Source organism: Lissotriton helveticus, chromosome 1_1, assembly GCF_964261635.1.
Source record: "Lissotriton helveticus chromosome 1_1, aLisHel1.1, whole genome shotgun sequence".
NCBI lineage: Eukaryota > Metazoa > Chordata > Amphibia > Caudata > Salamandridae > Lissotriton > Lissotriton helveticus.
Window position 1 is genome coordinate 494,874,478 of NC_136057.1, and position 1,153,433 is coordinate 496,027,910.

At 43.5% G+C, this 1,153,433-nt stretch overlaps 1 protein-coding gene, 1 non-coding gene and 1 pseudogene across 2 annotated transcripts; 2 read left to right on the forward strand and 1 right to left on the reverse strand.

Moving 5' to 3' along the window:
- The first annotated feature begins 125,356 nt into the window (after positions 1-125,356).
- Positions 125,357-903,507, forward strand: ABTB3 (ankyrin repeat and BTB domain containing 3). Its single transcript, XM_078673942.1, has 17 exons — positions 125,357-126,409; positions 516,415-516,564; positions 635,476-635,680; positions 695,966-696,118; positions 742,137-742,302; positions 764,800-764,889; positions 767,853-767,954; positions 786,617-786,710; positions 786,804-786,939; positions 800,630-800,844; positions 814,105-814,283; positions 847,608-847,713; positions 852,879-852,981; positions 856,828-856,909; positions 878,681-878,749; positions 898,315-898,428; positions 903,148-903,507. Exons 1-17 carry the CDS (start codon positions 125,530-125,532, stop codon positions 903,355-903,357), a joined length of 3,054 nt encoding a protein of 1,017 aa, XP_078530068.1. The 5' UTR covers positions 125,357-125,529; the 3' UTR covers positions 903,358-903,507.
- Positions 702,852-714,051, reverse strand: LOC144831300 (BLOC-1-related complex subunit 6-like; annotated as a pseudogene).
- A 233,975-nt stretch (positions 903,508-1,137,482) lies between the features above and the next one.
- LOC144780125 (U4 spliceosomal RNA) lies at positions 1,137,483-1,137,615 on the forward strand. The gene has a single exon (XR_013600722.1). It is a non-coding gene; the product is annotated as a U4 spliceosomal RNA (small nuclear RNA).
- Positions 1,137,616-1,153,433: the final 15,818 nt, after the last annotated feature.

The following is a 1,153,433-nucleotide window of genomic DNA, read 5'->3' on the forward strand; positions in this document are numbered from 1 at the left end:
AGGTTAAGAGTCATCAACAGTATGGAAAGGGCAAGAGCAATGCCACCACTACTTGGCCAAGGCTAATGGTTCATGGTTTTTGCCACATCTCTTACCGGGACATACACGACAAAGGCGCATGAGATGGTTAATAGTAGTAGTCCCAGAGTCGCTTGTTGAGGTCATGACATGGACTCTGTCATCTCTGAGTCTACCCTGCCAAGTGGTGCCACCCCAATCCTAGACCCTTGAAAGTGGGACTAAGGGCTTGCCAGTAGAACGATTCACCTTCTCTGTTTAGCAGTGCTTCCTTGAACTGAACAGACGCATCTCCTTGGCTAAGCGACGCAGCCTCGAACAGAACCAATGCATTGCCACTGCTGCATGGATTTGACCCAGCACAAAAGGTCCGCATCAACCTCGCATCTTAAGAACCAGCGCATCACTGATGGCATGGCGCATCTACACCTAGGTCCTCGCATCTCTCATTGACAGCAGCTTGATGACAACACCGGCCTTCTCATTGCAGCCTCACAGCTACCCTAAACCGATGCTTTGTCAGCTGCGCAACACAGCCTTGACACCAAGACTTCGGATTGCAAGCCCTGTCAATGGGATCCTCAACATTGATTCAGCAGGACCACGTGCCGCAGCCCCACCGCATCTAAGAATCAACGCATCGATTCAGCTCGGCGATGCTTCTTCACCTCGGATGCAGGCTATGCTTCGGAACCAGGATTTAAGATACTTTGTTCAGTGGGCCTAACGTCCCTGTAGCTGGCCCACGCTTCATTGCAATCAACCTGAACTTGTGACTTTTCTCAGTCTGAGGCATCCAGATATGCCTTGTTGTCGCTTTGTGCTTTTAAGGGCTATTTTACCTTAAAAAATCAATATCTCAGGTTTCCCTGATTGGATTTTTGTCGTTTTGGTTTTGTTTTATTTATTTCAATCTACTTTATTTTCCTAAACCTGGTGAGGGATATTTTTGTGTGGTGTTGTCACAGGGTTTACTGTTTGAATTGTTGCACAATACTTTACTCATTGCCTTCAAGTTAAGCCTGGCTGCTCTCTGCCAAGCTACCAGAGGCTAAGCACAATTTCATTTGGGATTTACTTATGCATTATTTTGACTAAAATTGTGGTTGCTATTTGATTATGGTTCGCACCCAAGTCAACCAACAAACCAATTTCTAACAATATATATAAAAGATTTGCATAAATAGATATCAGGGCTTTTAGACATCCCTCTTCATCAGTTAGTCTGTTATTGTGGCATTCAGATTTTACTTCACTGCGCTACATCATACATCTTGAGGAACAGGGTCAGTTCACTTCAGCAATCGACTAACTTCCCTGTGAGTGATTGCAATCCACCCTTTCACAGGAAACACTGCCACTCACAAAATAGTTCCCTTCAGTGCCAGTGATTACTATTGCAATGAGCGTTTTTTTAGATCAATACAAATATTGTTGTTTTTTGACAATGTTTTTCTTTTTAGATTGGCGGGGGCCCAGGAGCTTCCTCGACAATAACGGGTTTCAAAAACAAAACAAGCATTGCCAAAGCCAAAAGGCTGGCAGCCAGCAGCAGACCTAATTACTTTGCCAGGGCGTTTTTCATACTTTTGGCAGTATGTCTGTGGTCGCATTTTCAAGGTGCAGTTTTCTCTGTTGAGTCGCTGTAGTGTTGTAGCGATTTCGGCCACTTACTGTTCTCGGTCCTGGTTGCTCCCATTCGATCCTCTAGTTACATGAGTTCACTTATGGTTGATTGCGTCTTCGGTGATAACTGCGGCAAGAGCTCCCAGATCTTTCGTGTGTGAAATGAGGCACGAGGTACTATAAACTGACCACTTAGTTCCAGCCCTAGCTTGCCCGAAATAGCATGACTGTGTAATGCAGCGTTTAGATTGGTGGACCTGCATCTTTCTGGAGAATGTCATAGTCTATTAATGTGTATTTGCCTTAAGGTTTATATTTTTTCCCTGCACCACCTGCCTCCAATGTGCCAGCCATCAAATGTAATTACTGTGCTGCAAGAACCCCAGGTTGAGCAATTAGCTAATTATCCACTTAGCAATCTCTTTCATAACACATGACATATTTCTTATCAGTCATTGTCGAATAGGGCTTCAGACTGCAAACACTATTTAAAGTTTATCCAAAACAGTAATACTCAGCCTATCCTCTTCCTTTCACGTGTTTTTCCTGCTTTATATTTACTTTGAAGCCAAAACCAACAATGACAGCAATAATATGAAATGGTACTTCTCTGCGGCCCTCGATGTGCACCCACCCGCTAGCGACCGATTTAAATGTAAACCACCTTTTCAGGACACATTTCTAATGTAAACTTGGTGTAACTGACAATCGAAAAATCACAACAGATAGTGGGTGCATAACACTGACCACTCCTTATTACAAGTTTGCAATTCAGTACAAGATTTTGTGATCATTCAATAAAGCACAGGCATAGGTTCATAGTGCTCTGAAGGTAAGTTCACATTTCTTTTTGTGTTATCAACCATTTAATTAATTAATTAATTTCATACTAACCAGAGTCATCTTCAAAGGGGGAGGGCGGAAGCAATCAATAGGAGTGAGGCACACGTACGGGGACTGGTTGCTTTCCACGGTACCTTGCATTTGAGACTATGTGATTTGACCTGAACCAAGGGATGCTGATTAAGTGACATGCTCAGAATATCAAGATCTTGAGAACTTTCTTTCAATATGCACAAGTCAAAATGATTGCAATGACCTATGGCCTTTGTGAGACTCTGGATGATTAATTTGGGGGACAGTCCGACCAAGTTAGTGATCTAGGACCAGATTGACAAAGAGGTCACGCAACACGAGCACCAATTAAAGTTGCTGTGCTGCGTTATGTGAAATGTTATGTTATGTTATGTTATGTTACGTTGTTTTTGTATAGCGTACGGCTACTCACTAGGAGTGTCCCGACGCTTTTCCACCAGTGACTCATAAAAAGGTAACACAACACAGCTAAAACCAAAAACATAAGAAGAAAAAAATAGAGAGAAACAATTTAATAAAAGGACAAGCTAAGCATTAAAAAGCCAAGTCTTCAGGCTCCTCCTAAACTGAAGCAGATTGGCAGGACTGCGCAACGCAAGTGGAAGCGAGTTCCACATCTGGGGAGCTCGACAGCTAAAGGATCGCCCTCCAGCGCGAGCCTTCTTCACCCGTGGAACCACAGCTTTAAAGAGGGATTCCGAGCGGAGAGAGCGAACTGGATGATAAAAGTGCAGTCTCCGCTGCAGATATCCCGCCCCTGATCCATGCAAAGCTTTGTGCATCAGGGTCAGGGATTTAAATAGGATCCGCTTCCTAATAGGAAGCCAATGCAGCTTCTGAAGCAACCCTGAGGCATGTGCGTGTCTGCCAAGGCCAAAAATTGCCCGGGCGGCAGAGTTCTGCACCACCTGAAGTCGCTGAACCAGATAATCGGGGAGGCCAAGGAAGAGGGCGTTTACATAATCCAGCCTTGAGCCGATAAGAGCCTGAACGGTAATCCTCCTGTGCTCCTCCGACAACAACGGCAAAAATTTTCGGAGCATCTTCAGGATTCCGTAACAGGTACCGGCCAGACCGAGGATATGGGTTCGCAGCGCCAGATGGTTATCTAACTTAACGCCCAAATTTTTGGCCACTCGGGAGGACTGAGCGGGGGGATTCATGTCGGACGGCCACCAATGCTGCCAGTCCGGCTCGACGACACATCCAAACAATAAAAACTCAGACTTGCCCGAGTTGGCCCTCAGACTGTTCCGTTGGAACCAGTCGAAGACCCGCGCGAGGCAGTCCCGGATTCTCTCTCCATCAAACTCTTGGTCTTTCCCGCAAGTGAAGAGGAGTTGCGTGTCGTCGGCGTAAGAGACGATCTGGGCCCCATAAGCCTCCACCAAGGCCGCCAAAGGGGACATAAAGATGTTAAATAACGTGGGGCTCAACACAGATCCCTGTGGAACCCCCAACTCCCAGTGGTGGCATCTCGGCGGAGCTCTGGGAGACCCAGACCGTCTGGCGGCGATCTTCAAGAAAAGAGGTGAACCACCTGAGCACCGTCCCCCTGAGGCCGATGTCATAAAGCCTCGCTAAAAGCGCCTTGTGGGGGACGGTGTCGAAGGCCGCCGACAGATCTAACATGACCAGCATGGCCCTACCGCCGACATCCAGAGTCTCCCTAATAATCTCAGTGACCTCCAGCAGAGCCGTTTCCGTACTAAAATTAGGACGGAAACCCGATTGAGATGAGTGGAGCAGATTGTTCGCTTCCAAAAAGCTCGACGGGACACCGTGGGCATGTTTTTCCGTGATCTTCGCCAGTGCAGGTAAAAGCGAGATTGGCCTATAGTTAGCCAGAACCTCGGTGTCAAGACCCGTTTTTTTTAGGAGGGGGATCACCATCGCTCTTTTCCAAGAGCTGGGGACCCTACCCTCCCTCAGGGAGGTATTGAGGACAGCGTTGACCAGAGGATTCACCACCGCCGCCATCCCGGCCAAAAATTTGGCCGGGCAGGGGTCAAGTGGCGAGCCAGATTTAAGATTAACCAGTAACGCCTGAGAGACATCACAGGTGACAGTAGGGAAATCGGACAGCGTCACCGCAGAACTCGGCGGAAAACTACAGTCCTCCCCCACATCATTGCCTCCTTCCGGTCCCTCCACAAAGGTGGCCTGGATGGCCTTGATCTTGCTTGTGAAGAAGCCAGCAAGATCACGTACCCAAACATCCGCCGAAGCTGGCGGCGGCGGTTGGGAGCTGGGGGTAGTAAACTCCTTCACAATGTTAAAGATCTCCTTACAGGAGTTCGCCGATGCCTCTATCCTCCTCGCCAGATAGTCCCTCTTGGCACCAAGGATGTCCCGATGGTAGGCTTTAACCGCCACTTTATAGGCAAGTTTGGCCTCCCCATCGTACATACGGCGCCACGCCCTCTCAGCCACCCTGCACTGACTACGGGCCACACGAAGCGCCTCCGTAAACCACGGGGCCGATTGCCGGGCCACCGTCTACCGGGGGGCAGCCTTAGGAGCTAAATCATCCAGCCTGTCAGTAAGCCAGCGCTGTAGAGACTCCACATCGCTGTCCAAATCACCCGAAAGATGACAGGGGTGATCCAGCAGCGCCTGTTCAAGTAAGTCAGGTGTCACCCTATACAGCGCTCGCGAGGCTGGTCTGAGCAAGACAGGCGCTCTATAGTCCGGGCGTGCAGATTCCGTCACCGAAAAGCTGATCAACCCGTGGTCAGTCCAGAGCATCTGCCGGGTAGCAACCTCCGTGGGTGGAACAGAAGAGAACACTTGATCCAGGGTATGCCCCTTCTCATGTGTTGGCCCCGCCACGCATGGCACAAGGCCAAGCGGCGATGTAACATCCATCAGTTTGGCTGCATCGGAGTCGTCTGCCACATCCAAGTGGAAGTTAAAATCACCGGCCACAATGCAGTGCTCTGTGGTCAGTGGCAGCTCCGAAGCGGCCGTCTGCAGATCCTCAAAAAAAGAACCCACAGGACCTGGTGGCCTATATACCAACAAGCCCTTCAGGGAGAGGGACTGGAGCACTTTTGCCATGTACCAAAGTAGACACCTTTACGCCATTGTGCATGGGTGTCTGCGTGTGGTCATCATAATTTTTATGTAGGAAAGAATCCATTCTTGCACAAAAACTATGTTTTAAAGTGTTTCCCTATTTGTATGGGTGCTAAAGAATTCAGCACATATGCGAAGAGGGAAAAATGAGGAGAAATTAAAGTATTTGTCCTTGTTGCGCTTGCCTCAGACAGGGGCAGTATTTTGGTGCAATTCCCTGTCTACAATTCTTTTGTGGATATAGGTTGTGTCAAAACCCATGGTGGTTGCATGGGAACACCAATGAACCACCCATAGAACACCACCTTGATAATGAAGGGCCTGGTTTTGATCTCGATGGATGGGTAACTCCATCACAACAGTGACATATATTCCATCCACCATAATATAAATCTTATTAGATATAATGGGATTTATATTTCTGCGGATGGGATATCCGTCAGCATTGTGATGGAATAACCCATCTGCCGAGATCTAAATCAGGCCCAAAGTAACATGGCACTGCCTTTCACAACTTTGGGTTAAAATACAGCACAAATTGTGATTTGTGTTGAATTTTTAATACCAGCCCAGCTCTTTGCATCAGCTCTGTTTTAAAAAATGAACACAAACTCGACGCAAAGCTTGTATAATTCTGAACGTTATCCTCTTGCTAGGCCAAAGGTCATTTTCACTCAGAAAACATTGGCTTAGGGGCTTGGAGCAGTGGCAAAAAGCAGTAGGCTTTTTCCCCAGTGCAATGCATGTTAAGTATTTCAGCAGTACCACATAATATTTAAAGAAACCAAACAAACCGATAAAGTTTCCAAATTAGCTTAATCAGAACAATGTAATGAAGAAAAAAACGTGGTCAAAATTAGATTAAGCAAATCGGTGAAAATAATGTTTCAAGAAAAACTTCAAAAGCAACCATATGAATATCTTTTTTTTTACAAACCTGTATTTCTGAATCTTGCACAGTTACAGAATACGAGGAGTAACCCCGTAATACAGTGAAACATGAAACCTATACCAACTTGTCACCTGCTTCCAGGCGCGCAACACCCATTGGAATCAAAGAGCTTCAGACCCCCAGTCGTGTGTGGCAGCCCGGGCTCAGACGGTGCACAGACATAATATCGACTCCAAAATATCATTTGGACAGAATATCGAGTCAAAAATATCGTTTGGACAAAATATCGACAGGACAGAATATAGACAGCCAAAATATCGTTTTTAAGGTAAGTGAAGTAATATCGACTGTAAATATTATAGAAAGTGAAAATATGTAAGTATATAATATAGATAGTAAAAAAAAATCGTTTTTATTTTTAGGGTTCAGGGTCAGTTTTGTGTTTTTGGGTAAAGTGGTATTTTTAGGGTTCAGGGTCAGTTTTGGGTTTTTGGGTAAAGGGGTATTTTTAGGGTTCAGGGTCAGTTTTGGGTTTTTGGGTGAAGGGGTATTTTTAGGGTTCAGGGTCAGTTTTGGGTTTTTGGGTAAAGGGGTATTTTTAGGGTTCAGGGTCAGTTTTCAGTTTTTGGGTAAAGGGGTATTTTTAGGGTTCAGGGTCAGTTTTGGGTTTTTGGGTAAAGGGGTATTTTTAGGGTTCAGGGTCAGTTTTCAGTTTTTGGGTAAAGGGGTATTTTTAGGGTTCAGGGTCAGTTTTGGGTTTTTGGGTAAAGGGGTATTTTTAGGGTTCAGGGTCAGTTTTCAGTTTTTGGGTATTATTTTATTATATTTTGTTACTATATATATATGTTTTAATAAATATGAAATAAAAAATATTTATTTAACTTTCATTAATTATTTAATTATTATAAGTTAATTTAAGTAATTTAAAGTATATTTTAGTAATTAATTATTAATATTAATTTAATTTAACACTGTTTTTAGTAAATACGATATTTTTTACAACTATATTTTTGTAAACGATATTTTTAACTCGATATTTTTGTACTTACCTGTTTGTAGATAGAAACTCGATATTTTGACTGTCGATATTTTGTCAACGATATTTTTGATGGTCGATATTCTGTCCCTCGATATTATTTCAGTGATCCGGCTCAGACAGCTCCCAGGCACACACACAGCCGCACCCAAGCACTTCACAGGTCTTTAAAAGACCGTGTGCATGTTAAAGAGGCTTTGTTGATGTTTCACCCCTTCTATGAGCCCCTGCAGCGCCACTCTACCTACTGCTTAAAGTTTCAGCCCCCCCAAAAAAAATTCTTAGCCCCCCTCCGAAATGTGGCTCAACTTGCGCCTCTGCCTGCTACATACCCCCCCAGCACCTCTTATGACCCATAACACAGATGAACAAGACATATGCATTGCAGTAAGCACATACCATGTCAGAAGCCTGTTGTAATTCAACACACATATTACAACTCCTGGATTCCAGGATACTATGTAGCAATGATCAATGAGACACAGCCCTTCCCCTTCCTCGGAGCCAGTGTCTACATCTGAGCCACACTCGCTGTTCCCAAAATCCTGCAAACCATCTAGCACCCCGGGGCGCTAGAGGGCGCACTGCGGAATGGCTGGCTAACTAGACAGCTCTGCCGGACGGCTCCTTTCTCTGCAAAAATAACGAACGTACAGCCACGGAATCTGATGTCAAAGCAGAAATTACAGTAGCGGAAAGCAGCCGACACACGATGGTAAAATTATCCACGCCGCCAGTGCAGTGAAACGGTAGAATTTTGACCCATGAAGTTTGCCGATGACCACGACCGGAGCAGGCAAGATGGCATCTGCCAGGGAACTGTCGGAATGAGAGGCGACTAGAACTCCCGGACAACTCCCTGCACAAACGCATAGATACACGGACACCAACTTGTGAGTAAAGGCGGCAATGTAATGCGAGAGCGAATATCACGCCAGACAGTACGGACTGAAATACGCCGAGAGCGATACTTGCATCTGTGCTGTAACTTAATGGCGGCTTTCAGGCGGATTGCTCGCATATGTACTGCTTCTACATGAGAGACCTGGCACTCGATAAACGGTCACTGTGCGATTGTGTGTGTGGAAATACAACGTTTGATGGACACTGCTATATTGACGACAGTGCTGGCGCAAGACAGTCTTGTCTCAACGCGGCAATATATGAATAAAGGCACGAAGAGCGATCACTAAGATGGCGGCGCTAAGGAATGTACAGTACTTTGCTGGCGCCGTATCAGTGTCTGTGAGATCCAGCTGAGTGCGAGACAGGCAAACGAGTCACAGAAGTAGCTGCCAGACACGCATGGGGTGCTGTGAGCTTTCTGGGCGCCGACTTATATCGAGGATCAGTTGACTGCTGTGAATCACAGGGGCTTGTATGATCGACGTAATGCACACTGGCCGCGCTGTAGACACCTTCATGTAGTGTCACTGCCGCTTCGGGCTCTATCTCGTAGAATCCGAGGCAATGTTGGCTCCACAACCCATTCCGCCATTGTGATTGTTTCGGTTCGGAGACAAGCAGCACAACGTACATTCTGAGACTCTGTGGGAACGTAACAGCGATCACTACTTGGCACTGCAAACGCAAGTAACGCTCGGACACCAATTGTGCACATGCTATACCTAGAACTTTGCTGTAATGTGGTATAGTAGATGGATCAGTGATGTTAGATGTTGCCACTGTAGTGTGTTTATCTAGGTACCTGAATCGATATTCCTATTCTTTGCCCTTGTGTGGTTATAAATCAATAATATCCCTACAACGGCATAGAAACCCTTTTCATAATTCAGTCATAGCGCATGCTGTCACATTAAGCAAGCCTATTCCTCCAGCCCCCTAGAAAGCACACCGAGTTCTTAAACAAATCCAAGCCTCCAGCAACCTGGGAAATCCCCGCTGCCGTTGTTTTGATTTCGTCCAAGAACTCATGTAAAACACTGTAAGAACGACCAGTTCTTAGTGACATCTTTTATTGACGTCTTATGTCCAGCCTTACGTCAAACCCGGCACCTTTCAGGTATAAATATACCAACGTTGCCTTAAGTAAACACACGGTGGTGATGAATCTGGAGCAGCTACTACTTGCCCGAGAGCCCAGCTGATGCGAGAGCCCACGGACGCTGCCCCGTTGTCTTTTCTCTTGCCGAGAAATCCAGCCTCCGGCGTTTCCAGCTTACCCTTGCGGGTGACTGTGATACCGAGTCCTGAGAGAAAGATACCAGCCCTCCTGCCTTCTAATACCCAGGTACTGAACTGACTAAACCCTTACAGAGAATTCTTGAGTCAGATTCTTGGCAAAACAAACTTAACTTAAACTGCTACTTACTTACTTCTTCCCACGTATTAGGCTTAGGTCAGGTACACCGGGGTAGGCGTATTTAGAAGCACCAGTTGAGTACGATTAGTCAATGTATATATGTATGTATCTATTTTATCCATTTTAAAATATCATATGGCTAAGAAACCATATCAATGCTTTTACAGTATTATTTCATAATCCTGCTTTTACTGTATGCACTTTACTTAACTATAAGTATTGCAATTGTAGCAATTCATTTCTCTTGTATGAGGAAAGAGACTGCTCAATAAATAACACCTTTTATTAAAAACGCCCGTCTCTTTTTCTCTGCAATCTGGTGAAACTAAGTACGCACTTATTGACTGAGTGAAATAGCTGTCTTTTGTTTTCACACGACTCTAGAGATATACTCTTATTCAGGGAGAGCAAAGTTGTCATGTTTTATGGTTGTCAGAAACTAAATTCCTTCTTGTCTATCCAGGGAGGTTAAGCCGCTCCTCGCTTATTCGAGAAAGTTTCTAGTGAACTCTGAGCTAGCTGGCAAAAAACTTAAGTCTAATATAGTCAGTAGAGACCTAGTTAACCTCAGTCCTACGTCTACACTACTGAAGATATTATTCCAATGCGCAGAGCCTATTGGGACTATAGGCACTACACTACATGGCGCCCAACGTTTGGTAAGGCGATAAATCTAACGCAAGGCTTTTTCACACAGACCCTTTTTTCCCGTAAATACTCCAAAGACGTCTGGAGTGGGTCAAAGGTTAAAATCCGCCGGAACTTAGTAGGAAGAGATTTCTATGTATAGTTTGTGGTTTATTCAACGGTGAAGGATACAGTGTTCCAAAATATTGTGCACCTAATCTTTGTTTCCTTGAAACTTGATCTGCAACAAAAAACTTCCTGTCAGTAAAATGTCAGACGGTGAAGAAGAAAGGGAGGCAGCTAGAATAGCAGCTCAACTCCTAGCGGATGACACAAGTCTCCTGCAGACTGACCCGGATGCAATACTCATCCCGGTCAACATAAGAAAAACTATAACTATTAAACTTATAGAAAATGGACTAACATCGAGAGGTGGTACAGTCATATTCGTAATTGAGGCACATGAATATCGGCAGACAGAGTTATTCTATTCATGGATAAACTTTCCAGCAGCAAACGCTGTCACACGTGAGTTCCACTATTACAAAATAGAGGAACCTCCGGAAGAGTACACTCCTTTCGAGGAGGTGGAAATCCCATTAAAATACCAAGAGCACCTGCTCTGGTTTAAAGGCGCCCTAAAACATAATAATCACATCACCAGGCTCGGTCCACTAGGTAGACCAGGAGCGACGTGGCCGGTTCTAGCCAGCTACACACCACAACCTGACATTGATAAAAAGTCTAGCGAAGAAGTCTTAGTTAAAATAAAAGAATTAACAAAGGCATATAGAGAGTTGGTTCAATTGGCAACGGAGGATATAACTTTCCTCCAAAAATTGAAAGAAACAGATATAGCAGAACAACCATTTGAACTTGCCAGAATCATAGAAAAATCCTATGAAGAGCTAGGAAGAGATAGTTTGGGTGGAAAACCAGTAAAACCCCAACTAACTGAAAATCCTGAAAAGATATTTATTAAAAATATTCTAAACACTCCAAAAAAGAGCTGGGATGGAAATAAACAGTCCACTCCCAAAGAAAAAAGATTCCAGTCCAGAGGAAGGTCTCCTCGGCGGAGAGAAAGATCTCCGGACCAAGGACACAAGTCTCCCCAGAGGGAGCCCTTTGAGAAAAGATACAACGTTAGAAATAGGGATAATTTGAAGAAACCTGATAGATATCAAGATATTGATACACATCCCTCTCGATCTTTTCAGACTTCCTCGCAGAAATCGGAAAGAAGAGGACGGTCAGAACACAGGGAAGAGCACGCCAAGTCCAAAAACAAGGAACCTGCTCATCAAAGTACAAAATTAAAATTTCCAAAAAAGAAGGTAGACAGTATTAAAAAAATCAAACATGCCGAGGATCCTGAGGACACAGCTGAAAAGCGGAGAGTGGGCTCAGACAATGCTAGACAGCGCAGCAGAAGTGAGCATAGCTCGCAAGATCCTGATGAATCATCTGGAGACAGTGGACACGAATGAATACATTCAGGTGGAAACTGCATATATACAGAGTTAGCAAACCTCATAAAATATACAAAATAACATTACGTATAGAGGGAGATAAGACTAGGAAAATAAGGGGTCTATTTTGGGATAACCGCTCCAAAAGCTATGGCATCCTTTTAGCTGAAAAAGACTGGCCACCGGAGTTTGTCAGAGAGTGCCCTCATGGCGAAAAAATGATTATGCCTGCCTTCTCAAATCACATTCCAATTCATAAAAAATATACACTTGCAAGAAAGTGGGCAGTAGCCCAAGCACCTGCATTGTATAAAAACCATGTTGGATGGGATGAGGACTCTCCTCCTCACAAAATCCAGTTAAAATGACAACCAACTGCACAGAGGCAGTACCCAATTAAGCAAGAAGCTAAACAACAGGTCAGGGAGATCTTAGATCAACTCGAATACCAGGGGGTGATTGAAACTTGCACCTCACAGATGAACAATCCTTTGTTTCCTGTCTCCAAGCCAGACGATTCATATCGTCTAGTTTTGGACTACAGACATCTAAACTCATGTTGCAAAACTTTTGCAGTACAAAACTCACATAGTGCAGCACTAATGAATAACATCGTGCGCAAAAAATACAAAACAACATTAGACATCTCTAATGGATTCTTTTGTCAAAACATAGCACCTGAAAGCAGGTATTTGACCGCTTTCTCAATAATGGGCTCGCAGAAAAAATTCTGTCAACTCCCACAGGGGCTCAAGAACAGCCCAGGATTATTCTCAGCAAGAGTAACAGAGTTACTACAAATGTATGATGATGAGGCATTATCTTATGTCGATGACATCTATCTAACAGATGATGACTTGGATACCCACTTGAAAAGAGTGAACACCATAATACTTGGGTTCGCAGCAGAGGGTTACAAATTCAACTTTAAAAAGTCACGAATTGCCCATCTAACTATCCTGTTTTTAGGATATGAATTATCAAGTGAAGGCAAAAGCCTGGCAGACAATTTCTTAGAGAAATGTGCTGTAATCCAAGCACCAAGAACGCTGAAAAACTTACAATCAATTCTAGGTTTCCTGAATTTCGGAAGAACTTACATTCTAAATTATGCAGAGAGGGTTAAACCTCTCTATGAACTAATAAAACCAGATTTTAAAACAATCAATTGGACTCAAAAACACACAGAAATTTTGAGATCATTGCAAACAGACATGTTAGCTAAAACAAAATTGCAAACACGCGATAACACACGCAACCTTGTGATCCGGGTCATCCCAGGAAGATGCGGATTCACATACCTAACCTCTAATGAGGGAGAAACGGTACCAATAGCATACAAATCACATTTGTACACAAAAGCTGAAATGAAATTTAGGTCAACTGAAAAAATTCTAACCGCGGTTCAGACTGCGGTAGCAAAAGAAAGAGCCCTAGCACAAGGTAAACGAAGAATCATCGTTACACCAGTACCAGCTCTAGAAGCGGTAACAAAGGCAAGCATTCCAAATGCTAAAGCGCTACTTCCTAGATGGATACAATGGGTTAATTCTCTTGCTGCAACAGACGTGGTCTACGAATTTGATCCTAATTTAAAAACACAAGAATTTCTCCAATATGAATTTGAATGTCCTCTGCCAACCGAAATCTTGCCTCTTGAACACTACGGCTGTATAATATATACAGACGGATCAGCACAGCCCGCAGTTGGGGGTAAACAAGCTTACAGTGCTGCGTGCGCGATTGTTAAAGGTCGTTGGCACGAAGGAAAATTTAGACCACTGGTCACTAAAACACAATCTCTAGGAGATTGTACAGCTCAGCGAGCTGAACTACTAGCATTTAAGATGGCGCTTGAAAATACTGATCGCGAATTCCCCGCACTCATAGTGTGTGATTCATATTATTGCGTTCAGTCTTATAATGAATACTTGCAGAATTGGGTTCTAAATGGTTTCAAAGATGCAAAGGGTGGCACAATTAAGCATAAAACGATTTAGGAACAAGTAGTTCTTTTACAAAAGGAACTACAAAAGACTCACGTGATACATTCATTGAGTCATGAACGTGATGGAGTTCACGTTACAGGGAATTCATTGGCTGAGACAGCCACAGCGGAAGCAACTAAGCCGGCTTCCGTAGCTACAAAAAAGCATTCAGGAAAATACATAGATGGGGAAACGATGCTGGCGGTAAAAACGTCATCAAAAGGCGACTGTGCAACGCTACCCGTCAACTATCCACTCAATTATACATACATAATCGATGCAAACTCCGTTCCTTTTGCTCAAATCCCTGGAGTGGGGGATAGGGTAAATCCAAACACGAACAGGAGAGTATTGTTAATAGCAGACGCACATATGGGTGAGGGTCTAAGACACCTTAAGATTAAGGAATCTCTGAAAGAATTACAATCAATATACTGGTGGCCAGGAATGATCCTACAACATCACAAATTCGCAATAAACTGCCCAGACTGCAACAGAGATCGCAGTGGCGAACCGGCCGGTGTATTGCCATGGCCCTTCGCTTAGATAGGACAATGCTATCTATATGCAAAAGCCAGTAGGAATAATGCGTCAAATTAACATAAAGAGACTAGTTTCACTTAAAATGTAGACCCCAGCTTTCGGCTGACGTCTGAACTGTTCTAAAAGATTTGCGAGTCTATAGCGGCATAGACGCAATTGGCATGCTACACTCTGACCAGGGTACTGCTTTTAGCTCTCGAGCTTATAAGGAGGCCATGACCAGCATGGGCATTGCATTGCGGTGATCTTATCACTTCCTTCCTGAGGGAAATGGGATGGTGGAAAGAAAAAAACGAGACATATAGCAATCTATAACGGCAAAGGTATTAGGTTCGGGGGTTGGGTGGGTCAAACATTTAATAAGTGTCCAACGTAGTCTTAACAATCTGCCAAGAAATTCTCTAAAAGGTTTCAGTCCGTACGAACTATTGTTCGGGACTAGAATGCATATCCAGGACCTCGATAGTCACACTTCAGTGGTAGAAGGAAAATGCTTTGATATCAAGATCGTTTGGCTATTTTACAGGACTTAAATGAAACAAGAAAAGACCTGAGCAACATAAAGTTGAAACAACAGCCAACAGCCACTGAAGAGAAACCACCTGTCCCAGCAAGGCCTGTCTGGATTCCAAAGATTGGGGATCTGGTCAGAGAGAAAATCGCGGTGATGAAGGAATTTGGGCCTTCTTACAGAAAAGCAGTACCTGTCTTAGCTGTTAACGGAACAAGATCAGTTGTACTACTGCCCCTTGCTGGTAAAAAGGAGAACCGAGTTGTATCCATCGACCTGGTTAAACCACTATCATGTGGCCAATAATAAGTAGTTAGCCAAGTGGACTCCCAAGAAATAGCAGAACACCAAAGTTTGCTACAAATCAAGAAGTTCAAACTGAGAGACTAATCACATTTGATAAACCTACAGTGAATCAACGAGGACAATGCAAAAAAGCCATGGAACTTATGCCTCTTAAAACCCAAATTGCAACAATTCGTCAAGAAACACCTGTCTACAATGATGTAGCCACAGACTATGCTAATGAAACAAAGAAAAATTCAGAAGCAATTCCAACAACTGACAGAACTGCATCAGGCTACTTCATCAATTCGATGACTTTTCTGAGGATCCGAGCGAACCTGAGGAACAGCCAACAACAACAAAAACTTTTAAAGACAAAACTAAAGAACTCTTTCATCAACTACAAGAAACCTATCTGATTTCCCCATGGATTGAATTTTGGGTGGTGCTAGGTGTACTTTTCCTCCTGCTTTGGCTCATCATGGTGCTATACTTGGGACACTTCATTGAGGGAAAATATATTACAATGGACACAGGAAGCCAGAATATCAACCTGGTCCTAAAGCCACACAAGTCTTCACACATCAAGAAAAGAGAACTTTCTTCAGTAAACTTCACAGCCAATCCGATACCCGGTGGGGTAGCATGGGACAAAACAGATTACGAAATATATGGCCCGGTCGAGCTCTTGAAGTATCCTCATCAATTTAAGGTTTCATTAAGTGACTTTGTAAAACCGAGCACATTCTCTGATGATTGGGACTTTGAAAGTATTAATGATATGATGTCAGACTTAGTTATGTCAGCAAAATTTACAGAACATGATTATTTACAGGGTTCATCAAATTATGAACAGATGTACTGCTACAATCACTATGCTAACCATTATTTGCATAAATCTGCTCAACCTAGAAATGTTTTAAATTATAATCAATGGGAACATTGTGCAACTCCACCAAAAGGTAGTTCAAAAACATTTTATGAGAAATTCCCATACTTCTCAGGGTTTAACACAAGTGAAGCAGAAACGTTTTATTTCAAACTGTTAAATAAGACAGGAATGAAAACCATGCTGACAAATACAAAATTAATCTATTCAGAAACATTTTTTGAAAAAATGAATACATTTGGTTTTGATTTTTGGAAAAATTACATTGAAACAAAAACCATCTGGGGTACCAAAGATTGGCAAGTCCAAGGAATAGAATCATTATTCAGAGCCTGCATGATCCCAGAACAAATTATATTTTTGAATGACACAATTCAACAAACAACCTGTCTTGGCCTAGCCAAAATTAAAGACTTATACAAACCGTCTATTCCAAAGCCAACACCTGACAGTAATAGCACTACAGATGTTGAGATAGACGTATCCCATATTTTAAACCAAAACAGAACACATCCTGATTGGAAAAAATGGTTGATCTGGCCCACAGACACAAATAACTGTCAAGATAGATTCCTGAACAAAATACAGGGGTTCAAATTGACCAGGCCAGACCCTAGATACTCCCAGAGACAACATCCAGGGATAGTTACAACATACAGTGTAGGAAAACTCTGCCTTGAATGGCAACAGACATCCACACTGGCAGAAATTAAGCAACACTTAACTTTACTTAAAGAAGGTGCTGACTTGCGTGATTTCATTATAGGACCACGCAAACAGCGTCAAAAACGTTTCATAGCGTCCTCTATATATGCAGCTTATAACGAAGCTTGGAAAGAAACTCAAATTGAAACAGCAGAGAAAATACGGGAAATTGACCGTATTAATTTGGAAAAATCACTTTCTGTTGTGGACAATGGGTTAATGACTCTGTCTTCCAGAATATATTCACTGGACAGTATTGTATCATCTGCAATCGATATAATAGAGCAGGACTTACTAATGTTACAACATGGTCAGTCCCAATTGCGTTCTATTGTACAGCTTGGCTGGACGTTACAAAATCTGCGTTCACGCTACGTGCCTTGGCGTTTAATCAACACAACGTCACTGTTCTCTATCTTTAACCTTACTGATATACAAATCAGCTTGGCAAAAAAAGGAGCAGAGTATACAATTCTGAGCATTGAAAAACTTGAGAGATTACCATTGACAATGTCAGAACGACCTGTCATCGAATGGATAATACACGGAATCATAACTATTCCGATAACAACTTTCCAATTTCGATACTGCCAAAAGTATATACAGGCAGGCCAGTATGAAAGGTTGGGTAAAGGATACATTAAGTCATCATGGAAATTACCTTCCACACACACATGTTATAGTGAAAAAAGACAGAATGTATTTCTTAGTGGTGATAATTGTGAAAAATCACTAAGTGGTATACTTCTGTGTCAGGGTATAAATCTACATGGGGCCTGTGAGGGGACTTCAAATAACCTTTCATGTCACCAGCTTGGCACACCTGCAACTCGAATAGAACCATTCTTTAGACGGCTTTCAAACGGGAGCTACATTCTAATTGTGGACCACAGATGTTGTGGCTTGATGCCAGGAAAAGCTTATCTTGTAAGCGTTTCGTCCATGGTCACTTGTTGTATGCAAGTATTGTATCCGAACGACACTCCAGACAGGGAGGGAAAAATTTGGCCCAGTTTGAAAATCTCTTCTATTCGAATTGATACTTTAAGCAGAATGAAGTCTGTTCTTCTACAGACGCCTGTGTCCTTGACGTCATCAAAAGAAACGTATGATCTCCAGGTTGCAAGGACAACAACAGAGATACATGCACTATTATCAACAAATTGCCCCTTACATTTTGCAGAAATGGTAAACCAAATCTTAAACATTTCAGATACGAATGGTATCCCGAGTGTATTTAAGACAATTTTTTCGGGACTGTTGACACCTTTCAAAGCAGTCCTGGGCATCTTTCCTAATTTTGTCCATTCGATCTTTGGCGGCCTTCCACTCCTGTTGGGACTCGTAGCAGGCATTTTATTTTTGATACTACTGCTTCGTTATGGCAAGCCATGTCACAGACAAGACTCCAGCAACAATGGAGGAAACGATCCTAGCTATACGCTATCGGGACCGCATAACTAAAGTCCTTGAATGAGCCCGGCTAAGAGATCTGAATATGACCTGGTTTCTTTCATTCAGACCCATCTGGCAGAACTGTATCTTACCTGTGCTAAGATGTATGCTATGCGGAGAAGAATGCGTGTTGGACGTCTGTCTTACACTACAATCAGAAGTACCATTGGATACAGATATTTTGCTAAGTCCTGTAACGGCTCATGCATCGTATTGTCCCCAGCGGTTACCGATCCTGATGACGGCATTCGTTGAGACTTCACCACTGCGATTAAAGGGTAGTGAAGTGCAAGATGAGAGCAGCATCAACCAGGTACGACCTTCTGTGAGCAATGCTGATCAATACATCGATGCTAGCAATCATTCTCACGACTGCACAGTTGCGGCATTTTCCAACTTGGTCGAACTTTCACCTGAAGCGGTAAACTGCTTTTTTGAAAGTCTGTCTGAAATGATGTTCTCCCCTGAACAAAAAGAATAACTTTTAAGCAAACGAGCACTCAGCGTTCCCTGAACTCTGAATTTGGCCTTTAGCTTTGAAAAATAAAACCTTCTGGAAATATTTGGAACTGTTTTGGCTTCTTCCCCTGAAAAACGAAATTATTTTTTTCCCCGATTCCAAAATATTTACCTTTTTTGACACTCATCCTCTGCTTAAAGTAGAACTATTCTTAGAGAACAGAGCTTCTATTTTTAGGAACTCTAGAAACAATATATTACCTCAGCCTCTAGCATATTTACAAATAACTGTATTTATATGTGATGAAATGGCCTCGCACTTTTCTTTTCTGTATTGAGAGCCATTTCATGTGTAATTTTCGCAAAATCATTCCGCTGATATATAGGCATCCTATTTTATGAATGATTACTCTGCTTGAAATACTGTACCTATAGTAATTTTTCGTGTATTTCGCATATGCCATTTCAGATGCAAAAAATTTATTTTGGGGTGGATCGGTATACACATGCACCGTTAGATATGTTTACTATTGCTTAGTTTAGTAATTATGGACATGAACTCGTGGAGTGGGTGTAGTGTGTTTATCTAGGTACCTGAATCGATATTCCTATTCTTTGCCCTTGTGTGGTTATAAATCAATAATATCCCTACAACGGCATAGAAACCCTTTTCATAATTCAGTCATAGCGCATGCTGTCACATTAAGCAAGCCTATTCCTCCAGCCCCCTAGAAAGCACACTGAGTTCTTAAACAAATCCAAGCCTCCAGCAACCTGGGAAATCCCCGCTGCCGTTGTTTTGATTTCGTCCAAGAACTCATGTAAAACACTGTAAAAACGACCAGTTCTTAGTGGCATCTTTTATTGACGTCTTATGTCCAGCCTTACGTCAAACCCGGGAAAAGGGGAAAGGCTTGGGTCCTGTCCCTGACCGGCCTGGACCACTCTTATAGAATAAACAAACAAAGGAGCCGGACAGTTAACGTTTTTAGAAACAAATGCACACCTAGTATAATCAATTGCTAGGCTGAACAACCATTTGTGTTGAGTCACTTATTTTTTTATGAAAGATAATGAACCAGGTTTTTTAGCATCAAAAGATACCCCACCACATTTACAAAGGTTCACAAATACATTGAATAAACCAAAAACAATACATTCAATCAAATAATACACATATAAACAATTGTGATGAAAATACATATAGACAACTGTGCAATGCCTCAGCAAATTACATCATTGAGGCACCAATCCTGAATACAAATTGAACAAGTGGACCGGAAAGATGAAGTACTAGCCTACTTGTTTCATCCACCACAGAATACACAGTGAATTTATCACATGGTGCGGAAAATAGGAAAACACATAAACTATACAACAGTGTAGAAATGTATGAGTTCTATTCCTATTACGCCCTAGTAGTTTGGTATCTTGGTGGAACTGGACGCCGACGCGTTTCGAACCCAACAACGATTAACGGGTTCTCCTCAGGACATGGACTGGGGGGGTCGTTGTCACTGTGAATTAAGTAAAAAAATGGTATCAATAATGAGCTAACTAACAACTCACTGAAACTCGGACACTGTAAAAAAAACGTGCAAGTACCTTATACTTGGGGTGTCAGGATACTCCCTGTGAATAAGATGGTGTACAAAACCTTAGTTACTATCGGTCTTATAAAAGTCCCTATGAGCCCCCATGTTAAATACACGAATTTTGGCACATACCTCGATGTGGTAGACACTGGGAAGTGGTTGGGGTGCCGGTGCACCTAAAGTGGATGGTATACGATTTTGGAGCGCCTAAAAGAAGCAAGAGCACTTCTTAGTATAGTCCTGAGTGTTTCAGCGTGATAAGAAGATGTAATAACATATAAAATCCTACCTTCTTATGTAGGCATATGGATTTATTTGTGCGCGTACGCAGGCGGCAACCGCCGCAAGAGTTGAACAACTGCAGGGACAGAGAATGGGCGTTTTAGAAAAGGTATAATATAGCGCTCGCTCAACAAAACGAACATTTGTATTGTGGGACTTACTTCAGAGACGATGGAATGAAGCCCTGCAACCGGCACCCAGGCGATACTGAATGACAAGTCGAAGCTAGGGGGGGCGTGTCCAATTGTATTGAACGCGGGCCGAGTCCTCGTGCATTTTGGGATATGTAGTTCCAAATTGCATAGTAGCGCGGTGTCCATTGCTGGATTGGAAAGGGGGGCTCAAAGAGGGGGTTCACAGTAGGGGACCTGTGCCCTTGTGGTGTCAAAGGGACACATACGTTAAGGAAGATGTCGGCAATTGAAAACTTAGCGGACACATGAGCAGCAGCAAGCGGAGACAGACAATCGCCGCGGACAAGATATCTACAGTGTCCGAGTTTCAGTGAGTTGTTAGTTAGCTCATCATTGATACCATTTTTTTACTTAATTCACAGTGACAACGACCCCCCCCAGTCCATGTCCTGAGGAGAACCCGTTAATCGTTGTTGGGTTCGAAACGCGTCGGCGTCCAGTTCCACCAAGATACCAAACTACTAGGGCGTAATAGGAATAGAACTCACACATTTCTACACTGTTGTATAGTTTATGTGTTTTCCTATTTTCCGCACCATGTGATAAATTCACTGTGTATTCTGTGGTGGATGAAACAAGTAGGCTAGTACTTCATCTTTCCGGTCCACTTGTTCAATATGTATTCAGGATTGGTGCCTCAATGATGTAATTTGCTGAGGCATTGCACAGTTGTCTATATGTATTTTCATCACAATTGTTTATATGTGTATTATTTGATTGAATGTATTGTTTTTGGTTTATTCAATGTATTTGTGAACCTTTGTAAATGTGGTGGTGTATCTTTTGATGCTAAAAAACCTGGTTCATAATCTTTCATAAAAAAATAAGTGACTCAACACAAATGGTTGTTCAGCCTAGCAATTGATTATACTAGGTGTGCATTTGTTTCTAAAAACGTTAACTGTCCGGCTCCTTTGTTTGTTACGTCAAACCCGGCACCTTTCAGGTATAAATATACCAACGTTGCCTTAAGCAAACACACGGTGGTGATGAATCTGGAGCAGCTACTACTTGCCCGAGAGCCCAGCTGATGCGAGAGCCCACGGACGCTGCCCTCCCTTTTGATGCGCTGAGAAAGACGATGTCTTTTCTCTTGCCGAGAAATCCAGCCTCCGGCGTTTCCAGCTTACCCTTGCGGGTGTCTGGGATACCGAGTCCTGAGAGAGAGATACCAGCCCTCCTGCCTTCTAATACCCAGGTACTGAACTGACTAAACCCTTACAGAGAATTCTTGAGTCAGATTCTTGGCAAAACAAACTTAACTTAAACTGCTACTTACTTACTTCTTCCCACGTATTAGGCTTAGGTCAGGTACACCGGGGTAGGCGTAGTTAGAAGCACCAGTTGAGTACGATTAGTCAATGTATATATGTATGTATCTATTTTATCCATTTTAAAATATCATATGGCTAAGAAACCATATCAATGCTTTTACAGTATTATTTCATAATCCTGCTTTTACTGTATGCACTTTACTTAACTATAAGTATTGCAATTGTAGCAATTCATTTCTCTTGTATGAGGAAAGAGACTGCTCAATAAATAACACCTTTTATTGAAAACGCCCGTCTCTCTTTTTCTCTGCAATCTGGTGAAACTAAGTACGCACTTATTGACTGAGTGAAATAGCTGTCTTTTGTTTTCACACGACTCTAGAGATATACTCTTATTCAGGGAGAGCAAAGTTGTCATGTTTTATGGTTGTCAGAAACTAAATCCCTTCTTCTCTATCCAGGGAGGTTAAACTCCTCCTCGCTTATTCGAGAAAGTTTCTAGTGAACTCTGAGCTATCTGGCAAAAAACTTAAGTCTAATATAGTCAGTAGAGACCTAGTTAACCTCAGTCCTACGTCTACACTACTGAAGATATTATTCCAATGTGCAGAGCCTATTGGGACTATAGGAACTACACTACACCACTCTGGCACACGGCGTTGATGAGACTCGTAGATTGCACGACCAACAGGTGGTGGCGGCCAGTTTGGTATATACGGGCCATGCATGTAGCGAGAGGAATGACACTGCGTAATCAAATGATAATGACTGTTGGGTGCACGACCGGTTTAATATAGGAATGCGAGTGGCAGTACCAACTTCCGAACCAAACACCCAACCACCATTGCAAGAAGTACAAACTGTATGTGGCGAAACCTAACGATCACAACTGCACGGTGTCTTCCAGGTATCGGCCACATAGATCGATCACAACTATACGTACCGCAGACGCTGTAGAGATCGAGACACCGAGCACTGTTCTACAATCCAACACCAGAAGGCACAATACATACACCGGAAATGTAGTCAGGAAGTCATAGCGGACACTACCGACACGGCGTTGAGGTCCAACAACATGGGTAAACCTGACAAGCAACAACCAAAACTTAACTTTGAACAACGACGTCCAACTAGAGGGTTGAACCCACACTCGGATACTGAAGTTGAATCAGAGTGCACACCGCCCAAAGGCATGGAAGCTATGCTGAAAGCAATACAGGATAGTCTGCAAGATATGCATGGCAAAATAGACCATTTAACGACGCGCATGGACACAATGGCAGCTAAGGTAGATCGACATGGCGAACGATTAGATGAGGCAGAGACCTGGGTAACTGCCGTAGAAGATGAATCACGTGCCAGCGCCTCTAAATGCACGGGCTTCGAGAAGATTCTAGAGGTTATCAAGTCTAAGTCTGAAGATTTGGAAGCGAGATCGCGCCGAAACAATGTACGCATAGCGGGCGTACCGGAATCGACGAACATAGGTAACATGGAAACGTATGTGGAGGTCATGTGCCTTGCTCTGTTTGGCAAAGAAAAACTATCCCACGTATTCATTGTGGAAAGAGCACATAGAACGCTGGCACCGAGACCACCTCCGGGAACACCACCAAGACCGATAGTGGCCCGCATATTAAACTACTGTGAGCAGAAGGATCTTCAATACCAGTCCAACAAGCTTGAATTATATCCCGACTACACACAAGCAGTACAACAAGCTCGTAGGGAATTCAACGGAGCGAAGGCTAAACTACGAGAACTGCAAGTGGAATATGCCATACTCTACCCAGCAAGACTGAAAGTGTCCTGGGAAGGTAAATCCACACTACTGACCACTCCTAAGGCGGCGAATGACTTCATAAAGAAAATTACCAATCATCGCAAAGACTGTCAACGTCAGCAACAGGTTTGAGATGAAGACTGACAATAGGTGGTATGTACATTCTCCCTCTTGTATCACTTGAGATGAGAGAGGACCGGTTAGGTAGCACCAACACCTCTTCCCACTTTCAGCGGAAAGACACGGACACCCCACTGGTGGGTGGGGCCTGGCTGTATTTTAATATTGACTATTAGTAAGTGGGATCACCCCTTACTGTGATGAGTGGGATGTCTATACTAGCATGTACACACAATACGTTAAGGAGCAAGCACATGTTGGGATATAGCCGCAATGTCAGAACTTTGACAAAATAGGGTTATACTGAACTAATACTCTAAGACATGCTGATATGATGTGTGATGCGAACAGTATATATCCAGACTACTGATGCCCACCTACAGCGTAAGGTGTTGCTAAGCTTTAATACTCACTATTTGACGGTGGGGAGGTAGAGGCTGGTGTTGGCTACCTGTGATGCACACTTATCAACGTCACTAATAGTTTCTGTATATATGCACCCGGGAGGTTGTTAATCATAACAGTACCGCGTCCTAATTCTCCTTTTGTAACCAAGACACGGTGTAATGGTCTCTACAACTTTCTACTCTCTGCAGGGGCATACCACTCATCTTTGTGTGGTGGGTCTGCTTCGAAATTCACATGTTTATCGCGGGGTGTGGAGGTAAACGCACTACACAATGGCATTATTTCATTATAACCGGCTGCACAAGCGCATGCCTACTGTTTTTGAGTTGAAGTTACGACCATACCCACTGTAGAGCGAATATAGCCGATTTGTCCTCTACCATCATTGACCGTCAGATGTTGGGTGCGTAATGCACACTGTTGGAATACACATGGCGGGAATTTAGTGGCTGTATAAGACAAATATAACCGTCCACATCCGCTAGTGCGGATGGTGATGCGCAGTCCATGCGGACCCACGAATGGGTGTTCCCCGACGCAGTTTCGATGCAAATGGGATGTTTATCGAGGGTATGGCATCAGCAGGATTGGGTTGCTGTTGTGGGGTGGGGGGGTAGGGGAAATTGTTATTGTTCTTTATAGATCAGACTACTTGAGATGCATTGCCTACATCCAGCCGAGACACTCCCATCACTATGTACAAGGAAACCTACTGCGCTGTTACTCTAATGTACCAGAGATCCTCCTCTGTCAGGATGGGGGGACATTTATGCCTGTTTATAACACTATCCATGGCTAGTCCTGTACTTCTAACCCGAACATTGAATGTCCTGTCATGGAACATTAGAGGTTACACAAACCCCCAAAAAAATTGTCAAATATTTGCTTGTCTAGATAGATGGCATATTGACATTGTCATGTTTCAAGAAACACATGAGGCTCCATACTCGCATGCACAGGTAGGGAGACGGTGGGCTGAATCGATGCACTGCTCTAAATATTCGTCCTATGCTAGGGGAGTATCTATATTGGTCAAAAAAGGGACGAATCTCAGGGTGGACACAACAACACTGGACACCAATGGTAGATATGTGATAGTGAAGGGCAACCTACGAGGCAGGCAGATAACACTGGTGAACACACACGGTCCAAATACAGATACACCAGAGTTCTTCCAGGACATCCTGCAACACCTAAGCACTGCTGCTGATCAAACACTGTTATGGGGAGGCGATTTTAATATTGCACTCGACGACACAGTTGACAGATCAGGGACCACGACAGAACATCACACGCGTACCAGAACCAAATTACTAGATATCATGCGCGACCTGTCCGTGAAAGCCATCTGGAGATTGCGATACCCCGGGATCACTGAAGCGACACATACCTCTGTACACCACGGCAGCTGGTCGAGAATAGATTACTGGTTGGGGTCAGACGACATCTTATTATGGACACAAGCAATAACGCACATGCCCAAAACGCTGTCAGATCACAATCCCGTCAAATTGTCATTAAACATCCCGGATTATATACCTCCACCGCACAGTTGGCGTTTCAATACCAGTGCGCTCACTGACCCCCTATATGTCGACACCATTGGAAAAGCGATTAAAGAATACTTCCGACTTAATGCAGAAACCATGGAGGACGCTGGACTCCTATGGGAAGCATTCAAGGCAACAATACGGGGTATTTGTATAAGCACGACTGCTGGTATTCTGAAAGACATCAGAACGCAGATCGCACGTTGCGAAACCTCACTCCGTGCCTTAGAACGTCAATACGAATCGACCCCAACTCCAACCATACTGAGTGACATCAGAAATACACTCACAGAACATCAAAACATCAAAAAAATTCTTCGACTTCCTCCCCATCTCAGCCAGAAAATCAGTCGTGGTTGCTCTAGTCCTCTCCCGACTTGATTATTGCAACGGACTAATGGCAGGAGTAAAGAAGTCCACCCTGAGGAAACTGCAAAGTGTTCAACATGCGGCTGCCAGACTCGTTCTTAAACTCCCCAGAAGGTCCTCAGCCTCAGCAGCCCTCAACACCCTCCACTGGCTACCTCTTCACAAAATAATTTTGTTTAAACTCCTATTCACTGTATTTAAAGCCACTAGAAAAACTGGTCCCTTGTATTTTACCAAGCGCTTTATGTACTACAATCCTACGCGCTGCCTGAGATCCTCAGGAACCCACCTTGTCGTTATCCCAAGATTTAAGTTAAAAACGCGAGGGGGGAAGACCTTTTCCTTCCTAGCATCAAGAGCTTGGAACAACCTCCCCGTTAACCTTAGGCTAGCTGCTACTGAGAGCCATTTCAGGAAACTCTTGAAAACCTGGGTATTCCAGCAATCCGACTCCTCAGTTTTCGCAGCCATCTGATTCATTCATCACTATGTTTCTTTTCTGCACGCTCAGCGCCAAGATGCTCCTTCCGGAGCGATAGTCGCGCTTTACAAAATCCCATAAATATCAAATATCAAATATCAAAACTTTGCTACAGACGAAATCAAGTATTTAAGCAAAAGACATGTGGCTAGATCATATGGGGAAGGAGGTCGACCAGCTAGAGCTCTAGCTACTAAAATATGCACCGGGCACAAACAACACATAATCACTAAGACTGTTGGGGCTGACGGCATAACACACACTGATCAGGCGGGCATACTACGAAGTTTCGTACACACCTACCAGGACTTATACACATCACGCCCAGTTGCCGCACAACGAGAAACATTACAATACCTAGACGATATTGCTATCGCTTGGCTGTCTGATAATCAGAGGCAATTTCTAGCCCAGCCATTAACGATAGAGGAAGTAACTGAAGTCATAAAATCGCTACCAAATGGGAAAGCGCCAGGACCAGATGGATTCACGTGTGAATTCTACAAAACATTCTGTGACTCACTATCTCCATATCTGGTTGATATGTTCGGAGAGGCGCTCGAAGCGCAGATCCTTCCAGCCACACTGCGAGAAGCGATGATAATAGCATTACTAAAACCAGGTAAAGATCCTGAAGCTTGCAACGCCTACCGTCCTTTATCTCGGATAAATGTCGATTAAAAAATATTAGCTAAGGTTCTTGCCACACGTTTACAACCACTCATGACCTCGCTAGTTCTTCCAGACCAGTCGGGATTCATCCCCTCTAGGAACACCACGCACAACACGAGAACGCTCTTTGCCACAGCGCATTACCTTACACCGTCCACAAAAGCAGCAGCGATTATGCTAGACGCTGCGAAAGCGTTCGACTCTATTGAATGGTCATATTTGATAACGATACTGCATAGGATGGGCTTTCCTCGGATATTTATCCAATGGGTACAATTACTTTACACCAAACCAGTAGCTAGGATTAAAATAAATGGTTACGTATCAGAGGCCATTAACATAGAGAGAGGGACGAGACAGGGCTGCCCCCTGTCCCCTCTACTGTTCGCACTGGCACTGGATCCTCTAGCCTGCATAGTGAGACAGAAACATCACCACCTGGCAATTCAATTCCCAAACAGACCATTGCACATCTCACTGTATGCAGACGATATGCTATTATACGTCAAGGACCCAGCTGTTAACCTAGACCCACTCCTAAGAGTATACATCAAATTTGGGGGGTTTTCGGGCCTACAAATCAATTGGGACAAGTCCTCCATATTTCCACTGACTGACTCCACACGAGAACACACAACAGAATACCCCCTGGAGTGGCAGACAGACCCTATAAGATTTCTGGGCATTTGGGGCCAGATGTAGGTCGGTCGGTAACGGCCGAAAATCGGTATTTTCGGCCGTTACCGACCGGTATTTCAGAAATGGTATGTAGGGGCATTATTTTACAGAATCGGTAAATTTACCGATTCGGTAAATTTACTGATTCTGTAAAATACCGAATCGGTATTTTTACCGATTCTGTAAATCTGAAATGTAGGTGGGACTCTTCTGAGTCCCACAAGCCTTACCGAATCGGTATTTTACCATCAAATCCAATTTGATGGTAAAATACCGATTCCGGTGTGCATGCACATGTGTGCATGCACACCTATGCCATATGACAGGCAGACCTGCCCTTAGGGCATGTATGCCTTCCACATGGCACCCGAGCCTGTTTTGGGGGGGCCAGAGGGTGTCAAAGTGACACCCCCTGCACCCTTGTGAAAGTCGGTATTTACCGATTCGGTAAATACCGAATCGGTAATGCCCGTTCATTCCTATGGGCCTCAAAGCCCATAGGAATGAATGGGCATTACCGATTCGGTATTTACCGAATCGGTAAATACCGAATTGTTCCGATTCGGTATTCCAGCACATCTGGAATACCTACATCTCCACCCCTCTGATTTACCGATTCTTAATTACCGAATCGGTAAAATTCGGTAATTAAGAATCGGTAAATCAATTCTACCTACATCTGGCCCTTGGTTTCACCGCGACCCCGAGGTGGTTATCAATTATGGCAGGGCGATTGACACTCTCGAAGATAAAGTCAAGAGATGGATCCAACTCCCACTGTTGCTGGCCGATAGAATGGCGATTGTGAAGATGGTGATGCTCCCTAAACTACTCTACCTTTTCAATAATATTCCGATCCAACCTCCAAGAGAGGTATTCAAACGCATTACAACAATGGTACTGAAGCTGATAGGGGCAGGCAAAAAGGCGCGCATAAAATTAGACACGTTAACACTGCCCATTCACAAGGGAGGTTGGGGAGTACCAGACTTTTGGTTATATTATTTATGCGCTCAGGCCCAATATGCCACACACTGGTATCACACAACTCCATATCTAACCCATGTGGCGGTAGAGGAGGGCGACGCGGCTCCGATCCCATTAGATGCCATAATCACGCATATCAGACCTCCACTTCATGATAACGACATAAACACAATAGACACTACGAACTCAGCTTGGAGAACCCTAGGCTGAATGATTTACAAACTGCCGCTCTATGCTCCAGCACTACCCCTTCACCACCACCCAAATTTGTTTGTCACAAGTGAAGAAGTAGGCATGAACATTTTAAAACAGGTGGGTCTGTGTACAATGGGTGACATCTATAAAGACGGTGCCTTTATTACAGAACAAGATTTAGCCTTTATTCAAAACCCGACAATGCTTTTTCGCTTCACAATCCACAGACCTAAGGGGGCGTTAAAACAACACTTTCCAACCTTCCCGAACGAACCGCCAACAATGGATACTCTGCAACTGTTGATTACCTCCCCGAACACATCACATTTGGTCTCACGACTTTATTTTCAAGCACAGGCGGAATTAGACCATAGGGCGACAAAGGCACAAGACAAGTGGAACGAAATACTAGACACCCCTCTTACAGAAAAAGAATGGGAAACAACATGCACACTCACGAAAATGCTCACGCCAAATGGCAATCTGCGAATAATCCACTTCAAATACCTACACCAGATATATTACACACCAGCCCAGCTATATAGATACGGCTTACGTGAGGAGGCAAGGTGCAAAAGATGTGGTTATGACCAAGCAGATTTTATACACTTGGCCTGGAACTGTACGAAAATACAGGCCTATTGGGCGGAAGTGGTGGAAAGACTAACCAAAATGGTAGGAGTACCGATTGCATGCACGGTTACATGCTGTCTTTTAGGATTACTACATAATGTAAAAGCAGCGAAACGTAAATTTTGCGTTATAGCATTATTATTAGCCAAACGCAGAATTTCTATATGCTGGGACAGCCCAAACACACCCCTGATAAAGCAGTGGATGACGGACATGTCATATTGCCAAGATACTCTTAGGACATACGAGGAGTCGCTGCCCCCAAGATCTATACCCAGAGACTACTGGTCATATTTCACTACATATTTAAACGCACAATTGGAGGATTAAGGGGTACACGGTACAGAGGACATACATTGTAAACTAACATAAGGATAAATGGGCAGAGGTTTCAACTGCATCGACGTACTGATTTGTGGGGCTGGGTGTGGAATGCGGTAGTGGGCTGATATGGTTATGTTATATGTATGTTATTTAAATAAAACTGTAAAAACTGAGACCAACGGATATTGTAAACGCGGCCGGCCCACAGTGGTTGTAGGCGACATGCTGTGTACTTCACCAAATGCCGGTAGTAATAATTGCACACTTGCTTTGGACGCAACAACACGCTGCCGGCCTATTCAGGGTTGTGGACACTAAGCTGTGTATCCTATGTGCATACCAACAATAAAGGTCTTGGAAAAAACAAACAAAAAAAAACAAAACATCTAGCACCCCCAACCGCGTTGCAATGTTGTCCTGTACCTTATCACCTGTTCGATATTCTGATGTGTTGCTCTTCAGCCACCACACATTCCAGGGCATCCTTGGCCCACAGAGCCACCGAAGTGGTACAGGTGCCCATCCAACTGATGACTACCATCCTCCATGCCAATAGAAGGGCAAGTTGCATGAATGTGTGTGACATCTTGCTACCTCTGGGCCGCTTCTCTATTCCCAACATGCATGCCTGCAGTGTAGCCGCGACTGGGAACCCGACTGCAGCTTCGATCCTCGGAACCACCTCCTCCCAAAGCGGCCTCACATCCCTGCACACCTACAGCAAGTGTAAGAAGGAGGAGTTCTCCAAAATGCACTGCCTCTTTTAACGTGGGGCGTGGCAGCACTGACACCAGGTACCTGCCCAAGCAACTATGTATTGTGTGTCAAGGAGTGGCAGGTGTAGTCTCATGCCTGCCTCCAGCTATCTGAGAGACCCAAGTTATACATGCCCGCCAGAACCGGACGGGTCATCCTCGGTCTTATTCCCTCCCGAGGTGGGTGTCTATCCTTCTTCCCATGTGCTGCACAGTTGAAATCTTCCACTCAAAAGATAGGAAATTCTATTCTATCCTGTATTAGGTCCTGCATTTGTGTGTAAAAATGCCCATCATCATTATTAGGTGAGTAGGTGTTCAGAACAGTAATGGCCTTCCCATCCAATGTGCACTGCACAAATATGTAGCTACCCTCTATGCCCGCCTCTGTATATTTGTGGTGGAAGGGTAACCCTGGCTCCACCCTGGTGGCCACACCTCAGGCATATGAACAATATGTGGCCAAGTAAAGTTGTCTCCTCCATTATTTCCCCGGTTTCTGCATTTCACAAGCCATGAGGTGTGTTTCCTGTAAGCACACTATGAGGACCCTAGTATGTTTCAGGAATGAGTGTACTCGGTACCTTTTTGTGTAGTACCTCAAGCCCTGGACATTCCAGGAGACTACATTACTGGTCCCTGCCACAAGGACCATGTGTGCCGCACGCATCCCCCAAAGCCTGCAGTGCCTGCAACTCTGCATTTCCTGTTCCCCTCCACATTCTATGATGCTACACCGGACATCTAGCGGTGACTTCACCATAACCACCACTACTGAACTCAAATACAACACAAACCAAAAAACTCCTCCTCCCTACCCAGGCAAACAATACAACCAGAACCAACACACATGTTCTCCCATCAATGTAAAGCTGCCAGTGCCTGAGGCATAACCTCACAACATAAAAAAACAAGTCCTACCACTAATAGTGGGAGGTTATCTCCCACCCTCGTATACTGCTAGAAGTTTGTGAATCCTATGTATTTTAATCAACATGCCCGCTCCGGGCAAACCCAAGAAAAGAAAGCAGGGAACATTGCAAACCCCCCACATCCTTGAGTCAAAAGGAGATCTGGCATAAAATAGAGGTGAGATGCTCCACCTCACCCTTCCTCCCATTCAGATATCGCAGCTCACAGTACTAGCCAAGTCACAGGTTCCACAGTGGACGGATTGAAGTGTGGGCAGAATCCAACCAGCCTCTTCATTCTCAGTGTTACTTGTCTCTGACACCTCCACCACGACCAAGGATGCTGCCTACTCCTCAACCCTGACTGGACTAAGTCCAAGGCCATGGTGGCATCTCCCTGAATCACAATGTGGGAGGTTGTTGGGGCCTCTTCAGGACCCAGCTCTGACTGTCCACCGGTTCCATAAGGCTCCCAGCTGCGTTGTAGCCTCTGTCATTCCCGTAGCTGACTTCTCTAGGATGCCACTGGACCGCGAGGCACCTTATCCCACATCTCCAGCCATCTCCAAACATACTCGGGGAGTTGGAAAAAAATTAGACATTCCAGGTAAGCGGCACCCCCTCATCGCCCTCAAGGCTTTCTCTGGTTATCTCTACATGGGGCAGGATGCAACAGACCACACATGGGTCTGCACCGGGTACTGAGTACAAACTGAGGGGCCTCTTTACAAGCCTCTTGCGCCACCAGTACATCACTTTTCCCATGTTAAAAATGACGCGAAAGTGGCACAAGGCAAATGTATAGAAGCCCCGGCGTTCTCTGGGGGCTGCTCAGTATATTTCACAGGCGAGCCCAGATGCAGTCTTCGCAAGAGCCCCCGCAACAAGGTCTCTATACCTCCGTAAAAGGCAGTGCAGGCGGCATCACGGGCAGAGCCGCTGTCCCTGCATTTATGTGGCCCTCTGGCCTGCCCAAAGAGTTCTCCAATATCTCAGCGGCAGCTGTGTTGTTTCCACTGCCACCACAGGCCTACCAGGCTCACCAGTCTGATCAAAGAGATGCTCCCAGCATCTGTCCTATCTCTGTCTCCACAGCTTCCTTCATCCATGCTAGGTCCCTGCTGCAACACTACAAACACCAGCAGCCCCATTGGTCAACTCCAGCCAGCCACACCAGAGAGTGGAGAATGCCGGCACCTCCAATCTCTGGCTGAAGCAAGCAAGCCCCAAGCCACAGCTCCAAGGCCAGCCCAGGGAGGCACCCATGTGCTCCCACCGCTACACCTCCAGGTGCCTGCCACCAAGGGCTCATGCCTCACAGTTACAAGAGGTGTGTGAATTACACAAAGGTTAAGCACCTTTTCCTCCAAAACATGTTGCTATGTTAATTCGAGGTTGATTTGGGTCTTGCAACTCCAAACCATGCAGTACTAACACATTATTTTTAATTCCAACCTACAAAAGTCATTTTCTGCTAAATTAACAACGAGGAAACATATGCAATCCCAGGTTTGGTACTACCGTAGCGTTTTAAAAGAGTGTTCGTGATGAGCCCCTAAATGTCTACTTTTAGCCTCCAAATGTGGAAGCAGAAAATAGTTTTGTAAAGAAGATCTCTGCCTGACGTTCAGAAGACAGCAAACCATGCAACAATCAGTTATCGAGATACCCCAAGGCAGTGCAATGTGCTGCCTCCGCCTTGGCCCCATCCCGGTAAGTGAATGATGTTTATTTCAAATGAACTCAAAGACATTCTTTTTTTCAGCATGCCACAATATGTTGGACATTCTTTGCCAGCCATGCAAAAAGATCAGACAATCTGATCAGTTTGTTCTGCTGTGAAATGAAAGGGCTACGTAATGCTCCTATTATAGAAAGATAATTTGCTAAAGTATGCAAGCTACGTAACACTACTCTGAGGGGCAAGATAACTTTTGACTCCTGTTGCTGCTGAATAATCTATAACAACCAAAAAGAATAAAAACTTAGCGTGGTATCAAACGATTTTTTGCACCTGGTTGATAGAGGGATGCCGAACCTTATAGCAAAAAGAGGTATGATTGTCCTGCGGTGAAAGCATTTATGTAAAGACGTTTTGAAAAGATGATGGAAGAAAATGACCTGACTGTGGTAATTGTGCTGGTTAATTGACTTCTTACATGCCTGTGCTCATTGTTGAGAAAATGACTGGGACTCGAAAATCCTCATGAACTCGCTGCTGGAAAGATTCTCAGGTTCGTTGTAAGAAACAACCTCGGGTGGGTGGCACAATACCTTTCTGTGTTTTTTTAATTGGCCCTAGTCGTGTTGAGGCGCACCTGTGAAAGCCTTCCTGTACCATTCTTAGGTCTAATGTCGGTGTAGTGATTCTGCGGAAACCACTTCAGAGGGGATGATGATGCAGTGCACATTGGTGAGCAGCAGTCAACCGCAAATAAAGCAAAAGCATTGTGGGTCCCTCCTCGGGATAAAGAAGGTTTAACAGCTGCAGATTGCTGTGCTCTACTTAAAAAAGCATTGGCGAAACCAAAAGGTCTCGCCTTTTCGAAGGCTTTGCCAATGTATATTAGCCATGTGGTACAGCGGCATGGCTGTGGAGAATGGCTAAAAGTAAAGTTAGAAAAAAAGTGCTGTGTGGCAGTCAGTACTGGCCTTGCCATAGCGTTTTTATTTCTTTAAGCAGGTGGGGGTGAGCCACACAGACAACCTAGGGAGGGTCGGAACAGGCAACTTGGGCAACAGGAGGGTGGAAGGTAACGGCAACAGGATGGTAAAAGAAAGTGATATGACGTGGTGAGCACTGGCCGCATTATAGCGCTTTCTTTTCTTGTAGTGGGTAGGAGGAAGCACAGACAAAGGGAGGGTGGAAAGTGGAAGGGAAGAAGCAACTTGGACAAGGTTGGGAGAGTAAGAAGCAACATGCACAAGGGTGGGGGTGGCAGGGTAAGAAGCAGGGTAAGAAGCAGCACAGGCAACCGGTGGGGGGTGGTAGAGGAAGAAGCAATGGGAGAGTGGAATGGGAGCAAGCAACACAGAAGGGAAGTGTAAAGAAATGAGTACCTGAATCACAACGAGCAAACTAAACTAAATCAAACTAAATCAATCAGTACTCAGTCTCAGTCTCAGTCCATGCTCCAAACAAAAGAACAGGAAGTGACATTGGCAAGCTATAGTCAATTAGGAGGCAGCAAATAAGAGTGACAATGAAGCCAATGAATGGTATACAATGGACAGACTCCAAGTCCCTTATAGTTAACAATATATCTTGCAGTGACAGCGGAAGCACAGTTAGCAGTCAAGACCTAAAAAGAGAGCTCCTCTAATGATGTTTTTTTATCTTGGGAGGTGATCTGTAATTCTTTGGCTGTCACAACAAGCATCTTGCTACTTTTGTGCAGCAATTATGCACTCTCGAATGATAATACCACATGGCATAGATAATCGCAGAATGATGCGGTTCACACAGAATCAAGCAAATGATATTCCTCCCAACCAATATGTGGAAACTGGAAAAAAAAATATTTGACTGCACAATTTTCTCAAGGATGTAACTGTTCACAATGTGTAGGTAAATAGTGCTAGGAGCACAATTTGTGGCACAGACTGATATTTTGCGACAAATTTGGGATCAATGTGATGCATGTAATGTGAGCATTTATATGACTACTAGCTCTTTATTATATAGAGCTGTGTGTAGACACAATAAGGCTTTTGATTAAATTATTTTGTGTCTAAAATGATGCTGTTCTGAGTGAAGTGCAAGTTGGATGTATTAATGGTATGTTGCTAGACCAGGTGTCTCCAACGAGTCGCTTATGAGCTACCAGCAGCTTACCGGCTTCTTATGAGTAGCTCTTCTGTGTGCATTCCAGCCTACGATTATCTGAGTATTTGCTTGGTCAAATTATTATATGTATAGGAAAATAAAAAAGTATATATTCCAGACAAAAATGTTCACTTTTACATCACTAGTAGTCAGTCAAAGATGCTTTATTCGGTTTGTAAAAGAAATACAACCATATAGCAGCATACACACAAGAGAATTTTAACACCATACTTAAACTATCTCAAAAATAATCATACATAATAGCACTCATTGTAAAAACATTTTAACAATATTAAAAATGCATAGTCATAGGATCAACAAATTTGGCAAAAAAAAAACTTAACAATCCTACGATCTTTGGTTATGTGCAAATATACAAATTAAAGTGCTTAAGTATTATCTCGAGATTAGTATATGTGCAAATTAACAATTCTAAAGTGCATATCCAATTAGCAGCACCTAAACTGACTATTGGCTTAAAATAATAATGAATAAACTGCAGGTAATAAAATAATCCTACACAAGAAAATATTGATAGCAGCAATTAGTCCAACAACAATATATGTGCAAAATACAATTATATGATTCAGCAGCATCGAATTCAAAGTGCACCATGGTTTTGTGCAAAATGCAAATACATAGTTCAGCAGCATCAAGTTTAAAGTGCATAGTACAATTAACAACTAACAAAATTCATACAATAATTGATTTCCTTGCAGAGATGCATTTTAAAATATAAGTAGCCACATAAAAGCATACATCTGAAGACTCTAGATTAAATACTAGTGACATTGCTGTTTGTAGATGATGCGTATTATATTTTTAAAAATATGGGTTTCAAGTAATATTTCCTTAAAAAAGTATAAAAAGTACAAGATAATATAAAGTGACATGTGCTCTGCTTTGATTTACCATCACATGGGCATACACAAGTTCCAGGTTTTTTGGGCACGGGAAAAGCCACAAGATGATGCGCAATTCCTAGGCGGAGACGGGTTAAAACAAAACGGTGGGATGGAATACTAACTGTTGCAAAATAAGTTTGAAAGCCAACATTAATATTATATCGTTGGTAAAAAATGAATGTACTCTGTTTAGTATATTTTTCCAGCCTGGTCTCTTCAGCATATTTCATAAACGAGACCTTCAACTCCCGTTTTGATAAAATAGGGTCCATTGTTAAATCATTATAAATGTCCAGTCCATAAACAGTTTTATACCAATAATGTATATGCTTCAGCCAAGGAATGTTCGATCGGCAATCAAGTTTAATACAATCTGTTATTACGTCCTGTGTGAACCTGGTTTCCTCCTTTACCCATATTGAGCGCCACAGGGATAGAGGACGAAGGGCAATTAGATCATTAATGTAGTACATATCTAATTCCTTGTGTATTAACTCTGTTGAAGCCATAACTGGAGCACAAATTAATCTTTTTAAAAACGCATTCTCCCTCACCTGGATAGATTTAGTACACTGTGCATCATACCCCCATACTCCAGCCCCGTAAATAGCAGAGGAGATGCATCTAGCGTTAAAAAGGGTTAGCATTTCACGTATTCTGCGGTGCCCTAGTTTCGCTGCGAATCTAAAAATACAGTTTATATTCCGGGTCATTTTGAAAAGGACACTATTTTGTTCATTTGTCCATTTCCCATTACCCGAAAAATTGATTCCTAAATAGCAGAAACTATTAACAGACTCTAATTTCTCTCCATCTAAGAAAAAAGGTTTGTGTTTTCTAGGTTTCTTACCACAAACCATGGTGACGGTCTTCCCTTTGTTAATTTTCAAATTCCTGTTCTTAATAAAAATGTGAAATTGGTCAATTAGTTGTTGTAGACCATTCTGTGTCCTAGAGAGGAGGACCGTGTCGTCCGCATATAAAAGGACAGGGACGGGGTTACCATTTATAGTTGGAGCATCTGCATTAGTCAGTTTAAGAAATGTATCCACATGATTAATAAAAAGTGAAAATAATAAAGGAGCTAAAACGCATCCTTGACGGATGCCTCGCTTGACTTCAAAGAAAGGGGTACACTCTCCATCTACTCCAAACCTTACTTTGCATGATAGATTACTATACAGGCGAGCTAGCAGATGGATAATTTCAGTAGGGGCACCCATAGATATTAATATGGGCCAGAGCAGTGCGTGTTCCACCAGATCGAACCCGGAACTCAAGTCGGCAAAGCATAGATAAAGATTACCTGATTTTGCTTTGGTATACTTGCCAACTATGAGTTCCAGGTTCACGCACTGCTCCAGTGTTCCTAATCCCCTACGAAACCCATACTGCACTGGGGACAGAATGTTGTTCTCCTCGGCCCAGGCTTCCAATCTCACTAAAAGGACTCGACTAAGGATTTTAACTGTCGAGTCCAAAAGAGAGATTGGACGATAGTTCCTAGCCTCTGACCTGGATCCTTTTTTATAAAGGGGTATAATAATTGATTGGCCCCAGGTTAGTGGTAGATCATCTTCCACCGCAGCATTAAAGTAGCGAGTTAGGATTGGTGCCCATAGTGTTATTTCATGCTTATAAAAATCAATGGGTACCCCATCGGGCCCTGGGGCTTTACCTCCCTTACTTTTTTTTAATTGCATCTGTCACTTCATTCATGGTAAAAAACAACTGCATTTTCTTCCAGTTAAAACATAAAATCGACCCATCAATTTTAAGATCCGAACTAAAAATCTCTGAGAAATGTACAATCCATGCAAGACAACTGACATTGGAACTAACCTCAGGGGTATTTTCATTCTTTAAGAATGGGCCATTTATTGTTTCCCAGAAAAGTTTATGGTTTTTAGTTACAGCGGCCATATCAAGTTTATTCCAGGCCTCGTCCTGTAGCTCCCTTTTCCTAAGTGCCAGGGCCAATTTATAATTGTTACGTTCTTCTCTGACTCTTTCTTTATTTCTAGGTCTAGCATTCAATACATTTTTTAGTCTTTTCAGAGTCTCCGCACAACCTTTATCAAACCATACAGTTTTGTTTCTTTTAACCCTTCTGTTTCTTTTTAACAGGGAATTTTCAACGGTACATGTAATTTTCATAAAGTTGGAGAGAACATCATGTGCTATCACATTAGGAGCAAGGCAATATTCGACCTCTCTGGTACATTTACAAATAATTTCCTTTGTTAATTTATTGGGGTCAATTTTGATCCATTTAATTCTGGTTCCATTTGGTCTCTCAGTGGAAATCCCGTGAACAGCTTTACTACTCACAACACTTTTTTGACCCCAGCCCATTAGTTCCATAGAGATGCTGTTATGATCACTCACCGGCTGCTCTATTACCCAAACATTGGTAAAAATTAAACCACTAGACACCAGAATGTGATCTATATTAGTATGGGCATCTCTCCCCCTAAAGGTTGGACAAATTTCATTATTTTTGTTTTTTATACAATCAAGCAGTTCCAAATTAAACTTGGCTATTAGATTATTCAATGCGCTGCCATAGTTACTGTGCGGGAAATGGTTAACATAAACACTGTCACCCCCTACATAATCCTCGTGATGACCACATATCCCCTTCCGGGCGTATCTGCAGGCTTGAATGTTAAAATCACCTGCCCACAGAACTATATAGTTATTCTTAGAAAGAGAGATTGCAGTTTCAATAGCACGTTCAACTTCTGGGACAATCCTATCACGTTTGGGGCCCACAATGTTATTGTAAAAATTCACAATTATTAAATCCCTACCATGGCTATGTTTTAGGCGCAATATAGACGCATGCTGACAGACGATGGAGTGTTCCCCAGGAATAAATTCTGTCAAGTTAGTTGAAACCATAGTCAGTAAACCTCCCTTAGCTCTACCAGCTTTCGAAGCCACTGCTGCCACATTGTAGGAGCTGTAACCTTCAACTTCTATTAATCCTGTATGCCATGTCTCTTGTAGACAAATAATGTCATAGCCACATGTGATGAAGTTGTCCCAAAATGTAGTACCTAATTTGGAATTAATTCCAGCTATATTCCAACTGTTAAATACAAGCGAGTCAGCATTACTAATCTCTGTACTTTCAATGTGATTAGACAAAACTGAAACTTCCAAACTTGCAATCAGAGGGACATTAGCGTTGTCATTGGTTACAGTTGATTCATTATCTGCAACATTGCCTATACATAACTCAGTACATGATGAAGCTACTTGCGTCTCAGTTATATTATTTACCCAGTTATCATCACCCTGCTCTTTACCCTGAGTAGATGCTGATGTATCACCTGTTACCTGTTACTAGTATTAGTAGCTCGGATGATTTTTATTGAACATAAGTAACTCTTGTTACCGAAAAGGTTGGAGACCCCTGTGCTAGACCAAGGGCTTTATATAACTACTTGGTATCTGCATTTGCACGGAGCACTTAACTTCTCTGTCTTTTTTTATCACTGTCTATTTGGTTTTAACATCAGCTAGGCTGTGATGAATATTTTGAGTAGATATTACTGGTTGTGTGTTTATCATCCCTCCCTATTTACCCGATTTCACACCTGTCTCTGATTGATTTCCCTTTATTTATTAGGTTCAATCAATCAATCAATCAGGGGTTTGTAGAGCGCACTACTCACCCTTGAGGGTCTCAAGGCGCTGGGGGGGGGGGGGGCAGCTCCGGATCAGTTGTAGAGCCAGGTCCTGAGGTCCCTGCTGAAGGCGTGCGGGTCGGGGAGCGTCTGATGTTCACCGGGAGCTCATCAGGTCTTGGCTGCAATGTAGGACCAGGCTCTCCTGCCGTTCTGTTTCTGCGGATGCGGGGGACCTCCGCCAGGGCGGGTCGGCAGAGCAGAGGTTCCTCTTGGGCACATGGAAGGATACTCGTTGAGGTATTTGGGTCCGATGTTGTTGAGGGATTTGTAGGCATGGGTGAGGAGTTTGAAGGTGACCTTTTTCTCGACGGGGAGCCAGTGCAGGCTTCGTAGGTGTTGGGTCATGTGGTTCTGATGCGGTGTCCCGAGGACGAGTTCAGGCTGCAGTGTTCTCGATGGTTTGGAGTTTGTAAAGAAAATGTGTGCTCATTCCAGCGTAGAGGGCGTTTCCGTAGTCCAGTCTAATGGTTATGAGCGCGTGGGTGACAGTCCTTCTTAAGTCAGGGGGATCCATTTGCAGGTCTTGTGGAGGATGCGCGGGCAGTTGAAACTAGTGGAGGCCACGCTGTTGATCTGGCGTTCATGGAGAGGGAGGACTCAAGGATGATGCCGAGGCTTTGTGCGTGGTTCGTGGTGATGGGTGGGTTCCCGAGGGCGGAGGGCCACTAAGTGTTGTCAAAGGCGGAGAGACAGGATCTGAGGATGAGGACCTCAGTCTTCTCTGAGTTGAGCTCCAAACAGCTATCTATCATCCTGGCTGCCATGTTTCTCATTCCTTCCTGGAATCAGAGTCTGGTGTCTTTGGGATTCTTCGTGAGTGAGAGAATGAGCTGAGTGTCGTCGGTGTAGAATACAATACTGAGCCCATGCTGTCTGATGATGGCAGCGAGGGGGGCCATGTAGATTTTGAAAAGTGTAGGGCTGAGTGATGATCCTTGGTGTATGCAGCAGTTGATATCGGTGGGTTCGGAGAGGAAGGGAGGGAGTCTGACCCTCTGGGTTCTGCCAGAGAGGAAGGATTGGATCCAGTCGAGGGCGATTTCTTGTATCCCCGCATTGTGAAGTCTGACTGCGAGTGTGCGATGTAAGATGGTGTCGAAGGCTGCGGAGAGGTCTAGAAGGATGACGGCCGCAGTGTGTCCCTTGTCGAGTAGCATGCGGATGTCGTCAGTGGTGGTGAGGAGGGCCGTCTCGGTGCTGTGGTTGCTGCAGAATCCAGAATGGGAGGCGTCTGGGATGGAGTTCTCCTCAATGAAGGCGGTCAGCTGGGCGTTTACAGTCTCTCAGTAACTTTGGCCGCGAAGGGGAGGAGAGAGATGGGCCAGTAGTTCTTCAGGTCATTGGGGTCTGCCGTTGGTTTCTTGAGGCGGGGTTTAACCTCTGCCCACTTCCAGTCGACTGGGCAGATTCCGGATGTGAAGGAGGCATTGATGGCCCGTCCTAGTTTGGGTGCGATGGTGGTGGAGGTCTGTGGAATATGTGGTGTGGGCAGGGGTCCGTTGGGGCTCCTGAGTGGGTTTTCTTCATGGTCGAGGTGACGTCTTCGATGGTGGTGGGATTCCATGTCATGATTGTTGGTTTATTGGTGGCACTGGGAGGCAAGGTGGTGTCTGGCAATTGTTCGCTGAAGTTGTCGTACATAAAGGGCCTTGATCTTCAGATGGAAGTAGGAGCTGAGTTGGTCGCAGAGTTCCTGAGAAAGTGCGATGACCGAGGTTTCGCTGGGGGCTTAGCAAGCTGCTGTATGATGTTGAACAGTTCTTTGGCGTTGGACGCATTGGTCTGGACTTTGTCTCTAATGAAGACCTGTTTGGTATCTCTTATGCGCTGGTGGTGTTCCTTCAGGGCGATCCTGTGGTTGTTCTGCACTTACGCGGTTTTCTGGTTTCGCCAGGTTTTCTCTAGGCGTCTGCAGGTGCATCTAGCTGTTGTAGTTCTTTGGTGAACCAGACGGCCTTCGGAGGGCATAGTTTGGCGGAGAGGCGGAGGGGAGCGAGCTTGTCGGCGCAGCCAGAGATCCAGCGGTGAAGTCCTATGGCTGCGGCGTTGCTGTTGTTAGTGGCACTGGGGGGGTTTGGAGGAGGGTGGTGTTGAGGTGTTCCTCTGTGGGACCTTGCTCCAGTTTTGTCGTGGCAGGCGTGGGGCTGGCTTGGGTGCAGTGGTGGTATTGAAGATGAAATGGACCCAGTGGTGGTCCATCCAGGGGGGCTCAGTGGTGTGGCTGAAGCCGATGTTTTTCCCTCCCGTGAAGATGGGGTCGAGTGTGTGTCCAGGTCTGTGGGTGGGCGTATTGACCAGCTGCTTCAGACCGAGTTTGGTGAGGTTGTCAAGGAGAGTGGTGGAGTCAGGGGCGTTGCTATTGTTGAGGTGGAAATTCAGGTCCCCGAGTAGCATGGTGATGGCGTGGGGTGCGACAAGCTCAGCGATGGTGGTCGCGGGCTGGGTGCGAGGTCCTGGCAGTCTGTACATGAGGGTACTGTTTATTTAGCGTGGTCCTGGGGCCCGTCAGGAGCTGGAAGTGGAGGTTCTATGTTGGGTTGCCGGTCCCTCGTGCTGCATGAGGAGAGACAGAGGGGAGTCTTGTGTGTGATTGCGAGTCCGCCACCTGGGCGGTGGGGACGGTCCTTTCTCTGGATCTTGTAGCAGTCGGGGATGGCGGTGGCAGGTCGGAGGAGGCGTTGGTCCAGGTTTCCGTGAGGAAGGCGACGTCGGGCGAGAGAGTGTCTATCAGGTCCCAGATTTCTACGGCATGTTGATGCAGGGAGCGCACATTGAGGAGGTTGCAGGTCAGGGTTTTGATGGAGCGTGCATCAGGGGGGCCTTCAGCGGTGGTGGGAGTTTTGTCGATGGTGAAGGATCGGTGGCAGGGTCTGCACAAGAACGGTCCATGGGTGGTGGCCGGCGAGGATCTGGCGCAGTCAGCGTGTCTTTCGAGAATGAGTGCGTAGAGGGTGAATAAGATGAAGCGGTGGGGTCTTGGAGATCCAGTATTCCTGGCGCTGGTTGAGGTCAGGTCACGGACGGGTGCAGACGAGCTTGCATTAGGAGGGCCTTCGGGGCGCCAGCGGTGCGACCGCGCAGCGGCCGCCATAAGTGGGAGAGTGCTGGCCTGGACCAGAGGTCTAGGTATCACATATAGCTTTTCCAACTCAAGGATCTCTTCCACCTGGCAAAAACAAAATTTATTGGATGGGAATGGTTGAATTTGTTTCAACCACTTCATCTATTTAGGATATATTGCATTTCATTTTTCATGTCTGTTCCACTAAAGAGGAACAATCACATGTAAATACGTCATCGTTCACACCCAAAAAGAGCACTCCAGCTAAAAACCTTATATAACAATACAGGTTAGTTAAAATGGGCAGTGAATATTAACTCAAAAATGTTCATCCAACAAGTTTTTATTTTCAGTATTCACTCAAGCTGCACTTCATAAATGAGGTCCAACATGTCCACATGGAGTTGCATGTGTTCAAATAGTTTGGAGTGACTACCCATCTAGGTGCAAGACAGAATGGATTTCTATAGAGTGTCACGTGGTCAGGATAGGCCTGTTAAGAAATACCATCAATTCCATGCTTATGTTTGTTAAGTTGCCTTCTCTTTTAAACACTGTGACTTTTGACATACATTTGCATGTGTGACAATGCAGGGTACCATTCTTTGAATCTGCATTGATTGCATTTCCACTTCGTAGGCACACTATCGCAACACCTTAAACATTCAGTACAAAGGGCAGCATTCACTGCACAAATGTTATTTATGTTATTGTCTAGTAGGCTACGACTCTATCCAACTAGAAAAAAAATATTGTGGCTTGACAAGGGTTGTGACATGGCCACATGGGTGCTGTTTATTACATTACAAAACCACTTCCTTGTTTAGGAGAGAGGAGCACTCAGCTGACACTGCGAGGCCACTTCCTGCTGGAATTTCATCTCAGCTTATTCCTACTTACCAACACAAGGGATGCCCAGCTCTACACCAAGACAGACAGCCTGATGACACTTACCCACAGGTAATGGGGAGCTAGACCACCTGGGCAGGGATATGGCAGATTACCCACCCTATTGAAGACTAGGTTAGGGAGTACTAGGTAGGAGCAGACTATACACAGTACTTGTATGACTGCATATACGCACTGTCTTAGGACAATGGTGGACATGTTCATCTTTTTCACTATTGTCGTAATGCTAATCACACTAATCTGTTTCATTCTAAAAATTATTGCAGTGGACATATTTTATACAAGAATCACAATGCATCTATAAATATTAAAACACCTTGGTGAGCACTTCCTGTGTATTTGTATGCATGAGAGTCCAAACGAACAGGTTGTAGATTTGTTACCACGATTTCCTTCTGGGATAAGGATTGTCATCTTCTAAAGTTGCACACACATTTGTTATACTGTAAGGCCAGGGTCCGGAAGGTGCAATGTGGGCTAGAGGGGATATAGGCCAACATACCTTGAGGGTTTGCACGGAATCAGTCTGGCACAACCGTGAAGTTTATGTTGTCGAACAAACGCACAATTTTACTCAGGAGGTACAAGCCATATGGCAAGAGCTGACCCACTTCAGTAATGATGCAGACCCACAGAAAACTGACATGATGACGAACTACCCACTGGAATTCTCAGTGATGATAATGAATTCTATCATTTCCATCCATCATATTTTAAATTGTTGAATATGCCATTCCAATAGACCGGAATTTGTAAAGACATCAGTCCCTAACATCCAACTTCATACGAACTCAACTTGAATCCTATTGCTGAAGCCCAAACAGGCCACAGTTTTGCCTGAGGCTGCCTCGGTTCATGTACGGAGATAGTATGGCCACCAATTTGGAATGACTAATTCTCTTATGACAGGTGATTGATTTGATATAATGTTGAGGCAGAAGCAGAGCTTATTATATGATTTTTAGAGAACTGAGGGGATCCTCTCTAAATGTATACTATATCCGGATTATTTTGACTTTGTGATAGAATATGTCATGAAGTTGGGTAGTTTTTATTGGCCTTCACCTGTCTGTCTGAATAGGGACTTTTATTGATTTCCAGTCTGCTGTATTGATCACTAAAGAGGCTGTACCCTACTAAACAGTTTTGAGAAATATGTGCTTTGTCCACATAACAAAACGTATTCATTTCCAAAGTGCTATAAATTCCACTCTTGTAAGAAAACTTTTTTTATGCTGGGAAGATGCACAGAGTGCAGTTATGATACAGGAGAGTAAAATAATTCTCCGACCGACATCTATAATTTAACATGACTTTAAATTACTCGTGTTTCCTATCAACCTACTGCTTGACATATTCTCAATGTAGCAATATATACTTCAAAGACATTTTGATTTGAAAGTGCTACACAAAACTAATTTGCTGTTATTGTGCGATAAAAAAACATCAAAAGCAAAAGTTCTTCTCGTTAACTATTGCCCTTCGACCAGGCTCACAGGTGATAGCCACTGGAGAATTTCTTGACCATTTCTGGCTCCAAGGAGGAGGGTAACTTATAAGTGCTGAGGCTGAACTAGGACATGGTGGATATAGGGCACAAGATTGGGCATGACAGAATGACACAGCTGACATATGACTGCCGATTTTAATTCACCAATCCAGACTCAAAATGGCAGCCTTGGGAGAGCGCCCATAGAAAGAGGACTGCTTCTTGAAACAATCAAGGTTCCTAGCCGTACCCCATCCTGCCCTCAATCAGTTATAATAGAGAGAGGACTGCACCAATCCAGTCTGCAGTAATCGAAAGAGGCCTGCAAAACCCCTATCCACTGAAACACAAAGAGGACTGCTTCACTACCACAACCTTGGCGGCCATCTTGAAGTGACACTAACTGTCGACATGAACTTTCAAAAACTACGACAAGCCACTACCCCCCTCATGCACCACTATCCTAACATCTATGTCCACATTGGCCTGTCCTCAATCAGTTATAACTGAGAGTGAATGGCACTAACCCAGTCTGCAGTTACAGAAAGAGGCCTGCAAAAACCCCTATCTACTGGAACAGAAAGAGGACTGCTCACCTCTCTAACCCTGGGGGCCATCTTGAAGTGTCACTAACTGTTGGCATCAACCTACAAAAACCAAGACAAGCCGCTATCCACCCCTCAAGCACTACTATCCTAACAAATAAGCCCACTTTGACTGCCGCTCACTGTTCCAGTTCTTCACGAGTGCAACCACCCTAAGCCAACATGGTGAGCCCCGGTCTAACTGCCTCTGGGACAACCGCTTACACCCTGGCCTACCCCCGAACCTCTCTAAAACCGCTACAAAAGCCTTCAAACACTGCACCCTGAAAAACCATCCCGAGACACTGATCTCGGACCTACGTTACTGTGCGGACATAGGCACCATCACTAATGACCCTATTTTCCACTCCAGAAGAATCCCCGCTTGGCGTAATACCTTCTTAACATTCCTCAATGTACGTTCATCCAGGAACATTCCATATGGCACTAAGCTCACCACAGCGCCATCATCAACCCTTCAAGCTGTCCTCACCATCACCCTCTACAAAAGCGGCATTGTACTGATCCAAGCCTCAACTAAAAACCTGGACAAATTCTCAGACCTTTTTACCACTCTCCGAAACCACGTGCATGGCACTGGGACGCTGACCAACACCAGGCCTGACCCTACTCCAACCCCCCTGCCTAATCTAGAACACCTTGAACCCCTAACCACTCCCACCAACCTCCCTGACACCTTGGACCAGAGACCTGTGATTCCACCCCTCCAGGCCCCCTCCCGAAATCCTCGGATCCCTTCACAGCTCACCTTAACCCCACCAGGCCTCCATCAACCACCCCGAGCGAAAAAACCCTGAACCCTTGGTCTCCTCCCTCCACGATCCCCACTCGGTCTCTATGACCATTACATCATCAGCATCCCTCGCTGTGGCAGATCAAGCCCCCCCTTGCCCACCAACCCCCCCCTCCTCAGCGACTCCTCCTGTAGCAGGTCACGCCAGCCCCGCCAACACTCAAGCCACCCCTCCCGAGATTCCTAATATAGCCCTCCCTTGCCCTCCTACCCCCTCCCCCCAGCGACTCCTGCTATTGCAGGTCATGCCAGCCCCGCTAAAACGCAAGCCACCTCTTCCATAACGTCTAGCACAGCACACCCTTTCCCACCAACCCCCCCTCCGCAGCTATCCACTTTCTACACCCGAGAGCCTCCAAAATAATTCAGAGCCTCTACGCCTCCATCCTCGTTCTAACTAACCTCCTCCACCTTGCCGAACTCTCCTGCACAAACCTCTTACCTCAACTGTCACTCGCTCCAGTCCCAGAGCTCCCCTCACGCCCCCTACCGACATCCTTGAGACATCTTCGCCCCCGCAAGCACTCCAGCTACCTATCAGAAGAGGAAACCCTTGACCTCGCCCTCTCCTACAACCTTTCCCTCCTCTCAACAAATTCTCAAGACTTCACTGATAATGAAATCCTGGTTTTTCTCAAAGACCATAACGCAGCCACCACCTCTCCACCATCTATGCCAGACGCGAGTGCCGCAAACCCCATCTGCACAGTCGCTATTAACCCATACAGATCAGCCCCCCGCAGCAATAGAAGGATGGTCGTTAGCAACCTTGCACCCGTACCCCTTTTGGTCCCAACCCCGGCTACCACCCCTCTCCCTGCTTTGAAGGGGCTCTTAATCAACTGCCGCTCCGCAGTAAAGCATGCAGCCGATATCGCTGCTCTCATCCTGAACAACAACACAGACTTAGCCATTCTAACAGAATCATGGCTTAACGACGCATCATCCCCATGCCTCGACCTCTTAATCCCCCCCAACTTCAATATCACCAGGCTAGACAGACCACATAACAAAAAAGGTGGCGGAATCGCCTGCATCCATCGCTCTAACCTCCTTGTCACAGAACTTCTAAAGGATACCACTGATGCCTGCGAATATCTAGCCCTCTCAATCTGCAGTAGCACCACCCTCCTCTGTAACCTACACATATTTTACCACCCCCCAGGCAATAACGAATCCTTCACGGACTACATCATGGAAGTTATCACAGCTAAGAACTCCCCCAACACCAAAGACATTTTCCTCGGTGACTTCAACCTGCACTGGAACGACCTTAAGGACCCCCATGTCAACGCCATTAAAGACCTCATGACAGATCTTGCCCTGACCCATGCTTGCCCTCGCCCAACACACTCGAAAGGGCCACTCTAGACTGGATCATCTCCAAGGAGACAACCATCAAGCTTATATCGATTGACCCCTGCGACTGGTCAGACCACCATGCTATCACCTTCCTGCTACCTGGCACATGCAGGTCAAGGACACCACAACCGGTGCTCCCTAAACGCTGGGCCAGAGATACCAAAAACCTTGACCTCAACGAACTCGAGATTCGCTGCAAATCCGACCTCCCCCTCCCCACCACATCACCTCAGTCAGTGACCTTAACGATCACTACTCTGTTACTATGTCAAATATCCTGGATGACCTAGCCCCTCTTAAACTAAAAAGAACTCAAGTCAAAGATAGAAACCCATGGTTCACTGGTTCCCTCAACGACGAGAGGAGATCCCTCCGACAAACCGAAAGAATCTGGAGACAGCACCCCTCGGCTGACCACTTAAAACTTCTTCGCCAGGCCAGAAATACTTACAACAAAAATATCGTCAACTCCAAAAAAGAGTTTTTCAGAGCGGAATTAGGAAATGCCCAGAACAGACCACACAAACTCTTTGAGATGGTCAAACTCCAATCGAACAAACTATCCAAAACAGCGAAAGAAAACCCTAAGTCTCCCATCTCCTCCGAGGACTCCTCATCGTATTTCGCAACCAAAATGAAAACTTTAGATATCGAACTCAAGGCGGCCTCACTCCCCCCTCCATCCCTGGACCTTCCTACTCCTCTCACCTTGCCGCCATGGTCCTCACCGAAGAATCTAGCACACTGGTCCGAATTCACACCCTACGATGAAGACGCTGTCGCAAAAATCCTTTCCACCCTGAACCCTAATAACCATTTCAACGACCCGCTCTCCTCAAGCTGTCTCGCGGCCGTTGCACAATCCATCATTCCTAGCTGGACTACGATAATCAACGCCTCTCTCCGGCAGGGATCTATTCCGGCCTCACTGAAAGCTGGCCAAGTCCTCCCCATTCTGAAAAAAAACATCATTGGACCCTGCCTCACCAGACAACTTTAGACCAATTTCCAACATTCCTCTCTTGGCCAAAGTGTTGGAAAAGTGTGTACATTTACAGCTAACTCACCACATCAACAACTTCCATCTACTTGATGACTGCCAATCCAGCTTCCGACCAGGACACAGCACTGAAACCACCAAGCTCCACATTGTCGATGACGCTCTTCAAGCCCTTGACCAAGACAAAACCTGTCTCCTAATCCTCCTCGATCTATCCTCGGCCTTCGACACGGTCAACCATGAGATGCTACTCAAACGCCTCAAACAGAGGATGGGATTAGATGGCACAGTCCTCGACTGGTTCAGTTCCTACCTTCAAAAGCGTTCTCAGAGATTCCTTACCAATGGCGATTTGTCCACTCCCTCCGTGGTCACGGTGGGAGTCCCTCAAGGATCAACGTTGTCCCCTACCCTCTTCAATCTCTACTTAGAACCCCTTACCGAAGTCCTTCGCTCTGCAAACATTTCCTTCCACATGTATGCTGATGACACCCAGATCTATATAAAAATCTCCTCTCTGGAGGAGATCCTCACCTTGAATGAAGCCCTGAAAGTGACCGTCAGATGGCTCTCCTCCAACCAACTCAAACTTAATGCTAAGAAAACCGAGTTCCTTCTAATATCCCCACCCAAGAGCAACCCGGAGATCCAGTCTTGGATTAAAGCCATCACAGCCTTAAACTGTACCCCAACCATTGTGGACTCTGCCAAATCTCTGGGAATTACCCTGGACTACAACCTGAACATGCGAGACCACATCAACGCAATGGCCAAATCTGCCAGATTCCACCTGAGCTATCTATGGAAACTGAAACCCTTCCATGACGCTCCTGACCTAAAACTAGCAGTCCAATCACTAGTTATCTCTAGACTAGAATATGGCTGCGCAATCCTCTCCGGCTTACCCAAGATCTCGCTAGCTCCCTTAAAAGCATGCCTCAGCGTAGCCGCTAGACAACTTACAGGCTCCAGGAAATTTGATCATATCACTCCTCACCTGAAAGCTTTGAAATGGCTTCCCTTCGAGGCTAGAATCCACCTCAAGCTGGCATGCATCACGCACAAGGCCCTTCACTCTAACTCCCCTGCGTACCTTGCACAGAAGCTTGTGATATCCGGAGGAAGCAGAAACCTACGGTTGACCAATGCCCTCCTCCTCCGGCCTGCACGCTTCAGGAAAACAAAAACCCACAAACGAGCCTTCACCAGGACTGCACCAAGAATATGGAACTCCCTCCCTCCTGATATCAGAAGAATCCCTTCCCTGGCACGCCTCAAAAAAGAGGCGAAATCCTTTCTCATGGGTAAATTCCTGGGATAATCCCGCTCCACAGCCAGCGGAGAGACTATTTCTGCGACCCTGTACAGGACTCTTGTTGATATCCTGCCTATTTGTATGACTCTGTCTCATCATATTGCCCTGATGTACAGCTTTCCCCTATCCTTAATGTACTATACTTGTGTGATATCCTGTCTTCCTTATGACCCCGCGACCCTCCCTGATATTCTTCTTCTCCTACGATGACCCGCCTCTCTATTATCCCATGAATATGTAAAGCGCTCTGATACCCTCACAGGTCAAGTTCAGGCTCTATAAAACCTTAAAATAAAATAACTAATAATAAACATATAGAACTGCCATTTTAGCGTTAGGATGCTTGGCCCACTGGAATTGTTATGTTGTCCCTAAGCATGTCTTTGGAATAAGAAAGGCATGAAACTGTTCAAATGCCTTAAGTGGAAAGTCAGGGAATTTTATCGCGATTAGCAAAGCTTTATAACAAAAACGATGATTTCTTTACCCTTCAAAATAGGCAGTTTAACCAATTTCAATGAGTGACTTTGTCTGAAACTGAAGAAGAAAGAAGGCTTTCTTGCCTGCTGCTTTTCATAAGATTTCCTGATTGACCGCATGGTAGAGAAATGTGCCCCTGTACTTCTCCTTCAGTCTTTTTAAGGGCTCGTTGAATCAGCCTCATTCAAACCCACAGTTCTAAGGAGATCCAGGTCCACCCAGACTCTTGCCTGTGGATGAGAATTCGAAGTTGTGGCAACTGCTAAACTTAGCCTGGGGTCTGACGAGCCTCTGCTGTGATTTTAAGGATTTCCTTCATTGTAGAAATAGTACCGTAATTGTTCCAAAATATTTCTAATTCCACAGATAAAAGCTACATACATTTTTTAACCAGCCACTAACACGGGAAGGCAGTCCATGAAGGCAGCACAGGTCACAGTCAGCTGTTTATAAGACAAGCTTACCGGTTTTTAACATTTTCCATTGCATAACATGAAATTCATTTTTCCAATTTCTGATTAAGATGTAGCTTTTAGGTCGAGTCTGGGCAGCGCATGCACTGCTCTCCGAGGCATGCTGTATTGAGATAGGGACTAGGGAGTTGAAGCTCCGCCCATGTCTCGCGCATCTTTTTTTAATTGGGTCCTGCTACCGTCCTTGCGAAATTGAAGCTTTTCATTCCTGAATAGGCTTGTTAGTCCTTCCTTGTCCCACCTTGTCTGCATTTGTAACCTCCCATAACGACTGGACCTTTTACTTGTCTTGTTACACGATCTGCTTTATCTTGGCTGTGAGCACTATTTTGTTCAATGATCTGCACCTATTCTACCCAATATGTCGCAGCACCCTGCACGCTTTCATTTTAATTATAATTACTAATGGTGATCCGCTTTAACTCTAGTGGCCGTGTTTCTTTCTTTCTTTATTTTAGCAGCAAGATCTGCTTTAAGTATAGCGGTCGTGCTTATTGATTTAATTTTTTTGTTAGTTTGTTTACTAGCACCCATGCGGCCCTTTCACATTGATGGAGGCCGTGCCCCTTTCTTTAGACAAGCCGCTTCTAAAGAAAGGTGCACGCACGCTATTAAAGTGTAAGCGCGGCATGGGCCGCTTTTACAAAATAAAGCATTTGTTTGTCAACAGATGCTTTTTATTTTTTGTCGGACGCAGCCTCCATTAATGTAAACGCAAAGCATGGGGCGCTTTGACACAAAAAATATTTGCAGTGCAATAGGTCTCGCATTTCCGAGAGTTTAAGCTATTGGAATTGTAAATGACAATAGCTCGAACTCTCGTAAATGCGAGACCTATTGCATTGCAAATGCTTGTTCTTTTGGTTATAACATCGGATCCTTATGTTCGATTTACTTCTTGTTTGTGCCATTTTTGCAGCCTACTTTGTGGTCCTTGTAGCTAATTTCGTTTTGGTATTTTAGCTCTTTAGTTTATTACCACAATGTTGTTTGGCTTGTTGTATATATATTGCTTGTATTTTCTCTGTGTAAGGCCTTGCTTTATGCCACACTTCCCAGGGTGAACCAGTCGTTTCTCACAAAAAGCAGCTCACCTTCCAGTGTTAGACTGCAGGGTCTCGTGGGACATCATCCACATCTTGCAATAAGAATGTCTCTCATGGGGATTTTTCCAAACAGTTTGACTTTCAGTATTGACTTACTAAAAGCAGGTACCCTGTTGTTCACCTGGTAAAAAGGATTGCACTCTCTTGGTAGCCTAACATTTTGACACCAACTACCTATGCAACTTTGTATGCTATATTTATATTCAAATTGATGTGCAATGTATTGGTTTTATTTGGGGTATTTTATAGGCTGCACAGAAGGTTTCAAATGCAGCAGAGTAATTTACAGGGAATACTTTTAATTAAATGAGAACATCACAACTTTACTGCACGTGGCATGTGGAGTCCAATTGAGACAAGATCAGAGTAGAAGTATATATATGTAATATAAGTGTGTAAAACGTAAACGCACAGAATTTAGGGTCATATTACCAAGCAGGGCGATAGGCAATTATCGCTGCTTTAGCGGCAGTTTTCGGCCGCTAAGCGGCGATAATTCTATCGCTCTATTAGTAGCTGTCGCTAACAGCAGTTAGCGACAGCTTTAGGCGATAGTGAGCGGTTTGGGTCCCACTTGGCATGTCAGCAATATTTATCGCTAATGACATGCAAAGTGGGTGTACCCAACCTGTTAGCGACTGAAAGAAGTCGCTGACGTCGCTATCGTCTATTAGCAAGGCAGGCGTAGCGATGGAAATATTCCCGCTATCGCCAAAATTTAACGCCTGCTCTGACCAGTTCTTAGCCATGTTGTCCAATGGGAGATGCATAACATGGCTAAGAGCATTTTGTCGCTAAAGCGTGAATATCGCTGTATTCTCAGCAATATTCACGCTATCGCCGGAAAATGTATCGCTTTGGAGATAAACGTTGCTAATAGCACGTTATCTCAGCAATAATTTCCGGCGATGCTTAGCGATAAAAGATTTGTTGCTAAGCCTAGTTAGCGATAAATATCGCTAATCGTTGGTAATATGCCCCTTTGTGTACTGCAGTGCTGTTGGACCTGGCCCTTTTGGCAGGTTCACCCCGAAACTTTTTGCTTTTTCCTAGCCTGTTTCTGAACCTGGTGTTGGTGATTTTAGGCCTCTGCGCACTTTTTCACTGTGGTACAGTGTAAAGTGCGTGTGCTCTCTGTGTATGTGTGGTGAGTGACCTCCCCTCCCATAGGAATGAATGGGGAATATGTATGCCCATGGTAGTTCCTGATGTGTGGGGAGTGCAGGGTCAAGTTTGATATGTGCGAACTCGTGAGATTGAATGCTGCGTAATGGTGTATGCGGCATGATTGTGTCTAGTCTAGAAGTGCCACTTTTAGAAGTTGGCATATTTGTGTAGTCTGTGGCTGGCGTGTGATTGGCTGGTGAGCCTGGCCCAGGAGTGCCTTGGCCTGCTTGTGGATTGACTGTCTGGTTTGAGGAGGACAGGGGCTGGGGAGCCCCCAGGAGGTTGTCTGAGTCAAACCGTGGATGAAAGGCTGCATCTGCTGCCAGGGAAGTGGGAGGAGATGGCACCTAGGAGTGAATAGGGCTGTGCCTGCCTGCCACAATGCTGGCTCCACCTCCTGCTGGGCGACTGTCACCTATGCCCCTCACCCTGAAAAGAAGTTCCCTATAACCAGTTCTAGCTGGTTCTCACACTGCCTGCACCCTGCTAGACAAAGGAATTTACAGTATAAAAAGGGGCTGTGTCCCCTTACAATTGGTTCTTGTTTTTGGACTTGAATCTGCCAGGGGCGTGCTGCTGCTTGGGCCCAGGGGAATCCCTGGGCCCTGCCCAGCCCCTGGATGCCTGGAGGACCTCTGGGGGACCCCTCTGCCTTGCCTGGGCTGATGGGGGGACTTTGCTTTGCCTGGAACCCTTTAGGACCTTCTTCCTATCCCCTGAAGGACTTTGCTGGACTGGTGACCGTTGGTTGCCTATAGCGCTGGGAGCGCTTTATTTTCCACTTCTAGCGCTTGAGGGCGCTTTTTCTGGACCTTCAGCGCTGGGGGGCGCTGGGAATTGCTTTTAGAGCTGTGGAGCGCTTTAATGGACTTATCCCCAGGATTGCGGAGCCTATCGAGTGCCCACCTCGATTTATTGTTTGTTTTGTTTAAGAAGCCAGTGCCCACCCGGCATTTGCTTATAATTCACCGCCGCTGCCCGGGACGAAGCCCCGAAGGGGCCGTGCTGGGATTGGGCCGCTGTGAGGGCTCGTCCCGGTGGGCCGCGCTGCCATTGGCTGGCCGGCCCGGGATTCCTTGGTGATGTTTCCCCGGGCCGCGCCGTTATTGGCTGCCGGCCCGGGGAAGGAGGAAGAATGATGGCGGCCGGTCTACAGGGCTCCCGTGAGCGGAGGGAGCCCTGCAGCGAGAGGAGCGGCATGAGGAGAAGAGCGGAGGGGGCGCGAGGCACATTGCCGGTGCCTGCCCCCACCGCGAACACAGAAGAGCCCCGCTGCCCAGAGAGCCGGTGAGTGTGTGCCGAAGGAGGGGGGGCTTCGGGGCACATTGCCGGTGCCCGCCCCTCCCCTCCGGTGTGCAGAGCCTGTGGAGGCTGTTTCCGAGTCCACGAGGGACTCCAACGAGAGGGGCAGTTTCTTCTTTATTTTCAGAGCGGCACCGGTGGTCAGAGGGCCGCTCCCACCAGTTGGGCATTGTGTTCGAGCCCCGAGAGGCTCCCGCCCATATTCGATTTACGAGCCCAGAGAGGCTCGAGGGGGCATTTCTTTGTGTAGAGCTCTGAGAGGCTCCCGCCCGCATTTTTATTGATACCGAGCCCACGAGGCTCAGTGGGGGCATTTTAGTGTCTCAGAGCCCACGAGAGGCTCCACGGGGGTACCCAGTGATCTCGAGTCCCCCGAGGGGGGGGGGGCACAGTTGTTTTGAGAGCCTGAGGGCTCCATGGAGCCTATTTTGTTTTAGAGCCTGTGTGGCTCCAGCATTTGACTATGTATAGTCCCAGAGCCTGTGTGGCTCCAACGTTCTGCACAGTGATATGCCCAGAGCCTGTGTGGCTCCAGCAGTGGGCGCAGTTTGCGCCTAAGGGTCAGTGAGGGCCCTGTCGCAGTTTTGTTAACTCCCAGCTGCCCAGCAATTAGAGGGCGGTTGCACCGTTTAGGCGCTTGGGATTGTCCACAGGTGCCCAGCAAGTAGTGGGCACCTGCCACGTTTAGGCCCCTGACTTTTGGACTACAGGGCGTCCTAGCCCCAACAAGGCCAGTTGGCCTAGGGACTGCCACAGGTAGTGGCTTATGTAAAGTTTTGCACAATTGTGTGGTTTTTCCTTACACCTCTGAATGTTTTAGGCATCATGTGTTTTTGCGCTATTGAGTTGTGTTTTCTTCCCTGGCACCTCTGAATGTTTTTAACGCATCATGTGTCTTCCTGGATTTTACACCTCTGAATGTTTTATGCATCATGTGTTTTCTTTCCTTACACCTCTGAATGTTGTAAGCATCATGTGTTTTCTTTCCTTACACCTCTGAATGTTTTATGCATCATGTGTTTTCTTTCCTTACACCTCTGAATGTTTTATGCATCATGTGTTTACCTTTTTCCCTACACCGCTGAATGTGTTTTTTTGATGCATCATGTGTAATGTGTTCTTGCTCTACCCCTAAATGTATTTTATTCTTAGGTGGTTGTGTTTTGCCTAGTATAGTTTATACTAGAGAGGTTATGTGTCCATGCGTGATCTAGGCCTATGGTTATTAGTATTGCGTAGTGTGTACCTACCTTTACCAGTAGTTACTGGTTGTGATTTATAACTGTTAATTTGTGCTATACTTATTCTAAGTTCTAGAAGTGCTATTTCTAAGAGTGTTGATTCTGACAGTGGCCCATGTGGCCCTGTCCTGTACATAATCCCTTGTGAATATTGCCCGTGCCAGTTGGCACAATGTACATGTGTGATTTCTATCTGATGTGGTTTGGACAATACAAAAGTTATTTTCATATAACCTTGTGTGGAGTTCCTTTTGTGATGTGCCTAGGATGTTGTTGCTGTTGTGTGCTGGCGCAAATGCTTTACACATTGCCTCCGAGTTTAGCCTTACTGCTCATGCCAAGCTACCAAGGAGGTGAGCAGGGGTTATCTTGGCGTGTGACTCCCTTGCCCTGACTAGAATGGTGGTTTCTGCCTGGCTTTGGCGTCAGTCTTAGCCTACCAGAAATAGCCAGTTCTAACAAGTGCTATATAAACTATGGGGCATATTACCAAGCAGGGTGATAGGCAATTATCGCCGCTTTAGCGGCTGTTTTCGGCCGCTAAGCGGCGATAATTCTATCGCTCTATTAGCAAGCTGTCGCTAACAGCAGTTAGCGACAGCTTTAGACGACAGCGAGCGGTTTGGATCCCGCTTTGCATGTCAGCGATATTTATCGCTAATGACATGCAAAGTGGGCGTACCCAACCTGTTAGCGACTGAAAGCAGTCGCTAACGTCGCTATCGCCTATTTGCAAGGCAGGCGTAGCGATGGAAATATTTCCGCTATCACCAAAAACGAACGCCTGCTCTGACCAGTTCTTAGCCATGTTATCCAATGGGAGGTGGATAACATGGCTTAGAGCATTTTGTCGCTAATGCGTGAATATCGCTGTATTCTCAGCGATATTCACGCTATCGCCGGACAATGTATCGATTTGGAGATAAACGTTGCTAATAGCACGTTATCTCAGCGATAATTTCCGGCGATGCTTAGCGATAAAAAATTTGTTGCTAAGCCTAGTTAGCGATAAATATCGCTGATCGTTGGTAATATGACCCTATATTCTGTTTGTTTGCTTTTTACATACTGATATTACGGCCTTTACATTACTATATGAGGTCAGAGGTACGGTTATTTGGCTTTTTGGCCAGAAAGTCTCTTACAATTCATTTACAGAGGTTTCTATGAAGTCACTGTTTGGCAAAAGTATATCTAGTTGAAGCATCTAATGCTGTTGAAATAAAACGTAAGATAACATCAGATAATGTTTTCGTTTCATTACTTTGTACTTTTAACAATTAGAGTAATTTCGCAATAGTTCCCCAATCAGTAGTTAACAAATGCAAATTACTGCTGCTATATTACAATTAGCTGTAGATCAATAAGAACCGTCCTCTAGTATAATCTTCTTACGAGGAATGCTATCACTTATTCATCAAAGGGAGTTTCATTTCCTTGAAGATAGAATGTTTTCTTGTGGCAAAATAATAGCACACTCTTAAAATGCAAACTCCTAAGAATAATTTTGGACGCTTTGGTTGTGAAATACAGGTCCTGATTCATTTACAGTGAGAAGGGACGAGAGTCACAGCACACCCAGCGTAAGTGTGGAAATTATGCATGCAGGAACTACAGAACATCATAAAAGCAAAAGGACATTCAAACTACAAACAGGTTAAATAATAGGCCCCTGTAAGACCAGCCAAGAATACTGCATTTACACAATCTAAATTTACGAATAGGCATGAAAAGTGGATGCATACAGGAGTGTAGCATGTATACGTATACATTTATTCCCTGTTTTTTAAAGTACAACTCAAGCAATTATGTGTGAAGGTGCTGTATATGAGAACAAGTATACAAAACAGTGATGGATGGAATGCTTGGATTAATCTCAGCCACTTGTAATCACTCAGGCTGCTTCACGAGTCATCGTTATTTTGCACACCATGCCACCAGGTACCAGGACCTTGAATCAGGACATTTGGTTCAAATTAACTTAACCATACACATGTCCTCTTTTCTGCACTACTGTTTTTAATAGAGTTAGTACTACCCCCACATTAAAATTCTGGTTTGAGGAGTAGACAATACTCTTTTTAACTACGCACTTTTCCCTTTACTACGTAGTTTTCACGTACTCACCAAAAGAACCCAATGAAGACAACTGGCAACCGACTTTTGTTGGTGCCTGAGGGTTCTTCTTTTTCTTTTTCTTGATTTTGTCTAACCCCACTTTATTCCTTCTATTTTCCTAAACTATTGGTGGTGAAAAATGAGAGTAGATCTCTTCTTCTGTCTCCTGTATTATTAAGGTACTCTTCTGTTGTTTAGATATGGTATCAGATTCTTCATTGCTCAGACCACAGCAAAGGACTCCCTTTCAATAGCACTCTACCTAGATTACTGTACCGGGGTTTAAGGGGAGAGAGGGGGTCATCACAGCAGTGTGCTGCAGTGGACAGTGTTACTTCTTGTCTTTCCAGCCTGGTCATCATATACAGTGTAAATGGACCCATATGTCTATACGTCAGCTGGGCGCTGGCATACAAGCCCAATAGTCTTCAAGTCGGCAAGTTTGGACATGGCCTGTAGGTGCAGAGCCTATGTGAAGCTCCCTTAAAATGTTTATAGGGGCTTGAGATCTACCAGATAGGTGGCAACCCCCCTGCTTCTACCCCACGTATGGACCTGCCCAACATTCTTGGATAGCTCTGGGCTCCAAAGGCTCTATGACCCTCACCTTCTGGCCAGGCTGAAACTCCACCAGAGTTTCAAAACTTCTTGACTGGCATCAAGATTTCCCTTAGCTTTCTTTCAGAAATGCAGCATCTGGTTGCGGAGAGCCAGCATGTAGCTGACCACACCATTAGGGGTTTCCTGCAAGCTTGCTTCCATCCCTCTGTCAATAGGCTGAGAGGTCCCTTAACAAGCTTAACATAGAGGAGCTCAAGAGGGCTAAACCCAAACTCTTTCTTTGGTAGCTCCCTATAGGCACACAGCAGGCATGGTAAGAGGACTTTCCACGTCCTAATCATGGGCTCAGGCAGGACCATTATAATGCCCTTGAGGGTTTCGTTGAATCTCTGAGCAAGCCCATTTGTTTGGGGTGATGGGGAGTGGAGAAAGTGTAGGTTACCCCACACTCATCCTACATGTGTATCATGTATGTGGATATGAAGTTGCTACCACTGCCAGACACCACTTCTTTGTGGAACCCAATTCCGGTAAAAATCCGAATCAGGGCCCTGGTTACTGCAGGTGCTGTTACCATCCTCAGAGGGATGGCCTCTTGGTACCTAGTGGCATGGTCCTCCAAACCCAGGATACACCTGTTTCCTAAAGCAGAATTGGGGTCCAAGGATCCACGAATTTCAATGCCTACCCTTTCAAAGTGAGTACCAATGGCAGCCAAGGGAACCAGGGGAGCCTTCAGCTTTTTCCCTGCTTTCCTGCTGGCTTGGCTGGTGGGACATGACCAACAGGACGTGTCTGAGGCTGTCTTCATCCAAGGCCAATCGAAGCACCTGATGCCTGGGCCTCTGCTTGCTGCCTCAAGCCCTCTAGGGTGGAGCATTCACTCTGGGGTTTGCAAAATTCTTCCCTGATTAGCCCACCCTCAACTTTCCATCTAGCAAACTGAGGCAGGTTTTCCAGGACAGCAATGTCTTCCCCTCAGGTGCCCCATCAACCTGGACCATGGGAATATTAGGGCCTGGTTTCCCACACACCCTGCCCTCTCCCTTCTTGGCATTTCCCTGGACCATTCTTTCAGGCTCCACACTTCCTTCACTCCGTCTTAGGCAGCAATGGACCTTGTAGTCTTGCAGACACATTCAGGCAAACCAAATATCTCCAGGTGAGACCTGAGCTCCACTTCCAAGAAGTGTGCTCTAGCTCATTGCCTAACAGACAATCTACAAGCATAGCAGGGCTCATAGTTACTTTTGGAGAACTAGAGACCCCACACCCCACTGGAAGGGAACCAGAGCTACTGGGTATTGACTCTGAAATAACATAACATTGATGTATAAAGCTCACGCTCACCAGTGGACAGCTTGGCGCTGAATGATAGATGTTTATTCTTTTCCAACTCAATGGTACTCATTTTTTTTAACCTCAGAAGGATGAAAGGCTTAGTCGGCCTGCCGGAATTTGAATCTGTGACCATGAGGTCGAACAGCGGCCCCTACAGTGGACACATTAGTCCACTAAGCCACCAGACCCAGCCACTGTACATCTTGTATGAAGTGGAAACCAAAACAATCCATCTAATTAAATGGTGTCTAATGCACCGTGAGAATGGATCAATGCATAACCGGATCAATCATTCAAGGAATACTGTGCCTATACATTATGTTGTGTTATTTGTGCATTAACTTCATACGATCCTAGTGTCGTAACTTCGTAAGGTGTGGTGTAGTGCAATTAACCATAACACACTACATGTGAGTGTATGAAACAACACGCCTTTTTTCAGGCCCTCAAAGCTAAAGGAATAGCTGGAGAGGCAGATATTGGTAATTTTTTTGTAGAGGTTTTGCTTGTATATGCCCAAGCAAGTGACTTGACTACATGATCAAAGTTATTGATGGACCCATGGAATTCTATCAGATTACTTGGCACCAGTAAGAGAGGACGTGGTGTAATGCCACAGACCGTCATGCTGCAGGGTACATCCATTTGTGGTCTAGTTGGCCGCAATTGTGAATTTAACATGCTAATTTATCTGCTTTAGCATTGCTGGCTTCATAGTTGGTGCTACCTTACCTTAGCAGGTGTATTTCTTTACTGCGTTCTGAGAGCAGGCATATTGGATATAGCGTATACTACTTTACGTAGAAAAGGGCCTATCTAGGTATTAGGTATAAAATTGTGGGATTTTTACCTTTTCAAAATGGTGTCCGGCACATCAGCTCAGAGGTTTTCGCCTTCAGCATAGACGGGACCGTCTTATATTAGAATAAGCACTGAAATTGACAATAGCACACCTTTTTTTTTTTATAAATAATGGTTTCACTGCATCCTTATTGATATTCCTTGTGTGATTTTTTCGGATGTATTTACTGTTACACTTTAATATAGAGAGCTACAATATGGCGCCCGTTTTGATATGGGTCAAATAGGATACGCAGTCTAGGATTCCATGTCCTCCTTCTAGATTTCAGAGCATGCGTGTCAGCCAGTCCGAATTTTACACAGCAGGGAGTTAGAGAGCCGTCGGGACGCTTATCGGCGTCCGTAGCATTTGTGAGATTATTGTTTGTAATGATACAACAAAACTAGTGTTTCTCTCCTACTTGGGAACGTTTGACATAGATGGTTGTTTTTCCTTCATCTTTTGCAGTTCGCAACTATTTGGGCTTAATACATTGCCCTTGGGTCTTTTGAATCCTGAAGGCAAAACGTGGATTGGCGTCCTAGTCAGGTAAGACTCCAGCTCGTGTGGTTATATTTGAGATATATTACTCACACAAGATAGATGGTAGCAAGGTGCAACAGGGAAAGGCTGTAGCAGGGAGGGCACAACAATTGTTTGGACAGGAACCCTCACTCACCCGAGGGTGACATGCGTCATCATTGGGTTCCTCCAACACACTGGGATCACAAGGTGTCTAGTGTGGGCTACAACTTCCCCTCGGGGAAGGAGCAGGAGTGTTTTACATAAAGCACATAAGATTTCAAAACCTCAAGAGTGAAAGTGAGGGACAGAGTGCAACAAAAAAAGGGTGGGGCAGATTTACAAGCCCCTTGCGTGTCTTTTAAGCCGCTGTTGCGTTGTGACGCAGCGGTGGCGCAAAAGATGCGATATGGTGCGGGGTATTTACAACGTGACGCATCTGAGAGATGTGTCACGTTGTAAAGCCCTGCGCCAGAAGGAGGCATTCCTGCGCAGGGAGGGGCGTTCCGGCGCAGGAATGCCTTCTAAAAGTGGCTGAGTGAAATCTACAAGATTTCACTCAGTCACTTTGGGGCCCATGCAGCATCAAAACCCTGTGCCCGCTTGAAGCAGGCATAAGGATTGACGCAACATTAACAAGATAGGGCCCCCCAAAGCATTGCTGGACCTGCGTCGAAACTCCAGCAATGCGTCACTTTTACGGCACAGATGCATCACGCATCTGTGCCGTTTCGCCCCTTGGCGTGCCGTATTGTAAATGCGGCGCATCCATGGTGGCGGAGGCATGGCGCACAATAAGTGGCACATCCCTGCTGATATGCAGGGATGCGCCACTTATTGTAAATATGCCCCTGTGTGTTTAAAACTATCTCAGTAGGAACAACAACTTTATTATTACATCCTATGGGATAGAGGACAAAAGCAATGTGAAACAGGGTTATGGATATGTACCCTGTAATATGTTCAACATGTTTCTGCCTTATATGACATCTAAGTTCAAGGCACTCATCAGGACCATGATCTTCAGTCACTCTGTTGGAAAAGAAATGCAAAAGTAAAATAAGAAAAATACTCAGGACTCTACTCTTGACCAACCATGCGTAGCAGTAACAATCAGAGGAGTCGGTCAGATGGCCCTGTTAAGAAAACAATAAAAAATAACATATCAAGAGGGTATAACAAAACACCAAAGTGCACCATTACCATTTACACAGGTAAAATAATTTTCCATAATAAGTTCTTAGGGGTTTTACCGATGAACAACGTGTACAGTCTGACTCTACCATCTACAAAATCTCTCACCATGTAGATTCCTCTAGTTAGAGGTACAACAAAAATTAATCAAATGCTTGAAAAGGCCAGAAAACAGACATATGCTTAAATATAGCTACTATTGAATAGGTACATAGTTGCATCGAAATTTAAAGGCACCCATCCTCACTGCATGCTGAAAGAAATGCAGAGTGTTTGTATGCATTCAGCTGAGGAGAATGCAATTATTCATGGTCAATCAAAGATGCCATCATTAAGACATAGTGAGGGCTTCATAGTGTCTCCATGGTGATCTATTGTGAATGTTATCACATTTCACACTAAATGACAGTGCAATGTAGCACAACAAGGTAAACAAACAGTGTGACGGCTAAGGTATAAGGAACCTCATATGCAGAGCCTCATGGGTCCCAAACTGTAGAGAGGCCCAGAGCTATACCAAGGCCCACATACCAGCAAACAAAGGGTGTTGAGAACTAAGTGTGTTCATCTGTAAAAATACAGAGATGGTCATATCGAGACACTACATATCGCGATACATCTATGTCTGCCAAAATGATTACATGGCAAAGTACCAGGGGCCTCATTTATGAGGCCTTGCAGGAGTTTTGCGCTTCCGATGCGTCACTTTTACTGACGCATCGGCGACGTAAAACATGCCTCCTGATGCGCACTATTTACAAAGTGACGCATCTCAGCAGATGCGTCACTTTGTAAACCCCTGCGCTACATTATACCTGCGTCAGGTATAATGTATGCAGAGGGGGGCGTTCACCCGCAAAAAGCCTCGTAATAGTGACGCAGTGAAATCTATGAGATTTCACTGCGTCACTTTTAGGACGCTGTTGCGTCAAAATCTTGCGCCTGCCTCACAGCAGGCGTAAGACTGACGCAATCCCTTTCACATGGGGCTTTCCCCATGTGAAAGGAAGCATTGCTGGAGTTGCGTCAGTTTTGTGACACACTCCAGCAATGCGTCACTTTTGCGCCTACAGATACGTCAGAAATACTGACGTATCTGTAACTCCTTGCGACATGATGCGTCATATTATAAATATGACGCATCAATCATGTCGCAGGGAGAGCGCAGTGAAAAGTGACGCATCGCTGTTTTCACGCAGCGATGCGTCACTTTTCATAAATGAGGCCCCAGAATCTTCCTCAACAAAGCGGAAGTCAGCTAAATCTGTAATATAGACATTGTCCCGAAGGATAAATAAGACCCTAAAGGAACTGACCCTTCTAAGGTCTGTCAGTTAGTGTAATGGGGAACCCCGAGGATAAACAAGCTAATGGAGCTCTACACGCACCCGACCTGGCTAAAGTATACACTGCGTTGCCTTGCGGGCAAAATAAGGCAGAGCAATTGACTACGCTCACCTTACGTATCACGGTGGTGCTCCGTCATAGCCTCTGGAGGGAGTAAGGAGCCGGCTGGTCGGAGTGTCTTATAAGCGGACATGAAGCAAAAAAAGTCTCTAATGCGAATTGACTACGATGTCCGCATATGCGTGACGTCCTAAACAACGTGCGCATACGTTGTTGTCAGAGCGTGACCATGAAGGAAGCATCCTAGAGTGTAAGCAGTGACTAGTTGCCATAGCAACATAATGAGGAAAAAAGCGTCCTTCGGCGCTCGCGTGTTGAAATACACGGCTCCGCTGCCAAAATGGATTGTACCATTGCAAGGGTCCAACTAGATGATACATGGTAGGTGGGCCAAGTAGGCAAACATCAGCTATCAGCAGTCACAATCTACGGGGACAACAGTGGTATATTAAAAGGGGAGGCTACTCACAAAGTCAAACGGACTTGTAGCATAAACAAAACCACAGAGTACTTGCAAATGAAGAAGACTAGGATATAAATCAGAGAATTTTGAATTAAACAACCTCAGCCAACGCTGTTGTGTGAATCAAAAATGGTATATATTCAGAGTTATCATTAACGCGTGACTGGGAGCCATAGAGGTGCAGCAGCTGACGAGGGGCCCAAGAGTGTAACAAGAGGGCCAGAGAATGCTGAGATAGCTGCAATAGTGTATATGCCCACATCTGGTAGTCATAAAACACACATGTATAAGCCCAAATCTGAAGACTATAGGTCACAGGCATGTAATCCACCAGGTCTAGTGTAGAGCAATTAATCTAAGAGAATAAGGTGCTGATAAGGATACAAAGCTGCAGCATGAGAGTCCAGAGGTACATCATTTAAATGGCGCGCCACGGTTTATCATTGTTTAGACCAGTCTGATGGCTAAACACCCAACACTGCTCTCTGTGAAAAAGTATTGTGTCTAAGGGGCCCATGTTTCTGTGGTAGTGTGGCTTATCTCGAACCACCCATCTGAAATCCTCATCTGTGTGTCCTTCGTCTAAGAAATGGCGTGTGAGTTTGGTGTTGTATTTCTTGCGCTTGATGGTACTCCTATGTTCGATCATTTTGGTTTTGACATTGTGGGTGACATTGCCCATGTGCTTCAGTTTACAAGGGCACTGGATCAAGTAGATAACTGCCTCAGATTTACAATTGGTGTGGTTGGTGAGCTTCCAGGGTGTTTTAAGTCTCAGATCCAAGTTTGTACTCCTTGTTGTCAGGTGACACACCACACACGAGCCACAAGGAAAACGGCCCTGTATCGGTGCACCTGTCTAGATTGAACGTGGAATATCTGCCGTACGGGGCTGGTGTGGTCTAGTGTGCACCAGAATGTTGCTAAGGTTCCTACTGCGCTTGATAGCAAGCAAGGGTTTCTCACAAACCTTCTTGCCTTTATTCAGTATGTGCCAATTGAATTGACAGCCTTCTTGATGGTGTCACTCAGGTGACTGTATGTACTCACACACACCAGGCAATCAGAGGGGATTTTGGTGTAGGTCTCTAGCAGCGCTTCCCGATTATTATTGCGAGCCCTCTTATTCGCTCTGTGCACCAAGTGAGAAGGATATTGTCATGCAAGAAGGCTCTCGCTAAGATTGTTGACATGTTCCTGGTATTTGGTCAATTCAGTGCAGTTCCTCCTAAGGTACAAAGGACACTGGTAGGTTGTCCCGGAGGGCCCGAGGATGAAAGTTTTTGTAGTTAAGGAGGTCATTGCGAGCCAGAGACTTCTGGTACAGTTTCGTATATATCTGTCCCTCTTTAGAATAGAGTCTCAGATCAAGGAATGGAAGTGATTCTTTGCTTGACTCACATGTTAATTTGAGATGGACATTCAAAGAATTGAGCCAGAGGGAGAAATCCTGCAAAGAAACCTGGTCGCCCTCCCAGATGACAGAATTTCATCAATGTATCACTTCCACAGCACCAGTTTGCTGTGGAAGGGATTCACCTTTGGATAGATGTGGGTTTCCTCGAACCAATGCATGGTAGATTGGCCATGCTAGGGACACAAGTGCTGCCCATAGCAGTGCCAGTAAATCTGGTCCTCAAAAGAGAAAACATTCTCGCTCATGGCAAGGGTGGCGCTGTCCATGATGAAAGATGGAGTCTGGTCCTTGCGAGGGTTATGTAACAGAAGCTGTATAATTGTCCTGAGAGTATCTTCTTGTGGGATATTAGTATATAGTGCATCAACGTCAAAGGAGGCCAGAAGGTTTCCATCATGGTCAAATTAAATTGTGTTCAAAACGGACAGGACATGTTGAGCATCTTGAAGATATGATGGCATCTTAGCCACTATAGGCCAGAGAAGCCAGTCCACAAATTGTGACAGGGTTTCTAAAATAGAACCGATGCCCAATACAATGGGACCACCCGGTGGAGGTCTCTGGGATTTATGTATGTTCGGCAAGATATAAAATGCCAGGATCCTCGGGTGGATTGGTATCAGGTACTCTGCCTCGCATTAGTGATCAAGCCAGACTCTGCGGCCTTGTTGACAATTTTGGAGACATTTTTTTTAAGTCTAGGAGTGGCGTCACGTGCGATCGGCTAGTAGTATTTAGTGTCCTGTATTTGGCGTAACCACTCAGCCCGGTACATCACAGCATCCATAACAATTGTGGCTCCACCCTTGTCAGCCGGCTTAATAACAATCAGGTGATCTGTTTCCAATTCCTGTGAGCACTGTTCCTCCTCCCTAGTGAGATTCACAAATGGGTGTATAGCTGATCCCTTGTTCGACTTGAAGGACTGCAAAACTGCTTTTTCAAAGGTAGCCACCTCAGGGGGTATTTGTTGCAGTGTTATGAGAAACGTTGACTTGTTACTAAGGCCTGTATTGCAGATAGTCTCAGGTCTGGTGTCTGCAAGTTCATCAAAGAAAAAAGACAAACGTATCTTCCGAAAGAAGGTGAAGAGTTCCTGATGTGTTTTAAAATCGTTACCCATGTAGGTAGGCACAAAACCCAGCCCTTTCTCAAGTACTTGTGTCTCTAATAGTGATAAGCATCTCTGGCTCAGGTTGACTATTGAGTCATTGCTGCGCTGGTGGATGTGCTTGTCATGCTCCTCGTGATCTGTTATTCGAGGGCAGGATTCCACTGTACCTGGGGTCTCTGTTATTCGGGTCGCATGTACTGTGGGTGACTTCTGTTGCTTCTTCGTCATCCTCTTTGTCCTCTGTCCTGGCATAAAAAATACAGTTGGTAACCTGGTCCGAAATGGTTGGAGTGGATGTGGGTGGAAGGGCCAAGGTTGTGGTGGCCACCACGGCGTCGGTTGTGGCATGGAGGCAAAGTGGCCAAGTCCTCTCATCGGTCTGGTTCAATATGATGAGTCTGAATCACTGGAGCCTGAGTCCTCTGACTGGCTCCAATCATCCTAATTTGATGTCCATTTGTCCATATTATCACGCCAGCCACGGGCTCCTCTCTGGTTGTCCTTCTTCGCCTGTTGTGTGACATAGTCATCGGCCACATATGGGCAGATCTTTTGTTGGGTGAATCTATTCATATCTTTCTTGAGATTATTCACCTTGCATTTTATGAGGTCCTCCTTAGTTTCATTGAGTGTTTTGGTGATCTCTTCCACATCGTGATGGATTTTTATTGTACCTCTAACTAGAAGAATCTACGTGGTGAGAGACTCTGTAGATGGTAGAGTCGGACTGTACACGTTGTTCATAGGTAAGACCACTAAGATCTTATTGTGGAAAAGGTATTCACCTGTGTATATGGTGATGGTGCACTTTGGTGTTTTGCTATACCCTCTTGATATGTTGTTTTTATTGTTCTCTCACAGGGCCATCTGACCTACCCCTCTGATTGTTACTGCTATGCATGGTTGGTCAAGAGAAGAGACCTGAGTATTTTTCTTATTTTACTTTTGCATGTTTTTTCAAGCTGCGTGACTGAAGATCTTGGTTCTGATGAATGCCTTGAACTTAGATGTCATATAGGGCAGAAACATGTTGACCATATTACAGGGTACTCATCCATAACCCTGTTTCACATTGCTTTTATACTCTATCCCGTACGATGCAATAATAAAGCTGTTGTTCCAACTGAGATAGTTTTAAACACACACTTTTTTGTAGCACTCTGCCCCTCACTTTCACCCTTGAGGTATTAAAATCTTATGTGCTTTATATAAAACACTCCTGATCCTTCCCTTGCGGTCCCAGTGTGTTGGAGGAACCCAATGATAAAGCAAGTCATCCTCGGGGGAGTGAGGGTTCTTGTCCAAACACTTGTTGTGCCCTCCTTGCCACAGCCTTTCCCTGTTGCACCTTGTTACCTTATATCTTGTGTGAGTAATATTTGTCTGGAAGTAGTATAGGATAGATCACGCTATTTTGTAGCATATACTTCCTTTTGACCCCCTGTGTGAGAGTTATATTTGAGATATACCAAAGCAATTTAGTCCCCTCGTAGATTTTAAACCGGCATGAACTCATTTCCATTTCCATTTCCAAAGACTTTATTCGGATAACAGCGTATCCGTAAAAGTAAGCATATACAAATAAAAACTCATTAATAGAAAGGTCAAAGTTCATAGGGTGGCAAAATACAATAAACATAGATAAAATACATATAATAAATAGCAAGATACGATTAACCTCATGGATCACACATTGTTTTTCGAGCACCCGTAGCAAATCTCAAAAAGCTGCCGGTACGCAAAATCAGTTCAGCATTGTCCAATTTAAGTATGCAATCAAGAGCATCAGATAAATTAATTGGAGACAATTTTTTTAAATATTGGATAAACGACCATTGTGCATATTTCATGTAGTATTTACAAAAAAATAAAAAGTGTAAGAGTGTTTGTCCGCTCTGCCCATCGCACAGACAAGGCAGAGAGTCTAAATCTGCACTATACTCGTTTGAAAAACAAAGCAGGTATCTTACAGACCCCGCTCATAGGCGGAATAGGAGGCCTCTTTCCCATTGAGACATTGGTAATGCAATGTAGCTTGGAAGACAATGCTCAGGGTACTCAATAGTCATGAATTTTGCAACAGTTTGTTTCTTCGATTCCCTTTCTAGTCTTTCTGGGCTATAAAGTGTATACAGTGCTGTTTTTAAAACTTTTTTCCATTGTTAGGGCTGCGTTCGGGTTAGAAAACAGCCTACCCAGATTAACGCTTTCCAGACTCTTAACTACACTAGCAATCCATGAGATATCCATCCCTTCCTTGCAGAGGAGACAATCGTCTATTATTTCCATTGTGAGGGATGCCTCAGGGTTCTTCATTATCGCTATTTTGAATAATGCAGGGAGGGTCTTATAACGTCTTCGATGTATCCTAATTTTAATTCGCTGTGACATATGTGCAGGGGGTGGAGATTGGAGCGCCCAAACGTTTCCTGCAGAATCTATTTTCCTCAGATTGGATGCTAAAACATTTGTTAATGGCCCATACCTCTGCCCCGTAGGTAGCTACTGGTACACATGGGTTCTTTAAAATCTTTAAAATAGCGAGAATCGTCCCAGTTCTTTTGGGCCGGGGAAGACTGAGTACGGAGTTAAAGGCCTGCGAGAACTTGTTTTTGCAGTATGCTATATGGTTACACCAAGAACCATTCTCAATGAAGACCATCCCCAAATAAGGGAAGGTAACAGTGTGATTCAGTTTTTGGTCACCCACAGCGATAAAATTTAAAGGATATTTCCTTGGCCCACAAGACATCATAAAGGATGTCTTAAAATTTGTACATAAATCTAATCCAGTCATAAAATCTGTGAACCCTCTGACTAAATTGCGTAGAGCCTTTGGTGGGTGCCCAATTAAAACCACTTCATCTGCGTATAAAAGTACCGGGTGTGTTTTGCCTTTTTATTCTGGGGATATCGTTAGTTAGTGTAGCCAGTGACTTATGTAATTTATTTATATAAATAATAAAAAGAAGGGGAGCCAGAACACACCCTTGTCTGACTCCTCTACCTACAATGATGTCATTGGACACGACACCCCCGCCGCCAATTCTGACCAGCGCTTTCATGTTTGTATGGAGATAGGCCAGAAAATGGACAAGTGCCTCATCCAGACCTTATTCTAAAATAATGGACCATAAACAAGATCTGTTAACAAAATCGAAAGCTGAGGTCAGGTCCATAAAAGCTAAATAAAGTGGTGAGTGCTTTGCAATAGTATACTTCCCTGTGATCAAATTGAGAATTATACATTGCTCATTTGTGCCAACTTTGCCCCTGAAGCCTAGTTGGCATTGTTCTAGAATATGATTGTCCTCTGACCAAGTTAACATTTTTGTGTATAAAACTCTGCCTAAAATTTTAAGGGTGTTATCTACGAGGGAGATTGGTCTATAACAACTAGGTTGAGTGCGGTCACCCTTTTTATAAATTGGGACAATGGTGCAAGTAGTAAAATTATTAAAAATATTTAACAACAGTGGAGCCCAAAAGTCTGGTCTGTATTTAATAAAATCGATGGGCAATGCATCTGGGCCAGGGGCTTTATTGCCTGCACTCTGGCGTATAGCCTCCTCGACCTTATTTATGATATTGGGGCTCCAGATAATACCCAGTTGTTAAAAAGAACGGGTTCAGAGGCAGGTGCTAAATAGACAGCAGAAAAATGGCTTTCTCAGGTAGCGCTCATTATGTTGCAGCTAATGGGAGTTAGTGGTTGCCCTATTGATCTAAACTCTTTAATGGCAGTCCAAAATGCATTCTCATTGCGTGCCCCAGTACTCATTTATTAACTGTTCCTTCCTGTTAGCAACAGCCCTCTTATATGTCAGCCTTGCGGACTTAACCAGTTTGTTACACCTGGGATTTTGATATAGGGCTTTGCGCAGCATCCTGTTGGCAATGGAGCACTCCCGATTGAACCATCTGGGTTCAAGCTGTATTGAGGTGGGTTTGGACAGCAGGGATTTAATAGATATGCAAAGTTTAGTGAAGGCGGTAATAGACTCGGTGTGGATTCAGGGCCTCAAGACAGATGTTAATGAGGTTCATGTTACCCTTAACCATTGAACTGAATACGTCGGCATGAACTCAATGGGTGTATTATGAGGTTTTACGTGCCTTTCGGAATGTTTATTTCATTATGAATTTCGCTTTGAGCCTAATTTCTTGCCTTGATGGTGTAATAGAGAGTGCCCATCTGATGAGCATTCTTGACACTGATTGAATTGTGTTTGGCAATGTCTATTAGTGAGCTAGTTCTTGTGTTAAAATTGACATGGACTTTATTTCCTTGTATTTTAGATCGCAGTAAGCTTGTGAACATATGATGCGCTTTGAGATTATGAAGATATCTGGAACTTAGTTCCTTCTGTTCATTGATTAAATATTGGGCAACTCATGTACGGATTATTCTTTTGGAAGCGTTATGGGGACTTTAAGGTGCGAATGTCTCTTCACCTCTGTGCTTTATTCTGGAATGGTAACTTTACACATGCATACTAATATAGGTTATCACTCCATTATAGAATTTGGGATTCTGATGGCCAATATCTATTGGCCGGGATGGAAGTATAACCAGCATAGAGGTAGGAATTCTATAATAAACTTTTGACTCTCATGCTGGTGGGGAGTATACAAGGGACTTTTTGCAGTTGGTTATAATCATATATATTTGTTCACCCTAATATATAGGTATTGGTGTGCTTCGAGATAGGAAGACAGGTATGAGAGCTGACTTTTTCATATGCTAATTTTTACACACATGAGCACTATTTGGAGGTGCGGTAATGACCCCGTGTGCAGGTGTGTCATTTCATTCACTCACATGTAGAGTGTTATGGTTAATTGCACAGTGTCCCACCTTACAACACTATGATCATGTGATGTTACTGCACAAATATACAAAACATACTCCTTGTGTATAGGCACAGTATTCCTTGAATGATTGATCCGGTTATGCATTGATCCATTCTCACAGCGCATTAGACACCCTTTAATTAGATGGATGGTTTTGGTTTCCGCTTCACACAAGATGTACAGTGTGTGTTGTTCTTCACACACTACAATTGTTTGTATACTACTTTCCAGCCCCGAGGAAGTCGTGGGGCATTTTCTCAGACAAAGAAACACATGTTGGCTGGATAACAAAAAGAAGAAAATAAAGACCAAGAAAATCTGATTCGAAATGTGTTCCCTTATATGATTGTAATAAGTAGGTAATTGACTTTAGTGTGTGTTCGGGTGGAGTGTATATATTCAGATAATTCCTTTTGGGTTGCATCGATGGGGTTTCGGTGGTTCCCCCTCCCTGGGAGCACCATGTTTAGATACACTTGGCTCTGACATACCCCTAAAACGTGAACACCAATCTCACACAGTGTTCCATCACCCACAGTGCAGTATAAACTTTTATTGTTGGTTCAGATTGGGACTGGTTATTGTTCTTTTAGAAATTATTTTGGGGGCTTTTAGTGAAATCCTTATTTTTAAGTTTTTCTCCCCCCTCTTTCTTCGGATGGGACCTCTGACCACCCTTCTAGTGATCCCCCGATAGCTTTGGTCCTCCTCATTTGCAAGCTCTCTGGGGGTCAGTGAGCTTACTATCAACTGGGGGCTGGTGCAGCTATGCAAAACAGATAATACACATGTGTTCTCTTAGTATCAGATTAAACAACCCAGTAAAATCCTCAATTTTGCTGTGCTGAACCCAACCCTTCAGTGCCTTGCTGGCATAGTCAAACATATCTACCTAAGAAGGGTTTTGAAACTTTCAGCTAAGGATGGCTTTAATGGGGCTATACTTCACCTGGTCACCCTGTTCCAGTGTAAGTAAGATATCCCTCCCCACTGTATACATGTGTTTTCAGAGTAATGCGCCCAAACCTCTTCTGAGACCCTGTGAATCTTGAGGGCACCTCATAGGCAGAAAACCACTTGTCAATATAATCCCCTACCACATAGCTGGGCACCAGATCTTGTCCCCCTCAGACACTGTGGATATGCTGTCACCATTACTGCTGGAATCTGTTTGGCGTGCCTTAAGTTCCCGTTTTCTCATGCTCACTTCATGAGCCAGAAGAAATGTATTTTCAGTCAAGGATCTCTCCGCTTTATCTTTCTTCCATCTTAATAATAATAACCCGGTATTTCTAAAGCGCTTCATAATCACCCCGAAGGGTCTCAAGGCACTGGGGCTGTCGGGAAGATTAAGCATATCATAAGAAAATCATAAGGTGCTGGGCTGATCTGCTACCGGCGATCGAACCGTGAGCACCGTGTTCTAGAGGCAGCAGCCCTGGCGCTGCGCCACACCTCTCCATCTTGAGCTTAGAATCCTGAAGCCTAAACTCCCTTTTAGCCTTCCTGTCCACCAGCTTCTCCCGACACAGGCCTTAGGAGGACACACTGCTTTCCACTCTGGGAGGGACTTCGAATTCAGGAGAAAAATCATCTCCCTTCCCTTTGTGCGGCATCTCAGGGCCTGCACCCAGGTCCTGCTTCTGCTCCTTCATGTTATCCCTCTCATATGGACCCTCTGTTCTGTCAGCAACTAGTGAGCCCCAGCCTGGGTTGATGAGCTCGATTTCCATTTCTGCAGGTATGGTCACAGACAGTCAGATAGGGTGAGAGTGATTTTGGAAAAAGCCAATAAAGGAAAATTTAAAGAAACTCGAATTTGCATTAAATTATTGGTCTGAGATGTTTAGTGTTACACAAAATCACTGTATCCCACTGCACAAAGACAAATCCTAATCTAACTGCTGAAAACCAATGTAGGAAATTGGGTTTCTGGTTGAGGAGGTTAAACCACTGCAGGCCCTGGTCAGCCCCTGTAAAGTTGATATTCTGAGGCCCCTGGTTGGAGGGGCAGACTGGGATCTTATTCCTCTTCTAGCCCTGTAGAGCTTTCGCTGGGATATTTGGCTCCGGGTGGGCCAGAAAAGGTTACTCAGATTGTGTCAGTCTCTTTCATAGGATATCTCATGTTGGCTTGAGTATCATAAAGTGTAGGGCACTAGGTAAGTCCTGCTGTGCCTGTGCACACACCCCTGGTGGAAATGCTTAAAGGTTCTGCCCATTCATGTCCAAGGATGATTCTCACTTGGTGTAGCATTGGAGGTGTTTTATTGGCCAAGCCCCAGGGAGTTTCCAACAGTAAGGGTTGGTCCAGCGGCCCATTATTTACCATGATCCACCACACAGTGCACCCCCCCACCCCCCACCCCGGGATGCCAACTGTTGTTTGGACGTGCGTGGGGGGCTACAGGTCTCCCACACATGGGAAGAGCCTGGAAGCTGGATCACAGTGTCTGTTACTTCCAGGGGATGAGTCACATTTCCAGACCAGCACAGCTGGAGCTCAGTGGTCTGGTCAGTCTTGCACCTGCCTGTGGATGGGTCGGTGCCGAGCCTGGGTCCCTAGTAGTTCCTTGTCTGGGCACCAAGAGTAGGCACAGGCAGGCCAAAAAAGGATCGCATGTCAGGACACTCAAATTGTGCCAGTCTCTTCAATAGGGTATCTCCGTGCTTATTATTCTCTTAGAGGTGACTCCTGTTTGTTACTCAAAGTGATCTCTCTAGGCCAAGGCCACATGGAGTCTGAAAGCATGGCACCACAATGTTATTTTCAGGCTCTGAGTGAATGGGCCTGCTCTGTACCTTCTTGGGTGCATTGTTCGGTCTAAAGTCACACCCCAGCCTCCCTTCACAAGCAGGCCACTGCTTTGCTGGTCTTCGGCTGACAGGGGAACTCTGTCACCATTTTGTACAGACCCCCCCAAATACAATTTAAACCACCAGTGCACAACACTCCACCTGTGTACAATGAAAAGCAAACGGCGACCTATATGTTTCTTGTTATCTCTTTCTGGTAAGATTCTCACTCAAACTAAGTTTTTCTAAGTAAATTAAGACTGAGAGCAGGAGGTCCATACTTCCTTGTTCTGTCCTGACCTGATGGAATCTCGGAGGAAAGAGATTCACAAGGTTTAGAATGTTAGGTACATTTATAGAATCTGGGATCACTGCTCAAATTCTGGTGAAGGAAAGAAGAATTATAAAGAAGTCACCGTTAAGTCAGCATTTACAGCCTGATTCATGTACGGGCCGTTTTGCGTGTCCCTAATAGCGATCAATAGCGACTCGCTATTGAGGAAACGCAAAACGGCATTCATGTACTTTTCGGAGAAAAAATAGCGACTCGCATGCGGGCGCTAAAGCCGTTAGCGACCCACAAAAAACGCAGAATAATCGCTATTTCCGGCTACCTGCGATCGGGATTGCGACTCGCAATCCCGATCGCACGAGATTGCGCTCGCAATCCCGATTGCACGGGATTGCGAGTCGCATTCTCGCGGGATCAGGAAAACGGGAAGACGCATTCCGAGCACCGTGATGACATCACAACCAGGAAGCAGCCAAATCCCACCCCCAAACACCACAGTGACGCTATCAGTCGACTGTCCACGACGGAAAGCTGCCACCAACCCGCCGTTTGCGCATCCCGACCCCGCCGAAATAGCGACCGCTATGTCAGACGACCCGCAGCCCGGACCCAGCAACAGCGCTGGCCGAAAGCGCAAATTGAAATTTTCAGAACAGGAGCTGGAGAACCTCATAGAGGGTGTGGTGGCCAACCACGACCAGCTGTTTGGTGCAAACTCCCGGAGGGTCCCAGAGCAGGAGAAGAGGAGGATCTGGGTGGGGATTGCCGCAAGCGTGAACTCTGTGGGAGTTGCGGACAGGTCCCTGGAGGAATTAAAAAAGCGGTGGTACGACCTCCGAGGGCGTGCCAAGGAGAGGGTTGCGGAGCGCCTTGGTGAGGCATCAGGCACCGGAGGTGGTGGCCCGATTGTCCCACCCAACACCCCCCTGGAGGACCGGGTAGAGGACATGTTGGAGAGGGAGGCGTGTGTTGGCGTCACCCCTCTGGACTCCTCCCGCCCCACCCAAGACACCCAAGGTAAGTGGCATGCGACTGCGACCCTGTCCCTATGACCGCCCATGACCAAATAGGCTCACTCATTGGCCCTTAGTCATGCCGTGCATCAGGAAATGCCCTGAAGCATTGTGGGAGACGTAGTATGTCCACAATGTAGTACTACCACAATGCGGCCCGAAAGGTTCCAAAGTGCGCAAATACACAGCCACCCAGGGAATGACACCCAGCATGCATGTAACATCTGCACGTCTGACAGTCACATGCACCTAATGAGTATCCACTTACCCTCACAGGTGCAGGAGATAGCAGCGACAGTGAGAGGCTGCTGATCGACGAGGAGGCCCAGGAGGAGGAATCCCTACCTGCTACCCAGCCACCAGCCCCTGCGCCAGCGCCAACACCAGCAGCCAGGCCACCCACCTTGCCTGCTGCATCCGCCTCAGGCCCACCGGCTGCCAAGGCCAGGCCACCCACCTTGCCTGCTGCATCCGCCTCAGGCCCACCGGCTGCCAAGGCCAGGCCACCCACCTTGCCTGCTGCATCCGCCTCAGGCCCACCGGCTGCCAAGGCCAGGCCACCCACCACACCTGCCGCACCTGCAACACCAGCTGCTGCAAGACCTGCAGCTCGTCCACCACCATCTGGGCCAGCCACATCCGCTACACAGCGGCCGACCACCAGGAGGGGCAATGGCCACTTCCACGCATGCATGAGTGTGGAGCGGCGCATGCTGCGTTTACACCAGCGCCAGTCGCAGCAGCAAGGAGCCATCCAGCTCCAGCTGCAGAAGATCGGCCGCAATGTGGCGGGAGTGGGCGAGAGGGTGGACCGCATGACGGCGGCCATTGACCGCATGACGACGGCTATGGAACACAACACTGCAGCGCTGGTGAAGCACCGAAGTGTTGCTAGCAGGCGCCACCACCAGTTGCTGAGCCGGCTGTCCACCTACAGCCGCTCCAATTATGCCTCGGCAAATGCCACCACCCTGCTTGCGCGCCGCTCCTTAACCCAGCAGCACCAACTCGTCCAGTGCTGCGAGGATATTACCCGGGTGCTGGAGCATTTGACAACCGCGGTCACCGCACTGCACGCACCTGTGATTCCGGCAATTGTGGGGGGTGATGATGCTAGTGAGGGTGCCTCTAGTGTCAGCAGCCACTCTGCCACGCCGGCCCCCCCACCTAGGCGCAGCGCAAGGGCTGCCCCACCTCCAGCTGCCCAGGAAGAGGAAGAGGCTCCCAGGCGCCTGGGAATTGTGCGCCGGAGGCGCCAATGACATTGTGTCAGGGACACAGGCGCAGGCTGAACTTAAGCCTGCCATGGAGCGTCTCATGCAGTATGCATGAATACTGCTTTTTGTATATAGTTGTTACGGAGACCCATTTAATTTTTTTGTGATTCAAACAAATACATTTATTTTGGTGCACACATACGCCTTGTGTAATCATTACAGTTTGCATGCAATTGTGATATGTGGGGTGGGGGAAGGGGGTGGGCTAGAAATTGTTAGCTGTGATGTGGTTGCGACGTCTGTGGCCTTCAGCTGGGTTCTCCCCGCGTGCATGGTGCGCATGTGCTGGTGGCCGGTCGTCCCCCTCAGATTCACTGCCTGAGATGTCAACTGGTATCCGGCGCTTGGTTGCAATGTTATGAAGCATTGCACAGACAGCCACAATGCGGCAGCACGCTGCAGGACTGTAATACATGGCCCCACCTGTCTTGTGCAGTATACGGAACCTGCTCTTGAGCAGGCCAAATGTCCTTTCAATACAGTTCCTTGTCCGGATGTGCGCAACATTGTAGCGGCGTTGCTGAGGTGTGGCAGGGTTGAGGTAAGGGGTCAGGAGGTATTCCCGTAGGGCGTAGCCACTGTCACCTGAATGAGAGGAGCAGATGTTGATTGCCTGTGCAGCGCAGTTACTTCATAGCAATGTGACATTGTCGACAAAGTGTACTTACCAAGTAGGTGTCCTTCCCCAAACTCTCCCCTGATCAGTCGTGTGTGGAGTCCGCTGTGCCTGAAGATAAAGGAGTCATGGGTACTCCCTGGGTACTGGGCCACAATGTCAGTGATGATGGTCTTGGCATTGCAGACCATCTGTATGTTGAGGGAGTGGTACGACTTCCTGTTGCGGTACATATACTCCGTGGCAGCTGGTGGGCAGATGGCGACGTGGGTACAGTCTATGCAGCCAAGGACATGGGGAAAATGGGCAACATTATAAAATTGTAGTTTTGTGAGGTCCAAATCCTGTTGGCTCGTGGGAAATGTGATGTGCCGGTGGAGCTGGGTGAGCATGGCGTCAACAAAAGTGTGGAGGCAGCGTGACATGGTGGGCTGGGAAATCCCCCCAGCAGCGGCTACTATGCCCTGGAAACTGCCGGATGCCAGGAGGTGCAGGCTGCACAATACCTGCACATGTGTGGGCACAGAATTGTTTCGCCTTGTTGGGTGCTGCATGATGGGGTCGAGTTCTTGTATCAGCCAGGTGATCATTTCCCCATTCAGCCTGTATTTCGCATAAATCTGTTCTCTGGTTTGCCCCAGCAAGGTGACCCGCTGCCGGTAAATCCGTGCCTGCCTCATGCGTCTCCTCCGTGCTGCTCGCTGTAGCCTTCGCCGCCTCACCACCATGTACATCCCAGGCATTGTGGAACGCCTATTGCTGCTGCTGAATGTCCTTATATGTGATTGAATATCAGAGTGGCAGATAGATGCACAGCTTGTTGATGATGAGAGAGGTTAAGCTTTAGTTTGTAGGCTTATAGGTGCTCAATAAGGTGACGTCGAGGGTCCTCCGACGTCGAACAAAGTATTTGAATAGTAGGGCTAGAGGGTCTCTAGTCCCATCCCTTAATTGGCACACAAAAATGGTTGTCCTTTCTTGGAACAAGAAAGAGACTTTCATTCAATGTTCATTCAAATTTGCTTTGATGTTTATTTCATGATCAAGTTCATTATTTTTCAAAAAACTGTTCTGATCATTTCACGATCATTTTCAACATTGTGAATCCAAGCACTGTCTTACAAGCGGGTCCAATGCATTTCGGGCATTGTTAATATGCCCTTCATCAGGGAATTGACACTGAAAACAATGATATGAGCATACGTTAGCACTGTGTTTGGTAAGTATAAAAAATCATAAAGTAGCATACATCATCGTGCAAAGAAAGATACAAAAAGCAATCGTTTAACATGTCAAAAAAAGCATTTGTGAATGCGTGAAAGATAAACACTTATGATATGTACATGCATTACTGAACTCTAAAATGAGACGCCGTGTCACTTACGTGCCTCTGATGGAAAGTTTATCAAAATCTAAAAAAGAAGGTGAACGAGCTCTCATTAAAGTCTGACGGTTATGTGGATGCCATAATCTAAATGGGTTAGCGGGGAAACTAAAAACTAACCTGATGTTAAGCGGCAATGCGCCTGGGTCCGATGTTTAACTCTGAAAGTCGCCACCAATGGGCCTTAATGACAGAATTGAGTTTTCATGTTATTTATGATTTAATTGCTCAGTACACCTACTTGACTGTTAATGTGCACGTTCCAAGTTATAATCTCATTGACACTGTTTAAACAGCTTGTTTTCATTCCACCCCCAGTTAGCTACTTAACCTAAATCACTGGGTTTATAACCCCATAGACCCCGGTTCGAATCCCCGAACTTCTTAATTTTAACTTTTTAACATTTTTTATTTTTTATTTTTAGTAGTACTATTCTTGCTCTGATCATTACATTCCTACCCCCTTTTTTTGTAAACCGGTCTACGGGAACACCGGCACAGTATATCTTTGAGCCCACACTTCAACACAGCTCATAACGAACACATAGTCTTTCTACTATGTTGATCCACACGTCACCGATCACATGACACCCCTATTTTGAATGTATCTCAACCGGCAAACGTGAATCTTTTGCCGGCGACTTTCAGAGTTAAACATCGGACCCAGGCGCATTGCCGCTTAACATCAGGTTAGTTTTTAGTTTCCCCGCTAACCCATTTAGATTATGGCATCCACATAACCGTCAGACTTTAATGAGAGCTCGTTCACCTTCTTTTTTAGATTTTGATAAACTTTCCATCAGAGGCACGTAAGTGACACGGCGTCTCATTTTAGAGTTCAGTAATGCATGTACATATCATAAGTGTTTATCTTTCACGCATTCACAAATGCTTTTTTTGACATGTTAAACGATTGCTTTTTGTATCTTTCTTTGCACGATGATGTATGCTACTTTATGATTTTTTATACTTACCAAACACAGTGCTAACGTATGCTCATATCATTGTTTTCAGTGTCAATTCCCTGATGAAGGGCATATTAACAATGCCCGAAATGCATTGGACCCGCTTGTAAGACAGTGCTTGGATTCAAAATGTTGAAAATGATCGTGAAATGATCAGAACAGTTTTTTGAAAAATAATGAACTTGATCATGAAATAAACATCAAAGCAAATTTGAATGAACATTGAATGAAAGTCTCTTTCTTGTTCCAAGAAAGGACAACCATTTTTGTGTGCCAATTAAGGGATGGGACTAGAGACCCTCTAGCCCTACTATTCAAATACTTATATGTGATTGGTCAGGCCTGGACCTGTTGGTGATTGGCTAACAGTTTTTCAAATTTTGGTTAATCATGGCTTTTATGGTTACCACCTGCTTTGAGTTGTCCTTAAATTGCGCCGCGCTAATGTGCGATTTAGCGATTTTTCGCTAATGTATTTCTTTCATGAATGCCGATTGAGACAATATTGCGTTTCGCTATTCAATTCGCAGATTCCGTGGTTGGTCGCTATTTCATTATCGCTAATGCTCGACTTCCCGGAGTCTGCGACTTTTACAGCGTAATCGCTATTCCGCTCGCTATTATTTTTTAGCGATTTCGCTATTTCGTACTTGAATGCCGATTCCGTGTTTTGCACCCGCAATTGCGTTTTCGCAGCCATTGCGGGCGCTATTTCGCTTCATGAATCAGGCTGTATCAGCCTGATTCATGTACATGCCGTTTTGCGTGTCCCTAATAGCGAATCATAGCGATTCGCTATTGAGGACACGCAAAACGGCATTCATGTAGGAATTGCTACTTAAATAGCGATTCCTACATGTTCTTTATTTGCGAGTAGCAATTTGCTACTCGCAAATACTCCCCATTCATTCCTATGGGCCAAGAGGCCCATAGGAATGAATGGGGATTTGCGAGTAGCAATTTGCTACTCGCAACTAAGATAGCGATTTTAAGGGTGGCAGGGGTGTCCAAAGGACGCCCTGTAGCACCCCTAAAATGCACTTTTGGACAGGTGTTGCGCACACACATGTCCAAAGGACATGTGTGTGTGCTACATGCAACTTTGAAAAATGCTTTTAAAAGCATTTTTCTGAGTTTTTGCTATTTACCGACAGGTCTGACCTGTCGGTAAATAGCGGCCCCAAAAGTCCAAAATCGCTATTTTGTTTTGTGTCATGAATAGCATTTGAGGAATCTCTATTAGAGATTCCTTAAATGCCATTCCACGCAAATATGAGAATTCTTACATAGCGATTTTTGCATTTGGTATCATGAATACCAAATGCAAAAATCGCACTCGCAAAGGGCCAGATTCTCAGAATCTGGCCCTTTGCGAGTGCAATTTACCTACATGAATCAGGCTGCAAGAGTCGAGGACTGCTGGACCAATTCTTATGGATACTTAAAATTGCTAAAAGTATAGAGAAAGAACCGCACTTTTGTACTCAGTAAAATCCATAATGACAAGTATATTCATCATTATTTCTTTTGGGCAAATGACTCACTTAAACGAAATGATACCTTCATTCTGGAGCCCTTCTGCTTTTTCACCATAAGCCAGGTGCACTATCTTGGAATTAGTTTGAGATGCTGTGTTTTATTTGTGCCCACTTGGTCCAACAGCATCCACCATGTGTGCGGTGGTAGTTCCTTATTGACTTTCATGTACTCATAATGGGTGGTAACGTCACTGCCTTAGTGTGTGAGCCGGAAGGACTTTGGATTGTGGGAGTTCTAGTATGTTGATATGGCTCTCCACTAATGTTTTTTTGGGTTGCTGGAAACTCACAGATACTTTGTGATGCTATTTTGGACACGGTAAGGCGGACACCGATTACGTAAAGTGAATACTGTCTTAGGTGGTCTAAAAATATCAAGACAATGCACAGAGAAAAGCGCTATCTGGGGTGAGTAGTGCCATTATTAAGGCTTACACTGATAATGTAATCTGAATGTACGATGGCTTACAATATAAAATAAAGCATTGACAGCCCCAGACGAATAATAATGAAGTAATGATGATAAAATATATTAAGAAAGAAGGAGGAATGTAATAATAAAGAACTTCAATATATTAATGCTGAAGCTCGGCTGTACCAACAAAGTGAAGATATTCAATATAGTGCATGTCCGTACTGCCTGCTAGACATATTACCCTAATGGGCTGCTGTCTTCCCTGTCTGTGGTTCACACCCTATTAAGAGTCCAGCCGATGTGGGCTTACATGCTGCATGCAACGGCGCAGTCCATACTGAGGTGGTCTAAAAAGAATAACTAATGATTAGTGATTAATGATTTAGTGGTGGCGGAACGCGATAGGTGGTATGCTGCGGGCACCAATTATAATACAGCCCGACAAGGTGCGGGCGCCTTACTTTCAAAGCTATTGGAGCGCGATTCGCTCATATTGGGAGGTTTTGGTCAGGAGCAGCATAATGGCCCACCCCGACCTGTACTTTGGGTATACATTTTTATTTCACTATTCACGTGCACTTCACCATTGCTTTTATGTCCTGGTCCTGAAGAAGCGCCAACGACCTTAGTGGCGACAGAGGCGTGAAACATGTTGACCGTTTTTTGATACCTAGGCACAATGTGCCAGCCTGGGCTATACTCTAAATTAGAGTTTTTTAATCTGCCAAGAGGGATGTAACATCATTATAACCTTTAGGAGGTTACCCCTTGCCAGTTTTTCATTCACTATGCACGCATCTACTGATACCCCTAACAAAGGATCCACCCCTACCCCGCACACCCTAATGCACCATCCGGCATGCCTCAAAAGATCTCCGAAAAAACGACCCTTCGGGGGACCCGTTGGGAATTGCAGCGCCGGCCCAACGAGGAGCACAGCCCGATGATGAAGCATGACACCCCCTGGGGTGTGTGAGGGCAACAAGAGGCAAGACTAGTCCTTCCCTTGTTTGCTGGGTCCGCCCTACTTAGGACTCCCTTTCTCTCCACCTTTTCCTATCACAAGGCTTTTGGATCATTTGACCCGGCCTTTTGGAACAGTGTCCTGTTTTTGATGTAATAACTAAAAAGAATACGTGCATTGCTCGGCTGGCTATTCTCCTATTGCATTTAGTGCAGGTAACTGTGTAAAAGAAAAATACATAATTAGTATACAAACAATAACATTAAAATCAATTTAAAAAAGAAAAGAAAATTACATATAGCAAAAGAGGTGAGAATCTTGAATACATCAGGCAGTGTACATCATTATATTAAGTGAACAGATATTTCTTCACTTGAATTAAGGCCCTTGGGTGTGAGTAAATCAAAGTTTAGGATATACTTGGATTCAAGTACCCTCAGTTGGTTTTCCCTGTCACCCCCTCTACAGTCATAGGGGATGGCATTGATAATAACAAATCAGAGAATATTTTCAGTGTGGAAATGTGTCTCCTTGAAATGCCTAGTTACGGGGTACTGTTTGTCTTTATGGTGAATTGCACGCTTGTGCTCAGGTATCCATTTTTTTGCTCAGTGAATAGTACTGCCTATTTATAATTTGTCACATGGGCAGATAAGACAGTACAGGCAGTAATCAGTATTGCATTCATAGTGACTACAGATGGAGGGCAACCTGGTACGTTTGGATATTCTCAGGCTCTGATTTAAAAACAACCTTAAAATTTACCTTCTGCTCCGACGCATCTTGCACACTTCCAGGCTTCCCCGGTCCACCGCGGAAAGTTCCGTTTGTGTGGAGGGAGGACCTGACCCGAACAGACACCCCGGAAGGACTCCACTTCAGGTTAGCAGTCTAGCTGCTCACAAAGCGGATGAATGCCAATTCACTCCCGACGCGCAGCAAACGTGCTACGGGTACTTGTGATATTCAGACTCAAGGCAAGCCACTGCTAGAGCGATAGGTAAAGACTTTCTTGCGCGCTGCGCATTTTCCCTTATTGCTGACCTCGCCGCTTGTAATTTTTAATCAGCACCTGTTTTTAAAAATAACCTTAAAGTTTACCTTCTGCTCTGACGCATCTTACACACTTCCAGGCTTCCCCGGTCCACCGCGGAGAGTTCCGTTTGTGTGGAGGGAGGACCTGACCCGACCAGACACCCCGGAAGGACTCCACTTCCGGTTCACGCAGGTTTGCAGTCTAGCTGCTCACAAAGTGGATAAAAGCCAATGCACTCCCCAACACGCAGCAGACGCGCTAGGGGTACTTGTGGTACTCAGAGTCAAGGCAAGCCACTGCTAGAGCGATAGATAAAGGCTTTCTTGCTCGCTGCGCATTTTCCTCATTGTTGACTTCGCCGCATGTAATTTTTAATCAACACCTGTTTTTAAAAACAACCTTAAAATTTACCTTCTGCTCCGATGCATCTTGCACACTTCCAGGCTTCCCCGGTCCACCACGGAAAGTTCCGTTTGTGTGGAGGGAGGACCTGACCCGACCAGACACCCCCGAAGAACTCCACTTCCGGTTCACTCAGGTTAGCTGTCTAGCTGCTCACAAAGCAGATAAAAGCCAATGCACTCCCCGACACGCAGCGGACGCACAGAAGGCGTGCCAAAGGCAAGCCCGTCTGCGTCAGTCCGGGTCCAGGGGCCAGGACCCCTGTTCGCCCCACCATCGAGGCCGACATTATACCTGCGAAGAGCTGAAACATATGAATAAACACATGTGCACCCACCCACTATCCCTCACAAAAGATCATAGCAAGAGGATTGTCTACTCCTCCAAATTCACTCCCTTGGGCTTGCCCATTTCAGACCCTGGAATACCTTTTACATTTTATTTGCTCAACTGCAGATCCCTACCTAAACACAACATAGAAATCTCCTTACTCCTGGAGGACCTATCACCCGAGGTACTCTGTCTCACAGAGACGTGGCTCACCCCTTGCTCAGACCCCGACATTTTACAAGCCTCCCCCTCCAGGGTTCCAAATTAAACACCTAGATAGAGCATCCGGCAAAGGGGGCGGGATTGCTATTATCCATAAAGACCAGCTGACCTGTCAGCTACTGGGCAGTCCCCTATCAGACTGTGAGAATGTCCATTTCTCCATCGAATTCTCCCCTACACTCACCTTTTCAGGTCTTCTTATATATCATCCTCACGGAGCCCTGAACCAGTTTTCCCAGTCACTAATAGAAGCAGTAATATGCATTGCAAGTAGTACAGCCAATTTCACCATCCTTGGAGACCATAATCTCCACTTTGATGATCCGCTGGATCGTCATGCAACCGACTTAGTCTCAGATCTTGCATTCTACCAGCTATGCCAGAAGGTACATCTAGCCACACACATGAAAGGGCACCTCCTAGACCCGATTTTTTCCAACCTAGTACACCTAAAATGGATGGACCCCATTCGCCTTCCATGGTCCGATCACTTTCTAGTCCCGCTCCTTTGGAACCCTCAAAAAATATGTCCCCCCCCCATTTTGTCAGTGCCCACTAAAATGTGTCCTTGGTCAAAACTCTCGGTAGCAGAATGGACCCTCACTCTAGAAAACACTAGACCTACCTTTAATGTTAACCCTTCACCTCCTACGGGGAATTTACTAATTGGATCAAAAACTCCCTAAACACTGTGCTCCCCAAAAAATTATTCCAGGAGAAACCCGGTCCCAACAAACATGCCTGGTTTACGCCCAAGCTGTGCCTGTTGAAACAAAATGCAAAAAGACTGGAAAGAACCTCGAGGAAAGACTTCGCTCCCGGAATAAAAGTAGAGTATAGGTCAGCCATAGCAACTTATAAAGCGGAGATAAAGACTGCCCAGGCCACCTACTACAAACAAATACTATCTCAATCAACCAACCCCTCCAGAGAATCGTTCATCATTAAACAGCTATTAAAATTTTCAAATACTAAAACTGCACCCGATCCTTCGGGTGAATTCTGCAATAAAATAGCAGACTTCTTCCAGTCTAAAATTCAAAACATTCTGAAGCATATCCCTCTCCCGGACACTCCTCCTCTACCCCAACGCAGAGACTCGAAACATAACGAAAACCACCCTGGCTTAGAAATCCTCACCCCTCTCACACAGGAATCTCTCCTCCCTATACTATCTGCTGTTAAAAGTGGGTCCCGCTTGACCCCGTACCACTCAACATCCTCAAAAAAGTTATACCCACTATTACTCCCTTCGTTACCCACCTAATTAACATTTCACTAGCAGCCTGCTCAGTTCCTGCAGGACGGAAAAACGCTCTGGTCAAGGCTCTTCTAAAAACACCTCACCTTGACCCTGCGGAATTGGGCAACTACCGCCCCATTTAGCTTCTCCCCTGCATCAGTAAGCTGGCTGAAAAACACGTAAACAACTCACTTTCAGCTTTTCTGGAAAGCCAAGGTCATCTTCACTCATCCCAAACTGTCTTTCGGCCCCATCAGGGTACCAACACTGCCCCTCTTTCAGTGGTGGAGAACACCAGGAAAATTATTGACCTGGGAGGGTCCTCTGCCATTATACTCCTCGACGTCAGCGCAACCTTCAACCCTGTGAACCACCATATTCTGGTTCACCGTCTCAAGAAGGCTGGAGTCTCAGGATTAGCTCTGGCATGGCTACGGTCTTTCCTAGAAAATAGACATTTTCAGGTTTTTAAAGGAGACACCTTCTTCAAACCCCTCTCCCTTCAATGTGGAGTTCCCCAGTGCTCCTCCCTGAGCCCCACTCTCTTTAATGTGTACATGTCCCCGTTGACGGATATTGTATCCCCTTTTGGGGTCCACATTGTCACATACGCAGTTGATACTCAGCTGGTTGTAGAACTAAATCAGACCAAACAGTCACCCATCGACCTCCACTCCTGCCTCAAGGAAGCCACCAACTGGATGTGCCTCTCCCATCTGAAGTTGAACGGTGACAAAACCGAGCTGAGATTCAAATCAAACACCAGGTGGCCAGCATGCATCGACCTACACTACTGCCACAAGGAAGCCACCAACTGGATGATCCTCTCCCATCTGAAGCTGAACGGTGACAAAACCAAGCTGAGTTTCAAATCAAACACCATGTGGCCAGCATGCATGGGTCCAGCCCCCATCCCTACAACTGAAATAAAGAGTTTGGGAATCTGGCTGGACCATGAACTTTCATTCAAAACCCAAGCATGCAAGACCGGTGCAGCATGCTATGGCATTCTTAGAGCGACCCGGAAAATCCTCCCCTTGCTTCCTAATCATACCAAAAACCTTCTGATCCAGGCCCTGGTCCTGCCTAGGCTAGATCTTGGCAACTCTCTCTATCTGGGTGCCCCCTACCTCTGTCATCAACAAGCTTCAAGTTGTGCAGAAATCAGCGGCACAAATGCTCACTGGTACGAGCCACCGATGTGTAGCCAAACCCGCCCTTCGATCCGTCCATTGGCTCCCGGTACAGGAGAGAGTCCACTTTAAGGCATTGTGTATTGTCCACAAATCCCTGAAGGGAACTGGTCCCCCTCTAATCACATCATAGAATGGTAGTGGTGGTTTAAACAAGTCGCACATCAAATTCTACAAACAGTACAGAATTGTATTTGTTTCTATTTGGAATATATAGAGATTACGGTGCCAATCAAGGTAACAGAGGCATCCCACTACCAAGGATGTCAGGTCAACAGGTAAAAAGTACCTGATGTGAAATATATTATCAATTTATTGTACCTCGGCACTCTATGATTTTCGTTTATGCAATTCGCAATTTTTCTTTTTTGTCCAAACATATGTGTCTTAAGGCCAATTATCAATTAGTCATATAACAAGTGTTAGAACTGGGATTTCTGGTTGTCTAAGTCTTGCGCCAAAGCCAGGCGGAAACCACCACTCTAGTCAGGGCAAGGGAGTTACACGCCAAAGATAAACCCTGCTCACCCCCTTGGTAGCTTGGCACCAGCAGACAGGCTTATCCCGGAGGCAACAACATCCCAGGCACACCACAAAAGGAACTCCACACAAGGTTATATAAAAATAACTTTTGTATTCTCCAAAACACATCAGATAGTATTCACACAATATGCGTTGTACCAACTGGCACGGGCAATAATCACAAGGGATTATTTACACAGGACAGGGCCACGTGGGCCACTATAAGGATCAACACTTAGCAAAAATAGCACTTTTAGAACATAGAATAAGTGTAGCACAAAATAACAATTGTAGAACACAACCAGTAACCACTGGTAAAAAGTAGGTACACACTACTTAATACTAATCACCATAGGCATGGATCACGCAGGGACACATAACCTCACTAGTATAAACTATACTAGGCAAAACAACCTTCTAAGCATGAGCACATTTGGAAGTATCTCAGGCATAACAGCATTGCACATTACGCGTAAATCACATTGGGCCTAACAAGTATAAATACAGTAGCCAATCTCCTCACTAGTCTAAACACATTGGACCCTACCCTCTAAGCATAAGTCACATTTAGGGGTGTAAATCACTGTGACGTACAATCTCACTGACATAAACCTCCATAAATAAAACCATCTCTAGAGGTATCAACACAGGGTGCGTAAAACATACTAGATGTATTACATTTCCTTGCATCACATTTAAAGCACAGATCAATCACGTTAGGGCCATGCGCCCTATACCTCTCCCCATCCCCCTGGCCAACTGGCCATCAAGAAGGGGCTTGTAAATACAACAAGAACATAAGAAACATAATAAGCACTTGTAAATACAACATTACCTCTTTTTTTATATTGTTATTCTAAACTTCTCTTTGGAAAAAAAGAGGTAATGTTGTATTTACAAGTGCTTATTATGTTTCTTATGTAGAATCTCTATGTTGTCATGGGGCTAATGGGGTTCTAATTCTGTAAAGTGTCAGTTGGTGTTGTCCAGTGCCAGTGCATGGTACGGTGGCTCGTTACTCTCAGAATAAACACACTAACCAAATTATCTTCTGTTTCCAGTATTTTATTTGACACCCACAACATAGCTCAAATGCCCTGTGTCCAGAATGTCAGGGTGCGCTGCCAACGCAGCGCCAGTCAGGGGTGCGCCACTTGCGCAAACCTAAACAAGAACAAGAACAGGGCCTAAACGCTGCAGCTGGCACTAAGTGCTGCGCAGCTGTGGAGGCCAAAGTGGGGGCCAAGGGAGTGTGACTTACTCCTAAGATCACCAAGAACAGGTCCCCTGAAAGAAAAGCCTAAACAGTGCAGCTTCCCACTACTTGCTGGGCAGCTGTAGGAGAAAAAAACTACGGCATGGGCTCTCACTGGCCCTTAGGAACAACTGTGCCACAGGTTTGGAGCCCTCTAGGCTCTAGAACAATACTGCGAGGCCTCGGAACCATCTGGCTATGCTGAGACTCTGCCCCCTGGAGCACACGTGCTCCTTAGACCACTTTGCGCCAAGGGAAGACAAGACTTGCCCCCAAACACTGAGGCATTCCACAGGGATCAGCCTTTCAAAGAAACATGGCCTCACTCTGGCCCTTGTAAGAAATAAGTGCCCCCTGGAGCTCAGGACCCCCACGGGCCCTTGAAACAAATGAGGCCATCGGTGGAGCGGCCCGCAACGGCGGGTCCGCTCATCTCCCCAACAAAAACTGCCATGTTGGAGCGGCCCACTGGGTACAAGGGGCAGCTCTGACTCCATCTTTCCCCCTGGCACCACTACCACGGAGAGGCCCACACTTACCGGGCTCTCCAGATGCAGGTAGCAGTCTCCGCTTGGCGCCTGCTTCGGGCACCTGCTCTTCACCCGGGCCCCCTCCTGGGACCCGGGCTTCACCGCCATGCTGGGGGGAGGTGGGGTAGGCTCCCGTCCTTCCATTCGCCTGCAATGCTTCTGCTTCTGCTGCTGACCACGGGGCTCTCTCCTGCGCATGGAAGCCCCGCAGCACAGCTCACCGCGGCCTCTTCACCCGGTCCCCCATCTCGGTACCGGGGCTCGTCTCCGCCACTCGAGGAGGCGGGGCAGGCTTCTGACCTCCTCCTTTCAGCACCACTTCCTGCAGTACTTCCTCTTCCATCCTGCAGCTCCGCCCACAACCAGGCGGGCCGCGGGCGGCAGGAGCGGCAATCTTCCCTCTTTTGGGCCACAATACGGGGTAGGCTCCCGTTCTTTTTCTGATAAATGGGGTGGGCACCCGTAATTCCAAGGCTATAAATATAAAAATATGGCCAAAGTCACGGGGTGGGCACCCGCTCTAGAAACATGCCGCAAAATAAGGGAACCAGCATGCGGGGTGGGTACCCGCTCCCGGCTGACATCGCGGGGGAATCCCTACACTGGGGATTCCCCCCAGCAGCGCCATGCAACCTGGGGCAGCGAAGCTCCAGCACCCCAGGGAACTCGAGCAGGGCGCTTCAGTGCACAGAAAGAGCCAGGTGCATTCCAAAAACAAATCCAGCACTCACGAGGAGCTAGGGCAGCCTCCCAGTCTCAGGGCTACAAGCATCCCAGCAAACAGGTTCAAGGGCATAGTTGGGCCCAGGGAGGCAGCCTCCTGGCAAGCCCTCCTGGGCTAAAAAACAACACTCCACAAAGGAGCAAGGGTCAAAGGGAAAAGTTTAGAGACTACACCAGATTCAATCCCCAAATCTAATCAATAACAATATACAAATAATCTGGTAGTCTGACGAGGGATAAAAAAACTACAGAGACTGGAGGAACAGGTTCCAAATTTGATCACCCATAAAAATTACAAATGGTGACCACTATCATTACTGTGGTATACACGACTCCATGACAGTAGAAACCCTGAGGAGGGGAAAAGAAAATAAGGATTTCCATCAACTGCCCTTAGTGGCCAGTGTCATCATTTGGAACTCCAAAGGTACCCCTGTCACCTCAGTTCTACTGGCAGCAAGCCAGAGGCTGGTGAAGTAGGTGTTGTAAGAGACCAATGAAGAAAGGAAAAGAAAGATTGACAGCCTAATTATCCAAAAGGTATACTGACCGAAACAATCAATAATACAGTGCAAAGGAAAGTAACTAAGTGTAGGTGAAGTTAAAAAAGGTTCAGCATCAATCCAAACAACTTTATTAATGACTGCTGTTGATCTTAATAAAAAAGTGTCGTCATGTAACAAATCTGCCGGATGTTGTGGTCTACTAGTTTCAGCCGTTCTGGGTCACAGAACCCCGGCTTTCTTCAGGACCTTCAAATGAGAGCTACTGCATACAAGTGCAAATTGAAAACAGTGAAAGAAATATGCAAGGGGAACAGAAAACATATAGTTATCACAGTAACATTACTTGTGATCATTCACAATACCTCTATACAGGAAGGATGGTTATTCATACCTGTGAGGATAGAAAGAGCATAAGAAGCTGTAAGAGTGCTTCATAAACCCATGAACCCATAACCTCCATATTGCTCAGTAGTTGCAACCAAATCAAATAATGTGATTGTACACTCACCTATCCTGTGTGAGGTTTGAACCTCACCTCACCTGGCTCAGACTCAGGTCAAGGGAGGCACCGCCCTACAGTAAAAAACATACAGGAACAGCCTGTAAATAAAGCTGTCGGTTAAGCCTTAACCGGCCGTTCTGTAAACATTACCCTGCTCCAAGGAACTTGCCAGAAAAGAAACATAGCTGACCAATTATTATTGCCAAAGTACTGACTTAAGAGTGCCTTAGTAGTGATCCTAATGCACTGTTTTTTTAATGGATAAGATGGAGGAGTCCATTCACAATAGCCGTGTTAGATGCTGAGTTAAGGGAATATAAATCAACCAAAAGCCATGGTATGACAGTTCCACCATGGACTATATAGTATATCTGAACGCTACCTTTAGCAACGCCAAAGTAGAAGAGTGTCAGTTTCTCAGTTTCATGTCAGCCCGACATTAAAGCAACCCATGCGTGAGGATCACGCACCTGAACGCTAGCTTTTACAACGTCTATGCGGGAAAACATCCATTTTCTGTCAGCCGGACATTAAAGCAACCAATATTAAAGCAACCGATGCGCAAGAATCGCGCACCGGGGCGTGAGACAGCGTCTAGCCCTGAGTTGTAGTAAGAGGAAGATAGAAAAAAGTACTCCCTCACCTCTCCGTCGGTACCTCAGTCGTTATGCTGAGGCTGGGGGAGGTGGTGAGAGATCGTCCACGGGCGCCATTAGAGCCTCGCTGTCCCGGACATGTGATCTGTGACGTCAGATCCCTAGTGTCCAATCGGGTACAAGGACTACAAAATTACGTCATTGGACTCATTGCCGCCTTCCCAGCTGACCCGCCCTCGCCCCTCCCCTTCTACCATCCACATATGTCAGATGCATTTGCGTGCAGTGGTCACGCGCAGCGGTCGCACCGAAGGTGCGCCAAAGGTAAGCCCGTCTGCGCCCGTCCGCGCCAGGACCGCGCCCAGCGCCAGACCCCCTGGTCCCCGCCGCTCCCAACCCTCTAGAGTCACATATGATGCCGCTACCCTCCTCGCCCTCAACCCCGGACGCACCCCACTATGCTGCGAAACTTCCCCAGGACGTACCCACGGCCCATTCGCCTGCCTCTCCTGCAAGTTCAACTGCTTCAGGACCCTCACCAAACCCACTTCCTCCACACACAGCTCCGAACTCAACAGCCTGAAATGCATCCTACTGAACACACGCTCGGTCCACAGACATGCAACAGAACTCTGGGACCTAATCGACATTGCGTCACCTGACATCGCCTTCCTTACTGAAACATGGATGAACGCATCTTCTGCCCCCGACATCGCCATAGCCATACCGGACACTTACAAGATCATTCGAAAAGACCGCACCAATAAAAAAACTGGAGGAGGCATCGCCATCGTCCATAGAAACACCATCAAAATCACAACCAGCTCTGACGACAATCTTGCAACCGCCGAACATCTCCACTTTCAGATCCACACCGACCCCAGGACCACCCTTAGAGGCACCCTCATTTACAGGCCTCCAGGCACCCGATCTCAATTCAACGACGACATCACAGACTTCGTCAGCCCGCACGCCCTCGCCTCCGAGAACTACATTCTTCTAGGAGACCTCAACTACCACCTTGAAAACATACTCGAAAACAACACCACCACCCTTCTGGACAACCTGTCCAATCTCGGACTCAAACAACTTGTTGACACCCCCACTCACACAGCCGGACACACGCTCGACCCTATCTTCACATCCAGCAAGCACATCTCCTTCGATCGCACTACAGCTCTCCACTGGACGGATCACAGCTGTGTCCACTTCAGCTACAAAACCACCCTATCCCACAACCGTCCACAACCCATTCCCCGGAGAAAATGGAATAAAATCACCATCGACCAACTCCTCACATCACTCAACCAAAACCCCCCCACCCTAGCAATGGACCCAGACCAAGCGGCCACCAAGCTCAGGCAATGGATTACCCACAGTGCGAACGAACTAGCACCCCTGAAAAAACACCAGTTGAAACCATCCAGCAAAAAGGCTCCCTGGTTCAATGATGACCTTAAAAAATCCAAGAAAACATGCCGCACCCTGGAGAAGAATTGGAGAAAAGAACCAACCCCAGACAACATGGCCTCCCTCAAGACAGCCACCCGCAAACACCACCAACTGATTCGATCCGCCAAGAAATCAGCATTCAAGAACCGTCTCGACAACAATTCTCATAACAGCAAGGAACTCTTCAATATCATCAAAGAATTCACCAACCCTTCCGCAGCATCCAACGACGTCACTAACTCCCAAGACCTCTGCGATGCGCTATCCTCCTTCTTCTACAACAAAATTGCCGACATCCACAACAGCTTCAAGAATACTCCCAGTGACCAACCCGCCCCACCCCCTTCAGATCCCACCCCTCCAACTAACAACCTCAGCTCCTGGAACCCAATCACCACTGAAGACACCATTCGCCTCATGAACTCAATCCACTCTGGCTCGCCTTCTGACCCCTGTCCCCACTACATCTTCAACAAAGCTGACTCCATCATCGCTCCCCAACTCCGCGATGTCATCAACTGTTCTTTCAACTCTGCCACCTTTCCAGAAATCTGGAAACACGCTGAACTCAGCGCCCTTCTGAAAAAACCCACAGCAGACCCCTCTGAACTGAAAAACTACCGACCCATATCCCTCCTCCCTTTCCCGGCCAAAGTCATCGAGAAGGCCGTCAACAGCCAACTTGCCGCCTTCCTTGAATCCAACAACTCCCTGGATCCCTCACAGAACGGCTTTCGAGCCAAACACAGCACCGAAACCGCCCTCATTGCGGCGACCGACGACATCCGAGCACTCCTAGACAACGGAGAAACTGTGGCCCTCATTCTACTCGACCTCTCCGCCGCCTTCGACACTGTCTGTCACAGCACCCTCATACAACGCCTCAACAACATCGGCATGCAAGGAAAAGCCTTGGACTGGATCATCTCTTTCCTAGCTGGGAGAACCCAGAGAGTCCGACTCCCCCCATTCTACTCAGAGCCCACCGAAGTCATCTGCGGCGTACCTCAAGGTTCCTCACTCAGTCCCACCCTCTTCAACGTCTACATGAGTCCTCTCGCCTCCATCGCACGTCAACACAACCTCAACATCATCTCCTATGCCGACGACACCCAGCTAATCCTTTCCCTCACCAAAGACCCCAACACAGCCAAAACCAACCTTCACGAAGGTATGAAAGAAGTAGCCGAATGGATGAAACAGAGCCGCCTAAAACTCAACTCAGACAAAACGGAGGTGCTCATCCTAGGATCCTCCCCCTCATCTTGGGACGACTCTTGGTGGCCTTCCGCTTTGGGATCAGCACCCACACCCACAGACCATGCACGTAACCTTGGCTTCATTCTAGACTCCTCTCTCTCAATGTCCAGACAAGTCAACGCCGTATCGTCCTCCTGCTTCAACGTCCTTCGCATTCTCAAAAAGATCTTCCGCTGGATCCCCCTCGAGACAAGAAAGACTGTCACCCATGCACTGGTCACGAGTCGACTAGACTATGGCAACACACTTTACGCCGGAATTACAACAAAATTGCAGAAAAAGCTCCAGCATATCCAAAACGCATCAGCGAGACTCATATTAGACACCCCGCGCCAAGAGCACATCACCGGACACCTAAAAAACCTCCACTGGCTTCCCGTCAATAAGAGAATTACTTTCCGCCTTCTTACCCACGCACACAAGGCCCTTTATAATCTGGGACCCGAATGCCTCAACACCCGACTGTCCTTCTACATTCCCACCCGCCAACTAAGATCATCCAATCAAGCCCTCGCCGCAGTCCAGCGCATCCGAAAAACCACCATGGGTGGCAGATCATTCTCCTTCCTGGCTGCCAAGACCTGGAACTCACTCCCCACCCACCTCCGCCTTACTCAGAACCACATCTCCTTCAGAAAAGAACTGAAAACCTGGCTATTCGACAAATAGTGAACCCCTCCCTCTAGCGCCTTGAGACCCTCTGGGTGAGTAGTGCGCTATATAAATGCCCGAACTTATTGCTGTAGTTCCAAAGCGTTCAAACTTAGTGCAGTAAACTTTATTGAGCATACCCTGCTCAATCACCATAGGTTTCAAAGCCATTGTAAATGTGGGACTCTCAATGACTGGTAGCTGTATGGAAAACCAAGGTGAGAGTCAGTAACATGTAGAACTTGTCACACAAATTTTTATAGCACTACCATGGACACACATATTCCGCATGCATTCCTATGGGAGGGCAGGCCACTCACCACACATGCACAGAGAGCTCACACACTTTACATTGTACCACAGTGAAAAAGTGCGCATAGGCCTAAAATCACCAACACCTGGTTACAGAAACAGGCTAGGCAAAAGCAAAAAGTTTCGGGGTGAACCTGCCAAAAGGGCCAAGTCCAATAACAAGAATTAGCTCATACGTGAAGGAACGTCATAGTTATTGTTCCAAGACGAAGAAGAGAACATCTAGAAATTATATGTGTTATCTTGTTCTATTTAATGTTATTTCAATTCAAAACATTCTATGATATCAAAAAAATACAATGAGGCTCTGGGCGATATGCCAAGAGTTCCAAAAACAAACTGGACATAAGGTATTGACAGTACATATGATACATAGGATGTTGGCAGTACACGTGATGTTCACATTAAATTCAGAATTTACTGAATCTTTTGGCACTACAAAGAGACAAAGAGTAACGGCCACTTTGGGAGTCCTGGTCCTAGGACCCTCCAGATCGTGATGGTGAGAAAGAGGCCGATGACAGCCGACACGTGTTTCGTTACTTGTAGTGTAACTTTCTCAAGGCTCGATCTTCATATGTTGAAGTAGTGAGTGTATGACCAAATTATCACTCGATTTACCCCTGAGTGAACTGCTCTTCCTAAATGTGATTTGGGGACTTTCATGTAGGTATTTGTTTAATATTTGATCTGTTTTTAGGATATGCCTGTTTTTATTGAAGGCCTTCCTGTGCTGATAGGCTTGTTTAGAAAATGTGGTAATGAATCTTATCTGATCAGGTTTGTCAGATTGGACTTCTTTGCTGGGGTGCAGTAGATTTTGTCTCAACTCTTGGTCCACTTTGGCTACTGCTTGCTCTATAATTTTAGTGTTGTAACATCTTTCCTGAAATCTTTTGTACATGGTGGCTTTCTCAAACTCAAGACCACTGGAGACTTTGGAGACAACTCCACCCTGGTGCAATCACAATTAGCATGTAAGGGCAGGCAATATTTGGCAGCCACCGACAACCCCAGAACATGGCCTAATCCCTGCTGATGAGGGGTAAATACCCCGAAACACGTGTCCAGGGATGGCGAAGATAGCGAAGATAGCAGAGAATCGAAAGAAGACGCATAGCGGAACTCAAAACTACACTTACCACAGTCCTTAGGGGCGATCCCGCTGGTGTGTGAGTAGTGTGCGACCCCACCCTTATTTCTAATGTTAAAGCTCCCTCGAGCAGTGGGCTGACGAGCCTGGGACCCCGCACCTGGGCGCCTGAGTGGTACTAAACCTGGCAATATTTGGCAGCCACCGGCAACCCCAGAACACGGCCTAATCCCTGCTGATGAGGGGTAAATACCCCGAAACACGTGTCCAGGGATGGCGAAGATAGCGAAGATAGCAGAGAATCGAAAAAAGATGCATCGTGGAACACAAACTACACTTACCACAATCCTTAGGGGCGATCCCGCTGGTGTGTGAGTAGTGTGCGACCCCACTCCCATTAGCATGTAAGGGAATGTTGTAGATCAGGCTGGAGGTATGGGCGCTGTTAGCACTGAGGAGACAGGTACCCACTGTGGGTCTGTGGTGTAACTTATTCTGTAATTTTGCATTACTGACCTCCACCTCAATGTCTAAAAATATAATGTTAGTCTTGCTCATTTGTGCAGTGAGCTGGATGTTGTGTGTGTTGGTGTTGAGTGGAGACAAAATTAAATGCAGACTTTTCATCTCCTTTCCAGATGACAAAAATATTCTCAAGGAACCTGATCCACATGACCACCTGTTCCTAAAATTCTTCTAGTTGGATGGACACATGCTCCACTGACCAGCCCATGAAAAGATTGGCGTAACTGGGGGCGAAACCTGTGCCCATCGCGGTCCCCTACAAAGATACAAAATTTGTTTTTAAGCCAATACAAATCATATTTAGCAACATCCCTGGGGTATGAAATAATAATGAGATGGATGGTGCTCTCAAAAAATGTCTGACAGCTTGTATGCCCAAGTCAGGCAAAATGCATGTGTAAAGGCTACTTACATCTAGGTTTAGTAACAGAAAGCCTTCTCCCCAATGTATGTTCTCAATCAGAGTCAAGAAATGTGTGTTGTCTTTTATGTGCTGGCGATGCTATGACAAACGGTCTGAGATAGTGGTCAATGTATTTGGACATATTTTCCAGGAGAGACCCAATTGCAGAAACAATGTGTCTCCCTGGGGGCGTAGCTGCATCTTTATGCAGTTTCGGTAGAAGGTATAACATCAGATTCTGGAGGGCTACATTTGAGGAAAAGATATTCCTCCCACTCTATAAGGCCCATGTCTTTGCATTTTCCCAATATATAGATGTTGGAGGGAGCATAACAGATAGTGTCAGTAGCTAGTCTCATCCCTTCACAAAGATAATACTCTTTAGACAATATCACAACTTTACCTCCTTTGATAGACGAATTACTATGGAAGGGTCATTGTAAAAGATTTCTAATGCTGCCAGTTTGTCCTGTGGAATGTTATTCCTGGTGCACTCCTTGTCCTGAATCTCAAGTTCTTAAGCTCTTTAATAACACTGTTTTTAAAGACTTCAATAGCAACACAATGTCTGGCTGGCATGAAGGGGGACTATTTGAATTGTTAACATTGAGGAAAGGATTCTCATGGCTGCTGGTGTGCTCATCTAGAGTGGCCAAAATATGAAGTGTCTCAATGACTTCAAGCCAGAATGTACGTAATGGCTGTAGGGGAGTGGCATTGGAGGACCCCTAGGACAAAGCCATTTGCTTTGACTTGGCGAGAGCTTTGACAGCTCCTGCCAAGTCAAAGCAAACACTCCACTTTCAGCAAGCAAGCAAGAGCTGTGAAAATGCTCTTGCTTGCTGGTAGAGGAGCTTTTTTCTGTTTCCCTGCCCACTGTCAAGCGAGCAGGAAAACAAACAACTTGCTTTCAAACACAGGGAGCTGCATGTTTATCAGCTCCCTGTGTGTAAAGGCAATGACGGCTTATGCAGCAGTCGGGAGCTGGCTGGGACCGCGGGGGTTTAGGCCTCCCCCAACGTCCTGGGGGAGGAGGAGAAAGAGGCAAAATAAAGCTCAGAAACTAGAAGAGGCAGAATAAAGGTTAGAATCCAGCAGAAAGAGGAATAACAAAGGCCAGCAACAAGGAGCAAAAGGAAAGATAAAGGCGAGAAACTAGCATAAAGAGGCAGAATAAAGGTCAGAAACTAGCAGAAAAAGGCAGAATAAAGGTCAGCAACGAGCAGAAAGAGGCGAAATGAAGGTCAGCAATGAGCAGAAAGAGGCAAAATAAAGGTAAGAAAATGGCAAAAAGAGGCAAAATAGAGATCAGCAATGAACAAAAAGAGGCAAAATAAAGGTCATCAAATAGCAGAAAGAGGCTAAATTAATGTCAGAAATTAGCAGAAAGAGCCAAAATAAAGGACAGCAACGAGCAGGACAAGGCAAAATATGTAGTGTAGTTCCTATATTCCCAATAGGCTCTGCGTATTGGAATAATAAACCCTGTAGATTAGACGAAGGACTGAGATCAACTAGGTCTCTACCGAGTCTATTAAACTTAATTGTGAGTGCCAGCTAGCTCAGAGGTCACTAGAAACTTTCTCGAATAAACAAGAAGGGATTCGTTTCTGACAACCGTATAACTTGACAACTTTGTTTCCCCTGAATGAAACGTATCTCTAGAGTCGCGGAAACAATAGATAGTTATTTCACTCAGTCATTCGTGCATGCTTTGTATCACCAGAGTTGCTGAGAAAAGGAAAAGACGGGCGTTTTCAATAAAAGTATTTATTGAACAGTCTTATCTCTCAAGCATAAGAAATGTACTGCTACAATCGCAATACTGGTTATAAAGTACAAGGCGTATAATAAGAACAGTATTATAAAGTAGTACTGTAAAAGCATGATATGGTTTCTTAAGCCATAAGTTGCTTAAAACGTATAAAATACACACAATGATAAAAGATGGCTAAAAGTACTCAACTGGTGCTTCTAAAATACGCCTACCCCGGTGTACCTAACCTAAGTTTAGTGCGAGGGAGGGAGTAAGTAAGGAGTAGCTTAAGTTTAGTAATTCTCTGCCAAGAGTCTTATAGGGAATTCTCTAAGAGTTTAATCAGCTCCGTACCTTTGGTTTAGAATGAAGGAGGTCTTGTATCTCTCTCTCGGAACTCGATTTCCCAGCAACCCGCAAGGATAAACCAGAAACACTGGAGCTGGATTTCTCGGCTGGAGAAAAGACAGCGCCTCTCAGTGCGTCAGCTGGAGGGTCGGCTTCCTTCGGCACTTGCTGCTGCAGGGCGTCAAGCAAGTAGTAAGTCGATCTGCTCCAAACCACCGTGTGTCTGTCTGGGCAAATCTGGGCATATTTATACTATGAAGGTGCCGAGATTGATGTGTGATTGGACTTAATAACGTCATATAGGGACTCAATCCCTAGAAAACTCCTTGATTTCCTAGATAAATTAGCATACAGGCAAGGGGAAGTCCCAAGCTGCTGAAGGTGGGTTTCTCTAAGAAATCGTTGTAGATTCTTGGAACTCAGGGGAAGTGGCCATGCCGTATTTGGGCTGCATAGGCTCAGACTAAATATGGAGATGATTTCTATGCCTACATAAGGATCGAATAAACTATGCCTATATAAGGGCATGAATCAGGAAAATTACATTAGGGTCCTAGATTGATTTACAACACCCACTCCACGATCTTAAGTTCAATTAAAATAAACCTATAAGCACTGAACATGTCTGTAAGGCTAGTGTTTACATTCCCACCAAAATACAATTTTGCATTTCAAAAGGTCTGCGCACATGAAAAAAAATGAGCGAGAAAGTGATATGAAGAATCATAGGTCTCAACTAATATGAATCATAGTGTGAGAGCATACATTAAACAAAAAACGTAAAATGAAATTATATCCATGAAATGTCTCTTAATGGTACAGAAAGGAAAAGTTTGAGAGCATTTCATAACATAGAATATAAACGGTTTTGTTTCAAACAAGGCAAAATATTATCTGTCTTTTAGGAGTGTCAACAGAAATCCAGTTTTCTAAGAATAGTTCTACTTTAAGCAGATTACCTTGTGCCAACAAGTTCCATTTTGAAAAGGTTCAAATTGGTAGAGCAGTTGTTTTTGAAAAATGAAGGCCGAATTTCAGAGTTCAGGGAACGCTGTGTAATTCATTCAAAAGTTATTTTCGTTTTCAGGAGAAAACATCAGTTCGTCTAGGCTGGCAAAGAAACTTTCTACCGTAGTCGGTGTAAGTGGAACCACTTCGCTTAGTAGGTCGAAAGTGCAGAAGTGTTGATCATTGCCGTCAGCGTTTGATGCATTAGCAACATCTGAAACAGATGGTACCTGTGTGCCTGTAGTTACTCGTACCTCACCCTCAGTTAGACTTGCCGGTGAGACCTCAATAAATGCCGTCATCAGGATTGGCAGCCATTGGGGACAACACGATGCATGAGTCGTTACTGGACCTAGCAAAGCGTCAACATCCGCAGGCAGAACTGATGGAAGTGTAAGACAAATGTCCAACACACATTCTTCTCCGCAAAGCAGGCATCGTAGAACAGGTAAGATGCAATCTTGCCAGATGGGTCTGAACGATAGAAACCAAGTTGTGTTCAGATCTCTTAAACGAGCCGAGCCAAGAATCTGTGATATTCTCTCACGATACCTTATGGCAAGGAGGCATTGTTCCACGGTATTCTGGGTATCGCTGGTTCCTGGTCTTGCCATATCGGAGCAGAAGAAATAAAAATAGTATCCCTGCTACGAGTCCCAAGATGAGAGGCAGGCCGCCGAACACAGAGTGTACGAAGTTTGGGAAAATGCCGAGGACTGCTTCAAATGGAGCTAACAGTCCCGAACAAATTGTCTTAAATACATGTGCAATGCCACTGGTATCACACATGTTTAAGATTTGACTTAAATTTTCTACGAAATGTACTGGGCAGTTCGTTGATAATAATGTATGTATCTCAGCGGCTGTCCTTGCAACCTGCAGATCATACGTTTCTCTGGATGAGGTCAGTGGCACATTTTTTTGTAAAAGAATGGCTTTCATTCTGCTTAAAGTATCAATTCGAATAGAAGAGATATTCCGTGAAGGCCATAAAGCCGTCCCTCTGTGTGTCTTGCTTTTTGGATACAATACTTGCATACAACAAGTAACCTTGGATGATACACTAACTAGATAACTTTTTCCTGGCAACATGCCACAGCAGCTGTGATCATTGAGCAGAACGTAACTGCCATTGGTTAGTTGTCTGAAAATGAGTTCTATTTTTGTGGAGGGAGCACCGTGCAGGTGGCATGAAAGGTTATTCGCAGAACCGTCACAGGATCCGTGCAAATTAATACCCTGACACAAAAGTGTTCCACTAAGTGAGGTCTTACAGTTTGTTCCACTAAGGAATACCTTCTTCCCCCCACTCCAACAAGTGTGTGTGTATGGTAAACTCCAAGATGACTTTATGTATTCTTTACCCAACCCCTCATACATGCCCGCTGGTATATGCTGTAGATAATACCGAAATTAGAATAACGTCACTGGTATCGTAATGGTACCATGTATTATCCATTCTATGACAGGTTTCTCAGAAACTGTTAATGGTAATCTTTCCAGTTTTTCAATGCTAAGCACCGTATAGTCTGCTCTTTTTTGTGCCAACGAGATTTGTTTATCTGTAAGGTTAAACACAGAAAACAATGACGTGGTATTGATAAAACGCCATGGTACGTAGCCTGAACGGAGATTTTGCAACGTCCAGCTTAGCAGCATGATAGAACGTAATCGTAACTGGCCATGTTGTAACATTAGCATGTACTGCTCTATTATGTCAATTGCAGATGACACGATGCTGTCCAAAGAATAAATTCTGGAGGACAGAGTCGTTAACCCATTGTCCACTACAGAGAGCGTTTTCTCTAAATTAATACGATCAATTTCTCGTATTCTTTCTGCAGTTTCCATTTGCGTCACTTTCCAAGCTTCGTTGTAAGCAGCGTATATACCGGGGTATATGAAACGTTTCTGCCATGGTTTGCGAGGCCCCTTTAAGAAATCTCGCAAATCATTGCCTTCTTTAAGTAAAGATAAGTGTTGTTTGATTTGTGTAAGTGTAGATGTCTGTAGCCATTCAAGGCAGAGTTTCCCTACACTGTATGTTGTTACTATCCCTGGATGATGTCTCTGGGAGTATCTTGGATCTGGCTTATTCACTGTGAGTCCTTGTGTTTTGCTCAGGAATCTATCTTGACAATTATTTGTGTCTGTGGGCCAGATTAACCATTTCTTCCAATTAGGATCTGTTCTGTTTTGTTTTAAAATATAGGTTACGTCTATTCCGTCATCAGCAGTGTCATTACTTTCAGGTATGGGCTTAGGTATAGACGGTTTGTTTAAATCTTTTATCTTAGCCAGGCCAAGACATGAAGTTTGTTGAATAGTGTCATTCATCAACATTATTTGTTCTGGTATAATGCAGGCTCTGAATAGGGCTTCTAAACATTGCACCTACCATTATTTCGTGCCCCAGACTGTTTTTGTCTCAATGTTGTCTTTCCAAAAGTTAACCCTAATGTAGACAGTTGGGCATAAAAGTTTGCAGAATAAATTTGTTTGGTATTGGTCAACATAGTTTTCATTCCTGTCTTATTCACATTTTTGAATCAAAAAGGTTTCTGCATTTGTAACATTAAACCCTGAGAAGTACTGAAATGTTTAAAAAAATGTTTTTGAGTTACTCCTTGGGGGAGTTGGACAATGTTCCCATTGATTATAAGTAAAAACATTCTAGGGTGTGCAGATTTATGCAAATAATGGTGACCATAGTGGTTAAAACAATACATTTGTTCATAATCAGATGAACCTTCTAAGTATTCATGTTCTGTAAATTTTGCTGACATTTCTAAATCTGTCATCATATTGTTAACAGTTTCAAAGTCCCAATCATCAGAAAATGTGCTAGTCGAAACAAAGTCACTCAAAGAAACCTTGAACTGGTGTAGAATCTTCAACAACTCCACAGGGCCATAAATGTCATAATCAGTTCTGTCCCATGCTATATCATCAGGTATAGGAACTGCTGTGATGTTCACTGATGACAGGTCTCTTCGTTCGCGATGAGATGAACTGTAAGGTTGCAGGAGTAAGTTGACGTTGGTACTTGCAGTGTCCATCTTACTGTATTTTCCATTTATCATTTGTCCCAAACTTAACACAAGAATTAGCCAGAGCAGGAGGAAAAGTATACCTAACACAATCCAAAATTCAACCCAGGGCGAAACCAGATATTTTTTCTCAAGATGATGAAAGAGTTCTATTTTTCTTTGAAAAGTTTTTTAGCTGCCGTTGTTTCCGATTCACTTGGATCCTCAGAAAAATCATCAAAATTGATAAAATAGCCAGAGGCAGTGCTGTCAATACTTGGGATTGCATCCGGGTTTTTTAAAATCACTGGAGTTGGTTCTTCCCTAGCCATGTTTGTATAGTCAGAGGCTACATCATTGTAGACCGGTGTTTCTTGACAAACCGTTATTTGGGTTTCTAGAGGCACAAGTTCCATGCCTTTGTTGCATAGTCCTTTTTCTCGTACTGCAGGTTTATCAAAGGTGATAAGTCTTTCAGTTTGAACCTCTTGAATTGTAGTAAGATTTGGCTGTCTGCTACATCTTGGGAGTCCACTGGGCCTACTACTTATTATTGGCCACATGTTGTGGTTTGACCAGGTTGATGGATACAACTCTGTTCTCCCTTTTTCCAGCAAGGGGCGGTAGTACTACTGATCTTGTTCCTTGTATTGCCAAGACAGGTACTGCTTTTCTGTAAGAAGGCCCAAATTCCTTCTTTAACCGCGATCTTCTCTCTGACCAGATCCCCAATATTTGGAATCCAGACAGGCCTTGCTGGGACAGGTGGTTTTTCTTCAGTGGTTGTTTGTTTCAGTGTTTTGTTACTCAGACTTCTTGTTTCATTTAAGTCCTGTAAAACAGCCAAACGATCTTTGACATCAAAGAGTTTTTGTTCTACCACTGAAGTTTGTTAATCGAGGTCTTCGATTATCATTCTAGTACCAAACATTAATTCATACGGAGTGATTCCACCCAGAGAATTTCTTGGCAGATTGTTAAGACTACGTTGGACACTTATTAGATGTTTTACCCACCCGTCACCCGAACCTAATACCTTAGCTGTTATGGATTGCTTTATGTCACGGTTTTTTCTTTCCACTACTGCATTACCCTCAGGATGGAATGGACTAGAATACCGCAATGCAACGCCCAAACTAGCCATGGATTCTTTGTAAGCTCGAGAGCTAAACGCAGGACCCTGGTCAGAATGTAGCGTGCCGATTGCGTATGTGCTGATAAAGACTCGCAAATCCTTTATAACAGTTCTGGCGTCAGCCGAGCGCTGTGGCCACATCAAAATGAATCTTGTCCTAGTAGGTCTTGTGGGAGTGCATACGTTCATAACGACGCATGTTTGCTGATAGCCTAATGCTGTCTAACAAAGGTATCTGGACTGGGCTGGCTACGCTGTAGCCAGGTATCTCGTGGCTTTCGTTGCTGCGATCTCTGTTGCAGTTGGGGCAATAAGTTGCGAAATTGTACATGTCAATTCCCAGTCCCGGCCACCATTACATCTCCTCTAATTCTTTTAGAGATTTCAAGATCCCATGATGTCGCAGACCTTCTCCCATATGTGCCTCAAAAATGAGAGCACCTCTTCGGTTCCTGTTTGGAATTACTCTGTTCCCCACTCCAGGGATCCGAGCAAAAGGAACGGAGTTTGCATCTATTATGTATGTATATGTGAGTGGATAGTTTAGAGGTAACGCTGCATAGCTGCCTTCCATTGAGGCTTTAACAGCTAGGAACGTCTCACCATCTATTATACTTCCTAGTTGAGCGATTGTAGTAGCTACGGAAGCCGTTTGCACAGCTGCCTTCACTGCTCTATCAGCCAATGTATTCCCTGCAATGTGAACGCCATCACGTTGATGACTCAGTGTATGTACCACGTGACTCTTTTGTAGTCCTTTTTGTAAAAGAACTACTTGTTCCCAAAGCGATTTATGCTTTATTCTGGCACTCTTCTATTTTTGAAACCATTTTGAAACCAGTTCTGGAAGTATTTGTTGTAAGATTCGAGGCAGAAATGCGAATCGTACACTATTATTGTGGGGAATTCGCGATCGGCATTCTCAAGCGCCATCTTGAAAGCCTGAAGTTCAGCTCGCTGATCTGTACAGTCTCCTAGTGATTGAGTTTTAGTGACCATAGGTCTGAATTTAACTTCGCGCCAGCGATCTTTAACAATCGCGCACGCAGCACTGTAAGCTTGCTTACCCCCGATGGCGGGCTGTGCTGAACCGTCTGTATATATTATACATCCGTAATGTTCTAGAGGTAGAAGTTCGATCGGCAGAGGACATTCGTATTCGTATTGTAGGAATTCTTGTGTTTTTAAACTTGGGTCAAAGACGTATTCAACGTCTGTCGCAGCAAGAGAGTTAACCCATTGTATCCATCTCGGATGTAAAGCTTAAGCATTGGGAATGCTTGCTTTTGTTACTGCCTCTAATGCAGGTACAGGTGTAACGATAATTATGCGTTTACCCTGCGCGAGGGCTCTCGCTTTTGCTACTGCAGTTTGAACCGCTGTCAGAATTTTTTCTGTAGAAGTGAATTTTATTTCAGCTTGTGTGTACAAGTGTGATTTGTAAGCTATTGGTACCGTCTCACCTTCATTAAAGGTCAGGTACGTGTATCCGCATCTCCCAGAGAGGATTCGGATTACAAGATTGCGCGCATTGAAGCGTGTTTCTAAGTGTGTTTTTGCTAACATGTCTGTTTGCACTGAACGCAAAATTTCTGTGTGTTTCTGAGTCCAATTTGTTGGTTTGAAATCAGGTTTGATCAGTTCGTAGAGAGGTTTAACCCTTTCTGCGTAATTTAGAACATAAGTTCTTCCAAAGTTCAGGAAACCTAGAATAGACTGTAGGTTTTTCAGCGTTTTTGGAGCTTGGAGCAGCGCACATTTCTCTAGAAAGTTTGCCGCCAGGCTTTTGCCTTCACTTGATAACTCGCATCCTAAGAAGAGGACGTTGAGGTGGGCAATCCGTGATTTCTTAAAATTTAATTTGTACCCTTCTGAAGCGAACCCTAGTATTATGGTGTTCACTCTTTTCAAGTGCACGTCCAAATCATCATCTGTAAGATAGATGTCATCGGCATATGATAATGCCTCATCATCGTACATTTGTAGTAACTCTGTTACCCTTGCTGAAAATAACCCTGGACTATTCTTGAATCCCTGGGGCAAATGACAGAAGTGTCTCTGTGTCCCCATTATTGAGAAAGCGGTCAAGTGCCGGCTTTCAGGTGCAATATTTTGACAGAAGAAACCATTTGAAATATATAATGTGGTTTTATAGTTTTTTACTCACAATGTTATTCATTAGTGCTGCACTGTGTGCATTTTGTACTGCAAATGTTTTGCAACAAGAGTTTAAGTGTCTGTAATCCAAAACTATACGATATGTTTTGTCTGGTTTGGAGAAAGGAAACAAAGGATTGTTCATTGGCGAGGTGTATGTTTCAATCACCCCCTGGTATTCAAGTTGATTTAAAATCTCCCTGACCTGTTTTTTTGCTTCTTGCTTAACTGGATACTATCTTTGTGCAGTAGGTTGATTTTTTAACTGGATTTTATGGTGAGGAGAGTCCTCATCCCATCCCACATGATTATTATATAATGCTGGAGCCTGGGCCACTGCCCATTTTCTGGCATATGTGTATTTTTTGTGAATAGGAATATGATTTGAGAAGGCTGGCATAATTATTTCTTCACCATGTGGGCACTCCCTGACAAACTCAGGTGGCCAGTCTTGTTCAGCTGGAAGAATGTCATAACCCTTTGAAAGCTTCTTCCAAAAGAGTGCCTTTATTTTCCTAGTTATGTCCCCCTCCATCCAGAGTGTTACTTCATATACCTTGTGAGGTACGCTAACCCTGGTGTCGGTAGTTTCAACTTGAATGCAGTCATTCAAGTCCACTGTCTCCAGATGATCCATCACGATCCTGCGAATTATGGTTACTTCTGCTGCGCTGTCTAGCATTGTCTGGGCCCACTCCCCGTTCTTGAGTTGTGTCCTCAAGATCCTCGGCATGTTTGATTCTTACACTCACTACCTTCTTTTTGGAAAATTGAGTTTTCTTATTTTTTGGAACGTGCTCTTCGTCTTTGGACTTCACACGTTCTTCTTTTTGTTCTGATCGTCCTCTTCTTTCTGATTTCTGCGAGGAAGTCTGAAAGGAACGAGAGGAGCGTATATCAGTGTCTTCATATCTATCAGGTTTTCTTAAGTTATCCCTATTTCTAAGGTTATATCTTTTCTCAGAGGGCTCCCGTCAGGGAGACCTGTCTCCTTGTTGGGGAGATATTCCTCTAGATTGAGAATACTTCTCCTTAGGAAGTGTCTTTTTAGTAGTTTCCCACTTCTTTTTAGGAGTGGTGAGATTATTTTAGATGAAAACTTTTTCAGGTTTTTCTGTTAGCTGGGGTTTTACTGGTCTCCAACACAAACTATCTCTACCTAGTTCTTCATGGGATTTTTCAATAATTCTCGCCAGCTCAAATGGCTGGTCTGCTACATCTGTTTCTCTTAACCTCTGGCGGATAGCCGCTTCACCCCTAATGTTGACTAATAGTATAGCCGAGACCTGCTTGAAATCTTTTAGTAATTTCATACCTAGATTTAAGGCCAGTTCTGGACCGTATTCATTTTGAATCTGACCCAGAACTTCTGGTATTACCGCCATAGACGGAACACCATGTGTTTTTGTGTAGATTGAAGCAAAGACTGTACCCCAAGTGTCGCAGTCCTCCACATGTGGTGCTATCCCCATTGGTAAACAGATTGTCAGAATTCTGTGTTTCTCATAAGGTGTAGTATCAGGAAACACTGCCCCTATTTAAGTAACTTTTTGTGCTAACCAAAACGGAATTTGTTCCCTTTTAGCAGGCAATTTACCTATGACTGATTGTATAGTCTGTGGTGTGATTTTGTTTCTGTTCCCCTGATGAGGGGTGTGCTGTGTGATTCTTACAGTTGGTTGGACTGTTAAAGTCCTCATGACATATTGTACAATCTGTCTGTGAATCTTAATCAGTTGGTTTAACAGGTCTAATAGTTCTCGGTCTGACATATGTTCTATGTCAGGATGAGGTGTATAGCTGGCTAATACCGGCCATGCGGCTCCTGGTCTACCTAGTGGACCGAGCCTGGTAATGTGATTTTGATGTTTTAGGGCGCCTTTAAACCAGAGCGCATGCTCTTGGTAAGTTAATGGAATTTCAATGTCCTCGTAAAGAACATATTCCAGTGGATGTTCCTCTATCTTGAAGTAGTGAAACTCGTGTGTAACACTATCTGCTGGGGGAAAATAAATCCATGAATAGAATACCTCTGTCTGCCGATAATCATGTGCCTCTATAACAAATATTACTTTACCACCAGTTGATGGAACTCCATTATTTATGAGTTTGTAAGTTAATATTTTTCTTACATTTACGGGATGATTATGACATACGGGTCATTCTGTATGCGATTTCTCGCCTCTAAGAGTACTTGAGCTGTAGCTTCAGCTAATTCTTCGTCAGTCATTATTATTTTACCGACTGAAGATTTTGCAGAACAAGTTTCAAGGAAACAAAGATTAGGTCACAATAATTGTGAACACTGTATCCTTCAACGTTGAATAAACTAAAAACTAATATATAGGATTCTCATCCTACTTAGTTTTAGCGGATAGTATCCTTTAACCCACTCCAGACGTCTTTTGTTTTTACGGAAAAAGGGGTCTGTGTGAAAACCACGACTGAGTTACTCTAGTATCTAGAGTTAAATTATCGCCTTACCAAACGTTGGGCGCCATGTAGTGTAGTTCCTATATTCCCAATTCGCTCTGCGCATTGGAATAATAAACCCTGTAGATTAGACGTAGGACTGAGGTCAACTAGATCTCTACCAAGTCTATTAAACTTAATTGTGAGTGCCAGCTAGCTCAGAGGTCACTAGAAACTTTCTCAAATAAACAAGAAGGGATTAGTTTCTGACAACCCTATAACATGACAACTTTGTTTCCCCAGAATGAAACGTATCTCTAGAGTCGCGGAAACAATAGATAGTTATTTCACTCAGTCATTCGTGCATGCTTTGTTTCACCAGAGTTGCTGTGAAAAGGAAAAGACGGGCGTTTTCAATAAAAGTATTTATTGAACAATCTTATCTCTCAAGCATAAGAAATGTACTGCTACAATCGTAATACTGGTTATAAAGTACAAGGTGTATAATACGAACAGTATTAGAAAGTAGTACTGTAAAAGCATGATATGGTTTCTTAAGCCATTAGTTGCTTAAAACTTATAAAATACATACAATGATAAAAGATGGCTAAAAGTACTCAACTGGTGCTTCTAAAATACGCCTACCCCGGTGTACCTAACCTAAGTCTAGTACGAGGGAGGGAGTAAGTAAGGAGTAGCTTAAGTTTAGGAATTCTCTAAGAGTTTAATCAGCTCCGTACCTTTGGTTTAGAATGAAGGAGGTCTTGTATCTCTCTTGGAACTCGAATTCCCAGCAACCCGCAAGGGTAAACCGGAAACACTGGAGCTGGATTTCTCGGCTGGAGAAAAGACAGCGTCACTCAGTGCGTCAACTGGAGGGTCGGCTCCCTTCGGCACTTGCTGCTGCAGAGCGTCGGGCAAGTAGTAAGTCGATCTGCTCCAAACCACCGTCTGTCTGTCTGGGCAAATCTGGGCATATTTATACTATCAAGATGCAGAGATTGACGTGTGATTGGACTTAATAACGTCATATAGGGGCTCAATCCCTAGAAAACTCCTTGATTTCCTAGATAAATTAGCATACAGGCAAGGGGAAGTCCCGAGCTGCTGAAGGCGTGTTTCTCTAAGAAATCGTTGTAGATTCTTGGAACTTAGGGAAAGTAGCCATGACTGTATTTGGGCTGCATAGGCTCAGACTAAATATGGAGATGATTTCTATGCCTATATAAGGATCGAATAAACTATACCTATATAAGGGCATGAATCAGGAAAATTATACTATGGTCCTAGATTGATTTACAACAAATAGGTCAGAAAACAGCAGAAATAGGCAAAATAAAGGCAGGAATGAGCAAAAAGAGGCAAAATAGAGGTCAAAAACTAGCAGAAATATACAAAATAAAGGCCAGAAACTAGCAGAAAAAGGCATTATAGAGGTCAGAAACTAACAGAAAGTGGTAATACAGAGGTCAGAAATTAGAAGAAAGAGGGAACATAGTGGTCAGCAACTAGCAGAAAGAGACAAAATAAGGGCCAGTAAAGAGCGGAAAGAGGCAAAACAGAGATCAGAAACAAGCAGATTGGGGCAAAATAGAGGTCAGAAATTAGCAGAATGAGCCAAAATAGAGGTCAGAAATTAGAAGTAAGAGGCAAAATAAAGGTCAGAAACTAGGAGAAAGGGAGAAATGAAAGATCAGCAATGAGAAGAAAGAGGAAAGGTAAAGGTCAGAAACTAGCAGAAAAAGGCAAACTACAGCTCAGAAACTAGCAGAAAGAAGCAGAATGAAGGTCAGCAACGAGCAGGAAAAGGCAAAATAGGTCAGAAAAGAGCAGAAAGAGGCTAAATAAAGGACAGCAATGAGCAAAAAGAGGCAAAATAGAGATCAGAAACTAGCAGAAAGAAGCAGAATAAAGGTCAGCAACGAGCAGAAAGAGGCGAAGTAAAGGCCAGCAATGAGCAGAAAGAGGCAAAATAAAGGTTAAAAATTAGCTGAAGGAGGCATAATGAAGTTCAGCAACGAGCAGAAGGAGGCAAACTAGAAGCCAGCAAAGAGCAGTAAAAGGCAAAATAAAGATCAGCAATGAACAAAAAGAGGCAAAATAAAGGTCAGCAAACAGCAGAAAGAACCAAAATAAGGGGCAGCCACGAGCAGGAAAAGGCAAAATAGGTCAGAAAAGAGCAGAAAGAGGCTAAATAAAGGACAGCAATGAGCAAAAAGAGGCAAAATAGAGATCAGAAACTAGCAGAAAGAGACAAAATAGAGGTCAAAAACTAGCAGAAATATACAAATGAAAAAGCCAGAAATTAGCAGGAAAAGGCATAATAGAGATTAGAAACGAGCAGAAAGAGGTAATACAGAGGTCAGAAATTAGAAGAAAGAGGGAAAATAGTGGTCAGCAACTAGCAGAAAGAGACAAAATAAGGGCCAGCAACGAGTGGAAAGAGGCAAAACAGAGATCAGAAACAAGTGAGTCGGGGCAAAATAGACGTCAGAAATTAGCAGAATGAGCCAAAATTGAGGTCAGAAATTAGAAGAAAGAGGCAAAATAAAGGTCAGAAACTAGGAGAAAGAGACAAATTAAAGGTCAGCAATGAGAAGAAAGAAGAAAGATAAAGGTCAGAAACTAGCAGAAAGACCCAAAATACAGGTCAGAAACGAGCAGAAAGAAGCAGAATAAAGATCAGAAACTAGTAGAGGAGGTGACATAAAGGCGAGCAAGAAGCAGAAAGAGGCAAAATAAAGGTCAGAAAGAAAAAGAAAGAGACAAAATAAAGGCCAGCAATGTGCAGAAAGAGGCAAATAAAGGTCGTAAGTGAGCAGAAAAAAGGCAGAAAATGAGGAGAGAATAAGCAGAACCCACCCAGGCACTCATGCACCCACTCACAGAACAACTAAGACACTCTCACACCCACTCACAGATCCAGCCAGACGCTCATGCACCCACTTACAGAATCACTCATGCTCTCTCTTAACCACTCACAGATCTACTCAGAGTCTCATACCCTGGCTCACTAATCCACTGAGAAACTCACACACCCACTCACAGACCAACTCAGAGACTCATGCACCCACTCACAGACCCATTCGAATCCTCATGCAATCACTCACAGACTGACTGACACACTCAGGGAGGGATTCGCAAACCCACTCAGACACTCTCACACCCACTCACAGACCCACTCAGACACTCATGTACCCACTCAGACACTAACGCACCCACTCACAGACTCACTCAGACACTCATGCACACACTCACACACCCACGGAGACACTTATGCAGTCACTCCTAGGCCCACTCAGACACTCACCCGCCCACTCACACACATTGAGACACTCAAGCACTCACTCACACACCCACTGAGACACTCATGCACTCAGTCACACACTCACTCTAAAATGTTACAGGTTACAGTTAGGATATAAGATGTTTAATCCTTAGAAATTCACATTAAAAAACAAAAGCTACAGGGGCATTATAGTTAGGAAATAGAATTTTAAAAACCTTAGAAATTCACAGAAAAAAAGGTTACAGGGATGTTTTAGTAAGGAAATAGAATTAAAAAAAACCTTTCAAATTCACTGAAAACAAAACAAAGATTACAGGGACATTATAGTTAGGCTCAGATTTCACTCATACGAAACCAGTGAAATTCAGCAGTTATAGTTACCTTAGCTAACTATAACTTCCGCTTCCGCAATTCACTGCTTATTACCTAACAAATTACATGACATGGTCAGTGACATCACTCATGACATCTCAAATGACATCACTGGTGAGATCATCCAGAGAACCACTCACACCTCATAGAACCTCCAATACACCCACTCCCACCCTCATACAACCCCTCACACACCCATTCACAGACCCGTAGCATGACTCAAACAACCAATCACTCATCCATAGAACCCCTCACACATTCACTCACTCATACAGCCACTCACATACCTACTAACTCGCCCAGTCATCCACTCATGTACCTACTCACTCACCAATACAGCCACTCTCGCATCCAGCCATACAGAGATACAGACACATACACACCCAAGCATACACCCTTAAATCCACTCACACAGCCACTCAATCACCCATATGGAAACTCACACACATTCTCACTTACTTATATAGCCACTGACACAGCCATTCACTCACCCATAGAACCACTCACACAGCCACTCACACAACCACAGAACCACTTGCATACTCATCCACACATCCATACAACCACTCACGCACCCACTCACTCACCCTTACAGCCAGTCACAGACATTCACTTTCCAATACAGCCACTCACACCCACTCACGTATCTATACACACACTCAAACAACTTCTCACTCACCCATACAGCCACTCACACACCCACTCCCTCACCCATGTAGCCCATCACACACCCTTTCACACACCTTTGCAGCCCTCACACTCCTATATAGCCATTCACACACCCACTCACTCTCAAATACAGTCACTCTAGCAGCCACTCACTCACTCTTACAGCTACTCAAACTCAAAAAACAAGTATTCAAATGCCAATTTCGACCAAAAAGGCATTCTTAGAATATATTCCTACAAAAAAGTAAATGTCATTCATTCTGAAAATTTCCATTAAACAGTTTCGATGAAATGGTTTCTCAGAAGTGGTAACCATGAGAACGACTCCACCAAAGGCTGTCAAGTCTAACAAAAGTGAAAAGCGGAAAAGAGATATTTATAGCCACATGGGTATTTTTCGGATGCCTTAGGTAATTATAGAAAAGGTAAGACCTCCCTGCATGTTTCTATACGTAGACTACTGCATTTAGTTTTAATGTGACACCTAATAATTTGATTCTAGTATCTTTTTGGAACAAATATCTAACTATTTTTTGGTGTTTTAAATTTTGCAGTAGAGATTCTACATTTATGCTTCGTATTTACATACATACTATCTATTTCAAATAAAAGAGCACACACAAATGATATTTAACTGGTTTGTAGGGAATGTGATGGTATGATCATGTCATATAACGAATAAAATACCATCTACTGTACATAATAGGAATATTGAAACTTACCTTGGAGTGTCATGAACATATAAAGAAACTTGACTTTCGTCCTCATTCCTCTATATGATCATGAACATCTTTGGTGACTTGCAGGAACCTTATAATGTACAGCAGGGGTAGTATATTCTATGTGTCAAACGGATAAAATGCTTTACCACTCCCAGGAGACTTTGCCTCTTGTTCAAAGTTTCATAAGGCATGAAAAGTGTGGAAGAACGTTTTATTTCTCTTGCACTTGATCTGTAAGCAGTTACCAAGCAACTTACACATTTAAGAGACCCATCTTGCATTCACCAAGGCCTTAAATACTTTTTTTCACGGTCTAATGTTTCCCTCTAAATATTCCACTCAGTTCGCACCCTAAAGCCTGAGGGCAAATGCTTAATCTAACACATGATTGTTCTAGGGACAGAAATAGATACAAATTGACTATCTTTCAAAAGAAAACGTCCTCGTGATATCAATGTGAAGCTGTATAAACATCAGAATAAAAGCTTAGACATTAGTAAAACCCATCATCTATGTAGACTTCAGTCTTTCATTTTAAGAGGCATCTTGACAAGAAATGTCATGAGCAGAAACCCCCTTGCACCACTGCCGTTTATAAAGTGTTGCACTGCCTCGGTTACCTTAAAAATTAAAAATTTGAAAATACTGCCAAATACTCATCCTAGTTAGCTGTCAAAATAGGCGAGGGGTTAAGGACTGGCTGAAGATCTTGATTTACACAATCCAAACTTCTACAAATATAGGAATCAATTGATAATAAGTTGCTGCATTCCAAGCCCTCTGGCACTTCAGTTGTATGTCAGAATATTGAGCACCGAAGCATTTTCCTGCAAAATAATGTGAGCACATTATGAAAGGAATAATATTACTTTAATATCATATATATGTATGTGTGGGTGTGTCCACACAGATTTACTTTTTTGTTTTCCAAATATAAATACTTTAAAGATATATAGATATATACAATCTAATAGTTTGCATATAGTTATATATATGAACTATCTAGTCCTTATTTAAGTGTTGTTTTGTATTTGAACTATAGAAAGAATCCATGACACTGTAACTATTCTGTGTATCTCTATTTCTCAATAGGGGTAACATCTTACGTTTAATATTCTCACTGGTACACTATTAAATATGTGTACATTGACGTAACATAGCTAGCAGTATCGAGTTCCATCACCTGACAGCAATGTCTGTGGGTCACAGTATTTTTATAATAACAAATGTAATTGAAATGTAATACTTAAGATGAATTATTGCAAAGATTTAAGTATGGATGGTTCTGCATTTGAGCATTTTAAATTTAGCTTACTAAGACATGAGCATTAAGACAGAGGGAATTCTGAAATATTATGCATTTGCGCAATATTATACATTTGTTTGTACACACATTTATGATCTATGCTTTATGTATAACATACTAATGCCAGAAAAACCAATGATGTAATTAACTTGTAGAGATACCAAATGTATAGGCTTTTTTTTCATAGGCAAAGAACTACAAAACGTTTTCACAAGTATTTTTTCTATGTCTGCTATTTGCACAGTGATACAACTGTTTGGCGCCCTTTGTGATTTTTAAATGTTCACCTTATCGCCCGTTTGTTTGTAGTGAATAAGGACACAGCCTGGTGTCCGAAACGCGTCTGAGGCATGCATGTTTCCCTGCACAGTAAATACAAATCTGGCAAGCAACTATTACCGTGTCCGTGGTCCTGTTCAGTGCAGGGAAGCACCTGGGAAGTGGAGTGTATATATATATATATACATATATATATATATATATATATATGTGTATATATATATATATACACATACATATATATACATATATATATGTGTATATATATATATATACACATACATATATATACATATATATATATATATATATATATATATATATATATATATATATATATATATATATATATATATATATATGAAATTAAAAGCTCCTCCTCAGCACGCTCTGCGCTCGCAGACACCGCCTCCACGCCAGCATGAATGAGGAACGGACCAGCAAAGTCAGCAACAGATGGATTTATTACAAAAACAGAACCAGCGACGCGTTTCGAGCTGAAAAGCCCTTCATCACGCTGCAACATGTTTAAAGGTAATAATGCTTTTTTATATGCTTATAGTGACGATATCACCGCCCCCTAGTGGTGATCACCGGTGAGCAACAAATAGTGAAAACATACTAACGCCGCTAGTCTTTCTTTGTTTTTTTGACACATAGTACATAGAGTCAATGCAATTCCTGGTTAAATCCAATTCTCTTCTAAAAATCACATTGTAAAAAGGTTTTCTGGCAACCACAATTATTCTATGATATACTTTTTTTGTGCAAAATAATGCATTGTAGCAGCGAAAGTCTAAAGTGCAAATAAGTGTATAAAAAAGTGCATCAAATTGGAAATATGTATAAGAGGTGCTAAGTGCAAGGAGGAGCCGCGGTACCATAAAACTAGAGATACCTAATGCTACTTATTGATTAACTTTTTCAATTTCATAGATTCACAGATCTTTGCTGTGTTTACTAACAGGTTCTCTAAAAGTTATTAATGGTAAAAGTGGATATCAAAATTGTTTAAAAACGAAAATATGTAAAAATAATTCCATATTTCATATATATACACAAATACATTCTCTTATCAAAAGCCAACAAACTCAAATATCCATATTATACAAAAAAAAACCCTATACCAAAAAATTAATTAATACATAATAATGAGCAAACATACGAATTGATACATAAATATTTACATGCATGTACATTTCAACTCTTCCTAGCAAACACAGACTAGACTCTCTAGTATCAGGATGAATCCAATATGTAAAATACTGATGATCTGGAAGGAAGTATATGATAAAATACAGTACTAGTGAAATCTTAACGCTCAGAAATCATATGGCACACAAACATTACACTAATACTTCATAATGTGGCATCACGAATGGAAATACGGTATATTGTGCCCTCTAATAGGGAACCTAACTAGAGGGCCGGAGTCCACATATAGAACCGAAAACTAGAAGGACACCCACTGGCTCATTAAGAAACTGCAACCCAAAACCTAGATGTTTATAAATAATGGTGCATTTCTTCAATGTTATTGAGCCCATTAGGCCAACGACTATCCAGCTCAAGGATAAATCGAGACTCAAGTTTTCTTAGCTGTAATTCTTGATCACCCCCTCTTTTCAAAACTGGTACAGCTCTGATGACAAAATAGCTAAGATGTTTTAAATCCTTGTTGTGTACCCGTTTGAAATGCCGGGCAACCGGATATGCTGGGTCGCTATGTAATATAGCCCGCAGATGCTGTAGTATCCGGACATGCACCTGGAGCTTAGTGCTGCCAACATATCTAAGCCCACAGGTGCATGCCAAGACATACACAGCGTGATCTGTCCTGCAGGTATAATGACCAGTAATAGGTTTAGAAACAGTGCTAAAAGGGGTAGAGTAGTGTGTGGTTGTAGTGCCAAATTTGCAAGCTCGACAGCTCGTGCACCTGTAGAAGCCTCTAGTTGGACGCAACCAAGGTTTTTTCACTTTTAACTCAGGAGCTGTTTTATCCAAAGAGTTACCCATGGTTTTGGCCCGTCTAAAGGTCACAGTAGGGGTAGCTGGTAATCTAGTGTTCAGTATAGGGTCACTTAACACTATTGGCCAATTCTTATTTAAAATGGCTCTAATTTTTCTGTCCTCCATGCTGTATGTAGTAATTAGACGTGGGCATTCCAACTGGGGCTCAATAATGTTGGAATCTTCAGTATTAGGCGTAGATGTTGGAAAGAGACTTTCCCTCGATCTAGACAAGGATTTGTTCATGGCTGCTTTTAAAATGGTGTCCGAATAACCCCGAGCTCTTAGTCTCATCATGAGGTCTCCTACACAGTTGTTGTAATCTTCTGGGGAGCTACAAATCCTTTTAAGTCTCAAAATTTCGCCATACGGGATTCCTGAAATGGTGTGTCTCGGGTGCATGCTTGTGGCGTGCAAAGTAGCATTGCCCGCTGTCAGTTTTCTATGTAGTGTTGTATGTAGTGTATTATCAACAACATACACTTCAACATCTAGAAATTGAATTCTGGTCTTATCGATATGTGCTGTGAAGTTTAAATTGAATAGATTGTTGTTAATATCTTTGATAAACTGAAGGGCTTCCTCTTTACTACCTCTCCAGGCAATAAATATATCATCAATATATCTTAATAAGCACATAACATGTCTATCAACCCAAGCTTTATGGCGAACATTGAGGACCTGCTCCTCCCACCAGCCAACGTGCAAGCACGCATAGCTAGGAGAGAAGCAGGCCCCCATCGCTACTCCCCTCAATTGTTTGTATATTTCTTTGCCAAAGGAGAAAAATTATTGTAAAGACACCATTCTATAAGGCTTGAGATGACTTTGTTGTGCTCGTAATACATAATTGGCCTGCTAGAGAGGTAATATTGTATGGCAGAGAGTCCTTGCATATGGTCAATACTAGTATACAATGCCTCTACGTCTAAAGAGATAAGCCACATATCACTGTCCCACTTGATGGTAGAAATTTTTGTGATAAAGTCACTGGTATCCCGGATGAAGCTGGGGAGGTGTTTCACAAAATCCTGGAGGAAAAAGTCGATATATTCACCCACTTTCTCACCCACGCTGCCAATGGCCGATACAATGGGCCTACCAGGTATAGGTTGTACATCTTTATGCACCTTCGGGATGAGGTAAAGAGAGGGCAAGATAGGAAAATTAATGTACATAAATTTGTATTCTTCAGATGAAATCAAGCTCTCTCTTTTCCATTGACTTAACATCTTGTATATATATAATATATATATATTGTCATGGTACAAGTAGAGCTAAGCAGGAGTCTCACAAGTCTCACAAGTATCATCTCCTCAAATGTGATTCTGTAAGTGTAGCCTTCGGGGTAAGCAGTGACGAATACTGCTTCCTACTAAACACAGAAACCCCTACAAGAACATTCCAAAAGATTTAGGGCCAGATGTAGGTCGCTCAATACCGGTCGGTATCGGCCGAAATCACCAAATTTCGGCCGTTACAGACCGGTATTGGGAATTTGTAATGTAGGAGCTCACAAAATACCGATTCGGTAAATACGAATCGGTAAATACCGAATCGGATGTTACCGATTTGGTATTTACCGATTCGGTATTTACCGAATCGTTAGATGATATGTAGCAAGCACATCTAAGAGTGCTCGTGTGTATTAAGGATTCGGTATTTACCACCAACTAATAGTTGGTGGTAAATATCGAAAACCTTAGAAAAGCAATTTTGTGCTTTGTTCAACTGTGCCATGTGGCCGACATACATGCCCTTAGGGCATGTTTGTGTGCCACATGTGCACCCATGCACTATACAGGGGTGCAACATGGTGTCAATGTGACACCCTGCCCCACTTGTAAGTCTACCCCCTATTACCGATTCGGTATTTACCGAATCGGTAATTCTCATTCATTCCTATGGGCCTCCAGGCCCATAGAAATAAATGGGGAACACCGAATCGGTAAATACCGAATCGGTATTTACCGAATGTTACCGATTCGGTAAAATGTACCGAATCTTTAGCTACATATCATTTACCGATTCTAAAATACAGAATCGGTAAAATTCAGTATTTTAAAATCGGTAAATGATATTTACCTACATCAGGCCCTTAGTGACTGCCCAGAGCACACATTACCATGCAGTCGTTTGAGCTCCTGTTGTGACACCTAACTTGGATAATGGGGTATTTTCTCATGATATTGCACCCTTTAACTGATGCTAACGTGGGGTAACTAGAATTCCTGGATTTGCTGGGATAGTCCTGGATTTTCACAAACTGCCCTCAGAGGTTTCAGCAAACTTAGCACATGTCCTTGTTTTCAGAAGGGTCGACTGAAAACAGAGAGAGGCAGATTTTATATCTTTCAAGGCAGGACTAGATAGCAGCTCTTATCACAAAGGAATTTATATAACACTTTAGAAAGAAATTGGGTTGTTGGTTGACTGGGTGTGGCCCTGGTCAGGCAGTAACAACAACCCTTGACAGGGTAAGGCACATGCAAACCGCAAATTAAGCTGTGCTCAACCCCCTAGTAGCTTGGCACGTAGCAGTAAGGCTTAACTTAGAGGCAATGTGTAAAGTGTTGGTGCAACACTTCAAGCAGTAAAACAATGAAAACCTCACACAAAAAAGATCCCACACCAGGTTAGAAAAATAGAGCTTAATTTAATAATTAAAACAAGGCCACCACGAGAAATATCCAATTAATGCCACACTACTAGGGACTTATAAGAAAATTAAATATGTCAAGTGGGTATAAGCCAATATTACAATGTTTAGAGGAGAAAGCACAAGCATGTCAGCACTGGTTAGCAGGGGTAAAGTGTACAGAGTCCTAAGCCCAACGAAAACAAGGTTAGTAAAAATGAAAGATGAAGGCAAGATTAAGCATGGGTGGATTTTGCGAATTGGCAATCCGCGAAATTGCGTATTTACGGATTCGCAATCCGCAAAATCCGCGAACTCTCGCGAATTTTGCGGATTCCTTTTTTTTGTGTTCGCAAGTATTTCTGCCATTTCGCAAGGGTTTTTTACCAGTTTGCAAACGCGAACTTACTTGTCGGGTAGCAACGGTCGCGACCATGTTGTTTCTAAGTATGGTTCATCACAGCACCCTCTGTTTCACCACTGCCACCCTCTGTTTCACCACTGCCACCCTCTGGCTCACCCATGCCACCCTCTGGCTCACCCATGCCACCCTCTAGTTCATCACTGTAGATTATGGGGGGGAAAGCACACCTGCCCTGCCTCAACTGACATGAATGAATTAGGGGCTGATTAATGTGTCACTGAATTTGAACTTCCAGGCTGGCACCTGCTTCCTTATCTGTAATTTCTTTCTGTTGCAGTGTAATTTTTTTAACAGGACCTTTGTTGTATACTTGTAGCTATTCTCTGAGCCTGCTGTGAGGGTCAGAGCAGGGTCATAGAATAGTTGCAAGTAGGCAACTGAACTCTGAAGGGGCCCCTTAGGAAGCACTACAGTGAATGGTTACTAATGATAAGATTGAACTTTTGCACCTGCTGAGTGCTTTCAGTTTTGCAAAAATCCAACTATCCAGCAGCATCCACAAAAAGTAATCCTTCCAGGCACTATAGGGAATGGTTACGAATGATAAGATTGAACTTTTGCACCTGCTGAGTGCTTTCAGTTTTGCAAAAATCCAAATATCCAGCAGCATCCACAAAAAGTAATCCTTCCAGGTCAAGATCCAAATCAAAGTGACCAGCACATGAAGAAAGCACTGGGAGGAGCCTGCTGGACAGGAACAGGAAGTTGGAGACTGTGGGGCACTTCCTTCCTCCCCCCCCCCCCAAAATGAACTCCTTGCAAAACAAAGTGCAGGCAAATGTCAACCTGAGGAGTTATTCTGATAAAAATCATAATTTTCAAGGTTTATGCTGCCTGCTGGTGGATTTCTTGTGCAAAATTGCAAATTTTGCAATCTCGCAATTGCGAGATTGTCGCTGCCCGCCGCATCTACGTGTTCGCAAGTGTTTACTCCCGCAAAATTGTATAGTATTCTAGTTGGCAAGTCCGACCAAGCCAAAAATCCGCTTCGCACGGATTTACGAATTTTCGGCAAGTTCGTGAGAGTTCGCGGATTGCGAACTTGCCGAAAATCCGCAAAATCCGCGAGCGGAACGGATTTTACGCCCATGCTTAGGCAGTATGTTTGAGGGGAAGACCATCCTAAGACTGAATGGTCTAACAACGTCTAATACCGGGTTAAGAAGTTGAATTCAATTCCCTTAGCTACTCGTTGCCTGTTTCCCTGTTGAAGAGCGCTGTCACGCAAGTCATTTTGTGCCACTTGGTGGATGTAAAATTGTAGTCCTTCTGTTTTTGCGAAATGTCCCTTTCTTTGGCTTTCGATGTTTGGTCACCCTACATTTGGTCACCCTACACTAACGTTATTTCAACACCAAGCGAATAGTGGGCTGTCATTGCTACATGATTTGGCACGCCAGTGACTACTGGCACCCCTTGTCATTTTGCTTCACGCCCACCGAATCCACTTTTTCAAGAATACTTGTGCATGTGTGTGCGCAGTATGCATTATCCCCAGTACTAACATTGCCCTATCGGAGACCAGTAAAATCAATAGATTGTATCAAATCTTGGAGTAGTCGTCATTACAAATAAGAACACTTGCATTTTTGCATGGTGTGTGTGTTACCACGTCCCCCAGCTGTTTTGGAACACGCTTGTGCAATTCAGGAAAGTGTTCGATGACAGGAAGAATGCACATTTACATTCAAGCCTTAGCACTAGGCATATATGGTGACAAGCTGTTGGGACGCGGGACAGCAGTGAGGACGTAACATGGTCCTATGAGTGATGACCCTTTCACTTCAAAACGGTTCGGAACGTACAAACTAGGCCTGGTGGTGATTGCATCTGTCACCACGCGTATCATACTTTACATTTGAATCCTAAGGATATGACCTCAATAAAGACAGATGTTCTCAAAAGACCGACTGACTATATCAAAGAAAGAATTATTCATTCCAAAAGCCTTGAGGAAGCCCTGCCGGGCAAAATGCACGTCGGCTGCTGTGTGAAATTTGGAATAAAGATTGATTATTGAAATCTCGACGTGGATTTGGATCACTTTGTGGAGTTTTCTGTGTCATTTAACACACTTTTTGAATGGACGAACAACATTCAACGTTTTTGCTTTGACAACGACTGAATTGTTCTAACAACTTCTGTAGTGACTTTGCTCTAGTGTGCTACAGTGCTTACTAGGTGGATTTGGATTTGGGCTACTTTGTAGTTCCAAAAGTGTAATACTCTAGGTGGATGAGTATTTGGCAATGTTTTAGCACCCAATAACAAATGGTTGGAGAGTGAAATAATGCAATTCCCATGGCCTCTGTACATATGGTGATGTGCATATCAAGATAGCATATCCACCCATTCACTTTATGTAAACGTCTAATCCCAGGTTTAGAAGTTGCTTTCAATTCCCTTAGCTACTTGTTGCCTGTTTCCCTGTTGAGGAGCGCTGTCATGTAAGTAATTCTGTGCCACTTGGTGGATGTAAAATTGTAGTCCTTCTGTTTTTGCGAAATGTCCCATTTTTTGGCTTTCGAGGTTTGGTCACCCTACATTTGGTCACCCTACACTAACGTTATTTCAAGACCAAGCGAATAGTGGGCTGTCATTGCTACATGATTTGGAACACCAGTGACTACTGGCACCGCTTGTCATTGTGCTTTACGCCTTTACGCTTTACTAATCCACTTTTCAAGAATACTTGTGCATGTGTGTGCGCAGTATGTATTCTCCCCATTGCTAACGTTGCCCTATCGGAGACCAGTAAACTCAATAGACTGTATCAAAGCTTGGAGTAGTCGTCATTACAAATAAGAACATGCTGCATTTTTGCTTGGTGTGTGTTGCCACTTCCACCAGCTGTTTTGGAACACGCTTGTGCAATTCAGGAAAGTGTCCGATGACAGGAAGAATGCACGTTTACATTCAAGCCTCGACATTCATTTTCTGTTTCAGAACGTGTCAGTGTGATGGATGGCTCGGGGAGGGAGGGAGGAGATGGGAGTTTCTGAATGAGACCATGCTCGCTGAAGAGAGTGGCGCGTCCAGTTCCCGCGCAGGATTCTGCCCACACTCTTGACATTCCAGTTCTGTAGCGCCTCACATTCCCTGCTGCTGCTGCTACTGAATGGAATGTGCCACCCGCAGACTCCATTGGCTGCCGGGCCTCCTGCTCTGCGTAGCCCCGCCCCCAGCCTTCAGGCTGCTTTTGGGTCTGCTGTATAGTGCAGTGCGGGATCGGAATTGGGCAGCCCTGGTGCATTGCTGCTGTTCTGCCGGGAGAGTGAGTGAGCGAGCCTCCCTCCATCCGCTCCACGCCCAGCTGTTCGCTGCCCCGCTGCGCACCTGATGCGAGCGCAGGTGCCCTAGCCCCCCTTGGCCCCTCTGGTGCAGTATGAAGTGCAGCCATGGCACGGAGAGCTAAGACCGCCGTGAGGACGCTGGAGGACTCCACGCTGGACTCCGGGTATGGTGGTGCCGCAGGCTCCCTCCGCTCGTCCAACCTCTCCCTGGCGTCCGATTCTCACCCGGCGGCGGCGCCCCCCCATGGAGCCAAGGGCGGGCCGCTAACTGGCTCCATGCACAGCCGGCACAACAGCTTCGACACCGTCAACACTGTCCTGGCCGAAGACTCGGAGGTGCCGGACTGCTCGGGCCAGTGCTCCCGGCTGCCCGAGCTCGACGAGGTGCCCTGGACCCTGGAGGAGGTGGAGGCGCTGCTGCGCAAGGAGCCCACGGGCGCGGCCCCCCTCGGCCGGGATGCGGTGGCCCGCCTGTCCGCGCTGCTCAGCCGGGCGCTGGTGCGCATCGCCCGGGAGGCGCAGCGGCTGAGCCTGCGCTTCGCCAAGTGCACCCGCGCCGAGGTGCAGAGCGCCATGGAGGTGGTGCTCACCTGGAGCCTGTCGGCGGGCGGCACAGCGGCGGCGCTGGGCGCCCTCTCCCTCTACAACATGAGCACGGGCGGCGCCGACCGCCTGAGCCGGGGCAAGTCTGCGCGCTGCGGGCTGGCCCTCTCCGTGGGCCGCTTCTACCGCTGGATGGTGGACAGCCGGGTGGCGCTGCGCATCCACGAGCACGCCGCCATCTACCTGACTGCCTGCATGGAGAGCCTCTTCAGGGAGCTGCACCGCCGGCTGCTGCAGGCCGGCCCGAGGCCCCCCGACAAGGAGGACGGGGAGCCCCCCATGTTCACAGCCGAGGCAGTGGAGCAGACCGTCAACAACGACTCCGAGTTCTGGGGGCTGCTGCAGCCGCACCAGCACCTCATATGCGGCAAGAATGCCAGCGGTAAGACGCACTTTCCCTTCTGTGCAAGAGCGTGAAGTTTGTTTTAAAGTAGAGCGCTTCTTTCTCTCCGACCCCCCCTCTCTGCCATTTCGATACCAAACACATTCAGCGCTGCTTTTCGTCCATCCAGCCACTTCGTCTTTTCATGCGTCCATCTGTTTGTCCTATTCCTCATATGTCATTCTATTCACCCGTCCATTCATCCATCTAACCTTCGACCACTCATCACCTACCTACCCACCCCGACTATTCGTCCTTCCACTCGTCCATTTCCCCTCTCCCCCACCCAGCATCCACTCACCCTCCCGCCAGCCTGCATATCCATCCATGTATCCGTCCACCTGTTGATCAGATCTACCACTATCCTGCCACCCCCCTTCGTTCACCCATCCATTCTTCCATTCCCCTACCTGTCAGCATAACCCCCCACCCAACGAACTGTCCATCCATTCTTCCATCTAGCAGCTCATTCGCCCCCCCCCTCCGCCCTCTCCTGACCCGTTCAGACATTCGTCCAATCTAGTCATCCAACCTCTTTCTTTACGTATGTATATCTGTCTTGCTGTCCACATGTCTCTTTACGCACCCCCCCCCCCCCCCCCCGCTGGTATTAATGTATAACAGTGTGCAGCGGGTCGCTGTGTCGCCAAGGCATTAGCAGCCCAGTTATCTCCCGGAGCCCCCGGCGGCGATGGTCTCGCCCGCTCGGGGAGGCTGGGCTCTGCAGTGGACGCTGCGCCCAGGTATCCGGTGTCACGCGCAGCCTCAGCTCTGCTGATCTTTTTATATTCACTCGGTGATACCAAAGCCACCGGTCCTGCTTGCATTTCTGACAGGTGCAGCGTTGCATTTCCCATGTCAGGGCTTGACCTTGACTGCATTCACGGAGCGCATCTCCGAGCGCACAGAGGCGCGCGCTCCCCCAGGACACCTCTGCAGTGTAAGGCAGCGTCGTATAAGCCTCTGCAAACAGGCGTAGGGTTGGGACGCGCACGTCTGTGCAATCACACTACAGCCCACACATGCCACCCTCTGTAGCACAAGGTGTGGCTGGATGGCAGCAACTTTTCATCACATGTAATTTAGTGTCTTGTCCAACCCACTCATGCAACAAAAGGTATATTTCCTACTTCAATGTATTTGCCAAAACCAAAGAGCTTCTGGTGATGTGGAGCCTACTAATTCTCAAGGTCATCTTTGAAGAAGCAGCTTTTCTTTTTTAGGTGTCGGGTTCTATCTGAGTATCTGTTGCTTGTCTGTTTTTGATTCACACTGCTTGTGGGGGGTGGCTTGTGATTTCTGGCTGGCTGTGTATGTAATATGAACAGAGATGGTCTCCCTCCTCTGCTTTCGAGATGCATGTTGTATAATAAAACACAGCGACATAGCCTGACTGCAGTATAATGCAGCACTTTGCCCTAGAGGCGGTTTTTTTGGCCATATATGTCTTTACCTTGAATGTATTTAAAATATGCAGTCAAGCCACCGCGACCTCCTTGTTAGCCAGGCAGGGCTCGCGAGCGCAGGATGCAAGGGGAGATAAAATGGTGGACTCGTTGGCCGAGAGCGCCCCCCATCCGGTGTGTCCCCCTCTTCTCTGCTGAAGGTGGACCCCTCCTATTCACATGCAAGGCCGAGGACCCCCTGGCACTACCGCCCCTTACTTCGTGACGTCATGAATCACGCACGCCATACTTGTTGCGCAGTGCATCACGCACCCACCCTCCTCTGTGCGTGGAGAGGCCACTCACTGCTCAATGCTCGTAGTTTCATGTTGTCTCTCGCCTCCCTGGTGGAATGGACAGTATTTTTAAACAGAGTTTTGTTTTATTTACTGCGCAGTTTTAATAATAGGGACCAGTGCCCTACTGGCGTGACACTGAAAGGGCGTGACACTGGAAGGGCGTGACACTGGAAGGGCTGTTTCAAACCTGTCACCTCAGGGACACACAATCTATTTACACAAGGCTTCATATTGGTCGAGCCCCTTCCGCTGAAAGTGAGCAGGACACAGAGCGGGGAGTGTAACAACCCACAGACAGTACTGTCATCCCTCATCCGTTACTTAAGCTAGCTCAGCGGGTGCTGCGCATGCACCGGCGCTAACAGAACCTTAGCGATGACACTTGGTACCTGATGCACGATTTGCATGGGGATAAAGCTTAAAAAGCCTAAAATAACCATCAGAGTTCTAGGCCTTGATGCGCTGGAGGTTGGAGGCCGACCTAAGAGTAGGTGGGCAAGAGAATGGCAGAGAAGCACGAGCTGATCTCCCACTATCATGGTTAGCATTACAAGAGCAGCCATCTTGTATCAGATGGAGGGGTGGAATATGAGGGGTGGAACAAGGCTCGGGGCTCATTTTTGGAGGCTGAGTGGGCCACAGCTCGGTGTCCCCTGTACTACTAAAGCAACATTTCCCAGGTGAATGTGGACACTTGAATCACAGTGCACTGGAAGGCGAGGGTAGGATGGCACAGAGGCAGCTGAGCCCCAGATCACCACAAGACCTGTTGTGCGGAGGAAGAGGTGGATGAGACAGCAAGTTAGCACGGAGAGTTGAGCCAAGAGTCCGCTCTGGCTCTAAGAGCCCCTGCAGGAGCCGAGCCTTGGAAATATATGCCATGCAAATTATGCACCAATTATAATGTTACAATATGATAGTGTCTTCTAGATTCAGAGAAGTGTTTTTCCTTCGCAGTGGAAGCGTTTCTCTTTAGAATATCAGATTATTATGAACTAAGATGCACGTCACTTGTCTTGTGCTCCCTATGTCTTTTAGCGATGGGTTGCCCCTGGGTAGCCATGCGCTAAACACGTGCATATTCATTCATTCATTCATTGTGCACCCTATATATGGCGCCCAGGGACATAAGAGCTCTTCATAACAGACACCGACTATGCCAAAGGTGTTTTTTGAGCTTAGGGAGGTTCGCTGGACGCACAGGAGGCTGGGCTGAGGCCAGGAGTTCAACGTGATTGGCTGCTGTGGCCCCTAGGACGTTTTAGGCTCGAGTTGACAAGATGTTCTTGAGCTTAGACAGAGCCGGCATCTGGATTGAGGTTTCAGTGGTTCGCCCCCTTGGGGTGTGGTGGGCGGATGGGGTGGTGTCGGTCCTGTAGCAGAGGTACAACAAGCTGACCTTCATGTTGTGGGCCATAATGGGGTGGGCTTGAACTTCATCAAAAAGCAATAAACTGACTTTCTTCATCACAACATGGGAGTCTGTGAGGCTGTGTCCTTCCAACCTCAGCGTCTCAGTCCTAGGGGCGGTAGTCTGGCGTTAATGTGACTGATGTCAGTGATATTAAAGGTCCCCTCTGGGTAATGTAGTCATACTGTCTCAAACCCTAGCAGACGTCATTAAAGGAGCGTTCTAGAATGATTATTGTTGACTGTCAGTGACGCAGGACTGAATAAAGAGACCGGGTTTCCCCATTACACTATATGCCCCCTATTAGAGTTAAACGTGCAGAATAGAGCATTCCTTGCAGCTGAGGGCTTTGGGGCATTCATAACTCACCAGAAATGAATGCACGGGCCCCGCTTTACTGCCGTGTTTTTCCGGTGCCTCGTTGGTCAGATGTACTGGGTGTGGGAGTATGTTTTTGACGAGGACGTGTGACGTGAACTCTGGAGTCCTGTGCCCTCTCCTTGCGCTCTGACCTCTAGACCTCACATTCTAGGGGGGCAGTTCCACAGACAGGTGTTACATTTAATTCACAGCAAAGGAGCACGTTAGGATTGGATGAAAGGGCCTATTTATGAAATCCCTTCTGTAAAGTCAGAATGTCAGGGGGTCTGCGGGATTCCAGTCGAGCACAAATGAATTCCAGCAGCGGTTTCCGGGCTGGGCCTAACCCCACTGTTGATTCAAGACACCCTGTACCATAACCGAGGAAGCTGTTGTTAAGACTTAGATTTGATATATAAGCCTCCTTTCAGCCTTGTCATTCAAAATCTATTGGACATAACTACACTGAGGATTCAATTTGTAACGTTCTAAATAACGTAGCATAACGTGATATACCAGCAAAACAAACTTACTACTTCAATTTGGCATACCATACTGTTGTGTCCTGCGAGACACGTTCGAGTGTCTCGACAGGCACAGAGTTAGTAGCCACTCCCCTATGGGAGTGGGCACACTTGCACCCCCACACGCATCCCTCACAGGCGTCACGAGTGACGTGAGCCTGTTAATAAAAGGTCCCAGTTGCACATTCTCGTGGCCAGTTACGAGCACATTAAGTATGACTCTGGCGACGCCAACATCCCTCCAACATTAAGAGAACGTGCCTGGTTCCTGCTTGTGTTTCAGAGCCAAAAGCGAGTCGCAAGCTAACTGGCCAATAACACACCGAGTTATTTTGTGTCTACCATCTCGGAGTAAATCGTTGTGCATGGTGGATACAGCTGTTGTGGGTCTATTTAGCTAAACGTTGTAAACTCTGTAGCATCTGTGGGAGCACAACATTAATTAATTTGTATAACATTCATGCTTTTACTTAAGTACTTCAGAAATGCCCAGGAATTTCGCATATTTTTATGGTGAGGGAAAATGTGATGGCTGACAAGCTCAAATTAATGTGTTTCTCCAGTGCAAGTTGGATAATTATAGGGTTATAGTACTTAAAAGTTAGATTACCATACATCTGGTTGACTGTAATTCAGTGTTTGTATGAAATATAAAGAATAACTCTCAACGCTGATCTTTTTTTTTTTAAATTATAAGCCACAGTTTCCCCATTTCATCCCTCCTGCCTTCCTCATGCCTGCCTGTAGCTTTTGCAAGTGCAGCTGCACTTTAATTGGCCTTTCACCGCAGTTCATATAAGCGGAGGGTGAAGACTAGTTATGTTATGTTATGTTAAGTCTGCTTATATAGCGCATGGCTACCCCGGCAATGGGGCGTCCCAGCGCTGTACTTATTCTATCCTGGTTGTGAGTACGTGAATACATTTTCGGGAGCCGAGACTTAGGGCTAGATGTAGGTAATTCGTATTTACCGATTCATAAATACCGAATTTTACCGATTCGGTATTTATGAATCAGTAAATAGGAAGGGTGGAGATGTAGGTATTTCTAGAAATTGAAATACCGAATCGTTAATATTCGGTATTTACCGATTCCGTAAATACCGAATCGGTATTTCCTATTGATTCCTATGGGCTGTGAAGCCCATAGGAATCAATGGGAATTACCGATTCGGTAATTACCGAATCGGTAAATACCGATTTCTGCCAGGGTGCAGGGGGTGTCACTTTGACACCCTCTAGCACCCCAAATACAGGCATGTGTGCCATGTGGCACACAGACATGCCCTAAGGGCATGTCTGTCTGTCACATGGCACAGGTGTGCATGCACACATGTGCATGCACACCTGGATTCAGTATTTTACCACCCAATTGAATTGTGTGGTAAAATACCGAATCTGAAAGGCCTTTGGGACTCAGAAGAGTCCCACCTACATTTGGATTTACCGAATCAGTAAAATTACCGATTCGGTATTTTTACAGAATCGGTAAATTTGCCGAATCGGTAAATTTACCGATTCTGTTAATGTTAATGTTAAAATAAATTTATTAATCGCTCGTACGCCCAAGGGCTTCATGGCGCTGTAGGAAGGAGCGTAACAGAACAATCCCGGTAGAAGTGAGACAACTCAGTAATGCGCCTGCGAGAAGAGCCAGGTTTTCAGAGAGTGTCTAAAACTGAGGATGTTATCATTCAGTTTGAGATCAAGGGGGAGAGAGTTCCAGAAGGCAGCTGCAAGGTGGTCAAAGCAGCTGCCTCCGAGACGTTTCCTCTTATAGGGAGGGACGATCAAAAGGGATTTATGGATGGACCGGAGATTCCGGGAAGGGCTGTATCTTTTGAATAGATCTCTAATGAATAGGGGGCCAGAGTCATGTAGAGACTTAAATAAGATGCATCCTGCTTTAAAAGCAACGCGTTGCTCAACAGGCAACCAGTGTAGCTGCTTCAAGCCAAGTCTAACAGACTGCCTCTTGGAGAGATTCAGGAGGAGTCTGGCTGCCTGGTTCTGAACGAGCTGGAGGCGTTTAAGCTCTCCAATTTGAAGGCCAAAATAAAGGCTGTTAGAGAAATCTAGTCTGGAAAGAACCAGGGAAATGACGATCTGTGTAAGAGCAGCCGGGGAGAAAAAACAGGCAATTTTCTTAATTTTCTTCAGCTGGAAAAAGCTGGATGACACGACTGCTCCTACCTGTTTTTTTAGAGAGAGATCCTCACTAATGAAAATTCCCAGGCTCTTAACCGAGGATGACTTATATGGAGGGGCACCCATGCTAGAAGGCCAGAAGCTAGGGTTCCAACTAAGTGCACTCTGTCCAGGCAAGACCAATTCGGTCTTGCCTGGATTAAGTTTCAGATGATTGCAGCTCATCCAACTCATGAAGTGGGACATGGTGTTTTGAAATTCTACCACTGAGTCCTTGGTGTTCAAAGGGAAGATGAGCTGCAAATCATCTGCATAGTTGAGGATGGTGACTTTCGCATTCCTGAGGGAGTATAAAAGGGGACGTAGATACAGATTAAAAAGCAGGGGTGATAAAGATGAGCCCTGAGGTACCCCACAGATGGTAGATATAGTAGGGGCAGTGAAGGAACCCAGTCTAACTGATTGAGTGCGGCCAGTGATAAATGAGCGGATCCAGCTCAGCGCAGGGCCCCTAAGACCTGCCTGCTCGACACGGTCGACCAGGATGGCGTAGTCGACCGTGTCGAACGCAGCAGAGAGGTCAAGTAGCACCAGAGCCTGGTGGATCCCTGCATCCGCGTTCCGCCTCAAAGTGTTCTGTACCGAGAGAATGACTCCCTCAGTAGAGTGACAAGGGCGGAAGCCAGCCTGATTGGGTGCAAGGTACTTTGATTCCTCCAGAAATTTGGAGATGCTGTCACATACATGAGCCTCCAAAAGTTTGGCGCAGTAAGGCAGCAGGGATATGGGCCTATAATTGAGCGGATCGAGCGGATTGGATCCTGGCTTTTTTAAAAGGGGAATGAGGAGGGCCTTTTAAAAATTATTTGGGACTTTGCCCTGTGTGAGCGATCCATTCAGCATAGAAAGTAGACCCGCGGAGATGCTAGTTCCTACTTCATTCAGAATATAAGGGGGGCAGATATCATCAGGAGAACCTGATTTAATCTTAGCAAGAAGTTTAATTAAATTAGCACTATTGATGGAGGGAAAAGAATCCAGGGTCACAGGATTGTAAAAGGTGTCCGCCAAAAGGAGGGGGGACTGAGTGGTGGAGATACCCCGTTTTATAGTGCAGATTTTGTCAACAAAGAAGGAGTTTAGCGAGTTACAGAGCTCCTGAGTGGGAACCACCGGGAGAGAGGTTCTGTCACTGGCGCTAAGATTTTCCACAATGTTGAACAGTTCTCTTGATTTGTTGTGAGCATTTAGAATTTTTTCCGAGAAATATTCTGTTTTATGTTTCTGAATGAGCTTTTGATAGTCCTTTCGGGCCTTACAGTAATTGGCTCTATCTTGTTCTGAGTAGGCTATTCGCCATTTTCGCTCCATTTGACGAACTTCGAGTTTAAAAGTTTTCAAAAGAGGTGTAAACCACCTGTGAGCGTCATTGGGGCGAGAGCGGGGAAAATTGATGCTGTAAAATAAAGGCCCCTACATACCAATTTCTAAATACCGGTCGGTAATGGCCGAAATCGGCCGTTACCGACCCGTATTTTGGCTCCTACATCTGGCCCATAGTGGCTTATTATGAATTAAGCTGTGTGGCAGCGGGCTGCCACGCCAGCAGCCCACTGCCACACCGCCAAAGTCATAATGCAACTGTCTGCTGGATTCCGACAGGAATCCGGGTCAGGCTGTCCTGTGGCGGCTGGTCCTTGGCAGTGCAGTGTTAAGGCTCATACGTGAGGCATAGCAAGGCACCACAATGGGAACGCCATTGCATGTTCCAGTAGGGCATGGACTGTGAAGTCCAGGCCCTGAAGGAACTGGGGGTGCATGCAGACAGGGGGGCACACTATGTGCCCCCCTGCACACATCCCCTGGCGCAGATGCACCAAGGGGCCTGTAGGGCCCCCTTTGTTTCCTCACCACCACACTTTTCATGGCGGGCTTACCACCATGAAAATGGTGGTGGTGAGAAAACTCCTAATACGCATGGCGGTGCCACTGCTGCACCACCAGCATATTAGGGGTCTCAGATCACTGCAAGACCACCAAGGATCACGAATCACTGGCGGTAAGAGCAGTCCAGTGGCAGTCCAACCGCCCAACTTGTTATAGAGTGGTCAGGCTACAGGCTCGCTGCCACAGTGGGTTTGTCAGTCCATCGGAACCCCAAACTCAAAATAAGGCGCAACAGCCACGGCCAGTGCAGGTAAAAGCAGTGGGCTGGGTGGGGGATGGGTTTCGAAAGACGACGACAAGTGAAAATTATTTATTTATTTAATTTTCCCTCCTGGTTGTCTGTCGAATCCTGTCGCCCCCCCCCCCCAACCCGGCCCCACCGCTCCTATTTGCATGTGCCACGGCTGAGGCCAAAGCTTAGTTCATCATACTTTGACCCAGAGCAAGAGATAGAAAAGCAGAAAATAGAGAAAGGAGGAAAAGTGAGATAGTAAAACAGTGACAAACAGGGATACAAAAAATAACCTGAAGGAGTGAGATAAAGAGATAGGAAGTCGAGGATGGTGGTAGAAAATGGTATAAGATTGAACCAAGACTATGCAGCCTAGTTGTATACTGCAATCCTGGAATTTGACAGTTCCAGCAAACGACTCCTAAAAAAACTTCCCCCCCCATCCCCCTACAAGACCAAGCATGGAAGGGAAAACAAAAGTCTGGGAGGCAAAAGAAGCTGAAAGTCTAATTTGAATTGCCTAAATCACTCAGGTTTGTCGAGTAAAACAGGGCTGGAAGCACATTTCTCAGTTATTTTATATTTGGTTAAGCTGGTTGAGTCAGCAACAGACATCTACGACTCAATGAAAAAATGGTAGAAAAAACCTGGACGTCCAAAAATGACTTTATCTAAATGAGTATTTATAGCCAACCTATTTGTTCATGGTTATTATGTGTGATATAGGTCAGGCAATATTATAGGACCGAACTACATTCTCAAACCTGGTTGTTCTTATTTATGATACATAGTTGTTTTGGGACTTCTTATGAAAATCACGACTGAAGAACTGAAAGATTTTAGTTCAGCAATGATGACCTCCATTTTGTAGCAGGTTGGGTTAGTGCCTGTTAAGAAGGCCATACACATGAAGGACGGACGTTGCAATTTGTCAGAGCTTGTTTTACTTTGTTGCAGGTTTTCCAAAACTTTACTGATTTATTTGGCATCAGAAAGCACCCATTGTCATAGTTGTCCCTGGCACTGAAGGGAACTACTTTGTGTGTGGATGTGCTATTTCTGAAGAAGCAAAATGCAGGCACTCACTGTGAACACAGTCAATGGCTGAAGTGTGCTGACTCACTGAGCTATGCTGCAGTGGGTGGAAGTAAAATGTGATTGACACAATTACAGTCCAATGGATGAAGAGGGCTTAATGAAAGGCCCAATAACTATATTTATTATGGATGTATGTCATTACCACGCATGCTTTTACAACGCATGCATTTACCACGCAACTTTCACAACGCAAGTCATTACAACGACTTGCGTTGGGGGGTGCTGGATAGTGAATAGTTTAATTTACTATTCCAACTCCAGTCCCCGTGGATAGTAGGGAAGGTTTTGGATAGTAAATGAACTATTCCCTACCCTAGAGCGCCCCCCAGTGCAAGTCGTTGTAACGACTTGCGTTGTATAAATTGCGTGGTAAAGGTACTGCGTTGTAAAAGTTGCGTGGTAAACGCTGTTCCCAATTTATTATACATACAATCACTGTAAAATCAAAAGGAACTAACACCAGACATGAGACCTTCCGAATAATGTGTACAGGTCACAACAGAACTCCACTTTTTTTTAGCTATACCTGACCCAACCTTGTACCAGTCCTGACAGCCTTGCTGCATTGTTCACCCTAGAAGAGGCTAGGAATGGTTTAAAAAGGTAGCCACTACATGCATTTCTGCAATGTAAACTATTTAATTTCTGTAGTTATAATTAAAGGTGATGTATTATTCTAAACGGTGTTGCCTTTCGGACCTATTCCTGTGGTGCCCAGGTGGCCCACTGATTTAAGGAGGACAAATTGGTTAGGACCAAGTTCTGGACAGAGGCTCAGATCTATGCACACCAAGGTAGCAAGATGGTCTACTTGCATTACCCAGAAACCTGTTCCCCAGTCGCAGCCCATATTCTTCGAGAAGGGCCTTCTCACAGATTATGGTCAGGGGGACAGGTTTTAGGCTAATGAATATATTATGTATCGGTAATCTTCATTACCTGAAACCTCAGTCCTCCCTGTCCCTGTCTGAGATCCCTCCGTCACCACCCTTTTGGTCTCTATTCCTCAATGCAGCTTCCTATTAAGGGATTCCTGTCTTGAATAGGGGCCTTTTGTGGGCGGAGGGAAGGCTCATTAGTGAAAACAGAAATAGGACTTTTGAGCTGTATCTAGCAGGAGGTCCTCTTCACAGAGTATGAACTGGGATGGGGAGGACTTAGGTTTTAGGTAATGAAGATTACCGATAAGTAATATATTAATTTCTCACTGCTATTTGTAGATATGTGGATTAAATACAGTTCTTATCTAATTTTTTTGCACTTGAAAATTAACTTTGATATGCCTTGTGGCTGATATTGGCATAGTCACGTCTCTTTGAGTAGGGCCATGAAACTGCTGTGCTACTTTATAGGTCGAGCTTCAATCGACCTGTTATTTCTCTTCTGTGTTGTTTGGCAAACCCACCGATTGCCATTGGTTACTATTTGTGGCATTCAGAAATGTTAGATTCTTATTGGTTCATTTCTGTTAAAGTCCCTTCTTTATGTGTTCAGCTCTATTTCCAGCTATTTCACTCAGACAGCAATTTTGTCGGCGATCACACAGCTATGATGGCCTCTTTTCCCTCCTCCCATCTGCGTGTGATGGCACCTCCTCCGTTTTGAGACAGAAGTCAAAACAAGGAATTTTAATGTTGCATGAGCCCTGCATATGTCTTCTTCTTCTGGGACACGTGAAACATTGCAGAGCGTGGAACATGGAAAACTTTGCTGAGCTTGCCTTATGCCTTCATTCATCTCCATTAGCATCCTCCCACTCCCAACGATAGATGCGATTCTCACCAAACTCTATTTTTATAATATTTTATACTTTTAATAAGCAACGCAGCACAGGCGGGATGCTGCACTGCTTACTAAAAGCATGTAATATTGAACAAAAACAGTCTTGCTAGCTGTGCCTTTATTTTATTCAGCACTGCTCGTTTACAGTGTAGTGTAGTTGTTACGTCTGTGAACATTTTTCCAAAGTTCGCCACCTTGTGGTTCATTACTTCAAAGGTGCCCGGGTCTCAGTTTGGTGTGATGGACATTTAAATCCTGTTGTTTTATGCCTCCCATATGGCTTTTCCCGGAAGACTCATTTTTTTCAACGGATCCGTGCAGACTTAAATTATGGATTTTTCCCAAGAACTCTCAATGAGTGCCCAGTTTATTATTTTTTCCTCTCCATTAACTATTGTGGCCAGTGGCGGCTGGTGACACTTGAAAGTGGTGAGGTGTAACATTATTGATGTACTGCACTGCGTCGACAGTGCGTAGTGAGCGAGCCCGAACAACCTATGGGGTGGCTTGGGGGGGATTCTCCTCCCAAGAAAATTTTGAAAAAAGAGTGGACAAACGGTGCAATTTCAAGCAAATTTGAGGAAGCAGGAAGGTTAATAAATCAGTTAGTGCTGGGCCTAATTAACATAGATCAGTCACTGCATAAGAAAAGCTACTAGAGGCTGCGCAGTTGGCGAACAATCGTTGCAGGTGGCTAAAATGACAATGTGCAACTGCAAATACCAAGAGCAGCTTTTGCAAATCCCCATGTCCTATCTATCCCAAATTCATAGTCCCCTCACACTTTTTTTATCAATACATTAGCTGCAACGAAACAACGTGTCAACATAGAGAAGAGTAAGTTTAGCAGCAGCACAGTAGACGGGACCCCGTTAGTATGCATGGTCATATCACCTGAATTCAGAACAATACCGGCCAGAGATTGCACTCTCTCTATCTCTCGGTACCATTCTCACAGATTTGTGTACTAGCCCTTTTCAACTGCTTCGTCAGTAGTATGAAGCGCTAGATGAGTGCAACTACAATATAATACAATGAACTGCACTGGTCCTATGGAATTTAAATTTGCTAGAGGAAGTTTACAACATTGATACACCTGGATCACAACAGACCAACATTTGATAAATAAAAAGACAATTAAGACCTCGTGAACACGTCCCCCAAAAAAGCATTCCTTGTAAAGTTAGGGCTGTACTTTCAGTTTCTAGTGTACCGGCTCTCTTCTTAAGATTTAAAAGCTAAGAACCGCGCACAGAGTTCGAATTGTCCCACTATGAATTGTTCCCATCTTCCTGGTGAGCGTTATACCAAAATACTATATTCCTCTGTTTACATACAGAGCGCATAATACACATATGCGCCACTGTTAAAATATTTAATCACTGCTATACTATGTTAAAAATGGAGTATAATAAAATGACAAAACTAAGTTTAATATAATAAAAAAGACAGACAGAATGATGTTTTACATAAAACAAATTTCCTTCTCATGGCTTACTTGCCCCATGTCAAGAAAGCTCTGTTCGATGACCATAAATATCAGTCTGACATATGCTAAATAATGGATAAGGCTTATGGGCAGATGCATTTGAAAATTGTGGTATAAACATTTACAAAACCCACTCTATCAAGTCAGTAACACAAAAGGTAATATGTGGCCAACACAACTGAAGACATAGGTTGCTGTGCACGTTACAAATGGTGAGGAGAGAAATTAAATGGCCACGTTGGTGCGACTTGTACATAGAGTCGAATAGGACAGGGCGGGGGAGGAAGAGGTGTGGATGAATAGTGACAAATGATGCACTACGGGTACATATGGTACACATGAGATCCATACAGGGATGCGTAATACCAGGTACAGAACTGTCCAGGGCCACCATGTGTGCAGTGCACTGTGGGTTATAGAGGGTGCATGGCTGCCAGAGGGACAGGGGTATGGCCACTGAGGATACAGCGAGTGATGCTGATTTATGGAACGGGCCCGGGACATGCAATGTGTGCAAGCATAGATTAGGTGCAGAGGTATGGGAGTGGATGGTGATGCAACGATGCAGGTGTACAAGGGATGTTGGGCCAACAGGTGTGCATCCGGAGTAGAGTGGATGCAGGGTGCCCAGGGTGAGAGGACGGTACATGCACTTTGACTGTTGCAGTGATGCATAGGGTCATCGCGGATGCACGGGGTTATGGGGACTCCGGTGCAAGAATGTATTAAGTGACGAGAATCAGCAGTTCAACAAGCGTGGTTACAGGCGTGGTTACAGGGGATGCTGTGGTCTCAAGGGGAGGTTGGGTGAAGGTGCTTCCATAGTACCGCAAGTTTCGGGGTGTAGGGGACACTCTTGGCCTGGGGATAGATGTATGGAGTGTAGTATGAACTCGAAGAATTACATTGACGGTATGAGGCTACGAGACAGGCAGGGGGAGTTACAGGAGATATAGAAAAATGGAGTACAGGATGGGGTACAATGGTTACTGTGGTTGCTGCATGGTTTTAGGGGTATTGGAGTGGAGTTACTTGGTTACATGGGCACATACCTCGTACTCATAGGGAAATATTAAGTAAGGATGCAGGAGGAAGTTGGGGTGCCAGGGATAGATTCAGTACAGGGGAACAAGGATTGTAGGAAAACGAGCCATATTCAATAACACGATACATTGGCCCCCTTGTATGGGTCCAGGACCTACCCCAAAGACCGATATAAAGAGTCTCGGGTTTTGGTTGGATGCAGAGTTGTCATTCAAGACCCAGGCAAGGAGGACAGTGGCCACCTGCTTCGGACTGCTGAAAACAATTCGGAAAATCCTCCCTCAGCTACCCGAAGCAGCAAAGAAAACCATAGTCCAGTCCCTTATTCTGTCTAGGCTGGACTATGGAAATGCTATCTATCTTGGAGCCCCCGTGTCGGTTATCCGGCAACTTCAGGTTGTCCAGAATTCCGCAGCACGGCTACTTACGGGCACCAACCATCGTACATCAGCCAAGCCCGCACTCTGCACCTTGCACTGGCTCCCCATAAAGGAGCGAATCCATTTTAAGACACTCTGCACGGTCCATAAAACACTCTATGGGAGTGGCCCCCCCATTCTAGATGACATGATCAGACCATACAAACCCACCAGGAATCTCCGCTCGAACCAACAAAACCTGCTGATAGCTCCCAGGATCAGCAGAGCCCGCACAGGAGGTCGTCTGTTTTCCCACAATGCGGCTGGGTTGTGGAATGCTCTTCCTCCACCTCTTCGTCAGGAGCCTAACCTTCTTGTCTTTCGGAAAAAGTTAAAAACTCTTCTGTTTCCAAAAACTAGATAATTCAGATCTCCTTTTTTAATTCATCCCTGTCTGGTCAGTTTTAAGCGCTGGGATGCTCTCGAGTGGCCATGCGCTATAAAAGAACCTTTTAATAATAATAATAATAATTTAACAAAGCTATCAGGGACCTCGGGTATAGTGTCCCTTGAGTTTTGGTGTGCTGGATCATGAGGGTACATGGCTGTGGATGTATCTGGTGCACCGTGTATAGTTAGGACTGAGACTTTAGAGTACTGGGGGATAGTTGGGTGCATTGGTGTATGTGGAATACAAGACGATATAGAAATAAAAGGTGTCCGGCAATATTTGGGATGTGTGGAGTCCATGTGGTGTGGACTTGCGTGAGATGCAAGGATATCGAAGCTTCAGGAGATTTTTGGGGTGTCAGCGCCCTTGGGATGCACGGGTACATGCAGTGCACCAATTTCGGGGAGCACGAGGGTGGTTGGATCCGGGGCACAGAAGAACACGGATTCATGGATGGCACGGCACACCGTGGGAGTGCACGCTGCGGTCCCTGCCATAATTGAACAAGCCCCGGCATAGTTGGCTGTCCCGTCGCTTGCGCTGTCTCCTGGCTCCGCACCTTCTGCTGGCAGTGGCTCCACATGGACGTGGTAGACTGGAAGAGAAGCGCGTAGAACGATCCTCCCTAATACAAGTGAAATGCAGGATACAATAGGATAGTGCAGCTGTGGCCAGCATGCTCGCGGGAGGGAGGCGGGGCGCGGGTGGGGAATAAAAATGAACAAATAAAAAGTTACCTACCTTACCGCTGGGTACTGCGCCACCTCCGCTCCTGGGGTGTAATGGTGCAGATGGGTCCCGCGTGTTCCTACAGGAAGCAGCCAGGAGGCAGCCTCCCTACCCTAAGCCAATCACAACGCTCCAAAGGCATTTTGTGATTTGTGAGGTGCAGCGGGGAGTGCCCCAGCCCAGCCGTTTTCTCTATGTAGGCTGCATGCAGCCTACATAGAGAAAAAAGGGAGAGTGCGCATTACTGGGTTGGCCGACCAAACAGTCAGTACCAACAACAGTGGGCAAGCCACTCCCCCTACCCTCGAGTAGGACCGCCCACCTGCCCACCCCCAACCAGGCACTTCTACTTTCTCGCAGTGCGAGGAGCAGAAACATAAAATGGTAGTTTTACCATTTTATGTTTCTGCTTCTCGCACTGCGAGAAAGCAGTAGGGCTTCGTCCCAATGCCCTTATGGAGGAGCCGCCACTGATTGTGGCTTTGGGGCAACAGGCCCAGATAGCTGCGGAAACTGTTATAAATACCACTGTGCACCGTCTTGAAACCTCCAGTCAGTAACGGCTGAGCTAACCGCGAGCCTTCAAATGGCTGAAGTACTGAGATAGATCCTTCAGAATCGCGGCTCTCAAACTAGAATCCCTTGAACTGAAACAGAACTCTCAGGAAATATCCTCAAAAGTAAACTATTCAACCTAGCTTCTAACTGAACTACCTACAAATCAGACTTCGCCAATGGAGAATGTTGGAAGGAACCCCGCTTATAAGTAGATGGGGCAGAATTATGTACAATGGTGCACAGGCCCCATCTGCTAGGTAGTTTCCACCTAGCACACACTGGGGTTGCACCATATTACATACAGAATCCTTTATTCCCATTGCAGGCTCAAACAAGTTGTGCTTGTGCTTTAAGGTGCACAGCATTGAAAGGTGGTTGGAAACTGCCAGTCTGTCTTTCGGTGCAGAGGAACCACCTGCAATTTGAAGAAGGGGTAGTGATCCCATGACAGCCAGGGGCAATGTTTTAATGCACCTGCCTGGGAACCCAAGGGATCTCTGTGTTCTCCCTCTTGCCACCACACTCTCAAAGCTGTGGCTTGAGGGATAATACCCACTTACATCGCTGCACTGTAAATGTGACGCACATTTAGTGTGCTTTCCATATAGCCTGTTTGCCTCTGTACTCACATCTGTAACATGGCGCAGGGAAAAAGTGTTACTTCATTTGCATCGGGCTACCCTGATTGTTCTCTGCAGAATTATAATCCATACATGAGAGATTGAAAAACCTATTCCTCCTGCCACCTACAATCCATGAAATTAACCTCCTATCAGAGAGGTAGAGGGGCCTGGTACTTGATGTGATACTCAGTTCGGTACTAGTCGCAGTACTGTGGGTACAGACATCCTACAATATATTAGGGCCACCCATCCACCTTCAAAGTCAATGTAACAATGCCCTGGGATGCAAGCTTCTCCAAACTAGATGACTGTATCTGTCAGAATATTATAGGAGTTCATGAGTGCCAGAAATGTGTGACAGTGGGTTTTAATATTGTGGTCCATTCCTGAAGGTTAACAAAAAGAAGGTTTCCAGATGACTCCATGTTACCAAGGATGCAATGGTCTCCTCCTGGGTCTATGCTGATTTGCATGTGGCTGGGTCCAAACTGGGATGGTGAGGTGGGCAAAAGAACAATAGATTTAACCCAGATTTTTTGACTGGGGGAGAATATTTGCATTGTCAGCATTTCATCCATCATTTGTTTGCTGTAACACTTTTTGCCCTAAGTGGGATGCGTATGCCCAGACGTGGGTCCCTTGCTCACTGTGCCACTGTATTCAAGCTAGCCTGGCTGATGGAGTGTGACATACCCTGAAACCGGTCCCAGGATGCTTGTTTCCGGTCCAGGGAGGACCTGGCCTGGCAGTTCGGTCTGGACTGTTCCCATGGGGCACAGGGTCAAGACTGATTTTCATATGGCTGGGTCCAAATTGGGATGGCGTAGTGTGCAAAAGAATGATGGATATAACCCAGATTTTTTGACTGGGGCAGAATGTTTGCATTGTCAGCATTCCGTCCATCATTTGTTTGATGTTACTACAGGTTACAGCAGCATATTGGGGCTCATCAAGAAGTAGAAAGGGGACAGAAAGAGCAAGGTTTACAGTAATGTGTTAAGTGGCATATTAGTTGGGGGGGGGGGAGTGGCCGAGGGCCCAGTCTCAGGAAATTCTATTCCTATCTAGAAGATGTGGACCCTTGTTATGTATTTGGAAGAAGAGTATGGCTCAGGCAACCAGGGATTCTAAGGAGTATGAGGGTGAAGAATAGGACAATTTTGCTGCTGGCACACAGCTCACTGAGCTATTTGTCTATATTTTCTTTTTATAGAGGTACATTCACATGTTGTGTAGAATGAGCTCATACACAGTTAGTAACTAGCGATACTTTTAAATGATGTGCATTTCTTTTTCTCAACAACTACCCTTGTTATCTTTAAACAATTGAATGTGACCCTTTTCTGAAAGTTACCCCCACAATTTTGCATGTACAATGTAAAGGCAACTTCCAGTGAAAGTAAAGCGTAAAATGATCATATCTGGAGAATGGATGAAAGGTCTCGTTGATTGTAGTTCGAATTACATGGATTTTCTGCTGCATTATCTACTTAGAAGGAGGAATTGCGTAAACTCTGTAGGGTGGATGGCAGAAGTACTATTCAATCATATAGATATATTTTTTAATTTCCTACAATTTCTCGATTTGACCTTAAAGCCCAGACGTCTTGGCATGTCCAAACGTATAATGTTAGGGTGAAAATGTAAACATGGTCGCTGCCCTAAGAATATAATTCACATTCTTACATCATACACATTGTTACTTGCTAGCATTATATTTTTTGTTTTTACAGGTGCACATTTTGAAACCGATTCTAAATGTATAATTGTGAGATCTAGACTGCGATGCCAATGAATTTTTCTTTGAACGTTTATCCATGCTGCTTTTTCATGCACACCACTCAGGCGCCATGTATCTGCTTTCTAACCCAGGTGGTCCATGTTTAACAAATCTGTTCTGGGGCTTTGGAAAAGGGAGACTTGCTCCATGCCTGGGTTTCACAGCACCATCGCCTTACTCTCAATTGTTACTAGTCTAATTTAAAAGACTCACATTCTGCTCTGGAAAGCCTTCTTCAAAATATAATGCTAGCAAATCTTACAAGCAGCTAACAAGCTGGGACTTCTTCATGGCGGCAGCAAGGTTGGGCAGTGTTCAGTGGTGGAAATCCTTAAGTCTGGTTGGTTAAATTCCCCTCTTCACTCAAACATATTTTTGTAACTGCTGAGTCTCAGTGCTGTAACAAATGGCCAACACATGCCGTGTGTGAAAGCATACAGGAACTCATCTGATCTACTTACTAAGTAAACATTGAGGCCACGTTCATAACTAGAGCTCGTTGCTGTAGGATGGGCAGCCTTTTTGACTTAGAAAATGCATCTGCCCATGTTTGATATTAAGCCTTATTCAAAGTAGTACCCATGCCAAGTAGAAGCATCTGTGCCCAGCCATGTACACATGGTGTAACAATGCTGCTAAATGCAGTTCTCTGGGCAATAACAGTAGGACAGGATCATGGATTTCTTATTTTCATAAAGGACGATTATGTTCATGTAAGAAATAAAAACATTTGTCAGCGTGATCAGTTATTTAATCAAAATCTCTGTTTTTTCTTTTCACGCAATCTCTTCATGCACAGTTTTATGTGATGAATTACCAACGTGTTTCGAGACACTGGTTGCTTCATTAGGCTTAACCGTGATTTCTTAGTTCAGTTTGTGAGTTTCCCTTGTAAGGGAGTAACTGCGGTTGTTGGCCTCTTGGTTTTGTTGGAGGTTTCTCTATTGAGAACAAACTATGCTTTGCTGGCATCTTTAAATCAGGATTTTCTCTCTCCCCATCTCATAGAGGGTGCTGCCGTGTTTCCTACATCCAGATACCATCATTGAGTGGTGTTCCTAGGTGTGCACCCCTTGTGCATCTAAATAGCTGTTGTGAGGGAGAGGGCCTTTAGAATTTACCAAATAAATCCTCCATCCAATTTCGTTATCATTAAGAAAGTGTTTAGTACAGTATCCGTTTTAAGGACATATGGCAATGATGCCGTTTCTGACATTCCTTTTAGGTTGTCCTTGGAAAAAGGATTTTTCTGCATCCAACCAATCACAGGGTAGGGCAGAATCATGTGACCACATCGAGAAGTTAATATACTGGACCGAACACCTGTTTAGGGCCCTTAAAACTGTACACTGCACCCAATGTAAAAGACACAGGAACTGTAAAATCCAATCAAGGAAGGCCATAAGGCTTATTGTACCCTACCAGATACCTGTGCTGGCCTGCTCTATGCTCAGCTATCTGCATATAAATAAAGAGACGCCCTTATTGAGAGACGTCCAAATCGGTCATTTAGAGCAATGCCATTTTGACTTTTTTATATTTGTCGTCACTATCATTTTTCTTGTCTCGCGTAATTACTATTGGACTTCTTACGTCCTGTGGCCTTGTCCTGACTGTGTTTCAGGCAGAAAGAGGGTATGGTGTGATTCCAGTAAGAAGAGGCGCTTTTGAGGTGTTTTACTGAAGATAGAGGCCTTTCTCTAGTCAGTGAGTGCTTTAAAGACTTCGTGGCGCCGAGGAATGCGCCCATCCTCGGGAAACAGCTGAAATACACGTTTTTCAAAGACACCAAATGACAGCCAGCCTGAAACATCAAAGCAAACCTGTGTTCAGGATAATTCCCACTTTTTACCCAAATTGTGCTGATGTCTTACTGTATTCTTTTCTATTAGGGTATGTAATTTCCTCAAGAGCCTCGAAATGTTGCGATAATAAGATGGCTCCACATCAATCGAATATATTTACATATTAATAAACTAAGAATGAATACAATAGAATCAATCAATCAGGGTTTGTAAAGCACGGCTACTCATCCGTGAGGGTCTCAAGGTGCTGGGGGGGGAAGCGGAAAGGTAAATATAATATGACTCAGGAATTGGATGCAAAGATGGCATTTCCATGGATGTATGACATTACAGCGCATGCTTTTACCACGCATGCCTTTACAACGCGGTTTTTACAACGCAAACCTTTACAACGCATAGTGCTTTGGGGTGCTGGATAGTGAATAGTTTAATTTACTATTCCAACTCCAGTCCCGGTGGACACTAGGGAAGGTGTTGGATAGTAAATTAAACGTATTCTCTATCCTAGAACGCCCCCCAGCGCAATGCGTTGTAATGGTTTGCGTTGTAAAAGTTGCGTCGTAAAGGCACTGCGTGGTAAAAGTTGCGTTGTAAAGGATGTTTCCCCATTTCCATAGACATTACCTGTCGTGTTCCATTGCAGCTTTAGCAAAGTTGGGTCTAAATGTCAGTGTTCTGATAGAGAAGTCGGGATTACAGTGTGCTTAAACCCGAGAATACCTACCTAAACAGTATCACATCCCAGGAGAGGCGCCAACATGGCTACATAGGGGAAGGACCATTCCGCTCCATTGCATGCGCTATTTACGATTAACAGAATACTTATAGTACATTATTTAAACCGAACAAGCCATCTTCGCGCATGTGACGTCATCAGACTGCACCCGGTTCACTTTTTCAGGGCTCGCGGCATTAGGCTTTGCTCGTAAGCTGAATTATTCACAGCTGCAGAGCTGGGTTTTATGTTTCCAGAATGTGATGACATCAGCATGCGCCACAATCGATGCCCATGAGAGGTTAGTGAAGAACAGATCACCTGCTCGATCCTTGCAGGCCCAGTCAATAATGTTGTATTGATCCAGTCTGTGCTCGGGAATGGCTATTGATGGCGGCAGTGTTGTGTGTCCCAGAACAGGATGGGGATTGGCGGGACATACATATGTTACAGAAATGGATGATAAGATGGGGAATTATTCAGTGTAAGATCCCAGTGACATGGTCATGTGTTTCATTTTATTGTTTTCTTTGAGAATTTTTTCGTGTGTCTTCCAGCGAGGTTGGCATCAGGGGCCCTTCATCCCATCACTACCGGAGCAACACTTTTTTTGATGCTTCGGTGGCGGTATGCCCTGCACCGTATTTACAAAGTGGCGTTAAGCCCCTTTTTGTGGCTTAACGCCACTTTGTAAATATGCTACCCATTCACACAGGTACCTATGTGAAAGGGGCGTGCAATGAGTGTGGCTGTGGGTAGTTCATGGTAACACCCATTACTTTTTGGCGCTGCCCCAGATTTACAAGGAGGTGCAAATCTGTGGCAGCACCAAAGACTAATGCCATGAAAGAGCAGGCGTTAGAATGGCACACTAGGAGAAATGCATTCTGTAGCACAGATAGAAAGAGCAAATGTGCCGGGAGGTGTCCCTGACTGCACATAAATAATCATTAAATAAAGACAATTTGCTACTTCTATGTGTGCGGCAAATGGGCAGCTGTCCCTTCTTGCATGTAAACAATTCCTCTCTGCAATGCAGGCACCCTTGCACTATGGTGCAAGGGTGCCTGCACTGGCGCTAGGCAGCTAATTGTAGTGCCAGCGCTGGGGAAAACACATAGGTGCATGGTATTGTAGTAAATACAACGCATCCATGTGTTTTGAAATTGTCGGAGCGCTGCCCAAATTTGGTGCAGCTCCGACATTTTGTTGTAAAAATGCCCCATAAACTAGAAATGTTGTTTTTTTGCTGCTGCTTCAATCTGGGTGCCCTGATGCAAAAGGCAGACACAGTTTTAGCCCCCTGGCAAACTTATCCATGTTCCCTGGCAACCAGAAAGAAAAGTGTTGCCAGCTGTGATATCACTACTGCCAACAGGCAGAAGAAGATAGTGGCACAAGGCAAGATGTCTCAGTTCGTGGGGAGATTAAGGTGCTGTGAGTGAGTAGGTGGGTGAGAGAGTGAGTGAAGGAGGATTTTCTTTTGTTCAGTGTTTACTGTAAACTGAATTGCTCCTAAATACAGCAAGCCCATCCTACAGTGCATTACTCCTTACATGGTTGGTGTTACTTGGGCGTGGCCAGTAGGGTCATTGTTTATCCACAACATGAGAGCAAAATTATTAATCAGAATGGGGAACAAACCATCAAGGCATTCACTGTAAACCTTTCCCAAACCTTGGCGAGAGCCAAGCCAGAAGCCCTTCAAATCACACAAGCCATAGAAATCAGTTTTATGGTAGTTCTTCAACCTGGGAATGATGGTGTCCATCTCTGGGGCAACGGGCAGGGACTTGTATGAGGACACCACACCATTCAGGGACAATGGTGACATTCATATGACCTTGAATTTTTACGACTCTCAGTAAATAACTTTAAGGTGGTTAATTAAGGTGATGTTCCACAAGGAATATGCAGGTGTATAAATCAGTATCGACAGCCATTGCAATATGCAATACATGGATGTCACGTATGTTCCAAGTAACCCACAGAAGAAGTCTTCTGTTTATTATTGATAGACACACGAGTTTCCTATTCTAGCCTTGAAAAAACATTTCACAATTAGTCCCGAATGAGTCATTGGTGAATGAATTGGTTTTTTTATGTTACATATATTGGATAGTTCAATTAAATATAGTTTGAAAAGATGAACGATTTTGAAAAACAAAGAAACGGTGACGATCACAATGAAAAAAGCACAGGAAGCAGTTCTACTGTACGAAAATTCAAATGTATTCATATTAAAAATACAAGTATAATTAGAAAAGAAAAGATTGGATCTAAGGTAAGGAAGAGACATGGCGCGGCCTCAGGGCAGATGGGTCACGCGGACGCACCGTGTGCTTCTGACAGTCACACGGTGCACTGGACCCTCCGGTTCACTTTTCTGCGCACTTCGCACAGCTGCTCCCGCCTTGGATCGCATGATGCGGGCTGTAAAGGGAGGGATTAGAAGGCCCTTCAATGGCCTCAGCGACAATGACTGCGGTTTCATGTTCCGCCTCCTGCCTTTGTTACCACGTATGATACGGAGCCCATGAATTATGCACACACGCAAGTTCTTACATGAGTCCAGCGTTACTGATAATGCATAAGTGGCTTATGACATCCACCACGTGCTATTCTCCCGGTAATGTCGAGTGCGAGTTCGAAACCTCGAGTTACTTTTCAATCTTGATTTCTGTTTTTTCAAAGGTTCCTAGGTTGTGCGTTCTTGTGTCCCCAAGGCGAGCAGACAGGCACAACCCAGCAGCGCCCGCATTTTCCTAGATCTGTGTGTCCTTTTCCTTGCAACAGAGACGACTCTGTGTTCTGTCACTTGTAATAAGAGTTCACACGTGTGCCTGGGATGTGCGTGGGTGTGTGTGTGCAGAGAGGGCTGGAGTCATGCTCGGGTCAAACAACTGTGCCCCTCGCGGCATTCCATGCTTGTAGAGCTTTGCATAGCTGTATGAACCTCATGGCGTTCGGTCTCTTCTCTTGAGTCCAGCCGTGCACTCAGTGTGAAGGTTTCATGTGAGCACTCCCACTATCCCTGCCTGCATCAAATACTGTTCTTGGTTAGATGGCTGTCGTTTGTTGTACATTTATTTATTTATGCGTTTTTATATGGCGCAAATTTAACCCGAAGGTGTCAGAACGCTTTACAATTGAACCAGTTACATTACATAAGGATTTCAGAGTACACAAATTAAATAAATGATACAAACAGATAAACTCTAAATTCATATAAAAATGGTAGGAATATGTGATGTTCCAATGCGATGAAAATGATCGCGGTATTTAACATCGCAGTTTTTAAAACGCAAATCGTTACAATGACTTGCGCTGGAGGGCGCTGGACTTAGGAATAGTAAGATTTACTATTCCAACACCAGTCTACGTACAGTGGGGAAGGTGTTAGAATAGTAAATCTTACTATTCCTTAGGTTATAGCGCCATCCAGCGCAAGTCGATGTATCGACTTGCGTTGTAATGGCTACGTTCTAACTGCATCGCGGTGTAATCACCGCAATGTTAAAGGATGTTTCCCAATGGTAGTAAATACAAAAATCTACTACAGATGATAGTGGTTAAAGTTACATATACACCAGTTGCAAATTCACTCATGGTAACATTTTAAGGAAAGTTGAAGCGATTAGGGTTGGACAAATATATATTACATATTTACACAGCATAATCTTCTCGCTATTGCTGGGGTTCTTGTTCAGCATGCCGTTCGGGGTGTTGTTGCACTCACTGACGGTGATCTTGGGCCTGGAAGGATCCCCGAACTGGTGATGTCCAGATGTCCTCCACGCTTGTTTACATGATACATCACATGTTCTTGCTGCGCTTCCTCAACGGGTCAAGGCAAAACTAATCTGAGCACACATCACCCGTTGCTTTTCCGCATTGCCCAGCCGACCACAGTAATGCATTGTTTACACCCCTCTGTGAACTTTGGTGAGTTTCTTCAATGTGTATCCAATATACAACGACAAGGACGTGATCCAATGATAAGTATATTGTCATTGGGTGATCACTGCTGAGCCAGTTGTGTGTTGGTGTGTATATAAACAAGGTGTAAATATGTGGAGCCTTGTCTGTGAAATGCAGTCTTTGTTATGGCCTAATATGTCGAATACATGGTGTTCATGTAGGGTTAACAGGAAAACAATGGTTGCCTTTTCAGTTATTCCAAACATCAGGAATAAATGACCACATCCACTCGTGTATCTGAACTCCCTATTGACATGAAGGACAAGGAAGTGAGATTCTACCCTTTAGATGAATGGGATAGAAATACATAAAACACAAGGGCTAGACTTGTTTCAATGCACTGAATGAGCTAGGGGTGCCTTGAGACTTTATCTTAAACTAAAGCGGGGAGATGAGAGGAAAATTTCAGTAGGGCTCATCATCCTACTGACATGTACCACAGCAAAAGAGCCCATCCGTATTTAATGAACTAACCCTTCACAGGACAAAGCTCCTACGTAACTCGTAGGTCGCAGCATGCCCCGTTCGCAGTGGGACGGGATGAACTCACCCACCAAGGTATAACACTGGTGGGTGAGGGTTATATAAGAAAACCAAGCGTTTTCTTTGTCCTGTGGAGGGTTAGTTCTTTAAACATGGATGGGCCTGGAAGCTTTAGCTATATGTTCGGTTGTATTAATTTCAGTAAATATATAAATACATTTGTTCCTTGTTGTCTTTATGCCAATTTCATGCTGTGCTGTGTGATGACTGCACTAGGTGGTAATGGTGGCAAATACAACAATTATTTGTTGCTCTCATATCCATCTCTCTGAAAGGTCCTCTCACTTTCTCCAGTTCATTCTGATCTTTCTCGCTCCCCGAAGACACCTCGCTGCAATGCTGAATAATTATATTTCAATCAACACATTACATATATGTTTTTTACCCCGTCCCTAAATGAAAACAAAATTTCACTCCTTTCACACAGGATTGTACAGGAAGTGTACTATACAAAATACATAATCTGACATGCCAGACTACAAAAAAAGAAGCACAATACACAAAACGAGTTGTTGTTTACCATTATCTATACAAAGCAGTTCTGGCTTTTATGCCCATCACAAGTAAATTCACTGCAATCTGATTTGGAGGTGCGGTTAGCTGGTTCATGGTAGCTATTTACATCTCACTTGTAAGTCACATGTATTGTAGTCTTGCCCCACCAGCACACAGACCCCTCTATCATCGAAATGATTTTGCCTTCTGGCATCAAAACATTGACATCTCTCAGCTGTTATAAGGACACCTCTTCTTCCAGCTTCCAAGACATCACAAAAAATCCCTGGCCGTCTTTATTTGATGTGTTTTGCCCCCCATCCCCTACCAAATATATTGTAAGTCAAGTATTCGGTCATCTGTTCCCTGTAGCTAATGTAGTGGCTATGTCTATACTCTTCAGATGGAATTAGAATTTGATTTTAGAATGATTCCTGGCCAACAAAACCAGAAGTCATTTTCCTTGCTGAGAGCTAAAATACGAGATAAGACATCATAACATTTTAATTTTGATCACTGTCTTGCATATGTGCTAAGAAATGTTACAAAAACCAACGTTTGAGACCAAGCTCTCAAAATACTTCACAGTGTGGCCTGGGCTACAAACAAAATACTACTAAACAAACATTACATTTGAGGTTCGACTTTTACATGTATGGAAAAGTATTGCATAAACAAGAAGGGAGTTGAGCATGGAATGCAATGGCTTTGTTGTTGGAGTTTGACTGGTGAAGTTAGATGTTGCAGATCTAGTATAAGATTCCTTCATTTCATTTGTACATCATCAACAAACCACCTCTCTTATCCGTCTCCATGACAGGGTCATGCTTGTGTGCTTTTTACTGCATGCCTGGCTGAAACAAGTGAGGGGCTTGTATTTCTTTGCCCAAAATATATGAAATTATTTTCTTTTCAAATTCAAAGTTTCTCATTGTGGATTATTTGTCAGGCCAGATTATCTGGAACAGGTAACTGCAAGTTCAATTGGGATCTCCCAAAAAGAAAATGAAAAGGTCTCTAACAATCACTGCTCAAGAAACCAAGGGGTATATTTACAAGTTAAGTGGCGAAGCGTGTCGTTAGGCCAAGAAGGTTAACTACAAGCTTTGTCACTTTAGAAATGCAGGGCTGCACCATATGTGCAAGAATATGGTGTAGCCCTGTGTTTTCCCCTGAGCGGGCGATAACACCAATGCACAACGAGCACCCATGGAAACAGCAAAAACGAGGAGAAATTAAATAGTTCTCCTTGTTTCCCCAGGGTAAGAGCAGGTTTTCCCTGGTCTTCATTTTGGCGCTGCCCGATATTTATGCCACTCTTGTAAATATGGGGCAGCGTCAAAACCAATGGATGTTGTGGTGGAATGCCCACAGCAACACCCATTGCCCTCCCCTTTCATGCTAAGTATACAGTGAAAGGGGGCCTTATTTACAAGGCAGTATTACTCCACGTTAAGTGGCTTAATGCTGCCTTGTAAATAAGGCGAAGCCCCTATCGCCACCACAAAGTCCTGAAAAGTGACGTTGTGGTGGCGATATGGACTAGTAAATATGCCCCAAGTTTGCAACAGAAAGGAGGCCTCACTCAAGTCTTCTTCACTTTCTGGGTAGATGTGGGTCAGCAGTCCAAGGCTTATCTCAATGAAGGTCGGTGGGACAAGCCTCAAATGTTATATATTCACTATACAAACAGTAAACACATTATGTAAAAGAACAGAACACATTTAAAAACAGTATAAGAATGTAACATAATAATGATACAATCAACCACCATTCACACACTGGCTAAACATACTGTACAGTATAATCATTGGACAATTAATGTCCATGTAGCTGTAATGATCACAATGTTCCTAACATACCTGGAATGGAAAATATAAGGCACCAGCACAATGTAGTAGAGATATGGATACACAAGGTTTGAATCTACCTAATGTTCACTTAGCTTTATATAATTGTTTTATCTTCCCATCAATGTGGAATATCTTGTGTGTCTTTGCAATTTGGTTAGGAATTGCAAGCCTATATCTTCGGGAACACCACACCATAAACAACACAATCCACATTCACATGTATTGAGAGTACCTGCAATGAAAGGGGTGTGTCAGAGTTTGTGTCTCCATTTTGTGGACAACTCAGAGGTACCCTGATCTTGGGAGTCTAGGGAGATAGAGGCATTAAATCCAGGAGCACCTGGGGGTCAACACTGCCAACAAATGTCACTAGCTACCTGGCCTAGCAGTTGTTGGACTATATCCATCAAGTGAAAGGGAGAACAAGGAAATTGATCAAATAAAATAAATTTTCTTGGTTAGAAATTGGGTTATTGGTTGGCAGAGGTATGCACCCTGTCCAAGCAGGAACCACAATCCTAATCAGGGCAAGTCAATAACACACAATAAATTAACCTGTGCTTACCCTTTGGTAGCTTGGCACAGAGCAGTCATGCTTAACGTAAGAGGCAATGTGTAAAGTAATTGTGCAACACTTCAAAACAGTAACACAGTGAAAACACCATAAAAAGATGCCACACCAGTTTACCAAAATATATTAGGATTTCATAAATAAAACAAGACCAAAACAACAAATATCCAATAAATAGAAGTCGAGATATGAATTTTTAAAGGCTAAAAGTAAAAAGTAGAGCTTAGAAGCAATAAGTGCCTATGGGGTTTTCTGGTCACGGTTAACTGGGGCAAAGCCAAGAGTTCATGCACGCCATGATTGCGAGAGGCTGGATACAGGAGCCATGCAAGGCCCTCTGAACAAAAGTACCTTGAACCTGGTCGCAACAGCGAGATGCGGGGTGTACCCAAGCAATGCGTCAATGAGGTGGTTTTGATGCATCGCTTCTGATAGTGATGAGCTGGTTCCAAGTGCAATGCGCCGGTTCTGTTCCCGCAACAGCGGTGATGAGTCAATTCTGCTCATGCAGCAGAGAGTATGTTGGTTCCACTGCAAGCACCTGGATACACTTCCAAAGGACCAGGCACAGGAGCATGGGGTAAAAGTTTGATATCCCTGAGTCTTAAAACAGGATGCAACCCTGCGTGCCCTTAAAGATCACTATGGGTTCAAGAAAGACTCTGGTTCTTCCTTAGCAAAGCAGAGGATAGCAGGCAGCAGGGCAGTACATCAGAACAGCAATTCTTCCAGAGCAGTAGTCCAGCAGAGTAGAAGTCATTGTAGCAACCCAGCAGTCCTTCCTCCTTGCAAAGTTTCTGCACAGGTCCAGTAGTGTCTGATTTGGTTGGGTGCCATTGAAGTGGAGGTGACTTCAAAGAGGGGCTTTAAAGTGCATGGAGTTCCTCCCTCCCACCTAGCTCTGGCTCCAGACTGTAAGTGTCAGCTCCTCCCTCTCATCCTGCCCAGGGTAACCCATCAGGATGTGGATGGGCACTCAGTCACACCTAACCTTCCTTTGTGTGTGGCTGTCTAGAGGAAATGCACAAAGTCCAGCAGTTACCCACTCCAGACGTGTATTGGAGCCAGGCTGCAGGCACACAGAGCTAAGAGCAGAGAAACGTAATCTTTCTTAAAGTGCCATTTCAAAACATTCAACTTTGCCAGCAAAGAGGATTTACCATTACCATTCCAACGATTTGAAACATGACAGAGCTACTCCTTCTCAATCTGGAATTACCGTTTATAAGTGTAATAGAGAATTCCCAATGTTAACCAATGGGAGGGGTAGGCCTTACAGTAGTGAAATACTAAGTTGGGGGATGTTCACTGCCAGGACATGCACAACTTAAGAGGACATATCTACCCTTTAATTACATAACACACTGCCCTAATAGCTATTTAGGGCCTATATTAGGGGTGATCTGTATGTAATAAAAGAGGAGTTTAAAGCTTGGCAAGGGGCCTCAAAAGCCACGTTGACATGGCAGTAAAACTGCACACACAGGCTCTGCATTGGCGGGCCTGAGTTTAAAGTTCTACTTATGTGGTTGGCACAACAAGTGCTGCAGGCCCAGTAGTAGCATTTAATTTACAGGCCCTGGGCACAGGCAATGCACTCTACTAGGGACTTATAGATAAATTAAATATGCTGATTTTGGATTGTCAATCAAACCATGTTTTAGAGGAGAAGCACATGCACCTAATCACTGGTTGGCAGTATCAAAGTGCTCAGAGTCACAAGTTCAACAAAAAGAAATCAGCAAAAAGGTTAGGCAAACAGGAAAAGTGTCTGGGGTAGACCAACCTAAGGCTGCCTGGTCTAATATTGGCCCAGAGAGTGATGTGCTTGCCAAAAATAGTTACTGCCACTTCACCTACAGATGTAGCAGTCAATCTCATGGTTACCTGCTCCCGCCTCTAGTGAGGGGTTAGAGAAACTCAGTATATCTTTGCACACATCATTTGTCATCAAGGTTGATACTTCAGCAGCCTACCATCTCATGGTGAAGGTCAAAATGACTCTCTAATGATGTAGAACACATTGAGCTCACTGGAAATTTCCATGCACGATAATGTCAGCACCAGGGTAGGCAAGCAGAGTTTTTGTAGGACCACTGGCCTAGTCTCAGCAAGTTGACAGCAAGGAGTATCCCTGCTCCACACACTTCACATAGAGCAAACAGGTTCCACACTGGTCCTTTGTCTAATTGATGTTCATTAAGTTTAAGCCCTACTTTATATACCCAAACCTATGCAGTTGGGCAGCAGCTCGTTCTCAGTTCCAGTGAGTCCAATCATACACTTCAATGTTCAGTCAAGCAGGATAGGACAGTTTCCTTTCCATTAAAGAGTCTGTGATAGGGCCAGCATCTCACACAGGCACTTTAGTATCTAAGCAAAGAAGAACACGGGAGACTAGGTGTGAAATGGAGTTACCCTCAGTTGCCAGCATCAATCGTACATCTTGCAAATAACATTCTTATTTTAAAGTATACATTTGCAGTGATTAGTGATCCTAATGATAGGTGAAACAATAGTGTTTGAGAAGTCTTTACTATACACATATCTCCTATGGTTGCTCCGATATCCTTTCTGGGTAGACTTCTCACAGCATTTTCTATGAGTGGGTGTATAGTGGTCATTCCCATGGGTTTCTCCTCTTTGGAACTTTCAGAACATATAGCATGCATAATTAGAATGGCATGCCCCATATGCTGGTCCTCTATGAAATCCTCATGGCATTTACCATGGCTGGTTGCATAATGGCGACTCTGTTGTTGCTCCTGGATAGACTCATAAAAACATATTACATGGCTGGTTGAGAAATGCTAATTTATTTTGGTTGCTTATTGCCCCTCTGGGATGAACTTTTCAGACTAAGTACCATGACTGGTTCCAGTATTTAATTTGTGCCATTGTGTGCCGATGGGCACCTCTGGCACTTAATTCTAAGGGCCGGGATTCTTTGCCACCTCTTCTACATTATCCCGGTGTGATCCTGCATTAATTCACTAAGCTGCAGCAAAGCAGTCTTTTTTTATTTCCACAGTGTCCTACGACACAGATGAAGGACAGCCATTACAGTTATTGTTTACCCAGTGTTTTATTGACAGCCATTCTTCTATGTCCACTCACATTAATGTAAGTAAAGGAAGGACTATAGTTCTCTCACCTGGACAGTGTGCATGCAGCTCTCCAGGCAGGCAAACATTTTGAGCCAGGAGGACATATATCAGAGACATTTGGGGGCTCTGGCTGCTAGTGGCTTTGCAGGTCCCGTAGAGACACAACGGGGTTAAAACCAACAAGATTAAAAAAAAAAAAGAATATAGTTGGGCCTTTCTTACTGCATGACACCCTCTCTTTGTTCAGCCAGCTAAACCCTGCTAAATCATTTTGGAGACCGGCACTTATTTTGCTACAAACTAAGCGCTGAATGGTTAGATATCCCCTTTCCCACTTGTTGCTCATTCACACACCAACTGTGGCTCCTTAGGCTTATACTATGGCAGACCACAAAAAGGTTCCTCCTTTGTTGCTCTACAGTGACCCATCAGTGAATGTACTGAGGTGGATTTTATAATGCCCATTCCTATGGGTTGCTCATATGCCAAACCTTATGGACCCCTCTATCCATATACTACGGCTGCCGCCTGATACACCAGTGAGAATTCCAAAGGAAAATATTTTGGTGGCTCTTATAGTGGCTGCTCATCTTTTGCTCTATGATGGATCCATAAGTACACAAACCAAGACTAGCCATTCAGTGACGTGTTAATCTGCTGCTTAACAGAGGACACATTAAGGCATGTTCTGTGCCTGATTGTGAAATATTATTCCTTTGGGTTGCTCCCTGGGTAAACTCCTCAGAGCATAAACCATGGCTGTTTGCATAATGCCAATTCCTAATGGCTGATCCATTGCTATTCTTGTGTGAACTCCAGATCATATATCATAGTTGAGATTGCACCCTCCATCCTCAAGGGTAGCTCCATTCACTTCTGGCTACTTCCTATGTCCATGTTTATTGTAGTTTGAACTTGTATGCATCCGTCTGCATGCCTCACTGCTTTTTCACACTTTCCTCCTACGACCATGCATAGGCACAGCTGCAGGATGCTGTGACATGGGTTGAGCAGTATATGCCATTGGCAATCAACACAAAAACACTTCCCTCTAAGGCCAAACAAGACTCACACACTTGCTATCATCATTACGGTAGCATGTAATGGTAAAACATAATACATTGAAACGCCAATGGAGCTTGCTGCCATTTTTAGGGCACATAAAGACTGTTTCGGACGTGTACCAGATCTGACGTTTGATGGACCTATAAAGATTATGGGCCCCAAATATCAGCCAAACAAGCAGAAACCCGACGAATAGTCAGAGACAGCTGCTGGTCTCACAGACTCTTGTCACCCTTCCGTCACTTAAAAAGATTGTGGCTATTTTTCACCATTCCGTGTTCTCATATTGTGATGATATTAGAAGATGGAGCTGTTGTCACAGAAAGCATCAAAGCAGAAGGCTCATTAAATGCCTTGAATGCAACATAACAAAAAACTCATCATGCAAACAATATAAACTCCAAGTAGGTTTTCATCATCCATCCACTCAACCAGTGTATACATTTACTCTCCTGCCTACCCAACCACACTAACTAACCTCTCTCATGAATTTGTTGGTCCAGGCGCTAAAGCATCGCTCTAACCGTGTATTCATGTATGCCTATATGCAATTTAAGTTGATGGTATCTGTTTGCATGCGTGCCTGTGCATCTCCAAGTGTTATATGTGTGATTGTGTGCCTGTGTCTGCCTTGTCAGTATGTTCACGTAAACCTGAGTTTCTTTACTCTTCCTTCGTGTGTCCGTTATGTTACGCACAAGGCAAAATTAAAACTTGTTAATTTTGATAATGCTTCTTATACATGGTGCGACTGTTAAGCATTTGGCAGACTTTTCATGTTTACCTCATGGAAAAGTACTGATTGTGAACCTATTGCTTAGGTGGAGACAGCTATATTCTATAGGGAAGACACATTCTTAGTTCATCGCATTGCTGTGTCTTTACAAGCATGAAGAAGTACTAAAAGCCCAAAGATGCATGTTTTCCTGGGTCGTAAAGGGCGTTGTCTGGTCTCAGTAAATTATGTGGGTGACCAATAGTGGCATTCGCTTTTAAATATTAAACTACTGACCTTGATTAATATGAATGTATATCAGCAATAATCATGAAGTTAGAAAAGGTGCCTATAGTTCTGCAATGCAGACAAGAGCATTGCCAAAAGTCTAACAAGCTATGTAACGCGTAGAAAATGGGAGCAGAATTATTTTCAAGAGAAATTCCACGGTCAAGATGCTTTCTTCGGTGTTCATTTCATGGCTGTAAATAATGTTCTCATGTCACGGTCGCTATTACTGTACATTGATGCAGCTACTTTTTTCATTTATGCTGTTTGACACTATCCACTAACTAAACCCAATATTGTTTCTGGCCAAATATTTAAAATGTGCTTCCAAAATACAGACCAGAACCACATAGAAGAGGAATGCTGCTTGTTTCTCTAATTATAAAAGAAAGCATACAAAGCACACGTCATCGCTCAACACTGGAGCTAGTGGAAGACAAGCATAGAATTGTGGTTAAATGAGACAGCATCTCCATCTGTTGTGCACTAATTCTAGCATCTATACTGAAAGAGCTTCATTTCAAATATTTAAGATAATGAGGTTCACCTACCTACGCCTCCTACAAAGATAGTAGCTGCCCCTAAAGAGTGCATGAGAAAAGAGTCCTTACTGTCAATGTCCCTCGGTCTGGTCATCTACCATCACAGTTCAAATACTCAGATGTGTTCTGTAAGAAATTGGGTTATTAGTTGAGTGGACCGCTCCTCTCAAATACATACAAACCACAAAAGCCACTAAATAAACCTGTGATTAAGCCTCTCGTAGCTTGGAACAAAAGCAGTCAGTCTTAACATAGAGGCAATATCTGAAGTATGTATACATTTTTTGAACAATAATAAAGTGAAAACATGAGAAAAATCTAAAACAACTTAAAAAAATAGGTTTTTTTTTAATAAAATGAAATGAAATGATTACGCTCGACTACCCGTAGGCATCTCGGCGCTTGTACGAATACCGCCGAGGAACCCTTCCTGGCCTTTTCCTGTGAGGAGCTCACTCCTGGGCAGCCCCCCAAGGTGAAGTCAGGCATCCTCAGCGTTGTTGGGGCCATTGTAGAGATTAAGCAAGCTATTGCCCAGAGGTGCAGAGTGGGACTCATGATTAGAATAGGCACCGAGGCGAGAATTATCAGGTCAGATGAAATTGAGCCCGAGACCCGCCGAAGCGGGAATTGAACCCTGGTCCCGGCCAGACTACTGCATCAGGGTCTGCCGCTCTAACCATTGAGCCACAATGACACCAAAATGACAACAATCCAATCAGTTGAACAAGTGATATGAATTTTTTAATTTTCTAGTGAAAATAGTGCGAAAAACCACAATTCGCCAATTGTGGATATCTGCTCATGCTGGATTGGGTCAAAGTCACAAGTTCAGGCTGACTGTGATGAAGCGTGGGTCAGATACAGGGATCAGGGTTGTCTAGCTGATGATTTTATCTTATATAAGTCCAAGTCCATGCAGGGAGCAGCAGGAGAGCTTTGCATTGTCTGTCAATGTGAGGAAACCGTTGTCAGTGCGAGAAGAAGGTCGGGAGTCATGGACTATCGCTGTTTGATGTGAAGAGTCGGTCATCTCTAGAGCTTCGCACTGGTGGTTGACACAGACTCTCTCCTTGTTGTCATTGGGTCTCCGAGTGGCCGTGAAGAGCAGGGAGTAACTGGAGATTTGCGTTGGTATGTTAAAAAAATTGTTTAAAAAAATATTTATTTAGCGCACGTACACCAAGCGGTTTTATGGCGCTATGAGCAGAGACAAGGTGACATCAACGAGACAGTTAGCTTACTCATATGCCTGGGAAAACAGCCAGGTCTTAAGCTGTTTCCTGAATTGTGCATAGGGAGTCATAGACCTCAGTTCCGTAGGAAGCGAGTTCCAGAATTGCGGGGTCGGGACCACAAATCTGAGACCCCCATGTATTTTGCGTTTTGAGTGGTTAACAAGGTCAGGCTGAAGACCGCAATTCCTGAGAAGGGATATAGCTCTGGATCCTTGAGGAGATGAAAGCTGTGTAACGTGGCTTAATGCTGTCTTGTACATAAGGCACCCTTTCACGTTAGGTTTAGCGTGAAAGGGGCTTGCAGTGGGTGTTGTGGTGGGCGTTCCACCGCAACACCCATTGTATTTGACGCTGCCCCCTATGTACAACGGTGTTATATATAGGAGGCAGCACCAAAGTTAAGACCAGGAAAACCCTGGTCCTAAGGTGGAGAAACGAGGAGAAATGCATTATTTCTCCTCATTTTTTATTTTGTGGCATTATAGTGTCCTCTTCCAACAAACACATATTTGTTCATGCAATAAAAATCAGAAATGTGTTATTTTATTATCACGTCAGCACCCTATTTAAAATGATGATGGCCTATTTAATGGCATCTATCTATGCTAAAAATTAGTGTTATAATATCACTTCCTGGAAGGATTCAGTGTCAAAACGTATATGTCACTTCCTATGATGTTATTGGGTCAAACGGTTAGTATATAATATTGCTTCTACTACCCCTGGCATTTTGGTGGATTGACGCGCATCGTGCCTCGTAATCATTCCAAGGTAGTTCCAGGTAAGGAGAGGACATCTTTTCACCTCTGTATCCATTCTGCCACTCGTGGAAAGGAGACTCCCTCTTATCAAGTAGCTTTGCCAAGGTGACTGCTTTCAGGGATTGGCCAAAGGGCGTAGCTCCTATCGCGAGCTTTCAAGTTTTATTGGAGCAGAAGAGTAGCTTTAGACTTGGGTGTCTTAACAGCCAGGGAATTCCCAAATGCATCTGGGTTTACCTAGGAAAACTATAAGGAAGGTTCGTGAGAGTGTCACTTGTCAGCTATTTATTGGCAAGTGAATGGGTCTCAAGTTGTTTCCCAATCTTTGTTCAAGCATGGTCCAAATGCAATATCTAACATGCACCTCGCGGAGCCTACTTCCAGGGTTCAGAGTTGAGCAGATATTAAGCAAATGTCATTGAAAATTAGTAGTGTTTAAGTATTTCAAGGCATCGTGTGATGTTGAGATGCAGTGTTAGGTTCTGTAGTTGACGCCCCTGCCTTTGAGAGTTTAAAACCAGTGCTTTAATTGGGCCGGTACTGTCCGGTACGGAGTACCTGCACTTTTTTTTATTTTAAGAGGGGGAGTACCGGCACTTCTCCTGAGAAATGTAATACTTTTAACTGGAGAGTACCGGCACTTCTCAAAAACAAGCAGGTACTCTGGTACACAGAACCTGCACTTCCATTTTTCCATTTAAAACACTCTTTAAAACTACCTTTTATCATTCTTACGGGTAATAGACATAACACTGTAAATATAAAACATAATTTAGTTATCGGGATTATCGGTATAATGGGTTCCTCATACGAATAGCCCGAAAACGGAGCAGTGCGCTTTCCAAGAATGCCCCCATTAGAATCGAGCTCTCATGCACACAGCTGAGTCATGGGTCAGAGGTGAAGTTTTCGAGCACTCATCAACACTTCATGTATCAATAGCTAAAAAGAAAAGGGCTTTCAAGAGAAGCTTGTCTTCTTTCTCGTTCTCCGCTGCACAAATGTGGCACACTTTAAAGGGACACATATGAGGAAGGGACGGGGCGTTACTTTCGTACTAGGTAAACAAAGATGCGTCCAGTTTTGAGTGTTTCGTCATCAGGCGAGTCGACGTGCGTGCGGTGAACGTAGCTGAAGGAACCGGCTCGAGCAGACCACGCCGCGTGTCGCTGCGCTCTACGGAATTTCACCGGAAGGCTTTTACCCCAGCACTGCAGCCCTGCGTATCCTAGAACACGTTTTACAGGACACACGTCAGTCAATAATAAAGAAAGACATGCAAAAGTGCCCGAGGCGGGCTATAACACGCTGCTTTAAATAATACACCTCAGTGAAAGGATAATAAGGCAGAAAACCATTAACTTATGATTCCAGTCTCTGAAAAACAATGCTGTGTGTATGCAAAGTGCAATGTACTACCAGTGAAATTTGCAACTTGCAATTGGGACCGTAATTCGGAATTAATACAACAGCCAGGCAAACCATAACTCGCACAGAGACAATGGTCTGACCTCACTCACTCTTGATGTGACAGATGCTGTTACTAATGTTGTAAATAATATTTCAGGTTAGATCACATACCACAACCCCCACTGCGCTCAAATGACATTAATGATCTATTAGTGACATATTATTTCACCTTACCATTGACATCATAAGTATCAACTTTCAATATAGCATGATATTTTTGTGTATGCGTTGAAATATAAATATGTGATATGAAGCTCTGCTATTGAAATAAACATTATGAGGTCATAAGCATTGCATGTGATGCACAATACATCTGCTCTCAGATGACCTTGGAAATGTGATACAAAATTAGTTCCCTTTTACTGCTGGTTAATAATAGGCAAGTTGAAATATGACATCATGAGATGGGTAGCTGAAGTTGGATTTACAGTGTAAAAAGAAAACTGTGACAAGGCCTTGGGAAATGGCCAGTGCTTAATTTATGCTGGTGGTTTCAGGTACTCGGCATCAGTACTTAATTGCCAACATTGGCGCTTACGACAGTCTGCCACATGGTGGCAATGTCTGTCGAATTTAGAGATGAGCACAACACCAGTTTATCACTAATATAATATACATTGACCTTGACTAATATCTGGTACCAGACCAATTCTTATAGCTTTGGGTGCCTGGAATAGAATGAATGGTCACCCTTGTAGGAGTGTGATGGTTAATTGTTATGTTGACACAGTCATTGGCAATGCCGGCAGGGTCATGGGATGGTGCCAGCTGTAGTGTCCTCCTTAGGAGGGCCCTGGCACTCATTTTTCTACAAATTAAGCGCTGGATGGAGCAATATGTTCCAAGGACTATAGGTGCAGTAACACAAGAGCAACATTGAACTACGACATTCTGCTTATATTTATGATACAAATATCCTTAGACAGTTCAGTCCTGAGCTGTAACTCTGTAACATTCCTGAACACTGAATTAATACGAAATATGATGTTATTTAGAAACGTAAAAACGAAGGTTAGAGTGGGCCCTTTGTGGCAGTTAAAGTTCTTTGGTGTGTAAGAGAGATGTTGGTTTTTAAATGCTGAGCAGTAAAGCTCTATACTCAGTTTCAAATTCTCCTGGCAAGCACGACTACAGTTTTGGACGAAGATATTATTACAGACTCCATGTCCATTTATCCATGTCCGCATTATTTATGTGGCTAAATACAATTACAATTGGTGGTACCTGTGATGCTTTCTTTCAGAACTTGTAAAATAATGGGTTTGGCCCCTCAATCAGCGGAAACGAAGGCAAGGCCGCAAAACTGAAAATATACAAACAAATGCCTTCCTGCTAAATGTATTATACAATACATTTCAATCCATTGTATGAGCACAATAAAGAAAACTTTTTAGTCAAATAATTTATGCTTTACATGTTAATCATAAAAAAAAGAAATTCACAACAACACAAACATTTGAAATACTCCAACATACATCAATGTGTGCGGATCATAATTGTACATACAAAGTGGCCCCAAACACGACAAAGTTGACAAATATAAGGCACATAAACAATTAAAATCATGAAACATGCGACCCCAGACATAGCATTGAATAAAACAATCCCAAACCAGCGTGTAAAAAAATATAAAGGTGTTCTGTGCGATTCTTTGATGTAATCCAAATCAGTCTTTCAACACCAGTCCAAGTTATTTTAACAAAAACTGGGTATTGAGGAAGTATCTAATGAGTTAATCCCTAAGGTTAATCAGAAGGCATGCCCAACAGCAAAAAATGGAAGGGGAGGTTTATATTTAAGACCAGCTAAGCCCCTTTTCTAGTGAATCTATTCAGAATTCATTTAGACTTTCTTGGCCTTTTTGCCAGGCTCAGGCAATATCCTGTTTCGTCATACTCAATGAAACCATTCTCTGAACATGTAAAGTTACTCACATTTCAATGTGGGCACATCAAAACAAAGACCACACTTTACACAACCCCTGCTCTGCTTTCACAATTAGATGTTGTCATTACTTTGTTTGCCAGCGCTGAGCTGCACACTTAGGGGCCCATTAGGATGTCTGGCGGATTGCCTCCGCAAGGGTAGTGGTGGCCACCGCCACCCTGGCGGAGGCAATCCGCCCGACAACCACTCTCATTTTCCCCTCCGCCTGATTAGTTTGGCGGAGGGGACAATGGCGGACGGAAAGACCGTCCGCCGTTTTACCGCCGCGGTCGCCCTGCGACCGCGGCGGTAATAGATTAATATGGTGGCGGTGTCCAATGGACACCGCCAGCCATATTACAATGGCTTACATTAGGGGCCCTTCCACGGCGGCAATGCCGCCACGGAAAGGCATGCGGCGATTGCTGCGGGGGTCCCCTGCAGGGCCCCCAGGTTAGCGCCACTGTCAGGGGGGCACATGGGGGGTACCTAAGGTACCCCCCACATTTGCATATGCAAAGCGGCAGGCACCGCGCGGTGCCTGCCGCTTTGCATATGCAAATGCGAAAAAGCATTTTTAGCATTGTGGCGGGCGGTGCAGAGTGCACCGCCCGCCACAATGCTAAAACTACAGGATGTGCCCGCCACTGTGGCGGGCACATCCTAATTCCTCCCACGGGACCCCCGCCCTTATGGCGGGCGGTCCCGTTCTCCGATAGGGTGACGGGCGGACAATGTCCGCCCGTCATCCTAATGGGGCCCTTGGTATGCAGTAAACTAACTGTCAAATGAGCATTACAGAAGCTTAGAGATACATGTGAGTTTAGTTGTAATCCTATATGGATGTATCTGATTCTTGCACGGAAATGTTTGATAGATAATTGAAGAAGCATTTCTGCGCAGTCGAGATACCATGCAACAGTCATGATTACTGCCTACATAGGTTTTCATTATTTTTACATAAGATATACGTTCTGCAGAATGTAAATTAGAACCACGGTCTAAAGAATTGACTGAAAATCAGTCTGAACCAGTTACTCACCATTCTTACACTTTGCACGGCTACATCAGCTCTGTCTAGTCACCGTTTTCCTCTAATTTTTCTGTTCCATGAATTCTAATAATGAAAAACATTACACAGAATGTTACTAATAAATGTAGATGTTTGAGTTAACAGAAGGATGAGTTTTGTTGTCAACAGAGAAATACCAAAGTAGTTTTTTTATGATTCTGATAAAATGTGCCACCTTCTTCTTCAGCATGTTCTTCGTCGAGGCATCCATGCTGCATAAATGGTACCCTCATTGCCATCATTATGTGCTGCACTGATGAACCTCAATCACACCCAGGGACACAGGGGTGCTTCCGTCCCACGCTTGGTGCGCCCTGATGATGACACTGAATTGTGCATCCGCTGGACCAGGACTAAGGACATTGTTTCTAAGAGAAAGGTGATGTGTTTGACTTCTGGGGATGAACTTTTTGTAATAACCCTCCTAGACAATATACTAAAACCCCCTTAATTGTAAGTAAGTAAGTAAGTTCTGGTGTTCTAGATTGCACGGATGCTGAGGCGTCTTGGCGCTAGTTTCCTGAAACTGAGCTGAAAGAGAAGAAGAGAGCTACTTAATGCTGGAGACAAATAGCCAGATTCATCATTCTCCCGTTTTGCGAGCCCCTAATAGCGATTCATAAGGAATCGCTATTAAGGACTTGCAAAACGTGATTCATGTAGGAATTGCAAAAAATATTGCGATTCCTACATGTTCCTTATTTGCGATTAGCAAATTGCTAATCGCAAATAAGGAATAACTCCCCATTCATTCCTATGGGCCTAAAGGCCCATAGGAATGAATGGGGAGTTATTCCTTATTTGCGATTAGCAATTAGCTAATCGCAAATAAGGATGCGATTTCAAGGGGGCAGGGGTGTCCAAAGGACACCCTGTAGCACCCCTGAAATGTAATCTACATTGGTGTTGCGCACACACATGTCCAAAGGACATGTGTGTGTGTAACATGCAACTTAGAAAAATGCATTTAAATGCATTTTTCTAAGTTTTTGCTATTTACCACGAGGTCTGACCTCTCGGTAAATAGCGGCCCAAAATTGCAATTTCGCAATTTTAAAATGATTCATGAATTGCATTTAAGGAATCTCAAATAGAGCATGAATTGCATTTAAGGAATCTCAAATAGAGATTCCTTAAATGCAATTCTTCGCAAATGTGCGAATTCTTTAATAGCGAATTTTGCATTTGGGATGATGAATCCCAAATGCAAAAATTGCACTCGCAAAAGGCAAGATTCTGAGAATCTTGCCCTTTGCAAGTGCAATTTAGCTTGATAAATCAGGCTGAAAGAGCCTTGTAGATTCCCTAAAGATGATTCTGCTCATTTGAGAGCTCAACGAAAAAGGCATAGAATTCCAGAGCTTGCAGGGTAGGGAGGAACATTTTCTACACTCAGATTAGTCTTCTTTATTTTAGCAGTAACTGTTAATTTAGCAGCAGACGATCTTAGGTCACGTCACAGGGCATGCCATGCAAAGGTCTTCTGAAAGTAGAGAGGGCCCAATCCATGCAGTGCTTTGTGTACCAAACACAAGGCTTTACATTTTACCCTGTCACCAACAGGCATCCAGTGAAGGTCCAGAGTAGCTTTTGCAATTAAGATCAATTTTGGGATCCTAAAGAGCAAGCGGACTGCTGCATTCTGCAGAGATTGTAGCTTTGATTGAAGACGTTTGTGAATACCCAAGTAGAAAGCAGTACAATAGTCTATCTTAGATAGAACCAAGACAACCACTACCATTTTTGCATGTCTAATGGAATAAATGGAAATACCTTTTTAAGTATCTTCAATAGATAGAAACATGAACATGTGATATGATTGATCTGTACAGAACAACAGAGTTGGCCATCAAACATGATCCCAATGGTTTTTACTTTCTGAACCTGAGATGGAAGCAGACCTAAATTATCAGGCCACTGAGAATCAGACAAAGTAGACAAAGTTCTGGACAGACCACCAAGTTATGATTTCTTCTAGGTCTGTATTTAGGCTATTCAGGATGGAATTCTGCTTGGGACCTGCAGAAAGATGGCTGAAACATTTCTACGTTGCCCATTGATTTAGCTGAGGCGACATGCCTTGTTCATATGATGTCTGAATTACCCAGGTGTAGGTGGCTGTGTGGGTTATCCTTTTATATACCAAAGCTTGCTTGGCTTAAAACCGATGCAATGGCATTTTATGGTGTGCGGTGCAAAAAAAAAGCCAAAGTATGCTATAAAGCTGAAACTCATGTGCAGTGTGATGTGGAGTTATGTCCTGCATGAAAAGTTTTTTTATAAATATTTCCAGATCACAGGGAGATTGTGCATTTCACATCTCTACCTTTAAAAAAAGGTGTGAAAATGAGATGCTTTCGAATTGGGCAGTTGATATAATCCAGCCATGTGTTTATTTAATTGAACCTTGCAATTTCTGTAAAATATTATCTTAAATGATGATGCTTCTAAGCATCACCATGTCTGTGATGTCATTGGAGTGTAGCTTTTGAGGAAACTATATAGAAACAATACAGAACAGTATAACGTCGGTTAGAAGGGAACTAAAGCTTTAAATACTATTTTAAGAGACAGTCCTATTTCAGTGGGATAAAAAGCTATTTAGTATCTCAAATGTGGTTAAAACATTATGGGGTCGTACTATTTGAAGTGTCTAAAGGGCACAGTGGGCATTTGTGTTTTAAGGGGGCATTCACACCTCCTAGCAAATAAGGAAAGGGGTGCATAGACTAAGAGGCCATAAGGTGGCACAGTCGGCACAGGCAAGTGGACCTCATGGACTCCCAGATTCTTCCATGTAAGTGGGCTCAATTACTCACTGTACTCGCTTGCAGGGGGATCTTTGTCCTCTTTTGTAGTACAGGCTGGGTTCCTGCCTGCACTGTGAAAGCCTGAGCGGCTGCTACAAACAAGCTCTTCTCCTTTTAATGATGTGCTGCCCCAATGGCAGCCACAAGTTCACGGACACCCTGTGGGCAGTGCACTGACTGTAATAGAGTACGCTGTCCTGGTCTGCACCTGGCGCACCTTGGATAGGGTTTGCCATGATGCCGACAGGGGATGTGCGGCCGTTCTATAATACAGCCATACTGTCGTTGCTGGTTGTCACCACCCCAGGTATGGGAACTCACTGCATGGTGCTAGCCTTGTATACACTTTTTCTTTCATAACAGTATTAATGTCATCCGGCTATTGAATAACATTGACTACAAAATGTCAAGTCAACTTGACCCTCAAATTAGCAGTGGTTTAAGGAGGACGGCGCACGAAGGCTCACGAAAGACATTTGACATGCAGTAAGTGTGGGTTCCAAAATATGTCCATTGATGGCCGTAGCCTCTGAGGACTTTAGAGTTGTGTTGTCTTTTTCATGGTACAAAAGCCCATAAAAGGTTATTTGCATTTATAGTCTTGTTAAAAAAGCCACTACTTTTTGCTTGAGGTGGAGTCATCAACTCAATCCCAAGGCATTTTGCAAACTATCAGTAAAGGTTTGGAAACATTTAGAGAAATATGAGTAAAATCATGTCTTGCTTCAGATCACCTGTCTTTTAATCTCAGTCAATAGATGCTTCAGTGGTACTCTTCATGAATCATTACTTCTTGTGTCCATCACGATGAAAGATGCCTCTGAAGAACTGTCCTTGAAATACCAAAGGGTGAGTGACCGACACAGCCATATGGGTTTACTGTGTCAAGTTTGGTCACTGACAATCATGTGTAGGGGCACTGAAAAGGAGGTTCTTTCGAGATGAACAGCCTTTTCAGACCAAGTGCCCTTCAGTGAAACAGCTAGCTCTCTCGCGGTATACTTCCATCTTTAGGTACATGAAGAATAATTTACTTTCTCATGGCGTTCATGTAACAAAAGTATAATTTATATTTGCTGGGCACAACATTTCATACCATATGATGAATATCAATATTTATTAGGATAAAGAGCAGGGAAGATAAAATCAGCAAGCTGTAGTTAGGCCTGGACATGTAGTGTGAGATTGTATACCTTATTGAGTAGGTGCCACTTTCTTTTAGATCTTAGGATTCTAAATGAGGGGTCAAATCTTAGGTGAAATGGCAAGGCAGTCTGAATTCTGTATGCATCATAATATGTACGAAAGAACATCCTTTTAAAAGCATTCCACATGATGGGTGTATCATACTATGTATCAAAGAAGGGCCTCATACAACGAATTCCAAATTCTGGGTAACTCATACTATATGAGAAGGTTATCATATGAGGCATTCTGAAGTTGGCATGCATCATACTATATATCAAAGAAGGGCCTTATGTGAGGCATTCCAAATTGCTGGTGCATCATTCTGCATATCAAAGAATGTTCGTACACAAGGCATTCCAATTTCTGGGTACCTCTGCCACATTCTAGGAGGGCCTCACACAAGGTATTTCCTTAGAGACATTGCCAGTTAAATACATTATGAATCAGCAGGCAGCTAATCTGTTCAGCTACAAAGTAGATGTTTCTCATTGCATTGATTCCAACAGGGAGATCTTTGTGTCTTTGTTCTTTATCACAGCAAGTTGTAGCAAACATTCCTGCAGAATTCAGCATGTCATATGAAGAATGTATCATTGACTGTGAGTTATTAATAATTGATGCAAGGAATAACACTCCCTTCTACGCATTTGAACTTGATATTGACGGCCCAGTTTGCATATCCCATATGCCTAAATCAGCTATTTTTGTTGTGTATCTCTGTCTGTGTGATGTACATTCATCCACCTCGCTCTTCATATTCCCACGTCAACCTTCCATCTTGTCTTTCCCTTCAACACGGAAGATAGTGGGAATTGCCGGCATGCGCAGGAGCTTAGTTTGAGACTTTGAGTAATAATCTTAAAGGAGTGTAATGCAAATATAATAGAATTAGCTCTACTACTACAAATACTTCTATGAGCTTTAAACGGCATTCAATAAAAGCATACACAGCACCACCAATTGGTATTCAGAGCAGTATTTTACGAGGACATCATTGCTTATAGGTTCTGAAAAATATGAAAAGTCCCTCCCACTTTACAGAAGGATGTATTTCCGATAAAATATGAAAACAAATCTTGACAAAGTAATATAGTATATGGAATACAAGTGATAATTATACTTGCTATTTCAAAATGAAGAATAACACAATTGAATATAAATATTTGAAAATATCTTAAGCTATCTAAAGAATATTGTAGCCATCTAAGGTGAATAATGACTAATACATATTGTGCATCTATTCATTCGATTTGCCTTTATCATTAATAATTTTAATCAGAACTCTCACACATACAAATAATTGTAACTGGTGTTACTAACTTGGTAAATATATGTGCTAAACGGCTTTGTCATTAGCTACTAAAGATTTAAATAGAGTGTTTGAATGGGTACATATCTCTAAACGTATGTGAAGAACAACAGAAGGAGCCTGTTTAAATATTGTAGAGGTAAATTTGTATGTCTGCTGTATAAAATTGTTATTGACTCTCTTATCTCAAATGAGCTAAGTTAAGCCATGTACATACACTGTGAGCATGTACTGTGGACCGCCGCTGTAACCGCTGTCCCCAAACACATATGATTAATTTGGCATTATTACAACTTGATCGATTTGCCTTCTCTGCTGTTGCATATTTTGGTGTAATAAATCAGAATTCAGCTGTTTGCATCATGATGCTAGATCCTGTTTTTCCAACTTGTGGCCACGCTGGCATCCTATACATTCTTCTGTTCCCTGCCTAATGACGCTCAGTAATATTTATGCCTTGTTCTATGCTCTGACAGTTCTTGCGAGCTGGCAATGTGCATTTCAGAAATGTGGAATATATTAGCAATATTGCACACCGAGTGCAAATGTCAAAGTTTGATTAGGTGAGCTAAAATTTGAATTTTATTTCCATATTTGTTTCAGCTATGAATAAACAAACCTGCTACCAGTTTCCATTCCCTTGAAAATCCAGATCATAACGAACAGAGAGAGAAAACATAACTTCATCTATTCCACCTGCACTTTACCATTAATAACTGACTACGGCTCAGAGCATTCATTTTATTACATTATTAATAAATGTGTATTTTCGGGAGCTTTTTTATTAGAATGTATAGCTTTCCAATGAGTAAGTATGCCTGCCCAATGAAAATATATAGCTATCCTATTAAGACTGATGCTGGCTAATAATATTGCACAGGTATTGTAAGTGCACACAGGGTTGGCTAACAAGAATATAAAGCCATCCAATCAAAATACAGAGTTAAATATTTTTTTATTAGAAATTGTTTTGATTTGCTGGTGCTAATAGACCCTTTCAGCGTCGCTAATTGTGACTTCTATAGCACCATGAGACCATCTTCGAGTGGTGTATGTTTGCACTTTACAAATGCCCAAATAGAACAGAATAAAATATAAAATAAGAGAAAATAAGCTACCAAATGAGAATATAGAATTACTCAATTAGATCATAGAGAAAACAAATTAATTTACAGAGCTACCAATGAGATTCAAGGACATATCGATCTCTTAACCACTTGGCTGCTAAGGCACTTGCAGGCTCTTCATGTAATTTCCATTGAAATGAATGGGCACTCCATGATGAGTTACCCTTGTCATTAGCATCCAAGAGGTTTAATTGAGAAGATTGGTAGACAAATGAGGCTGTAGAGCAATCACAATGAGATAACCAATGAGGTTGAAGAGTCGTCCAGGAGAGTTAACCTCAAATATAGTACCAAAAAATTACAGACCAATTTCCCTGCTGGACACAACATCAAAGCTTATGGGCCACCTTTTCCTCTCTAGACTAGAGGGTTGGGCTAGAGAAAATAAGATCTTGATCCAGGCCCAGTATGGCTTCCAAAAGGGAAGGGGTACTGTGGATCAGTGCTTGAACCTAGCACTGATCATAGAAAAATATACAAGAATGAAGGAGGGGAAATTATACATGGCTTTCATGGACCTAAGCGCAGTGTTCAACTGCATTGTCCAAGATAAGCTATGGTCTATAATGGAGAAGATGAGGGCCGAACCTGCTATTCTAAATTTTGTTAGGCAGTCGTACGCAAACGCGACACATCAGTGCGTTACACCCAAACTGGAGATTGCACACGTTCTTTCAAAATCTCCAGAGGAGTAAGGCAGAGTTACGTACTGGCCCCTTTCTTTTCTCTCTGCACACAAATGGAATAGAAAAGGTACTTACAGTGGCTACCAGGAATGTCCCCCTTTTTGAAAATCATATGCTACCACTATTGGCTTATGCAGACGACGCAGTTTTAATCGCCAGAACAGGGATTGGGCTTCAAAGGCTGATAACCGCGTATGTTTCTTTTATGGATACGCTTCAGTTGAAAGTGAACCAAACTAAGTCTTGTGTATTAATAGCAGGGGCTTCAAAAAAAGAAAAGGTACCGCACTTTTGGGTAGAAATGGGAAAAATTGAGGTAGGGGACTCTTTCCCCTACTTGGGCATTCTTCCTTTCGATAAAGACCTGTCGTGGGCAAAACTTATGGAGGGAAGAAAGATGGTGACGGAAAGGGGTATTGTTGCCATAAAATCCTTAGCTAGAAAATTGAGTTTTTTAACCCTTATTACCAATAACAAATATTTACCAGGCTAGAGATAAGGAAGCAGCGACTTATTGAGATGGGGTGTGGGGTATGGTTGCATCGACACAATTACAAACCGTTGAGAATATATTTTGCACATCTGTAGTGGGATTACCTCCCTCTTTTACAAATGGTATTTTACACTCGGAACTGAACCTGCCTTACATTTTAGACTACACACAGCTAGCCCCATTTCTCCTCTGGCACTTAATCTGGAGGAGAGATACAGTCCCACTAAATCAATTAATACTAAGGAGCTGCCTAGAAATGGACAAGTGGAAGAGGTCTAGGTGGCTTAGCTATGTGAAGTCAGCTTTAAGGGAGATTGGTCTCCAAGAACTCTTCAAAGACCCCCTAACTTGCAGAAAGGTCTCAAAACAGAGGGTTAGCGACTGTCGGGATTGCCAGTAGCCCAAGAATGTAAATGCCACTAACCTTGTCCTCGAGACCAGCGGAGACGATGTCTGATGATAGGCCCCCCTATTCCTCCTAGACACGAACCCCAACAACTGAGTATATACACCCTCTGCGTGGACTCGTGCCCTGGGGAAAAGGGAAGTGGATAAAATAAAAAACTAGCTGTAGGTTCTGTGATTCCCTCAAGGTCTGGGTAAGTGAGCAGGTGGGTCCCAGGAAGACAGTCCTCACAGAAAGTCACACAGCCAGGCAGGGTATTTCTAATCCCTTGTATCCCAAAACGAAAAATGTAAACACCAAGGGTATAAATGTCTGTGTCCAAAAGTGTTTGCTGTGTTACAAAAAGACCCAAAGCTAATGTTCACAACTGCAAGGTCAGTGCGAGTAATCACTGAATCAATAATACTTCGAATTAAGCCACAGTGTCCAAAAGAAGTTTGAGCAAAAGAGTCAGGAACTGCGGTTACAAATCACCAGCAGTACGTAGTAGACAAGGCAACCCCCTTACTACTGCTAAAAAGGAAATACCTTGAGCGCGTATTAACATCAGGCGCGTTCAAAGCAATTACCCTTCTATCTCCGCAAATGCGTTGTGAACGCATAGCAAATGCGTTTACAATACACAGCGGCTTCCCTGTACTGACTCTTGAAGCCCAGGTCCAAAGCGAACGCGGAGGAGGCGGGCCCGCGCTCCTTCCGCTGAAGTACCTGGCGTAAAGTTAAACTCGGAAAGACATGTCCAAAACTGCAACGACTTCCATCTTCATGCTGAAATCCGGCGGGGAACACCATCCGCCATTCCCACGAAAACAGGTTGATTGGCAAGCACCTTCCCTGTCTGAAGGAAGTGCTTTTGTAAGTTCCGCCCTGAGCCCTCGAGTGACGTGTCTCTAGGCATGCTGGTAGTTGTAGTTGTCCGGTAGTCCGCCCTCATCTCATGTCGTATAGGTGAACAGCGGTAACCACGGCAATGGTATGGCCTTAACCCCCGTGCTACCAGAATCGCTACAGAACCCCCTCTCAAGGACCGTCGACCCGGCGGTCGTCCTGGCCTCCCTGGATACAAGCTATGGAATCGATCCATCAGGTCGGAACAATGCAGGTTGTCCACAGGTTCCCAAGTTCTTTCCTCGGGGCCATAACCCTTCCAGTCCACCAGATATTGCACTTTCCCTCTAACCACCCGAGAGTCAAGGATATTCTGTACCTCATATTCTTCCTGCCCATCCACTTCAACAGGTCGAGGTTTCTCGGGCAGCCTCACACTAGAAGGACAAGGCTGGAGCAGTGACACATGGAAAACAGGATGGATCTGCCAAGAACCAGGAAGGGAGAGCTTCATTGCTACAGGGTTGATGACCTCAACTATACTGTATGGACCCACATATTTAGGTTTCAATTTCGTGACCCCTTTAATATGAAGATGTTTTGTGGAGAGCCACACCTTATCCCCCACCCTGTAGTCTGGTTCTGGAGTTCTCCTTGTGTCAGCAAACCGTTTCTGAGTGGACTGAGCATCGGCCAAATGGCGCTTCGCAGAGAGAAGCACCGCTCGGAGATGTGCATGATGTTCAAGAATACTTGGCACAGGAGAGTGAACAGGCCATTCAAAAGGGAGAGTGTTGGGGTGGTAACCATGGAGACAAAAAAAAGGAGAACACCCCAGAGTTGTGTGCACAGCGTTATTATAGGCGGATTCCGCCATCCATAGCAAAGCAGTCCAGTCCTTATTGTTCTACAGCGTGAAGCATCGAAGATACTGTTCCAAGGTCTGGTTCAGATGTTCGATTTTACCATCCGTTTGGGGATGGTAACTAGAGGAAAAACAGGCATCAATATCCAGCGTGCCAGCTCCGCGGCTGTAGGCAATCCTGTCAAATGTACGAAATGCCCCATTTTTGTTAGATGATTGACAACAACCAAGACTACTGTCTTCTCCTCACAAGGTGGCATCTCGACGATGAAGTCCATAGAAAGCGTATGCCAAGGTTGTGGAGGAATAGGCAAAGGTCTGAGCTGTCCCACAGGTTTTACATGGATAGCCTTTCCTTATGCACATATCACACAATTCTTTTTTGTTGTTGTAACTTTTTATTATTTGAAACACAAAGAAACAAAACATCAAACAAACAAGCAAGGCGATACAGTAATAATACAGCCATCAGGTCTGCGCTCAAGGAGGACGGGAGAAACATGATAGCAGGAGAAAGGAGTCTTTGATTACAGATGAGGGGAGGGAGGCAGAGGCAGAATTGCATATGAACAGCACAATATGCCACAGCTAGAAGGAATGCAGGTCAGGGCGACTGGGAAGGACTCGGGAGAGCGGTAAGCGGGGGTGTATATCGCACAATTCTTGATGTATTGTCGCACATCATCACGTAATCGAGGCCACCAAAAGGAACGTTCCACACTGGCGATTGTTTTATACGTTCCCATATGACCCCCCAACATGGAATCATGGGTCCATGCTAACACTTGCTGCCGCAATGTATCTGTTGGAATAAATAAGGCCGTGCCCTGATAGGCAAGATCATCCTTCTCCGTGCGATGTTCCCGGTCTTCCTGGTCCCATTTCTGTACGTCCATGTTTGCTAAAGCAATCCTCACTTCTTCCAAAAAGTCCTGTGAGGATAGGAGGGCTACCGATGAAGTCGGATCACGTACTTCCGTCAGGATGAATGGTGGCTCGAGGACTTCCGTTTCCAGCTGCTCATCTGCTTCTCCAGAGCGGGAAAGGGCATCCGCTTTCCCGTTTTGCGACCCAGGTTTATATTTGATAATAAAATCAAAGTCAGAGAAGAACAATGTCCAACGTAATTGTCGTGGTGTTAATGCCTTGGCGGTTTTCAGAAACAATAGGTTTCTGTGATCCATGCAAATTTCTACAGTATGTACCGCTCCCAAGAGGTAATGGCGCCATTCTTCACATGCTCTCTTAATTGCCAAAAGTTCTTTATCTGAGATGGTATAATTTATCTCACATGGCGTAAGCTTTTTTGAGAAAAAGGCAACTGGATGTACTTGGCCTGTCTCAGGGTGTCTTTGAGATAACACGCCTCCCACAGCGCTTTGAGATGCATCTGCTTCGAGTATGAATGGCATTTACGGGTCAGGATGACGCAAGATGGGAGCCTGGGTGAACTGCTTCTTTAGGAACTGAAATGCCAGATCTGCCTCCTTGCTCCACACAAACGGGGTATTTTTTCTCAAAAGGCTAGAAATTGGATGTATTATTTTTGAGAAGTCTTTAATAAATCGTCTGTAATAATTTGCAAAGCCGAGGAAACTCTGCACCGATCTGACGTTCCGAGGGGTGTTCCAATTAGTGATGGTAACAACCTTCTTCATATCCATTTGGAAACCTTGTGCATTTATCACGTACCCAAGGAAAGAAACCTCCTGAGCATGAAACAGGCATTTTTCAAGTTTTGCATACAGCGAATTCTGCTGTAATTTGTCAAGTACAATCTTCACATGGGTTACGTGCTCCGAAAGGGTAGAAGAATAAACCAGGATGTCGTCAATATACATGACACAAAAGGTCTCCAAACATCCTCTCAGCACCTCGTCCATAAAAAACTGAAACGCGGCGGGGGCGTTACACAGCTCAAAAGGCATCACCCTATATTCAAACAGCCCAAATTTTGTTCGAAACGCCGTTTTCCAATAATCCCCTTTTTGGACCCGGACCAGATGGTATGCTCCACGCAGATCGAGTTTGGTGAAATAACGGGCTCCTTTCTATAGGCCCATTAACAAAGAAGGGGGGAGAAGGAGGTTAAACCAGACCAGGTCGGCCTCCAGTCTGTGTACGAAATACAGGGACCTTATGTCAAAGGTCCAGAGACCTGGTAGGTGATTGTATGGTTACTGCTTACTAAGTCAGTGTGTACCAAAAATGTATAAGAAAGAAAAATTTCTTTCTAGAGTCCCCTCACTCACCGGGGTTGCCCCACGGTGACATGCTTCATCATTGGGGCCATCCCAGTTCTCTACGAAAAGGGGCGTGCTGCGACAAGGCGACTACGCTGGAGCACTGGTTTTGTGAGATGACTATGTGTGGTGCAAGTGTGATGATGGTGGAGTGGGTGTGGGATTAAAAATACCGTGCTAGTGGGCCTCAACAATTTATTTTGCTCCTAGTGTGGTATAAAAAATTAAAAAGGGGTAACACTGTATTCCAACTTTTACTGAGCTAGATCAGTGTCAGGGTCAACATGTTTCAAGCTCCCCCAAGCTTTTCTTCAGGACCATACAGGGTCCAGCCCTGTATAACCACTCCTGTTTCCAAATGAAAAGGTGTTGCTAAAAACTACTTATCTACAATGAACGCTGTTGTTAAGAAAACATGCGTGTTGTTGTACATACGTTTTGTATTTCACTTCGATTTCTGTAAAATAGAACAACAGTTGTTAAATGATGGACAACCCCTTCCAAGAAGGGGAACAACTCACAAGCATCTCACTCCAACTAGGGCGTGAGTGTGCCCTTGGCATCATATTGATGCGTGCTGGTTTTCAAAACGGTGTAGGAAAATAAATCACTGTGAATAAAGTGGTTTAGTGGTTTCACATACAAAAACATATAGACTTAATGTGACTATTGACAAGACACACAACACATACACACGAAATAATATGGCAGATGGTCATATTTACATAAAAGAGTGTATGATTACACCCCATGGTCTTAGGTAAGGGCAGGAACGCCTCGTGGAAACATTGCTGAAAAGGATTATCAAAGTTCAGAATTAGAAGGTTCCTTTCTTGTTTGCCCGTTTAAAATTGCCGATTTTCTTGCAATCTAACACAGTTCATACACTTACTTCCTATCGGCAGACCCGCTCGGTACTACCTGGTTGCTTCCTCACCCGACCGCATACTGATCTGAAACCGGGCTCGCGGTGTATTTAAAACACGTGAGCTATCGGGTGGTGGGACAGCCTCTGTTATGCTAGAGCGCTCACTTGGGGCGGCCATCTTGGTGGGATGCGATCGCACTCGGCGCGAGTGTTAATTAAAAATAATGATTACCACCGAATAATGCTGGGTTCAGGGATAGGAAATAATTTAGAGTGCTATTGTGGACTGGGGCATTTTTGTACACAAATTTAGACCACAGGTTTTTTTCTCGGGGGTGGCGAAGTTTTTCAGATTGATTAGGCTTATTCTTAAAGGGACGGGTATTCTAGCATTTGGCAGATAGGGAGGCTAGTACCTATCTTGTCTGGGAAGGCTGTGCTGGGTGTTTTGGTATTGTGGGAAGAGGTATTACTGGTGATAGGGTTTGTTTTGTTTTTGGGGCGAAGTTATCCCATGATATTCAGTTGTGGTTCACACCATCCCAAATCAATCATTAGAAAAACTATCTATGGGCGAAAGGCGCCCCACGGGATTTCATCATTAAGTCCTTGGGTATCTGTATGAAGACGAAACACCCATCTTTGTTCTTTTTCATGGAGGATGCGCTCCAGATTGTCTTTGTTTTTCACTGTTTCTATAACCACCCAGGTCAGATCATTAGGTGTATGGTTCTGTTCAATGAAGTGGGTGGTCATTCTTGTTGTGGCTCGCTTGCACCTGATGTTACTTCTGTGCTCTACTATGCGAGTACTGACCTTCCTGGTCGTCATTCCTACATAGTGAAGGTTGCACGTGCAGGTTATCAAGTATACAACCCCACTGGTATTGCAATTAGAAAAGCCTTTTAGTTCCCATCTCGTAGTATTGTTGAAGATAACGTTTTTGGTTGGGGAAGTCAAATGACAAACACTACAATTGTTGCATGGGAAATGACCATCAGGTAGTGGCTGGGATCTTACTGTCTGAGTTATTGGTGTGGGACGGGTATGTACCAAAAAATCCTTCAAATTTTTACCCCGCCTATGACTAAACATGGGAGTAGGTATGTGAAGGCCGCCGCTGTTAAGTATTGGCCAATGTTTTTTGATTATTTTGGACACATTGTTAGAGACTTGATTGTACGTGGTGATACAGATTGGTTTTTTGTCCTCAGGTTGTGTTCTCTCTTTTGGTTCTAAAAGTGCTTCCCTGTTGTTGTTAGCCGCCCGTTTTTTAGCCTCTTTGATCAGTTTATTTGGGTATTTCCTGTATCTCAGCTTGTTGCTTAAGTCTTCCGCTTGGGTTAGGTAGTCGGATTTTTTGCTACAGTTCCTGCGCAAACGGAGGAATTGTCCAAATGGCAGGTTTTGTTTGAGATGGCGAGGGTGAAAACTATCAAAGGTCAAGAGGCAGTTTCTTGCTGTCTCTTTAAAATGAGTTGTTGTCACCAGTCTGCCTGACTCAGCATGGATGTTTAGATCAAGGAAAACTAGATCGGTCTTACTCATTGAGCAGGTGAACTTCAGGAAGGGATCCTGTGTGTTAAGCCAGGTGAGAAAGGTCTGTGCTTCTTCTTCAGTGCCTTGCCATATCAACAAAATATCGTCGATATAGCGTTTCCAATGGAGGATGTGATGTCTGTGTGGATTCCTCTCAATCAGTATTTTGTTTTTCTCCAGTTGATGGACGTACAACCCGGCTATACTCGGCGCAAATGTACTGCCCATACTGGTCCCATGTTGTTGTTTGTATAGGGTAGATTCAAAACGGAAGAAGTTCTCACACAGTGCTAGTTGGCAGCATTCAAGTACTACATGGCGAGGAGTCTGGAATTCCCACTCGTTTTCTTACAATACTTCCTCTAGAATCTGTAAAGTCTGTCTGTGTGGCAAGCTGGTATACAGACTTTCGACGTCCAGACTTATCAATAGGCTGGATGACGCGTCAAAGGTTAGGTCTTGTAACAGGCACAGTACGTCCTTGGTATCCTTCAGATAGGTGTCTGTTTTTTGCACAAGCGGTCTGAGAAAGGCATCTGCGAATTGTGAAAGGGGCTCTAGAATTGAGCCTATCCCCGAGACTATGGGCCTCCCTGGTGGGTTCTCCAGTCTCTTGTGTATCTTGGGGATAGTATAAAAGTATGGTGTTGTTGGTTTTTTGTTTGTTAAGAAATCAATTTCTTTTTTACTAAGCCAATCATTGGCTTGACATTCCTCTGTTAGGTATGCAATTGAGATTCTTAGACGTTCTGTCGGGTCTTCATCCAGTTTGGCGTAGTTCCTTGTGTCCCCTAGTAGACGGAGACATTCATTCCTGTAATCCGTGGTGTTTTGTAATACAATTGCCCCGCCTTTGTCGGCTGGTTTTATGGTAATTTGATTGTTTTTTGACAGTTCCTGTAACGCGGAATGTTCAGCTTTGCTGGTGTTATGAAATACTTTGATAGTTCGTGGGTCTAACTCCTGAACCTCTCGCATGACCGCCTTCTCAAAGGTTAATACCTCCACTGGTAGGCTGTGTGATGGAGGGACAAAGTTTGATTTTTTATGTAGTCCTGTGTCACTCCTTGTTCGTTCTGTGGGATCTTTGTCTTGAAAGAATACCTGCAGTTTGATTTTTCTCAGGAATTCTTTTAATTCACAGCATAGTTTGAACTTGTCTGTGGTTGGGGTGGGTACAAAACCTAAGCCTTTGTTAAGCACTTGGGTCTGTATAGCTGTGAGGCATAATGAGGATAGATTTACCACTAAATCGAGCTGGTGCTCGCGGCTGATTCCGGCGGGCCTTTGCTCCGTGTGTGACGTGTAGTTGTCACCACTGGTTCCGCCCATTGTACTCCCTGGCTGGGTTTGTTTTTTGCTCTTTGTGCCTGGCGGCCTCTCCCTAAAAAAGGTTTCATTTGGTTTCCTTGGTTTCCTTGATCATTTCCCCAGTTCTGATAGTTGGGTTGGTTGTACATGGGTGGGCCATAAAAGAAAGGCGGGGGCGGAGGGCAATAATTATATGGGTCTTGGTACATGGGCCACATCGGTGCTTGGTTGCCTCTAAAACCCCTTGCATTGCCTCTTCCTCTTCTGGGTCTTCTGTTGGGGGTAGTGTTATAATTGCTTGATCCCCCAGAGCTATTAGATCCTGTGTCAGAACCATCACTATCAGTGTTGTATCCTGGGTTCTTATTGTTGGTTCTGTAATCGTCCCTAATATAAGGATACACTTTTTCGTGAGCAAATGCTTTTTTATCCTTAGATAGTTTGATGTATTTTGAATCTCTTAGGCTAATTTCGAATTCAGACATCGTTTTATTTAGCTCATTCAGTCTTTTTGTTAGTTCTGCTGGAGTTTGAAAAGACTTGAGGCGTATCTCCATGGAATTTATCTCTTCCTTCAGGGAATCTACTAATCTGGTTGCGGTTTTAATGATCAAGACCAGCCAGTCTCTGGTACAATGCCAGGATATTTTGGACCAGTCCAGCTTGAATTGTTTGTCGTGCTGGAATATAAAGGGTTCATTCCTGACTATGAGACCCCTTGGTGCTGCGTTGGCTTGTAAGTATTCCGCCATCATGACGCCATGAATCAGTGTTTTTATCTGTGTTCTCTTTAGTTCAGTCAATTCGTCCCAACATTGGCTCGCATCACTGTTTTCTCCTGTGGGGGCTCCTGCGTGTGGTAACATGGAGGCAATGGCTCTATCAACTTCATCCTCCGAGAAGGATAGTCCTGTGTTCTGTGCCATAATTTTTCTGTGAGTGTTTCTTCGTGTGTGTTGTCTTAGTCCCTAGATCAACCTGGTATGTACCAGTCAGGTGACCTATGTCTGTGCGAAAGAAAAACTCCCGCAGCCCGTGGCTGCTGAATACATAAACAAAGAAGGGGGGAGAAGGAGGTTAAACCAGACCAGGTCGGCCTCCAGTCTGTGTACGAAATACAGGGACCTTATGTCAAAGGTCCAGAGACCTGGTAGGTGATTGTATGGTTACTGCTTACTAAGTCAGTGTGTACCAAAAATGTATAAGAAAGAAAAATTTCTTTCTAGAGTCCCCTCACTCACCGGGGTTGCCCCACGGTGACATGCTTCATCATTGGGGCCATCCCAGTTCTCTACGAAAAGGGGCGTGCTGCGACAAGGCGACTACGCTGGAGCACTGGTTTTGTGAGATGACTATGTGTGGTGCAAGTGTGATGATGGTGGAGTGGGTGTGGGATTAAAAATACCGTGCTAGTGGGCCTCAACAATTTATTTTGCTCCTAGTGTGGTATAAAAAATTAAAAAGGGGTAACACTGTATTCCAACTTTTACTGAGCTAGATCAGTGTCAGGGTCAACATGTTTCAAGCTCCCCCAAGCTTTTCTTCAGGACCATACAGGGTCCAGCCCTGTATAACCACTCCTGTTTCCAAATGAAAAGGTGTTGCTAAAAACTACTTATCTACAATGAACGCTGTTGTTAAGAAAACATGCGTGTTGTTGTACATACGTTTTGTATTTCACTTCGATTTCTGTAAAATAGAACAACAGTTGTTAAATGATGGACAACCCCTTCCAAGAAGGGGAACAACTCACAAGCATCTCACTCCAACTAGGGCGTGAGTGTGCCCTTGGCATCATATTGATGCGTGCTGGTTTTCAAAACGGTGTAGGAAAATAAATCACTGTGAATAAAGTGGTTTAGTGGTTTCACATACAAAAACATATAGACTTAATGTGACTATTGACAAGACACACAACACATACACACGAAATAATATGGCAGATGGTCATATTTACATAAAAGAGTGTATGATTACACCCCATGGTCTTAGGTAAGGGCAGGAACGCCTCGTGGAAACATTGCTGAAAAGGATTATCAAAGTTCAGAATTAGAAGGTTCCTTTCTTGTTTGCCCGTTTAAAATTGCCGATTTTCTTGCAATCTAACACAGTTCATACACTTACTTCCTATCGGCAGACCCGCTCGGTACTACCTGGTTGCTTCCTCACCCGACCGCATACTGATCTGAAACCGGGCTTGCGGTGTATTTAAAACACGTGAGCTATCGGGTGGTGGGACAGCCTCTGTTATGCTAGAGCGCTCACTTGGGGCGGCCATCTTGGTGGGATGCGATCGCGCTCGGCGCGAGTGTTAATTAAAAATAATGATTACCACCGAATAATGCTGGGTTCAGGGATAGGAAATAATTTAGAGTGCTATTGTGGACTGGGGCATTTTTGTACACAAATTTAGACCACAGGTTTTTTTCTCGGGGGTGGCGAAGTTTTTCAGATTGATTAGGCTTATTCTTAAAGGGACGGGTATTCTAGCATTTGGCAGATAGGGAGGCTAGTACCTATCTTGTCTGGGAAGGCTGTGCTGGGTGTTTTGGTATTGTGGGAAGAGGTATTACTGGTGATAGGGTTTGTTTTGTTTTTGGGGCGAAGTTATCCCATGATATTCAGTTGTGGTTCACACCATCCCAAATCAATCATTAGAAAAACTATCTATGGGCGAAAGGCGCCCCACGGGATTTCATCATTAAGTCCTTGGGTATCTGTATGAAGACGAAACACCCATCTTTGTTCTTTTTCATGGAGGATGCGCTCCAGATTGTCTTTGTTTTTCACTGTTTCTATAACCACCCAGGTCAGATCATTAGGTGTATGGTTCTGTTCAATGAAGTGGGTGGTCATTCTTGTTGTGGCTCGCTTGCACCTGATGTTACTTCTGTGCTCTACTATGCGAGTACTGACCTTCCTGGTCGTCATTCCTACATAGTGAAGGTTGCACGTGCAGGTTATCAAGTATACAACCCCACTGGCTAAAAAACGGGCGGCTAACAACAACAGGGAAGCACTTTTAGAACCAAAAGAGAGAACACAACCTGAGGACAAAAAACCAATCTGTATCACCACGTACAATCAAGTCTCTAACAATGTGTCCAAAATAATCAAAAACATTGGCCAATACTTAACAGCGGCGGCCTTCACATACCTACTCCCATGTTTAGTCATAGGCGGGGTAAAAATTTGAAGGATTTTTTGGTACATACCCGTCCCACACCAATAACTCAGACAGTAAGATCCCAGCCACTACCTGATGGTCATTTCCCATGCAACAATTGTAGTGTTTGTCATTTGACTTCCCCAACCAAAAACGTTATCTTCAACAATACTACGAGATGGGAACTAAAAGGCTTTTCTAATTGCAATACCAGTGGGGTTGTATACTTGATAACCTGCACGTGCAACCTTCACTATGTAGGAATGACGACCAGGAAGGTCAGTACTCGCATAGTAGAGCACAGAAGTAACATCAGGTGCAAGCGAGCCACAACAAGAATGACCACCCACTTCATTGAACAGAACCATACACCTAATGATCTGACCTGGGTGGTTATAGAAACAGTGAAAAACAAAGACAATCTGGAGCGCATCCTCCATGAAAAAGAACAAAGATGGGTGTTTCGTCTTCATACAGATACCCAAGGACTTAATGATGAAATCCCGTGGGGCGCCTTTCGCCCATAGATAGTTTTTCTAATGATTGATTTGGGATGGTGTGAACCACAACTGAATATCATGGGATAACTTCGCCCCAAAAACAAAACAAACCCTATCACCAGTAATACCTCTTCCCACAATACCAAAACAACCAGCACAGCCTTCCCAGACAAGATAGGTACTAGCCTCCCTATCTGCCAAATGCTAGAATACCCGTCCCTTTAAGAATAAGCCTAATCAATCTGAAAAACTTCGCCACCCCCGAGAAAAAAACCTGTGGTCTAAATTTGTGTACAAAAATGCCCCAGTCCACAATAGCACTCTAAATTATTTCCTATCCCTGAACCCAGCATTATTCGGTGGTAATCATTATTTTTAATTAACACTCGCGCCGAGCGCGATCGCATCCCACCAAGATGGCCGCCCCAAGTGAGCGCTCTAGCATAACAGAGGCTGTCCCACCACCCGATAGCTCACGTGTTTTAAATACACCGCGAGCCCGGTTTCAGATCAGTATGCGGTCGGGTGAGGAAGCAACCAGGTAGTACCGAGCGGGTCTGCCGATAGGAAGTAAGTGTATGAACTGTGTTAGATTGCAAGAAAATCGGCAATTTTAAACGGGCAAACAAGAAAGGAACCTTCTAATTCTGAACTTTGATAATCCTTTTCAGCAATGTTTCCACGAGGCGTTCCTGCCCTTACCTAAGACCATGGGGTGTAATCATACACTCTTTTATGTAAATATGACCATCTGCCATATTATTTCGTGTGTATGTGTTGTGTGTCTTGTCAATAGTCACATTAAGTCTATATGTTTTTGTATGTGAAACCACTAAACCACTTTATTCACAGTGATTTATTTTCCTACACCGTTTTGAAAACCAGCACGCATCAATATGATGCCAAGGGCACACTCACGCCCTAGTTGGAGTGAGATGCTTGTGAGTTGTTCCCCTTCTTGGAAGGGGTTGTCCATCATTTAACAACTGTTGTTCTATTTTACAGAAATCGAAGTGAAATACAAAACGTATGTACAACAACACGCATGTTTTCTTAACAACAGCGTTCATTGTAGATAAGTAGTTTTTAGCAACACCTTTTCATTTGGAAACAGGAGTGGTTATACAGGGCTGGACCCTGTATGGTCCTGAAGAAAAGCTTGGGGGAGCTTGAAACATGTTGACCCTGACACTGATCTAGCTCAGTAAAAGTTGGAATACAGTGTTACCCCTTTTTAATATTTTATACCACACTAGGAGCAAAATAAATTGTTGAGGCCCACTAGCACGGTATTTTTAATCCCACACCCACTCCACCATCATCACACTTGCACCACACATAGTCATCTCACAAAACCAGTGCTCCAGCGTAGTCGCCTTGTCGCAGCACGCCCCTTTTCGTAGAGAACTGGGATGGCCCCAATGATGAAGCATGTCACCGTGGGGCAACCCCGGTGAGTGAGGGGACTCTAGAAAGAAATGTTTCTTTCTTATACATTTTTGGTACACACTGACTTAGTAAGCAGTAACCATACAATCACCTACCAGGTCTCTGGACCTTTGACATAAGGTCCCTGTATTTCGTATAGGCCCATTAACACAGGTATTAAGGGGAGAGGATACCGATTCTTGATGGTTACACGATTTATTGCCCTGTAATCGATACATGGTCGTAATTCGGCACAATCTTTTTTCGGTATGAAAAACATAGGGGAGGAGGCTGGTGATGTTGAGTGTCGAATGAATCCGGATTCTAGGTTTTCCTCAATGTAATTCTTTAGATATTGAGTCTCCTTTTCGGTCAAAGCATACACTCGACTGCATGGGATGTCTGCTCCGGGTACCAATGCAATACGGCAATCATATACCCGATGCGGAGGCAAGGTGGTAGCCTTTTGCTGATTAAACACAGGAAGATATTCCTTATACTCCTTAGGAAGAACGGTAGCACAACAATAGTGTTCTTGGGAGACTTCCATCGCCAGACACACTGAAGGTGTTATTCCAGGGACGTTGTTAACAGAAGGATTCCGATTGCAATGCTCCTTACAATAGTCTGATGACAAGGTGATAGTACGAGCCGCCCAGCTAACTGCGGGATCATGAAGAGTCAACTAGGGCATGCCCAGGATAAGCCGAAACTGAGGAGCGTTGATCAAATCGAATTGAATGTACTCATGATGATTTTGGCTGGTCTGCATCAACAGGGAGCACGTATGATAAGACACAGGGCCTGAAGACAGAACAGTTCCATCGACAGCTTTAACCAGCTCCGGTTTTTCCTTCTTCTCACACACAATTCCGGTTTTCAGGGCATATTCTTGATCAATATAATTCCCTGTGGCACCGGAATCAAGCAGGGCATCAATATCCAACGCAACATGGGAATTTATCCATAGCGTGACTTTGAGGTTCATGTGTGCGACAGCAGGATGCAAGGTATTGGCTAATACTGGTGAGATCATTGATGGCGAATAACCCAAGGCAGAGACCTCTTCCTGATTTGGGTTTGTTAGTTTTCCGCCGGCTCTCCTGTCTGAACAAGCGCTTGAACCCGTGGCACAAAAGGACGTCCAGGTAGCGCGTTTCTGGCTCGACACTCCTTTATAAAGTGTCCTCCTTTTCCACAATACATACATTGTTCAACCTTCGTCTTTTCTCCCTCTCCTCATGTGAAAGGGGACCTCGGATACCCCCTATTTGCATAGGTTCTGTGCCTTTCGCTGCCTTGGGACGGTCTTCAGTAGAGCTTCTGAAACGGGGATAAGCATCTCCCCTATTCCTATCCCCTTTCCGATCAAGAAGTCTGTGGTCCAACTAGAATGTCAGATCTATGAGTTCTTCACAGGTATTAGGAAGCTGTACCACTTGTGCCAGGACATCTTTGAGCTCCCCTCTCAATCCTTGGTAGAACAGAGTAATTCTTTTCGCCGGAGGCCAATCAGTTTCCACTACTAGCCTATTGAAAGACGTAATGTAGGTCAACAGGTCCTGGGAGCCTTGACGTAGTGTTAACAGTTCCTTGTCAAGGGACATCATGTGGGATTTCTTATCAAAGAGTTTCCGCAACTCCAAACAAAAATCAGAAAAGCTGTGCAACACAGGGTCGTTTCTCTCCAGTAAAGGAATGGTCCAACTCGCCGCGTTACCACCCATACACGACATCATGAATGCTGTTTTTGCTGGATCATCGTGAAACACCCCAGGTTTGCATAGAAAATGTAGTCTGCACTGGTTGAGAAAAGTCTTGAATTTCCTGGGGTCCCCAAAGAACCGTTCAGGAGGGGCCAACGGTATTCCCATGTTCTGCAGGACATGTACTGTGTGGACAGGATCAGTGGGAGGGACTGTAACAGGAGCAGATGTAAAAAACCCACCCCCTTCTGCCCCTAAGGAGGGAGTGTGACTGGTCGAAACAGGGGCGGACAAAGTAGCTGGTTTGATATAGGGAATCCCTCCAGTACTCCTACGTGTTAATCCCGCTACCTCTCTCCTCAAGGAGCCCACTTCTTTATGCAGAATCTGGTTCTCGTTTCTTGAAGTGTTTACCTCTTGTTGCAAAGCTGCCAAGCTTTCCACCACAGAGGCCAACACGACTTCGATTTCCATCGTCTAGGCCGGGCTTATATAAGTGAGCAGGTGGGTCCCAGGAAGACAGTCCTCACAGAAAGTCACACAGCCAGGCAGGGTATTTCTAATCCTTTGTATCCCAAAACGAAAAATGTAAACACCAAGGGTATAAATGTCTGTGTCCAAAAGTGTTCGCTTTGTTACAAAAAGACACAAAGCTAATGTTCACAACTGCAAGGTCAGTGCGAGTAATCACTGAATCAATAATACTTCGAATTAAGCCACAGTGTCCAAAAGAAGTTTGAGCAAAAGAGTCAGGAACTGCGGTTACAAATCACCAGCAGTACGTAGTAGACAAGGCAACCCCCTTACTACTGCTAAAAAGGAAATACCTCGAGCGCGTCTTAACATCAGGCGCGTTCAAAGCAATTACCCTTCTATCTCCGCAAATGCGTTGTGAACGCGTAGCAAACGCGTTTGCAATACACAGCGGCTTCCCTGTACTGACTCTTGAAGCCCAGGTCCAAAGCGAACGCGGAGGAGGCGGGCCCGCGCTCCTTCCGCTGAAGTACCTGGCGTAAAGTTGAACTCGGAAAGACATGTCCAAAACTGCAACGACTTCCATCTTCATGCTGAAATCCGGTGGGGAACACCATCCGCCATTCCCACGAAAACAGGTTGATTGGCAAGCACCTTCCCTGTCTGAAGGAAGTGCTTTTGTAAGTTCCGCCCTGAGCCCTCGAGTGACGTGTCTCTAGGCATGCTGGTAGTTGTAGTTGTCCGATAGTTCGCCCTCATCTCATGTCGTATAGGTGAACAGCGGTAACCACGGCAATGGTATGGCCTTAACCCCCGTGCTACCAGAATCGCTACAGCGACATGTTTATGTTGATGGCAGAGTATAAGCGTAAGGAATACTATAAAGAGAAACAAGCATCCCGGGCATATGGCCTTAACCCTCCAATAACTGAAGGAGGTTTTTTTTAACTAGCAAATGTAAGTAAGATGCAAGACAGATTTATATTTTTGAGGTTTCGCACTAACCTGATTCCCCTCATGTTAGGGTACCCTGAAAAATACATATAATCATGCCGATCTAAGTGGATGCCCATGTGACAACCTATCGGCTCAAACAGAACTGCATATACTTTTATTTTGCAGCCTATATGAGGAGGAAAGGAATGCCCATCTTAAACCAATTTTAACGAAAATGAATTTAAAACTGTGTCGGGTAGCACTATACTTTTAAAAAAAACTCCCTCACCCTTAGGTATGTTATTCAGTCGCGTCATGCCTATGGGCTTGCATGAGGAAGAGGAAAGGGACAGTGCGTAGATTACGGAGTCCGTATAACAATAATACAAGTATCTAGATTGTGCACATGAAATAGCTCTCTTTTTTAATAATTGTAAGTATTTTCATCTTTATTCTGAAATTGGGATGAAATATCTGAATTTATATGTGCTTTTATGATCCTTTTAATATGATCGAATAAAGATGATTGATTGATTGATTGATAGTACCATTATTCACAAATAATGCATACCCATCCAGTGGGAACAGGAGAGCTGCTCAATGAAAGAATAAAACCATTTAATAGGAATACAGAGCTGCTCATTGAAATGCAAAGCTATGCAGTGTGCGTTTAGAGATATTTGCAATATAGAGGTATATAAAAATAGTGTTTGATTTTGCAGCACCTAGTACTATATTTCAAGAAGTTGTGACCCATAATGAGCAATGTTCTGGAAATATGTTGTGCGCAATGTCAAGTATAGGGTTAAAACGAAGAGCTCCATCCATTGCTTTGGTCAAAAGCCTAGCAACCCTTCCTGTGATTTGTAGCCTTTGACCAGATTGCTTATAAAGAAGCAGAGAGAAGGGTTAAAAAGGTAGCCACTGTTGCAATCGGTTGGAAAATTATAAACATGCCTGATAACATCCACAGCATCTTCATATGTTGGCCTTTTCCAGTGTAATGCAAACAACACCTGTGCAATGTTGAACTCAGTGGATGTCTGAGTGCTTTAGCACGTCAGCGTGCGGAGTGACACACCGGTACCTCAGGTGCACCATACTCTGGTGATTGTAGTTATTACAAAGAGCAGGTTCATGTAACACACATATTTCGCTGTCATTCTTGGGGTACGACCCCAGATAGAGATCCACAAACAGGAAGCAACAAGTGGGACAGCTGCCATTAAAAGCAATGGCCGTTCAACCAAAGAGAAGAAAGTGGGTTCTCTATTCTGGTTTTGAAATCCAAAGTCCTGGGTTCTGTTGCAGGCTTTGACACTTTAACAGCATTTTTTAAGCATATACCTATATATCTTGTGTGTAATTGTTTAAAAATCACCGGTACAATCTGCTAATTCTGGACCTTTGTATTTTTATAATCAGCTCTCGGATGGAATCTTTGCCCAGTAGTGTCCAAAGTGCACCACGTTGTGCTCAACATGTGTCCGCTGCAATAAAAATGTCTTCATAAAGTGATCCACTGCTCCTTGGAACTAATGTATCAGGGCACTAAAAACTTAAATACAAGAGACACTTTACAGCCATTATAAACCTTGTGAAAGGCTGCTGAATGTGACCTCCACCAGCAGCCATCTGATGTGATTCGAAAAAATATTTTGTCCATTAAATTTTGGTGAAGGGTAATAGTTCATCGAAAAGAAGAAAACAGTTTGAGGTTCAGGAGCAGGGTGACATGAGAAAAAACATTAGCACTCTATGGTGTGCCTCATTGGAGCGTAACCTCAATAAGAGAGAGAAAAAGCTCAAATGTCCATAACAGGATTTAACATCTGGAACGTGTTTAGTGTCTGGCTATAAAATGTTATGATAATAACAGCCCTTTTAAAACAAATCTCAATCCAATAACACAAGCCTCTCCCGGCCCTGCCCTAGTATTTCTGCTGGCCATGCACACCACAGTTGTTCATGCGAGAGTGTAAATGCGGGCCAGATGTCTAAACGTTAATGCTACAGTATCCCCCGAGGAATACCCCAGGGCCAGCCTCAAACATTGGAACTGGGTACATGAAATGCGGCTGAGGATCGACGCCCAGGCATCGGGGCATCGATTCTCATGACTCTTTAAGGCAGGGCTGTGCAGGAGGGTCTGATACACGCCATCTATTCAGGATAACCACTGATTATGCAAATTAGTTCTATTTATTTTTAATCCATTTAAAGTATCTTGTGTGTGTACATATATATGTATATATATATATGTATATATATATATAAATATGGAAATATATGTGTGTTTGTACATATATATATATATATATCTCTAGCGTGGATCTTGTTCGATCGCACCTATGTTGGCATTCATTGGACTCTCCTGCTTTAAGGTCAGTTGCATTACCTTCCAAACAATTAATGAAACTACGTGTGTCTCTGATCCTTATTGTCTTTTGGGTAGCTTTACTACCCTTCTTTCAATAACATCTTTGTGGTATTAGAAGCAGCTGTATTTCCCATTAATGAAAAAACTGTCAATTTGGGATACGACCAAAGTGGATTAAGGTTTTATTCTAGCATACTGTAATTCTATGACATCTCATGTTTTGGAAGAATAACCTACTTTCACATTGCGAATTTTATGTTGGTCATGGAAGTGAACATGCTCTATATTAATAGCAGGCATACATGTTTTGCATGTCTTTAAATATCTCTGTGTGAACTTGAATTATGGAGCTATAAACAACGAGATGGTTTTTATTCTGCTGTGATACCAAATGCAACTTAAGGGCAGTAACTTGTTGCTTCAGGTGACATTGTTCCTTGCCATGTGTAGCAGACTTCCCAAAAACAGGAAATTCAATGATGAGGAGACCTCACAGTGAATTTATAAACATTTGAGTTGCTAAAGACATGACATGCTGCTTTGGTACTTATTGGGGGTAGTTTCTCTGATCCCTGCCAAGCTTTGCCTATTTGTCTCTCTACATCAAGGGTGTCTAGTGTTAATCCCAGCATGGCAGATCTGTGCCAGATTTTCCTGTCCTCACTTAGATTATCTCTATGCTAAATGACTCTATGTGGTTAGCCAGAAATTCTTACACCAATTTAGCCCTCAGTCATATCAATGCCCAGCTGTCCAATAGCAACTGCCTCAGTTGTTTTCTAGATGGTGGATTAAGTCACCTAGGTAAGTACTGTTAGCATCAGAAAAGCATATTGAGGGGACTAGGTAAGGGAATTCTTCTGTGTGTTGCTTGTCATTTTAGGCGAGCTTGAATATGAGGTGAAATGTATTATGCTGTGCGGGGGGTACACTAAGATGCTTTGAAGAAGTATGAAAAGGCCGTGTTCAAGGCAAGGCCATCTCAAGTTTCCTGGTGACCTGGCAGTGTGGGTAAGTAAGATTAGCCTATGCCTGTTTACCCCCACTTGCTAATTACTAGAAAATATCACATTCTAGCCATCTACTTGGCAACCCTCATGAATCACATGCTGCCACCTGCACCTTAGGTACAGTGAGTACTCCTTATAAATGAGCTCCTGTGTGTATGAGAAATGATTATTGCCTGCAAGTATAAAACTGGAGCATGCACAAATACAAGCACTCAGCAGCCAATGTGTTAGAAAAATAAATATGTTCTTTCACAGCTTTGCTGGTCCTCCCTGTCTGCCAATATGCTGTTAGTTTGTCATCCTGATGGCACAGAATCTGGCAGGTTCTGCTGATTGCGTCAAAGACAGGCTACCGACACAAGAAGGCGTCTGATCTAAATTAGTCCTAGCAAGCCTACACCCCCCCACCACTACCAATCCCCCATCTCCCCTGCCTGCTCCCTTCACACAGTGTCTGCTGTCACTATGCACATTTTCAGGCTGACCTTCTTTCCTGACAAGTGAAGATGCTGAGTTGAGGTGACAGGTATCGTGTGAATGGGAGAGGGACTGCGATCAGGCTTCCACAAAGCGTCAACCTCACACCGGCATTCTCCCCCGCCCCACAGTAGCCTCTGCCAAGGCACTCATAGTTTTCCCTTTCTTGATTCTTTGTCATGCAAGATGTGGTGTTGGTTGAACATTAAGAGGCATATGTAGGTAATTTTTGTTTTGCGATTCTCAAATTGCGTTTTATGGGAATCGCAATTAGAGAATCGCAAAACGAAATGTAGGTAGAATTAGCAATTTTTTTTGCGAATACCAATTATTCCTTATTTGCGAATCGCAAATAGAGTTTCGCAAATAAGGAATACCTTCTCATTCATTCCTATGGGCTAGGAGGCTTATGGGAATGAGTGGGAAGACATTCTCAATTTACGATTCTCAATTAGAGAATCGCAAATTGAGAATGCAATTTCAGGGTTGCAAGGGTGTCAATAGGACACCCTTTTGCACCACCTGAAATTGACATGTGTGCACATGTGGGTCACATGCATGCCCTAAGGGCATGTATGTGACCCACATGGCACTTTGAAAAATGCCAAAAAGTCAATTTTTCAAAGAAATCGCAAAATACCATCGCAAAATACCACCAACCTTAAGTTGGTGGTATTTTGCGATTCCTTAAGCCAAAAGTCGCACAACTTGGGTGCCTTCTACATTGCATTTAAGGAATCGCAATTTGCGATTCTTTAAATGCAATAGCTAAATAAGGAATCGCAAATTTTGCGATTCACTATTTTGCATGTGGGTTTTTGTGTGCTACATAGGACACTGCCCTAATTGCGATCGCAAATGCTGAAATTCTGCGAATTACAGTATTTGCGAGCGCAATTAGGCTTCCTGCATATGGTCCTATATTCCATGGGTTGCTGGTATCCAATTTTGCTTTCAACTGTTCTTTAATTTATTCTGGAATGGACGCCTTCAGTGAACAAATTTGAAAGACCCTGCTCTCTTCTGTGTTACTACAATACAATACATTCTACATGGGAATTTACCCTTTCAGAACTGTCTCTTCTCGACATAACAGAGGGTCTACTGATGATGGAACAAAGTGTGCGTGTTAGTTTCCGATAATCCTTAGCAATTCAACTTAAATCGTCAATGCAGATGACGTCATAGCCCTGCACAGTGCGTTGCCGCCCTTTGACTAGGTTTAAGCTGTACAAATATCATCGTTACTAGGTGACAGGCTAGCTTAAATGTTCAATCGTTACATTGAAATCTTTTTTAAAGTATTTCTGATGTTCATCAAATGGCAGATATAACCTAATGATGCAAGACCCTCTCTATAATGTATAATGCTCAGCTGGCTGTACAAGGTGCGTGTCCCAGAAGTTATTGTCATCAGTACTTTTCGCTTTTTTTCCATCCCAGGGAACGAGTTAGATACTTTAGCTTATGAATGAGGAAACGTAAAGCAACATAACAATAAAAAACTGCAGAAATTAAAGACTTTATTAATAGAGTATATGCAAAGTGAAATTATTGGCTTCTGAACATTAGAGTTTGTGTTTCTATTTCAAACTAAAAAGCAACATATTTGAAACAAGTGGGTTTAACCTAAATGTGCAATTAATTATCCATTGTGAGGAAACCACTGTGTAGAAGCACGTCATTAGGCTTCACCTTCCAATGACCCGACCTTTTGGATTTGGTAATGTTTTTCTTCGTCTGCAAAAAGTACAGTAGAAATGCTTGTTTGCCAATGTGGGCTAGTATTTCAAAAAGAATAACTTGCTTAAAGTTTGGTGAAAGCAGTCAAAACTGACCCAAGTCATCCACCAACCCTTTGGCCCCTTGACAGGAACCGCCACTGGTTCCTATCAAGGTACAGAGATGGGCCAGCAGTGATCTCGTAATTTGGTGAAAAGCAATCCATTAGGCCCCGCCGCCCTGATGGATTGTACTCTGTCAAACTTTAGATCTGGCAATTAGTACTTAACAAAGCTCCAACGCATGTGTGACACTGACAGCCCCTAATGGAACGGCACTCATGTCTTATGTGAGTGAAGCCCTGGAGTATTTATTGATTTATCTGGCAAGAATGGCACAATTACTACTACTCAGGAAAATGTCAAAGTTAGTGCTCCAGAGGTCGTCAGTCCATGGTACATGGTCCAGTTCAGCAATGAATAAGCAAGAGCGATAACACACACCAAACTGCAGACGGGAATGATGGCTACTTTTTGATTTGGCCTTTTTCCAGCTCTACACGCCATGAGCTTGCCCCTTGTATGAATAAGGGACTGTTACATTATGCATGATTTGGGCTGGTCTTTACAGATGTCTGCTCTGCGCATATCAACTCCTGTTTCCTTTCCATGGCGAATCGCCTTGGAATTTACGGCATGCTGTACTGGAGTATGGAATAGAAGCCTCGCCAAACCTCGGCCCATCTTTGTCATTGGCTTGTGTCATTGCCCTTCCTAAATGCTGGCTTCTGATTCGTTAATTGGTCTGTTAGTCCCTCCTTAGTACCACCTTGTCTTCATTTGTAAACTCCCATGAGGACTGGCCCTTTTACTTCAGTTGTTACATGGTACGTCTTTTTTGGTCTGTAAGCACTATTTTCTTTAATGAGTTTCTCCTACAACCGGCAACACATGCTTTCCTGCAACATTCAGCACGCCATGTAAGCTTTTATTTTCCGAGCAGCCCTGGATAATGGCGGTGCTTCTTTGAATAGGTCTGGCATTTACAAGAGTTTGAGCTATTGGCATTGTAAATGATAAACTCTTTTGTTTATGTGTTAATTAGTAAAACAGATAAATAAAGGCGGGCTACTTACTTTTGGACGGAGGTTCCAGGCTCTGAGAAAGAGTCATTCCACAGCACCAGCGCACTTTGGCATTTGCACACGAGGCTCCCAGCCAACTCCCAGGCAACTCCTCGCCGCACCCGCTCCGCGGGTGCCGCTTCGCTGGAGGGCTCCTGTGTTTGCAGCTTCGTGGGAGCACAAGCAAGGTCCTAGGCGGCAAGGCGGTAAGGGGCGCGAGGCACCAGCGGGGCTGCGAGCGTGCAGGGACTTCGTTTCCCAGAAGTCCCTGCGAGACCAAGGAAGAGCTTCTGGTCCGCTCTCCCTGCCGGCCCGCCCCCCGCCTAAATCGCCACCTACATAACGCCATTTCACTCCCGCAGCGCGGGACGCAGCCCGGGCTAAGACTGGGCAAAGACAGGGCCGTTTGAGGCCGTTCGAGGACGGCAGACGACGGCCTCGGCACAGAACCCTAGCATCCTTCTCCTCTCCATTACATGTAAGGTAGGCGCACCACTGATTCTCATCTCACATTATAACATAGAACGGCTATCCACAGGAATTACTGCCTATTTCCTCTCAGGCCCACGTCGCAGCATTTTGCTTCCAATTGTACATGTCTACCATGCGTCCTAGAACTAGAAGCAACACTAAAAAAGCCAGCTCCGTGGCACAAGTTACCGGTCCCATAGATCACTTCATCTCCCGGGTAAATGAAACCATTGATAAAAGCATTATTTTGTTGGAAAAAAGAGTTTCCCTGGATCTTTTGAACGCTAAACGCTCATCTCTGGGCTCTATTGCAACTGCAAGCTCTCCCTCCCACCAGACCGCTATTAATTGTTCTCTACCCTTACCTTTAACGGCTGTCCCCATATTGACTGTCCCGAGCGCTGTTGACCTATCTGTGACTCATTCAGATTTTGATCTGTCATACGTTGATCTCGAGGCTACACCAGATTTAGAAGCATGCCAAGCACCTGATAAGTTAGAGCAGAGTGCAATTAGCTATCCCCATATACCTGATACAGGAATGATTCCAAAACTGATAGAATCAGGGAGAGGCACCACCACTTCCATCAAGGCGGTGCCCAAGACTAAGGAAAAACCTAAAGCAAAAGTAAGAAATCACAACCTGATCTCACCTATCCCCAACTCTGTGTCAGGCATACCTTGCTGGGTCCAAAACATGGTTATTGACCTTAAATCTGATCTCGAAGCCACTATAGCTGCACAAATCAAGCCTCTAATATCTAAGCTTGACAGACTTACATCACTTATTAATCTGAAATGTGGTACCAAGTCAAGCGGGATTGGGCCTTCTCAACTGCACGGGGCAAAAGAAGCACTTCCCAAAAACACACCCCGTACCAATCAGGTAACAGGCACATTGATCAACCCCAATATCCCACTAGTTACCAAGGTACCAGCTGCCCACCTTCAAACCCATAAAGGGAATAATTTAGATCATTCCCCATCCACCTCTGTTCCCGCAGGCCCAGCTCCAACAACTCAAACATCCCCGAAAACTTCGTCAGGCCCAACTAAAACAGACAATCATCAAGCTAAGGGTATAAGTGGTTGCACCACCACTCCAGCACCACTCTTATCCTTAGATAATCCCCAAGAACGTAAGACAAAGCAGGTTCGTCCTAAAATAATCAACCTGCCGCCGGAAGCTTCCCCCTTCGTGGTCGTTTTAACGGCTGTACCTCCACTGAAGGAGGACGCCAGAGAAACTTTCGCAGACCTAAGGAACAAATGTGCGCAGTGGCTTCAACAGCACAAACCTTTACCCGCTCATATTAACGGTCAGATCTTTTCTGTACGTAGAGGTGATTGGGTGGGCAGGAACACGAAAACCATAGCGGGTGATGTTATCACCATCAAATTCAGGGAGATAGGGGCAGCAAATTATATCTGCAACACACCCAGCAGTGGATCTCCCACCCAAATAAACCCACTTCCCTTGTGTTATTTTCTACCCACACCCCCAAGACAAAATGTTTCTAGTTCCATCTTCCCAGCAAATAGGGGGCTGTTACATCCCTCAGAATACCCCACGTATCAGTGGCAGCAACCCCCACATACCTTACTGTTACCACAAATACCACAACACACAACTTTCCAGTGGCAACAACCATCTCAACCTTTACAATCCTCTTATCCTTTTTCCCAACAATGGCCCCACCCTCCTCAACCCACACATTATTCCACTCACCAGTGGCAGCAACCGCGGCAAGGACGGCCCCTTCTTTATAACCAACTAGGTCTTAATCATCTAGACAGAGAAAGGGACGTATGGAGAGGACAAGAACTGTGGAGAAATCACAGCGATCCCCCACGTTGGGATGGCTGGAACGGCCCTCTCCTAACAAATAAGTATAGTGCTCTAGAGTGTGTCGACTGACCACCACAGTCAGAACAACAGTTTTTAAATAGCACTGACCCAATGGTATCTTTGGACCCTTCTCTAACCCCTGCAGACTCAGAGATTTGTAAAGGACTTCAAAAAGTTAAAATCACTAAAAATAAACAAACAACTTTAAGCCTGATCTCTTGGAATGTCGCAGGGTTAAGGACAAAGGTGGAGGATGGGACAATCATGTACCATGCGCACAGCCATCATATAATCTGCTCACAGGAGACGTGGTCACAACAAGAACAGCATTTACAGGGGTATAAGACATACTTTTCCCCTGCGTCAGCTGGACAGAGGGGTAGACCAAAGGGTGGATTGATCGTCTATGTAGCTAACACTATTCAAAACACCAAAATAAATACCATTGAATTGGGTTCTAACTTTCAGATCCTCGGTCTCTCCTCACTGGAAAAAGAGTTCGTAGTCATTATTAATTTTTATAATAACCTGGACGAACCAGACTTTCAGAGAATCCTGGTTCACCTCCACAAAAAACTAACTACCCTTAGACAGAAACAAGGAGCAAGAGGTGCGGTAGCTATAATATGGGCAGGCGATTTCAATTTACACCCATGCACCCAACCCAAGCAAAAATGTCCGGATATGGTGACAGAGGAAGGTCTTTCCCTTATCCATTTTTCACATAACAACATGGGCAGAATAATGAATGATCTCCTATCAGACCTGGATCTCCAAGTAGCAAATACTTTGGATTATGGAACCAACTCACTAGCACCAACTTATATAGGAAGAGGTTTCAGCACTACGGTCGACTTCATAATAATATCAGCTACCTTAGAATCCAGAGTAAAAAACTTTGAAGTAATACCGAACACCCAAAGTGACCACGCCATATTAAAAATGGAAGTGACTATAAACCATCAACAGTCTCCTCCTATGATAATAGCTAGTGCTCTGACACAGGAAAATATAAGTATGGATAAGCTAAACGGGTATTCAATAAAGTGGGGTAAGATAAATCCAGAGGAACTCACTAAAGATCTGATAGAGTCAGTGTATCCCCAAATTAAGAACTGCCTGGATATGTCGATAGAAGATGAGGAACTTCTAAACAACTTTGCTCAAATAATGGCCAAATTAAAGGTTCTACTCACCGCAAAGCATAAAGCCGGACCACAACGATTAAAAGGTTGGTTTAACCAAGAGTGTACCAAGGCCCACACAAAACTTAAACTAGCCCTAAACAAAGATGAAAGAGACCCCCGTACTATATCTATCCTAAGAAGGGAATACCATAAAACCAGAAAAAACAGAAAAGAGGAACTTAAGCAAACCCTTTGGAACGAACTCCATAACAGTGTACAGGAGAAAAACACCCAAGCCTTCTGGAGAATACTAAGAACTCCCTTTCTGGCTGATGATACGCACCCAAAAATTGAAGTTGCAATAGAGGCAGCAGAATGGGTAGCCCATTTTACTAAAATCTTCCAAAAATCACTCTCCGACGAAGAAATAGAAGAGGAAAAAGAAATTTCTCCAATATACCCTATAGACCTAAACTTTGAAATTTCCGAGATCCTTCGGGCATTGAATTCAGCCAAAAATGGAAAAGCTCCAGGCCCAGACGGAGTACCGGCTGACTTTTTTAAATACAAAATAGATCTTTGGGCCCCGATCCTCACAAGGGTGTGTACTGCAACTGCAAAGAAAGGAACCCTGGACTCATGGACAACTTCCATTATGGTACCGATATTTAAGAAAGGTAACCGCCAGGATCCCGGTTGCTACCGCCCAATTTCTTTGTTGGATTCATTGGGGAAGATGGTAGGCAGAGTGATCCTAGAACGACTTCAGGATTGGGTGGAGGAGAGAAGTATATTATCTGACCTACAATTCGGTTTTAGAGAGGGACTAGGAACCGTGGAACAAGCCCTGAACCTCTCGGTTATTTTTGGAAAATATGTCCAAGCCAAAAAAGAAAAACTTTATATGATTTACGTGGACTTGTCCGCGGCATTTGACTGTGTCTCTCACACTAAGCTATGGTCCCTTTTAGCCCAAATGGGGGTAGATCCCCCGCTGCTGAATTTTTTAAGGGAATTGTATTCCAATCCTTCGGCAAGAATTCGATACGGCACAAAGGGAGAACTGACAGCGTCTTTCAGAGTGGAGCGTGGGGTCAGACAAGGATGTGTCCTGGCACCCTTCCTTTTCTCCCTCTACACTAACAACCTGGAGGTAGAGCTTTTGAAGGGTGCCCGGGATCTCCCACAGGCCAAACATCGCCCGATCCCCGCTCTGCTCTACGCGGATGACGCTGTCCTCCTGGCACGAACTCCTTGCGAACTTCAAAAGTCCCTAAACAGATACTCCCAATTTATGAGAACCCTAGATCTTCACATAAACGTGAAAAAGACTTTTGTGATGTCAGCTGGGGTCGGGAGAAAACATCAGAAAACCATTATTTTAAACACCCAAAAAATAGACCCTACAACCGAATACTGCTACCTAGGAGTTACAATAGACTACAAACTCTCCTGGAAAAAGGCAGTGGAAGCCAGGAAACACTGCTTCAAAAGAGCATTAGCAGCATTGGTGACGTTTACACAAAAATTGGGAAAACGACCACCCATGGAACTGTTGACAATATACAAAGCTAAATGCCAATCAACAGCTCTATACGGAGCAGGCTTATGGGGTCACACGGACGTTACCTCCCTCCAAGTAGCGGAAAATAACTTTTTTAGATTTCTTCTGTCAGCCCCAAAGCGATCTTCGATCTATGCTTGTCATACAGAATTGGGCGTCCCACACATCGAAGATCTTGCAAAAATACAGCCATTACTCCTATGGCGCCGCATTTGGGTTTCAGAAAAGAACGAACTCACCAAGGCGATCCTGGCTGATGCAATGTCCTTGGATCATGCTTTAAAAATTAAATGGCTGGCCTACATTAGGAACTTTTTCACCGACCTCGGAGTAGAGCAATACTACCTAAATCCAGAGAAAATTGCAGAACTCACAAAGAATAACCTAAAAACATTAGCTTTGGGACACTTGGAAAATCTAAGATTACAATCTGAAGTAGGGAAACCGTCCGTTCAACATGCAATAACGGTTCAATCCACCTTTTTAATTCAGCCCTACTTAACCCTCAACATTGGTACTTTTGATCGCTACCTTCTGATAAGATTCAGACTAAACTTATTTCATAAACTGGTAGCCTTTCCAACCCCAAATGTCTGGGATTCAAATCCAACTTTATGTCCATGTGACGGAAAATCACTACAAACCACCCTTCATACCGTCTTGTTCTGCAAATTTTATCAGGAATTCCGTGGTCTGGCTACTGGCTCTTCTAAAATCCTGGGGTCTTAGACAATGTCGACAAGCCATGTTGAGCCTGCAGCTCTTGGACACTGAAGCCACCTGTTACCACGTCCTCAACTTTTTGAAGTGTATATACAGACACAGAAAAAATCTCTAAATTAACAGTACTGAACAAATTAATTGATTTTTAAAAATTAGATTGTGATTTTTCATGTCATCTGTAATCTATTTTGCACCGCATGTTTTATTGTGTACCGCTTTTATGGATTTCCAAACAATCCGAATAAAGTTTATTATTATTATTATTATTATTATAAATAAAGGCCATTGTCATTTACAATGCCAATAGCTTAAACTCTCACTAATGCGAGGCCTATTGCATTGCAAATGCTTGTTTTTATTTCCCGAAAAGCTTTGGGGCAAAAAAATATAAAAAAGTAGCTTATTCAATGTCTGAAATAAAAATGTTTAGTCAAGACTGTACCCTAGTTTTAAGAAGTTGTCAAATATCTTTATACGTGATTCTCAACTCCCGAAAGCAATCTGTAATTCGATATTGAAAACGTGCTTATGGGTCTGTTGCTTTAGTGTTCTATAAGCATTTTTTTGTCAATAGTTTGAGATCGATTTTTTTGTGGTCTGTTCTTTTCAAACAATTCCATCTGTAGCCCGCCCTCCCAGGGAGTTTTCTGTGTTCTCTTTTGCAGTTACAAGCACATTAAATGCCACAGGCTGTTCTAAAAGTCCCCTGCTGTTATAGCCGGTCAAGGTGTATCAAGGGCTTCTTGCATTTCTAATCACATATGTGACAAATAGATCTCTTAGCAATAGCCCAGTCCCTATTAAAATCAAGGAAGCTGTCATTTCTTTCCCTTGCGGTATTTAAATGAGCATTGAGCTGATATAAATTTAGGAGCTACCCTGCTGTTTCGAGCTCTGCTCTGCCTGCTTCTCACCCTCTGGCAGATCTCTGCAACAGATTCCCTGCAGCTCCAAGCATCCGCTGCGGCATTTCGGAATTATATGTTGCCATCTCTCCACTATAGACATGCGGTACAATTCTATCGTTTTTATTCGTTCACGGCTTTCAAAACAAAACACCATGGTTCAAGTAAATGAAAGGGTAGCAACAAAGCCAAAGCAAAAAATATCCCAACATACGAAAGCACTCCAGGGGAAAACAATTGACAATGTCGCGAGGCCAACCGTATCATCCCTGTTCCTGTTGTGTTGTTTTTGATAATATAGTCAAAATAAGAGGCTGTGATTCTCCTCCTATGTGTCACGGTGCTCTTCAGTAGGTTGCTAGAGCAACTCCACCATCAATGATACTGTTAAACAGCATGTACCAAAATATCTCCTATGACAGCCACATGTTTCATGTAAATGCTAGCGTGCATCGCTTGTCCCCTGAATCTTTTAATTGGTTGCTAACTTAGATAGAGTGTGTCTTCGGTTTATTGTGTCACGAAGATGAGAGAGCTGGTCTTTTGTCCACATGGTAGGCTGGAACTAATTTGTTTGGTTTTCAGGGCATCACGGTGAGAGACTGGACCGAATAACTGATTGTGATTCTTTGGCACCAGATGCCAATGGTGGGTGATAGAGGTCCGGGATTAACGCTGTGGTGACATCAGACATGTAACCTCCTCCAACCCTTTTACTGAGCTGTATGGCCTTCTGGCAAAATAGTGCACAAATATTAGACTATAGACAGCTGAGTTTGGAGGGGACATTGCTCTTGTTTGTCATGGTCAAAAGACACACATAAACACACACACACACACAGCCCAACAAACATACACACACACACACACACACACACACAGACACACAATCATATACACGCGCACATATATGTATAGGGAAATAACATATGACAAAACAAAACTATGGGCACTAGCTAAATAAACAGCTGATCCTTTGTTTATACACACACATGTTGGATTTTACAGTGCAAGTTCTTCTGTAATCACAAGGATGAATGATCAATTCCAGCTGCATACGTTTTGTGCTGTTAGTACTGTGATCGTTTCCAGGGGAAGAGTTACGGATGATGTACTGTTGTATAGCTCCTATATATCCATATTTCGTGTTAAGTTAGCATAGGTACATTTCAGATTTAAACGCCATTTTTCCTTTCTTGCAACTTCTGCACACGACCCTTAATTGTTGACTTAGCTTTCAACCTAGTGGTTTGCCGTGGTGAATGTGAGAATAATATGTTATTGCTCTGATATCTGCTTTGTTTAATAAAACATGTCTGCACGGAGAGTGCTGAAGTTTCAGGAGCAACACGATATGGAATTGTTATGAGGTCTGATCTCCACGCCTTCATAGTCATAACACAAGTGCAGCCTTTGCCAACTTGGGCTTGAGGCGGGATTGATATTGCTTTGCACGAGAATTGTTAACACACTTGATGCGGTGCACATGCAGAGAGAGCTGGTGTATGCTGATGTGATTCCTTCATGCTAGGACACTAAGGTATGGGCCCGCCCTAAAACAACCCAAAGAGACCTTCTTAGATAATAATATAATATATGTGTTAGGGAGGGTGAGATATAAGTGTTGTTAACTCTTATTCATTACAGTATGTTAACATGCTGTCACCATTCGCTTTTTATGTCTTAGTAACTATGCTGATAATTTTGCTACTGATAATAAGTATACTTGTATTATCAAAGATACTGCGCCTGAGAAGACGGCATTAGTAAATAAACATTTCAAATGCACATGTGTCTTCTTTACTCCATGTTATGGTTTGTAATGATAATATAACGAAAGAGTGTTCATGAGTCCCACGTACCCTGAGGTACTGTAAGTTCATGTTCTGGTTTGTCTAAACATTGGGTGTTTGATATGTCCAATGAGACACTGTAGCTAGCTCGGTAAGGGGTGAGTTGGTTGCTAAGGTAAGTTTTGGGACATCCTAATTTGCCGAGGTTCCACTCCTCTGTGCACAGTTCTGTGTGAGTACAGAAACCCTGCAACATGGCGCCCAACGTGGGGCCATGTTGCAGGGTTTCTGTACTCACACAGAACTGTGCACAGAGGAGTGGAACCTCGGCAAATTAGGATGTTCGAGTGGCAGAGCTTAAGGCTATGTTGCCACTCGTTTATGTGATTCATACTCTCGGTCATCAGCGCGTGGGAGTTCACGCTTTTGGCAACTCGCTTGCTGATGAAGCAGCGAAATCAGCAGTATCTACATACTTAGTTGCAGCAGTTACTAGGTCTAAAACCAAGATTGATAGCGACATCTTGGCAGCGATTGCTGCCTCTGAGAAGGGAAGTAAACATCCTTCGGGATTCCCTTCGAAGTATAAATACCACTTAAGTCCCGAAAAGGTTCCTTTTGTGACAATTCCTGATGTTGGGGAACGGCTGATTCCCAACTCGGATCGCAGAACAGACTTGATTACAGCGGCTCATGAAGGTGTGGCGTCTGCGCATGCGGGCGTCTCAGCCACTGTAACGCAACTACAACAACGTTTCTGGTGGCGGGGACTGTACAAACAGACGCGTGATTATGTCCTTCTTTGTGACATATGCCAGCAGATTAAACCTTCAACTGCTACGCGTCCGCCTCAGACTCAGTTGTACATTTCTAATAAACCACTAGGCTGTGTTTATTTAGATCACTGCGGTCCATTTTCATCTGATACTGCGTATAAATACATCTTAGTAGCAGTTGACTCATGCACACGCTTTGTGTGGTTATGGCCACATCGCAGCGCTGATTCCCGGACTGTCATCAGAGATTTGCGTATCTTTATAGGGATTTTTGCCTGTGGTACCTTCCATTCGGATCAGGGTCCGGCTTTCGCCTCTAAGGCGTATAAGGATGCCATGACTTCGATGGGGGTCCAAGTCAAGTTTTCGTCACCCTACAGACCCGAGGGTAATAGTGTAGTTGAACGAATGAACCGTGATTTAAAGCAATCTTTGACAGCCCGAGTTATAGGCACTGGCAGAAACTGGCTGGCTCACCTCTATGGCGTGCAGCGTGCTCTTAATAATCTCCCTAGAAGGTCTCTGGGTGGGCGGACCCCATACGAAATGCTCTTTGGCATCAAGATGTTCGTCCCTGACCTTGACGGTCTAGACTCGGTGGTTCGCGCCACTTCCTTTGACGCAGATGAACATTGCAATGTTTTACAGAATCTACAAAAGACGAGAGACACTCTTGCAAAGGAACATTTGCCCTCCACATCGGATGATGCGTTGCAGATCCCGGTAGTTGGCTGGCTACCCCAAGTTGGAGAACTGGTTCGAGAGAAGATCGACAACAAGAAAGAGTTTGGTCCCTCCTATCGAGCTCCAGTCCCAGTGCTTGGAGTGAAGGGCACAAGAACAGTCATTCTACCACCACTTCCAGGTCGTAAGGAAAACAGGTTTATTTCTATTGACAATGTCAAGATACACAGAGTGGCCGATTCTTCTTAGCATGACACCGGCTGTTTCCTGTCCTTCCATTGTGAGAAATTCAATTATGCCCACTGCTTCTAATAATGAACCTGAGGTGGCCATCGAATTACCTGCTATTTCCAGTCCATTATTGAATAACTTACCAGGAACTAACCTTGATGAGACAGACTATACATACCCCACTGATTTGTCCTTGCCTGACCTACAAGCTCGTTTAGCCACGGAATCCAGATTTTCATTTGACTCTGCTTCCCTTGCCTCCAAAAAACCCTCTAAAATTGCAGTATATGCCAGCCTGTTTAAAAAACATTTTTTGATACCTCCTTGGATATACATTTGGCTGGTCCTTTTTTCAGTTTACCTTTTTATGTCAATTGGTTTTGTGTTTTATTTTTTCCGGATTATGAATGGACACTATGTCGAGGAGAGAACTTGCATTACTCATTTAAATGGAACTTTGGCCCCACTTTCCTCTTCACATTCTACACACAGATTAAAAAGAGACTTGACTTTGGTTAACATCACAGCATGGCCTGTTCTGGATGGAATCGCGTGGGATGCAGTTCGTTTTCAGATTCATGGCCCAACGGAAGTCGTTAATGTTCCTAATGTACTAAGAGTTAATATGGGGGATGTGGTGAAACAAAACATTCGTTCTGATGATTGGGATGTTAATGCTGTGGAAAGTTTGTTTTCTGATTTGAAATATTATGCTGCTTTTGATGCTGAGGATTTATATTTAGAATCTGCTAATTATGGTGAATTGTTCTGTTACCAACATTATGGCAATCACTTCTTACACAAGACATCTTCCCGTAGGGATGCGGTTAATTTTACTCAGTGGGAACATTGCCCAGCACCAAAACAAGGGAGTTCAGAAACGTTTCTTAAAAAGTATACTTATTTCACTGACTTTAATCAGTCCAATCCCGAGTCATTTTATTTTAAATTTAACAAACAGCCACTGTCCAAGGTTCGACTTACAAATACAAAATTGTTATATTCAAAGGCCTTCCTGGATAAATTGGTTACTGGAGGGTATGAGTTATGGAAGGATACCATAGACCTTAAATCAGTTTGGGGCTCAAGGGCCTGGCAGGTACAAGGCACTGAGGCTTTGCACCGTGCATGTCTCATCCCAAATCATATGTGGTTTTTAAATGAAACCATTTCCCAGACCACGTGCTTTGGATTGGCTACATCTAAAAGGTTAAACACCCCGTCTTTCCCGGAGTTGGAGGAATATGAGAATTGGAGTAATTTTACTAAATTGTCCATTAGAGAAATACAGGCTCTGCTTCTGAATTCCTCCTTTAACATTTCCAGTATGAATCCCAAGGGTTGGCTGCTTTGGCACCGTAGTGCTGATGCTTGCCAAAAAAGATTTTTAAATATAACTGACGGTTTTAAGACTGTTAGATCTGATCCCCGTTTTGATTTGAGTCATACTGTCACCTCTTACTCTGTTGGCAAGTTGTGTCAAGCTTGGCTGAAACATTCAACTTTACCTGCGGTTAAGTATCACCTTTCCAAACTGAATGCAGACGTGGATTTGAATGATTTCATTAAGGGCCCAGCTAGTGGCAGGTCGAAACGCTGGTTATATGGTGTTTACAATGAAATTTGGAAACTCTCACAAATTGAGGCTGCTTCACGCCTTAGGGCTATTGATCAGGCAAATCTTGAGAAAGTTCTTGCAGTTGTTGACAATAGCATTAACGTGCTTTCCTCAAGAATTTACACATTGGATAATATTGTGTCGTCTGTTGTTGATATTGTACATGATGAAGTATCTGTATTATACCATGGTCAAAATCAATTACGTTCAATCATGCAGTTTGCGTGGACACTTCAGACTCTGAAAATGGGTAAAGTTCCCTGGGGATACATGAACGTTTCTTCTTTATTTGCACCGTTTAATTTGACAGACAAACAACGCTTGCTTTCAATGCGTGATGCTTCCTTTTCCATGCTACATATTGAAAGGTTGGAATCTTTACCTTTTTCTGTGGCAGAATCCACCGCTGCTACGTGGCTTATCCACGGTTTAATAACACTGCCTTTTGCTTTATATAAGTTTTCAAATTGTATGAAATATGTGCCAATAGGTCGTTTTGAACCCTTAGGTAGCGGTTTTCTTCATGAGGTCTGGTCACTCCCATACACATACAGATGTTTCAAGGATGACCAAGAGGTTTATCTAACAGGGGATGAGTGCACTGAGACGCCAGATCATTCTTTAATGTGCAGACACATACAGTTACACGGTTCATGTAATAAGGACCGCCCGAATATGGCTTGCGTTTTGCAGGGCACGCCTGTTCCTGCTATCATCCCCACGTTTAAATTGTTAGAGAATGGTAGTTATTTAATGCTCAATAATGAAAACTGTTGTGGTTTAATTAAAGGTATAGCTTTCATAGTAACAGTTAGTGAGCGAGTTATTTGCTGCAGAAATGTTCTTTATCCTCCCACACGTGAACATAGGGAGTCTTCCATTTGGCCACAGATACCGACCTTGGGAGCAGAATTCAGCGGCATGGCTAGAATAAGAGCTCTATTGTCCCAGAAAGAGGTGGCCTTGAGCTCGGCCCGTGAAACTTTCGTGCTTCACATTGCTAACACCCGCACGGAGGTTCAGGCTCTTTTAAACACTGATTTGCCCTTGCATTTCGGAGCCATGGTCCGTTCTATCTTTAACGCATCCTCCACAACGGGCCTAGCACATTTTTTTAAAGTTGTTAGCGGTGGTCTCGTGACTTCCTTTGAGAAGATTTTTGGAGTCATCCCTGCTTTCTTCCATTCTATTTTTTCTTCCTTATTTGGAGGGTTCCCGTTTTTACTTGTTTTAGCGGCAGGCGCATTGGTGGTTTTCTGCCTTTTTAAATATGGATGCCCTTCCTGTGCAAGACCACGCACAGCTACTACTGACGCGGTTTCGCAACCGCATGCTTGATTATTATGGCACACTGCCGTTGGCGACTCTAAGCACGGCGTTTGGTTTATTTTTTCGGTTCTCCTATTTCACCTGTGTCCAGCCTGTATTTCGCTGCCTGACCTGTGATTTCCTTTGGGCCATTGATTTGTGTCTCTGCGGACCAGCATCTTCTGACGTCGATTTTGATCAACTGATGAGTCCTATCATTGCTCACGAGTTGGTTTGTTCTGACGAAAGGATTATGGCCTTGGCGGTGGCACATGGACTAATGGGTCCCTGGGATGTGTTGTCGGCAGCGCGAAATTTCTTGGAACAAAGTTTTCTTGAAAACCCACCGAGCTGTCCTCTGATGGTTATAGAGGATCCGGTGCTGGAAGATCACGTATGTTCCTTTCATCTTTTAAACTGGATGGCTGAACTGTTTTCGGATGAGGACAGTGACTTCCTCCTTGAGGCTGTTGCAGCTTACTTTTCATATACGGTCTTATCATAGACACTGCCTCAGATTGGCATGCTGATTGATAGCATTTCCTTGATTTTATTGACTTTTGGTCAAGACATTTTATTTTTGCTTGCCTATTGGCTTGAGCCACATTATATTTGTGGGCTATTTTTTAGCATTAGTTTTTATAATTGAATTTTTATTCATGCTCGTTTATAAATGGATTCTGCTCTCATGTGATGGCACTTCTGTTACCTTATTTAGTCCGTTCTCGGATCATGGGGGGGTGTTGTATAGCTCCTATATATCCATATTTCGTGTTAAGTTAGCATAGGTACATTTCAGATTTAAACGCCATTTTTCCTTTCTTGCAACTTCTGCACACGACCCTTAATTGTTGACTTAGCTTTCAACCTAGTGGTTTGCCGTGGTGAATGTGAGAATAATATGTTATTGCTCTGATATCTGCTTTGTTTAATAAAACATGTCTGCACGGAGAGTGCTGAAGTTTCAGGAGCAACACGATATGGAATTGTTATGAGGTCTGATCTCCACGCCTTCATAGTCATAACACAAGTGCAGCCTTTGCCAACTTGGGCTTGAGGCGGGATTGATATTGCTTTGCACGAGAATTGTTAACACACTTGATGCGGTGCACATGCAGAGAGAGCTGGTGTATGCTGATGTGATTCCTTCATGCTAGGACACTAAGGTATGGGCCCGCCCTAAAACAACCCAAAGAGACCTTCTTAGATAATAATATAATATATGTGTTAGGGAGGGTGAGATATAAGTGTTGTTAACTCTTATTCATTACAGTATGTTAACATGCTGTCACCATTCGCTTTTTATGTCTTAGTAACTATGCTGATAATTTTGCTACTGATAATAAGTATACTTGTATTATCAAAGATACTGCGCCTGAGAAGACGGCATTAGTAAATAAACATTTCAAATGCACATGTGTCTTCTTTACTCCATGTTATGGTTTGTAATGATAATATAACGAAAGAGTGTTCATGAGTCCCACGTACCCTGAGGTACTGTAAGTTCATGTTCTGGTTTGTCTAAACATTGGGTGTTTGATATGTCCAATGAGACACTGTAGCTAGCTCGGTAAGGGGTGAGTTGGTTGCTAAGGTAAGTTTTGGGACATCCTAATTTGCCGAGGTTCCACTCCTCTGTGCACAGTTCTGTGTGAGTACAGAAACCCTGCAACAGTACATAGGGCTAAAAGGCACACCAGCTGGTTAGACACGCACAAACTAAACACGTAACTCACCATGCACACATACAAGGGTGCTGTGGAAGACAGAAAGATCCGTACCCATTTGCAATCCCACATAAAAATCTATAATTATTAGATTGCATTCTCCTAACCAAATTAACCAGCAGCACCAACGGGTATGCAAATAGCACATATTGCTCTTATGCCTCTGGCATAACGTAATTTAGCACATATAAAGATTAAGTGACAATCCAATTTGTCAACAGTAATAGGGTTAAAATGTTGGAAGGACTGTGTTTTTGTTTACCATAAAAAAGAGTGACTCGGTAAATTATAATGAGAACTCGTGTTTGTTTTGCAAGGCTTTTTTCTGATCAAAGATTTTTGTCCCACAGTTGGGAAGCTAAGAAAATTACTTCCCCAGTGAGATGGAACAAACAGTTCAGATAGAGCTGCTCAAAGTTTACAAAATCCCAAAGGCATATTCAAGCACAAATAAAACAACTTCCTGGGGTCAGATTGCACTCAATAATTGTATTTTTTTTAATCTTTAATTAATTCCAGTGATCCACCATGAGTTATGTAACATAGGGAAATTTGTTTTATGACGATTATGCTTGCAGAGTGCTCCATAAGGAAATAATCACTTTTCTGCACACAGGATATATATATTATTTACATCTAACTCAAAGTATTTAAGAGTACGTTACATTATTTCAGATTAATATAATATTCAAATCCATTGAATGTGTGTCAAAGGCCCATCTAGAAAGCCCTGCATTTCTTCACAGAGTTTCCTCTGGGTTGTGATAGATTTCAGCCACTTCAGAATCAGGGTGTAGGCGACAATCAAATATTCAATTAGTTGAGTATGTCACTCATCACATGGATATTAAACCATACACAAACACAAAAGGCTAGCTCTACCTCCTAGTTCACACTGTCACTATGCCTGCTTTACATTTCACTGTGAGGGAATGTGTCACTTCACATTTCATTTCATAGAACTATGGAGGAATTTTGTGCATAGACTTTTTGTGCATAATTAAAAATGTGCAGAATGTGGTTTTACACTTTATTGCACATGTATATACTGATATAGAAAAGTTGTTATTACAAAAAATGCCCTATCGTGTATAGAAGTGTGCATTCCTGAGGATGTATGACGTTACAACGCATACTTTTACAACGCGTGCCGTTACTACGCAACTTTTACAACGCAAGTCGTTACAACGACTTGCGTTGGGGGGCGCTGGATAGTAAATATTTTAATTTACTATTCCAACTCCAGTCCCCGTGGATAGTAGGGAAGGAGTTGGATAGTAAATTAAACTATTTACTATCCTGGAGCGCCCCCCAGCGCAAGTCGTTGTAACGACTTGCGTTGTAAAAGTTGCGTGGTAACAGTACCGCGTTGTAAAACCTTCGTTGTAAAGGTTGTTCCCCATTCCTGATCCTTGTAAAATAAACTTCAATTAGAGCCTGGCAAGCCATCATTTACAAAATGGATATCTCTCATGTCCACACTTGTGCATTTCACTGTTCATTATTTCTGCAGCACACAGTCCAGCAGAATCATGTTTGTTTATTTCTAATGTCATTGTTCCTGCTGTTCTTTATTAATCTTTACCCGGCTCAGTCACTAAACAGGAGCTTTGATTCAAGGTTTTTCCCCTAGCTCACTGTACTCTATTCATTCATAATAACTTGCTGGTATCTAGTTTGTTCCACCATCTCCGGAAGGCATTAGCATAAAGTGGCAGATTCAATATTCATGTTGTAGAATAGTGCTTAGATGCAAAGGCAGTGTGAGGTTTAATAGAATTGTGCTTTGATTTGCTAATAATGTAACATATTTGATCATCTACAGGATTGGTAATTTAATGTGTGGAAATAATGTATAAAAACCTTTCATTTTGGAGGTGAGCGAGAAGATTTTGCTGAAAACTTCAGGCTTCTCTCTCAATTTTGCTGCTCGTTTGTTTGAGGAGTTTTACATAGCACAAAAAAAAACCTTACAGGTGGCAGAGCGCTTTGCATTAATAAAAAAAGGGAGTTATCATGCAAATGATAGGTAATATAAATAGAAGTACATTCATCCAAATTGGCATAGTTACATAAGCAAGTTATAGGAAGAAAGATAGGAATACAAATGTTCGTAAATATTGGGATGGGTGGAGCCCGACATGTGTCATGGTGGTGTATTGAAGGTTGGGAGATGGAAAAACAGCTCGGATCTCGGTGATGTGGCCGAAGGCGTGGTAAAATAGAACGTCAGAAAAACTGGTAGGTGTCGAGGATGAGGAGAGGGAGGTATGACCTCCGTGCAAGAGGAATCTGATGGCTAGTATAAGTTTTACTTCTTTCCTGAAGATGGAAGTGGAATGGTTGCACCTTGTCTCCGTAGGGAGGGAGTTACAGATTGTAGGGGCAATTTGGGAAAAGGATTGATTGTAGATTTTCTTTTTGGTGAATTTATGTGGCTTAAGTAGGAGAGAGCTTGTGCTTTTAGAAGATCTGTTTCTGCTTAGATAGGGTCCATTTTTTGGAGAGTTAAGAAGGGGTGTTGTGGTGTAGCACTTTGTGCGTCATACAGTCAATTTTGAGCTGGATCCTAGCCTCATTGGGTAGCCATTTCAGTGAATGGAGGTCCGGTGATATGATCTCTATTTTATGAGTCAGTGATGAATCTCACTGTTGCGTTCAAGGTAGCCTTCATCAGTGCAAGTTTTTTTTTAAAGCGCTAAAGGGTAGCGCTGCTATCATCTAGTTTAGATATGACAGGAGCTTGAACCTCTGTTTTAAGATCTGCCATGAGGAGGAAGGGTTTTAGTTCCCTTAATGCAAGAAGTTGATGGTTGGCTCCACTGGTGGTGGCACTGATGTGCTTGACAAAGAAAAGCCAGAACACAGATGAAACACCTAGCTCCCTTGTAACCACCCAGTCCTCACCTTCAAGTCATGGAGTAGTTCCCTGTTACGCTAGTATGGAACCTGGAGTGGCTCAACCTGTGTCACATAACAAGAGTTGGTTATCTGTCTTGAGCCTTGGTACATCTTATTTCCACTGCTCGTACATTACTATTGTGTGGATCCACATGGAAATTTGCCAGTCCATCAACTTCTTTTACACATTCCACCCCTCTCTAAAAGGACCATAGACACATGAACAAGGGTGGTAATGTTCCATTCACTTCCCACTTGAGCTTAAAATAATTTTGATTTTGCACTTATCTGTAATGTCCTATTTATGAGAGCCTTCATGGCATTGACTCTGTATTGCCTTACATTTGAATTTTTTAATAAAATCCTTTAACTAATCAGCTGATCTAGAACCGAGTTATTAAGTGGGCCCTTGTATTTCATTTGCGTAAGTTTGTTTTTTATGTGTTTAAGATGTGTCTTACCTCTGAGACACATTGCCTCATGAAATTGAGGTTTAACACTGTCTTCGATTCATCAAATTATGGGTGTTCTGTTGAGGTACATGAGGTGTAAATATTGTGGGGATCTCCGCACCACCATCACTCAATCCACCTCTTAATGCTCTTAGCAATTTCTTCAAGGCACACCCTGTCCTAGCTCACAGAGGAACTTAAAATCATCACATTTGCTTTCATGAATTTCTACCACGTCTCTAACCTTCCTTCTACTCAACATAAGCAATTACACAATACTGTTGTTGAAATATAGGGGTTTCAATTTGTGTACTCCCTTATTAGAATGACACTTAATACTTCCAGTAGAGTTGTTCCATAAAAGTATCTATGCCACGTCATAGGGACTGCACTCGTACCAATGCATAACATTGTCAACGCCTCCCTCACACTGTACATCTACCCTTGTATACTTGAACTGAAAAAGCGCTGCAAGCATTGAAAAATCCATCCTTGACTACAATGACCTGGCGCACTACTGGCTAAAGACACACAAACTCCTCCTTTGGAAAAATTATTGAGAAAGCAGTCAGCCGGCACCTACTAGGCCAAAATGATTGCAACTCTCTCCTCGGTTTAAACCTTTCCATTGCATGAATGAAACATTGTGCCCATATGAGCATGCTAACAATTAACACCATCAGCCTCCATTGAGACCATTATGGCGTAACTCTTGTTTCTCTCCAGACTAATTGTCACCTCTGTTATGTTCTCGCTCTTCCAAACTGAAGCGCAGATCAATTGTAGGAAGCTTGTATCATTCACTATTATCATCTTTCCTCAGCTGCCTTTTTGCTAGCTTTGCGCTATAGAAATACCACATACAAACATACATACATACTTTTCTGATTTTCAGTTCCTACAAGTTTAGATTGGTAAGTAACTTCCACTGACTTTTCCCCAAAGGACAGAGAGGCTAGCACTTTACAGCAAGGTTCTCTTAAACAGAGAGCCGCACCAGCTTTTAAGACTTGTCTGTGCTTTGATAGCATGTTCAGTTGGACTTCTAAGACACTGTAGACATGATGTCCAAAGGTATTCAAGTATTTTGCAGTTGTAGAACCTATGATTCTCAAAATCACAATGTTTGTGACTGCAAAATATATTTTTACAATGTACAAAACCCATTTTAGCTGTCTTAAAAGTCTGACCCATTAAAGTTTTTTTTCTGAATGGCAAACATAAGGGGCATGTGAAAGATGTGGTCCCTCTTATTTGTGGCTTGAAATGTTAATAGTTTGTGGCAGCAAAATTGTAGTAAACCACTGATCAATTACTAACCCCCAACTTAGGTTGGTAACTGATTAGCAAATGAAAAGCTGTTCCCGGGCATAGCTGCTCCTTTTGGAATGGTGACAGGCATCTTCAGAGGTTGAGGAAGGAAGAAAGAGGACTGGTTGAACCTCAATGTTTTCCCTTTTTTCAAACTAGCACTTGGCCCATTAAGGGGCATGGGCTGACTTTAAATAAAATGCTGTCATAATGGGAATGCAAATACAGAGACGTGGTCTTCTGTACCTTGCGGGCCTCCGTCCCTGCGTCCTTAGCCATTCATAGATGGTCCCAAAATGTGATCTGCCTCATTCATTTTCATGACCCAGAAGGATTTCTGATTCTCTAGGAATATGCATTTTGTGATGCAACTTATTAGTAAATTAGTCACAATCTTAAGTGCTGGGCGTGTGGCAAAACATTGTTGCTCAATTTGCTTCTACTGCTTGCGACCTATGCCTGTCTTGAGGAGGTTAATAATGAAACTGATCACAAGGAGATATGTTTAGTTTTCAGCCTATTTCTCATTAGGGGTGAAGATGGTCAATGACTAATTTGTTAATTTTGGTGGTATTCTGGATCAGGAGATATGGGTTATGTTGACTGTTTTAAAAACATTGTTTGATCTTGGACTTCTCACTTCATGTCTATGAGCCTCACTTCTCTTGTCTGCCAAAAATGGGGCTGATGTTAAAGAGTCTAAAAGCCTGTAATAGGAAATGCATAAAAAGACTCAAATGTATGCGCGCTTCATAGTTACCAGACTTTTCAGAATGTCATTTCTTTGTCAAAATATATATTGTTCATTCCATATTCCTGTGAAATGGTATGAAAGGACAAGAAAACCTGCACAACAACTCAAACTAAGTGCTCCTAGGTGAAAAAATGTGTTTTTCACACACAGCTAATAAGAGGGAAGAAAATGCTGTTGGTAAAATAAACCTCCCCGCAGGCTGCTACTGACTTTTTCACTTTAAAATACGGCGTTCAGTAAATTATGGAACAAGTTTAGAGTGAAGAAGATGCTACAAGCCATACTCTCTAAGAGGCCCTGCCTTTCACACTCTGTTGATTATACAAGCATGGCACTGTAAATAGCATGTACTGCTGCACAGTGGCGGCTGCTGTCAGTGAAAAGTGGTGGCCAGCACAAGGGAGAACATTAACGAGGTGTTTAGGCGCTAGTGCAGATGGTTTGTGTAGTTGGGGAAAGTACTGGGCTCTCTCTAGGAGTCTCTCACAGCTCAGCTAGACTGTACCCCTGAGTAGAACGGGCCATTAATAGAGGAGTGAGGTTCAAATAACTGGTGCAAGGAGCTGCCAGAAGCGGTTCATGGGCTGGGTGCTGGCTCTCACTGCTGTACTAGCGGATCTAGACACCAATTACACCTGGTGAATAGTTCTGGTCTCAGAAATGTCCTTGAAGTAGAAATCTTGGTGGTGCTCTCGCCTGGGAGAAAGACCAGAAGTAAATGTAAATGTAATGTAAATGTGTTGGACTTGTAAAGAGCACCGCTGCCCGTAAGCGTCCCGGCGCTGGAGACCGCTGGGGAACCCGTCCTAGCTTTCCCTGTGAGATGGTCCCTTCTGGGTATCTTCAAGGTGAAACCAGGCATCCCCGGCGTCTGTGGGGGGCCATTGCAGAGATGAGGCAAGCTTAATGCCCAGAGTTGCCAAGTGTGATCCCTGGTTAGAGTAGGCACCGAGGCGAGAATTGTCGAGTCCGCTGACCCTGGTACACGACCCTGCCGCGTCGGGAATTGAACCCTGGTCCCGGGCCATTCTCTGCTTCCGGGTCTGCCGCCTCTAACCAGTGAGCCACACCACTCCACTTTGTGGATTTCTTTAGTTTTTGAGAAATCCTCCCAAATTCCCCTACCCAATCAAAACACTGCTCTCATGCTGGTAATACTATTACACGGCATGAGAGAAACACCGGGATTGGTCTGAGCTGCTGGTTTTACTCTCCTACAGGACTGGGAGGCTGCCAACGTAGCTCAGGTTGGAGGAATCAAAGTGCGCATGTCAGTTTAACCGACCTAAAACAGCGGACCACACTGACATGCGCACTTGCAGTGCCCACCACTCCACCTCCATGCTGCTGATGTCAGGATGGCCTCCAGCCCAAGACTCATCTTCATGATGAAAAATAAAATGATTTTAAAAATTGTTTTATTGTCATCTTATTTTTCATGTGTGCATCTGCTGGCTCCAGCAGTGGGGCGACACTCCTCCGCCATAACGAAGGAGCCACCGGAGCAGAAAACCAAACTGATTTCAGAGAGACCACGGTAGCGGGAAAGTGTATTGGATCATTTACTAAACCGATAATGCAATTGTCCTGGATATTTTCATTCTTACCACTGGCTGGAGTGAGACATGTGCTATTTAAGGAATTTAGAGATATTTGAATTACCGTTGTATATTAGAAGCATTTTTGTAATTATATCAATTTGAGTGAGATGTTGAGCACACTTTATGTGTCAAATGTCCTAGAGTATTTTCACTAATAAGTGTGTTCCGGGAGTCTTGGACACTTTACTTACGTGTCTCTCTACAGAATATGTGAGGTTCTGAAACAGCCTGTAGATGTGTGACCAGGCCGTTACCAAATCCCAATAGTCTGGTGCCTATAGCTTCCTTAGTTTGTAATTTTACCTCAGGGGTAGAGCAGTCACCCCTTGTATGCTTTTTTAAAAGGACAATGTAAATAAGTCCTACCCTTCGTCCCATATCCTCGAAGGCTTCTTGATGACACGATAAATGCCGCAAATGTATAGACCTTAAAATAAAATGTGTTGTGTGACCTTCAGAGCACACTTCCCTGTTGCGGCATTCCCAAAAACCCCTGCTTTGGCAACAGCAGCTGCAGAGTTTCTGCTACTGGAATGTATAAGTGCTCTGCCTAACAAGGTTCCACATTGAAAACTGGAGGACTAAGAATTGTTTCAGTACTAGGTCACAGCATGTAACTTGCCACTGAAAAATGTGAGTTTGATCCACAAAGCACATGTTTGTTGGTGATCTAGCTTTCCATTACTGCAAGAGCTTACAACCAACAATGTCAAATGTTCTGCAGAGATTGATTGGATACTAATAACCTGCAGTGGATAGAAACCCTTTGTTGAAGTTGCTTGTAATATATTCTGCATGAAGTTTAATCAATCAATCAATCAGAGGAATTATAAGCGCACTACTCACCAGTGAGGGTCTCAAGGCGCTGTGAGGGGGGGGGGTGGGTGGAGGCAGCAGTTCCTTATTAGTTAAAGGAGCCAGGTCTTCAGCTCCTTACTGAAGGTGGTCAGGGTGGGGGCACGTCTGATGTCATTGGGGAGCTCGTTCCAGGTCTTGGCCGCGATGTAGAAGGATCTTCCCCCTGCTCTGACTCTGCAAATGTGTGGGGTTTCGGCGAGGAGGAGGTTGGTGGAGCAGAGGTTGCGTTTGGGCATGTGGAGGGTGATTCTGTCATTGAAGTATTGAAGTCCGGTGTTGTGTAGACATTTGTAGGCGTAGGTGAGTATCTTGGAGGTGACTCTTTTCTCAACAGGGAGTCAGTGGAGCTTGCATAGGTGTTGGCTGATGTGTTCGTGTCATCTAAAATGCAATTTTTCATAAAAGCATACATGCTTATGGAAGTGGTTATAAGGAGTCTGTGTGAGGGGAGGCTTGTGAGTTTATTTGCATGTGTCAGGCTGGCTTTGTCCAGTGGCGGAGAGGTAGTCATGTCAAGAGTGTCCACCAGAGTGGAGATAGAGCGTGTTTCTTAGTCAGGGCACCTTATTTTGGTGGATACACCCCATCCATCAAACACTAACTGACTTTCTTTGTCTGTACTTAATGCATGATTTTAAAAAATGGCTTAAATTGGATGTCTGAATTCACATATCTATAGAAATATATGACACCTGAACTAACAACCATATATGCGATTGCATCAAGAGTTTTAGAGGACCAATTGCGAAAAATCTCATTACAACATTTGTATGTTTTCACAACTTTCCCAAAACTGTTGCCCATCAATAGTGATCGAATATGTAGAACGAGATGACAAAGTAATTTAACCTATGCTTAAATATGCATGCCTATAGGCAACAGCCTAACTCAGAGTTAGCAGGAAGCTATATACCAAACATGGAGTTAAGAAACCGTCTCACTTCAATCAATTCTGTGAATTGTTAATTGTATAAGAACGCTTGTTGTGCAGTGTTATATATTGACTGGTATAGAAAATATAAAAGGGAGCAGTGAACAGCTACGGCAAGCAAAACCCATCCTTTGTACTCTGGGCCAAACATCCTGTGATCAAAGAGGAGAGACCTGGGAGGCGAGGGCAGTTGGAGCCCTAGATTGCAACACTTACCTGGAGCTCCTGAACTGACCTCCTCTCACCTTCTTGTCCATCTCTGTCTGGTGATCATGATGCCACCACATAGCTCACATAGAGGAGCTTGGTGTGCCCATCGCAGGGCTGGAGTTTGACTCTGGCGCTTGCGTCTTGCTGAGCTGTGGCTCCTTCATCCCCCTGTGGCCTAGCTGCAAGGCAGTGCATTAATTTGGCGATCACTGTAGATGGTGGCTATGGCCTCTCGGGGTTGTTCCTTGACTGAGAGGCCGAGAGGTAGGTGCATTACCTGAAGGGTTGCTGTTGGTCCTCGGCGACTGTGAAGATGTGGGGGATACATCCACATGACTAGTGCTGTCAATGAACCAGAGCTGTAGCACAGACTGATGGCTCTTGGTGGGTTAGAAGAGTGGGCAGATGCAGCCAAGTAGAAGATTGACACCTCTCGACTAGTGGATCAAGGCCTTTGTGAAAGGGGGCTGGGTGGGAATGCCTCAAGGAAGAACTGAAGGGCACCCTGTTTTGATTCATGCCTGGAAGACTTGTATCCTTACAGATTGGTAAGATGGCTGGAAAAAAGAAGAGGAAAGAGGAGTCTTTGACCTTGAAAAGGTTTAAGAGGAGGCTCCAGGAACCGCCTGTTGGTCCCTTGGAAGATGCTAAGCTAATAAGAGGTGAGAAGACACTGCTTAGATCAATCAATGCTTTGCACACTGATCTTTGCGAAAAGTGGGGCAATTAAGGCATAGAGGAGAAATTGGATGGTTTGAAAACGCCATAAGGAAAAGCACCATCAACAAACAAGTCAAACTTATCTCTCAGTCTATGGATCTGCAGGCTGGCAAGTCATCAACCATTCTGCTCCCTTTGAACTCGTCGTATCTTCCTGGGATCCCACAAGCATATTTCCATGAAAATGTAAGCGCAGCGGCTCGGAAGAATATAATGTTTATGCGATTTCTAGGCCTGTGCTCGACGGCATTCAACAAATGGGCTCCAACGAGCGAGGGGGGCCTGTAGGCTGTGCAAATAGCACTCTGAATCATGGCTGCATCTCCTGTGCTGCTGCCCGGCACTAGCAGCCCCCAGAAGGTCCCTCTTGAAACCCTTGTTCTTAAAATGGGGTGCTAGGACGTGCTGGGAGGCCTCGACCTTGTGCTTTACATCTACTGACATCCAAGTGCTCGCAAGGTGCGGTAAATTTGTGAGACTTTTAGACAATCTTCTATTACCTCCCTTGGGCGCCATGCCTTCCCCCCATCCCCCTCAAAGACTCATTACAGACTTTTTCCATCCTTTGGCCCAGTACCCTTTGTCTTAATTATTGTTTATCAGGCTAAGCACAGCAACACGTCCATACAGGCAACTATAACGCTGTTCTTTCAATAAGCATACCGGTCTTTAAGCCTGGAAAATTGTTTTTAGCCCTGATTTTATATGATAAATGTGCTAAAAGCTAAACTTTATAACTGAGCTAAAGTAGATTTTGTATAGCAATGGTTTTAAGTAACTGTGCTAAATTAATAAACTTGAAACTTGAAACTTGGATGGCTTGAAACACAGCCACTGCAGATGCCTCTATACTTTCTACCAGCTCCCCGCGGTTACATGCAAAAGGAACAGGGAGCTTCAAGAAAGAGAGGATCGTAGAGAGAAAGACATCGGAGAGGGAGAAGAGAGAAGGAGAGAAGGAGAAAGAGTAAATGGATGGATGGAAAGAGAGAGGTCGAGAGTGAAGAGAAAGGGAGCTGGGCTAGTTTGAACGTTTTTGCCAGGGCTGCTTCTGGTTCCCCAGTCCGGAACTGATAGTAACTAAGGAAATTATATTGAAAACGTATTCTGAAAGGTTCCCATCTTTGACATATTTTCCAGTTTGAGAGGTATGTATTGTTATTTATGTAGCACGAATCTAGCTTGCTAGAAAAGGAGCAATGTACGTTAGTGGGGTATGTTGGAAGACGATACTCCAACTTGTACATCAATTGGGAATTTACGCATTTGATTGGGCACCATTACATTACACATATCTACAAATCTATTAAATTTCATATATATTTAAAATGCTATGCACAGGCAGACGAAGTGAGTCACACAATTTCAAGTCATGCACTGGTACCGGGAGTACAACTAAGGTCCCAAAGTCAAAAGTTTAGCGATTAAACCATATCTCTACCAGTGAGTGCATGTGTGTGCATGCATCCATGTGTGTCTTTCTTTTGTATGTGTCAATTTTGAAGCCTGACATAAATTCTATGTGAAGGACAAAGGGTGTTAACATGAGAGCAAACTCAGCTGGGGACGAGAGCAACTCTATACTAGATGTTTGGGTTATGTGAGGGTCAAAGGGCAATGCCACACCGTGGTGTAGTGGGGACTGTCTCCAAGGAACTCAACTGTTTTGGAAACATCTCCTGGTGGCGACAATTTTTTGTTAACTCTGGCTGCAGGGCTTTAAGTGGGGGGTCTCTCAAAGGAGCGTGGCCAATGTAATTAAGTGCATGGCTTAAAAACACATACGCTGGAAATCTGTGCTTAGCATAGTGTGCCACCCAACTTGTATTTTGCGGTTTCTGTCATTCCATCCAGATATATGATACAACAAGTAACATCATACCTACAACAAGGCAGGACTATTGGCTTTGTCAATGGTTGTTAGGTGCATAAGATAAATAAGGAGCAACTATGGCTTGTATATAATATTGAAAAAGCTTCCACTTAAAGCTCTGCTGACATGACTCCATGATGATGTTAGATGATGTTACTGCTCCTGAGTTTCAAAAGGAGAAGGGAAATCCAGATAGGAATTGACTCTCTTCAAATGATTTCCCTTCTCCTCCAACGCTCACCTGGCATGACGTCATGCCGTAACTTCTTCACTAGTGAGAAGTGAGCAGTGTGAGCAGCGCACATCGATGTGCCTGCTGTCACTACAGTCTGGAAAAAACGGACCGACTGTGCCAGGGCACAAAACAGAGCCCCATAGAGACCCGTTCCGAGGCCCCTTCAAAAAACTGTGGGTATGTATTGTTAAGTGGACCAGGTCTCCAGTGAGACCCGGCCCACTTAAAGCCCTGTCTTGCTGAAAATTTAAAAGAGTCCGCGACTCCGCGAGAAGGCCAGTCCGGATCGTTCGACCATCGGCTTCACGTGAAATGTGTTCAGCATACCTTTTGTCAATCCTTTCCATGCCACAGGCTTCTCAGCGAGCACAGCTTCTCAAAGGGCGGCCGCGTATTCAAAAGGACGGGAAGGCGCGGCACTTTAAGAGCTCGCCTCCCCGCCCCAGCTCAACGCCGCGCGCGCACACGCCCTTTCGCTCTGTTACTCAAGTTGTTTCACAGCTGCCGGAGTCAGCCAGAGTCCAGCAGGCCTTCCAGATGTTTCGAGTGGAGAAAAACATATTTCTGCATTCCAGTACCTGTTTGATCTGCTCGAGGACAGGCTGTTGCGCCGATATGCGTTTCCTCGATTTCGGCTCTGAAAGGGGGCTATATGGCTTTTAATTAGCGAATCAGGCCTAAAGGTGATAATGTGCCCGAAATATACGAACATCCACTTACCTTTCAGTGAGGTGATCCACGAAAGCATATTAAAGGAATATTAACCTGGCGCATCTGTCTGGCAGTCAGTGACCGAAGTGTTAGTCATGGAAACGGTTCAGCAACCCTGGTATAATGCCACTTAAGCTTGAACTTGAACACAAATCCAGGTCACGGAAAAAAAAATCTTTTTTTTTATGGACGTGTTCCCAGTTGGGGTGAATCAGAATATTCCAGAACCAGTTTACCAAATGGCCGTGTATAAAAAAACAATATTGAATCTGGGAACTTTAAAGAGGTGAACCTTCCCAGGCAGGGTCAGTGATTTACAAGAGAAACAGTCGCACTAGATACATGTAACCTCTCCTTGTGTGAAGCACCAGGCGGAGGGAGTGCAATCCACCTTCAGTCACTTCTGAATGCAACAGAAACCTGTCTCACGAGCTCGATGAAAACCAGTCACAAACCGGGGGGAGTTGACGCCACCGTCACCCATGAAGTGGTTTATCCAAACTCACTTAAGTGTGCACTTTTCTCTGCTATTACTGAAGCAGGGGCAGTTGAAGGCATTTCTCCAAAGACCTTTGGTTTTCTCAGCAATAAAGGCCATATTCTGAAAATAAAAGTTAGTTAAATGAATGAATGAATGAAGTAAATGAATGAATGAATAAAGCGCAGGCTTTCACCCCGTAAAAGCATCTTGGCGCTGAAAGTGGGCAGGCTGAGTGTCAAGAGGTGTGGTCTCTGATGGCGCCGTTATCAGATGAGAGATAAGGCCAGTCTATCTGGTACTGCGAAGATCCCGGTTTTGAGTCTTTTCTTAAACATGGACTCCAGCTGTGGGAGTCTCAGTTGGGTGGGTAGATAGTTCCATGCTTTTGTTCCCAGAACTGCCATAGACTTTCCTCCTCTGGAGGTCAGACGGAAATGGGGGCACTCCTTTTAGTATTGATGTCTAGCCTACCGCCACGTGTCCTTGGATACTAGTTTTCCAAATTCTCAGGCCATGATCTCATGATTACTTAGAAATTGAAGTTAAGCATGGACGTGTTAGGAGCTGCTAGTTTCCACTGTTGTGGCCAGGGGCATAGTTAATAAAGAAAGTGGGCTGCAGTCACTTAGTTTTGGGGTAACAAGTGCTTGTGCCCCTCATTTGTGTTCAGCCTAAGTGTGTCTGTAGTCCTGATTAGACATGGGCATTTATTCAATGGCTCAGAGTGTGGAAAAATCAATGGGCACCATTTCAGCAGGAGCAGGGCACAGATTGCGCAATAGTCACTGATTCAGTGGTGCCGGTGAAGTTCTCAGCTCACTCAGTGGCCACACATTTACAGGAAGCAGGGCACACTTCAGTCAGCGGCCACACATACGGTGCAGGCTGTGTAGTGCATGATCTTCAGTTTTAAGGAATATACTTTTTAGTAGATTAATACCAACGATGTCTTCTGTATAAATCCCATTGCTAAATTAGAAAAAATGCATCAGGGATCAGAGGGTAATCCAACCATAGGGGAGTATGAATGCAGCGACAGTGGGCGGACAGTTGGATTTCTAATCAGTGACATTTTCTAGTGCGAAACAATTCAGGAAGTAGGAGTAGTTGGGAATTTTTGCAAAATACTCTCGTTCTCTTTCCCAGAGCACCATGTCAACGGTGTGACTCGTAGTAAAGTTCTGAGGTATCTCTTGAGTATTGCAGGGTTATTCCGCACAAGGGATGTTGGTCTTTGTTATACTGCTAAACAGGAACCAGAAAAAAGGGTTCTATGTTCCGCATTACAAGTTCCAGATGATGACGGCCATTGTGTGCAACATGCAGACATCTACGAAAGGCTGCAATCAGGCCCTGTTACTACCTTCAGTCTCCAGAGGTAGGCAGGCCCCATTTAAATGAGAGCATACACAATATAAATGTTCCTCACCCATGGCACCACCCACAACACAATCCTTATTGTGGTTAATCCCTTGCGTGCAGCGCAAATTTTCACGCTGTGCTGGGATTTTAATTTGGGGGCGGGATTCGAACGCCCGGGGGCCGTCCTCTGTACACGCCCACCGTGACACGTGATGGCTCCTGGCAGTCACGAGCATGCAAGGGGTTAAAGTGCCAGGAGGGCCACACTGCATAAGGCCAGCTTCGTGTTCCTGACAGATTTCTATTGTGGCAGAGGAGAATCTCCATAAGGTCTGTTTGGGTGTGATCAGCCGAGCAGACCCGTTTCCCCCCTACACTCTAGGTCAGAAAGTCTGCCCTACACTGTAATGGCTAGCCAGAAGCAGTAAAGGTAGTTGGTGGCAATATTCTAACAGAGCCATATCTACTCCTGGGAGCTGTGTGGGATTCACCAGCTTCCCAGGCATTCAGTAAATCAATTTAATGAGGTTTATGATATTTTGTTTGATGCACATTTCAGTAGGGTGGTAGAGAGATGTGGCACAGCAGCCAGAGTGGATGACTCTGGAACACAGGGCTCATGGTTCGATCCCCAGCGGCAGCTCAGCTCAGCACCATGTGACTCTGGGCAATAGCTCACACAATTTCTCCAAGGACCCCCAGAGCCATGAAACTTTTAGGGGTGATATATTTGTGCTTCAGGATTATTATTTATTATATACATTTTTACAACTCTAAAGTTAGCTGTAACCTAATGTGTTTAATACAAAAACAATAATCTTGCAGGTAAAGTGCTATTATAAGTACAGGAGAATGTAGATTTTTAAAACGAACGTTTGAATGAGCATTTTGTTTGGGAAACATAATATTACAAGCTGAAAATCCAAGCTAGGTTTACTTCGAGGCGACCATACAACCTGTCTGTTGTCCCATAGACGTATCATCAATTGGTGGAGGGAGAGAGAGTAGAGATCCTTTCAATCTCCTTTCAATAATTATAAATCAATGTGGAAATAGAGCCATAGCTGCCAGTGCGAGTTGCATTCCTGCACAGGGCTGGGCATGTGTTCAATCAGACAGCTGCAAGGTCTGACAAACGTAACGTTAGCCGAGATCAGCAGTGTTTCTTACACATGTTGGGCACATTGTTAAACAGGTTCCGCGCGACGTGGACAAGTTTCCATCTGTTTAATGCTCATGTGGGCTGCCCCAAGGTGTCTCCTTTCAAATATGTTTATGGAGGAGCGTAGAACGAATAAGACATAGGTTCACAAACAACCCCGTTCCCAAACTCTGGGTGGAGGTGATTTTTGTTTTCACGAGCGCTAAGCCCCAATTATTGGGTGTTGCATATTTTCCATTTTTTGCTGGTTTTGTTAAGCGTTTTTGGGTTATTTGCCCATGCCAGATATGAGTCTAAGCAGAAAATGTGCATGTGTGCCAACGCCGCATGACCTGCGTGAGAAACGCTAATCACATGAAAACAGAAACTGGATGTAAACTGTTCTTAGCAGGTCAAAGGGATACCTCTGAAGATTAGTGCTCAAGCATCGTTTGTGCAATGCATACAAAATGTGCATGTTATGCTTGATGAACATTTTTCAAGCAAAAGAGGTTTGCACATTGGTATGACATTTTCAGATAGTTTTTTGTTTGGTACATGCACTCTTTCCCCACTGCAGTGAAGCAGTGGTGGGGTGACTGGAGATTTTGAACTTGCCTATTTTATTACAGAGGCATCACACATGCTCCTGTAAGACTCAGACACACTTGTTAGAAGATGCAGAGCACTACACACATGTATGTACCACTCTAAAGTAGTTTGGACTTTCTTCAGCACTTAGACTGTGTCGGTGTTACGATATCTTATCTACGATGGCTAAGTATTCAACTGCTGCCCCACTTTCATAATTGCGTCATTCTGATATAAGGAGGCAATACCATTTATTATTATTTTTTATTCATTACCAGGATCTGTAGAGTGCGGCATATTGGCTTTTAGTTACTTAAGGGCAGTGCAGTGGTTAATTTGTAAAAAAACGAAGTGCCCGAACTCTCGTCAGAAGGCACCTTCCACCAGCCCACTTCTGCTGTTAGCGCTGCCTAAAACAGAACCAACTACTAACCATTAAAGTTTAGAGAGGATGTGGTGTAATTGCCAGAGCTGCCAACTTTGAAGCTGAGGAACCAGGTTCAAGTCTCGGCGTCGGCTCAACATCCCATGGTTCTGGGCAAATCACTTTATCTCCCCGTAAATTAATGTGTCCTTAACTGGTCCTCATGAAAAGCATTGGTGTTGGTGATTAAGTGCTGATGCTGAGCACCGGAAACCACAGGCTCAAATTAAGCACTGCTTAAGGGCGTTGTAGCAAACCACAGCTTGTGCAGAGGGAAAGGTATTGTCCAGATATGAGTGTGGGCCCAGGTCTGAAGTTCTTCATCAGTGTCCCCAAATGCAAATAGGTCCTTTATAGGTGACTTGGATGAGTTGCTTTTTCAGGCCATAACTGAAGGGCATGTAGGCATAGCGTTCGTTCATATCAGGTTGCAAGCCTTCCAAAATCTGTGCTTCTGGACTCCCAAGGGACTACTTATATTTTTGAGGTATTTTAACATTGGTTCAGCTGGGTCTGGTGGTCAGAGAACTAATGAGAGCACTGCACGGGCATGTATGCAACCTCATGGTCACAGGTTAAAATCCTGAGGGTCCACTCAGCCTTTCATCCATCTGAGGTCGAAAAAATGAGTACCATTGAGTTGGGTAAGAATAAACATCTGACATTCAGTGCCAAAATGCCTACGATAAACATGTGCTTTGCCAATATATGTGTTTTCAAGTGTCCCCCAGCACTGGATCCTATTAGACTTACAATGAGGAGTATGTGATTATAGATAATCAGACGTCTGCCTTTAGATTAAAGGGAGCAAGGGAAGTTCTTTCAGTCTGGCTGTATGTGGTTGTGCATCCTCAGGTTTAAGTGCAGCCTGGATTTTAAGCATTTACAACATGTTTGTGTAGACAATATTGGAATATCAAGAACTGCGCCATAGCCAGGGCTCTTGTCGATGCCACCCAGTGGGTTGTCTGAAAGAAAAGATGCAAATTGATGTTTCCACCAGATTTCTCCATTATATTTCATTGGAATGATCACTAAAATGGAGGCAACTAGACAAACGCAAGAGTAAGTAGAACTTTAACACAACCTCCGCGTACACCTGTCTGGGCTCAAGCCTGGGAATACTGAATCTGCCCTGGCCAACATCAGGAACTTTAATTGTTGATGAACAAAAGCAAGAATCAAGTCTCCTTTACTAACTTTTCAACAATCTATGGTACCGTCTTGCTAAAAGACCCAAGTAGTTGATCCAAACATCAGGTACCACATGGCTCTAATCTTTCCTCACTAACTGTACTCAACGAGTTCAAACGGAATCAATGGAAGCATCCTTTCCTACCCGGACTACCCTTCAATACCTACCTGCACCCTCTAGTCTAGTTCCAGTTAGTAGTATTCAGTATTATTTTGCCCAGGTTTATGCCTCACAATTCGCTAACCCGTTTTACTGTGCATCATTTTGACCACACATCATTTGCTGCCTCTCATCTGTCTTGACCTTCTGTACTTGTGATCTCCAGAACGACACAGAATTTTCTCTCTGAGTCACTGTAGTACATATGCACTTCACAATGTGCACTTTCAGAATAGCCCACTTAAACTTTGCTGATAATTGGGGCATTAGCACACTATGCAAATTTTTGAGAACTTGCATTCTGGCAACCTTCATTTAGCAGAAGTATGATCACTCATTGCGGTATGTGTACACTATTGGTGCAAATTCTTTTCCTGATCCGTAAAGTCACTTGGATCCCTCAATAATGTTAAATATGATATTGTGAAGGGTCCCTTCAAGCCAAGAAACTAAGAACTCAAGGCCTTATTTGGAGTTTGGTGGACAGGGCACTTAGTCACAAACCCGACGGCGTACGCTATATGCCAAGCCCTTGGTCTGCCCTCCCTATTGTAACTTGCCAGTGAAAAACAGGAAAGTTAAAATATAGACCTAGGGAAAAACAAAATCCCTGGGTGTGGAGGTCATTAGCTATTTGTTTTTAAAAGAAAGTCATGCATTAGAAGTTTGTTTATAAAAAATTAAAAGTTTGGTGCAGAGCCATCAAAACTGGCGTTGGCAGTCCACTGAAGCGTTGGCAGTCCACTGAATCGTTGGCATCTTCAGAAGAACTGCTATGACAGAGGTTCCTCTAAGGGTAAAGAGATAAATGGCAGGCCTGTGGTGAACTCTAAATATGGCAGTCTTCTGTCTGACTGGCTGGTGGATGAAATGTCCTCTGCCTCACTGATGAACATAGGAAATATTGCCATACTATAAAATATGCCCTAAGTCTGCAGTAAAAATCGTCAAACCAAGGCTACTTCACTAACTGAGGTTTGCCTATTAAGGCAGCTAATTTGAAGATAATTTTACGTGAGCGGTAATGATCAAAGCTCTGTCAATAGTTCAACAAAGCAACATGTTCTAAAGAAACGTCATAATGTGCGTAGATAGAACAGAATTGTTAAATAGTATTCCAAGTTTTCTACTGAAATGTGTGGTAAGGCAATTTGGGAAAATGATAGATGGTCTCTTGTAATCTTTCAGTTTCATCCCCTCACTGCCGTGCCCTTCACCTTGCAAAATGCCTTCTGATCCACCACTTCCTAAAAAGTTTCAAAAATACACAAAACATACTTGCTGCATGCCAAGCATTGTCGTGTTCCACTCTGCTTAACACTTGTCTTAGTGCATTGACCTGAAACAGCTAACCACCTGCTCACTGCTCTTATTACATTATTTTTGTTGTGCCAGTAGCTACAGTTCAAAAAGGAAGTTGTGGTTAATCCTTACAATGACAAGATAGTCAGAGATGAAGGAAGTGCCACTCAGAACCACTACAAACACGAGAAAGCAGTTCTCTACTATATTTGATTACATTGGAGGAAGACATCGACCCATATCCAATACTGAGGTTTGAAGAAGACCATACCATTGTTTTATTAGCCTTGATTGTGGTAAATTGAATATTATTATTTTCATTGTCTCGTCCATAACGACCAACCTTATTGAGTGGCGGAGGGAAATGTGTATTTTTCATAGGAAAGAGTACAAGTCGAGCGAGAAAAGGCTGCTAACCTAGAACTACCACTAAACGAACGCTTGGAATCAAGAAGGTATGAACAGTGGCTACTTGAAGTCCCCTGAGCCCACAAGAGAGGGTACGTGTGTTGCTGTACTCTATCAGCATTGAATACTTAATTTAATCATCTGCAGGGGCACGATTTAGGTGTCTCTTGCGCTGCATTCGTTTTAAAATCTTCTCGCATTTCCGATTGAGGCGCTCGCACTGCGACCCAATTGACGTTTTTTATCATTCTCTGAGCATTGCTAGCTCCTGGGGTGCACGCTGCTGTGAGAGGGCAGGGGGACACTTTACTAGACGCCTGCACTGTGTGCTCTTTTAAAAATAATCATTTTGGAAATAATTTGTGCCACTGTCACTGCATTGCATTGTTGTGTACTCCCACTCCCCGTTCCTCCCCGAGCCGTGCTCGTGGTGTGGAGGGAGGTCTTACTTTCTCTTTTTGCTCACTTCCGGCGGAAGCGGGGGGAGCGGTCTAGTCTTCCTGCCGCCTCCTCCCTACATAACCAATGTGCTGGCCGACGCGCAGCGGATGCGCGCAGCGGGCGCGACGGTGGAGCGCCGGAGTCGTGCAAGAGTCCTGCCCGTCTGTGCCCGTCCGCGACTGGACGGGACTAGGGGCAATCCCCCTTGCCTCTGTAAAATCCACACTCTCGTACTCCAGTGAGACCCTATTGAGCCTCAGGCCTTTACAATGCCTGCATCACCCTACCCTGTCTTGCCATCTGGCCCCTTTAAGCTGCCCACAGTGCAATTTATCCTTATCATCCCTTCCCTCTTCGCTTGACATCACCTCCTCTACTTTCCTGCAAACCTTATCACGGCACAAACCTTGCAACTCCCATCCTGACCTCACTTTCATCAGCCTAAATTGCAGGTCCTTACCGAAACATAGGAATGACATCTTTGATCTTATCACTTCCGCCCAACCAGCTGCTATGTTTCTCACGGAGACCTGGCTGAACAACAGCTCTGGCCCCGACATAGCCTCTGCCCTCCCAGATGACTATACTTATGTATGTAAAACTAGAGTGGACAAGGAGGGAGGCGGGATAGCTATAATTTTTAAAAGAATTTCCTCGTGCAAGTGGGAAGACCTAGCAATTCCTCATTGCGAAGCCGGCCTGTTTAAACTGCTGCTCTCCCCTAACTTCACTCTTTCCGGCACTCTCATCTCCCGCCCACCCGGTACGGCCAGTACTTGGGCCTCGTCATTTCCGGATTACATTGCCCCATTACTCCTGCACTCAACTAACTTTTTGGTCCTCGGAGACCTTAACCTACATCTCAACGACGCATCCTGCCCCACCAGCACACACCTTATATAAGATTTAGCAGCACTTAATATTTCTCTTCATAACTCTGGCCCCACTCACAAGGCAGGAAATCTACTGGATCCCATCTTTTCTAACTTAGACACCATATTTTGTAACCCTCCTAGGCCTATTCCTTGGTCAGATCACTACATAATTAGTTTTTCTATAAAAACTGATTGGGCACCGCACACCCCTAAAAATTCCATGCTTCCGAGAGCTGGTAGGAACTGGAAAAACATAGATTCCAATAAATTAAACTCTTGTCTTAAGAACACCAGACCTCCTACCAATACGGCCATCACTGAGGAGGCGGCTGCCCTGCATAATTGGTTAACCTCTGCAGTCAATATTTGCCTCCCCTTACGCAAATTTAAACACAATGTTCATCACCCCCCGCCCCATGGTTCACTGAACAACTAAAAGCAGAGAAATCTAAATGTAAAAAGTTGGAATGCAAATGTCGTGCGCACTATGATCCGGGGGCCAAACAAATTTACAAAGATGCCCTTACCAAATACCATTCTCTTTGTAATATAGCCAGGGCGGAGCATGTCAATTATACCATTCTAAATGCTCAGAATCGACCTAAAGCCTTATTTAAAGCTGTGCAGGAACTATCGGGCATGTCCTGCTCACCCATAGCTCCGTGCCTGGACGAAGCACAATGCAACTCCTTGGCAGAATTTTTCACGACCAAAATCGAAACCATCTATGCCAATTTTAGAGCTCCCACGCACACTGCATCCTCCCCTGAGTTGGGTGTGTCTGAACCCTTGTATGAATGAGAAATCAATACGCAAATGTGTCCACCCCCTTTGCCCCAGTTGACGGCATGGGACCCTCTTACTATTACTTCTTTACATAACATCCTGGGATGCATTAAATCTGGCTCCCCCTTGGATCCCGTGCCCCCCCAAATCCTTCTTACTCTTGATCCTCCTGCACTCACTCTAATCTTAGAACTCCTCAATGCCTCACTCAGAGAAGCTGAGGTCCCGAGTACGTGGAAGCACGCTATGATTGTGCCCCTATTAAAAAAAGCCAACGCTGATCCAAATAATCCTGCTAACTTCCGTCCCATCTCCCTTCTTCCGGTCTGGTCCAAAGTCTTGGAGAAGCACATTAACAAACAGCTCACCACCTACATTGAAGCAGGTAACTTCCTCCATCAGTCCCAGTCTGGCTTCAGGGCTGGCTTCTCGACCGAGTCGACTCTTCTCGGGGTCTCTGAGACCATTCCATGCCAGGTAGACAAAGGGGAAACAGTGGCACTCATCCTATTGGATTTGAGTGCCGCTTTTGACACTGTTTCCCATTCCATCCTTCTTACTGCCATAAAATCTATTGGCATCAGTGGCTCAGCTCTCGGTTGGGTGGCCAGCTATCTCTCAGACCGCACGTTTCCAGTTTTCTCCCCTTCCTCAGCCTCTAAAATTCATCACTCCTCCCGTGGCGTTCCTCAGGGCTCTATTTTGAGCCTTTTATTCTTTAACCTATATGTTAGACCCCTCGCCACCATTGCGGAAAAAGCCGGACATGTCATCTTTTCCTATGCTAATGATACTCAGATCATCTTTTCACTCTCCACTGGTCAAAACTCCTCCATTTCATCCCTTCACTCTGGTCTTAATAACATAGCTAGTTGGATGCATGACAACAAACTAAAATTAAATGGGGATAAGACCGAGCTTCTTTTGTTTGGCCCCAATACTACACTCTGGGGTCCCCATCATTGGCCACAGCAGTTGGGTTCCCTACCTGTTTCCTCCAAGACAGCTCGCAATCTAGGCATCCTATTTGATGATCAACTGTCGATGAGGCAACATGTGATCAAGGTCTCGGCCACCTGCATCACCATCATCAAGTGGCTGAGAAAAATCATATGGATGCTCCCCCACGACACCCAGCGAACCGTAGTCCAAGCGTTAATCACTTCTCGGCTGGACTATGGGAATGTTCTTTTGCTGGGTGCATGCAAGGAGGTGACGCGCAAACTTCAGACGGTTCAAAACATGGCCGCACGATTACTCTGCAATCTTCCCAGAACCTCTCCCACCTCGGCCTCTCTGCGTAGCCTGCACTGGCTCCGCATTGAAAGCCGCTCCAAATTCAAGGCCCTCTGTATCATGCACCGCATTAAGTCGGGCAATGCCCCTCCCTACTTAAGAACTTTGGTTCATCTATATTGTCCCCCCCGCACTCTTCGTTCCTTCGCCCAAGAAAGATATCAGGTCCCCCGCATCAGGAGAGCCAGAATGGGCGGTCGCTCATTCGCATACTTAGCCCCTTCCTTGTGGAATGCTTTACCTTTCTCCCTACGTTCTGAATCCTGCTACCTTAGGTTCCGCAGAGACCTTAAGACCTGGTTATTCTACCTTTAGACCCTTTTTCCTTAGTGCCCTTCCTGCAATTAACCGTCCTCTCTCTTCTGTTTAGCGCCGGGAAACCTCCGGGTAGCTGCGCGCTATATAATAATAATAATAATGCACAAGACTTTCCTTCAGTAGTGCTAGGGAGGAGGCGAATAATGACATTAAACAACATAATAGTTATTGATTAATATTGACATTCAGCAGCTACCATATATGTATTGAGCTAAAACATTGTAAAACAAAAATACTCCATCACTGGTTTTACAACAAAAGTATGCTGAGTAATATATTGACAATATGTGACATTGCAGGCAGACTAGATTGAAAATATTTTAAGAGCGTGCAAAAGTGATAATTATGAGGATGTGAAATATTGCCTGCAGTTAGCCCTTGTGGTCGAAAAATCCCAAACTCTAATGCTGAAGTAGTTTCACCTTGGAAATCTTCAGTATGCAGATACTGGATAGAATTATGCAAATTCAGCTGCTCAGTGGAGTTCAGAAGTCACTTAGCCCCCCTTGCGAGTTAGTTTACTTGCCTTTCTGGCCAAAAACATCAGTTTTTGGCCAAAACCGGATTTGGAAGTTTTGTGGTAATTCTGTCCACTTCAGCTATGAGATGGATTTCCCAATGGACATCTCTGAAAATGGAATTTGTAGTCGCAGAACTCATCATCTGGTGGGAAAATTGGAGGTGGTCATTCCTACACTCCTCAAGTTGTAAAAGGCTGCAACCAGAAATTCAGAAACTCCAGCTCAAAGTCCTACCCTGAGAAGAGACTTAAAAACGTAATTGTCTTATAAGTCCAGTATGCTGCATGAATTCAATTAAATTCAAGTGTTTTTCCCATATCTATAGTTCACAGAGGGAAAAACACAAATAAGAGGCAGGAAAATTGGATTCTACCTACAAGCAATACAAATAAGCTATGTGCATCAACGAGAGGAAAGGGAGCTTACCGTGAGCACATTACCTTGAATGAAATAGCAAACCCTATAAAGCAAGTCATGGGTGTGTGACAAATACATTGGCCAAATGGGAAGATTTTATGGTTCAATAGTAATTTTCCATAGTCAAAAATTATATTTCCTTAACTGTCTCTAATAATATCTATGTTGATGTGTTTAAGGCCTAGGCCTTTAACCCCTTCCATGCTGCCGTCTGCCATTGGCCGACGGCAGCACTACCTCCCCAGTGCTGCCGTCGGCCAATGGCTGACGCGGCCCCGCCGGTTTTGCGGAAGTGCCACACTTCCGCAAAATCGCGGGCGCAGTAAATGGGTTAAGCATCAACATATTCTCCTTCAGGATGGAGTACTGAGCCCCAAAGGATAGACGACTGTTTCTGTCTTTTGAAAACGTATAGTATTATATCATGGTTCCGTAGCATCTTGTTTGCTTGATCTTTGTGATAAACCCTGGGAGGCTCATTTATGAGGCGCTTTACGCCGTTGGAACATCACTTTTTGCGACATTCCATGGCGCAGGAGCCTGCTCCATATTTACGAGCCAGCACTAAGCCACTTTTTTTGGCTTAATGCTGCCTTGTAAATATTGTTACCTTTAACACAGTTTTCAGCATTAAAGGGGCATGCAATGGATGCTGCTGGGGCAATCCCAGCAACATCCATGGCTTTTTGACACTGCCCCAGATTTATGAGAAATTGTAAATCTGAGGAAGCACTAAAAACTCACGCCTCCCAACGGGAGGTGTAAGGATGGCACACAAGGAGAAATATCTTTATTTCTACCCGTATTTACTTTTTCTATATGTGCTGCATTCTGCAGCACACTTAGAGAGGAAAAGGCCTCTTTGTTATTGTTTTTGTGCAGCTTCCTGCACAAAAATAATCATCCCTGCAATACAGGAACCGTGATGCAAAGGTGCCTGATTTGGTGCACGGCTACCCATTGTGCGCCGGCACAGGGGAAAAGGATAGTACTGCATCGTATCAGATAGATACAGCACATTCCTGGCCTTTTCTTTTGCCATAGGGCAGCGCAGCAGGAAGGCCTGCTGGGCTTCCCTACGGCAAAACCTCATCAATGAAGCCCAAGTATTTTACTTGCAGTTGATACTAATTCAGTTTTTAGAAATCTACAAATCCACATTCTCTTATTATGAAGAAGTACCCATCTCACTCTGTAGCTTACCACCAGGAGCAGGTTCATAAACTATATCCGTGAACACATACCATGCATACCATGTGTTTCGGTGGGGCAGAGAGGTGGGGTGGGGGGGGGTGCTAAAAACCGGAGTATGGATAATTGAAGGTAAGTAAACAATGTAAATAATAAAACGAATTTCGTAGCACGCCCTGCATCGCAAAATGTGATGCAGGGTGCGCTACGAAATTCATTTTATTTATTAAATTGTTTACTTACCTTCAATTATCCATACTCCGGTTTTTAGCACCCCCCAACCTGCCCCTCCCCCGCCCATCCTCTCCGCCTCACCAAAACTCCCTCCACGGGCCGTGACTGATACCATGGAAAAATGTAAGCAGTGAACAGAACCCACATTGTGTACATTTAAAGGTTATATGTATATCTGAGATAAAAGATTAAGTGTACATCTGAGATCAAATACAACAAATTCGATACTGTTGCAAATACTCAACGGAAAGCTATATTGTACCCATGGTCGAAAGATGTCATGTTAAAAATGTGGGCAATAAACTTAGCAAAGTTATAAAGTTAAGCAACAGAATGATAGAAGGCAGTCTGTGATAAGCAATGATGAGAACAGAAAGGCCACCTGAGAACACTTTGCAGCGCTCTAGTTGAGAAACATGGAGTGACCGAGCTCAGAGGGTGGAGACAGTTTGAAAACAGGAAGTGGCAGGCCTTGCACTGTTCGACAGAAGTTAACCACAAAGCGATGCTAAATCTGGTAACGAAACAAAGTGAAGTTAAACATCTCGTTTCTGGGTAGAGAGAGGAGAAAGCAGATTGTAGGAACCGAGTTTTCAGGCATATCTAGTTGTCTCTATACTGTTGGCACATGTGATTAAATGTCTAACTGTACTTATGTCATGGCTGTGCGCTCTAATTCTATTTTAAAGCACAGGCGACAGGCTTTTAGAAAATCAGTAGCATTATATTTTTCTGTCAATTGTAAATAATGTAGAACTGATGCTATACTATGTACTTTTAAACAAATGGCCTGTCTTCTACTTCACAGATGATTCAAAGATATAATGGTATGCTGTGAGGCTTGTCCGTAGGATATACAAATATATAATTTTAAGGCTGTCTATAAGACGCTTTTAGGTCTGGCTTGACAACACAGTTGTGTATGACCTATTGTTACAAATTCTTTCAAATATACATATAGTGTGTTTTGCTCGACCATAGGAGTATCTTATCTCACCTCATGCTATTGGCTGTTTAATATATCTTTTCACTTCCTATAAAGTGTTTCCACTGGAGTGCATGAAGGACTATTTTACATCTGAAAATTATACTGAATCATCACACTGTCACAGCCAGTTATTTATATACTATATGCATTTTATACAGAAAACAAACATGTTTTTAGTTGTTACTTTTTTCCCAGGATTGACAAAGACATTAGGACTGGATTTAAAGTGATAAATAGTAGTTTTGCTTTCAACACGTGTAAAAAGCATTTGTGAATGAATGTGTTTGCATGTGTTGGCAAATTAAAGAAAGACCTACTGACCTTACATTTGTTTGATGAGCCTGGAATCGTTTTGATCATGTCAAACATTCCTTAGTGTTAACTTATTTCAGAATCTTTTACCCAGATTTTACCCAGAGTTTAATATTTTAAGGACAGCATCATTTCACATCAACAATTGCATCAGTAATCATATCAGTAATTGCAGCAGAACTATTCTACTGGGTTCCATTAGTGTAGAGGACTGAAATTTATCAGATTTTTAGGAGTAAATGTACTATGAATTTGCACCATGTTTGTGTCACAAAAAATCTTATTTTATTAATTTACTTTCCAGCTCAGAACTAATTTTGCGCTAGAAATTCACTTGAAAGTAATGCAACATAGTAAATAGCGCTGCTTTGCATTACTTAGTACCAAGAAGGCATTCCATGGGTGGTGCATAGGCATTTCAATGCATTCATCCATATTTTTTGATGCAAAATAGCATCTACTAAAACAAGCATTAGCAAAGCCTATAGGTCTCACATATGCAAGAGCTGTTGGCTGCGCCAATATGTTCTTGCCATGTTGTACATCAGCATAGCTGCTGCTGTTCAGCATGGCTAAATGTTAGTGGGACGAAGGAGAGTGGAGTGCCACAAGATGGAGTAGAGTGGAGTGTTATAGAGTGTTGTAGAGGGTTGTGGGGTGGCGTAGAGTGGTGTAGAGTAGAGTTGAGTGGCGTGGTGTGGAGTGGAGTGAAGTGGAGTGTCATGAAGTGGCATAGAGTGGAGTGGCGTAGTGTGTTGTGGAGTGTCATGGAGAGAGTAGAGTGTCATGGAGTGGAAGGGCATAGAGTTGAGTGACTTAGAGTGGAGTAGAGTGTCAGAGTGGTGTAGAGTGGAATAGCATAGAGTGTCACAGAGTGGTGTAGAGCAGAGTGGAGTGGCACAGAGGGTGTTATGTAGACTGGGGTACAGTATTGTAGAGTAGAGTGACTTATAGCAGAGTATATTGTTGTGGAGACGCATAAAGTGGAATAGTGTAAGACAGTGGAATGACACAAAGTGGAGTAGAGTGTTGTAGAGTCGAGTGGCATTGAATAGAGTGGACTGGCATAGAGTGGAGTGGCGTAGAGCAGAGCAGTGGAGTGAAATAGAGTAGAGTATTGTGTTGTAGTATAGAGTGGCATATAGAGTCGTGCAGTGGTGTAGAGGGAGTTGCTTGGAGCATCATAGAGTGTTGTAGAGTGGAGTGGCATGGAGTGGAGTAGTGTGCCATAAAATGACGTGGATTTTAATGGAGTAGAGCGTCGTAAAGTGGAGTATCGTGGATTGGAGTCTTTGTAGAGTGGGCTGTTGTAGAGTGGACTATAGTGTACTGGTGCAAAGTACAGTGGTGCAGAGTAGATTGGTGTATAGTGCATTGGCCTTGAGTAATGTAGTGTAGAGTCCATTGGCGAAGACTGCTGTGACAAAGAGTAGAGTGGTGTAGAGTAAATTGCAGTGGTGTAGAGTGCAATGGCATAGAGTGGAGTGGCACCGAGTGGAATAGAGTGTAGGGGTGAAGTGTGCATTGATGCAGAGTAACCTGAGTAGCAGAGCTAGAAAAATAACATGCAACAGCCTTTCTGTCTCACATGGGTACTCTGCAGGATTGTCACATAAATCCTCTCACTTTGAAGTCAGAGAATGAACAGTAAATACCAAGCTCCCTGGAAGACAGAGCCTGACATTTGATAGCAAATGTGATGAGATAAGAACAAGATTTAACTGCCTGTTTACAGAAATTCAGTACTACTGAAAGAATACAGTAAATTGGGTTTTAGCAAGGGAAGGGACGGACTCAAGCTGGACAGCCTAAAACAAATAAAACCAGCAAATAGAAAGCAAGCACAAGTGAGTTACAAACCACAAACCCAATAGTAAGGAATGGGTTGGATGCATTCTTATGTCAACTTTCAGAATGTTCCTAAGAAGTCAAAGCAAGCCAGATAGATGTGCTTGTCTGGTAGGCTTCAACTTAAAAAAGTTGACAGGGTTTTGCATAACAAAATAACACCATTTTGAACTAGGTTCTTTCAAGGAAATGCTCTTATTTCTTCTTCCGTTTCCAACTTTGTATGTGTACTGCACTGTACAGTTAGTCTAAGCATAGTTTTTCGTGTTGGCAGGGTACCCTTTCAGTCCAAAACAAATACTAGACTCGCACAGGCACCTTTACACTATCGTGCAAACGTGTGTTTGGCTCTTGACAGCCTGATTGTGCCTGATTGTGCACCGGCACTACGGAGAGAGGAGGAGAATGCCATATCACTGTAGATATGTTGCAGTCCTTCTCTCTCCTTCTCATGCAATGCAACACTGCCTTTATGACTGCTGTGCTGCGTTGAATGATCATTTTGTAAATTGACCCCTTAGACTCACCAATTGTAGCACAGAACTTCCAGGTTTACTCCCAGCTTTACTGCTCCAAATCAATAAAGCAAAAATACACCACCAAGAGGCGTATGGATTCTGCAAGGTATCAGCAACTGCAATTGCAATTTCAGGGCTTCAGTGGAGAATGACACACCCGATTGGGTGTTGTCCATCGGTTGCGCCTCTGTACTACAGCAAGTTTACCTAAATTTTTAAAGGTCAGTTATTTCTACAAACTATGTTTCCGTTGAATGGGTAAGGCTGTGGTTAGGTACACATTCGAGTTTACATTGGCACAAGGGTGTTATATTTTTGGTTTCTGAAGACGTTTATTTAGAATTGTTTCAACGTACGCAGGAAATTAAAAATAGCTCACAGGAAATGTTGCGGTATAGATTGCAAACGAAAGTGCGAAATACAGTTTGGAGATCTATCCTTACAGGGCTAGTAAATAATTGTTTCATTTCCGGGCCATAGATAGCTCAAACACCTTTATCAGCCTCCCATAGTCCATTGGTCATTCTCTCCTAAGCCCTGGTATAGTGTCTCATAGGTCACCAATCAGTCTCTCATGGGCTGTTGTTCTGTCTCCTTTTTCTGGGCGCTTTAGCGTTTTTGCAATTCGAACCTACCAAGTTTCTGTTTTGTTTATGTGATTAATTGCTTTAAGTCACATTGGAAATGTATACTATTTATTACAGTCCCCATGGAAGTACTGGAATAGGTGGAGGTGTTCATTTACCAAAGTTGCCTGTCTATTAAGAAAGGTAGCATACGCCTGCATCGTACTCCTGTCCTTAGTCTAAGACAGTGAATGATGAAACCTCTTTATTCCAAAAACAGAAACCACTTTCAGTGTTTTGGTGACTATGCTGTATTAATGACGGCAATCCAATAAAATGTTTTTCTTTACACATTTATACAATTCTGGTGGTATTCACAGCCAAAAACAGGTGCGATACCCCTACAGCTAGGTAAGCATTCTAGATGAAAAGTTACTTCAGTGCGTTCATTGGATTTGAAAATATATTAACTAGATTATTTGTAAGGAGTGTGAATTCTGTATTTTGACACAATAGCAATGAAATCTAATTTCACTTGTAACACTGTACATAAAAATGCACTTTAAGGGTGGGTCTGAAAGTGTTGTAAAGAGAAAATAAGCCTGTTTTAACGATACTGTGGATTTAAAGCTGAGCACAAACCATGCTCGCCTGCGAGTTATGCACAAATTAAGCCTCACCCTTTGGTCGGTAATAAGTGCAAATCAACATCCAGAAACAATACAAACACAGTGTGTACAATAGGCTAATATTGTGTGGATGTGTTATCACACATTTTTTGAGCTGATGATACATTAAACAGCAATTTTTAAACACACCAGGCTCTAGCATGTTTTCATTAGGGAGTGTTTGCACCCAGTTTTGCACTGGATTCTATAAGTGGGACTCTTAATCCTTTCTTGGCTCAAACTCCTATCTAACAGGGTTATGTGCTTGACCAATTGGGATAGCTTTTCTTTCAGCCTAATTTATATCTTAAGTGGCCCTTGCATCTTTTATAAGTGACAGTTTTGCATGAAGTTTCTTTACTAAATTGTAATTTGTCCCTTCATTTATTAAATTGGATTGCCATCTTCAATAAACGTTTTAATTGACAGATGTATGTCCACCCAAATTCCAAAACAAATTTTATTTAGCTCAATTAGTATAGTTTTACATGGTTTACTTTATCCAGCAGGGGGTGATTGAAGGTTAAGGTAGAATCTCATTAAGGTATGCAGAATGCCCAGCAAGGTCCTTTTTTTTCTATTAAGCTGCAAAGGTTCCTGCACTGTGAATGTATTAAGGTGAAGGTATTAAGGGAGAGAGATTTTCCTGGGCTTTACCTGGACCTAACAAGTAGATGTGAAGTTCACACTCCTTTCATTTGTCTTCTTGCATCGCTTTCTAGACATAGGGCTTTATGTTGAGTTTAGCAAACTAAAAGCATCACCAAAATTCAACAAACTTCTGCCCCGATCATATATGCAGTTCCACTGCCTCTTTTTAGAGTTGGGTAAACTGCTAGGTTTTTGACAGCAGAATTTCTTCTTGCTCTCCAAATGGAAACCCTTGACCTGGTTGTCCATCTACCACAGGGTTGCTAAGTCACAGTGGCGAGAGGTACTACCACTGATTTTTCCAACCTCTGTCTGTCATGTAAGGCTTAGTAGTGCCATGCAGGGAAAACAAAAACATGGAATGCATACACAGGGAGAAACCCCATGTGTGTTGAAACCATTGCATTTTTCTGGTTTTGTGAAATAAACTCTTGCTTTGGGAATTTGTAGAGGAAAAAAATAACATTTAATACAGATAAGGCCAGGCAGGTGGGTATCTGATAATGGCAGGGATCCAGAGTTAGAAGAGGCCACTGAGCAAGCAAGGGCTAAAATCCAAGGAGTATGGAACATGGAAAACGCCAGAAAATATCTGGCTCACAAAAAGCAAATTCATGAATTTGGGGAAGCTGTGGGCCGATGCTTGGCACTGCAGCTACGTATGAAAGAATCCATGAGCCGTATTAGGGCTCTGAAAGATAATGCAAGGACAGTTTGTCAGGATCCTAAAGAGATACTTACAATTTTTCATCAGTTTTATTCGGAGGTATATACTCAACAAGCTACGCACGGTATGAATATCTATAGTTTTTTGGATGGGGTCACAGCACAGCTAGATTGTAGCGAGATAGCAATGTTGAATGGTCCAATTATGATGGAAGAGCTAGAAGCAACGGTCAATGTATTAGCTTTAGGGAAGGCTGCTGGACCCGACAAACTTCCGGCTGAGATCTACAAGCTTTTTTTAGCCTAATAAAAGAAGACATGCTGAGCACATTCAGGGCTGCACAGGAGGGACTTGCCTCTAAATCTTGGGCAGAAGCCACTATTGTGGTTTTTAATATAAAGGGTAAAGATCTGGAATTGATGGGGTCTCATAGGCCGATTTCATTATTGAACTGTGATGGTAAAATGTATTCAAAAATTGTGGTCACCCGCTTGTCTAAAATCATCAGTTCCTTAGTTTTGCAGACTCAACACAGCTTTATTCCTGAGCGTAGCACAGTTACGCATGTTAATAAGGTGGTAACGCTTTTCGATGTTGCTCAGACAGAAAAGCGGGAATTAGGCTTAATTTTATTGGACGCAGAAAAGGCGTTCGACCATGTGGAGTGGGCATACCTGTGGGAATTGATGTATCATTTGGGTTTTGGTAAACGGTTTGTCACTGCCCTACAGGTTCTATACACTTCACCGGTCGCCAAGATCGCCTCAATGGGCCTATTATTAGAGAAAGTGAACATCACCAGGGGCACAAGGCAGGGTTGCCCCTGCTCACCACTGCTTTTTGCATTATAAAAAAATCCGTTCATTGAACAGTTAGGCAATAACTCCTTGATTAAGCCCTTCAGGGTGCATAATGTACCTCACTCTGTGTTTGCATATGCAGACGACATTGCAGTAACCACTACGGATCCTTATTCAGCGCTCCAAGAGATTGAGCTGCTAGCTTTATTATTTGGCCAGGTATCCGGCTGTAAATTAAATGTTACTAAAACGCAAGTCTTAATCACTGAAAAGGTGACTCTGGATGACACTCGAGTCATAAAATAAGTAACTTACCTGGACATCAAAATGAGATCGTCTTTGCATGAATTAGTTGACGCAATAATCAGGAATCACTAGATAAGTGGACACGACTTCACTTCACATTGATTGGTAGAGGTAATATTATGAATATTATGAAGATGAATGTCTTGCCCAAGGTTTTATATGTGTTCAGAGCTGTACAGTGTCCCAACTTCAACATTTGCAGTCTATCTGGTCCAAGTTTCTGTGGGCACCAGGCAAACCTAGACAGCCTATGAGATTCTTGACTCTACCAATTGAACGTGGGGGTTTAGCTATCCCGGATTTTGCTTTTTATTTTTATGCATGTTTTTTGTTAAAGATGCAGATCTTATTGACTGGGGAAGACATAGGCAATGCCGCAGAGGCCCCTTCAATTTTTCAGATTCTGTTGGGACCAGAGGCACGACAATGTTTATTCAAACAAATAGATGGCAGTTATTTTAAAAGGACAAGGTTTAAGGTGTTGATACAAGCTATTAATGTATGGAAAAGAGTACGTAAGTTATGTCTAGTTGAGAAATTGTCTCGGTACATCCCTACAAATGCCGTAAGGCTTCTTCCTCCTATTTTTTGGGATAGCGTTGCTCTGGGTTGGAGGGCAAAAGGTATTGCTCAAGTGGGGGATTTTCTTTATACTGGTGGTTCCCTTATGTCTTTTGAAGAGCTATCTAGACAGCATCCCATCTCATTTTTTTAAGTTTCTTCAAGTTCGAGATTTTATTACTCAGAAAAAAATTATACCGGTTCCCAATACAGTAGTTGCGGCCATTCAGCGCCATGCCAAAATTGGGGAGGTCTATAAGTTATTATTGTTGCATAGAAAGGATGATTTAGACAAACATAATGTTAAACGGTCTACGATTTTGGGAGTAGATAACATATTCTTAAAAGATGTTATCATAAGATCCAGGGAAGCCTTGCTCTCTGCCAACTTGAAAGTGCAATGTTTTAAAAAGTTTTTTAATTTGTACAATATACGCGGCACGCATGCTCAAATGGGGGACAGGACAAGATGGTAAATGTTTTCGGTGTGTGGGGGATAACGCGGATATTTTGCATATTTTCTTTAGTTGTGGTCATTTGACAAATTATATTGTCAGAATAGAGCAATTTTTGTCTAGAATTATTGGGATTACGATTGTTATAACATCTGCAATTATGCTTCTGGGTACGGGGCCCGAACTTGTGAAGGGTACTCCCCTGTATAAACACCGACATTTGATTTTTATAGCCATGACTGTCGCCCGGCTTTGTATTGCGGCTAAATGGCTACAAGTTGACCCTCCTTCCTTTGAACGATGGAGGGCAAAGATGTATAATTTATTTAACTTAGAGTTAAGTTTGTATTCAGTTAAAGTGGTGAAGAAACGTAAAGTTGGTTTAGGCATTTGGGGATTGTTTTCTGATCATATGCATATATGAAGTTATGACAAAAGTGTGTATTCGTCTTTTGAGTTACTGTGGAATAAATAATAAAAAATAAATAAAAAAAAGATAATGGCAGGGATCCTCCATTGGTGGTTGGGAGGATGGGTGAGACAATGGCCCCAGACAACCAGGTGAGCTTGTAACTTGCTTGCCCAACAATAAGTGAGTCTCTTAAGTGAGTCTTTATATACTCATGAAAACGTCCTGGCTCTTGATCAGCAAGGAAATGAGGAATGTTTTTGAAGAGCAAATGTTTGAGTTAGAATCGTTTGTGTTTGCTGGTTATTCAGAGCTGTGACCCAGTGTTGGTCCTGGTCATCTCTACAGAGTCACCCCCAAACATTTTGCCTTACTCCTCCTATTTTATTTGCTGATTTTCATTTTTGCCGGTATTAGTACTTTGAGCACTTTACCACTGGTAATCAGTGCTAAAGTGCATGTGCTCTCTCCCCTAAACATTGTTATGTTGGCTTATACTCAATTGGCATAATGAATTTACTGTATAAGTCCTTAGTAAAGTGTTACTAGATGTGCCCAGGGCCTGTAAATTGTGAGCAGTTTTAAACTACCAGGTCGTCCGGGCAAAATATACCTTTTGGCAGGCCACACCTTCTGTTTTTACACATGTAGGTTACCCTTCATTAGGCCCTGGATAGCTCAGAGAGCAGGGTGCAGTGTCTTTAAAAGGTAGAACATGTACTTTTAAGTTTTACATCTCCTGGTAGTGAAAATCTCTTACATTTGTTTTTAACTGTTGTAAGGCCTATCGCTCCTACAGGATACATTTAGAGTTGCCTTATTACTTTTTGTAAGTGTCATTTTCAAATGGAAAGATATAACTGATTCATGTTTGGGTTCTCTGGAATTCTTATTTAAAATCCTAACCTATGTTGCAGTCGGATTTTAAATTACAATTCTGAAAATGGCACTTTTAGAAAGTTGGCATTCTCTTGTCTTAGCCATTTGGTGCCTGTAAACTGTCTCTGGTCGCATGACTGGGTGTAGCTGGCAGCTGGGCTTTGTGCAATCCTCCTAGACAGCCACATACAATGGGAGCTTAAGTGTGACTGGATGGGCCATCACTGGCAGGGTTGGCAGGAGGGGCTGGGCCCAGCCTCACTTACACCTGAATAGGCTCTGTCTGTCCTGTTTTCACATAAAGGGTTGCATACCCTCCTGTAGTTAGTCTGAGGCCAGGGACAGGAAGGCAGGGTATTTGTGTACTTCAAAGTCATGCCTCTAGAAGCTCCTCCCCCTTCAGAGGACTAACTGGGTATAAATGGTGAACCTCAGACAACACCTGGACCCAGACCTGGATCTCTATTCCCACAGACTAGTGCCAACCAGTGGTGGATGGGAGGGAATGGAGGCGGGTGGGTGGAGGGAGGACTGGTTGGAAATGAAAGAAATTAAAAACGTACCTACTGCAGACGCCGCCAGCCGCCTCCTCTCTGCAGCCTATCCTCATCGCAAGGAAACTCCCAGGTTCCCTAAACCAATGACAACGCTGCAATGCAGCATTGTGATTGGTTCCCCTAAGTTTCCCAGAGCCAATCACAACGCTTGTGGTGATTGTTCTGAATGCCGTGATTCAACGCTCAGACGGGGCTTTGTTATTGCAGCCTGGTAGGGAACATGCAAAGTCTGCATGAATGTTTGGCCAGCCCTAGACAGCCGGTCAAACATTCGTGCGCACTTTGGGTGGGCAAACCACTCCTTCCCTGGACCGTGCTCTGGCCAGCCCTGCACGCATCTGGGAATGGAAAAAGAATATGATAATAGCGCATTTCATTATTATCATTTTTTTCCCCTCTGCTCTGCTTTAAAGCAATGGGGCGATACGCCTCCACCTTAATGGAGGAACCGCCCCTGGGCCAACTGGTCAAAGCCATGATGATATGTAAAAGGAAGGTGGATATCTCGTAAAATGTCTTGGTTTATAATGTAATCAGAAATGATTTTCAGAATTTCACCAATTAATTTCAGATCCGTAGCGTAATACTTATAAAGCTCCAACAGAGGTAGACCACCACTGGGAACAGTACTCTCTGGAAAACAAAGCCTTAAATCACGAAAGCAAATATATTGTGAGCATACTGGGGAGCCTGACTAGCACCACTGTGTTCAACCTTGCACTGATTAAGCAGGAATGATTGTCTGCCCTACATGTTGTGCATGTATTATTACAGTACAAGTCGAATGAACACTGCTAGGCATGCAATAGATGGCCTTTGCTGTGTTCTACAATACCTACTGTAAAGTTTCTTGCTGTAGATTAGACATAATCAAAAGATTTAGTAGCAAAGGATCAGCATCAGTGTCACTCAGCCTCTTTATGCTCTCAGTAACTAGATAGCTTGGATTAGGAAAGAGTGCAAGGGGATATTGCAGAAGAACCTGAGCTACCACCCACAGGCCTGGTGCCTGGTTGATCAGGGACCCACCACATCTAGGGAAAACAAACAGCTTTTCAGAAGGTTTAGCTCCTGTATGTTTAACAGGGCACATTTCCAAGTACCAGGTGACGGGTCATTCCTTAGGCAACCTATCAAAATCCAGTGTGAGGCAACACGAAGTTACACAATTACACAAGCAATTGAACAAAGTAGTGACAAAGTTTCCAGTTCCCAAAAGACTGCAACTTTCAACAGCATGGTCACACTGTGCGCAGTCCACCTCTATGAATTAAAACATTTTTATCTAAAATATAGTTGTAAAGTCTTAACATTCATCAATCAAAAAAGTCCTACTCCAAATTTAGTTACGTTTTTATGTGCTTCTATTTTACTGCTGTGACTTGGCTTAAAAATCTTTGCAGGAAGATGGTTCTTGGTTTGCAATTCAAAGAATACAGAAAGAATACAAGATTGCTTAGTGGGTGTTTGAGTTTGCTGTAAAGAAATCAGTGGAAGTCATAGTTTGAACGCCAACAGCTCTGAATCTGTTTTTTATTCTTCTAAGGCGAAATAAATTAGTACAATGGAGCTGGATAATAATAATACCTGTTATTTGTCGACCTTTGAATTTAGAGTTTTGTTGTACCGAACATTCGATGAGTACCTCATCCGCTCAAGAAGAAGTACTTTTTAAAGTACACTGAGAGAATGCTTGATTGTCTCTTTGAGATGCATTCTGCCCAAAGGTAAAAATCTCAAATTGGCGACTGCCACAGTGAAAGCTGGGATACGCCTCGCCTTGTCCGCAGTTGGCTTCTCTGAAGTCAAATTGTGTTCTGCATCCTTAGCAAGGGTTTCTGTGAATAGCACTGCTTGAGATCTGTTCTTCTTTCTGAATATTTCAATTTTTTCTCTATAACATTGGTTGTTCAGGCTGCTCACAGCAAGAAGAATACTTACAACACTTATGCAAAATGAATAACTTCTGCCTGTGCTGCCACCTCACGAGTTCTTTTTCTTTCTGGCAATAATGGGACCAAAAAGTAATGAGATTCAGAGGGCCACACAGACAATACAAAATATCCCAGATCTCTAAAGATGCAAAGCTTCATTCCCCATGATCCACCCTAACATCTGCCCCTCCTTTAGGTACTCGGAGTTAAAGTGTTGGATTCAAACAACCAATGAAACACTTGCCAACAGAGCACTATTTACACAGGTAAGGAGACATCTTGATGCAAAACAAGTCTAACACGTCTGCCTGCATCTGGGCAGTCTGTGCATAATTATGCTGATTTCCCAGATTCGTTTTTTTCTACCAGGGGGCGCAGTTTAATATTTGCCCTAGATAATAAATTGCCTAACTGGTGTGACTTGCTCATGTAGATGTCAGGATCGGGCCTGAGGGTAAACCACAGCGTAATTCCATCAGTGATTAGATTTTTCCATGGATCTTTCCTGTGGGGAAAGGTGTCAGTCAGAGTAGGTTTACTCACCATCCCATCCTTTTGTAGCTGAGGATCTCCGCACCGATATTGTGCAGTCTCACTTTTGTTCCTAAGCCAGTGTAAAGTACCACAACATGAAAGTGTAAATGCATACAGTGAGTACAATCAACGAACGCTAAGGGTTGTTATATTTGGCAGCATTGCTATTGGTAGATTTAGTTTAATGCTTCCATCTGCAGCATAGGCACATCCTTTGTCAGAGGACGTGTGAGAAGTGAAGTGGCAAGTGCCCTAAATAAATCGCCTGTTTGATGTAGAAACTGTCCCTGATTCCAAGTTGAGAAGAGGGATTGACTGAGTAAGAATTGCATTGGCAGATTGTAACAGTGGTCATATGATGTGAAAAAAGCAGTGCTTAATTTGAGCCAGTGCTTTCCGGTGCTCAGCACCGCCACTTTATTGGTTTCCGGTGCTCGGCACCTAATTGTCAACACCATTCTTAGAACAATCTACCACATGGTGGCGCTTCTCATCTAATTTAGAGATGAGCAGAACAACGGTTGTTTAAGAATACAATATACATTACAATTGCTTATACCTGCCTCACCAGCCATTCCTTTAGTTTTGGGGGCCTAATCTGAACTGTCATATTTACATGCGAGAGATATGGTTAGTAGTTGTTTGGGCAGCGATGGCAAGGACGATGGGTGGTGCAAGCTGCAGTGACCTCTTGGTCAGAGCCCTGACCCTTAAAATTTTACAAATTAATCACAGTGTGAAAGAGAGAACTATGATCAACAACATTGTCAATGTACCTCTTTCAGTATAAACGTTATTACTCTTATGAGTAAATTATCTTAACATTAGTTGAAATATCATTTTAGACTCAGAAGCCAGTCTGGTGAAAGAATATTTGTAATTTAGTGTAATTTCCTCAAACTAACCTTAGCTTGTAGGAAGTTTCTCACAAGAAGTTCAGGCAGTGCGTATTTCGACAGAGCCTTTATTAACTTTACTTTTGTCATTATTAGTTTAGTTAGCATCAATATCCTTATCATTCTTAACAGTATCTATATAGTGCAGATCTATCTATCCACTTAGTGCTAAATATCTAGACAACTGTAAGAACCAAACTTTGTAGAAGGTGCGTAGCAGATTTCGATTTTCAGCAACGTTGCTCGATTACAAAACAAAACAAAATAGGTATAAACGTGTTGATGATTTAGCACAACAACAAAATTTCAGTTACCAAATTTTGGCATTTTTTGTCAGCTTTTAAGACCCCACCTACAATTGATTCAATATTATTAAAGGGATTGTTTTAATGTTTGACTAACAGTGGAAAAACAATATATTTTAAAGCTTAGGGTGACCCCACGAAAATTATGCAAATCTGAGCAGGGAACTGTTAGGAGTGACCTGTCTTTAGAGCTGCTCCTTCTGACAGAGCACTCATACATCACTAGAATCATTCTACAACTTTCCAAATCAAATATCCGTCTTTCTAGAAATACGAGTACAGGATTAACAGAGCCACCTCCCAAGCAGAGGGAGAAATGTTATTGCCATTTTCCAACAAATTAACAATTGGATTAACTGGAGTGCAAGGCAGATTGCCATTCAAGGCACAGCATAAAAGCTTTGGCTTGGTAAAGTGCCATTCAAGCAGATCTGAAATAAGTAAATGCTGTAGTTTGTTCCCATTAGAACAGATCAGAGAAGCATCGTTTTATTTTGATGTACAATTCACAATGATCCAGGCCACAGTGGGGTCATGCCTTGATAGCTACAATTATTTTTATTTGGGTTTTCCATTTCATCTGACTCAATCCTTTAGCTGATATAGAACATGTCTTAGTCTGACACACAGAGCCTCTATCTATGAGCAAATAACTAAGCTGGATTGGTCTTTTTTAATGAGCCTCGTTACCTGTCATCATCCCTCCAAGCCAAGACCAGACATTTCATCACAAGGACCTCTTCATTTACTAGACCGCATGGCCCCTATTCTCAGCCTCAGCCCATTCACTGGGGCGACTCCTCTTTTTCTTATTGGTAGTAGCTCCCTTTTTCAATTCTGGAGGATTCTAATCACCATGCAGTCTGAGATCTATTAGAAACCTAGCTTTTCAAGCAAAACTCCTCATTCCCCAGTGAGGTTTTCTTTCATCTCCGCAGGCCAGGATACTCACACAGATGTTTTTGCACTTTATATAACGGAGAAATAGAAACAGATTCAGAGCCTCTTTGGTGTTGTACTGACAGTGTTGCTGGTTTTGTAAATGAGCTCTTCGAGAGAGTGAATATTATAAATTGGGTTGTTATTTGACTGGGGTGTTAGCCCTCGCAAGCTGCAACCATAGTCCTAGTCAGGGTAAGGCATAAGCAAACACCAAATTAACATGTGCTCACCCTCTGGAAGCTTGGTACAGAGCAGACAAGCTTAACTTGAAAGTAATGTTTAAAGTATCTGTGCAACACTTCAGACAGTAAAACAATGTAAACACCACACAAAAAGCTCCCACACCAGGTTTAGAAAACTAGAGTAGATGTTAATGAATAAAACCAGATAAAAATGACAAAAATCGAATCAGGGAATCTGGAGATATTACATTTGAAAGTTTTTAGGTAAAATAGAGCCAAACAGCACAAAGCAACAACAAGAGGAATCTGGTTGCACGAGACCAGGTCAAAGTCACAAGTTCAGGCTGACCGCGATGGTGCACGGGCCAGCAACAGGGGTCCAAGTAGGCATGCAGAACATGTACCTTACATCCTGGTTGAGGAGCATTACTTATATCCGAGGCAAAGAAGCACATAGTCGAATCGACATGTCAGTTCAGGGATGTGGTGAGGCTGCAGTGTGAGCTCCTGTTGCTTTGACATTGAGGAGCCGCCAACGGGGCTTGTGATAAAAAATCAGGGCATCGAGGGTGCAGCATGCAGATGGCAATACTTCGATTCTGAGGAACTGCGAGGCTGCGACGTGGAGTGAGTCGTCGTGGAGCTGCCGTCGATGAGAGATGCATGGACCTGGCTCAGAGATTAACATGGCACAGTTCTCTCCTTAGCTAGATCTAGATATCCTCCACTGGGTAGTCTGTGGTCCTCTGAATACAATTGTGGCTGTGTGTGAGCTGTGTGTAGCTCCATTAACTGAAAAAAGATTTTTGTAGGTCCCAAGCATGTATATTTTTGTATCTTTTTGAAATACACCCCCAAAAATGTTTGAGCTGCATTGAGTTCCATAACAATCAAAATAATTGTGCTCACTCATTCAGATGCAGTCTAATTTTTCCATCTCTTATTACTGGAGTGGGACCTGGAATAAATCAGGGCTTTCACAAATTGCTGCAGCATGAACACTGTTCACTGCAGCTAACTCAATCATACCACTCTTGAATCTCAATAGGCGAAAAATGCTAACACAGCTGGTCATGCTTCATTGATGCAGGAGTACGCCATGAAATGAAGGCTACTGTAGACACCTTATCAGCAGCGATGCAAGTTCCATATTTTAATCCTCTCTCTTCTTTGTGATTTCACAACATAACTTTCAACAAATAAATATTTAAAGAACCCTCTGGAATTCCTCCTCGGAAAATGGACTGTAAAAAGTATCACCGTATTGTAGATATATATAAATACAAGCATGGATATTCGATGAATATATTTAGATTCTGGAAAAATAGATGACATGTTTTCAATTGAGACTGGAAGATTTTGGGGATAATTAAAATAAAGTAAACATTTTGTAAATCTTCCTTAAACATACTGAAGTTTTAGCCAAATTTCCGAACGTCCCAAGAAATAAAACAATGATGTAATCATGAGTAGGCAGCCTCAGAGTTGAGGCAGTGGTGTGAGGGGGTTAGGCAATGTTTTACACCCTAAATCTCCACGGCACCACTCTACAAATAGGCACAATAGAGAAAGGTGCACACTCTCTCTCAACACTATTGCAGTTTTTGCAGCTACAGTGAGGCAATGTTGACCTTTGAGGTGGCTGAGAATCAGCCTCACAGTGGCCATGGTAACTGCTCAAGACACCCTCCACCAAAACCTATGCACATCTTAATAGGCATGCACATTCATCTTGTAGGGTGTGTGATGTAAAGCTTTTCATATATAAGCATACACATGCACAGTAACAATGTAGTTCGGGTTGTGTTCTTGATTTAAATTACTACACTTAGTTCGTTGATATAAATTAACAGCAATATCTGGCTAGCATTAACACATTTTGGCTACAAGCTTATTTATAAGGAGCCTGCACCAGGATGAGACTAAAAGACAGTTGAAAATAGTTATTTTAATCTGATATCGGTCAGTGAATTACATATCTTTTAGTATGTCCGTTTTAAGTCTATTATTATTTGCATGTCAGTTGTGTTGCTTCTGAGAGTTATGCTAGTGCTTCTTTAAATCACTTGTGCTGTTTCCAGTTAAAAAAGATCAGCAATTAACAATGTGTGTTCTCTCCTTATTTAGCTCTACTACTGAACCCCAATGCCATGTTTTTAACATTTTACCTTACAGTTCTGTGTGTTCACAAAGTGATAGAGTTTTGGTTACCAAAGATTTTGAGATCAGACCTCTTCTTGCTTTGCAATCTTTGCTGTGCATTGTTTATTGTTAACATGCTGGCCCAGTGAATGATTACAATGTAAGCCAACAAACAAAGGGGTTTTCTTCATTATTCCTATGAACAATTGAATTATTACCTAACGCTGTAGCAGTAAATGTGTAAGGAAATACATTTAGAGAGTAGAATTAGTTTAATAAATAAAATAAATGTTAAATGTATTCCATACATTTTAGTATTAGGTGAATAAATTACATTAAATGGTACATAAAACATTAAATAATTTACATGTAAGAGTTGGGTTGTATATAATAATAAACAATAATAAAAGGCACAAAAAAAGGGTTACAACTATGATAAAGAAAATATTATTAAGAACATAAATGGGTTGAAGTAAAGAATTGGGTACAAGTAGGGTTGATGTGGTAAGAGTCAATGTTGTAGCAATAGATATAATAAACATAGTTAATGATGTAGTGAGATATATTGATACAGTGATGTAATGATGGGGGAAATTGTAACATACCGCTGGAAAGGAATGCATTAATTCTGAGCATTGTACTGTATTCAGGACATTTCACATCCTGTTGGAAGTTAAAGTATTATTTCCAAAAAGGGACACTGTTCCTAATGCAGGGTGCAAAAAGTCACCAAATGCATGAGGGTGCAAAAGTCACCCATATGTGAAAAAATAATAAGAAGGAAAGGAGAAACAGAATCCCTAGGTAAGGGGACCCACAGAAAAACGGGGGAAACATATTGTGTCCTCTGTTGCCCTCACACACCTCGAAAGATGTCATGCTTCATCATCGGGCGGTTGCTCCTCGTAGGGCCGGCGCTGCAATTCCCTACGGGTCCCCCGAAGGGTCTCTTTAGCGGAGATCTTTTATAGGACTGCCGGATGGTGCATGCGGGTGTGCGGGGTGGTGGGTCAATTGAGGGAAATAAAAAGTGCGTGCAAGTGTAAATTAAATCATAATGGGTAACCATGCAGTTATTGTTGTAATCATGTACCCTGAGCAGACTCAACTGCTGAATAAAATCTAGCCCCAATGGCATAATATGCCTGGGTATAAAGAGACATAGGTCAACATGTTTCGCGCCTGCGTCGCCTTAAGGGTCGTTGGCGCTTCGTCAGGACCAGAATTCTAAAAGGTAAAGTGCACGTGATAAACAAGTTAAAAATACCTTCGTAATCGATCAGAGCGGGCAGTAACCTGTACACCCAAAGTCTGGCTACAGCTGCATGTTTGTAACCGCTCCTGATCAGTACCTAGGAAAGAACAAAATAAAATATACATTTAATTTAATTCAAGCACCAGGAACACATTGATGCCACATCATGTGCCACCACTGTGTACACATCCAAAACAGAAGTTAAAGTATGACATGTAGTTTGCAACATTTTTACTGTGGTGTCTCGAACTGTAGACCAGTACAGTGAAACTTACTTATGTAAAAAATATGCATCAATGGCAGCCTTTTCAAAGTTAATGCCCTATTAATTATTTTGCTGTGCATTAAACATTTTGCCAACTCTATTATTTGTGCTTTACATGTGGTTTGATTATGTTAAACACTACAGTGAAGAAGTTAAATTCTATTATGGTTTTTGTATAATGTCAACTTAGTCTAAAAGGCAGAGGAGTGCTGTACATGGTCAAAGACAAGCATAAAATCAACAAGTAAGAGGTTGTGGATGGGTAATGCATTATGATAGACTGTTCTTTAAAGAGGTGAGTCTTCAACTCTTACCTAAATTGAAGCAGCTCTGCGCGAGGTCCTGATAGACACAGGGATGTTGTTTCAGATCCTGGGAGCATAGATTTAGAAGACCTGCTATCTTGTTTTACTTTGTTATCCTTCTTAATCTGTAGTCTGATGGTGTCCTGACTGTGGGTGTGCCAAGATCCACCAGAGATCGTGAGTTTGTCTGCAAGACAAGCAGTGTTGATGGTCATGATAGCTCTGTAAATGATGCAGCTGGTTTTGAAGATGGTGTGAGCCAGCCATGGAAACCAATGTATTTCCATCTGGTGGGGGTCATGTTGTCATATTTCTTCGGACACTGGATGAGACGTAATCCAGCATGTAAAATGTGCCCAAGGGAGGCCAGTTTGGAGTCTGCAAGGCCATTGAGTTGGCTGCAAGAACACGAGGGCTTGAGCAACAGTTCTAAAGTTGCTTTCTTGAAGAAATGATTTGATATTCTTTAGAGGAGAGAGCTGGTACCAGGTCGTCTTTGTTTTTTGCCAATGTTTTCCTTGAGGATGAGGGTAATGTTCAGTATGAATCCAAGTGACTTGCCATTTGGTGAAAGTTGGGGTTCAGAGCTGTCAAGGTTCATGTCTGGCCAGCTTTGTACTGTATCTTGTTTTTTGTTCTTGACAAATAACAGGAACTCTGTCTTGGTTGGTCTTAGCTTCAAGGCTCTGGTCATCCATGCCTAGATGATATGCAAGCGGTGTTTGAGGCGTTGGATGTCTGAGGCAGAGGAGAATTTCAAGTAGAGTTGTTTATCATTAGCATACGGTGAAACTTGCAGATGCTATCTGTAATTACAGCACCAAGTGGCCGGGGCCATTATCACCTGTGGTTAAGAAGGCAAAAAAGAAATATCAGACATTCTGGTTACTCCACCTATTCCCATTTACAAAAGGATAGTTGATATATTTATGTTTTTAATATGCAATAACCATAAGGAAGCATTTTCTCACTACATGCTATAGCATCAAATACTACTTCTCCAAATCATCCCCATTTCACTACAGCTCTAAAAAATCTCTGTTAATCCCTTAACTGCTGGGCTTTCCCCCTAATCCCTTAACTGCTGCCCCCCCTTCCCCCACAGTGCTAAGTCGTTTTTGGCTAGTTGGGGTAGTTTGCACATAGGGTTCTCTAACTTTTTTTCCACATAAGGTACCCATGCTACATTTGTGCCCTATTTTCCAACACCATGGAGATTCTAAAGGTACCCAGGGTTGGTAGATTTACCTGGAGAGGACTGAGAAAATAGTAACAATTTAGCTACATATTGAGGTTTGGGGGAAAAATAAGAAAAAAGAGCTCTGGATAAAAGTGTTTATTTTTACTAAAAATGGCATCTAAGAATGGGTTACTGTGCTGAAGTCACCATCTTCCCAGCTTTCAGGAACATGCAGACCTGAAAAAAAAATCACTACAATTTCTTGCATTTTTCAAAAAGGTATCAAATTGTTCCTATTTTGTGTTCTCTCAACCTACTTCTAGTTTGTGGTGTTAACCAGTATGTAATCCATGGGTGATCCATGAAGGCTATAGATTTCTGAAAGGTAGAAAACATTCTAAGTTTAGCAAGGGGTCATACGAGTAGATCCCTCAAAGTTTTTCCAAAGAAATGTACTTTTGAAATAAAGAAATATTGAAAATATGTAGAATAAAGCATCCATTTATGACTACATTTTCATCTGTAACATTTTGTAAAGATTGCCGATTTATAAAAGCACTATACCATTACCTCCGATAGACTCTTCTAATTGCGGAGATATATAGGTTTTATAGGTAATTCAAAAACCCAAAGTACCTAGAGCCAACAACTGAGCTGCATCATACAGCACTTTTCATTGTGTGCTGTGTATAGACCAATTCATATAGTGAAATATGTAGATTGAAAAATGGATATCAAGGAAACCTATGTATTTCTAAAATGGGAACAAGATATGGAGTTTTGGAGCAGTGGTTATTTGAACATCTCTGAATTTGTGGGTACCCGTACTAGCATATGATTTAGGGGGTATTTTCCAAAATATCTTCTTTCTTACACACTGGCTCTCATTTTGAAGGCATAAATGCAGCAAACTCCGATTGGTAATAAAAAATGTTTTACTATTCTATGCTCTCATGTGTCTTCCAATAAAATGGTACCTTACTTATGTAATAGGCCGAGTACCCGTGATAGGAAATGGGCCAAATTATAACATGGATACATCACTTTTGACAACTACATCCTCTCATTATAGCTCTTCGCCAACCTGCTGATTCCCACTGACATTTTTGCCTAGACGCCCTCGGGCATTCGTGCTCTTTACAAATTTTCAAATCAAATCAAAATCACTTTTGCACTGAAAAGTGAGCTTTTTTGTCAATGCAAGTAGCTGTGGATTTTGGTCCCTAGCTCATCCAGCACCTAGGGAAACCTAGCAAACTTGCACATATTTGAAACCCTGACACCTGGGGAAAATTCAGGGTGGGGTGACTTACGTGGCTCTCGTCATCTTTTTAACCCAAAATCCCTTGCAAACCTCAAACTTTGAAAAAAAACACATTTCTGTGGTGGAAAGTACCGGAATCTGTGGGAAGCCTCAAAGGTCCTTCCACCCGGAATTCCACTTTTTCTCCTGATAAAAACTCCTGTACCTCACTTGTGTGGGTATGCCTAGTTCCCGCGACTGGAAATGATCCAAAATGCAACATGGATATATCAAATTTTTCCTCTAAAAATAGACCCTTTTTTAGCAAAGTGGGTAGCTGTGGATTTTGGGCTCTAGCTCAGCAAGCACTTAGGGAAACCTAGCAAACTTGCACATTTTTGAAAACTAGACAATGAGGCGAGTATAACAGTGCATGACTTGCTCGGCTCTCACAATGTAATTTTATCCAGTAGCCCTTGTAATCATCAACCTTTGCTAAACAACACACATGTTCCTCACATTTCTGTGAAGGAAAGTTCTGGAATCTTCGGGAAGCCACTTTTTTCCTACTAATGCGGAGTTCCCACTTGTCCCCCAATAAGAATGGTATCCCACTTGTGTGGGTGGGCTACAAGACCATGACACAAAAGGCTCTAAAGCGCTACCTTGAGCGATAAGCAGTCGAGGTAGCTGCGGTATTTGGTCCCATGCTGTGGCCCACCCATGCAAACCTACGAACCACAGACATTTTTGAAAACTAGACAACCAGGGGATTTTAGGGTAGTGTACCTTGCATGGATCCTGTGAAATGTTCATATCCACAAGCAAACTTCAAACTTTACCATAAATCACATATTTGCCTTACATCTCTGTGATGGAAACTACAGTAGTCCACAGAAATCGACAACATTCCTACAACCCAGTGTTACCCCACTTACCCCAATAAAAACTTGCCACCACTTGCGTGGCTGAGACTCGTGCTCATGACAGGAACAGATCAAACTTTGTTGTTTGTGGTCTTGTGATAAGTCTATATAAAGAATACATATTTTTGATATAAAACCTGTGTGGTGTCCATCTGTAGTGTTGTCACTTGATTACTGTTTGTGTTCACAAATGCTTTACACACTTGCCTCTGAGATAAGCCTGTCTGCTTGTGCTAAGCTACCAAGGGGGTGAGCAGGGGTTATTTTAGGAGTGTACTCCTTACCCTGACTAGAGGCAAGGGTCCCTATTTGTCACAAGTACCTACCTGTGCAAACTAGAGACCCCCAAATTGAACATGGTGCAATACACATTACCCATGTTGTGGGAAGAGGCAGGCTTCACTTGCATGTAAAGACTCCAGCAACCGTGTCAGTGAAGTTGGCATTGGATTCTGTAGCCTGCACATTTTTTCAGCAACCTCCGTGGTGGGAGTAGGTGTTCATATTAGTCAGAAAGGTCTAACCATACTTGAGTGAGCACACTGACATCTGACATGTCACTGGAAGTCTGGTGTGGAAACCAATTTGACATACTTATTGGAGCAGCCTTCCACATGGCTCTGAAGTACTAAAGCGGTGCAAATCACAATCCTTGTAGCGACCTGCTCCCCCACATCTGTGAGGCCTACAAACCATATCCAGAATTTGGAGACGGCCCCTTTGTTCTAATACTATGTGCGTTGAAGGATCCTGGTTGGCGTAGAGACTATCTCTGTTTACATGGCTGTGCCATCACTTTATAAATAAGTGTTTAGCAGGTAAGTAATATGGACAATCCAGCTAGAATTGTGCCTGTTGTAACACTATCTAAAATGCAGTTGGTAGAAGTCAAACCTTGGACCCTGAACAACCTCTCTCCTGATGTAATACAGATATCCCTTTATAATTATATGTCACTTTGTTAGACCTGTAAACCTCAGGGTGGTCTTACTCTTTTTGCCTTACTCCTCCATTTCTGCTGATCTCGTTTTTATTGGCATTAGGATTCAGGGCACGTTACCACATCCAACCAGTGATAACGTGCATGTATTCACACCCTAAAACATGGCAAAATTGGCTTACTCACAATTGGAACACTTAATGTACTTATAAGCCCCTAGTAAACTGGTACTACATGTACCCAGGTACTGTAGATTGAAGGCAACTAGTGGACTAGCAGCTTGTGTGTGCAGTTTTAAACTTCCATTTCAACCTGGTAAAATAAAGATTTGGCTAGGCCCAAACCATCCTTCTTAGTACATGTAGGGGACCCCTAGGGTAGGCCCTAAACAGACAATAGTTTAGGGTGCAGTGTATTTAAAAAGTTGGACAATGTCCTATTAACGTGTCCTTTTAACTTCTACATGCCCTTGTAGTGAAAAACTCTTAAATTAAATGTTCACTAGTGCAAGGCCTGCCACTTCCGTAGGACAATATTGGGTTACCCTATTCCATTTAAATAGTGATGACTTTCAATTGAGAGCAGGTAGGAACATAGTGTTTGGTGTCTAAAGAATTGTAATTTAAAGCACTCTTCAATGGTAAAGTATGATTTTTAGTCACACGTTTGAAAATACCACTTTTAGAAAGTTGGCATATTCCTGTGCTATTGTCCCAACCATTTGGTGCCTGCAGCCTGTATCTAGGGTCACATTACTAAGTGTAGTTGGCCGTTGGACTTTGTGTATTGCTCCCAGGCAGTGAGTGAGACAACGGGGGGAAAGGTGTTGGCAGAATTTGCCACCTCTAACTTGATGGGGGGTCAGGGCTGTAACCTACCACACTTGCACATCAAAAAGCCTTTGCCTCACCACACTCACCAAGGGTTGGCACCAGTCATTGTGCACCCCAGACTGGCGCCAGCGAGGGAGGCAGGAAATTCTACACACCTCTTTTGGTAGAAACCTCCAGAACCTTCTCCTACTTCAAGGCTGGCACCAAATATAAATATTGGATCCTCAGACTCAACTCTTCAATACACCTCTGGATCTGTGGAAGGCTCAGAAGGACTGCGGTGTTGCGCTGCTGCAAGAAGTACTGCTACTCTGCCTGCTGCTCTGCCACTCCAATGCCCTGCTGCCTGAATGAGAAGGACTGGACCTGCATCTTCTACCCAGGACCACCAGAATGACTACAAAAATGAGCTGGATGGCGTCCTGATCAGAGCCTCAGAGACAGAAAAGACTCCACCACCTTGAACCCAGAATTTGGACTCTTTCTGCTGTGAGTCTTCCCCACCCCCAAGTGGTGCCACCTCAGTCCCAGACCCTTGGTAGTGGGCCTGAGGTGTTCTGCCTATCCAGCTGTGGAGTTTTGGGCAGAATCCGAGGAGCACAATGTATCTCCTCGCAACCCTGCATCAGTACCACCATTACATAATGCTTCCCTAACACAGGACCTCGTAGTGCAGTCTCTCTGAAGTACCACTGCATGACGCAGGACTTCACATCCCAAGCCTCCGTCAACAGCATCCTCCATGACAAAGCCGGACCTCACACAGCAACCCTCATCGGCGGCTTCATCAGAACCACCGCTGTGCGACACATTCTCGACGCAGGATCTCGCATCGCCATCTGCAGCTCATTGGAGCTGCCACTGCGTGGCACATCCTCAGTGTGAGATCTCGCAACGCTTAACAACCAGGATTTAAGGTACTTTATGCAGCAGGCCTAACTTGGTCCCTCTATTTAGCCAGCACTCCATCGTGGTCACATGAACTTGTGACTTTGTCCCGGTCTGGTGTGACTAGATAACCACAGTTAGCTCTTTGTGCTTCTAGGCACTGTTTTTTCTTAAATCTTTCAAATTAAATATCTCCGGTTGTACTAATTGGACCTTTGCTGTTTTGGTGTCAAGTAATATAGTACAATATACCTTATTTTTCGAAAGTGGTGTGGGGTTTTTCTGTGCTGTGTTTTCCCTTTATTACAGTTTGAATTGCTCAATAAATACTTTACACATTGTCTCTACGTTAAGCCTGACTGCTCTGTGCCAAGTTACCAGAGGGTTGAGCAGAGGTTATTTTGGGGTTTGCTTGTGTTTCGCCTGGATCAGAATTGTGGTTGCTGCTTGAGTAGGGTTTAATCCCCTCAACCAGTGACCCAGTTGACTACACTCTTGAATTGCCTTCATATGATGGCTTTTTTTTCCATATAAAGACATTTCTTGTTTTCTTGTCCAGATTAACTCTAGATTTCTCCTCCCTTATGAGGCCTAACAAGGCTGATGCTGATCTGGGGGTGCTTGTGTTTTCGTTTTGGGTTGACATAGTCTGGCAGTTCCGGTTGAACTGTTCATCATGGAAAGGGACCAAGGCTGGATTGTGAGTGGGTGGATGCTGTCTGTAGTAGCGCAGCAAGCAGAAAATGATGTATGGGAATGCTGCTGAGAGTAACACCCAGAGGCAGTCACTAATTCAAGCATTCCGCCATTTATTTTTCTCTTACGACCAAAAATTAAACAATTAGACTTTCATTGTTTTGCATCCGTTCTAGAGGCATACATGTCCAGGCAGGGAGCACAAAAACATACCTTGCCTGTGCCATCAAGATACCTTTGACACCCCGATCTGGGAACATTTTGCCCATTTTGATCTTTTCCCTGCAAACACAACACCTATTACTGATCTAGAATGAGGAAAAGGACCGCTCTATTTTCACTTTCCTAAAAATGCAGAGTCTATAATAAACAGAACTTCAAAATTGGGCAAGAAAATATTTACTCATGTATTCTTCCTTAAAAAAATTTTTTCACACATGCAGCAAATCGTGTGGGCGGCGGCTGCATGTCTCCCCTGATACCAGACCTGCGGTGCACGGGCGCTGACTGCATAAATCCTTCGCGGTGTTAATGTCAGTGCGGTGTGGCGCGCAGGCGTGCAGACATTTCCAGCAGGGTAATTACAGAATCCTTTCGTTTTCAGTGGCACTGCAGCACAAAGCCGTTAAGCTGCAGCCCCCTCATTACCAGTTTTGAAGGTGTTGTCGCTGTCACAATGTTTGCTTGGATTCCCTCCACTGTGTGCTCCGCAGCACTTCAAACCATTGTAATTAATGCACGGCTCCATGTCATTATTTGCTGCCAGTATTCCGCGGAGCAGCTGTATTTTCTACTCCGCTGCAGTCGCTCGATACCTGATCCAAGAGCCCACAGCAGCCTTCGAGAAACGTGACAGAAAGTGTTTGTCTTCTCCGCCGTTCCGCGACGCTCGGGAGAAGCCTGCAGAGAGCTGATCCGCCGAGCTGCAGACAGTGGACCACAAAAAAATACAATTAAAGTAGTTTATGGTAAGCTTGGTACATGATTACACCATCATACATGATGTTTAGCTGCAAATTGTGCTCGGGAGCGTTTCTGCCTAAAACAGTCACCTGTCTAAGGTAACACCGTGAGAGGTCGCCATCTTGAATTGGTCAATGTAAAAAATATGGCTTGCTGTTTTTTAGGGCTTCATCATCATGCTATTTTGACTATAAATCGCTGTAGGCAAGAGCGCTTGCATGGAAAAAGAGAGGAATCCTACAATCCACATACTGGAAACGAAGGCTTTCACATCTGTCCAAAATGGCAGGTGCCTTCTCAGCCAGTCTCGTGTTCTGAAGCAAATTATTCCCCCACTTTCTGCAAGTTTGGTGATCTTGGAATTCCCCTCCCTCTAACCTGGTTATTCTTAAAGAGAGTTATAAATCCTCCCTAACTATAATGGGTCCCGAACTTCCAGGTGTAAGTCACAGCTACTCATGAAAAGAACATAGTAGATTTTGGCCCTATTTTATTATGCGATAAAGCACATCTGTTTTATTGATATATGAACACCAGTTACATGCCACATGAATAAATGTAAATTCAAGCATTCCAAATGCCACGCATTGACAGTCAAGAAAAAATATCCACACAATGCATGGTTTATTCACCCTGACTGAGCACTGAATCTCTCTCTACCTGGGGATTCTAGGTTGCATATTTTGTTCTATAAAGTTTCACAAAATTCAAAGAAAATGTACAAAATGTGTATACTGGTATTGTGCATACCATTTTTCTAAGCAAGCATGCAGCTCACATAAAAAGTATTGTGATATTCTGGCAAGAGACTATTGCTGTGTCTTTACAAGACGTTTTATGTGCAATCCAGTCTCTGGTATCTTTTGAGAACTCTTTACGCAAACTGCTTAAAAAGAGTTGCACAAAGTTGCACAATGCAAAATGTTGAGAAATGTAACGAATTTTACCCAATGCAAAATGTAGCAATTTCATGAATGTTGCCCCTTTCACTTATGCAGACTAGACATAGAAACAGAAATAAGGTGGAAGGACTAGCAAAATGGAAACAACCTTATGCAAATCAGGTCAAACCCATTCCAAGAAGAGCATGAGGCATGGGCATTTGTATTGACCACTTCATATCTACATACAGTATTCAGTGAGTGGTTCGTCAGGTCAGCATCCTGACCCATGCAGCAAGGCACACTGACTGGCCTGGCCCAATGTCAATGAAGAACATAAAAACATGTGCAGCTGTTCGTTGTGTTGCGCAGTGTGGACACAAACAGTTCACCCCAGAATGCCCGTTTGGATGTGTTAAAACTTATTTTCATATGGTTGAACCCCTTTTCTAATGGCAATGAAGGAAAGTGCTGCCTTAGGTATCCTGAATGAATTCAAAATGATTATCACATATTTCACCATTTGCTGTTTTGTGTTCTCTGTGATTGTGCATCAGAAAAAGGTTCGGAGACCTCCAAATCTTCTATGAGTCAGTTTACCGTTTTCTTAGCCTCCCATTTTAAACAATCTATCCATGCATTAGAAACCTTACACACTGATTAAAGAACTGACCTTAATGGGAAACATCCATTTTGAACAGGAGAGTCTGCGAGAGCCAGAGTCATGCCACATTTTCAGGAAAAATGGTGACTGCTGTGCTTAATTCGAGCCGGTAGTGAACGAGGGGTCCACCGGCAGTTATTTCTTATGACCGGCGTTTATTTTTCTTCAACAGGCTTTGATCTAGAGCAAGAGAGAGAAAACAACAACACGGTAGAAAGAGGAAAAAAACATGGGAAAACAGTTACAATGTAAGAAAGCAGGGTTGAAAATAAACCTGAAAGAGGGGAATCATGGGGCATGGAGTGTCTGATGGTGCATTAAAGAGGCATGAGGTAGAATCACGACTATGCAACCTTGGTATTCAACACCATGCCCTCCAATAGCATTGACACTGATCACCAACACTAATTATTTTACAAATTGAGCACTGGGTTACTGTGTATAATTCATATTTGAATACTTGTATTTAAAGTTATCTCTAATGGAAATCCCGATAATCTATGCTAGCTGAAGTGCTTGTGAGCCAAATCCCAACACCTCGATGGCTGCATAACATCACTGTTATATCTAATTGCTGGATTTTTTGTAAATAACCACAAACAAAGTCCGCTTAAAATTGCCATGATGGCCTACAAGTAGAGAGACACGGGTCTTTGTGGAGACCTCTTTCCTCAGCTCTGGATACCATAGGCACACTCAGTTTGCCACATGAAAAGCACCATATTCGTCCCTTGGTTGAAGGAGTAAGTGGGTCAATTACAGATGGATGGTGTTGGACATTGGCCTTTTTGCAGGGTAATCCTTGAACTTTTTGCCTTCCTCCTGGTATTTTTTCTGACTTGGTGTTGGTGGTTTTGGGACTCTGGGCACTCTTATCAGTGCTGTTGAGTGTTGAAGTGCATGTGCTCTCTCTGGTAAACTTGGTAAGATTGGTCTACACCTGTTTGGTGTATTTAATTTACCTATCAGTCCCTTTTAAAGTGGTATCTCAGATACCCAGGGCCAGTAAATTAAATGCTACTGGTGGGCTTGCAGCGCTGAAGAAGCCTTTCAAACCTGTCTCAGGCCTCTGTCATTCCGGGGCCTACAAGCACAGTTTACAGCCGCTGTGACGTGGTACATAAAGTGGTTGCCACGTCTGTGACTCCCCTTTTACTACATATCAGTCACAACTAAGGTAGGCCCTAGCTAGCCCTATGGGCAGGGTGCGCTGTAGGTAAAAGGAAGGACATGTGCCTTAACTGTGTGACATGTCCTGGTAGTGAAAAACAGGCATTTTGGTTTCTCACAACTGTGAGGCTGCCCTCTCATAGGAATGCATTGGGGATTCCCCGATATGTGTTTCAGTGGTAATTCCTGATATGAGAGGAGTAGCGTGATCAAGTTTGGTATGTTTGGAATATTGGCGATAAATGCTGCGTAACGGTGTTTGAAGATTTATCATCACTATTTTAAAAATGCCACTTTTAGAAGTGGGCATTTCTGTGTGCTATGTGTCTTTGTGCCAGCCTGTTGTGTATTTCATGTCTGGCTCTAAATGACAGGGGCTGGGGAGGTGCAGTGCTCCGGAGGGGCTCGGTGAGTCAGCACTAGGTTGACTAGGCCGATCTACATTAGGAGTAGTGGGAGGAGTAGCTCCAGGACCTGAATAGGACTGTGCCTCCCTTACACAATGCTGACTCTGCCCCCCTGTGGTGTGTCTGGGGCCAGAGCCTAAACCAACAATGAGGGTTGTTGTGCACATGAAAAGAGAGGTGTAAGTGCTCCCCAGAACAGGTTTGAGCCCTGTGCCAGGGGGAAAACAAAGACACTTGCAGTATAAATGTTGGGGCTGTGACCCCATGTTTATGGTACCTGCTTGGAGCTGTGAAGAGAGGACTGCCGGGCGCCAGGAGGAACTGCCACCTAGGACTTCCCCTCTGCTAGGGGGCCTGTGACCTGGACTGCCTGAGCCCAGCTCTGCCCCTCTGGACTTTGGGGTCGAGCGTGTGGTGAGCGCTTGAACTGTTCCCTTCAGTGCTTGGGGAATCCTGCCCTGCAGCGCTCAGAAGCTGTCATGCCAGGTGAGGAGAGGAGCTCTTTGCACCCTGCAGCGTGGGCAGGGTCCCCCTCTCGTATATGACCTAAGCAATGGAGGGGAGAGCCAAGGAGTGAGAAGCACTCTCCCACTCAAGGCTGTGCCCCCTGTCGTGTTTCCAGTAATATTCAGCCAGGGCTCTGCTACGTGGCCCGGGCTGTTAGGAAACATCAAAGCCCTCAGGAATCCCAGTCCGGGATTGTTTGGTGTCATCAGAAGGCTGGAGGGAGCGTATACCGCATTTTTGCACACTGAGGAAGCACCCTGCCGTGAGGAGCTGCAGTTCGAGAGTGGCCGCTTGTTGTTGAACCTCTACCTGGTAACCAGCCCCTCGGTGGAGAGGCTAGAAGCAAGGCAAAAGCAGTTGCCTGGTTGTGGGTGGGGCCCACTGCCGTCAGCAGTTAAGCACGGAGGAGCCAGGCCAACGGAGACTTCGCTCTGTGCAGAGAGGCCAGCCCCGCCACCCCAGTGAGGGAGATTCTGCCGCACAGGGTAAACTGCCGGAGGCGTGGGGCAAATGAAGAGCCTCACATGCTCATGAGACCATCCCTGGAGAAGCAGTCGTGACCTAATGACTGCGCTGGAAAGAAAGACGTCCGGTCTGGCTGCACCACGAAGGGATCGCTTGGGTGATAGCTCTCAGAGGAGTCGCCCTAGGCAAGTGAAAGGAGTAGTGTGGGCATTACCTGGTGTGTGTTGCATCCCATGCCCCGGATTTGGTGCGTTGGGCACCAAGGACATTCTTTGTGAGGTTAGGCTGGGGCACGACCTCGACAGAGGCCCTCCCTTCCCCCTGAGTTATTTTTGGGTTACTCTGGTCTTAGGAAGCCTGGGGACAGTGTTTGCAGCTGCACCGCCGGATCTCGGGCAGCTGAGCGAAGGATGCAAGTATTGGCCTAAACCCTGCCTTTAAGAAGGAGCATTGTCGGGTGAGGCCAGGAAAGGCCACCCCGCTTCGGAACACTGACTTAAGGACAGTAACCCAGTGACAGATGTTACTATGGTGCATGGCTACTGAGGTTGTACATACGGTGCACTACGGATAATGGCTGTGGGTAAGGTGCTCTGCTAGGCACCATTATTTTGTTTATGCCCAAGAGGGGCCTGATGTGTAGAATGTGCTATGCTGATGAACATAATGTTATGCCTATGGACTTGTAGTATGTGCGTAGCTGCAGGTGGTTCAGATGGTACTTTACCGATGATGTTTTATGCCCTAATGTAATTATCATATGGGTAATATGGCACTTTCATGAAATGTTGATGATTAGGATGTGTGCCTAAGGTGTTTTTGCTAAGTGCAAGGTTACCAGTAGCTACTGGCTGTTTTACTAACTGTGAGTTCTAATGGTTATGACAGAGGCCCGATTGGCCCTGTCGTGTTTATAATCCCTGTAAAGTAATACCTAGTGCCAGGTGGCACAGTGTATATATGTGATTACGTTCTAATGTGTTTTATGAGTAATGCAAAGGCTATTTTTGATATAACCTTGTATTGAGTTTCTTTTGTGGTGTGCCTTGTGTATCGCTGCTGTGTGATTGTGTTATGCAGATGCTTTACACATTGCCTCTGGGATAAGCCTGACTGCTCGTGCCAAGCTACCAAGGGGGTGAGCAGGAGTTAACTTCAGCTTGTAACTCCCTTGCCCCGACTAGAGTGGTGGTTTCTGCCTGGCTTAGGCATATGCCCTAGCCAACCAGAAATCCCATTTCTAACAGATGGTATCAGGACATGCATAAAATAAAACAAGGGGCCCTATTACAAAAAGTGCCCTAGGAGCGCAATGGGCCTGTGTGCCCACTTTGTGCGCCCCCAGGGCACTTTGATATTACAGAAGGAGCCGCAGATGGTTGTGATGCCCCTTCTATAATACTGATAGCGCTGGTACACATGTAGCATCAGACCTATCTCAAAAGGGATTTCCCTCAAATGAGGGAATCTCTTTACCTCAGACAACGTGCCATTTTATGGACATGGGCGTAAGGTCAAAGAAGCTGTCTGGAGGCACACTGAAAGGGGGGAAGGCGTTCATGAACCCCTCCAGGCATCCCCCTGCAGGCAGGTGCACACACTCACTGCACCCTCCTGCAAGGAGTTCTGTCTCCCCTCGTGAAAGTGCAGGTGGGTTGCCGCCTGCACTGTGAAATACGGAGCAACTTTTAAGCAGCTTCTACAATTTTTACTTGAATGTGCTGCCTCCACACCAGGCACGCATTCACGACTTTCCTGAGAGAAGCGCAATCAGCATAATTGGGGGCACTTTCCCTTTTTGTGCTGACGCACCTTTTGAAAGGTGAGCTGTAGCACAAACAGGTAAAGTGCACCCTGTGCGTAATACGGCCGCTGATGTGCCATCTACTCGCCTCATCAATGTCCCAATGGTATTACCGATATCAGAGTCTTAGCAGCCAAGGCTGTTGAAAACACCCTCCCGGTGGATCAGCCAGCAAAGAACAACTGTGTCCATGGAATGAGAAGCCCTGCCCTAATTGGAGTAGGGCTTCGAACTCTGTTTTTCTTGTCTGGCCCAGCCATGCATGGCATTACATTTCCTGGGCTGTCAAACCCTAGATTTGAAAGGTGGGATATGACCAGGGCAACTGGAATTATGCAATTGAGCGGCTGCAGCGAATTACGCATAATTATAGATTTGCCACATTTGCCACATATTCCATTTTATGCCACATAATCTGCAGATTTTAACAAAAGAAAATTTGTTTTCTAGCTCAAATGGTTCAAACGTTACAAAAAATGCAACAACACGAGTTGCCGCACAATGGAAGGACCTGTGCAAAGCTGGATCTTTCTATTGCTGATTGATATATTTGAGGGTTAAATGTGTACTAATGTAATTCAAACAATGCCCAGAAAGTGTTAACAAGTTTAAAGATGCCGAAATAATGTAGCAATACTATTTCAAAATGTGCTGCATAATGCTGTATAATTTGGCTTTTCTTGCTGCATAATTTACTCAACCCCGTCTCATAATATGGTCCTCTCCTGCTGCATAATTCTAGTGGAGCTGGATAGGAATAGGGTTTTAGAGATTGTGCTCGCGCATCAAATCTTTAATAACCTCCTAAGAGCGTTGTTTCACAAAACACATCCCACCACCTGTAGGCAGCCACTACAGTAGACGTTTTAATCAAATATTCCTATCAAGTTATCGAAAACTGCAAAAGGAATGTATCTAAAGTTACATGCTATTCTACTTTCTTTTATCATTTTGTAATCATTTAGTTTAGCCAATCAAGTCTGCATTCGGGATTGCAGCTAAGAAATACCGAGACAAGCACAGAATAGAGAAGACTCCCAATTTTGACGAATGCAATTATATTAATTACCTTTGCTCTGTCAGTGAGATCAGCAATTCAGTAAATTAATGTCGGCTTGCGTTTATTTACATCACAAGAGATTGCAGGTTAGAATACGCTCATAAACGTTTCATGACAGAATGTGCCAGTGCTATGAATTCTTTCCTCCTGTGTCTTGATGTTGCTTGAGCGGCTGTCTGGCTTTGTCTGTTGCCATGTTTTGATTGTAATCAGGGTAGTCTGTCTGGGCATATATGTCCCTAACGCAGTATAATGCATTACGGTAATACGTATAATGACTTGCATTTTATTCGTTGAGGACGTTTTTGGCTTTGATATATTTCAAAGTATCTATAAAAATCAAAGAGATTCTTGCACAATCCGCTGAAGAAATGCACAGACTGTGAAAAATGATAGCACACACGTGTACTGCATCTGAGGTTATGGAACACTGGAGGTTCAGAGAAGCAAGTCAAAACATTGTTTATCTTGCTCAGTTCCTCAGCGTTAATGGATTTTTTTTCCTGTTCTCCTCTACCTTCTTCGCAGAGCCCTTTACGAAAGAAGGGGAGCCAGTGCTCTTTGTCTCAGGCCCTGCTTTAATGGGGGGTGCACACTTCTCTTAAAATATGTATTTACGTTATAAAAAGCAGGGCTTACCCAGTGCTTAATTTGCACCCAAAAAATAATTGCTACGGAGTTGGTCAGGAGGCCACTGCAGCTTACCACCCATGGCCCCTATCGGCACTGCAAATGTCAGTACCAACACAACTCGTAACCATCACACTCTTACAAGCGTGACAGTTGAGACTACTTCAGGCCCCCAAAGCTATAAGAATGGCTTAGGTTGCAGGTCCTAGTAATTTTCAATGAATATTGAATCATTAAACAACTGTGATTCTGCTCATCCCGGAATAAGACAAACAGTGCCACTATGTGGCAGAATGTCATAAGTGCCGGTGTTTACAATTAATTGCCGGTGTCGAGCACTGGAAACCACCTTCTCAAATTAGGCACTGGCCTTATGTATTCCTTCGTGATTGAGGTAATGCAACAACATCACACGATGGTGCCAAATACTGTATTTTCCCTTCCCTAGCATACATGTTTCCTTAATTATTGGTAGCTACTTGGAAGGAAATTAAAGAAGGGCCCACAAAATATTTGGTGCCTGGCCCCCCAGAAACATCTGACAGGCTGGTCTCTACAAGCCTGTCGTAACTATTTCATACAGTGATGAGACTCTGAAATGTATAAGTCTTCCAAGTTCATTCTTTGCCTATTACACTTCATTGTACACACATTCCGCGTTATCCACTGTCACAGCCCTTTCTCATACAGGGTTAAATCAGGCTTCATATCCCTCTATGTTCCTTACTTGGTGACTCTGTTTATTGGCACTTACAAGTCAACATTCCTTACATTGCCTCAAAATACATTTGTGATATATCTCACTTCACAGAACCGTTCAGTTATACAGAATTAAGTGATATAAATACCTAACATATAAAACCACCTAACCCCATGTTCTAAACCCCATCTCACTCCCTCCCTCACCCACCCCACCCCACCGCAGAGCTGCACATTTTAAAACAATACTTCTCCAGAAGCTAGAACATACCAGTTACCCATTAATCTTGTTAAACTATGATTATTGCAGGCTGAGTGCATGTAATTTATGTAGGCAAGCAACCTCTCTATAGTTTCACTCAAGTAAATCCCGGATGCCACCCTATCTATAAATGATCTCTTTCATCAAACGATTCAAAAGACTCTCAGATGCCATGTTTTCCCATTTTTTGATGTAAGAAGTATGCACAGAAAATACTTTGTTCCCAGAAAAGTGCAATAACCACCCTGGCACATATCAATAGTTAAAATATTAGTTTGTATTCCCTTCCTGATAATACCCCCCATTCTCATGTCTAACTCCTAGCAATGCCGCTGATGGATGAGCCAGTATTGTCAACCATGTTCTTAATTGTAACGAGTACATTCTTCTAATAAATCTGTACCCTGGTGCAGTATCACACTATGTGAATGGGGTTTCCCACCCCACTGTAACCCACTGGCAACTGTTCAAGGTATCTGGGAAAACTGAGTGCATTTCACTCTGTGTCATGTATCATTCAGCCACTATTTTCAGTAAGAATTCCTGGTGAACCTCAGATACTTTGTGCACTATCACACCCCTTCAGTGGTTTTCCCATCTTTCATATTCCGTTGAGCAACATTACGATCCACCACGCCATATGGCTCCACTGCTTCTGATTATTAGATTGGCAGACCAGCCTCGACCGGTTTGAGATCACATCCTTGGTGACCACATGTGTTGTCATAAGTTTTCAAAATCAGATTTAGCTCTAGTAGGCCCTAATTTGTTTTTCCAGCAGTGTGAAGCCAAATGACTCACTTGTAAATTTTGGGATCTGTCTCGTTCCCTTCGATGAAAAGTATTTTTACAATTTTCTAACATTTTCATGTTACCCACTACATAGAGGCCCACCAAAACACTACATTCTCTCCAGATTATGAAAATATCCCATTCTTAGCCTGGCTCGGACCCTAGATTGTCATGAAAGGATATCTGTGGTGATGGCAATGTTGCCACTCTTATAACTATCTTGTCCTACATCTTTGGTATTGTACTAGTTATCAGTCAGAATATGATCTTTCTGGGCTTCTAATTTCAGGCAACTAAATCATGCACCACAGTGTTGTCCCCTTCAGGGCTTGATTCACTTGTGTCCATGTCTGACCAGGTGTTGCAATTATCATTCCTCTATTATTCTGTGGGGTTTTATTTTTAGTCCCCACCTCCATTACTTTCTATGGGAGGGTGTTGCAGTACCAGTACTTGACCATGTGTAGTGCTGGACTAACTATAGAAGTGTAAGTTATTACAAAAGTTCAGTTTGTGAATACTGAAAAGAAATAAACTCACTCAAAAGTGTAAATGTACTCAAAAGTGTAAGTTACCTTTGGGAATCAGGCCCATAACTTGGTATAAGATTGAAGATCATAGGCTGAGTTTCTCTAATAGCTCTTGTAAGTATGAAGTGACTTCAAACTAGGTCTGGGAGGAGTTAGCAAAACTCTGCAAAGTGGCCAATGAACTCTGCCGCTGTACGCGGAGTTCTGCAAGTGGCGGGGTGCGATACATCGCGACACTTGTGCTGATTTTTAGCACAGGGTGTTTGTACAGTGCTGTAAAATCAGCAACACTCACATTGCAAGAGGGCGCTACTTCTTTCTGATGCTCTAGTAGATGTTCTACTGGAGTTGCAGCTTCCTCATTGCGAGCGGAAGGTTTCTCAGTGCAACCGGTGTGAAATCTTGCCGGAAGGTGGTCTGGAGTAAGATTTCCCTTGCTCGCGCTCGCCAACTTAACAATGGAGAGCTGTGGGAGAGGAAAACCTCTGCTACACTGAGTGTTTCGGAACTCCGCACTCTATTTGGACTGGGAAACACTCTGCAAACTTCACATGCAAAGCAGAATTTCTTGCCCAGGCCTACTTCAAACATGCTAGTTAAACGAAGGCCTGTGACTAGTTTGTGTTTATAGAAAACAGCCTCATGCCCTCCGATCGGAACATACATGGTCCTCTAAGTCTTTGCCCCAAATAAAATCATAGCTGGTGAGAACGAAATCGAACCTGTAGTCCTGTCACCTCATAAAGTCACACCTGTTTTCTCTTTGTCCATTAAATTATATTGCATGCCCTGGCCCCATTACCAATCGCATATGGTTCCAGCCCCTTACATTCACATCTAATCTGGTACCATTCCCCCTTAATAAAATCTTCTAAATCTACTTCTTTTCCTCCCTTCTGCCAATGATAGATCTGTAACTTGTTGTAAGTATATGAACATATGTGATCTTGAAATGATACTTCGAAGCTGAGTGAATGTCACAATGGGTTCTACGATTTTGATATAACAGGTCGAGTCTGAGTTAAATAATTACAGGCAAGTTATATTATCAGTTCTTTTAGTTTCTTAATTTCTGTGATTGTTAATGAGGCACCCAGACTATCTTTCGATCTTGAACAAAGTGTTTGTTATCCTGAAATATGGTCAGATTAGGCCCACAATCATCAAGTATTTTTCAGCATTATCTAATTATTTTAACTCGATACATAAATAGGCCCTGAAAAAAGAAACTCAAAAACATAAGCTGACACAAATTCTGGGAAGAAGTATACCTTGCGTAATTTTAAGTATGTCAGAAACATAAGGTACTCCATAATTCTACTTTAGCAAACAAGAGATGTGTCTTAGTGCTTTAAAGCTGTTAGATAAAACAAAGGAACCTCGGCTGCCTTGAAAACTATTGCATTATTCAGTCTTTGTACTAATTTAACAGACAAATAAAGGCCCTCACTGCCTGCAACTTGCAAATTCCAAAATCAATGGATGGTAACCTGTACAAAGGTCAGGCAATAGCATAAGGCCTCCATCAATACCCATTGACTTCCTAGATAAGAGCATTGCTTTGTCAGGCTTTAGTGCTGTATTTATGAAGCTCTGGAATGGGTAATCTCAGAAGTGTCAGATACCCGATAGAAAAAGTCGACAGATTGCATTTGGAAATCAATATGTGCTGGTATCCTGATCGCTTAAAAGTAATGCCACTTCTAAAAAGTATTAATTTACTGCTCAATCGTGAGAATAGAAATTCTCTCCTAGTCATAGTGCAGTCAATGTACAATCCAAAGTAATTGATGAAGCAGGTTTATAAAGAAATTACAACTTGAATAGTGAATTGTAGACACAATTTAGTAATCCTTTAGTGCATACATTTTAATTATACACCTAATTCGTAGTATTTAGATTGTCATACTGATCTAATAGGAAACATTTGTATTTATGTGAAGCAAAGAATACACTGGCAGAATGTTTACCTTCTTCCATGTTAGTGCCCACATTCTGATTATGGTGAAAGAGCTGGGTGAATGTTCAATAAAGATAAACATGTGGGTGGGGTGTGTGTAAGGGTCATCTAATCTATGAAATATAGTAGCCTGGATGTCTTTAATGAAGGTACATGTAGTTGCTAGTCACACAAAACGGAAACAGTATTGTCACATGCTTAGATATCAGCTTTGTACTACAGTGATGCTATTCACCTCTCAGAGGGGACTGTGTTTCATTTGGTAGACGCAATGATAGCCTCGAAATAGTCTGTGTAATCAAGTCACTGAAATGCCTAATATTGCTTAAAAGACAAACTTACCCATTGTAAGAAATTGGTTACTGGTTGAAGGGGGGGCCTACTCGAGAAGCAACCACAATTCCTGTCAGTATTAAGTCATAAGCATATCCCACATTAACCTGTGCTTACCCATCTAGTAGCTTGCCACAAAAGCAGTCAGGCTTAACCTAAAGGCAATGTTTAAAATATTTATGCAGCACTTCAAACAGTAATAAAGTGAAAACTCAAGATAAGAAAATTCCCACCCAATGGAAAATAGAGTGAAATTATCTGACATCAAAATGACAAAAATCGAATCAGTATAGCTGGAGATATGCAACTTTCAAGATTTAGCTGGAAATAGTGCTTAGAAGCACAAAGCGCCAACTGTGGTCTTCTGGTCGCTCTGGACCAGAGCAAAGTCACATGTTCAGGCCGACTGCGATGGACTGCAGGTTGGATAGAGAACCAGGTTTGGCTCCCTGAACAAAGTACCTTAAATTCTGGTTGTGGAGCATTGCAAAAACCAGTGTCGAAAATCCATCATGCAGCAGCGGAAGTGAGGTCTTGCGCCGAGGATGCGTGGTGCAGCAGCAGTTCCAAGGAGCTGAGGGGCTGTGATGTGAGGTCCTGCTTTGAGGATGTGTTGTGCAGCAGTGGTTCTGAAAAGCTGCGGAATTGTGATGCTAGGTCCTGCATCAAGAATGTGTCACTCAGAGGCGTTACCTAGGAGCTGTTATGTCCTGCGTCAAGAATGCGTCATGCTGCGTCAGTTTTGCTTGGACTGCAGCTAAACTGACAGGGCACCTTTAGGCCCACTTCCAAGAGTCCAGGACTGAGCTAAGACCACTTGGTCCAGGTGCGGGGGTCTAGATTGTTTTAGAGTCTTTTTTGTCCCTGAGCTATGATCATTCTGGTGGTCATGGGTTCAAGATGCAGGTTCAGTCCTTTTCAATCGGGCAGCATAAACCAGAGAAGTAGAGTAGTAGGGCAGCAGAGTAGCAGTCCTGTTTGCAGTAGAAACACAGCGGACCTTCTGAGACTACAACAGGTCCAGAGGTGTACTGAAGAGTTGGGTCTGAGGGTCCACTATTTTTCCTTGATGCCAGACACAAAAGACTAATATGAAATTATTTGTTAGTGTGCTCGCAAGAGTCTTTGTGATATGCAAGTGTGGTAAGTGACAGCTCTGCCCCCGATCAGGAAAGTACCATCTTCTAAAATTGTAATTTCCAGAATTGTGACATAAAATCCAACTTTATCATTAAAGAGGATTTTAAATTACAGTTCTTTATTTGCCAAACTTGTCCTTGTTACTTGCTTCTAATTAAAGTTTATCATTTATAAAGTATAATAAGGTAACTCAAAGTTATCCTATGCGAGAGGTGGGCCTTGCAGTAGTAAAAAGCGAATTTCAGAGTTTTTCACTAACAAAACATGTGAATTTTAAAAATGATATGTCCAACTTAATAAATACATTGCACACTGACCAGTTACCAGAGGCTGAGATTAATTTAAATATTGCACTCATTATTTTTGCCATGTTTCCTTACATTTCCAAAAGGGAAGATAAAGTAGAGGAATTATTGCTGCTACTGGTAATTTGTCTATTTTTTCCCTACTTCTTTTTTTAACCTACTGGGCCACAGTAAACATAGAAAAAGTTTAACGTTTTTCCAAAATGACGTTTTGTATGCTCACTTCTGTGAGACTGAATTTCTTCATCTTGGAAATTCATCACAATTATGGATTACAAACTTTAACAGGATGGTCATTCTTATTCCTTTGACCTATTTGGCTCAACCCTATTAATCACCTATTAGTGCTTGAAAACATATTCATAATATTGCTCAAGAAAGCATTAAAAAAATAATTGGATATTAACTCACTGATTCAAATCTCCATTGACCCTGGCTCTTTGAAGGCAGGAATTTTGACATTAAGGCTCTTATTCTGCTGGTGGAGGCAATACCGGGAGGTAACACCATCAAGGGAAATACCAATACCACAGTTTGTAGTTTAACAGCAGACGTTTTACATCCTGTTTCCGTGTTCCATGGGTCGATGTGAAGGATCCCATAGAATACCCCTTGGGAACCAAGGGTTCTCTTATCTGGAACTTTCCTTAACCCTTTTCCCTATTCAAATTTGCACCTAGATTAAATTTAGTGGGGAATAACGTGAACTGTTACATTTACCACAGACTTTCAATACCGAAATCTGCTCAAACAGTGTATGCACTCACTAGCGGTAGCCCACATTATTCAAACTGAGGCCATGAGTGTTGTATGAGAACTAATCAATACGTTTGTAAAAGCACAGTGTTTAAACTGGATATTTACTAAAAGATATATTGACCCCTTTGTGGTTTACTTGCAACTGTAAACACTGAGAGCCCGATTCACGAAGGGCATTTCGACGCATAAAGTTACGAATGCGGAGTCTCCGCACTTGGAGCAGAATCTGCAAACTGTAGTGCTCAGGGCGGAGATTCCGCCCCGAGTGCACAGACTCCGCACTCGCAACTTTACGAGTCGTAATGCCCTATGTGAATAGGGCCCACTTATCTTATATACGTTATCAAACAAATCAGTATTTTTTATTTTGTGTTTTTACACACACATATCTGAGTAACTGATATGTGTTAGGTAATATTTTCGGCACATTGAATTGACACCTTTCAAACACTATTTTATATGCATTCATGTATTGAGGGAATTTCTAGTGAAGAACAGCCCTGACTTATACTTGGCTCCACAGTGTCATTCTTTGGTTCTGTTTTGTGGCTCAAATTGTCACAGTTACTCCTTTAACGACTCCATTTAGGAGCGGTGGTAACCTCTCCTCAGGGTTCCCATTTCAAAACATCTGAAATCTACAAATGCATGCAAGATGAACATTTGTATGGAATGAAAGCCCTGCACCCCAATCTCTCAGGTTCGTTGGGTGCATGTTTATCGCTCTCCTGCTGCATTAACCTTTGCTCCCTAATGATGCGTTTCGACTCCTTGAAAGTGATTGCTGTGTCCTTGATCAGGTCATTTTTTGTGGAGAAGCTTCTAGAACTACGTTGCTTTGTATAATTAGCCTTCTGCCTTGACACTGCATTAGCTGAGAAGATGGCAGCTTCACCTTTATAGGACATTCTAAGGTGGAAACTGAATAATGCAGTGCAACCAGATCCTTCCCACGAGGCGCCATGTCCCGTCGTGCAGTGATTCGACCAAGCACTACAGGGCAGCATAAAACCACAGTTTGCATATGTATGAGACAGATATGCTGGGCCGCGATACACTTTTTTTTCTCCAAATTCCATTTCAGACTCACAGTATTTATTTACCTGGCAACCAACGACTGGTTTACTGTAATTCGTAATTATTACTTTGTCAGTTGGTGTCATTGCATATGGGAGCATTGAGTCTAGAAAGCAGCTCAAAATATAAAATATGCATAGGCCCACGGGATGGAGTTTCAAAAGCAGTAATTAGTGAGCAGGGGTAAAACTGAATACTTAATTTAAGTCTTTTTAACCAAAGATAAGTTGCTCGCGGAAGATATATCATTTTTCTCTTCACCTTAGTCGTTTAGCGCTATTGCGGAATGGCGACCTTATTTCGAAAACTTGCACAAAATCATAATTTCGGCAAAGTTATTTGAAAGTCATTTTGCTCATCAGCTTAGGTTTGCCTTACATTCGAAGCACTTAATTCAGGTAACGCGGGAAACATAGAGATATTTTTTGTTTTGCTAGTTTGAATAAAAGTTTGTGGCATAGCAGGGTTTGCTAGCAATAATGCGCAAGATGAGAAGAGTATCTTTTTTTTTAGATGTTAAAGATGTGATGATTTCCGAAGGAATCGGTGAAAAGAAAACCTGAATGAATTCACAACAAAATATTTATGTCAGTTTGTTGGGGGTATTTGTAAAGCACAGAGCTGGCTTTGGACTGCCAGAAGTTATTTTAAGATTTTTACTAAAGTTAGTAGGGGAAACAAAAGAGCAAGCAGAAGTTCAGACTCTTTATACAAACAAGTCAGGTTGAGGAATATTTGGGCAGGGAAAGCAGGAGGGGGGGCTGAACTGGAAAGAGAAATCCTGCAGGTCATGCGTGCTGGGACCAGTCTCAGATATGAGGCGCGATCTCTCCAGGGGCTCTGGATAGAAAGAGAAGACATTTTTCTTGGTTTATCTTTAAGGGCCTAATTACAAGTTTGGAAATATGGGAGTGGGCGGCCATGCCATGCCAGAGGCACGCTCCCGCACAGCTAAGCCCTTGTCCCCACTTCCCGCCAGATTACGAGATTCCTTGTGTCTTTTTTTGGTGACGCCTTTGAAAATGGGAATGCTTAAAAAAGTTCCTGCATGGCATGGACTGTAAAGCCCATGCAATGTAGGAACTGAGGTGTCTGCACACAGGGTGGCACATGTTATGCCCCCCTTGCATGCATCCCCATGCACATGGCCAACAGGAGGACCTGTAGGGCCCCCTTTGTTTCAGGACCGCCAGCCTCATCATGGAGGAAAGACCTCCATGACACCGCTGGGGGTCCTGAAGCTCATAATAATAATGGCGGTTTCGCAGTGGTACCACCAGCATATTACTGAGGCCCTGACTGCCGCTCCACCACAAGGGTACCGCGGTTTCCTGCGAGCTGCGACAGTGCAATGGCGGTCAGAACACCCAACTCGTAATGGGGAAGTCGTACCACCGGTGCGAGTGCCATGCCCCACGAGTGTGGCAGTCCTCAAACAGGCAGACTCGTAATTAGGTCCTAAATGACTCCAGGATCTTGGGTTTAATTCCCACTACACTGTGGTTACTGTTGCTGGTGATCTGTGGTGCATCACCAATGTCTTGAATTTGCAGATTTGATTAAGCATAGAAGGGCTGGAATGTGTGTTGTTAGGGAATGAGGCTTCGGTGATACTAGGCGAGCCATTCTGGGGAACAGCAAGGTCACTGTTGAGGTGAGTGGTATTCAGTTAACGAGGTGAGCATCACAAAAGGACATACATGGATTACTCGTTCAAGTAATACAGGTAACAAGCGTTCCTGCTAGAGCGGTTAATGAGGAAGAAAACAGGAGTCGTCTTACCTGACAGACCTCAGTCCTGACGCGCTTGTCTTCTGACAGACACACGTCTGACTGTGAGCTTGATGGGCTCAGGTTTGTGCATGCTACATTTGTTTAAGCAACAACAAGGATTGATGTCTGCTGTTTTCAATGGACACAAACACCGTAGACTAGGTACTGATGTAGGGGACTTATACACTTTGGCCCATTAGACACAGAAGACAGTCAAATAAATAAGTATTTCCTGTAAAAAGGACATACATTAGTAATATAAGCAGAAACCCTTGCTGGCAACAATGACATTCCTTCAGCAGGTGTCCTTGGCAAACCTGAAGCAAGATCCTAGATATACCTTTCTAAGTAAAATGTTCTCACTCTAAGATTTCGTAACAGAATGAATCGAAGCAGAATCACAGTAGAATAGCTAGCACAGATGGTCCATCTGCAAATTTTCTTCTTGGCAGAGCAAGTGGACTCTCAAGCGCTGCCAACACAACTGCTTGCCTATTGAAGGAAAAAGATAACTAAGTTGATGTTGGCAAAAGTGTCTATTTATGCGAAGAGCTAACAACGTGTTATCAAAACAATAACTCTTCCGTTAAGCAAAACAAAAATATCAAAGTCTTGAGAAAAATAACACTTTAATTTATACTGTTTCTGCCATAGGAGAAAATGCTGAGGCTTACCTCACTGCCATGTTAATCTTTCCCTACAAATACAGGGCGGGGTCTTGGATGCCTCGCAACAGAGAATTGATGCGAAACGCTGCTAGGAACTATGCATTCATTTACCTGGGAAGACGATTTGTCTTCTTTCTTCCCTTCGCTTTGCAAACACTCGTAGATTGTAAGTAAGTAAATCCCTATGAGGTGTCAAAAATGTACATTTATGGACATGGGGCTAATTCTCAATGATTTGTAGGGGCAAGTCTGACTTATGTCATAAAAATACAAAAACTCTGGTGTACCAATGCATGATTCATTATTAGATAGGTGAAAATGCATGTAACATGTGTGTATAAGCTACACATTCAGTCTCATGCTGCACTTATATCGTTTTAATTAAATTCACAATAGTGAGATCTCTCAGGCGAGTGTGATCAAAGTGGTCAGAGAAATGCAGTGCAAAAGAGGTGAATAATCATATGCTTTTAATTTTGTGTTTATTTACAAGCTGTTTCGAATGAAAATTCCATGTTTATAATCACATCTAATTTGCATCTGAAAGTTTCAGGCGTTAATGGAGATAGCTATTGCACTTACTGCTGAAATGAATTCGCACTACCGCATTAAGAATAAGCATTATGTATATCGAATTGACCAGAAGCTATAACATACATTTGTGCCAATATGATCAGCTTGAATGCACTTAGGTGGTTGGATAATCTTTTGACTCAGCTGACCAGTTTGCGCTGGAGTCTTAAAGGGCTAGAAGTTACCTACAATAGAATTTCAAGCAAATTTTCAAGGAGTCCCGTCAGTGCTACCTTTGCTATTTCTTGGAAACAGGGAAAGTGAGCACAGAGATAATTGCTAACCAACATGGAAGGAAAATGCTAAAACTGGGAGTAAACTGAGCAGGGGTGGGGTGTAAGTTATTTCAGGAAGAGGTCACATTGAGTTAAAACCTGAAGAAGTACAAGGCCCTAAAGTCACGTAGTCACTTTGTACCCTCGTTTACCTAAATTGTACTTGGTTGGATCATTTACTTCCACTTTCTTTGATTTCTTTTCCCACGAGGAAGCACATCAAGAGAGAACGGGGTATTGTCAGATTTACAGGTTGCATACAAACATATTGCTTTGTAAATTAGTTATTTATTTTCTGGCTTCAAATGTATCTAATCTGTGCTCACTGCTTCTTCCAGATTTAGAGTTCCATTGTTTGACATCACTACCTCTTGTGAGACACCATAACGTTAAATGAACATCATTACATGATTCAATCTTAACCTGCCCCCAAACTACCAGTTTGATTCTTGCAGAGAATCTTTTGCTAGCCTGCATAAGAGACAACCACTTGCACACATTAAAATTACATAGCCGGACACTCCGCTTACTACTGTCACTCACTGCGTGGTACGCAAAAGCTTGAGTGAAACTCATAGGGTATTTAATCATTGTGTTCATCAAACCTTATAGTCTACTTTAGTATTGTATTCATTACAAATCTAGCTGTAACCTGTGCTATAGTTTTAATTTAGTGAAAGGTGAGACCTACAATGCCATTTTATTAACAGGTTGGTGCCTGCCCGTAGAAGGTACGCATGTGTCGTACGAGTGATTAGGTTGTTAATGCAGTGGTTCACATATGGTACCATGGGAGTCTAGGGATTTGCAACATGGGCTTTGATTTTGAAACATGCATCTTCATACATTGCATAGTTTTTGAATAATCACTTACAAGTTTTGTCATTTCTGGACCTCATTTGCCTTCTTCAATAAATTGCTTTATTTTTTTACCCTAGATGCTTAGAGCATATTAAACTCGTTCATTGTCTTTTCCTGTACGTTTCTAACAATCTCATATTCATTAGTACGACTGCTGGTCTTGAGTGGTGTGATACCCCCATCCTTCTGCCTTCAGACAAAGATTAGGGCATAGGTATGATTGAGGAGAGATGAGTGAAACTCTTGCAGATTATTATTGAAGGGTGAGTTCTTTTGTGCCAAATGAAACCAACTTCTTTTTTCTCCTCCAATTAGGCTTTGTTGTGGTTCATTCAGTGACAATTTGTGGGCCTTTGACAGTGTCAGAGGAGGGGTGTCGGAGGCCCCTCGCTCTTGTAAATGCATATCTTTCAACATGAAAAGCCTTGTCAATGAGACCGCCCAGGCAGGCATCGTAAGCTATTGATAATCTTAAAGTCTTCATAGTGGGTTTCTCTTGGGTTGCCTCATTGTGAGATAATAGTACCTAGACTAAGTGGTTTAAATACTTGGAATTTACCAATTTGAATATCTGTTAAAGGTTTTAGGCTTCATTAAATACCATTTTATGCTATAAAACACTTTGAAATATTTAAATGTATCTACTACCCATATGATGGATTTAAAATAGTTTTTAACTAAGGTATGTTAAGGAAAGCGTCACTAACCACAGAAACTATGTCATTGATGGTACAGAAGCAAGGTAAGGTGCTTGTGATGTGAATAATGACTGTATCCGCAAATTGTCACTGTAAGCTGCAGACTGTGTAGGGTGTATGAGAAAAGAGCAGGTAGACAACGGGAGAGACTGGACATCACATAGTGATCCTCATAAGATTATTGGTTTCCATGTTTTGGAGTCTTTGGAAACATCTAATTTCTAGTTTTTCTCTGAGGAATATATATGTATATATATATTCACTGAAAAAACCATAGGTTATAGACCATATATAGTTAGGAATTAGCATTTAGAAAACCTTATTTTACTCACACAAAACCATTGAAATTCCATATATAGTTAGTTGCACTAACTATATATCGCGCACCCGCAATCCACTGCTGATGATGTCACATATTACATCATTCATGACATGGTCAGTGACATCACTGATGACATCACTGATGACATCTCAAATGACATCACTGATGACATCACTGATGACATCTCAAATGACATCACTGATGACATCATCTAGTGTCTGTGTGTTTTTGTAAAGTTTAAATACGTTTTACATATTGAAGAATGACTGGATGTATGGAAGACTGAGTGTGTGTGTGGCTGGCTGGGAGGTGTGTGACTCTGTGCATATCAATGTGTACTTGTATCAGTGATTGTATAAGAGAGTAAGTATGTATTAGTATATGTGTGAAAAGTATGGTGTTCTGTGTTTAACTATAGATGAGGAAATCGAAGTGTGATTGATTCTTCACAGGACTGACTAGGTGTATGAGTGCATATTATAGTGTTCTAATAATAACTGACTGTATGTATGAGTAATTGTATGGGTGAATGAGTGAATGTGTGTGTAGACGTACGAATCAGTGAGTGCGTATGTAGTAACTGGTATTGGTGTGTCATGATGTCATCAGTGATGTCATTTGAGATGTCATCAGTGATGTCATTTCAGATGTCATTAGTGATGTCATCAGTGATGTCACTGAAGTATGGTGTTCTGTGTTTAACTGTATAGATGAAGAAATGGAAGTGTGATTGATTCTTTACAGGACTGACTTGGTGTGTGAGTAACTCCATGGATGAGTGGCAGTGTGTGACTGTCTGCATAGGTGTATGAGTGCATATGATAGTGTTGTAATAATAAGTGACTGTATGTATGAGTTATTGTATGGGTGAATGAGTGAATGTGTGTGTAGACGTAGGAATCAGTGAGTGCGTATGTAGTAACTGGTATTGGTGTGTCATGATGTCATCAGTGATGTCATTTGAGATGTCATCAGTGATGTCATCAGTGATGTCATTTGAGATGTCATCAGTGATGTCATCAGTGATGTCACTGACCATGTCATGAATGATGTAATACGTGACATCATCAGCAGTGGATTGCGGGTGCGCGATATATAGTTAGTGCAACTAACTATATATGGAATTTCAATGGTTTTGTGTGAGTAAAATAAGGTTTTCTAAATGCTAATTCCTAACTATATATGGTCTATAACCTATGGTTTTTTCAGTGAATTTTCAAGGTTTTGTAAATGCTAATTCCTAACTATATATGGTCTATAACCTATGGTTTTTTCAGTGAATTTCATTGGTTTTTTAACAGCTAATATCTGTAGCTGTAAAATGTATTCTTCTTTAAATCCAAAAATATATTTTATATGTTTGTTAATAATTTTTTTTTTTAATATTTTTTTTTCTTCGTTCCCGCTTCGCGAATCGGGAAGCTTCCCGTTAGCTGACCTTGATGCCGCGAAATAGACCGCGAGCCGGTAAACGTTTCTTTACCGCAAGTGCCGCGTTAGAAAACAACATCGTGACGCCTCCCGTCCGCATGACGTTTCACGTTGTCGCGTGATACGTCATATGACGTGCTACGTTAGCGAACTGGTACGCGAAGCGAGTCGCAAAGCGCAGGTTTCTGGAAGCAAACCGGGAGGCCCTGCAAAGCGCTTAACGTAAACACAGCAAGTCATGTGACTTGGTAATAACACTTTTCATTGGTTCATTTCACTTTTGGTTTCCTAATGATGTAAGACTAGGTCATATAATCTAAAATGAACACTTTTGATTGGTTGAGAACTCTTGTTTTTCCCAAATGATGAAAATCCCTCCTTCTTTCCTCACTCTGACTTTCATCATTGTGAGAGAAAGACCCTTTGTGATCACTGAGCAATGGCTTCTTTAGTAGCTTCAGCTGGTGCTTCCCCACCACCTCCACCACATCCAAGGAAGAGTGGACCACCTGCTCAAGTTATAATTCAGCAAGAAGAGGAAGAAGAGGAAGACGAGGAAGAGCAGGAAGAGAGGCAGTTTTTGCCTGAGGAACCCAGGACGTCTCACCGGAAAGAAAACTTCATTTGGCAATTTTTTTAAATTCCCAAAGGTCAGAAAAAAGTAAATGCAAGATACGTAACTTGCCTTATATGTCAAGATAGACTGTCCAGAGGAACCGAGAAAAAATACAGTTTCGGAAACTACACAATGCATCGCCATATGACTAGGTGGCATCCTAACAACTACAGTGCTGCACAGTTTCGGAACGACCTAGATAATCTCCCTATTATGGCCAGAAGATCTGTTGTACCGGAAGTAACGGGACCAGAGGGCAGGGAGATGGTGCCAAATATACAAATGAGATTTGGTGAAGTAAAACACACCTGCGTATTTTGCGATGGATTCATTTGCTACGGAGAAAGAAGCATCACTCTGATCAACAGAGCTATTGACTATCATATGCAAGTTTGTACGAAACGCCCAAAATAATAAATACTTTTTTTTTGTTTTGTTGCTCCTGTTGAGCCCTTTACAATGAATCGTTTTCATTGCCCCCTCCAAGAAAAACCCAAAAAAATATAAAACTGTTCAGAAAAATTCAAAAAAAGTAAAAAAATGTTCCGAAAAATAATAAAAAAAATTTAAAACAACAAAAACAATAAAAAAAAAGTTCTTTTCAGAACTACCTCCCCGTTATTAAAAAATTGGTACAATATTTGGAACTGTGCCAACCTCTATTTCTCTTAGTTCGCTTCCCAGTTCGCTCGCCGGTACGCGAACCGGAAGCGAACCAAAAACAGTAAGTATAAGGGAAGGAAACAGACACACATGTTAAAATAAAGACAGCTATAGGGGAGTAAACTAGAGATACTATTACCCGTAATCCACTGCTGATGATGTCACATATTACATCATTCATGACATGCTCAGTGACATCATCAGCAGAGGATTGCGGGTTTTTTGGCAACGTGCCTTATCCACGGTTTAATAACGCTGCCTTTTGCTTTATATAAGTTTTCAAATTGTATGAAATATATACCAATAGGTCGTTATGAACCTTTAGGTAGTGCTTTTCTTCATGAGGTCTGTTCGCTTCCATACACATACAGATGTTTCAAAGATGATCAAGAAGTTTATCTGAATGGAGAGGAATGCACTGAGACGCCAGATCATTCACTAATGTGTAGGCACATACAGTTACACGGTTCATGCAACAAACACCGACCAAATATGGCTTGCGTGTTGCAAGGCACGCCAGTTCCTGCTATCATCCCCACGTTCAAGTTGTTGGAAAATGGTAGTTATTTGATGCTCAATAATGAAGATTGATCTGAGTTAATTAAAAGTATTCCTTTTATCGTAACAGTAAGTGAACGGGTTATTTGCTGCAGAAATGTTCTATTTTCTCCCACACATGAACATAGGGAGTTTTCAATCTGGCCACAAATACCAACCTTGGGAGAGATTTCAACGGCATGGCAAGAATAAGAGCTCTTTTGTCTCAGAGAGAGGTGGCCTTGAGTTCGGCCCGTGAAACTTTCGTGCTTCACATAGCGAACACCCGTACAGAGGTGCAGACCCTTTTCAATTCAGATTTGCCTTTCAATTTCAGCAAGATGGTTCGGACTATCTTTAACGCATCCTCCACAAAGACCCTGGCGCACTTTTTTAAAGTTGTTACCAGTGGTCTCGTGACTTCATTTGAGAAAATCTTTGGAGTCATCCCTGCTTTCTTTCATTCTATTTTCTCCACTCTGCTTCGTGGATTGGCATTTTTACTTGCATTACCAGCGGACGCTCTTGTGCTTTTTTACATTTTTAAATATGGATGTCCCTCCTATGCAACCTCCCACCCTGCAGCTGCTGACACTGTTCCGCAATCGCATGCTAGAATATTATGGCACAATGCCGTTGGCGATATTAAGCACGGCATATGGATTATCTTTTCGATTCTCCTACTTCACCTGTGTCCAGCCTGTATTTCACTGCCTGACCTGTGATTTCGATTGGGCCATTGATTTGTGTCTCTGCGGACCGGTTTCTCCTGACGTCGACTTTAATCAGCTGATGACTCCTATCATTACTCACGAGTTGGTTTGTCCTGGCGAAAGGATTATGGCTGTGGCATTGATGCATGGACTAATTGGTCCCTGGAATTTATTGGCGGCAGCACAGTCTTTCTTGGAACAGAGCTTTCTTGAAAACCCACCGAGCTGTCCTCTGATGGTGATAGAGGATCCGGTGCTGGGAGAGCACGTATGTTCTTTTCCGCTTTTAAATTGGATGGCTGAACTGTTTTCGGATGAAGACGGTGACTTCCTATTGGAGGCTGTTGCAGCTTATTTTGCATACACAGTTATGTCATAGACCTTTTTCATGTTTGATATGCTGAGTATGAAAAGGGGGGGCCCTCGGCCCCACCGCACGCATGGCGGCGCGGCGATCGTCGCCCCCCCTTTCCCCTTTGTGGTCATTCGGCGGTGGGGGCGTGCCCTGGGGGTGCGGCCCACCGCCGATTGGCCGGCGGCCTTCCTGACCCGGATCCAGTTTAGTGGGTCCGGGTCAGGGGGGGCGGGCGATAGGAGGGGCCGATCGGCCCCTCGGGAATAAGAAGTAGGGAGCGCCCAGGAGACCCCCTTGTCCCTGGACGCTCCCTCGCTGAACGTTGTGCCCCGCGTTCGGGGCTTCTTTGTTTTCCCACCCACCATCCCTTGGAACAAAAGTCTTGTAGCAGTTTTATGTCTGGTTGAATGGTAAGTTTTAAAGGTACGGTCCACAGTAGAGATGGATCTGTTGGTGTATTTTGTGATGGGTTTGTGTAGGAATTTTTTCCCCTTTCTAGCGAAACATGTATGAAGTGAATTGTATTTGATGCCATGTGTCTTTAGGCCTTTTTTCCCTTTGTAGCTATACGCTGATACTGTTAATTTTAGCCAGTGTAGCTGTCCTTTAGAATTTTTTCCCATAGGTCGTCGTATTTATTAGGTATGGGCCATGCGGTAAGGTCATTATCGGTCAGCACCTATTTGAGGTCTGAGGGGGCGGGCATCATCCTATGGAGGTTCCCGCCCAGGGGGAGGGGCCTGCGGGCCACTCCCAGAACTCCAGGGGCAAGGTAATAGGCAAAGGAGCGCGGGTAGGAGTAGTTCACGCTTTCCTTAGGCTGGTAGCCACCCCGCGCGCGTGGACTCATGACGCCACCGGCTCAGAGTAAGGGCCCTCCTTTAGTGGGTAAATGGAGTTTAGGGCGTAGACCGGGCAATTCCCGGGGTAACACTGCGCATGCGCACACCTAAGGGGGGAGGCGCAGCTTGTAGGACCTGACACCGGTAGTGACCCTGCCATATGGCCAGAAATGTACAAAAATCAAGTTTAGGAGGTTTAGTCTAAGTTAGGAAACAACATGTATTAGAGTTTTGTTAAGGTCAGGCTCTCAAACTTGTTGATAAGAACTGTATAACTAAATGTCCTGCTGATTTTTGTATTCATTGTTGATTATGCAATTAAAACCTTTTTTAATTTCATACTTTAATAAATACGGCCGGGCGACTAGCGCCCGCCTTCCAAAGAGTAAAGACGTCTCGTGTCCACGTTCCTGGGTGTGGTGTGCCGGATTGGGGGGGAGGCGGCAGCTAGTCGCTGACCATGCTAGCATTTCATTGACAATTCATTGACTTATTTGTCAAGTTTTTATTATTTACCTTGCCTATTGGCTTAAGACTCGATAAAGTACTTGGCTGTTTTATTTTTCTTTAGCATTAAATTTTCCTAGTTTTTAATGCTTTACCTTGCGGACCGTCCACATATAAACTTGCAATCTGCTCTCATGAGATGGCACTTCTATTATCTTATTCAGTTCGTTTCCGGATCATGGGGAGGTGTCATCTAGGTCCTGGATATCTTTACACCGTGTTAAGTTAGCATGGGCTCATTACCGGTTTAAACGCCATTTTTCCTTTTTTGCAACTTCTGCACACGACACTTAGTTGTTGCTTTAGCTTTCCACCTAGTAGTTCATCGTGGTTTACATGAGAATAATATGTTATTGCTCTACTATCTGCTTTGCTTGTTAAACTATATCTGTACAGCGAGTGCTAAAGTTTCAAGAACAACACGATACAGAATTGTTATGAGGTCTGATCTCCACGACTTCATACTCATAACATAAGTGCAACTTCTGCCAATTCTGGGCATGAGGCGGGTTTTATATTGCTTTGCCGAACACACATACACAACAGTTGATGCGGTTCACATGAAGAGAGAGCTGGTGTATGCTGATGTGATTCCTTCAAATCTAAGACACTAAAGTATGGGCACGCCCTAAACCAACACAAAGAGACCTTCTTAGCAAATAATATAATATGTGTATTAGGGAGGGTGAGATATAAGCAGCCGCGGGCCGTGGAGGGAGTTACGGTGAGGCAGGGAGGCGGGGAGGGGGAGAAGCAGGGTGGAGCCCTCTCTACCCTGCCCCTCCCCCTCGCCCCCTCCCTGCCCCACCGTAACTCCCTCCACGGCCCGCGGCTGCTTATAAGTGTTGCTAACTCTTATTCATTTACAGCATGTTAACATACTGTCACCATTCGCTTTTTATGTACTAGTAACTATGCTGGTAATTTTGCTACTGATAATATGTGTACTTGTATTCTCCACCCTGCTTCTCCCCCTCCCCGCCTCCCTGCCTCACCGTAACTCCCTCCACGGCCCGCGGCTGCTTATAAGTGTTGCTAACTCTTATTCATTTACAGCATGTTAACATACTATCACCATTCGCTTTTTATGTACTAGTAACTATGCTGGTAATTTTGCTACTGATAATATGTGTACTTGTATTATCTAAGATACTACGCCTGAGAAGACGGCATTAGTAAATAAACATTTCAAATACACATGTGTTCTTCTTAACTCCATGTTCTGGTTTCTAAGAAATATATAACGACCGACTGTTCATGAGTTCCACGTATCCTGAGGTACTATAAGTTCATATTCTGGATTGTCTAAACATTGAGAGTTTGTTATATCCAATGTGACACTGTACCTAGCTTGCTAAGGAGTTTTTGATTACTAACGTGAGTTTTGGGACACCCTAATTCGCCGAGGTTCCAATCCTCTGTCCACAGTTCTGTGTGAGAACAGAAACCCTGCGACAGGGGCACCCCCGACCCTTGCTGGAGCTTCATCACACTTGCGATACAACTCCAGCAATGCGCCACCTTTACGGCACAGATACATCACGCATCTGTGCTGTTTTTGCCCCATGATGCGCCGCATTGTAAATGCAGCACACCATAGGTGACGGAACAGCGGCACAGAATGACTAACACATCCCTGGTGATGCGCCAGTCATCATAAATGTATCCCTATGCTTCTTATCTTGTTAGAGATGAACCGTCATATGTATCATCAAAGTTTTTTGCATTTCCTAAATAGCGAACTTTAAGGAATAAATAGCGATTCTTTACCATTCCTAGTTTGCGATTAGCTATTTGCTAATTACAAATTACCCATTCATTTCCTTCATTTCCATAGGGCGGTTGGACTCACTTTTAGCTCGAACGGCTGAATGGATTTCCACGAAACTTGGCAAAATTGTAGGGACTGGTAGCCCGATGTGCCTTTGCTATGTCTCAAGATATATGCTCCAGTGGTTTTTACGAAAATTAACTTTGAAAAATATATATTGGGCTACATTGGCCTATATATATGTTGGAGCCCAAATGTAGCCCAATGTAGCCCAATGAAGCCCAATGTAGCCCAATGTAGCCCAAAGATGGCCGCCAGACACACAAAAAAACAAATGTAGCCCAAATATCAGCCAGATGTAGCCCAACTATAGTCCACTGACAGAATGACCAATCAGCTTCGCAAACCTCCGTTACGCGAAGCGGAGCGCTGTTACAGATATATATCTTTTTTTGAACGTTAATTTCTCAAAATCCACTGGAGCACATATATTGAGACCTAGCAAAGGCACATCGGGCTACCAGTCCCTAATATTTTGCCAAGTTTCGTGCAAATCCATTCAGCCGTTCGATTATTATTATTATTATTTTTTTTGCCCCGCGGGGCCCTTTTAAAACCTCCACATCAAACCTAGGGGGTCAGCGAGGATCTACTATGCCCCCTTATGGTTATTTCCCCCTTTGTTTTGGCCTCCTCTTGTCTCTCGATCCTACCGAGAGACAAGATGGCGGCCGCTACGGACTTTTTGGAATGTTGACAGACGCCAGAGAACCAATCAGCTTCGCTTCACAAAGCTCCGTTGCGCGAAAAGTACGCGTCCTGGGACGCTGCCCGGTCCGCTGTTACAGATATATATCTTTTTTTAAACGTTAATTTCTCAAAATCCACTGGAGCACATATATTGAGACCTACAAAAGGCACATCGGGCTACCAGTCCCTACAATTTTGCCAAGTTTCGTGCAAATCCATTCAGCCGTTCGGGCTAAAAGTGAGGCCAACCGCCCTATGGAAAACTCAATGTTAAAAACACGTTTTGGTACCCCCCTTTTTTCTCGGCCCCCCCTTGACGAACCCCCCCCAAATTTTCAAGGGCTGCTCAGAAACAAAATGTGCCATTTTCCTGAAAATTTCAGCCAATTCCGTCCACAAACGCCAAAGTTATTAGACATAGAATTTTCAAAAATCCCATAGAGAAAAAATCCTAACTATATATACCTACTGGCGACCGCCAGTAGGTAATATATATATATATATATATATATATATATATATATATATAGTCAGAGGTAGCATACAGTAACATGCAACATTCTTTTTGTCCTGTAACGACCCTATGTGCAGAAAATAAAACAGTTGCCATATAGCTCTCTCTAGGAGAACAAATGAACACATCTACTTTTGGTTATTTACACTGCAGCAGCAATGACGATCTGTGACCTTCCTTTCGCATTGGCAGCTGGCTCTAGTAGGAGGCAATGTGACCTCACAATTCAACTGCAATAAGATATTACATCTGAGCGAATTTGTCATTTTCATATTATCACAGATTAGATCTGTCACAACTCGACTGCAATAAAGACTACAGAGACAGGTTTTTGTAATGAAATTGTAGGCTTCCATGCATTAAACAAAACCTTTATGTTTTATTAAGTGGCCAGCGTATGATGTGTCTTCAGCCGCCGCAGAACTGATATATACTCTGAATAGTCTTTTCTTGATGTGGTGATTCGTATCACATAAATAAATTAAGCTCCATTTAAAATTAAGGCCATCATGACATTCTGAGATTTGAAGTCATTTTAGCGGGTCTGATTCACTAGAAATCAAACTGTACTGTTAGTCTACATTTCTGCTAGACACTAGCCTAAGACAGTCACCAACCCAAAGTGGAGATAAATGCGATCTGTTAGAGAGGGCCACATTACCCTATGGTGTGGGGCCACCACCAAGTGGAAGCTAGGAACAGAGGCTCCTTGTCCCATCTTCACTGGTAGCTAAGCAGCTGTGGAGGGTCTCACTTACAAAGGGGCATTCACATACACATGAGGTGCCTCTCACTTCCACTGTTGCCCGCACATGGCAAATCGGGTGGAGGAACCAGTGGCAGAAGGCTGCCGCCTGTTACAAAATGAACCAGTATTTACTGGTCCACTTTTGAGACGTGCTTGAGATGGGCACATATGAGCCTCCCTGAATCCAATATGGTTGAAGGATTCTAGAAACCCCCAAGATCTCTGACAATGGGTCCATAGATGCATCTTTCTCAGAATAGCACACACCACATAGACCCCATGTTAGAAACGGGGTTTCTGGTTGGCTAGGGTGTACACCTAAGCCAGGCAGAACCCACCACTCTAGTCAGGGTAAAGGAGTTACACACCCAAGATAACCCCAGCTCACCCCCTTGGTAGCTTGGCGAGGCAGTCAGGCTTATCCCAGAGGAAATGTGTAAAGCGTTTGCACAATACACACACACATCAGTGAACCACTAGGCACACCACAAAAAAGAGACTCCACTTTAGAAAGGCCTTAAAAACCTAGCTTTTTACAGATTAGGTGCTTACCTGAGTTTACAGTTTTCTCTCCCAACATTCTTCAGTAGATACTTTACCTCAGCGCCAGGACACCTCTTTTGGTAACAGCAGCGCTTTACAAGTGCATATAACATAACATAACATAACATAAGGTTATATAAAAATAACCTTTGTATTGTACATAAAAACACATTAGACCATTAATCTTTTTGTAGTATGTAGATCACATTAGACCACATCACATAAATCACCCTGCCAACTTGGCAGTTTGTTATCACCTACATAATCCATAAAAAAAAACTTTTGCCACTAGGCAATGGTCGTAACACATTCAGTGCAATACGGTAATTACCCATAACTTGCATGGGTCATAAAAACACATTATACAACCTACGTTACCGCACATAATGATTAGATCCTGTATCCAATATTTAGGGTATGAACTGCAGGTTATTAGGGAATGCATAAATCACTCACTTTGCAGTATATAACACAATGTAGCCCGTGCTGTCATAAGTCACATGTAGCTTGCCAACCAGGCAAGAGTTTTGAGCAAAACAGTAAACCTTCCGAGGTGTACTTTTAGGGTATGCATTTTCTCCAAGGCAGTCCCCGTACCCACCTTCACGCTGCTCCTGCCCTTAGGAGATATTCTGCCAGTTCCATCAGACCAGCGAATGGCACCAATGCCCACGGTTAACTGCAGGGGCTGAAAAGTAACCCAGCCAATATCCCATCCTGGAGATTTAGCACCACAGTGGTGATCGGTTCTGCGCATGCCGTTCTAGTGTGCGGTCACTGATTAGTGTGTTTGGGGCCCCCGTTGGCCCAGTGAGGCAGTGGCCGGTCGCTCGACTCGGTTTTCTCCCTGTAGTAAACTAGAGTGCGGTAGCCCATAGTCGGGCTGAGGGGCTGCAGCTGCAAAATCAACAATCCCCCGTTGGTGAGGAGCCCTGCCCAGGTCTCCTGCTACCACCGACAGTCCGCACCTCCCTCCTAGGCCTCCATTGGGGGTTTCTTGCTAGTGCTGGTGATGCCGCTTCCACTTCTTCTAGCCAGACAGGAGGCAGCTGATTAGAGCCTGAGCGACTCCATTTCTTTCCATGTGTGGCCTTAGTTGCCGGGCAACGCCAGGAGTCTGCGATCTGGCAGCTGTCCCCACTCTTCTGGTGGCCGTTAATCGCCGGCAATACACCATGTATCTCTTCCCTTCCCCCTTCGGCTGGGGGGAATCTCAAGCCAGGTCTACTGCAGTGTTGCACTCTCAAAACGGGCACACACGCTGCATTGAAGAATGACGAGGGGGGGAGTATTTTCAGAACTATGCTCTCCCCTCCTGCTGACCCAATCTCTAGAGACAGTGCAGCACTCAATAAAGTAAAGCACCAGGAATTTTAAAATAGGGTAAGGCACCAGGAGATCTCAAAAACATAACGCTCCCGGAAATTTCTAAAAGGTAAAGCACCAGGAAGACATTGATATACCTGAGTCTTCCAACAATAGGAGGCAAGCACACAAGCCCTTGGAGATTCTTCACAAGCAGGATATCACAGCAGGGAAAAAAGAGTCAGTCCTTTTCCTCCACCATAGACAGAATCAGCAACTGCAGGCCAACCCTACACATTACACAGCAAAGGAGCAGTAGTCCTCCTTACCGCTCTTCAGCTCTTCTTCTTGGTAGGGCTCTCTTGTTCTTTGAAGTAATCTAACGTCCTGGGGTTTTAGGTGTAATACTTATACCCAAAAATGTCTTTGTTCATTTTGTGGCCAGGGTTTCTTAATCCAGTCCAAACCAGTTCTGCCCTCACTAGTGCAGCATGACCACAGGGGGCAGAGACAGCATTGTGCAAAAGGAGACACAGCCTATTCAGGTGTAAGCAACACTCCTCCCACCACTGTAAATGCAGACCCGGTCTATTCAGCCCGGTGATGAGTCACCCAGGCAAGGCAGGACACACCTCAAACCCCCTCAGTTGCCATCTAGAGTGAATCCACATCTCACTGCCTGTCTCTCACACACCAGATGCTGAATACACAAACAGCCAGTGGCACACAGTTTGGTGAAGTAAGAAAATGCTCACTTTCTAAAAGTGGCATTTTAAAACACATGATTTAAAATCCACCTTTACCAAAAGGTGTGTTAATAAATTCTGAGTTCATGGAGTCCAAACTTAGGGCCTCATTAGGATGGCGGATGGACCTGCGTCCGTCCGCCACCCCCGTGGAAGAGGGACCGTCCGCATGGGCAGCGGCGGTCCCTCCATGCTGTGACCGCCACCCTGGCGGTCACATCCTGGATCTTTAACCTTGCGGCGGGTGCTGCTTGAAGCAGCACCCGCCGCAAGGTTAAAAAGGCATGTTTCACATTTACATGCACAAAGCGGCAGGCACCGTGCGGTGCCTGCTGCTTTGTGCATGCAAATGCAGGGGGGTACCATAGGTACCCCCCCGTGTGCACCCCCAGCCCCCCTATACCCTAGGGGCCCGCAAGGGCCCCCAGAAGCAAAGGTCCACATGCTTTTCCACGGCGGAAAAACCGCCGCGGAAAAGCATGTTTACTCATGCTTCCTAATTTGGCTGACGGTGTCTTGCAGACACCGCCACCAAATGGCCCGGCAAAACTCACGGATCAGCGGCGGACGGACCTGCCGTCCGCCGCTGATCCCACCACATTCCCACCGCCATCCTAATCTGGCGGTGGGTGTTTGATGTGGCCGCGGCGGTGAATCTGCATCCTCCGGGCCGGCGGTGGCTTCCGCCGGCCCAGAGGATGCGGATTCACCACCATCCTAATGAGGCCCTTTATTTTTCTATCTTGTCCCTATGGGAATGTACACATGTAAATAAGGTACAGTGGAACCCCAATGATACACGTATGGGACAGATAGCCTTTCAACAGTAAAAAATAAAATATACTGTATTTCACTAACAGGACATCTCACACACCAGTAAATGTCCTACCTTTCACATACACTGCACCCTGTCCATGGGGGTACCTTGGGCCTACCGTAAGGGTGCCTAACATGTAAGGAAAGGGAAGGTTTGGGCCTGGCAAGTGGGTGCACTTCCCAGGACAACAGGGCAGTTCACAGCTGCGCTAGTAGACACTACAGTGATAAGTTTGAGAGTCCTTTAAAGGGCTACTCATGTGGGTGGCACAACCAGTGCTGCAAGCCCATTAGTAGCGTTTGATTTACCGGCCCTGGCACACACTGTGCACTTTACTGGGGACTTATCAGTAAATCAAATATTCCAATCATGGATAACCAATCATTGTCACAATTTATACAGAGAGTTAATGTTCTTTAGCACTGATCAGCAGTGGTAAAGTGCCCAGAATCCAATAGCCAACAAAAACAAGGTCAGAAAAATAGGAGGCAAAAAGCAAAAAGTCTGAGGATAAACCTGTCAAAAGGGCCTGATCTAACATCTCATCTTTTAAAGAATGTATTGTCTGTCCAGTGTCTCATAGGATAACTAGGCAGAAATAGTGAAACAGACAGGCCATTGATCCGATGAGTAATAATTCCTATTTTCATAGAGTAGGAGGCCTTTCTCTTATTCGCCTGCACTCAGGATTTACTGCCCAGTTGATTTAAAAGAGCGTCCTCTCTGGCATGCGCTATTTTGAATAAAGTGAGTAATGATCTCCTTCTCAATATCTGAATGCTATTTCAAATAATTAGGTTATTGAACAAGGTGATCATGTAGCACATCACCCCATGGCATTTTTTGTTCCTTCCAGTTTGGCCAAGTTTCCGATATTCTCTTCACTTTGATTACATACCAACTCTGACCGCAAACCTGATCTCTCCTTCATAAAATGAACCACATTTATTTTTTCTGCAAATAGTTTTAAATAGTGCTCATTTTACCAATAGAATATTATGCACTTTAAAGATAAGTCATTTACATCTTACGATACCTAAGCAATTATAAAATCACAATTTTTTGTTCCTCCGGATCAAATTCTTATTGATGTATGTTGGCACAAATATGCAAACGTCTGAATAAATAAACCAGTCAGTCGATAAAGTTTAGGAGGACATACTAATATATCTGTTTACAAAAATTATAGAATAATGGAAACAGAACAGTGCTCAAGTACTTGTGCAATTATGGTGATAATTATAGGTAAATCACATTAATATTCAAGAAATTATAGGCCTTCGGCAAAGTGCAAATAAGTGGGATTCTTAGTTTAAGATCACCGACAGAATATCAGGAACAGAAATATCATGTGGACGTAATATCGTATCAAAAATATCAAGGACCAAAATATCGAGAAGGTAACTGCAAATAGCTAAGTATACACTTACAATTCTTAACTCCGCATCTACGTACCTTGAAGATACATATCTTGTCAAGGTACATATATGTGGAGTTATATATAGTAAAACTGTGCCTACCTATTGAAACTTATCTTCATGATGTTTGTGTCCTCGATATTCTCGATGCGATATGTTGTCCACACTATTTTTATTTCCGATATTCTGTCCAAACCACCCATAGTTTTTGCTTCTTAAGCAATCGGTGTTCATTTTTAGGGACAATTCCATCATTCAGTGCCCTGTCAGTAACTGTCACCATGCAGGGTAAGGTGTTAGTTACTTGAAATTATCTGTGTTGGACACAAGATGATGTATTCCCTCAATGTATTAGTTTTGTCTTGAATACCAGTGAACCATCCTTCTCTGCACATTTCATCATCAAAGATGCGTCTTGTTCAAAGATATGGAGGGCTTCCCTCTCCTCCCCCGTGATACTGTCTCTGAGAGCACTGATGTCCTTGAGCACTAACCTTTCAAAAACAAATATCGCTGAAGGAATAACTTCAACTGGGGGAGTTAAAGGAGGATGGTGGGCACATTCCTGTAACACCCTTTGTGTTAGAGATAGAGATGTCCATGAAAAAAATACTTTGGGTGTTTACCTACATTTCTAATACAGAAACTGTGTGTATAGATAGACGAGGTTAGTGGGGTGGGGGCAAACAAGGGAATGGGCAATACATCCCAAGAAAATGACACACTCAATGCAGGTTTACTGCTGGCAAGTGTTCAGCCAACGTGACGTCAGCACACATAGTCAATCTGCCTGCACCCACAAGAAAAGATGGCGGCAATCAGAATACTATTCCATTACCAGTGCTGATTAGACTACACTGATAATGACATAAAAAACATCAAACCAAGGCTAATACATTGTAGGAAGTGTGAGCAAAAACATAGCAAGCTCATTTATGCACTGCTCTCCTGGGATCTGATATCTGACCATATACTGATCTGCTCCTCAGTCATCCAAGTGCACCCTTTGGGCATGTATTCCAACTTGTGCCCATCTATGGAATATTTTCTATAAGACAATCAAACAATGAATCATATCCCCATCCGCCAGCATTGCAGGTTCTTGGAACTCTCCCCCACCTCTCCTGATGCTCTTCCCTTGACCTGTGATTCAGCAGCTAGTAATCCTCTGTTGTCATGGAGTCGCATTTCGCTTCTCCATTTCACAGAATCTTTGTGGTCGGGTCAGTCGAATCCAGAAAGTGATTGCAGCAATGAGATTTCAAAGAGATGAAAGGAGTAATCATGATACAGTAAAACATTTTGGGTGATATGCACACTTTGCATTTGTGACTTATGTATGATGATTAATAATTCTGAAAATAGGCCAGAAGTTGTTGAGATTGACAACTAAGCCCTAAACAAAGGAGCATTAAGCAATACTGAAGACAGATAGTATTATCACGGTCAACAAGAAAGAGACAGAAAATAGACACAATGGCTGATGGAATATACAGACCTACAGCTAAATTAAGCATGGCTACATTTGTGTTTGAGCTACAGTTCAATACAACCAAATCATGTTTCCCCACTGTTCATAGGGTTGAATTGAACAGATGTCTGTGTATAAGTGACTGGGTGCTTGACTTTTGCATACTGAGAGGATCATTTATTGGTACTAAGCAATGTGAGGGGAGGGAAGTGACAAACACCTTCACCAAAGTGCTTATTTTAACTAAGCTGCTCGCAATAGTGTCTAATTAGATTGAAGTGGGCAGAATTGATGACATGGCATACAAAACTTGATTCGGCTCCAAATTCTAATTTCCTTTCTTGATGTTTGCCTACTTGGATACAGGGGGGTGTTCTTTGTACATGCACAGTCAAGCTAAACACCCCCTGTTGGACACACATCGAAATGTACCTCCTCATTTAGTTCCCTATTAATGTTCTAACTTCGTTCTTAGAGTGCTGCATGGCTGCTTTGCAAACCAACAATTTGTTACTGTTTCACTATTCTTCTGTACTCATATGAAAATGGTTATACAATGTATTTCTTATATAATTCGTAGGAAATAGTGCCAATGTACAAATCGCAAACTAAATTTGCTGCTGGGTACTATTTACAAACAGGACAACAGCTCTTCATTTCTGGTGGTCTTGCATCTGACTAGAGAAGATTACGAAACCCAGTACTCTTTTGTGATGGGTTCAAACATGAGAGAAAACCCTCATACCTAATCATTGCTCCTGCACAACAGCATCGCCTAGCCTCTTTGGACAGAACATCTGCTTAAGGGAAAAGGGAAAGAATGAGGAAAAATAGTTTATTCAGAATAAGCAACAAGAACTTTTAAGTCTGTTTCATTTTTCAGAATCTTTTGTAAGAAGTGAAACCATGCGAGAATATGACATCCATCAATAGTTGAGTGGAAAAGTGGCAGCAATTGATTTTTTCTGATCTAAGGAAAATGGAGTAAAAGGAAGTAACTCTGAGGAAAAGAAATAGAGATGGCTTTTAGATTGGAAGACTCAAGGCAAGAAGGCATGTTATTGAAAAGAGTATGTGAGGTTTATAAAACACATACAGAAATGTGGATATAATTTATTAAGTCAATGTGTGAAGCTTAGTAATTGGTCAGTTTGCAAAACAAAATCGGATACTGAAGGGGAAAACTGATCAAGGTGAAATAATACCACAGAAAAAAATAATGCAATCTGTGGTCTAAATCTACAACGTCTAGATTTAAAAAAAACTCAAGCCAAAACTATGACAAAGCACAACCTTCACCCATCTCTGCCAGTACAAAACTCAACTTAATGTCCAATTTACATGGGAAAACCCAACAGGTTTAAACACTTACAGGTAATAATGCACAGTCTCATCCCTTACTCACACACTGTGGCACTGAAAAAAGTAGTAGGATTTATCAGACAGAATATGTGCTATTTAATGGTGCAAATATCAGGATCACTTCTAGGGACAGAGAGGCAGAGACAGCAAGGATAGATTGGCTAGGTCTCACAGATGATGGTGAAGATAGTGGGTAGCCTACTCTCTTAACATACTCTATAGCTGTCCTCACACCAGAGACATTCCTGAATGGATCTTGACGCATGGACATAGGCTTGGAAGTGCATACGCATAGAAGTCTTAGACCTTTAATAATACATAAAGCAAATCATGCAGTCATCTGACCTATTTACTTTGCTTCATGCTTTTGGCATTTTTTATGGTGCTGCCCTGCACGACTTGTGCAGACATGAAGAATACAGCATTGTGTTGTAAAAGTAAATAGGTATTGTTAGAAAAGGGGTTATTGGTTGGGGGTGGAAACCCTACTCAGGCAACAACCACAATCTTTGTCATAATGAACAACAAAAGTCACTTAATTTACCCGTGCATAATCTCTTGGTTGATTGCCACAATAGCAGTCCGTCTTAACTTAGAGGGAAAGTGTAAACATTTATGGACCACACAACAGTAATTGAGTGAAAACACAACAAAAGAAAAATCCTACACAAATTTAGAAAACAATAGAGTACATTTTAATGAGACCAGAAGAACAAAAATCCAATCAGTAGAACTGGAGATTTGCAATTTCAAAGTTTTAGGTAAAAATAGAAACTAAAAGCACATAGGTCAGATGGTCATGCTAGACCTGGGGAAAGTCACAAGTTCAGGTTGACTACGATGGAGCTCAGGCTGGATACAGGGACCAGGTTAGTCCTGCTGAAAAAGTAATCTTCTCAAAGTCCATTCACTGTGGAGGAGGCCATTAGGTGCATTTAATGTGTCATGGATGGTCATAGCTTCAGCATAAAGAGCAGCTGGTGGCATTATGGACGGTCATAGATGTAGCACAAAGATCCATTCGGACGTCACAGACGGTTGTTGCTGAAGCTACATATTGGCAATCAGCGTGGATTGTCGTTTCTGTAGTGCATAGTGCAGATCTCATGTTGTCAGTCAACATTGGCGGTCACCATAGGGTGAAAAGTCCAGATTGACCAGAGCTTCGCATTGTCAGTCATTGCAGAGAGCAGAGTGTTGGCACGCACATGCCTGTTCATGGTTGCAAATAGCTCAAAGTGTCAAGATTTCACCTTTTCTTGTGTCATGCGCTCTAATGCCAACCAAGGTCCCAAAACCTGAGAAGGTATCTCATGGTGATTAGGGAACTACTCTAGCAGAGGCCAGCAGGGTTCAGGCAGGTCCAGTTGCTGGTCCATGTGCAGCAGGTCAGATGGGTAGTTGCAGGGAGCCTCTGGAGCCTGTTGTGTCCCTGTTGCTCAGACAGGAGGTCAGTCAACTGACCCTTTGAATCACTCAGGTAGCCTGGGAAGAAGGCAGCAGGTCCAGTCTTCCTTCTCAGAGAGAAGGGCAGGCCTCAAGAAGTAAGGCAATCCTTTGAGGAACAAGGCAGGACTCAAGTAGCAAGGCAGTCCTCTGGTAGTGGCAAATCAGTTCTCTGGGGAACAAGGCAGGCCTCAGGCAGCAGGCAATCCTGTGGGGTACAAGGCAGTCCTTGTTCTGTAGAGTCCATTGGTCCAGGAGTGTCTTTATGGGTGTCGCAGGAGTTCCAATATTTATACCTGGTGCCAGCCTTTGAAGTGCGAGAATTCCCTATACTAACGCCGCACCTGGTTCTGGAAAGGTCTTCCCTTCCACTGTCAAGGCTCTAAGGAGTCTGTGGTTGCAAAAGGATGGTGTCAGGGTCCTTTGTGTGAGATAGAGGCAACCCTTTGAAGTGTAAGTGGGGCAGGGCACAGTTTTGTCACCATCCATCCTGTCAGGATGGCCCATCCTGCTAACACAAGTCCACTTTGTCTCACTGTTTTTCGGGAATACACAACACCCCAAAAGCAGAACCATTCACAGTCATGTGACCTAGGATACTAGCAGAAGGCACAAATGGTTAGGACAAGAAAATGCCAACTTTCTAAAAGTGGCATTTTCAAAACCGTGACTTAAAATCTGACTTTACCATTCAAGAGGATTTTAAATAACAACTTTTGTGTCTGACCAGCATATCTCTATCTGCTCCCAATCCAAAGTTATCATGTATTAAATGTAATAAGATAACCCAGTGTTAGTCAATGGGAGAGACAAGCCTTGCAGCATTGAAAAACAACTTTAGGAGTTTTTCTGTACGAGAACATGTGAAACTTAAACCCATCTATCCTACTTGTAAAATACAATACACCAGGCCCTTTGAGCCTTTAGGGCTTTCCTTAAAGGTTTATGAGCATTAAAAAGGACGGTTTAAGCCTGGTGAAAGGTTTACTTTGCCAGTTCAAAAAGACAGTTGAAAACTGTACTACATACTGCAGTGGCGGTCATGTGATATGCTTAAATGGCATCTTCAGTGGCTGGCACAATGAGTGCTTGTTAGAAATGAGGTTTCTGGTTGGATAGGGTATTTATCTAGGCCAGGCAGAACCCATCACTCTAGTCAGGGCATGGGAGTTGTACGCTGAAGATAACCCCTGCTCACCCCTTGGTAGCTTGGCAGAGCAGTCCACCTTATCCCAGAGGCAATGTGTAAAGTGTTTGCGCAAAACACTCACACAGCAGCGACACACTAGGCACACCACAAAAGGAACTCTACACACGGTTATATAAAAATAGCCTTTGTATTATCCATAAAAGCACATTAGATCACAATCACATATATACAACTGTGCCACTAGGCACTTGTCATAAAGATGCAGATGAAATCTTAAGACCACAGTTACATGAATTACTGTGCCACTGGGTACGGGTCATTAGAATGTGTCATAAGACCCCAATTACATGAATTACTGTGCCACTAGGCACGGATCATTAGAATGCATTAAATCCACCTAAATCACTTTGCATTAGAGTAAATACTCATTGCCCATGTCCCTACAGCAGATCATGTCTAACATTCCAAGCTCAAGCGTTCCTGTCATCATTTGGGGAAAGAACCATGCAAAACACCATAAACATCCTACCAAAACAACATAGAGAAAATCCTCTCTCATTGCAGAGTGGCTGTGTGGGGCAGTTTTCTTGCACCCCTACAACCGGTGTTACGGTAACCCTCAGATTCAGACGGATGCAGGTACACCTGCCCTCCTATCTGGGACAGTACTGCAGTTGCAGGAATGCGGCTGGGGGGCCTCCACTGAGGACTCACCCCGTTCGGCTCTGCGGTTGCCGGGCTAAGAGGAAATGCACCGAGGTAGGGGATGGCACCAGGGCCTCCAGAACCGAGGGTCTAGGCCGTGCCCCTCCATAGGCTCCAACTTACCGAGACTGCACCGGTGATGCCCAGGAACCTGCTGGGCCATGGCTGATGTTTCTGTGCGGCCCTGGTGGTAAGGTGGGACTGGCTTACACTCAGGACTATTACTTCCAGGACCGAGGGCAGCTTCCTTCTCCGTGTTGGCTCCTTTTGGCAGTTGCTTAGCAACCGGGACTTGGGCAGTCGCATCGAGTCCAGCTGAGTGAGGTTGCTGCTAAGGCCGCTTCTCCTTTGGCGCTGCCGGACACGTTGTCAGGCCAGGCCCACAACTCCTGCGGAGCTAGATTCGCGGAAGAGCAGGCACCCTTCACTGTTTTTCCAATTTCTTGTGCCACAAGGAAGGGGGTCTCAGGCCAACAGAATTTTCAGCGCTGATAGGTGCTAGGCGGAAAAACCCAGTTTCGCGCTGTGAACTTGGACAGTACAGCACTCTAGAATGACAGGATTAAAAACCCAGTGCTCACCACACACTGTTTTAAATCACCCAGGGCAAGCCCCACAGCCCTGGAAGGTTACTCGGGGCTCAGAGCAGGAAGCAAGCTCAGGCCAGTACACAGGCAAAGCTCAGATAGCAGTTCGCTGGCAACACAGCAATCCCCTGGTACCACGCAGTCTCTTCTTTTTTCAAATTCCTAAAGGTCACACGGGGCGGAGCTGGGCACAGGCAGGTCAACACACAAGGTCACTCAGAAAAGTCCTTTCAGCCACCTAGGGCAGCAGGTCAGTCCCAAGTAGTGTTTCCCCCTGGCACACTGCAGTCCACATAGTGTGTTCTCCTCAGTTCCTGAAGTACAACAAAAATGGGGTCACAGCCCCAGTAGTTATAGTAGAAAAGTATTTGCCACCCCTGGCACAGGGCTCGGAGCCCAGTACAAACCAGTTCTGGGGGGGGGGGCACTTTAAAATATCTTTACAAGTGCACAACAACCTCCATTGTTAGTGTAAACCTTGGCCCCAGATACACCACAGGGGGGCAGAACCATCATTGTGGAAGGCAAGCACAGCCCTATTCAAGTGCAGGTGCTACTCCTCCCATCACTCCAAATGCAGACCAGGCCTATTCAGCTTAGCGCTGCGTCGCTAAGCCAGGGCAGGACACACCTCAACCCCCCAGGCACTGACTGGAGTGAATACACATCCCCTCTCCCGTGTCAGTCAGAACCAGATGGTCAATATATTTCAGACATGCACAAAGACACATAACACACAGAAATGCCCACTTCTAAAAGTGGCATTTCTAAAATAGTAATAATAAATCCGCTTTCACCTATAAGCAGGATTTATCACTATTATTCTAAACATACCAAACTTAATCACGCTACCCCTCTCAGATCAGGAATTACGACTGTAGCACATATCAGGGAATCCCCTACGCATTCCTATGCGGGGGCAGCCTCACAGCAGTGAGAAACCAAATAGGCTGTTTGTTACTACCAGAACATGCCACACAGTTAAGGCACATGTCCTACCTTTTACCTACACCGCACCCTGCCCATAGGGCTAGCTAGGGCCTACCTTAGGGGTGACTGATATCTAGTAAAAGAGGAGTTGCAGACGTGGCAACCACTTTATGTGCCACGTCACAGTGGCAGTAAACTGCGCACGCAGGCTTTGCAGTGGCAGAGGCCTGAGACAGGTTTTGCAAGGCTACTTCAGTGGGTGGCGCAAGCAGTACTGCAAGCCCAGCAGTAGTATTTAATTTACTGGCCCTGGGTGTATGGGATACCATTGTACAAGGGACTGATAGGTAAATTAAATATGCCATACAGGTGTAGACCAATTTTACCAAGTTTACAATAGAGAGCACATGCACCAAGAGTCATAAAACCACCAAAGACAGGTCAGAAAAAATACAGGTGGAAGGCAAAAAATTCTGGGATGACCCTACAAAAAGGGCCAAGTGCAACAGTGCTGCAGGCTCACTGGTAGAATTTATTTTACAGGCCCTGAATACATGAAGTACAATTTACAATGGACTCACTAGTAAATTAAATGTGCCAATTAGGTGTAAGTCAATTGTACTATGTTTTAAGGAGAGAGAGCAAGCACTTTGACACTGTTTTATTTATTTATTTATTTATTGCCATTTATAAAGCGCGACAAATACCCGCAGGCGTCTTGGCGCTAGTTAATTTGCATACATTCAGATCGATGTTAGTTGCTCCAACAGGTTACCTACATTTGTTAAAGGTTATTGGGTGAACAACCAGGTCTTTAGTCTCTTACAAAACTGGAGGAGTGTAGAGCATGTTCTGATGTCTTGGGGCAGAGTGTTCCAGAGTTTTGGGGCAGCGACCAGGAAGCGACGATCACCCCATGACACTGTTAGCACGGGGAACCACTAGGTGGTTGCGATTGGAGGACCGAAGCTGACGGGAAGGTTGATATGGAAGCAGTTGCTCTGTTAAGAAATGCGGGCCTTGCCTGTTTAGCGCTTTGTAGACTATACATAATGACTTAAATTTGATCCTGTTCTGGATCGTCAGCCAGTGAAGTTGTGTGATGGTGTCCGAAATGGCAGCGAATTTTGGGATTCCAAAAAGCAGGCGTGCCGCCGCATTTTGTATCGACTGCAATTTTCTCGTAACCCTGATCTGCGTATTTAAAAATAGGCCGTTGCAGTAATCCAGTGATGTTAAGACCAGGGAACTAACCAAGGTTTTTATAGCGGCCGCTGGCAAGAACGGACTGATTTTTCTGATCATGCGTAATTTATGGTGGGCTGTAGAGGCCACTTTTTTAGCATGATCCATGAAATTTAGGCCGTCGTCAAAGATGACTCCCAGATTTCTCACCTTGGTTACTGGTTTTGGAAGAGCTCCAAATGTGGCAGGCCACCAAAGAGCTGACCAGTCCGGTGAGAGAGGTCCAAAAATCACTACCTCAGTTTTTTCTGAGTTGAGTTTCAGGCAATTTGTTGCCATCCACTCTCCTATCTCCATCATTCCATTTTGGAAGCGTTGGGCGGCTTCCCCTCCGTCACCCTTGATGGCCAATACCAATTGCGTGTCGTCCACGTATGATGTTAGGCTCATCCCATGTGCTTTGATGACATTAGCAAGGTCCGACACATAGATATTAAATAGTGTCGGACTCAGGGATGAGCCTTGAGGCACCCCACATGGCAGCGAGAGCTTGGCAGATTGGTAAGGTCAAAGGGTGACGGCCTGGGTTCTGTCAGTGAGAAACGAGGCGAGCGGGTCTCTCGCCGTAAGGCAAATGCCCATCTTTTCGACACGATCAACCAAAATCTTGTGGTTGACCGTGTCGAAAGCTGCTGAGAGGTCCAGCAGTACCAAAACTGCTGTCCCACCCTGGTCTCGAATTAGTCGCACATCGTCGGAGGCTTTAATTAAAGCGGTTTCGGTACCGTGATATTTCCGAAATCCGAACTGAGTATCGTCAAGCAGTCGATGTGTCTCGATGTGCTCCGATAGTTGCATGTTCATGGCCTTTTCCACCACTTTAGCTATAAAAGGAAGGCTAGCAATTGGCCGATAGTTTTTTAGCTCAGTCTTCTCCAGACCAGGTTTCTTTAAAAGGGGTTTGAGCAGTGTGGTTTTTAAGGACTTAGGATATATCCCAGAGCTCAAGATGGAATTACATACTTGTGTCAGGACCGGTATGATCGAGTCCATCACAGGAGGAAGGACCGAGAAAGGACAAGGGTCCAATGTTGATCCAGTTTTAATAGTGGAGACGATATTTAGGGTATGATCGTCAGTTAGTGGTTTAAAACTGGTGAAAGCTGTGGCTGGAAGTATGTTGGAGAAAGAGGGATTTGCTGTGGTGGATTTGGAGGTAGATTTAAAGGTGAAGGCTTGGTAGATGTCGTCCACTTAAGCAAAGAAAAAGTTCGCCAATGCATCGCACATAACTTGGGATGGAGGTGGGGTCAAATCAGGGATATTGCCTGAGAGGGATTTGGTAATTTCATATAGCTTTTTGCTGGAATTCTTTGCCTGCTCAATTTGATCTGAATAAAAGTACTTTTTTGCCTTTATAATCATGGTTTTGTAAACGGCCAATGATTCTTTATAGCGGGTCCTGCTTACTTGGTCATATGTCTTCCTCCACTGCCTTTCACAGTTCCTGTTTTGTTGTTTTTGTTTTTTTAATTCATCCGTATACCACGGAGCGGTTGCAGTAGACCTATTCTTAGATATTGACTTAATAGGGACCAGGAGATTGATGGCATGGCCCAACCAGTCCTGGAATTGTTGTGTTGCCATAATCGAGTCAGAAGAAATCAACGGGCGTGTACTATCAAGCTGTTTTCTTAGGTCTGGCTGTGTAATATTGTTCCATGCTTTAAGAGAGCCAAGGCCAGAGGAGATGGTTGCCTTGTTCGAGGGTTTATTTATTGTCAGAATAAAAAATACGGCATGGTGGTCTGTCCCTGGCATCGGTAAAATATCCGATACCTGTAGGCCCTGGACATTAGAGAAAATGCCATCTAAGGTGTGGCCCGCCCATGAGTGGCCGAGGCGACCAGTTGTTTAAGCCCCAGGGTTTCCATGTCTGAGATAAGGGCCAAGGTGTCTTTATGGTTGCTGTCTTCTAGGTGGAAATTCATATCACCCAGCACCGTGATGGAATCCTCGATCGCGAGTGATTCCAGTGGATCACTGACATAACCTCGACAGACCGAATATCGACTGGACAAAATATCGATGACTAATTATCGACAACAAAATTATCGATTTACTATACTTACACAACAAACATCAAAAATATCGACTACACAATATCGACTACTAAAAACAACGACTACAACAATATCGACTCACAACATTATCGATTTCTAAAACACCGATTATTAAATATTTATATAACAACAGTCAAAATATCGATTACACAAACATAGATAGCAAATTTATCGATTGTAAAAAAATCGACATTAATAGATCCTAAAATAAATGACTTTATTATTTAATAATTAAGTCATACTGATCATAAAAAACCTGATTTAGTTAATATAAATAGATGACATATATTATTTATTTTCATAACATTTACAATACACAATAAATACTAACATACATTTTATAATACATAAACAATGTTTCGACCTTCTACACATTTTTTACAACTAATTATATATATTCCTCCACTTTACAAATATCAAAATAACATTACCTACAACATTACCTATACAAAATAAATCCTTACACATTCTATAAACGTTAATTGGCGTCACCCATATAAGGAAAACAATTAGCATAACAGAAAAAAAAATTCAAATCAACAAATAAAAACAGACTATCCATTTAAACAACCAATCCTATTTCTGAAACAATTAACCTAATACTATATAAATGAAATAATAAGTAACTAAAAACGCAGTATACATCTCCTAAGTAAAGGCAGACGAAACTCTGCTGGATTTCTGGAAGAAAACTGATGGACTTCAACAGAAAGAGACCTACACATATCTAAAGTAAGTACTACTACATTATTAGTCAGCGAAAATGTAACTCTCAAAGCTCACACCTATATTTTAAAGCAAAATACATCAAATATATCTTTTTTTTTTAGCACTCATCCTACAGATGAAAAAAAATAACAGAAGACCTACACAACACCTGGACATCAAAAGTTACATATAAAAAAGTAAGTATATATTAGAAATGTAAAATCGAGAATTAATAGATAGGTAACTAAATCTAAACTAGCAAAAAACGTCGAACAAATTATCATAAATAGTAATAAAATATATCTACACATTTTCTCAACTTCCACAGGTACAAAAAGATATACACAGAAAATAACAGTTTGAAGAACATCAACAGCTGAAAATAACGACTTGAAAGCATCAAAACATTTACAGGTAAAATACAAATGTGTGAAACTGTATAATGTGATTAGAACATTTTTTTTCCTTAAAAAATATTTACATTCTCTTTTAATTACCTCCTAGCACTACAATACTATCATGACTGAAGGAGCTAAATTCATTTATTCACAAAAAGGGAAAATGCTTCTTTGTTACATGGGATATGTCTACACTCAAGAGAAACAAAAAGATTTGAAAGTGTTTTGGAAGTGTACGAAATATTATGCCAACAAATGTTATGGTAGAGCTATAACTCAGGAAACTACTGTTACTTATACTAAAGAACATAATCACCCACCCAATGTAACAGAAATAGAGATTAGACAAATGCTAGATTCCCTTAAAGAAGCTAGTACTAGCACTGATCAACCAACAACTGCTATTCTGAAACACCATTTAAGTGTACTTCCCCAACATGCTTCTAGCCAATTACCATCTATAGAATCCCTTAAAAGAACAGTAGCTAGACAAAAAAGAGCAACATGCACTACTCCTCCCACACCAAAAACTTTAGAAGAAGTCCAAATTCCACCTGAACTCTCTGTAACTCACAATAAAGAAAATTTTATACTCTATGACAACAAATCTAAAGATAAAAGAATTATACTGTTTGCCACAGCAAACAACATGACAAAACTTACCCAATGCCAAACTTGGATGATGGACGGTACTTTTTCTGTATGCCCCAAACCTTTTTATCAATTATACACCATCCATGGTCATTTCCAAAATGCAAATATTCCATTCCTTTATGCCCTTCTACCAAACAAACAGCAAACTACCTATCAAGAAATACTAACTGAAGTCAAGCAACATACTAACAACTATTTTCCACAAAAAATTATCATTGACTTTGAAAAAGCTATGATAAACAGCATCCTTAAAACATACCCACACACAGCAATACAAGGTTGCTATTACCACTTTAATCAATGTATCTGGCGACATCTACAAAAATCAACCTTGAGTATCCAATACGCCACTGATAGCACATTTGCTTATCAAATCAAAAAACTCATCGCCCTAGCCTATGTTCCACTAACAGATGTAACTGAGCACTATAACTTATTAATAGACAGCCCCTACTATAAAAGAAACGAAGATAAACTAAGCCCTATGCTTGACTACTTCGAAGACACATGGGTAGGAAGGCTACACAGATCAGGCCACAGAAGACAACCCAAATACCAAATAGCTTGGTGGAATGTCTACCTTAGCACACTAAATAAGGAAGCAAAAACAAACAATGCAGTTGAAGGATGGCACAATGCCTTCCAAGCAACTACAGGCCGAGGAACGCCTACCCTTCACAAATTAATACAATCCTTACAAAAAGAACAAAGTTACCAGGAGCTCCGAATGGAGCAATCAGTAACTTTGATTGGACCTAAACTCACCAAAGAAACTAAAAAAATGTATAACACACTCCAAAGTCAAGTTACCCTCTATCCAACTAGCAAAGGACTAGAATATCTATCAATGATTGCCAAAACTATTCTTTAAAACATTACATAACTATACACGTAAAACTAAACATATTTTTCCTAAAATTCTTCATTATAATATGTAACAAATTGCAATTAAATTATCAAATATATAATATTAACATATATAAAATGTATTTAGATAATGTATTTACAAAATGTTACATACAACGTAAGTAAAGCAAAATTAAAAACAGTTTTCCCACCCATTAAAAATCCAGAAAATACTTATATTTCTGATGCAGCTTCAAACGTAATCCAATTCCAAGCAATCCATAGGACACCATTCCAAAAACCCATACAATCCATGAAAGCCCCAAAAAAATGCAAAAATACAAGCAAATGCATAGCGACTCCTTTCCACTTCAGTAGACACCAGATACCATAGAAAACCCAAAAATCCGTAATGGCGAAAAATAAACGCTCCAAGAAAATGTAAAAACCCAAAAAATAGTGTGCAAAAATAAGAGTATATAATACTCGTTACACAGCTGTGATCAAAAAAGAAGGGAGTCCTCCAAAACAGCAAAACGCGACGATAACCTAGAAAAAATAAATAACATACCCACCCACATAAAAACACCCATACATATATAAAAACACATATTTATACATCAAACATATTATCTTAGTAACATTTAAACATATTACCTCACCTCACACACCTACAACAAAAACGCGGTAAAAATCCAATATCGTACACTCTACCTAACACCGAACACACAATCTTCTCTAATTAACTCTACCTACATAAACATAAACACAGCACACATACACTAGCAATAAGTTCAGAAACTTATAAAACACAATTAAAACAAACTTACCCTCTCTAACGCGAAGCAGCACCCAACCGCGATCTGTTAAAGCACCAAATACGCCTAAGTAACATTACGCGGTTAAAAAGTAGTCCCTGTATACAGCTAAATGCTATTTAATTTCTATATTCCAACACTTTAAAAAATACACAGAGTATTATATTAAGTGTAAATATTTTTTTAAAGTGTATAAAATTATTTCATAAATATTCATAAGTTTGAAATAATTATTCAACTGTTATGTTATAGTTAAAAAATTAATTTTTGATTTATAAATACATTTAGTAAATAATGTTAATGTAAAAATAAATTGCATATATAAGTTTGTTACAAGAAATGTTTTTTTTAAATTTGCAAATATTATGTAAAACATTATGTATGTATATAATAAATGTTTTGGGTGTTTATGTATTTAAAAATGAATATTATAAATATGTTCAATATTCATAATAATTATTTCCAAAAATATAACATGACTTGGTAATAAACAAAAATGTTACAATTACAAAAAAATGTACATAATTTGCAATCACAATAAATTCAATGTGTATCTGAATAAATATTTTGTTATTAAATAAAAAGTACATATTACCAATTTGTTTCAGAAACTATTTAAATGTTAATATATGTAAAAGATAAAAAAATTATGTTAATATAATTTATGTGTTAAAAACATATACATGTACTTCATATTTTTGTTATGTTAATAAAAACATTGAATGAAATTTTTTGATTATAAATAAAAAATGATTCTCTACTTACAAATAAATTTTTATATGTGAATAAACAATTTATCATTTATGGCATTTAACCCTGACTATGTTTCCTTCTTTATTATTGTATATAAATATTATTTGCATATTAAATAATCTATTAAAAAATACCTTATACATTTAAATATGTTTAAAAATGTATTAATATTTAAAGTCCTACAATACCAATAATTGTTTTAATGTATATTAATTCAAATATTTTATATAAAATATATGAAAAAGTAACTAATTTAATAGAAATTTAAATTGACCATATTTTTACCCTGTATCCCTCTAACCTAAAACCCTAAACTGACCCAAAGCCCTAAAAACACCCCTTTACCCACAAACTAAAAACTGACCCAGAACCCACAAAATACCCCTTTACCCACTAACTGAAAACTGACCCTGACCCCTAACAATAACCCTTTACCCACTAACTGAAAACTGACCCTGACCCCTAAAAATACCCCTTTACCCACTAACTGAAAACTGACCCTGACCCCTAAAAATACCCCTTTACCCAAAAACTGAAAACTGACCCTGACCTCTAAAAATACCCCTTTTCCCACAAACTGAAAACTAACCCTGCAACCAAAAAAATACCCTTTACCCAAATACTGAAAACTGACCCTTAACCCTAAAAATAGCCCTTTACCCACTAACTGAAAACTGACCCTGACCCCTAAAAATACCCCTTTACCCACTAACTGAAAACTGACCCTGACCCCTAAAAATACCCCTTTACCCAAAAACTGAAAACTGACCCTGACCTCTAAAAATACCCCTTTTCCCACAAACTGAAAACTAACCCTGCAACCAAAAAAATACCCTTTACCCAAATACTGAAAACTGACCCTTAACCCTAAAAATAGCCCTTTACCCACTAACTGAAAACTGACCCTGACCCCTAAAAATACCCCTTTACCCACTAACTGAAAACTGACCCTGACCCCTACAAATACCCCTTACCCACTAACTAAAAACTGACCCTGACCTCTAAAAATACCCCTTTACCCACAAACTGAAAACTAACCCTGCAACCAAAGAAAGACCCTTTACCCAAATACTGAAAACTGACCCTTAACCCTAAAAATAACCCTTTACCCACTAACTGAAAACTGACCCTAACCCCTAAAAATACCCCTTTACCCACTAACTGAAAACTGACACTGACCCCTACTAATACCCCTTTACCCACTAACTTAAAACTGACCCTAACCCCTAAAAATACCCCTTTACCCAAAAACTGAAAACTGACCCTGACCTCTAAAAATACCCCTTTACCCACAAACTGAAAACTGACCCTGCAACCAAAAAAATACCCTTTACCCAAATACTGAAAACTGACCCTTAACCCTAAAAATACCCCTTTACCCACTAACTGAAAACTGACCCTGACCCCTAAAAATACCCCTTTACCCACTAACTGAAAACTGACCCTCACCCCTACAAATACCCCTTTACCCAAAAACTGAAAACTGGCCCTCACCCCTACAAATACCCCTTTACCCAAAAACTGAAAACTGACCCTGACCCCTAAAAACACCTTTATCCACAAACTGAAAACTGACTCTGAAAGAAAAAAATTACCCTTTACCCAAATACTGAAAACTGACCCTGAACCCTACAAATACCCCTTTACCCACTAACTGAAAACTGACCCTGACCCCTAAAAATACCCCTTTACAACTGACTCTGCACACAACATATACCCCTTAATAACCAAACAGAAAAGTAACCCAGAAGACTAAACCAACCTCTTTCCCCAAATACAAAATAATATATATATGAGAATATCTATAATTATATATATATATGTTATATATATCTTTATATATCTAATTATACATATATTATATATATGTAATTAAATGCAATTAGACAATTATATTTCATATATATATATTTTATATTTAATTATTATAATATTAGTTATATCTATTTATATCTATATAATTAACATATTTTAAGTCTTTAACAATTATTTCATTATGAATACCAATTAATTAATTAACATATGTCATTACTTATAATTAATTAACTTCCCACCCTATACCCCTATTAACACACAACCCACTACATAACATAAAAATGTGATATGTAACATAATTTACTATAATAGCATTAATGTTAATAAATTTACAATTACATAAAATATAATTTACATATTTAATTTATTTTACAAATATTTAATTATTCATAACAATTAACTAATTAACATAATTAATTACTTACAATTAAATTACTTCCCACCCTATTCCCCTATAATCCCACAACCCACTACATATCCTAAAAAAGTTTGATTTTACATATTCAACAATAATTCCATTTATTTAAATAAATTAACAATTAAATTATATATAATTAACATATTTTAGATAAATAACAAGTATTTACTTATTCTTACCAATTAATTAATTAACAGATTTAATTACTTACTATAAAATTACTTCCCACCCTAATCCCCTATAATCCCACAACCGGCTACATGAAAAAAATAATTTAAATAAGCATAATTCTCAAATAAGCTATTAAAATAACATATTTACCAATTACATATTATATATTTAATTAAATAGTAATTTAACAATTAATTACATATTAATACTAATAATTATATTTACATATTTAATTAATTAATACCAATTAATATATTTACATATTTAATTAATTAATACCAATTAATATATTTACATATTTAATTAATTAATACCAATTAATATATTTACATAATTAATTAATTAATACCAATTAATATATTTACATATTTAATTAATTAATACCAAGTAATATATTTACATAATTAATTAATTATATTTAAAATACTTCCCACCCTATTCCCCTAAAAACCCACTACCCGCTCCTAGAAATTATTATAGTAATATAAATTTTTTTAAATTTATTAATTATTTTTAACATTAATTCTATATAAATAAATAAATAAAATTAATACATTTTAACACAAAATGCTATTATAAAACATTAAAACAATGTACATTGAACTATTACATATTATATATATACATATTAAAATTCGATATCATGAGAGTCGATATTGTGACAGTCGATAACACAACTTTCGATATTTTTAAACTAATAAACATATCGATATTTTTTACTGACGATATTACTTACTCGATATTTTTTATGTCGATATTTTTTACATACATAACAATCGATAAAAAAAAAATCGATATTACTTACCTCGATATTAATGCCATCTCGATATTCTCTAGTCGATATTATGTCCAGTCGAAATAAATGACTCGATATTAAGACTGTACACCGATTCCAGTATTGTGCTTAGGCTAGCTAAAAAGCCTGTCTTGGCTCCTGGGGGTCGATATAAGAGTAGCCCCTTAAAATTGTAGAGAGAACTGAGTTTAATTGCAAACAGCAGGGCTTCGCATGAGGTATCCGGGATATGTGAGATTGTAACCCCGAACCTTTCCCTAGCTATGATAGCAATCCCTCCACCTTTTTTTCTGGATCTGCCTTGTCTGTAGACTTTGTAGCCAATAGGTGTGGCGATCACTAAGTCCGGTTCTGACGATTCGTCAGTCCACGTCTCCGTAATAAAGAGGATATCCAAATTGAAATCATTTATAAGGTCTGCTATTTCCTGACTGTGTTTACACAGGGATCGCGCGCTGATAAGGGCCATAGCTATCGGGATATCTGTGCACTTAGTGTGCAGCTTGGTGTGCGTTCTATCAAGGTTGGTTAATGTCATGTTGTGACAGTGTAAACAACACCGTACAGCTTCCTTTGCAGTAATGGTTAAGTCTAATAGTGTACAGGCAATGATAAAGTGCACAGAGTCCTAATGCCAACAGAAACGAATTTAGCAAAATAGGAGGTGTGAAGGTAAAACGTTTGGTGGAATATCATGCCTAGGATGTTTGGTTTAACAGGCATGTTTTGGGGTATATATATGTACGAGTACTTACATAGTGTGAAAGTGGATAGAAAGCAATTTAGACCTGTACACAAGGGGAGAGTGAGATATGGAATCATAACTGTATAACTTGCAGTTTGTGGGATATCCTTTCATACAGCATCCTGCAGCTGGGTGTACAGTTGGTATAGTTATCTGTGGGTGAGATGTTCAGTGAAGAGGTGTGCCCTCATTAATGGAAAAAGAGATGATCTTAATCTCTATTGATGCAGCCTTCCTGGATAAGTAACACGAGAATGCTTGACTTCCAGACTTTTCCCTCAAACACTTTTTGGTCTCAAGCCTGGCAATGTCATTGCTGCATGTGTTGCTTTGGCCCCGACCCTGGTGGGACTCAGTTGGCTCCCCTTGCCAACATGCACCATCTTTAAACCAGCAAAAGCATCTACAAAAGCCATCAAAGCCTGCACACTTGCCTATCTGACTGGCAAGCTCATCACCTCTGGTGGCTATCTGCGCACTCGCAGCTTCAACCCCATCAGACTGGAGATATAAAAGTGTAATGCAAGGCAAAGTGTGTCTATGCACTCAGGATCTGAAATGGCATCCCAGTATCCATCAGGGCTTCCTGAGCTCTGCTCCAATAGAGGTTCAGCTGAAGACACCTATTTAAAGAATACTGAATCATGATGCAGTAAGAGTCCAATTTCGCACCTAAAAACTATCAACCTCTAAAATCACAGGTTCACTGTGCACAGCACTGCACTACTTCTGGTTAGGTTTGTAATACATGGATGCCACCTACATACATACATACAAATATGAGCGGTATTATGTATGCATAGTATGGTGGTGTTTCTTGGTGCCCAAAGATGAAGGTGGACTTTAAGTTTCTTCAAATCAAAATAAAGTTGATCTGTGAGTATATGGGAAAATGCAAATCACATACAATATATATTCTCAAAAATGAATGTCTAATCGCATACTTCTATTAAAACAGAAAATGGATTCTGGCTGGAGTACCATATAAATATATATATATACTTGCTGCATCTTCATCCTTCACCTGTCTAGGACTGAATTCACCAGAAGCAGGGTAGTTACCCTTGGGGTCTTCGAAGTCACTTGATATAATTTAAGCATAATAAATCGTATTAAACCAGAGGCTCGCTCAGAAAGGAAGCATAACTCCGGAGTGAATTGTTTTCTCTTGGGATTTTTAAATCACGCTTTTCTCATTTCAAAACGCTGATCTCAGTAGAAGCCTCCACAGATCCCGTTTGATGCATTAATCAGTGCTCGATGCGATTGCTTTTGTGCCAGGCTACTTAATGGATCAGCTTTGGCAGCCACCGCTTCTTAAAATTAAAATCTTAATGTGTCGTTTAACCTCGGCAAACAGAAGCACACAACGCGGACATTTCACCCGATAAAATACGCCTTCGCTCACACTTCCACTTTGACAGAAATATGATTATAGAAATTATTGTAAACGAGCAATAAGTGCCGGCATCCTTTTTAGTGTGAACTTTAGGCGGGCCCAGCACCTTGACAAGGAAACCTTAAAACAACAGTGCTGCCCTGGGAGCTCCCTTGGGCTCAAACCTCCCTCCCACCCACACCCCCCTCCCCCTCCACTAAACTGCATGGTGTCCCACCCATTCTGCAGAGTTTGCTCTTTCTTCACTTTCCTGATCTGCAGAGACAGAGGTCCCCTGGCTGTCAGGGAAGGCCCTGCACAGTGAAGCAGCTCAGCCACTGTGTAGACACCCAAAGGCCCCGCTGAGGGTCCTTCTTGGACTAATGTTGTCGGCCCTCATTGTAGGAACCTTTTCTTCAAATTAAAATATGCAAAAGATGTCTATTTATTGTAGATTGAACACATGTGATTTCCTACGGGTAATATATGTGGGGCTTCTCTGCAGCTACCAGGATAGTGCAAACCGTGGTTATTTCTGGTGGGCTACCGCAGCACATGGACCTCAGTATGGAAACCATGAATCTGCCCAGAATGCACAAAATATTCTCCCTGCATGGTGGATCTGTTGGAAGCTTGTCCTTCGGATCTAGAGAAGCTGGCGTCACTCCTAGATATTCCGTAAAGACTGGCCCAGTAAAGGTTGACTTCCTCACTATAGAACACTAGAAGCGCTGCCTGGAAGTTACCGTAGTCTTCATCAGCAATACTAAAATAACATAACATAACATGTGTATTTGTAAAGCGCACATTCACACGGAGGTATCTTAGCAATGAATAACAGATGTTTCTTGTTACCCAACTCAATGGTACTCATTTTTTCGACCTCAGATGGATGAAAGGCTGAGTGGACCTGCCGGGATTTGGACCTGTGACCATGAGATCGAACACAGGCCCCTGCAGTGGAGGCATTAGTCCACTGAACCACCAGACCCGGCTAAGACTGTGTAGAGCTGGGAATTTCTCAGCATATCCCCTCCATACCGTGTTCCCAGTACCCATCATCTATGTGGGAAAATGCAAATTGGAAACAGGTATGCCCCCAGAAAGACACCAATCATTAAATTACAGTTCCCCTTGGTAATAAAACTTGGAAAATAATAGTTGTAAGTAAACTCTTAAGTTTAGTTTAGCTCAGACTTTAATCTCAACTGAATCAGAGGATCTGGGGTGGAGTTCAAATCGCCTGCCCAGGCTTAAATAATGAAAAGGAGAGGAAAAAGGAGCGTAGTTCCAGAGTCCCAGCAGGGACCGCTCAGCTCTCTGCACCATCAATTTCCTATCAAACCTCCTATACCAAGTTTACAAAATGCAATTGGATTAGTACTTAATGCAGGCATCTACCACTGGTGGGCAAGAGACTCTGCACATGTTTGCATTTAGCTACTAAGAAGAATATAATTTGCAACAGCCTTCTAGTCCATTCTATAATGTCAAAATGCGCCTCATGCTTTGATCTTAGCATCATTATTTGCATTTGGGCATGTAACCATGAAAAAGACCTTAATCATCTTCTGCAGATGCCAATTTGGGTCCTCAGCTGGCTGAGACCAACCCCAAAATGTTGTATTTTTAGACAATGTTAAGCTGATGTACGAGGGGATAATTTTGGCAAAACCATGAGGACCCTATAGACTATGTGGAGGCATTAAACGATAAAAGCCCAAATCCTCCCATGATGGTCACCTGTTACAGTTCTAAAGGCATCCGAGAGGGGGACTCTACATCCGAGTTTCCTTGGCATCATTTTTATTTATCAGCACCAGTGCTGCTCCGTGCCATAAAATAATGCATTGGACTGGTGTGTGCGCCAGGACCCACCTGTATATGAAGCCTGGGGTTGCCATCAAAAGCATGCAAAGATATGGGGAAAGGGGTGTGCCCACTAAAGACACTTTATTAATGTATGGTGTAGTTGGGAGGTGGCCGGTGCCATGTGATCAGATCAAGTGGGATGTTATTTCAAATGTGTATGTTTAAGTGGATGCAGCTGTGTATTACTAGAAAAATCAATCAAACTTGGTTATTAAAATAAAAATAATGCATTGGGAGTCGGATCCTGTGCGGTAACATGTTACCTAATGGCATGTGTATCTCTGGCACTCATTTCATTATATGCAGTGATAGACATTACAAAAGATGGTCCAACAATAGAAATAAGAAGCTCAATTGTTTTAAAGATATCAGATTTCCTTTAGCTGAAATGTTCGCAATACCAAGCTTTGTACATCTCGAAGATTGCTTACTATATAGGATTTAAAGGTGTACATATAGTATCCCCATGGCACGGTTGGATAAGGAGAATATATTTAGTAAAGGCCACCTCAGACCTTTTCAATGTTCTTCTGTTTTGTGAAAGAACACTGTTTGTGAATCTGCAGAACGCTGAAATGAACTTTTTTGTGACATTTTACTGACTGATACACTTCCAGCCCCGGCCGGCAGTGGGAGTACCTGCAGGGCGGTGATGTGGGGAGTGGGAGGGGCATGGTAGGGGGTAGTAATGTAGGGATTACGGAGTTTTATAGGTAAGTAAACATTTAAATAAATAAAACGAATTTCGTTGCGCGCATTGCATCGCATGTGGGGATGCAGTGCACTCAGCGAAATTCGTTTTATTTATTTAAATGTTTACTTACCTGGGAAGCTCCGTAATCCATACATTACTCCCCCCCACCCTGCCCCTCCCCCTCCCCACGTCACCGCCATGCAGGTACTCCCACTGCCGGCCGCGGCTGTACACTTCACTGAGTAGTCAAAGGAGATGAGGATCGTGTTAATAGAAAATTTTATGTTAGAGTCTAGAGAGGTTTCCTAAGGGGCTTGTGTTGAGTCAATGTGCAACATCCCTGAAGCAAGTTATTTTCCCAAACCTAAATGTACACAATTGAAAATATAAAACGTAAACATTAGTATCACTAAGAGAATCATTCTCTTCAGGGATCATCACTGTTCAGCCACATGCAGGTCGCCAGATTCGCTCCGCCGACCTCGCCCTCGCCTCCGTTCCATGCATCCGCCGAATGACCACCAGCGGCAGGTCATTCTCCCACCTCACCGCCAAGACATGCAACACCCTCCCCATCCACCTGTGAGAGACCCAGGACCTGCTAACCTTCAGGAGACTCCTCAAGACCTGGTTGTTCGAGCAGTAGCAGCCCCCCTCCCTCTAGTGCCTTGAGACCCTCACGGGTGAGTAGGGCGCTCTACATATGACTGATTGATTGATTGTTTGAAAATGCAAAGCCAACGGCACCAAAGCCGTTTAGGATAACGCAGGAGAGGAGGCAGAGATGGGAAGATGGCTCGAGCCGGAATTGAACCCGCAGGCATACAGAGGGCATCCCCATTTCAAAGTTCAGCTTCCACCTCTGGCACCGTAGTCCAAACCTGACATCTTTGTTAATTATTGAAAACTTTACATATTTCAGCTGGCACACAAGGCCACCAAGCTATTTACAGAGACTTCATTTTCTATCTGAGTTATTATATCATCACTTAATACTCAACCCAGAAACGTACTACCTTCTACTGGATATAACATTCAAGACAAAACCTACAACAGGTATATTATTAGTCAAGTCAAACACGCTTTATTCGAATTCATATATAAATAATAAAAGCACAGAAAATAAACTCACAAAAACCATCATAAAAGTATACATAATACACTTAAAAACATCAATATCAGAATTGAACAAATACAATTACAATATCAAATTATTTAAATACAGATTGCCCTTCTTCCATTAACTCCCACAGAATATAAAATATTACAATATTTGTGCATCTAAAATATATTGCTAAAAAAATATTATATTCTGGGGGGCGGGGGGTCTCAAAATACAAAAACTCTCTTGCTTTCCTTTATCCATACCTCTTTCTTATGGCAATCGCACCTTTAATAAAGTCTAAAACAGAAACATAAATGTCAGCAGAATCCAGAGAAGATAGAAGTCTGAAGCCTTCTATGTAAGAACCAGAACAATGAGCCCTCAGTAAGAGTAACAATTTGACTCTCACTGCTTTATGCAAGTCACAGAACAGGTCAAAGTGCAATGTTTAGTTGTGCTATACTACTATTAACTGTTATAAATAACATTAACTCACCAAATACAGTGAATAGCCGAAAGTTGTAAGAACGTTCCTGAGTGCTGCGAGCTGAGGGGTACCACGTACATTTGACACATGGGTCTTATGCTGGAGAAAACATAGATTTCCTGCTTGTTTATGTATGGCTAAGTTGCTATTCCATCTACCATATTTCAAAGAGCAACTAAAGCTTGGCTTGCAAGGCATCCTACAGCATGCTGCTACGTGAAACTGCAGCTTAACGTCAATACCATCTAAGTTCTGCAACACGCCCCCTATTATTAATGTCTTATCTTATGGGACTGGCAGCTTATGGGAGAATTAGCCTGTTTGAAAGACACAAAGACATCGGGAAATTGTGTTGAAGCGATATGATCTGAATTCCTTAATTATAGGGAAGAGAATGTCATTATGAAACCACTGTTGCAGAAAAAGAATTAAAAACACTGGCAATTCCGAAAGACAGCACCGCATACTACTTACCACTTTTATCTGATGGTAATGTGGTTACTTTTAAAATTTGATTCTAAACTGTATTATATTTTTTTTTATTAAATGTGTATATTTATATCGGATTAGGGTGGGACACCCTCCTTTCAAGCCCCTTTTCCCTGGCGCCTTTTGTGTATTGTCATCTTTAATGTGATGAGTTTTGTTGTATTTTAGTCTTGGTTATGCCTTAGATTTTGTATGCACATATAGTCATATACTCTCCGTGAGCCTGTCCCACAGCCTGGTTGTGGTAATATATCTGTGCAGATTGCTGATGGAATGCAGGGTGTCGGTAAAATGTTATCCCCAGTTCAACGAGAAAATATATTTAATCATTTCGTAAAATACAGACTTGCACGGACTAAGTTTGAATCTAACAACGTGGCATACAATGAGTTTATTTTTGGTTAAAGGTTCTATGTCCTTGTTATGCGTGTTCCCAATGAATGGTCTAAAACAATCTGAATATTTAGTTGCTTTAAAGAACCACAGCAGGAAACTCTGGATCCCAGTTGGTGAGCTGCGGATTGGGCTCTTAATTGCTTCCACAGCATGGGCTACACAACATCACTTCAGTATCTAAAAACAAAAACATGACATTTGACTTTACCAAGGTAGGTAGAGATAATGTTTCCTTCCCCAAGAAGACACGACTGCCATCAAGTTGATGGCCACAAACTTAGGTTTATATCCCCAAACCTTATTCTAGCTTTTTCTTTCTATCAAGCACTCCCAAATGCTTGTCTCAATGAGGACTTTGATAGCCATGCCAAATCTGCTGGTGAAAGTGGTGGTTTACATCATGTTCACCTTTAAATCATTTATGTTTGTGTTCTGTGGTAATCGACGGTAATGTATACCAACTAACACCTTCAGTGTTTTATTTTTTTTTATTTATTTAAATTTTGAAGAAAAAGGGCACTATGTTAAGCATCCACCCATATATGAGCAACAGTTTTGCTGCATCCTATCCTTTTGGTTGAGAGGTTCATTGGCATTCCCCTACAAATCCATTGTACAAATGAGAACATATCACCAATATCACAGAGATCAAATATACTGAAGGAGGTGGCTAATTGCGGAAGTGTTACAAATAGTGAGCTTGTTTGGAGAGAAATACCTAGTGCTATTACAAAAAAGAGATACACACAGGTTCAGCCCAAGGAAATGGTCTGAGGCCCATTCTGACATAATGAATTCATGAATAGCTAACACATTTGCCAGCTAGAGAACCTCTCCTTTTCTAGTATGGACACAAAATGCTTCAACCATTGATACTAAATATTGGTATGTTTCATCCAGTCTGTCACAACGATATAACAAGTGTGTCAAAGTACTGAGTACAAGAATGTCGTTTTACAAAACGTCCTAGTGAGAAAATCGACTACCACAATATTGTGAAGATATATATATATATATGTATGTGTGTGTGTATATAAATATATATATATATATATATATCTTCACAATATTGTGGTAGTCGATTTTCTCGTTGTAGACATTTTGTAAGTAGATATTCTTCTAGGAATATATATGTATTCCTAGAAGGTCAAGCCTTGGGACTTACAGCTCTCGGTCCAGGGTTCGTGTGCGGAAGTCTCGATAAACCCCATAACAATTTCCAAACTTTTTTGCTCCGTTCAGAGGGACAGAAATCACAAGTCACTCCAAGCATGTGTTCAAGACCCTAGTAGGGTCGAAACGTGTCAGTTTCTATGTCATTATAGAATAAAACATTGGAGCAACAACTCGCCCCTTTTATAGTAGCAACTCCCCTGCCAGTGACTTTGTGTTCCTTGATTAGTCACATGGTTTTATTCAAACTGTACTATGTCAGCATTTTGCTGGTCACTCATGCAGACTTGCAAATGTGCTAATGGACAATGGACACTACTGCCATGGAGACCTGTGAATGATAGTGTTGTAGGTTACAACATATATCTTACAGTTAATCCTATTTAGAATTTAGACCTATAATGCTAATTGTGGCCTACTTGCCTGGCAAATCCGCCTCGACTCACTTCTAACGGTTACACAATGCAAAGTTCGCATTCTCTATAGGCTATCCTATTGTGTTAATCATGTGATGCTTTCCTAAGGAGTCAGTTCTTTACACGTTGTCATTCTGTTTTTGCAAGTGGAGGGGTAGCCGGAGAGCAACTTATACCTCCATCATCCGAGTTTGATAAATTAAGTGCCATTAGGTTGGACAATAATATCAATAAAGTAGCGCCTGTTACTTGCGGAGTGTAGAGCTGGCACAACTATGGCATGAAGTGCTGCATGAAAAACAAGGAATAGTTATTGTTCATGTGCGCTGATATTTGGTATTACCCTTCAAATCTCTGGTACTGGTGTGCAATGATGAAACACATTTTCTACAGATGTGTTTAGTATTTAGAAATATGGAAAGTAGCATGGCAAGAGTTGCCATGCTACTTTCCATATTTCTAAATATTTGGGGGAATCTGGCCCTCTGAAAAACTGAAAAATGTTGTTTCTTGTAAGTGCCATACCATGTAATATTCAAGCTTTATTGTTCAAGGAAATGCAGAGGGATACAGGGCCTGCTCACCTGAAAAGGACACCTCAAACACAGAAATGCTATGGTGCCCAACAATGTATGTACCACAGTCAGCCAAAGACTGGAACAGGATATCAGAAATGGCTGGCAGGACGGGCTGGCCTGGAATGGAGTTAAACAGATATCACAATTTCCCAGATCCTGACTGACAAACCCCTTTCTTACAGTTCCTGAGAAGTAAAAAATGCAGCATTCTGGTCTAACAATTTGCACCAGCCTTGCAAAGGGACATTTCAGACATCCGCCTCAACCAAAGCCCTACCAGCCTGCCAGGGTCCCCCACGCTGCCAGTGACTGTCTGTGTTAGAGGCAGAGCTTCAGTCAGCCATCTGTCTTATATATATAGGGGAGAGGTGTGGCGCCGCGGCCAGGGCGACTGACGCTGGAATCTGGGGATCACGGTTCGATCCCCGGCTCCGGCGGCAGATTAGCCTAGCACCATGTGACTCTGGGCAATAGCTCGCTTAATCTTCCCGACGGCCCCCAGCGCCTAGAGACTGATTGTGCGCTTTACAAATGTGGACTTTTATACAGGACTGACTCTGTCTCAGCCCCATCAGCCTTTACAAAACATTGGCTTGACAGGAAACATACTCTAGCGGAATCTCACAGGCTTTTTTGAGGCACATGTCAGACAAGTGCCTTTTCACTCCACTCCTTTCAGAGCATGTGTTTGATGAGTGTCTCTCTGTGCCCCAGCCCTTCCAGCCTTTCAAAGGCACTACACAGATGATGCAGATGTTCTTTGATCGAAACCCAGACATTCCACAACTGCAAGAGCGCGTCGCCTCCTTCGCCCCGGAAACGATTCTAACTAGCATGCTTCTCTGTGCCTGATTCAGTTTTTGCCCATCAACCTGCCCCTGTTCAGATGTGTAGCTAAGCCAGGCGCAGCTTGCAGGTGCATCCCTGCATGAGAGACAGAGCCCCACCTACGTCAGAGCCAGCCCTTTCATTCACCGATTATGGATTGGCTTTGACTTCCATGTTGTCAGATTTGATTCAGAGCAGGTCAGTGGCAGGGCAGACCCTACCGAAGGAAGAGTGCTCTATCCATCACTCACACATTAACACTGCATTCCTGGTTCATTCTTTCCATTCCAGTGGCTCGCTTCGAAGCACAGGGCCGACGCTATCGATGGTCCCAGTGTCAAATGCCAAGGCTGCATTGTTTTAATTGCACCTCATGCCTCCTTCATTCACCACCCTACACTTCCTGTCTCTTTATCTCACTCTTGCAGGTTCTTTTTCATTCATGCTTTCTTCCTCTCCCACTGTTTTCTCTTTTTTGTGTTTCCCTCTCTTGCTTTGCATCAAAGTCTTTTAAGAAAAATAAGTGCTGCCCCCCCCACCCCCTTAAAAAAAAAAACAGGCACTGGCTCAAATTAAGCAGTGCAAAGAAATTTCAAAAGATTACCTCAGACTGATCGCCTTGTCCTCATACTTTAAAGCTCACAGGAGATCGGATTCAGTCAAGTCTGTTTGCAGAGCTCTGAAGCCCCTGAGAGGACTGCTCTCTTGAAGAGGCCTCAGATCAGAGAACGCCCAAAGTCACTGCAGAGCCCACACGTGAACAAATGCTTACTTAGCAGCCACAGTGGTGTAGAAGCAGCCACCCAGCATCTCATAGACTCACTACTGACTGCAAGGATGAAAAGATCTTGTTGTAGCAATGCAGAGCCCAGAGCAGAGGCATCTGCAGTATGGAAAAGAATCACAAGACATCTGATTCAAAGATGACCACTCACTTGAAAAGGGCCATTTGTAAAACATTTATGGTGTTGGAGCACTAGGTAGTGTAGAGTCCCCCTGGGCCCTTTCCGAGATCGGTCACCTCTCTGCTGGTCAGCGCCGGGACGCCTCTTTGCTGGGGCAGCTGTGGCGCTCTATAAAAACTGCTAACATAACATACCAGAGCGGGTCAATAATTCCACTCTGCTTGCCATCCCCTGACTCACAGTCCAGAGGTACAGACTGGATCATGCAAGAAAGGCAGGAGACAAACACTGGGGAACTCCTGCAGCCAGTATGAGCGAACTCTACTGCCATCCACTTCTCCTGCCCACCAACTCCTGCCGTGAGATCAGAAGCAGGGCACACACAGCGTACTGCCCAATGGACTCAGATGATTCTGATTGGCTACCCCACTCTCACACTAATCTAACTTCTATCCTGCGGTCCAGGGTCATGGCACTATGTGGTATGCTTTGTGTTTCATGGAGGTTATTTTGTGCAGATTGATTTGTTCAGCAGCAATATGTTGGGTTTTTAGAAGTAATGCCTTTTGTTTCAAGCTACAGATGCCCTCTCAATGAAGCTCTGGGTAGGTAAACTGAATTACTTTCAGATTCTGCCTTTTGTGCAGCGCATATTTGTGGCACAATGCTTCTGTCGGCTACACAAAGCGCGCGGATCGCATCAGGACAGGGGCTGAGAGAGATGCCAAAGTTTATTGGAGCAGCATGCCTGGGGCTTGTGATACTTTCTGTAAGCTGGCATGAAAACAACTGCTGAAGTCACTAAAGACAGCCCCATGCAGCATGGCCTGGCCAAGAGAAAACAAACAAAAACTATGTGAAGTCGCAGAGGAGATTTGGCCTAACGACCAGTGCCCGTCGCCCTCCCCCTCCTCTTCCCATGCTGTGTCTCTCACCCGCCCATCCTCTCTCCCTCCTTCATTCTGTCTACTTCCCCCACTCCTCCTAATCTCTCCCCTTGCCTGCTTTTTCCCTTTCGTGCATGTGCTTATTGTTTTTCTCGACATTACAAGTAACTATGGGCCATATGTAGGTAAATGGCATTTACCGAATCGTAAATACCGAATTTTACCGATTCGGTATTTACAAATCGGTAAATGCCATATAGGTAATTATTCGATATCAATTACCGAATTGTTATGATTCGGTAATTACCGAATCGGTATTTACCGATTCGGTAATTGCCATTGATTCCTATGGGCCTTGATTCTGGCTTGTATGTGTGCCACATGGCACAGGTGTACATGCACAGATGTGCATGTACACAGGAATTCGTTATTTACCATGCAATAGTATTTCATGGTAAATAACGAATTCCTAAGGGCCTGTGGCACTGTTTTCAGTTCCACCTACATCCCATATTACCGATTCTGTACATTTACCGATTCGGTAATTTACTGATTCGGTAAATTTACCGATTCGGTAAATTTACAGAATCGGTCATTTTCTGGCCCCCTACATCTGAAACTACAAATACTGGTCGGTAACGGCCAAAATCGGCCGTTACCGACCGGTATTTGGCCACCTACATATGGCCCAGTGTAACCTTTGTAACGATATATCCTGCAACTATGATCTTATACTCATATAAAGTGCTCTGATACTTCTGGGTCTAGCCAACGCTATATATAAAACCTTTAAATAAATAATAAACAAAGCAATCTAATGCCCTTCCTTAGTCAAGTTTGTGATATAAAAACAAAACAAACGAGAAAAAAAAATCACCAAATGTACCTGATAATTGAGGTAATAAACAATACCACGTGGATTCCAAGGCTTGCAAAATACAGGAAAAGTCTCCACCCGAATTGAATCAAAAGGCGCAAATAAGCCCTTTTGCTGGAATGCAAGGATCCTCTAGGATTGGACGAATGAGAATGATTGTGTAATGAGTGTGTTTTGTTTTGAATGGTTGTATGATTGATTTGTGGGGATATGCTTTTTTCATTTTTCACAATTTTTGCTATATTGTATTAACGAATGTCAACTAACTGGTTTTTGGAAAAAATACTGACTAAAATGAACCCATTAACACGGTCTATCTTGGTTCTTAGACCAGTGCTTTCTGGGAAGGAGATTTGATTCTTGGTGACTTTATTTCCGCCTGTTGATTCAATTCGGGTGGAGACTTTTCCTGTATTTTGATTGCCCTTCTCCCCTGCGTCTCCACCTTTATAACCTGAGGAGCCCCCTTGTTATAGTGGATTCCAAGGCTTACTCCAGCTTTTGAAATTGTGTAAAGTGAATTACCACTGCTAACTTATAAAAAAGTAAAGATGCAGTACACCACGAAAAATATGGACCAAATATCAACCAGGTATGAGACCCTATAGCCCAGGTAGTTGTAAATCAATTCAGATTATGGCAAGAAAAAAGAGGAATATATCGGCGGAAAATCTAACTATTTATGACTTATTGAAATTCTGCTTGATTTGCAAAGTTTTGAAGGTTACAAGTGAAATGTAATAAGTAAATAGTATAATGATGTTATATGTCTCTGGTTTCAATGATTCTAATCAACCCATTTTCAGAGTTAAATTGGGCTTCAAGAACAAGAGTGCAGACTAAAATAATCGCAGGCAACAGAATTTCTTTGGCATAGTTATGTATTTAAGTTTAATAATGCAACATATTGTGGGGTAGGTAATAGCTCAGAAACATGTGAGCAGCATAAAGAACAGAAGCACAAATGTTACCTTGGCTTCACTAGCCCCACCCCCAATAAGGTCCAACTTGACAATTTCAACCCTTTCAAATATTGCAAATGTGGAAATATTCTTATCTGAGGCCAACACAGGAACAGAACTAGCCATGTACTCGTTAAGTTAGCCTTACGTAGGCTATAGAATGGAAGCCTTTCCCCATGTAAGACCATCACTGCGGTTCAGTCTCATGGTGGACTTGTCGATCTCTCCTTGGGAATGGAGCCCTACTCCTCCCACTCGCTAACACAACAGAGATTTGCGGGCTTGGTTCAGATTTTCTGGTATTACAGCACTTAGAAGCCTTATGGGTTGCGTAAAATACTAAACAAAATGAGATATGGAGTTTTACACCACAGCAACTAGAACTTTTTAGTTTCTCCCTTGATCAACTTGTAATTGAAAACTCGCAAAATTTAGTTGAGAAAGCTCCTAGTTTTAATGATAATCTTACTTTAATCTCAATAAATTATGTACTCTGGCTACATTTAAGAGTAATTCGTATTTATTTACCTTATGTGGGACCATCAAAATCTAAAGCTAATACTAGGGTGAGGAACTTCAATCAATATCCAGGTCTTCAAACTATTAACGTCACATGTACTTATTAAAAAGAATACAGATTTTAATATTTTCTGAAAAAAGACCTCATGTACATGAAAGCCACTGAGTCGGTCAATTCGAACTGGTTGGCTTAGCATTTTACCCCTATGTTTATAACCTGGTCATCGAGAAATATTGACTATGGCATCGCCTTGAAGCTGCCTCCAATTTGTGCTGTAAAAGTGACATTTTAAAATGTATATAACATAACAAGATTTGAGATTTGGATGATTGAAGCTTTGATTTAGAAATAGCTATTTTAGAACCGCTCAATACACGATGAAGAGCTAAACCGGATTCAAAGAAGCCTACACTGAAGGGCTGATGCTGAGAGCTGAAACTAATGGCGACAGCACCAACCTGCCACTTGTCCTGCCCACTTCATCACTGCAGACCTTCCCCGCCCACAGCGCTACAGACCATGTCTCATTGGCATTGCTTCTCATTCCCGCTGGATGTCATGCTCAATTTCATTCTCAATTTGTCTCTGCCACATTTGCTGGAGCCAGGATCCATTTACTCAACACACTTCCAGAACTAACCTCTATAGTTTAGAAATTGTGTTCTCCTGTGCAATTACATTGTCTCCTCACCATCAACAAGTTCAAAGATGGATTCCGAAGAGTTTCTACAAAATCAGGTTGAAAGGTGAAGGAGAGTGAGAACCCTAATACATGCCTACACTCTAAAATGTGTTGGGTATTTTATATTTGGTGATCTTTAACCTTTTTTTAAAATCTATTTTCACATTTAATGCTATTTAACCTTGATCATTTTCATATTTGGTAAAATTCTGTGGTTTAATAAAGCGAAAAATAAATTTTCTGTTCAGTTTTTGGGTGGTATTTAAATTAGGCACATCACCAATTGACGTGTGTGTAACGTAGGATTAAAATAAACACACTTTGCTGCAAGTAAATCATGTGCTTAAATAGTGCTTGAAAGTCCTGAAGTCATCCTGATGTTGATCAAATTACAATAAAATAATGATAACAATTATAATAAAAAATAATATCGTCATCAATATGCAGGTGAATTATTTTGCTTAGTTGGGCAGTATAACATGTCAGCATATGCTGTGCTTGTCAAGGGAGATTCACCGCGTGTTAGATAAGGGTTACGCTATGTCTCCCCAGCACTTGTCCTGCCTGTCACATTCTTCACCAGAGCCGAAAATAATTCCCATTAGAAAAATGATATGTGACACTTTTTCTTGAAATGAAGTGGGCTTGGCTTGGCCTCCTTGCCTGAGAATGCCTCATATTTATTCATTTCAAGTTTAAGTTGGAAAGCTCTCCTGAAATGCGTGCTAGCTCTGTGCAAAAACAAGAGCCAGCTGGTATCCCCTGTTTGATCCTTAGTGGACACAAATAGGCTCATTTTCTGTAAATTGAGAATAAATATGAAATAAATATGCTAACAAATGAATTAATGAGGGCTGTGTGAAAGGACCACATACCCATGACTTACTCCACCTTGGTTTCTGACCACCAAACAAGGCTGGGCCAACCACAGCGGTGGCCGTATGTTAAGCCATGTATCAAGGATAATGCACTAAACCCTTGTTAAGGTGAAGCTGGGTGTCACAAAACACACAGATGGTGACCCGGTACTTGCATCAGTTCAGTGTAATTCTCACATGATTAGAAGTTCTTCACTTTACATTGGAAACCCATCTGCATGCTTTGCGCTCTGCAATCTTCAAGGCATTGTTCTCGTCGTCAGAGTCTTACCCGCAATCTGTGATGAAGATATGGAGGTGAATCAGATACTGGAGGTTCTGTGGTGTATGATGCTTTACTCAATTGGTTAGTGACGTTCGGGTGGCAAGCAGCACCTGCCTCGGCTCACCTCACCTCGGCTCCAAGCAAGACTTTCGTTGATATCTTCTGACAACAACCCAGTCCCTGGGTTGGATGATATGTCCAGGCCCCTCCGGTTGCGGCTTCAGTGTGTCTGCTACCTGCTGATGAAGGGAACGAAGATCTTTAGAAAAGGCATATGAATGAAATTCAATTTCAAAGAAACCAAATGAGGTCTATTCTGTGCTTTCATATCACTCTAATAAATTTGTGCACTGACAATAGGTAATACATTACATATCTGACTTTTCGCTGTATTACCTGTGGACGGACGTATGCATTTACTGAATTCTAAGAGAAGAGAAAAAATAAAACAAAACAGACATGTTGTATTCCCGCATTTGCACTTGAGAAACAGCAAAAAGGGAAGTTCAAACCGCTCTTCCTATAGCGAGCACACAGCGTCTACTTTGTGAACCTTTACTGTTGTGCAAAACTTCAAACACTTCTAATATTCTTTTTCTTACTCAAAACAACTATATTTTTGCTCATGACCATGCTCACATATTATAGATGCAGCAGGAAACTAACTTCTACAAAGCTTTAATTTCTAAAAAATATTTTGCTGAGGATCACACAAGCATCTTTCACCTTTCTCACTATTTAGACCATGTAACATTTTGTTTAGGGGAAAACCTGTTCACCAGCTCTAATAGGGATTGTCAGCTCAACTATACAGGCTAACTGATAAGAGACTTGTACACCTTTACTTAGTGCTGCACAATAATGATGTTGTTACCTAGGAATGTGATGGAAAAAATCAACAACAAAAAAAGTACCGACCTATTGTTCCCTTCAAAGGTCAAATAAGGAAACACTAGTCTGGGCTGTTCCCTTCAAAGGTCAAATAAGGAAACACTAGTCTGGGGCTACCAGTCCTTTCATCCCTTTCATCACTATCCAATTAAAATAATCCTCTAATAAAGACTATCAGTTTATTTTCACAGACTAGCTGATAAAGAACTAGCAATGTACTTGCAAGACTACAATAATGGTGTTATTACCCAACACTTGTAAAACAAAAATACCCACATCTAATTCCCCTTTTAGATCACCCAACACTTGTAGAACAAAACTACCCACATCTAATTCCCCTTTTAGATCAAAGCAGGACAGGAGGGAGCAATATAGATGTTACCTAGTTTTAATTTATAGGAGAGCTAGCGGGGAGCCAGCTCCAGCGGGGAGCTAGCCCCCTCCCCCATTTTGACAGAAGGAAATCTGAAACATATTTCACTTCAGTCAACACCATCAAGGGGTGTAACACTGAGCACAAACAAAATTCTAGGAGATACATAGCACTTTGAGAGGGCTAGAACATCATTTAGCACATGTACAAATGTCATTGCCATAAAATGATGTGTGTGCCTATCAATATCTAATACAATGTAACTAAGGAAAAGGAGTAAGGAAAAGGAAATGGGACTGGGACACAGCTAAAGTCCCCCACAACCAGGCACTATGCGACATTCATTAGGGAAAGGGCGGCAAAAGGAAAATCTATAAAAGAACAAAAATCACTTAGGTGATGGTCAGGCTTGTGACACAACACCATGAGTACACTGCTGAAGTGTTGTCTGTGAAATTTAGGGACCAGAACAAATTCCCCACAGAGGAGCTTGTTCTAGTATCAAAAATAGAATTATCAAAACAATACAAAACAGAAACATACATAAAATAAAAACAAGCATACCAAGGCAGCAGGTATACTTGCTGTGCTAAGCACAGAAAGCATAGACAAACCACAGAAACACATGCAAATGAGCTGTGACACACAACAGGATGCCATGCATTTCATGCAGAGTGAGCCTACGGCCCAAAACCCAGCATGCTGGCCTTCTTAATTTGTCAGGCTTAAGATCGATCAGCATACCATCCACGCAGAACAGAACAAGCAATGTACAATAAGCCAAAGAAAACATAAAACACACAATATACCAAACACAAAGGCCACAAAAGGAAAACACAATATTAGTTACTCAAAGGACTATATTTTTATCATGCATGTCATGCATCATGCGGTGTCAGTGCACACTTAATCTGTCTAGCACAAAGCTGCATCAATATTCACCATAACACACAGATAAAAATATTTCCCATTGCACTGAAATGAAACAAATCAAACCACAAAAACAAACAACAACACACAAAATATTGGACAAAAAGGCAACCACTTAGTAAAAATACCTTCCACAAATACTTACCTTAAAACCTATGCTTGGAGCTCATTCACAGCAGTTCATATATATTATCTATCATCACCCTATAGACTAACTGTTCACTTTCCGTTCTGAAAACCCTGTCTGCTCTTTTAGACAAGAAACAGATCTAACCTCTTTTAACCGTCAGCCAAAAAGATAAAACGTTTAGCAGCATTGAAAATCACATGACAATCTTGTAATGACATTTAATGCAGCATCAAAAGGGAAAAATATATACATTTACTGTCACATCTTTAAAGAAAAAAAAAAGGCGCCATCTCACTACATTTAATCCTGTTGCCAAAAGTATATTCTCACCTCCAGAACATACTAAATACTCCAGTGCACACTAGCAGACATTTGCACAAAACACGCACTCTACATCTCCACTCAGCGGGTGGGGCACTGGGCCCACTGCAATGGTGTCCCATGGACAAACTGCATACAAATACTGTTACACACATATATACATTACACACATATATACATTCCCACCAGGCCGCTCCTATGAGCAACACAATCCATATTCTGTACCTACCCTCGCATTATCAGTACTCTCCACTAGCAAAGTCACTAATCAGTATGCCAATCAGAGACCCCCCAACTCAATAATTATTGAAATAGAAAACTTTTATACTATGACATGGTCCAACAGTGAAACAAAAAAAATCAACAACAAAAAGGGACACAACAGACAACCAATAAATCCCTTTTGTCTTTTTGCCATTAAACTGCACACAAATCAATCACTGACTGAATACAATTCAAACAATAGGAGTAACATATGCTATTACATCTGAAACACTCACTAACATATTTAGTAAATTAATTCTTCTCAAAACAATCCTTCTTTTCTCAGACTAGGCCATTTTAAAGTATAATTCTCTATGTCCAAATGGAATAACCTGTTCAAAGGTATTCATAATTTTGTTCCTAATACTAAATCACATGTGTTCTGAACAACAGCATTATACTTTAGTCTGAACCAGCAGCAGTCTGCACTCATAATTATGCAGACTCGCTCCGAATTCACAATTCACATGGCTCCAACTGTGTATCTCTGCTGTCTGTGCCAAGAGCTGAGCCTCCTAGCCCCCCCCATAATCTTCTGCCTGTACTCTGCGAACCCATTGGTATGGTGGTGATAACACCAAGGTCACACCTGCTCTGCTCTACGTCTGCAAGCAACTATATTTCCAATCTACATAATCTTCCAGAACTGAATAAAAATTCACACACTGTTATTCTAAACCTTACCAGCCCAGAGTTCTACAACCTTTTTTTTTCTTTATTGTGGACTGAAATACATCCACTCAACAGGTCATGTTTAAAACTAACTGAACAACTCCTGCTCTCCACCCCCTTTTGAGGCCCACTTTTGCCGTTCAGAAATGCATTTCACTCTTACAATCTTCCAAGAGCTAAGAATTCTGGGCTGCTAGCCAGCCTTCCAGACTTTCTGGCATTCATCACCAAGGCCAAATCTGCCTCGCACTCCACGCTCGTCGTTCTGGCGCTGACAAAGCCAATAAGCCTTCCTAACTCTTTCTAACATGCAATAATTAACACTATTTTGACAAATACATTTCTCTCTCTTTTTTTTTTCTTCTTTCTAACTTTACACTCTTCCTACATTCTATTAATATACATTCTAATTACTGGTAATCAAATCATTTTTTCTTCATCTTCTACTGTTCACAAATTAAGGGGATGAAAGAAACCAAATTCTTTTCCATAGAGCACAGCCCTGCATGCACTTTTAAACTACATGAAAAACACACTGATAGTCAGGCACAACCATCTCAGGTAGCTCACAAGGACCAGACAATCTAACTCATGCAACAAGACACACTCACTTCATTTAAACAAACATTTACACAAACAAAAGGCAGCCCACAGACTGCTCTCAAACCAAACCAATTACAACCAAATCATTCTATTACATGAAATACATACCTCATCCTCTTAATCACTGCTCACATTGGCTCACTGAGCCATTAAAAGTAATTTTAAATGTACACATTTTGTCTTCTTTTAAAACTAAACTTTTGATCTGTCCATATTCTGGGCTATCCTCTCATCTGTCTTTGCTGAACCTCTTTCTGCCACAACCTTAGGGAATCAAACATGCTCTGACAGCTGTGCCTAGCAAACAATCTCTCCTGCAAGTAATCTATCTTAGCTGCATCAAAAATATTAAACAAAATCGGGATAAATCCATATTCACATACATCTCAAAATTCAGAGAGTCTTCTACAGGAGTGGGTTGGCTCTTGGCCAATCTGACATCAGTTGAACTAAAGCAACACCCAAAACATCGCAACTTACTGAAACGCGGCATCTTGCACACTCAATCAAACACCACCAAACTCACTCAATCAGATACCGCCAAAGAACCCACACATACCCAGACACAAAAGAACCAAGCAACTATCTCCACACACAACTACTTACAACCACACACGCACACGCACGTCCTATGCATTGAGTCCCTGACAAACACGTGTTACCATAATGGGACAAGGCTCGTCGAACAAGTCCTGGGGAACCTGGACCCTACCGCAGACCGAACAGTACATTAACTGTTCCGAGGTTGGAGGACACATCCGCCACCCGGGCAACACTACAGACCGTTGCGCACTTTACCCCGGAAGATCTGGGACTCTTCCATCAAACCACTCATACTAGGGGTTTGGGTCATTTCCCAGTATTTAACCGTGATGAGCCACACTCCAGTCTCAGTACCACCCTGTCAGATGCTCTAAAACAGACATCCACCCAATACCCCCATCACCAATAGTCTGTCAGAGCGCCACTTGCACTCTGAGTTCCCCGGAGCACACTAGCCCCAGGAGCACACCGGCTCCTCCAATCACCAGAGACACACTGGTCTCAGAGACACACCGGTCTCATAGAGCATCCCAGCTCCCTCAATCAACAGTCGGACCATTCACCTTCTGCTCGCAGAACCGACATCCACCGTTCTCCACCGCCGGCTGCTGGGACCAACACGGTCAGCTCCAAAGTTCTGCCTTCCAGACCCCGGCGCAGGATCATGAACCGGGACCTCTCCCGATCAGCAGGGTGGGGCAGCGCTGCGAGAACCAAGCTCGGCATCAAAGTGGGTACCCAGACCCCCCGTGCCGACCAGAGGAACCCCGGCCTTCTGCTACCCACTTACGGGTGAGAAAGATCCTTATCACGGAGTCCCTGTTCGGGCGCCATCTGATAAGCGTGGCTCAAATCCACCTGAGCGACTTACCTCACTCATCTATCATTCTCATATAATAAGCCAGCCAGGCAGTGGAGAAGAATTAGAAATATATTTATTAGGACATAATATTCATCTGCAGATGGGCCCCGTCAGGTCTACACCCCAGGGAGTGCACCGAGAGGACTGACTCATCCTATCATGACAATACATTATAACAGAACATGGCAGGGTAAAGACACGCCCAGACTGGAAAATTACAGAACTAGCGAAATGGCGAACAATGAGCTCATACATGAGGCATCTGCACCTGCGAAGGCAACACTGTTATCTCCCCTCAAGGCCACAGAGCCGAGGCTCTGCTTCTCCAGGGCATGGAAACATTTCAGCAAAACTAACTCAAGGCAAGAAATGCTGAAACAGGGATTTTCTGCTCATAAGGGAGGGGGGAAAACTGTACCATGAGACATTGGAGCTGCAGAGCAAATGTCAGCATCAGAAGTCTGTCTGCCATAAACAAGCCTCTCTCTCTTTAAAAGAAGTTGAAGCTTGCATATCACAAAAATAGCTCAGTGGGTTGCAGCACATAAATAATAAGCTGTAACTGCATATTGGTTAGACACATTAGGCTAACATATTCATAACATCATTAGAACATTCTGCAACAGGGAAATTACTATCTATCAGATGGAAGAATTACTCTTTCTACCAGAAAGTAGCACCTGATTGACCCAAAATTAATTGCCTGGCCTTGAGGATTAATTACAGTTTATTAATTGCTTGAATACTAGCATCATGGCTACATGGCATACTTTAAGTTATATGTTTCAATCGTTGACATCTATATAAATAGCCATAACATTATGTTTAGATATGCTCAGTCCATTAACTACTGGTATTTGCCCTTAGGCTAGGCTTTTTTGTTGGTATAAAATTAGATGTCTGATTAGTTCTATACATGCTCTTCTCTCCCGATTAAGGCACTTTCCCATCATTTTTACCTCTATCTTACTGACAGGTCTCGAGGTCTATACCTTTTGTATGTTGGCTGTAAAGGGCAACATGGCAACCTGCTTGCCTTTTTGCAACAAACTCAGCAGATGGAGGTGACGGCACTGTTGAGTTTCTGGGGACTAATATTTGAAATCACAGTGAAGAGTGGGCATTGATGCATTCATATAAGTGTCAATGGTTGATGCTGAAAATCCACCATAATGGTAGGCTTTATATGACCATAAATGTACCTTGCTAGTCTATAATTGCAGGTGCCATAGTTCCGCAAATCATATGTGGAATTTGCTTTTCCAGATTGCTGATTTTGCACAATTACGTTGGATGTGGGTGGGCAAATGCCTTGGTAAATGCAATTTTAAATTATACAGCTAGATTCATCATTGAAAAATGTGCTTGCAAGGGGCCAGATTCTGAGAATCTGGCCCTTTGCGAGCGCAATTTTTGCATTTGGGATTCATCATCCCGAATGCAAAAATCGCTAATTGCGAAATCGCATATTTGCGAGGAACTGCATTTAAGGAATCTCTATTTGAGATTCCTTAAATGCAATTCATGAACCATTTTTTATTTGCGAATTCGCTATTTGTTGTCGCTATTTACCACGAAGTCTGACTTCGTGGTAAATAGCGAAAACTTAGAAAAATGCACTTTAGTGCATTTAGTGGTATGTTACACACACACATGTCCTTTGGACATGTGTGTGCGCAACATCAGGCTACATTTACATTTCAGGGGTGCTATAGGGTGTCCTTTGGACACCCCTGGCACCCTTGAAATCGCATTCTTATTTGCGATTAGCTAATTGCTAATCGCAAATAAGGAATAACTCCCCATTCATTCCTATGGGCCTTTGGGCCCCTAGGAATGAATGGGGAGTCATTCCTTATTTGCGATTAGCAATTTGCTACTAGCAAATAAGGAAGCTGTAGAAATCGCAATTAAAATTGCGATTTCTACATGAATCCCGTTTTGCACGTCCTTAATAGCGATTCCTTAATAATCGCTATTAAGGACTCGCAAAGCGGGACAATGATGAATCTAGGGGATAATTCCTTAGTGAAAAAGGTGAGATGCATTTTGCAGACTGTTTATTGCAAATATGCATAGCATGTATCAGGTTTTGCAATAATATACTGAGGCATGACATATGATGGCAAGTTTGTGACAACAAAGGTGGCAGCAGTAGAAATCGAAAATTACGCACCATGGGAGATTCCATTGGATGGCGCAAGAAAAGGCAATGAAGTGCATTTTAAAGAGATAATTCATGTGTGAGGAGCAAGTTGTAAACCAAACTAGATGACAACTGAGCAGATTTAAGTGAACGGCTGAAAGTTTACTGGACTATAGCAAGAAATAAAGTTGAAGGTTTGCAATAAACCAGGCTAATGGAGAGTTTTCTGTGAAGTGCAAGTGAATGAGACTCTGAAAGTGGTAGTAGAACCAAAAAATTAAATGGTCCATCAAACTGCTGGTTCTGCAGCTGTTATCTACATCGTACACAGCTCTTTTCCTCGGTCTGCAACCCAGTGAACTACAAAATTCTACTAAACATTCTCAAGAATACAATGGGGATAATTTGAACAGTTCTTAGCTGGTTCTCATCCTACTTAGACAACTAATACCAACAAGTCAAGTTGGACAGGTATCCCGCAGAGCTTACCACCATTGCTCAGGGAGTAGCTTAAAGCTCCGTTCTCTCACTGGTTTACTTCAGTCTGTACATAGAACCCCTAACTACCATCCTAAAACAAGCAAATAACTCTTATCATTTATACGCAAGCAACACTTAGCTATACCTGAAAATTTCATCTCAAGAGGATATCTTACTACTTAATCAAACCCTCACAGACATCTGAATATGGCCATCTCTCAACCACCTGAAGCTAAATTCCCGTAAAACATAACTCCTCCTCATTTCACCCTCAGTGTCTCCAACCTAATCAAAAATGGCTACCTTTGTTAAATGCTTTAGACTGTGATCCACACATCTTTGAATGTTCCAAACCTCTTGAAAAGACCTTCAACAAAAAATGTAATCTTGAAGCACACATAAATAACTTAATGAGGAGTGTGTAAATCTAAATTAGACGTCTGAAAAACATGAAACCTTTAATTCCAGGCTTCGACTTTTATCAGGTGGTTCAGCCCTTAATCATCCCCAGACTTGACTGTGGAAAAGTCCTCCTTACAGTGATTCCCAAGATGCACATGGCCCCCATGAATGCTGCCCTGAACGCTGCTGGAAGAATCATCTCAGGAGCAAGATGCTTTGATCACACCTCCCCAATGCTCATCGTCCTTAACTGGCTCACTATTAAAGCTAAAAGCATCTTACACGTTGCTTGCATTACTCACAAAGCCCTGCAGCTAGAATACCTGGCTCAATAACTCACAGCATCTGGTGGATGCCGATGGGTGCAAAGGGTGAACACCCTCCTTCTAAAACCACCCAAGCTCAGGAAACAAAAACAGCCTCTTACTGCTTCTCGGGAACCACGCACAAAATATAGAACTCCATCCCCCCGAAGATTCGCACCAACCCTTTGATGAGGACTTTCAAATGAGACCTAAAATCCTGTTGATCCAGAAATACTTTATGAACTCAACCATGTACCCCCTCATTGTCCATTCAGAGAGCTGCATGTCTTGTTTGCCCCTTTGAGCGCAGGTGAATCTGATCTAGTCTACTCTCTTGAGCTTTCTGAATGATGTACAGAACCAGATATTCTATGGCTTGAGATTACACTTTTCTTGGTTTTCCAACAGAATTTTGTGTTTTTGTGTTGTGGTCATTATTTGAATATAAGATGTACGTAACTTGCAACCAATATAAAGCGCTCTGATATCCTCTGGTCTAGTTCACACTATAGAAAACTTCTTAAATAAATGGAGTAAAAACTTTTTTTTAGGTCAGGTACACCAGCAGCTTTGATAGTTGGAAGGACGAATCAATGACTGCGTTAATCTGCCTGGCCCTCTAGATTGTGGTTCGCCATATATTTTGTTTTTAAATAGGCCAAAATAATAGCTGTGCAGCTTGCAAGCTCCCTTGTCAGCATACCCCAAAACAAGTAACATTTGAAGGGGTCTGACCCACAGCAGCCAATAGCTGACTGGGACTGACCCAAAACTCCTCTCTTTATATTTTGTTTTGTTCATCACATAAGCCCTGGCAGGCAGCCACAACCTTCTATATCCAGACTAACCAGCCATTAGTCTGGCGTGTTTAAAGAATGATTCGGGGGAAATTGTTTTTTGGAATAGTCACTATTAATATTGGTACAGCAGCTTTTCCATTTACTGGGCAGTATAGCACTTCACAGCGTTGCGTGTTCAATGCTTTGAAAGGAGGGCCTAATGTTAATGGCATACCACGCACAGTGTCACAGTAGGACAATAACCCCCCACCCATCACTGAACTCACAAATCCTGGTACCTTACAACCTGACTAAGTCTCCTCTCAAATACTAAAACATTAGGCACTGGATAGTACAATGAACTCTTCCTGCGGGCTTTCACATTAATTCCTTGAACAAATATGTGCACTGGCAGGCCCCTTTATGCAGCCCCATCCGCTGCCTGTCTCTTTCTTTAGCATTATGTCTTTGGTGCACATGGACATGCCTCTTCAATCACTGTGTGCTTGAGAGCATGGGCAGGGGTGTGTTTGTTTTGTTCTTGTGAATTTCAACTTCTATTGTGTGAGTTTCAACTTCTATTGTGAAAGCCAGGGCGCTCCTTTGCTTAGACTTTGACTTAATGGGGATTTGGTGTTAAGAAATGTATGTTTCATGCAGCCTACAAAAGGGTCAGAGTAAATATATGTCCGTTTTTGTAGGATGTATAGAATAATTCATGTTCCTACCAGTTGACCTGCATAGTCTTTTTCCAAGGGAGAGCGAGTAATTTTTTCTGCTGATCTGAACTGAATTTGTACATCACACACCATTAATATTGTGCAGTCACATACCTTTGACATAATTGTGCTAAAGAACCCACCAAAAACTAAGTTTTCCTGTGTATTTCGTGCTTCAAATATGAATTTCAGTCACTGGCTGTCTGACCATCTCGCATTTCAATTTTTTTTAATACTGTGGCAATGGAAATAAACCTGTTTCTGTTAGGTGCAGCAGACTCTTTCAGCCTTGAAAAGAATCCTTTTAGCTACTCCGGGCCATCAAATCTACACACTGAACAGGCTGCCAGGTGCCATCTGCTGTCTCTTTTCCTTTCGAGACAAGATTCCGGAGTAGATAAAGCTCAGGCTATTCATAAATTAAACTTGCATCCCTGTAAAACGATCCTGCAGATTATCGTAGCTCTTAGAGGAACCTTCTGACATTGACAAGGCGCTAGTGTATGCAGCGCTGAAATATACAACATATCCTCATTTTATTTGTATGGCTTTAATAACAATGCTTGATCTAAGGCATTTGACTCAATTAATTGTACAATAAATCAAAAGCTGAAAATAGTTTTAGAAAACATGAACATTAGAAGTGAGGTGACCCCACCCCTTACAAATGCACATATTGTTCTACAGTCGCAAATCTGCCTACGACGTGATAGTTTCACCAGTGCTTAATTTGTAAAAGAATACGTTTCAGGGCACAAAGCTTTCCTGAGTAGCCCATTGCCAGCGCTAACTAATTTGGGGATTGCCAAATGCCAAGACTATCTAGTCATGCTTCTTTAATCTCTCTTCCTGAACTTCTTGCCCCTTATCTCCCTTTGCAAGCTCTTTTTCATCCCTTCTTTTTTCCTTTGTCACAGCTTCCCTTTATTTCGCTTCCACTTTCTTTCTACCTTTTGGTCCTTTCTCTCTCTTGGTCAAAATCTGATGATTAAAAATAAGTCCTGATGGCCAATAATGAGTGCCGGTAGAACCCACCTGTAATAATCACAAATAAACACCTGGGTCTAATAAAGAGAAAAAGAGAAACAATGAGAGTTTGTGTACCTAAATTGATAAGGGATATTCCCTTTAAAGCACGAATTCCCTTGTTTCAGCATTGCAAACCTCCTCTCACCGTGATGACTAGTCACAGTGTGGGATACAATCCCCTCAACAGAGGGAGGAGTTCAGGGATGTTTTCAAAGGTATGATAAATACCTTTCTAATGAGCACGAAGTGGTGAGGGAAAGCAGGGCGTGAGTGAAGGGTGAGCAATTAAAAACTGGCTCCAAGGTACGCAAAACAATTTATTCATGTGGCCCTGAGTCAGGATTAACACCAAGCAGAGAGCCAGACAGGCGTGATCATACCCACTAGAATTGTTTTTAAAAGTAGGTCGACATGTTTCTGCCTTTGACCCTCCTCAGAGGTGTCACGGCATACCTCAGGACCTATGTAACAAGTACTCCTGCTTAAGTGCTCACAATTATAAATTGAATATAAGGATACCAAGATATAAAACCAGTTGTCCAATTATATCTCCAAAGTAGGGATCCACTGGTAGTTTCCTGCTATCGTCGGGATTGAGGCCTCATCTCAGGCCCTGACATGAGGCTCAGGGAACTTTCTCCCCAGCCGAACTCGCTCGAGAAGGTAACCGCAACACCAGGTCAGAGACCCCACCTGTAACCAATGGTTCAAATTACGCACTAAGCTTCACTGAAACCTTTAATTGTATCATTAATAGAAACTACATTCTTACCTTCATGTGAGTAGGAATATTTGTCGGACATATAAAGAGTTTGCCGAGTATGTTTATCAGATGAGCCAGACACACTATTTTAGCATATTTTGCATTAGGATGCTTTTGAGTAACACCATTCATCAGTAACTTACTTTGCAGCAATCTTCTTTTGCTGCACTTCTGCGTTTCTCAGCTGGAACATTGCTTCTCAAGTTTTAAGCATTAAAAAAGAAAATCCCAAAATATTGATCTGAAGAGTTTCCTCATTTCAGCTTCTCTGCATTTTCCACATGCAATTGTCTGATTAGCAGCAATTTCTTGATAATTATATGGCAGAGTACCTCAGCAGTTTCTAAGAGTTGTGAATACCTGCCCAATGTGACAACCTTCATTATAAAACACATGACGACTTAGGGACGTCATATATATTTTAAAGTAGTGGGCGTCTTTGACCTGAAGGCTTGTCGCCACAAAGAAGTGAGGTCACAGTCAATGTACCTAAAATCACTCCATGGACCCCTCCCACAGGAAGAAAACTCCCTGCAAGGTGAGGCCATTACTTTTTTCTGTTTTCAAGAACAAACTCCCATTTAGGGAGTTTATTGTAGAAAAACAAATCCTTTGCTAAGCAGGTTAACAATCATGGTGCCCGCAAGGAAGGCTCATCAGCTTTAGGAGAACCTGCAGCTCTAGCGATTGCTCTGAAGGCTCAGGCATCACCACCAGGCAGACGAGGAACTCTAAGTACTGTGGTCAGTCCTTCACCAGTGGAATGGAGGCCATATCCTCAGGTGACTGGTGAGATGACGGCCACCCACCAGCGTCTAAATGAGCCTGTGATTCAAAATGCAGGATCTAAACTTTCAGCTGTAAGCTACACGCAGGCACAAAATCATACTGAATACGGACATAGCTGGCGCTCCACTCATCGATCCTCTGAGTAGTAAAGTCCAGTCCATTTTTCAGGATATCGATAATGAGTGCATATGAGAAAAAGTTAAAAATAATTCATTTCAGAAGCAGTTCACTGAATTCTGAAATGTGCCTGGAACTTTCTAGGTGACTCTGAGGAGCACAGCCCCGGGCATAATTCAACTTTAATGCTTTGTGTAGTTTAGAAAACATCAATGTACCTGACAAAAAGAAGACCAGCACAAAAAATAGGGATCATGGTCTAAACTTCAAAAGCCTATATTGTATCTGGGCATACCCTACAGGTGGCAAGAGAACACGACGCATTATGGAAATACAAGGTAGGACAATACATGTAATGTACAAAAGATTTCTATGTTGTTCCTCTCTTAATAGGACAATAAATGTGTAATTGGTGGGTGAACTCTAAGTACCTAAAGGATTTCCAATACTTCAACATGATAGATTGCTAGTAAAATTTCTGAGGCTTTGTGGATTTAATGAATGTCACCCACAGTAACCTAATAGTTGAGGCTATTCCAGTTATGCCGACTGCTTACTCCATCTGTTAGAGTTCTCACTGTTGTCTTTGTGCTCAGACAGAACACAACAGCACGGACACTGCACGTTGTGAACAGGTACACTTCTCCCCCTTGACCCTCCATCCAGGCAACTGTCCTCGCACCTGGCACTCACACGCACTGCTATGGTCGTGCACTTGTCAGTGCTGATCCTTTGGCCAACATCTGTTCATCATTTCTCCCAAATCAGCAAGTCCACTTTTAGACGACTTTACACTCTGTCAGACCTGACTTAATACAGGAAGAAATGCAAGCCTCGAAGACTGAACAGGTTGGCTAAGTTGAGTTGTGTGCTTGAGTTCAGCCCCGCTGTATGCATTGCAGATGGTTTTTCACCTTGACACAACACCACGCTGAAGCTTGGCTGTCCCATGCACTCTCGGTCGGCTTCCCTTTCACTGGACCAACAGTCTTGCATGAAGATGAAATGGTAGAGAAGGTATGATGAGCACACTAGTCGTTTCTACAAATAATTTACGTTTCGTATACTTGATCAGGCTCCATGGTCCACAAGCGACGGTACACCTACTGAAACTGGACATGGGTTTCAAGCAGAGAGTCTTTATATACAAATCATGCATGTAGAAATAGAGCTTTCACAATTACCTATAGGATTAGGGAATCTGGAATTTATTGGTACAGGTATGCAAATTAACCTGAATTTGTCCTGTGATTTTGTTGCAATGTTTTCTTATGGACATATACATTATGACAATGCAGACCAATAAACCTGAGGCATATTTCCATAGATCACTATAACTACTGGTGTTATAATTGCTGCTGACGGCAAAGGTCTTGTGTAGCTTCAAACCTGCTGGATGTGATGTTACCATGTAAAAATACACTTATTTAGTTAGCTATTTTTTTATTTACTTATTATTGTGTTTTATAGAGCGCAAACTTGACCCGTTAGAGTATCAGAGCGCTTTACAGGAAACATAGCATTGAACAAAAAGGCATAGAATCACCTAGTAAAAAAAAAACACACACTTGCATGTGTACTCTTCAGGAAGGTTTGTGCTGATACCAAGCATACTATTGGCCATTTTGAAAGTATCTTATATGTTCTTCTTAAAACTCCAATTTGCTCGAATGTATTCCCCTTGGAGAGTGGACTGAACCTTCGCGCCTTCCTTAACTTGGATTTTTAATGCTTGTAACAAATTTTCAAAACATATTCACTAAGAAACTCTCTTTGATGTGTCTAAAATTCAATTACACTGCTTGACGTCTCACGCGCCAAATGCAATGAGAGCTGAAAAACAACAATTTGCCAAATGGTACCTGCTGCTCAGCAAAGAGACAAAAGATGTTGTAAGCGACAAAATATCCCTCTTTTGAAATCACGTATTTTGAGAGTTGGATGTCCTTTAGATGTGGATGAGCAACCCCCTAACCTGCATCAATGTTTTCAGGTGCACAGCAGATATTACGTCCTCTGTTTTAAAACATACAAGAGGTAAGCAAAGCCATTGAAATTTCTGATTGAAGGAGGGGAGAAGTAAACATTATAAGAGTGGGTGCAATGGCAATGGGGCCTAGGGCTGAGAGTAGCCATCATTCTCCCAACCTTCTGTTTTTAACACCCAAACCACTTCAATCTTGTGTTGTGCACCTGAAGCACGTAGGGCCACGTGGCCGGATTCCCTCCATTACGGTCGCTCCCCCAGCCCCCTGCTCGCACAACGGAAGCTTTCTCCTCGCTGCTTGCCTTGCCTGCCCTGATACCTGCTGCCTGCCGCCCCATTACAGCGCACTGCTCAGATCTCAGCGCTTGGTATCGTTTTAGCTCGCATTACTTTATTCTAATTTGTATACAGCCACGAACTGCATAGCGGCTGATGTAATTACTTGTGAAGCGTTTTTTGTGTACTTTTGTGACAACATTGCATTGAGTCGAGCTCCGGCTGTGCCCCAGTTTCGATTTATCACCGGGCGGCCATTTCAGTTTGTATTTACTTTTACCCGTGTCTCCTCCCAGACCCCGCCTCCCAGCTGACCCTCCCACACACTGTTAGACCACACTCGCCCCGTCCTCTCCTATCCTGTGACCGTCTGGATTCCCTCCATTACGGTCGCTCCCCCAGCCCCCTGCTCGCACAACGGAAGCTTTCTCCTCGCTGCTTGCCTTGCCTGCCCTGATACCTGCTGCCTGCCGCCCCGTTACAGCGCACTGCTCAGATCTCAGCGCTTGGTATCGTTTTAGCTCGCATTACATTATTCTAATTTGTATACAGCCACAAACTGCATAGCGGCTGATGTAATTACTTGTGAAGCGTTTTTTGTGTACTTTTGTGACAACATTGCATTGAGTCGAGCTCCGGCTGTGCCCCAGTTTCGATTTATCACCGGGCGGCCATTTCAGTTTGTATTTACTTTTACCCGTGTCTCCTCCCAGACCCTGCCTCCCAGCTGACCCTCCCACGCTCCGCCCCCTCACAACTTCATTTATGCCTAATGTCCCAACGCGCAGCGTCCACGCGCTACGACCACGCCGAAGGTGCGCCAAAGGTAAGCCCGTCTACGCCCGTCCGCGCCAAGACCGCGCCCAGCGCCAGACCCCCTGGCCCCCGTACCACCCACCCCACCCGCATTTCTTATGACGCCTCCACGCTCCTAGCCCAAAACCCCGGCCGACTCCCCAACTGCGCCCAAGCCGCTCCTGGACACACCCATGGACCCTTCTCTTGCAACTACTGTAAGTACGACGGCACCAAGACCAACTCCTCATCCACGTACAACGAACTGAGCTCCGACACTAACCACCTTAAATGCATCCTGCTCAACACCCGCTCGGTCCACAGACACGCCATCGACCTTTGGAATCTACTAGACACTATCTCTCCGGACGTCGCCTTCCTAACAGAAACATGGATGAACGCCTCATCAGCCCCAGACATCACCATTGCCATCCCGGACGGCTACAAGATCATCCGTAAGGACCGCACCAAACAAACAGGAGGAGGCATCGCTATCGTCCATAAGAATTCCATCCGCATCTCAACCAGCTCAGACGTCAACCTCGCGAACGCCGAACACCTACACTTCCAGATCCACACCGACCCCAAGACCACACTCAGAGGCACCCTCCTCTACAGGCCTCCAGGACCCCGTGCACAATTCAGTGAAGACATCACTGACTTCATCACACCACACGCCCTCCCCTCCGAGGATTACATTCTATTGGGAGACCTCAATTTTCACCTGGAAAAGAGCAACGACAGCAACGCCACCACCCTGCTGGACAATCTCGCCAACCTCGGACTCAAACAACTTGTTAATACACCCACTCACTACGCAGGTCACACACTCGACCCCATCTTCACCTCCAGCAAACATATCTCCTTCAGTCACACCACAATTCTCCATTGGACGGACCACAGCTGCGTTCACTTTTCCTACAAAAAGACCACAACCCACAACCATCCTCAACCTACTCTGCGAAGAAACTGGAACAAAATCACCACCGACCAGATCTCCTCATCGCTTCTTCAAAACACCCCTGCCCACTCTTCGAACCCCAACCAAGCAGCCATTAACCTCACTCAATGGCTAACCAACAGCGCCGACAACCTAGCACCTTTGAAAAAACGTCAAATCAAACTAGGCAGCAAAAATGCTCCCTGGTTCAACGATGATCTTAAGAAATCCAAGAAACTCTGTCGCTCCCGTGAGAAGGCCTGGAAAAAAGACCCAAACACCAGCACCAGGGACGCCTTCAAAAACGCCTCCCGCATACACCACCAACTGATCTGAAATGCCAAGAAAGCCGCATTCAAAGACCGACTAGACAACAACGCCCACAACAGCAAGGAACTATTCAACATCGTCAAAGAATTTACCAACCCCTCAGCCAACTCCAACGACATCACTCCCTCTCAAACCCTTTGCGACTCCCGAGCTTCGTTCTTCCACAACAAAATCGCAGACATCCACAACAGCTTCAACAACCAACCCGGAGACCAACCCACCCAACCTTCTGCCGTACCTTCACCCCCCTTGAACATCCTTTATGACTGGAACACAATCTCCACTGAGGACACCATCCGCCTGATGAACTCCGTCCACTCAGGATCCCCCACAGACCCATGCCCTCACCACATCTTCAACAAAGCAGACTCCATCATTGCACCACACCTCCGAGACGTCATCAACTGCTCCCTCAACTCCGCTACCTTCCCGGAAATCTGGAAACACGCCGAACTTAGCGCCCTTCTGAAAAAACCAACAGCTGACCCCACCGAACTCAAAAACTACCGCCCCATCTCGCTCCTTCCTTTCCCGGCCAAAGTCATCGAGAAAGCTGTCAACAATCAGCTCGCCGCCTTCCTTGAAACCAACAAATCCCTCGACTCCTCACAGTCCGGATTCCGAGCAAAACACAGCACTGAGACCGCACTCATCGCAGCTACAGACGACATTCGTACTCTACTGGACAATGGAGACACAGTCGCCCTCATCCTCCTTGACCTCTCCGCAGCCTTCGACACAGTCTGTCATAGCACCCTGCTACAACGCCTCAGAAACATCGGAATCCAAGGAAAAGCACTGGAATGGATCACCTCGTTCCTTACCGGAAGAACTCAGAGAGTCCGCCTTCCACCATTCAATTCAGAGGCCACTGAAGTCATTTGCGGCGTGCCACAAGGATCTTCACTCAGCCCCACCCTCTTCAACGTATACATGAGCCCCCTCGCGACCATCGCACGCCAACACAACCTCAACATCATCTCCTACGCTGATGACACTCAACTGATCCTCTCACTCACCAAAGACCCGAACACCGCCAAAACCAACTTACATGAAGGAATGAAAGAAGTAGCCGAGTGGATGAAGAACAGCCGTTTGAAATTGAACTCAGACAAAACAGAAGTCCTTCTCTTAGGTACCTCCCCCTCCGCTTGGGATGACTCTTGGTGGCCAGAGGCCCTTGGAAAAGCACCCATCCCGACGGACCACGCACGGAACTTGGGCATCATCCTTGACTCCTCACTCTCGATGAACAGACAAGTCAACGCCGTTTCATCATCTTGCTTCAACATTCTTCGCATGCTCAAAAAAACATTTAGCTGGATTCCCACCGAAACTAGAAAAACGGTCACCCACGCACTGGTCACGAGCCGCCTGGATTACGGAAACACCCTTTACGCCGGTACCACCGCAAAAATTCAGAAAAAACTCCAACGCATCCAGAACGCATCAGCCAGACTCATACTAGACATCCCGCGTAAAGACCACATTTCTAGTCACCTGAAAAACCTCCACTGGCTCCCCGTTAATAAGAGGATAACATTCCGCCTCCTAACCCACGCTCACAAAGCACTTTACGAACTTGGACCCGAATGCCTCAACACAAGACTTTCCTTCTACACCCCCTCCCGCCAGCTACGTTCCTCCAACCAAGCCCTTGCTGTTGTACCTCGCATTAACAAAACCACCATGGGGGGCAGATCCTTCTCCTACCTGGCAGCTAAAACCTGGAACTCACTCCCCACTCACCTTCGCCTCACTCAAAACCACCCAGCATTCAGAAAGCAACTTAAAACTTGGATTTTCGACCAATAATTCCCCACCCTTCTTCAAGCGCCTTGAGACCCTCTGGGTATGTAGCGCGCTATATAAATTTTCTGACTTGACTTGACTTGACATAATGCTTAATACACTAGTGTCCTTAGGCTGGTGGCAATTCCCATTTCGATGAGACAAGTCTACAGTGGTGGCTGCTCCCAATGCGATGTGGTGGGGCAGTAGCACTAGGGAATACAAAAAATGCGAACGGAAATAAAAACATTTTTAAAAAATACGTTACCACATACCTGACGTTGTGTCAACCGTCGCGCTCCACTCCTGATCCTCGACAAGTGCGCACTGCGCAGGCTCCCAGATGCACATCCAGATGCTGCTCTCATGCTGGGAATGCTATCACCCAGCATGAGAGAAGTGCATGGATTGGTCTCAGTGACCTGGATTGCCGTTCAGACAGGGCCTGGAACCCTGTGTTTCTCCACTTGGCTGTGCAACACAGCTCAGGTTGGAGAAATGCTGAGTGCACATCTTATTTTGGGAGTTCTAAGACGGCCGGGCCAAACCGACATGCACATATAGCACTGCCCATCACTTCTGTCCCTGAAGCCCAGGATGGCCCGGTCCCGCCTCGCCCTGTGACTCGGCTACCCAGCAGAGGCAACAGTGAAAAATAAAATGATAATAAAATTATTTTATTATCATTTTCTTTTTCACAGTTGCCTCTACTACGTAGGAGCTATCGGGCGACACTCCTCCGCTATAGCGGGGGAGCCGCTGCTGTAAGTCTGCTTGCTCTCTGCACACGTAATTTTACAGAACATAGGTCGGTTGCAGAGCTCCTCTTTCGAGGACAGCACCTTGCAGATCACCACAGTGTGGTTTACAAAGTGCACTACTTCAGGGTATCATTGGCAAGTACCACAGACCTTGTCATGGTCATTAGAGAGGCTTTGGGGAAAGTAAACAATTTTCACCAGGGGGACATCCTCTCTCCCTAATGCAGCCTGAGATGCTTCTTCAACACCAAGAGCACACCTGGAGACTGGCATAGGTCAAGTCCGGCTGACAGTGAGAGTGAGCACCAAGCTCCACAGGGGAGCAGCATACCCACAGGAGATGTGGGCCATGCCTCTGTGAGGGAGACACACCAGGTAACGTCACAGCCACTGATTTACTCTCCGCTCGTTGTTGAATAGCAACAAAAAATAAAGAGTTGCTGGAAGTGACATTGACGATGGCGAAGAATGGTACATAGTGCTCTTTTTCTATGTCGCTTGTGCCTTATGCTGATGCAATCTACATCTACATTAACTTCGTGAATAATCTTTGAGATTCTTTTGGTGGACGCTCGCTAACCTAAATGCTGTTACATAAAATGGCCTCCCATGAACTATTCCAAAAGACCGCATGCCACATGTCTATTCCTCAGTGCAGTGATTTTCTACAGGTAAGTGACTTGGGTTTGAACATATTTAGAGGCCATGCCCCATCGTTTTTACCACATCACCTCACTCTGCATTATAATGCGAAATATATATTCTCCTAGACCACAGCTTTCCAAACTGTGTGGCGCAACACGTTACTGTGTTGCGCGATGACGCTGTAGCGCCCCCCCATCCCATCCCATCCCCATCCCCCGGGAGTGCTACGGCGCTGCTCATGGCCACTGTGAGACTCGGAGTCAGGCGAGTCCAAATCCATACGTTCGTTTTTTAGTGGCAGCGCGATCACCTGCATGAAGGTCGGTGTCTGGACTGGGGTCTCTCTTCCTGTTTTACATGCTTCATGTAAAACAGGAAATGCGACTCCCGTCCAGAAAGGATCTTGTGACCTGCCATAAATTTTGTTTTTTCTAGAATGTTTTCCCGTTAATGCTTTACAGATACAAACACGCAGTTATGCTTAACGGGCCACGGACAGCACAGATGTATCTAACCGAGATAACAAGGATAGTAAGAGTTCACCCATGATACCCACCAAATGAAGTGCTGTGGTAAGGTAGAGGAAATATGTGTTTCTTTATCGTTGCCTGGGCCATCTAGTTCATATATAATGGACATGGTCCATGTCCTTCATTACATTTTGCTGTTCGTCAGTACATTTCAGAGAGACACCATTTCCACTTTCATACTGTGAACCTTTTGTTTTTGGTGAAGTGAAGTACATATTTACAAGTGTGCCCATATTAACGATCTTGCACTGATGGTGGTATTTGTGAAAATAGTAAAATTGAAGCCAGGTAGAGGAAGCTTAACGCTTTCTTCATGAGAGGCATTTTAGTTAGTTAAAGCAGAAAAGAGGGCCAAACACGAAATGTTCCAGGGCTTCAAAGTACTCAAAGAGGCGATTCTTAAGTGAACGTAGTTTGGGGACCAATCGACCATCAGTGTAGCCAAGTGGAGTAATTTTAAGAAAGCAATTACGTTGATAAATAATGGTAGAAAACATCCTTTATGCTTTACCACGCAGCTTTTGCCAAACTTTTTTTGTTGAGCAAACAAGAGCCAAAGGTATCAGAGTGCTTTACATGAGCACCAGTTGTGTTACAGACGGACACTTGCATTTTTTGTGTGTGGGGTTGTGTGTGTGTGGGGGGGTTGTGTGGGGTTGTGTGTGGGGGGGGTTGTGTGTGTGTGTGTGTGGGGGGGGGTTGTGTGTGTGTGGGGTTGTGTGTGTGTGGGGGGGTGTGGGGGGGTGTGTGTGGGGTTGTGTGTGTGGGGGGGGGGTGTGTGTGGGGTGTGTGTGTGTGTGTGTGTGGGTGTGTGTGTGGGGGGGTTGTGTGTGTGGGTGTGTATGTGTGTGTGGATTTGTGTGTGTGTGTGGGGTTGTGTGGGTATGTGTGGGGTTGTGTATGTGTGTGTGGGGGGGTTGTGTGGGTGTGGGGTTGTGTGTGTGTGGGGTGTGGGCGTGTGGGTGTGGGTGTATGGGGTTGTGTGTGTGTGTGGGGGGGGTGTGTGTGTGGGGTGTGGGGGGGTGTGTGTGTGGGGCCCGATGCCCCTTAGGTGGTTTGGGCTCGCTCGCTCGCGTTACCATGTCCCTGAACATTTTTTCACAAAAAGGTGTGTCACCAACATGAAAAGTTTGGAAAGCTGTGTCCTAGACACACAAGGGCTGGCATAAGAAACAAAGAGTATCCCAACTGAACACTACATGAAATGAATGCATAAACATCAGCGAGGGGTAATTAAGCCACAGCAGTTGCTGCCATGCTGATGCTGCCTCCAACACCTTAGGACTCCTTTGGAACCTCTGTTCAGTGGCGTAGCTGGGGGAGGGTGGTGGGCCGCCCCGGGCAGTACTGCTTTTGGATTGGAGCAACGGAAGTCATGTCTTTTGACTACCACCATCCCCTCCCCCAGAGAACAAGTTGTCCGTCCATTGCCACCCCTCCCCCCCCTTACCTGCACCTAGGTAGATAACTTAGGGCAAGCCTCAATAGGCAGTGCTTCGAGCTACACCACTGCCTCTGTGATTGAACCAACTACTGATCCATTAAAAATAAGTGTCTTTAACTTTTGCTAGTTTTAGTGATGTCAGTGGAGTCAAAGGGCATATGTGGTCACTTGAACAAGTTTTGTGATTTTGTGAATTTGCCTGACTGAATAAGTAAGACAAAATGGGGACTATTCCCCTGGATACGTTTTGAACAGAATTTGGGAGTTGCAAAGATGATTACTACCTGTATTGTGAATGAGCTATTGTGCGATGCCTGTCAAGTGCCAAGGACAAATGGTGAACAAAGGCTGCAGACCTGAGAATGAAAGACAGTGTGGATGGCTTGCCATCTGTGTAAACCAGGGTTACTAAAGCCTTTGATTTCCAGTAACCCCCAACTAATCACTACAGGAAGCAGGACACCCCAGCCTAAGCACTTTCTACAAGTTGAACCTCGAAAGAATACACAAGAAAACCAAATACAATTATAGATATAACAAATACACAAACTTGTAATTATTTTATTTAATTCACAAGCAGAAAATATACAAAAATCGAAATTTTACTTTTATTGGGAAGGTTGGAGCTTTTTTAAAAATTGGTTTTATTTTTAAAAGAAACAAAATGCTACACTCTGGTTTTGTCAGCACATATCAGTGCTTCAATTGAGTCCACTGTAAGAACCTGGGTTTTTGGTTGAGCAGAAACCACAATCCTCGTTTGGGTGAGGCACAAACCAACCCTAAGTTAACCTGTGCTCAACCCTCTTGCCAGGGCCGGACTGGCTACCGGGCAGTTGTGTGTGCTGCCGAGCAGGGGGATGATTTCACCGTGGTATGGGCGTATTTCGTTGAAGGGGACCTGCGTGCGCTGTGAAAAAAAAAAAGCAAAACGAATTTTGTTTTGCACACACAGGTCCCCATCAACGAAAGCATCCCCCTGCTCAGCAGCACACACAACTGCCCGGTAGCCAGTCCGGCCCTGCCTCTTGCAGCATGGCACAGAGCAGTCAGGCTTAACTTAGAGGCAATGTGTAAAGTATTTGTGCAACACTTCAAACAATAATAAAGAGAAAAACACCACACTATAAAAATCCATAACCAACTTAGAAAAATTGAATGGATTTAACAAGTAAAAGTACACCATGACTAAAAAAATCCTATTAGTAGAACCAGAGATATGAGTTTTTAAATTTTGAGGTGAAAATAGCACCAAAAACCACAAAGCGCCACTCACAGTTCCCTGGTTGCACCGGACCAAGGAAAAGTCACAAGTTCAGGTTGGTCATGATGGAGTGTGGGTTAGATACAGGGACCAGGTTCATCTCACTGAAGAGTTACTTTCTCAAGTCCATGTGAGGAGGTGCTGTTCGCGTTGGGAGGGCCGCAGGGAAGTGGTTGTCTGCCAAGGTGCAGGTAGGCATTGCGGACCGCCGCTGTTTTAGTGTGAAGAGCTGGTCGTCACTTGACCTGTGTATTAGCGTTTGAAGTGGGTGGACATTGTCTTCACAAAGAGCAGGTCTCGCTTGAGCTTTGTGTTGGTGGTCGGCGCTGACGAAACACTGTGAGTTCAGAGTGCCATTCTTGCTGGATCTTTGCGTCGATTGTTGTCGTGGCCCATTGTTTTTTGGCATGAAGAGGTCACTTTGTGGTCACGAGAAGGCCAAAACTTCTGTGTCTTCACCTTTTCCTCAGGAGTACACTCTGATGCCATCCAAAGGTCCTGGAGGGCACCTCTTGGGGATCAGGGCTCACTACAGCAGGGTTCTGGTAGATCCAGTTGGTGCTGATCAGCTCTGCAGTTACAGGGAGGTCTCTGGAAGTGTGTTGCATCTGTGTATTTAAAACAGGAGTCACTTCTGGGGAGGATGAATACAAGGCAAGAATGTCCAGTCCTCCTCCTTCAGACAGCAAGGCAGTCCTTCTTCTGAATCTACCACAGTTTCAAGAGTGCTCTGATGAGAAGGTTTGAAGGTGTCACTTGTATTCCCAGTAACAGCCTTTGTGTGGGGGAATTCCCTGAGAAACCACCAAAATGGTTCTAGTTAAGTTTTTCCCATTCATCTGGTCCTGGCTCCAAGCTGTGTAGGGTAACAACCCCAGGGCAGGCCTTTTGACAGGTTCCCTTGGGTATGCTGTAGACAGGGCCCCTTGTTGTGCATTCAGGGCAGGGTACAGCTCATCCCCAGTCATCCTGTTATGAAGGCCTACTTCCCTCACCCCTATATCTCCTTCATTCCCATGTCTGGAAAGAATACACAACCCACAATGGGAGAGCCATTCACAATCATGTGACCCTGGACACTGACAGAAAGGCACATTTGGTTTAGGCAGAAACATGTCAGCTTTGTAAAAGTGGTACATGTGTAATAGTAGCTTAAAATCTGACTTAACCATTAAAGAGGAATTTAAATTAAAATGTATTTGATTGGAATCAGCATTTTTCTATCCTGTCCCAACGAAGATAACCCAGTGTTGGTCTATGGGGGAGGTAGCCTTATAGCAGTGCAAAACAACTTTAGGAGTTTTTTTTTTTTACTGTAAGGACATGTAAAATGTAACTTCAAATGTCCTACATTTTAAATAGCATGCACTTGTCCCTCTGAGCATTTAGGACCTACCTCAGAGGTGAGTTATAAGTATTAAAAAGGAAGGTTTAGGCCTTGCCAAAGGTATATCTTGCCACGTTGAAAGTGCAGTTTTAAAACTGAACACAGAGGCTGCAGTGGCAGGCTCTGCAGGTATGTACCGGTCAGATATATGCCATTTTTACCATATTTTACACTGAGAGAACAAGCACGTTACCACTGGTTATCAGGGTAAAAGTGTAGAGTTTTAATGCCAACAATGGGTTCATCAACAGAAGGAAAATATCTGGGAGTGACCCTGCAAAAAGGGCCAGGTCCAACATTTACCAACAGCTATCAGCAGTGTCTAGCGCTATGCAGAAACATTAGACATTGATAAACTTTTGTAAAGCAGCTTCTTAGTTCTACTTTTTTGGATAAATACGCAATTCATAGCTAGATTAACCTTTCTCGAACTGTATTGTTCTCTCTCTGTGGCTAGAAATTCACCAAATGACCTCATGGAGAGACTGATCAACCTGCCTTGCTGCTCAAGCTGTACCTGCAAATCTATGCACCAGGAGCTAAAATGTGTTTTCCCTTCTTCTTCCTGTACTGGTGTGAGCTAAGCAACTGCTTCTCGTGGTATGCTGCAACATCCATACAACATTCATTCAATCATTGAATCATCGTCTATAACAGAGAACACAGGCTTTAGATTGTCTTGACACTAACGCACCATATTTTCCGTTTGTTACCTATCTCAATTGGAGCTTGTTTTTATTTCTGGAGATCAACCACAAACGTGTGGATAGAATACCTTTGTTGTTGTTATTTGCAAAAAAATGAAGGCAGAGAATATAACAGTGACATTGACTATGTTCATATTGCTCAAAAGTAAAATGCCCTTTTGAAGATTTAACAATAGTAAATGATTATGTAAAGATTTAAGAATAAAATGGAAAACTCAAGGACTACATGTATCACAATACTGTGGGGCTTCAGTGAAGGGCGACAGCTGAGATCTATTTTGTGCTGCATTGACAGGGTGTGGCCACAGCCTTTGCTGATGGCTCTGGTTTATGGCGCCAGTGGCATAACAATGGTTTACACTGGGAGTTGTTCACTTTCTAGAACAAGCCCTTGCGTATTTTGCTATTTTAAAAGCTCTGCAGCATTCAAAGTCAGCACTCCCCAAGGGTAAACTCCTCTGAAGACCTTCAAAAAAAGTGAAATGTCATGGTGTACAGCACTTAATTTGTAAAAAAAAAATATATATATATGTGTACCAGGGTTCTTGTCCGGATGACACTGTAGCTTGCACCATGCTTTGCCCCTGCCAGCGCTGCCAAAATGACAGTACGAACACACTTACTAACCATACCACTCTTACATGTGTGACAATTCATAATGCTCCAGGCCCCCAATCCATAAGAATGGCTTGGGTGGCAGGTATTAGTCATTGTTAATGTATATTGAATGAATAAACAGCTTTTGTTGTGCTCTTATCGAAATTAAGCAGACAGCCCACCAGACTGTCATAAACGCTGACAATTAAATGCTAGTGATGAGCACCAGAAACCACTGGCTCAATTTAAGCACTGTTAGTGTCAGGAGATGACCTCAGTGCAAAGGGAACTGTATTAACTGCTGAAATGAAGAAAACCCCATGAAACATTGAATCATATTAGCAGCTTGAATTAAACCTCCGAATCAAATAAAAAAGTGAGGAATACAACTCCATGCCTCCTCGCGTACGTCCAGGAGGAGGGTTTAGAGCAAGATCGAACTGCTACACCCATCTGTGCAGTCTAGATAGCAAGTGGAAGGAGACACACATCTGACTGGTTTAACCACTCCTATACTTCAATCCATTAAAAAATATGCACTGTCTCCCACGCTTGTTCACATTATAGCCCCCAGGTGGGCCAGGTCTCAAGGGTTTAAAAAAAAAGAGGGGGTCACACGTCCCCCTTGGGATTAATAATGCCACGGGGAGCAACCACTGACCCAAATTAAGCACTGCAGTGTCATGAGATTACCTCAGTGTAAAGGGGACTGTCATACCTGTCTTAAATGAAGAAAAGCTCATGAAACATTGAATCATATCAGCAGCATAAATTAAAGCTCCAAATCGAATGAAAAAAGTGAGGACTACTTCTCCCACAAAGCACTGGGGCTTTATGTAAGGAACACACCTGTGATAAATTCTGCCTGCTCTGAGGTAAGTCAATGTCCCTGTGGTGAACATTTTACTGATGAACAAAACCGCACGCGTTAATTAGCTCTTTAGGATGAGGCGTTACCAAAAGCACAATGGTTGCGGGCTCTAAATAACACATTAATGCAGGTTTTTCGAAAACACTTTATTTCGTTATTCTTCTTTTGTGCCAATTTATTTGCCAGCTGTTCGTGTGATTATCAAATATCAGGCGCGCCTAGTTCTCTGGAAAGGCGGAAGGAACAAAACAAGAGTGTAGAGTTTCAAAAAGGCATGAGTAACCACCTCCGCCATATGGTCGCCTCTCGTTGGCGCGCGCGTGTGGAAAGCACGCTCCGGAAAACGCTGCAGGGAGCTGCAACACCTTCAGCATTATTAAAATAGTATGTGCTTATGAGAGCGCATGCGCTTATTCTCGAAGGATTCCTCGCACTGTGGCTCTACATTTTTTTTGTTTTATTCGTTTTAACTCACGAACATTGTATTTGCGTGCTTTTTGAGGTTTTCTGAGAATATTGTTTTTTTTTATTATTTAGTAAATGCAGTTTTCAAAGCCACCAACATGTGCTGTTCGTCTGCCCCTCTGTCCTTTCCACTGCGGCTGTCTCTCTGCGCCTGAATTACTTTTCAGGAGATAAGTATGGGGCCTAAGCGGCAGGCTGCCCTTGGTGGTCACACTTCATCCAGGGCCCCGAAAACGATCAGACATGTGAGTTATGTGATCCGGGAGAGGGCTGGGACGTCACCACCGACTGCCCTTTACATTCCTGGTCGAGAAATGCGCTGCGAAGAGGGGAGCAGCTGCTTGATGGCGTCCACTTTGTGGAAAATGTCACTGGTCAGGCTCTCGGCGCAGCCTCTTCTGCAGTGTGCAGTAACAGTAGACAAGCGCCAGCGGCACCGCCCCCCTCCATGCAGTGCAAGGGAAGCCCTCTGCAATGCCTTAAATCTGATTTCACAATGCAGTCATGCGCATTTCCAATAATAGACGTTAGAAGCATCCGGTGCGTGCGAACAATATCCGCCCTTTTGTTCATTATCCAGTTATTCTAGGAAATGTGCGGTAAATATATATATATATATATATATATATATATATATATATATACATATATATATTAACTTTGTGACGCAGCCATATCTCCCTGCGTTGAGTTCCTGAAACCAAGGGGCAGATCTACGAGGGAGTGCCGCAGTGTGGCACCTCAAGCCCTTTGGCTGCGCCATGCTGCGGCACTTCCGAAGCACAGGGATGCAACATATTTACAAGAATATGTTGCATCTCTGTACTTCTCCCTGCACTGGCGCAGAAACTGCAGCCATGCGCTGGCGGAGGCACCCATGGTGCAAGGATGCCTACGTCATGGGGAGATTGTTTTTGTGCACCTTCCTGCACAAAAACAATCACTACAGGCATTTTCCGCCTTCAATGTGTGCTATAGAATGCAGCACACATTGAAAAGAGGAAAAAAAAAACGAGGAGAAATGATTCTCCTCGTTGCGCCTCTCTACGTCACCTTTTGGGTGGCGTAGCATTCACATGCATCTCCAGATATACGATTTCTCGTAAATCTGGAGATGTGTCTTGTTCCATGGGTGTTGCGTGGGAACACCCACAGCAACATCCATGGAACGCCCCTTCACCGCAAAGTGCTGCGTGTGAAGGGGCCTTATTTACAAGGAGAGGAAAAGCCACAGAGGGTGGCTTTTCCTCTCCTTGTAAATATGGAGGAGCCCAATGTGCCACCAGTACATCACGAAAAGTGACGTATTGGTGGCGCAGGGGGCTTGTAAATATGCCCCCAACTGTTTATAATTCATATCCTGGCAGTGATATCACAACTTTTCATCTTTCGACGGTCGTTAAAATCACTACTATTAATTGTAAAATTATCACTTTTCATTTAAAAGCTTAAAATTAGTTGAGTGTTTTGGCTTGTATTACATTAGCTGACTAAGGCAGGTTTTATTTCAGGTATGACTATAAGTTAATACATGGTAGAGTTATTTACATAAATTGTAATAAGTTTTGATTATCTTCGTAAATTATCACCAGTACATCCTTGACATCGTTTCAAAAAATGTAAATAAAATGTCTTTCAACTTAAAAGCTTTGAGTTGAAATGTACCCAATCTGAACCCCATATTTGTTAAACCTTACGCTACTGCTCAAGTTTTAAGCAGTGCAAATGGCAGCTCTGCTTAAATGTTGAGTGCAAAAGGCATAACAAGGTGGGGACAGAGCAAACACCCATAGGATTCTATGCAATGCCAGCTCAACTCAAGTACTGCAAACCAGCATGACCCGGCTTTATGTGAAATCTTGGTGCCCTAGGTGTGAAGTTTTCCATAGCTGAGATGTGTAATGTTGTCAAAATGACATAGTACCCGATTGACCCTTCTTCTGCATCATGAAATTTGTTTTCGAGTTGCTCCTTGAGTACAACTGTCAAGCCAGACACTTCTTTTTCGCCTCTACGCTGTGGCTAAAATGTTTCCATCTGATTTTTCCACATGCTGGGGAAATCTCTCAGCTCTACGCATTGTAGATTATTTGTCTCAATTTTACTGGACGCAGTTGTATCAGGTGATGGAAGCCCACTGCTCTTCCTGGAGCAGTGCAAAAGACTGACTGCATAATGCAGTGAAACAATGTATAACTTCAGACATGGCTTGACATAGAATTTGTTAAATGGTTTGCTGCATAACACTTGACATGACTGTAGTTGTCGTTTTGCCCTGCTTGTGACTTAGAAGAGTGCACACAAAGAAATATGCGATCAAAGAAATGTGTTTTTGGCATTTGCCGAACATCAGTTACTTTGGTGTGTTTCACGTGAGGTTTGGTGTCAGTGGCGGCCGGCATGGCTCGCAGATGGTGAGCCAGGGGTGGACGTAGGGGGGGATGGAATATTCGAAAGAAAAAAAAACGTACCTCGCAGTCAGCTCCTGTTTCTCTGCTCCTGCTCGCCTCATCGAACTTGAGGAACAGGAAGCACAGACAGGCCCCACCGACCAAACACAAAGCTGCAATGCAGCGTTGTGATTGGTCTGAGCATCCTGGTTTGACTCTCAGCCAGGGAATGGAAACCTGGGTATGTTCTCCACATGGGCTGTAATGCATCCTGTACGGAGAACAGGTAAAGTGCGCATGACTGTTTTGGGCGGCCCGAGAAGGCCGGCCAAACAGTCATCTGTACTTAGGAGTTGGCAAACCACTCCTTCCCTTCCCTGCTCCCAGAGCAGAGCAGCCCCTCCCACCCGCCCGCCCGCAAAGCAGCACAAACATAAAATGATAATAACTCAGAGTTGTATGTTTATACTTCGCACTGCTTGAAAGCAGTGGGGAGCCGCCCCTGTTTTGGTGTAAAAAATATTATGTGCCCGATTCACAAGCAATATGCAGATGTAGGTTGAATTTAGAGGCGCAAATGAGATGTTTTACAAGTGGACTCATTTTTTTCTACCAGTATGAATTTACTCTCATAAATCTCTTTACTTACCTATTACATTACCCCGTATGCTGTGATATGACATAGGAGTGAATCTACTCCTAGTTCGAAAAAGCTCATGTTCTGTCACCGTTGGGCTCTCTCTTTGTCTTTGTGTGGTTGTTTATCTCTATCACATCATCGTCATATCATGTGTATCTCTCCCCATTTCCCTGTCTTTTTAGGTGGCCACATTTTTTTGCATAAGCTGCAGACCGCACTGACCGAGCTCTGCTAGCTGCAGATTACGCAGTATAGATTTAAGTATTGAGTGTATGCACTGTTGACAGCATGGACTGGTAAGAGTGGGTGCATGGTGCATTGATGTACAGATGTTGGAATGGAATCATGAAGTGACCTAAGATCAAGGATCACTAGTGATTTCCAATGCTCCATTATTAACACAATATTTTTAATACCTTCTTCGACTCCTTACCTTTAGATCAATTATCCATTGAAGAACTTTAACTTTAATGAAGAGGCCTAAGCTTCTAAAGGTGATGACTATGTAGAGCTAAGATTCTTGTGGCATTTGAAAAAGCATTAATCAATAAAATTATTTGCAAGGTTTTCATACGGTGATCGGGTATCATAAGTATAAAAAATATAGATCGAGATTCTTACACCTCATTCAAAAAAGGCTGGTAATCCCAGGTCGGGCACAAATGCGGGTTTGCATCACAACCGGGAATACTATTAGTGCTCAAATTCTATACTATTTCCCTACACAAATCTCGCGCACAATTCGCAAATGCAAACCCAGAGTATTGCAGCTCACAAAGGGGAAAATGTGTAGTGTGGATGCACTGTTTCCCACTGCAAGGTGCAGATTTCAGGACAATAAGGTAAAGCTGTATCTGATGAATACCACATCCCGCGGTATCAGTCGATACCTGCAGTATTATTACCACTGCATCATGAAAGATACTTCGTAAAAAGGGCCTTGGTGTTTCACTAAACTGGCTACTTATTTTCACCAATATTTTGAACTCAAATAAGAGAAGGACCACAGGCAATACATATAGAGATAATTTAACAATGCAGACCTTAGCTAACTTGTGTCTTTAACCCCTTCCATGCTGATGACGAGCTTGTCATCAGCTTTACCTGCCCTGTGCGGATGACAAGGGGAACTCGTCACTCAACATGTTGTTTTTCAAAATCCAGCACACAGTGGGAAAACCGCTAGCGTGCAAGTGGTTAATGATGTATGATGAATGTAGCACCAGCAATAGGTTTACTTTAATCTACTTACCTGATAAAACATTTTCTCCATGCATCTTCCAAATTCGGTCTTCCTGGTACTGGCTAACAAAAAGATGGAAATTACTGCTTTGTATTAGCCTTTCATTTGTTGTGTGTTCCCACAAAAGGTGTGGTATGTGTTATTCTCTTAACAGAAAATGCAGCGAGCAGCCTTCCATTGGCCCAGTTACACATGTAATTTGTTTCCCTTTGGATTTCTTTCTTGGCTTCCACACATTCATGACTCCCTTAAGTATTGTTATGGCATCAAATTTAGTAACTTTACAGCTGATTTCTTCATCAAAGACATTTGCTGGGATTAAGAGCAGTGAGTGTTTGGCTTAATGCTTACAATTCAACCAAATTACTCTCCGAAGCCCTCTTCCCAAGTAATGCATCAATATGGCCAACTTTTTACTGTAGAAAACAAGTTAGCGTAAACAATGGTCTTTAATGATTGCACAGGCAATGGCAAAGACACAAATACAGTATGTTCAAAGAGAGCTGTGGACATACTAAACTGTAGCTTAGGATTTGGAAGTGTGGAGGAGCTGCGGCCATTTAACGTAATACTGCGTACTCATCAAAATTGGGAGGCACACATGACTTGGTCTTCCAGAATAGAACGGAGACCCTACCAAGAGTGCAAAGATGAGCATCCCCTCAAGAGAGCAAAGATTATCATTTTGGTAAAGTTTCGGTGAATTTGGATCTGCTGACGCAATTGTGCAACTACGAGATTCACACAGACATCCTCTTAATTAATCCATTTGGAACATTTTGAACTTGGATTTATTCTTTATTAAAAAATAAGTCAACGTTTTGTGAATCAATCAGAGTGTAAGGAAGTCATGATAAGAATGGAATAGAAGATAGGGTGTTAATTCCCTCCGCTGACCCTTCACAAAGCCAAATTTACAAATGTACAAGCAACGGGTCTCTAAGTTGCTTTTAGCTGACCCTTTAGCTAATTCAAGAGACCCCGTTGCAAAGGGGTTAGGGAATGCCAAGTGATTCAAGTACAGTGCTTTACAGTTAAAAGAGGAAGGTCTAGGCAAAGTTACACAAAACAATAGTAAATATGTATTACTTTGATATCGAATATGTTTCAGGGTAAAAATGGGATAAATGGCATAAAAATGAATCTAATCATTCCATAGGGTTTAGGGTTAGGGTCATTCAATACATATTTGTAATAAGAAACTAATAAAACTCCTGTCAACTCATGTCAATAAAACTATTTTAAAAGGTTTTTTAAAGGTCACTTTAATGGGCTCCGGGTCAAGGTCCTAGTAGGGCATAGTTCAGAATGAAATTGAGTTTAGCTTTACTTATTTACACAAGCGTCGTGGGCATGATTTTGCATCACCGTGGATAGTACCAACATTAAAAAAAAACAAGTAATGAACACAGAAGATCAAAGCAAGAAAGAGAATTATAGAATTAACTCAGATTTCTACTCAGAGGTATTCACAAAGTAAGAATTTTTTAAACAGACATCAGAGAGGTAAGTTCAGCGGGATATCACGATGAACAGCTCTTGTGATGGAGAAATCGGTCTGTCTGATAGCCAGCTTTGCCTGTGGCCAAAGTAGAGCATGCAGTCCTCTCCTCATCATGGGTAGCTCTCCAGATCAATTCTTCTAGGGGTGGCAGGGAAATAGAATGACTTTTTACTCTGCTCCTACGTGAGTTCAGTAAATTGCTCTCAGTAATGCTCATAGTTCTGTACACAGATTTTGAGAATCCTTTTGTTTTGGAAGGCAGTAACGCAATCTGGCTTATGGGTACCTCAAGCCAACAGAGAACTTTGAGGGCCTGTGTAATGTTATGCTATCAGATTTATAAAGCACGCAGCTGCCCCAGCAAAGGTGCGTCCTGGCACTGGAACTTCAAACTGTTAAAACACTGTGGGACAGGCCCCGGAGACCCATTAAGTAGGGAAGAGATGTGTTTTGATGGCTTTACGGAATTGAGCATGGTTATTAATGCTCCTGATGCTCTCAGGGAGCTGATTATTATAGTTTGAGGAATAGCTATAGTCTGGCATCTTGATATTGTAGTATTTGTAGCTTCAAGATCTCTTTCTTTGGAGCTCTGACTTAAACAGTATTACAGATATTTCACAACATCTAAGTATTACTTATTCAAGCAGGCACTATGAAAGGACAGTGGTTGCTTTGTGTTAAAGGGTGTGTATAGATTTGACTTTGCATGTTTTTCTTAGATGGCAAACCAACAGGTTTAATCCACATATGGTGGCCTTTACACCTTTCCATATTCCTTTGTTTAGGGTGTGTACTACAAACTCTGGAAACATGATATACACTGAGTACAAAAATCACAGAAACAACTCAAATATATGAAGTTAAAAAAATATTGGTGTTGAAAGACATGCAGAAAACCAGACTATGGAAGCATTCCAAGACAAAATATGCTTGCATGCAATGATTTTTCATTAGCAGCCTATTCAGCCATTTTATTTTCTGAGACTGCGTTATATGCATTTTTATTCCATGCGCTACTGCAATTGTGAAATGCCTGATCCCATGCACCAGGCATCGACTCCATGCACTTACTTGGCTCGCATGACTGTTCTAATGCACTTCGTCATTGTTGCAGAGGGTTAACCTACCAATCGCTCACGCTGCGGTAGACCATTTCAAAGCTGCCATAAATTCAGTGCTTGTTGGCTCAGGGAGCACAAAAGAGAGATTGAACGTGAAGTTTTATTAACCATGGCCATTACAATTCCAAAGACATTGGTTATGCTGGAAGCCTTTCTGGCACGCTTTATTCATAATGGTCCCGGTATGTCCAATGCAGTGTGATGTAGTGCCTTTAATCAACTAATGTATTTGGCCTTTAAGTGAAGCTCACTGCCATTCCACCTTCCTTAGGCAACAAGGGAATTTCTCTCAGTATTTGCAGCTCAAGGCAAAGGAACAAATCCAGAGTACATGAGTAAAACCCTATGGAGTTACATGTTTAATTTGATACGGTGTATGTACTGGTGGCTACATCATTTAACCCTTGCAATCCATCGTTTGTTTATTCTTATTTTTTAATTGAAATAACCGTGGGTCATGTACTAATGGTAAGCATCCAACTATCAGAGAGGATGCTTTAGTCATTTTAATTTATTAAAGCCCGCCACGGAGGGCTATACTGGTTGATAAAGGCCCTAAACTGAGATATAGGTATAGAGCTATAACAAGGGAGAGGGCTTTTTACATCTGGTGCAGCACAAGGCACAAGGGCTACAAGGTGATTAGAACATTCCACTCACTGAGGGTAGGATGTCCTAAATTACAAAGGGAGAAACAGAAAGACAAGCTCTGAAATATTGGAGCAGAAGGCTTATATCAGTCATTATTATTCCTGAGCCACTACATTGTCTTCAGTGGAGCTCCCAATATTCCAATGTGCTAATATAGCCTTATAACTCGCAGCCAAGGGCTATAGGCAAGGTTCCATAACAACGTAGAGGGCCTTTAATAAATGGTATAGCCCGAGGCAGAAGGCTAAAAGGCTATGAGAATATTTCACACACTAAGGGAAGAATGTTCTAAATTAAAAGGGGAGATACATGAAGACAAACATTGGAATGTTATTAGGTCCAAACTTCTACCAGCCATTATAAGCCCGGAGCTACTCCATTGTCTTCAATGGAGTTCTCAACATTCCAATGTTCTAATATTAGTTACTGACTCCTCCTGTGTAACAATCGGTTCTGACTGATAACAAAGCACAGCTTTGTTAGAGGTGAGGCCATCCACTAGGCATTGTATCCTGCCTGAGACAATTGATAATTGAACTCATGCAGCGCATGATCACCTAATCTAGTACGAGATTGGCATGTGACCTTAATAAATTGGGGCCTGTGTCCAATGCCAGTCAGTCCCTTAACCGGCTTCCATTGAAGTGTGGACTTGTCCGTTGAACTTACCACAAAAGAGAGCTTGTCTTCCTGGCTAACATTGTGATAACACACACTGGGTAAACTTGGTTCTTCTAAAAATGCTGTGTTTCTAGCATTCTCACTTCAGAGGTAGAGGTTTCTGGGTACTTGAATTTAACCCACCGCTTTAACCCTGAAGCTCTGCTACTGTCAGTTCACTAAACTGCTAAAGAGGTATTTATTCTGAGACTCCATCTGGACCTCCTGTCAACATTATTATTTCATTCTTTTTTGGCCTTGTGGGTGTCATTTTACTGCTTTCTACTGCTGTGATAACCACAGTTAATACTGTGATTTAGAGGTAGCTAAAAAAATAGTTAAAAAAAGAAACAATAGGTTAGAGTTCAAGTATTATTTTATCTTGACTTTCACAGATCAATTGCTATAAAATATAATGTAATTACATGATACTTTTTAATGCAAACTATGGATAATGCAGCCGGCATGTCTTTGGAATATTATAATTTTTTGTTTTGCTTTTCATTTTGCTTTGATATCCTCCAGGCGTTGGTCTATGCCAAATTAATCTGCATGGAAATAGATAAATTACCATCAAATTTGTTTCGCAGCTGCAAAGTATAAAGGAATTAAGAGATCTCGTGTTCACTCACAATTCGTAATGGAAGGAAAACCCTTCAATGCTACATGACACCGCCTTCTCCCCCTTTATGGTTAGTTTGAAGTCTCTCTCAGTGTGGGCCAAGTGGATCTCAGATCCTTCTAATCTTGGTATGGCAACCCAAGACTTTGGTGGAAAGCGGCTTTAAAGTCTTTGACTCTGGGAGTGACTGTTGATTACAGTAAATAACTATGCATTGCTATGCTTAATGTGTAAGATGAATGTCTTCTCAAAGCACTCATGGGTCAAACAATCCTACATCAAAAAGTCAATTTAACTTGCTTTTTAAATGGTCTTCAATTACAACACCGTTCTATGTTCTTAAGTGGGCTGAGACTTCTCTTGATGTGCTGCACTAGTCATCCCTGAGAGAGTGTTAACTTGAGAGATCAAAAATAAATCTAAAACACGTACAATACATATGAAAGAACACTGACACGAATAAACACAGACCTGCACACTATGAAGATGGCATGTGAATAGTTTCTTCGTGATAGGCTTTTTTTTGTATTTTTTAAGCTTTGAATAGTTGTAACAATTAAAAAACCATTAGCTCCATCCTTTCATTTTATTGTTAATTTTGTTTGTCAAAGTACCTGAAAAATAAAACATTGTATCCAAAGTACAAATTGCAGTCCAAAGATTTGAAACACAGCATGTAGGATACGTCCATGTTGTTTTTCTTTCATTCAGAGAATACAAAAACGTGTTTACTGACATCTTGTGAAGTCTTCACTTATTTATATATTTTTTTCAAAAGAATTCATTATTAAAATTCAACAAAAAAAATACATCCCAGAGGCTTAAGTCCCCTATATTCAGATGCTTAAAATGATTTCCTGGAGAGAAAACAGGTATACATACTTTATAAACATTTAAGTACATAGCAGTCATGTAAATACTTTATGTGAAAAGAACTGTGAGTTTCCTTTTCATGTTTTTGTCGATATTCCTTACAAAGGACACCTGGTGAAAGAATTCATATTTCAAAATATAAGCCTGTATTTTACAACCTGAGAAAATCTAGTGCATTCATGGAATGCGTGGCTTTTGAACATATGGGAAATACATAAGAAACACACGGAAAAATTATTTGACTTGAAGCTTTCTTACTGTCCAAGACATTGTTGGTCTCCATGCTTTTCAGATCAATTAAAGGGCATTTCAAAGCACATATGTTTGTCGTTAAAGAAAAATGTAATTCCTGGGCTTCATTTGAATTTCTGAAAAATTCTTGAGAATAACTAGCTGCAATCTTATATCAGTCACACTAATAACATATACAGACATTATTGTGCATCTAATAACATATACAGACATTATTGTGCATCTTAAATTGTGTATTGCTATCACCATTGGACCATGACATTCATTGTTGTTTTGCACAGTGATAACACATTTTTCTGTGTGTTTTGTTGTGACTGATTACATTTGAACAGCATACATGCACATTTGGCATAGTTGTTTGTATAGATTTTCTTTGAATGTAGAATATAATTTAATTGTATGATACTTTTTGAACTATGGGTGATCCAGGGCCAATGAATCAATTACTATAACAAGTCCACTTGGGGAGCCAGAAATAATAAGCGCATTTCCTGTCATTTCTGCTTCTCTGCACCAAAGCCAGAAAGATGCCATGGGAAAACGGGGGTCCAAGAAGGAGCTGACTCCATTGCTCAGCACCCAAGAACAGTGTACGGCAGGGCAGCGGTGCTAGACTGGGTGTGCGGCTCAGGGAGTTGCTGCACAGTGTATGTGTCCCGTCTCTTAGGTGCTCACTCATGGGGAGGGGCTCCAGTATCGCATGGGCCAAATTAAAAGAAAACACATGTTGAAAATAACCTCAAACTTTGTAGGCTGCAGCAAAGAAAATGAAACACCATCTTGTGGGCCCCAGATCGACCCACAAGGCGAGGAGCACTAGAAGAAAATTTGCATATGACTACTTGGGTGCACCAAGACATTAAGGGACATCAGCACCATTTAAAAATATTTTGTGGGACTCACCTGGAGTCACCCTGAGAAAGTTAAAAAAGCTCGTACCCTAACTCTCACAGAACTGCGAGTGTAGCTTCCCAGGAGCAAAAGGACATTTCCTTCAAATCACTCACTGGTGCCTTCTTTTTTAGAAGGTTTTGCCATTGTATGTCCCCTTTGTGTTCTTGGCTTGTGAGTGGTTGCTAACAACACTAGCTGCAACCAAGACACATACATATGAAGCATGTAGGTCTTTTTTCATCTTTCAATAGCTATGTCAGGGCCAATAGGTTTGTTTTATTTATGGTTAAAAATCAATGTCATATGTGTTGTGACAGAGTCAGTAAGCTTCTAGTTATTGATTTAACATGAATTGACACAGGTTGTAGGCCTGAGGCTGTGACTGTGGAATACCTTGATAAAGCCAGTATGCATGCCTTTTTAATAGTTATTAACCTTTTATATTTTTGATATAGGCATGTATAGGAGTATACTGTCATGACGGGTTGAGTTACCTGGTCCACATATTGTCCACCGGTACCTCACAGATAATGTGTACATACCAGGTCTAGGGATTAGGTGGTCACTGTGATCTGTCTGTAGGGTACATGATTTGCACTTTGGTTATTCTGCACGGCTGCTTCAGGAGGGGTTACAAGTTGTCATTCCAACTGAAATCTTGAACATATTGTAATTCTATGCATAGTATTCACGTGTGTGTGTATTGAAGTACTTTCCTTCTTAAAACAAAACAGTGATGAGCCAGTAATTTATTTAGCGTTATTTTGACGTTGCTATGTTCCTTATTTCTAGCCCTGAGCACCTCCCTGAATTTGGCTACTGGCTTCCTTTACTACTCTGAAGGTCAAGGTGCACCTGGTACCCTGTTTGAGGATCCAGAAAGCATGTGTCTAATACATACACTGTATGAGGTGGCAGGAAGGGAGGGGCAAATAGTTTACTTCTTATAACATCCAATTATCTATTTCAAAATTTTTATCAGATTTGCCTTATATTAAGATGAACCTCTGCCTGACTACTGTACATATATATTTTTTAATTAATGATAACAATATTGTGCACAAACAGTTAGTTCTCCATCAGTTCTCCAGGCAGAAAGTTTGGGGGGAAAAAGTGTCTAAATCACGCTTCTTGCAGTTTGAGGACAGGAGGAGCTCACACTAAAACCAACCAAGAGTCCAGGACCTGGGGGGCTCAACTTGGAGGCCAGGACTCACTCCATCAGAGGTCAGCATCAAAATCCCGGACAGGTCCAGTGGTACTGGTCAGTTGTGTAGTTGTAGGAAAAGGGCCTCTGGGCCCTTGTTGTGTCCCTGTAGCTCGGAAATGTCATCAGCCAAATGACCTTTGGAGTCTGGTCCTAGCTGAGAGCTGACTTATAGTTATTAAGAATGGTCGAAGAGGCAGTTTAAAACTGCACACACTGGCTGCAGCGGCAGGCCTGAGACAGGTTTCTACAGTGCTACTTTTGTGGGTGGCATAATGAGTGCTGCGGGCCGACTAGTAGTGTTTAATTTACCATCCCTAAGTACAGGTAGTACCAAATGCTGGGGCCTTAAAAGTAAATTAAATGTGCCAATTATGTGTCTACCATTTTTAATATGTTTAAAATAAAAGGCACGAGAACTCTATCACTGGTTAACAGTGGTAAAGTGCAGAGTCCTAGAACCAACAAAAAACGGGTTCAGCAATAAAAGGTAGAAACCTGGGGTGACCCTGCAGTAAAGGACAGTTTCCAACACACACTTTTCAACTCAACAGCATAAAGAACACTTAGGATATTTCAAACGTTCATCCTGCTACAATAATTCATCAGTAAAGGCAGCCTCAATCGTTAAATGGTCAAAAAGACCAAACATCTCAGTAGGGACGCTTGAAAATCTTCCGTGAAGATGTAAAATAGGGTTTTAATTCAAACATCCCACCTGTCTTTGTTGTTCATTGATTGCTTGTTGAGTTCTCACTTGTTTCGCAGCCTAATTAATTACATGGAGTGCATCACATCGACACTCATACAGCCGATTATTGTACTTCAGCTAATTAACTTGTTCTCAAATTGCATGCTGTACACTTAAGCATGTTTGAACTAAGATGAAAGTGATATCTGAAAGTTCAGGGTGTTGAAATGCTGCACATTAATGTAACAATAACAGCAATTGTCCTACTTTTGAAGATGTTTTAACCATATGGCCTCCAGATGTTCTGAAGGGCAAGGTTCCGAGTGGGAGGGGAGACACAACCAGCATTGTTGAAATTAGAATTTTAGTCTAAATATTTAGCACGGAAATGTAGCAGAACGAAACTTCAATCTTCAGCAGGATTATTTGTTTGGGGGGCCTCGGATTTTTTCCTTTTTAACAATGTATAGATTTTTTTTCCAGATGCAGTGGTAGTTTTGCGATGCAGAGTGTGTCTCATGGTTATAGCATTAGGTGTGTGAGAACGAGTTCATTAACAGATGCTAGGGGTCAGCATTTGATGTACCGTGATCGTGGCTAAGCCTCGTTATCTGCGTTTGTCTCAGGCACCTGGCAGCCAATGAGGAAGACGTAGACATGAATAACAGTTTCCCAATCATGGTGTTTTCCAAGGCCACAGAAGTAGTTATTTCTTGTTTTATACAATAACGTATTTTAATATGTTTAGCTCAGATATTGTGAAGTGTGGTTACATTATAATGCACCACATATGGTAAAAACAGAGCTTTGTTGCTATAGCCATCTTAAATATATATACCGCAGCACGCGGTAAAGATATATGGTCTTATTATGACTTTGGCGGTGTGCCACGCTGCCAAAGCCATATTGAGACTGCTTGCTGAATTCTGACTGGAATCTAGATCGGGCAGTCCTTTAGCGCCTGGCCCGCAGCATTGCAGTGCTACGGCTCATACATGAGCCTTAGCAAGGCACCGCAGTGGGAACACTATTGCATGTTCCTGCAGGGCATGAACTGTCAAGTCCATGCCCTGCAGAAACTGGGGGTGCCTGCATACCGGGAGGTGCACCATGTTCCCTCCTGCATGCATCCCCTGGCGCAGAGGCAAGATGTGGTCGTGTAGGACCCCCTTTGTTTCCTCACCACCACAGTTTTCATGGCGATACCACCACACTTTTCATGGCAGGCTCACCGCCATGAAAACTGTGGTGCTGAGGAAACTCCTAATATGCTTGGCGCTACCCCAGCGGCACCGCCAGCATAGTAGGGGCCTCAGACTGCTGCAAGATCTGCAGGAATCTTCAGCAGAGGTCCCAAGTCGGGCTGACTGCCCTACTTGTATTAGTGTGGTCGGACCCCCAGTGGCAGTAGCCGCACCACATCGTGGGGTTGGTAGTTCACCAGACTGTCAAACTCATATTATGGCCTATAGACCCCCATTGCTTGTGCACCAGATTCTGATGTGATAAATTTGCACCTGTAATAAAAAATACCGGAGGGCACCAAAAACTGCAGGATGCTGTATTACGGGACATCAAGGGAAATCTCACTAATTTCTCCTAGTTATTCCCCATTTTCAGTCCATTTCCTTTCCACAGGGAATTAACAGTGGGTGTGCAGTGTTTTCCTAATCTCTGTTACCAGCTGCATTTGAATTTGATTGACTCGTAATGAAGCCTAAAATGGAAAATGTGTGAAGGATAAAATTGTATCAAAAAGTTCTAAAATGAGTGTGTGTTCGACACATGTGCCATGAACATGCTTAAAACTCTCAAACAAAGGATCGGGGCAAGCACACAATCGAACCGGCAAATCACTCACAGGTGTTGTTCCTGGCTTAAAAAGCCGTGCTTTACATTGTGGACCATGTTTTTATGCAGAAAAAAGTTCATATGTCACATCTCCTTAATATCCAGACTTTTGGTTCAGTAGCCAAAGCTAGACCATTATTGTCACTGTAGTGTTGTGATGCCTTCTTGTACACTGCCTAGTGCATATGTTGCTCTTTATGGAGCTCCTCAGAGGAATATAGCAAGGTTATGAACTAGTTCCAAAAGACCATCTTCCCAGTTGTCCTACATCCCTTTTTGTCTTCACCACTGTAATACATAAAATGCAAAAACATCAGAATGGGGCACTCACACTACCAAACCAGTAAATCAATGATGTGCATTTGGTGGATTAAACCGCCCATTCTCTCTTTCGAGTTTTGCTTTGTATCACGGATCGTGTTTAAGTATTACGAATTTCATAACCCTATGATTGCAGCCTAACATGCTTCATTTGAAGTCTTTGTAGACTATATATTTGTGACTAAAGTGTGAGTCGGTGTGTGAGTGAAACGAAACATTTGTCGACTGTTGTCCATTTCTGAAGAATGAAATTGTGAACATACATATACCAAAGAATGTTTAATCTGTCATTTCGGCAATAAAGAAAATCCTTACTGTTTGCATCTTATATTATATTATTTAAACTTACAGAGTGCTATGGTTTCATTTTCTTGAAACATAAAATGTGCAATTAGACCTGGTGTTTGTATAACATATATTGTTGTGGTTTCACAAGAGATGTGATCTATGTAAATGTAAATGTAGTAGTACTTGTATAGTGCACGAATCGACCCATGAAGGTATCTCGGCGCTTGTACACATACCGCTGTGGAACCCTTCCTGCCTTTTCCCTGTGAAGTGCCCACTCCTGGGCACCCCCAAGGTGAAGCCAGGCATCCTAGCATTGTTGGGGCCATTGTGGAGATAAAGCAAGCTATTGCCCAGAGTTGCAGAGTGGGACCCATGATTAGAATAGGCACCGAGGCGAGAATTATCAGGTCTGAGGAAATTGAGCCCAAGACCCGCCGAGGCGGGAATTGAACCCTGATCCCGGGCTAGATCTCTGCAGCTCTAACCATTGTGCCACACTTCTCCCACAGATCTATATATCTCATGAAACAGCTTGCCCAAATGCATCAGATTTGTGCATAATATCTAGCATCTTGTGTTATACATTGGAAATATTTCACCAGGATGGTAACTCATATTGCAGTCAATAAAGTGCCTACTTTGCTTCTACTCAACAATCCACCTGCACTCCTTCTTTCCCTCCCTATGTTTGTGCAGAAGACTAGTTTGATTCATTTTTAGTAGGTAGAACGTACAGTTGATTGTTGCTGCTCTTTTGCCTCTTACACATGAGCATGACTGTGGGGCACATAGTACCAGATATATATCTTGAGGATTTCTTGGTTGCAGAAACAGATACCTGAGACATGAGTTCACCAGTATATTAAGTATCAATGGGAACTGGACCGGGAATGGCACATGCCTGTAGTTGACTCACTTGGAACCTGAGTTTGAAAATGTTAGAAACATTTTAGATGACTGATTTCCTTTCTAACATTATATGTCCTGGCTCTGCTCACATGGAGGTTATTTAATGTGAAATTTGCACTGAAAATGCCATACTAAAGTATTGAAAAAACTACCATAGGCACTAAAGCACCATATGCCAATGCCTTTGTTTTCCAGAAAAATTGTCTTAGATCACTGTGAATGCCTTGCTAGTGCCTAGGTAAGGGAATATAGGGCATAAGCAAAGTAAACGTCTTTCCTGAATTGTTATAACTATTAGGCACATCGTTTTTTCAATGGTACAGCTCTAAGGCATGCAAGACATCAGGCTGGCTTTCAGTTGCCTTCAGAAACCCAAGAAAAACGTTCTAAGCAATGGCTATAGCTCAGTTGGCACTATGAACACTGAAAGAACCCTTTCTGATTCTCAGGCTAAAACTAATAATGTGGCCCTGTGTCTCTGTATTTTGTAGCTCAGTTGGAACTATGAACCCTGAAAGAGTTATTTGTAATATTGAGGTTAACACTACTATTGCTCCACTGTGTCTCCATATCGTGTTTGTTACAATGCAAACAGTGTCTGTAGTTTAATATTTTCTTTATTTTAAGCAAGAAAAGCATTATACATAAAGTAGAACATACAAAAATGTCAACATACATAAATCGCATCAATTTCATTACTTTACTAATGAGAATATATAAAAAGAAATATGGTGATAAGGATTAAGAAGAGAAAAGATATAAAAAGGAAGGAAAAAGGGGAAAAATGAGAAAAGAAAGACACATATCAAAAAGATTGATTATAATATGCTAACCACCTCTAAACATTATTTAAAAATTAATAGGTGTGTACTAAGAGGCGACCATAACAAATCATTACTAATTATACTTTTGTGCCTAAGCGGAAGCAGTTTCTATCTTGTGATTGTCTCATATATGATTGACTGATATGACTGATATGATAATTTTGAAAAATCCTTCCAACATGAAGTAGTGGTAGGAATCGGCAGTTTTTGGAGTTTGATGGGAGCTACCATGCCCAATAAATCGGAAGAATCCTGCCTGATGCAAAACTGACTCCTGAAGTACTACCAAATTATGTCTTACAGTTAAAGACATTAACTACAGTAGTCCTTAACAAAGGACAGAAAGAGCATGACTTGTCCAAATATGAATTTTGTGAACTTGAATACAGATACTAGCGATGGTGTTGATCACATAATAATTTTCTTGCTTTTGAAATTAAAAAGACTCACCTAAGCCCTGAAGAAGTCCGGTAGGACAAAACACGTTGGCTACATGCGGCAAGATGTTGTTATGAAACTGTTAATAAAGAAATCAACAATGAAGAAGGAGTCTGTGCATTCATGTTACATGATTATTGATAGTTAAATAAGAAATCTCCTGTCCAATTTCTGTGGAGGTAAGTATTAGGTATTTCTGAGTCAATAGTGTATATATAATATGTAGGAGTTCTCTCTGATGTTAAAATAAAAGAGGTTCATCCTTTTTTTACTCTTACACTCAAAGAGAAAAAGCGTGCTCATATAAGTTCCATATGTGAAATAGGGGCTAATTGTATTGCCCCAAACCTCTCTTTTTAAATTGCCAACATGAAGAAGTGGAAAGCAGTTCAATAACTGTGCATTTAAAGTAAAATTGCTACCGTAAAGTATTAATGAACCCAAAGATATATTCTTACTCAAAAGGGAAACATTACATTGCAAAATATTAGAACATTGAGACCAAACTATGGGCCCAATTATGACGGCGGTGAAACCGCCATTGACAGACCGTCGACGCGGTCCCACCGCCATCGGTGACTGAATCACTCCCCGCCATATTACGATGGCGGGCGGTGTATTGGCAGTCGAAAAGACCGACCACCAGGCATCCGACAGGCTCCTTAAGGGGTTGTACTCCCTATCATGGTGGCAGTGCATGCCAGGCACTGCCGTAGGTATTTCAATGTCCCTTTCCGCCCTCCATTTCATGGCGATTAACTCGTAATGAAAAGACAGGCAGATAGGGACTCTGGGGGCCCGTAGTGGGTCCTCCTCCCCTGGCTCTCCAATGTGGGCAGTGGGGGCACCTATAGTGCCCCCCTAAATGTCCATGCACCATGTGGCACTCACCGCATGGTGCCGACCATGTAGTGCAGGGATATTTAGTGTCCCTTTATTTGCATCGCAGCTGGTGCTGCAGCTAGCAGCACCCGCAGCAATGCAAAATGTAGGCATTGCGACCACAGTGGTGGCGGTCTCATCAAAATGCCTACTGTGGGACTGCCGACAGCCTGTGGGGAAGTTCCAATCCCCGATAGGCCATCGTAATCGGGCCCTTAGTTCCAAAATGAATTGACAAGTTTACTAACAATAACATGTGAAGCAATGTGCATGATCATCATTAGTTAGAGATAGAATTATTAATTTTAGAAATATACACTTGGGTAAGAAGTAAACTATTGTAAATAAACATAATAGTTAAGTAATATTTGGTGGTTTAGATGTTTTAAATAATTTGAGCTAAACCTTGTTCCATATTTGAATATCATGTTCTCATACATGTTCATCTAAGGCTTAGCGCTAAATGTATTAGGCTGATTAATAGATATCTAAATAATATGAACTTCTGGTATATCACCATTCAAAATGACATTATGAAAACTTGTTGGTAGAATATCACTTCAGTTGACCGTGAAAGAATCTGAGGACCCAGGCAAAAGGTTTGATAGAGATTCATGCAGTAATAAATATTCCTTAATGAAAGTGCTAGGTACTGAATAGGATTTTGTGATTTCTTAAAGGGTATAATCAAGGATTTTTTCATTATCAGACTAATCCAGGAAACATCATTTTCATTTCTAATGCTTTCAGCAAAAAGACTTCAAATTAACTTTTAAACATTTATTATTCCAGATGGTTGAAAGTAAAAGACATTTCATTGGAGGATATTCATGAAAAATATATTTATGCTCAATAAAATATGATATCTGTGTAAAGCATGCCAATTGGCTATGTGAATAACGTCCGTAAAAAGAAAGATATAAAAAAAAATGTTCTTTCAAGAAGATCAGGCAAATCATCAAACTGTGATTGTGATTGTCTTGTAATGAAGGAGGCATGATATAGTTTAAAATCAGGGAATCTAACACCACCTTCTGCAACAGATATTTTGCCTTTTGCTAAGCAATACGAGGAAGTTTATTATTCCATAAAAAAGTTGAGCATATGCTATCGAATTGTTTACAATCAAAAGCTGAAGATGTAAAAAGTAATATTGAAAGAACAAAAAATAAAGAGACACTCATCATTTTACTGATGTCCAATCTACCACACCATGAAAGAGAAAGAGGGTACCAAATATACATTAAATATTGGCTCTAGGTTTTTAGGGCAGCAATATTAAACTAAGCACTTTTCTTGACTTTGGATGTAAAGCAAATACCTAGCTATGTAACCTTTGTTAGATTCCACATACAATTAGTATTTCCAAACATATATCTCATATATGATGAATTCAACAGATGAACCTCTGTCTCCTTTAAGTTTAATGTATCACCAGAATTTGAGAATACAATTGAACTTTGTCAAAAAGGGTTGTAATGAAGTGGTGGGATTGAGCACGTACAATAGTATGTCATCAGTGCTATGTGACATTGTAATGTCCAAGTCATTATATTGGACATTGTTAATGAAGGTATTCCATCATGAGCATTCCAGGAAGGGCTGTAAACATAGCACAAGCAGTTCATGGGAAGGCACAACCCTGTCTAGTCCTATGAGACAAAAAAAAAAGAAGAAAAACAGTTGTTTATGAAAACACAGGCTCTAGGAGATGAATATAATAATTTACCAAATGAGGTAAAGCAAGTACCAAAACCAAGTCATTGTAGAGTCCTAAATATATATTGCCAATTAATATGATCAAAAGATTTTTCAACATCATGGGTTAGAGCTGCTAGCGGAATCCCCATTATGGAAGCATGTTCAGTCAGGAATTCTAATATACAGACCCCCAGGCCCATGTGGAATGTTCATAGACTCCCTTACTGACACAGCGGCAATGAGGGCAAACTCGGCCGCTAACTTCACTATTCTAGGAGACTTAGATGTACATCTGGAGGACTCAAACAAAGGCGACGCACTCAGCCTCATACAAAATATGCAGGCATTACAACTTAAGCAAAAAGTCACAAGCCCAACTCATAACAAAGGCCACATACTATACCCAGTATTTTCAAATTTATATAATATCTCAATAAACAATCCTTCCCCAGTCCCCTGGTCAGACCCTTTCTTAATACTAATTATCTGGAAGTTATCAGGGACTTCTACCAACGACCAGCCCTCAAAGAGCTGGGATCGAAAAAGGGCAAAGTTAGAGCCCGAAGTCTGGGCTAATAAACTTGAAACCCCAACCCCATAAGCAATCCTGATCCCACCAAAGCAGATGACAATTTCATTGAATGGATCACAACATCCCTTGACGCCACCATTCCATACAAATGGAGCTCAAAGAAACCCACTGAAAAGAGACTCCCATGGTACACCCCGAAAATACAAGAGACCAAGCAAAATGTAAAAGATTGGAGAGGGCCTGGAGGAGGAATTACAGCCCAGAAAAAAAACAAAAATATAGAGAAGCGATAAAAATGAAATCTGATAGAAACCAAAAGAGCTCAGGCTCAATACTATGAGGAAAAGATTAATCTGGCAGCCAATGCGCCTAGGGAAATTGCCAGAATAGCAAACAAACTATCACTAAGTCCCCAGCCAGAAAGGCCCGCAGAATCAGCCCCCCAGCGATGTAGGGAATTGGCAGACTTTTTTAACACCAAAATCCTTGACATATATAATGCCTTCCTTCTGCCTGGGCAGACGGAAAACTCTAGTACAAAAGGGGAAAGTGTTACGGGGGGGTTTGAATTTTCTGAGCGACCTCCCAATCCTGGATATGAATACCCTTTCCACACTTTTTACAAAAGTCAAATCGGGATCCCCCTGTGATCCAGCACCTGCTGCATAAGGTAAAGGAGACCATACTACCAGTACTTTTGGAAGTCCTCAACCTGTCCTTAACCACCGCAATGGTACCATTGAGCTGGAAACCAGCCATGGTTAAAGCACTCTTAAAGAAGCCCAACCTTAATCCAGAAACCTGAACCAACTACCGCCCGGTATCACTACTTCCCTTGGCCTGTAAGATTTTGGAAAAACACGTAAATACTACCCTCACCAACTACCTTGAATCTCATGAGATTCTACACACTTCCCAGACAGGTTTCTGCCCTAACCACGGCACAGAAACAGCACTCATAACAGTGATTGAGGAACCAAGGAAAGTCCTTGACCTGGGGGCACTGTGGCAATCATCCTACTGGATTTGAGTGCCGCATTTGACACTGTAAACCATGGCACTCTACTAGACAAACTCAAAGAGGTGGGAGTGACAGGTAAGGCATTCTCCTGGATCGAGTCCTTTTTAAAGGACAGAACATTCCAAGTATTTGAAGGGAATCACTCAGCTGTGGGGTCCCACAATGGTCTTCCTTTAGCCCCACTCTGTTTAATGTGTAATGTGTAAAGGAGCAAGTGCTCCCATATGGAGCCCAGATAGTGACATACGCTGACGACACTCAACTGGTGGTAGCCGTCAACCACCCTGATGGGAGCACAGTCAACCTTGAAACATGTCTGAGAAAGGTGGCCATCTGGATGGACCAATCTTACCTCAAGCTCAACAGGGATAAGACTGAACTAATGATCCTTGGCAAAACAGCAAGTGGCTCCTCAGACATAAAGTGGCCGAACTGCCTGGGCCCAACCCCTGTACCCAAAGATAGGATAAAGAGCCTAGGAATCCAGCTGGACAGGTCACTCAAACTAGACCACCAAATGATACAAGTAGCAGCCACATGCTTTGTTATCATAATGCAACTTAGGAAAATATTACCACTACTCCCAGAAACAGCACGCAGAACGATGGTACAAGCACTGATACTCCATCGGCTGGACTATTGTAATGCACTATACCTGGGTACCCCAAACTCCGTAATAAGAAAACTCCAAGTGGTACAAAACTGTGCAGCCAGACTATTATACAACATCCCCAGAAAACAATTGGCTAAGCCAGCACTGAAGGCATTGTACTGGCTCCCCATCTCAGAACGCATAATGTTTAAATCACTCTGCATTGCACATAAGACTCTCTGGGGCACCGACCCAAAAATTCACCCCTCCCTTCTGTCCTACCACCATCCCCTGCGTAACCAGAGATCTGCCAATCTATTCCCAGCCAAGGCTCCGAAAGTCAGGGGGAGGTATGTTCTCATTCAATGCCTCCATTCTGTGGAACTGACTTCCCCTACAGATCAGATCCAAATCCCACCACTTCTCATTCAGGAAACAACTAAAGACGTGGCTTTTCCAGAAACTGCAGTAAGACCGGAATATGCTTCTGGTTGCAACCAGCGCCTGGATGCCTAAGGGTAGCCAAGCGCTATACCAAGAACCGATTTAATAATAAGTACAATAACATTAGCAAAGGATTACACATTATCTGCCTCAAGTCTACCTTAAGCAAACCCTGACTGGTCAGTTATACAACATATTTCATAACAGATTCTAAATGTGTGATTAATATTTTTGCAGATGTTTTACAATCAAAATGAATTAATGTGATGGGCCTAAAGCTGTTACAGAACTTTGGATCTTTATTTTGCTTGGGTGTTACCATGATGAGAGCATCCAAAAAATGTCCCTCAGCACTACAACAATTAGTGAATGAATTATTTAAGTCCAATAAGTTATGGGTATTAAGGAAGTACATTTTGAGAAATAAGCTCAATAGAAATCCTATATGGGCTGGTGCTTTATCTTTGTTTTAGATCTCAATGTCTTCCAAACCTTTCTGTAAAGAGATATCTCCTCAAGTTCTTCTTGATCATTATCTTGTAAGACATGTTTGCGGGCACCTAAGAAAAATGTATCAACATTTAGAGACACAGGGTTGACATCATCTGGGTATAAGTACTTATATTTTTTTCAAAAGCGGAGTAAATATCTATGTTAGGAACAGCAGTGGGGTTATCATGATACTATCAATTAACTTACACTCACTTTTAGATTTTAGGTGATTTGCTAACATTTTGCCAGATTCACTTTGTCCACCATGAAACATAGATTTAACTTAGCTTTAATAGCAGGACATTGCAACCATTTATATTAGGAATGCCGTTCAACTCAATTTTAGTTTTGACAAGGTGTTTTAGCCCCAATTTGAAATTTGAAGGAAAGTATGTTCTTGCACTTTATTAAGTAAAGACTCATATTGAGGATTTGCTTTCTTCTTTTGCAGTAGTTGTTTACAAAAAGAGCTCTTGCTTCATGTGAATTGGTTTGTCTTGACAATGATCATCAAATTATTATTGGTAGAAATTCCGTTCATGATTATTGGAATTGTAACAAATTAACCTATTTGGTGTCTGAGTTTTAAAGCGCAAACTGTGCAAATCCAACAAAATATCAGTGTTTCATTGCTTATTACATCATACACACTTTGCACTTGTCAACCGTCACTCACTGTGTAATCACCCAAGCAGTTGAACACTATTATAAAGCAGCAAATATGTTTATTCATGCAAGTCGACAGGTGCCTTTCTTCTGATTCTTTTATTTTTATGATTTTTATTGTCTTTCTGAGTGATTGTTCATTGCTGTATCTCCAATTTCCTCCTACCCACATGGAACTCTTGCTCCTTATGTGTCCTTTTTTCTGAGCCACAAAAGATATAACAAAAGTTCTGAGTGAATCCTTAAAAGTATCTCAATTATTGACTAAGGAGGTATCAGTAGATTAATTGAAATAAAAAAACTCTTTAACATAAATATTAAAAATATTCATAGAATCATTATCACACAAACATTGGTTACCTATTCATAAATCATTATCACACAAACATTGATTGCTACATCTCCATCTAGTAGATTTCACAGATATCTATAGGTGAATATACAGAAGCATGGCCTGATAAACAAAATAGCACCCATCTTAACTGATTGTATATATTAGTGGATTGGAAAACAAAAGTATAATCAGTCCTTGAAAGGGAGCCACATGTATTAGACTCAAAAGAAAATGTTAATGAATTTAGATTGTATGGTCTCCATATGTCCAATAATGATTGGGAGGAAACTGATGCTTGAAAGGCTTAATGAGATTTATCAGGTATTAACTATTTTTGATTGTCTGTCTAAATATGGGTCAATAACTAATTCCAAGAGAAGGAATCCATTTTAACCCACTTAACATATTAAATAAAGTTATAAACAATTTTCCCACCTTGAGTTTAAATAATATAAATGTTCATCAACCTCACATTTTTCAGATAAATCCTCAATTTTCAGACTTATGGCATAAAATTGCTACTTCTCCCCAACTGAAGGTGAACTAAAACATTGTCAACCAAAGTTGTTTTTGACTTGTAAAAACACAATTTGGGCATTTAGTCTAGAAAGATGGGATAGAATATTTTGCCTTTTGATTGGATTTCCCAGTCCTTGAACTTTGCAGTAAATAGTGCTAACCGTACAACACAGGGATATGTATGACAACAGGAAGAAACTTGCCAATCTTAAAAAATTATGAAAGAATGTTAAAGTAAACAGAGGTAACACTGGAGGAGATTCATGTACAGAATGCAGTTGAAGGTAAAAAAGAATAGCTGGTGAATAAAAAGGAAAAGAAAGGACAGTGAAAAACATAATAAAAACAAAGGTATAGCAGATCAAGGGAAACAACCCAGATCTATAGAGGAAAAGCACAAGCGAAAAAGTTGCTCGAGCCAACAACATAAAAAGACAATCAGCATATCAAGTCATATACAAACAGGTTCAACTAACATAACATCTTAAAACATCTAACACTTATATTTGAAGTAGAAAGACTGTTGAGAACTTCTCTTAGCTTAAAGGGATCTTCAAAATATCTAGTTGACCCATTGTGAGTTAAATATAAATGAATGCAATGTACCATATCTTATGTTAAACCATCTAAGCTTGCACTTCAGAGTGAGGAGTTCCTTTCTCCTTGCATTTGTGGCATTCAGTAGACCCTGAGAGATATTGATGTTATGACCAGACCATGATAAAGTGTGTGTGTCTTTAGCAGCTTCAAAACTTTCAAAATATCAGTATATTCAAAGAACATTATTATAATTCCATTAAGATTAGAAGAAGATTCTCCTTCCACAACAATATGCTCTTTGCTTGTTGAGTGATTGTGTGGTAGAAATTCTAAACAACTATGGGATGAATTTTAAGAAAGCTGAGAGAACCTCACCTTCAACTCCCTACAGCAATCTATACAGATGCAAATGATTGTTTCTGTTCTCCAAATCTTCCTGCTTTTGAAGCCTTTACCATTCCTGTTCCACCCTGAAAAGTGCCTTCAATATTACTGTCATTATTGTTCCATATTAACTAAACTTTTTTCCATAGCAATCCATTTGTCCACAATCTGCTAACGTTGTGAGGTAGAGACAATCATAAAATGCTACAGAGCTTCAATGTTTTAAGAATTTTGTCACGGACAGGGTTGCTAGATGAAGCAGTAGAAGTGTAGGATCAGTTTTTGGTCTGTTTAGTTTTGTGCCAGAGGAGTGGGACTTGTACATGATAGCCATTTTATTGAAGATAGCTTTAGGGCCTGCTTAAGAGTACGGCATCCGACTGCTGCCTCCTTGGCGGCCCAACCGCCTAATTATTACCGTGGCGGGTGACCGAATAGCAATGGGGAAAGGAGGCAGAGCTGATGCTGTCATGCATGCACTATGTGCCATGCATGACATGATACTTGGTACACAGTGCACCCAACGTGCAAGCAGTGCGGCATATGCTTCAGGCTCTCTATGAACCAAAGTATGCAGCTACTGTGGCATCACCGGTACAACACCGCCAGCCTGGGGGTGTAATCAAAATACGGCGGTCGGGATGCTGCGGCTTAGCAGCATTCTCCCGATTCACCCAGCAGCGGTCGGACTGCCAAACTCATAATAGGGGCCCGGGTCCTGGTAACTTTCAAAGGGGGCTTAGATTTTCCCATACAAAAGGTCTGGTATGTAAAATACCATAGGATATTTTCACAACAGAATTGTACTTAACCACACTTGGCAACAAAAAAAACCAATACAAAGTTACCACTAACATATTAGCCTACTGCTGCCAGTAAAAGAATAAAAAAGTAACTGATGAATATAGCAGAGACTCATATCCATGTATCCAGAAATAATGGCCCCTTTAAAAGTCTCATTGGGGCAGAGCTCTAGTCAAATAATCGGTTATATATAAAGGCGGCCATGAGGGTACTAAGGAATCAGGATTAAGCGGAAGTAATAAATGAAATTTTAAATCAAGGAAAATACACCCGGTAGCAATTGAAAGGAATAGGTTTTAAATGTAAATTTAAGTTTTAAGGCAAATGTAATTTTATTGTCGTTTTGTATTTTTATAATGGTGTATAAGAATTTTGTACTGGACTAATTTTTACAAGGTTTTATTGTATTTTACGAGAATTACATTCTGTGATACGGTTACTTGCATTTGTTTAAAGACTATGGTCATAATAAACATATCTTTTGACTTGACTTGACTCTAGTCAAATAATGAGAATTGTAAGCATTTGATGTAATCAGTACCCTGCAAATCAGTAACGAAACATAGGTTGTGCTGCTCCACAAAAAACAGAATGGTGATCCGAGCACCCTAGCCTCCATGGTATCACAAACTGAAGAAAAATAATATAAAAAAGAAACCAGAGAGCATGATCTGCTACACAAAGAGAATGAATACAGCCACATTCCAGTGATAATTAAGCGCACTCATCAACTCAAAGGCTCCGTGATCTTACGGAGTTCAATAAAAGGCAGCCACCTTGTTTGTCACTCAGCTACACCCCCATCATGCAGTGTTTATTTAATCATGCTCATTGGTTTTGTCATTGCATCTAAATGCACCATATTAATCCCTAGAACTCCGAATTTGACAGTTTGTGACCTTGTAACAGCCCCATGCATGACATCTAAGTGCACAAAGATTCATTCTTAAGTCTCGCCCTAATAATATGATAACTATTTGTGTCACCCCTTAACTTATAGTGGTATTTAGTGAGGATGCTCATTTTTTTTAGAACTGCTATGTGGAACTTAGGTGCTTTGGCTATCAATTGTTGTGCATTTGCCTGTTATTTTTCTCTATCTATTGGCAACGTTATCACTTTTTTAAGGGTAAAGCCGTGGGCTCTGCTAACTACTTACAGAAGAGCCTCGACCTAGCTAAATGTGCCTTTGGCTAACCTTACTTTGTGAGTCACATGATGTGGGTGCTGTGGAAACTCCTGTGGGCTTTTTTATTTCTCATAAAACATTATTAGAGCTAGTGCCTGATCCAGTTGTGCAATAAATATAATAACTATGCTATTGTACAATGGAGATATTTTTACTTATTTTAGCGCAACAATGGGGCGTCATGATCTATTGCAAGGACATAAGCTGATATCAGAATATCAGTTATTAAAACCAAATGGTCAAGGCCATTTGAGTTGAGGCCACAGCAAATTGAGTAAACCTCGAGTAAGTGGAAGAGGTAAGTGATTTTGGGAACATTTGCTCTAAGAGTTAGCATTAGGAACATCTGAGCTCTTATGTTAGACGTTGCATATCTACTAAATACAAAAGTAGCTTTCTGTGCACATGTCCTCATTCTCTGGCACAGTAACTCTGCGGGGCAACTCTGATGTGTGCAGTTAATGGTGCAAAACCACATGTGGGCACAAGGGTGCCATTGCAATGCAGCAAAAGTTTTCAGCACAATGCTAGCACAAGATTCTGTGTGGCCCGTTCTGTGTCACATCACTTACCTCCTCATGGGCATGTTCTATGGTGAAGGAGTTTTTGATGAACTTAACTGTGGCCCAGAATTTCTGATGAATTCATCCTTTGCCGAAGAAGCTGTAGTTGTCCTGCCACTAGATAATCTCAGTTTTGCAGATTTACTGACGCAATTCCATGAAAACCCAACAAATGGTCTGGAATATGATTTTGAAATGAGTTTTCTCATTGTATGTCCATTTTGATGGCAATTAACGTAGCTCTTGCAATGGAAACGGGTTGAGCCACTGTGGGGGCCTTTAAAGCACTATGCAAATCACAGGTTCCCACTTACTCCATTTCTCATCAATTTATTTGGAAAAACGTGCTTTGAATTGCAATTTGGGAGCATTTGTATTAAAATGTTTATTGCAAATTTGCACGTAGGAGTTTGTCACACTCTCTCTACTCGCTTGGTGGCTTATTGACTTTTTGAAAGCGCTAGGTTCATGTTAACTAACATTGTCAGTGCGAAATAAAAATCTGTTGCGCGAATAAGAAGAGATTGCCAAACACCATATGTATAGGAGGTACTTATGTGATGTTAGCGAAGTCATTGAATGCAGTGAAAAAGTTATTTTACAGAGGTGATAACTGTTGTTCTATGACACAAAGGTCAGCCAGTAGAACCTTGAGTGAAATTTTTACTCAAGGTAGTTCCTCCAATGCAAATTTCAAGACAAGGGCCACATCAAAGGGTATGTGGGACTTCATGAAAATCACACATAGGAATATCACACTATATTCTATTTGTGCCTGAGTTCCTGGGTATACACCCGGTCGATCTCTGCGGTCAAGTAACCTAGACATTGCTCTAGTTCCCAGGATCAAGAGATCCCAGCAAGGAGGTCAAGCCTTCTAGTTTCTAGATCCAAAGCTAAGGAATTCCCTCCACCTGGTCTGAGGTCCTGTCGCTCCCATCTGATTTTCCGGAAGAGGTTGAAAACCTGGATGTTCTAAACCATTTGGAGTAGGAATTATTTTTCTAGAGTGTATCCATATTTCTTTGGGTGGCAAAGCGCTGGGAAAACCTTTCTGGGTAACCAGGCACTATATACATCTAATTAACAACAATTCATTTTGTGCTAGGATTTTATTTATAGCAAGGACAAGCTATTATAGGTTATCTGCGTTTGCATGAAAACCTATGGGTGCTAGTACTGGTACTGCCGTAATACATTCCCTTTGCATACACAGGAGAGACTGGTGTTCAGCAACGAAAAGCCACAACGTCCTGGCGAAAGTAGTTTTTGTGTGCAAAAGTTGATTGGCGCTGTAAAGTGCCACACGTCAGCATACAAGCACCCTTTCTGTCCTACAATAAATCTGGGTCTATCGTTTTGGTGAAAGGATAGTACAGCATCCGTGTATCACAACGTTGGTGCACTATTTGTAGGATATTTATGCTTACTTTTCTTTAAGTCCTTTGGAAAGCACTACAGGTAGGCTTACAGATACTGCAGCCATCTCTCACCATTGATGTATGACTGATGGGCAGATATGTCCAATCAGATTGTAACTTCTCGTCTACCATGATACATCATTGGTCCACACCTAAGAGTAGCAACACATTATACTAATTAAAACGACAGATTTTGGGATGCACTTTGGTGTTCTGTTCAGGTTTTTCCGTGAGTAGACACTGGAGGCATACTGCATGAAATGTTTATGTTTGTCCTTGGCAATGCAAATTGTTCATGTAACTATAAAGGGGTATTTGACTTCTTTGAAGTTTGGAAATCTGATCGAGTCAGCAGTATATCATCCCTCAAAGGGCTCGGGCTCACCAAGGAGGATTTCTCGCTCTTGATTTTTTTGTTAGTTGCTGAATATTAATGATTCGCAGATGTGTTTGTACTCCTAAGGATGATGTATTAAGGTTATACATTTACCACAGCTTTCCTGTCACTACATAAAAAGGCGCACTACCTTCGGTGTCTGTGCTGCATTTTATATTTTCTAAGGAATTGACATAGACTTTTTTATTGAGATTTTTTTTTTTCATTTTTATGAAGCATGGCTGTTCCTGAGACAAGTTGTAATGTGCTAACGCAGTACTACAGTACCAAGAATGGTCTCTGTACAAAAACAAACAGCGATTGATAAACGAGAACAAGAAGAAATCGTGGGGGAATATATGATGTTACCACGATTGCAAGTTCCACGCATGGCATTACCACGCGAATTTTAGTTCGCAAGTGGCTTTACCACGCTGGAATTTACAACAATGGATTATAACACGCGTAGAAACGTCCACTAAGCACAAATGAAACATAATGAAATTGATAGGCAAAAAAAGTATGTCTAGAGTTTGTAGTAACTGCTTAACCCATTCGATCGTTTTTTTTCAACATTCAAAAACAACAAATTACCCTAGATTTATAAATTCTTTTATTTTACTGTGCGCTTAAAGATTTATATATTTTAAATAAAGATTATTTACTTACCTTACACCTTCCCGTCTTTCACCAGCAGCCCTTCCTTCCATCCACCATCGAAACAAGCGTCAAAACACGTCTACCAACATTAAAAACGGACTGCTATTTTGACGTACACGGCACGTCTTTGGGGGAGGCACTTTCCTTTTTCTTCAGTGGTACTGAAGTGCGTATTTTTATTTTCGAAGTAACCTGCTCCTTTGTTTTTTTTTTTTTTTTGGGGGGGAGACCCCCCCAGCCCCCCCAAGTACCCCCCCCCAGCCCCTCCTCAGCCCCCAAGCCCACGCAGAACGACTGGAAGGAATACCACGTCTCCCCCCCCAAAGCCCACGCAGAACGTACTTGCGTGGTAGTGGAGGTCGTGGAAGGCACCCGCGTTTAAAAGACGTTTTCGTGGTAAGTGACTCGTGGAAAACGTTATTAGTGGTAATTACTTCGTAGTAAATGATGTTTCCCATCGTGGGGAACTACCTACTAAAGCATAAAGTTAAAAGGTCGTGGCCCTCAGTTGGCAAAAGCCTGGGTTTGCTGGAATCCTCAGGGGTTTCAAATTAGCAAGTCTACAGTTTTAAAGTAAACTAAGTCGGGAAGTACTCACTTTCACTTTATTAAGGGTTATACCTGGTTTCCAGGAATAATTCCAAAAACAACCCAGCCTTGTTGTGTTAAACTGTGTCACTCTATCGAGAAAACCTTCTGAAGGTTAAAGTGGATTGAGTTACTATAAATGTTAATTATGTGCAGATGGAACACCTCGCTTTCTGTATTTCTGAGAATCGTTGCCTCTCTGAAAATGGTAAACATTAGGCCACCTGATAGGGAACATGCTGCAAACACCAGTATAATGTGTCCCTTTTAAAGGAGCTTGTGGTGCACGTTAAATAGGCCTGAAATCCATCAGCAAAGATTAAATGTGCATCAGATGTGTCACAGGGCCTATTGAGCTCCAATAGAAGTACAATGAAACTCGATTGCTGAAATTATTAATGTTCTGATCTTTCAGGAACCTTTTAAAGAATAAAAGAGAATTTCTTTCTACAAACCATGTTCTAGTAACAGTTTGATTAGTATGGAAGTGTGATAGTATTCCTTGCATGTCTTCTCAAGAAATCAGAACTGGTGGTACTCAGATGATCCATTGTATCTCATAATCTCCCAGTTAGTGACCACAGTCACGGCACCTTGTCCTGTCATAGTCACTATACTTAGTGGAGAAGTGAGGGGCCACTGGTGTCTTTTGGTTCACCCGGCTCAAGAATGAAATATAGCCTAATATCCCTCCATCTCATTGGAAAAATCAAGCGTTAAAGAACAAGTTACTTACCTTCAGTAGCGCATTATCTGGTAGAAACTCTATCTAGCTGCAGATTCCTTACCTTCGAATTTCTCAGGTGTCAGGCTGGATCTGAAAACGTTTGCTTTGGAATACCCATTGCACGCGGCGCCAGGTAGCTCCATTCGGCTCAGCATGGCGTCTTCAGCAGTGCCAGTTACGATGGTGCATTGCCTATATAGGTGCCACCCATGTGAGCGGACGTCAGTACTTTTCGTTTTTTCCACACCAGAAGCGCAGAGCCACGAAGTAATTTACATAGTCATGTACAAAACTAGGGCCCTGAAAAGTGGAGTAACCGTAGCCCTACATTATAAGTCCGCAAAGCGGGGAGGCATGGGTTGGGCTGTAACGAATCTGCAGCTAGATAGAGTCTCTACTAGATAATGCTTTACCAAAGGTAAGTAACTTGTTCATCTGATAGAGACTTCTAGCTGCAGATTCCTTACCTTTGAATTAGATACCCAAGCCATACCATCCTGGAGGTGGGCTACAGACCATTATCCTAAACTAGGAAGTCCTGCAGGACTGAGCGAGCAAAGTGACCATCCCCATGGACCTGATTGTCCATGAAGTAGTGTTTTGCAAACGTGTGCAAAGATGCCCACGTTGCTGCCTGACAGATGTCTTGTACTGGGACACCCCAAGCCAAGGCCGTAATCGCATTGCAGCCCGTCCCCTGGTGTAATGGGCCCTTAATCCCTCAGGGGGCTGCTACTTTGCCAGGCCATAATAGATCTTGATGCAGATGATGACCCTGCGAAAAATGGTCCTTTTTCTGCACTACCCTTCCCTTCTTCTCTCCCATGGACCCCACAAAGAGTTGGTGGTCCGACTGGAACTCTTTAGTGTGGTCAACGAAGAACAACAATGCTCTTTTTGGGTCCATTCGGTGGAGACGCACCTCTTCCTTAGAGGGATGCGGGGGTAGCAAAGAAGGTGGGCAACGTGATGAACTGACCCACATGGAAAGAGGTCACAACTTTCGATAAAAAGAATGCCCGGGTGCAAAGCATCACTTTGTCCGGAAAGGACATAAGATAAGGAGGCGAGCTAGATAATGCTTGCAGGTCACTCACCTTCCGGGCCGATGTAATCACCACCAAGATGGCTATGTTAATGGTCAACAGCTGGAGGGGACAATTGTGTAAGAGCTCAAAGGAAGTGCGCTTCAGATAGGTGAGGACAAAATTAAGGTCCCATTGCAGCATAACAAAGGGCATAGTTGGGAACAGGTACACCAGCCCTTTCAGAAATCTATGTACAATGGGAGATTTGAAGAGAGACAGCTGGTCTGGCAGCCGCAAAATAGCAGACAGAGCTGAAAGGTAACCATTGAGAGCCCTGTTGGGCAAGGGTCAAAATAAACAAAAGGACAGTAAAAAGAGAAGCAGAAAGAGGGTCAATAAACCTTTCTGTACAGTGTAATACAAATGTCTGCCAACAGCTGGCGGATACCATCTTAGTGGAGGGACGCCCGGCCTCCAGAATAACATTACAGACTTCAGGAGGAAGATCAAAAGCTATCAACTGTCACCGGTTTGGGTGGAGAAACCTCCCCAGCTTCTGCGACATAAGATCCTCCTGAAGGGACAGCCTTTTCAGAGGATCGATGTTCATTCTCAGAAGCTCTAAATATCAGACTCTCCTTGCCCAGTCCGGAGCCACAAGGTTGACTTGGGCACCGTCGCTCCTGGTCTTCTTCAGAACCATGGGTTGGAATGGTATGGGTGGAAAGCAGTACAGCAGGCCTGAGCTCCACTCGCTACAAAAGGCATCGCCAGGCAATTGCCATCTTGGAAACTCCAGTGCGCAATACTGCAGACACTGTGCGTTCTATTCAGAGGTGAACACATCTAACCAAGGTTCTTCCCACTGCTGAAAGAGACCTTGCGCCACCTACGACTGGACACGCCATTCATGATCCACTAGGCATCGACTCCTGAGTTTGTCCGCACTGGCGTTTAGCTAACCTGCCAGGTGTTGCACCACCAGGATTGTGCCCTGCTGTTCCAGCCAAGTCCATAGATGTAGGGCCTCTTGACAAAGGGTCCATGACCCCACCCCGCGCTGCTTGTTGCGGTACCACAGGATAGTGTTGTTGTCCGTGAACACCTGCACTAGCATCCCCTTGACAGAGGGAAGAAAAGCTTTCAACGCCAATCAAGTTACTCGAAGCGCCAACAAATTTATGTAGAGTCCTGACTCCACCAGAGACACGTGTCCCCTGAGCTCCATCTCTCCCAGATATCCCTTGCATCACAGAAGTGACATATCTGTCATAACTGTGAGATCTGGTTGGAGAAGGGAGAGGGGTCTGCCATTGACCCAATCGCTGCTCGTCAACCACCACTGCGGATCTCTTGCAGTTCCTTCTGAGATCTGCACCATGTCGGTGAGATTTCCCCAATGCTGTGCCCATTGGAACTTCAGGTCCCACTGCAGGCCTGCATTCACCACCTGGTATGTTTAACCAACAAGTTGCAGTAGGCCATGACGCCCAACAGTCTCAGAGTCATTCTCACCAAAATCCAGGATAACTTGCTTTTTCATATAAATGAGTACGGTTGTAAGTAAGCAGAATAAATACAGATTCAGTAGCGTGAAACACCAATATTTAATTAATTTTTTGTAAAAATATATGGTGTTTAAAGTAAGTCAAAAATATTTAAAAAATCATAATTTGTTGTAACATGCAGAAATCTTTCTGCTTTCGTGTAATGAGTTGATATAGTTTACCAATTTTTCTGAGAAATTAATGTCAATTTATTGTACAATAATTGCAGTTTCGAATGTGTATTAAAATAAATAAAATATTATAAAAAATATATGAAAAACATATATACAAAGATTTTCTATGTCTCTTTATTTGGAATAAATGTTTAAACTCCATGGTTTCAAATGAAGAGATGGCAATTTCCTTTGCAAGAGAAGGCAGGTTAACCATGTATATTTAGGATTGCTATTGCTTGATTACGCTGTTTACCTTTTGTAACACTTCACACACAATTGTTGCCAGCATATTTGAAACGCAAATGACACTTAAGTGCTCCAGTGTAGGCACAGTAAGTAATGTATCCAGCCTTTGGGCTTGGAGTGACATACTGCATTTTGGGAAGTTATCACTGAATAAAATGTCCCGATGAACATGATTTATTATATTGAAAGGAAACACTTTTTGGCAACCACGGTAGGTAAAGGATAAATACAGCACTGATAATATGATGCATTACTTGGCGTTTGAAAGGAGGTAGACAGTACCGCCTATGAATATCTAATTACATTTAGAATGTAATTAGGTTTCTCTTGGTCCCACTTGTAAAAGGAAGGGACAGGCCCACTCCACGGCTGCAAGATTTAGCAGTGCCCAAATACAATAGAAGGAAGATTTAGCAGTGCCTAAGTACAATTGAAGGTCAGGTCTTTAGAAGTTTGGCCTCAGTTAATCCAGCTTTGCCTGTTGCTGCTTCAAGGTTTGAATTTGAGCTGAGAAGTGCTTTTGTGCAGGGCTTTGCAGGAGTTGTATGGTGGGCCATGACTCTTACTAAGAGCGACCATAGCACACTTTGGTTCTGGTTAAGAAAAAAAATTGCTGGGGCGGTAGATTTACTGCAATTAGATCTTCTTTTGATCGTCCCTCTATCACCTCAGCAATTAAAAGCTACCTAGATCAGGAGGCCTGTATCTCAGAGGGGTTATCATCCGACTATTGATTCCTAAATGGTAAATAAACCCCAGGTTTATATTTCTTTGAACTTGCTGCATGGAATGCAGTGTTCTGATTACTCCTAAGGCAGGGTATGCTACCTTTAAATTCCCTCTTAGCTAAATGGTATGGTGCTTCTGCAGTTTGTAAATTGTGCAAAAATGGACTTCAACATTTAACTCCTTAACCGCGGCACAAATTCTGCTGCGGTGCCGGAGTTTTATTGAGAGGGCGGGGCTGCGTCGTTGCATTTATCAATTCTCTCGGCCCCTGCATTTTTAGTCATTTTAGGTACCACCGAATGAAATGGTTTGTAACAGAATCTTTAACTTTTTTCAGTATTTTTTTAAAGCTGTATTAAGGACATTTATATTATGCAATTGTTATTCTATAGTTTTTAACCTATGCTTAGATGGCACGAAAGACATAATTGCGCAAAAGATACTATTGCTGCTGCTACATGTGAATCTATTCTTTGCACCTTGAATTTTCTTTATGATTGAATCATTTTTTTATGTGATGGTTTGCATTGATCACATATATAAAATTGTAAATCATAATTTCTTTTTACTTATATGTAAATTATTTTGAGTTTTTAGGTGGACCTCTTCATGGATCCGTAACATAAAAAATAATAATCTTGATTTAGCAGTGCCTGGCAAGCTTCCAAAAAGTTGCCTTTTTCTTGCTGACCGTCCAAAAGCAATGCACCTGAGTATCTGCCCGCGCCCAGGCATCTTAAAGTGACAAGCACATCTACTGGTGTGCTTACTGATTCAAGGCTTCTGCTAAGCATGAAAAAGGCAAGAACATCGAATGCACCAGAATGACAGGCCCAAGCTACTTAAATGGAATGGAAAGCGCAGATCCAAGTTATGTTTTGGACGCTGCACAGTCTGAATGAAAAAAAAAACTGGTGGGACTTCCTAAGGCCAAGGTGAAGCAAGGTGAAGTGCGTTAAAAACTGCAAACCCATTTGTATGAGAAAACATCAAGAGAAAAAGAAAATGCAAGCACCAGCCAATAGAACTTCTTGCACAAACATTTTAAGAAAAAGGTCAAAATTATTGAATTTGAAGATACACAGGCAGTGGCATAGTGAACCCCCCAATTAAGCAGCTTAAGCGTGGGCTGCCACGGGACTGGTGGGCCGGTGAATTTGATCCCAATAAAACATTAATTAGTCATTTGTGGCCTCTTCCGTCTACAGACAAAATAAGGAAACCCAATGGTGTTCTATGGGAGAGCCTATCTCTTGCAGTAGTGAAAAATGAATTTAAGAGTTTTACACTACCAGGAAATGTAAAACTTAAAGTACATATCCAGCTTATCAAATTAACTGCACCCTGCCCTCTGGGCTGTGTAGGGCCTATCATAGGGGTTACTTAAAATTATTAAAAAGGAAGGTTTAGACTTGGCAAAAGGTTTATTATGCCCGGTCGAAATGGCTGTTTGAAACTGTACACACAGGATGCAATGGCAGGCCTGAGACGAGTTTGAAAGGCTGTTTAAGTGCATGTCACAATCAATGCTACAGGCCCCTTCTAGCATTTAATGTACAGTTCCCGGGTACATGCAGTACCACTTTACTAGGGACATAGAAGTAAATTAAATGTGCCAATGGGGAGATCAGCAAAATGGACTAGTAAGGCAACATGTTTGGGGGAACCACTCTAAAGCTGGCAGGTCTAACAATTGGTCTCATCATCAATACTTGACTAGTTTATCTGTTAAAATGCTTTCAAGTAATCTGGCTAGAAAGAAAGACATTCCTGCCTGTTGCTGCACTGAATAATTTCTCTCTGCCAGTCTGAGTTATGTAAAACATTCCCTATAGCTATGTGACAGACTCCTACTTTGGCACTTTTTATCTGGAGTAGCCTCGCCAAAATCCTGCTATCCCACTGGGCTAAAGGTGTCCATTTCCTATAAAAAAGAAATGTTTGTCTTTGTGGAACCTCCTCCCCATGCCTGAAGAGTGAAGATAGTCCTGAGACAAAGGAAGCCTTTGCCTATCCGAAAGAATTTCTCACTGCTCATTACAAGTGGACATTTCTCCTTCTTGTACTCTTCGAGACCCTCTCAATGGACTTTGGAGTGCAGAAGATCCTAAGAACAGATGAAGCTGTTGTCTGATGTGGATGATTCCAGTTCACCTCGTTGAAACAGAAATTTGCCTATAGGTATAATCCTGGATTTGTAAGGCGTCCTCTACCATTAGAACTCATTGACTGCCAGAACAGTAACAGTAGAACAGTTACATAAATGGTTCCCAAAAGGATACTATTGAAGATTTTTTCCGTTTTGCTTTTAATTTTTAAAGTTACATCCCTTTATTTGATTTTCGTGTTGTTTGTGACATCCATCTTGAATTTTTTCTCTTTTTAATTAAGAAAACTCAGACTTTTCAGGTTCTCTATTTCTTAACTCCATGTATGTTTCACGCTGATTGCTGCACAAACACCAAATGCATTTTCTTTGAATAAAATTTAGCGTTTGTCTCAAGCTACCAAGGGTGATTTTGTGCATCCAAATTTTGGACCTCCTGAGAGGGCAGTCATAGCTCACATCAAAGCTGTTACTTGTCTCTCTCTCTCTCTTAACATTTCACGTCTTTAAAATGTATTATAATATATTAAAATTCAGTAGTGTGACTCACAGGAAGTTCATGCAAACAAGCACACAAATATAAACTGAATCTGGTGAGGAACATACATTATAACAGTAAAAATAATGTGTTAAATGCCAACCTGTTCCAAGTGTATTTTTTGCTCCACTTCAACACCATTCACTCTTTGCCAAGTGCATATGAGTTTCAGTGCCAAGGAAGGAGAATTATCAATGTGTGCACACCATTTGAGCAGACATTTGTGCCGATGAAGATGTGTGGGGCTGAGTTGAAATGCAGCTAAAGTAATCACACAGCTGGAAGAGCAGCTGCCATGAGAACGAAGTAAACAACATTTGTGTTTGTTTTCTTACGGGTTTAGATGCTGGTCGTGGGAAACATCCTCTTTTATATTATATTTTTCCAAAACAAATCACCAGTAGAAAAGCATGAAAGGACGTTGCATATTTCTCACAACCCACTTAGGGCATAATAATAGCCTAAAATCTCAACAGTATGGGAATTACATTTGAGCTATGAAAAAGCTCTCTCCCCCACCTCTTCCATTGTGACCCATTGCCATGTGTCAGTCACCATAATCCACAGGTGCAGAATAACATGCTTACATGGTGACACTATTTGCACTGGTGAATATGTATTAAACCACATACTACCAAGAGTATGGCCTTAAAAAATAATTATTTAATTAAACAAGAAGTAATTTTCCTGGCAACTCTCTAGTTTGAGGTAATTTGAAAACAAGTGACTTCTTTCGGTAAGGAACAAGGAAACAAATCACTGACAGCATAACCGACGGAAAATTATTATTTTGTTTTACAAACAAGACTAAATCACTGGTGACCTAAAGTTTTTTTAAATGTGGAAGCACCTTGGATTTGGGAATGTATGTGTATGCAACCACAGAGATACAGAACCCCATATCTACCCTGAGTACAATATATAGTATATGTGTAATACGATTACTTCTCACACTCGACAAGTTTCCAGACATCCAGGTGACAGGTCTTTGAGACATAGGTAGGTGGACGTCCAGTCCTGTAATTTTCGCACTTCTGGTAGAGCAATTTCTGTCGCCCTTCCCTTTTTTATGTCACCTCCCTGCAAGGTATGTGTTTAGTGCTTGTCATATGACAGTCATACCCTTCAGCTGTAAAAGTTGCAGACTAAGATTAGAAAAAGTGTGAGGCGAATGAATCAGCGTTATTTACTACACTTCTGGATTCCATTGATTCCTTAAAACCTTGCTTCCAGGCTTCCATCTGTCGAGCACTCGGATATAAATACCCAATACTGAAGTTGTTCTCTTAAACAGGTACTTGTATATACAAGTTCTTTCGTACGAACCATCTCTTCCTTCTCAATAACCATTCATATGTTCCATAAGCACCCACAGGTCAGCCCTGTTGATTATCTAACAAGAAAGATCTTGAGAGCACACATGGAAAAGCTTGTGCCCATAAGGGAATTAATGTCAAGTTAAGCAATAATTTACACATCAAAAGCCAATCAGACTATTACAGAATTAATGCAAAGAAACAATATAGATCTGAGTACTTTAAAATATGTACAGAAGACGCAGCCATTCCTGCTGGCATCGACCTAATGCTGCCAAAAGTAATTCAGCTTTGTAATACTTTGTGAATGCCCTCCCACTTTGCATATCTTCATGACCTCTGGGTCACCACTCCATGATCATGTTGAAACCGCCCAAAAAATGTTGAAACCGCCCAAAAAAACAAGGAGCTCCAAAAACGAGTTACACGTATTGACACTTCTCAATATTCCCAGCTCAAAGTCTTCAGCTTTGGTTCTTAGGCCACATGCTATCCAGGGATCTGTTACTTGTGAAAAAGACACGCCAGAGAACTCCACAAGCCTGCACTTGACACTTGCTGAAGAGAGCAGGGGCTGCACCTCCTCTGGCCCGAAGAGTTAATCCCCATTTGAACAGCTCTGCGGTATAGTCCTCCAGGGCTGCTGAAGGGAGGAAGGCTGAGCTGACGAGTTTTTCTACTTTCCGTTTAATGAGGATGGTTTTGTTATTGTTTTTCTTCATTCTACTATCTCATGACGAGAAAGCAGATATTTTTAGTCTGCAGGGCTAGTTGGTTTATGCTCCATTCCCTTACTCTAGATGCCACCATTCCATTTTGCTCTCCCATCAGGAATAAAAAAAGAAGTATATTTGAGAGTAACACATCAGGTCGGTTTTCTACTTGTCTATGCAAGCAGGAATGGGCCAAACCGGACAAGACTATTATGGATCTATTTGTTCAAGAGCAGTGCTTAATTAGTAAAACAAGAAGTGCCAGGGCCCTCGTTTGTAGGACCCTTCAGCTTGTGCTGCACATTGCCCCTGCCAGCGCTGCCATTGGCAATACCAACACAATTACTAATCATCACACTCTTAAAAGCGTAAGAATTCAGCCTACTGTTGGGTCCCCAAAGCTATAAGAAAGGCTTGGGTGGAAGTCAATAGTCATGTTTAACAGCGCCATCATGTGGCAGACTGGTACAAGCCCTGTGTTGACAATTAAGTGCTGGTACTGAGCACCGGAAACCACCAGCTTAAATTAAACCCTGTTCAAGAGGCTTGATAGCACTGGGAGGTTGGAACAAGTTGTTGGTCCATGAGTTGTAAGAGATGTGATTTTCGTTTTTGCTGATTATGTAGCTAAAGACATTGTAATATTGTATAATTGTATTATGTGAGCTGGGGATGTCACATCCTGTGATGTTTAGGATGTTACAGCATCCAGTGCATGTCATGTCCTGACATATTATCAGGGTCAACGATCATGATGTCACTTCCTGTGATGCCATTGGGCTCAAGTGGAAAGGAGCCTTGTTCTAACCCTCGAGTCTGCTGTGAAACGTTGAGAGGTGTGATCAGTGTGAGAATGTGTATTGCAGTCATGGTACCGCACGCATCGATGGTGGTTCAGAATCTGCCTTGAAATATGTACTTGGCTGTGTGCACAAGCTCTTTTTCAATAAAGGGGTTGATTAATTATCGAGGTTTGAAATAAAATAAGCTATCAAAATACCATGCAAGGCAAGGGGTTTTAGCTTGGGGGCAGCATCTATAATACTGCTCAAGCTTTCAAGCTTCTGCGTATCAACTAAGCAGGCACATCCCTGAAGGACAGAGCTCTCAAACGCAGTGTGCTGCCTCCATCCTTACTCTGATGGAGGTGGTTGATGTGCGTGGGAGCTGTACCTCGGGTTATGGGTCTGAAAAGAAGGGAGATTCATGTGTGCATGTGATGAGTTATGCCTGGAGCAGTGCTGACCTCGAGGGGTGAATGATGGAGCACTTCCGAGGAAACATGGTTTACAAATGCTGGTGTACACCTGATCCGCTTATGACCGCCTCCGTCCAGGAAAGAGCTCAGCCCCCCACATTTAGATGCCGCTAACTGAAAAATAACAAACTGTGCAAATAAACAAGTAGAGGAAGTCTATTTCAGGGACAAGATCTACTAAAAGAACATGCACATGTAGAAGCTGGCTGCTCGGGAAATAGATCAGAGAAGGAGTAAATCACACCTGTAATAAAAATAAAAATGCAATTCATATACATTTTTCAAATGAAATATAAAAATAGAATCCAACACGAACGGTTTGTTGTTACAATTTGAATTTTTCAATGAATGATGGATGTGCGAGGGGGTCATCTTTCAGTTCTACCCTTATGCACACTTACTGGGTTTACATCTGTATTTTTGCTAGTTCAGCACGTACAATGTGTTGTTTATTTCACGGTTATTTCCAAAGGATGTCAGATATACTCGCGTAGAGGCTGAATGTACTCCAATGGGGATAGTTGATTACCCAGGAAATTAGTGGTCCCGGTGGAGGGGTTCAGAAGTGGCTTATTTTGCGGAAATCTTGGCACTTATAGATTGCTCTAAACACCCCTTTTAAGCAATTAAGTGCGATTGTTAAGTTCCATATACTGTTGCTGTTCAGTCGTTCATAAGCTGCCATGTGGTTAACATAACTTTGCCCGAGGTGACTGCTCCTCAGAAGCAGATGACAGCATGCATTCAAGGCTTGATTCCTGCACTTCACAACCATCATCAAGAGATTTCATAGACTTTGCCAAAAGTATTATTAAGACATTCACTTGCGCGCGCTACTTGCATTTCGTTAAGACCGTCTATAAGGGCGGTTGAGTTGCATTCAGATACCCCCAAGCATACAGTCATAATTTCAAACAAAGAATTTCATTAATTTAAAAGCAGATTTAACAAAATCCCTCATAATTATTGGTTTTAGGAAAATAGGTTTGCTATGAAAAAATGTGTTTTAGTGCTGCATAAAATGGAAAATAACTTTTCCATATGTTTTGAAAATATCTCCTCTTATCTAGCTTCTAGAGCTGTTTATTCGGTACCAACCATGGTTTTATATAATGATCTGTTTCTCAATTACCATAAAATGGATTCCTGGTTCTTTGCTGCGTATCCAAGGGGGCAAACAGGAAATGGTTTCTACACGCTCTCATGTTTCCCTCTAAATAACCTATCTATTATTGATCAAATCTTACACAGGAATAATACAGAGGACCCGCAGAGATAATATTCCGAACAGAGATCCGATGCTGACAGCCTGCTGGGGTGTTACTGTAAAGCTAATTGGAATGCTTCTGAGATGATAAATGCGCGACAATTAGGTTAATGACATTGCTGCTGTGACTGTCACGTGAGTCCAGATTGAGAAGAGCATATGCGGGTAGCTTGGATTGCAAATGCCATTCCAAAATAAATACAATGATACTAATTCTGACAGCAAGAAATTGTTTATTACATGACTAACTTAAAAGAAAAGCTGAAAAGTGGAATGCCAGCTGAAGCAATTTCAATATTTGCATATATTTACTCATTGATTTCATTTTCATTGCCTGTTCATTGCATTTCCATTAATTTGTGACGTCTTCTGTCAAGAAATGTACCTTCGATGTTGCTTATCGGGCTTTACCACCAATTTCCAAATCAATATCGGGACCCGGATTGGTAAACTACAGCTGGGAGAAATTTAACTCATTCTGAGTTTGCTTCTTCGAGGAATTGTGTCCCTTTTGGTGCGTCTCATTAGACAGTGTTAAAAAATACATTTTCTTTTTTTGGTCTAATATCAGAGGTAGGCATGAACGAAGCTAGTGGAAACATATCTGAATGTTCACATTTTTGGGTGACTCACTTCATATTCCCTAGATTTTATAATGATTCAGTATGGAAGTCCAGGGCAGCTTTTTTGAAAAAATGTATAGCTCAAAAGGGGAGTGAGACATGGTCTAATATATAGACCTCGGGACTAAGGCGGAGTCCACATGTTGTGTCATTTTTTTTAATTCTTCATTCGTGTGCCTCTGTGTTGACAAAGAAGAGAATTTTTTTGACTAATATGTAGACAACAACAGGAGTGGGTCAGATCCTACAGGCCTGTTTCTAATATTTAATGACAATAAGAATCCATCTTGTGCGATCTGTTCTGATTCTAGACACCTCTTCTAACATTCAGGGTCTATTGAATCTTCCTGAGAGATATGTGAATATGAATCTCCCAAGGAGTCCCATAGACATCTGTGAGTCAAGTTCTTAGTCACTTGAGTCGAATATTAGCAGTAGGCTGGTACATGTGCTCCTTCATGACTACTTCTAATCTGAAAGACATTTTAGAAACAGGCCTTGAGCATGAATCTCGTTCCTGCAGACCTGCTCTTCTAGTGATTGGGTCTCCTGAATTCCACTGAGAGGTCTGAGGAGGATGACTGAACCAAAATTGATAATTGAATTTAGCTCTTACTCCACAAATCTTCCCTGGAGCTTCTCAGATATCTGCAGGTTAATTTTTATGCTCAAATGTAGACTGAGTTCTATCTTTTTCCATGCTGTAAGGAAATGTCCGTTTTGCATGGTCAGAACCCCCTCCCCCACTTTTTGCTGAATTCTTTTACTGGCGTAAGTACTCTGAACGCTTGGAACAGCTGTCCAGCACACAGTGTATGTGCTATGACCCTTAAAACACGTAGAATTGGCTAATCCCCAAATGGCATATGTAAGTTACCTATACGTTCCCAATATATGGTACCCAGTTTACCCAAGGCCTGTAAATTAGCACCTATTGTTCCACCACCTAAGTGACAGCACAAATATGTCTTCAGGTATGCCCCTGCAGCCTGAATGTGAAGTTTTAAAATAACAAATTCGACCTGGCAAAAATAAAAATTTTGACCAGCTTAAACCTTCCATCTTAATACTTATAAGCCACCCCCCACAGTCGGCCCTAAATGCCCATTGGGCAGCATGCATGGTATTAAAAAAGGTAGGACATGTGAACTTAAGTTTTATATGCCCTGGCAGTGAAAACATCATTTTTTACTGTGGCAAGGGTGGATCTCCCATAGAAAAGCACTCAGTTACATTATAGTACCTTGTGATGCATAAGTTCGGTCTAGGAAGAGCTAAAACCATGTTCTAGCACTGAAGTTAATTGGAATTTAAAATCCAATTTGATGGTCATGTAGGATTTTAAAGTACTATCTTGAAAATGCCACTTTTAGAAAGTTAAAATGGGGGAAATTACTTGGCTACTGGTTTGGGAACCCGCTCTTTAATTTAACAGGCCCAACAAACAATCCAGCACTGCATTATGCTTGGATTATGTTATCTATTTAACTTTTTTTCTTTTTTGACATTTTTCAAAATTGTTTACATTTTTAAACAGTCTCAAAATAAGGATAACATTTTTCTTTTTGATACATTCAAAAAACAAAAGTAGACATTCGACATACAAATCGACAATAAACAATAAACTCAAACATGTGTACATTTATATGTGCAATAATACAATCCTGCACCAATTTCTTTCCACACTGTATTTTCAAAAAAAGGGGGAAACATGTGTCAGTGCATTTTAAAAGAACTCCTCTTAAACTCTCTATGTGCACATAGTGCCATGTTGAAAACAGGAGGGCAGAGTTTTGTTACCTGTAGCGTTCTGTATTAATCTCTCTTTCATACTCTACATGGGGATGCAATCCTGGATTTTTTGTTTAGAATTTCTATACATAAAAGTTACTATTGAAAAATACAAAGCCCTGATGAGAGTTCCCTAAGTGTTATGGGAACTTGAAACGAGTAGACATTACCGAAAAGTGTTTCTCCTAAAGAATAGACAAAAGGACATTGATTGACTTTTGAAGAGTATTTAGAGAAACTAAAAATCTACAGTTTCTTTGAAAATACAATGTGGAAAGAAATTCTATAACGGTGATGTCAAATCCAACTTTATCACTAAAGAGGATTTATCATCACCATTCCAAACATATAAAACATGATATGCCTACTCCCTTCCGATCAGGAATTACAGCTTAACAGTGGTATAAAGAATTCCAAATGCTAGATTATGAGCGGAGCATGTCTCACACCTGTGAAAAATTAAAGTAGCTGTTTGTTACTACCAGGACATGTAAAACTTAAAAGTACATGTCCTGCCTTTTAGTTCGCAGCACCCTGTCGATAGGGCTACCTAGGGCCTACTTCAGGTGTGATCTCTGTGTAATAAAAGGGGAGTTTAAGGGTTGGCAAGTGGTTTTAAATGCCACGTTGAAATGGCAGTAAACTGCACACACAGATCCTACAATGGCAGGCCTGATACAGGTTTTTAAGGCTACCTGTGTGGGTGGCGCAACAGTGCTGCAGGCCCATGAGTAGTATTTAGATTGGAGGCCCTGTGTATATGGTGTACCACTTTTCAAGGGACCTATAAGTACACTAAATATGGCAATCATGTACACAGCAACGTCACCATGTTTAGTGGAGAAGCACATCTACTTTAACACTTGTCCCCAGTGGTAAAGTGCTCAGAGTCCTAAGGCCAACAAAAGGTTACAGCAAACAGTAGAGGTAAGCAGGCACAAAGCTTGGGGGAGGTCACCCAGGTTTAACAATAAACCTTAACATATATTATTATATATGTTTTTAATGATTTCTTTTTATTATTTTGTGCTCAAAACATAACTTGGTTGATACAATATGCAATTCAAATGTATGAGTCATTCTTTAGTTACAGGAGGATGAGTGAACATGGAGAATATCTGAGTAGTTACACAAACACAGAAAGTTCGATAGAAACCCCCCTCCCTCTCCCATACATACAAACCTCGGAAATCCCTCCAAGAACCCCATATTTTCTCCCATTTCCATGGGCAACCTCTAGCCTTCTATATTGTCTGTTCTACTTGTTGGCACTAATCCAAGTCGTATTTCCACTCTGACGATTTGGGGGGTTGTATTGCTACCCAGTATTTTGCTATGTTGCGCTTCGTGACCACGGCAGCCAGAGTCAACCATATTCTCGTATATCTAGGCCATTCCTCATCTCCTGAAATCGTTAGAAGGAACCATTTAGAATCTAGCGGGACCTCTACTCCCACCACCCCAACCATGGTATCCCTTATTTTTGTCCAATAGCTTTGTATCTTCGGACATTCCCACAATGTATGTATGAAGGTCCCCTCCTGTCCACAGAACCTCTGGCAGAGGTTATTGTCTGCTCAGCCTAGCTTGTGGAGTAGTGGTCTGGGGTAGTAGACTCAATGTAGGAATTTTTGTTGGATGTAGGCAAAATCTGTCTTGGACCACTACTTCCATTGGGCTCTGAAGGGCCTCTGTCCGTTTTTCATCATCATGTGGAAGAGGTGTGGCGCAGCGGCCAGGGTGCCTGACTCTGGTCTACGGGGTTCACAGATTGATCCCCGGTGCTGGCGGCAGGTTAGCCCTGCACCTGTGACTCTGGGCAATAGCTCGCTTAATCTTCCCGAAGGCCCCCAGCGCCGGGACACCACTTCAGAGGTAGCTGTGCACTTTACAAATACTGGTATTTCATTTCATCATCATTTTGCCTTAAGTCTCCCTTCCAGGGGGTCTTTAATGTCATGTGTGGGTCGGGGGAGTTGAGGATTTTTTTGTATTTTAGTGAGATGGCCAAACCTATCTTCTAATGGTGAGCCGTCCGCTAGTACCTCCCCTTCATGTATATATAGTGCCTTAGGGCAAACAAAAAAATTCTTTGCCACTGATCTATCCAAAGTTTATTTATATCATTTTATCATACCAATAGTCCATTTAAATATACCTTGAAATTCTATCTTGCTTACCTTAATGTTACTCACCTAGGGGCAGATTTACAACTTCTGGCGCATCTCTGCAAATCAGCAGCGATGCGCCAGAACAGATGCGTCATGCAATCTTGTAGATTTCACTGCATCAGTTTTACGGGGCTTTCCTGCGAGGGAACGCCCAACGTGTGACAGAACGCCCACATGAAACCTGATGTAGGTTTCATGTGGCGCAGGGCTTTACAACATGACGTATCTGCCTAGATTTGTCACGTTGTAAATAAGTCGCAACATGGCGCATGGTTTATGCTGCCGCTGCGTCACAAAATTGATGCAACAGCGGCGTAAAAGTGTCACAAGGGGCTTGTAAATCTGCCCCTAGTTTGCTTTAAAATGAATCACTTCCCACAAAATTTCCTGGATGGAAAGAAATCTTTCTCAGAATAGTGCTGTGGTAACATATACAGAGATCCATCCAGTCAGACGGCAAATGAATCTTGATGGGGCCACACTTGATCATTTGGTTTTATGCTGTCCTTACTGCAACATTTTCTGTCCTCCTCCCAATGTTTGGTCACCGTTCGTTCCAATTATCTCAACTGTCACCAGACTCCACTTATTTCCCACATTCATTGCCACCATCTCCAATGGAGCCATAAACTGGAATGCCCACCTCTAAGGGACTTCCGTTCTCATACCATCAGACCGGACGGTACTCCGAATATGTAACCACAGGACTATCCCATTTGAGCCCTGAAGAAGTGGTCAGTTTACCACGAAATATGTTTTGGAGTGTGGCACTTCTGTACATGATGGATTTGTGTTTTTAAACAACTGACAACTTTGATTCCTATGAAAACAAATATTCCTATAATGGATTGTACAAGAAAATCTTCTATGCAGGATAGAACATGCTTTTCGAGTATTGAAAGGATTTTATGAATGAGAAGTATATATGATATTGGCTAGAAATAAAGCTTTTTTAGATATCCTTTCAATAAAGATAATATTAATGAACATATTTGCAATGGTCTATTAATAACGAGTGGCGATGAAAGAGAGTGTCTCTTCCTACCAATAAATGAAGTTGAATGTCTAAGTTCATAATGTTGTTTAAATTGTGTGCTTGAAAATAGAGTCCCTCAGGGTTGTATTTTGTGCATATTAAATACATATTTAATTAAACATATTATTACTAATTACTGTTGATGTTCATCCAATTTATTTTGGGATTATAAAATGCTGAGCCAACATTGCTAGTGCTCTGAACAGTTTCCTCGGGTTTGTACAAGTGTAATATATCATTTCAACCTCTGTTAGAGTCAGAAAATAATTTATCAGCAATGTGACACCCCTGCAAATCACTTCACAATTACCCGACTAACAATGGCTGTGGTCTGCCCTTTGACTCCACCAAGAGGAGGCGAAATGCTGAAACATGACCCATATTCTGCAGTAAGCACTTCAAGGTTAAACTGAGATACATATCAAAGGGAGCAAGGACATTGTGAACTCAAACTGTAACAGCAGCTTTAATGCAAACTGGCAATTGAAAATATGAATGACACTCCATTAGCTGGCAAACCTGCTGAGCAGTATTTCTGTTGTTTTATGTTTCTGAAATGCCCTTTCAAGGTGATGCATTGGTTTTATTGCGTGCTTATTGTGGAGAGGAAGTGAAAAATAACTCAAACTCACATTTTCTTAAAGAGAGATGCCTGTAGATTTCTATGAACCTGGAGATACAAAGGTGTATATATCAAAAAGGCTTAGGTAATGCACGTGATTGACTGTGTCGTACATCTAAAGCAATATTCACTTTAGTGTACATCTCATGAAGAGAGTGTGGCTCAGCACCTGATAACAGATCGGATGCTTGCAAGATGCCTTCTCTGTCCACTTGCCTCTAGCTAGATGATATATGTTGGACTTGGCCCTCTGGGCATGGTCATTCCCAAACTTTTCTGCCTTCACCCTCCTGTGCTCTGAATCCATTTCTGTTGGCTTTTCTGACCTCTGTCAACTAGTGCTAAAGTGCTTGTGATCTCTCATTTGTTTAAACATGGTAGAATTGTCCTACACCTAATTGGCACTTTTAGTTTACTTGTAAGCCCCCTAGTAAAGTGGTACTACATGTACCAAGGGCCTGGAAATTAAATCTTACTAGTGGGCCTGCAGCACTTATTGTGCCACACACTTAAGTAGCCCTTTTAAATGTGTCCCAGGACTATCATTGCAGCTTCTGTGTGCAGTTTTAACCTTCCCATTTCTGCCTGGCAAAATAAACCTTTTAAAAAAACAGCCAAGTACCAACCATTTTGCCAGGCCTAACTCTTTCTTTTTAGTACATATAAGTCACACCTAGGGTAGGCCCTAAACAGCCCATAGGGCAGAGTGCAGAGTATTTAAAAAGGTGGACTTGAATGCTAATATGGAAAACAATGCGTAAATCAATGAACATTATATTGTCTCTATTAACAGATTCACAGACTATGACCTTTACATCAATCCCGATTTACAAATATGTAGTTAGGCAGCCTCCAGACCAAAGCCTAGGGATTGCTGATTGATAGTCACAGGTGGGAGGGCGCGTAGCTGGCAGGCAAACACTCGGGCAGAAAACTCTTGATTTATACCACAGATAAGAGCAGGGACATTACAATTGTCAGGAGAGATTGCTCCAATAAAGCACACATGCTCCTAAAAACACCATAAAGTCAGATGCCATAAGAGTTAGGAACACATAGCCAATCAGGACCTAACACATATCGTGATCATGCACTCCCCATGCCAGACATCTGATCACATTCACCACTGGCCACACTCCGTCCACGCGAGGTCGAGACCAAGCTGTAGTAACCATTGATTTATAAAAATAGGAGGTGACCCGGTGTCCCTCAGAACCTGGGTATTTGGTAGTTAAACAAAAGATTGGTTCTGTTGGGTAAGACAAATTATTTGAACAATGCTCCTAGATGCAAATGAAAACAAGTTAGCTCTCTGATACAGGGACTTACGTTTTTAGAGAAATAAATGCTCAAAAAACCAAAACACAAAGTCATAAGGTCAAGGCACTGTATAATATAAATTAACACAGGATTGTTTCCGTATATATCCGTATTACTTCATTCATGGATAGATTTTAAATACATGGTAAGACCGTCATACAAATGTTCAAATTTGTGACTTTTTGTGAAAAAGTGCTCAATGAATGTGATGGTATATACAGTGTTGGGAAATCAATCTATATACATATATAAACAGGTACAGTTCAAGTTTGGCCAGAAACCGGTTTGTTCTCAACCAGGGATTCCTATGGTTTCTGTGGGGATCCTGGTGGTTCTGAACCTATAGATGCGTCGACGTTTCGACCCAAATGCGCCCCTGTGGGTGGTCGCGGCGGGTCTTTCTCAAGACAGGAAAGAAAGGACAGTATGCAGGGAGAAGAGAGACCAAGTATCAGAGAGACTGGCGGTGCCGGAATAGGTTGCGCACACAGGTGAGGGTAAATCGGAGATACTCACTTATAGATCAAAGCAGGGGATCCTGAGTTTGATCTTGTATGGCTCAAAGGCCCGTCGCATCTGTTTGGAAGGATAATTGGGAATACTTTCAAGATGTGGCGCGAGCTACCACAGTTACTCAAGGGTGCTCGAATAAAAATATTAGTGCGTTCGTGAAGTTAAAAACCTGCTGGTTGGTTGGAGATTACCGGGGCCTGCAGGGATGGCCGTGGGTCAGTTCAAGATCTAGCGCGAGCTGCCACGGAGACTTAAGGGTGCTCATATTTACAAATGTGCACTCATGTGGTTAAAAAACTACTGAGGTTGTGACACAGGACCGCGGGCGGGGAGTGAGTGGCATTAGTGAGATCATTAGCGCCGGTGGAGTCTGAGTCTCTAACCCGAGTAATGCATAAATAGCACGATTACGGGTCTGCATGATTAGTGAAAAATGCCTGTCTCCCGCTATTCGTAACTACGATAAGAAATTTACCTATCCCTATTTGTCTAACGAATACTATCAGCAGGACGAACAAGGATTTTTCTCCAATAAAAGCAGGCAAGGACTAAGGCGCTTCCAGACCTTCTCCAACTCCTCGGTTGGCAGTAGCTCTGAGTCTGAGCAAGAAGGTCCCTCGAATTTTTTACACCAAGCTTACCGCCAGTCCAACCGGGGTGGAGCAACCGACCGAGGTTGGGCCCCACGAGGAAGATGGCACAGGGGTGGAGGAACTCCGAGAGGCAACACACGTGTGAGGTTCTACCAACCAACAAACGTACAGATGGTAGTGGAAGAAACTCAACCCCTCCCTACTCCAATGAATCCGGCAACGGACGAGACACAACCACCTATCACCGAAATGACACCAACCATAGTGGAACTGGTGGAAGGAAACGTACCCGATGACACCGTGCCCGATCTGGCAACAACAATGACAGACACGAGTATGATACCCGATGTACCCTCTTTCCAAATAAAGTCAGTGACATCAGAGAATTTAAGGAGCAGCGTGGCTCAAAGCTTATAAGATCCCACACCATCTGCCACTACGGGAGCCGAGATGCCCGCGAATATCAGTATCCCTGTTCTAGTACCAAACCTACCTTCAAGGGACAATGAGATGATAGATGGAACCCAGTCTCCACAAATGGCAATGGACACATCAGATCCCATCATAAACCTCTCAGACCACGTGGTCTCCACGGCTGAAAGAGAGGTCCTGAGTAAGGGCCTCTCCTTTGTCCCTACCACCAGACCGGATTCTTTTACCACCAAGTTGGAGCTACTAAAATTCTTCCGCAAGGTGAGGCTGAAATACTACTTTGGGAGAAATGAATATACCCCGAAACCCACAGCTACACCTTTCAAACCCATCTCTACATTCACACCTGGATCATATTGCATGAGTCAACGAATATTGGCTTTTGAGCAGGTTGTAATGCAGGAGGTGATGGAATCTTTGGATGAGAGGCAATACATAAAATACAATGTTACCAAAGAAGAAAAAGTGGTCCTGAAGGAACTAAGGGAGAATCGCTCAATTGTAGTAAAAGCGGCAGATAAGGGCGGTGCGGTGGTACTACAAAATATCCAGGACTATGTCGCAGAGATCGAACAGCAACTAGGTGTCCGGGAGAGCTACCAACCTACACCCAGAGATCCCACGCCAAGTATCAAGTCACTCATCAATATCCTCACAGAGGATGGTGTAAATAAAGGATTCCTGAGCACCGGGGAGAAGGATTTCTTGACAAAAAAAGAACCAAGGATCCCCACTATATATACGCTGCCCAAAGTGCATAAGAGCATAATAAAACCCCCGGGAACACCCATCGTATCTGGATGTGGATCGATACTGAACCAGTCAACCAATTCATAGACCATTTTTTACAACCACTAGTCCCACAGACAAAGTCGTATGTGCGAGACTCAATGCACATTATCCAATTATTAGAGAATCAGCCCTATGATAACACCATACAGTTCATGGTAACGCTAGACGTCTCTTCACTTTACACCTCGATACCACAGAACAAAGCCATTGAAATCAGTAAAGGAGCATTGGATAAACGGCCTGCACCTCACTGGATTCCCACAAGCTTCCTGATTGACCTACTAGAGATCGCAATGAAGAGAAACTACTTCCTCTTTAAACAACAGTTCTACTACCAATGCAAGGGAGTGGCCATGGGAGCTACCTATGCACCCAGCCTGGCGAATATATTCAAGGATCACTATGAAGAGGAACACTTATATACCCATGAAAATCCCTACATAGATTCAATAGCCATTTGGAAGCGTTATATTGACGATATCATCATGATCTGGTCAGGCATGGAAGATGATCTACAGAAGTTCTTCGAGTGGCTCAATGGGAGGAATAAAGATATCCAGTTCACCATGACATATGACCATGACACGATAGCCTTCCTAGAGCTTTCATTCCAAGTGGAAAATGGAATGATATACTGTGACCTCTACAGGAAAGCGACAGAGAGGAACACCTTGCTGAAATATGACTCCCACCATCCTCGCAACCTTCGCGACAACTTGCCCTATGGACAGTACTTGCGAATGAGGAGGAACTGTTCCAGACGGCCCGACTTCTTCAAAGAAAGTGAAGTACTGACTAAACGCCTCCGAGAACGGGGTTACCCACTGGGTTTGCTTAAACGTGGCAAAAAAAGGGCCTGGTACTGTCGGAGAGAACATCTCCTGAATCCCAGAGAAAAGAAACCTGCAACGGACAATCTAGTTTGCTTTACTACTTTTCACTCAAAGAGCAACATGGTGAAAAAACCAGTAATGAAATACTGGAATTTGGTTGCTCCAGAACTTAAAATGGATAAACAACCGCTGTTCGCATTCAAGAGGGGTCGCAACATAAAAGACAGTATCGTCAAAGCCTTTTTGGAACCGCCAAAGCCCCCCAACCTGAGAGACCAACTGGGGCTACCACCCATCTTGGGTCACTTCAAATGTGGAACATGCAAAGCTTGCCCTCTCAGCATGGAGGGCTCTTCTTTCTTGCATGAAAACAAAACATACCGATTGTAACACAACTAATGTCATCTATATCATCTTGTGTCCTTGCAACGCGATATATGTAGGGAAAACGACTCAAAAAGTTAAAATAAGAATCTTACAGCATATGAGCAAAATTAGATGCTAAGTTCAGGGAGCGCCCCTAGTGGACCACTTCAACAACCACAATCACAATCCTGAGAACATTCGTTGGAGAGTGATTGAAAAGATCAACGCAAACCCAAGGGGTGGTTCTATGACACTTGCCTTGAACAGAAAAGAATGTAAATGGATACACATCCTGAATTCTGAAGCCGCCGGCCTGAATGAGCACGAGGAGATAGCTAAACAAATGGGGTTACTATAACTTAATGTGAGCCCTCTGTGTAGACCCTGTTTAGGCCTCTGTTCCTTGTTCTGATCCGAGTGGCCCCATGTACCCCTAGTCCACACCTTTGACCCAAAAGGGGCCCTTTGTATCGACCTTACTGTACCTTTTGCACTCATGTTTATCGCTAATGTGTTCAAAAATACCTCATTCCAACTGAGGGTTAGACACTGTTTCTGAGATACTTCCCCACTTACCACATGCGGACTCTCTTGATCCACAAATGTGTATTTTGAAAATTCAAATGTAATTCGTGGAAACTGTTTTAATTTGTATTATATGCTATTTGAAGTCGTGTATTTTGACGTGATTTAGTCTTTACACACCCCACTTCATCCAGTCTATCTTGCGCTAGTTGCACCACGCGCGCCGCGTGATTCAGCAGATGTTTCACGTCGTTTCCTAGCAACGTACGTGCTCGGCGTACACGCTGAACTGCAATACCTGCCTCGCCGCACGCGAGGTTCTTGCTGCACTCTGCCGCAGTTGCTGAGAGGGAGTCTCTACCTCTGGTCACGCTGAGAGGGAGTCTCAACCTCAGTTTACGCTGATCGGCTAATATTAGAGGTAAGACTACACCCGCCAACCCCCACCTAGTTGACTCATGCATGCCTCACGCTCACAGGACCCACCGCCATCCCTACAGGCCCGTCACTCATCGCCCAAGGTCTTTCATGCACTTTCCCAGCTCCCAGCGCTTCGTTCCACACGCGGGAGACAGGCATTTTTCACTAATCATGCAGACCCGTAATCGTGCCATTTATGCATTACTTGGGTTAGAGACTCAGACTCCACCGGCGGTAATGATCTCCCTAATGCCACTCACTCCCCGCCCGCGGTCCTGTGCCACAACCTCAGTAGTTTTTTAACCACACGAGTGCACTTTTGTAAATATGAGCACCCTTAAGTCTCCGTGGCAGCTCGCTCTAGATCTTGAACTGACCCACGGCCCTCCCTGCAGGCCCCGGTAATCTCCAAACAACCAGCAGGTTTTTAACTTCACGAAAGCACTAATATTTTAATTCGAGCACCCTTGAGTAACTGTGGTAGCTCGCGCCACATCTTGATAGTATTCCCAATTATCCTTCCAAACAGATGCGACGGGCCTTTGAGCCATACAAGATCAAACTGAGGATCCCCTGCTTTGATCTATAAGTGAGTATCTCCAATTTACCCTCACCTGTGTGCGCAACCTATTCCGGCACGGCCAGTCTCTCTGATACTTGGTCTCTCTTCTCCCTGCAGACTGTCCTTTCTTTCCTGTCTTGAGAAAGACCCGCCGCGACCACCCACAGGGGCGCATTAGGGTCGAAACGTCGACGCATCTATAGGTTCAGAACCACCAGGATCCCAACAGAAACCATAGGAATCCCTGGTTGAGAACAAACCGATTTCTGGCCAAACTTGAACTCTACCTGTTTATATATGTATCTAGATTGATTTCCCCACACTGTATATACCATCACATTCATTGAGCACTTTTTCACAAAAAGTCACAAATTTGAACACTTGTATGACAGTCTTACCATGTATTTAAAATCTATCCATGAATGAAGTAATTCGGATATATATGGAAACAATCCTGTGTTAATTTATATAATACAGTGCCTTGACCTTATGACTTTGAGTTTTGTTTTTTTGAGCATTTATTTCTCTAAAAACGTAAGTCCCTGTATCAGAGAGCTAACTTGTTTTCATTTGCATCTAGGAGCATTGTTCAAATAATTTGTCTTACCCAACAGAACCAATCTTTTGTTTAACTATGTAGTAACCATTGGCCATTCATTTATGACTCTGAAGGCAGCAACTAACATTCCTTTTTTACTTGTATATAAGAAGAACACCAACCAACTGTAAATTTAGACAGTCCTCAGACCTAGTGCCTGTAACTGTGCTCCCGGCCAAAATGTTTGATTAAACAAACTGTTCTTCTGTTTTCTAAAGAATTCTACTTCAAGCAACATATACTTTGAAGTTTTATATGTCCTGGTAGTGAAAAACTCAAATTTGTTTTCACTATTGCAAGTCCTACCTCTCCCATAGGATTGCATTGGGTTACCTTATTACATTTAATACATGATTAATTTCAACTGGGGCAAGTAGAAATATTTAGTTTGGTATCTAAAGAATTGTAAATTAAAAGCCTCTTTAATGGTAAAATTGGATTTTAAGTCACAATTCTGAAAATGACACTTTTAGAAAGTTGGCATTTCTTGTCTTACCATTTGGTGCCTACAGCCTGTATCCTGGGTCCCATGACTAGGTGTAGCTGGCAGTTGGTCTTTGTGTATTACTCCCAGACATTGAGACAAAGGGAGGACAGGTGTTGATAGGATGGTCCATCTCTGACTTGATAGGGGGAGGAGCTGTCACATACCACACCCACACATCACAAATTCTCTGCCTTGGCACACTCACAAAGGGTTTCACACAAGTCGTTTGTGCCCCAGGACAAGCTGGGGCCATGACAGAAAGTAAGGAGATTTCAGACACTTCTGTAGATTCTCTCACCAGGTATAAATGTTGGACCCTCATACCAAACTCTTCAGTACATATCTGATCTGTGGAAGTCTCAGAAGAAAGATTACTATACTGCTCTGCTGAAAGAAGGCTGCTACTCTGCTACCCTGCTGCATGAGTGAGAAGGACTGGAACTGCATCTTGTATCCAGGGCCACCAGATTGACTCCAAAGGCTAGTTGGCTGGCCTCCTGATCAGAGCCTCAGTGACACAGAAGGTTCCAACTATCTAGAACCCTGCACCTAGAGTCTGTGTGCTGTGAGTCCTAGCACCACAAGTAGTTCCCCTTGAGTCCGAGACCCTTGGAAGTCGGACTATCGGTGCCTTGCCAGGCCAGCTGTGAACTTCACCAAATCTGGTGCAAATCAAAGCAAAGGCTCATGAAGCAACACCACCCAGCTACAAGCTTCATCAGAACTAACGCGGAGCACCGCAGAGCTTCACTGCGCAGCTGCCAGCCTCAACGGAATCAACACCGAATGACACAAAGCCTTGCAAAGCTTCGCTGCCCAGCTGCTAGCCTCATTGGAACCAATGGGACTCAACACAAAGCTTCACAAAGACTCACTGTACAGCATCATCAGAACTGGCACAGCACAATAGAACCTGACAAAGTGCCTCCCATCGCAGTTCGTGCAGCCACTCGGACTGACGCCAGATGATGCAAAGCCTCGCAAAGCAATGCTGTGCAGACTGTGCACCAGGATTTAACATACTTTGTTCAGTGTGCCTAACTTAGTCCCTGTAGCCCATGCTCCATCGCAGTCAGCCTGAACTTGTGACTTTGTTGTGGTCCTGCGTGACTAAATAACCACAGTTGGTGCTATGTGCTTTTAAGCACTGTTTTCACTCAAATCTTTACAACTGCATATCTCTGCTTCCACTAATTGGATTTTTGTTTTCTTGGTTTCAAATAATTTATTAAGTTTTAATCTATTTTTCTCAATTGGTTTGGGATTTTCCTTGTGTTGTGTTTTCACTTTATTACTGTTTTAAGTGTTTCATAAATGCTTTACATATTGCCTCTATGTTAAATTTGGCTGATTTTGTGTCAATTTACCAAAGGGTTGAGCACAGGTCAATATGGGGTTCATTTGTGGCTCACCCTAACACGAATTGTGGTTGTTGCTTGAGTAAGGTTTCACCCCTCAACTAGTAACTCAATTTCCAACAATTCCCATCTGTTGATCCACCCTGTTAACCACCATTATGTGGTGTTCTATGCAGAAATGCCAAAGTGAAGCAGTTAAGGCTGATTTATGGTCTTGAAACTTGTGTGGCTTTGTTTAAAACAAGAGACTAGAGGTTTTCTGAGACTTATTTTCTTCAGAGGGTTGTGGTGAATGAATGCTTGAAAATATTAGATACAATGTGAGCCAAATTTGTAGTTTGCATTTTTTCTGCTTTGGGTATGATACAAAACTCTTCTGGTTGACCTAACTCTAGGTGTCAGTTCCAACATTGACACGTCAAAATCCAACCTACTCTTCAGTTTTGTGAGTTCCAAGTTGCCCCGCTTTCAGTTTGTTCCTAGGTTTTGGTTGTGTCTTATTCTAAAGAGGCACTCTATTTTGAGTGTTATGTTGTCAAGCTTCCAGAAGGTCCACTTGATTAGCATCTGTTGTATGTGACATTTAGAGAGAGTTTCGGATGCCTTTAAATTGAATTCAGTTTTTGTAGCCATCTGGAGATTTCTTTACAGGATAGAATTGTTAAGCGGTTCTGAAGGTAAGGGGCTACTTTTCATACTCTAGAGAAACAAAATACGGTTAGAGAATTATCCGAACATAACTGAGATTGAATGTCTAGGATGGATGCTTTAGTATCATGTGTGAATGCAAAATGTTGCTTATTGTCAGATGTGTGATTGTGTTGGGGGCTCATTACCTGATCAAAGCCCAATGTATACAAACTGTATGGAGCTTGCTTCCAGCTTGTAGACAAATGGAATAAAATCAAATATCAATATCATTTTTAGAACTAGAGATTGCAGGTGTGGGGTCCACTTGGGGATTGTATAAAAAAATGCCAAGTTGAACTCATTATGATGGTAGAGAAGAGCTATTAATATCAATGTGTTTACAAAACTTGTGCAACGGACTACCACACATACAAATGCCAAATATGTATTCTCTTGCCACTTAGTGCTTGACATGACCTATCGTAGCTTATTTCTTTAAAAAAAATATTTTGCACCCTTAGGGGTACAGTGTAAGAAGAGTTGTGATGAAAAAGTCATTGATCCATGTCTCTGTGTGGCTGAGAAAGTGACCTTACTACCTGACAATGATGTATTCGATATCGACAATAGGTTTTGGGCAGATTTCTTACTTATTAAGCCTTTTTTTTCAATCTTTATGCTCTGTTGTTAGTGTTTTTTGACATCAAGGATGTCTGTTTCTAGGGTGGCAACAGATAGGACATTTTGTTTGGCTTTTTGACATCCACCTACCTGGGTTCAAATATGCTAGAGAGTGATTTCTCTCATATGACTGACGTCAACCTCAGGTGTCAGCAGCCCATGAGCTCACCCTAACTTTTTCCAATAGGCACTATGTCTGTTTGTCTGCAGTCGCCCATGTTGATCTCTCTGGGTGTGTGTTTGGATGGTTCGTGTTCTTTCCAATACACAGAATGAGTATGTTTGTTGAATCCCAGAGAATTGTGTGGTTTGGAGCCATGATTAATGTTTGGCAGACTTGGTGAGTTTTAATGCGGTCATCACGCCTCATCACTGGGGTGAGGGTCAGCAGTTCTAGAGTCTGCTGGTGGTTTTCTCATGTTGTTGCCACTTTTTGTGTCACTTTACATTCTGCCTTAGATGAGATTCTATTAGCGCGTCTTTGTGAAGCTGGTGTTACCCCGCTATTTTGGAGTCAAAGACTTAAGGTGGTGTAGTAGCTGGATGTTGTACTATACTGTTTCACATCTGTATGTAGGAGCTTAGGGGCTGATGGAACACATATCAATAGGCAGAGTGTGTTTGGAGTTCGTTTTTTGCATTAGGCTGCACTCCCTCATTTGCTTCTTTAGCATTTCACGGGCTCCTGAAGAATCATTCAAAAATCCCTATTATTGGCTTAGTTATGATTGTTTCACTTTTACAGATGTTAATTATATGTCTCTTGTGGTTATGGGGTATTTCTGGAGGCATGAAATCAGCTCCCTCGTGTATATGTTTGATTGTTTTCAGGTGAACCTTGGACATTTCAAGGCATTGTTTTGTTTCCACTGAAAAAGATGAGGTTTAAATCTATAAATGTTTACTGTGAAAATTATAATTCAAATTATCCATTGCCTGCTATGAGCAATGCAGAAGCTATGGAGGACACTCATCCCATCGAACATACATGCCCATAAATCATAGATACTCAAACTGATTAAAAGGACAAGCCTCAGACCTCAAGGGACTGAGGTTTTATAGTCCACCACAAAAAACTACCATACTAAGCACGTCATTGTATTAGCTTGTGTATGGTTGGCTGTGGGACAAAATGTAATTCCTTCATCCTGTGGGCAGTACCACGTCTTGATGTGACATTCAGATGTATTCTGCATGGCAAACAATTCATTTCAGCCCTTGGTGAAAAACAAAAACCAACAATAGCAAGGTATGTTTAAAATGTTGTTATTGTACATCTTTCGCTGGTTCTATGAAAACAGTTTCACTCCTAAGACCAGAAGCATACCTTACATTCCGAACTTAGGGGCATATTACCAAGCAATAGCGATAATTATCGCTACTGCTTGGTTAGAGACAAAAATTTACCGCTGAGCTGCGGCGATTTTTATCGCAAATAAACCTTGGCATTACCAAGGTTTATCGCAAATGCGATAAAAATCGCCCGCAATGCATGAATATCGCTGAAAAGTCAGCGATATTCATGCATTACCGAGCTAATGCTCTTAGCCATGTTATCCACCACCCATTGGATAACATGGCTAAGAACTGCTCAGGGCACGTGTTAGCTTTTGGAGATATTCGCACTTAGCGCGAATATCTCCATTGGTTGGTAATAGGAGATAGCGATGTTAGCGACTGTTTCCAGTCTCTAACATCTTGGCACGTCCACTTTGCATGTCATTAGTGATAAATATCACTGACATGCAAAGTGGGGCCCAAGATGGTCGTTATCTCCTACTAGCTGTCGCTAACTGGTGTTAGCGACAGCTAGGTAATAGGGAGATAATTTTATCTCCGCTTTCTTGGCTTTTAAAGCCAAAAAAGCGGAGATAAACCCCCTTGATAATATGCCCCTTTAATTTGGTATACTAAACACGGCTTAAGTACTTCATTATTTTTTATTGTACAGCTATTGTAGGAAAATTATTTTACTTGTAGGCTTGGAATCATAACTAAATCCCAAAATGCATATCGGATATTAAATAGGCATAGATGGTTTGTGAAAAGTTGTCAAAGCTTTTTTCAAAAGTTCCATTCAACAATTCCAACATGAATAAAGGCTCTGAGTTTGTTTTGGCAGCTCTTTATCAAACACGTTCGATCTGTGTAAAAAGCCTGTTGAATATGCTTTATCATATGACTGCATTTTGAAAACTTTCCAACGTATTTTAACTCTTTAAATGACATTCCAATTTCTTGAAAAGTCCTATTCAAAATGTGTAATTTGTTTGTGGCCGATTCCAGACATTTAAAGTAAATAAAGACAGCTTTAAAAAAAAGAAATAACACTTCAAACAATTATTTAAACTCTGTAAACCATTATTATTCTTTATTAGATATTGTAAAAAACATCTCAGAATCCTTATCTACCATCATTAACAAAATATAAGGTGATTTAAAGTGAGATTTTAATTAGAAATATTTCAGAAACTTTTAACTTTTTTTACAGCCACAAATAATCATATCACTGTGACTATGGAGTCTGTTAATTTCCAGGCTTGAATTGTTATCGCATTTGGGTGAACCTCACAGACCAGGTATTCTAGTGTTTGTTGATTTCCTGTTTGGAACCATTACCTCTTCTGGGTGGAGCTCACAGACCTATTACTGTATCATTTTTTTTCTTTTGTTTATTTTGCTATGTCCAGTAATGTGGGTGTACCATCCAAGGATTTCTAAATCAAGTGCCGAGAACAATGTAGCACAAAGCATGCTCTATCCTCTTGCATCCTTCCATAAACATCAGTGCTAATACCTGCATCATCAAGTCTGCCACAGCACGACCATACCACATGTCAGACCCCACACACTATATTCAACTCTAAAAACATAGGCAAGGTACAACAACTCTCTCTCCAACCATGAATGCAAGCAGTTGCGGCTGGCATTAATCACTGGTTGGTGGGGGTCATGCGTGGGCGGGGGGGACAGTGGTAAATGTAATAATACATTTTAAAAACATACCTGCCCGCCGAGTGGGTCCCAAGTATTCTCGGCTCCTGCTCCTGCTCTCCTGAGCAGGCAGCCTCCCTCCCCTCCCCTAAGCCAATCACACCGCTACAATGGCAGCATTGTGATTGGTCGAGACAGCGCCCAGCCAGGCGCTTATGGGGAGGCCATTTTCTCCATGTAGACTACATTGCAGCCTGCATGGAGAAAGTGCAAAGTGTGCATGACTGGTTTGGGTGGCCCCAGATGGCCGACCAAACCAGTCGTGCTCACTCAGGAGTGGGCACACCTCTCCTTCCCTGCCTAACCCTGCTTGTAGAGCAGCCTCACCCACCTGCCCGCACGCAACCAAACACTTCTGCTTTCTCGCAGTGCGAGAAGCAGAAACATAAAATGGTAGTTGTACCATTTAATGTTTCTGCTTCTCATACTGCGAGAAAGCAGTGAGGCAACGTTCCTCCGCCCTAGTGGAGGAGCCATCCCTGCATGCAGGGCCACGTGTAATCGATCCAAATCGTTCCAGTGCAACAGTGCCACACTCCTAGGTGTGTATTGTAGCACTGTACAGTGAGATACAATGCACACAATATAACATACCATACCCAAACTGGATTAAATAGGTTCTGCTCATTCTATTGGCTAAACATTGTCGTGATGATGCTGGCAAGTACAGGCAGAAACTCAAGATGTGAATAAAAGTATAAAACTGCACCCAAAGCCTGAGTGATTCCACAAGGGAAAGGCATTGTTCACGTGGAAACCCAATTAGCGCTGTTGCACCATGATCTAGTAGCTTCGTGGATAGTTATGGTAAATCTGATTAATCATGATGCATGACTGTTACCAGTATGACTTTTAGGATAATGTCTGTTTCCATGGTGACAAAACCTCTGGAGGCTTTGTGCCAGAAATATAGAATTTCCTGATGAAGGAATAACTGGGCTACGCTATTGCAGTAGATTTAACTATCTGTGTTCTGAATAGTTCAACATATAAACTATAGGAACCATGCTCATCGGAACAGAGAGAAACACTTATTGAGTGTAACATGGCTGGTTCCCTGGTCTCGGAGGGCAGAATTATTGCACCTTTAATGAAGGGGAAAGGGATAAAGAGTGTCAAAAACAGTTTGCTTAGCTGCCTAACACTGCAGGCTCCAGCAGTGATGCAAATTGCTCTTTTTGGCTCCGAGGCTAGCAATCAGGCTAGTAAGAATGAGGGGAGCAGAGGGGCCATTATTTCCCCAACTCTCAGACTATTTCATGGGCCCCCAGGGCGCAAGAGTTATTTAGAGATGTTAATGCAAGCATGCCCTTTTTTCAATGACAAGGTAGATAGCACTGCTAATACTACTAGATGGCACCAGATGCTGGATCTGCCGCCTTGTTTTCTCCTTCCCTACAGGACGTTTATAAACTTTGAAATAAGTCCTCGTTCTTTGGGGGCCTTGCCTGAATTTGATGACCCGGGTCCCACAAAACCGACTGAGATTTGTCCTGACAATGGATTGACACCAGTCACCACATGTCATCATCCGTCTTCATTTTAGTAAATCTTCATTTGTACATTTCAAACACAGAATACTAAGAAACTTTTGGCTTCACAACATTCACACATACCATAAAAGTTTGCTGCATACGTGAAAATGTTATGGCTGCCATATCCAAGCTTCCCCCTTTGAGCTAAGACATGAGTTGATCTGAGTATGATCAAAATAGCAACATATTTTGTTTACTAATTACCAGAAACTTGAATCGTCCTTTTGTGACATGTAGTACTTAATCCCACTGTAAAGGAGGGTACCAGCAACTCCAGTGTCCAAAACACAGACACAATATATACACTGGCGTATATTGCCAGTTCCAGTCCAGGCTGACAACATAACCCCTGCATACTTTACCTGATTAATGCTAAGTCCACTAGCAAACAAAAAATGTTCTTGCCCACCCACTGTTTATTCGTCACTTTCAACTGCACCTATTACTGAGTTCAGTAAACTACAGTAGCACCATTTAGTGCGTTACAAGACGGACAAGAAAAGGACAACCCAGAGGCAACAATGAAGCATATTGTGCTATGATCCTAAAATATTACCTAAAGCCTAATAAGGTTTTTGGAATTCTGGAAGAGGAGAGGAAATAGTGATGAAAAACACAGTTCCACCATTATCTATGTGCAGCACTTAATTTTAAGATTATTCTTGTGAGTGCAGTAACTCACCTTTCTGCCATTTCTACAGAGCTAATGTTGAGTTTCTACCACTCCAGAACAACCTCCATGAAATGATTTTGCTTTCATTTTATAGTTCACACAAGCAAAATAGAATCTGTGTTAATGTGTTCATATCTAAGAAGAAAGTATAAATGACAAAAATAATATGAGTGAAATTCACCCAAGGTCTGAGTTCAAAATCAGTGTCTGAGCATCGTCTTAAATATTATACATATCCCTTGCCAGTGAAGTACATTACTTTCACACTCAAACCATAACTAGACATAAACGTATTAAATAAAAGTAAAAACTTGATGAGATAAACTAACATAATCAAAAGACAGCTTGTATTTATATTGAGATCTTACAAGCTGCCCCTAATGAATTTGGTCCCATAAAGTGTGATCAACTGAAAAATAGTTAAACTAAAGAGTTGAGATTCTAATATGAAATAATTATAAGAGAACACCCTTCATAATTACTAAAATAATCCATATAAAAGTAACAGAAACAAATAAATAAAAAATACACTGTTTAGACTCTTGGGTTATTAATACTTTCAACTCTTCAATTTTTTAAAACTGTTATAAATCCTTTAAAGGCCTACAAATTAACCTTGCCATAACATATCATAGCAATAATATGTATAAGCCTTCTCAATCTCTGGGCACATAGCAAGCTACAATCTCAACTAACACCATCCCTTCCGGTCCCCCTGGTCTCAGGGAAGCCAGCCTAGGCACAAGCTAGCAGGAAGTCCTCCATTATCCTGGTGGATCAATCCATCATTGCTCTCCTTTCATTTGCACGATTTCAGCAGAAGTGGACATGGGTGATTTTACACTACAGTACCCGCTGCAAATGGCAGGTTTGCACAATCTGAGAAAATTTGACATTTTCTTAAAGAAGATGGGCCAGCTTTCAAGCGGGTAATTTCTAAACTTCAATGATATCCTAGCCACAGCTCCAGAATTCTAGATGTGTCTGCATTGAAAAGGCTTGGTTGGGACTGACATCATTCACTATATTGAAACAGATATGGAGAGTGACCATTCAAGAAGGCGGGCTTCAGATTGTCCTTTTTAGAGAGTATACTATGATGAGAAGTAAGATTGGTTCTAAAAAAACAAGAGTCTGTTCTAGTGTGTATTTCATAGGAGGACCCATGATGATTAGAAAACTTTGAAGACAGTGAGTCAGTGATGGACTTTTGCAGTGACTTCATTACTCTGGCTAATGCAGTACTGCTTTACAGGAATACTATTATGAGAAAGTTATAGAAAATAAACATGAATTCAAGATAATACTATGTTTTCATTTCGAGCTGGTAGATATGTTAAACTGACATTCAGGGCCAATATACATACACTCAAGTCATTACAGTGAAAATGACTATATGGACCTAAGACAAAAGAGAAATGCTTATGTAACACATAATCGTAAGCACCACAATACGCGTGTATTCAAAAGAAGGTTACTCTAATGGTACAATACAGTTCACACAGTGACAGTTGAGTTGACAGGGATGATAATGTGTAGGCGGTAGCATAGACACTACTTGGAACATCTGCTTGTATAATGAGATTCAGTGTCTTATATATCTCATTATAGCATCGGTGTACCCTTTCTTTTGAGAGCAAATTAATGACAAACGGTCTAGATGTAATCCGTTCGTTATACCACACCAAGCGCTAATGTTTTTAAAATGTGATCCTGTACCTTTCAGACTGTGTGGTTTTAACTGAAAGGAGTCTCTAGTCAATCAATCCTGGCTGTGGTATTTACATATTGTATGAGAAATGTGTATCTGAGGACCCCATGCCAGTCAGAAGGTAGAAAGTTCCAATTTTAATACCTGGAGTTTTCCTTCTGGCACTTTGGGCCCCATACTTCGAACCCCCAAACTAAGAACTCGTGCTACTTCTCCCACCCCTCCCACCCATAATTCATCTTGTCTGTTGCTTCTCCCACCCAATCCACGTAGTTTATTTTAAATGTTTTTCCTCAGTCCACAGTTGCACCCCTGCCCCTTCCCAGTTGGAACCCGTTCCTTTATGCCTCTAAATCTTGTGAACGTTTTATTTTACATTTCAAGAGGGCCTCAAGTGTGCAAGTGTACTTCAATTCAAACAAAACTTAATGCTAAACACAAATGAATTACTATATATAGACTAACAAGTGTCAATGCCTACAGGTACACCCTCTAAAAAAGCATCACCAACTACAAGAGGCGCACAACAGACAAAAGCAAGAAAGATCAGGTAACCCCCTAATTATACACTAGAACCCCTGAACTTTTTATTTCTTTATTTAACCAAAGAAGCACTGTGGGCAACCCAGACAGTTGCAATACAAACAATAAAATCTCAGTACTAGATCACCAACCAGACCATACTGCTACACGTTCATGAAGTGAAAGGATTTTAGGAGACATACATGGGTGAGATTTAACAACTCGGTCTATTTAAATGTCACCGGAGGTTTTGGAATATTCCCCGAACACAAAAACACCAAGGGAAATATATGTTATATGTTCTATGTTCTAGGTGGTTAGGATGAAGGGCAGGGATGTCCAAGTCCATGCTTCGAACTGCAATCTAGATAACAAGTACTAGGCCGCACGGGCTTTCATCCCTGTATGTATAACCGCGATGAAGTCTATATGGTAAGTGTCGTATGTTGTATATGTAAAAAACACTCAATAAAAATATATTAAAAAAATTAAATTAAATTAAAAAAACACTTTAAAGCCAATTTCTAACTCCATGATTTGTGCTCCAAATGACAATGTTTTAAAATTCTGCACTGTGATTTTTATGAGAGAAAAGAGGAGCATAGGCAATACTTCATTTCATAGGTTTTATGGTCGGAAGTGTGGCTTGTTGTGGTTGAACCATTTTGAAGGGGAAGGGTTGAATGAGCCCGGTCTATACCAAAATGATGAAAGCGTGTGATTGCTCTAACATACTATGGAATGTTTTGAGTGTGGAATCTGTCCAAGCCACCCTGCTTCAGATAATAGTAGATGTAGGTTTCAGCCACCCTGCGGACCAATCACCGCCTCTTTACACTGTGGGCTGAAAGTTAATGCTTGTTCCAATACTATGTGCTTGTGATCTGGCTGGATCGTAAGATACAGTTATAAACTTGAATACATAACATGGTCTGGCATTGGTTGGAGATTAGTTTAACGTTGTTTTACACAGATATAGATAAGGACTCAATTAATATGAATCAAAGGCTACAGTGTATTAAAATGCTGTGCGTATTACGGGAGTAGTCATCGGACTCTAGTTTTTTAACTACATAGGAAGGTGATAGACCAGTCTGATTCATTAATCTGGCATAGCCGCTGAGCATCTCTCATGTACTGAAGCTCTCCTTCTAGGCACTAAGGAAGGATGATGAAACATAGCACATGTATGGCATGTATGGGTTGAGTGTGGTGCCAATTTGGTATCATTGATGCAATGACAGGGTGTACAACTGACCCCTCCCACCCTGCAGAACAATAAAAAGAATACAAGCAGAATATAACAGTTACTCCTGCAAGATGGCTGCTGTGTATGACAGTCGAAGGTCGACTGGAAGGAGGCATAGTTATTAATTACTCTGAGAAATTGATAAAAGTGTTTAGACTAACACTTATTTACCATGGCGACTTCTGCAACAAGCATTGGCCATGCCAAAAAGGTCTGGCTTATTAATTAAAGTGCTGTATGTGTCATTGGTGGGTTTAGGCACTGGTAAATTATCATTCATGCACTCTGTCACTCATCATTTCACTCATGCATTCATTTATTCATCCACTGACTCATTATTGTATTCACCCTCTGACACACCGCAATAAAACACACACACAAACCCAGAAACCCATATAAGATAAATTAAAAGAATACAGGTAGAAAAAAGAAACATGCTGCTGTCTAAATGCAACAGGTATATGCTTGCTATAACAACCCTAAACATAGTAGTGGGTGTCCATCTTGCAGAGGTATTTTAGATAGTCAATCATTGTTTTAAAATTCCAGTAGCCTTCATATTTATATGCAACGTGTTGGCCATCTTGGAATGGTAAAACTATGATTTACTATGGACAACGTCCTTCCATAATAGCCTTCGGTTTGGAGGAAGTGGGATGCGGCACACTGCAGCTAAAATGTGTGGCAAGTAAGTGACCCCTTAGAACTGCCTAGAGAGCTGTAGTATCCTCTTCAGCAAAACTAAATAAAAAAGATTAGAAGCAAATAAATAAAAAGCCAACAATAAATGGAGAAAACTGAAAAATAAAGGACTGACCAATAAATCCTGCCATTGAGGACAACTAATTTCCAGGCTGATTTACACAATTGATCAGAAAATGGCATCATTCACAGCTCTAGGGAACAAATGACTGATGTCAACTGAGCCATTACCCCATGCAGTATGATATCATGGATTAAAACTGAGCGTAAATGACATTCAGACAGGCAAATGTCAGAGCAGAGCTGAACCAAAGGCCCTCTCTGCAATTATAGAGATATATGCTTATAATGAACATGTATTTATTATTTCGTGATTTTTTATTACAAGAGCGTTAGAAATGTGGTCTCTAGTTGGCAGAGGTGTGCACCCCGTCCACGTGGGGACCTCCAATCTAGGCAGGGTAGGTAACCTGTGCTCACCCTCTGGTAGCTTGGCACAGAGAAGTCAGGCTTATCCAAAGAGGCAATGTGTAAAGTATTTGTACAACATACACACACAGTAACATATTGAAAACTCCACAGGGTTAGACAAATAGATTATATTTTTATGAGTAAAACAAGACCTTAACATAAGTGGCACTGGAGTTATGAATTTTAAAAGATGAAATCAAAATATAGTGCTTAGAGTCATTAAGCGCCAACCAGGGGCATCTGGTTGCTCTGGAACGGGGTAAATCCAAAGTTCAGGCTGACTGCGACGGAGTGCAGGCCAGCTACAGGACTCGTGCAAGACCTGTTGATAAAAGTACCATGGATGGAGGAATGCTAGGAGACGAGGTGTCCTCATCGATCTCGTGGAATCAGATGACGAGTCAGTTCCTATCTGCGCAATCAGTGAAGCCTTGTCAACAAACTCCTTTGTGATGCAGGTGATGTGCCATAGTTGAGCCGAGCAGCCAGTTGTCATCAAGCCACGCAGTCCGTTGAAGCGATTTCATCGGGCAGCAGCCGTGTCAGCGTCGAAGGGCGATGTGTTAGTTTCGGTTAGTGCAAAAACGTCGATGTGTGGATTCTGCTGGGTCAGCACAGAAACAAGCACTTCCAAGGCCCCTGGACTCGATTGACACCACTTGGCAAGGAAGGCCTCACAGATGGCAGAGTACAGGTGCAGTTGAAGGGTTGTAGGAAGTCTTTGATGGCCCTGAGACTTCAGAACAGGGAGTAAGCCAGCAAGCGCTTGGAGTCCCTCTGGGTTCAAGTGAGATGGTTCCAGTTCTTTTCCTCAGTAGGGCAGAGGGCAGGAGCAGCAGGCAATAGGTGGCACAGCAGAGCAGAATAGTAGTTCTTCCAGAGCATTAGTCCCACAGAGTGGCAGTCCTTGTAGCCGCACAGTAGTCCTTCTTCCTGGCAGAGTTCTTCACAGGTCCAGTGTTGTACTGTCTTGGTAGGATCAGAGACCCAATACTAATAACCCACTTATGCATTTGAAGTGGGGGTGACTTCAAAAAAGGCTCTTTGAAGTGTGCACAGGTCCTTTCTTTCCAGCTCTGGCTCCAGACTATCAGTAGGGGGTAATGAGTCCTTTGTGTGGGAACAGGACATTGCCTTTTCTGGTGTAAGTGCCAGCTCTGCCTCCCTTGCTGCTCAGGAAGAGCCATCAGAATGCAGATAAGTATGTAGGCACACCTAACCTTCCTATGTTTGTCACTGTCTAGAGGGAATGCATAAAATCTAGCTGTTACCCACTCCAAACGTGAATTGCAGACAGGCTGTAGGCACACAGCGCAGAAAGAGCAGAGAAACGTCCACTTTCTAAAAGTGTAATTTCTAAAATAGTAAGATTACATCCATGTTTACAAGTAAAGATGATTTATCATTACCATTCCAAAGAAAATATAACATGATGCAGCTACTCTTTTCTAGTCAGGAATAACAGCCTAAAAGTGTATTAAGGAATTCTCATTGTTAACTGATGAGAGGAGTAAGCCTGACAGTAGTAAAAAATTAATTTGTCTGGTTGTCAATACCAGGACAAGCAAAACCTACAAGTTCAAGTATTACCTTTTACTTACAAAGCACCTTGTCATAGGGTTACCTAGGGCCTACCTTAGGGGTGATGTATGTGTTAATAAAGGTCAGTTTAAGGCACGGCAAGTAGTTTTAAATGCCAAGGCGGAGTGGCAGGAAACTGCACACACAATGGCAGGCCTGAGATAAGTTTGAAAGGCTACTTGGGTGGGTGGCACAATCAGTGCTGCAGACCCACTAGTAGGCCCTGTGTATTTGGTATAGCACTTTACAAGGGACTTACAAGTAAACTAAATATGTCAATTGTGTATACACCAATGTTACCATGTTTAGGGGAGAAATGCATGTACTTTAGCACTGGTAAGCAGTGGTAAAGTGCTCACAGCCTAAGGCCAACAAAAAGGATTAGCAGACACAGGAGGTAAGCAGGTAAACCATTTGGGGAAAGATCACCCTAAGGATGACAGGTTTAACAAAGAGCTGGCAGACCGCTATGAAGAGATTTTAGCAAGACTTGTTGCAGTGCAAATATTCTCCCCCTAAGGTTTGCCAGAGATGGCAACCAGCACAAAAATCATTCTCTACATAGGACATCTGTGACATTACATGTAAAACAATACCTATCTGTAGGCTTTAATGCAGAGAAATAACAAACCACTGTTAAATGCCTATGGATATTAACATATGGCTGTCACAGACAATAAGTTAGGCCCACTGCGTTTATCATAACTTTTTATTATAAACAGATCAGACTTATGGCATCAGAACTATTTTTTGTTAGTAAATTGGGCCTCTAGCTCCTATCATTGGCTTATCACCATAACTAACTGAAGCCTCCTGTACTGTGCTTAAACTTTCCCTCACGACAACCCTAGGACATAAGGTCCTACAATTACATAATATACAAAGTTACAGTTGGCAAAACAAAATTCTATATTTCCTAATAGTGCCTCACATGGATTTTGACTGGGAAAATCGTCTATACCACAGTATGTAAGAGGATTTAACCAGCACCATAACCCTTCCTTACTATAGTAATCTGAGATTCCAAAAAGCAAAGTACCTATCTGTGGGCTTTAATATGGAGTACTAGCCATCTACCTTACGGCTAATAACTCTAAAATATGTTTTTCACAATCAATTTGGCTACTGCCTTTCTCGTAACTTTGCATTATAAATAATCATTATAATCAATCATTATAATCTTTATCATTGGCTTGTCACCATAACCAACACACAGCTACTGTGTTGGTCATAAGCCTAACCACAAGTTATACCATGATAAAACTACAAATATGTATAAAATGCAGTTGTCAAAACAATATAAAATTATAGTTGGCAAAGTATAATACTATTTCTCTTAAGAGAGTTAAGAGAGTTAATGAAGATTTTCATAGTGCAAATAATCTATACCCCTGGTTTGTCAGAGGGGGGTAGCCAACACCAAAACTCTTGCCTACTTAGGTAATTTGTGGGATTCCGTGTAACCAAAAGCCATCTGTAGACTCAAAGTAAGAGTAATAACAATCCACCCATAAACTTTCATTGACTTTAATAAATGATTTTCACAAGCAATATGCCAGGCCTACTAGTACCTTTATCATAACTTTTCAGAATAAACAATCAGACATACAGCTTTTATCAATGGCTTGTTACTATAATCAATTCAAGTCTACTGTACTGAGCTCAAGCTTTCCACCAGGCAACCATCTGGCATGCAGTTATGTAAGTACAAATATATTTCAAAATTACAGTTTAGAAAGCAAAATACTATATCGCTTAGGACAGCCTAACATGGTTATAGTAGTGCATATATTCTATCTTCGTGGTTTGTTGGGGTGGATTGCGAACATCAAAACCCTTGCTCACTAAAGTAATCTGTGAAATTTCATGTAAAAAATGCCTGTCTACTGGCTTTAGTACAGTGCAATAACTATCTATCCTTAAAAACCTATTTTCTTACACACATGCTTCTCACCAAGCAAACCTTCTAAACCCAGGGTTTGTCACATGGGTAGCCGACTCCCAAACCATTACCTTTTATGGTAATCAGTGAAATTCTATATAATAACAAACCTATTCGTAGGCTTTAATATAGATAATACCTACTGTACACCTACCCACACTATAATGTCTATTTACTTCAACACATGCTTTTTAAAATAAATATGTTAAGCCTAATATATTTCTCATAACATATATTTATTTTTCTCCAGAGTTTTATATAGCACAAACTTGACCTTTAAATGAGCACCAGTTGCATTACAGATGGACACATTAATTTTTTCTTAGGCACAGGGAGATTAACTGATTTATCTAGAATCACAGGATGTTGAGAGTTCCTGCCAAGTCTCGAACCCGGTTTCCCAGCGTTGAGGTCGACCACTCTAGCCAAAAGGCCACAGATCAGGTTTATAACCATGATCATTTGCTTGCCACTATAACCACATCAGTCCTGCTGTATATTGTATACACTTTATCAAAAAGAGCAAAGCAAGCAGTTTTATTGAAAGCACATAAATTCAGTCCAATCAAATCCTAAAATCAGGGTAACCATGTGTGAGTGGACCCTAAGTCTCTCTCTCCTAGTAGGACTCTGAAAGCTATCTTTCTGTTGATCACAAAACGAAAGGCGACAGTTCCACTGTCAAACCAGAGCTAAAAACTCCATATATATTAATGTAGCTTTGGGCATCTATACTGCTCTCAAACACAAAACTGGACTCTCAAGTCTAAAGTTAATGATGGAAGGTAAGGGTGCTCAGCCTGCAATACACCATTCATGACTGCCTCCTCTCCTAACTGTGTTGCTGCAAAAGAAAAACAAATATTGTAAATTATCGAGTTATTTAAGATACTTTAACAGCATTACAATGTTCTCCTGGAAGTTCACACTTGGGCAGCCATAGTGCTGCTGGTTAAGGCAGCTGGATAAACAAACAAAATAACCACAGCTGTGTGGAGGGGAAGCTCTTTTTTTCTGTGTAAGCATACACCTTCTGATCAATCCAAACAAGTGCTCTTGTGTACCAACAAGTGGGGAGAACCCCTCTCTGCAGTACTCCTGAAAGTTGTTTTTTTAACTTGATAACATTATGTCTGGTGACTGCTGTACAATCAACACAGACCTAAAATAAGAAAACAAGGTCAATATTGTGGGAACCATGTCATTGATACTCAACACCCAAATATGAAACTGATGAAATAGAAGAACATACACTGGTGCAGATCTCACTGACCTTCCTTAAAGGGAAGGTTGTGCTCATCACATTTTGGCCATTGGATGGGCCACAATGCAAATTGTAATCAATTGAAGATTTTTCGTGTAACTTGTGTCACTTTTCCAACTCTAAGAGCTAAAAGTTAGCCCCTGGCAACCATACGTTTTTCTCCCACCACACAACTATTACTATATTAATCATACCTTCTAACTTTATGTGAGTGCATTGGTATGGGTCCCCTACTTAATGTTCCCCACTTTTCCACTTGATGTTCATGTGCTATTCTTCAACTTGAAATCTATTAGAGAATTGTAAGGAGTGAGAAAAGTGGCAAATTAAATGACTGGATGAATCTGGAATTTTACATTCAATGACCAAAACATGTGTTAGATGGGATTTCCCTTACACGTTTCAATCAAGAGGGGTGAGACCCATGTTTCCCAGTTTGAGTGAAATTTCTTTGTTCCCAACATACTGGATTGTTCACTTTCATGTATCAATGAAAACAGTATTGAATGCCCAGGCATTCCCTGGAATTGATTACAACACCTAAAAACAACCATATGGAACTGAAATAAAAGGATACCTGTGCGCGGGTAGGGGCGTTTGTATTTCTGAATATGCAGTAATGTAATTATCAAGGTGTCATTTGTCAGTGTGCTGCAAAATCTTTCACCACACAAGCTGGCTGAAAAATATTATTCAAGCATTGCAGTGTGATAAAATAAAAATAAAGTAATATGCGCAGAAACACAATGTAATTACATTTTGGAACTTTGAAGTATAGAGATCTATAGATATGCACTCTCGGTTTATGCAAACATATATGTGACTGCCTTTACCTTCTCTGAAGGAGATTTTATAAGATGACCTTTGAGTGAAGGTGTTCTCTTCTTTCTGAATTTCTCCTATATGATTGTGTAATTTTACTCCCCACAATGTAGACAGAGAATGCAGTGGAAGCCCCTATCAGCACCCCCTCGGCCCCCAGTGATTAATACTCCTTAGCCACAAATCGCTGTTACTGTCATAGGTTTATGGGGAGCCCTCTAACTTTCTACCCAAAGTACTCCTCCATCAATCACCCAATGAACTCTGGGGCATATTACCAACAAGTAGCGATAATTATCGCTAAATAGGCTTAGCGACGATTAATTTATCGCTGCCTATCGCTGGATATGTTAGCGGAGAAAACATGATATTAGCAACGTTTTTCTCCATTGTGCTAAAATATCCAGCGATAGCGGCGAAATGCGTGAATATCGCTGAGAATATAGCGATATTCACGCATTAGCCATGTTATCCACCTCCCATTGGATAACACGGCTAAGAACTGGTCTGGGCAGGTGTTAGTATTTGGAGATATTCACGCTTAGCACGAATATTTCCATAGCTACGCCTGCCTTGCTAATAGGCGATAGCGACGTTAGCGACTGTTTTCAGTCGCTAACTGGTTGGGTACGCCCACTTTGCATGTCATTAGCGATAAACATCGCTGACATGCAAAGCGGGCCCCAAACTGCTCGCTATCGCCTGAAAGCTGTCGCTAACATCAGTTAGCGACAGCTTGCTAATAGGGCGATAGAATTATCACCGCTTAGCGGCCGAAAACAGCCACTAAAGCGGCGATAATTGCCTATCGCCCTGCTTGATAATATGCCCCTTTGTTCATCTACAGTTACAATGCTGAGCCTGTGTTCGATTACAGTAGACCAAGACAGAGGCAAAACCTAACAGGCTCTCATCAACAAAACACCCTTCCCTCCCCAACAGAACTGACTCACTTTGAGAAATACCTCCTGTAAGATTCTGTTCTTTCAAGCTTTTCTGTCCAAACCCCCACCATGACTTTCCCATCCTGCTGCCCCAATTTACCCAAATAGATATGTATTGCATGCACCTGTCCGGTCCTCTATTTTTATGCTGCCTCGTTGTGCCCATGCCTTTAACACTGCTATTTCTATCTTCCTGTGATTTGTGGCTTCACGTTCACCCTGATGCCTCGTCCTCTGCCGAGCTTATCTGCACCACATTAAATACCCATATACATACACAAAGAGCCGCGCATTCTGTTTACATTGAGCCTGGTGTATAATCTCCCGCATCTGACCAAGGCTGAATGTGCACTGCATGGTGTGCCTAAGGCTCCCACAGAGCCAGGCAGCTGGAATTAAACACAGTCTTTGAAGGTTATTTTCAACCATCCCCTGCCCGTGAACTCTCCTCGCAGAGGCATATGCCTTATGCACGGATTGTTCCCTGTGCGCCAGAGGCATAGCGGCAAATGGAGGCAGCCTATCGAAGGGCACTGCCCACAGTGCAGCTGATAAACTGAAGATCAAATCATCAAACCTGTGTATTCTTTAATCTTGAGAATTGTCATCTATCGAAAGAAAACATTTTGGAGCAGAGATAAGAAAAGAGATGGCTTGTGTTTAAATAATCTTGTGGCTAATCCAGATCTTGTGACTCGGTAGCACTGTTAATAACGTGCCTTACCATTACTCAATCAATCAATCAGTCAATCAAGATTTATAAAGCGCGGCTAATCATCCGATAGGGTACCCAGACGCTTGCACTACGGGGAACAACCTTTACTACGCAACTTTTAGCACGCAGTGCTATTACAACGCAGACTTTAAAACGAAAACCATTACAACGCATTACACTGGGGGGCACTCTAGGATAGGGAATAGTTTTAATTTACTATCCAACACCTTCCCTAGTGTCCACGGGCACTGGTGTTGGAATAGTAAATTAAACTATTCACTATCCAGCACCCCCCAGTGTAATGCGTTGTAATGGAATGCGTTTTAAAACTTGCGTTGTTACAGCATGCGTGGTAAAAGCATGCATTGTAACAACGTACATCCTTGCACTACTTACTAATATACATGCAGGGCCTAGTTGACCTTCTGGCTTTCAAACCTGTGACCTTGAGTTTACATTCAGACCAATGCAGAGAGCCCATTGAAGCCTAAACTATCATACCATAGAACTATATTTTGTGTCAAATTTGGAAAAGAACGAGATTAGCACTATAAGACATTGTATGGCAGAATGAAATTGATTTTCAAATTTCTAATTTAAACTGGCCAAATACCAATTTCCAACTTGCTATATACCAGCAAAGTCCTTACAAAAGTAGTGATGAAACAACTACAAAACTATGTGGTAGAAAATTACCGCCCAGAAAAGCATTGTTGGTATTCAGGCCCACAACTGGCGTGAGAGCATACTAGCTTAACTCCATGCCTCATTGATAGATACGTAAAAAGGAAGATAAGTAATCAGTTTTGCTGTTGCTTGACCTCTCAGCTTCATTTGGTGTGACTGCCTATACAATACTACTGGACAGATTCCAGGACTAGATAGGAATCAAAGAGAATGCACTGGAGTGGATCAAATCCTTCCTTCTCAGCCTTAGCCGATTTGATCTACAACCTCACCTGCTAGTAAAGTGCCTATTAGAATATGTGACGTTACAACGCATGCTAATACATCGCATGCCGTTGCAACGCAAATTTTTACTCCGACTTTCTGTCAGGGGGGCGCTGGAAGATGGAATAGATTAATTTTCTATTCCAACTCCAGTCTGTGCAACAGTAGGGGAGGTGTTGGAGTTAAATCCAACACCGTCTACCCAGTGCTGCACACCTTTTGCGTTGCAACGACATGCGATGTAAAGGCATGCGTTGTAACAGTTCCGTTGTAAAGGCTGTTTCCCGCCTATTATAGTTCAGTCTATATGCATACCTATGGGCTCAGATCATAGGACAACACGGGATACACCTACAAACGTACAAAAATTACAAATCCTAAATGGATTGTTGAAAACTCTGGAAAGCTGAAACAAATACATGTATTGCCTAAACCATGTTTATTTCTGAATGCTAGAAACATATGTTTGTGTTAATAGAGGCAAATATGACTTTGCTCTCAATCCATCCTCTCAAAATGTCCGCAAAGTCTGACCATTTCTTACTTGACAACCAAGGAAACAAGAAACTTGGAATTTGTTTTTGTCACTTTGTCACTCTAATCCCAAACTGTGGTAACGGCTGTCAGGCTGCTGTATCTTTGCTTTGAAGGATCATCCCATTACCCTACACAATCTACCACAAGGAAGTGACAATATCTTTGGAAATGATGTGACTTGACTACTACAATGTGGTATAAACTTGGCTTGCCATGAAGTTGACAGAAAGAATGCAAAAATGGCAGAATCCGACAGCTAGATTGTGACCAGAATCTTGGTTGGTATGAATACATAGGAACAGCTTTAAAAGTTGCCCTCCAGTAGAAGAAAAATGTAAACTTCTTTGTACTTTTCACAAAGCAGACTGGAATAAAGGCCCAGTTTACATGGATATCACAACCAGCAATCTAAGATACACTAAATTGAAACATCTTATTCAGCAAACTTTGAATTGTCGTTAACAGAGAGACAGATCTCTAGAATGTAAATGCTCGAAGCACTGGCATGGACTAACCCTAGTACCTGAGAGTAATTAACCTCTTCTGTGCTCATGACGAGCTCAGCTCGTCGTGAGGCACAGTGCAGCTGCACTCATGATGAGCTGAGCTCTTCACAGCCGTTGGAACGTTGCACGCGGGGATAATTACCCCGCTGTGCTGAACGTTCGAAAAACGGGTGTGGTTGTGACGAGCTCCGCTCGTCATGAGTGCAGCTGCACTGTGCCTCATGACGAGCCAAGCTCGTCAACAGCACAGCGGTGCCGTGCGCGGCCCTCTCCCCCCCGCACAGCGGGGGGAAAACACCCCGCAGCAAAGGGGTTAAAATCTGAGAGGCCGGTTCATAAAAGCATTTATGATTAGAGGAAGTAGTGCCACGGGAGGATTTATGGACATTTCACTGCATGTCTCACATTGGCGCACTCTTTATGCCAGTGTTTGTCCCATAGTGATATTTCCATCTTCTTTACCCAAGCTGTTTCCCTTCTGCCATTTTCATGCTCACCGCTCTCTTTTTGTTTATGCCACTCTTACACATTTGATCAGGAAGAACGGCTTCTTTTATTTCTGGCAGACCATGACCCGGGTGTGCTCGTGGGTTTTCGCATTTTCCTATTGTTACATGGGAGTGTCCCCACTTCCTGTTATCTTTATGTTGAGTGCCCTCAGTGCCCGACTTCTTTACTTGGGGGAAGGGCCTCCCTATCCTGACATCATCCAATGGCATTTTGCCACCTCCATCTGATGCGTTAATTGTTAATGCAGAGTAGCAAAGGTGGTGAACTGTACTCTTTATATACTCTTTGATGCCTTTGTGAATTTGCCCAAAACATCTACAGTGACTATTCATACACAGTTTGTACAAATAGAAAGGACTGTGTCCCCTTTGCACTTATAATGATAGGAAGTATGAAGTCTTGGGATGGTCCACACAGGCATGTAAGAGTATCGAAAAGAGTACTCCTCTGGCGCTACTCCTCCCACTCATAGATGCTTTTGTGACTCAGCCCCTGGGTTTTGTAGACTGGCCATCACCTGAGTGATACATCTCACTGCTTTCATCGATGAATCTTGGATAGCGACTGGGTTTCATATGTACCCCTTGCTCGGTTGTAGTCCTCTTTGTCATTTAGAGTTGAGAGTTCCAGACTCTTTTAATAATTTGACCACTTGTCAGAAATTTAAACCATACCATTAAATCCACATCAGTCTTTAACATTAATCAGCATGTGAAGAACTGCAGACAATACCTGCACTGAAAGACAATGAAAAAGGGAAATTATTCAGGGAAGGTTGGTGTCTGGCCAGACTCTTCCAGGAAAACTTCTCCTGCAGTCCAACAGCGCACGACTCCTCCACACAACGACATTCACAGAGGATTGTGCGCTGTCAAAATAGGTTTATGTTAATTACTGAAAGTTGTGTGCCTTGTGGGGAAGAATTGTAGTTTTTCAGAGGCCTCTTCCATGCTTTGATTACATTTGCTTCCAGTGTATTATGATCTCCATAGTTCCCATCTATTCAATCGCGTTGGCAAAATCCTTTTTTTTTTTTAAACTTGTTTTATTGATGTTGGCAGGCTGACAAAAAAAAAAGAACAAAACAAAAAACAAAAACAAAAAAAAAAGGAGAAAAAAAACACAAAAGGAGACAACAAAAATACGTACATGTACAAATACTGAGAGACATTTAAAGTATACATGTTATGGATAAAATAATTTGATATATAAACGTAGTAGAAGGATTCCTAATACAGAGTCAGACCGAAAGAACTTGACAATTATACAGAATTTGAATGAAATTTTAATCTAGAAAAGTACCCCAATTTCTATTAAATTTGGTCAGTGAGCGTGTTCCCCTAAGGTTTGCTAGGGCTAGCTCCATGGCGTGTATCTCAATTACTAGTGTCCACCACTTCCATACCGTCGGTGGTTCTGGGTCTATCCAGGCCCTTGCCAGAGTTAATTTAGCGCATGAGATAAGTATAGTGGTTAGGGCTGAATGTGACGATGAAGAGATTAAGATCTAGTAGGACCGAGGCTGCCGTGATAGTGGGGAACAAGATATTTTTTAATCTGAGGACTCTCACTATATCGCCCCAGAAGGTCTTAAGTTTGGGGCAAGAATACAGTATATGTACTATATCGGCTGCTTCGGTCGAACATTGGACTCGGATCCAAAATGGCAGAGTGAGGGTCCGTGCCGGCTGACTCTCCTGTGAGCTCCACTCACCTCTCCTTCTCAGCTTACGGGAGAAACAGGAAAATGCAGATGAGACTATTTCGGAGCTGAGTTGTGCGTACTCCGAAATCACACTCTTGGGAAAAAGACATTTGCCGATGGTTTTTCACTTTTTGACAAGCCGACAAGCTGATGCTTTTGCTCTCGGATGCTGCTTGGTTGCTTCGGCAGCTGCTTGGAGGACGGATCGGTAACTCTGGGATCAGCTGGTTCGGTCCCAGCCGGCGATTGACTGCCGGTGTACACTGGCTACGAAGGATGTCACCGAAAAACCCAACACCAATGCCGCCACGCCAGACAAGGAACAGCAAACAGGCGGTAGTGGCAGCGGGGACAGCAATGACGGTGACGCCCCCCCCCGGCAACCTCTGCTGCTATCACCATCACGCCCTCAGCAGCAACATCAACGTCCACCGCGGTAGCGGTTCTTCACTCCCAGACCTTAGAAGCACTCACTGAGGACGCCGCACTGGGGAGCGGCGAGGTTCCTGCTCCATCAGGGGAAAAGAAATCATCAGCCGTTACGGCAAAGCAGGTACTGAGACCGCCCGTTCTCTCAGCGGGGTTACAGACTAAGGGTATGACCCCTAGGGCAGACAAAATATTGTCGAAAACATCAGCAAAACCGGGGGGAGCAGCGGTAGAGACTGTTTTACAACTTACAAAAAAAGCTCCTACAAACCAAGATGTCTACACTAATCCTAATCCTAACGCAAAAATTAATATGGGTGTGGTTGTGGCCAATTCTACTGATCTCTCATGCATACAGCCAGTGGCATCGGTGGATAACATTAGTACTACTGTACAACCACCACTTAAACCAGCCTCTAGTGACTTTACTTCAAACAATCTAGAGGGGATACGAGAAGCCCAGGACAGCGAATGCGAGATACAAAATGAGATACAGAATGAGATACTAAATGAAATACAAAGCGAAACTTCAATACACACTCTGACTCCAAAGGATACTGAGCAGGACTCTTATGAGGATTATGAGGCTGTATCAGAGACGGAAGATGACATGTCCGCTAATCTATTAAGGGGGGGTAGCACCTCCAAGAATAAAACTAAGGGTAAACAAAAGGCAAAGAAGATTAATAAGGCGGGTGCTATCTCTAAACGGCTAAGGTTAAAGTCAAGTAACAATCCAGCCATGAGGAAGAATATCGCAGAGAAAAGCCCACTCAGAAAGTGGATCGAAGCAAAAGGACTGGTTAAAACAATGACACTAAGGCTGTCAGGAGGAAGTCCCACAGACTCTATACCAACAATGACCTCCCTTGACAAGAGCATTTTGATTGATCCTAATAATGTCCCTCTGTCGGATCATTTAGATGAACCTCAACCTCAAGAGCAGGGTAACGGGTCGTTTAACAACTTAGAGTTAACATCAATGTCTGAAGACAACGCTCTGCGCTCAGTCATGCAATCATCCGCCCACGCAGCAGCAAGTCCTCCCTCTTCAACCGAGGTACCTCCAGGGGCTAACACCTCCTCCCTGGACGAAATACTTCTGATCCTGAGTAAACAACTGAGTAACCAACGGGCGGAAGCACAGGAATATTATCTTCAACTTAGGGAGGATAACAACAAGATGCAATCCTCTCTACTGGACCTTACTACCAAAATTGGGGGGATATCACAAGAAACTATGGAACTACAGGAACGGGTGTTACAGGTGGAGGAGACAAACACCAAAATGGGAGGAACAGTGGAAAGGCATGACGATCAGCTGAAGGCCCTACAGCTAAAGGTTGAGGATTTGGAGAATCGGCAAAGGCGATCCAATCTAAGACTTTTTGGTATCCCGGAGAAATTAGAGGGCTAAGACCCTAGAGCCTATATCGTAGGGGTGCTCCAGAAGGCCTTTCCTGATTTGGCAGATTGGGACTGGGACTCGCAAATCCAGAGGGCCCATCGTCTGCCTCTGTTTCAGAGGAATAGAGAAAATCAATTCCCACGACCCTTTCTAATATATTTTGGTAATTTTCTTTTACGCCAAGCGGTTTGGCAGAGAGCCCGTCCTAACTCTCCAATAGCTATAGGAGAGTTTTCGTTCTTTGCGCGATCCGATCTTAGTAGGGACACCATGGACAGGAGGTGGCAATTCCGTAAATTGATGGATCCTATTAAGGCCTGCGGTGGGCAGGTATTCCTCCAAGAACCTGCCCGCCTTAAAGTTACGAGAAACGGACGAACCCACACCTTCAACGACGTTAAGGAAGCAGAGAACTTTCTCTCCAGCATTAGCTCTAGTCAGAGCCAGACTAAAGAATAATTAGCATCAACATCGAGGCAGACGAACAAGTTATCTAAAAGGGGAAAAAAAGGGGGGGAAAAAAAAGGGCTGGGGAATATAAATTCACTAAGATAGAGGGGGTGAAGGTGGACTAAGCGGTTAAAATAGGGGGGGGGGAAGGAAAGACTTACGCTATTTTGTTTAGTATACACAATGAATTGCTTAAGAAAAGGGAGGTGGGTAGGAGTGTCTCAGGGCGCGTCAGCACACGTGCTGCCTCACAAACGGCAGCTATCACTGGAGGGTGGTTCTTCCCCGGCTGGGGAGAGAGCCAGGGGGGTGAGAGGGGGGAGGGATCTCTTCTCCGCAGGTTGGGGGCAAGGAGAGCTAGGGGGGGGGGTGAAATCTAATAAAAACTGTTTGCAGGCTGGCAGGGGAAAACAATTTGATAAAGAGTGTAAATCACTGCTTTCTGATGGTATTATTGTTTGTTATAGACGCTTGAGAGAACAAGATTCGTTTTCTGATCGTATAAAGAGGGGCTTAGTACCTTTATCAACATTAAAATGCATCTAATAAAATGTCTAGCCTGGAACGTGGCAGGGCTTAATAGTAAAAACAAAAGATCTCTAGTATCAGAAGAGCTGAAACTACATAACCCTCACTTTTGTTTACTATCAGAAACCCATATTATATGGAAAGATAGGAAAATCCTAAATCAAATGGGGTATGAAGTCTTGGTTTGTTCTACCTTCGGGAATCCCACAAGAGGAGTTGCCATCCTTAAGGATAAGCGATTTAGGGCTGAAGTACTTCAAACTGCCCACGATAAGGATGGTAGATGGGCTATAGTGCAAATTAACTATGCAAACACCAAATATGTTTTATGTGTAATTTATGGCTCAAATTTAGATGAACCAAAGTATTTTGATCAATTAAACATGAAACTTTTGGACTGGGAAGGGGAAATCATTATAATGGGGGATTTTAATTGTATCATGGACTACAAAATTGACACAACCAAGCCGTACGCTCATCACAGGATGCACAAGACCAGGATATCTATATTAGATTTATGTCGGACACACAACATTAAAGACGCTTGGAGACATTTATATCCAGATGTACCAGGTTATACGTATTACTCAGCACCCCACAAGATGTGCACTAGATTAGACATGGCTCTAGTTAGCGACAAGCTATTGCAGGCCGGCTCTATGATCCTTTGCCCCCGGATAACTTCCGACCATAACGCATTAATAATGATATTCGACACACAAAGTACTAGGATACCTCCTAGACCATTCTCTTTCCCCAGACACCTAATTTCAGACCCAAATTATGTGGTGCAGCTTAAAACCCATCTAAATGAATTTATAAATATTAATAAAAACTCAACCGGGTGTTGTATGGTATGGGATTCTTGCAAGGCAAGCATTAGGGGCTTTACTCAAGCCTATGTGTACAGGCAAAACGCAGAACAGAGGCAACACAAGATCATACTATTAGAAAATATAACCAAACAAGAAGAGCTATTAGTCAAAGCTCTACAGCTTAATTTCTCAGCAGTCACAGAAATTAATTTAAAACTGACCACACTGAAAACCGACATAAAATCTAACTTTATTCGAAAAGTCAGTGCAAGGATCCACAAATTCAAAATTGCACAATACGAGGGTGGGGACAAAATTGGTAGAATTTTAGCCTATAAAGTTGCAGAAGATAGAGCGGATACCCTAATCTCTAATATTCGAGGACAAGGGAATAAACTATATAGCCAGCCACAAGACATACTTGATCAATTTGCCGAATATTATGAAAATGTATATACTCCAGATAGCCCTGTAGATAAAGACTTAATTCAGGAATATGTTGATGAATACCTAGTTAACACAGAGAACCTATTAGGCCTGGGCGCATTGTCTAACGACATATCACTGACCGAATTACATCAGGCCATTAACTCCCTACCAACCGGAAAAGCAGCAGGAGAGGATACGATACCTCTGGAGCTCTATAAAATTTGCAGTCCAGAATTAGAACAGCTACTACTAGAAGTTATACAATCGATCGGATTAAATGCAACGGCTCCTAAATCCTGGAACAGGACAAAAATAATCTTTTTTCTAAAAAAAGGCAAGCCTAAGGAGGAGAGAGGGTCATACAGACCCATCTCTCTGATAAACACCGACGCGAAAATATTCGCCAAAATCATGGCACTCAGACTAGCCCCATATATGCCCAAAATTGTTAACCCGCAACAACACGGCTTTATCTCTGGGAGAGATACAACAACACACGTAAATATGGCTATTACGGCGTTCGATATCGCGGAGACTGAATCCACCCCACTCGGCATGATTTTATTGGATGCTGAAAAGGCTTTTGACCGAGTGGGGTGGGTCTACCTCTGGATTGTGCTGTCCAAAATGGGTTTTGGGGGGAATTTTTTGAAGGGCATAAAAGCACTCTACGACAAACCCACCGCCCGCATTAGCTATGGGGGCCTGACTTCATCAGAATTTCCCATTATGCGCGGGACCAGGCAAGGATGTCCTCTTTCACCTCTTTTATTTGCCCTCTCACTTGAACCCTTTCTACTTGGCCTCCACTCTCAAAACCTGATTGTCCCCTTCAGCTCCGGTTCACAGGAGCTGAAAATGACAGCATACGCTGACGACATTGCAGTATACACCACCGATATTGCTAAAGCGTTGATAGGAATATATATAGAGGCTGGGAAATTCGGGAAGGTGTCAGGCTATAAACTTAATCGTCAAAAGACGCAAGTTATAGCTAATCACTCTCCAACTGTGGCTATTCCCGAGATCTGTAAAGAGGCAACCTACCTAGGGGTTAAACTAACAGCTAGACTACAAGATATTAATAATATAAACTATAATGACCTGACCAAAAAAACTACTCTCCTTTTGAAAAAATGGAATAAACTGCCACTGAATATGATTAGCAGAATAAATCTTATTAAAATGAAAGTTTTACCAAAGTTTGTTTACCTATTCCGATCTATTTCACTCGCATTAAACAATACATTTTTTCAACACCTAGATGGGCTTCTGAGCAGCTTTATATGGAGCTACAAAAGGGCTAGAAGGTCATTAAAAATGCTTAAAAATAATATAAATAAGGGAGGGCTGAACTTTCCAGACTTTAAACTATATTTTTGGTCCTCGTTTTTTACACGACTACGTTCCTTACTACATGGAGATAAAGCTCTTTTTTTCATTCCTTTATGTTGAAACAAGATTCACTATTCTTTTTATGTAGAATCAATGACCCGAATTACTACAAAAGGGTGAGATTTAAGACTGCTAGAGACATCGCTAGGATTTGGGTTAATATACTGAAATTTTGCAATACAACTTTTTTTCACTCAAAATTACCGCTGTGGGGTAACCCAGGTCTCCCGGCAATTTTTACAGATTCTATCACTCATAGTTGGGCTTCTTTTGGGATTAAGATTCTGGCGGATTTATACGGCTCACAGGGGTTTTTAGAATTTAGCACGCTTAAACAGTTATATGATTTACCGGAAGCTACAAGATTCAAATACATGCAAATACATGACTATTTGATTAATAAGAAAAAGATACAAAACATCTCTGAATGCGAAATATGGACCTGTCTTTATTCAAATAAGAACAAATCAATTATTAGCGAAGCCTATAAAACACTTAGCACATTTAAAACAACTGACGGTGATAAACTGGCCGCGAGGTGGAGTACTCAACTAAGAGTAAATATCACTTCTAATCAGATAGAGCACTCTTTGGTTAATATAAACAATCTTGTACGATCATCTCGCCTTCGGTTACAACAATACAGAACGACTTGCATGCTATACTATACACCCGAAAGAATCTCCAGATGGTACCAGAACCCTTCTTATAGCAGCCGTACAAAATGCGTTGGCAAAATCCATCATATCTTCACATTAATTATAAGAAGTTATCAGACGTCTGAGGGATCTACTCCCAGCAAGATGACTTTAGCAATAACTCGCAGTGGTTTTCCTGGTCCGGGTGTAGCCTGCATTCCTCGCCACCTTTTGTAATTACACTGTAGTGCAGAAGCAGTCTGTCATGAAGTGGTTTTCCTTCTGTCATTGAAGCACTCAAAGTTATAGTGGGAGAAGCTCATGAACTCTACTTTGTGGTACAAGCACAGTGAAAATTCAGGCTCAGGGTTTGGAGCGGGAAGTCCACCTCTTTTTCACATAGTGTTCTGCTCATTTCCTTTTCTATCGATTCGCCCTACTGTGAAGGCGCCACTGAGCTTGTCAGTGCTTTTGGGCATACTAGCTCTACGGTGCTGAAGTCCGCCCTTTTTTCTACACATTTACCTACCACATGCATATAGCTATTTGGCATCCTGTGCAAAAATACAAGGAGGGAGGAGAAAAAGGTAATTTATTTCTGTGCATTGTATTCACTCTAGAAGAATAAGCTGGCTGTAACAATATTTGAGCTGATAACATTCAGTTTGTCTAGGAATATTTTATTGATTTTGGGGGCCCTGGGCCAAACATAATTTGGGGCCCCTGTTGGGAACACCTTTGAATTTATGATCCAGTTTCAGCTCTTTCCTGCCCTCTTTAACATTATGGGATAGAGATGTGCATTGTTGATATTATAAATCAGCTGTGGCTCACTAATATTATTACAAGTAATCTTTATAACCCCTCCTATTTCTCAAATGTGAGGTAATGTTTTGATCCAAATAAAACTTTTTTATGACTGTTGCCTGGTGTTGAAAAACAAACATTTCTGTGCACAATGTCTGTGATAGACTCCCATCCATCACCCACCTTAAAAACAAATGAAGGGGAAACAGTATTTAAAGGAATCTGTTTAAGAATTATTCAAGAACTGCAGGGCAAAACTCCACAGAACAGACCTGGTTCTATCAAGGGGGGGCCCTAAAAAGCTAGGGCCCAGGGCCAGGGCCCATTTTGCTCATGCCATAAAATGCCTCTGATCTTTGCCCTCAGTTTATGACAGTAGGAACTTTAACCACCTATTTTACAAGCTCACCAGCTGCTTCAGAGAGTTGAGTGATCCGTATGTACAAAACCACGTATTAGTGAGAAGATAGCACAGGTGGTTAATGCACATGCTTGTGAGATCTGTCGCTGATAACAGGATTGAGTCTTCTTGAAGTGCAGTCATAAAATCGTATCTTCCTAAAATGCGAATGCGGTCATTTCACTGCTTTAAGGTTACCCTTTATGGGCGACCTGCAGACTACCCGGTCATATCCTACCGAGAAGGCGCTGTCTCGGGTATGTCAGTAACTGCAGCCTTTAGGAACGTGAGACCAAGAGCACACGGTGTACACTCACAGTCGCTTCCGGTGCTGCTACATCCAAATTACACGTTTGCTCAGTATGGTCTCAAAACACCATTCACTACTGGCCACCGTCTAAACAACCGCACAGCTAATGGCACCTGTCCTGCAGCATATAGAAAATAACATGCTAAAAATATTGTTTTTAAAGCCAACACCTCGTGGTAACCATGGCTGTCGCGCCGGTTGCTACAGTACGTGCAGCACAAGCACCATGGCAGAATGGAGGTAACTATCATGCGTCTGAAAACTCAAATTTCCATTGACGCTAAACTCGGCCCCCATTGAAAAGCACTTAGTTCAAATACACTACGGTTTACCATGAATGTTTGCTGGCAATTGAGGTGCATTTTAAACGGATTCTAGATCTCTAGTTTCCTCTAACATTTGTGCTGAGGCACTCTTCCTACAGTTTACCATTGGCCTACTTTGTAATCTGTAGATTGCTTTGCATTTCAGAAGGCAATTTCTGCTGGTTTGGCGTTGTAGGGTGGATTTTAGTGATTTTCTAAAGGAGGTGATTGAGCCTGTGAGCAGCAGGAAGTCAGAGCAAGTGAGAAGTGCCCTTCCCTGTCCATAAGGCAGTGTCTACTCTTCACAGCACAGACCTATGTGTGTCCTTTATATTGGGAGACCCTGTGCGCGTGCTCCTCTAAGGCCCATGGACAATGTGCCCATGCTCCAGTTGAGCTTTAGCAAACAGTGACTCAATGAAAACAGTGCTTGATTGTATTTTCTGCTGTCCTGCCTTTGGTGGTGTTACAGGTAAAGTTCTGATCTTTGTAGATCACACTTGATACAAAAAACCTTTGGTACTAATGTTATTGTACATGTGCAGCACTAAGTCACAAGTCCACTCATCCCTCCATCCATTTTTAGGTTTTACCCGTACATTACTTGGGCTGTGCTTGTGGAATCAATTTTTTAAAAATATATCTTAAAAAGCACTGCTTATTATTCCGTGTGCCAGCCAGTTTGCTTTGCTCAGTTTCTATTGGCTGTAGCCAGAGGCGCAACTAGAGCCAAATTTCGGGGGGGGGGGGGGGGGGGGGGGGGCTGAACTTTTAATCAGTAGCCAGAGTGGAGCTGCAGGGCCTCCAACAAGGGGGGAAACAACAGCAAGGCCTAATTAACATTCAATTGGTATTTTAAAGACCTGTGAAACGTTCGGGTGTGGATGTGTGTGTGACCGGGATCTGTCTCATTCCGGGCTGCCACACACGAAGGGGGGGGCTGAAGCCCGGTGAGTCCAATGGGTGTTGCGCGCCTGGCTGTAGCCTGTTCTCCATTCTGTGTCTCTCTTATCAGTTTCCCGTGTTCTAACTCCTCATCACTTTCGTAAACTCTTTTTCTTTTGGTTAACGCTGCATATCATTTACTCTCTTAACCCCTACCTCACTCTCCCTGGAAACGCTCACTCACCAATAACCCCTCCCCCATCCCCCGGGGCCAAAGCAGGCAACTTAAAACATATATATATTAATAAAAACATCGGTGAAACCTAATGCATTTATCAATGCTTGTTTAATAGGTCTTTTCACACATTTCCACTAATCCATCAATAATGACCATTCATCTGTTCATCCTTCCATTCCCCACTCATACTCACTACTCCGCCAGTCCATCTTTCGCAAAATTCATCAAAATGCGAATCTCTTTGTTTGCCCCCGGCCTACGTCCGTAAAATTCGTCCACATGTCAATCCATGCAATATTTTACCAAACAGTTTCTCGCCCCAAACTTTCTTTTTCACAAAGTGTGAACGCCTCGTATATTCCAACACCACCAAACACTATGAATTTATGGCAGCCGCGTGGGAACATCCTGTTTTATGACAAATCCATGCAACATAGTGCATTGCAAGGTACAAGGAGTGACTAATTTTGTCTGTCATCATGTGGATACAGTTCCCATGATTAGGTAATTCTTTCTAACATCAAATCTGACAATGAGCTATATCGGGCACATTATTCTAATGTTTTTCAAGCATCATTAATTTGCCCTTTTAGGCCTTTACATGTTTTTATGTCCCATTAATCATGAGCCCAATTCCCCTAATGAGCCACTCTGATGGGGTTGCTACTGCAGAATGTCCTTTCAGGTGCCTCATGCAATATTTGCGGCCGTATTTTGTCTAGAGGCGACTATAGCGCCTAGTTAGCATTGACAGGCAGGATTTGTTACAACAACAAATGTCATATTGATGCTCTGCTTTTCCGACTATAACATTAATTCAGCTCCCAATATATTCTAAAAATGTTTAGATTAATATATTTTCACTGTTGTACTGTAGTGCGCTTTGCCTTCTTTACACTAATTTGAACCCTACATCTATCATTCTATGGAAACCTAGGAGTGTACTGTGAATTATTTGGCCTTTTTTTGCTGTCTCTCTATGTCCCTATATTTTAATGTTGCCTATACGTTTTGTTTTTCCTGTTGAATACTTTGAAGAATTAGGCTGTGCAATATGAGCTGTACAAAAATAACATGAATATATGTCTAAAGTACTTTGTGTGAAAAGTGTTGCATCTGCAATTTACTTTGAACAGACCTATTTCCACCTTTTAAAAGTCATATTTGGATTACTATATTGTGGATTTTTTGTCGTTTTGGTCTTGTTTGGTTTAGATAAACTAGTGTGGTGTCTATTTGTAGTGTTTTCACTGTATTGCTGTATGTTTGCACAAATGCTTTACACACTGCCTCTGAGATAAGCCTGACTGCTCGTGCCATGCTACCAAGGGGGTGAGCTGTTTTTTTTTTAGAAGTGTATCCGCCTTACCCTGACTAGGAAGAAGGGTCCCTGCTATAACAAAGGTGCAAACCATTGCCAATTAGAGACCCCCATATCTATCTGTTATATTATAGTAGCTTATAGAGTGTGTATTTACCAAACGGTTTAATGGCGCTAGGATGGAGACAAGAGGCAGGGTTGAAGATGGGCAGAGCGTTAGTTGTATGCTTGTCTAAATAACCAGATTTTTCATGGTTTCCTGAGTTTTGAGTAGCTTGAAGCCAATCTTATCTCAAGAGGGAAGGAGTTCCAGAGAATGGTGCGATGACCTAGAATCTAGCGCCACCCAGTCTCTTCTTGAATTTGGGTACTGATGTGTAGTTCATATGGGTAAAGTGCAGTAAGAATTCATGGGTGTAGATCTGGATACAGGAGGAAACGAAGATGGAGCTTTTTTTTAATGTTTTGAAGATAATGTAACATGCTTTGAAGATTATTCTTTGTTCCACTGGCAGCCAGAGGAGGTCTTTCATCAAGGGGGTGATGTGGCACTTGATGGCCTTGGAAAGCCTGCTGATCATGCACTCTGGATACAGGTGGGGGACTGATGCTATCAGGAAGCTTTACAGTGTTTCAGCATTGAAGGGCAAGCCCCTGGAGGGGGCAGTTAAGTTGCTCGTGATGGAAACTGCCTTCATGAGCCCAAAGTGTGGGTGAAGTGAGCAGAAGTATTCCTGTCAGCAAATGTGGGGCAATCCAGGGTGTGGTTTTGAAAAAGCAAGTTTGGTGGTAGTGGCTGCTTGTGGGTGTTGGACTTCAGTCCACTGCTGTAAATCGAGAGAGACAGCCATGACTCTGATTGTTGGTTGCTGGAGAACTCCTGTGCTGGAGAACTCCTGTGTTTTTACCTATGTCCAGCCATGGGTATGTGGAGGGGCGACTGTCAAGATCTGCACTGTCATGGGCAACATTTAAGGGTGCTACTTCCCTAACCCACACGTATGCCTTATCAGGGGCGGCTCTAGGCTCATTGAGGCCCTGGGCAGGGAGCATAGGTAGGGGGCACAGAAGAGGGGGTCCGGGCGGGGTGGAGCGTGGAGGCCAGTGAAGAGTGGGGGCGGGGGGTCAGGGTGTTTGGCAGTGGAACACAGCCGTAGGCCCCCAAATCTCTGCCAGGGGCCACCATGCAAATATGTATCCTTCCTCAGAGGATTATTATATTAAGGATAAATATTGGCGTGGTGGCCCCTGGGGTTTGGTGGCCCTGTGCAGGTGCACAGTTTGCACATGCCTTAGCCCCTGGCCTTATTTATTCAAGTAATGTGCAGTGGGTGTTTATTGTTCTGTGTACCCTTGGATACCAAATATAGGGTGTTGTTTGCTGGCTGTTATGTTGATCAGTGGGCGTTTGTGGTGATCATGGTAAAGTAGCCAGAGATCAGGGACTCAGCTGTATCAAGAATCTGTTTGGAGGCATGCTAGTGTGAGAGGCCAAGTGGAGAACATTTTAGAGTCAGATAGAAGGGTGGCCTCTGAAACAGTGTCTTGGCGTGGAATGACAGCGAGGCCATGTGTTCAATGGGTGAACAGGTGCACACTTTTCGAAGCCACAACCGGGCGATTGAATCTTCTGCATCACTAGTGTAATATGCAGGCATGAGAACAAGCAGCACATAAAGAGAGAACCCCAGGGCCACATGGCCAAGACGGCAGATTCTGCTCTTTTTTCACACAAGGTTACACATGCAACATAGGCGCTGTATCTCAGAAGGACCTAGATGCAAATTAATTCACAATATGCAGTGCACAGAGCAACTGACTCCCTTTTTAATCGCCTCACTACTAGAAGCGGTTTTAAACACATCACATTTGGGCCGGATAAAAACAAAATGTTATTTCTAGAGTTAGTGAACACAATGCAACCCCCGCCCCCCCATCCAGACTATCCAGATAGTATTTGTATGCACAAGGCAGTGTCAAGGTCCTGACAATGAGCTGAAACAATGTGAAATTTCAAAGCTGCATGTGTCAGCGCTTGACAATATCACATTATGAACATCACGCTGGCGTCAAACGGATGGTTTGTTTAAATGAGAGCAGAAGGACAGATTGCCAATTACTGAACTATGCTGCATTTTTACGATTCTCAAAAACATTATGAAAACTGAGACAACACCCACAAATACATTCTACCACGTTTTGCCTATTTGTCACTAACGAAATTGTATTGCAAAATCTGGGACCATCTCTGAGAGAGGATGGCATGGCCCGTAGGCCTTTTATTAATTATCGTAAACATTGGCTGTTATGGGATTTGATGCCATAAATACTTAATCTCGCAATTGGCTTTTAATTTCCAGTACTGTTACTCAGATTTTAAAGTGGCACATTTTATTCCAAATTTATATAGGTTGAATGTGAAAGTGGGACACGCAGTCCTGCCATGTTATCACTTTGACAGACTGGTTATCCTATAAAACCATGTTTAAGCTCTGGTTGCCATCCCGCAGTCCATCGGCAGCCAATCAGGGAGCGCGAATTTTCAGAAGGAACTGGCTTTCTCTGCAAAGTTTAGCCGCATTAAATAATGAGATTAGGGCCCTAGGGTGAGCAATGAAAGTATTCGGTGACAGATGATTAAAAGAATTTCAAACGATGTTCGGCAATTTAAATGTGCTCAGACAATCTAATTGACAAGCCAGGCACAGGTATCCCTGACAGGGCAGTTTACTGAAACATGAAAGTGACCAGTTGTTCTGAAATCTGATCACATGCATTATGGCATGAAGAACATCCCCTCTCCCTCCTCCCCTCCCTCGCCCCCTCCCCACCCCCGCGCCCTCATAGAACACCTGTATTTGTATCACCATGGGCTGCGGTTCTCAGGGCTAAGATCTGACCACCAGTTATGTCCAGGCCATTGCACCAATAACCCTTTCTATATTTGCACACGCATGGGCAGTGGTCCCTGGGCCTGCAATCTGATCACACGAGCCGTGTTGTGAAGGGTATTGCACATGTTATATCTCTATTACAAAGAATATTGCCCATAGAATCTCTTCTGTATTTGTAGAGGCATGGGCTGTGGTCCATAGTCATGAAAACTGATTGCAATGCACATTTAACACTTTTTAGACGTGTACAATTATGGGCTGCAGATCCTAGTACTGGTGTTTGATCACAAGAGTTTTCAACACTCTGCATTGATTTCTGCACTTGTTTTCCTAAATATCGAGCTCTCTCCCACACTGAGATTTGAATTTACTGGCGAAACGTGCTTGGAGAAATCCAGGAAGTGCTTATTTTCCAGGAAACACGAAATCCTAATTTGGCCAAACACTACTGTTTTGGGGCCAATTTTCAAATATGTCACACTTTACTCGAGTGCTTTAGTGGCATACTTTGGATATGACTTGCATTGATTGATGGTTGATTGCGAGATATGTGGTAACAACGTTTTATACTATGACAGATCAGCATGAAAGCTGACAATTTCACACTACTTTTATATATTTTCCAAGTTTCACGTTGATAATGTATCTATCAATCAACAAATAAACCAATAACAATTGAACAAAGTGGCGTGCACTCAGCTGCCTAGTAGTCAAGTGCCTAAGATTGTTTTTTAACAATCTTATTTAGAATTAGATGAATATGAATGTTTCCTGTTTGAATAATCCTCATTCTTTACTTCTTGATTCATTTTTAAACTTTTTTATTTTTACAAAGAGTAGTATTAAATGGAAACATACTACTAGAATTGCTTGTCATTTTCTCATACAAATACGTATGCTAGTTATCATTGGTCCCAAATACCTTATTACAAATCTAAAATGTTTAGTACAGACAGTGGCCATGTACAAAGCTTTTTTATTAGCACCTGCTAGCCGCTTTTTGCTGAAAGGGCTATTTAACCTATAGAAACCTTCTGCAGCAGTTATATTTAGATTGCCAACCGTTTTTCATATCATCATTCCAGTGCCTATTTCCTCTTGAATAGTTTCCTTTTACTGTCGTTTGTACCTTTCTTTCCTGTTCCTGGAGGATAATTATTTCAGCCTATTTTATTCAATGTAATATAATGTTCAACAAGAGCCAACATTTCAAGACATTTTAAAAGAAGAATATGAAACACAGCTAAACAGCCAGACTCAGCAAAAAGGCCAGATTGCTACTGAACTGAGAGATCCTTTCACAATGCAGATCTATACAATTTGGGAAAGTTACACAAATGGTGGAACCTAACATACAATGATCCATCCCTATAGGGTTGGGTTCTTTGATAAAGGCTGAGCGAATCATTCATCAATGGTATTGGGCTGATATCCCGTGCCGAGAACACACCGGCTAAAACACAATTCCAACCTTTCTCTGGTACTGTATATTTTTATCTTCATTTCACATCATGTTATCGTTTTTTGCAAACTCCAGGTGTTACTAAAGGGTTAAGAGGATGAAGTATATATTCTGATGAGCACTAAGGTCCTGCATCTCATTCGCCTATATTATTACCATAGAGCACCGGACTGGAAGTATTATCTTAAGTAGAAGTGGCTTCCTTGCAGAGCTGCCTCTATCTGTTCCATGGTGCAGAAGTTCCTAAGCTGTGCTTCATCGACGGAACACGTTTTCACATCACCAGCCAAATTCATGTCAATGATTGAGAATGTGTGAGCTTGAAACTGTTAGCCAGCTGAGGATGCTCTATCTAAGCTTCCCAATATCCTAGTGCAGCGCCTAGCTATCATTTAACACTCCAGAATAATAAGCGGCGATTTCCCAATCTACCTCCTTCACTTAGATAATGATTCCAGTTAAAATAGAATCATACATTTATTATTTTTAAGTACCTACTAACCATGAGTAGGATACTGTACAAATGCTTCTACCATTGGGAAATAGTTGCTGCTATTGTCCCTTCTACAAGTAATTCTTTTGACTTATGACCAGGGCCGGACTGGCTGTAGCGGGCATCAGGCATTTCCCTCAGAGTCTGGAAGGGTGGAGGCCTATTTTGCAGTGGTAGGGGCCGTTTCTGTTACTGGTGGCCCCCCAGTAACAAAAAGCAGCGTGGGGCTGGTCCGCCAACATTGCCAGGGCTGCTTTGGGTTCCCAATCCGGCCCTGCTTATGACCAGCATTTGTATTCTTTAAATGCACTCGCTGCATGATCTTTTCCATTTATATTTTTTTCTTTTTCTATAGCTTAAACTATGATAAAGCCACGTTCCATTTACTGGATTACCTGGAAAAGATTGTACCCTTGAATGTCGAGTATAAGAACCTCATGGCCACTTATATCATTTTTTTTTTTTTTTTTAAATTTTTTAAGAAGATCTTTATTATGCAGTATGCGGTTATCGTACAATTCACAATCCACATCTCTACAAAGACCGTGTAAGCAGATATTAGTTTGCTAGGTTCTGAGCAGGATGACAGCCATTCAGCCGACAACCCGGGGGTCCGGCGGCGAGTTCCATGTGCTTAGTTAGTATAACCATCTGTTGACTAATCACGTTAATGGCAGATCTCATGGTTTTACATTTTATCCTCAAGATTCGTGTCGCAATGGTCACCCAGCATTTGCCTCATGAATGTATCCCTCCCAAGCCCCAAAGGTCGTGTATCAGTCAGCTGCGGATAATCGAAAAAGGGGGGAGGGGAATCAATTATGTATGCGTTCCCAATGCTGAGGCAGTGTGGCTGCTCTTGTACTGGTGATGTGTGTATTAGTATAGCTCACTGAGGCACAGGAGTGCGCAGATGTAGTCAGCAGGGTTAGTCCGCAGCCATGTTGGGTAGGGTGCAGAGTACTGAGCGGTAGAGTGTCAGTGAGTTCTCCCAGTTACAGCACTGGGAGGACTTTAGGGACATGACAGCGTCCAATAAGCAGTGTGTATTATCCACGTGTAACACGTTTGTGGCCATATGTCCATATGGACCTCCTGTGGTATGTGAATAGAGTCACGTCTCCGCAATTCGCAGGCGGCATGAGGTCTCGAGGGATTGTCTCTTGTTTGTAACGTGTCTTCTCTTGTGTCCTCACTTAAAACAAGGAAATAGGGTCTAGTCCGGGGACTTGACCAGTAAACAAACTGTTCCCTACGCCCATATAGTGGCTGGGAAAACTGGGGGTTGGGAGAGTGTGAGAGGCAGGGGAGGGGGGAAATAGGGGGGAGATCGTTGCAGGTTCCGGTGTGGGGCATCTATTGTAAGGTGGGGTCCAGCGAGGCTACATGCAATGTATGGGGACAGTCGAGGAGGGGGGGGGAGAGGGGTGGAGGGAGGGGTGCAAGTCCCCTGTCTCATTCAAGAACATATGGGCAACAACTGCATTGCAGGGTCAGGGCGGAAGCCGGCGGTGTGTGGGGCGGCGGCGCAGGCCATCTATGTGATAAATTGTGTCCTGCTGGCGGACAGGCGGGCGGGGGGGGGAAGGGTGGTGTCGGCTTTCCTTTTAGTGTTAATGTCTGTTGTCGTCGCAGGCATGCCAGGGCCAAGGTGACGGCGCGCATTCAGTGTCCCAGAGGCGTCCTACGCGTGGTGGGGAGGCAGTAGCATCCCCACCCAGGGCCGCGTGTCTCTGACCGGCGCGCAGTGAGTGGGCGGGGTGGGGGGAGGGGTCGTAGGCCCGCATCTACCCTCGGTATCAGTCAGTGTTACTACGGCTATGTTGCCTGTTGTCTCATTGGATTCCCCGTTCCTGGCAGGCGTGGTGGAATGTCTTTAGGAGGTCGTTCCAAAGCTGGGCGATGGGGAATTTGCGAAGTCCCGCTGTTTCTTCCCGAAGAAGAACCGTGCCCTCCGCTCGCGCCCAGTTAGTGAAAGAAGCGCGCCAATGTCGAACATGGGGGGAGGTCGCTGCCTTCCAGTGCTTGGTGATCAGGCGCTTAGCCGTTATAAGCCCCATGTCCCAGAAGCGGGTCCGCACTTTGGTGAGCTTCGTGCACTTATACAACCCTAAGATGCATGCCTCCCACGTGTGTGGCAGTTGCTCGTCAGCACTGCGTGTGAGGAGCGTCACGACCTCGCTCCAGTATGCGCTCACTTCAGGGCAATGCCACAGCATATGTAAGAGGTCAGCTCCAGCCAGAGAGAAGCGCGGGCAGGCAGCGTCTGTGGTGGCAAAGAATCTATTTATCTTGTCAGGCGTTAGGTAAGCGCGGTGTAGAATATAGAATTGTATGATCTTAAAGCGTGGGCTGCGTGGGATATATGTCGGTCCGGCTAATATCATTGCCCATTCCTTGTCGGTCCAGGCCCGCCCCCTGTCTGCCGCCCACCCATCACGCAACCGCAGCACAGGTGGCTGTGAATGCGCCAGCAGAGCCTGCGCCAGCCAGTGGATGATGTGCGAGCCAGTCCCCATAACATGGAGGTACTGTATAAAGCAGTGCATCGGTAGTTCCTCCGTCACATCTCCCCAGTAGGCAGTGAGTGTGCGCAAGAGGGACGCATGCAGCAGGAACTGTCCAGCTGGGAGTTCCGTGGCAGCAGTAAGGTCCTCAAAGGTGAGCAACGCTCCCTCAGCATACAAGTCGCCCAGGGTATCCACCCCTGCTTGCGTCCAACTGGTCAGACAATTCACAGTCAGTGCACCTGTAGGGCTCGGGGTGCCTAGGATGGGCATGGTCGGGGCATATGGTGTCGTGGCCCGGGTGAGTTTCAAACAGCGCAGGAAACATTTGCGTGCCACCGCCAAGTACATCAGGGGGGTGCGGGGGGTTCGGGATAGCGGGTGGAACAGGGTATTGATTTGCGTGCCCTAAGTATCGTGGCCAGGGGCTCCATGGCTAGAGAGAACAGCAGAGGCGACAGGGGGCAGCCCTGCCTAGTGCCCCTGCAGACTCGAAGAGCGTCCGAGAGTAGCGTACCCGTGCGCACCCGAACTGTCGGCCTGCCATAAAGCAAATCCACCATAGCCTCGTATCCGCCACCCAATTGGAACTTTTCCAATACCGCTCCCAGGTACGGCCACTCCACCGAGTCGAAAGCTTTTTCCAGGTCCAATATCAAGCACCCTGCTCTAGGCCACCTCAGGGTGGCATACTCCTGCACCCGGAAGAGGCGTCGGATATTGTGGGAGGTGTGGCGCGTTGGGACAAAGCCATTTTGATCTTGGTGCACCAGTCTGGGCACGTAAGGGGCCAATCTCCGAGCTAGAGTGGAGGCCAGTATTTTGTAATCTGTGTTGAGCAGCGCCAGCGGGCGATAAGAGCCCACTTGTGTGCAGTCTTTGTCTGGTTTAGGGATGGAGATCAGGGTCGCCTCATTTAACGTCGGAGGTAAGGCAGCGTCTTCCAAGGCCGCAGCATACATCCTCAGAAGTTCAGGGATGAGTATGGCCGAGCCTGCCTTATAAAATTCGGCTGGAAGCCCATCCAGGCCCGGGGATTTGCCATTAGACAAGTTAAAAATTGCGTCGCGAACCTCTTCCGGGTCAAGCTGGGCTCCCAGCTCGTCCTGCTGCGCAGCAGTCAGTTGCGGCATCGGCAGGGGGGCAAGGTAGCCAGTAATGTCGGGGCGCGGGTGTGGTAGCCTTGAGCGATACAGTGCAGTATAGTGTGTGGTGAATGCGTCGTGGATCTGGCGTTGCGAGTATAGTAGGCCTCCCCCCTCCACCTGTATCGCCGCCACTGGGGTTGAGCGTGTCTCTTGTGATATCAGCCAGGCCAGTAACTTGCCAGGTCTGTCACTCATGTGGTGCGTCCTCGCCGAGTGTGCTGCGTAGTTAATGTCGCGAAGTCGCTCCATGAGGTTCGCGTGGTCTGCGCGCGCCTTCCGTAGCAAGTCAGCGTTACCCTCAGCGGCCTCCCCCTCCCTCTCGAGTAGAGTAGTTTCTAATCTGGTGAGCTCGCTCTCTAGTTGTAGTCTAATGTGGCCCTGTGTCCTCAAGCAGTGGCCCCGGATCACTACCTTGAAGGCGTCCCATCCTACTCGTGGGGAGGACGCCGTGCCTGTGTTGTCCTCAAAATATTGGGCAGCGTGCGTGAGAAGGGATTCGCGAAATTCCGCATCCAGCAGCATCGCCGGTTGCAGTCTCCAGGTGGGGACCGGAGGGTGTGGTCGTTCCCAGGCCATGGTTAGAAAGTGTGGATTGTGGTCAGAGTGCGTGCGGCCCATGTATAATGCGTCAGTCACTAGGGGTAAGAGGTCAGTAGTGTACATGAATCGGTCTAGGCGGACATGTAAGTCGTGGGCGCCTGAATAGTAGGAGTAGATTCGCGTCCCAGGGTTGTGTGACCTCCAAACATCATGGAGGTCCCACTGCTCGGCCCACTCCAGCAGCGCCTTCGTGGCCCCGCGTGTCGGAGCGCCAACAGGGGGCGGTGAGGAGCGATCCAGCGCAATATCTAACGTGCAATTGTAATCTCCACCCAGTAGCCAGGGGGTCCCGTGCCAGGGTGCCAGTATCGTAGAGAGGCGCGCTAAGAAGCCACCTTGGTCAGTGTTTGGAGCGTACAGTGATACCAGCGCCATCTGGTGCCCATCGAGTCTGCCTTGTATCGCAACGAACCTACCCTCCCGATCTATCGTAGTGTCTGTAGTTGTCCAGGGGATCCCAGGGCGGACCCATATCAGTGCGCCGCGGGCATATGAGGAATAGGACGTGGCGTAAAGTTGTCCTCGCCATTTGCGGTGCAGTGCCCGGACTTCCGCCTCGTTTAAGTGAGTCTCTTGTAGCAGTGCAATGCCTATCTTGTGTCGGTTCAAGTATGAGTTAATCTGGTAGCGCCGAGCTGGTGTGTGCATCCCCCTGATGTTCCAAGTGCAAATTCGTGTCTCAGTCATTGTGCTGCTGGTAGCATGTCTCCCCCGCCCCCCCCGCCCCCAAACACCCAAGAAGTGCTTCTCGCTTGGTCCAGAACCACCTCCCCAATACAAAAGTGCTCCAAAGTGGCAGCGCTGTGTGTGGTGATCTCCGAGGAAGGAAATGGGTAGGGAAAGGGATGGAAACACGTGGCCTCAACATGGCTACATAACCTAAAATGCCAAAAGGTCGGCTACAAAACATGTTGCCGTCCAAACGCTCGTATGAGCTCGTAAACTATACAGTTCTAAGGGGTGCTCTGTGGCTTAAGCTGTAACAGTACAATTAACAGTATTATCCATAGTGGATGTGGCATCCCTCCCGGGTAGGGCAGGAGGCCATCGCCGTCTGGCGGTCGCCCAGGTCTCATCCTTCCACGGAGCCACAGCGGCCCACCCGGCATCGAACTGGAAGAGCGGGGCCCCCAGGGGGGGGACGAGCTCCTTCCCCAAATAGTCTGGCCGCCTCTGGTCAGCTCGTGTGTAGCTGTCTATCAAGTAACTAGCACTCAACAGTAGGTGACTGGGTCATGTGGACAGAATAAGCACAATACCTGGTAAGGTTTCAGTGTCTCTAGGCGAACCGGATCCAGCAAAGTAGAGCTGCTTAGTCCTCCCCACGCAATGGAGGCCTGCATAGTGTCCGCGCAGTTCTGTCATACCCCTCGCGAAGTGGCTGGATTCTGCGTGGGTCTGTTAGCCAAACAAGTCTGCAGTTTGCGGTGTGATGTCCGGGAGGTCTTCGGTGTGCTGGGAGTCTTGTAGGCCATAGATCGCCTCATCGTCACTTGGGAGAGGCGTTGGAGTTGTGTCCGGGGCAGCTGATGGGGCCGGGGAGCTGCTGATTTCCACTACTTTGCGGAGGGCGTCTCGCTGTTCCTGCATCATCTCGCTTGCAGTCGGAGAGTGAGCTGGCGGATCCCTTGTTCTTGGAGGTGTGGGAGCTCGTCGGCGGCGGCGCCTCCGAGCCCCACGTGTGCGTTCTGCAGTAGCAGTCCCCTGCGCCCGTCTAGGTACATCCGGCATGTTCTCATCCAGCCAGGCCTCGACCTCATCAGAGTCCGTGAAAAAATGCGTTTTGTCTTCCGCTACCACCCGTAGCTTGGCCGGGAAGAGAAGCGAATATTTAAGTCCAGCTTGCCGCAATCGCCTTTTCACTTCCAGGAAGGAGTGTCGTTGCCTTTGGACTTGCACAGTATAGTCCGGAAAGAACATCACTGTGGCGTTGTCGATCCTGGTCTCGCCTAGTTTCCTGGCTTCCCGCAAGATCGTGTCGCGGTCTCTGTAGTTAAGGACTCGGAGGATTATTGGTCTGGGGTTCGAGCCAGTGGTTAGGGGTTTCGTGGGCACTCGGTGGGCGCGTTCCACTACAAAGTGGGGCGACAGCACTCCCTCCGGTAGTAGTTCTCGGAGCCAGTCCTCCACTCTCTGCGTGGGGTCCATCCCCTCCCATTTCCCCGGAATGCCCACCAAGCGGATATTGTTACGTCTCACCCTCCCTTCTGCATCCTCCGCGCGATCCTCCAGGAATTCCACCCTGTTAAGGAGGTCCTGTATGTGTTTGTCCGATTGCGACACCTTTGGTTCCAAGAGTGTCACCGCACCTTCCAACGCAGTGGTGCGCTCTTGCAATTTCTTGTGATCAGCTCTGAGATGAGTTAGATCTATCGCCACACCGTCTATCCTGGTTTCTAGAGAGGTGCGTGTCTGTTGAAGAGATTCCTCCATCCGTTCCATGGCTGCCAGGACAGAGTCCAGTTTCGACGCCACATGGTCGGCGTCCATTTTGGAAGGTGTCTTCGCCGTTTTCCCCTTCACCGACATGCCCCCCGTTCCGGTGCGCGTTTTCACGCCACCAGACATGGGGCAGGTTGCATGTGTAGGCAGTAGCAGGGGCGATTCTTGCTGTCGGCTGCGAGTTCCGAGGGGGGGGGGGGCAAGCCCACAGGTCGTGTCCAAGGTGCGTCAGGCTGCGTAGGCTAGGAACGTCGGCTTATCAATCCCCCAATGCCACTTGTCTTTGGTCCGGTGCAGAAGCCCCGTTGGTGCACCCACCCCCCCAGTCCCCACACCGTGGTTCTGTGGCGTGTGCTTATCTCAGTTCATAGGAGGACGGGGCGCCAGTCCAGTCTCAGAGAGTGGGAGACCCTCGCCGTCATCAAGCGCCAGTCGGGTCCCACCAGGGCAAGCGATGCTGTTAGGGTGCCTTCCGGGACAATGCTATAGCGGGCATGTGAGAGCTTAGGCAGCCACCATGGGCAGTCGCGTCCTAGCAGCGTCTCTGTGGCTCTCCGCCCGTGGCCTCTTCTACGATGAGGGGGAGAAGGATTCCCCGGCCCAGGTACTCGTTGCGCTGCTGTAAGTGTCTGTTAGCTCTGAGGTCCCCAGCCCCTGGCGCCAGCGCAGGGCAGGACGTAGCGCGGAGGGGCAGGAGGGAGGAGGCCACACCCAACGGGCAGCGCCAAACGCCAGCCGGGCCTCTCCGGGTCAGTTATTGCCGCTGGGGTGCCCCCCGGGGCAGTGTAGTTGCAGACGTGCGGGGGCCCAGGCAGCCTCCGTGGGCGGGCGTGTCCCGGCAGCCCCTCCGCAGCCCTCCGTCGGCAGTCCCCGTAGCAGCGGGGGGGGAGGGTACCCACTGCATCGCCGCGAGGGCCCGCCAGCCCCAGGGCCCTCTGTCCGGGGCGTCGGCGCCGGGCGACACGCAGCAGCGGAGGGGCAGCAGGAAGGCTCCTCTCATCCGTCAGTGCCTCAGCGCTGCTCACGCTGCAGCCCAGGTCGCGTCTGCAACAGGCAGATGTCGCCTCCACTCGTCCGCGCCTCCGCAGGTCCGTCCCGGCCCGCGCCGAATCCTGGCCGTCTCCGGCTCTCCCGCCCCTCCGCCCGTGACCTCCGGGGCCCGATGCGTGGGGGGTTGCCAGCCGTGCCTCCGTGGGGGGCCGTCACACCCGTCTTCGTCCGCTCCTAGTAGCGGCCAGGCCGTCTCCGGTAGGCCGCAGGGTGGGGCCCGGTAGGCCCTGAGAAGCCGCGGCCTCGCGTAGGTACGTATCCGGTCCTGGTGCAGGCAAGTCGGCCGCAGTATCCCCGTCGGTCGCGGTGCGGAGCTCCGCTGCCGAATTTCACCAAATTCGGCTCAGATGGTGCCAAGGCTTGCGGGCAGACCCGCCAGCAGTTTCAGGCCAGGCAGGACAAGTTTAGTCGGAGAATTGGCCCGGGGTAGGGGAGCTCAAGCCGGAGCTCTACCCGAGCACGTCTTCCACCATTGCGTGCTAAGCCACGCCCCCATGGCCACTTATATCATGGCCAAAATGTTGTGCGACAAAATATCGAAGGGCAAGCGCACAGAGGGATGTATAAATTTAGTCTTCTTAACTCCACATTCATGAACCTTGACAATAAATATCATCAAGGAACATAGATGTGGAATTAGGTACAGAAATGTATACATACTTACTCTTCAATATTTTGTCCCTCGATATTTTGTCCACGATATAAGTACCCCATGATTTCCTGGACTTGACATTCAGGAGCCATACCTGTGGAGTATTTTGTTGATGTCTTTTGTACGATGGGGCACAATCCCATAGGATATCTTTGTAATGTAAATTTCTCAGACTGAGCTTTCTAACAGTTAAGTATTTACTATCCTTTCTAAGTCAGAGAATCTGTCTTTTTTCTGCTCCTGAAGGACAACATTGTGGTCTGAATGCACAGTCACTTTTGGCGAATTGGACCTAATTTATATTTAAAAGTTTACCAAACTGTGTATTTTACCAATGGTAATGAATATGAAATTTAGCTCATGATGCATAAAGTTAAGATGCATCCCTTCTCTCTAGTGGAATACACATGATTTGAAATTTAGGGCAGGATTCGACCAGTAATTGAATATGAAGATGCCAGTGACAGACATAATGATTCTTACCAGTATTCCCACTCCATTTAGTGGGCAACACTACTTGAATACCAAGTTACCAGGTTCAGAATTGGGAATATCATGCTGGACCCTGAATTTCTAGACCCCAAATTACCATGTCAATTCAGCCTCCTTTAGTGATTTCGAACACACTTCTCTGCACGTTTGATTGTATGCAGTGCATTCCTGCACCTGGTTAAAAGTAGAATCCTCCAGGAATGCTACTGCACCTGCCTAGACCTTAGTTTATACAGACTGGTAGATTTTGTAAGACCATGTACTGGTACAAAGTCAAGCAATGTGGTGCAAAAGAGAATCAAAACTTCAAAGGATATTACTTTCCCACGCAAAAGGTATTTTGCACTTGAAAGGTGCCCATTTTGTTGCCTCAAAAAGTGCTTTGTGTTGATTCGCATCACAGTGAATCATAGAGATGTTGCATGGGTGTGAAATGGGCAGATCACCGCAAATACTCCTAGTTTTTGACTCAAAGCTTGATCTCCTAAAATAGTCAAACTGTGCTTAGTGTAAAAAAAAGTCTCCTTGAAGTAGACCATATGTATCATTGAAATTCGCATTCGCAAAGGCCGAATTCGCAAAATAATATGTATGAAGGAAATCCCGATGCAAAATAAGGAATTGCAAAATTTGCGATTCCTTATTTTGCGATTGCATTTAAGGAATCGCAAATTTTGCGATTCCTTAAATGCAATGTAGGAAGGCAAAAATATTTGCTAAATGGCCTTAAGGAATCGCAAACTACCACCAACTTCTAGTTGGTGGTAAGTTGCGAATTCCTTGAAAAATGCAAATTTTTGCATTTTTCAAAGTGCCATGTGACGCACCTTAGGGCATGTATGTGCACCACATGTGCACCTATGATAATTTCAAGGGTGCAGGGTGTCGAAAGGACACCCTGCACCCTTGAAATTATTCTCAATTTGCGATTAGCAAATTGCGAATCGCAAATTGAGATAAAATTCCCATTCCTTCCTATGGGCCTTCCTTGCCCAAAGAAATGAATGGGAAAGTATTCCTAAATCGCTAAAAAATTGTATTTTTCTTGATACATACCATTTTGCGATTCTGAAATAGCAATTTCTTAAAAATCGCTATTAAAGAATCTCAAAATGGTTCCTTGATACATATGGCCCAAAGTTATCGAAATGTATTTATTTCTTTAAACATTTCACACTTTGCTTGGGTGCTGCAATGTACAACACATATCCAATGTGTCAAATGCATTAGATTCTCTCTAGCTATAGGATTTTTTAGCAGAAGGGTATGCTTCCAGTACAAATTCTATGCTAGACATCACACACACACTTCTGCACCACATTGCAGGCTAGGCAGCCTGTTTATGCACCAGCAGGCCACTTCTAATAAATATGGCTCTGCACTGCTTTTCCTTGTGCAGTGCAGCACCTTATAACAATAAGCCTGCCGTCAGTGGTTGTTGAGCTTTTTACAGATGCAGCCCGATATTTCCTTTGAGACTAGAAGAAGAGATTACTTCTGCTGAGTGAGTGCGGGCACATTTGGGTTATTTCTCCTCATGTGAGAATAATAATAATTCACATGAGCACTCAGAGAGCCGAATCATGACGAGCAAGTGACTGACAGACCTTTCAGAGCATGAGTGAACTCATCCGCTTGCCCTAGGCCTTTGGTACACTCGACAAGTATAAAGATGATTTTCACAGTAGGAGGAGTTCAACAAATGTGCCGTAGGTCACTTAGTTACAGTCTTTCGCTCCATCGACTTGTGTACACTTCAGACAAATAGTAATTGCCGTGTCAGCCTTTGATAACGCTTTGTTCTGACGTTGCTTTACTACAGGCATAAGTTTCATGATGGTGAACATGTGTATTTCCTGTACAGGAGCAAATTCTGGTTGCAGGAATTGTAGGTTTTGTATTGATACTCCACCATGGATCACATATTCTGAAAGGAAACTTCAGAATTTTTTCTAGTTTTCACTAGAAGAATACTGACTGAAAAAATGGTTTTGATTTCACTGGATAGTGCGAAATTATATTTTCATTTTTCACTGGTGTAATTGGAATGCATTTACTCCATGAACCCATTAATTGGGGGTCAAGATGTGGCAGAGGAAAGGGGGTGGAGTTCAGTGGCGGCTGGTGAATTGTGAAAGTGGTGTGGCGTAAGACTAAATCCTGAATTAGACTATACAAGCAAGTGTAGTGAGCGAGAGCAACTGTCACCATAGGACTTCATGGGTGTGGCCCTCAAAGTGTATAGATTTTAAATTAAGGATAGTAAATCTATACGCAGCTATATAAACTTACCCAAGGTATATTACCATTACCCTGTTTCTTTCTCTATTCCTTGCCATATCAAGCTACCTAATTCCATTCCATTTCAATTTCTATAACTCTTGTATTGTTCAGACTATTTCCTCTACCTATTCGCATATTGTTTTTCTGTCTTCCTTCCCAAAATGTATCTTTTTAAAATTTTTCTTGATTCCTCCTTCTTCTCCTTGTCCTGCTGTATCTCCACCACTCTCCCTCTCTTGCTGCCTCTTACTTCACTTTCCTCCATACACTGATTGTATTGTATTGCAATATTTATGTAGCGCTTACTACCTATCTGGGCATTGAAGCCCTTGCATATATACGTATCACGCTACATCTTGCAAAATATGAATGTGGGAAGGCTGCTAAGTTGCTGTCATCTAGTTATGGGACACAGCACTTAGCAGTGTGATGGATGAAGAAGTGTGAGAGACAGGCACATAGTTCAGTTGGATCCATACAAGTGCACAATGACAACCGGCCAAAAGCATTAGTTGTGAAACTCCATCAGTAGGCAAGCACAGCACACTTGGATACATTGGGTTATCTTATAGTTATATATCTACAGTACCAGACCCTATTGCACACCTTACACAATTTGTATAACATTCCCAATCATTAAATCAGACCATAATATATACCTTAAAAACTCAGAAATGCACTTATTTTGGACTTATGAAGGGACAGTGTGAGTCTGCTCGTGTTCCCTGCACCGGAAAAGGCTCTGGCTGCAAAACTAGACCTCCTCTGGTGGGCCTGCAGCAGTCAAAAGCACACCTGAAAACTCACTGCAGGGACATTTACAAACAACACCATCAGTCTGAATGTCATACAAAATCAACAAGGCTGTGTACGTATTTCACACCCTATAAACCAACAGATAAAGAAACACAACAAGGAGTAGAAAAGTGATAAAATACGTACCAAGGAAACAATAAAAAAACACAGACTCTACAGGAACACGGAGGGTGCACCAATTTCACAGCACAAACAACCTGAAAACAGTATGTCAGCCTAGGTACACCTCACAACATGCACTATAAAAGTGCACCGCCTGGAAGTAAGTTTAGATGCTCAGTGGTGCAGAAAGAGCCACAAACTCCCCTCGCTCCCTCCATGCTGCCACTCACCTAGAAGTTGATCGAGTTGCAGCCTGGGTTTCAGAAAAAGCACCAAAAAAAGGGTCAATGTTCAGGCTGTACCGAAGCAGCCAGTTCTGCAGGTCGCCGGTTGTGCTATGGGAGAGATGTTTTTTTGTTGGCGAAACCTTTAAGCCTCATGCATTTGGTGGCGAGGGGAAGCTTCATGCATGCAAATATCGATAGGGACAGGCGCACAGTGAATAGCCAGCACATGCCTGCGTTTAGATGATGGCTTTAAAGGACCTCTGTTTAAGAGTGCAGCCAGACATGCGAAAAGGATAGTTGAGCTGGGGAGAAGGCACCCAAACGGAAAGATCTGGCCATGGTGGTGTGAACTCGACACATCTCCTCCAGCACCAGGGAGGGTACCCCACGGGGAGATGCAGCATGACAAGTGGCAAAACACGAGAATAGCAAGAAGTGTGGCGGACCGGACGCAGAACGGGAGGGGACGGACCGTGCATTGCGCACTTAACATGAGCGTGTACATCGGCAGTCTGAAAGAGGCTCCGTGAGCTTGCACAAGGGCTGTCTGTGCTCTAGCTGGAAGAGACACCATGAGTGTGCACATCGGCTGTCTGAAAGAGACACCGTGAGCGTGCACATGGGCTGTCTGGGCGCTAGCTGGAAGAGACGCCATGAGCGTGCACATGAGTTGTCTGAAACTGACGCTGTGAGCGTGCACAGGGGTTTTCCGGGTGCTAGCTGAAAGAGGCGCCATGAGCGTGCACATCGCTGTCTGGAAGAGATGCCGTGAGCGTGCACATGTGCTGTCCAGGTGCCGTGAGGGTGCACATCTCTGTCCCCCTTCGGCCACCAAACCGACGACTGTAGGTCTCGCCAAGGTGAGCAGCGCACGCGCTGCATCGCTAGACGATACCTAAAAATTAAAGCTCTACTCTGCTCATTACTCTTAATCATGAGAAGCAAAGGGGACTTACTGAAAAGCAATACACTTTTCAAGGGACACACATGCAAGGCTACCGTGGTGCACTTCAAAAATGTAATATGCCAGCGCACAAGTGAAAATTTTAATATGAGAGCGCACAAGTGAAAAATGTAATATGCCAGCGCACAAGTGAATAATATGCCAGTGCAAAAGTGAAACATGTAATATTCCAAAAATGGAATCCACATAAAAAATGTGATTAAAGTCTTGTTCGATGCGAAGGATCTCCCAGTGTTTTTTTATTATACTTCTGAATTTTTTGCTGGCTGTTGAATATTTAGAAACTACTGTGATGGATTCTTTAGTCGTGGATTGTTTCACTGTCAGTAGTTTCGTTCTTGTTTTAGTTGCACAACGTTGTTGGGCCTGTTCGAGGATATGATCAGGGTACCCTCGTGCTTTGAATCTTGATACCATATCCTGTGACTGTTGTTTTAGTGTTTCAGGATCCGACACTATTCTTTTGGCTCTTATGAGTTGGCTGTATGGTAGATGTTCTTTAAGGGGTTGAGGATGAAAGCTCGAATAGTGCAGTGTGTTGTTTCTGTCCGTGCTTTTCCTAAACAAATCTGTTTGAAAACCTGTCGGTGTTTTTATGACTCTCACATCCAAAAATGCTATTGATTCCTCCTGTATTTCGTAAGTGAATTGAATGCGTGGATCTATGTTGTTGAGTTGTACAAGTTCAGTTTTCAGGGTGTGTTTGGAACCTTCCCAAAGGAGAAAAATATCATCGATGAATCTTAGGAACATTTTAACCATCGAACAACACTATAATCACATTTTTGATGTGGATCCCATTTTTGCATATACCAGAACCAAAAATCTTGGAGAACGTATAAAACAATCACACAATAAACTCATCTCTTACAAAGGGACTCTCCCCTGCTGGAATTGCAACAGCATCATTAAGGGAACAACCATCAATCACCCTATGAAGGGTAACAAAATCAACATAAGAGCTACGGCCACTTGTGACACCGCCAATGTGGTGTACATTTTAAAATGCCCTTGCGGAAAGATATATGTGGGACAAACTGAGCGAAAGATCAAAACAAGATTGAACGAACATAAGTCAAACATCAGAACAAAACAACTCAAATCAACGGTGGCTCAACATTTTATCGAGATAGGTCACAATGTCAGCCAGTTAAGATTTTGTGTTCTGGAGAATATACCCAAAGTGGAAGGACAAGATAACAAAAAAAGACTATTGCAAAGAGAGAATTACTGGATCTCTACCCTGACTAGCATGACTCACTACGGCCTCAATGACCGTATGGAATTTACCTGTTACTTATAAACATGCTTCTTGTTCCTCAAACCGAAAAGTGGCTTTTCACATTGTTTATTTTTTGTTCATCTTAGCTTTACAGCCCAAATGTTAATTTACTTTGTTTAAGGTGTTATATCCAAACCACAGTATCATTCTCTTAAATTGCGAAACACTTTGTTTTTCAACAACGAACTTTATTGATATCATGAATATCACAACCGGTATTTTATTGTTTGGCACCCCAAATATATTGTACTTCATTCCTAACTCACGTGTTTGGTTACATTGCTCGTTTACACTCTTATAATCTGAAAGTAGCCTCGATATCTCAATCACCGCAGTACATTTACTTTCTCGATATGCACTTGTACGTTGCCTAGCAACAGGCACGGACCAACCCTGGTGTTATTTAAACATACGGAGCATAGCAAAGTGCTTCCGGTTTCATGAGAGTAATACGGGACGCAACAAACATTTAACGGTAAGCGCGCACTCCGAGCGCTTTTAGACCTCGTTACTTTGACTAACTAATATCAATAGATAGTCAGCGTTTGCACGTTTTCGCCACATTTTGTTAATAAAGACCCGATAAAAATGAGTTTTACACGACTGTGCACACCTCTGGGAACACACCCACTAAGATAGCGGCAACTCTGAGCATATATTTCCTTTTACCGAGCATAGTTAACCGCAGTTTAAAACCGATGTTAGTAATGTTTTCTGTTTCACAACTACCTCGTCATTAACAAACCACCACATATAGGCTTAGATGTACCGGTATGAGTACAATATAATTCACTATTTTTTACCCTTCATCATGAATTATGTTGGTATCATGTCTGCTAACAAACAATATGTTTAGGAATCATATTGAATGCTGTATCATTTGCTTTGTTATAGAGAAATCCCCGGGAAGAAGGCATGTTTATTGCCGAAATGCATTGGGAATGTTTAAATGTCTACTTATGAAACACAGTGAAAAACTATGAACTTTACATCTTTGTGAAGATAACAAGATGAAGTAAACACTATAAGTCTCAACAAAAAACTATTGTGTATATTATTGATGACCTTACAGTAACCTTCTCAATAGAAGGACTCATTGGAGCCCGGGGGGACACACCCCATATCCATGGGGGTGCAACTTTTTGAGTTACTTTATACACTTTTCATTGGAGAGTGATACCTCGGAGCACCATACAACTGAAACAACCCACAAGTGAACACGTAGTGCGCCCTTACGAACCCTTTTCACTCCGTTAACCTTGGCTTGTACATAAGGCAAGGCCCCTTTCGCAACGGGAACGTCACAAAAAGTGACGTTCCCGTGGCAATAGGGGCTTGTACATATGCCCCTCTGTTTCTTTCTTTTCTTAGTTATATTGTCTAAAGGCTGTATTGCACAAAACCACAAGGTCCAAGCAAAGCCATCATACTGTAAGCCAGCACAGATGCCAAATTAATATCAGATTTGGAGAGCTTTAGCAATGAACTTTACATGCTAGAAATGAATGGTGAATCAGTACACAGTACAAAAAATGTTTTTAATTTGAGCTATAGCTAAGAGGGTATAAGATTAGAGCAATGGATAATAGGATAGCTCAGTAGGATAAACTCTCACCACTGACAAACAAGGTGATCTGCAGCTTACGAATGTGAACCCCAAATCAGCCTTTTAAAGTTCTAAGAATTGAATATCCATAAACTGGGTAGTAATAACACAAATATGAAATACTGTTGCCAATATTATAATTGGGGCATAATAAAGACTTACACTGCAGAAGGGCTTCTAAAGGCCCAAAAAGACAGTTGATTGACGAGGGCTTGATAGGCTAAACGTGTGAAAATATGCTCAAAGGCTCAGCAAATACAGATAAAGTCTGCAATGTGACAGTTTTGTTGAGTCATCTCTGTGTATGCATGATTAGTATTTATGCAGTATGCTGGAGATATGTTATTTCCAGGATTTATTGACTTATTTACTGGAATGTGGCTCGGAGAGTTGAAGTTGTGTTAATAATCACAGCTGTTTGTTATGCTAATTATTCTATCACATATCCAAAACGTCAGCCCGAGATAGAACTGGGCAAAACTATCTCCCAACAGATAGAACTTGTATCTTTGGAGTAAATGCATGGTGACTATTTAATGAGATGTAAACCAAAATCACTTGGTAAATTAATGTAGGATTATGGAAATTTTCTCTGTGAATCCAACATATTGTAGAGGGTAGGAGCAAAGCGAAGAGGCTCTGATGACGCTAGTGTTGTAACATAGTGAGGATTCACAAACATTCCCATGCTCTTCGCATTTCAAAATTTAAGGTATGGAGTTCAATGAATGTGGAAAATACCTTTTACACTCCATTTATTTTTAGATATGGATTTCAATGATTGTGGTAAATACCTTTTACACTCCATTTATTCAGAAGGGGAAGGTATTTCTTCTCTTTGACAAATGGTTATGGTGTGGAAACAAGAAAATAAAAAAGGAATGTGTAATGAAATGTTTATTCTAAAAATGAGTAAAACGGCAGAAACTACAGGTGCACACTCATTGTAATGTGTAGTGGGCTCTTATGAGTTAAAATGGGAACATCAGGAGTAGCAGCCAAGATTGATTGTTGTGCAAGTCTCCCAAAGGTACAGACTGTTGCTGAGAAAAGTTGAAAGGCAAGAACATAATGGAAGATTCTAGTAATGCAGGGTGAAGCTTGTGCCATTTCGTTTGTTCAAAATGCTCAACCATTATGCAAAATTATGTGACATGGTATAATAGCGTAATCTTGGGCATTTCACATAATAAACTTAACTCAAAGCACTGTAAAATTATGCAAGATTACACTGGCAGAAATACAATTTCATCCAGCTTTATATTATGGAAGCGAGGGGAACAGCTGAATGCTTCTTAAATGGGTAGAAAGATGAGAGGTGGAGAAGAGGTGTGATGAATAACACACATTATAGATTTCTAAAACCTCTTATTTGCTTCTTAGCCATTTCATATTTTGTATATAATTTCATTAATGCATTTGGCCACCCAATCACAGTGTCTGTAGCCATGCTTTAATTTCACTTCTGGCAAACAATGCATAGAATTAATTTCATTAGAATTAGTCTGGGGATTTTAATAATAGGCTGCATGTGGAGCTCTGCTGAGTTACAACAAGCCTGCCGTGCAACATTTCTTGGAAGAAAAAAGTACTTCTGTGACCTAATTTGAAGCAACCCAGTTCTGCCACGCACAAGTGCAGCCTTTTTAAAAATAAAAAAAACAGATCTAAAGGTAATGATTACATGCAGATATGTAAATAAGCAGTATTCTACCTTCTATGAAGTCTATTTTTAAAACCAGGGTGTGGCAGAGTTTCATCGTTTTTGATTTTTGTACTTTTGAGTATTCTGCTACAGTTGCATTTGGCAAGCAAATATGTGTGCAAACGTAGGCTTTTTAAAAAATGAAACACAATAATTGCAATTTGTCTATGTGCTCCTGCTATTGCCACACTATTATTAGAAAACCTGCATACCGTGCCCCACACAGTGCACTTACCACTAATATTCCCTACTTAATTGATTTTGCTTACACGCCATTACAGCAAAATATTACCATCCTATCATAAAAACTCCCTTGTACTGCAACTTCATAATAACTAAATATACGCCACCTTTTAATTAAGTGTAATTTTATTTTACTACATTTATATGTATATTTGCTTTATAGTATAATGCAGCCATATTTAATAAGACTTTCTACCATTACATTTTTCAGTTTGATTTTAATACCTTCACCTTCTTTCTGCTACTCACAAAGGCAAGGCATGCCCAATTACAATAAAAATGTATCCTACAACTCTACCTGAAGTTTGCTAACGATTGCTAAAAACAAAGGGGCAGATTTACAAGGACTGGCGCATCCCTGCATATCAGCAGGGATGCGCCAGGTAAGATGCGTCACGCAAGTTTACCCTTGCACCACCACAGATGCGCAGCATTTACAATGCGGTGCATCGTGGTGCAAGGATAAACAGATGCGTGACGCATCTGATGGCGTAAGGGCGGCGTATTGCTGGAGTCATGTCGCAAGCGCGACGCAACTCCAGCAATGCTCAGGGGCTGCTCATACCAAACATGCTGCATCACGCCTTACGCCTGCTTCAAGCAGGCGCAGGGTTTTGATGCAGCGGCGTCAGAAAAGTGACTCAGTGAAATCTTGTAGATTTCGCTGCGTCACTTTTCCAAGGCTTTTTCTGACTGAACGCCCACCCTGCATACATTAAACCTGACGCAGGTTTAATGTGGCGCAGGGCTTTACAACATGACGCATCTCCCTAGATGCGTCATATTGTAAATATGGCGCATGGATTACACCGCCGCTGTCTCACAGAAGTGACACAAAGGCGGCATAAATGTGTCGCTAGGGGCTTGTAAATCTACCCCAAAATACTAGCCAAACTTTTAGCTTTTGCGTTCTACTTTTAATTTATTTGTGCTACTAATTTGCTGCCTCTAACACTACAGTTGTTTACTTTAAAACAACAGCACCTCAGTTCATCTGCATATGGTTCACAGTACCGCTTAACACATTTATGTAACCTTGTACAATTTCGTATGGCAAATTTGTTTGTGGAGGAGTGCCCCACGCCACCATTTGTATGGCATGTCAGTAATCCTGATAAATTGCCTTTTATTTCTCCTATAAAGGAACCTGGGGAAATGGACTTTGACCTCACCTACTCGTACTGTTCTCTGTCGCCCTACACTTCACTTTTTACATGTTTTTCCTCACACTGGACCCCGGTAATCTCAGGTGGGAGTTGCATTGCCTAACAGTACAAACTTAAATATTTCCTGGTCTATATTTTGCTATGCACACTTTTTAAGCTCATTACTTCCAATGCAAATTTCTTCTTCTGGCACCTTTTCAGTTGACCTTTCAGTGAGGGTACGTTCATTTTAACTCTCCTAATACAATCTTTGATGCAAAGGGGCCATCTTCTCAGCTTCCAGATTTTTGTATCCCTAAATATTGCTGCATTATTTAAATGTCTTTCTTTCTAGAACTTGACTAAAGAAAAAAATTTACCAACTACAAATTGTTTTCAACCCACTATTTCAGGGAAACAAAAACCAAGTGATACTCCTAGGTAATGGGGGTATATTTTATTCGTACCCTTTCAATTATTTTTTCTTCAAAGTGTAAACATATTGTATGAAAAGGACACTTTACGTTCTTTCACATTTATAGCAATTTTTCAATATATATACAAATATACATTACAATTAAACAATACATCACTTACATAAACACACGTTTGTTACCATATATACAGACTGATATTTCCCAAAAAGGGCAAGGGTCAAGCTTACGACTCACGAAATGATTCAGCTATGAACAAAATGCAGTTTTTTAAATGATTTATACACCATAAATTAATTCTGTGGTCTACTGAACAACTAATCGCTAATCTTTTTCTGTGTGCCGACGCGTTTCGAACTCGATATATTGAATTGTCGAGTTCTCATCAGGGCTCGATCTCTTGAATCTTTCTGTGTTCCAGCAGCCGCCGGTCAGCAGGTGCTTTAGTTAGTTTCAACTGGAATGGCTTGGACCTCAATATGTGGGCAGAGATCAATGAAGACCCTCCGGGTTGTTTTTCTGGTCTTCAAGGTATTTTAACTGGCGTTTTCACCTAATTCAAATCCGGGATGCAGCGCTTCTCTGTTTCTTCTGCGTGCCAGCCTGGCGTTCACGCCGATTTCGATTTTAACTTCCGCGTCTCTGTGTATTCTACGTCAATTTCAAGTTCCCATTCACGGTCCAAGTGCCCGCAATCTCTTCCAACCGTGGCAATCCGGCGACCTCCACAGACTCACTAAGGAGGTCGCCGGATTGCCACGGTTGGAAGAGATTGCGGGCACTTTGACCGTGAATGGGAACTTGAAATTGACGTAGAATACACAGAGACGCGGAAGTTAAAATCGAAATCGGCGTGAACGCCAGGCTGGCACGCAGAAGAAACAGAGAAGCGCTGCAGCCCAGATTTGAATTAGGCGAAAACGCCAGTTAAAATACCTTGAAGACCAGAAAAACAACCCGGAGGGTCTTCATTGATCTCTGCCCACATATTGAGGTCCAAGCCATTCCAGTTGAAACTAACTAAAGCACCTGCTGACCGGCGGCTGCTGGAACACAGAAAGATTCAAGAGATCGAGCCCTGATGAGAACTCGACAATTCAATATATCGAGTTCGAAACGCGTCGGCACACAGAAAAAGATTAGCGATTAGTTGTTCAGTAGACCACAGAATTAATTTATGGTGTATAAATCATTTAAAAAACTGCATTTTGTTCATAGCTGAATCATTTCGTGAGTCGTAAGCTTGACCCTTGCCCTTTTTGGGAAATATCAGTCTGTATATATGGTAACAAACGTGTGTTTATGTAAGTGTTGTATTGTTTAATTGTAATGTATATTTGTGTATATATTGAAAAATTGCTATAAATGTGAAAGAACGTAAAGTGTCCTTTTCATACAATATGTTTACACTTTGAAGAAAAAATAATTGAAAGGGTACGAATAAAATATACCCCCATTACCTAGGAGTATCACTTGGTTTTTGTTTCCCTGAAATAGTGGGTTGAAAACAATTTGTAGTTGGTAAATTTTTTTCTTTATTCAAGTATATATGGTCCAACTGACTACAAGTCCCAGGATCTAACTCCCCACGCTTTCTTTCTAGAACAGCTTGTGGCACCAAACACAGACAGTGGCCAAAGTATTACCAAACACTTTGTCTAAAAAGAAGCCAGACCTACTGTTTTCATCAATGCATGTTGCATTTTGCTTTTACTTTTCAATCAGTTTAAACGTAAATTGACAGAAAAACAAAACAGGAGGTGGAATTTTGCTGCCCGCACAAAGACAATGTGATGATGTGGGCTTCTATTCTGTTTTATAGGCCGGTTTTGCATTTAATAAACATAAACTAAATTCGTAGGGGTCCTTGCACTGCAACAACTAAGCTTTATTTCTCTTTTACAATTCAAAGACGATCTTCCAAGGAAACCGAACATTTCCATTCACCCAGGCCAGCAAATAATACAATTCCAATGCTTTCATCAAGGTGCACATTGAGGGAAGCATAAAGAATCCCATTTTGCCAAGCAGTTTCCTAGCACTTAAACCCATGCGATGGTTCTGTGCTGTCTGAGTTTTCTTACTTGCCTTTTAAATTGTCTCAAGGAGATAAATGTGCCTTTTGTTCATTTAAAGAAGTTCTGCTCTTGTCCCTGCCTTACGGAATGATTGCTCTCCCCATGGCATGAAGCTTTATTTTTGTGATGGCGAGCTGTCACCTGCATCTCTCGGTGCCTTGTGGCGCCTCTCATCATCACACACCAAAGCTACTGGTCCTCTAGATGTTAGCATTAGACTGAGCTGCACTCCTTACATGTATTGTTGGAATACAGCACGTTATTTACAAGTCAACAGTACACCTATACAGGTTCCCCACTAATCCTGTTGGAGTTCCGGAGTAGCGTGCTACCTGCTGAAGAGTGCTTCAACACCTCATCAAGGGTAGCAAGCGCTATACAAATGCAAACTCTTCCCTCCTCCATCATTCTACTATCCTTTGTCAATCCAAATAACAAACTCACATATCTATCGCTCAAATTAATTTCAAATCACCCTATACTAATTCACCACTAATCCTCTTTGGATTCCGGAGTAGCATGCTACTAGCCGAAAAAGAGCTTGGACGCCTCGTCAGGGGTAGTAAGCCCTACAGAAAAGCAATTTCAATTACATATTAAGTAGATGAATTGCATGTTTATGCTCATACACTCATTCGTTACGTACAGGTCAGTAAATATGTACTTTATAAGTCACTGTACCACATGGATTACTAAAGACGAGCTTATCACCTATATAGATCCTTTATGGTACAATATAGTCAGTTTTAAAACTGGATTGTTAAATGTGTTTCAATGATTTTATTAATTGTAAATAATATCTGTCTCACCTTGAATTTTATTTTACAAGAAGTGGGCATTAGGTGTTTTTTAAAACCAAAATGAAATAATGAAAAATGCAATTCAGTATTCAGCCAGCTTGCAAACAATTATCAGATGAATTCTAGTATATTGGTTACACACTACTAGAACAACGTTTAGCTGCTTGGTGTCTTCTTTACGGACAACAACTGTAGTGATAATAATTTATTTATTTATAATTTTTATTAGGCTCCATGTACTGCAGTATCATAGTTCTAAGTTACAGTAAATGTTCATCATAAATTACACATGGGAGTCTTCAATACAAATATATTTTCATATTATATACATGTATATTAAATAAATACACAGGGCACAACATCTCACAGTAAAAAAAAGTACTCAAAGAAAAAAATACTAAATAAAACTTTAAATCTCTAAATGCAGTTGACTTAAAACCAGATAAAAAGAGGGAGAATAGCTCATGAAGTGTCTACAATGGGATGAGGAAGGAGACCTAGGGCAGTTTAATCAGTCCCTTTCATACCGCTCCTACATCTTCAGATTGGAAATATTGTCCCCAGAGTTTCTCGAACTTACTAACTCCTCCAATTCTTAATGCATATAACTGTTCACTGTTTCTTACTCGTCTCATTTTTTGTAGCCAATTCTTCATTGAGGAAATTAACTGAGTTCGCCAATTTTGAAGTAAAAGAGAACGAACTACAGCTGCTGCAATATATACTAATTTTACCCACCTATTGGACAGGCTCAATGTTGGGTAATAACCCAGGACTATCCGCCAAATAGTTGGAGCCAGATTGATTCTCCATACACTTATGAGGTACTGAAATTTTTCAATCCAAAATCCCCGTATAACTGAACAGTGGCTGATAACAGATGTCCGGTTTCCTGGGGAATGCCCTATACACCGGGGACAATTATCCGGGAGGGCCAGGTTAATATGTGTTAAAAAACGGGATTCTATATAGAAGCCATTTAGAGAAGAAAAACATTGGACGCCAATTGGCTCCTCTTAACACACTAAAATGTAATAAATTGACTTCCTCCCACATCTTATTTGTCATTTTGAGGCCTTCGTATTTGTCCCATTTTTTAATTGCTTTTTGGGCGGAATCAAGGCCTTTACATACTGAAAGCATTCTTTTCCATTCCCCTGGCATTTTTAAAACCCCATCCTCATTTAGAGCAGATGCCATCTCTCTGCTACTAAGAATCTGGCCTAAATTCAAATCCAACAGAACTTTATTGACTATTCGAAATGAGCCAGAGAGGAGAAAGTCATCCTGTATACGCTGTCTTACTTCCCCTACGTTTTGCTATCTATCTCCCATAAGGAAGTCCGATATTTTCTAATATCCTGCTTTACCCCACCTTTGAACAATTTTGGGTGAGAGCTTCCCCGCGGAGCTAAATCCACATCAGCTAAGCGAGTTACTGCATTAATCTGGGGATTGGAGTATCTCCTATAGAGATCAAAACGTTTCCAAAGGAGCCACATCAAGCTTGTTTAATGTACTCTTTTAGGCAGCTTAGTCTTCTTTAGTACATCCCGGATTTCAAGCCCTTTAAAAATTAACCTACCTACTCCAACAGACCATGCACATAACCTCTGCATTTTACTGGGCTCATCGCTCACTATTAATCGCCAGATCAACCCGCACCCCTCCTCATGCTTCAACACCCTCCGCATACTATGTAAAAAATTTAAGTGGATCCTCTGCAACACCAGGAAAACGGTCACTCACGCCCTCATCACCAGCAGACTGGATTATGCCAACGCCCTCTATGCCAGAATCAACAAAAAACTCCTCCACAAATTCCAGACCGTTCAGAACGCTACAGCCAAACTAATCCTCGATATCCCATGGTACAACCACATCACCAACACCTTTGCGATCGCCACTGGCACTCTGTCAAAAGAAGAATAACTTTCAAGCTGCTCACACATGGCTACAAGGCCCTCCACAACATCAGACATCAATACCTCAATGACAGCCTCTCCTTCCATGCCAGCAAGAGAAACCTCCGCTCGGCCGACCTCTCCCTAGTCACTGTCCCACACTTCTACAGGACCAGATCGGGTTGAAGGTCCTTCTCCTACCTCGCAGCTAAGACCTGGAGCAAACTCCCTCCCCACGTTCGGAAAAACCAGACACTGCACCATTTCAGGAAATAACTCAAGACCTGGTTCTTCAAATGACCCCAACGGAGCTGCTCTCACCCTCCCCTAAGTGACTTGAGACCCTAACGGTGAGCAGTGCCCTTACAAAACCCTAATTGATTGATTGAACTGCATAAAGATGTTTATTAAAAAAAATCTGAGTGTCTTTGTATTTTACCTAGACATAAATTGTGCAAATTAGGTATTGTAGTAATCTCTGATATTGGGGAGCGGCAATCCTCCGTTCTCCTGTGATTCATATGAAGTGCTTAATGCAATTCTGGGTGATTTGTTTGGTAGATAAAAGATGAGAACATGGACTCAACAGCTTTAAAAAATGAGGTAGATAACACACACTGGGTGGGCGAGAATAAAAAATTAAATAAAGCAAGAACAGACATTTTGATTAGGGAGACTCTGCCTAGGATAGTCAAAGGAAGAGAAATTCACTGAGAAAAAACGTTTTGTACCTTTGTGAGAAGGGGAGAGAAATTAAGGTCGTACAAATCCTCGATCTTAGATGAGAACCGTATCCCCAAATATCGCTTTGTTTGGGATTTATAGCAAACAGCCAAATCTGGAAGTAGAACCTCAGAAGTGCATCCATAGAGTATTATTTCTACCTTCCTCTTATTCATTCTATACCCTCCTAATGCAAAGATCTTGCATCGCTTTTCTCGAGTCTCCTTCTGACTATCTAAAATAAATATGATGTGGTCAGCATATAATTTTATTTTATCCACTTGTTGGGGTGGAGACTGAATACTTTTATTTGCTCGGATTGCACTAGCTAGTGGCTCAATGAAGAAGGCAATTAAAATAGGGGATAATGGACACCCCTGTCTTGTGCCCCGCAATACCTTTATTTGCTCGACATCGACTGAATTAATGATAATACCTGCTTGAGCTTTACAATACATATTATATATAAGCCTTGTGATCCGGGATGGAATCCCAAATTTGGGCAAGATACTAAATAAAGTTTCCCAGACCACAAGGTTGAAAGCTTTTTCGGTGTCTAGTAGGAAGGCCAGGGCTTGTATCTTATTCACAGCAAAATAATCCAGAGCTTCAGTCAAATAGTGAGTGTTTGTTCCTAGCTGCCTGCCGGCTAAAAAGCGGTTCTGGTCTAAGTGGATTAATCCTGCGGCTATCAGATTTAATCGATGTGAAGGTAGCTTTGTAACTATCTTATAATCTGTGTTTAATAATGTGATAGGGTGGTACGAGTTAGGATCTTCAGCCTCCTTGTTTTTCTTCAGAAAGCTTTCCACATTCCCCTTAAAGAAAGAAGATCGTATGTCACCTCCCTGTAACATTCTATTAACTAGAGATAAAAGAGGATTGGCTAGTCGAACAAAGGTTTTAAAAAATGTCCCCAGGGAATCCATCCAGGCCACAGGCTTTCCCATTAGGGAGATTCGTAATGACCTCTATCTATTCCTCCCTAGAGAAGGGTCGAGACATATCGGATCCTTCTTCTCTAGTTAAGACTAGGATATCCTAATCTATTAAAAATATTTCTTAAGAGAGTCTATCAGTTGACTGATTCTGTGAATAAATCTGTCTATAATGGTTTAACGTGATTTCTCCCACCTTCTCTAACTCCCTGCTTATTATTTTGGTGATTGGACATTTCAAGGGATTTATCCAATTCTTGGCTGATTGTTCCCGTGCCTGCCATGCTAAAAAATTGCCAGTGAAGTTACTGTATTCATAAACCTTTTGTGAATTAATCCGGCTAATTACCACACATTTTGCATAGTGCGTTTCACTATCGCCTGTCTGGCAGTGTTAAAAGCTTCTTTATTAGCCCTGGATGAATTCTTCAGAAACCTGCCATACCTCTGTTGTAGCTTTTGTTCAAAAATCGCTTTTAGTTTTTTGGGCTTGTAGGCTATTTTCTGCATCCTTACTTATTATCCTCCCTCTGATAAATACCTTCATGGAGTAGTCCCAAACAATATCCTCTGATGCGGTCTTATCATTAATCATCAAAAATTCCCATATCTCATCATGAAGAATTTGTACCCACCCTTTCTCCTGTTGATATTGCTAATTCAACATCCATCGTTTAGGGCCCAGTGGGGATGTGGTCACTTCAAGCTTGAGGCTAATCATTGCATGATAAGACAATCTGTTAGGCATAGTGGTTTGAGACTTATAAATAAGAGCTTGAGAATTAAATTAAAAAATCTATACAAGAAGAGGTACGAAACCTCCCGAAAAACAGGTATATGCAATTTCTGTAGGGCCAGCTGCCCTCTAGGGGTCAGTTAAAGCGAGAATATACTTGAAGTTCCTAATGATTCTCAAGGATTTTGTTTTTTTCAGTTTTTTGCCGTAACCGAGGAATACACTCTTGGGTCCTGCAACAAATTGAAATCGACGCTGATAATCAACCCCCCCGGTTTTTGCATAAGTCTCTGGAATAAATTCATATATGGAGTAATGTTGTCTTTGGGCGTAAAAGCTAGCAAATGTAAAAGGTTATGACCCTATCAAACAACTAACTCAGCACCAACGACACTCTGTATCGCTGGCGCTGTTAACCACTTCTCCACCTGTGTTTAGCTGTTGGGTGTCTTCTTTATGGAAAACAACTGAAGTGATAAAATATATGCTTTTTAAAAAGTATTGAATACTGCATTGTTTCAGTTACCTAGTGGAGTAATTAACGGATAATGCTAATACATATCGTGATGTGCTCTGTAAAATAATCAGCTACCCTAAATTTAATCAACCCTGCGTGTTGTGCATTGGACATCAGCCTGTCTTCTCCGGCATGCTTGGGATTCAGAGCACCATTACCCCCTCTAGTGGTTTGAAAGCTCATGCAGTGCACCGTTACTCCCTAGAGCGGTTTGAAAGCTCGCGCTTGGGATGCAGGGCATCTTTACTCCCTAGAGAGGTTCCAAAGCTTTTCCTCCTTGTGTTGCAGTTTCTTCCATAACATTCGCGTTTGCTATTAGGACAGCCTCTGGTGTTAAGAAAAGCACAGAGAGTGAAGGCAGGCAGGGTCATGTCAATTTTTACTGTGAGAAGTGCCCGGACTCAAGGATGAGGATTGCAGGTCCTCGCTCTTGGATCTGATACATATATAGGTCCCCCTATTCTTCTGCTAATGACTGGAAGAGCTGTAATGGATCAGATGCTGCAGTATCTAGTGGACGGCATAGTGTCCAGAAATGATAGAGCATGGCTGTAATTTGTTCCGTTTACAAGACGCATAACCTTAGATTTCTTTCCTTTGGTAACTGAGAGCCAATGCAAGGAGAAGCTTGAATGTAAGTCTCTAGAAGCTATCTAGTGCCTTGGAAGGAAGAGCGCTGCAAACATCTGCAAGCTTCTACAGCCTTGTTAGGTGAACTACTGGAAGTTCCAGTAGGTGAACTACTGGAACTTCTGAAATAGACTCCTATTACCAGATCGAACAGTGCAACCATGGTCGAAAGTCTTTCCGGTAAAGACAAAAGCGTGGATTCCCTCCTGCATCCTTTGACATGTCAAAGCATGATTGAGCACTGCTTCGAATTGATCACTCTCCATTTGATGTACGGGAGAGAGGAATCCAGGATCCTTCACGTGATATTGATCATGGGCGAGTGCCTATGGTTTCACGCAATGATGGATGTGATTAACGAGGGTACAAATGTATATAATGAGCATGGGTTTAATTGGGTTGAACTAGAGCCAGATGGGAAGTATCTTGATTAATTGTATCGGAATAAGGTGTATGCTGATCTGCCTTTCAACCCAGATTTGTTGATGGCTGGAGGAAGATTTGAGTATTATTTGGAGGAGCTCAAATTATTTAAATGAGTTGTCAACAGTTAGCTATAAGCATTAAAATGTACAAGGCACAACAAAGGTCCTTGGGGACTCCACTGCCAAAGCTGCATTTATCCTGACCTAGTTAAAGATTATCCCTGTTGTATATTCATTAAAAGTATGAAAGTACAGATTTAACCATGTATGCCTGAGAGCACGTAGGTTTAACACATTGCAGGATAAATACAGAAATTTAAATACTACATGTGTGACTTTTCAAATGCCATAATTAATGACTGGGAGGAAAGTACAGTGTATTTCCACTCCGATGGGTTGCTTACAGGGGCAAGTGAAGGAAGCATATTCATTAAATTTAAATGATTACCATATACAATTTCGTGGGCCTGATTCTCAGAAAAGGGTGTACATCTGAACTGGCAGGTTTACTACCTCACATGAGAGCAGATATGCAACTGTTGGTTGTCATTCTCCAAACTTTTTTAGGTTACTCATGCAAACCTGCGCCACTGATAGCTTTCTAGGCATAATCCTTAAACATTTTGAGAATTCATTTTTCAATTCATCTAGCTTCACGTGAGAATAAAAAGTAAAACACTCCTAGTAACAATTTTTCCAAATAGAAAAATCACTTCCCTTAACTACACCACAGTTTTGGGTGTGTTCCCTTACTGTTTTGCCCTTGAAACGAATATATTCTTGGCCTCGTCAGGGATAAATCTTTGACTATTTCCAGTGGAGAAGGTTTTGGGACAAAGTGTGAATTGCAACAAACAGTTTTCAAAATCTTCCAGGGCATAGCCACACGTGTAAGTTTGTCAGTGTTCACGCACCCCCACGGCTTTCCTGCCATAGACCACCTACTTCTCTCCCAGAGGAGTAGAAATCGTGGAATGGATGCCTCTGCGTGAGAGTCCTTACACAAGTTCGAAAATAGGTCTTGAGAACTGCAAAAGCCATCCTGCTCCCTTTCAAGAAGCTGCGCGTGCACGTAAATAGGAGTTACAAGAGCAAACAGCTTTGTGCATCTAGGGCTCGATGTACAATGCTTTTTCAGTTGCAAGACATGTAGTTCATAAAATCATCTGATTTTTGACTGCAACTTAGTTTTTTACAACGTACATAAGCCTTTTTATGAGATATAAAAGGACTGTTTTGACCCTTTCCAAAATACAAATAGAAGGAGGCATACAAGGGTGCTCTCCTTCTGAATATGAGTTTCAAAGGTGATCTGTGAACGCGATTGAAATTGCAAACAATTGATCAGGTGCCACTCCCTAAGTTGGGGTAGTAAATGATTTGCGAAATGGAAGCTGACCTCGTGCGACAGCTTTTCCTTTGGAAATATGTTGGTGTTGTCGGAATGAGCAGAGTGGTCCAATAGACTGCTGCCTGCTCCCCTAATGGCTTCCCAAACGGTAAACAACTTTTAAAAAGCTGCATCTTTCCCTTTATTGGGCACAGGGTCTTTTTTTTTTTTAAACATATATATTTTACTACTGGGAAACAAAATGCAGGGATGGAAGACTTCTGTCCCTTGCAAACCTCCGTCCTAGAATTTGCAGCCAGTCATAAAGGGTCATATATTGCCATATGCCAAGTTAAGATCCATTAGGCAGGTCGTATAGCTCCGACCCATGTAAGTGGGAATCTCATGGTCTAATATATTAGCACATAGGTTGCTTTGAAAAATTACTGACAGGCTGCAAAAAGGTTGTTGCAAAATTTACACCCATTTTATGAGGCCGGGTGCAAGTACATCTAGCCCTCAGAAGCTCAGTTTTGTCTTACCTTACAGACAACTTTGGCAAAGTAGTGTATGTAGAAATCTCGTGCCTATGCTTTGTTTTTCAAAATATTGAGCATAGACTTGCATATGAAACCATAACGCTCCCTGCTGCATCAGACATGCGTAGAAATCTTTTTTCATATGGGTGAGCAACAATTTCAGTAGGAACTTATAAAATAGTGGTAACATTTTAGGAAAAGTCGGACATATATGTTGACTTGTAAATATAGACATTTTAAGCAAGTAGTTAAAGCATAGATCTAGAGCGTGAGTTCCTATATCATGACATGCAAAACGCCACAGGAGTATGGCGCGAGTCATTCACTGAGCACAAAGTTTTCCCTGTAACAGTAAAGATTGGAAAGCCGAAAGCAATGTAAAGCAAACATGTTCATGACGGCTGTAGGTATGACACATTCGCAATTGCTCAATATTTGACTGATTGTTTCCTTTTTCGCCATCAATCTCCAAGGTGACGTTTTTCTCGCACATTCTGATAATGTAAAAAGGAAAATTCCCGGTAACACACCACATCCTGCAGTGACCCTCAGGAGAAACACTGAGAAAGATTGCACAACACATCCAACATGACTGCAGTTGTTTCTAGGGCGTGTTTAGGTGTTTGTTGTCACGACTCTTGTCAAAGCCGACTGGTACCATGGTTCGTCCAGTGCTAAATTGTGTATTTTGATTTTCGGCATCATTACTGAGCCAATTAACTGTGTGGTGAGAAGTACTCAGGCTACGTCTTTCACTGGATACTGAGTTCCAACTTTTTGGGATTCATAAACGTGCTTCATATAACAACTGGACACCTCCAAGAGCCGCAGGCTTCTGGGTGTACTCCTGGAAGACGTTTGTGAGTTCCACTTTCTTCTCAATGGACGGACACACCGACATTTTCTCACATGAAAAAAAGAGAGCATCTCCAAACCTTTTTTCATTTTTCTCTACGGGGTTATATTTTGTGTTCAGCAGAAGCTCACTTCCCTTTAACACTGTACAAATAGATGTGTTCCTGCTCTTGACAGGAGTACATTTCTGACCTTTTCCAGGCAGGGAAGCAAACAGAGATGAGCTTCTGAATATCCATCCACAACTGTGTAAGGTTGTAAGTTTACACAAGATCTCACGGTGCTCCTACCTTGTGACAGCCACTACCTGCCCAACCGCCTTCCCTCCTGATAGATTTACTAGCCAAAAATCTTTGTCAGCAAATCCTCTTACCCATGCAGAGACATCTTTCGAAAATAGAAAAAGGGAGTGTGCCCTGACAAGACAAACCAATGTCCCAGTCAAACTTACAACTAGTTTTGATACTCCAGCCTCCAGTTTTTTCTCTACAAACCCAAAGCAGGCAATGTCTTTATTCTCGTACGCTGCCGAGCAGCGTTAGGAGATGGTTTCAATTCATATCTACCATATTTTAAATTCTCTTCCGCCTCGTACCAGTAACAAATGAGATATCCATTGATAGAGTTTAATTGAAAGACAATTTCGATAAAACTAGAATTAGCATATTGCAGTATTTCTCTATCATGAGTTCCACACTCTGACGTAGCTGCACTGCAAGACTCTTGAACCATAAGTTGGATTGTAAGATGGCAGAAAGACAATGGAGAAAGCACTATGCCGAAAATGATAAAGCTAGCTGGAAGGAAACATTAATCAATTATAAAAAAGAAATAGCAACTGCCAAAGCTGAATATTATGCTATTTCTATTCTTAAGTCATCTAATAACTCCAAGAGTATCTTTAAGATAGTAAGAGATATGACCAGCCCCGATTGTATAAATAACAACGTCCTACCAACTCAGGAGCTATGTGATGGATTGGCAACCTTCTTTCAGGAGAAGATCAGCAAGATTGTGGAAGGTTTGAAACCTTTGACCCCATCCGGCTTCTCGGACCGGGATGGGGGAGAAACATTAAAGACCAAGCAAGACAGGGATAATAATCTTAACCCATCAATCCCTGAGCCCACTCTGAATGAGTTTGAGATGCCATCGGAAGAGAAGTTTATCCAAGTGGCTCTGGGAATTTCTTCAGGATCACTGTTGGACCCCGTTCCCCAAAAGATATTGGAAGAGCTCGGACCGGAGATCTTTCCAATCTCACGCCAGCTGTGTGGTCAGTCCCTCAGTAGCGGGGTGGTGCCAACCTGCTGGAAGCAGCCAATTATAACATCTCTCTTGAAAAAACCCACAATGGACCAAGGCTGCCCTAAAAACTACAGACCAATCTCCCTCTTACCATACCCAGCTAAAATCGTGGAATGTTTGGTAAGTAGGGCATTGTCACATTTTTTGGAGACAAATAATAAGTTGGAGGATGAGCAATTTGGGTTCAGCCAGGGCATGGGACAAAGACAGCCTTGGTAGCCGTCCTGGACAATCTTTGAATGCCGCATTCGACACGGTGAACCATACCATCCTCCCTGCAAGGTTGAAAACTCTGGGAGTGGCAGATGTGGCATTGAGCTGGGTGTGATCTTACCTGTCTGAAGGATGGCAGGCAGTAGCACTCCCCCCATTTCAATCAGAAGTCACTTAAAATGAACATGGGGTACCTCAGGAGTCCTCAATCAGCCCCATTTTTTTAATGCATACATGCAGCCGTTCCTGGATGTCATAAACCACATAATATCAGTGTGGTTAATTATGCCGATGACACCCAGCTTATCGTGTCCTTGGAAGGTGACCACGCTGACTCCCTGGAAACTTTCCATGTGTGCATGCAAGAAATGGTGAATTGGTTGAGGGACAACTCATTACAATTTAATAATGAGAAAACAGAGATTATGCACTGTACAGTGGGCAGCGTCCCGTCAGTATTGCCAACCTACTTCTGGCCCATGCCCACAGACGATTCTTTGGTACCAGTGAGCACAGTACGCAATCTTGGGGTCAGCTTTAATGATAAGCTGAATTTGGAATCCCATGTTAACACGCTGGTGGGAAGCTGCTATACTCTTATCCGGGGACTCCGTAAAGTGCTACCATTACTGCTGCGCAGGCAAGAGTCACAGTAGTCAGGAGCATTATTCTGAGTCACCTGGATTATGCAATGCCTTACTCCTGGAGTCTCCGAGATACCTGATTGCAAGGCTCCAGAGTATCCAGGTGGCAGCAGCGAAGCTTGCACTGACAAGGGCACGTCAGTCATCTACAACTCAGGCGTTGGCAGAGCTAAATTGGCTCCCGGTGACTCAAAGGATCTTGTTCAAATCCATCTGTATATTGTTTAAGGTACATGATGGACTGGGGCCTAAACTGCTCCAGGGTAGGTTTAAATGGTATGAACCAGTACATAGCCTCCGCTCTTCGACTGCTAATCTTGTTAGGATTCCTAGGACAAAGAGAGTGTGGGGAAGAGCATTTTGGTGTGGCAGCTGCCCGCCTTTGGAATCGTCTTCCTTTGGAAATAAGGAGAATACAGGACTTGAGGATGTTCTGTAGAAAAGTCAAGACATGGCTGTTTCCTAAAGTATGATTATCTGGCTCAGTTCTGCAGCTTCACCCACTAGTTTCTTCCGGTATTTTAGAGCCAGGATGCCCGTAGGGTTACAGTGCGCTCTATAAATGTAAAAAATAAATAAATAAGTAGTGTAATTAGCAAGGCAAGAATGCCATTCCATGGGCACTGAGTATTAGACTCACCGGGCCCGACTCACGAAGGTACTTACTTACTGTAAAGATGCAAGTACGCAATCTCCGCTCGGCACACTCTCTGCAGTGCGCTGTGTGGAGATTCCGCTCTGAGAGCCGAGATTCCGCCGCAAGTACGGAGGCGCCGCCGCGAGTGCGGACACTCTGCACTCTGTAACTCTGTAAGTTTACTACACGTAAGTTACCTTTGTGAATCTTGCCTCAGTCCATCTAATTGGCTTGTGATTCTAGGAGCTGCAAGATCAGGTCCCAGCTCAGAATCGTTCAGTCAATTAACAAAACTATAGTCAGGTGTAAGTCAGACTTTTGTCTGTAAAAGGTCGAAATGTACAAATGCGGTGAATACATGTAAGGCAACTCAGAATTTATGTGCCACGTACTAATCAACTGAACTTACCAACTCCCAATATATGCTTTGAAGGACTAATGTAACTTTCAGTCAGAAAAGCGGGCAGACTCAAAGGAATGTCAGGTCAGAGGTCAGCCATATGATTACAAATTATATTGCCAGCAATAAAGCATTAACATTTGAAGTAGACACAAAAATGCAGCACTGCAACTTTCAAAATGTGTCTGTACATCTATTCATACACAGATAGATTATAGATGCGTAAAAAACAAGGTATAGTGCACATGTCTGCAGAAAAGAAAAAAGTACATTGAAGGTTGCCTAGGGTCCTATGTACAAAGCTGCCTAGAGCGCAAACATCAAAGCTTTTAATGGTGTATGGATGAGGCACTTGCAAAAAGATGCACTTGAGGATTCTGGTCCGAGGCCTTCAAATCCTCCCGGGAATACAGCTCACAGCAACAGCCTGTGTGAGTGTAAACCATTAAGACACTCCTTACATACCAGCAAAATTAATATCTTTGTGCAATAAAAGACAAACTTTCCGCATACGCGTCATTGCACTCTTGGGCCACAAGGCATGTCGTATCGACAGATTCGACCATCTCCTGCACAGAGGCTGCAATGAATTCTCTCCTCTAGACTCCAACCATCCACAGTGACTGTGCTGTGCACAACAAGGCGTTCATGAATTATTCAGACCACTTTACATGTCGTGGGTGTTTCACTGGGGGTCGTGAGTAATCTGCTTTTCATCTTCAGGTTTCTCCTGTAAGTGTTCTACTTCCGCCCTGAAGCTGCGCGTTTGGGATTTTGGTTGTGTGTGAAAAATACAACTCCATAGAAAGTATCCTTCAGTTGTGGCAATACCTTATTACAGTTGCATTTATATTTCTCTTGATTTCAATGTATTGGCTGACTTGTTGGCAAAGTATCACATGCTGAAATATTGTGTACATTTTGATAGCCACTCCGGCTTAAACTTATGTGAGCAAAGCAAAACCAAAATGCTCTATATTTCAGACCTTCACTACTAAATAATCCACATTTCATGACTCTTCAGTGATTCATGGACTGAAATCCCTTAAAGGCTTTTTAGTACTAGCGACCTTCAATTGTTTACTAACAGCCACATGCATCAAGCTGTTTTGCATTCGCAAACGGTGCGAATCTCAAAAATCGGCCGTTTGCGAATGCAAAAAGCTTTTTTGGGATGCATCATTATTTTTTTATGTTTTCGCAATTTAAGAAGTCGCAATTTTTGCGAATTCTTAAATTGCGATAGCATTTAAGAAGTCGCAAAAATGGCGAATTCTTAAATGCTATGCATGATTTTTAATAAATAGCGAATTCGCAATTTATAAGGAAAAAATTACCATGAAGTAAACCTTCATGGTAATTTGCGAAAAGTTTCAAAAGTGCAAATAAATGCATTTTTGAAACTGATATTTTATACACACACCTGCCCTTGGGACATGTGTGTGAGTAAAATGTACTTACATGACATTTCAGGGGTGCAGGGGGGGGGTCCTTTGGACCCCCCCTACACCCTTGAAATTGCATTCTCATTTTGCGATTCCTTAATTGTGAATTCGCAAAATGAGAATGCCTTCCCATTGATTCCTATGGGCCTCAAGGCCCATAGGAATCAATGTAATGCAATTCCTTAATTGCGATTCGCAATTAAGGAATCGCAAATAAAGAATATTAAGAAATCGAAAAAATCTTTGCTATTTCTTGATGCATAGGATTTTGCAATTCCTAAATTGCGATTCCTTAATTATCGCAATTTAGGAATCGCAAAATCCTACAATGATGCATGTACCTGTAAGATCCAAGTTTCTGGAATTGGACCCTCAATAGATGAGGCACATGTCCCACTTTAAAAGTACTCGTCAATCGAGACCTTTCTTGCCTTGTCCCTCGGCCTAACTTTGGATCTGACTCAAGACGTGAGAGCTGTGAATTGAAATGAAACCTTTACGGTAAAACCAGTGGCTTAATGAAAATTTCCTACAGAGCAGTAACATGGAATGATACTCTGTATTCACTAATGTGCCACTTGTTGGAGGATTGGGTGCAAAATATTGCCTTACGACTGCTTCCTGGTCTCCCTCCTTTTGAGAAAAGCAATGTAAATTGGCCGTATGTACATCATATATTCATAGTTTGCATGGCGCATTGTTTTTTCAGCACTACCATGCTAGCAGCTTATGCCCGGACTCACAGTGAAAGTACTGTTTCTCTGCTGGGCCATAGAGTGGCAAATGCTTCAGAGTGGAAGGTGGCGTTATATCGAGTTATATTCCCAGTGCTTAATTTGAGCAGGCAGATTCCGCTGCTCCGCAACGGCACTTAATTATAAACAATGGTACTTTGACAGTCTCCACTTGGTGGTGCTGTTTGTCCAATTTAGAAACAAGCACAACAATAGTTGTTTATTAACTCATTATACATTAAAAATTATTAATAGCTGCCACCCAAGCCATTCTTTTAGCTTTAGGGGCCTTGAATAGTCTGTATTGTCACACTTGTCCACGTGTGATGGTTAGTAGCTGGTTTGGTGCTGTCATTGGGAGGCTGACAGGGGCAATGGGAGGTGCAAGTGACAGTAACCTAATGACGTGGGCCCTGAAACATATTTTTTCCAGATCTTGTGGTAGCATAACCAACTGCAGACAATTATATCAGGCCTTACTTGCTTCGCATTGCCATTCGGTCAACTACTTGACAAACCAGCAACCAGCCCCTATGTCGGAGTCTGTTTACAAATAAAGAGGATGTGGCCTAATGGCTAGAGCAGTCGACCTCGAAGCTGGGGAAATGGGGAGCATATTAGCAACAACTTGCGAAAATTATCGCAAACCGCGTATAGCGCGATTTTTTTTATCGCCTCCCATCGCTGGATTTTAACGCGGAGATAACGCAGTATTACCAACCTTTAGCTCCACGGTGATAAAAAATCCAGCGAGAGCGGCGAATACCATGCTTAACGCGAGATTTCCAGCGATAAAAATCCTTTTGCTAAGGAAAATCTCGCTAATAGGCAGGTGGGGACTTAGTCATGGAATCCACCTCCCATTTACTATAATGGCTAAGTCAGGTTTTGACCAGGTGTAAAATCGTGGCGCTAATCGGGGTTAGCGCGCGTTTTTTATTGCGCTGCGGGTATTGCTTTCAGTCAATACCAGTTAGAGTATCCCCACTTTGAATGTCATTAGCGATAAATATCGCTGACATGCAGAGCGGGCCCCAAACCGGTCGCTATCGCCTGGAAGCTGTCGCTAACTGCTGTTAGCAGCAGCTTGGTACTTGGGCGATAAAAAAATCGCCGCTTTATTGGCAAAAAGTACCTCTAAAGCGGCAATAACGCCATTGCTAATATGCCCCCCGGTTCATGACTGGGCAGGGATGCTCAACATCCTGTGATTCTGGGAAAGTCATTTGATTTTTCCGTGCTTAACAAAAATGAATGTGTCCGTCTGTAACGCAACTGGTGCTCATGTAAAGCGATCTGATACCTTCGGGTCGAGTTCACGCTATATAACCCCCCCCAAAAAAAACATTGAACTATTGGAAGTGTTTGTTTGCATTGCTAGAAGTAGCGTATGTTTCATGGTGGGCCACCACAGTCCCTGTATATATATAACACAGATGACGGTAGATTGTTTTTGTGTTACCCATCACTATTCTAAAGAAACTTGCTGCTGGTCTGGCCACTGTCAGAAATTGTCCAATTTGTGTACAAGAAAGAAGCTGTTAGCCCTTACTGATTAATATACCATTGTAAAATGACAAGAGTCACAACGAATTCAAGAATGAATTTCTAACAAATGTAGGCAGGCAGCTATCATACTGGGTGATTTCAAGGTCAAACAAACATTTCAGCTATATCTTTCTTTCTTTGTTCCCTTCGTGTTGTACTTGTGCTGGGTCACATTTTGCCTCATCTATCGTCCAATTATTCATACAAATTATATTCAAACATCATCTTTTAAATCTGTGTCGAAAGATATCAGTGTGTTTACTGCCTGTTCAGTCACTGACACTGCTTTTAACTGGTATCTGCATTAACACGGTTGGACAAAGCTGGTTTGCCTAATTACAGCTGGAGGGGAAATTACAACCTAATAAAACATAAGAGGTGATGACTAAGGTCATTTAAACGTCATAAACGTAAAAGCCTTTCAGCATGACTTAAAATCTAAAAAAAACTATCTAAACATATGTCACATTAAATTAGGACTTCATCTGGGTCAAAATGTTTTTGAAATATACGCACCGTGTACTGAATGTACTTGGAACAGTTTTAGTAAATCACATCAAATCCAATTGTCTGTTTCACTAGGAATGGTAAAGTCTACAAAACGTATGAAATGCTGCTATGGGGGATTTGGGTGCTAGCTGTTTTTATATTGTGTAGTTGCTCCATTGTTTTAGAATGTTTTATGGACAATTCTCCCATTAAACTTTTGTTTAATCTAATTTACAAAACATCAACTAGTATGTGCTACAAATGGTTGAACCACGCAGCAACTGCCCCAGAAGCCGTAATACATGGATCTTGAACTTCTCCACATGCTGAAATCCTGGAGAAAGAAGTGAATTGTGGGGACTTTGGATGATCATTAAACAAACATTTGCAATGAGTTACTTAATTTGAGCTAAGCCCTCATCTTCATCACTCACTGCAGGGGTCCAGGTTTCCCCGCTTCCCGGGCTCAACACCCCTATTTAGAAAGATTTTTTTCTGAAACAGCATTCGATTTTTTTGTTTTAAAATATCTCCTGTTAGTAAAGAATAAACGTTAAATGATATATATTGTTGGTGAATAAACGTTTCCCTGTCCGAAATTTGGTAGTAAACTGTTCAACCTGAATTCTAACAAAAAAATACAGATTTTTAAAGTCGTTATCCTGGCAAAAATATGGAAAAATTCATGTTCTCTTTCAGATGTTCAAAAAAACAACACAATTCCCCAGGGATTTTGACTGGTCTTCATAGAGACCAAAGGCAGATGAGATTGAAAGATGAATTACTGCTATTAGTGGTTGTCTTTCCTTGTAAAGGACATCACGATCGTCAAGAAAAGTTATTGATTTTTACTTAACTATTTGGACTCATTCAATATTTTTTTCTTCACAGGTTGCATAAGTTAATACCCAGATAAGTTGACTGGGGGTGAGTGTTTGTATTGTCAACGCTCCGTCCATCACCACCTTTGGGTTTTCTTTGGTTTTTCTCTGCATAAGTTAATGCTACACAACAGCTTCGGCGCCCCACCCACGCACCCAACCGTCGAACCAACGCCCCCCACCGCCACCCTTCGCACCTGGACCACGGTGACCACCGAAGACACAGCCCACACGATGAACACCATCCACTCTGGATCACCGACCGACCACTACCCACACCACGTCTTCAACAAGGCCGACTCCTCCATCGCACCCCAACTCCGGAACATCATCAACGCCTCCTTCAACCCCGCCACCTTCCCGGAGAGCTGGAAGCACGCCGAGATCAGCGCCCTCCTGAAGAAACCTACAGCGGACCCCACCGATCTCAAAAACTTCCGCCCCATCTCGCTCCTCCCTTTTCCTGCTAAAGTCATCGAGAAGATCGTCAACAGACAGCTGACCGCCTTCCTCGAGACGAACGGATCCCTCGACCCCTCGCAGTCCGGCTTCATAGCCAACCACAGCACCGAGACCGCCCTCATCGCAGCCACCGACGACATCCGGACCCTGCTCGACAAGGGGGAAACAGTGGCCCTCATCCTCCTGGACCTCTCCGCTGCGTTCGACACGGTCTGCCACCGCACCCTAGTCCAGCGCCTCAGCAAGATCGGTATCCAAGAGAAGGCACTGGAGTGGATCATCTCGTTCCTCGCCGGAAGAACACAAAGAGTCCGCCTCCCCCCGTTTCGCTCCGAGGCCACCGAAGTCATCTGCGGCGTCCCGCAAGGATCTTCACTCAGCCCCACCCTCTTCAACATCTACATGAAACCTCTCGCAGCCATCGCATGCCAGCACAACCTCAACATCATCTCTTACGCCGACGACACCCAGCTGATCCTCTCCCTCACCAGAGACCCCGACACCGCCACAACCTGCCTACACAAAGGGATGAAAGACGTCGCCGAGTGGATGAAGGACAGCCGCCTGAAACTGAACTCGGACAAGACGGAAGTCCTCATCCTGGGATCTTCGCCCCCCGCCTGGGACGACTCCTGGTGGCCCCCAGCCCTGGGCACCGCACCCAAGCCAACCGACCACGCACCCAACCTGGGCTTCATCCTGGAACCCTCCCTCTCGATGACCAGACAAGTCAACGCCGTCTCCTCATCGTGCTTCAACACCCTGCGTATGCTTCGCAAGATCTTCCGCTGGATCCCGACCGAGACCAGGAAGACTGTCACCCAGGCACTCATCACCAGCCGACTGGACTACGGAAACGCCCTCTACGCCGGAACCACAGCCAAGCTACAGAAAAGACTCCAGCGCATCCAGAACGCCTCCGCCCGACTCATCCTGGATGTCCCCCGACGCAGCCACATCTCCAGCCACCTGAGGAACCTGCACTGGCTCCCCGTCGACAAGAGGATCACGTTCCGGCTCCTCACCCACGCACACAAGTCTCTCCACGACCTGGGCCCCAAGTACCTCAACGACCGCCTGACCTTCTACACGCCCACCCGCCAGCTACGGTCCACCAGCCTCGCCCTCGCAGCCGTACCACGCATCCGAAGAGCCACCGCCGGAGGAAGATCCTTCTCTTACCTGGCTGCCAAGACTTGGAACTTCCTCCCCATCCACCTTCGGCTGACCCAGGACCATCTCGCCTTCAGGAAACAACTCAAGACCTGGCTGTTCGAGCAGTAGCATACCCCTCCCCCCAAGCGCCTTGAGACCCTCCCAGGTGAGTAGTGCGCTATACAAATGGCATGATTGATTGATTGAGTTATTTCATATACGTTTGTGTTATTTACGCATTACCAGCCTAGTCATCTTTTTACTGTGAGCTATTGTTTCCCACTCCTGGATGAGATTTTCAGGTATCTCATTACAGAAAATTCAAAGGTAGACAAACATGTACCCTTCTCCTATGATGTTATCAGTATAGCCCCCTTTTATGATACTGTCTGTTATCCTCCAAAGGAAAGTGATAAAACTGAAAACAAGCCTTTTTGATGCGATAGAGCATTACGAATGCTGCAGGTGAGATGTGATCAGGATACACCTTGGAGATTACATACGCGCACTTATATACCAGTACAGGAATGGGTCTACACTGACCACACATCGTTGTCCGCTTAGTGTACGCCTGCTTGGAAATTCTTCAGGCTGAAGACGATGCGAGACTGATGAAACTAAGGTCTCTCTTTGTACCCTGAGGACCGTCAGATATCGATCTGTGGGGAGATCCTAATAGGGAATCTAAGAGAATTCCATCTAGTGAATACAGAAATAGATCCACATACACAGTATTACAGAAGAGGGATTTGATTTTACTATTGTCGTAAGAGGAAAGGAGACTCAGTGGAACAGATACATGGAGTGAGGAGCCCTGAAGAAGTCCTTCAAAAGGACGAAACACGTTGGCTACTGCGAAGTGTAATAAAGAAAATAAAGATTGAAGGAATATACATCAGTGTGAATCATCATTAATTGTGTGTGCAGACGACATATATTTTTAAAATTGTCTGTTGTGGAAGGTTCTTTCATAACAAAGAGAATCAAAAGGGTCTGGTTCCCTATTTATCGACGCACCAAATGTAAATATTGTTCCCAGTAGTTACATAAGTGCGGTAACGTATCCTAGATCCTTTTGTGCTAATCCTTTGAGATGTGAGTAGGAGTAATGTTAGTTTTATTTCTAAGCTAGTTTGTAAAAATCAAATGCAAAAAGCTAGATTATTATGTAAATTTGTCTGTTGTTCTTTTTCCATTCGTTGCCATCATTGGCTTCAAAATTGTTTTCAGAAAAATGAACTCGGCAATCTTTAATTTGTAGATAGATTTGAATTTTTTAATTACTTTAATTGATACTTTTTTTACGATTCAAAATTAATTCACTCTTTAAACAATTTGTATACTGACGTAAACCACTGACCCGTGCGGTCAGTGGTAGACTGTACATTTTCTTAACAGGCTCAGCGATTTAAACCCTTATTTGAAAACGTGGTGCGTATGGAAGAATTTTATCAGTAACTTAATTCCACAAAGATGAATAATCTCACAAATGTAATAAGAGTTGGGTTCTAAATGTGAGTCTTACTATCGAGATGATAACACATGTTAAGCAGAAAATATTGTATTCTCCTGATAGATTTCAAGACTCTGGGATTACTTCAGTACACCAAGGAAAACACCAAGAAATTGATCCTTCGATATTGTATTTCAGCAAAAATCTTAAAATTCTCCTCTTCTCCTTCTTCCTATCACCCAAAAACGAATCCTCACTGTCTCCCTCCATCATTCCCACTTCAATGTAACTTGTTTCCCCAAGCTTCGTAAATGTCCCCAGCGGTTTCTGTACCTCGATCTGGGACACAAATTCCTGTCACTGCAAACCAGGGAGGGAAACTGTTCTCTAGGAACATATCAGTAAAATAAATTAACCAACGTGCTACTTAATTTAAATCTCGTATTTCTACTTGCATTAATAAAAGCATCACATTAATACATTAATAAGGACGGCTGATAAATAATGCTGAGACTTCAAATCTTTTACTCCCTGCTGACATATAGTTGCTTGTTAGACTCCAGCTGTGCATCTGCTCTGAGTTTATTTTACAAGTAGAGGGATGCATCATTTCGGGAGATACGAACCAACTGTTCCGTCTGAAAAGTGTCTGTGGGCTGCATAATTTTTTGAGCTGCAGTAATTACAGTTTAAAAAAAAATAAGTATGTTAACTGAGTATTGGTTCTTTGGTCTGAAGTTCTGCTCATTTGTTGTATTGCATTACTTACATTGAGGCGTTCGTTTTATTGTTGGAAACTGATCTGCCACCCTTTTAACATCTCTGAAACGTTTGAAAAAAAAATCTTGGACCCACTCTTTAAGAAAACAGGAATTAGAAACTAACCCTGGGCGTAGTTTGCATAGTAGCACTACACGTAGCTGCACGTAATATACTTTGAACTACACGTAATACTGTGTAGCGTATCTGATAGCACTGTGTACTTGTCTGCACTATGAAATATTTGCAAATGGCATCTTGCACAGTGCCAGCTTTATATAAAATAAGTATCTCTATCTTTTTATGCTAAAGAGCATATATTACTTTCACAAAAGTGAACTGAAAAATTAGCAATCAGTGAGAGAGGTGATGATTTTGGGAAGAGAACCAAGTAGATGCCTTAAAAACTAAAAGCACATCTTGTTGAACAATTCAGCGGTGGTCCCATCCTCTTAGGACCACCCCAAGCACAGTTATTGGGAAAAAAAACAATCCCAACCAAAGGCCCTGCAAAGCTTTATGGGATGAGATTAGCAGTGGGCAGTGAATATTATAGTATCCAATATCAAAATAATTCTACAAAGAGCTGCAGTTCAACTAGTCGTTACTAGATGTCCCTCACGAGTCAAATGGAAATGCTTGATGAAAGGGTTTCAATGCTTTTGTATTTGACTCGTGAGGGACATCTAGTAACGAATAGTGAAACTGCAGCTTGATGTAAGAATAATTTCAATGCTTTGCATTTGACTCGTGAGGGACATCTAGTAACGACTAGTTGAACTGCAGCTCTTTGTAGAATTATTTTGAGATTGGATACTATTGGATGGTGCTGGTTTTGATGCATGTAGCCAGGGCTGCTCTCAGCAAGTAGTGGCAGAAATTGAGGGAGTTCTTAAAGGCTGTCCTGTCGGAGGTGTCCTTGCTGGTGCACTATCTCCTCTCCAGTTGTTTGCTGTCTTGTTTCGCTGTTCTGAGTTCTTGGGTATACCAGCTGGCTTTCTTGAAGTATTTTTTCTGGATGTTGCTCTTGATGCGGATGATGCTGTTGGCGCAATTTGTGATCCAGGCATTGAAGATCTTCACTCCCTGTTTGAGGATGGTGGCGGTAGCGAGGTTGGAGGTGTTGAGGGCTTCCATCCAGCTGGTCTCTGAGATTTTGTTCCACATCTGGTGGGGGCACTGGTTGTCTTGGGGGTGACAGTGCAAGGGCTGGAGATGTTGAAGTGGATGATGTAGTTTTCAGCCCATGTGAGTTCGGTGACGTGGCTGTATTTAACATGGGTGCTGGAGGTGAAAATGGGGTCCAGCTTGTGTCCTGTGGTGTGTGTAAGGTTGTAGATGAGCTGAGTCAAACCAAGGCAGCTCATACTGCTGAGGAGGTTTTCTGTGCTATTGTTGGGGTGAGCAATGTAGAAATTGTGGTCCCCAAGCAAGATGTAGTCCTTGGAGTCTAAGGCTAGGGGCACAATGAAGTCTGCGATGGTGTTGCAGAAGCTGGAATGCTGGCCTGGGGATCGTACGTGAGGGTGCCTCAGATGATTGTCCTGCCCTTATGGAGCTTGAAGTTGAGATGTTCCATGGATGTGGTGGTGTTGTCGGTGGTGGTGGTGCACCATATGGTCTCTTTGTGGATGATGGCTGTTCCTCCTCCCGGCTTGTTGGTGCAGTCTTGGTGAGTGATTTTATATCAGTCGAGGATGACACAGGTAAAGCACTGGGTGGATGTGGGGTTGAGCCAGGTCTTAATGAGGAAGGTGATATTGGGTGCGAGGGTTGTGATGAGGTCCCATAATTCGGTGAAATGCTTGCATAGTGAAGGTATGTTGAGAAGGGTGCATGCGAGTTGGTGTTTTTCTTCAGGTGGTGGCTGTGGTGTGTTCGGATAGGGCTAATCAGCAGGTTGGTGTGTGTCCTGTGGCAGGTAAAGTGGCAGTGGGTGCAGGTGAAAGGTCCTACTGTAGAATGTGGGTTGGCGCAATGACAGTGTTTGTTGCAGAGTTTGGGGTAGAGGGTATAAAGCTCTGCAATGGTGTATCTTCGGGGGCTGGAGCGCCAGGCACAGTGGTGTCACTGGCTCAGTCTGAAACAACCAGGAACTGGAGACCACAGGCAAATGGAAGGATAGGTGTCCATGTGCCTTCTCTGATCCTCCAGATTAGAAATTATAGCCAGTACATTGCAAAATGGGAGTCCATTAGGATAATCAGAAAAAAGCAGAGAAATTAAGCTAATAATAATACCTGATGAGATATGATGTGTTTTGCAGTCATGCAACCGAGGAAACTTAATTAGTATATTTACCTAGGTCTGATCACGGTAACAAATTACATTGAGTGGGTAACACTCTTATCAACTTCCCATGCTGTTGATTCAATCAAAATAGTTATGCAGCCAACCGCCATAATGGGCATTTATACATTAAAGAGATTCAGAATTTCCCAGGTTTTGAATCAGCAGATCTCTTGAGAATGGTGGTCCTATTTCACATAGTACAACAGGTGAAACCCCCTTGCCTCACCCTGCAGGCCATTTTATGATTTGTGAGTCTGATGCTATTTTTCTATACCGAAGATTCCATCAAAATCAAACAAAACTTGCAGTTCACTGTTTTGCTAACATATTCAGGCTCATTGCTTGAACCCTACAGTAACTGAGGCAGGATGCAGTTTTCAGTATAACTCTCTTCAACAGACCCAAAGAGCTGATTATCCAGAAATCCAGACCAGCACAATTATAAAGATGCAGTACTGTCCAACACCCTTGGCAACATTACAAAATAATATAATATGATATGATATGATATAATATAATATAATATAATATAATAAAATATAATATAATATAATATAATATAATATAATATAATATAATATAATATAATATAATATAATATAATATAATATAATTACCTTCTGATAATAGTTCATGATAATCAATTGATAAAGTAAATGGAAAGTTGAAAAATGTTTTCATAAATGACAAACAAGAGCAACAAGGCGCAAAGCGTTACGGTTATCATGAGCTACGACAGGGATTGCCTTGGAAAGGGCCTAGGCTGCCCAAGATGACTATTGTACTTTGATATTTCCTCAGTGCTACTCGTTTGTAGGCGGTAATGGAGACCAGATTTGTGTACTGAAAATTCAAGTTGCTTTGCCGCTCACACTTAAAAATCACATATACAAGTATTTTAATGAAAATAACTTGCCTATCTTTTGAATGTTGCTGTTTTGAGTAAAGAAAGGTTTGGACTGCTTTGCTCTGTGTGGTTCTGCTGTTCGTGTACAATTCTTCTGAAACCACAATCTTTTAAAGAGAAAGGGAAAGCCCAGCCAACATTTTTAGGGGGAACCCTGATCCTGCATGGATGTAGCATGTTAGAGGTACGTGACAGCCTTCTAGTCGCTGTGGAACGTGGAAGAAATCAGGGTCCCTATAGAAGGCTAGAGGGGATTCCACTGTAAAGCAGTAGCAACTGTTCCTGCACACCGAGACACTGATGAAAGAAGGATAAGAGAGTTTCCTTCCCCATGTAGATACTTCCGCAAATAGTGTGGGTGTCCATGTCCACTGCTCTGTCCTACTTATGGAAACTGAGGGGCATGTTATCAAGGACGGCGTTAAACATTATCGCCGGTTTAGCGGCAGAAAACTGCAGCTAAAGCGGCGATAATGGGCTTGATAATATGCCTTTGAGAATTCCAATAGAAGTCCATGTTCTGGTGTTAACATGGGCTTCTATTGGAATTCTCCAGGGCATATTATCAAGCCCATTATCGCCGCTGTCCTTGATAATATGCCCCTGATTCTTTATGTCTGGGAGAGGGAAGACAGGAAAATTGTTTGAGGCAGTATGTGCTGTCCGTGACAGCATGGGGAGTTATGAGAAGAACGTGTCTCTGGATGGCAGGACACTAGAGAGGGATTGCACTATCTCTTTTTTCGTGGGCCTATTCTAACTTGCATTTGGTTGGTCCATATATATTCAGCACAGACCATGGGGCCAATTAGGATGGCGGACGGACTTGCGTCCGTCCGCCACCCCTGAGTAGGAGGGACCGTCCGCATGGGCAGCGGCGGTCCCTCCATGGCAATTAGGATGTGACCGCCAGGGTGGCGGTCACATCCTCTATTTTTAACATTGCGGCAGGTGCAGCTTCAAGCTGCACCCGCCGCAATGTTAAAAATGCATGTGTTGCATTTACATGCACAAAGCGGCAGGCACCGCACGGTGCCTGCTGCTTTGTGTACGCAAATGCAGGGGGGTACCATAGGTACCCCCCATGTGCACCCCCCACCCCCCATTCACCCAGGGGGCCCGCAACGGGCCCCCAAAGTGAATGTCCGTATGCTTTTCCATGGCGGAAAAGCCGCCGTGGAAAAGCATATTTACACAAACATCATAATATGGCGGACGGTGTCTCATAGACACCGCCTGCCATGTTATAGCTTTTCCGTCCGCCGCTTTTCCGCCGCGGTCGGCTTCCGACCGCGGCGGAAAAGCGGCGGACGGAATTCCAGACCCACCAGCCATCCTAATTTGGCGGTGGGTCTTTGGAGTCTCCGCCGCGGTTTTTCCGCATCCTCCAGGCCGGCAGACACTTCCACCGGCCCGGAGGATGCGGAAAAACCGCCATCCTAATGAGGCCCTAAGTACACACCATGCTTGTAAATACACAGTAACCAGCAGAGGTAGGGGTTAAAAAAACATTTCCATCATCTACTTTTGTGACAGCCATGCTCCAAACACTCAGATGAAGGTTTCTTGACTTTTGTTTTAGAATTGCTGCAGCACATTGGCCCAGAGAAAGAAAAGGGAACTTATGGAAAAGGGATGTGTTGGTGCATGCCTACAATAAAACATAACAAAGACATTGCTTCAATTTTCAATGAAAAAGATACAATTAATCCCAATCGCAATAACAACCGACCTCTATATCGTAATGCTTTTTATGTGGAATCATCGTTAGAAAAATGCATGGACGAATGAAGCGGTCTGGTTTCTGATGAAAAGTCAACTTCTGCAAAACAGTTTGCATTTAAAGAGACAGTTGGTAATATGCCGTCTTAAAAGGAGATGATGCCCATACTCAAAAATATAATTAGGTGCGCAAAGCTGTGCAGCTATTTTAATGCGACATGTCAACATTAGAATTCTGAGGCATCACACACCAAAGGCATTGAACCATATATGAACCTCCGTTTCACGGCCCACAGAAAATATTCAGTCATAATGTAAACAATCTTAAATTTGTCCTTAGGGCAAGCACAGATGTTTCTGCTCTCCTCTGCGCTCTAACTAGATCTAAGCGTTACAAATAGTAGTACATGTGTACATGCATACATCCACAGACGCATGTATGCATGTGTACATACATTCACACAAACACCGATGAATACATTACCCTGCTGCTCGATGAATACATTAGCCTGCTGCACTATAAAGTGCAGCCTGTTGCCATACAGAAAGCAGTGTGCTAGCTGGCGGTTGCATTGTTTGCCTCTTATAAATGCATGTTTTCCTGGGGAGTGCAGCTCTGTTATGAGGGTGAAGAAACACCCATGGCAACCGATGGTGTTTCGGCATTCAGCAAAGATCACCGTTGAGGCTAGAGCTGATCTAGACTTTAGCTGGGGTGTTTAGAACTAAAGGTCAGTGGAGATATCATCAAAGCACAGCCCTGTTCCTTAGCTGGTATAAGTGCAGAGCTGGGATGTGTGCCTCCATCATGCTGTCTGTAGTGAATACATTGGAGGTAGCTGAGGCTAGGGTCTGGATGTATACAAAACAACATATGCTTAAACAATGCTCTTTGTAGTTATGTGTGCTCATAAATATGTTGCCAAACGCGTGAATTATACCACAAATCTAAAATAAGCCACACTTATTGTATTGTTTTTCAGCAGAGAGCAAACGTGCTGCACATTCAATGAGTATTCAAGATGACCATTGTTTTCTTTTACCGTTAATCTTAAATATTGCTTCGAATTATGACCAGTTGCTAGGGTGATTGCACCATGGCAACAAGTGCTATACATGCTCGTATATCATACCAATTAAGTGAATGTCCTATGTTGTATTTTACCACCACACTAATGACTCTATGAGGATTTTTCACAGAGTCGGACTTAGACCGAATATAGGCCCCGGCACCAAAATAAAAGTGGCCCCCAGAAATAGGTAGCTAAAATAGTGGCCCACGATTGCAAATCAGTGGAGTTTTGAACTTGTAAAGACAAGCTGTATATGGGTTTTTATAAGATATGGTCGACTGTATGCATTTGTGTTTGCTGCAGGCAAGTTTGTTGCAATGCCAGAGAAAAACCCTGTCAACTAGACTGTAAAATAGGCCCACAAACGGCCAACAGCCCTTCAGGCACTGCAGATTGCCCTATACGGCGGTCTAATACCGTTTCTTGCCAACTCTGTGGTTTTAATCTCCATTCCTGCATCAGAAAATAGCATAGTAGCATTCATGGGTACACCAAATGACCTACCAACCAAACTATTCACTAACACACCGCTTGACAGATTTGTCCATGTTGTACCGCTTCTCATCCCTCGTTGCACTGCAAGGGTTTTCTGCTTTTCTGAAAATATTGTGCACCCCCCCACACCAAACCATGCTTCTGGAAAATATATTTTCTAAGAGCTAGAGCTAGAGGGAGGGACTCATCTAAATCTACTGTTTATTGCACTACCCAATACAGGTTATTCAATGTGCAACACCACATAGCGTATTTTGCATATATTCAGGTCTACTGGAATTATGCAGTGGGAAAGGGCCAAATTATGCGACAGAGTAGAGTAAATTCTGGAGTTAGAAAGGGCAAATTATGCGGCATAATGTGGCACCTTTTTTAATAGTGTGACTTCATTATTTCATCTCTTGTAAACTTGGCAACACTTTCTGTGCAGTGGCTGCACCTCATTAGTACCACTTTAATACACAAATACAGCAATAAGCAACAGAAAGGTGAGCAGTCCAGCTTTGCATAGGACCTTGCACTGCCCGGCAAAATGTGTTGCTGCATTTTTAGTAACTTTTGCACCGCTTGAGCTAGAAACAATTGTTTTGTTAAAATCTGCAGATTATGCAGCAGATGATCGATTATGTGGCAAATGTGGTATATTTATTATTATGCAAAAATCACCACAGCTTCACAATCACATACTTCCAGTGGCACTGCTTAAATTTTATGCAGTCTGCTTGCTGTACTATGAGAACAGGGCTTGTTTTTAAGTAGCAGTTTCTCTTTGTGGAGTGGTCACATTTACTTCTTGTCCATTCTAAGCAACATTGGGGAAAGCATTGGACTTTTGAGGGTTCAGATTTCTTATTCCACACTAATCTAAGCAACAGTAGGGAAATTGTTGGACTTTGGAATGGTCAGATTTACTATTTGCACTCCAATCTAAGCAACAGCATGGAAAGTATTAGAATTTGGGGTGGGGTGTTGTTTTTCAATTCCTGCTCCAACCTAAACATCATTGGTGACAGTATTAAACTTTGGAAGGGTCATATTTACTATTCCCACTCCTACCTGAGCAACAGTTGGAAATGAGTTGGACTCTTAAGGGGTAGATTTACTATTCCCACCTCAGTCTAATTAATAGTATGGAAAGTCTTGGACTTTTGGTGGGGAGGGTCAGAATTACTTTTTCCACTCCAATCTAAGCAACATTGTTAGACATATTGGACTTTAAGGGGGTTACATTAATATTTCCATTCCAGCCAAAGCATTAGTAGGAAAAGTGTTGGACTTTAGAAGGGCCAAATTTACAATTACTAATCCAACCTATGCAACATAGGCAAAGCAAGGGACTTTGGATGGGTCCTAATTACTATTCCCACTCCAATCTAAGCAAGAGTGCGGAAATTGTTGAACTTTGGAGGAGCCTAATTTATTATCCCCACTCCGACCTAAGCAATAGTTGGGAAAGCATTGGACCTTAGAGGGTTCATATTGACTACTCCGACTAAAACCAGGACAACGGTAGGAAAAGTGTTGGACTTTGGAAGGGTCACATTTACTATCTTATTCCAATCTAAGCAACAGTAGGGAAAGCATTTGACTTTAGGGGCAAGGTTTACTATTCCCACTCCATCCTAGGCAATACTGGTAAAAGTATTTGATGCTTATGGAGAGAGGTATATGTCTAAGTTAGCTTGTCTTTCATGTGTTATGTATGAAATGGTGAACGAGATTCACGCCTGTTAAGAATTTCCAGCTTAGGCCTTACTAAAGTAAAGGAATGTTTTGAAGAACTTTAGGGATTGCAGAGAACCAATCACGTCTGTGCAGATGTTTCCATTCGATTAGTCCAAAAAAGCCCAAAGTAGTCATACTAACACTCAGGAATATTTTCTGAAGCAATTTGTGTGGTACGTGTATATGTTATATGTGTATATGTTAGCACCTAATTCAATGTAATATTTGTGTCACTGACTACGGACAATGCAATGGTATGTTGTTGCGTTGAGCATGTGATGAGGTACTCCTGTCAGAAATATAACAATAGTTCTCGATGCAAATGTGATGCCTCCTATGGATATGTTGGACTAATGGCTGCAGCCTCCTCTTTGAACCTTTAATCGGTCACCTGATACATTAATCAAGTAAAGGTTGGAACCATAATACTTACAATGGCCCGCTCTCTGTCTCTCAGTGTGAAATCAGATGCCCACTCAGCTGGGCTGTGGAAAATCTTTTCACTCAAAAGTAAACAAATATATATACTTTTGAGCAGATTTCTTTTTGCCTTTTCTTCATAACAGGTTCATAAAACAATTTTGCTCTATACATTGTGGAAGAGATATCCTGTGGTGACGGGAACAAGTCACCTTTGTAACAAAAACAAATCAGTTCATAGAAAACAAAAATCAGTCTGTGATAAAACCTAATACATTTGCTATTCCTTGATGAGAAGTATGCCTGACCCGAGGGTTAGTTCCACTATCTGAAGCACCGGCTTGTAAATTCTGTGCAGCTCATAACATAGCTCTGTTGGTCATTATGTCATAGCATATATCATGAATCTCTTGTAAAATATCTCTTCTGTTTTAGATTCTCAAGTAAGGATTTTTTGGCTTTCATGCAATCCGAGGTATACCAAGGATTGTCTTTTGATTTCGTCTGATGGTTTTGCTTATGCTTCTGTCTTGTAACTCCGGTGCAAAATGGTTCTAGATTTATAACCAACAGTTGGTGCATTGCAATTGCAGTAGCTGAGGTTCCACTTGTTTCTGCATAGGGACCTACGACCTCAGCGAATGCCCTGTAGATATTGGTCATAGTCTCTATGTTATCTGTAATACAGGGCCATTTAACCACTATATGGTTGTTTCCTATTATAGACTGGGCTTTTGGAGAGCTTATTTCAGATAGCTGGCTCCCTGTTGCGTAGTCTGTTACTTATAAGCAAAGGGGACAATGGTCACTGTTGTCTCTTGCATCTATCTTAAAGCTCAAGATTCTGAGCCAGCTGTGCATGCTGTGCATAATGTAGTCTATTCTGGATTGTGAACTACCCCGTTTGAATGTATTTAAGGTGCAATTTTCACTCCCATTACTGGACACCCTTCCATTGCATACACTTAACTTGAGTTTGTGAGTGAACTGCATTATCTGTACTGCAGCATTAGTACACAGTTTTGACAATCCGGCTTCTAGCTGGGGCAGGCCCTTGGCAAATCCCCTATCTCTGTTAGCATTTCTAGTCCATTTAATGGCTTTTATGTGTAATTGAAATCACTGCGTACGATTGCTGTGTCGTGGATTTACACAGTCCAGGGCGTTACCTAGTAAATCAATAATCTGAGAGTTTAAGTTTTGCCTAGTGGGTCTATTGTAGACATTAAAAAGGTACAGATTTGTATTATTGTTAATTTTTGTTTCTAGATGTACTGCAAGGATATCAGCTGAGTCTATAGTATAAATGGTAGTTCCTATTCCCAAGGTTATTTAGACCCAAATTATGAGCCCCCCCCCCGAGGCTCTGTCTCTCTGTGATGGGATAGCGTTTGTGTAGTATGTTTTATATCCTAATTTGTAGAGGGGTGTCAATAGCCATGTCTCCTGGAAGAGGCACAGATCAAATTTTTCAACATAGTTATGCTAGTCTGGATCCTTTAATTTTTGTTTTAAGCCTGCAACATTCCATGAAACTATGGCTAAAGGTGTGCGTCCTTTTGTCAGTACTATATGGGTTTTAGTAGATCCTTCTGGGTTTGGTTCTACATCTTTGATTCCTTTTGTTTCATCATTTACTATGTTCTGCGTTAAATGTCCACATGCATCCTCCTCATTCGAGATTGTGCTGCCCCAGTGATTCCCTACCTGATTTGATTGCTTATCTATTCTCAAGTTTGCCTGTTCTACCGTACTCAGTCAATCTACTAATTCAAGGTCTGACATTATCTGGCCATGTGACTCTTCGTTAACAGAACAGAGTCAGCGCCTTATTCGTTGTGCTAAGATGTTGAGTGGACTGTGCAGTTTAAAGCACAGGTCACCCCATACTATTTTCATTACAAATGTTTGGGAAAACAACACTAAATTTACAACCGGGTGTATATTTAGATTCAATTGGCATGCTTAGCGGCTCTTGACTGCTCTATCAGATTAGCTTCACAAACCATATATTCCTAATTTGAAGGGGCTGAAGTCTAAACATCCACCTTGCTTGGTAGGGTCGCAGTATGAGATTGCAAATAAATGATTCATTAAACCTCTATATTATGTGAAGCAGCCATCATATGCTAATGAATAATCACTTAGAAAACACTTAATTTGGCATTGCATGGCTCGATAAAATCGGGCAGCATGTTCCCAAGATAGTGCAATATTTCCACGTTCTGGAATGTATTTTTTTTTGTTTTGTTTTTTTTAGTTTGAAAGCTTTATTAACAAATAAAAATGGTAAACAATAATAGACATCAGCAGAGAGAAAATTCAAAATATCAATTCTGATACAACTCAGTACTAATGTCTAAACAGGGAAATAAAGCATTTTATGAGATTTTCAGATTCTAAGGGAGGGGGAAAGGGAAGGAAAGGGAGAAAAAGGGGATGCTACAACTTAATAATGTCATACAGGAAAAAACGGCACTACAAAAAGAGTAATTAACCATACAATACAATACTATGTAAAAAGGTATTATATTATAAAAATTGCAAAAAGGAACATTAAAGAAACTATAGGAGAGTAAAAATCCTTCAAGGCGGTTTAAAATTTTCTGAGGTGGTGTGACTAGGCAAATTACGAGTTAAATGATCCAGGTAAGTGGATTTATATAATAAATGCATTTTTAACTTGATACTGTCTCTAAAGAATATTTCGCCTCTTGTACAAAGGGTTTTAGAGTTCAGAAACCATCTAAATCTGTAAAACAGATATTTGGGAATGCTGAAACCATTTTTCCTATGTATTACACACATTTAGCCATTCAGAAAAGTGTTTTTGCATTGATAAATGTGTTTAGAAATGGCTCCCATTTCGCTATTTGGAAGGTTCATGTTGCAGGCTTCCTTTCTAAATATCAAATTGGTATGTTGTGCATCAATGTTTCGCAACCAAAATCTGGTCACAAGACATTGAAACATTGCCCACATGTCAAAGAAGATGGTAATCCATTCACTTAGGACACCCCTCGCCTTTTCTGAATGGCAAAAAAATGGAATATTAGGGCTTAAACAGTGATCCATGGGACCACTGCCAACTCTCAAACAAGCGGAAGAAAAGTAAACTTTTCATATTAAACACAGTCCGATTTTCATTAAGAAAAATGGGCTGCATTAAAAAAAAATATATTTATTTAAAAGCAATCACAGACATGGTAGTCTGCTAACCCCAGTAACTTCCAATTGTCCCGAGTCTCAATTGTAACCTACCTCATTAATATTCATGAGATAACTCGGATTGCAACCCATTTCAACTTCTTATTTTGTTAATTTAGTGCTCACAAAATGTTAGTTTGCAATTGGTAGCCACTTTTTTGCAACCACATTAATAGTACTTGAGACCCCTAATTCCGGCATTCTGTGTAAAAAATTATAATGCAATTTTGAGTGATATCTGGGCCTGGTGGGTCTGTGTGCTGTGTGTGGTGAGTTGTGCTAAGTGTGCAAGAATCTGGGTTTAACTTCCTCCTAAGTGACTAGTTCGAATCTCAACAGTTCCATTCAGCACTTCATTCTTCCGAGGCTGACAGAATGAGTGTCACTGAGATTGTTAACAGCAAACATCCTTTTTCAGTTAATAGTGCCAAATGACCAGAAGGATTTAACGTGTGCCCAAATTCACCAAATACACTTTGAATGATAGATTAGTGACATCTTTATAGCTCTTTTCATGAGATTTCGTACGCATTTCACTTGTTTGGGTTTTCCTACTTCCTGTGAAGTCCACAATTGTGACATCTCTCCTAGATTTTCACTCCTGTGATTTTATGTGTTCAAAAGATTCAAGCTGTAGATTTTACTTCAATGACTAAATGTCTCAATAAAAATGAGCTCCAGTGTATTTGATAATATAGGAGGTGTGTACGATGGTGGACGGACTTCAGTCCATCCACCATCGTATCGGGAAGGGGGAATTACGATGCGACCTCACCACAGTGGTCGCACTCCCCATATTTCATATTGCGGCAGGTGCTGCTGGCAGCCGTGCCAGCTGCAATCTAAAAACAGCACGTATTACATTTCCCTGCACTACATGGCACCATGCGGGGCCTGCCACATGGTGCAGGGAAATGTAAGGGGGCACCATAGGTCCAATAGGTGCAAATACCTACTGCCCCTGCATAAGGGGGACCCGCAATGGGCCCCAAAGGCCATTCCCGCCAGCCTTTTCATGACGGATGAACCGCCATTGAGGAACCAGCATCGTAATCTGACCGGCGGTGCCCGGTAGGTACCTCATGCTTGTATTACATGCTGGGGACCTCTGCCGCAACAGCGGGCTCAAGGAGCCCACTGGATGTTTGTTGGTCGGAGTTTCCGGCCGCCACAGTACCACCCGCCATAAAAATATGGTACCCAAGAGTGACCTTGTCGCACAGTGGAAGCTGAAACCAATATGCGGGCACCACAAATGTGGCAACTGCGTGTCGTGTTCCAGTACGCTAGAAGGCGACACATTCACGAATAATGGCATCAGATGGAAGCATGAATGCTTCACTAATTGCAAGACTCGCAATGTCGTCTATGCGGTGGTTTGCCCTTGCAACAGAGTATATATAGGCAAAACAAACCAGCCCATTAATGCTCGGATCACCCAGCACCGATCTCGTCTCAAGAAAAAAGTCTTGACCGCCCCCATGGTGGAACATTTCATCAGTAACGGGCATTCCGAGAATGACTTTAAATGGACCACATTGGCATGGATTGACCCCAAAAATTTTCAAGACGTGGACGCAATGTTGTTGCGCAAGGAGGCGTATTTAATCCTCAAGTTTGATAGCGTCAATAAGGGTCTGAATAGCCTGAGTGAAATAAACAGGGCTTAAACAACTTGCAAGTTTTTTGGCTTTTTTGTTTTTCTCAAAAACTCCATGTCCCAGAATGCACCAGAAATTGTCTTTAAACAATCGACTTTTTTCTGAAACTACAGGTCCCAGAAAGCACTTCAACCTGTTTGCAATTCTGATTGGCCCCTTACGAATCACATGATCCGTAATTCCAAACCGGCGACTGCCAGGGACATTCACATCCCTTTGTCTGCCGGTCTGGAGCAAGCACACTGCGCGGAGGTTTATGAATATTTGCGGTAAGCTTGGCCCCTGCCAGTAATTGGAACTGCTACCATTTCAGATTGGTAGCACACAGGACAGCGCATTAACGCGCTAACACGTTCCTTTCTTTGCCCCCATAGATTAACTAGGCGACTTACTGCTTGGCAAAACACGGTATCAGAAGTAGAACCCCTATCGCGGCCACCGCAGACCGGTGTCCAAGTAAGTGAATCATTTAGGGTGATGACCAGTAGCGGTGTACCTGTGTGTCACCGAGTGAGCAGTTTATTAAATCACGCCTTGTCTACTTGTTTCAGAAACTAAATGAGCAGAATCTTAAGTGCTTAAAGACACCGCACAGTTTGGCAAAGATTTCACGAATCATGCAGGTAAATAACATCAGTCCAACATCCTTGGGTAAATGGGGTCTCCTTTCTCACCCCGCTGGACTTGATTTACTCCTTACTCTGTTGCAGCGTAAACCATACAGCCTAGACGACATTCCCATATAAACAGGAGTGACTGTGGGCAGGATTTATACAAGGTACGCTTTATTCTGTCACTCGCGTCGTTCTGAGAGTAGTGGCTAGAGGACCCACTTTTTAGTAAATACTTTGTTTTGTTCTTCTTTTTTCAAAACAGTTCCCATGGACTAGATTCATACTGCCCTGACGAGAATCCTGCAAGTCACTAATCAGGATTCGAAACGCGTCGCACCCCCCTTTTTTTCTCATTCACTGGCCAGTTGGCCATTGTTATTGGTGCAGAAATGGGCAATGTTCCTGAAATTTAATTGATTGTTTCTTGTTCAGGTCGTGGGAGTTGAATTGGTTTTGAAAACATTTTTGTCTTCTTCCTTTTCGTTCATAATTGTTGGGAAAAGTTTTTCATTATTCACAATTGTGTAAGGTCATGTGGTCCATGTTCTATAAATGTATTCATGGTGATATTTATTTATGGTAAAAAGTTTCTTTTTTGTTAAAATGTTTAATATATGTTTGTTTCACTGTATATATGTATAAACTGTTGGTTTGAAATTGTATATGGCTAAGACATGAGGTTGATAGTGGCCTTAGTTCTGCTTTTTCTGAATATCTTTTTTGTAAATTGAGCAAAAATTGAAAACATAAACTGTTTTTGGGTAAACTAATAAATTGTGGTTTACTTGTACATGAATCAGTGTGTACTGTAATTAGCTCGGAGGCATAGGCAAATATTTCTATTTCATAAAAATATGGCAGGCGGTAAATGGTGTCATGGTGGCAGTGAAGCCGCGACCGACAGCCTGTCGGTGACGGTTTCACCACCATCCTAATCAGCCCCATAATTTAGAATAGTAACCATGCCTCTTTGAGTTTTTAATATCTGATGAACCTCAGGTACACGGAATTAAAGTGAGAGCAGCAAACTTAATATATGACTGCATTATTGCAAAAAGAGTCCCTGAACCTAACATTAAATAAACAACAGTTTTCTCCCCAAATGTTAAAAGTGAAATCATTTTAAAAGTGGAAATAATTTGGCAAGTGAAAAAATTAAAATCACTCCTTTATAAAACATTTCTGTCAGTGTATTTGATCAAATAAATGATTTTACTCCAAAGTCTATTGAATACACCGCACTTTAAAGGTATGGGTTTGAAAGGCATAATTATGACTTAAATTACAATAATTTTCTGCTGTTCTTTGAACATAATGCATTTTATGAATTCCTGTCAGTGGGAAAAACATTGCGGCTTTCTATCATGTGTATATTCTTGTTACAGTTATTTGAAATATCTGATTTCGGTATTTAAATCTGATCAAGCACAACTTTAGGTTTCTTATTTCTGAAAATAGAATTGTCTTTAAATGATTGCATTATGCACTAATTCTCAATGAAATGTCAGCTTAGCTGCTGGAAGGGTAACATGCATAGTTCCTTATGTCTGCCTCTTCTTTACCCTCAGGAGTCCTGTGCCTGCCCGACAGCCTCAACCTTCACAGAGAACCCCAGCGGTCCAATAAATCTGGAGATGGCCCGATGTTCAGCCAATCCGAGTTAAGAACCATAGAACAATCCTTGCTTGCTACACGTGTTGGGAGCATTGCTGAGCTAAGTAAGTTCAAATTGTATTTACTCGTTCTTTATTGGCACTCAGTGTCGTTTGCCATACTTGACTATTGATTGTACATTCCCAATGCAAGCGATAATTGGTATTTCGAACTAATGGCCTAATTTACAAGAAAGTGTGGTTTAGCGTGACAACACAAGCCCTTTGGCTGTGCCACAATGCAGCACTTTCAAAGCAAATCATAGGAATGCATCATATCTACAAGGATATGACAGATCCCTTTGGTCTCCCCTGCACTGGTTCGCAATTAACGGCCATGTGCTGATGCAGGTACCCTTGTACCATGGTGCAAGGATGCCTGCGTCGCGGGCACGATTGCTAATGAGCCGGAAGGTGTCCCTTCCTGCACATAAACAATCTGAAATGGCGTTTTTCAACTTCTATGTGTGCTGTATTAGCCCACATAGAACTTGTAAAACGTCATTTTTTTAAATGATTGTTTATGTGCAGGAAGGTATACCTTACTGCACATAAACAATCATATGAGGTGCAGTAGAAAGAGGAAGAAAATGAGGAGAAATGATTACATTTCACCTCGTTGCGCTTCCCTGGGGGGTTGTAGCATTCAGACACATTTCCTGGTTTACGATTTCGGGTCAATCTGGAAATGTGTAAGGTTCCATGGGTGTTGTGTGGGAACACCCACAGCAACATATCATGGAACTTCTCTTTCACTTAAAGCGCTGTGTGTAAAGGGGCAATATTTACAAGGACAGGAAAAGCCATGCACTATCATATTATATATATTATATTGTATATATGGGGCAAAAGAAATGCACTGCTAGTGCGTCACAAAAAGTACTGCACCGGCGAAACAAGGTGCTTGTAAATAAGCCCCTATATTCTTTAAGTCGCTAGCCATTTTGTAAAAACAGCAGTTAATTAAAGGTATAGAACTTGAGTGTTGTTGCTTAGTATACCAAACCCTGGTGCTGTTCAGTGTGAATCGGTTTTCAGATATAATTTTATGAGCAGGGTGGCTTTAGGAAAGTACGACTGATGCGTCTGCACTGGGCGCTGACCTGGGGATGGGGATACTGACCTCCAAGGGGGTAGGAAGGGGGCACTGTTTTTAGCAATAACTTATGATTTAAAAACACCTGCGGCAGAGTTCCTTGTGCGTCCAGTTTTCAGGCAGCATTACAAATATCTAGATAACACTTGAGATAATGTTTCTGCACGAGAGAGCGATCAGAGTTTTGTCCAGTGGCAGTTTTCACTTACCATAAAGTAGCGCACAGGGTTAATATGCCTGCTGCAAGGAACTCGTACCATGCAGATCATAGATCTGTTGTTTATGTGGATAGAAGAGTGGATTACTTCTTTTGTCACTGAGATCATTTTGTCACATCAGTTCATAAGATGCAACCCTAATATAGAACAGTGACTTTTACGAACTCTAATCACAGAGCTGCATGCAAAATGCATAAAATAGGTTAGGAACTTATGTTTTTCCCCAGCCTTTCATTATCTACTCCTAATGTTGCTAAACATTATTTTTTGGGGTAGAGGGGCATTCTTATTACTAAAGCCAACCTTTACCAGCACTTTATAACAAATTAAATGTATGTGAGTGAGGGGCTATGGAGAGATGAGGGGCACTTTTTGCCCGGTCGTCATGAGGGAATCCGAGGAGGAGGTCATGGGAGAAGGCTCCATAGATGATTGTCAAACTGGGCACCAACAGCGGTAAAGGTGTCCCTGCTTATGAGTATAATGCACCATGGCATTTGTACGTCACATGTAAAACGATGCGAGGAGTGGCCCTGATGCTTGCGATTTACAAGTACATTTAAGAACGCTTAGTGACTTAACTGATGAAACTTTGTGCGCCACATCACAAGTCAAATGGTATGTATGGCATGTATTTGTTGGTTGGTAATACTGCACCCGGTATTAACGAGACCATCCACTTCTCTAATGCTAGGTTACAGTATTAAAGTAGTGAATCCACATGTTATTCTGGAATTTGAGGCCTTATTCGGTGGAAATATTCTTCCAGATTTAACCAGTGGGATTTTCCTACAGAAACTGTTCAGGCAGTGATGCATGCGGTGTTACAGCATTTGGTAAGCTTTGCAGCAAAGATACCTCAGGCCCTCGGTATGTGCAATAATATCATTAGAAATGTGATGAAATTTCATTCATGCAGAACCAAGAGGTTTGTGTTAATTATCTTGGTCAAAATTAAACTTTTTGAGGCCAAGACTAGTGGTGTTCTTTGATCATATGATTGTTATGCTTTTGATTGATTGGTTGAATTGGAATTTTGAATAGGACACAGAATGGATGTATTAACTACAAGGCACTTAGAAACAGGGATAGGCATAAGTGACGTAATTCTGTCTAGCGTGATAGCACATAATTACCACAAAATTACTCGCAAATATGCTTTATGTGAAAAGCATAATCTACCACTTTGCACTATTTTCGCATTGAAAATGGTTTGAGGTGCATTTTGCGCCAAGAAAAAAGCACTAAATGCTACAGGATAAACACAGTAGTAACCAGCAGCCACGCGCTCTCTCTTATTTCAATGATCCTGTGCTCCTGAAGTAAGAATTTTGCCCCACATCACTCTTAATTACTGAAGCTAGAGTAATCTTGTAATTTCAGTCATTTCACCTCAGAAGAGTAATGCATAACTACTGAAATTACTCTGATTACTCCAGAGTAATTGCAATTTTGCCCAGGCCTACTCAGAAGACTTGGTTAGCCTGATGATGCTCATGGTTATTGCAAAAGACATGTCTTCAACAATTATCTATAATGCAAATTGTTTCTGTAGATTTAAACTTGTATTTGTATGATCCTTTTCTTCTGGGAGACATTTATACAAATGAGTCCAGACCAGCTACCTCACAGTGCCTCCATAAGCCCTCTTACCTTACCAAGGAGCGAATAGTTTCTAGCAACTATCGAACATGACAACCCTTGATCCTTTAGGGATCGTGGAAACAGTACAGTACTTTTCGCTCAGTCACTCGTGCTCACGTAGTCTCAGAGAGATACACAGAATAAACAGTAGGGATGTTTTCAATAAGCATTTATTGAACCAGCATGTTTGCTGCGGCAATCATTAGACAGACCATCAAGAAAATGGGGAAACCCATAAAGTCGGCAGACCTGGGTGATAATTGTTATTCAAAGACAATGGTCTCAGACTATTATTTTTACTAGAACAGAATAAATCAATTAGCTATTCGAACTTTCTCCTATTAATTGGGCATATACAACAAATTTGCCCGGTCCAATAAATGTACATATTATCCACAAAAACAAGGCAAAAAACAGCAACAGCAATAATTCAAAAGTTATGGGGCAATTTTAATTCAAATTCATTACACTTATGGCTATCTCATTGTGAAGGCGTTTATAGTTGCCCAAAGAAAATGTGCAAGAAGATAGAAATGTAGAGTGCTTGATAGAAAAGATTGAAGAAGGAAGCATAGAGTATTACAATATTTACAAATTTATATATACAATCGGTCAAATTTGTACAACAATTAATTCCTCAAGGTCCTGGTGTGTATTGCAAAATCTAAACACAGTTTATCTTAAATGGAGACATTGCTTCCAATCATGTATTGCACTAAGAAGTGTATAACACCATCCAGGACAAACTAGAGCGTCGACATTTCGACTCGTCTTGGAGCCTTTAAGGTAATTTTAGACCGGGGCCTTGCGAGTCTTCATCAGGACTGCGAATTTGGGCAACCAAAGGAGCAGCACAAGCCCTGAAACATAAAGAGTATATATATCGTGCTGTTGCTTTTTTTAGGGTGCGATCATTCATGTATCGCAAGTACCCATGGTAAGGAATTGCACTTACCCAATGGTAGTTGGAAAAAACCTTTTTATTCTTGGCTCCTATTCCGCTGGTAAGTTAAGTACCTAGAGACATAACGGAGTGGTCATTAGACCTATCCTATAACAGTTTCCAAGTCACTGCTCCCACCAAAGATGTCTGTATCATTACCTTTTGGTTAAGGCGGGGCTGAAGTTATAGATCCTCCAATTTTAATACTTGAATTCGAATTACAGTAGACCCTGTTATTTTGGAACATGGGCGAAGGAAAGAAAAGGGCGTTTTAATTACAAAAACGAACATAGATACATGGTTTCTCAGCATTCAATGCACCATGTCAAAGATGGATCTTACCAGTAATATACAGGACGAGCTTGCCTACATAGTTGGTTAGAATACGTTTGCTTCAATCCTGTCGAGTTCGAGGGAGTAGCGCTACCTATAAGTTAAGTGGAAATTCATCACTACCCATACCCTAATTAATACACAGAGTACGAAGCGGAAATTCTTAAGTTACACTCACCGAGTCAATCAGTGTTGATCGCACCCACTCCGTCTAAAAAGCGCATAACTGCCTGCAATGTTAAGCGGAGTAAGAGTCACTGATCCGCACATATTTTAAAAACGGGTGCACGAGGAGTTGTATAGGAGGTTCAACTCACCTAGCTAGTCAAAGTCATCACCCAAAAGTTCGGCGTTAGCTGTGCGCGGCGTCCACTTGCTCAGCTCTCCAAAGCAATCAATAGAGAAAAGGGACTGCCGGCGGACAAAAACACTACGTGCCCGTCAATGGAAACAAAAGACGGCTCTTAACAAAGTCCTGTTGGTTCGAAACAAGTGTCGGCCATTTTACATTGGGGGCACGATCAACGAACTGGTGCAGACGTCTAGAACCAGTTATGACAGTCCCAGTGTATTTCACTAGAATTCGGTATTTAATTACTGGTAGTGCAAGACACAATTATTACTTGAGTCTAGATCAGTGTAAACATTTAGGCTGGTAGAAGCACGTAATTCCCAACAGAGAAGGGGGTCATTATTATAATGTGGGCCGGTGCAGTCGGCTAGTACCTCTTTCAACACTCCAGATACATTGACCTGAAGCATAACATCAATGCTTGTATCTGTATGAACATGATCAGACATTCCCAGTAGGTCATGTATACCTGGACATCATACGACATCCATTAATCAACACCAAATTAAAAGCATCATTGGAGATAGATGGCAATCTCAAAGCATCATTAGAAATAAATGACAAAACATATTTCCATGTAAAACAGTGTGATCCAGGGTACATATATCATATTAAATCACGATAGTACAACTGTGTAGTAACTTCACACACATATTGCTAAGCTCTCAGGATAGACACCTGTCTATTAATCTCCTCCTGTTCGTTCAGTCCTTGGTTGACCGTGTTAAGAGAATATATCCACTTACACTCTCTTAAATTGAGTACATTTCCAAAATCACTCCCCCGAACATTCATGGCCACTTTCTCTAACACCCACCATCGAAGACTGTCGCAATCATGACCGAAGGTGGTGAAATGTTCGACCAGAGGTGCACCTGGTGTTTTGCATCTAATGCGGCTGCAGTGCTGACAGAAACAGATGCATAAAATTACAAGCACCAACAGAGTAAATAAAAGGTAGAGTTGTACTATGGTGCTAAAACTGTGAATATATGGAGGCATATAGATAGATGAGAGTAGTCAAATGTACTCCTACCATGCATACCCTAAGTGTACCTAAATGTACCTAGCATGTATGTGGGTTTAAGGCCAAGGATCATCTAGGAAAGAGCCAACCCCATTGCCTGATGGGAGAGAACAAAAGACCCTGTATTGGACACCCCGCAAGGGATGTCAGGCCACTGCATGCTGGAGTTTCTGCGTGCAGGTACCTCAGCCTCTTGTGTCAGCGTGGAAGCTTCGCCTCTGGTTACCCAGCGAAGATTTTTTTTTTTTTATAACCAACAGGTACCCTCAGGTGTTCTACCTAGATATGGAATGGTTGCCATTATGTACAGTGGGCCTGTCGTCCAAGGATGACAATAGTGGTATCTTTTATACAGAGTTATTATACAGAATATGTTCATCCTGCTGTGTACGTCCTGGGCAGAAGATTAGGATATGATACTAAGAATCCTCATGCAGAATAAAAGAGGCCAGGTTCAAGGAAACTGATAAACATTTATGCAGCACATAACTGGGTAAAAGGTCAGTGCTAGAACCGTTATGCTGAGCAAGGAAGTACAAATGTAGGTAAAAGGTTGTGCAGGTACCTAGGACTAGATTGGGGTACATTGTAGTTCATAACAGTAACTAACTTGAAAGTGGTCAGTGACTGGTAGGAATCATGGAGGGCAGTGACACAGTCTTCCAATTGGTAATAGAATTCAATTACATGTACAGCTCATGTCTGAGAAAAGGAAGAGCCCCCGAGTAACATGCTCTATTGTGAAGGATTTTCAGTGAGATTCTGACACCAGTTCTTGACATCTGTGGTGCAGAATTGTGCAGTATTCCACGCACTGTCAGACACTATGATATCTTGGGAGGCCTAAAGGGACGCCGGTGTCAATCAGTTGCAGATTGGAGTAGTTCTGTGATTCATTCTCTTTTGTATGGCATATCAAGGTACTGAGAACTTAATAAGGGTAATTTGTTCAATTACACTTCTAGACACTTTACATAGTTTTTGGGGTTGGGGCATGATAATTGGTGTTCTTTATTACACAACACTTCATAGTGCATAGCTGCTATGTCTTACTGCAAGCAATTTAATAGTGTTCAGTTAACAACATCAGCAGAGAAGGCTATGCTGGCATGCTAGAATTTGAATCTGTGATTTGCAGATCACAGCAGATGTCAGAAGTGTGTGTTTAATGTATTGAGTCATACGATTTCAAGAAATGAATAACAATCAAAAGACAGTATCTGTGGCCAATATCAGAGATATATTGTGAACTAAATCCTACCCTGCAACTAAAACCACTGAACTATCTTGAGTTGAACTCATTAAATAAGCCCTGGCTTAATTAGTTAGAAAAGATTTGTCCCACTTAGCTCTACATTAGCTATGTAAATTAGATGGACGCCATATGTTAACCCCACACAGCTGTGATTTCCTCACAGTCAGGCAAGAAATGTCATCCTAGCATCCTAGCTCCGCCTCTCAGGAGACAGATGCCAATGGTAAGAGTCTTCAGAGGCGGGGAAGGACTGGATTGTTAAGATGCGTTTGGGGGTCGCAGTGTAGAAGATACAAGGGTTATGTGCTAATGGGGATAGCGCACTATGTAAGGCAATATGGTACGCACAATTAAACAGGTGCAAGAATATGGGAAGACCTGAACACAAGAAAATTGAAATAAGATAAGTCGATCATATATCCCTAACTAGGAACCAATAACCTGTTTCGTCAGGTGCTGCCCAAAACTGGCACAACCACAGGCCATGGGCACATTCATGTACACACTTAACATGGCCCCACTGCTTTCTGCTTTGCCTCTTCCATGCTCAAGACGGCTCCCGGCCGTCATGAGTCATGGTGGGCGTGTGCTGATGACGGCCGGGAGCCGTCATGACCACGCCCGCGATCGGAATGTTCAGCACTGCGGCAGAATTCACGCCGCAGTGATAAGGTTAATCATTCACTTAGACAGGCACACCAAGATATAACCGGAACTTATAGCAGTACATACTATACAGTGTGACAAAAAACGATGGTATGGTAGGCACTACAAGGAAGACATGACAAAAACTTTTATCAAATTCTCATTTTATTAAATAACCTCAATGATATGGTGAATCGTATCAGCCTGTAATAACTGTATTCAACTATTTTCCACATTTATTTGTACCGTTTGTTTGTTACATTACTTATAAGTAATAAGCACATGGCATGCTTGGAGTTCATTCCAAGAAAGAAGGAAACTAACTTTTAAAAGTGAAATATTATATACCACTTAAATTATGCTGTGCGGTTAATCAGAAGCAGCATGTTGGTGCGTTTGTTTCACAGTGCAGATTCCACATTAATTTTGCATAGCTTCAAACATGGTAAGAAAGAAAAGATAGCCAAGAATTCTAAAGCATGTAGGGCAAGGTCGATGGTGCGATCTTTAATATAAGGAGTAAAATGTAATCTGTTATTCTGATACTCAATAAAGGATATCAACCTTCTACCACATTTGCCTATTTTGCCACTTAACTCCTCTCAGACTTTCAATAGCCCCATAATTTACATTACAGGATACTTTATACACATTATAAAACACATAGAAGACTATATTCTCCCAATCATGACGTGTAAGGTACTAAAGAAACATGAATTGTTATTTGGGGTTGGTAACAACTCACATCACGGAATAATAATACTAACTTACCATGGTGAACCCCAAAAATCACTAAATGTATCTGAGCTTGACCCATGGTAGCTTTGGTTAAAGAGCCAGCAGGCTTAGCAGTGTAATGTATTTATGCAAGGACAAAACAGTAATAACTACAAAACACCAAACAATGAAAATCCCAAACCAATTTAAAACAATAGAATACATTTTAATACAAAAATGGCACTAAAACAACAAAAATCCAATAATGGGGATATTAATTTTAAAAGATTGAAGTACAAATAGAGCCTGTCTGAAAATAACCTCTTTTGTATGATCACTTCCATTTTTGGGGGGAATGATGCTTCTGTGTTTTTTCCTCTCTGAACAGGAACTCCTCTAACCAGACGATAGTGCTTATGCTCTGACTCCGAAAACTTGTGATAATAAATTGTCTATGCTCTTAATTGGAATATTTAATCTACCTATAATTCCCTAGTACCTGGTACAAAGTGTACTGGGTGCCTGTAAGCTTAATGTCACTAGTGGATTGCAGCACACATTATGCCACCACTAGAGTGACAGTGGGAAACATGACTGCATGCCTACCACTGTATCCACTGTAGTGAAGACAGTGGAAAATATGACTGCACACCTACCAACGTAGTGAAAAGGCATCAATAGCTTTTTTCACTGTACTAGTGCTAGCTGTTCCATAGGAAAGCATTGGGAGCTAATTTTAAATTAAAAATGATATCTCCACTACGAAAACAGCTACAAAGTTAATTCTTGGACTGTTAAAATATGTATTATAAGCCCAAACCATCAGTAAAGTTGGATCGGTAACAAATATTTTGAAAAAGGTATTTCTAAAACATCACAGTCACCTCCCCGTAGCCATTTGCATGTGCTGCCAACTATCACCCAGAAGCTGAAAAGCTCCTTTGATGAGGAATGAACTTTCTGTCTGAGCCGAGACAAAGGCTTTGGCTATAGGGAGGTTTTCTGTTCCTCTAACAGAATGGCCATATGGGTTTTGCTCAGGAACTTAATGCGCTTCAAAGAGGCTGACCCTGTCACAGGCAGGAGTAGCTAACACCTAGGCCTGCCTCCTTCTTTGTCCCTGCAGTCAGTCAGACTCCAATCTCAGTTGATAGAGAAGCAGCCCCAGAACAGGTTTTGAGTGAACATAAAGGAGGGGTTATTCATTCCCCTGGCCACACCTAAAGGGTGAGCATAGGAGCTTTGCCAAGTAGAAGAAAGATTCCACAATGCTAGATTTAGATAGAGTTGGTCAATGTGACATTATTTGCAGCAGGGCACAAAGGAGTTGCTGCAGAAGTGCGTAGGGTTACACCTGGGAACTTTTTCCCTATTCGTCAGAGAGGGGCCAGGAGTAACCCTCAACCCCTGTGCTAGTGGGTTATATACATGTGGTATCCATGGGCACTCGCTGCAGAACACTGCTCTACCTATAGAAGACAGAAAAGGACTGAACCCGCTGTTGAGATCTGTGAGGAGATCTAGAAGGCTGGACCAGCTTAGACTTGTACACAGGGCAAAGAAGCAGACTGTGAGGGTCAGTTGACTGACCTCCTGTTAACCTACAGGAACACAATAAGATGCTAGAAGCCCTTTTCTTGAAGAGTTCAGTTGACGAGTTCCAATTAGACCTACACTGGACCTTGCTGGAGCCATCTGCTGGAGTAAGTCTTGACCCCCAAGTGCTGTTTCTTAGGTCCTGCGACCCTTGGCTGAGGGCAAAGTGTACTCCTCCTAACATACTGAAAAATCTGGGGCATACAAACATTTTGGTTCCCAAGAACTCCAGCAGACTGGGACAAACCAATTAATTCCAAAGAAAAAAAGTGACTGAGTGCTAAAATCTTCAACAGGTGAAGCAGCCAAAAGTGTCTGGCCGGAGCGGGATCATCCATGGACGTGAAATTGGAATTTCTCCTGCTCAGCACCATCTGGCCAAAAGTTAACAGCTTCACCAGTACTTCATCCAGCGGCTATCAGGACTTATTAAGCCTATCTCAACCACAGCCTACTGCCAATTCCCTCTGAGGATCTTCGATTTCCATTTCAGAGTCTGAGGGCCTGATTTAGGGGCTGATTACGATGGCAGGCGGATCGCCCCCACCGGGCCGGTGGGGGCGATCCGTCCGCCATAGTCACTGCAAAGACCCCCCGCCACATTATAATGGCTGGGGGGTCTGTGGCGGATGGAAAGACCGTTCGCCGCTTTTCTACCGGTCGACAAATCGAATAGCGGAAAAAGGGGTTTAATATGGTGGCGGTGTCTGGAAGACACCGCCATCCATATTACGATGCAGGCCATGATCAGCCTTTCCATGGCTGCAATGCTGCCATAGAAAGGCTGGCGGTTCCTGCTGTTGGGGGCCCGTTGCAGGCCCCCAGGGTGTTGGGAGGGTGGGGGGTGCACAAGGCGGGTACCTATGGTAACCCCCTGCTTTTACATGTACAATTTGGCAGGCACCGCATGGTGCCTGTCACGTTGTGCATGTAAAAGTGCAACATGTATATTTTACATTGCAGTGGGTGCTGCTTGCAGCACCGCCCACCACGATGTAAAATATACAGGATGTGCCGCCACACTGGCGGGCGCATCATAATTGATATGGTGGGACCGCCGCAACTATTGCGGGTGGTCCCTTTAGCAGCTGCGAAGTCCGCCCGCCATCGTAATCGGCCCCTTAGATCTTTGAGGCGGGTTGCTCTGTCACAACAGTGACAATATCCCATCTGCCGAAATATAAATCCCATTATATCCTATGGAATTTATATTTTGGCGGACAGGATATCCGAAACCATTGTGACAGAGTAACCTGTCTGCAAAGGGTTCACTGAAACAACATCGATGTAAAATATATTGATGTAAAAAATATAGACAACAAAAATATCGACTCCTATACTTAAACAGGTATCTACAAAAATATCGACTAAAAAATATCAATGTAAAAAATTTAGATGTATAAAAAATTAACTTTTATATCAATATAAAGTAAAATAATATATATTAAATATTACATTTAATCTTAACAACATAAAATACACGTAATATCCATTTTAATAAAATATAACAAATAAACGTAATAAAAAAAGATAAACACAAACATAATTATTTATAAATATATATTTACTTTCAAACAATTAATAAACTATTATTTTTAATTCTTGTTAACAGTTTCAAATTATATTAAAAATAAAAATATATATCAATGATTTAAAATATAAAAAAAACTAAAATCTATAATAAATTAAAACATTAAACTATAAAAAAATATTGAAACTTACATTTCACAATACAGGGAGTGCAACACTAGAGAAAGTGTTGGATAGCGGATAAGTAAAAATAACTATTCTTACTCCAGTGAGCGCATCAGTAGGTTAAGTGTTGGATTGCAGAGTAATTACATTTACTATTCCAACTCCAGTGAGTGCAACAATAGTAAGTAATTAAGTAATTTATTATTATGCATGATTAATTAAAACCATTGCATACATTAAATAATCTTTAAAATCAAAAATCCACTATTACAAAAATGTAACGAGTTTTAAACTGGTTCACTGTTACAAAGAGATTAATCAGTTTTAAAATAATCCACGCTGTATCTTCCTAAAGCTGTATAAAATGCAGTTAATGTTTTAGTCAGGTTAAAAGTCTATCTCATATGGGTTATGTTATTGAGAAATCTGCCCTCAGAATTGTTCGAGGCAGTAAAAACAGCTTCAAGATGTCACTGGTGGAGTGGTCCTGATGTTATGTTTAAATTATTGAGGATAACTTTCCTAAACTGACTATATTAGTTCCGAGGACCTTCATGTGGTGCTAGTACAAGGCCAGTAGAGATATGTTTTTTTAGTCTCTGTTCAGTGAGATCAAGGAATTTTGTAAGGCGGCAATTCAGCTGTGCTAGGGTTGGATTGAAGCACAGGATTACCGCTTGTCTGCAGGACTTGATGTCGTGCTGGTTAAAGGATGGTGTTAGTAAATATTTCCTTATGTCTTTTAACTTGTCGCAGATACAAATGATGTGGATGAGGTTCTCAATTCCACAAGGACATAGCCTGCATGGCTGGTCTCCTCTTCTACTTTCCCAAGGTGGTAATATTGGGTTAATTGAGCCAACTCCCAGGCAAAGCTTCAATAATGTTTCTTTAGTCTTTATTCCTGCGTTTAAGTAAGGTTGAGGTTTACTGGCTTCGTAATTGTTGATCACAACCCATCCATGGGCCCATTTTGACAGTGCTTTTTTATCCATTAAGTCTTGTTGACTAGTTGTTTTTAACACACAGTGAGCCGTTGAGGTTTTCCAAAGGTCTGTCAGACCTAGAGCTTTGATAGAATCCAAAAGGTATTTGTTCGCTGGTGATTTCCCTGTTCATGTTAGTTCTACCCAAAGATGGTTATTTAGGGTACCATTCTCCCATTCTCTCTGCCGCTTGGTTTTGCAGCCCGAATTCCAACCATATTTGGGCCGGGGAAACATATTAAGGGAGCTGAAATATTGCTCAATAAGAGGTTGTTATTAAGCCTTTTAAGATTGCTGCATCTCTTCCTCTCATTGGCTCACTAGCATAAGTGATCGTGGGCTGCAATTTGGGTCACAGGACTTTTAGAAAAGGATCTAGTGACAGGTCCGGTAACATTTTCTTCAGTGGTTTAAGTGCCAGATAGGTCATAGCATCCTTCCTTCGCAAGGATTCCAGCTGAGGATTGAAGGAATTGTTTTGATCTAAAAGTATCCCCAGATAATTGTAGCTTGTAACTTGATGTAAGAGTTTCCCGTCAAGGTACCAGCTTGGACTTGTCTTCTTATGGTAGTTTACTGCCATAACTTTGGTTTTAGTAAGGTTTCTTTTTAAGGCGTTCCGTTGAGAAAAATTGCTAGTCGAGTCCAGAAGATGTTGAAGACCATTTGGTGTCCGACTGATCAGGACTAGATCATCAGCGTATAACAAGTTTGTCAGTGTCATACCTCCTAACTTCAGGGCGTGAGATGAACAGCTGTACAGTTCCCCTGGTAAGTCTGATAGGAAGAGGTTAAACAGCAGTGGGGCTAGAACGCACCCTTGTTTTAGACCCTTAGGGGCCGATTATGATGGCGGTTTTCCCGCATCCTCCGGGACGGCGTAAGCCACCGCCGGCCCGGAGGATGCGGGAAAACTGCTGCGGACTGAAAAAGACCCCCCGCCAGATTAGGATGGCTGGGGGATCGTTTTTCAGTCTGCAGCTTTTTCGCCGCGGCGGAAAAGCTATAACATGGCTGGCGGTGTCTATCAGACACCGCCAGCCATATTATGATGGAGTAGAATGTACCTTCACTTCGGGGGCCCGTTGTGGGCCCCCTGGGTGAAGGGGGGTTTGGGGTGCACATGGGGTGCACATGGGGGGTACCTATGGTACCCCCCAGCATTTGCGTGAACAAAGCAGCAGGCACCACGCGGTGCCTGCCGCTTTGTGCACGCAAATGAGGTGCATGCATTTTTAACATTGCGGCGGGTGCAGCTTGAAGCTGCACCCGCCGCAATGTTAAAAATACAGGATGTGGGGTCACATCCTAATTTGCACAGAGGGACCGCCGCTGCCCCTGCGGACGGTCCCTCCTACTCTATGGTGGCAGACGGACTCAGTCTGCCATCATAATCGGCCCCTTAGTTGTGGGAATTCTGCTTGAGAGGTGGGTTCAGCCACCTAGTTTTAGTCTGATCCACGTGTTGGTATACAAGTGCCTAAGTTGATCTAAAAGAGAAGTTGGTTCAAAAATAGGGAAAGTGTTAACAGTGGAGGAGTAAAAATGACTATTCCCACTCCAGTGAGAGCAACAGGAGGGAAAGTGGTGGATAGCGGAGGGGTAAAAATTACTATTCCCACTCCGAAGAGTGAAACAATAGGGAAAGTGTTGGTTAGCGTAGGTGTAAAAATTACTATTCCCACATCAAAGAGTACATCAGTAGGGAAAGTGTTGGATAGCTGAGTTGATCTAAAAGAGAAGTTGGTTCAACAATAGGGAAAGTGTTAACAGTGGAGGAGTAAAAATGACTATTCCCACTCCAGTGAGAGCAACAGGAGGGAAAGTGGTGGATAGCGGAGGGGTAAAAATTACTATTCTCACTCCGAAGAGTGAAACAATAGGGAAAGTGTTGGTTAGCGTAGGTGTAAAAATTACTATTCCCACAACAAAGAGTACATCAGTCGGGAAAGTGTTGGATAGCTGAGTTGATCTAAAAGAGAAGTTGGTTCAATAATAGGGAAAGTGTTAACAGTGGAGGAGTAAAAATGACTATTCCCACTCCAGTGAGAGCAACAGGAGGGAAAGTGGTGGATAGCGGAGGGGTAAAAATTACTATTCCCACTCCGAAGAGTGAAACAATAGGGAAAGTGTTGGTTAGCGTAGGTGTAAAAATTACTATTCCCACTCCATCTGAGTGCAACAGTAGGATAAGTGTTGGATAGAGGAGGGGTAAAATTTACTATTCCCACTCAGTGAGTGCGTGCTGAATAGCAGAGGGGTAAAAACTACTATTACAAAACTCCAGGGGGTGCAACAGTAGGGAAAGTGTTGGATGGCGGAGGAGTAAAAATTACTATTCCCACTCCAGTGTGTGCAACAGTAGGGAAAGTGTTGGATAGCGGAGAGGCAAACATTACTATTCACACTCCAACAAAAACAACAATAAAAATTATAAATTAAAAAAATTATAAAAATAAAGAAATAATATATATATATTTTTTAATCAAATATATTAAATATATACAAAGAAAACATATTATAATATTAATTACATATAACAAATACCTACAAATACTGTAGAAAATAATAAATACATTTAAAAGAATAATTATTTTGAACTAGAAAATATTTACAAACAAAACATGAATTCTTACATAAATGTATTTATTTTATTTCCTACCCTATAACACCACACCAACACACTTCAACACTTTAAATTAAACGTACTTCCATAATTAACATCATTAATAATCAATAAAAAATATTATTAATAAAACAACGAATAAACATACCTTAACTACACACACTTTAACACTATAATGTCCACAACACACACCTAAATTAAACTATTAAATAATAAAACACAATTAAAACCTATTTTCAAATTAAAATCTACTACTAACAACTAATTATAAAGTAATTAAAATGTATTTAATACCCATCGTCTACCCCTTTAAAAGTAAAAACACACACAAAAAATATCAAAAATAAATATCAAATAATTAACATTAAAAATTATATATTAATTAATTAAACACAAATTACTTCACATCCATTACCCCTATAAACACCACAACACACACCTAAAATTAATTACACAATTCCCATTACCCCTATGAAACCCAAAACACACACCTAAAATCAATTACCATAATTAATTACCAATTAAATAATTATAATTAACAACCAACTATTAATTCACCATTTAAGATTCAATTACTTCCCACCCTTTACACCTATAAACACAAAAATACCACCTAAAATGTATTACACAATTACCATAATTAACTATAAATTAAATAATTATTGGTAACAACAAATTATTAATTAATTAATAATAAATTACTTCACACATGTAACACAATAACATCTCAATTAAACAACTATTAGTAAATAAAACATAATCAATTAATTTAATAAAATTAAATCACTTCCCACCCTCTTCCCCTATAAACCACAACCGACTACAGAATTGAAACGCAAAATTCAAAGAAAAAAAATTAACAACTACTAAACATGTAACACATATATTAAAAATGAAAACAATTATTTTACAAAGAACATACAACACATACATTTCAAACATATACTAAAACACATAACATTAATTAAAAAAAAGATATTTTTAACACAACTATTTTTGCAAACGATATTAAACTCTTCAATATTTTTAAAATTCATACCTTAAGTCGATATTCTTGACCACAATATTCTTGCTGTCGATATTTCTGAACCATGATATTAATACTGGATATTTTGAAACTCAATATTTTTTTAACTTGATATTCTGTCTGCACACCTCTGCAAAGATCTAAATCAGGCACTAAGTCAGTAGGTACAATTTCTGATTAGGACAAACTTGGTTTCTTTAACTGACCCGTGCTCCATTGCGGTCAGCCTTAAGTCATACCTAGGTACCAGTCAAGTCCAACCAAATGACTGCAGTTGGTGCTTGACATTTCTTGGCGCTATTTTTATTTAAAATGTTAAACATTATTATCTTCAGTTCCCTTATTGGATTCTTGTCATTTTCCTCATTAACTTAGTCTCTATTTTTTATAAATTGGAGTGGGGTTCATATTATGTTGTGTTGTCGACTTTGTAACAGTTTTTGTACTTCTAAATTATTTACACATTTTCTTGAGTTATGCCTGTCTTCTCTGTGCCATAGTTACCAGGGGATGAGTTCAAATTCAAATGACTGAAACCTTTATTGGACCTCATAAGAACAGCTCCATTATTACTTGTGGTGGGCTACCATCAAATCCAACTAATAATCCACCTTCTCGCAGCACCAAAAAGCACTAAGCACCAATGAGAGTTTATCGACGCAGTGCACCAGAACCTAGGTGTGATTTCAGGCCTTTGTATAGGTTGAATACATGAAGACTGTTAGTCATGGTCAAATATTTTTCCTGATGCTTCATCTTTTTTATGGAACTTAACATCCTCCAGTTACTCAGGTCTGAAGCTCTATCTGAGGAAGTTGCACTAAAATTTCACATCTTTGTCAGGAAGCTCCGCTGAAGGTCTAGAGGTCTTGGGAGTCCAACATGTTCTAAAATACAGCTTTTCAGGGTTCATGAAGCAGCTCCTCTGGATCACTTTGAAGGCTCCCATTACCTCAAGGACAACACTTAGGTCCCTGGACATGCATCAGCATAGGCCAGGTGAAGGGTCCAGTCCAGGTCCAGTTGCTACTGCTCAACTGATAACTTCAGGAAAAACACCTCTTGCAACTTGTTGTGTCTACATAGCCACACAAAAGGTCAGCCAACTAAGCTTCGGAGTCTCCTATTCAATTCTGAGTATATGCGGGAGCAGATCCAACCTTTCAGGCCTCCACAGGTCACAGACAGCAGCTTCAGTCCTCTATGATTTGCAGCAGGTCCAAAATGTGTTCTGTGGAGCTCTGTGTGAGGGATCAGCTTTGTAGGTTCCACTATCCAGTTGGTGGGGATGATACCTGAACACACCCTAGTCAATGAGAAAACATTACTGGGTCAATCAACCCTCCACCCTTTTACAGCAAATCCTACTGGCCTTACTGTAAACTATCCCACATTGCACTATTCTGAGGGTCATCCAAGATGTAACAGATCTTAAGCCCTTCAAGAGAGATTGTTTGTCAGTCTGGAGTGTGTTTAGGAAAATAATCAGCCCCTCTTCCTAAGTTACATCAAACTGGTTCTGAGGCCAGCTACCCTTCCACTGGGATGAAGCCAGTCTGACTATCTTGTGTCCAAGGATCAATGAGTATCCTTCTCACAGGTCTCCCTTTACACTTAAATTTGATTGGACAGTCCTCATCTCTGCCCCTTTGAAATTAATGAAGTTACTGGAACCTCACATGTTATGTTATGTTATGTTAACCGTTTTGTAGAGCGCACAGCTTCCCCAGCGAAGGGGCGTCCCGGTGCTGGGGCATGGTGATCTTCCAGAGCTTAAACGGTCACATGCCACGTAAACACAAGGAGATGATGGACAGAGTGCTGAAACTTTTCAGACTCTCATCCCCACTCACAGATCTGGGTTGAATCTATCAACATTCTTTAGCTCACTTCACCACCTCAGTTTAGACCAGCTATACGGAAATCAGTATTCACCCTATACCTCATGGGAGCAGTCCAGCCTGAACTGCCAAGCCAGGTCTTTCCTTAACTGGAAACAAGACTGATTTGCATATAGCTGTGTCTGAACTTGGATGGCGAAGTGAGCTAAAGAATGATGATGGATTCCACCCAGATCTGTGACCGGAGTGAGTGTCTGAAAAGTTTTAGCACCCCGTCCATCATCTCCTTCTGTTTGCTTTGTTCACATGCCACGTACCCAGATCTTCCTGTTATCTGGCTTAAGTCACTATTCTGCTCTCGGAGTAGTTTGCACACTTCTTTAAGGCCTATCATGTGGGAAACAAGGTGGACCTAGGAAGTGATTTAATAGTATTTAAAATCACCCATCTCTTAAATTTTTTTTATTTTGACAGGTTTTACAGCAGGTGCTTAACCTGATGCAGTAAGTTTACACCTGATATGCCTGAAGCCATGTTTTACAGGCCAACCCTATGGATGGCACAGCAGCTGCCGAAGTCCACGAGTAGCATTTAATGTTAAGGCTGAGAGTGCATATTCTTCACAATATGCTAGTGACTAATAGACAAGCTAGAATTTGGGTAAGCCAATTTAACAATGTTTAAAGGGTACACACAGGCACTTTACTACTGTTTAGCAGGGGTAAATTGCAGAGCATTACGTTCGGCAAATCAGGTAGGGCAAAAATTGAGAGGAAATAATGCCAAACATGGTGATTTTCCTACACTAATTGTGATTTTACAGTAATTAAAATTTTGAAGGAATTGTAAGATTTTCTCAACCAATCAATATGTTTAGCATTACGTTCTTTTCTCCTCCACATTTGTAGGAGTAGTGTACATGTGAAGTACAGGCATAGCACAGATAAGGACAATCTGTGTGTTTAGCTGTCTGTGATGTGAAATTAGGGGCACTGCTGTTAATTGCTCTTTTCCCTTAAGATGAGTACTTGCATTCAGCTCAAGCCTTTATTCACATTGTTGACTATTAACAGTGGGTAATGCCTTCAGGAGAGAGCAAAAAAGATTTATGATGGACATCTACTGATGTAATGCAAACTTGCAAAGAAGTTCTGAAGAATAGTGGTCTTCAGCCTTCTCTCAATTATTCAAAGAGAGATGAGATGCAGGATACACCATTTAGCAAACATTAATTTTCATTTTTTGGAAACAACAAACGAAATTGTATATTAAAAATATTAAATCCTAGAAATGGAAAGGTAAAAGCTTTAACAAACTACCTTGAAATAACTGAAGCAATATAGCCAGATGGCCCTATAAGCTGCATTTTGAAGTACTTTAAGAGAACTACAATAGTACAACTAAAATACTAAGAATGCTATCCTCAAACCTACAAATGTTAATCTCCACCTCCACCTCTCCTATCTTTTCTATGAGGCAATCCTCACACATGCAAGTATATTGCTCATTAATAAATGTAGGAGGGACCAGAGGGAGTGTCTGGAAAAAGGAGCATACTTACCAATAAATGATATGTGTATAGGAAGGAGTAAGCAGGGGTTTGTGGAAGCACATGCAGCCACTCACAAAAGAGTAAGCCTACTGTAGTTAAAAAAGTTACGTCAGCAATAGAGGGACTCACAACTGTAGTAAATTAGTCTAGCTCGTCACTGGAGTAAACCCAGCAACACACATGGCCAACCACTGGTACTGCTACATCCTTCCATACAACATAATGGCGCTGGAGACTTTAAATAGCACCCCAAAAGAATCAATGCTAAACTACATTAAAGTATTTTGAATAGTTACAAAATATAAATATGTATAATTTAATGTTAAAAATCTGAAATTACAAAATACTTATTAAGGGATCGATTCCGATCCGGTAAAAAGCGCTCCGAATCGTCGTACGGAGCATTATTTCCCCGTACGAATCGTACCTGTAAACATCCCGTACGTACAACGAAGTACAATTCGTACCAGGAGCCGTACTCCGTACGAATCGTACAGAGACCGTACAAATCGTATCCCCGTACAATTCGCCCTCGGAACCCGCTGTACGCGACGTCTGTACGGTTCGCGGCTGCTTTTACCGACCCGGAAGTACGATTCGTGTTGGGTATGCTCCGTACGACCCTTTTTCTACGGGAGCTGAAAACTCCCGTAGAAGCAGAGTTCGCCCCGAAACAGGTACGCAACGCTCCCCCGGGTACGGTGCATACCCCCCATGATCGTAGGGGTACGGCTCGTACACCCCATAATCGTAGGTGTACGAGCCGTACCCCTACAATCATTGGGTGTACGAGCCGTACCCCTACGATCATGGAGGGTACGAGCCGTACCCCTACGATCATGGGGTGTACGAGCCGTACGGTGTGTATGTGAATGTGCGCTTTTCCGTACGAATCAGCCTTACCTGACGTGGCCCGTACGAATCGCGTCCTGATCACCCGGTCTGGATCGTACTCGCCGAGTCGTATGGTGTGTGTACGAGTCGTACGGAAACGGCTCCGGATACGAATCGTACGGACGGTGATTTTACCGGATCGGAATCAACCCCTAAGTAATTATAAAATGTTTACAAAAATGTATGTAATATTTATTTTTAGTAAAATATACCTGGAATACTTTTTATTAATTCTATGCATCACTTTTAATAAATATTATTTCACAATAAGAATTATAATTTTTATTCTTTTAGGGGAGGATTATTTTGTAATTTAAATTTCAGGAAAATAATTTAATTTAATATATTTCAATTCATTAAAGATCTAATTAAAGATGAATGCTATTGCATTTTTAAAATTTTCTTCTACATTTCATTTACTTATATAATAATAATTTGTATTGATTTTTAATACAACATATTTATACATGAATTTACTTTTCACATTTGTGTTCTGGAATACATCGTATCATCTTGTACTATGGGTTGTTCTTTCAAATGTATGTATTGTTCAAACTTATTGTGTTACAGTTTCCTGTCTGATCCTAGCAGCATGACACTCGTTTGGTATTTTACTGCAGTTAATCCCTTACGTTTATAAGTAGTTATGGTGCTCCTTCTTTGAATATTCTTAGAATCTTGCATGTATTATATCTTTTCATGTATACCACATGCTGCAAAAGCTGTGATCTAGAAAGGCTGTAGAACTGTGACTCAGTTTAAATGTTTTCCTTTCTCCAACCACGTAAGTATTAGAAGTTGAGGCAGTACTAGACACTGAGCAGCCGTACAAGGGTTCATACCCGCGAACTGTAGGTGAGACATGGATCCCAAATATCAACTCATAATCTTTCTAACCTCCTGTTCACACTACTGCATATACTTCCCTTTGTTGGGTTTTCTACACTGGTATCTTTTCTAGTATTTAAGTCAAACTTACTACCACATTTGCCCCCTCCAGTTCTTGAGCTCTCCATCCATCTCTAGTCATTTCTCAAAAATGTCTGGTAGAGCTTTTGGAAATGCCTCACTTAGGGCCCGATGTAGATAATAGGGAAATACCGATTCCTAAATACTGAATTTTACCGATTCGGTATTTAGAAATCGGTATTTAAGATGTAGGTAAGAATTCGGAAAAAAATACCGAATTCTGAATATTCGTTATTACCGAATCTATAATTGAGATTCGGTAATAACGAATACCTATTCATTCATTCCTAAGGGCTTGGAGGCCCATAGGAAAGAATGTGAAGACATTCAGTATTACCGATTCGGTATTACCGATTCGGTATTACCGAATCGGTAATACTGGGAGGTATTTCAAGGGTGCCAGGGTGTCCAAAGGACACCCTGTTGCACTCCTGAAATGTGCATGTGTGCACATGTGGCACACATGTATGCCTTAAGGGCATGGATGTGTGCCACATGGCACATTTCAAAAAGCAAAAGAGTGCTTTTTGAAAGGAAATCGCTACTTACCACCAACTTGAAGTTGGTGGTAAATAGCGATTCCTTAAGGCTGAGGTGCACTGTTTTAAGTGCTACCTACATTGCAATCAAGGAATCGGTATTACCGATTCCTTAAATGCAAGGCCTATAAGGAATCGGTATTAAGGAATTGGTATTTACCGATTCCTTATTACCGATTCCTTCCCTACATCCCACATGACTAAATACCGGTCGATAACGGTGAAATCTAATGAATTTCACTGTTACCGACCGGTATTTGCCCACCTACATCAGACCCTTAATCCTGTTGCCTCTAAATTGATGTTAATCTAGGACAGCTGCCTCATCTACATTGATGATTTCTTTATATTCCAGTACATAACCTTAATTTTTTATTACAAGTATTGCAGAATTTCATATTCTTATGTGCTCCTTGTGAGTCTAATGCCCCTTGAGCAGCCTAACCAGTGACTACATGTGATGGTACTCATGCAAGTGTCCTACCTGCACACTTACAAATATTTTTGGAAAAAAGAAAAACTGAAGCAGGACAAACATGAGGCAATATCAATGGAGAGTTCCACTCTGGGCAGTCACATAAAGCGAGATCTCAGAAAGAGCATATGTTGGTAAGTGGAAAACATCGTGAGCAGGCCAAGGGAACCAAATAAGGCCATCCAGTGGAAGCCAGGACTGATGTAGCAGTTGGTCACAATTAAGATTAAAACCTTCAGTAGCATTTCTTTTTTGTAATTCTAAAGGTCTTGTGCGAAAATGTTAAAGGTTGTATGTTGTTTCCAATAACAAGGACTACACTTGGTTGGCTTCACTTTGTAGAAGTCCATGGTGACCAACTTTTACAGGATAAGAAAATAGTTCTTCTAGTTGCCATTCTGAATGACAACAAAGGCCCACCTCCTTTTGAAATCAGTTGTAGGGGCTTCTCCACAACTGGCAGAGGGATTCCACAGTCTTCATAGATGCACACTTGCCAACTATCCTCCTTTGGCCCAGAACTTTCTTTTACTTTCTTCTATCATGGACATCATACTCTCCCTAGGAATTTTCTCTGAGAAGAAAGGCATGTATTCCCAGCATGGATTGGGAAAGGTACCCCGATGTTGAAGCCAGAAAACTGTCTTTCTAGATCTTGAAATCAGGTTGTGGGAGGCAAAAATCAGGCAGAGGAAGGAATAACCTTTTTAGATTGGATGGGATCACCACATCAACCCATTGACATTGAAATTACTGCTACAGAGAAAAACATTACATCAATTTAAATAGGTACAGTACCATTTAAATAAATATTGAGGTATAATGTTTGAAATATTGTTATTAAAGGACAAAGGTTATGGTTAATTATTTATCTTAATTTATTGTCATTTGGTTTAAAGGGTATGGTTGAGGTCAATTATTTAATGTCATTTAATTTTTATTTCTATAACGGTTAGTGTTAATTGTTTAAAAATAAATGTATCTAAATTTATTAAGGGTTAGGGCTAGAGGTAGTATCAGGATTATGTCAGGGTTTCTATTTTATATAATTTAATAAACATGAAATGCATTTAAAGACAAAAAGTGGGTCTTATATTTGGGGGTGAGGTGACCCAACTTAATAAAGTCCAATCTTGACCTTCTCTGACTACACAATCATCTCGTCAAGTAGGAATGCAATGAACATAACCAGACTCACTGGAAATCTGAACACTGGAAAACAATCTTTTCAAGTGGTTACCAATCTTATGATATATTTTATGATATATATTTGCAAATTGGTTTTCCAGGTCCTGAGAGCCATGATGTTGGACAACCTGTGCCAACTGCTGTGAAAAATATCTGCAATGTTCGCTCTCTCGTTGTGTTTTCATCTATCAAAGTATGTCAGGGAGCGGTTAGTTAAAATATCTATTGATCCACAGATAAACTGCAGGGCATGATACCCATTATGGTACCCAAGCCTCTTACAGATGAATTGGATTCCCTGATCAGGAAACATCCTTGGGATTCTGCCAGGCCCAGATGCTACACTTTCTGGAGGTCAGAGACTGTCACACATGCTATCCAATTATAGCACACACTCTGACATGTCTCTCAGGGTTGGTGTGAACTTACATGAGTAAACTAGCTTGGGCAGGTCTAGAAAAACAGCTACTTTCCTCGAAAGCCAAACTGGAATTCCTTGGATTGTGATCATGAAAATACCACAGAAACCTTCATTATTCATTCTCCTACCCACTTGTGGTTTGCTAGTTAAAAACAGTAGGTGTTTTGTCTTCTTCATTTGGATGCACTAGCATGGAGGAATAAGAGAGTCATGACTGGTAAAATAAACATATTTTTGCAACGACTGGCATGTCATTGCAAACATAATAGTTGGTAACCTCATGATCAATAGCTTCTTGAAATCCTTCTACTAACTCACCTTGGAATATGGTCTGACTGACTCTCATTTGTAATGACATCACCAAATGTGACACTAACATTAAGGTTGGATTCTCTCTATTATAAAATGCCCTTCTTGCAGATAAGTGAATGCCTGCAACCTTTAGGTCGTTTCAGAGGCGTGAGCTCCATCATGATGGCACTACTATGGATTTACTCCTTTCAAACCCAGCTACATTTTGCTCAGACCACGTTAGCAGGAGTGGTTGATGATACAGTCGATGAAGAAGAGTAGTCAGAAGGTTTAGTTATAGTAAGATACTGCTATTGCTGCCATTGTTTAGTTGACAAACGTTGTTAAGCCAATCTCAGTACCAGACAGAACTGTTGGTGATGTGGGCAATTGGTTTGTGACTTCCTGTATATTTGATGTCTTATCTCATTTTGACTAGTTACTGGATGTATGTATGAATGAATAATACTGGGTCATTTGACTAACTTTCAGATACTGCCCTCCTTAGTCATATCACATAAGATATCTACAGTAATTGAATTGACTATTGGAGTCAGTGATTTTCTATGATGCAGGCTATTGCAAAACTCTATATGTGCAGAAATAGATGTCCTTTATTCACATGCTGACTGAAGGAGATGATGGTCTTGGTGAGTTATGAGAGATTGATAAACATGGTGAGCCATTAGGCTGCCAACTTCATGAGTGGAGAAAAGTTCCTATATTCACACACTGCCTCTTAAAGGCAGGAGATGTTTGTTTACGTTCATACCATCTCCTGCTTTCCCGCTTTCCTCATGGTTTCTGTCTGTATCCATATTATTAAAATGGAACCCTTTTTCATATTCACCTTTTCTTCAAGATGGATATTTCATTAACTCTGACAACACCTGGTAGTGTAATTGCATACACCCACTTCACCTGGCCCTGCTCACAACCCCCCATGCAGTTGACTCCTGCAGTGGTGGGTGGGAATTGGGGCTTCTACAGATCCAATCAATACAGAATCGCCACCAACTCTTAAACCTCCTTCTCAGCACTCTTCACAGCAAATCTCCCAAACGGCCTCTCATGAGCTCACAGACCCCACTTGGGTACAGACCTATAGAAATGAGCAACAACTCCTTCTTTCTGATCTTGTAATAGCACTCCATCCTGATGTGGGCATAGCCACATATCTGAAAAGACTTCCAGGACAAAACAGCCTGCCATTTGGTCTACTATAAGGGACTCTACGTTGGACTTTACTATCCCTCCCTAAATGGTTCATCCAAGACTAAGCGTCTAGTGATTGTCCAACATGCCTTGCTTCCTTCAGAAGCTGGTGTATTGTTTCCTGGCATCACCTATTTTTACACTTATCTGGGATGTTAATTAGTGTACTATGGGGAAGATGAAACTAACAGAACTGTTTTATATGAGCAGGGTTTGGCAGCACAAAGTATATTTTTTCAAAGTTTCCTTTCCCCTAAAGGAATCAAAAATGTACTTTCATCACCAAACTATTTTTTTGATAGGTTAGTAAAAAACAACTTTTAAGAACATGTCTACCATTTTTGTGGCCAAAATAACACAAAATAGGCTTTTACTTATGTTCAGTCCTCATTAGGAAAATATCACTTAACCTATACAGTGGCATACACCATTTACAAGCTTTTCACTATAGTGACATATTACACTCGCAACTCTGTGTATTTATGGCGCATTCTAAGGTTTGTATACAAGTAGTTTTTCTACATGGTAGATTCCTTTACTCTGAAATGTGCTACTGCAGTTTTTTAGAACAGCCAGACATGCTATGCCTTGAGTCCTAAGGACTAATCATACATTTGGGTGCTATAAATATGCTATGCAAGCCACATATGACATTAAACTTCCATGCCACTGGTGCATTTCGAGTGGCCACTTACTGTGGCCTCATTGGAAAGTTAATGAACCACTAGGTGTAAACAACTTCACCTTATGTTTTCAATGATAGAACTGATGCATTGAACAAAACAGTCAATAAATAAAAAAAACCTTTCAGGAGACCTTACAGAAAAGGCCAGATTGCTACAATATGGGTTAATCATTTAATTATATTTTAATTATATTTTAATTAAATATTGGGTAGATTGGCTAATTTAATTTAATTTATTTGAATTTCAAATAACTAATTTTTAGGGATAAATATGTATTTTGCACTTATTAAAAGTAACTTAATTAAGGGTTAGCTTTCATTAGGATTTTAGTTAAGTTATTTTGTAGGTCAAATATTTACTGTAATTTAATTTAAAATAAATGTTAGGTTTAGGGATCACCTAAGAGTCCTATAAGGTAAGTAACAGGTATTGTAAGTGATGGAGGTTTGGGGTTACAAATAGGGTTAGGATTAGGCTAAATAAATAATAATTTCAAATGTAAATTAATAGCTGATGTAAATATAGAGTCAAAACATGAGGACTGCTATCTTGTCCGTGTTGAGTTTAAGACAGTTATCTTTCATCAAGTCTGTGACGTTCATCATGCACCTGTGGAAGTTGGCTTTGGTGGTGGAGGTGTTTCAGAGAGTGAGAGGATGGGCTTGGTGTCATCAGTGTAGGAGATGATGTTGAGTTACTACAATCGGACGGTGACGGCTATGGGGGGTCATGTAGGTGTTGAAGAGGGTGGGCTTAGCGAAGATCCTTGGGGGACAACACAGATGATTTTATTGAATTCTGAGTTAAATGTGGGAGATGGATCCATTTGAGGAAGTCTCTTTGGATCCCGATGTGGTGGAGTCTGTTCATTAGCATGTGATGAGAGACGGTGTCAAATTCAAATGCGGCAGACAGCTCTGATGCCATCTGTGGCTGCAATGAGGACTGTCTCGGTGCTGTGGTTTGCTCAAAATTTGGATCGGGAAGGGCCCGGGAGGTTGTGGTCTTCTAGGTGTTGGGTGAGTTGCTGCTTGATCGCTTTGAATGGATCTATGTTGGTTGACTGGATGTGAGGAGTAGATGTCACCATGTGCAATGACAGATAACAGCAAGAAGTGAAAGTCAAAGGCAGTCCTATTTGAAGTGGGATGTGAACTTCTTGTATCAAAACTTATGGGTTAAAAACAGTTGTAGCATGTACTGATCATGTCCAAAATGTAAGGATTATGTAGAAAACAGGTCCACCAACCATATCTGCATTCCCAATGCTGATGCTGTCTTTCAAGAGAGTGGATAAATGGATGATGCCTGTATTTAGCCATGTCATTCTACCTGCCACCAGCACGCTGATGGAGACATGGTGGTCCTAAGCATGTAATTAAGGATGTGGCTTAAACATGTGAACTAAATATCTGTTATTCCCATAGTGTGCCAATCAATCAGTATTTTAGTTCCTGTCCAAGCTTTCTGTCATTTAATCCAGATGTAAAGGACAACAACTAACATACACCTAAAACCAGCCAGGAAATTTTGAATTTGTCAGTGCTTAAATTACTTACCGGTAATAGCACTCTAAGTTCGACTCCCTCGCTTTAATTCATGCTCCTACATATTGTATTAAAGCGAGAGAGGGATGAAAGGGTAATGCTTAAATTACTTTCCTATAATGGCATTGCTCTGAGTCTTACTCCCTTGCTTTAATCCATACTCCCAGTATATACAACTGATGATTTGGTTGGCTGACAACGTAATTACTGACAAGAGGTGTGGCAGGGGAGGAAAGTTTTATTTCATATGGTGGTGTGCAATTGTGTCTAGAGAGGCAGAGAAGCCTCATACAAAATAAATTTAAGCCAAGGAGGGATGAAAGGTTAATGGTTATTAGCAGTTAAGGTAAATGAGTAACAACAATGATTTTGTAGTAAATAATTAATATTGAAAATGTTTCAATACTTAAATTTTGAGATTGTGAATTAAACATTACTGAGGAAGCGATACTGGTCATTCCAGTGTTCAATCTCTCCCATTATATTCACACTGTGTTAGACATGTAGGTCTTTTTTCCCCCTGCACATCTAGCCCACTTGCATATCTCATTTCTCACCCCTTTCTTCTTCAGCACCCTCCTTAAATCTCTCTTAAATACACTTTAGCATATCCTTGACTTCAACATCCCCCAAACACACAATGCAAGCACTCATGTGTAAGCACTGCATTTTCTCTTACTCTCGCCTTGTTAATAGTTTGACATCTGTGTACCTCCTTCACACACATTTGTACAAAATCACAGTTGCAACTAGAAAACAAGACCATTGTTCTGGGTGCTCTGTAGAGAGGACAAGGATTGCATGACCATGTATTCTAAATATCTTACTTACCCCCTGGACAGGCATTGTGAGAAACTCGCCTGTCTTCAATCTCGACTACGTGTCTTTATATAGTGGCCTGTAATAAACACTTGGTGGCAACTCAGTTCATAGTATGCACTGTGTAAGAGTAATATGCTACACAAAAATGTTTACAGAAACAGAAACACCCTGGAAATATCTAGCTGTTAGGGAATGCAAAATATGAAATATAACATGAACTCATTTGTTGATATGTATTGCCTTAACAATTTACGTTCATTGTTTAGAAATCAGTGTTTTTGTAACTAAAGTTAAGGACATGAATATAGGGCCCGATAGACTTACCACTTCAATGTCATTTTTTAAAAATTGCTACCCTGTCTTAGACCCAGAGGGACTTGGCCCGCTGAAAGCCCTGAGGAGTGTTTAGAGGGAAAAGAGAAATGGGTAATTGGGGAAAGGTACGCGAGTAAGGGTTACGAGTAATGAGGTAAGGGTAAAGGATAAGTAGTTTAGGGTGTAAATGTCTGGAGGTACAGGGAAGGGGAAAGGGCTAAGGCTTTAAAGGTAAGATGTAAGGGGTGTATGGCAAGGGGCAATGGTTCAAGGTAAGGGGTGATGGGTGTAAAGGTAAGAGATTAAGAGTGAGGGGTAAGGTTATGAGTCATGGGCTAAAGGGTAATGGGTAAGTGGTAAAATTATGGGTTTGTAGTTAACAATAGACGGAAAGGGCATATAGATTTACGGCCTGATTTAGATCTTGGTGGTACTCCCGCCGTCCCTCCGTGGTGGCGGTTTCAAGTACTCCGTCGAGTTGACAGAGTTCCACCCTCTGTATTTAGATGTGTGCAGGCTCTGCTGGCTCGATCGTAGTCAGGCTGGCAGTGTTCCGCTAAGACAATTTAGATGTCCCCATTGTGCTGGCATTGTCCTGTGCGGATTCCTAACAGAGTGCGTCTCTGGTGGAGTAGAGACTGGTAAGTGTAACTTCTTTTCTGTCAATACACATATATATATATATATTTTTTTAGAGTTTTATATAGCGCAAACTTGAACCGAATCAGGTTATCAGAGCGCTTTACTTAGCACCAGTTACGTTACATGAGGACACACATTCATATTTTTTTTTGTTAGGCACGGGGAGATTAAGTGATTTGCCCAGAATCATGAGGACACACATTCATATTTTTTTGTTAGGCACGGGGAGATTAAGTGATTTGCCCAGAATCACAGGATGTTTGTTTGGCGTCGTTACCGAGACTCGAACCCAGGTCCCCAGGTCCGAGGTCGAACGCCGTAGCCGTTAGGCCAACTCCTCTCCATATATGTTGTTTTTGCTTCAAAAATATTTGTAGGTAATGTGTTAAGCTCTTTTGTGTAGCATATTGCAAGGTTATGGGTTATGGGTAAGGGGATTAGAGGTAGGTATTAGGGAGGCACTGAGGGGTTAAGAGTAAGAATGAAGTGCGGTAAGGTAAGGATTATTAGTAATGGGGTAAGGTTAAAGGTTAAGAGTAAAAGTAAGGTACTAAAGATAAGGGGCTATGGGTAATGTCAATGAATTAAGGTAATGGGGCAAGGGAATATAAGGTTAAAGATGTAAAGGTAAAGGTGTATGGGATATGGATAAAGGGTTATGGGTAAAAAGTGAAGGGCTAGGGGCAACGAGTGAAGAAGTAAAAATTGTAAAGATAAGGGTTCATGTTTAACGGGTTAAGGATGTTACAGAGCAATTATTTATTAATTTATGGTAAGGTAAAATTACAAAGTAAACTAACGTAGAGATGGTGATGATGAAATGTGAATAAAGGGCTTGGGGCTTACTTTCAGAATGACGAGAAAATAGTGAACGATGAAAAAGCTGTATTGAGATAAGAGACACACAGCAAGTGATGAAATTGCTGAAACAGTATGTATCCGCTAGGGTGGTGTAGTTATTAATGGCAGTTGTTTTAAAGACTTTTTTTTATTCAATATAAGCTTTTCCACTCTAGGACTTGTGATTTTCGAGGCAATTGCTATCTCAATAAATTTTTGGGGGGAAGGGTTAAGATTTCGGTTAAAAAGCTTATTCTTCTTCATTATAGACCGTTTCGTAGGATGTTATTTCTTTAGGCAGTGAACCTTTTTAAAGATGCATGCAATGTGTTCTTTTCACGGTATTTTTTGACTGGTATGAGGGTTAAGCTCCCTTTTCACCTTTTTGCGTCGAGGTTTTGCTTTGCTGTGGAGATTGGATTTTTTGCAGTGTCTACATTTATTTTATGACCTGTGGCTGAGGTGTATTTTTGTTGCTGAGGCCTGGTTAAGCTTTTTCTGATGCATGCCATATGTGGCATTACTGTGGTATGAATTCAAGTTTTTTTTGTACAGTGTATGACAGAGCGTTTCAATACGGTCCTGTGGAGACATAACAGAGAGAGCAAAAATATACAGATCGCATAATGTGCCTTACAGGCAGCAGGCCATTAAAACGTGTCTGTATTGCTAAGAAAGCCTGGCTTATTGAAGGACAATGCGATGCCATCCAGGTAATTGTCCCCCTCTTTGATTTGGATTTCATTCCAAAAAATCAGATTCTGTGAAATGAAAACAACATCTTTTTATTCGTTTTATATCACATAAAAAAAAAAAACAAGAGCAGTGCTCACACATAGATACTCCCACCTCCATGTATCACAACACATCATGATATGGCGTTTTGCCTTTTAGGTTCGTACAAAAGTGTCTACCCATATATTCCCACTCATCTCCCTCTCAGTCACGCTTCATGCAAGTTGGTCAGACCGGGGAGATCCAACCCTTTGAAGGGTCCCCGCATCTGGGGCCTTACCCACCTCCAGCAGCGGATCAGTCATCACGCGTCAGGGATGGATGTCCTCCTGAGCTCTGTCAGCCCTCTGCAGCATAATGGGACTTATCTCTTTAGCTAGCAATCATCCCCAAACATCAGTAAACCATTCTCCCACCAGAGGACCCCCCCCCCAGGAGTGTTCAATGGATCATAATTCTAAATTTTGTCAAGAGCAGTACCTGGGATACACATGAATACCATATTTGTCAATTTTTCTCAAGTAGGATGTAGTACTAACACACAGTGTTTCAAGGTGCACTCTACTCAAGCTGTCATCTTTAGACACTCAATGACCCGAGTCCGGTAAGTACTCACCACCAGGCACGTCCTCAACACATGCAGGAGATCAGCCGGAGTCCGTCTTCTGTGATTTTTCTTTTAATTACTTACCGGCTCGTTGTGAAATGTTAGCTTGCATTCATTTGAAAAGTGATTTTTATGATTCAATTTGAATTGTGGCAGTGGCTTTAGTCTAGTGGGGGGGGGGAGAGTGAGAGAAAGTCTTTATCATCTTTCCGCACATGTCACAGCACAGAGACCGCCATGCTGGGGATCTCAGAGTCTTTGAAGTTGTCTTTGGACAAAGATCACAACTTCATCCTATTTTATTAGATTTGTTGGCGGACTTTGACACTGTCTCTCATTACATCCTCCTGTACCACCTGTCTAATATTGGACTTCAGGATCTTAGAATGGCTGACTTTGTTTTTAGTAGCTAGAAAACAATCAGTGCCATACCTTTCTGAGGCTAAACCCCTCAAATGCATCGTAACCCGGGGCTCCACATTGAGTCCTACTCTATTTAATATTTATATCACCCCACCAGCAGCCCTCGTAGAATCATTTGTCAGTAATATCATCTCTTATGCTGATGACACGCAGTTAGTGTACTCCTACAAGCATGACACCGACACTATCAAGGAGGTGTTCTCAACAAGTGGTTCTAGTCCCAGGGACATTCAGCTACAATGCAACCCATACAAGAACAAAATTCTTCTCTTTAGGCTTAATCCTGGTTGGTTCGGATCGTGGCCTAGCGAGGGTTCAAATAACCCCACATACACAAGTGGTTAGGAACCTGGGAGTCATTTTTGATAACGAACTGTCCTTCAAATTCCAAATTCTAAGGGCTCTTAGAAAATTCCTACCCCTTCTTCCATGGGAGACTTGTAAAAAAGTTGTCTGAACGAGGATTCTTTCTAGACTAGATTATGTAAATGCCTTGTAACTGGGTTTACCTGTCTACCTGATTCAGGTTATCTAGAACACAGCAGATCGTCTGCTATACAGCCTTCAGAAAAGTACTCCTACATCTCCATATCTCACCTAACTGAATTACCTACCTGTCAGAAAAAGGATTCTTTTCAAAGCCCTTATGCTTGGTCATCGGGCATTTCATAATACAGGACCGCATCAATACTTGAACTAAAGAATTCAGGAGTAGCAGCCAAATAGTAATCTGCGGTCAAGTACAGCACACTTAATATTGGCCCTTTGCTTCAAAAAAACTAGATGAGGTAGTGCATCTTTCCTGGCCTATAGGCCAAAATATGGAATCCTCTCCCTGTGCAGTTTAGGAGTGCGGGCAGCAAATTGGTCTTTCGTAAATCTTTGAAGGCATATCTCTTTAGTCAGTAACCTTGTATATCACCATTTAGTTTCATGTAGTAGCGACAGGATATTCTTTGAGTAGCTGTGCACATTACAAGTTACGTTATTCATTCCGATAGTGAAAGAGAACTAGTTAGAGAGAGTTAACTTATGTCTGTGGCATGAATAAGCGAGTATAATCACGGCCACTGCAATCATGAAGGTTGATGTGGTTGATTCCTTGCCTCTCAAGTGTTTGGAAGGTGTTGGATATAGGTTATTGTGAGATTCTAGAAAGTCCTTCTGTAGACTGATCCTGCCTTCTGTAGATAATTAGCCAGATGAGTCAGATTCACAATAGGATTGTAGTTTGGGTAGTCAGAGGGTCTGCCTGAGGTTTCTTAACCCCTCCCATGCTGGTGACGGAACCGCTCCGTCACCAGCCTCGGTCGCTCTGTGCTGATAATGGAGCGGTTCCGTCACTGCCCGCTCGGCGCACCTGCGTGGCGCTGATTTTGCGCCTGCGCGGCGCGTTCTATTGAGCGGGCGGGGCCGTGACAGAACCGCTCCATCATCAGCACAGCGCGCCCGAGGCTCGTGATGGAGCGGTTCCGTCACGAGCATGGGAGCGCCGCGCGGACCCCCCTCCCCCTAGCGCTGCAGCGGAATTACCGCCGCAGCCAAGGGGTTAAGGGTGGATTTCAGCACTGCTCATTTTAATTGTGAAGAAATGTGCTCAGAGCTCAAGGATAAACTGCTAAAATTCCTGAAGGCAGGGCACATGAGAGAGGGAGGTGTTAAAGCTTTAAGAGACATTTTGAAACTGTTCAATTGAACTAGCTGTGCATATTTGTAAATAGAAAGCACAAATTATCAGGATGATGGTAAAGCTGAATAAAGATATTGGGGCAAGTAGTAAAAAAATAGTTCTAGACCTGTAGAAGTACACATATGAAAGGGTGAAGATTTACTACTTTTGGAATTTACAAACATTCCAAGTAGAAGCCTAGACAGGTGTTCTAAGTGCAGGTTCCGAGGCATACTACTGGCAAATTTATGGGACATTTTCTCCAGACTCCCATTTCTGCAATTTATAATTCTACATAGTGTAGGGTCTGAGTAAATGGTGCCTGATAAGCAAATGCGCGTTAATCTTTTATTTGCTTTTTTTCCCTCCATAGGTAAAAAGATTTGCCCCCAAGAAGATCACATTCCCTTACATCTCCAAGTTTTTAGAAGTGTGTTGTTCCCCCTTTCTTTCCTCTAAGAGAAATTATTCCAAACATTTGCTAGAATACATCTTTAGCCATGTTTATGGTAATGTAGGGTTAGATCACTTTTTGTGAATGCCCACAAATGTTCACGTTTGTTGGTGTTCACAAACTTACAAAGCTAAAAAAGACGACTTCTGCCTGCTTTTTCCCCTTGCATGCTTCTGAAAAATATCTAAATATTGTAATGGCCTACTGCAAGACCATGCTTTTTCCCACCAGAAGACACAACCCAAACTTTAAAAGGACAATCTCCCCAACACATACGTCTTATAACTTTAGTGACCTCCAGTACCACAAAGGTCCAAATTGAACAAAGTCGGCCTTTCTCTCAAAGGACTGATACTTACCCTACAGAGCTTTGAACTGCACAGTCTCCCATTTCAGGAGCTACTTGAGGTAAGGCAACTGTAAGTTGAGTTTGGAACACAAGATGTAAAAGAACATGGCCTCTGCTTTCTGAATGTTTTTGCGGCATATTATGGGATGCCTAACTAAGGGCTTAATAATAATAATAATAATAATAATAATAATAATACAGTCTGGAACTGACAGGAGCACATACTCTAAATGGGGCATCTGTGTGCCACAATTTTAATCAGGGTTTATTTTTTGCTTATCAGACATTCTTTTTTTTACTCATATTTTCACAATTTGCCTTTTTCACACAGTAGGCTATTTGCTGATTACTCCTAATATATGATACATTGGCTGGTTGACTGACAGACATACGCTATGGAATAGATATACATGTGATCCAACAATAATGCTGAGGACCGATGCACATCAAGTGAAGCCTCGCTTTATTAGATGGACTCCTTTGGGATAGATTAAAATACACTGCCCAACATTTGTTCAGCTTTCGGCATGCTGAGAATATCTAGTCAGACAATCCTTTTTTCATTCAAGCATATCTTACAATGTTTACTTTTCGCTTTTAGGAACACATAGGAACGAGAAAAATATAGAGCCTGATTCAGAGTGTCGCTGATGGGTCACCCTATATACAAACATAATGGATATCCTATCCCCTTGTGCTTTATATCCTATGGTACTTGTGATTATGTGGATGCGCTGGCCATCTCATTTGTGATGGAGTAACCCGCCTGCCAAACTCAAAATCAGAGCCATAATTGGTTCATTGTAAACTATATGTTCCTTTTTAAAGTCAGCAGATTGGTTTGCAAACTTTGTGAACTTTGGACACAATGGACTTTTACAGCCATTGCTACATTTCTCCATAACATCATTATCCGCAGTGGAGTTCAATTGAGATCATTTTTAATTAATAATTATTTTTTTCTCCTGGTGACTCTGGGTCTACATATCTTGGAATGTTATTGAGTCTTTAAGTTGTAAATATAGAATTTTGAGCATCTCTCGATTTGTACTTTTCCCTTCTCTATTTTGCAGAAACAAGATTATTTTAGTTGTCATGGAAACTACTGACCTATTTAGGACTGGCCTAGAGACAGCACTAATATCAACAGCCTCAAATTTCCCCCCAAAATCCTAATAAAAACACACACGTATAATCATAAATTAAGAGGCATTTTGGTCATGTCTTTTCATCCATTTGTCTCTTCAAGTATCAGTCTCATTTTGACTCCGCCATTCGCAGCACTGGCTGTCTTGCACCGTTAGTGATGGCCTTTTACCTGATCCCATGTGCACAGGTGCCTGAAAAGGAGTGAACTTAAGTGACAGCCCCTGGGCTGCTCCTTTATTTTTATAGTTGTTATATTTTGCTAATGTATTTGCATATGAAATATGTTTGCAAACTAATGAATTAATAAATCATATCCTTGTCAAGATCAGACTTCTTGTTTATGATGCCAGGAGCATCTGCATGTCATTTTCGAACACTCAGATGCTCCTTTTTTGTTACCCTAAAGTACTGTTGTTAGTACTGCTACATCTAATGACAACAATAATAATAATAATAATAATAATAATGATATTAATGATAATAATGATAATAATAAGCGTAAAGACACCCCACAACCTGAACAACAGCAATGCGTTTCAATAATCTCATTGCTTATCGGCTATCAGTGTTGAGATATTTCTCAAAGACGATACCACATGTCCCTGTCTGGGTCACAGATACTGCATAACAGCTTTTCACCAGACGTGCCTCATTCTATCTGCTACATACGACTTGGCAGAGCACGGGCTAAGGTTATGCTTTCCTGGTCTAAGCAAAGGTGATTAGGCTCTTTTCATAAAGAAATTAAGCAATTTTAATTAAGTACAGTAGCTTTCTCTATAATGTTATAGGGTTCTGAATCTGTGTTTGATTTAGTTTTGTCTCACAGGAACTCACAGCACATACAAACATTTAGGGTCCTAAAAGTGCTCCTGTTCATTTGCTAGTCCATCTATGTTGTGTTATGTTGTGTCATAAACATTTATACAGCGCACGAACACCAAACGGTCTCTTGGCGTCTATCTTGACACTCTGGTCAATTAATGGGCCGGACGGGCTATTTATCACACCAGGCATTTCCCTGGAGCCTTGAGACATTGTAGGCTGGTTATTGAAGGCTGAGTTGCCTCTGTCAGACTAATTGCAGCAGAGAGACAGGGAAAAGAGAGAGAGAGCGAAAGATCAGAGAAGGAAGAGAGAGAGAGAGGAAAGAGAGAGAGAGATAGTGAATGTCTGGATGAAAAGACTCTCAGATAGAGAGAGAGGGGGGGAAGGGAGCAGGGATGGTTTGAACATTTTTGCCAGGGCTGCTTTTGATTCCCAATCCAGCCCTGTGAGGACAGCTTGAAGTCATGAACCCAAATCACTCTCCAGGCAGCATGAAGTCATGTGTTTGAAACAATGATCTCACAGATGGAGAAGGAGGTGAACAATGTTTGGGTGAGTGATGCACTCTTGTTGGAAGGAGACCCACTGAAGCTCAATCATACATTACACTGATCGACAGGGTGCAGATGGCTTCATGCTTGATGACCCTGTGTATATGAGGGCAATTGTGGGGCATGGTCCTTCCAGCTGCCCTCTGATCACACGGCTCTGACCTCTGTGTACAAACCCCTGCCGCTGTGCACACGGCCTTTCCCACCGGGCACCAACCCTCTCTGTAGAGGCACAACAGGGCTTGGACTCCATGCACCCAGCCCTTCTAAGTCACCACTAATCCTATTTGGGTTCCGGAGTAGCATGCTACATGCCAAAAAAGTGTTTCAATGCCCCGTCATGGGTAATAAGCGCTATATAAATGCAATTACAATAACAACTAACTCTGTGCTACATCTTGAGCCCACTGTGCCACTCGCAGTAGAATGCAGTAGAATGCACATCAGAGTTACCCATGCACTTGTATATACCATCCATGCTGCCAAAAAGTAGACAGACGGAGAAGACATTTATTACTGCCAACCGGATCTAGGTTTGTCAGTCAGAAACCTAACTTAAACCTGAAAAAATTAAACATCTAGTTGAATAAGCTTTGAAAAAGAGCCTTCTGTTTAACCTTCACACAATGAAACAAGACAGAATGCTGGAACTTGAATTTCTGCATATTTTAAGACTTAATAGGGTGGGGATATCTGGCAAAGGCTTCATAAATAATCTGCTTTCTGTTGGACCAGAAGACTTTGTTTATTGGCTTCATTATTAACTAAATAGTGTGAGCTAATCTTCTATTAAATTCACAGACTGCGTGGGCCCGAAAACACATCATATCCTCCAAACTGCACACACCCAGCGATTCCAGGGTAAACAACATAAGGCTCTTTTCTGTTGCTTTAAACTTGTGGCTGAGCAACTAAAACATTTACACAGCAGGAGCATGCGCTCAAAGAGGAGTTTAAATGTTTTACTTACTTACTGAAACTCGAATTTAAAGCAACATAAAGAGACTGGTTCTTTGTATGACCGCAATTCCTAGAATTATGCAGCAAGGCATGACCAAATTGTGTTCACGATTTGACTAAAATATGTGACAAGAATAGGCAAATTATGCGGCATAATGCAGCACAAAGTGTGGCATTATTACTTCACCTTTTTCCTTTTTTCTAATAATACTAACACTTTCTGGGCAAAGGTTCCACCTTATTTGTTCAGTTTAACACCTAAGACAGCAATCATCATCTGAAAGGTGCTACTGAGCAGCAAAGTACCTGCCACCGTGACACCTCAGGCACAGCAGCATTTTCAGTAACTTTAGATCGATTCAGAAATGTTTATTTGCTCGGATCTGCAAATAATGAAGAAGATAACGGACTGGGAGACAAGTGCGATAAATCCATAACTATGCCGAAAACACAGAATTTCATAATTCCAGGAGCACTGGTTATCACTCACATTTGATCCTATCACAATTCCACTTTGCTATATACATTCTTAAATGTCATTTTTTATTTCCAAATTGCACATCTCTAAAATCTAAAACTGTTTTAATCAATTGTTCGGAACAAGCAGAGGTTCAAGTTTCCTCTTTTAGAGGACAGCACTGTGGTGTATTGCGGCACTGAGAATCACATGTTGTATGATTTGTTGAATGTGAAAAAAAAACGTAGTGGGCTCTACCAGCCATTAAAAGCCCGCTCCGGCATTAAAGCCCGAGCCGAAGGGGAGGGCCTTTAACAAGGGAGCTGGCTTTTAATGGCTGGTAGAGCCTACTACAGAGGGCTGTAAGGCTAGTACAACATTCCACCCCTGGAGGTCAGCATGTTCTAATTTGTAAAACAAAGGCTTCACGGAGACAGCGGTGGTTGAAATCTCCTTGGCTCCGTGAAGCCTTTGTTTACAGCAACAGCTGAGAACAAACATTACAACGTTGATGCTCCGGGCTTCCCTCAACCATTAGAAGCCCCTAGCACTCCATTGTCTTCAATGGAGCACTCAGCATTCCAATGTTCTAATATAGCCTTAGAGTCTGACGTAGCGGGCTCTACCAGCCATTAAAGGCCCGTTCCAGCATTAAAGTCCCAAGCCAAAGGCAGAAAGGCTAAAAGGCTATGGGAACATTCCACCTACTAAGGGTATAATGTTCTAAATCAAAAAGGGAGACAGAGAAAGACAAACATTGGAATATTGGAGCAGGAGGATTCTACCAGCCATCATAAGCTGGGAGACACTCCTTTGTCTTCAATGGAGCTCTCGATATTCCAATGTTCTAATACAGGTTAGAAAAAGTTTCATCATCCCAAAAGTCACTAGAATTTTTTTTTTACGTTAACACAGCTCTGAATCAGGCATTTTATGCCTTTTAGTTCCCACATGGTTCTCAAATGGATGTTTAGATTTTATATTGTCATTAATAATGATCTTAATACTTTCCAATGAATGACAGGTTTGGCACATGATCCAGCAGCCTATAGGAAATATGTCATAAACTACGCTACCTAACTTCACCACACACACTAAAAATCACTATTTAAAAACATGGACCCATTAATAAAATCTGACATATTTTGACCAACTGAATCATGTGGCCTAATTAAACTTATATACAACTTATATACATTTATATACATCCGCGGTAAATAAGGACATTACTCAAACAAATCCTAACTATTTAATTGGCCACTGTTGGAACTGGGTAGCCTGGCCTAGGGCAAGACATGCATTTCAGAGGCACAGTGTTAAGGTTGCAGACCACCCAAGAATAAAACCACGCAATAGCACACAAAAGAAAACGCTACACCAAAAATGTTAGTAAAATATGAGCTGTTTTATAAAAATAATATACTCTTTGGTTTAACTCTTAATATTCACACAGGGAAAATTTACACTTAGTTCAGGAGAAATTATAACACTGTTTGTCTGTGGAAAAAGAATCACAACTCAATACATGCGACTTGTAAATATGCTAGTCTTTCACCAGTACTAAATTGACATTTTATGCAGATTCCCTTTTGGAGAAGAAAACCTATTAATTGGGAAAATTATTGTAGTCCCCACTAAGGTGCTACTTAAGTCACCAGCTTTTACATCACTAGAGGTTCTATCATTCAACTTAGGCAAAGCTTTTAAACAGGTTTAAACAGGACTTATACTCTATAACTGATCTCAGTACTTGCAATAACACCTTGGATCTGCAATGCAAATTATCACCAATTCCTGTAGCACATTACCTTTAAATGGGCATTATACAATATTTGGCAGTTAACCTTTATGCCCACTCAGGCCAGTTAAGTATGTCTTGCACTAGATTCCTGCTCCTCAGAGCTCCTAATCCACCCTGGGAGGCAAATTGTTAGGCATAGGCATAAGTTAGAATTATTCCTTGGGCTTAGAATTCCCCTGAGGGCCCCACTCCTTACTGTAGCGTGGAGACGATGTTGTCCCAGTCTCCACGCGTCGCTGCTCTCTTGAAGCTCCCTCGAGGTCTCACTGGCCTCACACTACTCCCTCCCGCCGAGCCAGCTGCTTATTTGAGGCTGGGGCGGGGGAATAGCGAAGAGCGCCTTCAAAATACCCCCTTTTCCGCTCCAACTACTTTCTTGCTCCTGGGGTGAAGGAAGAACAGAGCGCGCCCTTCCCAGGCCCCCTTCTCTACTCGCGCCAGCTCCTTCCTGAGGCGCTCGAGTGAGAGGGGCGCACTGGTTACCGGAGCATGCGCGGAGCGCTCCTTGCTCCTCAGTGGCTGCTCCCGCCTTTGCAGATCCGGCTCCGCCTCACGGAGCCCGGCGGCTCAACGGGGCATGCGCGGGAAGGTAGAGTCTCCTCTCTAGAGACCGCGCTGGACACACCGCGCTGTCCCTCTTCTCCTCTCCTCACCTCCGGGGCCGCAGTTGCAGGTCGGAATCAGCGCCGCCTCACCTCGCGCTGGAAATGGCAGAACGGCTTGACAACTCGCCGCCTCTGCTCCCTCAGCACGCAACCACCGGCTCCCACGCAGAGTATCTCCTCATCCCACTACCTCCGCTGCCACAGGTAGGAAGGGGGGCTCGCTGGGGGTGTAGCGCAATGGGGCTTCCCAGAAGTCGGTCAGCTACCAATTTAATGAACTGAACAACAGGGGAGGGCACCAGAATTAGCCCTACTTCGATCAGGATCCTTAAGCTGGCACAGTCTCTGTTGGGATCCTTAAGCTGGCACAGTCTCTGTTGGGATCCTTAAGCTGGGCAGAGGACTGCGCTCCGCAGCGCTGCAGTCTCCTTCTCCTACAGACTTCCCCTATAGTATTTAGAACAGGGGCAAGCCAGGCGCCCAGGGTCTCCGAGTAACTTCCCACAGCGGGGCCAGGACAAGTAACCAACAGGGGAGTAATGGGTTGGACCAATAAGGCAGATTCCCAGTCCAGGGGGTCAACCCTCAGTCTAACCTCTTTCCCACCCTCAGCTACCACCTGCCCTCCAGCTGACTTCCACAGGTAGACAAAATGGCTGCCCTGCATTCCGCCTTTTATAGGCTGCCCTTCAATGGTCCAGAATGGACCAGAAGGTTCTGGAATGCCCTATGTTAAGCTATGGCCAAGTTCTAGGTGCGACAGTTGGGGCAGTTGGTGGCCACCATTTTAGGTGGTGCCAACTTTCCTGTCAGAACAGGCCTCAGGGCCTGAGGTAAAAAGACTATGGGGGGAAAAAGAACACCTATCCCCTTGACCAACACCTACAAAATAGTAGACAGAAAAATATTAAGGGTATGAGGGGCAAAAAGGGGACAAAATAAATAATAATAAGGAGGGACTGCGCAAAAAATCCAGACAGGTCTAACAGCCACCATGGCGATGGCATCTAGCTAATGATAACCTGCACTCCCGAAATGACAGGACCAGCTTGTTTTCAAAAGTAAGATTTTATTAGCTATTTATTAGAATTATAAGTATATCATTTTATGTATGCATTTTTATTAGAATAATTGTAAGCATATTCAAAAGCATCATATAGAATTCAGAATATTTGCAAAGAATTATAAGTTTAGCATTTTCTCAAAACCTAAGTCCCTAAATTAGCTAAATAAATGAAAATAAAGCAAAGTCTTTAGGATTTCTTACGTGCTCCAAGTAAAGTCCGACAGCACGACACCCTCATCCAAAGGTTAGAAAGCAGCAGCGTGACCCATCCACGGGGCATGGATCTTTATACCTTTCTGCGCTAAGCTAATCTAAGTAAAAGTAAAACTTTCCGCAAAAGTCGATGTCCCATTGGCTCATGAGTGACAAGTGACATGTCACCCCATAATTTCAAAACATCAGTTCCGTCACTTTCTTAGACTCCATTGTCTCTACTGTACGTGATCCGAGGCTTCCTTTGCTTGCAACAATTTTGCCATAGTTTTTCACTAGTTTCATTTCACTTCCTCGGATGCCAAGTTATCAAATGTTCTTTCTGCCGGTTCCTGGCCTTGGCCACGTCCGACCAGAATAATGTCAGAGCCTCATCGCAGTTCAACAAATGTTACTTCGATGGAAAACTTTAGAAAGGACATCTCAGGCTTCATGCAGAAAATAAATTCATCTTTTTAGTAAACTCGAGTAAACTAGGCCCGAAGCAGTCATCTTAATTTCTCTAATGTATAAACAAACACAAGAAAATAATTAATGAAAGAAATATTATTCAATCTGTTTCCACCCTTTGTTTTGCTAATTATTTAACCCACCCATTAGTCTAATGTTACCTAGTACAAAGTAAACAAATAAAGCAGCATTTTATATCTACCAGACTTCATAATTCCACGAAATCCTTTATGCACCTATAGAGAGTAGAATGACATCACATAGACAAGGAAGGCAAAATAAGCACATGACACTTTTTAAAATCAGCTGCAGTTAGTTGTGACATGACAAAACGACAAAATTAATTTATTATTTTTGCACGAACAAAAAGATGCAACAGTAATGCACATTTATGAGCACATGTGTTAGTTTTCCCGCGTGTAAAAGTTTAATCTAAGTTGATTTAGTACAAATACATCACAAATCATTAATAAGATTATTTTATTTTATGGAAGTATGACTTCACGAGTTGGAATAAAAAGTTATTCTCTATCTCGCTCCATCAACTCCCTCATCTGGTGATTAACAAATCACCACACCACACCCAAAAATGTAGAAAATTTAAACTAAATAGAAAATGATTCAAATTCACTTGAGTTAGTATTCTAAAAATGTGTTTCTGCAAAATCTCTGCATTTATCATATCGAGCCCTATGTAATTCTTGTAATTCTATTTCATTTTCTTCTTCCTTTTTTATTTTATAAATTCTCTTCTTTTCTTTCATTTGTTTCTTTCTTTTGTGTAATAAACAACCAATTTTTGTTAGAACTATTATAAATATTATCACAATCAAAGGTGTTAAAATCTTGCCAAGAATTGAACCACCAATTTCTTGAAACCAGGTTTTTATAGCTTGAAACCTTTTCGAAAGTCGCTCTGAGAAATCCTCCTCTTCTAATGGAACTATCTCTGAATGCATTTCTGTAATATTCTTAATGTACATATCAATATTTTTACTTTCATCAGGTATGTAGGTACAACAATGTTGTACATGTAAAATGCCACAAACTCCTCCCTCTTTTGCTAGAAGTATATCTAAAGCTAGGCGATCTTGCATCCCCATAGTTCTAATTGCAATGACTTCAACATTCACTAATTGGAAACCATCTGCTGTATCAGTGGACAATCTGTCAACAATTGTGGATAATTTTCTAATTTTCCCTGCATTCAAGGTTATACCTACTATGGGTATCACTGCTTCAAAAATATCTCCTAAAATTTCTGTGAAACTTTCTCTTTTATATCTATTTACATGATTTTTAATTTTGAACAGTCCTTCTGTATTCCTGTCAACATGGAATATCTTTGGAAAAACAATTCCAACAAAACAAGTCCCATACCAATGATCTGGGAGATTATAATAAGCTTTGTCACCACAAATAAAATAAATTCCAGGAAAAATTGGATCCTTGCCACCTTTGAATCCCCAACCACCCATAATCTGATAAGTGTCTTCACAATTACTAGCACCCACAAAATAATTATCAAAAAGTGTATTATCTCTTCTAATACAAAGCTTACCACTAACTGGTTTATCTATGTGAATTGCAACATTATCAAAAGTTTTACCATTAAGCTTCTCATCTTCTTTTTGCCAGAACCTAGATTTAGTCTGCTAAACTAGTTCGTTTCTTTTATAAATTGCTCTCCTCTCCTCAACAAGGTTCAGGAAATTCTTTCCTTCAGTACTTAGTTTACAAGTTAGATTATTCTTATAAGCATACTCATATGTGAGTTCGTTAGTTACTAGGAAAAATTCCCTCATCTGTTTGGCTTTCTTATGTTTATTCAAAACACTCTCAATTTTTAAGTTCGCGAAAATTTCATCAAAATTTGAATAATAGTATTCTAAACGACCAGTCTGATAGAACAAACTAGCTAACACACTACATGTTATACCATATGTAAGAGGAAGCATATTATATGTTACTCCCTCAGAAACAGAAGCAGGTAACTTTACACAAACATAGCAATCTTTAGCATTCATTACTTTAACATATTCTCCTAAAAGCCTTGTGAATGTATTGCTTGAAAAATCACTAATAGATTTGTCCTGATGAATTTCAGGTTTGTGATCAATAACTTTGCTTGTTGCACTATGTTTGTTTTGACTAATTGAAGCTTTGCTTGTCATATTGACCTTGTGTAAATTTTTGTTGATTTCAAAAGGAATAACAACAGCTAGTACTAACCAGAGCAGAATTAACACGAGCACACATACCAGAGTCATCTTACAGCATCTCTTGAATATAGAACACTTTGAAGTACTCCGTTCCATAACGTAAGGCATTTTTTTTTATTTTATTTTTTACTTTGTCTTAGAAGATAAAAAGAAACAAAAATTATTTTAAAATATTAATTTCTAAAATGTACACCCCCCTTTTAAAAGATTTTTTTTTTTTAACTTAGCCCTAACAATGTATCTTCGACCTTATGTCACAAACAATTTCACAGCTAAACAAGTTTTCTTCGACCTTGTGTCACCTAACAAAATTTCTTCGGCCTTTTGCCAAATAATAAAAAGAAAAACCCAATTTAATAAATCAGTACTTCAATCATTGTCACTAATTTCTTAAAATTCATCTTCCTGACTGCTACTATTAATCTCAATAACAGGAGGAATTATCAGATAAGTCCATTCAGGAGACCTATATTTCTGATTTGGCTTCACAACTCTCTTTGTTTTTCTAGACACTACTTCTATTTTCCTCCCTTTTTCAGCCTTCTTTTCAGGCTTGTTTTGACTAGTGATTTCATCCACCTGCTCCCTAGAATTTTTAATTATCCTGACTCTCAATTTTCCACTTCCGTTCGGCCACAAATCACCTTTTCTCAAGATTTTCCTTTTCGGTTCTGAAACATTTGTTTCTGATTTCCAAGATCTTTTCTTTACTTTTCCATCTTCATCATTCACGTCACTTTCTCCAGAGTAACTGTCAGAAATTTTGATTCTTGACACAGGAACTTTTCTACTCGGCAGTTTCACTCCGTTAGGAACTATACTTTGTCTTCCATCACTGGTACTTGGTAATTCGTTCTCCTCCTCTTCTTCAATTACCTTCAGCTTCCCAGTTCCTGGATTTCCGTTCCTCCTTTCAGAGTCTAATTTCAGCTTTTCGATACTCTCCTGGTCAGAAATTTCTATTATCTCAGTTTCTCTGTCTTCAAGATTTTCAATAGATTTTACTCCATTTACTTTCTTGACTGTTTCTTTTGCTATTTTCTTTTCTAGCAAATCTTCATTCTCCGAATCTATTTCAATAATTTCCAAATCTTTTCTTGTCAACTCTCCATTCACAGGTACAGTTCCCAGATGTCGACCTCCTTGTCGATCTTCAAAATCTGAAACTCTCTCACTTTCTACTTCAGAATCTGAATCTTCAGTTGAATCACTTTCTTCATCAGAATTTTCAGGAGTAGGCACTGGAATAGTGTGACTGGGATGAATCAACCTTTTCCATCCTTTACATTTTACTGCATTCGTAGTGACTAAAATTATCTGCCTAGGCTTCTGCCACCTAGGGACCAAACAATTTCTTCTTCGATGAACTTTTGTCCGGACCCAATCTCCAGGTCTCAGATCATGTGTCTGTACTTTTTCATCAGATTGTGCTTCAGTTCCCACCTGATTAGACACAGAAGTCACTACGTCAGACAGTCTCTTGCAATATTCCAAAATAGCACTGTCATTAATGCTCAACAATTTGCCAACTGGAACAAAAGCTTGCCTCATGACCCTGCCCATTAAAATCTCATGAGGACTCAGACCTGTCTTCTTATCAGGTGTACTCCTTAATGACATTAGAACTAGTGGAAGAGCATCTGTCCACTTTACACCTGTATCTAGACACATTTTTCCAATCCTGTTTTTAATTGTTCCATTAATTTGCTCCCAAAAAAATGGGAGTCAAGAGGGAAATACCGGGCTAGGTCGCCCTCCACTCAATTCAAATACTACACACAAAGACCTAGTCCTAAAGGCAATATATCTTCTAGACCATTAAACACACAAGGATTGTCGGAAAAATCATTCCAGATACACCTCTAACTATAGAGATTGTTACTGTGTCTCAGTCTATTGCCATGATAAAAAATAGCCATACTCTGATTGATATATTACACAACAACACAGGACGTACATTCACTAGAAGGACGACAAGAAAATTGTGAAATAGCTGGAAATCACCTCACGGGCGCACCACCAATTGGACCCCTGGTTGGTACTCACCAGGATGGCCCTGTTCTCATCATTGGTGACAACCAGCTTAACGTAAACGTGTCCAACACCCAAAGAAACAGTGAATGGTGCAGTGTACATACAACTTATATGTGAACAGGACTGACAACATTCAACATATACCACGAACAATACTGTGCATACAAGATACAAAAAACTTTTATTTACGCTTTTCTTGTTGCAAACAGTACACACTTAAACATAAAAAAGTGAGTAGCGAATACTACCTATCGACTCGCACTCTACTTACAGCCGACATGTTTAATTTGCTCAACAACTCCAGATGCCTCTGGTCTGTATGCACAGTGTATTTTCTGCTCAATATTTAATGCTTCACCAATTAACTTCATAAGTTTGTTATCAAAATGGCTCCCTCCATCACTTTCAATAGTGACAGGAAAACCGTACCTTGGAATGATTTCTCTAAGTAACAGTTTTGCAACTGTAATTGAATCACAATGTCGAGTAGGAAAAGCTTCTACCCATCTTGAAAATAAACAAACAATCACAAGAACATATTTCAAACAATTGTGTAAGGGCATTGCAATGAAATCCATTTGCAATCTGGTGAAAGGACCACCCTCTCGACCTATAATTCCTGTACCCACAATTGACTTTCTGTTTGGGTTCATTTGCTGGCAAGATAAACACCTCTGACAAAAAGATTCAGCAATAGTTCTAAATTTGGTATTAAACCAAGTTTCTTTAAAAAGTCTGATCATGGAATCTCTTCCAATATGGCCAGGACCATGATATAATCTGGCCATGTCAGCAATCAAACAATTAGGTAAAACTACTCTGCCATCTTTGTAAGTCCATACTCCATCCTCATCACGTGGTCTACACTCTGCTCTTAACCACGAATCCTTTTCCTCATCATCAGCTTCATTTTGCAAATCCCTGATTTCCTGCCATGTTTCCACTACTGATGTTAGCATCAATGAATTTGAATCACATTCTTTGCTTTTTTCCCGATTGTATGCACGACAATTTTTGGCACAATACTTTGCAGTTTCGTCTGCATAAGCATTGCCTTTGGAGATAAAATCTACACCTTTTGTATGTGCTGCACACTTAACTACAGCAATTTCTTTAGGTAATTGTATTGCGTCAATTAATCTTTTAATAAACACTGCATTTTTAATTGGTGACCCTGCTGAAGTTAAATAGCCCCTCTGAGACCAGAGCTGTCCATAATCATGCACAACTCCATACCCATACTGGCTGTCAGTTATTATGGTAACTCTCTAATCCTTTGAAATTTCGCAGGCACGAATTAAAGCAATTAATTCAGCCACCTGTGCTGAACGAATTCCTTCAAGACATGATGCTTCTTCAACATCAGCAACTGTACAAACTGAATAGGCTGCTTTTAAAACACCTCCTTCTGACCTCAAACAAGAACCATCCACAAAGTAAACAAAATCTGATTCAGGCAAAGGAACATCTTTAATGTCCTGCCTAGGCTTGGTGCAATATTCCATAACATCCAAGCACTCATGTTCCACATCATTTTCATCAATAATTTCAGAATCAGGTAACAATGTGGAAGGATTCAGATTCACGCATCTAGCAATAGAAACATTATCTGCTCCCAGAATAATTTTTTCATATTTGGTCAACCTACTGCTAGTTAAATGCTGAGTTTTACCTCTTGTCAGTAATATTTCAACTGAATGAGGCACGAAAACTTTCACAGGAAATCCCATTATGATTCCTTCACTTTGTTCAAGACTGACACTTGTTGCAGCAACTGCTTTTAAACAGCCTGGTAAAGCTTTAGCAACTGGATCAAGAACTGCAGATAAATATGCAATGGGTTTCTTTAAATTCCCATGTCTTTGTATTAACACAGACAAAGCACATCCCTCTCTTTCACTGCAATATAATTCAAAACCTTTTTCATAATTTGGCATGCCTAAAGCTGGAGCTTCACACAAACTTCTTTTTAAATTTTCAAAAGACTCAAACTCAGCTTCATTTAGAACAATTGGGTCTTTTACATCTGATTTTGTCAATCTCTGTAGTGGTTTCGCAATTACCGAAAATCCACTTATCCATTGTCGACAGTAACCAACCATTCCCAGAAACATTCTGACTTGTCTTTGTGTTCTTGGAGGTTGCATTGCTTGAATCATTTTAATTCTCTCAACTGTCACTTGTCTCTTTCCCTTTGCAATTCTGTGACCTAGATATTTTACCTCCTGTTTACAAAACTGCAACTTAGCTGGAGACACCTTATGTCCCTCATCTGCTAGATGATTTAACAGTATAATTGTGTCTGTCACACAATTTTCTCTTGTTTTAGCAGCTATCAACAAATCGTCAATATACTGCACCAACGTTGACCTGCCAGGTAAATCTAGATTTTCCAAAGATCTTTTCAACAGCTCATTAAAGATAGAAGGACTTTCTGTATACCCTTGAGGAATTCTACACCATGCGAGGGTCCTACCCTGGAATCTGAAAGCGAAAATTTCTTGACTCTCAGGATGTAATGGTACAGTAAAGAACGCATTACAAAGATCAATAACAGTATACCATTCTGCATCATGTGGAATTTGATACAAAATAACTGCAGGATTTGGAACCACAGGACAACATGGTACGACAATCTGATTAATTTTTCTCAAATCCTGTACAATCCTATATGTTCCATTTGATTTCTTAATTCCCATAATAGGTGAATTACAAGGACTGCTCTCAATTTCTTTTAAAACACCTTGTTTAATGAACTTTTCAATCACAGGAATAACTCCCTCAATTGTCTCCGCTTTCATCTTATACTGAGGAATATTTGGGAATTCTATCCCCTGCTTTAAAGTAATTTTGACTGGATCGACATGTTTCATTAGACCCATCTAATTTCCAGTCAAATCCCAAATTTCAGCCTTTACTGTTTCTTTGAGCTCTTCTGGTAAATTATCTTTTTCAAAAGTAGGAAACAATTTTGATTCTTCTGTTTCTACCAACATCATAGTCAATCGATACAAACCATCTTCCTCCATTGTTTGTAATTCAACTCCCTCAGGAGAACAATATATTCTGCAATTCATTTTACACAATATATCCCTCCCCAACAAATTCACAGGACTGCTGTTACAAACCACAAATCTGTGTTTGTCTTTGAAATTTCCAATTTCAACTGGTACTGGATCAGTTAGATCCGTTCTGATCTGTTGATTACTTACTCCGACTACTTGGATGGTTTCCCCAGAGAGAGGTAGGTTTTCAATTTCCACTGATCTCACAGTAGAACGGGTAACACCAGTGTCCACTAAGAAAGTGATGTCTACATCATTAACTTTCCCATTTACAAATGGACCAGACTGGTCAACCTCAAGAGTGGCTCCAATAACACACTCTTCCCCCTCTCTCGGGCACCGTCAGAAGTAATCATCAGAATCACTTTCTTGTTGCTCGGTTAACAAAAACTGTCCTGAAGCATTTTGCACAATTTGCCTTTGGTTTCTTATTACCTGATAATCTCCTTGAAATCCCACACTTGGATTATATTTTTGGCTTCCCCCACAATTAGGGAAAGGAGGTTGCGGTATTTGATTTTGCTGGTGATTCAATTGGTTTTGCAGCTGTCGCTGAAGACTCAAATCATTTAGATTTTGTTGCAACTGTAGCTGTCGCTGCAGATCAACATCACTCTGCATCTGTGGATTTAACAATGGACTCTTTAAATTTCTAGGTGGTTTCTTACACTCGTCTCTCCAATGTCCAATTTCTCCACAATTGAAACAAGGTAATTTCTGTTTTAATTCTTCAACCTTAGGATTACATTTTCTATTAATATTAAATTTAAATTTTCCTTGACCTTGATTTGAATTTTGAGTTTGAATAAAGTTAGTATTTTTATTTCCAAGACTAGCAATCTGTTGCTCAGCCACTTTTACTTGAGCCCACATCGCTTTCTCCTTAAGCTTTTTCTGCTTCACTTCTAACTCATCACTGCAGTATTTAGCTTTTCTTAAAATATCATCAACTGAAAGTGATTGCCAACCAACAATATTATTTCTGATCATTTCTCCAACCTCTGGTCTGAGACCATAAACAAATCTATATATAAAATGGCTCATATCCTTTTCATCCAATTTCTCATAGCCACTGTATTGTTTAAAAACTAACAGTAACCTCTCATAAAATGAATGAAATGATTCTTTCGGTTCTTGATTAGTTCTATCTATTTTAACCCAGTCAACTTCTTTTGGTGGAATTTTTTGTTTTAACCATAAAATCACTTTTTCATAAAAATCCATTACTATCGGAGCTGGAGCACCTGTTTCTTTAATTCGTTCAGGTTCCTCTTTTGGCCAACTTATAGAAATTGTACATTCTGTCCAAAGATCTGATGGGACAACAATGTCAAAGAATCCATCCAGATCAATCCATAGAACTTTTGAGACTTTTATAAATCTGTCTACCTGACGATACCACTCGACAGGCTTTTCTCTTAATCTAGGCAAGTCATTTGTAAACAACAGAATGTCCTGTCTTGACCAAGGGACATGAACATACCCTCCACCTGCGATCTCTCTCATTGGAAACTGTTTTGACAATTTTTCTAATTTCTCATCTTCCTTCTTTCTTGTCCATTTCACTCTCCACTTACTAAACTCACCTAATTTTTTGATGTAAACAATTAATTCTTTTATATGCATTATTCTTCCCATTGAATTCAAGTGTTCAATATCCTTTTCTGAAAAATCTAATCTATAATGTTTTCCAAAATTCTTTTGCCTGTTCAAATCAATTTCAAGTTCTGCTGCCAGTTCTTCCAATTGATCGTATTTATTTTTTGTTTTCCACTGAATACTCTTGCAGATGAACAGGAGTTCATCATCACGATAAAATTTTAAACTGTCAGGACCAATTGTACCAATAATTAATTCTTCCAGATTAGCTTTTAATTTTGCAACATCAAGTTTAGAATTTTGTTTTCTAGTATCAGAAGATTCAGCATCAGATTCTGCACCCAGCGGTGTTTTGGAAAAAGAACCTTCATTAAAAGTCAGATCAGGCATTCTCGTTTTTCCCGAATTAACTTCAGATATATCTGAGTAAAGTTTTTCAGCAACCTTTTGAATTTCAGCATTTAGAGGAATTGTTAAACCTGTTCTGTTGATCTCATTTCGTTCAAAAACAGGCTGAACAGGACCAATCGTTACTGGAACTGTCACAGCTTCCATGCTTTTTATTATTTGTCGAATTAATTCTTCTTTTGATCGAAAATATTCAGAAGAAATTTCAACTTCTTCATTTTTAACTTCTCTTAAATAGTTTTTTGGAGCTTCCCTTTCTCTTGGAATTAACGAAAAATGTTTACCTCCAATACAGACATCAGCATTCGTCCTAATTTCTAATTTTTCTGGGGTTTCAAAAGATTCAGAATTATTTGGATATAATTTAGAAGATTCACTAATCGGAGGTGCACTCGGTGTAGTTTCTGTAGAAACCATCGGAGTAGACCATGATTGCGGAGGTCTCAAAGGCTCATTTCTTTTATTCGAAGTGAAAATTTCTTCTAAAACTGCATCTTCAGTCTCACTTTCTAATGGGGCATTATTTTTCTTTTCAGTTCTTTTTTCACTAGGGGATCCTAAAACCATTTCTCTTATTAAATAAAGTCCATCACTCATGCTTCCCTGTCTCCACATTCGCATTCTATCTTCATGAGTTTCTCTTCTATAGCTTGGTATTTTAGGAGGTCTTTTAATACCACTCGCTTCTCTTTGTAGTTGAAACATTTCATCCTCCCATTCAATTAAAGCTTCAAATTGAGTAGGTCTCGGCTTTGGTACAAGAGCATTCATCTTTTCTCTTAAATTTCTTAAAACCTTTACATTAAAAGAACTATCGTCCGGCCAAGTCAAAACACCATCATCTTTTGTGTAGTGTTTCCAAATATCAAACCACAAAACAGTATGATAACCATATTCACCTTCCATATACGCTGCATGTGTTTTATATTTATGAAGTAATTTACCACCTCGCGTTTCTATTTTCTTGTCCGGTGAAATAAAAAATTTTAAGTTTCTGAAACAACGTAGGCTTTTTCTCAACATGTTTAAAATGCTAACTCATTTTTGAGAGTCAAATTCAATGAATAAAATTGTTTTAAAATTATTTCCGGGATGTTCCACCAAATTCAGCCAATCCGTGCGCGAAACACACCAACAAGCCAATCAGGATTGAGCTACGTCACAACTTTACTCACCCAATAGAAATAGAATTTTACTGAAGAGCCAATCAGCTATCAGCTCGTCTGAGATTCAAGAGCCAATCAGAACACAGCTTGTGACGTATGTCACCCAATCACAGCGCGGCTCTGTGACGTACACAGCAGCTGCGGTTTCTCACGTCTCACTCCCAGCGCTCACCCCTCCTTCACAAAATCTTTTCACAGCGCCATTTTAAGAACGCTCTTTCGGTGAAAATTTATTTTTAACAACGACAAGAAAGACTCATCTGTCTGTTTCACTAATATGTGACAGAATTACATTCATTCAAGTATTCTCAGCTTGGAATAGTGGGCCCTATTCTCATAGAATAATTTTCAATTGCCAGTAGAGCAACTCTTACTCTACCCTTCAAGCAAGTAATTAATGAACTCGTTTTCCCTCCCGAATGCACAATTAAGTGACTTATTTCGAAAGTTCAACTTGAACACAATTACAAAACAATCTCGCACTTTCAAACGGAAAGACCCTAAATTCAAAACACACATGAAATCCGTACAGGACTTTCACCTGTTTATAGATATCATGCACCGTTAATAAAATAAACGACGTTATCCGTACAGGACTTTCACCTGTTTATAGATATGAAACATGTATCCCTACAGGACTCTCACCTGTTTATAGATAATCATGTACCGACGTTATCCTACCCTTCATTCAAGCTCAAATATATACTATTACTCTTATCACAGTGAGTTTTAGAGCGGGCACATTGTCCCTATACTCATGCTGTTCAAATTTCTTAGATAATCCTCACTATACAACATTCACACCTAGCCCTAACATGTGTTGCACGGCCACAACACTAGTGATACACGGCGATACCACTACACTGAAACAGATCAAATGTACTGTGTGACTACCTTCTCATCACACTATCTGTACCGGTACAACTCACATATAGCACGAAAAACAAACTCAACATGTGTTAAACATTGATCCTATACTTATACCATAATACATTGATTACCATAGCAAGAACCATCCTCTGCTACCAGAAGAATTGATCCAGCGGCCTATAGGAAATATGTCATAAACTACGCTACCTAACTTCACCACACACACTAAAAATCACTATTTAAAAACATGGACCCATTAATAAAATCTGACATATTTTGACCAACTGAATCATGTGGCCTAATTAAACTTATATACAACTTATATACATTTATATACATCCGCGGTAAATAAGGACATTACTCAAACAAATCCTAACTATTTAATTGGCCACCATGGCGATGGCATCTAGCTAATGATAACCAGCACTCCCGAAATGACAAGACCAGCTTGTTTTCAAAAGTAAGATTTTATTAGCTATTTAGTAGAATTATAAGTATATGATTTTATTTATGCATTTTTATTAGAATCATTGTAAGCATATTCAAAAGCATCCTATAGAATTCAGAATATTTGCAAAGAATTATAAGTTTAGCATTTTCTCAAAACCTAAGTCCCTAAATTAGCTAAATAAATGAAAATAAAGCAAAGTCTTTAGGATTTCTTACGTGCTCCAAGTAAAGTCCGACAGCACGACACCCTCATCCAAAGGTTAGAAAGCAGCAGCGTGACCCATCCACGGGGCATGGATCTTTATACCTTTCTGCGCTAAGCTAATCTAAGTAAAAGTAAAACTTTCCGCAAAAGTCGATGTCCCATTGGCTCATGAGTGACAAGTGACATGTCACCCCATAATTTCAAAACATCAGTTCCGTCACTTTCTTAGACTCCATTGTCTCTACTGTACGTGATCCGAGGCTTCCTTTGCTTGCAACAATTTTGCCATAGTTTTTCACTAGTTTCATTTCACTTCCTCGGATGCCAAGTTATCAAATGTTCTTTCTGCCGGTTCCTGGCCTTGGCCACGTCCGACCAGAATAATGTCAGAGCCTCATCGCAGTTCAACAAATGTTACTTCGATGGAAAACTTTAGAAAGGACATCTCAGGCTTCATGCAGAAAATAAATTCATCTTTTTAGTAAACTCGAGTAAACTAGGCCCGAAGCAGTCATCTTAATTTCTCTAATGTATAAACAAACACAAGAAAATAATTAATGAAAGAAATATTATTCAATCTGTTTCCACCCTTTGTTTTGCTAATTATTTAACCCACCCATTAGTCTAATGTTACCTAGTACAAAGTAAACAAATAAAGCAGCATTTTATATCTACCAGACTTCATAATTCGACGAAATCCTTTATGCACCTATAGAGAGTAGAATGACATCACATAGACAAGGAAGGCAAATAAGCACATGCCACTTTTTAAAATCAGCTGCAGTTAGTTGTGACATGACAAAACGACAAAATTAATTTATTATTTTTGCACGAACAAAAAGATGCAACAGTAATGCACATTTATGAGCACATGTGTTAGTTTTTCCGCGTGTAAAAGTTTAATCTAAGTTGATTTAGTACAAATACATCACAAATCATTAATAAGATTATTTTATTTTATGGAAGTATGACTTCACGAGTTGGAATAAAAAGTTATTCTCTATCTCGCTCCATCACACATCAGAGAACTAAAGCACAAGTACATTCAGTTATTTACCTGTGTCTCAGCACTCTGTCAGGTGGAAAGGCTAGGAATTAGAACGGATTATTCCTACCCCTGGGCACAATTTTAATAATGCAGGTAAAATTCTGTTAATTTCTGAATTTTGAGTTACGTATCATTTGGGAAATTTCTCAAACTGTTGCAATATGCAGTTTTTCATAATTTGTTGCACTTTGGACGATCTTGAAGTTCAAATGCAAAGGTACACTATCAGAACTTTCTGGGCAGAATACCTATAAATTAGTACAGTCATTGTGCAGCCCCTCCTAAAGAAATTATCTCAAGGTGAAATCACTTTTAAATGTTTAAATGTTGAATCAAAATGTATTGCTAAATTGGATGTTCACCCAAAAACGTGCAGATTTGCAATCATTTTTCAGCTATTAACAAAATTGTAGTTGAAGTACTGTTGGGAAAAGAGCATAATATAAATCTCAAAAGCTGTTGGAAAATGGTTTCATAAGCAGAGACAGTGGAAGTTCTGCCAGCACCAACATGGCTGTTCGTGTGACAGATAATAGAGTTGCATAGCGACATTTTAGGCAGACGGAGTACTTCACCACCTTGGTGGTGAAGTACCCTTTTTTGCAAAATCTGAACAAGGACGTTAGTTTGGAGGGGCATTATTCTCTCTCTTATTATTGATTAGTAGTGTTTTAAAACAAGGTGTTTGCTGGTGCTAATTATTTTTTTGCTGATGTGTTGTAGACAATGCTAATGCTTGGTTCTTTAAACTGTCCTCTTCCAAGGATGAAGAAACCTGCCATTAGTTGTCTGAAATATGCAGATGACTGTCTCATCATCAAGCTTATTTTAAAATTAGCTGAACTTTATAAATACTACATTATGACTTTTGTGAACGTATACTCTCAAATTTATCTAAAACTAAAGTCCCTTCTTTTGGTCAGAAAAAAGTTCAGTGTAAGTGATAATTCCTGCATAACCTGGAATGCACACTTAGCTGCACTTAACTGTACCTAACCTTTTCGGATGATCCACTGTAGCCTTTTAGCCTGCTGCAGAGGGCTATACCGGTTGTTTAACAACTGGTATAGCCCGAGGTAGAAGGGTTATAAGGCCATGAGAACATTCCAACCACTAAAGGCCGCATGTAAAAATAAAAAGGGAGAAACAGAAAAACAAACATTGGAATGTTAGAGCAGAAGGCTGTCATCAGCCATCATAAGCCGGGAGCCACTCCCAGTCCCAGTCTTCAATGGGGCTCTCAACATTCCAAAGTTATAATATTTGTCCTCTGCTGTCTCCCTCCCTTCATGGGTGAACAAAATACCTTTATTGTATGGTGCACCAATCTTTTTTGGTACATTAGATCCAACCCATGATTTTTTTGTTTTTATTTTGAAATTTCTTGAGACACATGAGCTACTTCGAAGATGCCCACTTGATCCCATTTCTTTTCCTTACTGTGGATATCTTTGTGATCCAGTCTATGGCCAGCTGGAAGAGAAAAGGTGAGAGCAAACAACTCTGGCAGACTCCAGTCCCCACTTGGAAGGCTTCCGTGAGTTGGCCTCAATGGGCTGTCTTGCAGGTCATTCCCTTGTAAGAGTTCCTGATAATTCTTATGAGATTGTCTGTCACACTATAGTGGTGGAGGATATTCTAAAGAGTCTCTCGGTCCATGCTGTTGAATGCCTTCTCATGGTTGATGAAGTCGACATAGTAGGAGGAGTTCCATTCCACTGACTGCGCAATGTTGAAGCACAGTGGTGCAATCTGGTCTGTGCAGGATATATCTTTGCAGAAACCAGCTGTCTCACAACTGAGCATCAACTTGAGCCTACATTCTGTTCAGTATGACTCTGTGAAACCCTTTGACTGGGATTGATAGAAGAGTTATCCTCAGTAACAAGTTGCAAGTCTTGTAAGAACTAGAGGACGACAGAGACCCAGTAAAATAAAATGGGAGAAGAATGTGAAATAAGCCTGCTAGGAGGTTATTGGTCCCAATAACCTCCACCAGCATAAAGAATGGATGCCCATCAAAACTCTCCAAAAAATCCAAGAGTGATAGGAATGGAAAACTGCAGTCAACATTGTCAAACAAGAGCAGAAAAAGCAAAAGCTCAAGGCGAATACACCCAAACCAACAAGGAAGTAAAAAGAACCATGAGAGCCGACCAGTGAAGATTTAGTTAGTGTCTGCCGTTTTAAACTGACATTTCTATCTGGCAAAATAAACCTTTTGCCTGGCCTAAACCTTCCTTTTAAATACACATAAATCACACCTAGGGTAGGCCCTGAACAGCCCAGAGAACAGGGTGCAGTGTATGTGAAACATAGGACCTATACCTGTAGCTCCTACATGTCCTGGTAGTGAAAAACTCCTAAAGGCATTTTTCACTACTGCTAGGCCTACCTCTCCAATTGGATAACATTGGAGTTGCCTTATTACATTTAATAAGCTGTAACTTCCAATTGGGAGCACGTAGACAAGACGAGTTTGGTGACTTAAGAATTTTAAGTAAAAGCCCTTTTTAACAGTAAAGCCAGATTTTTCAACACAATTCTGAAAATGCCACTTTTAAAGTGGTCATTTTCGAGTCCTGGCCATTTGGTGCCTGCAGTCTGCTGCTCGGTCACATGAATAGGTGTAACTAGCAGTTGGTCTTTGAGTATTGCTCCCAGACAATGAGACAAAGTGAAGATAGCTGTTGGCAGAATGGGCCACTCTGAATTAATGAGGGGGAGGAGCTGTCACCTCCAATACTTGCATATCACAAAGACTCTGCCTGAGCACTCACACAAAGGGTTTGAAATTGGTCTACTGTGACCACAGACAAGCTGGGGCAGGGACAGGGAGAAAGCGGATGTCCGACCTGTCTTCTCAAGGGGTGAGGGTGGAAACCTCTAGAAGCTTCCTCCACTTCAAAGTAGGCACCAATTATACATGCTGGACCTCAGACCCCAAATCTTCGAGACACTTCTGCACCTGTGGTGGACACTGCCAGGAAGGAGGACTGCTGTGCTTCTGAAAGGATGGTCACTCTTCTAGAATGCAAGTCTGTAGCACAACTGCCCTGCTGACCTGCTTCCTGCTGTCCTCTTGACTGGGATGTCACAGATTTGGTTGTTTTATGTAATATGCATGTATGGGGTTATTCATATTTGTTTTTCTTTTATGTAAGTGTCTTGTTCTGTTGTAGTTGTATGATCTAATGTGATCTAAATAAAGTCTTCTGATTGATTGATAAGGACTGGACCTGCAACTGATGAACATAGAACCCCACAGTGACTCCATGGGCTAGTTAGCTGGCCTTCTGAGTAGAACCTCAGGGGCAGAAGGCTCGAACAACCTTGACCCAGCACCGGTACTCTGCCAAATATGAATCTTACCCTGCCAAATGTTGCTACCCCAGTTCTGACTTCTTGGAAGTGGGTCTGAAGATGTCTGAAGGTGCTCTGCCAGCCCATCTGTGGGTACAGCAGAACTGACACATCTCCTCTACTCCATAGAGTTTTCCCAACACAGGAACTTCACATTGCATCCTGCAGCCCCATTGGAACTGCTGCTGTGTGATGCATCCCAATGCAGGCCCTTGCGTTGCGAGCCTCTGATTGACAGCAGCCTCGACGATGATGCAGGACTCTGCAACGTAAGCCCCGCAGCTTCTCTGGAACTTGCCTGTGGCCAACAAATCCTTGAAGCAGGACTTCACAATGCAAGCTCACTCATCAGAGGCATCCTTGATGATGATGCAGGACCTCGCATCTCTGCCTCGCAGCTCCTCGGAACTGACGCATCTCTAGATTTATTAATATTTACTCTATTTTCTTTAATTGGTTTGAGATTTCTCTTGTGTGGTCATTTTTCTTTTATTACTGTTTGAAGTGCTGCATAAATACTTTAAACGTTGCCTCTAAGTTAAGCCTGACTTCTCTATGCCAAGCTACCAGAGGATTGAGGTTTACTTTTGATACACTCTGACAAGAATAATAGTTGCTACTTAAGTAGGGTTTCATCTTCCTCAAACAATAACCCAATTTCCTACACATCATAGAAGAGGTTGTATAAATGAAGAACAGCTGTAAATTGAGCACAGATTGGTTTTAGTGTTAATAAGTATGTGTTAATTTCCCAACATAGACAAATGATAGAAATAGACATTTGACATGGCAACATGTGATATGTTTATGTGACGCACATGATCACTTGATATGGACATTCTGTGCATTAGAGGTGGATCACATATGTATATGCAGTAGCAGTCACCTGTCACCTTATACAACATCACAGAATCAGTCAAACACTCACACAGAATAATCCTATAATATGCCTTTATGTGTAATATTTTCATATTTCTTACTCAAGTCTATTTTATGACATGGTAATTGCTTATTTCGTCTCTCACAGTGCCAACCTCATTAAATAGGCTATTGGCATGAGAAGTTGGAACTTTTCATTAATTTGGCAGTGATTTGAAATGAAATCAATTGGATGCACCTGCAGCAATTTAATGATTGGTCACATTTACACTTGGTTTACCTAACATTGCATGCACTGTGTAAGGAAAGGTACATTACTTTGGGCCAGAATTATCAATCTTTTATGTAAAGCCGCAAGACAGCTTGCAGGGCTGTATGAAAGGGAGAAGGTGGTGATGTGCCGTATTTTCTAATTTATGGTGCATTCTTGCTCTCTGTGCTGGCACACAATCTGCGGCCTAGTACCAATGCACGCGGGAAACACCAGTTAAAAACACATGCATTACAACGCATGCTTTTACCCCGCATACCATTACAATGGAAATGGCTTGCTGTAGGGGGTATAATGTGTTGGGTTTAACTCCAACACCTTCCCTACTGTTGCACAGACTGGAGTTGGAATAGTAAATTATACAATTCCAAACTCCAGCGCACTGCCGACAGCAAGTCAGGGTAAAAAAATTGTGTTATAACGGCATGCGGGATAAAAGCATGCGTTGTAACATCCTACAACCAATGCACGCACAGTTGTGCCATGGTGCAAGGGAGTATGCATTGCAAACAGGATTGTTTTTGTGCAGTAAGGAATGCCTTCCTGCACAAAACAATTTTAGAGGCTTTGCCTCTTTTTTTTTTTTTTAAATTTTTTTACTGACCTCATCTCACCTTTCAAGCCTCTGCGGGTCTTATGAAGCCGCATTCGTAATCTGTGGGCCCAACGGCTTACCGCACTCGCTTGGGTCGTCCGACCGGTCCCCATCTTTGTAAGGGACCCTGGTGTAATCATTGGACCATTTATATTAAGTTAGACTTAGATTCTTACCCCAGTTCACAAAGGGGTGCCAGATGTTCATTGTCTTGTCCTCCACACCATCATAGTCTAAGCGAGCCATAGAAAATGCAGCCTTGAGCCAATCCTCTCTTTGTGGCGGTAAAGGGTCCCTCCACTTCCTGCACATCTCCCTTCTGGCCAGCAGGATCAAGTATAGTAGTAGCCCTCTGTCCTTCTGAGGGAGGGTTTGACTGAGGTCGCCATCATCCCCGAAGAACACTAATGTCATGTTAATCACAATATTAATGTTAAAAATATCTCGGATGTTATCCCCCACCTCATTCCAAAATTTTTCAAGAGATGGACACTCAAAAAATATTTGTAGGTCGCTTGCGAGAGGTGTTCCACATCTAGGGCATTTGGGAGCTGGATCTGGGGCAAATTTTGCGATTTTCGCTGGGGTGTAATAGAGTCTATTGATCACAAAGAAATGATTTTTCTTTAAACAAGCAGGCTTAATATATTTGTACAGGGTCAATAGAGATGGCTCGTACAATGACTCTATTGACTGTCCGAGGGGGGTTCCCACCCATACCAACGCTGAGGGGGGTATCTCGTGGTCCTCCATCTCCAACATACTTGTATACCAAACAGAGATTTCGTTATTCATTGGGAGGATGGATTGCCACAAAGCTTCGATCTCTCTATTCCCTCTAATCTCCCCCTTTGCTGCCTCATACCAAGATGTTAGCTGTATATATTTAAATCTTGAGAGCCCTGGCCCGATCTTTACCCTCAGGTACTCCCATGGATGTATCCCCCCGGAGTCTAACAGTTCAGACCAGACTGTGATGCCTGCCCTTCTTATCGGCAATGCCAAACTGTCCCGTAGCATCCCAAACCGGGGCATTATCAGAATAGTACCCAATGCCCCAGCACCTTCTTAGTCTATACCATAACTCCAAGGCTGCCCTCAAAACCTTCAGGCGCACCCGCTTGAAAAATCTGGGCGCGCCAAATTTGTACAGAAAAGCCTCGCTGTCTCCACCCCCTACTACTCGCACCATTTCACCCAGCAACCTCCCCCAGGCAGACTCACCCGGCTTAACCAGAAGCGTCCGTATGCTTTTAAAATGAAATGCTGCAGCATATAGCCTAACATCAGGTAGGGCTAACCCGCCTTTTTTTAACCTGCGTCTTAATTTTTTCCACGCCAGGCGGACTCCCTTATTACCCCAAATGAAGCCTCCGATCTTACTCTGAATCTTCATTAAACTTTTGTTATGGAATGTTAAGGGTATAGAGGAGAAAAGGTATGTCAGCTTGGGTAGAATGACCATCTTTACCAAGTTGGTTTTTCCGTAAATAGTCAAGGGGAGGTTCCTCCTTCTACTGAAAAGACTATCGATCTCCTTCGCCACCCTGTTTAAATTGAGCTCAGGTATCTTCTCCAATACCTTTACTACACAGATCCCTAGGTATCTCAGTTCTTCACTTACTCTTCCTGACCACTCTAAATTCCAACACATCACCTCTGTCTTGGTCTTATTGACAAGAAACCCGGATAAGGACCCATACTCACTCATACACTCCTCCACCCTAGGGATTGCTGCCTCTGGATCTCTTGTGTACAGTATTAAGTCGTCGGCATACAAAGCTAACTTGGAGCTGTTCTGATCTAAATGGGAGGATTGTATCATCCAGTCTCAACATCTGTGCCAAGGGCTCCACATATAGGTTGAATAGGAGGGGCGAGATCGGGCACCCCTGCCTAGTTCCTCTCTGGATGTAAAAACTCGCCGTAAGGAGCCCGTTTAACAGTATTCGAGCAGAGGCACCCTGATAACAATTCTGCAGGGTATGTATGAAAATCGGTCCAAACCCCATAGCCCTCAAGACCTCCCAGAGGAACACCCAGCAGACTCTATCAAAGGCCTTGGCCGCACCCAAAGCGACAACGGCCAAGGGCTCTGCTTTCTGAACAGCCAGATCTATATTCCCTATTAAGAGCTGCGTCTGTTCCTGTATGTGCCTCCCTGCGACAAACCCTTTCTGATCCGTATGTATTAAATTCGTGATCAGTTTTGCCAATCTCCCTGCCAAAATGCCCATGAAGATCTTATAATCGGCATTTAGCAGGGAGATTGGACGATAAGAGTCTGCCTTCTTCGGGTCCTTGCCTGGTTTTAAGATCAATACAATTATTGCTTCCTTCCATGTGTTGGGGACCTTTCCATTTAAGCTGTATATTGAGTTGAAAGTGTCCCCCAGGATATCTAATAGTTCCGCATTAAGGAGCTTGTATATTTCACTTGGGAGTGCGTCTGAGCCTGCTGCCTTATTATTTTTTGATTTCTTAATCTGTGCTTCTATCTCCTCCGAGGTAAAGGGGGCCTCTAACTTATTTTTACTGTCTTCTGAGAGTACAGGAAGCTGTTTATCCATAAGGAATAACTGGATCGTGCTCGGCAGGGGAGCTGAATCTTCTCTATACAGCTCTGAGAAGATGGAGAGAAGACAGGACTGCATATCCTTAATCTTATTTGAGGTATCGCCATTGGTGTTAATGATAAGTTCCTTTATATCGTTCCTGGCACGGTCAGTCCTGGCTTTCCACGCCAAGAGGGCGCCAGCCTTCTCTCCATATTCATAGTTCTGCATCCTTCTGGTGGTCCACTGTGCCCTACATTTAGCTCAGCTCTTGTCTCCTCCAGCTTCCTCATAATCTGAGTAAATTGCTCCGGGGCCCCACTACTGGCACCGTCTCTTTATCTCTCCAAATCACTTATCCTACCCTCAACCCCCTTTAGTGCCTCAGCTTCAATCCTATTTTTATAGCATATAATTCCATGTAATTTTCCCCTTAACCATGCCTTATATGCATCCCAGACTATATCTGATGTTGTGGAATCTAAGTTTAGATAGAAGAATTCCTTAGTGGGGGTCTGAACAGCTGCAATCACCTCGGGGTCTAGTAGCTTAGCCCTATTTAAAGTCCACCTTGGCTTTTGCCACTGTGCCTCTTTACTCAAATAAATTAATTGGATAGGAGCATGGTCTGAAAGGTGACTCGGGAGAACTGTTATCTCTCCTAGATTGATCATTGACCCTCTATCAATAAAGATATAGTCAATCCTTGAGGAGTGGTGATGCTTTTTACTAAAAAAGGTAAACCCCTGCTGGTCTCCTTTTTCCCCCTCCATATATCAACTAGATCAAAGTCGTGTATCATGTTGATTAGAGCTCGACGTACCTTTACTGCCCCTTTATAGTGACTCAAATTAGATCTGTCTTTGAGTGGGTCCAGTAAAACATTGAAATCTCCGCCGATCACATATAGTGGAGGTTCCAACATCAACACAGCTTGTAGTTTGTGGATATAAGTTGGATCGTCTATATTTGGGCCGTAAAAAGAGGCACAGAGTATTTCTACATTTCCAAATGCCAATTGAGCCGTCAGCCACCTACCAGAGGAGTCTGATTGTGTTTTTTTTATATTGCAAGATGTTCCATGTTTGATCAAAATAGCCACCCCCCTATTTTGGGACGTCTGTTTTGAGGCACTAAAGCACTTCACCCAGGGGACTTTCGAGAAAATTAAAGAGCTTTCTTCGTAGCTCAGATGTGTCTCTTGCAGCATACATACTTGTGCGGTAGAAAGTTCAAGATACTTATGATGGTCCTTCTACCCCCCATATTCACGCCCGTCTCCTCCCCCGGTTTCTACCAAAGTTAGGCCCCCCTCATGACCCGATGTGGTACACAAATTATTGAGATGAGGTCGAATTTTTTTCCTTTTTTCCCACTGCTCCCCACCCATGTGCCCCCCGTCCTCCCCTGACCCCACCCTCCCATTCTACGTGCCCATCCCATCCCTGAGGAACCCTCCCTACTAATAGGCAAAAGCCTATTTAGCCATCCTCCCCTCCATGGAGCATGTTTACTTATCACATTTTAATTAAGAGTATTTTTTCCGACATTCCTAACAATTGTATTTCATGTATGTGTCAGGAGACCCTCCTAATCTACACCCCCCCTTGTCCCCCTTGTTTATCTCTGATCTTAGCTATTAGGGCGTCTGCTTCCTCCCCCGTCCTAATCAGATGCATGTGGTTATTCCACATCACTCTTAACTGTGCTGGAAATTTAAGCTGTGCCTTAGCGCCTATACTATTCAGCTCCTCCATCCTTTTCCCCAGCTCCCACTGTCTTGATGCGGTAATGTGAGAAATATCAGATCTTATTTGAAAACTGAACGGGTTTGAGCTGTTGTAGTGTATCGTTTCTTCTTTTAAGGCGGAAGACAAAATCTGTTCCTTTATGGAGTAGGTTAAAAAGTTCACCAAGATCTTTCTAGGTTTTTGTCTTACAAGAGTTCTCCTGTAGGGGTCCCGATGCACCCTCTGTATATCATGTAGCAAGTCCACCTCTGAGGCGCCTTTTAAAACTGTCCCCATCAATAAGGATATAACAAATCCCTTAATGTCTCCCCCTTCCATAGCTTCCGGCACATTCAGAATTCTTAAATTGTTTCGGCGTGAGTAATTTTCCAGACGCTCGATATCCTCCTTTAGTTCTTTATTCTGAGTGGATAGCTTTGTAACCTCTACCTCAGTAGCACGCAGGGATTCCTTTACTTTGGGAATTTCTGACTCAATTGCCTCGGTTCTAAGGGTAACCTCATCCACCCTTTTGGCTAGCTCGTCGCAGGAGGCCTTGATTGCTGTTTGATTAGCTTCAGATATAGAAAATCTATTGGACATCTCAGCCTGGTTGGTTTCTGATACCGTGAACCTGCTAGCAATCTCATCCTTCATGGCTAATAGTATTTCAGCCAAACTCCCTGCGGTTGTGGCGGGCTTATCGGGCTTATCGGTGTTGGACTCTGCGCCAGTGCTATTAAAGATGGCATAAGCGGCAGGATGATATGCCTGTCCTGATTGCGATATATCTGTAATTTCAATACTTCTGGCTTTTACCGTGGAGTCATGTTGGTCAACATCCGATCCATTAGCCTCCAACACCGAATACCTGTTAACCAGGCAGATGTCTGGGTGTATCACTGCCTCTGCCTCAACTGGGGCTATGGGTGTATCCTCTTTCTAAGTGAGCTACAGAATGCACCACACTTAGAAAGAGGAAACAACAAAGAGAAATAAAGAATATTTCTCCTCTTTTGGACTCCCCTTGGATGGCGTATCATTTTAATGCATTCCCAGATTTACCAGTCTTGGTAATTTGGGAAAGGGCTAAAATCCATGGGTGGATGCATGGGAACACCAATGGTCAACGCATGGAATACCTTTCCAGGGCGAAGTGACACAAGGCAACAACTTATTCTGCCGTGTGTATACTCCAGATTGACCAGGCAACACAGGGCCATGAAAGGGGGCCTTGCATTGTTTGGGAAATCTAACTTAAGTATTGCGTTGCACTCGGACCGCATGCATGACGCAAGGGCAATGCAATACACTGATACATCTGGCTCTTTGTCTTTGGCTGAACAGGAACAGATCCTCTGAAGACATTGGTTGCCTCTTCAGCCCAACTTCTGGAACATCATAAATGTAATTCTGTTATCGATCACACTTTAAAAGGAGGCATGGCCAGTGGTTCATTTGTGCTGGTGGTCAGTCAGCAGTTATTTCTGCGCACGAGTACCCTTTTATTTTCTCTCACGGACATGGTCCCTGTAAAAAATTGGAATATGTGTTGGACCCGCCTCTGGCCACAACCCAGGATGCACAGCCATGAAATGAAATCAAATCACTGTTCATTATGTCCCAACAATAGTTTTCATTAATAATCCATTTTTATTTTTATTTCCTTCAGTTTTATCCATAATTCACGCATATTCATAATTCAATTTTCAAATACAAGTTCAACATTTGTCTGTCCAGGCTCCTCTTCAAAACACATGAGGATTCACCATTCCTCATAGTGCAACGTTGAATAATATAACACTATGCATTTCGGACATTAATTGCCCTTTGTCAGGGGTAACTACAATGAAAAAAGCATATGTAAATCACCAGTTCTCATCCCACACTCATCTGTACATTTGTTACTTAGGGGGTCATTACGATGGCGGTGAAATCACCACTGGCATCATGCCGGTGGCAGTTTCTCCGCCATCGTAAGGCACTTCTTTGCATGCCAAATTACAATGGCTGGTGAGGTGCTGGCCGACTCAAAGTCCATCCGCAATGGGTCCGCCACAGGCAATCGTTACGATTGCCTGGCGAACCCACCCTGTATCAACAATATGGTGGCGGTGCCTATCAGGCACCGTCCGCCATATTATGATGTTGGCTCCCCACCAGCTGGTGTATGGTGGGGAAACCACGATTCACAGGCTGGCGGGGATTGCATTTGGGGGCCCGTAGCGGACCCCCCTTGTGTTGGGGGTAGGTGGGTGTGCACTGAGACATTTCCTTGCACCAGGTAGCAGGCACCGTGTGGTGCCTGCCACGTAGTGCAGGGAAATGCAAACAGTGCATTTCTGACATTGCAGGGCATGCTGCAGCCAGCAGCACCCTCCGTAATGTCAGAGACACACAATACGTCCGCCCCGGTGGCAGTCGCATCATAATCTGATGTGCGGGACCACCGCATGACAGGCAGATGGTCCCAAGTCCCAGCACGATGGCAGACGGACGGAAGTCTGTCCGCTATCATAACGAGCCCCTTAGTGCGCCCCTTCACGAATGTCAGAAAACTTCCCTTTTCATGCATCCCATTGATAAAAAGTATGTACACTAAAAAAAATCAGGAAAAACAGATGAAATAAAATAAGACTTATCAGCTAGCTCTGTGACCAACACCAGAACCCTAGACTATGACCATCACCCACCACAATGTTGTAAATGCATGTTGTGCATTAGCATGCACAACCTTACAGGCACCACCCGGTGCCTGCTACCTTGTGTATGCCAATGTAGGGGGATACCATGGGTCCCCCCAAGTTCAGCCCTCTCCCCCCCACCACAATGGGCCCCCGAAGTGATTCCTGCATGCCTTTCCATCGCATAATCTCCGCTATGGAAAGGCATGAAACCGCCAACATCATAATATGGATGGCGGTGCCTGCAAGGCAACAACACCATATAGTGGGCATTTTCCACCCGGTAGGCAATCTCGACGATTGCCTACCGGCGGAAAAGCGGTGCGGTACCCCCACAGTACCCCCGCCATGCTAATGTGGCGGGGGTAACAGGCTGCCCGGCGGGGTGTTTTAGCGGTCTGAATACACCGAACTTTCCTTCCTTTGCACAATTTGAAAATTGGCAACATTTAACAAAGTTCACTCCTGAACAACTCAATAGAATGTTGCAGAATGGTACATTTAACAGAACACTTACTGGTCCTTACGGGTGGTTATTGTGGCCGCTGGACACAAATGGTTGTCTTGCTCATTTGTTTAATTTCAAACTGGGGTTTAAGGCTAGCAGACCTGACCCTCCATATTCACAATCTCAACACTCAGGAATAGTCACTACCTATTCAGTGGGGAACATTCCACACTATCTGCAGTAAAACAACATCTTTCCTGTCGGAGAACATCAATCTGACTTCCTGTTAGGTCCCAAAGTCTCCACTTTTTAAAAGATTTACATATGCTACTTATAATAAAATTTGGAAATTGTTAAAAATGGAAGCTGACGCAAGTTTGTGACAAATTGGACACGATAATTAGGATAAAGTGCTTGCTGTTAATAATAGTATTAATATGTTGGCTTCTCTCATTTACAATCTGAATAACATTGTGACAACTGTTATTGATGTCATGCAAAGTGATATGTCTACATTGTATCATGGGCAAATGTACCTAAGATCCTACATGCAGTTTAGTTGGACACTACAGACCCTTAAAAATGGTTGCATACCATGGCGGTATCTTAATTTTAGCCAGTTGTTTCTGCTTTTCAATCTGACATGTAAACCTCGCCTAATGGCTTAGAAAGATGCCACATACACAATGTTACATCTTGAAAAGATAGAACAGCTCCCATTCACTATAGCAGAAACACCTTCCGCTGTATGGTTAATAAATGGCATAATATCTGTGCCAATTTCAACATTTCAAATTGGCTTGCATGAAACATTTCCCTGACGGTAGATATGAGCCCCTCAAAGGCAGCTTCATTCATGAGTTATAGTTAATCCCATTTTCTTATTGTTGTAAACATGCAAATAGGGAAGTGTTCCTTACTGGAAAGGAATGTGACTCTTTTGTCGGACATTCACCAATTTTTAAACATGTGACAATACACGGCACATGTAATGCATTGGTAGCTAATTTAACATGTTTTCTAAGAGAAATATCAAGTACTTCTATTCTCCCCCTCATTACAGTCCTTTTCAAATGGAAGCTATTTAATGTTAAATGATCAGGACTGCTGTGGCATGAAGGCCGGGATCCCATATATTTTATTGGATTACAAGATAGTGGCCTGCTGCAATATTGTGCTCTTTCCTTCCCCTCAGTGGGATATGATAGATCGTTGTGGCCTTCAATTCCAAATTTGAAGGCAGATTTCAACAAGCTAAGCAGTGTCTAAGGACTATTTTTAAAAAAAGCTGTAGCATTAACATCTGCCCAAGAAACTTTCGAATTGCAAGTTGCAAGAACATCCAGGGAAAAACAGTTAACTACTAATCTCTCAGTACATTTCATTGAATTAATAGATTGCATATTTAATGCATTCAACACTGCCAGAATTGCTCACATTTTTAAGGTTTATTGGAATTGGCTTGGTCAGTTCCTTCCAAATGACTTTTGGAGTAATACCAGCCTTTCTTCATTCCCTTTTTTCCAGTGTGTTCTGAGGTATCCCTTTGGTGTTATTCCTAATTTGTGGCATTTTCGTGCTATTTTTGTCCCTCCGCAATGGATGTTCCATTTCACGCCTACTGGAATTCCCATTAGACCAACTGTGCTGTCAGCGTATGCTATGATTCTTTGGAAAACCTTTGCTCCAAGATCTGAGCACTGCCCGGTCATTGTCATTCCGATCAACATGGTTTACCTGCGTACTGCCTGTTTTTCACTGCCTGTGATTCCCCTTCAAATGGGCACCGGAGGAATGCCTAACTTTGCACGTGCCGGCTGCTGTGGTCATGAACCTGTTGATGAGTCCTATAAAAAAACATTATCAGAGTTGTCCCATGGACTTGCACCTGCTTCAAGATGCAAGGTATGAGTCACTTTCTCATGGGGAGATGAGTGCTTCAACACCAACATTGCCGAAATCTAACTCTTACAAACGGGTGCATGGCAGAACGCTACTTCCTCAGCATTGGCTGATAAGGAAGATCATATCTGTACTTTCGAGCTTTTAAATTGGGCAACTGTGGGTGGAGCCAGCCCCCATCATGTCTGCTCGGAGCTGATGCTCCGAGGTGAACCCTTCTTCCAATTTCTTGAGCGGCATTCTGCCGCACTGTTCTCCCACCCAAAACAACGATTCCACCACTGGAATGCAGGTGGATGACCTGGAGAGCATCATTGTTCTTCTCAGATAGAGCATCGCTGAGATATCAGCTGTGACTTCCCCGCTGGTGAATATTCTAAGATGGCGCGCGGGGAGCTGTGTGAACGTGCCCTGTGCCGAATGTACTGCACCGTAATGCTGCCGACCTCCGTTCTATCCTACAATCAATGCCCCCACCCCTCGGCCCTCATCTCGAAGTGCCTGCAGACCCTGCTGGCGAGTTTTTGCTGCATTGAGGCTAGCGCTTGGGGAAAGTTGAAATTGTGAGTCAAAAGTGAAGAGAGAAGAACTGATTGCGCCCGAATCGGGAGCAGTCTGGTTGAAGCGCGGAAAGATTCCCGCAGCTTTGGCGGTTAGACCGGGGCAAAAGAGGAACCCTGAACAGTGTGAGGAGCCCGGTCCGCGAGAACCTCCACTCTCACACAAAGACTAACAGACAATAGTGTGGGCCCATCCCGCCGGGACAGAGGTGAGGGTGAGCCGCACGTTGCACATACCTGATCGGAGCAAAAGAATCTGTTAGGGGGGCCCAAGTAATAGAGGTCTGACGCAGAGAAGTCAGTTGGCTGATCCCAAGATGGTGCCTGGTCGTGATGCTCCTACAGTTCACGGGCCCAAACACAGCAAGTGAGGGGACAAAGCACTAAATTAAAGGTGATGCAGATGCAACCTTAATCTGTCCCCACATGGTATCCAGCAACCCTTGGCACAGGGATAATACACATCAGATGTCGAGTCTGAATCCCTTCCCTGACCCCAAGATGGCTGCCACAGTTTTCCCTACCACTGGACTCCGACCAGACCTTGAACACATCCCCCATCGGCCTAAAAGGCCGCCCACCTCCTTCTTTTACCTCTATCCTCTAGTGGGGACATGCTCTTCCACTACTTGACTCTGTTATTGCAGCCTATGTATCTATTCAAAATGGTTGTTCCTGAATGTTGAGACCTGAGCAACATGGCTGATGCCTGGTGGAGTTGCTAGACAGCTAATGAGGAGATTGGACCTGGTTTCCCCCTCGACCGTCACCTACCCAGCCGGACATTGGTTACAGTTCTTCCTCGTCTCCTTGTCATGGCTCCTTCCTCCCCTCCTTTCCTCCAAATTCTCTCAACCTCCTTGTTTGTTTACTGTACCTTACTACGCTATTGTAACTGGTGCAACCTGTAGCGCAATGTACCTCTGGTATAGCACTCTGATACCTTTGGGTCTAGCCAGACCTATATAAACCCATTTAGATGTACCTTGTAATGCAACAATCCTCTGGTTAAGCGCTCTGATACCTGCGGGTCTAGCCACGCTATATAAACCTCTCAAATCAAATAAACTCAAAACTGGCTTTCCTGAATGCTGAGACCTGAGCAACATGGCCGATGCCCGGTGGAGCTGCTAGACAGCTAATGAGGAGATTGGGCCTGGCTTCCCCCTTGACCGTCACCTACTCAGCCGGACATTGGGCACAGTTCCTCCTCGTCTCCCCGCTATTACTCCTTCCTCCCCATCCTCCCATGAATTCATGCAACATTGTTTATGTGTACTGTACCTTACTATGCTCTTGTAACTGATGTAACTTTAAACGCAACAATCCTAAATGTAGACTGCTCTGATACCCTCTTGGGTCAAGTTCGCGCTATATAAACCTTTATAAATAAATAAACTGCCGAGTCATTGTCTGCTGATACGGCATCCATTCTAGATTCACTTACCACTGAATTTGTGGAAGAAACTCTGAATGCCTCCAGCTTACCTTAATTTGGCTAAGTTTTCAAAATGTACATATTATATATCTTTTTGTATGACATGCTTATTAGCGTAGCATTGAATTGCTTGGCTTGTGCTTGTATTTCATATTTTTTGTTATTCGCTATGTTCCTTTCCCGAGCAAGGAGGGGGTGCTGTAAATTCCATCATTGTCCCATTGTAGTTCTCCCCATTTCAGCCAACCTGTATTTTTTAGGCTACACTTGCTTTGCGCACCACATGTAACACATTTATTTTCATGCCATACTATTATCTTAGAAATAGGCTGCACGTTCAAATTATTTAGATAGTCTTCTTGGGATTTAGTCTGAACATTTCATACAAGGTCGAACAACACAGCGCCCTGTTTTTCTGTGCCCAGTCCAAAAACATCTCATAACTTTCAGATATAACAAGGGCGCAGCTGCTGTTTTCCAGGATGGCACTTCTCATCATATATACAGAGATGTGCTCTTTGAAAAGCAGAGAGTCGGATTCAAGCAGAGAGAAATGGTCTTGGAGCAAGTGCACCAGCCTTGCATAAACGGTTATATGTTGTTACCACGAATTCCGTTGCAACGCATGCCTTTTCCACGCATGCGTTACCACGGAATTCGTTTTCCCCTCATCTTCTTTGCCACGTCGTTCTTACGTCATAAAGAGGAAGCGGAAGTTTATTCCGCTTCCTCTCTTATGACACTGTTTTTTTCGGCACGGCGGGATCGTTTTTTTATGGGGGGGGAGACCCCCCCCAACCCCCCTTTTTAATCCTTCGTTTTTTTTTTTGTGGTAAATACGATCGTTGAAGGCATACGCGTTGGAAAGACGTTTACGTGGTAAGTGCCTCGTTGTAAACGTTACGCGTAGTACTGCCTTCGTTGTTAATGATGTTTCCCGCATAAACAGAGTTTACATATACAATGATGAGGACCTCCTAGCTACAATAGTAGGTGAGGGTTCGGTCTACTTCGGTCTACTTCCAGGGATCACTGATATAGTTCTGTGCTCACTTAGTGAGGGTTGGATTAGACACATATCAGTCACCATGATAGGGCTTATCACTGTATACAGTTGGCTCGTAATGCTAATTTCTTGCTTACTTGTATATGTTTCCTAATTGCGTCAGACCTGCTTCATAATAGACAATGTTATTTTCAATAAATTGTGTAAATTTTACTCTTGTCTTTTTTTTGTTAATTATGGACAAGCACGAGAGAGAGAACGAAAGGTGATAATCTGTTTCCACGGTTCCCTTGGGAATTAGAGTGTTGCGTTCTTGGTTGCCACATTACCTGTTACTCTGGAAGGTTAGGAGTTTCAGGCAAGGCACTGTGAACTAGTCGGATTTGGGTCCATACTAATGTGGTATGGAGACTCATTCCCTACATTCTTAAATCTGTGGTCCCAGGCATGGTTCTGTTTCCAAACAGAATCACTGCAACAATATTGTATTTATTATATTTTTTAGCTAATTCAATAAAACAGCATGTGTATTTGCTTGACTTCTCCTTCGGCGTTAAACCTCGTAAGCATATTCTTGCATTAGACAGGTTTTCTTAGCAAGTCCAGGCAGTTAATTGCCTTATCACCTTGTCACCTCAGCCCAAATGGAGGCCACAACCGGACATAACCATGTCATTTGATAGAATATGCCACCTGGACTGTAACTGGGATAATTATGGGCGATACATGGGAACATTTTGTGAAGTTTTAGTGGGATAAGGTAAGCGTTGTGTAAATAATTAAATTGAGTATATTTAAATTGGGTGCTCCTGGATATTTTTTATGGATTTAGTACCCATTCTGTGTCTGTAAGATCTCCACTTACATCCTTTTTCTAGCCTCATGTCAAATTGATGAGGTCCTTCCACTGTTTTGGTCGAAGGGATTTATAACTGTTAGTAATCATGTGGTGACTCCACCCCATGTTAGTCGTATTTGTAACGTTCAGTCTCTGTCTCATCAGGGATTGAGTCCAAGTTAAGGAGGTTGCTTTGCATAATGCTGTGTGTGTTAGGAATTGGCCAGACAACAGGTCATACGCTTGCCTCACTTCTGGAGAAGTTATAAGAGAAACAGAATCGTACAGCTGTCCTGTCTGCATAATCACCACATTGTTCCACACTTTTTAAAATAGCCACAGCCTTGATCAGGTTAAAGAGAGGATGGGGCCAGCAATAAATGTTATATACATAGACATATTCACTTATGTGATCATTTTAGTAGTGATGTATTTTAAAGAGCAAGGTTTTGAGTTGTGCCATGCATTTTATTTTTATTGTTATTTATGAAGGAGACAGATAAATCACAGTGTAACCCATCACTCAATTCGCAGGAAGTTACAACGTTGCTTAAATATTTCATAACTTGATATAGGAGATGGAAAATAAATGAACATCGAAGAGGGCATGCTAAGAGCCTGTAAAATAAATAGCGCCTGTTAAATAAATAGCTGATATTTAAAATGTATATAGAAAATAAATCAAACATTAAGCATGCTTTAAACTAGCTTTGTCACTGAAGAGAAATGAACTATTTTAACTTGGAAGTGAACAATGTGCACAGGCTTTGTGCAGTTACTCAAAGTGAAGGTGTCCAAAGGGTAAAGTGGGCTGACCTATTGTTCCATGCTGCATGCTGTGGTGGGCAGAAGCAAAATTGGATTTACAATTTAGCAGACTAGTGGATGAATCTTTTTACCAGTAGTATGATTATCAATAGTACAGAAGGTGCAGTAGCACTAGGACTTTGGAGTGTGAGGGGCCCAAGTCACCCCAAATAATTGCTGCTTTTACCGTAAAACTAGGGGATAGGTTCCCAAGTACCTTGTTTGCATAGCTCCTGAGGCACCCCTCCTATGTCCCTGCCTCTCACTAGAGGCCCCTCTAAGTAGGTATACTATGGAAGTATGTTTGGGAATTTGGGAAAAACAGTACTCTGGTGAGCCAGATAAAGCTGTCTCACAGGCTGGACCTGCAAGCGAGTGCAGTCGAGGATGCTGCTGGTGATTTCAATGTGAGAAAGCCTTCAGAATGTTGTGATTTCTTTAAATTGAACATATGATGGGGCTTGCTGTGTCAAAGACCATTGACCATTGGCCATCAACAAAACCGTAGCAAGCACAGTAGTAGAAGGTAATGAATAGCCCTGAGGGCTACAGGAAGGAGTGGTGAGCTTGGGAGAATGGAGACTTCTAAGGGAAATATATTCTGATCACATTGTCACTAGAATGAGATGCTGGCCTTAACAAGGGGGAAGGGGTGAAGCCATTTAGTCTGTGGACATAAGCAGCTATGTACCCTCAAGGAAACAGGTCTTAACCCCTGATGTGCACTGCTGGCTTAATCTTTCATCCTTCCAAATTTGATTACATGTGAGTACCGACAACCTAGGTAACCTCAGTAACAGTTACACCTACAATTGCATCCCTTGACTATTCAAAGAATGCAGCATAATACAAAGTAACCTTTACAACAGCTACATAGGTGACCGATTAGCTCCTTTTAAAATAGAAATGTTATGAAATACAGGACATTTGATGTTTGATCAAAACTTTATAGAGAACCGCTCTCATTTTTGTTGGAGTTGCTTTGTGGAATGTTCCATGTGTCATCACGATGCCTTGATAGCTTAGTTAACATCACCATTCACCTTGATCTTTGCATTTTGTAAGGTGATGCTACTGTGGGTATTGCCTTCTAATGCCTGTGTGTTATAGTCCACCTGTTCTTTCCCTATTTTTCAATAGCAATCAACAATATCAAGCAATAGAACAGGGGGCAGAGGCTAACAGAATCCGCACCAAACAAATGAACAGTGTCAACAAATTTAATTAACGCTGCACGAAACCAAGGAGTACTTCCCACTATACTCCCCAAAATATAGGAAATAATCCCACAAATTTAACACAACAACACAAGAGGTTCCAGCACTCTATAGACAAATAAGTAATACTTCTTATCACAATCTACTTGAAGTAAGTTTTAAGAGAATAATTGCATATAAGGGAAGAGGGTTTCCAGATTCAATCGATGTATTTCTTGTTCCAAAATTCTTTTTATTATTCATAGAACAGAAACTTCTTCCGTAGACGAGATCATCATAGCCAACGCGTTTTGTCTCATTAAGAGACTGCTTCAGGGCTTCAAATATATTGCATATGTTATGATCCTCTAGCAACGCGCAGTATTGCAAAGAGGTAGTATAAATTAGACACCCAATGTAGTGTTCTAACAGTCTTAAAGTGGCATAATAACCGCACAAACTGACTGGATTGCGTGCGGTTTTTATGCCGCTTTAAGACTGTTAGAACACTACATTGGGTGTCTTATTTATACTGCCTCTTTGAAATACTGCGCGTTGCCAGAGGATCATAACATATGCAATATATTTGAAGCCCTGAAGAAGTCTCTTAATGAGACGAAACGCGTTGGCTATGATGATCTCGCCTATCGAAGAAGTTTCAGTTCTATGAATAATAAAAAGAATTTTGGAACAAGAAATACATCGATTGAATCTGGAAGCCTTCTTTCCTTATGTGTAATTATTCTCTTATCACTTACTTGAAGTAGATTGTGATAAGAAGTATTACTACTTTGTCTATAGAGTGCTGAAACCTCTTGTGTTGTAGCAATCAACAATATGATTAATAGAAAAGCCAAACTGGCAGCAAGTAAGCAATATGCAACATTGAACAATGTGCACCACAGTGACATGTTCACGCTTGATTCTGGAGAATGAGCAGTAATGAAGGCAAAAGAGGAAACAGGAGTGGAGAGGGCAAAGTGTAGCTCCACACTCCGGCCCGGTACTGCCACTCCTTGGCAAGTACGGCTGCGATACGGACTTAAGCGGAAGCTCGCTCTGAAAAGATGGGAAAGGCCTAGAGCGTTTCTCTCGTAGCCTGGACCCCTCCCTAGGCGGCGTAACAGGCACACTCGCTGAGCGTTACCGGGGGGGTACGGTCTCACTCTCCTCTCCTCGCGGCTTGGGCCTCCGATGCGACCCGTTGATCTTGGGCAGTAGAATTCGGACCCCTGATGGGGATGGTTTGAGGTCTCTCCTTGGCAACGGCAGGCTTGGGCCGGCAGCAGTGAATCCTCACAGCTCCTCTGGGGATGCCGGTCCTGGCCGATGGAAATGATGATCGCAGCACTTTTGGTCATGCTGTCGATCAAAGCAGAGAACAAGACTGCTCCGGGACACACAGTCACAGGGCAAAGGTCTCAGGCTGCAACAGGACACACGCACACGGCATTGCTAAGACTCACTTGAGCTCTGGGTGCGCATGATCACAGGGCAATCCTTACAAAGGTCTAAGGCTGCACGAAGCACACTCACACAGCGTCACTGAGACTCACTTGGACTCTGGGTGCACACGATCACAGGGCAATCCTCACGAAGGTCTTAGGCTGCACGAAGCACACGCACACAGTGTCGCTGAGACTCACTTGGACTCCGGGTGTACACGATTACGGGGCAGTTCATATGAAGGTCTCAGGCTGCAAAAAGCACACACACACAGCGTCGCTGAGACACACTTGGAAACGTTTATGTTCCTGAGTTTCCACAACAGGGAGCCAGCTCTCCTTGGGCCCTTGGAGACACATTACTTCGGGACACAGCAAAGTCCTTTCAAGCAGTGGGACACAGCACACAGCAGAGTCCCCTAGCCTCTCCTTAGTTAGATCAGCAAACTGCAGGCCTGCCCCAGAACACACAGCAAGGGTCAGTCTTTCTCTTCAGTCTCTTTAGCTGTTCTTCCTTTGGCAGAGGTTTCTCTTGACCACAAAGTAGTTTCAATCATTTTCAGTCTTGCTCAATTCAAAGTCCAGGGGTTTCAGCTGTCATAGTTATACCCCTAAATGTCTTTGAAGTCTTTGTGTTCAGGGGGGCACTGATCCCTGTCCAAACCAGTTCTGGGTGTCTCCCTGCCAATGACACCATCTTCCTTAGGTAGTGTGCAGTCTGGATCCTCAATCACACAGCAGGAGATGGAGCCATTGTTTTATGGCAGCAGCCCAGGCCTCTTCACCTCCAGGAGCTACTCCTTCCCCCTACACTCCAGATGCTGGTCAGGCAGTTGCTGTCTCACCTCCTCCCCTGGGTCAAGACATTTCCCAGATCCTATCACATTCAAATCGAGACAGTCAATCCACAACCAGGCAGAGACACACAGAATTGTTAGAAGAAAAAAACCAGCCACTTCTAAAAGCGCGGTTTCTAAACACACAATGCAAAAACCACCTTCACTATTAAATTGTGAGGTCAGGCACACTAAACGCCACCTCTCCATCTTAAGCCTATGAGAAGATAGGCTGGAAACATATTGCACAGCCTTCCCCATTCTGTCCTATGGGCAAGATGGCCTTGCAACTGTGAAAAACGAAATGGAGAGTATTTTACTGTCTGGACATTTTACACACCTCAGTACATGTCCTACCTTTCACATACCCTGCACCCTGCCCAGGGGGTACCCTGGACCTACCATATGGGTGTCTGATATGCATAAAAAGGGAAGGGTAAGGCCTGGCAAGTGGGTGTACTTGTCAGAACAAGGCAGTTTAACAAACTGCACGCATTGATGTATGACGTTACAACGCATACTTTTACAACGCATGCCTTTACAACGCGGTTTTTACAACGAAAACCTTTACAACGCATAGCGCTTTGGGGTGCTGGATAGTGAATAGTTTAATTTACTATTCCAACTCCAGTCCCCGTGGACACTAGGGAAGGTGTTGGATAGTAAATTAAACATATTCCCTATCCTAGAGCGCCCCCCAGCGCAATGCGTTGTAATGGTTTGTGTTGTAAAAGTTGCGTCGTAAAGGCACTGCGTGGTAAAAGTTGCGTTGTAAAGGATGTTTCCCACATGCGTGCACTGCTGTGGCAGGCCTGAGTTCTCTCTTTAGGGCTCCTTGTGTGGGTGGCACAATTAGTGCTGCAGGCCCACTAGTAGCATTTGCATTACCAGCCCTGGCACACATAGTGCACTTTACTAGGGACTTTACTAGTAAGGCAAACATACCAATCATGGACAACCAATTACAATTACACTTTCAACAGGGAGCACTCGCACTTTGACACTGATCAGCAGTGGTAAAGTGCCCAAAGCATCTAAGTTGGCAACACCATGTCAGAAAAAAGGTCTTGGGGAAAGGCAAAAAGTTTAGGGAACTTTGGCCAAAAAGGGCCAAGTCCAACAGATTTAAATTTGTCTAAGCATAGTATTTTGTACAGAAAGGGTGCCACTCCTGTAAAAAAAAAACAATGCTAGACTCAGGAACGCACCCTAGAGCTATGGCGCTGAGGTGTGTGTCTGGTGTATGGCAGTTGATAAAAGCACTATGGAAAGGGGGGAGAGATCCATATCTCTGTAGATATGGCGTTCCCCTCAGGGCCGGACTGGCTACCAGGCAGTTTGGAATGCTGCTGAGCTGAGGGCTGATTTCGTTGATGGAGACCTGCCTGCACTAAACGAAATTCGTTTTGCTTTCATTATTTCGAAGCACACGCAGGTCTCCATGAACGAAATCAGCCCCCACTGCAATGAAATGAGCCCCCAGCTCGGCAGCATTCCAAACTGCCCGGTAGTCAGTTCGGCCCTGGCTCCCCTGCACCCACCCTGTCACCCAATGCAACGCAGCCCGTTTGTGTGCTGTGCTGCGTTGCGTGCCTTTTTAAAAAATCTGGCCCTGAGAGAACACTACTTATAAATGTACTGTGAGTGAAGAAGAGAGGTAGTGTGCTTGTGTGTGCATGAAGGAGGCTGTGTGTGAGACTGAGGCAGCGTGTGCATGTGTGAGACCATGGCATGGACGAAGACTCAGAAGTCCAGGAGGAAGCCATAGACCAGGTGTAGCTGCTGACCAATAGGAAGACAGGAAATAACTTGGGACCAAACCAATGGTATGAAAAAGTTAAGTAATGGGCTCTTTTAAGAATTTTTTTTTCATTACAAGACATTTTGCAAGACACTGCAAGCGATGTGCAGGCGAAACCTAAAAGCACTACTCACGCTTCTGTAGAACAATCTGCTGGGTGTCTATAAAAACAATGTAATGCCGCACAATCTACCTAGAGTCAAAGAGCCGGAAGTTTGGTAATTGCTCATTAATATTAAATTACAACTCCATTGCATAGAGAGAATATGCTCCGGTACAGGCCAGCCATCCAAGAACCAGTGCACATAATAATGATTTTTTTTTGCTTTGCTTTTGCGACAAAACGTTTATGCACAAAGTGATGTACGTAGATCCGATGATGATTTCAAGTTATTCCTCAAGGCTGTTTCATGACCTGTGTGTTATAATGAAATAGACTTGTTACAATGTTACCTTTTGAAGAACGTGCACGGGTCAAACGACCAATTATGAGTTTTTAGGGTATATTTGCATGTTCTTCTTTGAAGCAACGTTAAAAATATACAGTTTTGACTTTGAAATGAGTAGAGAGCACAACCCGTTGGTGTTCAAAGGATCGCAGCTGCAGCGCTACAAACAGAATGAAAAGGTACTCGTTAATCTTAAACTCTAGTCTTATTAAAATGCACTATCATTTACGTCAATGCTCAGAAACTTGAAAAAGGGACATAGACTTGCACAAGTGCACCGTTTTTAGTGTAAATACCCCAGATGTTCCATATTGTTTTTATCCTTTGCATATAATTATCAGTGTAAGACCACCAGCCATAAAAGATTGTGAATACTGCTCTGCAGGTGACCTCATTCATTCATGGCGACTTTAACCCTTTCGGTGTATAATGCTGAGCGCAGTCATGACACATTATTTAAAAGTGTCTGAGTGTCCCTGACAGAAATGGCTAATGAAATGCATATTTCAAAGGCATCCTTTTTCATTTGTGATGTGGAAAAACACACAGACATCCCAGTGCTTGACCATTTACACATGTAAAAGTTAATTTCTGCAGTCGTGACTGTGGGCTCTCTACTGCGGGCCTTTCAAACACAGCAAACATTTTGTCAGTAAAGCTGTCTGACATACTAATCCAACCTTTCTACGGTGTTTTATCTGTGAGCTACCTACAAGACTGACTCTTAAAAGCGTGCTTTTGCTTTGTGATATTTGCTCGACTTCTCAAGCCTGCCTCGGGGTTTGAGCACTTGATAATCAGGTTACACGAGCTGCCACGCCGACCTTTAACCTAAGAGTAAAGCTTCTGCGATTGAACGTATTTAAACAAGGTGGTTATATCTTTAAGGGCTATTACCTGGCTCACGGATTGAACTAGCAACCGTATACCGACATGAGCATACGCCCTAGCATATTTATTACACGCGTTTTGTTGGCTAGCAATCTGCCGTAGTATGCGTTATGGCTTATTCTCTTATGGAGAAGTGTGGCTCACTGGGTAGAAGCGGCAGACCCAGAAGCAGAGGTCGGCCCGGGACCAGGGTTCAATTCCCGACGCGGCAGGGTCTTGGGTCAATGTCCACAGACTCGATAATTCTCGCTTAGGTGCCTATGCTAAACATGGGTCCCACTCTGCAAAATAGCTTGCTTAATCTCCACAACGGCCCCAGCAACGCCGGGGATGCCTGGCTTCACCTTGGGGTGCCCTCTCACAGGGAAAGCCAGGACGGGTTCCCCAGCGGTATACAGCGCCAGGACGCCACGTAACGAGGTAACAGTGCGCTTTACAAGTATACATACATTACATTACATTCATGATGTATAGGACGCCTTTAGCCTTATGTAACATACTTAAAAGTACATGAATGGGCTGAAAATGCTCCTATTCAGCCTTGTGCCTGGGCCAGATTTCTTCAGCTCACACATCTGTAGCGTTCCCCGTCTCTTTTAACGGGACTCCCTTCTTTCAAAAGTGACTGACAGGCAGTCTGGGCATTGTACAGAAACCAGCAAGTAAAATAAATACGTTTAAATTGCTGTTATTATGCTAAAGAGATTTGCTATTTGCATTGTTCGTGAAATTATTCTCTCTACATAGACGTGCTATGATTCTTCGTTTTGCATTGAATATTGCTGTTTTTCTTTGCCACCGAGTTCAAGCATTTTTTGTTCTTTTTCTCAATTACCTAATTCATTATTTTATTGATGTAGGAAAAGCTTTGACAGTTAAAACATGCTGTTTTCGCTTTCCAGCTTTTGTACTGCTGCATAATAAAGTACAACCTTAAAACCTTTATGAAGCGAGTGCCATAGCATATATGTGTGATTTACAGGCATGACATAGGTTGGAATCTTGGTGTGTGGATTTAGCCTTCAATATTTCTGAAACTAATAAAAAATGAGTTGTGGTAACTTGAGTAATACTGATTACTGCTTCATGATCCAAAGAAGATCACTGGGAAGATGGCAGGAGAGACAATGAAATGTGTCTGGAGCACCCTAGGCAGGGTATACAACCTTTACCACGCAACTTTTACAACGACATACCATTACCACGCATTTTTTACAACGCAGGAACCATTACAACGAAGTACCATTACAACGCATGTATTTACAACGCAGGTACCTTTGCAACGCATACCATTACAACGTAAGTATTGGTAAGTATATAATTTTATCTAAAATATTATAAGTTTGGGTTTTTGGGTAAAGGGGTATTTTTAGGGTTCATGGTCAGTTTTGGGTAAAGGGGTATTTTTAGGGTTCAGGGTCAGTTTTGGGTTTTTGGGTAAAGGGTATTTTTAGGGTTCAGGGTCAGTTTTGGGTTTTTGGGTAAAGGGGTATTTTTAGGGTTGAGGGTCAGTTTTGGGTTTTTGGGTAAAGGGGTATTTTTAGGGTTCAGGGTCAGTTTTGGGTTTTTGGGTAAAGGCGTATTTTTAGGATTCAGGGTCAGTTTTAGGTTTTTGGGTAAAGGGGTATTTTTAGGATTCAGGGTCAGTTTTGGGTTTTTGGGTAAAGGGGTATTTTTAGGGTTCAGGGTCAGTTTTGGGTTTTTGGGTAAAGGGGTATTTTTAGGGTTCAGGGTCAGTTTTGGGTTTTTGGGTAAAGGGGTATTTTTAGGGTTCAGGGTCAGTTTTGGGTTTTTGGGTAAAGGGGTATTTTTAGGGTTCAGGGTCAGTTTTGGGTTTTTGGGTAAAGGGGTATTTTTAGGGTTCAGGGTCAGTTTTGGGTTTTTGGGTAAAGGGGTATTTTTAGGGTTCAGGGTCAGTTTTGGGTTTTTGGGTAAAGGGTTACAGGGTAAAAATTAAATACAATTAATTTAAAATTACATTAAATTAAATTGATTAAATTAAATTAAATTAAATTAATTAAATAAAATTAAATAAAATTAATTAAATCAAATTAAATTAAATTAAATTATATTAATTTTAATTAATATACATTAAAAAAATATTATAAACTTACCAATACTTACGTTGTAATGGTATGCGTTGTAATGGTACCTGCGTTGTAAATACATGCGTTGTAATGGTACTTAGTTGTAATGGATCCTGCGTTGTAAAAATTGCGTGGTAATGGTAGGCGTGGTAAAAGTATGCGTTGTAACGTCATACATCCCCTAGGCAGCAGCTCATGGGGAAGAGGGATCTTGGCTACTGACACTGCACTGCAGAGCAGTCGATACTAGTGTGATCTAGACCTTGAAATCCTGTTTCCATCTGCATCTGAAGAGGATCCTCCGCTCTGCGCTAGTGCCTGACCTGATCATGGAAGCTTGACCTGATCATGGAAGCTTGACCTGACCATGGAAGCCTGACCTGACCATGGAAGCCTGACCTGAGCATAGAAGCCTGACCTGAGCATGGAAGCTCGATTCACTAAATTATTGCGGGGACCCAGCGCCAATTAATACGAGCAAGGCTGTCATGTCATCATGGATAATGTTGATAACCTTAAACCATTCCTGGTAGTCATAGTGGAGTTTCTAACTTTGCAATGTGTATTACGCACATAAACGTGCATATCTGATTTACATTTTATAATTTCATTTTACTCACACAGTCCTTCAGTGCCAACATCATTTCAACCTCACTAGATTTTCTGGCACACCACTGCTATGTAATGAAATCAAATTGTTTGGACAAGATGATCAAGACACATTCATATCTATTTACCTGTCACTGCAAAGCAGTGACTAGTTTAGGCAAATCATAAGCCTGCATTAAAAAATAATGCATGCAGCTATTAAAATTCAATCAGATCGGCAAGGCAACAAGCACAGACTACGGATTGCAAATTTTGCTTTCAGAATTTATAAATACTGCTATTAGTGAATTCATCATGTTAATATCTGTGATGACTTAATATGTCAAATGCAGTTATTTGTGATAGATTGTGTTATAAGGAGTGTAATAGAGAACATAAGTGAAGTTTAACCTGCAAGGATATGAGAGGGTTGTGATTGTTATGTTTGTATGCTCTGAAGTAGCCTCCTGACTGTGTGAGTACTATATCAATGCAACAATAATGTAGATATTATCACACATAGAACCATTAAAAGAAAATAATATTTTAAGGGTATTTTTGGCTGTTGTAAAGAGCATGCATCTTTTCTATACATTAAAGTACCGATAATTACCAACACCACTTATTTCAAATAGTTCAAGCACCTGCCTTCTGGGGAGGTCAGTTATGAGGGTAACAGTCTCAGTGAGGAAAGAGTGCAAATTGTCCACTTAGAAACAATATTCGGAATTTATTCAGAGAAAGACTTCATCACAGTGTTCAACGTTTGTGAGAGTGGACTTGCAGCTTAAAGGAAGGTTCATGATCTTAAGCAGGCGTTTCCACACAATAGCTCGGGAGCGACTGTCAGCTCACCTTGCTCCTTGAAAGTAGCTCGTAGATAGGCCGCTAAGCCCAGTAGGTCGTTGGTAGCATCTGGTCACATTGAAGGAGGTAGTGAACCTCATTTTCAGAACTTTGGAGTAGCAGTCAGTCAAACCAATACCAGGTCTTCGCAACAACAAATAAACAAAGACTGTGACAGCCTGAGGCAGTACGACAGCCACCTCTATTAGCAAGGTTACATATAGATTGATTATGTTACATGGCCTGTTCTATCAATCACAGTGTGTAAATGAATACTTGGCAAAGAACAAATGACTAAAGGAGTATGAGTAGAGAAGCTTGAATGTGGGAATGTAAGGGGTGGTCATAGTTGGTAATCCTATATGGGGAGGTCAGAATTGGAATCTTATTGGATGTGGTCATACTGTAACAGTAATAATGTCTTGAGTAGTTCAGGGTGACATTCACTGATCAGAAGTAGCTCCCATCATAGAAAAGGTTGGATACCCCTGATCTAAACAAGTCACATTTTGCTTGTGGTTGTATTGTGCAAATATCCTTAATGAAGTAGTTGCATGCAACTTGCTGATACTGGCATGTGAGATCACAAAGTAAGTAGATTGACTGAGTGAATAAATAAAGCACGTCATGGCAACCTACACACAATGGCCTCTTGTCACTTGAATTGCATTAAAAAGAGGTGCAACAGAGATCCCCCAAAAAACACATCAGCCTTAAGGTCCCAATGCAGCGCCATTGGTTAGTAATAAGCTGAAGGTTGTATGGCAGAAGGTACCACAACTTCGGGTGTAAGACTTCAAAGGCCTGATTCCATATAATGATAAGCATATGTAAGACCAGATTGCACTGGACAAAGAAGAACATAATGATTAAGTCTCAAGCAGACACCTCTGTACCCATGAAGAACACATGCATGGTAATCAATGCAAATAACCTTAAACACAATCTGCTGAGCAATGGGCAACCAACAAAGTCCTCAGTACCCCTGAAGCACTTATAGAATTTCTGCTAATTAACTTCATGTCTCACAACAATATTCTAAAAGTCTGCAATTTCTACATCGTCCCTCGGGGATGTCCCAAGTAACACACAATAATATGGTCTATTTCAGAAAGTATTTCCATTACCCAAAACCATATTCGTTGATGCTGAACTATGAATGGTAGAATCTTTTTAACAATCATCTTGTAAGGGAGAGCAGGAAGATACCATTGAATTTATTTGATACCCTGTATTCCAAAATTCTGAGCTCAACAGAGGACCCATCTGTTCAGCCAGGAATCCTAAACTCCACAGAGTGTCCTGGCCAGAAGTCTAAACGTTTGTATCACTGGCATTGTGTTTCAACACGTTCCTGCTCATCAAGGCCTGAGTAGGATTCTGACAGGACTGGAACTTATTTTGAAGCTCCTATGGAAGCCAGTTAAAGTAACAGGATCAGCCGGATTATACCCGCACTGGATATAAATTCCACACTGAAAGATCTTATTGTACCAATAGTAATTAAACGAACTATGCATATTGCAAACAGTGGCTTGGAGTGGAAAGTTAGAAGAGTCAGATACTCACTACATCCATAGGGAAAGGAGGAGAACCAGAATAAGGTCAAACACTGCAGGTCCACTGCTGCCTAGCAATGGATTAAGATGGAAAGAGCCAGTGATTCAAAGACGGCAGAAAGGTCAAGAAGGCTGGCAGGTTGCCCCGCATACATGCCCAATCAGAGATCATCCAACATGAGCACAAAACAGTGTCCAGTTGACTGCGGCTAAAAAGAAACCTTCACAAACAAAGTCCAGTATATTGCAATTCTTAAGATGGTACAAGAGCAAATAAGCCTGATATTTTCATCAATCTTAGTTGGTGCACAGAGCAAAGAATTAGCCTATAGTTGGATTCTAAATTTCCCTTGTAAGAAATTGGAGTATTAGTTGAAGGGGGTGGGAACCCTCTCCAAATATTAGTCATAGTCATTGCCAGGGTGAACCACGAAAGTCACTAAATTAACTTGTGTTTAACCCCGTGGTGGCGTGGCTCCATTTCAATCAGGCTATGTGTAAAGTATTTATGCAGCACACAAACGGTAATAAAGTGTAAGCACAACAGAAAAGAAATCCTAAACCAATTACGACAAAATAGAGTAATACTGAATAAATACATTGATACTAGAACAGCAAATATCCAATTAGGAAAGCCGTAGATATTGAATTTTAAAGCTTTTAGTGAAAATACCACCAAGAAGCAGAGAGCACCACTCGCAGTTATCTAGCCATGCTAGACCAGGGGAAAGCCAAAAGTTCAAGTCGACCACAATGGAGCACAGGCTGAGTACTAGGACCAGGTTAGTCGCACTGAAAAGTTACTGTCTCATTTCTGGCACAAAAAGTTCCATTTGCATTGGAGGAGGCTGTGTAGAGGAGGTTTTCGACACGAAGAGCAGTTCGAGCATTAGGTATGGCCTTTGCTGCAGCACAAAGAGCCAGTCGTCGCTGGACCGTCACGTTGGTTAATCATTATGGACAGTTGCTGTCAGCACATTATTCAGGTCCCCCATTGCCAATCATCACGAACATTCGCTGAGGGCACAAAGAGCGAGTCTCACCAGAGCTTTGTTTTGTCAGTTGTTGTGGGCGGCAGAGGTTTGGCACAAATGGGCCCGTTCGCTATCAGAAAGAGCCTAAACTTCAGAATTTTCTCCTTTTACTTCAAGAGACGCTCTCACTGATGCCAACAAATGGTCCAGGACTTCGGTGGCACCTATTGGGGTTCAGGACTCAACAGAGGCCAGCAGCAGGGCTCATGCAGCTCCAGGCAGGGCCAGTTGTTGTTGATCAGCTGGACAGTTTCAGTGGTGCCTCTGAAAGCTTTGTGTGTTCCTGTAGCTCACACAGGAGGCCAGCCAACTGACCCTTGGAGTCACCCTAGGAAGTCTGGGATGAAGGCATGCAGACCCAATCTTACTTACTCAGACAACAAGGCAGTCCCTCAAGCAGAAAGACAGTTCTTCTCCTTCTTCTGAATTCTCAACAGGTCTAGGAGTGTTCTGATGAGTGTTTGCGAAGGTCCAGTTTTTATAACTGGTGGCAGCCTTTGAGTGGAAGGATTCCCTGACCTATCTGTGAAACTGGTTCTGGTATTTTCTCCCCATTCCTCTGGTTTTAGCTCCAAACAGTCTACGGTGACAAATGTCAGGACAGGCTTGGTGTCAGGTTCCTTTGTGTGTGCTGCAAGCAGGGCCCTTTGAAATGTAAGCAGGCCAGGGTAAGGAAGTCCCTGTCCCCTCGTACATATGCCTCCTGTGCCGGACTGTCTGGAAGCAATACACAAACCTCAACAACAGAGCCATTCTCAGTCATGTGACCCAGGATGCTGGCAGGAAGGCAGTTGGGCTGGACAAGAAAATGCTTTTAAAGTGCATTTTTAAAATGAAATCTTAAAATCTGACTTTACCATTAAAAAGGAATTATTCTTTTCAATGAATTTGAGTGTGAACTGCATATCTCTGTTATTAAAATCAAAAAAGGTAGGCCAGTGTGAAACTAATGGGGAGATAGGCCCTAAAGGGGATAACCTACCCTAGAGATGACGTGTACATTTTAACAAGGAATTTTTAGGTCTGACAAAAGCTTTGCGTTACCAGGTCGAAATGGCAATTCAAAACTGCTACAGGCTGCAGTGGCAGACCTGAAACATGTTTTACAGTGCTACGCCAGTGGGTGGCACAATGAGTGCTACTGCCCACTACTAGCATTTAATTTACAAGCCTGGTACATGTAGTGCCATATACCAGGGACTTAGAAGTAAATTATATGTTCCAAATAGATTTAGTCCAATTTGACCTTGTTTTAAGGAGAAAGCACAAGCACTTCAGTATTGGTTAGCAGGGGTAAAGTGCCTAGTGTCCTAATGCCAAGAAAATACTTTCAGAAAAAAATCATGGAGTGGCGCTTTATGAAGTGATTCACCAGGACTCCTTTGAATTAGTTAATTTTAATCTGGATGACCTTTTAGCGATGTAGAGGGCATCTTTTGAGTAAGTAAATGGCTAATGGGTCCCTGGGTGAAATGAGGTCACAAGTAAAGCAAATCCGGACTAGAACAGTAGGAAATGGATTGAGCAGAGTATATCAGAAATAGTTGGTGCGAAATAGATCATATGTCTACTTGAAATGCTCAGTTTTGATTTCGTTCTAAGGTGTATAGCCTAATTTTGCCAAGAACTACCAGTTTTTATTTGATGTCTTGAGTATCACTTGAATGAGCTTTAGATCTTGGGGATCTTCTCTTGAGATGATGGATGCTTTAACTAAAATTGTCATGAAAAAGGAAAGAAGATGCTGATATTATAGCAGCTTTACAATCTGAGTAATAAAGTGTTAGAAACCATTCAGAATTCACATAGCACGATGCGGTAGAGGAACGAATTCTCGCTTGTGTTGAGTTGGAAAACATCTGTAATAGGGATATTGGCAAGGGAAAAGTTATTATTTCTTAACATACTATACTATAATTGCAGAGCTGTTGAGATTGGACAGTAGAGAAAGAACAAGCTTCTGGAAGAGCCATCAACATGTATAAATATATTTTGAAAGAATTATCTGTGTATGTAATTTAATACTAAAAGCAGGTATATATTTTTTCCTCCGAAAGCCATTTTTTTGAAAAGTTGTTAGTGTATTTTGTCTCTTGCTGAAAAGGGTACGTGGTTAGGGGTAGACGTTATTGTTTCCTATATCTTTTCCATGGTGTTAACTGATGGACCGGCTCCAAGGCAGAGCACCCTCTAGTAAAGAAACCCCACCATTCTAGGCTGTATATGCAATATGAGCAATTGAATCTCCTTTGGCAGCAAAGTGGACCACGTTTCATCCAGACTTTGAGATAGGCTGCCAGTCAATAATTCCCAGTTAGGACAAAAGTGGAGTCTGTGAATGGTGGCATTCACAAAATGAAGAAACCCTAGGGCATTCGCCGCATATTGTGCAGCATCTTTTTGGGTCCTCGGGCCAGTTGTTGAAATTGTTTACCACAATAGAGCTGCTCCCAGTGGGGTGTCGCTAGTGCTAGTGCTAGTGCTGATCAATTTGTGAGTGAGGATTTCCACTGAGTGGGGTGATATAGATCACACTCCACTGTGATCTGGTGGAGGAGCACAGATATAGGCGCAGAGGCGGAGATCACGTCACGTATCATGCTTGACCAAAGGGGTTTCTACCCTCACCCTCCTATGGGGCACAGTGTCCCAACTATAGGGCCTTAGATACAGGCCAGTTCACTGTGGAGTGTGATCCATATCACCCCACTCAGTAGAAATCCTCTCACCATAGTCTGGTAAGAGTGGAGCCCGCAGTTTATTTATCTATTTAGGTCCTGATGAATGCAATGGACCCTAATGGGCCATTTGGCATTAACATGTCGACCCAATGGATACCAGTGGATACCAGTGGGGGGACAATAATATCCCCAAAACACAGATCACTCTGTTTTAATTACCATATAGATGCCAGAAACATTAAAATGTATTTGACATCTATAATGGCTTTTTAACCTCACTATCTTTTTGTATGGGCTCCCACTTAGTTTAGAAGTGCATCCCTGTCGTCAGGTGTATGCCCGCCCTCTATCAAACCAAGTTTTTAGAGGGCAAGGACTGGTCAATGATGAAGCATGACACCAGGTGATGTGTGAGACCAGTCCTTCACTTTTTGTGAAATGCTTGCACTCACAAATTGATCAGCACTAGCACAAGCAACACCCCACTGGGAGCGGCTCTATTGTGGTAAACAGTTTCTGTTGGAGGCTGCCGGCTCCTAGAACCCCATGCCTCTGGTTCCCTCATCCCAGATTTTGTCTGGGTCTTGTGGTTACACTGTTGTTGAAATTACCTAAAATGAGCATACACTTCGAACAAGTCAATACGTGTTAAACTAAGTCTAGGACACTGATGAAAAACTGATTTGAGTGTTTCGTTATTGAATGGTAGACAACCATACAAAAGATGGAAGGTGCTTGGCCAGTATGACATTTCAGAAGATGCTGATGCTGATGTTGTTCCAAGGAGTTCTATTTGGGACAGTTGAATTCTTTGGAGACTATTGAATCTTTAACGATTAGAGCAATTTGACCAGGGTAGCATGTGACCCACTTTTTCTAAAGGATGTAGTGTCTAGTGTGTTTGTCTTTGCAGTCAGCCACAATTCTGTCAGGGCAGTTTTCTGAAGTCTGCGCAATAGGCCATGGATGAACAAGATGTTGAGCATTACTTACAATCCCTAAAATGAATGGATGAGCAGTGGAAAGAGTACTGGAAACAGGATGATAGGGGGCATAAAAGACATGGGTTCAGAGGGCTAATGAGGAAAGGGGCAGAGTCATAGTTAGGCAGCACTATTCAGGCAGTGGCAGTGGAAGGTTAGCCAGTACCAATGTACTGGATGAAACATAAGGAAGTAAGTGGAAGGGGGCCTTGTTAGAGGGCTATCAGAAGAAAGAATGACTTCTGAATTAGATGAGTTGGTGCACTGTAATTATCCAGGCTGCATGAGGTAAATACGCCTGTGATAACAGTAGAGTAGAGTAGGAAGTTTAAGGTCAGATCTAGCACCCTAGTAAACGCTTTATTTGAATCGGTAGTTGGATAAAACTATGAATCTGGTTGGATTAGATAACTTTTGACACTGCAGTAGCACTTAACAGTGAAGAAGGTAGGCATTCCCAGCCAGGATGTGAAAGACAATCAGCATCCTCATGGGATCCTAAAAAACAAGCAGTGTTTAAAGAAGTCTGGAAGGTGACTTTCCAGGATTGAAGGTCATGGGTGAAGACAAAGAATTCAGTGTGCTGATAGCTGTGTTAGAAATCACCAATGGATGTTTCAGAGCTCAGGATTCAATCTTCAAATTTCCTTTTTGGAAGTTTGCAGGGGATGTGGTTTTTTGATGTATCCAAGATGGAGGTTAGGATGAGGATAAAAAACAAAGTACTTATTAGACCAACTGAGTGCTCTGTCAATCAATCAATCAATCAATCAATCAGGGGGTTTATAAAGCGTGATACTCACCCGTGACGGTGTCATTTTCATTCTTACTATGTACTATGGGTATTTCTAAAATTTAGGAATCAAACGTGTATCTTACGTCAATTGTCCACCGTGTATTGGTATTAAACCCTATATTATACAGTAAACTGTGAAATATGAAAAAGATTTCGCAGGTCCTTATGAAATTGTTATCATCATTATGACAGAACTCAAGCCACTCTGCTGAGCTTTACCATTGCTAGTGACACTAGTGTGTGGAAATAGAGCACCAAAGTCTGCAGCAGTGTTAAATACATTGTAGAACAGGAAAAGACAGATTATGGAGCATTACGAGACACAGTCTCTAGCAGTAATATTTTGATTTATTTGAGCTTGTAAACAACAGTTTTTGCTGGAATCTGTAAATTATGTGTCAAATTATGTGACAAGTTGTAAATCCATAACTGTAATATAAATGCTCAACCGAATCATATAATTTCACTGTCTCTACCATTTATCATTGTTTTATCAACAATTTATTGATAAAAGTTAAACAGAACTAACCTTTCTAATTCCAGTCAGGGCTGATTGTTAGCCCCACCTTGAGGCAGACATCTTAAATAATAGCTTCCTTATATGAACAAAATGTTACATGCAAAGGAAGACTTTTTCTACATTCTTAACAATGTGATTAATAGCGTCCTTATATGAACAGAATGTTCTATGCAAAGGAAGTCTTTTTCTACATTCTTAACTATGTGATTACATTTAAGCAAAGGGCCCTCAAGGAACAGTAGAACACATGCCATCAGTCAGTCACACGTTGAAGATTGATGACTCCCACTGTAATATTAGTAAACACAAAGGTAAGCATAAACAAGTGTGAACAAATACTGGGGTTGCGATCCTGGTTCATATGAAACAGTGCACTACCCTGTAGAGGGAATTTGACTTCAAATCCACAAAAGATTAGCAGGTTATTTCACAGTTGATATATCCTAGATACAACTATAAGAATTATTCATATTTGGGGTTCCCAACAATATTTGTAAATAGGATGATGTGAGCTGCCTTCTAGTTTAGGGTCTCCTAATAACTTAAATCAGATAGCTCATGACCCCAAAGTGCTGCTGACATAGCAATAGCTCTGATATGATGTGGGACAGATCTTTCAGAAGAAGCATGTTAGCATTGGCTCTGGCCATCCGGCGAATGATTTGTGAGCCCACAAGGATAAAGTAGCACAAAGAGTGACTTGCAGGTCCTTCCTTAACGTCCGTTATGCACAGAAGGCAACCCAACTGCATGCTCAACTGTTGAATATTGTGCCATGTTAAGGGTTCCCTATGTGTAGCATATACGTTTTAAACCCCTCAGGCCATTAGACTGGTGATGGGACCGTACTTAATCTACATGGCTGGGGGCTTTTAAGTAGAAGGGTTGGTGAGGTGGGGTGGGTCTAACATATATACCAAAGGCATTTGCTGATTCAGGAGGGAATATTGGCTAGTCAGATCTATGTCAAGAAAGCAAACAGGTCTCTGGCTCCTTGAGCACGCAAAACTTTCCATACAGGCAGGACAATAGTAGAGGAAAGCGACAAAGCCTCACGTTGTTCTTTGGGCTTCATCCTAGATCAGCATAGACGTGCAGAATGTAACTCCAATGTCCTGGAAGCACCTCAATAGGGTTGCTGTGAAGGTCTGTACCAGTGTGGTGATAATGTATCTCTTCAGATGCTCTTCTTTATATTTCGTGTCACGGGACGTTGGGTAGCAGCACATTGGCAGTCATGGTCGCTGTAGTATGAAAGTTTAGAAACTTAAAAAGTCAGGTTGGGCAGATTTTCTCACTTCTTGGATTGTGCAGATGTTGCTGAGTATTGAACGCCTATCCTACTCTAAGAATACATTGAAGTGCCTAGTGGCTAGATGCCGCACACAAAGACAATCTCCCAGAAGGACTGCTATGGTGATAAACTATGTGTATCCCACTAGAAAATCCCCAGTGGAAAAAGAGGGAGAAGTGTTGAGGGTGGGGTAGACTCATTTGTCCATTTATGTGGACAGGATCCATTCTCCGCATTACATTTAGCTTTTCCACAAAAACATGTTTGTGATGGCCCAAAGGCATTCACAGTCATGCCCCCATCTGCTCTCTAATAAACATAATGATAATAAACACTTTCATTCATTACAGAAAAAAGAACAACAAAGTGGTTCTTGTTATCACAGGCCATTGACCTAATTTACCGTAAGGATCTTTTTGGGCTCAGTTACTAGAACACAAAATTTAATAGAATGCCACCAGAAAGGGCCTTGTATAAGGCATCATAGAGAGGTATCCCCTTGAGGCGCATAGGATGGGAGACCAATTTCAGAAGGCATCACGAGTATAGGGAGAGCAATATTGGTGCTATTCGGTGGATTTCCTAGATTAGTGGTACCTCAAACAGATCCAAAAAAGCAGTGTAACATCTATTATGAAGAACATAAAATAGTTGGGTAGGACAGCAGTACCAAGAGTTGTAGACATCCAACCTTACAGTGTCCCTGGACACTGCTTGCATTCCCTACTACGTATCGACCCTTTTCAGCTAAAAGCGATTATATTCACAAACCACTTTATAGAAGGGTGCACTCTCGCTTGTTCCATATGTTACATAGACTTGGAGAGTTTGGTCAGTCAAATCAGGCAGTTTGCTGAAGACTTTAGAAACCATGGTATGTAAGAAAGACCCTGGCCCACCTATTATCTTCAATTGCCTAAACAAAGTTTTAGGTTGCTAATTCATAAACTCTCAATAAAAACATTTAGCAAAGTAAAAGGAAATAGTACAAGCAATATAATATTGCGTCTTACATTGATATGAAGCATGTGGTATGCGCATTTTGAACGATAGATATACTTGCAAGCAACACTGTTCCCTAGTGATGAAGAAAAATAAACAAGTGATGACTAAGATTAGGTTAAACATTACACAGTATGCAGCATAAAGAACACTTGCTGCATACTTACTTGGGAAATAAATTTCAGACCGCATCCTCAGCTTAGTTTACTACAATTTCCTTCTGTAAGTGTTTACCAAGCCTATTAAAGAAAGACAATTCATATACTAAAAAAACAGTAAGTAAATGCCCCTTCTGATTTTCTATTTTTATCAGAGCTAGGAATGCCAATAGTGCAAAAAGAACACATGATGGACAGAATGCTGAACAAATCAAACATTCACCCCTAGTCACAGATCTAGGTTAAATTCATCTCTTTTTGCACGCCATGGCACTCCCGTTTAAACCCAGCCATATGCAAATCAGTCTTGATCCTGCTTCCAATGGGAACAGTTAATCCTGAACTGCCAGGCTGTGTCCTCCCAGGACCAGAAGCAAGCATCCTGGGACCAGTTTTGGGGGATCACCCCTCATCAGCCCGACTAGCTTGAATCTGGTGGCATAGCGACTATGGGACCCACATCTGGGAATACCCTTTCCACTCAGGGCAACAAATACAAAAAGACAGATGATGGACGGAATGCTGAACTAATTAAACATTCACCCCCAGTCACAGATCTGGGTTGACCCCATCTTTTCTGCACGCCAGCATGCTTGTTTCTGGTCCAGGGAGGACTATAGCTTGGCAGTGTGGCCTAGACTATTCCCACAAGGAGCAGGGTCAAGATGATTTGCACCTGGCTGGCTCTAAACTGGTTGGCATGGTGAGCAAAAGAACAATGGATTTAACCCAGATCTCTTGACTGAGGGGGAATGTTAGTTTCAGAAATGTGACTTAAAATCTGACTTTTCTATTAAAGAGGGTTTTAAATTACAACTCTTTAGGCACTAAATCCGACATTCCTACATGCTCCCAAATGAAATTTATCACTTATTAAAAGTGATATATTAACCCAATGGTATCCTATGGGGAACGTAGGCCTCACAGTATTGAAGAACGAATTTAGGAGGTTTTTTTAGTACCAGGAAAAAATAAAACTTAAAAGTACATGACTAACTTTGTAAATACAAGGCACCGTGCCCTCTTGGTTGTAGAGGGCCTACCCTACGGGTGACTTATAAGTAATCCAAAGGGAGGTTTGGGCCTGGCAAAAGGTTTAACTTACTAGGTCCAAATGGTAGTTTAAAACTGCCCACACAAGTTGCTGCAGCACGCCCGAGACATGTTTAAAGGGCTACGTTAGAGGGTTTCACAATCAGGGCTGAAGGCCCACTAGTAGCATTTTATTTACAGGCCCTGAGCATACATAGTACCACTTTAATAGGGACCTTTAAGTTAAATAGCCAATTGGATGAAAGCCAATTCTACCATGTTTGGAGGAGAGAGCACACGCAAGTTAACAGTGGTAAAGTGTGCAGAGTCTGAAACACCAAGAAAAACATGTTCAGAAAAATATGGAAGAGTAAGGCAAAACATTTGGCAAAAGACAGCGGTTCCCTGAAAGTTTGGGGTGCCCTTGCTGTGAAAAGCTAGTAAATGCCATGACTTAAGGGACAAATGTCAGAACCTAAATATAAAGTAGCATGAATGAAACTAAACACAAGTGGGAGATCTCATATCTTTGCTAAAAGAGAAGAGAAGAGGTGTAGGGAAGCCAAATGAGTTATCGCAACATTGAATGCTGAATGCCATCTCATGATAACCTCATGCATCAAAAATATATGATTTGATCTTTCAAACTTGATATGTTCTGTTGAGGATCATGACTAGTAAATCAAAAGATCTTAAGTAAGTGTAAGAAACCACAGAGACTCACAAGCTAGATGGCCTATATATGATGCCCTACAAAACTAGCTAATCTAGAACCATGAAGCAGACCAGATTGAACGTACGTCCCCAACCTCAATCACATCTCCCTTGTGAGCCTCTGTGTTAAATTTAAAAAAAGAAAATCACTCAAAGCAGACCCTAGTACTCCAGTCACAGGCTCCAAGCACTGAAACTTTATCGTGATCCATTTTGAAAAGAGTCATTATACACGGGAATTGTGAATCTCTGTTCATTAGTAAGCTGTCCGACATCATGGTTATTGTGTTCATAGTCCCATGCTTAATGCCAAGATGGGAAGTCAACTCTGAGGGGTTGGATCAACCGTACCTTTCAATGGGCCTATGTTTTAGATACCATAGTCTGCTCTTGGATGTTCCAATGCCAAATTCAGGCAAGAACTATTGGTAAACTTTTGGTAAACCTGGTGCATGCCTTTCTGTAAGCAGTTATTACTTTCCTTAATGACATCAATTATTATCTTAGACACATTGTTTGCAGTGATTGCAACAGAAGAAATACATTACTGAACTGCCCACATTTTAAAGTTTTGTTAAAAAGAATATATGTCAACTAAAAAAACTCATACAACAAAAAATAAAACTGTAGTAGGAAAGCATTGAGAACCTTAAGAATTATCAATTGTGTTACAGTACTTAAAGCACTACCTACTCTAGCAGTAGATAGTGATAAAAAGGAAATCCTAATTGTTGCAAAGTTATCTTTTAGGAGGATACTCAGGATAACTCACTGTAGTATGGGAACATGACTTTACCATACTAAAAAACATTTTTTAGATTGAGTCATCCAATATTTTATTGGAAAAAGGCCTTAAAAGCAGCCTTAAACCCTAAGGAATGGTCTCTGTAAACCCAGAAGGTCAAGTGCACAAACTTTATTCCCCTATCTGCCCTAGTGTGTAAGGATGGGAAATGGATGATTGTATGCATGTATGCACTGGCAATACCTCAAAGGAAATTTGGACAAAATAAGAAATCTACATGTAAACATCTGTGCATGCTCACAGCTTATCCCACACGTCACAGTGCCCATGTGGTGTGCCATGGGTGTCCCGGGAACAGATTCCAGTGCCTGATGCACTGGAAGTTAAGTCTGCACTTCAGTTCTCCTACAGTAGCCCCTGCACTAGTGCAAGGCGATCTCACGAGAAAGTGCACTGAATGCGCTGACAGAAGTGTGCCCTATCTGCTTTGTGAGTGGAATGTTAGACGAGACCTGAGAGGCATCATTTGTGCACATCATATACACATCAACCAACATTTAAATCTAAAATTATGCTATTTTGACGTTTCTCTCTTCCAAATCTTCCTCCAATCCAAAGCAATCCACCACTTTTTCTCTCCTCCAAATCTCATCCATCAAAATGTTGGCCTGTGTGAGTTTGTGAATCTATGGCCAAAATGAATGTGTTGCACGTTTGTAAGGTGCATTTTGACCCTTCGTATTTGTGCAGGTCTGTTTTTTGAGACTCTGGACAGAGACCAATTGGGTAATAATAACAATCAGGAACTTCCAAGAGCAGGTCAAATCATTTTAAGTGATAGGGCTTCCATGTAACAATCAATTCTAGTTATTTCTCATTAAGGACACTCTTTAGTATTCTAAATGTATATGTCATTCCACAGCTGGGCCTGCGATGGCCATGTGAGTAACAGACGTCAGAACCATATGGTGGTCAAAACCCACAGCAAAAAAAAAACTAAAACTGGACTCGGCAATTACTTCCATTGTAAATAATTAGCTAATACATTTCCAGTGCATGCTGCTCAGCCATCTACAATACATTAGAGAACATAACAATGTATTTAATGCCGGTATATGATTAGCAGGATTATTAATCTGGCAGGCTTGTCATTTAGTTGATTGCCTGCTGATTGCAAAGAATGAATTTAATTTAGTGCTCGCGTACAGACTGCAGTCGTGCTGGATAACACTATACAATATACCCAGCATGCCAAAAACGAACTGTAACAGTAGTCAATGTTCGAAATATTGAGAAATATCTTTATTTCTCTTCGTTATTTCCTCTTTCTAATCTGCAGCACACTCAGAGAAAAATGCCTCTGAGGGTTGTTTTTTTCAGGAATGCATCATATTTTAGTAGGTATGCTGCATCTCAGATCTCTCCCTGTCACATACGCAGTGCAGCAAGATGTCTTGGTGCATCGTGTTGTGTGACTTTTTGATAAATCTCCCCCCAGTTTTGAAAAGCGTGCTCCCAAAAGATCAAAGCCAGCATATTGACTACCAACATTTTGTGAAGATAAGTAAATGTCAGTAAGTATAGTTTTATGGTCCTTAAGTCCCCATATATATGTACACTTTGATAATATATAAACAGAATGTACGGTAAAACGGTGTTAAGAATCGTAAACTACTACTTCCCTATAAGTGCATAGATAGATGCCAAGTTTTTCAGGTCATTGCGTGATGTTCTGTTCCAGTCCAGGGTTTTTCCTTTGAATTCTGGGACTTGTAGTCCTGTTTTACAACGGACTAAACAAAACTACATATCCCATCATTAAAATTAAAAACCTGGACTGGAGCAGCACATCACTCATGGACCTGGGAAACATGGCAGATATTCACTTATAATTTTGATATTTCCGTAGTAGATATTTAGGCCCTGGTATTCTGGTAGCACAATATTTTTGTGCTCAATATTCTGACATTCCACCTTTAAGCAGGAGTTGGATATAGAGTTTTGTCTGTAGTATGTAAGCCTGACCCTATGCAGAATTAAAAATGTGGTTACATTATCACTGGTTCTGCGTAAGCATTATGTAGTTTAGTTTTAGATTGGCAGCGTATTTTAAATCTTCTTTTTGGAAGACAACATGCCCCAGGGGTCATTTTATATTCATGGCCATCTGAAAAAAATCCTAAAAGAGAAAATTAAATATGTGTAGAATGGGAAAAAACACAAGCAAATCCAGATCGGAATCTACCTTCTGCACTTATAAGCAGCCTTCACAGGAAGGTGAAAAGAAACACTAGGAGGTCAAGGCAACCTACACATGAATGCAAGACTCCCACGCACAGGCACACTGGTGTTTATCTAGTAGCTTAGAAGGTCTCTTTAACATGCACAGCCTGTGTTGATAAAGAACCAAAGCCATTGTAATGATTGCAATCAGGGTTCGTATCAGTCACAGTTGTGCTGGCTCAGAACATCATCCAGCGCCTCTTTTCTTGCATACGCAAGAAAATCCCCTTGCGCCACCGGTACATCACTTTTCCCATGTTAAAATGACACAAAAGTGGCGCAAGAGCCTTGTAAATAAGCCCTGCAGTGTTTAAAGTACATACATTTATCATTGACTTTCTTCTAGGTCATGCATGTGCTGCAGTCAGCACATATTGGAAATAGAGAGAGTCAGTCCCTGCTCATTACTTCAGAACTGCTCGGCCTGCAGCACATGTACTCATTTGAAGGAATTCAAAAGAACAATGTATGTATCTTAAACAGTTATAAATGCAAAATAAAATAAGTGTTCTGGCCTGCGCTTAGCCGGTGCATGTCTGTTCATGATAAGCCCCGGTACACCCCTAGTAATTCATGGCTGAGCCTGGGTAAACCTTTAATTACGGTGGAGTACTCCGAGTAGTTTCCAAGATACTCATTACTTTTGGGATGTGAAACTACCTAAATTGCTAAGTGCCATCTTGAGTATTTAGGAGTAACAGTGGGCAAAAATCCTACTGGAGGAGCACAGGAACAATGAACTAAGAGGGAGTTTGCAGCTCATGGCTACTGCTGTACGTGTCCTGTAGCATTTAATGCTATTTTCGTAACAAAGATTGCATCCTCTGGCCCATTTTGGATGTGAGGGTGCATTGTGCACTAAGAAAATAGTGCTAAATGCTGGATTATGCTTCTCATCTAATTACGCTTAATAATGACTAATATTGTGATGATTAGGAGTAATTACACTACAGAGAATTATGCCAGTTATCCCACCCCTATAAATGATAGATGTAGCATTGGCCCATAATTACCAGTTTCAGCAGAGTTCAATAAGGGCTTCTTGACCCATACTATAAACTGTGATGACACAGAACCAGCAGTGGCTGCTGCTAAAATAAGGTGGTGGGGTGGCGCGGAGGGCAACAATAAAAATAAAAGCGCACTTATCTGTTTCTCCTGCTGCCGGCCGCAGACTCCCCACCCAATCCAGGCACTGATCTCATGCGTCCTGGTTAGGCACTCACTAAGGGACTGGGAACCTGTGCCATTTCTCCAACCAGCTGGGTGGAGAAATTCTGAGTGGGAATTTCTGTTTGGCCAGCCTAAGATGGCCAACTAAACTGAGATGCACACTTACAAGTGCCCTTCACTCCTCCTCTGAATCCCTTCAAAAGTGTCAAGAGAGGATTGCCTAGCCCTGCCCTAGACTAAATTGGGGTGGCATGGTGAGCAAAAGAATGATGGATTTAACCCAGATCTCTTGACTGGGGGTGAATGTTTGATTTGTTCTGCATTATGTCCATCATCTGTGTGTCTTTTGCTCTCTCGCCGTTATTGCACCATGTATGCCTAGACGTGGGTCCCGGGCTCACTGTGTCACTAGATTCAAGCTAGCCTGGCTGATGAGGAGTTGCGCCCCAAAACCAGTCCCAGGATGCTTGTTTCCGATCCAGGGAAGACCTGGCTTGGCAGCTCGGGCGGAACAGGGTCAAGACATATTTCCATATGCTATTCTAAAATGGGGTGGCATGGTGAGCATAAGAACTATGGATTTAACCCAGATCTCTTGACTGGGGGTGAATATTTGATTAGTTCTGCATTCCGTCCAACATCTGTGCGTCTTTTGCTTTATCGCCCTAAGTTCACCGGGTATGCTCAGACATGGGTCCCGGGCTCACTGTGTCACTGGAGTCAAGGTAGCCTGTCTGATGAGGGGTGTTGCCCCAAAACCGGTCCCAGGATGCTTGTTACCGGTCACGGGAGGACCTGGCTTGGCAGTTCGGGTTGGACTGTTACCATGAGGAACAGGGTCAAGACTGATTTGCATATGGCTGGGTCTGAACTGGGGTGGCATGGTGAACAAAAGACTGGGGGTGAATGTATGATTTGTTCTGCATTCCGTCCATCATCTGTGTGTCGTTTGCTCCCCCGCCCTAGACTCAGCAGCATCGGCTGACAGTGAAAATGAAAACAATAATAAAATAGTTTTATTATCTTTTTATTTTTCATTCTGCAGAGGGGTGATTCTCCTCCGCCAATACGGAGGAGCCGCCGCCGCTGGGTAGAACACAATTTCCAAGTTCAGCAAGTAATCGTGAAGACGACCAGCCGTATCGTTGGACAGACATGTAAATTGCAATTGGTTTAAATCTAGTGTGTTTTCTTTGTCAGCTCAAGTAGATAAAAAAAAGGTATTGAAATTGAACATGTCTAGCCTAATCAGCACAGTTACCTGTTTCATTGTTCTTCTGTGAGGGAATTGGAAGGTGCGCTTTTATAGTCATTCAGATTGGATTTTAATGAACATCTCTTCTGAGCTTTAAGTTTGAATAGTGATTTTGCGGACATGATTATTAAAATCAAGCATTTGTAGTCTGAGTTATCAAGTGCATATGAAGTTGACAATTCTAGTGTCTGTGCAGGAATAACTGTCATAAGAGGTGTCCTATCGGTTTTCATACTGTTTTTGCAGTTTTTATATAGCGCAAAGTTGGCCAATGAGCATTAGACCTCTTCATGTGAGCACCAGATTACATTACAAAGGGTAGTTTTTTTTTTAAGGCAAAATCAGTTTGTTGATTTTTCACCAAGACTCAAACCTTGTTCCCCAGTTCCAAAACTGGTTGCTCGGGCCATTAGGCATCAGAGTTGCACATCTCCTTACTGGGACAATCTCACAGTAAGGAGCATGGTGCTGGAATATTTCCTCTGAGGAAGCTAAAGACCCCCCTCTGAAAGCACGGGTTGCATTGACTGTAGGAACCATTGTCCTGGAGATGCTCATCAGAGGGTAACGAAGGCATTCTCTATTGACCACAGTAGGACCTTCGAGCTGTTCCTCTGAGGATGCAGAGCTGTTTCTCTTACACTGCTAGAGGTGATGATCGTATTAAGCTTGACACTGGTTCCGTCCCTCTGTGGTCCCCGGAGAAATTCACTAAATGAGACATCATGCTACAGCAACCCAGAGTGCTGGAGGTAATGACTTTGCTATGTGTAGGAGTGGTTCTGTCGGGTGTGTGACAATTTCTTTCCTCAATATGCCTAATATATCATAAACTTTTAAATCGCATACATTACAGACTTTATGTAGGAATTGTCAAAGATGGTTCAGCCATGTCTTTCAAGACCAAATAAAAATAAATAGAACACACCACAGAAGAAAAAAAAACACACATAAACCCATTTTTGTCAACAATGACGATTGTATTGTATTAATATGATATTTACATGTCAATTCATATGGCTGTCAGTAAGGCAATACAATATACGGCAATAACAGGAATAAAGTGCAAGAAAAGTGACTTATGGTGATGAGTGATAGAGTGCAGAACACATATTTTACAAACAAATAACAGTTATGTAGAATTGTCCGTTCCTTTGAGCATGAATCCTAGGACCCAATGTGACTTTATAGTAGGGTTAGAGAAGCTGCATGGACTAGCGTGACAGCAACGTCGACGTTTCCACCCTAGGTGGAAGCGCAGCTAATTATGGATCAGAGGCGGGTCTTCATAAGGACTGGGGTGTGGGGTCAAATGTTGACAGCCGCACGCAATAAATGCCCTGGATCCCAATGTATGAATAGGTGGGGATCTGGATTGATTCCAAATGCGAGGGGTATGTAGACGTACACCAACAGGTTGTGGTCTCGAGGAATCTAGTTTAATCGAATAGGCTCCGCCAGCCGGTAGGGGCCGAGAAAAAGTGATTAAACAACGCCACCCTTGAGCGATCCTTGCGGTTTAGAAGAGACGTGAACTAATCATTCCGCTTCCGATTTTGATAATGACCCTCACATTTGGAATCAATCCAGATCCCTACCTATTCATACATTGGGATCCAGGGCATTTATTGCGTGCGGCTGTGAACATTTGACAGCCGCTGTCACGCTAGTCCATGCATCTTCCCTGACCCCACTATAAAGTCATATTGGGTACTAGGATTCATGATCAAAGGAATAGACAGTTCAACATAACTGTTATTTGTTTGTAAAATATGTGTACAGCACTCTTTCACTCATCACCATAAGTCACTTTTCTTGCACTTTATTCACGTTATTGCCGTATATGGTATTGCCTTATTGACAGCCATATGAATTGACATGCAAATATCATATTCATACAATACTATCGTCATTGTTGAAAAAAACTTTTTTTTTTCTTCTGTGGTGTGTTCTATTTATCCTTATTTGGTTCTTGAAAGACTTAGCTGAATCATCTTCGACCATTGCGACATAAAGCCTGTAATGTTTGCGATTTAATAGTTTATGATATATTAGGTATATTGAGCAAAGGAATTGTCACACTCCCGAAAGATCCACTCCTATACATAGCATATATACCCAGCTTCTGAGGGACACAGGGTTACCCCACTACTACAAATGGAAGTAATGACTGTAGCACCAAGTCTAGTGCTGGAGAGGGTGTCTGAAGGCTCTGGAGGCATCCACCTGAGGACACCGGATGTCTTCACCCATATGCCCCTAACTCCAGTCTCTGTCTCAATGCTTTTCCTTACTGGAGGTAATTTTATGGTGTAGAAGATACTAGAGAGCATATATCTATGATCTACAAGAGCTTTCTGCTATGCACACACTACTCTCCTACATCCACCGCTTGCTGGCCTATGACCGGAGCACGTTTCATCGCAAACCACATCATACCCCCTTACACACGCAGTACATCTGTGAAAAATCCCCAACTTTATCACAAGTCTCTTCCCTCCCGCTTTAGCCATATGTAAGGAACCCACAGTGCAACCACTTCGAACCCCTCCCTACACATGCAAACACCACCTTGCTGCTAAACACCCTTCCCCACCTGCAGCACAGCCAGAGCCTAGCGCCAGAAGCTCCAAACAACAAACCCTCCCATGACCAATCAGTACCCTTCTCATCCATGCAGTCCAAGTGCAAGGTTACAGCTCTGCGTGACCACAGTGCTATGTAAGAGCAATTAAAATACTGTGTAAAATAATTTCACAGTTTTATGTGTGAACGTGGACCATTAAGTACTGTATGCAGTGCTTCATTTAACTTTTCTGATGAATCCACATGCTGTGGCAGAACCAATGTCCTTAATGTTACTATACATGGAGCAGCTTTGTTAGATATTACAGTTTCATGCACACACACCAAACATATACCCACGCCTGACCAACATGACAGCATACTCCGAGCTTTGTGCATTGCTCTGACTTCTCTATAAGTAATGAATGAGCAAGGATCCCTCCATTTCGTCTATGGGCCCTATTACGAGTTTAATGTGTGCATCCACAAGGCGTGAGGCACAAAGTGGGCCCTGCCGGGTCCCCTTTCTTCCCTCACTGCCACTGCTTTCTTGGAAGAAAGACCTCCATGAAAACAATGGCGGTGATGAAGGTTGTAACATGCTTGGCGGGACCACTGAAGTCTAGCCAAGCATATAGGTGTCTCTGGGCCGTGGCACCACTGCCAGGGAACGGCAGTTCCCTGGCGGAGTTGGCGGACTCAGGGAAGCACGAACACTAGGGTCGTAATGGGGAAGTCACAAGACCGTCATCGACACGCCACCACGAGTCTGGGAGTCCTCGGACCGTCAGACTCATAATAGGGCCCTATATGTTGTGAAGACTGCAGGTACAAAAAGCCTTTAATAGACAGTTAATTTACCTCATGTAGAGCCATATTTCCACTGCATGTTTTCCAAGTGCTGTCAGTCTAAGAATACACAAAAGACATTATGTTGCACCTTATCAACTATGGGGTGATAGCATGGTTTGCCCGAACCTGCATTTGTGCTGTAAAAAGCCCAAATATTTAGTCTGATTGTGAGGTACCATGCATTTTCAAAGTGAACAGCACAAACAATGGCAAAGTCAATCGGCCTAGTTCACAACTAAATATACAAGCGAGACCTGAAGACTTTGCCAGTGCTGCTTGTTTGTTACCCTAGATCCGAGTTGCCTCAAACATCTGAAAAAGATTTGCAAAAGAAAAGTCTGGAAAGACATGGGGGTACATGACAACCATCATTTTATTAGAACAAGTGTAGTGTATATTTACGAAATATGCTGTTTTTATTGAATACTGTGTATGTATGTGGTGGACTCACCAGTGTTTCTAATGTACTTTTTTGTGTTATTTGATTCTGTGGAAGGTTCAGAGTAAAGGGGAGGAGCCATTATAACCCGTTAATACCGCGATTCCCCTTTGATTGGAAGTCGCCCCCTAAGACCCCCTTTCACATTTATGCTAAAAGCTGCAGAACCCTAGCCAGCTGTGTGTCATATTTCTCAGTGTGTAAGTCCCTTTCTCTTGTTAGTATGATAGAAAAAAAGGAAGGGCTATATGCACAGCAATACATGTAAAACATCTAATGCGAGGTGTTGGAAATGGGATCCCCGGCTGGCCAGGGCTTTCGCCAAAGTCAGTCAGAGACCACCACACCCAAGTCAGGGCAAGGGAGTTACACGCCAAGATAACCCCTACTCACCCTCTAGGTAACGTGGCGCGAGCAGCAAGGCTAAACTTGGAGGCGATGTAAGTTAAGTATTTGCGCACGCACCCCAGCAACAACAACCAAAGGCCCACCACAAAGGAAACTCCACACAAAGTTATATAAAAATAGCCTTTGTATTACACCAAAACACATTAGATAAAACACACACTTTACAATGTGCCAGAGGCACGGGCAGAATTTACAAGGGATTATTTACAAGACAGGGCCACCTGGACCACTGTCAGGAATCAGAAGTAGCACTTTCAGAAATAGCACTTAGTACATAGAATATAGCACAAAATAGCACACAACCAGTAATCACTGGTAACCAGGACCTCACTAGCACCACCTGTACTAGGGAGAAAACAACCACCTATGTATCACAATACCTGTAGGGGTGTAAGAACAAAACACATGATGCAATGCATAACATTCATTCAGAGGTGTAAAGGCACATGACGCATAAATAATACATTCAGAGGTGCATAGAAAGTACAATTGCGCCAAACCCACGTAAGTCACCACCTGTGACTGTCCCTAGGCCCTCTGGCCTTGTTGGGGCTAGGACGCCCTGTGTCCAGTGTCAGGGTCCTAAACGTAGCAGTTGCCCACAAAGTGCTGGGCAACTGGTGCAACAATGTTTGAGCCTGCCAGGGCTCAAAAACAACAGTGGGCCAATGGGGGAGCCTCTCTGGGCTCGTCAACACAACTTTGGCGCCTGGAGCCTCTCTCCGGGCCCTAAGAAATGACTGTGGCCCTCCAGAGCCTCACTGGGCTCTAAGAACAAATGGGCTGCCCCTGAGCCTCTCTGGGCTCCTTAATACAACAATGTGGGACTCAAGAGCCTCTCTGGGCTCTTCAAAACAACTGAAGCCCCCACGAGCCTTTCAGGCTCACAAAACAGTGGAATGCCGCCTGGAGCCCTCGTGGCTCTGATACACACTGGCCCCTCTGAGCCTCGCTAGGCTCTCTGTAAGAATGCGGCCACTGGTGGAGCCTTCAGGGCTCAAAACAAACAATGCCTGCCAAGAGCCTCGCTGGGCTCTAACTCACTTGATGCCCCCGGGGCACCTCGTGGCTCAAGGAAATGCCCTGGAGCGTTGGAGCGGCCCTCTGCCAACTGGGGCCGCTCTAAGAACAAGGAGAAACTGCCCCTGGAGTTGGAGTCCCTCCCGGACTCTGCTTCACTCACCGGCTGTCTCCTGCGGCGGGCGGCTGCTCCACGAGAGCTCCCGCTCCTCGGGGCTCTCTGCACACTTCTCCCTGGGCTCTCCCTCGCTTTGGGAGCCTGGGGGGGGGGAAAGGGAAGACGCCGGCTTCTCTCTTCACCGGAGCGCGGGGTGGCCTCCCGTCCGCTTCCGGTTGCCTCTCTGTCCTGCCCCCGGCCTGCCTGACTTCCGGGTCGCGGCTGCGGGGGCGGGACTTCCGTCGGCGAGCTCCCTGATTGGCCGGCCGGCCAACCACTTCCGGGTCGTCGCGGGCAGCGCGGCGGCCCGTTTTCGGCACTTCCAGGCGGGGGGTGAGTTTACCGGGCTCCCTCGAGTTAAATTCCAGAAACAGCGGCAAATCACCGGGGCAATGCCGGGTGGGCACCGGCTTTCTTAAATAAACACTCCAATCGAGGTGGGCACTCGATCTGGCCACCACGAGCAGGGTGGGCACCTGCACAGCAATTGGCGCGCTCCCAAGCGCTAGGCAGATAATCACAGCGTTCCAAGCGCTATAATTCAAAATAAAGCGCTCTCAGCGCTGGGGTGAAGGCACAGCGCTCCCAAGCGCTACAAGCCAAATAAAGCGCTCTTAAGCGCTATAAGTAAAATAAAGCGCTCCCAGGTGCCCTCAGCAAGCAGGGCAGATTCCCAGCAGTCCTTGGGCAGGCAGGGGGGACAAGGCTGGGCCCAGAGCCAGCACACTGGGTCTCCAGGCAGGGAGACACCCCAAGTGGCGGTCCTCTGGCCCAGCGACAGCAGCAACAGCCCCCTCAGGATCCTGGAAAAGAACAACTTCAGTGGGGACACAGCCCCATTTTTATACAGTGCATTCCTTTGTCTGAAGGTGCAGGGTGGGGGCGGAACCAGTCGCAGCTGGTTCTTGAGTACTCTGTTTACCTCAGCCACCCTCTCTATTCACTGGCAGGGCTTGGGTCATTAGACACACCACAGGGGGGCGGAGCCAGCATTGTGTGGGGAAAACCCAGCCCATCCAGGACACAGGAACACTCCTCCCACACATCACTCATGCTAATCTCCCACTCACCACCGGGCAGACCCATCCAGACTTCCTGGAGCCTGGCATGCCAGCCAGCTCCAGCCAATCACACGCCAGCACCCTCACAGCACACGTACAGCCATGTCTAGAAATGGCGCTTCGCTACTAGACACATACATGCTGCATACACCATCTCGCAGCATTCACTCTCACGAGTTCACACATACCAGACTCAAGCCTGTACACCCCACGCATCAGGAACTACCAGGGACACATACATTCCCCATGCATTCCTATGGGCGGGCAGGCCTAGCTCAGCACATGCACTCAGAGTGCGCACGCACTTTCCACTGGGACACAGTGAAAGTGCGCAGAATCCAAAAATCACCATCTCCAGGTCACCATTTCAAGCAAAAAGTCTAGGGGTGAACCTGCCCTAAGGGCCAAAGTCCAACATAACCCCCTTCCAGCCAAAACGCAGGGGAGACCAATCACCACCGTGATGGACTTCCCTGCTTGGGGCGATAGAACACGGACGCAGGCCCGCAACTGCAGGGACACCCTCCTGTTCTACGCCACGGTGAACCCATGGGATTCCTTCTAAACACACTGTCTGGACCAACTGGGCTACCCCACTGGTACTCCCAAGTTGTCCGCGGCCAGGACCAGGCCCTGGGCCACCCAGGTGCCACTGGTCCATGCCAATTCGCAGAGCGGGGGGTAGTAACCCCTGGCACATAGGAGCCATTCTCCACTCTTCCTGTCTGCAAGACAGGACTAGACTGCCACTGGTACTCCAGCCTAGGGCCTACAACCTCAGGCGGACCAGGAGTCTCAGGGAAGGCTCTCCTCCCCTTACCTCTTCTTCTAGGGTTCCTCCTCCCTCTGCGAGGGGTACCCCTAGAACGCCATTCCAACCCAGGACTTATCCACTCAGGTTGCACCGGGGTCAGAGGTGGGCTCTCCCACCCTCTGCACCCCCTTCCAGAGGTCTGCCCTCTCCCACCTGGAGAAGTTCCTCTGGAAGAAGAACCGGTCAGGGCACTGGTTACAGTCGTCCTACCCTTCAGGTCAGGCTGACCCTGAACCTGGCCTTCCAACCTCTGGTCTAAAACCTTCGGTGGAACAATTGCCTGGCACTCCAGGACTTCTGGGGACTCACACACAATCCCCCTGAGGCTAACAAATGACACATCTGTTGTGTGATTGTCTGTCTGGCGCAGATCTCCCGCCCTCTGTCCACCTGACAGTGCGTGACGATCCCCCAGACCAGAAGTGGTGTTACCATGGTCACTACACTGGAACCTAGCCCAACTGGGTAGTCCCTGACCCACTGGTCCTTCCACTGGGGAACTCCCCCAATCACTCCTCACTCTGGACTCCTGCACCCTCCCTATCGGAGCGGTACTGCCAGACGCTAGAACCACAGGAGCTCTGGTTACAGACGCTCCAGGTCCTCTACTCACTAGGAGATCCTCCTCAAATGGACTAACAGGACAGCCTAGGTCCCCAACCTGGTGTTCCCTCAAGAAACCACCCAGGTTCTGAGACAGGGCTTCGGGCCTCTGGGGGCTCTCAGCCACCCACTGACTCCTGCTCCACTGAGCCAGGCAGTCAGCCCCTACACCCTTCTCACTAACCAGGGACCTAGCTGGGCTACACTGAGCCTCTTCCACCACGCTGGGCTGGAAGATCCCTGACCCACTACTTTTGGAGTCACTCACCAATGACTCTACAGAACCTCTGGTCCCTTCCCAGCGGTCTGCTTCCTCTGCCAGCTCACATGGTTCAGACAATCCACACCCTAACAGGTGTTGGCGCAACCCTGGTGAACAACAACTGAGCAACTGCTCTCTGAGAAACATATCGAGCAATAGGTCCCAATCACATTTCGTGGGCTCCCGTACCCAATCACACAGGGCTCCACAACAGTCATCCTCAAAGTCTTCCCAAGACTGATGAGACGGTTTCCTAAGGTTCCTAAACCTCAACCTATTCTCCTCCTCTGGGGAAACAGGAACCATACTCTGGGAACTGGGACTTTCTAGACTGAGATTTAAATAGCTGCCACCACTGGACCCAACCCTCCCTGGGGGATCCAGAAACTCAACACTGCGCGCAGGGGATAGTCTACCCTCCAGAGCTACTTTGCCTCTGGTGGCGGCCCTCTCAGCCTCCTCTATCCTGTCCTGCGCTAAGACCCTCTCGGTCTCCAGCTGTTGCTTCTTAACCTCCAGCTGTTGCTTTCTAACGCCCAGCTGTGCCATAGCCTGGGCATGCTCCAACCTGAGCTTTTCTAAAGCCAGCTGGTGCTCCCTTTCTCTCCTCCTATCTTCCAGCTCCTCTGGGGACAGGGAAAGGGATGAGGCGCTGCCTCCTAAACTGGACCCAGCAAGGGACTCCCTATCTATGGGGTCCTCACTATCTGCTGGCGTCCCTGTGCTATCATCTTCTTCCTCCTCAGACTCTTCAGGGCTCCCCTCAGACCCACCACCCTCATGGTGTGAGACCCGGGCCCTCTCCTCACTGTGCTCACGCTCCCAGTCATCCTTCTGCCATTGGATCAGGTTACCCCTAAGTTGGGACTGGGTGTCTGACTCATTCACTGCAATGTCTCTCTCTTCGCAAAACTCTCTCAGTTCATGCAAAAACAGACCCCAGACATTAAAAGCAGACTCCATCTTGGCAAGATGCTTACAGACACGTGCAACACAGGGGACTTAGCAATCTGAAGTAAGAGTACACAATTCCAAAACTTCCACACTCTCCTTATCAAAGAGAACTCATACTCATGCATCCAGGAAAACACACCATTCATCCACACACACCCTCCCCTCGGATCGGTAAGGCAGTTTCTACCACCCCTGACTTCTCAACCTGACCAAAAGCGACACAGGTACCAAACTCTGGAAGCAGGGCGGGGGACAAATGTACTGAACACAATCAAATGACACTCTTCAGGAGAAGAAACAATGGAATTTCACCAAAAACAATAATCCCCAAAAATGTGGTCATCTAAAATGCAGAGCTTTGTGGTATGGCCAGTTGCCACTAAGGTACAAGGCAAACACAAATCCTTATCCCACCGCTGCCACCAATGTTGGAAATGGGATCCCCGGCTGGCCAGAGCTTTCGCCAAAGTCAGTCAGAGACCACCACACCCAAGTCAGGGCAAGGGAGTTACACGCCAAGATAACCCCTACTCACCCTCTAGGTAACGTGGCGCGAGCAGCAAGGCTAAACTTGGAGGCGATGTAAGTTAAGTATTTGCGCACGCACCCCAGCAACAACAACCAAAGGCCCACCACAAAGGAAACTCCACACAAGGTTATATAAAAATAGCCTTTGTATTACACCAAAACACATTAGATAAAACACACACTTTACAATGTGCCAGAGGCACGGGCAGAATTTACAAGGGATTATTTACAAGACAGGGCCACCTGGACCACTGTCAGGAATCAGAAGTAGCACTTTCAGAAATAGCACTTAGTACATAGAATATAGCACAAAATAGCACACAACCAGTAATCACTGGTAACCAGGACCTCACTAGCACCACCTGTACTAGGGAGAAAACAACCACCTATGTATCACAATACCTGTAGGGGTGTAAGAACAAAACACATGATGCAATGCATAACATTCATTCAGAGGTGTAAAGGCACATGACGCATAAATAATACATTCAGAGGTGCATAGAAAGTACAATTGCGCCAAACCCACGTAAGTCACCACCTGTGACTGTCCCTAGGCCCTCTGGCCTTGTTGGGGCTAGGACGCCCTGTGTCCAGTGTCAGGGTCCTAAACGTAGCAGTTGCCCACAAAGTGCTGGGCAACTGGTGCAACAATGTTTGAGCCTGCCAGGGCTCAAAAACAACAGTGGGCCAATGGGGGAGCCTCTCTGGGCTCGTCAACACAACTTTGGCGCCTGGAGCCTCTCTCCGGGCCCTAAGAAATGACTGTGGCCCTCCAGAGCCTCACTGGGCTCTAAGAACAAATGGGCTGCCCTGAGCCTCTCTGGGCTCCTTAATACAACAATGTGGGACTCAAGAGCCTCTCTGGGTTCTTCAAAACAACTGAAGCCCCCACGAGCCTTTCAGGCTCACAAAACAGAGGAATGCCGCCTGGAGCCCTCGTGGCTCTGATACACACTGGCCCCTCTGAGCCTCGCTAGGCTCTCTGTAAGAATGCGGCCACTGGTGGAGCCTTCAGGGCTCAAAACAAACAATGCCTGCCAAGAGCCTCGCTGGGCTCTAACTCACTTGATGCCCCCGGGGCACCTCGTGGCTCAAGGAAATGCCCTGGAGCGTTGGAGCGGCCCTCTGCCAACTGGGGCCGCTCTAAGAACAAGGAGAAACTGCCCCCGGAGTTGGAGTCCCTCCCGGACTCTGCTTCACTCACCGGCTGTCTCCTGCGGCGGGCGGCTGCTCCACGAGAGCCCCCGCTCCTCGGGGCTCTCTGCACACTTCTCCCTGGGCTCTCCCTCGCTTTGGGAGCCTAGGGGGGGGAAAAGGGAAGACGCCGGCTTCTCTCTTCACCGGAGCGCGGGGTGGCCTCCCGTCCGCTTCCGGTTGCCTCTCTGTCCTGCCCCCGGCCTGCCTGACTTCCGGGTCGCGGCTGCGGGGGCGGGACTTCCGTCGGCGAGCTCCCTGATTGGCCGGCCGGCCAACCACTTCCGGGTCGTCGCGGGCAGCGCGGCGGCCCGTTTTCGGCACTTCCAGGCGGGGGGTGAGTTTACCGGGCTCCCTCGAGTTAAATTCCAGAAACAGCGGCAAATCACCGGGGCAATGCCGGGTGGGCACCGGCTTTCTTAAATAAACACTCCAATCGAGATGGGCACTCGATCTGGCCACCACGAGCAGGGTGGGCACCTGCACAGCAATTGGCGCGCTCCCAAGCGCTAGGCAGATAATCACAGCGTTCCAAGCGCTATAATTCAAAATAAAGCGCTCTCAGCGCTGGGGTGAAGGCACAGCGCTCCCAAGCGCTACAAGCCAAATAAAGCGCTCTTAAGCGCTATAAGTAAAATAAAGCGCTCCCAGGTGCCCTCAGCAAGCAGGGCAGATTCCCAGCAGTCCTTGGGCAGGCAGGGGGGACAAGGCTGGGCCCAGAGCCAGCACACTGGGTCTCCAGGCAGGGAGACACCCCAAGTGGCAGTCCTCTGGCCCAGCGACAGCAGCAACAGCCCCCTCAGGATCCTGGAAAAGAACAACTTCAGTGGGGACACAGCCCCATTTTTATACAGTGCATTCCTTTGTCTGAAGGTGCAGGGTGGGGGCGGAACCAGTCGCAGCTGGTTCTTGAGTACTCTGTTTACCTCAGCCACCCTCTCTATTCACTGGCAGGGCTTGGGTCATTAGACACACCACAGAGGGGCGGAGCCAGCATTGTGTGGGGAAAACCCAGCCCATCCAGGACACAGGTACACTCCTCCCACACATCACTCATGCTAATCTCCCACTCACCACCGGGCAGACCCATCCAGACTTCCTGGAGCCTGGCATGCCAGCCAGCTCCAGCCAATCACACGCCAGCACCCTCACAGCACACGTACAGCCATGTCTAGAAATGGCGCTTCGCTACTAGACACATACATGCTGCATACACCATCTCGCAGCATTCACTCTCACGAGTTCACACATACCAGACTCAAGCCTGTACACCCCACGCATCAGGAACTACCAGGGACACATACATTCCCCATGCATTCCTATGGGCGGGCAGGCCTAGCTCAGCACATGCACTCAGAGTGCGCACGCACTTTCCACTGGGACACAGTGAAAGTGCGCAGAATCCAAAAATCACCATCTCCAGGTCACCATTTCAAGCAAAAAGTCTAGGGGTGAACCTGCCCTAAGGGCCAAAGTCCAACACGAGGTGAAGACAAACTTATTAGGAATGAAATGCAAATGCAGTCACTGTGGAGTGAGGGAAGTTAGAACAAGTGATTTGTTTTCCATGATTCTAAAGAGAGCCCTCACTTGATGGATTACTCTGTCCTTTATTGCACTTAAAAAGCTTTGAAAATGTGATTGGTCAATCACTGGGCCACTCACAGTAATGTTTTGCACCGCTTTTTTGTACAGGGAAAGTGCTTTTGAGTTCTTTCCTCCCCTTTTGTTTACTTTTCTCACTATGAAGGTTGTTTTATTCTATAGTTTCCTTACACCTTTATACTATCTTTCATTTTGCTTTTTTTTGTATAGTCTAACCCATCTTTGCTGTCATAGTTTTCGCAGACACGACAATAACTTGTGTTTTTCGTGCAGGATTTTGTCAACTTTGGCCCACCATTTAAATATGAAAATGAACAGCACTCTGTCTTATGTTTTCCATTTTGATTTTCTATCTTCAATATTGTATGGGTTTCCTCAACATCTTGTGCATCTCATTGCATTCTCAGAGCAGGGACGACAGCACTTTTGTTTTAGTGTTTAACTGCTCTCGGAGTTTAGTGTTGCACCTAATAACAAGGAACAGATACTTTGATTTGCAGCTAGCACTATCACATATTCCATTCATTCATCCACTCAGATTGAAATTCTCTTTCAGACTTTTGAGCAAAACAATTGGTGCTTGTGCTTCTTACCTTCCATGATGAAAATGCCTGGTTCAATTTGTTTGATTTCAATATGTAAAAATATGCATTTATTTAGGACTAAAATCACAGTTTTCAAACTTCTAGACCCCAAAAACTACCCCTCACCACCCAAAAACAGCAGGAAACACTATGAGTAAAAAGATATCTCAGCTGCACCTTAGGAAATTAACAAACTAAAGCAGATTGTTTCAATGCACGTTGACACATTATCTAGACAGATTTTATACCAAAATGAGTATACTAGGAACATAATCCTTATTTAACTGGACCAGTAATGAGAAATGTGTTTCCAACTGTGCGCAGGCTGTGTGATGTAACAGAATCCTGCGTTAACTCAGACATCTACAGGAAGAGCGCATCACCCAATTGTGCAGTGGTGGATAATCACATTTATACTAAGCTCCTAGTGTTAAAACAAGCATTTGCAATGCAATTGGTCTCGCTTTTGGGACCCTGTATGTATTTAGCATGCAGCACATTAGCCTGGGTGCTGAAACATCTACTGTCCTTTTAACATTCAGGGAAAGTAAGCACCAAACAGCGTGACATGCCAGGTATGGAACACATGGCGAGAAACATTGCCTTTCAGCGGGAAATGGTATAGTCCAAAGCTCTGTTTTTAATATAAAAGTAGGGCCTCCAGTGGTCATATCACTGAAAATACAAGCTTTGAAAAAAATATTATAGTCTACGGGTGCTCGTGGAAGACAATTTCTATGGACTGGAATCTCGAGAATGCTAAAGGTATTCTGGTATTTTACTGACCTCTGCATGTCGTTTTCTATCAAGAAAGTTAAATAGAGGCAGTTGACAGAAAAATAAAAAAAATAAAGTACCTCAACAGAAAGCAATTCCGGTATTTTACTGACCTCTGCTGGTCGTTTTCTATCAAGACAGTTAAATAGAGGCAGTTGAACAGAAAAAAGTCCCTAAGTGGAAGCAGACAAGTCCTAGGGTTGATCTCCAGAGCCCACAAAGTACATACACATAGAAGTATATACTAAAGTATATACAAGAGGTCTCGAATGCTCGACCTAAAAAGAAGGATGGCAGCAACAACAGCTCCTTCTAGAAACGATTCCTGCTGTGACATAGAGCCCATCAGAAAAACAAGGAGACCTGCTCCAGTTGGCAGCCAACCCGCCACCCCCTCTCTGAGTCCATATCCCACCTCTAACCTGTCTCAGTCAGCAGTTCCTGACCTCAACCAGCTCCACCTCCGCTAGCACTTTCGTCACCAGCACCATATCTTGTCCCAGATACCTGGCTGCACCCTACTGTGGCCAGAGGCACTGGAAATAGAAGTGGTGGGGGTGCTGCAGCACCCCTAAATACCCACTCTAGAGTTAGGAAGGTAAATGAGCACTCAAGTTGCCTTTACATTTTCCTTTTAACTAGTAACATTTGCTGTGCCTCAAAGACAGAGTTCAAAGGTCATGCAATAACTTTTGGCTAATGGATGTTTTTCTGTTAACTTGGAGAATGGCGTTTACTCTCTCTAACTGGCAAACCAAATCATTTTGTAAAGTGAACTGTTTGGCAGTCTTGCATGGGCACAGTATCTGTCTTTTTTCAAACTCCTAATGCAATTGAAAGAACTGTAAATGAAGTGGACAAATGTTTCCGACTATGTATTGTCAGAGAAACCTTTATTTTGAGGGATGTGAAGGTATGCTTCTAAAATAGGGATTTCTGATGCTCTCTCTTCATACTTTAACACAATTTAGTACATTGATGACTAAGGAGCCACCATTTTCCACATTATAGCGGAGTCCATATTTACATTCACCCAAGTACCAAAGTAAAAGGATTTGGATTGATTTGATATTTAAAATCTACCTCTTAATCAAGCCTTGCCATTTTAGTTATTTATCACAGGTTCAGTGTGCAAGTGATGCAGAAACCAATGTAAGACCAAAGACTTTGATAACAGCACTTTTCCTACTGATGAAGGGTGGTGCCCTCACTAGCCCTGACATCGGCAAACTGGCACAGACATCCTGACTGTGTAGGATCTGTGGAAGTACGGGCTGTCGGTGTAAGGGTATCAGACTTCCCATCCTATCTAGAGAAGAGAATCTGATGTCTTCTTTCCTGTCTGTCTCCACCAGGAGTAGTGATGAGCACCAAATTAAAATAATGCACTCCACACCTTTGGACAAACGTCCAAGGACTTGGGGGCCCTTAGTTTACAATTTGCTGAAGCATATTCCCACTTATGGAGTGTTTTTTGTGAAAAACAAAAAGCCTGGTGGGCAACTGCGTAAAAGGTAGCTGCCGGGCACCAAACTTTCAGTGCCTTCATGGAACGTGACAACTTTTATAAATATGGAGGTTGTTTCCCATGCGGTCACTGGTATTGGGAAGTGGTAGGGCGGGGGTAGCGTGGAATGCAAACTAAAGAAAAAAATATATACATATTAAAATTACACTTACCTGCTCCGACGGCCACCACCTTCCTCCAGATCCTTGCCTCCGGACTTCCAGGAACTGCTACACACTGTGCAGGCTCCGAGCTCCAAAGCCCAAATTCCCAGCATGCGAGCATCACTGGGATTGGTCTGAGCGCCTCAGCTCTGCACCCAGACTTGGACTGGGAGCCTGAGTTGGTTGCTCCACCCAGCTGTACAAAGCAGCTGGTGGAGAACGGCTAAATGCGCATGATAGTTTGGTCCAGGGCTGGACTGAGAACCAAAACCGGCCCTGGCAAATTGCTTGGCCGACTCCCTGGGGGTGCGACCGAGCTCTTTGCCAGGGCCAGTTTTCGGCCGATTTTGTTACAGGGACGATTTTATGCTGCAAAAACGCCCCTGTAACAAAAACGGCCCCCAATGCCCAAATCCGGCCCCCACCCTTGCGGTGCACCGGAGGATTTCCCGGTGCCCGCAACGGCCAGTCCGGGCCTGGTTTGGTCAGTCCCAGAAAGTCGGCCAAACCGTCATGCTCACTTGGCAGTGCCCACCACTTCCGCCTCCTCCCTGGTGCTGCAGCTGCAGTGTCAGGATGAATGACCCCACCCTCCCTCGAGTCGAGCCTGTAGGTCAATAAATAAAATGATAATAAACATTTTTTATTATAATTTTATTTTTGTTGGTTGCCTCTGCTGGCTTTTAACGGGGGGGGGGGGTATTGACAGGGGAGGGGAGGGGTGGGGGGGGGGGCAACGCCCCTCAGCCATAACTGAGAAGCCACCCTTCAGTTGTTTGTCTGTTGTCTGTCAGGGCACCAGCCATAATGTCCTCTGCCACCTTAATAGACAAAGTTGAGTCCATCATACATGAAATTAGTCTCTGAATCTTTCAGGAGATAGTTATTGTAACACTGATCATGTTTTTTTCTATTCAGGTGCTTTAGCAGATGAATTCAAGAGAACTTTGCAAAACCTAAAGTTTCATGCTTTGATTTAGATTTTCTCACTCCATCCAAAAATTGTGATAAAATATTAAACAACTGGTGAATGAACTGACTGTAGGCATTACATGGAAATGGCTGAAAACAACTTTGCATTGGGTGAACATTTATTTTCGCTGGATTCATCACAGGAAATACAGTATGAGGGGTTGTAAATCCGCTTATCAAATTAGTCAATAGTCCTAGTAGCATCTAATCTAAATGTTGGTTTCAAAAGTGCAATAAAACATAGATGTTTTACTCAGTCATTTAACTTTCTTAATTATTTCCGCAGGTGATCTGGTCTCCCGAGCAATGCACCATCTGCAACCTCTCCATGCAAAACAATATGGTAATGGAACCCCCTTGCACCACAAACATGGGCCGCTTTACTGGGAGCCCGAAGCCCTCTACACGCTCTGTTACTTCATGCACTGTCCTCAGATGGAGTGGGAAAATCCCAATGTTGAACCTTCTAAGGTCACACTTCAGACAGAACGGTAAGACCTGAGAAGTGAAGACTGTCTTCGTCATACATTTTAAGGTTTGGTGTCATACTAAAATTATATGCATAATATACCTATAAGGGCTTTCAGCCATTCTTATCCATCCTTTCATCTAATGTTCTGCCATTCACAGTTGTCATATGCTCACTACGGCATACAACATGGGGCAATGGGCCAGCCCACTTAAGACGTTGGCTGGCTTCACTGTGAGTGACAGAAGTCTGCTCTTTCACAAGGAGCACAAACACCCAAAGTAGTTTCCTTTAGTGACGGAAAAATCTGTCAAATGTGCTTTTTGCGCCCCAAAAAAAACATTTTTGCTTCTAGCCAATGTTTACTTTTGATATATTTGCATGGGCCCGGTAGCTCCTTAAAAAAAAAAAAACAATTGACAAATCCATGACAAAAAAGCATTGGCAAAGCCAAAAGGCTGGCACCCAAAGTCAGACTTACTGGCTTTGCCAGTGCTCGTTTTTCCTTCTGCCACACTCACTGTATAATCGTATGAGCTGTGAAAATATTTGCGCTATGGAATAACACAATTTACATTGTTTTTTAGTATTGTGAATTTTAAAGTATTTTACGGATGGAGTGTTTTTCTGAAGAATGGTTCAGTGAAAAAAAATCTAAATATATTATAAATGTGTCCCTTCTGAATTCAAGAATTTGCCCATTGTCAATGTGTATCTATGATTGCTTATTTCTTCCTAAACCAAGAGTGAGCCAGTGGCTATCTCAAGTGGTGATATTGGACTTCCCAAGGGGCATATCATCAAGGCCCTGCGATAAAATGATCACCGCTTTTGCGTCCATTTTCGGGCAAAAAGCTGCGATAATTTTATCGCACTGTCAGCATGGACATGCTAACGCGTGTTCCAATGCCTCTGCGCCGGTTTCTCTAATGCCCATCTTTGCATTTCCAATGAGATGCAAAGTGGGCGTACCCTGGCAAAGTAACGTGGAGAATGTCGCTAACAGACATTTCTCCAATTAACAAAGTAATCACTAATCCTGCTTAGCGATCATAAAAGTAGTGCTAACCGCGCTTAACGCAGGTTTATTTATGCCTGCTTACAACCTGACTAAGCCATAATATCCAATGGAAGGTGGATATTATGGCTAAGTCTGCCCTGCACTATCATCAAGCTATCGCCGCTCCCTGTGTGATTCCAGCGATAATCGCACAATCAGCAGCTATCGCTTGGATTCTTATCGCTTTGGAGATAAGCGTCGCTGATAGCGCGCTATCTCAGCGATAGACTCCAGCTCAGCATTTCTGAATCATGGGCACAGCTGCCATTTTAATGAGCTGGTTCCTTCTAGGCCATCTAGTATCTGACAGATGCATGATGCTGACAGACGACCCTTCCAAAAAAGTATTCCTTCGCTTCAGGTGACAAACACGTGACACACTTGCGAGCATGTCCCACATATTTACTCTTTCTGGTGCATCCTCAGGCACACATCATCTCCTCAGATGCCCACTGTCACAGTGAATGTCGACCCTCCGCCCGGGGGAATTCAGCATCCTAAGCATATACGAGGGTTATGCATCTAGGTTTGACTGTCTGGCTTTAGAGTGGAAACACAAAATGGATGGGATAATATTGTGCTCTAGGTAGAAGAATCTAAGAAAAGGCATAGGAATGTGCAATGGAGCATCGCCTTTCTTCTGAGGGAATGCAACCATGTTGCCGTCCTTCGGCCCAGTCCCACGCGACACAATATAAAACAAGCATTTGCAATGCATAAGGTCTCGCATTAGGAAAGTTTGAGCTATTGGTATTGTAAATGACACATTTTTTATATATGTGTTGGTTTTTAAAATAGCAAAAATAATAGCTTTGTCATTTACAATGCCAATAGTTATAACTTGTGACACCTATAGCATTTGTAATGCAATATGTGTTGTATTCACGTGACTTAGATGTATTGATATTACAAATAACAATGGCTTTGAATTTTTTTAATAATTAATACTTAAATAAAAGTTATTGTAATTTATAATGGCAATAGCTTAAACTTTTGTAAATAACTTTTGTGAAGAATATGTTCAGTGTATTTTATTGTGACGAAAATCCAAGAACAGAAGTGAAATACTAACCTCTTTTTGTGACATTTGTAATAAAGCTTGAAACATTGAGAGATCATATTTGACACAGTTGTTGTTGAATGGTTGCACAGATTGATGCTGTGGTGGCGCTGAGTGATGTTGTGGTGGCGACTAGTGATGCTGTGGCATTCAATGATCCTGTGGTAGCGCATAGTGATGTTGTTGTGCCCCTTAGTGATGCTGTGGTGGTGCTGAGTGATGCTGTGGTGATGCGATAGATAGAGTGAGTGGGATAGATAGATAGAGTGAGGGCGATAGATAGGAGTGAGGGCAATAGATAGCTAGACAGATAGATAGAGTGATGGCGATCAGTATCTAAATAAATAGATAGAATGAGGGCGATAGATAGGTAGATAGAGTGAGGGCGATAGGTAGTTAGAGTGAGGGTGTTCGAGAGTGAGGGCGATAGATAGATAGAGTGAGGGCGATAGATAGATAGAGTGAGGGCGATAGCTATGCTTGGTTAGGCTATGCTCTATGCTTGGTTAGGCTATGCTCTATGCTTGGTTAGGCTATGCTCTATGCTTGGTTAGGTTATGCGCTATGCTTGGTTAGGTTAGGTTATGCTCTATGCTTGGTTAGGTTATGCGCTATGCTTGGTTAGGTTAGGTTATGCGCTATGCTTGGTTAGGTTATGCGCTATGCTTGGTTAGGTTATGCGCTATGCTTGGTTAGGTTAGGTTATGTGCTATGCTTTGTTAGGTTAGGTTAGGTTATGCGCTATGCTTGGTTAGGTTATGCGCTATGCTTGGTTAGGTTATGCGCTATGCTTGGTTAGGTTATGCGCTATGCTTGGTTAGGTTATGTGCTATGCTTGGTTAGGTTAGGTTATGTGCTATGCTTGGTTAGGTTAGGTTATGTGCTATGCTTGGTTAGGTTAGGTTATGCGCTATGCTTGGTTAGGTTAGGTTATGCGCTATGCTTGGTTAGGTTAGGCGCTATGCTTGGTTAGGTTAGGCGCTATGCTTGGTTAGGTTATGCGCTATGCTTGGTTAGGTTAGGTTATGCGCTATGCGCTTTGTTATGCGCTATGTTATGCGCTATGCGCTATGTTATGCGCTATGCGCTATGTTATGCGCTATGTTATGCGCTATGTTATGCGCTATGTTATGCGCTATGTTATGCGCTATGTTGCGCTATGTTATGCGCTATGTTATGCACTATGCGCTATGTTATGCGCTATGCGCTATGTTATGCGCTATGCTATGCGCTATGTTATGCGCTATGCTCTATGCACTATGTTATGCGCTATGCTCTATGCACTATGTTATGCGCTATGTTATGCGCTATGCTCTATGCACTATGTTATGCGCTATGTTATGCGCTATGCGCTATGTTATGCGCTATGCGCTATGTTATGCGCTATGTTATGCGCTATGCGCTATGTTATGAGCTATGCGCTACGTTATGCGCTACGTTATGCGCTATGCGCTACGTTATGCGCTATGCACTACGTTATGCGCTATGCGCTACGTTATGCGCTATGCGCTACGTTATGCGCTATGCGCTACGTTATGCGCTATGTTATGCGCTACGTTATGCGCTATGTGCTATGTTATGCGCTATGCGCTATGCTATGCGCTATGTTATGCGCTATGTTATGCGCTATGTTATGCGCTATGCTATGCGCTATGTTATGCGCCATGTTATGCGCCATGCGCTATGTTATGCGCCATGTTATGCGCCATGTTATGCGTTATGCGCTATGTTATGCGCTATGCTATGCGCTATGCTATGCGCCATGTTATGCGCTATGCGCTATGCGCCATGTTATGCGCTATGCGCTATGCTATGCGCTATGCTATGCGCCATGTTATGCGCTATGCGCTATGCTATGCGCTATGCGCTATGTTATGCGCTATGTTATGCGCTATGCTATTCGCTATGCGCTATGCTATGCGCCATGTTATGCGCTATGCTATTCGCTATGCGCTATGCTATGCGCCATGTTATGCGCTATGCTATGCGCCATGTTATGCGCTATGTTATGCGCTATACGCTATGTTATGCGCTATGCTATGCGCCATGTTATGCGCTATGTTATGCGCTATGTTATGCGCTATACGCTATGTTATGCGCTATGCTATGCGCTATGCGCTATGTTATGCGCTATACGCTATGTTATGCGCTATGTTATGCGCTATGCTATGCGCTATGTTATGTGCTATGCGCTATTTTATGCGCTATGTTATGCGCTATGCTATGCGCTATGCTATGCGCTATGCTATGCGCTATGCTATGCGCTATGCGCTATGTTATGCGCTATGCTATGCGCTATGTTATGCGCTATGCTATGTGCTATGCGCTATGTTATGCGCTATGTTATGCGCTATGTGTTGCGCTATGTGTTGCGCTATGTGTTGCGCTATGTGTTGCGCTATGTGTTGCGCTATGTGTTGCGCTATGTGTTGCGCTATGTGTTGCGCTATGTGTTGCGCTATGTTATGCGCTATGTTATGCACTATGCGCTATGTTATGCGCTATGTTATGCGCTATGCTATGCGCTATGCTATGCGCTATGCTATGCGCTATGTTATGCGCTATGCTATGCGCTATGCTATGCGCTATGCTATGCGCTATGTTATGCGCTATGCTATGTGCTATGCGCTATGTTATGCGCTATGTTATGCGCTATGTGTTGCGCTATGTGTTGCGCTATGCGCTATGTGTTGCGCTATGTGTTGCGCTATGTGTTGCGCTATGTGTTGCGCTATGTGTTGCGCTATGTGTTGCGCTATGTGTTGCGCTATGTGTTGCGCTATGTGTTGCGCTATGTGTTGCGCTATGTGTTGCGCTATGTTATGCACTATGCGCTATGTTATGCGCTATGTTATGCGCTATGTTATGCGCTATGTTATGCGCTATGCTATGCGCTATGCTATGCGCTATGCTATGCGCTATGCTATGCGCTATGCTATGCGCTGTTATGCGCTATGTTATGCGCTATGTTATGCGCTATGTTATGCGCTATGTTATGCGCTATGTTATGCGCTATGTTGCGCTATGTTGCGCGCTATGTTGCGCTATGTTGCGCTATGTTGCGCGCTATGTTGCGCGCTATGTTGTGCGCTATGTTATGCTATGTTGCGCTATGTTGTGCTATGTTGTGCGCTAATTATATGCGCTATGTTATGCGCTATGTTGCGCTATGTTATGCGCTATGTTATGCGCTATGTTATGCTGTGTTTTGCTATCCTATGCTTTGCTGTGTTTTGCTATCCTACGCTTTGCTGTGTTTTGCTATCCTACGCTTTGCTGTGTTTTGCTATCCTACGCTTTGCTGTGTTTTGCTATCCTATGCTTTGTTGTGTTTTGCGATCCTATGCTTTGCTGTGTTTTGCTATCCTATGCTTTGCTGTGTTTTGCTATCCTATGCTTTGCTGTGTTTTGCTATCCTATGCTTTGCTGTGTTTTGCTATCCTATGCTTTGCTGTGTTTTGCTATCCTATGCTTTGCTGTGTTATGCTTTGCTGTGTTTTGTTATGCTATGTTTTGTTGTTTTACTATGATATGCTATGTTTTGCTATGCTATGTTTTGTTTTGCTATCCTATGCTTTGTTTTGCTATGTTTTGTTATGTTCTGCTGTTTTGTTCTGCTGTTTTGTTGTGTTATGTTATGCTATGCTATGTTTTGTTTTGTTTCACTATGCTATGTTTTGTTTTGCTATTCTTTGTTATGTTATGCTATGGTTTGTTTTGTTATGCTATTCTATGTTTTGCTGTGTTATGCTATGTTTTGCTGTGTTATGCTATGTTTTGTTATGCTATGTTTTGTTATGCTATGTTTTGTTATGCTATGTTTTGTTATGCTATGCTATGTTTTGTTGTTTTGCTATGATATGCTTTGTTTTGCTATGCTTTGTTTTGTTATGCTATGGTGTTTTGTTGTGTTTTGTTATGCTATGCTTTGTTGTGTTTTGCTATGCTATGTTTTGTTGTGTTTTGCTATCCTATGCTTTGTTTTGTTATGCTGTGCTTTTGCTATCCTATGCTTTTGTTTGTTATGCTGTGCTATGCTGTGTTTCGTTATGCTATGCTATGTTTTGTTATGCTATGCTGGTAAGGGTATGTGAGGGTGTGTGTGTGAGGGTGAGTGAGGGGGGTGAGGGTGTGTGAGGGTGTGTGGGGGTGTGAGGGTGAGGGGGTGAGGGTGTGAGGGTGAGGGTGTGAGGGTGTGTGAGGGTGAGTGAGGGTGTGTGAGGGTATGTGAGGGGTGTGAGGGTGAGAGTGTGTGAGGGTGAGTGTGTGAGGGTGAGTGTGTGAGGGTGAGGGGGTGTGAGGGTGAGGGGTGTGAGGGTGAGGGTGAGGGGGTGTGAAGGTGAGGGGGTGTGAAGGTGAGGGGGTGTGAAGGTGAGTGGGTGTGAGGGTGTGAGGGGGTGTGAGGGTGAGAGGGGGTGTGAGGGTGTGTGAGGGTGAGTGAGGGTGTGTGAGGGTATGTGAGGGTGTGTGAGAGTGAGGGGGTGTGAGGGTGAGGAGGTGTGTGAGGGGTCAGGGGGTGTGAGGGCGAGTGAGGGGGTGAGGGCGTGAGGGTTAGTGAGGGTGAGTGTCTCCTATGCCTTCTTTGAAAATGTTCAGTGCTGCAAATAGAGCATGCCGCCCTAATTATCACTTAATATAATGGGGCAACCCAGTGACCCTCAGAACCTGGGTGAATAATGACAAACAAGGATTGGTTCTGTCGGGGATTCAACAATTTCTTAGATATAAAGTCTATTCTCTAATAACTTTTCTCACTCAGTTACAGAAAATAGAATCAGAAAACCACACACCACACAATTTTTGAAGCGAGAAAAGGATTCTTATTCATCAATCTCGTTACGGCAATTAATTTCAACAATTAAAAGAACGGTTGTCCGTGCAATAGATTTCAAAACACAAAAATACACAAATGAATTACAAGTGAACAAGTGATTAGGGTGTATCATACAGTGAAACAAATTTTACAACACAAAAATATTAAACGAAGTCACGGTCCAAGAATGTAGTCAATGTCCACAGACAGTACAATTATTTATATTTTTCTGCTGTGTTTTTAACAAGGACCAGTTGAGGAGGTAACGTCGACGTTTCGACCCTGGGTAGCGGTGCTGTCTTATTAGCAACCAATTCGGGTCTTCATCAGGACGATAAAGAAGAAGGGACAACCTGAGATTTCGTCTTTTAGAGAGGGTATAGGCGTCCTATTTCTGCCTCTACACTCGTGGTTCTTAGCGTTGATTCTCAGTTCTTTGTCACCGGCCGGTGTACAAGTAGAGGAAGGCGCTGTAAGTCGATGTACAGATTTACAAGGCTTTGAGGACGTTGTATCTTGGAGTTCTGAATCGCTAAACTAGACTTTATATCTAAGAAATTGTTGAATCCCCGACAGAACCAATCCTTGTTTGCCCTAATTATCACAGCATGAGGCCCCAAAGTGATAATTATCACAGCATGCAGAGAGCCGCCCCACGCTGCTGGAGCACTCAACTGCACATTAATTATAGTTGAGTGCTCCAGCAGCCTGGGGCGCCTGTTGACATGCTGTGATAAGTGGGTCTCATGCTGTGATAATTGTTGCAGCGCCTGAGGAAGTGGAGACTCCTGCTGGGATAATTGGTCTTGTGGCGCCTCAGGAAGTAGAGTTTCATGCTGGGATAATTGGTCTGGCGGGCTTGCAGCGCCTGACGTCCAACAAACGTGCACAAGCTGCTCAACCTTGAAGCACGTTCACAGACCTGGGTCGGCTCGTGCCCAGGTCTGTATCGGGCTCGTTCACAGCTGTTACTCCCTTGACAGGGAGGAAGGTGACTATAGTCTCGCTGGCGGGAGCGCTTTGCGCTCCAACGCCAGCTCGACCTAAAAATGAGTCCTTTCCCTTTCATACTAGGAACAAATATTTCAGCATTTAAGAAGTCCTTTATAATTGACTGATCAGTTTGCTCTATGTTCAGTCTCGTAGGGAGTGATTAGCTTGCATTAATAAGCAGAATGAGCCATCTATGTAGCTTCTTCTGTGTTGTTATTTACCTTACTTTGTCTTCCATACCATTTGTAGAAAGACCAAACATATTTTCAAAGAGAGGTTCTAATTTCATGACATACATATGGGTAGTTCTAGGAATCAAACTGAGCACATTTCTTGGAGCGGTGGCAAGGAAGATGGATGGGTTTTTGGAGGGCAGAATAAGAGGTCAGAGAACATGGTCGGAATGTTGTTAATTGTCAGAAAGTATTGATAATCCCACTGCATCCTCAACATGTGGAATGTGTTTACAGTATTGTGACGAATATATTTCATATGGAGTTTCTGGTCTCACAATCGTCCTCTTCAGCCCATGTGTGTGTGTATGTGTGTGTGTGTGTGTGTGTGTGTGTGTGAGCGCTGGTAGGTTATTAATTACCAACAGAAATATCTCACTATTTACACAGAAAGAGTAGTCACCAAAAAATGGAAAGTTCCAATCACAGGTGTTCCAAATATTTTGCCCCAAACACTTTAGCAGCAGATTCTGGATTACCAATCTGTAGTTTTCAGCCTAAATTTATTTTCAATTGTACCTTACAGGACGTTAAATGATTAAAGACTATTAATTTTCTGAAAATCTGTGAGACCAGTCACATGCTGTTACACCGCAACCCCTGTCTACATCCTGTTGCCCTGTCCCTCATTTTGCTATTCAGTTCTACAAGTGTTTTGCGCTGCGTTTGTGACCTCCTTACCCCTGTTTTGCTAAGGTAAAATTGTATTCTCTCTCTACTTTGCTGTGTTCATTATCCAACTACTATCTGCAGGTGGTTACGGGTTAACTCTTTGCATAGCTCCAGAGAGGGTGCAGTCTTGTGACATTCCACCAGCTCGTGGAATCGAGGTTATTTGAGGGAATACCTGTCCATGCCACTGGGTCAGTCAATGAATGGATTATGGGGCACATGTCACTGTTGTCTGGGTCCTCGATGGTACTGTGTGATCCAGTTTTAATTTCTGATAATGTATGATCACCTTAGATTGTCATACGGTTAGAGGGCCCTTCAGCACTTCATGCTGCCAGGCCTCGCGCCCCATTGCACCGTGTGCCCACAGCACCACCTAGTGGTCGCCTGTTGCACCACACCACGACTGAGAAATTAGGAGGCCTAACGGGGATGTCATAATGCAACTGACATGCTGCAATTTGCATGGATTCAAGTCTTGCAGCACAGAACAGAACAGTCAAGCACCCTGGTTGCCCCCTGCGGCCGAAATCAAAAAGGTGAGAGCGGCAACGAAAAGGCAGTCAACATCCAGCTAGCAAAGTTCATCGAAGCTAACAATGTCCTGGACTTCTCCCAATCCAGATTCCGAAGCAACCACAGCACTGAGACAGCCCTATCCGCTGCCACCAACAACATCCGCTCCCTCCTCGACCAGGGCGAAATGGAAGCCCTCATCCTTCTGGACCTCTCAACTGCCTTCGACACCATATTTCACCCTACTCTAGCCACTAAGCTCCTCGACCCCTGCATCCATGGCAAGGCCCTCGACTGTATATGCTCATTCCTCACAGGCAGAACTCTGCAAGTCAGACCCCCCCCACCTTTCGGAACCGACAGAAACCAACTATGGAGTGTCCAAGGTCTCCTCCCTGAGTCCCACCCTTTTCAACATCTACATGGACCCCCTTACAACCATTGTCAGGAATCACGTCTCAACGTTGTTTCTTAAGCTGACGACACCCAGGTTATCCTATCCCTCATCTACGAACCCAGCATCACCAAACACAACTTCCAAGAAGGAATGAAAGCCTTCGTCACCTGAATGAAGAACAGCTGCCTGAAACTCAACTCTGAGAAAATAGAAGTCCTCATTCTTGACTCCACCCCCTACTCATGGGATGACTCCTGGTGGCCCGCCACCCTCGGAAATGCCCCCACCCAGACAGACCAAGCACGAAACCTCTGAATCATACTAGACTCATCACTCACAATAAACCGCCAGATCAATGCCGTATCATCAACCTGCTTCAATACCCTCTGCATACTTCAAATGATGTTCAGATTAATCCCATTGGTATCCAGAAAAACTGTCACACATGCTCTCATCAGTAGATGACTGTACTACGACAACTCTCTCTACGCCGGAATCAACAAGAAACTCCTTCGCAGACTCCTGACCGTCCAGAACGCTGCAGCCAGACTGATCCTCGACATCCCCCTCTGCCCCCACATCACCCAACACCTCCACAATCTCCACTGGCTCCCACGCATATCGGACCACCATCTCCTTCCACGAACCCAAAAGACACCTCCGATCAGCCGTCCTCTCTCTGGCCACGGTTTGACGCATCTACAAGACCAGAGCAGGAGGCAAATCCTTCTCCTACCTCGCAGCCAAAGCCTGGAATGACATCCACCTCCAGCAAGCACCAACACTGACCCGGTTCAGGAAGGACCTCAAGGCCTGGCCCTTCAGATGACCCCAGCACTCAACTGAGCCCCCCTCGACCCCAAGCACCTTGAGACCCTCGCGGGTGAGTAGTTGCGCTTTACCAACCCTGATTGATTGATTGATTAAGAAGAGTGGCTGCAGTGCCACCAACAGGCCAACTGTGGTACTGCACTAGAGCACAGCAGTCAGCAAATAAACCGCCACATTTGAACAATAGTGATATGTACAAGTATGCCCTGCTGCCCCGATCACCAAAGAACCTGCAGGGTCCTATGAACTCACCTCAGTCAGCCCAAACAGCTACAAGTAGAGCACCCCAAGGACCAGCTAGTCAACCAGCAACACACTCAGCACTGCATGCCCTCAGTGGTCTCTTGCTGCCATTGCAAGCAGTCTGAGCAGAGAAGAGAGACTGGCTGGTTTTCTTCAGAAAGGTGGAGGAGAGCATGTATGTCCTCGGTGGCAAGTGGCCACCACCCCAAGGAAGAAGACTCAAGCATGCAGGGAACCGACGAGAGCACCCTCCAAATGACTATCTCATTCACAGAGAGAACCTGGTTGCTTACCAGGCAGCCAGCGCTCCCCAGAGAAGAGAGGGGAGGAAATACGCAGTGTGTCCTGAATGCAGGAAGAGAACGTTGACAGCTTAACTGCAGAAGCACAGCCCACAGTGGGCCAAAAATGGCACAGAGTGTTCCCCCCACACTGCCTCAAGATGGAGTCGCCAGTGGCCCAATGCAGGCAAGAGGAGAGTCACACACCCCAATGGCAAGCTACCACCATAGCACATGCAGAGAAGACATGGGACAGGTAGCCGCATGCCACATCACACTGCAAGCAGGAAGGAGCGTGGCACGACGCCACATCGTGAAGAAGAAATAAGAAGGAGACAAGATAAAGGATTGTGACCAGATCAGTCACACTGAAGAACTGGATGACTATGGATGCAGAAGATTACAGGGTGAATTGACCAAAGACCTGGCCACTACCAGAGAGTTCCCTGCAGATGCAAGCCAGCCACTGAGGGGGACTGAAGTCCCTGGTGACAGGATAAAGTAAGAACCAAACATAAGCTGCCATCAAGTGCAAACTGTGTCTCTACCCCACGCTACCTAGTGTGATGTCAATTCCCAAGCGTCAGCTGCTCAAGACGGATTGCACCCCTGCTCACAATCGCAGATGCCAAGGGAGAAGAACGAGGACTCGTACCACCAAAAGAGTGCATTCGCAGACAAAAGACAGCCACCAAGGCAGTGTGATGTCCCAAACCGCATTTCTCCCCTACGCTTCCAAGTTGCAACCATCAATTCCTGAGCATCAGCAGTTTAAGTCAGATGCCATTCCTGCTTGAGACCACAGATGCTGCTGTTGAAGAACAGACCCAGCACAGACACCGAGTTGGTGCAAAGCCCCTCCAGTCTGCCTCACTCCAGGCGAATTATCACCAACAGTCAGCCAGGTCTGATGGCAACCACATCATTTTTGCAACATGTATCACCAAATCCAGCAAAGGAGCAAGTCATCACCTTTCACCCACAAAGCACCACAAGACCAAGTGTTCAGGGACTATCTGACATCCCATCCACCTCTGTGTCCTATTGGCAAGCACACCCACCACTGTGTCACCTACCATGATGGATGCATGAACAACGTCATCAGATTCTGTCAGTGATCCTGCAGTGGCCCCCAGGCAACCCACGAAAAGCCCTGCACAGTCCACATGGTACCGTGGCAACCACGCAATAGGGCCTCAAGGACATTCCTGCACCAAGGGATCCTGGTTCGAGAGATGGCTCCACCAACAAGGTAGTGGGAGGTACTGGGTCGTCGGAGGATAACGTCCTAAGAATCATCAATGCCATCCTAAACCTGGCAAGATTAGTCATCACAGTGTCCAGGTGCCCCAAGAGAAGGCTCTACTGACGGGACTCTACTGACGCTCCTGATGCACCATGTTTAAGTCGTCTGACGCCAACAGTATCATCGCAAGAGCACACAGGCCTATCCAACAGTGTGTAAGTGGACATTGATCTGACAGACAGGCAGCCAAATAATCCAGACTACATTGATACATCATTCATGCCCAGTAGTAGCTGGTTAAATAATGGAAATGTGCTGAAATGCCCTGAGGCTCCCAGCTGCACCTGTCCACTGTTGTCCTGCAGACTGCCTCTCGAGGCCAAGAGACTGCCTCTCGACGCCAAGAGACTGCCTCTCGAGGCCAAGAGACAAAGCGGTGTTACGTGGGCATAGTTTATTTCGATAGATTGGACTTTGTTTTGTTTTAATAAAGTTTAGGAGGAATGTAGTGTCCAGCTGGACATGTTCAAGTGTCTCAGCAAGCACTTGTTTTACCAGTCACTCCCTTGAGGGTTGGCCATCCTCACACCACCACACACATCCATTATAGGCCTCACGAGTGATGTGGGCCTGTTAATAACAGGCAAGAGGGCACAGGCTTGTGGCCAGTTAACCATGTATATCCAAGATATCTATGTCAATCATTTCAGTAGTATTTGGGCCTAAAGCCCACAATTCAACAGGAGGATGGTAAGGGCTGTTAATTAGGATAGGAAAAATAGGAGGGAGAGATGGGCATGAGGCAAATGAAAAATGAGTTCATGTAGGGTTTTTTAGCAAAGGGTCGAGGGGCAAGGATGGATAGACCAGAGAAAAAAAGAAGGAGGACAGGAAGTAGAAGAAGAGATTTTGGAGAGCGTACAAAATAGACAGGACGGTAGGGGAGTGTTAGACCTGACACCTTTGGCGTGGTTCTTCCCCCATCTTTTTGCCTCTGACTCATGTGTTTTAATGCTGTGCTGGATTTCGTTTTTGCTGATTTAGATGCTTTGGAAACTCTGCCACTGCTGATCAGTGTCAGAGTGTAAGTGCTCCCTCTGTAAATTGCCATATTAATTGAAAATACCTGATTGGCATATTTGTATCACCATGGAGTCCCTAGTAAAGTGCACTGTGTGTGCCAGGGCTGGTGATGACAGATGCTACTAGTGGGCCTGCAGCGCAGATTGCGCCACTCACATGAGTAGCTTTAAAATGGTGACTCAGGCCTGCCAGCGCGGGGCCTGTGTGCAGTCAGAGACTGCCTGTCCCCCTGGCCAGTGTCTCCACTGGCTGGGCCTAACCCTTCCCTGTCTGTGCACATCAGTCACCCCTATGGAAGGCTCAAGGTACCCCCCTGGGCAGGGTGCAGTGTATGGATAAGGTAGAGCATGTAATAGCATGTAATAGCTGTAACATGCTCTGGTAGTGGGCTGCAGCCATTTTATGTGCTCACTGCTGTAAGGCTATCTTGCTCCATAGAGTAACATGGAGGAGGCTGGGCCCATGTGATACCAGCCTATCTTCCCATAGGAACAAGATGGGACATAAGTGAAAGATATCCCTGAACTCAGAATTTAATGACACATCTTTTAGTGAAGGGTGTTTTTAAATCCTGTGTTGGAGAATAGCACTTTTAGAAAGTGGCTGTTCTCTTGTCTAAACCTTTCTGTGTGCCTGGGTTTGTGGAATGCCTGCCTGGTCTGGATGTGACAGAGGGGTTGCAGAGCCCCCAGAGGAGAGGGTCGGAGCCAGCCCGGGGATGAAAGGGCACATCTGCCTGCCTGGGAGGTGGGAGGAAGAAAGTGCTGGGCTGTGCCGGCCTGCCTCCCCCATGCTAGCTCCCTCCTGCCGGTCAACTGACACTTCTGACCCTGAAGCTGACAGGAAGAAGAAAACCAGAGACACCTCAGTACTCCGCAACCCCGAGAACTGGTTTAGACTGGACCCAGGGCCCCCTTGCACAAAGACTTCAAAGGACTTCAAAGACATTGAGGGGTATAAGGAAAGGACCCCTGACTACAGAAGTTGAGATTCTGAAATTCTACAAGCAAGAAGGAACCTCGGCTGGAAGGAGGACGGCTGGAGAACAAAAGGAAGATTGCCTTGCTGTGTGCTCTAAGGGCTGACCTGTTCTGCTGTCTAACTGGAAGCTGAGGAGGAGAAAGGGACTTTGCTGTGTGCTGTGACCCTGCCTGCTTGAAACTGCCAAGACTTTGCTGTGTGCTGTGTCTGCAACTTGAATCTCCAAGGGCCTGAGAAGAACTGGCCTCCTGTTCCTGGAACCCAGGGTTAAAAGGTTCCTAAACAAACTCTTAAGACGCTGTGAGATCGTCTTCATTGCCAGCCTGCGCTCTGCAAATCACCCGCCAGCCGTGGAAGAGAATCGGTGTGTTTATCGACACACAACCGACGCTGGCCGTGGGACTGCTTGGCTTCCCCGTGAGCTGCTGGTGGCGCAGACTGACAACACTGAGGGCGGCCTCTAATCATTGTGTGCCTGTGGTGGGGGACTGCTGTGCCCCGACTCGCTAGATCCGCGCATCACCGCCGCGACCCGGGACCCAGAACTGCTAAAGAAACACACCGCCAGCGGCCCGGGACCCGTGAGCAGCCTCGGAGCGGCCGCGCTGTGAGTGGCTCGCTCAGGGAGGCTCGCCCGAGAGGGGATTGGAGGACCGGCCGGGTGTTCATGAAGGAGCCGCGCTCCTATTGGCTGAGGGCCGAAGAGGCGTGCGACGTCACTGAGGGCTCGGCCGAAAGGCCGCGACGGGATTGGCTGCCTGGGCTAAGGCGGCTGGAGAGCAGAAGACTCGCCGCGGTCACCGTCGAGGGAATCTGTGGCGTCCCGCACTGCTGGCCAGCCGGCCCATACCCGGTGAGCAGCACCTCCTCCCCCGCCGCTCGTTGGATTGTCGAGAGCGGGCGGGAGAGGACAGGGGACCGGCTGGGGCAGGGGACGCGTGCGATCTGCACGGCCCGGGGCACCTGAGGCTCAGAAGGAGCGAGGCTGCACCTGGGGAGAGACAGAGTCCCCGAGCCTCACAGAGAGGCGCATTGACAGCGCTTGAAGCCCCCAAAAGTAAGAGGACCCGGGGGCAGTATTTTTAATGCTGGTTTTGGAAGCATATTTTGGTTAAGATCAGTCAGTATTACTCGTTTTTGGTTCTGACCCACCAGAGACTTGAGACTGTTTTGCTTGTAAGAACTGCCTAATGACCAGTACCATCATAAAGATTAAGGGCAACCATTAAGATTAAGCGCAACATATTCTTAACAGAGTGATTATCGTGCAAATGCTTGATTTACTTGCTGAAACTAGATAAAGCTATATATTTTTATAAAATATACTTACCTGTGTGGTCTCAGTTTGTGGTGGATTGGGTATTATTGGTGTGTTAAGTGCAAATGTTATCCACATTGCCTCTGTTTAGCCTAGACTGCTCGCGCCATGCTACCTAGAGGGTGAGCAGGGGTTATCTCAGAGGGTTATTCCTTCACCCTGACTAGAAGCAGGGGTCCCTACTTGGTCAAAGGTACTTACCTCTGCCAACTAGAGACCCCCGGTTCTAACAGGGAGAGTGGAGGTAGCCAGTATTCACAGACACAGCATTCAGACTGCCTTGCAATGATGAAGAGACAAAATACAAGCAAGTAAATTTCAGCAGCAGCTCAGCTGTGCTGAAGATTGATAAGAAGCAACATATAGAGCAGAAAAGAATTTGGGGTTCAATACTCCTTCTCTCTCTACTTATATTCCATGCCACAGCTCATTCATTTACAGGTGAAGGGAACATTGCATATTCGTGAAACAAATGTAAGGACTGAACAAAAGCAAGTGAAATACACAATTTCAAAACTGAAGACACAATATACTTCTTTGGTATAGCACCTTCGGTAAACCATTACTGCCACACACATTTTAATTTCATCGATTGTAGTTTCAGACCCTCTGATTTCCTTTTGGAAAGCCTCTACAGCCACTGTGGGTTTGGCAAAATAAGCATGTTTTATTGTTTCAAGGTAGCTGTTCATAGTTCATGGAGTCACTGCTTTATAATTAATCATATTTACTATCAAATATTTTAAGGGGAATGGTACAAGAGTGGAATGTGAGTGCAAAGATAATTATTGTCGTTTAGTTATTAAAGCATAATCATTACATAGAAGCGACAAATTTAATAAACCATTTTGAGAAAGTGGATTATTATATGGGATGGGCAGTCTACCACTTCATGGAAGACTAACGTGTCAGGGTGAACCTCAAAGTCACTAAATTAACCTGAGCTCAACCCCCTGATACCTATGGCACAGATTAGACAGCTTAAGGTCAATGTATAAGGTGTTTATAAAGTACCAAAACAGTAATAAAGTCAAAACATTCAAAATGGCCGACGGATAAGGAGCTCCGTCCGGGAGCTCCCGGGCGAGGGATTTGCCTTTTGGTGGTTAATCCTGGAATTTGCCCCCTTTGATCCTCCTCCACCCCGGCGATTTGGATGCTATTACCTGCTGAGTTTCTCCATGACAACGCGAATGCCGAAATCGAAGCAACTCAACAACAAAAACTAAAATCTATTTCAGCCATCTGATTCCCAGCATAATGGGCAATTTCCCGGTTGAGCTGCTCAATGCAGCTGAGAGGAGATGAGCTCAGGATTCACCCTGTGGGTTTTTATCCCTTGGCTATCACCTACCTTCCGGTCTCGGCCACTATTGCCATGCATCTCGCCACGACTTCGTCCCACTGGCAAGTTTTCACTTGGTTTTCCTTCCAGACGGCAGCCCCTCATGTCTCCGCGCCACGGCTGCCATGGTCCCGAGATTATCTCCCCCGGTTGGAGCAGATAGAGGTATTGGTTTCCAGTCTTCTGCCCTCTCTTCTCTTGCGTTCGAGGAGTCAGGATAGCCTTTCATCCATGGGTGAGTAATTTTGAGTCTGGGGCCTCCTCCCTACTTTTGAATGGCTGAGGTGTTGTGGGACTGGCGGTTTTCAACAAGTTTTTCACTGCTTGCTGACTGCCTCGCTCATGATGTTGTTTTCAGCGGCTTTGTCTTTGCCAAGCGCCGTACCGCAAAATCTTGCTCTTGCTCCCCCATCGCTGTTTTGTCTGTTTCCTGTCAATAAAGATGGTGGGTTCGAGATGGCCTTCTTTACCTCAGTTGATGGCCTCTCTGTGTTCTGCTTGTCTTTGGCTCGGTGAGAGATACCTTCCTGCTGAGTTGCTGTGCCGCCTCCAAAAACCCTCCAGTGGGTGTTTGCAACAAACTCTTTGTGCTCTGCCTTTGCTTAGGGCCCGGTGGTGATGGACTGGCTCCGGGCGAGCCCTGGCTGGTACAGGTCTGTGCCCTTGAACATTTTCCTTCTGCCTTCTTCCTGATCCCCCTCTGCTCCTTGCGGAGTTTGCCTGTGTTTATCCCTTTCTCCACTTTCCCCTCCCTAATGTTTGACATTGATGTGATTTTTAACTTTTATGTTTATTGGGCAACTATTTACATTCTCAACCTATGTAAAGTGTTCTGATACCTCCAGGTCTCACCAGGGCTGTATAAAACTAAAAAAAAACATCAACAAATAAAAATTCAAAGTCAAATTAAAATAGATTAGAAGGTAATAAACAAAATGACACTAAAAGAAAAATCCCAGAAGGGGAACCAGAGATATGAACTTTAAAGTTTTAAGTAAAAAAGCACAAAAAAGCACCACACACCAATAATAGTCAAAGCAGCTGGTAGACCTGGACTTGGCTTAGTTTCATGCCGACTGTAATGGAGCACTGGTTGGATCACACCAAGTGTAATTTTACCTTCTGACTTAGTCTTTTTTATGGAGTTCAATATCCTTCAGAAGGACAAGATTTACAAGCATATTTATCATCGTTTTTCTGTATCCTTGTGCCATGAAAGGGGCACTAAGTCAACGCAAAACCTAGAATGACATTTACCAATCGATGCAAGCCCACCTTGTGTGGTCCTGTGTGACTTGGTAAGTGTGGAGTAAAGCAAGGCAGTGCAAGTCGCTTCCTTGCATTACCCCTCCCACATGAAGGCATTCCATTAGTGATTGTAGTGTCCCCACTTATCCACCCATGGATTTTGGCAAATTCCAAGATTTACCATGAGGGGTAGACCTAGGAATGAGTCAAAATGCTACATCTCCCCAGGGGAGGCGTAAAGAAGTGAAATATGATTATTCTGAAGCACGCATAGAAAGAGGAAAAAGCCTCAAAGGATTGTTTTTGTGCTGGAAGGCATGCCTTCCTGCACAAAAACAATGGTGTCTAACATTGCTGCTTTGGCGCTAGGCAGCAGTTTGTGCATCAGCACAAGCAGAGCGGAGAAATGCACCCTATAATGTTAAATGTGCCGCAATCCTGCCCTCTCCCTTTGAAGCAGCTCAGCAAGGTGGCATGCTGTGTTGCGTTGTGTATCTGTGCACAAGGAAAGTGCATCAAAATAAGGTCTGCTTGCTGTGAGGCCCCCACTGACAGTTCAGGAAGCTCTAGAAGTCCCTACTTTTCCAGGTTCATGAAGCAACTCCTCTGGGACACGTCTCAGGGCCACGACACTCTCCAGCAGAGTCTAACAGTAAGGACCAGCTGAGGTTCAATTTGTAGTGGTGAACTGTAGACACACAGCAAGTCAGCAAATTAACCCTTGATGTCCACTTCTTTGTCCTGGGTACATGAGCAAGCAGGTCCATTCCTTCAGGGCTCATGTCAGATCATAGACATCAGGTCCAGTTCTTTTCTGATGGCCCAGAAAGTGTTCTCAGGAGGGTGCCTTGGGGTACCAAATGTATGGTTTGTACTTGCTAGTGGATGGGGGGGATCCAGGCTCCTCCCTAAACAATGAGGTAAAAGACCCCAGTGGCAATCCTACCTGCTTTTCCAACACTCCTAAAATCCTTGATGGGTAAAACCCTTCCTTCCTTGTGTAGAGCTTTTGTGTCCACCCAGAGAAGTGGCCAGGGAAATGAGCAGCCCCCTACATTGTGTCCACTACAAATCAATTTTGGGGTAGCTTACCTCCCACTGGTTTCGGGGCCACCTGGCTAGTGTGGGTGCTGGGGACAAAGGTGTTTCCTTCCTCAGGTCTTTCCTTACACTAAACTATGAATGGGCAGGCCTCACTTTTTTGCCTTTCAAGTTAATAAAATCCCTGGTCCCACCTCAAAGGTCCTTACTGGGCTGATGGAGATAAATACCCCACGCCCAGTCTATCATGTAACCAAGGCCTAAGCCATTCTTCGGTGCTGGGGGAAGTTTTCACACTTTATTAAGGTCAAGTACTGGCTGGGCAGTTGCTAGAAGACAAGTGCAAATGAGCCCTTAGGAGCTTTGGGCAGGGAAAAGAAAACTTTCTAAATGTTACTTCACCAATGAGTCACACTTTAATTACTGGGACAAATAGTCTTTGAATGACCATTTTAGCAGTTTTCTGTCAAAACCCACAGGTTACAGTTTATAATCTTTACCTTGAAATTTTTTAGGATCCAGCTAAAGCCCCGTTAGTGGAAATAGTTTTTGTGAGTTAATCACTGGAGGAACATACCAGCGTTATATTTGCATATGTTTCACTACCCTACTTTGTATATGGCAATTTATTCTTAAATGTGACTAAATTTTTCAAAACAGCGTTTCTCGTCTATCAAAAAGGGTTATTTTAACAACTTTTTGGGCTGGAGCAGTCAGGGTACACAGTGTCAGCTTGAATTCATATTTTACAGGCCCACTCTGTGAAAGGTGCTGCAGTCCACAGGTGTCTTTAGATTCCAGGTCATGGGTGTATTTCCTACACTTTATACTAGGAACGCAAAGGCAACTTAAATATGTCAATCCGGGACAAGCCAATTTAACCATGTTGTAAAGTGGGCGCACAAGCCTTTTACTCCTGTTTAGAGGGATAAAGTGCACAGAGTTAAAAAATAAGCAAACATAGGGTTCAGATATAGGTGAAAAATCGGTGGGATAGCCACAATAATTGTTTTTGTTCTTTAAACAGCAGTTAATTTGTGTCTGAATTGTTTTTTCAAATTCAATGCTTCCATCTGTCTATGAAAAGTCTTTGACTTTGCTAGACATTAATCCAGTGAGAGACAAGGGCACAGCTCTGGCACCTGTCAGCTAATGTTGTGTCAAATGCACACCATAATCAACAAATATGCACTGACATGTAAATCCCATATTCCCTTTGGACATCTTCCAGAGTATTGTAGTTTGTGATTTTAGAGGACATATTATACTTCCTACTAATACCAGTTTCCTATTAGAATGTGCCTGGCTTTTTCCATGACTCTAGCGGTCGAAAGTGCTACCTAGCAACAAGGGAAGATTGCATTTGTTCCTCACTATGCGATAAACTCGCTACTCATTCTTTGGTGGATAGGTAACTTGCCAAGCTTCCTTGCATCACCAGAGCAGCTTGATCAAGTAGACAATACCTATCCCTAAAGGAACGAAGGAAATGTTATGATTATATACTGTATAACACAGTTATCACAGTTGCAATAAATATGACATGCCCATCCAGAGTTATTGTTCGGAAAAGTAAATACAACTCTTAAATAACACTTTAGCTCAAATTATATATGCTGGAAAAAAAAAGTGACCAAACAATATAATCACACTAATCAAGTAAAGCAACAAAACATCACAAGGATACCCAGTTACAACACTGAGGACCCTTGTTACACACGGTATATATTTTTCAGTTCCGCTAACTGATGGTAAACACTGTGCTGTTCATAATGAAATTGAGAACGCAGAAGAGTATGAGCCTCCTGTTCACAGTCACTAGCTGCTCACTATCACCAGTAAAATTGCAAAGAAGACACTATAGATAGTGCAACCTGCAAGCAAGATTCTATCACAATGAATCAAAGTGCTTCATTATTCTCATGTAATCATTTTGAGACCAGGAATCCGCTTTGTCTCCTAGATTATGATTGGTGTTTGCTAGTAACTTGAATACTGGGGATCTTAGCAAAACTGCAGAAATGACCCCATATCATGAGGGCACACATCTCTGTATACTTAATGAGACCAGACAAATATCTGACTGTGTTAGTTTACATTCACAAAAGCACATGCAGTACTTCTTTGACCTTTCTGGATCCACCGGATTGCAAACCAATCAGATGTTGAATGTCTGTACAGAAAGGCACGGTCAGAATATCCTTAAGTGTGGAGCAGGGACACTTTCATCGTGCCCAGGCCACTGAGACTGGTGACGTTTCTGTGTTAGGTCAGGCAAAGATTAATGGCTACCAGAATAGGGAAAGATGTGAGGTCCTACAAAGGTGAATGAAAAATAGGCAGACGTTGAGACAGGCAGGGATTATGCTCGTGAGGTCCAGCATCTGCACTCGTAGATAGGTGGTTCTTAGAGAGACCTTTCAGGAGTGTGAGAAAGGTCTTATTAGCACTATGTCTCCATGTATTTGGAGTCATGGACTGAGATAGAGCATTCACCAAGCCACGGTCAGCAGAAAGGTAGATCAGGAGCGCTAAGCAGGATAGCAGGCATAGCACTATCATTGAGGGAGATTGAAAAATGCAGTTCATTGCTCGGGAAGCAATGCAGAAGAAACCCTCTGGTGTATGTTGATGTATTTCGTTGAGGTGCTTGAGTGGTGGTCCAGGTGGCTTGTTGGTGTTTTGCAGTTGTTCAGGACTGGGTGCTCCTCCCAATAGCCACAGTGTTTCCCTGCAGAGAATATGTGTAAAATGTGCAGAGCATCTCTCTATGTCCCAGATAGGAGAAAAAAATACAGAGGATAGGAAATCTGCTTTGGCAATCTTGTTGGTCTTCTTTGAAGATAACAATAGATTAAGCAGCGAAGCACCAGACACTTCCTGGCATCAGGAAGTGGAAAAGAGCCAAGCAAAATCAGGAGGAGGAACCAGAGGAAAATGGTCCATACTGCTAGAATGAATAATGAGGGACAATTTTAGCAGCAAGGACGCACATAAGTGCAAGGAGAGTGAGGCGCATTGTGGCACACCGTTCTCATGTTGTGCTTCCTTTGTATATGGTACACACAGCAACTGACATAACCGGAAAAGACTCATCTACTTCTTGGATTGGGAATCTCAAACATCCTCCAAGTTATGGGCAAACGTACTATCCCAAACAAAGGCCCTGCAAAGCATTATGGGACGAGATTCTAGAGTGTAGTGAATATTATAGTATCCAATATCAAAACATTCCTCAAGGGGCAGGCTCTCCAGAGCTAATACTATAATATTCACTGCACTCTAGAATCTCGCCCCATAATGCTTTGCTGGGCCTTTGGTTGGCATTGTATTTTTGCCCATAACTTTGCTTGGGGTGGTCCTAGAAGGATGAGACCACCACAATCATTGGGCATGATATGCTTTTTGTGTTCAAGGCACCTGCTTGGTCCTCCCCCTAGGTTAGGGGGACCCCAAAATCATCACCTCTTTCATTGCCTGATATTTTTCAAAGCTCACTTTTATGACTTGGTTATATGCTTTTTAGAATGTAAATGTAAAGTTGTTTTATCAAAGGGTTGTGGGAGCAGTAGCTTATTCCAGAGTTTTTGCATTAACTCTGGTGTTAATAAATAATGCCCTGTATTAATATGTGCATATTAATAAAACAGAAATCTCACATATCTTGAGTAAAATGACAAATAACTATCTTCACATGCTAAAATACATATAGTCATATCACAAAAATGAAATATGGTCAACAGTGCTTTTAATTAAACGATAAATAATTCTATCTAATGACTCGACCGCCATTGGCCATTACCGGAACCATGCAGGATTACACTTCCATCACGAAGTACACCAGTTAGTGTGGAGATTCTCCATTGCTATGTGTTTGCCCTAAATTGGACCAACATGGTATACACTTGGTGGCTATCATACCACGCTTTGTCATTGATTTGCTTACTAATACTGGTAATCTGATTACGTCAAGTTGTGCACATGCTTTTATATGGGAGCATTAACTCTACGCAAGAATCAGATCACTGTTAACGTCGCCTCAGGATAATTCCTCAACCAAGGTCACAACATGGTTGATCAGTTGTTGCCTCCCACTGATAGTGCCCTGAAAAAGTCCTATGTTACAGGACAAAACACATTGGCTGTCATTTTTTACGAATGAGAAATAAAGAAGAGAGTACATTACATCTTGCTTCACTGAATGATGACTTTCGACATGGACTTGTTTGGTTAATAGTGGTGCAGCTCGAATTTATTTTTCTCACTGTTTATCCCCTTGTGAAGGGAGGTGCTCTTGGACAGGGGGCACATTTGAAAGTCTGCACACAAACATTTTTAGTATTTTTGAATATATTGGTGATTCTTTGTGATTGGTGCTGTATTTGTTCTTGTTTGGTCCACTGTTCATTTTTTTCGTGTTAAAATCAATCAATCAATCAATCATAATGCTTGTATAGCGCGCTACTCACCCGGAGGGTCTCAAGGCGCTTGGGGGAGGGGGTCCGCTACTGCTCGAACAGCCAGGTCTTGAGTTGTCTCCTGAAGGTGAGGTGGTCCTGGATCAGCCGAAGGTGAATGGGTAGGGAGTTCCATGTCTTGGCCACCAGGTAGGAGAAGGACCGGCCTCCGGCGGTGGCTCTTCGGATGCGAGGTACGGCGGCGAGGGCGAGGCTAGAAGATCGTAGCTGGCGGGTGGGCGTGTTGAAGGTCAGGCGGTCGTTGAGGTACTTGGGGCCCAGGTCGTGGAGAGACTTATGTGCGTGGGTGAGGAGCCTGAACGTGATCCTCTTGTTGACGGGAGCCAGTGCAGGTTCCTCAGGTGGCTGGAGATGTGGCTGCGTCGGGGGATGTCCAGGATGAGTCGGGCGGAGGCGTTCTGGATTCGTTGGAGTCTTTTCTGTAGCTTGGCTGTGGTCCCGGCGTAGAGGGTGTTTCCGTAGTCCAGACGGCTGGTGACGAGGGCCTGGGTGACCGTCTTTCTGGTTTCGGTCGGGATCCATCGGAAGATCTTGCGAAGCATGCGAAGGGTGTGAAAGCATGATGAGGAGACGGCGTTGACTTGTCTGGTCATCGAGAGGGAGGAGTCCAGGATGAAGCCCAGGTTGCGTGCGTGGTCTGTTGGCTTGGGAGCGGTGCCCAGGGCTGGGGGCCACCAGGAGTCGTCCCATGCGGAGGGTGATGGTCCCAGGATGAGGACTTCCGTCTTGTCTGAGTTCAGTTTCAGGCGGCTGTTCTTCATCCATTCGGCGACGTCTTTCATCCCTTCGTGTAGGCTTGTTCTGGCGGTGTTGGGGTCTCTGGTGAGGGAGAGGATCAGCTGGGTGTCGTCGGCGTAGGAGATGATGTTGAGGTTGTGTTGGCGTGCGATGGCAGCAAGGGGTCTCATGTAGACGTTGAAGAGGGTGGGGCTGAGTGACGATCCTTGCGGGACGCCGCAGATGACTTCGGCGGCCTCGGAACGAAACGGGGGGAGGCGGACTCTCTGTGTTCTTCCGGCGAGGAACGAGATGATCCACTCCAGTGCCTTCCCTTGGATGCCGGTGTTGCTGAGGCGCTGGATTAGGGTGTGGTGGCAGACAGTGTCGAATGCTGCAGAGAGGTCCAGGAGGATGAGTGCCGCTGTTTCTCCGTTTTCGAGCAGGGCTCGGATGTCGTCGGTGGCTATAGCGCGATAACCATTGTTGAACTCAGAATCATTTGTAGCGCTTTTGGGGGTTTGTAGCACTGTGCTCGGAATCGCGCATTTACAGCTGTAGCGCTATTTGTGCAGCGTTGTTTAAAAGAGCATTGCCTGTATTTTAAAGCGATAGTGGTCGACCTCGCCAGACACATTGTCCCAGCCATTGTTTGACTCTGTGCCCCAGCCTATCTCCACTTTCGATTCTCGCAGCCATTTTACTTGTTGTTGTGCCGCGGAGCCCGTCCTCCACAGCCCGCCCCGCCTCCCAGCTGACCCTCCCTCGCCCCTCCCCTCCCAATATCCATATATGACAGATACTCTTGCGTGCAGCGTTCCCGCGCAGCGGGCGCGCCCCATGCGCGCCGAAGGTGCGCCAAAGGTAAGCTTGTCTGCGCCCGTCCGTGCCAGGACCGCGCCCAGCGCCAGACCCCCTGGTCCCCGCAAACCGCACTCCTCCCGCATTACGTTTGACGCCGCCACCCTCCTATCCCTTAACCCCGGACGCACAGCTCAATGCTACGACGCTGCCCCGAGACGTACCAATGGCCCCTTCGCATGCCACTCCTGCAAATTTACCAGCATCAAGACCCATACCACACCCACTAACCCCAAACACAGCTCCGACCCTAATCACCTGAAGTGCATCCTGCTGAACGCCCGCTCAGTCCACAGACACGCCACCGAAATCTGGGATCTACTCGACACTACATCACCGGACGTCGCCTTCCTCACTGAAACATGGATGAACGCATCATCAGCACCCGACATCACCATAGCCATCCCGGACAATTATAAGATTATCCGAAAAGACCTCACCATCCAAACAGGAGGAGGCATCGCCATCATCCATAAGAACACCATCAAAATCACAACCAGCTCCGACGTTCACCTCACAACCGCCGAACACCTCCATTTCCAGATCCACACCGACCCTAGGACCACACTTAGAGGCACCCTCATCTACAGACCACCAGGAACCCGCACACAATTTAACGAAGACATCACCGACTTCATCAGCCCACATGCCCTCACCTCCGAAAACTATATTCTACTAGGAGACCTCAACTTCCACCTGGAAAAGAAAAGCGACTGCAACACCACCTCCCTTCTGGACAACCTAGCCAATCTTGGTCTCAAACAACTTGTTGACACCCCCACCCATATAGCCGGACATACGCTCGACCCTATCTTCACCTCCAGTAAGCACATCTCCTTCGATCACACCACAGCTCTCCACTGGACGGACCACAGTTGCGTTCACTTCAGCTACAAAACCACCTCAACCCACAACCCCCCACAACCTATTCCCCGAAGAAAATGGAACAAAATAACCACCGAACAACTCCTCACATCGCTCAACCTTAACCCACCCGCCCCCTCATCAGACCCAAACCAAGCTGCCATCAAATTCAAACAATGGATCACTCACAGCGCTGACGAATTAGCACCCTTGAAAAACCATCACACCACACAAGACAGCAAAAAGGCCCCCTGGTTCAACGATGACCTTAAGAAATCCAAGAAGCTATGCCGCACTCTCGAGAAAACATGGAGAAAAAACCCAACCACCGATAACATGACCACCTTCAAGGCAGCCACCCGCAAACACCACCAGCTGATTCGATCCACCAAGAAATCAGCATTCAAGAATCGACTCGACAACAACGCCCACAACAGCAAGGAACTATTCAACATCGTCAAAGAATTCACCAACCCCACCGCTGCCTCAAACGACATCACTCCCTCCAAAGACCTCTGCGATTCGTTATCCGCCTTCTTCTACAACAAAATTGCCGACATACATAACAGCTTCGGAAACAGTCCCAACGAACAATCCTCTCCACCCCCCTCAGAACATAAACCGCCCTCCAACAACCTCAACGCCTGGAACCCAATCACCACTGAAGACACCATCCGTCTAATGAATTCCATCCACTCTGGCTCGCCAACTGACCCATGTCCCCACCACATCTTCATCAAAGCAGACTCCATCATCGCCCCCCATCTCCGTGATGTCATCAACTGCTCCTTCAACTCTGCTACCTTCCCAGAAAGCTGGAAACATGCCGAAGTCAGCGCCCTCCTAAAGAAACCCACAGCAGACCCCTCTGAACTTAAAAACTACCGCCCCATCTCCCTCCTCCCATTCCCGGCCAAAGTCATTGAGAAAGCCGTCAATAGCCAACTCGCCGCCTTCCTCGAATCCAACAACTCCCTCTATCCCTCACAGTCCGGCTTCCGAGCCAAACACAGCACCGAAACCGCCCTCATCGCAGCAACAGACGACATCCGAACACTACTGGACAACGGAGAAACAGTGGCCCTCATACTACTCGACCTCTCCGCCGCCTTCGACACTGTCTGTCACAGCACCCTCATACAACGCCTCAACAACATCGGCATAAAAGGAAAAGCCCTGGACTGGATCATCTCGTTCCTTGCTGGAAGAATCCAGAAAGTCCGACTTCCCCCATTCAAATCAGAGGTCACCGAAGTCATCTGCGGAGTACCACCAGGATCATCACTCAGTCCCACCCTCTTCAACGTTTACATGAGTCCACTCGCTTCCATCGCGCGTCAACACAACCTTAACATCATCTCCTACGCTGACGACACTCAGCTGTTCCTTTCCCTCACCAAAGACCCCAACACCGCCAAAACCAACCTTCACAAAGGCATGAAAGAAGTAGCCACATGGATGAAAAACAGCCGCTTAAAGTTTAACTCTGACAAAACGGAAGTGCTCATCCTAGGTTCATCCCCCTCTGCCTGGGACGACTCATGGTGGCCTTCGGATCTGGGATCTGCACCCATACCCACAGACAACGCACGTAACCTAGGCTTTATTCTAGACTCCTCCCTCTCGATGACAAAACAAGTCAACGCCGTCTCATCCTCCTGCTTCAACGTACTTCGTATGCTCAAAAAAATCTTCCGTTGGATCCCCACCGAGACAAGAAAGACCGTCACCCACGCACTGGTTACGAGTCGACTAGACTACGGAAACACCCTCTCCGCCGGAATCACAACCAAATTACAGAAAAAACTCTAACGCATCCAAAACGCATTGGCGAGACTCATTCTGGACATCCCTCGCCAAAATCACATTACCTGCCACCTGAAAGAGCTCCACTGGCTCCCCGTCAACAAGAGAATAACATTCCGTCTCCTCACCCACGCGCACAAGGCCCTCTACGAACTTGGGCCCGAATGCCTCAACACTCGACTTTCCTTCTACACACCCTCCCGCCAACTAAGATCCTCCAATCAAGGCCTCGCTGCAGTTCCGCGTATCCAAAGATCCACCATGGGAGGTAGATCCTTCTCCTACTTGGCGGCCAAAACCTGGAACTCACTCCCCACTCACCTCCGCCTTACACAGAACCACATCTCATTCAGAAAAGAACTTAAAACCTGGCTATTCGATAAATAATTAACCCCTTCCCCAAGCGCCTTGAGACCCTCTGGGTGAGTAGTGCGCTATATAAATCCTTGAACTTGAACTTGAACTCGATGAGGGCGGTCTCCGTGCTGTGGTTGGCTCTGAAACCGGACTGCGACGGGTCGAGGGAGCCGTTCGTCTCGAGGAAGGTGGCAAGCTGTCTGTTGACGATCTTCTCGATGACTTTGGCAGGAAAAGGAAGGAGCGAGATGGGGCGGAAGTTTTTGAGGTCGGTGGGGTCCGCGGTAGGTTTCTTCAGTAGTGCGCTGAACTCGGCATGCTTCCAGCTCTCCGGGAAGGTGGCGGTGTTGAAGGAGGTGTTGATGACGTCTCGGAGTTGGGGTGCAATGGTGGAGTCGGCCTTGTTGAAGACATGGTGAGGGCATGGGTCGGTTGGAGATCTGGAGTGGATGGTGTTCATCGTGCGGGCTGTGTTGTCGGTGGTTACCGTGGTCCAGGTGCGGAGGGTGGCGGTGGGGTGCGTTGGTTCGACGGTTGGGCGCGTTGGTTTGACGGTTGGGTGCGTGGATGGTGCGCCGAAGCTGTTGTGGATGTCGGCAATCTTGCGGTGGAAGTACGAGGCGAGGGAGTCGCAGAGATCCTGTGAAGGAGTGATGTCGTTGTTGCCGGTGCTGGGGTTGGAGAACTCCTTGACGATGTTGAAGAGTTCCTTGCTGTCATGGGCGTTGTTGTACAGTCGTTCCTTCAGTGATTTCTTCTTGGTGGTGCGGATTGCAAGGTGTAATAACAGTTTTGTTCTTCAGGTGATTCTCCCATCTGATACATCCAACCAGGTCAGAATAACGGCCTAGAAGTTCATAAGTCCAAATTGCAGAACTCTGCATAGTAATAAACTCAATAGTTTCTTAGAGAGTCCAAAACCTACAAAGGTTAAAAGTCTTAAGGGCTTTATGATAATATTTTTCAATGGAAGCCCATTAGTGCAGTGTTCATACCTTCTTCTAAGTGCCTCAGTAGAAGTTGCCCGGAAAAATGTTGTGGTAATATCACACATATAGATACCATGAAATGCTGTAATTACCAAGTGAAATATCACCACATAGTTAGGCGCTTTGAACCTTGAATTGAGAAATATACACAGATGTTTTGGGGACCAGATTCTAAACAGTTTTTACTCATTCAACTGACTTTTTCCAGATATATTACACCTGCTTTTCACTGGTGAAACCTCTCAGGGAAAATACTCAGGGTAGTAGGATTTTCTGTTTTCACTGAATCAGGATTTTCCGAGACTTTGTAAAGAAGAAGGCCTAAGTGTCTAAATAGATCTTTTTCATGGTATTAGGTACAATAGCAAGGCGGACCCAGAAGTTTATGTAGTGGCCTGTGGATTAAAATTCCATTTAAAAAATGGCTGTCTGAATTAGAGGTTTATTTTGAACTCAATTCACCCGATCAGCCATCATCACGTTTAAAGTCTGAAGCGAGTTTCAGACCCCTAGAGATGTTTTGTGGAAGCACCTGGTATTTTCTCTTTTTACGTTTTTTTCTGAGAAAAGTGATCTCGAGCAGTAGTAAATGACAGGTGTATTCTGTACATGATTAAGAGCAAACTGCAGTCCAGCAGGAGTAAATAGAAAGTGGAAGTTGGGAGAATTAAGGACAGAGTGGGTTTCTTACTTTGGTTAACCTCTACAAACCACCGAGGTTTGAGAAATAAATGTATTTGTATTGCCCCTGTTATTCTGTTGCATTAGTAGAATTTAAAGGAGAAGAAAGAAAAGAAAATCGGGAGTTTTTTTGGTGATTATGAACTCTAGTGGTGATGAGTCGAAAAATCTCCCCAGAGGAGCAGGGAAATCACTGGACCCTGAAAAACAAAGAGGATCAAACACCAAAGCAAGGCTCAATGACTGAAAAAATAAATGAGTGTCCAGTGTCTCTGTATGACTTGACTTTGATAGAGAGTCGTTGTGGTCTCTGCTCCTGGCTTATTTTTAACTCCTTTTTGGGTCTCGCTGGCAATGCATCCGCAAGGATGCATTTGTCCAGCTGGAGACCAATAGCGATCAGTGTGGGGGGAAGGAGGACAAGAGGATGTACGAGCTTTTTCTCTCCTGGATTCGTGTGCGCGAACGCGCACGTCGCGTCCCGCGCCATACACATGCGCGCGCAGACAGACACTCGCTCACACACACACACCCCCTCCCCCACAGTCACACACACGCACTCCAAGACACATACACACACGCACACACACACTCACACACACATACACAGCCCGCGGCCCCCCCCCACGCGCGCGCGCGCACACATACATGCTCTCCCCCCCCCGCAGCTCAGCAACCCACTCACCGGCTTCCTTCGTGCGGCGGCTCTCCTCAGCTGCAGGGCCCGGCAGCAGGACTCCTTTTCCCTCCTTCGGCACCGGGGCGCAGGGTAGGCTCCTGCCTGCTCCGGTGCTCCAAACACGGCTCCAATCGCGGCTCTTCCATGGGAGGCGGGGTAGGCTCCCGCCCTCCTACTTCCTGTTTCCGGTTGTCGCGCCGGCCTGCCTGACTTCCTGGTCGCAGGCCGGCAGAATGACGGCGGTGATTTGCGGTATTTATTTATTTAGTTATTTATGCATTTTTATATAGCGCGGACTTTACCCGAAGGCGGTATTTATTTATTTATGTATTTATGCATTTTTATATAGCGCGGACTTTACCCGAAGGCGGTATTTATGTATTCATGTATTTATGCATTTTTATATAGCGCGGACTTTACCCGAAGGCGTCAGAGCGCTTCACATTAGGAACAGAAATGAAACATAATGAGAAACATTACAAAAGAACAGGTTGCAAAAACATACGTTACTTACATAAGGTAATAGTGACAATTGTGAGCAAACAAAATACATGAGGTAGTAAAAACTACGAGCAACCAAAAATACATGAGGTAGTAAAGGTAATAGTGACAATGGTGAGCAAACAAAATACTTGTTACCTTTTAGAGCTTTGTAAGAATGACAGAATGTCACTTATGTACATTTTTTGCGATTATTGTTTGTCATTCAATGGTGAATTTTAGAAATATGATTCTGGATTGGGGATTGGTTTAGTTCAATTTAGAGTTCAGTTCACTTTAGTTTTGCTATGTACTTTAGGAAATGTGGCAGTTATAAAGAATACCATCTGCTCTTTATAATTTATAAAGAATCAAATTTCATCTCATGTAGGGTGAACACGTATGACTGCTTATTCTCTTTGGTCGCCCTGGCGACAGTTCTAGAATAGTGCTTCTATTAACAACAAAATCAATTTAGAAATATACATTTGCCCATGTTTTTCTTAGCACTCCACACAATTATTTATTGTATATGGCGAAATAGATCTGAATATATTACTGAAGAATTCGTATTTTTCGAAGGTTACTGACTGTGTGATAAATAATGCTACATATTTGAATAACTAATTATAAATGACAGTTACCTGATTGAAGCTATAAAATGTGAATATATGGAAGCCAATTTTTCTACTAGTGGGAATAGTGAATTAATTACGATATAAGTTGAATTTACCAGATAGCATTTATCAGAGTGATTGATCAACCCAAAATTAGGAAGACGCAGACCTTTCCTAGGAACGGGGTAAGCACAAACATTAGTGCGGGTAACCCGCAAAATCGCAAAATACCCATATTCCAGGGTTCTCATTACATTCAAATCCTACCACTAATTTGTGGTAGAATTTGGAAGATCAGACTGTTTTGGCTTCACTGGTCTAACTTATCTTTAAAAATAAAACGTCCTGTGTGATAGGCCAGCCCACAAGGGTCAGTGCAGGATTTCGTTGAGTACCCTGCATTGCACGCAAGTAGTAAAGATGTCCACCCACCTAGGATGAGATGCTGGCCTTTCCATTGATGTCCTGCTCTAGGCATAATAATCTGTCTGGTATGTTTATGAAGGGGGGCCATCTGTGACTGCTGACAATTACACTACAGACATAATAAACATGCTATTACTATGAACTGTCCGGGACTGACTAGGTTACACTTCCTCCACATGCTTTTTTCAAAAGCACCTTGTCTGCTCTGTTTAAGCATGGCCTCTGAAACAGGTTCTATGCAAAGAAAACAGAACTGCTGTGTGGGTTTTGGCCTTAATATTATTATTATTAGTATTATTATTATTATTATTATTATTATTATTATTCGAAGCTTATAAAGCGTATGGCTATCCCCAACCGGGGTGTCCCGGCGCTACGGACTTAGAGCAGCAGAGATGTCTAACGCGGCTATAGGTTGGAGAACAGCCAGGTTCTTAGGTTGCCCCGAAACAGAGGTTCAGATTATCCCACAAAACTAAAAAACATATAAAAACATTAACATCCCAATGAGCCCAGTGAAATGTATACACGTTTGTGGCCTCCAAACCCCTGGTAATTTGAGATGAATAGGTTTGCACGATGACATTCTCCCCTATTCACATAATCACATTCAGCAGAGAGCAGCATCTTCCATAACCAGCAATGTATTTTAAAAACAAAACAATCGTAACCGCCTCTTATACCACTGAAGCCGTGTTGGGATGCATAGTTTAACAGTGCATTGCTGTGACTGGCTGTTTAGGAGTCCTTTTCAGGCGGAGAACTGTGAACATACTCTTCAGATATGATATGAGGTACACAGTCAAAATATCGAGTTGAAAATTTCGACCTACCAAAATATCGTGTTTAAAATTTCGAAGGTACAAAATATCGATGTCAAGAATATCGTAGGACAGAATATCGACCCTGAGGTAAGTAATATCGAAATCATTGATATCGATGTAAGTAATATCGAAGTTAGTAATATCGATAGCATATATATCGATGTAACTAATTTCGATGTTATTAATATCGATATTTGTATTATTTTTTCGATTTTTATTATGTATGTGTTAAATGTTTTTGTAAAGTATTTAAATTAATTTATATTATATGTGTATTATTTATATATATTAATAAATTTATTTTTAAGTAAATTATATGTTTTAGTACCGGAGCGGGTTGTGGGTTTATAGGGGAATAGGGTGGGAAGTAATTTAATTGTAATAATTAATTGGTAATTAATTATTTTAATTGATAAATTAATTATTTAATTTGTAATTAATGCTAATTTTTATTAAATGTTATGTTTTAGTACCAGAGCGGGTTGTGGGTTTATAGGGGAATAGGGTGGGAAGTAATTTAATTGTAATTAGTAATTGGCACTTAATTATTTTAATCGATAAATTAATTATTTAATTGGTAATTAATGTTAATTTTTATTAAATGTTATGTTTTAGTACCAGAGCGGGTTGTGGGTTTATAGGGGAATAGGGTGGGAAGTAATTTAATTGTAATTAGTAATTGGCAATTAATTATTTTATTTGATAAATTAATTATTTAATTGGTAATTAATGTTAATTTTTATTAAATAATATGTTTCCGTACCAGAGCGGGTTGTGGGTTTATAGGGGAAAAGGGTGGGAAGTAATTTTTTTTGTAATTAATTAAATTCTTTATTTAATTATTAATTGGCAATTAAATATTTTAATTGATAAATTAATTATTTAATTGGTCATTAATGTTAATTTTTATTAAATGTTATGTTTTAGTACCAAAGCGGGTTGTGGGTTTATAGGGGAATAGGGTGGGAAGTAATTTAATTGTAATTAGTAATTGGCAATTCATTATTTTATTTGATAAATTAATTATTTAATTGGTAATTAATGTTAATTTTTATTAAATGTTATATTTCCGTACCAGAGCGGGTTGTGGGTTTATAGGGGAATAAGGTGGGAAGTAATTTAATTGTAATTAATTAATTTTTTTATTTAATTATTAATTGGCAATTAATTATTTTAATTGATAAATTAATTATTTAATAGGTAATTAATGTTAATTATTATTAAATGTTATGTTTTAGTACAAGAGTGGGTTGTGGGTTTATAAGGGAATAGGATGGGAAGTAATTTAATAGTAATGATTAATTGGTAATTAATTATTTTAATTGATAAATTAATTATTTAATTGGTAATTAATGTTCATTTTTATTAAATGTTATGTTTTAGTACCAGAGCGGGTTGTGGGTTTATAGGGGAATAGTGTGGGAAGTAATTTAATTGTGAATAATTACAATTTTTTATGTGTAATATATTTTGAAAATATTTATTAATTGGCATTCCATACTGTTGAACCCTTTGGAGTTGGAATAGTAATTTTTCTCCCTACGCTATCCAACGCTTTCCCTACTGTTGCACCCTCTGGAGTTGGAATAATAATTTTTACCCATATGCTATCCAACGCTTTCCCTACTGTTCCACTCACTGGAGTTGGAATAGTAATTTTAACCCATACGCTATCCAACGCTTTCCCTACTGTTCCACTAACTGGAGTGAGAATAGTAATTTTTACCCACCCGTTATTCAACGTTTTCCCTACTGTTGCACTCTCTGGAGTGGGAATAGTAATTGTTACTCTTACGCTATCCAATGTTTTCCCTAATTTTGCACTCATTGGAGTGGGAATAGTCATTTTTACATACCCGCTATCCAACGCTTTCCCTACTGTTCCAATCACTGGAGTTGGAATAGTAATTTTTACCCATCCGCTATCCAACGTTTTCTCTACTGTTGCACTCTCTGGAGTGGGAATAGTAATTTTTACTTTTACGCTATCCAACGCTTTCCCTAATGTTGCACTCTCTGGAGTGGGAATAGTAATTTTTCCCCCTACGCTATCCAATGTTTTCCCTACTGTTGCACCCTCTGGAGTTGGAATAGTAATTTTCCCACCTAGGCTATCCAACGCTTTCAATACTGTTGCACCCTTTGGAGTTGGAATATTATTTTTTACCCTTACGCTATCCAATGCTTTCCCTACTTTTCCACTCACTGGAGTTGGAATAGTAATTTATACCCTTACGCTATCCAACGCTTTCCCTAATGTTGCACTCTCTGGAGTGGGAATAGTAATTTTTCCCCCTACACTATCCAATGTTTTCCCTACTGTTGCACCCTCTGGAGTTGAAATAGTAATTTTCCCACCTACGCTATCCAACGCTTTCAATACTGTTGCACCCTTTGGAGTTGGAATATTATTTTTTACCCTTACGCTATCCAATGCTTTCCCTACTTTTCCACTCACTGGAGTTGAATTAGTAATTTATACCCTTACGCTATCCAACGCTTTCCCTAATGTTGCACTCTCTGGAGTGGGAATAGTAATTTTTCCCCCTACGCTATCCAATGTTTTCCCTAATGTTGCACCCTCTGGAGTTGGATTAGTAATTTTCCCACCTACGGTATCCAACGCTTTCAATACTGTTGCACCCTTTGGAGTTGGAATAATATTTTTTACCCATACGCTCTCCAATGTTTTCCCTACTGTTGCACCCTCTGGAGTTGGAATAGTAATTAGCCAATCTACGCTATACAACGCTTTGCATACTGTTGCACCCTTTGGAGTTGGCATAGTAATTTTTACTCTTACGCTATCCAACGTTTTCCCTAATATTGCACTCATTGGAGTGGGAATAGTCATTTGTACATACCCGCTATCCAACGCTTTCCCTACTGTTCCACTCACTGGAGTTGGAATAGTAATTTTTACCCACCCGCTATCCAACGTTTTCTCTACTGTTGCACTCTCTGGAGTGGGAATAGTAATTTTTACTCTTACGCTATCCAACGCTTTCCCTAATGTTGCACTCATTGGAATGGGATTAGTCATTTTTACATACCCGCTATCCAATGCTTTCTCTACTGTTCCACTCACTGGAGTTGGAATAGTAATTTTTACCCACCCGCTATCCAATGTTTTCCCTACTGTTGCACCCTCTGAAGTTGAAATAGTAATTTTCCCACCTACGCTATCCAACGCTTTCAATACTGTTGCACCCTTTGGAGTTGGAATATTATTTTTTACCCTTACGCTATCCAATGCTTTCCCTACTTTTCCACTCACTGGAGTTGAATTAGTAATTTATACCCTTACGCTATCCAACGCTTTCCCTAATGTTGCACTCTCTGGAGTGGGAATAGTAATTTTTCCCCCTACGCTATCCAATGTTTTCCCTAATGTTGCACCCTCTGGAGTTGGATTAGTAATTTTCCCACCTACGGTATCCAACGCTTTCAATACTGTTGCACCCTTTGGAGTTGGAATAATATTTTTTACCCATACGCTCTCCAATGTTTTCCCTACTGTTGCACCCTCTGGAGTTGGAATAGTAATTAGCCAATCTACGCTATACAACGCTTTCCATACTGTTGCACCCTTTGGAGTTGGCATAGTAATTTTTACTCTTACGCTATCCAACGTTTTCCCTAATATTGCACTCATTGGAGTGGGAATAGTCATTTGTACATACCCGCTATCCAACGCTTTCCCTACTGTTCCACTCACTGGAGTTGGAATAGTAATTTTTACCCACCCGCTATCCAACGTTTTCTCTACTGTTGCACTCTCTGGAGTGGGAATAGTAATTTTTACTCTTACGCTATCCAACGCTTTCCCTAATGTTGCACTCATTGGAATGGGATTAGTCATTTTTACATACCCGCTATCCAATGCTTTCTCTACTGTTCCACTCACTGGAGTTGGAATAGTAATTTTTACCCACCCGCTATCCAATGCTTTCCCTACTGTTGCACTCTCTGGAGTGGGAATAGTAATTTTTACACTTACGCTCTCCAACGCTTTATCTACTGTTGCACCCTCTGGAGTTTGAATAGTAATTTTTACCCTTATGCTATTCAATATTATTTATATTTATTTATGTATTTAAGATGTTACATAATGTTGTATTTAATTAATTTTAAAAATATTGAAAGTATATTTAATTGTTGTTATTTATTAAATATAATTATTTATTATTATTTATGTTATTATTTTATGAGTGTTGATGTATTTTTAAATTGTAGTATTCGTTAATATTTTATAAATATTTAAGAAATAATGTATATATTATAATTATTTAAGTATATATTATATATTTAATTGTTAATTTTAATTAAATGTTTAATAGTAAATATGTATTATTTAATCATTTTAAACATTATAACACATTTTAACATAAGTTTAAAATATATATAAGTACTATTTACTTAATTTTACCTTTGTTTTAAAAAAAACGATATTTTTAATTACGATATTTTTAACACCAATATTTTTGTTTCGATATTTTTGTACTTACCATGTTGTAGATAGGGTGTCGATATACTTGCCTTCGATATTCCAACGTCGATATTTTGTCTGTCGATATTCTGTCAGAGATCCATGATATGAAGAGTAGGCTTAGACTAATGTGTGACGGTATCAGCATCAAGTCACTTAGAAGCTTTCGTTGAGATGCCCATCCTTTCCCCATTTCACCAATTTATTGCCCTCAAAATCTGGGCTCAGCATCTTTGGGTGGTACAAAGCTGAACTCCAGTCTGCAATTTTGGAATTGCTGGTTCAATACTTTTCCCACCAAAGCTTTGAATCTCTGGAGGAAATGTTTTGAAACGTTTTCAAATTTTCTTCTGGTCCTCAAACCACAGAGGTACCCTTCAAAAGCCTCCAGAATCTCAGAGGAAGGTATTTAGAAACTCTCAGGCAGAGACCAACAGCAATGTGCAGTCCTAGTTCAGTTGCCACTCATCCACTGGGATTCTTTACAGGAATGTCATCTTCAGCTTTTGTTATGTTCCTGGAGCCACCAAGGGGATCTGCCTTATGATTCTTGCAGTTCTTTCTGTCCCTCGAATTCTTGTAGAAGGGGGTCCACCCTTCTCAAATATCTGACTGGTATTCTTTTACAAGTCCTGCAGTGTTCTAAAGAAAGCAGGGTGAGGGTTCAGCTTTGTAGAGTTCTCCACCTGTAGGTGGTGGACTCCTCAAGACACACCGAATCTATCTTTGACTAATATAATGGAGCAAATGTTCCCAGGTCTCCGCCTACCTATTTTTTCAATAGCTCCTGTTATTGTTACTGCAAACAGGCCCAAAACACAGTGTGTCAGAGCAAATCCAAGATGGCCAAAGTCTTCAGCTAGACTAAACGTAGGATCCCAGAACTGGGGGTGTGTAGGGGAGAGTACTAAGTAAATTACAGTGTCCCCCATATCGAACACTAAAATCCAGTTTAAAGCAGGACCTGGACTCACAACAGAAAATGAGTCTGACGTCTAGTAAGACAAATTGCAAAAAACACAGTTGATGGACAGAATGTAGAACAATGTCATACATTCATCCCAGTACAAGGATCTGGGCCTAAATCCATCGTTTTTTTGCACTCCACACCACCCTGGGTTAGACACTGGCTATATGCAAATCAGCTCTGACCCTGTGCCTCATGGGAACAGTCCATCAACATAAGTGGAGGTTCCCCAATGCTCTGTGTTACAGGGAGGGGGAAATTCAGTCAGAAGAGGAGAGTCCCTGTTAGGGTGTAGCAGACAAGGATTGCTGTGGCAGAGACTCAGGGGAGGTTAAACAGTGTAACATCTATCAGCTATATCACCAAACATCCATATCAAACTCTATCGGGTATGCAGTACACTATGACTAAACCAATAACTAATGATGATGCAAGGAATTTATAAAAATACGAAAATTTATTCATATAGGCCTCCCACTTGGGTCACAATCTAAAACATAATTCATACATTCGTTAAAAATAACATTCAGAATAGCAGCACATATAAGAATTATACAGTCAAAACAAAAAGTTTTTTAAAAAAAGGTCGACGCGGCGTTTCGGTGTCACTTTATCTTGGCACCTTCATCAGGACATTTAAGACTTTTGACTTTGTATCTATGAATAAATAACAATATTTTAGTGTACTGTTATAATGCATTTTATCCATTCACTTAGACGTTTAACCAATGTGCACAATTTACTAACACTCTACTGGCCACTCCCCTGGTTCGCAGAACCTGTTTTCTTGTTTCAGTTAAAGATAACATGTTGGTACTCCTAACTATGGTGTACCTAGACTGAGTATCTACCAATCGGTGCTTTTATAATAATGCAGCTTCTATATCTACCTGTTTATTTAGGTTGAGGAAGCTTTTCAATTGCTGTCCGTTTTGCGTAATTGCTCTAGGAATGCTCTCGGTTTTTTATTGGTCCGGTTTTGTAATGCGCACCGTTCAACTCTAAAAAACATAAACAGATCCATATTGGCCTATGTATTATCCCTATTCAACAAACTTGACAGTGCACACCCAGCCTCTCACACTAGTTACCTTAAGTGATGAAGTTTGTTATTTGTCAATATGCACGGAGAAACCACCGTTGGGGATCGATGTAGATAATTCAAAAGGCTGTGGTAATCTGAATATGCACGAAAAGGGGAATCATATTAAATATAGAATTGGACTTTTCCCTGATTTATCCACTCCCTGGACCTACAGGTCTCATCTCACTACATCAGAATCTAAATATTAATCACTCACCAGCTCACTTGTGAATGTCCTTTATATATTTGTTGTATAATGTAGATAGGACAGAATTCTCCTGTTGTCCTGGTTTAAGATCAACATTCAATTCCTTGAGGTCTGTGGATTTAAATGGAGGACACTGATTATCTGGCTAATAATTTCTGTTATGTTCTAATTAATCACTCATTGCCCACTCCTTTATACTTAAATTTAAGTTGGTATATATTTGGAGTGGTTGTATCCAAACCCCAATTACTCTTGTAGGCAAGTACTATCAGAGTTGCTGATAGACTGCATATTCTACACTGTTGTGTTGGGTTGCAGTTTAATAAAAACCCATCCCATAGTACTTATTCTAGCCTTCAGTCCTCACAAACAGACCCCTCATGTCACATACCTTAGTTCCTCAGTTCGGCCTCCCTGTTTCTCCGTGCTTCGTCCTCCTTTTCATTACGAAGTGAAATAAACAGAAAACGGGGCCGCGTTTTTATTCTGACTCTGACTCGCGTGACCCGGAAGTTAATAATACTCCGTGATCCGAAAGTCGGCAAAGAAAAATAAAATTAATCTATAATGCTATATTATTTCCTACATATGTCTCGCGAGGACTATATCATATAGTTCGTACCCCCTGTTCAGCGTTATCGCCTTTTTAGTGCTACTGATCTAGGTATGTGACATGAGGGGTCTGTTTGTGAGGACTGAAGGCTAAAATAAGTACTATGGGATGGGTTTTTATTAAACTGCAACCCAACACAACAGTGTAGAATATGCAGTCTATCAGCAACTCTGATAGTACTTGCCTACAAGAGTAATTGGGGTTTGGATACAACCACTCCAAATATATACCAACTTAAATTTAAGTATAAAGGAGTGGGCAATGAGTGATTAATTAGAACATAACAGAAATTATTAGCCAGATAATCAGTGTCCTCCATTTAAATCCACAGACCTCAAGGAATTGAATGTTGATCTTAAACCAGGACAACAGGAGAATTCTGTCCTATCTACATTATACAACAAATATATAAAGGACATTCACAAGTGAGCTGGTGAGTGATTAATATTTAGATTCTGATGTAGTGAGATGAGACCTGTAGGTCCAGGGAGTGGATAAATCAGGGAAAAGTCCAATTCTATATTTAATATGATTCCCCTTTTCGTGCATATTCAGATTACCACAGCCTTTTGAATTATCTACATCGATCCCCAACAGTGGTTTCTCCGTGCATATTGACAAATAACAAACTTCATCACTTAAGGTAACTAGTGTGAGAGGCTGGGTGTGCACTGTCAAGTTTGTTGAATAGGGATAATACATAGGCCAATATGGATCTGTTTATGTTTTTTAGAGTTGAACGGTGCGCATTACAAAACCGGACCAATAAAAAACCGAGAGCATTCCTAGAGCAATTACGCAAAACGGACAGCAATTGAAAAGCTTCCTCAACCTAAATAAACAGGTAGATATAGAAGCTGCATTATTATAAAAGCACCGATTGGTAGATACTCAGTCTAGGTACACCATAGTTAGGAGTACCAACATGTTATCTTTAACTGAAACAAGAAAACAGGTTCTGCGAACCAGGGGAGTGGCCAGTAGAGTGTTAGTAAATTGTGCACATTGGTTAAACGTCTAAGTGAATGGATAAAATGCATTATAACAGTACACTAAAATATTGTTATTTATTCATAGATACAAAGTCAAAAGTCTTAAATGTCCTGATGAAGGTGCCAAGATAAAGTGACACCGAAACGCCGCGTCGAGCTTTTTAAAAAAAACTTTTTGTTTTGACTGTATAATTCTTATATGTGCTGCTATTCTGAATGTTATTTTTAACAAATGTATGAATTATGTTTTAGATTGTGACCCAAGTGGGAGGCCTATATGAATAAATGTTCGTATTTTTATAAATTCCTTGCATCATCATTAGTTATTGGTTTAGTCATAGTGTACTGCATACCCGATAGAGTTTGATATGGATGTTTGGTGATATAGCTGATAGATGTTACACTGTTTAACCTCCCCTGAGTCTCTGCCACAGCAATCCTTGTCTGCTACACCCTAACAGGGACTCTCCTCTTCTGACCTCATGGGAACAGGCCAGTCCGAACTACCAAGCCATGGCTTTCCCAGATCGGAATCAAGCATCCAAGGACCGGTTTCTGGCTATCAGCCTTCATCAGCCTGGATAGCTTGACTCCAGTGGTGTGGAGAGCCTGGGACTCACGTCTGAGCATACCCAGCCCACTCGGGGGGAAAATTGCAAAAAACACAGTTGATGGACAGAATGTAGAACAATGTCATACATTCATCCGAGTACAAGGATCTGGGCCTAAATACATCGTTTTTTTGCACTCCACACCACCCTGGGTTAGACACTGGCTATGTGCAAATCAGCTCTGACCCTGTGCCTCATGGGAACAGTCCAGTCCGAACTACCAAGCCATGTCTTCCCCAGACCTGAATCAAGCATCCAAGGCCCGGTTTCTGGCTATCAGCCTTCATCAGCCTGGATAGCTTGACTCCAGTGGTGTGGAGAGCCTGGGACTCACGTCTGAGCATACCCAGCCCACTCGGGGTGAAAATTGCAAAAAACACAGTTGATGGACAGAATGTAGAACAATGTCATACATTCATCCCAGTACAAGGATCTGGACCTAAATCCATCATTTTTTTGCACTCCACACCACCCTGGGTTAGACACTGGCTATATGCAAATCAGCTCTGACCCTGTGCCTCATGGGAACAGTCCAGTCCGAACTACCAAGCCATGTCTTTCCCAGACCGGAATCAAGCATCCAAGGACCGGTTTCTGGCTATCAGCCTTCATCAGCCTGGATAGCTTGACTCCAGTGGTGTGGAGAGCCTGGGACTCACGTCTGAGCATACCCAGCCCACTCGGGGTGAAAATTGCAAAAAACACAGTTGATGGACAGAATGTAGAACAATGTCATACATTCATCCCAGTACAAGGATCTGGGCCTAAATCCATCGTTTTTTTGCACTCCACACCGCCCTGGGATAGACACTGGCTATATGCAAATCAGCTCTGACCCTGTGCCTCATGGGAACAGTCCAGTCCGAACTACCAAGCCATGTCTTTCCCAGACCGGAATCAAGCATCCAAGGACCGGTTTCTGGCTATCAGCCTTCATGAGCCTAGATAGCTTGACTCCAGTGGTGAGGAGAGCCTGGGACTCAGGTCTGAGCATACCCAGCCCACTCGGGGTAAAAATTGCAAGAAACACAGTTGATGGACAGAATGTAGAACAATGTCATACATTCATCCCAGTACAAGGATCTGGGCCTAAATCCATCATTTTTTTTGCACTCCACACCACCCTGGGATAGACACTGGCTATATGCAAATCAGCTCTGACCCTGTGCCTCATGGGAACAGTCCAGTCCGAACTACCAAGCCATGTCTTTCCCAGACCGGAATCAAGCATCCAAGGACCGGTTTCTGGCTATCAGCCTTCATGAGCCTAGATAGCTTGACTCCAGTGGTGAGGAGAGCCTGGGACTCAGGTCTGAGCATACCCAGCCCACTCGGGGTGAAAATTGCAAAAAACACAGTTGATGGACAGAATGTAGAACAATGTCATACATTCATCCCAGTACAAGGATCTGGGCCTAAATCCATCGTTTTTTTGCACTCCACACCACCCTGGGTTAGACACTGGCTATATGCAAATCAGCTCTGACCCTGTGCCTCATGGGAACAGTCCAGTCCAAACTACCAAGCCATGTCTTTCCCAGACCGGAATCAAGCATCCAAGGACCGGTTTCTGGCTATCAGCCTTCATCAGCCTGGATAGCTTGACTCCAGTGGTGTGGAGAGCCTGGGACTCACGTCTGAGCATACCCAGCCCTCTCGGGGTGAAAATTGCAAAAAACACAGTTGATGGACAGAATGTAGAACAATGTCATACATTCATCCCAGTACAAGGATCTGGGCCTAAATCCATCGTTTTTTTTGCACTCCACACCACCCTGGGTTAGACACTGGCTATATGCAAATCAGCTCTGACCCTGTGCCTCATGGGAACAGCCCAGTCCGAACTACCAAGCCATGGCTTTCCCAGATCGGAATCAAGCATCCAAGGACCGGTTTCTGGCTATCAACCTTCATCAGCCTGGATAGCTTGACTCCAGTGGTGTGGAGAGCCTGGGACTCACGTCTGAGCATACCCAGCCCACTCGGGGTGAAAATTGCAAAAAACACAGTTGATGGAAAGAATGTAGAACAATGTCATACATTCATCCCAGTACAAGGATCTGGGCCTAAATCCATCGTTTATTTGCACTCAACACCACCCTGTGTTGGACACTGGCTATATGCAAATCAGCTCTGACCCTGTGCCTCATGGGAACAGTCCAGTCCGAACTACCAAGCCATGTCTTTCCCAGACCGGAATCAAGCATCCAAGGACCGGTTTCTGGCTATCAGCCTTCATCAGCCTGGATAGCTTGACTCCAGTGGTGTGGAGAGCCTGGGACTCACGTCTGAGCATACCCAGCCCACTCGGGGTGAAAATTGCAAAAAACACAGTTGATGGACAGAATGTAGAACAATGTCATACATTCATCCCAGTACAAGGATCTGAGCCTAAATCCATCGTTTTTTTGCACTCCACACCACCCTGGGATAGACACTGGCTATATGCAAATCAGCTCTGACCCTGTGCCTCATGGGAACAGTCCAGTCCGAACTACCAAGCCATGTCTTTCCCAGACCGGAATCAAGCATCCAAGGACCGGTTTCTGGCTATCAGCCTTCACCAGCCTGGATAGCTTGACTCCAGTGGTGTGGAGAGCCTGGGACTCACGTCTGAGCATACCCACCCCATTCGGGGTGAAAATTGCAAAAAACACAGTTGATGGACAGAATGTAGAACAATGTCATACATTCATCCCAGTACAAGGATCTGGGCCTAAATGCATCGTTTTTTTGCACTCCACACCACCCTCGGTTAGACACTGGCTATATGCAAATCAGCTCTGACCCTGTGCCTCATGGGAACAGTCCAGTCCGAACTACCAAGCCATGTCTTTCCCAGACCGGAATCAAGCATCCAAGGACCGGTTTCTCGCTATCAGCCTTCATCAGCCTGGATAGCTTGACTCCAGTGGTGTGGAGACCCTGGGACTCACGTCTGAGCATACCCAGCCCACTCGGGGTGAAAATTGCAAAAAACACAGTTGATGGACAGAATGTAGAACAATGTCATACATTCATCCCAGTACAAGGATCTGGGCCTAAATCCATCGTTTTTTTGCACTCCACACCACCCTGGGTTAGACACTGGCTATATGCAAATCAGCTCTGACCCTGTGCCTCATGGGAACAGTCCAGTCCGAACTACCAAGCAATGTCTTTCCCAGACCGGAATCAAGCATCCAAGGACCGGTTTCTGGCTATCAGCCTTCATCAGCCTGGATAGCTTGACTCCAGTGGTGTGGAGAGCCTGGGACTCACGTCTGAGCATACCCAGCCCACTCGGGGTGAAAATTGCAAAAAACACAGTTGATGGAAAGAATGTAGAACAATGTCATACATTCATCCCAGTACAAGGATCTGGGCCTAAATCCATCGTTTATTTGCACTCAACACCACCCTGTGTTGGACACTGGCTATATGCAAATCAGCTCTGACCCTGTGCCTCATGGGAACAGTCCAGTCCGAACTACCAAGCCATGTCTTTCCCAGACCGGAATCAAGCATCCAAGGACCGGTTTCTGGCTATCAGCCTTCATCAGCCTGGATAGCTTGACTCCAGTGGTGTGGAGAGCCTGGGACTCACGTCTGAGCATACCCAGCCCACTCGGGGTGAAAATTGCAAAAAACACAGTTGATGGACAGAATGTAGAACAATGTCATACATTCATCCCAGTACAAGGATCTGAGCCTAAATCCATCGTTTTTTTGCACTCCACACCACCCTGGGATAGACACTGGCTATATGCAAATCAGCTCTGACCCTGTGCCTCATGGGAACAGTCCAGTCCGAACTACCAAGCCATGTCTTTCCCAGACCGGAATCAAGCATCCAAGGACCGGTTTCTGGCTATCAGCCTTCACCAGCCTGGATAGCTTGACTCCAGTGGTGTGGAGAGCCTGGGACTCACGTCTGAGCATACCCACCCCATTCGGGGTGAAAATTGCAAAAAACACAGTTGATGGACAGAATGTAGAACAATGTCATACATTCATCCCAGTACAAGGATCTGGGCCTAAATGCATCGTTTTTTTGCACTCCACACCACCCTCGGTTAGACACTGGCTATATGCAAATCAGCTCTGACCCTGTGCCTCATGGGAACAGTCCAGTCCGAACTACCAAGCCATGTCTTTCCCAGACCGGAATCAAGCATCCAAGGACCGGTTTCTGGCTATCAGCCTTCATCAGCCTGGATAGCTTGACTCCAGTGGTGTGGAGACCCTGGGACTCACGTCTGAGCATACCCAGCCCACTCGGGGTGAAAATTGCAAAAAACACAGTTGATGGACAGAATGTAGAACAATGTCATACATTCATCCCAGTACAAGGATCTGGGCCTAAATCCATCGTTTTTTTGCACTCCACACCACCCTGGGTTAGACACTGGCTATATGCAAATCAGCTCTGACCCTGTGCCTCATGGGAACAGTCCAGTCCGAACTACCAAGCAATGTCTTTCCCAGACCGGAATCAAGCATCCAAGGACCGGTTTCTGGCTATCAGCCTTCATCAGCCTGGATAGCTTGACTCCAGTGGTGTGGAGAGCCTGGGACTCACGTCTGAGCATACCCAGCCCACTCGGGGGGAAAATTGCAAAAAACACAGTTGATGGACAGAATGTAGAACAATGTCATACATTCATCCCAGTGCAAGGATCTGGGCCTAAATCCATCGTTTTTTTGCACTCCACACCACCCTGGGTTAGACACTGGCTATATGCAAATCCGCTCTTACCCTGTGCCTCATGGGAACAGTCCAGTCCGAACTACCAAGCCATGTCTTCCCCAGACCTGAATCAAGCATCCAAGGACCGGTTTCTGGCTATCAGCCTTCATCAGCCTGGATAGCTTGACTCCAGTGGTGTGGAGAGCCTGGGACTCACGTCTGAGCATACCCAGCCCACTCGGGGTGAAAATTGCAAAAAACACAGTTGATGGACAACGCAGGGTTCTTCAGAGAGCAGACAGAGGATATACAAGAATTGTGATCTGGGCCTATTGGATCCCATTCAAGGGTGCAAAAGTTTAACATGTATATCAAAAGTTTTACATGTGTCTCAGGCAGGCCTGTCATGCAGGATTTGACCCTGGTGTGCCAACAGGAGGGGCAGCAGCCCCAATCCTTAATGTCCTGCTGAGCTCTAAAGGTTCAGCCCTGCCGATTCAAGTCTACTTGTCAATTAAAGTGGTCTATTATGCATCTTTCAAAAGAAGCTTCACGCCTCACTATAGGCAGTGCTGGACTGGCCAGCAGCCACAGACTAATGTTAATTAGCTTATATTGGCTCCGGCGAGTAATTATAACTTTTCTAAAAGTTAGATTTCTTTACTAGTTAGAACAAATCTGACTTTACCAATTAATTTAATTTTCTTTTAAATGGTTAGGAAAAGTTGTTGAACTTTTTCTATAACTGTTTTTCTACTACGATATATAGTAGAAATAGTGATTTAATCTGCTTTACCAGAATTTCCTATGGGAATGATTAAACCTAATACTGTGAAAATAGCTTTTGGGGATTTATTCACTATAGGTACATGGCAATATAAATTTAGGCATGTACCACTTCTATGCCCTAAATGTAAAACTCACGATCTCCATTTTTAACAATGGGATTTTACTTATACAGTCATCTGAACACAACATCGACCTATTTAACTAATTCTTCCCTATCCTCAAACAGAAGGTAACTATTAATAATAAAACAGACTCCTCTCTTCACAGCTCTACCACCATGGACAGTCCTCCCCTTTCACCACCACGTACCACCACACCAACTATTCAACACTTTACGAACCCTGCCACCCCTCATGACTGTGTTGAGGCAACCCCATCTCACCACACCAATCCATGCTCGCTCACCACTAGAGAAGGACAGTGGAACGATGCACTAACAAAATTATATCCACCACCACTCCCCCAAATCCATGCCCATATTACAAGCCCAATAGTCCCACCACACTTACCTCTCTCCCTCCACCACACATAAACTTGCACAACAAAGAAACTGAGATAAAACACACACCCCAGTACCAAACGCCCCAAACCCCATCCTCTAAATACCACGTTGACATCCAGTCCAGACTTGTTGAAATCACACAGGTGCTACAGCAACTCGAAACTGACCTAATGACTCTAACTAGCATCACAACTGAGATTGTCTACAACAACAGGGGGCCCTCAAAGATACATGCAAGTATTAGACTCTTACATCTTAATGATAACACACAACACTTTCACCTCCCAATAAATACTTTAAACAGGTCCATCACATTCAGCCCACTCCTGGTCACAACTCCTCCTGAAGACCAGCGAGGACCAAAGTCGCTCTCTCAGAAAATGTAATCCAAGCCCATCTCCTCATGTACAAGACAAAACATCATGACTTCCCAGATAGCCTTAACCCCATCTGAACAATTGCCTCCAACCCACACACAGAACAGAGACCATGCTCTAGAGACATAAATAAGGCCAACCTCAAACTAGTACCCATCACAGAGAAAACCTCAATGAACACCAAACCTCACCTGAAGTGCATGCTCCTAAATTGCAGATCGGCCGTGAAACACATAGCATACCTCATCCTGGCTAAAGAACATCTGTGGACCAACCCTTGACATTCTTATCCCTCCAGGCTATGGTATTATAAGAGGAGACAGACCAAAAAGATCGCCCCGGTCTGCACAAACCCCTAACTAACTCGAACTTACTCTAAAAAAACAAAGCGTCTTGGAAAACTTTCAAAACTTTCGACAAAAATTGCATTCCTAAGATCTTAACATCACTCAAACCATCAAATCACTTCTGCGACCCTCTTCCAGCCAACATCTTCAGTGAGATCATAAATTCTCTAATACCCCTCTGGACAAAGATAGTGAATGCCTCCCTACTGCAAGGAACCCTTCCGAGATGCCTAAAAGCAGGTCAGGTACCCCCATTCTTAAAAAATATCCCAATCCCAGATAACTACCATCAAATATCCACTATTCCTACCCTAGCAAAACTACTGGAGAAATGCGTCCATTCCCAACTATGCAGCCACACGGCTCAATTCCACCTCATTGACCAGTTCGAATTAGGCTTCCGTCAGGACCATAGCGCGGAAACAGCCATAACCCACCTTGTTGATGACGCGCTTAGAATACAAGACCAAAATTAATCCTGCCTCCTAATCCTCCTAGATACGGCAACAAATGACAGTCTCCTGGATTTACTTGAACACAGAATGGGCTTATCAAGGGTTGCCCTAAAATGGTTCGCCTCTTTCTTAGACAATGAAAAGCAAAGAATCAAGATCCACCAATCGCTGTCCACTACCACGGCGGTCACCCTGGGAGTCCCTCAAGGTTCCTTGTTATCACCTACCCTCTTCAATCAATTCATGGAGCCCTTAACCGAAATTCTGAAACTACAATGTTCACTACCAGATATATGCGGATGATACCCAACTATACCTAGAAGTATCATCACCAGATGATATCCATTTACTCAATACAACTCTGCAAAAAACCCACAACTGGCTGAACAGAAACCACCACAAACTTAGTGTGCTCAAAACCGAATTCCGCCTAATTACCTCACCATGAGGACATGTCGACATTGAAGACTGGATGAAACACTTAACAGCCTTCAACTGCAAATCGCACATCATAGATTCAGCAAAATCTCTGGGAATAACTATTGACAAAAATCTCAACATGTAGAAACATATCAGCACAGTCACCAATGACCAAACTTTCATATGAACATTATTAGAAAACTAAAACCCTTACTCCCCGCCAACGAACTCAATTCAGCAGTGCAAGCTCTAGTGACACCCAGAATACACTATTAGAATACAATCCTATGTGTCCTGCCGAGATCCAGACTGGCTCCACTAAGAGCCTTTCTCAACGAGGATGCAAGACTCGTCACCGCCTCCAAAAAGAACAACCACATCACCCATGATCTAAAGACACTGACCTGGCTCCATCATGAGGCAAGAACATAGCAAAAAATTGCCCGCATGACACACAAAGCCTTGTACACCAATGAATCCAGCCGATGAACTGGAACTATCAGGCGGTGGCAGAGCATCGTGAAGCACCAGCAACTGGCTATTGAAGCGGCTAAAATTTCAGGGAAAAGAAAACATACAACCGTACCTTCTTCGGACTAGCACCTAGAATCTGGAATACCCTGCCCCTGGAAATCGAAATGAACCCTTCAAGCACTTCCTTATAAAAGGAAGACAAACTGCTTCTTATGAACAAATCCCTACCCGACCCCAACACTTGACTAAGCTCACCAAACAGGAATTGCACCAGATCATATGGATCAATGGCTAATACACTCTTGAGTACCCCCGGACCCAATACTAATGTTTGACAGCACGTATGTTTTTCCTACTATCTACTCTTATTTTTGTACCGAGTGTATCAAGCTATCTATTTGATGTAACATTTGTAAAGTGCTCTGATACCCTTCCAGGGTCTAGTTCGCGCTATTTAAAACTTTTAAAATAAAAAAATAAAAATAGGCACTATGAACCATACCTTAAGAGCTATGAGGTAGATTTAAGGGTGGCTCATTTAGCAATTTGAACTGGGCTTTTAGGCCTAAAAAAGAGTTTGGGCCCGATTCACAAAAGTAATCTGAGGCAAAATCCTAACTTTACGACTTTCGGTATTCACAAAAGGCATTTAGGAGTAGTAAAGTTAGGGTTTTGTCTCAGTTAAACTTAAGTTTTGGTCTTAAGTTTAACTTAAGTAAAACTTAAGTTTAACTGAGACAAAATCCTAACTTTACTACTCCTAAATGCCCATTGTGAATAACAAAAGTCATAAAGTTAGGATTTTGTCTCAGATTACTTTTGTGAATCGTTCCCCATATTTTTATAGGTTTGTCGGCAAATATGAGTTTCTGCAGGCTGCAGAGGACCAGGCCTCAGTGGTGGCATGTGTCATGTTTCCAGTGTCACAAAGTAGGTGGACCAATATCGTGCTTCTATCAACATGTGACATTAAATTTCACATGCCATAAATGTTATTTTTCCACCATACAATGGTCTTATAGTAAAATTAGATATGCCAAATGGAGTTTTAAGCCAATCACAACTTTATTCCAGCGTTTGAAACACATACTTTGGGCACTGGAGAGAAGTGTTACAGTATTAGAGTTCAAAATTACCAACAAGAAAATGCCAGTTCTGGCTAATATACCTAACTAATAGATCTGAAAACAAACTGGCCAATGTCTATTCCCTACACTCACCCCTAAAACAACTATGGTCTCTGGCATGTAACTTCTTACTCAAGCACTCCCCAACTACTATGGTAAACAGTCTTCCTGGACGAAGAACCTCAATCACTGTGTCATGGATACACTAACCACATTTATATAGCCAAATTTGTTCATAATGTTTTGAACATTTTGTCCTAAAATATCTGTTGAGACTCTGATTTTCATTATATCTTTAATCAATTTTAGAAATAAAAAAAAATATTAAAACAAAAGGTCCCTCATGAATATATCAGTACATCATTTATTAAGAAACACAATTTGTACAATACTTTCACAAGAGCAATTTTCTAGTTGCAGCCCTAACTACTGGCACACTCCTTTCAAAAGATTGAATATTTTGTGGCATATACTTTATCCCTTTTGCTATATTTGCAAATCTGATGCTTCTGGGGTAGAGAATCGATCAAGTAAAAATATTTTCAAACTGATGCTTTGGGAGAAGTGATCTTTTGAAGTTATTAAGAGACTGCAGAAAGAGACTGGTGCAGGGTGGCACCCCCATTCACTTAAACACCCACCATCTATCACCGACTGCTGACCATCACCAGCTGGTAACAGAGAGAAAGAACATCACCTGCCTCTCACACCTGCCACCTGCACATCCCCATGAGTCAATGTTTCATGCCTGCCAAGCCACCTCTGCATATTTGTAGTTGTCAAATCCCTAGAACCTCATTCTCATGTCGGAGGGACAGCTAGAATTGTCACTATGAATAAGGTGCCCATAGCCTTTGAGTGCCGGTTCCTGCTAATCGCTAGTAGAGGGCCTGGTAGGACCATCCTCTGCGGCAGGCTGCTTATCCCTCAGGTCACTGGAAATATGTAAAAATGCAGCTCTGAAAGTGGGGACAGCATAAAGCTCTATGTCACAGTCAGCTGCTTCCAAACTATTTTCATTGGGAGCTAGCAGCCTCCACCAATGTATTATATTAGGTTTGGATTCCTTTGTACTTGAAGTCGTAAAAAGGTCCCTAAAAACACATGCACATGTCAATATTTGCAGAAAGTAAATCACTTTTGCACTAATTTTTGGAACACATTTGGAAATGTTTATAATTATAATGAGTTGAATATTTTAGACTATAACATACTACCTAATTTTGCATAGTCTGGCAATTAGAACGAAGATTATCTATATGGACCTTTTCCTTTTTTTCTGGCTCTATAACTATCCATGTGAAATCTTCAACATTATATTTTTGGCCTTCCCACTTTATCTTTGATAATGTTAATTTTCTCAGAGATGATGCATGTTTGAAAATAGCCTTATGTGTTTCATGCATAAAGATATTAGGTTAGTATCTGTTCTAAAGTCAGTTGATAAAGTGTGTGCCTGACAACTCGGCTACTCTGTGTGATCTTTGCGAATCATTCCTTGAGTCCAAAACTTTAGTTTACTCTTGTCCAATCAGTTGTGTTTTATCTTCTGCCGAGGGCATGTTCATTATCACATTTACTAAACAGGATTGTCTAGGTATTTTTCAGCCTGGAAATGGATATTTTGAGCCCCAGCTGACCTGCAGCTCCAAATCAATCCCTTAATCAGGCTGGGGCTACAATCCTCCACTATAAACCCTAGTCTGGCTGTAGCTGCCTTACCTCTCAGGCAGGTGTGAATATATTTGTTCTGTGGGAACAAAGGAGATAGCTAGAATTACTGAAGTTCCAAGTACTCACTGCAGCACAAATCTCCCTTTTTACCAGAACGCAGTAACAGGATAGCAACCAGTTTTGAGATGCTTTTTGTCTCATGTCATAGGAAGCAATTTGATATTGTGCACGGTTTGTAGTATTCACAATTAGTGGGTGCCAAAAGGCCAGAGAAGATTGAAATATAAAAAATATATCTGACGTGAATTTGGATGAGTATTTTATATAAGAAATCCCAAAAACCAAAAATAGAAAGCATCTTTACTTGTGCATAGCACGTGTAATTCTTTTCTCTGTTTGCATTTTTACCCTAAACTACATTAATATGTTATATATTGTAAGTCTGTGTTTTTTCTTTCTTCATGTTTAGTTTCCTGTTTCTTCTCATACCTGTATGAATTCAAGGAGCCTTGAAAAAGTGTATTTAAAAAACTGACGAAGAGTAAAACGTGTCTTCTTTTATCATTTGTACCTGGAGCCAGGCCATAAAATTTGTAATTCATCACATATATTAACAAGGAAATACTATTCACAAAAGAAAACTGAAAAAATAATTTATTTTGACTAGGTGGTGAATGACAACAGTATTCTCACACAACACTTCTGAAAGGATATCTCTACAGGGGGTCTGTCTGTGCCAGTAGTACCAGAGCACCTGCAATAACATTTGAACCAGGTGTGCCTGAATCTGACCTATTTGTATATGAAGCGCAACTACTCACGCTTGACGGTCTCAAGGCACTGGATGGGTGGGGTGTGCTGGGTCTGCGGTTCAGTCGAAGAGCCAGTTCTTGAGGTCCTTCTTGAATTGCAACAGCAATGGAGATTGCCTGAGGTGCAGAGGCAGGGAGGTCTTCGCAGTTAGGAAGGAGAAGGATCTTTCTCCAGCCATGGTCTTGCTGATTCGTGGGACAGTGGCCAGGGCCAGTTGGGCAGAGTGGAAATGCCTGCTGGGAGTGTAGAAGGAGAGAAGGTGTGAGAAGCTTACAGAGGTGATCCTCATGTTGACAGGTAGCCAGTGTAGGTCTCTCAGGTGACCAGTTATGTGGTTGCAGCGTAGGATGTTCAGGATGAGTATGACGGAGGCATTCTGGATGGTCTGCAGTTTTTGGGGAGTTTCTGAGTGGTGCCGGAGGATGAGACGGCGTTGATTTGGTGGAGGGGCGCAGGGAGGATCCAGAAGGCACTCCGTAGCTGATCTCTGTGGGTTCTGATTTGAACATTGGAAGTCTGACTCTCTGCGTTTGGCCAGTGAGGAATTCCAATGATATTAATAAAACTAGATTTACATTTAATGAGTAGGAGGTAAGGAGTGCACCAAAAGTTTAATAAATGTGCATATGACAGTTTTTTAATTAAAATGTAATAAAATTCCTTGCGCCAGACAACTACTCATCCACTGGCAATGCAATTACTTGGGGTAACTTGGCTACTGCACACTGAGTGGTATAAAAGTACTTAGCTCAATGTTATGGTTAATGTTGCAGTGGGTAATTACTGCTGTTGGGGTACTTAGTGGGGGGAATGGGGCAGGAAACTCGGATGCTAGTTCTCCAGAACACCAGGAGGGATGGAACTGTATCACTGCCCAGAGGGTGTGGGGGCTGGGGTTTACATCAGTTATGAGGGTTTTGCGAATGCTAAGGGGAGGGTTAAGGGGTTCCGTGTCTTAAATGCAGTCTAATACTACGATGCTCATCTCTGTGGAGGGAGGTCAGGTAGGACCAAGGAGCCAACACCATGTTCTGGTCAATATGGTTTCCCCTGTGATAAAAATTGATTACCTGGAATGTCCAGGGTACAGCAATGCTTGTAAAGCGAAGACAGGTGTTTGCCTATTTGAAAAGGTATAGAATATCTACAGTGAATGAAGGGCATGCGCAGGGTGACAAAAGTCCATAGAGTTCAAAACAGAAGGTTTAGCCAACGCGTTTTGTTCTCTAGGTAGAACTTTGTCAGGGCTGAAGAATCCTGAAGAATCCTTCGCGTGTGCACCTCACTGCTGACTTTCGCCATCTCGAATTTTGCTTCCTGTGGTTTTGGAGTCAGTCATGTGACCTCTTGCTCAGAATGTGAATAAATGATCTATTAGTCCAGTTGGTGTTCCAGGCAGTAACTCTGGAGACCCTAAGGGTATCACAGGGCCTCGGACAGCCTTAGAGGTAATTCTTAAAAGAGCGGTTCTCCTGCCAGAGTTACTGGAAGCATGATTCAAGTTGGTGAAAGTCAGCAGTGAGGTGCACACGCAAAGGATTCTTCAGGATTCTTCAGCTCTGACGAAGTTCTCCCTAGAGAACGAAATGCAATGGCTGAACCTTCTGTTTTGAACTTGCACATAAATCAATCAATAAAGAACTTTGAAGAACCTACTTTCGATCTCTGGACTTTTGTCACCCTGCGCACGCCCTTTATTCACTTGTTAAGGATCTGGACCACAGAGGCATCATAGGAAGGTTGATGCCTGGGCTGGTTGCACGGGACTGTTATAGATGGTGAAACTGGTGAGAGGTGCAGGAACGACAGTCCACCGTCTTTTCTGTTCTGTTGATAGAATATAGCTTGCCTCCAAACTCATGTGTGAGGTTATACACTTCATTGTATAAAGTGCAAATAAAGGGGGCAGATATACAACACTTCATAATCAGGATTTGCACGTGGGACCCTCATCTTGGTGACTCCAGGTGTCCCCTTCCAATACCTACACCATGTGACAGATCCAGAAGGACGCTACGTGATTTTACATGGCAGGTTTGACGGTTGAGAGATATGTCTTATTAATGTCTATACCGCTAACTCTGACTGCCCAGGTTTTTTCCCTAACGTCGTGGCTACTGCAACTTCATATCTGGGGGCGGGGTGATTCTGATGGGGCATGTGAAGGGAGTATTGAATGGGACACTGGATCGTGAACCCCCTGATTGAACACTAAACTGGGGATGACAGAGGCCCTTAGAGATACTCTTACAGGGTTGCGAATATGGGATGCCTGGAGGGGGAGATTCCTGGGTCGCAAATTCTTTCCCTGTCATACACCGGCAACCAATATGTTTAGCAGACTGGATCAGTGCTTCTTCTCCATGGACCTGGTCTCAACGGTAGGAGAGACAGCCTACCTGCCTAGGTACCTCTTGATCACTCCCCAATGTTGCTTTCTCTTAGTGGCGGGAGGCCACGGCCGGTGATCCCCACATGAAGGCTGTTAGCTGAGGCGCTCACTGACTCACCTTTTGCTGTGACAATTGAAGAAGAGCTGGCTAGGTACTTTGAAGTGAACTGGGGTCAGCATCCTTGAGAGCATTGGAGTGGGAGGACATGAAGGTAGTGATCAGAGGGGTTTGTGTAAAGACATCACTCGGAGTGCGTCAACAACTTGAGCGAGATTTTAAGATTCAGGAGGGGAGGCTGGGGGACATACAGGCGTCTCTCCCGATGGCTCCTATCGCTGTGAAGGAGTGGTGCACGGCCCGAGGACTGTTGTTGGCATCTCTAAGCCGCTTGGAAAAATGTAATTATGCAGCTTACCAGCAGCATCTGCATGTGGAGGGGGACAGATCGGGGGCCTTGCTCGCTAAAATAATAAAGGGGGAGATACCTGTCTCCCCCAATGTACAAATGCAATCTGGGGAGGGAAGCATGGTATATGATCAAACAGTAATTCTAGATATCGCCTCAGACCATTTGGCCCAAATCTACATGAAACAACCCTCTCGGGCCACGAAGTGGGTTTTTGATTTCCTGGCCACTCTTGGCCTGCCCCGACTAAATGAAGAGAGGAGTAAAATGATGGACAGCCCGATCACTAAAGAAGAACTGATGCTGGCCATAGGGGGTTAAAAACAAGCTAAAAGTCCCGGAAGTGACGGTCTTCCATCTAAGTTCTACAGAAGGTTTGCACCGTTACTGGTGGACCGCCTCCTAGAAGTCTACAACAAAGCCCTTAAATCACAGATTCTACCAGCCTCTATGAGAGAGGCTCTTGTGGTCATGATTCCCAAAGCAGATAGATACCCCAAGTTGCCAAGTAAGCACCGACAAATCTCCGTTAAATATTGATATAAAAGTCCTGAGCGGAATAATGGCGGGTCTGCTCTTGCCACATATGCAGTACCTAATACATCCTGATCAGGCCGGGTTTATTCCCAAGCGTAGTACCACCCATAACTTACGGAGGCTAGCTCATGTTTGGCACTCCTCAGCTCTAGACCAGGACAACCATGCTTGGGCGTTGCTGGACATAGAACAAGCTTTTGAGTCCATGAATTGGTCCTATATGTGGGAGGTTCTGCCGGTGATGGGGGTGGGGACGGAGTTCCTTAAATTTGTACAACTGCTTTACACGGCTCCCCATGCTAGAATACAAATGAAAGGGTTTGTCTCAAGAGCATTAACGCTGCAGCGTGGCACTAGGCAAAGGTTTTCGATGTCGCTCCTTCTGGTTGGGGTGGCAATGGAACCGTTGGCTGCTACCCTAAGGGAGAAATTAAGTAGGTGAGGATCTCACTGGGAAATACTAATCACGTGGTACCCATGTAGGCGGACGACACTCTAGTGAATGTCCGGCAACCTGATCAGGCGGTTCTTGCATTTCTAAAAACGCTGTGCGGAAATTTGGAGAAATTTCAGGATTAAAGCCAAATCCCGGCAAATCAAAACTACTCCTGCTTGGATGGCTAGCTTCACAGCCGCGAGAGATGCTACCAAGGGTGGGACTCCCATGGGTGGAGTCTGAGTCCAGGTATCTGGGAATTAAACTGGCGGGTACACCTGACAGGTATTTGGAGATCAACAAAGGGAAAGTGATAGAGGGCATACAGGGTTCAGTACATTTCTTGCGGGAACTACCACTGTCCCTTATAGGTAGGATCGCCATAACTAAAATGATTATCCTGCCTCGATGTCTCTATGCGATGCATCATTCCCTCTATAAAATTCTGCATCACCTCTTTAAAACACTAGATAGTCTGCTGGTAGAATTATTATGGGGCCCCAAACATAAAATGGTTAGCATGACCACACTACAGATACCATGGCAGCAGGGGGATTGGAAGTCCCATGTCTAGAATTCTACTACATGGCATCTCAGTTACAACATGCAGTCCATTGGCTAGATGATACTGAGAACTGGGAGAAGAGGCTGCTGGCAGGGACATAGCCGGGACGGGAGGCTCACTCCCTGAGCTCCCGATGATGGGAACAGGAGTTCCCTCTACTTGTCCCTACATAATCTGCCATGTTGCAGAGAACTGGGAACAGGTCACTAGGAAAGTGCTGGGCCGAGCACCGTATGCCCCAGATATGCCATTGTGGGTGATACAACCCTTTTCTAAAATTACAGATTCTATGTTGGTCCGTCGATGGAAAGAAGGTGGTTGCCTAATGATGGGTGACCTTTTTGAAAATACACAATACCTCCAATACATCACACGAGAGAGCGCAGAGGCTGCCTTTGATCTGGGAAGTGGGCAGTTTTGGCAATATTGGAAGATATTCCAGGTGGCACGGGAACTATGGTCCTCGTTCCCAGAAGAGCCCCCTGTCCAGACGTCTTGTACGTAATGATGTACATGGCCCACGAATGCTGATTTATCTCACATTTATTCCTGGCAATCCAAGAGGATAAGATGACCCAGATGGTACCTATTCAAACGTGATGGGAGGCAGTGGTAGAGGCTCCCTTGTCAGTGAAGAACTGGATTAAAGTAAACGAGGGGGTGAACAGGTGAGCTCGAATGCACGATTTAAACTGGTCCAATACACCTATTTGCATTAAACCTACCCTACCCCCAAAACATGAAGTAGAATTTACCCAACTCACTCGGGGCACTGTCCCCGCTGGGGAAGCGGACGTGGATTTCATACATATGACTTGGTCCTCCTCAACCATGGGCCCTTACTGGACAGAAATTTTAGATAATCTTAAGGAGGCTATGGGCGGGGTGGTTCCCAGGGAGATCCGCACGGTTCTACTGGGACTGCTTCTGACCCCCAAGAAAAAAACCTTAGTAGGAGGTTTGTGATGATGGGACTTGTGCTTGCAAAACATCGTATAGCTATATCCTGGATAAGTCATTCCCTTCCAAGAATAGCAATGTGGGTGAGAGATGTTTGTGAATGGGAAACAGCATAGGCAGTCTGAATAAATCAACTTAGACAAGATGAGAAAGTAGAAGATGACCTCCGAACCTGAGAGGCAATAATAAGGGATATGGGAGACGCGCAACCGTCCATGACTCCCGCGACTCAGAACCCTGAGGCTGGAAACACCCCATAGAAAACAAGATAGCGAAAATTACCAGACCAGAGAGGCACAATCTCACATGAGATGAGTAACATGTCCAATTTGAGTAGGGAATGGTGCTGACCTTCGGACATGGAAGAGGGTGGGGTGGAGGTACAGAGCGGTGTTAAGAGATACTGTTGGCAAATAACACTTTAATTACGAATGTTATTCGGTATAGATTGGAGAACGTTCTGAAAAGATACTTGATTGTCTGATGATCCTAAGAGGAATTGGAATTCTCTATTTTCCACTAAGATGTTTCAATACATGTATGCGTGATATATCCTTGTATACATTCAAAATGCCAATAAAGACATTAAACATTTTTTTATTAAATTACTCTATCATTTCTATATGAGATCCGGGCTATGGGTGTGCGTTACTCTCGAAATTCTGTGTAGCATAATCACACCAAAATGTACGCGAGGATGCATTTTGCGCTAAGAAACACAGTTACTCACTAAATGTGCTTTCTCTGTAGGATTTTCCCCCCCAATTAGTCTTAATCCTGTGAGCATGAGTAATATGTGTTATGTTTTGGGTATTTTTTTTTAAGTCAACATACATCTATTGAAATTGCTGTTTAAAGTGTTTCTTTTTATATGTCAAATCTAAAATGGCCAGTCAACATACTGTAGTTTTAGAATGAGAGGAATGTTGAGCACTATTTCATTGTAAAATAGCCTACTTGGAAAACCCCATTACTATGATGATAAAAGTATGCTAAAAATCTGCTTTTCATACTATGCATTTTTCTGCCTAATTAGAAATTTCTAAATTAGTCCAAGAACTCTGTTTTCAACAATAAATAGTATTTTCCCGGCATGCAACCTCATCATATCCCATATGGAACTGTCAAATTCACCAGTCCGCACTTACAGTAGTTATAGTCTGCGGATAGTGACATGACCACTGTCCACATTTTGTTATAGGATTTCAAATGATTTAAAATATTCATCTAATTATCTGTTCTTACTTTTTTATGAACAGGCCATTTCTCGTACTGCCGCCACTGATGGAGTGGATCCGAGTTGCTATGGCTCACGCAGGCCACCGTCGCAGTTTCTCTGTGGATAGCGATGACGTAAGGCAGGCGGCAAGGCTGCTTCTTCCTGGAGTCGATTGTGAGCCTCGACAGCTTAAGTAAGTAAAATAATCTAGATAAAGAGCAAAAGCTTTTATTGTACCAATATCTCACCCAAATGGACAAAAACCAATATTGTGAACTGAAGTTTGATAGATTGGCCTAGTGATTGAAGAGTCGTGATTGAGAGCAAATTGGGAATAATTAACAAATTAAATAATGATCTGTGTATTGAAATGTAAAGTTAAAAAAAACAGTAAAAAAGCTTTTATCGAGCGAGTTATGTTTTTACAGATGTAGTCGTTTGTCCCGCCCATTTTTGCTTATTTACTCTTATTACACATTTTTTTAGATCAACAAATTTGTAAGCAAAACTAATGCCACCAGAGCACTAAAATTGAGTAGGTTGTCATATTTGTACACAGTAACATTCACCACAACTTTTTCCTGGAAATGGGTAAATGTGGGAGTGGGTTGCGGGGTCTGAATTTTTGTAGGATTCAAGTATTTAATGGGACCAGGAGCAGTGCAAGGATTTTCAGTGCTATTGGGAAAAGCATTTTATATTTGAGCCTCTTTCCATTGCATAAGAAAAGTGACACGTTTAGAGGGTTTTCTTGTAATTTGCTGCATCTAGTTGTGTTTTCCTCAGGCAGAGGGCTTATTTTGATTTATGGTGGCCCAAAGTGGGATCAAAGAAGAATAAGTTATACATACACAATTTATGTTGATGATCTAGTTCCATCATAATCGTATAAAAGGTAGTATTTAGGAATATATAGATACAGATGATATCGCAAAAAGGGGTTGCGGCTAACTAAGGCATCACTGAATCACTGTATAAATCTCTACTTTATAAAACTGAATTTTGGCCCATTCAACATCAGGTCCTCCAACGGATCGGAGAGTTGACAGGGATTTGGCAAGAGATTTAGATGGACAGCCCCCTCATAAGAACCTAGAACAAAGGAATTAATCTACAAACCACACTATATACAAAAATATATATATATATATCTATATATATATATCTATATCTATATATATATATCTATATCTATATATATATATATATATATATATATATATATATATATATAGATATATATATATATATATAGATATAGATATATATATATATATATATTATATATATATAGATATATATATATATATATATATATTTATATATCATTATTTACAATAATCAATACTGACAGACTCAGTTTCTCTATTACTTTGCTTTTATCTATTTTTCTTTTGTATAGCATATGGAATGGTCAAACAAAGGTAGATTATCGAATTAGAACCATCACACAAGAGAATACAAATTGGTAATTCACAATAACATCTTATTTAAGAAGCGTGAGTTGAGTGGATAGTTTGAGAGACAAAAGCGCATTATAAGAAGATTAATGCAAATACAGAATTTTATATGAACCAAAGTAAACTATAGCATAGTGTGCTAATAGCTCGAAATGCTAACCCACCCTCCCGGAAGGGAAATCTTGGGCAATCCTCACAAAGGTATGGGGATCAAAATTAAGGAGTCAGCTTACAGACAGCATCAGCTAAAGGGTCCCAAAGAAACAGCTCACATAAACGCCACACCTCGCCTCGTATCTCGGCTAAAGTTGTCTCGTCCCAAAAAAAGCATGGATTCTTTCACTAATAGTTATACCCTAAAGTTTAAAGTCCATCCCTACTCTTGTATCGAAATACGGGAAAGTCTCTCTTCTCATTGGTCTAGAATCATAAGGTGGTAAGTCACACCACTTCCGTAGAACTTCTCTTTCAAAAGTTCTTTGTTTAGATTCACGCTGTCATCATCGTCCTTCAGCAAAGGAAATCAAAATGTTCTCCTTCCTCGACACACGCGCATTCGAACAAAAGTTGTAACTTTTTACTAGCACAGTTATCCACAAAACTAAATATTTCCCCGGACAATAGGAAGTTCCGCTGATACTCTGAACACGTAGCAGCCACTGACAAGAAAGAACACAATAGTCATCTATGAAGAATTAAAGACATTTTTCTGCAATTCTACGTTTTTAAGCAAAATTAATCCTAATGTCCGATTTAAGGCCTTCTTTGTAAAGTGTACAGTTTTCTCTAGGAGAAATAAACAGATTAAATTATAATTAAAATAAATGCTCCATTTCATAATTCATTTAAATCTTTCATTAGTCTAATATAAACGCAATCATTTGAAACTTTTCTGCTATGTAATTAATATTTGCTTAGATAAACAATATATGATAAACGATAAACGCGTTTTCATTCCACATTTGCTCAGGAAAATAATATCATTTGCTCCTTCATTGCTATCTTTCGTGCTGGAATCGTTTGTGACCAACATAAACCCATTGTCATTTTCCCGCACCTTCTCATTTTCTTTTCCAAAACTAAATGGCAATAATACACTTTTGGTTAATTTCAAAACCTTGTTAATGATTTTCACACAATGGGAGGTTTAATCCGAGCAGGTTTTATTTACGGAAAACCCTGCTCCATCAAAAACATTTATGCAGTGTCACTTAAGAATATATAGACACAAACATTTATGCGGTGCACTGGCCTATAGAGGGGACAACACCATTTAAGATCCCAGAAAACAGATTAGTAAAGTATTTAAAAAAAGAGAATCTGAGATATAACAAAGATAGTCCTTGAAGACTAAGTATGAATAAATGTCAGTCTGATATCTGTAGTTTGTAGGAAGTGCTAAAAGGAGCACACAGAGGCAGTGGGTACGAAGAGTGGTAAGGAGTCCAAAGACTGCACGTTGTTGGAGGTATGAAAGAAACAAATGAAGTAGGAAGGGAGTAGGGAAGGGAACAAAGGCAGAAATCCAGTGGGTATATATGGATACACAGAAGCAGTTTGAGAGGAATAAAAATGGGCACAGTAGAGGTACTCATGCTCAAAGACATGGAAAAGGAAAATGGCATCGGACCTCAAAGAAACCGAACAGAGAACAGTGACAGAATGAAGAAAAGTGCAAAGGAACATTGGTCATTTGGGACCGGATAGAGAGGAAGTGGAATACAGAAACACAGAGTGAATGAAGCAGCAGAGAAAGTAGTCTCTCCTGTGTCAAACAGCAACAAAGGTAGCAATTCAAACCAGTAAGCTCCAAACCCACAGACTGTTAATAATAAATAGCAGAAGTAGGACGATGGGATATCAGTCAAAAACAAAATTCTTATTCAGCCCATAGTTTTTCTTTAAAAGGTCCTTCACAGCTAATAAAAATCCTTCTATTGTACAGGTCACATCTAAATACCTCATATCCGTGATAACCTCGGCTGCTTGTCTTTGATTTAAAATTCCATACTTAGTGAAAAATTGGTGACAACATGCAGCCCAACCTCGGTTTGGTGTATTATAGGCAGGCCACTTGAATTGTGGGATTTTGTGCCTGTAGCACTTTTGGTACAGTTATGAATTTGCTGCACTTGACACATAATCCATGATCAGCTGCATAACATTTGCAGACTTTAACAAAAAACAATTGTTTCTAGGTCAAAAAGATCAACGGTTAGTGGGCATGAGGAAGGCCCTTTACAAGCAGTGACTGATCGCCTTTGTGTTGCTTATAGCTCTATGTAAGTCTTATGTTAACGTGTAAAAATATTAAAATGAATTTAGGATTTGTAAAGAATGAATTGAATTTAGGATTTATAAAGTGCGTGGTTACTCCGAAGGAGTGTCCCCGGGCTAAGCAGTAGCATCATATCAGGGTCAGGAAAGTCAAAGCAATACAGCTTCTAACTCTGTCTAAAGAGCCAGGTCTTCAGATTTCTGTGGAAACTTGCCTTGGTCTGTTCCAGTCTTAGGTTGAGTGGCATAGCGTTCCAGAGCTTGGCTGCATGAAGACCAAAGGAGCAACCCCCCAGTCGTGCACGACGTACTCTGAGAATCAGAGTTGCTTCTCCAGATCTATGTACTCTGGAAGGAGTGCAAGCATTGATCAAAGAGAGGAGATAACTGGAACCCGTCCCATTCATTGTCCTGTGCGTGAAACACTGAGCTTTAAATGAGATTCTGTGTTTAACTGGAAGCCTGTGAAGTTCAACCAAACAGGAGCTAATGGAGGTCCATTTTTGGAATTCTTAGTAGCACCTGGGCTGCTGCATTTTGTTCTCTTTGAAGCATAGCCAGTCTGCCTCTAGAAGTCCTGAAGTAGAGCACATTGCAGTAGACAAGCCGCGACACCAGCAGGGACTGTGTTTCTGTTTTTCGTGCTGAGCACGATATTAGCCTCAGAAACCTCCATAACAGTCTCAGCACCCCGAAACAGGTGCCCACTGTGGCCCTAATCTGACTTTCAAATGATAGCTGAGCATTAAAGAGGATGCCTAGATTTTTCACTTTAGGTTTTGGAATAGGGGTGGGGCCCAGATCCGCAGGCCACCATGCTGAGGACCAGTTAGAGGGCTGTTTCCCAACCACCTGCACCTCTGTTTTATCTGCATTTAACTTCAGGCAACTAGCCTCCATCCATGACGCCAGGCCAGCAAGACATGATTCAAAATATACTGCAACCCTGTCATCATCATGAGCTAGTGTGGGGACAAGCTGAATGTCATCAGCATATGACACCACTCTCACTCCATGGCCTGTAGTGTGTGTAGTTCCTATATTCCCAATAGGCTCTGCGCATTGGAATAATATATCCTGTAGTTTAGACGTAGGACTGCGGTCGACTAGGACTCTACCGAATATATTAAACTTAATTGTGAGTGCCAGCTAGCTTAGAGGTCACTAGAAACTTTCTCGAATTCACAAGAAGGGATTAGTTTCTGACAACCGCATTAACATGACAACTTTGTTTCCCAAGAATAAGAAATCAATCTCTAGAGTCGCGGAAACAATAGATAGCTATTTCACTCAGTCAATCGTGCATGCCTCGTTTCATCAGAGGTGCTGAGAAATAGAGAGACAGGCGTTTTCAATAAAAAGTATTTATTGAACAGTCTTCTTTCTCAAGCATAAGAAATGCACTACTACAATTGAAATAGTGGTTATAAAGTACAAGGCATATAATACGAAAAGTATTATAAAGTAGTACTGTAAAACATGGTATGATTTCTAAGCCATATACAATAACATATAATACATACAATAAATATAGTGATAAATAATGACTAAAAGTACTCAGCTGGTGCTTCTAAAATACGCCTACCCTGGTGTACCTAACCTAAGTCTAGTACAAGGGAAGAAGTAAGTGAGGTGTAGCTTAAGTTTATTATTCTTTGCCAAGATTCTATTCCAAGAATTCTCTAAGGGTCGAATCAGCTCCGTACCTTGGTTTTAGAATGAAGGAGGTCTTGTATCTCTCTCTCAGGACTCGATTTACCAGCAACCAGCAAGGGTAGCCTGGAAACACTGGAGCTGGATTTCTCGGCAGAGAAAAGACAGCGTCTTTCAGTGCGCCAGCTGGAGGGTCGGCTTCCTTCGGCACTTGCTGCTGCAGGGCGCGCCGGGCAAGTAAATAGTCGAACTGCTCCAAACCACCATGTGTTTGTCTGGGCAAATGTAGGCCTATTTATACCTTGAAGGTGCCGAATTTGACGTATGATTGGACATAATAACGTCATCAAAGACTCAGTTCTTTGAAAACTCCATGATTTCCTAGATAAATTAATATTCAGGCAGGGGGAAGTCCCTAGCTGCTGAAGGCGGGTTTTTCTAAGAAATCGTTGTTGATTCTCAGAACTAGTGGAAGTAGCCATGCCGTATTTAGACTGCATAGGCTCAGTCTAAATATGGTAATGATCTCTATGCCTATATAAGGATTGGGTAATTTATACCTATATATGGGCATGGATCGGGAAAATTACACTAGGGTCCTAGATTCCTACACAAAAGTCCCTCAATAATGTCAGCCAATGGGCGAAGGTATAGGTTAAAAAGAGTAGGGCTCAGTGCCGATCCCTGGGGAACTCCCCACCATAATGGGATAATGTCAGAGGTATATGGTTTCTGAGTTACCTAGAAAGAGCGCTTATAGAGAAAGTCTGCAATCCAGTCAAAAGATCTGCACTTCATGCCCTGTGTCCACAGTTATTCCAGTAGCACAGTGTGCGAGACTGTATTGAACGCTGTGCTAAGACCCAGCATGAAAAGAGCCCTGAGGCCTGAAGCAAGGCAGATTCCATACTATACCGTGGCCTGAAACCCGATTGGGTCTCATGAAGGATATTAGTCTATGTGATGAACTCTGTCAATTGGGAATTGATGTGCTTTTCAGCCAGTTTTGCCATGAAGGGAAGCAGAGAGATAGGGCGAAAATTCTCTGGTTTAGAGGAGTAAAGAGATGTTTTTTTGAAGAACGGAATCACCATTGCATGTTTCCATTCAGCCAGATGTCAGCCAGCTTCCACCGAAAGATTGAGCACAGAACATAATCTGGAAGCAAGTGTTGTTAGCCCCAGTTTCCAAATAGCGAGAGACACAGGGTCTAGCGATGAGTCAGATTTGATTTTTGCCGCTAGAGAACATAGTTTTTCCACTGAGATGCTCTCAATCTTGAAGGCACCAACTGGGAGGGGATCGGAATGCCTCATAGAGGAAAGGCCGTGGTTAGCTGTCTCAGCAAAAGATGCATATATCGCAGAGATTTGATCCGAGAAGAAGTGGGCAATCTCATTACACCTGCTCGTACTAGGAGCCCTGGCTGCAGATACCGTATCCAGGGAAGTAAGAGATTTAGCAATTCTAAAGGTCTCTCAAGGAGCGTTCTTAGCCTTGTCAATCTTTTGTGTGAAAAATACCGTCAGAGCCACCCTAATCTTTTGATGGTATACCTTTAGCGCATGCAGGTAGGTCTCTTTGTCTTGGAAACAGTAGTTCTTTCACCAGTATGTAGGTGCTTGCATAGTTTTTTAGTTTGGGCGAGGTCCTCTGTGAACCAGTCTGCTGAAGGTCTGGAATGAGAGAAATTTTGCGTTTTACGTGGCACTATCATATTGAATGCTTCCTGTAACCACGCCAAGACTTGCTGGTTAGCGGCCTGTGGGCAGCTTTCTAGGCATAGAGGATGACCGCTCAGGGCAGATAGAAAAGCCTCCTGAATGATAATGAGGTACTACTATCAAAAAAAGTGCCACATTTAGCTACTTAATTTGCTTTTCTTGTGACATAATTTTGTCAACCCTGTTGCATAATTTGGTCTTCCCTTTGCTGTATAATTTCATTGGCATTGATTATAGGCCATTCTGCTTGTCTCAAATTCTTTCTTGGCGGTAAACACGATATTGGAATGAATTTTAGTTCACAAGTGATATCGTATTGTATTGAAGAACTGTTGTTTTCAGATTCTCATTTTGTGTATTTTACCTGAAACAAACAGACTTCATCTTGAAGTACTCAGTCGTTTGTACAGGGCTATTTCTATGTGCAATAGTGTGGAAAATTTGCTTTTTAATTTGGAATACATTTGACAGACTATTTTTTCACAGTCAGTCAATGTTCAAAATCTGTCGCTTGCAGAGAAGAATAAAACCCACAATGGGAAGGCTAGATTCTTTAACAGAAAATGTGAAGAGGAGCAACCAGTTCTGGCCTGTGATGGATGCCGCTCCAAGCTTTAGACTACGTATATTTTTATGACAGTGTGCGTGAGAGGAAGGTCACAGACACACAGATACTTTCTGCAGGGTCATCCCCAGATTTTTTTGCCTTCCTCCTCCTATTTTTGATGAATTCGATTTTGTTGGCCTGAGCACCTCACCACTTTGAACCGGGGCTAAAATGCTTGTGTTCTATCCTTAAAATATGTTAGATACACCTTGGGCTTGTCAACTAAATGCTACTAGTGGGCCTACAGCACTGACTGTGCCACCTGCTTAAGTAGCCCTTTAAAATGTCTGAGGCCTACCATTGCAGAGCCTGTATGTGCCGTTTTAAACTGCCATGTCGATCTGACTAAATAAACCTTTTTCTAGGCCCAAACCTACATTTTTAATACATGTAAGTCACCCCTATGGCAGGCGCTGGTCAGTCCAGAGGGCAGGGTGCAATGTATTTAAAAAGTTGGACATGTACTTTTAAGTTTTACATGTCCTAATAATGAAAAACCCTTTAATTAGTGTTTCACTACTAGAAGGCCTACCTCCCGCATAGGCTATCATTTTGATTACCTCACTATATTTTATAAGTGTAATTTCCAAACCGGAACAGGGAACCCCTTCATGTTTGGTGTCACTGGAAGCACAATTTAAAATCCTAATGAATGGGGAAGTCAGATTATGAATCGCAATTAAGAAAATGCCACTTTTAGAAAGTTGGAATGTTCTTGCCTTAGCACTGGGTGTAGTTGACAGTTGGACTTTGTGTATTGTTCCTAGACACCCACACACAATGGAGATCTTAGGTGTGACTTGATGGGTCTTCAATGGCAGGATGGGAAGGAGGATCTGGGCTCATCTCCACTTCCACCTAATTAGACATTTCTCTGTCTCCACACAAAGGGCTGCATACTTCCTGTAGTTAGCCTGGAGCCAGGGCTAGGAAAGCAGGGTATCTGTGCACTTCAAAGGTATGCCCCTAGAAGCTTCTCCCCAGTACAAGGGCATAACTGTGTATAAATGCTTGGCCTTAGACAGCAACACTTCTGTACACTTCTGGACCTGTGGATATGCAGCCAGGAAGAAAGAATGCTGTGCTGTTGAAAGGCTCCCCAGAACTGCTGCTCTGAAGAACCTGCTGCCCCACTGCCCTGCTGCCCTCTAGCTTGAGGAGAAAGAGCTGGACCTGCAACTTCATCTTGAAACCAGGACCCCAGAGTGACTTCAAAGACTAGTGTGCTGGTCTTCTGATCTGAACCTCGGGGACATAAAAATGCTCCCTAACATCCTGCACCAGCCACTTGACCCATTTGCAGCGAGTTCCTGACCTTCAAGAGGTGCCTTTCAGATCCTGGACCTTTGATGTGGATCATAGACACAGAACTTAAGCTGTTGGGCCATTCGCGACTACGAACGGTCCAATTCGCACCTAGACTTCGCCACTCGCACTGCGAAGAAGCACAAACCTCCAACAGCCCGACTCTTCAAACTGCAGCATTGACCGCTCGTGGGGACCACTGCAGCAAAGCTCCACAAAAGCCTGCACGTGATGCCAGGAAGTACCTCGTGCTTTGCCAACTGCCTCCTGCGACGCTGTCTCTGCTCCTTCCAGTCCTCTATAGCACGAACAGGACTCTTGGCATGAACTTGAGAAGGTAAACTTTAGCTGGCCTAACCTGGTGACTGGTCAACCTGCGCTCCTTTGCGGTTGGCCTGAAAGTGCGATTTTTACCCGGTATAGCCTGACCAGATGTCTCCAGTTAGCACTTTATGCTTTTGGCATTATTTTTTTGTTCATATCTTTTTAATTGAATTTATGTATGAACACTTGAATGTACATATACTTACAATGCCCCTCTATGGCTTTCCTTTAACAGTTACAGTTGTTACAATGTATACACATTAACAAATTGTCGGTACTGTACCGGATGTAATATTAACAATGCAGTGTTTATCATGCATAGCCGTTATATATAGGCAACTTTAGGAGATGAGGAGTAATTACTTTCTTTAACTTTGGGCATCGTTCCAGTCTGTGTAAGACTGCCTGTACGGCACAGTTGGGTGTAGGCATAATAGACATTTTGTCTTGCATGAGTTCATTTAGTTTTAGCATATTAAACATAGAAAAGAAAAGAACAATGATACAACAACAGAAACCAACAACTTTGACCTTGCCCTTAGTATCTTGCCCGGGTTTCCTGCATGTGTTCGTTTATCTTGGTGCTACTGGTTTGTCTTTCGGCGTCCCTTGTCTCTGGCGTGTGCGTTTATGTGACTTTATGTTTGTCAAATAGTTGACCATGGAATATTGAGCTCTACCCTCAAATATGCCTCCTGCCTGCCTGCCCCTCCATCAGATGGTCTCTCGGGCCACTTCCCCTCGCATTGTTGTAGCTTGCCCAGCAGAGCATCCCACTGTGTTGTTATGGGGGTCTGACGCAGACCCAATGTTTCCTTGCGCCTAATGGCAAGGCTTTCTGCCTTGGCCCAAGCTAATAGTGAATGGTGCCATGCCTGCATGTGAGGTGGGTCTGCTGCTTTCCAGAGCTTAGTTACCAATCTTTGACTACCACCATTCACAGGTCTAGGAACCTCGATGTTACCTTAGTGGCTGGAGTTCTCTTAAGTTATGGAGCAAGTATGTCGGCCATTCAAAGGGCAATGTATGGCCTGTGCAGGTATGTAATAATCTGGCGATCACGCTCCAATATGCACCAATGCCGGGGCAGCTCCATAACATAGGTATTAGCTCAGCTCCTGGCTAGGCACATCTCGGGCACTTAGTGACTGCCCCATTGAAATATTGATTGATCTTAGCAGGTGTGAGGTAAGCCCTGTGTATAATATATAGCTGGATTTGCCTGAACTGCTTGTTTCGGGGTATGCGTGTTGGCCTCTCTAGTATTTGAACCAATTCTTTGTCAATGAGTTGGCACCCTAGGTCTAGCTCCCACTGCCTACGGAGGGGATCCAGGCTTACCGCCACCTGGGTCCTAAGCGAGTCTGCGAACCAGCATATGAGATGCTTGCCATGTCACGTGATGTGTAAATACTGTACAGTGAGGTGTGTTTACAACTCTGTAGTCATGTCCCCCCACCTGCCCGTCAGTGTGACTATCAGTGAGCGGTGTGTCACAATGGGAGTCCCTCTTCTTCTACAAAGGACATATATGGTGTGAGCGCTCCATCTCGGTATAGATCTCCTAGTGTCTGAAACCCTTTCTCCTGCCACTCTTCAAGTGCCCTTGCCATAAGCACCTTGCGGCCACTGGGTGACCCCTCCAGTGGTATCGCTGGTGCATAAGGAGTGATGGTTCCTGTTATGTATAAGCTGATGCAGAAACATTTATATGCCACTGCAAGCAGTAGTGGTTCCGGTGTCCTCGATTTCGTGGCGGGGTGAAAGAGACGCACTATTTGTTCTAGCGAGTAGGGTGGCCGCGTATTGGCCATGTCAGCACGGTTCCTATCCGCTAGCCATCGTGCTATCCACTGCAGTTGAGCAGCTTAATAATAGTGCTCAAAGCAGGGCACTGCTAGGCCCCCCTGGTCTGTTGGTAAGTACAATTTTGCTAACTTCATTCTGTGCCGGGCACTGCCCCATATAAAGTCCCTAGGCTGTTGCTCTAATGTGGTGAGGAAGGAAGCAGGGAGTATTTTGTAATCTGTATTCAGTAGGGCCAGAGGCCTGTAGGAACCAAGTTCCATTGGGTCCTTATCTGGTTTTAAAAGGGATACCAGGTATGCCTCTCGCATTGAGGGAGGGAGTTGACGCTCCTCTTTAGCGGTTCTGTATAAAGTATGACGTTTTTGAGTGAGAGTCTTACGATATGCCTTATAGTATTCCGCGGGTAGGCCATCCAGCCCAGGTGTTTTTTCAGAGGCCATGGATACAATGGCATCTCCTATCTCTCCTAGTGTGAGCTGGCCGTTGACTATTGCTTGGTGTTCAGCTGTCATGGTTGGCAACTGTATGGAGCCTAGAAATCTCTCTAGTCCCTGCACCGCCTCATCCCCGGGACTAGTATAGCTGTGTGTAATGCAGTGTCATCTCTTTGTGTATTTCATGTTGGGTGTATAACACATTTTCTGCAGTTGTACGTATGGCTCCTATAGGGGAGTGGGCACATTCGTGTTTTATTAGCCAAGCAAGCAGTCGAGCAGCTCCACATGATCTGCTCGTAATTTCTCTAGGCGTCGGGGAAGGGTAAGAATTCTAGGGGGAATCCTTACCCTTCCCCTTCCTGTTGATACCTTAGCAGCTGAAACTCTATCTTTGTGACGGGCAGTCAGTTGCTTGCTCACATTCCATGTGGCCCCCAAACAGTGCCCCCTGCCGTTGTTTTAAAAGCCTCCCACTCTATCCGTGGACTGCCTTCATTTAGCTCGAAGTATGCAATGTTGGCGGTTCCTAGTGATGAGCGAAACTCTGAGTCCTCCAACGCATTAGGTTGTAGGCGCCACATTGGTATGGGATGAGGGCAATCTATCTCCCATCCAAGCTGCATCCACAAGGGGTCATGATCAGAGTGTGTCTGGCCCAGTTATTTTGTCTTCTCAATCAATGGGATCAGGGACCGTGAGCCCACTAGCCTGTCCAGTCGCACATGCAGGCCATGCACTGCTGAGGTATGCGAATAAGAGCGCATTGTGGGATTGAGAGTGCATCAAATGTCTATGAGCTTCCAATGCGTGAGCCAGCCCGTCAGGGTCTAAGCGTTAGATGCAGCCGGGGTTCTATTCAAGGGGGAAACAATCTGTCCAGGTCTATGTTGAGCACTGAGTTAAAGTCTCCTCCCACCATCCAGGGAATTCCCGTCCTTGGGGCTAGCTTTCCTGACAGGAGTGTTGGTCTTCATTTGGAGCACATATGCATCCCAGCAATATTGTTTGGCTGTTTATTCGCCCTCTTGCAAAGGTGTATCTGCCTTCCTTATCAACTACATTTTCTTCATGTACGAATGAGATTCCCGCTCTCACCCAGACCAGCGTGCCTCGCGCGTGCACCAAGTATGTGGTGCCAAACACCTGGCCTCTCCAACACCTGCACAACCTTTCCAACTCTGTGTACAACACGTGCGTTTCCTGTAGCAAAGCGATACCGGCTGAGTGGCATTGTAAGTATGCAAATATTGAGTATCTGGTCGTGGGCGTGTGCATTCCGCGTATATTCCAAATCAGTATGTTAACTCACGTCATGTTTGATTCGTATAGGTGTCACAGGTGATGGGACTGGGCCGTAGACTACGTAGACTACTAATATGTATCGGGGTCTTCGGGCAGGTCCGGTTTAACCAAAACGTCTGTTGAAACCTCAACAGTGGTAACAATTGGGCAGAGATGTCTGTTAAAACTGTGCGTCTAACAGTGACAAAATAGAAACTATTTCAGTATGGCACCTGGTGGGGGTTGGTGTAGCGTGTGGGTCTCTGTGACATTGATGTTCCCTTCAAGTCGAGGAAGATTGCCCCTTGTCATCCTAGCCGGTGCGCAACTGTGTGTAATCTCGGGGTGTGTGTGTAATCGGCCGCGGCTGCCTGAATGCCGTGGTTCTGTGTTAAGGGTATGCGTCCCTGTATCGCCGTCTAACTATGTGATTGCCATTTTTCAGGAAGCAATAGTGCGCTGCTGCTAACCACCCGCGCTATCTCCTGCACTTTGTAAGGACCTGTTTTAAACATGGCTCACTCTGGAGCACCATCAGGCTGAAGCATGTGTTGGCCATGTGTCGTTGGTGTCGCGTGTACATCGTGCCCGTGATTTCTGCTACCAGACTGTTCGGCAGGTTTGTGGCATTGTGACGTATTTTATCTCCCGATTACCCTGACGGCTTGTGGGTGTGCACATTACACTAAATACTTCTCTTACTTACGCATGGAGTCCGCATATGAATTGCCCATTTGGATAATTAAGTCATCTATCCTCCAACAACCAACAGTACATAAGCAATTACATTGTCAAGTTTCTTGTTAAAATTTCTACTTGTGTGTACACCCTCTGGCAGGGAACATAACATTAGTGTTCGCTCATATAATGTCATTGGCAGGTTGCAGCGTCACATCAGGAGGCTGCATCTCGTCAAGATCGTCTGGTCTAGGGGAGGTCGAGCCGCTGACCGTTGTTGATGCAGGGAAGTGTATAGTCTGACCCCCACGGTATGTCCCGCTTTCAAGTGTCGTGACGACGTCTATGGCTCCTTGTCACTCCATTCTGCTCTCTTCCGGCGTGCATGTGGTTTAGAATGACCTGTAAGGCAGTGGCGTGACTGTGAGTAATGGGCTTCAGCTCAGCGAGTGACTGATCTTGCAGGTGGACTTTCTCTGCCAATTTGCAATGGTCCTGCATGTAAGAGGGTGAAATCCGACGTGAACTTGTTGATCCTGGATTCCAGGGGCGATCTTGTTTGGTCCATTGCCTAGCCTATTTTCTCCACCGCTACCAGCACTGTGTCTAATTTTGTTGCTAATGCTGAGTTTGTTGCCATCCCAGTTGCTTCCTCCCCTGTATGTGCTGGTTCCAGACTGCCCGTGCTTGCGGCTCCCTGTTGTGTACTGGTGTGGAGGCGGCCCATGAGCAGCTGCTGCGCGGTCGGCATTCACGCTCAACAGATGGCTTTGCGCACCCGTGCCGGGGTTTTCCATGTATGTCTGTGGTATGTCTTTATTGAGCTCCTTCAGGTGTGACGTATTACTGTCTACCAGCTAAGGTGTACCTAGTGCAGTGTGGGGGCCCACGGGGATGTGCTTCCTTAAGTCTGCCGTAGGTGTCTCAGTGTATGACTGCGGTGCTTTCAAGGGATCCTAGTTCATTGACACTGAACGCCTCTTACCCTGAGGGTGTCCGTCTGATGCCGTGGTGGTTCCTACTTACGGTTCTGCGCTCCGTGTTTCAGCACTTTGTCTCTGCAGCGTTAGGGCACAACCCTTTCCACAACTGGGGTCTATTAGAGTTTTTCTGCAACCAGGGGCATGCGGCTCAATGTGCCCACAGGTCTCACAACCGCAGCACGCCACTTCTAGTGTCTTTGCGGGTGCCAGTTAGAGGTATTTTGCCTTTCCTGGGTGTCAGCTCTCATCCAGCACCACAACCTTCCTAACGGGTGCCCCGCCTACTTCCAAATTCCACTTGCCTTTTAATTGTCCATGGGCAGTGACCGGGCACGTATGCGCATCACAGCGTCTTCAGGGGCGGGGTCCCCTTCTACCGACACCGGCTTTTTCTGTGGGCATGCGCTTGTATACTGTGCCCCACTCCCTCACTGTCAGTCTGGTGAATCGGGCACAGGCGTGCTGCTCACATCTTAATGGCCCACGCTGGCCTCAGCGTCGCACTCAGCGTGGAACACTCGAGTCACTCCTCCCTGAGGGGTCCGCTCCGGTCGGGGATCCCAGCATGAGGCGTGGCATTTCTTTGACTTCTGGGTTGCCATCACCTCACAGCTCGGCTCCTGCTGCGCTCAGGTGCTTCTCGCCGCAGTTCTTCTCCTCAGCGGCCGCAGTCAGGTGCTTTTGCGCGGGCTCCGGTCTACTTGTGAGTCAGGGCAGGCTCCTCCCTCCGGGTGCCGGTGTGGCGCAGCCGGTCACCGCTGCTCCCGGATCCTCTGGCTTTTCGCTCCTGGGGTTTTCCGGTCTACGGGGGCTATGGATGTTCCACTCCTGGATGATTATGGTGCCGGTCACCGACGTCCCCAGTGTATGACGCAGCGATCGGCCCAGAACCTCTCTATCGGGCTGCCAAAAGCAGATTGGCGCCATCCAACGGTCACCGGGCCGTCACATGTAGTTCCTCACCCCCACCTGCGTTGTTGTCGCTCAGTTTTTTAGTCGCGTCTCTTTGAAGCCGTAGGCGCCGCAGTACACTGCCTCGGTGCTTACTTGGCGGCTGTCTCACTCTTCCTCTATTCACTTGCCTCTGCAGGCCGCAAATTTTCGCTTGGCGATAACTCGGGCTACGTCCTACCCAGCAACCTCCGCAAGATCTGTGCAGGGATCACAGCTTCTGCCCCGGGAATTCCTGCGCCTTCCCGGCAAGGGTGGCTCAGGTATTAGGTTTAAGTCAGGATAACAAAGGGTGATCCTGTGGAGCACTAACAGCTCACGTCCGCCGGGTTGGCTCGATAGCCACACCCCCCTTTATGCTTTTTGGCATTATTTTTCATTTTAATCTTTGAAATGTCATATCTGTGGTTCTACTGTTTGAATTTATGTCACTTTGGTCTTGTTATATTGATTACATTTTTGTTAGAAATTGGGTCTCTAGTTGGCAGAGATATACACCCTGTCCATGTAGAGACCAAAATCTCAGTCATGGTAAGTCAACATAGCTTAACCTGTGTTCATCCTCTTGTAGCTTTGTACAGAGCAGGCAGGCTTAATTCTGGAGGCAATGTGTAAAGTATTTGTGAAACACTGAAAATAGTGAAAATCCACATCTGGTTAGCAATATATTACCTTATTAAACAAAACAAGACCGAAATGACTAAATTCCAATCAGTAGAACCAGAGTTAGGAGTTTTTAAAGAATATCTGGAAATATAGTGCTTGGAAACATAAAGCACCAACCGGGGCTGCCTGGTCACGCTTGACCGAGGCAATTCTGAAAGTTCAAGCCAAACGTGAAGGAGCACAGGTTGAATACAGGGGCCAACCTTGTCCCACTGAAAAATGTCCTTGGATGAAGGATGCGCCAATGTCCAAGACCCAAAGCTGGGAGTAGAGGAGGCGATGCTTCAGCACTGATCCCTTTGGATGTAGGCAATTCATCGGTTCCGATCCATGCCTTTGGAGATGCCTCATCGGGGAACCTCTTACAACGAAGATGATACATCATCGCTGAGCTGCACAGCGGGTGATGGGATGTCCTCGATCAGTGATGTGTTAGCGTTGAATGCGATGCGTCGGTTCCAACCTGCGCAAAGACAGTGAAGTGTGGATTTTGCTGGTTTAGCACAGAAAACCCACTTCCAATGGCCCAGGACTGGAGTGGAACCACTTCACAGGGTAGGACTCACATCTTTCAACTTTAAAAGAAAGACTGGAACACCACATGGTGTCATTAATGATGTTAGAGAGGAGAGACTGTTGACGTTTCTCTCTCAGATGGCACAACAGATCAGCAAGACCATTATCAGGTCTCAGTATTGGAAAGGAATAAAGCCTGCAAGTGCTGACCAAACAGTCAAAATACTTCTGCAACAAGTCTCAGCTTTTGCTTTGTGCATTGAATCATTTTCACTAAACACAACTCGGGTAATTAAATTATAGTCTCCAGGAAACAGGCCGACCACATTAATTGCACCATAAGTCATATGTGAATATGACATATGGTGCGATTAACACTGAGTCCTGATGATGGTCTTTCAGACCTGTTGCACCATCTGAGACCGAAATGTCGACAGTCTGTCCTCTCTAACATATTTACTGACACCGTATGGTGTTCCAGTCCTTCTTCAAAAGTTGAAAGATAATAATTTAAAGCATATGGATGGTGCATTTATGAATCTGTTTAGTTAGGAGGATTTTTGCGTTTCCTTAGCTCCCCAGATTGAATGGATGTTAACATACAACAAGGATCGTTAGGTGGCACCAGTGTTGTTATACTGATGTACTGTTGTAGAAAATATTTGTATTGAAATTATGTACAATGTATATGATGTTATGATGATGCAATCTCTATAAATATATATTTATGTTCATAACAATATGCGGTTGGTACAGCACAAGTGATTTACTGATGTTATGTAATTGATCATATTTATGACTAGTGTAAGTTTGAGTTCCGCATAAATACTTCCTCCAGAAATATGTTTTTCTGTAGATTACATTACCCAGTTCCCTGGGGGACTATTGGGTTGCACTTTCTTATAAAGTAACATTTTTAAAAGTGGCATTTTTAAAGATGTAATAATAAATCCAACTTTACCATAAAGAGGGTTTATTATTGTACAATTTAAGCTCTTCATCATTTGATCCACCTTGTGAGCGACATCTTGCGTGAGCTTTTCCAGGTCCTGCAGCACGTCTGGGTCTATGGGAGGGATGTCTGTTTGTGCTTCTGTAGGCCTGGACTTCGGATCGAGTTGTCAGCGTCCAGCCCTTGCAGCGTCCCGTGCAGCGCGCTCAGCCGGATCCGCAGCTGCAGGTTGTTGGCCGTGAAGTGGGTCAGCTCGCCCTCGTGGCTGACGGTGCCCTCGAGCTCCAGGGCGCTGGAGATGGTGGCCCTGCGGCCGGGCTCGGCCTTGCAGGCCCGGCTGAGGCCGTCCAGGCTCCGGCTGTCCTGCAGCCTCCCTAGGCCGACGCGGGGGCACGGCGGGCCCCGTTCATCTCAGGCCCCCGGGAGCCTCCGCTCCCGCTGCGGATGCGCACCTCGGCCATGACGTGCTGCGGGGGCCCCGCGGGCTCCATGGGGTCACTGCCGCCCCCACAGGCCGTGCCGCCTCCCCATGAATATTACTATTTCATTGGTATAAAACATGACAGTTCTACTTGTTCTCAATCAGGAATTACGCTTATTAAGTGCAATAAGGAATCCCCATTGTTAACCTATGAGGGGTAGGCCTCACAGTAGTGAAAAAACTAATTTGGGAGTTTTTCCCTACCAGCACATGAAAGCTAAAATGTATATGCCCTGCCTTTTACACAGCGCCTTGCTCTGTGGGCTACCTCGGGCCTACTGTAGGGGTGACTAATGTGTAATAAAAAGGGAGTTTAAGGCTTGGTAAGGAGTTTTAGATGCCAAGTCGACATGGCAGTGTAAACTGTGCACACAGGCTCTTCCGTGGTAGGCCTGAGACATGTATAAAGGGCTACTTAAGTTAGTGGCACAATCAGTGCTGCAGGCCAACTTGTAGCATTTAATTTACAGGTCCTGGGTACATGTAGTGCACATAACAAGGGACTTTTAGATAAATTAAATCGGTTGATTGCTGTCAAGGCAATGTTACATGTACAAAGTGTGACTTTGACCCGGTCCAGCGCGACAGTCTATCCACTTTTTTGAGCTATTTTCACTTTAATTTTTAAAAAATCATAGCTCCTGTTCTATTGATTGGGTTTTTGTTGTTTTGATCTTGTTTTATGTATTAATCTTTGCTTTATTTTTCTCACTTGGTGTGAAATATTTTTCTGCGATGTTTTTCACATTATCACTGTTTGAAGTGATGCACACATACTTTACACATTGCCTCTAATTTAAGCCTTACTGCTCTGTGCCAAGCTACCAGAGGGTTGTGCACAGGTTAATTTGGGGTTTGCTTGTGCCTTACCCCGGTAAGCAGTGTAGCTGCTGCTTGACCAGGGCCCACACACCTGTCAACCAACAACCCAATTTCTCACACATACCATGTGTGAACATCTTTGCAGCAAATGTAAAGAATGCTTGCAGTAATAACTTATTACATAAATAAGGGCCAGATGTACGATGGAAAATTGCATGCGTAAACAGGTTTGCAACCCGTTTGCGCATGCAATTTTCCTCTGGGCATATACAAGCACTATTTGGAGACTCGCAAATATTTCGCAACTCGCAAAATAGTGTTTTACGACTTGCTATTATGAGTGGGCGTTCCCTTCTTAATAGCTACTCACAAGCCATTAACAAATGTTTTGCAACTGCGATTGCGGTCGCAAAACACTCGCAATTTACCTCCATCTTCAAGAGGGTTGTAATGCAAGTGACCCCTTCCCCTTTGGAAATGCAGGGGAAAATATTTTTTAGGCGCAGGCAGTGGCTAAAGGACCACTATCTGCCCTTAAAAAATGAAACGAAAACATTTCATTTCTGTTTTTTTTTAATGCATCCCGTTTTCCTTTAGGGAAAACAGGCTGCATTTAAAAAAACGCTGCTTTATTGAAAAGCAGTCCCAGACATGGAGTTCTGCTGAGCCCAGCAGGCCACCATCCCTAGGAGGGACAGCCACTCCCACTGGAGGGCAAATTGCAAGTGCCTCATTAATATTCATGAAGCTCGCATTTTGTGACCCTATTGGGAATTGCAATCAGTGTCTCTAACACTGTTGTACATTGTAAATGTAAAACCCCTATCATATGTAGCTCACATTGAAAGGCATCATTGATACACATGGTTAGCATAAGATAACATTGCATTTTGGAAACAAGTTGGATTTTGCAAGCTATTTTTGAAAAAAGTAGAATTTACATACATGATGCATATTTTTGTTTCTCTCCTCTAATAATGGCCTGGCGTGTGCAGTTGTTTTTTCATCTATGGTATATGTTTTGTCATGTTCTTAAGGATGTCTGCTTTTTATTCCCTTTGTGATCAAAAGAGGGAAGAGGAATTATGCGTCCATTCAGTTCCCCTGAATAGGTACCTCAATCATCATGCGCAGAGATGTTATAAGTGCGGTGTATCTTTTATCCGCCCCTTCTCTAGCGTCATGGCATATTCATTGGGTTAACAAATGACGTGCTATATGCCTGCCTCACCCGAGGCAATGACCTAGATGGAGTTATATGGTAGTCCTGTAACTCGATTACCTCGTATACCACTATTTTTTAACCACAGTTTACACCCCTCATTTCAATAAATTGTGTGTTTGGGTGCAAAATTGTTTTTAGAATTTTCTGGCTCACTAGCACTACACTAAAAACCCTCTGGATAAGTGCATTTTTTCATTTCTGGACACTTCTACTCTTTCCAGAGGTTGCCTCGGGTGAGGCAGGCATATAGCACGTCATTTGTTAACCCAATGAATATGCCATGACGCTAGAGAAGGGGCGGATAAAAGATACACCGCACTTATAACATCTCAACGTCTATGAGGGTTTTCAAAGGATAACCAAAGGTTATTGTAGATACAAGTGTCCATTCCTGCGCATGATGATTGAGGTGCTTTTTATTCCCAACAATCAAGCCTTGAGGCATATTTCCTTTCATTTCAGTTCACAAATTCCTCTGGTCTGCCATAATAAAATAATCACCTCAAAAATTATTTATAAGAACCGTTTAATATCAGCTAGGCTGCATAGCTTCTAGTCCCCAGGATTTACCTTAGAGACTAGTTTCAAAATTCATTTCTCAGTGACTGTTCTATAATGTTTCATCAAAGCACATATGACATATTTATTCTAAATGGCAGTCCCCAGATATTTGAAATGCTTGCACACTATGTCCTATGATATAATAGATGGAACACCGCTGGTCTCCGTTTGAAATTTACTGACTGTTGAGTCCATGCTCATTTTGAAGTTTATTTATTTATTTATTTATTTTTTTGAAAACCTTTATTGTGCAGATGTAGCTTACAAATACGGGCCTACAACCCATCGGGCCGGCCACCACATTGTATTGGCACGTAGGCCAGGAAAGAAGCTCCAGCGGGTCTCCGATACAACAGATGCAATAAGGCGAGGCAGAAAGCCACAAGGAAACCACCATGAGTAGGAAAAGTGAAGGTTAATTTTATAATACAATAGGGTGAATAGCAGGAATAGTGCAGTTATTAAGGTCCAAAAGTCCGTGGCGGGCTGTCAGCAAGCAGTACAACAATACCCAGCGAATTTAAAAAAGAACAGCTATATTATAGCAAGAGCAAAACGTAAGTCCCACATCTGCAAGCAAGTCCAACCACTGCCCAACGCCCACCCGTTACTACGAAAATACGCAGCAATACATAAAAAGGAAGTCAGGATTGCAATACAAAGAGCCATCCGCTACATCAACCCAAAGAAAGGGAGAAAGATGGGGAAAAGAGGGGAAAAGGACATCAAGAAAAAGGGTAGAAAAAACAGGGAAAAGAGAACGTGGCACCACATCACGCGCCCCTTGGCAAGCAAAGCATACAAAAGAAAAGGCCAGCTTATGGAACCGAAGGAAATAGGAGTAGTGGATGCACAATGAACATCGGTGGCAGGGAGATCATGAGGCCCACGCTGGCAAAAACACCCCAAGAGGCCTACATGTAGACGCAGCGTCCAGAAAATAGGATACATAAGAGCCATAGAACCAAGAACAAAGAAAAAACAAAAATACAGACCCCCCCCCACCCACCCCACCCTGCACCCCTGCAGAAGGCTACGGCCTACCCCCCCAGCAGCGTGCCTGTCGCCCTAACAGGAAACCCGAAATATAGAAGAGTCAAAAAGTAAGGAAGAAACCACATAGGCAAAAAGAGAGGAAGGGGAAAGGAAGGGGAAAAAAAAAGAAAAAAATCTCTAGTGGGAGAGGAGACACATAATCAAAACTATCAGCTCCCAACCCCCCGTTCGAACACATTTTAGATCCCACGAGAAGATGAAGTCATTTCAAAAACAGGCACCAGGAATATGAAGAGGAATCGATCATACACGTACAGCTGCAAGGTGGTCATCGGCCATGCCACGAAGTAATAGTCCGGCGGTACAAGTGTAACTCACCCCTGTCCTCGTCTGTCCAGTGCCATAGGCACAAAGTGCACAAAGAACCAGAACATGAGGGGCCAGAGGTGAAAAGCAGGGATTCCAATCGTCGATACACCACACAAGTCATAACGGCTTCGGACCGGATGAGCAAGAAAGGACAGCAACAGCAGCAAGCAACTCAAGCGTAGCTCCACCGACCAAGGGGAAAAAGTCGCCCCGGTGAAACAGTTACAGGATCTCCGCTCGGCAGGTCGAGGCAAAAAAACACCGGGAGACCCGGCTAGACAGACTCGGACGGATCTCGGCTGGAGGCCCTCCAGTACATCCACCACAGGGAAGAACTCCTGACAATACAAGGCAGTAGGCATCTGTACGTCCAAACAAGCGGTGGCCCCGGTGTCTTCAATTTCCAGGAAGGACCCCGCAGCACACTGAAGCGGTGGAACCGCACACGCAGGGGACGGCCCAACGAGCCCGGTACCAAGACCACCATCCGGCCCAGCGACAGGTACAGTCATGGAAGCACGCCAGGAACACAAGGCGGCGAAGACGTCGCCAACTGTAGGCTCACCTTTACGGTATTCAGCAAACGTGCCGTGCGGCCAGCCGATGTCGCCATCTCCAACAGGGCGTAGATACAGGGCGCAGGCCGCCATCTTTTTAGCCCGGCGAGGCCTCGGCAATCTCCGACCCCAATCCGGCCACCGGCGGGGCTCGATGAAATCCAGCCGGCGACAAGCAATGGAACCTCCAGGGCAGAAAGGCGGGCCACCAGAATATTGAGGCAGCCGGCGCCACAGACCCACAGGCGCCGCCCGCCAAGACCGGGCGGAGGGTTTCAAGATGGCCGGACAGGAGAACAAAGGGGAGACGAGTCGCCCATGCGGTCAACCCCCGTCCGCGGAAGGCAGCGCTCCACCACCAGGTCCCCGGACTGCCAGACCAGGCCCGGTCAGTCGCCACCGGTGCAACAGCACAGTGGCCGCTCCGGCCGACCCCACTCCTCCACCAAGGGGTTGGCCCCGGCGCTCCGCCCCGCCCGGGCACCGCAGACGAGTCCCAGGCCCGCCCGCCCCGGAGGCTCCGAAGCGAACAAGGGCACAGCTCAAGATCCGCGGCACCTAGGATCATCCGGAGCAGACGGTAAGTGCCAGCAAAATGTCATAATTCCATATTCCATCAAATAAGACTTCTCGGGGCAGGATAAGGCGCAGGATAGATAGTTCAAGCAGGAAGGTTGACGGAGCCGAGCTACAACGCGGCCATCACGGTCGCGAGCTTGGCTCCTTCCCATTTTGAAGTTTGTTTCCTTTTTATGGCGAGGATATATTATTTCCAATGTTTAAACCCTACAAGCATCACCTCTTCCACGGAATGGTATAGCTCTAGAGATGATGTGTCCAAAATAAGGCCCGAAGCGCCGGATCAATGACAGATATTCAGGACAGCCACATTTGATATATTTACATGCAATGACATTAAGCTGAAATAATTTACACAGCCATACATTTGGATAGACTGACATGAACTTTAAATAATTTACGCAGCAAGTGGTCCTCCTTATAATATAACATGAATCCAATCTACTCAGATGATCCATAAAGAAATGAATAATCAAAAAGAACATTGTTTTGCCGATAAATAATATAGCAATGTAAGAAGATTGTAACACTTAAGCAATGATTGACAAAACCAGTGGATCTGGCTGCTTGATAAGTGGAAGTCCTGCTTTGAATGACAATTGTTTGTGGTTGGTCATTTAGATGGGTCAGCACATGAAAGAACAAGTACATGGTTGACGGAGTTCCTGGAAAGATGAATAGGTGAGGGACTGAGTGTATGGACAATAAATGGGTGACTGACTGATTGCGTGTTTACATACACTCCCGCCCATTCATCCATCCAGGCACTCATCGGTTCATGCATCCTTTCATCATTTGATTTACATAAATATTCATCCATCTAAGTAGGCACTTATTGATACATGTCCTTGTTCATCCATGCCCTCACATATCCTTCCGTGCACCAAATAACTAAACCATTTATTCATGCACTCATTTACTCACCCATTAATTCACCTATGCATTCTGTCATCCATATATTCCAATAACCTCTAAACCTAGTCCACCGCGACTTGCCATCTCCTCACTGTTACTCCTGGCATTGCTACCATCTGCACTGCATAGGTAGTGGCAGGCTATTTATGTCATTTTTTGTTTTCTGTGGTTTTCTCTCCTTCACAATGTGATGTCCACTAAGGTGTTTCCTTTCCTCACAATGAAAAAGATACATTTACATTTTTTGTGGTGTGTTTCAGGGTAAAAGATAAAAACACTTTGTTAGACCAGGCCCTTTTTTGCAGGGTTATCGCCAAATATTTTGCCTTTTGCCGCCTATTTTATGACTCTGTTTTTGCTGGCTATAAGATTCTGGACACTTTGCAACTGCTGATCAGTGCTAAAGTGCATATTCTCTCTGTATAAATTGTGATATGATTGGTTATCCATTATTAGCATATGTGATTTACTGGTAATTTATTAGTAAAGTGCACTGTGTGTGCCAGGGTATGCGAATCAAATGCTACTAGTGGGCCTGCAGCACTGGTTGTGGCACCCGCATGAGTAGCCCTGTAAATGTATGTCATGAGTAGCCCTGTAAATGTATGTCAGACCTGCCACTGCAGTATCTGCGCACACAGTTGTAAGCTGCCATGCTGACCTGGTAAGTGCACCCACTTGCCAGGCACAAACCTTCCCTTTTCTTACATGTAAGGCACCCCTACGGTAGGTTCAAGGTACCCCCATGGGCTGGTGCAGTGTATGTAAAAGGTAGGACATGTAATGGTATGTGAGACATATCCTGATAGTGAAATACTGTGTTTCGTTTTTCACTGTTGAAGGGCAGTCTCTTCCATAGGCTATCATGGGAGTGGCACTGTAACATTTTACATATGTAACTTTCAATTGGGACAAGATAGAAAAATGGAGTTTAGGCTCCCTGACTCAGAAGTTATTAACACAACTTTTTGTGAAGGTGGTTTTTAGATTGTGTGTTTGAAAATGCCACTTTTAGAAAGTCTACATTTTCTTACTTTACCATCATGTGTGCCTCTGACTGTTTGTGTATTCAGCATCTGGTGTTGGAGTGACAGGAGCTGGGGATGTGCATTCACTCGAGACCGTCACAAGTTGGGGTGTGACATGCACTGCCGGGGTGACTCATAGCTAGGCTGAATAGACCTCGTCTGAATTTAGAGTAGTGGGGGGAATTTCACTAGCAACTGAATATGCTGTGTTTCCTTTGCATAGTTCTGTCTCCACCCCCTGTGGTCATGCTGGAACAAGGAGAACAGGACTGGTTAAGACTGGGCTCAGAGACCTTTGTCACAAAGAGAACAATGACAAAATGGGGTATTTGTATTGGACCTAAAACCCTTTAGGTTACTTCAAGAAACAAGAGTCCTCTGCCAAGAAGAAGAGCGGAAGGACTGTGTGAGTAGCGCTACTTTGTCTGAGTGAGGGATGGGTTGGCCTGCATTTGCTGCTTCTGTCTGTGGTGGAGGAAAAGGACTGACTCTTTTTGCCCTGTTGTGGTATCTTACTTGTGAAGAATCTCCAAGAGCTTGTCTGTTCTTGCCTCCTGTTGGAAGTCTCAGGGAGATAAAAGTCTTCATGGAAAGATCCTATCTGGAGCTCATAATTAAACTAAAAGCAGGCTGAAGAGCAGTGTCAGGAGTGCTGCCTTTGATATGCGTGGGGTGGGACTGTCTGCAGTTGCTGCTCGTATCTGGAGCAGGAGAAACTACTAGACTGTCCTTTCACCACTTTACAAAACAGAGCTTGGCAAGCGCTGTAGGTTCCCTCTAAAGAAATAGGATTTCCTTTTGTATTCTACACACTATTTTGGAGGGTGCCTTCACTTTATTTGGGTAGTCCCATGGCCTATCTGAACTCCCTTGCGTTTACTGAGGTTTTTGGTGCTTTATCTTGCAACCACCCGGCGTGTTATCTTTATTTGTCGTTAACATGCCTCCCATTGCTTGCCTTGTTGGGAAGCTGCCACGCGCTTCCGTGACCACAGCACCGATGCCATCTCCGTACTGCCTCATGAGGGAGACGACTTTCAACGGCCGCGACCGACCAGCAGGCGCCTGCTCAGAAAGAATCTCCTCTGTTGTGCCTGCCAACCAGGAAGCAATTGCAGCCGGAACTGGGCAGAGCACTAAGGGCTGCTTCCAAAAGAACCTTGATGCAGGCATTGCCAAGGGAAACAGGAGCCTCCCAGCAGCACTAGGCCGATGGCAGCCAGACATAAAGAGCCTCATGCCCTTCACATCAGAGACCCGAGGAGGGCTTCCAATGCTGTGGTGATGCTCCGCCCCACCCCACGTACAGTGCAGAACCATGGGCATTGAGCTGGATTTCCATTCAGTCGCCTGGTGGATGGGGGCCTCATCAGGCTAATTAGCATGAGCGCACTAGGACTGTGTGCTTGCGAACAGCTGCTCCGATGTGGGAGACCTAGTGAGTTTGGCGGCTGCACCGCATGGTTGTGGGCAGCTGGTTTAAGGTGATTCCACCCGCCGGGGACTCAGTGAAGTCTCCTCGCCAATGGGGGCTTTTGTAAGTAAAGTACTGCATTATTATTGCTGGCATTACAGGGGCACGACTGGTCCCATATGCCTGAGCAGAGTGGCCAATGGCCCCCATCGCATTTGTCTTGCTTGTTGCACCATGTGTCTGTGGGCAGCTGCCGCTCACTGTTAGGGGCATTTTCCTTGTCCTCTGATTCTGTGTGGGGGGCATTCCAGGAAAGTCCTTGATGGAGGCTCCAGCTTCATGGAACTAGAGAATCCCTAACATCACCGCATTGTCACTGGTAGGCGAACAGATGTCCTTGTGCCTACAGGTCATGGCTGCATTTGTCCACAGAAGGGCTCACCTTACACCACGAGTACTATATACCATGTGATAGAAGCACAGGTGCTCTGTCCCTGGTGGTTCTCTGCCATTAGAGGGGTTTACCCTATTTGTTTATGGTGTGGCTTAGTGGTTATGTACAGTGGTGTCTGGTGATTCATGTGGTTTATCTTCCTAACCTAACAGCCCCTGGTGTTGTGATGTATGTCGGGTTATGCGTTACTAAGAAAAGATAACAAGTATCCTTTTCAGGACCTGGATATTGTGTACAGTGATGGTGTTCTATGACGGGTGCAATTTATAAGTATCTACTTTTTTGCACTAAATTTGATTTGATGACAATTGCCTAGTAGCAAAGAGATTTGTGTGACTGTGGTGTAGTGTTTTATGTATAATACAAAGGCTATTTTTATATAACCTTGTGTGGAGCCTCTTTTGTGGTGTACCTAGTGTGTCACTTGTGTGTATGTGTGTGTGTGTGTGTTTGTGTGTGTTGCGCAAACGCTTTACTCATTGCCCCTGGGATATTTATTTATTTATTTATTTATTAAAAGTTTTGTATAGCGCTAGCTGGACCCAAGGGTATCAGAGCGCTTTACAGCAGGTACAGCATTGTGCCTTAGCGGCGAAGGAGGACTCCACATCTGGACAGCTTGAGGGCATTGTACAAAGCATAGTCATACAGAATCTTAGGGACTCAAGGGGTGAGGGGTACTTTGATCATCCTCATTCAGTTCAGGAGGACTCAAGGAAGAGGGCTTTGAGTAAAGTCATGAATTTCAGGAAATGGGAGGTCATTCTGATGTGGGGAGGGATGTTGTTCCAGATCCGGGGTGCATTGCCCGCAAAGGATTTATTTATAGTTTTGCGCTTCCACGATTTCAAGGGAATGAGAAGAAGCATGTTGGAGCTTCTGAGGTTTCTGGACTGGCCAGCCCTTTTGAGTTTCGCAGCCAGGTATTCTGGTTTGCCTGTGTGAAGGGCTTTGTGCGTGAGACATGCTGTTCTGAAGTTGGCTCGTTGTTCAATGGGGAGCCATTTCAGATCCTTGAGCACAGGAGAAATGTGATCGAATTTCTTGGTTCCTGTGACCATTCTAGCCGCGGCATTGAGGGTGGTTTTCAATGGGTCTAGGTGTGATTTAGCTAATCCGGTCAGGGCTGCGATTCCGTAGTCAATTCTGGAAAGCACCAGTGCTTGAGTGGCCTGTTGAAGGTCCTTTGGGGGCAGGAAGGGTTTTATTTTGTAGAGAAGTTTCAGATTGAGGAAGGCACTTTTGGCGGAGCTCGCGATGTGTTTTATCATGTCTAGTTTGGGGTCTAGGGTGATACCTAGGGACTTGACCGAATCTTTCAGTTTGAGGGTGCCATTGAGGGCGTCGATGGCTTTGAGCCATTCTTCAATTTGGGGGTTTTCGTGTCTGTTGGAGATGATTAGAACTTCAGTTTTTTCTTGATTCAGCTTCAAGTGGTTCTGTGTGAGCCATTGTTAAACATCTTTGAGCGTGTCATTAAGTTTGAGAATGTCGTCCATAGAGGTGGTTTCCAGATAGAGCTGCGTGTCATCGGCCTAGAGGTGGAAGGGGATGTTTGAATTCCTGAGTATTGTGGTGAGGGGTTCCATGTAGATATTGAAGAGTTGGGGAGAGAGTACTGATCCTTGTGGGACTCCTCTACAGACTGGTAGGGGGTCGGATTCAAAGTTTTTGATTTTTACTCTTTGCGAGCGATTGTGTAGAAAGGAGGAAAACCAGTTAAGTACCGTCATTTCCAGACCTGCTCTTTCTTGGAGGACTTTTAGGAGCAATGTGTGGTCGACAGTATCAAACGCGGCCGATAGGTCAAGGAGAATGAGAAGGCAGAATTAGTCTGAGTCAAGTGATTTGTGTAGATCATCTATGACGTTTAGGATGGCAGTTTCCGTGCTGCATCCCTGTCTAAAACCCGATTGGTGGGGGTCAAGGAGCTTGATATTCTCTAACTGTTGGGTTAACTGTGGGAGAACGCATTTTTCCAGTGTTTTGGATAAGAGAGGAAGGTTTGACACGGGTCTAAAGTTGTTCATGTCTTCCGAGTCCAACCCTGGGTTTTTTAACAACGGCGTGACTTGGCCGACCTTGAGGCAGTCAGGGATATTTCCCGAGCTTAGCAAGTTGTTAATGATTTTGCACCAAATTGGGGCTAGGGAGTGTTTTAGGATTTTGGTCAGATTAGTAGGAAGCTGATTCAAGGAGTGAGATGATGGTTTTGCGTTTGCGATCAGGGTGACGATCTCTGCTTCCCGAATCGGCGTGAAGACGGACCATTGAGTGTGTGGGATTGATAAGGTGTTATAAGTCAGTGATGGGGTCTTGGTCTCCCTGAGAAAGGAGGGGTTTGCAATGATGGAGAGGTCGATCTTGGTGATTTTATCGTTAAAAAAGCTGGCAAAGTTGTCGCATTGTTCTTTGGATGACACTGAGTCGGATATGATAGGTTTGGATGTTTGGCTTCTGATGATGTTGAAGAGCTCTTTGGGGCGGTTTTTAGCATTATCTAGTGCGGAGCAGAAGAAAGAAGATTTTTTTGTCCTTGATAAGTTTGTTGTAGTATCTGCGAGCTGTCTTGAGTTGTTCGCGGTGATGGGTGGAGGGATTGCTCCTCCAGATTCTTTCAAGGGATTTGAGAAGTCTTCTTTCATCATTGATGTTAGAGGTGAACCAGGATCTCGATGGAATGTTTCTGTCTTTTTTTAGTTTCAAGGGCGCCAGGCGGTCAAGGGTGGCCTTCAGATTGGAGTGGTAGAGGGAGGTGAGGTCTGAGGTTGAGAGGTGCTCCGTTGTGTTCGGGAGAAGAGAGCTTAATTCTTCTTCTAGAATGTTCTGTGGGACTTGAGCAATATTCCTGATCCATTTGGAAGGAGCTTGAATTATGTGTCGAGTTGGCGCTGGTTGGTTAATATGGAACAGAATTAAGTGGTGGTCTGACCAGTCTACTGGAATGATATAGTCAATTGTGATTGTCCGCAATGATTGCGTCAAGTATCGCTCCTCTGTAGTGTGTTTCTTCAGTGCAGTGTTGTGTGAGATCGTTTCCTTCCAGAAGGCTGTTAAGGGATTGGATGAGTGGGTTGTCTGTTTCGTTCCATCTAATGTTGAGATCGCCCAGGATTATGTTGTTGACATTGTTGAGTGCGCATTGGGTGATTAGGTCAGAGAGTTGTAGACCGAATTCCTTAGAATTGCCAGGTGGGTGGTAGAGGAGATGGCAAAGTATTGAGCTCTTTGCGCAGGATTTGATGATGATAGAGAGGCATTCAAAGGAACTATACAAGCATGCTGAGCTTTCCGTGATAGCAAGGTTAGTCTTGTGGATGATAGCTACACCTCCGCCTCTCTGCTTGAGGCGGTCTTTTTGAGTGATAGAAAATCCTGGTGGGACCAGCATGTCCATGATGGGGGCTGACAGGGAGTTGAGCCAGGTTTCTGTGATAAAGGCTACATCAATATCATGAGAGAGGATAGCTTCTGCTAATTCTGTTGCGTGTTTGGAGGCAGATCTGCTGTTGATGAGCAAGCATCTGATGCGGGGTTCTTCATCGGGCAACGACTTGCTGGGTTGGGCCCTGGTTAGAGAGGTTAGGTATGTTGGGGGTCTGGGGAATCTAGAAGGGGGATGATCCCTGCCCATTCCTGTAATTACTCGAATAGAGGACTTGGGTGAGGAGATCAGCCTGGGGACCTGAGTACGGGTGGGTGGAGTCCTTCTCTGTGAATACTGTGAGGTACTCTGGTCGGGGGTCGCGGGGTGGTCGTAGGATGAGGCGAGTGTGATCACTTCCTGGGGGAGAGGGAGGGTTACACTCTTCTCGGTCTGTCTGTTCGCTTCTCTGCCTCTGGTATGGTTGCGTGTGGGAGCGATCTGGTGGGGGCGAGGGTCGGGCTGGGAGGAGGCGAATTGGGCGATTTGTGCAGTCTGGGGAGGGCGGGGGTAGGGGGGTGAGCGGGCTGTTGCTAGGTGAAATCGATTCTGGCTAGGGAGGAAAGGTTATCGTTCATGCCTCGGACCAGCGTTTCGAGATGGGCTTCCAGAAGGGTGAGGCGGTACGATATATTATTAGTGTCGGTAGGAGTGGGCGCGCATGTAGCGATGTTACTGGTATGGGGTGGCGGGCGTGGGGGAAATGACTCTGAGGTTTCGGTATGAGGTGCCCGGGAGCTGTCACGATGCGATTGGTTAATGGAGTGGGTGGTGGGAGGGAGGATGTGGGTCGTCTTAGGGGTGGAGTGTGCCGACTCATCCTGTGGGCTATATATGGGCGAACCATGGGTGAAGATATTTCTGGGGGGGTTCGAGGGGGGAGGAGGAGAACTCTCTGGTTGGGTGGTAGGCTGCACTGTGAGTGGTTGGGCGTGGGGGCCGGGAAGCCATTGTGGATGGGAATGAGAGTGGGGCTCTTCTCTAGTGAACTGACTATCATAGTTAGGGGTGTGTGGTATAGTGGCAGTGGGCGGACTCCCAAGGGGGAGTGGAAAGGGATCTACTCTAGAGTGATGATTAAGCTTGGTGGTGGGGTGGAATTGGACGGTGGTGGGAGTAGTCTCTGGTATGGTGGTGGGTTGCGCTGTCGGGGTGAAAGGGGGCGTGTTCGGGTGACTTATTGGGAGGAGAAGGGAGTTGGGCTCTACTGTTGTGTGTTGAGTCTGAGTGGAGGGAGGGAAGATTTGGACGGCGGTAGGCATCTTCAGACCGGAGGACATTTGGTGTTGGTTAGCATTAGTAGGCGGGGGGGTGGGTGGGTGGGGGTGTTCGAGCTGGGTCCTGTGACTTGTTAGGGGTTAGAGTTTAGCCGGATGAGCGTTCCCTGCTTGTGGTGGGGTGAGAGAGGGGGTCTTCTTTACCGTGGGGAAAAGGGAGTCAAAGAACTCGAGGTTCTCATTTTTTGCCTGTATCAGGATGGTGCCGTTGTCAAAAATGGTTATGGAAATGGAGCCGGTGAGGGACTGGTGTTTTAGAAGGGAGATGGTAAGTTTGCGGCTGAGTGCTGTGAAGGTGGTTTTGGCGACTAGGAGGTGGGCATTAAGGCTGTTGATCCAGTGTTCCGGTCTGACTGTGTAAAAGATGAAGTCCATTTTAAGCTGCCCCCTAGCTGGGCAGTGGTATGTGTCTACGATAAGAGTTTCTGGGAATTGTCTGATAGTTTTGAGTTTCAGGAGTTTTTTTGCTTTGATATAGAGTGTACGGGGGAAAGAAATAGCGAAAGTGTTTTGACCGTGGGGAGTTAGGAAGTTCGAAGTTAGGCTAGGGTTTTCGACCGGAAGTATGGCTGGGGGCATCTTGGTTAGGTTGAGGAAGGAGGTGGTACTGTCTAAAGTGAGGGGGGTATTGAGGGCTTCAGTTAAGAGTGCAGTCAGTTAGTTCGGACCATCCGGGGTGGGGACCGCCAGCCGGTGGGAGTGGAGATCTAATAGAGGGGGGCGGGGGAGGAGGGAGGAGGAGCTGTGTTCTCTAACTGGGAGAAGAGCTGTAAGTTATCTGGGAAACAATATGCCCGGAGCCCGCACAAAGGCTCCCCTAGAGGGATAATGTGGGTAGTGGGCTCTGCGGCGGGGGGGTGGAGGGGGGGGGGTCGTGCTGCAGTCTTCTGCTGAACTAATGCCCAGCTTGGTGGCACTCTAGCCTGGGGCTGAGAAGTTTTGGTTAGCATATACAGGGGGTAGGTAGACTAATCCTCTCCTGTTACAATCCTCTTCTGCATCTTTGTAGGGGAAGAAAGTCAATTTGTCTCCTGCTGTATAGGAGGTCCGGAGTGAGGGTGTCTTTAGTTGCTACTAGCAGTCGTAGTTGGCGGCCATTTTGGGGTCAGGCAGCCCTGGACACAGATCGGTGAAGGGGTAAGGCCACCCCTGGGGCATTCATGGTCCTGTCCCCTTCTTTCGCCCGCTATGGGTGTTATGATCCAATCGGCAAGTTGTTTGAGTTGATTAGTTGCTCTGAGCACTTTCCAGCCGAGATTGCTGGGACTGGTGTGGGGTGGCAGCCATCTTGAGGACAGGCGTCCCGAGTGAAGTGGGGCATGACGGTGGACGGGAGCTTCTCTCGTTGGAACTCTTATTATTCTGGGGAGAAAGACCATTTAGGGTCGGTCTCCTCTTCTTGGCATGTCGACGATCTGATAGCTGCCTTGGAAAACTGATTTTCGCAGCTTATTGAGCCGCGCAGTATTCCTGGGAGCGGTCCGGGGCTTCACACGTTAGAGGTAAGTGAGGTGGCGCCTATCTTGATTCATGGGTTAACGGGGAGGGAGGGATGTGCTCTCTGGTGCGGGTGGGGAACCAGCCATCGGTCAGATAGCCTATGCAGATTAGGTTAACACCGAGATTGTGGGGACTCCTGAGTCGGCAACGTGCTGGTGATTACAGTTGCTAACTACCGCTAGATGTGCCGGTCCGTAAAAGGGGGCTCGGTAGGTAACTCCGTGTCGGGAATTCACCTCCTACCTTTCTCTGGGCTGCGGGGAGGTAGGAGCGCTACGGTTACTGCAAAGCCCGCTCTCAGTCAGCTCTCCGGGGTGGTCCGTTGTTTCGTCGTGTCTACGGGGACTCCCGTGTCCGCTTCTTCTTGGTTGTCCCCTGTGTCGACCTCTGCTAGTCGAGCTGGTCTGAGCTGCTCTACCAAGCAACCAAGGAGGAGAGCAGGGGTTATCTTAGGTGTTGAACTCCCATGCCCTGACTAGAGTGGCAGATTCTGCCTGGCTTAGGTGCATACCATAGTCAACCAGAAACCCCATGACATCTCATTAAAAAAAATGGTTTGTGTAATACCAATTGTAAAAAAACATTTCACCCACATTGTGTAATTGACAATTTCAAGATGAATACTATTTACCATTTGCTTGAAACCAGTTTATAAAATGCCTTTTTTTTCAAAATTGGCTTTTAGATTTATCTTGAAGTTATCTTGAATATGGGTTCTATGTCTTTTTTCCTAAACAGAATTTGCTATGATGGACCACATTTTATATTCTTTTAAAATCAAATTGTTTACATTTTTCTTAGTGCATAATTTGTTTCTCAACTGTTCCTGAGCTATTGATCAATTATTTCAGACCAGGTTCCTAGTAATTTGTTTTTGAACTAAATATTCCTTCATTTATCTGATGTGTCAATAATGGGTTACAGTTATTGTATTTTCTATGAAATTCCATACTTTAAATATTTGCAATCTAATATTAAAATGCCCAAGGTCACTATCCCCATGACAGTGAGACAATCAAGGTCAAAGGCATTTCACTAGCACCAATCATTGGCAGTATGCTTTGCAGTCCAGTAGCATCCCTCAGAAACATTGCTAACAAGAGTAAAAATTGAAACAGGACAAGGTAGCTAATCTTTGTGAAGACTCGGCACTGTTATTTGATAATTAACGTATTTAGTCTAATTTGAATAACACCAGTTGTACATTCCATTAAAACTCTTCTTATAGCCTTAGCGAATGTATAGTTTCAAACAAATTCTTCAGAACTGCGTCTCCAAACGTCCCTTGAAGTACATTTCTGAAACTCAAATCAGGAGCTATGCAATTAAAATAACCAAATAATCCGAAAGTATCTGCTTGCTGGAGTTGAAAAAAGTCTAGGTTAGAAACAGAAGAATATTTCTATAGCTTGGTCTTAGTATATTAATTCTGCCTCTTGCTACTTTCTGTGAAAGATACGAACGTTGTTTATAAGAATTGCAATGTTTATAGCAGTAGACAAAAGCAGCATCAGTTAGGAGGCCTGTTGACAGTTGCCCCAATGGGTATAATGACATAAAAAATAATTGTTTTCCTGGTCAATTTCCTCCATTCCTAACAATGAAAATGCATTCTCTATATACCTGCAGTACTGCTTATTGACGAAACTATGGCAGATCCTGACTTGTATGGTCCCGCTAATCTGAAATCTGACCATACTATAGCCTTATAGCCTGCTGCAGCGGGCTCTACCGGCCATTAACCCCTTCGACGCTCATGACGAGCTGGGCTCGTCATGCAGTAGCCTCCCAGCACGCTCATGACGAGCCCAGCTCGTCATGAAACAATGGGATTCACGATTTACCAGCACAGCAGGGGAATATCCTCAGCAGCAGAGAGGTTAAAGGATTGCACCTGCATTCGGCAAAGGCCTTCAACAAGGGAGTGGGCCTTTAATATCCGGTAGAGCCTGCTATGGAGGGCTCTACGGCTATTAGAACATCCACCCCTAGAGGGCAGAATGTTCTAATTTGTAAAACAGAGGCCTCATGGAGCCGATGTGTGTTGAAATCTCCTCGGGCTTCGTGAGGCCTTTGTTAAATATTGGAATGTTGAAGCTCTGGGCTTTTACCATCCATTAGAAGTCCAGTGCACTGCATTGTTTTCAACGGGAGTGCTCAACATTCCAATGTTCCAACAGACCACGTAAACAAAGCAGAAGAATATGACTGTCTACCAATCTGTAGAGAGCTAAGTTTATATTCCTCTCAAAGAAAGTGACGCATTGTACACCTCGACCATTAGCGCGGGTTCATTTTAAACTCTGGATGACTTTTACAAGGGTCATATGTGCTAGCTGTAGGTCCTATTGTGCAGTTTGTAAGTTGTGGAACTCTTTTCTCTTACGCACCCATATTATTAAATATATTTATAAATATACTCTGCTCATGTACTATTACCTCTTCAGTGATTCAGCATCCAAGCACCAAAATTACTTCTGGTGGACGTGTGCTAACAAACATAAAATACAAATACAAGTACTGCTTCACATTTTCTCATCTATTGTATGGCGAAAATTGGTATTACTTCTCACTTGCTTTTTCAAATCCAAGTAAAGGAACCTGTCTTCTACAAATCAGAATCTTACTAAACAAGCTCATTGTTATATACCTTTGAGAACGTGACTCTGTATGAATTGTACTATCAAATATAGATAGTTATTATTGCTGATCTTATAGCATCCTGCACATACAATATCTTTACTTGACCTTTTATGTGGGGAATACCAGGGCAAACTTCAAAACACCTTACAACCTATTCCTCTTACAGCAGTGATCCTTTCTCTTTGATCTCTAGTCACCTCCGTTTGTTCTTTCACAAATTTGTCCTTTAACATATTTAAATTAATGAACAAATAGAGACATGTGTAGTGTGAATATGACCGTGAAAGGTGTCCTGTATCCAGTGGGACTGGCACCAGAGCTGTAGATTGGGAATTTCATATTTCTGGGGAGATATTTTGAGCAGTGTGATTCATAGTGGAGACTAAAGAAAAAGCAGCACTCAAGCATCAGCCCCAAGCCTTGACAGGGTGAACCACACACGTGACTAATTAACTTGTGCCTAACCCTTTGGTAGCCTCGCCCAAAGTAGTCAAGCTTAACTTAGAGGCAATGTGTGAAGTATTTATGGAGCATTCAAACAGTATTTATGTAAAAACATAACACAAGAAAAATCCCAAACCAATTTAGAACAATAAAATATATTTTAATAAATAAAATGAGATCAGAATCACAAAAATCCAATCAGTCGAACCGCAGATATGCAATTTCAGGTTTTAGGTAGGTATATCGCCTATTAGCAGAAAGCAACTCTCGTGATCGTCTGGTATGCAATAGCGGGGGACCGTGATGGAGCATGTGCCATATACAAGAACCAGGTTAGTCCTGCTGAAAAAGTTACCTTCTCAAAGTCTGGTGTGAAAAGGTCCAGCTCGCGATGGAGGTGGTTGCGAGGAGCAGGGGGAGTGTTACGGATTGTTGTCACTGTAGCAAGAAGGGCAGGCTTAGAATCGCATACGGTTGCTGCTGTAACATAAAGATCCAGTTGGGCGTCGTGGTTGATTGTTGCTAAAGCTTCAGGTTGGCAGTCACCACGGGCTGTGTAGCCCGAAGTGCAGATGTCGCATTTCTGGTCGTCGGTGGTGGTCATTGTAGCACACAGATTCTGGTTCACTGGCGCTCCGCGTTGGTGGTAATCACTTGCGCCAGAGTCTCAGCACAAACAGGCTGGTTCACAGTCATCAAGAGTCCAAAACTTCAGTGTTTCTCATTTTCTTGCAGAGGAGTTCACTCTGATGGCAGCCAATTGTCAAGACTCTAGGAAGGCACCTTTTGGGGCTCAGGAACTCACACCAGCAGAGGTCAGGAGGGTCCAGGCATGCCAATGCAGGTCCAGGCAATTCCAGTTGCAGAAGGTGAACTGGACAGTTGCAAGGAGGCATCTGGAGCCTGTTGTGTCACTGTAGCTCAGAACAGGAGGTCAGCCAACTGATATTTGGAGTCACTCAGGTAGCCTGGGATAAAGGAAATTGTCCAGTCTTCCTTCTCAGCGACCAGGGCAGGCTTCAAGCAGCAGGGAAGTCCTCTGGGAAACAAAGCAGGCCTCAAGCTGCAGGGCAGTCTGGTAGCAGAAGTACAGAGATCCAAGGAACAAGGCAACCTCAAGCTGCAGGTTAGTCCTCTGGAGAACAAGGCAGTCCTTCTTCTGTAGTGCCAACAGGATCAGGAGTGTACTGAAGAGTGACTCTGGAGGTCTAATATTTATATCTGGTGCCTGCCTTTGAAGTGGGGGTATTCCCTATTCTATTCCAACATCTCGTTCTGGCAATTCTTCCCTTCCCCTGTCAAGGCTTCAAGAAGTCTGGGGTGACAAAAGACTATCCATTAAGTTCCTTTGTGTGTGATGAAGGCAAGGCCCCTTTGAAAGGTAAGTGGGGCAAGTAACAGTCCCCCCCAGCAATCCTGGCAGGATGGCCCATCCTGCCTACAACCAGTATCCTTTGTCTCACTGTCTGGCAGGAATACACAACCCCCAATCTCAGAATCATTCACAGTCATGTGGCCTAGGACACTGGCAGAGGCACAAAAATGTTTAGGCAGGAAAATGCACATTTTCTACATTATCAGATTTGTCAATTACAATCCGACTTTACAGTTAATGAGGGTTTTACATAATTGATGTGGGTTAAAACATGATATTTCGACATCCTCCCAATCAAACGTTAGCACTTATTAAATTTAAGAAAGTAACCCAATGTTAGTCTATGGGAGAGGTAGGTCTTACAGTCAGGAAAATCAAATTTAGGAATTTTTCACAACCAAGACATAGAAAAAATTAAATGCCTTACTTTTTAGATACCATGCACCTTCCCTGTGGGCATTTAGGGCCATCGTTATGGGTTACTGTTAGACCTGTCATCCTTAGGGTGGTCTTCCCCAAATTGTTTGCCTGCTTCCCTCCTCTTTTTACTGTATCTTTTTGTTGGCTTAAGGACTCTGGGACCTTTACCAGTGCTAAAGTGCATATGATTTTCCCTTAAACATGGTGACTTTGGTGTATATATAACTGGCATATTTAGTTTACTTATAAGCCGCTGTGTAGTTGTATACCATGTGCCAAGGCCCTGTAATCTAAATGCTACTAGTGGGCCTGCAGCACTGGTTGTGCCACCCACACAATTAGCCTTTCCAACCTGTCTCAGGCCTACCATTGCAAGGTGTTGTGTGCAATTTACTGACACTTTGACTTTTGAAATCACTTGCCAATCCCCGTTATATTATAGATAGGTCACCACTAAGGTAGGCCACAGGTATCCCTAAGGGCAGTGTGCTGTGTAAATAAAATGTAGGACATGAACTCTTACGTTTTACATGTCCTGCTACTGACAAACAGTCAAATTCCTTTTTCACTAATTTGCGGCCTAGTCCTCTCATAGGCTAGCAGTGGGAATTCCTTAATACACTTTTAAGCTGTAATTCCAGATTAGAAATTAGTAGCTGCATCATGTTTCATATCTTTGGAATAGTAATGAGAAATCCTCTTTAGTGTTAAAGATGGATTTAACATTACTATTTTAGGAATGCCACTTTTGTAAAGTGGACATTTCTCGGCTCTTAACCTCTTCGCTGCTAGGCCTTTTCCCCCCTGTGCTAAGCCTTTTTTTGGCTATTTGATGTAGTTTGTGCTTAGGCTCCTGTAACTTTTCGAACACATAAGGTATCCATGCCACATTTGTGTCTTTTTCTTCCAAATTCATGAGAATTTTAAAGGTACCCAGGGTTTGTTGATTCCCCTGGAGGAGACCCAGAAATTAGCCATAATACAGCAAAATCTGTACGTTTTTTTAAATGAGGAAAAAGTGCTGCAGATGAAAGCGTCTGGTTTTTTCCCTGCAAATGGTATCAACAAAGGGTTTTTGGTGCTGAAATCACCATCTTCCTGCGTTCAGGGACTGACCGAAGTTTGTCTGAAAGCCACATTTTTTACTCAGTTTTGGCATTTTACTAGGACATAGCCTATTTTTGCTATTTTTTGTGCTGTCAACCTCCTTCCAGTTAATGGTAGAAATAGATATGAAAGCAATAATGAAACCTGGAAAGCTATACATTTCAGAAAAGTAGACAAAATTCTTAATTCAGCAGGGGTCATTTGTGCAGATCGTTCAAGATTTTATTTTTATAGAAACTAACAGTTGAAAATAGGAACAATTGAAAATGATTTGAAAAAAACTGCCATGTGTGCCAACATTTCCACCTCTAACTTCTTCTAAGTATGACAGATTTTTTTAAACAATATTCTGGTTGATGGGATATATAGGACTTGTAGGCTTACCAAGAACCTAACAAACCCAAAGCCAATAACTGAGCATCATCTTGCAATGTTGTTTTTATTGTGTACCGGGTATATAGCAATTCATTTGGGAAAATATAAACAGTGAAAAATCGGTATGAAAGACACCTATGTATTTCTGAAATGGGAACAAAATATAGAGTTTAGAAACAGTAGCTATTTGCACATCTCCAAAATTGTGGGTACCCATACTAGCATGTGAATAATAGGACATTTTTCAAAGTGACTTCTTTTTTACACATTTTCTTACATTTGGAAGTCAGAAATGCATCGAACGTCAATAGATAATAAAAGTTGCTCTATAATTCTGAATTCCTCTAAGTCATCCAATCAAAATGGTACCTCACTTGTGTGGGTAGGCCTAGTGCCCGCGACAGGCAATGGCCCAAAACGCAATGTGGACACACCACATTTTTACAGTGAAAACTGACCCCTTTTTTTGTAAAGTGCCTAGCTGTAGATTTTGAACCCTAGCTCTGCTGGCACCTAGGGAAACCTAGCAAACCTATACATTTTTAAAAACTAGAGACCCAGGGGAATCAGGATGGGGTGACTTGTCTGACTCTCACCAGGTTCTGTTATCCAGAATCCCTTGCAAACCTCGGATTTTGTCCCAAAAAACAATTTTTCCTCACATTTCTGTGATGGAAGTGTCTGGATTCTGTGTGGATCCACAAAATTCCACCCACCCAGCATTCTCCGAAGTCTCCCAATAAAAATAGAACCTCACTCGTATGGGTAGGCCTAGTGCCCACAACAGGAAACGGCCCAAAATACAACATGGACACACCACAATTACAGTGAAGACTGACCCATTTTTTGAAAAGTGCCTAGCTTTAGATTTTGAACTCTAGCTCTGCCGGCACCCGGGGAAACCTAGCAAACCTATACATTTTTTAAAAGAAGATAGATACAGAGGGGCATCCAGGATGGGATGACTTGTCTGGCCCTCACCAGGTTCCCTTACCCAGAATCCCTTGCAAACCTCAAACTTTATGAAAAAAAACACATTTTCCTCACATTTCTATGATGGAAAGTTCAGGAATCTGTTTGGATTCACAAAATTCCACCCACCCAACAATCTCAAAAGTCTCCTGATACAAATAGTACCTCACTTGTGTGAGCAGGCCAAGTGTTCACGGCAGGCAAGGGCCCAAAACGTATTGAGGAGACATCTAAATTACCTTTCACAAAACGATCTGGTTTTGCAAGGGGGGTCACTTGGGTTTTAGGCCCCGGGCTCGGTGGCCATCTAGGGAAACCTACCAAACCCAAACATTTCTGAAAACAAGACAACCGGGGGAGCCCAGGGAGGAATGGATTGTGTGGACCCCCTGAGGTTTTCCTACCCAGAATCCCCTGTAAACCTCAAATGTACTTGAAAAAATCACTTTTTCTCAAATTTTTGTGTGGGAAACTTGTGGGATCACAAGGCTGACACACATTTCCTCCCACCCAGCATTCCCCCAGGTCTCCCAATAAAAATGGTACCTCACTCATGTGGCTGGCCCAAGTACCCGCAACAGGCAAGGGCCCAAAACGTATTGAGGAGACATCAAAATTACCTACCACAAAACGACCTGGTTTTGCAAGTGGGGTCACCTGGGTTTTTGGCCCGGTGCTCGGTGGCTATCTAGGGAAACCTACTAAACCCACACATTTCAGAAAACTAGACTCCTGGAGGAGTCCCGGGAGGTATGGCTTGCATGGACCCCCCAACGTTTTCATACCCAGAATCCCCTGCAAACCTCAAATGTAGCTGAAGAAATCACTTTTTTCTCAAATTTCCATGTGTGAAAGTTTTGGGATCACCGGGCTGACACAAATTTCCTACCACCCAGCGTTCCCCCAGGCCTCCCAATAAAAATGGTACCTCACTCGTGTGGGCCCGATCGTCATCACAAGGAAAACCAAAACCATGCTTTAGGAGGTTCCAAAGGCAAAAAAACAGAGGGATTTTTTGCAAGTGTGCTCATGATGGAATGGTTTCGTCATGAGCACACTTGGACTTGTGCTCATGACGGAATCATTCCATCATGATCACAGAAGGGGTTAACTTAGCTCTGTGTGCCTCCAGCCTGTCTTCAATCCATGTCCAGAATGGGTGACAGCTACACTTTGTGCATTCCCTCCAGGCAGCCACAAACACAGGAAGGGTGGGTGTGATAAATAACGCATCTACATTTTGATACCTGTTCCTGGGCAGGAAGAGAGGGATGGAGGTGACACTTTCACCTGAATAGGCAGTGTCCTGTTTCTCACACAAAGGACTGATTACCCCCTACAGATAGCCTGGAAGACAGGGTTGGAATGAAAGAGGACCTGTGCACTTCAAGGACCTGCTTTGAATTCATCCCCACTGCAAAGGCACAGTCAGGTATAAGCACTGGAGTTCTGCCCCTACCATGATAGTACACTACTGCACCTGTGAAGAATGTTGCCAGGAGTAAAGCCTGCTGTGCTACAAGGATTGCCACACTGCCTTATTGCTGCTCTTAAGGAACTGGTTTTTGCTTTGCTGAGCTGCCCTACTGCCTGCTGATCTCTGACCTACTGAGGACAAGGACTGGAGCCATCTCACTTGAACCCATAGTGACTCCAAGGGCTTGCTGGCTCGTAACCTATACTGAAGTCTCAGTGCCATCAAAAACTTCCTTCAACAGCACTGGGAGTTTGCCATCTGTGAGTCCTTGCCTGCCAATTGGTGCCAATCCAGCCTCGGGCCTTGAAAGGGGATTTCTGCTCTGCTTATCACAAAACTGACGTATCGTTGACTTTCCAGCAATTAGAACTGACGCGTTGCCCTTCGATTACTACGGAACAGCTGCACAACAACATCTCTTCAACAACGTGGCTGGCCTGGCTAAGTGGCTCGATGACAACACATTGTCTGCATCGTAATGGTGTTCCACTGTGAAGTCTTCAGTAACTGCATGGATCGGAACGACACATCGCCTGCATCCACTGGATCAACGACGATTCATCGTTTCCCCTGGTCCTTACATTGGGTCTTCAATATCAAAGCTGGCTCCATCCGAGGTACTTTCTGAGCAGGACCTGCATGAGTCCTGTAGCCTGCCTACCCTTCATCATGGTCAGCCTAAATTTTGGATTTGTCCTGATCCAGCGTGACCTCCAGTAACCCCTAAGCTCTGTTGACTTCTAAGCACTACTTGCTAATTTATTCTGTAAAAATTCATAACTCCAGTTCTAATTACTGGATTTTTTATCGTTTTGGTCTTGGTTTACTCATAAAAATATAATCTATTTTTCTAAACCAGTATGTAGTATTTTTGTGGTGTGGCCCATCTCCCTGCTCCCGTTCCCGGCGAAGGTCATCGAGAAAATCGCCAATATACAACTGGTCCGTCACCTGGAAGACAACAACATCTTGGAATCATCCCAGTCCGGCTTCAGACGAAACCACAGCACCGAGCCAGCCCTCATCGCCGCCACAGACGACATCAGGCGCCAACTAGACAACGGCAAAACATCAGCCCTCATCCTCCTGGACCTATCGGCCGCCTTCGACACGGTCTGCCATCGCACCCTAAAGACACGCCTCCTAGAAGCCGGAATCCAAGAGAAAGCCCTTGACTGGACCACGTCCTTCCTCTGCGGAAGAACCCAGAGCGTCCGCCTCCCACCCTTCCGATCCGAAGCCACCGTCATCATCTGCGGCGTCCCCCAGGGCTCGTCCCTCAGCCCGACGCTGTTCAACATCTACATGGCACTCCTCGCACAAGTGGCCCGGCATCACGTCCTCGACAGCATCTCCTACGCCGATGACACTCAGCTCATCCTCTCCCTCACCAAGGACCCACGCACTGCCAAAACCAACCTCCACGAGGGAATGAAGGCTGTATGAGGAGTAGCCGTCTGAAGCTGAACTCAGACGAGATGGAGGTCCTCATCCTCGGACCCACCACCTCAGCCTGGGACGACTCCTGGTGGCCAACCTCACTAGGAACAGCATTGACACCCACCGACCATGCTCGCAACCTAGGATTCATCCTCGACTCCTCCCTCTCCATGTCTAAGCAGGTCAACGCCGTCGCCTCCTCCTGCTACAACACCCTCTGCATGCTCCGCAGGATCTACAAATGGATCCCTACCGAAACAAGAAGAACGGTTACAGGCCCTCGGCAGCAGCAGACTGGACCACGGCAACGCACTCTACGCAGGAATCCTGGCCAAACACCTACGACGACTACAACGCATCCAAAACGCCTCTGCCCGTCTGATCCTCAACGTCCCCCACCACAACCACATCACCCCCCACCTGAGCTACACTGGCTCCCCGTCGACAAGAAGATCACCTTCAAACTCCTCACCCACGCACACAAAGCACTCCACAATGCCGGACCAGCCTACCTGAATAGCAGACTCAGCTTCCACACACCCTCACACCAACTCCGCTCCGCCAGCCTTGCCCTCGCCGCTGTCCCCCGCATCCAACAAACGACCTCCGGCGGCAGATCCTTCTCCTACCTTGCCGCCAAGACCTGGAACACCCTCCCTACCCACCTACGGCAGACCCAAGACCTGTTCGCCTTCAGAAGACTCCTCAAGATCTAGCTCTTCGAGCAATAGCGGCACCTCCCCTCCCCTCAGCGCCTTAAGACCCTCACGGGTAGGTAGCGCGCTTTATAAATATTCTGACTGATTGATTGATTGATTGGTTTACTGTGTGTGCGTATTGCACACATACTTTACACGTTGACTCTTTAGATGAGCCTGACTGCTCTGTGCTAAGCTACCAGAGGGTGAGTGGATTTTGCTACAGGACAAGTAGATTTATAAAGCAACTTGCCCCATGGACAAGTAGATATTTTATTAAATTCCACATCCCTGCATATTTATTCCCCATTCTGGGCTAACAAGAGGAGGGACAACCCAACCAATGGGGTTCAAGTTGCCAAACTCTGTTATGGCCACTTTCTGGAACGTGTGGCATATTTTGGACCCAGAATGCACAGTTCTCCAAAAATAAAAATGGAGAAATTCGCTCCTTGGAGTTCAAGTCTGGGTGACCCAAACCTAACTATTCCATAGACTCCTCTTTCAGCCCCTCCCCAAATCTAATTAGAGGAGCTCCCATCTGAATGGAGATCAAGGAAGTGGAGGCTGGCCTGGGTCCTGTAACATCTGTGCTTCTACATTTAAAGTCCAGTTTATCTTCCCAGCCGCTTTCCTGTCCCTGGTGTCTCCAGGAAGCAAATCTCCTCCCACCAAATGGCTGTATTGTCACACCAGCTCATGGAGCAACTTAGCTCAGGCTGTCAGAGGCTGGCCAATCAGAAGAGGCTGCTAACTTTAGGATAGTGAGTTCTAAAACTACTTTCCTGCAATATTTATAATAAATCCAACCGTGGCAATCTAATGGATTTATTCTAACTATTATTTTAATACTTTCAATTAAGTTGCTAGCTGCTTCTAATCAAAAGTTAGACGTTAATAAAGTTTGATCAAGCCTTCCAATGTTAACCTGTGGAGCTTGCAGCACTACAATGGGGAAAAAGGACTTTGGCTGTTTTCACCCACCAGGGCATATATAGCATATTTTATAATGTTCCTGAATTTTGTAACAAGGCACTCTACCGTTGTAGCACCTAGGGCAGACCTTAAGGGTGACAAATCTAATAAAAGGACAGTTTTAGACTTTGGAAGTACTTTTAATTGCAAGGTAAAATTTGCATACAGTTTTATTTTAAGGCCAGTCTTCAAGGCAGTGCTGCCTTTAAAATGACACCAAACACCACAGCAGTGCACAGTGCATTAAGTCCACTGGGGTCTCTAAACCTACATGCCTTACCATCTTCTAGGGACTTACATGTAGGCTGACTGGGCCAACTAGAATTACACCAATTACCATATACCTTTTAAGAACAGAGCACTATCCCTGGGTCAGGTTAGAAGAGCTCATGGCAATTTTAGAGTCAATTACCAACAGTACCAGTCAAAACATGGGGGTGAGCAGACCAAAAGGATTACTTTTCTGCAGGGTTACGCTGATGTATAGGGTCGAGATTTGAATTAAGTTTGGGATTCTTGTAGAATTATTTGTGTTAAATATTTGGTATGGGGAACTGTTAGGTTTTGGATATGTGGTAGGCATAGGTTCAGATTTAAACTTGGTGTTTACTTTGGGGTAAGATTTAGGGTTAGGTTTAGTGTAAGGGATAAAGTTAATGTAAAGTTTAACTAACAGTTATGTTTAGGGTTAAGGTTCGATTGTTTTTAGGATTAAGGCTTACGGTTAGTTCACTGACACTAGTACTTAGCTTCTTCAAGGTAGTTGGTGTTCTCAGGAGTGATATTCTCATTAGTGGAAATTTAGCTGTATATGATTCTTTGTAATGGTGTCTCAATGTAGTTGTATGTAGTTTTGTGAAATTTAATATTTTTTGCTATGATTTCTGCTGCATCTCAAGGCTGCATTTAGGCAAAAAGAAAACATGTGTACCCAGGTGAGAGAACATGATATATTTTGTTAATATTATACACAGTAATTGGCCTTCGTGGATATTGCCTCTAGCGGATCAGCTCTACATTCATTTCGCACTTCTGACACCGCTCTTTCTCACCCTCGCAGAGCGGACGACTGCTTCTGTGCTTCCCGTAAGCTGGATGCTGTGGCAACAGAAGCCAAGTTCAAGCAGGACCTAGGATTCAGGATGCTGAACTGCGGGAGAACAGATCTAGTAAAACAGGCTGTCGCTTTGCTGGGACCAGATGGAATAAACAGCATGAGCGAACAGGTACACAATGATTTCCATCTCCATAAAATAAGAGTATCATTTCTGTTTTGCACAACCTCGATGTTAGCAAGCCGGTGGTATGTCTAGCCATGAAAAACAGAGGGACATATTATCAAGAACGGTGATATAATTATCGCCGTTGCGTCACTTTTGTGATGCAGCGGCGGCGTAAACCATTCGCCACGTTGCGACTTATTTACAACGTGACGCATCTAGGCAGATGCGTCACGTTGTAAAGCCCTGCGCCACATGAAACCTGCGTCAGGTTTCATGTGGGCGTTCTGTCGCAGGGTGGGCGTTCCCTCGCAGGAAAGCCCCGTAAAACTGACTCAGTGAAATCTACAAGATTTCACTGAGTCAGTTTTACGACGCTGCTGCATCAAATCCTTACGCCTGCTTGAAGCAGGCGTAAGGAGTGAGGCACCATGTTGAGTATGGGCAGCCCCTGTGCATTGCAGGAGTTGCGTCGCTCTTGCGACGCGACTCCAGCAATGCGCCGCCCGTGCGCCTCAAGATGCGTCACACATCTGCCCCTCCTTGCACCAAGATGCGCCGCATTGTAAATGTGACGCATCTGTAGTGGCGCAAGGGGGGGATTACGTGACGCATCTGTTCTGGGGCATCCCTGCTGATTTGCAGAGATGCGCCAGAAGACGTAAATATGCCCCTACATGTACTCTTCCTCCAGTACTTGAGTGATTGAGAGAATATACCATGACGACAATCGTGCAACCTCATTATACTTCGCCTACACCACCGTCGCTTATATATTTTTATTACTACCAACTATTTTTATTACACATACATGTTGCCACATTTGTTTCTTGGACAGTCCACAGCTTGGATAGGTACGAGGGGGTGCACCACATCTAAGGCCTTGTGCATAGCGCCTGTTGGCTACTGCTTGTGTTTCTATGCTCTGCCCGCTCTACTATAGTTGGAAGTACTTTTTCTTCTTCTCGAACACATGTATTATCTAGCGTTTCAGAGTAGCTCTGCCAGGAGGTGCGAAAGTCTGTCTATATAGCATCTCATGCTGCCGCCAGCTGCTGCAGTTTCCGTAACCCCAACACGTCTTTGCGACGGATCGCTATACTTTCCGGGGCAGATTTATGATAACTGGCGCATCCCCAGGGATGCGCCAGTTATTTTGCGCCGCAGCTCCGCCACCCATGGTGCGCCGCATTTACAATGCGGCGCACCATGGGGCAAAACCGGCACAGATTTGTGACACATCTGTGCCGTGAAGGTGGCGCATTGCTGGAGTTGCATCGCAAGCGCGACGCAGCTCCAGCAAGGCTCGGGTGTGCCCTATCTGTCCAATGCTGCGTCAAGCCTTACGCCTGCTTCAAGCAGGCGCAGGGTTTTGACGCAGCATTGGCCTGAAAGTGACTGAGTGAAATCTTATAGATTTAACTCAGCCACTTTTGCGTGGTGCACCTGCCCCGGAACGCCCACCCTGCGCCTGAACGCCCACATGTGGCGCAGGGCTTTACAACGTGACGCATCTGCCTAGATGCGTCACGTTGTAAATGGGTCGTAGGGATGCGCCACGTTTACGCCGCAGTTGCGTGACGCAAATGTGGCGCATGACCAACATAAATCTGCCCCTCCGTTTGCGACCAACAGAGCAGCGATTGAAACCAGGCCTTCGCAGCTGGGGATCAGGGGATTTCAGTGGTGTGTGAGTAGTCACTTAGCAACTATAAGTACCAAGTCTATGTAATGGGTGCTTCACTTTGTCCTAATATACATGTCTCTCATGACCTGTCTAATGTGCGCTCCGTTCATTGGACTAAATGTTTAGTGACTTGTTCCCAGTACGATTGAATAGCTGTGAACGTCCGCAGCATGCGTAGTAGTTGCCTGCCTATCGTATCACATCTTGGGCATTTGGCATCATTACAATTGAAATACTGATTTATCGTGTCTGGTGTCAAATAAGCTCTGTGCGTTACGTAGTATTAAATGAGTCAAAATCTGGCATTTCTGGGGATGTGTGTCGGGCTCCTTAGCGTATCCTCCCATTCCAGTTCTGTATCACTCATCCTTTTCTCATTTGATGAATATAGGGAACCATGAGAAAGAAGAGGAGGACTCTCTGTAAAAATTTCCACTTCAGCTCACATCTCATTCCTAATAATATGAAGCTATTTGAAACAGTTCCAATTCTTTAAATGACATCCTCCAAAAGTAGCCCACATGTTATGCAGAAATCATACTACAGGTATGACAAGCAGTCGCAACAAAGGGAGCCACCCACTGACAGATACCTGTCATACCAGCTGAAATTAGTCTCTTCAAAGAAATGAAAAGAAGAGGCACCACAAACTCGGGGAAACACCCAGGAAACTGAACACCCTATTCCAGTGGTTCCCAACCTGTGGTCCAGTGACCCCTGGGGTTCCGTGAATCCTCCTCAGGGGGTCCACGACCACTTAGAAAAAGAATGTAACAGATTAATAAAGTGTACATAAATAATGAAACGTAATGCAATAATAATAAGTTGATTATTTCTAAAGTGCATAGTTACTCCCAAAGTAGTGTCCCCGCACTAGGATTGTTACCAACCTACATCCAAACTGGTCGAACAGAACAAAACAAACCAGACTAAAAAGTACTGCAGCAAGAAGGGCCAATTCCTGTCACTGCCAAGCCCTAAGGCAACTGGAATAACAAGGTCTTCAGTATTTTCTCAGAAGGCTACTAAGATGGGGGTGAGCTATTCCACAACTTAGCAGCATGAAAACCAAAAGACCCAGCACCCATCTGGGCTTTTTTCACAGAGGGAACCACAGCCAGCTTGGCTCTAGATGATCTAAGACTGGGTTTGGGAACATAAGATTTCACCATAGATGATAAAAACCAAGGGCCCCTATCTTTAAAAAATGTTTGTGACACAGCCACATTGCTTTGAACGAAATTCTCTTGCTTAGAGGGAGGCATTGCAGCTTCATTAGAGTCAGACCCAAGGCGTGCGTGTAGGTAGATTCAACACTAACAGTGCCTCCACATTCTGCACTCTCAGCAATTTTTTCAGTCTCCCCCAGGTTGCCCCAATGTAGAGAATATTACAGTTGTCCAGCTGAACTGTCACCAATGCCTGGACTATAGTTTTTGTAGCTGCAAAAGGCAGAAGATCCATAATCATCTTCAAGATTTTTAAAGTGCCAAAGCATTTTCCTGCAACATAACGTATCTGGCTATCAAAAGCTAACGGGGGGGGCAAACCAGACTCCAAAGTTCTTTAGTTTTTGTTTAGGAACTGGAACAGAACCCAGGATGTCCTTCCACTAGGCAGTGAACAAGACAGAAGGAGCTTTACCCACAATGAGACCCTTCATCTTATTAGTGCTAACGCGGGATTTCTGGTCTATTGTTGTTAATCCAGATCCCAACTCAGGTCGACTAAATCGTTGGTACCTGTCATTGAGTAAAAGGCAATCCACTATTAGGTTAATCAAGAAAGAACTTATACCACTCTAAAGAACCACTTACCACTGGAAAAGTTCTTAGTCGGCAGAAGGATATCACTAAAACAAATTCAAAAAGCATTAAAGTTGCCAACATGGACACAAGCTGTAGCTTGTGCGTCATTTACAGAAAGGAAAAGTTCAGGTTAGACTGTCCCTACACTAGACTAAGTGACATCCCTACTTTACAAGATCTTTTCCTAAAAAGGTGTCAGCCGTGGTGACTTCCAAAGAAGATCACACACTTCCCTTAGTCTTTGTCTCAAAGTTGAAATCCTGCAGTTCCCTATCTGCCTACCCATCCGCTCTCTTAGGTTCCTCAGATCATCTGCTCTAACTCCACCCCGGGGTGCTGTCCCTAATACAAAATCACATTTCCAATAGGAACGCCCCTGGAGACGCCTCTCACGTGGTGTAGATTCTGGCGGCAACTTCCATGCTGGTACTCCTCGGGACCCTTCGTTAAAGTTGACCTTGCTTCCCAGGCTTCTCTCCGGCAAGACGGTACCCCCTAGAAATTCCTGAAGACTCCTACAGGCCGGTGCCTGGCGTCTCTTGAACAAAGCCTATTCATCATTTTCTGATTAAGCCCCCTCGCACCTGCAAAAAGACACTTTTTCTATATAGGCCCCAAATTCCGGCCTCCACCATATCTTGAAGTCGTACACTATGTAACAGGATTTACAGTTAGTGTCTAGCACGACTTTTCTCTAACGAGCACATACTGATCAAAGAAGCAACTTTATCTATTCAGGCCTGCTAAAATTACATGAAACGGGCCTCTGCCATATGCACATTTAATTTCTTTGTTTAAACAGTATTCTAACTAACACACATTACTATAATGTAACACATCTATTTAAAACATTATTTCAATTCTATGATTAATAATACTTTGCAGTAAAATGACGTTAGAATACAAGTTACTTAAAAGTGTAGCAGCATCTTTCGTTTCTTGTGAAATGCCATGTGGCCTACACATTTCCATGGTTTGCAGAATTACATTTCTTTTGCACACAGCCACATAACATGAGATTCCAAAATCATCCTAACATTTCTACAAATCTCTACATTAGTTTTTCACACTGATATATGTATCCCTATTCTAATTATACTCATATATATGTCTTCACTCTATAGCTTTGACACTCTTGTGTATCCTATTCTAAACTAATACAACGTGCTTGTAAATATGGTGCACTTCTACATTTTTCAGATTTGTGCTCTCTCAATCCCCCCTTTGATGACTTCCAGTAGTCATCATCATCACAACACCCTCTCTAAGGTATAGATTATCAAACTGAAGTCGTTGCAATATTCCCTCGTTACATCTCCTCTAGAGCCCTCAGACTCCTGAACTGATTCTCCTGCATCGCAGCTAATCTCCTCCCCTGCTCTCGCATGGATCTCTGCAACCTGTTTGCTCTATACCATTTGTACAGTTTCACCAACCCCCACAAAGCGATTACACAAATCACTATTATGATGATAGGTTTCAATATGTACCAAATGATATTCTTTCCCAGGTTGGCAAACCAACCTCCAACTTTACCCATTCCTTGTCCTACTTTTTCCCACACTGTTACCTTTGTCAAATCCTCTATTTCATGGTGTATTTCAGTAATGTTTCGAATGTACTTTTCTAGAGGTTTTGAATTGTCTGGAATGTAAGTGCAACATTCCTGGACCTTCAAAGCCTTACAGACTCCTCCCTCTTTGGCCAACAGAACGTCTAGAGCAAGTCGGTTCTGAAGAACCATTGCCCTTATCGATTGCATCTCTCCTTCCACCAGCATTAAAGATCTAGCAGTACTGGCGGATAGTCTATCTACAACTGTTGCCAATCTTCTTATCTTAACATCATTTAGTGCTATCCCCAAAATAGGAAACATAGCACCAAATACATCTCCAACTACCTCCTCAACGCTTACATCCCTTCTTCTTCTAGTTTGTTTCCCTCTCTTTTTGGTTTCTAAGTCCTCAGCATGGTATATTTTGGGGAAGATAATTGCTAAGTAACATGATCCATACCAATTATCTGGTAGTTTCACGTATGCATTTCTCCCACAGACAAAATATACATTTGGAATCACCTGCATTTCCTTTAGGAAATCTTTAGAATAGTACTCTAATTGGAAAGCATGTTCACAACTGACTTCTCCCACAAACACATTCTCATAATATGTTTGACTTCTGTGTATACACAGCTTTCCCCTTTTCTCTCGGTCTAAAGCTATTGGACCATTGCTACCTTTTCTTTGATGTGCCCTTTCTTCCTCGGTCCAATCTGTTTTCCACTGTCCTGAAGATTTTAAAATCTTTTGTCTCCTGTATCGATCATCCACCTGCCCTATAAACTTTTTCTCAATTTCTGACACTTTACAAGTCAAATTATTTCTTCGGGCATGTGAAGTATCTAATGTCTTCCATGGAAGGAAAAATTTCTGTAACCTGTCTTCACTCTTGTAATAATCCCATTTATTGAGGTGTTTATAATTTGGCACCTCCGGCAATATCGAGTCAAAGTTCGAGAAGTAATACTCGAACCCATCGCTTTCATAAAATATGCTCAGCAACAAACTACACGTGATTCCATAGGTCAATGGAAGATGATGATACCTGATACCTTCATCTACAGAGGCTGGCAACTGCATACAGACATAGCAGTTCTTCGCCTCCATGACATCAATGTATTCATAAAGCAATTTGGCATAAGCATTTGATTTAAAATTTCCCTGTGATTCGTCTGCATGTAATCTCTTAATCTCAGCATCTAACAAAGCTTTCTCTTTCGCTGTGTTTTCCCCCTGTTTGCCAGCCGTAGGAGGCTTCTGTGTTGATGCACTTTTTGCTTCTTTTTCTGCTTTCACATCATTTTCATGTCCCACTACATATGATACAGTAACCACTAAAACTATAAGAGAAATCACTACCACTAAAAGTGTGCCTACTATGCATTTTGCCCTGCGGTTCGGGTTGCCAGCCTCCATGATCTCAAGACAGTGTAGCTCTGGTTCTCTTTCACAGTACAAAGTCTCTTTTCTTTGCTTCTCCAATCTTTCGAACCACACCTGGAAGCTGAAAATCCCCTCCGCCAGAACAGTCTCTGAGTTCTGTAGCAATAGACAACCTTAACCCTTCTCCATCCTCTAACTTGAAATCCCTAATTTCGTTGTCTTCTTCTTGACGCTAGGTTATCTCTCAATCTGTATTTACAAAGTTCTTTGCAAAGTCTTTAGTAATCCGAAATTATGCGTGTTCCAAGAACTCCCACCACTTGTTCGAATATTTCCAAACGAAGAAGAATTCCCTCAAGTATGGGACACCTGGAACAGCAACACGGAAATTCAACTGTCTCTAGGATCAATTTTCTTATTCCGCTCAGAAGAGGAGGATAGACGATGTTGAGTGTCAGCAGCCCTTCGACCTCCACTCCTGGTATCAGCAACTCTACTTCCACAGTTATAATTGGGTCAGTTCTGGTCAGGGTCACTTTCCTCACCTTCCCAGTTCTGCGTCCCTCGGACATCGGTAGCGAGGTAGGTCCACTCAGGAGTAGCGTATCTTCTGCAAGGCACCCGCACCCTCCTTGATCTCCTCGGACCTTCCTGTTCTTGTCCTTCTGCACTTTCTTCTGGATCTGAGTCTTCGGATATAGGAGCAAGAGTTTCCTCTTGAGCTGGCTTCAAGCTTGGCCTCCTTTTTCTTTCAGGCCAGGTAGCTGCTCCACGCCTTGTTCTCCTATTTCTTTTCCGTTCACTCAGTTCTGGATCACTCTGAACTTGTTCTGTGTCTGAGTTGTTTTCACAGCAGCTTTCTCCTTCAGTGGCAACTTCAGTTTCACTGCCGTTCTGTCTTTCTTCTTCCTCTGGATCTGTGACACTCCCCACTTCTTCAGACACCCCCACAGCTTGACTGATCCCCTCTTGCGATTCTTCCTCCACAACTGGATTTTCGTCTGTGAGAGGAGCTGTTTCTTAAAGAGGTGCTGGAACTCTTCGAGTATGGGAAGCGTGGATCCAATTTGGCAGCCCTCCGCACTTCACGGCAGTGTTCGTCGTTAAGATGATCTGGTAAGGTCCTTTCCAGCGCACGTCTAAGCAGTTCTTCCGGACGTGCTTCTTCACCACTATCCAGTCACCTGGACACAGGTCGTGGCATTGATCTCTTGAAGATGGAACTTCTGTGGCCTGTACCTGAAGAGACACAGAATGAATGGCGTCAGACAACCCCTTGCAATAATCCAGGATCAGGTCATCTGTGATATTCAACAATGCGGTTGTTGGGACAGTTGGAAGTCTCATTGCCCTCCCCATCAGCACCTCGTGTGGAGAGAGACCTGTCCTCCTGTCGGGTGTGCTACGCATGCTCATAAGGACCAAAGGAAGAGCATCAGGCCAACTTAAGGAAGTTGATGAACATACTTTAGCAATTCGACATTTCAACGTCCCATTTATCTGCTCCACGATACCTGAAGCCTCTGGTCGATAGCTACAATGCAATTTCTGATCAATGTTCAATGCAGAGCAAAGCATCTTCACAACTTCGCTGTTAAAATGTGTTCCTCTGTCCGATTCCAGAGAGGCAGGCACCCCGAAGCGCGGTATCAACTCTCTAAGCAACAACTTTGCTACTGTAAGTGTATCGCATCTACATGTAGGGTATGCTTCAACCCATCTGGAAAATATGCATACTACCACCAGAACATACCTAAGGCGGTTGACTTTTGGCATTTCAATAAAATCCAATTGCATTCTGTTGAAGGGCCCTCCAGACCTCCCAATGTGACTCAGTGTAACTGGTGTTCTTTTCCCTATATTCAACTGCTGGCAAGTAACGCATCGCTTACACACTGCTTCTGCTGCAATCCTAAATGTTGGGCAATACCAAGTCTGCCTGAACACCCTCAACATGGCATCTCTTCCCAAATGCACTGGACCATGTATCTGTCGTGCCATTGGACTCGCTAACTCCTCGGGTAACACTACCCTTCCATCTGCTGAAACCCAAAAGTCCATTTCACTTCTCACACAACCTGCTGTTTCCCATGCCTGCTTCTCAGATTCAGGTGCATTGTCTTGCATTTGTTTCAAATCTTCCCAAGTATCAACAGTTTCTAACATCATGCTTAGTTCTGTCTTTTCCTGAGCCCCACCTACTTCCACCTCCGTAAAAGTATAACCATGCTCCGCACAATAGCGGGCAACTTCGTCTGCATATCTATTTCCCTGTGACACAAAATCTGTATTTTTCGTATGAGCTACACATTTCACAACCGCAATTGCGGCAGGACCCTGTAATGCTTCTAACAGCAGTCGTACAAATTCTCCGTTTCTGATTGGTGAACCAGAAGAGGTCATGTAACCCCTCTGAGACCACAATTGCCCGAAATCATGAACTACACCGAAACCATATTGGCTATCAGTATATATGGTGACTCTAATTTTGCTACCTGCTATACAGGCACGGGTCAATGCAATGATTTCTGCTACCTGAGCGGAGTGTACTCCTTCAAGGCAAGCGGCTTCCACAACTCCAGTAATGGTGCAAACAGCATAAGCTGCTCTCAACCGACCAGTATCATCTCTTAAACATGAACCATCGACAAAGTAAATTTCATCGGGGTCGATCAATGGTTCATCCACAATATCTGATCTGGGCTTCGTATATAGTTCAGTCACATCAAGGCAATCGTGATCTTCACAGTCTTCGCTTTCAATGTCATTAGGAAGTGGCATCAGTGTAGCAGGATTCAAGACAGAGCACCTCTTAAGGGTCACGTTCTCTGCAGCAAGAATAACTTGCTCATAGCGCGTGAGCCTACTGTTAGTCAAGTGCTGGGTCTTGGTCCTGGTCATTAACAGTTCCACAGAATGAGGTACATACACCACTAACTGGTGTCCCATCACAATGCTTTCACAACGCTCAATGCTGACACCTGTTGCAGCAACGGATTTGAGACATCCGGGCAACGCTGCGGCTACTGGATCTAAGGTAGCCGAAAAGTAAGCAACTGGTCTATGGGCATTTCCATGGACTTGTACTAAAACTGACAAAGCACAGCCCTCCCTTTCGCAGCAATAGAGGGAAAATGGCTTCTCATAATCCGGCATCCCCAGAGCAGGAGCACGACACAAGTCATCTCTCAGCTGTAGGAACGCCATCAAGCACTCATTGTCCCATGGTACCGGATCGCTCACCTCCTTGTGCGTCAGTTTCTGTAAGGGTTTTGCTTTCAGTGAAAAGTTAGCTATCCACTGTCGGCAATAACCAACCATTCCTAGAAACATCCTGACTTCTCTCTGTGTTGTAGGCGAGTTCATCTTCATGATTGCTTCTATTCTATCTGGTGACACCTTGCGCTTTCCTTTTTCTATCCGGTGACCCAAGTACTATACTTCCACCAGACAGTACTGCAATTTGCTCGGGGACACCTTGTGTCCATTTTCCGCTAAATGGTTCAGCAAGGCGATGGTGTCTTCCTTGCAAGCTTCTGCTGTCCCTGATGCAACAAGTAGGTCGTCTATGTACTGGACCAGAACCGAGTTCTGTGGCAGCACTAGACTTTCAAGGTTCTTTTTCAACAGCTGATTGAAAATTGAAGGGCTATCTGTGAACCCTTGTGGGATTCTACACCATGTTAAGACGCGATTCTCCATTTTAAAAGCAAAAAGATACTGGCTTCCTTCGTCTAATGGGATTGAAAAGAAAGCCTGACAAAGATCTATCACTGTGAACCACTCTGCTTGGAATGGTATCTGAAACAGTATCACTGATGGATTCGGTACCACTGGACAACATGAAACAACAATGTTATTAATTTTTCGAAGATCCTGTACTATTCTAAATTTCCCACTAGGTTTCTGCAAACCCATAATCGGGGAGTTGCATGGACTTCCCACGATTTCCTTCAGTATTCCCTGTTGAATCATAGAGTCGATCACAGGTTTTATTCCTGCAATCGTCTCTTGGGACAGCTTGTATTGTGGCGTTCTTGGATAATCAACATTTGGTTTCACTATGATCATTTCTGGCTCTACCCCTTTGACCAATCCTATCTCTTCTCCTGTAAAATCCCATACTTTGGATGATACTGCCTCGCGTAAGTCCCAAGGAAGATCCTCCACAGTCAGAGTAGGATACAGTTCTATGCATGTTCTTGAGTTCACAATTTTTAAGGTAGCGTCATCATCTGTCGTCTCTACCTCTACTCCCTGAGGTGTGCAGTATATGGTACAGTTCAATTTGCACAATAAGTCCCTTCCTAACAGACACACAGGACTAGAATCACACACCACAAACTGGTGTTCATTCATGTAGTTTCCGATTTTCACTGACACTGGTTCCGTCAAAGGGCTAGTCATTCTCTTGTTTGCGACTCCTACCACCTGAATTGTTTCCCCCGACATTGGTAGATCCGGAACCACTGCTGATCTCAAAGTTGATCGGGTAGCTCCGGTATCCACCAAGAATGTTGTGGGACATCCTGCCACTTCAGCCTCAACAAATGGTCCTCTTTGATCCACTTCCAGAACTGCCCCGAGGGTACAGTCCTCTTCTTTGCTTACACGTTGTCCCGTCAAGGGATCAACGTAGTAACACTCTTCTTTACCTGTGAACAAAGGCATTTGTCTATAGACCTTCGCTCCAGTCGTAATCTTTGGTGGCAGAGGGAACTGGGCTCGTGGAGCCGAAGTCCCCCCTTTGGCCGCATTACTTCTTGACACTATCACCCTCTGAACTGGAGCCTCCTGAACTTCCTCCTCTACTTCTATCTCTCCATTCTCAGGGTTATAGGGACACTCGCGTCTCCAATGTCCCACCTGGTGACACTGATGACACTTTGTCGTTTTCTTCAACGTAGCAAGGTCTATTCGAGGTCTCGGGTTGTCCTCGCTGTCTCCATTCTGTCCGTTTGGTTTTCGTCCCATTGTCCCTGTTCCCAGTTGGCGCTGTCCACCCTTTCCAGCTGACTGCATCTGCACTACCATCAATTTTTCCTTTAATTTTTTTGCTTTCGACTCTATCTCATCACTACAGTATCTTGCGTATCTCAAAATCTCATCCAATGGTTTGTTTTGCCAACAAATTAAATGCTGCTGAATCATCAGACAAATATCAGGTCTCAACCCCAAAACAAACTTTGATACAAATTGTCCTATATCCTTGGGGTCCATTACATCTAGTCCACTGTATTGTTTGAATGCTTTCAGCAATCGCTCATAGTACTCATGGACTGTCTCCTTTGGTTCTTGTCTTGTTCGGTCTATTTTTACCCAATCTATGTCTTGTGGTGGCACCTTTTCCCTATCGTATTTCAACATTACAATTTCAGACGGTCCATTTGTAGCAGCATTCCTTTCTGGTTCTACCGTTGGCCACTCGACACTAGTCTTGCATGCTGTCCACAAATCTCCTGGCACCACAATGTCAAACAAGGTGTTCAAATCAATCCACAATACCTTCGAGATCTTCACAAACCTTTCTACCTGCTTGTACCACTCAACCGGATTGTCCCTTAACTTCGGAAATGAGTTGGTAAATGCAGCCAAATCTCCTCTACTCCAGGGCACATGTACATAGTTCCCATTCGATATTTCTCTCAAAGGATATGCCTCCATCTGCATTACCCTTCCTTCCGGAGACATCACACTCGTGCTCCGTCTGACAGTACCCCTTTTGGACCACCTCTCTTCCCATTTGTCCAGATCTCTCCACGCTCTTATTCCTGTTATCAGCTCCCTTATGTGTGTTTTTAATCCTGTAGTTCTCTTCTCATCTAAGTCTTGGTCTGAATACTGCAACCTATGGTTACTCTGTAATGTCTTTGTTCTGGACAAGTCTACCATATACTTCTCTGCCAGTTCAGACAGTTTCTCATGAATTGCCCTTGCCTTTCGGGTAATATCCTTTGCTATAAACAGTAACTCATCTTGTTCGTACAGGTCAATCCTTTCTAAGGCCAACGTCCCATCTATTATCTCGTCCAGATCATTTTTTAAACTAGTGACATCAAGTCTTCTGGCCTTTACTGCAGCTTTCAGTATGCTAGCTCTAGGGGGTCCATTCACATCTCTCCCATCCCAGCTCCGAGTCCTACGTCTAGGTTCAGGCGAGTTACGGGGAGTCCTCCCATGTTCCCATCTCTCCAGGTCCCATGCAGTTCCATCCTCCCTGGGTGTATGGTGAAACACTTTCCCATTTCTCATAATCCCAAAAGTCCCATCTGCATGGTTTCCCTAGATGCATGGTAAGACATTCCGTTATTCCCCATTTCTTCATCATTTGCCGGTGGTCCCTGATATCTCGACCCATGGCAAGATCCTTCACTGTTCCCCATGCTCCCACGACTCCAGTGCTGTACATTATCATTAGGTGCATGGTGAGTACATCTAAACCTATCCCTGTATTCTTGTGTCCTTCGGTCTCCCTCACTTGTAATGAGACGGGACGTCTCCCCACATTCCGTACTTCTCTCCCTTCTCTCCTGCCCATTTCCACCGTCTATATGACGTATAACTCCTCTACTCTCCGGGCTGTTACCATCCCACTCCTGACTGCTTGCGCTAGCCCCGCAGTGAGACAATGTTCCGTTGCCTCGACTCCCCCACTCGGCCCCTGTTCTCGACCTGTGGGCTGGTGCTTCTGTGGACCCATCCCATTCTCTCAAGTCAGCTCTCAGCTCCTTAAAGGATTTCGGCCGTGGTCCCCTCAGGTCCATCGGTCCTCTCTGACCCCCCTGTTCTTCTGCGGGACCCACTGCTGAATCAAATGGGGTGCTCCACGTCACTGGTCCTGGTAATTGCCTCCAGGCATTTGTCATGTTATTTCTCCTTTCCATTTCAACTCTTTCTCTGTCTAGCCGCATCTGTTCTTCCTCTCTGTCTCTCTCGGGGTTGTAAATCGATACTATAGGACCTATGGTAACGGGTACTCGTAGAGCGTCTGGCAACCCATAAGACTCAACCCTCTCAGTTTCCGGTACCTTCTGCACCACAAACCTTCCGACTACACTCTGTACTGTACTCGGTTGAGGTGTCTCCTCACCTTTGGTAGGTGTCCACTCCGATATAGGGAGTGGTCTATACCCCTCTATGGCAGCCCCAGCTCCCCTTGGGAGTTCGTTACTTTCAGTCTCCCCAACGTTCGGAGGCGGTCTATCTATTAGCAATCTATTTATCAAGTTGTCCTCCGACTCGCTCTCCTCATCCTCTTCCATGAGCCTCTTTTCTCCTGCCACCTCTCTCACTGGGTACAACTTGTCCACCTCAATAGCCTGTACCCTCCATCCCTTGGCGTCCGCATCCCATTGGGCATCTCGCACTGCCCTTACTGATCGCTTCAACCTTTCTTGGCGCCTGTTCAAATTTCTATCGTGTGCCGCCCTAATCCACGCATTAAGGGCCTCAAACTGTGTTGGTCTAGGCGAAGGATTCAATGAGGACATAATTGCTTTCAGCCGATGTAAAGCCTCTAACCTAAACGTTCCATACTTAGGAAGCGTCAGTTCCTCATTCCCTTCCGAAATCTTGCTCCATTCACTAATCCATAGTATAGTATGCAAGCCAACATTCGTTGCCATATAGTAAGCTGGTGTACCCTCTGGCGGTGCCTCTTCCCCGTAATAAGAGTTCCTTCTTTTTCTCTTGAAAATCCCTCTCAAACATTTAAAACACTTCATGTTCAAAAACCTACAGAATTTCTATTTTCTCAGCGTTTGTTTACTTCCTAATGACAATCCACCAATCTCAGCACGGTTCTCGCTAACTGCCCTATCACAACGCGGCTTTTTACTGACGTCACACCAACCGCCCTATCACAGCACGGCTTCTCACTAACCGGCCTATCTCAGCGCGGCTCTCGCTGACGTCACTCGTCCCCCTTCGCAGCAGTTCCCCTCCTTACTCAGCTCGTCTCCGCGGTCATGCAAGCGTCCCATTCATACTCCGAAAAATGATTACTTCCGTCCAAGCGATCACTTTTCTTTGACTGTACGTCCACAGTCTAACTGTAATTGTCACCTTAACTGACGAAATGTCTTTCCGTTTACGTCCAAACAATCGCCTTCTCTGATAGGTTACTTACACACAGTAACTTTCGACCAGCGTCCGTTACTCACACACTCACTCTTACACTCCCCCTATCTCGGTCCTGCGGCGGTCAATGGTACCTCATGACCTCCTTACTCTGGTCGACAATTACTCTGGATGTTCGATACACCCGAACCACTTAAGCTCTACCCCGAACTTAAGATTTTACCAGGTTGCACGCGCTCACAACCTTCTCACAATCACACTACAGGCATTCAACTCCGCATGACATTACAATACAAATACAACACAAAACACCGCAATCTGTCCACGCATGACCCTTTTTATACTCACTCTCGTCCGATACTGCTGCTTTTCTCTCTCCGTCAGCACCTTCTTCGGCAGGCCACCTCTCGATCTCTAGGGACCTTGGGGTAAACTAACCTAGTCTAGATCACCCTCCTCAAGAAGGTAACCATCCTCACTCTGCTACCAACTGCTAACGCGGGATTTCTGGTCTATTGTTGTTAATCCAGATCCCAACTCAGGTCGACTAAATCGTTGGTACCTGTCATTGAGTAAAAGGCAATCCACTATTAGGTTAATCAAGAAAGAACTTATACCACTCTAAAGAACCACTTACCACTGGAAAAGGTTTAAAAGTTTATTGTAAAGCCAACGCTATCTGGAGGTACAAGCACCTCAAAATGAGATTCAAAAGGTATACAGGAATCAATACAAACAAGAATTCTCTAAATGCTCCTAGTCGGCCGAAGGATATCACTAAAACAAATTCAAAAAGCATTAAAGTTGCCAACATGGACACAAGCTGTAGCTTGTGCGTCATTTACAGAAAGGAAAAGTTCTGGTTAGACTGTCCCTACACTAGACTAAGTGACATCCCTACTTTACAAGATCTTTTCCTAAAAAGGTGTCAGCCGTGGTGACTTCCAAAGAAGATCACACACTTCCCTTAGTCTTTGTCTCAAAGTTGAAATCCTGCAGTTCCCTATCTGCCTACCCATCCGCTCTCTTAGGTTCCTCAGATCATCTGCTCTAACTCCACCCCGGGGTGCTGTCCCTAATACAAAATCACATTTCCAATAGGAACGCCCCTGGAGACGCCTCTCACGTGGTGTAGATTCTGGCGGCAACTTCCATGCTGGTACTCCTCGGGACCCTTCGTTAAAGTTGACCTTGCTTCCCAGGCTTCTCTCCGGCAAGACGGTACCCCCTAGAAATTCCTGAAGACTCCTACAGGCCGGTGCCTGGCGTCTCTTGAACAAAGCCTATTCATCATTTTCTGATTAAGCCCCCTCGCACCTGCAAAAAGACACTTTTTCTATATAGGCCCCAAATTCCGGCCTCCACCATATCTTGAAGTCGTAAACTATGTAACAGGATTTACAGTTAGTGTCTAGCACGACTTTTCTCTAACGAGCACATACAGATCAAAGAAGCAACTTTATCTATTCAGGCCTGCTAAAATTACATGAAACGGGCCTCTGCCATATGCACATTTTATTTCTTTGTTTAAACAGTATTCTAACTAACACACATTACTATAATGTAACACATCTATTTAAAACATTATTTCAATTCTATGATTAATAATACTTTGCAGTAAAATGACTTTAGAATCCAAGTTACTTAAAAGTGTAGCAGCATCTTTCGTTTCTTGTGAAATGCCATGTGGCCTACACATTTCCATGGTTTGCAGAATTACATTTCTTTTGCACACAGCCACATAACATGAGATTCCAACATCATCCTAACATTTCTACAAATCTCTACATTAGTTTTTCACACTGATATATGTATCCCTATTCTAATTATACTCATATATATGTCTTCACTCTATAGCTTTGACACTCTTGTGTATCCTATTCTAAACTAATACAACGTGCTTGTAAATATGGTGCACTTCTACATTTTTCAGATTTGTGCTCTCTCATTAGCATTGAGTCTAAGGCAGCTCCTCCCCATCCACTCTGCCAACTCCACCGAGCACAACCTAAATTGAACAGCCACACCTCCGTTTCCCGGGTAAGAGAAACAATCAGTTGTGTATCACCGGCATGAGACACAATTGTGACATTGTGTCACTCGACGATCTTTACCCATGTATAGATTAAATAAAGTAGGGCTCAATGTAGAGCCCTGAGGCACCCCGTGATGCAGAGGCAATGTTTCTGAAGAAGAAGATCTTTGGGCAACTGGATGGTGCGGTTAGGGAGGAAGGAAGCCAACCACCTCAGAGCCAGACCAACAACACTGCAGCTCCACAGCCGTTCTAAACGGAGGCCGTAGGAGACAGTGTCGAAGGCCGCACTGAGGTCCAACATTAACGCTGCAGTCTGCCCCCTGTTTGCACAGAGTCTTAATGATTCGGAGGCAAACAAAAGAGCTGATTCTGTCAAGTGCTGCACCCAAAAACCTGACCAGAATGGATTAAACAAATTATTTATCTCAATGAGGCTAGTTAGTTGGTCATTTACCTGTTTTTCTGCCACTTTCGCAAAAAAGAGCAGCAGCGATATGGGTCTCAAATTCTCAGGCTGAGCTTGGTCTAGAGTATGTTTTTTAAGAACAGGCACAACAGTGGCATGTTTCCACTTCACCGGTAATTGACCCATATCAAATGACTTAATAATCAAATCGCGAAAATGGGGTAAGATAGCGTCCGTATCCATGGCTAAAATTATGGGTGGAGCCGTGTCAATAGGTGCCCCGTATTTAACATTAGAACAGAATCCTCTAAGCTCCTCCAGGTTATGGACAACAAAACTAGAAAGCAGATTCGCAGAGGGTGGAGCAGCAAACCATGCCTCCAAACATTGAAAGTCTCTGGTCTGCAGGAAAGAGTCATACATTTTAGCAACTTTATCTGCAAAAAAACAAGCAATCTCGTTGCATTTTAATGTACAATTGAAAAATGTTAAACATATTATAAATGTGAAAGAATTTGAAATTGGAGGCCAAAAATTAAATTAATATCCTCGGATTGATTCGTGGGAGCAGTGCAAGTGCATCGAACAGAATATAGTATGGACGATGAGTGGCCACAATTGAATTTAGAGAAGCTCCAAACTTTCTATTAGCATTTTTATTGTTTTATTTATTTATATGTGTTTGGACATTAGGTGATATATGTCATCATGTGTGTATTTGATTGATGAATGTTTTTCTTCTGCATTTGTTGCGTATTGTTATCCTGTTCAAAGCCTCAACAATGCTTAGGCGCAGTCCCCGGCTTCCAGTAATGACTCAGTTGGGGGGGATGGGGGGGTCCCTGTATTCCAATAATGATTCAGTGGGGGTCCCTAGGTTCCAGTAATGATTAAGTGGAGTTCCCCAGAAGCCAAAAGGTTGAGAACCACTGCCCTATTCAAAAGAAACAAATTGGCACTATGCCACTAGAATACAAAGGCAACTTAACTCAGAGATAGAAAATGTTGTCTTCTATTTCATCAGTTCATGATGCCAGATGGAGAAGTGATAGCTCATAGAACATGAAACCTTGAGGAAGCAATATTCTCCATACTAGTTGGCCCTGTAGAGCACAGCCAAAAATGAACTACATGAATATTTGTAACATGTAGTCAGCTTGTGATGACCACAAACATTAGATACAGCGTACTGACACTATGCAACAGAGCAATGACTTAAATGTCGAAATGAGCAGAAACCACAGCTGAGGAACTTATACAGACAGGCTTGGGCTTTTTAAGTTCCAAATGTTGGCATCGTGCAACCGTGCACACCAGAATCCGATAATGACGAAACAATTCTCCAAAGAATAGTGACCCGAGCAGACTCTGCGAACACACCGTAATAAATAAGGAGAAATCATGGAACAAATGTATACTTCTAGAAGTTCTACGTTTTGCACAATTCACGGCACAAAAGTGAGACAATCATGCAAGACGAAAGGACGGATAATAAAATCATGTGCATGAAGAATAAACAGTAGTATGCAGTAATTTATTTAATAATGGATCCAGAGGCCAAATTCCACCCCAAATCACATTCAAGAACAGAGATGCACTAAACAGTCGTCAGCCAGTGTGTGTGCAAGAGACTGGCATCACGCCACAGTGGTAAGCGTTGTGCCTCCTACTCAATTCTCAGCAGTGCTTAATTTGTAAAAAATAAACGTGCCAGGGCCCTTCTCGGAAGGCCACTGCAGCCTGCACCACCCAGACCCTGCTAGTGCTGTCAATGGTAGTATTAGCATAACACCTAACCATCACACTCCTATAAACGTGACAGTTCAGCCTACTCCAGGCCACACAAAGCTATAATAATGGCGCGAGAGGCTGGTATTATTCATTGTAATTGTATATTGACTTAACAAACACAGGTGTTGTGCTCGTCTCAAAATTAAAAAGACACTGACACCATGTGGAGGACTGTCACTAGTTAGTGCTGACACTTAAGTGCCGGTGCCGAGCACCGGAAACCACCGGCAGAAATTTAGCACTGATCTCAGTCCACATCTCCAAAAAGAGCAGATCAGGAAAGAGCGGCCAGAGATCCCAATCCATACTCACAGCCATACTCACAGCCTTCCAAAGACGTCATATTTTTTTCACAGCTGGTACACCATAAAGCATTACTTTTGGTAGAACATGTTTATTAACCTAACAGTCATGAAAATATTGGGAAGTTGGAAGGTGGGTAACTGGGTACCACTGACAGGGAACTATAAAGCTGAGGATTCAATGGTTACCTACCACAAATGATGCCAAATGTATTTGTCCTGTCCTCCCCAACACAGTGCATTGACACACTCTAAGCCCACCTGGCAGGTCCTTGATGGTAGAGGTTTGTAATATCACTTAAAACAACGGGTGGATCCATCCGTAAACAGTTCTGAGGTGGTCTGACTTCAGCAAATATAAACTAAATTTTTAGTTGGAAAGTCAAGTACTCATAATGACAGAGAACAGACATGGCTGTAAACCTTTTTGCATGCTCTGAAATATATTCCTAACACATAAAGAACAGAACTGTGTTTCTTTCAACATGTGCCTTTGGAATCATATGCCATATTCTGCTTTTAGAATAGGGACTGACTGTGAGCGAGATGTTTTGTATACATGTCACTTACTGCAGATTAGACCAGTCATATCAAACAAGTATTCAGCATTTGAATGCATACAACGTACCATGTTTTCTTACAAGCACATGTGTTATCATTATGCACAGAACCTCTATGCATTTATTGATCTAAATGAACTTAGAAATACCACTGAACTACCTGCTCTCAATGGGTGCACCCGGTACAGACCATGACACAACATGTGTGCTAAGAGCGGCCTTCAGTCTTTCACTGCAGTCAAACTCTAACTGACTTTGGTGGGAGCAGGGATGGCATACCCAACCCCAAGAGCAAGATAGCCTTAGACAGCGCCTCTCTGACCTGGTGTCCTTAAGTGTCCCTATGGCCCTCCTCCCCGCTTCCAGTGAGTCCTTAGGGAAGGCCCTCCTCCACGCTTCCAGTGAGTCCCTCAGGGAAGCCCCTCCTCCCCGCTTCCAGTGAGTCCCTCAGGGAATGCCCTCCTCTCCTGTCCCAATGAGTCCCTCAGGTAAGGCCCTCCTCCGCGCTTCCAGTGAGTCACTTAGGGAAACCCCTCCTCCCCACTTCCAGTGAGTCGCTTAGGGAAGGCCCTCCTCCCCTCTCCCAATGGGTCCCTCAGGGAAGGCCCTCCTCCCCTCTCCCAATGAGTTCCTCAGGGAAGGCTCTCCTCCCCTCTTCCAGTGAGTCCCTCAGGGAAGGCTCTCCTCCCCTCTTCCAGTGAGTCCCTCAGGGCAGGCCCTCCTCCCCCCTTCCAGTGAGTCCCTCAGGAAAGGCCCTTCTCCCTGCTTCCAGTGAGTCGCTTAGGGAAGGCCCTCCTCCCCTCTCCAAATGAGTCCCTCATGGCAGGCCCTCCTCCCTGCTTCCAGTGAGTTGCATAGGGAAGGCCCTCCTCCCCTCTCTCAATGAGTCCAGAAGGCCCTCTTCCTCGCTTCCAGTGAGTTGCATAGGGAAGGCCCTCCTCCCCTCTCCCAATGAGTCCCTTAGGGAAGGCCCTCCTCCCCTCTCCCAATTAGTCCCTTAGGGAAGGCCCTCCTCCCCTCTCCAAATGAGTCCCTCAGGGCAGGCCCTCCTCCCTGCTTCCAGTGAGTTGCATAGGGAAGGCCCTCCTCCCCTCTCCCAATGAGTCCCTCAGGGCAGGCCCTCCTCCCTGCTTCCAGTGAGGTGCATAGGGAAGGCCCTCCTCCCCTCTCCAAATGAGTCCCTCAGGGCAGGTCATCCTCCCCGCTTCCAGTGAGTTGCATAGGGAAGGCCCTCCTCCCCTCTCCCAATGAGTCCCTTAGGGAAGGCCCTCCTCCTCGCTTCCGGTGAGTCGCTTAGGGAAGGCCCTCCTCCCCTCTCCCAATTAGTCCCTTAGGGAAGGCCCTCCTCCCTTCTCCAAATGAGTCCCTCAGGGTAGGCCCTCCTCCCTGCTTCCAGTGAGTTGCACCGGGAAGGCCCTCCTCTCCTCTCCAAAAGAGTCCCTCAGGGCAGGTCCTCCTCCCCGCTTCCGGTGAGTCGCTTAGGGAAGGCCCTTCTCCCCTCTCCCAATTAGTCCCTTAGGGAAGGCCCTCCTCCCCGCTTCCGGTGAGTCGCTTAGGGAAACCCCTCCTCCCTACTTCCAGTGAGTCGCTTAGGGAAAGCCCTCCTCCCCTCTCCCAATGGGTCCCTTAGGGAAGGCCCTCCTCCCCTCTCCCAATGAGTTCCTCAGGGAAGGCTCTCCTCCCCTCTTCCAGTGAGTCCCTCAGGGAAGGCTCTCCTCCCCTCTTCCAGTGAGTCCCTCAGGGCAGGCCCTCCTCCCCCTTCCAGTGAGTCCCTCAGGAAAGGCCCTCCTCCCTGCTTCCAGTGAGTCGCTTAGGGAAGGCCCTCCTCCCCTCTCCAAATGAGTCCCTCATGGCAGGCCCTCTTCCCTGCTTCCAGTGAGTTGCATAGGGAAGGCCCTCCTCCCCTCTCTCAATGAGTCCGGAAGGCCCTCCTCCTCGCTTCCAGTGAGTTGCATAGGGAAGGCCCTCCTCCCCTCTCCCAATGAGTCCCTTAGGGAAGGCCCTCCTCCCCGCTCCTAATTAGTCCCTTAGGGAAGGCCCTCCTCCCCTCTCTAAATGAGTCCCTCAGGGCAGGCCCTCCTCCCTGCTTCCAGTGAGTTGCATAGGGAAGGCCCTCCTCCCCTCTCCCAATGAGTCCCTTAGGGAAGGCCCTCCTCCTCGCTTCCGGTGAGTCGCTTAGGGAAGGCCCTCCTCCCCTCTCCCAATTAGTCCCTTAGGGAAGGCCCTCCTCCCCTCTCCAAATGAGTCCCTCAGGGCAGGCCCTCCTCCCTGCTTCCAGTGAGTTGCACCGGGAAGGCCCTCCTCTCCTCTCCAAATGAGTCCCTCAGGGCAGGTCCTCCTCCCCGCTTCCGGTGAGTCGCTTAGGGAAGGCCCTTCTCCCCTCTCCCAATTAGTCCCTTAGGGAAGGCCCTCCTCCCCGCTTCCGGTGAGTCGCTTAGGGAAGGTCCTCTCCCCTATCCCAATGAGTGCCATAGGGAAGGCACTGTGTGTCATTTCCTTGCTGCTGCAAAGCTGGTGAGCCTCCAAAGAGCTTCTTGCTTTTAGTGCATTTCTATTGGTCCACGCACTCATGAAAATGAGTGAACACCCTTCATATTACACTATGTAAAGTATGCACCCTTACAATGAGTGTTACAGACGGGATCACACACATATACAGAAATGGCCATGATCCTAACCCCGGAGTGCTTCGAGCCAGATGTACAATAGCTTAATTAATTATAATGTTTCATCATGACGTGTACGTTTCCAGGTGGCCTCCTCTCTTGTGCTGGTGTGCCTTTATAAAGAAGTGGAAGGCGTGCTACCATACTGCCTGCATGTTCAACCGCAGAATCTGAATTCTTTCTGAACTAATCTATTGTCTCCTTCCCGCTGTGCGCGCTCTCCAGGGAATGACCCCCTTGATGTACGCCTGTGTCCGGGGCGACGAGGCCATGGTTCAGATGCTGCTGGATGCGGGAGCAGACTTGAACAAGGAGGTAAAACAACTTTTCTTTGCCTATTTCCGAGCAGCCACTTTAGATTCTCGCATGTGCTGTACAGAGTGACAAGTTTGAAAATACTCCCCTTTCTGTTTCTTACTTTATGTTTGTAGTATTTAAGAGTCGCTATGGTAGCACAATCTACATGTGTTGCTTTGAGACTTATCATAGACATGTCACGCAAGAGACTCTTTCCCCCCAGGGTCAATTTAAACCAAATTACTAAAGCATTCCACAAACACAATCTGATATTATTTGCAGACAAATTATCAGATAATGACTCTGGTGATACTTTAAACCAGTGATAAGAGACACACAATTTGTGAAAACTGATAACATCTTTTAGTACAAGGCTAAAAAAATTCCTTTTAAAGAGATGTTATTTGTTGGCTGTCTGGTCGCTGTGCACAGTGGAAGGCCTCTGCCTTCCACTGTCCTCTGTCAGTGCAAGTTCAAAACTGCCCAGTTTGCAAACATTTGCCATTTTTTAGCTACCTATTTCACTAATGGGGGCCACTATTATTTTGAACCCAGGCCTATTTTTTTGTCCCAGTCCGACCCTGCCTAGCACCACAAAAGTTCTCAAATGGGGACAAGAGCTCAAGTCTCATTTTTCTAAGTAGATCACTTTGCCCTAAATCACACCCTTCCTAAAGGCTCGAGTAATATAGAAACATTAAATCCGAAAGCAGGAAAACACTGCCTTTTACTCATGGCGGGATCACTTCCTGGCTGATTGCCAACTCTAAATTTGCTTATATTGTGTCCTAGATGTTCAGAACACTGTGACTTTTAAGGAATGCAAACAAACCAGTTGGTGTTGTTCTAGGTAATGAAACCTCAACAGTTTAATTTTATTGAAAGGGCAGTGAACAAGAACTCCATTATATACTCTATCTGAGACAAGACAAATGCAAATTTACCAAAGCTCAAATATAATATAAGTGGCCATGATATGGGATCTTCAACAGGCCCAGGGTAAGTTTACTGAAACCTGAATGGTGCAGGTTTCAAAGAGACAGGTGTCAACACTAGGATCACTAGATTTCTGCATGCTAGAATTTCACTGTGATGATCAGGAATATGGAATAAAGAAAATAAAAAAGAAAGGAAGATGAGGCTCAGAGTACAGTATCCAATCAGGGATCCAGCAAACCTTACATCCCTCATGGAGCTCCTTTACAATCCATTCATTAACCACAATTACACATTAAGGTATGGACATTTCAGAAGAAGGACAGGTGTAACAGCAGGGAAAACGTATTGGTTCAAGAAATACCTAATCTATCTCTTCCTTCATTAGCCCACACAAACATGTCCATACATGCCCTAAATGTAAAAAAAAAGCAAAACTAATTTAATGTAAAGTGCTGTTTAGAAAATGTAATATAAAACATGTACCATCTTATCCATTACAAAGTAGGGATGCAGCAACATTGCCGGTTATATAAGAACCTTTAGTTCGATATTACATAAGATCTGTAAACTAAAGTCTAAGCATCTGACAGGCATATCCTGCACCACATTTTAGTGTGTCTTACAGGGATCCATCTTTTGAAGGCATTTCCACAATAGAGATGATGTGAACTGTTAGGTGGAGCACAAAAAAGTGATCACAATCTGATGGTTTTAATTGGCTCACCTTGTCACCCTCATCTCCGGTGCCCAAGGCTGGCGACACTGCAAACACATAATGTATGTGTAGTGGAATAAGAATAGAGATTCTGTAGCTTAGCTGCTACCCATAGTGGGGTTTAACCTGGAAGTTCTCACCAGTTATGAGTTGGCAGGCATAACATCTATATATATGATTTGCAACTTCTGCAGTCTATTTCAGATTGTAGCATCGTAGACACGGGTAGGGTTGGTTCTTCCTCCGGCTGGAGATGTACAAATCTTTTCCTGTATCCACCTAATGAAGAGATTGGCTACATAAGATAAGTTGCTTAAAACTCCTCCCACTAAACATTGAATTGAGGCTACTATCTGGATGCCAGCACCCTAGTGAATATTGTTATAGTTGATGATTACTTAAAGGTATTGAAATATTACGGAAAAGTAGAAGTAGTTATGGCATATTCATAATAAATGTTGGGAAATTCTGCACATATCAAGAAAGTGTTTGATATACGCCACTTGGGCTAGAGGAGATGTCATTCCTATGTTGTTAGAATTTTTTTTTAGGGTTTTGGTATAGTTGCTATTGTGTTCCTGTTTTACAGTCTATATTTCTTCTAAATGGCTCTATCTATACCTATGCCAAGAGGGCTATTGAGAGGAGTCAAGGTTTGACTCCATAGTGTAATCATTTTGCAAATACAAGGTCATGTGTGTCTCTCCTTTCTGCTTTTATATAAACTTGTGCTCCCATTAACCATGTTCTGAGGGATAAATGGGAGCACACTATTTTCAGAAGCTTTACATGTAAAATGATTAGTGAATAAAACTGTCTTAGGAAAATGTAAAGCAATTGACTGATTTGGCAGAAGATGATTAAGTTAAATCACTTTTTGTATTCTTCTGATTTGCCTGTGCTCCACGATTTGACAAATCAAAAATGCAAATATCACATCTTGACCTGTTTCTGGGTTTTGCTTAAAAATGACCAAATAGGTGCTCTCTTTTTGTGAACAACGAAGAGGAATCTGTTTACTAAATCAGTACAGCGATATAGATAAACTCCTTTTGAACCAGTATCACAAATGTACAGAAATTAAGCCATTATCATTATCATGACATGTAAGTTGATGAAGTTTTACTCTCTGATGTTAAAGTATGATTGCATTTTTATATATTAATATAGCAAATTAGTATGTGTTGTGTGTGTTGGCTATGCCATTGTGTTTCAGTTTTAGAATGTGCCCAACCAATCATTTGTATACATGTCTGTTCAATTTTCTTTTTCAACATCACCATACAGAAGGCAATTCTGATTTCCTCTTTTACATTCTTTTTTGTAGGTTCCAAATACTGCTCATAAATATCCATCAATCCATCCAGAGACCCGCCATTGGACAGCACTGACATTTGCTGTTTTGCAAGGACACATTCCTGTAGTTCAGGTATTTCTTAGCGCTCACGTCACCTGGCGCTGTACCTTTCAAGATAAACCGTCAATAAGCCAGATCTATATCCTAATCAGATCACTTTGGATATTCAGGGCTCCTCATTTGAAAACTGGCAATCTAATAGGCTGCCAATGTTTGAATGTGCCAACATTTACCTGTTTAAAATATCTGTAGCAAGTACGGTTATGAAAAAAAAATATCTGTAGCAAGTAGATCCAGATAGGAAATTGGTTTGCTCCTGTCCTAACTTTCTTCTTCATTTTTTGATTTTGATCATGTCTTATGCAATAGACACTCTTAATGGAAAAAGCGAATTCTTAGTCTAAATAATATATTTAGGGACTGATCCTTTGCCAAATCAGTGGTCTTCTAAATGATTTGACCTTATAGGAAATTAACCCTTAGCTTGGTATGTAATACCAATGTTTATTATTAACAAACAGTACCTGTGCTCAAAGAGGGATTTCCACCTCTTTGTATTCCACACCATTTATTTGCATTTCTGGACAAACTTTAACTCAATAAACTTGAGCAGATCTTTGCTTTTTTATTATTAGTTTGTTATTTAATAACTGACAAGGGCAGACCCTAGCACAGAGGAAGTACACACTACATCTATGTAGGTACCTTCAAGGTTAGTTTAAATGACTTCAATATTTTACAGTTATTATTATTTCATTCAATTATAAATACCGACTTTTATTCAAATACATTTTAATATTAAACCATTCTAAACCTTAATAACCACACTCTTAACAATCACTGGTAAAGCCAAATAGTCTGATCTTTACAAGCCTCAGTCTTTTTAATGTATTACTTTTATTTACTAACACATGAAATAGATATTAGAAGTGTAAAAGTAATTAAAAATTAAAAATCTAGAAATGTCTAAAGCTGTTATGTATATGCTTGGGAAAAAGTAAATAAAAAATAATCCATTGCAAAAATGAAAAATAAATTATGAAAGCAGACATTGTTTCACCAACTGTTTAATTGTAGTGGACTTGTTTCTAGGGGGATATGCCCTTGTGTAAGAGCAAAATGCAACCACTCACAACGAAGAGAGCCAATGGAACTGACCCTTTGCCCTATACTAAAGATTGTGGATGGTGCAAGCAATACGTCCTATGTTTCTCGGACCAAACTTGCTCAAATTTTCTTCTGCACTTTGAAAATGCTGCTGAAGTCAATGCACCTTGTATTTCTAAACACTAAACACATCCTTATTTGTATTTCTCCTCCACAAGAAGTAAAGTCGTAAATTTAGTTGAGTAGTTGGTATCCTCCAGTAATAATTATGTGCTTAGGTGAGGAGTCAATGGGTTGGAGCTACAGTCTGTAAAGTTATAACTGAATGCCTCTAAAACAGAGCATTCTAAACCATAATGATACATTTGCTTTAACCTTCCGTTGAATAGTTGCAGTGGGATAATTAATTAGAAAAGGAAACGTTATAGAGCAATAGCTAATTCAAGGAAAGATGGAATCTTAAACTTCAGAGTAGGTCAATTACAATTTGAGTGGCACATTTGTGTGGCAAGGGAAGGAAGCTGTGGGCAAAATGAGACAATCTGTCAAAGAATTGACCAGAGCTATTGTTTCAAACACATTTGCGCATTCCAAGAGAATGAAGGAGAGGTTCTTCTCCATACATAAACCTGAAAAGTTAAAATTGCTGATTCTTTTAAATCGATTTCAAGCAAATGGAAAGTTATGTATTCAGTGATTGGTTAGGGGCCATAGTTTGCTGACCTAATTCTCAACTCCTAACAGAAAGGCACACTAGCCCATGTGAATCGGATTTTAAGAGTCTGCCTACCTGCAAACATCTTTTATCTGATTCCAGCCACAAATCTACTTTAAAAACTGTGCTAAGCGAAGAATTAGTTATGTTTTTTCAAACAGGGCAGGTAACACATATCTACAAATTCCTCAAGGAATGAAAGATTGCAGAAGATATGCTCACACAAACCCCCCAAGTTTAGTCAATAATTGTTCTCATGTGCAATGCTATCATCATACACCATTCCCTATACAGAGTGAAACAGACTGATAATGAAGTCAACTGCTTGATCCAACTGAAGGCAGCAGGTTTGGGCAAAAGTGATACAGAAAAGTAATTATTTGGCACGCATGTAGGAAACAGTCTGTGAACATTTCTAAAAAGACTCAAATGTGATGGAATATGAAAAATAATTTTAACTGAGGGTGTAGAAAATGACACACTTAAATTGCAAACAATACTGGATTGTATGAGTAGAAAAACAATAAGGATTTTCTTCATCTAGTTCTCTGAAGACAAACCTGTCTTTTGCATATGGCGTTTCCTGCAAAACGGTTAATGGCTGCCATATGTTGCCACATATGGGATTATAGAAATATAAAATGACCAATTTTACCCAATTACAGTTGGGTCATTAAAATTTCACCCATCCCAACTATCATTTAGTCAGTGTCCAACAAAGATATTATTTTCAAAACAAATTCCTACATGTAAAATAACTCAAAAAGCATATTCATTCCCATTCATAAATCACCTCATCAATGTTCTAACTAGCCAGCATGTAACCCTAAGAAACATTTTATCCAAAACAGGATTGGCAGATTTTCTATAAATAAATCCCATTGACTGAACTGCAAAGAGCAGTTTAACTGATATTCCAGCAGGTTCTGTCTCAATTGCATCCAAAATTCTTTCCAAAATGGCAAACCTGTTTGGATGAGAATTTCCACAAAACCATGCAGTTTCACTGTAATTTAAAATTAGAAAAATAATTTCACCTCAACTTTAAAAGCAAAAAATAAAGATATTTCCATGAGGAAATTTTGTGGCAATTTCAATAATTTTTTTTAATAAAATGGAAAAACATGCAATTTAAAGAACTCCTCATAAACAAATAACACATTCATGCATCCCCTCTTTTCCTTATGTGCATCACATTCATATTTCCTCCATGAACCATTGTTTTCATTAAACGTATTCATTGATTGTTTTCTTACAGTTATTTACAGTCTTCATGGGTCAGATTACATGAGATTTGCTTTGCATGATGGCAGTGCAATTGTGCATCAATGTTTGCACAAACCAGTTATTTAAAGAATAGCATTTTGCACCACCTGATCTGTGCAAAAACCAGCATTGACATCAATGAACAGGAAACATTGGGGCATATTTACAAGTGAGTAGCAGAGCATGGTGTTACGCGAAAATAGCTAACGCTGCGCTCCGCAATTCTGAAAACGCAGGGATGCACCATATTTATACAGTGCATCCCTGCTTAGGCGCTGAGCTCAGCTACCTAGTCCCAACGCAAGGATGCCTGTATTGAAGGAATGATTGTTTATATGCGGTGATTTGTAACTCCTATCTGTTCTGCATTGTGCATCACACATAGAAACAGCACAAACAAGGAAACATTTAAATTTCTCCTTGTTTTGCCATGTTAAGACCAGGTTTGTTCTGGTCTTATTTTGGTGTTGTCCCATATTTATGCCACCCTTGTAAATAGGGTACAGAATCAAAATTGATGGGTGTTGCGGTGGAACGCCAACCACAACACCCATTGCCCGCCCTTTCACGCTATGTGTAAAGTGAAAGGGGGCCTTATTTAAAAGACAGTAAACAAAATGGGAAACCCAATATACCCTTGGAGCCTTGGGAAGTTAAATGTTAAAAGGTAAAGTGGCCTACAAGGGATTTATTTTAGAAAACTGAGTAGAAATGATTTGTACAATTTACTTGAAATATTTAGTCCGTAATCGTGACTAACACGTGAAAATCTATGAAATAATTGAACTTATTTGTTATTATAATTTATATATTAAACAATCATAACTAAATCGTAGAACACAGTGTTAGATTTCTCAAATTAAACTCATTTAATGTGATTAAATAAAATTTAGGGTACAAAAAACTGATATCTGAACACAATGAAAGAGGCAAAATAGATGATTCACATAAGTGATGACCTTCAGAACATTTGTGTTAACATCTATTCCCAAAACATGATTTAACAGGAGTAAGCAGAAAACAATTTTCTGGCAAAACTGATGACATAGGGAATTAGATGAACTTGTCGACGTTTCGGTCTGTTGTGGCTCACAAGTCCATCAGACCATCTTCAGGACGATGAATATAGAGTAGATAATGACCCCTGCATGGACATAATATGTAATTAAATAAATGACATTCAATGTAATAGTCAGAAAAGAAGAAATACATCTGTGCAAAAAAGTTACCAATAATTGGTCAGTGCAAAGAAGGAATATTAGTGACCAGAGTGTGAATCCAAAGAATTAAAGATACACCTCCAATAGTGATCTAAGTAAAAATGTATGAAACTCACATATTTACTGGTCAAGCACTAGCATTTAACCAGAAGATTGATTGAAGTTTATGGAAAGTTCCAGGCATACTGCTCCAGACTTACAAGTTATCTGAAAACCTGATGAATATCCAAACTGTAACGAAACACAATGTTTTTTTTACCATGGTTATCTTAACGAAGATGGTAAAAATAGCTATCTTGACATGACTCACTGTCCAGCAACTGAGTGGTTTGCTGATCACTACCATATATTGAGGTACTGGCAGTTTCAAACAAATTTATAATCATGAGAGAAATAAATATCACATTCTAATAGGACATATGTTAATGAAAGCGTTACGAGAAAATCAGTGGTTTGTGTATTAGCCATATATTGACCTTCTTACATTGATGATCATCCAATAGGAAAAACCATTCATACGGCTGTTAGAAACAATAAAATGGTCAAAGTGGAGCTTTGCGTATGGCGATAAATAAAGTATCAGAGTCACTCTTTACTATGAAAATAGACTCTGTGAAAAAGGAGTAAGGATTTTGTCTACACTAGAGTGTCTGATCGTTGGTTTAACCACCTCAATGGCCCACCACAACATGTCTTTCTCAGAGTGTTTCATTTGGGTATAGTGTTCAACTAAGTTGGCGTTCTCTACATTACATCTGATTCTAAACTGATGTTGCAGGATGCGTTTTTTAACCAACTGCTTTGTTTTGCCGATATAATGAAGGTTACAAGGGCATTTTATGCAATAAACTACATTGTGGTGTTGCAATTTGAAAAGAATTTATTTGTCATTTTAACTCCATTGATTTCACATGATTTAATGGTGTTCTGCGAATTAGTTATGCATGTTTAATATGTTAATTATAATTACAAATAAGTTAAATTATTTAATAGATTTTTCACGTGTTAGTCACGATTACGGACTAAATATTTCAAGTACATTTTATTTAAAAGACAGCGTTAAGCCATGTCAAGTGGCTTAACGCCATCTAAATAAGGCGAAGGGTTTATCACCAGAGGAACGTCCCAAAAAGTGATGGTCCTGTGGCGATAAGCCCTTGTAAATAGGCCCCATTGTTTGATTTTGCACTGGCCAGCTGGTGCAAATTTCAAAGCACAGATGCACTGAAAGCATTCAATGTTTCATCATCTGACACCGGAACTCTTAAGAATGAGCACAGGCAAGCAGTGGGAGGCCTTTTTGCACTAAATTCTAAAGCTAAATTGGATGACGTGGACAAATGTAATGGAAAATCTGTTAGAGTGTGTGTATTAGATAGATAGATAGATAGATAGATAGATAGATAGATAGATAGATAGATAGATAGATAGATAGATAGATAGATAGATAGATAGATAGATAGATAGATAGATAGCTGGATAGATAGGTAGATAGGTGGATAGGTAGACAGATAGATAGATAGAAAGCATTGTTACCAGGTACATGGCTCGTACAGCAACCTGGTTATTGAGGAAATATTACATTTTCAAAAACTGATTCTAGATGTATAAATAATAGTGATTTGTTGCCTAGATAAGATTCTGGTGAGTCATCACTGCAGTAAAAGTTATAAGATGCCATAATGCTGTGCACTATGTCAGTTGAAAGGTGAGTCCGAAATAGAATATGAATAGAATATGAGTAGGCTTTGTGTGTATTCCCATCCTGAAATAGCCAATAGCAACAAGAGTAAATAGGAAGAAGAGGACACCCCAGATAATTGGGTTGGTAAATCAAAAGAGGTGCTTGTGAGAATCTATGACATAATATCGACAGACAGAATATCTACATACAAAAATATCGACACAAAAATATCGAAGTCAAAAATATCGGAGTTATATCTTCATAAAGGTAAATACAAAAATATCAAAAATTTAATATCGTAGTACAAAAATATCGAAATTAAAAATATCGTTTTTTTAAATGTATTAATAATAATGTAAACATATTTTAAAAATACATATAATTTTACAAATATTAAATAAAAACATTAAAACATATTTAAAAAATTATAACTAATACATATACTTTTAAAATAAATTAAAAACTCTACATATAAATTAATATATACACGTACTCAACATATTGCAACAGTAGGAAAATTGTTGGATAGCGTAGGGGTAAAAATTACTATTCCCACTCCAGAGGGTGCAACAGTAGGGAAAGCGTTGGATAGCGTAGGGGTTTAAATGACTATTCCCACTCCAGAGGGTGCAACAGTAGGGAAAGCGTTGGATAGCGTAGGGGTTTAAATTACTATTCCCACTCCAGAGGGTGCAACAGTAGGGAAAGCGTTGGATAGCGTAGGGGTAAAAATTACTATTCCCACTCCAGAGGGTGCAACAGTAGGGAAAGCGTTGGATAGCTTAGGGGTTTAAATTACTATTCCCACTCCAGAGGGTGCAACAGTAGGGAAAGCGTTGGATAGCGTAGGGGTAAAACTTACTATTCCCACTCCAGAGGGTGCAACAGTAGGGAAAGCGTTGGATAGAGTAGGGGTAAAAATTACTATTCCCATTCCAGAGGGTGCAACAGTAGGGAAAGCGTTGGATAGCGTAGGGGTAAAAATGACTATTCCCACTCCAGAGGGTGCAACAGTAGGGAAAGAGTTGGATAGCGTAGGGGTAAAAATTACTATTCCCACTCCAGAGGGTGCAACAGTAGGGAAAGCGTTGGATAGCGTAGGGGTAAAAATTACTATTCCCACTCCAGAGAGTGCAACAGTAGGGAAAGCGTTCGATAGCGTAGGGGTAAAATGTACTATTCCCACTCCAGAGGGTGCAACAGTAGGGAAAGCGTTGGATAGCGTAGGGGTAAAAATTACTATTACCACTCCAGAGGGTGCAACAGTAGGGAAAGCGTTGGATAGCGTAGGGGTTTAAATAACTATTCCTACTCCAGAGGGTGCAACAGTAGGGAAAGCGTTGGATAGCATAGGGGTAAAAATTACTATTCCCACTCCAGAGAGTGCAACAGTAGGGAAAGCGTTGGATAGCGTAGGGGTAAAAATTACTATTCCCACTCCAGAGGGTGCAACAGTAGGGAAAGCGTTGGATAGCGTAGGGGTAAAAATTACTATTCCCACTCCAGAGGGTGCAACAGTAGGGAAAGCGTTGGATAGCGTAGGGGTTTAAATAACTATTCCTACTCCAGAGGGTGCAACAGTAGGGAAAGCGTTGGATAGCGTAGGGGTAAAATGTACTATTCCCACTCTAGAGAGTGCAACAGTAGGGAAAGCGTTGGATAGCTTAGGGTTTAAATTACTATTCCCACTCCAGAGGGTGCAACAGTAGGGAAAGCATTGGATAGCATGGGGGTAAAAATTACTTCCCACACTACTCCCCCTTTAACACACAACACACTAAACATACAAAAAAACACAATTAATATAAATTTCTATTAATCAATTAATAACAATTATTATTACTAAATTGATGTAATTATAAATGGACATATTAATTACTAATTAATTAACAATAAATACCAACAAATAAATACAATCTCTTTAATTATTTACATTTAATTATATCACACCCTATACCCCTATAAACAAACAACCCACTACACATAAATAAATCACATCATTTAATCACTTAATAATTATTAATTACCAATTAATTAGTAATTAACAATAAAAAAACATTAAATATATTAGCACATTAACTCTAATTAATTTAATTAAATAATTAATATGATTTAATTACCAATTAATTATTAATTAACAATAACAAAAATATATATATATTAGCACATTAACTCTAATTAAGTTAATTTACTAATTAATATTATTTAATTACCAATTAATTAATTAACAATTAAATAAATTTATATATATTAAAACATTAAATCTAATTAATGTAATTAACTAATTAATATTAATTAATAATTAAAAATATTTACAAAAATATATTAATTAATTAACTATTATTAAATTACTTCCCACCCTATTCCCCTATAAACCCACAACCCGCTCTGATACTAAAACGCAAAATGTAAACAAATATACTAATTTTCAAACATACATTACAAAACATATTTAACAAACATATAAACAACATAATAAAAGACATAACAATAAACAATTTTTCGATATTAATACATTTCGATATTTGTAACATACATACCTTAAAAAAACGATATTCTGTCTGTCGATATTTTGGACATCGATATTCTATACCATCGAAATTAAAACATCGATATTATTGTATATCGATATTTTAATTTCGATATTTTGTCTCACTACCGCTTGTGAGGGTGTATGTTTAAGTGGGGTTGCCTAGCACAGGGAGTGATGATTCTATTGTGTACACGATTAGCTTCATTTCGCACATGTAAATGTACAAAGGACTGTCTGATGTTTACATGTGTAAAGTTAGCTTGCAAATGTAGAAATTCCACCATACTGTCCCGCATGGTGGAAGTTCTTTTTTTGCAGAATTAGTAGTAATTGTGGGTTAATGGGTGATTCTCAGTGGGTCCATCCGCAATACTTAATGAATACCCACAAGCTTAAACTGTATGGTGGTTCACCAACAATTTGCAAATGTATTTTTGTAAGGTGCAAGAGCAAGCATACTTCGTGGGTGAAAATGAAGAGGGGACACTCAAAAAGTAATGGGAGTGTAGTGGAAAACTATTCTTCAATTTATCATAGTAAAACATATGTTCAATTTGTAGGACCAAAACAAAAGTGACTTCTTTAAGAGTTTGGTGGATGTCGGGCATCCACCAAAAAGTGAAGGAAGCCCCAACCATCGACCCAGTGGTTCTCAACCTCGATTTATTACAGCCAGGGGAGAGAAACTACAGGATTTTTGCCAATTAAATCTCTTTTGGCTCTTCTGAGCCCTCGATCCAGTAGTCGGTCTGCCAGTGGAATGCTGGGTCAAAAACAGGGTTGTCTTGCTCAATTGAGAGCGGGAGACTGTCCCTGTACAGAATCGCCATGTGAAGCATGGTGGTCCTGGGCAGGTAAATTATTCAGTAGCCTGGTGCTGTAGAGAGAAAACTCTCTGAGCATAAGGGCCATTGCTTTTCTATTTTACTGAATCAAACTCTGAGTTTGGGATTTTGTTTGAGAAAAAACAGTGTGCTGAAAGGGGCCACAAAAGCATGGTACCCCTCTCAGCATACTTTTCAACCTTTAATGCATTTGTTGCACCAGCGAATGCACGGCTAAGTATGAGATATCCCACCAGGTAGGCGGAGTTGTCAAATATGGGGGCCCTCCATCTTGGGGACGGTGACCAGGGCCTCTACTGCTTTGGCCGGCAGCAGAGCCACTCACCCTTCTCTACATGAGGCCCTATGTTCCATGTGAAATTCCATATTTCTGTTATATTTCTTTATGGATTATTATACACCTGCTACAAATTTAGCATGCACATTTTACGCATTCATGATCCCTGGAAATGACAATTGTCATTGTTCCGGGAGTACTCCTAGAATTTGAAAGCTGGGCTTGTATAAGCTTCGAGAAGCAGCAAGTAACTACACTTTATTATAAATTAGAGTCCTGGTCTGGCTGGGGACAGATACTCCTAGCCTGTGGGTAGAGAGGGTGGCGTGGAAATAATAATTAGCATAATAGAACACACTAAGGACCTGATTGTGAGTCAGGGGGAGTCAAATTACCACATGGAATTCTGCTCCATCTTATTTTGAGACGGTTGTTTTATATACGTCAGAGTTTTTCCCGGTTTTGAAGAACAAGACCAAATGTTTCCTGCTGGTAATCCCAGCTGGAAAAATTGCATGAGGCTTTGACAGCAGCAGCAACACCCAATGCCCCCGTTTTGCTCTGATCTATAATGCTTCCCCTGCCAGAAACAAAATCATAAGTATGCCAGACCCGGATAACTTGTTTATTAGTTGCATAAAAGGTGAGTCTTTTGTAGGCCGTGGAAAGAACTGGGCGTACTTCATGTCATTTGTCAGGAGGAACAGCTGGGTTGTCTGGTTTGTAACAGACAGCACAGGGTGAATTGCATCCTATAATAGGATTTCCTTGTTTAAACTGTAAATAGCTTTGTCCTAACCAAAATGCACATATATCGCTAACTTTTGTTTTCATATTACGAGCTCATCCAGAAATACACTTTCCACAGTTAGCAACAAAGGTATTTTAGGGTGCCAATGTATCTCCTAAGAGAACTGACATACACGTGCTGTGCATGCCCTCAAACCTCACTCATGAGCACGATGCACAGAAATAAACACACATACACATGAAAAGATTTTCGGTGACTTTCCATTACTGCATATGTATTTCAAACTCCCTGACACAATATCCATGTATACGAATGATTTTGTTTTTCAACTTGCTAAATAAATATGGAATTTTAAACACGTGATAATGATTCGTTGTAGCTGGAGTGGAAACTCAACAAAGTGTTGTTAGAAAAGTAAGTGAGTTGTGAGGACACTCTACAATAGGTTCCATGCACAAGACTTGCTGGAGAGTCCATTATGTGTTTCCATCTGAAGGCTCTTAAATGGGATTTCATTGTCATTTTATTTTTCACTATGGAGCACCGCAGCCTACCTGAGCCAGCTAAAAAGGGGGCGTGCCAATAACTGAGGACTGGGGCAGTCACTGACTGGGTGCTCAAAAGTGGCAATGTCAGTTTAGCGGGTCGTTCGGCTAACATGCGCACTTTTATTTGTGTTGCACAGACGGGTCAGAGCAAAGCTACTGGCTCCTTGTGCCTGAGCGAGTGTCAGGCTAGCCCGCTCAGGCCAATCCATGTACTTGTCTCATGATAGCTGTGTCTGAATTGGGTGGGAAGCTGGTGCTGAGATTCGTGGACTTCTGGGAGGTCAGAGGAGAGCTGGAGAGGAGAGGTGTGGCGGCTTTAGCACAGATAAGTCTTTTTTTATTTATTTATGTGTATTCCCCTAACCAACCTCCATGCCTCCCCCTCCCCTGGTCGACTCTCTACTTTAGATTGGCGGCCGACACCCCTGCTTAGTCTGATGCTACACAATGAATTGTAAGTTTATGGAGAAAAGGATAAATGGGCCAGCAATCTAGGGCCTGATTCACAAAACCATATATGTTAGTTAACCTATGTTTATGGCCTTAAATGGCTTTAATTACTCCTCACAATCACCCACAAAAGGATACCTCTCATGCATAAATGATTTTACCACGTTGCAGTTCTGGGGTAGAAATGCATAGAACTATGCGCTACAGAAAACAATGCAAGGGGCCTCATTTATGAGAAATGACGCATCGCTGCGTGAAAGCAGCGATGCGTCACTTCTCAGTGCGCACTCCTTGCGACATGATTGATGCGTCATATTTACAGTATGACGCATCATGTCACAAGGAGTTACAGATACGTCAGTATTTCTGACGTATCTGTAAGCGTAAAAGTCACGCATTGCTGGAATGTGTCACAAAAGTGACGCAACTCCAGCAATGCATCCTTTCACATGGGGAAGGCCCCATGTGAAAGGGCTTGCGTCAGTCTTACGCCTGCTGTGAGGCAGGCGCAAGATTTTGACGCAACAGCGTCCTAAAAGTGACGCAGTGAAATCTCATAGATTTCACTGCGTCACATTATGAGGCTTTTTGCGGTGGAACGCCCCCTCTGCATACATTATACCTGACGCAGGTATAATGTAGCGCAGGGGTTTACAAAGTGACGCATCTGCTTAGATGCGTCACTTTGTAAATAGTGTGCAACAGGAGGCATGTTTTACGCCGCCGATGCGTCACAAAAAGTGACGCATCGGAAGCGCAAAACTGACGCAAGGCCTCATAAATGAGGCCCAAGGTGTTTTGGAGTGCGAGCTTTTTCATGTCAGGTTGGACCGCTCTTAAACTCATATGCATCCACAGATTACTACCCAATCCTTTCCTACCTTGGATGCAATCAACGGTTACTGCAGAAAAGGCCTGAGGTAACTCTACTCACAGGACTGGAAGGGGAACGGACACTCTTTGGAGTAAAAAAAGCAAGGGAAAATGTGCATATACGCATCATGCTGCATATTCACAAAGTGTTAATGTGAACTATAATTGCACATAGGAAATTGCAGCCTTTACAGTAAAACAATGTGACGCGCGTTTTAGTAATCCTGGAATGGGATGCCTGTTGCATTTTGTAAAGACTTTTTTTTTTATTCTGCACATTTGAAGACTAGTACTCCTATGGGTGAATTTTTGTAATCCCCTTGGTGAATCCAGCTATAGTCTCAATATGCCATCATCTAAAATAACTACATAATCGGATACGCTACCAGAATTCCCAAATTGCTGCATGTGCTGCTGAGGTCTTTATGAAGCTGTTAAAATTTGTGAACAAGGTCCAAAGAACCCTAATAAGACTTGGGAAGCGTCCAAGGAGCAGTTTTCCTTCCAACTATCAATATAATAATACCATTTTAATATAATAAGATACACATCTTCTTTAAAACTTAAATGGTCTTGGTCCAAGCACATTTCATTCAAAATAATCTAAGTATTTGTTTTTTGCAATGCGCTAGTGGCTTTTCGTGGTTGAATGATTTTAAGGACATTCTTGGTTCTTAATAATGTTTACCATTCTCAAAAATATACAAAACAATGTAGAATATTATGTTCGGGCAAAATCTGGCAACCGTTGCCCAAGTCACCCCACATATTAGGAAGCCGAGAAGTATGTTTATAGGGAATTTTGTTGTTTACAGCAAGCTAGTGCAGATGACTAGAGAATGATTAATATCTACTGTTAAAGCAGTCAACACATATTTAATTTATTTACTTAAGGATCTAAAATAAGTGATTCAGACTCACCCTATCGTATAAAATAAGATTCAAAATCAGTCTACAAATTTAACAAATCGAACCACTACAAGGTGTTGGGAGTTGTTTTGTCACTTTTGAGAAATCCAGCTGTAGAAGCAAGGTGTTCTGTAATTGCTGGTTACATGCACAGCCATAACGTAAGTGTTTCAGATGTTTGCAATATTGTACTACCAAAGTGCCCGAGAACAGTCATATATTTTCACAGCCGGGCTGAATTTTCTTAAAGTCAACCAAACTTTTAAGGTTGCTAAGATTGGAACAAGCTAACAACAGTATGTCTATAAAGGAAATGAGTGACAAAAATGTGTGAACGCTGAGTTTACAATCATATTGAATCATATATTTTTCCCAGCATGGTTTTGCTGGTTTTTGATTGTGCTAAAAGAAGTCTAGAAGGGTGGTTGAGTGCACGGCAGACCAGTTGTTTTGGGTGAGCTGCTGATGTGTGCAGTTCTTCCACTGCATCACACAGGATCTTTACTGAGGAACCCCTGAGGTTTTAGTGAGTACTTGTGATACCTTGGGCAAGGAGAAGTATTTGGACTTTGGATTTCTTTCTATGAGTTCTACTTTACCAACATAGGTCCCGATTCACAAACTGTATTTTGTAATACAGAAGTAGTACTACAGTTGTACCTCACTGCTTTCAACTGCTTCCCCCTCATTCTTGACTCACCAAATCTCTCAGAATCACCCTGGACAAGCATATGAACACGAAGAATCATATTAGAAATGTATGTAAGGGAGCTAATCACCTGATGAGGATACTCATGAATCTCAAACCATTCCTTCCACAAGCTGAATTCAAGCAGGTGGTCCAAGCACTTGTTTTGCCGAGGGTAGACTATGGCAGTGCTACGCTCTGTGGCCTCTCCAAATATACCTTGGCCCCACTAAGGGCATTATTGAACACTGCTGCCAGAGTGGTTACGGGTACCAAAAGAAATGCACACATATCCCCAGTCCTAAAATCCCTTAAGTGTTTGCCCTACGAAGCACGAATACAGCTAAAGATTGCCTGCCTCTCTCACAAAGCCCTCCATTTCAAAACCCCCAGTTATGTTGTGCAAAAGTTCGAATTATCCGGAGGTGGTAGACCTTCAAGACATGCTAACTCTTTCCTCCTGAAACCACAGACCTTTCGCAAAAAGAGAACGTGTCACTGAGCTTTCTCCAGCTCTGCCCCGAAGATCAGGAACTCTCCCCCACCAGAAGTACATAGAATCTCCTCCACGGTTGCTTTCAAATTGGAAGCTAAAAGATTCCTTATGAACAAGTTCTTACCTTAAATGGGTTTGGATGGTCTGCTCTAAGGTATTGGACTTACAACTTTAAGACCTGCGCTGGATGCTGCTCTTCTTTAACTTATCATTTGCTCCCCTCCTAGTTCGCTGTGTACCAGTTATTGTATTATTCTCTATTGAACCCTTTTGTTTGTAACTGTTCTGTTTGGTATTCTTATTTGATGCCGGTACTGCATTTATTACCTTCCTTCCCTCCAATTGTAAAGCGCTCTGATATCCTTCGAGATCATGTTTGCGCTATATAAAACTTTATAAATAAATAAAATAAGTTGTACTTACTAGTTATGTAGCACAGTACTCAGTTCATAAACCTATCGGTGGAAATCACCATCCCACCAGGGGAGTGGCTGAAAACTGAGCATTGCTTTACTACTACATGGGAGGGGTTTAGTGAGGTTTAAGAAGGGGTTTAGGGAGGGACAGACACCCACCCACAAAAGATTAAGCATAGTGCTATTCACAGACTGCACTTCTAAGGTTATTACAGCAAAAATGACCCAAAACAGTTGTAAATGTACTCCAGCTCAGACCTAAAGTAAGTTGCAACATGTGGCCAACCTACTGGAACTGCAACAATATAAATTTACTTTAATATTAAAACATATTTATATCAATAAAAATGAATATTTTATTATAAAATGTTTTAAAACCTTTCGTAACCTAAAAATATATGTAACTGTATGTTTTTTAAATAACTTAATTGAAACTAATTCAATTCATAAAATTGTGTAGTTTACAATACCTATTAAATATATATACACATTTTATTTTAGGTGACATTTTTTAAACACCATTGTAATGTATATATATTTAGTTTATATATATTTTGTGTGTGTATATATATTTGCATTTGCATATTTGCATTTTGTGGTCCGCAAATTACCAGCATACAATAACATTTGTTCTCCCCATTGTTTCACCGACCCGAGTCGCTTGTACCATAAGGCTTCCTGGGAGTTGCAGTTCGGAGGATTACGAACGTGCTGCAACAGGTGAGCTGCATTGCACGGGGGAGGAGCGGACTCACGTTAGCTACTCCAATGGTAACAGGGAAGAACTCACCAAGTATACCATTCCGGTGTTGGGCACTGACGAAGGGGCAAGCCGAAATGCATTTGCCGCCACTGGAGCTGTTTTGGCAAATAAAGGCTTTCCTACCTGTTCCCCTACCGGCTTCCGCTTCTTCTTTTTGAGGGAGGTGTGTGGTGACATTTTCTGCGCCAGCCAGAGGCGCAATTTGGAAGCCCCTGCCACGTTTGGGACCGGACAGTAACTGGCTTGCTTTGCGGCACTCATGGTGGATTCAGTGATGGATTCTGTCCGGGACCCGCCCCGCTTGTTGGAAGACCTGAGCAGTTGAGGTATTGTACCTCTCCGGGCACTCCGCCCCTGCAATTTGGATTTCCTGCACTGTAGGCTGTGGCAGTATTAGGGGACTCGAGGAGAGACTTTGGAAGCGCAGGACAGCTTTGTGTGTCTTCCCAATTTGCATTTTGTGGTCCGCAAATTACCAGCATACAATAACATTTGTTCTCCCCACATTGTTTCACCGACCCGAGTCGCTTGTACCATAAGGCTTCCTGGGAGTTGCAGTTCGGAGGATTACGAACGTGCTGCAACAGGTGAGCTGCATTGCACGGGGGAGGAGCGGACTCACGTTAGCTACTCCAATGGTAACAGGGAAGAACTCACCAAGTATACCATTCCGGTGTTGGGCACTGACGAAGGCGCAAGCCGAAATGCATTTGCCGCCACTGGAGCTGTTTTGGCAAATAAAGGCTTTCCTACCTGTTCCCCTACGGGCTTCCGCTATTCTTTTTTTTTTTAGGGAGGTGTGTGGTGATATATATATATATATATATATATATATATATATATATAAATATATACTGCTGTAGCATTTTCAATTATATTCTACATGAACAATAAATATATACAATTAATGTACTATTTTTTATCACGTTTAATAAACGTTTAACATTATCTGTATTCTTTACCATAGGGAGATGTCTGCCCCAGTGGCTAACAACTCCACCCACCTATGAAATGTTACTAGTAGTAACTTTACACTTGTAAATTTGGCTTCTCACCCGTAACATGTAAATCTACACTTTGTAGTAAGTTTTCACTCAGTGAATAACCAAAAGAAGTATATTTACTACGAAGTGTAGGATAAAACTTACATGTGGTCATTTACCGATGTGTACATTTACTTACGTGAATGAACCCTAAACTGTGGAAACAGTGTGATTGTTCAGCATTACTACAGCTGTATATAAAGTAATCAAATCTGATTTGCAGAATCTACACCTTTAGACTGAATTGGCTTAGGGTTAATTTACTAATGCTAGGCTCTTGAATGACTAATGGACTAGTAAAGCTCAATTGTAGTAAATGCATTAAACTTGAGACAAGAAACAAAATGCAGTCAGTGCAATCTTACCACAGCATCTGCAATATTGTCCCTATAAGTAACATATAATAATTCTGCCAGCCATGAACTGTAGCATCACTTGCCTGTATCTGACATTGGAGATAAATCAGGTTATGTAAGGGTGAAATACAAGTGTTCATTTTAAGGATTTGTTGTCACCAGTACAAAATACCAAAAAGAGTATGTGCTTATGGCAAAAACAGGACTGAAGTCCTAGTTACTGTATTTACTTATAAAAGTCAATCACTTCTAAAAAAGTACTAGATCATGCTTTCATCCCTAAAACGTCGATGCAGTCTTAAATTTCAAATCAAAGTCATCAACAAGGTATTAAGGAACCAGTTCTAAAATGACACATCTTAAATATCATATTCCGGCCAACACTCTATAGGACCTGCATTCTCCTCAAACAGAAATGGTATTAAACAGAGCTTTGTGTAGTACAAACTAGCCAAGGGATCCTACCGGCCCCAGTTGACTTGGCAGACTAAATAATATAAGAGTGCTCATTTAGGGACTTATTCACAAAGAAGTATTCTGTAAGTGGCAGGTTAATACATTCTGCTGCAGTCATTGTCTGCATGGAGCACCCCCTATCAAATGTCACTTCCCATGCCACCAGATACTGGCAGAAGATCAAAGCGCAGGTCAATTAACTCAAGGTCAATGTCATAGGCAGCATGCCAGATTTATAGTTTTATCAAAACTGAGGAGTCTTTTGGGGTAGAACACTTATAGCTGAGCAGTTGAGATGTGGTTGGCAAGGATAAAGGGGGCTCTTCAACACATTTCTGATGAGGAGACTATTATTTTGCAGTTCGACACTTTTGTGACTAGTTGTGTCTTAAGATGACGTTGTGGATTATTCCTGAATTTTGAGATATAAGACTATGTTGGTTACAGAAAAACAATTTCTGAACTGGGCCTTACTGCCCATTTTCTACAACGGATATCAATTAACTAGCTCTGATTAATGCTCCATTCTTCAACTGGCTCCAGCTCAGAAGTACTGTGACATCACAAGGTCAACTTGTTCCTAATATCTACTTTACTCACTTACTGAAACATATATGTGACATTGTTATGGGAAACTTGAACTATAATAAATCTTTCAGATGGTGGGCCCAAATTCATTTCTAACCTGCAGGGCACTCATCCGAGTCATTGCACATGCAAAGGCAGAAAATCCATGAAACAGAAGCAAGATAGAACCTTTGATAATAAGACGTGTATTTATCTGCTAATTTGTATGATTCCATGCCTAGGCTCTGGTGATAGAGATATGTCAAATACATCCTTCTTCAGAAGCCTCATTTCTACATGTTTCCGATGCACTAACTCTAGTGCAAGAATACGTTTCTGGTTGCTACCTGCTTGAGCTGTTCCTCTTAATGTCTCTCTCACTGAAAGCCTGACTGGGAATTGCAATGCTCTGTTCACTCCTCAGGGTTTCAGGTTGCTCTCACATGTTCCAGGAAAAGTTTTGAAGAAGTGATGGAATGAATCCAGAGAATTTGGAGATCAAACTCCACAGTAGTCTCCCATCTCTCAAGGGTTGTGAGCTGCTTTGTGATCCCGAGCTGTGAGAACATTAATTGAAGACATACAGAAGCCAAAGATTGTTAGAGTTCCCCTAGCAAAGCCAGAAGAAAAATCTATTATATTTTGTGCTGAAACGTATGTGGTTGAATTTAAATACATGTGCCTTCATTAGACATATTTGAAACTTATCCTTCTCCTAAAAATTAAAAATATTTTTTGGGCTACATCTAAAGGCTAATCACTTTTTCACAGCTGTTACTGGATGCAGGAGCTAACGTTGAAGGTTCCTTAGAACATGGAGATGAAAACTACTCAGAAACTCCCCTGCAACTAGCTGCTGCTGCTGGTAAGGTCTTTACTAGCTAGCACACTTTCATTGTCTATTCTGTAAGTGTGGCAAATGAATTCCAATAACGTCTTAATGCGTGTTCAATTTTAGGTAATTTTGAACTTGTAAGTTTATTGCTGGAGCGAGGAGCGGATCCCATGATAGGAACAATGTACAGGAACGGAATCTCTGCCGCTCCACAGGGTGATATGAACTCCTTCAGCCAGGCTGCTGCACATGGGCACAGGTGAGTGCGGATATTAATTAGATCAAGGATTCAAGTTATCATTTGTTGTATAAGTAAGTAAAAGAGTATGTACTACCTACATATGGCATGTAATAAATTTGAATTTGTGGCTAAGAAATCCTCGACTGATGTATGCAGATAAAAAAAAAGTCTTTCCCTTTTCCACTGTGTTCTTACGTGCTTCACAAACCAACTAGTGATTCATGAGCCATGCACTGCCGAACCTTTTAAAATGACTCATGTTTAGACAATCAGCCGTATATATTCACCTCGAGAATAGATCAAGGCACACCCCAGAAGGGCAGTAAATGCCTTCTTACCCCTAGAAACACATTTAGAAAATATAGTTTGTTTCATGAACCCCATGTCTTATTTTGCAAACTCCTACCAATGATGTCCTGGAGTTCAAATATTTGATGTGATAAACTAAGCATTGTTCATGAAGCAAAGGCCACATTTTTTTGGGACCCCATGCCAATGGGCACAGACTGTGTTTTACATTGAAAAATGAGTATACCTTCCAGTAAAACATTCATCACTGTCCATGCTTCTGAAACATGAAAATAAAACATATCCTATCTAAAATAATCCATGCAGATAGTCCACCATGCACTATTTTAGAGTACATACACGCTTATATCATAATGTTCTGCACTGCACAATCAGGTTTTATTTAAACAAACCACTACAGGGAGCAATCTCCTGTGCGAGAGACAATTAAACTCTATCTGATTTTCTGAAAAGCTCCTCAAGTGAAGCCGCCATTGTCAATCAAGCACTGAAAATCCTATTCAGATTGCCCTCATTCAAAACATTTGCAGCTAATGTATTTTATTAACAGACTTCAAGTCAGTTTCCAAGCTATTTCTCTGCTACTCTGCCCTCTCTTAAAAATAGGAAACAAAATAACAGAAACCTTGAGCTTTTGATACCTCTTCATTAAAAAAACATGTCACTACATACCGAATAAACCCCTTGCACAAATAAAGGCTTTACCTGAGTATCTTCTCCTATTAATGAACGCTTTGTATTCGGAAATGTCACCGAAAAGGTTCTGCGAAATAAAATAAAACTGTTTTACAAACAAGCACCTGGTTTTATAATCGATCATAGGTGAACATGAATGCTACATTCGCACAGATGTAGCAAATAATTAAAAACATGCTTTCTAAATCTATTTTTCGCTTTCGATTTAAAAAAACAAAACATCATAGATGCATTTTGTCCTTGTAATTTGCCCCTACAGCCCTATATTTCCAAGTGCATTTTATTACACCTCGGAACAGTGCTGTGCATTTTGGTCTGAAAGCGGTAATTGTTTTGAATTTCATATATGACATATGGAATTCCGTTGAAGTTCATGGTGTTTATCTTTGGCCTATGTGCTTGGATTACTTTACAACTCTTGGAAGTCTTATTGCGGGCATGCTCCTTACTTGTTTCCAAATGTAGATTCTCAAATGTCAAGTACAAGGGTTACTTACCTGTGTCACTATTCATGAAAATCATTTTTTTTTACATTGTCGTCATCTTTCCTGTTTTCAACATTTCTGATTTATCTGATTCGTTTCTAGCTTAATATGTTTGCCATGATTTAAGATTATGGAAATTGTTAATTGTTTGTACTTTTTCATTGTAAATTTATATGTGTACTATTAATTGTCGAAAGTATAATTTTAAGGTAAAATTGTGATAGTTTTGATTATTATTAACTATGCCTAATTTTGATTCTATGCTCTGTATCGTTGATTTTAAATTGCTGATATTTTAAGAATGTATGTTTTTGCTGTTGGTACTGCAAAACTTAAGCAACACCCTGAAAAGGATTTTTCTTGTATGTTAGTCTTGATTTTTGTCTTTTCAGTAATTGTTATTGTAGCCTCTTTTTACCGTTGCTTGTTTATTCCTGGCATTTTTCATTTGCAGATAAATTATTAATCCCTTTGTCGGATTTCCTTGATATTTGTACAATTTTAATATTAAATATTTATACACTAGTTTTAGACTTTTAGGTTCTATATTTCTTATTTTAGAGTTTTTATGTTGGTTCAGTAATAACAAAGCATATATGCACTTTCTCTGTAGTTTGCCTTCTTGCGAACATAAAGCAGTGAGTAAAAATTAATCTTTAATAAACCTGTATACCTCTATGGATTGGGAATTGAGCCATTGTTCTTACTTTAACAAAATTCTCCTGAAAATAGACCTGTGAAATATACATGAATTTTAGGATTGCTTCCCCATCTGTTTTCTATGTACTTTCTCAATTACCTGCAATCCTGGGACCGATTTGAGCTTGAGTCAAGAAAATAGATCGATTTTATAAATGAATACATTGCAGCAACTAATTCATGTGTAATTATTCTGAATAAATACAATAATATATAATCATTCATGCACTCATTAATTGAAACCTCAATCAGACAGATGGAATGTATGCAACAATAAATGTAAGTATATTCTATCTCTCTTCTCACGTTTTCTAGAAATAGTTATCTAAAGTAAAATATAAAAAGAGAAGGAATTTAAGTAATGACTCTATTGACTATACTGATACCAGTGGAGGCTCGTCCTTTATAGGTTCACTCAGATGAAGCAATTCATGTTTCAGTAAAGCAATTATTCCACTAGCAATGACTACACTTACACCGCTGAAAACTCATTTTATACAGCATCCCTCAAATGAAGCATTGAGACTATATGTAAAGCAATTATTCCCCTTCCATGAGATGGTTTGGACAGGATTCCTTAACGGATCCCTACAAAACCCTCAGTGTTTATCCTGTTTAAAAGGTATCACAAGACAACCATTTGGTTTCATTGAACTTAAAACAGGTCCAATTGGAAGTATTGGTTTTATCACGTAAAGTAAATATGGAGATCACATTTAACAAAAAGACTGCTATCTTCTTGGGCTCAATCTTCAAACACTCTGTTCCTATGATTAGGAAAATAAGCACGGTGGGTCTTCATAAAATAATGCTTTATGGAATAGGCAGGCTTTTTTACCTGTATTACACAACAAATTCTAATTCCATAAAGAAGCAGGAATTGCCACAAACATTAGATTATTAGAAGCTTTTGATAACCAGATAATAATGCTAGGCCAATTTGGACATTCCAAAAACGTTATGGATTTATGTAACATCATATGGAATACATTGCTCCTGATGTGAGTATTAGCCTACTTTGTGCAGAACAAAAGTAATGTGTGCTAACATTCAGTCCAAGCATGATATGTTATCATGCTGTGTACTACAGTTCAAAATAAAACATGGTGTTATACTGTAAGAAAATGGGTTAATTATTTTGGGAGAATGTGTGTCCTCCCAAGTAATAAATTAAGAAATCCTCGTAGGTCCAACACACAAGTATAATTAATAAACCTGGGCTCAATCCTGGTAACTATGGTACCAATCAGACAGACAGGCTTAACTTAAGGAAAAGTGCATAAAGTATTTAGCTGTTAAGGAAAAGTGAATAATGTAGTTACCAGTTCCAAAAATATGTAAAAAGTGAAATGACAATACAGTAAAAATCCCACAAATAATTTCTGAAAATAGAGAAACACACAGTAACAAAAACGAGACCAAAACAACCAAAAACTAATAAGGGGTACCAGAGACAGAAATCTTTTAAATTGTAGGGCACAAAACAAGCCAAGAAATAGCAGCGCACCAATAAGAAGTCACTGTTCAAACTGGACCAGAAACTAGGCGCACTTACAGGACTACAGGGATGGATAGGAGGTCAGATACCTCATGCTAGCCACCCCAGTAAAAGATTTTACCTTTTGACTTAGTCTCTTGATGGGAAGTCAAACTCGTCCTGCTTACCAACATTGCAGACTGTGTCTGGCATAGTTCTCTTAGAGTCGGATAGCCATTGGACATGGTCCTGTTGAAGTTGTTGGTTTTTGCAAGAAAAGCTCAGAATGGGAAAATGTAAATTTCTTAGTCGACAAGGTCCTCTTGCTGAGCAGATACTTTGCGTGTCTTTGCCCAGTCAATATTTCTACCCTGCGAGGTAGTCTCTTTATTTGAACTCAAAATCTTACAACAGGCAAGCCTGGAGCAGTATTCAACAAAGTTCACTTGAAAAAAGAGTGTTGATCTGGCATTCTTGGCGTGGTTTCTCCCAAACTATTTGCCTTCACTCCCTGATGTTTGCTGAACTCGTTTTTGTTGGCATTAAGACTTTAACCATGCTAACCAATGGTAAAGTGCTAGTACTCTCTCCTTAAAACATGGTAACATCGAGCTGCACCTTTACCTGTAAGTCTCTAGTAATTAAAACTACTTGTACCCAAGGTCTGTAAATTAAATGCGATGAGTGCACAGAAGCACTCATGGTGCACCCACTAAAGTAGCCTTTTAAAACATGTCTCAATCCTGCCACTGCAGCCTGTAGTGCAGTTTTAAAGTGCCATTTCGGCCTGGGAAAATAAACCTTTTCCAGGCCTAAACTTTCCTTTTTAATACTTCTAAGTCAACCCTAATGTAGGCAACTAAAAGCTTATAGGTCAGGATGCATGGTTTAAAAAAGCATAGGGTATGTGTCCTAAAATCATTTGCGCTGTCCAAGACCTATCCCTCCCAAAGGCTTGTAATAAGTTACCTTATTACTATGTGCAATTAATAAATGCTAACTTCAGATTGGGAGCAAATAGAAATATGCTGTTTACATCCAAATAAACTGTAACTTAAAATCCTCTTTTATCGATTTTAAATTGTAATTCTGAAAAGGCACTTTTAGGAAATTGGCACTTTCCTGCCCAACGTTTCTGATGCCTTTTTGCGAGTTTCCAGATATCTGGGGGCTGTTAATGTATCTCCCATCAAGAATGTGTATGGGACCCTGTTAACTTGTCATCTTTGTATTTTCATCCCTCAAACATTTTGCCTTCCTTAACCCCTCCTGTTTTCTGAATTTTGTTTGTGCTGGCATAAGGACTCTGCGCAGATGACATCTGCTAACCAGTGCTAAAGCTCTTGTGCTCTGTCCTTTAAACATGATACTATTGGCTTACACCTAAATGGCACATGTAATTTATTTATACGTCCCTGATATATGGTGCTATATGTACCTTGGGACTGTAAATTAATTGCTATCAGTGGCCCTCCTGCACTCATTGTGCAAAACACTTAAGAAGCCCTTTAAAACATGTCTCATGTCTGCCATTGTAGCCTGTAGTGCTCAAACTTTCTTTTTTAATACATATAAGTCACCCCTAAGGTAGGCCCTAAAAAGCTCATAGGGAAAGGGTCATTGTATTTAAAAAGTAGGACATATGTTTTTACATTTCAAGTGTCATGGTAGTGAAAAAAAACAAGTTTGCTTTTACAACTGTAAGGCCTATCTCTCACATTGGATAACACAGGGTTACCTTGTTACAGTTAATACGTGCTGTCTTTTTATTGGGAATAAATAGAGATGTCAACTTTAGGCTCAATTAATTGTAAATTAAAATCCTCTTTAATGTTAAAGTCAGTGTTTAGATCACAATTCTGAAAATGCAGCTTGTAGAAAGTTACCATTTTCTTGCCCTAACCATTAAGTGTCTGCTGTCTGTGTCCTAGGTCACCTGAATGTGAATAGACAAAGAGAGACTAGGTGTTGGTATGATAGGCCATCCTGCCAGAATGGCAGGGCCAGAGCTGTCCACTGCCCTACTTACATCTCAAAGGGCTGCCTCCAGCACACACATAAAGGAACCAGACACCAGTCTTTTGTCCTCACATCACAGCTCCTGATCTGCAGCCTCATCGGAACTGATGCAGTGTGACACAACTCGATGGAGGACTTCGCATTGCAGACTCTCACCAGAACCCACACAGTGCGATGCAACGCCTTTCATCCAGGACATAAGGTGCAATTCACAGTCAGACTAACCTGAACTAATTGAAGATTTGGTGTCTGAGGTCCAGTATTTATACCCAGTTGTGCCATTGAAGTGGGGAGAAGCTTTTAGATGCCAGCCTTTGAAGTTCACAGGTGCCCTTAATTCCTAGCCTTCCTCCAGACTAACTACTGGGGCTATGCAGCCCTTTGTGTGGAGACAGGATACAGCATACTACAGTGTAAGTGGGGCTGGGTCCAGCTCCTCACTCCCATGCTTCCAGTGATGACCCATCTAGTCAGACCTAAGCTCCCCATTGTGTGTGGCTGCTGAGGAGGACCACACAAAGCCCAATTGTCAACTACACCCAGTCATGTGACCCAGAGACAGGCTGCAGGCACCAGATGGCTAAGGCAAGAAAATGCCAACTTTATAAAAGTTGCACAATATCGATTGAATACTCTTGCATTATTGTTATTTTTTGCATTTTAGTATTTTGTTGTCAAACACAATTAATGTATTGCCATTATGGTTTACATCTATGCACATGTGTGGTTGAGTTATACTTGAACCGCATTTAGAAGCAACAACTGTATATATTTATAAACATTGTTGGTCCATATTTATAAACTGTTTATGATATGATTGTACCTTCATTTTCATATTCTCATGTGGGATTGTGGACATCTGTCTCCGTTTTTTGAAGATGCCTCATATATTCGTGCTATTGCGACTGCTGTACAATATGGTGGACATTTGTCTCCAATTATTCAAGATGCCTCATACATTTGTGCTATTGTGACTGTTGTATAAAATGCCCATATCTTAGAAGACACTTGATGTCTTTGTGTCATATACTTAATTGTTCCCTGCAATTTATTTTATTTTACTGTACTTCTTCTGGGCAAGCACTTCAGCACACTCTAATCACTTAATTTCATTTTCTGACGTTCTTGTCTTTCCCTTTGCACTATTTTTACGGTCGAGCACTCTCTATTGCACTATTTATTAGGTTTAGCACCTTTCAAAAATGGCCGCTACTTCTCCAGTTATGCACCATCTAGATTCCTCTTTTAATTTCTACTGTACATGCACGCAGCACGTTTCTCGTCTGCGGCGACTCGGTTTATTTTCACCAGAGTTCTGTGGTTCTGGCGGTTGCACTCTGGCGTCTGGTTGAGTACGGAGAAGCAGAATATTTGCCTGATAACCGTGAGATTCCTTACATTTGGGGTACATTTATTTAGTAAACGCATGGTCAAACTTTATCGTAACCAGCACCTATATATATATATATTTTAGAATTATTTCCGATGTTGTAGTGGCAGTTTGAATTGACTTATCCTCTAGGGGCCCTCTATTCGCTTTTGTTGGGGAGTTTTGTTTGGTCCATTCCCCCCTTTGTTTATCCTTTTTGTGCCTCACACTCACTCTCTTGTATTATTTACAGCACAACGTCTCAAGTTTTATTGTCATTGTTTTACCTCACTCTTTATAGAGTAGGGACCTCGGCTATTGGCGGCATATCTGGACGCCTGGTGAGTCTCGTGTTCCCATTCTCATTTACGCTTTTTGCACTGCGGTTCACCTTTTGGCACATTTATATTGTCAAGGTTAGTATTCAGGCTTGCATTCTGTTTGGTCTTACAGGCAAGCATTGGTTAACGTTTCAGTTGATTGGCTGTGGGCTTGGCCCCAGTTATTTATTGGACTCTGATAAGGTACATATACTTACTTTCTATGATTTCTCACACAGTGTTCTTTACTCATTCAACACACACAGTGGATGGGCACTCTTGGAATCTTCACCTTTTGCAAACTTTGTTGTGTGTGTATCGCCTTACGTCACTGTCACCTTGTATTGTGGCTATTTACTTACTTGTCTACTTCAAGCTAACTTCATGTTGCACTTTTGAACCCTCCTGGACAATATAGGTTTATTACCTAGTTTTAATTCTTGTTTTAACTATATACAAATGTCTAATCATGTGAGCCTAATGTGATATATTTGTTTGTAGATATCCCCTGATGAAGGGTGTTGGTTACACCCGAAATGCATTGGAATTGAGGCATGAGTCCTACCTCACTGTTTATGTTTTGTTCAATGGACTTTTAAAATTGTTTTTGATTTGGATATTAACTACATGTGCCAATAAAAGAAGCACATCGACAAGATGGACACGGTCTAGGGTTTATTCTGATTACTTATGCTGTATAATTATATTGTTAATTATGAACAACACTGTTTCTATATTGTGAAAATCTTAAGTATTGATGAGTTGTTAACACACACTCATTTAAGAGTGTTTAGGTAGTTCACATCCTGTCTAGAACATATTGCTCTAGTTTGTATAACTTTCTAAAAGTTTCATTTTTTAAATTGTAATTTAAAATCTGACTGCACCATAAGTTAGGATTTTAAATTGCAAAACTAGAGACACCAAACATGAACTGGTTACCTGATCCCATTTGGAAATTACACTTATTAAATGTTACAATGTATCTCCAATTTCATCCTATGGGAGAGGTAAACTGTGTTGAAGAGAGAAATGAATTTAAGAGTTTTTCACTACCAAGACATGTAAAACTTAGAAGTACATGTCCTACTTTGTAAATATATTGCACCTTGCCTTCTAGGCTGTTAAGAAACTACCCTAGGGGTGACTTCTATGTATTTAAAAGATGGGTTTTGCCTGGCAAAAGGCTTACTTTGCCAGGTCAGCTTAAAAACTGGCAGCTTAAAAACTGCACACACATAGGCTGCAATGGCAGGCCCAAGACATATTTATAACACTGCTTAAGTGGGTGGCAGAATCAGAGCTGCAGACCCACTAGTAGCATTTCATTTACAGGCCCTGGTCACAGGTAATGCCACTTTACTAGGAACTGACATTTGAATTAAATATGCTAATTGGGTGTAAGCCAATCTAATATGTTTTAAGGTTAGAGCTCAAGCACTTTAACACTGGTTAGCGGTGCTAAAGTGTGTAAAGTCCTGAGGCCAGGAAAAACAGGAGGTCTGAAAGCAAAATGTTAGAGAGAAAACCCTACCACGGATGCCAGGTCTCGCAATCTCCATGTAAGATATCTAAAGTAAAGGCTGAACCCATATTTGCAATTAGTTTGCTATATTAAACAGTGTTGAAGTAGCTGTGCAGTGTCTGAGTTGTCCCCAGCTGCTTAGTGTATAAATCCAACATGTAAACTATGCACACACTTATATTTAAAAAGGCTAATATGTGTCTAAGTGGCGTGATGTCAGAGGATCTGCAGTCAGGGGGCAGGCTTTTAAATGTCCACAGTTGCTAACGTCTATTTCTCTATCACATCTGGCAGGCCAGAGATTGAAAAGTCATTCTGATATTATATATTATATCACAACATGGATTTGTGCCACAAAGTTGATTTTAATCATTTGTCACATGTTTACCTTTGAAGAAACAAGTCAGTGCTGGTGGCAGTTATTCATTTTCTACCATTGAGCTCCCGTGGCTTACAAGTTAATTGATTTTTTTCATACTACATTCCCTCCCCGAAGAAGTGACCCACTCCCACGAAAACCTCTCTTCCTAAACCACCATGCTTCCTTTCTGAGTCCTTCTGTTTTAGCACTAATTGTCAAGGGATGCTGATGACATTTGCCTGCTTTGAAGAGCAGGGACTTCCAAACCCTGATATTGCCAACCTCATCAGGTTGGGATAGCAGATGTGCATAGAAGATGGCGGATTCTGCCTTTACTCCAGAAAGTCTGAGGAGATGGCCTTTGTGAGACATTAGGTAAGACTGAGAGAGGGAATCCTAGAACAAAATCTGTTCTGACATTTTGTGACATCGGAGAACAAACCTACTTGGGCTTATATTTACCAGAAAGTTCACATTAGGGCAGGGACTGGGTAATTTTTTTGCAACACCCAAGAAGGGAGTGTATTTGATTTTCAATTAGGACCACCAAGGAAGATACACCAATTACAGTTTGGTTTCATCTTATTAACACTGTTGAGACCAACCTGAAGGCTAGGAGCTGCTTTGGAAAGAAAATGTCAGGAAACGGAAGGTGGTATGCCGGCAGAGTTCCTTCTTACCTGTTGAAAAGTGTTTAAGGTATTTTTCTAGCTTCTAACTTCTTTCCCGTGGAGAAAGGTGTAAAAGAACTACATCTCCCTTAAACAAAACCTAGCAAAAATGTTTGTAACTGGATATGTGGCAGGTTGTAGAACCCTTATTCTGCTGAGCAAAATCAATTTCCTTGGAGTTTAGGGGACTTTGAACAATCCAGAGAAGTTGGTACACAGCCAGTTGTGAAGATCTGGGCGTTTTCTTTCAGCAAACTCCCTCATTTTAAACAACAATATATGCTGCAAGTGAGTGAAAATAAGTTTTTAAAGAACAACATTTGTATTAAACTATTCTCTTTCCTCTGGTTATTTGCTTGACTTCCGTACAAATAGGAATACTCTGCTGCCCACTACTACCCACGTTTCTGAATCAGAGCCAGCTCATTAGTGTGTTGAATGTTTTCTCCCAAAGACTGTATATAACTGATACAGGATTCAAAAATGTTTTTAAAAGCTCTCGTTCCCTATGTCAGATTAACTTTATTTTTGTGTCATTTCAACCATTAAAATCTTTTCTTTAGAATTAAATTAGCTTGGGAATTGTATCTTGTCTATTTCATAACTGAAATACTGTATTGGTGTCGCCGTTCCTGTATCATGTGTATCACGAGCTTTCCTCTGAGGCAGTCCTTACTGCTTTGACAACCTAACAAGGATAAACTTCAGAGTCCTTATAGAAACTTGCTTACTTGTAGGAGCTACAATGTTTTGGCTATGCGGGAGGTCATGCCCTAGGCATTCCGTAGTTTAACAAATGGTTTTTCACATGATTGTGCATTTGTGTGCAACAGGACATGCCTTTCTTGCAAATTCAACTTGCTGACTCACAAAACAGGACTATGCCGTAGACAACTCATAATTCACATGCAGCCACGGCCCGTGGAGGGTGTTTCGGTGGGACAGAGAGGCGGGGTGGGGGCGGGGCGCTAAAAAACAGAGTATGGATAATTGAAGGTAAGTAAACAGTTTAATTAATAAAACGAATTTCGTAGCGCGCCCTGCATCGCAAAATGTGATGCAGGGTGCGCTACGAAATTCGTTTTATTTATTAAATTGTTTACTTACCTTCAATTATCCATACTCCGGTTTTTAGCACCCCTCACCCTGCCCCTCCCCCACCCCGCCTCTCTACCCCACCCAAACACCATCCACGGGCCACGGCTGTTCACATGTACAGTTAAACCAATATTATGTAATTGTATCTGTAAGTCAAACGGCCCATAGGAGTGGGTGTTTGCCATCCCTAGGCGAGTCCACCTGTTATGTAATGAATAACTTACAAGCACACAAGTCAGTGGGTATTTACAGACTTTGAAATTGTAGTTTACCATCCTACAAATGGTCCCAGATGAACTCCTGACAAGGGCTGGAGTAAATCACTTTTCACTACAGTAAAAGGGTGGAACACCTCCAAAACTCGTGGGGGCATATTAGCAAGAAGCTCGTTAAAATTAGCGCCGTTGAAGCGGCAGGAAACTGCAGCTAAAACAGCGATAATGGGCTTGCTAATATGCGTTATAGAATTCCAATAGAAGCCCAGGTTGACATCTAACCTGGGCTTCTATTGGAATTCTATAACGCATATTAGCAAGCCAATTATCGCTGTTTTAGCGGCAGTTTCCTTTTGCTAAAACGGCGATCATTTTAACGCGCTTCTTGCTAATATGCCCCGTGGTGTTTTAGACGCAAGGTTTTCCATGCAGAAAATGTATCCTTGTGAAGAAAACAGAACGAAAAAGTGCAGATTCACTTATGCATTACATGTACCTTTTAACAAACCTTCACTTGTTACATTGCTTTTAACAAGTGAATATTTAACTCGGTTGCCCTGGGTTCTACGCCTGTCATGGCATCTAAGCAGCAGCCCTAGAATTCTATGTGAATTCCAAGAACAATTGACATTAGTTCCAAAAATAGGAATAATCCAACAGTGGGAAGTTAACTGAATGTCTTTAATTGGGCCCTTTTGCCTATGACAGTCATATGTACTTAAAATAGGCTACGGTTCCATGTCCACATCCCAGATGACATCTGCATGGGTGCTATTTTTCACCTTTTTATACAAGACAACATGCTTTCAATTCGTCACACAGCTGGCACAATCTGTTTTGGCGCACTGATCACTTGCCAGTCTATAGAACTCTTTAATGGCGCTGCAGTCTATTCATTTAGCTCTCTTTCTGCAGCAAAGCTGTAAAAGTGCATTATGGGCAGACTGGGAACACTTCTCAGGCTAATGGGCACCAATAAAGGCAGCTTTACTGTTTGGACGGCCGCCAGTGGGCAGTAACAGAAATAATCAGATGCATGGTAGAGGGGAATCATTCCAGCAATTAGACATAATGGAGTGTGTTATATTGAGATTACTCACGCCCTTGAGTGGGGCGCAAGGCCACGCTAAGTGCAATAATTCCCCAGGCCTGTGTTTTCTCATTACCAACACCATAGCCCAAAGTGTCTAATTGTTCTTCTTAAATTGTTTCTAATTACTTTTATTCCTCACAGTTACACACTGATCTAGTCACATTTGTATTTCTGCTTCTACACAACAGGAAGTCTTGTATCACCATACACTATGCATTTCTCTAAGGGTGCAGAGCCTAAGGCTCTTGCGCCATCAAAACACGCAAGCATTCCTCCTAATGAATATAGCAAATCCAGGACATGTAGTCAGAATATCTACATTGTCCAAGTAAGGTGCGGTTTTGCAGTGGTAAAAGGCTGTTTTGTACAGGTGCTGATCAATTTTGAAAAAGTTTTAAACCAGCATTTTCCTTGTGCATCTGGTTCAAGATGCCGTTCATGCAGTAGCGGTTGGTGTCAGGGAAATGTGGTGAGGCAACAGGGAGGGGGTGGTTCTGTAACAAAACAAATAATTTTTATGAAAATGTACCTGCCTGTTTTCTGCTCGCTGCTCTACTGCTCTCTGGGCACAGGCTGTAGCTCCGAGACTCCCGTGCGGCCAATTCAGGCGCTGCTGTCATGCCCATGGGAGCAGTGGCAGTGTTGGGATTGGGCAGAGTAGGCTTGTTTTGGGTTCCATCGGGGGCTGGGAGCCTGAGCCCGCTGGTCTCTCCATCCAGCAACGCAGCTGGGTCGGAGAGATGTCATTGTGCATGAGAGTTTGGCCATGGTAAGACGGACCGCCAACCCCTCAGGCGCACTGCCAGCTGGGACCACCACTCCTCCTCCCCCTGCTGCAGTGCTGCAGCCCCAGCCCCAAGACTCGGCTACAGGACGAAAAATAAAATGATCATCATATTTTTCATTTGCCACTGCAGGTAGGGGGCGACGCTTCTCCACCATAGTGGAGGAGCCGCCACTGCATTTATGCACTGATCACTTTGTGTACATTCCCTGGCACAGAATCATACTTACCCAGAACCAGTTCAAAACTCAGAGCATCCTTTGCATGAGCCGGCATCACATTTGGTATATTTTGTGCTTGAATGGTTATATAACAAGTGATTTTCTCAGTCACTGAACATGGTTTACTTGTGTAAGCAACAAATTATGATACATTAAAATTGCACATTAAACATCGCATCCCAAATTGTTTTAGTCATTACTCACCCTTTTTGCAGTGATTCTGAACTTGAGACTGATCCAGTTCCTCGATATTATCCTAGGTATACAATGTAACAATGCTGTCCTGCCCATGTTCAGGTTACAGCAAGCATCATCTCAGCCCCTTCCTTGTTCTTTGTCTTAACTTTCATTTGCTGTGCTTGACAGGAACGTGTTTCGGAAGCTGCTGGCCCAGCCAGAGAAGGGGAAGAGTGACATCTTGTCACTGGAAGAGATACTGGCAGAGGGAACTGATCTGACTCAGCCGGCTCCTTTGTGCCCCAGTCGCAGCAGCAAAGCCAAGCTGAAGGCACTGAAGGAAGCCATGTATCATAGTGCGGAGCATGGATTTGTGGATGTAACAATTGACATTAGAAGCCTGGGTGAGTTGTTTCTTCAAAGTGCCTGACAGTGCTGCTGTTTGTTGTGTGGTAGTGAATGAATGTGATTTGACTTATCGATGGTGCCATTTGAGTGTGAACAGCTGAGAAGAAGGATACTAGAAGTGAATTCTTGAATGCTTTTGTCTTCAGGAGAGTACCACTCAGTTGGTTCCTAATGGGGCTACAGCATATTTATTTTATTTATATGCTTATAGAGCGCCAGACTAGACCCCCGAAGGGGTATCTCTGCGCTATAACTGCAGGTATAGAGAGAGTAAGAGACTGTGTCCAAGGATGGGAGGGCAGTTAATAGCTGGGAAACAGATGGGTCTTTAGGTTTTTTCTGAACACCATGTGATTGGTGATTGCCCTCAGTCCGAGCGGCAATGAGTTCCATAAAACAGGTCCGGTATGGGCCAGTGCGCGTCCACCTTGCCTGGTTTTCTTAATTCTAGGTACTTTAAGTAATAGCTGGTCGCTGGAACGCAGGGAGCGTCCTGGGGTGTAAGGCTTAAAAATATCTATAAAATACTTAGGGCCCATCCCCATTAGACTCTTGTGTATGGTGCACAGAGTCTTAAAATGAACACGCTTCTTCACAGGAAGCCAGTGAAGCTGAGACAACAGGGGACAGGATGGAGTCCTAGGAGGAGCATTCATGATAATCCTTGCGGCTGTATTTTGAATGACCTGCAATTTCTTGATTTTCTCCTCATTAGCTCCTTGGAGCAATCCGTTGCAGTAGTCGATCCTACTAATAACAAGAGCCTGCACCAGAGTTTTCCTGTGGTGATCCGGGAGATAGGGAAAGACACGTCTGAGCATCCCTATAGCCCGGAAGCAGGTGCCGGCTACTTGATTAACATGGTCCTTAAAAATGAGTTGTTGGTCAAACAAAACTCCCAGGTTCTTGACCTTAACCTTGGGGGTGGGAACAGGGCCAAGTTCCAGAGGCCACCAGTCAGATGACCAGTGTGTTGTCGCTTGACCGAACAACACAACCTCTGTTTTCCCAACATTGCACTGCAGACAGTTCGATGACATCCAGTCTGCAATGGCTCTCATCCCCTCTGCAAAAGATCTTTTTATTGCAGGTGTGAGAGTTTTAAAGGGAAAAAGAAGTTGGGTGTCGTCAGCGTAGGATACAGGGGTGAACCCGAAAGATCTTGCTAGGTTAGCAAGGGGGGCCACATATATGTTGAAAAGTGTCGGGCTCAAACAGGAGCCCTGTGGCACCCCCTTATTGAGCTCCCGATAGGTGGACTTGTGGGAGCCCAACCTAACCTCTTGGGAACGCCCGGACAGAAAACTCTCCAACCATGCCAAAGCCTCTCCCTCTATTCCTACCTCCTTCAGGCGATGGAGAAGCACCTTGTGAGACACCGTATCAAAAGCGGCGGAAAGGTCCAGCAGCACCAGAATCATAGAGCAACCATCATCCAGTGCCATTTTGATGTTATTGATCACTGTCTGAAGTGCTGATTCTGTGCTGTGGTTAGGCCTGAACCCAGATTGGGAATGGTCCAGGCCTTCCGTCGCTTCAAGGTGTTTCGAGAGATAGGTGTTCACGTGCTTCTCCGTGATCTTGCCTAGGTAAGGTAGGAGGGAGATGGGACGCAGGTTGGATAGGTCTGTCCAGGGAGATGAAGCCTTCTTTCTTATTGGGTTCACCACTGCCTTTTTCCAGTCTGCCGGGACTTGGCCTGTTCTGAGGGAGATGTTTACCATTTCGCGAATGTGGGGACCTAATAATGGGATCAAAGGGCCGACCATTTTAGCCGGTACAAGGTCATTGGGGGATCCTGTTTTGATATGAGTACAGAGAGTAAGAAGCTCTGTATGAGTGATGGAAGGGAAAAGCGTCAGGAAGGTTTTATTGTCTGAAACAGAAGTAGCGGTGGGACCGATTTTAGTTTGACTTTTGCTGGTATTGTTGGCAGCTAATATCTTTTCATAGATAATGTTGATTTTGTCCTCAAAGAACAGCGAGACTTTATCACACAATTCCTGTGAAAAGTCGTCTGAACTTTCACACGCTGTGGGTTTTATAAAATTTTGTAGAATATTAAAAAGTTCTTTAGGGCTGTTACCTGCTTCTTCTATTTGTTGTGTCAATTGTAGTTTCCTCGCTGACTTAATGTTTTTATAGTATTCTGATTGGGCCTTTAGGAAAATCAGACGGTTGTTTTCAGTTTTAGTTTTTCTCCAGGCTTTCTCGAGACGTCTACATTTTTGTTTCTCTGCTCTCAGTTCTTTTGTATACCATTTTTCTTGTTTTGATACTAGGTGTTGTTTGTGTCTTTTTAGGGGAGCAATGGTGTCAATGGTTTTTTTGATAGATTCATTGAGTTTGGCTAATGCATATGCTTAGCATCTGAATCATTTCTGTGCATGAAAACACAGATAAAGAGTGTCTTATCTTTCAGGATCAGAAGAACAATTTATCTTCAAGTTTAAAGAAAAATTGATTTTCACCTCTACTGAGGTCTGTAATCTACACCAACAATGCATGATAAAACCAATAAAACAATTATTTAAAAAATCAATACTTAAGGGTCGATTCCGATCTTGGTCGGAAGGGCTCCAAATCTGATTTGGCTTTGTCCAATCCGATCCGGATCCCTTATTTCTGAAAGATTCGTTCCCAGTTCTGAACGACAAAGTACGATGCCTGGAAACCCATAGCGCTGACCGAATAGGTTCCAAAAGGCATCCGGAGAGATCGAACCTTTCTGGAGCCGATTCGCACAGCTCTATGAACTTGGTTTCGAAGCGAGCAAGTACGATGAACGATTCGGACAGCTGGATTAGGTCTTTAGGGACATGTAGCAGGCCCCCTTCACCCGGGGCCCTCCAAATTGGGCCATTAGGGGTATCCATGGATTCCCCTTTCCCAACCAAGTGCAGTGTTGTAGCCACCAAGGGGTGCCTCTACAGGGTGCAAGGTTTTTCCCAACTACCCTTTTCTTCAGTGGGAGCCTGTGTTCATGCTCGTTACACAGGCTCTCATTGAAGTCCATGGGAGTCCAACCGAATCATATAAGGATACATACGGGTGCATCATACTTGTTCATTCGGACTCACCAAATCCGAGTTGTCCGGAAAGCATTCAGGAACCGAATTGTTCAGTATGCTTTCCGAACGAGATCAGAATCGACCCCTTAATAGAAAATGAGCCATTCATATAATACAATAATATTTCCTTAAACAATGATAAAGAAACTCTTAAAAATGTATATATTTAAAAAATAATATTACATTAGGAGGCAGTGGCAACTGCTCTGAGGCAGTAGTAGTGGGGCGAGAAGAGGGGGAGGTTAAAAAAAAGAAAGGAAAATATTACTTCCCTGCTGGCTGGCCAGCTGCCACCTCTCCTCCGTCCTCTTCTGTGAACTAGAAGCACATAGGTTCCCAGACTCCCCTAGTCAATCTCAATGCTGCTGTCACCAGCATTACAGTAGTTTCATAATTGGTCTGAGCGACCTGGTTCAGTGCTCAGACAGGGAGCGGGAGTCTGTGCATGTTCTCCACACAGGCTCTGCAATACAGCCGAGTGGAGAACATGCTAAGTGTAAATGTAAATGTAAATGTAAATGTACAGGAATTTATATAGCGCAAATCACCAAGCGGTTTCTAAGCGCTTGCTTAGGGAACCCGTCCTGGTATTCCCCTGTGAGATAACCCCGGCAGGGTATCCGCAAGGTGAAAGCCAGGCATCCCGCCGCCAGGGGCCGTTGTGGAGATTAAGCAAGCTATTGCCCAGAGTCGCAGAGTGTGAACCCGTGAATCGAGTAGGCACCGGAGCGAGAATTGTCGAGTCCATGGACATTTTAGGACTCAAGACCCCGCCGAGCCGGGAATTGAACCCTGGTCCCGGGCTGACCTCTGCTTCCAGGTCTGCCTCCTCTAACCAGTGAGCCACACTTCTCCAGTGCGCATGACTGTTTGGCCAGCCCAAGGCGGCCAGCCAAACCATCATGCGCACTTAAGTGCAACAACCACTCCTCTCCCATGTGGCTGTGATGACATCCAAGCCATGCCTGCACCAAAGCTTGCTTAAGCACAGAAAAATAAAAAGATAACAACATTGTGATATCATTTTATTTTTCCATTTTTTCACTGCTGAAAAGCATTGAAGAGATGTTTCTCCGCCTTAGTCGGGGATCTGCTGCAGTTAGGAAGATTCCTAAATAATTACATCAGAGCTTTATGTGTATCTGGATTATAGTTGTTTATTATAGGAATTTAATATCTTTTTTAAGGTCTTTTAATGGTGTGCCTAAATTCAGCATGGGAAACAAATTTAGAATTCCTGTTTGAATGAGTTTAGAGAGGAGAATTAGAAGGGTTACTACCCCATCGCTCTGGTTAATAAGAGGTACATTCCCTATGGAAACAATCATAATAAGACGTTTAACAGTATGGGAAATTTGAAAAGAGAGATAAAGTTGGACCTGGCCATATCCAATATCAGAACATATGACTCTTGATTGGTTTTATAGTATCTCCTTGGAAGGATCTCTTTCTGCGATCCACAGCCTTAAGACTGTATCTTCATCTGACCCTTGCCTCCCGGACCTGCTGGTTTATGGGGAAGACATAATTAATCCAGTGGCCAATAAACTTCTGAATGCTTCTCTGTCATTAGCAATAGTGCCTCCCACCTGGAACAGGCAAAAATCCTGCTGCTGCTGAAGAAACCCCAGACGGACCCTTGAGAGCCATCCAATTACAGAACGATTTCTTTGCTTCCATCCCTCTCGAAAGTCTTAGAGAAGCACGGTAACCATCAGCTCTCCCAGTTCCTGGAAAATAACTTTTTATTACAACCAAGCCAGTCTGGCTTTTGCCCCAGTTTCAGTACGGAAACTGTGCTAGTGAAAGTGGTAGATTATATCAGGGGTGCCCTAGATGTCGGCGAGAGGGCAGTGCTGATTATGGTAGATCCCTCTGTAGCCCTCGACACGGTAGTACATACCACACCCTTGGCCCATCTTCATACTATTGGAATTAGGGGTTCTGCATGGGACTGGTTGGCCTCCTTCCTTGAGGGAAGGGTGTCAAGAGATCTGGGGTCCCTCTTATTCATCTGGGTTGCGTGATTTGCAAGTTGGAGTGCCTCGGGGCTTGGCTTTGCTTCCTACACTATTTAATATTTCTTTTTCTCCACTTGCTCTTTTGGCAGAAGCCCTGGGAGCAACAACAATTTCTTATGCTGATGACACCCAGCTACTGTTTTCCTAGGGAGGAGATGTAGGATTCCCAGACAAAAAAATGAGAACCTGTCTGACAGCCATTTTCCAATGGCTGACACTTCACCAGTTCAAATGTAATGCCGAAAAGACAGAACTACTCTTTGGTGTAAAGGTACAAAAGCCTTGGCAGTCTTTGGCATTTGGATGCTTCCCCTCCACCACTCCAGACTAGCTAGTCTAAGAATCTAGATATTAAGTTTGTTGGCGGGCTCTCGTTTGTGCCTCAGGTTAATGCAGTGGTGACGACGTGTTTTGGCCTGTTGCATATGCTAAGAAAGTTTTGCTCTTTATTGGCTCGGAAACAGGTAGTGCAGGCCTTAATTACATTGAGGCTTGACTATGGTAATGCTCTGTATCTGTGCCTGCTTGACTATTTGATTAGAAAACTGCAGACGTTTCAAAACGCAGCAGGTTGTACTCTTCTAGGCCTACCACTGAGGACACATGTATCCACACATCTAAGGGCATTACACTGGCTCCCTATTTGGAAAAGGTTCCTTTTTAATCTCTCCAACATTAAGGTATGCTTTGGAATATATACTAATTGCAAATTGGTAATTTCATAATGCTTATGGAGGAAAGATTTTAAGGAAATTTTGTAGTGTAAGCTCTGTAATGCCAGTGCAATTGCTCAGACGAGCTTGGTCTTCCTGGTACATATGTTCAAACTCTTGCTAGCCTAATTAAATTGGGGTACATCCTTCTCTATGCACCAAGTTCTCTTTAAGGGTCCTTCTTAAGGAAGATCTTATCAAGGAATTTAGGACCAGATGTATCAACTTTGTAGTTTGCTAGTTCTTAATAGCAAATTTTACCGATTCGCTATTATGGACTTGCAAAATGCAATGTATGTTGGTTTCGCAAATAAAATTGCGATTCCTTTGCATTCCTTAATTATGACTTGCAAATTGTGAGTCGCAAATAAAGAATGGCCTCCTATTCATTTCTGTGGGCCTAGAGGCCCATAGGAACGAAAGGGAATTACATGTGCAATTTGTGAAATCCCAATAAGTACTCGCAAATTGCGCATGCAATTTCAAGGGTGCCAAAAGGACACCTTGTTGCACACCTGAAATATGCAAGTGTGCACATGTGGCATATATAAATGCCCTAAGGGCATGTATGTGTGCCACATTGCACTTAGAAAAATGCAAAATTGTGCATTTTCCAAGGATTTGCAATTTACCACCAACGTGAAGTTGGTGGTAAATTACTATTGATCATGGTGGGTTCCCTGAGATTCTCAATGCAGTTTTGTAGCATGATCACGCTCATGCATGCACCATCACCCTTGTGGTGCGCCTTACAAATACACTACATAACCTAACCTAACACAGTCCAGCTCCTTCGCCTCATTTGTGGTCTTCCTGTGGTCTGGGGAAAATGTTCTGGCTGCAGTTGCATCATGCAGCTGATTCACGAGCTGATGCAGGTCAAGCAGCAGTGTCTGGCAGTGGCGACCGAGCATTCCTCTTCTATTTCTCTAGCAGGTGTAGTCTGTGGAAGGGCTGTGGAAGGGCTGTGTTAGGGCGGGAAGGACGATGAAGGAGATGGTAGACGCTCTGCTAGTGCGGCCCTGCTTAGCATTGCCATTTACATAAATCGAAAAGGCGCACAGAAGTATCAGACTGTAAACGGTGGATTTGATATAATTCAGAGGGTGGTTGGGCTTAGTTCTGATAACGCGAATGTTAACCAAAATGATTGTCCTCCTTTTACAGGAGATTTTTGGACCCATGTTCTTCATTGTTTATGACATCTCTCTGCTAATGCAATAAGTCTCGCATATGCAAGCAATTAAGCTATTGCCAATATAAATGACAATGCCATTTATTTAGGGATAGAAAAAAAAAAAAGAGCAACGCCAATAGCTCTACCTATAATATTGCCGAGACCATTGCATTGTAAATGCTTGTTTAAATTGCAACCCTGCTTTAAAGAATCGCAATTCTCCCCCTATGTTTAAGACCCCGAAAATAAGTCCCTGGAAAAAAAACATTGATCCAGCATTGAGATCGTATATTCTTTGGAGTATGACGTTCCCTTGATCCTCGAAAAATCCCTCTTGCAGCTTCGACAAAAGTAAAGCAATGCATTAAAGGCTGAAAGCGCATTTTTATACACTGGAGAATAAACTCATTTGCCAATCAGTGAACCGGTGGCAACATAACTGAAGTTGAGAATCAACATTCATATAATACGTACAGAACCTGCACTGTGCGTTCAACCTCAGGTCCTGTGGCCTCAGGTCATGTGGAAAGTTGGTTACGGAATTGGGCCAGCTGTGGGAAATGCGTTACAAGGAAAATCGGTTTGTTAAATCTATTTTTAGAAAGTTAAGTTGGCTATGGGAATATGTTCAGGGATATTTGTATGCTCCAAGTGAGCAAACTTTAGCTGCTCAGTCTGAAATAGTTATCTGCGTACACTTATTATTTTGTGATTCCAGCCAAGGCCTAATTTCCCTTGGAAGGTGTTATTTCTGCAAAAATCTTATGACTGGACCCAAGGTGCTAAGAAATTATTAGTGAAGGCTTGCTTCCCTGATTTGCACACCCTTCAACTCACTAAGCAAGATTTGTGTGGGAATGCACTTGGACTGGGTACTTATAGAAGGAGAGTGAGAGAGGTCTGACACTGAGACGAGAGTAAGAGAGGTCTGACACTGAGACGAGAGTGCAGGGACGATGACAGCAGAGTGTGCTCTGACTCAGAGGTGACAGGCGGGTGAGTGCGCCAGAGGTCGAGTCTCCGGCGATGGTCGGGGTCCGAGATGAGACAGAGGCCGGGACTCAGCAGTGCTGCGCTCCACTGCTCAGCATCAGATTCACTCCCCTCCCCCTCCCTCTACTTGTGCGCTTCACACAATGGGACATTAACAGAGCGCTAGAATACACTGCAGGAAGGCGCTTGTCCCCACGCAGGCCAGGGAACGGTGACTCGTGTACTATACAGCGCACTGTGCACATCACGGGGACACACCACTGAATCACACAGTGAACGCAGGCACACTCCCTCCCGCCCCTGGGAGCCCCACCCCCATTATTCCTTAGAGTCTAATTAAGTGCTAACATGTACTGATGGGAGGTGGGGAGGGCGTGGGCTTGTGAATGACATATCGGGGTGCGCCCTACAAAGATTCGGCTTAAACAATAAAGAAATATTTTAATGAAAGGGGTGGGGTGGAGTACAGTGTGTGAATGGAGTAAAGGACAGATGGGAGAAAGACAAATGAAAGAGGTAGCAGACAGAAATGTGAAGAGTGAGAGGAAGGAGAAAACAATACCAGGGCGGGATGACGAGCAAAATAGGGATACGAGGTTGGGGATTAGGGAAAAGAAAAAATAGCAAGCGAGGGCACAAGAGAAAGAACGAAAGAGGAGACAGGGTGAAAGAGGGAAATCACGCCCCGTGAGATGTGGGAGGGGGTGGGGGGGAGCGGGACGAAGGAGAGCTGCGGGCGGAGGGAGGGGGGAGCGGGACGAAGGAGAGCTGCGGGCGGAGGGAGGGGGTGACGAAGGAGAGCTGCGGGCGGAGGGAGGGGGGTGAGAGCGGGACGAAGGAGGGCTGCGGAGGGAGGGGGGACGAGCAGAGCAGCTCTGGAAACCACCACCGTCTTTCTCCGAGGCAAAGCAGAAATGCCTCGGAGAAAGCATGGTAATTTTCGCATTCGGGGGCGTGTGTTTTGTTTGTGAAAATGTACGCCCCCAAATCCGAAAAAGACAGAGCTTCTTTGGAGGGACGGCTCTCTCCTCCAATGGCTGGCCTCCATTTAGGAAGCCAGCCAATGGAGGAGAGACGAAAAGAGAGGCGGGATGTTGATGCACTCTAAGTAACAATAAATCTCCGGACTTCCGGTCTTGGCCTACGGCCAAGCCTACGGTCCTGAGACCTAAAAAGCGCTTCCTGAATAGCATTTAGAGAAACGCACATTGCGATTCTCTAAATGCAGTTGCAGAATAGGTAATCGCAAAAATTGTGATTCCCTATTTTGCAATTGCCTTTTGGGATGATACATCTCCCGTTTGCGAACGGGAAAACGCTTGATACTTCTGGCCCTTAGTGACTACACAGGTTTTTAAGAGAAATTAAAAAAGAGCCTTAAACTATTTTAACTGTAACATGGATGTCCCAGAGGCATCTTTGATTATTCCTTAGAACTCAGACTGCATGTTTATGTTGTTCTCTAGATATGGGGCACTGCACATTGTTGAAAATGTATAACAGCATGTAATGTAATGTAAAGGACATTTGTAAAATGCTCTGTTACTCCAGGGAGAGCTAGCACTAATGTAATTCATGCTTTGACCTACCCTAATTTGGAAGAGTATTTATCCTGCTAGCCATCTGGAAATTCAGAGGTCTACCTGAAGTAATAGGCACATCAGAGGAAGGACGCAGCGTGAAATCTTGATAAACTAATTAGCTGTCCCTCTTTATGGTTACGTGGCAGGATGCCCCCATATGAAACAATGTGAGGGGTGGTAGACTTCTGCCTCCATTATCCATATGGGAGTATTTTCTTTCTAAGCTTGGAGTGAACAATTTAGACCTGGATAGGCAGAGTTTAGTTCATTAGAGGGGTATGACCCATTTTGACTCTGCCCAGACTGCTATGCAAGGGGGTGGGACAGACAATGACCTAATCGCTCGAAGTGCCTGTTAAGGGAGGATGAATGATATGGCATCTTTAGATTGAATAGGGACCTCCATCATCTAGAACTTTTTACCTCCATTTTAAACCCCTGCACATGGAAGAACAGATGGGAAGCAGGAGGACCACACAAGGAAAAAGACAATGTCCCTTTCTGGCATGTGGTGGGCCACTCTGAACATGTCCTCCTAAAACTTTTATCGGTAAGTGGCTGGAGCTTGTGCATTAGCTCCATGCCTTTTAACAGAAACAATAAGGGTTGGTCTTACAAGGGACCCTGAAAAAAAGGGGGTCCCCTTTCACCCCTGTGAAGCATTTTGTTGGTGGGTGCCCTAGGAATGAGTGTCAAAGGCCTCTGTTGGATGCATAGGTACCATGCAAGTGGCTGAAGGCCTTTGAGTGCCTGCGAGAAAGCTGTGAGTGCATGCAGTGTGCAGGCAGCGTGAGTGGCCTGCCTTGACGACCATCGAGTGATACTGCCAGGAAGACAGACGTTCGGGGGGATATTCATGGCCGAATATGAGGGCACGTCCAGGCTTCCATAGCTGACATTTTCTACAGAAAAGAACAATGCAGCACCAAGGGCTGTAAAACATCATTAAGAAATGGCTATCTGGACTACTGGGACCAGGACGCCCTAAAAGGTCACTTTTGATGGCTGGAGCATTGTACTGGAAAGGCTGTAGTGGGTGTCCCAAGCGTCAGCGGCAGCCATCGCATATGTACATCCAAGATAAAATAATTGTTTTCACCACATGAAGCTCATACACAGTTGGGCGTGCGGCTCACTATATTCAAAATGATTCCCTAATTAATGGCAGGGGTAGCATCCTGAACACTTGTGCTCTGCTGAGACCTAGACCATCTGCCATTGCCTACATTGGGCCCTGGGCTCTGGCCTGAGTGGACTTTATAATTATTATTATTATTATTATTATTATTATTACTATTATTATTATTATTATTATTATTATTCTGGCGTGGGGCTCCTCAGATCACCATCCTCATGGGGCACCACAGTGCTCTATCCATCATCCTCATACCCACGTCTGAGGTGAGTGGAGTGCAGAGAGGAGAGGAGGTGCCAGCTCCATTTCCCAGCATAGAGAACACTATCAATCAGTGTAGAGAAGCCAAGCAGACTAAGTGGCCTAGAGGGATGCTACGGATCCCTGCAATCCCATGTCAAGTGCCTCATGGAAAGACAGGAGCACTCATGTATACACCAGTGGGCACAGCAAATGTCTAAAAGTGGAAACAAAACTGCAAAAACAAACATACTTTTTTCTGTGGAAGCCACCTTAAAAAGACTGCTGTGGTCAAAAGGAGTGCTGCATACAGCATTGAAGCCTCCTTGGTAATTTGCATATTTTGGTAGTGGTGCACCCAGATCTTTAGAGGTATCACCAAAAGAGCCTTGATCACGGGCCCCGCACAAATGTCTCCACACCCAGAGAAAGGTAAACCCATCCTAAGGCTCCCGGAGTGTTGCATTAGCGACTCCGAGAAAAGTTTTTGCTCTGGTTCAAGTGCTTCCAGTACTGGCCTTCCAATATGGACTCATAGTGAGTGGAACCAGGACCGGACTGGAAACTTAAAACAGCCCTGGCAAAAATTAACATTTCAGCCCGCATGGGCAGACGTGTTAATGTGCGCTAGAACAAGAGCAACTCTTTCAAGTTGCGGCCGCGATTGGTAATGAGCGCGATCATTCCTAGAGGCTGAAACCGGCCTTCAAGTGTCAATACCGGCCTCCTGGGGCTCCAGCCTCCAAGGGAATTGCCCGCTTGCCCGGCTGGCCAGTCCGGCCTTGAGTGGAACACACTGGGTTTTAGGCTTTTAGAGGTTGCTGGTTCATCTAGTGCAACAATAGCAAGGTGGTCTTATAAGAACTGTTAGTTGTTGAGTAGGCCTGGTCTTTAAAATTTTAAGGGGAAATTGTATTTGTCGCAATGCAGTGTAATGTCTGTGCACATTGAAATTTCCATTTTCTCACTGTTGTTTGTATTGTGAGCACCCTAAGACAACGTCAGTAGCCCTGCATTTTTATAATTGCAGGGCTACTGATATAGTGGTTTTAAAGGTTAAGTTCTTCTGTAGAACAAACCATTACAGGTGCCTCAGACCTACAGGGTCTAATTTGCATTTTGATTATTAATAAACCACAGTGAGTTTCCTATAATTATACCCCCTATCATTTGCAAGGACTTCATGAGCATGTTGCCACTGGTGTTTCCACCTGCTATTTTGTGCATATGTGTAATTTTGTGCACATGATTTAGTGTTGTATCCATTGAAGTATCTTTCCGTTTTAAGCAAAAGAAAACAACAATTGGGCATTGGCTTAGTGTGTTCTTGGTTGTGTTACTGAGTTCTGAGTTTGTAGCCTGCATCGCCTCCCTGGGTCAGCCTTCAATTGATCTGCCTCACTAACCTGAGAGTCCTATTCTTCAACAGGTGCTTGGTCCCCAGTTTGAGGGTCCGCTCGATGCAGCCCCACAGCACTAAAACAAAAGACCTCAATTGTCACAATTTGGGTCCACTAACTTCTAATTACATTGGGGCACAGTAACACAGATTTTTCACAGTCAGACATTAACCCTGGGATTGTCCATTCATCATTTATTAGTCATGCTTGTTACAACAGTGGCACCTTTTTTGTTCTGCAGAGAAGCTGCAGTGAATGTGTATGTTGGTGGGTGTGTGTGTATAAATGTGAGCAAGAGGGTCTGCAATAGTCTTTGAGTTGTATCGTAGATAAAACATTGATTGTAATCATCATTTTGCCTACTATTTCTGATTCAAGTTGATCAACGACATGTATTTCTTCCCCTTCGCTGCGGCGGCAATTCCGCCGCAGCGCTAGGGGGCAGGGGTGACCGCACGGTGCTCCCATGCTCGTGACGGAACCGCTCCGTCACGAGCCTCGGGTGGGCTGTGCTTGTGACGGAGCGGTTCCGTCACAGCCCCGCCCGCTCAATAGAACGTGCCGCGCAGGCGCGCTGAGCGGGCCGTGACTGAACCGCTCCGTCACTAGCACAGCCCACCCGAGGCTCGTGACGGAGCGGTTCCGTCACGAACATGGGAGGGGTTAAATAAGTACATAACAGATCTGCAGAGAATATGTAACAGACAAATCAGCATACACATTGTTTACTTAGGAACAGGTCACTGATCTGGGATCTGCTTCTCATCAACACTGGTTTGGTGAAGGGTTGCCACTCTTGTGCCAATGTGCCAGTTGAAGAGGAAAGACTATGTTGTGTTTTCGTTTTGAAAGTGTTATCCTACTTTTCCCCTAAGGTATTATTTTATTCTACAGTCACGTGTTTCTACATGTATCATTTGTAGGTGTCCCATGGACCCTCCATACGTGGTTCGAGTCCCTGAGAGTTTCCTTTCAGCAGCACAGAAGACCTCTCATCCAGGGCTTGCTGAAGGAGTTCAAGTCTATTCAAGAAGAAGAGTACACAGAGGAACTCATCACCCAAGGGCTGCCCCTAATGTGTGAGATACTGAAAGCAAGCAAGGTATGGTCCTACGGTCCTTCCTAGTAGACATGGAAAAAGATTCTATGAGATGAGAGCGGACATTCTGCACACTTTATTAACATTTTGATTATGTAATCTTCAAAAGAATGTACAAATAAATTCACACCCTTGTTTTTCATATCCATTTCAAAGTACTCTGAGGTTTACTCATATGTTACTGCTTGTTCCATATAGGAGACAGCCGAGTAGTTTCAGCATCTAAAATGTCCATGATCATCTCATTCATTGTCCTGTACCTCCATTTTCTTGGCTCACTTTTTAAAATGCATACATACTTAAAGGGACAGTTGTAAATAACGACTTAGGGTACATTTTATTGCTAATGTTGCTTGTAAGAGTGTGGTGATTTTGATTGGTCAATTGACTGAACCTCGCCTTTAACCTAGAGGTCATCGATTCAGATCATTGTGCCCTTTTGCCATTCTTAGACTGAGAAAATGAGACCATTGAGATGAAGGCCATTAGCAAATATGTCTAAAAACTCAGCTGATCACCTAAAGGTTGTGTCTGTTATTGGTTTCAGAGTAACTTGGTATTTTTAGGAATGGCCACAACAGTCAGCATTACAAATACTAAAATGTTATTCTAAGATGTAGTTGTTCATTATGAAGCTGCTTAAGGTAATTATTGGACCTGAGTGTGGTCACCTTACTCATTTGACCGGGATGTCCTTGTCGATTTGAATGTCTTATGTTAGGTGAACTGACTGGTCTTTTAGAAAGGAATTGAATCATGCTCTTCTGAATTAGAATAATGGCACCCAAAAGAAGAGTTGAACGGAAAATATATTATTAAGGGTATAAAAAATAGGTGAGAGGTTGATTAATACCACGTGGCAGAGTGGAAGAGTGTCTTGTAGGAATTGAATCATGCTCTTCTGAATTAGAATAATGGCACCCAAAAGAAGAGTTGAACAGAAAATATATTAATAAGGGTATCAAAAATAGGTGAGAGGTTGATTAATACCACGTGGCAGAGTGGGAGAGTTTCTTGTAGGTCAAACAGTGTGATCCTTGGCCCCTTCAGAAAGCAATTTGCTGAATTGATTGGACAACTATATCTGAATAGTTGTTTTATTTTGAAGGACATTTATTTTCATAAAAGCTGGTATTGAAGTTGGATCAGCAACTAGATTTTGTTTTGGGTCAAGAATGATCATTTTATCTTAATGGTGACAGTTAAGTTAAAATTGGACTGGGCAGTGATGTATTGAGGTATTGAAGAATTTGATGTTTAGTGGGATTGGAGATAATGCTATCTAAATGCCAGGCACTTTCTTTATATACTCTCATTGCACAGTAAAATGTCCTGTTTGAACTGTGACAGGCACTGATGAGATTTTCTGTGTTTTTGTGTAATGCGTTGGGATGTGGCATTTGGACAAAGTACTGCTTGCTCCAGTAAGAGTGCCAATTTTACAGATAGTATTAAATAGAAGATACTTCTAGCAACAAGATAAGCACATATTTCAGAATGTGATAATGCCACCTGCTGGCAAATGCAACTTTTAGAAATTGGGTTATTGGTTGGCTGGGGTGTGAGCCCTGGTCAAGCAGCAACTGCATTTCTGCATTTCTAGTCCGGGTAAGACACCTGGAAATCCCAAATTTACTTGTGTAAATTCTGGTAGATTGGCACAGAATGGTCAGGCTTAACTTGAAGGCAACGTGCAAAGTATTTATGCAACACGTCAAACAGTAAAACAGTGAAAACACCCAGCAAAAAGATCCCAAACCAGACTTAGAATATATTTTAATAAATAAAAAAGACCAAAATAATCAAAATCCAATTAGTAGAACCAGAGATACTGAATTTTAAAGTTCTAGGGTGAAATAGTGCCAAACATCACAAAGTGCCAACAAGGGATTTCTGGTCACACTGGACTGGGACAAGGTCACAAGTTCAGGCCGAGCACAATAGAGTGTGGGATGGCTACAGAGACCCAGGTAGGCCCACTGAACAAAGTACCTTGAATCCTGGTTGGGAACATTGCATGGACCCGAGTTAAAGAAGAGTTGCGCAGCCAAAGTGATGCGTTGGTTCCAAGATGCAGCACAGCTGCAGTGCAAGGTCCTGTTGTGTCATCGATGAGGATCCCGTCAACAGGGCTTGTGATGTGAAGGTCAAGCATCAAGGATGTGGTGTGCAGCTAAGGTGATATGTTGGTTGCAATGAGCTGCAAGGCTTCATCATCAAGTTGCCGTAGATGAGGAATGTGGAATGAGGAATGTGAGGACTTGGTTCGGAGATGCGCCGCGCCAATCAGTCGGCTACGAAGATGCAAGGGTAATGCGGACCTTCTTCTCCGGGCTGAATCCATGCAGCAGAACGATGCATCACCTTAGGCCCACCCTTCAAGGGTCCGGAACTGGGCTGGCACCACTTGGCATGGTAGACTCACCGATGGCTAGAGTTCAGGTGCAGATGCGAGGTTGTTGGAAGCCTGTTATATCCCTAAGGCTTCAGATCAGGAGGCCAGCCAACTAGCTCTGGGAGTCACTCTAGGATCTGGGTACAAGAGTTGCAGGTTGTTAGAAATGTGGTTTCTGGTTGGCTAGGACATACGCCTAAGCCAGGCAGAAACCACCACTCTAGTCAGGGCAAGGGATGTACACACCAAAGATAACCCCTGCTCACCCCCTTGGTAGCTTGGCACGAGCAGTTAGGCTTATCCCAGAGGCAATGTGTAAAGCGTTTGCGCAACACACTCACACAGCAGCAACACACTAGGCACACCACAGAAGAAACTCCACACAAGGTTATATTAAAAATAGCCTTTGTATTATCATAAACACATTAGATCATAACCACACATGTACACTGTGCCAACTGGCACCAGGCAATAATTTACAGGGGATTATATACAGGACAGGGCCAATCGGATCACTGTCATATCACCATTAGAACAGGTAAGTAGTAAAGCAACCAGTTCTTACTGGTACAATAATGAACTCAGCATTATTTCACATTAGCATAATCATCACATTAGGCATAAAACACAATATGCATAAGTCAGCAGTGTACAGGTACCTTGAGACCTAACAAGGATAAGGATTAATATATCCATCTTCCCACTTCTCCATATGAATTGACAAATCTGTTTATAGGGGATTGCACTCATTGAGACGCCCTCTGTCTCATTACACCTTTCACTTGGTCCTGAAGAAAGCCCACTTGTCCTCACCAGGCAACTAAGGGCTGAAACATGTCGACCTTTTTTAATCACTGACTGCAGTGTGTGAGAGCCCTAATCACTCTCTAACACACGTTAAAAACTTTTTAATTCCAACTCGAATCCAGACCCAATAAAGACGAACTTCTGGCTATACGAATACTTTTTAATTGACATACCCTACACATCACTGATCACTACTGTTTTAACAAGGGGAAAACCTCCGACTGGAGGATGCATAACCACTAACCCTATGATTATGTGAACACGTGACTAATTAGCGGAGAATCAAGATATACCGCTTTAACGTAAAATCAGACACGTGCATGAAGGTTTTTAATTTGGGACATATCGGTACTGTTTTAACCAGGAGAAAACCTCTGGCTGGAGGATGCATAACCACTAACCCTATGATTATGCGAACACGTGACTAATTAGCGGAGAATCAAGATATACCGCTTTAACGTAAAATCAGACACGTGTATGAGGGTTTTTAATTTGGGACATATCGGTACGCAACCTGCATACCCAGGTTATGCAGGACAAGTGATCCTTCCCTACCTGATCTTGTGTAAGTCAGCAGTGCACCACAGTACACTGACCAGGTGCCTACATCACCTTAGGGCCTTGCCCCCTATCGGTACATCCATAAAGTGCACAAAGCACCTTAGCGTAATCACTGAAATGACCCCGGGCCAACTGACCTTTCACTGGGCTCAAAATACCCTCTGTCCAGAATGTCAGGGCGCGAAGATAGGGCCTCTCAATTAGCCCTAGGGCTGCAAAAGCAGCAAAGCCAAGGTGCGCAATGCGCTGGGGGAGTGTATCTCACTCCCTTCTGATCACCAACCAAAATGCCCCCAAAGTAAAATGGCACTGGCACCACCGTGCCGTGAAAGCCCCATTCTGGGCCTCCTAAAATAACTTTGGCCAAACGTTGCAGCTGCCTGCTCTCTCTCGAGATGCAGCTGTGGCAAACAAAATGTGCGCTGGCACCAATGGGGCCTCTGGAGATCCTCCTCCACCGGGACCTCTCGTTGCAGCTGCACGCTCACCCTTAGGGCAGCTGTGCAATCACCGTTGGCCCGGTAGGGCCTCCTGAGCCCCCACTGGGACTTTTTGAAGGCCAAAAGATTGCCCCCACAGTGCAGCTACCCGCCAACGGGCGGGTCACCTGGGAAGAAAGTGACACCGGCACCACAGTGCCTCAGGGAGCACCAACTCGGCTCCCCCTTCAGTCCCAATTCACCGGGGCTTTGCACGTAGACTCCTCCGGTCTCCTTCTCCATTCGGGGAAAGGGGCACCAGCACAGTGCCTCGTCCAGCTCTGCACGCAGCCTGGCATCTCCTGGCTTCTGGGGCTCTCTGGACTTCTTCTTTGGGCCAGGGATGCCCTGGGAAGCGGGGTAGGCTCCGGTCCTCCTTCCAACACCACTCTTCTGGCCGCAACTCCGCCCACAACCTGGCACTGGCGCCGGGTTGCGGCGGTGAAAAATACGAGCCCACGCTCAGGCTCACAGGCGCTGCTCCTTCTTTCTCTGCGGTGCAATGCATAGTGGGCACCCGTGTTAAAATGAAGCTCAAATGCGGGGTAGGCACCCCCATTTTAAATATGCATGAAAACGGGGGTGGGCTTCCGCTTCGATTGGCAAAATGCGGGGTGGGCTCCCACACAGCAAACACAAAATGTGGGGTGGGCTCCTGCTTCTCTTGCATCCAGGTGGGGGAATCCCCACGTCGGGATTCCTTCGAAGTAAGTTGCAGCTCAAAGCTGCAGAGCCCACGTGCTCCTCTTCTCTTAGGCCATACAAAGATAGCGCTCAGAGGGCGCTAAAAGTCCTTAAAGTTCAAGGGGTATAGCTGGGCCCAGGCAGGCCAGCACACAGGGCCCTCCAGCAGGGAGGCAGTCCCTTGTGATGGTTCCTCCTGTGGCCCAGGAGCCGCAAGCCCCACATCACAAGGAAGCACAAAAGCACAACACTTTCATGGGGTCACAGCCCCAATATTTATACCAACATTTGCTTTGTCTGCCCTGGCACAGGGCTTGGGGAACCAGCCTTAACTGATTCTGGGGGTGTTGGAACACTTTGTTGTCAAGGCTCCTGTTCCTCTTTGTCAGGTGGGGGCTCGTTATCAGACACACCTCGGGGCGGAACCAGCATTCACATAGGCATGCACAGACCTATTCAGGGTCAGGAGACTACTCCTCCCACTACTCCAAATGCAGATCCCCTATTCAGCCTAGCGTTGACTCACCCTGCCCTCCCTGGAGCCACACACACCTCACCAGCCCCTATCACTCCAAAGCCAGACATACAATCCACATCAGGCAGGCAGACAATTAGCACACAGAAATGCTGAAATGGCCTTTCTAAAATAGTGATTTTAAATCTGCGCACAGCATTGCGCAGCATTTATTATTACAATTCCAACCATACCAGACTTGACAACACTGCTCTTCTCATATCAGGAATTACCACTAAAATACTTATCAGGGAATCCCCAATGCATTCCTGTGGGAGGGCAGCCTCACAGCAGTGAGAAACCAAAATGGCTCTTTGTCACTACCGGGACATGTCACACATGTAAGGTACATGTCCTACCTTTTACCTACAGTGCACCCTGCCCATAGGGCTAGCTAGGGCCTACCTTAGGGGTGACTGACATGCTGTAAAAGGGGGGCCACAGGCATGGCACACACTTTAGGTGCCATGTCACAGAGGCAGTAACACTGCGCGCACAGGCCCTGCAATGACAGAGACCTGAGACAGGTTTGAAAGGCTACTTTGGTGGGTGGCGTAATCAGTGCTGCAAGACCACCAGTAGCATTTAATTTACCAGCCCGGGTATATGAGATACCACTTTACATGGGACTGACAGGTAAATTAAATATGCCAAACAGGTGTAGACCAATCTTTACCATATTTATCACAGAGAGCTCACGGACTTTACACTGAACAGCAGTGCTAAGGTGCCCAGAGTCCTAAAACCACCAACACCATGTCAGAAAAAAGGCATGGGGAAGGCAAAACGTTTAGGGAGAACCCTGCAAAAATTGCCTTCTTATCCAAGCAAGATGGCAGCAGGCAGCATGAGTACAGCAGAGTAGCAGTCCATCAGTGTGACAGTCCTTTCAGCAACACAGCAGTCCTTCCTAGTAGAGTATTCACAGGTCCAGAAGTGTACGGAAGTGGTGGTGTCTAAGGCCCTTCTTTTATACACAGCTGTGCCTTTGAAGTGGGGATAAACCTCTACAGACATGCCTTTGAAGTGCACAGATGACCTGCCAGGCCTGGCTTTAGACTACCAACAGGAGGCAGGCTGCCTTTTGTTTGGGGACTGGACACTACCTACTCAGATGTAAGTGAGGCTGGGTCCTCCCTCCCATCCTATCAGGATAACACACTTAGCTATAATATACAAAGCCCAACTGCCAACTACACCCAATCATGTTATCAGGGACAGGTTGCAGGCACCAAGGGCCCGATGTAGGTCACCAAATACCGGTCGGTAACGGCCGAATTGGGCCGTTACCGACCGGTATTTGGTGATTGAGATGTAGGAGGCAATATTTTGCACAATCTGTAAATTTACCGAATCGGTAAATTTACCGATTCTGTAAAATACCGAATCGGTAATTTTACCGATTCGGTAAATTCCAGATGTAGGTAGCACTGGGAGTGAGGGACGCACTGAACTCTTCCAATTTTTCATTGTGATGAAATAAAAACATCTGTGGCCAAATGAGAAATAATGAAAGTACAATACTTTACTCTAAGGCTGAGTTAAGCAAAAGAAGTGATCCATTTCTAGACTGTAGTAAGGACAAAGTAACTGGAATAATAACCTTCAACAGTCTCACAATGATAGGAATCTCCTTCTGTGATCTAATGCAGTGTAAACAACGTCCTTGTGTAATGTAAACAGGTTCATTATCACCATACTAATGTTCTGTAATTTTACGCAAGGTCAATGAATCAGGTCAATATGATTTGGCCAGTGGCGGCTAGCACAGGTAAACTCTGTGGGGCGGTGAGGCGGGACGGGAGTGGTGTGGGGGATAGTGGAGCTCGACATACAATGGGAAAGTGGAAAGTGAATAAATAAAGCCACTTACCTTGAGCTAGCCGCATTGCTGAGTCACCGATGCGGTGAGCGCAAGGTAAGTGGTTTTATTTATTATTTACTTTCACTTTCCCGTCATATGTCGAACTCCACTAATCCCTCACCCCGCCTCACTGCCCCACAGAGTTTACTAGTGCAAGCGCCACTGGCTTTGGCATTCTCATTCTGAGACGAATAATCCGAGATCATCTGTTATCTATTAAATGTTAGAGCAACTAGCACAATTTCTTGTACTCTAGTGAACATAAAGGATTCAAAGCAATTTTAATCTAATGCAAGGTAAATTGCTAGGAACAATACACATTATTAATTTAATGCAGTATAAGGTAATCAGAGCAAGTCGGTGTAATCTAATGCTAGGTGAAGTCACTGCAGTAGTAACTGCCCATATTCTAATGCACTGTAATGCTATAAAAGCAATCACCCGCAATGCAGTTTAGGCCAATGTAGCTGGAATCATCTCCCTCTGCCATCTGATAAAGAGTAGAGTCATTTTATACCGTTATCAAGTAAATCAAAAAGAAATGAGAGTAGTCTTTTTTTCTTAGTTTGCCGTCTTCATGATATTTAAGTTACAAAAAGGATTTAGGCAGTCTTTGAAGAGTTCAATTATAGAGATGTCTTGACAGCAAATCTGGACATGCCGAGGATTTACAGACCCTTCCTTCAACAAACAAACTCATCCTACTATGCAAGGGAAGATTGTTTTCACTGGGCCCATCACAGGCTCTGCAGATCTTAAAATGGTTCATAAACCCGGAGGATCTGACTGGCTGCTCGGAACTGACATATTCTGCTGCGTCAATCATTGCATTAGGTCAGGCACTGAATCTTGCACCCTGAAAAAAGTTTCAGGTGGTGTAAGGTGGCAGGAGGGACATCCTCTGACAGATCGAATGATATGTGAGGCTCCCAAAGGAGCATTTTATACGACCTTGAAATATGAAAAACTACTGTTTGTGCCATGGGATTTGTAGATCCACCCATGGGATCATGGATCCTTCATCCCCTTAATTGGGCTTGTAGCCAATATTTTCTTTTTAATTGCAATTTTTCTTTTTTTGTTTGCAGTTTTGCAAATCTTGAAAAGAACAATTATTATTATTATTTTTGTACAGTGCAGTGGCATATGCCCATAGGCTATGATCTGTGATCAGCATGAACATTTGTGCTGGGGACAGGGCACAACTAGTGTGGGAGGGGGAGACTTGCACAGCTTAGTCAAGGACAGGCCCCCTGACATACCTGCACATGGCCAAAGGTTGAGCACAGATAATTAGGGTGGAGTGGGTGTTGTTGTAGGGTCAGGAGAGGGGGCAGGCCCTGTCCCCAAAGCCTGTTACACATGGCTGAAGGCCATGCACAGCTGGGTGGGTTAGAAAGGGGGCTGGTTAAGGGCCTTAAAGGAGGCTAGACTCTGCATCTAGTGCTCGATTTGCATGCCTTTCCCTGTCTGCCTATAATACCTCTGTGCCTTTTGAGTGAAGGATAACCTCTTCTATTAAAGTGTCAGGATGCCCTTAGCACCAGGATATCGTTAGGGGTGATTGTTTGAACACTTCAAATGCCAATCACATGAACTCAAAGAATTCTTTATTTCAGTATTCTGCTTTGCTCCACTTTCTCCTCTCCTTGACTGTCCTGACCCAATTTACCACACTGTCATACTCTACTAACCTGTCCTGTTCTGCTTCACCTACCGCAGTATCCCATCATGCTCTCCTTCGGTATGTTGCCTGGGTCTACCTCAAGATGCACCTCAAGCATCAATGTCTTGCCCTGTTTTATCTCAGTATCTGATCCAGTTCCAGTTCTAATCTCGACTGGACAGCACCACTCTGACCTGCTATAATCTCCAACGTTTGCACCCTAATCTCCTTCACATACCTGTCCCAGCCTACGTCACTGTGCCTTCCTGTACTACCCACTGGTGATCATCTGCTCCTCTCCCCTGTAATGCCTCACCCCTTTACTGTCCAGTCACACTCTCACCCACTGTCTGGCCCTGCCCCAACCCACCACTCTTTCCGGGGCTTCCACTCAGTCCTGCATCAACATACGTCAGGTACTTGCCTGACTCTCTCACCTTCCTGTACAGCTCTATGTCGGCTCCTTGTCTTTTCATATTTATTGAACCCCATTCTTCTGCCTCACTGTCCCGCCTCTCTACCCTAAGCTGCACAGCTCCCTCAGAATCACTATCCTCTTCTGCCTATCACCGTCCCAACCCATTCTACCTCGCAGTCCTTCCCAGCTCCACTGCCCCATACTAAACCAGAGAGTTTTCTTTCTTTGCTCTGCACTACTTGACATCAGTGTGCTACAATTCTCTCTATGTCCTGGGGTGAGTTACAATACTGCCCAGCTCCAACTACCTGCACTGATCTACTCCCCCTAACAGTACCGCCTACATTACCTCGCCCCACACATGGATTATTTTACTATTTCCATTCAATACCATGCATGGTGTTGTAGTGTTGTTGGTGGGGGCACCCTGTACACAGATATTTGCTTCCCGTGACAACAGTCTCACCTTTGCCTAACTTCCCAAATATACACAATGCAGCATACAGCCAATAATCGAAACTGCAGCCAAGAATAGCCAAAGATATCTGCAATCCTTGCATTGATTTCTCACAAAGTTTATTAAAGGGAGTTGGTTACTTGTTCTGAGTCAAGTGTAGGGCAGAACTGAGCTTGAACATCATTGTGCTGGTCCGAGAGTCCGGCCTGCCACCGAGGCTGCAGAAGTGACAGGAGCTACTTATTTCATGACCAAAATGAGCTTCTCCCAGAAGCTAATTTCCACCAACCTCATTGGCACAGTGCTTCATTTGAGCCGGTGGTTTCAGGTACTCGGCACCGGTACTTTATTGTAAGCACTTGTACTTATGACAGTCTGCCACATGATGGCGCTGTCGGTCAAATTCAGACATAAGGACAACAGCTGCTTATTAATTCAATACACAATAAAACTGACCAATGCCTACCACCTAGCCCATTTTTATAGCTTTGAGGCCTGGAATTGTCACATTTTTAAGAGTGTGTTGTTTAGTAGTGTTTTGGTACTGTCATTGGCTGCTCTGGTAGGGTCAACGGGTGGTGCAAGCTGCTGTGGCCTCATGGGAGGGCCCTGGCACTTATGTTTTTTTAATAAATTGAGCACTGCTCTGGCAGCTGCATCCACTGGGGTAGTGCAGCCCGAGCAAAACCTCTTCTCTGCCATATTTTACTGCAGCTCTTTTAGCCCTCTGATTTCAGATTGCAGTAATGGTGCGTTACACTTGTATTGGTTGGGTTTTAAGCATGCTGATCTATGTTTACACGCCTCCTTTCTCTGAATCTAATGACATCAAGCGTGAGATCTTTGCGTTGATTAAGACCATACCTCAAGTGAGACAAGTGAGCACAACACAGATGAATGTGTGAATGAATAAAAACTGCTAAAGAGTGATCTCTGAAGGCACCCCAGTGATGGAAAGGAGAAAGACCATAAGCCTGAATGCAGATCAGTGAGACAAGGGCTCATAAACTGCGGATCTTCAAACGTTGACAGGAAGAGGCGAGGCATTATTGACTACTGGGAGACAAAGAAAGGGATTTCAACAGATTTTCCAGAAGCACAGATGCTTGTCTCATAATCTCTCAGTATAGGAGGGGAGGAACTATACAAGGAAGATCATTGATACCCTGATGGGCAGTCCTGCGCCCTGCAGTGTCAGCACAGGCTATGGTCTTTACATCCTTGATAGTCTGCCATATATACAGTACCATCTGCTAGGGAAGGATCCCTCAAGCCTACATTGCACCGGCTGGTGCAGCAGACATGGTGAACTTTCCCAAGAGGGTGCCAGGTTTGTTCATCTGCTCGGCAAGAGATCTTTGTTACCAGAAACAAGCCCTCCCCTCTACTTTCTGGGTTGTTGTTGGAAAACTAAATGCGTATTGTTTCCGATGTACACATTTTCCTCTCCATGTTCATGAGGGCATTAATTGATTTCCCTGACTTACCTGCCATTCCACGCATGGTCTGTGCAGGACCATTTAGCAGCAACTGCCCCACGCTAAATAGGGCAAGGCGACCCTCACTATGGCACGGCTGTCAGATGGCGATGAGACGCTGTGCCAAAAGACTGAGGCGGTGGAGCAGCTGAGTTACTGGCGGTGCAATCCTGGAGCTACCTCCAACTCTACAAGGGCAGGAGATCCTGGGCTTGATAGGGTGGGGGAAACCCCAGTGCACAATGCTTGGCAAACTGGAAATGGGCCCATAGCACTTAACATCCACTGAACAGTACTAGTCGATGGTGACTACATGAGAAGAACACAACCGAGAACATAGCCTTCAATAGTGCAGCAGGTGAAGTGGCACCAGGGGCCAGGGTTGTGTGCACACCAATTATGTCTACCTTTCACAATCAAACTTTATCTGGCACCCTTTCTGCACTCATCAGAACAATATCATGACATTCCATGCTACTCATATTTCCTTCTCATAAAAACGTAAAATGATAGGGACTCCACAATCCTCTGAAACATACCACTGTACCATTTATACACATTCTAAAACAGAGTAGACAGAAGCAGCAGAACAAAGTATTGCTAGAGGCCTGCATTGTACATTATCTATTTAGAGATATGGTATCCAATGACGCAGGCCAGGTGTACGTCTCGTGCACACTTGGAAACAAAGCAGGGAGCTTTAGAGTAACGCAGAATCTCCCACGGGTTCGACCCGCCAGTGTTACCACTCACAGCCCATCTGCTGGAGCAGAAGCCGACGTCACTGGGCGAGGAGTCGCCATTGTAATCTGCAGCAGCCTGATTAAAAGTCACTCCAGAGAGGCGACCTGGACTTGGTGATCTGCGTGCGCACAGCCCAAAGCAATCACTGCTGACATGTTTGAGGAACCCAGGGGCGCGGCGTGGATCGACAGAGCAACAGAACAAAGCACGTAGTGTGCGGATGGACCGAGGTCCACCCGCAGCAGAAATAAATTAATAAGAGGTGATGAACAAACGGTCCCTTCAGACCTGGCTGGGAAACCTGCCAAGTGTCTGAGGCAAGCCTGTCTGAATCACAGCAGAGAGCACTTCCGAGGAAAACACAATGAGGACCTGAGCAGATGACTAGACGAGAGAGAACGGGGGATACTGCAGAAGAGAACACAGGTGTTAACACAGCCTCTTTGGGGCGCGTTCCTGCGTGTGTGTGGGAGGTGAACGCCCGGGTGCAGTGGCAGAAGGTTTTGTCGACGCACACGCGCTCACAATACTGCACCGACAGCTCGCCCTGCTTTGAACAAGTGACTTTGTTCTCCTTGATATCAAATGTCTGCATGGTAATCACTCATCGTGATACAAGGTCCTCAGTTAGTATTGGATATAAGATGTGCCTCCCAGCATCCACTTCACCCACGAATATATGGGTCGAGGATGGCCGGTCCACCTTCTAGCCCCAGAGACCCTTTATTGGGCAAATTCGGAGTCAGACAGGAGTGTGATGAAAACAACAGCAAGCAAATACAATTTAGTATGTTTCACTGCATGAAACATCACATACATTTCCCAAAGTGATTAATAATTAGAGGGCGCATTTCTGGTTTCCACATGGAGAACCCACATACTATAAGGACCAGCAAAAGAGAATTTGGAAAACACACTGCCAAAAGTGAAATTAACCAATATACAGAAGTCTATCTATTGCATTCATGAGGCATTTAAGCATCGCATATTATGAACATACCTACAGGTAGACAACCTCACTTCCATTAATAGACACTGACATGGGTAGAGGGCTTAATGTTACAACTGGAAACACTCAACACAAAGAGGCAAAGCTATTTGCAAGTTCTTCACTTCACTATCACCCAACAAGACAAGCATGAAAATATATTATGGATCCAGCAAATGTTTTCAGTCTTCGTATTGCGAAGGAAATGCTGTCGCGGACGCCAAATCATATTACCATGCAGCCCGTCTCCTTATAATCAGTGATTGATGGTATGGTATTGGAAAGGCGAGATTTTGATCGATACCTTAGCACTATTGATCTAAACCTCGATCTGGTCGACTGAACCTTTGTTGCCTGTCTTTAAGGTCGAAGTACATCCATTTCCAAGTTAGTTCACCCAATAAAGGACTCTACTCCCAAAGATCACAAACAACTTCTAGCTTTCAAAAGTTTATTGTAAAGATATGATAAGCTGCAAATACAGGCATCTCAGAATGAGATTCACGAGATACACAGGTCCAATTACATACATGTGCTCTCGGAAAGCCCTCAGACGAGCAACGGAAATCACTAACACAAGTTCTAAGAATAATAAAGCTATCAGCATTGACGCATATCTCTCCTTCATTTAAGTTGGAGGAAAACGCACAGGTTAGGCTGTCCCTACCCTGCTCTAGATGGTATCCCTACTTAACCAAGCCCCAACCTAACAAAGGTGTCAGCAGTGGATGACCCCCAAAGGAAGTCACTCACTCTAAGTCTCTTGGTGAAAACCTATAGTTCTCCAGTCATGACCCCTCTCTGCCTACCCATCCGCTCTCTAAAGGGTCCTCAGGTATCTGCTCTAACTCCACCCAGGGGTGCTGTCCCTAATACAAAACAGTCAACAACATTTGAGACGCCCCTTTCGAGACGCCCCTCACGTGGTGTAGCTTCTGGCTTTTTCCATGATGCTTTGTATTGGGCCTCATACGTTAGAGTTGACCTTGCTTCTCAGACTCTTCTCCGGCCCGCTGATACCCCTCAAACATTCCGGAACCCTCCTCCATGTCTGGGCCGTCTACTGAACAGACCTCTATTCATTCATTTATAATTGGATCCCCCCTTTCCCTTTGCAGACAGATATCTGCAGCCAAGAACCCAACTCTCATAGACTTCCAAAAAGGCTTGCAACATTTCTCAGCCCAGACATGTACGTGTAAATCAACGTTAAAACATTTCAGGCCTACAATATTTCTCATAATGATTATAGCATTCAACTTCATCATTAATTAAAGCATGTTAATACTCTTATTCTATTATTCAGTAAACATTTTTATAAATCCTGGCCCATTAATGCAATGACCAAAACATTAATACAATCTGTGTCGTGAAAAGAAACACCTTCCCTTTCCCTCCAACTCTGGCCCTGAGGCCTACCACATTCTGCGTTTAACCACCTACCATCTTACATTTTAACAGCTACACGACATGGATTCAGGAATAATCACATCTAATAAAATCATATAGTGTCACACATTTCTGTATTAGTTCCACTTCTACTTAAATCTCTATATTAGCTATACATTTAGAATATAATTGCAGATACTATTAGCACTCATGGCATTTCTCCTCATGATTTGTGCTTACTACAGGTAAGTGTGATGCACTCATACATTTAGGTCAGTTTGCGCTCTCTCAGTTCCCCCCTTTGATGACCTCTCGGGGTCATCACTAACATTTAAACTGCAGTTATTGGTATCATAACTTGTCTCTGCGCTTCCAGAGCCCTCAGACTCCTGTACTGATTATCTTGTATGGCAGCCAATCTCTGCAGCTGCTCTCTTTGGGCCCTTTCTGACCTTCTTGCTCTGTACCATTTAAATACCCTCACCAATCCCCACAATATGATCCCACAGATCAGTATTATGATGACAGGTTTTAGAATATACCACACAAAGCTTTTGCCTAAGGTGGAAAACCACCCACCAACTGCACTCATTCCGTGGCCCACCTTTTCCCAGACATTTTCTCTACTCAAGTCTTCGATCTCCTTGTGAATATCAGTTATGTTCCTAATAACCTTCTCAAGGGGTTTTGAATTGTCTGGAATGTAAGTGCAACATTCCTGGACCTTCAAAGCCTTACAGACTCCGCCCTCTTTTGCTAGTAGGACATCTAATGCAAGACGGTTCTGAAGAACCATAGCCCTTATCGATTGCATCTCTCCTTCTACCAGCATTAAGGACTGAGCAGTGCTGGCAGACAACCTGTCGACGACTGTTGCCAGCCGTCTAATTTTAACATCATTAAGGATTAGACCCAAAAGAGGGAACATAGCTCCAAAGACATCTCCAACCATTTCTGCATCTCCTACATCTCTCCTTCCCCTCGATGATGTCTTGCCCTCAATGATCACTAAGTCTTGTGCATGATATATTTTGGGGAAGACAATTGCTAAGTAACATGATCCATACCAGTTGTCAGGTAGTCTCACGTAGGCATTTCTTCCACATACAAAATACACATTTGGAATCACTTGCATTCCCTTCAGGAAATCTTTAGTATAGTACTCTATATTGAAAGCATGTTCACAGTCGACTTCTCCAACGTATACATTTTCATAATACGTTTTGGCTCGGTGAAGACATAGCTTTCCTCTCTGCGTTTTATCTAAAGCTATTGGACCACTACTACCCTTTCTCTTGTGTGCCTTCTCTTCCTCGGTCCAATCTGTTTTCCATTGTCCTGATTTTTTCAAAATCTTTTGTCTCCTATAACGATCATCCACTTGCCCTATGAACTTCTTCTCGACTTCTGACACCTTGCATGTCAGGTTATTTCTACGGGCATGTGAAGTATCTAAGGTAATCCAAGGAATGAAGAACTTGGCCAATCTGTCTTCACTCTTCCAGTAATCCCATTTGTTCATCTGCTTATAATTTGGGACTTCTGGCAACACTGAATCATAATTGGAGAAATAGTATTCAAAGCTATCCCTCTCATAAAATATACTAAGCAATAAGCTACATGTAATGCCATATGTCAGCGGGAGGTGATGATATCGAATTCCTTCATCTACAGACGCCGGCAACTGCATGCAGACGTAGCAATCCTTAACCTCCATGGCATCCACGTATTCATATAAGAGTTTAGCATAAGCATTTGACCTAAAGTCTCCTTGGGACTCATCTACGTGTAACCTGCGGGCTTCTGCAGCTAATAACGCTTTCTCTTGAGTGTTTTCCCCTTTTTCACCAGCAATAGTAGATGTAAGCGTTTCTACAGATTTCACATCAGTTACCTTTGCCTCTTCCTCATGTCCCTTTACATAAGAAATTGTTACCACTAAAGCTATTAATATTATCACTCCTACTATTAGTGTACCTATTATACATTTAGCTCTGCGGTTCTGGGTGCCGGCCTCCATTTCGTCAGACAATATGGCTCTCTCTTATCTTAGCAAAAAGTTCTTTTCCTCTCGTTCCTTTACAGTCTCTTTTTAATCCTTTTGTCTTTAGAATCCACACAACTGGAAGCTGACAACCTTCTCCGCAAAAGTCCTTTAACAGTTCAATAAAGACAACCCTAGCCCTTCTCCATCAACTCAAGGGAAGTTCCCTAATATTCTCTGCTTCCTGGGCGCTAGGTAATCTTCTTTTTCTGCTTGCTTTATTTACAAAGTCCTTAACAGTCTACTATCAGATTTGTTGTTGCAGCTTCAATAGCATAGTTCAATATTTCCAAACGAAGATTGTGCTCTTCATGTGCTGTTATCGTTGTACCAAAGTCGGGGAATTGCAATTCTGAAAGAAACATGTGTTTTAACTTGCTGAGGCGGGGAGGTCTGGGGAGCATGAATGTTAGTGACCCTTCTTGTTCGACACCGGGTACCAACAGTCGTATTTCCACGGTGATAATGGGCTCAGAACTGGACACCACCACCGCTCGGATCCTCCCTGTCTCCGGTTTCACAGACATTTGTCGCCAGATATGTCCACTCAGGTGTGGAGTATCTTCTGTTAGGCACACGCACTCTTCTTGACCTTCTTCGGTCTGGTGCTTCAGCGCCCTGAGCACCTTCTTCCGGATCTGAGTCTTCTGATATCGGAGGAAGGGTTACTTCTGGAGTTGACCTCAGGCTAGAGCTCCTTCTTTGCGGCCCATTTGCTTCTCCACGTGCCCTTCTACTCCTTCTCCTTCTTGTCTGTTCTCTCTCTCTCTCAGACCGGTCAGTGTCTGACTCGTACTCCCAGCTACTTTCTCCTTCTGTAGCGTCTTCTGTTTCGCTGTTGTACTGACCGTCCTCAGCTTGGTCAGACTCTTCCCCTGCTTCCGCTGGCACCTCTACAGCTTGGCTAGCCCCCTCTATGGCTTCTCGGTCCTCTGCTGGACGTCTATCCGAGAGAGGAGCTGTTTCTTCCAGAGGTGCTGGAACCCTTCGCGTATGTGACGCGTGGATCCAATTGGGCAGGCCTCCCACCTTCACAGCTGTATTCGTGATCAGGATGATCTGGAAGGGCCCACGCCAACGAACATCCAAACAGCTTCTTCTCACGTGTTTTTTCACCAGGACCCAGTCCCCAGGATACAGGTCATGGCACGGGCCCTGGTACGATGGAACCTCGGCAGCCTGCACCTGAAGGGACACAGAACGAATGGCGTCAGACAGCCCCTTACAATAGTCCAGGATCATATCATCTGTGATATTTAACAGTGCAGCAGTTGGGACAGATGGCAGCCTCATTGCTCTCCTCATTAACACCTCATGTGGTGACAACCCTGTTCTTCTGTCTGGGGTACTACGAAGGCTCATGAGGACCAATGGCAGGGCGTCAGGCCAACTCAGGGTCGTTGAGGAGCACACTTTCGCTATCCTGGCCTTGATTGTGCCATTGATCTGCTCCACAATCCCTGAGGCTTCTGGTCGATAACTGCAATGCAACTTTTGATCTATGTTTAGTGCTACACAAATCATCTTCACAAGCTCGCTGTTAAAATGCGTTCCCCTATCTGATTCCAAAAAGGCCGGCACCCCGAAGCGCGGAATGAGTTCTCTAAGCAGTATCTTGGCCACTGTGAGGGTGTCGCACCTACGTGTAGGGTATGCCTCAACCCATCTGGAGAACACACAAACAACCACCAGGACATAGCGGAGGCGGTTGCACCTTGGCATTTCAATGAAATCTATCTGCATTCGGTTGAATGGACCTCCAGACCTTCCTATGTGACTCAGTGTAACTGGTGTTCTTTTTCCTACGTTCAGCTGCTGACAGGTCACACAACGCTGGCACACTGCTTCTGCTGCTATTCTAAACTTAGGATTGTACCAAGTCTGTCTAAACACTCTCAGCATAGCATCTCTCCCTAAGTGTACGGGACCATGTATGAGTCTGGCCATTGGACTCACCATCTCATTGGGCAACACTGCTCTGCCATCTGCTGAGACCCAAAAATGGGACTCACCCATTACACATCCTGCCTTTTCCCATGTTTCCTTTTCAATATCAGGAGCATTTTCTTGCATGTTTGACAGTTCATCCCAAGTATCAACAGTTTCCAATATCATGGCTAATTCAGTTCTTACATTTATTCCGCCCACTTCCACCTCTGTGAAAGAGTACCCTTGCTCCGCGCAATACCGCGCAACTTCATCTGCATATCTATTGCCTTTTGAAACAAAGTCCTCATTTCTGGTATGTGCGGTGCACTTTACAACTGCGATACCTGCTGGGCATTGCAACGCCTCTAACAACAGGCGCACAAACTCTCCATTGCGAATGGGAGAGCCTGAAGAGGTCATGAACCCTCTTTGAGACCATAACTGCCCGTAATCATGAACTACCCCATAACCATATTGGCTGTCGGTGTATATGGTGACTCGAATTTGATTGCTTGCTAAGCAAGCACGTGTCAGGGCAATAATCTCGGCTACCTGAGCGGAGTGTACTCCTTCCAGGCACCCAGCTTCCACAACTCCAGCAATTGTACAAACAGCGTAAGCCGCTCTCAACTGCCCAACTTCGTCTCTTACACATGAGCCATCGACAAAGAAAATTTCGTCTGGGTCGGTCAGTGGCTCATCTACGATGTCGGGTCTGGGTTTGGTGCATAGTTCAGTCACATCGAGGCAGTCATGGTCTGTACATTCATCATCATCCTCGATATCATTTGGAAGTGGCATCAAGGTGGCAGGGTTCAAAACAGAGCATCTCTTGAGGGTCACATTCTCTGCAGCAAGAATAACTTGCTCATATCGCGTGAGCCTGCTGTTGGTCAGATGCTGTGTTTTGGTCCTGGTCATCAACAGTTCAACAGAATGGGGCACGCACACCTCTAACGGGTGCCCCATGACGATATTTTCACATCTTTCAATGCTGACACCCGTTGCAGCAACGGATTTGAGACATCCGGGCAACGCTGCGGCTACTGGATCTAAAGTAGCCGAGAAATAAGCAACTGGTCTACGGGCATTCCCATGGATTTGGACCAACACAGACAACGCACAACCTTCTCTCTCACAACAGTAAAGAAAAAATTGTTTATTGTAATCAGGCATTCCCAATGCCGGAGCACGACACAGGTCCTCTCGCAGCTGTAAGAATGCCATCAAACAGTCTTTGTCCCATGGTACCGGATCGCTCACCTCCTTGTGCGTCAGTTTTTGCAAGGGTTTTGCTTTCAGTGAAAAGTTCGCGATCCACTGTCGGCAATAACCCACCATCCCTAGAAACATCCTGACCTCTCTCTGTGTCTTAGGCGCATTCATTTTCATGATCGCCTCTATCCTGTCTGGTGACACCTTTCGTTTGCCTTTCTCTATTCTGTGTCCTAAGTACTGCACTTCTGTCAGGCAGTACTGCAATTTTCCCGGGGACACCTTGTGCCCATTGGCAGCTAGGTGATTTAACAAAGCAATGGAGTCCTCCCTGCAAGCTTCTTCTGTTTCTGACGCCACGAGGAGGTCGTCTATGTACTGGACCAGAACTGACTTCTGGGGCAGCACTAGACTTTCAAGATTTTTCTTCAAAAGCTGGTTAAAGATCGATGGACTCTCTGTATACCCCTGAGGGATACGACACCATGTTAGGACGCGATTTTCCAGCTTAAATGCGAAAAGAAAATGGCTTTCTTCGTCCAGAGGGATCGAAAAGAAAGCCTGACAAAGATCGATCACTGTGAACCACTCTGCTTGAAATGGAATCTGAAACAGTATCACTGATGGATTCGGTACCACTGGACAACACGAAACGACTATGTTATTAATCTTTCGAAGGTCCTGCACTATCCGAAATTTCCCATTTGGTTTCTGCAGACCCATAATCGGGGAGTTGCATGGACTACCCACGATTTCTTTCAGTATTCCCTGTTTAATCATGGACTCGATCACGGGTTTTATGCCTGCAATCGTTTCTGGAGTCAATTTATATTGGGGTGTTCTTGGGAACTCAGCATGCGGTTTCACTACAATTTTCACTGGGTCCACCCCTTTGACCAAACCTATCTCTTCCCCAGTGAAATCCCATACTTCTGATGCCACTGTCTCCCTCAAGTCCCAGGGGAGCTCATCTACTGTCAAAGTAGGGTACAGCTCCACACATATTCTTGAGTTTGCAACTTTGAAATCTGCGTCATCATCATTGGTCAATACCTCCACTCCCTGAGGTGTACAATATATAGTACAATTCAATTTACACAACAGGTCTCTCCCTAGCAGACACACAGGGCTTGAATCGCAAACCACAAATTGGTGCTCATCGCTGTACTTCCCTATTTTCACCTGTACCGGTTCTGTCAATTGGCTGGTTATTCTCCTATTTGCGACCCCTACCACTTGTATGGTCTCTCCAGACATGGGCAGGTCTGGAACTGCAGCTGATCTGATCGTGGACCTAGTGGCTCCTGTGTCCACCAGAAATGTCGTAGGACACCCTGCTACCTCTGCTTCGACATAGGGTCCCCTCTGGTCCACCTCTAAGGCTGCCCCGAGGGTGCAGTCTTCTCTTTCCACTCTCTGTCCGGTTAATGGGTCCACATAATAGCACTCTTCACCTTCCACAAACAGGGGCATTTGTCTATAGGTCTTACCCACAGTCCCTACTCGAGGAGGCTGCGGGAACTGGGCTCGGGGAGGAGCCCCCCCCCCTTTGAGCACCTTTCCTTGATATGGCGTCGCCCCTCTTGTAGGTGTGCTCTGGGCCTCTTCCTCCTCTATCTCTTGTTCTCCTATCTCTACATTGTAGGGACACTCGCGTTTCCAATGCCCCACCTCGTTACACTGGTGGCACCTAGTCGTTTTCTTCAAGGCACCTATGTCTATTCTGGGTCTAAAGGTAGAACTCTCCTCATTGCCCTTGTTCTGACTGTACTGCTTCTTTCCTCCTGTACCTGTTCCTTGCTGCTGTTGCTGCGGTCCCCCCTTTCCTGCTGCCTGCATCTGTACCACCATCAACTTTTCTTTTAGTTTCTTAGCCTTGGAGTCTATCTCATCACAGCAGTACCTGGCATATCTCAGTATTTCATCTAGGGGTTTACTTTGCCAACAAATCGAGTGTTGCTGAATCATTAAACTAATATCCGGTCTCAGTCCCAGGACGAACTTGGACACAAATTGCCCTATGTCCTTTGGATCCATTACATCCAAGCCGCTATACTGTTTAAACGCCTTCAGCAATCTCTCGTAATATTCGTGGACTGTCTCTTTGGGTTCCTGTCTGGTTCGGTCTATTCTGACCCAATCTATGTCTTGCATTGGCACTTTCTCTTTCAGCCAAGTCATCACTCTCTCGAATTTTGCCATCACAATCTCGGACGGCCCATTAGTCTTAGCATCTCTCTCTGGCTCCGTTGTGGGCCACTCAGCGCTAACCTTGCATGCTGTCCACAGATCTCCTGGTACTACAATGTCAAACAGCGTGTTCAAATCTATCCATAGGACCTTTGAGATTTTTACAAACCTCTCGACTTGCTTGTACCACTCCACGGGGTTTTCCCGCAATTTGGGGAAGGAGGTGGTAAAAGCAGCTAAATCTCCCCTACTCCAAGGGACATGCACATAGTTCCCATTTGCGACTTCCCGCAAAGGGTATGCTTCTATTCCCTGCAGTCCTGGTGTCATACCAAGCGTGCTTCTCCTGCCGGTCCCTTTCTTGGACCACCTCTCTTCCCACTTATCTAGTGCCCTCCATGTCCTTATTCCAGCGATCAGTTCCCTTATGTGCGTTTTCAGCCCAATCGTTCTCCTCTCATCTAGGTCTCGATCTGTGTAATGTAGCCTGTGATTACCCTGTAATGCTTTGGTTCTTGACAGATCCACCATATATTTGCCTGCTAGTTCGACTAACTTCTCATGGACTGCTCTCGCCTTTCGAGTGATGTCCTTTGCCATATACAGTATTTCATCCTGCTCATACATTTCCATTCTTTCTAAAGGCAGGGTACCATCTACCATGTCATCCAGGTCTGACCTTAAGCTGGCGACATCAAGTCTCTTGGCTTTTATTTCAGCTCGCAATATGTCTTTTGAAGGGGGCTCACTGGTCTCCCTACCATCCCAACTTCGAGCTCTGCGTTTGGGCTCGGGAGAGTTAATGGGTGCCCTCCCTTGCTCCCATCTCTCCAGGTCCCATGCTCGGCCATCCGATCTTGGAAGGTGATGGAACACGGGCCTGTTACCCCTACTCTTGCTCTGCCCACTCTCTTCTTCTTCTCTCCTCTCACCGTACACCTCTCTGTTATTTTCCCTCTGGTCGCTACTCTCCCTTTGCCTCGTATCGCTCAGTATCCGATACGATCCTTCCTGGTTCCCCATATTCCCTGGGCTGCGCTCATTTCCGTCATCACAGGGTCTATGGTGCGACCTCTCACAACTCCCATTCAGTTCTCTGGTGCCAGGCACACAGTGTGGACACTTAAAGCTGTTTCTGTACTCTTGTGCTCTCTTCTCTCCTTCACTGAGTATTGGGCGCGACACCCCTTCACTCCCGGGACCCCCGTTTTCCAGGTCTGTTCTATCTCCACTCCGGGCCCAATGGGTGACTCCCCTACTATCTCTCTCTCTACAGTCCCACTCCGGGCTACTCTCCCCAGCCCCGCAGTGAGTCCGAGCTCGGCTGTCCTGACTTTCCCTTTCAGCTTCCGCAGCTATGATGTTCTTTTGAGCCTTCACTGCCTCATCCCACTGCTTCATGTACTCATTTAGCTCTTGAAAGGATTTTCGTCCAGATCCCCTCAGATCCACTGGCCATCTAGGGCCCCCAGGATCTCCTCCTGGGTCCCCTGCTGTGTGCATCGGGGTGCTCCACTCTCTCGGTATCGGCATCTGACTTGGGGAATTGATCGTATCGTTCCTTCTTGCCTTCTCTGCTCTTTCTCTGTCCTTCCGTACCCGTTCTTCCCCTCTTGCTCTCTCTTGGTCATATATCGATATTATAGGACCTATGGTAACAGGTACCTGTAGTGCATCTGGTAATGTGTAGGATGTGGCGCTTTCCGTTTCCGGCGCTCTTTGTACCACAAACCTACCGACCACCTGTTGCACCTGACTAGGCTGGGACAGCTCTTTCTTTGGCTCAGGATCCCACTCTGAACTGGGAAGCGGTCTATGCTCTCCTGCATTGCCCCCCTTTTCTCCTTCTGTATGCTCGACCTCTCCCCCTGCTCTATTATACGGGGGTGGCCTGTCTGTCAATAATCTGTTTATCAGGCTGTCCTCTGTTTCGCTCTCATCATCTTCTTCTAGGGGGCTTTTATTTACGGGCACCTCTAACACTGGGTACAGTTTATTTACTTCCAGGTTATGCACTCTCCATCTTTTAGCATCCGCATCCCACCTGGCATCCTGCACTGCCCTTACCGAGCGTTTCACCCTTTCTTGTCGTCTATTCATATTCTTTTCATGCGCTGCCCTAATCCATGCTTCAAGGGCTTCAAACTGGGTCGGTCTAGGCAAGGGTCTTATTGAGGTCATGACTGATTTTAATCGATGTAACACCTCTAATCTGAACGTCCCGTACTTCGGGAACGTCAGTTCCTCATTTCCTTCCGTAATCTTACTCCACTCTGATATCCAGAGGATCGTATGCAACCCAACATTCACTGCCATGTAACGAGCTGGCGTACCCTCCGGCGGGGCTTCTTCCCCTTCATACGATCCTCGCTTCTCTTTTTTAAACACCGCTTTCAACCATTTAAAACACTTCATAATTATGCGCACAATATCCAGCCTCGCTACTCTGTTTACTTCCTGATGACAATCCACCAATCCTGTCGCGGCTTTGCTGACTTGGCCTATCGCAGCGCGGTCTTTCTCCGGTCGGCCAATCACGTCGCGACTCTGTCTGACGTCTTTGCTAGCTGGCCTATCACAGCGCGGTCTTTCTCCGGTCGGCCAATCACGTCGCGACACTTTCTGACGTCACTTTTCTCCGCTTCGCAGCAGCACCCCTCCTTTCTCAACTCGTCTCCCGGTTATGCATGCGTCCCATTCATACACCGAAAAATGACTACTTCCGACCAAGCGGTCACTTCTCTCGACTGTACGTCCACAGTCTATCTGTAATTGTCAACACAACTGACGAAATGTCTATCGTCTCTCTGATAGGTTGCTTACACACACAGTAACTTCCGACCAGCGTCCGTTACTCACGCACTCACTCTTACGTTCCCCCTATCTCGGTCTTTCGGGTGATCAATGGTACCTCATGACCCCCTTTACACTAGTTGACAATTACTCTGGGTGTCCGATACACCCGAACCACTTAAGCTCTCCTTGAACTTAAGATTTCCACCGGTTGCGCGCGCTCACAACCTGTTCCACAGTCACTCTACAGACATTCAACTCCGCCAGACATTACAACATAGATACAATACAAAACACCGCAATCTTAACACGCATAACCCTTTATACTCACTCTCGACCGATACTGCTGCTTTTTCTGTCTCACGTCATCCGGATCTTCTTCGGCGGGCTGTTCTTCCGATCATCGATTTCTATGGGCCTTGGGGTAAGCTAACCTGGCCTAGGTTACCGTCCTCAAGAAGGCAACCATCCTCTATAGCTACCAACTGGAAAGGCGAGATTTTGATCGATACCTTAGCACTATTGATCTAAACCTCGATCTGGTCGACTGAACCTTTGTTGCCTGTCTTTAAGGTCGAAGTACATCCATTTCCAAGTTAGTTCACCCAATAAAGGACTCTACTCCCAAAGATCACAAACAACTTCTAGCTTTCAAAAGTTTATTGTAAAGATATGATAAGCTGCAAATACAGGCATCTCAGAATGAGATTCACGAGATACACAGGTCCAATTACATACATGTGCTCTCGGAAAGCCCTCAGACGAGCAACGGAAATCACTAACACAAGTTCTAAGAATAATAAAGCTATCAGCATTGACGCATATCTCTCCTTCATTTAAGTTGGAGGAAAACGCACAGGTTAGGCTGTCCCTACCCTGCTCTAGATGGTATCCCTACTTAACCAAGCCCCAACCTAACAAAGGTGTCAGCAGTGGATGACCCCCAAAGGAAGTCACTCACTCTAAGTCTCTTGGTGAAAACCTATAGTTCTCCAGTCATGACCCCTCTCTGCCTACCCATCCGCTCTCTAAAGGGTCCTCAGGTATCTGCTCTAACTCCACCCAGGGGTGCTGTCCCTAATACAAAACAGTCAACAACATTTGAGACGCCCCTTTCGAGACGCCCCTCACGTGGTGTAGCTTCTGGCTTTTTCCATGATGCTTTGTATTGGGCCTCATACGTTAGAGTTGACCTTGCTTCTCAGACTCTTCTCCGGCCCGCTGATACCCCTCAAACATTCCGGAACCCTCCTCCATGTCTGGGCCGTCTACTGAACAGACCTCTATTCATTCATTTATAATTGGATCCCCCCTTTCCCTTTGCAGACAGATATCTGCAGCCAAGAACCCAACTCTCATAGACTTCCAAAAAGGCTTGCAACATTTCTCAGCCCAGACATGTACGTGTAAATCAACGTTAAAACATTTCAGGCCTACAATATTTCTCATAATGATTATAGCATTCAACTTCATCATTAATTAAAGCATGTTAATACTCTTATTCTATTATTCAGTAAACATTTTTATAAATCCTGGCCCATTAATGCAATGACCAAAACATTAATACAATCTGTGTCGTGAAAAGAAACACCTTCCCTTTCCCTCCAACTCTGGCCCTGAGGCCTACCACATTCTGCGTTTAACCACCTACCATCTTACATTTTAACAGCTACACGACATGGATTCAGGAATAATCACATCTAATAAAATCATATAGTGTCACACATTTCTGTATTAGTTCCACTTCTACTTAAATCTCTATATTAGCTATACATTTAGAATATAATTGCAGATACTATTAGCACTCATGGCATTTCTCCTCATGATTTGTGCTTACTACAGGTAAGTGTGATGCACTCATACATTTAGGTCAGTTTGCGCTCTCTCAGTATCCAGGACGATCCCGCCTACAGGCCAGAGAGGCGGGCAATGGGAGATATCCCTATTCTTTCCTATTTATACGGAGTCTAAGACAGGGACTCTCTTCCCCCAGTTATGAGGATCGTTTATAACCTCCGACGTTCCTCCCTCTGGCAGATAGGGTGGTGGGGCAGATTGACAGAATGGACGCCGCTGTGGAAGGGCTGCGTACTCACCCAGGTGGCAGCACTGGAGGTCTTCTGCAAGTGGGACCTTATTAGGATCTCCACCTTAGGAGATGTTGTGTGTGGAACCGTACTGAAATTCTTCCAGACTCTACATATGGAATATCAACTACACCGCAGCCAGTTTAATAGGTACCTTCAGCTCTGCCATCGACTGACCCCCTGCATTACTGCTCTGACTGTGCTCCCAGAATTCAATCAATTAGAGGGCAAACTCCAAATGAGCTACCTGGGAGACCATAAAGTTGCCAAGATTTACCAAACACTTCTATCAAACCACCGAACACCTTTTTCAGGCCTTAGGGCTACATGGGAAACAGATGCGGGGACTCCCAAGAATGAGGACTGGACAGAGGTGTTTGAGGCGCCTTGGGCAGCAGCCATTGCACCCCAGCTCAGGCTGATCAAATTTAAGTCCCTCCACAGGGTTTATTTTACAAGCCATAGACCCTGGCATATGGGTTCGATTGCTTCCCCGACCTGTCTTTGGTGTGTCAATGGGGAGGGCACCTTTATGCACACTGTGTGGAGCTGTGCTGAGTTACAAAGATTCTGGAGCAGAGTGACGGCCTGCCTAGGAGAGGTCCTCTCATGGTCGACTCCAATAGACTCCAAGTAGACCCTTCTTCACCTCACCGATGGCTTGATTGATAACAGATATAGACTACCTTTACTATTTTTGGGCCTAACCCTAGCTAAGTGGGAACTAGCAAGAGAGTGGAGGACTGAAATTCCCCCATCCCTGGCAGTTTGAAAGAAGGCATTAGACCATTGTATGGGTTTGGAAATAGCAGTTTATAAGGCAAGGGAGGGGGGTATGTACGCAGGTATTTCCTTTTTTTCTTCTACTATTATTAATCATTGTATGGTTGTGTATTGGCCTGTCAGGCCTTATTTTTGTACGTATTGCAAAGTAAATAAAATGTGTTTAAAATACATACATATATATATATATTTTCCAGGAATAGCATCGCCCATTTTTATTACTCACACCCAAAAACAGCACTTACTCAAATCCCTAAGGCCATATTTGCAAGATCTACAATGCATTGCCCTTTCTCTGCATCTTTCCACCTGTGTAGAGGAGAACTGGATATGGAAAGTGATAGGTAATTATAGTAACGCCTAGGCTATCTATATCTGATATTACATCCCTGAGTCAAGCAGCTTAGGAGGGATTCACTCCACATGTTCAATTTTTATTGTTAACTAAGTAGAACAATGGCAATTTCACTATTCAGAAAAATGCATGTACATTGATGCTCTGCAGGAGCTAAGAAATAACATCAAGAGAACAGTTTACATTAGCAACAATAAAAACAGTCATCCCAAATTAAATGCATTAAGACAATTGAAACACTGTGCTCCAGATAGACATTATTTATGAACAGCTCAGAACTGATCTTATTTTCAATGGTGAACATTACCAATTTCCAATTCCCTATTTCCTGAGATGTGTAGACCCAGGGGAATGCATTTACCACTGGCTACAAATTGACAACCAGCAAAAATCTCGTGCTAATTCAGCTGTATTTGACCATAGATGCTGTTAGACCCGGCATCCTTGGCATGGTTCCCCCTTCGGGCCTCTTGTTTTGGATGACTTCGTTTTTGCTAGCCTTAAGATTATTTGCACTTTACCACTGCTAACCAGTGCTTTAGTGCTTACGCTCTTTCCCTAAATTGTGGTTACAGTGGCTTATCCATGAATGGCATATTTAATTTACCTATTAACCCCTAGTAATGTGCACTACCTTTGCCTGGGACCTGTAAAATAAATGCATTTACTTGGGCAGCTGCACTGATTATACCCCCCAATTAAGTAGCTCTTTAAACAGGTCTCAGGCGTGCCATTGCAGAGTCTCTGTGCTCAGTTTAAACTGCCATGTCGACCTGGCAAGTTAAACCTCTTGCCAGGCCCAAAACATCCTTTTTTTAATACATACAAGTTGCCCTTAGGGTAGGCCTTGGAAAGCCCAGAGGGAAAGGTGCAGTGTATTTAAGAACCAGGACATATACTTTTGAGTTTTACATGTCCAGGTCGTGAAAAACTATTACATCCGTACAAGGCCTGCATCTAAATTGTGATTACCGTATTACATTTTATAAGCATAATTTTGAAATGGGAAGATATAACTGGTTCATGTTTGGTGTCTCTGGAATCCTAACTTAAAATCCTAAAAATGGTGAAGTTAAATTTTAAATTACAATTCTGAAAATGCCACTTGTAGAAAGTTGGACATTTCTTGCCTTAGACATTTGGGGCCCAATGTAGGTAATTTAATTTTACCATTTCTTAAATACCGATTCGGTATTTAAGAAGTGGTAAAATGGAGGGGGGGGGATGTAGGTATTTCAGAATCGGTAAATACCGAATCGTTGAGATTCGGTATTTACCGATTCTGTAAATACCGATTCGGTAATGCCCATTGATTCCTATGGGCATTGAAGCCCATAGGAATCAATGGGCATTACCGAATCGGTATTTACCGATTCGGTAAATACCGATTGCAGCAAGAGTGCAGGGGGTGTCACTTTGACACCCTCCTTACCACCGAAACTGTAAATTGTCCTCCAATATACCTTGGTAACTGCTAAACCCAGATGCCCCAACAGAAGTACCAACCTCACTGACCCTCACTGCTGCTTCTGTCTGGCTACAGAGTTCAAAAAGCGTAAACTGCACACGGGTGTCATGCTCTTGGAATAGAAACATGCTTTTCCTTTAAAGGTTATGAAGAGATTACATTAACCCTTGAGACTATTTGAATGGAAAATGCCAAAAGATAGGTGAAATCATAATATATTTCTCGAGGAAACTTCCTTTTGGGTGATCTGATGGGAGAAATATCCCATTTAAATTTCCCAAAGCCTGCCCATTTATTTCTGTGGCTTAAAAACAACCCCCACTATGAAGTTCAATCATTCATGGAGGCAATGCTGAAAATGGTCGCCATGCTGGCACTGAAATATTCCAGGCAGGGCTTGGCTTCTCTTTTCATGGTAAGCCTAGAAAGCAGGAAACAGTTTTGGCTCAGTGCCATCCAGCTGCAGATAATAAGAACTCTGTACTAGATTTATAAGTCCTCTGCTGCAGCTCAGTGATGTAGCTGGCATACCACTGGCATTAATGATTTAGGAAGAGTTATAAAGGCCCTTTGCAGCTGGCTGTTAGTTCTGTTCTAATGAGTCTCGGCGACAGTTATGAAAACCTTATGATGTCTCTAACTCGCCTGCAATACTTCACTTCAAAAGCGAGGGGGCAGCCTTCACAAATACTCGACGGTGTGCATCGCTCACTGCAGAACTGATTTGTGGCACACAAAAAACATGTAAAGTCATTTCTGAATTCTCGTATCGCTAAACATTATTCATCCCAATAAAGTCTTCCTGGGCTGGGAATCCTTTGTTTTACGAGGCACTGTGTGCTCTTCCCCTGGAGTCCCACAGAAAATATTTGTTGTGACTTTGGCTCTCCCCCAGGTACGGGTAATGCTGGAGGTCACTGTGTGTGCCCTTATGGTGGCAGCTCAAGGCCATCACCGTTGCAATTGATTTCATTGTAAAATTGAATTTTAGGTTACATTTATAGGATTGATCTCTCTATTAGAAAAGGGACATTGAATTGAAATTTTTTTTAAATATCCCAAAAAATAAACAAGGTAGGAGAACTTAAAATGAGTGTTAAAAGTGTATTATAATGTAAGATAAATTCCTTAGCAGTGCTTACTGAGTCCAAGGTACCAGTGGTTCTTGGCTGTTTTTTTGTTGTTATGGTTTATGTGTGGTTGGCAGCATATGTTTCTGTGAAGCACGCAATTCGTTAAAACTTTAGTATTGAGTTAAATAAATGTAAAGAGAGTGCCCAATCCATCTATATTTAGCTCAAGGCACCTGCCAGCCAGGCCAGCACTGCATAAGACCAGACCACATGCACTGATGCATTGTATATAGATGACTGGTTGCTGCTGCTGTACGTAAATCAGTATGTTTTCACCCTTTCCGAGCATACTTTTACCCACTTGGTATGGTACAGGCTGTATCTAGGGGCCCCTGGAATTATGCGGCAATAGAGTAGCAAATGACGTGGCAGAAATCAATGAGTTATCCCGCTAGAAAAGGAAGATTGTGCAGCCTAAGGCAGCACATTTTGTGGCTGTATTATATCACTATGGGGTCGATTCCGATCCGGTAAAATGCGCTCCGAATCGTCGTACGGAGAGTTTTTTCCCCATACGAATCGTACCCGTAGACGTCCCGTACGTACGACGAAGTACGATTCGTACCAGGTGCCAAACTCCGTACGAGTCGTACAGGACTCCGTACGACTCAAATCTCCGTACGAGTTTCACTCGGAACCGGCTGTACGCGACATCACTACCGTTCGCGGCTGGTTTTTACGACCCAGCAAGTACGATTTGTGTTGGGTACGCGCCGTACGACCCTTTTCCTACGGGAGCTGAAAACAGTCGTAAACGCAGAGTTCGCGCCGAAACAGGTACGGAACGCCCCCCCCCGGGTACGGCACGTACCCCCCATGATCGCAGGGGTACGCGCCGTACTCCTGTGATCATGCGGGGTGCGTGCCGTACACCCAGCGTACATGGGGTACGCACCGTACCCCATGTACGGTGGGTGTACGGCACGTACCCCATGTACGCTGGGTGTACGGCACGTACCCCGCATGATCACAGGGGTACGGCGCGTACCCCTGCGATCATGGGGGGTACGCGCCGTACGGTGTGTAGGTGATTGTGCGCTTTTCCGTACGAATCGACGTGTACCGTACGAATCGCGTCCAGGTCGGCCGATCGGGATCGGAATCGTCCGGTCGTACGGCGTCCGTACAAGTCGTACGGAAACGGCTCCGGATACGAATCGTACGGACGGGGATTTTACCGGATCGGAATCGACCCCTATATTGGCATTTCTATACACAATAACACTGTCTGAGTAATTATTTCACCTCACCTCATTATCATCAGTTTCATACCAGATCGCAGCGATCAGAAGCTAAAAGCTGACCAGTTAATGTGTGCAAATGTTTTGACGCTGCTCTGCACCACGTGCAGTGTTTTTCAGTAACTGTAGATCCGTTTCAGTTATAGACACTTTTATTTTTAGAAATCTGCAAATTATGCCGCAGATTGTGAGTTGTGTGACAAGTGCAGTAAATCCCTAATTATGCGGAAAATGCCGCAGCATCAGAATCCAATGATTCCATTGGCCCTAGTTATAAATGTCACTTCCTGTTTCGAGCATTCTCTTCGCAGAAACACTTCTTTGCAAATTATTAACCTCATATATTCACATTTGGGATAAAACAGTCCCAGAATATTGAGGCCCTCATACTAACAATGACGCAGACATTAGAAGTCCCGCTTCTCTCCGGGCTTCGTAATGATGCTCCTGGTGAACTTTATAAAACTCCACAACTACATCTTGGGAAACCAATAGAGCCAAAAGCATCTCCTAAAACGCTACTAGCAATAATTATTACATCGAAAACAGAATTTAAATACTGGAAAACCCACACGCCAAGACCTTTTTACTGTTATGGTTAGCATTGTTGCCTAGGAAATGGAGATTTGACCTGTATCCAAGGAGCGTTCATCACGTTTCAAAAGCACTGCTCGTTTGAAAGAAGCACGTATTTTACTTTCCAGAATATTTTGTGTAATCATTTTTCATCAGGCTCTCTGTAAACGTGAAGTCATGCACCTAAAACATTTGAAAATCTACTTAAGATACTTTGGGATTTCAATAAATGTTCGGAGTATGTAGTAATGGTTACCATTTTTCACATTTACAAGGATCTTTCACCAAAGTTTGTGACACTTTTCTCTTTCTACCCCCTTCTAGTTTTCTTATTTACGCCGCCAGAACGTAACTTTTTGCGACGCTGCTGTGGCGCGACAGCCTGCTCCATATTTACGAGACAGCACTAAGGCACTTTTTTGGCTTAATTCTTCCTCGTAAATATTGTCCCTTTCACGCAGTTTTCTGCATGAAAGGGGCGTGCTATGGGTTTTGCTGGGGGCGTTCCCAGCAACATCCATGGCTTTGTGACACTGCCCAAGATTTACGACAAATCGTGAATCTGAGGCAGGGCAAACACTTCTGCAACACACATAGAAAGAGGAAAACACCTCTTCTGATTGTGATTTGTGCAGGAAGGTTTCCCTTGCTGCACAAAAATAATCATACCGCAACGCAGGCAGCTTTGCATCATGGTGCGAAGATGACTGCGGTGGAGCACGACAACCCATTGTGCGCCGGAGCAGGGGAAAAGGTCAGGAATGCGCTGTATCTGATAGATACGGCACATTACTACTCTTTTCTTTTGCTGTAGGGCAGCACAGAAGGAAGTCCGGCGGCGCCGCTCTATGGCAAAACCTCTTAAATGAGTCCCATAGTACTTTCTCCTGGTATTAATGTAATGTTTAACAATGCCATTTTTCCACAGAGCACTACAGCGCATAGTATTTCATGTTTTATTTCTTGTAGAGTTGAATTCTTTATTTGTTGTTCCACATATTAATGGAATTGTAAAATTGTATTTCCCAGGATAAACTGTTGATATGGTTGTGTGTTAATTTTTCCCCAGAACGAGGTAATAAGCCAGCAGCTGTCAGTGATTTTCGCACAGTGTTATGGGCCCTATCCCATCCCAAAGCTAACCGAAATCAAGCGGAAGCAGACATCTCGCTTAGGTATGCGTGCTCCTACAGTACTCACCACATAGTCCACACTCATGATTACCCAAACCCTCTAGCTAATGCATGTCATGCTTGTTTTCTCTGCATCAACAATGAGCATAGTCATCTGGTCGTCTCTGATCCTGCGAAGAACTCCTTGATCATGGTTTGTGTGGAACGGCCATGTGGAGGCCCACAGATCAGTTGTAAATTAATCTGGACTAGGATGCCATTGTAACTGACAGTGGGGGTGATGAGGTCAATTAACCTTCTTAGGGGTCCCACTGATACTTGGTCCTTTTAAACCAACAAAGAAGAAATTGGCACAGAAGCTGAAATATAAAAGAGCATCTTTATTAACCTCAAATGAGTGAGAGTACGTCACACAGAAGCCTTGGCAACTGAATGAGGCAGTTGAGGAGTACAGAAAACAGAGGCCTTATATATGCTTAGGGTTACATAGTAAGCATAAAAACAAGGGGCAGTCCTGGCTCATGTAAGCATGCAAAATGACTAAGATGGGCATACAAGATCTGCTTGCTCAACAAAGTGGGAGGAGAGTTACTTCTCCATACAGCAGCAAAAATAGCCTGACAGTTATACTAGAGAAGCAGGTGCATTCTACTGGCTAGGCCCTCTGGGCATGTGCGAAGGTGGAAGATGCTGAATATAGTTTGTCTCTAGGCAGATTTCAAAAGCAGTTAACAGAAAGGTAGGACAGAGCACATGGCGCGCACATAGCAAACAAAATGGCTGTCAGAAGTACAAAATGGCTTTCACAAAGCGGATAAGATAACTTCTAAATACAGGATGGCTTCTGCTAATGCTAACCCATTGCTGCCAATTTACAACAGGGGGAGTCGATCTGATCCACTACCAAAGCATTTAAACATTTGATACCGAATGATAGATATGCTGATTGAAGGGGGACATGAGTGTCTTGAAGGACCTTAACTAGGATTTAGTAGTAAATTCCTAAGAGGAGTACAAATTGGGTGCAAAATGCACCCAATGTAGGAATTAACACCACAATATGAGTCACGCAAAGCCTGTAGGAAATCGTGAGGCAAATCGCATGCAGTACCAATTTCAAACCCTGCAACACACAAACTCATGTGCAGATTAGAGAGCAACACAAACTAGGGTGTAAATTGCACACCTGTTAATTACAGCATCCTCCAGTAGCAGCAAATAATACAAGGACAATTTCCACAAGGAATTTACAAAGGCCTTATAGTCTGTTAAATTGCAGCAAACAAATTAGGTAATTCAACAAAGCTGGATGAGATGGGAAGGAGGGGTACCACAGGTTTGGAAAATGTTATGGTGGTGAGAAGAGCATAGTAGAGAAAATGGCAACAAAGGGGGCAGTGAAACAATTTCAAATAAATATTCTTGCAAAAGTGAGTGGAAGATTCAGAATAACCACGTGGAGCGTGGCATTGGACAAAATATTGAGTACAAAATATTGAGAAGCAGAAATATAAATTTTTTAATATCGTGATCCACAAATATCATGAAGCAGGAATATCGATGAAAAAAATATTGATTTCATAAGTAATATTGATGTTAAAATATATGTTATTAATATCGTTTACAAAAATATAACTAATATTGTTTTAATTATTTGTATGTAGTTTAGTATATGTTTTAATTGTATATGTCATACATTGTTTGTATAATACTTTTTAATGTTTTTTAATATAGTTTGTACATTTTCAGTTCTTTTTAAATGTAATTGTTTATTGTAATTGCTTCTAAACTGTATAATTAATTTATTTTTCTAATAATTAATTATCAAAAATAATTTCCTAATTACCTTCCCACTCAGATGGGGTAAAATGTACTATTCCCACTCCAGTCGGTGCAACAGTAGAGAGAGAGTAGTTCACTTCAAACAAGTAACATATTTTTGACAAAAAATATAAATACTTAAATTATAAAAAGTCTACATTTTAACAAAAATTAAAATAATTACATAATTGTTTTTTAAATAATTACTATAAACTAAAACAAATATTAATTTAATTAAAATACCACACTATATTCTCAAAATGATAACAGCCAACAATTAAAATGTAATTTACATTAAAAAGCATAACACAATTAACACATTACATAATATAAAGCACAATGTTTAAAACTGAATACATAATTTTACATGTATTAACTTCCTACCCTATACCTTTATAAAGTAAACAGCACACACCTAAAATATAATGTAACAAATATGACAATTTCACAATTTACATAATTATCAATTGAATAATTAACATAACATTATAGATAATTGTTAGATTGGTAAATGTAAAAATAATTATACAATTATAATATAAGTTAAAATTAATATTTGTAAAATAGTTTTACATTATATACATGTATGTCTACACACACTCTTTGATATATATATGCTTGTGTGTTTGTTTAAATTAGTAAAAATGTATACATATTTTAAATAATATTTAGATATATTATTTTACCTTATATTAAAGTTTTTTGTTATATGTTAAAATAGTTAAGTTTTATTTATTTAACCCACATGTACAGTAAAAAATGATATTTATGTATATATTTTTCGATATTAGTTTAAATGATATATTTTTTCATTATTTTGATACCATTTTTATGTATAGAAAAGCGATATTTTTGTGATCAATATTTTTGACACAATATTTTGGTGTCACGATATTTATGGTTTCGCTATTGTGTGAATCGTGGTGCGTTAGCAATCTGGATGTAGAGGTCAAACAAAATAAATTAAGGAGATCTGTTTTTTTTTAGTTATTTTAAGGGCATCAAGTGGATGGCCAAAGAGTAAATTTAAATTTAATGCTTGAATTGCCTTTGTGTGGAAAACATTAAATTGCTGCAAAATATTATTCTGAAATCGGCAGGATGGCTGAATGAGCTGAATGATTGCTGCTGATAAAATTGTGAGGTTGTGATGTTCTGAGATCATGTATTTGATTCCCAGCAAAAGCAGGCTTAAGCGTGCCACCTTCCTAGGTTAGTAAATTGAATAGTATTATCTGTTAAATTGTTTTTATTAGAATCCCTACACATGCATAACACAAAATGTCAAGGTTTCCATGGTAAAGGCTCTTGTACTGGATTTGTAATCACTGGCACAGATGCACTCTCTTCTGTTTACCACATATTCAAAACATCTGGTCAGATTTCTGCTTGCCATTGGGAAAGGTCTGAAGTCACTATACATTCAATTGTCTATACTGTACATATTCGATCTGGGATTCCGTCCAGAAAGGTCTCAGAAGCAAGATGGACTGTTCATATGAACAGCTCATCAACAATTTCTTCAGGCTTATGTTGTGCAATGATATTCGACATCATTACACAGTATTAATGGAAATAGCCTCCCCAATGGTTGCCTCGAAAAAGTAGAATATTGTTATGCCTGTTATATATTAATTATATCCTATGATCGTTTACACACTCAACCCAGCAGATAAGGAATCAGAAAATTAGCAAATGGAACTAAAAGAAAAGTATGCTTTGGCTTTTCTTTACAAATATGACTAATTGACTGAGAACACTTATATAACACAGAGTACTCAAATGAATGTCTTGGCACTATGCTGAACAAACCCATTGAACATCCTCTAGATCAAGGTGAGTTCCCTGATTGTGTTAAGATGGTCAAATGGGAGACTGAAAATGTTATATCCAACATCAAGGGATGCCTGCTAGCTTTAGCCTTGAACCTTGCCCCACTGGAGGATTCTGACTTTCAAAAAGAAGAACAAGACCTAAGATAAAAACTTTGACCGAAATGCCCAGCTTGGTGTATTCATCCTCTGCTCCATCACAGTTAGCCTGAAATCGCACCTAGTTTCTGTACAACTGCAAACTGCTATTTTCAATGGTGCTCTATTTTTTCTAGATGCCGTTTTCCTTCAAATTTTAAAACGTCATATCTGTAGTTTCCCTTATCTCATTTGAAATCTTTTGATGTCTTTTGGCTTATTACATTGTTCTCTCTTTTTCTAAAGCGTGTCTAAAATTCATCCATTAACTGCAAATGTTCATATGTATATACTTTAGACACCTCAAATGCATATAAAGAAGCATTCGACTTGTATTGACACTTAACCAGGGTGTATTTATTCACTTTGCAAGAACGCTCCCTTGTAAAATTATTAATCCAATTTCTGATTGGCAATGCATAATTAATGCTGAAAGAGCTGCAGTCATAAAATGCCCTCATTCCAGTTCTGTCAGAAGGCAGCAGGTCCATTACAAACTTTTAAAAGTTACATTTCTTTGTTTTACAAAGTGTCAACAGAACAAAGCAATAATTAGCTGCCCCATACGATATGAATTCTTGTCAAAATATTTTTACAATCTGTTTGAAATTAAATCAAATTAAGGGCCTCATAGCGATGGCAGTGAGACCGGAACCATGAGCCTGTCTGTGGCGGCCCCAACTCCATCTATAGAATCGGTCCGACTGCCAGATTAAGACCGTTGCTTTTCCATTGGGCTCATGGAGCCCTTCGGGGCAGTGGTCAGACCATAATCCCCACAATAGGGCAGTGCCTGCTCAGGCACCGCCGTAGGTATTATGTCAGTTTCCCTTGGCCTGTATATTGTGGTTCGACGACCATGTACAGGCAGACGGAAAGGGACTTTGGGGAACCCTAGCAGGGCTCCCTTCCCCCATTGGCCTCCGCTATAGGGCTTGGTGGGCACATATGGTGTCCCCCCACACACCCATGGGCCCAGTGCCTGGCAGCTCATGGTGCCTGGCACACTGTGCAAGGATGTTTAAAACATGCCCATTTCAATTGTGGCTTGTGCTGTAGCCCTTTTCGGGCCACAGCACAAGCCTTAATAGAAAATTGCATGGTTCTGGAAGAAATTCGGAGGGGGGAACCACTGACCACATGTCGCAATGATGGCAGTCGGATGCTCGTCCTACTACCATCATAATAACGCCCTAAGTTTGAAGGTATAAAAATAGCAGTTATTTAGTTCTCAGTGTCAGCTTTGAAATGCTTCTTCTTAATTATTTGGTGTGTTTTCAGCTGTAGCTATTCTTGTAGATACACTGGTATAACTCTATGTATTGTTCAATTTCTTATCACTGGAAAATACCTTAACATGAACAAATTTGTTTTATGTATAAACTAAGTCCTTTCATTTTTGTTTTTACTTTTCAGATCCACATTTTCTCAATAATAAGGAAATGTCTGATGTTACTTTTTTGGTCGAAGGACGGCCCTTTTATGCTCACAAGGTGCTCCTGTTTACAGCATCCCCAAGGTAAACAGATCCTTTTGGAAGGAAAAATTAATCAACACAATATTTTGGCTGTTAAACATCTTAAAACTCTGACTAATAAAAAGATTATTACATAGCACTGAGGCTGTGTAATGGTTCTGTTCTTCTTCTAACAGGGTTTGTCCATGCACATCCAATTAATAAATCCATCTACCTGGCTTAATGACCTAATGTGGTTTTATAGAACATCATTCCAAAAGGATGAAGTACATTAATATCCCATAGCCAGAGTATTATTACTCAGGCTCTAATTAAGACCTTCTGAAACAGTTTCAGTAAAATGAGGGATCCTAAAAATCAATAGTGGTGTCTGTCACTAAACCATATCTTAAAGAGATCAAAATGCGCTTCAACCTAATACTAGTCAGAATTTCAGTGCTATTAGCTTTTACATATTAGATTATTTACTTAATTATCAGCCTTGCGACTATAGAGACAAGAGGAAATGCACTGTTAAACAAATTCAACAACTTTAAGTATATACCTAAAAGTGTTCTTTGTTTACATATTTTATTTCCGCTTCATATGTAGTGTACACGATTTGTCCCACTCCCTTTTACAGAGAATCCAAGTGTTAGGAATGTGTGCGCTTTTTATTGTGACAAAATTATTTTTTGCACCTAACGTTAATAGCACCAGTCAATGCACATTGAAAATCTGATTGAACACTCCTTTGAGACTAAACAGTGCGAGTTTGTGTTGAATGCTACCAAACTTCATCACATATCGTATTCAACATTAACCCCTTTGTAAGAAAGGACCCCTTTTTGCCTGGTCGCCCCATTTTGTTGCTGACTGGTATTGCTGTTTTCTGAACTCAAGCACTGCTGTCCAGGCCCCAGGATATTTGCTTTGAGCCCTGAAACGTGGGAAGATTGGCTAAGCCACAATTGAAGTATTGAGTAGTTTTATAGTGTACAGTGCAGAAAATTAGAACAATGGGACCAAAAGTGTAGTGTCACCTGTGGACTGTAGCACTTATTATGGGGAAACATCCTTTACGACGCAACTTTTACCACGCAGTGCCTTTACAACGCAGGTTTTTTAACGCAAGTCATTACAACGAATTGCGATGGGGGCGCTCTAGGATAGGTAATAGTTTAATTTACTATCCAACACCTTCCCTACTATCCACGGGGACTGGAGTTGGAATAGTAAATTAAACTATTCACTATCCAGCACCCCCCAACCCAAGTCGTTGTAACAACTTGCGTTGAAAAACCTGCGTTGTAAAAGCATGCGTGGTAAAAGCATGCGTTGTGACAATGTACATCCCTTATTATGCCATACACTATAGTGACAAGGAAAATATGGCATCAGGCCTACTTGTGTAACTTGACTGCTGCAATATTTTAACCTGTAGGCGAGCATGCGAAAACAACCCACAGAGCACCGACATCACAGGTGACAGAAAATAACCCTACTTTTAAATATTCAATAAGTCCCCCTTAAATAGGCCTTTTAGAAAACAAGGTAGGATGCATTGTATTTAGCAGTAGTACATGCAAGTATTAGTATTGGCATGTACCCACAGTGACTAGTACCCCAACATTTGTTTTCACTGTAAGGGACTGTATCTGTCCTATTTTAGCAGGAAGACCTGAGTATAAGGCATGTTTCTCCCATGAGCTCAGGAAGGGTAGTTGGGGAGGGTTGAGGAACTTCATTAACTTAAAGCCTGCCAATCCAAGGTTAACTGTAAATACAGGAGAGAGAGCAAGAGTGGGGTTGAAGGATTGGCTAAAAGTAGGGAGTGAGAAAGAACAGAAAGGCTGGAAGCAGGTAGAAAGTTATCAAACAGCCAACTTAAACTAGGCTCTCACAATAGGTATCTTTGAAAGAGGGAAAGTGTCCCGTCAGTCTCGAAAGTGTCCAGGGATGTAGGGGTTCTTATTTCTGGGGATAGGGAAATCCAAATTCTTGTTGTGTTCCTGGTGGATTGTACCATTTTGTATTTTAATTTGAATGTTGTCAATTCTAGAAGTCTTTCCGACTTGATCTGGACCAATGAATATTTCAGGTTCACTCCAAGGTAACCAGGACTGCAGCACATAGAACTTTGTTTGTGATGCATGCTGTCTTGTAGATAGCTATTTGTTCTATGGTAAGCCATTCAAAAGTTATCAGAACTGGTGAGATGTTATTCAGTCTCTTAGTACCAGCACCAAAACATGCTATTGCATGAAGCATCACTATCAGAGGGACATTTCTATTTTAGCATATCTGTAAAATGAATACCAAAGAAACAAATTAGCTAACAAAGAGTGTATGATAGACATTGAAGAGAAATGTGTAAAAGAGGAGCTCTCTGACCAGTGGAAAGTGTCAGACAACAATTTGTGGGATTTGAAAAACAGGAAGATATGGTTGATAGTCTTAAAGGCCACAGGAAGATAGGCGCCAGGACACCTCAGACAGAAAATATATTGAGATCATCCAGGATTGTATCCAGGAAAGACACAGTTTGTGTGGTCAGTTAAAACATAGCTTTAAGCAAATTAAGAGCATTGGTATATCAAAAAAGCCAAGGCCTGTATACTAATATGTAGTTTTTCAGTACTATTAGCTGCGGTAGGAAGTAAAGAAGTAGAAAGATAAATACATAGGACCAGTGGTTACAGATCAGGTTTTTCATCTGTTAGGTGATATTGCTCTCATACAATTTATATGGACATGCAAATGACAGTTAAAAAGAAGACACAGGATGTAAACCATTATAGTAGCTGTGACTGTAAGGAAATGGACCTGGTGTGGGTCCAAGTTAAAACCTATTTTAAGGATGCTATCAAAGGACTGCAGACTATCCATAGACTCTGGAACGTATAGCTAAAAAAATATGTTCTCTTTAAATTCTCCTGGGAAATTACCATATTGAGCATGCCAGAATTTGTGCAAAAATGAAAGCTGAGTAAGATCATTTATATTACATTTGAATCCTGCCCTCTTGCTGTTATCCACATTTTGCCCAAATAAATCAACCTTACCTGGACTTTGGGGTTGATTTCGATCTTGGTCGGAAGGGCTCCGAATCAGATTCAGAATTGCCTAAACCGATCCGGGGCCCCTTGTTTCCGACTGAATTGTTCACAGTTCTGAACTACCAAGTACGATGCCTGGAAAGCCTTAGCACTGACTGAATCAGTTCCGGAAGGCATTCGGAGAGATAGAGCCCTCGGGAACCCATTTGTACAGCTTTATGGAGTAGGTTTCCAAGCTAGCAAGTACAATGAACAATTTGGACCGCCTTTTCGATTTGGTTTACCCGGATCAAAAGGGCTTTAAGATTCGGTCTTTGTGGGCCCGTAGCTGGCCCCCCTTCACCCGGGGCCCTCTGAACTGGGCCTGTGGGGTTACCCGTGGGTTCCCTTTTCCCAGGCATGCACAGTGTGGCAGGCACCAAGGGGTGCCCTCCACAGGGTGTACGATTATCCCCAGCTACCCCTTTTGTCAATGCGAGCCTGTGTTCGCGTTCGGACCACAGGCTCCCATTGAAGTCAATAGGAGCCGGACCGAATCGCATCCCGATGCATTCAAATGCATCGTACTCTATCGGTCGGACTCTCCCTACCCAAATCATCCAGAAAACATTCCGAACAAGATCAGAATCGGGCCCTTTATGTCTTTGTCTGTTGAGCATTATAGCCATTTTACACCTTCAAAGTCTATTTGTCCAATTCTTTCTGGAGGCAAACACCTGATGAGCTCACTACAGTTCCGTGACTGCTTTACTGGTTACTTTTGTTGCTCTTGTTAACATTTGAAATACAATTTCTGCCTTCTAGCTATCTTGTTAAGATTAAACTACAATTAAATGTGCTTTCATTTCAGGTTTAAAGCACTATTGTCTAACAAACCTGCCACGGAGAATACATGCATTGAAATTAACTATGTCAAATACCACATCTTTCAGGTAAGGTAAATGTTATATTGGAGCAAGTGACAATAATAAAAATAGCAGTGGATACACATATTGCAAATTTTTGAGTGGCTTCCCCTAATTGGAATATTTAAACTTGCTCTTACTTGAAATATATTTGACTTTTTTGTTGAAGTATGATCACTAATACAATTTGTTTGATGTCGTGTTTAAAAACAAATCCCAGAAAATAATGCTTGGGTTTATAAAACACAAAGTAGCAATTCTGCTGCTGAATTTCTTCAAAGGAGGAGGGACTAGTGTTATAAAGAAAATCATCAAAAATGTTGGAACACGAGATTCTGGGGCCATCTATGTACATAATCCTGGCTTTTTCTTACCCTATTTAAGAGCAGCATCAAAAACCTTGAACTTTCACCTCCACCAAAAACAATGCCAGCCCTAGTTAAATTAAGCAAAGCAATGTTTTCAAAAGAGATTAGCATGTGAGATCCTTTCTTTTAAGACATAATTACAGTGGCGGCTGCTAGGGAAGAGAAGTGGTAGGGCACTAACTCCCGGCAGCACACAGACTCCCCTAAGCCAATGTTGACACTGCTGTCATGCTGGTAGTAGAATTACCAGCATGACAGAAGCTTCGTGATTGTTCTGAGTGGCCTGGTTTGCTGCTCAGACAATGCCTGGGAGAATGGGACTGTTCTCCACTCAGTTGTGCAACATGGACGAGTGGTGAAGTGCGCATGTAGGTTTGGCCATCCTAAGATGGCGGGCCAAACCGACATGTGCACTTATGGTGCCCACCACTCTTCCTCCCTGCTCCATCAGACAGCCCAGTCATAGGTTATTATCATTTTATTTTTCCTATTTGCACTGCTCAGAGAGCAGTGGGGTGGCGCTCCTTCATCTTAATGGAGGTGCCGACGCTGAATAAATATAACACAAGAAAGTTAATTTAAATAATTTGAACCTCCTATCAAAAGTGTGGCAGAAATTTTATCAAAGTGGTATTATTTTCACAGAGTGGTAGACCTAATTAACAACCAAAGTTTAACTTTGTTTAGGAGGTTTCTAGTGTAGCTCATGCTCAGAAATCATCAGAAGCTTGTTCTGATAAATGTGTTACATCTCATTGGTGGGAACATTGTTTCATCTTCCAGTCACCTCCGTTACTTTGACACCACTCACTTTCATTCACACCAGCTGCGGCCCAAACAGGTAAGAGAGGTGGGGCTGGGTTACGTGGGGATTCGACAAAATACCACGAGGGGAAATTAAATAAATAAATAATGTTCCCTTGTCGTCTGTCGAAATCCCCCCACTCGGTTATTATGTGGGGCTGGTGAACGTTTGACTTAACTGGGTTTCCTTTCCTTGCTGCTAGCACGTTGGTAATCGTTTTAAAATTTAACTTAAAATTTAATTGTGTGCTTTTATTCTGCCCATTTTAAAATCTGTTCATTGCACTGTATTGTATTGTTTACATTAGCACCACTTCACGCTGACCCTGTCGTGTCCACCTGTAAGAGCGGGTCCGCCTTCACCTGGGTCAGCGCTCTAGTCTTCCCGCACAATTTACTACAAAAGCCATGCTGGCGCGAACGCGCAGCGTGTGATATGAGGGGCTGGTGAGCGTTTGACTAAACTGGGTCTCCTTGCTGCTGGCACGCTGATAATCATTTAAAAATACATTTAAAATGTAATTGTGTGCTTTTATTTCGCCAATTTTAAAATCTGTTCATTTGAATCGTATTGTATTGTTTACATTAGCGCCACTTCACGCTGACCCTGCGGTGTCCGCCTGTAAGAGCGGTACTGCCTTCACCTGGGTCAGGGCTCTAGTCTTCCTGCACATTTTACTACAAAAGCCAAGCAAACACTCAGCGGGCGCGCCAAAGGCAAACCCGGCTGCACCCGTCAGCGCCAGAAGCGTGCCCAGCCCCAAGATCGTTGACCGTTTTGGGACCCTAGCCTACTCCAGAGAATCACTACTGAAACTGAGAGTAGCCGGACATGGTAACTGTGATTTCTTTACTCTGGGGGGGAGTAGAGGAACGCTCCGCTGCACCAACCGCTCCTTCCGGTTGAAGGTGGAACTTGACAAGAACATTGTGCAGATGGGTGGGGGAGCAGGGGCATAAGGGGGGGAGAGTGGGGTGGAGTCACAGTTCTGGGACCAAACACCACCTAATATTAGGAATATAGAGTCAATGACAGGATCTGTGTTTGCAGAGGATGATAGTCTCCACTGCATACTTCTCAACACACATTCTGTTGTAAAACATAAACATGAACTAGAAATGTTATTGCAGGCCCACAGTCTGGACATAGTCAGGAAGGAATGAAAAACGACGTGGAATGGATGAAACTCAATCGTCTCAAACTGAACTCAGAAAAGACGGAGGTCCTCATCCTCGGACCATCCCCATCCGCCTGGAACGACTCCTGGTGGCATACAGCACTGGGCACCGCGCCGACACCCACGAACCATGCACGCAACCTGGGATTCATTCTAGACTCCTCCCTCACGATGACCAAGCAAGTCAACGACATCTCATCCTCATGCTTCAACACCCTGCGCATGCTCCGAAAGATCTTCCGGTGGATCCCCACCGAAACCAGAAAAACGGTCACCCAGGCCCTCATCACCAGCCGACTGGATTACGGGAATGCCCTCTACACAGGAACCACAGCCAAACTTCAGAAAAGGCTCCAACGCATACAGAACGCATCCGCACGACTCGTCCTCAACATCCCTCGCCACAGCCACATATCTGCCCACCTGAGAGAACTGCACTGGCTCCCCGTCAGCAAAAGGATCACCTTCAGGCTCCTCACCCACGCACACAAAGCGCTCCACAACACGGGCCCCGAATACCTCAACAGCCACCTCACGTTCCACACTCCAACCCGCCAGCTCCGCTCCACCAGCCTCGCCCTCGCCAGCATACCACGGATTTGCAGAACCACCGCCGGAGGAAGATCTTTCTCTTACCCGGCTGCCAAGACGTGGAACTCCCTACCCACCCACCTACAGCTGACCCGGGACCATCTCACCTTCAGGAAACACCTCAAGACCTGGCTTTTCGAGCAGTAGCAGCACCCCCCCCCCCCCCACGCTCCCCTCAGCGCCTTGAGACCCTCACGGGTGAGTAGCGCGCTCTATAAATGTATTGATTGATTAATTGATTGCACAAGCCTTCTTGACAGAGACGTGGACCGATGACACCTCGGTTCCAGACTGGAACATTGCTCTGCCACCTGGTTATGCATTATTGAACCATGACAGGCAAGAGAACAAGGGGGAGCAGAGCTATTTTGTATAAAGATTATTTGACGGTTCAGGGGAAAGTAGTGGTGGGCCTTATGGCTGAAGCCATGCGTTTTTGCACCAGGATCAATTACTCTTTCAAGTTTCAGGGTCTGCTGGTGCATAGGCCGCCTGGCCCCAGAGCTGCTTTTCTCACTGGCCCTCCTGTCTTATATGGAATCATGCATTGACATTGAATTTTTTTCAATACTTGGGGATTTCAATTATCATCTGGAGCTCAGTACAAACTCTGAGACAGCCAGACTCTTAGACGATATGGCAGCACACAGCCTTAGCCAGATAGTGTCAGAGCCTACTCACCGGGCGGGACACACTCTAGATGTTTTTTTTTCTAATAACCCTGATATCACACTGGCCAGCATTGAGTCACTCCCTTGGACTGACCACAGGGCAGTTTTCTTTGAGGCCATGGTGAGGGCACCTAAATACTGCCCCCCGTTCAAAGCATCTAGGGTCACGTTCAGAAGTTGGAACAAGGTAAAGGGCAGGGATCTAGAAGATGCTCTCAATCACTCCCTTCCAACTTTAGAAAGTGACAATGAGGTAGCAACCTCACAGTTCAATGAGTGGATACAGAGGGCGGCCGATAGTGTTGCACCAGAACAAATGGGAATGGCTAAAAGGCACCAACTGGCAACACCCTGGAATGGCCATAAAATTAAAGCATTAAAGGTAGGGTGTAGAAGGTTTGAGCGCCTCTAGAGAGTAGACTATAGTAATATGAGCAAACAGGCATACAACAGGGCTCTAAAACTGTACAAGGAGGCCATTCTTGAAGCTGATGCTGCGCGTCTCCAGAAATTCTCTGTAAACCATCACCTTAACCCAAGGAGCTATTCACAAATTACTTATCAGTGGGCCCATAACACTGTAAATCATTCATACACATATTTACCATGCTCCGAGGATTCGGTGAAGACCAAAGGAGAGCTGCTAGATTATAGTGGAGTGTCTAAAACAAAGATTTTATACATTATTTACATCTGCAGTTTAATTTCTAATATCAGGGTTTTGATTTGAGAAGACATTAAAACACCCCACCATTATTTGTCAATGGATTAGCTAGTAAAAAATAACTAAAGGATAAAAAGACCTACTTAATTCTCCATTTATTTAATTTTTATTTAGAGATTAAATCTCCTAGCATGACCTTATGTTTTATTTCAAAGAAAATGTAATTATACATTAATGACCTGAAAGGAAAGGTTTAAAATTCAAAACATTCATTTATTAGCATGACAGTTTAGAAAATAAGAAAAGGTCAATATTAACAAAATGTAGAAATACAGACATCAGCATAAGACAGGATAGTTCCCACAGAGCACCTCTCTATCTCTCTCGATGTTCCCCTCTCATAGGACTCCACACTCATTCAAAAGTTAAAGTTCAGAAAAATTTCAAAGTCCCTGCGCCATAGGGAAATGGCGCAGTCCGACAGCCTATCGGGATGCAAAGATTAGATCAAAAAGCAAGCTTATTTCATCGTCCCAAATGTCTTGATTTATACCCTATTTTACTAACTTATCTATCTAAAAGTTGAAACTTTAGGGTTCTGATTGGTCACTTAAGGGGTGGATGAATATCGCCTCATCGCATTACTGTTTAATTTCCGCAGAGTCATCATTATAATTGAAAGAAATAGTAAGCCCATTATTCATGTCATGCTTCTTCCCTTGTGTCCTTTAAATTGTTATTCGATGTCTTATTCCCACGTTCAAGATGCTGACATTCAAAAAAGTTGCCATCTGTTCCGAGTGGCAGGCCACACTGTCCTTGACCCATTCTGTACATGCACAGGCAACTCGCACTTCTCCCCGCGCATGCTCACTTCCTCACAAACTCGGAGTAGCAGTCAGCCTCCATTTTCTTTTAGCCACATAGGCCACAATTTCAGAACTATTATACAAACAAACACAAATAAACGTAAATTTGAGAAATAAAGCCCTTCTGTTTACCTCCCCTTTTCTAATAGTATCCCAGTTAGTATTCACCTAGCTTTAAGCAACATATTTGCGGGAGTTTACTTACCAATCTTCATGATTTATGCCACAAATAAACAGACAGAAAGCACATCTATGCAATTTTCAATTAGGTTATGACATATGCGTACTTTTTATGACAAAATGCATAACAGATTAGTAAATTACATTTGGCAATTACATGCAATTTAGAATCCCACGTGTATTTGTGTAGGTGCATTCAATTCTATGTTGGTTAATTTCAAAACCACATGATTAATACATGTTACTGTTATGGAGAATTCACTTTACAAGGGGTATACAAAATTTTTGTTTCCACTTTGCTCCATCAACTCCCTCCTTTGGTGATTTTATCACCAAAAACCCAAAATTTTGAAAAGTTTCTCTCAACATGTTTAAAATTCTTTTAGTTAGTATGAGTTACACTTTCGTTTCTTCCATTTTCTTTCTGTCTTGATAAAGTTTCTCTTTAAACTCTTCCATCTCAATATCACCTATTTCTCTTTCCCTGTCTTGTATTTCTACAATTACTTTCTTTAAAGATGCTTTAACATTTCTTCTTTTTCTACATTGACAACTTAATCTAAAAACTAAGATCATTATTATTATTACAATAACTAGAGTTAGTATTTTCCCTATATTAGATCTACCTATTTCATAGAACCAATTTTTAACTGCTGAAAAACTTCTACCAAGCTTCTCAAGAACACCATCAACCTCCAGTGGTTCAATTTCTCTATGCAATTTTGTAATTTTTGTAATATATTTATCAATGTTTTGACTTTTATCAGGAATGTAGGTACAACAGTGTTGTACGTTTAAAATTCCACAAACTCCTCCTTCTTTTGCCAAAATTATATCTAAAGCAAGTCGATTTTGCATCACCAGACTTCTCATAGCAAACATTTCAGTGTTTACGATTAAAAATCCTCCAGCTGAGTCTGTTGACAATCGATCTACTATGGTTGCCAATTTTCTAATTCTATTCGCATTAAAATATATACCCACTGTTGGTATCAGTGCTCCAAAAACATCACCTATTATTTCAATTACACTTTCTCTTCTTCTATGACTTAAAGGTTTGCCTATTTCATGAATTCCATTAGTACCTCTATCTACATGAAAGATTTTGGGAAAGACTAAGCCAACATAACATGAGCCGTACCAGTGATCTGGTAATTTGTAATAAGCTTTGTTCCCACACAAGAAATAAATACCTGGAAAACTGGGTCATTACTACCTTTAAATCCCCATCCTCCTTTTATGATATAAGTGTCTTCACATTGACTTGCACCCACAAAATAATTGTCATACTCTTCGAATACATAATGTTCCCAAGAATGGTGTATCTATGCTTATAGCCCCATTTACATTATGTCCCTCAATAATATCATCTGAAAACGCCCACTTTGTAGATTTAGTTTGTTTCACTTTTTCTTGTCGTTTATATTGCTGCCTTCTTTCCTCAACCATATTTAGAAAGACTTTCTCTTCATTTCTCATTTTACAAGTCAAATTCTGTTTGAAGGCATAATCATGTGTCAATTCTTGTGTTTCTAAGAAATATTCTCCAAAAACTTTAGCAGGTTTAATTAGATTTAGTTCAGCAACAATTTTCAATTTTGCAAATACATCATCAGAATCTGAATAATAATATTCTAATTTTCCTGTCCTATAAAATAAACTTGTTATTACACTACATGTCACTTCATGTGTTAATGGTAAATGGTGGTAAGTCACATCCTCGGACACAGATGCTGGCAATTTTACACAGACATAACAATCGCTGGCATCCTTTGTCCTCACATACTCAGATAATAATCTCGAAAAGGTGTTTTGTGAGAAGTCATTAATCGACTTATCTTGATGATTTTCAGGCCTATATACATGTAATTTTTCATTTTTCAACTCATTATTCTTACTTTTCATACTCTCATTTGCTTTCAATTTTTCAAAATCTGGCTTAAAAGGAATGATAATAGCAAGAATCAACCATACTAACATTATTAATCCAGTACATAATAGCCACATTCCACACCATTTTCTAAAAATAGAACACTTAGATTGGGTTACTTCATTAGTAGCCATTTTTTTTAACACAGCAATTTTCACAATCTTTTCACCTTTAAATTGTCTCTCTTTAACGTTGTTTAACTTACAATGTACTTTTCAACCTAGATTATAAATTTTCTTTTATATATAGTTCTTCTTTTCACGGTTTTTCCAAACTTCTTTAAAATCTCTTTTTCTTTCTTTTGAGTCACCGTTTACTCACTTTCCTTTTTCATCACCTTGACAATGCAAGTTCTCTTGGCTGCTATTTACTTCACTTATTGGAGGCAGCAACATATAGGTCCACTCAGGTGATTTATATTTTTGATTTTGGCTTTTGTACAATCTCTATTTTCTTTCCCAACAACTCCTTTTGACTGGTTATTTTATTCACTTGATCTTCTTGTACTTTTGCTTTATTAACCAGTTTAATTTTCAGTCCATCATTTCCTTTAGGCCAATTATCTCCTTTTTGAACTCTTTTTATTTCAGGTTCAACAGTGTTTCGCTCCACTCTACAAGCTCTTTTTCTTGAACTTCTCCTTAATTAAGGGTCATCATCACTGTCATCAGTCTCTGTTTCAGATCTTTCTATAGTTTCATTTATAATGAATTTGACAGGATCTGATTCTTTTTCTGAGCTTATTTTCTCTTTAGTCCGTTCTTTCACTCTGTTAGGAACTTCTCCGTAGCTGGCACTTGGAAGCTCATCGTGAGTTAATTCCCTTTCACCAGTTTCAAGATTTCGGTTCCAGCTTTTAGAGCTTTCAGACTGTCCTTCAGTATCTTCTTGATTACCAGTTTTATTTTCACTTAGCTCAGTGTCCGTACTGGTATCAGTCTCTACGAAATCTCGACTTAGAGGTCGATCTTCAAAATTTGGTAGTTCAACTATTTCATTTTCTTCTTCAGATGCAGAGCTAGTATCTGATATCTCCAGATGTCGACGAACAGGTCGAGCTTCAGTATCTGGATCTTTTTCTGGTTCACCCTCAGAGTCTGAGTCAGTGGTGCTTTCACCCTCTTCCTGTGGATTTTCAGGCTCAGGCACACGAATGGTGTGGCTGGCGTGCACCCACCTCTTGACTCCAGCACATTTAACTGCATTGGTACTAACCAGAATAACTTGTCGGGGCTTTTGCCAGCGAGGCACTAGACAGTTTCTTCTCCTGTGAATCTTTATCCAAACCCAATCTCCGTGGACTAGATCATGAGCTGGACGTTTTTCTTTCCTTTGTGCCTCAGTTCCCACCTGATGGAATTTTTTCAGTAATCCAGTATGATATCATCATTTATACTCAGCAGTTTATCAAATGGCACAAATGCTTGTCTCATTACTCTTCCCATCAAAATCTCATTGGGACTTAATCCTGTTCTTTTATCGGGAATGCTCCTCAAGGTCATTAGAACAAGTGGCAGTGCATCGGGCCATTTTAGTCCTGTGGCCAACACATTTTTGCAATTCTGTTTTTTATTGTTCCATTTACTTGTTCAAGCACCCCAGAAGCTTCTGGTCTGTAAGCACAGTGTAACTTCTGACGAATGTCCATTGCTTCACAAATCATTTGCATTAATTAATTATGAAAATGTGTTCCACGGTCTGTTTCAATGGTTACTGGGAAACTGTGGCGTGGTATTATCTCACGCAACAGGAGTTTTGCAACAGTCACTCCATCATTTCTCCTGGTTGGAAAGGCTTCAACCCACTGTGAAAACGGACAAATGATCACAAGTACATACCGAAGTCTGTTACAGGGTGGATGCTCAATAAAATCCAATTGCATTCTTGTAAATGGACCTCCCTCTCGTCCTACGGTTCCCAAATTCAAAACTGTTTTTCTTTTGACATACAAGGCATCTCTGGCACAGGCTTTCAGCAATCATCCTAAACTTAGGGTTGTACCATGTCTGTCTAAACATCCTGGTCATGGCGTCCCTCCCGATATGGGCTTGACCATGATCCATCGGGCCATATTTGAAATCATGTTATCAGGCCTTACTTGTCTTTCATCTTTGTAAACCCAGATTTCATCCTCTTCTCTCTGTCTACAACCTGCTTTTAACCAGTTATCTTTTTCTTCTTCACTGGCTTCTTCCTGCATGTGCCTCACTTCTTGCCATGTCTCAACTACTGTGGTTAGCATCAAAGGACTTGAAACATGTTCAGTTTGTCTATCCCGATTTATAGATGCAAGATTTTTGGCACAGTATTTTGCAATTGAATCAACTATTTATTACCTCTGGTAATATGATCATCTCCTTTCTTGTGAGCTGCACATTTCATGACAGCTATCTTGTCAGGTAATTGAATTGCATCAATCAACATTCTCACAAATTCAGAATTTCTAATGGGGGATCCTGCCGAAGTCATATAACCTCTTTGGGACCACAGTTGACCATAGTCATGGACAACCCCAAAACCATATTGACTGTCAGTCACTATGGTGACCCTTATCTCTTTTCCCAGCTCACATGCTCGAATCAAAGCAATCAATTCTGCAATATGAGCAGAACGAATTCCTTTCAAACAAGATGCTTCTAAGACATCAGCTACTGTACAAACCGCTCAGTGCACCTTCATCTGTTCTTAAACACGAACCATCAACCAACATCACATAATCATATTCAGGCAATCGTACATCATTGATATCAGGCTTTGGTTTGGTACAGTATTCAAGAACATCCAAACATTTGTGATCAACTTAATTTCTTACTAACACATCCATAACATCAGGTAACCGTGTAGATGGATTCACATTTACACATCTTGAAATTGTCACATTATCTGCACCTAAGATTGTTTTCTCGTATTTTGTCATTCTGTTATTGGTAAGGTACTGTGTTTTGGTTCTGGTGAGGAGAATCTCCATTGAATGAGGTACATATACTCTCAAAGGAAATCCCATCACTATACCTTCACTTTGTTCCAGACTCATACTTGTAGCAGCTACTGCTTTTAAACATCCCGGTAATGCACTTGCAACGGGATCCAAAACAGCAGAAAAATATGCAATTGGTTTTCTCAGTTTTCCATATCTTTGTATTAAAACTGACAAAGCCCATCCTTCTCTCTCACTGCAATACAGTTCAAATTAATTTCATAATCTGGCATTCCTAATGCTGGTGCTTCACATAAGCTTGTTTTCAGCTGTTCGAAAGCTTCCATTTCTGCTTTATTCAGTGCTATTGGATCTTTTACATCTGCTCTTGTCAATCTCTGTAGTGGTTTTGCTATTAGTGAAAATCCACTAATCCATTTATTTATTTATGTATTTTACCGATTTGTAGAGCGCGTGGCTGCCCGTAAGCGTCCCAGCGCTGAATGACAGGAACCAGAAGCAGAAGGAGATTTACGGGAACAACCAGGTTTTAAGTGCTCTTCGGAATGAGAGGAGGTTGGGTTGGGCTCTGATGTCTGGGGGTAGTGTGTTCCATAATTTGGAAGCATTATATGCGAACAGTCGGCCGCCAGAGCGGGCTTTCTTAATTCTAGGAACAGAAGCTAGATTGCAGTTTGAGGATCTGAGCGTTCTTTTGGTGGTGTGCGGTGTGATGAGGTTTTGTAGGATTGGGGGGGCCTTACCATGTAGGATTTTGTAAGTAGTGCAGAGCGCTTTGAATTGTATTCTTTCCTGACGGGTAGCCAGTGCAAGGTGTTCAAGGCAGGTTTGGCTGAGCAGCGGCGATGGGTTCCTGTGAGGAGGCGGGCGGCGGTATTTTGTACTGTCTGGAGCTTTGACAGTACTTTTTTAGGAGCCCCCAGGTAGAGGGCATTGCCGTAGTCCAGGCGTGACAGCACGAGACCATGGATTAGGAGTTTTTGAAATTGTGCAGGGAGTAGGGGTAGAATTTTCCTAGCTGACCGTGGGAGGCGGTGACACACCCCAGCCGTTTTCCTTGCTAGGGTGTGAAAATTGAGGCCTTCATCTAGCCATATTCCTAGGCTCTTAATTTCCTGTTTCGGAACGGGTGGAGTACCCATGCAGGATGGCCATAGGGTTTTGGAATGGTAGAGAGATTTATTGCCCAAGATCATTATCTCTGTCTTGTCGTTGTTCAACTTAAGATGGGAGAGGTTCATCCATTTAGTTATTTCACTTAGACAGGTTTGAAGGTTAGGGAGGGAGTGGTCTTGCTGACTTAAGGAGACTACCAGTTGGGTGTCGTCAGCGTAGGTAAGGAGCTTGATCCCAAAAGGGGTGACGATTTGTTCAAGGGGGGGCATGTAAACATTAAAAAGGGTCGGGCTCAGGGATGAACCCTGAGGGACCCCACAGCTGATGGCAGTGGACCTGGACGTGAAATTGCCATCTGCTACCTGGAAGGATCTGTTCTCGAGAAAGGATTTAAGCCAGGCCAAGGCGGTTCCTGCGATTCCAAGCTCACTGAGCCTGTGGACCAGTGTCGAGTGGTTGACGGTGTCGAAGGCCGCGCTCAGGCCCAGGAGGATCACTGCCACTGATCCTCCTGAGTCCATGATTTTTCTTGCCTCTTCGACAACCGCCAATATCGCAGTTTCTGTGCTCTGGCCGGGCCTAAATCCGGTCTGAGATGGCTCCAGGAGCCCGTTGGTTTCAAGATGGTGGGATAAGCTGTAATTGACATATTTCTCCGCCATTTTGCTAATGCCTGGGAGCAGGGAGATCGGTCTGTAATTGCCAAGTTCCATAGGGTCCAGATGCGATTTTTTAATCAGTGCTTTCACCGTTGCTTTTTTCCAGTTGGGGGGAACGATGCCGTGGGCGAGTGAGATGTTAATCAGTTTTGTCAGGTATGGAAGAATGGTGGACGTTACTAATTTGAGGATGTTGAGTGGTGCGGGGTCGGTAGGGCAACCACCTTTAATAGAGTTGAGTATGGGAAGGAGGGTGTCCATTGTCAGAGGAGTGAAGTGTGACAATTGACATGCTGAGGCATGGTGTGTACGACCGGGCTGGTCGACAGAGGAGGCGTCCGCAGTAGGCGGTGGAAGGGAGTTGATGATATTTGTTATTTTCAGATTAAAAAATTCTGCAAGTTCGTTGCAACGGGTAGCTGACGCTTCTACCATTGTCGACAGTATCCTATCATTCCAAGAAACATTCTCACCTGTCTCTGTGTTTTTGGAGGTTTCATTCCTTGTATCATTTTGATCCTTTCTATGGTAACTTGTCTAATTCCTTTAGCAATCTTATGGCCTAAATATTGTACTTCTTTCTGACAAAACTGTAGTTTTGACGGAGACACTTTATGTCCTTCCTCTGCTAATTGATTTAACAGTACAACTGTGTCTGAAACACATGCATCTTTAATTTTTGATGTCACTAACAAATCATCAATGTATTGCACTAGAACTGATTCTCCAGGCATACTTAAACTTTCTAATGATTTCTTTAGCAATTGATTAAAGATAGATGGACTCTCAGTATACCCCCGAGGAATTCGGCACCATGCCAAGATACTGTCTCCGAACCGGAACGCAAATATTGGCTGGCTTTCAGGATGTAATGGAACGCATTACATAGATCAATGACTGTATACCATTCTGCATCATGTGGAATTTGGTATAAAATTATTGCTGTGTTTGGCAAAATTGGACAACATGGAACAACAATTTGATTTACCTTTCTCAAATCCTGTACTATTCTAAATGTTCCATTTGGCTTTTTCAATCCCATTACAGGCGAGTTACAAGGTCCACTTTCTATTTCTCTCAAGATCCCTTGTTCAATCATTTTATTTATCACTGGGGTTATTCCTTCAATTATTTCAGCTGTCATTTTGTATTGGGGATTATTCGGGTAACTTATTCCTTCTTTCACAGAAACTTTCACAGGATCTACATTTTTCATCAAGCCAATATCTTCTCCTGTGAAATCCCACATTTGTTCTTTGACTACTTCCTTCAACTCATCAGGTATTTTCTCTTGATCAAAAACAGTAAACATATTATCCTTTTCTGATTCTATTAATGATATTGTCATTTTATACAAACTATCCTCATCCGGGGTTTGAAGCTCAATGCCATCCGGTGAACAGTAAATGGCACAGTTCATTTTACACAGTATGTCCCTGCCAAGAAGATTAACAGAACTACTGTCACACACCACAAATAGATGCATGTCTTTGAAGTTCCCAATTTCTATTTCAACTGGTTTTGTGAAGGAGGTTTTAATCTGCTTATTGGCTACACCAACAACTGGAATGTGTTCTCCCGAGAGAGGAAGATTTTGAATTTCCACTGATCTAACAGTAGAACGGGTAGCACCTGTATCCACTGGGAAAGTCACATCTACATCATTCACCTTTCCATTCACATAGGGACCAGATTGATCTACCTCTAGAGTAGCACCAAGTACGCACTCTTCTCCATCTTTCAGTCACCGTCAGAAACTGTCATCCGACTCATTCCCTCTTCCCTCAGCTAATACTGTGGACTCACATTCACTCTTGGATTTCTTGTTACCTGATCTCCTGCGCAGAATCGTGTCTCTGCACTGTATCTATGTAGGCTTACACTGTGAGGAAGTGGAGGTTGTGGCACCTGACTCTGTTGATTAACTACCTGTTGCTGTGGCGATGGCTGTTGAATTACCTCATTCTGCACCTGTGGATTCAATTATGCATTTTCTGGGTTAACTTTCGGTGGATACTTACACTCTTTTCTCCAATGCCCCATCCTTCCGCAATTACGACATGGATATTTCTTCTTCAGTTCTTCTATATTTCCTGTTAATTTTTGCTTACTGAAATTTCCTTTCATTCTATTCTGATTTCCTTCTGCACTTTTATTCTCTAATTGAGCTACCTGATGTTCTGCAACTTTCTTTTGTGCTCACATTGCTTTCTCTTTAGGTTTTCTTTGTTTTTTTACTTCAATATCATCACTACAGTATTTTGTATGTCTCAAAACCTCATCCACTGAGCATAATTGCCACTCCATCAAATTATGCTTAATCATGTCCCCTATTTCTGGTCTTAATCCAAACACAAAACGATATACAAAATGACTCATATATTTTTCATTCAGTTCCTCTTATCCACTGTATTGCTTAAACACTAATAACAGTCTCTCATAAAATGCATGAACTGATACTTTTGTATTGTTCTGTCAATCTTTACCCAATCTGTCTCTTTTGGTGGGATTTTATTTTTCAGAAACACTATTAGTTGCTCATATTTTCGCATTACTTCAGTTCCAGGAGCACTTGTTACTTTATCTCGTGGATATTCAGTTTTAGGCCAGTCTACGGTGATCTTGCCATAGATCTGCTGGTACTACTATTTCAAATAATCCGTCTGAATCTTTCCATAAAACTTTTGAAACTTTTACAAATTGATCTACCTGTCTATACTATTCTACTGGTTTCTCTCTTAATCTGGTAAAGTCATTTGTAAATGATAAAATGTCCTGTCTGCTCCAAGGTACATGTACATATCCTCCTCCTGGTATTTCTCTCATAGGAAATTCATTTACCTCTTCCTCTTTCTCTCTTACTGGGAATGCAAATGTTGATTTGTCATTGTTTTCCTCTCTTTTCTTTGTCCAAATTATTTTCCACTTATCAATGTCTCCCCATTTTCTCAACAACACAATCAATTCTTTTATTTGAGTTATTCTTCCTGCTGTATTCATATTTTTTATATCTTTTTCTGTAAAATCCACTCTAGAAGGTTTCTGCATCACCTTATATTTTGTAAAATCTACATCCATTTCACTTGCTAACCCTTCAAATCGATCATGCATATTTTTGGTTTTCTATGTAATACCTTTACACATAAACATCAATTCATCATCTTGATAAATTTTCAATCTATCTGTCCCAATCGTTCTAATTATCAGTTCTTCCATATGAATTTTTAGTCTAGCCACATCTAACGTTTTTGGTTCATTTTCTTTCAATTTTAAAGCTTTAATCCAATCACTTAATTCCTGACCGGACGGTCCTACTGGAGTTTGTGTCAAATCGATTTTCTCTGCACTTTTCTCAGGAGTCATGGAATCAGACTCTGCTCCTGTTGAAAATTTATATGGAAGACTCTGATTAAAAGTTAAATCAGGCGCTGTCATTTGATTTGTACGTTTAATTTCTGACAAGTCTGGGTAAACCTTTTCCTTCACTTTTTGTAAACTCTGACTTAAAGGAATAGTTAAAGATGGTTCTTCTATTTTCTGATTCTCAAACACTGAGATTACAGGACCTATCGCTACCAGAACAGTTACTGCTTCTATATTTTTTATAAGTTCTTGTATCTTTTCAGTTAACTCATTTGTTGAACGTATATATTCAGAAGTACTTGTTTGTGCTTCGATTTGCCTTTCTATTCTGTTCTCATTTTTCCTTCTTTCATCATGTTGTTTGGGTGTCCCAGTAAATCTGATCCCTATTAATGGAACATCCGAATCATATCTCATTTCTACTCTTTCCGGAAGATCTCTAAAATGTGAAAATTGTCTTGGAGTTTCTGCAAGTCTGTCCTCCATCAGTGGAGCATTTGGGGTCGTACCTATAGAGTTTGGTTGTTATGGTGGTGGTCTCCTATTTAGGATCTCCTCCAGCACGGTATCCTCTGATTCACAATCCTCATAACTTTTCCTTCCTATCTCTACATTATTTCTCTTTTCAATACTCTTTCGTCCTAACCCCTCATCAACCATTCTAACCAGATACATTCCAACACACATGTTAGCATTTCTCCATCTGCGCATTCTATTCTCATGAGTTTCTCTCCAGAATCCACAAATTCTATTCTTTGGTCCTATGTAGTCCTCAAACCTTTCTCGCTCTAAATCATGCATTTCATCTTCCCACTCAGCCAAAGCTTCAAACTGAGTCGGTCTAGATCTTGGTTGAAGCTTCATCATCTTTTCTCTCAAATTTCTTAATACTGGAGACTGAAAGATCCTACTTCTGGAAAACCTAAATGCACTATCATTTTTGGTATATCTTGCCCAATTTTCTAACCATATACATGTATGGTAGCCATATTTTGTCTTCATGTATGATGCAGGCGCTTTAGGCGGAGGAAGCAATTTTCCCTCTCTCGTTTCAATTACTTTATCCTTTTTAAACACATTTTCAATTTTTGAAACCATGAAGATTTTTCTCTCTCCGCTTCATAGTAAAATTCAATTTTTCTATTAATTTCCTGTCTTTCAAAAGATTGCGCAATCTTCCGCAAACTGCTTCGTAACACCAGCCTTTCACAGCGTGGTTCACACTAACGCACCAATTAGAACAAGATACGTTTCAGTAGTGCTCAACCAATTTCTTCGCTGCTTTTACTGTTGCACCGATCAGTCCTTACTCTGTCTTGGTCATACGGACCAATCCCAGTGCGACACGTTTGACGTCAGCCTTGCTCCGGCTTCTGCAGCTCCGACTGACCCTCCCTTTAAAAAATGTATCGGCACGCTGTATTTACACCAAAGTGATAGTTCCCTCAATCACACCAGTATTCTGTATTTCCAGTAGACAGCGTTTACCTCTTCTCTACCACAGAATTTTACTTTCGCCAATAAACCTTAGGTTAAACTTTATTACTCTCTCCGGGTAGAGTTTTAGCCAGAATACGCAATGATCCCTATGCTCAGACCCAAGATTTCACAGGTTGCCCTCGCTATGCATTCACCACTTTTACACATAAAAGTCCCTAAACTTGTAACATACTACAATGTCACCACTTTGAAACAGACAATGGGATGTGCAGCTTCACTTGCCACACTTCCTCTGCCTGCAGACAGAGTGACCAGCTTCCCACACTTTCCGGAAGCCTTTTTCAGACTACATATAACGTAATACAGACTCAACAGATGTTAGTCATGAATTCTGTATATCAAAATTCTATATACTCTACACTACACATCATATATCCTAGTCAACCTATAGAAACCTGTGCTCTGCTACCAAGTAAATAACTGATGCAGCGCATCTCCAGAAATTCTCTGTAAACCATCACCTTAACCCAAGGAGCTATTCACAAATTACTCATCAGTGGGCCCATAACACTGTAAATCATTCATACATACATTTACCCTGCTACGAGGATTTGGTGAAGACCAAAGGAGAGCTGCTAGATTATAGCGTAGTGTCTAAAACTAAGATTTTATACATTATTTACATCTGCAGTTTAATTTCTAATACCATGGTTTTGATTTGAGAAGACATTAAAACACCCCACCATTATTTGTCAATGGATCAGCTAGTAAAGTTAACTAAAGGATAACAAGACCTGGTTAATTCTGCATTTATTTAATTTTTATTTAGAGATTAAATATCCTAGCATGACCTCTATGATTTAAAAAAAAAAAAGTAATTATACATTAATGACCTGAAAGGAAAAGTTTAAAATTCAAAACATTCATTTATTAGCATGACAGTTTAGAAAATAAGAAAAGGTCAATACTACCAAAATGTAGAAATGAAGACATCAGCATAAGACAGAATGGTTCCCAAAGAACACCTCTCTATCTCTCTCGATGTTCCCCTCTCAAAGGACTCCACACTCATTCAAAAGTTAAAGTTCAGAAAAATGTCAAAGTCCCTGTGCCATAGGGAAATTGCGCAGTCCGACAGCATATCGGGATGCAAAGATTAGATCAAAAAGAAAGCTTATTTCATTGTCCCAAATGTCCTCTCTTATACCCTTTTTCACTAACTTATCTATCTAAAAGTTGAAACGTTAGGGTTCTAGACTGTCCGTGATTGGTCACTTAAGGGGTGGATGAGCATCACCTCATCGCATTACTGTTCAATTTCCACAGAGTCATCGCTATAATTGAAAAAAATAGTAAGCCCATTGTTCATGTCATGCTTCTTCCGTTGTGTCCTTTAAATTGTTATTCGATGTCTTATTCCCACGTTCAAGATGCTGACATTCAAAAAAGTTGGCTTCTGCTCCAAGTGGCAGGCCACACTGTCCTTGACCCATTCTGTACAGGCACAGACAGGTCGCACTTCTCCCCGCGCATGCTCACTTCCTCACAAACACGGAGTCGCAGTTAGCCTCCATTTTCTTTTGACCACATAGGCCACAATTTAGGAACTATTGTAGAAACAAACACAAATAAACGTAAATTTGAGAAATAAAGCCCTTCTGTTTACCTCCCCTTTTCTAATAGTATCCCAGTTAGTATTTACCTAGCTTAAAGCAACATATATGTGGGATTTTACTTACCAATCTCCATGATTTATACCACAAATAAACAAACAGAAAGCACATCCATGCAATTTTCAATTAGATTATGACAAATGCGTACTTTTTATGACAAAATGCATAACAGATTAGTAAATTACGTTTGGCAATTACATGCAATTTAGTATCCTCGTGTATTTGTGTAGGTGCATTCTATTCTATTTTGGTTAATTTTAAAACCACACGATTAATATATATTACTGTTATGAAGAATTGACTTTACAAGGGGTATAAAACATTTTTGTTTCCCACTTGCTCTATCAAAGCTAAACGGGTATATTTTACAGAAAATATCCAAGAGGCAGGAAATTCGGCCAGAGAACATTTTAAATGTGTTACATTCCTATTCCAGCCACCGCAGGTAAATACGTTTAAACCGGACCAGGATTTTTGTAATCATCTTGCCACCTGTTTCAGAACAAGGTGCAAGTGATATACAATGATCTGGCCAATTCATCAAACCTCATGGCAGAAAACAGCCCTTCATCCTCTGGGATGGAGACAGTACACTCTAGGTTAACGGGTTTCAAACCACTACTGGCAGATAAAGTAACCAATCTTCTGCAATCAATAAAATCAGGCTCACCCAATGGCCCTGCCCCCACTATTATGCCTATGGCCACTGGGAAGATCAGTGATATACTCACCCCCCTGATCAATCAACTTCTGGCATCTGGAATCTACCCTCTGGCCTGGAAGACAGAGTGCATCAGGCCAATCCTGAAGAAGACCCCACAGAGCACAAAAACTACAGTCCCATCTTGGGCCTACCCTTTGCAGCCAAGGTCCTTGAAAAGTTGGTTACTAAGTCGCTGACCAACTACTTAGACACTAATTGGCTACTAAATCCCACGCAGCATGGGTTTCAACTAAGACACTCTACTAAGTTGGCTTTGATTGCGGCCTCAGAGGGGATCCAGAAGGTGGTAGACGGGGATGGTAGGGCAATCTCGTTCTCCTCGATCTGTCTGCCGCATTCAACACTGTGAATCATACAGTGTTGGTGTGACGACTGCGGGAGATGGGAATTGGGAGGTCAGCCCTGACCGTCCTCTCCTCTTTTTTAGAGGACAGGAAACAGAGCCTGAGTTGAGAAGGTCTACAATCTGACAGCTTCAATCTGCCCTGTGGTGTTCAACAGGGATCAGCCCTGTCCCTGACATTGTTCAATGTCTATGTGACACCACTGGCAAGACTCGCCAGGAAGCACGGTTTCACATTTGTGTCCTATGCTGACGATTCACAATTAGTGATATCCCTATCGGACAAGCCTGAGATCACAGCTGCCAGTTTTCATAGCTGTCTAAAGGGCATCATGAACTGGATGAGTTTAAGTTTTATGAAAATCAACACAGAAAAGACGGAGGTGATCGAGTTCGGTAAAGGAATGTCACTGTGGAACAATTCCTGGTGGCCGACGGAGGTGGGAGAATGTCCCCGCCCCGTCGGGAAGGTCAGGAATCTTGGAGTCATTTTTGACGACAAGCTTAATATGTTGGTGCAGGTTAACAGTCTAACATCATCCAGTTTCTTTCTATTAAAGACTCTTTGTGAGATCTTTCCCTTCATCCCTCTCAATTTACAGAAGACGGTAATGGCTGCCCTCTTTTTGTCCAAACTGGATTACTGTAACATGCTATTCTTGGGTATTGACAAAACCCAGATAAAGAAACTGCAATCGTTACAGAACGCCGCAGCTCGTTTACTTTTAAACCTTCCCAAGGGCCATCCTACATCACAGGAAATAAGGGCATTACACTGGCTCCCTATTCAGCAGAGAATAGAATTCAAGGCGCTCTGTCTGGTGCATAAGGCATGCTATGGAAGTGGCTCAGATGACAGCCAGGAAATGTTTAGGCTCTACACCCCCGCGCGAAACCTTCGATCTACTAGTCTTGGCCTGATCTGTATCCCCAAGTTTTGAAGAGCCAGATGGGGGAGAAGGTCCTTGTCATACTGTGCAGCAAAACTGTGGAACAAACTGCCAAATGGTTCTAAGACTGACTGCAATACAATCTATTGCCTGTTAGGAAAGAGTAGTCTCAGCGTGTCTCATTTCCTGCGTACTCACACCAGTGCCAAGACGCCTCGGCATTAGCCCCATATCATCATCATATCATCCTCATCACTCGGCCCTACCGCTCTTACCTGCGTGGGCCGCGACTGATTCACACCGTATTATGAAATGGACATAAAATGTCTCACATGTGTAATTTTGCTTTTTTAATTTTATGAAACCTTGTGTGTTTTTAAGGAGAAACTTGTGATCTGAGTGGATATGTCCTTCAGAGTGGTATTCATAATCACTCTATTATTAAAGTTGCTTTCTTAAAAGAATCAATACAGCTTTTATAGTCGGTATTACCTTACTTGGCCGTACTCCACCATGCCATGAGTTTCTTTGCCATTGCCATCACAATATAAAATTGTTTGGCTAAACACATTATTACTTTTTTCCCTTTTCTAATGAATCCAAATAAGCCACATTCAGTCTTATTACTACTAAATAAAAACTGGGTTGTAATTAATGAACCAAAGTACTAAAATCATTTTTTTAATTTATGAACTGTCACCAAGACTAATTCAACATCATATATGTTGCCGAGGATAGTTAGGCTGTTCAGGTAAGGGAAAGATGGATCTTTTTCCTGCTTGAACCCCTCAAATTTACCACGGTGCCTATGGCTTTCGTTAGCCATCAACATTTTTCTAGCATTGATGAATATTTTGTTGTCATTGATGGAAATTTTCTGCATTATACTTATACAATGCATTAGCTGCCTAAAGCCTGGTCTGCTGTACTTTTAGGCAAAGGCTTGTTATGTCTTGCAACATGGCTTAGCATGAAAAAAAGAAGAAAAATACATGGATGATAAAAAATGTAAGGACCTTGCAAAAACAAAACAGTTTGTTTCAAAATATTTTATAACTGTAAAAAGCTCGTTTCTAGGCCAAGTTGAAGTTTTATAATGTGGAGTCTTGGTTTTATCATCTTGCACTACATATATACATCACTTGGGCAAAAGTACGGTTTTTCGTTGAAGTGTGACCATAAGCATCTCGTAAAATGTGTTAAGCAGGACCCCATGAGGGGTCTTAAACCGGATAGGGTTTGGTTAAGTGAGAAGGATTCTTGTGCTTATGATTCTTAGAACATTTTATGTTGGTCTGTGCCCCTGTGAGCATCAAAACGTATTTTATATGCACTTAAACATGTCTTTCCAATTTGAGAATTGAGCATTTACCAAGACCTGTTTTCTTCTTTCCTAGCTGGTAATGCAGTATCTGTACTGTGGAGGCACAGAGACGTTGTTAATAAAAAATAATGAAATAATGGAGGTAAGAATTGCTATGTGAATTTAAAATTTGACATATCCCACAAATCTGCTGAGATTAAGTTAGGTATTTTTAACTGCATGAATGCCAACTATATGTCTAACTACTATCGGAGATAAACGGTGACAGGAGTGACTGCATAAAAATCCAATGCTTCTTATACAGAACATTATATGATATATTGAGGGGAGTGTATCTCCTGATGAAGATCGCCTGATCAAGGCTGCCTTTGCGCTTGAATTTACTTCAATGAATAGGAAGGGGCCGATTACTATGTCGTTAGAAAACCATTCCCACTGAATCGGGTTAGGAATGCTTTCTGAACGATTCGTATTTTGGGAGTACTACAGACCGATTACGATATTGATGATTTCAATAGGAGCCTGTGTGCCAAACGAGAACACAGGCTCTCATTGGGCACACAGACTCCCATTGGAAAAAGTGGTGGTTGGGGGAAACCTTTCACACTAGGGCGGGTACCATGGTGCCTGCCACATTGTGCATGAGTAGGAAAAGGGGTCCCTTTGGTACACCCACAGTCCATATTCGGTCACCTCTGGGGAAGGGGGACCTGCAAAGTGTCCTCAAAGGCCGATTCCGATAGCCTTTTCGTCTTGGTCGAACAAATTCGGAACGGCTGACCGAATTGGTCATCGTACTCGCTTGTTTGGAAACCGTCTCCATTGGGCTGTACGATTTGGCTCAGAATGACTCGGTTTAACAGAATCCCCTTAAGAACCGATTCCGACAGCCCCGACGACTTCCTTGCATTATACTCGGTCGTCCAGAAAAGGTGACCGATTCGGTAGGAAACAAGGGTTCTGAATCTGATTCAACAATGCTGATTCCAATCCGGAGCCCTTCCTAACAACATCTTAATCGGCCCCAAGACATTGACAAGAATCAATAAATAAATCACAATGAAATGATGAATTTTGAAAGATATTTTTGAATTAATAACAGAACGTTGCAGGTATACAAGCTGCTGTACACGGAAGAAAGCGTTCTGTTTTAGTGCATTGCATGATCTTTGCTCAGTTAGGCATCTCACTAACCAGGCTGGTCCGTAGCACACTAGAAACTGTAGCAAACTGTTGACTTAGAAACATAAAACAGTTTAAAGGGTGTGCAAATGTCTAGGGCCACAAGGTTTTGCGGCATACGTTTATCTACCCATTTCTATGTATTTCTATGAGCGTGTGCGTCTTTAAAGATGCCATCTACTCTGGTATGAAACCTCTAAAATATTAACTTTTTCTGCACATCAGTTTTGATCTACACCAAGACTTCTATACCTTGCTGTGTCCTTATTGGTTTCTCTTAACATATAAAGCTTTACCTCCTGTATGGACCATTCCAGTAAAACAAGCATTGGCCAAGCTAATTGGTCACAGCTCTAAAATGTCTAGCTATTGATTTTGCCACTGCATGTTGCAAATCGTACACCTTTGCATGTATCAAGATGCTTGCATATGTATGAGAAGCATTATTGCAATGGGTTTTCTATTAAACAAATGTCCCCTAGTGAGATTTGGGAGTTAGCTGGAAGTTGGCATTATGCCTGCTGCCTCAAACGTCTGACATCACAAAACACATTTCTATCTGCAGAAATGTAAGCCCATTAGGCCTACTGAGCTAGGATCAATCATTGTCAGACTTAACTGTTTAGATGTTTTGAAGTTAGACTTGACAAAAAAGGTTCTGGCTCACATAAAAGCCTTGAAAATGATTGAGTATTGTGTTTAAAATATGGGCAGTGAATTTGAAAGTCGATGTCAACTGTACCGGGTCTCTGTTTAAGCAGGAACAGAACAATGAATGATCTCATTTAAATCAGATTTTTAACATCAGAAAGATTATGGACTCAATTCGTATGACCCCACTTCTGCTGTGGACTCTCAATTTGGCATAGGGATTCAGTCCCCTTGAACAAAAGGATTATCAGTGATTTGCTAAATTTTGAAAACCAAAGCAAGAGTAAATGGTTAAATTATGTTGAGTGGGAATTCAATGCTTTAGGTTTGTCACATCTATTCAATGATCCTGACTTGTGTAAGAAATGTTCCAGGCATAGATTGGTCGAGACTTTTAAGATGAGGGCCCAATACGATCGTAGAGAGAGGAACTATTGAGCACAGATGGTTTGGATGTATCAACTGACCCTGCCACTGGTAGATAACGAGATTGCTTATTTAGCTGATGTCTCGTTCTCAGCCCATCAGTTCATTTTGATGAGATTTCGTCTGAACCTGATTCCTCTGATGCTGGTGTATCTGGCCAGAAGTTTTAAACATTTGTATCTGTCTTGGTGCCCTTGTGACTCTAAGTCACCTCAGAATGACCTACATTTGGTATTCTTTTGTAGTTTGTGTGACCGGGAAAGAAAGAAATTCATCATTCCTATCTTAAAGAGGAACCACTTTAGTTCATGTCAGGTAGCACTTTATTATCTGAAATCATTACCGAACCCGATGGCTTGTTTCGCCGTGGCATCCTTCCTGTGGGCATGCATGAGGAAGAGGAACTATGTGGTTCAAGAAGGAAGTTTGGCGTCCCTTTTATTCTTTATGGTTTCCAAATCTTTTTATTAACTTTTAACCTAATGCACTTGTTATAAATTTGAGCACGTAGGATTGTGGGCCTGTATCCATGAATTTAATAAGGGCTGTCTTGGCAGGATCTGAAGTCTGTTTTTATGTGATTTTACTTAGTAGTTTTTATGCATTTGTATGCACTTTTATGATCTTCTGTAGAAAGATCGAATACAGTTTTATGAATGAATGAACCTCAGAAAGAAAATACCTTAGATCAAAAGTATAGGGAAGGAAAAAGTTTTGCTAACAAAACGTTTGATTAGACAGATCAATGTAAAAGTTAGGGATTAACTTACAAAACATAGGCAAAGTGCCGGCGAAATACACCAATGAAACCGAAAAAGGGGATAAGGGATCCCCTCCCCCGAACAAATATATCAATAAAAATTAAGGATAAAAAACACATCAGCAACATTAGATTAAAACAAAATTAGTAGTCCATCTTGAGAAATGTATCTTAAAGTAATTAATTGTCCATAAATAATCACATAGAACACTGAGGGGGACAATTTACCAATGTAAATATACTGTGTATATTTACGCACCTGTAGATCTACTCCTACACACAGGTGTATCCCACCACTTTTTGCTATTCACCATTTCAAAGTGAAGATTTACACCTTGGTGTCAATTTACATGTGAGGAGTTTGTTAGTGGCCATCTCTGCCATTGGTGTGGGGGATCTTCCTATGGGAAAGTATGGAAAATTGTAATGAAGTTAATTATTTTACACAAAAAGACTCCAATGCTAAAATACTTAATACTAACTTTGAACTAATAGCATAAAAGGTTATAGCACATTAACTCGCCAAATAAATGCATATTAATTAATAAAATAAATTAAATATATGAAATTCATATATAAATGTTAATCAATCGTAAACAATTACCCATCCTCAGGAATATTTGTATTTTTATTATATCTTAGTAAAATTATATATATATATATATATATATATATATATATATATATATATATATATATATATATATATATATATATATATATATATATGAAGAAAGCAGTCCAGGTTCCGAATAGATGTCGGAATCAACGGTCGGGACCTCAAAATGCCTCGTAACCAGCAGTAAACACAGCCTCAAGGAAAATAAATCCACCAGTGGAAACAGGGAAGACGTAGTTTTATTTAGGGTGACGCGTTTCACTCTACAAGAGAGCTTGTTCACACAGCGTGCCAGAAACAAAAAGAGTGTTTATATAGTAAGCAAAAACAAGGGACTCAAATGAAAAACACCAATGCTACACGCCTTCTCAGAGTAATAGGCATAAAAGATGGACTACAAAAGAAAACGTAATGGGGAAACAAAGTAACAAAGAACATATCCAGTAAAGTACTGAAAAGCTCACGGTCACAAATATTTACACGATGTTTAAACATACTAGAATGTAGCAAGTATTAATATGATATACACAGGAATAATTTACAAAAGGGAACAATGTATTTGCAATACATAATGACGGCCAATGCCATAATGACCCTTTCTGAGGCAAGGCTGTTCAAATATACAAGAACAAGAAAATAATGACATAGTGCCAAAATAACCTTGCCAAACTGAACTTAAAATAAGCAGCTAAGAAAAAGATCCTGTGCAAAGAATTACGAACATACTACAAGAGTGTAAATGGGACCACAGCAAAAATAAGAAAAATAAATAATAAACCAAAATCGAATAAGCAATGAAATGAGAGAAAGCAGAAAAACAAAAAATGGAATAATAAATGGGTGATAGTAAAAAAGACAATATATACAAGATATATATAATGAGCTACAGCTTAGAGGAAAATGCTAGACAGGACCCCACATAATTACATTGCATACAATATTTTGCAAATAGATGTCAAATATAACAAGAAAAATCATTTCAATATCAGAAAAAAACACCTAAATCAAGTATATACAAATGAAGGTTAACCAGCCGGCCAACCACTTTGTGATAATCTACGTCACATCAGAAAACATGAATCAAAGTAAGAATGATTTTATATATCAAGACCTGTCACCATACAGTTTACAAGAAATTGCTCAAATCTTCGGTCAAGTTTAAACCATTTGGGGCCTTGGTATCTAAGGCAAGAATTAAATGAGATTCTTTCTGCCGAAGAAGTTTCATCCTGTCCCCTCCCCGTCCGGGTTGAGGTACAGAGCACAAAACTGTATATTCGAGATCCCTTAATTTTTTATCGTGGACAGCTCGAAAATGTCTCGCGACAGGATAGTTGTTGTCGCTATTAACAATAGCACGGATGTGTTGCAGGATCCGTTGGTGTACCGGAAGTTTAGTACTTCCGATGTACTCCAAGTTGCATGTGCATCTGAGTTTGTACACAACATATTCCGATCTGCATGTAAGGTGTTCACGAATAGGAACAGGTGTGGAGCAAAATGCGGTGCAATAGTAGGTACTATTTTTGGCAAAAGTGCAGGCTCGGCATGAAGAGCATCGGAAGAACCCAGTTTTCATGGTCAAACTCTTTTTAGGCGGAACCTAATCTCGCATGCTGGGAGCTCTTCTAAATGTAATGTTAGGTCTAGTGGGCAATATAGGTCCAAGAATGACATCCGTGAGGATTATAGGCCATTCTGAAGTAATAATACCCCTAATTTTGTGTTCTTGAGTGCTATAGTTGGTAATAAGGCGCACAGTGCTATCAGCAGTGGAGACCTTTGTAGCCTTGGGCATCAACAATGTTTTACGTTCAAAACTGCAAGCTTTGTGGAGAGCCTTATCAAGAATGGAATCAGAGTAACCCCTAAGAATGAAACGTTGTCTAGATTCATTGAGACATTTTTCCAGGGAGTCATTTTCACTGCATATTCTGCAGATACGAATGAACTCCCCATAGGGGATGCTCTGAATTGTGTGGCCAGGGTGAGAACTGTGAGCATGTAAAATTGAGTTGCCTGCAGTAGCCTTTCTGTGTAGGCAAGTTTCAATTTGGCTGTTTTTGATGAAAATGTTTACATCAAGAAATTCAGCTGAGTCAGTCGTGATGGTAGAGGTGAACTTGAGATTAAAAGAATTTATATTGACCTCTCTAACAAACATTTCAGCTTCGTTCACTGATCCCTGCCAGATGATACAGACGGCATCTATAAAACGCCAATAGTGTTTGATGTGAGGTAACCATCGGCGGTGTGTGGATTTGAGCTCGTGCTCCTCCCACCAGCCCACATGCAAACATGAGTAGCTGGGGGAGAAACACGAGCCCATCGCCACACCGCGAAGTTGTTGATATATCTGACCCTGGAACTTAAAAAAGTTAGTAGTTAAGCAGATATTTAACATTTCCATCAACATAATGTTATGCTCACGAAAACAAATGTCTCTTCTGTCCAAAAAATATTTACATGCTTGCATGCCATGTTGATGGTGTATCGACGTGTACAACGATTCGATATCCATTACCAAAAATAGTAGATTCGCATTCCATTCCACTTCCATAAGTTTAATAAGAAAATCCGCAGTGTCCTTAACAAAAGATGGAAGATTCTGCATATGTGTCTGCAGAAAAAAGTCTATATATTTGGAGAGGTTTTCATTGTTGCTTCCAATAGCAGCTATAATAGGACGACCTGGAGTAGGTGTAACTTGTTTGTGAATTTTCGGTAGAAAATACAATACCGGTGTGATGGGATGATCTTTTACCAGAAAATTACATTCGTCTTTAGTGAGTAAACCTTTCCACTTCCATGTGTGGATTTGTATGCGTGTAGACTCATTACATTTGTTCATCGCAAACTGGGAAGTTAAATGATAGCAGGAGGAATCATTAAGGTGTCTCTGGGCTTCAGTGATGTAGTCCTTAGTCGACCATAGCACAGTATTTCCTCCCTTATCAGCATTTTTAATTATAATGTCTTTGTTCTTTTGAAGTTTACTCACCAGTCTATGGTATTGCTTGTCATTGTATTTAGATTGATTCTTCTGACTCAGAATATTCCTGTTTAGTGCTTTCAATTCAACAATCACTCTGTCACTGAAAACATCCACCGAATCACGGGGCATGATTGGTAGAAAAGTAGATTTTGGACGAAAAGGAGTGTTTGCTGAGCAGCTTGTCACAATACTTTGACTCACAGTAGGAGTGGGTTGTGAATCATTCTCAAAAGCTAGATCCAGCAAGTTTTGTAGCCCCGCTACATCTTGGACTTTCAATCCCGGTGTCATCATATTAACTTCGGTTGTAGACTCAGTTTGATTCCTTTTGGCTTCGAGTCTAAAGTATTTAATAAGTTTGATCTTACGGATAAACTTATAAATGTCAATCCTAGTCTGGTTATATGAAAACCTGTTCGGTGGACAATATGACAACCCCAGAGAGAGTAGTTGTTGTTCTTTTATAGTCAGAGGAAAATCAGTAAGATTGATGACAGTATTCTCTACCGTGGTCGTTAACTTCTCCAGTTCTTTTTTGCTTTTCCGCGTGTGGTATTTACCTTTGAAGAGGACCCTCCTTGCGTGCCTGCGCTGGCTGTTTGATAGCCTGGTGTGCTCTGAGGTTGCCGGGAGCGCAGGGAATAACGCCGGTCCTCGCTCACAAAATTAAGTTCATCTATTAATGTGAAGTTTTCACAGTTGGTAAGACCTTCTGCTGGTCTTACTTGTGTAACGTCGTCTTCACTGCCGGATGTGAGCGAGTTCAACGAGAGATTGTCACTACTATCGGATGGTATCGTACTGGCAGAGGTTGATGGTTGATTGGCTTGAGCGATGCCTGCATTAGCCACTGCTTTTCGTTTTAAATTGTCATATTTTCTCGAGAATGTAAAAATTCTCCCTGTGGCATAATCGTTTTTATCTCTGGCGAATTTTGTGATTTTACGCTCAATGATGGTTTCTTCCAATTTTTTTATCCTTGTATCAATCTCTGCCTTGGTTTTGTTGATTAGATCGGTCTCTCCTGATGCTTCCAATAGACCATTCACTCGGTCGATTTCAAGTAGCAGTTTGTTTCGGTCAGATTCAGCATACTTGATCAAAATATGCACACTATTCATTGAGTATTTCAAGTTATTTTCCGCCCATTCTTGAAGCATCTGGGGGTCCGGATTCTCATAAGTAGGGACAATAAGTACTCTTAAGCCCCGCGGTATTCTATTGGCATCCCTATACTTCTCAAGGGATTTCTTCTCCCACCATTTGGAAATTTCACCACGGAGGAGTTTTTCCAATGTTTTTAGTAGACTTTTCACATTGTTATCAGCCGAGCCTGGTGCCTTGTTTGTTTGTTTAGGGGCAATAACAGGGAGACTGTCAAAGCGTGCCTCAGCTGTAGCTTCTCTGTTTCTTAGCGCGTCACTTGAAATCATAATCTTGTGTCTAAAATACACATACGTCTAACTCGGATGAAAAATAACAATCCGGGACCCTGTATTTTAATGAAGAGGCAGACTGCTGGTAGAAGTAAGAGGTAATCCCCACACCCACTACTGCGTGAATAACAACACAGCCCGCGTGAAGCAGAGGAGAAAAGAAGAAACCTTACCGGAATCGGTGTCGGGTTGTCCTCCAGTCGGCCGACCGGCGGAACGAGCCTTCCACCACGCCTGAAAGGTCAACAACTTCCTCACTCGCAACGCGTGGCAGCTGATGCAAAATTTCAATGCGTAGACAGGGGGCACAGCAAAGGCAGAATCCAACGATTCGAAAAACGGAGAGGCGATGCAACACCTCGGAAGCAGCGCCGACACTGTGCCTCACAAAACGGGGAGGGTCCAGAAACCGGGAGCAGCCAATCCCGGGAGAATTGAATGAAGAAAGCAGTCCAGGTTCCGAATAGATGTCGGAATCAACGGTCGGGACCTCAAAATGCCTCGTAACCAGCAGTAAACACAGCCTCAAGGAAAATAAATCCACCAGTGGAAACAGGGAAGACGTAGTTTTATTTAGGGTGACGCGTTTCACTCTACAAGAGAGCTTGTTCACACAGCGCGCCAGAAACAAAAAGAGTGTTTATATAGTAAGCAAAAACAAGGGACTCAAATGAAAAACACCAATGCTACACGCCTTCTCAGAGTAATAGGCATAAAAGATGGACTACAAAAGAAAACGTAATGGGGAAACAAAGTAACAAAGAACATATCCAGTAAAGTACTGAAAAGCTCACGGTCACAAATATTTACACGATGTTTAAACATACTAGAATGTAGCAAGTATTAATATTATATACACAGGAATAATTTACAAAAGGGAACAATGTATCTGCAATACATAATGACGGCCAATGCCATAATGACCCTTTCTGAGGCAAGGCTGTTCAAATATACAAGAACATATATATATAATTGAAAGGCATACACTTCAGCATACATGAGCTAAGAAGACAAATGTGATCAGCATGCATTATGCAGAAATGTACAAACTGTGAAATGTAGGGCTATATTTATTGATTCCACTTTTTAAGGTGTTTTTATTACAAATTTAATCGATTGTGTGATTAGTTTTGAAAATAACCTTGTTTTTTCTAATTGTATATGCCCCATAGATTTTTAAAGATTCTAATATCACTGTACTGTGAATGTTAACCACGCTATATTTGTAGTTCGTCTTTTATGTCTATGCCTTTCTGTTTGCACTGAATGCGATCAGTCTCTCTCTGCACTAGCACTTTTTGCTGTACAAGGAAAGCAAGTGGTGGTGGTGAGTTTCTACATATATATTACCTACTGGCGGTCGCCAGTAGGTATATATAGTTAGGATTTTTTCTCTATGGGTTTTTTGAAAATTCTATGTCTAATAACTTTGGCGTTTGTGGACGGAATTGGCTGAAATTTTCAGGAAAATGGCACATTTTGTTTCTGAGCAGCCCTTGAAAATTTGGGGGGGGTTCGTCCAGTGGGGGCCGAGAAAAAAGGGGGGTCCCAAAACGTGTTTTTAACATTGAGTTTTCCATAGGGCGGTTGGCCTCACTTTTAGCCCGAACGGCTGAATGGATTTGCACGAAACTTGGCAAAATTGTAGGGACTGGTAGCCCGATGTGCCTTTTGTAGGTCTCAATATATGTGCTCCAGTGGATTTTGAGAAATTAACGTTTAAAAAAAGATATATATCTGTAACAGCGGACCAGTTAGCGCACTGGTTCGCTGACTTTTCGCGCAACGGAGCTTTGTGAAGCGAAGCTGATTGGTTCTCTGGCGTCTGTCAACATTCCAAAAAGTCCGTAGCGGCCGCCATCTTGTCTCTCGGTAGGATCGAGAGACAAGAGGAGGCCAAAGCGAAGGGGCAAATGACCATAAGGGGGAATAGTAGATCCTCGCTGACCCCCTAGGTTTGATGTGGAGGTTTTAAAAGGGCCCCGCGGGGCAAAAAAAAAAAATTATAATAATAATCTTACGGCTGAATGGATTTGCACGAAACTTGGCAAAATTGTAGGGACTGGTAGCCCGATGTGCCTTTGCTAGGTCTCAATATATGTGCTTCAGTGGATTTTGAGAAATTAACGTTCAAAAAAAGATATATATCTGTAACAGCGGACCGCTTCGCGTACTTTTCGCGTTACGGAGCTTTGCGAAGCGAAGCTGATTGGCTCTCCGGTGTCTGTAAACATTCCAAACAGTCCGTAGCGGCCGCCATCTTGTCTCTCGGTAGGATCGAGAGACAAGAGGAGGCCAAAGCGAAGGGGCAAATGACCATAAGGGGGCATAGTAGATCCTCGCTGATCCCCTAGGTTTGATGTGGAGGTTTTAAAAGGGCCCCGCGGGGCAAAAAAAATAAATAATAATAATAATCGAACGGCTGAATGGATTTGCACGAAACTTGGTAAAATATTAGGGACTGGTAGCCCGATGTGCCTTTGCTAGGTCTCAATATATGTGCTTCAGTGCATTTTGAGAAATTAACGTTCAAAAACAAGATATATATCTGTAACAGCGCTCCGCTTCGCGGAGATAAAATTATATCTGTATTACGTAGCTGTTGCTAACACCAGTTAGCGACGGCTAGTAGGAGATAGCGACCATCTTGGGCCCCACTTTGCATGTGAGTGATATTTATCACTAATGACATGCAAAGTGGGCATGCCAAGATGTTAGCGACTGGAAACAGTCGCTAACATCGCTATCTCCTATTATCAACTTTTGGAAATATTCGAGATAAGCGCGAATATCTCCAAAAAGTAACAGCTGCCCTGAGCAGTTCTTAGCCATGTTATCCAATGGGAGGTGGATAACATGGGTAAGAGCATTAGCTCGGTAATGCATGAATATCGCGGAGTTTTCAGCGATATTAATGCATTGCGCTCGTTTTTTATCGTATTTGCGATAAACCTTGATAATAGCAAGGTTTATCTGCGATAATTTCTGACGGTAAAAAAATCTTTGCAATGCATCGTTAGGGATAAATATCGCTTAACTTTGGTAATATGCCCCAACGTCTGTTAACGTTCGATTCGAAGGAAATCAGGAATTGTTGAAAAACATTGTGTGCGCCATCTTGTCTTTATTCAAATGCCACACTTTTGTCGTGCACGGCAGCCATTTTAGATGCCTTGACCAGATCCACTCTGTGCACGCTGTCGATCCTTAGCATGGCTCCCCACCCTCGCAAGCATCTCCCCCAGGCAGTGGTCACCCCCGCTCTCTGTTTTATGCATGGGTAATAAACCTCCCCCCATCTGCGCTGTTCTTCCCTGAGAATCACACCCTGTGCCCGCCCGACACCTCCCTTTCGCCCTATTCACTACCGCACCCTCTGACACTCCTTTTCCTCTGTGTCCGATTGTCCAGGCCGGTCCTAGGCTATCAGCTAGCCCTGCAGATGTAGTTTATAGCCACAGCTGTAAAGAATCACCCGTCTTCAAAGGAGTTATAGTAGATCAAGGCCCACACTCGATGAGATCCGTCACAGCAGAAGCGTTGCTATTATCTGAAAACCATCCTGTATTGTGATTGGGGAGGGGACCGAGCGTGAAGCGGAAGATTCCAGGGATGACTCTTTGTACATCAAAGTTTTTACAATTATGTGTCACATTAAAAATATATAGCACTCCGACAAAGTAGTAAGATTATAAAACTTTAATAATTTATAAATATATACAAGAAAACAAAAATAGTAATAACATATAAACATTTTTAGAGAAAAACAACGAAGTAGCGGTCGGCTGTGCGAATAGTCCCAACGCAGCACAACGTCCAGATTTCCGGCGTGGGGCGTCGCGGGGGGTGGGTGATCAGTAGCAAACTGTTGTGCGAATAGTTCCAAGGCAGCAGAACGCGCCGAAATCTAGATGACACAAAAGTGATGTCTAGTAAGTTGCCACCCAGCAAATAACGGCGTGGGGCGTCGCGGGGGGTGGGTCATCAGTAGCAAACTGTTGTGCGAATAGTTCCAAGGCAGCAGAACGATGGCACCAAGGTGATGTCCAGTAAGTTGCCGCACTGGTTTTGGTATCCTACAATGCTGCTCCGAATAACGGCGTGGAGCGCCCCGGGGGAGGCGGCGTGAACGGGCCTCTCCAGGTGGAGTCTCGTCTGTTGTAGTGGGGCGCCCCTTTACCGTTTCAGTTGCCATTCCGTCCGCTTTTGGTCCACTGTGTCAAAATCCGCCATTCAGCTGAGTTGCGCCCACTCTTGCGGTGCAGCGATAGGCGGCTGTCACAGGACTCTCAAAATGGCGGCAGGCTGTTTCCTTTTTGGGCCTGGTCCACTGAAATGGCCCTGGGACACCTTGGAAATCGGACGCTTGTCTGCTAGGTCTTGGACCCCATTCTCGAAAGCGTCCCCTCCGCCTTGAGAATTCATCAAAAGTTTTGGGGGCCCCGACTCCTGCAGGCTTCTGGTGGGGAGCGGCTGCCATGATTGCTCGCGGAATGACCACGACGGAGCTACGAGATGGTGGTGCTCTCATGGTGACGCCAGCTTCAGTCTGAAACATCCAGAAACAAGGTGGGGCTTTCATCGTTTGGGGGAAAAAAAAAGTTTTCATCCAATGAAAAGTGTTGTTTTTAGGTCATATGATCAAGCCTTCCATCATTAGGAAACCAAAAGTAAAATGAACCAATGAAAAGTTTTATAAACAAGTCACATGACCTGTTATGCGGCATAGGGTATAAAATGCGGAGAAAATACGTTGGCACGTGAGGCGGCGTCAGTAGCGGACCGATGTGCGAATAGGCCGAAGGCAACACAACGCGCCAAGATCCGGATGGCATCGAGGTGGTGTCATAGTTGAGAGTTCTGAGCAGCGGTTGTAACACTGTCTGAAGCTTATTTGCAGCTGCTGCAGCTTCACTACGCGCCAAGATCCGGATGGCACCGAGGTGGTGTGTAGGAAGTTGCCGCACTGGTGTGGCCATCCTACAATGCTGAAAGTCGGCGTGGGGCGCCCCGTTGGCCTGTGAGTTTGCGTCAGTAGTGGACCGATGTGCGAATAGGCCGAAGGCAGCACAACGCGCCAAGATCCGGATGGCACCGAGGTGGTGTCTAGTAAGTTGTCGCACTTCTGTGGCCATCCTACAATGTTGAAAGTCGGCGTGGGGCGCCCCGTTGGCCTGTGAGATGGTGTCAGTAGCGGACTGATGTGTGAATGGGGCCAAAGGCAGCGCAACAATATTTTCTACTATATTTCCGGTGTAGAAGAGACCACAAGGCGCTGAGATGCCAAGATCCGGATGGCACCGAGGTGGTGTGTAGCAAGTTGCCGCACTGGTGTGGCCATCCTACAATGCTGAAAGTCGGCGTGGGGCGCCCCGTTGGCCTGTGAGATGGCGTCAGTAGCGGACCGATGTGCGAATAGGCCGAAGGCAGCACAACAATATTTTCTGACTGACACCACAAGGCGCTGAGATGCCAAGATCCGGATGGCACCGAGGTGATGTCTAAGTTGCGGACTGATGTGCGAATGGGGCCAAAGGCAGCGTAACAATATTTTTTGTATGGAAGATACCACTAGGCGTTGAGATGCCAAGATTCGGATGGCACTGAGGTGATGTCTAGCAAGTTGGTGTGGTCATCCTACAATGCTGAAACTCGGCGTGGGTCACCCCATTAGCCTGTGAGATGGCGTCAGTAGCGGACCGATGTGCGAATAGGCCGAAGGCAGCACAACGCGCCAAGATCCGGATGTCACCGTGGTGGTTTCATAGTTGAGAGGCACTTCATCTGCAGTGGGGCGCCGAGATCCGGATGGCACCGAGGTGATGTCTAGCAAGTTGCTGTACTGGTGTGGTCATCCTACAATGCTGAAACTCGGCGTGGGTCGCCCCATTAGCCTGTGAGATGGCGTCAGTAGCGGACCGATGTGCGAATAGGCCGAAGGCAGCACAACGCGCCAAGATCCGGATGTCACCGTGGTGGTTTCATAGTTGAGAGGCACTTCATCTGCAGTGGGGCGCCGAGATCCGGATGGCACCGAGGTGATGTCTAGCAAGTTGCTGTACTGGTGTGGTCATCCTACAATGCTGAAACTCGGCGTGGGTCGCCCCATTAGCCTGTGAGATGGCGTCAGTAGCGGACCGATGTGCGAATAGGCCGAAGGCAGCACAACGCGCCAAGATCCGGATGTCACCGTGGTGGTTTCATAGTTGAGAGGCACTTCATCTGCAGTGGGGCGCCGAGATCCGGATGGCACCGAGGTGATGTCTAGCAAGTTGCTGTACTTGTGTGGTCATCCTACAATGCTGAAACTCGGCGTGGGTCGCCCCATTAGCCTGTGAGATAGCTGTTCTTTGGATTTGGGCCTGGCTCGTCTGCTGTAGTGGGGCGCCCCTTTACCGTTTCAGTTGCCATTCAGCTGAGTTTCGGCTGCTCTTGATGCTACAGCGACAGGCGGCTGCAACAGGACTCTCAAAATGGCGGCCTGTTCTTTGGATTTGGGCCTGGTCCACTAAAATGGCCCTGGGACACCTTAGAACTCGGACGCTCGATTTTTTTTTCCTTTCCTGTACATGCAAAAAAAGGTAAATGCCCGGTACGTTACACGCTTCATCTGCCACGATGAACTCTCCAGAGGAACCGAAAAAATATATAGTTGTGGTAACTATACCATGCATCGTCATATGGAGAGGTGGCACCAATTAATTATAGTGCTGCATAAAAGAGAGATTTGGAGGAGAACCCCTGACCTGCTAGTACATTCATCAAAGAAGTGGCACTGAGAGCTTCAGAGGCAAGGGAAACGGTCCCAAATATTTAGAAGAACTTTGGAAAGATTAAAATGACATGTTTAGATTGTGGCAAATTAATTTCATGTGGACAGATGAGTGTTACTCTAATAAATACAGCATATGAACATCATCATAGTCGATGGTTGGTAGAGACATTTTGACTATATCCTGGACCTGCCCGTCCTCGCCCAAAATGGCGCCAGAATAAATGGGACTCGTAACTCCTTGTTGTGTACTGGTTGCAGAACCTTGAAATCACGAGATACGTATGCAGTTTTGAAGCAAATGGCGGGCGGGGACGAGAATTGATTGAATATTTCGACATCCCTATTGATATTAAGTTCTGATGTGTTATTGATTACTGTACTGTTGAAAGTTCGAATTAACGTCACCCATGGTACTTGCCCGCAAATGTATATCTAGATAATTTTATTGTAACTGGCCCTGTCGTATTTTAATTATAAAATGTACGTCCACCGATTCCGTAACTGTTAGACACCTTAGTTCTTGCAACGTAATGGCCCGCCCGTTACGTTCCTCTACAGTGTAAATGTCTATTCATCATATACGATTACAGTTTGCTCCGTGGCCGGCCCACGTGGTTATAGGCTCGTATTTGTATAATGAAATTTTCACAATAAAGGTTTTTAAAAGAAAACATGGTAGTAGTATATACATTGGTAAAGTTTTTAATAATAGTCACTGTTTTAGAATCATTAAAAGGCAAGTGAAATAAAGCAGACCAATTACATGAAGGGTAAAAGGTATAATACGAAGGAACGCAGTAAAGATAAATGGTCAAGGGCTGTTGTGTTTTCTATTCCTGCAACATAAAGTGATCGATAAGAATCTCATATTCAGGCGTATCGGCGACTAAGACAGCAGGTCGACCCTCTTTTGCTCAACGGCTCCGTCATGGGACGAAGAAACGCTCTTTTTCTCGAAAAAAGAATATATTTTACTTGCAGGACAGTTGTAAAATTTCCGGGAAAGTACATTAGCCTGGAACATTATAACATATATTTAAGAAAAAATAATGTTCGGAAGTAATGAAAAGCGTAATTTTTAGGTCATATGACCAAGCCTTTCATCATTACAATAAGAAAAGTAAAATGAACCAATGAAAAGTTTTATTAACAAGTCACATGACTTGTTATGCTTACGTTACGCGCTGCGCGCCCCGGATGACTTCCGGATGCGCTAACGCGGCGCGTCATATGACGCATTACGCGACAACGCAGGTACAGAATATAGTCAAAATGTCTCCACCAACCAGCGGTCGGAACACAACCCCTTTCAGCAGGCTAAATAGTTCTGTTAAATGACAACAGAAGGGACAGGCAACAAGAACCATCAGTCAAAGAGGGGAGGGCTAGTTCTTCTCTACCGGGTTACATTGGGGCGCTACCGGAACTGATCGAATTGGTAGTCTACAGTGTTTCTGGATGTTTCAGACTGAAGCTGGGGTTAGCATGAGAGCAGCACCATTTCGTAGCTCCGTCGTGGTCATTCCGCAACCAATCATGGCAGCCGTTCTTTATCGTTATTTTGGGCGGGGTGGGTGGCGGAGCCGAGCTGTTTTGCAGCCATCATTGTGTGGAGTTCAGTTCATCTCACTAGTTTTGTATTTGTCATGAGGGGTTGTTCCTAATGTTTCTATTTTAGCGAGGTCAAAAAGAGATCCCATTAGTGGCCTACTGATTTTGCTCGATTCCTTTTCTTTTTTTTTACACGATTTTTCGTTATCTGCAAAGACTAAACAGAGTATTGCGACTCTGTGTTTGTTTGTAAATAGAGAATGAACCAAAGAGAACTAATTCTAAAACAGTAAATACTTGGATAACAATGAATCAAATGGAGAGAGAAGCAGGCACGACGGATTACAATGGGGGCAAAGACCTGCGTTAACTACCTTTCACTATCTGCAAAGAGAGAGTACTCCTAATAGAAATGAGGGGGGGGGGGGGGCACCATTCAAAGCAGATCAGTGTGCATAAACACGAAAATGTTTTCACTTACCACGTACTTGACATTCGACAGCTTATGATATTTGCTATTAAAAAACCATTGAAATTCACTGAAAAAACCATAGGTTATAGACCATATATAGTTAGGAATTAGCATTTACAAAACCTTGAAAATTCACTGAAAAAACCATAGGTTATAGACCATATATAGTTAGGAATTAGCATTTAAAAAACCTTATTTTACTCACACAAAACCATTGAAATTCCATATATAGTTAGTTGCACTAACTATATATCGCGCACCTGCAATCCACTGCTGATGATGTCACATATTACATCATTCATGACATGGTCAGTGACATCACTGATGACATCACTGATGACATCTCAAATGACATCACTGATGACATCACTGATGACAACATCCAGTGACTGTATGTTTCTGTAAAGTTAAAATGTGTCTTACATATTGAAGAATGAGTGGAAGTATAAGTGTCTGGACAAAGGATTTAGTAGGTGCATGACTGAATGCATGAGTGAGTGATTAAATGTGTCTCACTGAGTGCATGGGTTAGTGACTAAAGTGTCTTAATTTGTGCATCATTATGTCTGTTGTTCTGTAAACTGCTGCATGTTTTGATCAGTAGCTATATGATTAACTATATGGGTTACTGATTGATTGTCCAAGTATTTGTATGGGAGACTGAGTGTGTGTGTGGCTGGCTGGGAGGTGTGTGACTCTGTGCAGATCAATGTGTACTTGTATCAATGATTGTATAACAAGGTAAGTATGTGTTAGTATATGTTTGAAAATGTAAGGTGCTCTATGTTTAACTGTATAGACAAGAAAATGGAAGTGTCATTGATTCTTTACAGGACTGACTAGGTGTGTGAGTAACTCCATGGATGAGTGGCAGACTGTGAGTGTCTGTATAGGTGTATGAGTGCATATGATAGTGTTGTAAAGATGAGTGATTGTATGTATGAATGATAGTATGGGTGAATGAGTGAAGGTGTGTGTAGACGTAGGAATCAGTGAGTGCGTATGTAGTAACTAGTATTGGTGTGTCAATGGTTTCAAAAATTATATTCTGTATTTAACACTGGGTGAAACAGAGGTTATATTAAAATGTGAGGAGATGCATTGTATTGTCACATGAATGATATCATCAGTGATGTGGTCATTGATGTCAAATGAGATGTCATCAGTGATGTCATCAGTGATGTCATTTGAGATGTCATCAGTGATGTCATCAGTGATGTCACTGACCATGTCATGAATGATGTAATATGTGACATCATCAGCAGTGGATTGCAGGTGCGCGATATATAGTTAGTGCAACTAACTATATATGGAATTTCAATGGTTTTGTGTGAGTAAAATAAGGTTTTTTAAATGCTAATTCCTAACTATATATGGTCTATAACCTATGGTTTTTTCAGTGAATATATATATATATATATATATGTATATATATATATATATATATATATATATATATATATATATATATATATATATAATATATATCTCACACAGCCTACCACAGACCATAGTGATGGTGGTGCTTGTTCAAGTGTTAGAACCAACATAACTCACCAGACAACCCCGACTTTTTACTGAAAAAATAACTCAGTGGCTGTGAAACATTTTTAATCCCAAGTGCTGAGCATCACACTAACCCCCCAACACATTTCGGCTTGTGTCATAGACACCTAGGGCCTGATTTATGAAAAGTGACGCATCGCTGCGTGAAAACAGCGATGCGTCACTTTTCACTGCGCTCTCCCTGCGACATGATTGATGCGTCATATTTATAATATGACGCATCATGGCGCAAGGAGTTACAGATACGTCAGTATTTCTGACGTATCTGTAGGCGCAAAAGTGACACATTGCTGGAGTGTGTCACAAAAGTGACGCAACTCCAGCAATGCTTCCTTTCACATGGGGAAAGCCCCATGTGAAAGGGCTTGGTCAGTCTTACGCCTGCTGTGAGGTAGGCGCAAGATTTTGACGCAACAGCGTCCTAAAAGTGACGCAGTGAAATCTCATAGATTTCACTGCATCACTATTACGAGGCTTTTTGCGGGTGAACGCCCCCTCTGCATACATTATACCTGATGCAGGTATAATGTAGCGCAGGGGTTTACAAAGTGACGCATCTGCTTAGATGCGTCACTTTGTAAATAGTGCGCATCAGGAGACTTGTTTTACGCCGCCGATGCGTCACAAAAAGTGACGCATCGGAAGCGCAAAACTCACGCAAGGCCTCATAAATGAGGCCCCTAGAAAGCACAAAATTAAGTCTGAAACTTCCAGTTACAACCAATTTAACTATGCGATTAGGCATGTAATTATGCCGCTGTGTGGGAATAGAAGCCCAGGATTATTGTGGTGCTTGCACATGGACAATAGTTTTCAGCCATAAAACATGGACATCACGCTTTGCCCCCTGTTCTGCTGCATTCGCTGTCCTAGCAACGCATCATTGCAAATGACTCTTTCACAGTTCAGCACTAAATGAACGCGTGCCTTATCTTCTGTGCTGAACTGCGACATGAAAAGTTGCACAAGAATGACGCATAAGTCAGAGGCATTCACAAGTCCTTTACTTATATTTTAGGGAATAGGTCCCACATTTAGAAGAAGTCTTTTCAGCTTCCCTGGCATGGTTTATTCAGATTATCAAATTTTACCTTCAGAGTGAGACGTCACTCAGGCCTGCTTAAAACTGGGGCCAATGTACCCCTTGAGAAAGTACCATGAGGATGTGGCATAATTTGTAAAACGCTGAATTAGTTGTTGCTTAATTGTAAGTTTTTATTTTCAGCAAGATACATAATATGATAAATATTTTTGTCATTATATTTTGTTTTTAGCTGTTGTCTGCTGCAAAATTCTTCCAACTTGAATCTTTACAGCGTCACTGTGAGATCATATGTGCTAAAAGCATCAATACAGATAACTGTGTGGATATTTATAACCATGCCAAGGTAAGGCAAGATAAATTAATGTTGTGCATTGAAATCATGTGCTGGCATTCTTTCACAAAGTTAAAACAGTCAATTCAGCAAAGTCAGATATATAACAGCACTAGCCTTTTTTTCCAAAATGTTTAAAATTGTACTCCTTTTTAGTCATCACCCTTCAAAGATTGTGCACCTCGTGGATGCACCTGTCTATGTCACACAACCGCATTCTGTATTTAGGGGCTTATTAGGATAGCGGAATTTCCGCATCCTCTGGGCCGGCGGAAGCCACCGCCGGCCCGGAGGATGGGGAAAATCCGCTGCGGACCCACCAAAGACCCACCGCCACATTAGGTTGGCTGGTGGGTCCTGGTTTCCGTCTGCTGCTTTTCCGCCGCGGTTGGCTTACAACCACGGGGGAAAAGCTCTAACATGGTGACGGTGTCTCTCAGACACCGTCAGCCAGATTAGGATGGGATGTGAAACATGCTTTTCCGCGGCGGCTTTTCCGCCGTGGAACAGCTTGTGTAACTTCACTGCAGGGGCCCATTGCGGGCCCCCTAGGTGAAGGGGGGTGCGCATGGGGGGTACCTATGGTACCTCCCTGCATTTGTATGCGGAAAGCGGCAGGCACCGCGCGGTGCCTGCCTCTTTCTGCATACAAATGCAACACCTGCATTTTTGACATTGCTGCGGGTGCAGCTTGAAGCCGCACCTGCCGCAATGTTAGTAATAGAGGATGTGACCGCCAGGGTGGCGGTCACATCCTAATCGCACAGGAGGGAACGCCGCATCCCATGCGGACGTTCCCTCCTCCACAGTGATTGCGGACGGACGAAAGTCCGTCTGCTATCATAATCGGCCCCATAGTTTGGTTTCACTTTGAGTCACAGAAGAGATTGGTGTACACTCAAGGTTTGCTGTATTGGCACTTCAATAAATATATTCAGTAAAACCCTTAATTATGAACTAAAGCTGAAGCTTGAGTCATAGTCCATGGAAAAGACAATATCTGCCTGTGCTCTTGTGTGCCATATCTCCAGCCTATGGTAAGCCTACAGGTCCACTTTCAGGTCCACTTTCCGGTGGAAGACAGGACATTTGCAACCCATTTGTATTGCGAGTTAGCAGAGCTCTCATGCCTGATATTGAGCCTGGGCAGAGTTCATGGAGTACAGCATAAGGACAAAAAAAAGTGGAGTTCTGAAAGTAGGTTACCTTTCGCGGTTCACATTGATTTTTAGTGACAGGTGTTTGTCCCATGCTGTAAAATCGGCACAAACAGCATCTCCCACAGTGCAAGAGGGTGCTGCTTCTTTCTGCCACTCGAGTAGAACTTCTACTCGAGCACCAGCTTCCTCAACGCAAATGGAAGATTTCTCAGCGTGAGCTGTAGCGACCATCCGCTACCGCCCGCATTGAGAAATCTCACAGGGATGTGGTCTAGCGTTGGATTTTCCTCACTCGTGCTCCCCAATTTACCATTGGCTAGCAAGGAAAAAACTCTGCTCCGCTATGCGAGTGCAAAAGACTCCACAAACTCCACAAACGGAGCGGAGTTCACCGCCCAGGCTTACCTGATGTAGCATTGACAAGGCACGTAGGTAACTATATACAATGACTCTGTAGGCTTTTTTTTTGTTAGAAAGTTTTATTGAATACATAAGAGTAAATGAGACAGCTTCATAATAAACAATTAACAAATATATTAAAAGAATATTGCAAAAATAGCCCATAAGTAATGTATGAATATAAATAGTCACATGAAGTAAACTCAAATTATCATGTAAGAGGTAACATGACAATACTAGGTACAGAAGCTTATTTCTCTATTAAGGGGGAGAAAAAGGGAAGAAGGGAAACAGGAGTTTCATTTTAAGAATAATATATAATAATTGCACAATTAAAGAGAAAAGAAGACCATATGTTAGAACTCAAAAACACATCTTAGAAATAGCATATTTGAATTGTAAAGTTGCCAGAGAGAGAATAATCATGTATGTTAGGGTGGATTATAATCTCATTTTAAATAATTCTTGGAGGAAATGCTTGAGTTAGAGAGAAACTCTGTAACGGGTAACCAAATACTGTTATGCTTAATCAATTACAATAATGGAGTAATATAAGTAGTATCCAGTCTATGATTATACCAAACTGAGTTCCACCATGCTTTATATGAAACATTTGATGAATGCTTCCAATTACTTATTATTTGCTGAAAAGTATTAGCAATCAGAAGATCATTTAGTACTGGTCAGAATAAAGCAAGAGCTCAGCTAAGCCACCAGCAAAAATATGAATAACTTGAAAGAGATAGTTAACTTGAATAACCTCATTAAGTTATTTCCAAACCTTTCTCCAACATCTGGACAGATGAATAACATATACAATAAATCACAATTAGTACTATTACATAATCAACAATTGGAACTAGAAATTTCAAAACATTTGGAAATTGATTTTGGAGTGAGGAGTAAACAATTAAAAATAAAATGCAATGCGTGAGTTACATTTGCTACTTTTGAAATATTTTGTAATCTAGTGCAAAGTTAATCTCAAAAAGTTGAAGGCCAAGACACGTTGAGGTCATGTTCCCAAAGTAGTTCAATATTAGATTTAATTCTAGAGAGTCATACTAATCAGGAAATTGTAGAAGACTGAAGCTTTAGCACTATATTATAGAGAGTCATTAGGTTTTTATTAGTAATTGATAAGATGAAAAGAGAGTGTAATGATTGAAATTCAGCAAACACTAGAGGAGAAGAATCTTGAGAACATGATGAACCAATTCTCCACGATCTATAATAAATGCTTTGTTTTTGCTTTTAATGTATTTTTGGTATACCAAATGGAGGATTGAAAAAAACCTCTTGTGGTGTTTTACCATATCCGAAATAAGGGTCAAGGAGTGTACAGGTAAATTTAAAAAAAGGAGTAGAGAATCTAGGAGGACGAGATGTGAATGAAAGAAATTCAGCAAAACAAAAAGGATGGATAATGGCCCTCTACACATCAAACCATGAGGGGAAGAATACATTTGCATGTGATAACAACCAATATGAGTTTTGTGTTAAAGCAAAAGTTTGGTGATGTGAAGAGAATTCCGAGAATTTAACACCGCCATACTGCTGATATTTCTTAAGTTTAGATAAGGCTAGTCTTTGGCTTTTATAGTTCCATGAAAACTTAGAAAGTAGTAAATCAATTTTCCTAAAAATAGAAGAAGGAATATTAAGTAGGATCATCGAAAGGGTATGTATAATTTGAGGAAATAGCATCTTTTTAATTAAGTACAATCTACCCCACCAGGACAGATAGAAACGATTCCACATAGCTAAATGGGATTCCAAAAGTAATTGTAACTCCTTGAAATTAAGAGTAATCGTATCCTGAATTGAGATGGTAAAAAGTATACTCAAATATTTTTTTCTGGGAAGGTGTCAAACGAAAACCGGTAACATTAAACTCGGAGTATGCTTATCTTTAAAATCCTCTACGTATGAAGCACAAAGACAATCACTGTACTAATGTGACTCTATGGGGCGTATGCCTCCCTCGCAACTGGGTTCTGTATATCATCCTAAAATGTCAATTCAGATCGGCTTGCTATCATGTCACCTAAGACTCTGACTTTAGAGTTCTTTCAGGCTTTTCTTGTCCTGATCCAGTGGAGCAACCCCGCCTCTCACTCTTTCTCTCTGCTTGTCTGTCTAGCTACCTGTCTATGCATGTGTGTGTGCGTGTGTGTAGGTGGGTGTCGGTGTCTTCCCAATCCTGGTTTATGTTGTGAGTGACACATCTCGGACACTAGCTGCATTCTGTAAAACTAGAATTATGTGGTAGAACCAGATATATCTGGGGCTTATGATGTCACTGTTTTATCCTGGTACACATAATGGTATAGACTAGAAATGCCTGCATTTTGCAGATTGTAGAGGGTTTGGAATATGAACATTGATACAAAGCATCCACAGTTCAAAAGAAACAACAAAACGAAAGAACCCAAGGCTGTTGCTTTGTAGTGCTTGTTTACGTTTCCTATGCTCTGTCTTCCTCCACTAATCCTAGCATGCTGGTGGACAAGGAACGTTGTTTGTGAGCACTTAAATATTTAGGAACCCTACTCTACCCCTTAAAGGTCCGAATTCAGCAATATCTGTAATATTCTGAAATAGTTAGGTAGGAGGGTGCATTCTTGTAGTTGTTACCCGAGTGTTGGGGGAATTTATTCAGATATACATGAACCATGAGATATTTAAAGTGTTCCGCTCTCCTGTGCTCACTAGAAGTCACTCTTTCCTCCTCTTCTTTGAGGCTGACCTGGACCAACGGAGAAGCCCTCTGCTACAGACAGTTAGCAAGAAAAGAACAAGAGCTGCTGTTCTAGGACAAAAAATCCTAATGTGATGGGGTGATAGTGCATGTGCAGCAATATAGTGCAGCCATGTATGAAATTCGAAAATATATTTCTAAATTCTTCCATTTTATTGACGTCTGTTATCATAATAGATAACGATAGAAGCAAAGCATAGACACATAAAAATTTCAATTACTAAATGTCAAATGAGACTTCACATACAACAATATGCAAAAGTGCCTCTTTTACAAATGTTTTTATTGATGGATTAAAATCTTCAGCTTTTCAGAAAGAATGTGGAAAAGGTGTTTTGATGCTAATATGCCTTGCACTATGAGAAATAGTATCAGATTTGTAATTCTTCATTTTGTTTGGTCTGCTTTTAGTTTCTTGGAGTTCCCGAGCTGTCTGCTTATTGTGAAGGCTACTTTCTGAAGAATATGATGGTCCTCATTGAAAACGAGGCTTTCAAGCAGCTGTTGTATGACAAGAACGGAGAGACAACGGGCCAAGATGTCTTGGCAGACTTGCAGAGGACGTTGGCTACAAGGATTCAGTCTATCCATCTGTCTTCTTCCAAAGGTTCAGTGGTGTAAAGTAGAGGGACAATCACAGAGCACCTTCATATCACTTTGTGTCATTGCTGAAAGGCAGAGGAATAGTGCAGCTTCAGGTGCGACTTCTCCAATTTGCTCATGGAAGGCAGAATGCACGTCCCTACATCAGACCTCTGAGTGAAAGGAAAACAAAATGGCCGCCACACCTTTTTATAGGGAGGCATTCTGTATGGTACTTGATGTGCAAAGGACAACTTAAAAGAACATTTCCATGATGGAGGTTATGCCAACGAATGCCACACAACCCACCTGCACCTGTACCAGTACACCAAGAAAGCGTCAAAGGAGCCACTGCTCAAGAACACCTTCTGTTTATGTTGCTATGCAGAGAGTAGGCCTTTAGACCTACTTTTATCATCTACCTGCTGTACCACCACATAGTAAATAAGCATCAGCTCTCAAGAGATATCTTAAATGGATTGAACTGTTTCTGAGAATTGGACAGATTGTTTAAACTAAAGGGCAATTGTTTACTGGAACGTTTTTATGGGAGGGCAATTTATACACTTTTCGTAAATATGGGATGGATTTGAAGGTAACAGATTTTTCCTTAAATTTCAGATTTCTTAAGCAGCGGCTGTACAGAGACCTTGAGAACCTTTTCTTTCCTCACGCTCTCAGTCTGTGTGTTCTGGACCGACAGCCAGGCAACATTTTTTCTTGATTTCCCTGCATAGGTGGTTTTTCGTGGTTCGGCGGCTGGTAACGAAAGCAGGGACACTGCCAAATTGTGTCAGTTGTTGTGAAATAGGAAGGGTATCGGCGTGCCCACTGCCAACAGTGACATGGAGTAAGACAAGAGTAACCGTACATGCATGGGATTTGACATCAAGTTCTAACCATGCTTCTTTTTGCCAAGAAAAGCGCGCTTTACCTTGTCAAGCTCCATTCGTACGGTCAACACACCGAACCCCCTGCTTCACTGTGAATGGACTTTGTAACATTTATCAAAAATTTGTGTTCGTAGATGGCGATTTCTATTTTTTAACTTAGAGTAAGTCATGGGTGGAATTGTCATTGAAAGCCACTTCTTTTAGTAATACAAGCCATACAGTACTTGTTGATAGGACAGAGACCACAGTTTATTTCATTTCACCGAGGTCTACATGCATTGAAGCCTGATCCGTCCATGAACTTGATGTGTGACTTGTAAGACCAACCATTGCCAGCAGAACCACAAATGCCACTACATTTTTGGCTGCACCTTTGCATGCACCACTTGCCGTGCGGATTAGTCTCCACGGCAATTGTGAACCTTCTCTAGGGAGATCCATTTTTGTGGCAGATCCACAGTGGTGTGTATTTTGTTGATACTGTAGCATGCTACTATAGACATCTGGCTCTGATCAGTCAAATGGGCCGCTCTCAACTTAAGTGAGATGTAGCTTTGGACACTCAGACTATATGTAACAAGTGCTTTTTGATGTGTACGGCTTCTGCAACGCTCAGGCCACATGCATTTCTTGTATCATCTATCAAGGTGTTATGAAGCTGTTTTATAGCTTTGATCGGGAGACCCTTTCCCTGTACACTCATTCATTTTTAATGCTGATGTGGTATGAGCAGCAAACCACAAAGAACTGCTTCACTCAAAAACACCATTCATCTTCAAAGACCAAGCATGAGCTATCAGACAATCTGTCTGCTTCTGATGTGTCAGCCCATGTGTGATGTTGTCTGGAAGACTTAGATAACAACCACTTAATTTTATGTGAATGTGTACGGCTCGAGAAATGAAAAGCTAATTTTCTCGGGCAGCCGTCGTTTTTAAGGGGTGCTTGTGTTTCATTTGGTGTGTTTTCTCAGGTTTATAGGGAGCTTTCCCTCTACAGGAAAGAAATAGGCGCAAACAGTACTGGCCATAAATGCCAGTACAAGGCCGAAAACTGGACAACAACTTGGCTTCTTGTTTGTCGATTACCGAATCTTACTTTACTTCATTGTAAAAACTGGCAAAACGTTGATACGAGATGTGCAACACAAATCTGGTTGTTTCAATGGGGAAACCTTTTCAAGATGGCTGCGCCCATGTAGGATGAGCGTACTGTGGTTGGGATGTACATAAACTATTGTTTGCCCAAAGAAGGCCTTTTCTAGCCAATACTCATACGCAGAACCACTTACAGTGTTAGAAACTCACGTTAAACAAATATATCAATGGTACTAAATGGCTCTCTGCTAATGTGTGAGAATTGTCAAAGTCTATGGGTGTTAAATTAAAGAGGAACATCTAGAACAGGAGGATCTAGCGTAGGTCCAGGGGGCAGGACAAATGCCAGATTTTCAGACTATCTACGTAGGATATTTTTATCTTAGAATGGGCTTGAGTGGCACTTCTTCATATGACCAACGATTATCCCGAACATGTGGCACCAATCTGGCCCTTCCCTGTACTCGAAGGATTTGGATAAACATAGCCCTTGTGCTGAAGCCTTTCTGTTAACTTACAAAAATCAAGCTACCCTTCTCATGGAAAATAGCATGCAATTTATTTAGCGTTTTGAATTTATGTGTGAAAAAGATTATCCACTAAACAAAAGATGAGAACATGGCTGTCTGCTTCATTCAGAAGGCGCAGGTAAGATCAGCATTTTTAAGAGCTTGTTCCATGAGAAAGTGTGAAACACATAGGCACCATTTTGTGACTTAGATAGAGCTTGTTCCATGAGAAAGTGTGAAAAACATAGGCACCATTTTGTGACTTAGATATACAGATCCTAAAACGACCAACATACACATAATCATCGTAAAGCAAGTGTACAGGGTTTGAGAAACAGATTGTGTAAAACACTGCAGGTTCTAAACTGACTCATTTGCGTCCGCCAAGGAGATCTCTGAATCCAACATCTAACTCCAAATTGATTAATTCCTTGTTCTTTATGTACGTGGTCAAAAAAGGATAATTTTCTTAAAGATGCTTCACACTATGGATTGTGCTAAAAATGGAACACTGGTTTCAAGACGGTGTATCGGATCAGTACCACAGGAGTCTCTTCCTATGGGTTCCTGGAAGTTTTAAAAGTTGAAGGGATGTTGCTCGGCCTAAATACGTTATCTGAGTGATATGTGACCAAATCAAACCAAATCAAAGTTTTTTCTGTGATTTACTGGCAAGGGAGCTGTTCTGTTTAAATAGATTAGATAGGCCTGAAATCCTGTGTGAGGCCAGAAAGGTTTGGAGGGGCTCAAATGATAACAATAATTTAGGAACCTCAGTAATAATCCAGGGACATTGGATTTCCTATTTGTATTTTATGGCGGTGCATTATTTGTACCAACACCGAGGGTGAAACACGCTTTATGCTAGTAATACCTCTGTGAGCTGCTGCTGCTGCTTTCCCTCTTGCCATGTTTCAAATAAAAGATGCTACAGTCATTTCTCTGTAATCATCACAAATAGTTCTGCAGCTTTGCCAGCCCCTGGTCTGGACATTCACATAGGACCACATTCCCAACTCCATTTTCTTGCCAGTGATAGTTCATACTGTTTGATCAGCTGCCTGTCATTTCTTCGAGAGAGCACCTCAGTTGGGAATGAATGGGGAATGAGTAACGAGTTCAGTCAGCAAAGACGATTCACGACAGGCTCAGCGCAAGGGAGTGGGAAGTCTAAGCGAAATATTTTTTAAGTGTCCTTAAAGTGAATTTAATCAAGTATTCATGGAGAAGCAGAGTTGAATAGATGGATGAAGAATGTTTTACAGATGGAGGGAAGCTTCTTTAATGTTTTGGGATCCTACGTTTCAAAATAAGGGGGAACTAAGTTCTCAGAGCACAGCAGGTGTCAGAAAATAGTTAGAAAGTAGGCACAATGATCTCATGATTGTTCAGAATTAGTAAAAAAAAATCAGTGCTTAGTTTCAGCTGGTGGTTGCAGGTGGGGCCCACCGGCATTCATTTGTAGGAACCGGCACTTATTTTTTCTCATCAGACTTTGACCCAGAGCAAGAGAGAAAAACACATAATGTGAAAAAGAAGGAGGAAGAGAAAGATGGGGAAACAGTGACAAAGAAAGAAAGCAGGGATCAAAAAGAGCTGGAGGATGAGGCATATGGGCATGGAGTGTTTGGTGGTGGATCAAAGAGGTATGAGGTGCACTGTAGACTAGGCAGCCTTGGTATGTGGCAACCCCAATATTCAATAGCAATGGCCACGGGTCTCTGAACAAAACTTTGGGCTCGGAACTTATTCTTTTACAAATGATGCACTGCAGAAAATAGAGCCAGAGTCAGAAGCAGGGAGCAGACAGGTGGAATTTCTAGGATGAAATCACCATGCCACAGTGAACATTAGGTGACCTCACCAGGTGATAGTTCATTGGCTGTGGAGTGAACACTTCCAGTGGCCATTAAATAATAATCCTCAGTGCCTATTAAGTGACCACTTCGAATGATTATTAGGTGTAATCCTCCAGTTGCTTTTGAGTGGGCACCACCAGTGACCATTAACTACTGGATGTGTGGGGCCGAAGTGACATTTTTGTCACAGGCCCTCACAAAATCCTCTGAAATTCCAGCCACTGATCAATAGAAGAAATATGAATGATCATGGGGCTTATTTGTAGACGAAAAGCAAAAGTAAGCGTTGTGTATTAATCCTGAAAAAACCTTTTCTAATTTAGTAAAACTTGAACACGTTTTAATCCACCAATTAATCCTTTGAAAGTCACACTCTTCAAGTATATGTGTTTGTATAACCTTACAACATTTTTTCCCATTGTATTTTTTTCTATAGAAGCACTCGATGAGGACATTTCTGCTCCCAGATGTAAATTGTATGTTACATATGAGATTAAGAGAAATAATACCTATGTGTTTTAGTAAAAGTAATATGATCATTCAGAGCACTTTCTGACACCTGGCATAGATTGGGCCAGGCAGTGGCACTTTCCACACCACCGTGAAGTTGAGGATGATTGCTGCAGTACCCATTAAGCTAGTTATATGCAGTAGAATGCTTTTTAAAACTGTGTATGGAATTGTAGTCATGTAATGCTCAGTAATATGATCAGGTATCCTAATATTGCAATGTACAGCTTACTTTTGTTTGGTCCAAAATACAGTATGTAATGTCTCCATAACAGATTCAGTCATATTCAGTGTTTATTACCTTTGATGTCACTCATTTAAATTCGCTTTCATCTCTGCCCCTCTTGGCACAATTTCAATGTTTTGAGAGAGATGGAAAGAAGATAATTATTATTAAGCAGTCTAGACAAGGGAATAAAAGTAATTAAAACATACCTTTAAGGGCTACATGTAATCCTATCTAAGTTAGTTGAAATATCAAATAACAACCTCCCCCTCTTAAACATGTGAGGCGGAAACCTTCAAAGACATGAGGAAATATCCATCTATATTTGAAGTAAAAAGTATATGCAAGTCTAGTGTACCTTGACCATAAAAGTCTGTTTTTTAATAATGACACAATTATAGTCAACAAGTCGTAAATACTATATAGACTTCTGCCGTCAGAATATTTATTATCTCCTTACTCCATCTCCACAGTTTCCTTAAACCTAATGTTATGTGTTTTTATTTCCTGGTGCTATTTTGTATGACATCGTATATTATTTCTTTATTTTTCGTAGAGCAAAATATTGTATTGTACCTTTTTGTTTAATAAAACGTACTTTTGAATATGCACAATAATATACCTTCAAAAATTGTGAAGGAAGCCAGTTTGCTAAAGTACCCCTAATTTCTTTCTGTGTAATTCTATAACTGGGAACTATTGCTTGGTTATCAAACAAGCAGATTTCATTACATTTGTACTTGCTTCAACCATATGGTGAGCATTAGTATTGTATAAATGCAAGTCGTTGCAATACATATCTTACTTATGGTGACATAGCTTGCTGCTGTGGAACAGGTGTAAACACCACATAACTACAATAAGAAGTTTTGCCAACCATATCATATTGACACGTTTCTGTAATGAGCATACTTTCCATTGTGTCTGGGTGTACTTCTGTTGAATAGGGGTATACCTTGCATTGAGTATGGGCGCATCTTCCATTAAGGGGTTACTTTTCAATGTGTATGAATGCCCCTTCTTTTGAGCATGGGTGTACCTTCTAATATGCTGCATCCACGCGTGTCATGGAAACGAAGGTCTGGAAATTGATTTTCATCCTTGCTAGAGTCTGAGGGAGCTCAAGTCAGGTAAAGTGAGGAAGGCAGCAGACCAACAATCAGCTGCTAACCTGCTCCCTACAGTTTACAGCTTATGATTATGTTTGGGATAAGAAACCCTTTTGGATTTGGACTTTTTTTCTCCTAATAGGGCACTAAAAAGGTTGGTCTCTTGTAGTGCATGGCACAACATGTGGATCAAAAGTGCCAGAATGCTTTTGAATTGATCAAGAAGAAATAAAGGAAGAAGTAATCCATTTGCTATGATGACACTCAGAACGCATCAAATCAAATGCTTCACTTTAGTGAAAAATAACTAATTCCTGTAAAAATGTACATCAAGGATGCAGCACACTTGTCTGTATGACTTTAGTCCTACTTTGAATGTAAGTGACAAGATTGAATTTGTCACATTTCAGGTTATTGTCCTTTTCAGAGTGTTGCCAAATGAGTGACATGATGGAGCGGGAACCCTCAGGGTCTCAGTGCTGCTGCTTCCAGTGCTTGGGGCCGCGGTCCACATTACACAGTGAACAAGAGATCTGCTGAGGGCACACCATAGAAGAAAATACTTGCACCCCAATAGAATAGCTTTATGTGTATATATAATATGTAAATCTAAAAACAGAAGGTATATGTTGCTTGCAGTATGTACAAAAATGTATATATCTTTATCATATTGTTCCTTGCATTACATTGTTTGCCTAAAGTGTACTTGTGATTGGTTCTGATGTGGTTATTGTTTCAGCATAATTTGCATGCACTCCGTCGTTGGAATCAACAGGAAGAAATATATTGTAGCTTGCAAAATTCACTTGTTAGCTATGTTTTGTGAAAATTGTACAATAATGTGAGCAATATTGGAATATGAACTTTTATTGGTTATTGGCAATAAAAATCTGTTTTTATTGATATGACATTTGGGAGGTTCTTATTTTTTTCCTGTTGAGATGTTCAACATCTGAGAGTACAAATCAGATTTTATGATTGTTTAATAGCATATGAAAATTGCTGTTACCGTTAACGTTGTATTCATGGCTGCTATAGGTTCCACCACTGATGGAATATGGTTGACAATTATGGGCACAGTGTATTGATCTTAATTATAAGATGCCCAAATGAAACAATAGGTGCAACAGGTTGAATTAAATGATTATGGTGGAAAGGTTGAATGTCGTTAGCAAAAATTTAATCTGCTATGTCCTAAATAGCATCGAAAAAAATATTTTCCCTTTGGATGTAGATTTTCTATTATTAACTCCAATTGGGTAATATGTTAGCAGATATTTTTGTAGGTAATGTGTTTAATAAAGCATACAAATTAAAAAACAATTGTACAATTAAGAGAGTTCATATAGTTAAAAACACTCCAAGTGATATCATAAAAAGTATTCAGCATACATGTTATTGGAACATCACAAATAAGAGACACAACATTCAAGATGTACAAATTTGTAATTAAAAACTTGTTAATTGAAGGAATCATTAAGAGAAAGTGCCAAAACTTAACAAAAACAAAAAGGGTGTAGGCGTGCTTCGGTGGGAAAACAATATAACGTCTCTCTCACTGAAAAGAAATCGAGGAAGATTCATAGGCAAGACCCTTCTTCTTTATTTATTACAGAGATACAGGACTGGTTAGAGGAGGAACAGAAATCAACTGCCACGCTTGAACATTCCACATGCCACCATTCCAACGTAGAACACGTTGTCATGGTGACATGTGCCAATACAATAAATACAGAACCAACACATCTTTTCCCTCACAATAAATGGAGGAAAATACATTTGAATAAACTTATAGCATAACATTAGAAAACACAACATCATGGAAAGAAAGAAAATTTGGATAAAACTTATAGCATAACATTGGTAAACACAGCATTATGAGTAAATGCAACAGGAATGAAAATAAAAGCATACTTAAATTTCACATAGTCTTTGGACCAAACAGGAGGTCTTCTTTCTCCTGCTGAACCATTCAAACTAGGCTCACTTTGCGTGGTAGTACGCGTTCTCTGCTCAGAGTTAGATCCCTGTTTAGATAACCTCTCCATGTTGCACCACTTTCCATCATTGAGCTTGACAGATTTGCCACCCAGTGCAATGAACTGCATGGCACTGGAATACCTGGAATGTACTTTGGCAACCAAACCAGGTAGTCTCACTTTAAACCAATCCCCTGCTTTGTTTTCTTCCTTTGACGGGCTCCTTGGTCACATACTTACTCTGAGCTTTCTCACAATTGTCCTTCACCAATTCACGTATCAGACCAGGTACACTTAAATCACGCATCCAAGGCCTTATTGATTTGGTGGAAGCCATTCTGCCTTTCAATAGAGCAAAAGGAGACACCTTGGTAACAGCACTAGGGATAGTCTGCAAAGCCCACAACAAATCCACAAGTTCCTTCTTCCAATTCAATACATTGGCCACAGACAAATAAATGCTGTCCTTTATGACCCTGTTACAACGTTCCACTAAACCATTACTGCGGGGATGAAATAATGAAGTGGTGATATGCTTGATGCCCCAATGGCACATGAACCCTTGGAACTCCTTGGCCCTAAATTGCACCCCATTCTCAGTGACCAGTTCACCCGGGGCACCCTCTCTCAAAAATAAGGACTGGAGAAAATCTAACACCTCCTCAGTGTTGGCAGACTTCACCAATTTCATATCAGGCCAACTAGAGCCATAATCCACCGCGACTAAACCGTACCTGTTCCGTTCATCGAAACCACAATGGGTCCAATGATGTCTAAACCTAACTTGAACCATAGTTTGTTAGGAACTGGCACTGCCTCAATGGGCCTGGGAAACGGGACTTGAATTTTTTCACTAACTGCACATGCTACACAGTCTCTCACGAAATGTTCAATAGCCCAATCCATTTCTGGCCACCAAATTACTTCTCTAATTCTGCTCTTCATGGCTCTCATGCCCATGTGATTTTCATGGGCTGAAGCCAAAATTTTGTTTTGCAATGCAAATGTCACCACCAGCAAATCCATTCTTCTCCAAAAACCAAAATGCATACTTAACTCTGGCAAAACATGTTAAAACAAAACAACTTCACCATCCTTAGGTACCCAACCCCTGCTTAAGATGCCAACTACCATTTGAATTGTTCCATCATCTTGAACCACCAATTTCCACTCTTCCACAGAAATGCAACTATAACCGAATTCTGCCAATGAGGCCACAATGCAAAACGTATCCTCCAATTGCTCCCCTGCTTGCACATTAGAAAGGGTCAACCTGGATAAACAGTCCGCAAAAATATTCTTGGTCCCTGGAATATATTCCAATTGAAAATGGAATTCCATCAACCTGTAGTGCAACTTGGCAATGCGGGTGTGGCATTGCTGGCTACCTTCGTGGTGAACAGATTTATTAAGGGCTTGTGGTCCATCCGAATGACAAACTCCGAACCCCATAAGTATTGCCTGAAGTGATCCACACCCCACCAACGAGTCAGGGCTTCATGCTATATAACAGAGTAGGTGAACTCCGCACTTCTTATTTTTATTTTGAAGATTTAAATAGCGCGAACAAGACCCTTGTGGGTATCAGAGCGTTGTACAACAAATAGAGGAAATAGACATGTACATACAAAATACGATTAGTTATATTAGTCCAACAGAGGTAACTATTACAGCATAACAAATATCTACAAGACTGCATCTAATAGTTCAAGTGTATTTGGCCAGGAGAATCGATTTCACTTCTTTTTTGAAGGATGCCGTGTGAGGGTTCTGTCTTGTTTTTGGGGGCAAGGCATTCCAAATCCATGGGGCCATTCCTGAGAAGGTAAATCGTTGTGGTTTGAGTAGAAGGTTATAAGAATTCCTGGTGGTTCTGTTACCACCCGATAGTACTAATTTCTCTGCAAGGTATCGTGGGGTTTTGTGATGCAGTGCCTTGTGTGTCATACAGGCGATTTTTAAATGGATTCTGGCATCAAAGGGTAGCTAGTTAAGGGCACGCAGGTCTGGGGAGAAGTGACAGTTTCTTTTGGAGCCTGTGATTAGTCTGGCAGCTGCGTTGATTGACGCTCTTAGAGGGGCTGTCATTGATCTGGGAAGGCCGCAGAGAGCAACACTCCCATATTCCCCTCTGGGGATTACTAGAGTTTAGACTGCCTGTTGAAAGTCATTTGCGGGTATGAACGGTTTCAGTCTTCTTAAGGTGTTCATCTGAAAATGTGCTCCTTTAGTTGTTGCGCAGATGTGCGTCTTCATATTTAGCTTATTATCCAGAGTTATTCCTAGCGATTTGGCAGAGTCAATCATGAGCGGTTGGCCGTCGAGTGCTGTTAAGTGCTTCATCCATTTCATGATGATGGTTGTTTGGCTGGGGAGGAGGGGCGCTATTAGGAGGAATTCTGTTTTTAGGGTGTTTAATTTTAAGTGGTAATTTGGCAGCCAGCTCTGCGTTTTGTGGAGCATTGAGTTGAGGGACTTGATGTCCTCAAGTGAGTGGACCTTAATGTAGAGTTGTGTGTCGTCTGCGTACATGTGGTATTGGACATTTGAAGAGTTGAGAAGCTCGGTGAGTGGTTCCATAAACAAATCGAAGAGTGTCAGAACAGGGAAGATTCTTGAGGTACTCCTAAAGTGACTGGAGTGGGCTTGGATAAAGATTGATTGGTCTTGAATCTTTGTGCTCTGTTTTGAAGGAAGGAAGTGAACCAGTTGAGAACCGTTCCAAATAGTCCCATTCTATGTTTTGGAAGGTCTAGTAAATTGTCTTGTTAGAGGGTGTCGAAGGCGGAGGATACGTCCAGCAGGATTAGTAAAAAGGCTTTGTTTTGGTCCAATATTTTTAATGCGTTGTCTATTATGTGGGTCATGGCAGATTCAGTACTGTGCCCTGATCGAAAGCCAGATTGGAATTTATCGAACAGGTTGAAGTGGTCGATAAGCTGTGTGTGAACATATTTTTCTAATAATTTGGACAGGGTAAGGATGTTGGATATAGGGTGATAGTTATTTAGGTCTGCTGGGTCAGCCGATGGTTTCTTTAAGATGGGGGATACCCGACCAGCTTTGAGGATGTCTGAGATGGTTCCTTGCAGCAGAGAGGTGTTTATAATCCTAGGGGCAGATTTATGAAGGCCTTGCGCCGCCGGTGCGTCATTTTTAGCATGGGAAAAAGTGGTGCACCGGCGGCGCAAGGCCTTCATAAATCTGCCCCCTAGTCCATAAAGGCACTAACGTCGGAATTAAGTCTTTTTTAGAGGGATGCTGGGAGTAGGTCAGAGAATTCATTGGAGGGATTAAAACCAGGAACAACGTTCCTACTCATAGAGCTGGACACACACTGGACCAGGTCTTATCTAATTCCTCAGACCTGATCTACATTTCAACGGACCAACTAACATGGTCTGATCATGCCATGGTCACTTTTGATCTTCTTAATACAAAGAAAGAGACAGTAAAAATATGCCCAACTAAAAAGACCTTCAGACATTGGCATAAACTGTCCCTAGATGCCCTGAAGGCAAGGCTTAGTAGGATTAAGCAGAGATCACCTCCAGCCACAGTGGATGATCACCTGGAATCCTTTAACACTAACATAAAAACCATCCTAGACGATCTTATTCCAGAGAAAGTGTCAAATCCAATGACTAACCGCATACAACATGTATGGTACACAATGGAATTAAGGGAAGAGAAGAGCAAGTGTAAGAAACTGGAGCGTAATTGGAGGCGTACCAAAGACACGTCATGTAAAGAGCGCTATAAAACAGCACTGCTCACCTATCACAAAAACATAAAATTAGCGCGCAAACATCAAATCATAAGGCAGCTAGAACAGCCAGACAATTCGCCTAAAATGCTTTTCCAGATTTTAAATTCCTTTGTAAATCCCAAAAGTCTTGACACAGAGGAAAAACCCACCCAACTGCTTTGCGACAAAATCTCCGATTATTTCGTTCAAAAAATAGAAGACATCTATAGTAAAATAACCTCCTCAGATACTGGAAAGGATGTTGTTGACATCAACCTACTATCTGTGCCAGTAGGACCAGGTGTTCAAGTCCAAGATACTGCACTATTATTAAGATCAGTTAAGTCGGGTTCTCCAACCGACTTAATCCCTGCAAAGTCTGCCAAAATGTTGGCAGAAGTATTAGCGGTACCTCTGCCCTGTCCTAAACCAATCACTTGAGGAGGGGAAACTCCCTAATGCCTGGAAAGTAGCCCAAATTATGCCAATTCGCAAAAACACCACAGTAGCATCCGATATCATCACCAATTTCCGCCCCATATCTCTGCTACCTCTTTATAGCAAATTACTGGAGAGACACGTTAACACCCATCTGTCGGCCTACTTGGAATCTGCCAAATGTTTGGATGATTCCCAATCAGGCTTTTGGCCAAATTATAGTACTGAGCTGGCTCTGGTGAAGGTATGATATAAGAATGCTGGCGGACGCAGGTCAGGCAGTAATCTTGGTGCTGCTTGACCTGTCCGTGGCGTTCGATACCATATCACACCAGATCCTAGTTGACAGGCTTCGCCTATCAGGGATTAAGAATTCTGCCTTAAGCTGGATAAAGGATTTCTTAACTGATAGGACCCAAATTGTAAACCTGGGCCCTTTCCAATCCAAGATCAGCCATGTCACAAAAGGAGTGCCACAAGGTTCATGTCTCAGTCCGTCTCTGTTTAATGTATATGTTGCCCCATTGGCTGCGCTGCTTAGGAAAATTGGGTTTTTCTCAATTTCCTATGCAGATGATACACAGTTGATCTTCACCTATAATAAATACACGCCTGACGTTCAGAAAATATTCTCCGAGGGCATGAACATCATAACTGCCTGGATGAAGAGCAACTTTTTGAAGTTAAACACCACAAAAACTGAGATTCTGTTCAATCAATCAATCATTGACACTTATAAAGCGCGCTACCTACCCGTAGGGTCTCAAGGCGCTGGGGGGCGGGGGGGTGCCGCTACTGCTCGAACAGCCAGGTCTTCAGCTTCTTCCTGAAGGAGAGGTGGTCTTGGGTCAGGCGCAGGTCGGTCGGGAGGGAGTTCCAGGTCTTGGCGGCCAGGTAGGAGAAGGACCTTCCTCCTGTAGTCGTTCTTCGGATGCGGGGGACGGCGGCGAGGGCGTGGTTGGCTGATCGGAGGTGGCGCTTGGGAGCGTAGAAGTTGACTCGGCTGTTGAGGTAGCTCGGGCCTTGGTCGTGTAGGGCTTTGTGTGCGTGGGTGAGGAGGCGGAAGGTGATTCTTTTGTTGACGGGGAGCCAGTGAAGGTCTCTCAGGTGTCCGGAGATGTGGCTGGTACGTGGGATGTCGAGGATGAGTCTGGCTGAGGCGTTCTGGATCCGCTGGAGTCTCTTCTGGAGCTTGGCGGTGGTACCGGCGTAGAGGGCGTTGCCGTAGTCCAGTCGGCTGGTGACGAGGGCCTGGGTGACGGTCTTCCTGGTCTCGGTGGGGATCCACCAGAAGATCTTCCGTAGCATGCGTAGGATGTTGAAGCACGCCGAGGAGACGCTGTTGACTTGCCTGGTCATGGAGAGGGAGGCGTCCAGGATGAAGCCCAGGTTGCGTGCATGGTCTGTAGGTTTGGGTGCGGTGCCCAGGGCGGGGGGCCACCAGGAGTTGTCCCAGGCGGAGGGCGAGGAGCCCAGGATGAGGACCTCCGTCTTGTCCGAGTTCAGTTTCAGGCGGCTGGTCGTCATCCACTCGGCTACCTCTTTCATCCCTTCGTGCAGGTTGGTTCTGGCGGCGGCGGGGTCGTTGGTCAGGGAGAGGATCAGCTGGGTATCGTCGGCGTAGGAGATTATGCTGAGGTTGTGTTTGCGTACGATGGCCGCGAGGGGGCTCATGTAGACGTTGAAGAGGGTGGGGCTCAGAGATGATCCTTGGGGGACGCCGCAGATGACTTCGGAGGCCTCTGACTTGTACGGTGGTAGGCGAACTCTCTGTGTTCTTCCGTCGAGGAAGGAGATGATCCATTCCAGTGCCTTCCCCTGGATTCCGGCGTTGTTGAGACGCTGTACTAGGGTGCGGTGGCAGACCGTGTCGAAAGCCGCGGAGAGGTCTAGGAGGATGAGGGCCGCTGTTTCTCCCTTGTCCATCAGGGCTCGGATGTCATCGGTGGCGGCGATGAGGGCGGTCTCGGTGCTGTGATTGGCACGGAAGCCAGACTGTGAGGGGTCGAGGGATCCGTTCGTCTCGAGGAAGGCGGCCATCTGCTTGTTGACGGTCTTCTCGATGACCTTGGCTGGAAACGGGAGGAGCGAGATGGGTCGGTAATTCTTGAGGTCGGTGGGGTCCGCTGTTGGTTTCTTGAGTAGAGCGCTGAGTTCGGCGTGTTTCCAGCTCTCCGGGAAGATGGTGGTGTCGAAGGATGTGTTGATGATGTCTCGCAGGTGGGGTGCGATGACAGCGTCGGCCTTGTTGAAGACGTGGTGAGGGCAGGGGTCGGTCGGTGATCCGGAGTGGATGGAGTTCATCGTGCGGATGGTGTCTTCGGTGCTGATCGGGGTCCAGGCGTGGAGGGTGGTGGTGGGGGGTGGTTGTTCGGTCCTGGTGTGCGCAGGTTGGTTGTTGAAGCTGTTGTGTATATCCGCGATCTTGTTGTGGAAGTATGAAGCGAGGGAGTTGCAGAGGTCTTGCGATGGGGTGATGTCGTTGTTACCTGCGCTGGGGTTGGAAAGCTCTTTCACGATGTTGAAGAGTTCCTTGCAGTTGTGTGCGTTGCTGTCCAACCGGTCCTTGAATGCTGTTTTCTTGGCGGCGCGGATCAGCTGGTGGTGTTTCCGGGTGGCAAGTTTGAAGGAGGTCCTGTTGTCCGGTGTCGGTTCCCTTCTCCAGACTTTCTCGAGGGCTCGGCAGTTCTTCTTGGAGCTCTTGAGTTCGTCGGTGAACCATGGGGCCTTCTTGCTGCCGGGTCTGCTAGGCGGGGTCCTCAGTGGGGCGAGTTCGTCGGCGCAGTTGCTGATCCACTTCGTGAGGTTGTCGGCGGCCTGGCTGGGGTTCGCTGAGCTGGCAGGAGGGTGCTGGCCCAGGGAGGTGGCGAGCTGGTCTGCCGTGATCTTGTTCCAGCTTCTGCGGGCGGCCTGTTGCTGGTGTTGGTGGGTCGTTGTTCTCTTGAAGGTGAAGTGGACGCAGCTGTGGTCCGTCCATTGAAGCTCTGTGGTGTGGCTGAAGGTGACGTCTTTGCTGGATGAGAAGACGGCGTCGAGTGTGTGTCCGGCGAGGTGGGTGGGGGTGGACACCAGTTGCTTGAGTCCCAGGTTGGCGAGGTTGTCGAGCAGGGTGCTGGTGTTGCGGTCGTTGTTGTTCTCTGTCGCGGTCGCTGTTATTTAAAGATGCCATATCAAGATTGTCTCCCGGGTGGTGGTCTGCAGAATTGGGTGATTCCCCCACCCCCAAAATCGTGGTCAAAAACCTAGGGGTGCTGGTTAACAGAGACCTTAACTTAGAAGGCCACATTGCTGCAGTAAAAAAATCATGCTTTTATGCGTTGAGTCTTCTTCTGAAAATATTCCACTTTCTTCCAATGAACACTCGTAAGACACTAGTCCATGCTCTGATTCTCAGTCGCTTGGATTATAGTAACGCCTTGTTGATATCAGCCAAGGAGTCAGATATCCAAAGTTTACAGCTGGTGCAGAACACTGCGGCACGCCTGGTAACCAATGCTCCTTATCGCACCCCCTCTCTCCCTCTATTGCGGAATCTACACTGGCTGCCCATCCGCAAGAGGATTCACTTTAAAGTGTGTTGTTTGGTGTTTAAAGGCCTTAATGGCATGGGCCCCACATACCTATCAGAATAGTTAGTCAAATATACCCCCTTGCGTCCACTCCGATCTGAAGGTAAATGCCTGCTTACTATCCCTCGCATTAAGCAGACTAGACTCGGAGGCAAATCTTTCTCTTATTTGGCTCCCAAGTTGTGGAATCAATTACCCACAGATTTACAACAAGAAGACAACTATTTAGCATTTATAAAAAAACTTAAAACTCAGCTTTTTTAAATCCTTTCTCCCCAATGTGCTTTCTGCGATGTCCTTAGCGCAGAGATACCCCTTCTGGGGTGAGTCAGGCGCTTTATAAATGTAATAAATAAATAAAGCTGTGAGCGTTTTTAGAATAGTTTCTTCACTGTAGAGGTTGAAGGCGGTCCAGTCGGCATTGTTTTTGAGGTCGAGCTTTGCGGAACAACTAAGCCAATTCCTGAGGGGGCTCTTTGAGGTGATCATGTGAGGGTCAGTGAGGGCTAATAGGTCATTAAGTAGGTCTGTCTTTATGTTTTCAGTTTTTGTTGTGAAATAGGACGCAATGCCTCGCAGTTTGGGAGTGTTTTTGGATTAACTTGAGGTGAGTGAGAGACACCCTTAGATTGAGCTTTGATTATTTCGAAAAGTCTTTTGGGACGATTCTTGGATTGGTCCAATTGTTTACTAATGAAGTCAGTTTTTGATCGTCTGATTTTTGTGTAACAGGCGTTTCTCGTGCTTCTGAGTAATTTGAGGTGAATAATGGATGGTGCTGCTCTCCATTGACGTCCAATTGTTCTTAGTGCTCTTCTGTCTTCATTTAGACTACCGTCACACCATGGGTTTGAGTCTTTATTGGAGACGGTTTTCAATTGCAGTGGAGCTATATTGTCTAATAACATGTTCATAGATTGGAAGTAGTGATTAGTTAGATCGTGTACGTCATGTAAACTGACAGGTGGGGGCGTTAGGCTAGGGCTAGCAGTTGCAAGTGAGATAGGATTGATGTTTTTTAGGTTTCTTTTCCAGATTTGTGTTCTCTTGGGTTGGACATAGAGTAGTTTAACTGATTCATTGACCAGTCACCTGGGAGGATTGGTTCCAGTTGGGTGGAGTCCGCTCTGGAGATTAATAGATCTAGGGTTGAGCCTTTTTCATGGGTGTTGCTGTCACAAATTTGGGACAGGTTAAGGTCAGTCAAGAAAGCTTTGAGGGTATTAACCTCAGGGCCGTCAGGGTAATTCCAGTGGAGGTCGAAGTCCCCTAGGAATATCTGAGTGTTCTGGTGCCCGGAATTTGTGGCTAGGATATCCATTATGTGTTCAATAAAGGTAAAGTTGTTTCCTAGTGGAGGTAAAATGAGTGAACTGAGCATATTGGGTTGTTATTGTTAGAGATTTCTAGAAGTAAGTATTCACCGGCAGAGAAAAAACGGGGAGTTGGGACGTTTCACGGAGAGGTAGTACCGGTGTATGCAGGCAATACCACCTCCAAGCCCATCAATTCTATCTAGTCTTGTTATGTGATAGTTTGGGGAGACTAGTATGTCGAGGAAGGGCGAGGATGATTCTTTAAGCCAAGTTTCTGTTAAAATTATGAGGTCAGGTTCGTTAGTTAGTATGAGGTCAGCTATATCAGCGGCATGTTGTGCGTCCAACCTGCAGTTTAGTAGGATACATTTTGCCCGGGCCTTGGTAGGTATAGTGTTGGGGTCTTGTAAGATGGGTACTCTCTTGAGGTTTTATTTCAATCTATCATAGAGCCATCTGTAGAGCCCGTGCAGCCTACTATTCCCAAGAGTTTAAAAATAGCCCTAATCCTTCGAAGCTGATTTTTAAAGTTCTCAAAGACTTGACGGCCAAGCGAGCCCCAGCAGCCGAAATCTGCTCAGTGTCTCATTGTGAAGACTTAGCGGCCTTTTTTCGTGAAGAGATACTGACCATTTATCGCTCCTTCCCTAGTTATACCTCTCTGGGCGAGACCTCGAGGCCTAATTGTACTACGGATGTGGCTCTTTCGATCCTCCCTGATTTGTCGAGGGAGGTATTCGATAGCTTGGCTATTAAGGTCAAATCCGGGTCCCTTGCCGACCCACTTAGACCGGCACAGTTTAGAGAATCTTTTATCTTATGTATGCCCCACGTGCACCACCTTATAAACTTATCTTTCTCATCAGGCATAGTCCCATCTAAATGGAAACAGGCCTATGAAACCCCTATTCTGAAGAAACCTACGCTGGATCCCCTCAAACTAGAGAATTATCGACCTATCTCTCTTCTTCCATGGGCCGCGAAGGTCGCTGAGGCCCATGTTAACAGCATTTTATCTGAACATCTGCAGAGGGTCAATATCTTGGATTCTTCTCTGTCGGGGTTGGGACAGATGGATTGGATAGAGGACACTATCAGTGTGTTGTCCGTGTGTGCAGAATGGAGGGGTGGAGTTGGGAGCTCATAGGAATGGAGTAGAGAAGTAAGCTCTTACGGTGATAGTGGGTTTTTTATTCTGATTGGGCGGGATAAGGCAATGGGGTCAGGTACTGTTTTGCATCTTTGGTGCTTCTATATCATCGAGCTAGCGTGTGATTGGTGGAAGAATTTTGTGTGTGGTTTTGGTTGTATAAGGATCAGGTCATGAAGAGTATGGATGTCTTCTTTGAGTTATTGTAGAGATAGTAATATCTCCTCGAGTCTAGGGTCAGGAGTCGAAGTTAACGTATTCATCGCCTGGTCTGTAGGTAGGTGAGGGAGGTTTACTTGTCTGGGCTCCTGGGTCGAGAGGTGAACTGGTCCGATGAATGGCTGTTTTTCACTGTGGTAGTCCATGGAAAGATGGGAGTAGAGAAGGGATGTGAAGGGGTAATGTTGTTTGCTATAGGGGAGGAGCGGTGAGGTTCGTCGTGAGGGCAAGGGGAGTGTAGGAACGCAGGTTGATCGGATGTACAAGTGTAGGGGGAGAGTGGGGCCGAGTTTGTAGTGGAGGTGCTGGGCATGGAGAGAAAGGTAGGGTGGGTTAAGTTGTGCAGTGGGTAGGAGGGGGACTGGATGTGGCGTGGGAAGGCTGGAGGAGAGGGGAAACTCGTGTGCGGAGTGATAGGCATAGTGGAAGTTGTGGTGGTGCTGGGGAGGAGTAGGACTTGGGGAAATGTATGTCATACAGTGGGGTGTCAATTGAGGCAGAGGGGGGTGTATGTACACAGTGGGAGCTAGAAGGAGGAGGACTAGTAGGGGAGTCAGATAGCTGGTCGGGCAGAGTGCTGGTAGAGTGGTATGCTGGGGAAGTGGGAAGGGAGTTTACAACCTTCTCTTTGATGTGCGGAAAGATGTTATCCAGTAAATTCAGGTTCTGGTCTGAAGCTTGCATAAGGATGATCCCATTATGATATATGGTGAATGTCGCTGCCGCTTTATATATGAGGAGGGAATGGTGGATAATGAAAGCCCATGTGGAGTTTTCTTAGTGGATGCAATCGAGAATAAGGAGGGATGTGCGATGTGCGAGACGCAAATGCCTCCACTTCTTCCCTTCCCTCTATTCTTTGGAGTAGCACGGTACCCAACCCATACTGACTGGCATCTGTGACTACAATAGATGGATCATGAGTATCAAAAGGTTGCAGAGGAATGGCATTACTCAATTCTATTTCTATTTGTTGGAATTCACTCTCTAGGTCGAAAGACCACACACATTGTTGGTTTTTCTGCATAAGTATCCTCATGTTATGTGTCTTATCACTGCACTTGGGAATAAACCTGGCATACAATTCTAACATACCAAAAAATGATCTGAGCTGGTCCTTGTTTTCTGGAGTGGGGAAACCCTTGATTAACTTTACCAAATCTTCCTTCGGTTCCACCCCCCTAGCAGACAATATATATCCCAGGTAATCCACCTTGTTTACTGCAAACCTACATTTCTCTGCCTTTAAAGTAACACCCCTCTCAGTTAAAATTGATAACACCATAGCCAATGTCTTGTCATGACACCCCATATTCTTGCCATAGACCAAAATGTCATTTTGAAAACAGTTGACATTGGGAACACCAGAAAACATTGCCTCCATAATCCTTTGAAATACTTCTGAAGCTGATGCCAGACCAAAAGGCATTCTCTATAATCTATAAGCACCAGAAGGAGTCACAAAGGATGTGAGATGACAACTTTCTTTCTTCACTGTGATCTGGTGGTAAGCAGAGGACATATCCAAAGTGGTAAAAATGTTTGCTCCTTTCAATGAACCCAGCATCTCTGTGATGTTGGATAGGAGATGCCTGTCCACCCGTATCCTCTCATTTAGGCCCCTCACGTCTATGCACATCCTAAGAGCACCATTGCCTTTCCTGGCCAAAACCACAGGGAATAACCACTCTGAGCTCTCAATGGGCTCGATGATACCCTGCTGACAAAGAGATTTCCCAATTCTAAGGATAACACATTCCTCGTGGCAAAAGATACCCATCTGGCCTTGTGCACGATAGGTTGAGCCTCCTGTTTCAAAATTATCCAATGAGAAAATCCTTTCATTTTTCCCAGATTTTTAATAAAAACTTGCGGGAAAGATACTTTACAATCGTGTTCACCCACAGCCAAAATGGATTCGAAATCATCTTTGAGGAGAGCCTGCTCAGAACTGTTTGGATCTAAAATGATGCCCAGATTTTTCTGTTCCAAGCATCCCAGAAGGGAAGACCCGTCTTTTGCTACATACATGGTGGGAGGAGTGGCAAGTCCTTTAAAGGTTAGTGGACAGTTGAATTCCCCCAACACCTGAACAGGTTTGTCCCCATAAGCTACTGGTTTAACCAGGGATTTCCTCAAGGGAATATTGATTAACCTGCTCCATGCCTCAGGATCAATGAGGGTGAAGAAAGAACCGAAATCAGCCATCATTGATATATTGTTACCATTTACACGAATTTGACAAAATGGTCATTTGACACTAGTGCAATCAAGCTTTAACACTTCTGGATCATTTATATTTTTCATTCCATCACTGGTTTTGTCAGAATCACATGAAACATTCAATTTCACCCCGACAATTGATTCACAAGCATCAGACAACATCATAACCTGATTCCCTTCCTCACTGTCTGGATCCGAACCGGCCTCAGATATGCTATCAACAGAAAGATTTCGCGCTATGCTTATCAAATGCGGGACAGAGGAAGCATTGCCCAAATAACTCCTGCTGCCATATCTGTAACATTCTAATGATCTGTGTCTGTCACTCTTGATATCCCTCTTGCTGACAACCTTCTCTACCGTGACTACATGCACTTTGCATTCTAAGGCAATTTGATTCAAGTACAAAGCTGTGGTTTCTACATTCTTAGCTATTTCCAAAGCTATGTCAAGAGTTAAATTCTCTGTTGTTAAAAGTTTCTCTTGAATCTTTTTGCTATTAGTTTTCTCAACTAATTGGTCCCTCAACATTTCATCCTCAAAAGTTTTATAATAACAAGTTGCTGCTAAAACTCTAAGATCATTCACTAAGGCCTCAACTGCTCCCTCATGTAGAACCTGTGCCTTTACTTAATGATTTTGCGTTTCTTTCCAAACCTGGTATCCATCATTTTTATGGCTGATGCGTATGCATCCACTGCATCTCCCTCCGCCATAACTAAAGCTGGAGGTAAGTGCTTTAAATCTTTCCTCCCTTCCATGCCCAAAGAGTGGCGTAATATAGCCAATTTTTTCTACTGTGTGAAAACTTCTGCTTCAATGGCTTCCAGATAGGCCTCAAACCCTTCTAGCAATAATTCCCACTCCACAGGGGAATTCCCTGGGGTTGATAGAAATGGAGCAAAACCAAAGGGGATGATGGACAGAGTGTTGAACATTGCAAGCACTCACCCCCAGTCAACTGATCTGGGCTTAATACATCATCATTCTTTAGCTCACTCGGCGGCCCCAGTTCGGACATGGCCATATGCAAATCAGTCTGACCCTGTGCCTCATGGGAACAGTCTAGCCCGAACTGCCAAGCCATGTCTTCCCTGGACCGGAAACAAGCATCCTGGGACCGGTTTCGGGTTTATAACTATAGAAATGGATAAGGAGGCAAAACAGATTGTTTCATGTTGACAGGTTAGACATAGAAATAAAGCTTGGCACTTAATAATTAGAATAAACCATTTCAGCCACACCTAAAAGTCACAATTACATAAAATACAGTGTTGTAATGATTAGCAAAAATGTATAACACACAAATAAATGCCATGTGCCAGTGGAGTGCACAATCACCAGATTAATGTAAGGCAATTGCAATACCTGGTGTGCAAGTCACCGACATACACGAAGAATGATCACAGAGATGCGCAATGTGGTGTGTGTGTCACCGACACACACTCTGTACAGAAGAGCAGCACTGAAAGAATGAGGGGATGAAGGTGTGCATATCACTGATACGCAGAATAGGTCACAAATGCAAACAAAAATGGAGAGCTCTGGTCGCAGAAAAACATGGTGCCAGGAAGTAAATTGAAGGCTGGATGTGGTTGCTAGGTTACCCCGCTCACACAAAAGTGAAGACATAGCCGTAACAGCCCAGGGGAGGGTTGCTTGCTTGACTCTCACACAGGAGGTGACGTCCCCCAAAACAGGGAGCACCCAAAATCGTGCCAAATGGACAGCAAGGCAACAATGAGAAGTGAGCGAGAACACCGTGAATGCTGCCCCCGTTGGCCCAAAACCGCTCCACGTCCCTTTGGTGGAGCAGGGCCGCACGGGGACCTGTATCCCCAGAAATGAGGCATTCGGAGAACACCGCTGGGGCGACCCCCTTAGCCAAGAGCCGCTCCTCGTATTTCTGATGAATCAGGGCTGCACGGGGCTATATTTTCCAAAGACTTGGCAGGGCTTCACTGGGCACACTGTACCGAAACCTGTCTCTGGCTGACACCCAAACTCCCAAATTGGCACTGGACAAGCCAACACCTGCAAAAACACACTGCTGGAGCCTTGTAGACACTGAGTTTCTCTGGTCGCAGCGTCTGTCAAAGTCGGAGGCACACACTCTTGAAGTGCAAGATGCTGGGCCTCTACACCTGGGCAATGTCCACACATCCCCAGAAGATCCACATGAACAGCAGGATGAAAGAATCGTCTGCTCTGCCGGTCCAAGGTCCAGATTCGCTCATCGCCAGTGAAAAAAAAGTCGAGGAGGACTCTGCAGGTAAGACACTTCTTCTTTATTTAGTTCAGAGATACAGGACTGGTCAGAGCAGGTACAGAAACCAACTGCCACTCCTGACCATTCCACATGCCACCATTCCAGCGTAGAACACGTCGTCATGGTGGCATGTGCCAATACAATAAATACAGAACCCAACAGTGTCTGCACGTTTCGGTGGGAAAACAATATGAGACCACCTTCTTCAGGACAACAATGTAACTTATCTGCATAAAAAACAAAACATATATCAGACATGTATTCTCATTCAAAAGGTAAAATTGTAATTTTTTAACAAAATAGAGTATACATTTCTTACATTATACATTTCTATGTCAAGCTAAAGGAATTTATTTTATAAAACAAGACAAAGTATAAAGCCAAATTCATATTTCTCAAAAAGGCCAACATCAAGCCTGAAACCAACCATTTATCCATTTATTTCTCACCCAGACATACTACCTATTTATACTCATACTAAGAACGAATTGATCATGACACTCACCTTGATTCTATGGATGTTACAATAGGGGTGAATGGCCTAATACACTGTCACAAGGCTGGTAAAGAGCTAAAACTAAAAAGTAAATGATTAAACTATTGAATTTAACTCAAATTTGTTAGAGTCCTTCCGATTATCAGATAGGACGTTAAACAGTAAAAAATATGTATACCTCTAATTTAGTTGATGGTTCCCATAGGTACTGAAGGTTAAACTTTTCTACAAGTCAGTGAGGGACTTGTGGCATACTCTAGACACCTTTTTTTCCCTCCTCTCCTTATGCAGTACCCCTATTTTTCTGTACTGCAAGAAAAAACTATTTAAATGCAACCGTCTTCAAAGGTGTAATTTAAATATTGTGGTCTCAGCCCTATGATTACACCCGTAAGGCGACCTACCTCTAAGAAGTTATTACTGAGTTTCAAAGTATGTCAAGCTTGTTCCGAGATGGTGTTAACTCCAGACACTTAGCTCATTCTTCTCAAATTCTATATTCTGATGGGTGAACCATAAAGAGGTGAACTTCTTGTAGTATAGTTACGTGCTCCAGAAGTTCATACTCCTATTGTGCCACTATTTGCCAATGTCAGTTTTTTTCACAGGCCAGTCAAACTCTGAGGCGACCGAGCTTTATCAAAGATGGACGGTCTTGTATTCTCCAGGACCTCGGACTCTAGGTACTTTATCCGTGATGAAAGTTAGTCAGACTGCCATATCATGGTTGCCTGGTGTTGCTGTAGCCCCTGCCTGCATGGTCACTCTATATTTTTGCCTTTCTTTGCTGAACTGGTTTTTGTTGGCTTTTAGAACTCTGCTCACTCCTAAGTGGCAAAGTGCTTGTGCTCTTGCCCGAAAACATGGTAAAACTGACCTACACCTGATTAGTACATTATCTAATACATGATACCACATGTACACAGGACCTGTAAATAAATGCTACTAGTGGGCTGCAGCACTCATTGTGCCACTCACTAAAGTAGCACTGTAAAATATGTCCCAGGCCTGCCACAGCAGCTTGCAGTGCATTTAAGAACGTCCATTTCACCCTGGCGAAATAATGTTTTTGTCAGGCCTAAACATTCAGTTTTAATACTTACAAATAACCCCTAAGGTAGGGCCCAAAGGATAATACAGCAAGGTGCATGCTATTTAAAAAGTAGGACATGTGTACTTAAGATTTACATGTTCTCACAGCGAAAAAGTCTTAAAGTCGTTCTTCATTGTAGCAAGGCTATCTATCCCATAGAATAACAGTGAGTTGCCTTTTTGCACTTACTATATGATAAATTCAGTTTGGGAACGGATAGAGAAATGCTTTTTCCACTCATTTGAATTGTAATTTAAAATCCTCTTTAAAAAGTCAGATTTTAAGTTACTATTCCGAAAAGGAAATTTTTTGAAAGTTGGGATTTTCCTTCCTAAACAAATGTGCATTTAAGCCAGCATTAAGATTGAGGGTGAAATGACTCTCCTATGGTATGTTGTGTATTCCTGCATGGCATGTGGACAAGAGGGCCTTGGGTGTGAGCATGGTGTTACACTCCTGAGCAGGAAGGATGGCCTAAAGGGTTGTACTCAGCCCTTGCTGAGTTTCAATGGGTAGCTTGAGGGCTGTGCCTACCCAGCTCCAACTTCTGAGGCTGCTTGCTGTGTCACTGGCAAATGCAGCTGACACCTGGGCCTGCCTACCCTTTTCTACCCTAGCATGTTTGGAGTAAAACCCAGGAAAATGGTCAGAACTGACCTGAACCAGTTTGGGGTGAACAAAGAAAGGAATCCGCACCAGAAAGACCAGATCAGGAGGCCACTCCTTCTCCTTCCTCGTGGCCAGAGCCTGGAACGCCCTTCTGCCCCACCTCCGACAGACAACATCGCTTCCCATCTTCGCAAGAAGCATCAAAACCTCGCTCTTCAACAGACACCCTCCTTGATGGATTGGAACCTGCACCGCCCCTTTCCCCAGTGCCTTGAGACCCTTACGGGGAGTAGTCACGCTTAACAAATGCCTGATTGATTGATTGAACTCACACACAGGCTGCCACTGGATATAAGAATAGTTCTTGCAGTACTTCTCATCAGCACAGTCATGGACATGTGGAAGATTCTGAAGAAGGATTGCCCTGCTGTCTGAAGAAGGAAGACTGGACCTGCTTGTCTTGAACCCACGATCCCCAAAAGTGACTCCAAGTGTCAGTACACTGACCTCCTGTTTGAGCTATTGTGACACAACAAGCTTTCATTGGCCTGCCCTACAACGGCCATGTTGATCAACACCAACTGGGCCTGCCTGAGCCCTCCTGCTAGGCCTCTGGTGGAGTGATTCCTGATTCTCAAGATGTGGCCCCCAGAACATGAGTGAGCTCCTTGCATCAGCAACAACTGCCAAGTCTCCCATCAACAGGGAGTTCCAAAGATGACCTGTACTTTGCGCCACTCAGCGATTGCCCTTATCTCCCATCAGCCTTCAGTGACATACTCTCCTCGCACAGATAACAACCTTCCCTCAACACCCATTCGGTCTTTCTCATTGAGCCTATCATTTTTTTTTTATTGCGTCTCTGGTTCCAAAAAATATACACTGTAAAGTTGAATTTGGGGGCACTGTTGAAACGTGCATTGGGGGGGAATTAAACTGTGTTTTCACTGTGGGGTAATTCTTTTTTTTAGTGGCCATTGTTGGGCTATCAGTGGAGAGTGGTTAACGCTCTAATTGTTGGCAGCCTGTCAGCTGCTCTAGGCTGTTGCTAAAATGCGCGGGTGTGGAGCGTTGGAACTGGCTCCCGTCACGACCATTGGTCGTTTTCTCTTTGAGCCTTATTTTTTTTAATTAGTGCATCGGTTTAAAAAATCTGAGGGGCATATTCTCAAGAACGTGTGATAACCCTTGCAAAAGTAACGCAACTCTCAACATCGCAGTCTATCCAGGAAAATGACGCCTTGTTAACCAAGTATTCACAACACGGCGGTACCATGCGATAGTCTCCAGATAACGCGTCAAATGACTGTGTTAGAATCAACGCCATGCTGCAAAAATGCAAAACACGAATGCAAAAAAATCTGTGATGAGGCCAATCGTGATACAAAAATCTGCGAAAACCAGTGCCAGGCCTGCAATTCACACGCGTCAGGCGGGAACATTCACCATAAAAGTAGAAACAAATGTCAACCAACAGTGAAGCACAATGGATGTTGCTGGAGCAAGTACGGAGGAGAACCAGAATCCCACATGCCCCCCAGAGGACCAGCCTGGGTCCTCGGGGGTCAGGGAAGGACAAGGAGAAGAAGAGTAGGAAGAAGCCGTTCAGTCCGCAGGAAAACAGGATCCTGATAACGGAGGTGGTAGAACACCATCAACAACTGTTCGTCACCTCCACTGTGTCATTTGCAACCAGCAATTGGACTGTAGCAGTCCATTGTGGACAAGGTGAATGCAGTGGGAGTGCTGAAGAGGACAATGGAAGAGGTCAAGAGGCGCTAGAATGATGTCAAGCGCAAAACCAAGCTGAAACTCGCCAACAACTGGAAGACAGCAATGCAGACTGGGGGTGGGAGTCCTGTGCCACAGGAGGAGCTGGACGATATGGCGGAAATGGTGTCCATAGTCATCAGTGGGGAGACGGTGGCAGGAGTTGAGGGACTGGACAATGCTCAACATGACCGGACACAACAGCACCAGGGTGAGTAACGACCAGGGACTGGGGGATGGGGGTAGTTGGGCACAATGGCATGCATGCACAATTAAGTATGGCACATCTGTGGACAAACCATGGGCCATTCCCCCAATTCCCACCAAGAGACCAATGTACCCAAGTATGCAACATCTCAGCACTGTACAAGCACAGAAGTAAAAGGCACCCCGCATGAAAGGGATAAGGGGCAGCAAAATCAGAGCTGCAGGGGCCACTCCCCCAAAATGCAGCACACACACATAACATGCAGAGCACATCAACACAGACAACACTGTGGCACAAACCGCAACACGTCCACAACAGAACACAGGACACAACTGGTGCCGCTTGGGTGTAGACACTGGCCAATCACATTTGGCATTGCAGTGAAATGTGAGTTGATAATGTACAAGTAAAAACACACACACGTCTGTTGTCCAAATGTCCACTATCCCCATCAAATAGAAATCTCCTCCCAAACAGCCACAATGTACACAGTCATGCAGTCTGTATGAAAACATGTACAATGCGACAACATACAAGTGGACACATTGTTAAACTGCATCTCCCCTTTACATTGCAGAGGGAGAATCAAAACCTCCTGCAGAGCAGCCTGACCCTCTCTTCTCTGATGATGAAGAGGACCACCACAGCTTCAACTCCGACGCCCTCCAACAGTTTGTGGAGAATCTACGCAGTCCACTTCCAGGAGCAGGGCAGCCCAGCTGCTACGAGGAGACCCCACCCCATGCACAGGCCACACAGCAGGCAACACCCACCACCACAGCTGCCTTCTGGGACCCCCATGAAGAACACATGGCCTTCCAACGCCGTGTGTTGGGGTGCCAGGAGCAACTGGCTGTACAGGTGTGGGTGGGCTTCGACTGCAGGGCAGACAAACTAGATGCCCCTACGTGGGTGTCTAAGTCCCATCAGGGACCACTCAAAGTCCCTAACGGACATCCACAGTCCACTCTATGCTCTCCAATGGACCATGGCTGACATCGCTGGAGCCCTGACTCAGAGAATCGAACAACTGTCCAGTCAGAGTGGCTCTAGCAATGTCATGGTGTTGGGAAACATACGGAGGTCAATGGAGACCATGGAGCAGGCGAATGCGGAAAGAGCGGCTGCTATGGCTGCACACCAGCGAGTGGTAGCTGGGTTCCTCAATGACCTCAAAACCATCCTCATGGCATTGCTGCCACAAGGCCTGGCGCTGATGCATGCTGCTGCTACCACTGCATCCACATCTCCGCACCCTGAAGTGTCAGTGCCACACAGTGTGGCAGACATTCCACCTCTGGCCCCTGAGGTGTCCCTGCCACGCAGTGCAGGAGACACAACACCACCACCCACATGTGAGGCACATGAAACAGCAGAGGATGAAGATACTGATGAAACCGCCTTACTGATACAAAGAAAACTGTAGCATTCATCTCCGCCATATGGCCTGTTTCTTCTTGATTCTGCCCTCTGCATCATCACCTTCCACTGTCCCCCGATGCACTCTGCGACACTCACCTTGGACCTCGACATGGACTGCCATATTCTGTTTGATCGCCAATGGCACAGCAATCACACTGCGGACTGAACTGCTCCCCTTGTTTTGGACTTGTTATTCCCTGAAGGACTCTGGCTGGCCCTCCACTCGCCAACATCGTCATGTGGGGATTGCACAGCCCTGTACTGCTCCATTATGCAACCCTCCGCTGAATGTGCATTAAACATTCATAATAACACAGTTGTGTCTAGGCTCAGTGAATTCCTCTTACGTCCATGTGGCTCATGTCGTTGAACTTGGGTCACAGGGTGACACATTGCAGAATGCAGTCCAGGTGGCGCAGACACAACAACAGGGACACACGCATTGTTACTTTCTCATCCAGCCCCGTACGGAACCATGCCCAGGGCCCCAGGGTCATTGTTCAAACCCTTACGCTGGAATGGCATAAGCCAAGCCAGCCCACGCCGCTTATGCTCACAGGCGGGGACGGCAACGCTCTATGTCCCAGGTCTACCATGTAGTAATCGGCTGATCACAGGTCTAGTTGTCAGCATGCCAGAGCCACTCCCTCACTGCCGGTATACACCCACACCACACCCATCCAGTACACATGTCACAGGACATTTGACCCTGCCAATAAAAAGGGCCGGGCGCACATGCTCGATGCCATTTCCAACCTCTCTCTGGGTGTATCTGCGTGGTGTTCATGTAGGCCTGTGGGTGCTGCAACATCACATTCCCCCGACCCGGAGGTGACATGATGGCGTCCGCACCATGATACCCAATCATACAGGGTCCATGATTTGCGGTTCACAGACTTGGTAGCACTGGATTCACTGCGGCCGGCACAGGCACACCGCCAAGGGCAGTGACTTTTGGTGCACTGAGGTAGGGGCACCTTAAGTTCTGAGCAGGTGAGCAGCATGCGATGATGCCCTGTCCTGGTGCTCCGGACTGCTCAGGATGTGTGTGCCCTGCTGGGCCGCAGTGTACCCCAGAGCAGCGGGCAGCGCGGGCCTACCGCCACGTGGCATTGCCTCCTGGATCACAGGGTTAGTGGCACCTCAATGGCTGAGCGGGTGTGCAGCCTGCGATGATGCCGGGTGCACTGGTATGTCCTCTGCCATGGCGAAATCAAGACCCAGAATCAAATGTGAGACCTGGTGGCCTGTGGAGCTGGGCAGCATGATGTGGAGGGTGCCATGTCCGTGGGCCCCAGGCTTGGGGCTTGCACCGGCACATGGTGGGCCCTCATTGTGACACGCTGGTGGCGGAAGGTGAGCACTGATGCCTGGGTGAGCAGATGCGGACATACAACTCTGTGCAGTGGGAGGGGCTGGTGTGCATCTGCTTGTGTGTGCAGGGGCGGGCATGCAACGCTGGTTGGTGGGAGGGGCTGGGGTGCATATGCCTGGGTGCGCAGGGGCGGGCATGCACTGCTGGATGGTAGGAGGGGCTGGGGTGCAGCTGCCTGGGTGCGCAGGAATGGGCATGCACAGCTGGGCTGCAGGAGGGGCTGGGGTACAGCTGCCTGGGTGCGCAGGGGTGGGCATGCACCGCTGGGTGGTGGGAGGGGCTGGGGTGCAGCTGCCTGGGTGCGCAGGGGGGGACAGTCGATGATGTAGTGTGCAATTGTATGTACTTTGCCATTCATGTCTGTTTCAGATGACGGATCTGTTTCAGATGTGGGACCTGGTGAACTGCACTACATACCGGCACGTGGTTGGAGACACACTGGTGTTAGCAGGTGAGCAGGGAGGCCTGGGTGCCACAGTGTGGGCACTCTCTCTCCCTGTCCATCTCTTTTGTAATCTGTGTCTCTCGCCCCCTCTCTGTCCGTCTTTCTCTCTATCCCCCTCTCTGTCCGTCTTTCTCTTGCTCCACTCTCTGTTCATCTTTCTCTTTCTGCCCCTCTCTGTCTGTCTTTCTCTTGCTCTCCCTCTCTGTCCGTATTTCTCTCTCTCCCCCTCTGTCCGTCTCTCTCTCTTTCCCCCCTCTCTGTCCGTCTTTCTCTCTCTCGCCCTGTCTTTCTCTATCCCTTTCTCTCTCTCTCTCCTTCAACCTCTCAGTGTCCTTTGATGAGCCCCAGACACACCTTATCATCCGGATTTTTGTCTTGCAGGCTGTGACCTACAGATTGTCCAGAGGAGAGCCGCCATGTGTCTTCATTTCTGTTCTTTGTTTCTTTGAACAAATATTCAATTGTTAATTCGAAGGTGATTGTGTGATGCTCATTTTTGTGATGACACATGCCTGTCACCAGATGTGATTGTGCAACATCAGGCTGATTATTTGGTACATGTTTCGTGTAATTGATGTGGCATGTCTTTTCCCGGGGGGGGGGCGGGCATTGAGGTCCTGGGGATGGTGGCGGTGGGTGTTGTGGTCCTGTTGGGGCTCCCAGCTGCATGATTGTTGGCTTCATGGTATCTATTACCCTTCAGGCGTGGCTCTGGGCTGGGCTCCCTTTTGTGATACAGGCTGTAGTCTGACTTTGTACCAGGTCAGAGCAGGTGTTAGTTTCCTGCTGCTAACGCGCCTTATCGCCTGCTTTGGGTTCTTATCACCCACCTGGCTGGTTGTTAAGAATGTTGCGGAGTGGTGTTGTTGCGGCTTTGGGCCCGCAAACCTCTACTCTGCATCTCATTAGCGATAGCTGCAGGGGTCATCTGTGGCTATGTGTTTTGCGGATGCTATCATAGGTAAACTCGTGATATGGGTTGTAAGCACCAGCTTGTGAATGGGGCGATAAATTTATCACCACCTTGGCTGCAATAAAGTGCTGTTAACTCGGCGATGAGTCCTTGAGAATATGCCCCAGAAACATTAAAGCAGAAAAGCTGAATTTGGGGGCACTGTGGAAAAGTGTATTGGGATAAATTGAGCTATGTTTTCACTGCGGGGGGAATTAATTAATTTTTTTAGTGTCATTGTTGGGCCATCAGTGGAGAGCTGTTAGCAATCTAGTTATTAGCAGCCTGTCTGCGACTCTAGGCCGGCACTATTAAACGCGGTTGTAGCAAGGTCAAATCAGCTCCCCTCACGACCGTTAGGTCTTTCTCTTTGAGCCTTATTAATTTTAATTAGCAAGCTGTTGGTTTAAAATTATCTAAAACAGCAAATCTTAATTTAGGGGCACTGTGGAAACCTTTATTGGGGGGAATTGAACTGTGTTTTCATTGTGGGGTATTTTTTTCTTTTAGCATCCATTGCTGAGCCATCAGTGGATAGTGGGTAGCACTCTAGTTGTTAGCAGCCTGTCATCTGCTTCAGGCTGGAGCTATTAAATGACCGCGGTACAGTGGAACCGACTCCACTCACGACCATCAGGTCTTTCTCTTTGAGCCTTATTATTTTTATTTAGGGCATTGTTGGTTTTAAAAAGTCTAACCCAGTAGAGCAGAATTTGAGAGCTTGGTTCAAAAAAATCTAAAGCAGTAAAGATGAATTTAGGGGCTCTTTGCAAATCTTTATTGGGGGAAGTTAAACTGTGCAGGGGGAATTCTTTTGGACCATCTGTGAATCGTGGTTAGCACTCTAGTTGTTAGCAGCCTGTCAGCTCCTCCGGGTTGGTGCTATTAAACGCGGCCGTGGCACAGTGGAACTGGCTCTCATCACGACCGTCAGGTCTTTCTCTTAGCCTTATTATTTTGAATTAGTGTGCTATTTTAAAAAAATCAAAACAGTAAAGCTGATTTTGTTGGCACTGTGGAAACATGCATGGGGAAATTGAACTGTGTTTTATTTGCGGGGGGGATTAATTTTTTTGTGGCTATTGTTGGGCTATCAGTTGAGAGCGGTTAGCACTCTAGTTGTTAGCACCCTGTCAGCTGCTCCAGGTTGGCACTAATAAATGTGGCTGTGGAGCAGATGCGCGCAGCGGGCATGCCAATGGTGCGCCAATGGCAAGTCTGTCTGCGGCCGTCCATGACCGCCCGCGTCCGAACGAGTCTAGGGGCCAGGAATGCTGCCCCTGTATCCTTAGGTAAGCTCACTTATTCCACTTCTCAACTGCTTGCCCTTCGCTCCTTTGCTACAGAAATTTGCCTCCCAATTCTCTGATTTAGACCATATTTTAGCAGTTAGAAAGTGCCCACACTGTACGTTTTTGACCACTCCGCTGCACCCAAAGCATGTGCCCTCTCTAGGGAACCAATTGGAGCATGGTAAGTCCGGCTCTGCCTAGAATTACCATGGTTTCAAGTTTTTTAATCTACATTTTCGTTCACTTGTAAAACACCATGGGAACATGCTAAACTCTCTTCTGGAACATGATCCTGATGAGGTCTTTCTAGCAGAAACCTGACTCAATGAGGCTTCAGGGCCAGAGGTCACCTCAGCTTTGCCCCCGTCCTTATAGGATCTTGAGACGGGACCGTTAATATAAAAAAGGATTGCTATTATTTTTAAATAATATTATTTGTGTAAAATATATAAGTTGTCAATCCCTGAGTGTGCAGCTCTTCTTTTTTCATTGCTTCTAAGTAAAAACGTTACTTTGCCCCAAGCTCTTATGGGCAATGTGGCCAACTTGAGCTCTAGTATCTCTGAAGTTCTCACATCCTCTATTCTTAAACTCTCTAACTTTACTATATTAGGAGATCTCAACATCCATTTTCATAAAGTATTAAAGAGGACCTTGCGGTTCATATGATCATCTCATTTCGAACCTCCCTACTCATGCTGCTGGCCATATGTTGGATCCTATAGTTACCAACCATAGTGGTTTGTAGACTAGCCAGCCTATCCCTTTAACATGAACTGATCATTTTGCAGTCCCATTCTCCTTGTTGGATCAATCAGGACCCCCGAGGAGAGAAGTTCCAAAGACAGCTTATGGTAGGAGCTGGTATAAGCTTAATGTTGCAGCTCATAATTCTTTACTTGAAGCAAATTGCCCCACATTAAGCAATTAAGTAAAATCTGATGATCACACTTTAGATTCTTGGATCAGATCCTCTCTCTATGTGTTAGTTCCCCCTTCTAGCAAAAAAACTCCATCAAACTCACCTTGTTCCCCATGGTACAATGATTCATTGGACCAAAAAAAATTTGAGCAAAGGTTTAGAAAGAGGATGGCGAAAACCCTAGAGTCAGGAGAATAAATAGAGCTATAAAGTGGCCCTAAAAAGGTTTTAGCAAGAATGTAGCCTTGCTAAAGCCAAACAACGTGTGTTACTAGTTATGGAGCAATTTAATCAACTATTACATTGACAGAAGCCATTGTTCCTCTAGCATAGAAACTTGCTCTGGTTACACCTTTAATAAAAACAAAAACTTGGACCCTCTTATATGGTCAGGTTATAGACCTATATCACTCCTGCCCACATAGGCTAGGGTGCTGGGGGAACATGTCAACATGCAGCTCTCATCCTACCTAAAATTAAATGGTCTAGTGCACCCATCACAATCAGGCTTTAGGTCTGCTCACAGTACTGAATAAGCCCTTTTCGGTGTTACTGAATACCTGCGCTGTCAGCCAGAAACAGATGGCGTGGCTGCACTGATCCTTTCGGATCTTAGTGCCACATTGGACACAGTGAACCATTGCACTCCCTCACTGATCTATGTGGTAAAATGTTTTGGGGGTATGGTTCGATGTCAAGTTGTCTATGAACCATCAGATCAACAAAGTAGCAGCCAGCTCTTTCGGCATCCTTAGGTGGTTAAGGGAAATCTTGATGTGCCTTTCGGTCACTGCTCAAAGAACGGTAGGCCAGGCCCTGGTAATGTCCAGACTGGACTACAGCAATGTTCTATAATTGAATGCTGCTAAATCGTTGCTTAAACTGTTTTAGACTTTACAAAATGTGGCTGTACAGCTCCTCCTTCATTCACTCAGATTCACCTCATTAGTCAGTGTATTACACAATCTTCACTTGTTGCCAATTGAACATTGGGTTAAATTCAAAACCTTATGCTATATGCATAAGTTTCTTTTCAACACAGGGTCCATATACCTGAGACCTTTGGAGTTCTGGTGTACATCTAAATGCTCACTCCGCTCTTGCCATCTGGACTTGGCTGTAGTTCCCAGAATTAAAAGAACCTGTCAAGGAAGTCAGGCATTTGCATATCTGGGACCAAAACTGTGGAACACCTTGCAACAATCTTTGAGAGCCTGCAAATGGCTTATAACTTTCTGCAAACTGCTAAAAACATGGCTGTTTCCATCTCTTTATTTATAGTCATCCTTGGCATCAGTAGTACTGGATAGTTCAGTGAGGATAGTAGTTCTGGGAAACCTTTTTTAGGTAGCCATGGACTTAACAAATCACGTAAATAAATAAATAAGGCTCCTCGTGTGGACTTCAACTTTGAGACGGCAAGCACCCACCAGAATTATCCTGCTTAACCGTATCTGAAATGCACTCCATCCCGGTTGGCCAGTACTTGTTCTTTTGACCTGGTCCAGCGAGACCAGAAAACCACAAGTGGCGCTCTGTGCTTTTTTGCTCTATTTTCACCTGAAACTTTAAAAATGTATATCTCTGGCTCTACTTTTTGGATGTTTGTCATTTTGGTGTTATTTTATTAATTAAAAGTTACTCTAGTAACTCTTGTAAATTGGATTAGTAAGCCAAAGAATCTGTAACCCTGAAAGGTTGGGAGATTATACCCAGTACTTGGGGCCCTCTCTGTTTCATTGTTTATGACCACCATTTGTTCAATGGTAATTACGAGCGATAACAAACAATGTTGGAATTCCCTTTTGACATTCCTACCCATGTACCACAGGGTCACAAGCTTAGCAGTGTCAGGAGGTCAGCTTTATTTAGGGTAGGTGTTGACCTGGCTCTTTCATCCCCAAACGTTTTGCTTTTTTCCTCCAATTTATGCAGAATTCATTTTTGTTGGCCTTAGGACTCTGTGCAGTTTATCACTGCTAACGAGTGCTAAAGTATTTGTGCTCTCATCTTAAAATTGTCTTATTCCCAATTGGCATATTTAATTGACTTGTAAATCCATAATAAAGTGGTACTACTTGTGCCCATGGCCTGTAAATTGAATGCTATTAGTGGGTCTGCAGCATTGGTTGTGCCACCCACTTAAGTGACATCTTTAAACAGGTCTCATGCCTGCCATTGCAGATTCTGTGTGTGCAGTTTAAACTGCCATTTATGCCAGCCCCAACCTACCTTTTTAATATACACAAGTCACCTCTAAGGTAGACCCTAGACAGCCTAGAGGGAAGGGTGCAATGTATTTAAAGGGTAGGGCATATAGGGTTTTATATGTCATGGTAGTGAAAAACTCTTAAAGCCGTTTTTTACTACTGCAAGCCTTATCTCTCCCATAAGATTACATTGGAGTTCCCTTATTCTATTTCCACATGAGAGAAAACCATTTCATGCTTGGTGTCTCCGGAATCACAATTTAAAATCGTAAATTATGGTGCAGTCAGATTTTAAATTGCAATTCTGAAAATATAACTTTTAAAAAGTTTACTGTTTCTTTCCTTAGCAATCTGGTACCTGCCTGTCTTTGGCCACATGATAATATCCCTAAAGTCCTCTCAATTGACAATAGGGACATAGAAATATCCTCAGGAAAAAGGTCATTACCCCGCATAGAGGTTACAGGGGTTTCTCAATTAAATTGATATGGTAAAGGTTTGCTCAAATGTGATTGTGATTTCCTGCTGTGGCCATTTGGTGCCTACACCATGTCTCTGGGTCACATGACTGGGTGTAGTTGACAATTGGGCATTGTGTATTCCTCCTAGACAACCACACATGGCAGCTCGGATCTCCTCGAAAGGCCCAGCTTTGAATTCTAGGCTCAGTAAATAAATGTGTTTTGCAGCTGACTCAGCGAAATCTGGAATTGCGGACCTGCCGCGGTGAGACTGGTGAACCCTGAGACCTGGGAGATGCAACCGGAGTGCAGTACATCTATGCTTGAGGTGGTGGGAAACTTGTGAGTGCAATTTATCGGATTCCCCTTTACCTCCGATACCACAGAGACACTGCAGTAGCGATGTTATCACCACCTTTTGAGAGCGCCACCATCGGCCTTCTAAAAATGGCGGGTGCGAGCTTTTGAAAACTGACGTTCTTACTCCTGCGACCTGCAGCCTGAGCCCTGCGAGCAACAACCGCCCACCAAGCTAAGTGCCTTGTGTCTCGGCACCGGAGCTCACCTGACTGATGAGTTGCGCTCCTCTGGCTTCGCGGCGCCCGAAAGCCTACCGCCGCTGCTCCTGTTCCTGGGGATGCCAGTCCGTACTGCTCCCGTGGTTTGAACTCACCCACGGACCGTATGGCAATGTCAACCTTTCCGCTGCCGTGATGTGAGTCCATCATCCGGACCTTAAAATTCACCTCTTTTAAGGTAAAATTCACTTATGCGGCAGATCGAAAGATGCTTTAAGCTGCGAGGGAAGTTTTCGATGCAGCCTGACCCTAAGATGGCGGCTGTTAAAGAGGCGACTGCTGGCGGACATGGAGCATTCTCATGGGCAACTACGTTTATCACCAAGCGTCCTCTCACTGCGTGTGGCCTGACTCTAATATAGCGTCCAAGTTTACTCGTAGCTGCAGCCTGCTTTGTACTTTTCCGGCGCCCACTGCAATTTAATGCCACCCGAGTCAGTCACCAACCGTTGTGAACTCAACTCAACCTACCCACCAGATAGCCAGCATTGTCTGAGGATCTTTTCTGCCATTCGTTTAGGTGACACAGCATTGCTGGTCATATAGTTACTTCTGCATGCCAAATCAGAGGGAGCAGCCTAATCTTGATGGCTTAGAGCTCCGGAGCACTACCGCGCAATACCACATGAAACTTGGGTGGCCAAATCAAACACCAGACCGCGTGATTCCTCAGATATACAGCTGATGCATGTTGGAGGCGGGGAGTGGGTGAGAAGAGGGTGGCCTCTTGTGATCACAATGGGAGCTTGAGGATTGCTGGTGCCTAGTTTGGTCACATGTAATAATGGGGGCTGGCCGAATATAACATCAAGGTCAAAATTCCCTTGCCCGACCACAATATGGCTGACACAGTGGTCCCTACCATGCGCTGCTATTACTTTAGAACAAAAACCGTACATCAAATTGACTACACCTATCCCCTATCAAGACATAGAACCTGCTGAACTTACCTCTGACCGTGGAGACCTAGCTATCTGGCGGATGCCCGGTGGAGCTACCTGATAGCTATAGAGGAGATGGGCTGTGGACTTCCCCCTCAACCTGCACCTACCCAGCCGGACTTTGGACAGTCTTTACTTCGTCTCTCCGTCGTACCTCCCTCTCACCTCTTTACCCTAACCCCCTTCCCCTCTACGCTCCTTTCATCTCATCTTCTATGCTCTTTAAATGTTTTTCCATGGAGACCTAGCCATTTGGCTGATGCCCGGTGGAGCTACTGGATAGCTATAGAGGGGATGGGCGGTGGACTTCCCCCTTGCCCCTCACCTACCCTACCTTGGGCAGATTTTCCCTTCATCTCTCTGTCGTATCTCCCTCCTACCCCTTTTACCCTACCCATGTCCCTTCCTTCTCTCTATTCCCTAGTCTTCTATGCTCCTTAAATGTTTTTGTCTGTGACTAGGGACCGTGGAGACCTAGTTTTCTGGCCGACGCCCGGTGGAGCTACCTGATAGCTAAAGAGGAGATGGGCTGTGGACTTTCCCCCTCGGCCGTCACCTATCCACTTGGATGTTGGGCAGATTTTATTGCGTCTCTTTGTTCATATGCTCCCTCCTACTCCTTTACCCTACCCCATTACCCCCCACTCTCCATTTATTTCATCCTCTATGTTCTTTAAATGTTTTCCCATTGAGACCTAGCTAATTGGCCAATGCCCGGTGGAGCTACCTGTTTGCTATAGAGGAGATGGGTTTTGGGACTTCCCGCTTGACCCAGCCGGACTTTCGTCAGTTTCCTTCGTCTCTCCGCCTTATCTCTCTCCTACCCCTTTATGCTTACGCTTACCCCCTTCCCCTCTACACTTTCACTTATCTCGTCTTCCATGCTCGTGTAATGTTTGTCTAGCAACTGATGTAATTGTAACTGATGTAATTTTGTAATTTTGAGGAACCTCATGTAAAGTGCTCTGATACCTCCGGGTCTAGCCAGCGCTATATAAAACTCTTAAAATAAATAAATAAAATAAAAAATAAATAATCTGAATATACAGTGTCCTGCCTCCACACCCAGGGTTGCATGCCCCCTATAGTTAGTCTGGAGCAAGGGTCAGGACGGCGGGACATATGTGCACTTCAAAGCATACCTCTAGAAATTTCTCCCCACTTCAAAGTCACAACTGTGTATAAAAGAAGGACCGCAGACACTACCACTTAAGTAAACTTCTGGACCTGTGGATACTCTACCAGGATGAATGACTGCTTTGCTGTACTACAACACTGCGACTCTAAAGGAACTGCTACCCTTCTGTGCTGACCTGCTGCCCTCTTGCCTGGGAAAGAAGAACTGGACCTGCAACTTCATCTTGAACCCAGGACCCCAGAGTTACTCAAAAGGATAGTCTTCTGTCCTCCTGATCTGAGATTGAGGGATATAAAAGTATCACGAACAGGCCCTGGATCCATCTTCAGTTAGTTTCTATCCCCAAGGAGTGTCTCTCAGGTCCCGCACCCTTGGTGTGGCTCTGGAGCTCTTGAAATCCAGCTTTTGGGCTCTTTGCAGCTGCAAATAGGCTTGTTTGGACCAGAACCACACCAATCACTCTGAAATTCAGCGTAAGTAACTACCAGCCTGTCTTTCCACACAGCAGCATCGACAGTCCATGGGGGACAAACGTGAAGCTCTAGCCTGCCTGGACACAACACCCAGCCTGCTCTTTACGCCACGCTGGCGACCTCAGGATGTTCTCCATGCTCCTCTGGACTCTGTCCAACTCACACAGAACTCTTGGCACAAACAAAAGAAGGTAAAACTTCAGCGGTACTAATCTGGGACTGTATCCAACCTGCGCTCCATATCGGAGCTGCCTGAACCTTTGCCTTTTACCCTGTCTAACACAACTAGATATCCCAAGTTGGCACTTTTTGCTTTTAGGTGCTATTTTGAAGTTTATTCTTTAAAAATTCATAACTCTGGTTCTACTGATTAGATATTTGTCATAATGATCTTGTTTCATGTATTGATTCAAGCTCTATTTGTTTACCTTGGTGTGGCATCTTTTTCTGTGGGGTTCTCACAGTTTTACTGTTTGAAATGTTGCACAAATACTTTACACATTGCCTCTAAGTTAAGCCTGATTGCCTTGTGCCAATGTACCAGGTGGTTTAGCACAGATTAAGTTGCTGTTTGCTTTCTTTTACCATGACAAGGATTGAGGATGCTGCTTGACCAGGGCTCACACCCAAGGCAACCAGTAACCCAGTTACTTACAGTATGCATATCAACATTGTTTGTTAATGCTCAGAATTGCCATTGAAGGAATGAATGGTGGTCAAAAACAATGATTGCTACAGTGCCCCCACGCACTGGATGAAATCTCCCAACCTGTAAGGATCACCGATTTGTTGTTTTATTAAACTACCCCATGCTTTACAGCTTTGTTTCTGGGACACAAAAAAGTTGACCAGTTATAAGAAATTGGGATTTTAAGTAGAGGGGTGACAATCCTTGTCAGGGTACACCACAAAATTCATTAAATATACCTGTTCTTAACTCTCTGATAGCTCGGCACAAAAGCAATCAGGGTTAACTTAGAGGCATTGTGTAAATTATTTATGCACCACTCAACTAGTAATAAAATGAAACCACAACAGAAGAAAATCCCACACCAATTTGTAAAAAAGAGAAACATGTAACATATTATTTGGCACCAAAACAACAAAAATCCAATCAGTGGAACCAGAGTTATGTTTTTTTTAAAGTGTTTAGCAAAACTAGTGCCTTAAAGGCCAAAGCACCAACTGTGGGCATCTAATAGCATAAGACTGGGGAAAAGCTGAAAGATATTGCTGCCCACCATGGAGCACGGCTCTGATGCACAAAGTCATTCGGGCCCGGTCTCGACTTATCTTTGGACTTAGACGAAAATTTTAAGAAAAATGTCTCAGAAGTTAAAGTTCAGTAGGACAAGGAAGCCGAAGTATCATTGGAGGAGGCGTCATCATCAGGGAGCTGCTGGAGAAAGCTGTGGTGAAGATTTCTACGTTCGTACTTTGTCACTTATTTGAAAGTCAAAAAATCTCCAGCAGGATGAAGCTGCTTGCTGTAGCCGATGAGGGCATCATGAGGCAAGATACCCTCTTTGTGAGGAGCCACTGAATAGGATTTGATGTGGTGGAGATGAACCAAACTGACCACTGACTGACCACTGACTCATTGTCAGTGAAATTGCTCTCCCACCCTCGCAGCTCCACCATTAAGTGAGGTGCCCCTGCACTCTTGAGTGTTGGTGATCGAGGCCCTCCTCCACCCGCAGGTTTCCCTGCGCCTCATTCCTGGTGGTCCAGTGGACCTCTGTCTCCTTTCTCTCACTCTGCTCCTTCACTCGTTTTTCTACCCTTTCTATCTTTCACCTTTCTGCACCTTTCTGCATCTCTGCTCTTTTGTGCCTTATTTCTGCCCATTTTTCTTTTCTCTCCCTCTGCTCCTTCACTCGTTTTCACTCGTTTTTCTATCCTTTCTATCTTTCACCTTTCTGCACCTCTGCTCTTTTGTGCCTTATTTCTGCCCATTTTCCCTTTCTCTCCCTCTGCTCCTTCACTCGTTTCCACTCGTTTTTCTACCCTTTCTATCTTTCACCTTTCTGCTCTTTTCTGCATCTCTGCTGTTTTGTGCCTTATTTCTGCTTATTTTCCCTTTTTTCTTTATCCCTTCTTTCCTCCCTTTACCTTTCCCCGCTGCTGCTGCCCCCGCGGCCCCCCCCCCCCAGCACGACCGGCCCAATCCAGCTCCCCTCCCCGCTCCCGCCTCCCAGCTGTCCAGCCCTCCCCGACCCCTACTTAATGGCGGCCACTGCGGGCGTGCCGCTGGTGCACCGAAGGCGCGTCAAAGGCAAGCACGTCTGCGCCCGTCTGCGACCCGTCCGCGACCAGCACCAGGAACCCTGGACCTCCGCCACGCCAACGCTACGACCCAGCAGCACTCCACGCACTCAATCCGGGCTGCAACAACAACTGCAAGCTAGCATCACCAGCCGACACCCATGGACCCTTCAGCTGTCACCGCTGCCGGCACACCTGCAGCACCGCCAAGAACACGGATCCAGCACAACCCGCACACAAGAACACAACCGAACCGAAGACCCCGCAATGCATCCTCCTCAACGTCCGATCCCTCCACAAACACGCCATAGAAATCTGGGACCTCCTCGACAGCACCACCCCGGACGTAGCATTCTTCACCGAAACCTGGACCAACACCACCTCGGGACCGGACATCGCCATCGCCATCCCCCAAGGATGCAAGATCTCCAGGAAGGACCGCCCCAACCACCCAGGAGGAGGAATCGCCATCGTCCACAAATCCAGCCTCCGTCTGAGCACACTCCCTGACCAGTCCACAGAACTGATGGAACACCTTCACTTCAAGATACTGGCCAGCCCCACCGCCGCCCTCCGAGGAACCCTCATCTACCGACCCCTGGACCCCGCGGACCCTTTGCCAACTCCATCACGGACATTATCTCCCCGCAGGCCATCACATCCACCAACTACACCCTGCTGGGAGACCTCAACTTCCACCTCGAAATCAACTGGACCCCAACACCACATGCCTCCTGGACAACCTCCACAACCTTGGACTCCGCCAGATCGTGACCTAGCCCACGCACTCAGCAGGACAAACCCTCGACCCCCTCTTCACTACAGGAAACTCCATCACCTTCAGCCACACCACTGAACTCCCATGGACCGACCATCGTTGCGTCCACTTCACCTTCAGAACACCCACCATCCACAGACACCAGCACCTGCTTCCACAAAGAAACTGGACCAAAATCACCGACGACCAGCTCACCTCCTCACTGAACAACTCCACCCCAACCATCGCTGAAAACGACGACCCCAACTCCGCAGCCCGAACCCTGCATAGATGGATCTCGGACAGCACCAACACCATAGCCCCCCTCAAGAAAAACAACAATACCCGTGCCAAGAAAGCCAGATGGTTTACCATTGAACTTCGAGAATCCAGGCGCACATGCCGCCGCCTCGAAAAGGCCTGGAGAAACACCAAATCCTCAGAAGCCCACAACAACTTCAGAGCCGCCACCAACGCCCACCATCAACTCATCAGAGAAACGAGGAAAAAAGCGATTGAAGACAGAATCTCCACCCATGCACACAACAGCAAGAAACTCTTGAGCATCATCAAGGAGTTCGCCCAACCCACCAGCGAGTCTACCGACATCCCTCCCTCACAAGACCTCTGCGACAAACTCAGCACCTTTTTCCACCACAAAATCAAGAGCATCTACGACAACTTCGACAAAGACAACCAACACACTGAACCCTCACCAACCACCCCGGACACCCGGAAACCAGCGATTGATGACTGTACAGCCCTCACCACCGAAGACACACTGAAGACAATGAAGTCAATTCACTCAGGGCCCCCCACGGACCCCTGACCCCACCACATCTTCAACAGAGCCGCCGACACCATCGCACCCATGCTCCGCCACACCATCAACCGCTCCCTGGCGACTGCCTCATTCCCCGACGACTGGAAACACGCCGAGGTGAACCCCCTCCTAAAGAAACCCTCAGCGGACCCCACCGACCTCAAAAACTACAGACCCATCTCCCTGCTCCCGTTCCCAGCGAAAGTCATCGAGAAAGCCATCAACAGCCAACTCGCTACATTCATTGAAGAACACAACATCCTCGACTCCTCCCAATCCGGCTTCAGAAAAAAACACAGTACGGAAACCGCCCTCCTCGCCGCAACAGACGACATCCGCACCCTACTGGGCAAAGGAGAAACAGTAGCCCTCATCCTCCTCGACCTATCAGCGGCGTTCGACACAGTCTCCAACCGCACCCAAGTACGCAGGCTCTACGACGCAGGAATCCACCTACCACCTGCGGAGTCCCCCAGGGCTCCTCCCTCAGCCCGATGCCCTTCAACGTCTACATGGATCCACTTGCCCCCATCGTCAGAACCTACGGACTCAACATCGTGTCATACGCAGACGACACCCAGCTCATCCTTCCCTATCCAACGAGCCCAACACCGCCAGACGCAACTTTTGAGAAGGCATGGAAGCCGTCGCCAAATGAATGAAAAACAGCTGCCTACAACTAAACACCAACAAAACAGAAGTACTCATCATGGGCCCAAACCCCTATGCCTGGAGCGACACCTGGTGGCCCACCGCCCTCGGAAACCCGCCAACCCCCACAGACCACGCACGCAACCTGGGAATCATCCTGGACTTCGAGCTCAAAATGGACCGCCAGATCAACTCTGTCTCATCTTCCTGCTTCCACACCCTCCGCCTCCTTCGTAAGACCTTCAAATGGATCCCCCTCAAACACCGAAAGACAGTCACTCATGCACTGGTCACCAGCAGACTCGACTACGGCAACCCACTCTACGCCGGAATAAACAAAAACCTCATCAGCAAGCTACAGAACATCCAGAACGCCGCCGCAAGACTGGTACTCAACCTGCCAAAACACTGCCACATCTCCCAGCACCTGCGCACACTCCACTGGCTCCCCGTCGAGGCGAGAATCACCTTTAAGATGCTCACCCACGCACACAAGGCCCTCCAAGGCACTGGACCAGCATACCTGAACAGCCGACTCAAATTCCACGCACCCCAAAGGACCCTACGATCAGCCCAGCTCTCCTACGCCGTGGTCCCCCACACCAGAAAGACCAGATCGGGAGGCCGCTCCTTCTCCTTCCTCGCGGCCAAAGCATGGAACGCCCTTCCGCTCCACCTCAGACAGACAACATTGCTCCCCATCTTCGCAAGAAACCTCAATACCTGGCTCTTCGACAGACCCCCTCCTTGATGGAATGGAACCTGCACCCCCCCCACCCCTAGCGCCTTGTGACCCTTACGGGTGAGTAGTCGCCCTTTAACAAACCCCTGATTGATTGATTGATTGATTGACCAGCAATGCACTTTGGCCAGATAGGCGAGCAGGTATGTCCCAGTCTCCTGTTGGTTCTGAGAGCAATTTTGGCTGAAAATGTTTTAAGTCACAAGTTATGGGTTTTGGGCTATTTGGGCACTGTAGTGTACCATCCAAGGCTCCAGGACTGGGTGCGCACACTTGGAGGGTGGAACTCACTTTAGGCAGGGTCCAGATGAAGGATTCAAGTTGGAACTTTTCATTTCCCTGTAACTCAGAACAGAGGACCAGATAACTAACCCTTGTAGACACTCTGGTAGGGGTGTGTGCTACCCCCCAGCCTTTTCAACTTGTATTTATCTGACCTTGAAGATGCTCTCTGGGAAGCTAACAGCCATCCACCATTGTTAACCAGTGAGGAAATTGGGTGCCTCCAGTATGCTGACTATATTGTGCTGTTAAGTCAAACTCCAATTGGTTTACAAAGTGGAATGAGCGCAGTACAAGGGCTAGAATTAAATTGATCAAAACAAAGGTAGTACTGCTAGTGGATGACAAATACAAGGAATACACATGGCACTTGGATGGAAAAAAGTAGAGGCAGTTGCCTCATATAAATATATCTTGGATTCAAGGTTTAACAAAAACTGAGTTATAAATCACAGCTCCACGCAATGCGGGCAAAAACTCAAAATCTTATATATAACTTCAAACTTCTAAAAAACTAAATTAAGCTATCCATCCAACTGCAACCTACTATCTGTTATGCTTCCACAGTTAATGCCAACAGTGAACTATGGAACAGAAATAATGAGGAGTCGTGAAATCTCAGCTTTGAACAAGATACAAACAAAAGTTTTCAAAAACGTTTTCCACATTCAGCAAAGTGCATCATCGGACCAAGTTCAGCTTGAGCTTGGTATGCCCAACCAAATATTCCGGAGTAAAGGTGCATACATTAATTTATGTGGGAGGCTGCATGCATCTGAAACTGGTTCCAATGACTATCTGTGCTGGAAAGGAATAGATAGGCAAAAAGAAAAGAAAATTCAAGGATTCCGGGGTTGCTATATAAGCCAGGTGATAGAGGACTTGTGTGCTCAAGGTATTTGGAACGCCAGCATCGAGGAAAATCCCTTTAACAAATTAATCAATTCTAAAACAAAACTTCTGTCACACTTAACAGATGAGAACATGTTACTAAAAAGACGTCACGCCTGGATGGTGATTAGCTCAAATGGTTATAGGACTTTAAAACATCAATTTCCCATACAGACATTAGAGAAATATTTGATTTTTCTCATCAACATTTGAGGTTTGTATAGGATTCTGGGGAGGGAAACATTGGGGGAATCCATGCAAGCCATACCTTCCTGGACTCCCCCGGGTCTCTAGTTTTCAGAAATGTATGGATTTTGTAGGTTTCCCTATATGGCTGCATCTGAAAATGTTAAATAACAAAGCGAGAGAGTAAGGGATTTTACACTTTATCAATGTGAGTTTGAGAACTCCTGGTCCCCAGAATTACTTACAAAAACAATAAAGGAGTATCCACTCAAAACTAGAGAGAACGTAAAAATGTGTTCCTCTGGATAGGGGCTAGGGTGCTCAGTTCAGCACCATGTGCCTCAGCCTGTTTTTGGATAATGCATATCCTTTTAGAAGACCCCTCACTCACCAACCTAGTTGGTGACATGCTTCATCATTGGGGTCCCACCCCATAGGCCGAGTGCCTATAGGGTGTGCTGCGACACCTGATTACAGTGGAGCTGGTTCGGTTTTTTCTTTTATATGTACAAGACGATCAAACAAGTGGTTTAAAAAGGGCCAACACTACTCACTGCAAGTAATTTATTCTTGAGTGCTTGAACCCTTAATTAAAAACGTGTTGCACCTATGCCTAATTAGGTAGGCTTCGGTGATATAATTAGTGTTTGATAAAAATAGCTAAGTGTGCTATGTGAAGTGTGGTAAATAATAAAATTTAAAAGGGTCTACATGTTTCAACCATCATATCATTAATTGGTTTTCGTCAGGACCATGTGACTGAACTGGGTGGTCCACACACGCTAAGGTGCGTCCTGCCCTAGTCCAGATTAGAGTGCACAAATTGTGGACTCGTGTAAAATAAGTGCTTATTCTTTTGTTCAAAGAAAAAACCTGTAAAAACAGGGAAGCAAAAGACAAACAGGACGGGGTCACATACTAGGGTAGACAATACATATACATCACATTTAACATATATAGCCATACCAAGTCAATAGTAGATGTTAATCCTGGGTTGGAACAGAAGGATTCATCTATTTTATTTACATTGCTACAGTGCTATAGCAGGACTGTGGCTGGTCGCTACTCGGATAATGCCAAAGAAGTGGTGTCGACCTAGTTCTGGCATTTTTGTGAATAGCTCGTGAGAAAATAATAATAATCGGCGTGCTATGAGTGAGTGATCTCTACTTGTGATCACGAAGTGAACGGCTGCTGGAATATGTGGGCAGTCGTGACGTCGCTTTTGGTGAATTGCGACTGGTATTGTTTTTAGCTTACGCTTCTTTGCGGTATTGCCGCTTCATGGGCACCTGCACTTCCAAGACGGCAAGAGTCCGTCTCCTTCAAATCGTTATGTGGAAAGGAGGAAGAAAGGGAAAAGGAAAAATATGCCCAGTTATAGTTGTTTGTGATCAATTGAATTTGTAGCCTTGCCCGTCGGCTTACCAAATCAAAAACACGAGGAACCTCTTGTTCCCGCATTAAAACGGTTGCGCATCACTTACTTGCTGCTTCTGTTCATCAGGCGGTAAACCTACTTGGTTCCGGCTGGTGGTGCCCCGAGGAGTAACCGGTTCTCACTGTGCTTGCCGGTAAAGTATCGCTTGGAGCGCTTCCTGGTTGGGCGTGGCCGTATCACGTGGGGTAGTCACGTGACTCCGCCTTGGCCAACCAGGGAGCTCCGGGGGCGGCGCTTTCAGTTGGTGTCATCTGTATCTGGCAGACGTAGTCAGAGGGTGTCTCTTGTTTACGTTGCCATAGAAACCAATCGTTTACATGATCGATCGTTTCGTTTTAGTTTTTCGAAGGAAATTCCTACATTATTAGGGCTTAAAGGAGGGTAGCTTCATAGCCAGTACAAAAGAGAGGGGCAACTCGTAACGGACCTGCGAACAGAGTCAGGAATTCGATTATTTTAACAGTATATTTATGAAGTCTTCATTTTATGCGATGTTCTGTGCAAATTTCGGTACATCATGATATTTCTTGGGAATAGTGAATCATGCCAATACACTATTCCACGGGATATTATCATTCAAACCCGACTTGTGGGTAGACAGTCTGTACACCCATCTTTGCTCTTTTTCAAATAGTCTTTTAGTCAGATTCGTACCTGGCTTGACTTGCTCAATGATGGTCCATTCTAAGTCATCTGGTGTATGGCCTTTCGCAAGAAAATGCTCAGTTAGTCTTGTGTTAGTTTTTTGGCACCTGATAGTGCTTCTATGTTCTCCTATCCGGAGTTTTATTTTTCGGCTCGTCATACCCACGTATCTTAGATTACACGGGCATGTCAGCATATAGACAACATTCTCACTGTTGCAATTTGTATGACTCCTGATAGTCCAGGTCTTATTTGGTTCCAATTGCAACGTTTTTGTGTTCTTCGTGAAGGGGCAGACACTACAGGTACCACATCTGAAGTGGCCTGTCACTCTTGGTAAATCCCATAGCGTTGTTTGTGTCTCCCTTTCGGGGTTTGTCTTTATTGGTCTTGTGTTGACCACCCTGTCCTTTATACTCTGCGCCCTTTTGAAGCTGAACAAGGGTTTTTCCCATTTCAGGTTGCCAGTACTTAAGATATTCCAGTGTTTCCTTATTATTCGGGAGACTTCATTGGAAATGGTGTTATAGGTAGTAACACATGTCAGGGGTATTTCTCCAGCTGCTTTGTTTGTATGTTCTAAGAGACCAGAGCGTGGTTGGTTCCGCGCACGTTTTTGGCTCTTCTCGAGAATCTTTTTTGGGTACCCCCGGTTCTGCAGTTTTTTTGTGAGATCCTCTGCCTGGTTCTTATAATCAGCCAGTTCACTGCAGTTCCTACGGAGCCTCAGATATTGCCCATAGGGAAGGTTTTCACGCAAAGGTCTCGGGTGGAAGCTGTCGAAGCGTAGCAAGTTATTTTTCGCAGTTGGCTTATGATGGGTCACAGTTGTTAGTTTACCATCTGTTTTTGTGATTGTTATATCAAGAAACACAAGTGTATCTGGACTTTTTTCAAACGTGAAGCGTAGATGTTCATCACAAGTATTTATCCAATTGAAAAAGGAGTTCAAAGAGTCCTCGGTGCCTTTCCAAATGGTCAGCACATCGTCAATGTACCTACGCCATATTAAGATGTTTGAGCTATAGGGGTTTGTTTGACTAAGGATGTACTTCTCCTCGAAATCGTAAACATACAGTCCCGCTATGCTTGGAGCAAAAGAACTGCCCATGGATGTCCCACCCGTTTGTAGGAAAATCTGGCCTTCAAACTCAAAATAATTTCTTTTGAGAGCCAATCTGGCACATTCTAGAACAAACTCTCTAGGGGTTCTTGACGTCCACTCTTCTTTTGCAAGGGCTCGACCTAGTACATTCAGTGTTGCGTCTTGGGGAATACTGGTGTACAGGCTTTCTATATCGAAACTCACCAATATAGTGTCATTCGCAACAGTGAGTTGATCCAAAATTTGAAGTAAACTTTTTGTATCTTGGAGATAGGTGCTTGTTTTTTGTACCATTTTTTTGAAAAATACATCACAGAATTGTGAAAGGGGTTCCAACACCGACCCTATGCCAGACACAATGGGTCTGCCAGGTGGTGGTGTCTTGTTCTTGTGTATCTTGGGGAGGGTGTAAAAATATGGAATCTTTTTTTCACTCCCGCACAAGAAATCAGCCTCTTGTTTGGATATAAAGCCTTCCGACTCGCCATGTTCCACTAGCGATTTTATCTCGCTTTCCAGATCTTCTGTTGGATCCACCGGTAGTCTGCGGTAGCTGGTTTGGTCTGCTAATAGTCGAAGACATTCTTTTTGATAGGCTGTGCGATCTTGCACTACAATACCTCCGCCCTTGTCTGCAGGCTTTATCACAATCGTGTCGCAGTCTCTCAGGTTATCAAGGGCACTCCTTTCTTCCCTGGTTAAGTTCATAAAGGGTTTTTTTGGCGTAGTTGTCTCAATCTCATTAAAGACGGCCTGCTCAAATGTGGAAATTTCCACTGGAATCAAGTGTGGTGGTGGTAAGAACGTGGACTTATTCCTAAGTCCAGTTTCGTTCATGTCCAGGCTTTCTTCATTATTAGTTTTTTTCTCAAAAAAGGCTTTCAATCGTAGTTTTCGGAAGAAAGACGACAGTTCACAATGCAACTTGAATTTATCAAGGTTAGCAGTGGGTACATACCCCAAGCCTTTGTTCAGTACTGAGTTTTCAGCCATACTCAATTGTCTGCTTGACAGGTTTGTTATCAAGTTTTCCGACTGCTTGGGCCTGCTTGTTGTGGGTTGTTCCTGTTCTTGCTCGCATTCGGATCTTCCGGTGCCCAATGTACTTGGCCCCCTTGATTCTGGGTTTTTCTTCTTCCCCGTCCTCTCCCGCCCCGGTACAAAAAAGGCAGTCTATAGGCATTCGGTTGGAAGAAAGGTTGCTGGAACGGAGGTTGCCAGCCATACATTCCCATATTTTGTGGGTTGTAGTAGGGATCAATATACCCTTGCATCGGTACTGGGTTCATGGGTGGCCAGTTGCCTTGTCCTCTACCCCGTCCTCGCCCTCGTTGTTGTTTAGTGCCTCCGCCACTCGAGTTAGTACTGGTGTTGGAGGTATTACTGGAAGCATTGCTGGAGGCGTCAGAATTATCATCTCCTTTTGACGGCGGTACATATTCAGGATCCGAGTATGGGTAAGCCTTTGTCATGGAGAACCTTTTTAAGTCTTTCTGAAATTTTTGTACTTTCTGTTGTGACAGGTTATCTTTATACTCTGTCATCTCCTTGTTTAGTTCGTCCAGCTTTTTCTTAAAACCTGTGATGGTGGTCTTCATAGTTCCTTCCGCCAGTTGGATATCCACCTGAATTTTTTCAGAGAGTCTTATGGCTGTCTTTAGGATTAAGACTATCCAATCGTGCGTGCAGTGCCACGCTATGGCTGCCCAGTCTTTCCGAAATGCTTCATCCTCAAGAAAGATACGTGGTGCATTAGAAACCAATAGCCCCTTGGGTGCCATGTTATTAGTTAAATATTGTTTGAGTATGGTTCCATGTAGGATGGTTCTGATTCTGTTTTTCTTCAGTTCCGTCAGGTTATCCCAATCTTTTGTCGTGGAAATGCTTTGTGCTATGTTCACATCCGCGAACACTGATAGATCACTCATAATTTCATCAATTTCAGCCGAAGTATATGACAGGCCCTGGTTCTCGGCCATGTTTACAATAGAAATTGCTTGTGTAGTGATATGGTATCTATTGTGTTAAGCACTCTCGCAGCTGTGCGCTGCCTAAATCTTAAATAACAAAGCGAGAGAGTAAGGGATTTTACACTTTATCAATGTGAGTTTGAGAACTCCTGGTCCCCAGAATTACTTACAAAAACAATAAAGGAGTATCCACTCAAAACTAGAGAGAACGTAAAAATGTGTTCCTCTGGATAGGGGCTAGGGTGCTCAGTTCAGCACCATGTGCCTCAGCCTGTTTTTGGATAATGCATATCCTTTTAGAAGACCCCTCACTCACCAACCTAGTTGGTGACATGCTTCATCATTGGGGTCCCACCCCATAGGCCGAGTGCCTATAGGGTGTGCTGCGACACCTGATTACAGTGGAGCTGGTTCGTTTTTTTCTTTTATATGTACAAGACGATCAAACAAGTGGTTTAAAAAGGGCCAACACTACTCACTGCAAGTAATTTATTCTTGAGTGCTTGAACCCTTAATTAAAAACGTGTTGCACCTATGCCTAATTAGGTAGGCTTCGGTGATATAATTAGTGTTTGATAAAAATAGCTAAGTGTGCTATGTGAAGTGTGGTAAATAATAAAATTTAAAAGGGTCTACATGTTTCAACCATCATATCATTAATTGGTTTTCGTCAGGACCATGTGACTGAACTGGGTGGTCCACACACGCTAAGGTGCGTCCTGCCCTAGTCCAGATTAGAGTGCACAAATTGTGGACTCGTGTAAAATAAGTGCTTATTCTTTTGTTCAAAGAAAAAACCTGTAAAAACAGGGAAGCAAAAGACAAACAGGACGGGGTCACATACTAGGGTAGACAATACATATACATCACATTTAACATATATAGCCATACCAAGTCAATAGTAGATGTTAATCCTGGGTTGGAACAGAGGGATTCATCTATTTTATTTACATTGCTACAGTGCTATAGCAGGACTGTGGCTGGTCGCTACTCGGATAATGCCAAAGAAGTGGTGTCGACCTAGTTCTGGCATTTTTGTGAATAGCTCGTGAGAAAATAATAATAATCGGCGTGCTATGAGTGAGTGATCTCTACTTGTGATCACGAAGTGAACGGCTGCTGGAATATGTGGGCAGTCGTGACGTCGCTTTTGGTGAATTGCGACTGGTATTGTTTTTAGCTTACGCTTCTTTGCGGTATTGCCGCTTCATGGGCACCTGCACTTCCAAGACGGCAAGAGTCCGTCTCCTTCAAATCGTTATGTGGAAAGGAGGAAGAAAGGGAAAAGGAAAAATATGCCCAGTTATAGTTGTTTGTGATCAATTGAATTTGTAGCCTTGCCCGTCGGCTTACCAAATCAAAAACACGAGGAACCTCTTGTTCCCGCATTAAAACGGTTGCGCATCACTTACTTGCTGCTTCTGTTCATCAGGCGGTAAACCTACTTGGTTCCGGCTGGTGGTGCCCCGAGGAGTAACCGGTTCTCACTGTGCTTGCCGGTAAAGTATCGCTTGGAGCGCTTCCTGGTTGGGCGTGGCCGTATCACGTGGGGTAGTCACGTGACTCCGCCTTGGCCAACCAGGGAGCTCCGGGGGCGGCGCTTTCAGTTGGTGTCATCTGTATCTGGCAGACGTAGTCAGAGGGTGTCTCTTGTTTACGTTGCCATAGAAACCAATCGTTTACATGATCGATCGTTTCGTTTTAGTTTTTCGAAGGAAATTCCTACATTATTAGGGCTTAAAGGAGGGTAGCTTCATAGCCAGTACAAAAGAGAGGGGCAACTCGTAACGGACCTGCGAACAGAGTCAGGAATTCGATTATTTTAACAGTATATTTATGAAGTCTTCATTTTATGCGATGTTCTGTGCAAATTTCGGTACATCATGATATTTCTTGGGAATAGTGAATCATGCCAATACACTATTCTGTGTCTGGCATAGGGTCGGTGTTGGAACCCCTTTCACAATTCTGTGATGTATTTTTCAAAAAAATGGTACAAAAAACAAGCACCTATCTCCAAGATACAAAAAGTTTACTTCAAATTTTGGATCAACTCACTGTTGCGAATGACACTATATTGGTGAGTTTCGATATAGAAAGCCTGTACACCAGTATTCCCCAAGACGCAACACTGAATGTACTAGGTCGAGCCCTTGCAAAAGAAGAGTGGACGTCAAGAACCCCTAGAGAGTTTGTTCTAGAATGTGCCAGATTGGCTCTCAAAAGAAATTATTTTGAGTTTGAAGGCCAGATTTTCCTACAAACGGGTGGGACATCCATGGGCAGTTCTTTTGCTCCAAGCATAGCGGGACTGTATGTTTACGATTTCGAGGAGAAGTACATCCTTAGTCAAACAAACCCCTATAGCTCAAACATCTTAATATGGCGTAGGTACATTGACGATGTGCTGACCATTTGGAAAGGCACCGAGGACTCTTTGAACTCCTTTTTCAATTGGATAAATACTTGTGATGAACATCTACGCTTCACGTTTGAAAAAAGTCCAGATACACTTGTGTTTCTTGATATAACAATCACAAAAACAGATGGTAAACTAACAACTGTGACCCATCATAAGCCAACTGCGAAAAATAACTTGCTACGCTTCGACAGCTTCCACCCGAGACCTTTGCGTGAAAACCTTCCCTATGGGCAATATCTGAGGCTCCGTAGGAACTGCAGTGAACTGGCTGATTATAAGAACCAGGCAGAGGATCTCACAAAAAAACTGCAGAACCGGGGGTACCCAAAAAAGATTCTCGAGAAGAGCCAAAAACGTGCGCGGAACCAACCACGCTCTGGTCTCTTAGAACATACAAACAAAGCAGCTGGAGAAATACCCCTGACATGTGTTACTACCTATAACACCATTTCCAATGAAGTCTCCCGAATAATAAGGAAACACTGGAATATCTTAAGTACTGGCAACCTGAAATGGGAAAAACCCTTGTTCAGCTTCAAAAGGGCGCAGAGTATAAAGGACAGGGTGGTCAACACAAGACCAATAAAGACAAACCCCGAAAGGGAGACACAAACAACGCTATGGGATTTACCAAGAGTGACAGGCCACTTCAGATGTGGTACCTGTAGTGTCTGCCCCTTCACGAAGAACACAAAAACGTTGCAATTGGAACCAAATAAGACCTGGACTATCAGGAGTCATACAAATTGCAACAGTGAGAATGTTGTCTATATGCTGACATGCCCGTGTAATCTAAGATACGTGGGTATGACGAGCCGAAAAATAAAACTCCGGATAGGAGAACATAGAAGCACTATCAGGTGCCAAAAAACTAACACAAGACTAACTGAGCATTTTCTTGCGAAAGGCCATACACCAGATGACTTAGAATGGACCATCATTGAGCAAGTCAAGCCAGGTACGAATCTGACTAAAAGACTATTTGAAAAAGAGCAAAGATGGGTGTACAGACTGTCTACCCACAAGTCGGGTTTGAATGATAATATCCCGTGGAATAGTGTATTGGCATGATTCACTATTCCCAAGAAATATCATGATGTACCGAAATTTGCACAGAACATCGCATAAAATGAAGACTTCATAAATATACTGTTAAAATAATCGAATTCCTGACTCTGTTCGCAGGTCCGTTACGAGTTGCCCCTCTCTTTTGTACTGGCTATGAAGCTACCCTCCTTTAAGCCCTAATAATGTAGGAATTTCCTTCGAAAAACTAAAACGAAACGATCGATCATGTAAACGATTGGTTTCTATGGCAACGTAAACAAGAGACACCCTCTGACTACGTCTGCCAGATACAGATGACACCAACTGAAAGCGCCGCCCCCGGAGCTCCCTGGTTGGCCAAGGCGGAGTCACGTGACTACCCCACGTGATACGGCCACGCCCAACCAGGAAGCGCTCCAAGCGATACTTTACCGGCAAGCACAGTGAGAACCGGTTACTCCTCGGGGCACCACCAGCCGGAACCAAGTAGGTTTACCGCCTGATGAACAGAAGCAGCAAGTAAGTGATGCGCAACCGTTTTAATGCGGGAACAAGAGGTTCCTCGTGTTTTTGATTTGGTAAGCCGACGGGCAAGGCTACAAATTCAATTGATCACAAACAACTATAACTGGGCATATTTTTCCTTTTCCCTTTCTTCCTCCTTTCCACATAACGATTTGAAGGAGACGGACTCTTGCCGTCTTGGAAGTGCAGGTGCCCATGAAGCGGCAATACCGCAAAGAAGCGTAAGCTAAAAACAATACCAGTCGCAATTCACCAAAAGCGACGTCACGACTGCCCACATATTCCAGCAGCCGTTCACTTCGTGATCACAAGTAGAGATCACTCACTCATAGCACGCCGATTATTATTATTTTCTCACGAGCTATTCACAAAAATGCCAGAACTAGGTCGACACCACTTCTTTGGCATTATCCGAGTAGCGACCAGCCACAGTCCTGCTATAGCACTGTAGCAATGTAAATAAAATAGATGAATCCCTCTGTTCCAACCCAGGATTAACATCTACTATTGACTTGGTATGGCTATATATGTTAAATGTGATGTATATGTATTGTCTACCCTAGTATGTGACCCCGTCCTGTTTGTCTTTTGCTTCCCTGTTTTTACAGGTTTTTTCTTTGAACAAAAGAATAAGCACTTATTTTACACGAGTCCACAATTTGTGCACTCTAATCTGGACTAGGGCAGGACGCACCTTAGCGTGTGTGGACCACCCAGTTCAGTCACATGGTCCTGACGAAAACCAATTAATGATATGATGGTTGAAACATGTAGACCCTTTTAAATTTTATTATTTACCACACTTCACATAGCACACTTAGCTATTTTTATCAAACACTAATTATATCACCGAAGCCTACCTAATTAGGCATAGGTGCAACACGTTTTTAATTAAGGGTTCAAGCACTCAAGAATAAATTACTTGCAGTGAGTAGTGTTGGCCCTTTTTAAACCACTTGTTTGATCGTCTTGTACATATAAAAGAAAAAAACGAACCAGCTCCACTGTAATCAGGTGTCGCAGCACACCCTATAGGCACTCGGCCTATGGGGTGGGACCCCAATGATGAAGCATGTCACCAACTAGGTTGGTGAGTGAGGGGTCTTCTAAAAGGATATGCATTATCCAAAAACAGGCTGAGGCACATGGTGCTGAACTGAGCACCCTAGCCCCTATCCAGAGGAACACATTTTTACGTTCTCTCTAGTTTTGAGTGGATACTCCTTTATTGTTTTTGCATCTGAAAATGACCTGGTTTTGCAAGGGGGTTCACATGAGTTATTGGTCCCGGTCTTGGTAGCCATCTAGGGATACCTAATAAGCCCACACATTTCTGAAAACTAGACACCCTGGGGAGTCCATTGAGGTATGATGCCCCCAACGTTTCACTACCCAGAATCACCTGCAAACCTCAAATTTAGCTGAAAAAATCACTTGTTCCATAAATTGTTGTGCAGGATCACCGTGCCGGCACAAATATCCTACAACCCAGCATTCCCCTTGTTCTCCGAGTAAAATGAACCTCACTTGTGTGGGCGGGCCAAAAGCCTGTGGCTGGGAAGAGCCAAAAACATGGGGATTAAAAGTACAGCACTGCGAATCTAAGCGCTACATTTTTTTAAAAAAATACGTTTTTAGCGGATTAAGCATTTGGCAGCCACACAAGTGAGGTATCAATTTACTTAGTAGACCAAGGGGAATACTACATAGTAGGACATTTGTACCTTCACAGTGATCACACACAAAAATATGTGGAAAAAGTGCTTTTTACAGCTAACTTTGAGGTTTGCAGGGGATTCTGGGCAGGACAACATTGGGGTATCAATGCAAGCCATACCTCACTAGACTTCCCCAGGGTGTCTACTTTTCAGAAATGTGTGGGTTTGGAAGGTTTCCCAAGATTGCCGTGAGCCCCGGGGCAAAATACCAGGCCCCTACCTCTGCAAAACCAGGTAGTTTTATGAGAGGTAATTTTGAAGACTCCACAGTATGATGTGGGCCATTTCCTGTTGCGGCCACTATACCTACCCACAAGAGTGAGGTACCATTTTTATTGGGTGACCTGGGGGAATGCTCGGTGGTCGGACATTTGTGTCAGCCTGTGATCCTACAACTTTCCCACTCAGAAATTTGAGAAACATTTGATTTTTTCCATCAACATTTGAGGTTTGCATGAGATTCTGGGTAGGGAAACGTTGGGGGATCAACGCAAGCCATACCTCCCTGGACTGACCCTGGTCTCTAGTTTTTAGAAATACGTGAGTTTGGTAGGTTTCCCTAGATAGCTGCCAACCCAGGGACCAATAACGCAGATGCCCCCTATGTATCCAAAAATTACCTGGTTATGCAAGGGGGTTCACATGTGTTTTTGGTCCCGGGCTTGGCGGCCATCTGAAAACTAGAGACCCAGGGAAGTCCAGGAAGGTATGGCTTGCGTGGATCCGCCAACGTTTCCCTACCGAGATTTCCCTGCAAACCTCAAATTCTTATTAAAAAATCTAATTCTTCTCAAATTTGTGTGTTGGAAAGTTGTAGGACCACCGGGCTGACACAAATTTCCTACCACCTAGCATTCCCCCAGGTCTCCCGATAATAATGGTACCTCACTCTTATGAGTGGGTCATGTACCCACGACAGGCAAGGGTCCAAAACGTATTGTGGAGACATCAACATTAACTATCACAAAACTGCTTTTGCAAGGGGGGTCACATGCGTTTTTGGTCCCGGGCTTGGCGGCCATCTCGGGTAACCTACCAAACCCACACATTTCTAAAAACTAGAGACCAGAGGGAGTCCAGGAAAGTATGGCTTGCGTTGATCTCCCAGCGTTCCCCTTGTTCTCCCGAGTATAATGATACCTCACTTGTGGGTGGGCCAAAGGCCTGTGACTGGGAAGAGACAAAAACATAGGGATTAAAAGTATTACACCACAAATTGTAGGTGCTACATTTTTACGAAAATATGTTTTTAAAGGATTCTGCATTGGGCAGCCACACAAGTGAGGGATCATTTTACCTGGCAGACCAAGGGGAACGCTACGTGGTAGGACATTTGTGCCGGCACAGTGATCCCACACAAAATGTGTGGAAAAAATACTTTTTTCAGCTAAATTAGAGGTTTGCAAGGAATTCTGGGTAGGTAATCTTTGGGGGATCCACGCAAGCCACATCTCACTAGACTGCCCACGGTGTCTTCTTTTCAGAAATGTGTTTATTTTGGAAGGTTTCTCAAGATGGCCGCGAGCCCCGGGCTAAGAAAACAGGCCCCCCCCCTGCAAAACTAGGTAGTTTTATGATAGGTAATTTTGAAGCCTCCACACTACGATTTGGGCCATTTCCTGTTGCAGCCACTATGCATATCCACACAAGTGTGGTACCGTTTTTTATCAGGAGACCTGTGAGAATGCTAGGTGATAGTAAATATGTGTCAGCCCGGTGATCCCACAACTTTCCCTCACAGAAAAGTGAGGAAATGTGATTTTATTCAGCTAAATTTGAGGTTTGCAGGGGATTCTCTGGAGGAAATCATTGCGGGATCCACACAAGACATACCTCACTGGACCCCCCTCCCCCCGGGGTCTAGTTTTCAGAAATGTGTGGGTTTGGTAGGTTTCCCTAGATGGCTGCTGAGCACAGGGCCAAACACCTAGGTGCCCCCTTGCAAAACCAGGTCTCTTTGTGATAGGTAATTTTGAAGTTTTCACAATACGGTTTGGCCCTTACCTGTCACGGGCACTAGGCCTACTCACACAAGTGAGGTACCATTTGTCTCGGAAAACTTTGGGGAATGCGGGATTATGGAATTTTGTGGACCCACGCAGATTCCAGAACTTTCCATCACAGAAATGTGAGGAAAATGTGTTTTTTGACAAAGTTTGAGGTTTTAAGGGATTCTGGGTAACAGAACCTGGTAAGAGTCAGACAAGTCACCCCATCATGGATTCCCCTGGGTGTCTAGTTTTACAAAATATATAGGTTTGCTAGGTTTCCCCAGGTGCCGGCAGAGCTAGGATTCAAAATCTACAGCTAGGCACTTGGAAAAAAAGAGTCAGCTTTCACTGTAAAAATGTGGTGGGTCCATGTTGCGTTTTGGGCAGTGTGCTGTCGCAGGTACTATGCCTACCCACTCAAGTGAGGTACCTTTTTGATCTGAAGACTTTGGGGAATGTGGGGTGGGTGGGATTTTGTGCATTCACGTAGATACCAGAACTTTTCATCACAGAAATGTGAGGAAAGTGGTTTTTTTTTTGCAAAGTTTGGGGTTTGCAAGGTATTCTGGGTAACAGAACCTGATGAGAGCCGCACAAGTCACCCTGTCCTGGATTCCCCTGGGTGTCTAGTTTTCAAAAATGGTTAGGTTTGCTAGGTTTCCCTAGGTGCCGGCAGAGCTAGGGTTCAAAATCTACAGCTAGGCACTTTGCAAAAAAAGGGTCCGCTTTCACTGTAGAAATGTTGTGTGCACGTTGTGTTGTGGGACGTTTCCTGTTGCGGGCACTAAGCCTACCCACACAAGTGACGTACCATCTTTATCGGAAAACTTTGGAAAATGCGGTGTGGGTGCAATTTTGTGAATCTATGCAGATCCCAGAACTTTCCATCACAGAAATGTCGGGAAAATGTTTTTTTTTTAACTATGTTTGAGGTTTGCAAGGGATTCTGGGTAACAGAACCTGCTGAGAGTCACACAAGTCACCCCATCCTTGATTCCCCATGGTGTCTAGTTTTCAAAAATGTACAGGTTTGCCTGGTTTCCCTATGTGCCGGCTGCGCTAAGGCCCAAAATCCACAGGTAGGCACATTACTAAATATAAGTCTGTGCCTAGTGGGCTTTCTGCCGCCCTGGGGGAGGAATGGGGTGGGTGGGGAATGTTTGCCCTGATATGCCCCAAAGGGGGGCAGAAAGACGGTGGTAGTTTTTTTGGGGGGTGGGGGCTTTGGTATGCCCATTCTGGGCAGTCCCAACCCCCACGCATAAAAAAGCCACAGTAATAGCTGGTGCCTAGTGGGCTCTCTGCTGCCCCCTGGGGGGCAGATTAGGGGCTACTGCCAACATCTGTCTCCTGAGAGGCTGAAAGTGTGGCATTTTTTGGGCAGTGGTGGGGGCATTGGTTTACCCATTATGGGCAGCCCACACCCCTAAATTAAAAAAAATATATATTCCCTGATGCCTATTGGGCTTTCTGCCCCCTCTCCGGGAAGGGGTTAAGGGGCTTTTGCCCCTGACTGCCTCCCGAGGATGGCAAAAGGACCGTGGCATTTTTTTGGGGGGTGGGGGCATTGGCATGCCCATTCTGGGCAGCCTCGACCTCTACATATATAAAAAATAAATCCCTTGTGGCTTGTGGGCTTTCTGCCCCCCCGCAGGGCAGATCAGGGGCTACTACCCCATCTGCCTCTTGGGGGGGCATAAAGACTGTGGCATTTTGTTTTGTGGGGAAAGGATCATTGGCATGCCCATTCTGGGCAGCCCCCACCCCAAACTTTGGAAAAAGAAAAATCCCTGGTGCCTAGTAGGCTACCTGCCCACCCGGTGGGCAGATAAGGGGCTATTACCCCATATGGCTCCTAAGGGGGGGGCAGAAAGACTGTACCATTTTATTTGGGTGGTGGCATTGGCATGCCCATCCTGGGCAGCTCCCACTCCTATGTATAAAAAATTAAATAAAAACTGGTGCCCAGTGGGCTTTTTGCCCCACCGGGGGCAGATCAGGGACTATTGCCCCCATATTTGGGGGGGTAGGTTGGGTGCATTGGGATGCCCATTCTGGGCAGCCCCAACCCCTGGCCTATAAACAAATTTATCCCTGGCACCTAGGGTGCTTTCTGCCCCCCGGGGGGCAGAAAGAATGTCTGTGTAAAATCCATGGAGGAGCAAAGGCCCTTGCCCAAGGACGCTCCCCCCTGTCTGGTGCTAGTGGGTGGATCCCTGCTTGCGGATCTCCCTCCTGTGGTGATCCCCAAGTAGGCATCCACTAGGGGAAGGTACAATTGGAAAGGGGAGATTCCCCCCTTTCCAACTATACCCCTCCCATGTGGTTCGATGCTCATGGGGCTGAGATAGCCCCACAAGCACCGAAACTGTGAAACTGAAACTAATTTAATTTTTGTTTTCATTTTAATGACGACAGCACGCTATGCGTGTGATCGTCATTACAATGAAAACTCCTAATAGGCCTCGGGGGTTGAGGAAGCTCTTCCCCACCTCCCAAGGCAAAAAAAGGGAAATCCCTCTGCTTTCTGCAGCAGAGGGATTTTCTGTGCCTGTACTCATGATTGAATGGTTCCGTCATGAGCACAGGAGCACTGGTGCTCATGACGGAACCATTCCATAATGAGCACCCAAAGGGTTAGAGATCAGTACTCACTCCCACAGAGAATAGCAAAGGAGATTGTGTCACGTCTCACTTGGTATGGTCAGCTGTGTAGGCCTCTGGAAGCGTGTTGTGTCCCTGTAGCTCAAACAGGACGTTCGGAATCACTTCTGGGGTCCTGGGTTCAAGGCAAGGAGATCTGATCTTCCTTCTTCAGACAGCATCACACCAGGGCAGGCATCTTCTGAAGTCAGGAAGGGCTGGGGTACAGCCGTCAAGCTCCATTTTGAAGCTCAGGAAGAGGTTGGTACCACCCCCTCCCCCTCCCCAAGACAATCTGCTCAGGATTGGAATACCCTTCCCCACACTCAAGACCCTTTTGTCCCTTGTCTGGGAGGTATACACATCACACCACAGAAGAGCTATTAACAGTCATGTGACCCTGGCAAAAAGACAGATTTGATTTAAGCAGGAAAATGCCAAATTTCTAAAAATGGCATTTTCAAAATAGTAAGTTATTTTCAGAATTTACTTTTTAAAAGTATTTTAAACTTCAGTTCCAGTTAGTGGAAAATATGTTCCTCCAGCTGTTCTCAAACTGAAGTTATCAATTAATAAATGTTATGGAGGTAAACTAGCATTAGCCTATAGGAGGCTAGCCTTCTCTCTGTAAAAAATGACTTTGGGTTATTTTTCACTGCCAGGACATGGAAAACTAAAGCACACATGTCCGACTTTTTATTTACCATCCACCTGGCACTAAAAGCTTTTACAGCCTACTTCTCTGTGACTTTTGAGTATTAAAAATGGAAGGTTTTGTCCTGGCAAAAGGTTTATTGTGCCAGCTCGAATGGCAGTTTAAAACTTGGCAGTGGCAGGGCTGAGACATGGTTTACTTTAGTGGTTGTCACAAAGTGCTAAAGCCAAGTGGCAGAATTAAATTTAAAGGTCCTGTGTACATGAAATTAAATTTATTGGGGACTTATTAGTAAATTATATATGCCAATGAGGTGTATACATATTTTATCATATTTGGGAAGAAGAGCAGAAGCACTTTACTGCTGGTTAGAGTTCAGCAAAAAATATGGTAGTGAAGAAAAAACCCATGGGGAATACCACGCAAAGCATGTTCATTTCCAACAATAAACAATTATGTAAGTATTCTTTTTTGAGCCCTTAATGCCATTTTAGGAAAACATTGCTTTTGAACTAAAAGAAATGCAGTAACTATCATTGGTGAATCATGTTACTTCGGAGACACGCCACTTCCAAGTTTGGGAAGTGCTGCTTTTATGCTGTATGCACCCGGGCCCTGTGGGCTCAAAGCACCACTTATAAGTACATTAGCGAATTCATAGTTTTATAACCATGTAAAAAGTGTTTACTTTGGAAGCTCGCTACAGTACCTTCTAACAGTGGCTTGTATAGCGTAGTCCTGATGTCATATTTTTTTGATTCACTTATTGTGGATGGATGGTGGGGTAAATCGATACTGCAGTCCATATGCGACACCTGAATTTAAAGACACGTGCGAACTTTCTGCATCTTATTACTATTAATTAAGAGTAACTCTGCCAAATTCTTCGCATTTTAGACACAGGTCCCAAGAATCACAAGCTACTCCTAAAAAATGTGTTTTGGACCATTCACAAAGGTGAAGCAGTGTCCTGTGGAACCCCTCCGTTTGGGAATAGGCTACCACCTCCTTTGAGGTGTCAGTAAAATATTCATGCTTTGCAACTGCATTTCAGACATAAAACATTAACACATACCATAAGGAATCACTATTTGGAAAGTGATTCCCTAAACTAGTCTCTTTCAAATAGTGACATTTAATGGAAAAGGGTCAACAATTAGAACAGTCTCATTTGTTCTCAGGGTTATCACACAAAGGCAACTGCAAACTGTATCACAAAGGCCTCTTTGAGCGATTTGCCAAAAACTAATCTCTTTGCAGTTGGCTACAAATGAAAAGTAAAGCTCAAATTACAATGTGATCGAGAGGGCTTGCAGCTACAAGAGAGACACAGATGAGAATACAGTGAAAAGGAACGCAAACAATCAACGATTCTCAGTAAAGTGACCGAATCCACATCTTGAAGTCACTAGGCCTTTCAAATCATATGTTTCATGTGAAAACAACAGCTTACACTGATATGTTTTGCTTTTCAGTTTCAGGAATATATGTGAAGCAAATGTTTTTCGCTTATCGTAGCGAAACAAAATTGAAAAAGCTAGAGTGAAAGACAAATATATTCATTTTGATAATATAAAAACTATTAAGGCAACCGCATTTTAAATATTACCCAGGTCAGACAATAATGCACATATTATGAGCAGTCTGGAGGCGGATTATGTTTATGTATTTATGTTGAAGTTTATAAAGCACTGTGGGTCCTATTTACAAGCGAAGTGGCAGAGTGAGGTGTTAGCCTTCCTGGCTTAACGCCTCAGTCCGCCACTGCAAAAACGCAGGGCTGCACCATATTTACAAAAATATGTGCAGCCCTGCGCTTACCCCTGTGCTGGCGCTACACTTAGCAGCCTAGCGCCAGTGCAGGCACCCTTGCACCACAGTGCAAGGGTGTCTGCGTGCAGGGGAAGATTGTTCCCCTTTCTGCGCATAAACAATCTTTAAATGCTGTTTTGTACCTTCTTTGTGTGCTGCTTAATGCAGCACACATAGAAGTTGCAATTCTGCTTTTTTTTAAATGATTGTTTATGTGCAGGAAGGAGGAACTTCCTGTACATAAATAATAATTGGCCTTTTTCTGTTTTCATGTGTGCTGTGTTGTGCAACACACATGAAGACAACAAAAACGAGCGCCAGGGTAAGACCAGGTTTTCCCTGGTCTTTTTTATGGTGCTGCCTTCTGTTCACGCCGCCCTTGTAAATAGGGGGATGCCCCAGTATCAATGGGTGTTGCGGTTGAACACCCATTGCCCTCCCCTTTCACGCTAAGCATAACGTGACGCTGCCTTGTAAATAAGGCAAAGTCCGTATCGCCACAGAAACGTCGTAAAAAGTGATGTTCCAAGAAATAGGGGCTTGTAAACATGCCCCTCTGTGTTGCCTATCCAATCCTTTAAAGCATTGCAAACACGTAAAAATGCCCCTCCCCATAGCACCTGTGTTAGACCTGTCATTATTTGGGTGGTCTTACCTCAAACTTTATGCATTACTCCTCCATTTTTTGCTGAACTCGCTCTTGTTGGGATTAAAGTGCTTGTGCTCACTCCCTAAAATATGGTAACTTTGGCTTACACCCAACTGGCACATTTAATTTGCTTGTAAGTTCCTAATAAAGTAGAACTACATGAACCGAGGGCCTTTAAATTAAATACCACCAGTGGATATGCAGCACTGATGCGCCACCCACTTAAGTAGCCCTTTAAACATGTCTCAGGTCTGCTATTGCAGCCTAATTTGTGCAGTTTTCATCTGTTTTTCCAACCTTGAAACACGAAACTTTTTGCCAGGCCTAAACCTTCCTTTTTGATACATGTAAGTCACCCCTAGGCTAGGACCTACACAGTCCAAAGAGCAGACTGAAATGTATGTAAAAAGTTGGACATGTACCTTTAAGATTTACATGCCCTGGTAGTGAAAAACTCATACATTCGTTTTTCACTACTGCAAGGCCTACAGCTCTTCTAGGATAACATTGGGTTACCTTATTACATTTAATGAGTGACCTATTGTTACACCGGTCAGCCTTAGGATGGTCTCCCCCCAAACTTGCTGTCTCTCCTCCTCCATGTTGCTGAACCTCTTTTTGTTGGCCTTAGGACTCTGAGCACATTACCACAGTTAACCAGTGCTGAGGTGCTTGGGCTCTCTCCCTAAAACAAGTTTGATTGACTAATACCAAATTGGCATGTTTCATGTACTTATAAGTCACTAGTAAAGTGGTACTACATGTACCCTGGGTCTGTAAATTAAATGCTACTTGTGGGCCTGCAGCACTGATTGTGCCACCCACTTAAGTAGCCCTTTAAACATGTTTCCTGCCTACCAATGCAGCCTGTGTGTATGCAGTTTTTTGTTTTGCTAAACTTGGCAAATAGATATATATGGCACAAGAATGGTACAGTACAGGGTGAAATATGACCAACCAGAATGAGAATACATAAACGGTTTAACACAGAGAACGCTGGCACAGTTAAGGTATCATGATTCACAATGATCTTAAAGCATTAGACCCAGCCATTACCCCCATTTCCAATCATGTTTTTGGGGATAACCCTGTGCTTCAAAGACCACGCGTTCCTGCTGAGCGCACCAGTCTACACCACGCATCCACTGAGGAAGAGTCGGAGAGTAAGAGACAACCACTTTGCAGCTATATGTTTCGCAACCAGGAGGGAAATGCCAAGAAATGCTCTTTCAGCCCTTGTGCCACCAGTGCCCTCAAACACCCTGAGGAGAATTAATAGGGTGAGAGGGGAACCACCCACCTGGAAACATCGAAGAGGTCTTGGGTCACTCCAGTCCAATAGCAATGTATTACTGTACAAGTCCATACCATCTGGCAAAAATCTGCCGACCCGATTCCGCAACGCAGACTAGTAGATTTAGGGTGAAGGCCTGCCCCGTAAAGGCAGGTGGGAGAGAGACATGCAAAAATAAACATAATATGTCAGCACCAATCGCAGTCTTGAGGAGATTGTAAATTTATGAGGGGCCATCAGGCTGTACCACCAATCCTCCTCTTCCATGGGGCCCACTCATCTCTCGCAACAGGGTTTAAGTTGTTCTAGAGAACCAGCGACTTAATTATAAGGGTAAAATAAATCTGGGAAATGCCTCTGCGCCCCAGTTTTGCCTCCAAGAGGTTTATTTATTTTATTTTTATTTATTTTGAAAGTTTTATATAGCGCGAACAAGATCTTTACAGATATCAGAGCGCTTTACAGAGAAAGGCAGCAGCGTGTGAGTATATAACAATTGGGGTGGGGAAGATACATGTGGGAACATAGTCAGCCAGATACATCAGTAATGAAACAGATACAAATAATTAAAAGCGTAAACACTCAGGCAGGTCAATAATACGAGTCATACAACAAGCATAGAAGATCAGTATAACTGAAGGGTACAACGTCTGTAAAATCATCCCCAAGAACAATTCAAGTGTATTTAGCCATGAGGATAGCTTTTACTTCTTTCTTAAAAAGTATGGTAGAGGAGATGAGCCTGATTTCAGGGGGGAGTGAGTTCCAGATCCTGGGCGCCATTCCTGAGAAGGAGCGTTTATACGTTTTTTCCTTGCGGAACCTTTGGGGCTTTAGCAGGAGATTGTTTGTGCCTCTGGTCTTTCTAGAGCCTCCAGATATCGTCAACTTCTGGGCGAGGTATCCGGGTGAACTCAGGTGGACAGCCTTGTGCGTGATGCAGGCGATTTTCAGATGTATTCTGACTTCAAAAGGCAGCCAATTCAGGGCTCTCAGGTCGGGGGAAATGTGTGAGTGTTTTTTTGATCCGGTGATGAGTCTCGCTGCGGCGTTTAGAGAAGCTCTTATGGGTGCCGTGGTAGTTAGTGGGAGACCGCAGAGGGCGATGCTGCCGTAATCTATTCGGGGGATGACTAGAGCTTGTACCGCAGTTTGGAAATCTTTGGCTGGAAGGAAGGGTTTGAGTTTCCTTAAGGTATTGATCTGATAGTTTGCCCCCTTAGTTGCTTTGTTGATGTGCTCCTGCATGTTGAGGTTGGTGTCAAGTGTTATGCCTAGCGATTTTGCTGAGTCCACGATGGTGGGTTGAACATTGAGTGCCGTTAGGATTTAAGCCAGATTTGAGTGGTATTGGACTTCGCAGGAGGTGAGATCAGGAGGAACTCCGTTTTAAGAGCATTGAGTTTGAGATGATTAGCGGCCAACCATGATTGGGTGCTTCTGATCGTTGAATTCAGGAGCATAATGTCTTTGGTTGATTGCACTTTGAGATAGAGTTGGGTGTCATCGGCGTACATGTGGAATTGAACATTGGATGCTTGTAGCAAGGTGGTGAGAGGTTCCATAACTAAGTTAAACAAAGTTGGGGATAGGGAGGATCCTTGTGGGATGCCTAGCGATACCGGTATAGGCGAAGACAACACGTTGTTACTCTTGAATTTCTGCGTTCTGTTGTGTAGAAAGGACGTGAACCATTTGAGCACTGTTCCAGATATACCCATTCTTGTGTTTAGGAGCTCGAGTAAGTTCTCATGTTTGACGGTGTCGAATGCAGAAGAGAGATCAAGAAGGATAAGGAGGCAGGTATCGTTTTGATCCAGGATTTGGAGGGCGTCGTCAATTATGTGAATCATAGCAGTTTCTGTACTGTGGTCCGCTCTGAAGCCTGATTGATTAGGGTTGAGTAGATCAAACTGATTAATGTGTCTAGTCAATTGAGTTTGTGCGCATTTTTCCAGCAGTTTGGCAAGGGTCGGAATATTGGTAATGGGACGGTAATTATTTAGATCAGAGGGGTCGGCTGTAGGTTTCTTTAGTAGTGGTGTGACTTGTCCAACTTTGAGGGAGTCAGGAATGGTCCCTTGTTGGAGTGAGCTGTTGATAATTTTAGTCCAGAGTGGGAGGAGCGACGGGGTAAGGTCTTTGACCGCGTTGGCAGGAAGGGGGTCCGTGAGGTGGTTGGCTGGTTTCACAGTGCTGAGCAGTCTAGCAATTTCTTCTTCCGAGTAGGTGGCAAAGGATGACCATGTAGCATTGTTTTTTGGTTCAGTGGGTGCTGTGCAGAGGGGTTTGGGGTAGAGACTTAAGTCAATGCGGAGATCGTTCTTTATGTTGTCTGTTTTCTGGATAAAGAAGGAGGCGAAGTCTTCACAGGAGGGTGCTTCGCCCAGGGTGCTGAGTGGTTGGGGTTGTTCCTTGGATTGTGTTCTGATTAGGTCAAACAGCTTTCTCGGACGATTTTTGGCTTGGTCAAGCTGGCGGCTGCAGAAATCTGATTTTGAGCGTTTTATTTTCCTGAAGTAGGCATTCCTCTTTTTCTTCAGCGCTTTTAGATGCAGTGCGGAGGGAACTGATCTCCAGGTGCGCTCTGCCATTCGCATGGCCCGTCTTTCGTCATTGAGACTCCCGTTGTACCAAGGGTTGGACATTTTTGTGGATGCTCTTTTTAGTTGCATAGGTACAGCTTCGTTAACTATAGAGGTCATAGCGTTGAGATAATGATTCGTCAAGGATTGTACATCCGTAACGCCATTGAGAGGAAGTAATATATTGCAGCTGTTTGGCGGGGCAGAAAGTTTGGGTTGAGTTTTTTCAGGTCTCTTTTCCAGACTTTGGGCTTTAAGGATTGAACCGGGTTAAATTTGACTTTTTCGTTGATGAAGAAAGTGACAATGTGATGATCTGACCAGTCACAGGGTTGGATAGATTCGAGTTGGATAGAGTCCTCTTTGGAGATGATAAGGTCGATGATGGAGCCTTTCTCGTGGGTCGGGCTGTTGCAAATTTGGGTGAGGTCAAGGGCGTCGAGGAAGTTTTTAAGACTATTTACCACCGCGTCATTATGATCGTTCCAGTGAAGGTTGAAGTCGCCAAGGTATATTTGTGTGAGTTGTCGCCCTGAATTGGTTGTGATCAAATCCATGATTTGTTGCGAGAAGGTAGAATTGTCCCCTGGTGGGTGGTAAATGCCGTGAAGAGAGCATATCGGTTTGCCCCCGCTGATAATATTGAGGCAAATGTATTCACAGGAGGTTGGGGAGGGTAGGGAAGGAGAGGTTACTTTCAAGACAGAGAGGTTACTCCTGTGTATACATGCAATCCCCCCACCTTTTTGACCAACCCTGTCTAGTCTGGTGATGTGGTAGTTAGGGGGAACCAGAATGTCCAATATGGGTGTAGAAGATTCAGTTAGCCAGGTTTCAGTCATGATGATTAGGTCAAGGTCTAGTGATAATATGAGCTCAGCGATTGCAGAGGAATGCCTAGAGGCCGATCTGCAGTTGAGGAGGGTGCATTTGAGACGGGGTGTGTCGAGGGTGGAAGGGGGTTCTAGAGAGAGGGGGACTTTTCTCAGGTTGCTCAGGGTAGAAATTCTGTTGTTTTGTGTGGGGGCTCTAAGGGGATTTGGATGAATCGTTGGGATGGCGTGGAGTGTGGAGGGTATGTTGGTAAGGGGAGCTGGGTCGTAGGAGCGGAGGAGGGTAACTGTGTCAAGGTCCGATAGTGTGTTGCAGGAGCGATGCGGACGGTTTTCCCGATTGCGAACAGGGATTGTGGTCCAGTGCGGGGGGCGTTGAGTGCGCGAGTCAGCCAACCCAGTGGTGGTCCTGTTAGGAAGGGTGGGGCTGGTGAAGGCGGGTGCGGGGTGTCTGGGATGTGTGCTGAGTAATTGTTTGATGATGTGAACGTCTTGTTTGAGCTTGAGGAGGCTGGTGGGTGAGGAGTGACTGGAATGCGTGCAGAGTAGTTGTTTGATGATGTGAATGTCTTCTTTGAGCTGGAGGAGGGAGGCCATAACGTAGTCTAGTGTGGTATTTGTGTTTGTAGTGGGTATTGGCAGGTTGTGGGAGGATGACATAGTATGGAGGAGGGTATTGGTGGTAGGTGGAGAGTGCATGGTGGAGGATGGGCGTGTGTTAGCGGTGATGGGGACGCCTGTAGGGTGATGGGGGGTGAGAATGGGAGGGGAAGTGTGAATGTGCGTTGTTCTATTTTGTGGAGTCGACGTTGGGTTGATAGCGACATGCTCAGTGTGGGTTGTTAATGGGTGGAGGTGGGGGCTAAGAGTGGGGAGGAATAAGGGGTGGGGTTTGTCTGTGTGCGTGTCGGTCTGGTGCTGAACTCTGTTGGGCGTATTGTGAGTGGGAGCTGTGGTGTCATGGGTGAGAAGAATGGGCATGTGGGCTGGTGAAAGGGGGGAGGGGGGACTGTTGGTGTGCGTGGGTGACCTAACTGTGACTGTGGTTGAGGGGTGTGAGGTATCAACCGCAGGTGGGTGTATGACTGTGGTGCCGGTGGTGGAGGAGAGGTGCGTGATCTTTTGTGGCAGAGGTAGGTTAGAGGCGTTGTGGTTGGGGGCTGTGTTGTCAGGGGAGGGAGGAATGGGAGTGGTATGACTGGAGGTCAGGGTGTTGGTGGGACGGGAGGGGGTGCGGCTGGTTTGTGCCGGGGGTGGCATCTGAGTCTGTGATTAAGGAGTTTGAAGTGGTTGCAGTAGGAGGGTGGATGACGGCGGTACCGGTGGTGGAGGAGAGGTGCGTGTCATTTAGGGACTGAGTTGTGTTGGCATCGCTATGGTTGGGGGGTGTGAGGTCAAGGGTGAGCGGATTGAGTGGTGTCCGTGTATTGGAGAGGTGCTGTACGAAAGTGGGGAACAGGTTGTCTAGTAATTCCAGGTTCCTGTCAGTGGATTGGATTAGGACAATCCCATTGTTATAGATAGTGATGGAGGTTCTGCCTGGGAAGAGTAGGGATGGTGTGATGGAGAGTGTTTGGCCGTGAGCGGATTTCCTGGAATTGGATACGGTGAGTAGAGAGAGGAACGTTTTTCTCCATTGAGCTCTGCGTGCGGTGTGGAAGATGATATCAATGTTTACGTCACCAATGACTGGTGAGTAGTAGGTGTCTGCAAAGGGTGTTTCAGGGTGAGACCTCAGTAAGTTGTGTTTAAAGCGTTTAGCTGCTTTTTTGGTGAGTGCGGGTGGGTAGTTGATTCTGTATGTGTGCTTGCCGATGAGCTCCATGTTGGGGGGTTGTAGTCGGCAGTTGTTGGAGGGTGTCCAGTAATCGCCGGTTGCATGGAATGAATGTGACCCTAGTGGACAACTAAAGTGTATGCTGTAGTAGTCAATGCAGATAGGGGTAGGATCTGTAGTGGGTACGGGTTGCCCAGGTGTAGGATGCACAGTAATGATATATGGGAGCAGAATACAAACACTTAAGCTAATACACAATCGCATATAACAACAGTGACATTGATGAGCAGCCAGAGTATATGAGGTAATAATTGGTGTCTAAAGGAATGAAGCTTGAAATGGGGGCAGGTTACATAAGTGTGGCAGGTCAAAATGTGCAATTATTCGGAGCATTACAGTGAGGTCATCGTGGGTCACACAGGTACAACATAAAATATAGGTTTAACACTGATGGTATATTGGACTGAAATACCGATGCAGATAGTAAAGTGCCTGAGTCAAAAGAGACAATAGTGAAAAGTCAAAGAAGAGTGTTTCAAAATAGATGAGGTACATGAGTCAGTAGCAAGATAGAGTTGCAACAAAAGCTATGTGCTATAAACAATAGTGAGTAGTCAAAATAAGTGAGGTATATGAATCAGTAGCAAAATACAATTGCAACCTACAAATTACATGAGATCTAAAGTGACAATAGTGAGCAACCAAAATATATGAGGTAGCAATTGGTGTATAGAGGTGCAGAAAAAGTGGGATGTGCAGTATACCATTAAGAAAAAGGACATATAATCACACCGTAAAAGGCAGACACCCTATCATTAGGATTATAGCCATATAATATCACCGTAAAATGCAGACACCCTATCATAATCTTGCGTGTAAGCATATGATGCAAGGTCTGGGGTAACGTTGGTACATTACAGGTGACTAAAAAGTGAGGTGTGCAAGATACAAATAGGCATCTCCAAAAAGTACCACTGTAATAAGGCAGACATTTAAACGTGAGTGATGACTAGTCCATGATGGTCGCCAAGGATAAGGATAGACAGTCCAAGATGGCAGAACCGCTAGAGGAGATAGAGATATTAGTCCTCTGTCTGCTGCTCTTCCTTTGAGAACAGGGAAGGGCTGTTTCACTTTCCGTTAGTGCAGGCACTGCTCATAGCATGCTGAGAGGGAGGCTTATCTCTACTTCTGGTGAACTTGTGTGGAGGAGTTGAGCTGCAGGGCCTCATGGACATCAGGGGCGTCGGTAGGATTTATTACTACAGTTTTATGGCCCCAGCCATTTTGAACAATGGAGATAGTTTAAAATGTGGGTAGGCGGGAGGGGTGGAATAAATACCTTATGTACCAGCTGCACCGCGTGTATGCTGAGTTTGCCAGCCGGGATTGTCCATTTGCTGTTGCCCCAAATTGTATACAGGGCTGGGGGTCCTTCTCTCAGCCCTCCGTTGACTCTGTCACTTCAGCCTCCGGTGTCAGGCTCCACTTATCAGGCGTCCCTGCTGATCCCACCTGGTCCCGTTGGTGTGCCGCGTCCAAGGTCTGAGGTGCAGGCTGATCGCCGCACCGGTACACCAGCCCCCATCTGCCGAGGAACTGGGAGCGGGGAACGAGAGGGGGGGCCCTCTCACAGCCCTCAATGCCGTCAATGCCGTCACGCTTCCCCTGCTGTTGAGCCGGCGATACTGCTTGGGTGCTTCCCCAGTAATCCCTGCCTCACCGACACAGCAGCCCACGTCACTGCCGCGGGGCGGGCGGGGGTGGGGGGGGGTCTCCCGGTCCACCGAGGGCGCCGCAATTATTATGATGTGATGCGGGCGGCTCCTCTCTGCAATTCCCCGCCAGTCGCCGCCAGTCGCAGCAGCCGGCGCACCAACTCGCGCCTCTGCCTTGGAGCGGTCGGGGGGCGGGGGGCCTCACTCACCTCCCCAGTGCCGCTGCGAGTCCTCTTCTGTGATGTGTGCCGAACACCAGGCAATCCGCAGTGCAGGTAGCACGGTGCACTCCGCAGGTTCCCGGAGCCCCTGCCGCCCAGTCCCGGCGACGCGACGGGGGAAAGTCCAGAGGCAAGCTCGTGGGGCTTTGCAGACACCCAGCATCAACCCAGCCTGACTCTTCAGCCCGCTCTGACTGCAGTCTCCCGGCGTCCGGTCTCGGCGTCGCGATGTGTCCAGTGGCAGGTCGCGGTGCTCCCCAGGCTCCAAGCTCCGCCGTCGATTAGGTCAGCAATCCAGTTACTTGTAGTATCCTGTTACTTGTTTATTGTTCCAGTTACTTTTCTTTCTGCTTCTGATGGGTGCTAACCGGGATAAAGCCCGAAGCGGGGTCCCAAGCACTGGGAGCTCTTCACAGGAGCTCCTACCAGGCGGCCATCTTAGGTCAACGCCAAGAGTATGGAGCATACAGTTGGAGATATTAATAAAATTGGGTGTGCGTAAATTCATATAGCTGCTGAAGGTCCTGGAAGGAACATATGTGTGTTCCATACCATACATCTCCCTGTCACGAGACCCCTCTAGATCCGATGCGCTAAATCCACAGAGTGTTGCCACTTCCCCATACAAGGTACCATGCCAAAAAGGGGTTTGTTAGGTAAGTCTGGCCTCCCATTGTACATGTCGGAGTGTCTCTCTCCAGGCAAGAAACACCACCTTAGTTACCCAAGACATAGAGGTCAGAACTCGGGAGCCATAAAGCATAGCTTGCAAACTGGGTAAGCCTAGCAGGGAGAGTTCCAGACGATGGGCAGGATCAGACAATCACCTATTGAACTAACTATGCATGAGGAGAAGGTGGGAGGACAGATAATAAAGGAAGAGATAGGACATACCCAGATCACCATCAAAAGAGCCTCGTTGATAATGTGAGAAAGGCAGGCAGGGTCGAGAACGCCGCAGCTAGAATGTCTTCCCGGTTCCTCTCGTGACAGCTGGAGTGGTAAGTTCTGAGAGATATACAAAATTCGCAGCAGGATCTTCATTTTGTATAATGCAATGCATCCGATAACATTAAGAGGAAGGGCTTGCCATCTTGTCAGATCAGGCTTTGCTCTCTGGAGTAGAGGCTGAAGATTAAGAGCCCAAGTGAGTTCCAGGTGCAAAGCAATCCAAACGCCCAGTGTAGGCAGTTTTAAACTGCCGTGTCGACATGGAAAAGTAAATCTTTAGCCCAAACTTCCTTTTTATTACCTATAAGTCACCCCTAAGGTAGGCCCTGGACAGCCCCAATGGCAGGGTGCAGTGTAGTTAAAAAGTTCCAGCGTGCTACCATGCCTATCAACTGTCATTCATGTCTCAGAAAAACCATTAGGTAGATAAAAGAACCCTTACCCACCAACCTAATTGGTGCCATGCTTCATCACTGGGTTTTCACCTAAGATGCCAAGTGCATCTTAGGTGTGCTACAGCACCTGATTGCTGGATAAACAACAAAAATGCCAATTCCGAGAATAATTTGACAATATATTCAAAAAACGCTGCTTTGATTAAAGCAAAAACAACCTGTTTGTACTTAACACCATCAAGGTTTATTCATAATTATGACATGGTTATTATTCATATTAGCACACTTATTTATCGTGCTTTGGAAAATATAACATACAAAATGCACAACAATTTTTATATACAATATATACAAGAAAATACAATCTCAGACATACTTATCATTCATTCATGCACACTCCTTAACAAAACAGTGGAAACAATAAAGTGAAAATAAAGAAACACAGTACGTCACAACACCGGTTAATGAATGAGTCCTAAATATTTCTTTTCATATTTTGACAATTTGTCGCAGTTTGTAATAATCACAAATGCTCTCGTGAAACCCAATATGTACAAAACAAAATTAGGGGTAACCAGATGTTGGACAAGGTGGACCACTCATTCATTAACCGGTGTTGTGACGTACTGTGTTTCTTTATTTTCACTTTATTGTTTCCACTGTTTTGTTAAGGAGTGTGCATGAATGAATGATAAGTATGTCTGAGATTGTATTTTCTTGTATATATTGTATATAAAAATTGTTGTGCATTTTGTATGTTATATTTTCCAAAGCACGATAAATAAGTGTGCTAATATGAATAAAAACCATGTCATAATTATGAATAAACCTTGATGGTGTTAAGTACAAACAGGTTGTTTTTGCTTTAATCAAAGCAGCGTTTTTTGAATATATTGTCAAATTATTCTCGGAATTGGCATTTTTGTTGTTTATCCAGTTGAGTTGGACTCAGCCTTTCTGAGTAAGGAGTCAAGGCCCTTGTTGATTCTTATACAGCACCTGATTGCAGCAGAGCTGGTTTCTTTTCGTGACGTGGTGAATTTCTAAGTGAAAATTTAAAGTACTTCCAGGGTATCCACACCTAGGAAAAATATTTTTATTATGGATCCCTTGGGTAGGGTAGAAGCAGTAGTGGATGTGTCTTGAGAAATCAGTGATCTCACATCTTAGTGTTAGGTCACCATGCTTCAACCAATGACGAGTGCTGTTTGAGTCACCGTGGCTTTCTTCAGGACCGAGGTGCTAAGGACAAATCCCTATACAGTGAACTCATATATACTAAGGCATGCATATGTGATGTGGAGCATTCGTAACTTACGATTTTCACCCAACTTCTTATTTTATCTCAAAAAGTTGAGTACAATGAGAAAGACTTTCTGCATAAATGCATAGTAGTTTAAAATAATGAGCAGTAAAGGTGATCTTTCTTACAACACTTATCCCTCTCGCCTTGAAGGGTCCATTGGGCACAACTGTGTTTTTGATGCTTTTTCCACCAGAGTACACCACATAGTAAAACCACACTAATGCAAGGAACTAGCCCATTTTCAGTATAAATGAGGACTTACTACACCCAAAAAGGAGCAAATGCTCCCCTAGATTAGGGCTACATGCAGATTAATGCCCACAAGTGAAAAGCGTGTTCTCGTTGTTGGATATAGTACTAAAAGGAATAAGGACATGCTTTCCTCTTTCTTCTCACTCTTTTCTTTGTTTGGAGTATTTTAAAAGTATTTAAACATGTACTTTAACATTTTAAATGGCCTGGTTGTGAAAAACTCTTCCATTAGTTTTTCACTACTGCAAGGCCTATCTCTCCCTTAGAATAACATTGAAGTTGCCTTTTTACATTTTATAAGTGTAATTTTCAAATGGGAAGAGATAACCAGTTCGTTTTATGATGTCTTTGGAATTGGGGTGCAAAGCCCTATTTAGTGGGAAAGTCAGGTTTTTGATTACCATTTAAAAAATGCCACTTTTATACAGTTGGCATTTTCTGCCCTTATGCCTTTTGTGCCTATAGCCTGGCCTAGATCACATGACTGGGTGTAACTGACAGGCTTTGCGAATTCCTCCTACAAATTCACACAATAGAGTGATTAGGTGTGCCTGAGTGGGCCATCTGCTGACAGGATGGAGGAGTGGAACTGAGAACAGTCTCACTTACACCTGAATAACCTGTGCTTTGCTTTCACACCAAGGGCATTACAACCCTGCATTGACAATTCAGACAGCATGGAGCCAGGGCAGGGGAGGCAAGAAATCCTATGCACTTCGAAGCCACTGTCTAGAACCTTCTCCCACCTTCCAGAACAATGGTACTAGGGTAAAAGAAGGACCTTAGAAATCAAGTCTTCAGTACATTTCTGATCCTGTGGATACTCTGCCAGGAAGAAGTACTGCTGTGCTGCTCAAAGGACTGCCACTCTTCCGTACTGCCACTCTGAAGAAACTACTGACCTGCTGCCTATTGCCCTATTGCCTAGGGAAGAAGAACTGGACCTGCAACTTCATCTTGAACCCAGGACCCAAGAATGACTCTAAAGGCTCATGTGCTGGCATCCTGATCTGATCCTCAGGGACATAAAAGGCTCCCCAACAGCACCTGGACCTTTCTTCAGCAAGTTCCTGACCCCCAAGTGGTGCCTCTCAGGTCCTGGACCGTTGGTGTGGCTCACGGGCTCTTGAAATTAAGCTTTTGGGCTCTTCATGAACGCAAACGGGCCGTTTGCACCCAAACCACGTCGCTAATTCAGCATGAGCCACTGCCAGCTGGTCTCTTCAGATAGCAAGCATTGATTACCCGTACAGGACTCCAATGCGAACCTTCAGCCCACCCATCCCTGATTACCGGCCTGCTCATAGCACAAGACGGACTACTGCCCCAACCCTCTCCTTGCTCCTTGTGACCCTCTCCAATACAAATGGGACTCTTCGCACAAAACATGAGTAGCAGGACTAATCTGGAACTGTTTCAGACCTGTGGCCCATGTGGTTGGCCTAAACATTTGGTTTTGACCCGGTTCAAAACGACCAGATAGTTCTGGTTGGCGTTTTCTGATTTTAGGCACTATTTTACAGTTTATTCTTTAGAAATTCATAACACAGGTTCTTCTCATTGGATTTTTGTATTTTGGTTGCTTTATTTATTAAATAAGGTCTATTTTTCTAATCTAGTGTGGGGTCTTTTTTGGTGGTGTTTTCATTTTTTTACTGTCTAAAGTGTTGCACAAATACTTTACACATTGCGTATGGGCTAAGCCTGACTGCTCTGTGCCAAGCTACCCGGGAGTTAAGCACAGGTTAATTTGAAGTTTGCTTGTGCCATACCCTGACATAGATTATGGTTGCTGTTTGACCAGGGCTCACAACCCAGTCAACCAGTAACCACATTTCTAACAACTTTCAATGGGGAGCAAGCAGGAATGTCAAGTTTGATGTCTACAGAATTGCAAATTGAACCCCTATTGAATGTTAAAGTCGGATTTAGGTTAGAATTCTGATATTTCCACTTTTAGAAAATTGATATTAACTTGTCCTGATAATTGTGTGCCTTCAGTCTGTATCCTGGGCCCCATGACTAGGCGTAGCTGGCAGTTGGTCTTTGTGTATTTCTTCCGGGCAGTGAGAAAAAGGTGAAATAGATGTTCTCAGGATGGCTATCGCTGATTTGATGAGGGGGAGGAGTTGTCACAAACCACAATTGCACATCACTAAGGGTCTGCCTCAACACACTCACAGAGTTTGACACTAGTCTTGCATGTCTCCAGATAAGCTGGGGCCAGGGCAGGGAGGAAGGAAATTCCAAACACCGCTGGGGTTGGAAACCTCCAGAACCTTTACCTACTTTAAAGATGGCACCAAGTATAAATATTAGACCCTCAGACCCAACTCCTCAGTACACATCTGGTCCTGTGGAAGACTCAGGAGAAAGACTGGTGTGGTGCTCTACTGCAAGAAGGACTGCCACCTGCTGCCCTGTTGCCAGAGTGAGAAGGACTGGACCTGTATTGTGAACCCAGGAACACCAAAGTGACTCAAGGTCTAGCTGTGGGCCTTCTGATTGGAGCCTCAGGGACAGAAAATGATTTTTGTAATTTTGATTTTAAGCAATTTAAAAAATTTTACTCTATTTTTCAAATTTGGTGTGGGATTTTCTTTGTGTTATCTTTTCACTTTATAAGTGTGTGCTGCATAAATACTTTACACATTTCCGCTAAGATAAGCCTGACTGCTTGTATGCCAAGCTACCAAAGGGTTAGGCACAGTTTAATTTTGTGTTTGCTTGTGTTTCACACTGACCAGAATTGTAGTTTCTGCATGATTAGGGTTCACCCCCTTCAACCAGTAACCCAAATTCCTACAACTCCTCTCACTTGTATTTAATTTCTTTTATAGCGCCACACAAACCAATGTGAACTGTCATATTACTTCACGTCATACACTTACATCATACAGACAGAATGAATCATACAACTGTTTAAATCAATATACAGGATATTTTACATAAGACAATGAGAACTACAAGGAGTAGGAGTCACATTTTATCCTTACTGATGGTGCAGGGGGTGGGATTTTCACTATGCAGATCCTTGGTGCAAGCTGCATTGGATTGGATGGACCTTTAGTCCCAGACTGAGGTGTAACTTCAACAAATCAACAATACATCAACGACAGTGAGGCACATTAGGCCCCATGATGAAGAAAGAGAGTAGATTTTCAAACCGTGAAAGTTTATTAGCAGATTAGCTAAGTAACAAACTCCAGTCATTAAATATTATCAAAGAGATATGGTCAGTACACACATGTCTTTGCTATAATCCAAATCAGCAATTACAGCGCAAAATGCTAAGAGTATCAGAGCAAAATCGAGCAAGTTCAGTTTCCCTTTAGGAAACGTTAAGAAAATCGTGTAAAATTAATGAGACAAGTCAAGCAGGAGGTTTCAGTAAATAATGCCACTAGAAAGCAGAACCAAAGAAAGGTTCAATCAGGTAAGTGGGAAGGGGTTTGCCCAGGAGTTTAACTTTTTAAGCAGGAGCAGAGACACCTAGGTGGATATTCTCAAGGATTGGCGATTATCATCACCAACCTAGGTTATTACAATTTCACATAACGCCGTCTATCGCAGGAAATTAACGCTGTGTTAACGGCGCATTCTCAACACGCCAGCAACCGGTGATAGTTTCCCGATAACGCGTTAAATGGCTGCGTTAAAAAAGTTGCAATGGGCCCAACAGCAATAAACACATCAGCGATAAGCAGTGCCAGGCTTGCTATTCACATATCAGGCGGGAAAAGTCACCATAAAAGATGCAGACAAAAAAACAAAAAAAAACTACTGAGAAGCACCATGGAGGAAGCTGGAACAACTACAGAGGCCAACCAGAACCCCCATAAACCCCCCGGAGGACCAGCCAGGGACCTCGGGGAAGGAAAAGGGCAAGGAGAAGAAGAAGAGGAACCCGCAATTCAGTCCGCAGGAAAACAAGATCCTGATTACGGAGGTGATAGAACACCATCAACAACTGTTCATCACCTCCACTGTGTCATTGGCAACTAAAAATGCAATATGCCAGTCCATCTTGGCCAAGGTGAATGCAGTCAGAGTGAAGTGCCAAGAAGCGCCGGAATGATGTGAAGCGCCAAACTGGCTGGTCCCGGAGGACCAGCCAGGGACCTCGGGGAAGGAAAAGGGCAAGGAGAAGAAGAAGAGGAACCCGCAATTCAGTCCGCAGGAAAACAAGATCCTGATTACGGAGGTGATAGAACACCATCAACAACTGTTCATCACCTCCACTGTGTCATTGGCAACTAAAAATGCAATATGCCAGTCCATCTTGGCCAAGGTGAATGCAGTCAGAGTGAAGTGCCAAGAAGCGCCGGAATGATGTGAAGCGCCAAACTAAGCTGAAACTCGCTAACAGCCGAAAGCAGCAATGCAGACTGGAGGTGGGAGTCCCATACTTGGTAACAGTTTCCAGCGCGATTCTTGTTTTAGCAATGTCCTTTTTCTGCCCCGCAAGGGAGTTTAGATTCTTCACTGTGGCCTTCCATTCCGACTTTGAAAGCAGAGTTCAACAAGTTGCGCAGGCTCAAAGCCCTTTTATTCCACCAGGAGGTGGCCTTCACTTCGGGCAGAGAAATATTAAGATTGCAGGTGCCTCGGACCTCGAGTAAGATACAGTCGCTTCTTAACACTAACCTCCCACTTCATTTTGGGGAACTAATTCACCTAATATTTAATACATCTGAGATGACAGGCCTTGCACATTTTTTTAAATGTATGGGATCTTGCCTGATCTCTTCTTTTCAAACTATATTCGGGGTCATACCAGCTTTTATTCATTCCATTCTTTCCATCGTTTTCGGAGGGTTGCCCTTAATATTGGCGCTCGCAGCTGGTGTCCTGCTTCTCCTCTTTGTGCTCTGTAATGGCGGCTCACTTTGTGGCTCTGCAATCGCCTGTATAAGGCTTTTAGATGCTTGCCTTTAACAACACTTGGCATAAGTTACGGCTTGACCTTTCTCTTCGCCTACTATACTTGCGTGCAACCTGTGCTACATTGCAAAAGATGTGATTTCTCCTAGGCAATGGAACTTTGCTTATTGAACACGTGGTGTCAAATCCCTGATTTCAGCCCATTGATGGGTCCCTTACAGGCACATGACGCGTGCAACTTTACTTGGAATCTTGGCTCAATGGGATATCTGTGCTGCTGCGCAGACTTTCCTACAACCTAGTTTCATTGAATATCACGCAAGTTTCCCATATCTGGTTTTGGATGCTCCTGCTCATGAGGAACATGATTGTTCCTTCGACTCACTTAATTGGATTTCATCACTTTTTTCTACCAATGACAGGGATGAACTATTGGAGGGAATTGCATTTCTTTGCACACATACCTTCCTGGATTGACTGCTTAGCTCGTCACAACTTTGCTGTCTGCATTATTGACTCTTTTGTCAAAAGCTCAATGTGCCTTTAGCTTTTTCTTAGAAATTTCCCTTTTTCTCCGATTTGGTTTTTTAGAAAGTTCCTCCCCAATATCTTGAACACTGCCTGACTTTTGAACTCTGTTTTTGTTCGCCTGTCTATGTCCTACTGACTTACCAGGGGGAGGGTGTTATAGGGCTTATGAGGCCCTTTGGATACATTGTTGACATTGCTAAGTTAGCATGAGTCTGCTTGCCCCATGCTGCTGCTTTTGCGCACACCTCTGCTAGAGTTTGTTTTCGTGACACTTTGCCTCTGCCCTGTACATGATAACAGATTGTTTTTCACATTCTCAGCTTTCCTTTAAAATTCTGTCTGAACAGAATGTGCAAGGTCGATCAACAATTTCTCTTGTTATTCTGTTCTGGTCATTCGCTATTACCTAGACAAACAATGTTAGCAACAGCTGCAATATGGAAGAATCGTGCTTTGATATAACGTGGTTGCATGTTTTTGAAACAAAGTCGGATAAAGTAGTTCCATGGATCTTAGCTCTGCTGTTCCTATGATGTAGACCTTTGCGTTTAGGCTTTCAGGTAGGGGATCTGCTAATAACGCCTAGAGATCTTCTGTTATATAAAATAACTTCTTACTGCCAAGGGGAGAGTGATTAGGCCTGTTTATTTTGCCTTTTTCACAGTCTTTATAAAATGACAACTCCTTTTGTATTCTATGGTATTGTAACAATGCTGATGATGCTGCCTTTATGCATTTTGCTGCTGGTAGTGGTTTGCATACTGTTACATGAATCACTATAGTCAAAATAAAAATTTTGAACGTATTTAGTAACTCTGAGTTACTTTGGTTGCCATCCCGGAAATGAACCACGCCCAGATCCCCGGGCTATTTATCCACACTCCTACGCTGGACTGGCATATGCCGGCCCAGTCCACTACGCTTACGCTTTCGCTTACAGGTGGGTCGATATTGTTACATGTCCATGGTCTTCCCCACTGCCTGAGGTAACATGGTTGTGTCCACTGTCCACAACACTACAAACACCAGCAGTATATGGCCACATGAACATGTCTGTGCTCTGCATACTCAAGACTGTCCAGCACATCACCACCACACTTGGCATTGTGTACATTCTTATTCATGGGTCCCTTGCCTCCTTCGCACATTCTTGGTTCCCACCTCTCCCCAAATTCTGCAATTGTGTGGCTGAGGGGCTATGCCTTGGTGGATGGTTTGTCTACATATCTGGCCCATGTTACCACAGTTACTTGAGTTGTCGTGTCTGGTAGGTGGGAATGTTGGTTGGCATGTTGTAGTGATTTTGTTACGTGTGCATTCCCACAGTTGTGAGTTGTAAGATTGTGGAGTTGAGGTGTGTGGTGTGTTCTGTTGGTACTTACCAATGAGCAGTGCCAACCTGAAAGCGCTGGTTGATAATGGAGTGTCGGAAGATATAGGAATCATGCACACTGCCTGGAAAGTTGGCGACGACATTGGTGAACAGTCCCCGGTGGTCCACTATTGCCTGCACATTGATGGAAAATGTGTGCTTTCTGTTGCGGTAATTGTGTGCAGTGTCAGCATGGGGCACAAGTAGGACATGTGTGCAGTCAATTGCCCCCAACACGTGTGGGAAGCCAGCTATGGTGTAGAAGCCTTGCTTGGTCTCCATCTGTTCGTGTGCAGTGTAGGGGAAGTGAAGGTGCTGGGGTATCAAGCTGATGATGGCATCCAAGACAGGTGTGAGGACTGAGGACTAGATTAACTATTGTTACCAATGTGAACATGTATTAAATATGGCCATTCTCAACATGGCTGTCACAGATGTCGTGTATGTATGTGAGATGCAAATTAGTGTAACATATATGAAGCATAAAACAGTGACAACACATCACTAGTTGTAGGCATTATGTTGTAGGAGTACTTGGTCTGGAGAAGCACAAAGTGAGGTTTCAAAACTTTAAAACTTAACAAAATGTCAACATCCAAGAGAATATCACAGGAGTCAAGACATTATATCCAACCAATCGGATTAAATTAGTCCAGCATTCAGAGAATAACCAGTATAAATATATTAGGAGTAACAGCACAGGTGAAAAGCTCCCACAGAACCTCAATTGTTAAACATAATACAAAAATATTGATTATATATATACACTCACACACATACATCTCCCACATCCACGAGATCCGGAGATCTTTCTAGATGGCAGGACCCAAGCTGTGGTAAATAAAAATTACCCTGGCATAATTTCTAGTCATTAACAATTAGCATGCATCAAGTGAGAGGCAGAGTCCGTGGTATCTGAGTTAAAATGGGCTTTATTCCAATAACTCGAGTCAAAGGGAGAATTAGTTCCATCACCACAGAGGTTCAGGAAGAGTCTTCTAACATTTAATAACAAAACATTATATTATATACTTTTTACTCCTTGTACATAGGAGCAGGCGCAAGACAGAAAATGAGATAAGAACATGTGGGTGTACACTTGATGAGTCATAGGTGTGTGATAGGTAGGTGTCATAGGTGGGTGGGTACTTAGAGGAGGAGTTGGCATGACCAGCTCGAACTGTGCCCTAATTGTGCAATTTGAGCATGACGTGCAATTGACGTGTAACTGGGAGGAGGCTGACTTTCAACCTAGCAGAGAGATCTCTTATGTCAAGGCGACCAGCACATCTAGTACAACTGATATCTAGAGTCAGGGGATGTATTATCTGAAGAAAAGGTTGTTCGTCACTAAAAGACAGAGAGGGCATATTTATTCGTTCATTGCATGAGCTTTCTATGGGTGCAAGCACTGTAATTCACTTAAATGGAGACAGAATGGCTATCGGACGGGTCTGTTTACTTTTCCTCACCGGGCAGGGATGCCACTCTGTACAGCAGACGGATAACTGTTATTCATAATACTGTCTTGGCAGACTTCTTGCTGACGTGACTGCAGCTCAGTATGCCAAGAGTCATGTAAACATTAATTCAGAAAGTGGTTTCAGGCTCAACCAGTACGATATTTATTTAAAAGAGCACAATGCAAAATGCAAATACATGGGCCTTCATTTTAGCTTAACGTTTGGGAGACTTGATGACTTGACTTGCAGGACATGTTTGCAGAGGCCTAGTGATTCAGGCCACTACGGGAAATATGCATGGGTGACATGCACATGACATGTAACATAGGGTATATGTAGTGGACATTTTTGGTCAGGCAAAATATCATTTTCCTCATTCCCTCCTTGTCACCTACATAACCCTTCAGGATACATCTATATTCATGAGACCGTATAGTTGATCATACAGCATCATTTCTTCATCTTTATCCTTTGTACATGTGGATGGGGAACGCAAGCAGTTGCACACAGGCTGCAAATCGCCAGGCCACACTGCAGACAGAGATAGTATCATGGCAGACTGCTCCTGGGACAAGTTCGCCAGGGCAGATGCAGTCACATTCACTACTGCTTCAAGGGTTCTTGTTAACTTGCGTATTAGTATACTATTTTGGACGGGACCTATGAAGAAAAAGAATCCTTTGTTGAAATCTGTATATTGCTCCAAAGCTGTTTCAGTCCGATCGATCCCTGCGGAATCTGTCTCTCTCTTTTGTCTAACATGTTCTAGTCGTGAATCTCTATGATAATTTGATGGGGCTAGAAAAACGGGTGGCAATAAGAATGCTATATAACAAGTCCCACCCCAGTCTAAGGGCAGATGTACATAGGCTGTCTGACCACAAATGAAATAGGTATGGCGTGATGTTTTGAAAGAAGAAAGTCCGTTATCATCAAACTCTACTACAGTGTTACACTTGCTGTGTCCCATATGTACTGAGCCTTTCTTACTAACACATAAATCACCTTTTGCTGGCAGGACTGAAATAAACGGTGGGCCTGTGTTTTGCTTGGGCTGAACATTTAACATTATAAAATTAACAGATGCATTTCCCTGTTCGTACTCTTCATTCTCTAAATCGGTTCCCTTTCTTTGGGGGAATCCGTCTTTGTCTGGAAAGCATGCTTCATTCATTACTTTATTCAGGTTTCCATATATCCAGCCACCTGGATAAGCTATGTACCTTCTATCTATTGATGTCATTAGAGCAAACCATGCTCCACACGAACCATTGTGTGAGAACGGTAAAGGGTAGAAGGGCAAGACTCCCTTCGTCTCTTGATAAGGTGGCATTTGGCCACATACCCAGCAATCGGTCGCATTGCTGCTCTGATGAGAATGGTGTAACATTCGAATAAATGTATTGTTACGTAGTGCAAGTCGATATGACAGTTCATGGGGTGGCAGGTCACTAAATGTATGCTCTGCGGAACTGTTACTGGAAGAATGTATATGTGAGGAAATGGGAAAGAAAACATGTAGCAATAAACTAGCACCAATTATAACAATGCACAGAATAAAAAGGATGATCAAAGTAACTATACATCTACTGCGTAATACCTTGCAGTACTTTTCCTTCTTATCTCTCTTCTTGCTATTCTCGTATGTGATCTTATACATGTCAGAATCGAGTCTAACCGATTCACCACCGGGTGGGCTTAAACAATTAAACTACGTCTGACTTACTAGTTCTTAATCTAGACCTATACTCTTGCTGAGGGGTATTTTCCAGCAAAGGTCAGTGTTCTTTATTAAAAGTTTCAAAGTTCCAAAGTTCCAAAGTTCCAAATAGTGATGAAGGTGAGTTCGGCCTTTACGTCCTTCCACCAACTTCGGCGTCTTCCAACGTGGCTCAAGGGGACTTGAACGATCAAAGATCCTGAGGAGTCCAAATTCTCCTGGTGCTATGGCATGTTCCTTGACCTGGGTGTTGTCAGGGAAGGCGGCAGCAACCTGTGAATGAAAAGAGAGTAGTGCAGAAATCAAGGAAGCCAGGTAATCTGTCAGCATGTTACTGTCAACATCAGTAATTTTCTTTGGCATAGGCGTACCCCACATATATACTCCATAAGGAGATAGGCCTGTTCTGGAATGAGCTACCATACGCATGTAAAAGAGGGCAACCGGCAAGGCAACCATCCAATCCATGCCTATTTCTGTACAGATCTTAGCAATTTTGTCTTGAGGGTCTGATTATGTCTTTCTACAAGGCCTACTGCTTCTGGGTGTCTGACACAATGGAATTTCCGTGTATAACCTAACAGAAGGGACACTTGTTTCATTAGTTCAGAGGAGATGGCTGATCGTTATCTGAATAGATCACATGAGGTAGATCACATGAGGTGATTCATAGCTGGGGAAGTACTGCGCACTAATTGTCTGGCTGTTGTAACAGCAGTATAATCTGGAACTGGATATGCTTCTGTCCATCTAGGTAGTGCACACATAACTACTAAGACATATTTCTACATCTGTCCATTTGGATATAATCCGTCAGGAGAACTTCAAAAGGGTGGTCAGGAGGATGAAATCCGCCTTGTTCCACCGGAATGCCTTTATCTGGATTGAACTGGTAATAGATCATACATGTTCGCTGCTTGTTAAACCAAATGTTCTGTAAGCTGTCTAGCATTGCCTTCTCTCCCAAGTGTGTTGGACTATGTGCTGAGAAGAAAACAATGTACCTTTTCCCCTAGTCATCTAACCTTGGTTAGTCTGGACCCCTCCTTGTTCAGTCCAATTCTTTATCTCATCTGTTGTGGCATGTGTCTGTATGTCAAGTACATCTTGTGTAGGGTCCCTGACTGTCATACTTTATGTCAGTAATGGTACCTCTGTCCTTGTCGTGTCTGTTGGTGTCTGGGCTGTCTGAGCTGTTCGGTCTGCCAGGTCATTACCCTGGGAAATGGTGTCTGTAACTTTGGTGTGAGCTTTATATTTCAGGATAGAAATGGCTGTAGGTAAATGTATGGCCTCTAACAGGGCCTGAATAAGCTGGCTCTGCTGAATCTTGGTCCCATGGGAGGTCTCAAGAAACCTCTCTCTTTCTCCTCAGAACCCCGAAATCATGAACAACGTCAAAAGCGTATTGTGAGTCAGTATAAATGTTTACTTTCAAGTGCTTAGCTCTTATGCAGGCTTGTGTCAGAGCAATGAGCTCTGCTGCTTGTGCAGACAGGGTGTCTATTTTCTGTGTCTCTATGACTTCTGTGGTCACGGCATACGCTGCTACTAAGTCTCCTGTACTTGTTCTCATGCATGATCCATCTACATAGAGTGTCAGGTCTGGGTCTAGAAGTGCAATATCTGTCAGGTCTTGTCTTGGTTTATTCATTACTTCCACACAGTCATGTGGTGATGCATTTACTGTACTTGAGGGCAAAAGCGTTGCAGGATTCAGAATATTACAACGTCTGATCTCTATGTGTGGTTGAAATAATGTCAGTCCATAACCTATCAGTCTCGCTACAGTCAAATGTAAAAATAAATAAAAATAAAAAAACATAAAAAAGCAGAAAATGTTTATTGTAACATGGAGTCGCTTAAAACTGGCGCTTGACATAATGCTCTTTTTAATTCCTCAAATGCCAAGGTGTGTTCTTGTGTCCTAGGGAGAACAGTCAAAATGGCTGCCTTCTGTGTAGTTAACTGTATGAGCGGTTTGCTAGATATGCATACTGGGGAATCCATTGCCTACAGTAAGAAGTGAGGCCAATAAAGGCACGTACTTCCTTTTGTGTCCTGGGCTGTGAAAGGTTAGTATTGAGCTGTATGATTCTTGTGTTAGCTGTCTACCGTGTTAGCTGTATACCTGGTGTACCCTCCTTGGAAAGCAAGTGTTGTACACCACTTGCTTTACACAGAAAGTACAAGACTGTCAGAGATGCAATGTCACAGTCTGGTTCTGATCTTGCTGTAATTAGAATGTCGTTTATGTACTGTATCAGTGCTGTGTTGGCAGGCATGTAAACACTGTCCAGCCGTTCCTTTAGTGTCTGACTGTAAATGCTAGGGCTCACTGTCATCAATCTAGCAAAAATAAATTACATAGAAATAAATAAATAAAGAAAAATGAATTTTCAATTCAAAAGCTCTGCAGTTTTACAATAAATCCTACTTGTCGTGTCTGGTAGGTGGGAATGTTGGTTGGCATGTTGTAGTGATTTTGTTACGTGTGCATTCCCACAGTTGTGAGTTGTAAGATTGTGGAGTTGAGGTGTGTGGTGTGTTCTGTTGGTACTTCCCAATGAGCAGTGCCAACCTGAAAGCGCTGGTTGATGATGGAGTGTCGGAAGATATAGGAATCATGCACACTGCCTGGAAAGTTGGCGACGACATTGGTGAACAGTCCCCGGTGGTCCACTATTGCCTGCACATTGATGGAAAATGTGTGCTTTCTGTTGCGGTAATTGTGTGCAGTGTCAGCGTGGGGCACAAGTAGGACATGTGTGCAGTCAATTGCCCCCAACACGTGTGGGAAGCCAGCTATGGTGTAGAAGCCTTGCTTGGTCTCCATCTGTTCGTGTGCAGTGTAGGGGAAGTGAAGGTGCTGGGGTATCAAGCTGATGATGGCATCCAAGACAGGTGTGAGGACTGAGGACTAGATTAACTATTGTTACCAATGTGAACATGTATTAAATATGGCCATTCTTAACATGGCTGTCACAGATGTCGTGTATGTATGTGAGATGCAAATTAGTGTAACATATATGAAGCATAAAACAGTGACAACACATCACTAGTTGTAGGCATTATGTTGTAGGAGTACTTGGTCTGGAGAAGCACAAAGTGAGGTTTCAAAACTTTAAAACTTAACAAAATGTCAACATCCAAGAGAATATCACAGGAGTCAAGACATTCTATCCAACCAATCGGATTAAATTAGTCCAGCATTCAGAGAATAACCAGTATAAATATATTAGGAGTAACAGCACAGGTGAAAAGCTCCCACAGAACCTCAATTGTTAAACATAATACAAAAATATTGATTATATATATACACTCACACACATACATCTCCCACATCCACGAGATCCGGAGATCTTTCTAGATGGCAGGACCCAAGCTGTGGTAAATAAAAATTACCCTGGCATAATTTCTAGTCATTAACAATTAGCATGCATCAAGTGAGAGGCAGAGTCCGTGGTATCTGAGTTAAAATGGGCTTTATTCCAATAACTCGAGTCAAAGGGAGAATTAGTTCCATCACCACAGAGGTTCAGGAAGAGTCTTCTAACATTTAATAACAAAACATTATATTATATACTTTTTACTCCTTGTACATAGGAGCAGGCGCAAGACAGAAAATGAGATAAGAACATGTGGGTGTACACTTGATGAGTCATAGGTGTGTGATAGGTAGGTGTCATAGGTGGGTGGGTACTTAGAGGAGGAGTTGGCATGACCAGCTCGAACTGTGCCCTAATTGTGCAATTTGAGCATGACGTGCAATTGACGTGTAACTGGGAGGAGGCTGACTTTCAACCTAGCAGAGAGATCTCTTATGTCAAGGCGACCAGCACATCTAGTACAACTGATATCTAGAGTCAGGGGATGTATTATCTGAAGAAAAGGTTGTTCGTCACTAAAAGACAGAGAGGGCATATTTATTCGTTCATTGCATGAGCTTTCTATGGGTGCAAGCACTGTAATTCACTTAAATGGAGACAGAATGGCTATCGGACGGGTCTGTTTACTTTTCCTCACCGGGCAGGGATGCCACTCTGTACAGCAGACGGATAACTGTTATTCATAATACTGTCTTGGCAGACTTCTTGCTGACGTGACTGCAGCTCAGTATGCCAAGAGTCATGTAAACATTAATTCAGAAAGTGGTTTCAGGCTCAACCAGTACGATATTTATTTAAAAGAGCACAATGCAAAATGCAAATACATGGGCCTTCATTTTAGCTTAACGTTTGGGAGACTTGATGACTTGACTTGCAGGACATGTTTGCAGAGGCCTAGTGATTCAGGCCACTACGGGAAATATGCATGGGTGACATGCACATGACATGTAACATAGGGTATATGTAGTGGACATTTTTGGTCAGGCAAAATATCATTTTCCTCATTCCCTCCTTGTCACCTACATAACCCTTCAGGATACATCTATATTCATGAGACCGTATAGTTGATCATACAGCATCATTTCTTCATCTTTATCCTTTGTACATGTGGATGGGGAACGCAAGCAGTTGCACACAGGCTGCAAATCGCCAGGCCACACTGCAGACAGAGATAGTATCATGGCAGACTGCTCCTGGGACAAGTTCGCCAGGGCAGATGCAGTCACATTCACTACTGCTTCAAGGGTTCTTGTTAACTTGCGTATTAGTATACTATTTTGGACGGGACCTATGAAGAAAAAGAATCCTTTGTTGAAATCTGTATATTGCTCCAAAGCTGTTTCAGTCCGATCGATCCCTGCGGAATCTGTCTCTCTCTTTTGTCTAACATGTTCTAGTCGTGAATCTCTATGATAATTTGATGGGGCTAGAAAAACGGGTGGCAATAAGAATGCTATATAACAAGTCCCACCCCAGTCTAAGGGCAGATGTACATAGGCTGTCTGACCACAAATGAAATAGGTATGGCGTGATGTTTTGAAAGAAGAAAGTCCGTTATCATCAAACTCTACTACAGTGTTACACTTGCTGTGTCCCATATGTACTGAGCCTTTCTTACTAACACATAAATCACCTTTTGCTGGCAGGACTGAAATAAACGGTGGGCCTGTGTTTTGCTTGGGCTGAACATTTAACATTATAAAATTAACAGATGCATTTCCCTGTTCGTACTCTTCATTCTCTAAATCGGTTCCCTTTCTTTGGGGGAATCCGTCTTTGTCTGGAAAGCATGCTTCATTCATTACTTTATTCAGGTTTCCATATATCCAGCCACCTGGATAAGCTATGTACCTTCTATCTATTGATGTCATTAGAGCAAACCATGCTCCACACGAACCATTGTGTGAGAACGGTAAAGGGTAGAAGGGCAAGACTCCCTTCGTCTCTTGATAAGGTGGCATTTGGCCACATACCCAGCAATCGGTCGCATTGCTGCTCTGATGAGAATGGTGTAACATTCGAATAAATGTATTGTTACATAGTGCAAGTCGATATGACAGTTCATGGGGTGGCAGGTCACTAAATGTATGCTCTGCGGAACTGTTACTGGAAGAATGTATATGTGAGGAAATGGGAAAGAAAACATGTAGCAATAAACTAGCACCAATTATAACAATGCACAGAATAAAAAGGATGATCAAAGTAACTATACATCTACTGCGTAATACCTTGCAGTACTTTTCCTTCTTATCTCTCTTCTTGCTATTCTCGTATGTGATCTTATACATGTCAGAATCGAGTCTAACCGATTCACCACCGGGTGGGCTTAAACAATTAAACTACGTCTGACTTACTAGTTCTTAATCTAGACCTACACTCTTGCTGAGGGGTATTTTCCAGCAAAGGTCAGTGTTCTTTATTAAAAGTTTCAAAGTTCCAAAGTTCCAAAGTTCCAAATAGTGATGAAGGTGAGTTCGGCCTTTACGTCCTTCCACCAACTTCGGCGTCTTCCAACGTGGCTCAAGGGGACTTGAACGATCAAAGATCCTGAGGAGTCCAAATTCTCCTGGTGCTATGGCATGTTCCTTGACCTGGGTGTTGTCAGGGAAGGCGGCAGCAACCTGTGAATGAAAAGAGAGTAGTGCAGAAATCAAGGAAGCCAGGTAATCTGTCAGCATGTTACTGTCAACATCAGTAATTTTCTTTGGCATAGGCGTACCCCACATATATACTCCATAAGGAGATAGGCCTGTTCTGGAATGAGCTACCATACGCATGTAAAAGAGGGCAACCGGCAAGGCAACCATCCAATCCATGCCTATTTCTGTACAGATCTTAGCAATTTTGTCTTGAGGGTCTGATTATGTCTTTCTACAAGGCCTACTGCTTCTGGGTGTCTGACACAATGGAATTTCCGTGTATAACCTAACAGAAGGGACACTTGTTTCATTAGTTCAGAGGAGATGGCTGATCGTTATCTGAATAGATCACATGAGGTAGATCACATGAGGTGATTCATAGCTGGGGAAGTACTGCGCACTAATTGTCTGGCTGTTGTAACAGCAGTATAATCTGGAACTGGATATGCTTCTGTCCATCTAGGTAGTGCACACATAACTACTAAGACATATTTCTACATCTGTCCATTTGGATATAATCCGTCAGGAGAACTTCAAAAGGGTGGTCAGGAGGATGAAGTCCGCCTTGTTCCACCGGAATGCCTTTATCTGGATTGAACTGGTAATAGATCATACATGTTCGCTGCTTGTTAAACCAAATGTTCTGTAAGCTGTCTAGCATTGCCTTCTCTCCCAAGTGTGTTGGACTATGTGCTGAGAAGAAAACAATGTACCTTTTCCCCTAGTCATCTAACCTTGGTTAGTCTGGACCCCTCCTTGTTCAGTCCAATTCTTTATCTCATCTGTTGTGGCATGTGTCTGTATGTCAAGTACATCTTGTGTAGGGTCCCTGACTGTCATACTTTATGTCAGTAATGGTACCTCTGTCCTTGTCGTGTCTGTTGGTGTCTGGGCTGTCTGAGCTGTTCGGTCTGCCAGGTCATTACCCTGGGAAATGGTGTCTGTAACTTTGGTGTGAGCTTTATATTTCAGGATAGAAATGGCTGTAGGTAAATGTATGGCCTCTAACAGGGCCTGAATAAGCTGGCTCTGCTGAATCTTGGTCCCATGGGAGGTCTCAAGAAACCTCTCTCTTTCTCCTCAGAACCCCGAAATCATGAACAACGTCAAAAGCGTATTGTGAGTCAGTATAAATGCTTACTTTCAAGTGCTTAGCTCTTATGCAGGCTTGTGTCAGAGCAATGAGCTCTGCTGCTTGTGCAGACAGGGTGTCTATTTTCTGTGTCTCTATGACTTCTGTGGTCACGGCATACGCTGCTACTAAGTCTCCTGTACTTGTTCTCATGCATGATCCATCTACATAGAGTGTCAGGTCTGGGTCTAGAAGTGCAATATCTGTCAGGTCTTGTCTTGGTTTATTCATTACTTCCACACAGTCATGTGGTGATGCATTTACTGTACTTGAGGGCAAAAGCGTTGCAGGATTCAGAATATTACAACGTCTGATCTCTATGTGTGGTTGAAATAATGTCAGTCCATAACCTATCAGTCTCGCTACAGTCAAATGTAAAAATAAATAAAAATAAAAAAACATAAAAAAGCAGAAAATGTTTATTGTAACATGGAGTCGCTTAAAACTGGCGCTTGACATAATGCTCTTTTTAATTCCTCAAATGCCAAGGTGTGTTCTTGTGTCCTAGGGAGAACAGTCAAAATGGCTGCCTTCTGTGTAGTTAACTGTATGAGCGGTTTGCTAGATATGCATACTGGGGAATCCATTGCCTACAGTAAGAAGTGAGGCCAATAAAGGCACGTACTTCCTTTTGTGTCCTGGGCTGTGAAAGGTTAGTATTGAGCTGTATGATTCTTGTGTTAGCTGTCTACCGTGTTAGCAGTATACCTGGTGTACCCTCCTTGGAAAGCAAGTGTTGTACACCACTTGCTTTACACAGAAAGTACAAGACTGTCAGAGATGCAATGTCACAGTCTGGTTCTGATCTTGCTGTAATTAGAATGTCGTTTATGTACTGTATCAGTGCTGTGTTGGCAGGCATGTAAACACTGTCCAGCCGTTCCTTTAGTGTCTGACTGTAAATGCTAGGGCTCACTGTCATCAATCTAGCAAAAATAAATTACATAGAAATAAATAAATAAAGAAAAATGAATTTTCAATTCAAAAGCTCTGCAGTTTTACAATAAATCCTACTCTAAATCCTGGTAATAGTATGACCATACTACCTACAATATGTTCTCTAAATGTATCTGAATAAAATCCACATTATTCTTTGTTATAAACAGAAGGCCTAGAAGCCTCGATACTCCTCACTCCTTTGAGAAGCAGCCCCTCCCTCTAGAATTATGTTCGCGCTCGGAGCTTTGAATCAATTCCAAGCCGGGCTACACTGTGATCTAAAATTGAATGACTGCCAGATGCTGAACTCATTGCAAGAGCAAGACTCTTGCCAATTATTCTGTTTACACTTTTTTAAACTATACATTTGCAAGCGTGACTTATCTGTAAGGAAGAGCAACTATTTGTACACAAGTCAGAGGGGCTGGGGAGGTAACTTCGCTACGAACTCACTCCTTGCTAACCTACCCCTCCCCTCAGAGCCAGGAGCTGGCTCAGTGTCAAACATCACTAAGAGGAGACAAGCCTCTCACTCGTCTCTGCTTCTCTAAAATTGGGTCCCTGCCAACGCTGAGCTCATTGAAAGAGCCAGGCGTCTGCCAAGTTTCTTAAAGAGTGAGCTGCAAGCCTCCTCCCTCCACATGCGAAGGAAGCTAGTGTAAGTCTGATGAGCAGTGGCCCTCCCTTTACATAAACAAAGGGATCGCGGAAAGAATTGGGTTATGGCCAACAAGACAGGCACTGCTCGCTCCAAGAGGGAGTAGCCCTCCCTTTACATAAACATTTACTGGGAGCCAGGCCATCTCGGTCTCGGACGGACTGTCTCAAGGTTAAAAAACACATTCCTTGTACGTCATAACATATCTCTTCCCAGGCCAGAACCATTATTCTCTAACTAACTGAAGCGAACTTTAAAACGTGTTAAAAAGTAAATTAATAAAGACATGTATTTTTCTGTAACTGAGTGACATGCTAGCATTTTAAAATAATTCTGTACTGCTACTTAAAAGCTCCACTTTCTAAAAAACACTTTTGTCTAACTAATTCAGCTAGAAGGCAAGACATTTGAAACATGGGCATTTGTTTAGCATGCAAATTACCACACAAAAAGGGACAGTTTGCTTCTGCACACAACGCTAAGCACTTTGCAGTTGAGAGAAAAAAAAAACGAATTATCATGGACTGTTGCGTTGGGACTGTTCTCTGCATATATCAATGGAGCCTTCTCCACTTAATGTTGATCTGAAACCATCTGTGTAAGTATTGTAGCCCTGAATCAGACATAATAAATCCTATTTTCCAAGTCTTGTTTAATGAACACTGCTTTTACCGTGCAATATATCACCATTCTATCAGCAGCCTGTCAAAGTACATAGGTGAGCCTTGAAACTAAATGAATGCAAACTAAACTAATGTAGGGGACTCTTATCAATGCACTAACATGGTAGTGTATTGTAGCTATCAAAAAGGGCCACGTTCATTAATTTCACAAATAGCCACTTTCCTAAGTGAGTGGGATAACTGTCACACGCTATTCTAAAGGGCAGCTTGCATTGGGAAAAATATTCTGTAGAAACATTCCTATTTAATCAAAAAACACTGTTGCATTACACTAATTTAAAAGCACATTCTAAGATGGGTCTGTTTCATATTTTCTTGTCAACCCTGAAAACATCTAAGCACCCTCCGTGCAAAACCCTTATCTCAATCCGACTGGTTTATTTACAACTATACCGACCTCTGAGCCAAACACATTAAATCAAGCGTTCCAAGGCATTTACCATTCAATCTGCAAACTGAATACGCCCATTGGATAACATGGCAAATCGCACCTCCACACAAAACATGCTTTTTCCACCACTTCCACAGCTCAGATCCCTTTCAAATTTGGCATCACAGTAGTCCAAGCTATTCCCTAAATCCTCACCAAAAAGCAACTAAATCCCTCTACTGGAACGGGTACGAATTTCCGCTCAAAAACACGCCCCCCCGCAAACACCAAAAAACGCCAAAATTCCTCAACACCTTGTTAAACAAATACTGCCTTCTCAATAAAAGATATTAACTCTTTGGCAGCTGAAGCACAATCATTCCCCAATGACTGCAGTACATGGGAAAGTCATGAACTCATCTCTCCACGTTATCACATAACACATACGCACATCTTCAAAACATTTTCTCTAAGCACTTGAAAGAGATCCAGCTCTCTCCTGCCTAACGTAACGGCTAGGGACCTGATGATAACATGCTCTGCACAAGCCATAACTACATGGCGCTATTCACAAGCCATATGTACAAGAAACTCAACAAGTCACAAAAATGACACGCTATTCACAAGGCATATTTACAAGGAGCTATACTTAAGAAAATTCAACAAACTACTCACAAGTCTTAATCACAAGGCGCTATGTACAAGGAACTACAAGCCACTCACAAAGCGTTACACACATGGATGTAACAAACTTATTCACAAGTCTTAAGCACAAAGCGCAATTCACAAATAAACCAACTAGTTACTCACAAGGCACTTGCGCAGTCCAGAAGGGACTTGTCTAGATACAAGGAAATGAACGCTTCAGATGCTGTCGGCTTTAATTCTACATACTCTAAAGGGTACAGGTGGCGGCGTTCTCTACCTACTGGGTCTTTCTGAGGTGGTCACTTTAGCCAGTTTTTCTGACAGAACGGGATAAATACCAGTTAACAACGGCATTTCTTGGCTTGTTTAGCTCTCTCTGCTTTATTGAATTCTTTCTCTGTTCTCCTATGTCACTCTTTGCGCCATAACTCAATGGCATCTTTCTGAGAGGGTCTTGACTTCTTTCTCCAAATGGCGTTTAGCCCATGCTTATTATACATAAAATGACCAGGTGTGTCTCTAGGCCGGATATTAACTGTCTATTCTAGTAAACCTCTTCTGGTCCCTATCTGACGTAATTTTGAAAACAGAAACCAATACAATGGAAACACAATACACAAAAATAGACTGAAACATTCAACAATCATTCACACTAAAACAACATAAACACTGAAACAGATACAGATACAACCTAAACTGATACAGAGAGTTAAACATGTACTTGAAAAACAGTTTGTGCACTGAAAATACAGTACAACCATACCGGTCCCAAAAAATTGAAACACGTCTTTACCGGGCCCACGTTTAACTTAACTGTGGACCCGTCTTGACTGTTCCCACCTTTTACCGTGGGCCCGTCGTGACCGTTCTCATTTAAAATGAGCCCGTCTTGAAACTTGATACATTTCCCATAGTGGTACTCACCGGGAAAGCAGAACTTGAAACTTGAAGGCCTCGGAAACTTGACTTGACTACGCTTGCGCCTTGGAACAGGTGGACCTCTGGAGACCTCGGACCTTGCTCTCTCACGGGCTGGGCCTCTGGTTGAGACGATCCGCGATTCTCACTGCCTCACATGGATGCCTGGTCGCAGTCCGTCCTCCTCCGAGGGCCTGAGGGAGTGGCAGGAAGTCCTGCTGGTGCGCTTTGAAGTCCGTCACGGCTGTAGAAGGGGGCAAAGACTAGACCGACAACTCCAGCGAGTGGGGAAAGGGATATGTCCCTGTAAGGGCGCCAAATTATGTGGTAAATAAAAATTACCCTGGCATAATTTCTAGTCATTAACAATTAGCATGCATCAAGTGAGAGGCAGAGTCCTTGGTATCTGAGTTAAAATGGGCTTTATTCCAATAACTCGAGTCAAAGGGAGAATTAGTTCCATCACCACAGAGGTTCAGGAAGAGTCTTCTAACATTTAATAACAAAACATTATATTATATACTTTTTACTCCTTGTACATAGGAGCAGGCGCAAGACAGAAAATGAGATAAGAACATGTGGGTGTACACTTGATGAGTCACAGGTGTGTGATAGGTAGGTGTATGGGTGGGTGGGTACTTAGAGGAGGAGTTGGCATGACCAGCTCGAACTGTGCCCTAATTGTGCAATTTGAGCATGACGTGCAATTGACGTGTAACTGGGAGGAGGCTGACTTTCAACCTAGCAGAGAGATCTCTTATGTCAAGGCGACCAGCACATCTAGTACAACTGATATCTAGAGTCAGGGGATGTATTATCTGAAGAAAAGGTTGTTCGTCACTAAAAGACAGAGAGGGCATATTTATTCGTTCATTGCATGAGCTTTCTATGGGTGCAAGCACTGTAATTCACTTAAATGGAGACAGAATGGCTATCGGACGGGTCTGTTTACTTTTCCTCACCGGGCAGGGATGCCACTCTGTACAGCAGACGGATAACTGTTATTCATAATACTGTCTTGGCAGACTTCTTGCTGACGTGACTGCAGCTCAGTATGCCAAGAGTCATGTAAGCATTAATTCAGAAAGTGGTTTCAGGCTCAACCAGTACGATATTTATTTAAAAGAGCACAATGCAAAATGCAAATACATGGGCCTTCATTTTAGCTTAACGTTTGGGAGACTTGATGACTTGACTTGCAGGACATGTTTGCAGAGGCCTAGTGATTCAGGCCACTACGGGAAATATGCATGGGTGACATGCACATGACATGTAACATAGGGTATATGTAGTGGACATTTTTGGTCAGGCAAAATATCATTTTCCTCAAAGCTCCATTGTCTAAATAGAGGATGTAGGGGAGAGGTTGTAGCCTTACGGCTAGAACGGTTGACCTCAAAGCTGGGGAACCTGGTTCAAGTCTCGGCAAATCACTTAATCTCCTCATGCCTAACAAATATGAATGTGTCCTCATTTAATTAAAGTGGTGCTAATGTAGACAAAAAAAAGCATGCTGGTGTTATCCTGGTGTTTCCATATTGGTGGATATATTTATATATTCGAACCAACACTCCGACCACTTACACCAAGGCTCGGTGGCGAAGCAGAGAAACGGACCTCTTTACTTCAGGCAAAATTTTATTTTATTAAACCGTTTGTATACAGATCAGCGTACGACAGATGACGCGTTTCGGGCTCGAGAGCCCTTGAACACATAAAGACTGGATTGGTTATGGCCATTTTTTAAATGCTATGCAACATCCCGCCCAAATCACATGGTCTGATTGATTTTAGTTAAGCTAGGAGGCAGACTATTAAAAAGGTATATGCCCTTTCCTGTTATACACACGTTTATGCATTATTACAACAGCCATACAATATGACATTAAACATGCATTTAAAACAATACGGATGTAAAAAACAGAAATAACCTGATAAAGCAGCCCCGCAATTCTTATCTGCAGTAAAAAATCCTGCATCTTATTTGTGTGGAGTCGCGTTTGCCTTCCGCTTATTATACCATGAGTTACGTGAAAGTCACAATAGACTAGATAGAGATATATATATATATGTATATTCACTGAAAAAAATATAGTGTTCTATTGATCATTGACAGCATGTTTGAGTGAATCTATAGGTAAGTGATTAGATGTGTGTGTAGATCTAGGAATCACTGAGTTGGTTTTTACAAACTTGTATTGGTGCGTCAATGGATTCAAATATGGTACTCTGTATTTTACAGTGAGTGATGAAAGGTTATACTAGTGTATGATGAGGTGTATCTGATTGTCACATGGATGATTTCATCAGTGATGTCATGTGAGATGTCATCAGTGATTTCACTGACCATGAATGACGTAATATGTGACATCATCAGCAGTGGATTGCGGGCGCGCAGATTATACTTAGTACAACTAACTATAACAGAGGAATTTCAATGGTTTTGTACGAGTGAAATGTCCAGCTAACTATAACACCCCTAAAACCTATGTTTTTTTTCTGTGAATTTCCAAGGTTTTTTAAATGCTAATTCCTAACTATAACATGTATGAAACCTATGTTTTTTCTGTGAATTTCTAAGGTTTTTTTAATTGTAATTCCTAACTATAACATGTCTGAAACCTATGGTTTTTTCAGTGAATTTCAAAGGTTTTTTTAAATGACAATTTTTAAATGCATTAATTGTTATATTTATTTTTTGATACTTATTTACTACATTTTTGTAAACTATTTATTTTTAGATATTTTATTTTTTTTAATTACATTATAATTACATTATACATTACATTACAAAATATACTTTCTCAGAATGAATTACTTTAGTTTAAATAATAGGCAATAGAGTTTTAAGTACAGTAGTTACAGGTGTTGCAATGGGCAACACAATTTCAAACACAATGCAACGTTGAGCTCAATGGGAATTTCTAGTTAAATGCAATTAGTTACTTTATGGATTACTTTTCTACCCATAGGACTGGATCCTAGATTCAGTCCTGGGACATCTCCTGTAAACAGTTGAGTAAAAGTGTTATGGTACAGTAGTGATTTTTAAGGAATATTATTGTATTTTAAAAGTTGACACTTAGAAACGTTTTCACATAGAATCACCGATGTTATCCTATTTGAAGAAATTCACTTAGCAGGTAAGTAGTGTTATCGTTTCTTTTTCTTACTCAGTGGTGGATCTTTGATCCAGCACTGGTGCATCTCCTGTAAACAGTTGAAAGAATGGTTTAAGTCATACAGACGATTTTTAAGGAATATTTGTAGTTTGTAAAAATCAACACTTAGAAACTTTTCTGGTCAAAACCAGACAATGGATTCCTATGGACGGAAATACAAGTTACTGGTAAGTACGGTTAGAATTACTTTTCAGGGTCAGTGCAGGGCTAAAAGATGCTAAACCAACAACACAATTGCCAATACTGGGCTAACTTACTTTCTATTAACAAAAGAACTGTTATGAACAAAACATATCAGTCTATTATGAATTACATTACTAATTTATTTTCATAATTTTTTCATTTAGTCCAAATTTTTCATTGTTTGGAAAACATTTCTTGTGCATATACAAAATAAACCAAATATGTACAAAATTAATACAACATTGAAATAACGGACAATTTCTTTATAACTATACAACACATCCACTCAACAGCTTTCTCACTACATACATTCAACTTACATTAAAAAAAAAAAACATATACCTCTGAGGTATAGGCCTGTGTCAACAAAAATATTTCATTCAACTGAGTAATTTAATATAACCTGATTTTTTCATTCTAATTTATAAGTTGAAAACAAACATTTGAAACCAGTTTCAGTTGGAATAGATATTATTACATCTTAATCAAGTTTTTGTAAATTTTATTGACAGTAGACCCCAAAAGGTCGACGCGTTTCGAACCCCCTATTGCGAGGTTCTCCTCAGGACCAACAAAATTTCTATAAGACAAATAAAACAACAAATGGACCTGATTAAAAACACTAGTCTATCTGAAAACGTATTTATTACATGAACACAGCCACCAACAGTCTTTCTTCCGCCTACCTTAACAATCCTGTGTTGGATCCCTCAGGGGACTGGTGTGGGTTAGTTCAATTACTCTAAACATTAAAGACAGAAACACGAATATGACATATTGTTCTAAAAAGACAAACTAATAGTCCAACAATATCGCTCTGCAGGGTAGTGTGGACTCACCTAGCGACCGTTGTACTTAGAATTGAAGTGCCTACAGAGAAAGGAATGGAATAATAATTGGTTGGTTTCAGAACCTGAAGGTCCGTGCTTGATTAAAAAGAAACTGACTTGTTAAATGGTGCTTACCCGGTCTTTGCGTTATGATCGCGAAGCCGGGCTGTTTGGTATTTGGCTGGGCGTACGTTTCTCTCGGCAAACAAGTGTCCGAAGCTCAATTGTAAATCACTGTATACTGAAAGATGTAATGAAGACTAGTTGTACTTCTGTTCTACACACGCCACACTTGGAAAGGACCGTTCGTATTCGTTAACGCATTCTTACTTGCTTAATGCAGCGTCTTCTGGTTTGAACAGCACGGTGGCTCCACTATCCTCGAAATAATTCCGCGGTTTGTTTCGGGATTACGTTTGTTTTTAAAGGGGAAGACACTGTTTTTGTAGAAACTTTATCGATGGTTATACTGAACACGAAATGCTAGGACATGAATAAAACACATTCTTATTTTATTGAAGATCAAACTTATAGTTTCATCAATTAACCATTAGTATCCACGGATTTATAAACCTTGAAAAGGGGCAATGTTCGTTAAATCGGAAGCCCTGTCCCGCGTGGTGCATTATGGTCGTGTAAGTGCCAATTCTCTTTTTTCAGCTGGAATTTGCCGGCGAATTGCATAAAGAACATGTAGGTGTCAAATTCTTATTTATAACTACATATAGTGGTGTTCATTGAGTGGAGGTTAATAATAATTAATGATCCCAAATGACCTTTTGGTCTCCAAGTGTGTGTCAATAGTGGTATATATAATAAAACAAGCGTGGACCTTGTATCGCCCAGCCCCTACTGTCAGACGTCTGCTCGTCGACCATCTTATTAGGTGGCATTTTTGTAAATTTCTGAAATTTCATTTAGTCCTGTCATGGCAGTATTGTATTTCATTATTAGGAGGGCTTCCCGCTGTGCCAATTTGGACTCGATATCGCCTCCTCGTGGGTCATGGTCAATCTTTGAGATGATTGTCCAATGTAGATCGTCTTCTTTGTGTTTATGCGAAATCCAATGTTGGACCAATGGGGCATTTGGTACCTGTCTTCGTACTCTTGATTTGTGCTGGGTGATTCTTTGTCTTGCCTCTTGCGTTGTTTTTCCGATATATAATTTTGGACATGTGCACCAAATTCCATAAATTATATTCTTTGTTTGGCAATTCGTAACGGACAAATGTTTCCAGTGTATTCTGTCAAAGGTGAAGACGGACCCTTCTACTGTTGACTCACAACAAGTACACTTACCACATCTGTGGTGTCCCACTACTGGCGGTAGTCCCATCATTCCCCTTAATGTTGACTGAGGTTCACGGGGCAACGCTGCTCTCACGATTTGATTCGCCACACTTTTCTCCTTTTTGTATGCAAAGAGGGGTGATTCCACTAAGTCCCTGTGTAGGTTTTGTACCAGGTGCCAGTTTTGCATAATCATTTTGCGCAGTTGGTGTGTGTTAGGGCCAAAGGTAGTAACACAGACGATTCTTTTCTGTTCGTCTCGTGTTTTCTTTTGTAATAATGTTTCCCTCGGGACCCACCATGCTCTTTTTAGCGAGTGATTTAAGAGTTTCTTGGGATAGCCTCTTTCGAGTAACCGTTCCTTTAGGCTATTCGCATGTATAAAATATTCCTCCTTACTGGAACAATTTCTCCGTACTCTTAAAAACTGCCCAAAAGGCAAATTTTGTTTGAGGCTCCTGGGGTGATGACTGGTGTCATGTAACGCTTTGTTTCTGTCTGTTGGCTTACGGAACAAAGTTGTACCCAGAGTGCCTTCGGTTGCGTAAACTTGAACATCCAAAAAGGTAATGCTCTGATTTGATGCAGTATGGCCGAATTTGATGTCCTCTGTTCTCATGTTGAGCCACATAACAAATTCTGTTAGTTTGTCCTGTGATCCCGACCAGATGAAAAATACGTCGTCGATATATTGCATGTATTTTGTGATATGTCCAGCAAAGGTTGTTATTGTATATGAATCTATTTTCGTATAAACCCATGAACAGGACAGCTAACTCTGATGCAAAGGGGCAGCCCATTGCTACCCCTTTTAATTTGGTAGAAGAATTCAGTATCAAATTCAAAGAAATTTTTTTGTAGGGCAAATTTTGCGAGCCTCATAATGAAATCTGTAGGGACTCTCATAGGTTGCTCCCTTTGTTCAAGAAAGAACAACAATGTCTCTAAAGCCTGCTCCTGTGGTATTTGCGTATAAAGGGACACGACGTCCATAGTTACCATTAATTGATTCAAGGCATCAAATTGAATCAATGTTATCTGGTTGATGAATGCTGTTGTGTCCTTTAAATGTGCTGGAACTTTATCGACGAATGGTTTTAAAAAAAAGTCGATATATTTTGATACTAGTTCTATCAGGGACCCACAACCTGAAATAATTGGGCGGCCAGGGGGATCATTTGGGCCTTTATACATTTTAGGCGAAACATAAAGTACTGATGTTCTAGGGTTTTTATTCTGAAGAAAAGCCAGTTCTTTTGGTCCAAGGATTCCTAAGTCATGACCCTCTTGAAGAATATTGAAGAGTTCATTTTGTAACTCCCTCAATGGGTTACGATTGATTTTCTTGTAGCAAGTTGGGTCGTCAAGCTGCCGTTTCACCTCCTTCTTATATCTGTTAATGTCCCAGAGGACAACCGCGCCTCCCTTGTCCGCTTCTTTTTATTATAAGCGATTTGTCATTTTTTAAGGAAAAGATGGCATCCTTCTAATTTTTTGTTAGATTGAACTTCACAAACTGTTTCTTCATTTCAAGAGCAGTTATCCCTGACATTATTGCCCTTTCAAAGGCTACCACCTCCTTGGGGGTTTTGCAGGCTGGTGGGCAAAATGAAGATTTTGTGCGGAACCCTGTAGCTTCAGAGCTTATTAGCTCGGGTGTGTCTTTTAAAAAATGTTTTTAGACGTATTTTCCTACAGAATTCTCTTGCTTCCAATTTCATTTTGACGTAGTCAGTTGGTCTAACAGGTACGAAGGAGAGTCCCTTTTCAAGTACAGCCACTTCAGAGGAGGATAACACCCTATCGGATAAATTAAACAGAGATGATGACGTTAGCTTCTGTAATATTGGCGTCTGGTCCTCATTTCCCATGGTTGATTCCCCGGTCGTGACCGTTCTCTTCCCCGCTGTTGGCCTCTGCCTAAAAAAGGTTGGGGATTTTGTTGTTGATTATGTTGGTTACTCCTGGTGGCTGAGTTATTTCTTGAATCGCTATTATCCGTCTCTCCTTCCGATGAAGAGGAGGTGTCCGAAAAGGTTAGGAACCTCTTCCTGGAACGTCCCTGGTTTTCCTGAAAAACCTTCTCTGTGTCGGACGAGTATAAAAATCTTGCTGTAAATATGGGTAAACTGCCTCTAGTGTGAAATTCTTTTCATCCAGTTGAATTTATTCCCTTTCTGAGTTACAGTGTAATCTTTAAACTCTTGGATTTCCTTTTCAATTTTTTCAAGGAGGCTTTTTGAGTCAGTGATTAATTGATTGCTTTGTATTTCGATTTCTAGATCTGCAATTTCCTGAAGTTGTTTGACTGAGATCCTATGTGCCGTCTCGACCGTTAGGACCATCAGGTCTCTACTGCACTTTGTCTCTATCGTATATGTGACGATATGTTTTGTTCATAACAGTTCTTTTGTTAATAGAAAGTAAGTTAGCCCAGTATTGGCAATTGTGTTGTTGGTTTAGTTGATTTGGCTTAGCCTTGCTGGTTAGGAGTCTAGACCCAGTTTTGTTTTCTGGGCTAAAAGATGCAGCACTGGGATCTCTCCTGATAACAGGTGAGTACATTGAATTTGTTGTTCGGATGATTTTAGGTGAATATTTTAAAGTTCCAAAACTCCACACTTAGAAGAATGTCCAAGTGAAACCAGTCAATGTAGCCTATGGAAGGAAATTCAAGTTACTGGTAAGTATGGTTAGAATTACTTTTCAGGATCAGTACTGGGCTCAAAGATGCAGCACTGAGGTCTCTCCTGATAACAGGTGAGTAAATCGGAATTCGTAGTTCGGCTGATTTTAGAGGAATATTTGTAAGTTCCAAAACTCCACACTTATAAGAATTTCCAAGTGAAACCAGTCAATGTTAGCCTATGGAAGGAAATTAAAGTTACTGGTAAGTACGATTAGAATTACTTTTCAGGATCAGTACTGAGCTCAAAGATGCAGCAGTGAAGTCTCTCCTGATAACAGGTGAGTAAATCAGAATTCATAGTTCGACTGATTTTAGAGGAATATTTGTAGGTTTAAAAAATCGACACGTAGAAACTTTTCAGCAAAAACCAAGCAATGATATCCTATGGAAGTAAATTCCAGTTACTGGTAAGTACGGTTAGAATTACTTTTCAGGATCAGTACTATGCTCAAAGATCCAGCACTGAGGTCTGTCCTGATAACAGGTGAGTAAATCAGAATTCGTATTTTGGCTGATTTTACTTCGGTCCAGTATATAGAGAGCCACTTTCCTACACCATCCCCTCCCTTCACCACTGTGCAAACACGCCCTGTGGTGCGTTTGAAGTTGGGGCAATAATTCCCCGTCAATCCTGAGGGTCCCTAGAGTCCAACTACCCCCTAGGTACATCCAGTAAGCGCCACAGAGCTGCGTAGCAGAGAGATGTAAAAAGGGGCACGGCCTGCACCACCTCTCTGCAACACAGCGCAGTGGTGCTTCTTGGAAGCACCTGGTGGGCTACTTGGCCCCCAGGGTCCCTCAGGATTGAAGAGGAATTTTTTCCCAACTCAAAAGGCGCCAAGGGCGTGTTTGCACACGTCACCTCAGGCCCCATCCCCTCCCATTACCACTAAGTAAATGCGCCCCAAGGCGTGTTTTAAGTTGGGAGATTACTTCCCCTTGAATCCTGTGGGTCCCTAGAGCCAAACTAGCCCACTAGGTACCTCCTGTAAGCGCCACAGAGCTGCATTGCAGAGAGATGTAAAAAGGGGCGTGGCCTCTGAACACCTCTCTGCAACGCAGCTCCCTGGCACATGCTGGAGTTACCTGGTGGGCTTGTTGCCCCCCAGGGACCCTCAAGATTGAAGAGGAATTAATTCCTCAACTTAAAACGCACCTCGGGGCCTTAGGGGTCCTTGTGTGACCGCCTGAGCAGGCCTAGGGAGTCAGGGTGTTTCCCTTCGTGTTTTTCGCATTTGTTTATTAGGTTTCTTGTGCCTCAGTTCTACCGAGGCACAAGATGGCTGCCAACACTTCCTGATTTGGAGTGTTGACAGCCAATTAGCATGCAGCTCGTGCACGGCAGGGTGCGCGGATCCTGCGAGGCCATAGATATATATGTACTTTTAATTGTAATTGTCTCAGGAACTACTGAACGAATTTACACCATTTAAGCAGAAGGCACGAGTCTGAACCAAGGACTACCTCTTTGCCAAATTCAGTGTAATTCCGTTCAGCAGTTCGGGCTGTAGCCGCGATGAACGGTTCCTATGGAAAATTGCATGGGGAAAACACGTTTTGGGACCCCCCTTTTTTCTCAGCCCCCACTTCATGAATTACCCCAAGACTTTCAGGATAGGAGTGGACTGGGGCGCCCCACCAGTTTTAGGAATTTGGCGAAGATTCGTCAACCAGCGCCAAAGTTATCCTAAATAGAATTTTGCGGATTTCCTATGAAAAATAGGTCCTAACTATATATATATATATATATATATATATTTCCTACTGGCGGTCACCAGTAGGTAGATATAGTTAGGACCTAGTTTCCATAGGAAATCCACAACATTCTCTTTGGAATAACTTTGGCGCTGGTCCAAGAAAATGTCCTGCTCTGTTCCTCTCCTTCCCTGAAAGTTTTGGGGTGAATATTCAAGTGGGGGCCGAGAAAAAAGTATGGTCCCAAAATGTGTTTTCCCCATGCAACTTTCTATAGGACCTTTAGCCAGGGCTACAGCCAGAACGGCTGAACGGAATTACACCAAGTTTGGCAAAAAGGTAGAGTTTGGTTCGCAGATTGTGCTTTTTGTTAAATGGTATAAATCCATTCCGTAATTCCTGAGAAAATCAAAAGTAAACTCATAGTGATATCTAGAGACAAAGTACCGTACTCTGTACCTTCCCGAGCCCGAGCTGCATGGTCATTGGCTGTCAACTGTCTGTCAACACTCCAAACCAGGAAGTGTTGGCAGCCATCTTGTGCCTCGGTAGAACCGAGGCACAAGAAAGCAGTGAAACAAATGTGCAAAACACTAAAAGGGGGCAGGGTAGAAACACCCTGACCCCCTAGGCCTGCTCAGGGGGTCCCACAAGGACCACCAAGGCCCAAAAAATATATATCTTTTTTTAAATTGTGGGGTACGAAGTACCATACTCTGTACTGTACTCCGTACTGTACTCTGTACCTTCCAGAGCACGAGCTGCATGGTCATTGGCTTTCAACTGTCTGTCAACACTCCAAACCAGGAAGTGCTGGCAGCCTTCTTGTGCCTCGGTACAACCGAGGCACAAGAAAGCAGTGAAACAAACGTGCAAAACATGCAAAGAGGGCAGGGTAGACACACCCTGATCCCCTAGGCCTGCTCAGGGGGTCCCACAAGGACCCCCAAGGCCCCAAAATTATTATTTTTTTTAAGTCGCGGGGTACGAAGTACCGTACTCTGTACCTTTCCAAGCGCATACTGGAGGTTCCTGGTGGGCTAGTTGCCCCCCAGGGACCTCCAGTATGCATGGGGAATTAGTTCCCCCTCTGCAAATGCGCCAGGGGCTGCGTTGCAGAGAGGTGTAAAAGGGCCTCATTACACCTCTCTGTAATGCAGCCCCCTGGCACTTACTGGAGGCTCCTGGTGGGCCAGTTGGCCCCCAGGTACCCCCAGTATGTGAGGGGAATTAGTCCCCCCTCTGCAAACGTGCCAGGGGGCTGCATTGCAGAGAGGTGTAAAAAGGGGCGTGGCCTCATTACACCTATCTGCAATGCAGCCCCCTGGCGCATACTGGAGGTTCCTGGTGGGATAGTTGGCCCCCAGGGACCCCCAGTATTCAAGGGGAATTAGTTCCCCCTCTGCAAACGCGCCAGGGGGCTGCGTTGCAGAGAGGTGTAATGAGGCCACGCCCCTTTTTACACCTCTCTGCAACGCAGCCCGCCTGGCGCATACTGGAGGTTCCTGGTGAGCTAGTTGGTCCCCAGCGACCCCCAGTATGCAAGGGGACTTAATCCCCTGACTTATAACACACTATAGGGCGCATTTGCACTGTGGTGAAGGTAGGGGGCGGGGCTTGAGGTGATGTGAGTGCAAACATGCCCTGTGGCGCGTTTTAAGTTGGGGAATTAATTCCTCTTCAATCCATAGGTCCCCTAGGAGGAAACTAGTCCAACAGGTATCTCCAGTAAGCACCACGGAGCTGTGTTGCAGAGTGTTGATATAGTTAGGAATTAGCATTTAAAAAACCTTTGAAATTCACTGAAAAAACCATAAGTTTCAGACCTGATATAGTCAGGAATTAGCATTTAAAAACCTTAGAAATTCACTGAAAAAACTGTACGTTTTAGGGGTGTTATAGTTAGCTGGACATTTCACTCGTACAAAACCATTGAAATTCCTCCGATAAAGTTAGTTGTACTAATTATATCTCGCGCGTCCACAATCCACTGCTGATGATGTCACATATTACATCATTCATGACATGGTCAGTGACATCACTGATGACATCTCAAATGACATCACTGATGACATCATCCATGTGACAATACACCTCATCATACAGTAGTATAACCTTTCATCACTCACTGTAAAATACAGAGTACCATATTTGAATCCATTGACACACCAATACAAGTTTCTAAAAACCCGCTAAGTGATTCCTAGATCTATACACACATCTAATCACTTACCTACAGATTCACTCATACATGCAGTCAATGATCAATAGAACACTATCAAATATACTTATACACCTATATCGACATTACACACCAGCACACATCCTATTCACTTATAAAGTCATCCTATTCACTCATGCAAACAATGGATCATACTTACATTTACTTAGCTATACACTTATACAAACACCACTTTATCTATTCATATAGATTGTAAATTATACTTAGTGTGTTATAAAATCACTATTACAAGTATACAGTTATCCATACAGTCATGCATATAATCACTGAGTCTTATGTATACTTATTTATAAACAACTGACACATACATTGCCTTTTATTTTTCTACTTTGTTAGTCATGTACCATTAAGAGACATATTTATTCATCACCACACCCATAAAGATATTCACTCACCCAAACAACTGTTATAACGTGTAGTCTTAATGTCATATACCTACTACATCAACTATTCACACATCTTTGGGCAGTCACACACCTATCACCTCCCACCGAACCACATACACATTCACTCTCCCATACAAATACTCAGTTACCTAATCAATAACTAATATAGACTTTCAAATAGCTAGTAACCAACTGGAGAAGTAGTTTTTACAACAACTGACAAAGTGATACAGATGTTCACACAGTTTAGTCACTATCGAATATATTTAGAGAGACACTTTAAATTAGTCAAGTAAACAGTCAATCACACTGCTACTAAATCCTCCATCCAGATATTTATATTTATATATCCACTCATTCTTCAATGCAAATTGCTATATATATATAATACATATTTAAATAACGAAGCAAACCACATTCACTGGATGATGTTATCAGTGATGTCATTTGAGATGTCATCAGTGGTGTCACTGACCATGTCATGAATGATGTAATATGTGACATCATCAGCAGTGGATTGCGGACGCGCGAGATATAATTAGTACAACTTACTATATCGGAGGAATTTCAATGGTTTTGTACGAGTGAAATGTCCAGCTAACTATAACACCCCTAAAACCTACAGTTTTTTCAGTGAATTTCTAAGGTTTTTTAAATGCTAATTCCTAACTATATCAGGCCTGAAACCTATGTTTTTTTCAGTGAATTTCAAAGGTTTTTTAAATGCTAATTCCTAACTATATCAGGCCTGAAACCTATGTTTTTTTCAGTGAATTTTAAAGGTTTTTTAAATGCTAATTCCTAACTATATCAGGCCTGAAACCTTTGGGTTTTTTCAGTGAATATATAATATTTATGCATATACATCGTATAAAATAGTAAATCCAAAATATTTTAACATATAATATTAAAATAATGTAAAATGAATAGTTTTCAATATTTAATTGAAAATATCCATAAATATACACTCATATAAAAACACACAAACAGCGCATCTACTCTTCAAGCATGCCCCACTGGACAGCATCCTGACAGACCCTGCTTGGCACCCCGCCAAACGGGATAACGAGGCCATGCAAGCTCGGGGGGAAACCACCAATCTGAAATTCTGGACACCCTATAAGCCTGAGATGCGGAGAGTCGTCGACATCAGAGGGACCATGGTCTTTGCTCAGAGGGGCACGAGAACCATGACCAGAACCATATCTTGGTTCAAGAAGGTGCCCGGGGTCTGTCCCAGTCAAGACTGGGCCACCTACCCAGAGAAAGAAGCAGACTCATTGGACAACTATACATCACTTCCTGTGACACCTAGGAAAAGTCAAACATTTGCGAGGACTGGCTACGCGAGCAGTCCCACTCCTTGCAGCTCCAGTGCTGTACACAAGCCACAATGCACTATGCACTACTTCCTGCGCATGCATGCAAAGCGCTTATTCACGCTCTCGGTCACATTGGCAATCATCAGCTCATGAATGAAATTGCTAAATGATAAGACTGATCCCTTGATTAAAATAATATTGTGGTTTCTGAGCGAGCATTACACAGTGGTGGGCTGTGAAAAACGATGCTTCCTAAAGTTCCAGAGTTTTAGCACGAACTGGTACAGAAATGCCTAAGTAGTATAGAGTGATACCTTTCATCACCATTCATTTTTTGACAGGTGCCACGCCCCCCGGAAGTGACGTAGGAGCCCGTAAGACCCGCCCTGAAAGTCCCGCCCCAGAAGTTCTGTCCCGGCAGTCCCGCCCGGAAGTCCCACCCTGGAAGTGGGGCAGGTGTACTCGGTGTGTGTGCCCTCCACCCAGGGAATAATGACTGTGTAGGTGTGCTATAGGTATAGAGTTGGGGTCAGAGGTACCTAGGGCTAGTTTCAAGTAACCCCAGTAGGGCCTGCTAGGGGTTTTTAGGGTTACGGGATGTGTAAGCAAAGACTTACCTGTGTGCGCCATGTTGACTGAGCAAGCAGGGACATCTCTGGGCATGTTCAGCGGATAGTTGCGGCTGTAGGCTGGTGTTGCTTCAGCAGTGGCACGGTGCGACTGTGGAATGGGAGCCCTACAGTGGTGATGGGGTCTTTTTGGAGGTAGACCAGCCCCATAGGAGGAGTGTCTAATGCATATGGAGTTCCTAAAGTGGTAGACCATGGTGCAGGGCCTATCCACAGCCAGCCAAGTGCAGGAATCCCAATGCCCCCGCAAGAGGCGGGAAGCTTGACGGCGAGTTTGCGGGTGCAGTAATTTTACCGCCTAATTTAAAAAAGTGTCTGATGTAAAGTGACATTAGATATGAAAATAAATAAATGCCAAGTCACGGTGGTTGACGTAGAAGGATACACCCCTTTTCTGAGCCTACATTGTATATAAGGGAGGCCCTTAACGCATAGTGTTGAACCAGAAGCAAGAGAGAACCCTAGCATCATGAAGCGATAAAACTATCTCACCGGGAAGGATACCCTTGATCACGGGCTGAACACTATTGACAAATATTTTCGCAGCTTGAGCCCCCTGGTAATGGATGAGCAGACGCCGCAAGAGGTCCCTAAAGAGGACAGCGCTGAAGTTACAGGTTATCATGAGGACCATTGTCGGCGGATGGCCTCGCTCAGCCTTGTGGATCGACCTCAGCTGATATCACCTATTAAGGGGTCAACAAGCGCCAGTAAAACCTCAAGTAAAGAAGTAGGGGTTGAAAATTGTTTCAATGACATGGAAGATTCGGAAGAAACTATAATCCCACCCCACTACCAGGTGCATGAAGATATGAGATCTCTGGAGATGTGGAGATTAGTATTATCTTAATGTAGACACTTTAAGCATATGTGATGCATGTTTTTGTTAACTACTACCCATTTTATTTCTTTTTTGAACCGCAGAAAGCAGCAGAAAGATGCAATGAGGTTGAGGAGACTCCTAATGCTGCTAAGACCTTCATTATGAACTGCTTGTGCTGTTCAAAACAAACTGAAAATTTCACAAGCTAAAACAACGAACTGTGTAAGGACTATAAAAAAGCATTGGATTCCGTAGATCTTGAAAAGGAGACCCCATGTGTAACCTGCATAGATAGAGAGCATGTTAAGGGTGTTGCAGCCAGTGTTGTGTACGTGTGTCTCAAGCGAGACTTTTATTCTCGATGTTATGGTCATAAAACAAAGGATCCACAACAGACGGCTCATGACTGCCTATTTCCATCGTACACGGCTGAAACTACTCGCTATATATGTCATTTGACAGATCCCCGCAAATTATGTAAACTGTTAAAGTCGGTGTACCAGCTCTCGGGTGAAAAATATGCAAGACCCTCTATGGTCAGGGTCTTGTCGCAGGCACTCAGAGAAATCCAAAACGCATATCACATTCGAGCAAAACTTTCTAACATGCGCATGCAGTGCCAGCCAGCTATTAGAATGAGGGCAGAACGATCTATAGAAAAGCATGTTGCCAATGTTTATTATAAAAGTAGAAAACAGGTGGGGTGTATGGACCCTTGAAAAATGTTTTAAAATTAAAATAAATAAACATCTCATATTAGCGTGTTATTACAAAGAGCCGTAGCATTAATATATAAATGTTAAGGAATGCCAAAAAACACTGTTGTTATAAGCTACTACTTGACTGTTTAATACTTATTTTTAGGATATGAAGCAGGAGATGGGGATCCCCGATGATTCTGAGCCATCGCCGGAATACCTGTGTATCACTAAAGTGTTATATGATTTGCTTAAAGAAAGAATAGTTGAATTACATCCAACGACATTGTGCTTTTCAAAAAATGGTCTGTTTGCTAGAGGCCTCCTGGCATGGCAGTCCTAGATGCTTATGTGGATGCGGTGCTAGTATGTGGATGGTGGCAAAGGATGCATTCTGGAACACGTACATATACTATATGCAAGGCTTAATACTACCCCGGATGTACAGCTTAAATTTAGCCTTTGAACTTCTAACTGAGGATTATTTTAGAAACAAAGGCTTCCTGATGTGTGAGAGAGAATTGTATGAAGTATTGACAGCTGCCAGTATCCTAGCCATACAGAGTTATTGGAGGGGTTATAGGGCTAACCTATACAGTGCTATTGACTATGTTCTTTAAAAATATCAAGATACGTGACTTTACACAGACACTTGAGACAAACGCCCCAATTCTATATGTAGCGTAATCGCTAATATGTATGCATCCTGAATAGCCTGTATGCTAGTTTTTAATGCTAGTATCACCTACAGTGAAACTTGTAAACTAAGGAATAATTATATTTTGTTATCCTATTTACTTATAATAAAATGTCTATACACAAAACAAGCGTCTTTCATATTGTGGTCACAAGTGTTAACATGTCGGGGTCTGTGTTTAAAAAGCTTTATTATGATACAGAGGAGGTTGCGAGCTTTGGAAGCGGCGAAGCGTTGTTTAGAGGGGCTGAAGCTGAAAATGAGCTGATAAGCAGAACCTAGGTGAAGCTATGGCTATCGGGGGAAGAGGCGTATTCACTCCACAAGCCAGAGACGAGACGCCTTAAGAGGAGACCCACTAGTGTTGGTGTGCAATTAGATTATCAATGGCAGGCTGACATAATAAGCACTCAAGATCTAGCAAAGCATCATAATGGAGCCCGCTACATCTTAACAGTTATAGATGTACTGTCTAAATACGCCTTTCCAGAAGCGCTAAATGATAAAAGTGGAACAAGATTCACCAAGGCCTTTAAGGTAATCTTCAGGAAAGGGAGAACCCGCAAAAACTACAAACAGACGGCAGAATTTTTTTTTAAACAAAACATTTCAGAAATTATTAAAACAGTATGGGGTACAACATTTTGTAACGTACACGGAGGTAAAAGCAGCGGTTATAGAGCGCTTTAACAGAACCTTAAAATCTAAGATGTGGAGATACTTCACGGCATACAACACCTACCTATACATAGCCATTCAACAGGATTTTTACCTGTTTATAATGCCAACTATTATAGAACTATCAAAATGGCCCATGTGGAGGTAACAGCCTACAATTCTCTATCTGTATGGAGGACGGTATATGCAGTTACTTCGGCGCCAGAGTAAAGAAGCCTGTTTTTAAAAAAAGGGGCCATGAAAGGGTTTCAAAATTGAAAGGGGTCTTTACGAAAGGTTATCAATAGACTTTCAGCGATGAGATATTTATAGTTGAAAGTGTGGTGCTTAAAGAAGGTGTGTACATTTATAGGTTGAAGGACTACTCTAGCGAACCAGTGACAGCTGTTTTTTACAGTGAAGAGTTACAAAAGATCCCAGGTGACGTAAATAGTGTTTACAGGGTTGAAAAGATTCTAGAGTTGTGAGGAAGGGGGACAAAAAACAGGCCTTTGTTAAATGGCGAGGATGGCCTGAGAAATTTAACAGTTGGGTGCCGGCCAACTCCCTGCATGACGTGTGAAGAACGATAGATCTAAACAAAGAAGAAAACAATATGTAGACATCATCCTTTTATATTACACTACCCTCTAATGCATAGTTGGGTATGTTCCCTGATAATAAAATATCAAATTACATGGTCAAATAGGCTAAACCTGTGGATTTGAAAGGGGATTGGGAAGTCATCCTAACAGAAATCCAATACCCCCGCACATGGAATACGTTTAAGAGGTCAGAAGCTAAATTCAGTACAAAGAAGTCCCAAACTGAACCTTTATGCATCACAGATTATCCCCCACGGATACTACCCTACTGTTAATGCGTTAGTGGATGCCATTAACAAGACAGAATCTGGCATTGTAGGGGTTTTCAACATTCAACTGGTGCTAGATAGCATTAGAGGGAAGGTTTGTATTGACCTCATTGCTGCTTGAGAGTTTCCCCTGCTGTGCTGGACAGCAATAAAAATGGGTGTGGTCATGACGCGCTCAGCTCGTCATAAGCACACGAGCACTGTGCTGCATGACGAGCTGAGCTCTTCATGAACATGGAAGGGGTTAAAGCGCCCATCTAGGATGCGCAGTTTGTAACTACAGGGAAGTTGAACAGGGTTTTAGGAACTGGACAGCATATAAAAAACAAACAAGAGTCAGATCTGACATGTCCCGATATTAATGGGGGGTTCTAAACACTCTATGTCTATACGGATATAATAGAACCATAGAGAGTGGGATATAGTTTTGCTACCTTGCGGAGATGGTTTCAAGTGAGGGGTGAAAACAATACAATAGATAATATTCAATATATGTAACAATTTCTAAAAGCCATTTTGACACCATAACGATAACCTTCATTTCAGGCCCCGCTGCGACGGTGACTATTAAGAGCTAATCATGATGTTTATGAAAGCCTACGGCAACCCATCTATGTATATAGATTATTTCAGGCATCAGGCAGGATATGGAGGGCCCCCTCCCCCTACTTTCAAGGAGCTCCTGTTATGTACGGGGCGGGTCTTGGAGGTTTTTTCCGTAGTTTGTTCAGAAGGGCTATGCCTTTTTTGAGAAAAGCCTATGAAATTGCAAAACTACACGTAAAGACAGCTGCCAAGAATATTGCCCAAGATGTGGTGGGTTCTGTGAAGTCGGCAGTCGTTGAACATATGAACAGACAGCCCCAAGAAGGGTCAGGACTGTTGTACAAGCCACGCCTTTGAAGGAAGAGGAGGTCTTCACAACACCGAGGGCCCCCGGCTCCCTATAAAAAAAGGAAGCATTCTTCAAAAAGAGCTCACAAAAAAGAAGATCCCCAAGGTGGAAAGAGAGCTACGAAGAAGAGAACACCATCTAACGTTAACATTTTCTAAAAGGCTTGTCACCCTAAAACTGGCTTTTGTACACTGCGCATCGGGTGAATGCACAAAGTCAGAGTTAGATTTGTTTTCTCAAAAACCCACACAGACTTGTATCGAAAACCGTTTTTTCATGTATATATCACAGCAGCAAAATTTGTTTCTGGGGCAGCTACCAAAACTTGTTATTATAGGGTTTGTTGACAGCACCGCTTTTAGCGGGGTACACACCTCCAACCCATTTAATTTCAAGCACTACGGTATCAACTACGCTGCCCTAGTCCACAAGGGAGCCGTCATACCTGCAAAGCCATACACACCCAATTTTGGATCTGCAAATTTTATTAGAGAATATATCGGTGTAGTGTCGATAACTGGGAAACACCTGCATGATTCGGGGGTTGTCGTATCACGTGAAGGATATGGCACAGGCTACATGCTATTTGCCTTTGATCTGACCCCTGACATGGAAGAAGGTGACCACTACAGCCTGGTCAAAGGTGAAAATCTAAAAGCTGAAATCTGCTTTAGCGCCGCCCTAACTGTGAATGTGAACATGGTGGTATTCGCTGTACTTGATAGTGTAATACAAGTTAATCACGGCCAACAGATTCTGTTTGATTATCTTTAAAAAGAATATAAAATGCACACTATTCACATACGGGACTTCTTAAGCCGTCATAAATACGCTAAGAAACACTTTTTAGGTGTTTTCCAAGCGACGATCTGCCGGCTGAAAGACAACGGTCTTTTGGTCTTTAACACCGATCTGTATCATAAAGCAGGAACACACTGGCCTGCTATGTTTTTCTGCATTGACCAGGTAACTGTGTTGGACAGTCTTGCGGACTTTCCGGAGCACAGCATCTATACAAAGCTGATATTCAAGTATTTTAAAAAAGTGGCTTCCAGGGTAGAATATAACAAGTTGCAGATACAAGATTCTCTATCTATTAAGTGTGGGGAACATTGTATATATTTTATATGTAAATTGTCAAAGGGTCTAACTTTTAGAATTTTTTTTAATTCATATTCAAGTGATCATGTAAACAATGATAGGCTTGTTACCCGCTATATGAAAGAAGGCTTGAAGCCCATTCCTAGCATAGTTACAACAGAACACGATATTTGTCAAAAGTGCAAAGTTTTGTAATGCGTAATGCTCACGTTCAAAATAAAAATAAATAAATACAAGCCTCTATTAAAGCACTCACCCCGACTTTGTGTTTTTTATTCTGCAATAAGAAAAAAATGTAAAATGTGCCAGACGGCTGGATGCAAAGTCATTGCTGAGCAGAAGGTGCGCTGCGGCACCTGTAATCTATTCTGTCGCTCACAAAAGTTATCTGAGCATACATAACAGGGTTGTCCACTGCATCTTTAAAACAGACAGCGGTTGGTGTGTGCATTACGTAGCTGAGGATCACAAATGCCAGGGCATGAAGTGCCCCCGTTGTAAAGCGTCTTTTCTGGAGGTACAGAACACATGTGCTACATGCGTAAGGGATGCCAGCCTCCTAAAACAGAAAATTATATCATATTTGATATAGAGTGCACCAAAGAAACATCTGTACACAAGCCCAATTATATCTACGCGCATCATCTAACTTCGGATGAGAACTGGGAGTTTGAAGGCCACTCATGTGTGAGTGATTTCCTAACCACCTTCATGCAACCCAAATATAAGGGGTATACCATGATGGCTCATAACTCAAAGGGGTATGACTCGTTCTTTATTTTACAGAAGATGATTAGTGAAAAGGTGCCTGTAAAACTTATTACCCAGGGCTCTAAGCTAATGTTGGTTATGGTTGTAACCTCACAAATACGTTTTATAGACACCTTACATTTTTTACCCATGAAGTTAAGTAAGCTACCAAAAGCTTTTGGGTTTCCTGGGTGTAAAGGTTATTTCCCACATTTTTTTAACACATGGACTAACCAGAATTATTAGGGCCACAAGCCGCTGCCACACGGCTATGGCACGGAGTATATGATGCCTGATGAGAAAAATATCTTTTTACAATGGTATGCTGAAAACCGTGACAAAACTTTTAATTTTCAAACCGAGTTAAAAGCCTACTGTCAGGCGGATGTTATGATATTGCGCCAAGCTTGTTATATTTTCAGAGATGCAGTTGTAGACATGACTAAACAAGTGGAAGAAACCAACCCCAACACGCCTCGGGTGACCGAATCTATAGAGTACACTGACCCTTTTCAAAGTATTACGCTGGCTTCCGTGTGTATTTCTATCTATAAACACATGTTTTTACAGCCTCAAAGCATAGCTTTAATATCACCAGACCTCTACACCAGTAAACAAAAACGTTACTCCACGCCCTCGATACAATGGTTCATGTACATCTCTAACAAAGAAAGCATCTACATTCAACACGCCTTACAGGGTGGTGAATATCGTGTGGGGCCTTAGGCCCACATGCATCAAGCATTTTTGTATTCGCAAACGGTGCGATTCCTTAAAATCGGCCGTTTGCGAATGCAAAAGTGCTTTTTGGGATGCATGAAGCAATTTTAGAATTCGTAACATGTGTGCAAATTCTAAAATTGCGGGTGCTTTTAAGAAGTCGCAGATGTGCGATTTCTTAAAAGCAATGCATAATTTTTTTTAAAAGTGAAAATTCGCAAATAGGGTGCCACATTTACCGAGTGGTTGAACCACTCGGTAAACTTGGGAAAAGTGTGTAAAATGTGTAAAATGTTTTTTTTCAACATTCATGTTACGGACACACATGTCCTTAGGACATGTGTGTGTGCAACATGATGCGAAAAATACATTTCAGGGGTGCATGGGGGGGTCCTTTGGACCCCCCCCCCCCTGCACCCATGAAATTTTCTAAGTGCCACTCGCAATTTCCATTGACTCCTATGGGCCTTTTGGCCCATAGGAATCAATGGGAATTGCGAAAATTAAGTTAAGAAATCGGTATTTCTTTGGGATTCGGTAAAAATTGCGATTTTTACCGAATCCCAAAAGAATACCGAAAATATTGATGCATATCATTTTGCATTTCTTAATTTGCGATTCCTTATTTTTCGCAAATTAAGAAATGCAAAAAGACACAATGATGCATGTGGGCCTTAGTACCTAGATGGGTACGCCATAATCAGAGGAGTGCCAACAGCCTTCGAATACAAGAGGTGTTTTTACCACGGGTGCCCCCGCTGCTACAAACCCCACGAGTTTAATAAACTATTGGGCACTAAGATTGAACACCTTCATAGGCGCACGCTGATGAAAGCTCAATATGTTGAAAACAAGGGCTTCGTTATGAGAACCCTTTGGGAACATGAGTGGATTGACATGCTAGCATCAGACGCCGAGCTAGGGGTCAGATGTAGGAGGCCAAATACCGGTCGGTAACGGCCGGTTTCGGCCGTTACCGACCGGTATTTGGAGTTTCAGATGTAGGGGGCCTTAAATTTACCGATTCGGTATATTTACTGATTCGGTAAATATACCGATTTTGTAAATTACCGAATCGGTAAATTTACCGAATCGCAAATTTGTGATGTAGGTGGCACTGAAAACAGTGCCACCGGCCCTTAAGTATTCGTTATTTAACATGACATACTATGTCATGGTAAATAAGGAATTCCTGTGTACATGCACATGGGCATGTATGTGTGCCACATGGCACACAAGCCAGAATCAGGGGTGCAACAGGGTGTCAAAGTGACACCCTGTCCCCCTTGCAAATTTGGTAATTTTACCAAATCGGTATTTACCGATTCGGTAATTGACATTGATTCCTATGGGCCGATTCGGTAATTACAGAATCATACAGATTCGGTAAAAATTATCAAATTTTTTCCTACATCTGATTTACCGAATCTAGAATACCGAATCGGTAAAATTTGGTATTCTAGAGTCGGTAAATCAGATTTACCTACATCGGGCCCTAGGTCCTTTACTTAAGATTCAGCAGCCACCTGAACCATTGGAACCCCGCGATGCCTTGTTTGGGGGCTGTAAAATGCGATACATCTGTACAGAACTGTGGGTCTTGAGGAGAAAATACACTTCTATGATTTCACAAGCTTGTATCCGTTTGTCAATAAACTGAAGTTATACCCCCAAGGACACCCTACTATTATATACTGGGACTTTAAATCTTTAGACACATACTTTGGGTTAGTTGATAGTAAGCTCATGTTTCCCCTCTGTCGAACCTGCGCGGAAAGTAAAGAGACTACCTTATGCCTACACCATGAAGCACAGCGGATGCTACGGGGTACCTGGTGTAGTATAGAGGTTCAAGAGGCCCTAACAAAAGGATACCGGCTCGGTAAAATATTGGAAATTTGGCACTGTGAAAGGACTACAACACACCTTTTTATTTTAATTTATTTCTCCCGCAAACTGTAGTCTACCGCTGCCATTGGAAGGAGAATCTAACCGCCAGAAGGCCCTGACTTTGCGCCAGGAGGCGCTGACGCAGCTACTGTGCGCCCAGGGGGCGTTTAAAATAACTCGTGCCACCCGCTTCGCGGGAGCAGCTTCGCCGCAAACCAAACTGTAGTCTACCGCTGCCATTGGAAGGGGACTCCAACCCCCAGAAGGCCCTGACTTCGCACCAGGAGGCGCTGACGCTGCTGCTGTGCGCCCAGGGGGCATTTAAAACAACTAGGTGTGTCATTGAGCCAGGTAAACAACAGAGTATATCTCCCTGTATGGAGTGTAGTTGTAATTGCGGGGGTTGCAGTTTAGGGTTGCCACAAAACCGCGCCATTCCTCGGCGGAATTGAGTCCTTTGTTGATGGAGTCTGTTCTGTCAATCCAACTGCAACACACGCAACGTCCTGTACTGCATCTGGTGTCGTTGTGGTTTTCCATATATTGGACAGATACAACAACCTGTTAAAGCGCAGATAGGACAACACCGCAGTCGCATAAGACGCTCAGTTGCCAACGCCCCATTGGTCTCCCATTTCATTGACAAAAATCACACAGCTGATGAGATCAGGTGGCAGGTCATTAATATTGCCAAAATCCCAGAAAGAGGGGGTGACACCACACAAATACTCCGAAGGGGCTGAGTGCCATTGGATTGTCATTTCATTGAATTGAATCCTTCCACACAAGAGACCTACGATTTATTTGTGTTCAACCCAAAATCGCTCACTCGCCTTCTCGCGTGGTAAGTGTCTAGCTTCCCCTCCATGGTTTACCTATGCCACCAATGTATGAACTCTATCTTATTTTGCCTTTTCCCATTTTTCCCTCGATTGCATTGCATCTGACCAGAACCCGGCTGGGTTCACTGTGAGTAACCTTCCTTTCCCTTCAACGCACGGTTTGCACACCACGCACATGAGTGCTGCGATTTTTGAAGTCAGGTACCAGCTCCTTTTGGCTGTCTCTATAGATCCTACCATTCTGCACTCTTACTTGGTCCCGTCCTTACACTAGCTTTTGTTCCTTTATAGATGTCCCTAATACCATAGGTCCTGAAGAGACCCAACATTTCAAGTGGGTCGAAACACCGTCGACACGATTGATGGAAGCGAACCACTTATGCAGCACTTATCATTGAATAGAGTTGCTGTTTATATTATATAACAAAATTCTATAACGGTCGCTTTCCTGGAGATATCACCTTTGAAACCTTGTATATATTGTCACCACATGTCATTCAACTATTCGGTTCACATTTCACTTGGGACTCCCCGCACTGCTAGGATTGAATTTTTGTATAATATTTATGATATGTTTTCATGATTAATACAAACCTTACATGTCAAACAACCCATGGTGTTTCTGGCTCTCTCTCTCTGCCATCCCCCAACCCTTACAAAATATTGTGATTACGCTTTTTTGTGACTAATGCATTCCATAGTATTACTCCACTGGAACCATTGTTTTCTTGTATAAACTAAAACTGAAGATGACGACTGCATAGTGATCAATTTCGATCGGATAGACGTGGTAGGCTGTCTCCTCCGGGGGAGCTCTAACCGGGGCTGGGGAGGGATCATAGCCTTACACTTGGGTTTTTTTTATCCTCCGGTTATGGATGACTGGGGCACAGATAGTAAGGGGCCGCAAAGACACACGGAAGGAAAAGGGCAGTTTAGATCCATTGTCCAAATTCCGGTCCCTTAGTGTAAACACTATTGACCAAACCCGAAGCCATCTAAATGTCACCACTGCAGCAGACAACAGAATTCAAGAGAGTAGGTTTGCGACCCAAAATAGATTTGCCCCATTGAGTCAGTTGGATAGTAATGACTGACTAGACCCCTGTTCTTCCTTTGAAGGGCATAATGGAGTTGCAGATAACAACATGAACTGTCTTAGAAAACCAACACAGGGGGAAAATAATAATCTGGGACAGTGTTCTAAGATACTAAGCTGGAACATAGCAGGACTTAAAAATAAGTCAGAGGACAATAGGTGGAACTTTTTTTAAGTGAGTTTAACATGATTGGCTCCAGGAAACCTGGGAAACCGAGAATAACTTCTGGATGGATGGTTATACCACCTATTCGGAGCCAGCCAAAGCATCAGTAGCTGGCAGGACAAAGGGTGGTTTATTGACCCTGATCTCCTTAAAAGTTGCAAGCAATCACTGTAAATTGGACTCAGGTTCACCAAACTGTCTGGCAGTACAGATTACTTTTACAAACGCACCAAATTGGCTCATTGTTAATTTTCATAATTCATTCGATAAAATTACAGCAAATGAACATTTGGTTAGTCTAAATTGTTTCCTTGAATTCGACTGTGGGAAACAAACTACCTCTTATTCGGTTATTGTTTTAGGTGATTTTAATGTACATCGGTGTCAATCGAACTGTAATGTTTCTGACAGCCTAGGCCCTGATAATCATTTAGAGATCCATTTTGAACACTCATTGCAGGGTGGTTTTTTAGGGAGCACTTTGGCGGATTATGGTCTATTTTATCCCAATAGAACGCATGATGGTGTTGACATCCCTACCTATAAAGGCAGGGGAATGCACTCCACAATTGATTATATTTTTATCAGTGTAGCTTTGACCCCCTCAGGTGGTAGGTTACACTACCATGTGGTCTCAGTTTAGTGACAACAATCCCATATGTCTGACACTGGCGGGTGGTCTTAAGAAAACATGAAAATCTAATAGACGTGCTCGTATTTCCAATAAAAGACCTAAAGACCAGGCCCGTAGACTTAAATGGTGCATGGTAGTGCCGGGGGATTTTCAGGCGAACCTGTTGAACACTGTCGGAAGGGAGATGAACCTCTGCTTAGATGACAACTCGAGGGATAAAGAGGTCCTTACAGCATACACCAAAATTTGCACTCAGGTGGCCTCCGACCTTAAACCCCCCTTTAGGGCACCTCAAAATAAAGGGGAGAGGTGGTTTGACCATATTTGCTCAGTTGCCCATCAAAAGATGCTAGCGGCCTTAAAAACCACAAGATAAATGTGCCATAGCAGCCTTAAGGAAAATATATAAACTGGCAATAAATAAACGTAAAGATGAGATCAAATATGAGGCATGGAATGATTTATTGTCCACTGATGTTATTAAAAATAGTGCCAATTTCTGGGAGAGAATCTATGGGCACTCCCCTTGACTGTAACATACAGGAGCAGAATTGGCACAATCATTTTAAATCTGTATATGGTGATCAGGAGAAACAAGGATCCTCAGGTGCCACATTTGAAGTTGAGGCATACACTGTGATGTTTACAGGGTTAGGAGTAGTGGAGGCCATAACCCAAATGACTAGTACCAAAGCCCCTGGACCAGATGGCATCCCAGCCGATCTTTTAAAATCTAATGTAATGCTTTGGTCTAAATTTTTGGCCTATGTTTTTAATATGGCTTGCGAAATAGGTCTACCGAGATCATGGTCTGAGTCAGTTATTGTCCCAATTTTTAAAAAGGGTAATAGAGGGGACCCAAGCTGCTAAAGACCTGTATCACTCATTGACTCTGATGTAAAGGTGCTTGGAAGGGTGGTACTCAGTAAACTCACGGTTTGGTTAACTGAATCCAATACCCTATCAGACCTGCAATACGGATTTAGGAAAGGAAGAGGCACCACTGATCAGTGCCTTAATCTGCACTTATTAATTGGGAGGTATACCATTGCCAAGAAGGGAACACTGTACTTGGCGTTTATGGATCTTTCCTTTGCCTTTGACTGAGTGAATAGATCCACATTATGGGATATACTCCTCAAATTAGGTGTGGATAGCAATATTGTTCATTTCCTTGCCGACTAGCATAGGGATCTGACTGCCACAGTGAGGTACGCTCAAAGGGGGAAATGTACCCAGGGAATATGCATCGCTAATGGTGTTAGGCAGGTGTGTATTTTGGCCCCCCCTACTCTTTACATCAATAACCTGGATCAAGTTTTAGGGGAAGCCAGTAAAGATATTCCACGTGTGGGGGAGCGATTGATTCCGGCACTCCTATACGCGGATGATGATGCCCTTTTAGCGAGAACTGCGGTTGGCCTACAATGTCTTTTAACCTCCTTTGCTGCTTTCATGAAATCCTTGGATCCAAGTGTAAATTTTTCAAAATCACATACAAGGATAATTGGTTCCAAGCCTAAAAGGGTCAAAACTCTCCACTGCAAGGGTAATGTGATCACCAAGGTTACCACTTGCCCTTATCTAGGTGATTTATTTGATGATTGAGGTATGTGGATCCCGCAATTACATGCAAAGAGAAATGTATTGGCTAGAGCCACATCTGCAGTTCAGGGCTTTGCACGCAGATTAGGGGCTAAACCAATGCAAGCATTGTTAAAAGTACATAGAGAAAAATAAAATGTACCTTCATTGCAATTACGGTGCAGATATATGGGGTTTTAGAGAAGCATGGGAAATTCAAGTAGTTGAGAATTTTTTTTAAAGAAACTTGCTTTTGGTGCCACAATCCACGCCAACATATAGAATTCACAAAGAAAGAGACTGGGACAGGCTTTGTGGAGGATTTAATTGTAATAGCACCTCTCTTGAAATGGATTTCAACCTGGTTAAACCCCAAACTAGAATTGAATTGTAAAGTCATGAGAGATTGTTTGGCTCTAGATCGAGCCAGTAGTAATCCCTTGGCTGTGTCATATCAAAAGGCTGACAGTGAAACTGGGATGGCCAGAATTATTTAATTCCCCAGACAAATTAGTAAAGGGTGATATGCAGTGGGTGAGGAAATCTTATTTATATGTGGCTATGTGGAAAGAGAAAAAGGGAGATGGCAAAACCAATGGTACGTGCCCACCAATTGCTAAAAATGGCTTGTGCAATCAAACCTTATTTGAATGTGTTAACCAATTCTAGCCACTGCTGTCTTCTGTTAAGATTCAGGCTGAACCAGCTACATTTTCTCCTTGCCGATCCTCCGGGATGGAGAAGGATGGAGGATCTGGCAGTATGTTCATGTGACAATTTCTCCACCCAGGACACATTGCACTTTGTTTTATTTTGCGAGCATTTTTCGCACATTCGGAAATGTTTTATCCTCCCAGTTCTAAAGAACAAAGGATTTTTACAAGCAAAACCAGCAATTATGTATTTACAGATGCTGTCCAATGTCTGGGAGATTTTTAGTATAGCGAGTTTCCTTACTGCAGCAGCTAGAATTAGGAGGAAAAAAGTGGGAGTGATTTCTATGACCTAGTTTACATTAATTAATTTTAACAAATCGGTGTTTTTAATGTTGTATTTGAAACTGTTTGTCTTGTATTATTTTATGTTTATAATATGTGTCATATTTTTGCTGCTAAAAAACGGTATATCAATTAAAAATGTTATTTATAGAATGCTTTTATAGTTTTAATTAAACGAAGAAAGTACTTTTTGACTGACTGACTATCCACCACAGCCTTTATTTTCCGGTGTTACCCTACAGAATCGATAGTAAGCTCATGTTTCCCCTCTGTTGAACCTGCGCTGAAAGTAAATAGACCACCTTATGCCTACACAATGAAGCACAGCGGATGCTACAGGGTACCTGGTGTAGTAAAGAGGTTCAAGAGGCCCTAAAGAAAGAATACCGGCTCGGTAAAATATTGGGAATTTGGCACTGTGAAAGGACTACAGCACACTTTATTTCTGAGTAAATTAATTTATTTCTCAGAGACAAGCAGGAGGCATCGGGGTTTCCAGAATAGTGCACTGATGCTGGCTCCCAGCAACAGTACATCGATGAATACTATGTTCATTAGGTTATTAACCTGAGAGCCGAATTTATCGAATTCAACCCAGCCAAACGGCAGTTGGCAAAGTTATGTCTCAACTCCTTATGGGAAAAATTTGCACAACGCACAAACCTGTCAAACACAACCATCGTCACAGATCCTGATGACTTGTTTAATTACCTTTTTGCACCCTGTTATGACGTGTCCAGCTGTGAGTTACTGCGATGCTGGGTCGGAAACATGCTAAAGAGTACCACACAACGTGTAACAATATAAATATCTTTATAGCCTGTTTTACAACCACACACGCTCGTTTAGAGATTCACAAGTTGTTAGATAAACTACAGGAGAGGTGCTTGTATCACAACACAGATTCTGTTATTTTTGTAAGCAAAGTAGGGGACGAAGACCCTCCTCTAGGAGATTATCTGGGGGATTTAACTAGCGAACTAGAAAAGGATGAACATATAGTCGAGTTCGCCCTAACTGGTCCCAAGACGTACAGCTACAAAACTTCTAACAATAAAGTCTGTATGAAAGTCAAAGTTATAACAGCAAATGCTAAGAATACCTTAAAAATATATTTTGACAGTCTAAAGAATCTAGTGAATGATTCTTTAGACTCATCAACTAAATCAACCTTCTATAGTGAGGACCAAAAAAAGATGGGAGATCACAACCCAACCGCTGCATAAAACATTGCGAGTGGTGTTCGATAAAAGGGTCAGACTAAAAAGCGACCCCTTACCGTTATTAAAGATACATTACAGCTGAGAATCTCTACCAGCCAGGATACCAGGTTGCAACACCCGTTTTCATGCATTATAGCTGGACCCTCAAATTGTGGTAAAATCTATCTTATAAAAAAAAAAATCGAAAATGCTCCTGGAGTTTTATCACAAACGCCTAACAATATTGTATGGCTTTATTCCTGCTGGCAAGATTTTTATACTAACCTCACTATCCAGTTTGCACACTTTAGATTTATAGAAGGGATACCTAGTAGTCTTAACGACAACGTCTTGTTACTCAAGGACTGTGTAAATATGGTAATTTTATATGATCTCATACGGGAAGGAGGGGACTATCTTGAGATAGAGAGAGCTTTTACTCAATATTCACACCATCATAATCTGAGTATATGTTACATCGTGCAGAACTTGTTTTACAAGGGTAAGAGCAGCCGCTCTATTGCTCTTAAAACCTCCTACCTAGTTTTATTTTTTTTTAAAACAGGATAAACAGCAAATAGCCATAATAGCTAAACAAATGTATCCACAGAACACACAGTTTTTTATGGAAGCCTTTAACGATCCGACCTCTAAACGCCAACGCTACTTACTGGTGGACTTAAAGCCCCGTACTCTAGAAGACTACAGACTGCGGGCTGATATTTTCCCACCCGACCTACCTGTCGCCTACAACCCTAAACCGAGACCCAAACGTTATAAAAAGAATTGCTAAAAAACGCCTGCGACCCATTTACCCACAAAACCTCATGCGATATGGTTTTAAACATGTCTGCCCCTTTACGCCGTAATATGGCTCCCCTAAAAATGTTGGTTACAGCTAGTCCCCCTCAAAGAAAAGCCATACTATGTGTTGCTTCGGACGACTTAGTTGATGCCATTTCAGAAATTGCTCTATATACCCTAAATGGTAACGTTCCTATTTCAACGAGACAGTACAGGGTGATGAAGAAGAAGCGTCAACTCATCAAGAAGCTTAGTAATAAAAGGGTCTCCCTTACTTCTAAGAAGAAACCGGTAAAGAAACTGGTAAAACAGTTGGGGGGTTTTAGGTTCACTGCTGGGTATAGCTATACCTCTAATTACAAGCCTCTTGTCGAGGAACTGATGGATTACGCTCAGAAAATGTATCTAGGACCACAACAACAGCTTGAACAACTGGCACCTACTACAAGTGATACGTGAGACATAAGGAGATATGAAACACTCCGCCTGGATGCTGAAATTAAAGATATTTTGACCCGCACAGATTTAAAGGCTGAAGCTAAAGCAAGGCTTTACTCCTGCGCTCTTCAAAATTTCTTGCAATATTACAACCAGATGCAGGCTGAAAAAGAAAACTGACTTTATATACTGCTGATGATGAGCAACCTCTGATAACTGCTGCAACACCATAAGGGCCATCAACTTTAGCTCAACAACAGGCACCACCTGACAGTTTTGTTGAGAGCTTGTTACATTACATAAGTCAGAGGTATAGAGGGGCAGCGCATATGCTGTTAAGTAAAATGGCTGATTCCAAAGACCTAACATCGTGGAATGACTGTGGACAGTTCATTTACAAAAGGCAGCCAATTGCAGAGTCACACATGTATGATTTGATCAAATGTTTTACAAACACACTCTCACGACAGACAGCCCCTAGAGGCTGGGAACAGTTTGAAGTGCTGCTGCAGGACTCAACTTTCCATCATCGCTTATAGGTAGCAAGCACCGGGCACCGCCACCAACTTGAACTTCTGAAACACCCTAGGAACACCGGTGCTGCATCACCACCGCTATCATCAGCCTTGCATACCCCTTCAAAATCACCTACTTCGCCTTTCTTTTCACTGTTAACCGCCTCAAGTAACCCTGGAGATGTGCTTCTTGAGGTTAAAAAGTCTCTATTTAAAATGAAAGGATGGCTACAATATATTTTTTTTAAATTTGTTTGTGTAATGTCACTGCTTGATTGTATATTCTGTATATAAAAAAGGTGTACAGAGCTGGGTTTACCCCTACAGTCTTTACTATGTGCTTCTTTATTATCTCTGTAGTAGCTTTTATGTGTGTGATTCTTTGAATATTTCAAAATGTTTTTAATAAACACTTATAACTTTTCAACACTCTACTGGCTTTTTTTCTTATCGCAGAATAAAAAACACGGAGTCAGAGTGAGTTCTTGAATATAGACTTTTATTTATTTTGAACATGAGCATTACACAACCGCGCATTACAAAACTTTACACTTTTGACAAATATCGTATTCTTTTGTAACTATGCTAGGAATAGGCTTCAAGCCTTCTTCAAGCCTTCTTTCATACAAGCCTATCATTGTTTACATGATCACTTGAATATACATTTAAAAAAATTCTAAAAGTTAGACCATCTGACATTTTACAAATAAAATATATACAATGTTCCCCACACGTAGTAGATAGAGAATCATATACCTGCAACTTGTTATATTCTACCCGAGGAGTCACTTTTTAAAAATACTTGAATATCAGCTGTGTATAGATGCTCTGCTCCGGAAACTCTGCAAGACTGTCAAACACAGTTACCTGGTCAATGTCCAAAAACATAGCAGCACAGTGTGTTGCTGCTTTATGATGCAGATCGTCGGTGTTAAAGACCAAAGACCGTGGTCTTTCATCACTTTTTTCAGCCGGCAGACCGTCGCTTGAAAAAACACCTAAAAAGTATTTCTTAGCATATTTATAACGGCTTAAGAAGTCCTGTAGAGGAGGAGCCAAGATGGCGATCGGAACGGTCGCATAACCGCCTCGCTCCGTGATCTCTTCCTCCCCGCCACCTATCCTGTATTTGATCCTGCTCGGGGTGTTCCGAATTTGGTCACTGAGGAAGAGCCTTCACTTACCATCCTTTTCCGGGGCTCTGGCGTGCAGTGATTCCGGCGTTCTGCCCTGGTCACTTTGTTGGCCTTCCCGGCCCTGACGCCGGGGCCTCGAGTGCTATGCCTGCCCGGAGATGATCGGAGTGCCGGCGGTCCGGAACCGGTGGAGAGACCCGATGGTGGGAGCCTGAGAGCCGCGGGCCGGGACCCCTGGGGCAGACCCGCCCCCGCTGGTGGGCCACCCCGCATGTCCGTTCGCCTACCGGCCCGAAGAAGAGAAGCTGCGCTGTCCGGCACCCCTCAAGTGAGAAACCCACTCCTGTTGTTAGTCCCGCCCGGGATCCGGTGCTGGGCTCCCCCCGAGTGCTGTGGGGAGCACGCCCGTTCTTCTGGTGACTCTCCTTTCTCCGCCGAGCGCCATCCGCCGCGGTTTGGCGGTGAGCCCTGGGGCCGCCGGTGCTCCTGATGGACTTGGAAGAACCTGCGGCGATGGCAGAGGGTGCTGTACTTAAGATGGCGGATGGCCCCTCGGGGTGTCTTTCTCCTGGAGACAGGGAGGTTGCCGCATTTGCTTTCTCCAGCCCTCGTTTGGTTTGGGCGGCCCCTACTCGGAGTGCTATCTGGTTTGCCCTGTCTGCTCTGCGGATCGACCTGTCCTTGAAATATCGAGCCTTGGAGTTGCGGATAGCTGCCATGGTGGCTCCGCCATTTTGTGACGAAGTGTCGTCTCCCCGAATTGTACTGCCTGAAACTTCGCCGGCGGCTGTGCTGGGATCTCCGGCTGGGTGCTCGATTCTATGGGATCTAGCGGACCCGGTGCCGATGCTGCAGTGCTTTCTACATCCTGTTTTCTTTGCTTCGTGCTGGACGGCCCAGATACTGTGCTTGACCACGTTGATCTTTGAGGAACTTTTGCATTCTGACTGTTGCCGAGTTCTCCTGGTTGCTTCTAGTTTGCCGGGACGTTGTTTTGCGGAGATCCCACCGGCTTTTCTTGACTGGTATGGACCCACTGTGTTCTGCTGTTTTTTGGCTGTGGCGGGGTTGGGAAGCTCGACTCTTCATAAAAGTGGACAGGGGTGATCGTGCCCGGATGTCTGTGGGACCCTTTTTACATGGCATCTCCGGGCCTCGTTATTCTGGATGGTTCCTGTTTACATCCTGGTGTAGGCTTTTCTTGACTCTCCTTTTCGACCTCGATTAGTGCATTATTGTTGCGGGGGGGTAGTGTTTTATGTCTCGGTCGCTGGCTCCTCTCCTCTCTCTTTCTTCCTTTTCTTCTCCTTCCTTTTCTTATTCCCCTCTCTTTCTTCGTTATAATTCCTTTTCTCTTTTTCTATATTTCGGGTGACTCTGGGCGACAGGCACGCTGTTTAGTGGGGTAGGCCGTAGCCATTACAGTGATGTGGGGTGGGGGGGGGTGTTTGTTATTTTAGTTTGTTTTATTCTATGGCCCCTTTTCTGCCTTTTCCAGGGGGTGGGCTATGTCCCTTGGTGTTTACTCCTCTGTTTCGCTAGCGTCTGCACTTTCTCCTTTTTCGGGGCGGGTGGGCTGTACGTGTGGCGTCCACTTTATTTGTATGCTGGTATTCTTCCTCTATTCTGCACCTGGTATGGGCGTGTGAGGTCTTTGGGCTTTGCCCTACTGTGGTCGTCTGCTTGCGTGGGGGGCTATTTCCCTCCCGCCCCCCCCCCTTCTTTTCTGTATATGTTGCTTGACGCGCTGGTAGATATGGTTGCTGCCTCCTTTATATAATGTAAAATGAAACCTCTTTTGTCCTGGCGCTGGCGATGTAACGACTTTATTTGCATCCATCCTGTATTTACCCTATCGTATACATTGCTTTGTTATTTTGATTCTCCTGACTTTGCGGCCGGCCCCTGTGGTTGTAGGCCAGCGCTTGTACTTATACGTGTCTCTCAATAAAGGTTTTTAAAAAAAAAAAAAAAAAAAAAAAAAGAAGTCCTGTATATGAATAGTGTCCATTTTATATTCTTTTTAAAGATAATCAAACAGAATCTGTTGGGCATGATTAACTTGTATTACACTATCAAATACAGCAAATACCCCCATGTTCACATTCACAGTTTGGGCGGCGCTAAAGCGGATTTCAGCTTTTAGATTTCCATATTTGACCAGGCTGTGGTGGTCACCATCTTCCATGTCAGGGGTCAGATCAAAGACAAATAGCGTGTAGCCTGCGCCATGTCCTTCACGTGATACGACGACCCCAAATCACGCAGGTGTTTCCCAGTTATCGACACTGAACCGAGATATTCTCTAATAAAATTTGCAGATCCAAAATTGGGTGTGTATGGCATTGCAGGTATGATGGCTACCTCGTGGACTAGTGCGGCGTAGTTGATACCATAGTGCTTGAAATTAAAAGGATTGGAGGTGTGTACCCTGCTAAAAGCTGTGTTGTCAACAAACCCTATATTAACACGTTTTGGTAGCTGCCCCAAAAACAAATGTTGCTGCTGTATTAATCGGGTAACGACTGGTATGCTGTAGACTTTCAAAGAGACTCTTTCAATGGCATTTTTAGCATTTCACAGTTGTAGAGCTTCACCGTGAGCCAATCTGACCAATGGTGACACATTCACTCTGTTTACATACAGGCTACAGACTGTATGCAAAGTTTATACTGTTCAGCATCCCCAGTAATCAGACAGAAGGCATCTTTGTTACGGTTGTGTTTGATCTTGAGGTCAATGCTGTTAACGATTAGTTTATCTTGGAAGAAGAGGTCTGAATCTATTTGCCCCAGGAGGTCAAACTCTCTACTCCCGGCAGCAAGGCTTGCTCTTTTTACAAAGCCGGTATTAGGCCCATCTAGAGCAGTGTTTTCCAACGGAGCATAAGTATCTTTGTAGAAAAGCCCCGCTAAAAGCTATGTGTCCAAGGCATCGCTGCTGTAGTTCAGGATACTCTCCTTGTAAGCCCTGTAGGCGTACATGTTGTTATTTTGCGTGATGAGTCTGTCATGCAGGGTAATGTCCTCCTGATTAAACATCGTCGCGATGGGGTAAGCAATCGTTGCCACTTTAGCGGTTGCAGCAATATCGGATCCATCCGCCTTCACAATTTTACACACCAGATGTAACAGAGTATTGTTGAGATCTAGATACATATCTGTGGACACCAACACGAAAAACTCTATGGGGCAAGCGGTGTCAGGGCTACTAATGGCGACACTTCCATGAAAAAACGGTTTTCGATACTTGTGTGTGTGGGTTTTAGAGAAAACAAATCTAACTCTGACTTGGCGCATTCACCCGATACAAAGGCCATGTTTTAGGGAGACAAGCCTTTTAGAAAATGTTATCGCTAGATAGAGTTCTCTTCTTCGTAGCTCTCTTCCTCCTTGGGGATCTTCTTTTGTGAGCTTTTTTTGAAGAATGCTTCCTTTTTTTATAGGGAGCAGGGGGCCCTCGGCGTTGCGAAGACATCCTCTTCCTTTTATTACTAAGGCGTGGCTTGTACAGCAGTCCTGACCCTTCTTATGGCTGTCTGTTCCTATGTTCAACGACTCCCGACTTCACAGAACCCACCACATCTTGGGCAATATTCTTGGCAGCTGTCTTTACGTGTGGTTTTGCAATTTCATAGCCTTTTCTCAAAAAAGGCATAGCCCTTCTGAACAAACTACGGAAAAAACCTCCAAGACCCACCCCGTACTTAACAAGAGCTCCTTGAAAGTAGGGGGGCTCACCATATCCCGCCTGATGCCTGCAATACTCTTTATACATAGATGGGTTGCCGTAGGCTTTCATAGACACCGTGACGAGCTCTTAACAGTCACAGGCGTGGTGGGCCTGAAATGAAGCTTAACAATAACTTTCCTGTATTTAAAGGACACCGGTTCAGACTGACCATCAAAGACCATAATCGTTATAGTGTCAAAATGGCTTTTAGAAATTGTTACATAGTCAGGCTTAATATGTTGAATATTAGCTATTGTGTTGTTTTCACCCCTCACTTGAACCCATCTCAGCAAGGGAGCATAACTATCTCCCACTTTCTGCGGTTCTATTATATCTGTATAGACTTAGAGTGTGTGGAACCCCCATCATTATCGGGACATGCCAGATCTGACTCTTTTTTTGTTTTTTTATATGCTGTACAGTTCCAAAACCCTGTTCAACTTCCCTGTAGGGACAAACTGCGCATCCTGCCTGGGCACTTTAATAAAAACCTTCCTTCTAACGCTATCTAGCACCAGTTGAATGTCGGAAAACCCATCAATGCCAGATATTGTCTTGTGAATGGCATCCACCACCGCATTAACAGTAGGGTAGCATCCGTGGGGAAAACCTGGGATGCATCAAGGTTCAGTATGGGACTTCTTTATACTGAATTTAGCTTTGGACCTCTTGAACGTATTCCATGTGCGGGGGTATTGGATTTCTGTTAGGGTGACTTCCCAATCCCCTTTCAAATCCACAGATTTGGCCAATTTGACAGTGTAATTTGATATTCTATTATCAGGGCACATACCCAATGATCCATTAGAGGGTAGTATAATATAAAAGGATGATGTCTCCATATTGTTTTCATCTTTTTTTTAGAGCTATCAGTCTTAACATGTCCTGCAGGGAGTTGGCCAGCACACAACTGTTAAATTTCTCAGGCCATCCCTGCCATTTAACAAAGGCCTGTTTTTTTGCCCCCCTCCCTCTCAACTTTAGAATCTTTTCAACCCTGTAAACCATATTTACGTAGTCTGGCATCTTTTGTAACTCTTCACTGCAAAAAACACCCATCACCGGTTCGATAGAGTAGTCCTTGTATTGTATTGTATTGTATTGTAAGGGGCATTTATAAAGCGCGCTGACACCATGGGTTTCCTGGCGCTGGCAGACTGCTGGGGGACTGGGAGGGTTTAGGCAGACTGAGGGAAGAGCCAAGTTTTTAGGGATTTATGGAAGAGAATAAGGGAATTGGAAGTTTTGAGAGAGATGGGGAAGGAATTCCAAAGTTTGGGGGCCAGAAATGCGAATCTCCGGCCTCCGGATCTGCAGAGTTTGACAGGGGGAGTGAGTAAGAGGTGCAGGTGGGAGGATCTCAGGTTCCGAGAGGGGCTGTAAGTCCTGATGAGAGATTTCAAAAAGGCAGGACAGGAACCAGATAAGGATTTAAAGGTAAGGCAGCCGATCTTAAAGGCTGCCCTCGAGGCGACGGGGAGCCAGTGCAGTTTTAGAAGGAGGGGTTTGGCGGATTGCCATTTCGGACTCCCAAAGGCCAATCTCGCCGCTTGATTCTGAACGAATTGTAGTCTGCAGAGAGATGTTTTGGGCAGACCATGATAGATAGCATTCGAGAAATCTAAGCGGGAGAGGACGAGGGCCATGATTACTTGCAGGAGAGCTTCAGGAGTGAGGAGATAAGCCACCTTCCTGATCCTGCGCAGCTGGAACATGCAGGAGGAGACAACTGTCCCCACCTGAGGCCCGAGGGAGAGACCGGAGTCAATAGTAATCCCTAGACTTTTTACCGAGGCCACAGGGGTTGGGGGAAGGCCAAGTTCTGCCGGCCAAAAATGCGGACCCCAGTGGGTAGAGCTCTTACCAGGGAGGAGAAGCTCCGTCTTTCCGGGATTCAGCTTAAGCTGATTTTGGCTCATCCACGAAAGAATGTGGGACATGACAGCCTGAAAGTTGGGGATAGCAGAAGGGGAATCAAGAGGGAAGATGAGTTGTAGGTCGTCCGCGTAATTGAAGACGGTGACGTCCCACTGCCTCAAGGAAAAAAGAAGGGGTCGAAGATAAAGATTGAAAAGAAGGGGGGACAGAGAGGAGCCCTGAGGGACCCCACAGGGCAGGTGCTCCCGAGGAGCTCTAAAAGTGCCCAGGCTAAGGGTCTGAGACCTCCCGGTCAGGAAGGATTTGACCCATGCCAGCGCCAGGCCCTGGATGCCAGCTTGCTCGACACGGTGGAGAAGGATGTTGTGGTCCACCGTCTCGAAGGCAGCCGACAGATCTAATAAAACCAGGGCCTGGGGGGTACCCTTGTCAGCACCGTCTCTCAGGGCATCCAGCACGGCCAAGATGACAGTCTCCGTAGAGTGGCCGGGTCTGAAGCCGGCCTGGTTAGTCTCAAGAAAGGTGGAGTTCTCAATAAACTGTGAGAGGCAGGTGGTGACATGGGCTTCCAGAATTTTGGAGAAAAAAGGCAAGAGAGAGATGGGGCGGTAGTTCACCGGGACGGCGGGATCAGCCCTAGGCTTCTTCAGTAGAGGCACCAACACGGCCTCCTTGAAGGAGCGGGGTACCGTACCGGACGACAAAGAAGAATTCAGCAGGGGAAGGATACAATCAGGTAAAGAGTGGCAGATATTTCGTAATATGGTGGGGGGACAGCAGTCGTCTGGGGATCCAGATTTAACGCGGGTGGCCAGTGTGGCCAAAGCGGTAGGGTCTAAGGGCGGGAAAAGTGTGAGAGAAAAAGCGTTATGGGGGGGAGAAGCAGGGCCAGCGCCAGGGGGGATAGTCAGAATGGTATCTTTGATCGAGGCAATTTTTTGGACAAAGAAAGTGCTCAGCGCGTTACATGATTCTTGTGTGGGGGCCTGAGTCGGAAGTGTCCTAGGATCAGAGGTAAATTCATTGAGGATTTTAAAAATCTCCTTAGACTTGCAGGGGGCAGATAAAATTTTGTCTGAGGCATAAGCTTTTTTGGCGGCGGAGATAGCAGTTTTGTACTCGTTCCGCGCAGCCACATATGCACTTCTGCTAGATAAGCAGTAGTCTCTCCTCCACCTGCGCTCGAGTCGGCGGAGTTCTAACTGCAAAGTCTTAAGGTGAGGGGTAAACCATTTATGGGAATGATAGTGTCGGGATCGGGGAAACTTGGTTAAAGGTGCGAAAGTATCACTGGCTATAGTGAGCCAGTCAGAAACTTGTCCCTGAAGCTCGTCAGTACTTGAGTCAGTGGGGAACAGAGGACGGGTAAGAGAGAGATGAGATAAGAGTTTGGAGGAGTCGGCGACTCTCCACTTGCGTGCGGTGCCGCCCTCCTGCAGTGGGGTCCTGATCTGGCCGACGGCCGAAAAGGTGATGTCAATTAGGGAATGATCAGACCACACACAAGGTGTTATGAGTGGGCAGGAGGACTTGACCCCGTGAACCCAAATGTGGTCAAGGATATGGCCACCGCTATGAGTGGCAGACCTGACTAGTTGTGTAAAATCCAAGCTCGAAAGGCCCTCAAACAGTTCGGTGGCATGGGGGCCGGCATCCTCATTCTGAAACCAGTAATTGAAATCCCCGATAATGATAGTACGGGGGGAAGAGGTGGCAAGGTTGGTTAACTGTTCAATAAAGGAGGAAGGGAAGGAAGGCATGGGGTAGGGGGGACGGTAAAGTACCATAAGGGTAACTGCGCCTACCTCGGTCCCAAGACGGAGGACCAGGTTATCCACGTCGGGGAGGGTCATATTGGCAGAGGCAATGATCTTGAGATTCTTCCGTATTACCGCTGCCACCCCTCCAGCGGAGCGGCCTCCAGGGCGGTTGGTATTCAGCAGAAAGTAGTCAGGAGGTAGTGCAGCAAGGATGTCGGGGAGGGAGTCGTCAGTGAGCCAGGTCTCAGTTAATAAAAGGACATCTGGCTTCTCTGTCATAAGAAGGTGGAAAATATCGGCTTGATGCCTGACCATGGAGCGAGTGTTGAGGTATAATACCCGGAGCTGCGACTCGGCAGGGACAGGAAGGGTGGGAAATGACGACGGCCCCAGCGAAGGGGAACAGTGACCTGAAATCCCCAGTGAGGAGATCCTGGTCCAGGTCTCGGGAGGTAGAGGGCAAGCAAAGGTTTGTAGACTCATTAAAGTGGAGCGGGAATAAGAGATGGCAGGGGCAGCGTCCCTGGCCCCTGGGCCTGTCTGGCCGCGGACGGGCGCAGACGGGCTTAACTCTGGCGCAACTCCGGCGCGTCTACGGCGCGCCCTCTGCGCTCGTCCGCTGCGCTGACGCATGAGGGACGTTTAAATAGGCTGGTGACGAGGGAGGTGGGAGGAGTCAGCAGGGTGGGATGGGAGGGGTTAAAAATTGAGTGAATGGCGTCCAGCGCCAGTAGTCAGCTGGGACAAGGAAGCTGCTCTCAATCAGCAGAGAAGAAGGTATTAAAAAAACGACCTATAAATGCACACACCTTCTTTAAGCTCCACGCTCTCATCTACAAATATATTATTGCTGAAAGTATGTTGATAACCTTTCGTAAAGACCCCTTTCAATTTTGAAACCCTGACATGGTCCCCTTTTTTAAAAACAGGCTTCTTTACTCTGACGCTGAAATAACTGCCATATTCCGTCATCCATACCGATAGAGGATTGCCAACCGTTACCTTCACTGGGGCCATTTTGATAGTTCTATGATAGCTGTCATTATAAACAGCTAAAAAATCCTGTAGAGCGGGTACGTATCGGTAGGTGTTGTATGCCGAGAAATATCTCCACATCTTAGATTTTATGGTTATGTTAAAGCAATCTATAACCGCTGCTTTTACCTCTGTGTACGTTACAAAATGTTGTACCCCATACTGTTTTAATAATTTCTGAAATGTTTTATTTAAAATTTCTTTTCAGGCGTCTGTTTCTTGTTAATGCAGGGTTCGCCCTTTCCTGAAGATTACTTTAAAGGGCTTGGTGACGCTTGTTCCACTTTTATCATTTAGCGCTTCTGCAATGGCGTATTTAGACAGTACATCTAAAACTGTTAAGATGTAGCGGGCTCCATTATTATGCTTTGTTAGATCTTGAAGTCTTATTGTGTCAGCCTGCCATTGATAATCTAGTTGCTCATTAACAATAGTGGGTCTCCTCTTAAAGTGTCTCCTTGCTGGCTTGTGGAGTGAATACGCCTCTTCCCCCGATAGCCATGCCTTCACCTGGGTTCTGCTTATCGGCTCATTTTCAACTTTAGCCCCTCTAAACAACGCTTCGCTGCTTCCCGACATGTTAACACTTGTGACCACAAAATGAAAGACAATTGTTTTGTGTATTGACATTTTATTATCAGTAAATAGGATAGCAAAATATCATCAATCCTTAGTTTACAAGTTTACACTGTAGGTGATACTAGCATTAAAAACTAGTATACAGGCTATTCAGGATGCATACATATTAGCGATTACGCTACATATAGAATTGGGGCGTTTTTCTCAAGTGTCTGCGTAAAGTCACATATGTTGATATTTTTAAAGATATATAGTCAATAGCACTGTATAGGTTAGCCCTATCACCCCTCCAATAACTCTGTATACTGGCAGCTGTCAATACTTCATACAGTTCTCTCTCACACATCAGGAAGCCTTTGTTTCTAAAATAAACCTCAGTTAGAAGTTCAAAGGCTAAATTTAAGCTGTACATCCGGGGTAGTATTAAGCCTTGGATATAGTATATGTACGTGTTTCAGAATGCATCCTTTACCACCATCCACATACTACCACCGCATCCACATAAGCATCTAGGACTGCCATGCCAGGAGGCCTCTAGCAAACAGACCATTTTTGAAAAGCACAACGTCGTTGATTGTAATTCAACTATTCTTTCTTTAAGCAAATCATATAACATTTTAGCGATACACAGGTATTCCGGCAATGGCTCAGAATTATCTGGGATGCCCATCTCCTGCTCCATATCCTAAAAATAAGTATTAAACAGTCAAACAGTAGCTTATAACAACAGTGTTTTTTGGCATTCCTTAACATACATATATTAATGCTACGGCTCTTTGTAATAACACGCTAATATGAGATATTTATTTATTTTAATTTAAAACATTTTTCAAGGGTCCATACACCCCTCCTGTTTTCTACTTTTATAATAAACATCAACAACATGCTTTTCTATAGATCGTTCTGCCCTCTTTCTAATAGCTGGCTGGCACTTGACCCGCATGTTTGAAAGTTTTGCTTGAATGTGATATGCGTTTTGGATTTCTCTGAGTGCATGTGACAAGACCCGAACCATAGCGGGTCTGGCATCTTTTCCACCCGATAGCTGGTACACCGACTTTAACAGTTTCTATATTACTTGCGGGGTCTATCAAATGACATATATAGGGGGTAGTTTCAGCCGTGTACGATGGAAATAGGCAGTCAAGAGCCGTCTGTTGTGGATCCTTCGTTTTATGACCATAACATCGAGAATAAAAGTCTTGCTTGAGACAGGCGTACACAACACTGGCTGCAAAACCCTTAACATGCTCTCTATCAACGCAGGTTACACATAGGGTCTCCTTTTCAAGATCTACGGAATCCAAAGCTTTTTTATAGTCCTTACACAGTTCATTGCTTTGGCTTGTGGAACTTTCAATCTGTTTTGAACAGCACAAACAGTTCATAATAAAGGTCTTAGCAGCCTTAGGAGTCTCCTCAACCTCATCGCATTTTTCTGCTGCTTTCTGCAGTTCAAAAAAGAAAGAAAAGGGGTATTAGTTAACAAAAACATGCATCACATATACTTAAAGTGTCTACATTAAGATAATACTAACCTCCACATCTGCAGGGGCCTTAGCGGTTGCTCTAAAATCTTGCTAGATATCAAAGTTCATCGCCTCATGACCATCACTGTTTACAGCAGCTTGCTGGTCGTCGGCAACCTCTGACCCTGCTTCCTGCCCCAGAGATCTCATATCTTCATACACCTGGTGTTGGGGTGGGATTATAGTTTCTTCCGAATCTTCCATGTCTGTGAACCTATTTTCAACCCCTACTTCTTTACTTGAGGTTTCGCTGCCGCTTGTTGACCCCTTAATAGGTGATATCAGCTGCAGTCAATCCTCAAGGCTGAGCGAGGCCATCTGCCGACACAGGTCCTCATGATTTATTTATTTATTTATTTATTTTTGCTGGTGAACAGATTTTAATTTGTGTCGACAATTCAGTCCTGACGTGGTTCAGTCTTTGTAACCTTTTTCGAAGGGAATCCGACATTTCTCATAGGCAAATGACAACTAACAGTCCCAAATTGCTCAATTTGTATTGTTGGCCCCGTTTTGGACCTCCATAATGGATGTGATTTGTTTTGGGTGAAATATATTTATTAACATTTCTGCATTAAAATCATGTTACATCATATTATGCATAGTTTAGCGACAGTAATGCTGTGATTCAGACATAGGACATACAGCCTGCACTCGGCGGGGATACCGGTAGTTGCATTCCACTTGTCTCCTTTGTTACGTGATGACGGAGGGAGCTGGGGAGAATAAACTGGGGGTGTATTGAGGGGGGGAGTCAGGGAGTGGGCATCGTGGAGGTCGTCTGGGTCATGTCAGCTACAGTCTGTAGGTGTGTCATAGCATTGTTTAAGGGCTATCAATTGGACGACGTCGCCAGGTGCAGTATACAGTGCAATGTGTAGTGGAATACTCATACATCACATGATGGTCGGTGTAGTGGGGGCTGTGTCATGCGTGCTTTGCTGTGAGGTTCATGCTGCCAAGTCTGTGGAGTCGTGTTGAGAGGTTTTTTGATCTGTTCCCGTGTGCGATTGCTTAAACTGGTGGGATAGCTTGGTCCCCTCCAATGATTTGAAATGTTTTCGTAGACCCTTTGTTTCCTCCTCCCTCAGGGTCTCCTCCTCTGCCTTCGCCCATTTCTGTACCGCTCCCACCCATGCATCTATCGGGGGGCCTAATGCGGCTCGCCAGTTTATAGCGATACTTCTTTTGGCTAGGAACGTAGCTAGTGACGCGAAGCGGACTTGCACTTCGTGTGTTTTTGGTCTTCTGAATATTCCTAGAGCGACTGCTTCCCACGTGTGTAGATCTGTAAGTCCTGTGAGTATTTAAGTGTGTCAAGGACTATAGACCAGTACGGTTGTAAAGTGGGGCAGCTCCAAAACATGTGCTGGAAGTGCGCATCTGGTGAGCGACATCTGGGGCAGAGAAAGTGTTTGTCTGGGTAGAACCGCTGGAGGAGCGCCGGTGTTTGATACGCTCTATAAACGTGCATTTCTGGACACTTTCCTGGGGAATTCCATTGCTCTTACCCACTCCCTGTCATGTAATTGTCGCCCAAATTCGTCTTCCCAGTTGGCTCGGAGAGCAGACAGTGGTCTGTTAGCAAGGTCCTTATGGACGTATACAGTCATGTAACTAGGTGTCGGCCTATACTCATATATAGGATGGTGTGGATGACCGGGTGTGTTGTTGGCTCGCCAGCAGAAAGGTCAGAGTGTGGGCGGTAATTTTCTGTGAACTGTCGGTGGGTTAAAAACTGTCCTGGGGGGAGATCATATTCCTCCAGGAGCTGTTCATAGGTACGGAGCTGCCCATCTGTGAATAGCGCTTCAGCCTCAGTTACCTCTCGTTCCGTCCACATACGGAGCATGGTAGTTGTGAAGTATGTCTCCCATTTGGGCCAGCCGATCAGCGGCAGCCGAGGGGAGTAGTGTGGGGACCCTGCCGACATGCGGTGAACCCTCTGCATACACCAACGGGCCACTGACACTTGCAGCTGATACTTCCACCGTGGTTTGGTACCCAGCAGCAGCAGACGGCAGAGTTCTGGGGTAGGCACCGGGCCTTGCATCGTATATTTTTCACTGATATGCCTACCCGTCATCCAGTACAACAGCCATTGGAGCTGTGCCGCCAGGAAATACGATTAGAAGGCAGGGATACCGAAACCCCCTTGCGTGGTGGGCAATTGCAGTTTAGTGAGAGCTATCCGGTGTCTGTTTGCTCACCAGATAAGTGAGCGGAGAAGCGAGTCTAGGTCCTAAAAAAAGGCCTTGGTGGAATTACTAGCAAATTCGTGAAGTAGTACAACAGCCGGGGAACAATTATCATCTTGGCTATGGCTACCCGGCCTATCGGGGCCAACATAAGGCCCTTCCAAAATCCCACCGATGATCTGATGCCGGCCAACACTTCGTGATGATTGCCCTCATAAATGTCAGTGGGGGAGTGGTACAGGTGGACACCGACACAGGTCCTCATGATAACCTGTAACTTCGGGGCTCTCCTCTTTAGGGACCTCTGGCAGCATCTGCTCATCCATTACCAGGGGGCTGAAGCGACGAAAATATTTGTCAATAGTGTTCAGCCTGTGATCAGGGGTATCCTTCCCTGTGAGATAGTTGTATCGCTTCATGATGCCAGGGTTCTCTCTTGCTACTTGTTTAACACTATGCGTTAATTGCCTCTCTTATGTGCAATGTAGGCTCAGAAAAGGGGTGTATCCTACTACATCAGCCACCTTGACTTGGCATTTATTTATTTATTTATTTTCATAACTAATGTCACTTTACATCAGAGACTTATTAAAAATAGGTGGTAAAATGTCTGCATCCGCAAACTCGCCGCTGAGCTTTCCGCCTCTTGTGGGGACATTAGGATTCCCACCCTTGGCTGGCTGTGGCTAGGCCCTGCACCATGGTCTACCACTTAAGAACTCCATATGCATTAGACACGCCTCCTAGGAGGCTGGTCTACCTACAAAAAGACCCCAACACCACATTACGGCTCCCATTCCACAGTCGCACGATGCCACTGCTGAAGCATCACCAGCCTACAGCCGCAACTATCCGCTGAACATGCCCAGACATGTCCCTGATTGCCCAGTCAACATGGCGCACACAGGTAAGTCTCAGCTTACGCTTTCCATAATCCTAAACACCCATAGCAGGCCCTACTGAGGTGGCTTGCACCTAGCTCTAGGCACCCCTGAACCCCACTCTACACCTATGACACACCTACACTGCCATTATTCCCTGGGTGGAGGGCACACACACACACTACACCTACCCCACTTCCGGGGTGGGACTTCCAGGGCAGGACTTCAGGGGTGTGACTTTCGGGGCAGAACTTCCAGGGCGACACTTCCGGGCGGGATTTCCAGGCTCTTATGTCACTTCCAGGGTGGGGAAGAGGAGGGGCGTGGCACCTGTCAAAAAATGAATGGTGATGAAAGGTATCACTCTATACTACTTGCTTACATTTGAAAACTGTGTTTAAACGCCATTGTCCCAGACAAAGTTCCAGGCACTCTTTAATGGCCTTCAGTGATGTTATTGCTGCCACTGAGCTCAATACAAGGGCCAACATTTTTGGGGGCAAAGACATGACATCCATTTTGTAAAAGAAAAATTTGTCCTATTCTGTGGGACCATAGTCCATATAACATAAAGCTCAGTAACTCATAAGAACCCAGTCATACATTTTCCTGTGTAATCTTTATAGCACTTATGGGCAGTTACCCCCATTCTTTATTTTTATAACAAATGATTGCTTGGATATCTTTTGTTTTATAAATCATGTAAAACAGCTCTATTGTTTTGTTTTATTGTCATGATGGATATGTTTATAATGAAAATAGTTTAGCGTGATGTTGCACCAAAAGGCTAATGCAACCAACATCTGTAGTCAGCACAAAACTGTTTATGACGTAGTGAAAAGGTTACATTTACCATTAACTAAGCCATTGATAAGTACTGGCTTCTTTAAACACACCAAGTCTGAGTAAATAATCTGTAAAAGTGAGCCGAGACAAATATGGAATTGGCGTGTCTCTGTAGTACCAGGATTTTGAGTTGCATTTCCTGGGTAAGGCTAAAACAGCATTTCCAGTTTACTAAGACCTGTTTCAAGAATACAAGCTACTTTGTCATAAAATGTACTTAGGCTTAGGAGAGGACTAGAGAAATCACCTTTAAGACCCTATAGTAGTCATCAAGAGTCAAATTTGTAGGCAAACATGAGTTTTGGTACCATTTACCGAAACATAATCTATAGAAAACAAATTCATCTCTGCCTGCCCAATGGGTGGTTCTGCTAGACTACCTCCCCTAGTATGCTCTTCTGAAAGGTGTAAAAGAATCTTATAAAAGAACAATAGATCTTTAGAGGGGCGAATTAGAGAGACATCCACTCCAAGCTATCTAGCATATGAAGGGAGGTGAAGACACAAATGGTCACAAGAATTTTCAGTAATCTTGATCATTAGGATGTATACTCTATGCAGGGCTCTGGTGTTTGCACACCTTGAAAGAAGTGTTCTCTATAGCCAGCCTTGTTTCTGTCTCCCATAAGGTCTCAGAACTGGAATAAGTGTATCTTGGTGGAAAAAAAAGGGAGAATCTCAGTTTATAAGTGAGCCGCTGGGCATGAGGACTGGGCAAGCTCCAGACAATGGATAATAATAATAATAATAACTTTAGTGCATGATTTAAAAAAACCTTTGCAAGTTACAAAAGATTAAAAAGTTATTGCACATTAAAAAGAAGATAAAAACCCCAGTTCGTTATAAAAGGACCTCGGTATCGCCCATATTTTCGGAGTGCATGATCATAGCTGCCCTTTCGCGGACACATTAGATGTAACCCTTTGAGGCAATGTAGTAATGTTCCAAATTTCAAAAAAGACCCCCATTCTTGGTAAAAGGCCCCCAAGCCCCCAATTTTTGCAGACTGCACAATCGTCATTGCACTTCCGCCGACACATTAGTTTTGACCCTTTTGGCTCGTTGAAAATGGTGACCCGAATTTGAAGATCGAGTCCCGGAGTGTGCTGACCTGTGCACTGAGCCCCTCTTGTCCTACAAGGAGGTACTGCCGTTTTTTTTTGTTGTTTTTTTTTCTGCTGGGGGTTGCTACTAATGAGTCGCCTCCCCTAGTTTTATTGCAGCATGATCCATAAACCTTACTAGAGCACAGTTTAGGCTAGTGTTCCGTGGATCAAAGCAGGCTAATACTGCGGCTCTGCATGATCTGACCTCGTTGGTAATCCAGCCTCTTTATAAAATAGTCCTTCTTTCCTTCAACAGACTTGGACACAGGCAAAGAATATGTGTAATGTCTTCCCTTTGGTTTCCACAGAGCCGACAGAATTGCTGGACCTGTTCTCTTTTCGATTTAGGAAGATGGCTGGACAAGTTAATCACTTCCATTCTTAGTTTTAGAAAGCAAAGTTTGGTGCGTGTGGTGAATTGCAGAGTTAGATACCCCTGAGGCTTCAGCTGGTCGTACGATCTTAGAGTCATCCACCCATGACTTCTTCTTGCGAGACTTGCCTTGTCTTTTAATAAGAAGAGTTTTTTTGCACTTGTTTTTGCTAGCCTTTTAAATTCGTTTTGGCTAACTCGTAAATCCCAAACTTCATTCAGGCTTAATGTTTTAAGTCCTCTTGCCCAGTAATCATACCCTGCCCGCCATCGTTTCGTATGCAGATTTGACCATGGGTGTCGCGCTAAGCTGACTTCTTTTGACGACCTCAGTTTGTGGCAGCACATTAGGAAACTCATTAATCTGGCCAATGATTGGTTGCAGATGCCCAGTTCCAGCCTGGTTTGGGCAGGTGATGTGTGAGATGTTAGCTGGAACACTGTTCTGAAGATTTTCGCTATGATTTTGTCCAATTGGCCGCTATCAAGACCTTTTAGCACCTCGCTTCCGTATGTTAGTGTGGGAATAACTCTTGCCTGTGCTACCTGCAGTGTTGGGGCGAATGTTGGGCCAAAAAGCTTCTTGTGAATAGAACTAAGTGCAAATGATAGTGCCACTCCCTTCTTTTTTTGCTCTTCTAGGTGGGTTTTGAATCTGTTGTTGTTATCGAAGCGAACTCCTAAATACTTTTGGCACTTGGATTCTATGATGCTTTTGGAATTTAGACCCATGCCAGCTTCTTGGGCCTTCCTGGACGGACCACTAGAATTTTCGTTTTCTTATTATTTATCTGCAGTTCGTTCTTTATTGAGTATTCAGACGTGGCGTCCATAAGTCTTTGTAGGCCAATCTTTGTGTTGCTTAGGAGAACTACGTCGTCGGCGTATTGGAGGTTTGACAGATGGAGGCTGGCTAGTTTAGGAGGGTGGGAGTTTATCTTATTTAAGGCTTCTGGGAAATCTGATAAGAATAAATCAAAAAGTGTGGGGGCCAAGACACACCCTTGTTTTGGTCCTTTGGTTGTTGCGATAGGTCGTAAAAGTCGGGAGCCGTCCCCAACCTTAATCGTGACCCACGTGTCCCGGTGCAGAAGCTGTATGGCTCTCAGAAGGTCATTTGGGATATTCAGTCTGGACAGCTTCTGCCAGAGCATGGCCCTGTTGACGTTGTCAAATGCAGCTTTGTAATCTATGAATCCCATGTAGAACAAACTAGAGCTAGTTACCGCCTGATCTATCAAGCAGGAGAGAGTCATGAGATTAACTGAGGTAGCTGTATCGCTTGTAAAGCCGGTTTGATTCGGAGGAATCACTGAATGATCGTCAGCCCATGCCCGGAGTGAGTTCAGCAGAATCCCGGCGAAATACTTTGCTTCATTATCGATGAGGGCAAGCAATCGGTAGTTCCCTGGAGATTTCTTATCCCTTCCTTTAAATATTGGCATGAGTATTGAACCTTGCCAAGAGGGCGGAATGACATTCTCTTGTAAGATGGAAGTAAAAAGTGGCGATTGTTTAGAAGCCCAGAAGGCCGAATCCTCCTTGAACAAAGCTGGGGGGATGCCTCCGGGACCCGGAGCTCCCTCTTTCTGGCCCTTTTTGATCTGTTTTTCAATTAGGTCCACCGGGACAATGCTTTGAATGATGTTGTTTAGATGATTTGAGCTTGCTGATTGCTTTTCGGGTAATCTGCTTTATGGGAAGGGTCTTCCGTAGATATCATTTTTGTTATTCGCTCTGGAGGCATGTTTGTTATTTTTGGAGCTTTGCTGCCCTCTGTTCCAGAGTACGTATCAACTGACTCTTCTTGTTGATCATTGAAGTGGATATGCAAGAAAGAGTACCACTCAGTTTCCAGAATGTTTGATGAAGCGGCTTTCGGGGCTTCCCTCCAAGACTGTTGATAGTGCGCCACAACCTCACAGAGTTATTTGACTTTATGTCATGTTGTAATTTAGCCCAGAAAGAATTCCAGTGAGCCCTGCGATGTTCTCTTTTTACAAACTTCAGGTGTTTACGGGCTTCTCTCAGTTTTATTATTGTTGGTTGGTCCATTGGCTTTGTTTTTAGTTCCCGCCATAGCTGGTTCATGTTTTTCTTTGCTGATCGTATCGCCAGGTTCCCAGAGAATGACTGATTCATCCCATTTGGTTTTACGTGCGTTATTGGTTTTGCGTATCTGTCTGTCAGATTCGTTGTGAATGACGTCCAATTAACCATAAGATCGTTGGTTGTCCTACTAGTACTCTCAAAAATGTTTTTTTCCTCCATAGTTACCTGCTGTAGATTGTTAACTGAGCACCTAATTCGTTTCAAGTTGATCGTGTAGCTTTCGAAATCTTGAGCCCTTGCCTCAGTGTGTTGCGCTAGACTAGTGCTAAGCGATATTTCTTGAGGGCTGTGATCGCTTTCTATTCTGTTACCGAATCCAAAACCCAGTATTTGGTGCAGGAGAGGGAGGCTGACAAAGGTGTAGTCAATTAAAGATGCACCATTTTTCGATAAGTATGAAAGGCCAGGTGGTTTGTCAGGAACAAAACGGCCATTGAGGGCTCTAAGGCCAAAATGTTCCAGATTTCTTTGTAAAGAGCATCCTAACCGGTCTTCCTTGGAGCTTGGGTCCTGCCATCTAGAAAGATCTCCCAATAGAGTTTTCTAAAATTATTTTTCAGAGAAGACAGGTCCTCCTGCAAAAGAAGGAAGTAAGTGAACAATTTTATGGTAGGCTGATGATCCTTCAATAATCATTAGTCAGTGACTACTATACGGCAGGCACCCAACAGAGGCTTCAGATCATAGGTGGGCATGGAGAAGAGCAGAAACAGGAGATCCTGATGATTGTGTCTTACTGAGGTAAGGTCTGAGGCCTAGATTCTGCTATCCTCGTGTCTCTAAGCATTGGAAGTGCTTGTATACGCTCAAAGAAGGGCATTTTTGGCAAAGAACCAGCAAACCAGACTGAGGCCTATGCTGCAGTCCTGGCTGAAGAGAACAGTTAATTCTTTCTCCCATGTCTAGCCATGTACTGGTACCTGGAAAGCAGTTTCTTGCCGTTGAGGAACTTTAAGAAGAACAAGAGTGTTCAGATGTTCAGAAAGAAAGTATTTAAATGTACTTGTCTGTAAAGTAGCTTACCCTCACCCTGTTCTCACAACCGGTGTGAGTCAGCACACTTTGTTGGTAACTGCTTTTTGTTCAACGGTATTTCCTGATGGACACCTTGGATAATGTACATAGACTAACTTTAATTTTTATACCATTGGTCCTATGGTATTTTTTGTCATTTTCTGTTTTTAATAAATTGGACTGGAAATGTGGTTCTTTTATTTATTGACTTTAGTATTATTTTGGTGCTGCTTAAACACTTCACCTCATTTCTCTGGGGAGCCACAGGCTATCCCCATGTTTTTCCATTGAACTGAAATTGGACTGCTAACATTATGGGATTTCAAAATGAGTCCTCCCTGGAACTTTTAATACAGAATCTAACAGAGTAGATCATAGAAATATCCCAAACTGTGAAATAAATTGGACTGTGAGGTAACCATCTAAGATAGTACGCAAATGGTTGTGACAATTTGCTGCAATCTTTGATGGGGGCATTTTTCTTAGAATCAGAATGAATTTGGCCTTCAGGACATTTAATTTTTTTCCATGTCTCATTTGTGAAAATTGCCATCTTTTTCATGGTGTATGTCCAGATTTTAGTTTTGACTGTTGTTTCTGGCTGTTAAACTCTGTTCACTGTACCCCTGTTAACCAGTGTTAAAGGTCCATGCTCCCAATTTCAACATGATTAGATTGGCATAACCCTAATTGGTATATTTAACTTAACTAGAAGCAGTTGCAGCTCGAGCAGGTAAGAGCGGTGGTGCTGGGTGGGTGGGGGGACGATAAAGAGGGAAAATTAATGAAATAATTAATTTTCCCTTGTCACCGTCCGTCGAAATCAGCGTGTGCATTAAGTTATCATTTCTTGATTATTTCTCAGGCTGCACTGTGTCCAACTCTGGCGATTTCAGAGCGCGTGCATTTAGTTTTTCATATCGTAATTACCTCAAAGCTGCACTGTGACTAGTTTGCCATTGTAAAAGCATTTTAAAAGCGCGTGCATTCCGTTTTTCACTCTCGCTCATTTCAACCCGACCTGCGCATTGTTTGTAAGATCCCCCGGCGCCCTGCTCTGCCCTCCCCTCCATTTTGAGCTTGTTGTTGTTGTGCCCCGTCCCTTGAGCCCGCCACGCCTCCCAGCTGAGCCGCCCTCCCACTAGCGTTAAAGCGCGTCCTCTGACCACGCAGCGCTGTGATTCACCCCTGGCTTCTGGCTCGAGTGATCGCTCCCCTGCCTGCGCTCCCTGTACAACTTGGTATCGTTATTTCCAAACTGCTCTGCTAATAAGCTTTGCGTCCTTAGAGCGTGTGCATTAAGTTATCATTTCTTGATTATTTCTCAGGCTGCACTGTGTCCAACTCTGGCGATTTCAGAGCGCGTGCATTTAGTTTTTCATATCGTAATTACCTCAAAGCTGCACTGTGACTAGTTTGCCATTGTAAAAGCATTTTAAAAGCGCGTGCATTCCGTTTTTCACTCTCGCTCATTTCAACCCGACCTGCGCATTGTTTGTAAGATCCCCCGGCGCCCTGCTCTGCCCTCCCCTCCATTTTGAGCTTGTTGTTGTTGTGCCCCGTCCCTTGAGCCCGCCACGCCTCCCAGCTGAGCCGCCCTCCCACTAGCGTTAAAGCGCGTCCTCTGACCACGCAGCGCTGTGATTCACCCCTGGCTTCTGGCTCGAGTGATCGCTCCCCTGCCTGCGCTCCCTGTACAACTTGGTATCGTTATTTCCAAACTGCTCTGCTAATAAGCTTTGCGTCCTTAGAGCGTGTGCATTAAGTTATCATTTCTTGATTATTTCTCAGGCTGCACTGTGTCCAACTCTGGCGATTTCAGAGCGCGTGCATTTAGTTTTTCATATCGTAATTACCTCAAAGCTGCACTGTGACTAGTTTGCCATTGTAAAAGCATTTTAAAAGCGCGTGCATTCCGTTTTTCACTCTCGCTCATTTCAACCCGACCTGCGCATTGTTTGTAAGATCCCCCGGCGCCCTGCTCTGCCCTCCCCTCCATTTTGAGCTTGTTGTTGTTGTGCCCCGTCCCTTGAGCCCGCCACGCCTCCCAGCTGAGCCGCCCTCGCCCCTCCCCCTCCACTATCCATATATGACAGTAGTTCCCGCGCGCAGCGTTCACGCGCAGCGACCGCGCCCAATCCGCGCCGAAGGTGCGCCAAAGGTAAGCCCGTCTGCGCCCGTCCGCGCCTGGACCGCGCCCAGCGCCAGACCCCCTGCCCCTCGCGCTGCCCAGCCCCCCCGCGTTACCTACGATGCCGCCACCCTCCTAGCCCTTAACCCCGGTCGCTCACCCAACTGCGTCCAAGCCGCTCCTGGACGCACCCATGGACCGTTCTCCTGCTTCTCCTGCAAATTTAGCGGCACCGACAACATCTCCGCTACGACCACAACACAGATTCCCGAACCCAACCACCTAGAATGCATCCTTCTCAACACCCGCTCGGTCCACAGGCACGCCATTGACCTTTGGAATCTACTAGACACCATCTCTCCTGACGTCGCCTTCCTAACGGAAACATGGATGAACGTTTCCTCCGCCCCTGACATCGCCATCGCTATCCCTGATGACTATAAGATCACACGCAAGGACCGCACCGACCATACAGGAGGTGGAATCGCTATCGTCCATAAGAAATCAATCCGAATCTCAACCAGCTCTGACGCCAACCTCGCTAACTCCGAACACCTTCACTTCCAGATCCATATCGACCCCAAGACCACACTCAGAGGCACCCTCCTCTACAGACCACCAGGACCACGCGCAAAATTCAGTGAAGACATCACGGACTTCATCACCCCACACGCGCTCCCCTCCAAAGACTACATCCTTCTGGGAGACCTCAACTTCCACATTGAAAAGATCAACGACCGCAACACCGCCACCCTCTTGGACAACCTCGCCAACCTCGGACTTAAACAACTGGTCACTTCCCCCACCCACATCGCAGGTCACACTCTCGACCCCATCTTCACCTCCAGCAACCATGTCTCCTTCAGCCACACTACGGATCTCCTCTGGACTGACCACAGCTGCGTTCACTTCACCTACAACAAGCCGAAACCCATCATCCACCTCCAACCAACTCTACAAAGAAACTGGAACAAAATCACCACAGAGCAGATCTCCACATCGCTCCTTCAAACCTCCCCAGCCATCTCTTCTAACGCCAACGTAGCCGCCTCCAACCTCACCCTTTGGTTATCCAACACCGCCGACACCTTAGCACCACTGAAAAAACGTCAACACAAACTTGGCATCAAGAAGGCCTCATGGTTCAACGATGACCTCAAGAAGTCCAAGAAACTGTGCCGCTCCCTTGAAAAGGCCTGGAAAAAAGACCCATCCACCAGCAACAAGGACACATTCAAAAGCGCCATCCGTACTCACCACCAACTGATCCGAAAAGCCAAGAAAACAGCATTCAAGGATCGACTTGACAACAACGCCCACAACAGCAAGGAACTTTTCAACATCGTCAAGGAATTTTCCAACCCCTCGGCCAACTCCAACGACATCACCCCCTCTCAAACCCTCTGCGATTCCCTAGCCTCTTTTTTCCACAACAAGATTGCTGACATCCACAACAGCTTTGACAACCAACCCGGAAGCCAACCCACCCTACCATCAGCTGACCATCTTCCCCCCGTTAACACCCTTAACGCCTGGAACCCAATCTCCACTGAGGACACCATCCGCCTGATGAATTCCATCCACTCTGGATCCCCCACAGACCCATGCCCTCACCACATCTTCAACAAAGCAGACTCCGTCATTGCTCCGCACCTCCGAGGCGTCATCAACTGCTCCCTCAACTCCGCTACCTTCCCAGAAGACTGGAAACACGCTGAACTCACCGCCCTTCTGAAAAAACCAACAGCAGACCCCACCGAACTCAAAAACTACCGCCCCATCTCGCTTCTTCCATTCCCGGCCAAAGTCATCGAGAAAGCTGTCAACAACCAGCTCGCCGCCTTCCTCGAAGCCAACAAATCACTCGACCCCTCACAATCTGGCTTCCGAGCCAAACACAGCACTGAGACCGCCCTCATCGCAGCAACAGACGACATTCGAACTCTACTGGACAATGGAGACACAGTCGCCCTCATCCTCCTCGACCTCTCTGCAGCCTTCGACACAGTCTGCCACAGCACCCTTTTACAACGCCTCAGAAACATCGGAATCCAAGGAAAGGCACTGGAATGGATCACCTCGTTCCTCACCGGAAGAACCCAGAGAGTCCGCCTCCCACCATTCAAGTCCGAGGCCTCTGAAATCATCTGCGGCGTACCACAAGGATCCTCACTCAGTCCCACCCTCTTCAACGTATACATGAGCCCCCTCGCGGCCATCGCCCGCCAACACAACCTCAACATCATCTCTTACGCGGATGACACTCAACTGATCCTATCTCTCACCAAGGACCCCAGCACCGCCAAAACTAACCTACACGAAGGAATGAAAGAAGTCGCCGAATGGATGAAACAAAGCCGTCTGAAACTGAACTCAGACAAAACAGAAGTCCTCATCTTAGGTAAATCCCCCTCCGCATGGGACGACTCCTGGTGGCCGGAAGCCCTCGGAAATGCACCCATCCCGACAGACCACGCACGGAACCTTGGCGTCATCCTGGATTCTTCACTCTCAATGAACAGACAAGTCAGCGCCGTATCCTCCTCCTGCTTTAACATTCTTCGCATGCTCAGAAAAACATTTCGCTGGATCCCCTCCGAAACAAGGAAAACAGTCACCCACGCTCTAGTCACGAGCCGACTGGACTACGGAAACACCCTCTACGCAGGTACCACCGCTAAACTCCAGAAGAAACTACAACGAATCCAAAACGCCTCAGCCAGGCTCATATTAGACATCCCACGCAACGAACACATCTCTGGTCACCTTAAAGACCTCCACTGGCTACCCGTCAATAAGAGGATTACTTTCCGACTGCTTACCCACGCACACAAATCACTCTACGACATCGGACCAGATTGCCTCAACTCTCGACTGTCCTTCTACACCCCCTCCCGCCAACTTCGCTCTTCCAGCCAAGCCTTCGCCACTGTACCTCGCATCAACAAGACCACCATGGGAGGCAGATCCTTCTCATACCTGGCTGCCAAAACATGGAACTCACTCCCCGCTTACCTTCGCCTCACCCAGAATCACCTAGCGTTCAGAAAGCAGCTTAAAACGTGGATATTTGACAAATAATCCTCCTCCCCTTCCTAAGCGCCTTGAAACCCTCTGGGTATGTAGTGCGCTATATAAATCTTATGACTTGACTTGACTTGACTTGACTGGCCCACTGCTCTTACAGGCCACAGCTGCCTATAAGTCTATAATACAAAGTATACCCGGGGTCTATATTTTAAATGTCATTAGTAAACTGCAGCAACCATTGCACACCCATTGTAGTGACAGTGCAAACATGACTGCAGGTCTACCATTTGTAGCATGACTGTTGCATTTTTAAACTCTAAATTAAACTCGTAAAAAAAACTATTTGACAGGCCAAAACCTTCCACTTAAATATTAATAAGTCACCCCCAAGCAATGCTCATATTGCAAGGTGCACAGTATTTAAAAATATGTCATGTAAAAGTATAATGTTACACATTTCATTACACTCAAAAAGCCCCAAAAGCTATTCAAACTATTCCAGGGCTGGCTGTTTATTAGGAAAACACTGGGTTACATTATTACATTAAATAATGCAAATTTCTGTTAGGAAACAGCTAGAAATATAATTGAAAGACTGTTTTAAAAGTTATGTAAAATCCAACTTAATGGTAGAATCAGATTTGTAGGAACTATTAAAGAAAATGTACTTTTAGTAAGTTACCTTTTCTATGCCTAAAGTTTCTAGCGACCAGTTTGTATAAGCTCCAACTGCCAATTACCAGCTGAATAGTCCCTTTATGAGGTGTGAATGCGCATCCAGAGCAGGGACAAATGGCCTTGGGTGTGGGGAGGTGCAGTGTCCTCCTGACAAGAAAGCTTCTTGGGCTAGGTGCAGGAACTTGAAAAACTTCAAAGAGGTCTCATCTGTTGTAAGCAAATGTTTGCTGACACCAGGCTTGCTCCTTTCCTTGTCCCCAGTCAGGAAGGCACCAATCCCAGTGGGAGGTGAGCTGGCCCGAGAACTGGTTTAGAGAGACAGTGGAGGAGGGGCGGCACATTTCCATGGCCACACCTCTAGAGTGGGCACAGGATCTCTGCACAGGGTAAGACATGTTCTGCCATCTTGGTTTGAGCTAGAGAGGGGAACTGTTGGATCATTTGCAGTAGGGCACACAGGAAATGGTGCATAAGTGGATATGGTACCCCAGGAACGTTTGCGCCATTGGTTAGGAAGTTGCCATGAGTTCCCCCACCCAAAGGTGGGTACCAGGCATAAATGTGGCATTCACTGTACCCTCCTCACAACACTTTCTGGATATGTGAAAGTACAGAAGAGGACACAACCTGCTGTGACATGAGAAGAGTCAGAAGATTGAACCTGCTCTCCCTTTTGTCCCCAAGACAAAGATGTGACCTTTCATAGGAGTTCAAGCTACAGGCATGCTGGAAGAGGCCTTTTTCTAAAACTTCCCAGCTTACCAGTCCCTTCCCTAGACCCTCCTGGAGTGAGATTCTCCCAAATGTGCTATTCCCAAGCTTGGTTAGTGTTAAAATGTATTCCTCTTATCACTTCCTGAAACCAGGTGCTTAGAACCTTTTTGGCTTTAAGAAGCTCCAGAGGACCAGGGCCAACCTGCCAAGCCAACCCGATGAAGTTGCATTGTCACTGTGCCAAGATTCCGGTTGCTCCCACTTTGAACTATTCCGCAGTAGCAAATTCTTTACAACTGGAGCATGCAGAGATGGAATTTGGCTTCATGGAGCTCTGTTCAGCTACAGCCTGCAGCCTTGACCCTCTACAGAAATCGGAGCTCCAAAAAGTGGCCAAGTCAGAATGTAGAAATCTCCACCGGGCGAAGGCACCAAAAGTATCCAGCTGGTGAGGGACCTTACCTAGAAATTTAAATTTCTCCCAATGAGATCTTTCTCACCGAATGGCGACAGGTTCACTGGGACCTCGTCCAATGGCTATCTGACATTTTGGAGCCCTCTTTGCCCTTAGCCGGCTGCCTTTTCCCTCTGAAGATTTTTCACTTCCATTTCAGAGACTAATGGCCTAAATGATATGTTGGCAGAGAAGATACTCCATTGCAATGATGGTGGTGTTCCCTCCCCACCAACATAGTGATCCACCCACCCAATTTAGATACAGGCGGATCATAGGTTTATTTACAGTGGAGACTATCCCATCACTACAGGGATAAAACCCCCACGAAGGCTCTGCGGAGAATGGGCCATTGGATTCAGACCTCTAATTCCTCTACTTCCTCTATTTCGATCTGACTTGGATGCATGGAATTAAAGATCAGATTTCACTGTCCATCACCACCAGGAAAATCCTAAAGGGCAGTGGAAACTTCTAAATGTTCCCCTCACCATGAGAGAGAATTCCCATGGTGAAGGGTGCATTTTATTTTTCATTTTCAGAAAGAAAATCCCACTTCAGGATTTTCTTTTTTTAAATAAAAAAGAAAACTGTTTGGTGCAGGGTTCTGTCATGTTGATGCACTAAACAACAAAAAGCATTGACAAGAACCACAGTGATGAAAGATCCTGCCAATGCTTTAGAAATTAACACCAGCTTGGCGATAATTGCTTAATTAGGGAGGTGGAATCTCCATCAGGGCGATGGAGTATTTAACTCAGGTGCTCTGGCGTAGAAACGGGCCATCCGCTAAACATAAATCGGTCCCTAAGTCTAAAAGTACAACTTCCAACCTGGTTTAATTACTAGGGGGTTGAGCTCAGATTTATTTAGTGACTTCAGTGGTTCGTTGTGACAAGGATTGAGATTAATACTTGAGGTGAGTATTTACCTCACTTAAGTAATGATTCAATTCCTCACATCCTTTCAGTCCAGCCAGGAAGAGGGCAACAAAAAAAAAGGCTAATATGTGCCTAGTTACTTGTAATTAAGGTTTCTGCAGTTAGCAAACTTGCTACCACAGTCTGGTTGGCACCATGAGCCTCCAAACATTGGGGGTCTGTAGTGCTATTAAGCACCTGCTGCGAGGGAATTCCTATGTCTTGTTGCCTCACACGCGGAGCCGCGTTTGGGGTTTGGAGGCTCATGGTGCCAACCAGACTGTCGTAGCAAGTTCGCTAATTGCAGAAACCTTAATTACAAATAACTAGGCACATATTAGATTTCTTTTTAAATAATCACTTTTCTGTAAATACCAGATTTTCTGTTAAAAAACGTGAGTAAGATGGGGATTTGTGCACCCTGTCCTGAAGAAGGAGCTACGCTCCGAAACATGTTGACGCACACACGAGGTAATGTACATCATATTACATAAAACCTCATAAATCACCCCTTTTAACAGTACCAGCACGGGGTTCCATTAAAGTTTTTTGAGTAACCCCACGTGCCAGGTACTTTTTAACTATCACTTAAGTCACTTCGAACCCCACCACCCACAATACCTCACATGCACCACACATAGTCAAATTATAAAGTGCTCCAGCGTAGTCGTAGGTTAGCAGCACGCCGCATCCCGTAGAGGGGTGCGAAGACCCCAATGATGAAGTATGACACCATGGGTCATTTTGGTGTGTGAGGGGTATTTAAAGAACACTGTGTGCTCCCCACCACTGTAGGGACCACCCACACACCCATCTGTGGATTCTCTGTGTTTATCTAATTCTATTAAGGGAGAACAAATCCACCCCGTCTCTCTCTCCCCTTTTTGTTATTTCTACTATATTTAAGTAGTCATCCTGGTCTAGAAGCTAGGATTCAAGACCAATTCATCAAGTTACAATGCCAGTGTCTTGCCTACTACACCAGCTCTATTGGCTTGTGCTGCGATGTACATTTCCTCATTGTCTTACGTACCCACCCTGTGGCCTATAAGGCTCATGGCAACCTACTTGCCCTCGGAGGCTCTGCACTAAAGCTGACACCCCTTTCAACCTAAAGTTCAGGACTGCACCTGCCCACCCACACTAAATGTTATGAGAACAGGGTCCACATGTTTTGCACAAAGATGGTGATGGAAGAAGCAGAGGTGGCCTCTTTCATAGGTTCTTATTACAGAAGTAGCTGCGTCTCCCCAGGTTTGCATTTATTATAGACGTATACATTTAGTTTCAGACATCAGGGTCCATATAGATCATCTGAGTGGGATTGCCACACTTCTTCAACAGGATACTTGGCGCAGATGTCTGGTAAACATGTAGGCAATAACTCACAGCCAGACCGGTTCACACTCAATTTGCTCCTCCTCCCATCCCTTTCCAACAGGCAGTGCACATGTGCAACTAATTTTGTACTGCCAAGAAGATCACTGTGCAATATAAGAGCTCAAGAACGGTGTACAAGCACCTGAGGATAATGAAAGAAACCCCAGCGGAACTGGACAATTATAGATACAATGTTGAATAGAGTGGCCGTGCACCACAGTAGCACACTGTTAAGGATCACCCAGCTTTGCCATATTATTTTTCCACCTTGTTTGTTGACCAAGTTCATTTGGTCGTTCAAATTAATGAATTACATTTGAAGATATATTACTATCTTTGCTTTAATAATGACTACTCTACTTTGTACATGTGAGGAAATCAGAGCTCTTAGAAATTGGCTTTGTATATGATGTAATGGTAAAGCATAATTCCTTGTGCTCCTAACTCAGTCACTTGAGGTATAATGGACATTTGCCATTAGTGTGCTTTCCACTTTCCTTTGGTTGTGTATTATATTTGATAAAATATTGCCTCTAAACACATGATGCTGTTGTTGCTGCTTTTTATCTAAGTGTGGGCGGCAAAGTCTGCTCCGCCAGCAGAGTTTCCAGAGTTTTTACTACTCCGTGCTCCACTTGGAGCATGGAGTTCACCAAAAACTCCACATGCAGAGGGGGGTTTACCGGCACACTCACCCCTTATTCTCTTTCACTATCTTTAGGTCCAATCAGAGGCCAGAAGCAATGTTGTCAAGCCTGCTTGGCGGTAAACAACATTTACAACGCAACTTTTACATCGCAGAGCCTTTACAACGCAACCATTACAACGCAAACTATTACAACACATTGCTCTGGGGGGCGCTCTAGGATAGGGAATAGGTTAATTTACTATCCAATAACCTTCCCTAGTGTCCACGGGGACTGGAGTTGGAATAGTAAATTAAACTATTCACTATCCAGCACCCCAAAGCACTATGCGTTGTAATGGACTGTGTTGTAATACTTGCGTTGTAAAGGCATGCGATGTAAAAGCATGCGTTGTAATGTCATACATCCCTGCTTGGCTTATAGGGGTTCAAGGAGGGATACGTAGTATCCGCCCAGGCCATGCTGCTCACCTCCCGGAATTCGGGCGCAGGCAGCCTGCCCATATCCACAGCACCCCCTCCAACCAGGAGCCCAGCGATCTCTGTCCCAGTGAAAAAGATAGTGGCTCGCCCACCTTTGCCCGGAGGTGAAGTTGCTCAGCAGGTGAGGCATGCAGGTGAGGTATGCAGGTGGTCATTGGGCAGACAAGCCTTGGTGAGCACCCCTCAAGGGAGACTCAGTCACCCCTGCTCTGCTTGCCATGGTGGTACTTTTGCTGAACTAACGTGTCCAGGTTGAAGTTCCTGCATTTAACGATACACTTGGGGAGGGGGCACGAGGTCAGTTTAATTAAACGAGGAATAGGGCAGGGTCTGGATAAGAGGAGAGGTGTCCAGTAGGGTGTAGGGCAGGGTCTGGACTGTTATACAGACTGTAACAGTCTTTGAATAATGCCCAGGTGCCTCTTCCTATGCCCTGACTAACATGTATCCCTGCAGCGGGACCCACAAACCAGCTGTGCCTTGGAGGTGCCTTCCTGTGTCATGAGGCTTGTCCCCTCCCCCCACTCCTCCTCTTCTGTGCCCTAAGATGTACCCTTCTTCACAATGTGGTATGTCTTGCACTAGTATGCCCCTGGCATGTCCACCGTGCCCGGCTCCGATGCACCCACATGTGCACTCGGACCCAACACCTTGTACTTGTGGTGTTAGACATCCACTCCTCTGAATACATGTACCTCGACACAGACCACTTGTGCCCTCAGACCTGATTTTCTCCCTCTGCCTCCTGCCCTGTGAACCCGCTCCCCTGTGCATGAATGTGCTGTCCCCCCAGACCGCCCATATGTGCCTTGAGAATGACCCCTTCTTCCGTGGGACCTGTCTCTCTGGGCTCCAAGAATTTCTCCTTCGCTTCCTGTGGCGCCCCCTGTTCTCTGAGACCTGCTTCCCTCTGTGTCACGTGAATTACCCATGTGAGCCCAGGTGGTGACTCCAATACCCTGAGAGGTGCCCCTCATGTTCCATTGTGCCCTTGGTCATGTGAAAAATACAGTTATAAGACACCCTTAATTAGTCACAATAAATTTTATTAGAACATTTCCTTAATGTAGGAATATATCACGACAATGTATGCCAAAGTCTTGAAGTCGAAAGGTGAATATAGCATGTCCAAACCACACACAGGTTCTCAAGGACTTTCCACAACAGATGAAAACAGATCTCCTTTATTTGTATATGGCAAATTCCCAGCAATTACGAAGCCAACATGTGTTTCGTCTGTACAATGTCAGTATTCAGACTTTTTCAAGGCAATCTAGACAACCGAGTCTGGGTTCCACGTCACAAAGAGTCTTTTATGTCGGTGGTGTCCAAGTGATAAAAGCAAAATAATCCAAAGAATCACGAAATAGTTGGCCTATCAGCCAATCTATCAAATATGTATTTCAATAACTGGATTCTGATTGTTGTAAAACAAACACCATCACAAGTCGTGGCCCCAACCAGAACACTGTAATATTCAACGTGGTACCCAGGCACACTGTCACATACGCAGTGAACTGAAAGTACATAATATGGAGGGTAGCCAGACCTTGATAAGTCGGTCACCTATACCGTCAGAGTCATCCAAAACCTCACACCATCTGTGAGTCGATCTGCGATGTTATGAATTGTACATGCCCTTGGTCATGTCCTATTTCCAAAGGCCTAGGACGAGTTTTCAGAGCTCAGAGGCCTGCCCCAATGGGTTCCACTTTGTGGTGTGACTCACCCAAAGATGCCCACTGTCAGTGCCTCGATAACTGCCACTGGTGCTAACAGAGTAGATCATAGAAATATCCCAAACTGTGAAATAAATTGGACTGTGAGGTAACCATCTAAGATAGTACGCAAATGGTTGTGACAATTTGCTGCAATCTTTGATGGGGGCATTTTTCTTAGAATCAGAATGAATTTGGCCTTCAGGACATTTAATTTTTTTCCATGTCTCATTTGTGAAAATTGCCATCTTTTTCATGGTGTATGTCCAGATTTTAGTTTTGACTGTTTTTTCTGGCTGTTAAACTCTGTTCACTGTACCCCTGTTAACCAGTGTTAAAGGTCCATGCTCCCAATTTCAACATGATTAGATTGGCATAACCCTAATTGGTATATTTAACTTAACTAGAAGCAGTTGCAGCTCGAGCAGGTAAGAGCGGTGGTGCTGGGTGGGTGGGGGGACGATAAAGAGGGAAAATTAATGAAATAATTAATTTTCCCTTGTCACCGTCCGTCGAAATCCCCCCCCCACCTGGCCCCACTGCTCTTACAGGCCACAGCTGCCTATAAGTCCATAATACAAAGTATAGCCGGGGTCTATATTTTAAATGTCATTAGTAAACTGCAGCAACCATTGCACACCCATTGTAGTGACAGTGCAAACATGACTGCAGGTCTACCATTTGTAGCATGACTGTTGCATTTTTAAACTCTAAATTAAACTTGTAAAAAAAACTATTTGACAGGCCAAAACCTTCCACTTAAATATTAATAAGTCACCCCCAAGCAATGCTCATATTGCAAGGTGCACAGTATTTAAAAATATGTCATGTAAAAGTATAATGTTACACATTTCATTACACTCAAAAAGCCCCAAAAGCTATTCAAACTATTCCAGGGCTGGCTGTTTATTAGGAAAACACTGGGTTACATTATTACATTAAATAATGCAAACTTCTGTTAGGAAACAGCTAGAAATATAATTGAAAGACTGTTTTAAAAGTTATGTAAAATCCAACTTAATGGTAGAATCAGATTTGTAGGAACTATTAAAGAAAATGTACTTTTAGTAAGTTACCTTTTCTATGCCTAAAGTTTCTAGCGACCAGTTTGTATAAGCTCCAACTGCCAATTACCAGCTGAATAGTCCCTTTATGAGGTGTGAATGCGCATCCAGAGCAGGGACAAATGGCCTTGGGTGTGGGGAGGTGCAGTGTCCTCCTGACAAGAAAGCTTCTTGGGCTAGGTGCAGGAACTTGAAAAACTTCAAAGAGGTCTCATCTGTTGTAAGCAAATGTTTGCTGACACCAGGCTTGCTCCTTTCCTTGACCCCAGTCAGGAAGGCACCAATCCCAGTGGGAGGTGAGCTGGCCCGAGAACTGGTTTAGAGAGACAGTGGAGGAGGGGCTGCACATTTCCATGGCCACACCTCTAGAGTGGGCACAGGATCTCTGCACAGGGTAAGACATGTTCTGCCATCTTGGTTTGAGCTAGAGAGGGGAACTGTTGGATCATTTGCAGTAGGGCACACAGGAAATGGTGCATAAGTGGATATGGTACCCCAGGAACGTTTGCGCCATTGGTTAGGAAGTTGCCATGAGTTCCCCCACCCAAAGGCGGGTACCAGGCATAAATGTGGCATTCACTGTACCCTCCTCACAACACTTTCTGGATATGTGAAAGTACAGAAGAGGACACAACCTGCTGTGACATGAGAAGAGTCAGAAGATTGAACCTGCTCTCCCTTTTGTCCCCAGGACAAAGATGTGACCTTTCATAGGAGTTCAAGCTACAGGCATGCTGGAAGAGGCCTTTTTCTAAAACTTCCCAGCTTACCAGTCCCTTCCCTAGACCCTCCTGGAGTGAGATTCTCCCAAATATGCTATTCCCAAGCTCTTCAACCCTTGGTTAGTGTTAAAATGTATTCCTCTTATCACTTCCTGAAACCAGGTGCTTAGAACCTTTTTGGCTTCAAGAAGCTCCAGAGGACCAGGGCCAACCTGCCAAGCCAACCCGATGAAGTTGCATTGTCACTGTGCCAAGATTCCGGTTGCTCCCACTTTGAACTATTCCGCAGTAGCAAATTCTTTACAACTGGAGCATGCAGAGATGGAATTTGGCTTCATGGAGCCCTGTTCAGCTACAGCCTGCAGCCTTGACCCTCTACAGAAATCGGAGCTCCAAAAAGTGGCCAAGTCAGAATGTAGAAATCTCCACCGGGTGAAGGCACCAAAAGTATCCAGCTGGTGAGGGACCTTACCTAGAAATTTAAATTTCTCCCAATGAGATCTTTCTCACCGAATGACGACAGGTTCACTGGGACCTCGTCCAATGGCTATCTGACATTTTGGAGCCCTCTTTGCCCTTAGCCGGCTGCCTTTTCCCTCTGAAGATTTTTCACTTCCATTTCAGAGACTAATGGCCTAAATGATATGTTGGCAGAGAAGATACTCCATTGCAATGATGGTGGTGTTCCCTCCCCACCAACATAGTGATCCACCCACCCAATTTAGATACAGGCGGATCATAGGTTTATTTACAGTGGAGACTATCCCATCACTACAGGGATAAAACCCCCCACGAAGGCTCTGCGGAGAATGGGCCATTGGATTCAGACCTCTAATTCCTCTACTTCCTCTATTTCGATCTGACTTGGATGCATGGAATTAAAGATCAGATTTCACTGTCCATCACCACCAGGAAAATCCTAAAGGGCAGTGGAAACTTCTAAATGTTCCCCTCACCATGAGAGAGAATTCCCATGGTGAAGGGTGCATTTTATTTTTCATTTTCAGAAAGAAAATCCCACTTCAGGATTTTCTTTTTTTAAATAAAAAAGAAAACTGTTTGGTGCAGGGTTCTGTCATGTTGATGCACTAAACAACAAAAAGCATTGACAAGAACCACAGTGATGAAAGATCCTGCCAATGCTTTAGAAATTAACACCAGCTTGGCGATAATTGCTTAATTAGGGAGGTGGAATCTCCATCAGGGCGATGGAGTATTTAACTCAGGTGCTCTGGCGTAGAAACGGGCCATCCGCTAAACATAAATCGGTCCCTAAGTCTAAAAGTACAACTTCCAACCTGGTTTAATTACTAGGGGGTTGAGCTCAGATTTATTTAGTGACTTCAGTGGTTCGTTGTGACAAGGATTGAGATTAATACTTGAGGTGAGTATTTACCTCACTTAAGTAATGTTTCAATTCCTCACATCCTTTCAGTCCAGCCAGGAAGAGGGCAACAAAAAAAAAGGCTAATATGTGCCTAGTTACTTGTAATTAAGGTTTCTGCAGTTAGCAAACTTGCTACCACAGTCTGGTTGGCACCATGAGCCTCCAAACATTGGGGGTCTGTAGTGCTATTAAGCACCTGCTGCGAGGGAATTCCTATGTCTTGTTGCCTCACACGCGGAGCCGCGTTTGGGGTTTGGAGGCTCATGGTGCCAACCAGACTGTGGTAGCAAGTTCGCTAATTGCAGAAACCTTAATTACAAATAACTAGGCACATATTAGATTTCTTTTTAAATTATCACTTTTCTGTAAATACCAGATTTTCTGTTAAAAAACGTGAGTAAGATGGGGATTTGTGCACCCTGTCCTGAAGAAGGAGCTACGCTCCGAAACATGTTGACGCACACACGAGGTAATGTACATCATATTACATAAAACCTCATAAATCACCCCTTTTAACAGTACCAGCACGGGGTTCCATTAAAGTTTTTTGAGTAACCCCACGTGCCAGGTACTTTTTAACTATCACTTAAGTCACTTCGAACCCCACCACCCACAATACCTCACATGCACCACACATAGTCAAATTATAAAGTGCTCCAGCGTAGTCGTAGGTTAGCAGCACGCCGCATCCCGTAGAGGGGTGCGAAGACCCCAATGATGAAGTATGACACCATGGGTCATTTTGGTGTGTGAGGGGTATTTAAAGAACACTGTGTGCTCCCCACCACTGTAGGGACCACCCACACACCCATCTGTGGATTCTCTGTGTTTATCTAATTCTATTAAGGGAGAACAAATCCACCCCGTCTCTCTCTCCCCTTTTTGTTATTTCTACTATATTTAAGTAGTCATCCTGGTCTAGAAGCTAGGATTCAAGACCAATTCATCAAGTTACAATGCCAGTGTCTTGCCTACTACACCAGCTCTATTGGCTTGTGCTGCGATGTACATTTCCTCATTGTCTTACGTACCCACCCTGTGGCCTATAAGGCTCATGGCAACCTACTTGCCCTCGGAGGCTCTGCACTAAAGCTGACACCCCTTTCAACCTAAAGTTCAGGACTGCACCTGCTCACCCACACTAAATGTTATGAGAACAGGGTCCACATGTTTTGCACAAAGATGGTGATGGAAGAAGCAGAGGTGGCCTCTTTCATAGGTTCTTATTACAGAAGTAGCTGCGTCTCCCCAGGTTTGCATTTATTATAGACGTATACATTTAGTTTCAGACATCAGGGTCCATATAGATCATCTGAGTGGGATTGCCACACTTCTTCAACAGGATACTTGGCGCAGATGTCTGGTAAACATGTAGGCAATAACTCACAGCCAGACCGGTTCACACTCAATTTGCTCCTCCTCCCATCCCTTTCCAACAGGCAGTGCACATGTGCAACTAATTTTGTACTGCCAAGAAGATCACTGTGCAATATAAGAGCTCAAGAACGGTGTACAAGCACCTGAGGATAATGAAAGAAACCCCAGCGGAACTGGACAATTATAGATACAATGTTGAATAGAGTGGCCGTGCACCACAGTAGCACACTGTTAAGGATCACCCAGCTTTGCCCTATTATTTTTCCACCTTGTTTGTTGACCAAGTTCATTTGGTCGTTCAAATTAATGAATTACATTTGAAGATATATTACTATCTTTGCTTTAATAATGACTACTCTACTTTGTACATGTGAGGAAATCAGAGCTCTTAGAAATTGGCTTTGTATATGATGTAATGGTAAAGCATAATTCCTTGTGCTCCTAACTCAGTCACTTGAGGTATAATGGACATTTGCCATTAGTGTGCTTTCCACTTTCCTTTGGTTGTGTATTATATTTGATAAAATATTGCCTCTAAACACATGATGCTGTTGTTGCTGCTTTTTATCTAAGTGTGGGCGGCAAAGTCTGCTCCGCCAGCAGAGTTTCCAGAGTTTTTACTACTCCGTGCTCCACTTGGAGCATGGAGTTCACCAAAAACTCCACATGCAGAGGGGGGTTTACCGGCACACTCACCCCTTATTCTCTTTCACTATCTTTAGGTCCAATCAGAGGCCAGAAGCAATGTTGTCAAGCCTGCTTGGCGGTAAACAACATTTACAACGCAACTTTTACATCGCAGAGCCTTTACAACGCAACCATTACAACGCAAACTATTACAACACATTGCTCTGGGGGGCGCTCTAGGATAGGGAATAGGTTAATTTACTATCCAATAACCTTCCCTAGTGTCCACGGGGACTGGAGTTGGAATAGTAAATTAAACTATTCACTATCCAGCACCCCAAAGCACTATGCGTTGTAATGGACTGTGTTGTAATACTTGCGTTGTAAAGGCATGCGATGTAAAAGCATGCGTTGTAATGTCATACATCCCTGCTTGGCTTATAGGGGTTCAAGAAGGGATACGTAGTATCCGCCCAGGCCATGCTGCTCACCTCCCGGAATTCGGGCGCAGGCAGCCTGCCCATATCCACAGCACCCCCTCCAACCAGGAGCCCAGCGATCTCTGTCCCAGTGAAAAAGATAGTGGCTCGCCCACCTTTGCCCGGAGGTGAAGTTGCTCAGCAGGTGAGGCATGCAGGTGAGGTATGCAGGTGGTCATTGGGCAGACAAGCCTTGGTGAGCACCCCTCAAGGGAGACTCAGTCACCCCTGCTCTGCTTGCCATGGTGGTACTTTTGCTGAACTAACGTGTCCAGGTTGAAGTTCCTGCATTTAACGATACACTTGGGGAGGGGGCACGAGGTCAGTTTAATTAAACGAGGAATAGGGCAGGGTCTGGATAAGAGGAGAGGTGTCCAGTAGGGTGTAGGGCAGGGTCTGGACTGTTATACAGACTGTAACAGTCTTTGAATAATGCCCAGGTGCCTCTTCCTATGCCCTGACTAACACGTATCCCTGCAGGGGGGCCCACAAACCAGCTGTGCCTTGGAGGTGCCTTCCTGTGTCATGAGGCTTGTCCCCTCCCCCCACTCCTCCTCTTCTGTGCCCTAAGATGTACCCTTCTTCACAATGTGGTATGTCTTGCACTAGTATGCCCCTGGCATGTCCACCGTGCCCGGCTCCGATGCACCCACATGTGCACTCGGACCCAACACCTTGTACTTGTGGTGTTAGACATCCACTCCTCTGAATACATGTACCTCGACACAGACCACTTGTGCCCTCAGACCTGATTTTCTCCCTCTGCCTCCTGCCCTGTGAACCCGCTCCCTGTGCATGAATGTGCTGTCCCCCCAGACCGCCCATATGTGCCTTGAGAATGACCCCTTCTTCCGTGGGACCTGTCTCTCTGGGCTCCAAGAATTTCTCCTTCGCTTCCTGTGGCGCCCCCTGTTCTCTGAGACCTGCTTCCCTCTGTGTCACGTGAATTACCCATGTGAGCCCAGGTGGTGACTCCAATACCCTGAGAGGTGCCCCTCATGTTCCATTGTGCCCTTGGTCATGTGAAAAATACAGTTATAGCACACCCTTAATTAGTCACAATAAATTTTATTAGAACATTTCCTTAATGTAGGAATATATCACGACAATGTATGCCAAAGTCTTGAAGTCGAAAGGTGAATATAGCATGTCCAAACCACACACAGGTTCTCAAGGACTTTCCACAACAGATGAAAACAGATCTCCTTTATTTGTATATGGCAAATTCCCAGCAATTACGAAGCCAACATGTGTTTCGTCTGTACAATGTCAGTATTCAGACTTTTTCAAGGCAATCTAGACAACCGAGTCTGGGTTCCACGTCACAAAGAGTCTTTTATGTCGGTGGTGTCCAAGTGATAAAAGCAAAATAATCCAAAGAATCACGAAATAGTTGGCCTATCAGCCAATCTATCAAATATGTATTTCAATAACTGGATTCTGATTGTTGTAAAACAAACACCATCACAAGTCGTGGCCCCAACCAGAACACTGTAATATTCAACGTGGTACCCAGGCACACTGTCACATACGCAGTGAACTGAAAGTACATAATATGGAGGGTAGCCAGACCTTGATAAGTCGGTCACCTATACCGTCAGAGTCATCCAAAACCTCACACCATCTGTGAGTCGATCTGCGATGTTATGAATTGTACATGCCCTTGGTCATGTCCTGTTTCCAAAGGCCTAGGACGAGTTTTCAGAGCTCAGAGGCCTGCCCCAATGGGTTCCACTTTGTGGTGTGACTCACCCAAAGATGCCCACTGTCAGTGCCTCGATAACTGCCACTGGTGCTAACAGAGTAGATCATAGAAATATCCCAAACTGTGAAATAAATTGGACTGTGAGGTAACCATCTAAGATAGTACGCAAATGGTTGTGACAATTTGCTGCAATCTTTGATGGGGGCATTTTTCTTAGAATCAGAATGAATTTGGCCTTCAGGACATTTAATTTTTTTCCATGTCTCATTTGTGAAAATTGCCATCTTTTTCATGGTGTATGTCCAGATTTTAGTTTTGACTGTTTTTTCTGGCTGTTAAACTCTGTTCACTGTACCCCTGTTAACCAGTGTTAAAGGTCCATGCTCCCAATTTCAACATGATTAGATTGGCATAACCCTAATTGGTATATTTAACTTAACTAGAAGCAGTTGCAGCTCGAGCAGGTAAGAGCGGTGGTGCTGGGTGGGTGGGGGGACGATAAAGAGGGAAAATTAATGAAATAATTAATTTTCCCTTGTCACCGTCCGTCGAAATCCCCCCCCACCTGGCCCCACTGCTCTTACAGGCCACAGCTGCCTATAAGTCCATAATACAAAGTATACCCGGGGTCTATATTTTAAATGTCATTAGTAAACTGCAGCAACCATTGCACACCCATTGTAGTGACAGTGCAAACATGACTGCAGGTCTACCATTTGTAGCATGACTGTTGCATTTTTAAACTCTAAATTAAACTTGTAAAAAAAACTATTTGACTGGCCAAAACCTTCCACTTAAATATTAATAAGTCACCCCCAAGCAATGCTCATATTGCAAGGTGCACAGTATTTAAAAATATGTCATGTAAAAGTATAATGTTACACATTTCATTACACTCAAAAAGCCCCAAAAGCTATTCAAACTATTCCAGGGCTGGCTGTTTATTAGGAAAACACTGGGTTACATTATTACATTAAATAATGCAAACTTCTGTTAGGAAACAGCTAGAAATATAATTGAAAGACTGTTTTAAAAGTTATGTAAAATCCAACTTAATGGTAGAATCAGATTTGTAGGAACTATTAAAGAAAATGTACTTTTAGTAAGTTACCTTTTCTATGCCTAAAGTTTCTAGCGACCAGTTTGTATAAGCTCCAACTGCCAATTACCAGCTGAATAGTCCCTTTATGAGGTGTGAATGCGCATCCAGAGCAGGGACAAATGGCCTTGGGTGTGGGGAGGTGCAGTGTCCTCCTGACAAGAAAGCTTCTTGGGCTAGGTGCAGGAACTTGAAAAACTTCAAAGAGGTCTCATCTGTTGTAAGCAAATGTTTGCTGACACCAGGCTTGCTCCTTTCCTTGTCCCCAGTCAGGAAGGCACCAATCCCAGTGGGAGGTGAGCTGGCCCGAGAACTGGTTTAGAGAGACAGTGGAGGAGGGGCTGCACATTTCCATGGCCACACCTCTAGAGTGGGCACAGGATCTCTGCACAGGGTAAGACATGTTCTGCCATCTTGGTTTGAGCTAGAGAGGGGAACTGTTGGATCATTTGCAGTAGGGCACACAGGAAATGGTGCATAAGTGGATATGGTACCCCAGGAACGTTTGCGCCATTGGTTAGGAAGTTGCCATGAGTTCCCCCACCCAAAGGCGGGTACCAGGCATAAATGTGGCATTCACTGTACCCTCCTCACAACACTTTCTGGATATGTGAAAGTACAGAAGAGGACACAACCTGCTGTGACATGAGAAGAGCCAGAAGATTGAACCTGCTCTCCCTTTTGTCCCCAGGACAAAGATGTGACCTTTCATAGGAGTTCAAGCTACAGGCATGCTGGAAGAGGCCTTTTTCTAAAACTTCCCAGCTTACCAGTCCCTTCCCTAGACCCTCCTGGAGTGAGATTCTCCCAAATGTGCTATTCCCAAGCTCTTCAACCCTTGGTTAGTGTTAAAATGTATTCCTCTTATCACTTCCTGAAACCAGGTGCTTAGAACCTTTTTGGCTTCAAGAAGCTCCAGAGGACCAGGGCCAACCTGCCAAGCCAACCCGATGAAGTTGCATTGTCACTGTGCCAAGATTCCGGTTGCTCCCACTTTGAACTATTCCGCAGTAGCAAATTCTTTACAACTGGAGCATGCAGAGATGGAATTTGGCTTCATGGAGCTCTGTTCAGCTACAGCCTGCAGCCTTGACCCTCTACAGAAATCGGAGCTCCAAAAAGTGGCCAAGTCAGAATGTAGAAATCTCCACCGGGTGAAGGCACCAAAAGTATCCAGCTGGTGAGGGACCTTACCTAGAAATTTAAATTTCTCCCAATGAGATCTTTCTCACCGAATGACGACAGGTTCACTGGGACCTCGTCCAATGGCTATCTGACATTTTGGAGCCCTCTTTGCCCTTAGCCGGCTGCCTTTTCCCTCTGAAGATTTTTCACTTCCATTTCAGAGACTAATGGCCTAAATGATATGTTGGCAGAGAAGATACTCCATTGCAATGATGGTGGTGTTCCCTCCCCACCAACATAGTGATCCACCCACCCAATTTAGATACAGGCGGATCATAGGTTTATTTACAGTGGAGACTATCCCATCACTACAGGGATAAAAACCCCCACGAAGGCTCTGCGGAGAATGGGCCATTGGATTCAGACCTCTAATTCCTCTACTTCCTCTATTTCGATCTGACTTGGATGCATGGAATTAAAGATCAGATTTCACTGTCCATCACCACCAGGAAAATCCTAAAGGGCAGTGGAAACTTCTAAATGTTCCCCTCACCATGAGAGAGAATTCCCATGGTGAAGGGTGCATTTTATTTTTCATTTTCAGAAAGAAAATCCCACTTCAGGATTTTCTTTTTTTAAATAAAAAAGAAAACTGTTTGGTGCAGGGTTCTGTCATGTTGATGCACTAAACAACAAAAAGCATTGACAAGAACCACAGTGATGAAAGATCCTGCCAATGCTTTAGAAATTAACACCAGCTTGGCGATAATTGCTTAATTAGGGAGGTGGAATCTCCATCAGGGCGATGGAGTATTTAACTCAGGTGCTCTGGCGTAGAAACGGGCCATCCGCTAAACATAAATCGGTCCCTAAGTCTAAAAATACAACTTCCAACCTGGTTTAATTACTAGGGGGTTGAGCTCAGATTTATTTAGTGACTTCAGTGGTTCGTTGTGACAAGGATTGAGATTAATACTTGAGGTGAGTATTTACCTCACTTAAGTAATGATTCAATTCCTCACATCCTTTCAGTCCAGCCAGGAAGAGGGCAACAAAAAAAAAGGCTAATATGTGCCTAGTTACTTGTAATTAAGGTTTCTGCAGTTAGCAAACTTGCTACCACAGTCTGGTTGGCACCATGAGCCTCCAAACATTGGGGGTCTGTAGTGCTATTAAGCACCTGCTGCGAGGGAATTCCTATGTCTTGTTGCCTCACACGCGGAGCCGCGTTTGGGGTTTGGAGGCTCATGGTGCCAACCAGACTGTGGTAGCAAGTTCGCTAATTGCAGAAACCTTAATTACAAATAACTAGGCACATATTAGATTTCTTTTTAAATTATCACTTTTCTGTAAATACCAGATTTTCTGTTAAAAAACGTGAGTAAGATGGGGATTTGTGCACCCTGTCCTGAAGAAGGAGCTACGCTCCGAAACATGTTGACGCACACACGAGGTAATGTACATCATATTACATAAAACCTCATAAATCACCCCTTTTAACAGTACCAGCACGGGGTTCCATTAAAGTTTTTGGAGTAACCCCACGTGCCAGGTACTTTTTAACTATCACTTAAGTCACTTCGAACCCCACCACCCACAATACCTCACATGCACCACACATAGTCAAATTATAAAGTGCTCCAGCGTAGTCGTAGGTTAGCAGCACGCCGCATCCCGTAGAGGGGTGCGAAGACCCCAATGATGAAGTATGACACCATGGGTCATTTTGGTGTGTGAGGGGTATTTAAAGAACACTGTGTGCTCCCCACCACTGTAGGGACCACCCACACACCCATCTGTGGATTCTCTGTGTTTATCTAATTCTATTAAGGGAGAACAAATCCACCCCGTCTCTCTCTCCCCTTTTTGTTATTTCTACTATATTTAAGTAGTCATCCTGGTCTAGAAGCTAGGATTCAAGACCAATTCATCAAGTTACAATGCCAGTGTCTTGCCTACTACACCAGCTCTATTGGCTTGTGCTGCGATGTACATTTCCTCATTGTCTTACGTACCCACCCTGTGGCCTATAAGGCTCATGGCAACCTACTTGCCCTCGGAGGCTCTGCACTAAAGCTGACACCCCTTTCAACCTAAAGTTCAGGACTGCACCTGCTCACCCACACTAAATGTTATGAGAACAGGGTCCACATGTTTTGCACAAAGATGGTGATGGAAGAAGCAGAGGTGGCCTCTTTCATAGGTTCTTATTACAGAAGTAGCTGCGTCTCCCCAGGTTTGCATTTATTATAGACGTATACATTTAGTTTCAGACATCAGGGTCCATATAGATCATCTGAGTGGGATTGCCACACTTCTTCAACAGGATACTTGGCGCAGATGTCTGGTAAACATGTAGGCAATAACTCACAGCCAGACCGGTTCACACTCAATTTGCTCCTCCTCCCATCCCTTTCCAACAGGCAGTGCACATGTGCAACTAATTTTGTACTGCCAAGAAGATCACTGTGCAATATAAGAGCTCAAGAACGGTGTACAAGCACCTGAGGATAATGAAAGAAACCCCAGCGGAACTGGACAATTATAGATACAATGTTGAATAGAGTGGCCGTGCACCACAGTAGCACACTGTTAAGGATCACCCAGCTTTGCCATATTATTTTTCCACCTTGTTTGTTGACCAAGTTCATTTGGTCGTTCAAATTAATGAATTACATTTGAAGATATATTACTATCTTTGCTTTAATAATGACTACTCTACTTTGTACATGTGAGGAAATCAGAGCTCTTAGAAATTGGCTTTGTATATGATGTAATGGTAAAGCATAATTCCTTGTGCTCCTAACTCAGTCACTTGAGGTATAATGGACATTTGCCATTAGTGTGCTTTCCACTTTCCTTTGGTTGTGTATTATATTTGATAAAATATTGCCTCTAAACACATGATGCTGTTGTTGCTGCTTTTTATCTAAGTGTGGGCGGCAAAGTCTGCTCCGCCAGCAGAGTTTCCAGAGTTTTTACTACTCCGTGCTCCACTTGGAGCATGGAGTTCACCAAAAACTCCGCATGCAGAGGGGGGTTTACCGGCACGCTCACCCCTTATTCTCTTTCACTATCTTTAGGTCCAATCAGAGGTCAGAAGCAATGTTGTCAAGCCTGCTTGGCGGTAAACAACATTTATAACGCAACATTTACATCGCAGAGCCTTTACAACGCAACCATTACAACGCAAACTATTACAACACATTGCTCTGGGGGGCGCTCTAGGATAGGGAATAGGTTAATTTACTATCCAATAACCTTCCCTAGTGTCCACGGGGACTGGAGTTGGAATAGTAAATTAAACTATTCACTATCCAGCACCCCAAAGCACTATGCGTTGTAATGGACTGTGTTGAAATACTTGCGTTGTAAAGGCATGCGATGTAAAAGCATGCGTTGTAATGTCATACATCCCTGCTTGGCTTATAGGGGTTCAAGGAGGGATACGTAGTATCCGCCCAGGCCATGCTGCTCACCTCCCGGAATTCGGGCGCAGGCAGCCTGCCCATATCCACAGCACCCCCTCCAACCAGGAGGCCAGCGATCTCTGTCCCAGTGAAAAAGATAGTGGCTCGCCCACCTTTGCCCGGAGGTGAAGTTGCTCAGCAGGTGAGGCATGCAGGTGAGGTATGCAGGTGGTCATTGGGCAGACAAGCCTTGGTGAGCACCCCTCAAGGGAGACTCAGTCACCCCTGCTCTGCTTGCCATGGTGGTACTTTTGCTGAACTAACGTGTCCAGGTTGAAGTTCCTGCATTTAACGATACACTTGGGGAGGGGGCACGAGGTCAGTTTAATTAAACGAGGCATAGGGCAGGGTCTGGATAAGAGGAGAGGTGTCCAGTAGGGTGTAGGGCAGGGTCTGGACTGTTATACAGACTGTAACAGTCTTTGAATAATGCCCAGGTGCCTCTTCCTATGCCCTGACTAACATGTATCCCTGCAGCGGGACCCACAAACCAGCTGTGCCTTGGAGGTGCCTTCCTGTGTCATGAGGCTTGTCCCCTCCCCCCACTCCTCCTCTTCTGTGCCCTAAGATGTACCCTTCTTCACAATGTGGTATGTCTTGCACTAGTATGCCCCTGGCATGTCCACCGTGCCCGGCTCCGATGCACCCACATGTGCACTCGGACCCAACACCTTGTACTTGTGGTGTTAGACCTCCACTCCTCTGAATACATGTACCTCGACACAGACCACTTGTGCCCTCAGACCTGATTTTCTCCCTCTGCCTCCTGCCCTGTGAACCCGCTCCCCTGTGCATGAATGTGCTGTCCCCCCAGACCGCCCATATGTGCCTTGAGAATGACCCCTTCTTCCGTGGGACCTGTCTCTCTGGGCTCCAAGAATTTCTCCTTCGCTTCCTGTGGCGCCCCCTGTTCTCTGAGACCTGCTTCCCTCTGTGTCACGTGAATTACCCATGTGAGCCCAGGTGGTGACTCCAATACCCTGAGAGGTGCCCCTCATGTTCCATTGTGCCCTTGGTCATGTGAAAAATACAGTTATAGCACACCCTTAATTAGTCACAATAAATTTTATTAGAACATTTCCTTAATGTAGGAATATATCACGACAATGTATTCCAAAGTCTTGAAGTCGAAAGGTGAATATAGCATGTCTAAACCACACACAGGTTCTCAAGGACTTTCCACAACAGATGAAAACAGATCTCCTTTATTTGTATATGGCAAATTCCCAGCAATTACGAAGCCAACATGTGTTTCGTCTGTACAATGTCAGTATTCAGACTTTTTCAAGGCAATCTAGACAACCGAGTCTGGGTTCCACGTCACAAAGAGTCTTTTATGTCGGTGGTGTCCAAGTGATAAAAGCAAAATAATCCAAAGAATCACGAAATAGTTGGCCTATCAGCCAATCTATCAAATATGTATTTCAATAACTGGATTCTGATTGTTGTAAAACAAACACCATCACAAGTCGTGGCCCCAACCAGAACATTGTAATATTCAACGTGGTACCCAGGCACACTGTCACATACGCAGTGAACTGAAAGTACATAATATGGAGGGTAGCCAGACCTTGATAAGTCGGTCACCTATACCGTCAGAGTCATCCAAAACCTCACACCATCTGTGAGTCGATCTGCGATGTTATGAATTGTACATGCCCTTGGTCATGTCCTGTTTCCAAAGGCCTAGGACGAGTTTTCAGAGCTCAGAGGCCTGCCCCAATGGGTTCCACTTTGTGGTGTGACTCACCCAAAGATGCCCACTGTCAGTGCCTCGATAACTGCCACTGGTGCTTCGTTGCTTAGTTTGAGGTGCCATATACCCCGTGTGCCCTGAAGCCTGTCCCGTGTCCTGGACTGTGCACCCTGCTCTCTGAGACATGTGTGCCCGAGAGCGTGACCTCTGTGCTGAAACCTGTCATTGTGAGCTCTTGTGTACTCGCATTCATAGGTTAGGGCAAACTGTTTCATTTGCAGTAACATCCCTAAAAAAGTTTCCCTCCATTTCAATTGTCTCTTTGCACTAAGGCATAATGTTACGTATTCACTTTTTCAGTTTCTTCCTGGTCTTGGGCCCTCCCGCTCCCTATTTTATTTTATAAACCATTTCAATTGATTGCCATAAAACATGAAGTGCATGAGCTTGAATTGCTTTTAATACTGCATAGTCCATCATGCACCTCGACCTGAGAGTGCAACATAGTCTTCCTCTTCCTTCTTTGTGGGGGTGAGCCGTCTCCAGTAAACAACACTTTAAAGAGCTGTCATGGTATACGCTATATGTTCCTTACCACGCCAAAACTCTGCACTTTATAGTAACACCACGCTTTTGATTCTGCTGTACAAATCCCTTTTGCTCTACCAAAGAGCATGGATTCACATAGCTAAACAGGCCCCACGCGCCAGCTATTGCATCCACATGGTTGGTGGAGAACAGCAGTGTTATTGCGTTTTGCGTGCTGTGGAAGCCCAGAGTGCAAGCAGCAACAATAATAACAAAATAGGGGAGGCCCGCTGAGCAACACTTCACCTGCTCACGGAACTCCGTGGAATTTGGTGGCGTTTTTCGGAGGCACTCCACGGAATTCCACGTAGAGGAACTCCACAAGCTCCACCCAGGCCTACACTAGACATCAGAACTGGTTTTACGACTTGCCACAGCTACCCGGCCATGCTGGTCTATGTAGCCCCGCTTACTCTTTTATTATCTATATATTCTTGTCCACAACAAATATGTTTATGTGGATATACACAGTTGGGAGCTAGGTACTTGCACGTGTTCTAGAATTTTGTGGTACACGTTGAGTGTATAAATGTTAACTTGGATTCAATTTCCCTTGTATATGCTCACCGTTGGCGACTAAACATTTATATGAGGAATTATAGGAATAGTAACATGATCCTTATTAGAAATTTGGTATTTTACTGACAATTCTTTATTGTTTAAGGTAATTAAAACCAAAACAATGTCATGATGCAAATAAGGTATCAATAGTTTAACAACAAATAAATGATTTAAAATGTATACATAAAAAAGGGCATGTTACTTATTTTATCCTAAAAGCCAGAAATGATGTCCTTATCATGAGACCAATTAAAATTAGCTCGTAATTCTGTGTCGTCAGATTGTTGTCAGGGTTACGGTTTCATCAAATATTAACATTGAACATTTTTAAACATTTTTAAAATTGCAATAAAGATCCTAAATATTATTGTGTTGGCAGCGCCTCTTTCCATCAGCCATATAGTTTTTCTCATAAAGTAATAGAAATGTCATCATTTTACAAGTCAGCTGAGGGTCTATTGTACCAAGTCCTTAAATGATGGCGGATCTACAAGTTCGGATCCCTCTGTCATTAAAAGCCTTTTTTAGGAGCAATATGCGTTTCGATTTTAAGCTGGGGCAGACACTAATGAGATGGTTAAAATCTTGCCATGCTGCACCATATAAGCTACAAGATTTGACTTCTGTATACTTCCATGCTGGTTGATCAGCCAGGCTTGGTATTTTACTGCATTTGCACTTTTTTACGTGTTTACCAACCCACAGTTTTATTTAATTTTATATCCATTCTGTTTACAGAAAACACCCCTTATCAAGGTTTTTTTTTTTACATATATCCTGTAGACTACTTATGATAGATACATTTACCGCTGTGGACTTTCGAGATATTAAGTTATTCTGTGACAAGAATGACTTGCTGTTTGGTGAATCCTTATTGTCCGATTAGAGTATTTCAGTCTGGGTGGCACTAGGTCGGTATCTTCTCTTAACACAATTAGGGTCAGCATGACGCACAATATGTTCTTCAGTATTAAATAATTTGTCTCACATCACGGCAACATTTGTTTTTTTGTTTTCTTCTCCATATATGATACACTCTATATGTAATAAAGCCACAATAACATTGTGTTACCAACTTTTGAAAACATGTATGTTCATCTTCATGTTCATTGTCTTCAGAGCCCTGAGGAAGTCTTTCTTACGACAAAACACGTGTTGGCTGGGCTGGTTTTATTCAAATTAATTTATTTTTTGGGGAACAAATGAATTGTACCATGGTTATGAATAAATGCATTCTTGCTTTCTCATCAAACTAGAATATGACTGAATGTTATTGTAGGAAGGTGGATACCTGACTATGGTTACCCCAGATTTTTTGCCTTGTGTTTAGCTGGTTTTTGATTTAGTTGGCCTGGGATCCTGCTAATCAGGGCTCCAGGCTAACTGCTCTCACTGTAAAATGGACTCCGTGTACTTTAGGTACATACCTAATTGGGGATTGGGTCACCTTATGAGCCCCTTCATAGTGTACCATAGGTACCCAGGGCATAGGTGCATCCAAGGCCTACCAGGGGCTGCAGCATATCTTTTGCCACCCCTGGCTGGCCATCCAAACTGACACAACTGGCTGATCACTCAGCTGGGGCAAGGTCGTGTAATGACCCCTGTAAAAGCCAAGAAAGCGGAGATAGAATTATCTCCCTATCAGCAACAGGGTGCTAACACGCAAATTCTCATGTGAGCACCCTTTTTCTCTATGCTTCCCCTTGCATCTCTAATGAGATGCAAAGGGGGCGTTCCAGAGAAAAATAATAGGAGAAATGTTGTTAAGCGACATTTCTCCTATTATCAAGGATTTCACTAACCCTGTTAGTAAAAAAAAAAAAGCAGCGCTAACCGCGGTTAGCGCTGCTTTTTTTACACTTGGTATTTTCCTGACTTAGCCATGATATCCTATGGAAGGTGGATATCATGGCTAAGTTTGTGAGCCCCTATCATCAAGCTAACGCCAAACTTCGAGAGATTATTGTTGGTTTTCCAGCGATAATCTCTCATTTGGCAGTTAGCGCGAGGATTTTTATCACTTCTGAGATAAACCTTGCTAATAGCAAGTTATCTCTGCGATAATTTCCGGCGATGCTTAGCGTTAAAATATTTGTTGCTAAGCCTCGTCGTAGGTAATATGCCCCCTTGTCCTTATAGCTGTTCTATGATATAACCATACCATATACTCTTAAGTGCATTATAATCCTCACGGTTGAATGCTAACTTTGGTTTGGCTTTATCAAAACATGTCGTGTAAGGTGTCATACGCTTTGGAATACTACCCCCTCGCCAGTTCTGGCAAAGGGGGTAGCATTCCACCCTTCTAGAGGGAGAAGACATGTTGTTCCTACTAATCCCGGCTAAAGTTAACCAGAGCCTCAGCATCACAAAATGGATGCTGCTGCCACAGATACAAGTCTGACCTCCTGCTGCTGGGAGTCCTTCCAGCTAGGGAGGCTTGGACAATAGGTTTCCTGTCTTGGGAGGTGCTAGCACCACCCCAGACAGGCCATAGTGTATTGGGGCAGGGAGGCCTGAATGAAATGAGACACTGCCTGGGGCACACAAGGTGTCCCATGCATAGTCCGGCTCAAACCAGTGCTGGGGCACTCCAGCTCCAGCTCTGGCGCGAAACTGGACAAAGGGAAAGGGGTGTAACCACCCCCTTCCCTAGTCCCACCCATAGGAGGGACCTAGCAGGTAATCCAGCCCACCAGATTAGTATATAGGTAGGAGCTGAGTCTAGAGACTTTAAATTTATCCTGAACTGAAATTCTAAACGAAACTCTGGACCTTCGACAATCTCCTTACAGAAGACGACTGAAGAATCTCCCTTGTGGTCAAGGAGTGATCACCCTGTGCAAAGAGGCACCATCCAGCGATCAGCGGTTTACTTTGTCGATGCTCCTGCCGGAGCCTGAGCATAGAGTCCAACGAGAGTCAGACTTTCAGACTTCTCTGACCCCAATCCACAGTCCGTGCAAAGCTGAGACCCGTGGAGGCGACAAGAGACGTGGGACCGGCCATTTTGAAAAGCCTGCTCCTTGCTACTTGTGCAGCTTCTGAGGCACCCTCGAAGTTGTGCATTGGGGATTGAGAATCCCCAGCCCCGAGCATCAACTGCACCGAACATCAGCCCTCCACACTCCACGAGTTCTGCGTGGGCCCCTTCTGCATTTTCCTGCCTCTGTCCGGTCACTTGCCCGTTGGCTAGTGGACTCTGTGGCGATGAACCTTTGAATCTACACCACCTGCCTGGTTGCTCCAGGTGGGCCCTGTCTTCCCTGCAAAGGAGAAGCCTCATAGACCTTGCTGGTCAAAACCTAAGCGAATATTCGATTCCTGCGTGGGTTGCATTTTCCAAGGCCTGTTGACTCCAATCCGGAAGCCGATGCCGCCAACAGCAAGACCCTTTGTGGGACAGTCCGTATCCAGCTCCTGGTCATCGTCGACGCCTCCTGGTCCACGTGGCTGCAGAGTCAAGCTACACGACATCACCTGATTGCTTTGCAACATCGCCTGGTTCCGTCCTAGTTCCTTACTGGTCACTGGCTAGTGACCCAGACTCTGTCCCATCTGCTTTCAGGTACTCTTCATCCTCGATCCGCCCTTGGATCCAACCGGGCACTTCTCTCCTGCCCGGTCGCCTGCAGCATCTTTCTTCAAGGCTCCATAGGATTCAGCGACGAAACCCGACACACTTTGACACCTATGCACCCGCTTCCTGTGGGTGAGGTAACGCGAGTACTCTGGTGCTCCTGTGGGTATTAACTATAGTAGTATCCTAGTTTTCAGTAGCTTTCTCCTAGTCCATCCGGAAGTGACCTAAAAGAACTAGTTTGTAATTCTTTCGTTCCCATTCTAACTCTATGGTAACTCGCGTGTGTGTAAAGACACTGCACACGCATCCCGTGGGCCTCCTGCTCCCTAACTCTTGTTAGTACAGCATAGCCCCAGCGATTCCCTAGGCCTTAGGCCTATCCTTTGTTCATGACGTGGTTCTTATACCACTATTTTAGTATATGGTTTTACATGCCCCTAGGGCTCTCCTGTATTTTGCGCAACTTATTGTATGATAATTGAGTATCTTGTTATGTGCTTATGCCTCTAACCTCATAAAGAGTTCAGAGGATTGTGTTAGTAATAAATACACCTATATTTTTATATATAACCTGTGTGGTGTCCTTTCACTTGGTATTAAAAGTGTTACATATGGTAACACAGCTGGCTTTACATGCCCTCTTGAGTTTAGCCTAAGACTGCTTTGTCCATGCTACCACTAAGATGGCTGGTCTTTAAGGTTGACTTTACAGCCATCACTATAAGGGTTGTTTGGACTGATACAGGGTGCCCACTAGAATATTGGACATACACATATCAGGCTAACGTCTCACATTGGTGTGCAGCAGTTGGGATAAGAGCTTGCTGTTGTTTTACCAATTGCAATCTTTGAGATATCATTTGAAAGATCACATTAGGTACCATAGGTACATATAACAAGACGTATAATACTTAAGTTCTACTGAACTTAGTTTTTGTAGACCAAAGGGCTTAGCACACCCTGACTACAACTCCTATAGAGGTTTAGTAGGAAACACTTAGTGTAGGTAGGTGCACATACCACACCTCACTAGATCATGTCTCTGAGAGCAGGACCAAGTGGATCTCCCCCAGTGGAGGTAGATCCTTTAAGGATACCTTCCAGATATGACACCCTTAATTTTCATGAGTTGAGGCACTTGTGCACAACTAGAAGATTAAAACAGGGTTCTAACCCTACCCTCAGATACCTGATTGAGCTCATGGAGGAACATGATGCTCTTAAGGCCTCTAAGGGTCTGTCAATCAATGGAGATGAGGTCCTACCCTCAACAGAAGATGCCCCTGACCCTACTGTCATAGATGAAGATGAGGTTGAGGAAGAGGACGATTGTGGGGAAGAGGTAGACAGCCAGGTTCAAGTTAGGAGACTTAGCCAGGCTAACCTAAGCCTATTTGGGGCTGAGAATGGGACAGCCCAAATCAGGCCTACAAGTGGACTTAGCCAGAGGTATAGGAGGGAAAGATTCCACTCCAAGGAGTCTCTCCACTCCAATGCTTCAAGGGGTTCTCAGAGGGGAATGACTTCTCCTCAGAGGGGAGAACACCAGGCTAGGATGAGGGAAGTCCAACTCAGGATTGAGAGGGAAGAACTTGCCCTAGCCAAGGCAAAACTTGCTCTTGCAAGAGAGCAAAAGTTAAGTGGACTAGAGTCCACTGGTGGCAGCAATATTCCTAAGGATAAAGACAGGTCCAATGACAATAGACACCCGAGTAAGATTGTGCCCCCCTACAAAGTTGGGGATGATATCCACAAATGGATACCTGGTTTGGAGAGGGCCTGCAAAGTACAGCAGGTACCCCAAAGTCAGTGGGCAGCAATCTTGTGGCTCTCCTTTTCAGAAAAAGGAAGAGACAAGCTCCTCACAGTTAGTGATGATGATGCTAACAATTACACTGTCCTGAAGAGTGCTCTGATTGATGGGTTTGGCCTAACCATTGAACAGTACAGGTTGATGTTCAGAGATACCCAGAAGACACAGACTCAGGAATGGACTGATTTTGTAGATTGTGCTACTAAGGCTCTGGAGGGCTGGTTATTCTGCAGCAAAGTACAGGACTATACATGATTGTACAATGTGATTATGAGGCAGCAGATCCTTAGTAATTGTCAAAACCAGCTTCTACACCAGCACCTGGTGGACTCAGATATGACCTCTATACAAGAATTGGGTAAGAGGGCAGACAAATGGGTCAGAACCAGGATTAGGCCTAAAAATCAGGGTGGTGACCAGAAGAAAGATTCTACTAAGCCTCAAGAGAAAGGTGGGGATAAATCTAAGGACAAATCCACTACAGGGCCCCAAAATTCTTCTGAGGGGGGTGGGTCCCAAACTCCTTCCTCTACCATTAAGAAACCTTATTGCCATGTCTGTAAACAGCCTGGCCACTGGAAAACTGACAGCAGTTGCCCAAGGGCCAACAATAAGGAAAACATTCCCCCAAGTAATACTCCCAGACCTCCTGTTACTATTAGTAGTAATCCCCAGGTGGTGGGAGTGCCCCCAAGAATTTGGCTGGGTTTACTTTGGGAACTCATGAGGACTCTGGCCTAACCAGTTCCCCTACCATAGCTAATCTTGTCTGTGGAAATGGCATGGGGTTTGCCAACTTCACTGCTTGTCCCAACACTTTGGGCAAGTACAGACAGAAGCCCCACATCAATGGCCAGAAAGTTGAAGCCTATAGAGACACCGGGGCTAGCATCACTATGGTGACTGACAGTCTAGTCCCCTCAGGACAACTTTTACCTGGGTTCACCTATCAGGTGACCAACATTGATGGAGCACAGAAAGATCATCCCATGGCAGTAGTAATCTCAGCTGGGGAGGTGTCATGTAGTGTAGTTCCTATTATCCCAATAGGCTCTGCGCATTGGAATAATATCTTCAATAGTATAGACCTAGGGCAGAGGTTAACTAGGTCTTCTACTGACGATATTAGACTTAAAGTTTTTGGTTTTGCCAGCTAGCTCAGAGTTCACTAGAAACGTTCTCGAATAGACAAGGAAGAGTTTAACTTCCCTGGATAGACAAGAAGGGATTTAGTTTCTGACAACCATAGAACATGACAACTTTGCTCTCCCCCAATCAAGAGTGTATCTCTAGAGTCGTGTGAAAACAAAAGACAACTTATTTTACTCAGTCAGTACGTGCATTCTTAGTTTCACCAGTTTGTAGAGAAAAGGAAGAGACGGGCGTGTTCAATAAAAGATGGTATTTATTTATCAGTCTCTTTTCTCGTACAAGAGAAATGAATCGATATTATTGCGATACTTATGGTTAAATAAAGTGCATACAATAAAAGCAGAAGTATAAAATAATACTGCAGAAGCATTGATATGGTTTCTAAGCCATATGATATTTAAAATCGATAAAATAGATATATACATATATACATTGACTAATCGTACTCAACTGGTGCTTCTAACCACGCCTACCCCAGTGTACCTGACCTAAGCCTAATACGTGAGCGGGAGTAGATAAGTAGCAGTTTAAGTTAAGTTTGTTTTGCCAAGTGACTGACTCAAGAATTCTCTGCAAGGGGTTGTTCAGTTCAGTACCTGAGATCTAGAATGGTTGAGGGCTGGTATCTCTCGTCTCTGGTCTTGATATTCCAGCTGCCTGCGAGGGCTGCTTGGAAGCGCCGGAGCTGGATTTCTCGGCAGGAGAAAACAGCGTCTCGTTCTCAGCGCGTCAGGAAGGCGGGGCATCGCGTGTGGGCTTCGCTCTCTGCTGGGCTCCTCAGCACGTCTCGCTGCTCCGATCTCGTCACCACCGCGTGTGTTTGCTTAAGGCAATGTCGGTAATATTTATACCTGTAAGGTGTCGAGATTGACGTAAGGATGGACATGGATACGTCAATAAGGATGTCATACGAACGGGCTTGTTCGCACATTCTTTTGCTGAAGTTCTCGGTGAAATCAAAACAATGGCCACAGGGATTTTCCCAGGTTGTCATAGGTTTGATTTGTTTTGAGAACTCCGTATGCCTTATCAGGGGCTGGAGGAATAGTGCTTGTCTAATTAGATGGCATGCGTTATTACCTAATCAGATAACACGTTTCTGTGCCTTGGTGTGGCTTAATCAGATAACGTTTTTTTGCACCGTGGGTCGGCTGCTAGTTAAGTATTAACCAGAACAGGGTCAGGAATAGGGTAATCGATACAGAACCTATAGGAATACATCACACCCACTCCACGCTGACTATGTCCATATTTACAAGATCTAGGCATAGTAAATATACTAGTAGAGCATGTGTATACAGTACCACCCCAAAATACATCCATATGCATTTTGAAACATGAAATATACGAAAAGATATATATATACATTATATGCACTCAAGCAGTATATTAATGCTAAATAAATCATGCATATTCATACATCATTATTAATAAAATATGAAAATTGCACATGAAATGGCTCTTAATACAGAAAAAAAATGCGAGACCATTTCATCACAAAATAAAATATTTATGAACAGGCCAGAGGGCAGCTAATGACTCTAAAGTTCCTAAAATAGAAATATAGTTCTCTAAGAATAGTTTCTACTTTAAGCAGAAGATAAGTGTCCCGAAAAATTGTAAAATATTTTTGGGGCCGCTGAAAAATTATGTTCCGCTGTTCGTAAACTGGAGAAAATTGTTCATGATACTTTATTATCAAAGTTGAAGGCCAAATTCAGGGTGTTGGGAACGCCTTGTGCTAGCTTGTTTAAAAGTCATTATTTCTGCTCTGGTGAGAACATCATATCATTTAGACTCTCGAAAAAGCTGTCAACAGCTTCCTGTGAAAGTTCCATTAACTCGGAAAAAGATGTTACCATGCATTCATGAGCATGATTGCCTTCATTGATGTTTGGATCAGCATAGCTGACAGAAGGTCGTACCTGATCGATGCTGCTTTCATCTTGAACCTCACTACCCCTTAATCGTAGTGGTGAAGTCTCCACGAATGCCGTCATCAGGATTGGTAGCCGCTGGGGACAGCACAATGCATGAGCCGTAACCGGACCCAACAAAGTTTCTGCATCCATTGGCGCATCCGATTGTAGCGTCAGACAGGTGTCCAACACGCATTCTTCTCAGCATAGCAAGCACCTTAATACAGGTAAAACACAGCTTTGCCACATAGGTCTAAATGAAAGAAACCAAGTCATGTTCAGGTCTCTAAGCCGGGACAGTCCAAGGATTTTAGATATCTGGTCCCGGTATCCAATGGCTAGGATTGTTTCTTCCCTTGTCGCAGGTGTTTTGTCTGTGACACGGTTTGCCATAGCGAAATAACAGGATCAAAAATAGGATTCCTGCCACTAGTCCCAAAAGGAGAGGAAGTCCACCAAAGACGGAATGGACAAAGTCTGGAAAAATACCCAGAATGGCTTTAAATGGTGTTAGAGCCCCTGAAAACACTGTCTTAAATACATTTGAGACTCCACTGGTATCAGAAATATTTAAGATTTCGTTCAGGATTTCTGCGAAATGTATAGGGGAATTAGTCGATAACAATGAATGAATCTCTGCCGTTGTCCTTGCAACTTGGAGATCATACGTTTCTTTTGATGACGTGAGCCTGGTCGGCGTCTGAAGGAGCACAGTTTTCATTCTGCTTAAAGTATCAACTCTAATGGAAGAAATTTTCAAATTCGGCCATAACCTTGCCTCCCTGTCTGGCATTGCGCTGGGGAACAATACTCGTTCACAGCACATGACCTTCGCAGTCGTAGTTATGAGATAAGCTATTCCGGGCACCAAGCTACAACATCTGCGGTCTACAATTATAATGTAACTCCCGTTCGATAGTCTCCTAAAGAATGGTTCTATTTGTGTCGCAGGTGTGCCTAGCTGGTGACATGAAAGGTTATTTGAGGACCCTTCACAGGCTCCGTGTAAACTAATACCATTACACAGAAGTGTACCGCTTAGTGACATGGCACAATTATCGCCACTAAGAAACACTTTCCGGCCTTTATTACTGACACATGCATGTGAATAGGGCAAGTTCCATGTTGACTTAATGTACCCTTTACCCAATTTTTCGTACATGCCAGCCTGTATATATTTTTGGCAGTATTGAAACCTGAAAGTAGATATTGGAATATTAATTATTCCATGTATTATCCACTCACTGACAGGTCGTTCTGACATTGTCAATGGTAATCTCTCGAGTTTCTCAATGCTCAGGATTGTATAATCAGCACCCTTCTGTGCCATACTGATTTGTTTATCAGTAAGGTTAAAGATATTGAACAGTGACGTTGTGTTGATTAAACGCCAAGGCACATAGCCTGAACGCAGATTTTGTAACGTCCAGCCAAGTTGTACACTAGAACGCAATTGGGACTGACCGTGTTGTAATAACAGTAAGTCTTGCGATATTATGTCGATTGCTGAAGACACAATGCTGTCCAAAGAGTATATTCTGGAGGACAGAGTCATTAACCCATTGTCCACCACAGAAAGTGATTTTTCCAAATTAATACGGTCAATTTCCCGTATTTTCTCTGATGTTTCAATTTGAGTTATTTTCCAGGATTCGTTATAAGCTGCATATACAGAGGCTGCTATGAAGCGTTTTTGACGCTGTTTGCGTGGTCCCATAATGAAATCACGCAAGTCAGCACCATCAGTAAGTAAAGTTAGGTGTTGCTTAATTTCAGACAGTGTGGATGTTTGTAGCCATTGAAGGCAGAGTTTGCCCACACTGTACGTGGTAATTATCCCTGGGTGTTGTCTTTGGGAATATCTAGGGTCTGGCCTGGTCAATTTGAACCCCTGGATTTTGTTCAGGAATCTGTCTTGACAGTTATTAGTATCTGTGGGCCAGATCAACCACTTTTTCCAATCTGGATGTGTTCTGTTTTGGCTTAATATATGGTTTACGTCTATCTCCTCATCTGTAGAGCTATTACTGTTCATTGTTGGCTTTGGAATAGACGGTTTGTTTAAATCTTTGATTTTGGCTAGGCCAAGACAGGTAGTTTGTTGAATAGTGTCATTCAAAAATATCATTTGTTCTGGGATCATGCAGGCTCTAAACAATGATTCTATACCTTGTACTTGCCATTCCTTTGTACCCCAAACACTTTTTACTTCAACATTTTTGTCCCAGTAATCAAAACCAAATTCACTCATTTGTTCAAAAAACGAGTCTGAATATATCAATTTAGTGTTTGTAAGCATGGTCTTTGTACCTGTCTTATTTGATAATTTGAAATAAAATGTTTCTGCATTACTTGTGTTGAACCCTGAAAAATATGAATATTTGTCATAAAAAGTTCTTGAGCTACCTTTTGGAGGGGTTGCACAGTGTTCCCATTGATTATAATTTAAAACATTTCTAGGTTGTGCAGATTTATGCAGATAATGATTACTATAGTGATTATAGCAGAACATTTTATCATAATTAGACGAACCCTGCAAATAATCATGTTTTGTAAATTTAGCAGACATCACTAGGTCAGACATCATATTATTAATGCTTTCAACGTCCCAATCATCAGCAACTGAGCTTTGTTTTACAAAGTCACTCAATGAGATCTTGATTTGATGTGGATACTTCAGGATTTCAACCGGACCATAGATTTCATAATCAGTATTGTCCCATGCTACCCCACCGGGTATAGGATTGGCTGTGAAGTTGACTGAAGAAAGTTCCCTTTTCTCGATGTGTGAAGACGTGTGTGGTTTGAGGACTAAGTTGATTTTCTGGCTTGCTGTGTCCATTTTAGCATATTTTCCCTCAATGAAGTGTCCCAAACATAGTACCATGATGAGCCAAAGTATGAGGATAAGTGCACCTAAGGCCACCCAGAATTCAATCCATGGAGAAATCAGATAGGTTTCTTTCAGATGTTGAAAAAGTTCCTTAGCTTTATTTTTAAAGGTTTTTGTTGATTTTTGTTCCTTTGATTCACTCAGGTTTTCAGATGAATCACTGAAGTTGATGAAGTAACCGGATGCCGTTCTGTCTATTGTTCCAATTGCTTCAGGATTGATATTTGCTTTATCAGTGTGTTTTGTTGCAGCAGCATAGTCATTTATTACTTCATTGTAGATTGGTGTGTCTCTGCTAAATGTTTTTATTTGGGTTTTTAGAGGTTTAAGTTCCATAGCATTGTTGCATAGTCCTTGTTGTTGTTCTTTTGGCATTTCAAATGTGAGTAGCCTCTTAGATTGAACCTCTGTGTTTGTAGCAAACCTTGGTGTTCTGCTACTTATCGGGAGTCCACTTGGCCTACTGTTTGTTATCGGCCACATGATTGTGGTTTTATCAGGTCGATTGATACAACCCTATTCTCCTTTTTACCAGCAAGGGGCGGTAGTACTACTGATCTTGTCCCGTTGATAGACAAGATAGGAACTGCTTTTCTGTAAGAAGGCCCAAATTCCTTCTTTACCGCGATCTTTTCTCTGACTAGATCCCCGACTTTTGGAATCCAGACAGGTCTTGCTGGGACAGGTGGTTTTTCTTCAGTGGTCGTTGGCTGTTGTTTCAACTTTATGTTGCTCAGGTCTTTCCTTGTTTCGTTTAAGTCCTGTAAAATAGCCAAACGATCTTTGATATCAAAGCTTTTTTCTTTAACCACTGAAGTCTGACTGTCAAGATCTAAGACCATCATTCTAGTTCCAAACAATAGTTTGTACGGACTGAATCCCCTCAGAGAATTTCTTGGCAGGTTATTTAGACTACGTTGGACACTTATTAGATGTTTGACCCACCCAGCACCCGAACCTAATACCTTCGCTGTTATAGATTGCTTTATGCCCTTGGTTTTTTCTTTACACCATCCCGTATCCCTCAGGAAGGAAGTGAGAAGAGTCCCGCTATGCTATGCTCATCTGGCCTTGCTTCCCCATAAGCTTGAAGGCTAAAGGGAATACATTAGTCAAAACGTAGCATGCTCCTAGCGTATATGCCATTATAGACTCGCAAATCTTTTTATAACAGTCCAGACGTCAGCCGAGCGCTGGGGTCCTACATCATGAGTGTAAATTAGTCTTTATGTGTTAATATAACGCTTTTTTTGTGATGGGTACTTTTATTCTTGTTGTGTTTCTGGAGCGAAGTGCCATGGTAATAGTCCTCCATGCTCGCCACTGCGATCTCTATTGCAGTCTGGGCAGTTTTTTACATAAATCTGATGATGCAGGCTCATGCCTGGCCACCAGTACACTGATTGTAATTCTTCCAGAGAATCTTTTTGTTTAAGGTGTCTGAAACCCTCACCCATATGTGCGACAGCTATTAACAAGCCTCTCCTGTCCGTGTTTGGAATCACTCTATCCCCCACTCCAGGGATTCGAGCAAAAGGAACGGAGTTTGCATCGATTATGTATGTATAATTGAGTGGATAATTGATCGGTAGTGCTGAGCAGTCGCCTTTTGATGACGTTTTCACCGCCAGCATAGTTTCACCGTCAATGTGTTTTACTGTACGCTTTTTCTTGACTACGGAAGCCGATTTAGTTGCTGCCGTTGTGGCATTCTCAGCCAATGAATTCCCTGCAACGTGAACGCCATCACGCTGATGACTCACTGAATGTTTCACATGAGTTGTTGGTAGTTCTTTCTGTAAAAGAGCTACTTGTTCCCAAAGCACTTTTTGCTTTATTGTTGCACTTGTGTCATCTTTGTAACCGTTTTGAATCCATTTCTGTAAATCGTTATTGTATGATTTGACGCAGTAATACGAATCGCACACTATAAGTGTCGGGAATTCGCGATCGGCATTATCTAGCACCATTTTTAACGCTATAATTTCAGTTTGTTGTTCTGAATTATTTTCCACTGAGTGTGTTTTTGTAAGTAGAGGTCTTAATTTACCTCCGCGCCACACTTCCTTTACAATTTCGCATGTTGCCTTGTAAGCCAGCTCTCCCCAAACTGAGGGTTGAGCATGCCCGTCTGTATGTATTACACAGGCGTATTGTCGTAAAGGCAGAATGTCGATTGGCAGAGGGTATATTATTTCATATTCTAGATATTTTAATTCCTTTAATTCTGGATCAAAGTAGTATTTTACTCTGTCCGTTGTAATCGAATTCACCCATTGTATCCATTCTGGATTCAACGCTGTTGTTGGTAAATTACATGGGGTTGTTAATGTCTCAAAGGCTGACTCCGCTGTTCTGACTGTGATACGTCTACCGTCAGCGTTGTCTTTTTCTCTTGCTATAGCCGTTTGAACTGCATGAACAATGTTTTCTTTAATACTGAACTTCTTTTCAGCTTCTGTGTACAAGTGTGATTTGTATGCAATTGGTACCTTTTCTCCCTCGTTAGAGGTCAGGTATGTGAATCCGCATCTTCCTGGGATGACTCGAATCACAAGATTACGTGTGTTATCACGTGTTTCTAATTTTGTTTTAATTAGCATGTCTGTTTGTAAAGAACTCAACATTTCTGTGTGTTTTTGAGTCCAATTGATTCTTTTAAAATCTGGTTTTATTAGATCATAAAGGGGTTTGACCCTTTCTGCATAATTTGCAATGTATGTTCTTCCGAAATTTAGGAAGCCTAGAATTGATTGTAAGTTTTTTAGTGTTCTAGGAGCTTGGAGTACAGCACATTTCTCTAGGAAATTGTCAGCCAGGCTTTTGCCTTCACTTGATAATTCATATCCTAAAAACAGGACTGTTAGATGGGCAATTCTTGATTTTTTAAAGTTGAATTTGTAACCCTCAGCTGCGAACCCAAGTATTATGGTGTTCACTCTCTTCAAGTGAGTATCCAAGTCATCATCTGTTAGGTAAATGTCGTCGACATATGATAATGCCTCGTCATCGTATGTTTGTAGTAATTCTGTTACTCTCTTTGAGAATAATCCTGGGCTATTCTTGTGCCCCTGGGGTAAACGGCAGAAACTTTTTTGCGAGCCATTTACCGAGAATGCAGTCAAATATCTGCTCTCTTGTGCTATATTTTGACAAAAGAAGCCATTAGAGATGTCTAATGTTGTTTTGTATTTTTTGCGTACTATGTTATTCATTAGTGCAGCACTATGTGAGTTTTGTACTGCAAAGGTTTTGCAACATGAGTTAAGGTGTCTGTAATCCAAAACTAGACGATATGAGTTATCTGGTTTGGAGACAGGAAACAAAGGATTGTTCATTTGTGAGGTGCAAGTTTCAATCACCCCCTGGTATTCAAGTTGATCTAGGATCTCTTTTACCTGTTTTTTAGCTTCTTGCTTAATTGGGTACTGCCTCTGTGCAGTAGGTTGTGATTTTAACTGGATTTTGTGAGGAGGAGAGTCCTCATCCCATCCTACATGATTTTTATATAAAGCAGGAGCTTGAGCTACTGCCCACTTTCTAGCAAGTGTATATTTTTTATGAATTGGAATATGATTTGAGAAGGCAGGCATAATTATTTCTTCGCCATGAGGGCACTCTCTGACAAACTCGGGTGGCCAGTCTCGTTCAGCTAGAAGGATGTCATAGCCCTGGGAGAGATTATCCTAAAAGAGACCCCTTATTTTTCTAGTCTTATCCCCCTCTATACGTAATGTTATTTCATATATTTTGTGAGGTTTGCTAACTCTGGTGTCTGCAGTTTCCACTTGAATATATTCATTCGTGTCCACTGTCTCCAGATGATTCATAAGGACTTTGCGAGCTATGCTCACTTCTGCTGCGCTGTCTAGCATTGTCTGAGCCCATTCTCCGTTTTTCAGCTGTGTCCTCAGTATTCTCGGCATCTTTGATTACTTTAATACTGGCTACCTTCTTTTTTGGAAATTGTAACTTTTTATTTGGATGAGCAGGTTCCTTGTCTTTGGACTTGACGTGCTCTTCCCTGTGTTCTGATCGTCCTCTTCTTTCCGATTTCTGCGAGGAAGTCTGAAAAGATTGAGAGGGGCGTGTATCATTATCTTGATATCTATCAGGTTTCTTTATATTATCCCTATTTCTAAGGTTGTATTTTTTCCCAGAGGGCTCACTTTGGGGAGACCTGCGTCCTTGGTTCGGAGATCTTTCTCTCCGCCGAGGAGACCTTCCTCTGGACTGGAATCTTTTTTCTTTAGGATTGGATTGTTTGTTTCCATCCCAGCTCTTTTTTTGAGTGTTTAAATTATTTATAATAAATACCTTTTCAGGACTTTCAATCAGTTGAGGTTTTACCGGTATTCCACCCAGACTATCTCTTCCTAGTTCTTCATAGGATTTCTCTATGATTCTGGCAATTTCAGTTGGTTGGTCTGCTATATCTGTCTCTTTTAACCTTTGGCGGATCGCCACGTTTGCTGCTTCTCCCTTTATGTTGGCTAATAATATAGCCGAGACCTGCTTGAAGTCTTTCAGTAATTTCATACCAAGAGTTAAGGCGGGTTCTGGACCATATTCATCTTGAATTTGTTTTAGCACATCTGGTATTACTGACATGGATGGTACACCGTGTGTTTTTGTGTATATGGAAGCAAAGACTGTACCCCAAGTGTCACAGTCTTCCACGTGTGGTGCGATTCCCATTGGAAGACAGATAGTCAGAATCCTGTGTTTTTCTACCGGGGTGGTGTCTGGAAACACCGCCTCTATTTGAGTGATTTTTTGTGCTAGCCAGAAAGGTATTTGTTCCCGTTTTGCGGGTACTTTACCTAGACAGGACTGTATGTTCTGTGGTGTAATTTTATTTGTGTTACCCTGATGAGGGGTCAGCTGTGGAATTTTACTTGCTGGTTGGATTGTTGAAGTCCGCATTACATATTGGACTAATTGTCTATGTATTTTGATTAGTTGTTTTAGCTGTATTAGAAGCTCTGCTGCAGACATTTCTTCAATGTCTGGATGTGGTGTATATCCGGCTAGGACCGGCCACGTTGCTCCTGGTCTACCTAGTGGACCGAGCCTGGTGATGTGATTATTATGTTTTAGGGCGCCATCAAACAAGAGCAGGTGCTCTTGGAATTTGAGTGGTACTTCTACCTCCTCGAAAGGAGTGTAGGTATCCGGTGGTTCCTCTATTTTATAATAGTGGAACTCTTTTGTTACAGCGTTCGCTGCTGGAAAGTTCATCCATGAATAGAATACCTCTGTCTGCCGATATTCGTGTGCCTCAATTACGAATATGACTGTACCACCTCTCGATGTCAGTCCATTTTCTATAAGTTTTAAAGTTATAGATTTTCTTATGTTGACCGGGATGAGTTTTATATCCGGGTCATTTTGTAGCAGAGTATTATCAGCTGCTACGAGTTCAGCTGCTAGTCTAGCTGTCTCCCTTTCATCATCACTGTCTACCATTTTACCGACAGGAAGGTTATTCTGTTTGTTTGCAGATCAGGTTTCTACGGAAACAAAGATTAGATGCACAATATTTTGGAACAGTGTATCCTTCAACGTTGACTAAACCAAGAACCATACATAGGAGTCTCCTCCTGCGAGGTTTGGCGGATATGACCTTTCACCCACTCCAGACGTCTTTGGAGTATTATGAGAAAAAAGGGGTTCTGTGTGAAAAAGCACGACTGAGTTACTCTAATGTCTTGCGTTAGTATTGTCGTCTATCCAAACGTTTGGGCGCCATGTAGTGTAGTTCCTATTATCCCAATAGGCTCTGTGCATTGGAATAATGTCTTCAATAGTATAGACCTAGGGCAGAGGTTAACTAGGTCTTCTACTGACGATATTAGACTTTAAGTTTCTGGTTTTGCCAGCTAGCTCAGAGTTCACTGGAAACTTTCTCGAATAGACAAGGAAGAGTTTAACTTCCCTGGATAGACAAGAAGGGATTTAGTTTCTGACAACCATAGAACATGACAACTTTGCTCTCCCCCAATCAAAAGTGTATCTCTAGAGTCGTGTGAAAACAAAAGACAACTTATTTTACTCAGTCAGTACGTGCATTCTTAGTTTCACCAGTTTGTAGAGAAAAGGAAGAGACGGGCGTGTTCAATAAAAGATGGTATTTATTGATCAGTCTCTTTTCTCGTACAAGAGAAATTAATCGATATTATTGCGATACTTATGGTTAAGTAAAGTGCATACAATAAAAGCAGAAGTATAAAATAATACTGCAGAAGCATTGATATGGTTTCTAAGCCATATGATATTTAAAATCGATAAAATAGATATATACATATATACATTGACTAATCGTACTCAACTGGTGCTTCTAACCACGCCTACCCCAGTGTACCTGACCTAAGCCTAATACGTGAGCGGGAGTAGATAAGTAGCAGTTTAAGTTAAGTTTGTTTTGCCAAGTGACTGACTCAAGAATTCTCTGCAAGGGGTTGTTCAGTTCAGTACCTGAGATCTAGAATGGTTGAGGGCTGGTATCTCTCGTCTCTGGTCTTGATATTCCAGCTGCCTGCGAGGGCTGCTTGGAAGTGCCGGAGCTGGATTTCTCGGCAGGAAAAAACAGCGTCTCGTTCTCAGCGCGTCAGGAAGGCGGGGCAGCGCGTGTGGGCTTCGCTCTCTGCTGGGCTCCTCAGCACGTCTCGCTGCTCCGATCTCGTCACCACCGCGTGTGTTTGCTTAAGGCAATGTCGGTAATATTTATACCTGTAAGGTGTCGAGATTGACGTAAGGATGGACATGGATACATCAATAAGGATGTCATACGAACGGGCTTGTTCGCACATTCTTTTGCTGAAGTTCTCGGTGAAATCAAAACAATGGCCGCAGGGATTTTCCCAGGTTGTCATAGGTTTGATTTGTTTTGAGAACTCCGTATGCCTTATCAGGGGCTGGAGGAATAGTGCTTGTCTAATTAGATGGCATGCGTTATTACCTAATCAGATAACACGTTTCTGTGCCATGGTGTGGCTTAATCAGATAACGGTTTTTTGCACCGTGGGTCGGCTGCTAGTTAAGTATTAACCAGAACAGGGTCAGGAATAGGGGAATCGATACAGAACCTATAGGAATACATCACAGTCACTGGCCCAAAATGAGTGGCAGTGTCTACAAACTTGCCTGTAGATTGTCTACTGGGAAATGATCTAGAGATGTCAGCCTGGGCTGGGGTAGAACAAGAAACACATTCCAAAATGGTAGGCCTTCCAGAAAAGGTTAGTGGGGCTGTGATGGCCACAGCCCCAGCTCAAGCAGAATTCCTTCCGAAAGAGGTTGGAAGGGCTGTGATGGTCACAGCCCAGGCTCAAGCAGACTTCCCTGAAAAGGTTGGCAGAGCTGTGATGGTCACAGCCCACACACAAACCGAGTTCCTTCCTCAAAAGGTTGGTAGGGCTGTGATGGTCCCAGCCCAAACTCAAACAGATTTTAGTGTTGTGAAGCCTGAAACTATGGATCACTCCACTCAGACAGAGAGTATTGGGGAGGAGGAAAAGTCTCCCTCCCACCAGACATTAGGTGAGAGTCAGCCTCCTCAGGGAAATGACCCTACCCCTTGTGAAGGAACTGCCCCAGAGGTAGTCAGGCCTGGCCTGGCAGAGCCCCTGATGTCAGTGGACCCTGCCAAGGTGGGACCCAGTCTGGAGCAGGTAACCTGCCCCTCTCTACCCTGCCTCGGTCAGCCCAGGGCTGTAGAGTTCAGGGAGGCCAGTGGACCCCAAAGGGCCCCCTGTCCACAAGAACACCCCCATCAGCAGATTAGGGGCACCAAAGCTAGTAGCCCTAGCAAGGTGAAAATTTCACAAACTCCTGAGGGATCTCCCTTACACCTAGTTAGGAACTTCCCCCAGATGGACACTGTTGGGCACAGCCAAACATGGGACTTGATGGCCCCAGACCTGAACTGTCCCTCCAGTAAGCCAACAAAAGGGACCCAGCCTCCAGCTGTAGGCAGCCAGAGGTTGCCCTGAGAGCACAATGCAACTCAGTCATGGAAAGAAAGGCACACATGGTGGATAGTGATTGGAGGAAGCTGAGCCCTACATTAGTGGAGCCTCACTTCAGTACTCCATCTCAACACCAGCCTTTTACTTTGCCAAAACACACCACAGGTAGAGATTCCCTATGGTGGAGACCCTCTGAAACCCCTAGGGTGAGGGATTGCTTAGTGGACCATGAGACAGGGGGTAACCATGCAAGTGCAGGTACTTCCTTATATGGCCACTTAGGCGATATAGGCTTACCTGGTCAAGGATAGCCTTATCTCCTTTCGTTTGTGGGGGGTGGTGTAGAAAGGTGGATTCCTGACTATGGTTACCCCAGATTTTTTGCCTTGTGTTTAGCTGGTTTTCGACTTAGTTGGCCTGGGATCCTGCTAATCAGGGCCCCAGGCTATCTGCTCTCACTGTAAAATGGAGATACCCATAGGAGGGACATAGCAGGTAATCGAGCCCACCAGATTAATCCAGCCCACCAGATTAGTATATAGGTAGGAGCTGAGTCTAGAGACTTTAGGTTTATCCTGAACTGAAACTTGAAACGAAACTCTGGACCTTCGACGATCTCCTTCAGAAGACGACTGAAGAATCTCCCTTGTGGTCAAGGAGTGACCACCCTGTGCAAACAGGCACCATCCAGCAATGAGCAGTTTACTTTGTCCACGCTCCTGCCGGAGCCCGAGCACAGAGTCCAACGAGAGTAAGACTTCCAGACTTCTCTGACCCTTGTATAGTGTACCATAGGTATCCAGGGCATAGGTGCATCCAAGGCCTACCAGGGGCTGCAGCATATCTTTTGCCACTCCTGGCTGGCCATCCAAACTGACAACTGGCTGATCACTCAGCTGGGGCTACGTCGTGTAATCACCCCTTGCTTAGGTGTAGTATTCCTATACCTACCATTATATATAGACACATTTATACCTATAAGTCACTCCTATGGGAGGCCTTAACAATCCTGAAGGCAGAGTGCTTGGTTTTATGTGAGATGAGGCTCTAGCATGAGCTGAACCTGTCTGCAGCTTTCGGAACCATATCCTTAAAGCTGTTCCATGAAATAGCCATACCATATACTCTTAAGTGCATTATAATACTCGCGGTTGAATGCTAACTTTGGTTTGGCTTTATCAAAACATGTCGTGTAAGGTGTCATACGCTTTGGAATACTACCCCCTCGCCAGTTCTGGCGATGGGGGTAGCATTCCACCCTTCTAGAGGGAGAAGACATGTTGTTCCTACTAATCCCGGTTAAAGTTAATCAGAGCCTTAGCGTCACAAAATGGATGCTGCTGCCTCAGACACAAGTCTGACCTCCTGCTGCCGGGAGTCCTTCCAGTGAGGGAGGCTTGGACAATAGGTTTCCTGTCTTGGGAGGTGCTAGCACCACCCCAGACAGGCCATAGTGTATTGGGGCAGGGAGGGCTGAATGAAATGAGACACTGCCTGGGGCACATAAGGTGTCCCATGCATAGTCCGGTTCAAACCGGTGCTGGGGCACTCCAGCCCCAGCTCTGGCACGAAACTGGACAAAGGGAAAGGGGTGTAACCACCCCCTTCCCTAGTCCCACCCGTAGGAGGGACCTAGCAGGTAATCCAGCCCACCAGATTAGTATATAGGTAGGAGCTGAGTCTAGAGACTTTAGGTTTATCCTGAATTGAAACTTGAAACGAAACTCTGGACCTTCGACGATCTCCTTCAGAAGACGACTGAAGAATCTCCCTTGTGGTCAAGGAGTGACCACCCTGTGCAAACTGGCACCATCCAGCAATCAGCGGTTTACTTTGTCCACGCTCCTGCCGGAGCCCGAGCACAGAGTCCAACAAGAGTCAGACTTCCAGACTTCTCTGACCCCGATCCACAGTCCGTGCAAAGCTGAGACCCGTGGAGGCGATGAGAGACGTGGGGCCGGCCATCTTGAAAAGCCTGCTCCTTGCTACTTGTGCAGCTTCTGAGGCACCCTCGAAGTTGTGCATTGGGGATTGAGAAGCCCCAACCCCGAGCATCAACTGCACCGAAGATCAGCCCTCCACACTCCACGAGATCTGCGTGGGGCCCTTCTGCATTTTCCTGCTCGACGCGTCTGTCCGGTCACTTGCCCGTTGGCAAGTGGCCTCTGTGGTGATGAACCTTTGAATCTACACCACCTGCCTGGTTGCTCCAGGTGGGCCTCAGCTTCCCTGCAAAGGAGAAGCCTCATAGACCTTGCTGGTCTAAAACTAAGCGAATATTCGATTCCTGCGTGGGTTATATTTGCCAAGGCCCGTTGACTCCAATCCGGAAACCGATGCTGCCAACAGCGAGATCCTTTGTGGGACAGTTCATTTCCAGCTCCTGGTTGTCGTCGATGCCTCCTGGTCCATGTGGCTGCAGAGTCAAGCTTCACAACATCACCTGATTGCTTCGCGACATCGCCTAGTTCCTTTCTGGTTCCTTCTCAGTCACTGGCTAGTGACCCAGACTCTGTCCCCTCTGCTTTCAGGTACTCTTCATCCTCGATCCGCCCTTGGATCCAACCGGACACTTCTCTCCTGGTCGCCTGCAGCATCTTTCTTCAAGGCTCCATAGGATTCAGTGACGAAACCCGACACACTTTGACACCTATGCACCCGCTTCCTGTGGGTGAGGTAACGCGAGTACTCCGGTGCTCCTGTGGGTATTAACTATCCTAGTGTCCTAGTTTTCAGTAGCTTTCTCCTAGTCCATCCGGAAATGACCGTAAAGAACTAGTTTGTAATTTTTTCGTTCCCATTCTAACTCTATGGTTACTCGCGTGTGTGTTAAGACACTGCACACGCATCCCGTGGGCCTCCTGCTCCCTAACTCTTGTTAGTACAGCGTAGCTCCAGCAATTCCCTAGGTCCTAGGCCTATCCTTTGTTCGTGGCGTGGTTCTTATACCACTATTTTAGTGTTATGGTTTTACGTGCCCCTAGGGCTCTACTGTATTTTGTGCAACTTATTGTATGATAATTGAGTATCTTGTTATGTGCTTATGCCTCTGAACTCATAAAGAGTTCAGAGGATTGTGTTAGTAATAAATACACCTATATTTTTATATATAACCTGTGTGGTGTCCTTTCACTTGGTATTAAAAGGGTTTCATATGGTAAACCAGCTGGCTTTACATGCCCTCTTGAGTTTAGCCTAAGACTGCTTTGTCCATGCTGCCACTAGGATAGCTGGTCTATAAGGTTGACTTTACAACCATCACCATAAGGGTTGCTTGGACTGATACAGGGTGCCCACTAGAATAGTGGCAACACATATCAGGCCAACTTCTCACAGTTATTATTAATGACTATGTGCTCAAGACATTAGTGGAACATCAGAGACACCAGAAAGGAACACCGTTAGGAAGAGGCACATCGTCAAATTACTATGAATACGATAAAGACAAAGGTACATGGGGACCAGCATGAACATTCAGGCATGTGTGTTCCATTTGTGTGTTGGGGGCACCCCAGCAACAGACTGCAAGAAGAGCAGGGGGCCCAGCCACAAGCGGGAGAAAGAGAAGAAGTAGCTCAGACAGTCATGAGTCTTTAAAATGGGGGCGGGGTCAAGTTGAATAGGTCCCCCATAAATACCCACAGACTCAGGCAACTTGCCAACTATTATGACAACAAGGAGCATGTGAGAATGCTGAGCAAAGGATTTGAGAAAGGTTTTAGAATCCCATTTGAAGTCTCCATTGTCCCCAAAGAAACAAAGAACATTCACTTAGTACTCAAGCATCCAGAGGTGGTAATAAAGAAAATCAAAAAAGAGAAAGAGCTAGGAAGGGTAGAAGGCCCGCTACAGAACAGAGGCCCCCGGGTTTGTTCATTTCACCATTTGGCATAGTTCCCAGGAAAAATCCAAGTCAGTTCAGGCTAATACACCACCTAACTTTCTCAGAAGGGGGGCAGTGAACGATGTGATCAACTAAAAGGATTGAGCGGTGGGTTACTCATCTATTGAGGACGCCTTGGACATAGTATGCACAACAGGGTGGGGGCCCTGATGGCAAAACTGGATGTAAAGTCAGCCTTCAGATTGCTCTGGGTACACCCCAAAAGCTATCACATGCTGGGGTTCAAATTTGAGGGAGACACATTTTGACAAGGCATTACCTATGGGGTGCTCTGTATCATGCAAGTACTTTGAGCAGTTTAGCACCTTCCTAGAATGGATGCTGCATACGAGCCACCTTAAAGGAGGGAAACAAACTACACTATTTGGAAGCTTTCTTGTTTGTAGGGAGGCCCAGGGGTTTGGAATCTGAGGAATTAGTGGGGGGCTTCCAACACCTGGCTGCTAGGTGTTCCCCTAGCAGCAGACAAAACAATAGCACAACGACAAAGCTGATATTCTTGGGCATTGTGCTGGATTCAACAGCAGGCACATCCAGCATGCCAGAGGCCAATGTGCAGGATATGAGAAAAGAAATCAAGGCACTAGTGAGGAAGGAGAAAGCCACATTCGGTCAGCTTCAGAAGCTCATTGGGAAACAAAACTTTGCAGCCCGAGTTATCCCAGCAGGGAAGGTGTTTGCAAGACGGCTCACACATTTGACAAGGGGGTTGCAGAAAAGCACCAGCACATAAGATATGGGGCAGGGGTAAAGCAGGATCTCAGAATGTGGCTGACATTCCTGGAAGATTTCCATGGGATCCTCATCTGGAGAGAGGGGTGGATGTCGGCCAGGCAGAAAGAGCTGTACACAGATGCATCCGGCAGCCTAAGTTTTTGGGCTACCCTCAAGAACAGATGTGTCCAAAAAGATTGCCCCAGGAATGGGCTAGGTCAGGCCTCACCAAGAACATTACACCCCTGAAGCTGTTTCCCATACTGGTGGCACTAACGGTATGGCGAGAACAGCTGAGGGACATGAAGCTGACACTTTGGTCAGATAACCAAGCAATGGTACACGCCATTAACACAGGGGCGGCCAGGTGCCCACAGATATTAAAGCTGCTCAGGTACTTGGGAAGGATACAGCTGTTAAGCAACCTTGACATAAAGGCATGTCCCTGGGTGAATAAAGCTGAAGCTGATGCGCTCTCTCTCTTCCAGACATTCAAATTCAAGGAACTGGCACCGGAGACAGAGCAGAGGATGACCCTATTCCCAGACAGCCTCTCTGAGTCAGTAGATGTGACTTGTTCCACCCAATATATTACGCATTAGGCCCAAAGACAGCAAAGCGCTGTGCAGCTTATGCAGAAACAGCAAAGAGGATGACAGGGCTGGTGGCCTTTAACAATCATGAATCAGTGGTCAGGGTGTCTGAGCAATTAAAAAATGGGCATTCAATCAGAAGTCAAAATCATGCCACAAGCACACTTAAGAGAGTTGCATAAGCATGTTTGTTGGAAAGTACATTTACAGAACTTTTCATTTTTTTTAAGTTCAGAAAATGTTTATTAATGCAAATAGGATATACAAAATAAGGTATTAAAGATGGTAAAGAAAATCATACAGCAAAACAAGTGGTATCATTAATAAAACTAAAGAAATTGAGAATTACAAAATAAATGCAAGTATAACCGGCAATTGGTAAAGTACACAGCAAGGAAATACATAAAGAATTTTACAATGGAAAGTCAAAATGTATAATAATAAAAGAAAATATATCAACCTAAAGGAAGTCATGGAGGTTTAGCAACTTCTTGTTGCAAAGGAGATTGAGACAGAGAACACCTAGCACTCATATCAAAAAATTATGTGACTGGATCCCATAACTCTCTCTTCTTTGTGGCCAGAATCATTGGCTAAACAAATGTTGTGTCTAATCTATGGTTATAGCATACAGCATACCACCATGCCTGATAAGATAGTTTGGTAAAGTCCTTCCAAGATTTGGTGATTTGTTGGAAGGCCACTGCTAATAATAAGTCAATTATTCTTATATTGAAAGTACAATGATCCCAAATAGGAGACGTACTCCTTAAGAAAATGTGAGAAGCAGAGAAGGAGTGATTAGAGGAAAAAATCGTATTGATTTGAGACCATACCTTAACCCAAAATGTGTGAACTGGGGTGCATTTGAAAAGCAAGTGGAATAGGTTCGCATGTGGTGAAGAACAGGTCCAACATGTATCTGAAGTATCTGGATGTCTTTTGCTAAGAACAAGTGGCGACAATAAAAGTCGGTTGTAAATATAAAATAGTGTCTGAGTAGTGTTTGCAGCTCTGGATGATTTGCGAATCTTTAAACGTATTTTGTCCCAATAATTCAATAGGCCAGGAAACATCTAAATCCTCTTCCCAAGCTTCTTCTGTCTTGGTTTTAGCGGGTGGTGATAAAGGAGCCTGAAGAAGTGCATACATTTTGGAAGCTCTGGTATCTTTAAGTAGTAAAGATCGTAGTGTAGATATGTTAGAGGGTTCCTGACATGGAAAAGGAGGAGAAGTGATATATGCATTGTAAGCAAGTTGAAGTGCATGTGTTAGTAACGGATATTTGATGCGGAAAGTGGGAGCAAAATGAAATGAGGTAGCAGTTAGTGAATACCAAATAATCTGGTTTTGATGAAATAATTGGTGCACCCAAATAAGGCCTCGTTGTCTCCAAGATTTCCAAAAAATCGGTTTACTATTTATTAAAATGGAAGTATTGTGCCAAATAGGTTGTTCAAAAAAGATGAGATAGGAGGGGATGGGAGGATCTTAGAAGTATGTTTAAGAATGGGAGTAGAAAAGAATTGTGGCTTGCGAGAAAACGAAAGATATTCTTTAAATGAAAAAGGAGATATGAAAGACTGTTCTAAGGTCAACCAAAGAGGAGATGGTAAGGCGGAATCGGAAATCCATCTCGATGCTTGATTTAATAAAAAAGATTTATGATAAAGAGAAAAGTTTGGAAAATTCACCCCCGCCCCTCCTCTGTCTTGGGACATATCAGTTTAGATATGGACATACGAGATTTTTTATGTCCCCATAAAAAGAGAGACAGGATGGAATTAATTTTCTTAAAATGTTTCAAGGGAATAGAGAATGGGATATTAGAAATCGTATATAGAACTATGGGGGAAAGCATCATCTTAATTGTATCTAATCTACCCCATCAGGATAGATATATAGCAGGGGTACTCAAAGTACGGCCCGAGGGCCGCTGGCGGCCCACATGGCCTTCCTTGGCGGCCCGCGGACCTTGTTTCCAGTATACCAACGTTTTTCCCAGGAAGTTAGTAAACTGAGAAGATGGCCGCAGGAACATACGTAGTGAGTACTTATACAATACCTATTCCCTACGTTTGCTCCTGTGGCCATCGTCTCTGCTTGCTCTTGCCTCTAATTGGCCTGCCTCTGTGACGTCACATACGGCACCCGGCCGGCGCGAAGCACAGGGTCTTTAAAAGTCAGCTGTAACTAGCGCTTTTACAGCTGACTTTTAAAGGACCTTTCGGAAGCTTCCTGGATCCATGGTGATGACGTCCTTGCAGCCCGCAGCCCCGGAGAATCTTTGCAGCAGCCTTCTAGTCGGAGAATATTCAGAGTTCCTTTACCCGCAGGTACGTGTTCTGATTCTTGCCGCCCCCCATGCTTCTGACCCCCTCCTCGGTCCCCTTGTTTCCACCTCTCCACCCACACCCACTATCATTAGCGGTGTTTTCAAAACAAATTGTGAACATGGAGGCGTCTCCCACCTCACGGGGATGCCGAGGTAAACACCGCAGCCACCGAGACAATGCACACTCCTTCCAGCCGGTGTTAATAGTGGAGGGGGAGGGATGCTTTTGCATAGGAATGACAAACTTCCCTTCGCACCTCAAGCCTCTCTCTCTCCCCTCTCTCCTCTCTCCTCTCTCCATATCCCTCCCTCTCTCTCTCGCCCGCGGGCCGTACTTTGAGTACCCCTGTTTTACAGGATCTTGGTATCCTGCATTACCCTTTGTATTCTCCACAACCGTAACCGAGGCACACAGAAAGGCAGCACCCCACAGACAGAGCACTGCAGGTTGTAGCTTCTTCAAAGTTTTTATTCTTTTTTCATTGTTTTGCTTCTCAATTGGACTGAGAGCAAATAACAGTGCATCAGGAAAAAAAACGACTGGCGCTTTTCGGCCAGAGGCCTTCGTCCGTCTCATAGAATGTAAAGTGCAAAGTGTATTAAAAGGGGCTTAACCAACCCTCCCTCCACCATCCAAGAATTATTTTTAACTTTTTATGGCTTTTTTGGTCAGAGTGGTGATAGGGCAGAATGGGCATTTGTTCCTATTCTGCAAACGCGTCTGTAAATTGTGGGTTTTTCATTTGGGTAGATGAAAATGTCAGTGTAGTATCTGCTAAAATAAATACGTATTAATTATTTTACTTGCTGAATATTCATGGCATTGTACTGTTCAAATAGTTGTAAATGAATCTCTTTTGCCCCTTAATCCTGAGTCAGTACCAAAGTCTGTTCTTACAAGATTGTCGTTCTTCTCCGTCAAAGTCCTTTTGAAGTTGAGGTGGAGCTGTCACACCTGGCAACTCAGCTGATTTGATGCTTTTTTTTGTTACAAACTTTTCTCTGCAAGGTCCCGGGATTCCTCTTCAATCCATTTTTAAATAGCGCTGTGTCCCTGCCCTGTACTCAAATTTCTTTCAGGAATGTAGATGTATCTTTTATTCTCTCATTACCTAGGATGGGTTCCAAATGGTCTGATGAAGGAAAGCCAAGCAAGTGTTGCTTTGTGGACGTTTTAGCTCTCTTTAGCAGGCTATACCTATTTTTAGGTAGCGCTACTAGTTCTCTTTGGTCACCTGGCCCCTAGAACCATCTTTGCCAGCATAGTAAAAGCAGCAAGCTCGAAGGATTGTCACCTCGGAGTGGTCTTGCAAAGAAAGGCTAATCCCTGTCTGACCTTCCCAAAAAAATAACAAGCATTTACAATGCAATGGTCTCGGCATTGTTAAAGTTAGAGCTATTGGCATTGCTCATGACATTATTTTTATTTATGTTTTTGTTTTTAAAACATATAAATAAATTGCATTGTCATTTACAATGCCAATAACTTATTCTCTCGCAAATGCGAGACCTATTGCATTTGCACCCACACACACAAAGCCACCCACACACACATACAGAGCCACCCACACAGAGCCACTTAAAGTCATTCACATAGAGCCACCCCCACACACACACACAGAGCCGCCCACACAGAGCCACCTACACACACACAGAGCCACCCTCACACACAGAGCCACCCACACATAGAGCCACCTACAAAAAAAGCTACCCACACAGAGCCACCCACATACAGACACACATACAGAGCCCAACACAACAGTTGATGGACAGAATGCAAAACAATGTCATACATTCACCCCAGTACAGAGATCTGGGCCTAAATCCATTGTTTTTTTGCACTCCACACCACCCCAGTTCAGACATGGCCATATGCAAATCAGCCTGGACCCTGTGCCTCATGGGAAGGGTATATGCCCAAACGTGGGTTCCTTGCTCACTAAGCCACTGGTGTCAAGCTATCCTGGCTGAAGATGGCTGATAGCCAGAAACCGGTCCTAGGATGCTTGCAAGGGTTTATTGGGTCACCCACTTCTTTTGAATATGTTTTTTTCTGATGGCAGGTGCGTGTGGCAACACGAACAACAGGATTCTGAACAATACTGATAGTAAGAGACAGGGTGGAAGGGAAAGGGCAACAGGACAGCACTGGCTGTGTTATATAATTTTTTTCTAATGGCGGTGGGGATGGGTAGTACGGACAACAGGAGGGTGAGGGGTAGGAGGGGAAGACGTAGCATGGACAAAGAGGAATGGTAGCGGAAAGAAGCAACACAGACAATGGGGTGGCAGGGAAAGAAGCAACATGGATAAGGCGGTAGGAGGGGAAAGCAGCATCAAGGACAATGGGGGTGGGAGGGAAAGAAGCAACACGGACAACGAGGTAGGAGGAGAAGCACTAATACGTATACTTAGGTCAGTACTTGATCCATGCTCCTGCTGAAAGAAGAGGAAGTGAAGCCTTCACGCGCTGGCCAATTAGAATGCCACAAATAATAAGAGTGACAATGAAGCCAACAATGCAAGCAATGAGCTTGCTTCAGGTCCCTTGTTATATACAATAACTCGCACATGCAAGACCTAAGAACTGCAGTGGATTTTCCTTCTTCAGTGCCTTCATGGCTGTTAGAAGCGGCTGTCTCTATTTGGCAGAGGTATACACTTCTGACAAATAGGGACACACCTTTTCTAGTCAGGGCAAGGGGATCACACACTTAGATAACCCCTGCTCACCCCCTTGGTAGCTTGGCAAAGCAGACAGGCTTATCTCAGAGGCAGTGCGTTAAGCATTTATGACCACATACAGTAATAAAGTGAATACACTACAAATGGACACGACACAGTAGTATTATAAAAATAAGGATTTTTATATAAGGCTTAGCACAAGACCAAATAACGACAAAAATATACCACAGTCTTAATAAATACTCTTGGAAGGAAAAATAATAGTTCAAGCGTAGTTTCTTCTTAGCACAAAGTCTTTAGTATCAAAAGCAACTCTTCTTCTCTAAAACACAGTTCTTGGCAACAATGTAACCCACACGGGAGTCACACGACGTCGAGGCAAAGTTAATCCAAAGGTTCGGCGTCGACCGCGAGGAGCGCTACGTCGAGCCCGGAGTCGCACAGACCCCAACAACACAGTACCTTGGAAAAGTGAAGCACTCGATGATAAGCGGCGTCGAGATGTCCGGCGTCGCGTCTTCGGCGTCGATCGGGCCTCGGGGTCGGGGCGATCTGCAGCGGCGTCGACCGAAGTCAGGCAGGAGCAGCGCTCACGAGATGAAGCGGGATACGGCGTCGTCGATGTCGATGTTGCAAGAGTGAGCAGCGCTCACGGCGTCGAGAGGGCTCGAAGTCGATGCGATCAGCAGCGGTGCAGACACGAGGTCACTTGGAGCTGGAGCCGAACTCACTACTCACTGGCGTTGTTGCTGGCGTCGATCGGGTCCGGCGGCCGGCGTCGAGGAAGCGGGACACTGGAGCCGTTACTCACGATGTCGAGCTGGATTCGGCGGCGTCCGGCGGCGTCGAGATTGCTGTATTCTTTCAGAGGTGCTGGATTCACAAGTTCCAGCAAATAGCACTTTAAGCAGATGAAGTCCTTTAGCCCTGTGACTTCAACAGGAGACTGGCACTCTTCCAGCCCTTGGAGATTTTCTTAGCAAAGATTGAGAGTACACACACAGTTCCTCTCTCCTGGTTCCTTGGCAAAAATAAAGAAGCAATGCAGGATTCCCCCAACAATCAGCACTCTGGCAGAAGGGGTAGGCAGTCCTTAGATCAGCAGGCTTCTTGTCCTTGGTTCAGGTTTCCTTGTCAGAAGTGATCTCAATTCTTGGTTCAGGGGTCCTTCTCTTATACCCCTTTTTGGCTTTGATCCCTTTGTCCATGCAGGGGAATTTCCCCCCATCTTGGGTTTGTTGTGGGTGTTGCCAGGCCGAAGCACCTGGCCTATTCACTGTGCAGGGCAGAGTCTTCAGCCGCCCAGCAGGAGCGGAGCCAGCATTGTCACTGGCAGGGGCAGGGCCATCAAGTGCCCGGCAGGAGGTGGGCCAGGAAAGTCCCAGGCAGGCACAGAGTCATCAGCCGCCCGGCAGGGGGGCGGAGCCAGCATTGTATCAGGCAGGGCAGGCTATCAGGAGCTACTCTTCCCCTACTCTCAATGCAAATGTCCCACTCATCCCACACTGACTCATTCAGACCTCTGGAGCCACCCAGCTCCTGTCACACGCACACCAGAACCAGCAGAGACCGGTAGACAGTTAGACAAGAACATAGCTACTTTCTAAAAGTGCTATTTTCAAACACAGAGTCCAAAAACCATCCACACAAACGGATGCGTTATTAAACCCTGAGTTCAGGGATACCAAACTCGACATTGCACCATGCTCCCCGAGCCCGCTAGGATTATAGCATTAATAATCCTGGCAGCCCATTCTAACTGATGGAGAGCAGGTTACCTTACACTAGTGAAAAACGAATATGGCTGTAATTCACTAGTAGGACATGCCAACCTTGTCAGGCTTGTCCTACCTTATGCTTAGAATGCACCCTGCCCTTGGGCCTACCATAGGGGTGACTAACATGAAGTTAAGGGAAGGTTTAGGGACTGGCAAGTAGGTGTACTTGCACAGTCTGCGTGACAGTACCAGACTGCACGTGGTCTAGCAATGGTAAACCTTCAGACATACTTTTACTAGGCCGCTCTTGTGGGTGGCACAACACGTGCTGCAGGCCCACTAGCAGCATTTGTATTTACAAGCCCTGGCACTCCTGGTGCACTCTACTAGGGACTGACAGTAAACCAAATAAGCCAAACATGGAATTCAATCAATACAGCAATTTCACATAGGGAGCACTTGCACTGTGGCACTGATCAGCAGTGGCACAGTGCCCAAAGCAATATACCAGCAAAAACATCGTAAACAGAGGAGGCAAACAGAAAAAAATGGAGGAGAGACTCATGCCAATGATGCCAGGTCTAACAATGGCTAACTAATAAAGAAGCAGGCTATTGTTCAACTGCGCATCATAAAGCATCCAGCAAAAACCCTGTCTCTTACTTACGCTGGATTTTTGATCAATCTGTTTTAGCAACCATGTTAGCAGCATCTTCGCAAACGCTTTTGACCCCAAGTTCACTAGTGCTATGCTATCATTCATTGGTTCACCAGCTTCAGCTTAGTTAGGCTAATCACCTTTTCATATAAATGGGGAACTACATCACAAATCCAATCACCCCCTCCCCACAACCAAAAAAAGAAAAGAAAAAAAAGAATTTCAGAGTACTCCAAGTAAGTCATTGTTGCTCACTCACGAGCCCAGCATTATTTTCTTAAGCCTGGAAAAGCAGAGCGACATTTGGGAATATCCAATTAAATCTAGATACGCGCATTGTCCCTTGACATAGCTGTAAGCAGCTGGTTATGCCATTATGATCTTTTCAGTGGGAGGCCAGTGTGATATTGAAAAGATGAATAAGACGTTGTTGGCCTGTGCTGTCAGGTTCCACCGTGCACAGTGTTTCACAGCCTCCCCATGATTGCAGTTCACATACAGAGGCTGGTTTGAAACACTGTGAAATAATATGAATGCTCTTTCTCGCCTTCCGCTTGTCCTCGGTCCTTTTGACTGCTCTCAGTCGTGGCCCTTGGTGGGTTTTTGGGTGTTACCACGCTGCAGAATTTGGCAGCAATTCAAAGGATTTCTGTGTGAAGCTCGGTGAAAACCACATTCGGTAGCAGAAATAATACACGTCGTGCTTGCAATGCACTGGCATTGGCACTGCCAGACCCATGAGGCGTGACAGCATCTCTACCACCTCCCCCTAGCAACCCACTATCTTTGGGCCACGGCATATATAGGAAGTCATTTAAAGCCATAGAAAGAAAATAAAGAAAACAAATAAAAAAATACAAAATAAAAGAAATAACATCACGGACAACGGGAGGGCGGGCGGAGAAGGCATGGACAACGGGAGGGAGGATGATAGAGGTGGGCAGAGAGACAGCACAGACGACGGAAGGGAGGGCGCGTGGGTGGGGAAGGCACGGACAATGGGAGGGAGAATGAGGGGGTATTTTGAAGGCACAGAGTTGAAGCGCCACGAACGATGCGCAGCCTCACCGGAAGTCAGGCAAAGTCGCCTGTGACGGGGGCGGGGCCGCGTCCGGACCGGAAGAGGAGGCAGGCGGAGTGAAAGCGTCTCGCGGCCCGGGGCTCCTATGAGCGGTGGAGAGCCCCGGGGCCGCCAGAAGGAGGTTGCGCAAGTGTTGCACATGCCCGGTCCCTGCCGCGTGCGGAGAGCGGAGTCCCCCAAAATTGGCCCAGTAAGTTGAAAAGGGCTGGGGGGGGGCTCGGTGCACTTGTGTGTGTGTGCTTGTGTGTGTATGCATGTGTGCGACGGCGGGGGGGGTTGGGTGCACTCGTGTGTGTGTGTGCGCGCGTGTGTGTATGTGTGCGGGGGGTTTGTCTCTGTATGTATGTGCGTGCGTGCATGGGCGCTCATGTGTGTGTCTGTGAGTATGCGCATGCGTGTGTGGTGTTTCGAGCTTGCCAGGAGACAGCGGCTGGCCACAGCGCGTGTTCGCGTGCGCGTGACAGTTTCAAATGGCCTCCAAGGCGATGCGCGCGGCCAGGATTGTCTCCTGGAAAGCAGACACGGCGACAAAAGGTTCTCGGCGAGATTAGCCGAAACCTAAAAAGGCCGCTGGCACAGCATTTTTGATGGCTCTCTAGATAAATAAGTGAGGGAGGGGCTCATGTTACACCTTCTGTAAACAATGCAGTCTGTTGAAGTCCCCCCTCTCTCCTCTCTCCATATCCCTCCCTCTCTTACACCTCTCTCTCTCCCCCTCTCTCCTCTCTCCATATCCCTCCCTCTCACACCTCACACCTCTCTTCCCCTCTCTCCTCTCTCCATATCCCTCCCTCTCTCACACCTCTCACCCCTCTCTCCTCTCTCCATATCCCTCCCTCTCTCACACCTCTCTCTCTCCCCTCTCTCCTCTCTCCATATCCCTCCCTCTCTCACACCTCTCTCTCTCCCCCTCTCTCCTCTCTCCATATCGCTCCCTCTCACACCTCACACCTCTCTCCCCCCTCTCTCCTCTCTCCATATCCCTCCCTCTCTCACACCTCTCTCTCCCCCTCTCTCCTCTCTCCATATCCCTCCCTCTCACACCTCACACCTCTCTCTCCCTCCTCTCTCCATATCCCTCCCTCTCTCACACCTCTCTCCCCCCTCTCTCCTCTCTCCATATCCCTCCCTCTCTCACACCTCTCTCTCTCCCCTCTCTCTCTCCCTCTCTCCTCTCTCCATATCCCTCCCTCTCTCACACCTCACACCTCTTTCTCCCCCTCTCTCCTCTCTCCATATCCCTCCCTCTCTCACACCTCTCTCTCTCTCCTCTTTCCATATCGGCACCATTTTTTTTACCCCCCCTAGCCCCACCCCCAATGACCCCGCCCCCAAATGACCCCGCCCTCACCGGTGCGGCCCTCGGCCACAAACCACACTGTAAATTCGGCCCGAGAGAAAGTTTGTGAGTACCCATGATATAGAGGATGCCATTTTGTGGTGAGAGTAGTTCGTTTTTGTATGCAGCCTTCCAAACAGCGAGTGACTGTGCCCGAGAGGGAGGACGGATAATGAAAACCTAAATATTTAATAAAATTGGGGTTCCATGTGAAACCCGAGTCAGTAAAATCAGTTTTATTAGTGAATTTAGTAAGAGGTAAAATTTCACATTTATCTTTATTTAATTTGTTACCAGAAATTTGTGCAAAAGAATTAACCTCATCTAAGAATGCGGGAAGGGATGAATTGGGTTGAGATAAAAATAGTAACACATCATCAGCATATGCCACCATCTTAATTGTGGACTGTTGGAATTTGAAACCGTGAATTTCATTATTTTGGCGAATCCTCATTAAAAAAGGTTCTAGGGCAATATTAAACAAAAAAGGGGAAAGTGGACAACCCTGTCTAACCCTTCTACCAAGGGAGAAATAAGAAGATATGCCACCATTCGCCGAGATGGCCGCTCTTGGGTGGGAATACAGAAGCGAGATCAGGGTAGAAGTTTTTGGATCAAAGCCGAACCACTTCAAAGTATGAAAAAGATACGACCACTCGACTCTGTCAAAAGCTTTTTCAGTGTCTAAAGCTATGGCTGCAAGAGGATGTGAGGAATGCAAAGTCTTGGAAAGGATGTCAAAAAATAATCTAGTATTGTCTGTAAGCATTCTGCCCTTAAGGAAGCCAGACTGTTCCTTTCCTAAAAGGTCAGGTAAATAGGATTCTAAACGTAGGGCTAAAGCTTTTGAGAAGATTTTGTAATCAATGTTAACCAAGGAGATAGGACGATAGTTTTTGCAATATTGTGTGTCTTTACCTGGTTTAGGAAGAATGCAAATAAGAGCATCTGAAAAGGAACCAGAAGCAGTGCCGGATTCAGAAAAGGTGGCTAGAAGAGTATGCAATTTGGGGATAAGTAATTTTGAGAAGTGAATAAAGAATTCAACTGTAAAACCATCCGGGCCCGGGGCTTTTCCATTTTTTAGAGTTTTTAGTGCAATAAGGAGTTCTTTTTGTGTTAGGTATGTCTCCAATGGGGAAAGATCTGGAGGATTATCAGAAGGTAGTTGAATTTTGGACAAAAATTGGGAGATGGAGTGCTCAGATAACGTTGTTTCGGAGGAATACAATGTTTTGTAAAAATGAAGAAATTCTTGTAAGATTTCATCATCCTTATGTTTCAGAAGATCGTCTTGGCCAAAAATGGATTCTATGTTGATTTTATTTTGTTTTACTTTCAAATAATCGGCTAGTAGTTTCCCAGCTTTATTTTGACCACCATAGAATTTAGCACTGGATCTTAATAAAAAATTTGAGGCGTTATTTGTGGAATCTTTATTGAATTGGAATTTAGTAGCAATAAGTTCAGTTAAACACTCCTTTGATTTGGAAGTGTAATAAGAATGTTCTAGTCGTTTGATTTTAGATAAGAGATCATTAGTGATTTGCTGTGCTTTTTTCCGCTTGCGAGAGACATAGCCAATAATGAAATCTCTAGCAGACGCCTTGAATGCATCCCAAACTACAGGAAATGAAATGTCATCAGTTTGATTCAACAAGAAGTATTCATGAAAGAAAGATGTAAAGGAAGAAACGAAGTCTGAGTCAAGAATGAGGGAATTATTGAAAACGCCATTTCCGAGTGGTAGTAGGTTTTTGTAGTACATCCAGATGTATAGTGACTGGCGCATGATCGGATATTAAAAAACTTCATTACAATCACCTGCAAGAATGAAGTTATCAACAAAATGTTGTGTAATATGCGGAGCTAAGCTGGTCCAAAATGAGGCATCACTAGTCGCCGGAGCATAAATGTTCAGAAGGGAAATGGGGACATCATATAATGTGAAATGCACCAGAACCCATCTACCTAAGTGATCCATGCAATTCTTTATTATTTTGACAGAAAGGGACTTTCGAAATAAAATCAGTACTCCATTACGCTTGCCATTGCAAGAAGAAAACCTCGCCCACCCAGCCCCTTTTTAGTTTAGCAGACTCCTCAGCCGATAGGTATGATTCCTGTATGCAAGCAATATCTGCGTTGAGTTTGGCTAGGTGTGTTAAAACTCTCTGTCTCTTAATAGGTGAGTGCAAACCTCTAACATTCCAGGATATAATGTTTAAAGGCATATGAAAAAATCATAAAAATATAACAAAAGCCAGTTAAGGTATACTCGTAAAAAGCAAGAACTGTTAAGGCATATAAAAAAGTTATAGAGATACATCAAAAACCAAACAAAGTATATCCATGAAGAGCAAAGGCTCAAATGTGGTATTGGCCAGCTGTATGACATTAGAGAGAACTGAAAATGAAAGAAGAAGAACAAAAGAGAAGGGAAAGAAAAGAGAAAGAGAAAGAAGAGCAGTAAGAAAAGGGGTTGAGAGAAATAAAACTTGAGGCACATTTGAATTAAAAAAAGAGATAAGAAGAGAATATGAAAAGAAAGAAGGGAAATAGAAAAAGAGGAGGACAGAAAACATGAAGATAGAATGAAGATGAGTTAGCTTACATAACGTCTGGAACATGAGACAAAAAAGGAAAGAAATGACAGAATAAAATAGGATGTTGAAAAGATTGGTCAACTTACATAACGTCGAAAACATACAAGGGGATAGGAGTATGGAGACCACATAGAACAATGACGGATCCTAAGCTCTGAAGGGAAGGCGGGAAGGGAAGATGACCGCAACGGACTCCAAGGACAAGAGGATGGGATGTAACATGGATGAAGAAAATCTGTTTGAAGGGAAAAAAGAACATGCATATCAACATTAATGAGTGAAGGAATGAATTTAGTAGACATCATGAAAAATTTCTTATAAATAACAATCATAAAGAACAACAAAGAGAACAATAAAAATGCAAAACCATCATCTAAGAATAGTTATTTAGAGCTCGATGTAGAAGCTATGTCCATTGTAACAACATTGTGGGAGTAAAGAAAACTCTTCAGCTTTAATGGATCATCATAAGTAGTAGTGTTATTGTTGGGAGTCACTTTGAAAAGGCAAGGATGAAATAGCCCATAACGTGCTCCCAAAGAGCGAAGCTGTGGTCGGAGAGATAGAAACTTTTTACGTTGGTCTGCAGTGGATTTAGAGTAATCTTGTGAGAAGAAAAGAGTATTTCCGGACCAAGTAATTCGAGGCATGGCTCTGGCGGCTGATAAAACTGTAAGTAAATCAGTGTATTCGAGAAAGTAGATGATAACACCCCTCGGTCTTTTGACAGCAGAAGTAGACAACACATTAGGAGGAGGACCTAGGCGATGTGCTCTTTGTATATTAAGATTAGTGCTTTCTGGTAATTGAAGGATTTTTGGCAGGAAAGGTTTGAAGAAAGCAAGGGGGTCAGAACCTTCTGAACCTTCCGCCAGGCTATAAATGTGGAGGTTATTTCTTCTATTTCTGTTTTCCAAGTTTTCAATTTGTTTATGAAGAGCTGATACTTGTGCACAGAGCGGTTCAACCTTAGAAGCAGCAGAATTAAGAGAAACAACATTTTGTTCCAAAAGGGTGACACGATCATCAACATTTGACCACTTCTCAGATAACATCTGAAGGGTAGTTTTAGTCTCTTCAATAAAAGGGCGCAAGGCCCTAATTTCCTCTAATAGAATGTTCATTGTGACCGAAGTAGGCTGTTTGGGAGGAGAAGGAAGATCTTTTTTTAGTCTTTTGATGGAACCTTTATTAGTACCAGACGTTGAGGGAGCCGAGGTTGCTGAGGAGCTTTTAGATGATGTGTCAAGTGAATCATCCATTGCGAGACACTGGTATCTAGAGCTTGTGTGAATTAGGAATTTGCGCGAAGCAGGAGATGGCTTATGTAGATCCTTAGATAACCTCCCCATAAAAGAGGTGAGCAATTGAAAAAATCTAGATAAAGAATAGCACAGTCACAGTTCACAATAACTCAAATTATATTATAGTGACCATACGGCTAAATAACGATACCTTTCACGAATGACAATATAAATATGAGTGAAACGTAGCAACAAAGTTATATGACAAAACCAAGGCATAAGTGCCACAGGAACAGAGTCAGTGAATTCAAAAACATATTATACATACACAATAAGGTTATGTAGACGTATGCATTAAACGCACTTAAACTCATGTGAGGCAAGAAGAGGCAAGTAAATGCAAATTGGAGATTAACACCATAACTGTATAATATCAATGCAACATAGGAGTGTATTATATGACTGGCATTAATTGAAGAAGAAGTTCAGTCAATTGAAAAACATTTTGGCAGTCAAAGTGGTCAAAACGCCTCTTGTAGAGAAAAGAAAAGTACATTGTTGAGTGTCCTAAAATACTGAGGCAGGAGTACATGGCATTAGGAACATGCAGGAAGTTCCACTATGACAAAAAAGTACATGAGAGGAATTATTATTAATAATTATGAACGTTTGCCATGTAAAGATGTGAGCGCTAATATTGAAAATGCAGGAAACTCATTAGCGCTATTTCCAGGAAAAAGTGTAGCCGCTTTGAAGCGGGAGCTGAGGTTGCGTCAGCGTTGAGGAGAAAATGGCCGTGACAACGGGTCGCAAATAGAACCACAACGCGCGACGAAGCGCGGAATTCTAGGAGCCTGCCTAATTGTGGCAGAGGAGAGTATTAATACGGGGCACAGGCGTGAGGGGAAAACGGCAGTGTCACCATGAGAACAAACTTGCAGCAGAGGAGAACCGCTTGGAGCAGAGCTCTGTCTGCTGTTCCACAAAATGGTGGCCGCGTCCCGAGAGCCGGCGCCCCACTCACTTGATAGCAGGAACTTGTAAGAAGGCTTCAGGAGCCTTAACCAAAGGTATCCATCAAACCACCAAGGTTTCCGACACCTCTCCCCGCACTTTTGATTCCAGTAGCGGATGTAGGAGTCACGCTGGGCTCGCTGCCATCCGCGCCTCCCGGGAGAGCTAAGGAGGAGCCGCCATCTTTATTGGGCGCTAGCCACGCCCCCCCCACAAGCACACTTAAGAGCAGTGGCACACTTCACCAAGATCCCAACCAGGAGGGACCCCACCAGCTCACATTACATAAAGGCAGCCATGAAAGGGTGGCGTAGACTGGATGGGGCCTACACACGATGCAAGGCTCCTAACTGAACTCCACATGCTTGCCTTGCTGGTGGGGGCACGGGATTCAGTATGCACAGACGGATTTGAGGCTACATTGTTCAAAGCAGCTTTCACGTTGGCATTCTTTGGAGTGTTCAAGATATCAAAGCAAGAGGAAGGCGTGGCTTGCCTGAAGAGTTAAGACATACTGCTAGGCACAGGCCAAGTGGAGGTGCAGCTGAGGTCCAAAACAGACCAGCTGGCGAAAGGGGTCAGGGAACTGCAGTGCCTGTCCGACCCCACCCTCTGCCCAGTGTGCTGGCTCTGGAAGTACTTAGATCTGAGGCCCGGGGAGGAGGGAAGCTGCTCAGGCATGGCAGGGAGGAATGACGGAGTGCATTCCTGTTCAAGGTGGTGATGAAGAAGGCACTGACCGGGGCAGGGCTGCCTGGAGCTGCTAGCCGCCCGTATCGGTACTTGGGGTCTTGGCCGAAGGAATCAAGGTGGTGGGGAGATCGTGCTACAACACCTTTAGAAGCTACATGAGAGTGCAGCCTCCCAACCACCAATAGAAGCCAGGCTGAAGATTGCCCCCTGCGCCCCCTCCACTAGCAATAGGCCCACCCGGCAAGCAGGAGTAAATTGCAGGGCGGGGGGAAAGAAAGAGGTGCATGATCCTGCCACTTATGCACTTACCTCAAAACAGGCTCGAAGCACAAGACAGTATGGGTGGTTGGCCACTCTTTCATCCTTAGGATCCAGGCCAGGTGGAGGACAGACGGGGCAACAAGGGGCAAGCACCCGCGGCAGACAGACATTGAGTGGTACGGGCTTCCAGGAATGCAATTGGAGCAGCTAGGGGCTACCCTCAAGGAGCTGTATGTGGCCCAGAAATGCATACTAGATACGTTGATCATGCATTTGGTGGGCAACGAACTGGCACACCTGGGCAGAAAGGAGCTTCCGAGTCGCATCAGGAGGGATTTAACAAAGGCACCATGATCGTTTGGCAGCATAGCACTGGTCTGGACGGAGATCCTACTGAGGCAGAAATGGAGGGGTGCGTGGTCTGTAGAGGCCCTGGATAAGTCGCAAAATAAGTTCAACGTAAAACAGTCTGCATCGCAAATGGGTGGGAGAGCATTAGACACAGCCTCATCAATCTGCAGAGGCCATAATACTTTCACAGCGACAGGGTGCACCTCTCCCCAGAGTGTCCTGGGCCAGCCTATGGGCAGCCATGGGAATGGCAGGCTGCCCATAAACGGACCGAACCATTTGAGAGTAGCCGCCCCCTGACTTGAGCCAGTGGGTGGCGTGGCTGTAAAAGGGGATGAGCACAAGGATGAAGGCTATACCACACCCTACACGGCGGGGTGGCAGGCCAGGCTGCTTACCTTGGGATGCTTTAAGGTAAGGTAAGACAGTCGGTGGAGGGAATCCACAAAACATGGCACTCGCAGCCCAGGTCCACAAGAGGGCAGGACAACAAATGGTCAAGGGTAGCGAGTTCAGCATACAAGGGTTAATAAGCACTCCCCCCACACACACAAAGTGAGAAAGCCAGCTCAAAAGACTCAATTTCCTCCCAAACTGTCTGAATGATTTACGGCATGTAGATTTATGACTGACAGGCTACAACATGTTATGATGCATTAACATTATTTATGGCTAGTACAAAAAAGCATATGTCAAGTGTCAGAAGTGATTTATGATAGGCCTGTCATGAGTGATTTATGGCCCCAATAAAAAAAACATGGCGGGACACATGCTGTACATCAATTTAATAAACTGTGGCCAGTACGTCCAGCCTACCAAAGAAGTACGTGTATCATTGACTGGGTGGGAATGGCTGTGTGCAGGGGTTTCCGCCTTCCACGACCCTCGAGGGGCTCACCAATCCTTTCAGAAGGGCACCACTCTCACCAAGGCCAACGAATGTCTGAAATATGGGAGACTCGGGCCCCCTCCACAGGAAGGGCACATCATTTTCTGATATCCACAGGTAGCGATTGTGGGAGGACTAAGAGTAAACTACATGATCTTATTTACCTCCTCCACGGGCTCTAAATCCAAGTTTTCATGTTCGAGGCATGTCAGAACCTCATGCAAAACGTTTCTCAAAATTGTGTTCCTTTTTTTCAGAGCAAAATATGCACGCGGAAATAGATGTTTGCATGCCCTCCTGTATTCCTGCTGTGTGCGCCAATGAATGTGTTAGGTAAGTGGGACCACCTCACGTGCACGTGGGTTGGTGTGAAGAAGCATAAGAGTCGGGCGAGAGCCGCAGCTGGGCGCAGGCGCGCACCCCCATCTATGTGCAGGAGTCTCGGGTTCCCCCAGGCACCCCCTCTACGAGTTTCCTCTCGCGGAGTGCACGTGTCGAGAGTGTAACTGTATACAGTGTTGACTTATTCTATAGAATGAATCCCCGCTGAAAAGTATGCCACGGGCACTGATGCCGTCTTTGAAAAAGAAAGCCTAGTATTAGCATTGCTTGCCAGTTACATATACTGTGCGCACTGTTCCTCGAGACCCCCGCGGCACATGGTACAGACCCCGAGGTCACTTGCGTGCGAGATGAAAGGAGCCGAGCAGCCTGCAGCATGTGCCATCGGCTCTGGGTGAAGGGCGCTCTCTTATCGCTCGTGCCTACCTAATTCCAACCTAAACAATGACTTCCTTGCTTTCTGAGCAATGAAGGATGTATGGGGCGTGACGTCAAACAGAGGGCCATTGATTCGATATCAAACAGTCGGTCTGCATTAAAACCACTTAGCGAGTCCGAAACAGTCCATTCGCTCCCTATCTTTGCTGTCAACGTGGTGCCTAATTGTGCCAATGTTGCCGCATAGCATTGAACAATGCAGTATGTGTGGCATCCGCTGGCCAACTGGAATCAAATTGAAGTGTAATATAGAACTCGTACCAGTTGTGCTGATGAATGAGGGCATGAAATAGGAATGACATTACAGAAACCTTTCAGATGCCATGGTGTATATTGCACCGCATGTTGCCCTATGTTAGTTGCTCTTAATATGACACGTAGTTCGCGGGAGCAGCTGGCAGGAAAGTCTGATGAGACAATATTTGACGAGTATGTTGTGCAACTATCAACTAGGGACACTGGCCGACTTTACACTTATTTCACGAACAACACTGCATGTTATTTGTAGCAACAACATGCATACTTCTTTGCAGATTTACCTCCCACTTTTTGGTTGCCGAATTCCACTGGTGCCAGTCATATTGTTCATCGACGTTTGCACTAGTTGAACGTATACGTAAAACTGTAGCTTTCCGCTTGTCAGTCAGTGAAAATGTTGCCTCTGTACCGTTTAATTGCACAGGACAGTCCAAATTGTATCTGCCCTTGTGCACTTCCTCCTGAGCGTCCATCACTTTTACAAGTCGGTGGGGATACCACACTGCCTGGTTAAAGGTCATACGTGGTGCAGGAACGCACCCATTAAAACTATTGTCATCCTACTCAAAGTGGGAGGAAGATGTGCGCAGAAACATGGGCGCAAAATTACATATAAACAGTAATCCTGGTTCCTGCATGATTACCCCGTTTCCGGACCCTGTAACTTGTAATGCACCAGTATCTCGTAATGGGGCCCTTAATCTGAAACTGTTGGTGAAAAATTACACAAGTATTGGTACAATTCCAAGTACTGATGCAATACCAAGTAACCAGCCCCTGAAATGACAATCTCATGACACCCACACAGCTAATGCCGACACTCTAATAACATAAATTGGTTTGATCCAAGTGCATTCATGAGTTCTATACATGTTATGTGCATTTGTAAAGCCTTGCCTAGGGTAGGGAGGTTAATTGAACAGCCAGGTCTTCAACTTCTTGCTGAATTCAAGAAGAGAGTAGGAGGCTCTGTTGTGAATTGGGAGGTCCTTACATGCTTTAGGAGTGATGTAAGAGAAGGACTATCCTCCACATCTAGTTCTGTTTTGTGCAGAATGTGTGTGAGTAGGAGTCCCGTGGAGCGTAGGTATCTGTGTGGTTGGTGGAAGGAGATGCAGCTGTTCAGGCAGATGGGTCCTAAATTGTGTAATGCCTTGAACAAGTGATTGAGAAGTTTTAATTGAGTGTGTTTGTCTATAGGGAGCAGGTAAAGCTCCCTGAGGTGTGGTGTGATGTGAGTGGGAGGTTAGGATGAATCTGGCTGCCAGGTTCTGGATGGGTTGTATTCTTCTGTTAAGTTGCCTGGTGATACTAATTTTAGAGGAGCCATTTGAAGATCTTCCTCAGCATCTTCAGGTTGTGGAGACATGTATTTGACATACAGAGAAGGGAGCAAAGAGAGGCAAGATGGCGTCCGAGTCGGACGCATAAGTTTGTGGCTCCTGCCGGACCCCACAGAGCGGACTCTTAAGCGGTGAGAAGTGGAGAGAAAGTGGAAATTATACGGCGAAGGAAACGTAAGGGAACGGGGTCCTCTACAAACAATTTTGAAAATCTTTCATGACCTGGCAGGTGACGGCTTGGCTTTGGATCTGGCGGCGGTATCTGCCTCGGAAGCCGCTTCGGCAGTTTCTGGCTGACCGGCTAACGCAGCTCACCTGGTGGAAGACCCGCCTTCACTTGGAGAAGCAAGACAGAGCGGAGGAGTGCGGCGTGGAGAACGGCGTGGAGAACAGCGAGCGGAGTGAAAACGCAGTTCCGGGCACATCGCGAAAAGGCATGCGGCTGAAGGGAAGGAGAGCGAGAGGCCAGGGAGCAGGTACAGAGATGAACGAACGAGTTGAGACTGTGTCGAGTAAAGGACCAGTGCCAGCTGTTGGAGTTTCTACCTCCCCCTCTCCCACAGTGAGTACAGAAAGTATATCGCTAGAGAATACTGCAGAGAATTCAACAGGGAGAGAGGGGGAGGCTGTTGTCCGTAAAAAGATTCCTGGCATGTTCACTTCTTTGAAAAATAAAGAAGTGGATAAATCAACTCTAAAGAAAAGGCAACAGGTGGCTGAAGCGGCAGAAGTGCAGGGGCCGCTAATCATCAACGGAGTGCTCCTGAGACCTCGCAGACACTGAGTTTAACCTCCAGTTCTGACACAATCACAATGGATAAGGAGAAAGCACCGAATCAAAACATTAATGGGGACACTCTTAGTGTTTTAGAAGATTTGACTATACAAACGATTAAAGATTGCTCCGGTGTGAATTCTCTTTCTGCAACTTCTCAGAAGCAGAATGAAAAAGCGGCAAATCCAGATACAGGTGCACCACTTGCAGGAGACACTGACTCAGCGGACTTTTTTTCGTTGTCAGAGCACTCTATGTCATCTTCGGAAAGCTTGGTGGAGCTATATGCCACACGGATGAGTATGGAAGAGGGCGGTTTAGTGGAGGAAAGTGGCTATAGCGCTCATAGCAGTCTAGATGAAAATATGGAGAGAGAACACCCTGCTCAAAGCACCGTTCGCAGACTTAGACTGGACATGAGTGGTAAAGAGCAAGAACAAGACGGTGCTGTTAATAGTGGTAGCAATATGGGCTTGATCACTGAGGGCATAGAGGACATTTCACTAGACTTGATTTATCAGACTATGATGCAGCACAGACAAGAAAACCGCGAAGACAGTATTAAGGTACAGAATTCATGCAAGAAGCCACAGAGCTCTGTGAGAAGATTAGTCAAATATCATACCGAATTTGCAGCAAGAGCAACTGAGGCAGAAGCACGCATATCTTCATTAGAAGATGAGATGGTCCAGCAGCGAAAAAATATCGAGTTACATATGGCGACTAGACAAGATGTTAATTGGAAGCTTACCGACATTGAAAACAGATCGCGTAGAAATAACTTGAGGTTTTTGCAAATTGAGGAGGGGAAAGAAGGGACTGATGCACGAGGCTTCATAGTGTCTCTTTTGAAGGCGGTTATGCCAGAGTCCGGGAGATGGGATTGGGACCGAGAGGTGGAGAGGGCCCACCGATTTCCCTTCAGGGCTAATGTTAGAGATAAAAAGCCACGTGCTATATTAGTAGCCTTTAATAGCTTCCAAGCAAGGGAGGAGATATTCATAAAGGCTCGCCCTGATAAAAAATGCAAGGGTCTTGGTTGCGAATTTTTTGTTAGACCGGATCTATGTAAACAGTCTGTAGAGCTAAGATGGCAGTTCCGACAGCTCATTACACAGTTTCAAGGTAAAGGTGCGCAGGCTTATTTAATGTTTCCTGCAAAGCTCAAAGTTATTCATAAAGAGCGCACCAGGTTCTTTATAACCGAAACTGCTGCTAAAGAATTCTTGTTGTCTTTATAAATCCGGTTGAAGGGTTAAAAGTTCGATTGATCAGATGTATAGAGTTGAGAATTTCTCACCTTTAGTGAAGGATTTAAGGGATTGTTATAGATGATGTCCAGTAAACTCTGTTGGGGGGCGGTAGGGGGGAGCGGCAAACTTTCATCACAGGACCATAAGTCCTAAAGCCTCTGTGAAGGGTGGGGGACAGGGGGGGACAAGGGGGGTGAGTGGGTGGATTGTTTTTTGGGGTGGTATCGGGGCACGGGGGGTGAAAAAAAGGGGGAAAAATTGATCACGACAAAGATAGGGTGAAAATTCAGGGGAAAGATACGATAAAAAAGGAAAAAGGGCGCCACATTGAAAAGTATATTGTTTCTTATGGAAGGATGACTTGTCGATGTTATGTTTATTTTTATGAGTCAGCAACTGTCAAAATCGGGAATTATGATTTCGATTATGAGTTGAAATGGCGGGAAATAGCTTAAGAATATGTTCTTTGAATGTAGCAGGTTTAAATAATCTAATAAAAAGGCACAAGGTTGCAGCGGAGTTAAAATATATACAACCTGATGTCGTTTGTGTCCAAGAAACGCATATGCCATGGGGTAAAAGGGCGATCTTAAAAGACTTAGGCTTTATGTTGGTATCTGCCTCTAAACAATCCAGTATGATACGTGGGGTGGCTATATTAATTAAAGATAACTCAATAACAGTTGGTCGTAAAGTAGAGGATAAAAAGGGCCGATGGGTCATTGTGGAATTAAAAACTGGAAATAGTCAACTCACATTAGTATCGGTATACAGGGCTAATCTTGATGACCCTGATCCATTAGTAGAGATCAATATGGAGTTAGTCAATTTTCAACAGCCCATAGTGATTTGTGGCGATATCAACATAAATCTGATCAATAGTGCTTTAAGGGACTCGCAGGCAATCTATAAGGGACGTAAGCCTAGGGTGTACAGGGCACTCGTGAATCTTTTACAAGATCATGGATTGGTGGATATCTGGGGTATGCTGCGAGAGAAGGACAGTGGATTTACCTTTTATTCTCACCCTCATAAAAAGCTTGTGAGATTAGATTATTTTTTTATACCTCAAAATTTATTAGAGGGAACTAATATTAGAATTTATCCCAGGGTATCTTCGGATCATTCTCCTATAGTGGTAGATATCCATCGTTTAGTCAAACGAAAGATACAATCCAGCTTTTCATATGATAGGAAGCAACGGTTAAACACAGAATTTATTACACATATGCAGGGCTGGATTCAAATCTTCTTTGATGAAAATCGTGGAACTGCCAACACTCCCGTTGTTTGGGATACATTTAAAGCAGGCTTCAGGGGAGAATGTATCAGCTTTGTAGCCGGGCATCGAAAGAAATTAAGGAAAGAATTGGATAATCTATATGAACTTTTGACTAAAGCTGAGATTCACTTAACCAGAAAGGTCGCATTGGGCAACACGGGGTTATTCAAAGAGGAAAATGATGTAATCAGGGCTAGGACTAATATCTTGGGATTCTGGGATGAGGAAATTGCCAGGAAATTTTTATCTTTTAAGTTGACGAGTTATGAATTCGGTGAGAGAATAGGCAGAACTTTGGCTACAAGGCTTCGAATGAAGCAGTCAGCTCAGAATATAAGTTCAATGAAGGATTCACGGGGGGACTCTCATTCTGATCCAGAACGTATCTTAGAAATATGTAAAACTTTTTATGCAAATCTTTATGCCAGGGAGGATGGTTCACACACTGATGATCAATGGTATGATAGAATGTTGATAGAGTTGAAGAGGTTAGACCCCGAAATAGCTGGGGAACTAGATCTACCTATAACTATGATAGAAGTGGAGACTGCAGTAAATAGTCTTGCAGTAGGCAAAGCTGCGGGGCCAGACAGATTGCCAGCCGAAGTCTATAAATGTTTTTTTCACATCTTAAAGGATGAGATATATCAGGTAATACTAGCCGCTCAGGATGGTAATCCCCCTGCTACATGGTCTGAAGCAACGATAGTTGTGTTTTGCAAAAAAGAAAAGCCCACCGATTGCGTAGGATCTTACAGACCTATATCGCTGTTAAATGTCGATAACAAGATATATTCGAAGATATTAGCCAATCGGTTATCCGGGGTTGTGGCATTATTAGTATCCAGATACCAACATGGGTTTATTCCTAAAAGAAGTACCGTTGATCATATTAATAAAGTCATTACATTGTTTGATCTGGCTGCTGTTAACAAACGCAAATTAGCGCTTTTTTTTATTAGACGCGGAAAAAGCGTTTGATCGAGTGTCTTGGGAGTATCTCTGGACTTTAATGGATAAAATGGGTTTTGGTCAAAAATATATTAAAGCCATAAAAACACTTTATCTTAATCCCACTGCAAAAATATTTGCTTCGGGAGGACTTTCTGAGTCACTGTCTATAACTAGAGGGACACGTCAAGGTTGCCCCTGTTCCCCGTTATTGTTTTCATTATATATTAACCCTTTTATTGAATTATTAAATCGTAACCCTTTAATTCCTCCCTTTATTGTCTTTGATTTTTCTTTTTCAGTATTCGCATATGCGGATGACATAGCAGTAGTAACAGATACACCTGAAACTGCTAGCCTAGAGATTAAGAGGATGGCTAAAGAGTTCGGGACGATAACTGGGTATAAAATTAATGCTGCCAAAACTCAGATTCTTTGCTCAGATGCTATAACTTGGGAGGACGAGAGGGTGGTCGGAGAGGTTACCTATTTAGGGATACGGATTAAAACAGATATGGTTGAATTGGTCAATGTAAATTGGAGCAATGTCTATCAGAAAATTAAGACTTCTTTGGAGAAATGGGATCGGTTATACTTGACCATCATAGGAAGGACTAATATTATAAAAATGAATGTCCTCCCTAAAATTCTTTATCTATTTCGGTCTATTCCTTTAGAATTTCCAAAACCTAAGTTGCAGGCTCTACAGGCACTCTGTGGGAAATTTATTTGGAGTCCTGGTAAACCTAGGCGGGCGATGAAGTATCTTACTTTGCCCACGGAAAGGGGAGGCCTAGGGGTACCTGATTTTTTTTATATTATATAGTATGCTTTTTGGTAAAAATGAAAATTTTGTTAATAAGAGATTCCTCAGAGTATGTCCATAATCATCCCTCTATATTTGAAATTTTTATAGGAACACATGCAAGACAAATCTGCTTTAATGAAATCGATGGCAACTACTACAAGAGGACCCGATTTAAGGTTCTTATTAGTGCTCATAAAATTTGGAAATGGGTGGCCCGTACCATTGATATAGGGAAATTATCATATTACACCCCTTATTTTTCTGCCAGATCATTACCTTTTATATTTTCGGATGGATCAGCCAAGAACTGGCAGAAAAAGGGGGTGACATGTTTGGGGGATTTTTTTTCGAGTGAAGGCAAATGTAAATCATTTACTGAAATGTCTGAAGAGTTTAACTTATCCAGAAGCTATTTCTTTAAATTCTTACAAATAAGGGATTACCTTATAAGACATAAATTATGTTTAAAAAAACTCAATATAGTAGAGGGAGTCGCTCGACAAGTTAAGATTGGTAGTCTTTATCGTATGTTTATTGAAGTGAAGCCTGATGATTTGGATAAAATACAGGCAAAGTGGGGGGATTCATTGGGAGATAATGAGATTGTTGTTGAGAATGTGATTTTGCTCTCTAGAGAGGTTTTGATGTCAGCAAATGAAAGCTCAATTTTTTAAAAGTTTATTTGATTTGTATTATACACCTGCTCGAATGTTAAAATGGAGAAGAGGCTCTGATGGTAAATGCTTTCGTTGTCAAGCTGATAATGCAGACAGTGTACATATTTTTTTTTCTTGCCCTACATTAGGAAGATTTATTCAGGATATTGAAAACTTCTTGTCCCTAATTCTTAAGGTTAATTTAAAGATCACCCCCTCCATGATGATGCTAGGGAAGATCCCTAATGACAGTAGAACTAATGAATTTTATTGTTTTCGATATTTTTTTTCCTTCACTATGACTGTCGCTCGTCTTTGTATTGCCACAGAGTGGCTTCAAGAAAAGCCTCCACTATTCCAACAGTGGCAAGCACGGCTGTATAAACTTTATAAGTTAGAGTGGAGTCTTTTTTCGCTCTCCCCATCAAGGCGGAGAAAGAAATTGGGTTTGAAGATTTGGGGGACCTTTTCAGAGTTTTATGAGTTTTATGAGGCTTGAAAAAAATTACAAGTGTGTATTCATGTGTTCCTTCGTTTAATGCTATATTATTCATCTTTTCTGTTTCTGTTAAATGCCCTTATATATGTCAATATGAACTATTTCCTCATTGTTTCTTTTTGTCGTGTATCAATAAAAAAATAATTAAAAAAAAAAAAAACAGAGAAGGGAGCAAAATGTACGTCAGTAGATCAAGAAATGTCTCATTTATGTCACTGCTTGGAGACTGGTGAGTCACGAGTCATAGATTCCAGGTGCACTGGGCCACGCTCAATCACTGTAGTAAAATGCCTCTTTTGCGTGGTCACCCTATTACTTGCTAGATTTTGTTGCTGTGTGTTTTTTGACTCTGCAGACGGGGACACTGCTGTCTAGCGAGCAGTGTATATTCCCTGAACCCTAAAAACATGTTGAAATTGACCTGCTTCCTTATTGGAATGTTTTAATCTTACCTATAAGTCCCTAGTGTGTGATAAAAAAGTGTACGCTGGGCCTTTAAGTTAATTATCACTAGTGGACTGCAACACGTATAGTGCCACGACTAAAGTGACAATGCAAAGAATTTCTCCAGGCCTGCCCATGCAGTCTGGGTAGGCAGTTTTAAAATTGCCAATGTGACATGGCAAAATAAAGCTCTTGACAGGCCTAAGCCTTGCCTTTTAATACTAATAAGTCACCTCTAAGGTATGGCCTAACTAGAAAGTAGGACATGTATATTTGATGCTTTACATGTCCTGGCAGTGAAAAATCTCCGCAGCAGTAGCGGCTGCTACCGGATCCGGGTGGTGAGGCAGGGATCGGTGGGGGTGCAAAAAATGAAAACAAGAAACAGAAACAAAACCACTTGCCTGAAATGGCCGCTGCCTCTCCTTCGTCCTCTGTTCCTCCGACATCTTCCTGCAATCCCGGCCAGCAGCAGGAAGCACCCGCCCTCCCAGCCTCCCCGTGGACAATCACAAACCTGCAGTGCAGCATTATGATTAGTCTGAGCACCGTGGATCGGCGCTCAGACGAGTACTGAGAAGGTTGACATGTTCCTCACCAGGCTGTGTAACGCAGCCTGGTGGGGAAGATGCAAAGTGCGCATGACGGCTCGGCTGGCCCAAGAGGACTGGCCAAGCAGTCGTGCTCACTTCAAGAGTGAAAAACACTCCTCTCCCTACGCCGCCACAACACCCGCCCCCCGCCCACCCCGCCTGAGCACCATTGACGTATATGGGAAAAATAAAACACCAATAGTTATTATCATTTTCTTTTTGTTCAGTTGGGCGATGCTCCCCCGCCTTAGCGGAGGAGCCATCACAGCTCCAAAGTTGTTTTTCACTGTTGCATGGCTGGCTCTCCCTTAAAAAAGCACTGGGTAACGCTATAACTAGGGGTGGGCGGAGCTCGCAGAGTTTGACTCCTCATAATTCCACGGAGTCACATAGGAACTCTGCGAGATTCCACAGAGTTCCGCTAGCAGGGGGAGTGGGGCATTTGGTGCTAGTATTGTTGCATTAAACAGGAAAATAGTATTTTCCTGCTTAATGCAACAATAATAACATTGAACAGACCCTGACATGATATGGACTGGGCATTCGACCAGGACTGACACTTACCTTGGGTTTGTATTTCCCTCCTGCTGTGGCCTCAGGTGTCTCCTGGGCTGCTGCGCCAGCCTGGGACAGCGGGGAGGGAAACCCCCTGCAGTATCTCTGGCACTCCAGTGACTGCTTCCGCCACATACCATGAAGGACAGGAAACTCAATTTCCCAGTAGCTGTTCAATCTCAAGGCCCCCCCCCCCCTCCATTTGTTGAGTTTCAAGCCTTGTTGCGATTCTGAGGCATGTAGTATTGAAACAGAAGAAGGGTTGTACATCGCAACACTCACGCTACACATAGCGAACAAACGTTTACCACACACCATTGGCGAGGTGCTGGATCAAGTAAATCCCTGCTAAATCAGGCTATGACATTTCCAGTTTAAACCTTCCACCCCAGAAAAAAATTACTGCAGCTGGGTATGGAGGGTTCATGTAGATAAGGCTAATCTCGAGAATAGCAGAGTTATAGGAGTTGTAAAAGCAGTAAGACTTTGTAAAAAGTAATGCCTATGCTTTGAACTTGCCTGTTTACATATGTAACATGCATTAAACACAGCGAGTTAAGGGCGAATGTACCCTCGCCCCTAAATACGCTGCGGATGAAGATTTGGCAGAGGCCCTAACAGATAAAGCATTGGAATCCCTGCTTGCCTACCCAGAAGCAGTTTCACGCAATTCAAGCTTTAAATTAATTCAATATATGATCACGCAATGGGCATACCTTACAACGCATCCCTTGCATAAGATGTACCCCACAGTGGCAGCAAATTGTCCCTGATGTGTAGAGGCTGATTCGGACTTCATCCATATGATGTCGGCCTGTCCTGCACTGTCCTCATATTGGACACAAATAGCGCAAGCACTGGAGGAATTGGTAGGCAGGCAAACATGGAACACAGCAACAAGCTGTCTACTGGGCTTTACCCACACCCTAAGGGATGCAGACGCGATTGGCAGACCTGGCGCTTATACTTGCCAAGTGTCTCATAACCAGAGGTTGGAAATCAGTAGGACCACCAGCGCTCACTACTTGGAGAGAGGAAGTAAAACACTGCTGCCTGGCCAAAAGCGAGGCCATACGTAGGGAAGAAAAACAAAGGCTATGTAAAATACCCATTGCCGTGTCCTGGGATGTATTAATCGAGCCAGTCAAGACCTAGGATTGGGGCGAACAGCAAGGGAAAACAACCAATGCATGTGTAGTGCCATCAAACAATTAATCACGCCACGTAAAATATGCACAGAGGGGCAGACTGGCGGGGTGGTATGTGTCACTGAAGTGGACAGGGTTTGGGTGGAGCCCAGCTCCTCTTGTAGCAACCCCACATATTAATTCGAAGTGTGCATAGAGTGGATATTAAACTCTAAGATAGGAAGAATTTGCCCTAGGCTTACTGCATAAACAATTGTGAGTGTTGTTACCCAGTTAGTAAACTCTTTGGGGGGTAGGGGAGTGTTTGAATAAGGGCTCAATAGTAATGAGGACACACTGCAACAGTCAATGACATTCGAAAAAAATGTCACAACCTAATGCAGTTACAAGATATTGTCTGTACCAATTATTTTATTTTTCATGTGAACGACACCATTACAAGTGTACTAGAAAATGTTGTATCTTAGACTGTTCATTCATATTCTGAATCCATGGATGATGTCTAAAGCATGTATTATGTTGCTACTTACTAAAATCAATAAAAATGTGTTAAAAAAAACAGTGATTTAAGCTCTTGCTAATGTCGCATCCCATGGCAGCCACTGTCAGAGGCATGAGGTTGGGGGTATGCGTGGGCGTTGGGGAATACTGAGCCCACACAGAGTGCTTCCCTCCACCATAGCACTTTCATGCGATCAATGGACAGCACTGTGACTCCGCAGATGAGAATGCGGCTGTTCGCGGCCCTTGCAGGGGGCCATTCCAACGGGCGGCCCTTTAGTGCCATTTGGGCACATACGCCACCCTACTGGCCAAGGGTTGAACTCAGGAAGGAGTCCTTCACCTTGGCACACTAGGCTAGGGTGACCAGACGTCCCCGTTTTGCCAGGACGGTCCCTGTTTTTAACCAGCTGTCCCAGCAAATTTCAAGAAATTTAGCTCATGTCCCCGTTTTTGGAGAGGGTCGACTGAAAACGGTGGGAGGTGTTTTTTATGTTTTACAAAGCAGGGATACTTAGCAGTTGTTTCAAGAAAGCAATTTAATTAACGGGCAAGCTACTGAGCTTAAAAATTGGATTTTATGTATGTTCTTACTGCCTGTTCTGTAATTCTCTGCTGAGGAGCGCTCTCATCACTTGAAGAAAAATTGTAGTCCTTCTTCTATTATTGTGAAATGTCCCAGTTTTGGGCTTTAAAATTCTGGTCACCCTACACTAGGCGCGTCACTTCTGGCGGACAGAGGTCTGGGGAGGGTACTTATACCTCCCCCCTACCACTCTGGCTTCCTCTTTGCACCAGACACGCCGTCGTGAGGGTCGTTTTCGTGATACGCCGTCGTTTAGTATATCGTCGTTTGGTAGATCGCGAGGTGAGTCACAGACTGGCACCTAAACTGCTGGTTTCAATCCACCTGGGGCCCGCATGGGTCTCAGTGCCTTTGACCGGGTGCGCGGCGTTGTTAATGGCTGGAGCGGGGGGGGGGGGCGCCAGCAGTTGGTGTATGATTGGCGGGCCCGCCCCTCTAGAAAAGGAATATGAGATGCTAACCCGCGCCAATGTATATTGGAAATTTGTTCCTTGAGGCACCCCTTCCCTGGCAGCAACCAGTCAGCTATCTGCACTTCTGGTTTCAGTCAGCCGGGGGCCCGTATAGGCATACATGCCAACATTTCAGAAGAGCAAAGTGGGAAACTTAAAAAAAACAAAACAGGAGAATGTGGCCTTGAATCGGGTTACTGTCATGTATGGGCTTTGGAAGTGTGCCGCTGCAGGATCGGACATTTTAAACACAAATGCACTTTTTTTCTTACCTTTCAGAAGCATGGAGTGCAATGGCAGGCAGAGAGTGTGGTACAAGTGTTGTGCACTGGCCTGGCAGGTTGCTGGCAGTGCATGCCCCCTCCCCCCCCCGTGGCAGCCCGGGCCGAAACAGCTTCCTGGGCACACACACAGCCCCCCCTCTACCCCCCGAACTTCACAGGTTTTTAAAAGACCATTCCCTTGTTAATGACGCTTTGTTGGTTTTTCACCCCTTCTAGAGCCCCTGCATCGCCACTCTGACTACTGCTGGAAGAATTAACATGTTACACAATAAATACCAAGCCCTGTCAGCTGAAACCCCAGAGGAATCGGGTTTTTGCTTGCAGGAATCGAGAAGCGGGAGGCTAGCCTTGAAATCAGTAGTCTCACGCCTGAATCGGGAGGGTTGGCATGTCTGGTATAGGAGCACGGCGCCCTGCAATGTTGCAATGCTCTGGTGTCATTTTGTACCAGTCGACCATGCCCGTTTTCGGCCCCATGCTGCTCCTCTTGCGAGTGCCATGGCGCTGCCCCTTCCGCTCGGATTCTACCTCCGGTCCCCACTGGTGCTGCATCCGGTCATGTGTTTTGTGTCGGTGTGTGAGTGGGGAGGGCGCACGTTGTAGTCCTGTGCACTTTCACGTCGTCGCTATGGAAGAACGGAACTTCTGATGACACGTGGCGGTTGAGCCCAGGGGCCTGGGAGTTTCCACAGCACGGGCGTTGAGCTGGGCGGGCGGGGAGGACACCACGGGGAGGATCTTCCTCCAGGCCTAGCGTTTAATGGTCCGAGCTCGGTCTCTTTCTGCACTGTCACTGCCAGGATGCCCCGACTCTCTCGGTCTGTGTATCGGCCGGATCGATGCAGCCGGGAGCAGTGAGTAGCCCAGTGGGTCTGGCCGCGAGGGAGGGTGCTGCGACTGGGGGTCGGCTGCAGCTGCCAGTTGCGAGTCCAGCGCTGGTTTTTCTGGTGTGGCGTGGCTCCAACACTCGGCGAGGTGACCCGGGGTTTAGGTGGGTTTCCAGCGCTGGTTGGCGTGGCAGCACTTGAGAGGTGGTTGGCCGCTTTCCTTGGAACAGGGGCTCTGCTGGGTCACATGGGTCCGAGATTGTGCTCTGGAGAAACGGGGGCCCGCCTTCCCTCCTGCGCTCCATTCTGGCGGGGTGAGTGTACGGCAGTGGGTTGTTGGAGAGGTGGGAACGGGTCTGCAGTGAGACCATCGAGTTCCTTCAAGTGTGGGCGGTGTGCGGTTGTAACAAAGCAAGGACGGTAGAGTTCTATGCCAGGCTTCATCCCTGGGTTTGTGTGTGTTGTATATAAATGATGGAGATGACAGGATACTTCTAGTTGATTACATGTAGATTTATTGTAAGACACAGCTGAGTACAAAACTTCGCCAGCTGACCAGACCATCAACTGACTCTGGTAGAACACTCAGGACAGATTGGAGGGAGTGCACTATCTTTTTTCCTGTTTTCTCAGTCTAAGGGGAGTAGGTAGTGGTGATGCCTATTAGTTTGGACAGTTCATCTACAACGGTGGCTAGGTCGGTAAGCCTGTTTTTGGGACAAAGGTTCCGTGACCAACACCGTGGATGGACAGTGGTCCAGATTGCGTCTAAGTTAGTCACATCTAGGACTATGTATACCATACCTTAAGCTTTATTTTTATGTTTGTTTCATTTCTTTTCTGTAAAGAAGGAAGATGTGTTATATATTGATTCTTCTTGCAATATGGCTGAAAGTAGTCATTAGCCCTTCCTCAGTGTTTTCACCTCCTCACCTTCCCAGAATACCTGTGTGTGTGTTCTAATCTGTACCAGAGTGTTCTACCAGTGTCAGTTGATGGTAGAACACTCTGGTACAGATTAGAACACACACAGGTATTCTGGGAAGGTGAGGAGGTGAAAACACTGAGGAAGGGCTAATGACTACTTTCAGCCATATTGCAAGAAGAATCAATATACAACAGTGTGCTCCTCTGCAAATTTGGTCCCGCTCCTTTACCTGTAATCGTTGCCATAATCTGAAACTAGACTTACTATTACATTTACCGCTCCACATTTACGTATTCGAGTACGCTGCCCTAGGCCTCCCAGGATTTCCTCGTAATCCATAGGTCAGCAGAGGATGTAGCTTGGTGCTGTGGCAGTATTGCAGCCACTGAGGTCTAACTGGGGCGTGATTATTGCTTGGTGAAAACTTTAGCGTGCTTTGTCTGTGTGTGAGACCTACTATCCCGCATGGCTTCTGCCTCCAGGCACCTGGGGGTTGTGCCTCACCATGCACTCAGGGGATGACAGTTGAGGAGCACCTCAGCCTCAGTAATTTCAAGCATAGTGAATGCGGGCCATGAGGGGCCTTTGCTTGGGCTGACCAGCCACCTGCTGGGCGGGTCGGGTGTTGAGGCTGCCGGGGTTCCCTGACTCGTTGTGTAGTGTTTGGGATGAAATGGTGGCTATGGCATTGGAGTGCCGCCCACTTCCCTGGTTGGTGGGGGGGACGAGAGAGAAGTTTGTTGTGGCACCATGACATGGGTTTGCCACATATTGGTTGGTTGCGGGTCACCGGTGGCGAGGGCCTCTCAGTTGGTGTTGGTGCGTGCTGACGCTGTTGCTTTGGCTTGTTTGGAGATGGGCAGGTCTGGAGTCGTCGTCGCTCAACCTTCGGTTCTCGCTTTCGGTAGTGTGTGGGGGGCTGCCTTCTTCTGAGCTGTTTCAGTTGACAGATGTGTACTGCTAGGAGAGTCCCATCCTGTGCTCTCACATGTCCTTTGGTACGTTTCAGAGGTGCTCCTCAGGAGCTGGTTGATGAGTGCCCGCCTCCCCCCCTTCATGGTACGGGGGCGAATGCCACGTGACGGAGCTTACCCCCATTTATATGTTGTGGTAAATGTTACACAAGCTGAGAGGTGTGTGTACATGCACACTCAGAAGCAAGGCCATGTTTGTGCTGGGGCGTGCTCTTTTCAATAGGTTTAAGGGGGCAGACTAAGCAGCAACAATTAAATGCGGCTTAATGATTGCACGCAACAGTGCGATGTGTAGAAGGGAGGGTAATGCTGCACGTAGTGGGTATTGGTAATTGTAAACTTTGCTTTGCATCTGGTTTTGTCTTATGGTGCCCGGTGGGAGGCAGGCCACCAGATGGCACTGCGTTACTGTTTCTCAACAAAAGAGGACTGCACAATGAATATTACACAGGTTGTCAGGGTTGCGGCCTACATAGTTTTCCTCACAAGGGAATTGCAGTGTGATGTAGGATGGCAGTTTACTTTATTCACACTTCTTTTGGTCATCCGCTAGGGGGCCCGGAGGGAAGAGGGATGCCCGGCCCGGCTAAGCAGATTGGTCATTGCAGCTTTTTCCGTGTCGGCCACTGCAAAGACAGAAATGAGTTGCCATAGTGGGTTGGGGGCAGGCTATGGGGGGGCGGTGTATGCCGCTCAGCCGCATGTTGAGCGGCATTGGCCCGACCACGGGGTCTCTGGGGTCATGTTGGCCGATAGGACTGTCGGGGCTACACCCTAATATGAGATGGATTATGCAGAGTGTGTTTGCCGTTCCGCCCGCTTCCTGTGGGCGGGGATCAACTTTGCGCACCACATGCAAATGGGTTTCGACTACATTCGCTGGTGTAAGGCTGGTTACTTGCAGACTCCCTCCGCTCAAAAACAGACATAACATTAAGATAATACTGAAGAAAGCCCGATGTTATGTAACTTTAGGTGATAGACCGCTATGAGACATTAGGCAGCTGTTATATGGTAATTAACAGGTATGATCCTGGCTTCATAAAGTATTTTGCCTATGCTCTTACTGCCCTTTCTGTGAATTTACTGTGATTAGCACGGTCATTTTGCCTCCAACAGCGTGAACTGATCTGTAGGACGGAGGCCCGATTGCATATAGTGTCATGTTTTCTGTACAGCTGCCTTGCTGTAGTGTAGCGCGGGCAAATGCTGATTCTAGTTTTACGCCATATTGGGCGTCTCTATGTATGTGTCGCCGTGAACAGCTCTAGGTCAGAACTTGTGTTACTCCACCTTCGGTTAGCATTGTAGGGGTCTGCCTTGGCAGTAACCGGACAGGGTGCCCTGGTGGGGCAAAACAGTATATCAGTTTGGGGTTGATTATTGGTGCGTTAAACCAATTTGTTCGGCCAGGGTGCTATAAAGTGGGAAGGCCTCTTGGGGTCAGTGTTTCTCACTTTGGCTGCACAAGAATGAATAACGCCTTAATTCACTAATACCAATAATGGGCATTGCTCCATCCTTCTCAGCAAGGTAGACCAAAGCAGTTTGATACGTCCTTTGACTTTGATGAGTGATTCATTCGATGCTTTTCTTTCAAAGAACTATTCTCGCCAAATTTTAATTCAGTAGTTTGGATGGCGCCTATGTCTCGAGTCCATCAATATTTCTTTCATGATGAGGTTTGGTAGCACAGGGTACTAGGGGCAGATGGTACTATGACTCTCTTGTATGGACGACATGAATTGTAATTAAAATAAACTGGTATGGAATCTCTTCTGTAGTGTTACACTGTGGGAGTGCGGTTGGCACATTACATTTACACTGCCTCTGGGATAAGCCAAAGTCTCTGCCTAGCCACCTAGGGGGTGGGCAGGTTTCAGCCTAAGTGTGTGCTCCCTTCTCCCGACTTGAGAGGTGGGTTCGGTCAGGCTTAGGTGCATACCAAACCCAACCAGAAACTCCATTTACAACATGGGTAGAGAATGCTTCGGAGCGGTTTTCAGTCCATTCGCAGCCGCCCCACTGGGTGAATGTTTTAGGCCACAAGGTTTGTGGAGGGCTCTTGCATGGGAGCCTGGTGAAGAGCTAAGGTCAGGCTAGGATATCTCGTGCTTTCACCATACTGTTGAGTCCCAGTCACAGGCGGATTCTATCAGGGTGAGCTGGCTGTGGGTCGGGAAGCACCAAGGCATCAGTAGCACTGAGTGGCTTACAGCCAGAGGCGGTATCCGATGCAAGGGGCATCAGTTAGATTACAGTCCTACTCAGGGGTACCGCCGTAAGTGCTTGGAGGTCTGTTGGCACCGCCTTTCAATGAAATATTGTCTAGCGGGCTTCTCTGAGCAGAGCATTTGCAGGCGTAAGTAACAGTATCAGCTGCCAGTTCAAACGTGCATCTTTCACTAATTTACTCAGATAACAGGAAGTAAGGCGGGCTGGATAACTCTTGCTTCTACCTGCATTGAAACATCTTGTCAGGAGTGAATCCAAAACATATATATATATGAATTACTGAATTACTAAATTGAACTGAACAGGAGGCTTGTCCGTGGGTTATACCAGCAGAAGTTTAGGGAGAGCTAGACTCCACCCATGGTCAGGATGTAGGTTTAAGTAGTTGGAGTGGCACTCTTAGTTGACCAGGGGTTAGGTGCTACACGAGGGCATCACCACGTTGCAAGAGCATGGGCATTGAGGGTTTCTCAGGGGGCAGCAAGTGGAGGCAAGGCTCTTAGCAAATCTGGTACCAGAACACTAGGTAGTCAGGGCCAACTTGTCTGTTGGGTGACTTGTGAGGCACCTGTGTAGTTGTGTAGTTGTCACTCCACGAAGGGTTGTGTTGTCTCCAATAGTGGGCACAATACATACATGTGTGTCTCTAGCCTTACAGCTGTGTGGAGCCTGTCTCATTTAGAGGTACGCCCAGGTGAAAATTGTGCATTTAAGGTTTGCAAGACCGAAGCGGTTTGTGGTATCTCCTAGCAGACCCACTGAAAGTGTATTGCAGCAAAACAGGGAACTGGGAATCTTGTGAACGCCCCTGCCCCCCTTTTCGGGAATAGTCGAGGATGGGGGTTCGATAGGACTTAGTCAATCCTCAATGTTAGGCACCATATCGCTCAGTGCGCACTGCATTAAATCAAACAGATTATCTTAGCTGGTATCCCTAGGGGGTTTCACCACAGAGGGAATAAAGGATGTGTGGGCAAGCAAGATGGTGTCAGTTTGATTCCTCGTCGCTCAGCCGCGCAAGCCGTGCATCTTGACAATCGGCCCATGCGGACTGATCCAAGATGTCGAGGTTGAAGAAAAGCGGGACGCGAGTACAGCTGCTCAGCTCTCCAGCCCAAAGAAGCCTGGAATTTGTCTTTTATTTTGGAAGAGACGTCGCGCTGGGAGAAAAGATACTTTGTTTCATCTGCCTCCTGATTTTATGCAACATTGTGTCACCGATCCTAGCGCTCCTTCTGGGATCTCAGCTCTTGAGTCAGAGAGAGAGCAGAATACGAGCGCTACAGCTCTGCTTTCAGACTTGGGGAAGTACGAGAAGAGGAAGACATGACGCCCTATGAAGAGCGCTTTATTTATTCTGCCACCTCCTGCTACTGTGCTACTCAGCTCCCTCGGTGCTCAATCCAGGATTGATTTTTTTAAAACAGAAAACCGCATCCGAAGCGGCAAATGTCTTCCAGGGGCCCCAGAGCTGTGACAACCAATAAACCAAGGGTCCCTCAGCCCACGCCAAACAACATTACTCCAGGGGAGGCTGCTGCACCGGACAATTCGATAAGAGGTAAAAGGGAAGCTAACTGTTTAAAACGGCTATAGGAAAGACCGGAGGCAGTGGGAGTGCCCGGGGGGCTAAGAAGGGCTTTCAACCAAAAATTGAAGAAATGCTTGCAGGACCTAAGAAACTATCAATTAACCCTGACTCTGCTCTGAATGATGCCCCAATCCACACATACCCCGCAGGACCCGAACTAGACCACCTGCTGGCGGACGTATGGGAGCACCTGAACCCTGGAGCCAACCCGGGGGAGTCTCAAGAAAGTGGCACTCTTTTACAAAAGGAGGTATCTCTCGGTGAGCAATGTATAGACCAAAGTAGTTTAGAGGGCCTAGTGACTTTGGAAAAGGTACCCATCGATTTACCTACTCCTGCGCCGCCTTCTACAGATGCTGCTACCCCCTTAGACTCAGTATCTACCAAGATGATGGCCGCAAGCAAACCTGCACTAAACCACCTTGCAAAAGGTATCACTGATTACATCCTCAGAGCAGAACCTAATCCTGGTCTCACAGTCCCTTGAACTCCAGAGGTTAGTGGTGAACATTTCTACTCGGTCTCAGACGGCTCTATATCCACCTCTGACGGAGAACCAATTAGTTCTAGTTCTAGCGAAGACATTAGTATTGACCTCTCTAAAAATACAGGGACAGTACAACGTCAGGTAAAGAATAGAAATTCCCCTAAGAAACGGAGTCAGCTCAAACTATTCAGATTCTCAACTGTCTTATCCCCCATGTGAAGAAGATGAACAGATACCTATCTGGGAAAATGCTAAATCTGTAATCGCAATAGAACCTACGACAGAACCCTCCTTATCGTCAATCTTGGCCTCTATCAAGGATTTTCAAGAAGAGGTCCACTCCGACAATCGAGCCGGGGCAGCCAAAAAGCTACAGGGGGGCTTGCAAAAATTAAACAAATTATGTACTGACATAAGCGACCGGGTCAGCATGGTGGAAGGTCGTACAGAGAGCCTAGAAACAGAGGTTACCACTTTGAAGAACCAAGGGTCGGCTCATGAGGCATGTCCAGCAGATGTCAGGATGAAAATGGAGGAACAAGAAAATCGACAGCGTAGGAACAATCTCCGACTGTTAGGCATTCCGGAAGGAGCTGAAGGTAAAGACACAAGGCACTATATCATACAATTACTACGCGAAACCTTCACAACTCAAACAAACTGGAACTGGGACTATGAAATCCAGCGAGCGCACCGATTCCCCTTTAACATCAAACCGAATAGAAGTGGCAGCAACCCTTCCGATGGAAAACCTGGGGCTTTTTTAGTGTTCTTTGGGAACTTCCTCCTCAGACAATTTGTGTATGATTAGGCCCGTCCGAATTCTCCAAAAGGGGCTAATGGGGTGATGTTTTTTGCCAAACCCGACTTCTGCCATACAACAGTAGTGGGCAGGAGGCACTTGCGCCAACTAATCACCCCATTCCAACAGTTAGGCACCCAAGTCTTTTTAATGAATCCTGCCAGACTGAAAGTTAATCTGAATGGGTCCACACGAATTTTCATGTCTGAGATTAAGGCAGGGGAGTACCTGGGGGAGATTAAGGCGAAAAAGAAGGATAATAAATAAAAGCCTAGAGGGGAATAATTACTGGGAAAAACATAAGCGATACGCCAGGAAAAGCAACTCTAGCAATATGGTGGTGTAATTTGATTATTTCTGTGAATTTGGGTGACTTGTCCCTTGAAGCTTACCTTGAGGTATAAGGCCAATAATGCCTCCCGTTTAATTTAGGGCGTAGGCTAGTGGCGATGAATCCCAACTGATAACCTTCATTCAGGGGTTCCCTGATTGCTCCTATTGTGGGGGAGGGGAGGAATGGTTAAGGGGGGTCACAAATAGATGGTGGTGGGGGTCAGGATACTGGTAAATTTGATATTGTCTAATAAAAACAAACACAAAAAAGAGGGCTAAATCACAAAACAAAAGAAAGGAAAATAGGAAAGGGGGAAACAATTTGAAAATAAGGTAAACATTTGTATATTGTGGGATACACCAAATGCATCATGGCACAGGATATACATCGAGGAGAAAAGCAGTTAAAAAATGTCAAATAATATGGTTAATCAATGGTCCTTAAAGTTTGTGTCATTTAACATTTGTGGCCTAAATGATGCCCTAAAAAGGCAGAGAGTAGCTCAGGGTTTACGTTTTTTAGGAGCTGAACTTATCACCCTACAAGAAATACATGTGGAAGGATTCCAGAAGCACTTACTAAACGCACTGGGGTATAGAGTCATCGGGGGAACCTCCTAGGGTGCAAAGACTAGAGGAGTTGGAGTGTTGGTTCAACATAGACACCCATTGACCTTCAACAGGGTAAAATCTGATCCTCTGAGTAGGTGGGTTATCGCAGAATGTCTTCTCCCCCTAACTCGGCTTTTACACTTTGCTCCATATACGTGAGTAACACAGATGATCCTGGGGTCATTAACTGGATCTCGGGAGAACTTGCCCATTGGCCTTTACCACTGGTAATCTCTGGGGATCTAAATATCGATTTGCCCAGCAACTGGAAGTCAACTGATCATTGGCCCTATACAGGCAGGAAGCCCAAAGTCTATCAGGCCTTACTTAACCTCATACAAACACACGGGCTTAGTGACGTCTGGGCCAATTTAAAGTCCACTCAACCGGGGTGCACATACTTTTCAGCCCCACACCTCTCACTTGCTAGACTAGATTATTTTCTTGTGTCTACATCAATACTTCAAAATTGCTCTTTTGAGATGGCCCCACGATTTATGTCGGATCAGAACCCTCTTATTCTAAACATCAATGGGGTAGGGCTTAGGAAGGAAACCTCAAATTGGAGTTTTGAGAAAGCCTTATTATATGATGAGGCTTATCAATACATAGGCAGGGGTGGATCAAAGAGTTTTGGGAAATTAATATAGGATCAGCAGGAGTGAGAACTGTATGGGACGCAATGAAGGCAGGCATTCAAGGTGAGACCTTGTGGTATTCCATAAGACAGAACAAAAAAGACAAAGCACTGCTAGCAAGGGCACATGACAAGATGAAAAATGCAGAGGAACAACTAATCTTAGCAGTTAATCTAGTCGATGAAATTGAAAATGCTCAGTTAGAAGTAATAGCTAGTGAGGCAGAAAAAGGGTCCATCTTTGCTGAGAAAATTTCAAAGAAATGGGCTTCCTCTAGGGAAAAAATATACAAGTGTGGTGATAACATCGGCCATCAACTTGTTCTCAGAATTATACAACAGGTATCTGCTTGCGAAATTCAGTCAATTCAGCTTAGCTCTGGTGAGATCACAAAAGATGCAAGTAAGATCCGTAATGCATTTTGTGATTTTTATCAAAATCTCTATTCAGAAGATAACATAGGGACATCAAAACTGGGAGAGGATGAGAGTCTGGTATATCTAGACCAGATCACACTGGCGGTACTTAGTACCGAGGACTATGAACAACTTGAGGAACCTCCCTGATGGGAAAAGATAGCTAAAGCCCTAAGAAGTCTTCCGGATGGGAAAGCGACAGGTGCAGACCATATACCAGTGGAGTTTTATAAAATATTTTCCCCTCAGATTAATAACATCCTTATTACTCTGGTAGCGTCTATCTTTAGTGGTGCACCCCCCACCCCCGGATTCTTGGTCTAATGCCAAGATAGTGATATTCCCAAAAAAAGGATAAATCTCCTCTAGAAATGAGATCATATCGACCAATCACCCTAATTAACTGTGACTCCAAAATATATGCCAAAGTATTTGCTTCAAGATTATCATTGAGAATAAAGTCTCTGGTTTCGCAGTGGCAACACAGGTTTATCCCTAAAAAGAGTACTACTGAACACATTCTCAGAGCTACCACCCTATTGGATGCAGCTCAAGTAACAGGAGACCCGATCTCATTAATTCTACTCAATGCAGAGAAAGCGTTTGATCGGGTCTCCTGTTCATTCCTTTGAGCTGTCATGAGGAAAATGTGCTTCGGACCGAAAGCAATACAAGCCATATAAGCTCTCTATAGTAACCCCACTGCTAATGTATTAGTTAATGGTTCTCTGACTGAGCAGATTAAAATCTCACAGGGGACCTGCCAAGGTTGTCCGTGCTCACCTCTGCTCTTATCTCTTTATATAGACCCCTTTATAAAAGCTATAGAAAACAATCAAACAGTTTGAGCAGTGAGCAGATTTGGGCTAGACACCAAAATCATGGCTTACGCCGATGACCTGGCGGAGGTTACCCCTTATTCTGTAAGCGCCATTGATGCTCTAGAGCTAGAGGCCAAAAAATCTGGGAAAGTATCAGGATATGCCCATAACCAAGTAAAACCCAGCTTATTAATAATAATCAAATTGGCTGGGCAGATGCCCAGGTGGTACAGTCTGCACAATATCTGGGGGTCACTTTAATGGCTGATACTGACCTAATAGTAGAGAAAAATTACGATTCTCATATTACCATGACTAGAGAATCTGTATTTCATTACAAGAACGAAAGCTGACATTATGCATTATTCCTTTAACGCAGTCCAAGCAGCCGCTTACATCACAATATTAAAAGGTTCCAGAATAGAACAATAGCAACACATGAAAGGCATGAGCCATCAACAAACTACCTCTTTAAATGTGGAGGAAAATAATTCATGAAACTTAAAACATCAAAAGGAGATTCTGATGAGCAGGATGAAGGATAAGGAAGAACAAAGGTAAAACCAAAGGCCAGACGACACACAGTTAAGGAGCTTTACCTGCAAAGAGAAATAAGTAAATATCTCTTGAATGTAAAAAATTGTGGCAAGCTTATCAAGCTAAAAGGAACAAGAGATGAAACAAGTACTGTTAATAAAAACTACGTTAATAAACTATAACAAAAACAGTATTAAATAATTGTAAGACCACCAAGGGGTGGGATGGGAGGGATAATGTCATCCTCAGTGTCTTTAATGAAATCCAGATTCTCTAGTCATGGTAATATGAGAATCGCAATTTCATTACAAGAACAGAGGCTACATTATGCATGTTGGTAGTGATCCAGCGCGGCTCCAGAAATTACCTGCAAAACCATCACCATACTCCTAAGGAGCTATTCTCACATTACTCATCAGTGGAGCCCATAACACTACGAGTAATTTATACACACATTCACCCTGCTCCAAGGAATGGTGAAGACTAGAGGAGAGCTGTTGGATTTTAGCAGAGTGTCTTATTTTATACTAAAATGTATACACTATGTACATCTGCAGTTTATCGATATTACCATGGTTTTATTTTCAATAAGCATAAAAACACCCCACCATTATTGTCAATGGATCTGCTAGTAAAAGTTAACTAATGGACAACAAGACCAGCTTAATTCTCCATTTATTTAATTTTTATTTTAGAGTTAAAGTCTCCTAGCATGACCTTACTTTTATTCACTCTATTTCAATAATCATTTAAAACATTAATAACCTAAAGAGAAAGAAAAGTGAAATCCAAACATTTATATTTATTAGCATAACAGTTCAGGAAAATAAGCAAGATTATATTAGCAAGACTTCAGGACACAGACATCAGCGTAAGGACAGAACAGTTCCCAAAAAAACACCTCTCTATTCTTTCTTGGTGTTCAAATCCCATCAGGACTCCGCACCCATTCAAAAAATTAAAGTCCAGAAACATTTCGGGCGGAGCGGCTGGAGCACCGGGATATATAGGGCGAGCTGGTCCCGTGAACACCCCCACCTCCACCCACTGGCTCTGGCTCTGGACTCAGGCGGTGACCGAGACGAATGGACGGAGCCTGCCGGAGGGTCGCACAGACGCCCGGGAGGGTCGCGCATCGCCTGGAGTCCCCCCCCCTCCTCGACTGGCTGCTGCGGGTTAGTGAGGGACGGACCCCCTCGCCCTCGGCTGGGTACTGCGGGACACCGCTGGCACTGGGATCGAGATCAGGATTATTGTCTGGGTCGTTGCTGGACGGACCCCCCCACCCTCGGCGGATTGCTGGTACTGAATGCTGAGGACCGAAGTTACTTTCTGGGGTTCATGCACCTTGAGTCGCCCTCGCCTGCTGCGGCGATGCCCTAGTGGAGTGACTGAGGCACTGGGACACACTGGGCGGTGCCCCGACTCGCGGAGCCGAGGTGGAGCACGGGGACAGACGGTGTCTCGCCGCACGGAGCAGATTAGGAGCCACGAGACAGACTTGGCAGTGCCTCGCTGCACGGAGCTGGCTGGTAGTACCGGTGAGTGCAGTGCAGGGTCTCGCCTCGAGGAGCTTTCTGGGGCTCTCAGCTGTCCCGACCCCCTGGCTCTCCCGTTCTGCTGACTGGCTTCCCGCCTGCACTGGGAGTCCGGACCGGGGTGGGGCGCCGGAGCAGACGGACTTGGCAGAGTCTCGCCTCGAGGAGCTCGCGGGGGCTCACAGCGAGCCCGGCCCCTTAGCTCTCCTGACTCCTCCTGACTGACTGGTAGATCGCCTGCACTGGGGACCAGGACCCTGGGGGTCGCCGGACCTGTCTGTGCAGTGGCTCGCCTCAGGGAGCTTTTTCTCTGGGGCTCACTGCGTGTAACATCAACCTGGGAACCTCGATGCCCTGAAGTTTTTAAGGTACTGGCATGCAAATTATTATTCTATCACCCATGCCGGCTTTTCATTCTCTGCCCGGAACTTTTTAAAAAATAACTGCAGAAACTCTCAAACTTTCTTCACGGGCATAACGGCCTTTTCTCTCTCCACTCCCCATTGTCTAAAATGGCGGGGGCCATTAACTGCTGCAATAAATCGCCTCCACTGCCCACAGATGACCATGAGGCAGCATACCAACGTGGTCAGGGGTCATCAAAACGGAGATAAGGCTCTCTCCTCCCGACCGAGCAACATAGAAGCTGGACCAACTCGACTGCCCCAGAGTAGAAAGGGAAACTTAACCCTATAAATCCCAACAATAACAACAGACAAAGGACTACTACTCCTGTCTCCCTATAGTCCATTTTGGCGGCCATCTTAGACTAGTCCTCAACCTTGGTGGCCATCTTAGACTAGTCATCCTCATTAAACTGCCCATACCTATGGCTATCCCCATCTCCTCATTCTCTTTGCACTCTCTTATCATTCTTAGAGCCCTGTAAATTCACCCACTCACCCTCGCACACCCCCCCTCCCCAACCTACCCAACGTTCACCTCCTCTACCATCGAACGCAGGGGCACTTCACTTCACTCCCATATCATTCTTAGAGCACTGTAACGTCACCCACTCACACACGCCCCCCCCCCCTCCCCAACCAACACCTCCACCACCATGGAACGCACGGGCAAGCACACATACAAAATTAACTACCCACCTGAATGCACCAAAAAAAACGCCAAACGCTTCAAACACAACTTCCTGAAAGCCCACCCTGATACCCCGTTTGTGGACACCTACTTCTCACTGATCAATGGAGCCATGAGCACCGACATCATCCTCTACACCTTACGGAGAACACAATGGAGGAAAGCGTTCCTCTCCATTCTCACTGTCCCCACCACCAGAAAATCCGCTCATGGCCTAACGCTCGCTATCACGCCATCCCAAGCTTTCCCAGGCAAGGCCACCATCACCATCTACAACAACGGGATCATCCTACTCCAATCCACAGATAGGAACCTTGTCCAACTCGACAACCTGTTCCCCACCTTCATTGAACATATCTCCAACCTGCGGACCCCCTTTCCTAACACCTCAGACTACTCAACACCCTCTACTTCCAATCATCAATCTAACAGATCACAACACCTGAACGACACACACCTCTCCTCTCCTCTCCTCTCAGCGCTGTAGTCAGTCACCCACTTGAGGTAACTTCCCCTCGCCCCTCACTCACTGGCGAAGTTCACTCCTACACCCTCCACACCCCCACCCTCCCTAGCCCACAGCTCACACCTCCTTCGAGTCCCGCAGAACCTACCTCCCCCCTGATCCTATCTCCCCCGTCCCGGGCCAGGACCATCTCCCACTCACTCGCTGAGGAAGATCACTCCCCGTCATACACCCCCCATACCCCAACCCTCCCTACCCCCCACCTCTCACCTCCCACGAATCACGCAGAACCCACCACCGCCCTTCTCTCTCCCCTGCCCTGTGACAGGTCCATCTCCCACCCTATCCCCCCCCACCCTTACTCCCCACTACCCCACTCTCCCAACTAGTCTCACAGAACACACCTCCACCGCACTGAGCATATCTCCCACGCCCCGCGACATGACCAAATCTCACCCTATCTCCCCCCCCATTCTCACTCCCCACTACCCCAGACTGTCGGAACACACCACCTCCCTTATCCTAACCCCTTATCATCTAGCCCCCCCATTCCTAGCCCCCATTATCCTACTGTCACTCCCACCTTCCCCAGCCTACACTCATCCCTCAACTCACCTGCGCCGCCTACCACCAGCACCATCACCTACGCTACCAACCTCCCCCCTTCCTCATCCACGCCCCTTACTCACAAGCTCTCTCATCCATCGAATGCCACCCCACCCACTACGGCCGCAGAGCCCTGCACCGTCGCGTGCACATCCCGCCCCAATCGATCCACTGCCCACCCCATTGCCCCACTCCATCACTCACCGACTGCTCTCAGTCCCAATACCATCCCCAATCCAACCCTGGACATGATCATATCCACCCTCCTACAAGTCAAAGAAGATCTTCACTTCATCAAAGAACTTCTTTTTGCACACCCCAGTCACCCCCTACCCACCACTTCCGTGCCCAACAAGTACACCACCCGCCCCTCAAACCATTTCACTCATCTCTCCCCACGCTGGCCCTCTATCCCCGATTGCAAGGCCACCGGCCGCCCCCGTCGCACCCTAAACCCCCTCTCTGATCGAGACTTACACACTCTACTCCGTTCATATGGCCCAGGTCCCACAAAACACCCACCCACCACACACCTTCCCATACCCACGATTCTCACAAATCCCCTCAGGCCCCCCACACTGAGCAACAGGAGCTCTGTCCCCAGTAATCTCATGAAAGTCCCCCTCTCCCTAGAACACTCGTCCACTCTCCTCACCCCCAGACTAAAGTGTATCCTGCTCAATTGCAGATCGGCCCGAGACACTCCTCCGGCATCGCAGATCTCATCTTATCTATGGATCTCGATCTAGCCATTCTGACTGAAACGTGGCTAACTGAAGCCTCCACACCTATAATGGACATACTAGTCCCCCCCAATTACCACATTATTAGACTCGACAGAAATGGCAAGACGGGCGGGGGAATCGCATGCATCTATAGGAGCAACCTCGCTGTTACCAAAGGTCCATCCCCCTCCCTCACCTCCTGCGAACTCATCTGCCTCGATATTACTAGCGAGGGCAAACCTGTATGCTCCCTACATGTCATCTACCACCCACCTGGGGACAACCTCACGACAACTCATGGACACGATAACCACCAACGCCGGTCGACAGATCACTCAAATCTACTTAGGAGACTTCAACCTCCACTGGAACGACCAGAAAGACGCTGTGATGAATAGCCTTAAAACTTTCCTCAACGCGCTTGACCTCACCCAAATCTGCAACCGTCCGACACATGAAAAAGGCTCCATCCTCGACCTTATCATCGCCAAAGAAGACTCTACCCAGCTGGAGGCAATCCAACCCTGTGACTGGTCAGACCACCACATTATCACCTTCTTCATCAACGAAAAGGTCAAACTTAACCGGGCTCAACCCACCAAAACGAAGATCTGGAAGAGGGACATGAAGAATCTTAACCCAAACTCCTTGCCTGCCCACACAGGCAGTCTCCTACTTCCCCCGACGGACGTCTCTGAGGTTCATTCTCTGACCGACCTCTACCTAGACACTATGACCTCAATAATCAATGAAGCCGCACCCCTGCAACTGAAGAGAGTCTCCACCAAGAACTCGAACCCATGGTATGATGGTAGACTCAATGAAGACAGACGTGCGATGCGCATGGCAGAGCGCACGTGGAGATCTGACCCCTCAGCACTGCACCTTAAAACGCTTAAGAATAAGAGAAACGCCTACTTCAGAAAAATCAAACGCTCGAAATCAGTCTTCTTTAGCCAACAGCTGGACCAAGCAAAAACCGACCAAGAAAACTGTTCGAGTTAGTCAATTCCCAAACCAAGACGCAACCTCTACAACCTAACAGCTCAACAAATGATATTCCAAGCTGTGAAGACTTTTCTGCTTTCTTCAAGCAAAAGACCGACAATATAAGAAGTGATCTCCTCAAGGATGTAAGTCGATACTCCTGCTCCATCTCCATAACTAACACTCAACTTAAAAACAACGCTGCATGGATGTCCTTCGACACCTATTCTGAAGAATCAATTCACAAACTGCTAGGCACCTTGAAGCCCGCTAATCACCTCACAGACCCCCTGCCTGCCAATGCTGTCAAAGCCCTCACCCCCCTGCTCCTCCCACTCTGGACTAAAATTATCAACGGCTCCCTTCAACAAGGACTCATCCCAGACTGTTCAAGATAGGGCAAGTCACTCCTATACTCAAGAAATCCACAGCGGACCCGGCCGACCTAAACAATTACCGCCCTATCACAAATATCCCCACTCTGGCCAAATTGCTAGAAAAATGCGTACAACTCCAATTGACAAAACACATTGATCAGTTTGACCTCCTCAACCCTCACCAATCAGGATTCAGAGCAAAACATAGCACGGAAACGGCTATGACACACATAATTGATGACGCCCTCCAAATCCTTGATCACAATGAGTCATGCCTCCTCATCCTTCTTGATCTCTCCTTAGCGTTTGATACGGTCAAACACGAGAATCTACTGGAGCTGTTAAATACCGGAATGGGCATATCCGGGACTGTTCTCAAATGGTTCACGTCCTTTCTACACAACCGATCTCAGAAGTTCAAGATCAACAACGCATTTTCCTCACCTGTGCCCGTAACACTAGGCATCCCGCAAGGTTCCTCCCTATCCCCCACATTGTTCAACCTCGTCATGGAACCACTCACTACCTTGCTTCAAGCATCCAATGTACACTTCCATATGTACGCCGATGACACTCAACTCTACCTCAAGTTACAATCCCCGGAAGACATCAAACTTCTGGACGCCACACTAAGAAACACCCAAGCATTGCTGGCCGATAATCACCTCAAACTAAATGCTCTGAAAACTGAGTTCCTTCTGATCTCACCTCCTGCGAAAAAGGCCATCACCCAAACCTGGCTCAATCATCTAACCGCACTCAATGTCCAGCCCACCATCGTGGACTCTGCGAAATCCCTTGGCATCACACTTGACTCCAATCTCAACATGCAGCAGCATATTAGCAAAGCAACTAAAGGAGCCAACTTCCAAATCAACACTCTGAGAAAACTTAAACCCTTCCTACCACCCAAGGACTTCCATACTGTTGTACAAGCCCTTGTCATTCCTCGCATAGATTACGGAATCGTGGCCCTCAGCGGGCTCCTCCTAACAACAACGGCACCGCTAGGAGCCTCTCTGAATGCGGCCGCGAGACTCATCACTGGCTCAAGAAAACACTCGCAT

Coding starts and splice junctions, on each gene's coding strand:
- ABTB3 (XM_078673942.1), top strand. CDS start 125,530: ATGGCACGGAGAGCTAAGACCGCCGTGAGGACGCTGGAGGACTCCACG. Junction 516,565..635,475: donor TGGGAGCATTGCTGAGCTAA/GTAAGTTCAAAT, acceptor TTATTTCCGCAG/GTGATCTGGTCTCCCGAGCA. Junction 786,711..786,803: donor GCAACTAGCTGCTGCTGCTG/GTAAGGTCTTTA, acceptor GTTCAATTTTAG/GTAATTTTGAACTTGTAAGT.